A 1,111,454-nucleotide genomic window follows, 5' to 3' on the forward strand; every position below is an offset into this window, starting at 1 on the left:
CCGGCTGCCGGTGAAAGGTATGTATTCCATCTCTCTCTCTCTCTCTATATATATATATATATATATCTCGATGCAAATACTCTGGCACTCCTCATGCTATGTCTTCAGTCCAGCAGATATAGTAACTTGCTTGTGTACCCTCCTCTGGGGATTCACCCTGAACAATAGACACTGGTGATAGGCGACACTCCAAGACTATGTTTCAGGTGAAAAAATGTGTGTGTATGTTTATATATATATACATATATATATATATATATATAGTTGTGGTATGGCTGACCGATGGTCAGGAGACCGGCGGTCAGCATACCAACGCCGGGATCCTGTTCTGTTCCCACTCTATGGGTTTCGTGGACACCCACGGGTGGAAATAGTCCCTGGGATAGTGAGGGATGGATGCTGGGGGAGGTCATGTGACCGTCAGTCTCCTGACCGCTGGTCACATGAATACCACCCATATATATATAATATATATTAATATACTTTATATATCTATAGGGGATATGTATAATAAATTGCAGAAGTGCCGCCATTTTCTACATGATTATCCCCACTATGTACTATATGTAACTTGCAGGGACAGCGGTAGCGATAACCTCTGTCCCTGCAAGTTGCAGTCCTAGGGTACTGAGGAGTCTTTCACATCTTTGTCAGACTACTCCAGAGACTCTGTCACTGCGCATGCACCCAAAGTTATATTCAGGATCCAGAAGGAGACTGCAGGAGAGGGAATGCCTCCATAGTTATAAAGCAATTTAGAAAATGTAAAGGAACCAAACTCTTAGCAGTCAAACTTATAGGAGTTAGAATGCAGTCCCCTTTGACATTAATGCAGGAAGCTGTTCTTATAGTAGGGCCTGATTCAGAGTTATAAGCAAACCTGATGGTTTGTGTACAACTTTGATGGTGAGAGATCTGCACATGTGTATGATCAGTACTGTGGATGTGCAGCTCTCCTGCGATATCGCTCACAGGGGCCCCCAAGATGCAGCATGATTGACATGCTGTGGCAATTTAGGAGTGGGATGCAGGGCCGGCAACTGGGGGGTGTCAAAGGGGATACCTGTCCTGGGCCCCAAGGATTAGAGGGTCCCAAGGATATGTCGCTTAGTGCCCACCATGGATGGGAACCATCTTGTCTAAATAGGGCAACGTGCTGTAGGCAGTGTGGACGCAGCCTCAGAGTGACTGGAGCCTCTCACACACAGTGACTGGGCAGCACGAGTGTGTGCTTGCTCTTCTGGGTCCAGCTCTGTTGCAGGCAGTTATGGAAATGGCAGCAGCTCCGCTGGCCGGGATTCCCATGCCCGCCAACCAGGGCTGTCTTAACAGCAGTGTAGGCCACTGGGCAAAGCATACTGCAGTGGTAGGGGTGGGGGGTGCTATAGGTGTCTGTGATATCTCACGGGTGGTAGGGGGTGTTCTATCGGGTGGTCTTCAGTATGCCGAATGTTGGGATCCCGGCGCACAGTATACCGGCGCCGGAATCCCGACACCCGGCATACCGACAGGTATTCTCCCTCGTGGGGACCACGACCCCCCAGGAGGGAGAATAAAATAGTGTAGCGCGCCACCGTGCCCGCAGCGTGGCGAGTGCAGCGAGCCCACAAGGGGCTCCTTTGTGCTTGCCACGCTGTCGGTATGCCGGCGGTCGGGCTCCCGGCGCCGGTATGCTGGTCGCCGGGAGCCCGGCCGCCGGCATACCATACTACACCCGTTCTATCTAACGCTCAGCATGTACGACCCGGGGTAGTAATTTCTGCTAATTACTCCGCTACTGCACAGATATAGGGAGATGGGGCAGGAGGGAGACTGTAGAAGTGGAATTGGGCTGAATGAAGGAGCCAGGGGGAACATGACTTCCAGGGTGGTAGGGGGTGTTTAATACGCAGGGGAGGGGTGGATAGTGGAGTGGGCTTAATATTCATCATTTTACAGTTGGAGGGCAGCTTGCTTGACTGCAGATATCTCCAGTTCCTGGAAATAGATTTCTTTGCTTTCAAAGGGATAAAAAAAACTAGAGAGTCCCACAATTCAGGAGGTACTGGGGACTTGGGGATCAGAGTTCAGGAACCACAGCAATCCACTGATGAAAATATTAAACTACCTGCCATAGGAGTGGAGCTGCAACAGGGACCAGCTGCTGGAAGGCTGATATCTCTGGTTCTGTGCATAGTAGAGAAAACCTGTCAGTGTCCACTGAAAGGGGAGAATTCCAATAAGTCAGACAGAACCCAAGATATCTGTCTGGAAACAGCAATTAAAAGGCTCAGGAGAGTAAAACTAACCCTAAAAAGTTCTTTAAGTATATAAATGGTAAGAGGCTAAAAAAAGAAATTCTGGGACCCAGGGCCGGCGCTACCATTAGGCAGCTTTAGGCAGCTGCCTATGGGCGCTGGCCACTGGAGGGCGGCATGCTCCAATTAAATATATTTTACAAAAAAAAAATATTTTGATAAGTAAGCCCAGACCAGGGGCGGCCGCGGCGAGGGTCTAGCCTGCCACAGCCGTCAGTCACCTCACCGGCGCCAGTGTATTGATTTCCCTGCTCCATGTCTCTAACAGAAATAGACGGAGCTGCGCGTATGAGAGAGCAGGTCAGGAGACGGGCGCCGCCCACACTGACAGCCTAACACGCATCCTAGGCGCCGTCAGCACGAACATGCCGTGCGCTTGTGCGGCGCCCGTTTCCAGTGTAATGTGACGCATTGTGATGGTGGAATTCCTGTATATATTTAGGAAGGACCACACTCCATGCACTGCAAACTTCTCTGTCAAACCAAAGTGCTGCCTGTTTGCAGCCTCTGTGGAGACTGGCCACACATGGGCCCCTCCCACTCTGTTCCCCAGTGTGTCCTATAAGGCCTACCCCCACATAGTCTCTAAACATACAGTATAAGTCTTATGTGTAATGTGTTTTGCAAATATTTGTAATCATTTAAATGCTAAAATACACACTCACACAAACAAAGGTGTTATTGCGGATTACTCATATTGTCGGATTTGCTGGCGCAGCTGCGCCAGCAATTCTGGCTGACGGTGGTGGAGGTCAGACCACCGCTGCTCAAGTTGGACGATGGTCCGCTTAGTGCAGACCCTCGCACGCAGTACTCTGCAAACCGCCGCATAGGCCACACACTTCCTAGAATTAGGAATGTACGGCCCCGCGCGGCCTACGCGGTGGTCCATAATGGCTGTGAGGAGCCGCAGCTCCCTCATGCTGAAAGCTGCAGCTTGCATGGTGCCAGTGGCGTTTTATCAAGGGCTAATATTTATACTGTGTGCTAAATGTTTATTGGCCAAAATTTGATGGTGTCATCAGTCTTGATAAACTTTATTAATATAACTACATCAACAGAGGTGTGGCCTCCCTTGCGTACGCAGAAGCGAGTGTTCGCGGCTGTCGCACTACTAAAAAACTCACTGTTATAAATATATAGAGAAAACTCACCACATTTGGAGCCATGATTCAGCTAATCAATCCCAGATTGTAGTATTAGCGTGTGCAGATGGGTAGGTTGTATTTTAAAAAAAACCATCATAACCTTGCATGGTAAATGTGAAGAGCAACAACAAAAATGTTTGCATTTCTATGTTATCATCCGAAAAAAAATAAAGATGACCAAACGTAAAAGAGCAGGACACAAAAAAATAAGTGGTAAACCCGCAACAATACTGTTGTTCAATGGCCATTTACAGATGTAGGAAGTTGACAGAAAGTTAAGATAGTACTCAAAACAGATACACATTACCAATTAATAACAACCATGTCTTGATAAATTTCTGCCATAACAAAATATTTTTAAAACTCCTCTAAACTACAGTGACATATGTTTAAACTCACTACATTTCACCAAAACAATAGTAGCATAAAGAATTGGATAATGTGTGCAGGACATAAGCATACCTGAAATGCTGATGCACTATTCTTGCCCTAACGGCATGGCCACGCTGGGCCTCCGATCTTCGCCTGAATGTCCACCCAACCCCTGGCTCCTCATCCTCTCTGGGCAATTCCTCTGTTCGAGGAAGCTCCACCCGACTCCTCACAGCAATATTGTGCAGGATTGCACACAGGACCACAATTTTACTTCCCATTTCCGGCAAATACATGAGGTCGCCACTAGTGCTGTGAAGCACACGGAAGTGTCCTTTCAGGATGCCAATGGTGCACTCCACCAGCTGCGCCTAGTGGCAGTAAGCGCAGAATTAAATTTGGACTGTGGCCCTGGCCTGGGTGTACTGTAAGAAGTCATGAGCCAGGGGGTGCAAGGATATCCACGATCTCCTGTGAAAACACAATACAATCATAAGTATCAAATGTAAAGAACATCACCCAAAAAAACCACATGATGCAAATACTACTCACCCAATAGCCACATGTCTTGGCCTTTCATCATTCTTAATCTTTGCCAGATCCCTGATTGCCGAATAACATGGGCATCATGGGCAGTACCGGGAAACTTTGCATTCAGGGACAGGATCTGGAGGGATGGGCCACAAACAACCATCACATTCAGAGAGTGGAACAGTTTCCTGTTCCTATAGATTTTCTCATTATGTTTTGGAGCCACAAGTGAAACATGTGTCCCATCCACAACCCCAATAACGTGTGGAAAGCAACAACCCCCTTCCAGGAATTGCCGCTTCAACACAGCTAGGGCCTACCAGCACCCCAATGACGTGCTGGTAGGAACCCATGGCACAGAAATGTAACACATCAAGGAATTGTGTCAATGCTGGTATTACTGTAGGATACCGAATTGATGTATCTTGATCACTCTCTATTATGGAGAGAGTTTCTAGGAGGACATGAGGGGGCAGCCTGTAGCGGTGGACATGTATACTATTATCAATCATGATTTGGGGGTAGAGGCAGTGATCACGTATCTGGAGGACTGTGATTATGGAACAGAACTTTGTGATTTTTTGGTGAAAGGAGTAGATTTTATTTTACGTAATAATTATTTCCACTTCAAGGATTGTTTCTATATACAGAAGGTTGGAACGGCCATGGGTACCAGGTTCGCCCCGAGTTATGCCAACATGTTTATGGGCATGTGGGAGGCCCAGCATGTGTGGCAAAATAATCAATTCGGGGCGAGCCTGGTATCCTGGTCAAGGTATATAGAAGATATAATCTTCTTCTGGAGAGGGGATAGAGAAACTTTGTCTACCTTCTGTCATCAATTGAATAGGAATGATTATAACATCTCACTAACATTTGATATTAGTAATGTCAGTGTCAACTTTCTTGATCTTAATATCTATGTGGATAAGGGGTGTCTAAAAACTCGTAATTACACAAAACCTACGGATTCAGGAATGTATATTCACACCACCAGTTGCCATCATGGCAACTGGTTGGACTCCATACCAAACAGTCAACTGCAGAGATTGAAAAGGAACTGTAAGAGGTCTATGAGGAACAGGCAGGAATAATGTTGAAGAAATTCAAAAAAAGTGGTTACAGTAATAAAAGTATTGAGAAAGCTAAAATGAAATGTGAAGGTATTGATAGGGAGGATTTGTTAGTCCCGAAGAAGAGATTGAATATATCTGGAAGTAATAATAAAGATTATTCAATGGCATTTATCACGAACTTCAATATCGAACATAAACAAATAGAAAAAATATTTAGGAATCACTGGATGATCTTGAAAGGTGATCCTTTGTTAGAAAAAATGTTACCTGATAGGCCCCAATTTATATATCGAAAAGCTAAGAACATCAAAGATAAATTGGTTAGAAGCGCTCTATCTCCTCCAAGGGCTAATGTTCGTACCCTTACAAAAGGTTTCTTTAGGTGCGGAACTTGTAGTATGTGCAAAACAGTTAGTGGCACCAGTAAATGTACGGAAATTGAGATAAATGGTCAAAATATTAGGATTGATGAGTTCATAACTTGCACCTCAAGGAATGTAGTTTACTTTCTGGGGTGCAGGTGTGGATTGTTTTACATCGTTAGGACTAGTAGGAATTTAAAGATAAGGTTTGCGGAACATCTACGCAATATAAGAAATGGGATCGAAACACATGCTCTCTCATCCCACTCCAAAAGTGTCCATAATCAGGATATTAAACAATTGATAAAATTTGGAGCTATAAAACAAGTTAAGGGGAATTGGAGGTGCAATAACATAGCAACAGTTCTAGCAAGGATGGAAATGCAGTATATACATTCCTTAAAGACCTTAATTCCGGGAGGTTTGAATAAGGATTTTGAGGTTAAATGGTTCCTTAATTAAGATATCACCTCTCTTTATGAATAATTTGATATATAATGGAATGTAAAGATGATATAAAAGGATGTGTAATTATGTTTTTTATTATCCATTAGAGAAATATCAACTTTGCAACCTACTGTATTGGACCCCTCAATACCATGAATGAATTGGACAAACTATATGAAATCAGACAATATCATCTGGACAGTATCATAAGATGTGATGTTATGAAATGTCATAAGTTTTTTGTTTTGTATAAATGTGTAATTAAAAGATAATTAGAAGGGTTAGAAATTGTCTGATCCAGGAACCAATATGGCGGTTTATGTACTTCCGCCCATCACCTCAGATGCTGTATTAGTGAAGGGGAAGCATGTCATCTATTCCCCTTCTGTATTTTGTAAAATGGCCACGGATGAATTTGCAGTCAGGGAAATCACGTAACCGGGTCATCCACCGGAACTGTGCGAGTGCGATGTGCACAGAGGATGACGGTCACGTGACCGGATATCACGGCCCGTTTATTGTCTGGATAGGATGTGGAACCTTGTGTTAGGGGAAATCGGAGGACAAACCTATATACATAGAGTACTTCCGATCTCCGTGATTTTTAATGTTTATGATTTTTTAAATGATGAAATGAAGATTGTGTCTAGCGGTTTTAATCAGATATGTTATGATATAATATATAGAGTAGTATGTATATGTTAGATTAGGAATTGAAGGGATATTATGTACGTATATGAATTTGATTGTGAGTGAGAGTGGCTCCTCCCAGTAATTAGGGATACTAATTCATATGGGTATAAATATTTGGGGAGTTGGACCTTTGGAATATGCCTTGAAAAAGATCATCCGATCGAAACGCGTTGACTAATAGAGGAGATCGGTGGCGGACTGACCAGACGAGGAGAGGACAAAGTATCCACGATTGGAGCCGGCTTCCTTGGGGACATAGAACATCTATGCAGCTTCTATACGTGCACTTTGAAATTCCAAAATCTGGTAGGAGGCCACCCTCATAAGTCTGGGATGTGAAATGAATATGTACCATCTTTTCTTATTATAAAGATTCTTGATGTTGGATTGCTTTTTTAATATTAAAAAAACTTTTATTTATCCATTGGATTGAGATTTATTATATGTGGAATAATAATCTCTGCTGTGAAATCCTTGGTTAATAATAATAGAAGTTTTATGAACTTATTACACTAGATTGTGTTTTAATCTTGTTTTGCATGTAACATCATTGGAAGTATACTCTATATCGTTACTGACTACAAAAATACATTCTGGAGACAGTGGGATGTGAAGAAGCTCTCTGCTTCAAGATAAGTAGAGTTTGTTTCCTTCTGCTATTTATCAATTAAGGGAGCGCAGGAGAAAGGATATCTAAATTCCATTGGTGGTTTAGAGTATTTATGTGGGTGAGGGTAACACCCTTTTTAGATTCCCATTCTTCTGCTGCTTGTATGCGCATTTTCATGCAGGTGTAAGATTGTTTTTCTTCTTGTAGCGGCGGACAACCTCATCATCTGGCATACCAAGAAGGGTGACACGGGTATGGAAAATACAAGGCCTTGCACGCCTCCGTTGCCTTCGAGGATGAGGGGCAGGTTGGGGTTGGACGGCTTCGGAAGCTAGATATGTGGCAAACATCATTTTTAAAATGACCCAAAAAAATATCAGTACAACATCCAAAATGTTCACAACATTTACATATATGGTTCCTCCACAAATACAACTTACTTCCGGATGATAATCCATATCTAAATTTCGGACATCAGGAGGCAAGAAAAAGTAAAAATTAGGAAGTAAGTGAACCCACAAAATAAGCCACAAATACAACACACACCACAAACACTGAAAAAACACACTTTGCAGACATATACTTACTTTAAACAAAGAATTTACACACAAAGATACATGGGTAATTTAAATAAGAAATACAACCCAAAAGGCACCAAACCAAAACACAGAAAGCAACATGCACATACTTACCAGCAAATAGAAGAAAGGATTCTAACGAACTGAAAAAAAGCCTCACTTGGCAGGGGAAAAAAAAAAAATATGCACCCTACAGAAGAACAAACAGAATCAGAGAATAGTGTAAAATCACACAGACAACACTACACTCCTTCACCCAAAACACAGCAAGCTACATGCACATACAGATGGGTCCATGGTTATCTTGACTAGTTTTCTGCGCTTAGACAGAACATGATTTATTAGCATAAACCCTTCATCTATTGTTCTCAGCTGCAATACAATGCAGAGAACAATACAGCAGGGGATTAAGTCATTACAGCAGGGGATTAAGTCCGACTGGCCAGTCTCAGTTAATCCTATTAAAGGTCAAGATAAAGGTGGACCCATCTGTACTTACCAGCAAATAGAAGAAAGGACTCTAACGAACTGAAAAAAAAAGCCTCACTTGGCAGGGGAAAAAAAAAATGTGCACCCTACAGAAGAACAAACAGAATCAGAGAATAGTGTAAAATCAAGCAGACAACACTACACTCCTCCACCCAAAACACAGCAAGCAACATGCACATACTCACCAGCAAATAGAAGAAAGGACTCTAACGAACTGAAAAAAAGCCTCACTTGGCAGGGAAAAAAATAAAAATAAAAATATGCACCCTACAGAAGAACAAACAGAATCAGAGAATAGTGTAAAATCACACAGACAACACTACACTCCTTCACCCAAAACACAGCAAGAAACATGCACATACCAGCAAATAGATGTATACTGTTGATGACATTAGAATAAAAGGAAACACATTTAAATTAGAATGAAGGACAACCCCACCACAAGTTTTTCAGAACATTAATTTTCTTGCTATATTATAAATAAATGAGCACAATATAAATTAATCAAATTAATATATATATATTTTTTTTAAATAAAAAAAACGCTGGGCGCACGAACTACAATAATTTGCAGCATCCAAAGCGGATAAGCCTGTTAGCAGAAATAACTTAGAAAAACTACTCTTACCTCTCACGCCTTCCCTGCTTCTTTCTCAACTCTATCACTCTCTCTAGTCTCCTCTCTCCACTACACGTAACACCATGACACCACACTCCACAACAACTCCTGCATACACCCACAAACACAGGCCGCATGGAGGCCGTTTAAATAGTCTGTAATCAAAGTACGCCCCAAAAATTGAGTATGCATCACCTGTGCAATTTCCCGCAAAAACATACCTACGTAGGTATAAAAACCCAACACACATTCAGATGCACATACCATTACCAATATGGCTTCTATCAGAGAAATTGATGCAGAGGTGGCTGAGCTGCAACAGCAGATAAGGGAGATGACAGCGAGGAGACGGAGGCTGCAACAGCAATGTATCTTTCCAACACCTGCCAGTGCAGAGGATGAAGGAGCAGGAGCCAGTACTCAAACCCCCCCATCTACTGTGCCCCAAACAGAAGAGGCTGGTGTGAGTGCCCTGGCAGAGGAAGATGAAATACAAACTGAGGGAGATTCTGGGGTCAATACTCAAACCCAGCAAAGCCATGGCCAAAGTGAAGAGGAAGGTGGTGACAATTTGCAGGCAGATGCATCGGGATCCGGTCTGAAGATCGACAGTATCTAGGTCGACAATGTTTAGGTCGACCACTATAGGTCGACAGTCACTAGGTCGACATGGATGGAAGGTCGACAGGGTTTCTAGGTCGACGTGTGCTAGGTCGACAGGTCTAAAGGTCGACATGAGTTTTTCACATTTTTTTTTCTTTTTTTGAATTTTTTCATACTTAATGATCCACGTGGACTACGATTGGAACGGTAATCTGTGCCGAGCGAAGCGAAGGCACCATGCCCGAAGCATGGCGAGCGAAGCGAGCCATGCGAGGGGACGCGGTGCACTAATTTGGGATCCCGGTCACTCTACGAAGAAAATGACACCAAAAAAAAACAAAAAACCTCATGTCGACCTTTAGACCTGTCGACCTAGCACATGTCGACCTAGAAACCCTGTCGACCTTCCATCCATGTCGACCTAGTGACTGTCGACCTATAGTGGTCGACCTAAACATTGTCGACCTAGATACTGTCGATTTGATGAACCACACCCGATGCATCACAGGCAGCAAACAAAAAGAGAAAGCGCCAGCCCCCATTTTCAAAGAGGGAGTTGGCGATATTGGTCCCACAAGCCATAGAGAAAATACATTATGGGAGCAAAAACATGGGTGCTGCGGCAAAAGACTGCATCTGGAGAGAGATAACTGACCGCATAAATGAGATTGGCCTAATTGTCCGTACCCCACATGAAGTACAAAGACGGTAAGTACATACTGACACACAATTACAAAAATTAATATTTTTTTTTTAAATGTGAGCTTGCCGATAGCAACCTAAACTATGATATGTGCACAAAAAGTAAGCGTGACATTTCTTGATATTTGTTTTCTTCACCTTTCCCCCAAACCAAACAACATATGTAGTTGGGCCGACTTCAAGTCCCGCCTGAAGCAGCAAAGGTCTGCGGAGTAAAATGCTTCAAGGGCAACAGGGGGAGGACCAGCCCCTGACACTGTGGAGTATACAGATCTAGAGGAGCAAGCGATGGTCTGTGTTACCTATGAGGAGGTAGCTGGTGTGTACCAAATGGACACAGACATGCCTGAGATGTTAGGCTCACATGACTTGCTGGTACGTTGCATAACATATATAGTCAAGTGTTTTCTGTCTAATTTTTGAAATTGATCATTTTATTTTTTTTCTTCCCTTTTGGTTCATATTAATATATATGTTTGATCCATAGCACAGCACAGGAGGGGCAGCTTGCGGAGGCTGAGGCGGGGGGAAGTAGTGACACCTCCAGTGTGTGCCAGAATATTCCACCAGGCCAGCCACACACTGGCCCCCCCACCCAACCCTCTCTCCCGGCAATTCTTGAAGAAATCTCCAGTCATGGAGATCGGATCACCCAATTCCATGACGTGATGACCCGGGAGGTACGTGAGATGTCCTTTCGGCTCACTGATCTGACCACCTGTGTTCGGCAAGGTGTGGGCGAAATCAGGCAAGGTCTATACGAAATCACCTCCTCTGTCCAACAATTCAACACAGTTGGACAAGGTCTACAGGCCATTGCTGCCCTTCTTTCCCACTGTGTCAGGGAGGTACCAACACCTGGCCCATCCCCTAACCCTGCCCAGGAAGAAGATCCCACTGGGCATGGCCCTCGAAGTTCACTTCGCAGACCAACCAGTGACTATCCACTTCAGGCGGGGTGTAAAAAAAAAGAAGAAAAAGTAATTTTTCTCCAGTTGCAGACAAAATGTTTATTCTGTTCTCAAAATGTATTTTCTATGGCTTGTGGGACAAGAATCCCAAACTCCCTCATGCTAAATGGGGTTTGCTGGGTTCTCTTTTTGTTATTATCATGTGATGCATTATCCTGTGAACTTGACCCACTTTCCTCTGCATATCGTGGTGTGGCTAGTTGGGTTGGGGGATTGTGGCCCGAATCTTCTTCAATTTGACCCACATGATCCTCAGGCAGGGTCATGACAGAAGTGTATTTTACTGTAGTATTTTCTGCCCAGTAGATGGGGGACCCTGACTACTGACTTCCTAATTTGTGCACTGGCAGGTGTTTATTGCTATGCCATGTTTGTTTATTTAATTGTTTAAAGTGTAAGTTACGTGAAAAGTAAAAGTATTTTAATTAAATATTATTTGTGTCGATATTGTGTGTTTATTATTGTGGGGTTTTTTTGTTTTTTTTTGGTGACATACAAGTTTGTATCACTAATACAGGTTAAGTATCCCATATCCAAATATTCCGAAATACAGAATACAGGTTGAGTATCCCATATCCAAATATCCGAAATACGGAATATTCCGAAATACGGACTTTTTTGAGTGAGAGTGATATAGTGAAACCTTTGTTTACTGATGCCTCAATGTACACAAACTTTGTTTAATACACAAGGTTATTAATAATATTGTATTAAATGACCTTCAGGCAGTGTATATAAGGTGTATATGAAACATAAATGAATTGTGTGAATGTAGACACACTTTGTTTAATGCACAAAGTTATAAAAAAATATTGGCTAAATTCACCTTCAGGCTGTGTGTATAAGGTGTATATGTAACATAAATGCATTCTGTGCTTATATTTAGGTCCCATCACCATGATATCTCATTATGGTATCTAATTATTCCAAAATACGGAAAAATCCGATATCCAAAATACCTCTGGTCCCAAGCATTTTGGATAAGGGATACTCAACCTGTATTAGCCTTGGGGACAAACCCCATAATCATTGCATATCTCTAAATGCAGTGCATTCACAACACTTTTCTGTGGCTCAAAACACAATATATTGCCACAAAGCTGTTTAGTTACTAGTAGTGATGAGCGGGTTCAGATCCCCGGGATCCGAACCCCCCCGAACTTCACCCATTTTACACGGGTCCGAGGCAGACTCGGATCCTCCCGCCTTGCTCGGTTAACCCGAGCGCGCCCGAACGTCATCATCAGGCGGTCGGATTCTCGCGAGATTCGTATTCTATAAAAGGAGCCGTGCGTCGCCGCCATTTTTCACTCGTGCACTGGAGATGATCGTGAGAGGACGTGGCTGGCGTCCTCTCAGTTTCTGTGTTCAGTGGGCTGCAAATTGTGCTGCAAATATCTGTGCTCAGTGTGCTGCAAATATCTGTGCTCAGTGTGCTGCAAGTGCAAATATCTACGTTCTCTGCCTGAAAAACGCTCCATATCTGACTGTGCTCAGTGTGCTGCAAATATCTGTGCTCAGTGTGCTAATTGCTTTATTGTGGGGACTGGGGACCATCAGTATTATATAGTAGGAGGACAGTGCAGAGTTTTGCTGACCAGTGACCACCAGTATTATACGTTCTCTGCCTGAAAAACGCTCCATATCTGACTGTGCTCAGTGTGCTGCAAATATCTGTACTCAGTGTGCTAATTGCTTTATTGTGGGGACTGGGGACCATCAGTATTATATAGTAGGAGGACAGTGCAGAGTTTTGCTGACCAGTGACCACCAGTATTATACGTTCTCTGCCTGAAAAACACTCCATATCTGTGCTGCATTGTAGTATATAGTAGGAGGACAGTGCAGAATTTTGCTGACCACCAGTATAACTATATATATATATAGCAGTATACTATCCATCCATACCTGTGGTGCATTTCAGTTTTGCACAGTTTGCTGACCACCAGTATATAATATATAGCAGTACGGTACAGTAGTCCACTGCTCTACCTACCTCTGTGTCATCAAGTATACTATCCATCCATACCTGTGGTGCATTTCAGTTTTGCACAGTTTGCTGACCACCAGTATATACTATATAGCAGTACGGTACAGTAGGCCACTGCTCTACCTACCTCTGTGTCGTCAAGTATACTATCCATCCATACCTGTGGTGCATTTCAGTTTTGCACAGTTTGCTGACCACCAGTATATAATATATAGCAGTACGGTACAGTAGGCCACTGCTCTACCTACCTCTGTGTCGTCAAGTATACTATCCATCCATACCTGTGGTGCATTTCAGTTGTGCGCAGTATATATAGTAGTAGGCCATTGCTATTGATATATTACTGGCATATAATTCCACACATAAAAAAATGGAGAACAAAAATGTGGAGGGTAAAATAGGGAAAGATCAAGATCCACTTCCACCTCGTGCTGAAGCTGCTGCCACTAGTCATGGCCGAGACAATGAAATGCCATCAACGTCGTCTGCCAAGGCCGATGCCCAATGTCATAGTAGAGAGCATGTAAAATCCAAAAAAATAAAGCTCAGTAAAATTACCCAAAAATCTAAATCAAAATCGTCTGAGGAGAAGCGTAAACTTGCCAATGTGCCATTTACGACACGGAGTGGCAAGGAACGGCTGAGGGCCTGGCCTATGTTCAAGGCTAGTGGTTCAGCTTCACATAAGGATGGAAGCACTCATCCTCCTGCTAGAAAACTTAAAAGAGTTAAGATGGCAAAAGCACAGCAAAGAACTGTGCATTCTTCTGAATCACAAATCCCCAAGGAGAGTCCAATTGTGTCGGTTGCGATGCCTGCACCTCTTTTTTTCTTTCATTTTTCTTTGCATCATGTGCTGTTTGGGGACTATTTTTGGAAGTGCCATCCTGTCTGACACTGCAGTGCCACTCCTAGATGGGCCAGGTGTTTGTGTCGGCCACTTGTGTCGCTTAGCTTAGTCACACAGCTACCTCATTGCGCCTCTTTTTTTCTTTGCATCATGTGCTGTTTGGGGACTATTTTTTTGAAGTGCCATCCTGTCTGACACTGCAGTGCCACTCCTAGATGGGCCAGGTGTTTGTGTCGGCCACTTGTGTCGCTTAGCTTAGTCACACAGCTGCCTCATTGCGCCTCTTTTTTTCTTTGCATCATGTGCTGTTTGGGGACTATTTTTTTTAAGTGCCATCCTGTCTGACACTGCAGTGCCACTCCTAGATGGGCCAGGTGTTTGTGTCGGCCACTTGTGTCGCTTAGCTTAGTCACACAGCTTCCATCTTGCACCTCTTTTTTTCTTTGCATCATGTGCTGTTTGGGGACTATTTTTTTAATCTGCCATCCTGTCTGACACTGCAGTGCCACTCCTAGATGGGCCAGGTGTTTGTGTCGGCCACTTGGGTCGCTTAGCTTAGCCATCCAGCGACCTTGGTGCACCTCTTTTTTTCTTTGCATCATGTGCTGTTTGGGGACTATTTTTTTGAAGTGCCATTCTGTCTGACACTACAGTGCCACTCCTAGATGGGCCAGGTGTTTGTGTCGGTCACTTAGCTTAGTCATCCAGCGACCTCGGTGCAAATTTTAGGACTAAAAATAATATTGTGAGGTGTGAGGTGTTCAGAATAGACTGAAAATGAGTGGAAATTATGGTTATTGAGGTTAATCATACTATGGGATCAAAATGGCCCCCAAATTCTATGATTTAAGCTGTTTTTGAGGGTTTTTTGTAAAAAAACACCCGAATCCAAAACACACCCGAATCCGACAAAAAATTTTCAGGGAGGTTTTGCCAAAACGCGTCCGAATCCAAAACACGGCCGCGGAACCGAATCCAAAACCCGAAAAATTTCGGGTGCACATCACTAGTTACTAGGGGCAACATGCCATATTTTAACAAACTGACAAGTGTGACAAATCAGCCATAGCAATGTATTAGGTACATCAGCAGGTAAAAACATTACAGGTTAGCCTGCATTATGTGGGTAATGTTGTTATATGAGTGACAAAACTAAGGTTGGATTATTGAAAAAAATGGCATGTATGTGGGTTGCCCTTTTAAGTGAAAAAAATGTGCTTAAATACTTGGGCAATGGCCATACGTTCTACATAAAGCAGACATATGGAACATAGCAAATACACATGCACTGTATAATAAGACACATGTGTGATGCTTGTCAGTGTCTCCTATTTTGAAATAGGTTCTTCATTTTACATTTCCTAGAAGTGTAAATGCACATACCGTCACGGTCTGTGAGAGTGAGTCAGCTACAATTGCAGTGTTGAGCCATTTGCTGCTCACCAGCTGCGTTTTATTAGCTAGCTACGCTCTGTCAGCCACTTGTAGCACGAGTTTGCTTGCTCTACGTAGCTCAAAACCTACTCCTGTGCTGCGATCGCTTGTTGAGTATCAGCTACTATCAGCTTTGCAGCGGGGCGAAAACCACACCTGCTACCCTTAGCACACTCCCACAGCAGACGCCCACTTTCAAGCCCCTTTTCACGAGTTAGCGAAGCCATGCCCCCGCACCGTGTTCAGGACGCCTCTTTGTCGTTGGACCACTGCGAACACAAAAAGCGTTTGTATTTCTGCACATTCGTCGCACGGCTCACTTTACACATGCGCATTTGGCTAAATCCCACGGCTTGCGATGCAACAAACCGCTGCGATCACCTCGCAATGACCCCCATGGTTTTGACTAACTGCTAACAAATTTGCTGCTGCGATCAACTCTGAATTAACCCCTATATGTTTAAAGACATGAACCCACACAGAGGATAAAAGACAATGGCATACCTCCCAACATGACCCTCTCCAGGAGGGACAGAACACTCTGCTCCTGGACTTTTCTTAATTTATGATTGTCATCACCTGTGGTGAAACACCTTTCTTATCCATTAACCTGTTCAGCACAGGTGATGGCAATCATAAATTAAGAGAAAAGTCCAGAAGCAGAGCATTGTGTCCCTCCTGGAGAGGGTCATGATGGGAGGTATGCAATGGGGAGTCATTCATATCTGATCGCTGCTGCAAATTGCATCGCCAGCGGCATTTTTTAGCTGAATGCACACGCGCAAAGTCACAAGTGTGCATGTGCCGGCAGCGCTGTGTGACATATGTGCAGACAGACATACACATGAAATATGTGAATGCAGACAGGCAACAACAGAGAAGCGCGGTGAAGGTATTGCGGGGGCACGGCTTCGCAAGCTAGCGTAAACGGGCGTGAAGGTGGGCATGTAGTGGGGGAGCGGGGGAGTGTGCCATGGGCTGCAGGCGGGGTTTTTGCACGGTTGCAAAGCAAATCGCTGCCAGTGCACACTGAGTGTTTGCAGATGCCGAGTAAGTCCAGGGCTGTGCACAGCTTGCGAATGTTCAGCACAGGTGTCCTGCCATCGATCTTCCAACAAATAATTGCAAATCACACACCCCTGTTTTCAATCCAAATGCCTCAACGTCTCATTAGATCTCTGTGAAATGGTATGTAGCCTCTTATTCCCTGGATATCTGCACACATTGTAGATTGGGTGTGTGTGGGTGTGTGTTGCACATGTACTACATGTGTCGTTTGGCAAACAATTGCACACATTACATTCTTACAACAGATTAACTCATTTAAACTGCCCTCTTTGTGTGTTCACATTGCTTTGAGCTGTCTTTCAAACTGCTGTATGCACCTCTCCCACCTACATGCCATGTTTTCTGAAGGAATACATTTGTTGTGTTACTCATATTACAACATTACCACCATACTGAAATTTTTCATATAATGTTCAGTAATGATGCTTCAGGTACTAGATTCATATACAGTAGTTTGCTTTTTATCTTTTTAACACAAAATTAGTGAAAGCATTATGGTATGTCAACATATATTTGCATTACCATGCACCACAATTAAATTAACACTACTTGTGGACAAAGTGTAAGGCAATATTTTTTTAATTTTATTAATAAATACAAAACAAAACAAACACCTGGCTGTGCAGAAAAGAGGCTTACAGTACCCAGTTGTCAGTTATCTCCATCTCTGCAACAAACAGACCAAAAAGCTGGTCAGTACCCTGGCTGAGGAATATGTGAGCCAAACAGAAGAAGAAACTGGTCCCAGTACCCAGACACAACAATCAGGCCCACAAACAGAAGAGGAAGCTGACTAAAGTTTACATTCTACTGAATTGCAGCCAGGTAAAGAGAAAAAAAACATCAACCCATGGCAGGATGGAGTTGGACATTCTTGTCCCGCAAGCCACTGAGAGAATTCAGTATGTCCCAAAGAATATGTTGGCAGGAACCAAGGAGCGCATCTGGAGAGAATCACCGTCTGCCCCTTTTATTTGCCGGCTTAAGGGGTGGTTCTGGTGAATGGGATCTGTGTATGGATCTGCGAGGGCCCTGTCCAGTGAGATCTTGTTCCTGGGTAGGGATTGGGGCAGTGAGAGTCTCACCACTAAGGGCTGCAATGGCCTGCAATGGGGCTAAGAAGGAAGGTTATCTCACGCATGCCTTGATGCATAGTGGAGGTGAGCTCACAGACCTCAAGGAGCATCTGTTGCTGAAACTCAGCATTAGTTTGCCCTTGGTGTTCTATTTGCAACAGAAACTCCTGGAGAGTGGATTGGGGGAGTGCCTCGGTGTGTTCCCAAGGTGGTGGTCTTCCTGAGCCCACACCTGAGATGTTGTCTGAAACACCCTCCCCAGCCTCGGTGAGCTGCACCTCCTGTGCTGTGATTTGAAAAGGAGACAAAAGAAAAAACACCATTAGTAATCCAATTTGAAAAACAGCTTACATATTTTTTTGTTTTGTTTTTTTTACCTGGCAAGACTTGCAGAGAATCAAGGGCAGGCATGTCTGTGTCCATCTCGAACACGCCTGCCACCTCCTCATCGGCCACACCACCCAAGGCGAGCTACTCCAAGGCCGTGTATTGTAGACTCTCAGGGAGTCGCCCTCCACCTGTTTCCCTAACAGATCTCCACCGCGCAGACATCTTGCCCTTCAGCCAGCACATGAAGTCAGCCCATCTACACATTGACAAAAATAATTAGCATGCATATTTTAATATATAATTATTAGTGATGAGCACCGGAAATTTTTCGGGTTTTGTGTTTTGGTTTTGGGTTCGGTTCCGCGGCCGTGTTTTGGGTTCGAACGCGTTTTGGCAAAACCTCACCGAATTTTTTTTGTCGGATTCAGGTGTGTTTTGGATTCGGGTGTTTTTTTCAAAAAACCCTAAAAAACAGCTTAAATCATAGAATTTGGGGGTCATTTTGATCCCAAAGTATTATTAACCTCAATAACCATAATTTCCACTCATTTTCAGTCTATTCTGAACACCTCACACCGAGGTCGCTGGATGGCTAAGCTAAGCGACCCTAGTGGCCGACACAAACACCTGGCCCATCTAGGAGTGGCACTGCAGTGTCACGCAGGATGGCCCTTCCAAAAAACACTCCCCAAACAGCACATGACGCAAAGAAAAAAAGAGGCGCAATGAGGTAGCTGTGTGAGTAAGCTAAGCGACCCTAGTGGCCGACACAAACACCTGGCCCATCTAGGAGTGGCACTGCAGTGTCACGCAGGATGGCCCTTCCAAAAAACACCCCCCAAACAGCACATGACGCAAAGAAAAATGAAAGAAAAAAGAGGTGCAAGATGGAATTGTCCTTGGGCCCTCCCACCCACCCTTATGTTGTATAAACAGGACATGCACACTTTAACCAACCCATCATTTCAGTGACAGGGTCTGCCACACGACTGTGACTGAAATGACGGGTTGGTTTGGACCCCCACCAAAAAAGAAGCAATTAATCTCTCCTTGCACAAACTGGCTCTACAGAGGCAAGATGTCCACCTCATCATCATCCTCCGATATATCACCGTGCACATCCCCCTCCTCACAGATTATCAATTCGTCCCCACTGGAATCCACCATCTCAGCTCCCTGTGTACTTTGTGGAGGCAATTGCTGCTGGTGAATGTCTCCACGGAGGAATTGATTATAATTCATTTTAATGAACATCATCTTCTCCACATTTTCTGGATGTAACCTCGTACGCCGATTGCTGACAAGGTGAGCGGCGGCACTAAACACTCTTTCGGAGTACACACTTGTGGGAGGGCAACTTAGGTAGAATAAAGCCAGTTTGTGCAAGGGCCTCCAAATTGCCTCTTTTTCCTGCCAGTATAAGTACGGACTGTCTGACGTGCCTACTTGGATGCGGTCACTCATATAATCCTCCACCATTCTTTCAATGTTGAGAGAATCATATGCAGTGACAGTAGACGACATGTCCGTAATCGTTGTCAGGTCCTTCAGTCCGGACCAGATGTCAGCATCAGCAGTCGCTCCAGACTGCCCTGCATCACCGCCAGCGGGTGGGCTCGGAATTCTGAGCCTTTTCCTCGCACCCCCAGTTGCGGGAGAATGTGAAGGAGGAGATGTAGACAGGTCGCGTTCCGCTTGACTTGACAATTTTCTCACCAGCAGTTCTTTGAACCCCAGCAGACTTGTGTCTGCCGGAAAGAGAGATCCAAGGTAGGTTTTAAATCTAGGATCGAGCACGGTGGCCAAAATGTAGTGCTCTGATTTCAACAGATTGACCACCCGTGAATCCTTGTTAAGCGAATTAAGGGCTCCATCCACAAGTCCCACATGCCTAGCGGAATCGCTCTGTGTTAGCTCCTCCTTCAATGTCTCCAGCTTCTTCTGCAAAAGCCTGATGAGGGGAATGACCTGACTCAGGCTGGCAGTGTCTGAACTGACTTCACGTGTGGCAAGTTCAAAAGGTTGCAGAACCTTGCACAACGTTGAAATCATTATCCACTGCGCTTGAGACAGGTGCATTCCACCTCCTATATCGTGCTCAGTTGTATAGGCTTGAATGGCCTTTTGCTGCTCCTCCAACCTCTGAAGCATATAGAGGGTTGAATTCCACCTCGTTACCACTTCTTGCTTCAGATGATGGCAGGGCAGGTTCAGGCGTTTTTGGTGGTGCTCCAGTCTTCTGTACGTGGTGCCTGTACGCCGAAAGTGTCCCGCAATTCTTCTGGCCACCGACAGCATCTCTTGCACGCCCCTGTCGTTTTTTAAATAATTCTGCACCACCAAATTCAAGGTATGTGCAAAACATGGGACGTGCTGGAATTTGCCCAGATTTAATGCACACACAATATTGCTGGCGTTGTCCGATGCCACAAATCCACAGGAGAGTCCAATTGGGGTAAGCCATTCTGCGATGATCTTCCTCAGTTGCCGTAAGAGGTTTTTAGCTGTGTGCGTATTCTGGAAAGCGGTGATACAAAGCGTAGCCTGCCTAGGAAAGAGTTGGCGTTTGCGAGATGCTGCTACTGGTGCCGCCGCTGCTGTTCTTGCGGCGGGAGTCCATACATCTACCCAGTGGGCTGTCACAGTCATATATTCCTGAGACTGCCCTGCTCCACTTGTCCACATGTCCGTGGTTAAGTGGACATTGGGTACAACTGCATTTTTTAGGACACTGGTGAGTCTTTTTCTGAGGTCTGTGTACATTTTCGGTATCGCCTGCCTAGAGAAATGGAACCTAGATGGTATTTGGTACCGGGGACACAGTACCTCCAACAAGTCTCTAGTTGCCTCTGCAGTAATGATAGATACCGGAACCACGTTTCTCACCGCCCAGGATGCCAAGGCCTCAGTTATCCGCTTTGCAGCAGGATGACTGCTGTGATATTTCATCTTCCTCGCAAAGGACTGTTGGACAGTCAATTGCTTGGTGGAAGTAGTAAAAGTGGTCTTACGAGTACGACTTTCCCTCTGGGATGACCATCGACTCCCAGCAGCAACAACAGCAGCGCCAGCAGCAGTAGGCGTTACACGCAAGGATGCATCGGAGGAATCCAAGGCAGGAGAGGACTCGTCAGAATTGCCAGTGACATGGCCTGCAGGACTATTGGCATTCCTGGGGAAGGAGGAAATTGACACTGAGGGAGTTGGTGGGGTGGTTTGCGTGAGCTTGGTTACAAGAGGAAGGGATTTACTGGTCAGTGGACTGCTTCCGCTGTCGCCCAAAGTTTTTGAACTTGTCACTGACTTATGATGAATGCGCTGCAGGTGACGTATAAGGGAGGATGTTCCGAGGTGGTTAACGTCCTTACCCCTACTTATTACAGCTTGACAAAGGCAACACACGGCTTGACAAATGTTGTCCGCATTTCTGTTGAAATACTTCCACACCGAAGAGCTGATTTTTTGGGTATTTTCACCAGGCATGTCAATGGCCCTATTCCTCCCACGGACAACAGGTGTCTCCCCGGGTGCCTGACTTAAACAAACCACCTCACCATCAGAATCCTCCTGGTCAATTTCCTCCCCAGCGCCAGCAACACCCATATCCTCCTCATCCTGGTGTACTTCAACACTGACATCTTCAATCTGACTATCAGGAACTGGACTGCGGGTGCTCCTTCCAGCACTTGCAGGGGGCGTGCAAATGGTGGAAGGCGCATGCTCTTCACGTCCAGTGTTGGGAAGGTCAGGCATCGCAAACAACACAATTGGACTCTCCTTGTGGATTTGTGATTTCGAAGAACGCACAGTTCTTTGCTGTGCTTTTGCCAGCTTGAGTCTTTTCATTTTTCTAGCGAGAGGCTGAGTGCTTCCATCCTCATGTGAAGCTGAACCACTAGCCATGAACATAGGCCAGGGCCTCAGCCGTTCCTTGCCACTCCGTGTGGTAAATGGCATATTGGCAAGTTTACGCTTCTCCTCCGACAATTTTATTTTAGATTTTTGAGTCCTTTTTTTACTGATATTTTGTGTTTTGGATTTTACATGCTCTGTACTATGACATTGGGCATCGGCCTTGGCAGACGACGTTGCTGGCATTTCATCGTCTCGGCCATGACTAGTGACAGCAGCTTCAGCACGAGGTGGAAGTCGATCTTGATCTTTCCCTATTTTTGGAACCTCAACATTTTTGTTCTCCATATTTTAATAGGCACAACTAAAAGGCACCTCAGGTAAACAATGGAGATGGATGGATACTAGTATACTTATGGATGGACGAGCGACTGCCGACACAGAGGTAGCTACAGCCGTGGACTACCGTACTGCGTCTGCTGCTAATATAGACTGGATGATAATGATATAAAAAATATATATATATATCACTACTGCAGCCGGACAGGTATATATTATATAATGACGGACCTGCTGGACACTGTGAGCTCAGCACTGCAGACTCCTAAAGTAAGCTCCTAGTATCAAGAAGATAGAAAAAAAAAATCACCACAGGTAGGTGGTATACAATTATGGATGGACGAGCGACTGCCGACACAGAGGTAGCTACAGCCGTGGACTACCGTACTGCGTCTGCTGCTAATATAGACTGGATGATAATGTTTTAAAAATATATATATATCACTACTGCAGCCGGACAGGTATATATTATATAATGACGGACCTGCTGGACACTGTCAGCTCAGCACTGCAGACTCCTAAAGTAAGCTACTAGTAGTATCAAGAAGATAGAAAAAAAAAAAACACCACAGGTAGGTGGTATACAATTATGGATGGACGAGCGACTGCCGACACAGAGGTAGCTACAGCCGTGGACTACCGTACTGCGTCTGCTGCTAATATAGACTGGATGATAAAGATATAAAAAATATATATATATCACTACTGCAGCCGGACAGGTATATATTATATAATGACGGACCTGCTGGACACTGTCAGCTCAGCACTGCAGACTCCTAAAGTAAGCTACTAGTATCAAGAAGATAGAAAAAAAAAAAAACACCACGGGTAGGTGGTATACAATTATGGATGGACGAGCGACTGCCGACACAGAGGTAGCTACAGCCGTGGACTACCGTACTGCGTCTGCTGCTAATATAGACTGGATGATAATGATATAAAATATATATATATATATATCACTACTGCAGCCGGACAGGTATATATTATATAATGACGGACCTGCTGGACACTGTCAGCTCAGCACTGCAGACTCCTAAAGTAAGCTACTAGTATCAAGAAGATAGAAGAAAAAAAAAACACCACGGGTAGGTGGTATACAATTATGGATGGACGAGCGACTGCCGACACAGAGGTAGCTACAGCCGTGGACTACCGTACTGCGTCTGCTGCTAATATAGACTGGATGATAAAGATATAAAAAATATATATATATCACTACTGCAGCCGGACAGGTATATATTATATAATGACGGACCTGCTGGACACTGTCAGCTTAGCACTGCAGACTCCTAAAGTAAGCTACTAGTATCAAGAAGATAGAAAAAAAAAAAAACACCACGGGTAGGTGGTATACAATTATGGATGGACGAGCGACTGCCGACACAGAGGTAGCTACAGCCGTGGACTACCGTACTGCGTCTGCTGCAGTGCTAATATAGACTGGATGATAATGATATAAAAAATATATATATATCACTACTGCAGCCGGACAGGTATATATTATATAATGACGGACCTGCTGGACACTGTCAGCAGAATGCGTTTATAGAATAAAAACACCACACGACGAGTGTTTAACTTTTTCAGGCAGACAATCACAATATACTGGTGGTCAGTGGTCACTGGTCAGTCACACTGGCAGTGGCACTCTGGCTGCAAAAGTGTGCACTGTTAAAATATGTACTCCTGCTATAACTGCTCCCCAGTCTCCCCCACAATTAAGCTGTGTGAGCAGTGAGCACTCAGCACAGTCAGATATACAGTACATATGATGATGCAGCACACTGAGGCTGAGCACAGATATGGTATGTGACTGTGTCACACTGTGTATCGTTTTTTTTCAGGCAGAGAACGGATTAATTAAACTGGTGGTCACTGGTCACACTATCAGCAAGTAGTACTCCTAATATGCTCCCCAAAATTAGTAAATCAAGTGTCTCTACTACTCTCTAGTCTACTCTAAACGGAGAGGACGCCAGCCACGTCCTCTCCCTATCAATCTCAATGCACGTGTGAAAATGGCGGCGACGCGCGGCTTCTTATATAGAATCCGAGTCTCGCGATAGAATCCGAGCCTCGCGAGAATCCGACAGCGGGATGATGACGTTCGGGCGCGCTCGGGTTAACCGAGCAAGGCGGGAAGATCCGAGTCTGCCTCGGACCCGTGTAAAAAGCGTGAAGTTCGGGGGGGTTCGGTTTCCGAGAAACCGAACCCGCTCATCACTAATAATTATTACATTGTTTACATTTTATTAAGTTACCTTTTTTAATACCTCACTTCAGGGTCCTTCTCCTCCCTCCTCTGCACAGCCAGATGTTAGTTGTTGTGCCATTTGCCATGCTCGTTGCCTTTGAAGGGGTGGTCTTCAGTATGCCGCCGACCGGGATCCCGGCAACCAGCATACCGGCGCCGGGATCCCGACCGCCGGAATGCCACTGTCCCCGCAGCATGGCGAGCGCAGCAAGCCAGTAAGGGGCTCAGTAGCGCTCGCCCAGCTGTCGGTATGCCGGCAGTCGGGATCCCGGCACGGGTATGATGGCCCCCGGAATCCCGGCTGCCAGCCACTCATACTACACCCCTTTGAAGGACTCTAGACATCTGGGCATTCAGAATTCTAATTTCTTCTGAAAATGGATCTGGATCCATGATGCTGGGAGCATGGGCATATGGTTCAGGAGGTGCATTTTATACATACGTATGCATGCTTCACGTAAATTTGCACAGATGATGCATACACAATTGGTACATTTGCTTTTATTGCTTATAATATTTAAGGCTGCTGCGGTTTGTGTGTGTTGTTGGAGTCAGAAGGAGTAGGAGTGTGGTGTGAAGAGTGAAGAGAGAGGGTGTAGAAGGTAAGTGTGTATTTATAGGTCTTAAGGTAAACATGTAGTGGAAGTACTCATATGTCCTTGGAGTAATATGTACTATCTAATGTGTAATGCAGAGTCGTGCTGTTTCATATTTGTGTTTTTTTTGCGCTGATAAGTATGTGGTGTGCTCATGGTTGTTTGCATTCGTACAGCGTGTGTGTAACGGTATCTGGACTACAGGTCGACAGCACAAAGGTCGACACACCTTAGGTCGACGCCAATTGGTCGACACACCTTAGGTCGACATGGACAAAAGGTCAACAAGAACAAGGTCGACATGAAAAAAGGTCGACATGAGTTTTTCACGATTTTTTTCCTTTTTTTGAACCTTTTCATAGTTAACGATCCACGTGGACTACGATTGGAACGGTAAAGTGTGCCGAGCGAAGCGGTAGCGGAGCGAAGGCACCATGCCCGAAGCATGGTGAGCAAAGCGAGCCATGCGAGGGGACGCGGTGCACTAATTGGGGTTCCCGGTCACTCTACTAAGAAAACGTCACCAAAAAAACATTAAAAACTCATGTCGACCTTTTTCCATGTCGACCTTGTTCCTGTCGACCTTTTGTCCATGTCGACATTTTGTCCATGTCGACCTAAGGTGTGTCGACCTTTGTGCTGTCGACCCTCAGTCCCAGACCCGTGTGTAACACATGTCCTTGTGTAGTGTGTTTTGGGTTGTGTCAAGCTGTGCATTTATATGGTGGATTGCGGTCGCACAGCGTGTAGCACAAATATTGTATGTATTTGTTATTATTAATGGGGGTTTTTTTGTTTTTATTTAAGGACATTTGTTGTGTGGATGACATTAATTTTATTTTAAGGAATGTATTGATTTGTTAACTTATTTTGTGTTTACTTCTCAAGGGAGCATCTGATTTTTTTGTTTATTTTTGCTGAAGAAGGCCATTTAAATTGATTACAGCCTTTTGCTGTGTTTTTTGTTGTGGTTGTTTGTTGCTGGTAAGTATATGCATGCTAATAGTGTTGGCTTGCTCTGTGTAGTGTCTATATGTTCTCTGTTAGGGCCTAATTCAGACCTGATCGCTCGCTAGCTATTTTTTGCAGCGCTGCAAACAGATAGACGCCACCTATAGGGGAGTGTATTTTAGCTTTGCAAGTGTGTTAACGCATGTGCAGCCACCCTGTACAAAAACAGCTTGTGCTATTTCTGAGAAGCTCTGACCTTACTCAGTCGCTGCAATCGCTTCAGCCTATTCGAGCCCGGAATTGACGTCAGACACCTGCCCTGCAAATACTTTGACACGCCTGCGTTTTTCCAACCACTCCCAGAAAACGGTCAGTTGCCACCCACAAATGCCCTCTTCCTGTCAATCTCCTTGCAAACGGCTGTGCGAATGGTTTCTTCGCTAGAACCAGTGCACAACAACGATCCGCTTTGTAACCATACGGCGCGCCTGCGCATTGCGGTGCATACGCATGCACAGTAGTTACCTGATCGATGCGCAGCGAAAAACGCTAGTGAGCGAACAGATCTGAATTAGGCCCTTAGTCTGTTTATTAAGGCTTTCATTTTGTTTGGCTTTACTTCTCAAGGGAGCATCTGATTTTTTTGTTTATTTTTACCAAAGAAGGCCGTTTAAGTTAATTTCAGCCTTTTGCTGTTTTTTTTGTTTGTTGGTGGTTTCTGCTGGTAAAGTGCCTTGCTAAAGTATTCATCCCCCTTGGCTTTTTACCTATTTTGTTACATTACCACCTGTAAATTAATTTTTTTTTTATTCTGAATTTTATGTGATGGATCTGCACAAAATAGTCTAAGTTGGTGAAGTGAAGAAAGAATTTTTATAAATGAAAATGTGAAAATTGGCATGTGCATATGTATTCAACACCTTTCTTATGAAGCCCCTCATAAGTTCTGGTGCAACCAATTACCTCCAGAAGTCCCATAATTAGTGAAATAAAGTCCACCTGTGTGCAATCTAAGTGTCACATGATCTGTCAGTATAAACACATCTTTTCTGAAAGGCCCCAGAGGCTGCAACACCCATTGGCGTTTCTATAATGGGTGCAGTGTGTGCGAGGCACATGGGCCCCCAGGTCCAGGGGGGCCCACCCCGCACACACTGCACCCATTTGCTTAATACTTAACTCTCTGAAGTCGAAGCCATCCCTTTTCGGCAGCGCAATAGAGTTTGAACACTAGGGGAAACAAACTCTATTGCACCTGTTGAAAACTCCAGAAAGATGGCACGCTGGCCATTTTTCCGGAGTTTCGCGCATGCGCATAAGCAAAATCTTCGGGAAAATGGCCGCCGCGCCGTGTTCCCAGAGGTTTGTGCATGCGCAATAGAGTCTGTAGAGAAGGATGGCACCGCCGGGGGACTCCGGAGAGGTAAGTATTAAATCCTGTGCATCAGTCAGGGAGGAGGGGGCCCCTGAAGCAGAAGGCTGCACACGGGCCTCCTCCTCTCTTAAAACGCCCCTGGCAACACCACTACGCAAGAGGCATCACGCCATGAAGACCAAGGAGCTTTACAAACAAGTCAGGGACAAAGTTGTTGAGAAGTACAAGTCAAAAAATATCCAAATCTTTGATGATTCCCCAGAGCACCATCAAATCCATCATCTTCAAATGGAAAGAACATGGTACCACAACAAACCTGCCAAGAGAGGCCAGGCCACCAAAACTCACAGACCGGGCAAGGAGGGCATTAATCAGAGAGGCAGCACAGAGGCCAAAGGTAGCCCTGAAGGAGCTGCAGAGTTCCACAGCAGAGACTGGTGTATCTGCGCATGTGACCACAATAAGCCGTACACTCCATAGAGCTGGGCTTTATGGAAGAGTGGCCAGAAAAAAGCCATTACTTAGTGTTAAAAATAAGAAGGCACATTTTGAGTTTGCCTAAAGGTATGTGGACGACTCCCCAAATGTATGGAGGAAGGTGCTCTGATCAGATGAGACTAAAATTTTACTTTTCGGTCACCAAGGAAAACGCTATGTCTGGTGCAAACCCAACACATCCCATCCCCATCACCCCAAAAACACCATTAGCCCATAGTGAAACATGGTGGTGGCAGCATCATGCTGTGGGGATGTTTTACAGCAGCAGGGACTGGTAAACTGTTTTGAGTCAAGGAAAAGATGAATGGTGCTAAATACAGGGATATTCTTGAGCAAAACCTGTTTCAGTCTGCCTGTGATTTGAAACTAGAACGGAGGTTCACCTTCCAGCAGGACAATGACCCAAAGCATACTGCTAAAGCAACACTCGAGTGATTTAAGGGGAAACATTTAAATGTGTTGGAATGGCCTAGTCAAAGCCCAGATCTCAATCCAATTGAGAATCTGTGGTCAGACTTGAAGATTGCTGTTCACAAGCAGAAACCATCCAACATGAAGGAGCTGGAGCAGTTTTGCCTTGAGTAATGGGCAAAAATCCTAGTGACAAGATGAGACAAGCTCATAGAGACTTATCCAAAGCGACCTGCAGCTTTAACTGCCGCAAAAGGTGGCTCTGCAAAGTACTGACTTTAGGGGGGTGAATAGCATACTTACCTACATTCTGGCTGCTCTCTGCGGGAGAGAGCAGCCAGGTCGTCTCAGAGGGCGGGCAGGGGAGGCTGTGACGTGGATGAAGGGGTGGGCCGGAGGCAGGACGGGGGGCGGAGCGGGGGCGGAGTCACGATGACACTGCCTTTAAGCCACGCCCCCCGTTCTGTAATGCCGCTATCACCGGCATTACACTGCAGGTGGCGTGGCTATGATGACGCGATTCAGCAAGAATCGCGCCATCAACTGCCCGGACCGCCCACTTTACACACTAAGTAGGCGGACGGGCAGGGGGACCCCGCTAATCGGGAGACTTGCCTGCTCTTCCGGGGGGCCGGGAGAGTCACCCGATTTTCGGGAGCCTCCCGGCCATTCCGGGAGAGTATGCAAGTATGGTGAATAGTTATGCACGCTAAAGTTTTCTGTTATTTTGCCCTATTTGTTGTTTGCTTCACAATAAAAAAAAAAAATCTTCAAAGTTGTAGCCATGTTCTGTGAATGAAAGGGTGCAAACCTTCAAACAATCCATTTTAATTCCACATTGTGAGGCAACAAAGCATGAAAAATACAAAGGGGGGTGAATACTTTAGCAAGGCACTGTAAGTATATGCATGCTAATAGTGTTGCTTTGCTGTGTGTGGTGTCTATATGTTCTTTCCTCTAACTGTTTTAAAAAGACAATTTACTCTATTAATGTGTCTTCCCTCCTGTTGTGCACAATTTAGTGATGGAAAACACCACACCTATAAGTTGATTGTAGACATAAAATTTGTTTGTCAATAATGTTTTGGGAAAAAAAAACACATTTGTTTATGAATTAACACTCTGAAAAATTTTATTTTTAGGGGTATATTCAATTAAAGTCGGATCCATTCCGACATGTATTTGTCGGAATGGATCCGACAACCCCTATTCAATCCCATCTAAAATTCGACTTTTTCAAGTCGAATTTAGATGGGACCCAGAGGAGGCGAGGGGGGGCGAGCCGCGGGAGGACAGCTGGCGGCATCCAGAGGAGATCAGCGCTACAGAGTAGCGCTGCAGCTGGATGGCACTCAGCCGCCTGACCTCACGGCAGCTTCCACTTGGCTCCAGTAGCGTGCTGGAGCCGGGTGGAAACTGCCGTGATGTCGGGCGGGTGAGTGACATCCAGCTGCAGTGCTACTGTAGCGCTGATCTCCTCTGGATGCTGCCGGCTGTCCCCCCGTCTCCCTGCAGCTCCCCCCCTCGCCTCCTCTGGGTCCATCTCATTCCGACATCATTTTGATGTCGGATTGAGATGGTCGAAAAGGGGGCCAAAACCTGTCGGATTTGGCCCCGTTTTCGACATCAACACGTGGATTGGCAGCTATTCCGCCGATCCATGTGCTTTTCGACAAGTCGAATGCCTCGACTTGTCGAAAAGCTTTGAATAGGTCGAATCACGTTTCGACCTTAAAAAGTCGAAACTGCCGTCTTTTGAACAGATGGCAGTTTTCGACTTTAATTGAATATACCCCTTAGTTGGCTACGCCAGAATACCTGTATGCCTTATATGGCCAACCCTAACATGTTTCTCATCCTCAAAGGCAAAGGAGGCGTGCAAGGCCTAAGATCTTTTGAACCCGCGTCACCCTTTTTGGAATGCCAGATGATGGGATGGTGCAGCGCTATAGGCTGCCCCCTCATGTCATCCTAGAAACTCTTTCAATAATACAGACTGATGTAAAGAGTAGAAATTGTAATCCTACAGCAATTCCACCACTGACACAATTCATTGCTCTTACATTTTTGCGCCTCAGAGTCCTACCAGCATATAGTTGGAGTCCTGGGAGGCGTCTCCCAGGGCTCATTCTCCAGGTTCCTTAGGTGCGTCATTGCTGCCTTCCTAAAAAGAAGTAAGCAGTTCATAGTAATGCCATTTGATGTGGAGTCCCTAGCTGTGGTGAAGCAGCAATTCCATGAACTTGGTCACTTCCCACACATTACTGGGGTAGTGGATGATACACACATTCCACTTGTGGTATTATCACATAATGAAATAATCTTTAGGAATAGAAAAATGTTCCATTCTTTGAATGTGATGGTGGTTTGTGGCTCATCCCTCCGGATCCTTTCCCTGAATGCCCAGTACCAAGTAAGTGCCCATGATTCTCACGTGATTCAGCAATCAGGGATATGGCACAAATTATTCATGTTGGAAGGGCAAGACGTGTGGATCTTGGGTGAGTTTGTGCCACATCATGTTGTAAAGTTACAGTCTTGTTGGTGTGTAAATGTTAACCATATAATATTTTTTTTTAAACATTTTTTTTGCAGGAGATAGGGGATATCCTTGCACCCCCTGGCTCATGACTCCTTATAGCACACCAACACCAGGACCACAATCTGCATTTAATTCCACACTTACATCCATCAGACAGGATTGGCCTTTTAAAAGTCCATTTTTGGGGTGCTCCACCGCACTGGTGGCGACCTCATTTATTCCGCGGAACTGGTTAGTAAGAAAGTGGTCCTATGTGCAGTACTGCACAATATTGCTGTAAGTAGTCATGTGGGCCTTGCCCAACAAAAAATTGTGGGCCCAGAAGATGAGGAGCCAGGGTTGGCCGTTTATTTGGCCGTGGTCATGAGACCCAACGCGGCCATGCCAGAAGGGACACAATAGTGGCCCAATATTTCAGGTGTGTTTGAGTAATGAACATGTCAGAAATGTGGGTTTTTATGGCATAATTCCAGATTATAAATTTATAATGTTTGTAAATTTAACAACTATAAATAAACCTTTTTGAGTAAACCAATTAAGGGAAAATTCTAAGTAAAAAAATCCGCAAACATTATTACTGAATTTGTGGTTAAAATGCCTATTTACAGCAATGTTAGTTGCTGTACCTAAAACATTTTAAAATTTCAAATAAACCATGGCATGAGTTAATGAACAACATTACTGTACAAATAGTGATTTGTAGTAGTGTTTTTTCAAAGAACAATTAAGCTATGTGTTTTGTAACTAGTGATGAGCGGGTTCGGTTCCTCGGAATCCGAACCCCCCCGAGCTTCACCCATTTTACACGGTTCCGAGGCAGACTCGGATCCTCCCGCCTTGCTCGGTTAACCCGAGCGCGCCCGAACGTCATCATCCCGCTGTCGGATTCTCGCGAGATTCGTATTCTATATAAGGAGCCGCGCTTCGCCGCCATTTTCACTCGTGCATTGGAGATGATAGGGAGAGGACGTGCAGCGTTCTCCCAGTTTCTGTGCTCAGTGTGCTGCAAATATCTGTGCTCAGTGTGCTGCAAATATCTGTGCTCAGTGTGCTGAAAATATCTACGTACTCTGCCTGAAAAACGCTCCATATCTGTGCTGCATTGTAGTATATAGTAGGAGGACAGTGCAGAATTTTGCTGACCAGTGACCACCAGTATTATATAGCAGTACGGTACAGTAGTCCACTGCTCTACCTACCTTTGTGTCGTCAAGTATACTATCCATCCATACCTGTGGTGCATTTTAGTTGTGCGCAGTATATATATAGTAGGAGGACAGTGCTGAATTTTGCTGACCACCAGTATATAATATATAGCAGTACGGTACAGTAGGCCACTGCTCTACCTACCTCTGTGTCGTCAAGTATACTATCCATCCATACCTGTGGTGCATTTTAGTTGTGCGCAGTATATATATAGTAGGAGGACAGTGCAGAATTTTGCTGACCACCAGTATATAATATATAGCAGTACGGTACAGTAGGCCACTGCTCTACCTACCTCTGTGTCGTCAAGTATACTATCCATCCATACCTGTGGTGCATTTTAGTTGTGCCCAGTATATATAGTAGGAGGACAGTGCAGAATTTTGCTGACCACCAGTATATAATATATAGCAGTACGGTACAGTAGTCCACTGCTCTACCTACCTCTGTGTCGTCAAGTATACTATCCATCCATACCTGTGCTGCATTTTAGTTGTGCGCAGTATATAGTAGGAGGGGACAGTGCAGAATGTTGCTGTGACCACCAATATATATATAGCAGTACGGTACAGTAGTCCACTGCTCTACCTCTGTGTCGTCAAGTATACTACAAAAGTTCAGTGAAATGACCCAAAAATCTAAATTAAAAGCGTCTGATGAGATGCGTAAACTTGCCAATATGCCATTTACGACGACACGGAGTGGCAAGGGACGGCTGAGGCCCTGGCCTATGTTCATGGCTAGTGGTTCAGATTCACATGAGGATGGAAGCACTCATCCTCTCGCTAGAAAATTGCAGCGCCACTCCTAGATGGGCCAGGTGTTTGTGTCGGCCACTTGGGTCGCTTAGCTTAGCCATCCAGCGACCTTGGTGCACCTCTTTTTTTCTTTGCATCATGTGCTGTTTGGGGACTATTTTTTAAATCTGCCATCCTGTCTGACACTGCAGTGCCACTCCTAGATGGGCCAGGTGTTTGTGTCGGCCACTTGGGTCGCTTAGCTTAGTCACACAGCTACCTCATTGCACCTCTTTTTTTCTTTGCATCATGTGCTGTTTGGGGACTATTTTTTAAATCTGCCATCCTGTCTGACACTGCAGTGCCACTCCTAGATGGGCCAGGTGTTTGTGTCGGCCACTTGGGTCGCTTAGCTTAGTTACACAGCTACCTCATTGCACCTCTTTTTTTTCTTTGCATCATGTGCTGTTTGGGGACTATTTTTTAAATCTGCCATCCTGTCTGACACTGCAGTGCCACTCCTAGATGGGCCAGGTGTTTGTGTCGGCCACTTGGGTCGCTTAGCTTAGTCACACAGCTACCTCATTGCACCTCTTTTTTTCTTTGCATCATGTGCTGTTTGGGGACTATTTTTTAAGTCTGCCATTCTGTTTGACACTGCAGTGCCACTCCTAGATGGGCCAGGTGTTTGTGTCGGCCACTTGGGTCGCTTAGCTTAGTCACACAGCTACCTCTTTGCACCTCTTTTTTTCTTTGCATCATGTGCTGTTTGGGGACTATTTTTTAAATGTGCCATTCTGTTTGACACTGCAGTGCCACTCCTAGATGGGCCAGGTGTTTGTGTCGGCCACTTGGGTCGCTTAGCTTAGCCATCCAGCGACCTCGGTGCAAATTTTAGGACTAAAAATAATATTGTGAGGTGTTCAGAATAGACTGGAAATGAGTGGAAATGATGGTTATTGAGGTTAATAATACTATGGGATCAAAATGACCCCCAAATTCTATGATTTAAGCTGTTTTTGAGGGTTTTTTGTAAAAAAACACCCGAATCCAAAACACACCCGAATCCGACCAAAAATTTTCAGGGAGGTTGTGCCAAAACGCGTCCGAATTCAAAAGACAGCCGCGGAACTGAATCCAAAACCAAAACACAAAATCCGAAAAATTTCCGGTGCACATCACTCTTTGTAACCAATTACAATTACGATGATTTGTATAATTATGATGCTGCATATGTGTAGTTTGTTTGACAAGCATTTATGTCCTAAAGAAATATGAAATTTACTAAAGTTTTTTTTTTATCTGTATTTTTTTTCAAACACATATAATCAAACTAACACAACAATCCTGAAATGTTTAGTTGAGTGAGGAACAGACATCTTTAGTAAGCACCCGGCGGACCATTGTGCAGCTTGAGCGGCGGTGGTCGGACCTCCGCCGCCGACAGATACGTTTGCTGGCACAGCTGCACCAGCAAATACAGGATCATATGTAATGTATACTGCAGCATTTGTGTACGCATGAGTGTGTTTGTTTGCAGTTAAATGAATAGTAATATTTGCATCCATAAGTGTGTGTATGTTGTTTAGCCTGTAGATAGTGATAATGTATGTAGGTACAGTATGCATAGATGTTTGTATGCATATACACTGCTCAAAAAAATAAAATGAACCCTAAATAACACATCCTAGATCTGAATGAATGAAATATTCTTATTAAATACTTTGTTCTTTACATAGTTGAATGTGCTGACAACAAAATCACACAAAAATTATCAATGGAAATCAAATTTATTAACCCATGGAGGTCTGGATTTGGAGTCACACTCAAAATTAAAGTGGAAAAACACACTACAGGCTGATCCAACTTTGATGTAATGTCCTTAAAACAAGTCAAAATGAGGCTCAGTAGTGTGTGTGGCCTCCACGTGCCTGTATGACCTCCCTACAATGCCTGGGCATGCTCCTGTTGACGTGGCGGATGGTCTCCTGAGGGATCTCCCCCCAGACCTGGACTAAAGCATCCACCAACTCCTGGACAGTCTGTGGTGCAGATGGAGCGAGACATGATATCCCAGGTGTGCTCAATTGGATTCAGGTCTGGGGAACGGGCGGGCCAGTCCATAGCATCAATACCTTTGTTTTGCAGGAACTGCTGACACACTCCAGCCACATGAGGTCTAGCATTGTCTTGCATTAGGAGGAACCCAGGGCCAACCGCACCAGCATATGGTCTCACAAGGGGTTTGAGGATCTCATCTTGGTACCTAACGGCAGTCAGGCTACCTCTGGCGAGCACATGGAGGGCTGTGCGGCCCCCCAAAGAAATGCCACCCCACACCATTACTGACCCACTGCCAAACCGGTCATGCTGGAGGATGTTGCAGGCAGCAGAACGTTCTCCTTGGCGTCTCCAGACTCTGTCACGTCTGTCACATGTGCTCAGTGAGAACCTGCTTTCATCTGTGAAGAGCACAGGGCGCCAGTGGCGAATTTGCCAATCTTGGTGTTCTCTGGCAAATGCCAAACGTCCTGCACGGTGTTGGGCTGTAAGCACAACCCCCACCTGTGGACGTCGGGCCCTCATACCACCCTCATGGAGTTTGTTTCTGATCGTTTGAGTAGACACATGCACATTTGTGGCTTGCTGGAAGTTATTTTGCAGGGCTCTGGCAGTGCTCCTCCTGTTCCTCCTTGCACAAAGGTGGAGGTAGCGGTCCTGCTGCTGGGTTGTTGCCCTCCTACGGCCTCCACCTCTCCTGATGTACTGGCCTGTCTCCTGGTAGCGCCTCCATGCTCTGGACACTACGCTGACAGACAAAGCAAACCTTCTTGCCACAGCTCGCATTGATGTGCCATCCTGGATGAGCTGCACTACCTGAGCCACTTGTGTGGGATGTAGACTCCGTCTCATGCTACCACTAGAGTGAAAGCACCGCCAGCTTTCAAAAGTGACCAAAACATCAGCCAGAAAGCATAGGCGCTGAGAAGTGGTCTGTGGTCACCACCTGCAGAACAACTCCATTATTGGGGGTGTCTTGCTAATTGCCTATAATTCCCACCTGTTGTCTATTCCATTTGCACAACAGCATGTGAAATTGATTGTCAATCAGTGTTGCTTCCTAAGTGGACAGTTTGATTTCGCAGAAGTGTGATTGACTTCGAGTTACATTGTGTTGTTTAAGTGTTCCCTTTATTTTTTTGAGCAGTATATAAAGTATGTGTGTGGGTTGTATGTTTACTAATTTACAAACAGTGGATATGACATTCGAATATGTTATATTTTGTTTACAGCTTTAAAAAATTTTTAGGATTTTCATTTGGACTTTTCAATTAAGGATAATTATAATGTTTTTCAACTGGTGAAAAAACAACAAAATGAATATTTTTCTTGTGCCTTCTTGATTAGCTAATATGTATTATAACATAAAAAAATGCAAAATTATAACTGTGTTCCTCTCTCCTTAGGCAGAGCACAAAGGAGGAGTGGAAGGCCACTACACCAGCAGCGGACCAGTCTCTCCCCCCATCAAAGTCCATCCCCCCTAAAGCTCACTCCCCCGATCAAAGTCCATCGCCCCTCGAGATCCATCCCCCCCTCAATCTACATCCCCCCTCAACCTTCAACCCCCTCTCGACCACCCTCTCCCCCTCAATCTTCAACCCTCTCTCAACCTCCCTCTCCTTCTCAATCTTCAACCCCCTCCCAACCTCCCTCTCCTCCTCAATCTTCAACCCCCACTCAAATTCCATCCACCCATGAAATGCCCATCCACTCTCAATCTGATCCTCCTTCCCCAATCCAACATCTGTCCTCCTTTCAAGCCCTTCCACCCATTCATCCTCCCACCCCCTTTCAAGCCCCCTCCCCCATCCAAACTCCATCCACCTCTTTTGTGGAATTTATGGCAGAGGAAGGGGAGGCTGAGTGGGCGGCAATGGCAGCAGCAGAGGAAGAGGAGGCTGAGTGGTGGAAAGTAAGCATATTTTTTTTTACTTAATTGAATGTAACTTTATTATGGGTTTTTTTATATATACTACAGCATGTGTCTTCAACCTGTGTTCCTCCAGCTGCTGTAGAAATACACCTCCCAGCATTACCTACCACAGTTTGGCAATGAAGGCATGCTATCACTGAGCCAGCCCATGCTTGGCTTTGTAGTGCCACAGCAGCTGGAAGTACACAGGTTGAAGACATATGTACTGCAACAGATTACAGTAACACATTAATTTTTTGGAAAATTGGGTCGTAACAGATGGAATTCTGAATTAAAAACAATGCTAGGAACTAATTCTAGCACTATCATAGTGCACTAATAATGTGTGTTGTTGGTGCATTTATAAGCCTTGTCCGAATAGCTAATTTTACAGGACCATCTTATGATGTGTGGGAGACCATTACATAGGATGGGTAGTGGGCCAACAAACTCACAAATTGTGTTTGTGAAGAAGTGAACCGTTAAGATGACAGATGCATAGTGTAGATGGGATTTGGGTGTTTTGACTAGATAAGTGGAGAGAGATATATTTAATTTAGAAATATGTATGCTAATAATTGTTTGTAGATGTGAGTGTAAGTTTTTATATGTTATTAATCAGTAGCATATGTGAAGAGCAACAGAGTTGATATGGACACAATGAAGTTGAATGTAATCAGCTTTGCAGTGGCATTCTTAATCGATTGTAGTGATGATTTTCAGAATGTTTTTATGTTTTTAATTTTAATTTTTCACTTTCTTCCCCACTTATTACAGACCCTTAGGTTGGAGATAGAGACCATGCCAACAGGAGGGTGCTCCTGACCATGCAGGCCAACATTCAGGCCCTGCTGTCCAATGTGAATTGTTAATTGTTCCAATTTAAATTTTGCTTTAAAAGTTCATTTTGTATTTTTTGTTGTTGTACACTTCGAAAAAGTAAACTTACAAAACTTTGCTATTGTGCAGTGTTTTTATTCAACATAATCTTATACAATTTTATGTCTTTACTGCAGGGGGGTACACTGGTATTTCACAGGGAATAACATCGGGGTGTAGAGTTGGATCTTGATCCGAGGCACCAACAGGCTAAAGCTTTGACTGTTCCCAGGATGCACTGCACTGCCTCCTCTATAGCCCCGCCTCCAGGCACTGGAGCTCAGTTTGCAAGTTGGTGCCTGCAGTGCAGGTCACTAACAGGGGGGGGCTGCACTAGGCAGCCCTGAAAAGAGCTTTTTAAGAAGATTTCAAGGGCCGCAGAACTTTTATGTCATTCTGACATGCTGTGCTGCGGCTCCATCACCTCGCTCAGCGGCGCTGAATACTCCCACAGCCTGGTTCCTGGGTACTTGCAGCGGGGACGCACTGGTTTCTAGGCACACCACCGCTGCTGCTCTCCTGGATCGCATGGCTGCACGACAGGGAGGAGGTAAGAGGTTCCCCCAGGTGGGACCCGCCAGTAAATCACGATCCAGTCGCGGTCCCAGGAGATGGACCGTTCTACTTGCATGGACACTGGCTGTGCGGGGACCCCTCTATATCCACCAGGGCTTGGGAGCACAGGTCGTATTTACTAAAATCCGTTTAATATAGGCTCCATGGAACCCGGTGGTGAAGTCCAGCAGATGGAATAAGGCGCTGACCTGTAGCCCCTCCCCCAGCTCCGGGCGCCATCTACTGCTGGAGTTCCCACCCTAGAGCTGCATCTCTCTGTCCCTCACTCCCTGAAGAGATTTTGGTGCCATTACATAGCTGGGCTGATCTCCGGGACTGCTGGGCACTGTCTCCTCTGTAAAACCACCTCTCTTGTCAGCACTGTGTTTTTACAGACAGAAGTATTCTACATGTCGTTTTAGACAGTGTTAGATAAGAACAAGTGTATTGCTATATGAAAATTTAGTACAAGTATTCTGTGATATACGTCCAGTGTTTACTGTGCATTGTTATATCTGTATACATACATATCTATACGTAGATTTACTAGTCCAGTGCAGTCTTATTGTTTATATGTAATCAGTTCTGCATTGTACCTGTTACTGTGTGTGCCTATAGCTGCTGTGTGGCTTCTTCTGTGTATCACACGTATTGCTATCACTATATTCTTTACCCTGGGGGTCTAAGTGCATCAGGGTCTCATTTCAAATATAGTGTTCCACAGGATATACTGTTTTGTATTTTTCACTGTGTGTTTCAGTCACCTCACACCACTTAAATCCTCTGTTTTGTGCTTTGCATTTGCTATCACATAACACAGGGATTTTTTTTTGCAGGTATTGTGTTTGTCTGGCTATATTGTACTGCTGCGCACTAAGGTTAGATTCCCAATAAAGTCTGCTACACAGGGTGGGAAATCCGCAGATGCTCCTGCATCATGCAGTGCTGGCACTACAGATTTGTCTGAGGAAAAGGGTTTAGCTGAGGGTTCAGGTACTGCATGTCCTGCACCTTTCAGTCAGTTTGCAGCACCTGTGGCAAATCAAGACCCACCTTGGGCTGCTTTTTCAAATATGCTGTCGACGCTTGTAATGCAGCTTACACCCCCTGTAGGACTTCCTGTGCCATTGCAGCTACATATTGTCCCTGTAGTCAACCTGCCTTGGGCATATGCTCTGTCTACACAGTTACAACATTTAAATCAGTCTTTGGTTATACAAAAACCTACCCCTCACCCTGCTGGGGCCAAAGGGTCATCTAAATGGGCCATTTCTTCCTCACAATCCACTAATATTTCTGATGATTCTTCCGATGAGGATGGGGATTATACTGATCCCTCAGACACTGATACAGGTGCTTCTAATGAGGAATCTACAACTCAAGTTGATGTTCCTGACCTAGTGGAGGCTATCTAGCTGATTCTCCAGATTGATGATGATATTGAGCCCCCCGCTACGTTTAAGAAACCTGATAAGTTTAAACGTCAGAAGGCTGCTAAAGTAGTTTTACCGCATTCTAATCTTTTAATTGACATACCTCAGGAATCCTGGTCATCTCCAGGGAAGAAATTTTCCCTGTCCAATAAGATGCTAGCTCAGTACCCTATCCCTGCAGAGTTGAGTAACAAGTGGGAAACTCCACTGCGGGTGAACTCTCATGTCACCCGTCTAGTGGTATCTTCTACTCTACCTGTCACCACTGTCATCTCACTGAAGGAACTGACGGATAAGCATGTGGAGGGATGCCTGAAGTCTATTTACACACTTACCGGTGCTGTGCATAGACCCACTATGGCAGCCTCTTGGGCTGCAAAAGCTATTGAAGCATGGGTTCAGGCAATAGAGGATGAGCTACCTCTAAATTTTTCTGACACTGCCAGACAATATCTGTCGTATATTACCACAGCCTCTCACTATATTCAGGAGGCGGCCTCTGATGCAGGCGTAATAGCGGCCAAGGCGTCTTCTACGTCTATCCTGGCTCGCCGGATTCTGTGGTTAAGGTCCTGGAAAGTGGACCTGGACTCCAAAAAGACCTTGGAGGTTCTCCCTTTTAAGGGAGACATACTATTTGGAGAGGATCTGAACAAGATCGTGACTAACTTGGCAACAGCTAAGACTGCATTTCTCCCAAATACTAATCCTTCAGCTCCCAAAGGCTAATAGTACCACTTTTCATTCCTTTCGACCTCCAGGTAAAGCAAAGGGTCAGGCATACCCGAGACAGGCTCGTATTTCCAAAACCACCAAGCCCAAGTCTAAGCAATCTTGGGCCGCCCATCAGCCTGCTTTCAAACAGGACAAGCCTGTGGCATGATGGGATGGACCTCCCCCTGGGGGACTCCAGGGTGGGAGGCCAACTTCTGCAGTTCGCCCAGGCCTTGTTAAAGACCACTTCAGATGCCTGGGTGCAGAAAGTTGTCTCTCATGGGTACGCAATCTCCTTCAAGAGTCGTCCCACTCACCAGTTCTGCTCGACGGTTATCCCCTAGGATCCACTGAAAGCACAGACTTTACACTTGGTTGTACAATCTTTCCTAGATACTGGAGTGATTGTGCTGGTACCTCTGTCTCAAAGAGGCAGATGCTACTATTCGACCCAGTTTCAAGTCCCAAAACCAAATTGGTCCTCCTGGCCTATACTCAACCTCAAATCTTGAACACATTTGTGAGGGTATCCAAATTCCGTATGGAATCTCTGCGTTCCATTGTACTGGCCATGGAACCCAAGGACTATATGGTATCCCTGGACATACAGGATGCTTACCTGCACATTCCTATTGCCATGTCACATCAGCAATGTCTGTGGTTTCCTATTGGCAACCTACATTATCAATTCCAGGCCTTACCTTTCAGACTGACCACAGCTCCTCGGATCTTCACCAAGGTCATGGCAGTCATGACAGCTCTTCTCTGCCATCAGGGTGTCAGGATCATGCCATATCTGGACGACTTGCTGATCCTGGCGAACTCCCCAGAGGTTCTTCTCAGCCATCTGGAACTGACAATCCAATTCCTACAAGCCCATGGGTGGCTCATCAACTGGAAGAAGTCCTCGCTGGTCCCTGTTCAAAGCATGGTGCACCTGGGGGCATTGTTGGACACACACAACCAATGAGTGTCAGTACACTCGGCGATGCAAGTACTAGGCCTCATGGTGTCTGCATTCAACATGGTAGAGTACACTCAATTTCATTCCCGCCCTCTGCAGAGGTTAATCCTTTCCCAGTGGGATGGCCTGCCTCACCGGATCAGGTCTCAAATGATCTCCTTGACTCTGGAGGTTTGTCTGTCACTGAGCTGGTGGCTACAGGACCAACAGTTGTGCATGGGCCGTCCCTTCTGGATCTCCAACTGGGTCCTCCTGACAACAGATGCCAGTCTGCGAGGTTGGGGAGCGGTGTTGGAGCAACACTCTCTCCAGGGTTGGTGGACCAGGGAGGAATCTCTCCTCCCGATAAACATTCTGGAATTGCGGGCAGTGTTCAATGCGTTGACACTGGCCCTGCATCTGGTACAGAACAGGCCTGTTCTAGTACAATCAGACAACGCCACCACGGTGGCATACATAAATCATCAAGATGGCACGCAAAGCTGCATGGCAATGCCGGAAGTGTCAAAAATCCTCCAATGGGCGGAATGCGATCTGCCAGCCATAACGGCAGTGTTCATTCCGGGAGTCCTCTGGGAAGCGGACTTCATCAGTCGACAGGACGTGCACGCCGGAGAGTGGAGTCTTCATCATGAAGTCTTTCAACTCCTTAGTGGACAAATGGGGCCTACCAGATGTAGACCTGATGGCGTCTCAACACAATCACAAGGTTCTGGTCTTCGGATCAAGGACAAGAGATCCTCAGCAGCGTTCGTGGACACACTGGCAATTCCATGGAACTTTCAGCTGCCATATGTGTTCCCTCCAGTGTCACTCCTGCCCAGAGTAATTCGGAAGTTCAAGCAAGAAGGAGGAATACTACTTCTAATCGCTCCAGCATGGCCCAGACGGCATTGGTTCTCAGACCTGCTAGGGTCTCTCGATAGAGCGTTATCTTCTACTTTTTCAACACCCAAACCTCCTCGTTCAGGGCCCTTGTGTCTACCCAGACCTGGCCAGACTGGCTTTGACGGCATGGCTTTTGAAGCATCACTCCTGAGAGCAAAAGGATTTTCTGAGGCGGTCATTCAAACTATGTTGAAAGCCGTAAACCAGCTTCAGCTCGGATTTATTACAGGGTCTGGAATTCTTACTTCACATGGTGTGCCGCTAAGAATTATGATGCATATACTTTCAAAACTTCCAGACTTTTGGCTTTTCTACAACAAGGCCTAGTCTTGGGCCTTGCCTTCGTCTAACCTCCCTCAAGGTTCATATATCTGCCTTGTCGGTGTGGTTTCAGAGAAAAACTGCGTCTCTTCCTGACGATCACACTTTCACTTAGGGTGTTCTAAGGATTCAGCCTCTCTATGTCCCTCTTGTGGCTCCATGTGATCTGTCTGTCATCTTAAATGCCCTGCAAGAGTCTCCATTTCAACCTCTTGTGTCTGTGGACCTTTTCACCTTAACCAGGAGATTGTGGTTCCGGCCTTCATCTCTTCTGGTTTGTCCTCCAAAGAAAGATCTTTGGACGTGGTACGGGCTCTCCGTATTTATGTGGAAAGGACTGCCTCTATCAGGAGGTCAGGTTCTCTTTTTGTACTTTTTGGTTTTCACAAACGTGGCTGGCCTGCGAAGAAGCAAATCTTGGCCAGATGGATTAGAATGGTGATTGCACAAGCTTATGCGCAGGCTGGGCTCCCAGCTCCTGCTGCTATCAAGGCCTATTCTACTCGGTCGGTTGGACCTTCTCGGGTGGCCCACTGTGGCGCGTCTGCAGAACAATTGTGCAAGGCGGCTAGGTGGGCCTCAGTGAACACGTTCATCAGGTTCTATGCCTTTGTTACTGCCACCTCCCAGGATGCTTCCTTTGGATGCTGGCTTCTTGTGCCTGCTACAGTGCATCCCCTCCTATGAGGAACTGCTTTAGGACATCCCCAGTGTTATTCCCTGTGGAATAGCAGTGTACTCTGCTGCAGAAAAGGAGATTTATGGTAGACTTACCACAGTTAAATCTCTTTCTCCGAGGTACACTGGATTCCACAGGGCGCCCACCCGAACGCACTTAGCTTCTTTGGGTTTGTATGGCATTAGCCACTAGTCCCTTCTCCTGTCGTGAGAATGTGGTTTTATGTGACTAACATCTACCGTCTCTCTTACCTGCTACTGCATTGGACGGGTTAACAAAACTGAGCTCCAGTGCCTGGAGGTAGGGCTATAGAGGAGGCCAGTGGCAAATGCAGTATTTTCATGGGGGGGTTTCCATACATGTATGTATGATGTACATAGATATGTGGGTGTGGGTGGGTGTTGTGTGTGTGTGTGTATATGTGTATATCTATCTATCTATCTATCTATATATATATATATAACTCTGGTGTCTTCCTCGATATAGTGTGTAGATAGAGGCGGCACTCATCAGACTTTAAATGCAGTGAAGAAAATTTTGTTTATTGGACCAATAAATGAAATTTTCTGCACCGCATTAAAAGTCTGATGAGTGCCGCCTCTATCTACACACTATGTAAATATATATATATATATATATATATATATATACACACAGTGTATACACACATGTACATACATTACATCTGTACATATGCAGTGGCATACATAAACACACATACAGTAGCACATACACACATCTTAAATACACACACACACACACACACACACACACACACACACACACACACACACACACACACACACCATACATATACATAACATTGATACACAGAGTACATACATACACACACACACTCCAATAACAGAAAGCAAAGCTCCCCCACCCGACTCCTGCACCCATCCACATGCTGATCACACTGTGCTGCGGTAATATGGACAGTGTGCCTCGCCCGGCAGCATCATTTATTCCCCCTCCTCCCTCCTCTCCCCAACCCCCCCCCCCCTCCCCCCTTCCCCCCCCCCGGTCTCCCTGACACATACTTGGCTGCCGGACTCTGCCTCAGCGGTTCAGTGGCAGCCTGCTTCTCCTTCACCACTACCCTGCGCCTCACCCGGATCTGACTGACAGCCCCACGCAAGTAAACTGCGCTGCGCGCTGCAGCCAGCGGTGAGCCTCTCAGTGACAGTGTTCACGTGCGGAGGTAATACCGCTGCTGCCTGTGCATCTGTATTAAAAAACAAAAAATCGGACAGCGGCGCGATGGATCGGCGGCCAGGGGGGTTTCTAAATACTCGGAAACCCCCCCTGCGTGCGCGTATGGAGGAGGTGCAGTGCATCCTGGGAACAGTCAAAGCTTTAGCCTGTTGGTGCCTCGGATCAAGATCCAACTCTATACCCCAATGTTATTCCCTGTGGAAGCCAGTGTAACTCTCAGAAAGAGATTTAACAATGGTAAGTCTACCATAAATCTCCTTTTTTCTATGTCATCTATCCTCTGTTTTTTCAATATGTGTCTACTTATCTATTTCCTACATTTCATTCATTTGTCTTTCCTTTTTATCTTTTTTTGGGAGGTTAACAACATCCCTATTTTAAAAAAGTACATATTTGAATATATATATTTTTTTTAAATAGTATTAAGTGTATTGTGCAAATAGGACATCAAACATATTTTGAGCATATAGTATGTTTAGTGCCTTAATTGCTGAAAATCATTGAGCAATTAGGTTGACAAACTTAATTTTGCAGCGTTTGATCACTTAATTGTTCAATCACATTTTGAGTCCTTAGGGCGATTGGTGTTTTTTTTGTTTTAAAAAAAAACCCCATTGTGTGTCTATTTGCAATCTAGTGAATGCAACGCACATGTACGACAAGCTCTTTGATGCAGGCGATGCGATTAGCAACCTTGCAAACGCATCACTCCCATGCTAAGCAAAATAGTAAACACCTCTTTTGTGCACTGCTGCACATTTTTGTGCATTCGTACGTGATAGGCATGTTTTTCTGTCTGTTCGCACTCTTGCGTTCTATTCACACACTTGCGTACGCTGCGTGCGCATAGAACAGCGATCAGATCTGAATTAGGCCCCATATACATACATATTGGAGCTGAAAGAATGGAATAGAGATTAGAAAGCATGATTGACAGACCCTTTAGCCAATAGAAAGTAAACACAGGGGATATGAACAATCGGAAGTTGTGGTTCGGTTTAGAGCCCTGAGGAAGCCAACAGTAAAACGATCGTGAAACATTTCATTTGGTTCCAGTGTGCATCCAGAAATATGTTTCTCTTGCCTCTTTTTGTATGAAATACCCCTATATGTGATAGAATGTCGGAACAGTGGAGATTTTTTAAAGTGATTTCACTGGAACACGTAATTTTTCTTCAGATTCCTTCTGCGGCATTAGAATAGTTTCATATCAATGCTGCTGCCAAAGATGCAGCAACGATGCAAACAGTGTCAACTGAATTATGCACCTATCTTTTTGGGAGAGTCTCAAAGGCAAGTATTGGTTAATATGGAATAACTGTGTGTGAGGGTTTCTGGGCAACAAGGTAGCGTATTGCTATGTCTAATAGGTACAGAGTACCGAGGCATGACACTTTACTTGCATCACTGATTTTAGCCACAGATAATGGTCAAAAGGCCATCATATTCCTTCATATTCAAAGCCATCAGATCTTGTATCACAATTGTACTATTTCAGATGATGAAGCGGGTTCAGTATGATATCCCGATTGATGGGATGCCAGCAGTTACAATACCGACAGCGGCATCTCAGCCATCAGAATCTGGACAGTGCCCTAGTAAGTACCATAACCCTCAACTGTACCCTACCCTAACCCTCCCTTGTGGGTACCTAACCCTAACCCTCCCCGGTGGTGCTAACCCAAACCTTCCTTTCCCCACTGCCTAAACCCAACCCACCCTGCTTAGCACCTAATCCTAACTTCCCCTTCTAAGTGAAAAAATATGGAATTTCAGAAATGTGCGCAATTTAGCTGCTTTAACAAGTAAACTTTTTCCAAATGGATGTCACCGCATCCACAAATCAACAATACAAAAGTTAAAACAAAGGAAAAACCTCGTATAAGCGCTCAATAAAAAAATACAATATACATTCCTCATATGTTGTGTGATTATTTATTATTATTTATTACCAGTTACTTATATAGCACACACATATTCCGCAGCGCTTTACAGAGAATATTTGCCCATTCACATCAGTCCCTGCCCCAGTGGCGCTTACAATCTATATTCCCTATCACATGTACACGCAGACACATTCACACTAGGGTTAATTTTGTTGGAAGCCAATTAACTTACCCGTATATTTTTGGGATTGTGGGAGGAAAATCGAGCATCCGGAGGAAACCCACGCAAGTACGGGGAGAATATACAAGCTCCGCACAGTTAGGACCCTGGTGGGAATTGAACCCATATCTGTGTGATATGTATCCTCATTCGTTATATTCGTCTCCCATTCACGATTGTCTTGGGACAATGTACTCTCAATTTCAGTGGATATGGAAAGAGACAAAATAAGACAAAACAATGTGTAGAATGTGTAGAAAGAGACAAGATAAGACATTTCTACACATTGTTTTGTCTTATTTTGTCTCTTTCCATAGCCACTGAAATTGAGAGTACATCGTCCCAAGACAATCGTGAATGGGAGGCGAATATAGGAATGTATATTTTTTTATTGAGCGCTTAAACAAGGTTTTTCTTTCCTTTGTTTTAACTTTTGTATTCCCCTTCTAAGTGCATAACCCTAACCCCATGTCCACGGTACTTAACCATAACCTTCCCGTCCCTGCACCATAACCTTAACCCCCCCTTTTAATGCCTAAACCTAACCCCCCCTTCCAGTAGCTCACGCAGGGGGGGGGGGGGGGTTCCGAGTACCCAGAAACCCCCCTGATCGGCCAAATTCTTTTAAGAGATGGAGACATCTGTGTCTCCGTATTACTACAAACCGATCACAGCTGCTGCAGGGAGCTCTTGTTGACAGAGCTCTCTGCATAGAGCAGCGCTGTCAGATGAGCCACCGCCAGGTCTGTTTTTTCTGCCCCCAGGATAGTACCTGCCCACCACGAGCGGAGACGTCTGACACGCTCAGCAGCAGGTGTCCGGCAATGTACTGCAGTAAAGTGAAGAAACTCTAAATAAACTACATCTCCCAGCAGCCCTTGCTGCCAGGAGCTGTAGTGTATTTGTACTTACTTCCCTTTACTGTAGTGCGATGCCGGACACCTGCTGCTGAGCGTGTCAAAGGAGGACAGAAAGGTACTGAGCTGCCGCCTATCCCCAGCATCATAACGTTCTGGAAGCTCCCAGTGGGGAGATAGAGTACCTGTGTCAGAGCTGCAGCTGCGGGTGAGTTATATGACTGGGCTGAAGCTCATGCCTGTGCCAGCTGTAATGCTGCAAAGGGGCCATGTGACTTTTGCTTCTCATCCTGGGGCACTGCAACTGTGGGCATAGTGTAAGGGTAGCGTCTAGATTCTCTTCGTGCGGAGGACCTTTCCTATAACCCCCTGGGTCCATGTCACAATCTATTTGGAATAGAAAAGTGTGGCGAGCGAGACACCGAGCCCGAAGCGTGGCGAGAGAAGCGAGCCCGCGAGGGTCCAATGCTGCATGGAAAAAATAAATTTCCCCAAACGCACGGAGAACGAAGAAAACATTTAGGCGCTGTTAGGGCGGAAGTTCTCTCCTGCCCACTCGTTTTGTCACTTCCAGGTCCTTTGCGCGAAGGCAACAGAGACACAACCATAGTGTAAGGGACACTGCAGCTGTGGGCATAGTGTAAGGGGCACTGCAATTGCGGGCATAGTATAAGGGGCACTGCAATTGTGGGCATAGTGTAAGGGGCACTGCAATTGTGGGCATAGTGTAAGGTGCAGTGCAGCTGTGAGCATAGTGTAAGGGGCACTGCAATTGTGGGCATAGTGTAAGGGGCACTGCAATTGTTGGCATAGTGTAAGGGGCACTGCAATTGTGGGCATAATATGTAAGGATCACTACAACTGGACTTTTCCCATGAGTAATCCATGGGGCGCCATATTTCCTTAAGTAAATATTTGCTTACCAAAAAATTTGACCCTGGCCACCGCCTGCCCGCCCGCCCACTAGAGACGCCAGCTGCTGCAGTCATTGCTCGGGCACCGCAGCAGCCGGCCGTGACCTCTTGTATGGTGATGCGGTTTATAAACTCCTGTTGTCAACATGTTTCAGCCCTGGCCTGGGCCTTTATCAAGACATCTCTCAAGATATCTTGATAAAGGCCCAGGCCAGGGCTGAAACATGTTGACAACAGGAGTTTATAAATCGGGGAGAAGCACCACCAGGATTACTGTGATGAAAAGTATCCCTACTATACACTGAAATACGTGGTATTTTGCGATTCAGTTAGGTGGTTGGAATTCCACCATCCAAGGTACACCTTGAATTCACTGGGGTGTTACTAAAGGTGGAGGTCACAATTTATGTGAGATAATGCACTAGGAGGCGCCTATTCTAATTTTTTGTCTTTTAGATTTAAAACGGTTAGCCTGAACAGCAAACCACGGGAGAAAAGGGCTGCCACCCCATTATAACACGGGAGTGCATTTTTAAGAAGTCCTGTTACCACAGAGGAAGGAAAAAGGACATTTGCCTAGCTTTAAGGAAAGGAGTAGCGCCAATACCACCCATACTATTTCTTTTTATATATATATATATATATATATATATATATATATACAGCTACCAATTGGACCGGCACTCCCACTCCGATAACCAGCTGCCCTGGTGCCCTCTGAAATGGATTCAATAGCATACAGGTAGAAAATAATCAGCGGCACTCAGGGTCTCTTCAATAAAAGAAACGGTGTATTGAAACGATCACTGCATTGTCCAACGTTTCGGGACTGGCACGTCCCTTTGTCAAGGTGAGTTACTCAAAGGGACGTGCCAGTCCCGAAACGTTGGACAATGCAGTGATCGTTTCAATACACCGTTTCTTTTATTGAAGAGACCCTGAGTGCCGCTGATTATTTTCTACCTGTATGCTATATATATATATATATATATATATACATACAGACACATACACACTCCTAAGGAAACCCCCCCCAGTAAATCCTTTGTTTGCCCCTGCCTTCCCACGCACAGCTGGACGAGAGCGCATCCCGCTGGAAGAACAATCAGGATTCCAGGCATCTGTATTTTGACGCCTGCATCTGAGCTCCATCGGGATGTAGACATTGGGCTTATGGCATCTTTCGGGATGCCGGCATATTTCGGCTGCTGGGTTCCCATCTGGCTGTATATTAACTGCATTCCGATGAAACCACTACTCTCCGATTATATCCTTTACAGAAGTTTATTGTAGCCTAAATGGAACGTTTTGCATTGTAGTGAGCTATTGTATTATGCATTGTGGATTACTAGTAACTACTATACGAATAGGAAAGCCTAGTTAGACACTTTGCAGAATGTTTCTAGTAAATAAATGATTGCATCCACTGTCAGTTTGCAATAATGAAATAAATTCTACATAACACAAATTAGTTTAGTTATTAATATGCTAATTAATTAAAAGAAGATTCCTGGGTTAATTAGGTCAATGTGATTTGATTTGAGCCAAGAGAAGCGAATGACTGTCTGATGAGAGTATTCCAGGGAGACGACTAAGCGAGTGAGCGGCTCGGGAGGCGATCTTCTCCTCCGCTCACCTGCTGTTTTATGAGCTGATTCCGTCGGCTGTCGAAGTGAGCTAGTATTCTGGACTGATTTATGTAGCTGGACAAACATCTATTAACTGAGTCTGCCAAATTAGGGAAAGGGAGGAGGTGTGGGGGGTGTCATTTTATGAGTATTTGTTAATTGTAACTACATGCACAATGGTTGTATTAACACAGTTTAGATACGACGGGCCCAGAGTTCATCCCTCTACGGAGAGCACATTACAAAGGCTGCCCATTTATAGCTGTAACAAAGGTCATCCACAGTCTCCTTTCTATCTTGCTGGCAATGTGCTTCCCTGAGGACCAGAAATATTGAGTGTTATTGTCCCTACAGGATGTGACAGAACAATACCTGAACCACACACACTGCTCTTAAGTAGAAAAGAGCGAAACTGCACTAAAAAGTAAAAATCTAAAATTGTGGATAATCAGTCTTGGGGGGTAATTCCAAGTTGATCGCAGCAGGAATTTTTTTTAGCAGTTGGGCAAAACCATGTGCACTGCAGGAGAGGCAGATATAACACATACCTCCCAACATAACCCTCTCCAGGAGGGACAGAATGCTCTGCTTCTGGACTTTTCTCTTAATTTATGATTACCAGCACCTGTTTTGAACAGGTAAATGGATAAGAAAGGTGTTTCCACACAGGTGATAGCAATCATACATTAAGAGGCAAGTTCAGGAGCAGAGCATTCTGTCCCTCCTGGAGAGGGTCATTTTGGGAGGTATGATAACATGTGCAGAGAGAGTTAGATTTGGGTGGGTTATTTTATTTCTGTGCAGGGTAAATACTGGCTGCTTTATTTTTACACTGCAAATTAGATTGCAGATTGAACACACCACACCCAAATCTAACTCTCTCTGCACATGTTAAATCTGCGTCCCCTGCAGTGCACATGGTTTTGCCCAACTGCTAAAAAAATTCCTGCTGCGATCAACTTGGAATTACCCCCTTGGTGCGAAGCTCTAGTGATGCAATGCTTGGGTTCCACTTTTACGTCACCAGTCAACGGAATGCCACACCGTATTTATAAATTAGCACTGCCTTCATAATTTATTAATAAAACTGGGATGAACACAGTCATTTCATTCCGCGGTGTGGTTTGCTTGCAGCCAAGCATGGAAAGAGGCCGATATTCTGCAAAATAGCAGACTTCGCTCATCTCTAAAGCTAAGGTACTCTAAAAAACACTTATCTGCTGGTTTTGTTAGACAAGAACATATTTACAGAGATAATAAAATAAATGTACATCATAATGGAGATGATTTAGAGTTGCAAGCAAAGTGACCGCAGATGCAGCTGCATTGCATGGCCAGAGTTAAATACAGATCTTCCACCATATTTAGAGTTTAGAGTTCCCCTATCCAGACACTTGGGAAAGTATCCATAATTATTATCAGTGCACATTCTCACCATCATTATCCTTGGTGCTGAAAATCTGAAGGATCACTGCGTATTCTAACCTGCATACCCACAGAATACTTATCCTACACCCATTTACATATGCCTGAGATACACATGACTAAATCACTAAATCGACTGTTGTTTAAAATAGGATTTTAATTACCTACCGGTAAATCCTTTTCTCATTGTCCGTAGAGGAAGCTGGGGTCCACATTAGTACCATGGGGTATAGACGGGTCCCTAGGGAGCCATGGGCACTTTAAGAGTTTAATAGTGTGGGCTGGTTCCTCCCTCTATGCCCCTCCTACCAGACTCAGTATAGAAACTCTGCCCGAGGAGACGGACAACTTCGAGAGAATTAATTTACACAGATAGTGGTGAAATTCACACCAGCTCACACATACAAGGCAAACGAAGCTAACCAGCATGAAAACTCAGCAACAGCTGAAGAACATTACTTAACTAAGTAACAACACAGTACTTAACCAAGTACAAAGCAGTACTGAACCAAGAAACCACTGCAGGATAACAAAGCGCTGGGCGGCGCCCAGCATCCTCTACAGACTACGAGAAAAGGATATAGTGGTAGGTAATTAAAATCCTATTTTCTCTTACGTCCTAGAGCAGGGGTGGCCAACCAGTCAGAGACAAAGAGCCAAGAAATCTTGTTAGGTACATCAAAGAGCCGACTTCGAGCCGAAGGCACTTGCAAAAATGGGGTGTGATCTTGTGCCTGCTAGGCCTCGCCCCTGGTTTAAAATACATAGAAAAAGCTAGATCCAACATAAAATACAATGAAAAAGCCACTTCTACATCAAATAATTGAAAAAGCCAGATCCGCATAAAATATATTGAAAAAGCCAGATTCACATAATACACTTTAGTTCCCCCATGTGTCACTCCAGCCAGCACCCGCCTGTGTCACTCCAGCCAGCTCCCCCATCCAGGTGTATCTGGCTCCCTCAGTTCTCAGTCTACGTAGTGCTGCTGCATGTCTGGCTGTAGTGCAGCGGTTTCCAAATCTCTTGTGGTCATGTGACTTTGAGTGTTGGGAGCCACATTTGAATAAAGAAAGAGCCGCATGTGGCTCAAGAGCCACGCGTTGGCCACCACTGTCCTAGAGGATGCTGGGGTCCACATTAGTACCATGGGGATGTACCAAAGCTTCCAGTTCGGGAGGGAGAGCACTGAGGCCCCTGCAGAACTGATTGACCAGACTTTAGGTCCTCAGAGGCCAAAGTATCGAACTTGTAGAACTTCGCAAACGTGTTCGATCCTGACCAAGTAGCCGCTCGGCAAAGCTGTAAAGACGAGAACCCCGGGCATCTGCCCAGGAAGAACCCACCTTACGAGTAGAGTGGGCCTTAACAGATTTTGGACACGGCAAATCTGCCGTAGAATACGCATGCTGGATATTAAACCTGATCCAGCGAGAAATCGTCTGTTTAGAAGCAGGACACCCAATCTTGTTGGGATCATAAAGGACAAACAGAGAGTCCGACTTTCTGTGACGAGAAATTCTCTTTACATAAATCTTCAAAACCCTCACAACATCCAAGGACTTTGGGGTAATTAAGGAGTCAGTAGCAACTGGCACCACAATAGGTTGGTTGATATGAAAAGCCGACACAACCTTCGGAAGATATTGCTGACGCGTCCTGAGCTCAGCTCTATCTTCATGAAAAATCAAGTAGGGGCTCTTGCAGGACAATGTCCCCAATTCTGAAACACGTCTAGCAGATGCCAATGCTAACAGTGTGAATGCTTTCCAAGTAAGAAACTTGACCTCAACCTCCTGTAAAGGTTTGAACCAATCCAATTGCAGGAACTGCAACACCACGTTAAGATCCCAAAGTGCCATAGGAGGCACAAAGGGAGGCTGGGTGCGCAGGACCCCTTTCAAGAAAGTCTGAACCTCAGGGAGGGAAGCCAATTGTTTCTGGAAATAAATGGACAAGGACGAAATCTTGACCTTAATGGAGCCCAAACGCAGGCCCACATCCACACCTGCTTGCAGGAAGAGGAGAAACCGTCCAAGTTGAAACTCCACCGTAGGAAACTTCTTGAACTCACACCAAGACACGTACTTTTTCCAAATCCGATGGTAATGTTTAGACATTACTCCTTTCTTAGCCTGTATCAGGGTAGGAATATCTTTGCTTGGAATACCTTTCCGATCTAAGATCTGGTGCTCAACCTCCATGCAATCAAACGTAGCCGTGGTAAGTCTTGCGGTAAGCGAACGGCCCCTGTTGCAGAAGGTCCTCACGAAGAGGAAGAGGCCTCGGATCTTCCAGCAGTAAGTCCAGAAGATCCGCGTACTAAGCCCTCCTCGGCCAGTCTGGAGCAATGAGGATCGCCTGAACTTTTGTTCTCTTTACGAGCTTTAGAATCCTTGGGATGTGTGGAAGTGGAGGGGACACATACACTGACTTAAACACCCACGGATTTACCAGGGCGTCCACCGCCACAGCCTGAGGGTCTCTTGACCTGGAACAGTACAGTCGAAGCTTCTTGTTGAGGCGTGAGGCCATCATGTCTATTTGAGGTACACCCCAAAGACTTGTCAACTCTGCGAACACCTCCTGATGAAGGCCCCACTCTCCTGGATGGAGATTGTGCCTGCAGAGGAAGTCCCCTTCCCAGTTGTCCACACCAGGAATGAAGATTGCTGACAGCGCCACCGCGTGCTTTTCTGCCCAGAGGAGGATTCTTGTCACCTCTGACATCGCAGGTCTGCTCTTCGTTCCGCCCTGACGGCTTATGTAGGCCACCGTCGTTACATTGTCCGACTGCACTTGAAATGCCTGTTCTTGCAGAAGGTGTGCTGCTTGTAGAAGACCTCTGTACATGTATCTTAGTTCCAGGACAGTTATCGGAAGAACTAATTTCCAGACTTGACCACATTCCTTGGAAGGTTTCCCCTTGGCTGACTGCGCACCAACCTCTGAGACTTGGATCTGTGGTTCGAAGGATCCAGTTCTGAACCTCGAACCCGTGGCCCTCTAGAAGGTGAGGCAGTTGTAGCCACCATAGGAGTGAGATCCTGACTGTCGGGCGACAGACGTATTCTCTGGTGCATGTGTTTCAAGACATCCCCGACCATTGATTGGATCACCAACGCTTTCTCCACTAGTAGAAACACCCTCTGCACCTGTGTGTCAAGGATCATCCCTAGGAAAGACAATCTCCTTGTCGGCTTCAAATGTGACTTTGGAAGATTCAGGATCCATCCATGATCCCGTAGTAGACGAGTTTTGAGAGCAATGCTCTGCAACAACTTCTCCCTGGATGACGCTTTTATCAGCAGATCGTCCAGATATGGAATTATATTTACTCCCTGCCTGCGGAGAACCATCATCTCTGCCATCACCTTGGTGTAAACCCTCTGTGCCGTGGAGAGACCGAATGGCAGTGCTTGGAACTCATAGTGACAGTCCAACAGTGCAAATCTTAGATAAGCCTGATGAGGCAGCCAGATTAGAATGTGAAGATACGCATCCTTGATATCCAGGGATACCAGGAATACCCCCTCCTAGAGACCTGAGATCACCACTCTCAGAGGCTACATTTTGAACTTGAATTCCCTTAAATAAGGGTTTAGCGACTTCAGGTCCAAAATTGGTCTGACCGAACCACCAGGTTTCGGTACCACAAATAGGTTTGAATAGTAACCCTTGTTTTCCAGATGACCTGGAACAGGAACAATGACATCTGCACTTTCCAATTTTTGAATGTCATCCTGTAGAATAGCCCTGTCTGTCAGCAAAGCTGGTAAGCCTGATTTGAAGAATCTGTGAGGTGTGATTTCTTGAAACTCCAGCCTGTACCCCCGGGACACAATATCTTGTACCCAGGGATCCAGGCCGGAGAACACCCAGACGTGAATGAAATGTCTGAGTCTCGCTACCACCTGCTCGATATCCAGGCTGTGAGGTCCACCGTCATGCTGAGGATTTTGAAGCTACAGAGGCAGGCTTCTGCTCCTGGGAACCTGCAGGTGCAGGTCTTTTGCATTTTGCTTGACCACCTCTGAAGAAAGTGGTAGGAGGCCTGGACTTTTTAGCTTTCGTGGACCGAAAGGACTGCATCATGGACGTAGAAAAAGGTTTCTTCGTTGACTGAGTGGCTGAGGAAAGAAAGGTTGACTTACCAACGGTTGCCATGGAAATCCACGCATCCAATGCTTCCCCAAATAAAACCTGACCTGTGAAGGGTAGGTTCTCCACACTTCTCCTGGATTCCACGTCTGCCGACCATTGGATCAGCCAGAGTCCCCTGCGGGCCGAGACAGCCATGGAAGACGTCCTTGCATTCAGATGACCCAGATCTTTCATGGCCTCCACCATGAATCCCGCAGAATCCTGTATGCTACGTAAAAACAATTCAACGTCACTTCTGCCCAGAGAATCTAATTCCTCTAGCAATGTGCCTGACCACTTAACTATGGCTTTAGAAATCCATGCGCAGGCAATAGTGGGCCTTAACGCTATGCCAGAAGCAGTGTATATGGATTTGAGCGTAGTCTCAATCTTGCGGTCTGCTGGTTCGTTCAAAGCGGTAGACCTAGGGACAGGCAACACCACCTTTTTAGACAGTCTAGATACAGAAGCGTCCACTACAGGTGGGTTGTCCCACTTTCTTCTATCTTCCTCAGGGAAAGGAAAGGCAACAAGAACCCTTTTTGGGATCTGGAATTTTTTCTCTGGGTTTTACCAGGATTTCTCCTCATCCACGTACTTGGCAAAATAAAAAAATGAAAACTCGACCACGCACTGAAAGGGGCCCCATGTTTACACATGGGACCCCTTTCCCCGACTGCCAGGACCCCCCCTGACTCCTGTCAAAGAGGGTCCCTTCTGCCAATCAGGGAGCGCCACGTCGTGGCACCCTCCTGATTGGCTGTGTGCTCCTGTAGTGTCTGTGAGGCAGCACACGGCAGAGATACAATGTAGCGCCTATGCGCTCCATTGTATCCAATGATGGGAACTTTGCGGTCAGCGGTTGACCGAAAGTAACCTCACAGCTGACCGCAAAGTTCCCACCATTGGATACAATGGAACGCATAGGCGCTACATTGTATCTCTGCCGTCTGCTGCCTCACAGACACTACAGGAGCACACAGCCAATCAGAAAAGTGCCACGACATTGCGCTCCCTGACTGGCAGAAGGGACCCTCTTTGACAAGAGTCAGGGGGGTTCCTGGCAGTCGGGGAAAGGGGTCCCATGTGTAAACATGGGGCTGTCACAACTGAGGGCCTGAGCTGACGGGAGGCAGCCTCAGTTGTAGGGGCTGAGGTGTAATGGAACCTGGCAGGTTGTATCAGACCCCTAGACATATAGAAGAATTGCCCGAAGGCGTGACCACGACAACCAGGAATAAAAGTCAATGATGTTTATTTATGACAAACTCCATGCATCACAGTAGCAGTAAAGAAACATAAAAATCAGCAGAGAAATAATAATACAGTTCCTGGGTACTACAGGGTGGCAGGGGCCACAGAGCTCTGGTGGTATGAGACAGTTCTTATTATCTGCAAGTTGGAAAGTCCTTACCAGGCTCAACTGTAGCAATGCAGAAAGCCCAGGGTCGTACCAGCTGGTGTTCCAGGGAAAGCTGGACTGCTGAAGATAAAATGCTGCTGTGGGTACTGGTTAGAACCAGACAGGTGTTGGCACAGAGTGGATACTGGCTGGAACCAGTTAAATAACAAATGAGGCTTGAGAGCGATGCAATATGGATGAAATGTAGAATTTGAGAACGGAGAAATAATAATACCGGTGGAGAGAGGTAAACTGCAGAAAGGACACCGGCCCTTTAAGAGAAGCTGTACACTGCTGGAAGCAGGTGATTGTTGTAGCTGGAAACAGGTGAGTCCAGAATGGATCGGAGAGTCAGGCTACACCGCAGATGGAATGCTGGTACACCGGCCCTTTAAGAGAAGCTGTACACTGCTGGAAGCTGGCCTGGAAGCAGGTGATTGTTGAAGCTGGAAACAGGTGAGTTCAGAATGGATCGGAGAGTCAGGCTACACCGCAGATGGAATGCTGGTGCGGGTCTCTATAGCAGAAGTCTGGAGACAGGAGCTGGAACCTGGAAGACAATCACAGGAGAGAGACAAACTGGAACTAGGTTTGACAACCAAAGCACTGACGCCTTCCTTGCTCAGGCACAACCTATTTATAACCTGCAGCAAGGAAAGCATTGGCTAGGCAATTATGCAAATTAATAATACTGACAACGGATTGGTAGGAAAGATCAGCTGACAGAATCCAAGATGGCTGCGCCCATGCAGACACTTGGAGGGAAGTTTGGATTGTAATCCATGTGGTCTGGAAAACAGTAATGGCGGCGCCGGCCACCGGAAACAGGAGACGCCAGGCTGACAGATGCACATCCAACCACGTGGACACAGCGGAGGCCGCGGCTGACGTAATCGCCACTCTGAATGCAGAAGCTCAGGGACGGCAGCGGAGGCCGCGGGAGACGCCATGCCAGATGTATAAGGCGTTACTGTGACTGCGTCCAGAGAGACAGGCGAGGATGCGGGAATGTGCACATCAGGATGACAGATGGGATCCGGTCCTGGAGCGCTGAGCCAGCCTTAGGAGGCATCTGATAGGTAAGAAATGGCGTCCAGATACCCGGATCGTGACAGCACCCCCCCCTTTAGGAGTGGCCCCAGGACACTTCTTTGGCTTTTGAGGAAACTTGGAATGGAATCTCCGGACCAAGGCTGGAGCATGGACATCAGAAGCATTGGTCCATGAACGTTACTCAGGGCCATAACCCTTCCAGTCAATAAGATACTGGAGTTGACCGTAACGGTGACGTGAGTCCAGGATCTTGGCCACTTCATACTCAACGCCTCGTTGAGTTTGGACTTTCGGAGTTGGAGGAAGTGAGGAATGAAACCGATTCAAGATTAGCGGTTTCAACAAGGAAACATGGAATGTCCTGGGTATTTTTAAGAAAGGAGGTAACTGGAGTCTGTAAGCAACAGGATTGATGACTTGATCAATTTTAAAAGGACCGATGAAGCGAGGTGCAAACTTCATACTGGGAACTCTCAACCTCAAATTCTTCGTGGATAACCATACCCGATCACCCACCTTGAGAGCAGGAATTGCTCGACGCTTCTTATCCGCAAACTTCTTGTACCTGAACGATGCCTTGAGCAGAGCTGATCGTACGCTCTTCCAGATATTGGCAAACTGATGCAAGGTGATATCCACTGCGGGAACAGAAGTTGCTGGAAGCGGTTGGAACTCAGGGACTTTAGGGTGGAATCCAAAGTTGGTGAAGAATGGTGTTGAAGAAGATGAAGAATGATACTGGTTGTTATGACAGAACTCGGCCCAGGGAAGTAATTGAACCCAGTCATCTTGAGAGGAGGACACATAGATGCGGAGGAAGGACTCCAAGTCCTGATTCACCCTCTCAGTTTGACCATTGGTCTGAGGATGGTAAGCCGTGGAAAACTTTAGCTTGACTTGGAGGACTTGACATAAACTTCGCCAGAATTTGGCTGTGAATTGAACTCCTCGATCTGAGATTTCTTCTGGAAGACCGTGGAGTCGGAAGATCTCTTGTATAAATACTTGAGCCAACTTGGAAGCTGACGGAAGACCGGTGAGAGGAATGAAGTGTGCCATCTTGGTGAACCGGTCAACTACCACCCAGATGGTATTGAACTTGTTGCACATGGGCAAATCTGTAATAAAATCCATCGACAAATGGGTCCATGGTCGACGGGGAACAGATAGTGGAACCAGTTGCCCCGCAGGCGACTGGCGGGATACTTTATGTTGAGCACACTTTGGGCAAGATGCAATAAACTCCAAAACGTCCTTTTTCAGAGTTGGCCACCAATAGGACCTAGAGATAAACTCCAGGGTTTTTTGGATACCTGTATGTCCGGCAAAGCGGGAAGCATGGGCCCAATGCATGAGCTTCTTCCTTAGTGTCGGCTTCACAAAACTTTTCCCTGATGGGGGCGTAGAGTCCATCCCTACCGTGGAGAATGCCAACGGATTTATAATAGGATGCTTGTCTGAAGACTCTGACTCATTTTCTTGCTCCCATGAGCGGGAAAGGGCATCGGCCTTGCGATTCTGAGAGCCCGGACAGAACTGGAGTTTAAAGTCGAACCTGGAAAAGAAAAGTGCCCATCTGGCCTGACGAGGGTTGAGACATTGTGCGCCTTTCAGATATAGAAGGTTCTTGTGGTCTGTAAGGATGGTGATTGAATGAGAAGCTCCCTCCAACAGATATCTCCACTCCTCTAGAGCGAGCTTGATGGCTAGCAACTCCTGGTCGCCAATGGCATAGTTGCGCTCCGCTGGGGAGAACTTCCGCGAGAAGAAACTGCAAGGATGTAAATGGCCATCTTTAGCCCTCTGAGATAACACCGCTCCTACTCCAACGGAGGAGGCATCCACCTCTAAGATGAAAGGAGAGTCGATGTCAGGCTGTTTCAGGACAGGCGCAGAGATGAACCTCTGTTTTAAAAGATGAAAAGCTTGCATGGCTTCTTCAGACCACTTGGACGGGTTAGCACCCTTCTTGGTGACAGCAGTAATAGGCGCCACAATGGTGGAAAAGTCTCGTATAAACTTTCGGTAATAATTGGCGAACCCTAAGAACCTCTGGACCCCTTTGAGGGTTAAGGGTACCGGCCAATTCTGGATTGCTTGTAGTTTCTCAGGATCCATCTCTAGTCCGGAACCGGACACAATGTACCCTAGAAACGGAATGGACTTGACTTCAAAGACGCATTTCTCTAATTTGCAATAGAGATGATTGACTCAGAGACGGGACAGAACCTCCTTTACCCAAAAACGATGTTCCTCTAAATTGTTGGCAAAAATGAGGATATCATCTAGATAGACCACGACATGACGGTATAGAATGTCTTTGAAGATCTCATTGACGAAATGCTGGAAGACAGCTGGAGCATTGCTCAATCCGAAGGGCATGACGAGGTACTCATAATGTCCGTCACGGGTGTTAAATGCGGTCTTCCACTCGTCACCCTCACGGATCCGGATGAGATTGTATGCACCTCTCAAGTCCAGCTTTGTAAAGATGGTAGCTCCGCTAACTCTGTCAAAGAGCTCAGTAATCAGGGGTAAAGGATAGCGGTTCTTGATGGTAATGTCGTTCAAACCTCTGTAGTCGATGCACGGCCGCAGACCACCATCCTTCTTTTTTTACAAAAAAGAAGCCTGCGCCGGCTGGAGAAGAAGAAGGTCGAATGAACCCCTTTGCTAGGTTCTCTTTAATGTATTCCTCCATAGAATGCGTCTCGGGCAGAGACAACGGATAAGTTCAGCCTCGAGGTGGAACCTTCCCTGGAACGAGATCAATCGGGCAGTCCCATTCTCTATGAGGAGGAAGGATATCAGCAGAAGCTTTACTGAACACATCCGTGAAATCTTGATATGGAGGAGGTGGAACATCAGACGACCTGGGGGAGGAAGAACAGACAGGCAACACTTTAAACAAACATGTCTCAGCACAGGAGGAACCCCATGCCAGGATTTGCGTAGTCGTCCAATCAATTGTAGGATTGTGAAGACGGAGCCATGGAAGGCCCAGGACCACAGGATGTGTGGCTCTTGGAATCACTAAAAGTGAAATAAGTTCGGAATGAAGAACTCCCACTCTCAGACGAACTGGTAGAGTCCTTAGAGCAATAACTGTATCAAAAATTTTACTGCCATCCACGGCAGTTAAAGAAAAGGAGGAAGGAAGTCTCTCGGTGGGTAGGGACCACCGTTTAACATAGGCTTCGGTAATAAAGTTCCCAGCTGCTCCGGAATCCAGGAGGGCAATGACGTTCTGATAACGTTGAGCAACTTGAAGCGAGACTGGGAGATTACAATCTTGAGGAGATGGAGAGGAGATCATTACTCCTAGCCGGCCCTCTCCTTGGCGAGCTAGGGTCTGGAGTCCCGGACGTTTGGGACAGGCATTAATGGTGTGAGACGGAGCTGCACAATAAAGACAGAGAGACTCGGAGAGACGTCTTCGGCGCTCAGCAGGAGTTAAACGGGAACGACCAATTTGCATGAGCTCATCTTTAGATGGTGACAGTTGGCGAGGAGGAGGAGCAGAAGATTTTGGAGCAGATGATCTTCCACGCTCAGTTGCTCTCTCTCTGAACCGTAAGTCAACTTTCGTACAAAGTGAGATTAGCTCATCTAACTTGGAGGGTAAGTCTCTGGTAGCTAACTCATCTTTAATACGCTCGGATAAACCATGCCAGAATGCAGCATACAGGGCCTCGTCGTTCCATGCCAGTTCGGATGCCAGGATCTGGAACTGTATAAGATATTGTCCTACAGTACGTGATCCCTGGCGTAAACGGAGAATCTCAGACGAAGCTGAAGTTACCCGGCCTGGCTCGTCGAAGATGCGCCTGAATGTTGACACGAATGCAGTGTAAGAAGATAGCAGGGTGTCGGACCTCTCCCATAACGGTGATGCCCAGTCAAGGGCTGAGCCACTGAGAAGAGAGATGATGTAGGCAATTTTTGTACGGTCACTGGGAAAATTGCCAGGTTGTAGCTCAAACTGAATCTCACACTGGTTGAGAAATCCCCTGCAGAATCTTGGAGATCCGTCAAATTTTGCTGGCGTTGGAAGATGAAGACGTGGAGCAGAAACGGGTAAGGTGGGTGGGGTTATAGTTGGAGTCACTGTGGTTGACGCACCGGACGCGTCTGATCCACGGAGGGTTGTCTGAATCCCATCCAGCCGAGTAGAGAGATCCTGGAGACAGCGGATGATGTGGCCCTGTGCAGCCTCCTGATGTTCAAGTCGGGCTGCCAGTTCTTGCATTGGCCTAGCCGCTTGATCCTGGTCTCCGGCTGGATTCATTAGGTCAGTGCTTACTGTCACAACTGAGGGCCTGAGCTGACGGGAGGCAGCCTCAGTTGTAGGGGCTGAGGTGTAATGGAACCTGGCAGGTTGTATCAGACCCCTAGACATATAGAAGAATTGCCCGAAGGCGTGACCACGACAACCAGGAATAAAAGTCAATGATGTTTATTTATGACAAACCCCATGCATCACAGTAGCAGTAAAGAAACATAAAAATCAGCAGAGAAATAATAATACAGTTCCTGGGTACTACAGGGTGGCAGGGGCCACAGAGCTCTGGTGGTATGAGACAGTTCTTATTATCTGCATGTTGGAAAGTCCTTACCAGGCTCAACTGTAGCAATGCAGAAAGCCCAGGGTCGTACCAGCTGGTGTTCCAGGGAAAGCTGGACTGCTGAAGATAAAATGCTGCTGTGGGTACTGGTTAGAACCAGACAGGTGTTGGCACAGAGTGGATACTGGCTGGAACCAGTTAAATAACAAATGAGGCTTGAGAGCGATGCAATATGGATGAAATGTAGAATTTGAGAACGGAGAAATAATAATACCGGTGGAGAGAGGTAAACTGCAGAAAGGACACCGGCCCTTTAAGAGAAGCTGTACACTGCTGGAAGCTGGGCTGGAAGCAGGTGATTGTTGTAGCTGGAAACAGGTGAGTCCAGAATGGATCGGAGAGTCAGGCTACACCGCAGATGGAATGCTGGTACACCGGCCCTTTAAGAGAAGCTGTACACTGCTGGAAGCTGGGCTGGAAGCAGGTGATTGTTGAAGCTGGAAACAGGTGAGTTCAGAATGGATCGGAGAGTCAGGCTACACCGCAGATGGAATGCTGGTGCGGGTCTCTATAGCAGAAGTCTGGAGACAGGAGCTGGAACCTGGAAGACAATCACAGGAGAGAGACAAACTGGAACTAGGTTTGACAACCAAAGCACTGACGCCTTCCTTGCTCAGGCACAACCTATTTATACCTGCAGCAAGGAAGGCATTGGCTAGGCAATTATGCAAATTAATAATACTGACAACGGATTGGTAGGAAAGATCAGCTGACAGAATCCAAGATGGCTGCGCCCATGCAGACACTTGGAGGGAAGTTTGGATTGTAATCCATGTGGTCTGGAAAACAGTAATGGCGGCGCCGGCCACCGGAAACAGGAGACGCCAGGCTGACAGATGCACATCCAACCACACGGACACAGCGGAGGCCGCGGCAGACGTAATCGCCACTCTGAATGCAGAAGCTCAGGGACGGCGGCGGAGGCCGCGGGAGACGCCATGCCAGATGTATAAGGCGTTACTGTGACTGCGTCCAGAGAGACAGGCGAGGATGCGGGAATGTGCACATCAGGATGACAGATGGGATCCGGTCCTGGAGCGCTGAGCCAGCCTTAGGAGGCATCTGATAGGTAAGAAATGGCGTCTAGATACCCGGATCGTGACAGGGGCCCCTTTCAGTACGTGGTCGGTTTCCGTTTTTTTATTTTGCCAAGTACGTGGATTATACAAAGAACAGAAGGTACACTGGATTATGTGAGTATATTTTTTTTCACAGGTACCCCTAGGATTCTACATGGAGAAGAGGACCGAGCCTCGTGTGAACATAGGTAAGTATGTATGTTTGGAGGTGTGCATGTATGTAATAAACTTATACTGTCACGGTGTGTGTGTCCTGTTTTTTGTTGGGTATTTTTTTAGTACTAATACTACAGATACCAGCGGACCCGGTTTTCCACCGCATGCTGGTACTTGTGGTTCTCCAAGTACCAGCTTGCGGGGGAGGCTTGCTGGGATTTGTAGTACTGCTACTAAAAACAATATTCTCATTTTTTAAACAAGGCTATCAGCCCCCCATCCACCGCCCCTTGGATGGGGGGGACAGCCTCGGGCTTCACCCCTGGCCCTTGGGTGGCTGGAGGGGGGGGACCCCTTGATTTAAGGGGTTCCCACTCCAGGGTACCCCGGCCAGGGGTGACTAGGGTATGTAATGCCAGGGCCGCCAGGACCACAATAAAAGTGTCCCCCGGCTGTGGCATTATGTACCTGGCTAGTGGAGCCCAGTGCTGGTTTAAAAAATACGGGGGACCCCTACGCTTTTTAATATTGATTTTACTATTGAAGCAAAATCAATACAGGCGCTAAGGTGAGTTATAACCAGTGTATAAAATTCACTCTAATATGGTTACATATAAACTGCAGCTCCCATGTAGGGTATCTGTGTTTACCCAAATAAACAGTATATTTTATAGATATAATTAAACTTATATAACCATATAAGAGGGCGCAAGATACTGAATAAGTAGATACAATTTATTTAAAATCTTAAAAAGTATATAATTTATATATTCAAATGAGCAACATTAATGCTAAGTGTGGAGCAAATAATCAGCTGACCATCACTGATAACTATTAATAAACCATTATTGTCCCGTAAGAAGGAAATATCCAATAATTGCTTAAGGACAAAATGCAGAGTGTTAATGAATACAATAACCTGCTTCAAACTCCATATGGTGAAGTCAATCCACAAAGATTTGTAAATGCCTCTGTATATACTATGTTGGAAAAAGCATATTGATGAGGTTGTTTTGAAAGCCGCCTACACGGAGATGAGCTTTGGATTTTCCTAGCCTGCGTACTGCTTCACTTTTAAACCCCCACACATGCACATCCGTCCAGACGGCTGGACACTCACCGCAAGTATGATGATATGCTGCAGCCGTATCCTATAGCACAAGGAGGACCATGCAGTGCGGGAGCTGCTGTGTAGAGACGAAGGCAGGTCCCAAACAAGGCAGTGTGCGGATGTTGGCAGGTCCCGGGGAGGGGGGAGACAGACGCGGCTCCATGGCAGCAAAGATGATCGGCTAAACGCCTGAAAGCAGGTGTGTAGAGGCGGTCAGAAACGTAGATGGTGTTGCTCCAGCCCTAATTAACCCGTTTCTCCGACTTAAGGGCAGTCGGTTTCATCATCTTATTCTGATGAAACCGACTGCCCTTAAGTCGGAGAAACGCGTTAATTAGGGCTGGAGCAACACCAAATACGTTTCTGACCGCCTCTACACACCTGCTTTCAGGCATTTAGCTGATCATCTTTGCTGCTGTGGAGCCGCGTCTGTCTTCCCCCCCCCCCGGGACCTGCCAACGTCCGCACACTGCCTTGTTTGGGACCTGCCTTCGTCTCTACACAGCAGCTCCCGCACTGCATGGTCCTCCTTGTACCATAGGATACGGCTGCAGCATATCATCATACTTGCGGTGAGCGTCCAGCCGTCTGGACGGATGTGTATGTGTGGGGGTTTAAAAGTGAAGCAGTACGCAGGCTAGGAGAATCCAAAGCTCATCTCCGTGTAGGCGGCTTTCAAAACAACCTCATCAATATGCTTTTTCCAACATAGTATATACAGAGGCATTTACAAATCATTGTGGATTGACTTCACCATATGGAGTTTGAAGCAGGTTATTGTATTCATTAACACTCTGCATTTTGTCCTTAAGCAATTATTGGATATTTCCTTCTCACGGGACAATAATGGTTTATTAATAGTTATCAGTGATGGTCAGCTGATTATTTGCTCCACACTTAGCATTAATGTTGCTCATTTGAATATATATATTATATACTTTTTAAGATTTTAAACAAATTGTATCTACTTATTCAGTATCTTGCGCTCTCTTATATGGTTATATAAGTATAATTATATCTATAAAATACCCTACACTTTTTGTCCCCCGTATTTTTTGCACCAGGACCAGGCGAGCCCGGTGCTGGTTGTTTAAATATGGGGGAACCCCTGTCATTTTTCCCCCCATATTTTTTCAACCAGGACCGGCTCAAAGAGCCAGAGGCTGGTTTTGCTTAGGAGGGGGGACCCCACGCATTTTTTCCCCCTAAATTTAACACTTTCCCACCCCTTCCCACTGATAAACATGCACGGATCTCACGGATCCGTGCATGCCTATCAGAACACGGTAAAAAAAAGCAGGTCTGTTTTAAAACTGCTTTTTTTTACGATTTGTATTTTTTCACGGCAGTGTTTGGCTATTGCCGGCAGTGTTTGTGAAATACACTTTTTAGTAAATTACCGAGTTGTATCGTATTTGACCGATGGTGTATTCATTCGTATTTTTTACTTTGACTTCCAAAAAAATACGGATGCCCTCATCACTGCCGAGATTTGAGTTTAGTAAATTTCCGAGATGACACTTTGAAGAAAAAACACCATCTCGGTCAAAATCGGGAGCTTAGTAAATATACCCCTAAAGCCCAGTACCCACGGGCCGATGCAGATGTGTGCTGAGCGAACCGCTCAGCACACATCTCTCCTGCCGCTCAGCACAGCGCGATCTGTGCTGAGCGTGTGGGGTGAGACCAATCTAGCAGCAGCGATAGCGATGTGCGGGGCCGCGCATCGCTATCGCTGAGGGGGCTACACACGGAGCGATCATGCTGATATTCTAAGCAATCTAGTCAGATTGTTTAGAATATCGCTCCGTGAGTACCCCCCTTAAGTGTGTAAGTAGTACAGAGGCTGCTGCTATTCTGCATGTGACACAATAGATTATTGATTTTTTTTACTATGTGTATTTTAAGGTTGTTTAGGTTGTCATTGTTCCACTACAATTACAGTACAGGTATTATTAAACTATTCATTTAAATCTAATATAAACCATTGACTTAAATTTTATAGAAACAATCCATACCTCCCAACATGACCCATTCCAGAAGGACAAAATGCTCTCTACCTGGATTTCCCTCTTAATTTATGATTGCAAACACCTGTGTTGAAACACTTTTCTTATAAATTAAATAGTTCAACACAGGTAATACCAACCATATATTATTAAGAGGAAAGTCCAGGTAAAGAGCACTTTGGGGGTAATTCCAAGTTGATCGCAGCAGGATTTTTGATAGCAATTGGGCAAAACCATGTGCACTGCAGGGGAGACAGATATAACATTTGCAGAGAGAGTTAGATTTGGGTGGGTTATTTTATTTCTGTGCAGGGTAAATACTGGCTGCTTTATTTTTACACTGCAAATTAGATTGCAGATTGAACACTCCCCACCCAAATCTAACTCTCTCTGCACATGTTATATCTGCCTCCCCTGCAGTGCACATGGTTTTGCCCAATTGCTAACAAAAATCCTGCTGCGATCAACTTGGAATTACCCCCTTTGTCCCTACTGGCATAGGTCATGTTGGAAAGTATGCACAATCTAATAACATCACTCCCCCCCCTCCCCTTTCAATCAGGCCTTCCTGTGGTAAGTGCCCCGGGCACCTCTAAGGCTTGAACCGGCTCTGAATATGCCAGCAGCGGGGTGATCACTCGAAAGCCCCTTGCGGGCTAGCTGCACTCGCCACAGGTTATACTCTCCCTCTATGGGTTTTGTGGACACCCACAGAGGGAGAATAACCTGCTTTGCTGGTATTCCGGCATTGGCATTGTACCTCTGGGCGGGATTCCGGCATACACACACTACATAGATCTGCTCAATTGCAATGCAGATTAAGTACCAGTAGCTTCATATATTGTTCATAGTTTTTATGCAAGATCAAATATCTCAATGAGTAGGGTGTTTGATTAGAATTCAACAGGTTACAGGTTTGAATCCTGGGTATGGCAGTATACTGAAATGTGTTATTTAATCAAGGCTACTGCAACTGAATAACAACGAGCTCTCAAGTTAAGTGCATGAGTGTAGTATTAATAGGATTTGTGTCCAAATCCATATTCTTGAAGTAGTCTACAAATGTGTGTGTATTACTGTACACCATACGCCAGGGAGCCTCTTACACACAATACTCCAGGTAGCCTACGCCAGGCAGCCTCTTACACACATCACGCCAGGTAGCCTCTTACACACATTACGCCAGGTAGCCTCTCACACACATTACGCCAGGTAGCCTCTCACACACATTACACCAGGTAGCCTACGCCAGGTAGCCTCTTACACACATTACGCCAGGTATCCTTTTACACACATCACCCCAGGTAGAGTCCCTTATACACATTACGCCAGGTAGAGCCCCTTACACACATTACGTCAGGTACAGCCCCTATACCTGAGAGAGACTGTGTGTGTGTGTGTGTGTGTGTGTGTGTGTGTGTGTGTATATGTATATATATATGTGTGTGTGTGTCACACCATGATAGACAGCAGCGCTTCAGCAAGACCCACAGCTCCATGTCTCACCCGCCTCTGCGAGCAGCTCTGGGACCCACTGCTCTATGTCTCACCCGCCTCTGCGAGCAGCTCTGGGACCCGCTGCTCCATGTCCCCCCATATAACGCACAGTAACACATTACATTACATTTTACACAGCCCCCCCATATTACACACAGTAGCACATTACATTACACCCCCCCCTTATTACACATAGTAGCACATTACATTACACCCCCCATATTACACACACAGTAGCACATTACATTACACCCCCCATATTACACACACATTAGCACATTACATTACACCCCCCCATATTACACACACAGTAGCACATTACATTACACCCCCCATATTACACACAGTAGCACATTACATTACACCCCCCCATATTATACACACAGTAGCACATTACATTACACCTCATCATATTACACACACAGTAGCACATTACATTACACCCCCCATATTACACACACACAGTAGCACATTACATAACACCCCCCATATTACACACACACAGTAGCACATTACATTGCACCCCCATATTACACACACACAGTAGCACATTACATTATACCCCCCCCATATTATACACAGTAGCACATTACATTACACCCCCCATATTACACACAGTAGAACATTACATTTAGAGATGAGCGGGTTCGGTTCCTCGGAATCCGAACCCCCCCGAACTTCAGCCTTTTTACACGGGTCCGAGGCAGACTCGGATCTTCCCGCCTTGCTCGGCTAACCCGAGCGCGCCCGAACGTCATCATCCCGCTGTCGGATTCTCGCGAGGCTCGTATTCTATCGCGAGACTCGGATTCTATATAAGGAGCCGCGCGTCGCCGCCATTTTCACACGTGCATTGAGATTGATAGGGAGAGGACGTGGCTGGCGTCCTCTCCGTTTAGAGTAGACTAGAGAGTAGAGAGTAGAGACACTTGATTTACTAATTTTGGGGAGCATATTAGGACGGAGTACTACTTGCTGATAGTGTGACCAGTGACCACCAGTTTAATTAATCCGTTCTCTGCCTGAAAAAAAACGATACACAGTGTGAAACAGTCACATACCATATCTGTGCTCAGCCTCAGTGTGCCCTCAGTGTGCTGCATCATCTATGTAATACTGTATATCTGACTGTGCTGAGTGCTCACTGCTCACACAGCTTAATTGTGGGGGAGACTGGGGAGCAGTTATAGCAGGAGTACATATTTTAACAGTGCACACTTTTGCTGCCAGAGTGCCACTGCCAGTGCCAGTGTGACTGACCAGTGACCACTACTACTTGCTGATAGTGTGACCAGTGACCACCAGTTTAATTAATCCGTTCTCTGCCTGAAAAAAAACGATACACAGTGTGACACAGTCACATACCATATCTGTGCTCAGCCTCAGTGTGCCCTCAGTGTGCTGCATCATCTATGTAATACTGTATATCTGACTGTGCTGAGTGCTCACTGCTCACACAGCTTAATTGTGGGGGAGACTGGGGAGCAGTTATAGCAGTAGTACATATTTTAACAGTGCACACTTTTGCTGCCAGAGTGCCACTGCCAGTGCCAGTGTGACTGACCAGTGACCACTGACCACCAGTATATTGTGATTGTCTGCCTGAAAAAGTTAAACACTCGTCGTGTGGTGTTTTTATTCTATAAACGCATTCTGCTGACAGTGTCCAGCAGGTCCGTCATTATATAATATATACCTGTCCGGCTGCAGTAGTGATATATATATATTTTTTATATCATTATCATCCAGTCTATATTAGCAGCAGACGCAGTACGGTAGTCCACGGCTGTAGCTACCTCTGTGTCGGCAGTCGCTAGTCCATCCATAATTGTATACCACCTACCTGTGGTGTTTTTTTTTTTCTATCTTCTTGATACTACTAGTAGCTTACTTTAGGAGTCTGCAGTGCTGAGCTGACAGTGTCCAGCAGGTCCGTCATTATATAATATATACCTGTCCTGCTGCAGTAGTGATATATATATATATATTTTTTATATCATTATCATCCAGTCTATATTAGCAGCAGACGCAGTACGTTAGTCCACGGCTGTAGCTACCTCTGTGTCGGCAGTCGCTCGTCCATCCATAATTGTATACCACCTACCTGTGGTGTTTTTTTTTTCTATCTTCTTGATACTAGTAGCTTACTTTAGGAGTCTGCAGTGCTGAGCTGACAGTGTCCAGCAGGTCCGTCATTATATAATATATACCTGTCCGGCTGCAGTAGTGATATATATATATTTTTTATATCATTATCATCCAGTCTATATTAGCAGCAGACGCAGTACGGTAGTCCACGGCTGTAGCTACCTCTGTGTCAGCAGTCGCTCGTCCATCCATAATTGTATACCACCTACCCGTGGTGTTTTTTTTTTTCTATCTTCTTGATACTAGTAGCTTACTTTAGGAGTCTGCAGTGCTGAGCTGACAGTGTCCAGCAGGTCCGTCATTATATAATATATACCTGTCCGGCTGCAGTAGTGATATATATATATATTTTTTATATCATTATCATCCAGTCTATATTAGCAGCAGACACAGTACGGTAGTCCACGGCTGTAGCTACCTCTGTGTCGGCAGTCGCTAGTCCATCCATAATTGTATACCACCTACCTGTGGTGTTTTTTTTTTTTCTATCTTCTTGATACTACTAGTAGCTTACTTTAGGAGTCTGCAGTGCTGAGCTGACAGTGTCCAGCAGGTCCGTCATTATATAATATATACCTGTCCGGCTGCAGTAGTGATATATATATATATTTTTTATATCATTATCATCCAGTCTATATTAGCAGCAGACGCAGTACGGTAGTCCACGGCTGTAGCTACCTCTGTGTCGGCAGTCGCTCGTCAATCCATAAGTATACTAGTATCCATCCATCTCCATTGTTTACCTGAGGTGCCTTTTAGTTGTGCCTATTAAAATATGGAGAACAAAAATGTTGAGGTTCCAAAAATAGGGAAAGATCATGGCCCTCATTCCGAGTTGTTCGTTCGCAAGGCGATTTTAGCAGAGTTGCTCACGCTAAGCCGCCGCCTACTGGGAGTGTATCTTAGCATCTTAAAATTGCGAACGATGTATTCGCAATATTGCGATTACAAACTACTTAGCAGTTTCAGAGTAGCTCCACACTTACTCGGCATCTGCGATCAGTTCAGTGCTTGTCGTTCCTGGTTTGACGTCACAAACACACCCAGCGTTCGCCCAGACACTCCTCCGTTTCCCCGGCCACTCCTGCATTTTTTCCGGAAACGGTAGCGTTTTTTCCCGCACGCCCATAAAACGGCCTGTTTCCGCCCAGTAACACCCATTTCCTGTCAATCACACTACGATCGCCGGAGCAATGAAAAAGCAGTGAGTAAAAATACTATCTCCATTGTAAAATTACTTGGCGCAGTCGCAGTGCGAATATTGCGCATGCGTACTAAGCGGAATTTCACTGCGATGCGATGAAAAATACCGAGCGAACGACTCGGAATGAGGGCCCAAGATCGACTTCCACCTCGTGCTGAAGCTGCTGCCACTAGTCATGGCCGAGACGATGAAATGCCAGCAACGTCGTCTGCCAAGGCCGATGCCCAATGTCATAGTACAGAGCATGTAAAATCCAAAACACCAAATATCAGTAAAAAAAGGACTCAAAAATCTAAAATAAAATTGTCGTCGGAGAAGCGTAAACTTGCCAATATGCCATTTACCACACGGAGTGGCAAGGAACGGCTGAGGCCCTGGCCTATGTTCATGGCTAGTGGTTCAGCTTCACATGAGGATGGAAGCACTCAGCCTCTCGCTAGAAAAATGAAAAGACTCAAGCTGGCAAAAGCACAGCAAAGAACTGTGCGTTCTTCGACATCACAAATCCACAAGGAGAGTCCAATTGTGTCGTTTGCGATGCCTGACCTTCCCAACATTGGACGTGAAGAGCATGCGCCTTCCACCATTTGCACGCCCCCTGCAAGTGCTGGAAGGAGCACCCGCAGTCCAGTTCCTGATAGTCAGATTGAAGATGTCAGTGTTGAAGTACACCAGGATGAGGAGGATATGGGTGTTGCTGGCGCTGGGGAGGAAATTGACCAGGAGGATTCTGATGGTGAGGTGGTTTGTTTAAGTCAGGCACCCGGGGAGACACCTGTTGTCCGTGGGAGGAATAGGGCCATTGACATGCCTGGTGAAAATACCAAAAAAATCAGCTCTTCGGTGTGGAAGTATTTCAACAGAAATGCGGACAACATTTGTCAAGCCGTGTGTTGCCTTTGTCAAGCTGTAATAAGTAGGGGTAAGGACGTTAACCACCTCGGAACATCCTCCCTTATACGTCACCTGCAGCGCATTCATCATAAGTCAGTGACAAGTTCAAAAACTTTGGGCGACAGCGGAAGCAGTCCACTGACCAGTAAATCCCTTCCTCTTGTAACCAAGCTCACGCAAACCACCCCACCAACTCCCTCAGTGTCAATTTCCTCCTTCCCCAGGAATGCCAATAGTCCTGCAGGCCATGTCACTGGCAATTATGACGAGTCCTCTCCTGCCTGGGATTCCTCCGATGCATCCTTGCGTGTAACGCCTACTGCTGCTGGCGCTGCTGTTGTTGCTGCTGGGAGTCGATGGTCATCCCAGAGGGGAAGTCGTACTCGTAAGACCACTTTTACTACTTCCACCAAGCAATTGACTGTCCAACAGTCCTTTGCGAGGAAGATGAAATATCACAGCAGTCATCCTGCTGCAAAGCGGATAACTGAGGCCTTGGCATCCTGGGCGGTGAGAAACGTGGTTCCGGTATCCATCATTACTGCAGAGGCAACTAGAGACTTGTTGGAGGTACTGTGTCCCCGGTACCAAATACCATCTAGGTTCCATTTCTCTAGGCAGGCGATACCGAAAATGTACACAGACCTCAGAAAAAGACTCACCAGTGTCCTAAAAAATGCAGTTGTACCCAATGTCCACTTAACCACGGACATGTGGACAAGTGGAGCAGGGAAGGCTCAGGACTATATGACTGTGACAGCCCACTGGGTAGATGTATGGACTCCCGCCGCAAGAACAGCAGCGGCGGCACCAGTAGCAGCATCTCGCAAACGCCAACTCTTTCCTAGGCAGGCTACGCTTTGTATCACCGCTTTCCAGAATACGCACACAGCTAAAAACCTCTTACGGCAACTGAGGAAGATCATCGCAGAATGGCTTACCCCAATTGGACTCTCCTGTGGATTTGTGGCATCGGACAACGCCAGCAATATTGTGTGTGCATTAAATATGGGCAAATTCCAGCACGTCCCATGTTTTGCACATACCTTGAATTTGGTGGTGCAGAATTATTTAAAAAACGAGAGGGGCGTGCAAGAGATGCTGTCGGTGGCCAGAAGAATTGCGGGACACTTTCGGCGTACAGGCACCACGTACAGAAGACTGGAGCACCACCAAAAACGCCTGAACCTGCCCTGCCATCATCTGAAGCAAGAAGTGGTAACGAGGTGGAATTCAACCCTCTATATGCTTCAGAGGTTGGAGGAGCAGCAAAAGGCCATTCAAGCCTATACAACTGAGCACGATATAGGAGGTGGAATGCACCTGTCTCAAGCGCAGTGGAGAATGATTTCAACGTTGTGCAAGGTTCTGCAACCTTTTGAACTTGCCACACGTGAAGTCAGTTCAGACACTGCCAGCCTGAGTCAGGTCATTCCCCTCATCAGGCTTTTGCAGAAGAAGCTGGAGACATTGAAGGAGGAGCTAACACAGAGCGATTCCGCTAGGCATGTGGGACTTGTGGATGGAGCCCTTAATTCGCTTAACAAGGATTCACGGGTGGTCAATCTGTTGAAATCAGAGCACTACATTTTGGCCACCGTGCTCGATCCTAGATTTAAAACCTACCTTGGATCTCTCTTTCCGGCAGACACAAGTCTGCTGGGGTTCAAAGAACTGCTGGTGACAAAATTGTCAAGTCAAGCGGAACGCGACCTGTCAACATCTCCTCCTTCACATTCTCCCGCAACTGGGGGTGCGAGGAAAAGGCTCAGAATTCCGAGCCCACCCGCTGGCGGTGATGCAGGGCAGTCTGGAGCGACTGCTGATGCTGACATCTGGTCCGGACTGAAGGACCTGCCAACGATTACGGACATGTCGTCTACTGTCACTGCATATGATTCTCTCCCCATTGAAAGAATGGTGGAGGATTATATGAGTGACCGCATCCAAGTAGGCACGTCAGACAGTCCGTACTTATACTGGCAGGAAAAAGAGGCAATTTGGAGGCCCTTGCACAAACTGGCTTTATTCTACCTAAGTTGCCCTCCCACAAGTGTGTACTCCAAAAGAGTGTTTAGTGCCGCCGCTCACCTTGTCAGCAATCGGCGTACGAGGTTACATCCAGAAAATGTGGAGAAGATGATGTTCATTAAAATGAATTATAATCAATTCCTCCGTGGAGACATTGACCAGCAGCAATTGCCTCCACAAAGTACACAGGGAGCTGAGATGGTGGATTCCAGTGGGGACGAATTGATAATCTGTGAGGAGGGGGATGTACACGGTGATATATCGGAGGATGATGATGAGGTGGACATCTTGCCTCTGTAGAGCCAGTTTGTGCAAGGAGAGATTAATTGCTTCTTTTTTGGTGGGGGTCCAAACCAACCCGTCATTTCAGTCACAGTCGTGTGGCAGACCCTGTCACTGAAATGATGGGTTGGTTAAAGTGTGCATGTCCTGTTTATACAACATAAGGGTGGGTGGGAGGGCCCAAGGACAATTCCATCTTGCACCTCTTTTTTCTTTCATTTTTCTTTGCGTCATGTGCTGTTTGGGGGGTGTTTTTTGGAAGGGCCATCCTGCGTGACACTGCAGTGCCACTCCTAGATGGGCCAGGTGTTTGTGTCGGCCACTAGGGTCGCTTAGCTTACTCACACAGCTACCTCATTGCGCCTCTTTTTTTCTTTGCGTCATGTGCTGTTTGGGGAGTGTTTTTTGGAAGGGCCATCCTGCGTGACACTGCAGTGCCACTCCTAGATGGGCCAGGTGTTTGTGTCGGCCACTTGGGTCGCTTAGCTTAGCCATCCAGCGACCTCGGTGCAAATTTTAGGACTAAAAATAATATTGTGAGGTGTGAGGTGTTCAGAATAGACTGAAAATGAGTGGAAATTATGGTTATTGAGGTTAATAATACTTTGGGATCAAAATGACCCCCAAATTCTATGATTTAAGCTGTTTTTTAGGGTTTTTTGAAAAAAAAACACCCGAATCCAAAACACACCCGAATCCGACAAAAAAAATTTGGTGAGGTTTTGCCAAAACGCGTTCGAACCCAAAACACGGCCGCGGAACCGAACCCAAAACCAAAACACAAAACCCGAAAAATTTCCGGTGCTTATCTCTAATTACATTACACCCCCCATATTATACACACAGTAGCACATTACATTACACCTCATCATATTACACACACAGTAGCACATTACATTACACCCCCCCATATTATACACACAGTAGCACATTACATTACACCTCATCATATTACACACACAGTAGCACATTACATTACACGCCCCATATTACACACACACAGTAGCACATTACATAACACCCCCCATATTACACACACATAGTAGCACATTACATTACACCCCCCATATTACACACACACAGTAGCACATTACATTACACCCCCCATATTACACACACACAGTAGCACATTACATTACACCCCCCCATATTATACACAGTAGCACATTACATTACACCCCCCATATTACACACTAGCACATTACATTACACCCCGCCATATTATACACACAATAGCACATTACACCCCATCATATTACACACACAGTAGCACATTACATTACACCCCCAATATTACACACACACAGTAGCACATTACATTACACCCCCCCATATTATACACAGTAGCACATTACATTACACCCCCCCATATTACACACACACAGTAGCACATTACATTACACCCCCCCATATTATACACAGTAGCACATTACATTACACCCCCCATATTACACACTAGCACATTACATTACACCCCCCCCCATATTATACACACAATAGCACAGCGGTGGCCAACCTGTGGCTCTTGAGCCACATGTGGCTCTTTCTTTCTTCAAATGTGGCTCTTAACACACAAAGTCACATGACCACAACAGATCCGGTAACCACTGCCCCCCAGAAAACACGCAGCAGCAGTACGGGGACTTAGAACTGAGGGAGCCAAATACTAGAGATGAGACACCCACCAGCAAACAGAGGACACATAACGGGCTGCTGCAATGGCATGAATTGGGGGAAGCTGAAGTGACACTTGAGGGTGCTGGCTGGAGTGACAGGAGGGTGCTGGTTGGAGTGACAGGAGGGTGCTGGTTGGAGTGACAGGAGGGTGCTGGTTGGAGTGACAGGAGGGTGCTGGTTGGAGTGACACATGGGGGAGCTGAAGTGTATTATGTGAATCTGTATTTTTCAATATATTTTATGTGGATCTGGCTTTTACAATTATTTTATGTGGAAGTGGCTTTTTCAATGTATTTTATGTTGGATCTGGCTTTTTCAATGTATTTTATACCAGGGGCATGGCCTAGAAGGCACAAGGTCCCACCCCATTTTTAAATGTGCGCTTTCGGCTCGATGTCGACTCTTTGACGTACCTAACACATTTTTTTGGGCTCTTTGTCTCTGACTGGTTGGCCACCCCTGCAATAGCACATTACACCCCATCATATTACACACACAGTAGCACATTACATTACACCCCCAATATTACACACACACAGTAGCACATTACATAACACCCCCCATATTACACACACACAGTAGCACATTACATTACACCCCCCCATATTATACACAGTAGCACATTACATTACACCCCCCATATTACACAGTAGCACATTGCGCATTACATTACACCCCCCCATATTACACACTAGCACATTACATTACACCCCCCCATATTATACACACAATAGCACATTACATTACACCCCATCATATTACACACACAGTAGCACATTACATAACACCCCCCATATTACACACACACAGTAGCACATTACATTACACCCCCCCATATTATACACAGTAGCACATTACATTACACCCCCCATATTACACAGTAGCACATTGCGCATTACATTACACCCCCCCATATTACACACTAGCACATTACATTACACCCCCCCCATATTATACACACAATAGCACATTACATTACACCCCATCATATTACACACACAGTAGCACATTACATAACACCCCCCATATTACACACACACAGTAGCACATTACATTACACCCCCCCATATTATACACAGTAGCACATTACATTACACCCCCCATATTACACAGTAGCACATTGCGCATTACATTACACCCCCCCCCAATATTACACAAAGTAGCACATTACATTACACCCCCCCATATTACACACAGTAGCACATTACACTACACCCCCATATTACACACACACAGTAGCACATTACATTACACCCCCCATATTATACATACACAGTAGCACATTACATTACACCCCCATATTATACACACACAGTAGCACATTACATTACACCCCCCATATTATACACAGTAGCACATTACATTACACCCCCCCATATTATACACACACAGTAGCTCATTACATTACACCCCCCCATATTATACACAGTAGCACATTACATTACACCCCCCCATATTATACACACACAGTAGCACATTACATTACACCCCCCCATATTATACACAGTAGCAAATTACATTACACCCCCCATATTACACAGTAGCACATTACGCATTACATTACACACACACCCATATTACACAAAGTAGCACATTACATTACACACCCCCATATTACACACAGTAGCACATTACACTACACCCCCCACCCATATTACACACAGTAGCATATTACATCCCACCCCAATAATCCCCAGCAGACACAGTACACACCTGGTTTGTTGCTCCCTGAGTACTGTACCTCCTGTGAAGAGCAGGGAGTGTGTGGTGGGGGAGGTAGCACAGGGCAGACACAACCAGGAGCAGGAAGGCTAGGCTGTCACGCTAACTACTGTACTGTTAATGTGGTGGGCGGGGCCAACCACGGCAATGGAGAACCCTGGCCGCCGGGTCATGTGCTCCCCTGTACACTACAGGTGGCTGCTGTGCTCATTCTTCACATCCTGCTGCAGAATCTAACAGTCTGCAGTGCACAGAGCTCTCACAGGACACAGTCTGCCTCTCCCGTGCTGGCCCCGCCACCCGCATTGCCGGACTTGCGCATGAGCAGTCCGAATTTACGGGAAGGCAGACAAGGTTTGCGGGGCATCGGGAGGCTCATGTAAAAATTGGGAGCCTCCCACTGAATGCGGGAGGGTAGGCAAGCCTGAATTACTCTCATACAGTATGTAAATGCATCCATTACTACCAGAAAAAAAATGCCAGCATGAAAAGAGACCTACAGTAGTACAGGACATACATTTAACATTTGCAATTTGCAATTTAAATAACTAAACAAATAAATGAATAAAAGATTTGGACACACAATGATCCATATTGACTACGCCTTGATCAGCTTAATCATGACATACCTTTGATCTGCCTAATTCTGGCGCTCTCACAGCGTAAACAATGAATTGGGATGTGTAATGTTAGGGAAAGATACTTCTAATAAGAATGTGCTGAGGGTATGTCCTTTTTTCTCTCTAAAGTACAGTATTTAATGAGCTGATAAATCAAGTTAAGGCAGTGGTTCCCAAACGCAGTCCTCAAGGCACCCGAACAGTCCATGTTTTAAGGATATCAATGCTTAGGCACAAGTAACTTAATTAGTACCTTAGTAGGTTAGATAGTACCTTAGCAGAGATATCCCTAAAACCTGCTCTGTTGGGGTGCCTTAACCACTTAACTGACGATTTATTTCCCCAAAAGCCACTCCGAAATTGGCTTCTTTTTTGGGGTGGCGAATTAGGTGAAGAACATGAATTTAACCCTATCCAAAATGATTTTAGTAGAAAAAAAATTAAAAATAAATATTTTTTTGTTTTTATTTTTTTTAAACATCGATGGGAACATAGCAACCATCGGAAACATCACAACCATTGCGGCTTTCATTTTGAAAACCGGAACAGCCTCCAACGTACACAGGCGGGCTTTGGAGGGTTAATTAACACTCCCCAGCGGCTGCTATTGTCTGCAGCCGCTGGAGGAAGGGCGGGGGGGGGGGGGGGGTCCTGCCGTGGCGGCAATCAGTAGGGGAGAGTGCAGGGAGGCAGAGGGACCATGGTCACATCTGATGTGATTATGCCAGGCAAGTGGTTAAGGCAGTGGTTTCCAAACTTTTTTGAATCACGGCGCTCTAGAGTATCAGAATTTTTTTCACGGCACCCCTAGGCCAAAAATTTCTTATTGATTAATTTAGAAAGAAATATTACATTAAGTAGATTGTGTTTATATGTCATCCTTAGGCTCAATTGTGTGGTAAGGGACAAGATTTGCTTCTGTTTGTCCCCATATTTTGACTGACAGCTACCAACACTGGTTTTGCCTATTATATTGACCATAAATAATTTGAATTAGTCCTGGACCACCAATCCAAGACAGCCCTGCAAGTGTCCCGAGGCACCCCAGAGAGCCACGGCACACAGTTTAGGAACCACTGGGTTAAGGGATGAATTAAGGAATGCAAGATAGATTATGAATAAGATGGTGGGCTTTTGCGACCAGGATGCTCAATGTGTATATTGCTAGTTCTTACCAATATCTGATTTAATGCCCCACTTTACAGTCTTTTAGAATTAAATAATAAAAATAACTAATTTTCATGTCATAGAAAATAAGATTTTACTTACCGGTAAATCTATTTCTCGTAGTCCGTAGTGGATGCTGGGGACTCCGTAAGGACCATGGGGAACAGACGGGCTCCGCAGGAGACATGGGCACTTTAAGAAAGAATTTAGATTCTGGTGTGCTCTGGCTCCTCCCTCTATGTCCCTCCTCCAGACCTCAGTTAGAGAAACTGTGCCCGGAAGAGCTGACAGTACAAGGAAAGGATTTTGGAAATCCAGGGCAAGACTCATACCAGCCACCCCAATCACACCGTATAACTTGTGATAAACTTACCCAGTCAACAGTATGAACAACAACAGAGCATCAGTTCAACCCTGATGCAACAATAACATAGCCCTTATTGCAGCAATAACTATATACAAGTATTGCAGAAGAAGTCCGCACTTGGGACGGGCGCCCAGCATCCACTACGGACTACGAGAAATAGATTTACCGGTAAGTAAAATCTTATTTTCTCTAACGTCCTAGTGGATGCTGGGGACTCCGTAAGGACCATGGGGATTATACCAAAGCTCCCAAACGGGCGGAAGAGTGCGGATGACTCTGCAGCACCGAATGAGCAAACACAAGGTCCTCCTCAGCCAGGGTATCAAACTTGTAGAACTTTGCAAAAGTGTTTGAACCTGACCAAGTAGCCGCTCGGCACAGCTGTAATGCCGAGACCCCTCGGGCAGCCGCCCAAGAAGAGCCCACCTTCCTAGTGGAATGAGCCTTAACTGATTTTGGCAGTGGCAATCCAGCCACAGAATGAGCTTGCTGAATCGTATTACAGATCCAGCGAGCAATAGTTTGCTTTGAAGCAGGAGCACCAAGCTTGTTGGAAGCATACAGGATAAACAAAGATTCTGTTTTCCTGACCCTAGCCGTTCTGGCTACATAAACCTTCAAAGCCCTGACCACATCAAGTAACTCGGAATCCTCCAAGTCAGCAGTAGCCACAGGCACCACAATAGGTTGGTTTATATGAAAGGATGAAACCACTTTTGGCAGAAATTGTGGACGGGTCCGCAATTCTGCTCTATCCGCATGGAAAACCAGATAGGGGCTTTTATGTGACAAAGCCGCTAATTCTGACACACGCCTAGCCAAAGCCAATGCTAGTAGCATGACCACCTTCCACGTGAGATATTTCAATTCCACCGTTTTGAGTGGTTCAAACCAGTGGGATTTCAGGAAACTCAACACCACGTTAAGATCCCAAGGTGCCACCGGGGGCACAAAAGGAGGCTGAATACGCAGCACTCCCTTCACAAACGTCTGAACTTCAGGTAGACAAGCCAGCTCTTTTTGAAAGAAAATGGATAGGGCCGAAATCTGGACCTTAATGGAACCCAATTTTAGGCCCAAAGTCACTCCTGACTGTAGGAAGTGAAGGAAACGGCCCAGCTGGAATTCCTCCGTAGGAGCATTCCTGGCCTCACACCAAGCAACATATTTTCGCCATATACGGTGATAATGTTGAGCTGTCACGTCCTTCCTAGCCTTTATCAGCGTAGGAATGACCTCATCTGGAATGCCTTTTTCCGCTAGGATCCGGCGTTCAACCGCCATGCCGTCAAACGCAGCCGCGGTAAGTCTTGGAACAGACAGGGCCCTTGTTGCAACAAGTCCTGTCTTAGAGGAAGAGGCCACGGGTCCTCTGTGAGCATTTCTTGCAGATCTGGATACCAAGTCCTTCTTGGCCAATCCGGAACAATGAGTATTGTTCTCACTCTTTTTCTTATGGGTATGAGAGGAAGAGGAGGAAATACATAGACCGATTGGAACACCCACGGTGTCACCAGGGCGTCTACAGCTATCGCCTGAGGGTCTCTTGACCTGGCGCAATACCTCTGTAGTTTCTTGTTGAGGCGGGATGCCATCATGTCCACCTGTGGCAGTTCCCACTGACTTGCAAGCTGTGCGAAGACTTCTTGATAAAGTCCCCACTCCCCCGGATGGAGGTCGTGCCTGCTGAGGAAGTCTGCTTCCCAGTTGTCTACCCCCGGGATGAACACTGCTGACAGTGCGCTTACATGATTCTCCGCCCAGCGAAGAATTCTGGTGGCTTCCGTCATCGCCACCCTGCTCCTTATGCCGCCCTGTCGGTTTACATGAGCCACAGCGGTGATGTTGTCTGACTGAATCAGAACTGGTTGACCGCAAAGCAGGGCCTCTGCTTGACGTAGGGCGTTGTAAATGGCCCTTAGTTCCAGGATGTTGATGTGAAGGCAAGTCTCCTGACTTGACCACAGACCTTGGAAATTTCTTCCCTGTGTGACTGCTCCCCACCCTCGGAGGCTTGCATCCGTGGTCACCAGGACTCAGTCCTGAATGCCGAATCTGCGGCCCTCGAGAAGGTGAGCACTCTGCAGCCACCACAGGAGAGACACCCTGGCCCTGGGAGATAGGGTGATTAACCGATGCATCTGAAGATGTGATCCGGACCATTTGTCCAGTAAGTCCCATTGAAAGGTCCTTGCATGGAACCTGCCGAAGGGAATGGCCTTGTACGATGCCATCATCTTTCCTAGGACTCGAGTGCAGTGATGCACTGTCACCTGTTTTGGTTTTAATAGGTCCCTGACCAGTGTCATGAGTTCCTGAACCTTCTCTATCGGGAGATAAACCCTTTTCTGGCCTGTGTCCAGAATCATGCCCAGGAAGGGCAGACGAGTCGTAGGAACCAACTGCGACTTTGGAATATTCAGAATCCAGCCGTGTTGCCGTAACACTTCCAGAGAACGTGCTACGCTGATCAGCAACTGCTCTCTTGATCTCGCTTTTATGAGGAGATCGTCCAAGTATGGGATAATTGTGACCCCTTGCTTCCGCAGGAGTACCATCATTTCCGCCATTACCTTGGTAAATATTCTCTGAGCCGTGGAGAGACCAAACGGCAACGTCTGAAATTGGTAAAGACAATCCTGTACCACAAACCTGAAGTACGCCTGATGAGGTGGATAAATGGGGACATGAAGGTATGCATCCTTTATGTCCAGAGACACCATAAAATCCCCTCCTTCCAGGCTTGCAATGACCGCTCTCAGCGATTCCATCTTGAACCGGAACCTTTTTAGGTACACGTTCAGGGATTTTAAATTCAATATGGGTCTGACCGAACCGTCCGGTTTCGGTACCACAAACATGGTCGAATAATAACCCTTTCCTTGTTGAAGGAGGGGAACCTTGACCACCACCTGTTGAAGATACAATTTGTGAATTGCAGTTAACACTATTTCCCTCTCTAAGGGGGAAGCTGGCAGGGCCGACTTGAGGTATCGGTGAGGGGGCATCTCTTCGAATTCCAGCTTGTATCCCTGAGACACAACATCTATTGCCCAGGGATCCAACTGTGAGTGAACCCACTTGTGGCTGAAATTTCGAAGACGCGCCCCCACCGGGCCTAGCTCCGCCTGTGGAGCCCCAGCGTCATGCGGTGGATTTAGTGGAAGCCGGGGAGGACTTCTGTTCCTGGGAACCAGCTGTGTTGTGCAGCTTCTTTCCTCTGCCCCTGCCTCTGGCAAGAAAGGACGCACCTCGGACTTTCTTGTTTTTCTGTGATCGAAAGGACTGCATTTGATAATACGGTGCTTTCTTAGGTTGTGAGGAAACATATGGCAAAAAAATTTACTTCCCAGCCGTAGCTGTGGAGACCAGGTCCGAGAGACCCTCCCCAAACAATTCCTCACCCTTGTAAGGTAAAACCTCCATGTGCCTTTTTGAGTCGGCATCACCTGTCCATTGCCGAGTCCACATGACCCTTCTGGCAGAAATTGACATAGCATTTATTCTAGAACCTAGTAGGCTAATGTCTCTCTGAGCATCTCTCATATAAAGGACAGCGTATTTAATATGCCCCAGGGTCATTAATATAGTATCCTTGTCTAAGGTATCAAGTTCCTCAGATAAGGTATCCGTCCAAGCTGCTACAGCACTACACACCCAAGCCGGCGCGATTGCCGGCCTCAGTAAGGTACCTCAATGTGTATAAATGGACTTCAGGGTAACCTCCTGTTTGCGATCCGCAGCATCTTTGAGGGTAGCCGTATCCTGTGACGGCAGGGCTACCTTCTTGGATAAGCGTGTCAAAGCTTTGTCCACCCTAGGGGAGGATTCCCAGTGTAACCTGTCCGCTGGCGGGAAAGGATACGCCATAAGAATCTTTTTGGAAATCTGCAGTTTTTTATCTGGAGATTCCCAAGCCTTTTCACATAACTCATTGAGCTCGTGTGAGGGGGGAAAAGTTACCTGCGGCTTCTTTTCCCCATACATATGAACCCTCCTGTCAGGGACTGGGGTTTCCTCTGTGATGTGCAACACATCCTTAATAGCTTTAATCATATAACGGATGGATTTAGACAATTTTGGCTGTAACTTTGCATCATCGTAATCGACACTGGAGTCAGAATCCATGTCGGTATCCGTGTCAATAATTTGGGATAGTGGGCGCTTCTGAGACCCTGTCGGCCTCTGCGACATAGGATCAGGCATGGGTTGGGACCCTGACTGTCCTGAGGTTTCAGCTTTGTCTAACCTTTTATGCAAGGAATTAACATTATCATTTAAAACCTTCCACATATCCATCCAATCAGGTGTCGGCGCCGTCGGCGGGGACACCACATTCATTTTCTCCCGCTCTGCTTCCATATAGCCTTCCTCATCAGACATGTCGACACACCACACACACAGGGAATGCCCTTTTTGAAGACAGTTCCCCCACAAGGCCCTTTGGTGAGACAGAGAGAGAGTATGCCAGCACACACCCCAGCGCTATATAACCCATGAATAACACAGTAAATTAATGTTAACCCAGTAGCTGCTGTATTTGTGTTTTTAGCGCCTAATTATGTGCCCCCCCTCTCTTTTTACCCTTTTTCTACCGTGATCTGCAGGGGAGAGCCTGGGGAGCTTCTTCTCAGCGGAGCTGTGGAGAAAAAATGGCGCTGGTGAGTGCTGAGGGAGAAGCCCCGCCCCCTCGACGGCGGGCTTCTGTCCCGCTAAAATACATATCTTTTTGGCGGGGGCTCATACATATATACAGTGCCCAACTGTATATATGCTTACTTTTGCCAACAGAGGTCCATATGCTGCCCAGGGCGCCCCCCCCCCCCCGCCCGCGCCCTGCACCCTTACAGTGACCGGAGTATGTGAAGTGTGTATGGAGCAATGGCGCACAGCTGCAGTGCTGTGCGTTACCTCATGTAAAGAGCGGAGTCTTCTGCCGCCGATTTCGAAGTCTTCTTTGCTTCTCATACTCACCCGGCTTCTGTCTTCCGGCTCTGCGAGGGGGACGGCGGCGCGGCTCTGGGATCGGACGACGAGGGTGAGATCCTGTGTACGATCCCTCTGGAGCTAATGGTGTCCAGTAGCCTAAGAAGCAGGACCTATCTTCAGAGAGTAGGGCTGCTTCTCTCCCCTCTGTCCCACGATGCAGGGAGTCTGTTGCCAGCAGAGCTCCCTGAAAATGAAAAACCTTACAAAATACTTTCTTACAGCAAGCTCAGGAGAGCTCACTGAACAGCACCCAGCTCGTCCGGGCACAGATTCAAACTGAGGTCTGGAGGAGGGACATAGAGGGAGGAGCCAGAGCACACCAGAATCTAAATTCTTTCTTAAAGTGCCCATGTCTCCTGCGGAGCCCGTCTATTCCCCATGGTCCTTACGGAGTCCCCAGCATCCACTAAGACGTTAGAGAAATAATATGTAACAATGCAGAGCTTAAACCCCCATCCTCTAGGGAGTTTTAACTCAGCAATGAGTTGGATCCACTTTTCCCACAATCCGGCTGGGAGCTTCCCTGAAGCATTGCGATTTGCTATTTGAGTTACTTTTTATGTGCTTTATCTCATGTGACTGCTATCCATCTCATGCAATATATCTCAAAGGCCTTTTTTAACCAGCAATTTCACATATGATTGATCAGATGGGCTGGGCTATAATTAACATATGTAAACAGCAGCCATTTTTAAATCTGAGCACACTTTGCTCTGTGACTAGCGAGGCTGGTTTATACCTTCTGAGTGTTCCACATTGCTACCGTGCACTGCTTTGTTTTGCTTTTCTTTTTCCTATTCTATTCTGATATAGATCCCTATCACTATATTCTCTTGTTAGCCTATGGCTTTCTTAAGAGGAGACATGACAGGGCTCAGAGAAGGAAGAGGGCGATGTCCTGCTGGACAAAGGAGTGGCTGAAGAAGAGGGGGATTCTCTCTTATATGTCTCTGCTGACTGAAATTAAGGAGAACAACTCAGAGGACTATCACAACTACCTGTGGATTGGATGATACATTCCAGGAGTTACTGACCCTGGTGACTCCCTATATTCATAGGCAAGATACCAAGATGTGGAGGGCTATACCGCCTTAGAGACTGACGGCTACCTTGGGGTGTCTGGCTACAGGGCGTTCACTGGAAGATCTAAAGTTTGGGACCATCATCTCTGCTCAAGCTTTGGGTCAGATCACTCCTGACACCTGCAAGGCCATCGTGAAGGTGCTGCACAACCAGTATTAAAGGTAAAAAAACAACACGACACACTTGTTTACTTGAGTAGTAAAAATTTTGTATCGTACTGTAGGATAAAACATTCGATAAAGTGCACTACAAATGCCAATATGGCATATATTTTCACTGTAGCCAACATGGTTCAAGTGGTAAAATTTTTTGCTAAAGTAGCATACAGTACACATCAAAAGCATTTTTTGCCAACATGACATATTTGCACTGTAGACAACACGGGTTTCAACAACCATAAATACTCCCTTATTATAAACAGTATAAAATACAAAAACTTTAATAGTAGATGGATTGGGTAAAAGCCAGAAACGTCCAGAGCCTCCTACGCCACACCGTACCAGATCCCTGCACCAATCCCAGCAATTTTGGAGAAAGTACTGCACATCCCAATACGTCCCGGTTTGTGGGGTCTCCAGCCCGATGGAGTGTATGTGTCAGCAATCATTGCGGAACACCGGGAGAGAGAGATTACAGCATCTCTGTAAGGTCTAGGTTGTTCTGTTTTTTTAAAAACATCCCTGGATCATGCAAAACAGATGTAATCTCTCCCTCCCTTTCTCCACAATAACTGCTGTCACATCAACCTCCCAGGGAAAGCCCCCCCCCCCCCCCCAGATGGGAACCTGCAGTACTTTTTCCAAAAAGTGTCCAAGATTAGTCTGGGGGTTCAGTAAGTAATGGCATAAAATGATCTGGGCCTGTCTGGTTTTCAGCCAATCCCTGTAATTACCAATAAACATGGTGCGTTATATATATTCCTAACATGGGAGGGATATATGGTATTTTGGTTGCTGATTGGACCCAGAGAATATACACATGCTGTAAAGTGCAGAGTCAATGGTCCCGGCCCCATGACTGTACACTTGCAGCATGTGTGTCTCCTCCCTCCAAACTCTCCAACCAAAGCACTATATATCGCCATACCGCACCATATTTATTGGGAATATAAATATTAAATTTCCTTAAAAAAATAAAATGCATCATCCTCCAGCATAGCAGAAAAAAAAGATCTAGGGAAGATGGGTGGGGGAGTAGGCTCAGCTTGGCTGGAAGGAATAGGCAGTGAATTGGTGGGAGGAATAGGCTGGGGTTGGGTGGGAAGAATAGGCTGGGGTTGGGTGGGAGGAGTAGGCTGGGGCCATATAATCTGAGATGACTGTTGAGCGGTACCCGATCACTGTGTCATCACTCAGAAGTCCTCTCCTCATAAAGACCAACTCATGGGACGGGTGGCACTTGATATACCGGCTGTCGGGATCCCGGCGCTCACCATACAGATGCCAGAATCCCGACCGCCGGTATACCGACAAGTATTCTCCCTCTTGAGGTGTCCACGACACCCGTGGAGGGAGAATAAATAGCGTGGTGCGTGGAAAGTGCAGCGAGCCTGCAAGGGGCTCTTTTGCGCTCGCCCGCTGTCAGCATTCTGGCGGTTGGGATCCTGGCATCTGTATGCTAGGCGTCGGGATCCAAAGCACCAGGGAAACATACTACACCCCATGAGACAGTCGCTCATAATGTTCCACTTGGACAAGAGGGGCATCGCGGGTACACCTTGCTATGTATGTCCCAAACTCCACAAAACGGTCTGGTGGATTTGGTAAAGCTCTTTTGACTTGCTGGTAGCAAGCAGCCTCCTCTTCATCCTCCTGGGTGTTCTTGAGCTTGTGGACGGGTGGTAGGAGGCACAGGTGTACTTGTTTGTTGTGCTGGCGGGTTTGTGTGGTGTCCTCAGGTTCCACCAAAACAGTGAGGTCTGGGGTGCTGGACATTTCTGTCTCCAAAGTTGTAAATTGTGGGGTAAATAGACAAACAGTTAACTTGTTGTAATTTCTTTATTATATTTTTCCCTAGTTCCCTGCAAGTGTTGAAGAGTGACAAGCCAACGGCCAGGCATTTGAAACCAGGTGGAATTTCCCTAATTGTGGTGGAGCCATCGATGAGAAACAAATCTGCATTAACCCACCTGTCGACAGCGGATCAATGTACTACAATTACAAGGGGTGCTTTAGCATCGTTCTGATGGCAATGGTAAATGCTAACTATGAGTTTATCTTCATTGATGTTGGGAAGAATGGCCGGGCCTCAGATGGTTGCTCCCTGAAGAACACTGCCTTTTATGAGAACTTATCTTAAACAAGATGAACTTGCCTTCTAGAGGAGAAATAACACACGGCCTCAATTTTGTTTTTGTGGTGGATGAGGCCTTTGCACTCCACGAACACATCATTAAGCCCTATCCTCAAAGAAAGCTATGTAAGGAGAAGATCTTTAACTATAGACTATCAAGGGCACGGCGTATTGTGGAGAACACTTTTGGGATACTGTCTAACCGCTTTCGGATCTTCCTCACCACAATCAACCTCAGTGTGCACAAAATGGACTGGGTGATGACTGCATGCTGTGTCCTCCATAATTTTCTGCGCAGCCAAACAAGCAGCATAGGCCAATGGTCACAGCAGCAGCACCGGAAGAGGAGGATTTACCTATGTCTTCCCTGCAAGCACCTCCTCTCCAAGGGGACTGCTCGTGCAAACCAGGTCAGGGAGGAGTACCTGGCCTATTTTAATGACGTAGGCGCAGTCCACTGGCAGGAGAATGCAATAACGTAAAGTGAGTGGAGTGTGGTGGACTGGGGGCCAAGGTTAACAATTAAAGTAACAATGACAAAATACTTACAGATGTGGCATGCGAAGCCTCACCCGTTTTACTCTCCGCTGCGTCTGCCCATGGGATTGAGGAGAATCCAGTCCTTGTTGGTTTTGTCTCATTTAGGAAGGACATCAGCCTGTAATACCATAACGTAGGTGTATATATTTCATCTGTGCCTGCCCCGGACTGCTTAGAATCCTCCATCGGAGGTTATGCCATTTTTTGGCCGCATAGAATGGCTTACTAAATTCTACCAGTTCCTCATTGGCTGCAAGGCATTTGGACTTATTGGCGTAGTCCTTGGACTTCTTTCCACAAACATTCTTTGGTTTGCAACAGCTCAATGAATCAAATGATAAAATCCAAATTTTTGTCAAGAGAAATATCTATAAAAAAAAGGTTTCAGACAAAATGTTGTTATTTTATTACTTGGTTATGTTGATATGTTGTTCTTTATGGTTAGTGTGGTGGACAGTGTTTACAAGCAATACTTGGCAGCTAGTGTGTGATTGGTGCATTCGCTGGGTGCTGGTACTCACTTGCAATCCGATTGCAGTCCGATTAAAAAAATCAAAAGTAGTTGGAGTAGCAGTGTGCTGTACCGATCCGCTGCTGCTGGCGCTGCTGTTGCCGGGTGTGTGTATGGGAGTGTCCAAGGTGCCAGTCAAGCGACTCCTGTGAGCAACGGCATGCGACCGGATTGCAGGTGTACAAAAGCAGTGCGATGTGCACCTATTTCCATGCAATTAAGATAAAATTGACGGTCAGCCCGTGTGATCTGCGATTGTGATGCGAGGCACACGGGAGCGCGCCTTGCATTGCAATCGCAGGAAAAGGACATGTAAGGTGACACTTTTCATGCAATCCGTCTCAGCAAGTCATCTCTATCACATAAAAACAGGCAATGTTTTCACTAGTGGATGGGGGCTTTTAAGGTGAATACTTTGCAAAGAATAATCATTTGGTAAAGTAAACACAATTTAAACTTCTCTATAAATTGTAACACTTTGATTGCACACTTGTGGTTAAGGTTAAAAAAGAACGAGAGACTGTATAGGATAGAGAGAATATAAGCACCCTGTTTGTTATGAAGCTAAGCTAGCTGCAACTGGTTTGTGTGTTGATAATGGAGCATAGGGGGTTAAGGTTGTCAATCAATCAGTTAGCCAATGAGATTTTGTTTGGTAGGCGGGTTGTGTTAGGTTATATAGGCCAAGGCTGAGGAATTCAAATTCCTCTTGCCATTTTGGGATCACTGGATTAGTATTGTATTAGTATCACTCAGCAGGTTTTTTCAATATGTCCTATTATTTCTTAATTTCATTTTATCTATCCTTTTAATATTTAACATTTTACTCCTGTCATAGTTAGTATTTTTCCTTTCAGGTAATATAATTCAGTGAAACGTTCTTTTAAGTTGGTGTGTTTATTTCAATTTACCTCAGCTGCCCCGTCCCCGTCGTAGTGCCCCCCCTCCTCGCCGTTTGGTGGAGGCAGCCAGGCCACTCTCGGCCGCCGCTGCTTCTCCGGCAGCGAGGAGAGCCCAGCGCTTCACAGTATGCGGACCAGGTCACATGGCCCCCGGCGTCGGCTCTGTTTCAGCCGTGGCTGTGGCAAGCGGACCTCCTTCCCCTTCAGTGCTGCCGGCCTGGCTGGCAAGCACGGCCACCAGCCCCGCAAGCACCCCCCGTCTGCCATCCTCAGTTCAGGTCAGCGAGTCAGGGGTCTCGGCTCCAGCGGCATTAAGCCCTGCACCCGACTCCATTTTAGTGAATACAGCTGCAGGGCAGTCTTCTCCCACAGCTTTAGGAGCTGGGGGGATAATTACAAGCAGCAGGGAAGCGCAGTCTCCAACTAGACTGCAAGGGGGAGGCAGCTTGTTAGCCTCTCCCACAACAAGGGGTGTAGGCAGTGATAGGGGACAATTAGGGGGGTCTTCTGGTATTGTCAATCCACCAAGTGTGGTGATACCGGGTTTAGATTTGCCAAGGGCATTACACAGAATGCCGGCTCCTTTGCAATATCAGTCATTAGGCAGCGCGCAGCCCACACAGGTAGCTTGGTTGCCATATTTTAACCAGGGAGCTCAGCAGCATTTAATTCACTTGCCTTTCACTGGGCAACATCAGTTTATTAACCCTCAATTCCCTCAACATGTAGGGCAATTATATCAGCCGCATATCTTCCCACAATTTGCCCAGTTTGCATCAGCTCCACAGTTATATAATCAATACGGGCAATTAGTGCAGCCAATGCCGAACCAATTTATAAATTTGCAAGCAGTTGGGGATTCCACCTTTGCCTCAGGCTCCTCCACCGGGTTAGGCCTCCGTCTCCGATGCAGTCATTGGTGGTCCTTCCTCACATGCTCCCTGAGGTACAGATGCCATCGGATGCATCTATGGGAACGGATTCTTCTGTTGCAGTTATTAATGCAGTTTTGTTAAGCCCGCAGGTTGTACCTTCTCATGCAGTTTCTGTAGACACGTCGGTGACAGTTGATCCGCAAGCAACGAGTCAAGATGCGGCGCGCGTGCCGCGCAACGAGGGACAATCAAGTACAGGAGATTTGGACGTGGGTCCTTCCACATCAGGAACTGGTGAGAAAAATGTAGAAGTTCAGTTTAGCACAAATTTATCTAATTCTGAAGATTCATCGGACTCGCCCAGTTCGCTAGAGAATCCGCTCAAATTTATACGAACATTTGTTCAGCATCTGAGAGGGAAGCGTAAAGGTTCGAAGCGAGCGTGTAGTGTAGCGTCCAGCTCGGTTCCCGATGCAACAGGAGATAGTGTCCATTGCGCTAATATGGCGATATTGAGGGGAGTTAGGTCTAAGGTGAGGGAGAGAATCAAGAAGGGCCGTTTTGTGGACATGTTTGCGATTACACATGACGCTAAGAAAGCTCTGAATGCAGCAAAGGCTGGGGGACCGGCAGCCGAGGAGGCAAGGAGGAGTTATTCTAATTGGCTTTCAGCAATGCATGTATTTGTGGCCTGTTATATAAAGTCTCGCCCATCTGAATTCTTGAATGTGCTAAAGTACTTGCATTTGGTACATAATATGTATCTGACAGCTAAGCATAACGTTTGGCGTCAGTCCGATGATTTATTTAGAAAGAAGCAAGATGGCAAAAAAAAAATTTTAGGCTTAGGTTTCAAAGACGTTGAAGTCTGGTTGGAGGTGACTTAAAGCAACAGGACTGCCACGGATCTAACGGGACGCAGGCAGCCCTGTCAGGCCAGATCCGATTTTAGCACAGCAGGAAGAGGGAAATGTTATGCGTTTAATAACGCACAATGTGGTAGAGGAACAACGTGTCGTTATAGACACGTCTGTTTGCTGTGTGGAGGAGGCCACGCAGCAAAAGATTGCAATAGGCCCACAGGCCAGTCAGCTGGTAGAGGGGAGCATAGAGCAGTTCCTAGGTAAGGCGGAGTCACCGGTAAATTTAGAAGTTTTAGCGCATTGGTTGGGCCGCTATCCTCTTAACGAGGAGGCGGCATTCTTATTACAAGGTTTTAAGTTTGGTTTTAATTTGGCAGTAGTTAAGCCGGTTTTAGTTTCATCCAGGAGGAATCTTAAGTCAGCTAGAGATCTACCAGAGGTGGTAAGCGCTAAGATTGCTGCTGAGGTTGGGTTGGGTCGTATGTGTGGCCCTTTCAGGAGTCCACCTTTAGCTGAATTTTGCATTTCTCCATTGGGCGTAGTTCCAACAAAGGAGCCTGGAAAATTTTGGATTATTCAGCACCTTTCTTACCCGGAAGGGGGCTCAATAAACGAAGCGCTGGATCCTTTCTTTTGTAGTGTGAAATATCAATCATTTGAGGATGCTATTGCTTTGGTGCAAAGTTTTAGTTTTGGAGCTTTATTAGCAAAAGTGGACATAGAATCTGCGTTTAGGTTGTTACCGCTGCATCCCGACTCATTTAAGTATATGGGTTTTAAACTGGATGGTCAATTTTTTGTGGATAGGTGTTTGCCTATGGGTTGTTCAGTTTCATGTTCTTATTTTGAGTGTTTCAGTTCATTTCTGCAGTGGTGCATAAAAGCAGGCACTAGGCAATCAGGAGTCGCCCATTATTTGGACAATTTTTTATTGGTTGGTCTTGCGGATAGTTAAGAGTGTCAAGAGTTGCTTTTTTCGGTTCAAGCACTTTTTTCAGTCATGGGGGTACCTATAGCAAAGGATAAAACGGAAGGACCGGTGACACGCTTATCCTATCTGGGTATAGAAATCGATACTGAAGCAGGGCTTTGTAGATTTCCTCCGGAAAAAGTGAATCGTTTAAAGAATTTGTTGGAGAATTTTATTTTCGGCAAAAAAGATGTCTTTGAAGCAAGTGCAGTCACTTTTAGGTTTATTGAATTTTTCTTGTAGGGTCATGCTGATGGGAAGGGTTTTCAGTCGTAGGTTAGAAAGAGCTACTGCAGGGGTTAAGAAGTCGCATCATCTGATTCATATATCAGCAGATTTGAAAGAGGATTGTCAGATTTGGCTTCTTTTCTTGCAAGATTTTAACGGGGTTCGCATTTGGTTGCATGAGGAATTGAGTAATAGTGAGCTTCAACTTTTCACAGATGCTTCAAGTTCGTTAGGTTTTGGGGCATATTTTGAGGGTAAGTGGTGCGCTGAGGCTTGGCCGGAGGAGTGGCGTGTAAAAGGACTTACTAGCAGTATGCTTTTGCTTGAGCTTTTTCCAATTATTGTCGCAATAGAGATATGGAGATATAAGCTTAGTAATCAAAGAATTGTTTTCTGGTGCGACAACTTAGGCGATTAATAACCAGAAGACTTCATGCTCGCATGCGCTGCGGTTGCTGAGGCATTTAACTTTAAGGTTTTAGATTCCTATGGATTTCTCACACTTGACGTCCAAAGTTTATATTCTAATATTCCGCATGATTTGGGTATCAGGGTAATAGCAAAAAGACTTAAAGATGAAAATGATCTCACTGACTCACATCAACAATTAATTTTGGACTCTATACGGTTCATATTGGGGCACAATTATTTTTAATTTTTGGACACGGTTTATTTGCAGGTGATGGGGACGGCCGTGGGGACCAGGTTCGCGCCGAGTTACGCCAACCTCTACATGGGCGAGGTCGAAGACCGGCTCGTGTGTGGGGGGGGGGGGGGTTGGCGCGAACCTGGTCCTCTATGGCCGTTACATAGATGATTTGTTTATTATTTGGGATGGTGATGTTGATTCGGTTTCACAATTTGTCACTCATTTAAATTCTAATGCTTTTAATTTAAGTTTCACCCACACTTTTCACCCTCACAAGATTAATTTTTTGGATGTCTCCCTGGAGATCAAGGACAATAAAATTAGTACTAAGAATTATATGAAAGAGGTGGGCACAGACGCGTATCTACATTTTAAAAGCAGCCACTATATGCCGTGGAAGAAAAGCATTCCCAAGAGTCAACTATTAAGACTCCGTAGAAACTGTTCTGACCTCACCTCCTTCAACATACAAGCTAAAGAGATGTCAGATGCATTTTTGAATAGGGGTTATCCCAAAACATTGGTAGACTCAGCATTAGAAGAAGCGACTAATAGAAAAAGAGAAGATCTTTTAGAACCCAAAAAAGCTGATATTGATAAAGTACAAATGGAGGAGATATCTTTTATCTCAACCTATAATACTTGTCACTCTGAGATTAAAAAGATTGTCTCAAAAAACTATGGGATCCTAAGACAGGACCCTCTACTTCTTCCTGTATTGAATCTTAAACCTAGGCTCATTTTTCGCAAAAGTAAATCCCTTAAGAATATGTTGGCTCCCAGTTGTCTGAAAACTATGACAGATAATAACACAGCCGATGTAGGTGAGAATGACTGGCTGAAAAAACATTCAGAGAAAATAAAGGGATGTTACAAATGCGGCAGAAATAAATGCATAACCTGTAACTTTATAAGCAATCGGGTAAAGAAAGTAGTTATAGAGAGTACTAGCAAATCCTTTGAATTAAGAAGCTTTATTAATTGTGATACACCATACGTTATCTATATGCTAACGTGTGGGTGCGGAAAAAATATATAGGACGCACAACACGTGCACTTAAGATACGCTTCTTAGAGCATAAGCGGAATATTATTAAACGTATACAGACACACAGTGTGTCAAAACACTATGATGTCACCCATAAGGGAGATCCAAAGTGTTTGAAACTTATTGGTTTGGAATTCATTCCCCAAACCAAGCGAGGGGGTGATAGATACAAAAACCTGTGTAGACAGGAGGTCTTCTGGATGTACCAGATGAATAGTATTTTCCCGGAAGGTTTAAACGAATCGGTAGAACTTAATTCGATCATTTGAGTTCATGAATATGGAAATTGAATTAAGAAGGAAGCATTTTCCGCACCCCATTTTTGCTTCCTTTTAGTTAGATATGGAGTGTTCTTTACATCCACAATATCCTTTGATGGAAGTTAATATACCATATAATTGTTAGTTACGGGTACTAATAGGGTTAAAACCATCAACCTATGGAAAGCCACATAATTTATTTGAGTGATTCCTTATGGTCCCACACTAATACTTACCATTTCTGACCCTAGGTAATCAAGGTATGGTGAATTTTATTAATAGATAAGATCTCTAATTATTTGTGGATGTAGGAGTACTTCAATGCTTATAGTAACCGTGGAGGTACTCGTAATATATTATGTGTATATATATACAAAATATAGGATAAATGAATTCTCCTCTCTCTCTCTGTCCGTAGATATATTTTTCGTTATTTCAACATTATAAATGTAGTGTGAGGTAATGGGAAGTGATTAAACTAGCCATACACTCAATTAACTACACATGATAAGGGTAAAATTAACATGCGAGTAAATTATTACATCCTGTTATGTTCTCAGAAACATCCCTCTACAATACATCTATAAAAACAAATATTTTTGTAATAAAGTTTAGTGTTCGATAAGTAACTTTAATAATAGAGGCTGTATATAGAGAAACCACTAGGTTACACCCCGTTATTATTAGTACCACGTGATCGACAGAGTATCGGTCACATGTTAAGAAGTCAGGGTTTTGATAATCTTATGCCCAGGACTCCGTATCTGGTCCCGTGATCGGACGTGTGAAGTCACGTGACCAAGAGCGGAGATTTGTGGGTAATCACGTTGCGTCTCACGGAACGGAAAAGGAAATAGTCCCACCTCGGTGCGTTCCACGAGGCGGAAATAGAATAGGACTTTATACCCGGAAGTGTTTCCAATCTGTACGACGCAACCAAATTAAAATGCTTAATTTGATATATTTTATTTGGAATTAACAATTTTTATGTATGTATTTAAATAAAGATCATTATATATTAAAATCATGATGAAACAGCTGGATGAAGTGTTAAGTATTGTATGTCACATGTTAATCCTACCCGGAAGTATTTAAAATAAGGGGTTAAGAATTTTGAAAATTTACTCTGTATGCAGGATATTATAGTAATATTAGATTACCATTATATGAGTCTGTCCTAGAATTTTAAACAGTGTTTAATCAATGTAATTTTTATATATTTTGAATGTTGCATTTATATATTAGATGGATTGAGTGAACAGGTGCAGATTGTTTGGCAATCAATATCGGTATAAATATCAGACCAGCTCAGTTACACAGCTATCCTTTGACAAAGCTGTAGTGCTCACAGCGAAACGCGTCAGTAAGTATCTTTGGGTCATCATTCATTACCTTTTACTGCCTACATCCGGACCAGAACTGGACGTTTACCGTTGCAGATGAATTGTGGCAATTAAGAACTTGGGACATCCAACAACTTACCACCTAAGGAGAAGGACACCGCAAAATACTGAGGAACCCCTTTTGGACGTTTGCATACATCAAAGATTCCCAAAGGACTTCACCTCTAGCGGCATTGGTAAAGTTGGATGGTCAGACTGCGCAGTCAGTCTCTCTGCATATTTAAGTCACTCATCTACCTACCCAGTTCACAATATAGGAACGGACTGCATACTATCAGGCAATCTAAGTTGAGACCCATACTATTTTATTCATTTATGAGCTGTGCACATTTCTTTTTAATTATGGCTTAAAACTGCCATTCCATTAAATATAAGGTTTTATCACTCAATCCATCAAGTGTTATTAATTAATTAGCGCTGCTATTGTTTGTTTGTGTATTGTTATTATATTGGGTGTGACTACCCCATTAAGTTAGCAGCAGCATTAGAGGAGCAGCAACTTTAGCGCCCGATCCTTTACCTATTGGTAAAAACTATTTTTTTGCATTTTCACATAGTCCTGATCGGGCAGCATGGGCTGCTTCTCTAATTATTCGGACAGACTCGCAAGGCGTCAGGGTTATCTCGTTAGATGGGATAACTCTGCCGACACTAGAATAGAGAATCATGATGATCAATTGAGAGGTGATTTCTTTAAATTAGAAGATCTACTTAAATCAGAAATCAAACATTGGCTAGACACAGTTAACATGCAAAAGTACATAGATAGAAAAATTGTACCAAGGGGTCTTAGATTATCAAAACCGTCTATCTTTAAGGAGAATGTGGAGTATCAAAAGAAATGGGACTCCACATTAGACCGATGCTCTTTGGCTCTGATGGGGATAGTAATTGACTATAGAACAGAGAAACTAAAGAGCATAGAGATAGAAATTGAATCTTTGAAAAAGAAGCTGGAAGTACATAGTCAGAGTAATGAGTATAAAGAAAGAGATATTGGAGTTACTGAAAGGGTTAATAAATTCGAACAATCTATACTTGAAACAAAATGTAAAAAGTTTCAGCGGGATGTGGAAGATTACAGAACAGAGAGTGTGAGGACATATAGACAAAATAGGAATCAGAACCCTAGGGATTCATTTAATGACAATCAGATATCTGTCAGGAATAGACAGAGATTTGAAGGAAGGGAGGAGAGAAGAACACAAGGTGGCACCCCCAGGTTTACCCAGAGAAATAGAACCCAATCTAGGAAATATTCTCAGGAGTGGTGTGAAAAAGATCTACCACTAAAAGAGCCCCATGAGGAAGATTATACCTCCACCAGAAATAGTGAGTTGGGAGCAAGACCTAAATATAACTCCACCAATTCATCAGGGTTTTTTTTAGAGCAACGAAAGAGGAGGTTTCAAGATCTAGACAAGGAGTGGCAGAAGGAAAAAAGAGGGAAAAGAAGAAACGTCAGCTTCGAGGAAGACGAGGAGGTAGGAAAGAAGTATACAAGAAATTAAAAAAGATTAGACGCTTAAACCAAAAAAAGAATATATTTAATCTCTCTTCAAGACAGCTAACAGAGACTGAAATACATGTATTAACTAAGGGTTTAAAATTCTCACCGTCAGCCCCACCTAATATATTTAGCTTATTTGTGGAACTTAATCGGTTTGTAAGGACATTATGTCGCAAGAAATACTTTGCTAAACAAACACTTCTGAGAAATAGAGAAGAAGCTTTGCCCATAGTTCTCGATCAGGAGGATCTGGGAGCTCTGGAAGCCCTTTCAGACCTCCTGAGTGAGAGCTCTGGAGAAGATCCAAAGCCCATGAAACTGTTTGACATTAATGGTAAAGGTAAATTAAAAAACAAATCAGATTTTTACCCGATTAAATCGAAAGGGTCAAGTATTGACAGTTTCTACAAAACCACCTTGGAGGACTTTAAGAACTTATGTTCTAAACCATCTTCTACACATAAAGATGATAATCTTAACAAGTGGGAAAGACAGGCAATTCGGAAATTAATGAAGGATAACTCAATAATAATCAAACAAGCAGATAAGGGGGGTGGGCTTGTTATACAAAATAGGTCTGATTATATTACTGAAGCAAAAAGGCAGCTTAATAATCTTGAATTTTATAGAGTTCTATCTAAAGATCCCACCACCATTTATCAGTTGGAACTTCATGCTCTTTTGGATCCTGCTGTGGGTGCGGGTTTGATCTCCAGGGAGGAGTTTCATTTTTTATATACTTCACATCCCATGGTGCCCATTTATTATCACCTCCCAAAGATACACAAGTCACAACAAGCACCCCCTGGGCGACCTATTATTTCGGGTGTGGGTTCCCTCACTTCTAACTTGTCACATTATGTTGATATTTATTTACAACCACGTGTTTCTTTGCTTAAATCACACATTAAGGACACCACACATTTCCTAAATTTAATTAAGGACATCGAGTGGAGAGATTCCTATGGATTTCTCACACTTGACGTCCAAAGTTTATATTCTAATATTCCGCATGATTTGGGTATCAGTGTAATAGCAAAAAGACTTAAAGATGATAATGATCTCACTGACTCACATCAACAATTTATTTTGGACTCTATACGGTTCATATTGGGGCACAATTATTTTTCATTTTTGGACACGGTTTATTTGCAGGTGATGGGGATGGCCATGGGGACCAGGTTCGCGCCGAGTTACGCCAACCTCTACATGGGCGAGGTCGAAGACCGGCTCGTGTGGGGGGGGGAGGTTTGGCGCGAACCTGGTCCTCTATGGCCGTTACATAGATGATTTGTTTATTATTTGGGATGGTGATGTTGATTCGGTTTCACAATTTGTCTCTCATTTAAATTCTAATGCTTTTAATTTAAGTTTCACCCACACTTTTCACCCTCACAAGATTAATTTTTTGGATGTCTCCCTGGAGATCAAGGACAATAAAATTAGTACTAAGAATTATATGAAAGAGGTGGGCACAGACGCGTATCTACATTTTAAAAGCAGCCACTATATGCCGTGGAAGAAAAGCATTCCCAAGAGTCAACTATTAAGACTCCGTAGAAACTGTTCTGACCTCACCTCCTTCAACATACAAGCTAAAGAGATGTCAGATGCATTTTTGAATAGTGGTTATCCCAAAACATTGGTAGACTCAGCATTAGAAGAAGCGACTAATAGAAAAAGAGAAGATCTTTTAGAACCCAAAAAAGCTGATATTGATAAAGTACAAATGGAGGAGATATCTTTTATCTCAACCTATAATACTTGTCACTCTGAGATTAAAAAGATTGTCTCAAAAAACTATGGGATCCTAAGACAGGACGCTCTACTTCTTCCTGTATTGAATCTTAAACCTAGGCTCATTTTTCGCAAAAGTAAATCCCTTAAGAATATGTTGGCTCCCAGTTGTCTGAAAACTATGACAGATAATAACACAGCCGATGTAGGTGAGAATGACTGGCTGAAAAAACATTCAGAGAAAATAAAGGGATGTTACAAATGCGGCAGAAATAAATGCATAACCTGTAACTTTATAAGCAATCGGGTAAAGAAAGTAGTTATAGAGAGTACTAGCAAATCCTTTGAATTAAGAAGCTTTATTAATTGTGATACACCATACGTTATCTATATGCTAACGTGTGGGTGCGGGAAAAAATATATAGGACGCACAACACGTGCACTTAAGATACGCTTCTTAGAGCATAGGCGGAATATTATTAAACGTATACAGACACACAGTGTGTCAAAACACTATGATGTCACCCATAAGGGAGATCCAAAGTGTTTGAAACTTATTGGTTTGGAATTCATTCCCCAAACCAAGCGAGGGGGTGATAGATACAAAAACCTGTGTAGACAGGAGGTCTTCTGGATGTACCAGATGAATAGTATTTTCCCGGAAGGTTTAAACGAATCGGTAGAACTTAATTCGATCATTTGAGTTCATGAATATGGAAATTGAATTAAGAAGGAAGCATTTTCCGCACCCCATTTTTGCTTCCTTTTAGTTAGATATGGAGTGTTCTTTACATCCACAATATCCTTTGATGGAAGTTAATATACCATATAATTGTTAGTTACGGGTACTAATAGGGTTAAAACCATCAACCTATGGAAAGCCACATAATTTATTTGAGTGATTCCTTATGGTCCCACACTAATACTTACCATTTCTGACCCTAGGTAATCAAGGTACGGTGAATTTTATTAATAGATAAGATCTCTAATGATTTGTGGATGTAGGAGTACTTCAATGCTTATAGTAACCTTGGAGGTACTCGTAATATATTATGTGTATATATATACAAAATATAGGATAAATGAATTCTCCTCTCTCTCTCTGTCCGTAGATATATTTTTCGTTATTTCAACATTATAAATGTAGTGTGAGGTAATGGGAAGTGATTAAACTAGCCATACACTCAATTAACTACACATGATAAGGGTAAAATTAACATGCGAGTAAATTATTACATCCTGTTATGTTCTCAGAAACATCCCTCTACAATACATCTATAAAAACAAATATTTTTGTAATAAAGTTTAGTGTTCGATAAGTAACTTTAATAATAGAGGCTGTATATAGAGAAACCACTAGGTTACACCCCGTTATTATTAGTACCACGTGATCGACAGAGTATCGGTCACATGTTAAGAAGTCAGGGTTTTGATAATCTTATGCCCAGGACTCCGTATCTGGTCCCATGATCGGACGTGTGAAGTCACGTGACCAAGAGCGGAGATTTGTGGGTAATCACGTTGCGTCTCACGGAACGGAAAAGGAAATAGTCCCACCTCGGTGCGTTCCACGAGGCGGAAATAGAATAGGACTTTATACCCGGAAGTGTTTCCAATCTGTACGACGCAACCAAATTAAAATGCTTAATTTGATATATTTTATTTGGAATTAACAATTTTTATGTATGTATTTAAATAAAGATCATTATATATTAAAATCATGATGAAACAGCTGGATGAAGTGTTAAGTATTGTATGTCACATGTTAATCCTACCCGGAAGTATTTAAAATAAGGGGTTAAGAATTTTGAAAATTTACTCTGTATGCAGGATATTATAGTAATATTAGATTACCATTATATGAGTCTGTCCTAGAATTTTAAACAGTGTTTAATCAATGTAATTTTTATATATTTTGAATGTTGCATTTATATATTAGATGGATTGAGTGAACAGGTGCAGATTGTTTGGCAATCAATATCGGTATAAATATCAGACCAGCTCAGTTACACAGCTATCCTTTGACAAAGCTGTAGTGCTCACAGCGAAACGCGTCAGTAAGTATCTTTGGGTCATCATTCATTACCTTTTACTGCCTACATCCGGACCAGAACTGGACGTTTACCGTTGCAGATGAATTGTGGCAATTAAGAACTTGGGACATCCAACAACTTACCACCTAAGGAGAAGGACACCGCAAAATACTGAGGAACCCCTTTTGGACGTTTGCATACATCAAAGATTCCCAAAGGACTTCACCTCTAGCGGCATTGGTAAAGTTGGATGGTCAGACTGCGCAGTCAGTCTCTCTGCATATTTAAGTCACTCATCTACCTACCCAGTTCACAATATAGGAACGGACTGCATACTATCAGGCAATCTAAGTTGAGACCCATACTATTTTATTCATTTATGAGCTGTGCACATTTCTTTTTAATTATGGCTTAAAACTGCCATTCCATTAAATATAAGGTTTTATCACTCAATCCATCAAGTGTTATTAATTAATTAGCGCTGCTATTGTTTGTTTGTGTATTGTTATTATATTGGGTGTGACTACCCCATTAAGTTAGCAGCAGCATTAGAGGAGCAGCAACTTTAGCGCCCGATCCTTTACCTATTGGTAAAAACTATTTTTTTGCATTTAACTTTAAGGTGTCTGCAGAGAAACATTGAATTGAATGCTAAGCATGTGCCCGGGGTTGAGAATGAGATAGCGGATTCTTTCTCATTTTCAATGGGACAGATTTAGAAGATTAGCTCCATCAGCTAGGGTGAATGGATTGTCATGTCCTGATTTTGTATGGCAGATCATCAAGCCGGCATGAAAGCTTTGGCCCCTGGAACTTTGAGAGCTTATTCTGCAGCTTGGGGTGATTGGCAGGCGTACATGGCTTCCAGTGATAGGGGTAAGAGTTGGCAGGATGCGATTTTGGAGCTTGTATGGTTATGGCACGAGAGAGGTTGTTCCAAGGCGGCTATGTCAAGTGCGTTAGCAGGAATATCTTATTTTTCATGCTTAGAAGGTTTAATAGATCCCACTAAATCCTTCATTCTTGCAAGGGCGTTGAGAGGATGGGCTAGGGAGCAGTCAAGATTTAGCGATAATCGTAGACCAATTGATATAGGTCTGTTGAAGGATTTAATAACGGCTGCTTCAGGTATTGCGTTAGGAGGAGATTATGAAATCAGTCTTTTTAGCTTAGCATTTGCAATAGCTTTTTTCGGAGCTTTAAGGGTAGGAGAATTAGTGGCAAGGAATAAAAGATCAGTGGAGACAGGTATTATGGCAAATAATGTTGTGCTTAAGAGCGATATGCTGCTTATTAAAATTCAATGTTCTAAAATGGATCAGCTCGGAAAAGGTAAATGGATCTCTGTTCCTGCACATTCGGAGCCGAGCATTTGCCCAATAAAATTAGCAGAGATTTATTGTCAGAATCATCCAAGTGGGGGGAGGCAATGGTTGGTGCATAGGGATCTTATTCCGTTATCTAGATTTCAGTTTACCAGCGTTTTTAATAAGTGTCTGATAGCATTAGACCTTCCATTATAACAGTATGGGACACATTCTTTTAGAATAGGAGCAGCGACTTGTGCAGCAGCGGCAGGTTCTTCCGGCGAAGAGATTAAGCGTTTAGGGCGGTGGAAGTCAGATGCTTATAAGGGTTATATTCGCGGCGATAAGTTGCATAAATAGAGTCTTCCAGCGAGTTTGTTGTTTGGGAATCCCAGGGCCTTAAGCTACCCGCCGTTAAAGGGGGTTTGGAGTTCTTTTCACCTTTTTCCTCCTAAAATTTTGAGGTTTGGTGTTGTTCACCTCCATCTGGGTCACCTAAACAACTAAGTTTTTTCCTTTCCCTGCAAGCAATGAATGTAATTTATATTATTATTAAACAAATTATTTTATTATTATATATTATATATTATTATTATTATTATTTATTATTACAGGTTTTTTGACATTATCAAGCCGGGTGTGGATTGTTGGTCATTCTTATGTCTATTGGGCCGGTAGGCATCCGGTGGCTAAGTTGTTCCCTTTTGATATTAGGTGGATAGGAATAAGGGGTATGAGATGGAGTAATTTATTGAGCTTTCACTCGGATTGTGAAGGTAAGTGGGGTGCCCCAGATTGTTTAGTAGTGCATCTAGGGGGTAATGATTTGTGTACTTGTAAAGGTATTGAACACATTAATGACATAAATAGGGATCTTAAGTTGTTACGGAGCGTTGGCCGTTGGTTAAGCTGTTATGGTCGGAGGTTATACCATGTAGATTTTGGAGGGGCACTCAAGGGGGAGCAGCTTTGGATAGAGTGAGGAGAAAGCTTAATGCTGCGACTTCCAGGTATGTCCTTAGTTTAGGAGGACAAGTTGTAAAGAACCCAGATTTACGTTACAAGAAGGTGGAGTTTTATAGGCTAGACGGGGTGCATTTGTCTGAGATTGGTATGGCGTTATTCGTCACAGCTTTAGTGAATGGTTTGAAGGAGGTGTGAGGCGTTATTTTGTGGTGGCGGTTTCGCAGTCTGGAAGCCTTCGAATTTGGCGGAAAGCAGTGCTCATCGGCGGCTCAAGTTAGCACAGCAGAGCTTGGCTAGCATTTTCCCTTTTAGAAAAGGCGAGTCGGTCACTACCTCAGGGGAGGACCAGGTCACCACTTAACGATGGACCAGCACTGTGCTAGTTAAGGGGAGATGGTTCTACCCAAGACGGATTGCGCAAGGGGCGGAAACTCCGCCCAATTTGTTTAATGATTAAAAAAATTTAAGCCATGGCGGAGTTGGCACTGCTTTTTTCGCCACCAGTGATTAAGATTTCTAATTCCAGATTCGAATTTAAATAAATTTGGCGGTGACCTCCTTTTTTCCAATCTATACAGTCGTCCGTGTATTTATTGTTTGAATTATTTAAGTTGTAGCGTAATAATAAAACATATGGGTGACTTATGCCATTAATACTATTGGGGAGACTTGTGGTGTTTATTAACTTTCATATTAGCTATGACTGGGGTTCTCAATAACACAGTGAAACTCAGTGATCAGTTCACTCATATCCTAAGATAATGACAGCTCTTAAAATATACTTTATGCCAAATAGTAATGCTTTCCACTAGTATTAATGGGTTGGGTAAGGGATACTGACATTCAGGATGCCGATGTTCAGAATACTGACAGCAACATCCTGACAGAATCCCAACACATTTAGGTAAGCAGGCTAACCCTACCCCTTCCCCTAACCCTCCCTACCCGCAGCCTTACCCTTCTCTCCCACAGCTAACCCTAACCCTCTCTTCCCGCAGCTTAACCCTGAACCAATCAGTATTATGCACACAGGGCAGGCCTGGGGGCTGGCCCATCAGTATATCATAATGCTTAGTAGTTAGGGGCATCTCTCTAAATGAGTTGCAGGCACAGTGGGATAAGACCCGTTCACACTCCACTCAAGATAGTGTATGGTACGGCACAGTAAATACAGTATATTGTAATTACTGGGAAAATTCAGCCTGACAGACTATCACCAGCTATCACCATGTTTTATTACTGCTAGTGAGATTAATAAAGCAACCGTCCGAGTGCGGCACCGCCCCCAGCAATTGGCGCACATATCATAAAAAAACAGGGGTAGATAACACTTCTCACCTGTTTACTATCACTGGTGCTGTATAGTAGTGCATCAGCAGCGGCATATTTAGTAGCAGTCGCTGACTACATCATGCCCACAAAACGCTCACGACGCACCCGCATTTGACTAGTCACGCGTGGTTACCTCCTCACACTGTGTCCAAATATTCACTTCAACCAGTGGCGGCTGCAGCGCCGACTACCTTGTGCAGGAGAGGGCCGCAAAGCACATATAAACATACATGTGCAGATGTATGTAATATATGTGCTGGCAGTGTATCCGGATCGGTAGTGGTGCTGTATACCACAGGCACTCTGCAGTACAGTAGGCTTCCCTCTCCTAACCCCACACTCAGTCTCATTGGTTAGTTTCACTGGAGTCTGGGGGCAAGCTTTGGAGAGGGAAGCCTAATGCCAAGTCCTGGGTACTGCACACTGGCTGTTATACTCAGCTCTACTGCCAATCCAGATACACTGCCAGCATATATATTACATTCATCTTAACATGTATGTTTAAATGTGATTAGCGCCCACCGCTGGTAAGAGCATTTTGTGGGCATGACATAGTCAACGACTGCTTCTAAATACGCAGCTGCTTTGGCTGCTTACTTCCGATGGGCATTACAGGAAGCAGGTCTGCTCAGAAATTGATGGTGCAACCAGTGTCGCAGATGATGCGTCTTTGTACACAAGTGGCGTATTAAAGACGCAGCCAGTGGACATCTTTGTACAGATTCCAGCAGCTGCAGCATTAGCATATACTTGAAGTACCACTGCCTCTGAATCGGGCCCAACATGGGCTGATTTTACAGTTGGGAATGGTTGCAGTTAAGAGTGTTGTCACTATCTCGTTAAGTAATATACATAAGAGGTCTCTTCTTCCAAGTGAATTGATAGGATGCATTGTCTCGAATATTAGTACAGCCAGCAATGGCAGAATCAATTGTGTGTAGGTGGCGGGTAGAGTATAACACCACAACTATCAGAGCACTAAGTACTTTACTCTGCGTAAGTGCTTCACTCACTGACAAATAGACATTTTAGAAGGAATAATTTATCTCTATGCTTGATCAATAGTGTTTTGCATGTGAACAAGTGACAGACCTAGAAAGTTGCAATATAATGTTTTACATCCATGCTCTTTAATGTTCTCTGTATAACACCACTTCTGTTTGAAGCTAGCAGGCATTTGAAATAAAATGATCTTAATCTCTCTCTCTCTCCGTCTCTCAAACCCTAACTCATTTTATCTGTTTCCCACAGTAAAGCTGAGCTAATAAAAGTGTATTATAACTTCAGTTTCTTTTTACATGACTCTAATTAAGAAGACTACTGTTTGGATATATGAGTTTTATATATACAGCGAGACGGGGCAGAGGGCTCTAAAGTACAGTAAACCCTGCAAGTAGGGTCCAAAAAATATATAATGGAAAATGTTTTACTTGTTTTTTAAACACATAGCGCCATATTTTTCCTCCATTTTATGTGAATTCCATTAATATCACCCTGATCAGTGATGGACCCAGACAATTACAGGGTTAATACAGAGCACATGATGTGCTGATGACTAGCCACCCCTGGTAACCTCCTCATACTGTGTCCAAATATTCACTTCAACCAACTACCTTGTGCAGGAGAGAGCCGCAAAGCACATATATTACATACATCTTCACATGATGTGCTGATGAAGCAGAAACGCACCACTGGAGGGTACAGGTCCTGGCCTGTCAATCACATTACTGGGTTACAGTTTTCTTTAATTTTTCATAACAGCATCTTACAGATGTGTCCTGCCTTGCAGAGATTGCTCGCACGATGCGTACACATCACAGGATCACTATGCTGCGGAAGGCTGTGATCCATTTGCAGCTTCAGCTTTTTCATAGAAGGGAATGAATCCTGGGAGTTGGGAGTCTTGCTGCGTATGCTACCCAGCAAGGCTGTATCAAGACACATCTGTATGTATGTGGGGTGAGGCAGGTGAGGCAGAGCCTTGCTTGTCATACTAACGTATTTGGAAGAGGTTTGACTATATAAAATATGTGAAAAATAAAAAGAATGTATTATTCTAATCATTTTTACAGTCAAAACTCTGGAGTAAAAAGTCTCTGACACGTGAGGCACTATCTTTTCCACACATCTCTGATCAAAACTCCCCAAATTTACTGCTGCACCTTTAATGCCCACATAATGCCTGTGGCTCATAAATTGTGTGTAAATCTGACTCTGGTACAATCCATTGCCTCCTGAGCCTCATCACACGCCCCTGATGTGGACCATTAGGCAGTAAGCCAGTGGTTATGGAGAAATAGCTAACAATAGGCCTGATTCATAGTTGTACGTGTATCCGATATTTTGCAGTTGAGCGACTGTCGTCAGTTTGCTCATACATCTAAGGGTGGGTACACACTAGGCCGATATCGGCACTATTTGCCTTATCGGTGCAACGAATCATGCATATCGCATAGCATTAGGAAAGGATATATACAGCACTTTGAAACTGGATATGGAAAACTAATTATATTTTATTACATAAAAATTGTTGCAACAAGTAACTTAATAGAAACTTTCTAAACATACATAAAAATATATATATTAGAGATGAGCGGGTTCGGTTTCTCTGAATCCGAACCCGCACGAACTTCATGTTTTTTTCACGGGTCCGAGCGACTCGGATCTTCCCGCCTTGCTCGGTTAACCCGAGCGCGCCCGAACGTCATCATGACGCTGTCGGATTCTCGCGAGACTCGGATTCTATATAAGGAGCCGCGCGTCGCCGCCATTTTCACACGTGCATTGAGATTGATAGGGAGAGGACGTGGCTGGCGTCCTCTCCATTTAGATTAGAAGAGAGAGAGAGAGAGATTGACCTGATTTACTGGAGCTTAGGAGTACTGTAGAACTGTAGAGAGTGCAGAGTTTACTAGTGACTGACCACAGTGACCACCAGACAGTGCAGTTTTATTTAATATATCCGTTCTCTGCCTGAAAAAAACGATACACAGTGACTCAGTCACATACCATATCTGTGTGCACTGCTCAGCCCAGTGTGCTGCATCATCTATGTATATATCTGACTGTGCTCAGCTCACACATCTTATAATTGTGGGGGAGACTGGGGAGCACTGCAGTGCCAGTTATAGGTTATAGCAGGAGCCAGGAGTACATATTATTATTAAAATTAAACAGTGCACACTTTTGCTGCAGGAGTGCCACTGCCAGTGTGACTGACCAGTGACCTGACCACACTGACCACCAGTATAGTTAGTAGTATAGTATACTATATTGTGATTGCCTGAAAAAGTTAAACACTCGTATCTGACTGTGCTCAGCTCACACATCTTATAATTGTGGGGGAGACTGGGGAGCACTGCAGTGCCAGTTATAGGTTATAGCAGGAGCCAGGAGTACATATTATTATTAAAATTAAACAGTGCACACTTTTGCTGCAGGAGTGCCACTGCCAGTGTGACTGACCAGTGACCTGACCACACTGACCACCAGTATAGTTAGTAGTATAGTATACTATATTGTGATTGCCTGAAAAAGTTAAACACTCGTTGTGTGACTTCACTTGTGTCCAGCAGGTCCGTCATTATATAATATATACCTGTCCGGCTGCAGTAGTGATATATATATATTTTTTATATCATTATTTATCATCCAGTCGCAGCAGACACAGTACGGTAGTTCACGGCTGTAGCTACCTCTGTGTCGGCACTCGGCAGTCCGTCCATAATTGTATACCACCTACCCGTGGTTTTTTTTTCTTTCTTCTTTATACATACATACTACTACTACATCTCTTTATCAACCAGTCTATATTAGCAGCAGACACAGTACAGTACGGTAGTCCACGGCTGTAGCTACCTCTGTGTCGGCACTCGGCAGTCCATCCATAATTGTATACTAGTATCCATCCATCTCCATTGTTTACCTGAGGTGCCTTTTAGTTGTGCCTATTAAAATATGGAGAACAAAAATGTTGAGGTTCCAAAATTAGGGAAAGATCAAGATCCTTTTCCACCTCGTGCTGAAGCTGCTGCCACTAGTCATGGCCGAGACGATGAAATGCCAGCAACGTCGTCTGCCAAGGCCGATGCCCAATGTCATAGTACAGAGCATGTCAAATCCAAAACACCAAATATCAGTAAAAAAAGGACTCCAAAACCTAAAATAAAATTGTAGGAGGAGAAGCGTAAACTTGCCAATATGCCATTTACCACACGGAGTGGCAAGGAACGGCTGAGGCCCTGGCCTATGTTCATGGCTAGTGGTTCAGCTTCACATGAGGATGGAGGCACTCAGCCTCTCGCTAGAAAAATGAAAAGACTCAAGCTGGCAAAAGCAGTAGCACCGCAAAGAACTGTGCGTTCTTCGAAATCCCAAATCCACAAGGAGAGTCCAATTGTGTCGGTTGCGATGCCTGACCTTCCCAACACTGGACGTGAAGAGCATGCGCCTTCCACCATTTGCACGCCCCCTGCAAGTGCTGGAAGGAGCACCCGCAGTCCAGTTCCTGATAGTCAGATTGAAGATGTCAGTGTTGAAGTACACCAGGATGAGGAGGATATGGGTGTTGCTGGCGCTGGGGAGGAAATTGACAAGGAGGATTCTGATGGTGAGGTGGTTTGTTTAAGTCAGGCACCCGGGGAGACACCTGTTGTCCGTGGGAGGAATAGGGCCGTTGACATGCCTGGTGAAAATACCAAAAAAATCAGCTCTTCGGTGTGGAAGTATTTCACCAGAAATGCGGACAACAGGTGTCAAGCCGTGTGTTCCCTTTGTCAAGCTGTAATAAGTAGGGGTAAGGACGTTAACCACCTCGGAACATCCTCCCTTATACGTCACCTGCAGCGCATTCATAATAAGTCAGTGACAAGTTCAAAAACTTGGGCCGACAGCGGAAGCAGTCCACTGACCAGTAAATCCCTTCCTCTTGTAACCAAGCTCACGCAAACCACCCCACCAACTCCCTCAGTGTCAATTTCCTCCTTCCCCAGGAATGCCAATAGTCCTGCAGGCCATGTCACTGGCAATTCTGACGAGTCCTCTCCTGCCTGGGATTCCTCCGATGCATCCTTGCGTGTAACGCCTACTGCTGCTGGCGCTACTGTTGTTGCTGCTGGGAGTCGATGGTCATCCCAGAGGGGAAGTCGTAAGCCCACTTGTACTACTTCCAGTAAGCAATTGACTGTCCAACAGTCCTTTGCGAGGAAGATGAAATATCACAGCAGTCATCCTGTTGCAAAGCGGATAACTGAGTCTTTGACAACTATGTTGGTGTTAGACGTGCGTCCGGTATCCGCCGTTAGTTCACAGGGAACTAGACAATTTATTGAGGCAGTGTGCCCCCGTTACCAAATACCATCTAGGTTCCACTTCTGTAGGCAGGCGATACCGAGAATGTACACGGACGTCAGAAAAAGACTCACCAGTGTCCTAAAAAATGCAGTTGTACCCAATGTCCACTTAACCACGGACATGTGGACAAGTGGAGCAGGGCAGGGTCAGGACTATATGACTGTGACAGCCCACTGGGTAGATGTATGGACTCCCGCCGCAAGAACAGCAGCGGCGGCACCAGTAGCAGCATCTCGCAAACGCCAACTCTTTCCTAGGCAGGCTACGCTTTGTATCACCGCTTTCCAGAATACGCACACAGCTAAAAACCTCTTACGGCAACTGAGGAAGATCATCGCAGAATGGCTTACCCCAATTGGACTCTCCTGTGGATTTGTGGCATCGGACAACGCCAGCAATATTGTGTGTGCATTAAATATGGGCAAATTCCAGCACGTCCCATGTTTTGCACATACCTTGAATTTGGTGGTGCAGAATTTTTTAAAAAACGACAGGGGCGTGCAAGAGATGCTGTCGGTGGCCAGAAGAATTGCGGGACACTTTCGGCGTACAGGCACCACGTACAGAAGACTGGAGCACCACCAAAAACTACTGAACCTGCCCTGCCATCATCTGAAGCAAGAAGTGGTAACGAGGTGGAATTCAACCCTCTATATGCTTCAGAGGTTGGAGGAGCAGCAAAAGGCCATTCAAGCCAATACAATTGAGCACGATATAGGAGGTGGAATGCACCTGTCTCAAGTGCAGTGGAGAATGATTTCAACGTTGTGCAAGGTTCTGATGCCCTTTGAACTTGCCACACGTGAAGTCAGTTCAGACACTGCCAGCCTGAGTCAGGTCATTCCCCTCATCAGGCTTTTGCAGAAGAAGCTGGAGACATTGAAGAAGGAGCTAAAAGGGAGCGATTCCGCTAGGCATGTGGGACTTGTGGATGCAGCCCTTAATTCGCTTAACAAGGATTCACGGGTGGTCAATCTGTTGAAATCAGAGCACTACATTTTGGCCACCGTGCTCGATCCTAGATTTAAAACCTACCTTGGATCTCTCTTTCCGGCAGACACAAGTCTGCTGGGGTGCAAAGACCTGCTGGTGACAAAATTGTCAAGTCAAGCGGAACGCGACCTGTCAACATCTCCTCCTTCACATTCTCCCGCAACTGGGGGTGCGAGGAAAAGGCTCAGAATTCCGAGCCCACCCGCTGGCGGTGATGCAGGGCAGTCTGGAGCGACTGCTGATGCTGACATCTGGTCCGGACTGAAGGACCTGACAACGATTACGGACATGTCGTCTACTGTCACTGCATATGATTCTCTCAACATTGAAAGAATGGTGGAGGATTATATGAGTGACCGCATCCAAGTAGGCACGTCAGACAGTCCGTACTTATACTGGCAGGAAAAAGAGGCAATTTGGAGGCCCTTGCACAAACTGGCTTTATTCTACCTAAGTTGCCCTCCCACAAGTGTGTACTCCGAAAGAGTGTTTAGTGCCGCCGCTCACCTTGTCAGCAATCGGCGTACGAGGTTACATCCAGAAAATGTGGAGAAGATGATGTTCATTAAAATGAATTATAATCAATTCCTCCGCGGAGACATTGACCAGCAGCAATTGCCTCCACAAAGTACACAGGGAGCTGAGATGGTGGATTCCAGTGGGGACGAATTGATAATCTGTGAGGAGGGGGATGTACACGGTGATATATCGGAGGATGATGATGAGGTGGACATCTTGCCTCTGTAGAGCCAGTTTGTGCAAGGAGAGATTAATTGCTTCTTTTTTGGTGGGGGTCCAAACCAACCCGTCATATCAGTCACAGTCGTGTGGCAGACCCTGTCACTGAAATGATGGGTTGGTTAAAGTGTGCATGTCCTGTTTATACAACATAAGGGTGGGTGGGAGGGCCCAAGGACAATTCCATCTTGCACCTCTTTTTTCTTTTATTTTTCTTTGCGTCATGTGCTGTTTGGGGAGGGTTTTTTGGAAGGGACATCCTGCGTGACACTGCAGTGCCACTCCTAGATGGGCCCGGTGTTTGTGTCGGCCACTAGGGTCGCTAATCTTACTCACACAGCTACCTCATTGCGCCTCTTTTTTTCTTTGCGTCATGTGCTGTTTGGGGAGGGTTTTTTGGAAGGGACATCCTGCGTGACACTGCAGTGCCACTCCTAGATGGGCCAGGTGTTTGTGTCGGGCACTTGGGTCGCTGAGCTTAGTCACACAGCTACCTCATTGCACCTCTTTTTTTCTTTGCGTCATGTGCTGTTTGGGGAGTGTTTTTTGGAAGGGCCATCCTGCGTGACACTGCAGTGCCACTCCTAGATGGGCCAGGTGTTTGTGTCGGCCACTAGGGTCGCTTAGCTTAGTCATCCAGCGATCTCGGTGCAAATTTTAGGACTAAAAATAATATTGTGAGGTGTGAGGTATTCAGAATAGACTGAAAATGAGTGGAAATTATGGTTTTTGAGGTTAATAATAATATGGGATCAAAATGACCCCCAAATTCTATGATTTAAGCTGTTTTTTAGGGTTTTTTGAAAAAAACACCCGAATCCAAAACACACCCGAATCCGACAAAAAAAATTCGGTGAGGTTTTGCCAAAACGCGGTCGAACCCAAAACACGGCCGCGGAACCGAACACAAAACCAAAACACAAAACCCGAAAAATTTCAGGCGCTCATACCTTGACAAAGCTGTTTGACACAGCGAAACGCGTTGGTTAAGAGGAGCCGGGCACCATAAACTTCAATATCCAAAACCCGGAATACGCCAAGAAGTCCACAAACAAGCTGCAACGGGGATTTGGCAGACGTCCACAAAGGTACAAGAGACCCAGCTTTTAAACAGGACTGAGTGGCTGCTCGGAACCAAGCAAAGGTCTGTTTCTAGGATCCATGTGGACCTTTATCTGCCAGCACTGAAAGCTGCCCCCAGGACTGTGGCACAATTCCTTGGATTTCACGCAATAGACTATGTCCGACTCCTTCTATGGTAATATACCAAACGAATTGCTGTGCTTGCCCTATTTTTAAATATATATATATTTTTATGTATGTTTAGAAAATTTCTTTTAAGTTACTTGTTGCAACAATTTTTATGTAATAAAATATAATTAGTTTTCCATATCCAGTTTCAAAGCGCTGTATATATCCTTTCCTATTGTTATTCTCAGGGGTTAACTACCCCTTTAAACAGCAGCTTAACGTCAAGCATCTCATCCTAACAGCGCCGGGCCTATTACCTTGGTAATTTTTCTCTTTACATATCGCATAGCATGCATGCACTATTCCGTGCTCCCGTAGGTTGCATGCAATGTCTTCCAGTCGCCCCTGCTGCACAGCCAACCGGAAGATGTTACCTGCAACCCAGTGCAAGGATTGTTTTGTCCTTCATTAAATCTTTCAGGTGTGTACGGCTATGGTCCGGGCCAAAGGGAAATCGGCCCGAACGACCAAAGTCACATTGTGCATGTGTCACAATGGTGTTACAATGGCGGCCATAGAGAGGATTAATTCACAAAGTGAGTGACAGATAGGGACTGTATAGGGGAGGCAAAAACACAGGCGTGCCATCATAACTTTTCGGGGTGGGGGGGGGGGGTGAGGGGTGTGTATAATAAAATAAGATTTTACTCACCGGTAAATCTATTTCTCGTAGTCCGTAGTGGATGCTGGGAACTCCGTAATGACCATGGGGAATAGACGGGCTCCGCAGGAGACTGGGCACTCTAAAAGAAAGATTAGGTACTATCTGGTGTGCACTGGCTCCTCCCACTATGACCCTCCTCCAGACCTCAGTTAGGATACTGTGCCCGGAAGAGCTGACACAATAAGGAAGGATTTTCAATCCCGGGTAAGACTCATACCAGCCACACCAATCACACCGTATAACTCGTGATACTACACCCAGTTAACAGTATGAAATATAACTGAGCCTCTCAACAAATGGCTCAACAATAACCCTTAGTTAGGCAATAACTACATACAAGTATTGCAGACAATCCGCACTTGGGATGGGCGCCCAGCATCCACTACGGACTACGAGAAATAGATTTACCGGTGAGTAAAATCTTATTTTCTCTGACGTCCTAGTGGATGCTGGGAACTCCGTAAGGACCATGGGGATTATACCAAAGCTCCCAAACGGGCGGGAGAGTGCGGATGACTCTGCAGCACCGAATGAGAGAACTCAAGGTCCTCCTCAGCCAGGGTATCAATTTTGTAGAATTTAGCAAACGTGTTTGCCCCTGACCAAGTTGCAGCTCGGCAAAATTGTAAAGCCGAGACCCCTCGGGCAGCTGCCCAAGATGAGCCCACTTTCCTCGTGGAATGGGCTTTTACTGATTTAGGATGCGGCAATCCAGCCGCAGAATGCTTCAGCTGAATTGTGCTACAAATTCAGCGAGCAATAGTCTGCTTAGAAGCAGGAGCACCTATTTTGTTGGGTGCCTACAGGAGCGAGTCAGTTTTCCTGATTCCAGCCATCCTGGAAATATAAATTTTTAAGGCCCTGACTACGTCCAGTAACTTGGAATCTTCCAAGTCCCTAGTAGCCGCAGGCACTACAATAGGTTGGTTCAAGTGAAAAGCTGATACCACCTTAGGGAGAAACTGGGGACGAGTCCTCAATTCTGCCCTATCCATATGGAAAATCAGATAAGGGCTTTTACATGACAAAGCCGCCAATTCTGACACACGCCTGGCCGAAGCCAAGGCCAATAACATGACCACTTTCCACTTGAGATATTTCAAATCCACAGTTTTAAGTGGCTCAAACCAATGTGATTTTAAGAAACTCAACACCACGTTGAGATCCCAAGGTGCCACAGGAGGCACAAAAGGGGGCTGAATATGTAGCACTCCCTTTACAAATGTCTGAACTCCAGGCAGTGAAGCCAGTTCTTCCTGGAAGAAAATCGACAGAACCGAAATCTGGACCTTAATGGAACCCAATTTTAGGCCCATAGTCACCCCTGACTGTAGGAAGTGCAGAAAACGACCCAGCTGAAATTCCTCTGTTGGGGCCTTCTTGGCCTCACACCACGCAACATATTTTCGCCAAATACGGTGATAATGGTTTGCGGTTACTTCTTTCCTGGCTTTTATCAGCGTAGGAATGACTTCTTCCGGAATGCCCTTTTCCTTTAGGATCCGGAATTCAACCGCCTTGCCGTCAAACGCAGCCACGGTAAGTCTTGGAACAGACAGGGCCCCTGCTGTAGCAGATCCTGTCTGAGCGGTAGAGGCCATGGGTCCTCTGATATCATTTCTTGAAGTTCTGGGTACCAAGCTCTTCTTGGCCCATCCGGAACCACGAGTATCGTTCTTACTCCTCGTTTTCTTATTATTCTCAGTACCTTTGGTATGAGAGGCAGAGGAGGGAATACATAAACCGACTGGTACACCCACGGTGTCACTAGAGCGTCCACAGCTATTGCCTGAGGGTCCCTTGACCTGGCGCAATATCTAGTTTTTTGTTTAGGCGGGACGCCATCATGTCCACCTGTGGCTTTTCCCAACGGTTTACCAACAGTTGGAAGACTTCTGGATGAAGTCCCCACTCTCCCGGGTGTAGGTCGTGTCTGCTGAGGAAGTCTGCTTCCCAGTTGTCCACTCCCGGAATGAACACTGCTGACAGTGCTAAGACGTGATTTTCCGCCCATCGGAGAATCCTTGTGGCTTCTGCCATCGCCATCCTGCTTCTTGTGCCGCCCTGTCGGTTTACATGGGCGACTGCTGTGATGTTGTCTGATTGGATCAGTACCGGCTGGTTTTGAAGCAGAGGCCTTGCCAGACTTAGGGCATTGTAAATGGCCCTCAGTTCCAGAATATTTATGTGTAGGGACGACTCCTGACTTGACCAAAGTCCTTGGAAATTTCTTCCCTGTGTGACTGCCCCCCAGCCTCGAAGGCTGGCATCCGTGGTTACCAGGACCCAGTCCTGTATGCCGAATCTGCGGCCCTCTTGAAGATGAGCACTCTGCAGCCACCACAGTAAAGATACCCTGGTCCTTGGAGACAGGGTTATCAGCCGATGCATCTGAAGATGCGATCCCGACCACTTGTCCAAGAGGTCCCACTGAAAGGTTCTTGCATGGAACCTGCCGAATGGAATTTTGCTTCGTAAGAAGCTACCATTTTTCCCAGGACTCGTGTGCAGTGATGCACCGATACCTGTTTTGGTTTCAGGAGGTCTCTGACTAGAGATGACAGCTCCTTGGCTTTCTCCTGCGGGAGAAACACTTTTTTCTGTTCTGTGTCCAGAACCATCCCCAGGAACAGTAGGCGTGTGGTAGGAACCAGCTGTGACTTTGGAATGTATAGAATGCTACTCCGACCAACAACTGTTCCTTGGACCTCGCCTTTATAAGGAGATCGTCCAAGTACGGGATAATTAAAACTCCCTTTTTTCGAAGGAGTATCATCATTTCTGCCATTACCTTGGTAAAGACCCTCGGTGCCGTGGACAGTCCAAACGGCAGTGTTTGGAATTGGTAATGGCAATCCTGTACCACAAATCTGAGGTACTCCTGGTGAGGATGGTAAATGGGGACATGTAGGTAAGCATCCTTGATGTCCAGGGATACCATGTAATCCCCCTCCTCCAGGCTTGCAATAACCGCCCTGAGCGATTCCATCTTGAACTTGAATTTTTTTATGTATGTGTTCAAGGATTTCAAATTTAAAATGGGTCTCACCGAACCGTCCGGTTTCGGTACCACAAACAGTGTGGAATAGTAACCCCGTCCTTGTTGAAGTAGGGGCACCTTGACTATCACCTGCTGGGAATACAGCTTGTGAATTGCCTCTAGCACAGCCTCCCTGCCTGAGGGAGTTGTCGGCAAGGCAGATTTGAGGAAACGGCGGGGAGGAGACGCCTCGAATTCCAGCTTGTACCCCTGAGATACTACTTGAAGGATCCAGGGATCCACCTGTGAGCGAGCCCACTGATCGCTGAAATTTTTGAGGCGGCCCCCCACCGTACCTGGCTACGCCTGTGGAGTCCCCGCGTCATGCGGTGGACTCAAAGGAAGCGGGGGAAGAATTTTGATTCTGGGAACTGGCTGACTGGTGCAGCTTTTTCCCTCTTCCCTCATCTCTGTGCAGAAAGGAAGCGCCTTTGACCCGCTTGCTTTTCTGAAGCCGAAAGGACTGTACCTGATAATACAGTGCTTTCTTAGGCTGTGAGGAAACCTGAGGTAAAAAAAATTCTTCCCAGCTGTTGCTGTGGATACGAGGTCCCAGAGACCATCCCCAAACAATTCCTCACCCTTATAAGGCTCTATGTGCCTTTTAAAGTCAGCATCACCTGTCCAGTGTCGGGTCTCTAATACCCTCCTGACAGAATGGACACTGCATTAATTCTGGATGCCAGCCGGCAAAATATCCCTCTGTGCATCCCTCATATATAAGACGACGTCTTATGTTCGCAAAATAGTATCCCTGTTTGACAGGGTTACAGACCACGCTGCAGCAGCACTATCTGCAGGTCTCAGTCTAGTACCTGAGTGTGTAAATACAGACTTCAGGATAGCCTCCTGCTTTTTATCAGCAGGTACCTTCAAAGTGGCCGTATCCTAAGACGGCAGTGCTACCTTTTTTGACAAACGTGTGAGCGCCTTATCCACCCTAGGGGGATATCTCCCAGCGTAACTTATCCTCTGGCGGGAAAGGGTACGCCATCAGTAACTTTTTAGAAATTACCAGTTTCTTATCGGGGGAACCCACGCTTTTTCACACTTCATTCACTCATTTGATGGGGGAACAAAACACTGCCTGCTTTTTCTCCCCAAACATAAAACCCTTTTTTAGTGGTACTTGGGTTAATGTCAGAAATGTGTAACACATTTTTTATTGCCGGGATCATGTAACGGATGTTCCTAGTGGATTGTGTATATGTCTCAACCTCGTCGACACTGGAGTCAGACTCCGTGTCGACATCTGTGTCTGCCATCTGAGGGAGCGGGCGTTTTTGAGCCCCTGATGGCCTTTGAGACGCCTGGGCAGGCGCGGGCTGAGAAGCCGGCTGTCCCATAGCTGTTACGTCATCCAGCCTTTTATGTAAGGAGTTGACACTGTCGGTTTATACCTTCCACCTATCCATCCACTCTGCTGTCGGCCCCACAGGGGGCGACATCACATCTATCGGCATCTGCTCTGCCATCACATAAGCCTCCTCATCAAACGTGTCGACACAGCCGTACCAACACACCGCACACACACACAGGGAATGCTCTGACTGAGGACAGGACCCCACACAGCCCTTTGGGGAGACAGAGAGAGAGTATGCCAGCACACACCAGAGCGCTATATAATTTTGGGATTAACACTATATTGAGTGAATTTTTCCCAATAGCTGCTTGTATATACAATATTGCGCCTAAATTTTGTGCCCCCCCTCTCTTTTTAACCCTTTGAGCCTGAAATCTACAGGGGAGAGCCTGGGGAGCTGTCTTCCAGCTGCACTGTGAAGAGAAAATGGTGCCAGTGTGCTGAGGGAGAAGCCCCGCCCCTTTTTCAACTGACTTTCTCCCGCTTTTTCTGGAATACTGGCAGGGGTAATTTTACATCTATATAGCCTCTAGGACTATATATGATGTAGATTTGCCAGCCAAGGTGTCATATATTGCCCTCAGGGCGCCCCCCCCAGCGCCCTGCACCCTCAGTGACCGGAGTGTGAAGTGTGCATGAGGAGCAATGGCGCACAGCTGCAGTGCTGTGCGCTACCTTGGTGAAGACTGATGTCTTCTGCCGCCGATTTTCCGGACCTCTTCTTGCTTCTGGCTCTGTAAGGGGGACGGCGGCCCGGCTCCGGGAACGAACACAAAGGCCAGTTCCATGCGGTCGATCCCTCTGGAGCTAATGGTGTCCAGTAACCTAAGAAGCCCAAGCTGGCTGCAAGCAGGTAGGTTCGCTTCTTCTCCCCTTAGTCCCTCGATGCAGTGAGCCTGTTGCCAGCAGGTCTCACTGAAAAATAAAAAACCTAAAATAAACTTTCTTTCTAGGAGCTCAGGAGAGCCCCTAGTGTGCATCCAGCTCGGCCGGGCACAGAAATCTAACTGAGGTCTGGAGGAGGGTCATAGTGGGAGGAGCCAGTGCACACCAGATAGTACCTAATCCTGCTTTTAGAGTGCCCAGTCTCCTGCGGAGCCCGTCTATTCCCCATGGTCCTTACGGAGTTCCCAGCATCCACTAGGACGTCAGAGAAATATATATATATATATATATATATATATATGTCACTATATGAAGTTGCATTCGCATACTGAATTATCACAACCAATGGGGTGCATGATCCAGAGACTAATCCAATCCAGACTAGATCCTAAAACACACGTGAAGCTTGCAAGGAACGCACTCACCAGTGAAAAGATATTCTTTTATTCCAACCTCACATATTTACAAGGTCGCGGTCGACGTTTCGGTTCCCACCAGAACCTTTCTCAAGACCAGTGCTTCAGGCTGACTTTTCACTTTGGAGAAGACTGGTGAGTGCGTTCCGTGCAAGATATACACACACACACACACACACACACACACACACACACACACACATATACAAGTCTATTAGGACTGGCACCCCCCCCATCAGGTTAGCAATGCTCCGGTGCCCTCTGAGAAGTATATATATATATATATATATATATATGAATGAGAACAATTTCTAGATCAGTGCGCTAATTCCAATATAATATTCCTGTATCCACCAAATGGTCAACAGGACATTGGATATTTCAATATTACAGTCGATTGTATATTTCTACTTCCTGTGTCCAAAATTTGAGGAATACACCAGGTAAAGTCACGGATGGGCTCCCTAGCCTTGTATCCACACCCTCCACTTCTTTGGGTGGCTGCTCAGTTCTTCAAGGTGCCACATGGTAAAATGTAGCCAACAAATCTGCGATCAAACAGAAAAACAAGCACCTATGGTGTAGTAGTTCTCTCCAGAACGATAGAGATGCGCAAATAATGAAACTGCGTACCAGAATATGGCTTGGTTTCAAAGTATATCAATCCCTTTTCCTTGATCCAAATAAGGCATCAGGGTCGCTTAGTCTGTTTCCAGGAAGTAGTATGTTTTCTCTCTCTACAAGCCAGCAGTTTGCTTCCCAGCAATGGCTTATTGCTGGGAAGCAAAGTGCTGGCTTGCAGAGAGAGAAAACATTACTGCCTGAAGTACTACTTCCAGGAAACAGATTAAACAGTACTACTTCCAGGAAACAGACTAAGCGACCCTGATGACTTATCTGGATCAAGGAAAAGGGATTGATATACAGATAGATATATATAGATAGATAAATATATATATATATATATATAGTCAAAGTCGAAAAATATTGCAGTACACACATCACGTACAAACTACACACAGATGGCCTCCGCGCGTGTACTTGTTCTGTCGTGCGTGCACATATTCGCAATTTGCGTATGGTCGCTCCCGCAGTCCTGCGTATTAGCGCGTGGTATGGGTGTTTACGGTAGAGTTTGTGAACGCATGGAAAGCTATCAAAACACATTACATATTTAATCCAAATAGTGCACAATGTACACATAGCCTCCCTGCACCACATCAGAAAGTAATAGCAGTTTAAATGGTTTCAGAACAAAGGGATTCATTTTTACAGAATAGGAGGGGTCAGAACAAGGTTATAAGGTGGTGTTTGGTATCCAGCTGAAGGGTATTTTAAGGGTAACATTCCGGTGTTGGTTTGAGAAAGAGCGCATGTTCCTGTGGATAGTTATGTGCAGGAGCAGAATATAGATATAAACTGTATTTACTGCACATTATGTATGCAGCGGGAATCCAGAGGAGACCACCCACAAGAGCAGTTGGGAAAGACATCGCCTACCTATTCAAACCGACCTATGACCTCTCCTGTACTGTAAATGTGCATTCCTGTGTCCAATGGACAAAGAGATTACAGTATCTATTGTATTGCTTTTTGGAAGAATTGTATAAAGAGAGCCTGCTGCAGGCCTGGTCAGACACAAGACTCACAACGTTATCTATCAGATGACGGAGGACCGGACCGGGTAGCGCAAGCGGATCCACTCACGTATGTAACATTGACTGTAGCCATTATTCTGTTGTATTGTATTGTTTATATTGTAACCCCCTTTCAGCAATAATACGCTGTGGTGTCGGAGCCCAGTGGTTTAGCCACAGACTGGTGTCGTGTCTTTCTTTCCCTGCTAAGGTTTAAAGTGTAATAGCATCACACTGCATTGCTGCATAAGGTTTAAAGTGTAATAGCATCACACTGCATTGCTGCATAAGGTTTAAAGTGTAATAGCATCACACTGCATTGCTGCATAAGGTTTAAAGTGTAATAACATCACACTGCATTGCTGCACAAGGTTTAAAGTGTATTAGTAACGCATCACATTGCTGTATAAGGTTTAAAGTGTGTTCATTGGGTGTGTACGCGCTGTGTGTACTTTGTACCTTCAGCGCGGCGTTTGTACGCTAAGTCCGTATACAGCACGGGACTTTGTACGCTAATAGCGTACAAAGTACGTAGAGTGTGTATTAAGTATAGCGGCCGCAGCGGCTCCACGGTAAAGTGTATTTAAGGTGTGTTTAAAGTATAGCTTTCATTCCTGTAAGATAATCAGCATTATCAATATATATATATATATATATATATATATATATATATATATACACAGGGGTTAAAGTGAGCCGGAACGGGGCGGAACTGCGTTCCGTCAGTTCCACCAGGAGACGGAACGCAGTTCCGCCTTCCCCCGGCTCACCTAACCCGATGTCCCGGGCGGCGCTGCAGGGAGATGCCGGGCGCCCGCTGAGATCGCGTTACCAGCGGGCGCCCGTCTCCCTCTCCGCAGCGGCAGCCGGAGCTCAGTACTGAGCTCCGGCTTCCGGCTCTGTCAGTGCGCGCTATGGGAGAGACGTCATGACGTCTCTCCCATAGTGCAGAGGAGCGGGCGGCGAGAGAGGACTGCGGCGGGAGCGGGGCTTGGTAAGTATGGTGCTCCCCCCCCTCCCTCCTGTATGTGTACCACTAGCGGCGTTTCTACTGGGGGCTAGTTACTGGGGAGCTTTTACTACTGGGGGGCTTTACTACTGGGGCAAACTACAGAGGGGCAAAACTATTGGGGGGCTTTACTACTGGGGCAAACTACAGAGGGGAAAACTACTGGGGGGCTTTAGTACTGGGGGCAAACTACTGGGGGCTTTACTGCTGGGGCAAACTACAAGGGGCAAACTACTGGGGGGCTTTAGTACTGGGGGGCTTTACTGCTGGGGCAAACTACAAGGGGCAAACTACTGGGGGCATTACTACAAGGGGGCAAGCTACAAAGGGGCAAACTACTGGCAGCATTACTACTGGGGGCTAAACTACAAGGGGGCATAATTACAGGAGCTAAACTACTGGGGGTATAACTACAAGGGGGCAAACTACTGGGGACATTACTAACTTTGGCAAACTACATGGGGGCTAAACAACTGGGGGCACAACTGCAGGGGGCATTACCACTGGGGGATAAACTACATGGGGCAAACTACATGAGGGCAAAACTACTGGGGGCATTACCACTCAGAGGCTAAACTAAAGGGGGGGGGGGGAGTAAATTGCTGGGGTCATAACTGCAGGGGCATTACCAGTATGGGCATGACTACTGGGGCTAAACTACAGGGGCTAAACGACTAGGGGCAATACTACACAGGGGCATTACCATTAAGGGCATTACTGATGGGGTGCACAGCTAATGAGGGCATTGTAAAGGGGGCACTACTGTTGGGGGCATTGCATAAGGGGCACTACTACTGTGGGCATTGTATAAGGGGTGCTACTGCTGGGGGCATTACTGTATGGGCCGACAAAGAAGCTGCGTTCCCGGTCCGCCCTCTGTCGCGCCACCCCTACCATCGCCGCCGCACTGGAAGCCCAGGTTCCAGACTCCCAGCTGCAGCGGATCTGGGACCAGGCCGGCTTTATTATCCCTGCCGCTGCATCAAGCTCCTGTGACCGCGGCGCTACTAGTTCAAATCTGTCGCTGATTGGCTGCCGGTCCGCAGCAGTTTTGAAATATTAGCGCCGTGGTCACAGGAGCTCGATGCGGCGGCAGGGATAATAAAGCCAGCCTGGTTCCAGATCCACTGCAGCCGCCCTCAGCCTCTTCTGCCGCCCCGCCCTCGGACCTCTGCGCGCCCACAGCCTCCTCCTCCGCACTATCTCCGAGGCCCACAGCCTCCTCCACGTCACGCCTACCACAGCCTACTCATCTACAGCACCGCAGACCACCGTCGCTGCTAAACAGGTAATCTAACCTGCTGCCTTTATCTCTCCCTAGTCCCTACTGTATTCCCTTGCTGTCACTTTCCATGTCCCTGCTGTCACTTTCCATGTCCCTGCTGTCACTCTCCCTGTCACTCTATAATGTGAATTTCGGCTCATACCGTGTGCTATAATGTGAATTTCGGCTCATACCGTGTTCTATAATGTGAATTTCGGCTCATACTGTGTGGTGTAATATGAATGTGGCTCATACTGTGTGGTATAAATGTGAATTTCGGCTCATACCGTGTGCTATAATGTGAATTTCGGCTCATACTGTGTGGTGTAATGTGAATTTCGGCTCATACCGTGTGGTGTAATGTGAATTTGGCTCATACTGTGTGTGGTGTAATATGAATGTGGCTCATACTGTGTGGTATAAATGTGAATTTCGGCTCATACTGTGAGGTATAATGTGAAAGGGGTCCTACTATTGTGGTGCATAATGTGTATAAGGGGTATATGGTGTGGTAAACTACACTGAAGGGCACGCCCCCTTTTGCGTGGCCACGCCCCCTTGTCAGGAGTGCGCGCTAATAATTGCACCCTTTACTTTTCCATACCCCCACTTCAAAATTTCCACTTGGGTACTACTACTGTGGGCATTATTACTATTGTGTGACCACGCCCCTTTCTTTTTGAGGCCACACCCCCTTTTTGCCTACGGCGCGCGCAATACCTTTATTACATGGGCACCGTGGGGAGGGGGGTGAGTTCCACCACCTCTCTAGGACCACTTTAAGCACTGTATATATATATATGCATTTTTTACTAAGTTGTCTAACTACACTGCCGGGAACACTGGCAGCGTAATTACCAAGTCAAGTGCGGAGAATGGGCGGAGATTCAGCTGGCTGCAGGGACTGATTGGGTGGCATACTTCTGTCCCTGCAGTTTTCGGCTGATATAAGGATTTTTCTTCATATAAAGTTATTATAAAAAGTTATTATAAAAAGTCAGCTTTTACGCATTTTTTAAAATGTTTTCAGGCTACCTAAATAGCAGAAAAGTGTTGTAGAGAACAATGGCCTTTACCAATTATCGGGGATGCTTAAATTATGCTGAATCACTCACTTCCACATAAAGTAGAAATTTGCTTGCTGAATAGAGTCCAATGTTAGAAACTAATGGGCCCTACACATGACCCGCCGCCGAGCTGCACGATGGGGGGGAGGGGGGGGGGGGGGGGTTGTGATGGAGTGGAGTGTAGTTTTCTTCACTTCCCTCGTCACCCGGCTCCAATACACTGCATGCTAATATGGACGTGATTGTCCAAATTGGCTTGCATGCATAAGCGACCTGGCACCAACGATGAACGAGCGCGGGGCCGAGCATCATTCATCGTTGGTGCCTATACACTGAACAATATGAACGAGTTCTCATTCATTAATGGACGAGAACGTTCATATCTTTCACTGAAATCTTTAGGTGTGTAGGGCCCATAACTCGGTGTCTCCAAATTTCCTAGGTGATAAATTTTAAAGCTATAGTGAAGCAGCACATCACAAAATGTAATTATTCCAAATTCTGGTTCCAGGACTTCTCCAGACTGAACTGCACAGGATGAAACCCTATATTGCTTATTTTACCAGCAACACCACGGATGCTCCAAGGAAAATAGTTATACATACAACGCTCCTTTGCTGACCATAAATTGTGTGCCTACAGGTTCCAGCGTAAATCCAGCCATGTATGCGACATAAGCATGGCATTTCACTTAGGAAGTTTAGTTAATTCTGTTATTCTTTGCAGAGGTCTTCCTAAATCCTACAACTGTACCGCTGCAACTACATTTTTGACCAGATTGGCTCAATATTGCAACACGTGTGGCTAAGCTATAACTTATTCTGATCTTAGAAAATTTTTCTGAGGGCATCATTTGTTCTGTCAGTCATCTTCGAGGGGCTTCGTGTGACTGCACCAGCCAAATATAAAACTGGCATTGTCTTTTTTATAACCAATCATTATACACAGTCCTGGCATAAACAAATCTGTACAATTTGTCCCAACAATGGCACAGCCACAGAGCTGGCCAACTAGCAGACTGAACGGCCAGATCTATCTATGCAGGCAGCTTATATACAAAGCTAGCCCCTTTAGGGAAACCATGTTAATGAAATGATCGTGACCTTCTATCACTTGTTATAAATGAGATGAAATGACGCTCCTTAGAATAACATTGACTTGATCATTTTGCCTGTTCTAATAGCCTCAGGAATGATTAATCCTGATAAAAGTAGATGAAATCTGACAACCCCCACCCCCCTTTCACATTCCTGTGTCTTTACCTCTCTGATGAATTTCCCATCAGTCCCCGCTGCATGAGTAATGTTGAAGCCAGGGGCAGTATATTGATACACACACACACTAACACAACATGTTTGTCATGTGCAAATCAATAGGGAGATTGAGGATGTGTGTAAACAGAAGGAGAAAGGATAGAGCAAAAACCTTAACATGTTATAATATAATCTTTGTTCCATTTATCTCTACCACGGCAGAAAGCTGTGAGGTAAATGTTAATATTTGAGGTAGATTAGATGGATCGCTCCTCTCTGCGCTGAACTACTGTAAGTAGTGTAGAGACAAGGCCACTGTGAGGAATATGGGAATGCCTAGTGAGGCTACTGGCCATCTAGAGTAAAATAAATATACAAATAAAGAGGTGTAAAGGTTCCAGGACCATAACTAGTTGTGTGCGGAGTGTGCCCCCGCACATAGCGCTGCAGGGTAGGGGGGCACTGTTGGCAGCACTTGTAAGTTGTCAATTATCTGTTTTAACTACTTTCACTTGTAGCTTCCCCCCATTTTGAAGCCCAGCATCTCCTGACCACCCTTGTCTCCTTCCCCCACCCCTTCTGTCACTAAAACCTATACAACATTCATGAATTTAACTGGAGAGCTCTTTGTGATGCAATCACACTGTCCTTTATTACATTTCAAGATGCTGACATAACTGGGATTCGAACTGATTGTCTGTGGCATTGCAGTCAGACACTCTATTCATTGAGCTACAGTATCTGCCCTTACATAGAAAGCTAGAGAATTCTAAGCTAGAGAATTCTAACAATTTGACGCTTACCTTGTACTTTGTAAAAAAATGATCAGCATTACAGCTGAGCAGATCTATGTAGTGTGTTGCTGCAAAGAATTAGATGTGTGGCTGCACACTACATAAATCTGCTTAAATGCAATGGTGATTTTTTTTTTTTATTCATTTTTTTACAAAGTGTAAGTAGCCTCATATAGTTAGAAATCTCAGTTTTTAGGCAATGAGAAGGGTATTTTACTGGAATGCATCAATGGGTTTGAATCCTGGGTATGGCAGTATATTGAAATGTGCTATTTAATAAAGGGTATTGTAACTGAATAACAACAAGCTCTCAAGTTAAGTGAATTAATGTGAGATAAAGAGGATATGTATCCAAATTTTGTCATGCCTCTTCCCCACAAGGGCATACGCCTTATGTCCCTACTGGAAAAATGGGGGGGGGGGGGGGGGGGGCACCAACTCTCTTTATGGTACAGGACACCATAAAGTCATGTTATGGCTCTGCTTATTTTATAGAGCTAAGCCAAACATAGATACCTCTTCATTTTGTGCAATGTACTAAAGGGCTCTCTGCATTTTATCATAGGGGCTTTTGTAAAGGAGCCCCGATAGGATAAATAGCGGCAATACTTCATTATCACAGAAATACATGACAGTTACCATCATCCACTAGTCACTAAATACACTGTAGACACTAGAGTTCTGTTTAGTTAGAACCAGGTAATACACAATCGTAAAACAAAGTAGGCCTCTCCTGCTTATGCTTAAAGTCAGATTTTTACATTTACCTGTGTCAAATTTTACATAATTTATAAATACAAGCTAAGGGGTGTAAAGGTTTTCACTGTCCAATGGGAAAAGTTGGGTGTATCAGTGCCTTGCCAAATATGAATTAAGCATATAGTGGCCTAGGTATTAAAGTGTAGTAGTCTCATTGGTAGTAGGACTTTTTTGTTTGTTCACTCTCCATAGGAAGCCTGTTTAACCAGTATCATTGTGGTATAAATGCAGATGCAACAAATGTTGCCATTAAAAAAAGTGCTTTATTTAGTTTTCTATATAAATATAATTTGTAACCAATTTTTGTATGCTTTTCAGCTGGCTAAAGCAAAGCACTCAGGCATGTATATGCAGGGTCATTCCGAGTTGATCGCACGTAGCAACTTTTTGCTGCTCATGCGCTCAACCTGACGCCGCCTATGGGGGAGTGTATTTTAGTATAGCAGGGCTGCGATCACTTGTGCAGCCTTGCTATGCTAAAAAAGTTTCACGTAAAACAAGACCAGCCCTAGACCTACTTACCATTTGCGACAAATCCAGCGATGCAGGTCCCGGATTTGACGTCAGACATCCGCCCTCAAAACGCCTGGGCACTCCTGCGTTCGCTGGACCACTCCCGGAAAATGGTCAGTTGACGCCCCCCCGAAATGCCTTCCTCCTTCCTCCTGCGACGGCTTTCCTTATTCCCGGCGTCGTTGCCCGGCGTCGGCCGTCGCCAGGCAACGACGCGCGTGCGCAGTTCCGACCCAATCGCACCGCTGTGAAGTGCAGCTTGCAATCAGTTCGAAATGACCCCCATAATCCTAGACACTTGACAATAAATTAACCTTTACTACCATTACAGCAGCAGCTACTGTAACATGGTACCTTCCAATTATACTTGCCAAAAAACATTTGTAGGCGTACATCCTAAAGTAATCCTAAAGTAATAAAACTTATCAACACACACAAAAGTGACACATGTAATAAACACTTTCTTAACTGTTCTTTGTTCCTGGCTTAAGTTACAAAATGTATCAATGTATGTACAGTATTATTCTACTGAGAGACAGATTACCAGTTAGATGGTCTAGGTACAGTATGTCTGGGTATACTTACAGACTTTTCAGCTATCATCTCCGGGAGAAGTGCAGAATGGAGTTGCCGATGACCACTCCAGGGGTGGTGCTGGGCTTTGCACGCCCCCTCCATACACACCCGCAATTCCCTGTATTATCTCCTCATCCTGCCTATTTTACTAGTAAGTAGACAGGATATGAGAAATCCACCCACTCTTCTGGGGATCAGGGGGACTACACAAAAAATCATGAGTCTCCCGAACTTTGCAGTAGAGAATGTAAGTGTGCTGAAAGCATGCCCATTTTACACTTCTGGCAGCCAAACTCTACAAACACCCCCCTCCCCCCAAGTGGAGCCTAAACCTAGAACCCCCTCCCCTGCAGCCAAACCCTAACCCTCCTCGCTATACTTGCCTGCGGGATCCCAGCTATCAGGATTCCAGTTTTGGGATGAGGACAGGATTCTGGTGACTGGTTCTGAGGGGTGTTGGAATTCAGGCATCGGTATTCCAACTGTTGAGATCCTGACAGTCGTTATCTTGAACGTATACTATCTAGATACCCTGGTATTAGTCCAATTCCTTTGCGCAGTTATCATGCAGGTCAGCATTAATAGTTGTTCGGTTTTTTTAAGACACCACCGCATCACTGTTTGGGAATCCCACATTCATTACTAGACAGTAAACTAATGAAGAGAGTAATTTCAGGACATCCCTAAAGTGTTAATGGCAAATGGTTATGGCCCTCATTCCGAGTTGATCGCTCGCTGCTGTTTTTCGCAGCGCAGCGATCAAGTGAAAAAGCGGCAATTCCGCGCATGCGCTAAGTACTTTCACACAAAACTTTGTAGTTTTACCCAAGCTCGAGCAATGTTTTTCAGTCGCTCGAGTGATCGTAGTATGATTGACAGGAAGTGGGTGTTTCTGGGTGGCAACTTGGCGTTTTCAGGGAATGTGCTAAAAAACGCAGGCGTGCCAGGCAAAAACGCAGGAGTGGCTGGAGAAACGGGGGAGTGGCTGGACGAACGCAGGGCGTGTTTGTGACGTCAAACCAGGAACTAAACAGACTGCAGTCATCGGAAGATAGGAGTAGGTCTGGAGCTACTCAGAAACGGCATTAAATTTTTCCTGTGCAATTCTGCTAATCTTTCGTTCGCACTTCTGCTAAGCTAAGATACACTCCCAGAGGGCGGCGGCTTAGCGTTTGCACTGCTACCTAAAGCAGCTAGCGAGCGATCAACTCGGAATGAGGGCCTATGTTCACTGCATCTGAGTGAGTGCTGCAGTGCTGGAAAATTATGAGGATAAATGATCTAGAAAGTCAGCTTTCCCAGGCAGGAATTTATTCCGATACCAAATATCCTTTATGTACTGCCCACAGGACTGAACACATCAAGAATCATTATGATTGGGGACATGCAATGATTCTTTATTTGCGCAAATATGTGTAACGAAGATCTCTGAATTCTATTATCATGTGGGATTTATATCTGGTTACTGTTATCCATTCAGTGTGCTGGGGAAACAATTGCTTTTTTTCTTGTGCGCAAGTCCATACAGTGAATTTCACGGTTCAGCCCTGTAAAATCAATCTGAGCCCATTTTGTGGGTTGGCGAATGCCCTGGAGTAGTGGAAGTAATAAGTTTAAATCAAAGTACAGCCTTCATGCAGGACAACCCTCACCCCTTATTCATTTATACTTTTCCACTTCTTCCTAGAACACAGCTTCTTTAGTTTTATATTTGTTTAAAATCAATCAGTAGAGTAAGGGAACCTTGAGACATCTGTCACTTTCTGTGTTGGAAACATTTATTGCATTGATTGAAGTGTTCCTACAAATGTGCTTTCTTGCAGACGCGTATGTGGAGAGTACGACATGCGACCCGATATAAGAATTGGACAAGACCCAATGTCCAGGACCTGCTGGATTAGAATTCAAGTCCTTTTACTGCAAGGAAAGGGCTGATGACGTCCTGCAATACTCTGGTAAATACTCCCTCTTCACCCCTTCATTTCGAATGTTCCCACCCACAAAATAGCTGTTGTAGAATGAGTTAAAGCTGAAAATGTTATAATCATTGGTGCCTCTGTAAATAGTTCTCACTATTAGAAAGCACTTCATCCCCTCCCCATTGAGAGATAGTTGTACAGGAGCACACTCTGTAAAAACAATAGGAAAAAATAAATAATGTGTGCCAAGAAAATAAAGAAAAATACAATTAAATACAGTAACCTTAAAAAATCGTTTTTTAAAAACAAATCAATAGCTTATATAAACAGGGCAACAGCGTGCATTTACCAACTTTACAACATCTGTATATAATAGTGCACCCCTACCTTTTGTACCCAGTGGTGTATGTATATATAATGGATGCAACGAGGCCTATACCGCACACCCTGCGTCCATTTCATGAATACTTACCCCACTGGAGTGCTGCACAAATCACTAGGAAAATGGCACGGTGGCGATTTTCCTGGCATTTTGCAGGAAAATTGCCAGGAAAATGTCTGCCATGCCATTTCCCCTGAGATCTGCACATGTGCACTAGACTCTTAAACAGCGCTAGGGTCTCCCAGTGACCCTAGTGCTAACGGCTAGAGAGGAGGGGGCCCAGACGAAGACTGCTACAGACCTCTTCCTCTCTTAAAAAGCCACTCCCTGTGCCGATTTGTCAGATTGTGCTTCCAATAGCAGTTTGATATAATGCTAAAAATTCAAATTATTGAAAAAAAGTCGATTTTTTTTAATGTAAATATTCTTTGAACTCCTAATAAATTAATGGGAACACCAAATGGCACTTGGAATGCTTGCTGCCTAGTTTCTATTCTCTGGTTCTACCCCAGAACCTAATGTCACAGTGAGAAATAGAATTATGAATAGGACCCTGGTGTGTGCATATATCCCCAATAATTGTGATTCATGCAAATTATGGCCACAGTGAAAAGAGTGCAAACAAGACTCAGAATAATACTTCCCTTTCGTACTTGTAGTCTGTTTTTCCACTTTCATCCATCAATCAGGACAATAGTTTTCAATACATATATAAAAGATATAAAGGAGACAATATCCCCACAATTGCGCAGCACATTTACAGTAATTTATTCATCACAAATATGTCACAATCAATTCAATAAAAGGTAATGGTGTGGATTGGAGACTTTATCAGATAATTAGTATCATATGCAAATAGATTTCAAATGGATCAAAGCTACGGAACCCCACTGACCCAGCATCTGTTCCTGCCAACCTCTGGATCTAGCTCCTGTATACCAAATATGACCCAACTCCACAGCCACCATGTTTCAAGCCACTAGCTCTTCCTCAAGACATGAAAATTCCTTTATATAGCAGGTCATCAATTGTATCAAAACTTGATACTGGTTGTTCTGTTATTAAAATCACGTATCCCTGTCTTTACTTTTTAAAACAACCAGTCTATTTATTTTATTCGCCCACAATCTTAATAATACTTAAAATTAGAGACGTGCGGCGGGCACTTTTCGTGTTTTGAGTTTTGGTTCTGGTTCCATCCTCATGTTTTGGATCTGGATTGGTTTTGCCAAAACCACTCTTTTGTGTTTTGGTTTTGGATCTGGATGATTTTTGAAAAAAAACATAAAAACAGCTATGATCACAGAATTTGGCGGTTATTTTAATCCTACGGTATTATTAACCTCAATAACATTCATTTCCACTCATTTCCAGTCTATTCTGAACACCTCACAATATTGTTTTTAGGCCAAAAGGTTGCACCGAGGTGGCTGAATGACTAAGCTAAGCGACACAAGTGTGCGGCACAAACACCTGGCCCATCTAGGAGTGGCACTGCAGTTGCAGACAGGATGGCACTTAAAAAAACTAGGTCCCAAACAGCACATCATGCAAAAAAGAAAAAAAGGTGCAATGAGGTAGCTGTATGACTAAGCCAAGCGACACAAGTGTGCGGCACAAACAACATGTTACGTGCTGGAATTTGCCCAGATGTAAAACACGTACAATATTGGTGACACAGGAGAGCGTACCCCTAAACCACACACACATACGGCAAAGCATGTAAAATTAATTTGGAAAATAATAACAACACTTTTATTTGGAGCTATTATAATAATATGCAGCACAGACGAGCGTATCCCTACACCACACAGGGCAAACCCTGTAAAAATTATATTTGGAGTAAATAATATACAGCATAGGACACTACCACTGGTCTGATGCAGGACAACACAGGGACTTATTATACAGCAGCACTGGACATATGGCAGCAGAGGACACCACCACTGTGACTGGTCACTGGACTGACTGATGCACAGGACACTACCACTGGTCTGATGCAGGATAACACGGCAACACTGTAAGGGACTTATTATTAGAGATGAGCGGGTTCGGTTCCTCGGGATCCGAACCCCCCGAACTTCACCCATTTTACACGGTTCCGAGGCAGACTCGAATCTTCCCGCCTTGCTTGGTTAACCAGAACGCGCCCGAACGTCATCATCCCGCTGTCGGATTCTCGTGAGATTCGTATTCTATATAAGGAGCCGCGCGTCGCCGCCATTTTCACTCGTGCTTTGGAGATTGAACGGAGAGGAAGTGGCAGCGTTCTCTCCCTGAAAAGCTCCGTAATCTGTGCTCAGTGTGCTGAAAATATCTGTGCTCAGTGTGCTGCAAATAATCTGTGCTCAGTGTGCTGAAAATATCTACGTTCTCTGCCTGAAAACGCTCCATATCTGTGCTCAGTGTGCTGCAAATATCTGATCAGTGTGCTGCATTGTGGGGACTGGGGACCACCAGTATATAATATATACTTTTCTATAGCTTCTATACTGCTTGTCAGGATACACATGGGTCACAGTTACACAGCTCTGTACTGATATATACAATAATATATATACTTTTCTATAGCTTCTATACTGCTTGTCAGGACACGTGTCACAGTTACACCGCTCTGTACTGATATACAGTAATATTATATATACTTTTCTATAGCTTCTATACTGCTTGTCAGGACACATGTGTCACAGTTACACCGCTCTGAACTGATATACAGTAATATTATATATACTTTTCTATAGCTTCTATACTGCTTGTCAGGACACATGGGTCACAGTTACACCGCTCTGTCTGTAGTGTACTGATATATAAAATAATATATATACTTTTCTATAGCTTCTATACTGCTTGTCAGGACACGTGTCACAGTTACACTGCTCTGTACTGGTATACAGTAATATTATATATACTTTTCTATAGCTTCTATACTGCTTGTCAGGACACATGGGTCACAGTTACACCGCTCTGTCTGTAGTGTACTGATATATAAAATAATATATATACTTTTCTATAGCTTCTATACTGCTTGTCAGGACACACATGTGTCACAGTTACACCGCTCTGTCTGTAGTGTACTGATATATAAAATAATATATATACTTTTCTATAGCTTCTATACTGCTTGTCAGGACACGTGTCACAGTTACACCGCTCTGTCTGTACTGATATACAGTAATATTATATATACTTTTCTATAGCTTCTATACTGCTTGTCAGGACACATGGGTCACAGTTACACCGCTCTGTCTGTACTGATACATACAATAATATATATACTTTTCTATAGCTTCCATACTGCTTGTCAGGACACATGTGTCACAGTTACACCGCTCTGTTTGTACTGATATATACAATAATATATATACTTTTCAATAGCTTCTAGTATTACAGTGCAGCATTTTGGTGACTAACAGTATATAGTTGTACAGTACGCCATTGCTGTATATTGCAGCTCTGTGTCACTGCAAGTATCCATCCATTCCATTTTCTTCCAGTGATTTGGACCAATAATACCATTGATTAGAACTAATAATTCCAGTGATTTTGTCATTTTCTTCCAGTGATTTGGACCAATAATACCACTGATTAGAATGAATAATTCCAGTGATTTTGTCATTTTCTTCCAGTGATTTGGACCAATAATACCATTGATTAGAACGAATAATTCCTGTGATATTGAGATGTTTGTGTCGCTTAGCTTAGCCGTCCAGCGACCATAGTGCACCTCTTTTTCTCTTTTCTTTGCATCATGTGCTGTTTGGGGACTATTTTTTTAAGTGCCATCCTGTCTGACACTGCAGTGCCACTCCTAGATGGGCCAGGTGTTTGTGCCGCCCTCTTGGGTCGCTTTGCTTAGTCATCCAGCGACCTCGGTGCAAATTTTAGGACTAAAAATAGTATTGTGAGGTGTGAGGTGTTCAGAATAGACTGGAAATGAGTGGAAATTGTGGTTATTGAGGTTAATAATACTATAGGATCAAAATTACCCCCAAATTCTATGATTTAAGCTATTTTTGAGGGTTTTTTTTTTAAAAAAAACACCCGAATCCAAAACACACCCGAATCTGACAAAAAAATTTCAGGGAGGTTTTGCCAAAACGCGTCCGAATCCAAAACACGGCCGCGGAACCGAATCCAAAACCAAAACACAAAACCCGAAAAATGTTCGGTGCACATCTCTACTTATTATACAGCAGCACTGGACATATGGCAGCAGAGGACACCACCACTGTGACTGGTTACTGGACTGACTGATGCAACTAAGACAGCACTATAATCGCCACCCCACTTTCCCGCCCGCACAGACACTGAGGACGGAGACACGTCCTCTCACTACACTCTCCAGGACTAGGGATGGCCATCGACCATCGATGTTTCAAAATCATCAATGGTTGTAGACCAATGTCACATATTTTTTTACCATCAATAGCGGATACATGAATGGTTTCCTGTCATCGATGATAAGCGTGGTCCCGATGGTTCCATTGTTTTTGCTTGCAGAGCTACTAAGCTTTGCAAACAAAAACATTAGCTCCGAGACCGGCAGCACTGCACTTTAATTAAAGTGGAGTATAAGTGTATGTGACAGGGACGTGCAGTCAGGGGAGGCAGTGCCTCCCCTGTCATTAATGATTAAAATAATAAAAAGAAGATACTTATTACACATATTTTGTGTCAGAAATATCTTCTTTATATTATTCTTATCATTTTAATACATTTGATTAGTTTGGGAGGCACTGATAGCATTGCCTCCCGCTGACAACGGGAACGGGGATAAAGCTGGAGGCGGGGCTAAGCACTGGGCTGTAAAAGCCCATTGAAAAAAGTGGAGGAAGCGGCACCTATACAAGTGCCTCGGTGACAGGGGCGTGCTTTCAGCTCACATGAAAGCACGCCCCTGTCAGTGATACATTTGTGATTGGACCAGCGGATCCAGTGCTGGATCCGCTGATCCAATCACCCATACGCGGTGCCATCAGTAATTACTTCACTCTCCTCGGCTCTTTCCCACTGACTGAATCCTCGCTGCAGGTGGTGGAAGCCTGACCCCAGCAGCAGCCGTGCGGTTATCTCCCAACTTGAATAACTTATTCTTCCCTAGTGCATGGTGGATCTCCGCTACCCCTCTGGGAGCAGAGCCAAGTGCGGCAGCCGGTGCACTCTCCCCTTCTCCCCTGCCCTCTCCCAGGCAGCACTCTCAGCAGCGGCACCTGTGATTCTGCAAAGGTTTCGTGCACCCAGGTGAGAGGGGGAGCCAAGTGCATCCTGCGGTGGGCGGCACACTCTCCCCTCCTTCCCTGCCCTCAGCCGGCGCCGATTCGGAAAATGCTGAGCACCCATATGCTTCCCCCCGGCCTCCCGTCATACACGCTATGCCTGCTGCGGCCAATAGCCCAGTTTACCCCTCTTATCACAGGACAGTAGTGCTGGTGGGTGGGTGGCCGGCAGGGATGTGCTACAGCTGCTGAACCCGACCCGGTTGTGAGGGGCCAGGTCAGTCACATCTACTCGGCAACAGGGGAGGACGCTTGGCCTGCAGCAAGGAGGCGGGTGCAGAGAGCTGAACGCGGACAGCCTGCTGGAGGGTGAGTGACCAGGGGCCGGCAGGGGAGCGGACGGAGTGTCACTGGTGCATGTGTGTCAGAAAATGGTGTGGATGTTCCACTTTCAGCTCATGTTCTCATACAAGGGAAAGGGAACCAGGCTGCCGGGGGATGAGTCAGTGTGGCTGGCTACCACCAACGTCTCCTCCCATCTTTATATACTGGCCAAAACTATATACCCTTCCCCCTGCATCTATATCTCTCCTATCACAGTATACCCTTCCCCCTGTACCTCTATACCTCCTATTACTATATACCCTTCCGCCTGCATCTATATCCCTCCTATCACTGTATACTCTTCCCCCTGTACCTCTATACCTCCTATTACTATATACCCTACCCCCTGCATCTATATCCCTCCTATCACAGTATACTCTTCCCCCTGTACCTCTATACCTCCTATTACTATATACCCTTCCCCCTGCATCTATATCCCTCCTATTACAGTATACTCTTCCCCCTGTACCTCTATACCTCCTATTACTATTTACCCTTCCCCCTGCATTTATATCCCTCCTATCACAGTATTCCCTTCCCCCTGTACCTCTATACCTACTATACTATATACCCTTCCCCCTGCATCTATATCCCTCTATACTTCCTATTACAATAACAACTGAAATAGCAGCATCGCAGCATATTACATTATGCAATGCTGCCGGAAACTATCCAGATCAGGGCAATATTTTCTGCAGTGCGGGGGACTCCAATGTGTGAGGGCACCTGGTAGCCCACTTCATCCACCCCCCTCCCGTCCTATTAATCTTGCCCTGAGGATGGGGCTTCACTTGGTGCCTCCCCAGCCATTGACCTCACCGCACGTCATTGGTATGTGAGCTGGGATGGGTGGGGTGGAGCCACTGGCTGTGGCCCTCCTTTACTCGACAGTGGCTGGAATCTGCTGTCAGTCAGCAGCCCGCGCCTGCCAGCTGTAACCCTTCCCGTGGCCCTCCCTCTCTACTGACGCAGACTGAGCAAAGGAGAGACACTGAGACAGGATCCAGCCACCGTGCATGTGCACAGGAAACATTTGCCCGCTGATACTTTTTGCTCGCTGATACTTTTTTTTCAGCACGGGCTGTCACTTCTGCGCATGCGCAAGCATTCGATGGCAGAAACTATCGATGGTATAACATAACATATTTTCCATACCATCGATGGTTCCTTCTAATTTAACCGTTGATGGTAACCATCGATGGAGGTAGTACCAATGGCCATCCCTATCCAGGACTGGAGTGAAAATGGCGGCTCCTTATATGGTATCCAAACCCCGTGAGAATCCGACAATGGGATGATGTTTTGCTTCGTTCTGGTTTCCGAGTCAAGCGGGAAAACCCGAGCCGGACTCGAATCTGGGCTCGGGTAGTAAAGTTTGAGAGGGTTTGGTTCTCTGAGAACCGAGCCCGCTCATCTCTACTTAAAATCTATAAACATAAAATAAAATGTACTGAGAATTGCCACGAACTTGTTTATATTTGAGTCATTATTATTGAGGATTTTGCAGAACATTTTCATATCCTCCTCTGTCCCATCCCAGCAGAATAAGATGTTGTCAATAAAATGATACTGTGACACTAAGTTTTCTCCCCAAGCTACAATATTTTAAACATGAGTATTAACTCAATGAGCCATAAACTAGTTGGCCTAGTTTGCGGCGAACTTGGTGCCCTTAGCTGTTAGTACTTTCTGAATGAAATATTTTCAAGCAAAATTATATAAATTTTTTTTTAACATAGCGGCAGTAATGGAACTCTGGTAGAATGCAAATGAACAGATGGAATCTAAACTATTGAATGGAGATCAAAAAGGAGAGATACAGCACGTCACTTTCGACATGGAATGGAGCTCTGCACTCCACAAATCAGAAGTTCAGGAGTGGAGCAATACATTCTACAAAATCGGAAGTTTGTTCTTGTGCTCCACATGCATTCCACACACCAGACAAGAGGGAATGTAGTGCTATTTTAGAAACTGAATAGTTTTTATGATAATAAGGATAAGATATGGACAATAATAAGATTTTACTTACCGATAAATCTATTTCTCGTAGTCCGTAGTGGATGCTGGGGACTCCGTCAGGACCATGGGGATTAGCGGCTCCGCAGGAGACAGGGCACAAAACTAAAGCTTTAGGATCAGGTGGTGTGTACTGGCTCCTCCCCCTATGACCCTCCTCCAAGCCTCAGTTAGGATACTGTGCCCGGACGAGCGTACACAATAAGGAAGGATATTGAATCCCGGGTAAGACTCATACCAGCCACACCAATCACACCGTATAACTTGTGATCTAAACCCAGTTAACAGTATGACAAACGTAGGAGCCTCTGAACAGACGGCTCACAACAATAACAACCCGATTTTTTTGTAACAATAACTATGTACAAGTATTGCAGACAATCCGCACTTGGGATGGGCGCCCAGCATCCACTACGGACTACGAGAAATAGATTTATCGGTAAGTAAAATCTTATTTTCTCTGACGTCCTAAGTGGATGCTGGGGACTCCGTCAGGACCATGGGGATTATACCAAAGCTCCCAAACGAGTGAGAGAACTCCAGGTCCTCCTCAGCCAGGGTGTGCCCCTGACCAAGTAGCAACTCGGCAAAGTTGTAAAGCCGAGACCCCTCGGGCAGTCGCCCAAGATGAGCCCACCTTCCTTGTGGAATGGGCATTTATATATTTTGGCTGTGGCAGTCCTGCCACAGAATGTGCAAGCTGAATTGTACTACACATTCAACTAGCAATCGTCTGCTTAAAAGCAAGAGCACCCAGTTTTTTTTGGGTGCATACAGGATAACAGCAAGTCAGTTTTCCTGACTCCAGCCGTCCTGGAAATCTATATTTTCAGGGCCCTGACAACATCTAGCAACTTGGAGTCCTCCAAGTCTCTAGTAGCCGCAGGTACCACAATAAGCTGGTTCAGCTGAAACGCTGACACCACCTTAGGGAAAAACTGGGGACGAGTCCGCAGCTCTGCCCTGTCCGAATGGACAATCAGATATGGGCTTTTGTGAGACAAAGCCGCCAATTCTGACACTCGCCTGGCCGAGGCCAGGGCCAACATCATGGTCACTTTCCATGTGAGATATTTCAAATCCACAGATTTGAGCGGTTTAAACCAACGTGATTTGAGGAATCCCAGGACTACGTTGAGATCCCACAGTGCCACTGGAGGCACAAAAAGGGGGGTTGTATATGCAGTACTCCCTTGTCAAATTTCTGGACTTCAGGAACTGAAGCCAATTCTTTCTGGAAGAAAATCGACAGGGCCGAAATTTGAACCTTAATGGACCCCAATTTGAGGCCCATAGACACTCCTGTTTGCAGGAAATGCAGGAATCGACCGAGTTGAAATTTCTTCGTGGGGCCTTCCTGGCCTCACACCACGCAACATATTTTCGCCACATGTGGTGATAATGTTGTGCGGTCACCTCCTTCCTGGCTTTGACCAGGGTAGGAATGACCTCTTCCGGAATGCCTTTTTTTTTTTTTTAGGATCCGGCGTTCAACCGCCATGCCGTCAAACGCACCCGCGGTAAATCTTGGAACAGACACGGTACTTGCTGAAGCAAGTCCCTTCTTATCGGCAGAGGCCCTGAGTCCTCTGTGAGCATCTCATGAAGTTCCGGGTACCAAGTCCTTCTTGGCCCATCCGGAGCCACGAGTATAGTTCTTACTCCTTTACGTCTTATAATTCTCAGTACCTTTGGTATGAGAAGCAGAGGAGGGAACACATACACCGACTGGTACACCCATGGTGTTACCAGAACGTCCACAGCTATTTCCTGAGGGTCTCTTGACCTGGCGCAATACCTGTCCAGTTTTTTGTTCAGGCGGGACGCCATCATGTCCACCTTTGGTCTTTCCCAACGGTGCACAATCATGTGGAAACAACTTCTCGATGAAGTCCCCACTCTCCCGGGTGGAGGTCGTGCTGAGGAAGTCTGCTTCCCAGTTGTCCACTCCCGGAATGAAAACTGCTGACAGTGCTATCACATGATTTTCCGCCCAGCGAAGAATCCTTGCAGTTTCTGCCATTGTCCTCCTGCTTTTTGTGCCGCCCTGTCTGTTTACGTGGGCGACTGCCGTGATGTTGTCCCACTGGATCAATACCGGCTGACCTTGAAGCAGAGGTCTTGCTAAGCTTAGAGCATTGTAAATTGCTCTTAGCTCCAGTATATTTATGCGGAGAGAAGTCCCCAGACTTGATCACACTCCCTGGAAATTTTTTCCCTGTGTGACTGCTCCCCAGCCTTTCAAGCTGGAATCCGTGGTCACCAGGACCCAGTCCTGAATGCATAACCGTGGCACTTTTAGTAGATGAGCACTCTGCAGCCACCAAAGAAGAGACACCCTTGTCCTTGAAGACAGGGTTATCCGCTGATGCATCTGAAGATGCGATCCGGACCATTTGTCCAGCAGATCCCACTGAAAAGTTCTAGCGTGAAATCTGCCGAATGGAATCGCTTCGTAAGAAGCCACCATTTTTCCCAGGACCCTTGTGCAATGATGCACTGACACTTTTCCTGGTTTTTGGAGGTTCCTGACTAGCTCGGATAACTCCCTGGCTTTCTCCTCCGGGAGAAACACCTTTTTTCTGGACTGTGTCCAGAATCATCCCTACGGACAGCAGACGTGTCGTCGGAGACAGCTGCGATTTTGGAATATTTAGAATCCACCCGTGCTGTCGTAGAACTACTTGAGATAGTGCTACTCAGACCTCCAACTGTTCTCTGGACCTTGCCCTTATCAGGAGATCGTCCAAGTAAGGGATAATTAAGACGCCTTTTCTTTGAAGAAGAATCATCATTTCGGCCATTACCTTGGTAAAGACCCGGGGTGCCGTGGACAATCCAAACGGCAGCGTCTGAAACTGATAGTGACAGTTTTGTACCACGAACCTGAGGTACCCTTTGTGAGAAGGGCAAATTTGGACATGGAGGTAAGCATCCTTGATGTCCAGGGACACCATATAGTCCCCTTCTTCCTGGTTCGCTATCACTGCTCTGAGTGACTCCATTTAGAATAGGTCTCACCGAGCCGTCTGGCTTCAGTACCACAATATAGTGTGGAATAATACCCCTTTACTTGTTGTAGGAGGGGTACTTTGATTATCACCTGCTGGGAATACAGCTTGTGAATTGTTTCCAATACTGCCTCCCTGTCGGAGGTAGACGTTGGTAAAGCAAACTTCAGGAACCTGCGACGGGGAGACGTCTCGAATTTCCAATCTGTACCCCTGGGATACTACTTGTAGGATCCAGGGGTCCACTTGCGAGTGAGCCCACTGCGTGCTGAAACTCTTGAGACGACCCCCCACCGCACCTGTTTGTACGGCCCCAGCGTCATGCTGAGGACTTGGCAGAAGCGGTGGAAGGCTTCTGTTCCTGGGAATGGGCTGCCTGCTGCAGTCTTCTTCCCTTACCTCTATCTCTGGGCAGATATTATGGGGACGAAAGGACTGAGGCTGAAAAGACTATGTCTTTTTCTTCTGAGATGTGACTTGGGGTAAAAAAGGTGGATTTTTTAGCTGTTGCCGTGGCCACCAGGTCCGATGGACCGACCCCAAATAACTCCTCCCCTTTATACGGCAATACTTCCATGTGCCGTTTGGAATCTGCATCACCTGACCACTGTCGTGTCCATAAACATCGTCTGGCAGATATGGACATCGCACTTACTCTTGATGCCAGAGTTTCGCATATATAGAAATGCATCTTTTAAATGCTCTATAGTCAATAAAATACTGTCCCTGTCAAGGGTAACAATATTTCCAGTCAGGGAATCCGACCAAGCCACCCCAGCGCTGCCCATCCAGGCTGAGGCGATCGCTGGTCGCAGTATAACACCAGTATGTGTGTATATACTTTTTAGGATATTTTCCAACCTCCTATCAGTTGGCTCCTTGAGGGCGTCCGTATCTGGAGACGGTAACGCCACTTGTTTTTATAAGCGTGTGAGCGCCTTATCCACCCTAAGGTGTGTTTCCCAACGCGCCATAACTTCTGGCGGGAAAGGGTATACCGCCAATAATTTTCTATCGGGGGAAACCCACGCATCATCACACACTTCATTTAATTTATCTGATTCAGGAAAAACCACATGTAGTTTTTTCACACTCCACATAATACCCTTTTTTGTGGTACTTGTAGTATCAGAAATATGTAACATCTCCTTCATTGCCCTTAACAAGTAACGTGTGGCCCTAAAGGAAAATACGTTTGTTTCTTCACCGTCGACACTGGAGTCAGTGTCCGTGTCTGTGTCTGTGTCGACCGACTGAGGTAAAAGGACGTTTTAACACCCCTGACGGTGTTTTAGACGCCTGGACAGGTACTAATTGGTTTGCCGGCCGTCTCATGTCGTCAATCGACCTTGCAGCGTGTTGACATTATCACGTAATTCCTTAAATAAGCCATCCATTCCGGTGTCGACTCCCTAGAGAGTGACATCACCATTACCGGCAATTGCTCCGCCTCCTCACCAACATCGTCCTCATACATGTCGACACACAAGTACCGACACACAGCACACACACAGGGAATGCTCTGATAGAGGACAGGACCCCACTAGCCCTTTGGGGAGACAGAGGGAGAGTTTGCCAGCACACACCAAAAACGCTATATTATACAGGGACAACCTTTATATAAGTGTTTTTCCCTTATAGCATTTTAATATATATATACATATCGCCAAATAAGTGCCCCCCCCTCTCTGTTTTAACCCTGTTTCTGTAGTGCAGTGCAGGGGAGAGCCTGGGAGCCTTCCCACCAGCCTTTCTGTGAGGGAAAATGGCGCTGTGTGCTGAGGAGAATAGGCCCCGCCCCCTTTTCGGCGGGCTTCTTCTCCCGTTTTTCTGAGACCTGGCAGGGGTTAAATACATCCATATAGCCTCCAGGGGCTATATGTGATGTATTTTTAGCCAGAATAAGGTATTATACATTGCTGCCCAGGGCGCCCCCAGCAACGCCCTGCACCCTCCGTGACCGTTGGTGTGAAGTGTGTGACAACAATGGCGCACAGCTACAGTGCTGTGCGCTACCTTCATGAAGACTGAAAAGCCTTCTGCCGCCGGTTTCTGGACCTTCAATCTTCAGCATCTGCAAGGGGGGTCGGCGGCGCGGCTCCGGGACGAACCCCAGGGTGAGACCTGTGTTCCGACTCCCTCTGGAGCTAATGGTGTCCAGTAGCCTAAGAAGCCAATCCATCCTGCACGCAGGTGAGTTGAACTTCTCTCCCCTAAGTCCCTCGATGCAGTGAGCCTGTTGCCAGCAGGACTCACTGAAAATAAGAAACCTAAAAACTTTTTCTAAGCAGCTCCTTAAGAGAGCCACCTAGATTGCACCCTGCTCGGACGGGCACAAAAACCTAACTGAGGCTTGGAGGAGGGTCATAGGGGGAGGAGCCAGTACACACCACCTGATCCTAAAGCTTTAGTTTTGTGCCCTGTCTCCTGCGGAGCCGCTAATCCCCATGGTCCTGACGGAGTCCCCAGCATCCACTTAGGACGTCAGAGAAATAGAGTTTAGATTATGTCCAAGTAAAGTAAATTGGTCGTTTTAAGAATTAAAGACAGGGATACATTATTTTAATAATAGTACAACCAGTACCAAATTTTGACCCTGATACAATTGACCTCCTGCTATATAAAGGAATTTTCATGACTCCATTACACATTGTCTTGAGGAAGAGCTAGTTGCTGGAAACTTGTTGGCTGTGGAGTGGGGTCATATTTGGTGGATAGGAGCAGATTCAGAGGTTGGCGTGAACAGATGCCGGGTAAGTGGGGTTCCGTAGCCTTGATCCATTTGAAATCTATGTGCCTCCGATCCACACCATTACTTGTATTTTTATGGAATAAATATGAAATATGTGTGATGAATAAATTATTGTAAATGTACTGTGAAATTGTGGGGCTATTGTCTCCTTTATATCTTTTATATATATTGAAACTGTTGTCCTGATAAACGTTTGAGGTGGACAGAGTAGAGTTTTGTTTGTACTCTTCACTGTGGTCATAATTTGCGTGAATCACAATTGTTGGGCATATACAAAGCCAGCCCTAGGCATAGGCAAACTAGGCAAATGCCTGGGGCATTTGGTATTACTGTGTGTGACTGCGGCTGTATCTGCATACAAAATGCTACATTAGAGTGTATTCCTGGAAATCACTGTAACGTAGCATTTCGTATGCAGATACAGTCACACACAGAATATAGGCATGCCCCATATCAATTTAATCAGCAGAAGATGGTTGTGCATTCTAGCCACATAGTCGTGCAAATAAGATGCATTTACATCAAAAAAGGTGCCCAACATTAGAAGAGCTGGCCAGGATCTACCAGCTGACTCAAGCAAGGCATCTCCTGCTGCATGGCCTATTGGGGTAAGATGTATGAGGACACAGCTGTATCCAAGCAGAGGCAGAGGTCACAGTGATAGGGCCATGTGAGTGCTGTGTGCAGGTGGGTTGGTTGTGCAGTAGTGTTCGGCATATGTGTAAGGGGCATTATAGGTGTCATGTGTAAAAATGCATTAATAATGTGCAGCATATGTTTAAGGGGCACTACGTGTGTCATTATATGTATAAGTGCACTAATAATGTGCGGCATATGTGTAAGTGGTATTATGTGTGTCACGTGTATAAGGGCATTAATAATGTGCAGCATATGTGTAAGGGACATTATGTGTATAATGGCATTAATAAAGGTTGGCATAATGTGTGAGCCACATTATGTGTATAAGGGCATTAATAATGTGCAGCATATGTGTAAGGGGCACTATGTGTGTCATTATGTGTATAAGGGCATTAATAATGTGTGGCACATGTGTAAGGGACATTATGTGTATTAGGGCATTATTAAAGGTTGGCATAATGTTTAAAGTGCATTATGTTTATAAGGACATTAATAATGTGTGTCATGTGTGAGGGGCATTACTGTGTGGTATTATGTGTATAAAGGCATTACTAATGTGTGGCATTATGTGTATAAGGTGCTGTGTGGTGTAACTTATACAGTTAAAAGGGCACTAATGTGTGGTCTAATGTGAATAAAGAGCAATATTGTGTGGTGTAATGTGAATAAGGGGCAATTCAGTGTGATGTAATGTGAATAAGGGGCACTACTGTGAGGAGTAATGTATATAAGGTAAAGTGGTACTACTGTGCAATGTAAAATTAATATTGGGTGTACTATTGTGTGGCCATGCCCCTTCCATTCCCACACGCCCCTTGATGGTGCTGGGAAAGGGATGCAGGGTCAGAGGGGGAACTAGTGGTGGTGCTAGTGGGCACCAGCCAAAATCTTGCCTAGGGCATCATAATGGTTAGGGACGGCTCTGGTCATATATAAACACACCAGGGTCCTATTTTCATTTATATTTCTCAATGTTTTAACTCTTGTTTTGCAGCCTTTAGTAGTCATATGTCTTTAGTGAAATATGGCATATACGTGGGTTATTATTTATTATGCCCAGATTGTTGACTGCAATCTTTGGACATGACGTATGTGTCATATTGTATCAGTTTTCATACTACTTCAATGGATTAAACTTAATAATTGGATTAAAGGGGGCGAATCTCAAAACAAGCTGCAAACAAAAAAGAATGGGCAGCTAATTCCATCTATGTTTGTATAAAAATATAGAGAATGCTGAATGTAAATTGCAACTCCAAAATTATGTTGGAAAGTTAACGTTAAGAAAATATATTAGTAATAGCTTGTGGAACTTTGTGTTTATTTTTCACAGCCTGAATTACAGATGAAATGTAATGATTAAATACACTGACTGTTGTTTGTGGAGTGTACAGCAGAGGGTGCTGCTGAAAAATCAGGTTGTTATAGAAAAAAATAATCTATAGTAGCTCAGTTCAGCATAAATTAGATGCAAGAAGAATGGCAAATTCCATTCCTGTCACTATTGTGTGCTGTCATTACACTTATTACAGGGCAGTGAATCACAGAGATAAGGTAGGAAAACAAAATGGCGCCTTATAAGTTACTAAACAAAAATTGTCGGACAAAAAAAGAAAGTTTATCACTGATAATGGTGAGTGCAGATAAAAGAAGTAGTTTTGTGTTACCTTGTTAAAAGTAACTTTGTGTAATTGGTAAATACTCAAGATACTGGTGTTATTGTTTTTGGAAATACTCAGATACTGGTGTTATTGGTTTTGATTAGTACATATGAAAGGTGTAAAGCTGACAAGTCTTTGGACAAGTCTTCAGGCACTTCTCAGTTTCTGGAATGACTGACTGAGTTCTTCTTGTTTCCAGAACCAGTTATAAAAATTAGAGATGAGCGCCTGAAATTTTTCGGGTTTTGTGTTTTGGTTTTGGGTTCGGTTCCGCGGCCGTGTTTTGGGTTCGAACGCGTTTTGGCAAAACCTCACCGAATTATTTTTGTCGGATTCGGGTGTGTTTTGGATTCGGGTGTTTTTTTCCAAAAACACTAAAAAACAGCTTAAATCATAGAATTTGGGGGTCATTTTGATCCCAAAGTATTATTAACCTCAAAAACCATAATTTACACTCATTTTCAGTCTATTCTGAATACCTCACACCTCACAATATTATTTTTAGTCCTAAAATTTGCACCGAGGTCGCTGTGTGAGTAAGATAAGCGACCCTAGTGGCCGACACAAACACCGGGCCCATCTAGGAGTGGCACTGCAGTGTCACGCAGGATGTCCCTTCCAAAAAACCCTCCCCAAACAGCACATGACGCAAAGAAAAAAAGAGGCGCAATGAGGTAGCTGTGTGAGTAAGATTAGCGACCCTAGTGGCCGACACAAACACCGGGCCCATCTAGGAGTGGCACTGCAGTGTCACGCAGGATGGCCCTTCCAAAAAACCCTCCCCAAACAGCACATGACGCAAAGAAAAAAAGAGGCGCAATGAGGTAGCTGACTGTGTGAGTAAGATTAGCGACCCTAGTGGCCGACACAAACACCGGGCCCATCTAGGAGTGGCACTGCAGTGTCACGCAGGATGGCCCTTCCAAAAAACCCTCCCCAAACAGCACATGACGCAAAGAAAAAAAGAGGCGCAATGAGGTAGCTGACTGTGTGAGTAAGATTAGCGACCCTAGTGGCCGACACAAACACCGGGCCCATCTAGGAGTGGCACTGCAGTGTCACGCAGGATGTCCCTTCCAAAAAACCCTCCCCAAACAGCACATGACGCAAAGAAAAAAAGAGGCGCAATGAGGTAGCTGTGTGAGTAAGATTAGCGACCCTAGTGGCCGACACAAACACCGGGCCCATCTAGGAGTGGCACTGCAGTGTCACGCAGGATGTCCCTTCCAAAAAACCCTCCCCAAACAGCACATGACGCAAAGAAAAAAAGAGGCGCAATGAGGTAGCTGACTGTGTGAGTAAGATTAGCGACCCTAGTGGCCGACACAAACACCGGGCCCATTTAGGAGTGGCACTGCAGTGTCACGCAGGATGTCCCTTCCAAAAAACCCTCCCCAATCAGCACATGATGCAAAGAAAAAGAAAAGAAAAAAGAGGTGCAAGATGGAATTATCCTTGGGCCCTCCCACCCACCCTTATGTTGTATAAACAAAACAGGACATGCACACTTTAACCAACCCATCATTTCAGTGACAGGGTCTGCCACACGACTGTGACTGATATGACGGGTTGGTTTGGACCCCCCCCAAAAAAGAAGCAATTAATCTCTCCTTGCACAAACTGGCTCTACAGAGGCAAGATGTCCACCTCATCTTCACCCTCCGATATATCACCGTGTACATCCCCCTCCTCACAGATTATCAATTCGTCCCCACTGGAATCCACCATCTCAGCTCCCTGTGTACTTTGTGGAGGCAATTGCTGCTGGTCAATGTCTCCGCGGAGGAATTGATTATAATTCATTTTAATGAACATCATCTTCTCCACATTTTCTGGATGTAACCTCGTACGCCGATTGCTGACAAGGTGAGCGGCGGCACTAAACACTCTTTCGGAGTACACACTTGTGGGAGGGCAACTTAGGTAGAATAAAGCCAGTTTGTGCAAGGGCCTCCAAATTGCCTCTTTTTCCTGCCAGTATAAGTACGGACTGTGTGACGTGCCTACTTGGATGCGGTCACTCATATAATCCTCCACCATTCTATCAATGTTGAGAGAATCATATGCAGTGACAGTAGACGACATGTCCGTAATCGTTGTCAGGTCCTTCAGTCCGGACCAGATGTCAGCATCAGCAGTCGCTCCAGACTGCCCTGCATCACCGCCAGCGGGTGGGCTCGGAATTCTGAGCCTTTTCCTCGCACCCCCAGTTGCGGGAGAATGTGAAGGAGGAGATGTTGACAGGTCGCGTTCCGCTTGACTTGACAATTTTGTCACCAGCAGGTCTTTCAACCCCAGCAGACCTGTGTCTGCCGGAAAGAGAGATCCAAGGTAGGCTTTAAATCTAGGATTGAGCACGGTGGCCAAAATGTAGTGCTCTGATTTCAACAGATTGACCACCCGTGAATCCTTGTTAAGCGAATTAAGGGCTGCATCCACAAGTCCCACATGCCTAGCGGAATCGCTCCCTTTTAGCTCCTTCTTCAATGCCTCCAGCTTCTTCTGCAAAAGCCTGATGAGGGGAATGATCTGACTCAGGCTGGCAGTGTCTGAACTGACTTCACGTGTGGCAAGTTCAAAGGGCATCAGAACCTTGCACAACGTTGAAATCATTCTCCACTGCACTTGAGACAGGTGCATTCCATCTCCTATATCGTGCTCAATTGTATAGGCTTGAATGGCCTTTTGCTGCTCCTCCAACCTCTGAAGCATATAGAGGGTTGAATTCCACCTCGTTACCACTTCTTGCTTCAGATGATGGCAGGGCAGGTTCAGTAGTTTTTGGTGGTGCTCCAGTCTTCTGTACGTGGTGCCTGTACGCCGAAAGTGTCCCGCAATTTTTCTGGCCACCGACAGCATCTCTTGCACGCCCCTGTCGTTTTTAAAAAAATTCTGCACCACCAAATTCAAGGTATGTGCAAAACATGGGACGTGCTGGAATTTGCCCATATTTAATGCACACACAATATTGCTGGCGTTGTCCGATGCCACAAATCCACAGGAGAGTCCAATTGGGGTAAGCCATTCCGCGATGATCTTCCTCAGTTGCCGTAAGAGGTTTTCAGCTGTGTGCGTATTCTGGAAAGCGGTGATACAAAGCGTAGCCTGCCTAGGAAAGAGTTGGCGTTTGCGAGATGCTGCTACTGGTGCCGCCGCTGCTGTTCTTGCGGCGGGAGTCCATACATCTACCCAGTGGGCTGTCACAGTCAAATAGTCCTGACCCTGCCCTGCTCCACTTGTCCACATGTCCGTGGTTAAGTGGACATTGGGTACAACTGCATTTTTTAGGAGACTGGTGAGTCTTTTTCTGACGTCCGTGTACATTCTCGGTATCGCCTGCCTAGAGAAGTGGAACCTAGATGGTATTTGGTAACGGGGGCACACTGCCTCAATAAATTGTCTAGTTCCCTGTGAACTAACGGCGGATACCGGACGCACGTCTAACACCAACATAGTTGTCAAGGACTCAGTTATCCGCTTTGCAGTAGGATGACTGCTGTGATATTTCATCTTCCTCGCAAAGGACTGTTGAACAGTCAATTGCTTACTGGAAGTAGTACAAGTGGGCTTACGACTTCCCCTCTGGGATGACCATCGACTCCAAGCGGCAACAACAGCAGCGCCAGCAGCAGTAGGCGTTACACGCAAGGATGCATCGGAGGAATCCCAGGCAGGAGAGGACTCGTCAGACTTGCCAGTGACATGGCCTGCAGGACTATTGGCATTCCTGGGGAAGGAGGAAATTGACACTGAGGGAGTTGGTGGGGTGGTTTGCGTGAGCTTGGTTACAAGAGGAAGGGATTTACTGGTCAGTGGACTGCTTCCGCTGTCACCCAAAGTTTTTGAACTTGTCACTGACTTATTATGAATGCGCTGCAGGTGACGTATAAGGGAGGATGTTCCGAGGTGGTTAACGTCCTTACCCCTACTTATTACAGCTTGACAAAGGGAACACACGGCTTGACACCTGTTGTCCGCATTTCTGGTGAAATACCTCCACACCGAAGAGCTGATTTTTTGGGTATTTTCACCTGGCATGTCAACGGCCATATTCCTCCCACGGACAACAGGTGTCTCCCCGGGTGCCTGACTTAAACAAACCACCTCACCATCAGAATCCTCCTGGTCAATTTCCTCCCCAGCGCCAGCAACACCCATATCCTCCTCATCCTGGTGTACTTCAACACTGACATCTTCAATCTGACTATCAGGAACTGGACTGCGGGTGCTCCTTCCAGCACTTGCAGGGGGCGTGCAAATGGTGGAAGGCGCATGCTCTTCACGTCCAGTGTTGGGAAGGTCAGGCATCGCAACCGACACAATTGGACTCTCCTTGTGGATTTGGGATTTCAAAGAACGCACAGTTCTTTGCGGTGCTTTTGCCAGCTTGAGTCTTTTCAGTTTTCTAGCGAGAGGCTGAGTGCTTCCATCCTCATGTGAAGCTGAACCACTAGCCATGAACATAGGCCAGGGCCTCAGCCGTTCCTTGCCACTCCGTGTGGTAAATGGCATATTGGCAAGTTTACGCTTCTCCTCCGACAATTTTATTTTAGGTTTTGGAGTCCTTTTTTTACTGATATTTGGTGTTTTGGTTTTGACATGCTCTGTACTATGCCATTGGGCATCGGCCTTGGCAGACGACGTTGCTGGCATTTCATCGTCTCGGCCATGACTAGTGGCAGCAGCTTCAGCACGAGGTGGAAGTGGATCTTGATCTTTCCCTAATTTTGGAACCTCAACATTTTTGTTCTCCATATTTTAATAGGCACAACTAAAAGGCACCTCAGGTAAACAATGCAGATGGATGGATTGGATACTAGTATACAATTATGGACGGGCTGCCGAGTGCCGACACAGAGGTAGCCACAGCCGTGAACTACCGCACTGTACTGTGTCTGCTGCTAATATATAGACTGGTTGATAAAGAGATAGTATACTCGTAACTAGTATGTATGTATAAAGAAAGAAAAAAAAACCACGGTTAGGTCACTGGTATATACAATTATGGACGGGCTGCCGAGTGCCGACACAGAGGTAGCCACAGCCGTGAACTACCGCACTGTACTGTGTCTGCTGCTAATATATAGACTGGTTGATAAAGAGATAGTATACTCGTAACTAGTATGTATGTATAAAGAAAGAAAAAAAAACCACGGTTAGGTCACTGGTATATACAATTATGGACGGGCTGCCGAGTGCCGACACAGAGGTAGCCACAGCCGTGAACTACCGCACTGTACTGTGTCTGCTGCTAATATATAGACTGGTTGATAAAGAGATAGTATACTCGTAACTAGTATGTATGTATAAAGAAAGAAAAAAAAACCACGGTTAGGTCACTGGTATATACAATTATGGACGGGCTGCCGAGTGCCGACACAGAGGTAGCCACAGCCGTGAACTACCGCACTGTACTGTGTCTGCTGCTAATATATAGACTGGTTGATAAAGAGATAGTATACTCGTAACTAGTATGTATGTATAAAGAAAGAAAAAAAACCCACGGTTAGGTCACTGGTATATACAATTATGGACGGGCTGCCGAGTGCCGACACAGAGGTAGCCACAGCCGTGAACTACCGCACTGTACACTGGTTGATAAAGAGATAGTAGTATACTCGTAACAACTAGTATGACGACGGTATAAAGAATGAAAAAAAAACCACGGTTAGGTGGTATATAATACAATTATGGTTGGACGGACTGCCTGCCGAGTGCCGACACAGAGGTAGCCACAGCCGTGAACTACCGCACTGTACACTGGTTGATAAAGAGATAGTAGTATACTCGTAACAACTAGTATGACGACGGTATAAAGAATGAAAAAAAAAACACGGTTAGGTGGTATATAATACAATTATGGTTGGACGGACTGCCTGCCGAGTGCCGACACAGAGGTAGCCACAGCCGTGAACTACCGCACTGTACACTGGTTGATAAAGAGATAGTAGTATACTCGTAACAACTAGTATGACGACGGTATAAAGAACGAAAAAAAAACCACGGTTAGGTGGTATATATTATAATACAATTATGGATGGACGGACTGCCTGCCGAGTTCCGACACAGAGGTAGCCACAGCCGTGAACTACCGCACTGTACACTGGTTGATAAAGAGATAGTAGTATACTCGTAACAACTAGTATGACTATGACGACGGTATAAAGAAAGAAAAAAAAAACCACGGTTAGGTGGTATATAATACAATTATGGATGGACGGACTGCCTGCCGAGTGCCGACACAGAGGTAGCCACAGCCGTGAACTACCGCACTGTACTGTGTCTGCTGCTAATATAGACTGGTTGATAAAGAGATAGTATACAATACTACTAATATACTGGTGGTCAGGCACTGGTCACCACTAGTCACACTGGCAGTGGCACTCCTGCAGCAAAAGTGTGCACTGTTTAATTTTAATATAATATTATTTATCATGTACTCCTGGCTCCTGCTATAACAACCTGCAGTGCTCCCCAGTCTCCCCCACAATTATAAGCTTTATATACAATACATTGATGTGCAGCACACTGGGCTGAGCAGTGCACACAGACTGAGTCACTGTGTGACTGTGTATCGTTTTTTTCAGGCAGAGAACGGATATATTAAATAAAACAAACAACTGCACTGTCTCTGGTGGTCACTGGTCACTGTGGTCGTCAGTCACTAAACTCTGTCTGCACTCTGCACTCTCTTCTAATCTACAGTATCACAGCAATCTCTCTCTCTCTCTCTCTTCTAAATCTAATCTAAATGGAGAGGACGCCAGCCACGTCCTCTCCCTATCAATCTCAATGCACGTGTGAAAATGGCGGCGACGCGCGGCTCCTTATATAGAATCCGAGTCTCGCGAGAATCCGACAGCGTCATGATGACGTTCGGGCGCGCTCGGGTTAACCGAGCAAGGCGGGAAGATCCGAGTCGCTCGGACCCGTGAAAAAAAAAGTGAAGTTCGTGCGGGTTCGGATTCAAAGAAACCGAACCCGCTCATCTCTAATAAAAATAGAATATTCTAGGAAAAAATACGTGGTGTTTTCAGTCAGAAGCCATTTAATGTGTCAGGGCATTTTGACTTTTAAAAGGAAATCAGAGTATCCAGAGGAAACCCATGCAAACACTGGGGCAACAGGCAACATACAAACAGGGCCTTGGGGCATCCTAACGTAATACCACCATGCTGTGAGTAGATAATGCTAATCGCTATGCCAACCGTGTTGCTTTTTGTGTTTGCTGATTACTGTTTGTGAGTGTTATAAACATTTCTCAAATACATATGTCATGGGCTTTTATATTTGAGTAATGTGAAAGTTGTTGTTGTGTTAAAAGTTTGAAAACTACATGCTGAAGGATTTCTGAATGTGCTCTCATAAAAATAACTTTATTACGCTGGCTTAGTCCTTCAGACACCTATCTGAAACCTGTAACGTGATAAATACTAGATTGCAACAGTTAGAAATGGAGCCAATGCCTTCAATGTAAAAGTGATAAAAGCTGGAACTATGTTGTTGCCAAAGATTGTGCAATACTGTGGCGATTCTATGGTCATGTGACCCCTTCTGCAGCTTTCTTTACTAAGCACACTCTTATGATCTATGCTGCAAATTCTTATGACAATGACATAATCTAAGGCCCGAATTCGATTAGCTGGGGTTAATTACCACGGACTAATTTATCTGCTGGGGCTAGTCCGCAGGCTGCAGTGGTATCTGGATGATAGGTCGACAATTAAAAATCAACAAGCAATAGGTCAACACCAAATGGTCGACATGCATATGGTCAACATGGTCAATAGGTCGACATGTTCATATGGTCAACATGAGTCTTTTGGATTTTTTTTTTTTTATATGTAGGACTTTTTCCTACTTTACCATCCACATGGACTACAATTCAGAGCGGTAACGTATGTCGAGCGGAGCGAGGCACCATGCCCGAAACATGGCGAGCGGACGCAACTTGCACTAATTGGGGGTCCATGTGTAGGAAGATAAATTTTGACACCAAAATAACATCATAGAACTCATGTCACCATTTTCATGTGTTGACCATTTCCATGTCGACCTTTTGACGTCAACCCTGTGCATTTCAACCATTTAGTGTTACTGTTACTGTCGACCCTTTGATCCACAACCGGCTGCAGTTAGCGTAGATTTTTATTCAAGACTAAGGCGGATCGAACATAAATCCACGTTAGCTGCCATGGTCACGGGTGCCATAAACCTGCTATCCCATAACTCCGAGAATATGTCCTGGATTCTAAGGCTTAACGCGCGCTTGCCGGTAATTCACTGCAGGTAGGGCTGGGCGGTCCATCTGGCAAATGGCAGAAGGGCCGATGGGCTGGTGGGCCGATCCGCTCCACAATGAGCTGGGAAGGCCGCGCGCAACGCAGCTCCCGGTTCTCAGGCTCTCCCCTGCTGCCGCCACCCATAGTGTCCTGTTGCTAAGCAATATGTGGGCGTGGACTCGTACGAGTCCACGCCCCCTGACTTGTGGCATGCCCCCATTTGCAGTATCCGCGTGCCCCTTTGTTGTTGCGCACGCCCCCTTTCACGTGTGCGTGCACACAGATGCTAGGGCTGGAAAAAGGCCCTAGTCCGTCCCTGACTGCATGTAATTGAATCTGGCCATTATTAATGACTGAGGGTAGGCTACTTTAAATTTCGGGATTGAAAGTACTTATGTGTTATTTTACTAGACACTGAAAGATGAAACCCCCCACTCAACCTCAACTTAAATAAAAAATAAAAAAATAAATAAAAAGTTACACTATGTTTTCCATCAATTTATTGCTCTTTATTTCCCCTGTTCCACACATTACCTTGCAGTGATTAGTAGAATTTGTTATGAGTTGTAAATTCAAGAGATCTGAGTTGGTAAATTCCTCAATTCTTATCCCCACCCACCACACACACATACATCCAAAAGACATAGCTTTAGCAATGCCACTGATTACAGGTAAGTATCCAATACAATTACACACAAAACAATAGCATTGATTCACTAATCATGGGTTCATAGTGGATCAGTGTGTTTTAGTGACGGTGTCTCACCTCCATGTGGGCGGGATGTATCAACATACTTCGCCATTTTCGCCGCCTATCGCATATGTACTAATGCAGTGACGGAGGCCCCCCGCGATACCTGTGAGGTGGTGTGGTCTCTGTCACCTCCATGGGCTCTTCACCTGCTCCCCTGCCGGGAAGCAGACAGCAGGCTGTCCCCGGCGCCTCCTCCTCAACCCCTGCAGCCGGAAGGACCTCCGGCTGTGTTGCTAGGGGGAGGAGGAGGTTACCTTCAGGGTCCAGGCTTCCTGGAGGAAGATATGCCAGGGGGAGGGGGGTCGGCATCTGCGGCGGGTTGCTGCGGATGGCGAAAAGAAGCCCATAGGCTTCTATAGGGTATCGCCATCCAGAGATAGCGATACCCCCGTGGGAGAAAACGCGAGGTGATAGTCACTATCAGGTGATAGTACATACAAAAATGCGATAAAAAACACGAAAATGGGGTTTTTATCGCATTTTCCCTATAGTACATCCCACCCAAAGTGTTCCTACCTTTATCCTTTTCTTTCCTCCCTCCCTCGGTTGGTGGTTTGCTCCCTCTCTAATCCCTCACAGCCACACACTTCCTGTAGATCAATAGATTACGTTTACGTTTCAGCTCTCCGTAGCAATGTTGAGTTTTGTGTCTGCCAGTTAGATTACTTAGATACCATTTGAGATTACTTTTTCCTTCTCCTACACTGTTGTTCCTCCCAAATGTTCATTTGGTATGGGATAATAAATCTGTATTTAAGGAATCAATATGAATCGAATCAAGGTGCATTAATGACAAGAACAATGTATATCAGAGTTAAGCAAAATGTTGCTGGGCGGTTTTAATGAGACTACAAGACTGCGTGCCTGTAGTATTTTGTAACTTGTAGTTCCATAGCAGCTGAAGAGCTGGCTCATGACCTCTGATGTAGATGGTCTCAACAAGCTCTGCCAACTTTCATTGCTGAGACCATCAGTTCCACGCGACAGTGGAACAACAACGTAAATAGCACATACTGTAGCTACTAACATTTCTCTGGCAGGGACCACAGGATAACATTGAGATATGATGAAGCGACAGTGGATTTGCACCAATTGGTCAAAGCTTTTCGCCTCCCAGCATGCAACGAGCCAGTCCATATATCCCCGCCTCCTGGCTCAGGCAAATCAGTTGTTTGGTGCCGCAGGAGCCGGACCATGATCAGAGGGCTTTTGGTTTTTAGCAGCCCTAAGCTTTCTTATTTCATTTTTATAGTCCTACAATTTGTTTTCTTGCGCAATTTTTCTAAAAAGCGTCTTATACGTACCTTAGAAAGAGTCGCTCCAACAACTCTCCGCCAGGTCGCGGCAACGCTAATCCACAAGTACAGTGCTGTTTTGGCGGGCGTCTGTGTCGGATATACTAGCAGGTTCAGCACACGTTACCAGGCTGTGGCCGGAGCACGGGGAGAAGGAAAGGCATCAGTTCCGCTTAGTAGGGGAATACGGACACAGCCGCACTGTTTTGGGAGGAGACTACCAAACAGTCGCTGACGTGGCTGCCACCTCGGGTGCACTAGCGCTAGGCCTTAGGGATCATAGGCTCCAGGAATAGTATGAGGCCGCGATCCCTAGGGTTGATGTCAGCAGTGGGGAGTCAGACGCTCTCCTGATCGCCCCTCCCCCTGGTTCATGACCAGTTTCCTCCAAGTCTCCCACCATGAACTGTTTTACCGCTTCCGTCTGAGACGCTGTATACGAAGGGGACCCAGTCGCAGCATAGGCGGCTGTGTGACTAGTGCGTCTGTGTTCACTGAGCGTCTGTGCTCACTATAGGTTCATGGGGTGGAAGTGTACACTAGTAGCATCTGGATCCACTCAGTGGTCGCAAACGTATTGATCGATCCTGGAAGCGGGGTGAGTCTCCATGTATCCCACTCTACTGAGTTCGGGCTATACAGCACTAGTCACTATCTACCTTTGAGTACGAATAGTTAGATAAAGTGCCTGATGCATATGAGTCTGATAACTATTGCTGTGGTTTTCTTTTGCTGTGCAACAGAATATGTTTAAAATTCCTATATAAGGTAATGCAGTAATATGTTTCTCCTACATACTTTAAATGTATTTGTAGTGGATTATGTGCTCATATTGCTTATTATACTAATGTATAACCTGTGACTGACTGCTAGTGTGATTTCTGACTTTACAATAAATTCTGTCAGTTAAAAATCTGTGTATTCCGATCCTCAATGCAGGTGTTAAGCAGAGTAGGGTCGGATTGTGTGGACCCCTCGGGTGATGAGTTATGGAAACCCACTGTCAATGTAGGAATTAGTGAACCATATACCCTAAGGATCCTACCTTGTACTTGGAGGCCTTCTCTTGTCTTCGCAGAGAGCTGAGTATTGTCAATTTACTCAGGATAAACAGTCACTGGTTTTCATCAACAACTCAATTTATTTATTAATATGGTTCAAAGATGCCCCTTCTCTTTCAACAAGTATTACAACAAATGTAAATTTCACAAATTGGTTTGCTTTTCACAATACACAGGAACAATTGCCTACACAATAAACAGAATGTTTGATTAGGCCGGAACCTGTCGTCTCTGGGTCTTCCTTCTTAAGCGGATTTGAAATCTTAACTCTGAACATTTATGCATACCGCTAGTACCAGATACAAGGTTAGGACAGTGAATTCCTCAATAACCAAAGTAGCAATAGAGTGTCATGCATGCACTGACAAGAACTATATTAAAGTGACACAAATCAATGTTCTTTTCCCCTTTAGTTTATACTGCGCAGGTTATTAGCTTACTACCACGTTGGTGCACATGAAGTTTATGGCGCCTAATAGGAATCTTTGAAGTATAGCGTTTATATGTACTCCCTGCCTTTAGCCAAGAACAATCCAGCTTGTATCCTTTCCATACGAGTTCTTTGTAAATAAGTTGAAAGTATTCCCTTAACTGCAGAAAGAGTTAATTGGTGCTGATAAATCTCTGAGAAGGTGAAGCAGGCTTAATATATTGGTCCTAAATGATTGTCTCGAGCTGAACTCTATCCCTCTGAATAAGATAGGCACCTGGTCCTGCCTGGCTGTTTACTGACTGTGCGCTGGATAGGCCTCACTTAAACCCAGCTTAGGTTTTTGTAGTTCACCTGCAGTGTCCTCAACGTATTAGTGCAATGCAATAGCTTGAGGTAAACTGTGTAATAATTATGAGGTCTCAGCTAATACTTTGAGTCTCTGTATTCTCTATGCTGCTGTAATATCAGGGTCTTCATGACTTTAGGACAGTGGCACTATGCTGCAGCAATTGGCTCTAACTACATGCCAAAGTGAGGTGATACTGTGTCCGGTCTAAAATAGCTTCTCTTGCTCTGGGCAGTCAGTGTAGGTTGAAATAGGCTATTTTAGATTAATATTGTTCAGTTGGATGTGAGAATCCCTTCAGGGACATACAGCCCTACTATAGCTGTTTCTGTGCGCCCTCTGATTGCCTTATATGGACTGTCCGGGGCCACCTCCCGATCCTCCCTGTGTGTTCACACACATACTCACTGTCGGGCAGAGTCTCCATCTATGAATGTCAGTCACCTCCAAGACACTTTCCTGAAGGCGTTCCCGCTAGAAGTATCTTACAGCAGGCAGTCAGAGGGAGGGATCCGCTACCGCCCCCGTCATCAGCGTCAGCGATGACATCTTCTCTGGAGCGCGGATAAGGATCTCCACACTGGACTCACTCTCCAAGCTCAGCGGGACCACCGGAGTCTGTTCGGGGTAATTCAGCTTAACTTTGTCATCAGATGCAGGTACGGAGCGGTTACCACAGCTGTTAATGCCGCACCGAGTACGCAGCACCAGCACTCCTCTCTCCGTCCCCTCAGCGAGCTCTCCATCAACTACCTCTCCCAACTGTCACTGGACTAACCACCTGACTGGTCATGTGACCTGCTCCTGAGCTCTTGAGCAGTTGCTGGGGCTGCGGTCTGTCAGTTATATAATGACATACACCTGCACTGTAGTGTGATGCACAATGGCAGACATACTGTAATACTTCACATTGTGGGGTATTACAATTGTATGTCACTTTAACAAATTTTAAAGTGATTACAGTCACAAATTGTGTAATAACACTGTAAAGGTGTGTGATTTATTTATGATGTTTAAGAGCGGTAAGGGTGAGGAAAATACACTTTCCACAGCAGCACCAACACTTGATTCATGTTGTCTTGCAGACTGAGGCTAACCTATCGTGGTTCAAGGGGATTTTGTGCAAAATGGTTCGTTGTCTCCAAAGCCTCTTAAGTAAACGAGGCAGGCACAGGTTCTGCTTGAACCTTCATGGGCTATTTTGCAGACATTATCCAATGTAGCTGAGCAGGTAATGCCAACTCCTATACCAGCGATAGGTTATCCTATTAACCCTTACATGCATCTTTCATTCTGAGGTTATCCACCTAGGGAATGACAGTCTCTTAACAAAGGCAGGCTTAAAGGCCGGTGGTAAGTAAATCACATAGACATATTACAACATCTTCACAGACTACACATGTTTAGTTAAGGACTCATTGCACTTTGGAAGGTCTCAGCTCAGTGTATATCTAACACAGTAACATAGTATCTAAGGTTGAAAAAAGACAATTTGTCCATCGTGTTGAACCTATTTGTGGTCTCCTATTCAGTATTATTTTTGGACTAAATTTTGTCTGATGCTGATGTCAGCCATTGTGTTTTATTCCTCTCTTTTTTAATAACGATAGTGCGTGACTATGCACCATAACCCTGGATATCCTTATCAATTAGGAATTTATCTAACCCATTCTTAAAGGTGTTGACTGAGTCCACCATTACTACTCTCTCAGGCAGGGAATTCCAAATATGTATTGTCCTTACGGTGAAAAAAAATGTTTTGCCGCTTTGTGCGGAATCCCCTCTCCTCTAACCTAAGCGATCTGTGCTGATCTTACCAAAAACAGGTCCCGTGCAAGCTCTGTGTATTGTCCCCTTATATATTTGTAGACATTGATCATGTCCCCTCTTAGTCTCCTCTTTTCCAGTGTAAACATGCCTAGCCTTGCAAGCCTTTCTTCGTATTCCAGCATCTCCATGCCCTTAATTAGTTTGGTCACCCGCCTCTGAACCTTTTCTAGCTCCAGAATATCCTTTTTGTAGTATGGTGGCCAAACTTGTACACAGTATTCAAGATGTGGCCTCACAAGTGATTTATATAATGGGAGTATAACACTCTCTTCTCGTCTGAGCTAATTAGTGCTATCTAAGCCATTCTAGCCTCAGAAGGAGCAGAGCCTATGTTTGAAACCAAGGCAGCTGTGTTTAAACGTCCCAAAACAACTGATGGAAATTATGTTGGGTTTCGCCCAGTAGGAAGAGAATTCCAGGTAATGAAATTCCAATTATGCTCGTCCAGATGGGGACTATTAAGGGTGGCTCCCTAAGTAGATTTTGAATGCAGCTGCAATGCTAATCTTCCATCATCTGCAGATCCGCTTTGTCAGTCCCTCCACTGGTTACCAGTATTCTACCGTATTAAATATAAAATACTTTTACTGACATACAAGGCTATTAACCGAACTGCACCATCATACATTTCTTCACTCATCTCAAAATATCTCCCTACCCGAGCTCTCCGCTCTGCACAAGATCTGCGTCTCTCATCCACACGCATTACTTGTTCACACTCAAAATTACAGGACTTTATCCGGGCTTCACCCACTCTGTGGAATGCCCTCCCTGCCCGCACAATAAGATTCGCCTCAAGTCTAAAACCTTTAAACGTTCCCTGAAAACTCACCTTTTCAGACAAGCCTATCAAATTCTTTACTCTCACACCCTCCTGACACTTGGCCAACATTGCGGAGTGATCATATCATACAACCCATTAAGAACCTAGCAATCTGGTGGACCATTACGCAATAGGTAGCATCTATCCTTGTGTATCAATGCCTATTTCCCCATAGATTGTAAGCTTGTGAGCAGGGCCTTCCTACCTATGTCTGTCTGTTTTTACCCAGTTTTGTTCTATTACTGTTGTTCTAATTGTAAAGCGCAACGGAATATGCTGCGCTATATAAGAAACTGTTAATAAATAAATAATAAATAAATAAGTAGATTCACAGATCTTAGATTGCTGTGAAAAGCTACGTTAATTTAGTTTTCTACATAAATAAATGATGTCACGGATAGGAGACTTGATGGTTTTCTAAAGACCATTTATTTCTTTTTGTCTGGGACAATCATTAGTCCAGTTTTGACTTCAGCCACATAGGCACAGCCTCAGCGGATGCATTGAAAGTGGATCTTTCAATGGCATCTAGAAAACAAAAATTTCATATGCATATCAAACAGGCAGCGGTAAGCGGACCTGGATATGGGTATATGTACATGGTAAGCTGAATCAGAATCCAGGAAGGTTCTGGATTCTTACTGCATCTTGTTTACTGGAGATATTCTTTTTGGTAAAGAATTAACAGTATTTTGGAGTCAGAAGCAGACCCCAAGAAAGTACAGGTTGCTTTCATACATAAATTCAAGCCTACTTTCCAGCTTTCCGGTCCTTTCGGAATCAGGGAAAAGCAAAAGGAAAGGGTAAATACAAACAGTTTCAATCCAACAAGTCTAGTAAGGCTAAAAGGTATTGGGCTACCAGAAGACCGTTTTCAAATCTGAAGTTAAGCCATCAGCCTGATGGTGCGAGCCTCCACCTGTGGGACCCAGGGTGGGAGGCTGACTTCTTCAGTTTGCACAGAGGTGGCAACAGTCTACTACAGATGCCTGGGTGCAAAAAGCGGTATTTTGCGGTTATGATCTACAGCCACACCACACTGGACATGCTCAATTTTATCTGATCTTGGAAGCTAAGCAGTGTTGGTCCTAGTTATTACTTGGATGATAAACCACCTGGTAATACCAAGTGCTGCAGCTGTTTTCAGGAAACACCCTCATTTAAAAAATGTTTTACCAAACCGTCTTCTGTGGAAACAAAGACTAGGTTTTGCAAGCAGCAGTGATAATTCAGTTCCTGCTGCACAATGAGGACAAGGTTTGATTCCAACCTGTTTCTAGTCAGAAGCTAAATGGGCCATACCAGCCCATATTCAATTCCAAAGCACTGAACAAGTACTTTTGGGTGCCTCAGGTTTCATATGGAGACTTTACATTCCAGTATTTCTGCCATAGAGCAGGAGGATTTAGGGCAAACCGGAATAGTCAGGATGCCTATCCACATGTTCATATAGCACTGTTCTATCAGCGCTATGTTAGGTTGCTATCCTCCAGCTGCAATTTCAGGCCCTACCATTTGGGCTGACGACAGCTCCCAGAGTATTCACCAAAATAGGGTAGTGATGGCATCTTATCCCTGTTAGCAGGAGATAAGTATTTTATAAAAATCCATACTTTAACGACTTAATAATCCTGGCACAGTCTCAGGAATTGTTCACTGTCATCTGTAACAGACAACAGAGATATGGTTGGCTCATAAACTGGGCAAGGTCGTTCTGGTTCCGTCACATCGGAGGACTCAGTTGGGGGCTGTGTTGAAATTGGGTACTCAGAGAGTAATCTACATCTGAACAAAATATCCAAAATTCATTTAAGGATTCAGGGGTTGCTACACATTCAAACGGTATCCATTTACACAGTAGTGCGTGTGATGGGTTTGATGGTGTAGACAATGGACATGACGGAATATACTTAGTTCCATTAGATACATCTGCAATGTCTGATCATTTCTTGGTAGAAATTTTTTTCATCAGACAATAAAAGCACAGATTATGGTCTTCATCTGGAAGTTAGGATATCAATAGCTTGATGGTTATTGGACATCCTATCCTGGACAAAGGAAGCCTTCTTTGTATATCAGATGGCAACTCTGACAATCGATGCCAGCCTGTAGGACCGGGGTGAAGTGTCAGGAAGGAGTTGCTTCCAGGGGCAGTGGACCAAGGAAGAAATGTTGCCTGACAATAAATATATTGGAACCTCAGGCCATATATATGTCATTGATTCAAGCAAAGAATATCCTTTTATAGGAAATAAAGGTCGTTGAGGGGAAATCAAAGGCGATACTAAATACTTAAAACAAGGTAGAGAAAATGATTAAATATACATCACATGAGATCTTGACGAACTGGTGATAATTTGAATTTCTTTCGGATCCAATCTCTACAATGGTTCTTTTTCAATTCAAATCAATCTCCAACGTGAAATTCATAAGAAACACAAAATAGAAAAGGAGGCACACAATGTGTAATACTGTTTGTCATCAGACAATATAAACAAGTCCAGTGACTTCTCCAAAGGGAAAGGAACTCTATATGGTGAAAATCTTGATAGTTGAGAAAGGGATAGTTCCTCACCACCTTTTCATTTCAGGATAAACGTACCAAAACTCACTTAAAATAGTGTAGGATCATACATATCAAGGTATCTTTATCATAGAATAGAGGAAAATAATGCAAATAGAAATTCGTTCAATTTGAACGTACCACACTCACTTTCTTGGAGTGTGGATATCCTCACGTAACGGTTTCTTTAAAATGGATACGAATGTAGTCGTTTCTTTCCAAAAAAATATTTTGTTTATTATCACACAATTAAAAAAATTCAATATAAAAACTTCTCCTTATAAATTACCAACACAAGGTATATGCACAAAGGGTGGGTCAGATGAAATTAGACTACCATAGGTGAATTCCGGACTAACACCTAGGTAACACCCATGTACTATACCTTTACAATTTGGATGGTAACAGGAGGACGCAGTAAAAGCACGGATAAATCACTGTCTGGGAGCACCGCACCTAGGTGCTCCCAGACAGTGATTTATCCGTGCTTTTACTGCGTCCTCCTGTTACCATCCAAATTGTAAAGGTATAGTACATGGGTGTTACCTAGGTGTTAGTCCGGAATTCACCTATGGTAGTCTAATTTCATCTGACCCACCCTTTGTGCATATACCTTGTGTTGGTAATTTATAAGGAGAAGTTTTTATATTGAATTTTTTTAATTGTGTGATAATAAACAAAATATTTTTTTGGAAAGAAACGACTACATTCGTATCCATTTTAAAGAAACCGTTACGTGAGGATATCCACACTCCAAGAAAGTGAGTGTGGTACGTTCAAATTGAACGAATTTCTATTTGCATTATTTTCCTCTATTCTATGATAAAGATACCTTGATATGTATGATCCTACACTATTTTAAGTGAGTTTTGGTACGTTTATCCTGAAATGAAAAGGTGGTGAGGAACTATCCCTTTCTCAACTATCAAGATTTTCACCATATAGAGTTCCTTTCCCTTTGGAGAAGTCACTGGACTTGTTTATATTGTCTGATGACAAACAGTATTACACATTGTGTGCCTCCTTTTCTATTTTGTGTTTCTTATGAATTTCACGTTGGAGATTGATTTGAATTGAAAAAGAACCATTGTAGAGATTGGATCCGAAAGAAATTCAAATTATCACCAGTTCGTCAAGATCTCATGTGATGTATATTTAATCATTTTCTCTACCTTGTTTTAAGTATTTAGTATCGCCTTTGATTTCCCCTCAACGACCTTTATTTCCTATTATTGTATGCGGTTTGAGATTGGGCAGACCACAAGAGGAGTGAAATTGGGCTGACACTTTAAACCGCGCCAGAATACACACACTATATTTGTTAAAGAATATCCTTTTGATGAATCCAGATCGAATCTGCTCGGACATGCAATGGCAGTGGCGTACCTCAACCATCAGGGAGGATCTCGCAGACAAAACATAATGAAGAAGGTAAGTCACACTTTAAGGTGGATAGAACTTCGTTATCCAGCCTTGTCCTCAGTACTCATTCCGGCACTCTTAAACTGGGCAGCAGATTTTCTCAGTCAGCTCGCCATTCAGGTAAACGTATGGACTTAAGCCCCTAGGTCTCAAAAACTCTGGTAGATAATGGGGGTTGCCGGAGATACATCCCATGCCGTCCGGTCAGAACAACAAAGTTTTCGCATACGGGTCAGAAACAAATCCCACTGGGATCTTCTGGAAGACTTGTCAACTTTCGTCTGGTTCATGTGTTTCCACCAATCACCTGGTGATATAGGGTGATACGAAAGGTAAGACAAGGTAAGGGTGATGTGATACTAACAGCTCTAGTGTGGTTCAGAAGACATTGATACACAGATCTACAGAGGAGGTCAATGGATGTTCCATTCATACTTCATCAACAGCCAGATCTACCGTCTCAGGGTCATGATTATCACAAACACCCGGATGGACTGTTTTTGACTCTCGAGACTTCCATCCTGAAGGCAAGAGGACTCTCACAACAGGTAATTCTAAATATGCTCAGATCAAGGAAAATTCCTTAGTTCACATTTTGTTTTTTCAGAATTTCCAGAATCTTAGCATTCTTTTTGGTATGAATGCATAAAGGTTATGACCGACTTCCTTGAGAGTACAAGTGTCATCATTGACTGTATGGTTCCAAAAGAAAATTGTCATCCTAGAGGATGTGTGCATTTTTTTCCAAAGAATGCAACACATTAAGCCTCCTTTTGTTCTTCCTACAGTGCCTTGGGATTTAAGTTAGTCGTAAAGGCCCTTTAGGCTGTCCTAATTGAATCACTTGAAAGATTGGATCTTAGATGGTTGATAGCTAAAGTTCTTTTTCTACTGACCTTTCTTCAGTTTGAAGAATTTCAGATTTAGGGGCATTGTTATGTCATCCTCCATTTCTGAATTATTTATCCAGGTAGAGCAGTTCTTTGAACCAAATCTGGGTATCTTCCTAAGGTGGTTTCTAAATTTAATCTTAACAAAGAAATTGTAGTCTCGGTCTTAAGGGCCAGACTTTACTGCGGGAGATGCATCGTTGGACGTAGTCCGTGGCGTGGATCATATCAGTGCCATCAGAAAGACAGATACTCTCTTCATTCATTATATGAATTTCACAAGAGACGATGGCCTGCTAATAAGCAGACACTGGCAAGGTGGCTTTGGATGACGATTTCAGACAGCAACATTCTCAAGCTGGTCTCCCTGTTCCGGCTAATGTCTCTGCTCACTCTACTCGTAAGGTAGGTCCATCATGGGCAGCACAACGTGGTGCTTCAGCAGAACAGATATGTAAGGCAGCCATGATCTTCCATTAACACATTCATTAGGCATTATGCCATGGATATCTTTGCCTCTCACGATGCTGAATTCGGGCGAAGGATTCTCCTGTCCAATCAGGAGCGTCCCCACCACTAAATTGCTTTGGGAAATCCCAATGTTATCCTGTGGATAACCTGTGGTCCCTGCCGAGAAATATATGTTATGGTAAGAACTTACCGTTGATAACGGTATTTCTCCTAAGTCCACAGGATCCACAGGGATCCCACCCTAACGCACCTGATTTGAGGATCCTTTTACTCACTAACCTCTTCCTTCTTGTACGGAAGGGTGTGCATGTGTGTTCTTCTCGCCTGATTAGGGCTATCTGTGATGCTACTGCCTTGAGCTTCGGGAATACAACTGATTTGCCTGAACCAGGAGGCGGGGATATATGGACGGGCCCGTTGCAAGCTTGGAGGCCAGAAAGCTTTGACCGATTGGTGCAAATCCACTGTCGCTTCATTATATCCCAATGTTATCCTGTGGATCCTGTGGACTTAGGAGAAATACTGTTATCAACTGTAAGTTCTTACCATAACGTATATTTTTGCAGGCATATGGTATTGCTCAGCTAATGAATCCACACAGGTTACATACTTAGATGACCTTGGAGAATTACAATCTCCGACCATGTCATAGTTACTGAATTTACAGTATAAAACATTTGAATATACTGTACTGTTGGACAATACATTGAAATGCGGACAATCCCAAAGCAGAAGCGTCCATGGGTATTATTTGAAATGCTGGAGATTAGGGATTGTTGATAAGTATAGTAGTTCATAGGTTTCATTAAAACTACACAGTGATGGCTACATTTATTATTCTTTATTTGAAGCCTGTAACAATTCTCTGGTTAATGAGTGGCATGGAGATTTATGCTGGCGATTGATCCTATCTGAGAAACACATAGTTTAGCTATTATAGTCGTTAGTTCAGCTTTGTTCCTCAGTTGCAGTAATTATAGTGCAGTCATTAGTTAAATAGGTGCATGTACAGTAAGTGTCTTTTGTTATCCAATAGTGTATACACAAATTAATTGATAGGGCATTCGCATACTATATAAAATAGGTACTTTAACACTGTTGAAATATTTAAGCACTTGAAACAAATCATTCATACATACTATATATGATTTAAAGACACAGCCTAGCATTTTGCAACACACACACACACACACACACACACACACATAGGGGGTCATTCTGAGTTGATCTATCACTGCCGATTTTCGCAGCGCAGCGATCAGTTAAGAAAATGTCAAAACTGCGCATCCGTATGCACCGCAATGCGCAGGTGCGTCATATCAGTACAAAGAGGATCAGTGCTGGGCAATGGATTTAGCAAAGATTCCATTCGCACAGCCAAACGCAAGGTGATTGACAGAAAGAGGGCGTTTATGGGTGTCAACTGATCGTTTTCTGGGAGTGTTTCGGAAAACGCAGGCGTGTACAGGCGTTTGCAGGGCGGGTGTGTGACGTCAATTCCGGCACCAAAAAGACTGAAGTGATCGCAAGGGCTGAGTAAGTCCAGAGCTACTCTGAAACTGCACAAAATGTTTTTGCTGCGCTTGGCTGCAAAGGCGTTCGCACACTTGCAAAGCGAAAATACACGCCCTCGTGGGCGGCGACTATGCGTTTGAACAGCTGCTAAAAGCAGCTAGTGAGCGATTACTTCGGAATGACCCCCACAGTCACACACAAACACACACACACGTGTGTACATATATATATATATATATATATACAGGTATATACACTGCTCAAAAAAATAAAGGGAACACTTAAACAACACAATGTAACTCCAAGTCAATCACACTTCTGTGAAATCAAACTGTCCACTTAGGAAGCAACACTGATTGACAAACAATTTCACATGCTGTTGTGCAAATGGAATAGACAACAGGTGGAAATTTTAGGCAATTAGCAAGATACCCCCAATAAAGGAGTTGTTCTGCCGTGGTGACCACAGACCACTTCTCAGCTCGTATGCTTTCTGGCTGATGTTTTGGTCGCTTTTGAAAGCTGGCAGTGCTTTCACTCTAGTGGTAGCATGAGACGGAGTCTACAACCCACACAGGTGGCTCAGGTAGTGCAGCTCATCCAGGATGGCACATCAATGCGAGCTGTGGCAAGAAGGTTTGCTGTGTCTGTCAGTGTAGTGTCCAGAGCATGGAGGCGCTACCAGGAGACAGGCCAGTACATCAGGAGACGTGGAGGAGGCCGTAGGAGGGCAACAACCCAGCAGCTGGACCGCTACCTCCGCCTTTGTGCAAGGAGGAACAGGAGGAGCACTGTCAGAGCCCTGCAAAATGACCTCCAGCAAGCCACAAATGTGCATGTGTCTACTCAAACGATCAGAAACAGACTCCATGAGGGTGGTATGAGGGCCCGACGTCCACAGGTGGGGGTTGTGCTTACAATCCAACACCGTGCAGGACGTTTGGCATTTGCCAGAGAACACCAAGATTGGCAAATTCACCACTGGTGCCCTGTGCTCTTCACAGCTGAAAGCAGGTTCTCACTGAGCACATGTGACAGACGTGACAGTCTGGAGACGCCAAGGAGAACGTTCTGCTGCCTGCAACATCCTCCAGCATGACCGGTTTGGCAGTGGGTCAGTAATGGTGTGGGGTGGCATTTCTTTGGGGGGCCGCACAGTCCTCCATGTGCTCACCAGAGGTAGCCTGACTGCCATTAGGTACCGAGATGAGATCCTAAGACCCCTTGTGAGAGCATATGCTGGTGCGGTTGGCCCTGGGTTCCTCCTAATGCAAGACAATGCTAGACGGTGATTGTTGCTGTGCGTGCCCACTGTCTACCATTCAATCTCCTGAGGAACTTCTACCTGGACCAGGTCCCCACCATTGCCTCCATTTGTGGACCCCGTTAGAAGGACATCTTTCCATCGTGGAACTTTTACACAGCTATACAAGGGACAAGCTCCTGCGGATGCCAACCGCTTAAACACCTTGGACAACTGCTGGTGGTAAATATTTACACGATGGATTACTAACGGGACACCCAGAGTCTATTAATAGGGGACTGTCTTTTGGAACAGGTTTGAACTCCACTCACTAACTCTCACTGAGATCGAGAGGGGCACAGCTGTTTTTGAGATCCAACACCCATTTGTGTTCTCCAATTTTTTTCACATTGTGTATTTTTTAAACATTTTTACTCTCTTTTAATATTCAAATAAATGTGTGATTTTCCATGTGACCTTCTTCTCTCATATATGACCAATCAGCGCTTCAATTTTCCTTTTGTATATTGCTCGCCAGAGGTAGCCTGACTGCCATTAGGTACCGAGATGAGATCCTCAGACCCCTTGTGAGAGCATATGCTGGTGCGGTTGGCCCTGGGTTCCTCCTAATGCAAGACAATGCTAGACCTCATGTGTCTGGAGTGTGTCAGCAGTTCCTGCAAGACGAAGGCATTGATGCTATGGACTGGCCCGCCCGTTCCCCAGACCTGAATCCAATTGAGCACATCTGGGACATCATGTCTCGCTCCATCCACCAACGCCACATTGCACCACAGACTGTCCAGGAGTTGGCGGATGCTTTAGTCCAGGTATGGGAGGAGATCCCTCAGGAGACCATCCGCCACCTCATCAGGAGCATGCCCAGGCATTGTAGGGAGGTCATACAGGCACGTGGAGGCCACACACACTACTGAGCCTCATTTTGACTTGTTTTAAGGACATTACATCAAAGTTGGATCAGCCTGTAGTGTGTTTTTCCACTTTAATTTTGAGTGTGACTCCAAATCCAGACCTCCATGGGTTAATAAATTTGATTTCCATTGATAATTTTTGTGTGATTTTGTTGTCAGCACATTCAACTATGTAAAGAACAAAGTATTTAATAAGAATAATAAGATTTTACTCACCGGTAAATCAATTTCTCGTAGTCCGTAGTGGATGCTGGGACTCCGTAAGGACCATGGGGAATAGCGGCTCCGCAGGAGACTGGGCACAACTAAGAAAGCTTTAGGACTAACCGGTGTGCACTGGCTCCTCCCACTACGACCCTCCTCCAGACCTCAGTTAGGATACTGTGCCCGGAAGAGCTGACACAATAAGGAAGGATTTTGAATCCCGGGTAAGACTCATACCAGCCACACCAATCACACCGTATAACTCGTGATATTATACCCAGTTAACAGTATGAACATAACAGAGCCTCTCAACAGATGGCTCAACAATAACCCTTTAGTTAACAATAACTATATACAAGCATTGCAGACAGTCCGCACTTGGGACGGGCGCCCAGCATCCACTACGGACTACGAGAAATAGATTTACCGGTGAGTAAAATCTTATTTTCTCTAACGTCCTAAGTGGATGCTGGGACTCCGTAAGGACCATGGGGATTATACCAAAGCTCCCAAACGGGCGGGAGAGTGCGGATGACTCTGCAGCACCGAATGAGAGAACTCAAGGTCCTCCTCAGCCAGGGTATCAAATTTGTAGAATTTTGCAAACGTGTTTGCCCCTGACCAAGTAGCTGCTCAGCAAAGTTGTAAAGCCGAGACCCCTCGGGCAGCCGCCCAAGAAGAACCCACCTTCCTCGTGGAATGGGCTTTTACAGATTTAGGCTGCGGCAGTCCAGCCGCAGAATGCGCAAGCTGAATTGAGCTACAAATCCAGCGAGCAATAGTCTGCTTCGAAGCAGGAGCACCCAGTTTGTTGGGTGCATACAGGATAAATAGCGAGTCAGTCTTCCTGACTCCAGCCGTCCTGGCAACATAAATTTTCAAGGCCCTGACTACGTCCAGTAACTTGGAGTCCTCCAAGTCCCTAGTAGCCGCAGGCACAACAATAGGTTGGTTCAAGTGAAAAGCTGATACCACCTTAGGGAGAAACTGGGGACGAGTCCTCAATTCTGCCCTATCCATATGGAAAATCAGATAAGGGCTTTTACATGACAAAGCCGCCAATTCTGATACACGCCTGGCCGAAGCCAAGGCCAACAACATGACCACTTTCCACGTGAGATATTTCAAATCCACGGTCTTAAGTGGATCAAACCAATGTGACTTTAGGAAATTCAACACCACGTTGAGATCCCAAGGTGCCACCGGGGGCACAAAAGGGGGCTGAATGTGCAGCACTCCCTTAACAAACGTCTGAACTTCAGGCAGTGAAGCCAGTTCTTTTTGAAAGAAAATAGACAGGGCCGAAATCTGGACTTTAATGGAACCCAATTTTAGGCCCATAGTCAGTCCTGACTGTAGGAAGTGCAGAAAACGACCCAGCTGAAATTCTTCTGTGGGGGCCTTCATAGCCTCACACCAAGCAACATATTTTCGCCATATGCGGTGATAATGCTTTGCTGTTACATCTTTCCTAGCTTTTATCAGCGTAGGAATGACTTCAACCGGAATGCCCTTTTCCATCAGGATCCGGCGTTCAACCGCCATGCCGTCAAACGCAGCCGCGGTAAGTCTTGGAACAGACAGGGCCCCTGCTGTAGCAGGTCCTGTCTGAGAGGCAGAGGCCAAGGGTCCTCTGAGATCATTCCTTGCAGTTCCGGGTACCAAGTCCGTCTTGGCCAATCCGGAACGATGAGTATAGTTCTTACTCCTCTCTTTCTTATTATCCTCAGCACCTTTGGTATGAGAGGAAGAGGAGGGAACACATAGACCGACTGGTACACCCACGGTGTCACTAGAGCGTCCACAGCTATTGCTTGCGGGTCCCTTGACCTGGCGCAATATCTTTTTAGCTTTTTGTTTAGGCGGGACGCCATCATGTCCACCTGTGGCCTTTCCCAACGGTTGACAATCAGTTGGAAGACTTCTGGATGAAGTCCCCACTCTCCCGGGTGGAGGTCGTGCCTGCTGAGGAAGTCTGCTTCCCAGTTGTCGACTCCCGGAATAAACACTGCTGACAGTGCTATCACGTGATTTTCCGCCCATCGGAGAATCCTTGTGGCTTCTGCCATCGCCATCCTGCTTCTTGTGCCGCCCTGTCTGTTTACATGGGCGACCGCCGTGATGTTGTCTGACTGAATCAGCACCGGCTGATTTTGAAGCAGGGGTCTTGCCTGACTTAGGGCATTGTAAATGGCCCTTAGTTCCAGAATATTTATGTGTAGGGAAGCCTCCTGACTCGACCATTGTCCTTGGAAGTTTCTTCCCTGAGTGACTGCCCCCCAACCTCGGAGGCTTGCATCCAATGTCACCAGGACCCAGTCCTGTATGCCGAATCTGCGGCCCTCTAGAAGATGAGCACTCTGCAGCTACCACAGTAGAGACACCCTGGCCCTCGGGGACAGGGTGATCAGCCGATGCATCTGAAGATGCGATCCGGACCACTTGTCTAACAGATCCCACTGAAAGATCCTTGCATGGAATCTGCCGAATGGAATTGCCTCGTAAGAAGCTACCATCTTTCCCAGGACTCGCGTGCAGTGATGCACCGACACCTGTTTTGGTTTCAGGAGGTCTCTGACCAGAGGTGACAACTCCTTGGCCTTCTCCTCCGGGAGAAACACCTTCTTCTGTTCTGTGTCCAGAATCATACCCAGGAACAGCAGACGCGTCGTAGGAACCAGCTGCGACTTTGGAATATTCAGAATCCAGCCGTGCTGTTGTAGCACTTCCTGAGATAGTGCTACTCCGACCAACAACTGCTCCCTGGACCTCGCCTTTATAAGGAGATCGTCCAAGTATGGGATAATTATAACTCCCTTCTTTCGAAGGAGTATCATCATTTCGGCCATTACTTTGGTAAATACCCTCGGTGCCGTGGACAGACCAAACGGCAACGTCTGGAATTGGTAATGGCAGTCTTGTACCACAAAACGGAGGTACACCTGGTGAGGTGGGTAAATGGGGACATGCAGGTAGGCATCCTTGATGTTCAGTGATACCATGTAATCCCCTTCTTCCAGGCTTGCAATAACCGCCCTGAGCGATTCCATTTTGAACTTGAACCTTCTTATATAAGTGTTCAAGGATTTCAAATTTAGAATGGGTCTCACCGAACCGTCTGGTTTCGGTACCACAAACAGTGTGGAATAGTAACCCCTTCCCTGTTGAAGGAGGGGAACTTTTATTATCACCTGCTGGAGGTACAGCTTGTGAATTGCCGCCAGTACTACCTCCCTGTCCTGGGGAGTGGCTGGCAAGGCCGATTTGAGGTAACGGCGAGGGGAAGACGTCTCGAATTTCAGCTTGTATCCCTGAGATACCACTTGTAGAACCCAGGGATCCACCTGTGAGCGAACCCACCGGTCGCTGAAGTTCCGGAGACGGGCCCCCACCGCACCTGGCTCCACCAGTGGAGCCCAAGCGTCATGCGGAGGATTTAGTGGAAACAGGGGAGGATTTTTGTTCTTGGGAACTGGCTGTATGGTGCAGCTTTTTCCCTCTACCCCTGCCTCTGGGCAGAAAGGACGCGCCTTTAACCCGCCTGCCTTTCTGGGGCCGAAAGGACTGTACCTGATAATACGGTGCTTTCTTAGGCTGTGAGGGAACCTGAGGTAAAAATGTCGACTTCCCAGCTGTTGCTGTGGAAACGAGGTCCGAGAGACCATCCCCAAGCAATTCCTCACCCTTGTAAGGTAAAACCTCCATGTGCCTTTTAGAATCCGCATCACCTGTCCACTGCCGAGTCCATAATACTCTCCTGGCAGAGATGGACATTGCATTTATTCTAGATGCCAGCCGGCAAATATCCCTCTGTGCATCTCTCATAGATAAGACTACGTCTTTAATATGCTCTATGGTTAGCAATATAGTGTCCCTGTCAAGGGAATCAATGTTATCAGACAGGGAATCAGACCACGCTGCTGCAGCACTGCACATCCATGCTGAAGCAATATCAGGTCTCAGTATAGTACCTGAGTGTGTGTATATACAGACTTCAGGATAGCCTCCTGCTTTCTATCCGCAGGCTCCTTTAAGGCGGCCGTATCCTGAGACGGCAGTGCCACCTTTTTTGACAAGCGTGTGAGCGCTTTATCCACCCTCGGGGACGTCTCCCAGCGTAACCTGTCCTCTGGCGGGAAAGGGTACGCCATCAGTAACTTTTTAGAAATTACCAGTTTCTTATCGGGGGAAGCCCACGCTTCTTCACACACTTCATTTAACTCATCAGATGGGGGAAAAACCACTGGTTGCTTTTTCTCCCCAAACATAATACCCTTTTTATTGGTACCTGGGTTAATGTCAGAAATGTGCAACACATTTTTTATTGCCGTAATCATGCAACGGATGCACCTTGTGGATTGTGTATATGTCTCATCCTCGTCGACACTGGAGTCAGACTCCGTGTCGACATCTGTGTCTGCCATCTGAGGTAGTGGGCGTTTTTGAGCCCCTGATGGCCTTTGAGACGCCTGGGCAGGCACTGGCTGAGAAGCCGGCTGTCCCACGGCCGTTACGTCATCCAGCCTTTTATGTAAGGAGTTGACACTGTCGGTTAATACCTTCCACATATCCATCCACTCTGGTGTCGACCCCGCAGGGGGTGACATCACATTTATCGGCACCTGCTCCACCTCCACATAAGCCTCCTCATCAAACATGTCGACACAGCCGTACCGACACACCGCACACACACAGGGAATGCTCTGACTGAGGACAGGACCCCACAAAGTCCTTTGGGGAGACAGAGAGAGAGTATGCCAGCACACACCACAGCGCTATATAACACAGGGATATTACACTACACAAAGTGATTTTTCCCTATAGCAGCTATAATACACAGTATTGCGCCTAAATTTAGTGCCCCCCCTCTCTTTTTTACCCTATTGAGCCTGGAAACTGCAGGGGAGAGCCTGGGGAGCGTCCTTCCAGCGGAGCTGTGAAGAGAAAATGGCGCCAGTGTGCTGAGGGAGATAGCCCCGCCCCTTTTTCGGCGGGCTTCTCCCGCTCTTTATGTTAATATTATGGCAGGGGATTTTTACACATATATAGTTTATTAGACTATATTATGTGTATTTTTGCCATTTTGTAAGGTCATCTAATTGCAGCCCAGGGCGCCCCCCCCCCCCCCAGCGCCCTGCACCCATCAGTGACCGGAGTATGTGGTGAGCATGGGGAGCAATGGCGCACAGCTGCAGTGCTGTGCGCTACCTTAATGAAGACCGGAGTCTTCAGCCGCCGATTTCGTCCTCGGATCTTCCGTCTTCTGGCTCTGCAAGGGGGACGGTGGAGCGTTCTCACTGAAAATAAAAAACCTAATAAATACTTTCTTTACTAGAAGCTCAGGAGAGCCCCTAGTGTGCAACCAGCTCGAGCCGGGCACAGATTCTAACTGAGGTCTGGAGGAGGGGCATAGAGGGAGGAGCCAGTGCACACCAGTAGTCCTAATTCTTTCTTTAGAGTGCCCAGTCTCCTGCGGAGCCCGTCTATTCCCCATGGTCCTTACGGAGTTCCCAGCATCCACTAGGAGAAAAACATGTTACCAAGATGAAATTCCACTGGCCTTTAGTAGTGTATGCTGTTTACTTCCAACAGAACTATTAAGAGTCCCACAATCAAAACATATATATATATATATATATATATATATATACACATACACACACATATGTATGCGTGTGTATGTATATATATATATATATATATATATATATACTAGGTGCTTCATTGCGCCCTACGGGCGCTCTTCACACCGTCGGAAGGGGCTACGCCCCCTTAACCCCTGCACGCCTTTCTGGGGTTCAATATATGTATTATATAGAGTATTACCTGCATTCCTAGTTTTGTTAGTGCTTAAATATTGCACAATGAAAGGGCGTCCGATGGTGAAGGGGGCGTAGTCCCTTGCAACGGGGAGGGGTTTGGGGAGTGGGGACCGCGGATGGGGGAGGGGGTATGAAGGCGCTGTGGGTGGGGTAGGAGTGGGGGTGTCGCAGGTGGGGGATGGCAGGTGCGGGGCTGTTGCGGATGGAGGAGGGGTTCCGAAGGCGCTGCAGATGGGGAAGGGGTGGGTGCGGGTGTGCAGTGGATGGGGGTGGTGTCCAGGGGGCGCAGTGGGTGGGGGAGGGGTGGGTGCGGGGGTGCCGTGGGTGGGGGAGTGGCGGGTGCGGGGCTGTTGCGAATGGTGGAGGCGATGCGGATGGGGAAGGGCCTGCTGCGTGGGTGGGGTAGGGGATCCAAAGGTGCAGCGGGCCGGGGGAGAGCCAGATGCGGGGTGTGGCGGATGGGGGAGGGGGTCCGGAGGAGCTGCAGGTGGTGGAGGGGCGGGTGGCGTAGGGGGTCTGGAGGCGCCGCGGGTGGGGGAGGGGTGGGTGCCGGGGGAGGGGGCCGTTGTGTGTGGGGGAGGGGCAGGTGGGGGAGGGACAGATGCTGGGCTGGATGGGAGAGGGGTTCCAGAGGTACTGCGGGTGGGGAAGGGTGTGGCGGGTGGGTAGGAGGTGTGGAGGCGTTGCGGGTGGGGGGGGGAGGGAGGAGTGCAGTGAATGGGGTTAGGGGTCCGGAGGAGGGAGGGTCCGTGTGTGTGGAGGTGTGGGGTCCGTAGGTGCAGTGGGTGGGGGTGCCACGGGTGGTGGAGGGACAGGTTCGCGGATTTGCGGCGGATGGGGGAGGGGGTCTGGAGGTGGTGGAGGGGTGTGTGCGCGGGTGGGATAGGGGGTGGGTGCGGGGGTGCAGCGGATGGTGGAGGTGGTCCGGGAGTGTGGGAGAGGTGAGGTGCTGTGGGTGGGGGAGAGGCGGGTGAGGGGCTGTATCGGATGGGGGAGGGGTTCCGGAGGCGCTGCAGGTGGGGAAGGGTGCAGGTGTTGCGGGTGAGGTAGGGGGCCTGGAGGCACTGCGGGTGGGGGTGCGGTGGATGGGGAGGGGCTGCAGGTGGTGGAGGAGCGGGTGGTGTAGGGGGTCCGGAGGTGCAGTGGGTGGTGGAGGGGTGGGTGCTGAGGGTGGGGTAGTGGGTCCGAAGGTGTTGCGGTTGCTGGAGGGGTGGGGGTGTAGGGGATGGGTTCGTGGGTGCAGCGGATGGGGGAGGGGTGGGTGCGGGGTTTCAGCGGATGGGGGAGGGGGTCAGTGGATGCGGGAGGGGTGGGGGTGCTGCGGGTGAGGGGCTGTTGCGGATGAGGGAGGGGTTCCGGAGGCGCTGCTGGTGGAGAAGGGTGCGGGTGTTGCGGGTGAGGTAGGGGGCCTGGAGGCGGTGCGGGTGGAGGAGGGAGGGTGCGGTGGATCGGGAGGGGCTGTAGGTGGTGGAGGAGCAGGTGGTGTAGGGGGTCCGCAGGTGGAGTGTGTGGTGGTGGGGTGGGTGCTGCGGGTGGGGTAGTGGGTCCGAAGGTGTTGCGGTTGGGGGAGGGGTTTGGGAGGCACTGCGGGTGGGGTAGGAGGTCCGAAGGCGCAGTGGGTGGGGGTGCCACGGGTAGTGGAGGGGCAGGTGCGGGGGTTTACGGGGGATGGGGAGGGGTCCAGGGGCGCTGCAGGTGGTGGAGGGGCGGGTGTCGCTGTAGGTTTTACAGCAGATATCAGTGCACATATTCTCTGTGGTAGTTAGTGAGGGTTGCTGATGGTGTAAGAGGGGTGAGGGCCAGTACACAGACAGGCAGTTAGAGAGCAGGATGAGGGTGACAGGGCATAGTGATGGGGAGTACTTAGCAGATATAGGGGTGGGGTACAGGTGTGATGTCAGTGTGTGTACCTTTGCTCTCATGTGTGACATAAGGATGTGCGGGTCGTGGTGGCCACTAACCTCCTGGCTGCTGCTGTGAGATGGTGACTGCAGAGGGAGGGAGCTCCGACCCAGCAGCAATGGGTCGTGGTCAGCATTCCTTCCTGGCGCCGTTCCACCGCCTGGCAGCGTCAGCTGCTGTGATCGCGGAGCATGGGAAAGCGTCCGGAGCCCTGTGGGCGGGCAGGCATGGTGTTTCCCCGGAGAGGTGCGGCGCGCGGCCTTAGGCTGCAGACGGAGGGAGCTCCGGGCCAGCAGCAATGTTAATCAGTGCGGGTCCCGTCCTGGCGCTGTTCTGCTGCACATGCTCCGCACCGCTTGCCGCTGAGCATGGCAGCCCTTGTCTGTATGCTGCCGATGCTGATATAGCGGTGCCTGAGCTAGCGGCCTCTCCCTGGTGTGTGGATGTCAAGCGGCAGGTATGGTGTGTAGGCGGGAGAGGAGCTGCGGGCGGCGACTCGCTGCCTGCAAGTACCCTCCTCATCAGCGCTGTTCCCCTCCCTGCAGGTGTCAGTGGCCGTGGTGTACTTTTGCTACTGGTTGCCATCCTCACCTCCCTAGGCCTATACTGTAAGGTAGGGTCTTGTACCTGACTGCTGCTGGCACTGGGTATGGGGTAGCTCCCTGCAGCAGATGCAGTTGACTCCGCCCAGCTCTGTGACTCCGCCCAGCGTTACGGCCAGGCACAGAATCACAGATCTGGGCTATTATATAGGAGATATATATATATATATATACACGTGTGTGTGTGTGTGTGTGTGTGTGTGTGTGTGTGTGTGTGTATATATATATATATATTTATATGTGTATGTATATATATACATATATATATATGTGTGAGTGTGTGTGTGTCTGGCACTCCCTTCCCAATACTACCAGCCTCCTGGGTGCCTTTCCTAACCTTTGATTGGTGAGTATATACTGTGCAAATGGATGGCACTGCCCCGATCAATAAAACTCAGGACATTTTCTATAGAAGGTCAACGTTTCAGGGACACTTTCTCAAACGTCCTAGAGGACCATGGGGTATAGACGGGATCCGCAGGAGACATGGGCACACTATATGACTTTTACTGGGTGTGCACTGGCTCCTCCCTCTATGCCCCTCCTCCAGACCTCAGTTAGACTTTGTGCCCAGGAGTGACTGGACACACACTAGGGGAGCTCTACTGAGTTTCTCTAAAAGACTTTATTGTTAGGTTTTTTATTTTCAGGGAGACCTGCTGGCTACAGGCTCCCTGCATCGTGGGAGTGAGGGGAGAGAAGTCAGAACTACTTCTTCTTAGTTCAAGGGCGCTGCTTCTTAGGCTACTGGACACCATTAGCTCCAGAGGGTTCGATCACTTGGTGCGCCTAGCTGCTTGTTCCCGGAGCCGCGCCGTCACCCCCTCACAGAAGCCAGAAGAAAGAAGCCGTGTGAGTATGCAGAAGAACAGAAGACTTCAGTGACGGCAGAAGACTTCAGTAACGGAGGTACAGCGCAGCGGTAGCGCTGCGCTCCATGCTCCCACAGATCAACGGCACTCACAGGGTGCAGGGCGCTGGGGGGGAGCACCCTGGGCAGCAGGTTACTGATGTTCTAAATCTGGCATAAAAAAGCTTATTCGGTGCCCGGGCGCCGGATCCCAGACCCCCGCCAGTATCAAGTAGCGCGCTGCGCGCCATTACTCCCGCGCCGACGGCTTGTACATGGGTGCAGGGCGCGGGGGGGGGCCCTAGGCAGCGGTTTATACCTTTTTTTAAGGGTGGCTACACGATATACAGTGTGTATACACTGTATAGGGACCCCCGCCGGCATAAAAAACGCTGTGTTACTATCGGGCTGAAGCGCGCCGAGAAGGGGCGGGGCTTAGCCCTCACAACACTTTCAGCGCCATTTTTCTCCATGTCCCCGCCATAACAATGAAAACAGTACAAATGTGGGGGGGCACAGTGTTTAGTGCTATATTGACAATATAACACTTTGTTAAATAAATGGGCTTGTAATACTGTGTGTTGTGAATGTATCCCTGTGTGTTCCCTGGTCAGATATTCCCACTATAGCTTTTTAGTCGACATATGTCGACAGGCATGAGTGCTCTGTCACAAACAGTTAGGGGATCGCTGTCGGCGTCGCCTGTTGTTTCTTGATGCAGTAGATGCAGTGTCAGCAGGTCGGTAGTTGTTTGCTTGGCAAAAGTAAACACTGTAGGGGAGACACAGTGGTATGTAGGTGACCCTGTCGGCACCGACTGTTATTACTGAGTGTAAATTAACATACTGTATCTGCCTTATACCTGTATATATATTTATATGTATCGTATGGTTCCTTGGGCCTGTAGCTCGAGCACAGATATGGTAGTATGTGTGGGGGAGTGTTATTAAAATTATATATGTATACTTCCCTTGGACCTCTCGGGATCACCAGAATGTTATTTTGCCTGGTTACTTTTCCCTGTTGTCAACTATTACTAGTTTTTCTGTCGACCATACGTTTTCCTGTTAGATCCTCAACTGGGTTTTCCGTACATGATCTTACACATTCAGAACACATTAATGTCACTGGGGACCCTATGGTTCCGGACCATCCGCTTATATGTATGTTATATATATATATATATATATATATATATATATAGACAAAATATGATATAGCGCTGATTATTATATAACAGAGAAAATATAGGATGTGTATATATAAATACACTTAGCGTGTGTCCATATATTTGAATCACAGCAACTTCATTTGGGTGTTGCCAAAGTGCACTAGATCCTTGTTGTATTAATGGGACCGCAGCTCCCCTTCCAACAATCCGAACTCCTCCGGAGAAGAGATATCTGTCAATGAAACATATATAGGGGGCGCTCCATAGTGCATAAAAGTTTTATTTTAAAAATAATACACAAGGTATTTAAAACCAACTGTAAATATTCGTACCAGAAGGCAACCAGTGTGGGCTGGTTACCACGTGATTCAAGTAAAAGTGATCAATTGGAACAGCAGCAACAAGTGTCAGGCGATCATACCGGATACCTCCACCCGTCGACGGCTGGTCTCCCCAGACTCTCGGGCAGGAATCACACACGTCCCCGACTCCTTGCTCAGCGATACCAACGATCATGTACGTCACCAGACTCCGCCCCAACGCGTTTCGTCATAGACTTCGTCAGAGGGCTGGAGTCTGTGACGATCAGATCCATTAAAAAGTGTTCAGTGTCTAATTTACATGATTATTAGAGTGACTACACCTGAGCTGCAGGCTGTGATTTAAAACGAAGATGGGAGTATACCAAATCAATGCTCCCTGTACTCCGATTCAATAAGTTCCTAATTAATATTAGGGAGCATTGATTTGGTATACTCCCATCTTCGTTTTAAATCACAGCCTGCAGCTCAGGTGTAGTCACTCTAATAATCATGTAAATTAGACACTGAACACTTTTTAATGGATCTGATCGTCACAGACTCCAGCCCTCTGACGAAGTCTATGACGAAACGCGTTGGGGCGGAGTCTGGTGACGTACATGATCGTTGGTATCGCTGAGCAAGGAGTCGGGGACGTGTGTGATTCCTGCCCGAGAGTCTGGGGAGACCAGCCGTCGACGGGTGGAGGTATCCGGTATGATCGCCTGACACTTGTTGCTGCTGTTCCAATTGATCACTTTTACTTGAATCACGTGGTAACCAGCCCACACTGGTTGCCTTCTGGTACGAATATTTACAGTTGGTTTTAAATACCTTGTGTATTATTTTTAAAATAAAACTTTTATGCACTATGGAGCGCCCCCTATATATGTTTCATTGACAGATATATATATATATATATATATATATATATAATATAGGATATGTGTGTAATTGTGTATTACGTTATGATTTATAATGAATACTGAGGTAAAAGTATTCTTTCTCATGTGCTGGTCGCTCTGTTGATAAAACTCTAGGTCGGCCGTGACGAGCTGAAAGGAGTCCGAATGTTTATTCTTTTCCCGCTGCGGATTGAATACTGTGAAAGTCAACTCCTGGTCGACACGGGGCCCTGTCACACAGGATCGTACACAGGAAGCTAAGTGATATTTTATTTCTATGCTCGGGTGTTGTTTGCATTACATGCACATGGGGGAGTGTGTATTTTCGGAAAGGCATCCGATAGTATTACCCTAAATAGAGAGAGGGGATGTTTCTTATGTTGAGTCTTCTCTATAACATGGCGGCAAGCTGCAGTGCGACTGCACAAGAAATGCTGAGGCTGACTCCGAGAGATACTGGAGTGTTTCCCTGGGACGGTGTACCGCTGTGTGGGGAGGCCTCAGTCCAGTCAATCTCGGTGGATACCACTGGTGGGTCTAACTTTGTGAGTTAGATTCCCTCACAAAGGTTGGTGACGCATTCTGTTGTGGGATGCAGTCATTTTAACCGTTTTGATACTGTTCTTTTTTCCCTTTCGGTGCAGATTGTGGTAGGTGAAAAGGTAAGAGTTCTGCAGGTTTGCAGAAGCGGATGTCGTTTTCTGTTTCTACTACATCCACCGCAGGTCGCTGGGTCTGTCTGGCTGGAGCCCATTTCGGTGGGATCTCGTCTACTACTCTTCAGTCAGTCCGAGAATGGTCTTGGACCTGTGAGTTAATAATGGAATTCAAAGGGGGACATGCTGGAGTTACAGATGATTCCCCTCACTGATTTTTTTTAATAGATCTTACCGATTCCCCTCTGGAAGGGGAGGCAGTACGCGACGCCATACCAGAGTTGCGTCAGGTTCAGGACATTGTCCTGCTGTCCCTAAAAAAAAAAAAAAAAAAAGATTTCTACTTACGAAGGGAGCTCCAGCACGTAAAGGTAGAAAAGGGGTTAAATGCGTTTCTCTCCGCATTCGGCTTACCTGGGTTGATATCCAGGATTGTCTTTGCCATTTCGCCGGAGTGATGGCAGTATGATGGGTTTCTTTCGATAGTAAGAGCCATTGTTATTCTGTACTGAGACGCTCTCCTGTTTAAGGCGAGGTCAAGAAACAAGTGGTGCAAATCGCTGTTTCTCTCTGACGGTTTTTCAACACAGGGAATGGCTGTTGTTCCCAACGACGCAGATGTCGGAGGTGGGTATCAGAGTAGATACTGAACGGTTGAGGTTCTGTGTTTTCCTGTGGAAAGAGGTCTAAGGATCCAGAGTCGGATCAGATTTGCAGTGACAATCCATCAATATGTTCCGTTGATGAAGAAGATGGTGCGGCCTAGGAGACTTTTCAGTGAGCAGGTCAAATGCCAGAGTGGTTTTCACGGGGCCAGTTGGAAATGTGGTCCGGGTCTCACCTGCACATGCGCCAGAATATAATCCTAATGGCCAGGATATCGCTCCTGTGGTGTCTGCTCAGTTCTCACCTCCTAGAGGGACGAAGGTTCGGAATCCAGGTGGAGTTCCTGGTGTCCATGCATGCAGATCTCCGAGACTGGGGAGCAGTCCTGGCAAGGGAAGTATTTCCAGAGGAAAAGGTCAAGCTGGGAAGTTTGTCTGCAATAAGCTTTCTTGGATTAAGAGCTATTTTCAGTGAACATATGCTTAGTGATCTGCCCGTGTTAGTTCTGTCGGACGACTTGACAGCAGTGGTGTAAGTAAGCCGCTAGGGCGGAACAAGGAGCTAAGCGACAATGGCAGATGCGTAAAAGTTTCCGTTGGGTGAAGACCTGGTAAACGCTATATTAGCAGTCTTCGTTCCGGATGTGAACGACGGAGAAATAGATTCCTCTGCAGATGCGATCTCCATCCAGGAGAAATACAGTCGTCATCGAGAAGTTTCGGACATGTTGGCGTCTCGCTTCGACGAGAGATCTTAGAGATAATATTCCAGGTCAGAGTACACTCAAGCTATAGCAGTGGACGTCCTTGGGACACCTTGGGTGTTTTCAGTTGGTCTATGTCTCCCCTCCGGTTTCACTCTTCTGAAGGTGATAAGCGTAAGAAGAACAAAGGTTCAGGGGATCCTTATTGTTCCGGTCTAAACAGGGAGGGCTTGGTATCCAGTTCTTCAAGATTTACTCATAGAAGATCCCTGGCCTCTTCCTCTACGTGAGGAACTGTTACAACAAGATCGGGGCGGGTATCACAACTCACCGCAGCTGCGTTTGACGTCGTGGCGGTTGAACGCCATATCCTAAGAAAGGGATATTCCCAGTGAAGTCGTTTCCACACTTCTTCGGGCTAGAAAAAGAAGTAACGGCAAAGCCTTACCACCGTGTTCGGATGACTCCAAGAAGGCTACTACGGAAGTTTTCAACTGGGTCGTTCTTCTCCATTCTTTGCAAGCTGGTGTGGGTGCAGGCCTAAAGTTAGGCTTCATTTCAGTGCGGCTTTGGCCTTGTAAATTTTCTTTCGAGAAAGAAGTGGCAACCTTTCCGGAAGTTCGGACCTTCGTGGAAGGGGCACTGCACATCCAACCTCCATTTGTGGCCCCATTGGCACCGTGGGACCTTGCCGTGGTGTTGCGGTTTCTTGTGTCAAAATGTTTGGAACCTTTATGAAAGGTTGCATTAAAGTTTCTCTCTTGGAGTGTGGTCATGCTGTTGGCTTTGGCGTCCGCAAGGCGGATGTCTGTAGTAGCGTCTGGGTCTCTCGAGAACCCCTGTTGATCTTCCAGGTGGACAGAGTGGAATTGAGAACTCGGATAATAGTTCTGCCAAAAGTGGTTTCGGTGTTTCGCAGAAACCTGCCTATTTGATGCCTGTGTTTGCTTAAGCATTGGCTGATTCAAGGTCTCTCGATGTAGTCAGGGCTTTGAATATTTATGTCTCCAATTTGGCTCAGATTGGGGAATCAGAGGCTCTGTTTGTCTGGTATCCCCCGGGACGCCTGCGTCTCTGCAGTCTGTTACACGCTGGATCTGTGATACGATTTGGCGCGCTCGTTCTACGGCTGGATTGCCGTTACCGAAGTCGGTGGTGATCCATTCTACTAGGTAGATGGGCTCTTCTTGGGCGGATGCCCGAGGAGTCTCGCCGGTTCAACTTTGCTGAGCGGATACTTGGTCGGGTTCAAACACTTTAGCTAAGATATACAAGTTTGATACCCTGGCTGATGGGGACCTCATGTTTGCTCAATCGGTGCTGCAGAGTCGTACGCACTCTCCCGCCCGGTCTGGAGCTTTGGTATAAACCCCATGGTCCTTACGGAGTCCCCAGCATCCTCTAGGACGTTTGACAAAATAGGATTTTAATACCTACCGGTAAATCCTTTTCTCTTAGTCCGTAGAGGATGCTGGGCGCCCGTCCCAGTGCGTACTGTGGCTGCAGTTATTGGTTATGGTTACACTCTTGTGGTGTTTCTTTTCTGTCAGGCTGTTGCTGACGTTGTGCATGTCATCGCATGCGGTATCTTATTATTGGTTGTGTTGACACACTGGTTGTGTTACATATTCTCTCAGCATGCGGCTGTGTATTGTCCATGCTGTGGGCTGGTATTCTTTTGTCTACCACGTTCTGCGGTATGTTCGTGGTGTGAGCTGGTATGACACTCACCGTGTTTAAACAATAAATCTTTCCTCGAAATGTCCGTCTCCCTGGGCACAGTTTTCTAACTGAGGTCTGGAGGAGGGGCACAGAGGGAGGAGCCAGTTCACACCCAGTAAAAGTCTTATAGTGTGCCCATGTCTCCTGCGGATCCCGTCTATACCCCATGGTCCTTACGGAGTCCCCAGCATCCTCTACGGACTAAGAGAAAATAAGATTTTACTCACCGGTAAATCTATTTCTCGTAGTCCGTAGTGGATGCTGGGAACTCCGTAAGGACCATGGGGAATAGACGGGCTCCGCAGGAGACTGGGCACTCTAAAAGAAAGATTAGGTACTATCTGGTGTGCACTGGCTCCTCCCTCTATGCCCCTCCTCCAGACCTCAGTTAGGATACTGTGCCCGGAAGAGCTGACACAATAAGGAAGGATTTTGAATCCCGGGTAAGACTCATACCAGCCACACCAATCACACCGTATAACTCGTGATACTATACCCAGTTAACAGTATGAAATATAACTGAGCCTCTCAACAGATGGCTCAACAATAACCCTTTAGTTAGGCAATAACTATATACAAGTATTGCAGACAATCCGCACTTGGGATGGGCGCCCAGCATCCACTACGGACTATGAGAAATAGATTTACCGGTGAGTAAAATCTTATTTTCTCTGACGTCCTAGTGGATGCTGGGAACTCCGTAAGGACCATGGGGATTATACCAAAGCTCCCAAACGGGCGGGAGAGTGCGGATGACTCTGCAGCACCGAATGAGAGAACTCAAGGTCCTCCTCAGCCAGGGTATCAAATTTGTAGAATTTAGCAAACGTGTTTGCCCCTGACCAAGTTGCAGCTCGGCAAAGTTGTAAAGCCGAGACCCCTCGGGCAGCCGCCCAAGATGAGCCCACTTTCCTTGTGGAATGGGCTGTTACTGATTTAGGATGCGGCAATCCAGCCGCAGAATGCTCCAGCTGAATTGTGCTACAAATTCAGCGAGCAATAGTCTGCTTAGAAGCAGGAGCACCTATTTTGTTGGGTGCCTACAGGATAAAAAAACGAGTCAGTTTTCCTGACTCCAGCCGTCCTGGAAAATAAATTTTTAAGGCCCTGACTACGTCCAGTAACTTGGAATCTTCCAAGTCCCTAGTAGCCACAGGCACTACAATAGGTTGGTTCAAGTGAAAAGCTGATACCACCTTAGGGAGAAACTGGGGACGAGTCCTCAATTCTGCCCTATCCATAGGGAAAATCAGATAAGGGCTTTTACATGACAAAACCGCCAATTCTGACACACGCCTGGCCGAAGCCAAGGCCAATAACATGACCACTTTCCACGTGAGATATTTCAAATCCACAGTTTTAAGTGGCTCAAACCAATGTGATTTTAAGAAACTCAACACCACGTTGAGATCCCAAGGTGCCACAGAAGGCACAAAAAAGGGGCTGAATATGTAGCACTCCCTTTACAAATGTCTGAACTCCAGGCAGTGAAGCCAGTTCTTTCTGGAAGAAAATCGACAGAGCCGAAATCTGGACCTTAATGGAACCCAAATTTAGGCCCATAGTCACTCCTGACTGTAGGAAGTGCAGAAAACGACCCAGCTGAAATTCCTCTGTTGGGGCCTTCCTGGCCTCACACCACGCAACATATTTTCGCCAAATACGGTGATAATGGTTTGCGGTTTCTTCTTTCCTGGCTTTTATCAGCGTAGGAATGACTTCCTCCGGAATGCCCTTTTGCTTTAGGATCCGGAAGTCAACCGCCATGCCGTCCAACGCAGCCGCGGTAAGTCTTGGAACAGACAGGGCCCCTGCTGTAGCAGATCCTGTCTGAGCGGTAGAGGCCATGGGTCCTCTGATATTATTTCTTGAAGTTCTGGGTACCAAGCTCTTCTTGGCCCATCCGGAACCACGAGTATCGTTCTTACTCCTCGTTTTCTTATTATTCTCAGTACCTTTGGTATGAGAGGCAGAGGAGGGAATATATAAACCGACTGGTACACCCACGGTGTCACTAGAGCGTCCACAGCTATTGCCTGAGGGTCCCTTGACCTGGCGCAATATCTAGTTTTTTGTTTAGGCGGGACGCCATCATGTCCACCTGTGGCCTTTCGGTTTACCAACAGTTGGAAGACTTCTGGATGAAGTCCCCACTCTCCCGGGTGTCGGTCTGCTGAGGAAGTCTGCTTCCCAGTTGTCCACTCCCGGAATGAACACTGCTGACAGTGCTAAGACGTGATTTTCCGCCCATCGGAGAATCCTTGTGGCTTCTGCCATCGTTATCCTGCTTCTTGTGCCGCCCTGTCGGTTTACATGGGCGACTGCCGTGATGTTGTCTGATTGGATCAGTACCGGCTGGTTTTGAAGCAGAGGCCTTGCCAGACTTAGGGCATTGTAAATGGCCCTCAGTTCCAGAATATTTATGTGTAGGGATGACTCCTGACTTGACCAAAGTCCTTGGAAATTTCTTCCCTGTGTGACTGCCCCCCAGCCTCGAAGGCTGGCATCCGTGGTTACCAGGACCCAGTCCTGTATGCCGAATCTGCGGCCCTCTTGAAGATGAGCACTCTGCAGCCACCACAGTAGAGATACCCTGGTCCTTGGAGACAGGGTTATCAGCCGATGCATCTGAAGATGCGATTCCGACCACTTGTCCAAGAGGTCCCACTGAAAGGTTCTTGCATGGAACCTGCCGAATGGAATTTTGCTTCGTAAGAAGCTACCATTTTTCCCAGGACTCGTGTGCAGTGATGCACCGATACCTGTTTTGGTTTCAGGAGGTCTCTGACTAGAGATGACAGCTCCTTGGCTTTCTCCTGCGGGAGAAAAACTTTTTTTTTTTTTTTCTGTTCTGTGTCCAGAACCATCCCCAGGAACAGCAGGCGCGTGGTAGGAACCAGCTGTGACTTTGGAATGTATAGAATCCATCCGTGCTATTGTAGCACTTCCCGAGATAGTGCTACTCCGACCAACAACTGCTCCATGGACCTCGCCTTTATAAGGAGATCGTCCAAGTACGGGATAATTAAAAACTCCCTTTTTTCGAAGGAGTATCATCATTTCTGCCATTACCTTGGTAAAGACCCTCGGTGCCGTGGACAGTCCAAACGGCAGTGTTTGGAATTGGTAATGGCAATCCTGTACCACAATCTGAGGTACTCCTGGCGAGGATGGTAAATGGGGACATGTAGGTAAGCATCCTTGATGTCCAGGGATACCATGTAATCCCCCTCCTCCAGGCTTGCAATAACCGCCCTGAGCGATTCCATCTTGAACTTGAATTTTTTTATGTATGTGTTCAAGGACTTCATTTTTAAAATGGGTCTCACCGAACCGTCCGGTTTCGGTACCACAAACAGTGTGGAATAGTAACCCCGTCCTTGTTGAAGCAGGGGCACCTTGACTATCACCTGCTGGGAATACAGCTTGTGAATTTGCCTCTAGCACAGCCTCCCTGCCTGAGGGAGTTGTCGGCAAGGCAGATTTGAGGAAACGGCGGGGGGGAGACGCCTCGAATTCCAACCTGTACCCCTGAGATACTACTTGAAGGATCCAGGGATCCACCTGTGAGCGAGCCCACTGATCGCTGAAATTTTTGAGGCGGCCCCCCACCGTACCTGGCTACGCCTGTGGAGCCCCCGCGTCATGCGGTGGACTCAGAGGAAGCGGGGGAAGAATTTTGATTCTGGGAACTGGCTGACTGGTGCAGCTTTTTCCCTCTTCCCTCGTCTCTGTGCAGAAAGGAAGCGCCTTTGACCCGCTTGCTTTTTTGAAGCCGAAAAGGACTGTACCTGATAATACAGTGCTTTCTTAGGCTGTGAGGAAACCTGAGGTAAAATTTCTTCTTCCCAGCTGTTGCTGTGGATACGAGGTCCCAGAGACCATCCCCAAACAATTCCTCACCCTTATAAGGCTCTATGTGCCTTTTAAAGTCAGCATCACCTGTCCAGTGTCGGGTCTCTATACCCCCCTGACAGAATGGCCCTTGCATTAATTCTGGATGCCAGCCGGCAAAATATCCCTCTGTGCATCCCTCATATATAAGACGACGACTTATGTTCGCAAAATAGTATCCCTGTTTGACAGGGTTACAGACCACGCTGCAGCAGCACTATCTGCAGGTCTCAGTCTAGTACCTGAGTGTGTAAATACAGACTTCAGGATAGCCTCCTGCTTTTTATCAGCAGGTACCTTCAAAGTGGCCGTATCCTAAGACGGCAGTGCCACCTTTTTTTGACAAACGTGTGAGCGCCTTATCCACCCTAGGGGATATCTCCCAGCGTAACTTATCCTCTGGCGGGAAAAGGTACGCCATCAGTAACTTTTTAGAAATTACCAGTTTCTTATCGGGGGAACCCACGCTTTTTCACACTTCATTCACTCATTTGATGGGGGAACAAAACACTGCCTGCTTTTTCTCCCCAAACATAAAACCCTTTTTTAGTGGTACTTGGGTTAATGTCAGAAATGTGTAACACATTTTTTATTGCCGGGATCATGTAACGGATGTTCCTAGTGGATTGTGTATATGTCTCAACCTCGTCGACACTGGAGTCAAACTCCGTGTCGACATCTGTGTCTGCCATCTGAGGGAGCGGGCGTTTTTGAGCCCCTGATGGCCTTTAAGACGCCTGGGCAGGCGCGGGCTGAGAAGCCGGCTGTCCCATAGCTGTTACGTCATCCAGCCTTTTATGTAAGGAGTTGACACTGTCGGTTAATACCTTCCACCTATCCATCCACTCTGGTGTCGGCCCACAGGGGGCGACATCCCATTTATCGGCATCTGCTCCGCCTCCACATAAGCCTCCTCATCAAACATGTCGACACAGCCGTACCGACACACCGCACACACACAGGGACTGACTGAGGACAGGACCCCACACAGCCCTTTGGGGAGACAGAGAGAGAGTATGCCAGCACACACCAGAGCGCTATATAATGTAGGGATAAACACTATCACTGAGTGAATTTTCCCCAATAGCTGCTTGTATAAACAATATTGCGCCTAAATTTAGTGCCCCCCCTCTCTTTTTAACCCTTTGAGCCTGAAAACTACAGGGGAGAGCCTGGGGAGCTGTCTTCCAGCTACACTGTGAAGAGAAAATGGCGCCAGTGTGCCGAGGGAGATAGCTCCGCCCCTTTTTCGCAGACTTTTCTCCCGCTTTTTTATGGATTCTGGCAGGGGTAATTATCACATATATAGCCTCTGGGGCTATATATTGTGATTATTTTGCCAGCCAAGGTGTTTTTATTGCTGCTCAGGGCGCCCCCCCCCCAGCGCCCTGCACCCTCAGTGACCGGAGTGTGAAGTGTGTATGAGGAGCAATGGCGCACAGCTGCAGTGCTGTGCGCTACCTTGGTGAAGACAGAAGTCTTCTGCCGCCGATTTTCCGGACCTCTTCTTGCTTCTGGCTCTGTAAGGGGGACGGCGGCGCGGCTCCGGGAACGAACACCAAGGCCAGTTCCATGCGGTCGATCCCTCTGGAGCTAATGGTGTCCAGTAGCCTAAGAAGCCCAAGCTAGCTGCAAGCAGGTAGGTTCGCTTCTTATCCCCTTAGTCCCTCGTTGCAGTGAGCCTGTTGCCAGCAGGTCTCACTGTAAAATAAAAAACCTAACATATACTTTCTTTCTAGGAGCTCAGGAGAGCCCCTAGTGTGCATCCAGCTCGGCCGGGCACAGAAATCTAACTGAGGTCTGGAGGAGGGGCATAGAGGGAGGAGCCAGTGCACACCAGATAGTACCTAATCTTTCTTTTAGAGTGCCCAGTCTCCTGCGGAGCCCGTCTATTCCCCATGGTCCTTACGGAGTTCCCAGCATCCACTAGGACGTCAGAGAAAAGGATTTACCGGTAGGTATTAAAATCCTATTTCTCTGACGTCCTAGTGGATGCTGGGGACTCCGTCAGGACCATGGGGATATAGCGGCTCCGCAGGAGACAGGGCACAATAATAAAAGCTTTAGGATCAGGTGGTGTGCACTGGCTCCTCCCCCTATGACCCTCCTCCAAGCCTCAGTTAGATTTTTGCGCCCGACGAGAAGGGTGCAATCTAGGTGGCTCTCCTGAGCTGCTTAGAATAAAAGTTTAAGTTAGGTTTTTTATTTTCAGTGAGTCCTGCTGGCAACAGGCTCACTGCTACGAGGGACTTAGGGGAGAGAAGAAAACTCACCTGCGTGCAGGATGGATTTGCTTCTTAGGCTACTGGACACCATTAGCTCCAGAGGGAGTCGGAACACAGGTCTCACCCTGGGGTTCGTCCCGGAGCCGTGCCGCCGACCCCCCTTGCAGATGCCGAAGTTGAAGAGGTCCAGAGGTCCAGAAACAGGCGGCAGAAGACTTTCAGTCTTCATAAGGTAGCGCACAGCACTGCAGCTGTGCGCCATTGTTGTCAGCACACTTCACCAACAGTCACCAACTGTCACTGAGGGTGCAGGGCGCTGGGGGGGGCGCCCTGGGCAGCAATGTATAATACCTTTTTATGGCTAAAATACATCACATATAGCCCTTGAGGCTATATGGATGTATTTAACCCCTGCCAGATCTCACAAACTCCGGGAGAAGAGCCCGCCGAAAAGGGGGCGGGGCCTATTCTCCTCAGCACACGGCGCCATTTTCCTGCTCAGCTCTGCTGTGAGGAAGGCTCCCAGGCTCTCCCCTGCACTGCACTACAGAAACAGGGTTAAAAAAGAGAGGGGGGGCACTTATTTGGCGATATGATTACATATATAAAAATGCTATAAGGGAAAACACTTGTATAAGGGGTTGTCCCTGTATAATTATAGCGTTTTTGGTGTGTGCTGGCAAACTCTCCCTCTGTCTCCCCAAAGGGCTAGTGGGGTCCTGTCCTCTGTCAGAGCATTCCCTGTGTGTGTGCTGTGTGTCGGTACGTGTGTGTCGACATGTAGGAGGACGATGTTGGTGAGGAGGCGGAGCAAATTGCCTGTATTGGTGATGTCACTCTCTAGGGAGTCGACACTGGAATGGATGGCTTATTTAGGAATTACGTGATAATGTCAACACGCTGTAAGGTCGGTTGACGACATGAGACGGCCGGCAAACAAATTAGTACCTGTCCAGGCGTCTCAGACACCGTCAGGGGCTTGTAAAAACGCCCATTTACCTCAGTCGGTCGACACAGACACGGACACTGACTCCAGTGTCGACGGTGAAGAAACAAACGTATTTTCCTTTAGGGCCACACGTTTCATGTTAAGGGCAATGAAGGAGGTGTTACATATTTCTGATACTACAAGTACCACAAATAAGGGTATTATGTAGGGTGTGAATAAACTACTTGTAGTTTTTCCTGAATCAGATAAATTAAATGAAGTGTGTGATGATACGTGGGTTTCCTCCGATAGAAAATTATTGGCGGTATACCCTTTCCCGCCAGAAGTTAGGGCGAGTTGGGAAACACACCTTAGGGTGAATAAGGCGCTCACACGCTTATAAAAACAAGTGGCGTTACCGTCTCCAGATACGGCAGCCCTCAAGGAGCCAGCTGATAGGAAGCTGAAAAATATCCTAAAAGTATATACATATACTGGTGTTATACTACGACCAGCAATCGCCTCAGCCTGGATGTGCAGCGCTGAGGGGGCTTGGTCGGATTTCCTGACTGAAAATATTGATACCCTTGACAGGGACAAGATTTTATTGACTATAGAGCATTTTAAGGATGCATTTCTATATATGCGAGATGCGCAGAGGGATATTTGCATTCTGGCATCAAGAGTAAATGTGATGTCCATATCTGCCAGACGACAGTGGTCAGGTGATGCAGATTCCAGACGGCACATGGAAGTATTGCCGTATAAAGGGGCGGTCCATCGGACCTGGTGGCCATGGCAACAGCTGAAAAATCCACTTTTTGTTACCCCAAGTCACATCTCAGCAGAAAAGGACAGTCTTTTCAGTCTCAGTCCTTTCGTCCCCATAAGGGCAGGCGGGCAAAAGGGCCAGTCATATCTGCCCAGGGGTAGAGGAAAGGGAAGAAGACTGCAGCAGGCAGCCCATTCCCAGGAACAGAAGCCCTCCACAGCTTCTGCCAAGTCCGCAGCATGACGCTGGGGTCGTACAAGCGGACTCAGGTGCGGTAGGGGGTCATCTCAAGAGTTTCAGCACGCAGTGGGCTCACTCACAAGTGGACTCCTGGATCCTACACGTAGTATCCCAGGTGTACATTGGAAATTCGAGACGTCTCCCCGTCACAAGTTCCTGAAGTCTGCTTTACCAACGTCTCCCTCCGACAGGGAGGCAGTATTGGGAACAATTCACAGGCTGTATTCCCAGCAGGTGATAATCAAAGTACCCCTTCTACAACAAGGGAAGGGGTATTATTCCACACTATATTGTGGTACTGAAGCCAGACGGCTAGGTGAGATCTGAAATATTTGAACACTTACATACAAGCGTTCAAATCAAGATGGAGTCACTCAGAGCAGTGATAGCGAACCAGGAAGAAGGGGACGATATGGTGTCACTGGATATCAGGGACGCTTACCTACATGTCCAAATTTGCCCTTCTCACCAAGGGTACCTCAGGTTCGTGGTACAGAACTGTCACTATCAGTTCAGACGCTGCCGTTTGGATTGTCCACGGCACCCCGGGTCTTTACCAAGGTAATGGCCGAAATGATGATTCTTCTTAAAAGAAATATGGACGCTTTCCTGATAAGGGCAAGGTCCAGAGAACAGTTGGAGGTCGGAGTAGCACTATCTTAAGTAGTTCTACGACAGCACGAGTGGATTCTAAATATTCCAAAATCGCAGTTTTTTCCGACGACACGTCTACTGTTCCTAGGGATGATTCTGGACACAGTCCAGAAAAGGATGTTTTCTCCCGGAGAAGAAAGCCAGGGAGTTATCCGAGCTAGTCAGGAACCTCCTAAAACCAGGAAAAGTATCAGTGCATCATTGCACAAGGATCCTGTGAAAAATGGTGGTTTCTTACAAAGCGATCCCATTCGGTAGATTTCACGCAAGAACCTTTACGTGGGATCTGCTGGAAAAATGGTCCGGATCGCATCTTCAGATGCATCAGCGGATAACCCTGTCTCCAAGGACAAGGGTGTTTCTTCTGCGGTGGCTGCAGAGTGCTCATCTATGAAAGGGCCGCAGATTCGGCATTCAGGACTGGGTCCTGGTGACCACGGATGCCAGCCTGAGTGGCTGGGGAGCAGTCACACAAGGAAAAAATTTCCAGAGAGTGTGATCGAGTCTGGAGACTTCTCTCCACATAAATATACTGGAGCTAAGGGCAATTTACAATGCTCTAAGCTTAGCAAGACCTCTGCTTCAAGGTCAGCCGGTATTGATCCAGTGGGACAACATCACGGCAGTCGCCCACGTAAACAGACAGGGCGGCACAAGAAGCAGGAGGGAAATGGCAGAAACTGCAAGGATTCTTCGCTGGGCGAAAAATCATGTGATAACACTCTCAGCAGTGTTCATTCCGGGAGTGGAAAACTGGGAAGCAGACTTCCTCAGCAGGCATGACCTCCACCCGGGAGAGTGGGGACTTCATCGGGAAGTCTTCCACATGATTGTAAACCGTTGTGAAAAACCAAAGGTGGACATGATGGCGTCCCGCCTGAACAAAAAACTAGATATTGCGCCAGGTCAAGGGACCCTCAGGCAATAGCGGTGGACGCTCTGGTAACACTGTGGATGTACCAGTCAGAGTATGTGTTCCCTCCTATGCCTCTCATACAAAAAGTACTGAGAATCATAAGAGGGAGATGAGTAAGAATGATACTCGTGGTTCCGGATTGGCCAAGAAGGACTTGGTACCCGAAACTTCAAGAGATGTTCACGGAAGACCCGTGGCCTCTACCTTTAAGAAAGGACCTGCTCCAGCAGGGGCCTTGTCTGTTCCAAGACTTACCGCGGCCGCGTTTGACGGCATGGCGGTTGAACGCCGGATCCTGAAAGGGCATTCCAGATGAAGTCATCCCTACCCTGGTCGAAGACAGGAAGGATGTAACCGCAAAACATTTTCACCGCATTTGGCGAAGATATGTTGCGTGGTGTGAGGCCAAGAAGGCCCCTACAGAGGAATTCCAACTGGGTCGTTTCCTACATTTCCTGAAAACAGGACTGTCTATGGGCCTAAAATTAGGGTCCATTAAGGTTCAAATTTCGGCCCTGTCGAATTTCTTCCAGAAAGAACTGGCTTTAGTGCCTGACGTTCAGATGTTTGTAAAAGGGGTACTGCATATACAGCCTCCTTTTGTGCCCCAGTGGCACCTTGGGATCTCAATGTTGTTTTGAGTTTTCCTAAAGTCACATTGGTTTGAACCACTCACCACTGTGGACTTAAAAATATCTCACATGGAAGGTGACGATGCTATTAGCCCTGGCTTCAGCCAGGCGTGTGTCAGAATTGGCGGCTTTATCATATATAAAGCCCTTACTTAATTTTTCATTCTGACAGGGCAGAATTGAGGACTCGTCCTCAATTTCTCCTTAAGGTGTTTTCTGTTTTTCACATGAACCAACCTATTGTGGTACCTGCGGGTACTAGGGACTTGGAGGACTCCAAGTTACTTGACGTTGTCAGGGCCCTGAAAAATATGTTTCCAGGAAGGCTGGAGTCAGAAAATCTGACTCGCTGTTTAGCCTGTATGCACCCAACAAGATGGGTGCTCCTGCTTCTAAGCAGACGATTGCTCGCTGGATTTGTAATACAATTCAGTTTACACATTCTGTGGCAGGCCTGCCACAGCCAAAATCGGTAAAAGCCCATTCCAAAAGGAAGGGGGCTCATCTTGGGCGACTGCCCGAGGGGTCTCGGCTTTACAACTTTGCCGAGCAGTTACTTGGTCAGGGGAAAACACGTTTGCTAAATTCTACAAATTTGATACCCTGGCTGAGGAGGACATGGAGTTCTCTCATTCGGTGCTGCAGGGTCATCCGCACTCTCCCGCCCGTTTGGGAGCTTTGGTATAATCCCCATGGTCCTGACGGAGTCCCCAGCATCCACTAGGACGTCAGAGAAAATAAGATTTTACTTACCGATAAATCTATTTCTCGTAGTCCGTAGTGGATGCTGGGCGCCCATCCCAAGTGCGGATTGTCTGCAATACTTGTACATAGTTATTGTTACAAAAATCGGGTTATTCTTGTTGTGAGCCATCTTTTCAGAGGCTCCTTCGTTGTTATCATACTGTTAACTGGGTTCAGATCACAGGTTGTACGGTGTGATTGGTGTGGCTGGTATGAGTCTTACCCGGGATTCAATATCCTTCCTTATTATGCACGCTCGTCCGGGCACAGTATCCTAACTGAGGCTTGGAGGAGGGTCATAGGGGGAGGAGCCAGTGCACACCACCTGATCCTAAAGCTTTTATTATTGTGCCCTGTCTCCTGCGGAGCCGCTATATCCCCATGGTCCTGACGGAGTCCCCAGCATCCACTACGGACTACGAGAAATAGATTTATCGGTAAGTAAAATCTTATTTTTTCCCTTTTATCAATATATATACAGTATATACACTGCTCAAAAAAATAAAGGGAACACTAAAATAACACATCCTAGATCTGAATGAATGAAATATTCTTATTAAATACTTTGTTCTTTACATAGTTGAATGTGCTGACAACAAAACCACACAAAAATTATCAATGGAAATCAAATTTATTAACCCATGGAGGTCTGGATTTGGAGTCACACCAAAAATGAAAGTGGAAAAACACACTACAGGCTGATCCAACTTTGATGTAATGTCCTTAAAACAAGTCAAAATGAGGCTCAGTAGTGTGTGTGTCCCCTCACATCCTGTAAAGCTGAATAACAACGCCGACTCATGATTGGTTGGACATGTGGAATGTTTTAAATGCAAATGTGACATTATTACATAAGAGAATGGACAAAGCAGAGTCCAGGGAAAAAGCAGGGAGTCAATCCACGGCTTCGACTGGGTCACAGGGCCCTTCTGGGTCTCAAAAACGTCCCCTATCCCAAATAGCAGACACTGATACCGACACGGATTCTGACTCCAGTGTCGACTACGATGATGCGAGGTTACACCCAAGGGTGGCCAAAAGTATTCATTATATGATTATTGCAATAAAAGATGTTTTGCATATCACAGATGACCCCTCTGGCCCTGACACGAGGGTGCGTATTTATAAGGAAAAGAAACCTGAGGTAACCTTTCCCCCATCTCATGAGCTGAACGAGTTATTTGAAAAAGCTTGGGAAACTCCAGACAAAAAGCTGCAGATTCCCAAGAGGATTCTTATGGCGTATCCTTTCCCTGCACAGGACAGGGTACGTTGGGAATCCTCACCCAGGGTGGACAAGGCTTTAACGCGCCTGTCCAAGAAGGTGCCGCTACCGTCTCCATCCAGACACAGCAGCCCTCAAGGATCCTGCTGATCGCAGACAGGAAACTGCTTTAAAATCTATTTATACGCATACGGGTGCTTTACTCAGACCGGCAATAGCATCGGCATGGGTATGTAGCGCAGTTGCAGCTTGGACAGATACCTTGTCAGCTTCTACTAAATCCACCGCATGACGCTGGGGCTCCACTGAGGGAGTCCGCAGCGGTGGGGGATCGTCTTCGACTCTTCAGCCAGGTCTGGGTTCTGTCAGACGTGGATCGTTGGGCGATGGATATTGTATCCCAAGGCTACAAACTGGAATTCGAAGGGTGCCCCCTCGCCGATTTTTCAAGTCGGCCTTGCCAGCTTCTCCCCCAGAGAGGGAAGTAGTGTTAGCTGCAATTCAAAAGCTGTGTCAACAGCAAGTGGTTGTCAGGGTTCCCCTAGTCAAACAGGGGAAAGGGTACTATTCAACCCTGTTCGTGGTCCCGAAGCCGGATGGTTCGGTCAGGCCCATTTTAAATCTAAAATCCCTAAACCTGTACTTGAAAAAGTTCAAATTCAAGATGGAATCGCTCCGGGCTGTGATCTCCAGTCTGGAAGGGGGGATTTTATGGTGTCACTCGACATAAAGGATGCATACCTTCATGTCCCCATATATCCTCCACATCACGCGTACCTGAGATTCACTGTACAGGACTGTCATTACCAGTTTCACACGTTGCCGTTTGGGCTTTCAACGGCCCCGAGGATTTTCACCAAGGTGATGGCGGAGATGATGGTGCTCCTGCGCAGGCAGGGAGTCGCAATTATCCCATACTTGGACGATCTCCTGATAAAAGCGAGATCGAGAGATCAATTGCAGAGGAGCGTGTCGCTCTCCCTGAGAGTGCTACAACAACACGGTTGGATTCTCAATCTGCCAAAGTCACAATTGATTCCAACGACTCGACTAACATTCCTAGGCATGATTCTGGACACGGATCAGAAGAGGGTTTTTCTCCCGATGGAAAAAGCCCGGGACCTCCAGAACATGGTCAGAGACCTGCTAAAACCAAAAAGAGTGTCTGTTCATCAATGCACTCGTGTTCTGGGGAAAATGGTGGCAGCCTACGAGGCCATCCTCTTCGGCAGGTTTCATGCAAGGATGTTTCAGTGGGACCTCCTGGACAAGTGGTCCGGGTCCCATCTACAAATACATTAGAAGATAAGCCTGTCCCCCAGGGCCAGGGTGTCTCTCCTGTGGTGGCTGCAAAGTGCTCACCTTCTAGAGGGTCGCAGGTTCGGCATTCAAGACTGGGTTCTGGTGACCACGGACGCGAGCCTCCGAGGATGGGGAGCAGTCACACAAGGAAGAATTTTTCAGGGGCTATGGTCAAGCCAGGAGGCTTGTCTACACATCAACGTCCTGGAGTTGAGGGCCATATACAATGGCCTACGACAAGCGGATAATCTTCTTCGCGACCTACCGGTTCTGATTCAATCGGACAACGTCACAGCCGTGGCTTATGTAAACCGCCAAGGCGGGACAAGGAGCAGAGTGGCAATGGCGGAAGCCACCAGGATTCTTCGCTGGGCGGAAAATCACGTAAGCGCTCTGTCAGCGGTCTTCATTACGGGAGTGGACAACTGGGAAGCAGACTTCCTCAGCAGATACGATCTCCATCCAGGAGAGTGGGGACTTCATCAAGAAGTTTTTACAGAGATAACAAGTCTTTGGGGAATTCCTCACATAGACATGATGGCGTCCTGCCTCAACAAGAAGCTTCGGAGGTATTGTGCCAGGTCAAGGGACCCTCAGGCAGTAGCGGTGGATGCCCTGGTGACACCATGGGTGTTTCAGTCGGTTTATGTATTCCCCCCTCTTCCTCTCATCTCAAAAATATTGGGAATCATAAGACAAAAAAGAGTGAAAACAATACTCATTGTTCCAGATTGGCCTCGAAGGGCCTGGTATTCAGATCTTCAGGAGATGCTCACAGAAGGTCCGTGGCCTCTTCCTCTCAGGGAGGACCTGTTGCAACAGGGGCCCTGCGTGTTTCAAGACTTACCGTGGTTACATTTGACGGCATGGCAGTTGAACGCCGAATCCTAGCTGGGAAAGGTATTCCGGAGGAAGTCATCCCTACTCTGATAAAGGCTAGGAAGGAGGTGATGGCGAAACATTATCACCGTATCTGGAGGAAGTATGTATCTTGGTGTGAAGCCATGAATGCTCCTATGGAAGATTTCCATCTGGGCCGTTTTCTCCACTTTCTACAGACAGGAGTGGATATGGGCCTAAAATTGGGCTCCATTAAGGTACAGATTTCGGCCCTGTCTATTTTCTTTCAGAAGGAATTGGCTTCTCTCCCAGAAGTCCAGACTTTTGTAAAGGGAGTGCTGCACATCCAGCCTCCTTTTGTGCCCCCAGTGGCACCATGGGACCTTAACGTGGTGTTACGGTTCCTGAAGTCTCACTGGTTTGAACCTCTTCAAACGGTTGAATTAAAATTTCTCACTTGGAAGGTGGTCATGTTGTTGGCCTTGGCATCTGCAAGGCGGGTGTCCGAATTGGCGGCCTTGTCTCACAAGAGCCCCTATTTGATTTTCCATGCGGATAGAGCAGAGTTGAGGACTCAATTTTTGCCTAAGGTGGTTTCTTCATTTCATATGAGCCAACCTATTGTGGTGCCTGTGGCTACGGATGTCTTGGAGGATTCCAAGTCCCTGGATGTAGTCAGGGCCTTAAAAATCTATGTAGCCAGGACGGCTCGGGTTAGGAAAACAGAAGCACTATTTGTCCTGTATGCAGCCAACAAAGTTGGCGCTCCTGCTTCGAAGCAGACTATTGCTCGCTGGATCTGTAACACGATTCAGCAGGCTCATTCTACGGCAGGATTGCCGTTACCAAATTCGGTAAATGCCCATTCCACTAGGAAGGTGGGCTCTTCTTGGGCGGCTGCCCGAGGCGTCTCGGCTTTACAGCTTTGCCGAGCAGCTACCTGGTCGGGTTCAAACACTTTTGCAAGGTTCTATAAGTTTGATACCCTGGCTGATGAGGACCTTGCGTTTGCTCAGTCGGTGCTGCAGAGTCGTCCGCACTCTCCCGCCCGGTCTGGAGCTTTGGTATAAACCCCATGGTCCTTATGGAGTCCCCAGCATCCTCTAGGACGTAAGAGAAAATAAGATTTTAAACCTTCCGGTAAACCTTTTTCTCCTAGTCCGTAGAGGATGCTGGGCGCCCGTCCCAGTGCGGACAAAATCTGCAAGGCTTGTATATAGTTGTTGCTTACATAAGGGTTATGTTACAGTTGAGATCAGTCTTTAGCTGACACTGTTTTGTTCATACTGTTAACTGGTTGCGTATATTCCAGGTTATACGGTGTGGATGGTGTGGGCTGGTATGAATCTTGCCCTTAGATTTACAAAATCCTTTCCTCGTATTGTCCATCTCCTCTGGGCACAGTTTCTCTAACTGAGGTCTGGAGGAGGGGCATAGAGGGAGGAGCCAGTGCACACCCATTCTAAAGTTCTTTATAGTGCCCATGTCTCCTGCGGAGCCCGTCTATACCCCATGGTCCTTACGGAGTCCCCAGCATCCTTTACGGACTAGGAGAAAAAGATTTACCGGTAGGTTTAAAAATAAGATTTTAAACCTACCGGTAAATCTTTTTCTCGTAGTCCGTAGAGGATGCTGGGGACTCCGTAAGGACCATGGGGATAGACGGGCTCCGCAGGAGACATGGGCACTTTAAGAAAGACTTTAGGATTTGGGTGTGCACTGGCTCCTCCCTCTATGCCCCTCCTCCAGACCTCAGTTAGAGAAACTGTGCCCAGGGGAGACGGACAGTACAAGGAAAGGATTTTTGTTAAACCAAGGGCAAGATTCATACCAGCCCACACCAATCACACCGTATAACTTGTGATAAACTAACCAGTTAACAGTATGAAATTCAACATAGCTTCAGTCGGAAACTGAAAGCAACCATAACATAACCCTTATGTAAGCAAAACTATATACAAGTCTTGCAGAAGTAGTCCGCACTTGGGACAAGCGCCCAGCATCCTCTACGGACTACGAGAAAAAGATTTACCGGTAGGTTTAAAATCTTATTTTCTCTTACGTCCTAGAGGATGCTCGGGACTCCGTAAGGGCCATGGGGATTATACCCAAGCTCCCAAACGGGTGGGAGAGTGTGGATGACTCTGCAGCACCGAATGAGCAAACAGGAGGTCCTCCTCAGCCAGGGTATCAAATTTGTAGCATTTCGCAAACGTGTTTGCCCCTGACCAAGTAGCCGCTCGGCACAGCTGTAGTGCCGAGACCCCTCGGGCAGCCGCCCAAGAAGAGCCCACTTTCCTAGTGGAATGGGCCTTGACTGATTTAGGTAACGGCAATCTAGCCGTCATATGCGCCTGCTGAATCGTGGTACAGATCCAGCGAGCAATAGTCTGCTTTGAAGCAGGAGCGCCAACCTTGTTGGCTGCATACAGGATAAACAGCGCTTCAGTTTTCCTGACTTTGGCCGTCCTGGCCACGTAAATTTTCAAAGCCCTGACTACATCCAGATACTCGGAATCCTCCAAGTTTCGTGTAGCCACCGGCACCACAATAGGTTGGTTCATATGAAAGGATGACACCACCTTAGGCAAGAATTGAGGACGGGTCCGCAATTCCGCCCTATCCATATGGAAAACTAGATAGGGGCTTTTGTGAGACAAAGCCGCCAATTCTGACACTCACCTAGCCGAAGCTAAGGCCAACAACATGACCACCTTCCAAGTGAGATATTTTAACTCTACTGTCTGAAGTGGTTCAAACCAGTGCGACTTAAGGAAACTCAAAACCACGTTAAGGTCTCAAGGCGCCACCGGAGGTACAAAAGGAGGCTGAATATGAAGCACTCCCTTTACAAAAGTTTGTATTTCTGGAAGTGAAGCCAATTCTTTTTGAAAGAAAATGGATAATGCCGAAATCTGAACCTTAATGGAGCCTAATTTTAGGCCCAAATTTTCTCCAGTTTGTAGAAAGTGAAGGAAACGGCCCAAATGGAATTCTTCCATAGGACCATTCCTGGCCTTACACCAAGCAACATATTTACGCCATATACGGTGATAATGTTTAGCTGTCACATCCTTCCTAGCCTTTATCAGAGTAGGAATGACCTCATCCGGAATGCCCTTTTCCGCTAGGATCCGGCGTTCAACCGCCATGCCGTCAAACGCAGCCGCGGTAAGTCTTGGAACAGACAGGGCCCCTGTTGCAACAGGTCCTGTCTTAGAGGAAGAGGCCACGGATCTTCTGTGAGCATCTCCTGCAATTCCGGGTACCAGGCCCTTCGTGGCCAATCTGGAACAATGAGAATTGTCCGAACTCCTCCTTTTCTTATTATTCTCAACACCTTTGGGATGAGAGGAAGAGGAGGAAAAACATATACTGAGTGGAACACCCACGGTGTCACTAGTGTGTCCACCGCTACCGCCTGAGGGTCTCTTGACCTGGCGCAATACCTTTGCAGTTTTTTGTTTAGGCGGGACGCCATCATGTCTATCTGGGGCAGGCCCCACTGGCTTGCAATCTGTGTGAAGACTTCCTGATGAAGTCCCCACTCTCCCGGATGCAGGTCATGCCTGCTGAGGAAGTCTGCTTCCCAGTTGTCCACTCCCGGAATGAACACTGCTGATAGGGCGCTTACATGGTTTTCCGCCCAGCATAGAATCTTTGTGGCTTCCGCCATTGCCACTCTGCTCTTTGTGCCGCCCTGGCGGTTTACATGAGCTGCTGCGGTGATGTTGTCTGACTGGATCAGAACTGGTAAGTCGCGAAGCAAAGTCTCCGCTTGACGAAGGGCGTTGAATATGGCCCTTAGCTCCAGGACGTTGATGTGAAGACAAGTCTCCTGACTTGACCAAAGACCCTGGAAGTTCCTTCCTTGTGTGACTGCACCCCAACCTCGGAGGCTCGCGTCCGTGGTCACCAGGACCCAGTCCTGAATGCTGAATCTGCGGCCCTCTAGAAGGTGGGCACTCTGCAGCCACCACAGGAGAGACACCCTGGCCCTGGGGGACAGGGTGATCAACCGATGCATTTGTAGATGCGACCCGGACCATTTGTCCAGTAGGTCCCATTGGAAGGTCCGTGCATGGAACCTGCCAAATGGAATGGCCTCGTAAGATGCCACCATCTTTCCCATGACTCGCGTGCAGTGATGCACTGACACCTGTTTTGGTTTCAATGACCAAAGTCCTGACCAAAGTCACGAGTTCTTGAGCCTTTTCTGTTGGCAGATACACCCTTTTCTGGTCCGTATCCAGAATCATGCCCAAGAAGGGTAGACGAGTTGTAGGAACCAGCTGCGACTTCGGGATATTGAGAATCCAGCCGTGTTGCTGTAACACCTTCAGTGAAAGTGACACGCTGTTCAGTAATTGTTCTCTTGATCTCGCTTTTATGAGGAGATCGTCCAAGCATGGGATAATTGTGACACCTTGCTTGCGCAGGAGCACCATCATTTCCGCCATTACCTTGGTGAAAATTCTCGGGGCCGTGGAAAGCCCAAACGGCAACGTCTGAAATTGGTAATGACAATCCTGTACCACAAATCTCAGGTACGCCTGATGAGGTGGATATATGGGAACATGAAGGTATGCATCCTTTATGTCCAGAGATGCCATAAAATCTCCCCCTTCCAGGCTGGCGATGACCGCCCTGAGCGATTCCATCTTGAATTTGAACCTTTTCAAGTATAGGTTCAGGGATTTTAAATTTAAAATGGGTCTGACCGAACCGTCCGGTTTTGGGACCACAAACAAGGTTGAGTAATACCCCCTGCCCTGTTGAAGTGGGGGTACCTTGACCACCACCTGTTGAAGATACAATTTGTCGATTGCATTTAACAGTATCTCCCGTTCTGGAGGAGACGTTGGCAGAGCCGATTTGAAAAACCGGCGAGGAGGCACCTCTTCGAATTCCAGTTTGTAACCTAAGGAAACAATTTCTATTGCCCAGGGATACACCTGTGAGTGGGCCCAGATGTGGCTGAAAATTCGAAGACGTGCCCCCACTGGGGCGGACTCCCTTAGTAGAGCCCCAGCGTCATGCGGTGGATTTTGCAGAGGCCGGGGAGGACTTCTGTTCCTGGAAACTAGCTGTGTTGTGCAGCTTTTTCCCTCTGCCCTTACCTCTGGCAAGAAAGGACGATCCACGGCCTTTCTTGTTTCTATTTGATCGAAAGGACTGCATTTGATGCGGTGCGGTGCTTTTTTAGGTTGTGAGGGAATATAAGGTGAAAAATTAGATTTGCCTGCCGTAGCAGTGGAGACCAGGTCCGAGAGACCTTCCCCAAACAATTCCTCACCCTTGTAAGGTAAAACCTCCATATGCCTTTTTGAGTCGGCATCACCTGTCCATTGTCGGGTCCAAAGGACTCTTCTAGCCGAGATCGACATAGCGTTGATTCTCGAACCCAATAGACCAATGTCTCTTTGTGCATCTCTCATATATAAGACAGCATCTGTCCTAGGGTCAATAGGATGGTATCCTTATCCAGGGTATCAAATTCCGCTGATAAGGTATCTGTCCATGCTGCTACAGCACTACACACCCATGCCGACGCAATAGCCGGTCTGAGTAAGGTACCTGAATGTGTATAAATGGACTTCAGGGTAACCTCCTGCTTGCGATCAGCAGGATCCCTGAGGGTAGCCGTATCTTGGGAAGGCAGCGCTACCTTTTTGGATAAGCGTGTCAAAGCTTTGTCCACCCTAGGGGATGATTCCCACTGTATCCTGTCCGTTGGCGGGAAATGATACGCCATAAGAATCCGTTTGGAAATCTGCATTTTCTTATCTGGAGATTCCCAAGCTTTTTCACATAACTCATTCAGTTCGTGTGAGGGGGGAAAAGTTACCTCAGTTTTCTTTCCCTTATATATGTGTACCCGCGTGTCAGGGACAGGGGGTTCCTCTGTGATATGCAAAACATCTTTGATTGCAATAATCATATATTGAATACATTTAGCCACCTTTGGCTGTAATTTTGCATCATCATATTCGACACTGGAGTCAGAATCCGTGTCGGTATACGTGTCAACTATTTGGGATAGTGGGCGCTTTTGGGACACCGAAGGTCCCTGCGACATAGGTACAGGCATGGGTTGACTCCCTGACTGTTCCCTAGCTTCAGCTTTATCCAATCTTTTATGCAATAAATTTACATTGGCACTTAAAACATTCCACATATCCATCCAGTCAGGTGTCGGCGCCGTCGACGGCGACACCACATTCATTTGTTCCTCCTCCTCCTCCCTCGAAAAGCCTTCTACCTCAGACATGTCGACACACACGTTCCGACACACCACACACTCAGGGAACCCTCTTATCTGAGGAGAGTTCCCCCACAAGGCCCTTAGGAGAGACAGAGAGAGAGTATGCCAGCACACACCCAGCGCTATAATAACCCAGGACAAAAACACAGTATTTATGTTTACCCAGATAACGCTTTTATATATTTAATTTGCCAATTATGTGCCCCCCTCTACTTTAAAACCCTCTTGTCACCGTGATCTAAGCAGGGGAGAGTCCGGGGAGCTTCCTGCTGTGGAGAAAAAATGGCGCTGGTGAGTGCTGAGGGAGAAGCCCCGCCCCCTCGGCGGCGGGCTTCTGTCCCGCTCTAAAATACAAAACTTTGGCGGGGGCTCTTAGGTATATACAGTGGCCGGCTGTATATACCCATCTTTTGCCAGGAGAGGTTTATTTGCTACCCAGGGCGCCCCCCTCCCCCCCCCCCCGCACCCTGCACCCTTACAGTGACACAGTATGTGAGGTGAATGGGAGCAATGGCGCACAGCTGCAGTGCTGTGCGTTACCTCAGTGAAGAACATTGAAGTCTTCTGCCGCCTCTGATGTCTTCTAACTTCTCATACTCACGTGGCTTCTACCTTCAGGCTCTGTGAGGAGGACGGCGGCGCGGCTCCGGGACGGACGGCGAGGATGAGACCTGCGTACCGATCCCTCTGGAGCTAATGGTGTCCAGTAGCCTAAGAAGCAGAGCGTTTCAACTCACAGAAGTAGGTCTGCTTCTCTCTTCTCAGTCCCACGATGCAGGGAGTCTGTTGCCAGCAGGCTCCCTGAAAATAAAAAAACCTAACAAAATACTTTCTGTCAGAAACTCAGGAGAGCCTCTGAAAAGCACCCAGTCTCCTCTGGGCACAGTAATCAACTGAGGTCTGGAGGAGGGGCATAGAGGGAGGAGCCAGTGCACACCCAAATCCTAAAGTCTTTCTTAAAGTGCCCATGTCTCCTGCGGAGCCCGCCTTTCCCCATGGTCCTTACGGAGTCCCCAGCATCCTCTAGGACGTAAGAGAAATCCTATTTTTTTGAGCAGTATATATATATATATATATATGAAATAATTTTTATATGTATATAATACAAATTTCAAGCAAACAACATATAGAAAATATTAGTACATTTTTAGACTAGTTCAATATATATAAGTACAATTTAGATAAAGGGAGATATTTTTAGCATATTCTTTTTGTAAAAAAAGTAAATTTAGAGGTGCAATTACACGAACAATCATGGCCTATTGCTAAACTGGCGAAAAAAAGATATGAAAGGTTAGTCTATTTTCAGGATAATCCAATGATACATAAGGTTCCCATTCATTTTCAATAGAAGTTCGAAAAGTTCGAAAAAAAAGTTGAAAAGTATAATTTAGCGGAAAAAAAACCCGATAAATAAAATTGAAAAACTTACATACATTCAGAGTTAAAAAATGCGAAAAGTATAGAAAAGTGAACTTTATCTATTTTTTAAACGCATATAACTGTTGATACATCAGGCCCATGATCTTCTATGACTACAAGAGTGGTCTGCGACAGTAGGAGGGTTTTGACCAACAATGAGCTGATTTGGGGAGGAAGCGCCATCCCGAACCACTGTGTTTGAATGGTTTGCAGAATTTCGGGGTGGGAGATATTTCATGGAAGTTGAGGAGCGCTGCGACCGACACCATCAACGAGGACAACGTTGCTCTAAGCATGATCCTGTGTGCTTTGTTGAAACCCAGTGAGACAAGCATTAAGTGGAAAGGCTGCTATGTACTGATTATGGCATTTGCAGAAACAACAACTCTGGTCAGAGAGGTAGATAGACTGAGAATAGACAAGTCGCTGACACAGATTGGCATTTGTAGAATACAAGGATAAAAGCATACTTGCCTACTCTCCCGGATTCTGCGGGAGACACCCGGTTTCTCGGGTAGTCCCCTGCAGCCCCGGAAGAGTGGGCACCCCACTCGCATTCTGCCCACTTCCTAGGTAAGTGGGCAGAATGGGGAGCTAAATAGTACCAAATCACGGACCCGGCGGAGGCGGTGGGACTTAATGACGCGATTAAATGCTAATCGTGTCATCGAAGCTCCGCCCATATGCAAATACCGTCCAATCACGGGTTTTGCTTGTGTGGTGGGCAGGGCCTGATGACGTCATTAGCTCAGCCACGCCTCCGTCGCCGCCCACCTGCTTCTCCTCTCCGAGTATCTCCCGGAGAGGAGAAAATAAATGTAGGTAAGTATGGATAAAAGATGTATGGGGGGGGAGGGGGGTGTTAAAATAAAAAGCAAGAGATCTATTGGGTTAACCCATTTAGTGCTCTCACTACTTTACTTACAATAGATTACTGCTGCTAGCGGTGCTGCTAATGAAACCAGTTTTGCACAGGAAGCCACTTCCTCAGAATCTTCTGGGTAAGATTGCACAGAGGCCCCAGCACAACCACTCTCTTTCCAGCTGTTCTGCATTGTGCGCTGGTGCTGACACTAGTCCTGGGGTATACGTCTTCCATGAGAATGGTTCTCAGCTACAGAATCTAAACATCTCAACATAGGAGCAAAATTGAGCTATCACTATGTGCTAATGGCTTTTATTCATATACACAGGTCTCTTCTTCTCTTCCTGGTGACCGAGTTTCCTCATAGGAAGCCATTCACATAATAGAGCATAAAGCAATGTCCATTTGGCTGCTATCAACCAACACTTTTTATGGCAATGTATTCCACTTAGCTGAATTGCAGCGTTTAACCTCTCAACAGCCAGTGTGAAAGTAAAAGATATTTAATGAAAGACATGGACAGAAACAGTGTATGACGCAATATAGGAAAGCATATACAGGCAATAAGATAACAGTATTATGTAAGGGGCTTTGGATTATTTAAATTATTTTGATTCTTCCACATTTTAATCTGTAGGAAATTATAAAGAGTCTAACAACATGCTAGCTCAGAGGAGACGCAGCAATAGGTAAGGGTAGAAATCAAGATACCATCCAAACAAAAATAGCTTAAAGAAAGAAATACAAAACGGACACGATATACACAAGATGGTATCAGGATCCCGGTGCTGGGGATGCCGGCAGTCAGAATACAGACAGCGGCATCCCAAAATTTAGGATCCCAACATCTCAAAGGTAACTATGCCAGCCCTAATCTCTAACCTCCCTAACCCTCCTTTCCCGCAGTCTGACCCAAACAAACCCCCCTCGCCCACAGCCGAACCCTTCCCCCCCCTTCCCACAGCGTAACCCTTGCTCACCTCCAAGTCTGAACCTAACCCCCATCACCATCACCCTCCGTGGCTTACCTGCAGAACCTTCAGACCTTCGTTCGGGATCAGTTTTCCAAGCAATTTTGGGATTCCGGTGTCGGTATTCCAACTGCCGGGATCCTGAACGCCAGGATCCTGACCGGATCCATATACACATATTGGACAATTTGTCTGTGAAGGAATTAACGTGATTTACACAATCTCCGCTAGACCAGGCTAATTTGTGCACAAGTGAAATGTAGACAGGAAAACTGTGATTGACTTAATTTAGTTGTAAATTTAAATCAATTGTATTTAGTGAGGATCAGCCGTTCTTATTTCGAAGAATTGAGCTGCTGCGTTTGCACTTATCAAGCGAGCTATAGATCTACCTTATAGGAGACTGAACTGCAAGTCATGCAGGTAAATCCATTAGGATCATCGATCACATCCAAGCTTGCTGCAATCATACATGTACTTTGTCCATTTAAATTGCCTGTCCCGTTATTGTTAAGCCGAGTCTTCTGCTTGTTGTGTCAGTCCTGTGGGTCCAGATTTAGGACATCCCCTTTACTGTGTATGTGCGTAGTCATGTTTGCAGCAGAAACTCATTTATCTGGGAATGATGGGAAGGGCATCTTACAGTAGGGTCTTTCTATGCATCAACTTTATGTGGCTGTGTCTCTGAATGCTTAAAGTAATCTTTGTGTGCTGGGTGACAGAAGCTCTCTTCTTTTAAGATTTTATATATCATTTTGTTATATTCTTATAATGCAGGGCCAGCTCCAGGCACGTTCCAATAGAGCGGCCAAACTGGGCACCACACTTAAAGGGCGCTGCTAGCTCTGGCCGCCATATTGGAGCCTGGAGCCAGGTCCGTCCCGCGGCCCGCTTTGTAGTACACTGCTGCACTGCATCCCACAAGTACACCCCCTCCCCGCTAACCGGCGCCAGCCTATGAGCCAATAAGAGCTCGCGGACCGGCAGCTACGGGTCCTGATTGGCTGCAGGACTGCGAGCTTTGATTGTCACTGCGCTCTCCTGCCCGCCCTCAAGAATAGCAGCAGCCTCCTTGCCAAGAACAGCAGCAGCGTGGTGAGCAGCACTAGGGAAGGAGGGGGAGGGGGGCACTGTGGGGACATGTGTATCTGGCACTGTGGGGACATGTATATCTGTCACTGTGGGGACATGTGTATCTGGCACTGTGGGGACATGTGTATCTGGCACTGGGGGCATATCTGGCACTGTGGGGGCATGTGTATCTGGAATTGGGGCATATCTAGCACTGTGGGGGCATGAGTATCTGGCATTGGGGCATATCTCGCACTGTGGGGGCATGTGTATCTGGCACTGGGGGCATATATGTATCTAGCACTGCTGCGGGGCATATCATGTGTATCTGGCACTGCTGCGGGGCATATCATGTGTATCTGGCACTGCTGCGGGGCATATTATGTGTATCTGGCACTGCTGGGGGGCATATCTTGTGTATCTGGCACTGCTGAGGGGGCATACCATGTGTATCTGGCACTGTTGGGGGGCATATCATGTGTATCTGGCACTATACTGGAGACATTGGGGGTCATTCCGAGTTGATCGCTCGCTGACGATTTTTGCAGCGCAGCGATCAGGTAAAAAAACGGCAAAACTGCGCATGCGTATGCACTGCAATGCGCAGGCGCGTCTTACGGGTACAAAGAGGATCGATGCTGGGTGATGGATTTAGCGAAGATTCCATTCGCACAGCCAAACGCAAGGTGATTGACAGAAAGAGGGCGGATATGGGGGTCAACTGACCGTTTTCTAGGAGTGTGTTTCGGAAAACGCAGGCATGTCCAGGCGTTTGCAGGATTGGTGTCTGACGTCAATTCCGGCACCAAAAAGACTGAAGTGATCGCAAGGGTTGAGTAAGTCCAAAGCTACTCTGAAATGGCACAAAATGTTTTTGCTGTGCTCGGCTGCAAAGGCGTTCGCACACTTGCAAAACGAAAATACACTACCCCGTGGGTGGCGACTATGCGTTTGCACGGCTGCTAAAAGTAGCTAGTGAACGATCAACTCGGAATGACCCCCATTATGTGTAAGGAACACTACTGTTGCTGTTATGTGTAAGGCTGCTAATTGTGTGTGTGTAGAGGGGGCGTGAACATATATTTATTTATAGTCTGACAATATGAAGTTGTGAGGCCACGCCCACTTTTCCAGGAGCGCGCGCACCTTTGGGGGCGCTTCAAAATTTTTAGCTTAGGGTGCTAGTAGGCCTGGAGCTGGTATTGTATTACAGTGCCAGTCTCTCGGCGAGATTCAGTATTGTGCTAGTGTCTAAGTAAGATTCTATATAGAAGTGCAGTACCAGTCTTGTAGTGAGATCCAATATTTGAGGCAGTGCCAGTCTCATAGCAATGCAACGTACTGGACGGCAGTACCAGTCTCGTAGTATTGTTAGTATTGAAAGGCAGTACAAATTTTTAAGGCTGTGCAGGTCTCATAGTGTAGATCAATATGGCAGTGCCAGTTTCTCACAGAGTTTCAATATTGAAAGGCTGATGCCCACTCAAACTTTTCTTTGATCTTTATCATTCAGTAACTGTCCATAACCATATCACCTAGACGTAAATTTTTTTCCCCTGTTAATAGTAAAAAAAAGTGTACAAACTACAGCCCCTTGGTTGCTGTAGCTTGGTTGAGGATGCTCTATGTGCAGATCATGTGCCCTTTATTTCTGGGTGCTGGGGAGGGACATGGTCTGGCCTCATGACATGCTTAGAGAGGCCCCCCTATGTTCCTCTGAGGATTTGCAAGGAGTGACACATGTTCATCAATACCCCAAACAGAGGCTGTTTACCAAAATGGGGGCCTAGGGAGATTGGAACCCCCCCCCACCCACACACACACACACACACCTCCTGGTACTGTTATGGTTACATCGCTAGAGGTGCTAGTCACATTAATGTGTGGATTCTATAGTGATAGTTACTAATGTAGGCAGTTATTCAAATAAATTTCTAAATATAGGTGGTCAATCTGAGTTGTTCACTCGTTGCCGTTTTTCGCAACGCAGCAATTAGTTGGAAAATGCGCATAGTACGCAGCGCGCATGCGCTTAGTAATTTAACACAAAACTTGGTAGTTTTACACAAGCTCGAGCGACGTTTTTTCATCGCTCGAGTGATCGTAGTATGATTGACAGGAAGTGGGTGTTTCTGGGCGGAAACTGTCCGTTTTCAGGGAGTGTGCTAAAAAACGCAGGCGTGCCAGGTAAAAACGCAAGAGTGGCTGGAGAAACGGGGGAGTGGCTGGCCAAACGCAGGGCGTGTTTGTGACGTCAAACCAGGAACTAAACGGACTGAGGTGATCGCGATCTAGGAGTAGGTCTGGAGCTACTCAGAAACTGCAAAGAATTATTTAGTAGCAATTCTGCTAATCTTTCGTTCGCTATTCTGCTAAGCTAAGATACACTGCCAGAGGGCAGCGGCCTAGCGTTTGCAATGCTGCTCAAAGCAGCTAGCGAGCGAACATCTCGGAATGAGGGCCATAGTTACATGGTGGTTGACATTTCTCCCAGGAGTACCTCTCATCTATCAGCTGCAACAATCTATAACATATTTGTGCTTCTAAAATGGACAGTTAGTAAAAGTTTTATTTGTTTTATGCCTTTACATACTCTGCACTATGGGCCTGATTCATGTTTGTAAGTAAAGCAAAAAAGCAAGCAACTGGCAAAACCATACTGCACTGCAGGTGGGGCAGATGTAACGTGCAGAGAGATTTAGATTTGGGTGGGGTGTGTTCAACTTCAAACTGAAATTTACATTGCAGTGTTAAAATAAAGTTGACCAGTATTTGTGGGCTACATGCAAAAGCAGCCAGTATTTACCCTGCACAAAAAAAAAAAAATAACGCTTCCCACTCTCTCCTCCCTAAATTCCTCTATCACCTATGCACATTAATATTAAGGGGCATATTTTGTATACAATATTTTTGGGCTAGCCACTGAAAAAACAGACGTTTTCAGGGGGTAACCACATATATTAAGGATTCTCCAAATGCATACCTCCCAACTGTCCCGATTTCAGCGGGACAGTCCCGCTAATTGGACACTGTCCCGCTGTCCCTCTCGCGGGTCGCAGTCTCCCGCGGGCGGGGGAGCTGTTGGGAGATCCTGTGATCACCGATGCTCTGCTTTGTAAAGCAGCCGGTGATCACACTGAATAGATGCTGTGCGCATGGAGGGGAGCCGGGGGCTGTCCAGCAGCTCATGGAGCGCTGGACACGCCGCCAAAATTACGAAAACGGGGGTTGCAGCAATAGGCCACGTCCCCTTGCCATGAGACTCCACCCCCTTCACCCAAAGTTCCACCCCCTTTTAGCCGTGGTCGTGCCTCTGGCGCGGCATGTCCCGATTCAAGAGGAACAGAAGTTGATAGGTATGCAAATGTGCAAGCAGATATCTCCGATATTTGCTGCAGTTCCTCCATTTCCATCAGCAGAAGCAGCCCCCCATAGAAAGCTGCTAGGCTGTCAGATTTGCCAAGCTCCACATTACAAAGCATTATGGATCTTGTCCCCAGCAGCTAAAGCCATGTTCAAAGGTCGTTAGCTGCCGTAGCCTATGTGCTACACTTCGCACAAATTACCGGGAGAGGGTTATGCTGCACATGCGTGGTCCGCAGACCGCAAAAGCACAGTAGCCCCGCGGGGGTCCCGAAAAAGGAGTAAATTATTGCATTAGCAAGCATTTCACTTCTTATACATTGCAGGGACGGTCCTCTGTCCCTACATTTGCATATTAGTACATTCAGGTGCAACTACATTCCATATCAAATTACAGTTAATCTAGTCCAAATTTTGATAATTGACAAACAGGCCCCATAGAACCATAAGTACCTACTTCTCTAGCACAATGTTACAGGACAAGCTATTGACACTGCAGTACAGACAGTTGTATCTCCAGCTAATCAAAATAGCCATCAAGACATCAGACGGTGTGTACCCAGCATGACATCAGTGGCGACGGGACCTGGTGGAGGGTCCGGCCTCGGTAAGTCTATACACACTTGCCAATGCCAGCAGCGACAAATGATGGTGAGGGGGAAGGGCGGAGGGTGGAAAGCGGGGCCATGCTGCAGTCGATATCGCTAGATTGAGCTGATGCAGGTCAGACGAGCAATGTCACTGACAATGTGCGGGATCATGCATTGTCAGCAGCATAGTGCCGCCACACTGGACGATTTTAACGAAGTGTCGTGCTGATCCATTGGAGTCGGCCACATTGTTAACAAAAATCGTCTAATGTGCACCCAGCTGAATATTCTTTAAATACAATTCAGTATTAAAACTTTTTTTGGAAGTTTAATGTCCCTCATCAACTGCAGTGATTTGCACTATTGGGCTCACTTCTGTCCTTCACTTACTTACGAACGTGCGGTTGCAGAGTGGGAACCACGCTAGTCTGCATAATGTATCCTGGGTGTTGTCACTCTGCATATGCTCAGAAAGCGAATACTCACATACTGTACTATGCACCTACTGTAGGCAGACTTGTGCAGCCCTACCACATACTGTATGCTCACCTATGCCTGGGTATAGGGGTGGTGCCCTAACATAGACCCAGCACAGTAAGGACATGTTTATGCACATGTACTCATGCAGTCCTGCAGAAATACATATCTTTGGCACCTGCTATAACGCTGGCGCACATACTGACTTGTTGTAAATGAGACACATATGCTGCTGACGCAAAGGTGTAATGCTCTGCATATTGACTAAATTATGTTCATTTTCACAATAACTCTGTTTCTACCTCAAAGTAAATTAAAAGATTGGACTTAAAATCATGCTGTAATTTTAAATGTAATAATAATAACAATAATATTAATAATAATAATAATAATAATAATAAATTATAATAATAATAATTTAGGCAGTGAACATGAAAGTGTGTATGAGAAGGAGGCAGCAATCTAGAGGAAGTATAGCAGCAGACTTCTGCCTCTTGGCACAGCCCTTGTACGCCGCCGGTGAGAACGAGCTCCACCAATATAGTTATTCAAACAAGTGTGGCAAGCTGACTTTAGAACATAGTGTGCTCCCCAGCCTCACGCCGCCTGCCTGCAACTCACTGCCCAGTGCTGCTCCAGGCATTTCATTCAGATTTATACGTCTCTCTCTCATACACACACACATACACACACACACACACACACACACACACACACACACACTTTTCTCACCCCCCTTCTCTCTTGTAGTATGGGGATCCCTTTCCGTCCCTCAGACAGTGGATTGTCTTAGCACTTGTTTAAATGCTCAGTGCCTGTGCAGAGAGAGAAAGCAGCAAAGACAAGATTTTCATCCCTCTCGCAGCTGTGCTTGCCGAGATAAGCAAAGTCACTGGGAGACGAACCTTAAAGGAGAGAAGGACCGTACTGAATTGTACAGCTCTTAGGATCAGGAAAGAAAACCTCTTGCTCTTCTTTACCCTGTTTTTCTCTCATCTGTCCTTTTTGTATTCCTTGGTTGTTCTTTTTTCCTGCATTATATCTTTTGGGAAACAGAAGAGAAGAGACCAGAAGTAAGGGGACCGGAGAGATTAAAACACAGCCCATTTTTCTGTATTTTCACATCGTGCAAGAAAAGTGCTTTGGAACAGGGGTGATCTGGTACGTGCTAGGGGGAACAGGGCAAAGGGGTTGTTCCTGTTTATAAAACCCCCTAAGCCCTGTCTCCCTAAACTTGCTTGCCAATGCCCATCGAGATAGTCTGCAAGATCAAGTTTGCAGACGAGGATGGGATCCAGAAGGAGAAAGAGGAAGGGGAGAGGGAAAGCCTGATTGGGGATGAGGTTCCATCCACTGGCCGGGACTTAGCAGGTTTTTCCAGCACCAGTACTCTACATGGATTGCGGCATATTTTCCGGACGGGCAGACTAGGCATCAAGCAGAGCCTCTGGGCTTTGGCATTTTTGGCATCCTTGCTCTTTTTCCTGTACCAGGCAGCTAAGTGTGCCTTGTATTACCTCGAATGCCCCCATGTAACTACCCTGGATGAGGAGGTGACGAGTGCAATGATCTTCCCAGCAGTCACCATATGTAACATCAATCGCTTTAGACACTCTGCTCTCACCGATGCCGACATTTACCACTTGGCCAACCTCACTGGACTGCCTCCAAAAGACCTGGAAGGGCACAGAGCCTCGGATTTAATGTACCCGGACCCCGACATGTTGGACATAGTGAACCGGACTGGGCACCAGTTGGCAGAGATGTTAAAAAGCTGCAACTTCAGTGGGGACAATTGTACTGCACACAACTTCTCAGTGGTGAGTCCCCACTTTTATGTTAATTAGTTCTCCTCTCAGAACAGATCGCTATGTGCACTGTTTGCTTCCAATCATGAAAGTGTCACATTATAATAGGGTAACTATACAGGCAGCCAATTGTGGGAAAGAGCCTGTCATTGGGTTGTCAAACTACAGTCCCTTATTTGTAAGGTATCAATGTCCCAGTACTCTTAAGGTCACATTTATCATGGAATTTTTGCGGCATATCCTCCAGGTGTTTTTGTGTATGGCTGCAAATATTAAGTATCCCCAAATATACGAAGAAGAGACTGCAGCATATATATCTCCCTATCTGCCATGGTCCCTCCATTTCTGACAGTAGCCACAGCCCCTATAGGCTTCTATGGGGGCTGCAAAACTGTCAGGTGTGCCAAGCTTCGGAATGTACATCATGGGCTACATTTTGCAAAACTTGCTGGGAGTGAGTTCCTCTGGAACGCTCCCTGACAATGACTGCCACGTACGCATGGCCAGTAGGCTGCGCGTGCGCAGAACCTCGAAGCAGAAGTGAAATGGTCACTTTTGTGATCATTTCACTTTTTTGCACATAGAAGGGACAGGGTCCTTTCGGGACCCCCGTATGTGAAGAACAGTACATGCGGGGGATGTATCATTTCTTACTGCCACGAATCAGGACAATAAGAACTTATAATTATTGGGACTGAGACCCTTTAGTAAATATGCCCCTTTTTATTGAGATGTTTATGAGGCTCCCTATCTTAGTTCAAAGTTAAGATACGGTAACAATATTGTGTAAATGACAAAGGATGAGATACTGACTGATTTAACTAATGCAGTTCTGGACACACCAATATATTCATCCTTTTACTATGTTTGCGGCACAGATATAGTATTGGGTCTATGGCACGCCAGAGTGGAAGGATGACGACAGGTCCTCTTTACCTGCTACACCCAAAAAATGATGTACATTTATTTGTGAGGAAGAAGCCTTGTAATTTATATGTAATGAACGTGCTAAATTTGCAGTTTCCAACAGCATATGCACATTTCTTATTTTAGAATATTGTTTTTGTTGAGTCGGCAGAAATCTTTTATATACAGCATTGATTACATTGTTATGATGGCGATAATACATTTGTATTTTTAGCGCTAATAGCTGTTTAAAAAACAGCCTGTCCATGTATTACACTGGGAATTAGCAGGTTGCCGGATGGGCTGGATAAGTATGAGAGAGTTCCATAACCCCTGTGGTGCAGGAGGGGTTAATATGTCTTAGCGATGATTAAATTAGCAGAAAAGAAATGCAGAGAGCTCAATAGTGGAACTGTCCACGGGGAAACAGGAAACGTTACATGTTTGAAATGTCATCAGTTCAATTTTGGCTCCGTTGAATGAGCGGTGAAGTGTTTTGTTATTACAGAAGAACAGAAATGGGTCACAGCAAAGGGAGATGGAGAAATTCTGCAAACGTTGTTTTTATTTGGTTAAATAGCTCCCTAAAATGACTCTGTGGATCTCTGATTCTGTTTATGCCTTCAGTATAAGATGGTCATTATGTAACTGTTAATCAAATGTCTGCAAAATGGTTATACCGCTAGCAATCCCGCCAGACCACTCAGAGACATTTGTACCTCTTATCCAATAGCTGAAAACAGCCCTTGTATTAATTTTTATTTATTTATTACTGTTATTTATGCATAGAGGGTTGTTGTAAATAAGGGTTACTTGGTCCTAAATATAAAACATTTAATTTTCATTTATAACTGCATTTCTAAAGTAGCGTGTATTACTCAGGTCATTAGCTAGATAGCATTAGTCCATATGACCTGACAGACAATATTGACAAAAGAGAATCAGAAAAACAATGACTGTATATTTCATTAGTGCTCTATTGATTCAGGGCTGTTCTTAATCGGTACCATTGTTAACTTACAAAGCTAATGAAATAGAACCAAACAGATATTAAGTTGCAAGGTAATGTAATTTGAATGTAATAGCTACAGTATGTCTGCAAGATACTGTAATACAAAAAAAAAAATATGCATCTTGATAACATATGTCCTTAAAGTACCATTTCTGGTTAACACTTCAATAAGTACACAAGAGTGAAAGATGAAACTGTCCACCAAGTGGTGCTGTAGCATCCTTTGTGGATACAGCAAGACATATTGCCACAGGGGATTCCGCAGGTTTTACCGCCAGACGGGATGCCGGCTGTCAATATCCCGACAGCAGCATCCCGCCCGCCAGAATGCCGGCAGCGGGGCGAGCACTAAGAGTCCCCTTGCGGGCTCAGTAGCTCGCTGCGCTCGCCACAGGATCTAGTCCCACTCTATGGGTGTCGTGGACACCCACGAGTGGGAATAGACCTGGTGCGCCAGGCTGGCGGCATTGTCAGTATCCTGACAGCCGGCATATTAAATGCATTCCGCCACAGGATCACCTAGTGGTAGCACTGTGGGTATACATTTAAGTTGCCGGCAGTCGGGATCTCAATGTCGTCCCGCTGCTGGCATACTGGCAGCCGGGATGCCGTTGTCGGTATACTGAAGGACAGCATACTGGCCGCCGGTAAATCATACCGAACCCGCACTGTGTACAGTATAATGTTAAAAAATGGAAATGAAGAGTAGGCTGATAACAAAAGCGATTTAAAATAAGCTTCTTGTCTGTTGCCTCTAGAACAGTGAAGGCCATCTGTGTCACCCCTGTCTGTCTACCCCTCCCCTTTAGAATGTAAGCTCTCACGAGCAGGGCCCTCTTCCCTCATGTGCTTATCCTTTCTTACTTTAATAATCTTCAACTGCATCAACTCCAGCAGTCTTCTGCCACCTGATACTTATTCCAGTGTCATCTGCTGATGTAACTATGTTTATTTACCCTGTACTTGTCCTATACTGTCATCAACTGTAAGTTGCTGTTTTCCTGTTTGATTATTCATATACTCTGTAATTGGGCGCGGCGGAACCCTTGTGGCGCCATATAAATAAAGGATAATAATAATAATAATAACAGGCAGTCCATGAGCTGGCAGCGAGATAGTGGGACTTTGCCCACAGGATTTTCTCTGCTTTTATGTCATAAACGGGAGCAGAGAGCAACTGGCTTCTCCTTTGCACAATGCAGATGGCCTGGCAACCCCATATAAAACTATACTTGCATCCCAATCAGGGCCGGTGCAAGGGTATTCAGCGCCCCCCCTGCAAACTATAAATTTGCACCCTCCTTCCCATACATAACAAAGGGACAGTGCGCACCGAAGGCACAAAATACAGCTGAAGCGTGACCACACAATAGTACCAATATAGTAGGTTGCAATGGCAGCGGCACTCACGGTCATACAAGAAACGTGCTATAAATTGCTTCTACGTTTCAGTTTTATTAAAAAACCGTCACAATTCCTGCCAATGATTTTTCAATAAAACAGAAACGTAAAAGCAATTTATAGCACGTTTCTTGTATGACCGTGAGTGCCGCCGCCATTACAACCTTCTCGATATTTACATCAGAGGGCACCGGGCAACTACTTTTATACACAGTTTGGAGTGCCGGACATCCAAATAGATAGATATATATATATATGCAATAAGCCCCGGTACTCCGGTCAGTCAGTTACTTGCTCTGGTGTCCTCCAAGTGGGTGATGACTCTCACACACATGCAGTCCATAGATTGGACGGCACTCAGAGACTGGACATTGGTGAATGCAAAAAACCTGCAGGGTGTGTTTATTCAAATGGTGATGTTACGGGGACTTGCCTTCTTCAGACAAAAATACAGTTCAAAGCGCGACAATAAATACAAGCCGGCGGGATCACGGACCACACTGCGGGAGGAACGGGAGGGGAGTAAGTTGTATTTTTGTCTGAAGAAGGGGACAAGTCCCCAAAACGTTCACAATTTGATTAAACACACCTTGCAGGATTTTGTGCATTGTGTGTGTGTGTGTGTGTGTGTGTGTGTGTGTGTGTGTGTGTGTATATATATATATATATATATACAGTCCATAGATAGATAGATAGATAGATAGATAGATAGATAGATAGATAGATAGATAGATAGATACTGTACAGTGACAGATCCAAGAGCAATTAGATAGATAGATAGATAGATAGATAGATAGATAGATAGATAGATAGATAGATAGATAGATAGATAGATAGATAGGGATAATCACACAGAAAAACAAACTCACTCAGTTGAAGTTCCTGCTGTGTGGACAGTTCCTGATGTGAAGAAGTTCCTGATGTGGACACTGTTAGCTGAGGCAGCAGTGATGCTAACATATGCTACTACACACAGGGTCTCGGGCTGTCTATCTCTCGTTCCTTCAGGCAGGTGAGATGGCTCTATGGAGATGGGGGCATCTAGTGGCTCCTCGCAGTACTGCAGTCAGTAGTAAGAAGCTCTCTGCTCCCGGGGCCATCACTTGCTCTTTACGTCCGACCCTTCCAACTCCCCCTCTCCTCCCGCTGGCGGCATGGGTGGACTAGAAGAGCCGCGCCTCATGCTGCCAGCTCCGCTGTCTGCCACAGTGTGACAGGCGTAGCGGCAGCCGATAGCAACAGCAAAGGGATGCAGAGCAGGGAGAGCGCCACTCATGCATGGCGTCTCCCTGCTTTGCATCCCTTTGCTGAGCGGGTTCCGCCGGAACTGGTCCCAATACAAAACTATAAATGCAGCTCAAGATACTTTGCAGTAGTTGAGTGTGTGGATGATTTATAGCAGAACCATGTATCACATAGTAGTGTAAATATCATCAGAGCATTACAATAACTTACCATCACGTTCACACTCAGATTCTGCGCTGGACACTACAGCAACCGCTTTAGCATTTTTTGCTGTAGTCAAAGCTGCGACTTTGTGATAGTGGGCCCGATTCTGATGTGGACACTGTTAGCTGAGGCAGCAGTGATGCTAACATATGCTACTGCACCAGGAGGAGACTGGTGTAAATAGACGCCTCCTTTATGCAAGTGGGATCCGCTGCTGCAGCTGAGGATGCAGCATCAGATCGCTGTGCCGGACCAATGGTCATCTGCATAACTTACAGGTTACACAGATTGACCGCCGTGGCTCCGTATACAAAGTCAGGAAATCTTCTGCGGAAGACACAGACCCTGGCCTCTGGGCCACTCCCTCCCTGCCCCCAAATGCTGGACAGTCACAGTCTGATTGACAGACTGCGTCTGTCTGGCACTGCAAGTGTGTTCGCAGGACTCGTTTTGCACATGCGAAGAACGGGTCCTGCACATGAAATGCATACTATATCCCGGCGGTCGGGATGACAGTGGTTGCATAACCGACCGCAACATCCCGACATTATAGATCCCGACATCGGATGAGGTAAGTATTTTTACCCCTCCCCCATCACCTGCCCTAACCTTGGGGGGTGGAGGCTATGGCTAACACCCCCTAGTGACTAACTCTTACCCTCCCAGGTACCTAACCCTAAACCCCCCTCTCTCGGACCCTAACCCTAATTTGTACCCCAATACTCACCTTTGGGATGTCAGCTGCTGATGATCCGGTGTCAGCCTCCTGAGTGGTGTCCGGATTCCAGCGTCAGTCACCTGACCACCAGCATCCCAACAGCTGGGATGCTAAACGAATCCCCTGAACATACGTAAGTTACCCACCATCTGATTTGCACATAAGCCATCAGATTTGCGTACAAATCCGAATCAATCCCGATGCTAGTTTCATTCCTACCCCTGGTGTACAAGCGTGCGTCTGAATGTGCAAGGACTGAGACGCCCACTTTAGCATCTATAGATTCTGTAATACCGCTTGGTGCGTCTTTAGCAATTTAGCGGCTGTGTATGCAACCACTCAGCAATATAATGGACCATTTTCATACTTCTGAATAGCCACCACCCAGTCACATTTGAGGCCATACTCAGATGGATATCCGCACATTTCATATGGCTGGCTGGTGCAAGTTTCAGTAGTGCGACTGATGGTCTAAAGACGCACTAAGCGGTATTACTGCATGCATAGATGCTCGATGTGGGCACTTCAGTCCTTGCACATTTATAGACACAAATGAATGTAACATCAGGAAAGGGCAGCATTAATTTAAAAACACAGACTGGCAACCAACAAAAGATGGTGCCCAGTCTGCCTCTCAATCAGCCCCATTGCATTTTAAATTGAGATCAAAAAGCTAAATTTTAGTCTAATCTGACCACATAACCTTGCACCTTGCTGGATCGCTCTGATGTTTCTCAAGATTTGCTTAGATGTGTTTTTTCTTCAGTAATGACTTTCTATCCACCCTACGCATAGGCGTGCGCAGCACATTTTATTAGGGGGTGCTCTGTTGGAGGGGTGTGTCTAGCACCGCCTTTTGGGCGTGTCTAGCACCATCTATTGACGGTCAACGCAATATAAAATATCCACCCTTGTACCAATCCTAATAAAGCAGATACATTGTCAGATGTTGTGGTGTGCACCAAATAAACACCCCTGATGGCACTCATTGCAATTACACTGCTCCTCCTCAGCCTGGTCTGGCTCCCCCTCTCTTTCCTCTGCAAGCTGACAGTAGCAGACTAGTACTGCTGCTGCTGGAAAAACGAGTGACGTGTCAATGCTGCTGCCAACCGCCTGCCAGTATTGAATTTGTCTTCCTAAGAGGAACGCTGGCTGCATGCTGATCCTCATCAGTGGCTGGCGTTGGCATAACATAGAAGGAGAGAGGTGGGCATGTGACGGGTGGGCGTGCGAGCAGCATGACGTCATCAAGTCACATCATGCTGTTTTTGTACATGGAGGTGGAGCCGGGAGTTTGAAAGCCGGTGGCAGTGGTACCCTTGATGAACCCAGGCGTCCGGTCAGTAATGCAGTCCTGACAGGGTGCAGCGCAGAGGGGACAGTAATCAGCCTGCTCAGCGGTCGCTGCATCAGCCATGAGAGATCGGGGTGCCAGACATTAGGGGGTGCCTGTCACCCCCCCTGCGCACACCTATGACCCTACGTCTCAGCCATTGAACTTTGTACAGTACCTCCTTCAAAATGATAGTTGCCGCTCTGTGGCTCCTCTCGCAAGTCTCCTTCTTGCTCTGACATTGAGTTTTGGGGATTTCCTTGTGCCTGGGTGGTACAATGCAGCTTCCATTTCCTCAGAATTGATCCAGCAATGCTCACTGGGATATCTAGGCTATTGGATATTATTTTGTAGCTTTTTTCTGTTTTGTACATTTTCTTAGGATGCTCTTCGGTCTTCAGTTTCCCAGCTTTCCTTCAGATTCACAATATGATCAATGTTATTTTATCCATAAAAACTGACCCCTTATATTGATTCACAGCAGAGGCTAATTGAAAGCCAATTGTTAGGGCAATATGCTGTACTTCATTGGTGTAAACCTGGAGCTTCCACAGCACAGAGGCTGAATACTTATGCAAGGAACATTTTTCAGAATTTATTTCATTGTTTTTTTTAGACAATTAATTATGAGTTTGGAAATTTACTTTCAGATCCTACTGGTTGCCAATAAAAATACTGTCTGTAACAATCTATGTAAGTATCATTTGTAAACAGATAAATCTGTTGACTTTTTGGGGGGTCCAATGCTTTTGTATATGCCATAGACTTAGTCTTGTATTATTATTATTTCCCATGCTGTGGGATGCAGTGTTTATTTTACACTCAACATGTTCCTATGATGTGTAGCTATAGCGGACTAGACTAAAGAAGCAGATGGGAAATTGATACAGTTGGCTTCAAATGTAGAATTATTTGCATTTGAGATCTATTCACAGAAGTATGAAGACCTAGGAATGTCTGCGGGAAGGCAGCCTTAAATCATCTTCTTCAATACTGATGTACCCAAGTGGGGTTCCAGCAAGTCTGGTGCTTGAGGTTGGAACTGATATGGCAACCCCCTTCTCCCCTTATACAAATTATCATAACCAATAAGCTTTCTGTGTTTTACATGCAAATATTAATACCATAATATCTGTTAATCAGCACTAATTTAAGCTTCTGGATCAAGAAAACTGACAATTATAAATTAATGACCTTTATTTGTCTGAGACAGCTGCCTTATTATAGGCACACTTCCATTTGAATTGGACTACCAAAATATATCTGCTATCTAATGAGCTGTTACACACGGGTATGCAACCAATCATTTCAAAAGGATCTAGTGACATCACAGGTACAGTAAAAAGGGCCTCATTGATGCAGCAGTGGTGTCACCGGGTCCGAAGGCGCATGTGACCAAAACAAGCATGTCCTCACGGGAAGGTGGCACAGCTTCACGCATGCCACCATTTTCATCACTCTGGGGGCATGTCCAGCATTCCTTTCCCCAGGGACTCTGCCTGCACTTCTGGCTCCTCCTTAGTTACAGGAGCCGTGCGCTACACAATAATGGCATAGTGCAGCCCCAGGCTACCTGTCACTGAGGAAGAGCTGTTATTTTGGTGTCACCTCCTGGGAGGGTGGCACCCGGGTGCTGTCTGCTCTGCCCTAGTGATGCATTGCATAAATAAATTGCTTATGTCACATCCCACATAAGATCATATTGTAGAAAGTTTACTAATTCAACATCCGTGTAACTCAGGGTATTGTCTTATATTATAACCAGGACTGCCGCATACAGGAAACCTACAGGGCCCCCCTTTTGTCCTATTCTTTTCCCACATCCTCTGCCTTTTGCATACTCCCCAGCCATCCCAGTTTTGGCAGGACTGTCCTGCTTATCGGAACACTGTCCCGTCACCCCGGCCGACAGATAGATACATTCTTTTGTGGTATCGATATCTGTGTGCATGCGCAGTCAACAGTTTCTTTCTCTGGAACATGTGCAGTATGCTGAAATATAGGAGATGCGTCCGTAGCTACGGAGATCTCACGCATGCCCAGTAGAACTGGCTGGGTGGAGAGACACGGTGCATTACCACTTGGCTGATGTGCTGTGGGCTGTGACAGGGGTCACCGGAGTTTTCACTCCCCCACTCCAGCAGACAAGATGGTAATACATCTCATTGGTATACAGGCGAAGCAGGAAGTGCTATAGCGGCACAATATGTGCTGCATAATACATCTCCCCCACAGTCACTTACCATCCCAATGCTATGTAACATCAATCACACACTGCCCCTGCTCTGCCTCTGAACTTCCATTGGGACCGAACTGCCTAGGGGACCCTAGTGCTGTCCCGGAGGCTAGATCGCATGCACAGATCTCTGGGAAATTGTCGCTGCGGCCATTTTCCCAGTGATTTTCCTACTTTGCATGCACAAAACACTTGGAAAATGGCGTTGCATCATTTTGCCAGTAATTTCTGCAGCGCTTCTGCTTCACCACTGAACTCCAGAGGGTAAATATCACAAATAATAGGTGCAGGGTGTGTGGTGAGGGCCCCCTGGACCCCATATGCACCGCACACACTGCACCCATTATAAATACGCCAGTGTGTATAGCATACCCCCTGGAGATTCTAGCTATCGAGACTTGGACGTATTCTTAGATATGCTTCTTCGGAGGTGGAACTTTTGCGGGTACTGGAGTCCTGGCATAAAGATAGGTATTCAAGTTCACATCAGCAGCTGCATCCAGCTGCTTCTCATTGCTTCCAGCTGGGTACACTAGACTAGAGCGATGTAGGCACAAAATGCCATTTCGTAACAACATTTTGTCTACATCTCTCAGTGTGTATGCATGATTGCGCGCTCCTGCGGTCGCTAGCGGTGGACGCTTTGTTCTATGTGCTGCACAAAAAAGCAAGCGTTGTCGCTAGCGTCCTGTATTATACTAATGGAGGGCGGAACATGTTTGTTCCGTCCTTCATTAGCATCGCCCCAGTGTGTACACACAATCTAGGGCTGACGGGGATTCGTTCCGACATCGGAACGTATCTCCGTTGCATTAGTGTGTACCCATCTTAAAAAAGGTATACAGACTAATAGTGCATGCTAATAGTTATTTATTGATTAGCTTTGCGGTTAAATTATGTCAGGTTGCAGCCAACTATTTGAAAAAGTGCAAGAAATAAAATTCTCTTTTGATTTTCAAAGTGGAAACAACGAATGTGTAGGTGTTGGTATATAATTGCATTTTACATGGAAATTGCAACTCTTGCATTTATAAATATTATTAATATTACTAATACTGTCAACCACATATCTACCCTATAGTTCTGAGCAATTATACGCATTTCTATGCCAGCTGCTGAGTTTTGAATTGAATGTATCTTGACATATACTTAAATCTGCAAGTTTTTGCTGCATCATTTTTAGGTGTATGTTTGGGGCGGAATATGATTCAAACTGTGCAGTCTAACTGGTTACAAAAAACTCCCGTAAAGGCTTCTGTATTAAACTGAAATGATACAAAAGTGGGTAAATATGGCACAAATGTAAAATCACACAAGACAGGTGCAGCACATTGCTACTGTCCTCGGATTCTATGGTAAAAGGCCCGGGTTTGTGAGTGTTATTTGATTTTTCTTTTTTTACAATAATAACTATTTTAGTGTTTAACAGAAAGGCACAACTATTGGCAGACAGGACCAAGCTTTTGTAGATGCCAGCGAGAAAGGTTTATACAAGCCTCGCAGGGACACAGGTCATGCAAAAACTCTCTGCAATGATTTATTCCTGCTGCCAAAGGAAAACAAAAATACAATATATCCAGCACACAGAACAAGAGAAGTGGGACTGGGCAGTTATCATTACATGTAAAAAAACAACAGATACTGAGAATGAATCTATCATAATGTTACACTACAAAATAGTCTATTTGCATTCAGTACAGATACACTAAGTGGTTCTGTGCATTAGACAACTTACTGACAGATAATGAGAATTACTCCCAGCCTGTGGAACAGAAGGAACTCTCCCTTTGGGAAGCAGTCAGGATCCCGGCTGTCGGTATCCCGGCAGTCATAATACCGACGCTGGAATATCGACCCTATTCTGAATGCCGATATCGCCATCCAGAATGGGTACACCATCTCGGTGCCAGAATACCAGCATCCAGAATGGGTACACCATCACGTCGCCGGACTACAGACAGCTGCAATCCCAAACGAGAAGAGACCGTAGCGCAAGGCAGGTAAGCCACGCGCAGGGAAGGGGGGTGGTGGTTAGGTTTAGGCTGTGGGGCTGACGGTTGCTAGGGTTTAGGCTGCGTCCCAGGGGGTTAGGCTGCGGGGAAGAGGGGTTAGGTACCCCCCTCGGAGGGTTAGGGTTAGGCTGGGGGGTGGGTTAGGTTTAGGCAGCGGGGACAGGGAGTTAGGTTTAGGCACCTACGAGGGGTGGTTAGGGTTAGGCACCAAGGGGGGAGCTTAAGGTTAAGCTGCAGGGTGGGTGGGTAGGGGGTTGGTTAGAGGGGAGAACCCCCCTTACTCACGCTTGTTGGCTTCGTAACAATCGCTATCCCGGCGTCAGTATTTCGATCCCAGACGTCAGTAACTCATACTGCTCCCCTCCCTTTGTACAGCATAAACACAATTACAGCTTTCAAGAGCAAGAGGTGATGTTGGCTGCTATTTGCAGCATAAAGAACAAGTACTGAGAATTGCACCTACACAGAGCCGTCTTAACAGCAGTGTAGGCCCCTGGGCACAGCAATGCACTGGGGCCCCTACCCTTCCTCCAGCAGTAGGGATGTGGGGATGCTGGCAGTGGCAGCTTTGATGTCCTGCGGGCGGTAGGGGGTGTTCTATCTTTCGCTCAGCATGTAGGACCTGGAGAAATAATTTCTGCTAATTACTCCTTTACTGCACAGATGGGCCAGGAAGGAGAACACTAAACTGTACAAGGGGACATTGGGCTGAATGAAAGGGCCCTGGTACATGACTTCCAGGGTAGTAGGGAATGTTTAATACGTAGGGGACGGGTCGATAGTGGAGTGGGCTTAATATTCATAATTTTCTTAGCTTTGAATTGGATAAAAAGCTAGACCGTCCCACCTTGCAGTGGGTGTTGGGGACTTGGGGATCAGAGTTCAGGAGCCAGAGTAATTTACCAATGAAAATTTAAAACTGCATATTGGACGTGTGGAGCTGGAGCAGGGACCAGCTGCTGGAAGGCTGATATCTCTAGTTCTGGGCATAATATAGACAAGCTGCCAGTGTCCACCGAAAGGGAAGAGTCCCAGCTTTTGGAATATACCCTCATAAAAACTCTAAGTCAGACAGAACCCGAGATATCTGGCTGGGAAGAACAATTATCAGGCTAGGATGGGGACCACTGCTTTGAAGTCGGATATCTCCGGTTCCCCAGGGCCGATTTTAAAAAAGCTGGTACCCCTGGAAAGAGGGGACTCTCAGCTATCAGCCTAGGACCCTTTTACTCCTGGGGCCCTTGGGCAAGAGCCCATTGAGCCCATACGAAAAGACGGCCCTGCACCTACAGTATTATACAAACAAGGAGTAGTACTGCTGGCTGTGCTATTAGAATTGCATTGTCTGTTTAGTAAATAACTCATCAAATGTAACAGCTGCTTCACACAATCATTTTTCACAAATATGAACCCATCCTATTATTATACACAGACCACTTTCCTATATGACAGCAAAAGGATTCAGTACACCTATTTCATTTGTACAGCTGTCAGGAAAGCAAGCAAAAAAACAAACAGAAAAACAACAAAAATAAAAAAATGTTGGTACGAGGGAAGGATAGGGTTAAAAATGACAATATACTAAAGACATATCTCATTGTTCCATGTTCCCCAGTGGCACTGAACAGGTTAACTCAGTGGCTAGCTTAATTGATTATAGGTATCAGCAGAACTTGCTGACCCATGGCTACCCTCCTGGGTTTATCCAGCGCAAATCAGCCCAGGGATATTAACTCTGCTGTTCCCCTCGCGTTACACTCGGCTGGTACCAGCGCTTGCCTCGCAGAGAGAAGTGCAGATTTCAGCAGCATCCGCTCCAGCGAATAGCTCACTCTCCACACAGACCCCGGGGAGCTGCATGAGGGGAATTTCTTTCTCTGAGTATATTTTCTTTCATTTATTCTTTTTTGTTGTTGTTACTTCCGTTAGCTCCAGATGGACTATTCTCTTTCAACTCTGCACTCCTGTTTGCAGAACAGATCTTCCATCAAACAGTTTAATATTGCTTATTTTAAAGTGTGCTTTCTGTAAAAATGGAATAATTTATAATAGAGTGCTAGTTCTTATTTCCGACATCCTTTATTAAATTAGGCAGCGAGGTGCAAATTTACCACGCTCCATTTGTACTCAAGCCAGATTCAGGCTTGTCTAATAAAGCAATACAAAAGCTAAGTGCAAACATGTTAATAATAATTCTGAGCAGCGGCACATATTAATAGCTGCGCACTGTAAGTGTGATCAGTATCCTCAGCACCCTTACCTGTTTGTAAATAACTCTTGCAATGTATATATATATATATATATATATATATATATATATTCCATTTGAAAAAAGCACTCACCAGGGTCTTTGCAACTGAGAGACCGTTTAATTACTCACAAATACAAGTCAGTTGATGTTTCAGTCATGGAAAATGACCGAGATCAGGACGTATCTCATAGAAACCACCAAGCAGAAACATATACCCTAGATATCGCCTGTTGAGGAACATTGAGTCTGCAAAGGCAGCTGGATATCAATACATATAATAAAAATGTAAGGGTTGTGTCTGTACATAGCAATTTTTTTTAGAAATATACTTATAGGGACTGTTTATGAACTATGGAGACAGAAAAAAAATTGGGGGGAATTTTTGTCTGTCTGGTTGTTCCGGCATCACACAAAAACTACTGGGTGAATTTGGATGACGTGTTCACTATTGTATAGCATTATGATCTAGAAATAAACTGAAGTACACGCTCATTGTGGCTACATATTGCCATGTTCGCGCCTTGTTAGGTGCGACCGCGTGCACGTCTGGAGCATGTCAATTGGCGCAGCCTGGCACGGCTAAGTGCGGGCACGCCTAGCCGCGCCAAGAGTGCCCGATTGGCGCAGATGTAACCACGATAAGAGCGGCTACATCTGTATGTATGATTTCGATGTGACATCAGGGAGAGGAGCAATAAAGGAAAAGCCAGACACTTAACACTCGGTACGTGTAGTGTGCAGGCTCCTTAAATCCAAAATGACTATGTGTATATAAATATATATATATATATATATATACAGCAATTAAAGAAAGAGGCGGCACTCGGAGACTGTGCAATCAATGTGTATTGAAAAAAAGTGCCATCAACGTTTCGGGGACCAGTTCCCCTTCTTGAGGATAAAGTGACAGTGCATAAAACAGTGTTTAAATACCATTCCCCGTACTCACCACCCTCCACGTGCATACAATCTTCCCAGCGTTTCCAGCTGGTCGCTGGGAAGATTGTATGCACGTGGAGGGTGCATTGATTGCACAGTCTCCGAGTGCCGCCTCTTTCTTTAATTGCTGTCTATACCGGAGGGAGACCCCCGGAGGGGGAGGGCTCAGGAGCGAGACGTATCCCGCTGTGGATAAGGAGAGTGCCGGGGTAACTGCACAGTGCACATGTATATATATATATATATATATATATATCTAGATTTATACACTGTACAGTACAGTACATATATTGCACAACCAAAAAATGCAATGCTCAAGGCTGCAGGCGTAGATCTCAGGACCAGCTGCTTCGCCCATGGGTTACATGGCTTGCTCACGAGTTAGTAGCCCTAAGCATATTTTTGTGTTAATCCCTGAAGGAAAAACTGCAAACATTGTTTACAAAGACATTTTGTGATCAATGTGAAAAAGCGCGCAGTTGGTAGCAAAATGGCAATTACATACACAAAGCAGTACATATCAATAGAACCACATCGGCAGCATACTGTATGTACCTAGTTTACGACAAGGCATCAGCATTCATTTGTAAACCCTCAATCAGGTGCAAAACATACGTTTTCTGTTGGGCATATGTATACATAACCGCTGGCCTGTATGAGCCTCATTTGCCTGAACAAACCATTGGCCTAGGTGAGAATGCACCTATACAGTCATATTCTTCTGTGCAAACGTGACTTATGTTACTCATATGCCACACATTCGCTTTTTGAGCATATACAAAGAGAACTCGTGCTACTGTATGCAAGATTACGTACTTCCACTCTGCATCAGCCTGTAGTCTCTGAAATGCAAATATAGATATAGTGAGTACATATTATACAAGGCACAGCTCAGGGGAGTGCACAATGTCTAACATGACTGTGTTCACTGAATATGGTTATAATGTCACAAATATTAACTTGTACAAGAGAAGATAGTACAGGATAGTTTATCTTATATGCATTCTAAGGAACTAATCTTTAAAAAAAAAAAATGAAGAAAGGGTAATGTTTGCCCTTGTCACTATTTATGAATACTGACCGACTGTATAAGCGCAGCTTCTATTATACTGTACATAAGATTAAACGCTATCTGTTCTTATTCTTTGAGCTTGGTATGTTAATATTTATGACATTATTACCATATTCAGTGAGCAACTCATGGTAGACACCGGTGTACGCTGAGATCCCCCTGGACTGCACCATATATAATATTCATGCACCCGCCCAGCAGCAGGATGTCTGGAAATTCTGTTTGGTGTAATATATCATTACCTGTTTGCCATGCTACATATAACTTTCTGTACCTGTATAACTTGTCTGTAAATTAACAAATAGATATTATTATTGGTGGACAGCCTTCTGGAACAGCTGAAGAAGTTTTCCGCATCATAGGATTAAATCTGCTTTGTTCTACTATGTACACAATATGGTTTTTTTGGGGGGGGGTTCAAACATTGCTCTATAAGGGGCAGATGTACTGTATATCATTAGCTGTTTTTAAGCGAGTTTAAATTTAGATTCAGATATATTTAGATTCACTGTAATCATTTTTATGCAGAATGTACTAAAGGGATTTTGAATTCGAAAAAGAGTTTCTGTTACAATTGTTGCTTCATTTTTGTCATGTTGCCTCTTATGTGCGACTAGTTTTCTGAAAGCCTCATTTGTCAAATAAATGAATTTAATACAGAGAAAGAGAATATCTGTTACACTGGGAAGTTTATGCACAATATAAAGTGCAAGTTTACCCTATTATCCAATAACACCGTATTGATAGAATAATGTTTCAGGGCTGCTACCACAGGGTATAGATAACTGAATTCAACAAAAAGAAAGAGGAAAGGGGTTTGTATTTGGTGCACAATTATGGTACAGTCTAACTTTTATTGTGTTTATTTTAAAAAAAACCTCATTAATTCATTATTTATTAAAATAAACGCAGTATATGTGAGATTCCCACCAGCAGCCACTAGATGGCGTTGAATGGAGCTATTCAAATGTAGCTCTGTTCCGGCGAGATTGGCTGGCGGTGTCTACATTTCACCTCGCACCTGCCGGTGGTGGCGAGCTGAAATGTGTGAAAAGTGAGTTTAGTTGGGTTTAGCCGCTTTACGATCAACGCAATAGGAAACATCAATTGTATATTGCCCCCTGCGATCGTGGGGGATAACATTTGAATTCCCTCCATTGATGGAAGCAGCAATAAAAGGCCTATAGCCCTTGAGAAATATGCCTGCAAGTATTTAGTAAAACATGCAGAAGGCAGTACATTAATACCTCCCAACCATCCCGATTTCAGCGGGACAGTCCCATTTTTCATGCTCTGTCCCGTGATTTCGGATATGATTTCGGAATGTTGGAGGTATGTACTGTACATATGTTAATGTAGTTTGAAAGTGTAAATCCAAGCTCAGAAGCAGCTGTTTACCTCAATGTTCTGTTTTCTACTTTCGCCGACTGAGATACTCTTAGATGTTTGATTCACATAATAATAGTCATTTTATGGATTGTCTGTGTTTTTAAGTTATGCAATTTAGCAGTAGCAGCAGCTTTGTCCTAGGCATTGCATAACCAGGGAGAGGAATACAGTGGCAGCAGGTTAACCCCTTGTGTGTGATTCCTGGCAATCTGAGTGCTTAGTCACAGCGAGGGTGGCACTTACACCAGCATCCTTCACTACTGAGTGACTAAAAAAGCAGCAGCCGGCCGGGTGCGGGTGTGTTTCGGACGTACCCTGTTGGATACAACGATATCTGCGTTTGTGTACTAGCAGCATCAAATTAATGAGAATATGGTAGTGTGGGATGTGAGCGTAAAGCAACATGCATGGAAAATATGAATTTGCACGGTCAGCCACGCTAAGCGGTGCAGCGTATAGCATGGTCAGCTGTCAGCTGCAGAGGAGGACAAATGGGAGCTGCATATAATATGTGTTAATTGTTTTTTGTCGTGGGGTAGGGGTATGGTCAGGCCTCACAGAATTGCCCACGGCTCCCTGGATATCTGAGCCCTTCTCAGCTCTCAGCAGTCCAGCAACTGTACTTTTTCCTAAAGCATCCACCCATAAGCACAGACCTATGCCTAAAGCATCATCTGGGACACATAGGCATAGAGCTACTATGCAGGGGCGTATCTAGAGAGGAGGAGGCCCGTGTGCAGGCTCCGTCAGGCCCCCCCCCCCCCTCTCTAGCCTGCGGCAGCGCTGTGACTCTGTGCACTAGGGTTCATAGGGAACCCTAGTGCTGTCCCAGAGTCTAGAGTGTATGCGCAGATCTCCAGAAAAATGCCGCAGAAGCCATTTTCCCAAGGATTTTTTTCTACTGTGCATGCACAAAACACCGGGAAAATGACACTGCACCATTTTCCCATGATTCCTGCAGCGCTGCTGCTTCGCCGCAGGACTCCGGAGGGTAAGTATTGCAAATAATGGGTGCAGGGTGTGCAGTGAGGGACCCCGGGGGCCCGTGTCCACCGCACACACTGCACCCATTATCATTATTGCCTAGCCTTAGATCCCTCTACCACTCACATGCACAGTACCTAATGTACCTACTGTATTTTTATATCATCCTCTGTTAAGACTGGGCGTACCATTTCACTTCTGTAGTTTCCTACAAGTATATGATTTTATTAAATAGCACGTTTATGGCAGTGATTCCACAATGATCATGAATAATGAAGAATGCTGTTGAGTACATGCCGACTACATTTACACAATCTTACAGAGCATGCTGTTCACGCATCATTAAAGATGGCCAAATAAAGATAAAATGAATGACTGTATGTTATATCTCTTAGGAGTCCAGTAATAAAATCTCAGCCATTGATAAGTTATTTTTTTCACAGAGCGTACTATCCTAAAGAAAGTATATGTCCATGGCTAATTCAAAATGAGGAGCGACCATTTTCATATTGGAGCATAATTTTTGTAAGACTTGCTGTTTAATGGCAGAGGTTATGTTCCATCAATCACATCTCTGCCATAGTCCCTGTGTCTTTCAGATGATCCCGCTGAGCTGGAGAGCGAACACAATCAGATGTCTCCCTAGCCAGCCACTTACCTGAAGAGATTTGGCTAAACTCTTTGCAAGAACGTCACGTTTTCCTGCTTATCACATCTCTTCTCCACTCTACCCTCAGCTGTGAGAGCAGCACAGACCCCTCCATATGTACATCTACATGTACAAGCCCAGCTGTATTATAGCAGCATGATAGCATCACTGTGGTGACGGCTGAGACGTGACTGGAGTACAATGCAGATCTCTTTCTGATAACTTTTCTCACCAACAATGTGTCTGTGGGAACATTCTATACGTTTGCAAGATTGTGAGTCTTAGAAAATGAGAGCATAGTAGAGATGAGTTCTGGGATGTCTTGAAATTTTGTAAAAACACTTTCACGACACATAGCCAGCTGCATGATTTACCGGGAAGATCCCACCTTCAAAACCGATATCTCTGTATATGCCTAACACATATATAGGACCTGTTGCAGCATTGGATTTACTAATCTATTTAGTTACTGGCTCGAAATATTCATACAAATTTTGCGTATACTGACACATCTCCTTGTATAGCATATAAACTTGGTCTGATGCAAGTCATCATCATCAATAAGTACTTGTACCCATCCTGTGCTAGTTGCAAAAGATACAATTCCAAACAGGTGCATATCTGCTTGCATCCAACTCTGCATAGAAAGCACTTGAATGAACATGCCCTCCCTGCTCTCTGCCCGGCACCCGTGCTGGCTCCGCTCTCTGACCTCCCAGCAGCCACTGCAGCCTCCCAGAAGCCCAGATGCCGAAGCATGTGCAGATGGGACCTGTCGGCTGACTCCAACATGCAGAGGAGGACTGCAGGAGAAGAAGTCATCACTAGAGCCCTGGATACGGATTCGCATTGGTGGAAGGGTAAGTATACATGAATTGCTACTGACCTAAGCTATATATCGCATCGAACTGATGCGATTTATAGTGATAAGTAACAATTCTCTTAACGCTTTCGACATGAATAGACCACATAGGGGGCGGGATGTACTAAAGGGAAAATGCGGTAAAACACCGGTTTTCGGGGGTTTTACCGCATTTTCATATGTACTAAAACCCCACCACTGGGTTTACGCCGCCGGGGGTATCGCCATCTTTTGATGGCGACACCCCATAGAAGCCTATGGGCTTCTTACCGCCGCCGACCCGCGCCGCTCACGATGACCTCTCTACCCCCGGATCCCTTCCTCCTTCTCCCCCGCAGCACAGCCTTGTCTCCGCAGAGGGGAGAAGGAGGATCACGGGGACTCCCTGCACGTCACCACCCGGGGCTGGGAGGTGACGGAAGCCGCCACAAACCTTGTCCTGCGGACCATCACTGATCACAGGACACCCCTGGCATCGCTCTGTAATACTAATCGCATATGTTAGTACATATGCGATTAGCATCATTGCGTTGACCAGCGATGACCCGCGATCAGTGACAGTACATCCCGCCCAGGGGGAGAAGTTACCCATAGCAACCAATTAGATTCTATCATTTTATAGAATGTAAATGATAAATGCTAGCTAGAAGCTGATTGGCTACTTTGGATTACTTCTTTATTTGTCAGCTTGTTTACTCTTTAGAAGGTTTGATACATCTCCCCCATGTCATGTTTCAAGTGTTAAAGGCACATGGGTGGTCATTCCGAGTTGATCGCAGCAGGAATTTTGTTAGCAGTTGAGCAAAACCATGTGCACTGCAGGGGAGGCAGATATAACATGTGCAGAGAGAGTTAGATTTGGGTGGGGTGTGTTCAAACTGGAATCTAGATTGCAGTGTAAGAATAAAGCAACCAGTATTTACCCTGCACAGAAACAAAATAACCCACCCAAATCTAACTCTCTCTGCAAATGTTATATCTGTCCCCCCTGCAGTGCACATGGTTTTGCCCAATTGCTAACAAACTTGGTGCTGCGATCAACTCAGAATTACCCCCTATGGTTGGTTAACAGACTAGTAAGCCACATTTCCTCACAGGCTCTGTTATCAACCATTGCTTTCAGTGCTGTTGCTTTTTTTCAATGTTATTGATTTGGAATCACTATAGCTCTGATGCAGAGCTGGAAGTAAATTGGGCGTGCAGCCATAAAATAATGTTTGTGTTTATGTTCGTCCATGCACACATCTTGCAAAATACACCTGCATCTGCGTGTATAGTATACTGTACATGCCTAATTAGGCATAGTACATGTAGAGCACAGTGAAGAATTGTAAGATATTAAAATTGACAAATGATGGGACATATTTTTCATTAGCAGCCCCAATCTTGACGATAAGAAGACAAATACCACAATACTCAGTGCTTGGAATTATTAACTTAATGCTAAGTCGTGCCAGTCTCAGCAGATGCGCACGTGAGTGAACCGTGTGTAGGCTTCAGCCTCACTGACAGTAAGCCGTATTTTATATGTCACGCTTTAATCAGTAATAGGGCGCCAGTGTCACACGGTGCCGATTTATGTGTTTGCTGGTGGGTGCAGCACAATGTAATTACGTTGTGCCTGACGTAATTACGTCATGCCGTGGCCGCCAGTCCTCCACCCACTAGGCCAGACTGCAATGTCATCAAAGGGTGCACTAGGCAACCCCTTCCCCTTTTTGTCACCATCCCCCCCCCATCTCTCGCCTGCCTAGTAATGGGAGGGGGAATTAAGCAGATTTGATTGGGAGGGAGGAATAAGCAGCACCCTTTATATGACATACAAACCGGGGGGCAGCCCCAAGAAGGATGATGCCTATATATATATATATATATATTTAAAAAAAATGCAGCAGCACAGTTCACCCACATGGTGCTCAGATCCCTAATGAGAGACACTCCCAACCCCGCCCGCATTCAGTCCAGCGATCGGAGCTAGAGAACAGCATGAGCGACACACTACCCATGATCTGCCCCTGATGCCAGGAATAGGGGGCAGAGAGATGGCACATTAGAGTGTTTCAGACATGCAAGTGGCATTATATACCTCCCCCTCGTTATTACACCCCATCCAGGAGTAACCCATCCGGCAATCCATCAAACAGCCCATCTACCCTGACCACACAAAGGGTCTGCTGGTGCATTTACCTGCCGGGAGCTGCCCATTGACCAGCCCTCCATGGCCACCGCTTGCCTTAATCCAGGGGTTCACCTTGGGCGGAGGAGCTTCCACAAACTCCTTGCGCCCCAGCACTTTATCACCCTCCTGCCCTAGCTCCTGCTTCCCTCCCTCCGGTGGTGGCCTTTCCTTCACCTCGCTGTCCGCTGGAGGCAGTGGCTGCAGCTGCTGCAGGGGTGGCGGTGCCCGGGGCTCCGCTGAGACTATGCTGTGCTCACCCCCGCTGGCTACATTTCCCTGCTACACCACATGAGCCGCCAGCGGGGGAGAGCACAGCATAGTATCAGCGGAGCCACAGCACGACACTGCAGCTTCCCCAGCCGACATTCAATGAAGCGCCAGCGGGGGTGAGCGCTGGCGGTGACTACAAAGACCTGCACAGGGTGGCCCCGTGGGTGCTCATCATTTTCCGTGGGTGCTCATCATTTTCCGTGGGTGCTCATCATTTTCCGTGGGTGCTCGGGCCCAGGAGCACCCACGGAATCGCCGCCTATGGCCAATGTGTAGTTTTAACATTTCAACAAACTCTCCTATACATAAAACACATTCGCTATTATTTGTGCAGTAATATAAAATGTAGTAACACAAGGCTTGATTCAGAGGTGGATGCAATGCTGATATCTGTGGAGGGGTGTAGTAGGGTATGTCGGCGGCCTGGCTCCCGGCGGCCAGCATACTGGTGCCGGAATCCCGACCGCCGGCATACGAAGACCACCCCTGTGGAGCATAGCAGTTTTTTGGGACTGCGTTTGCGTTAAAGTCACACCACGCATGCATAATTAAAATGACCAATTGCAGTCGCAGTGAAGACTTGGATGCGATGTGATTGACACACAGGGAGTGTTTGTGGGAGGTAGCGGGGGAGAGGCAAGTGCAAAGCATGTTGCGACTGTTTTGGGGCGTGTCTGAGCCTGCGACTGTGTTCCTGTACACAGATACAACGACTCCAGCCACTGGCTTCTGTCAGACATTCTGAGAAACATAAAGTGACTCAGATGATCAGCGGTGCCAGTGCCATCGATAATGCGTCAGATGGTGCGTCTTTATATGCAAGCTGTGGATTTGAGACGCGGCTTCTCCACACGCATTCCGGCAACTACAACTTTACCATATTTATTCAGATCAGCTGCTTGTGGATTCCAGAGCCGGCCCTAGCCAATTTGATGCCCTAGGCAAAATTTTGGCTGGAGCCCCCTAGCGCCGCCGCTAGTTCTGCATCTGACCCAGTATCGCTCAGGCAGTGGGGCCCACCTGGGGGTTACTCTGTGCCCCTGTGGGCCAGTTCATCCCTGCATAATGCTCCACAGTAATGCCCATAATACACATAATTCCACTCAGTAATGCACTTTACACATATGCCCCGCATTAGTAATGACCATAATACACAAAATTCCACACAATAATGCACCTTACACATATGAACCACATTAGTAATGCCAGAGCCAGCCCTAACCAATATGATGCCCTAGGCAAGATTTTGGCTGGTGCCCCCTAGCACCACAGCTGGTTCCGCCTCTGACCTTGCACCTCTTTCCCAGCACCATCACCCCTCATCCATAGCAGTCCTTATTTTGGTGTTTTAAATAGGAACAGTTCGCACATTTGGTGCTCAGCCCAAAAAGGGGTGTGTTTTTGCTGGCAAGGGGCATGGCCACAGAACAGTACCCCCAATTCAAATTACGCCACACAGTACTGCAACTTTATTCACATTTGATGATGCGATAGTGTCCATAATTCATATTACATCCCACAGTAGTATCACTTTACCTTATAAACGTTACTTCTCACAGTAGAGCCCCTTATTCACATTACATCACACTGAATTGCTCCTTATTCACATTACACCACACTCTATTGCTCTTTATTCACATTAGACGACACAGTAGTGTCCTACGCAACGCCACATAGTAGAGCACCTTATACACATAATGCCACAGAGTAATGCCCCTTACACATATGAGACACATTATTAATGTCCTTATAAACATAATGCACCTTACACATTATGATAACCTTTATTAATGCCCTTTTACACATAATGTCCCTTACACATATGCTGCACATTATTAATGCCCTTACACACATAATGACACACATAGTGCCCCCTACACATTTGCTGCACATTATTAGTGCCCCTATAGACATAATGACACACATACAGTAGTCCGTTACACATATGCTGTACATTATTAATGCCCTTATACACATAATGACACACATAGTGCCCCTTACACATATGTTTGACATTATTAATGAATTTTTACATGACACACATAATGCTCCTTACACATATTCCGAACACTACTGCACAACCAACCCACTCCCATGTACACAGCACTCACATGGCCGATAACACTGTGACCTCTGCCTCTGCTTGGATACAGATGTGTCCTCATAAATCTTGCCTCAATGCTAACGTCGATCACCTTTTTTTTAATGAAAATGCAGCTTATTTGCATTGCTATGTAGCTAGTAGGCACAAGCAGCTTCTGCTGATTAAAATGGTATGTAGCATGCCTATATACTGTGTGAGACTGTGGCTGTATCTGCATATGAAATGCTACACACAGAATATAGGCATGCTGCATAATGCATATCATTTTAATCAGCAGAAGCTGCTGATGCCCCTAGGCATATCAAATGCCCTAGGCAATTGCCTAGTTTGCCTATGGCCGGCTCTGGTGGATTCGCAGTCATGGTGTGATGTGCGGGCTCCTCTGAATCAGGCCCACACTGCATTCCTTAGCATGGGAATGCTCTCCACTCTGCCTTTTGCTGATATTCTCAGTGCATGTGTTGTGCAGCATATCTCAGGGTTACAGTTAGTGATAGGATTATACATAGCTGCAAAAGTAGCAAACTATTCCTTCTGTAATCTGAGGACAACCCCATTAAATTAAATTTGTCTTTTTTATGTTCCCAAAATACTTTGTGTTGTAACTTCATTTATGTCTTAATTCGGTTTTTAAAAAGTGTGCGAGGACACCAACTAAAACCATCACACCTCCTGTATAACATGTCCAGCAATGTCCCTGTAGTCAGAGTTCCCTGTACTTGTAGCATTAGTATTTTATGGTTTAGGTTGTTACACAGGAGAGAAATACAGAGGTTTTATTATATGTAGTCATTCTGCAAAGGATGAGTTGAACCCTATGGACCTGTACAGTGTTTCTTAATTGAGACATTTGAGTGAATTATGTTCCATCCCCAGTCAGTCACTGTAAGAATGTGGAGGGTCCCAGGTGTTCTCCATCTTTTAGTTCCAGTACTCCCGCGTCACTCACAAGTACTTTCCCAGCATTGCGTGCTACGGTACGCCAACTTCCCTTTTGTAAACTGGTGACTTATGTCTTGCAGCTGTTAATCGATGTCAGCACTAAAGAATATTCCTGCTCATTAGTAAATGATCTCTGGGGATGTGCCCAGCTCTTAGTAATGTGCGGTCCGTTTTTACCTGTTTTCATCCGTGTCCTCTGTCATCCACTTTCCTCTCTCATTCACATTCTTCTACTTTGATATCATTGTCTGTTACATGATTCCCCATGGTGCCGTTCTTTCTAGAGCGTGGCTTACAGAAGCCTGTGCCATATTGTGCGAGCGCAGGATCAGAACAGTCACATCTCAATGTGTGCATCAAAGAATTACAAAACAGGGACACGATACTATTACCATGTGGGGATTGATGGTTTTGCAAATTATTTTCATCAAAAATAAATAAATAACAGCCATTCAGTACAAATGAATTTGCTTCTGCTAATTGTATTAGTCAAACATAAAAACACAATGAACGATTCTCTAGTCTCAAAAGATACTTGAAAAACATTTAAACACTTTGGTTGCCAAATTGGAAGGAAAACATTTGCCGGCAATTTCAGTTAATTTCCATTTTGTTGTGTATTGCATAATTCCATTTTAGATTCTACCTAAGCTGAAGTGGGGGCATTTTAGACCAAACTGGAATTGCCCTGTGACCTTATCCAAAGTGCCCGAAAGCTAAATTATACATATAAGGGGCCTATGCGGAGCTTGGTTCAGAGCATAAGCATAAAACAGAGCTGTTTGCACCTTGGGAAAACAATGGTAGAATGCAAATAGGGCAGAACTAGTGCAGAGAGATTTATAATGCGGATGGGGTTTGTCCTACAGGTTTATAATGTGGATGGGGTTTGTCCTACAGGTTTATAATGTGGATGGGGTTTGTCCTACAGGTTTATAATGTGAAAGATTTGTCTTCCATGTATAATGTGATAGAGATTTGTCCTACAGGTTTATAATGTGGAAGGGGTTTGTTCTACAGATTTATAATGTGGAAGGGGTTTGTCCTACAGGTTTATAATGTGGAAGGAGTTTGTCCTACAGGTTTATAGTGTGGAAGGGGTTTGTCCTACAGGTTTATAATGTGGAAGGGGTTTGTCCTACAGGTTTAAAATGTGGAAGGGGTTTGTCCTACAGGTTTATAATGTGGAAGGGGTTTGACCTACAGGTTTATAATGTGGAAGGGGTTTGTCCTACATGTTTATAATGTGGTAGGGGTTTGTCCTACAGGTTTATAATGTGGAAGGGGTTTGTCCTACAGGCTTATAATGTGGAAGGAGTTTGTCCTACAGGTTTATAGTGTGGAAGGGGTTTGTCCTACAGGTTTATAATGTGGAAAGGGTTTGTCCTACAGGTTTATAATGTGGAAAGGGTTTGTCCTACAGGTTTATAATGTGGAAGGGGTTTGACCTACAGGTTTATAATGTGGAAGGGGTTTGTCCTACAGGTTTATAATGTGGTAGGGGTTTGTCCTACAGGTTTATAATGTGGAAGGGGTTTGACCTAGAGGTTTATAATGTGGAAGGGGTTTGTCCTACAGGTTTATAATGTGGAAGGGGTTTGACCTACAGGTTTATAATGTGGAAGGGGTTTGTCCTACAGGTTTATAATGTGGTAGGGGTTTGTCCTACATGCTTATAATGTGGAAGGGGTTTGTCCTACAGGTTTATAATGTGAAAGGGGTTTGTCCTACAGGTTTATAATGTGGAAGGGGTTTGTCCTACAGATTTATAATGTGGAAGGGGTTTGTCCTACAGGTTTATAATGTGGAAGGGGTTTGTCCTACAGGTTTATAATGTGGAAAGGGTTTGTCCTACAGATTTATAATATGGAAAGGGTTTGTCCTACAAGTTTATAATGTGGAAGGGGTTTGTCCTACAGGTTTATAATGTGGAAGGGGTTTGTCCTACAGGTTTATAATGTGGAAGGGGTTTGTCCTACAGGTTTATAATGTGGAAGGGGTTTGTCCTACAGGTTTATAATGTGGAAAGGGTTTGTCCTACAGATTTATAATATGGAAAGGGTTTGTCCCACAGGTTTATAATGTGGAAGGGGTTTGTCCTGCAGGTTTATAATGTGGAAGGAGTTTGTCCTATGGGTTTTAATGTGGAAGAGGTTTGTCCTATTGGTTTTAAAGTGGAAGGGGTTTGTCCTACATGTTTATAATGTGGAAGGGGTTTGTCCTACAGGTTTATAATGTGGAAGGGGTTTGTCCTACAGGTTTTAATGTGGAAGGGGTTTGTCCTACAGACTTATAATGTGGAAGTCCTGCAGTACCTTAATTCTAAATTCCAGTGTATAAACAAAGCTGCCCGTATTTGTTCATGCATACTGTAAGTAGCTCAAATTGTGCTTGCATGCAAAAATAATAATAATAATAATAATAATAATAATATATTAATTCAATATATTTACACCCCTTGCATAGCAGCATGTCTCAGGTGCAAATTGCTCCTTGTTTTTATTTGCTCCTAACTGTAAATCAAGCCATATATGTGCATTGCAGGCTCTACATGAGAGCTACATAGAAGTGCCGATGTATTCTGGAATGCCTAATGCTTATGAAGTGCTGAACTGCCTCTTATTGCAGTGCACGTGGCAATTGTTCACTGCAGAGCACAGGAACTATTTATTGCAATGCGTGAGGAAAATCAGGACTGTTGTGAGGTATTAAAAGATTAAATAATGCACTTAAATATAGTGGGGCTGTACTGGGGACAGCATATGCCCTACAAAACGCAGTGTCCTCCACTCCTAGCATGTGTCTAGAGGTAGTCATAGCACATTTTGGTATGTGGTATAACAGATAGACAGTGTCTAGTTAGACAGTCAATAGATAGACACCACATGTTAGACAGTCAAAAGGTCAACAGGGTCAAAAGGTAGACATGAAAAAAGTTGACAGTACAAAAGGTCGACAGGGTCAAATGGTAGACAGGGTCAAAAGGTCGCCATGAAATGGTCGACAACTTTTTTTTTTTTCATTTTCGGGGTTTGTGTGGATAGTTTTGTCATCTGGGACCCCCAATTGTAGAAAAGCATCCCCTCGCAGGGCTTTCTTCGCTCGCAATGATTCGGGCTCGGTGGCTCGCTGCGCTCGCCACAAGGTTTTTATCCAACTCTTTGCCGACATGGATAGAGAAGGTATGAAAAGGTCCAAAAACATGTAAAATAAAAAACACACCTGTTTCTACCTTTTTTATGCCGACCATTTTCATGTCGACCTTTTGACCCTGTCGACATGTTATGTCTACCTTTTTTTTATTTCGATCTTTTGACCATGTCGACCTTTTGACCGTGTTGACCAAATGTCTGTCTAACATATGGTGTCTATTGACTGTCTAACTATACACTGTCTGTCTATCATCCTAATACCCACATTTTTCTGTTTTTCATTACCTTTTGTGAATGGGCTCATTGCCATGTATTAATTCAGATATTTGCTTTCATTGTCTATTTTGTACTAGAATAAGCAAAGTTAATTTGTGAATAGTTATTGGTTGCAGCACTTCTGTACAAGTAGAGGACAAATTAAGTATCTTGCATAGGCTATAATACCTGATACTATATCATTTTATTTTATAAATTGTCTATCATCGTAAGCTTCTACACTCCAGAACAATAGTACATTTGTTTTCATTACTTGGGGATTAATACATATATTTATTTATTAATACAAGTTTTTTTTATTTGCTACAGGCGTCTGTACTGGGATCAGGTGTGATACACTGGCAGATGGGATGCCGACTGTCAGTATACCGATAGCGGCATCCTGTCTGCCAGAATCCCGGCAGCAAGGCTGCAAGTCCCCTTGCAGGCTCGCTGCAGATGCCACACTTTGGGCCCGGTGGCTCGTCGGCTGGTGGCGTGGACCCACCGATCAAGTGGGACTACCAGGTGGATGTCAGGCTTCTGTCCTTTGGTAAAATGCCGGCTGTCAGGATTCTGCTGTCGGTTTCCTGAACTTTGGGATTCCGTCAGCCGCCATATTTTAACTGCATTCCCTGCACTGCCTCTATTATAGCCGGCTGCACAAGCCACCAGGACCTCCGACCTACGCCTTCTGTGCATGCGCAGTTACATTGCATCTCTTCCTCCTCCATCCTATAGAGTATATGGATGTGTTGCTTAATAATCAGCATGGAGACTACACGGCGATCCCATATTCGACTATATCACCTGGCTGTAACTATAGAATCCAGTTAAACTCTAACTTCTGTTCACCTTGTTTTGACCAATTCCTATTTTGACCTGGTTAATAAACTTATTAAGATTAAGCTGACCTGCTTTGTGTACTAACATCCATTTGTACATCTCTGCTACCTCTCATTGTAGTGTCTGACAATATATTTGATTTAACTGGATCAACATTATGTGTACAGCTCATAATTGAGTAATATCAATTGTAAATAGGGAGGACAATCCTGGGATCTGCAGGATCCCGGGATTCTGGCCCAATGATTTGAATCCCGGTATTGGAACCTCCAATCCCAGGATTCACTGGATTAGATTGCGCATGTGCAGTGAGGGAGTGTGGATGTAAGTAAATACTTACTATTACTATTAGGCAGGCGCCAGCCATGAACACACAGACCATGCCGGCGGCATTTCAAATATAGAGCCAGCCGCCAGCCAATCAGAGCTGGCGGACCGGCAGCCAATTAGAAATGCAGCCGCAGCAGTGGCTCCTGATTGGCTGTCGGACTGCCCGTTCTGACTGGCTGGCAGCCAGCGCTATAATTTGAAAGGCGTGCGTTCAACGTGTGTCCATGGCTGCCGCCCTCCTAATAATAATTAGTATTACTTACACACACCCTCCCTCACTGCAGCGCTCTCTACAGCCTCCCTCCCTCTGTGATTTAACCAATTTGTATGAACAACAGTTTCTGCCCATTTTCCATGGTTTGGGAGCAAATGGTTGATTGTAATACACTATAGTTTTATAGTGTATGCCCAGCTTTAGTTACTTCTCTCCTTTCTTATCTGTTGTCTCCGTTCCAAGTAAACTCTTCTCTTTCTCAGACCCCATTCATTTTCCCTCTCTCTGCCTTTAGCTTCCTGTAGACACTTGCTGTTTTTCGTTATGCCATTAATATCCTATTGATAGAAGCTAATCCCATTTACTGAGGAGAATATTTCATGAATCTGCAATACCTATGGCAGTGCCAGTTTCACAACCCTTCCCATAGAGCATTACTCTGACATACAAATATCTCTGTATCCATAGCAGGTATAAGATAATGGATTTCAGTGATCAGTATATATATGTGTGCCGATTCGTCCTAGTCTGTAACACACATAGATTACACAATGCCATAATATCATAACTATACACAGATGTGGTGGTTGCTATGTATTAGTTGCTTTTGTACACTATATATTGATCTGCTGAGGGTTATGACCAAGGGGGTAATTCCAAGTTGATCGCAGCAGGAATTTTGTTAGCAGTTGGGCAAAACCATGTGCACTGCAGGGGGGGCAGATATAACATGTGCAGAGAGAGTTAGATTTGGGTGTGGTGTGTTCAATCTGCAATCTAATTTGCAGTGTAAAAATAAAGCAGCCAGTATTTACCCTGCACAGAAACAAAATAACCCACCCAAATCTAACTCTCTCTGCACATGTTATATCTGCCTCCCCTGCAGTGCACATGGTTTTGCCCAACTGCTAAAAAAATTCCTTCTGTGATCAACTCAGAATTACCCCCAAATACAGTATTTGGAAGCCTGAGGAGACAATTGAATATCACCTTTACGGGCCTTCCACAAACTAACATTACATTTAAATTAGTGTTCTGCTAATTTATTGGAAAGTACTAATAAAATTAGGTATGGGCGCCTGCCCAAATCTTGGGTTTTGGATCTGTATCTCCTTTGTGTTTTAGATCTGTATTTGGTTTTGACAAAACCGCCCTTTGCGGGTTTTGGATCTGTATTTTATTTTTACATCATAAAAACAGCTAAAATTACAGAATTTTGGACTGTTTTTGTTCCTGCAGTATTATTACATTCAATAATATTCATTTCCAGTCATTTCCAGTCAGTTTTGACCACCTCACAATATTGTTTTCATACAGCGTCGGATCTTGCAGAGTTTTGGATTCCATGTAAGGAGCCACAGCCGGGACTCGACGCAATTTCACTCCCTTTCTGCCAGGATGTCTGCAATAAAGTGAAAATATGTTTAATTACTACAAAAATTAGTTGTGTATATTGGTCAAAAACATGCATATTTATTTACATTGTACATACCTTGCATAAAGCTGGCTGAGGCAACCTGAGTCACTCCACCTATTGTTGCCAAACTACTCCAAGCATTGTTTGTGCTGTGGTCAAAATTGCCTGTAAATGCCTGGAAATTAATGTTATTGGGGTTAATAATACTCTAGGAACAAAAAAAACAAAAAAAAGGACTAATCATGTGAATTTAGCTATTATTCTAAATGTTTAAAAAAAAGTTAAAACCAAAATCATCAAAAATGGTCTAACACAGATCTTTATCAAAATTTAGATCGGGGCCCAAGAGAGGTAGAGAATGTATGTAGTGGAAGGAAGGATTGATTAGTAATTTAATTTAATTTGATTATAAAAATGTAAATTAATCATTGGGGGCATTGGTGATGGTTTTTATTGCATAGACAACAATTTTATTGGTCATTGGTCATTACTTCTACTTTTTCTTTGATCTTTCATGCCCCCCTGACTTAAGCCATCTAAGCCCTTGGGCATCGGCCTTAGTATATGACGTTGACGGACTTGTATCATCATGACTGGTGGCAGCACCTGCAGCACTAGTATGTGCTTCCTGCTCTCCTCTCAATTGTTCGTCCTCCATATCAATCAACAAATACGAACCAAGTGGTATACAGCACACACCACAATTTGTACAAAAAAATGTACCACCTACACTGTCACAATACGTGTATGAGTCAGAGATAATAATCTAATGCTATGGTTTACTTTCACCTACAGTGTCACACAATACGTGTATTAGTCAGAAATGGTAAATTCACCAATAGTGTCGCACAATACATATATATGAGTACAAAATAAAATGTATTACCGTGGTACCACCTTCACCCACCGTTTCACACAATATGTATATAGGTCAGAAATAGTAATCAAAAACTGCAGTTTAATTTCACCATAGTAATCGAACACTGTGGTTTAATTTCACCAACAGTGTCACACAATGAATACAAAATAAAATATATTACTGTGGTACAGGTGTCACACAAATATGGGTATGAGTCAGAAATAGTAATAGAACACTGTGGTTTAATTTCACCAACAGTGTCACACAATACATGTATGAGTATGAAATTAAATGTGTTACTGTGGTACCTACTTCACCCACAGTGCAACACAATATGTGTATGAGTCAGAAATAGTAACAGAACATGGCTGTTTAATTTCACCAACAGTGTCACACAATATGTGTATGAGTATGAAATAAAATGTATTACTGTGGTACCAGCTTCACCCACAGTGTCACACAATATGTATATGAGTCAGAAACAGTAATCGAACACTGCGGCTTAATTTCACTAACAGTGTCGTACAATATGTGTATGAGATTATACACTGTGGTCTGACCTATATTGTCACAGAAAAATAATAGTATAGTACACTGGGATTTAGCACCAAAATAAAAAAAAAAATAGAAAAATAAATAAATATATATAAAAATATAAATATATATATATATATATATATATATATATATATGCATTATATATTTACCTTTTTTTTTATAGCTGGTGCAGAGCACGCCTAGATTGGCAGAGGACTCCTTTATGTACAACAAAGCACGGACAACCTACAGTGTCACAATATGTGTATGATTAATAATCAGTATGCCCCAGTAATGAGTGCACAGCTATGAGCTATGGCTTGTGAGTCTGGAGTTGGACACAGCACAGAAGTACAGTATGCCCCAGTAACAGTATGCCCCAGTAGCACAGTAGTACAGTATGCCCCAGTAACAGTATTCCCCAGTAGCACAGTAATAATAATAATTTTATTTATATAGCGCTCTTTCTCCAACAGGACTCAAGGCGCTTTACAGACACAGTAGTACAGTATGCCCCAGTAACAGTATTCCCCAGTAGCAAAGTAGTACATTATGCCCCAGTAACATGCAGTAGTGCGTTCTTGCCTACACAGCCCCTGCAGCAGAGTACAGCGCAGCTAAGCATGCACTACACATAAGTGGTGCACATCCGCAGCGCATTTTAAGGATACCAAGTCCTGCAAGAATCCAAAGGCACACGGATGACGTCCTGCCTTGTTTTCAATTCCAAAAAAGGTGCAGAGACCTCGGAATCTCTATGTTCGGGTGGGTTTGGTTTCTTGGAAACTGAACCCGCTCATCTCTACTAATAAACAGGCTTTTTTCCATGAAGATTAACATTCCCTATTAATATCTCTGTTGTAGTCAGTGGCCTCAGTTTAATTGATTATATACGCTTTTGCAATGGAATAGACCTTATGGAAGTCTTTTTTTCTGTAATGTTTATCATTTTATTAAAATTAAATAAATTAACATATCACGTAACTTTCCTGATAAAAGATCAGGACAGTTTGGGCATGCCTCTATCTACCCAAGTCCCACTCATTTCTGACAGGTCATGTATATATTCAGACAGACCACACCTTTTTTGACCACCTAATCTTGTGATGGTGGAAAGAATCAGGCGTATCGGAGGGAAGAAGTACAGATGTGTCCTCTTACATCTTTGCTCCATGCGCTACAAGTCGCATTACACATAACGCTTGAGTGCTGTGTCACTCGGTAGTGCCAAGCATCTTTCTTACGTTTTTTTTTCCTGTGAAAATGCATTGCAAAGTAATGCAATAGGACACACAAGCAGCTTCTGCTGATTAAAATGATATACAGCATGCCTATATTCTGTGTGTTACTATGAATGTATATGCATACAAAATGCTATGCTACAGTGTTTTCCTGGAAAACACTGTAATGTGGCATTTCCGATGCAGATACAGCCGCAATTACACAGAATATAGGCACACTGCATATAATTTTATTCAGAAGGATCTCATAGTGGATCTTATTACATTACTTTGTGATTAAAACACATTTTTGCAGGAACAAATGCTTGGCGATACCGAGTCCCGCTACGACATGGCGAAACTTGATGGGCTGTTTAGCGTGACTGCAGCAAGGATGTAAGAGGACAGATCTGTATGTCTAGTGTTTTGCTATTCTGGCCATCAGCTCCTTATACACCTGAATATTCCACACACTTTGCTGTTCCCAGTAACACATATTTTAGCTTTTTTTTTTTTTTTACCTATTCCATTACCTAAACCATTGCAATATTAAGTGTGGGGGGAGGGGGCTGCAGGGGATACTGTATCTCAAGCCCTCCTTTGTCAGGCCCCCCCTCCCCGGCTAGAGCACACTGACATCACTAGCTCTCCCTCTTGTGCAGCAGCAGAACCAGCCAGCCAGAATGTGAGCAGGACAGTATGCAGTGCAGGCAGAGTATCAGGTTTCCCAAGCTACCGACGGAGCTTCCCAACCAGATGAGAGATTAGTGGGAAGGGGGGATTGGGTGTAGAGAGCTGTAAGTGACCCAGGGATCCCAGCTTTTCCTCATCCCCCCCCCCTGGGTGTCTGAGTCCTGCATAACATGTTATCTTATCTATCAATTAGGTGGAGCTATAATCAGTACCCAGGCATTATTAAACTATTAGTTTAAATCTAATATACACCATTGGTTTCAATTTAATATACACAATCCATACCTCCCAACATGACACGTTCCGGGAGGGACAAAAAATCTCTCTACCTGGGCTTCCCTCTTAATTTATGATTGCAATCACCTGTGTTGAAAGACATTACTTATCCATTAAACAGTTTAACATAAATGACGCCAGTCCAGGTAGAGAGCATTTTGTCCCTCCTGGAATGGTTCATGTTGGGAGGTATGCACAATTTAATACACACCCTTTCCCCTGTCTTAAGTGCCCCAGCAACCTCCCCTTCCACCCCGCAAGGCTTAAGCTGGACCTGACCTAAACCTGGTTTCAAAACTTGTATAAACTCTTCATGAGCAGTCACGTTTCACCAACGGGCCATGCGTAAAGAACACACATAATTTGTTCTCATACTACACATGTGGTCATACTTCCTGTCAATACTCTTACAGTACTCTTGCAGAGACTGTAGACTGGCCAACTATACCTCATCCTGCCCTGTGTATTCACTCAAATTGTTGGTCCCAGCCATAACAGTAGTTTATGTTGCCCTGTGCAGCTGTACTGACCACGCCCTTTGAGCACATGATGTAATGTTGAGAGGGTGTGTTCACCAGCTGCTGTTAAGAGCAACACAGAGATGCACGGGGGGAGGTGGGGTGGGTGTGGGGTTGGGTATGGGGTGCTGTACAGGCTGCAGTGTGCATTTCTGAACAGCCTGGGCAGCACTGCAGCAGCGGTACTGGCTGCAGCGTACCATTCCAGGCTTTTAGCCAAATGCAGAGACAGTGGGGCAATGACAGAGCTGTTCACAGAGCCCTACACTGCCCTGGTTGAGCCGCTCATGTTGATGTAATATTCAGTACTGTTTCCTTGATGTCAGGTCTATTGGGGATGATAAAAAAAACAGATGATGTCTGTCCATTATTTTCTTCAGTATGGTTCTCTAGCTCACAAGTACTCAAAGAACTAGTCATAGAAAGGCCCCTGTTAATTCTAGTCATACTTTTTCATGAACCCACAACACTGACTGCATACTGAACCATGGAATACCATTACACACCTGGGTGTGAGTAGACATGTTACAGCACTGTGTTAATTCTGCATATTGTGTTAAGTTAGAAGAGTTCCATGAACCACAGAGATGTTTAATGCAAATGAGTTACTTGTAGATAAACTTCAAATAACTTTATTGATTACATTCTTTAATTACAGCAACATCAAGATGCGTTCTCTTAAATGCTTGCATATTGCTTTCTTAGTTTTTAAGTTTAACCTCTTATACGTCACGCTAAACACTGCTGTTGTTTGTACTTCACAGTACCTTTCAGTTGCTGAATGGTTTTCTAGCTTCAGTATTTCCGAATCATCAAGGCTCTGCCTAAAAAGATGCTTTGTTGTGTAATTTTGTTCTTAAACAATGTGTCATTTGCATTTATCGACATACTCTAGTAGAACTGGAGACGTTTCTTTCAAACTTGTTTTTTTGTTGCTACTGGCTTTCACAGTATATGCATACTAATTCTTTACACTGAACTGTATTATATAATAAGCTAGACTTACCACACTACTGGGGATGACTTTTTGGTTTTGTTTCTAAACTCATATTTTTGTTCATGGCAAGTGCAGTGACAAAAGACAGACCATATCTTATAGATGACTCAGAGGAAGATTTGTCATTGAAAAAAAATGAAAATGTTTAATATATAAATATATGTATATATATATATATATATATATATATATATATATATTTTTATATATATATAATAAAAAGCTAAGTCTGCTCCTCAACTCTGTTGTGTGTGCCACTGGAGGCCGCCGCACTGACCAAATGACTCACAGGTGAAAGTGAAAGTGATACTGCAAGGAGATGTTACAGCCTCCTAACTTGCTGCTGCTAATATTAATAATACTGATCTGACTGTTTCAAACTTGCTGTATACGGTGAGAGGGGGCTGGGGAGAGAAAGAGTTGGGGTAGGGGCAGATAGGGATAGGGGAGAAAGAGAGGGCAGGGGGGTTGGGGCAGATAGGGACTGGGGGAGAGGGAGGGGGTAGGGGGCAGATATGGACAGAGGGGGGAGGGGTTATGGTAGATAAGGGCTGGGGAAAGAATCGGAGTGGTAGGGGCAGATTGGGACAGTGGAGAGATGCATATTTTTTCGATATAGTCACCTCTATTCTGCCAGCCACTGGAGAGAGCCCGATGGACCTCTATATGGGACACGGGTCGGATACACACATACACACCCCAATGTCCACTGTACCGCCCACCATATACTGCCCCATATACACTGCACCCCCACCATATACTGCCCCTATATACACACTGCAGCCCAAATCCCCCTCCATATAGTGCCCCCTATATACAGGGCACTCCCCTCCTCCATATACTGCTCCTGCCATATACCGCATACTCTGCAACCCCTCCTTCATATACTATGCTACAACCCCAGGTTACTTGCCATCCTGGGACTCAGCAACAAGTAGCAGCAGTAACCAGGAAACAGATACAGGAACCACCAGACTGTCTTGCAGTGCTCAGAGCAGAGGCACCGGAGACACTTGTGAGAAGGTGAATCATTCTGGCAGGAAGGGTTGAGACCCTAAGTGGTGTGAGCAGTGTGGTAACCAGGAGGAGGAGGGGTCAACGCTGGGGCTGCAGATGATGCGGGTAAGGAGGCAGATAACCAGCTCAGCTGCTTTATATATACTGCGCGCCGGTGGAGGGCCTGAGTCCTGTGCTCGCCCCCCCACACCACACACAGGCCGTGCACGGACCCTTCTGCCAGCTGCTCGTGGCTACTGGTGTCCTCTACCCCCATACTGGATGGGATTTGTGTGAAGACTGGTGAGCTTACACGTGCCAGTACTGGTGTACAGTATATGGGGGGTGATTCCGACTTGATTGTAGCTGTGCTAAATGTAGCACAGCTATGATCAGAAACACAGACATGCGGTGGGACGCCCAGCACAGGGCTAGCCCGCCCCGCATATCAGTCCCTGCCCCGTCGCTGAAGTAGAAAAGCATCACACAGCGGCGATGCTTTTGTACTTTAGGAGTAGCTCCCAGCCAGCGCAGCTTTTGCGTGCTGACCGGGAGCTACTTGTCGCTGTCCGGCTCGCAGCGGCTGCGTGTGACATCAAACGCTGCCATGCCGCCCCCTACACCCAGCGACTGCCTCTGCCTGTCAATCAGGCAGAGGCAATTGCTAGGCGATGATAGCCGTCGGCTGTCAGCCATGCGCCGGCGCACTGCGGCACCTGCCCATTCTGACCTGAACGCAGCACTGCAAAGAACTGCAGCGAGCATTCAGGTCAGAATGACCCCCATAGTGCAGCATCATTATAGGCTGCCCATTACAGATATACAGCATCGATATAGATATATATAGATATATATATAGCTATCTATCTATCTAAAAAGCTGACACACACTCAGCATGACAGAACCCCGGCTCCCAGCAGCAGGACTTCCAGAAAACCCGGCAGCTCTCACGTGAGTAACGACCATCCTCCTATAATCTGGCCCTGGTGTCTGTCATTTTTACGTTTTTTAAACTAGTACATGAACAGTATAACTTTTGTTTTATCACACTGCACTCTTCCTCTGGCTTTATCACAATGCGCTCTTCTTTCTGCTTTCTCCAACCTGAACTCTTCCTCTGTCTTCTCTACCTTACAGTCTTTCACTGGATGTACAGTGAACACAGCATTTGTCTTCTATGACCTGCACTCTTCCTCTAGCTATCCACAATGCAGTCTTCCACTGACTTTTTCACCACAGATTTTCTCCACCCTGTAGTCTTCTTCTGTCCTCTTTGCCTGGCACTCTTCTTCTGTCTTACCATGCATTCTTCTTCAGTCTTCCCGCATGACAGTCTTCCTCTGTCTTATTACCCTGTGTTCTCTACTCTGAACTCTTTGGGAGGAATTCAAATGTTTGAAAAGTCGGTTGGGTGTTTGTTTTTTCCTGTCTATGAGATAGAAAAAAACAGACACCCAACTGACTTTTCAAACAATTGAATCTCCCCCTTTCTGTCTTCTCCAGCTTCAACTGTTTTATTTCCGCACAATATACTATTGCTATATCTTTTTGTTACATTGCACTCTTTTTCTGAATTTGCTGACCTGTAAGCATCTTCCCTCTGTCTTCTCTACTTCTGTTTTTTCTCCCTGTACTCTCTCTCTCTCCCTCTATAATCTTACACGTACTTCTCTGCTAAATGAGCACCAAAAACAGAGCTGTTGCTATGAATCCGTTCCACCTATCCTTGTTGCCCCATATATCTTGGGACACCTGGCTCAGGTAACAAATCTCAGGACTTGATTCTTTTTCCTAAATGTAGACCCTTATTCACATCGTAGCTGCATACAATATCACTTCCAGTGTCCTAAACTCATAGCACTCTGTCTTTTGCCTCTTTACCCAGCTTAGTGACTGAGTCTCGCACAGAAACTGCATGAAATGCCAGTGTCAGATCCAAAGCGCATTGTCATTTTGTTGCATTAAAAATGTAAATAAGTTGGATATTTTGCGAAAAGATTGTGTGGTGTGATGCATGAGGCAGCTTCATTGCTATATCCATGACGCACTTATTGGGGCTGTGTGGTGCGATTTGAGGATAGGTGTATTAGGTCACATCGATATCTGTATGAGACATGTGCATTGTGAGGCAGAAGCACCTGAGTGGTGGGGTTTTGGACAGGAGATGGTAAACCATGGAGGTGTGGGGCAGTAATGAAATGCTATGGAGGACTGCTATCAGGGGGCTATTACAGAGATCTAGAGATAGTTTAGGTAAATCAGAATATGGACAAGCAGCGTTCATTTATACATTCATTTATTAACACGTTTACGCTAACACCTGAATATGTTATGGAATTAAAGTTCTGTAGTAAATCAGGTTGTGGGCCTTTGTACATTTTAGATAATCTACAAAATCAATATCAATACGAATCTGCTGAAGAGATGTTAAATCGATATCAATATGAATCTGTAAAGAGATGTTAAATCGATATCAATATGAATCTGTGTAACAGATATTGAAGATGTTAGTATGATGTGCAATGTAGGGTGCAATGTATTACTGCAAATGGAAAAGGAATGCTCTGTATGTAGCTGTCTCCAGCTGCAGACATATTGTTCCACTGTAAACAACATAAAGAAAATATTCATATCCAGCAAGCCTCATATTTGTAGGGTCACATAGTACACCGAGGTGGTTACATATAAACAGGGTGAACAGGAAGAGTGCAGTAAGGAAGGACTGGAGTGTGGCGATGTGAATAATGATCAGAGCACATAATACAGACAAGGATTAAATCCAATTAATTTAAAGGGTGTTAGGTTACTTTAGTAATGATGCGCTGTCATTTCTCAAAGAGCTGTCACCTGGTGACAGACATAAATTGTCCCATGGGAGTGCTTAATTAACTAGGCAAACGAGCTGTGAGCATGCTAACGAAGAGATTATTACTTTATGCTACATGTGTGTCAGGGGGAGGCATGGAGATCTTCATTGAGAGGATAACACAATGTAAATGAAGTAGATATAAGTGATCACAAGTTTCCCATTTCTTCTTCCTTGTGGATATCATTATGACACTACCAGTGTCCAAGCCACATGGGTAGTGGTGACTTCTTGCTTATAAATCTTGGCTATAAACATTGATATTTATCAGCAGTCAAATGAAATACTTGAAGAGCACATACTGTAGAAATATGTGCATTTGAGTCTCCATATCACAAACAGACTGAATAAAGTGCTTAGGGTTAAATCTGCTATGAGGGGAGTCCAGTTAGCACACGGGGAATGGCTCCAGGTTTCATGCCCAGAGCTATTCAATGAAACAGCCTTTTTCCCACATGGTAAACAGGGTTAATGCACGCCAACCCATACACTCTGTGTTAAATGTATGGGGTTCCCTGTGCATTAAACCCCCAGACAGTGCCTTTTCTCGCTGACTTGTTGCTCCTGATTGAATTGGGCAGCGCTCATAATTAGCCATGGGGTAAACCCTGTGGCCAATAGGATTCCCACCTAAGTGTTGCTTTTCAAATGTGTCTTGGGTGGTTTCGACCACTGGACTTAAAGGGCTCATGGTACTAAATACAAAACACACTTTTTTTTGTATAAATCCAGTGTTTGAGACCACTGAAGACACATGGCGGCTTTAAAAAGCGATGCTTAGTATATTTAGCTCTTAGATTGCTCTACAGAAATTATTCTATTCACAGTCTCCTTCTGCTGTTTCTTCTGCTAAGTGCTTCATCCACATTTAAAAAGAAAAAGGAAAAATGTATATTACATCTATTCTACTGTACATAGTATAGCTGCAATAAGTCATAAATTGTCTTGACTGCCATTCACATAATTTGTTAAAGCAGCAATAACTCACATACTTTTTATTTTTATTTAAATAGCTTAAAAGTATGAATCTCATTTTTCTTAGCTCTCTTACAAATCCTTATATCCATTTAGAAAAGCTCTCTGGAGGTTACAAAATATGGCTGCCAATTACATGGACTAGACTGTCAACATATCATGTAATGGCAGAAGAGGGAGGATTTTACATGACACAGAGTTCAGAAGGGTGTTCCAAAGCCTCTCTGCTCACTATATCATGTGACTGTGGTATTCATATGGCACTGTGCAGAATTATAAATAATTATTAGCCGTCTGAAAAAATAAACCAAGGTACAATGTTAAATATCTAAATTCTTATGTAAAAAAAAACATGGGCCTTCATTACGAGTTGTTCGCTCGCAAGCTGCTAGACTTTGGGCCTTATTCAGAGATGGACACAGCCGCTGCGTTCGCATGCAGATGCCGCATCCATCGGGTCTGCGCACGCACTGTGGCCATAGGGCACATTCGTGACCCATCACCATGTGATCGAATCCGGGAAGGATGCGATCGCATAGTGATTGACAGCCACGGTCATAGGGGGGGGGGGTGGCGCAGTGGCATTTAGAGGGCATAGACCGGACAAGGCAGGCGTGTCTGGACCGTTTTCAGGGTGGCTGCGTGACATCCCACACAGTGGGTCCAAGGGAAAAATGGCGCTGGACTGCCTGCCAGCACATCCTCGAATCGATGCATTTGCAATTAAATTGAGAACGCATTGCAGGGCTGTGCAAGACACTTGCTGGGCGGCCTTGCCCTGTGTTGGATGGCCCCCAGCATGTGAGTAGATGGATGCATATCTTGCTGCGGAAGCGAAATCTACATCCATCTCTGAATAACTCCCTTAGTCAACCTAAATCCAAATGAATGAGCTGTATCTGTGCTGTCATTGTGGTCCATTGCTCATCCTTACAGAGAGCATATATGCAGTAACATATTCTAATATGTCAATGCCCATATTTTCTTTCCATGCTATAATGGAAAAGTAATATATGTGTTGGGCATCTGAAGTCCAGCTGTCCAGCGTATTATATATGGGCACATAAAGTCTGATATCCAGCACGTGCGGTTCATCTTAGTGCTTTCAATATACAGTACTGTCCCAATTACTGCCCTAAGCATCACAAGGGAGGACTTTGTGATTAAGTATGTTTCCAATCTTTTTCATAGATCAAAATCCCTAGGTCCCATTTGTAAACTGAAATTCATAGATCTATATGGATAAACTCCCTAAATGTGTCTTTTCTGGCTCCAAAATGTATAACTGCATCCAACTTGTGATGTGCTCCAGCAATTTGTTATGTTTGTAGCTGTCCTTATTAAGCTTTAGGTGTGTAATTTACTTTATTATAATTTAGGTCTCAGAGCCTGCTCCGTTATGTTCGGAAGTCCATGTACACATGGAAAAGTGCTTCTTTCGGGCCATGTGAGATTTTGGAAATGATGATGTTTTGTACAAAAGGAATAGTTGATCATGCATTGCATCAGTTTGTTCCAAAGATATATATATTTTTGTGCTGCGCTCCCAACTCAGAATACCCACTGTGCTAGTGGTCCCATGCATACCCATTGTGCTAGTGGTCCTATGCATACCCACTGTGCTAGTGGTCCCATGCATCCTTGCTGGCTCTCAATTTAAAATAAATATTGCAATGATGGCAACCTGCTGCCGAATCATAGGGCCTGATTCCAACTTGTATGCAATGCTGACATTCACACAACTAAGCGACTATCTGTAGACTGCACATATGCCGCGATCGTACTGCATGTGCCAAGGTACCTTTGCGACGCCGCTCGCAGGGAGGATATATCCACTAAGAAGCTAGCATTTTGGGGAAACATTATGTAACAGGTTGCATCTATCCTTGTGTATCAATACCTATTTCCCTCTAGATTGTAAGCTTGCGAGCAGGGCCTTCCTACCGCTATGTCTGTCTTTGCCCTGTTTTGTTCTATAACTGTTGTTCTAATTGTAAAGCGCAACGGAATATGCTGCGCTATATAAGAAACTGCTAATAATAATAATAATAATAATAATAATAAGAGTGATTGACAGGAAGGGACCGTTTGGAGGAAATAAAGAGTTGTGGCAGCAAAAACGCAAGCATGTCATGGCTGTTGTCTGGTCTTGTTTCTGCCTAGACCATAGACTCACTCGGGAGTTGATGTTGCTGAGGAGTTTGCGACGGCTCTGTTGGGTGTCTCTATTCTTTTCTGGGCGGCTGTTTCACTTGCGATGATTAGCAAGTCCGTAGGCTGAAGATATGTAGCTGCATAGCATACCTCCCAACTGTCCTGATTTTTTGCGGGACAGACCAATTTTGTTGGACTGTCCTGCTGTCCACCCGCGGGCCGCAGTGTCCCACGGTGGGGGGGGGGAGGGGGGGTCAGTTGGAAGGCTCCTGTCACCCTGTCACTCAGAGCAACAGTGAATAGACGGTCTTCAATGTATGAATATACTGTAGGTTTTCGGGGCATTCAGTTGCTTCCTAATTACAAATTCGCCACATTAACATTCCAGTCCAGGTGCTCGCATTGTTTCCGGTAGCAGGATCTGTGTGTCATATGACCAAGTTAATCGCTCGCACAGTGATCTTAGGCCCTCATTCCGAGTGGATCGCTCGCTAGTTGTTTTACAGCTGTGCGAATGCATAGTCGCCACCCACGGGGGAGTGTATTTTCGCTTTGCAAGTGTGTGAACGCCTGTGCAGCCGAGCTCTGCAAAAACATTTTGTTCAGTTTCAGAGTAGGTCTGAACTTACTCAGCCCTTGCGATCACTTCAGTCTTTTTGGTGCCGGAATTGACGTCACACACCCGCCCTCCAAACACCCGGACACGCCTGCGTTTTCCCTACCACTCCCAGAAAACGGTCAGTTGACGCCCATGAACGCCCTCTTTCTGTCAATCTTCTTGCGATCAGCTGTGCGTATGGATTCTTCGTTAAATCCATAGCTCAGCAACGATCCGCATTGTACCCGTACGACACGCGTGTGCATTACGGTGCATATGCATGCACAGTAGATACCTGCTCGCAGCGCAGCGAAAATCGGCAGCGTGTGATCAACTCGGAATGACTCCCTTATGGGCGCTACATACTGGGCGATAATACTCAAAGATATGAACGATCTCGTTCATTGATGAACGAGATACCATTCATATCTGTCAGTGTGGAGGCACCAGCGATGAACGATGCGCGGCCCCGCGCTCGTTCATTGCTGGTGCCCCGTCGCTTGTGCATGCAGGTCAATATGGACGATCTCGGCCATGTTTGCCTGCAATGCTATGGAGCTGGGTGACCGGTGTAGTGAAGAAACTTCACTCCCCCCGTCACTGTCCTCCCGCCGCCATGTCGCCCGTCGGCAATATCTGCCGCCGGGCAGCTCGGCGGCGGATCGCGCAATGTGTAGGGCCCATTAGCGTCAGAGCATATTTATAGATGTTCTAAAATAGGCAGATATGTGAAATTACATCTTAGCCTATCTTATTGTGTGTTATAGCATATTAGCAATGAAACAGAAAAAAAATTAAATACAAAAAAGAATCAATAGAAAAATGGTTTCATGTATATCAGTACTCTTACACATAGCGGCCTACTCTCTACAAATACAACAAATGGATGATGGGGGGAATTCACTCGCAGGCGAAGGGTGCAAATTGACATTGCTGTGGCATTTAAACACCAGCAACGGCACCGCATCTTGCACACCTCGCCCACCCTCGAATCCTGAATCTGCACAAAACTGCTCGTAACCCTATGGTGGTACGAGCAGTTTTGTGCGAGATTGGACTGCTGTAAAGTGCACAGGTCGCCACTCTAATCCAGCCAGGCAAACACCTCTGTCTCCAATTACATTCCCCCCTTTATCTTACAGACCTGACCTCACTTTGTACAGTATGTACAGTATGTACTACTGACCTACAAGCTAGTCTACATTATGATGTAAAATGCTAGTGTCCAGTGGCATCAGTAGGCGGGTGCTGGGGGTGCGGCCCGCACCCAGGTGTCACCCTTGGAAGGGGTGACACCAAAGCGCCGGCTCTTCTGCAGTGACAGGAGCCAAGTGCGGCAGTGTAATAATCCTCTGCAGCACTCGGCTCCTGTCACAGATAAGGAGCCAGCATTGCTCGCTGCACAGTCTCCGGGGGCAGCCAGCATCTCCGGGGAAGCTGGACACGCCCCCGGAGTGAAGGAGAAGTGGAGATTTGTGAGGCCACGCCCCTTCAAATTAGACCACGCCACTTTTCGGTGGCCACGGCTCCGGCAGTGTTAGTGGGGAGAGGAGAGGGGTGGGGTAGGGTGTAGTATTGCAGAGTGCGCACCAGGTGTCACCACACCTGGTGACGTCTCTGGTTATATCTATGCCTGAAAGAGCTCATAGACAACTACAGTCATTGATGTCTGAAATATAGATGTTTGCCATTAACAACGCTGGGGAGATTAGGACAATAGGTAATACAAGAAAGTGTCATTGGTTAGTGTAAGTTCATCTGGACACAGTTCTCTGTCTCTGATTCTTATCAGGAGAGTCTCCTAATTACATGTAATGATTAGACTATAAAAGCTTCCAGTAGCTTATCTGTCACTAATTTATTAGGCAGTAGGAGACAGCGGCTTCTTCCCTCCTGGGAGATGCCCACTTGTGCTCATGAAAGAACTAGCAGAACTGTGTCCAGTTGTTACAATTTATTGATAAAGCACATACATACAGTATTCTGCCTCCATGTACATGGGAGCACCAGACGTCTCTGAACCCACATTTCCCTTTTTCCCATGAGAACACGTAGCAGTCTCTGTTTCCTCTAAGTGAGATATTGATGTATATTATTAATAAGAAGTGGAGCTATACTAGCTCCAGATGAATGAGCTTTATCTATGCTGTCACGTGGCACATTCTGGTCCATTACTGACCCTTACAAACCCCATTTGTGCGTAATGTGTTCTGAAATGTCATTGGCCATATTTTGTTGCATTAGGACTTATTAATTGAACGGTAATCGCTTAGTGATGTCTGATGGAGCTAAATGGAAGAGTATTGACTGCATAGGAGAGAAAAGAGTTAAACATCTGGGGAGGGGTGGACCTAGCTGTGAGGAAAGTACAGCCTTCTTTAGGGGGAGGGTTTGATATATATAGGGAAGGTGAAGCCATCTTAAGTCTCTTGGTGATTTGGTTTCGGTGAGTGCTGCAGTGCCAGCAAATCTTGTTTTATTGGGCTGAATCTTGCTGTGTCGCTAGTGTATAGTCTGACCCTCTTTTGGTACTCTCCTCTCCAGTATCCCCTTACTATTTGAATTTACTTACCCCTCCCGGTATTGTGTCTGCTGGGATGTCCGCTCGCCCCCAGCGCGTGCTAAGGGCCCCGGCTCGGTACCGTGGGTCGGACGGCCGAGCGGGCCCTGAGGCGGCGGTGGGCGGCGTAAGGGACGGGGCTCCGTCCCCTAGGGCCTCATCAAATGCGCCCGCAGGCAGCGCTGGCGGGGCCCGGGCGGACTCGCCGCCGGGTGCCGAGTCGGGCACTCCGGCCAGACGAGGGCGGCGTGGGGGACCAGGGGTCCCTGCAGGCCGCTCGAGTGTCAGCGGGCGGCGGCCGTCCCCGCCGGGAGCCGCCGAGCCCGGGATCATTGCGGGCGCCCGAGTGCGTCAGACACGGTCTCTCCTTCCTCGCCGCGGTCGGCTGTTCGGGCCGGGCGGGGGGAGAGGATGGTTGAGGGAGCTGGCGGTCGCCGCGCGGGGACTATACAGGAGCCTCGCGCGGCGGCCGAAGAGGAGGAGCAGTCCGGGAGGCCGTTGGCGGGAGGGCGTGGGGCGCACGCTCGAGGTGCGCGCGCGCCCACGCTCGCTCCGGACGCCGCTGGCCGCGCACGTGCGCGCGCAGCGGCGCCAGCATTGCACAGGCCACCTTCTTCTTCTCCCCGGATGCCGGAGTTCGGCAGGGGGAGAGACAGGTTTAGGGGGGTGCAGCGTGTGCCTCGGGGAGGCAGCGCTGGGCGCATGGACAGGGCAAAGAGTGATGGGGGCACAGCAGGACCAGCAAGGGGTGGCCGCCAGCAGCATGCGGGTGCACTCTCCGCTGGTCAGGTGACACGCGGGGGAGCACGCGCGGGGGGGCAGCAGGTCCCTGTGACCGTCGCAGGACGCAGCGGGTCCCGCGGCAGGAGGGGAGACAGAGAATGGGTCAGCGGCCGCAGGGCCGCGGCCCGGGCCGCTGCGCACGACAGCGGGTCCTCCCCAGGACCAGGGGATTCTTCTCCTTCCCTGGATAGGGAAGGGGAAGGATCGGAGAGGGAGAGCGACTGGGCCGGCCGGGGGGCTCTTACCTTCGGGTTAGAGCATGAGGGGCAGGATCCCCGGGGCGCGTCGGGCGGTCGGTGGGCGCGGGCTCGCGCCCAACCAAGGACCGGTCGTCCTTCGGGCGGTGTTTCCGGGGGTCGCGCCGCAGGGGATCCTCCTGGGGCCATAGCGTCGGCGCTGGCCACGGTGGTGGAGGCTCTTGGGCCATTAGCTGCAGTGGCCTTCCCTAGGGCAACGGCGGATTTCGGCCAAGCTGCGGGACGCAGGGGGTCAGGCAATGTCAGGGCATCAGCGGCGCAGCGAGTGGCACGAGCCTGCCGAGAGCTGGGGGCTGCCGCGGCGGAGCTGGAGCTAGGATCAGACCGTGAGCGGCAGGGGAACACGGCCACTGCGCATTCCACACGGGGTGCCCGGCGTGCGCCGCATGCGCGGGCCGGGCCCTCTTTTGTTTTGTCTTCCACAGAGGACCAAGGTGAAAGGGATTCGGCAGACTTCGCGGTTGACGATGATTGGAATGAAGACGACGAACAATCCGGGTCGGAGAGGTCGACGGGATCCGGTGAGTTGGTACAGTCTATATCAATTTCCACCGCGAGCTCGAGTTCGCGTAGCTCTTCGTCCTCCTCCTCATCCTCCTCTTTGGCGTCGCAAGCGTCCGACGCTGATAGTACTGCTAGGGCAAAGAAGGAGGCCGAGAAACTTGCCAAAAGGGCAGGAAAGCAGCAGAAGAGGCGTAAGCGGCGCAGGCGAATTAGTGAAGAGGAGCGTAGGGCAAAGAAGAGGCGAGATCTGCCGGGGGTAGTGCGCTGCGAGTACACCGCAGTTATGCGGGGGCTGCGAGACAGCTGCCGCAAAAAGATACGTAGGGGTGACTTTGTAGACTTATTCGGTTTGACTAAGGCCATGAAGAAGGATTACAAAGCGGCGGCCGCTACGAAGGGCATGGGGGCAGAAGCTTTCAGGTCTTTTGATAACTGGCCGGCCGGATTTTGGGTGTTTGCGGCTTGCTATTTGGAGGACAGGCCGGAAGAGCACATGAATATCATCCGGTACCTTCATCTCGTACACGACATGCAGCGCACATCCTCGGGCTCGGAATGGCGGCGATATGACCAAGAGTTTCGGGAGAAGCAGGACGGGTTACGGGTCATGGACTTTGGGTTCAAAGACGTAAAGGTCTGGCTCAAAGTGACCCGGGCATCCCAGCGGGAGGAAGAGACCCAGAAACAGGGAACGGGGGGGCGCCGCGGGGGGTCGTCAGCGCAGGGAACGGGCGCGGACGGGGGATTTGCCAAGACAGGCGGATTGGCCGTTCGCATGGGCAGGCGGTCTGCCCCTCGGGGGAAATGCTTCGCTTTTAACAGCGGAACATGTTCATTTGGCAAACAGTGTCGCTTTCGCCACTCTTGCCAGCAGTGCGGTGGAACCCACCCAGCCTCCTCTTGTTTCAAAGGGGGACGACAAGGCAATCGGGGGAAACAACCCTACCCTAAGCAGGCCGCGAGCGGGACCGCTCAGCAGAGCACCAACGCCAGTTAAGTTGGAAACTATGGGTAAATGGTTGGGTCTGTATCCTAATAAAAGGGATGCAAAGTTTTTGTTAGACGGTTTTAAGTTCGGTTTTCTCTTGCCTGTTGCAAGCGAAGTGTCCGTGCGCGCGCACAGGAACCTTCAATCCGCCCGAGCCTTGCCGACTGTGTTACGGGAGAAAGTGGATAAGGAGGTCAGGTTGGGCAGGATGGAGGGGCCGTTTAAGTCACCCCCGGTGGATGACTTGGTCATCTCCCCGGTCGGGGTGGTACCAAAGAAGACTCCGGGCGCTTTCCGGCTCATTCAGCATCTTTCTTACCCGCCAGGGGCATCGGTCAACGACGCCATACCACCGGCTCATTGCTCGGTGGTGTATCAGTCATTTGACGAGGCGCTAGAGATGGTCCGCAGCTACGGGAGCGGGGCCCTCATGGCTAAGATTGATGTTGAGTCAGCCTTTAGATTACTGCCATTGCATCCGGACTCATTTCGTTTTATGGGTTTCCGGATTGGGGCGGAGTATTTCATCGACAAATGTCTGCCGATGGGATGTTCCGTTTCATGCTCGTTTTCGAGCGCTTTAGCACTTTTCTTCATTGGTGCGTGGAGTCTGCGTCAGGCGGTCACGGGGTTGCGCATTACCTCGATGATTTCCTGTGTGCGGGGCCGGCTACTGGCACAAGATGCGGCGACTTGCTGTGTAGCACACGAGCCCTTTTTTACCACTTCAGTGTCCCGGTAGCCAGGGATAAAACGGAGGGTCCGGCCTCCTGTCTATCATTTTGGGGATTGAAATTGACACCGTGGCGGGAGAGTGTCGCCTGCCCCAGGACAAAGTGTCAAAGCTCCGCGAAACTATTGGCCGTTTCAACGGCTCGCGTAAAGTCACGCTGCGGCAGGCGCAGTCCTTGCTGGGCATGCTGAACTTTGCTTGTCGGGTGATACCGATGGGCAGGGTTTTCTGCAGGAAGCTCGAAAGGGCAACAGCGGGGCGTGCCAGGCCGCATCATTTCGTTCGATTGTCCTCTGAATTAAAAAGGGATTTGGCCGTCTGGGCTTCATTCCTGGAAGATTTCAACGGGGTGAGCATATGGCAAGCGCCAGCCGTTGACAGCGAGAGTTTGCAGCTTTTTACCGATGCTGCAGGTGCCTCTGGATTCGGTTGTTTTCTGGAGGGATCGTGGTGTGCGGCATCTTGGCCGGCAAATTGGCATAGCGAGGGTCTTACAAGGGATTTGGTGCTGCTGGAGCTTTTTCCCATTATGGTAGCGTTGGAAGTTTGGGGCGATCGGTTGGCTAACCGCAGCATAGTGTTCAGATGCGATAATCTGGGCGTGGTGCATGCGATTAATAACCAAAGGGCGAAATCGCTGGTGGTACTGCGGGTACTTGGACAATTGCTTTTGACATGCTTGCGTAGGAACCTATGGTTCCGGGCGCAGCACGTGCCCGGGTTGGAAAACGGAATCGCAGACGCGTTGTCGCGTGGACAGTGGGAGAGATTTTGGGATCTGGCACCTGAGGCCGAAGAGCAAGGTTTTCACTGTCCTGGTTATGTTTGGCAGGTGATCGGACCGGACTGGAGGGTCTAGCGTTGCGGTCAATCGCGCCGGCCACGCTCAAGGCGTACGAACAAGCTTGGAGTGAATGGGAGGAGTTTGTCCAGGGGCGTCAGCATCAAGGTAAGAGCAGGCATCGGCTGATGCTTTCTTTTATGTGGCAGCTTTACGTCTCCGGTAGGTCACGAGCAGTGGTATCGCGGTATTTGGCAGGCATTTCGTTTTTCTGCAAGCTGCGAGGCGTCCCTGACGTAACAAAAAGCGAGGTTCTGCGGAAGGCAATGAATGGGTGGGCGCGAGTTGCGCCGTCGCCACCGGATAGGAGGCGGCCCATCGATGCGGCGTTGTTGCCGGCCGTCATCGAGGCGGTAGGGCGAGTCGCGTCGTCCAGGTTTGAGACGCTTTTGTTTAGTTTGGCGTTCTCAATGGCTTTCCACGGGGCCTTTCGAGTTTCTGAGTTGGTAGCGCCTTCCAAGAGAGCAGATTCGCGCATGCTGGTCGGAGACGTGGTAGTGGGTGAGAGGTCCTTGCTGTGCAGGTTGCGACGCTCCAAGACGGATCAAGTGGGGAGAGGGCGCTGGGTTACAATGGTTCCAGCGCTGGAGGAGAGCGTTTGCCCGGTGGGGCTGGCAATGCAATACGTGGTGGTGCGACCCGTTAAGGAGGGGTCTTGGCTGTTGCATTATGATGGGCTGCCAGTCACGAAATACCAGTTTCGATGGATGCTGAGTCGCTGTTTGGCGGGCTTGGGCCTCCCACCCACTGCTTTTGGTACCCATTCCTTTCGCATAGGCGCAGCGACGTCGGCTGCTGCGGCGGGTTGCTCCAGAACTGAAATACAGGCGGTGGGGCGATGGAAGTCGTCAAGTTATAGACGATATATTCGCCCCGTCACATGAGAGGTCGGTTTGCGCTTGGTGCTTTGTTTAAATTGCAATGTATTATGTTGTTACAGTTCTGTGATTCTATGGTGTCGTGCGTCTGTTGGTGTTACCCCCTTTTTCTTTTATCCTACTCAGGGATTAGCTACTCGCCGTTGCTGGCATGAGTCGGCAACGGGGGTCTGGAGTTATTTGCGATTTTTTGCCTGACTTGACGGACTGAATTCTAATCTATAATTCGGCTAATTTGATCTAATCAGAGTCCCTCAGCAGGTCTTTACGTTTCACCTCCAGCTGAGTTATTACATGTGTTTCCCATTTTATACCCCCCCCCCCTGTTTTTATTTCGTTTAATTTTATTTGATCTTCCCCCTTTGTGTCTTTAATTGCACTTCTAAATTGGCAACGAAGCATGGTGCAGTCGGCTAGGCCGTGACTGCTGCAATAGCGAGATCTAAAGTTTTCTTTTTTGGCAGATCCTTCAGTATAAACAATTAATAAGCCTCTTAGTAATCAATTCTACCCCTCTTTTTTCCCTTCAGGATGGTTTGAAGACAATTTGACCATTTGGGTGGTGGGCCACTCTTACATTTACTGGGCGGCCAGGTTTGTGGCCTCGGAAGGGTCTCAGGCATTGCTTGGAGTACAGGGTGTCAGATGGCTTGGCTGGCGAGGTATGATGTGGGGTGAGCTGAGGAGTAGGTTAGTGAGTCAGGCCAGCAAGCATGGAGTCCCTAAGGTTTTGGTTGTCCATCTAGGTGGCAACGACTTGGGAAAGAGGACATCCTTGGATCTGCGGTGGGCCATGATACAGGATCTGGCAAGTGTGACCGCGGCATGGACCAATTGTGTGTTGGTATTTTCAATGATGGTGCCAAGATTGTGTTGGAGGGGTGTGGCGGATGGTCGCCAGATTGATGAGGCCCGGAAAAAGGTGAACGGAGCGGTGGCAAAGTGGGTGCTGTCCCACGGTGGGAGGGTGGTTCGCCACCCGAGGATACGGTTCAGAGACAGCCACCTTTTCCGGCGCGATGGAGTACATCTATCCAATGAGGGGATGATGTTTTTTCTGGAGGATCTAGGTTTCGCTTTGCAGGAGTTAGGGTAGGTTTATGGTGGCGGTGCGAAAGACTGTGGGGATGAGTCTTTCGCTGTTGGCGGAAAAGAACGGCAGTTTTGTATTGTAGGGAAAACTGTAGTGTTTTACAGTTTGTTGTGGTTTAGGTGCACTCACCTCCATCGACTTATGGCCGCTTGACCACCCGTCCGGGAAGGCAGCGGCAGGGCACCCAGGAGCGGTGGGTAGTCACTGTGGGGGTTGAGTTGTCACCTATTACCGGTTTATGGTAAGTTTTTAGTAAATTTATAGGGTTAAGTTATTTAAGGTTAATTTAGATTAATTGAGCCGTTCTTTTGGGCCGCCACCATATGCCAGCTGGAGCGGCATATTAAATTAATCTCTTTATTACAGGTTTCCTAATGGTTAGGGACAAATAAATAGCTAGCAATTTTCTGCCAAAATTCAAGTCTCAGTGTCGTTATTTCTGGTTATTGGTTATGAATGCTTTACTTTCAAAGAAAGGGGTCCACCAAATATCACTAAGATGTTTAGGAGAGAGTATTGACTGCATAGGAGAGAAAAGAGTTAAACATCTGGGGAGGGGTGGACCTAGCTGTGAGGAAAGTACAGCCTTCTTTAGGGGGAGGGTTTGATATATATAGGGAAGGTGAAGCCATCTTAAGTCTCTTGGTGATTTGGTTTCCCACCCTCCCGCCCTGGTAGTTGGAAGTTTTGGCACGTGGTGCTTTGGCTCTAAGTTGTTGGCTGTTTTCGTTGGCTATTTATTGGCGGAAAAGAACGGCAGTTTCGTATTGTAGGGAAAACTGTAGTGTTTTACAGTTTGTTGTGGTTTAGGTGCACTCACCTCCATCGACTTATGGCCGCTTGACCACCCGTCCGGGAAGGCAGCGGCAGGGCACCCAGGAGCGGTGGGTAGTCACTGTGGGGGTTGAGTTGTCACCTATTACCGGTTTATGGTAAGTTTTTAGTAAATTTATAGGGTTAAGTTATTTAAGGTTAATTTAGATTAATTGAGCCGTTCTTTTGGGCCGCCACCATATGCCAGCTGGAGCGGCATATTAAATTAATCTCTTTATTACAGGTTTCCTAATGGTTAGGGACAAATAAATAGCTAGCAATTTTCTGCCAAAATTCAAGTCTCAGTGTCGTTATTTCTGGTTATTGGTTATGAATGCTTTACTTTCAAAGAAAGGGGTCCACCAAATATCACTAAGATGTTTAGTGCAAATACAGGAACTTCCTGTTTCTCACTTAAGAAAAAGAACACTGCTAAAAAACTGATATATTTAGACGTGGCTATTTTTGTGCAGATCTGATTTATCATATTAGAAATGTAATCAGTATTCTGTTATTAGGTTAACCAATTTTATACAGCACATCTGTGAAACAGCACTATATCATTACATTAATAGCACAATATTTTTTTCGGGCAAACTTTCCCTGCAAATTCAAGTTTTAAACCTAAGTTTTGGTACTTGGGACAGAGAGCAAAATTGGTTTGACAAAGGTCAAAAAGTAATACTGGGGATCAAACTGCAGTTTGGAAAAAAATCCAACTATAATTGTATAGTCACCATTCTTAATACTAACATAAAACCTAGTGGTGAATTTTGAAGTGGTGCAAGTAGGGTAAGCAATAGCCCGGAGAGGAGACGCTGCAGTAGTCTTCGGGGGCGAGGCCGGATGGTGACATCACCAAGCCCCGCCCCCACATCGGCAAATGCTGCGACTCGCAAATTGCGTCATTTTAACCCCTTCCCCACCCGACGGACCCGCGAAAATGGGAGATTATCTCTCCATCCTGCTCGCATCACTAAGGTGCGAGCAGGATGCGGGAGACCTGCCCACTCTTCAGGGGGTGCGGGGGGCTACCCCAAAAAACGGGAGCCTCCCGCAGTTTCCGGGAGAGTAGGTAAGTATGAGGGTAAGTGAGAAATAAATATGCAAATAAAAATGTAGATAAAATTAAGAATAAAACTAACCTTTGTGGTGTGTTTGCATGCAGCAAATTCAGAAATATGAAAAGGCATAAAAAAATATCATAGTGCAACAATGTTTTGATGCATACAATAAATTTACTCTAAATAGATTTGACTATCTACTTTAGTATGTGATCATACTGTACATGCACATTGAGATAATACAGGTCAAGAATCCCATATCCGGAATGATCGGGAACAGGAACATTCTGGATATGGGATTTTTCCGGATAATAGAATACCTGTTACCAGGACATGTCCCGGGAGGTCCGGCAAGCTGACAGGAGGGGGGCGGCGTGTTGGCGGGAGTCAGTGATGGGTCCTGAGAGTAGTGACAGTGAGGGAATGGCTGCAAAGCCACCCCCATCCCCACCTGTCTGTGATTGACCGTGGACTCCAGTGATGTCATGACGCTGGCCACGCCATGATGTCACTACAGGGCCAAAATATTCCAGTTTTCAGAATATTTCGGTTAACGAGTATCCAGATAATTGATACCCGACCTGTAGTAAAAGATCAAAAACAATTTATTATTAGAGAAATCACATAATGTATATAATAAATAGACAAAAAAAGCAATGTAAACATTGAAGTAATAGAATTGTCCAAACTAGGGACTTTTACCAGACAGATAATAAAAACAGGTGTGTAGTAGTAAAAACTGAGGTTCCGGACTTTCAGGCGGGAAGCAGTTAGCTTCCCGACTGATAGGATCCCAGCGGTCGATATACCGACGCTGGGACCCAGAAGGACGCCGCAATCACAGTGTCTAGATGCCAACACCGCACGGGATACCGGAATCACAATACCAATAGCCAGCACCCCGATCGCCCTGACAGCGGGACGCTCTGACATCCTGCTGCTCGGGGGCAGGGAAGGAGATTAGGTTTAGGCAGGAAAGGGTTAGAATGCAGGGCCTGGAAGGTTAGGGATACGAACCAGGGAGGGAGGGTTAGGGTTAGGCACATACAAGGGGAGGTTAGGGTGAGGCACCAAGCGGGGGGGGGGGGGGGGGGGGGGGTTCGGTTTAGGCAGCTGGGAAGGGAGGGTTAGGGTTAGGCATCACCGGGGAGGGTTAGGTTTAGGCACCCAGAACAGAGGGTTAGGATTAGAGTAGGGGGCAGGGGAGGATTAGGGTAGTTTACCAGGGGCTTTTGGGATTCTGATGGATGGGATGCCGCTGTCGGTATACAGTCCAACTGGAAATCATGCTGAACTCTTTCAGGCAACTTCCGATTTTAAAGTCCAAGAACTTCTTGCCTGCCAGCGCATTTTGAAAATATGTCTCTTTCTCAGGGCACTCTTAGTACCAACACTATTCAGGAACATTTCTACAGTATGACAATAAATTTGTCATTTTATGGAGGGTTTTAATTAGCTTTTTCAACAATCACCTGCAATTTAATCAAGCTACAGTAGCACCCTTTTTTTTGTATATTAAGACTCATCGGCTAGTAGGGCCTTCTCTTCAATGGAAACTGTGTTAGATGAGGCACAATTATTGTTACTCTGCAGAACATTCACCTGTATTCAGCAGCCTGCAGACCGAAAAAAAAGTTTCTCATTTCAGATGATTCCGGAAAGTGTCATAGATTAAAAATATCCAATAACCATCTAATATATTTCCATTTTATTTAATGTGCATAGTTTTGCAAGGAAGTCTCTTCTGAAATAGGCAAAATGGCACACAGAAATATAAATATTATCTTGGCTGCTGGAAATTGTTTACACAGAAGTCTGAAAATGTTTAAGACTTTTAGTTAAACAACTTTACATGAACACCTGAAAAAGAGTAATTGTATGACAGAAGCTCTCATATAGAGCACATTCTGCTCCAGAACCTTATGAAAAGAGACTAATGCACCATGGGGGTCATTCCGAGTTGATCGCTAGCTGAATTTGTTCGCAGCGCAGTGATCAGGCTAAAAATTGGCAGTTCTGCGCATGCGTATGCGACGCAATGCGCACGCGCAACATACGGGTACAACGAACGACGTTGTTTTGCACAGGGTCTAGCGATGCATTTCAGTCGCACTGCTTGCCGCAGAGTGATTGACATGAAGCAGGCTTTTCTGGGTGGCAACTGACTGTTTTTTAGGGAGTCTGCGGAAAAACGCAGGCGTGCCAGGAAAAACGCAGGTGTGGCTGGGCGAACGCTGGGCGGGTTTGTGATGTCAAATCTGGAACTGAATAGTCTGAAGTGATTGCAAGAGTAGGTTTTGAGCTACTCTGAAACTACACAAAAAATTTTGGTAGCCGCTTTGCGATACAACCGTTCTCACTTCTGCTAATCTAAAATACCCTCCCAGTGGGTGGCGGCATAGCGTTTGCACGGCTGCTAAAACTAGCGACCGATCAACTCGGAATGTCCCCCTATATGTGAAACCACCAACTGTAAAGCAAGGGCATAGTCTGATGGCATTCACTGAGAAAATGAAGAATTTTGACAGACTGATTGGGACCTTGTTCTACCAATAGAGGTTTGTCTGGCTGCGCTCAGTGTCCCTGTAATAAATACAGATCACTTTTCCATGATAAATCGCTGAATTTAGAGCTGTGTCCCGATCCTTGTCAACCCAATGATTAAGAATCATTTCTATCTGCAGAGGTATCTTAGATGAAACCCAAGTATAACAGTAAATAGGTCTTGAGAAAGAGGAGAATACAAAGCAAGTTCTAAGCAAGCTAGTCACAACAAAGGGTCAATTCTCCCACAGGACGGTAATGTCTGTTTCAGGGGAAGAATTACTGTATATGGGAAATACCTAAAGATTCCAGATGGTGATATATTAGATCTGTAAGAGTACAGTAACAGTACAGCAGACAGAGCTGGATCAAGAGCATAGTGTCATCATTCACAAGAGAGAAATGGGTAAATGTATTATAGCGGCACGCATCATTCCACTATAACACTTCCTGCTTTGCCTAATTACCGAGACGAAGCAGGAAGGGACATCGACAAGAAGTATAAACATCTTGTCTGCAAAAGCGCCCCCCCCCCCCTCCCTGAGCTCATAGCGCGTCAGCTTAGTGCTGACGCGCTGTGTCTCCCTGCCCGGCCATCTCCTCTGCGCATGCACGGGATCTAGCTACTCACGCGAGATCCCCAGCGCAGTCAGGAGCTGGCACCCACCACAGTCAGGGAAAACTCTAACCCTGCTGTGGGGATTGGGCATCCCCACTATGCAGCTGTATAAATCGACAGCTGCAGGTGTCGGAACGGTCAGCATCGCATACATTGCTTGCTCATATCAGCCTGCTATCTTTTAGATAGCAGAACCGATATTGACAGGGGTGCATAGCGGCCCTGTCACTGACCCGGCACCGCTGCCATCATACATTGGGGGAGCGATATAGAGCACATAGATTGCGCTGATACCGCGTCCTCCCCTCATATCGCCAGATCATACATTTACCCAAAAGTTACTAATAGGTGATACGTATTAAAGAGGCTGTCAGATTAATTCCACGTTTACAAATAAAATTCTGCAAAAGTAACAATTTTGAATGTTCTATTTGCACTATTGTTACTTTGCTCATGAACACTGTAGAAGAAATTCACACTTGTGGCGCAGCACTTTAAGGCAGCAAAGATGTAACAAAAAATAAGTCATCAAACGTATATAAATATACAGATACAGATGCAGCCACGCTCATCATGGCTAGATCATGGCTAAACCCTGTTAGGTGCGACGGCGTGCATGTTTAAGGTGTGCATGCCTCTTAGACGTGCACGCTCCCCTTTCGCATGAGCGTAGCTATAGCTTTACAAAAAATATGTCACAATCTGACTTGCGCCTCATATTGTCCAACTATGGATGATGATTTTCTCAGAAATTTCCAGTGATATCGTCTATATGTAAAAATAAAAACATAAAGCTAAGAATAAAAATATTGTATTGTTTTATGTTCTTATTTTTACTCATGAATCCGATCAACGTTGTACAGTACGTCTGTGTGAGAATAACAAACATGTAAGAAAATCACGTTTGTTTGTGGCCCATCAGTTGATGAGAATGGGAGTATCTAGTCCAGGAGCTGGCTAGAAACTTTAAGCCCAGAGAAAGTCCACCCAAGTGGAGGAGACCTTCCTAGGTCTAGGCTGCACTCCAAACTCTTCCCCGTGCATTCACCCTGGAAAAGCACACACATCACAACTACTGTAGCACTAATAAAAAATCACAGTATAAATACTTGTGCATGTTTTCTGACTGAAGATGGTCTTTTCATGGGCTGGGTCAGTCCAGTCTGGACAAAGGCTGGCATCAGTAGCAGCAGTAGGACATTAGCTAGCATGGTATCCTCACTCACAGTCAGCCAAGTAACAAAGAACCAGCAGTCATCCTGCATGTAAGCAGGGACCTCTTGATTTGTAGAGGCAGTGGCCCATCCCTGTGATCTGACATGTGTGATTAAACAGGTGGGCCACTGCCTCAGATAACCCCTGCAAAGTGTCAATTTATGCCCCTCCAGATTAAATTCCTGACACTTTCCTAGATCGGGTGTGGTTCATCAAATCGACAGTATCTAGGTCGACAATGTTTAGGTCGACCACTATAGGTCGACAGTCACTAGGTCGACATGGATGGAAGGTTGACAGGGTTTCTAGGTCGACATGTGTTAGGTCGACAGGTCTAAAGGTCGACGTGAGGAATTTTTTTTTTTTGTGTGTCGTTTTCTTCGTAGAGTGACCGGGATCCCAAATTAGTGCACTGCGTCCCCGCGCATGGCTCGCTTCGCTCGCCATGCTTCGGGCATGGTGCCTTCGCTCCGCTACCGCTTCGCTCGGCACACTTTACCGTTCCAATCGTAGTCCACGTGGATCGTTAAGTATGAAAAAATTCAAAAATGAAAAAAAAATGTGAAAAACTCATGTCGACCTTTAGACCTGTCGACCTAGCACATGTCGACCTAGAAACCCTGTCGACCTTCCATCCATGTCGACCTAGTGACTGTCGACCTATAGTGGTCGACCTAAACATTGTCGACCTAGATACTGTCGATCTTCAGACCGGATCCCCCTAGATCAATTCACACTCCCCACATTTAATTAATGACTCCCCCAGGTCAATTTATGCACCCCCCCCCCCTCTCAATTTAATAAAAAAACAAACCTAACCCCTGCAAATAATTCCTTCCCCAGCAGTTCTTATGTATTTCAAGATAGGTAGTGTTTAAATTAGTGATGAGCGGGTTCGGTTTCTCGGAAACCGAACCCCCCTGAACTTCAGCCTTTTTACACGGGTCCGAGCCATGCTCGGATTCTCCCGTGTGGCTCGGGTAAACCGAGCGCGCCCGAACGTCATCATCCCGCTGTCGGATTCTCGCGAGACTCGGATTCTATATAAGCAGCCGCGCGTCGCCGCCATTTTCACACGTGCATTGAGATTGATAGGGAGAGGACGTGGCTGGCGTCCTCTCCGTTATAGTAGAAAAGACACAGAGTGACTTAGTTATAATTGTGGGGAGGATTGAGGACGGGGAGCAGCTGTTAGGGAGTACAGTGCAGGGTTTTGATTATAATAGTAGTGACCACCAGTTTAATCCGTTGGTTCTCTGCCTGAAAAAAACGCTCCACCATATCTGTGCTCAGTGTGCTGCACTGCTGCATGATATATCTGTGCTGAGTGCACTGCTCACACTGCCTAATTGTGGGGACTGGGGAGCAGTTATAGCAGGAGTACAGTGCACAGTTTTGCTGACAGTGACCACCAGTCCAGTATACGTTTGTCTGCCTGAAAAACACTCCTGTGGTGGCTTTTTTTTTTCTTCATACTAGTTTAGCAGTCTGCTGACAGTGTCCACCAGGTCCGTTATTATTATACAGTATATATATATATAGCAGTACGGTAGGCCACGGCTGTACCTACCTCTGTGTCGTCAGTGCACTCGTCGTCCATAAGTAATATAATAATACTATACTATCCATCCATCTACATTGTATACCTGTGGTGGCTTTTTTTTCTCTTCATACTAGTTTAGCAGTCTGCTGACAGTGTCCACCAGGTCCGTTATTATTATTATACAGTATATTATATATAGCAGTACGGTAGGCCACGGCTGTACCTACCTCTGTGTCGTCAGTGCACTCGTCGTCCATAAGTAATATAATACTATACTATCCATCCATCTACATTGTATACCTGTGGTGGCTTTTTTTTTCTTCATACTAGTTTAGCAGTCTGCTGACAGTGTCCACCAGGTCCGTTATTATTATACAGTATATTATATATATATATAGCAGTACGGTAGGCCACGGCTGTACCTACCTCTGTGTCGTCAGTGCACTCGTCCTCCATAAGTAATATAATACTATACTATCCATCCATCTACATTGTATACCTGTGGTGGCTTTTGTTTTCTTCATACTAGTTTAGCAGTCTGCTGACAGTGTCCACCAGGTCCGTTATTATTATACAGTATATATATATATATAGCAGTACGGTAGGCCACGGCTGTACCTACCTCTGTGTCGTCAGTGCACTCGTCGTCCATAAGTAATATAATAATACTATACTATCCATCCATCTACATTGTATACCTGTGGTGGCTTTTTTTTTCTTCATACTAGTTTAGCAGTCTGCTGACAGTGTCCACCAGGTCCGTTATTATTATACAGCATATTATATATATATATATAGCAGTACGGTAGGCCATGGCTGTACCTACCTCTGTGTCGTCAGTGCACTCGTCCTCCATAAGTAATATAATACTATACTATCCATCTACATTGTATACCTGTGGTGGCTTTTTTTTTTCTTCATACTAGTTTAGCAGTCTGCTGACAGTGTCCACCAGGTCCGTTATTATTATACAGTATATTATATATAGCAGTACGGTAGGCCACGGCTGTACCTACCTCTGTGTCATCAGTGCACTCGTCGTCCATAAGTAATATAATACTATACTATCCATCCATCTACATTGTATACCTGTGGTGGCTTTTGTTTTCTTCATACTAGTTTAGCAGTCTGCTGACAGTGTCCACCAGGTCCGTTATTATTATACAGTATATTATATATAGCAGTACGGTAGGCCACGGCTGTACCTACCTCTGTGTCATCAGTGCACTCGTCCTCCATAAGTAATATAATACTATACTATCCATCCATCTACATTGTATACCTGTGGTGGCTTTTTTTTTCTTCATACTAGTTTAGCAGTCTGCTGACAGTGTCCACCAGGTCCGTTATTATTATACAGTATATTATATATAGCAGTACGGTAGGCCACGGCTGTACCTACCTCTGTGTCGTCAGTGCACTCGTCGTCCATAAGTAATATAATACTATACTATCCATCCATCTACATTGTATACCTGTGGTGGCTTTTTTTTTCTTCATACTAGTTTAGCAGTCTGCTGACAGTGTCCACCAGGTCCGTTATTATTATACAGTATATTATATATATATATAGCAGTATGGTAGGCCACGGCTGTACCTACCTCTGTGTCGTCAGTGCACTCGTCCTCCATAAGTAATATAATTCTATACTATCCATCCATCTACATTGTATACCTGTGGTGGCTTTTTTTTTCTTCATACTAGTTTAGCAGTCTGCTGACAGTGTCCACCAGGTCCGTTATTATTATACAGTATATATATATATATATATAGCAGTACGGTAGGCCATGGCTGTACCTACCTCTGTGTCGTCAGTGCACTCGTCGTCCATAAGTAATATAATAATACTATACTATCCATCCATCTACATTGTATGCCTCTGGTGGCTTTTTTTTTCTTCATACTAGTTTAGCAGTGTCCACCAGGTCCGTTATTATTATACAGTATATTATATATATATATATATATATATATATAGCAGTACGGTAGGCCACGGCTGTACCTACCTCTGTGTCGTCACTCGTCCTCCATAAGTAATATAATACTATACTATCCATCCATCTACATTGTATACCTGTGGTGGCTTTTAGTTGTGCGCATTAAAATATGGAGAACAAAAATGTGGAGGTTAAAAAAATAGGGAGAGATCAAGATCCACTTCCACCTCGTGCTGAAGCTGCTGCCACTAGTCATGGCCGAGACGATGAAATGCCATCAACGTCGTCTGCCAAGGCCGATGCCCAATGTCATAGTACAGAGCATGTAAAATCCAAAACACAAAAGATCAGTAAAAAAATGACCCAAAAATCAAAATTAAAAGCGTCTGAGGAGAAGCGTAAACTTGCCAATATGCCACTTACGACACGGAGTGGCAAGGAACGGCTGAGGCCCTGGCCTATGTTCATGGCTAGTGGTTCAGCTTCACATGAGGATGGAAGCACTTAGCCTCTCGCTAGAAAAATGAAGAGACTTAGGGGGTCATTCCGAGTTGTTCGCACGCAAGCTGCTTTTAGCAGCTTTACAAACGCTAAGCCGCCGCCTACTGGGAGTGAATCTTAGCTTCTTAAAATTGCGAACGAAAGATTCTCTAAATTGCGACCACACACCTCTTAGCAGTTTCTGAGTAGCTCCAGACTTACTCGGCATCTGCGATCAGTTCAGTGCTTGTCGTTCCTGGTTTGACGTCAAAACACACCCAGCGTTCGCCCAGACACTCCTCCGTTTCTCCAGCCACTCCCGCGTTTTTCCCAGAAACGGTAGCGTTTTTTCGCACACCCATAAAACGGCCTGTTTCCGCCCAGAAACACCCACTTCCTGTCAATCACACTCCGATCACCAGAACGAAGAAAAAACCTCGTAATGCCGTGAGTAAAATTCCTAACTGCATAGCAAATTTACTTGGCGCAGTCGCACTGCGGACATTGCGCATGCGCATTAGCGACTAATCGCTCCATTGCGAGAAAAAAATACAGAGCGAACAACTCAGAATGACCCCCTTAAGCTGGCAAAAGCACAGCAAAGAACTGTGCGTTCTTCGAAATCACAAATCCCCAAGGAGAGTCCAATTGTGTCGGTTGCGATGCCTGACCTTCCCAACACTGGACGGGAAGAGCTTGCGCCTTCCACCATTTGCACGCCCCCTGCAAGTGCTAGAAGGAGCACCCGCAGTCCAGTTCCTAATAGTCAAATTGAAGATGTCAGTGTTGAAGTACACCAGGATGAGGATATGGGTGTTGCTGGCGCTGGGGAGGAAATTGACAAGGAGGATTCTGATGGTGAGGTGGTTTGTTTAAGTCAGGCACCCGGGAAGACACCTGTTGTCCGTGGGAGGAATATGGCCATTGACATGCCTGGTCAAAATACAAAAAAAATCAGCTCTTCGGTGTGGAATTATTTCAACACAAATGCAGACAACAGGTGTCAAGCCGTGTGTTGCCTTTGTCAAGCTGTAATAAGTAGGGGTAAGGACGTTAACCCCCTCGGAACATCCTCCCTTATACGTCACCTGCAGCGCATTCATCATAAGTCAGTGACAAGTTCAAAAACTTTGGGCGACAGCGGAAGCAGTCCACTGACCAGTAAATCCCTTCCTCTTGTAACCAAGCTCACGCAAACCACACCACCAACTCCCTCCTTACCCAGGAAAGCCAATAGTCCTGCAGGCCATGTCACTGGCAAGTCTGACGAGTCCTCTCCTGCCTGGGATTCCTCCGATGCATCCTTGAGTGTAACGCCTACTGCTGCTGGTGCTGCTGTTGTTGCTGCTGGGAGTCGATGGTCATCCCAGAGGGGAAGTCGGAAGACCACTTGTACTACTTCCAGTAAGCAATTGACTGTCCAACAGTCCTTTGCGAGGAAGATGAAATATCACAGCAGTCATCCTGCTGCAAAGCGGATAACTGAGGCCTTGGCAGCCTGGGCGGTGAGAAACGTGGTTCCGGTATCCATCGTTACTTCAGAGCCAACTATAGACTTGATTGAGGTACTGTGTCCCCGGTACCAAATACCATCTAGGTTCCATTTCTCTAGGCAGGCGATACCGAAAATGTACACAGACCTCAGAAAAAGAGTCACCAGTGTCCTAAAAAATGCAGTTGTACCCAATGTCCACTTAACCACGGACATGTGGACAAGTGGAGCAGGGCAGACTCAGGACTACATGACTGTGACAGCCCACTGGGTAGATGTATTGCCTCCCGCTGCAAGAACAGCAGCGGCGGCACCAGTAGCAGCATCTCGCAAATGCCAACTCGTTCCTAGGCAGGCTACGCTTTGTATCACCGCTTTCCAGAATACGTAAACAGCTGAAAACCTCTTACGGCAACTGAGGAAGATCATCACAGAATGGCTTACCCCAATTGGACTCTCCTGGGGATTTGTGGCATCGGACAACGCCAGCAATATTGTGCGTGCATTACATCTGGGCAAATTCCAGCACGTCCCATGTTTTGCACATACCTTGAATTTGGTGGTGCAGAATTATTTAAAAAACGACAGGGGCGTGCAAGAGATGCTGTCGGTGGCCAGAAGAATTGCGGGCCACTTTCGGCGTACAGGCACCGCGTACAGAAGACTGGAGCACCACCAAAAACACCTGAACCTGCCCTGCCATCATCTGAAGCAAGAGGTGGTAACGAGGTGGAATTCAACCCTCTATATGCTTCAGAGGATGGAGGAGCAGCAAAAGGCCATTCAAGCCTATACATCTGCCCACGATATAGGCAAAGGAGGTGGAATGCACCTGTCTCAAGCGCAGTGGAGAATGATTTCAACGTTGTGCAAGGTTCTGCAACCTTTTGAACTTGCCACACGTGAAGTCAGTTCAGACACTGCCAGCCTTAGTCAGGTCATTCCCCTCATCAGGCTTTTGCAGAAGAAGCTGGAGACATTGAAGGAGGAGCTAAAACAGAGCGATTCCGCTAGGCATGTGGGACTTGTGGATGGAGCCCTTAATTCGCTTAACCAGGATTCACGGGTGGTCAATCTGTTGAAATCAGAGCACCACATTTTGGCCACCGTGCTCGATCCTAGATTTAAAACCTACGTTGTATCTCTCTTTCCGGCCGACACAAGTCTGCAGGGGTTCAAAGACCTGCTGGTGAGAAAATTGTCAAGTCAAGCGGAACGTGACCCGTCAACAGCTCCTCCTTCACATTCTCCCGCAACTGGGGGTGCGAGGAAAAGGCTAAGAATTCCGAGCCCACCCGCTGGCGGTGATGCAGGGCAGTCTGGAGCGAGTGCTGACATCTGGTCCGGACTGAAGGACCTGCCAACGATTACTGACATGTCGTCTACTGTCACTGCATATGATTCTGTCACCATTGAAAGAATGGCGGAGGATTATATGAGTGACCGCATCCAAGTAGGCACGTCAGACAGTCCGTACGTATACTGGAAGGAAAAAGAGGCAATTTAGAGGCCCTTGCAGAAACTGGCTTTATTTTACCTAAGTTGCCCTCGCTCCAGTGTGTACTCCGAAAGAGTGTTTAGTGCAGCCGCTCACCTTGTCAGGAATCGGCGTACGAGGTTACTTCCAGAAAATGTGGAGAAGATGATGTTCATTAAAATGAATTATCTTAGTCACACAGCTACCTCATTGCGCATCTTTTTTTCTTTGCGTCATGTGCTGTTTGGGGAGTATTTTTTTGAAGGGCCATCCTGCGTGACACTGCAGTGCCACTCCTAGATGGGCCAGGTGTTTGTGTCGGCCACTTGGGTCGCTTATCTTAGTCACACAGCTACCTCATTGCGCATCTTTTTTTCTTTGCGTCATGTGCTGTTTGGGGAGTATTTTTTTGAAGGGCCATCCTGCGTGACACTGCAGTGCCACTCCTAGATGGGCCAGGTGTTTGTGTCGGCCACTTGGGTCGCTTATCTTAGTCACACAGCTACCTCATTGCGCATCTTTTTTTCTTTGCGTCATGTGCTGTTTGGGGAGTATTTTTTTGAAGGGCCATCCTGCGTGACACTGCAGTGCCACTCCTAGATGGGCCAGGTGTTTGTGTCGGCCACTTGGGTCGCTTATCTTAGTCACACAGCTACCTCATTGCGCCTCTTTTTTTCTTTGCGTCATGTGCTGTTTGGGGAGTATTTTTTTGAAGGGCCATCCTGCGTGACACTGCAGTGCCACTCCTAGATGGGCCAGGTGTTTGTGTCGGCCACTTGGGTCGCTTATCTTAGTCACACAGCTACCTCATTGCGCATCTTTTTTTCTTTGCGTCATGTGCTGTTTGGGGAGTATTTTTTTGAAGGGCCATCCTGCGTGACACTGCAGTGCCACTCCTAGATGGGCCAGGTGTTTGTGTCGGCCACTTGGGTCGCTTATCTTAGTCACACAGCTACCTCATTGCGCATCTTTTTTTCTTTGCGTCATGTGCTGTTTGGGGAGTATTTTTTTGAAGGGCCATCCTGCGTGACACTGCAGTGCCACTCCTAGATGGGCCAGGTGTTTGTGTCGGCCACTTGGGTCGCTTATCTTAGTCACACAGCTACCTCATTGCGCCTCTTTTTTTCTTTGCGTCATGTGCTGTTTGGGGAGTATTTTTTTGAAGGGCCATCCTGCGTGACACTGCAGTGCCACTCCTAGATGGGCCAGGTGTTTGTGTCGGCCACTTGGGTCGCTTATCTTAGTCACACAGCTACCTCATTGCGCCTCTTTTTTTCTTTGCATCATGTGCTGTTTGGGGAGTATTTTTTGGAAGGGCCATCCTGCGTGACACTGCAGTGCCACTCCTAGATGGGCCAGGTGTTTGTGTCGGCCACTTGGGTCGCTTATCTTAGTCACACAGCTACCTCATTGCGCCTCTTTTTTTCTTTGCGTCATGTGCTGTTTGGGGAGTATTTTTTTGAAGGGCCATCCTGCGTGACACTGCAGTGCCACTCCTAGATGGGCCAGGTGTTTGTGTCGGCCACTTGGGTCGCTTATCTTAGTCATCCAGCGACCTTGGTGCAAATTTTAGGACTAAAAATAATATTGTGAGGTGTGAGGTGTTGAGAATAGACTGGAAATGAGTGTAAATTATGGTTATTGAGGTTAGTAATACTATGGGATCAAAATGACCCCCAAATTCTATGATTTAAGCTGTTTTTTAGGTTTTTTTTAAAAAAAACACCCGAATCCAAAACACACCCGAATCCGACAAAAAAAAATTCGGTGAGGTTTTGCCAAAACGCGTTCGAACCCAAAACACAGCCGCGGAACCGAACCCAAAACCAAAACACAAAACCCGAAAAATTTCCGGTGCACATCACTAGTTTAAATAAAAAGTAGCTATCTTGTCACATTTGATTCTTCTACAAAGTGAGATGAGTGCACGTCTTTAAGTTTATTTCAGTGATGTCTGAAGCATAGATGTGAGTGTTGAGATTTGCAAAAAGTGAGAACCCTTACAAACTTAAATATTTTTCACATGTGCTGAAAATACAGATATGTCCTCTTACAACTTTTCTCTGTGCAATATAAGTTGTGTTACACATAATGCATGAGTGCAGTGTGACTCTGTAGCGCTGAGGGTTTTTTTCCCATAAAAAATGCATCTTAGACGCAATGTAATGCAATAGGACACACGGGCAGCTTCAGCTGATTAAAATTACGCCTACAGTATATTCTGTGTGTGACTGCAACCGTATTTGACTACAAAATACTATGCTACAGTGTTTTCCTGAATGTGGCATTTTGGATGCAGATACAGCTGCAATTACACAAAGAATATAGGCATGCCGAATAACATTTTAAGATGCATTTTTGTGGGAAAAAAAATCACACAAAAAAACCCCTTCATGGCGTGACTTGTAGGGCTGATTAGCGTGACCGCAGCAAGGATGTAAGAAGACACATCTGTAATGTATCATACTCGCCTACTCTCCCCGATGCTGTGGCAGACTCCTTATTTTTTGGGTAGTCTACTGCACCCCTGGAAGATTCCACATATCCCTCACTTCCCAAGGAAGTGGGCTGGATAGGGACATATTACAGGAACTCTCAGGTCGTTATGGAGGGGGTGGGGCTAAAATGATGCCCTCCCCTCAGCACAGCCCCGCAAACGCAGCATATTGCTGCAAAGGGGTGCAGCCTTATGAGTTGACAAGTCTGCCCCACCCCCAGAGGTTTACAGCATCACCTCTCCAGTCTTCTCCCAGAGAGGAGATTGAAAAAGTTGGCAAGTATGAGAGGTATTCATGTTTGCAAGGACAAGCACTGACAATTTGTTTTGTATTCATACAGTATATTTTTTATTGCTGTGCAGCTGGTTCCATATACAATCAGTCGATGCCAAGTGCAGACATATTTCCTTTCTATTATGTTTGCTAGTAATAATAACTTCTGTGGAATATTTTGAGGTGGTTTAAAAAAAACCTGACTTACTGCATGAATAACTGAAGGTCTTAAGAAAGCATTTTTTGGCAAACAGCAAGCATTTACTCCCCTTCATACAGGACAATAAGTACTCATTTTCTTGGTGTATTGTTTTCACAAATGCTTTGGTTATGGGCCTTATTCAGAGATGTACGCAAACCCGATGATTTATGTACATTTCCGATGTTTATCGAACTGCACATGTGCAGGATAGGTACTGCGTATGTACATGTGCATGTCTGCAACAACGCATGATTGACATGCTGGGCTGTTTGGGGACAGGTAGAGGGCAGTAACGGCCAGCGTTTCAGAAACGTTTTCTGGGCATGCTGAGGGCAGTGGTGGCATCCTTGGACAGAGCTTCACTGGCCTGGAAGCGTTAAAACACTGCCCATCCTAAGTAACCTGAGGGTTACGCAGATAATAATAATAATTTTATTTATATAGCGCTCTTTCTCCAACAGGACTCAAGGCGCTTTGACAGATGTTCATGTCCTCAGGCGCAGAGAAGCCGACATGAGGATCAGAGAAGCCGGCAGGAGGTGTCTATTTACACAAGATGCCTCCTCCGGCATTCAGGGACGGATCTAGACTTTTCTTTAGGGGGGGGGGGGTGGTTTACTGTTTAATCTTGACTCCTCACTCTAAAGTCCCAACTCCTCCCATCTGCAATCCTAACTCCTCCTCTCTCAATTCTGACTGAACTTTTTGAGTGAGACTGAGATAGAGCTTTGTGATCGTTCTATGTACATGTGACTGTGCTATGGGGTAATTGTATTTATTAGCCCTAGTATCCACACGCCAGCAAGTGAGGGGCAAATGCTCTGTAACCCTTGCTCTCCTGGCTCCTCTGTGCTGCTGTGGTATAAGCTGCAGCACATCGTTCTGCCTCAGGCTCTCCCAGTAGAGCTCTCTTCTGCTCAAAAGTGGGCGTGGCTATGACTGTGTTAGGGGGAGACGGTCGCCCCCTTCGCCTCCCCCCCCCCCCCCCCCCTAGATCCGGCCCTGCCGGCATTAGCATATTCTAGCACATACACTGCATACAATGACTTAGCAGCTGTGCTGCTGCGCCAGTCTATGAATCAGGCCCTATGTCACAATGAGTCACCTATGTATTTCTATAACTAAATAGCTAAGGATGCCAATGTGTTCTGTGGCGATCAGTGTGTTGCAGTGAACAAATTAACATAGGGCCTAATTCAGAGTTGATCGCAGCAGCAAATGTGTTAGCAGTTGGGTAAAACCATGTGCACTGCAGGGGGGCAGATATAACATGTTCAGAGAGAGTTAGATTTGGGTGGGTTGTGTTCAAACTGAAATTTAAATTGCAGTGTTAAAATAAAACAGCCATTATTTACCCTGCACAGAAAAAAAATAACTTTGTAGGATTATAGTCAGGTGTATGACTAACCTGTCATACTAAACAGGTGATAATGATTATCCTTTTCATATGTAGGTTGAAACAATCATTAACTGAAACAGAAACAGCGGTGTATGAGGCTTAAAACTGGATGAGGAACAGCCAAACTCTGCTACAAAGGTGAGGTTGTGGGTCACAGTTTCATGTCACAGGTCATACACCATGGCAAGACTGAGCACAGCAAAAAGACACAAGGTAGTTATACTGTATCAGCAAGGTCTCTCCCAGGCAAAGTTTTCAAAGCAGACTGGGGTTTCTTCTATTGAGGTTCCTGGCTGTAAAGGAAGGTGCAGGATGGCCATTTTTCAGGTCGCATCTGCCTTGTGTGTTGTCACATGGCTGCCCCAAACCCACCCCTGTTTCTGATGGCACAGCCCCACAATGATGCGTCGCTGCCCCGTACCACCCCGCGAACGCCTCTGTCTGTTAATCAGACAGAGGTGTTTGCATCAATGTGATGTGAACGCATTGTCTGGGCCACGGATACACAGAACGGCACCTGCGCATGCACACTGGCCCCAGGAGCAGAAGAATGCAGTCGCATCGCGTGAACGATGTGACCTGAATAAGGCCCTTAGTGCATCAGATGAAAGACACATCATGCTTACTTGCCTTCGAAATCAGAAGTTGTCCAGCAGTGCCATCAGCTCAGAATTGGCAGAAAACAGTGGGACCCAGGTACACCCATCTACTGTTCGGAGAAGTCTGGCCAGAAATGGTCTTCATAGAAAAATTGCTGCCGAAAAGCCATACCTTCAATGTGGAAACAAGGCCAAGTGGCTCAACTATGCTTAAAAACATAGGAACTGGGGTGCAGAAATATGGCATCACGTGCTCTGGACTGATGAGTCAATATTTGAAATATTTGCCTGTAACAGAAGGCAGTTTGTTCGCCAAAGGGCTGGAGAGCGGTACAATAAGAAGCATGGTGGAGGTTCCTTGAAGCAGGCAACAGTGAAGCATGGTGGAGGTTCCTTTCAAGTTTGGGGCTGCATTTGGAGTTGGTCAGGATTAATGGTGCCCTTAATGCTGAGAAATACAGGCAGGTACTTTTCCATTAGGAAATTCCATCAGGGAGGCATCTGACTGGCTCCAAATTTATTCTGTAGCATGACAATGACCCCAAATATACAGCCAATGTCATTAAGAGTCATCTTCAGTGTACAGAAGAACAAGGAGTCCTGAAAGTGATGATATGGCCCCCACAGAGCCCTGATCTCAACATCATTGAGGATTACTGTACATGAGAGACAAGAATTTGAGCAAGTCTACATCCACAGAAGGTCTGTGGTTAGTTCTCCAAGATGTTTGGAACAACCTCCCTGCCGAGTTCCTTCAAAAACTGTGTGCAAGTGTACCTAGAAGAATTAATGCTGTTTTGAAGGCAGAGGGTGGTCACACCAAATATTATTTAGATTTAAATTTTTCTTATGTGCACTCACTTTGCATTTTGGGGGGTTACTCAGATACTGTATGAACGCAGATTGCTGCATACGCAGTCAGATCTGCGTTTCATCTCCTCACCTGCCGGGGTCCACACAGCACAGGGCAAGGCTGTCCAGCATGTGTGAGTCCGCCTCCCGAGGCGTCCGCAATATTAGATTGTGGACGCATTGGAACTAAGGTTGACCACTGGCAGTGCAGCCTGGCTGCTCTGTCAGGTGACCCGCCGCCATTTTTTCAATCGGAGCAGCTGCGCGTGACGTCACATAGCCGCCCCGAAAATGGTCCTGGTCTGCCCCCGTTTGGAACGCCTCGCACCCAACGCCGTGATGATACCACCCTGCTACCCGTCACTGTCAATTACACTGCGGCTGCATCCAGCAAGAATGTGTAAGGTCATGCACGCGCACTGCGGCCAGTGCATGTGCGCAGACCACCCGAATGTAGCCACTGCGTACTTATGTGCTGCTGCCTTCGGGTCTGAATTATGCCCTTTGTTTATTGATAAAAGTAAACTATTAACACTCCTATATTTGAAAGCATTCTTACGTGCAGCATTTTTTCCACACCTGTTTAAATTTTTGCACAGCATTGTATATAAAAGGCTAATGCTACACACACACACTCACTCACTCACTCACTCACTCACACTCAGCATGACAGAGCCCTGGCTCCCAGCAGCAGGATTTCTAGAAACCCGGCAGCTCTGTGTGAGTAGTGACCGCCCCCCATCCCCATAATCCTGCCCTGATATCCGACACTTCTATTTTTGAAAGCATTCTTACTTTGCAGCATTATTTCCACACCTGCCTAAAACTTTTGCATAGATGCTTTATATCTGTAATGGGCAGCCTATAATGATGCTGCACTATGTACGCCAGTACCGGCACGTGTAAGCTCACCAGTCCCAGCACAGCTCCCGGCTAGTCTGGGGGTAGAGGACACCAGTAGCCACCAGCGGGAAGCGGTCACCACACCGCTAGTCAGTATCCCGGACATCACTGGCCAGAGGGATTTGGACATGGCCTGTGCGGGGTGTGGGAGGGGTGAGCACCAGTGTCAGACTGGGGCATGAAGGGCCCACCGGGTGAATGCTGTTGTAGGGGCCCATGCTTAAGGGTGTGGCCAGGCTCCAGTGGGAGCGTGGCCAGCCACCACAGAGGTTTGGCTAACCATTACAGAGTACAGCTTCTGTGCCCCTTGGTAAATATATAAAAAAATAATTCTTGTGAAGTATAATGTAACATATGTATAATGCATAATTCAAGTGCATTAGAATAGATTCTGGAACCTGATCCCTAGAGAAGGAGGAATGAGGAGGGCTCACAGGCAGTGGGACCCACCGGTGGTTTCCCCTGTGGGCCAGTCCGACCCTGGTGAGCACAGATCCCAGCCCTCCTCAACTGGCGCGCAGTATATATAAAGCAGCTGATCTGGTTATCTGACTACTTCTCACCCACATCATCTGCAGCCCTAGCACCGACCCCTCCTCCTCCCAGTTATTACACTGCTCACTCCACACAGGGTATCACTTCTTCCTGACGGACTGATTCACCTTCTCCCCCCGCTGGCAAGTGGCCACACATGTCCCTGGTTCCTCCACTCTGAGCACTGTGGGACTGTACAGTGGTTCCTGCATGCGCTTCCCGGTGACTGCTGCTACATGCTGCCGAGTCCCGGGCTGGCAAGTAACCTGGAGTTGCAGTATAGCATGTGAAGGGCGGGGTGCAGGCTATGCAGTTTATGGTGGGAGCACTATATATATATATATATATATATATATATATACAGTGCTTAAAGTGGTCCTAGAAAGGCGGTGGAACTCACCCCCCCCCCACCAGTATCCCCAATTCAAATTACACCGCACAGTAGCACAATCTATTTCACATTACACCATAGTAGTGTCCCTTATTCATGTTATGACACACATTAGTGCCCCTTATACACAAAGCCCACAGTAGTAGCACCCCAAATACACATAATGCCTACAGTAGTGCCACTTATGCATTAACCACTGTAGTCGTAGTGCCCACAGTTGTAGTTCCCCTCATGTAGAGCCCATAGTATTGGTGCCCCTTATACAGTGCCCCCCAGTAGTAGTGCCCCTTATGTCCCCAGGAGTGATGCCCCTTATTAGGAGCCCCCTATGCAATGCTTTCATTAGTATTGCCTACAGTAGTAATGCCCCTGTAGTTATGACCCCTGTAGATATGCCCCCAGTTTTGCCCCAGTAGTTATGCCCCCAGTTGGTTTGCCCCCAGTAGATATACCCCCAGTTGGTTTGCCCCCAGTAGGTTTGCCCCCTGTTGGTTTGCCCCCAGTAGATATGCCCCCAGTTGGTTTGCCCCCAATAGTTATGCCCCCAGTTGGTGTGCCCCCAGTAGTTATGCCCCCAGTTGGTTTGCCGACAGTAGTTATGCCTCCAGTTTGTTTGCACCCCAGTAGATATGCTCCCAGTTCTCCCCTCTAATAGCGCTGCTTACACACACACAAAAAAAACCCCAATACTCACCAGCCTCGCTCCTAATTCTGGACCGCAGACTACGTCTGGCGCCTGCTCCTCACAGCTATGGGAGAGACTCTCTCTCTCTCTCTGAGGAAAATGTTGAACAAATAACATTGAAACGTTGGCTGATTGGAGCTGCCTTTTGTCTTTATTGCCGTGAGTGCCGCCGGACTATTTCTATACATGTGTGGGGAACCGTGCAGGTTCTTCATGGAAGGCACCGGCTGTTAATGCTTGTTTTACTTGGGAAGGAGTGCCGCTTGACTGCTTTACTATATATATATATATATATATATATACAAGCAGTCCAGCGGCACTCCTTCCCAATAGCTGTAACAATATTGTTAGGCGCCGGGGTCCGCTCGTCGGTGCGGCCCGGCGCCTAGCAACCAGGGACGCCGTGCGCGTACAGCCGCCGGCTCCCTGGCAACGCTAGACGCCGGGCGCACGGAGCCGCACGGACCCTAGCAACGGGGACGCCACTGGCGGACCGCGTTTCCCGTTGCTGGGTCCATTTAAATTAATAGGGCACCTGTTTCCTGGCCGTGCAGCAAGGCAGCTGCACGGCATTTAATCCAATCAGCCTCTGAACAGCTGATTGGAGGACTCCCTGTTAAGTACACTTCCAGGGCTTCTCACAGACGCCGGTAATAGCTTCCTGCATGCTGTATCTGTTTGCTGAGAGTGTTTCCAGTCCTGCTGTACCCGGTCGTTCCTGTCCTCAGTTGTCCTGTACTCGGAAGTCGTCATCTGTTCCTGGAGTCCTGACTGAGCACCTTTAAACATCCAGTGGTGTTCGTGAGTCACGGCGTAGCCGTGTGTTGCGGCTTGGCCGCTTTATTATTATTTATTAATTGTGTTTCGGAGCTTTTGCGGAGGATTCCGCTCCCACAGATCCACTCTGGTATCCAGCGGTGCTGGGTAGGAGTAACGGACTAGTGGATTTTGGTTGTCCTTTTATCTGGCGGTTTTTCCGCGCATACTTCTGGTTTGGTTAGTTAGCTTGTTGCCCCTGGCCTGTTGTCAGTCAGAGGTCCTCTTGTCATCATCCTGCCTCGGATTTCCCTTTGTCTCTCACTAAGACCGGGGGGCACCGGAGTTGGGCAGACATAATCCGCCTTTCAAACGTGGCTGCCAGGGGCTCAAGAAACCATAGTCTCGCAAGGGATTTTCGATAGCACGGGTGAGACAATAGAGTTAGGGCGCCAGGGGCAACTAGTCTTTCTAGATCCCGTAACCAGCATTCCCCTTCCAGTACTCTGGCCATTGTCATTAGATCTCCTCCGGTCAGGAGTACTGGAATCATAACATTATTACCGGCCATACCAAAACTTAAAATTAAACAGGGTTTGATTTTTTCCTTATTCAGTTTTGTAAGAGTTATCGGCCTCATGAATCCCACAGGTTTAGGGCCAAATCCTGGCCAGCTCCTAGTCAGCCAGATTCAAGAACTTAGATGGTTCAGGATCTTTCCCTTCGGGTGAAGTCGCAGGAAGATCTTTTACGAACTTCCCCGAGGGTAGTCCCTGAACCAAAAATGCACTTGCCTGACCGTTTTTCTGGTGATAGGAAGGAGTTTTTTAATTTTAAAGAATCCTGTAAACTTTATTTTCGTTTAAGACCGATCTCCTCAGGTACTGAATCTCAGCGGGTCGGAATTATTATTTCTTTGCTCCAGGGGGATCCTCAGACCTGGGCTTTTGGTTTAAAAGCAGAGGATCCGGCATTGTTGTCAGTAGACGCCTTTTTGGGTTCTTTAGGGCTTTTGTATGATGACCCTGATAGAGAGGCATCCGCTGAGAGTCAGTTACGCGCTCTCAGACAGGGTAGAAATCCTGCAGAGGTTTATTGTACAGAATTTCGCCGTTGGTCGAACGACTGTGGCTGGAATGACCCAGCCCTGCGCAGTCAGTTTCGCCTCGGCTTATCTGAGTCTATAAAAGACAGTCTCCTTCAGTATCCCGGTCCTGAGACTCTCGATAAACTCATGGAGCTTTCTATTAAGATTGATCGTCGTCTCAGAGAGCGGAGGGCTGAAAAAGGAGCACCTGTCAGGTCTACTCCATGTGTATTTTCCATTCCTGAGGACATAGAGGAGCCCATGCAGATGGGTCTCTCCCGGCTGTCTCCAGAAGAAAGAGCCAGAAGGCAAAACTCTGGTCTTTGTTTGTACTGTGGGGGTAAGGGACATTTTGCCCGTAATTGTCCGAACAAGTCGGGAAACGCCTCGACCAAGTGAATTGTGAGGGGGTTCACTTTGGTCTGCAGCTTATCTCCTCGAATAACTCCCTTTTAGTCCCAGCTAAAGTTTCCTTTGGCAGCCTCAGTTCTTCGGTGTCGGCTTTTGTTGACAGTGGAGCTGCAGGGAACTTTATGGACTTAACGTGGGCCAAAGCCTTAGGTATTCCTCAGTTAGCCTTGGGTAGGTGTATCACCATGCATGGTTTAGATGGGAGTCCCTTGTCCAATGGGGTTATTTCCCTCTGTACACCCCCTATACTACTTACGGTAGGAGCTCTTCATTCCGAAAAGATCGAGTTTTTCCTTACCCATTGCCCAGCAGTTCCAGTGGTTCTGGGTCACCCTTGGCTGGCCTTTCATAATCCCATCATTGATTGGCAGTCGGGGGAGATTTCACAATGGGGTACCATCTGTAATAAGGAATGTATTACGTTTCCCGTCAGAATAGCTGCTGCCATTCCCGAACTCATTCCCGTGGAATACCAGGACTTTGTTGATGTGTTTTCCAAGGGCAATGCGGACCTTCTGCCTCCCCATCGGCCTTATGATTGTGCTATTGAGCTAATTCCTGGTGCCACATTGCCAAAGGGAAGGTTATATGCATTATCCGGGCCAGAAACTGCGGCCATGAATGAGTATGTTAAGGAGAGCCTAGGGAAAGGATTTATCAGGCCATCTAAATCCCCTTTAAGTGCTGGCTTCTTCTTTGTGGAGAAAAAAGATGGATCACTCAGACCTTGCATTGACTTTAGAGCCCTGAATAAGATCTCAGTTAAAAATACTTACCCTCTGCCGCTGATTTCTGTCCTCTTTGATCAGCTGCGTTCGGCTGTGATTTTTTCTAAAATTGACCTGAGGGGAGCGTATAACCTCATCCGAATCAAGTCGGGAGATGAGTGGAAGACAGCTTTCAGTACTCAGTCGGGTCACTACGAGTATCTGGTGATGCCGTTTGGCTTGTCTAACGCTCCGGCAGTTTTCCAGGATCTCATTAACGATGTGCTCCGTGATTTTCTAGGAAGATTCGTGGTCGTTTACTTAGACGACATCCTGATCTATTCTGACTCAATTGAACAACATGTTACCCAGGTGCGTCAGGTTCTTCAAAAATTACGTGAAAATCACTTATATGCCAAGCTGGAGAAGTGTGAGTTTCATGTCACGGAGGTATCCTTTTTAGGGTACATTATTTCCCCTCGGGGATTCTGTATGGAACCTAAGAAGCTCCAAGCCATCCTTAGTTGGGCGCAACACACCAACTTAAAAGCAATTCAGCGCTTTTTAGGGTTTGCAAATTATTATAGAAGATTTATTCATTCTTTTTCCGACCTGGTTGCTCCCATTGTGGCACTGACTAAGAAGGGAGCGGATCCTACCAACTGGTCACGTGAAGCTGAGTTATCCTTTCAGGCCTTGAAACAAGCTTTTGTGTCAGCTCCAGTCCTCAGACATCCCAACCCAGAATTGCCCTTCATTGTTGAGGTTGATGCCTCGGAGGTTGGAGTGGGGGCTATCCTATCTCAGAAGGATCCGGACTCTCTGGAACTACATCCTTGTGCCTTTATGTCCAGGAAATTCTCATCTGCTGAATCCAACTACGATGTTGGTAACCGGGAGTTACTGGCTATTAAATGGGCTTTCGAGGAGTGGAGGCATTGGCTTGAGGGAGCAACACATACCATTTCAGTATTGACTGACCACAAAAATCTTCAGTACATCGAATCAGCTAAGCGGCTGAATGCCCGGCAGGCTCGTTGGGCTTTATTTTTTACTCGTTTCAAGTTTATTATCACTTTTAGGCCAGGTTCCAAGAATACCAAGGCGGATGCCCTGTCACGCAGTTTTCTTCCAGTTCATAATAACAGTCCTGTTACTCCCATACTTCCGTCTTCAGTCATTTGGGCAGGCCTCACACAAGATTTGTTTACCCAGTTAAAGCAGCTTCAACATCAAGCTCCTGGAAATACTCCTGCTGGTCGTCTTTACGTCCCTGAGTTTTTGAGAGCTACTGTTTTGACTGAGTTTCATGATAGCAAAGTTGCCGGGCATCCGGGGATCTCTAAGACTTTGGAATTAGTCTCCCGCTCAGTATGGTGGCCTGGTCTTTCTAAAGACATTAAGGAGTTTGTTTTTTCTTGTCAGGTCTGTGCACAGCATAAGGTTCCCTGTTCCTTGCCTATCGGGCAACTTATGCCCTTAAATGTTCCTCTCAGGCCATGGTCTCATATTTCCATGGATTTTGTGGTAGACCTCCCTCTGTCAGCCGGATTCCGAGTCATATGGGTGGTAGTGGACCGTTTTAGCAAGATGGCCCATTTCATTGCTCTTCCCCGACTGCCATCTGCCCAGGGATTGGTTGTTTTGTTTCTCCGCCATGTTTTCAGACTTCATGGGTTGCCCACTGATATTGTTTCTGATCGGGGTCCACAATTCATTGCACAATTCTGGAAGTCTTTTTGTGCCTCATTAAAGATGAAATTGTCTTTAACATCCGGCTATCATCCCCAATCCAACGGGCAGACCGAGCGAGTTAATCAATCATTAAAACAGTATTTGCGTTTGTACTCAGCCAAACTCCAGAATGATTGGTCCGAGTTTCTTCCTTTGGCGGAGTTTGCTTACAACAATTCTTGTCATTCCTCCACTAATGTGTCTCCATTCTTTTCAGTTTTTGGTTTTCACCCCAGAGCTAATTCTTTTTTTCAACATTCCTCTGTTTCCTCGCTAACCTTAACCTCTCATCTCAGAGTCATTTGGAAAAAAGTGCACCTTGCTCTCAGAAAAGCGGCATTTCGAGAGAAAAAGTTTTCTGACAGGCTCCGGCGTCCTTGCACTTTTAAGGTGGGAGACAGGGTATGGTTGTCGACTCGTAACATTAGACTTCGACAAACCTCAGCTAGATTGGGCCCCAAATTTATTGGACCATTTCATATTATTAAAAAAATCAATCCAGTTGCTTTCCGGTTACGTTTACCAAGAGCTCTCCGAATCGGAAATACGTTCCATTGCTCCCTGTTGAAACCATACGTTTCTTCCAGTAGATTTCCTCGGAAGATCTCTCAGGGGAAATCACCAGTAGATGTACAGGGACATCAGGAGTTCTTGGTGGAGAAGGTTCTCGATTCCAAATTGTCCCGGGGTCGGCTTTATTTTCTGGTGCACTGGAAGGGCTATGGTCCAGAGGAAAGGTCTTGGGTCCTGGATAAGGATCTCCATGCCCCGAGGCTCAAGAGGGCATTTTTTCGGGAATTTCCTCGGAAACCTGGCTTTAGGGGTTCCTTGACCCCTCCTCAAGGGGGGGTACTGTTAGGCGCCGGGGTCCGCTCGTCGGTGCGGCCCGGCGCCTAGCAACCAGGGACGCCGTGCGCGTACAGCCGCCGGCTCCCTGGCAACGCTAGACGCCGGGTGCACGGAGCCGCACGGACCCTAGCAACGGGGACGCCACTGGCGGACCGCGTTCCCCGTTGCTGGGTCCATTTAAATTAATAGGGCACCTGTTTCCTGGCCGTGCAGCAAGGCAGCTGCACGGCATTTAATCCAATCAGCCTCTGAACAGCTGATTGGAGGACTCCCTGTTAAGTACACTTCCAGGGCTTCTCACAGACGCCGGTAATAGCTTCCTGCATGCTGTATCTGTTTGCTGAGAGTGTTTCCAGTCCTGCTGTACCCGGTCGTTCCTGTCCTCAGTTGTCCTGTACTCGGAAGTCGTCATCTGTTCCTGGAGTCCTGACTGAGCACCTTTAAACATCCAGTGGTGTTCGTGAGTCACGGCGTAGCCGTGTGTTGCGGCTTGGCCGCTTTATTATTATTTATTAATTGTGTTTCTGAGCTTTTGCGGAGGATTCCGCTCCCACAGTTCCACTCTGGTATCCAGCGGTGCTGGGTAGGAGTAACGGACTAGTGGATTTTGGTTGTCCTTTTATCTGGCGGTTTTTCCGCGCATACTTCTGGTTTGGTTAGTTAGCTTGTTGCCCCTGGCCTGTTGTCAGTCAGAGGTCCTCTTGTCATCATTCTGCCTCGGATTTCCCTTTGTCTCTCACTAAGACCGGGGGGCACCGGAGTTGGGCAGACATAATCCGCCTTTCAAACGTGGCTGCCAGGGGCTCAAGAAACCATAGTCTCGCAAGGGATTTTCGATAGCACGGGTGAGACAATAGAGTTAGGGCGCCAGGGGCAACTAGTCTTTCTAGCTCCCGTAACCAGCATTCCCCTTCCAGTACTCTGGCCATTGTCATTAGATCTCCTCCGGTCAGGAGTACTGGAATCATAACAAATATAACTGCCGGTGCCCGCCGCAAAGAGCCTAGCACAGCTCCCCAAAATGTAACAGGTGGTCCGGCGGCACTCAAGGCAAATAACAACAAGAAGCAGCTCTGGTAGCCGACGTTTCAGTGTTACTGTATCAACATTTTCATCATGCCCTGATGAAAATGTTGATACAAAAACACTGAAACGTCGGCTACCAGAGCTGCCTCTTGTTGTTATGTGCCTTGAGTGCCGTCGGACCACTTGTTTTATATATATATATATATATATATATATATAAGGGATGTGCCCTGTATATAAGGGACACTATATGGAGGGTGCAGTGTATATATAGGGGCAGTATATGGTCGGGGTTGCAGTGTCCATAGGGTGTATGTGTGTCTCGAATGGAGCTCCATCAGGTGCCCTCCAGTAGGCCCTGGCAGCACCACAGAGGTGAGAGGCAGCCTTAGCTGCTTTTTACTAAAAGTCATGATACAGTCATAAAGAAGTTTGTTTGCTTCAGCTTCTCCCATCATTGCAGCATTTAGACAATGAAGTACGGGTGAAATGCACTTGATAATATACAATAGCTATTTTGAAGCTCTTTTTAAAGGTTAGCACCATGCTCTATTTTCTGGAGAAAAAGATTAATAAATATACTGTACCAAAAATGTTTAATAACAAATATCTCACTAGAAAGAATCGGACTCAGAAAATGCTACATTTTGCTTATGATTATTATCAAATAATAATCATATAAGGGAATTATGTTTTGTGTGAATGGCACATTTAATTACTCAAACATCAGAAGTACTGAGGTAAAGCAGCCTGTTTATATCCGCTTGGCTGGAAAAAAACAACTTGCATCATGCAGTCTGTCACATACCACTGTGCTTAGGAACATGTTTGGAGTAACTCTTACTGCACATACAGTACCAGAAGCAGGGTCTACTATGTTATGCCGGTGCTTGGGATCCCGGTGCCCAGCATACCGACACCAGGATCACGACCGTCGGCATGCCAGCAGCGAGGTGAGAGCAAAAGAGCCCCTTGCAGGCACGGTGGCGCGCTACGTGCACCACGCTATTTATTCTCCCTCCAGAGGTGTCGTGGACCCCCAAGAGGGAGAATAGTTGTGCCGGTAAGCTGGGCACCGGGATCCCGACAGCCGGCATATCAAATGCCTCCCCCAGAAGCATGTGCCTCTTCTTCAATCCGAAGGTGTTTTTATGGGAGGGGTATGGGATGGCTTAGTGCTTAAGAGAATCTACTCTGCAAACTGTGTATATCCGCCACTGTGTTGTGGATATACCCTTAATGTGCTCCAGCTACTGTATTCCCCCTTCCAGAAGAGATGTGGTCATGTCCCAATTTTGCAATTTTCAATGTTAAGAGTTATTGGTTCTAGTTAACAAATTATGTGTAGTGTTTTTATTAGTCGCCCTTCCTCCAGTACCTTTATGCAGTGGGCATAAGAGTGGAGGTGCCCAGATAGTGTAATAATGAACAACATTTGTAAGGGTAATACTATAGAATACATACTGTACACTGTAATATAATGAGATAAGGCTTCTCTGTGAATCCTGATGTCTGTGTCCTCAGACAGCCCACAGACTGTGTTCCATTTTACATCAACACTATCCATAAACTGTAAGGGAATACAGTACAGGGCTGGCTCCAGGAACGTTCCTTAGGAGCGGCCGCGCTGGGTGCCGACTTCTAAGGGCAGCTGGTAGTCGGCCGCAATTTTCAATCAGCTGCCAATCAGAGCTCATGGTCCATGGTAGTTGCTGCCGAACCGCAAGCTTTGACTAGCTGACGGACTGGCGGCTGATTTCAGACAGGGAGCTGCAGGAGATGGGACTGACAGGAAGGAGAGGCGCACGCTGCTCTCTGCTCCCCTCACACAGACGCAGCGGCGGTGGCGGCAGCGGGAGCAGCAGGAGAGGCCTGCGGCGGTGAGCAGTACCACAGGGGACATGTGTATCTGGCACTGTGGGGGGCACGTGTATCTGGTGCTGTGGGGGGCACGTGTATCTGGCATTGTAGGGGCATGTGTATCTGGCACTGTGGGGGTCACGTGTATCTGGCACTGTAGGGGCATGTGTATCTGGCACTATGTGGGGCACGTGTATCTGGCACTGTGGGGGGCATGTGTATCTGGCACTGTGTGGGCATGTGTATCTGGCACTGTGGGGGGCACATGTTTCTGGCACTGTAGGGGCATGTGCATCTGACACTGTGGGGGGCATGTGCATCTAGCACTGTGGGGGGCGTGTGTATCTGGCACTGTGGGGGCACATGTATCTGGCACTGTGGGGGCACATGTATCTGGCACTGTGGGGGCATATTATGTGTATCTGACACTGATGGGGACATATTATGTGTATCTGGCACTGTGGGTAAACATGTGTATCTAGAGACACAAACACAAAAGGAGCGGTCCAACAGCGCTGTTTGTATAGAGAATTCAAGTATTCAATCAATAAATGATTTGATGTGATTCCTGCTTGTCAGGTGTACCTTACTCACCGACGTACAGTGAGATTTCCTCTTATAAAGGTATCTTTTTCCTAGGGAACAGACATCATAGGGTCATATGAAAATTCACTCACCAATATTGCGAGCCCTATGTTCATGTAAAGGTTTCTTTGTGACTACGCCAAGCCTCTCCACATATATCCAGGGATTCCTCCTCACGAAAATTATGACTGGACCATTAAAGCTCCATAAAAAGGGTTTTTATTATAAAAAAATATAAAATACATAAAAGAAAAAACAGGGGTTACACCACTTCACTCCACAAGGAATCCAACAGCCAAATAAGTCCCGGGAAAAATTTGGAAAATGGGTAAGTTGGAAAAAAGATCTTACTCCTTATGTACGTGATAGTGGGGATTCCTGTACCTCCAAACACCATCGCGTTTCGGAAATGTTTCCTTCCTCAGGGTGTGAAATGTGTGAGCGCAGTACAGATATTTATACCAACTGAAGCTAACCATGTGATCTGCAGCCAATCACTGCAGTGACATAAGTATTCATCAAAAAGGAGACGTTTAGGCTCAAAATATTACATATTGTTCAGCTTATCATACTCTAAATACACATAACTGTAATTCACATATGTTAAAAAACATTAGAACCTCTTGTTACTCCATATATTTCAAACAATATCAATAATTTAGACATAGTAATCCATGGCCCGGATCCCGCGTTTTTTCTAATTATTTCCTATCTAATCCCCATCCAAATCCACTCTCGATTTTCATTTTCTCATTTGTAAACGAAATGTGACCAATGAGGTGTTTTGTCCCAAAGTTCCTATCGGTCTCCGGTATAGACTATTGGGCGTACAGTGGCGCCAAAGCGGTTGTCTCGGTAACCGCTTGCGTTCCATGCAGGGCGGAAGAACTTATTTCAACAGACGGAAGTCTCTTAGTCCCATAGCGGCTCTCTACAGCGGATCGCATCTGGTGTGAAGCATGATGACGTCCGCCGGAAGTTGTAATTTTGCCATTTCCGCAGTCTCGGTGACACGCAAACAGGAAGTGAAGTTCTTCCTTATCCATATTATCCATATTCTCAATGGAACGCAACCATTCATTGTGTTTAAATTCATTCCGAGATTTATACCATATATGCCCACAAAGAGAAAAAGAGAAACAAGAAAAAATTTTAGCGTTTCCACAATGCTAAATGTATACAATAAACAAAGAACTTTTTATTACTTAATTTATCTTCTCTATAAAAACCACTTGGTCTCAAAGTCGGCATTAAGCCCTCTAATCATAAATCATATATTGTTCTCATTTCTAGTTGCGCCAACTTAATATCCTTATCATCCGTCCTCCAACTGGATCGTACAACTTTGATCCCACAAAAACTGACCAGGCTAAATATTGCATTGATGGTGATTCTTAAAATGTAGGGAAACATTATGGGTGTCTAGACCTTTTTTTATGTTTCTCACATGTTCGGCCATTCGCGTTTTTAACATACGAGAAGTTCTACCTACATATTGGACCTTACACGAACATTCCAATAAATATATACAATATTTAGAACTGCATGTGACAAAATCTCTAATATCATAAAATTTCCCAGTGCTACATGACTTGTATTCAGTAATTTTGCTATTAGGGCTCTTACAGGTGCGGCACATGATACACGTCCCGCATCTGTAGAATCCCTTAGACAGATTGACAGTCAGAGGTTTAGGTATAGATACAGCACTTCTGACAACCATATCTTTCAGATTGCGTGCCTTTCTATATACAAACTTAGGAAATTTTGAGATGTTTCCTCAATAGAGGATCCCTTTCCAAAATTCCCCAATGTTTGAATATAATTTTTTCAACTTGTTTATGTTGACTCGTGTAATCTGAAACAAAAGGTATACAGTTGCTATCATATCTTGAATTATTTAAGTTCCTATTCGTATTTCCCTTCAGAGCACTTTGTCTATCCATAGTGAGTGCTCTTTCCGAAGCACCACTAATAAGTCCCTTTTCATATCCCTTTGACAACAACTGTTGTTCCAGAATGCCTGCCTGAGACTCATATTCTGTTATATCTGTGCAATTCCTACGAATGCGTTGAAATTGGCTGATAGGGATACTTCTCAGCCAATTTATATGATGATTACTAGTTGATGTAATGTACGAATTGCAATCAGTGGGTTTTACATAATTACGTGTTTTTAATTTATCTCCTTTTACGTAAATATTAAGGTCTAAAAAATTAACTTGGGAGTCACTGATGTTGAAAGTAAGTTGAATATTTCTATTATTGTTGTTTAAATGCGCACAGAACAAGTCCAAAGATGGCCGGTCTCCCCTCCATATAAAAAGAATATCGTCTATATAACGATGCCACGACACCAGGCTGGCGCCAAAGTCATGCCCCGTCCATACATGAAGATCTTCCCAATAGGCCATAAACAGATTGGCATAACTTGGCGCCAGCCTGGTGCCCATGGCGGTACCTGTGAGTTGCATGTAAAAGTTGTCCAGAAACCAAAAGAAGTTATTATTTAGGATCAGGGATATTCCTTCCAATATAAAATTTTTCTTCTCCTCCATCATATCTGTTTTATTAAAAAATGAAAGGGTGGACTCTAAACCTTGTTCATGGTTTATAACGGTGTATAGCGATGTTACATCGGCTGTTATTAAGAAATAATTATGTGCCCACTCTATTTCCTCTAATTTATTGATCACTTCTATAGTGTCTTTTACATATGATGGAGTCTCCTTCACTAGAGGTTGTAAAAGACTATCCATATACAACGATAGATTAGACAAACAAGAGTTGGTCCCGGCCACAATGGGTCTACCAGGGTTTTTTTTACTGTCCTTGTGCACTTTGGGTAAAATATAAAGTGCCGGTATTGATGGATTTTCTATATTCAAAAATAATGATTCCTCATCTGTGATTATGCATTTAGATATATATAGTGCTAAAAAAGTATTTAATTTTTTAGAAATACCAACACTGGGATTACCCCTTAATTTCTTATATTTTTTTTATCAGTCAACTGTCTTAAGACTTCCTCATTATATGATTCCAAATCCATAATACGACCCCTCCGCCCTTATCGGCCGGTTTAATAACTATCTCTTTGTTATCCTTTAAACTTTTAAGGGCCTTTCTTTCTTCTTTTGATAAATTCACCTTCCTATTTGGTTTGAACTTAATATTTTCTAGGTCCTCTTTCACAAGTCGTTCAAATGACTCTATAAAACATCCCTTTTTATGTCTGGGGAAAAAATGGGATTTTCTTTTAAATTTGGTTCCTATTACATTATCACTAGAGGTACTGGGGTTCTCTTCAAAAAACCGCTTTAAGGTGGCTCTTCTGATGAACCTTTCAATGTCAACGAACACATTAAATTCGTCCATTTTATTTGAGGGGGCAAATTTCAAGCCTCGTTCCAGCACACTTACTTCATAATTGGTAAGTTCATATTTACTCAAGTTGAAAATTTTTGTTTTTCCAACTCCCTTCTCTTCAACTATATTATCTGGAACTTCTTTCAGTAATGTAGTGTTATTGTTGGATCATATCTTTCTATTCTTTCTATTCTTTTTCTTACCCCCTCTAGTTCCTCTTTTAGTCGGTCCTTTTCCTAAATTCTTTTCGAATGTCTGGGAGTCCCCTGATCTAAAAAAACATCCTGTGTTTCCAATGGATGGAACCTATTCTGATGTTTCAAATTTGAAGACCAACTGTCCTTATAGGGTTTTCTCCAGTGGTCTTCTCTAGGATGTTAATTTCCAAATCTACTCCTAGTGATGGGCCCTTCTCTTTCAAAGTGATCTCTACCATAATCTGATCTATCTTGGTATTTCCTCCTCAAAGGGAATGAGACACGGTGATCGGGTGTGTTTCCACTTACTTTCCTATATCGTTCATTATACCCTCTATTATTTCGTTCAAAGGCTCTTTTCTTATATGGTATTTCTCTGTTTTTATTGGGATGTACATATATCTTTTGTCTTTCTTCCCTTAGAGTTTCTTTCTTTTGACTTTCCATATTGTATACCTCATTTTTTCTATAATATTCCCTATCCCGTTGATATTTCTTCTGCTTTTTGTTCCTAATTTCCCTTTCATTTTTTTCCACCCGACTAGTTACATATTCCTCCATTTCTTTATAATCTTTTAGGGATGAGAAAGGTTCTGCTAATGATTTTAATAAGGTAATCTCTTCCTCAATCTTAATTAGTTCTGCACCTCTTTTTTTATAATAAGTTGCATTAAAGAGTAGGAACAACTATCTAATATTTTGTTCCAATTATCTCTAAAATCTTGTGTTTCATTTTGAAATGAAGGAGTTTTATTGATTCTAAGACCCCTAGGAATTAATTTATCAATACAGTACCTCTCTAATGTGATGGTTTCCCACCAAATCTTACTCTCTTTGGATAATAATTTTTCCAATTTATACATTAAACTCTCCAGATCTTCATCTACCAAATGATTCTCGTGCTCATTTTTTATTTACACATGTGTATTTGACAATGTGGGGGCATATTATGTGTATCTGACACTGCTGGGGCATATTATGTGTATCTGGCACTGTGGGGGCATATCATGTGTATCTGACAATGTGCGGGCATATAATGTGTATCTGGCACTGTGGGGGCATATAATGTGTATCTGGCAGTGTTGGGGCATATAATGTGTATTTAACACTGTGGGTGCATATAATGTGTATCTGGCACTGTGGGTGCATATAATGTGTATCTGGCACTGTAGTGGCATGTAATGTGTATCTGGCACTGCACTGCTGGAGGCATATGTGTATCTGGCACTGCTGGGGGCATATGTGTATCTAGCACTGCATTACTGGGGGCATGCAATGTGTATCTGGCACTGCTGGGGGCATACAATGTGTTACTGGCACTACTGGGGGTGTATGTGTATTTGGCACTGCACTACTGGGGTCACTGTGTATCTCACACTATACTGGAGACATTATGTGTAAGGAACACTACTGTGGGCATTATGTGTAAGGCTACTAATTGTGTGTGTAGAGAGGGTGTGAAAATATATTTATGGTCTGATAATATAAAGTTGCGAGGTCACGCCCACTTTTCCAGGAGCGTGCATGTCTTGAGGGGGGGGGGCGCTTAAATTTTTTCTTGCTCAGGGCGCTAGTAGGCCTGGAGCCAGCTCTGATACATTGTAAAACATGCCTACTAGTATAGTTATTTAATACACAAGATACGTACAAGATAATATGAAAAAAACAAACTCAACTGTTCCATGTTCTCCAGATGACAAGAAATTTTAGTCATTCAGCTCAGGCTGAACCAAGGCAAATGGCAATGGGCCTAATTCAGACCAGCGAACGCAGACTGAAGCCCAGTGCTGTGTGCACATGTGCAGCAGCCGCACAAAGTGGGACATGTCGGCGCCGTTGCGGTGGCATTTTTCGGGCACGGTGTGGACAATGCAGGCGTGTCCGGATCATTTACGGGAAGGGCCGCAGTGACTTCATGACGTCACACGCAGCCGCTGCGGGGCAAAACAGGGCCAGTGGCCGCCTGCCTTCGCAGTTAGGCTGCATAGGCAGGGAGCTACTTGGCAGGTGTGAAAGCATCGCCGCTGTGCAATGCTTTCGCACTTCTGTGGGGGTGGGATAGGGCCCGTATGCGTGGCGGACTAGCCCTGTGCTTGGTGTCCCCCACATGCCTAAGATTTTGATCGTAGGTGTCCATTTTTTCGCACATCTACGATCAGGTCTGAATTAGGCCCAATATGTAATAGCCTGCAATGTACAGGCTGTTGGGAATTTCTGTGAGTCTGCCCATATTTTTAAAGCAGCAATTAATTACAAAGGCAAAATCAGTATGGTTAATGATTGCCGCTTTAAAAATGCGCATATTGTCTATTCACCGGGAGAGAGGGATTGTGGGCATGGCCAACAGCTCACAAAGCTCTGAGCATGTCCCTACAATTATGAAAACAGAGGCCATGCCCCCTAATTTCTGCTCCGTGCTTTCGGTGCACGCAGCTGTACCTCTTCCACGGGTGTAGTATGGTATGCCAGCGGCCGGGCTCCCGACGACCAGCATACCGGCGCCGGGAGCCCGACCGCCGGCATACCGACAGCGTGGCGAGCGCAAATGAGCCCCTTGCAGCCACGCTATTTATTCTCCCTCCAGGGGGCCGTGGACCCCCACGAGGGAGAAAATCTGTCGGTATGCTGGCTGTCGGGATTCCAGCGCCGGTATACTGTGCGCCAGGATCCTGACAGTCGGCAACCTGAAGACCACCCCTCTTCCACACCTGACAAAGTTAGGAGGTATGTGTCAGTAAGGCAGTAATGTCATGCTGTCAGTGAGGTGGGGATGTGCTGCTGTCAGTGAGAGATGTTTTTGTTTGCACTTGTGGAGTGATACAGCTATGGCGCTGTGATAAGGTTTTGATGACAGTGGGAAGAAGTTCAGGTGTATGGTTACACTCGGAAGTGTGCTGTCAATGGGAAATAATACACGGTCATGTGATCTAACGTGTCCAGTCATGATAATAAGATTTTACTTACCGGTAAATCTATTTCTCGTAGTCCGTAGAGGATGCTGGGGACTCCGTAAGGACCATGGAGATAGACGGGCTCCGCAGGAGACATGGGCACTTTAAGAAAGAATTTAGTGCCTCTATGCCCCTCCTCCAGACCTCAGTTGGAGAAACTATGCCCAGAGGAGATGGACAGTACGAGGAAAGGATTTTGTTAATCCAAGGGCAAGATTCATGGCAGCCACACCAATTACACCATATAACTTGTGATAACTACCCAGTCAACAGTATGAAAACAACATATCATCAGTTCAAGACCGATGCAACTATAACATAACCCTTATTGTAGCAATAACTATATACAAGTATTGCAGAAGAAGTCCGCACTTGGGACGGGCGCCCAGCATCCTCTACGGACTACGAGAAATAGATTTACCGGTAAGTAAAATCTTATTTTCTCTAACGTCTTAGAGGATGCTGGGGACTCCGTAAGGACCATGGGGATTATACCAAAGCTCCCAAACGGACGGGAGAGTGCGGATGACTCTGCAGCACCGATTGAGCAAACATGAGGTCCTCCTCAGCCAGGGTATCAAACTTGTAGAATTTTGCAAAAGTGTTTGAACCCGACCAAGTAGCAGCTTGATACAGATGTAGTGCCGAGAACCCCGTGCAGCCGCCCAAGAAGAGCCCACCTTCCTAGTGGAATGGGCCTTGACCGATTTTGGTAACGGCAAACCAGCCGTAGAATGCGCTTGCTGAATCGTGTTACAAATCCAGCGAGCAATAGTTTGCTTTGAAGCAGGGGCACCAATCTTGTTGGATGCATACAGGACAAACAGCGCTTCAGTTTTCCTGACTCTAGCCGTTCTGGCTACGTAAATTTTCAAAGCCCTGACCACATCAAGTAACTCGGAATCCTCCAAGTCACGTGTAACCACAGGCACCACAATAGGTTGGTTCATATGAAAAGATGAAACCACTTTTGGCAGAAATTGCAAACGGTTCCGCAATTCTGCTCTATCCTAATGGAAAACCAAATAGGGGCTTTTATGTGACAAAGCCGCTAACTCAGACACTCGCCTAGCCGAAGCCAAGGCTAATAACATGACCACCTTCCACGTGAGATATTTCAACTCCACCGTTTTAAGTGGTTCAAACCAGTGTGACTTTAGGAAACTTAACACCACGTTAAGATCCCAGGGTGCCACCGGTGGCACAAAAGGAGGCTGAATATGCAGCACTCCCTTTACAAAAGTCTGAACTTCTGGGAGAGAAGCCAATTATTTTTGAAAGAAAATGGATAGGGCCGAAATCTGGACCTTAATGGAACCTAATTTAAGGCCCAAATTCACTCCAGTTTGTAGGAAGTGAAGGAAACGGCCCAGATGGAATTCTTCCGTAGGAGCATTCTTGGTCTCACACCAAGAAACATATTTTCGCCATATACGGTGATAATGTTTTGCTGTTACTTCCTTCCTAGCCTTTATCAGCGTAGGGATAACCTCAACCGGAATGCCTTTTTCTGCTAGGATCCGGCGTTCAACCACCATGCCGTCAAACGCAGCCGCGGTAAGTCTTGGAACAGACAGGGTCCCTGTTGCAACAGGTCCTGTCTTAGAGGAAGAGGCCACGGATCTTCTGTGAGCAGTTCCTGCAGATCTGGATACCAGGTCCGTCTTGGCCAATCTGGAACAATGAGGATTGTTCTCACTCCTTTTCTTCTTATTATCCTCAACACCTTTGGTATGAGAGGAAGAGGAGGAAATACATAGACTGACCGGAACACCCACGGTGTCACTAGGGCATCTACCGCTACTGCCTGAGGGTCTCTTGACCTGGCGCAATACATCTGTAGCTTTTTGTTGAGGCGGGACGCCATCATGTCTATCTGTGGCAGTTCCCACCGACTCACAATCTGTGCGAAGACTTCTGGATGAAGTCCCCACTCTCCCGGGTGTAGGTCGTGTCTGCTGAGGAAGTCTGCTTCTCAATTGTCCACTCCCGGAATGAACACTGCTGACAGTGCGCTTACATGATTCTCCGCCCAGCGAAGAATTCTGGTGGCTTCCGCCATTGCCACTCTGCTCCTTGTGCCGCCTTGGCGGTTTACATGAGCCACTGCGGTGATGTTGTCTGACTGGATCAGAACTGGTTGGTCGCGAAGTAAGGTCTCCGCTTGACGTAGGGCGTTGTATATGGCCCTTAGCTCCAGGATGCTGATGTGAAGACAAGTCTCTTGACTTGACCAAAGACCCTGGAAATTTCTTCCCTGTGTGACTGCTCCCCAACCTCGGAGGCTTGCGTCCGTGGTCACCAGGATCCAGTCTTGAATGCCGAATCTGCGGCCCTCGAGAAGGTGAGCACTCTGCAGCCACCACAGTAGTGACACCCTGGCCCTGGGGGACAGGGTGATCAGCCGATGCATCTGAAGATGTGACCCGGACCACTTGTCCAGTAGGTCCCATTGGAAAGTCCTCGCACGGAACCTGCCGAAGGGAATGGCCTCGTATGACGCCACTGTCAATGTCAGAAAAATATCTCTATACACACTGCCATATTTGCACCTCATTCTGGTCCGCGCTGCGCATGCGTGCGCTCTCCCGTGCGTGCGCATACTCACAGTCGCGGGCACCCGCAGGCGCACGGTAAGCGTATTTACGGTAGAGTTTATGTGATCGTAGCGTGCGACACAATCGTTACATATTTTCAGTAATAATGTATTTTGTAGATCATGGTCCCTTTGATAGATTCTGAAAGTTTAGTTAATATAGCATGTTCCTGAACAGAGAGATCCCTCTTTGTATTGTACGAAGGGTCTAACAGGGGTCATACAGTGGTGTTTGGTACCCATCGGAAGAGTATTTAAATAGCAATATTCCGGTGTTGGTTTGGAGCGGATTAATCGCTCATGCGAATAGTTATGGACATAAGAAGTTTATGTCCATTTACTATTATTTGTTCTTATTTAGTCATGCGGCGGGAAACTCAGTATCCCACCCACCTGAACAGTTGGAAGCAGTCACAGCCCACCTGTATGAATCAACCTATGACCTTTTGTTATAATGCGAAGCCGAATTCCTGTGTCCAATGAACAATGAGATTGTAGGGACCATTGAATTGTATTGTGTGTGGGGCATAAATAGACAAGCCGATCACATCCAGCACTCACTCTTCAACGGTTATCATTGCTGAAAATCGGGAGCTGGATGTCCAGAGGCGCATGCGATCGTTTCCTTTGTGCGTAAGTGTTTCTCCGCAACTATATTGATCTTCTTGTTATTGTGGGCCAATCTCTCTCTCTCCTCCTCTTTTTCTCTTATTTTCTCTTAAATAGTAATTGTATTGTATTTCCTGTGTAGTTATCTGGTTAGGTAGTCTATGTTATATTGTAGTGTATAATTTGTATTGGTATTAATTCTTTTGCAAGTATATCATTCAAAATATATACATATTAGGCGTTGGACCCTAAGCACGGTATCTGTGTGTTTCTTATAGTATTAAGTATTCTCAGAGCGTCGGTGACGCTCGAACAGCTTTAAAGGTAATAAGGTTATACTGTGTTGCATTTACACTCTAACATTACACTAAGGTTTTACTGCACAATACACTGTTTATGGTTTAGATACAAAGGTTTAATATAGTGAGCGTCAGCGCCGCTGGTGATCTCCTCGTGGTCCCGAGCGTCCGCTACGCTATAGCGAATCATTACGTTAGTCAACAGCCAATAACGTGCCTGCCTGTGATCTCTTGGCCGTGAGTGGACGTGACGCTTGAGCGTCTCGATCACGGCAAAGCGATTGTTACGCAACTAGCGTACCCTTACGGTACTCTATACGTAGATAGCGTACAGTGTTCTTAGACCTCATAAAGGGTATTATGGCCCTCATTCCGAGTTGTTCGCTCGGTATTTTTCATCGCATCGCAATGAAAATCCGCTTAGTACGCATGCGCAATGTTCGCACTGCGACTGCGCCAAGTAACTTTACTATGAAGAAAGTATTTTTACTCACGGCTTTTTCATCGCTCCGGCGATCGTAATGTGATTGACAGGAAATGGGTGTTACTGGGCGGAAACACGGCGTTTCAGGGGCGTGTGGCTGAAAACGCTACCGTTTCCGGAAAAAACGCAGGAGTGGCCGGAGAAACGGTGGGAGTGCCTGGGCGAACGCTGGGTGTGTTTGTGACTTCAACCAGGAACGACAAGCACTGAACTGATCGCACAGGCAGAGTAAGTCTGGAGCTACTCTGAAACTGCTAAGTAGTTAGTAATCGCAATATTGCGAATACATCGGTCGCAATTTTAAGAAGCTAAGATTCACTCCCAGTAGGCGGCGGCTTAGCGCGTGTAACTCTGCTAAATTCGCCTTGCGACCGATCAACTCGGAATGAGGGCCTATATACGATAAATATTTAGCTTTATCAATTGCGGGCTCGTCCTGTCCTTCACATATCTACACTAGGTAATTTCAGCAGACATTATCCAGCAGCAAAGGGCGGGAGATCATATTCCTCGTAGTGCTGTTTGGATAAGCGTCTGCTTCTCTTAGTAAAGGGTGCTGAAGGAATCCGGGAACCGGAGGTAAGAACAAAACAATAGTGTCTTTTTAAAACTGTTTATTTTTCTGTCTTGCGTACACACGCACGCACACATATATATCTGCATTTCCTTTTCATTGGTGTATTTTCGTATGTCACTCTCCTGTTTGCCAGTTCTATAATTGATAAACGTGCTTAGAGAGATTTGTCACTATTTCATAGTTTAAGAGTAAAGGTAATATAGTTAAAGTATAGACAAACACACAGCTGTGCCTGAGAGACAAGGCGAAGTCAGTGTGGTGCGTGGTAGATGATAAAGGATCATCTACATTGATAAACGTATAAATTGTGTTACGGTGGATCTTTGCTTTGCGTACACGTGTCTCTAACAAAAGACTGAGATTTGCGTACGCAATCCAAGGGCCGACGCACGCAGCGTATATTACGCAACGGAGCGTACGGGTACGCCCACGTAACTCAAATCACAAGTTTTTTTTCTCTCCTCTCAACGCGATAAGTAGCGCCACGCGGTAAATAACGCCAGGCGATAAATCGCGCAAATTTTTTTTTTTTTTACATTCCAAATTTAAATTAACAGATCCTTCTCCTAATTGGTAACACATCTGGTCTAAAGAAAAATTTCTGCGCAGAAATAGAAATAGAAACAAAAGTGTACATGTGGTGAGTGAGTGTTTGCAATTATACAATTTTGAGGTTGAACCACAAGAAAAGTATCGAGTTCTCGTGAAGGTACATACATGTAAGTGACGTGCATGGTGGCTAGGGAGGCATCTCTGGTTAAACATAAAAAAATTTGAGCATTAGAGTGTAGCAGACCAGGAGGTCATACTGTAACAGACCAGGAGGTCGCATAACAGACCGGGAGGTCCAGGTACAGCAGACAAGGAAGTCCGCTATAGAGACAAGTAGCACAACACCAAGAAGGGTTGGTGCGGAACCCATATAGGCCATTAAGCTCTGGCTGAAGGAATTCGCAGCCGAAATTTTCGATTCCACTGGTCGCTCCGCACATAAGATTAGTTGCTTATGTGCTGAACGATTGTACCGCACGTAATTGTGTGCATTAGTAAACCTGACCGGTACTATTTGTGTACGAAGGTCATAAACGCTATTTGTACATTTTAACGTGATTTGTGAAAAAAAAAATTATTTTAAGGGAAGTTCGCTGGTCACTCAGGAACTATCCAACAACCGATACTTGCTGGGGAACGCGCCCCAGTAAATAAAGGTTCACAGGGGCCCTAGGTTGGGTACAACAGCTCTGGATACAGTGATTGTGTTACTGGCCAACGTGGGCGAGAAGTGAGTGGAGTACTCGGTAAACTTCACCGCCAGCCTGCCCCGGACATCTTGGTTTTTGTAAGGGTTCGCTGAAGAAAAGCAACACCTGCAAGTTATGGGGGCCAGTTGTTCAGGTAGGGGGCGATCAACCTCGGTTCGGGTTGATTTAGTAAACCGACCAATAGGGTCGGCCAGGTATGTAATGTGTGAAAAATACGGTTCACACACAGAGGTTTTATGTGATGAATGGGAAAGAATGACTGTACATGACGGGGAGGAATTCCCAAGAATAAGTAGCTTTAGCCCAGAAGTGTTACTAAATCTAAGGAGAAGGATAGGTCTTATTGAACCAGCAAAGAGACGGATCAAACATTATGACTGTTTAAAGTTATGGCAACAGGAAAGTGAAATGCAAAAAGAGCTAACTGACATACCTGACTCTCATCTTGGGAGGAGAGATGTGGCAATGGAGAGGATTATGGTTGCGGAGAAAGGCACAATGTTGAACAATAAAAACGCACTTAGCAACTGTAGTATAGATGATAAGAATAAGTGTAATAAACATAACGATGATAATTGTAATGCTGTTAAATGTACAACTATTAACCCGTGCAAGTTGCACCCCATGTCAAACTTCCCTCAGGAATACGAGCAAGAAAGTGAACTCAACACGATGTCGGCACCACTTCCAGCAGCCATCACACAAGACATCCAGGTGGACGCGACCAAATCGGTAAAGGCAATAATCAAACCCCCTAACGGAGGGTCAGGTGAGGTCGTGTCCACAGGTACGTACAATGTTTTATATCACGCACAAACAAATGTACCCCATATTGTAAGACCAAAACAAGGTGATGTAATTGAGTTTAGTCCTGTCAGGGTGATCACAGTCCCCAATGGGAAGACTGACGATCAGGGAACCATTCCCGTCCAGGACAGTGCAATGCGCTGTCCCTGGTCCCGGACCGAATTGAGATCAATTATGTCCGAATTTCCTGATCCAAGGAAAAATCTAGTCGCGTGTCAAAGGTTCATTAAAGAACTAGGAAACTCAACAGAACCCACCAACAAAGATTGGCGGACAGTGCTGAGGGCATGTTTGCCCTCCAGTGTTGACCCTGCGAAATTTATTACTGATTGTCAATTAGACACAGAAGTACCTCAAACGGAGGAACACAATCAGGAATGTATTAAGCAGATAAACCAACAGTTGGAAGTATATTTCCCTGCCGTTGTCAAGTGGAATGAAATCTTCTCCATAAGACAAAACGAAGGGGAAAGTATTTCCAATTATTTCAATCGAGCACTGCAAGTAATGGCCAGGAACACTGGGATCACAGACATCAAAACATGCGCACAGCATAGAGAAATAGCGGTTAAGGTATTAATGAATGGTTTAAAGGAGGTATTGAGAACAAGGGTACAGACCACCAACCCAAACTGGAGAAATATCTCAGTGGCCGCATTAAGAGAGGCCGCTATTGATATTGATCGAAATATCACCAGATACAGAGAGTCACAAAGTGATAAATTAATGGCCGCAAGTATACAGGCCCTAACCACAAGACCACTCCAGCATAAGCCCCAAACCCCTGCGAGAAATTCAAATGTGGAAGTCTGTTACAATTGCCAGAAGGAAGGTCATTTTGCAAGAGATTGTAGATCAGGAAGTAGACAAAAGTCACATCAGCCCCCTAGACAACAACATAATCATAATATCCAAGAAATCAGGGAAGCACAGGGAAAACGGTTGATGGCGATGAGCATCCGAGCGTTTGAGGAGGCATCAAATCAACCAAGACCTCAGGTCATTGACACTTGGAGGAAACCCAGGGTTTGTTATCATTGTAGAAGAGAAGGGCATTATGCCAGCGACTGTAATAACTAGAGATGAGCGCCTGAAATTTTTCGGGTTTTGTGTTTTGGTTTTGGGTTCGGTTCCGCGGACGTGTTTTGGGTTCGACCGCGTTTTGGCAAAACCTCACCGAATTTTTTTTGTCGGATTCGGGTGTGTTTTGGATTCGGGTGGTTTTTTCAAAAAACCCTAAAAAACAGCTTAAAACATTGAATTTGGGGGTCATTTTGATCCCATAGTATTATTAACCTCAATAACCATAATTAACACTCATTTTCAGTCTATTCTGAACACCTTACACCTCACAATATTATTTTTAGTCCTAAAATTTGCACCGAGGTCGCTGGATGACTAAGCTCAGCGACCCTAGTGGCCGACACAAACACCTGGCCCATCTAGGAGTGGCACTGCAGTGTCACGCAGGATGTCCCTTCCAAAAAACCCTCCCCAAACAGCACATGACGCAAAGAAAAAAAGAGGCGCAATGAGGTAGCTGTGTGAGTAAGATTAGCGACCCTAGTGGCCGACACAAACACCGGGCCCATCTAGGAGTGGCACTGCAGTGTCACGCAGGATGTCCCTCCCAAAAAACCCTCCCCAAACAGCACATGACGCAAAGAAAAAAAGAGGCGCAATGAGGTAGCTGACTGTGTGAGAAAGATAAGCGACCCTAGTGGCCGACACAAACACCGGGCCCATCTAGGAGTGGCACTGCAGTGTCACGCAGGATGTCCCTTCCAAAAAACCCTCCCCAAACAGCACATGACGCAAAGAAAAAAAGAGGCGCAATGAGGTAGCTGACTGTGTGAGAAAGATAAGCGACCCTAGTGGCCGACACAAACACCGGGCCCATCTAGGAGTGGCACTGCAGTGTCACGCAGGATGTCCCTTCCAAAAAACCCTCCCCAAACAGCACATGACGCAAAGAAAAAAAGAGGCGCAATGAGGTAGCTGACTGTGTGAGAAAGATAAGCGACCCTAGTGGCCGACACAAACACCGGGCCCATCTAGGAGTGGCACTGCAGTGTCACGCAGGATGTCCCTTCCAAAAAACCCTCCCCAAACAGCACATGACAAGATTAGCGACCCTAGTGGCCGACACAAACACCGGGCCCATCTAGGAGTGGCACTGCAGTGTCACGCAGGATGTCCCTTCCAAAAAACCCTCCCCAAACAGCACATGACGCAAAGAAAAAAAGAGGCGCAATGAGGTAGCTGTGTGAGTAAGATTAGCGACCCTAGTGGCCGACACAAACACCTGGCCCATCTAGGAGTGGCACTGCAGTGTCACGCAGGATGTCCCTTCCAAAAAACCCTCCCCAAACAGCACATGACGCAAAGAAAAAAAGAGGCGCAATGAGGTAGCTGACTGTGTGAGAAAGATAAGCGACCCTAGTGGCCGACACAAACACCGGGCCCATCTAGGAGTGGCACTGCAGTGTCACGCAGGATGTCCCTTCCAAAAAACCCTCCCCAAACAGCACATGACGCAAAGAAAAAAAGAGGCGCAATGAGGTAGCTGTGTGAGTAAGATTAGCGACCCTAGTGGCCGACACAAACACCTGGCCCATCTAGGAGTGGCACTGCAGTGTCACGCAGGATGTCCCTTCCAAAAAACCCTCCCCAAACAGCACATGACGCAAAGAAAAAAAGAGGCGCAATGAGGTAGCTGACTGTGTGAGAAAGATAAGCGACCCTAGTGGCCGACACAAACACTGGGCCCATCTAGGAGTGGCACTGCAGTGTCACGCAGGATGTCCCTTCCAAAAAACCCTCCCCAAACAGCACATGACGCAAAGAAAAAAAGAGGCGCAATGAGGTAGCTGTGTGAGTAAGATTAGCGACCCTAGTGGCCGACACAAACACCTGGCCCATCTAGGAGTGGCACTGCAGTGTCACGCAGGATGTCCCTTCCAAAAAACCCTCCCCAAACAGCACATGACGCAAAGAAAAAAAGAGGCGCAATGAGGTAGCTGACTGTGTGAGAAAGATAAGCGACCCTAGTGGCCGACACAAACACCGGGCCCATCTAGGAGTGGCACTGCAGTGTCACGCAGGATGTCCCTTCCAAAAAACCCTCCCCAAACAGCACATGACGCAAAGAAAAAAAGAGGCGCAATGAGGTAGCTGACTGTGTGAGAAAGATAAGCGACCCTAGTGGCCGACACAAACACCGGGCCCATCTAGGAGTGGCACTGCAGTGTCACGCAGGATGTCCCTTCCAAAAAACCCTCCTCAAACAGCACATGACGCAAAGAAAAATAAAAGAAAAAAGAGGTGCAAGATGGAATTGTCCTTGGGCCCTTCCCACCCACCCTTATGTTGTATAAACAAAACAGGACATGCACACTTTAACCAACCCATCATTTCAGTGACAGGGTCTGCCACACGACTGTGACTGAAATGACGGGTTGGTTTGGACCCCCACCAAAAAAGAAGCAATTAATCTCTCCTTGCACAAACTGGCTCTACAGAGGCAAGATGTCCACCTCATCATCATCCTCCGATATATCACCGTGTACATCCCCCTCCTCACAGATTATCAATTCGTCCCCACTGGAATCCACCATGTCAGCTCCCTGTGTACTTTGTGGAGGCAATTGCTGCTGGTCAATGTCTCCGCGGAGGAATTGATTATAATTCATTTTAATGAACATCATCTTCTCCACATTTTCTGGATGTAACCTCGTACGCCGATTGCTGACAAGGTGAGCGGCGGCACTAAACACTCTTTCGGAGTACACACTTGTGGGAGGGCAACTTAGGTAGAATAAAGCCAGTTTGTGCAAGGGCCTCCAAATTGCCTCTTTTTCCTGCCAGTATAAGTACGGACTGTGTGACGTGCCTACTTGGATGCGGTCACTCATATAATCCTCCACCATTCTATCAATGGTGATAGAATCATATGCAGTGACAGTAGACGACATGTCCGTAATGGTTGTCAGGTCCTTCAGTCCGGACCAGATGTCAGCATCAGCAGTCGCTCCAGACTGCCCTGCATCACCGCCAGCGGGTGGGCTCGGAATTCTGAGCCTTTTCCTCGCACCCCCAGTTGCGGGAGAATGTGAAGGAGGAGATGTTGACAGGTCGCGTTCCGCTTGACTTGACAATTTTCTCACCAGCAGGTCTTTGAAACCCAGCAGACTTGTGTGCGCCGGAAAGAGAGATCCAAGGTAGGTTTTAAATCTAGGATCGAGCACGGTGGCCAAAATGTAGTGCTCTGATTTCAACAGATTGACCACCCGTGAATCCTTGTTAAGCGAATTAAGGGCTCCATCCACAAGTCCCACATGCCTAGCGGAATCGCTCTGTCTTAGCTCCTCCTTCAATGTCTCCAGCTTCTTCTGCAAAAGCCTGATGAGGGGAATGACCTGACTCAGGCTGGCAGTGTCTGAACTGACTTCACGTGTGGCAAGTTCAAAAGGTTGCAGAACCTTGCACAACGTTGAAATCATTCTCCACTGCGCTTGAGACAGGTGCATTCCACCTCCTATATCGTGGTCAGTTGTATAGGCTTGAATGGCCTTTTGCTGCTCCTCCAACCTCTGAAGCATATAGAGGGTTGAATTCCACCTCGTTACCACCTCCTGCTTCAGATGATGGCAGGGCAGGTTCAGGCGTTTTTGGTGGTGCTCCAGTCTTCTGTACGTGCTGCCTGTACGCCGAAAGTGTCCCGCAATTTTTCTGGCCACCGCCAGCATCTCTTGCACGCCCCTGTCGTTTTTAAAAAAATTCTGCACCACCAAATTCAAGGTATGTGCAAAACATGGGACGTGCTGGAATTTGCCCAGATGTAATGCACGCACAATATTGCTGGCGTTGTCCGATGCCACAAATCCACAAAAGAGTCCAATTGGGGTAAGCCATTCCGCAATGATCTTCCTCAGTTGCCGTAAGAGGTTTTCAGCTGTGTGCGTATTCTGGAAACCGGTGATACAAAGCGTAGCCTGCCTAGGAACGAGTTGGCGTTTGCGAGATGCTGCTACTGGTGCCGCCGCTGCTGTTCTTGCGGCGGGAGTCCATACATCTACCCAGTGGGCTGTCACAGTCATATAGTCCTGACCCTGCCCTGCTCCACTTGTCCACATGTCCGTGGTTAAGTGGACATTGGGTACAGCTGCATTTTTTAGGACACTGGTGACTCTTTTTCTGAGGTCTGTGTACATTTTCGGTATCGCCTGCCTAGAGAAATGGAACCTAGATGGTATTTGGTACCGGGGACACAGTACCTCCAACAAGTCTCTAGTTGGCTCTGCAGTAATGATGGATACCGGAACCACGTTTCTCACCACCCAGGATGTCAAGGCCTCAGTTATCCGCTTTGCAGTAGGATGACTGCTGTGATATTTAATCTTCCTCGCAAATGACTGTTGGACAGTCAATTGCTTGGTGGAAGTAGTAAAAGTGGTCTTACGACTTCCCCTCTGGGATGACCATCGACTCCCAGCAGCAACAACAGCAGCGCCAGCAGCAGTAGGCGTTACACGCAAGGATGCATCGGAGGAATCCCAGGCAGGAGAGGAATCGTCAGAATTGCCAGTGACATGGCCTGCAGGACTATTGGCATTCCTGGGGAAGGAGGAAATTGACACTGAGGGAGTTGGTGGGGTGGTTTGCGTGAGCTTGGTTACAAGAGGAAGGGATTTACTGGTCAGTGGAGTGCTTCCGCTGTCACCCAAAGTTTTTGAACTTGTCACTGACTTATTATGAATGCGCTGCAGGTGACGTATAAGGGAGGATGTTCCGAGGTGGTTAACGTCCTTACCCCTACTTATTACAGCTTGACAAAGGGAACACACGGCTTGACACCTGTTGTCCGCATTTCTGGTGAAATACCTCCACACCGAAGAGCTGATTTTTTTGGTATTTTCACCTGGCATGTCAACGGCCATATTCCTCCCACGGACAACAGGTGTCTCCCCGGGTGCCTGACTTAAACAAACCACCTCACCATCAGAATCCTCCTGGTCAATTTCCTCCCCAGCGCCAGCAACACCCATATCCTCCGCATCCTGGTGGACTTCAACACTGACATCTTCAATCTCACTATCAGGAACTGGACTGCGGGTGCTCCTTCCAGCACTTGCAGGGGGCGTGCAAATGGTGGAAGGCGCATGCTCTTCACATCCAGTGTTGGGAAGGTCAGGCATCGCAACCGACACAATTGGACTCTCCTTGTGGATTTGGGATTTCGAAGAACGCACAGTTCTTTGCTGTGCTTTTGCCAGCTTGAGTCGTTTCATTTTTCTAGCGAGAGGCTGAGTGCTTCCATCCTCATGTGAAGCTGAACCACTAGCCATGAACATAGGCCAGGGCCTCAGCCGTTCCTTGCCACTCCGTGTGGTAAATGGCATATTGGCAAGTTTACGCTTCTCCTCCGACAATTTTATTTTAGGTTTTGGAGTCCTTTTTTTTCTGATATTTGGTGTTTTGGATTTGACATGCTCTGTACTATGACATTGGGCATCGGCCTTGGCAGACGACGTTGCTGGCATTTCATCGTCTCGGCCATGACTAGTGGCAGCAGCTTCAGCACGAGGTGGAAGTGGATCTTGATCTTTCCCTAATTTTGGAACCTCAACTTTTTTGTTCTCCATATTTTATAGGCAGAACTAAAAGGCACCTCAGGTAAACAATGGAGATGGATGGATTGGATACTAGTATACAATTATGGACGGACTGCCACGGTTAGGTGGTATAAAAAAACCACGGTTAGGTGGTATATATTGTAATACAATTATGGATGGACGGACTGCCTGCCGAGTGCCGACACAGAGGTAGCCACAGCCGTGAACTACCGCACTGTACACTGGTTGATAAAGAGATAGTAGTATACTCGTAACAACTAGTATGACTGACTATGACGGTATAAAGAATGAAAAAAAAACCACGGTTAGGTGGTATATATTGTAATACAATTATGGATGGACGGACTGCCTGCCAAGTTCCGACACAGAGGTAGCCACAGCCGTGAACTACCGCACTGTACACTGGTTGATAAAGAGATAGTAGTATACTCGTAACAACTAGTATGACTGACTATGACGGTATAAAGAATGAAAAAAAAACCACGGTTAGGTGGTATATATTATAATACAATTATGGATGGACGGACTGCCTGCCGACTGCCGACACAGAGGTAGCCACAGCCGTGAACTACCGCACTGTACACTGGTTGATAAAGAGATAGTAGTATACTCGTAACAACTAGTATGACACTATGACGGTATAAAGAATGAAAAAAAAACCACGGTTAGGTGGTATATATTATAATAATACAATTATGGATGGACGGACTGCCTGCCGAGTTCCGACACAGAGGTAGCCACAGCCGTGAACTACCGCACTGTACACTGGTTGATAAAGAGATAGTAGTATACTCGTAACAACTAGTATGACTGACTATGACGGTATAAAGAATGAAAAAAAAAACACGGTTAGGTGGTATATATTGTAATACAATTATGGATGGACGGACTGCCTGCCGAGTTCCGACACAGAGGTAGCCACAGCCGTGAACTACCGCACTGTACACTGGTTGATAAAGAGATAGTAGTATACTCGTAACAACTAGTATGACTGACTATGACGGTATAAAGAATGAAAAAAAAACCACGGTTAGGTGGTATATATTATAATACAATTATGGATGGACGGACTGCCTGCCGACTGCCGACACAGAGGTAGCCACAGCCGTGAACTACCGCACTGTACACTGGTTGATAAAGAGATAGTAGTATACTCGTAACAACTAGTATGACACTATGACGGTATAAAGAATGAAAAAAAAACCACGGTTAGGTGGTATATATTATAATAATACAATTATGGATGGACGGACTGCCTGCCGAGTTCCGACACAGAGGTAGCCACAGCCGTGAACTACCGCACTGTACACTGGTTGATAAAGAGATAGTAGTATACTCGTAACAACTAGTATGACTGACTATGACGGTATAAAGAATGAAAAAAAAAACCACGGTTAGGTGGTATATATTGTAATACAATTATGGATGGACGGACTGCCTGCCGAGTTCCGACACAGAGGTAGCCACAGCCGTGAACTACCGCACTGTACACTGGTTGATAAAGAGATAGTAGTATACTCGTAACAACTAGTATGACTGACTATGACGGTATAAAGAATGAAAAAAAAACCACGGTTAGGTGGTATATATTATAATACAATTATGGATGGACGGACTGCCTGCCGACTGCCGACACAGAGGTAGCCACAGCCGTGAACTACCGCACTGTACACTGGTTGATAAAGAGATAGTAGTATACTCGTAACAACTAGTATGACACTATGACGGTATAAAGAATGAAAAAAAAACCACGGTTAGGTGGTATATATTATAATAATACAATTATGGATGGACGGACTGCCTGCCGAGTTCCGACACAGAGGTAGCCACAGCCGTGAACTACAGCACTGTACACTGGTTGATAAAGAGATAGTAGTATACTCGTAACAACTAGTATGACTGACTATGACGGTATAAAGAATGAAAAAAAAACCACGGTTAGGTGGTATATATTGTAATACAATTATGGATGGACGGACTGCCTGCCGAGTTCCGACACAGAGGTAGCCACAGCCGTGAACTACCGCACTGTACACTGGTTGATAAAGAGATAGTAGTATACTCGTAACAACTAGTATGACTGACTATGACGGTATAAAGAATGAAAAAAAAACCACGGTTAGGTGGTATATATTATAATACAATTATGGATGGACGGACTGCCTGCCGACTGCCGACACAGAGGTAGCCACAGCCGTGAACTACCGCACTGTACACTGGTTGATAAAGAGATAGTAGTATACTCGTAACAACTAGTATGACACTATGACGGTATAAAGAATGAAAAAAAAACCACGGTTAGGTGGTATATATTATAATACAATTATGGATGGACGGACTGCCTGCCGACTGCCGACACAGAGGTAGCCACAGCCGTGAACTACCGCACTGTACACTGGTTGATAAAGAGATAGTAGTATACTCGTAACAACTAGTATGACACTATGACGGTATAAAGAATGAAAAAAAAACCACGGTTAGGTGGTATATATTATAATACAATTATGGATGGACGGACTGCCTGCCGAGTGCCGACACAGAGGTAGCCACAGCCGTGAACTACCGCACTGTACACTGGTTGATAAAGAGATAGTAGTATACTCGTAACAACTAGTATGACTGACTATGACGGTATAAAGAATGAAAAAAAAACCACGGTTAGGTGGTATATATTATAATACAATTATGGATGGACGGACTGCCTGCCGACTGCCGACACAGAGGTAGCCACAGCCGTGAACTACCGCACTGTACACTGGTTGATAAAGAGATAGTAGTATACTCGTAACAACTAGTATGACACTATGACGGTATAAAGAATGAAAAAAAAACCACGGTTAGGTGGTATATATTATAATACAATTATGGATGGACGGACTGCCTGCCGACTGCCGACACAGAGGTAGCCACAGCCGTGAACTACCGCACTGTACACTGGTTGATAAAGAGATAGTAGTATACTCGTAACAACTAGTATGACACTATGACGGTATAAAGAATGAAAAAAAAAACACGGTTAGGTGGTATATATTATAATAATACAATTATGGATGGACGGACTGCCTGCCGACTGCCGACACAGAGGTAGCCACAGCCGTGAACTACCGCACTGTACACTGGTTGATAAAGAGATAGTAGTATACTCGTAACAACTAGTATGACTATGACGACGGTATAAAGAAAGAAAAAAAAATACCACGGTTAGGTGGTATATAATTATACAATTATGGATGGACGGACTGCCTGCCGAGTGCCGACTGCCGACACAGAGGTAGCCACAGCCGTGAACTACCGCACTGTACTGTGTCTGCTGCTAATATAGACTGGTTGATAAAGAGATAGTATACAACAATATACTACTATACTGGTGGTCAGGCACTGGTCACCACTAGTCACACTGGCAGTGGCACTCCTGCAGCAAAAGTGTGCACTGTTTAATTTTAAATTAATATAATATTATGTACTCCTGGCTCCTGCTATAACAACCTGCAGTGCTCCCCAGTCTCCCCCACAATTATTATAAGCTTTTATACATTGATGTGCAGCACACTGGGCTGAGCTGAGTGCACACAGACTGAGTCACACTGTGTGACTGCTGTGTATCGTTTTTTTCAGGCAGAGAACGGATATAGCAGAGAACGGATATATTAAATAAAAGTTAACTTAACAACAACTGCACTGGTCACTGTGGTAAACTCTGTCTGCACAATCTCTCTCTCTCTCTCTCTCTTCTAATCTATTCTAATGGAGAGGACGCCAGCCACGTCCTCTCCCTATCAATCTCAATGCACGTGTGAAAATGGCGGCGACGCGCGGCTCCTTATATAGAATCCGAGTCTCGCGAGAATCCGACAGCGTCATGATGACGTTCGGGCGCGCTCGGGTTAACCGAGCAAGGCGGGAAGATCCGAGTCGCTCGGACCCGTGAAAAAAAACATGAAGTTCGTGCGGGTTCGGATTCAGAGAAACCGAACCCGCTCATCTCTAGTAATAACCCACATAAAGTCAGACCCCCTAGACCAAGAAATGAGCAAAATTAAAACACACACAATTATAAACAGGGATCATATAGGAAGAATTTTGAGCCACACCCATAATGTGCAATCAAGAAAGGTGATCATTAGGACTGATGGTAAGCCTGAGGTTACGGTTAATAAATTGGGAGGTCATTCCCTGAAGACACAGGAATGACCGGGTGAAACGTTGTAAATGTATCTGTGAAATGTTTTCTTTTTCTCTCTCCCCACCTCTGACGATTATTGGTAGGATTCAAACATTGCATATATACTTGGTCTTTGCAGAAGTCTACCAAACCCCAGCATGACCTATCCGCACCAATGTATTCTGGCCAGATACAGACAATGGAATGTGGAAGTGCTGGGGGGGAGGGACTGCGCAAGGAAACCATGGGACATGTAGATATGACAGCCTGATGATCTGACAATGTTTTAGAAAATGTTTATGTTTGAAAAATGTTTCTTTTTTTTTCTGTTGTTTATTGATGTGTTATGTTATATATGCATATAAATTGTTCTCTTTCTCTTTTGTTTTTTTTTGTTTCCTCTCTCTTCTCACTCATGTTTTCATGTTTAAAAGATGGTATGTCACACATCAGTTAGACAAATGGTAATGCAAGATTTTTGCTCCTTACAGAGAGATCGCTGATTTGGAAGGAATATTGCATCATCGGAATGTTCGTTTGGAAGACTGAGAGACAGCACCTTTGAGATGACAGCAGAACAAGAAGAACAACAAGACTAGAGAACTTAATTATCGTGACAAGTTTCTCTCCCCCTCAAACTGGTTTCCTGTACCCCCATTACAAATTTCTTCTTTTCTCCTCCTGTAAGATGGACTTGCCCCAAGAGACTGTGACCCGGATTTTCCTGTTGACCATGATGTTAACAGAACAGTCTGTTCCGGCGAGAGTACCAGTGAGGTCGAGAAAGGATCCAGAAAGGTTCCGATGACTGAGACGGAGGTGTAAATTTCCAATAGCAACACAACCACCAAGCAAAGGCGAGTACCGGAAACAATCTAGCAGCCATGTTATTTGTAAACATTGTGAAGGATTGTTAGTTGAAGAAAACTGTATCTGTCGGCTCTGTGACAACGTAGTGGAGGATGGGTGCATTAAGAAATGCCAATCCAGTTTTAATATCCATATGGACCGGCATCCATTGAGTGACTATCACTCCTTAGTGGGTAGTGTGTTAAATAAAACAGATTGTTGGGTATGCTCTCAAGTACCTCAAGGTCATAGCAAACCAGGGCTAGTACCATTTCCTTTAACGTTAGGGGAGGTACTTGAGTTAAGTGGTGGGAGACCGGTGGACAGGAGGTTTAATATCTCCAGCCCTCCTAGTTTGAAGCTCCACCAATACCATGTGGATAGGTCCCTATTATGTTTTAACATCTCCAATCCCCGAAAGCCGGGAAATTGGGAAGTGTCATGGAGTAACCAAACCATGACCTTTTCGCATAGAGCAGATAGAATGCCCACAGATACAGAGCTTATACGCCACATAGCCAGTAGAGGAAAATCTTTCCGATATAGGTATACCCTAGGAAATAGGATCACGAGAGTTGGAGAGGTATCACTAGGATACAGTGCACAGATCGTACAAACTGATAGGTGTACTAGACAGATGGAAGAATTAGGGTTAGGAGATTTCACATGGAAGGTGTGTAACATGGTAATGACATATTCAGTCCCATATGTTCTCCCCGATGATGCATATTTCACATGCGGGAGAAAGGCGTATGAGCGGCTTGCCCCAAACTCAGAAGGATTGTGTTATATTGGAAAAGTACTACCTGAGGTAATGAGTCTAAGGAGTGGGGAAATTGTAATTCCAATGGATTTGATTTATGACCCAACGGTAGAAACAATGATGTGATGAAAATGCGATTATACGGTCCGTTTCTTTCACCTGTTTTTCCGGTTTCTCCTAGGTAAAAAGACCCACTTTTGACGAGGAGTTTGATGATCCTGTATACAGACAACGGATGGATTAAAGAAGAAGTTTTGACAACCTGATACACAGATTTTTGATGAACTATGCCATGGATCCCCAGTTTCCCTAGAAATTTTAAAATTACGCTAGCCCAACACTTTTGTAAATCTATGGACATTGACAGCTTTTGCTCGCACCTTATGGGCAAAAGCACAAAGAAGACTGCATTCAACAGACACCAAACAAGACCTCAATCGACGAATGTACATTTACCTGACATAGAATACCACCGCATTTACCTTAATTATGTCTTTTCTTCATTTCTACAACCCTCAGGTAATGACACACATAGTCGATAGGGAATACAGGCACAGATATCAGCAATCACATATCTCCCCCATTCATGTATCATCAACTAAAATGTGCTCCCCCATTTTGTTACAACCAAAGCCGAAAAGAGCTCGGTAAAGTTTGACAGCCCATCCACAGACCCGTACCACGGGATAAGAAGGAATTCAAATGTATACTTCGCAATACCTCGAAGCTTGATTTAAAACACGTACGGCACGATGATACATGACCCCCAAGCACGGATTCATACACACATGCTTCTGCTATCTCACTAGGTCATACCCTTTTCCTACCTTCTCCTCTCCTCCCCTACCCAACCATGTAAATGTATTAACCCCTGACATATATTTTTCTCTTTTGAAATGTTTTAGAAGGTGGCAGTTATTATTGACTGCCAAAGGGTGGACTGTCAAAGTCAGAAAAATATCTCTATACACACTGCCATATTTGCACCTCATTCTGGTCCGCGCTGCGCATGCGTGCGCTCTCCCGTGCGTGCGCATACTCACAGTCGCGGGCACCCGCAGGCGCACGGTATGCGTATTTACGGTAGAGTTTATGTGATCGTAGCGTGCGACACAATCGTTACATATTTTCAGTAATAATGTATTTTGTAGATCATGGTCCCTTTGATAGATTCTGAAAGTTTAGTTAATATAGCATGTTCCTGAACAGAGAGATCCCTCTTTGTATTGTACGAAGGGTCTAACAGGGGTCATACAGTGGTGTTTGGTACCCATCGAAGAGTATTTAAATAGCAATATTCCGGTGTTGGTTTGGAGCGGATTAATCGCTCATGCGAATAGTTATGGACATAAGAAGTTTATGTCCATTTACTATTATTTGTTCTTATTTAGTCATGCGGCGGGAAACTCAGTATCCCACCCACCTGACCAGTTGGAAGCAGTCACAGCCCACCTGTATGAATCAACCTATGACCTTTTGTTATAATGCGAAGCCGAATTCCTGTGTCCAATGAACAATGAGATTGTAGGGACCATTGAATTGTATTGTGTGTGGGGCATAAATAGACAAGCCGATCACATCCAGCACTCACTCTTCAACGGTTATCATTGCTGAAAATCGGGAGCTGGATGTCCAGAGGCGCATGCGATCGTTTCCTTTGTGCGTAAGTGTTTCTCCGCAACTATATTGATCTTCTTGTTATTGTGGGCCAATCTCTCTCTCTCCTCCTCTTTTTCTCTTATTTTCTCTTAAATAGTAATTGTATTGTATTTCCTGTGTAGTTATCTGGTTAGGTAGTCTATGTTATATTGTAGTGTATAATTTGTATTGGTATTAATTCTTTTGCAAGTATATCATTCAAAATATATACATATTAGGCGTTGGACCCTAAGCACGGTATCTGTGTGTTTCTTATAGTATTAAGTATTCTCAGAGCGTCGGTGACGCTCGTACAGCTTTAAAGGTAATAAGGTTATACTGTGTTGCATTAACACTCTAACATTACACTAAGGTTTTACTGCACAATACACTGTTTATGGTTTAGATACAAAGGTTTAATATAGTGAGCGTCAGCGCCGCTGGTGATCTCCTCGTGGTCCCGAGCGTCCGCTACGCTATAGCGAATCATTACGTTAGTCAACAGCCAATAACGTGCCTGCCTGTGATCTCTTGGCCGTGAGTGAACGTGACGCTTGAGCGTCTCGATCACGGCAAAGCGATTGTTACGCAACTAGCGTACCCTTACGGTACTTCATACGTAGATAGCGTACAGTGTTCTTAGACCTCATAAAGGGTATTATATACGATAAATATTTAGCTTTATCACCACCATCTTTCACAGGACTCGAGTGCAATGATGCACTGACACCTGTTTTGGTTTCAATAGGTTCTTTACCAGAGTCATGAGTTCCTGGGCCTTCTCTATCGGGAGATAAACCCTCTTCTGGTCCGTGTCCAGAATCATGCCCAAGAAGGGTAGACGAGTCGTAGGAACCAACTGCGACTTTGGAATATTGAGAATCCAGCCGTGTTGCTGTAACACTTTCAGTGAAAGAGATACGCTGTTCAGCAACTGCTCTCTTGATCTTGCTTTTATGAGGAGATTGTCCAAGTACGGGATAATTGTGACACCTTGCTTCCGCAGGAGCACCATCATTTCCGCCATTACCTTGGTGAAAATCCTCGGGGCCGTTGAGAGACCAAACGGCAACGTCTGAAATTGGTAATGACAATCCTGTACCGCAAATCTTAGGTACGCCTGATGAGGTGGATAAATGGGGACATGAAGGTACGCATCCTTTATGTCCAGTGACACCATAAAATCCCCCCCTTCCAGGCTTGCGATGACCGCTCTTAGCGATTCCATCTTGAACTTGAACCATTTCAAGTATAGGTTCAGAGAGTTTAAATTCAATATGGGTCTGACCGAACCGTCCGGTTTCGGGACTACAAACATGGTTGAATAATAACCCCTTCCCTGTTGAAGGAGGGGAACCTTGACCACCTCCTGCTGAAGATACAATTTTTGTATTGCGTTTAACACTATTTCCCTCTCTTGGGGGGAAGATGGTAGGGCCAATTTGAAATACCGGCGAGGAGGCACCTCTTCGAATTCCAGCTTGTAACCCTGAGACACAATTTCTATTGCCCAAGGATCCACCTGGGAGTGAACCCACATGTGGCTGAAGTTCCGAAGACGTGCCCCCACCGGGCCCGACTCCGCCAGTGGAGCCCCAGCGTCATGCGGTGGATTTTGCAGAGGCCGGTGAGGACTTCTGTTCCTGGAAACTAGCTGTGTTGTGCAGCTTCTTTCCTCTGCCCCTATTTCTGGCAAGAAAGGACGCACCTCGGACTTTCTTGTTTCTTTGTGAACGAAAGGACTGCATTTGATAATGCGGTGCTCTCTTAGGCTGTGAGGGAACATAAGGCAAAACATTTGACTTTCCAGCTGTAGCTGTGAAGACCAGGTCCGAGAGACCTTCCCCGAACAATTCCTCACCCCTGTAAGGTAAAACCTCCATATGCCTTTTTGAGTCGGCATCACCTGTCCATTGCCGAGTCCACAGGACCCTTCTGGCAGAAATCGACATAGCGTTTATTCTAGAACCCAGTAGACTAATGTCTCTTTGAGCATCTCTCATATATAGGACAGCGTCTTTTATATGCCCCAGGGTCAATAATACAGTATCCTTATCTAGGGTATCCAATTCCTCAGATAAGGTATCCGTCCATGCCGCTACAGCACTACACACCCAGGCCGACGCAATTGCCGGTCTTAGTAAGGTACCTGAATGTGTATAAATGGACTTCAGGGTAACCTTCTGTTTGCGGTCAGCAGCATCTTTGAGGGTAGCCGTATCCTGGGACGGCAGGGCTACCTTTTTGGATAAGCGTGTTAAAGCTTTGTCCACCCTAGAGGAGGATTCCCATCATAGCCTATCCGTTGGCGGGAAAGGATCCGTTTGGAAATCTGCATGTTCTTATCTGGAGATTCCCAAGCTTTTTCACATAACTCATTCAGTTCGTGTGAGTGGGTAAAAGTTACCTCAGGCTTCTTTCCCTTATACATATACACCCTCGTGTCAGGGACAGGGGTTTCCTCTGTGATGTGCAAAACATCCTTTATTGCTATAATCATATATCGAAGGGATTTAGCCAATTTTGGCTGTAACTTTACATCATCGTAATCGACACTGGAGTCAGAATCCATGTCGGTATCTGTGTCAACAATTTGGGATAGTGGGCACTTATGAGACCCTGACGGTCCCTGCGACAGAGGGTCAGGCACGGGTTGAGACAATGACTGTCCCAATGCATCAGCCTTGTCAAATCTTTTATGCAAGGAATTAACATTATCATTTAAAACCTTCCACATATCCATCCAATCAGGTGTCGGCGCCGTCGGCGGAGACACCACATTCATTTGCTCCCGCTCCTCTCCCACATAGCCTTCCTCATCAGACATGTCGACACAAGCGTACCGACACACCACACACACACACACACACACACACACACACACACACACACACACACACACGGAATGTCCTTTCTGAAGACAGTTCCCCCACAAGGCCCTTTGGAGAGACAGAGAGAGAGTATGCCAGCACACACCCCAGCGCTATAATATCCCAGGAATAACACAGTTACTTAATGTTAACCCAGTAGCTGCTGTATGTATAGTTTTTGCGCCTAATTATAATTATGTGCCCCCCCTCTCTTTTCAACCCTCTTCTACCGTGTATCAGCAGGGGAGAGTCCAGGGAGCTTTCCCTCAGCGGAGCTATGGAGAAAAAATGGCGCTGGTGAGTGCTGAGGGAGAAGCCCCACCCCCTCGACGGCGGGCTTCTGTCCCGCTTATACAGTAATTTTGGCGGGGGCTTATACATATATACAGTGCCCAGCTGTATATATGTGTACTTTTGCCAACATGAGGTCCCAAATGCTGCCCAGGGCGCCCCCCCGCCCCCCCCCCCCCCCCCCTGCGCCCTGCACCCTTACAGTGACCGGAGTATGTAAGGTGTGTGGAGCAATGGCGCACAGCTGCAGTGCTGTGTGTTACCTCTAGTGAAGATCATGAAGTCTTCTGCCGCCTGTGAAGTCTTTTCTTCTCATACTCACCCGGCTTCTATTTTCCGGCTCTGCGAGGGGGGCGGCGGCGCGGCTCTGGGACGGACAGCGAGGGTGAGATCCTGCGTACCAATCCCTCTGGAGCTAATAGTGTCCAGTAGCCTAAGAAGCAGGACCTAGCTTCAGAGAGTAGGGCTGCTTCTCTCCCCTCAGTCCCTCGATGCAGGGAGTCTGTTGCCAGCAGAGCTCCCTGAAAATAAAAAACCTAACAATGGGGGTCATTCAGAGTTGTTCGCTCGTTATTTTTTTGTCGCAACGGAGCGATTAGTCGCTAATGCGCATGCGCAATGTCCGCAGTGCGACTGCGCCAAGTAAATTTGCTATGCAGTTAGGTATTTTACTCACGGCATTACAAGGTTTTTTCTTCGTTCTGGCGATCGTAATGTGATTGACAAGAAGTGGATGTTTCTGGGCGGAAACAGGCCGTTTTATGGGTGTGTGCGAAAAAACGCTCCCGTTTCTGGGAAAAACGCGGGAGTGGCTGGAGAAACGGAGGAGTGTCTGGCCGAAAGCTGGGTGTGTTTGTGACGTCAAACCAGGAACGAAACTGACTGAACTGATCGCAGATGCCGAGTAAGTGTGGAGCTACTCAGAAACTGCTAAGAAGTGTCTATTCGCAATTCTGCTAATCTTTCGTTCGCAATTTTGATAAGCTAAGACTCACTCCCAGTAGGCGGCGGCTTAGCGTGTGCAAAGCTGCTAAAAGCAGCTTGCGAGCGAACAACTCGGAATGAAGGCCAAAATACTTTCTATCAGTAAACTCAGGAGAGCTCACTGAAAAGCACCCAGCTCCTCTTGGCACAGTATCAAACTGAGGTCTGGAGGAGGGGCATAGAGGGAGGAGCCAGTGCACACCAGGAACTAAATTCTTTCTTAAAGTGCCCATGTCTCCTGCGGAGCCCGTCTATCCCCATGGTCCTTACGGAGTCCCCAGCATCCACTAGGATGTTAGAGAAAATGAGTTTCCTGTCATTATGCATGACATTTTAAAAATAATTGTGTCCAGGAGTCTGGACCTAGACTCTGTCGTCTCCGAATCTACTTTAATATTAAATCTGTCCGTCTCCGGACTGGGCGATATGTTGTGAGGCACTAGTGATCTCCAAGTCCACAGTGAATGATTTGTCTCACAGGAAGTGGCCACGGCGGATAAGGATTGGGGCGTCTTGACAGGGTTAGGCCATACTTGCCGACATTTGATTGCAGTTGACCACTTTGCTGGTGAGTCAGGCTAATTAGGCCCTTTAACCATTGTGGTAAATTGCTGCACATCACAAATGGGGCAGGATTAAATTGAAGCAATTTGCATAATTTTAGCCCCATTTAGTCTCCTCCATATGGTCACAAGAGTACCAGTATTATCTCCCTATTATGCTTACTTCAGTAGGCAATGGGCCGGATGCAGGAGATCTACAGATGTGTCCCTTTACATTGAGGCACATGCTGTATAGTTGGGTGTATGCTTTATGTACACTCCTGCTATGCATTGGCAGCACGGACGGTGTAATGGTTAGCATTACTGCTTAACAGCACTGAGGTAATGGGTTCAATTTCCACCATGGTCTCAACAGTGTCTTGTTTGTATGTTCTTCACGTGCTTGTGTGGGTTTCCTCCGGGTACTCCGGTTTCCTTCCACAATCCAAAAAAATATACTGGTAGGTAAATTGCCTCCCAACAAAAAATTAACCCTAGCGTTAATTTGTGTGCATGTACATGTGATAGGGAATATAGATTGTAAGCTCCACTGAGGCAGGGACTGTGAATGGCCAAATTTCTCTGTAAAAGCGCTGCGGAATATGTGTGCGCTCTATAATTAACTGGTAATAAATAAATAATAAATATGCATTCACTTGAATGGGAACCGTTGTACGCATGCGCTCGTTGCCCATTGAAGTCTATCGGAGCTGGCTAGCGATCAGGGCCGGTTCTACACCTTGTGGCGCCCAGTGCGAAAGTTTCCACTGGCGCCCCCCCCCCCCCGCGCGCGCGTGCGGCAAAACAGTTAGTGCGCATCTCTGGCACGCGGCAAAAAATAGGGGCATGGCTTCATATGGGAGGGACGTGGTCACAGTTATGCACCCAGTAGCTGTGCCCCCAGATTTGCCCCAAGTAGTTGTGCCCCCCAGTTCATTTGCCCCCAGTAGATTTGCCCCCTGTAGCTGTGCCCCCAGTAGCTGTGCCCCCAGTAGCTTTGCCTCAGTAGTTGTGCCCACTAAAGCTATGCCCCCAGTAGATTTGCCCCAGTAGTTGTGCCCCATCGCTGTGCCCCCTGTTGCTTTGCCCCCAGTAGTTGTGCCTCCTGTCATTGTGCCCCCAGTAGATTTGACCCAGTAGTTGTGTCCCCTGTAGCTATGCCCCCAGTATATTTGCCCCAGTAGTTGTGCCCCCTGTTGCTTTGCCCCCAGCAGTTGTGCCCTCTGTTGCTGTGCCCCCAGTAGTTGTGCCCTCTGTTGCTGTGCCCCCTTTTGCTTTGCCCCCAGTAGTTGTGCCACCTGTCGCTGTGCCCCTTAGTAGCCGCTTACAAACACACACACAAATAAAAAAACAATACTTACCACTGCCCCGCTCCTGCTTCCCGACCGCTGCTGCTCCGTCTAGCCTCCCGCAGCTCCTCTCTATGGGAGAGACGTCATGACGTCTCTCCCATAGCAGCGCCGCACAGACACTAGAGGTCAATAATAACCTCTAGTGTCTGTCACTGGAGCCGGCTGCAGCGGAAGCTCACACAGCCCACGGCGTCTGCTGCAGCCGGGAAGCGGGGTGCGGGTAGGCGGCGGTGCTTGCAGGGTGACTGTGGCCGCGCCCCTAGGCCGCACCGCCCCGGGCGCAGGCACTGCTTGCCCGCACCAAGAACCGCTCCTGCTAGCGATGCGTAGAAAGAAGCATGCCGTGCTGCATACACATTGTGGTCCTGCTACAGAACACTGCTGTAGGCAGCAAAACTGTAGCGGAACACTATACCCAGTCTTTCAGAGTCCGGGGGACAACCCAAAAAATCATGAGACTCCTGCACCTCTGGGAAAGTAGATAGTTATGGGTTAGGCAATAGGACTCGGCATGTCCGGGTGCAAGTATCAAGCAGAGGCAGAGTTGGATAGCGGCTTGGAATTCCCGGGCACCATTCAAGAATGAGTAAGTATCTGAACTTCCCACAGTTTATGTGATTACCAGATTGTGCGGAGCATTCCCTGACTGCTAACCCTAGAAGCTACGTGCGGCCGTCCAAACCCCACCTAAGAAATTATATATAAATATAGAATGGGCTAGATAAATGCCTAACGGATAAGGACATACAGAGTTATGGTGGGTAAGTCATGCACTATAGTAAAAAAATAATAATAGATGAATAAACATAACGGATAACCATTCCCCACAGTTAAAATATTACAGTGTAGGAGATCACTAACAGGTTGAACTCGATGGACAAATTGTCTGTTTTCAACCTCAGAAACAAATGTTACTGTGTTACTATGTAAGGTCCCCTACTCCTTTGTAAACTGTTGTGTTATTTGTTATTTAGAGCTTGCAATGCTTGTGTAAAATACCTGCTAATACATTAAAACGGGTTCACTACGGTATGCCGGCGGTCGGGCTCCCGGCGACCAGCATACCGGCGCCAGGAGCCTGACCGCCGGCTTACCGACAGTGTGGCGAGCGCAAATGAGCCCCTTGCGGGCTCGCTGCGCTCGCCACGCTATGGGTACGGTGGCGCGCTACACGTGCCACGCTATTTTATTCTCCCTCCAGGGGGTCGTGGACCCCCACGAGGGAGAATAAGTGTCGGTATGCCGGCTGTCGGGATCCCGGCGCCGGTATACTGTGCGCCGGGATCCCGTCAGTCGGCATACTGAAGACCACCCCATTATAACAGATGTGCCTCTTTTTACTTAATTTTATTTTAATTAACTTAATACTAATATTATATTTAACAAAACCCAATTAAAAGAATTAAAAATAAAGTGTGTCAGGCTTCCTGTCAATGCCTTAGATGGACCAAAAAACAAAATCTACGTATATTAAAATATTGGGCTTGCAGTTCCAAATATTAGCTATGAAAAATTGTATAGCAGTAGGATCTACAGCTCATATGGGACTATAAGTAAGTAATTCATGGTGCAATCACATAAAAAGTATTTTCAGCTGCATCCTGCACCATTATTGCAGCAGTTACACATTGAAGTACAGATGAAATACACTTGCCATTAAGCAATACTGTAGCTTTCTTGAAACACTTTTTAAAGGTTAGCGCCATGCACTTTTTTCTGGAGACCGTGGTTCATAAATATACACAACCTGTTGTTCATAGCAAATAGTTCACTAGGAAGAATTGGAAATTTTTTGAATTTTTTCATATTATTATCAAATAATACAATTATCAGATAGGGGAATTATGTTTTTTTTTTTTTTAAATGGCACTTTTAATTACTAAAACTCAGAAAAAAAACTACTTGCCCTGATCAACGTGCAATCTGTCACGTACCTCCATCATATAGGGCATTGCTCGTCAGCGTCCTTGGAGTAGTCCGAACACTAGGCACACTACAGTCCTGCTTAGGTTCTTTTATCTAAAGTAAAATAGCTGTTAGATGCAAGGGCACATAATCTAGACCAGTGGTACTGCCGTATAATTCCAGTGATACTGACGTATAATTCCAGTGATACTGCCATATAATTCCAGTGGTACTGCCGTTTAAGTCCAGTGGTACTGCCGTTTAAGTCCAGTGGTACTGCCGTATAAGTCCAGTGGTACTGCCGTATAATTCCAGTGGTACTGCCGTATAAGTCCAGTGGCACTGGCATATAAATACAGTGATACTGCCGTATGTGTCCAGTGGTACAGCAGTATACATCCAGTCCAGTGGTACTGCCGTATAAGTCCAGTGGTACTGGCGTATAAATCCAGTGATACTCCGTATAAATCCAGTGGTACTGTCCTGTATATTATTTACTCCATTTAAAGGGGTTATTAATATTTAATCCAAATTATTTTTACAGCGTTTGCCCTGTGTGGTATAGGGATACGCTGTCCTGTGCCGCATATTGTGTTATATAACTCCAGAAAATGGAGAACAAAAATTTGGAGGACAAAATAGGGAAAGATCAAGAACCACTTCCTTCTAGCGCTGAATCTGCTGCCACTAGTCATGACATAGACGATGAAATGCCATCAACGTTGTCTGCCAAGGCCGATGCCCAATGTGATAGTAGAGGGCATTTAAAATCCAAAAAGCCAAAGAGGTGGCTCCTTCCACCATTTGCACGCCCTCTGCAAGTGCTGGAAGTAGCACCCATAGTCCAGTTTCTGATATTCAAATTGAAGATGTCACTCAAATTGAAGATGTCACTGTTGAAGTACACCAGGATGAGGAAATGGGTGTTGCTGGCGCTAAAGAGGAAGTTGACGATAAGGATTCTGATGGTGATGTGGTTTGTTTAAATCAGGCACCAGGGGAGACAGTTGTTGTCCGTGGGATGAATAAGCCCATTGTGATGCCTGGGCAAAATACAAAAAAAGCCACCTCTTCGGTGTGGAATTATTTATCCACAAATCTGGAAAACAAGTGTCAAGCCGTGTGTTGCCTCTGTCAATCCGTAATAAGTAGGGATAAGGACGTTAACCACATAGGAACATCCTCCCTTATATGTCACCTACTGCGCATTCATCAGAAGTCATTGTCACGTTGTGAAACTTTGGGTAAGAGCGTAAGCAGTCCACTGACACCTAAATCCCTTCTTCCTATCGTACCCAAGCTCCTGCAAGCCACACCACCAACTCCATCAACACCAACTTCCTCCTCAGTCAGGAACGTCAGTAGTCCTGCATGCCATGTCACTGGCAAGACTGAGAAGTCCTCTCCTAACCAGGATTCCTCTGGAGGATCCTTGGGTGGTACGCCTACTGCTGCTGTTGCTGCTGCTGGGAGTTGATCATCATCCCAGAGGGGAAGTCGGAAGACCACTTGTACCACTTCAACTAAGCAATTGACTGTCCAACAGTCCTTTGTGAGGAAGATGAAATATGGCAGCAGTCATCCTGTTGCAAAGCAGATAACTGAGGCCTTGACAGCTATGTTGGTGTCTAGATTTCACTTGACTAGGCAGGCGATACCGAGAATGTACAGAGACGTCAGAAAAAGTGTCCTCAGTGTCCTAAACAATGCAGTTGTACCCACTGTCCACTTAACCACGGACATGTGGACAAGTGGAACAGGGCAGACTGCGGACTATATGACTGTGACAGCCCACTGGGTAGATGTATTGCCTCCCGCAGAACCAACAGCAGCAGCAACAGTAACAGCATCTCGCAAATGCCAAGTCTTTCCTAGGCAGGCTACGCTATGTGTCACCGCTTTCCGTAACAACCTGACAACCTCTTACGGAAACTGAGGGACATCACCGCACAATGGCTTACCCCACTTAGACTCTCCTAGGGATTTGTGATATCGGACAACGCCACCAATATTGTGCGTGCATTACATCTGGGCAAATTCCAGCACGTCCCATATTTGGTGGTGCAGAATTTTTTAAAAAATGACAGGAGCGTGCAAGAGATGCTGTCGGTCGCCCGAAAAATTGCGGGCCACTTTCGACATTCAGCCACTGTGTGTCGAAGCCTAGAGCTCCAGCAAACACTCCTGATCCTGACCTGCCATCACCTGAAGCAAGAGGTGGTAACGATGGAGGAGCAGCAATGGGCCATTCAAACCTATACATCCACCTTCATTTGCTTTGCCAGGATTCAAGGGTGGTCAGTCTGTTGAAATCAGGGTACTACATTTTGGCCACCGTGCTCAATCCTAGGTTTAAAGCCTACGTTGTATCTCTCTTTCCGGCAGACACAAGTCTGCAGAGGTTCAAAGACCTGCTGGCAGAGGCGTAACTACGGTTTTCGGAGCCCAGGGCAAGGTGAAGAGTGCCCCCCCCCCCCCCCCGGCAAAAAACGGGCGTGGCCACACTCCAGAGGGGTTGTGGCCACACACCAGAAGGGGTGTGGCCACTGAAAATGCCCCACAGTGCCAGTTACATGCCCCACAGTGCCAGTTACATTGCCCCACAGTGCCAGTTACAATGCCCCACAGTGCCAGTTACAATGCCCCACAGTGCCAGATACATGCCCCACTGTGCCAGTTACATGCCCCACAGTGCCAGTTACATTGCCCCACAGTGTCAGATACATGCCCCACAGTGCCAGTTACATTGCCCCACAGTGCCAGATACATGGCCCACAGTGCCAGATACATGGCCCACAGTGCCAGATACATGCCCCACAGTGCCAGATACATACCCCAGAGTGCAAGTTACATTGCCCCACAGTGCCAGATACATGCCCCACAGTGCCAGATACATGCCCCACAGTGCCAGTTACATGCCCCACAGTGCCAGTTACATTGTCCCACAGTGCCAGATACATTGCCCCACAGTGCCAGATACATGCCCCACAGTGCCAGATACATACCCCAGAGTGCAAGTTACATTGCCCCACAGTGCCAGATACATGCCCCACAGTGCCAGATACATGCCCCACAGTGCCAGTTACATGCCCCACAGTGCCAGTTACATTGTCCCACAGTGCCAGATACATTGCCCCACAGTGCCAGATACATGCCCCACAGTGCCAGTTACATGCCCCACAGTGCCAGTTACATTGCCCCACAGTGCCAGTTACATTGCCCCACAGTGCCAGATACATGCCCCACTGTGCCAGATACATGCCCCACAGTGCCTGCCCCCCCCCCCCCCGCTCACTTGCCGCTTCATCCCGTTTCGTGGCTGTGCTATGTGAGAGGAGGAGAGAGCAGCGCAGCACCTCTCCTGCCCCTCACCGCTCCAGGTCTCCGGCGGCGGCTATGTGGCGCCGGTTCGCTAGCCAATCAGAGCTCGCGGACCGGCAACCAAACAGGAGCCGGTCCGCAAGCTCTGATTGGCTAACGCCGCCGGAGACCGGACACACGCAGCACTGCTGGCAGCGCTGCTGGTGCTGGCAGCGGCGGTGAGGGGCGGGAGAGACGCTGCGCTCTCCTCCCCTCACATTGCGGCGTGACGGGGGCGAGTGGGGCATGATCACCTGGCCGCCGCTGGCGCCCCCCTCTGCTGGGCCTGCCAAGGTGCCCAGGGCACGTGCCCCACTGGCCCTACCCTAGTTACGCCTCTGCCTGCTCGTGAGAAGATTGTCAACTCAAGTGGAACGTGACCTGTCAACAACTCCTCCTTCATTTTCTTTTGGGGCTGCAAAGAAAAGGATAAGATTTCCTAGCCCACCCGCTGGCGGTGATGCAGGGCAGTCAGGAGCGAGTGCTGACATCTGGTCCGGACTGAAGGACCTGCCAACGATTACTGACATTTCTACTGTCACTGCATATGATTCTGTCACCATTGAAAGAATGGTGGAGGATTATATGAGTGACAGCATCCAAGTAGGCATGTCAGACAGTCCATATGTATACTGGCAGGAAAAAGAGACAATTTGGAGGCCCTTGCACAAACTGGCTTTCTTTTACCTAAGTTGTTCCCCCTCCAGTGTGTACTCTGAAAGAGTGTTTAGTGCAGCCGGTAACCTTGTCAACGATCGGCGTCGGAGGTTACTTCCACTAAATGTGGAGAAGATGATGTTCATCAAAATTAATTATAAATTCCTCCAGGAATACCTTGACCAGCAATTGCCTCCAGAAAGTACACAGAGACCTGTGATGGTGGATTCCAGTGGGGATGAATTAATAATCTGTGAGGAGGAGGATGTAAACACTAAAAGGAGGGAGAAATCGGAGGATGAGGTTGGCATCTTGCCTCTATAGAGCCAGTTTGTGCAAGGAGAGATTGATTTCTTCTTTTTTTGGTGGGAGCCCAAACAAACCAGTCATTTCAGCCACAGTCGTGTGGCAGACCCTGCCGCTGAAATGATTGGTTTGTTATTGTGTGCATGTCCTGTTTATATAACATAAGGGTGGGTGGGAGGGCCCAAGGACAATTCCATCTTGCACCTCTTTTTCTTCTTTGCATCATGTGCTGTTTGGGGACTAGTTTTTTAAAGTGCCATCCTCTCTGACGCTGCCATACAACTCCAGGGGTACTGCCGTATAAGTTCAGGGGTACTGCCGTATAAGTCCAGTCCAGTGTCGCTGTCTTGTGCTGCATCAGTCCAGTGGTGGTGTCTTGTGCTGCCATAAGTCCAGTGGTGGCGTTCTGTGCTGTATATTATTCACTCCAAATAAACGGGTTATATATATTACTTATATTATTATCCAAAGAATTTTTACAGGTTTTGACCTGTGTGGTGTAGGGGTACGCTCGCCTGTGCTGCATATTATTATAATAGCTCCAAATAAAAGGGTTGTTATTATTACCCACATCAATTTTACAGACTTTGCCGTGTGTGTGTGTGGTTTAGGGGTACACTCTCCTGTGCCAACAATATTGTGCGTGTATACCATCTGGGCAAATTCCAGCACGTCCCATGTTGTTTGTGCCGCACACTTGTGTCGCTTAGCTTAGTCATACAGCTACCTCATTGCACCTCTTTTTCTTCTTCGCATGATGTGCTGTTTGGGGCCTAGTTTTTTTAAGTGCCATCCTGTCTGCTACTGCAGTGCCTCTCCTAGATGGGCCAGGTGTTTGTGCCGCACACTTGTGTCGCTTAGCTTAGTCATACAGCCACCTCGGTGCAACCTTTTGGCCTAAAAACAATATTGTGAGGTGTGAGGCATTCAGAATAGACTGGAAATGTGTGGAAATTAATGTTATTGAGGTTAATAATACCGTAAGATCAAAATTACCCCCAAATTCTGTGATTTTTGCTGTTTTTATGTTTTTTTCAAAAATCATTCAGATCCAAAACCAAAACACAAAGGGTGGTCTTGGCAAAACCAATCCAGATCCAAAACATGAGCATGGAACCAGAACCAAAACCAAAACACAAAACACGAAAAGTGCCCGCCGCACATTTCTAGTAATTACTGGCTGCTTTATTTTTACACTGCAATTTAGATTTCAGTTTGAACACACCACACCCAAATCTAACTCTCTATGCACATGTTATATCTGCCCCACCTGGACTGCACATGGTTTTGCCCATTAGAGAAAAATTTTGCTGATGCTATCAGGTTTGAATAAGGCCCACAGCAGGGGTGTTTTAAGAGAGGAGGGGACCCGCGTGCAGCCTCCGTCGCGGGCCCCCTCCTCTCCGGCAGCAAGTAGACTCTGGCAGTATGCAGGGGCCATTTTCCAAGTGATTTATGCCTTCATAAGGGGACACTCGCCGCGGGACTCCGGAACGGTAAATATATTAAATGGGTGCAGTGTGTGCGGTGTTGGCCCCTCTGGACCCAGGGGCCCGTGTGCACCGCACCCATTATAGAAATGCCAATGGCCCACAGGAAGGCAGGAGGCTGCCAGTCTTGGAGTCCAGGGGAGAGGACAGGAAGGGGTGAGGCTGCCAAGCTGGGACTCTCAGGAGAGGGCAGAAGTTAGTTATAACGGGTCTTTTCTTCCTCAAGGTCAATGCCATACAGCCAGCAGCACGTGGAAAATAAGTTTGTGTTACAGGGGCTGCTCTGCTTGCTATGACAGGTGCAGTGGGCTGCATGTCATGCTCAACTGCTTAGCAGGGCCACATGTCAACCAAAAGAAAAAAAATCACCCATCCAACAGGTAGCCATAAAGGCTTGTCAGCTCACTGGAAGTCTTCCCAGTGATCCGTATGGCCAATCCACCCTGAGGACAGCTAAGAGCTAACAAAGCAAAGGCTAATGAGGGTGGAAAACCCCCTTTAATTTGACGGCGGTTTTACAAAGTTATTGAAGAGCCACGGGCAAGAGTAAATACTAATTTATGGTAGGAATCCTTTATAACTGCTGTTTGCTAGATTATATCACATTTGGCACCTGCACCTTAAATTTATGACTTAGAGGGCGGTATTTAAATGATATGTCACACCCAATCTCCTTTCTAAAGTGATCCCCATTATCGTGAATATCGCACCCATAGTAATCAGGTTTAGCTGCGTAAAGGGTTGGATGACTTGCTACCCCGGGAGGTAGCGAGCTGAAACAATGATGCCACGCCCGTTAGCAGTAACAGAACGGGTGTGGAAGGGGGTGAAAAGTATTGAATACTGCCCAAAGAGTCACTCCGTTAGTCTAATTAAGAGATATACAATAAGGACCAGAGAAATAGTTTACACCAGTGGTTCTCAAACTGTGTGCCGTGGCACCCTGTGGTGCCTGGGGACACTTGCAGGGGCGCCTTGGATTGGTAGTACAAGACCAATTCAAATTATATTCTGGTCAATGTAAAAGTCAGAACCAGTGCTGGTGGCTGCCAATCACAAAATATGTGGACAAACAGAAGCAAATCTTGTCCTTTACCACACAATGGAACATAAGGATGACATATATTATTATTATTACCAGTTATTTATATAGCGCACACATATTCTGCATCGCTTTACAGAGAATATTTGGCCATTCACATCGGTACCTGCCCCAGTGGAGCTTACAATCTATATTCCCTACCACATGTACACATTCATACTAGGGTTCATTTTTGTTGGGATCCAATTGACCTACCAGTATATTTTTGGATTGTGGGAGGAAACCCACACAAGTATGGGGAGAATATACAAACTCCGCACAGGTAGAGCCATGGTGGGAATCGAACCCATGAACTCAGTGCTGTGAGGCAGTAATGCTAACCATTACACCATCCGTACTGCCATTACACATATAAACACAGATTACTTAATTTACTATTTCTTTGTGCCGTGAAAAAACTATTCTGATCCTCTAGGGCGCCGTGATCCAAAAAAGTTTGGGAACCACTGGTCTACACTGTGCTTTTCCTTGTGAGAAACACAGAAAGAAAGTCCCAATTAATTTAAAACTAACTACTGAAACATTTTGCTGTGCTGTCCTTATTGCTCCTTACTGGCCGCACTGTGGTATGAATGATGAAGAATAAACACAGTACACAGCATTGGCTGCAGGCACAGTAGTTTTAATAACTCCCTATTTCTAATCTCTGTGTGATATACATTATATATAGCCCCAAGTCGTAGCCTGGTTTATCACTGTCTACCCTGCACTGTCATAAAGCATCTTGAATTGAGTGGTCAGCTCTGTCTTGCTTGCTTTAGGGAATACACATCTCAGCGACCTATTAGTTTGTAGCAGGGGCGGAACTACTGGCGGGGCAGGCAGTGCATTGCACTGGGGCCCCGCCGCACTCAGGGGCCCACAGCCGCCGGCCGGCATTTAGAACAGATTGACATGCGGACGAGAGTCCGCATGTCAATCTGCGTTCTCCTCTCCCTCCTTGCTGCTCCCCCGCTCCCCCGGCCCCCCCCCCCCTATGTGTTGGAGGGACACGAGCGCATCGCGCGTCTCTCTGTGTCCCTCCTGGCTCTCCCCCGGCCGCTCTAAGGAAGCATGTGCCGTTCGTGAGCTCTGATTGGCTCACGAACGGCACATGCTTCATTAGACAAGCGGGGGAGAGCCAGGAGGGACACAGTAGAGACGCGCGATGCGCTCGTGTCCCTCCAACACATAGGGGGGGGAGGGGGGACCGGGGGAGCAGGCACTGGGGGGACAGATCTGGCACTGGGGACATATACCTGGCACTGGGGGGACAGATCTGGCACTGGGGACATATACCTGGCACTGGGGGGACAGATCTGGCACTGGGGACATATACCTGGCACTGGGGGGACAGATCTGGCACTGGGGACATATACCTGGCACTGGGGGGACAGATCTGGCACTGGGGACATATACCTTTCACTGGGGGGGCATATACCCGGCACTGAGGGCATGTACCTGGCACTGGGGGCATATACCTGGCACTGGGGGGGAATATCTGGCACTGTGGGAGAATATCTGGCACTGGGGGGGCATATACCCGGCACTGGGGGCATATACCTGGCACTGGGGGGGAATATCTGGCACTGGGGGCATATACCTGGCACTGGGGGGGAATATCTGGCACTGTGGGAGAATATCTGGCACTGGGGGGGCATATACCCGGCACTGGGGGCATATACCTGGCACTGGGGGGGAAGCAGGCACTGGGGGGGAATATCTGGCACTGGGGGCATATACCTGGCACTGGGGCATATAACTGGCACTGGGGGGGCATGTACCTGGCACTGGGGGCATATACCTGGCACTGGGGGGGAATATCTGGCACTGTGGGAGAATATCTGGCACTGGGTGCATATACCTGGCACTGTGGGGGAATATCTGGCACTGGGAGCATATGTGGCACTGGGAGCACGGCCCTAGCAACAAGCACTACCCACTAGCAACGAGCATGACACCCAGTGCATGAAACCCCTGGCAACGAGCATGACATCCTGGCACTGTGCATGGAACCAAGTGCATGAAACCCCTGGCAACAAGCAGGTAATTTCTTTTTTTATTTGTTGGGACTGCCTGCCGCAATGTGTAAAAAGGGGGGACTGCCTGCCGCTATGTATAAAAATGGGGAATCTGCATGCCGCAATGTAAAAATGGGGAATCTGCCTGCCGCTATGTGTAAAAAGGTAGAATCTGCCTGCCGTAATGTGTAAAAAGGGCACGCTATCTGCCGTTATGTGTAAAAGTGTATGGTGTCTGCCGTAATGTGTAAAATGGGGACGCTGTCTGCCGTAATGTGTAAAATGGGGACGCTGCCTGCCGTAATGTGTAAAAAGTGCACGCTGTCTGCCGCTATGTGTAACGAGGGCACGCTGTCTGCCGCTATGTGTAACGAGGGCACGCTGTCTGCCATTGTGTAAAAAGTGTATGCTGTCTGCCGCTATGTGTAACGAGGGCACGCTGTCTGCCGTTATGTGTAAAAAGTGCACGCTGTCTGCCGTTATGTGTAAAAAGGGGAATCTGTTCGCTGTAAGGAGTAAAAGGGTCTCTACCTGGTGTAGTGGTGCTACTGTGCGGCGTAATTTGAAGAATGGAGACTACTGTGCACCGTTTTATGAATTGGTATTATTTTGTGGACACACCCCTTCCCCACGAAGCCACGCCACTATGTATTTTTGCGCGCGCGCCTACGGCGCGCACTGCCCATGGGGTGTACTTGGATGGGGGGCCCAAAGCATTTTGTTGCACCTGGGCCCACCGCTTGCTTGTTCCGCCACTGGTTTGTAGTAAGGGATGGCTGCTAGTAATAGCTATGCTGTATCAATGTGCTGTGGGGTTTATTCTAGTGACACTGTCTGAGGGTCATTTTCAAACCACAAAATCTGCAGGCCCACAATGCTTCTTTATGTGCACAAGTTGCCCCACTTGTCTGATTTGTTACTTACAAGGTTCAATCAAAACCATTCCATTGTCTATGGAAACAATCCCATTGCTTAATTCTGGGCTAGCGGTGTTAGAGAACATGCACACTGTGAAAACTGCTAAAATAAACATCAAATTTCAACATAATGTAGGGCCACACCATTTACTACGTTTAACTTTCCCTTTTATCCTAATACTGCTCCATTAATTGTATCATTGTGCTAAATGAATCACGGGGGCCAGGGTACATTGTACTCTTTAATTATATACACTTTTGATTATCTTCTTATTAGTTTGGTTGAAGTCCCCTAGAAATGGGTTTATAGAAAAAAAAAAAGGAGCAACAAGAAATTCTAAGAACAAAATGTCATTTCCGTGACCTCACAGTTGGAGAATTCCAGGCCTTTAATACGGAGAAGAGATTTGCGTCCTCCTGGATCACCTTGGGTCACAAATCTTATGTCTCCATATAAAACACGTGTAGCCATGTGACTTCACAAAAAAAGAATTTGTGCAATGGTCTTCCTCTTTGTGATCCGTGATTGCCTCTTATTATTATGCAAGTGACACCGTAGTGGAAAGTATATCTCAGAGTTCTGACGTGATTGAAAATGGTATAGAAGAGATACAAAATGTCAGGAACAGATTAGACTCGGCCATGCCGCTATCTCTTGCCTCGCTCAGACAGATGCTTACAGATGGATTTCAGTTTTACTTCAAAGCTAGGAAGAGGAAAATAAGTAAACAAGAAACACAAGTGAACAGCAGGGGGCAGATTCAAAGGACCTTCCCATTCTCACAATCAATGCAGCAACCCAAGGGGAGGGAGGTTTGTATTCTGCGCCTTTACTATGGGAAGAAAATAGAAAGTAATTGGAAGGGATTATCCACACTGGATAGTTTAGGGAAACAACGCAGTTTATATAGCTGGGATCCTCTAGGACTGAATTACTTTGGATGGTGAGATATAATTTCTTTTGAACCTACAAAACCAATCTGTCTTTGCTCCATGAGTAGAAGCTTAGTAAAAAAAAACAGTGATGCTTAGCATAGTACCTCTAGGACAGACCGCCTTACGGAAAAGGTTCTGCGCTTCACGCAGAGGCTGCTATACATGACAGAGATCAAGAGCCTGGCGGCAGACTGTTCTTTATTCATACATTGTTACCTCCCTTAGTGCCTGTGTCCTCAAGGACCACACATCTTTCAGACTTTTACAGATTTGTACAATTACAAAGTAATATTTTCAGTTATATAATTACCTGACAGTCTTAGAAACCACTTATAAAAATCTTTATGCTTTTCATGATATTTGCATCACAGATTTCATACTTTTTAAAACAGTATTGCTATTTCCAACCCTCTTGTGTTTGCAGTTGTATTTTATATTACTGCACTTTCTTCTTTTCTCTCGCTGCTTATAACTACACTCCTCTGTGTTGCCTTCTCTTTATTTTATATTTCATGAGACAGAAGAGACAGGTCCATTTTACACTGCTATTTTCTTTCATCTGGTTGAATGGAATTGTACTTATGTTCAGTATATACTGTATTTGTGTCATCCTTACTGCATGCAGTACGCTCACTGGCCAACTTTCATATGGGAGCTCCTGTGGTATATACACAATTTGGATGAATAGTGCCAATCAAATGCTATTACTAACTTTTATTTGACAAAGCTATATGCTAGTATCCTAGATGTTTAACTATACACCTCTGCCTTTCTTGTGTCCTATGGCTGACGTCTACCTTTCCTGTTATGTACGACTTTCACTTGCTTGTCCTGTGACATGTAGCTGTCTTCTTCTTTTCCTGTGATGCATGGGTCCTTTGACCTATGGCTTTCACTGACCTGTCCTGTAACCTACGACTAGCACAAACCTGGCTTGTGACAAGTGGATGTCATCTACTTATCCTATTGTGACCTATTGCTGTCACCTACCTTTCCTGTGACCCATAAATGTTAGCTACCTCTTCTGTGACCTGTAGCAATCACCTAAATTTCCTGTGACGTATGTCACCTACCTGTTCTGTGACATGTGGCTGTCATCTACTTTTCCTGTGACCTATGAATGTTACCTACCTTTTCTGTGACCTGTGGCTATCACCTACCTTTCCTGTGACATTTGTCACCTAGCTGTCCTGAAACATATTGCTGTCATCTACTTTTCTAACGGGGCTGTTTCCTGGGATTTGGTTTCGCCTGCCTGCAGCAAAATTGGTTAGGGTGAGAATGAAGGGGGGGATTGATTGGACTCTATTAACAATCATCTTGGCCATTATTTTATAGTTTTTGTTAAGGAGAGTTATAGGTCTACAAGAGACCTGTTTTTATTGGGCTTAGGATGGAAAATTGTACGGGCATCGTTGAATGAAGGGTAAGTGGAGGAGTCAGCATGCAGTTTTTCAAATAAAGTAGTAAGAAAGGGCATCACATTCAGAATTTTATAAATTTCAGTACTGAAGCCATTGGGATCTGAGGTTTTAATGTTATGAATGTTGAAGATTACCTCTTGAACCTTACATTCTGGTAAGTCAGCATTCGATAAATTGCAATACGTGGAGGAAAGTTTAAGTTTGCCTCAGATACTAAGCCAGAGCATACAGTAAGTATGGGAAATCAGGGAGAGCTGTATACAGGTGCTCATAAAACTGTAAAAATTATGTAGCTACAATATATCCTTTGCCGCAGTAAGTTTTACATGCGAGGAGGGATGTTGAACGGCCAGAATCAGTCTCCTCTGGGACATGCAGGTCAAAATCTTGCCTGCTTTGCTGCCCCAGTGATAGAATTGATTCTTAGAGTAATCCTTCTGTTGGGCCTCAGAAAGAATGAAAACTTTCCAACAGTTGTCTAGCAGAAATGTAGGTTTGTACGTTAGTGTCAGCAGGAGAATAAACAAACTGAAAATATATTAGACATGCAGCAGGTAATGAAGAATATTTATCCTTATATTCTCTCTGACACTTGGGGCCAAATGTAATAGAGTGAGAGTTTCTAAAAGTGAGAGATTTGGTAAGGTTTTGCAGGTTTTTTTTAAAGTGGCAATCATTTACACAGCAAGATCAACCTGGTTTTGCAGTGTAAATGATTGCCACTTTAAAAAAGAAAAACCTCACCAAATCTCTCACTTTCTGAAACTCTCACTCTATTATATTTGGCACTTGGCCTTGAGGAAAGCACATGGCTCCTCATAACTGCTCTACCAGTTAGTTACCCAGAAAATAATAGAATCACCCCAATGGGCCAGATTGTTATCTACATATTCAAGCCAACAGAACAACAAATCTCGAAAAGCATCAGATTAGGAGAGGTATGTAGGAAGGAAGAATGGGATGGAGAGGAAGAAGATTTAATAAGCGATGAATTATCCACAAAATTAAATTAGGGATAGATCTTTGAAACAGTAATGTGGAAACGGAAGTGGTTAGGAAGTTTACGAGCATAGATGTTCACTACGGTGGAGGCCTACAGTGATATCGAGGAGCATGTACTGCAGCATCCCTCAAGAGTATGGTAGTCTTTTTGGAACTTACATGCATTCCTAAGGATCTAAAAAGGTTGAGATTACCTAAAGCATAATAAAAGGGGCCGACTAGATGGACCAAGTGGTTCTTATCTGCCATCAAATTTTATGTTTCTGTGTTTCTATTTCCTAATAAAGGAGTCTTTGTGGGATATATTTTGAGTTAAACACCAATGGGTTTCTAGTAACAAAGAAATATCAGGAGTTAGAGTTGTTAAATTAGAAGACACATGTTTTCTGTTAACTGGGGAGTTGAGGCCTCCTACACTCCATTCTATGATTCCAAGCATGGAAGGGGGAGCAGACAAATGGGAGGGCCATCAAGTAGTAGAATATTTACTCATCCAATACCCACATAGCGGGACACCCGACACAGAATCGGAAATATATGATCGGGATCCCCACTCTGTCCTAGCCAAAGAATGGGGGGTAATTAGGGCAAAAGCATAGGACAAGAATCACATATGGGAAGCCTCAAAAAAGTAAAAGAGAACAATAGGGTAAGGAAAAAATACAATCCCATAATACAGTATATCATCAAAAGGAAAGGGCACAAAGATCTAAGAAAAAATATGCAGTATGGCAACTCAACTATTAAAAATAACTCATTCCACTTCACAAAATGTTCAAATTTTCCACCAGAGAACAATTAACAAAGCCTGTGTAAGGACAGACCACATATTATATAAACATAAAGATAAAACTGAAAAAAAACACCTCAACAAATAAAATAAAAACAGTGACACGCATTGAGATGTAACATACAGTATACGCATCATAACGGTAAAGAATATAATTATGCTAACTACCGAGACTGGGAGAGCACTTATTAGGAGAGGAAGATGGGAGATGCTGAAGTAAACATCAGTAAATATATTGGTTTTACCATTGTGCAGGTTAGTATCTGCTTTCTCCAAGCCAATGTGATGAGCCCTCACAAGAAGCATGATAGTGCTAGATAAGGTACAGTAATGAGTGGTAGGTAGGCCGACTTGGAGAAACTTGAAAAGGTCAGGGCCCATACCAATTCCAGAATACCAAGAAAACTTAAATTATTTCTCCTGTTCTAGTTTTTGAGGTCATTCAGCTTATAAACTATATTGTGCAAAGATTTGGACAGTGAGAATATAGTGTTTTGGGCATTGACTAGGAAGATCTCTGCATCACTAAGTCTGTGCTCTAGGTGGGTAACCTGTGTTTCTACACAATCTAAATAGACTATGGAGGCAATGACTGACTGTTGTTCAGAAAACAATATTGGAGAAATATACAATACACAATAATATTTTAAGGTAATAGGCCATATAAACAAAAATAAAGTTGACCTGCAAAATACAGTAAACAGAAGGCAAAATTAGAAACCTTATATGCCAGGAGACGAGGAGACAATCCCTGTTAGTGAAGAGAGAACACTTGTGGAAGGATAGGGCAACAGGATACCACTAAGGAAAGGTGCGTTAGATAAAAAATGTGGATTAGAATGGCTGTTCAGGGGTGGACAGTAGGCACTGTGAAGAATGAATGGGGGAGGGAAAGCAGACATTCACTGGGTGGGGTTAGGAGCCAGGGGGAGCACGGATGCATGTCCAAGGTTCAGTACATTGTGTAACAAGATCCATTGTGTAGCTGAAAGATAAAGTCCAGAAGCAGAGTACCATCTGGGGGACACTAGAATTGAAGGGACCTGAGGTAGGTGTCCATTCATGTGTCTGGGTCCAGTCCACAGAAACTTTCCAAAGTCTCAATACTGGAGAGACAATATATCTACGGTGTCCATGGGAACTGCAGTGAGCAGAGCAGTTGGTATTTGGTACTTTGCGCATGTGCCTGACCTGTACTGCACATGGAGAGCATCAGTGTGTCAGTATTCCACGGTCTGAAGCCGTTTGGGGGCAAGGAGGGGGTGGCGACGGCTTTCGTTTCTTAAACAAGGCATGTTACTGGAGTTGTAGGGGAGGAAAGAGGCCAGGATCTCCGTCAGAGGACAGAGATTTCCTGACCTCTGTGTAGCAAATGCAGCAGCTGGCTTGCCTGATCCCTTGGGTCACGCAGCCGGAAGATGGTGTCGGAGATCAGTAGGGTAACTACTGTCACCACAGCCACTGCAGTGGCTTGGAAGCACAGGTCTGCGGGGGCACCGCCGCCACTGATTGCTGCTGTGAGTTTTGGGAAGGAGCCTGAGGGCACAGCGCATAACTCTCCTGTGTGTCCCTCCTGGTTCTCCGGCGGCGGCATGTCGCTGGAGAACCAGGAGGGACACACAGCTCTGATTGGCTCACGAACCAGCACTTCATTTAACAGACATGTCGCTGCCAGAGACCCAGGAGGGACACACGGGAGAGGCGCGTGCTGTGCCCTCCGGCTCCTTCCCAAAACTCACAGCAGCGGGGGAACCTGGGGAAGGTGTGTAACTGGCACTGGGAGGGCATATTTGGCACTTGGCGTATATGTGTAACTGGCACTGGGGGGGCATATTTGGCACTGGGGTATATGTATACCGGCACTGGGGGGGCATATTTGTCACTAGGGGTATATGTGTAGCTGGCACTGGGGGGGCATATGGGGCACTGGGGGCATATGTGTATCTGGCACTGGGAGGGGGCATATTTGGCACTGGGGCATATGTGTTTCTGACACTGTGCGGGCATATTTTTTATCTGGCACTGTAGGGGAATATCTGGCATTGGGGGCATATGTGGCACTGGGAGCACAGCCCTAGCAACAAGCATTACCCCCTGGTAACAAGCACAACACCCAGCTCATGAAATCCCTGGCAACAAGCATTACCCCCTAGCAACGAGCATGACACCCAGTGCATGAAACCCCTGGCAATGAATATTACCCCCTGGCAACAAGCTTGAAACCCAGCACATGATACCTCTGGTAACAAGCATATCACCTAGCGCAGGGGTGGGGAACCTCCGGCCCGCAGGCCGTATACGGCCCACGAAGCCGTTTGGTCCGGCCCACCAGCTTGTGTCAGTGAGACACGTTGCCGCTCAGTCCGGCGGCAGTGTGTCTCAGCTGTCAGAACAGGGATACGGAGGAGAGCGCGTCTGTCGAGTGGGAGCGGCGGCGTGTAGTACTTAAAACCAGCCGCCGGTCCGTGAGCCAATCAGAGCTCGCAGACCGGCAGCCAATCAGGAGCCGCGGCTGCTGGTCCGCGAGCTCTGATTGGCTCTCGAATCGGCGGCTGGTTTGAAGTACTACACGCCGCCGCTCCCACCCGACAGCCGCGCTCTCCTCCGTCCACGGTAAGCAGCACGGAGGGGAGGGGGGAGGGCATCTGTATACCTGGCACTGTGGGGGGCATTTGTATACCTGGCACTGTGGGGGCATCTGTATACCTGGCACTGTGGGGGCATCTGTATACCTGGCACTGTGGGGACATCTGTATACCTGGCACTGTGGGGGCATCTGTATACCTGGCACTGTGGGGGCATCTGTATACCTGGCACTGTGGGGACATCTGTATACCTGGACCTGTGAGGGGCATTTGTATACCTGGAACTGTGGGGGCATCTGTATACCTGGCACTGTGGGGACATCTGTATACCTGGCACTGTGGGGGGGGGGGGCATTTGTATACCTGGCACTGTGGGGGCATTTGTATACCTGGCACTGTGGGGGCAATTGTGGATCTGGCACCGCACTATTGGGGGCATATGTGTATCACGTCCCATTTTAACTGGCCACACCCATTTTTTGGGCGCGCACAGTACCTCTAAGGGGCAGACCTACTGGGGGGCAGGGTAATTTTTTAAATTGAGAATTTTTGTATGGCCCCCGAAGGATTTTATAAATATCCAAATTGCCCTCAGTAGAAAAAATGTTCCCCACCCCTGATCTACATGATTATAAATCTCAGTCGGCATTAATCCGAGAGATCCCACTAAGACAAATATGACTACCTAAATAATAGAACCCTACTGTTTTTACTAACTAGTCCTCCAAATATCTAAAGAGGAGAAGTGTTGAAGAGAGCAAAAGTATAGCTAAAATGCCCCCTTCTTCTTTCATACTTCACACCTGACCTTCCACTCTGGATGGCTCGGACGGACATCCAATGTCATCCAGAATATATGTCAAGTTGGGAATGAGTATGAGGTATATATAATATATACACATTCGAGGAAGGTCTTTCTACAAAGTATATGTACCCCAGAGATTTATTCTTCCCAATGGTCATTATGAACTTCCATCACCTGCTTGCTGGTAATGAGGAGACTGTATGTTAAATATTGTTGAGTTCCACTGTGTCGTTAAGTCCATTCGGAAACATTGTATTTAGTCGGAGATCCAAAATGCTTCTCTTCGACACAAATGGCTAAACCTGTCTCCCCCTCTACTTGTGAGTTTAATCTGTTCAATTCCTTTGATTTAATATCATTAGGTGTGGAGTTAGGACAGTGTGCAGTGTGGCTGGAGAGAGGATGTGTTTTTATACCTTTATTGATGTTCCTCCAATGTTCCATGAACCTTATATTTAGTGTGCGTGTAGTACGACCTACATATTGCTTTCCACAGCCACACTGCACAATGTATACAACATATGTTGACCTGCAATTAATAAATAATAAAAAGTATATAACTGCATAGTCAGTAAAATTACTTTGTTGCAGATTATAAAGGGAGCAACAAATTCTTCTGTTCCACAGAGATTAGTTGGATACATTTGAGATTAACTAAGGTAGCTATTAATTGAAAACAATCTCTGAGGACCAGAAAGAAAGGAGGGATATTTATACAGTTTATACAGAAAAATCTATTAACAAGAAAAAATTGTTTTTAAATTATATTGCTGATTTGATGCTTTTTGATTTTTATTTGATCTATGGTACTAAAAAACTGAAGTAAAAATAATAAATATTTTCATATATATAATTTCATCTTTTTTAAGCTAATTTATTTAATTAGGCATACAGCTCACTAAACAGCATTCTCTGCATCACTGTAAACACCAACTACCTGTGATTTTGTCATTATTAGCTTGACCATCGGAACTTTTGCAGCTGTCATCAGTACTCCCACAATCTGCATAGCTCTCTAGCTAGCCAGCCTATGCTGTTGATGCATTTTCAATTCCTGCAATAAGTTGTGCATATATTGCGATTGCAATGCCCTCGACAAACCCCACTACTCACCCTGCATTGCAGAAATTGCGTATCCATCCACCACCTCCTTTTTATCGTTGCTAAATGTGATTGCTATTGTGTGTGCAGATAACTATGTGCGATCACGAAAATCGGACTTGGCACGTGCCACACTGTCTTGTGTCTGGTTGTGTACGCATGCGCAGTGTGCCGATAATCGCTCATCGCACGATAATTTCCGATTTGCAACTGATGCTAAATGAGGCTCTCAGTGCGCAGCATACTGAAGCCTCTGGTGATCCTGCAGAGACGATTGCAAAGTGCAGTTATTAAATATGATCAATATAAAGTTCTTACATTAAAACTGTAGTTTAAGTATATTTATAATTTTGCATAACTGTATGCTCATGGTTTTAATCAGCATAAAATAATACGCATTGTTTGATTTAAATACCAAATATCTACTGCTTATATCAATATAATATTATAAATGTTATGTTTTCAGATCCATTTACTGGGAATCTAATGTAAAGTAAAGTTAAATGTGCAGTGGTGTTTGAAAGTTTGTGAACTTTCTTCTGAAATTTGGCCTAAAACTACCTCAGATTTTCACACAAGTACTAAAAGTAGATAAAGAGAACCAAATCAAACAAATGAGGCAACAAAATTAGACATGCTCTTTTTTTTATTCAGGAAAATTATTCAATATCACATATCTGTGAATGGCAATAGTATGTGACCCTTTGCTTTCAGTTTCTGGTACGACCCCCCTTGTGCAGCAATAACTGCATGTAATACCCCTTTCAGACAGAAAATGAAATTACCGGGTGAAGCAGTTCCACCCGATAATTTCATGAAACACAGGTCCTTTTTCTGTGTGAAAGGTTCAACCCGTGTTGTAATTCCCGGGACTTCTACCCAGGAATTTACCAGGGTCGGAGACATGGGAATTATGACACAGGTTGACCCTTTCACACAGACAAAATACCCGTCCTGATCTGCAAATTACCGGGTAAAAAATGTTGACCCGGTAATTTGCATGTCTGTGTGAAAGGGGGGGGGGGGGGGGGGGGGGGGGGTCAGGCAGGTCCCGGCAAAACGACCCCAGCATTGAAATGTCAGGTAATTGCCGGGACTTTCAGACTTTTCTGCCTGAAAAGGGTATAATTGTTTCCGGTAATTGTTGATCAGTCTTGAACATCGGCTTGGAGGAATTTTACCATTTTCCTCCGTCTAAAACAGCTTCAACTTTGTTATGTTGGTGGGTTTCCTCCCATGAACTGCTCACTTCAGGTCCTTCCACAACATTTCGATTGGATTAAGTCAGTGGTCTCCAACCTTAAGTGGGGTGTGAGCTGCTCAAGAAAAAAATAAACCTCCTAAAGAGCACTAAAATTTCTTGGCAAAAAAAATCAGGCTAATAACCAAAAAAATGGAAGCTCATTTAATGAAAATTACATAAATGTTAGACAGAAAAACAATGATAGATTTAATTAATACAGTGATATTGTTGCTATGCTCGTGATACAGTACATTATGCCACACACCTTAATGCCCGTGATACATTATGCCATACACTCACAATGCCCCTGACACATTATACCACACACCGCAATGCCCCTACACATTATAACACACACCGCAATGTTCGTGATACATTATGCAACACACACTATAATGCCTGTGACACATTATGACACCCCAGCAATGCCAGTGATACATTATGCCACACACCGTAATACCCATTATACATTACGCCCCACAGTAAGGCTTCTAATTGCTTTTAAATTACCTAAATTTCAGGGGTCTCATGCTCGTTGTCAGGGGTTCATGCTCTGGGTTCTATGCTCGTTGCCAGGGGTTTCATGCTCTGGGTGTCATGCTTGTTGCCAGGGGTTTCATGCTCTGGGTGTCATGCTTTTTGCCATGGGTTTCATGCTCTAGGTGTTATGCTTGTTGCCAGGGGTTTAATGCTCTGGGTGTCATGCTCGTTGTTAGGGGGTGTCATGCTTTCACTGCCATGGGTTTCATGCTCTGGGTGTCATGCTTGTTGCCAGGGGTTTCATGCTCTGCGTGTCATGCTTGTTGCCAGGGGTTTAATGCTCTGGGTGTCATGCTCATTGTTAGGGGTGTCATGCTTTTACTGCCATGGGTTTCATGCTCTGGGTGTCATGTTTGCTGCTACCGTATCAGGCACTATGTGTAATGCTCGTTGCCACGGGTTTCAGGCTTGTCGGGTGTAATGCTCGTTGCCACAAGTTTCAGGCTTTGGGTGTAATGGTCATTGACAGGGGTGTCAGGCTCTGGGTGCAATGTTCATTGCCACGAGTTTCAGGCTTTGGGTGTAATACTTGTTGCCACGGGTTTCAGGCTTTGGGTGTAATGCTCGTTGCCACGGGTTTCAGGCTTTGGGTGTAATGCTCATTGACAGGGGTGTCAGGCTCTGGGTGTAATGCTTGTTGCCACAGGAGTCAGGATCTGGGTGTAATGCTCGCTGACTTGGGTGTCAGGCTCTGGGTGTAATGGTCGTTGCCCACAGGTTTCAGTCTCTAGGTATAACGCCCGTTGATAGTGGGGTTTCAGGCAGTGGGTGCAAAGCTCGTTGTCAGAGGGGGTGTCAGAGCAGAAGATGTAGCTTTGCAGAAGCTCCATTCTCTCCCCGCGCTAAGCGCTCCCGGCAGTTCCGGTGTAGTGCTATAGCGCTGTGATCCAAGTCAGATGCTAGAGGTCAAGTATGACCTCTAGCATTTTCTAACTCTGAGATGGAGGAGAGCGGAGCCGTGGACAGACGAGCAGAGGAGAGCCGTGGGCGCATGGACGGACGGGCTCAGGGGAGTTAAATGAGGACTCCTCCTGAGGTGAGCAGCAGGACGCCGGAGGTCAAGCTACCCGGATTGCGATGGCGAGCTACCCATTGCGATGGGTTGGCGACCGCTGGATTAAGGTCAGGACTTAGACTTGGCCATTTGAAAACTTTAAATGTATTCTTCTTTAACCATTCTTTGGTCAAATGACTTGTGTGCTTTGGGTCATTGTCTTGCTGCATGACCCATGTTCTCTTGAGATGCAGTTTATGGAAATATATCCTGACATTTTCCTTTAGAATATTCTGGTATAATTCAGAATTTATTGCCATCAATGATGGCAAATCGTCTTGGGCCAGATGCAGCAAAACAGGCCCAAACCATGATCCCACCACCACCATGTGTCACAGATGTTATGAGGTTTTTATGCTGGAATGCAGTGTTCTCCTTTCTCCAAACATAACACTTCGCATTTAAACCAAAAAGCTCTATTTTGATCTGTCCACAAAACATTGTTCCAATAGTCTTCTGGCTTGTCCAGGTGATCTTTAGCAAACTGCAGATGGGTAGCAATGTTCATTTTGGAAAATATTGGCTTTCACCTCACAATCCTGCAATGCATACCATTGTTTTTCATTGTCATCTGGATTGTGGACTCATGAACATTAACATTAGAGGTTACCTTGGGTTCCTTTGTAACCTTGCAAACTATTAGACATGCTCTTGGCGTGATCTTTGTTGGTCAACCACTCCTGGGGAGGGTAATAATACTCTGGAATTTCCTTCATTTGTACACAATCTGTGTGACTGTTAATTGGTGGAGTCCAAACTCTTAAGAGATGGTTTTGTGACCTTTTCCAGTCTGATGAGAATCAACAACTCTTCTGAAGTCCTCAGAAATCTCTTTTGTTCGTGGCATGATACACTTCCACAAACATGTGTTGTGAAAATCAGACTTTGATTGATCCCTGTTCTCTTAAAAAGACAGGTTGTCAACTCACACCTCATTGTCATCCCATAGATTGAAAATACCTGACTCTAATTTTATGTTCAAAATATCTGCTAAACCTAAAGGTATATTAGATATGCGATATGCGATAATTTTCCTCAACAAAAAAATGACCACGTCTGATTTTTTTGTCTCATTTGTTTGATTTCGTTCTCTTTGCCTACTTTTAGGACTTCTTTGAAAATATGCAGTAGTTTTAGGGCAAATTTCAACAGAAATATAGAAAATTCTGAAGGGTTCACAAACCTTAAAGTACCACTGTAAAGTTTACAGTCTCCCTGACCCTGAAAATTATTCCTCCCCTCACCCATGATACTAGAAGACAAAGCACATTTAACATGGGATAGCCCTCAGCAGGACCCTCAGGCTTTATTAAGATCCAGCCACTCAGACAAAGAAAAAGTGCCTGACCTTTCCGACGTCAAGTATACACAGATCCCTGCATGTAGCCAATGACTTTATTCCCCAAGGACTATTTGAATGCGTTTATAAATTATGTGAGCTCTTGCTCTGAATGCAGAACATTTTATATAAAAGCTTGTGGCAGTGCTGTCTTTGCGCATGCGAATGTAATTGGGGGTACAGTACTTGTACTTATATTATGGAATAAATCGCTGTTTTATGCTTTGGAACCACATGATCGAACTGGAATACATTTATTGCGGCAAAACTACATGAACTTAACAACCTATTGTATAACAGCCTTGGTCCGGCTATTCCAGGTGATAATGCAAGTTAACATCTAATTGTTTGTCATAAGATACAGAATTATTAGATCAACTTGCACTGTGTATTAAATCAGACTATCTGAGTCAAGTTATTCATTTAGAAAAAAATGTCATGTTATATATTTCCCTTGCCATTGTCTGGGTCAAAAATCTCCATCTATTGTGCACATTGGCACTATAATGCTTGTTTTCATATGATGTTTTTGCATTGACCACATTTAGGTAGATTCACTTAGCCCACATCCCCGCGTGTTAAGCCCTAGATCATACTTGACGACCCTTTGCTTTGGGAGAAGCCTAGAGAGGAGACGCTGCTGCACACTTCGGGCGGCGTAGCTGGACTTTCCTGTCCTTAGGCCCCACCCAGCACAGGAAAATGCAGCGAAAATCTAAACCTCCCACAACTTCCAGGATAGTAGGCAATTATGCCCTAGAGGGTGCACTTAATGCAGATTTTTCCTCACAGCGAAGCTGCAAGGTAAAATCCCCGGCAAATGCACTCTCTGGGGTTTATCGCACAGGGAACCCATAGATTCCAGCATTTAACGCAAATCTATGGGTAACCGCCCGGGGAAAATGCAGAACAATGTAATAGCTCCGGGTGTTAAACCGGAGCTTTACCCGGGGGTAAGTGAATATGCCCCAAAGTGTAGTATTAACCCCAGCAAGTAGACATCATTATGTGACAGCAGAAGGGCTGATCAGGCGAAGACAAATCGTTTTCTGCAATTTTCTCCAGCTCTCTAGAGGTTAAATGTCCACATTTATTTTTAGCCATCTCTCTCACAATAAATAACCTGTGGTGGCGCACGCCTGCTTCTGGAGAGACCATGTCTATTGCAGAAGAGGGTCACTGGTTAAGTAATTATTGATCGTTATTTTTAATGACAAATTAGATTTTTTCTCTCTCTCTCCTGCTGCATTTTAAATAGAGAGCGGTTACTTGTCTTGTAGATCCAGAATCCTGAGCACTTTAGGGGGTAAATTATCAGACTCTCTAGGGGAGAATAAACGTGTGCGTATCAAATGAGCACAAAAGTATCATGAAAACAGATGTACTTCTTTTGCTTTCGTTAGTTTAATTAACTTTTCTGGTTATTTTTTGCTATTGTCAGTAGCTCTTTAATTACATTTTCTGTAAAATTGCTGAACTTTTTCATTGTCATAGAAACTGATTGGCTGTCAGCTTACAGGACGAATACTTTGCAAGATGTCATCATGGCTACTCTCACTCTGAATGCAACTTTCTTGTATAGTGTTTTCATATAAGTGTATGTTATTTGCTTTAAAAGTGTATATGCCACTCATTTTAAAATCTATCATTAATAGTACAGAGCAAAATCTAATTGAAATTTACGGTTATCACACATCATATTTAAGACATTTCACACTAAAATTGCCCTCATACTTTTCTGTCTTGTACTTCCTTATGTAAAGTTCTACTGGGTCTGTTTAGCTGCTGCTCCACCATAGCTGGAGGAACACCTGCCCCTCCTCCCGTTACAGCTCTCACTCGCTACCTGATAGATGCAGCCTCTCTTCTCCTCCCAACACTGTGTGGATGTACTGTAGGTCTGCATCCTCCTGTCAGTTCCTGGTGCCAGCACCCAACACAGCCCCCACAATTGGTGGACATAGATGACACAGACGTGGGTTGGGGACAGAGATGAGAGATGAGTATACACAGTGCCCTATGCTGGGCCCCCTCTGAACATGATGCTACGGTTGGCTCTGCAGCCGCTGTACTGGCAGGGCATTCCTGCAAGCCAAATGCAGTTGTGGTGGGGGAGTGATGGTGCTTTTTCTGGGGACCCTGCACCTTGGGCAGTAGCACAGCCTGCATATCCATAGTTACAGCTCTGGGTACACAGGCGCTGATTCTGTGGGTGCTCCCAGGCCCGAGCACCCCACGAAAAAACATGAGCACCTATGGGACCATAGGCAGCTTCCCACCCGGTAAATAGTCACTGCCAGCCGAGCCGTTCATTCCCGCTACCGCCTCGTAGCGGGGCTGGGTAGCCGCCCATACACAGTCCCCGGGTCAGGGCTCACGGGGATGGGGAAGATTGTTGAAGAGTGCAGGGCGCCCGGTGTATGAATGAGCCACCACCACGTCACAAGCGGATCCCTTTGCTGGCCGCTGTCCCAGCCAGGAGGCTGACTGTGAACTAGGGGTGGAGCCGCAAGCCGGAAGTCCTCGGCCCGCGTCTCCATCCCCAGCTCACAGTTAGCCTCCAGATCTCATGTGTGTGGCTGCGGTGTTACGTAATTACGTCATGTGGCACTGTGGTCCACCCACCCACTCCTGTACTGTGAGGAGCCACTGGGGAGTGAGCGGATGCAGTTTCTGCCAAATATAATACATTATACAGTAATAAATAATTCCTTATTATTCTATGAGGAATGGTAACTAGCATTACATATCCCTGGCAGCTAGCATTACACACCCTTGGCAACTAGCATTACACAACCCTGGCAATTGGCATTATACACCCTTGGCAACTAGCATTACCCCTGGCAACTAGCTTTACACACCCCTGGCAACTAGCATGAACCCTGGTAACTAGCATTACACACCCCTGGCAATGAGTATTACCCCTAGCGCATGAAACCCCTGGCAACGAGGAGGTAATTTAAAAGTAATTAGAAGCTCTACTGTAGGGCATAATGTATCACGGGTATTGCGGTGTGTGGCATAATATGGTGCAGGGGGCATTACTGTATGGGGATTAATATGGTTGAATACATTTTTTTCCCTGTGACAAAAACTGGGGTGTAAGGTCATTTTTTCCTGCACCGCCACGCCCTTTTTAGTGAGACCACACCCATTTTAGCGAGGCCATGCCCCCTCACCGGCGGGCATCACAGACTTGAGCACCCACCAGGAAAAACATAAATCGGCACCTCTGCCTGGGTATACATATTATTGTAAGTTTATTTGTAGGGAAAAGTTGCCATTGAGTCAGACAGCAGATGCTCACCTATAAGTCCCACCAGTTTTTAGCCTATCCCCATGTTTTTAGTTTTAACTACAACAAAATTTAGTGAAACATGATCACGGTAAAAATTAGAGAGTAAAAACTGCACAACACCAGCATATGTTTTTATCACAGGAACCACTTCAAAGGCTAGCAGGAGGAGGTAAATGCAATTAGTTCTATAAAAAAAATATAATAACCTTTCATGTTTTTGTGCAAAGATAAATTTAAAAGAAAGCCGTCTGCACGGTTGTCTTAATCTGTGGGTTAATTACACAATTAATATGTGAAGGGTTTTAAAGTAGGAAGTTTAATTGGAGAAAAATAACATTTAGCTAAGTGGAACTTGCTCTGAATTTTTCACGGTACTCCAACCTTAACCCTTGCGTTGCTGATTTCTGGCCACGTCTAAATGTTAAAGCTTGTGATCCTTGCATGGCCTAATAACGTCACAGTTCGGCCCCAGCCCCCAAAGTAGCCTGCTGCTTCTCCTCTCCGGGATTCCCCCTTCCCCCTTCACATTTGCTTCCACCACCCCAGTAGCACCCAGACAGGAAGAGGGAGAACCGAGGCACATGCCCCCTGGACTCCCTGCTTTTCCTGCTCTGAGGCACATGAAGCAGAACCTGGTGCAATGGAGGAGGTACTGTAAGTGTACCCCCTTCAGGGCTGGTGCCCAGATGTGATTGCCTTACATTGTCTCCTGTATTTATGCCCCTTACAGTAAGGGTGAGATTCAAATGTTATTCCCGCTGGCACCCACTAAATGGCATCTAACTGAGCTATTCAATTGTATCTCAAATTCAGGTGCGACCGGCTGCAAGCGTCTGCATTTCAGCTCGCACCCGCAATGGGTGACAAGCTGAAATGTGTGAAAAGTGACCTGATTGGGCACGGCAAAACAAGACACTAATGGGCGGGATCAGCGTGATAGGGGACATCAATTGAACATCGCTCCCTGCGATCTCCCGTCACTTTAGATGGGAGATCAGGGGTTATAACAATTGAAATCCCCCCATAAATTGCTGCTACTGCAGTACATTGTCTGGAATCTACCAGAAATACACTGTGCTGCGCTTTCGGATACTCCTACGAGAATTTCTTACTGTATAATGAATTATTTTTTTTGGTGCTTTGTGACTGTATTTTGATTTTGTATTTGTTAATTACTGTATGGTTCCAACACCTTAGATCAGGGATTGGGAACCTTTGGTGCTCCAGCTGTTGTTGAACTACACATCCCAGCATGCCCTGCAACAGTTTTAGCATGGCCGAATAGCAAAACTGTAGCAGGGCATGCTGGTATGTTTAGTTCAACAACAGCTGCAGGGCCAAAGGTTCCCCATCCCTGCCTTAGATGATAACTGATTACTGTATCTGTTGAATTTATTAGGAAAGATTATCGTACTACTATCCAAGCCTCCTTGTTTCTTATGTCAACAAGCAGACATATTACGGGTCCTAATTTAATAAAGCGCAGTGATTCCTCTTTTTTTATTTTTCAATAATTAATTCTCTGGTATAGTTTCCTATGCACATATTAGGCTTAGCTTTACACAAATTGATTTTATTGCTTGTAGTTTAAGAATGTGTTTTGTTTAGTTTTAATTGGTCATGGTATCAATAACGCAGGGCCGTTTCTTGGGGCAGGCGAGCAGTGCAACCGCACTGGGCGCCCGCCGCGGCACTAACTGTGGCTCCCTGCTTCCCCCTCCTATTTCTCCCCAAGTAACCAACTCGGCGGGGCGGAGTTTCACGGAATGACGCGGTTGCGTCGTTACGTCACGACGCAACCCCGTCACTCCGCGAAGCTCTCCCCCCCCCCTGAGCGGAGTACAGAGGGGGATCCAAGTTAGGAAGAGGGAAAGGCCGGCGCGAGGAGCGACTGGTGAGGCAGGCCAAAGAGCGGTAATCGCCTCTATGTATTCTCTCTCTCTCTCAATGTGTAAAATGGGGACACCTGCCGTAATGTGTGAAATGGGGACTCTTGCCTGCCGTAGTGAGGGGATTTAATGTTTCAAGGGCATTGCGGTGTGTGGCATAATATGGTGCAGGGGGCATTGCTGTGTGAGGCTTAATATGGTAGAATTTTTTTTTCCTGTGGTGGTCGTGATCTGTTGGAGCAGGGTCAAAAACTGGATTGTGAGGTAGTCTTTTCAGACGAGGCCGTGCCCATTTAAATGAGGCCACACCCATTTAAATGAGGCCATGCCCCTTTCTGGGTGCGCGCACAAGTTTTTTTTTCCCATCTAGGTGTGTGTGTGGGGGGGGGGGGGGGGGCACATTTTTTTACGTCATGGGGGGGGGGGGGGGCGCATTTTTAAATCTCGCACTGGGAGCCAAATTGGCTAGAAACAGCCCTGCAATAACGGAGCATGATTTTCCTGATGAAGTTATAGTGTTTTTATTATTTTACAATAGACAGTTGTGGGGAGTACACACGGGGAGATGTGTGCAGAGCGGTCTATCAGAGACCGCTCAGCACACATCTGTCCCCCTGCTCAGCACACAGCGCGATGTGTGCTAAGCGAGGGGGGGAAGGGGGTGGAAGGGAACGCTCACTTCACAGTGAAGTGAGCGACCTGACCAGATTTGGCGTGCATGTATCTAGAGCCGACGATAGCGACGCGCAGGGCCGCGCATCGCTGTCGCCGGCACCCTACACACAGAGCAATGTGTGCTTAATTTCTACGCAATCTAGTCAGACTGCTTAGAAATGAAGTTAAAATCGCTCCGTGTGTACCACCCCTTAATGCAGATGGAACACTTTTATATCAAGCCAGCAAATGTTTCTATTTACACCACATTCAGTGCTCCGTTCCTTACCATAGGCAGCATGCTGTGGTTAGATACAAATTGCTCTAAAGATAAGCCACACCTTCTCTCAACTCTCTCTCCTCAGATCGTGACCCCACCCTCCCTCTCTCTATCCCTCATCCTCATGACATACAGATGGAGCCTCCGTTATCTTTGCTGGCTGAGGAGTTAGACGCGATCAGGCATACTCAGCGTGCCTGAGCGCAAGGAGGCTTGCCTAGTCGTAGGGAGGCGCACAGAGCGTTTGGTGTTACCTTTGAGTGTAATACCTGTGATCATCCACCAGATGTCACTTTTTAAAATCACCATTGTGCATGTGTGTGGTCTCCATTAAAATACAATACTGAACTGCAGCGTAAGAACTACTTTACTGGTGCGTCTCATTACGCTACAATATGCTACAGTATGTCATACAGTATAATATAGTATATACAGTACAGACACAAATAGTACAGTATATACAGACGCAAACGAACGTGATAAACCCACAGTATAGTACATTGACGTTAGGAATATGTGAGCATCCATGTCCCTCAGACAAATCAACGTGTTACAGGTATGGTCTACTGATGTTTGGGGATATGTGAGTGTCCAAATCCCGGCAAGTGTTATCTTTCTAAGTATAATGGGGAGAGATAAAAGCTCCTTCCTAAGTTCCTGGATGCCAAATCACCGTCCTTAACATCTCTGTACAGTATTTTCTATTTGAGTGCTAAATAGCATGAACAGCTTGTAACGTACTCTGCTTTAAAGGCTACAGCGGCAAGTGTTATCTTTCTAAGTATAATGGGGAGAGATAAAAGCTCCTCCCTAAGTTCCTGGATGCCAAATCACTGTGCTTAGCATCTCTGTACAGTATTTTCTATTTGAGTACTGAATAGCACGAACAGCTTGTAACGTACTCTGCTCTAAAGGCTACAGCGGAAAGTGTTATCTTTCTAAGTATAATGGGGAGAGATAAAAGCTCCTCCCTAAGTTCCTGGATGCCAAATCACCGTCCTTAGCATCTTTGTACAGTATTTTCTATTTGAGTACTAAATTGCACGAACAGCTTGTAATGTACTCTGCTGTAATGGCTACAGCGGAAAGTGTTATCTTTCTAAGTATAATGGGGAGAGATAAAAGCTCCTCCCTAAGTTCCTGGATGCCAAATAACCATCCTTAGCATCTCTGCACAGTATTTTCTATTTGAGTACTAAATACCACGAACAGCTTGTAATGTACTCTGCTCTAGAGGCTACAGCAGCAAGTGTTATCTTTCTAAGTATAATGGGGAGAGATTAAAGCTCCTCCCTAAGTTCCTGGATGCCAAAACACAGTGCTTAGCATCTCTATACAGTATTTTCTATCTAGCCAGAAACCCAGCACCCCGTGCAAGCTGGGCGGACAACTGGAGGGGACCCGACATGCGGTTACTTGCAGTTTCCCTTTGCAGTGTCACATACTGTACACTAGTGGTTGATCTGCCCCGAAAGCCAAGAGTCTCCTCTTTTGTATGGTACCGGTCTCGAGTCTCTGAGACACCCAGAACCAGAGATAGCAGAATGTAAAGTGGGACCATTTTCCCATAGACTATAATAGACCCGTTAATTCAGACCCACCACGGGTTCCGACGCTTGCCGTTAGCATTGTGGGGGACACAGAAACTTGGGGTCAGTATCCTCTGGTAGCTAATTGTCTCCCCTTCCATACTAACACAGTTCTGAGCTGATTGGATCCCCAGAACCAGAGATATTAAGCTTTAAGCCCATTTTAATTGGATTTAATGTAATAACTCACATAAACCAAACGTCAATGGACCATTGCTTTAACAAGTTAATTTGTGTCCGTATACACTATTTTTATTTATTGATTTATTGGTTTCTTTTTTTGGGTCCCAACAGAGAATTAATATTTTCGACAGCATCTCTGAACTCCGCTGGTTAATCCCCACCTCCCCCCTCACCCTTTCCCCTCCCCTGAGAGACTGATCTTTTCAGACAAAGAGGCTAGTTTACAGTCAATAAATTGGCAAAACAGTACTGTATGTAAATGAAGGGCTACTATGTAAATGAAGATACTACAGTCACTTTGGTTGGGGGAAAGGACTAGAGAGAGCCAGAGTGAATGTACATTAAACAGTACAGTTCTGTGCTATGGATTTGCGTGTCAGACTCCCCGACAGTTAGTTATGGAAACAGGTCTTTTCATGTGTGCATAATTCTATTGAATGTAAGGTTCTTAAATATATGACTGTTATAAAAAAATAATTAATAAAAAGTGTCAAGAAGGAAAAAACTGAAAATAAAGGCATTCACACTTTAGGAATCGAACCCAGGACTCTGAGCATGGGGCGCGGGACACTTCACCGCTTGGCCACGATGCTTGGTGATAGAGACACAAGCTCATATGTAAGTGTAAGCAGTGATCCCTTCCCATGGGTTTTGCCATATTGGCTGTGAGACTTGGGGGTATATTTACTAAGATTCGTATTTGTAGGGATTTTGTGGGAGATTAAACACGAATGACATCGGTTTTGTTATTTTGCAACTTTTTTTTAATTACAGGTCATTTACTATGCTGTCGTATTTTGCATTTTCGTTTTTTCCGATGTCGATGTCATTCGTAATGTCGGGCAGTGTTTTACGGGAGTGATTAGTAAAACACTGCCGGACTTAACACAATGAATCCCGGCCAGATCAGTGTGATCCGTGCAGGGCTTCATTGTGTACATTAAATGAAGTGTGGAAAGTGTTTAAAAATAAATAAATAAATTTGCGTGGGGTCCCCCTCCTAAGCATAACCAGCCTCAAGCTCTTTGAGCCGGTCCTGGTTGTAAAAATACAGGGGGAAAAATGACTGGGGTCCCCCCATATTTAAACAACCAGCACCGGGCTCTGCGCCTGGTCCTGGTGCAAAAAATACGGGGGACAAAAGACATAGGGGTCCCCCGTATTTTTAACACCAGCACCGTGCTTCACTAGCCAGAGAGATAATGCCACAGCCGGGGGACACTTTTATATAGGTCCCTGCGGCCGTGGCATTACCCCCCAACTAGTCACCCCTGGCCGGGGTACCCTGGAGGAGTGTGGACCCCTTAAATCAAGGGGTCCCCCCCTCCAGCCACCCAGGGGTGAAGCCCGAGGCTGTCCCCCCGATTCGTGGGCGGTGGATGGGAGGCTGATAGCCTTTGTATAAAAATAAAGAATATTGTTTTTTTGTAGAAGAACTACAAGTCCTAGCAAGCCTCCCCCGCAAGCTGATACTTTGAGAACCACAAGTACCAGCATGCGGGAAAATAACGGGCCCGCTGGTACCTGTAGTTCTACTACAAAAAAAATAGCCCTAAGAATACACAAGACACACACCGTGATAGTATAACTTTAATGTACATACACACACATACTTACCTATGTTGACAAGGAACATCTCGGTCCTCTTGTCCAGTAGAATCCACGGGGTACCTGAAAATAAAAATGATACTTACAAACAATCCTGTGTGGATTGGTCCTCTTCTTTAAGTTTGTAATCCACGTACTTGTTGAAAAAAAAAAATGAAGAACCCGGTCCACGCACTGAAAGGGGTCCCATGTTTACACATGCAACCCCTTTCCCCGACTGGCGGGACCCCCCGTGACACCTGTCAGTGAAGGTCCCGTCAGCCAATCAGGGAGCGCCGCGTCATGGCACAGTACAACTACCAACTACAGTTAACACGGGCAGTGTCTGGATGGAGATAATACCCTTTGCGGCTGCCCCTACTACTTCCCTCCCCACAGATCTTCTCCGCCTGCCTCCGGGGCACTACTCCCCCCTGCACCCAGCTCCAACACTATAGTGTGTGCATAGTTACTGTGGGCTGGCACCTCTTCTGGGGCCATCCCTGTGCCCTTGTCACCATCTATCACCTCTTCTCCTGTCTCTTCATCTTCTAAATAGTCACTCACATGTTACAGTTATGTTTTGGGGCATATTTATTATGCATATATTGTGGGAAATCACCCAAATAAGGATACCTTTATATGTAAGTATCCACTGATAATTGCAGGAATTCCGTAATTACTATGATTTGAAACACACCGTCTTGGTCTATTAATCAAACAAAGGTAGTTCTGACACAGCCTGAGGTTTGTTTCATATTATTATCTTGCTGTAGGATTAATCTTTGACCAACTAGACATAGACCAGGAGGTATTGAATGGTTCTGCAAAACACTGCCCTTTTGGTTCATGATGCCAATAACTCTATGCATGTTTCACACTTGAGATCCAGCAAAAGACCCCCAGACCATAGAACGTCCTACTCCATGTTTGAAAGTTGGATTCACAGGAGTGTATGTACTAAGTGACAGCAGATGTAAGAATGACATTTAAAATGACAATGCCTTTAATAATAAAACTTGTGGAGTGCTGCTTTTAAGGGCATCAGCCTTTAAAATCTTGGACTTAAACGTGATTGGAAGAAGTATCTTCTCATGTGCCGATTAGAAAATAACCCCCACACACAGAGGAATCGTCCTTTTGCATACTTGATGGCATACAAAATCCTGCATGGTGAACCAAAGATTTTAATTTCTAATTTAATTGGTCCATAAGACCTTCTTCCAGACTTCAGTAGTAGATTGGTTGTATTTTATGGCCCAGGCAAGTCTCTTTTTCATTGCTGCACAGCTGTAAGTTCTTAGCCCATCATTTGTTCCCTTAAGAATAACTCTGAAACAAAAAAAAATGTTCTCTTCTTGCTAACCTCATTTTTGAACATCTATAATTTAACCGGTTACCTTTGTATCTTTTCTTGTACCTTTTGTATCACAATACATCTTCCAGGGGGTTAGGGCTGCGTTACCGGCTGCTGCGATCCCGGCGGTCAGCATACCGACCCCGGGATCCCAGCAGCAGGATGCCATCGGGGGGAGCGCAAATATGCCATGCAGCGGGCTCTCTGCGCTCGCCATGCAGCGGGCTTGGTGGCTCGTTGCGCTTGCCATAGGTTCTATTCCCGCTATATGTCGAGGACACCCACGAGTGGGAAAAGAGCCTGTTTGTCGGCATTCCGTGTGCCGGCATTTCTCGCATTCAGGATTCCAGCATCAGCATGCTGACTGCCGGGATCCCGAGCGCCGGTCAGCTAACCGCATCCCCTAACAGGCTTTCTGTTACTCTCTGCCTGTCCTGTTAAAGTTAGATATCAAATGTGAGCACGCTAATAAATGCAATATATAATAATGGACGGCAGCTTACACAAAGAGGATCTGGATACCCTCAAATACAGGACACAAAGTCCAAACAGTTAGATATCAAATGTGAGCGCGCTAATAAATACTGTCCTGTTAAAGTAGAACCTTTCTCCTAACATCAAAGCAAGCTGCAAAGGAGTGTGGCAGACATACTAAGTTCACTATAAACACTCCAGTTACTTCATGTATATTACTCGGCTCAGTAGCAAACAGCCTTCGATATATATCAATGTCAAGTAGTGGCTTTACCTGCTCTCTGAGGCCTGAGGCAGTTATGGTGCCAGAAACAAGCATGTCTAATATAGCAGTTACTATTCAATCCATTTCAGCATGTTTCTATTATTACTGCCATGGACAGTGCTTCAGCGTTGAGCAGACAGAATTCATATTTAAGCGTTGCTTGTAACGGTTGGGAGGCCAGGAGCTAAATGGAACTGTTCTTAGTCCCATCATTGGGCCACAGTCTGTCAGTGACAGCAGGGTCCAGAAAATATCAAGATGCAGTGGAACCAACAGCAAACACCCATTATCTTTACTTTATAATATCATGTTGCAGTGAGGAGCAGAAAATTATTATACTGCATGTATGAAGTATTAAGGAAGTCATGTACTAAGCAGTGATAAAAGTGGAGAAGTGAGCCAGTGGAGAAGTTGCCCATGGCAACCAATCAGCAATTAGGTAACATTTATAATTTGCATACTAGAAAATTATACAGAGCAGCTGATTGGTTGCCATGGGCAACTTCTCCACTGGCTCACTTCATTTTTATCACTGCTTAGTACATATCCCCCATAATCTCTGTATATGAAGCGAATGGCCAGAGGTTCAGACTAGAGGGGCCTACACCACGCACACTGCACCCATTTTTTTCAATACTTACCTCTCCGGAGTCCCATGGCAGTGACAAGTGACTCTGAGCACAATGTGGTGCACAGGTCTTCAGGAAAATGGCACAGTGGCATTTTCCTTGTATTTTGTGCATGTGCAGTAGAGAAAATCACCTTGAAAATGGCGTCACACCATTTTCCGAGAGACCTGCATACAACCTAGTGCTCAGAGACACTGCCACTGCCTGCTAGAGAGGAGGGTGCCTAGACAGAGATTGCATACAGGCCACCTCCTCCTCTCGTAAAATGTTCCTGTATCAAACCTGTATTGAAAATGCATTGCTTAAGCCTTATGACAAGGTACTGCTAATACTGTATTTTTATGAATTTTGGTGTTTTAAAGTTGTTGATTTTCACCTAAAACCAATCAAAAACCATCCTAAACTTGACCTAATAACGGACACTGCTTTCCTTTTGGAAACCTACCGCATCACAGAGCTTTAAAAAAAATGTCCCAAAACAGACAATTTGCACCTCAGAGAGAGTAACAGGAGGAACAGCCATAGCTGGAATCCCCTGTGTAGACATAGAACACATACAAACATACAGTTAACATATATATTTTTCAAATATATTTCAAATACAATATACTGTACTACAGTTACCCAGCAGCCAGGGGCGGATTGGGTTTGAAAATCAGCCCGGGAAATTTATGGTAGCAGCCCTTATGGGGGGATGTCTGTTAAGGGGGGGGGGGGTGGAGTCTGTCAAGTGGGTGGGATTACTGCTCAAAAGGCTTGAGCAAGGCAGGAAAGTAAAGTGCGCGTCGTAGGCGCGCAGCAACATTTTAGGGGCGTGGCCTCACAGGGAAGAGGCGTGGCCACATAATAGTGCCAATTCACATTACACCACACAGTACATAGTACCGCTTATACACATTGCACCAGGTAGGAACTCCTATACACAATATGCCAGGTACAGCGTGTTATACATATTGCACCAGACAGAGCACATCTACACTTTGCTCCAGGTAGAGCACGTTATACACATTGCACCAAGTAGAGCACGGTATACACTTTGTGCCAGGCAGAGCACATAACACACATTGCACCAGGTAAAGCACATTATACACATTGCACCAGGTAGAGCATGTTATACATATTGTACCAGGCAGAACACGTTATACACATTGCACCAGGTAAAGCACATTATACACATTGCACCAGGTAAAGCACATTATACACATTGCACCAGGTAGAGCATGTTATACATATTGTACCAGGCAGAACACGTTATACACATTGCACCAGGTAAAGCACATTATACACATTGCACCAGGTAAAGCACATTATACACATTGCACCAGGTAAAGCACATTGGCCCACATTCCGAGTTGTTCGCTCGCTAGCTGCTTTTAGCAGCATTGCACACGCTAAGCCGCCGCCCTCTGGGAGTGTATCTTAGCAGAATTGTGAACGAAAGATTCGCAGAATTGCGAATAGAAATTTCTTAGCAGTTTCTGAGTAGCTCCAGACTCAGTTCAGTCAGTTTCGTTCCTGGTTTGACGTCACAAACACACCCAGCGTTCGCCCAGACACTCCCCCGTTTCTTCAGACACTCCCGCGTTTTTCCCAGAAACGCCTGCGTTTTTTCACACACGCCCAGAAAACGGCCAGTTTCCACCCAGAAACACCCACTTCCTGTCAATCACACTACGATCACCAGAACGATGAAAAATCCTTGTTATGCCGTGAGTAAAATACCTAACTTTTGTGTAAAATAACTAACCGCATGCGCTCTGCGAACCTTGCGCATGCGCAGTAAGTGACTAATCGCAATATAGCAAAAATCGGCAACGAGCGAACAACTCGGAATGACCACCATTATACACATTGCACCAGGTAAAGCACATTATACACATTGCACCAGGTAGAGCATGTTATACATATTGCACCAGGCAGAACACGTTATACACATTGCACCAGGTAAAGCACATTATACACATTGCACCAGGTAAAGCACATTATACACATTGCACCAGGTAGAGCACGTTATACAATATGCGCCAGGTAGAGCACTTTATAAACTTATACATATATAACTGCAGCAGAGCCCAGCACTCCTGATAGATGTTACAACGGACCCGGTGCCATCCTAAAGAAGTTAGACAGGCAATTTGTTAGAGGCTGCACTCACTGGACTTATACATACAAATAAAGACACTGCACTACCACCAGCACAGTATTAACTTTTCGGAGTTTAATCCTTCGTCAGAATACTCTGATGAAGGATTAGACTTGGAAACGTTAGTGCTGTGCTGGTTGTAGTGCAGTGTCTTTATTTATATGTATAAGTCTGGTGAGTGCAGCATCTAACAAATTGCCTATAATATATATACACCAGGTGACATATACGGGGTGACGGAGGGCACATACACAGAAGTGACAGTGGGTCATGCACTTGAGGTGATGGAGGGGATATACACGGGAGTGACAGAGGGGACGTACACACAGAGTGACAGTGGATCATGCACTCAGGGTGATGGAGGGGACGTACACACAGGATGACGGAGGGGACGTACATACGGGGGTGACGGTGATAGAAAGGACATATACACAGGACGGCAAGACAGTGGGTCTTGCACAGGGTGACAATGTACATTCCCTGTCTGCTCCCCCACCATTAGCCACTGACCTGGATGGACTCATGTAGAAGTACGCTCATCTCTATGTAGAAGTGGCTGTTTTCCCCATCACCGACGTCCTATCCTGCCACTCCCAGGGCTTTGTGCAGGAGTGAAGTGGCTGCAGAATGTAGATGTTATCCTGTGGAAATGCAGATGGGCGCCCACTGCTCTTATGTTACTGGCAGCGCGGGGTCCTGTCCTTTGCTGTGCGGCTGGCATTTCCTGCTGTGCAACAAACAGGTGGTCACGGTTGCCGCGCATGCGCAGAACATGACGTTGGGGCTCTGGCAAGCCACTGGGTCCCCGTATCTGGCTTCTGTCTGTCTCCCCTCCAGCCAGGCTGCGGCGATCAGGATCCGCCACTGAGGAGGGGGAGGGACTGTAGAGGAGAGCTGCGCTTCCCAGCTGATGCTGCCTGCACCGGTTCCTCTTAGAGTTTGACAGGCGCATCGCCGGCCGTAACACTGCATGTCACGGCAGAGTCGCAAACAGCAGCAGGGTAGCAGAGCGCCTCTCCAGGCCGGTGCCTCCCTGCTTTGCATACCCTTGCTGAGCGGGTAGTGCCGGGCTCAGGGGCAAATGCAGGTTTTTCATGGGGGGGGGCGGGGGTTTCCATGGCTCTTTCACTGAATCATGACCCTGCCATGCCCCTAAGCCATATCATGCCTGCCCGCACCACCCCTGCAGCACCAAGCTGGCTGCCCACTCCCGCAGTGGGCAGGCAGAATGTCTGCTACCCCGATACAGTATATAGAACCACCTAGTATATATATATATATATATATATATATATATACACCTGTTCATATACATACATACATACATACAGTAGCATGCACACTCAGCATACTTACAAACACCATGTATACCCACCCATCCCCATTCCACACTTTGTATACCCACCTAATCGCCCCCTCGTGCCTCCCTCGTGCATTCTACACTGTATTTTATTAGTGGTTACTTACTTTTTCGCTGTGCAGATTGCAGACTCCCTGTCGTGAGTTGCAACAATACAGGCTGCCACGGCAAACTTGCTGGCCACAGACAGGAACAGCTGAGGAGGTCAGTGCCTCAGTAATCACTGGAGCTGAGCTGTTGACAAGATGGTCTGCGGCACAGTGATCTCATCAGTAGTGGTGGTGGTGCGGGGTTGCTCGTCCCTTCACTTGTGGCCGGATCCCAGTGTACTCCCCCACTCGTGATCAGGGTCCCCCCTTCGACACTCACAGGTGCTCCCGCTTCATACATGCACGCTCTTAGCTGGAACGCCCGCCCCCCACTGGCTTTCACGTTTCTATGCAAATATTGGAGTGCCGCCCTTTTTTCTTATTTATAAGAATCCAGCAGCTATCTATTTGTTTTGGGAGGGCACCAGCAATACTGTTACGTCATCTGGAGTGCCAAGCCGCTATATATATATATATATATATATATATATATATATATTTCATACATGCACTCTACTTACCACTGTGTGGCAGGCAGAATTGGCTGGGCACCGGATTCCGTTTTTATATAGCAGCAGGGCCAGGCAGCTGCTCCTGCACGTTTTACGGTGAGCTGGAGGCGGAGCTGTCATTCATGGCCCGGGCCGGGCTCTGCAAACACTAATCGGGGAGCTGCTGAGGCTGCACATGCGCAGCAGCTCCCCCGGCGGCCATGTTGCAGAAGCTCTCACTTAACGCTGCTGGATTGGCACGGCAGCGGCCTGGAGGAGGGGTGACGGGCAGCTGCTGAGGGGACAACAGGATCAGCCAACCATGATCTGGTCCGGCGTCCCGGCTGGCCCAATCCGCCCCTGCCAGCAGCCATCCATCAGTCATTTTGTCCACATGAAATCTAGCACAGACAGATGACATACTGAGGATGTACTGTAGGCATCATTATTATTTATTACCAGTTGTTATCAGTTATTTATATAGCACACACATATTCCACAGCACTTTACAGAGAGTACTTTCTTCGGCCATTCATATCAGTCATCCCCAGTGGAGCTTACCATCTATATTGCCTACCACATGTAGGATCATGCTTATATAGTATGGTTAAAAAAAAAATTCTTGGGAGCAAATAACCTACCATTATATTTTTGGATTGTGGGAGGAAACTAGAGTATCGGGGAAAAATATACGCAGACATGAAGAGAGTATAGTTGGCGACTTTCTGGCTGCCACCTCCAGGAGGTAGCAGCTGGTCAGCACAGTGTGGGGGCATGGCAAGGTGTAAGAGGCGGCACCGGGGCCTGATGGCCACAATTTCATCATCATGGCCATCCTTCCACGATACAATGCCGAAATTACTGGCATTGTACAGCGGGGGGCGTGGCTACAATGATGCAATGCAGCGCAAATTGCAGCATCAGTCGCAGGACCTCGGTATGTGGTTGGCAGTTTTGGGCCAACTCCCGGAGACTTGCCCACTCCTCTGGGCAGCCGGGAGCACCACATGATTTTGAGGAGCCATTCTGAGAGAGCAAGTATGGGGTAGAGTATACAAACTCCACACAGGGCCACAGTTTTTGGTTGATTTTGAAAACAGTATAGCCAGTTAGCACACTCATAATTTTCTGTTTTGCTTCACACACCACCTGTACATTCATAGAATAGGTGTGGTGTCTATTAATGTAAAGATAAGCATTTTTAATACATTTAAATCACTTCTTTACCCTCCCTCACCTCCCCCACTAGCTACTATCAGTGCACTTGCAAGAACTTGCTTCCTACTTCAAGGATAAGATTGATAAAATCCGAGATGAAATGGTATGCTCTAACTCAGCCAGTGACCTGCTCAATTCCCTACCTGAACCCTCTGGCACTTTCTCTTCATTTGATCCCACAAGTGAAGATGAAGTATCAACACTTTTTTCATCCTCCTACTCCACTACTGCTCCTCTTGATCCTATACCCTCACAGGTCAGCAAAAGTTTGTCTCCTGTGCTTATCCCAACCTTAACTAAAATCTGTAATCTCTCTCTCTCTACTGGCATCTTTCCATCTCTGTTTAAACATGAGTGATTACTCCCATTCTGAAAAAACACAACTCTGACCCAAACACACTCTCTAACTACCGTCCCATTTCTCAGCTACCCAGTCCCTCCAAGCTACTTGAGAGACTTGCCTACACTCGCCTTACACACTTTCTTAACTCCCACAACTTACTGGACCCACTTCAGTCAGGCTTTCGTGCCCAACACTCCACGGAGATGGCACTGACCAAAGTAGTGAATGATCTGGTCACTGCTAGATCAAAAGGCCATTACACACTACTTATTCTTCTAGATCTCTCTGCTGCTTTTGACACTGTTGACCACTCTCTTCTCATACAAACACTAGAGTCCCTAGGTCTTCAGGACACAGCCCTTACTTGGTTCTCATCCTACCTATCTAATCGATCTTTCAGTGTTCGCTTCTCTGATTCAACCTCCTCTTCTCTACCTCTATCAGTTGGAGTACTGCAAGGCTCAGTCTTAGGTCCTCTGCTTTTCTCAATCTATACCTCCTCTCTTGGTAAACTAATCAGCTCCTTCGGATTTCAGTATCATTTGTACGCTGATGATACTCAAATCTACCTATCCTCCCCAGATTTATCACCATCTGTATTGGCTCGTGTCACTGGATGCCTGTCTGCCATTTCATCTTGGATGTCATCTCGCCATCTCAAACTCAACATTTCCAAAACAGAATTAATTATTTTCCCACCAGCTAAGGGTAGTTACCAACCTGATATTGCCATAACTGTTGACAATGCAACTATCCACCCTACCCCACAAGCTCGCTGCCTAGGTGTCATCCTTGACTCTGAACTGTCGTTTGTTCCACACATTCAATCTGTCTCTAAATCATGTTACATGCACCTTAAAAACATATCCAAAATACGCCCTTATCTTACACAAGACACTGCAAAAACTCTGATCCATGCACTCATCATCTCCCGCATTGATTATTGTAATAGTCTCCGTACTGGTCTTCCCAAACATAGGCTCTCACCACTTCAATCCATTTTAAATGCAGCTGCGAGGCTAATCTTCTTCGCCAGACGTTCTTCGTCTGCTGATCCGCTCTGTCAGTCCCTCCATTGGTTACCGGTATTCTACCGTGTCAAATATAAAATACTTTTACTTACATACAAGGCTATTACCCAAACTGCACCATCATACATCTCCTCACTCATCTCAAAATATCTCCCTACCAGACCCCTCCACTCTGCACAAGATCTGCGTCTCTCATCCAGATGTATTACCTGTTCCCACTCAAAATAACAGGACTTTACCCGGGCTTTACCCACTCTGTGGAATGCCCTCCCACGCACAATAAGACTCTCCACTAGTCTCCAAACCTTTAAACGTTCCCTGAAAACTCATCTCTTCAGACAAGCCTACCAAATTCCTGACCCACACACATAACCTTCAATGCTTCCCTATCCAGTTACATTCCCTCTGCACAGTCCCCATAACCTCACATTTTGTCTTCCAACATTGCTGGGTGATCATATCATATAACCCACTAAGAAGCTAGCAATCTGGGGAAACGTTATGTAACAGGTTGCATCTATCCTTGTGTATCAATACCTATTTCCCTCTAGATTGTAAGCTTGCGAGCAGGGCCTTCCTACCGCTATGTCTGTCTTTGCCCTGTTTTGTTCTATAACTGTTGTTCTAATTGTAAAGCACAACGGAATATGCTGCGCTATATAAGAAACTGCTAATAAATAAATAAATAATAATTTTCCAAGGAAAAATTCTACCCAGGTTTAGGCAGCGCCACAACCTGTGCCTCCCATATCTCATGTGGGAAGAATCCTGTAAGGAATCTTGTACTTGCTTGGCATCGAGACTCTTGGACTTGCTTAGAATTGTGGTTCTTGGACTTGATGAGCGTGGAAACACTTGAACTTCACAAACATGAAGATACTTGGACTTGATAAGTGTGCGAATGCTTGGACTTGATGGAAGTGAAGATACTTGGACTTCTTGATGTTATAGGGAACTCAGTACAATTGGGGTGAGTTTCACAGAACACTCAAGAGGTTTTTCACCAATAGCAATACCCGGCTGTTTCTTTAGTGCTTGCTGTGCACACCGTTACTTAGGGGGCACCCTGGACTTTATACCTCCAGCAGTAGGAGCTCCCCAAATAGACTGAGGATCCTGAGTGCACTGGGTAGCTGATGAGATTGAGGTACACGGCTGCCCAAGGTATGAGGTACGAGTTGGATTAACCTCCTCTGTCTAGGTAGATGTTTAACAGTGTAGATGATATGCAAGCTCCCAGCTGGGAAGCTAGGGTTGGCAGATGGAGCACGCCGCACCAAGCTCGGACAATAGCAGGCAGAGCAGGATACAGGACATTGACAGGCAGAAATTCCAGCAGTGTATCCACAGGACAATGGGGGTAATTCAGAGTTGATTGCAGCAGCAAATTTTGGAAAAACCATGTGCACTGCAGGTGTGGCAGATATAACATTTGCAGAGAGAGTTAGATTTGGGTGGGTTATTTTGTTTCTGTGCAGGGTAAATACTGTCTGCTTTATTTTTACACTGCAATTTAGATTTCAGTTTTAACTCACCCCACCCAAATCTAACTCTCTCTGCACATGTTATATCTGCCCCCCCCCCCCCCCTGCAGTGCACGTGGTTTTGCCCAACTGCAAACAAATTTGCTGCTGCGATCAACTTTGAATTACTGTAGGCCCAATGATCAGTGGGACCAGCAGTTTACACGGCAAGAGTAAACTATAACCAGCACTGAGGGAGAGGCATTGAGGGAATATATAGGGTAGCTGCTACAATCAACTCCCAGGAATGCAGAGCGTGCAATGATTATTGAAGGAGCTGCACCTCTGCACGTCCTCACTTGAGTACTGACAATACTTCCTTGATTACCTATCTACCGGGGAAATCCGTCTGCATCCAGTGTCCTGGTTGCTAGGCACCTGGCAGCTCCCAGAAGGCAGAGTGGCCGCCGCGTCAGGTGCTGGGCAGGGGCTGAGGACTCAGATAGCCGGATGAGACATAACATCCCAGTCGACTGGCAAAGACTATATCTATAGCAACACTGACTTCTTACAATGACTACAGAGAAACTGACAAGAGTCTGGATCTAATGAAGGGAGATGCAGAGCATTTAAAAAGTTATCTATTTCCACAGAAGTACAGTGGGTTAGGGAACCTGTTAGTCACCACCAAATTATACAACCTTGGGACATACAGTATTTACTTTTACTTTTGATCAAAAAAATGTGTTCCCCTCCCTGCATATCACGCAGCCAGGGAGAGAGAGGAGAGGAGTGACCAATCCTGCAGCTGCCTCTCTCCCCAGTGCAGCACACAGTGGTCACTCCTCTCGCTCCCTGCTCCAAGTGCCAGCGCTATCTACAATGGGGAAGGGAGTTAGGGGCAGCTGGACCCGGTCCCCTCCATCATGGGCCCAGGCCTGGGTAAAGAGTACCCACCCCTCTTGGCCCCACAGGATAGCCTATTAAGAGTCAAGATCCAACAATAAATGTTCACCTAATTGCCAAGGTCTAGGTGGGACCCTATGAGATCCAACATCCTATTGAAAACGAAGGTGCATGACATAGGCAGGATAGAAGCCCTCCGAATCAGCTGTAAGGTCCATTTATCAATTATAGCTAAATCTGTCCAGGAATACAATTTGCGGACATGAGAATAAAATGTGTAATCCAGAACAGTCTGATTTTCTGTCCTCATATAGGTCACATGCCACCATAATCTAACCAAAAGCTAGAGAATGATCCTACGGGGAGTAGGCTACATTGTGAAAGTAGGAAAGGATGTACAGTATCTACAGTAGGGTCTAGAACAGTGGTCTCCAACCTTAATTGGGGTGTGAGCTACTTTCGGAAAATAAAACTTCTGAAGGAGCTACCCCCTCCCCCCCAATGCACGTGCATTCCTGTGAAAGTAGGTGTGGCCTCACAAAAGTGGGTGTGGCCTCACAACTACAAGTAATGCCCCCCGCGTAGTGCCAGATACACAAATAATGCCCCTCAGCAGTGCCAGATATTCAAATAATGCCTCCCAGCAGTGCCAGATACACAAATAATGCCCCCCACAGTGTCTGATACAGTGCCCCACACAGTGCTAACCCTTGATGGCTTCTTCTACTGCCGCTGGTGCTGCTCCTCCTGTATGAGGGATGGAAGGGGAGGAGAACGCAGCGCGCGCCTCTCCTGTGAAGTCCGGAGAGCGGCTGTGGTGAAGGTGACAGAGTCTCCGGCGGCGGGCATTTAAAATATGGTGCCGGTAAGTGAGCCAATCAAAATGTGCGGTCCGGCAGTCAATCAGGTGCCACCACTGCCGGTCCATGAGCTCTGATTGGCTGACGGCCAGCACCATATTAAAAATGAAGGGAGGAGGAGTGCCAGTGACTGCCCAAGCCCGTGCGCTCTGTGAGCTACCGAAAATGCCACGGCGAGCTACCAGTAGCTTGCGAGCTACGGGTTGGAGATCACTGGTCTAGAACCATATTAATATCCACTAGAAGCAGAGCAGCCTCTTGACACCATTTCTGTAGGATATTGCAGAAACTCATGCAAAATAATACCTGCTTAGTGTTAGAGTATAGATAGACATCAAAGTGACTACTTGAGCCTCCAATTTATCAGCAAAGATTAGATAATGATCATTTTTATCTGCGTTTGCTGATTAAGGGTAAATTTACACATACAGGAGAGGAGAATAGCTTGCCCTGCTTTATTCAATGGGCAGTTGGCGATGTAACAATGGGGAAATAAAGATCAAAGAACAATGCAAGGCGTCTCTTATTCTGGGAATTTAAACCCTTAACATTTACTAATATAACTTTAACCAAAGCAAAGGGTAAAGGGCGAAGCAAAAAACATCAGTACAGTGAACATTGTGTGTATAATAGCATGCAGTGTACCCAAAGGAAGGGAACAGGGAAAAGAGGGAGGAAAACCAAGTGGCAAAACAAACAAGCAAACACAAAAACTAAAAAAAAAAAAATGAAATAGCTCCCATGAGGAGTTAGAGAGGGCCACCAGCCAAGGTGACACACAAAAAAGTATGGTATGGTAGAGGCCCCTCCCCCACCAATCCATACACAACATATGAACAAATAATCCAGACTAACCTTATAAATAGACACGAGAGAACAAATGATAAGATGAACAGAAACAAAGTTACATAAAACATTCTATAGAATGGTTAAGCAGCATACAAAGCACCATTAAGTAACTAAGCATGCGGAAATTGTCTTACCAGAACCAGTGCAGATTCTAAGTGCCAACAATGAAGTAAGTCTAATAGTTGGAGAAAAAAAAGGTCACTGGACTAGACTGTCAGTCATTAGACCGCACCAGGGACCAGTCTTCTGAACATAAGTACTCTCAGGTTCCTTAAGAGTAACGTCCGCTCTATACCAAGAGATTAGGATCTTGATGGCATTATCCGATGAAGCAACTGTGACTGTAAACCTGAATTTAGTTGAAACTCCCACATATAGGGAATGTCCACTTTTCGTAGCATGCTTGCGACAGGATGAAACAACCTGCATTTTGTTGAGGTGGTTGCAGCAAAATCCACAAACACTTGAAGATCATCTCCCAAGACCGAAGTGGAGGATTCAGATGGGCGGGCAGCCCACTGTATAGCTTCCTTGACATGCATGAGTTTATCCCAAGGAACTCCAACTGGAGCATTCTTCACTCAAGGAAGGTGGTGTACAGTATATGATCCAGGAGAAAGTCTGTTATAAGGGTGGTGGTAAGAAGCTTCATAAAGGTGTCTGTAACAAAGTCTTTATAATCCGAATATATGCAACTGATTCAGGGATGCCCCGTATTTTGATGTTATTTTGGGGGGATTTATTGTACAAGTCACCGATCTTATCACTCAAGGCTGTGATTTCAGCTTGGAGTTTCTCGTGGAGAACAAATAAATTGTAATCAGACCCAACAACCACCTCTATTTTATTCTCAAGATAGTCCGTACGACTGCCCAGCACAACAATAGTCTGTTGACAGGACAGAAGTGCAGCACTGAATTCCGATGTAATATCTGCCTTGAAAGTTGTCAGAAGTTGTTTTAAAAACCACACCGTGAAGAGCGCTTCATCGCTGTGTTTGGCACCCATACCTCATGATGTTCTTTGAAAAAGCTAACGGGGGGTATTGAGGTGGACCCATTCTGACACTTTGGTGCCACCTGCAGAAATGGGAAAAGTCAAAGTGGAAAACACAGGGCACCCCAAAAGTTAGACAGGATAGTGTCAGATCCACATGCATCAAAACATACAGGAGTCGTGGAAGGAAATCATAGGTGCTAAATCACATAGCATTGTGAGAGGTGTACCAGGCACACAGCTGGGGAGCATGTTCTGCAATCAGCTCAGTTTTTCTCACCCTGCTCAGAAGGGACCCGGTTGATGGAATTCAGTATCCCCAGGCTAGAGGCAGAAGCGAGCCAGAGTATCCACACACACCCCAGTTCTCCTGTCTAAGATGGCTGCTCTCCGGCTACTCACCTCAGGTAGCTGGACCTGTGAGGAGAACCCTGGAACTCCAGTAAGTACAAGGCCAGGGGGTATGACATGAATTTATCAAGAGGAAGGAGGTCAGCAGCAGTAGGTCTGTTCACATGCAGCTGCCAGAAATCGATGCCACGGCTTCACCTGGGGTGTAAGTTTTCAGCCATGAATGGTGTCAACCACTGCATGGGAGACACATGACAGGGTTCAGGTGATGACAGGGAATCAGCAGGCACAGAAGGAGCAGTATAGGGGATGGGGAAGCCCCATATTTCTACCCGAATCATGTTTTAAAAGCAGGAGCTCCTGCGATGTAGATCCTCCCATTGCAACGGCTAGTCCATGCCCCCCTGATCAGATGTGTTTTTTATGAACACATCTCTACATATCACTACATATCTATTCAACAAATATTAATTTATAATAAACTAGGAAAGAAGAATATATTAAGGGAGATGTATCAATCCCCGGAGAGAGTTAAAAGTGGACCAGTTGCCTAAAGCAATCACTCACCTTCTTCTAACTGTTGTTTCAAGACTGTGCTAGAAAAATGACCATACAAGCTGGTTGGTTGTTTTGGGCAACTTTTCCACTCTCTCTCTCTCCAAGGGGTAAATTTACTAAGTTGGGAGTTCTGTTTAAGATGAGCTGTTGCCCATAGCCAGGGGCGGATTGGGAACAAAAAACGGCCCTGGAAAAATTTGTACTAGTGGCCACACATGGGCAAGACCAGAGGTGTAAGGTCTAGCCATGGGCCATGGCAGCAGCACCCTCACCCCAAGACTTTCCAGAGAGTGGGCATGTCCAACATCAAGGGGGAAGTTAAAAGGAAATAAAATTAAATATTATGAGCACATTATATGATACACCTTTAGAATTTAGGAAACTAACTCTTTAGAAATATGTATTTTCTTGCTTATTACACCAACAGTATCCCAAGTGGCAAAGTAATTTTCATATATGCAAATTATTTTGCAGCTTATTCATTATGACTATAAATAGGACCATGTGTCCTCAAACAAAACAGGCCCCACGGGTGCATCAGCCCACCGGGACTCTTCCGTGTAAACCCTATGGCCAATCCGCCTCTGCCCATAGCGACCAATCAGATTCCAGGTATTATCTTCTAGAAGGTGCTAGATAAATGAGAAGTAGAATCTGATTGGTTGCTATGGACAACATCCCATCTTAAATAGAACGCCCATCTTAGTAAATTTACCCCCAAGTCTTGATACATCTCTATGATGAGATTTATCCAATATGACAGACTGAGCCGTGCACAGTACTTGCACCAATGGTTTTTTTTTTTTTTAAAGAGACCTTTTCAGGGAAAATTTTGACAATTTGGCAGCTATTTAAATTATATTGTAAATTATAACAGTAATTTCTGTGTGCTTTAACAAAACCAACCTTTATATCCCATATATTTAGCAGTAATCACTGCACTGTTTTGCTGTATAGTTTAACTGGTTTACTGGCTACCATGTCTTAGTGAATGAAGCTCGATGTGGCATTCCCACCTCCTCTATCACCTTAACATTCTGCTGTGTTTCTCCATCTACCTCCTTGCAGCCAGTGATAAGACTAGGAGGACCGCAGGGCATCCTGATAAACTGCAAAAGGCTTTTATGTGCTTTTGTGTGAGAGAGAAAGGTTGGGGGACTTAGTCCGCCACACACTCGGTCTCTGCATCTTTGTAGCATTACAGTGACAAACACAAATCTATCTAGGGCCAGAAAACAAGGAGAAAGGGGAAAGAGGCCAAAGAGGACTTAGCTTGGACAGAAAAGACATCGGTGAGTTTTAAGAGAAAAGGACAATCCTAAATCAAGAAAATAATAGGAGCTAGAGTAAGGAGATCAAAGGCAGATTAAAGAAGATTGAAAACATGGGCAGAGAGCGATAATAGCAGGTGAGGTGGAAAAGACAGAAAGAATGAGAAAACTAAACAGGAATGAGGAAAATGACACGCATGAAAGGGTAACCATCCGGAGATAAAGGAGCCAAGCAAACAGCAAAGGTCATCCACATCTGTGACCCAAATGATTTCCATTTGTCACTTTTGTTTCATTGCTCCTCAACCTCTCTATTCCAATTGCCATCCTATTAATAGGTTAATTAAAGTACCTATGAATCTGATTAGAAGAAGAAATAGAATATCTAATTACAATTATATGTTGGGTTTACAAATGCCGTGTGATTATAATGGTGACGATCAGCATGCAGTATAAGCATTCTCCTGAATAGATCCGAGGTAGAATAAGTGGAGACTTCAGTGACAAACGCTACAACCACCCTAAATTAACCATTTAGATACAGATGGATCAGACTTTATCCAATAAAGTAAATAAATATTTGTTGTTGCACTCAGAAGGTGACTTCTGGACACAGGGGCAATGCCACTTGCTGGAATTGGTAGCACAAGGGTCATTTATGAAGGCTAGTTTTATGCAAAAATTAGCATCTTTTTGGGAATACTGTAGTAGCACTTTTCACACAAATGCTTAAATTTAGCCTTTACCGATCCTAAATTCCCTTGGGCAAAAGGGGAATGAAATAAAAACTGAGGCATCAGTGAGGACTAGTGGGAAGGACTGGGTGGATCATAGGTGTATCAGGTGTGAATTTAGGGCATGGTGTATTTTTCTTTTTCTCTTTGTTTAGAATTGTTACGCTGGCAACAAATTTGTCTGACCATTTTTGTCTGTTTTCCAGTGTTTGGGAGCAAATGGTAATTGTCATTTGCTCTCATCCATTACTAGATTTTTATTCCAACCAGCCAGATTGGACAGAGCCTTCTGTGGACTGCCACTGGACGGATTTGGAAGAAAACTTAACAGACTGGAAACATTGCATCCCATAAGACATACTAGGGGGTTGGGATCAGTCCGACCTCACGGCGGAATGCATTGGGCAGAACTGTGACCCAGGGAACCTGTTTTGGACCTTCCACTGGATGGATTTGGAAGAAAATTTCACGAAGAAAACTTCACAGAGAAAACTTCACAAAGTGGTAACATTGGATGCCAGAAGACATACTAGGTGGTTGGGGTCCCAGTTGGTGTACCCTGGCCAGAACTTTGACCCAGGGAGCCTGTTCTGGGCCTGCCACTGAATGGATTTGGCTGAATATTTCAGAGTGGTAACATCGGATCGCAGAAAAACATACTAGGGTGTTTAGGGTCTGGGTTGGATTTCCCATTGGTGTACGCTGGATGAAAACGTTAATGAACTGTAATAACTGACAAAAATGATCATAATTCAATTACTTGAATTAACTGACTGAAATAACCATAAATCAATTAATTAAAATAACTGACAGATATGGAGGTGGGAAGACAAAAAATGTTGTGTACCCAAAAGCCTTTGCTATAGCAACATTGGTAACAGAAGGAAAACTTTAAGCCCATCTTGCATTGGAAAAGTGATTATAAAACTGAACAGAAAGAAAAGTTGGGTATCAGTGCTACTGATGAGACCCCAAAACCAAAAACGACACTGGGCAGCCACCTCATGGGTGTATTGGAAAAGTTGATAAGCTGATAATTATTTTTTATATGTTGACAGTTACATCCAACTCATTAATAACTTAAAAACTGGAAAATTTCATTTCCATTAAATTTCAGCTCGTTTTTAAATAAAATATCAGCAATACGAGCACAGAACGGTATACGTTAACTTATCGCTTTTCCAGGCCAATCTCAGGGGATATGTGCATGCATGACTCTAATAAGACCTGATTCAGATGTGCACGCAACTCATGTGCGGTTGCAATTACTCATTGATTCTCAAATTAGAAATATGCAAATCCCAGTTTAAGCATTTCTCTTGTGCATTACCATGCGATGGAGTCAACCCTGAGACGCTCACTTTTCTTATGTGAGAATTGCTCGAGTCAGCTGTGCATGTGATCTCTTCACCATCGTTTGCAACATTGACTCACCGAGCAGCTCCCGCCTGGTCTAGAGCCTTCCTTGTAACTATATTACGATATGGTTACTGAGACTCCAGTGCTGTGAAAAGGTCAGCTGCATTCTGAAACATGCCCGGGACACTCCCATAATACACCTAGGACAGCTCCTGATTTTGCAAAGACTTTAGGTCATCTTCCAGTCTGCACCCTGAACAGTCTATGGATCACAGAGGCCATCTTAAATGCGTATACCATGATACTGTTTTTCCAGCATGCGCAATAACGATTTCTTCTGGGCTGTGCATGCTCAGTTTGCAGATTATCGCTCTTAATGTCAATTCTCTCAACTGCATCCACCTCTAAATCAGTCCCATAGTCTCCTCACGGATGTACAGTGGAATTGAAAGCCGAAATTTTGGTACCAGTATTTAAAAAAAAATGAAATAATAATAATTGTAAAAGAAAAAAATATAATTTTTCTTCTATCATTGCCATACAGGCTAGATTGTAAGCCATAATTTGTGTGTCTATTAGTTTGTGGGTATAATATGAGGCCTATGCTAGTTTGCATACACCAATTAATGGTATTTCCACAAGTAGTTAATTTGTGCTCTTTTATCCAAAGAGATATTGTATGTTGTATCCAAGGGCAATTTAAATATAAGACTCCACATAAATGAAATACTGGCATTGGAAAAAAAACAAAACATAGAAACCCCAAAGATAAAGCAATATATTTTCTAAAAGATGCAGTCATTTATGTGCCAACCAATTGCTCAAAATTGTTTGATTGTAGAAAACTTCTTGTACTGGTATTTAGGTAACTACAGTGCTGTATATACCGAAGCCCCTCCTCTCCACCCCTTGGCGCTTATCTGCAACAGGCAGAGTACAGAGTTTTGGAGCAGAGGATATTGTCGTAAGGACACAATGAAACCATGTTTAATAAACAGCAGTTTCAAACGGGTTTTCTTTCCCTTAAGCAGTGGTATGTCTATCTCACATTACTACAGAAACACCTAGTATACTGTAATTATCTAAATTAAAAAAAAAAGTAATCAACCATTTATGCTTGCAGTTTTACCATCTCATTGTTCCATTGCTACATTATTATGCTGATAAAACAATACATGTTCAATAAAAGTAGTGCATTCATTGCATGTCTCAGCTTGCAACAATAAAAAAGGAAACTATACGATAAATTAAGAAATTAAAGTTTTTCAAGATTTTACATAGATAATAACTTGCACTGCTGTAGGGGACAGATGAGCAAATCTGCTGCAGCTTGGTTTGTGGATTATTCCAGGTTATAGAAATAACATCTCTATTTTTTTCCCCCCACAAAAATTATTAAGATGGGTACACCTATCCAATTCTCTGGGGATCAAACTCCAGATCAGTTTGTTTATACAATCCTACTGGAGACCTGGGCGAAGATACCACACCTAATCTACGCATACACACCTTTCCAATTTTGTTGCAGATCTCCAATGTGCATCTGCTGAAACCATCTGCTGAAAAGATTGTGTATACACCCTTCCAATCTTTAACAGACCAGGTGCCACTAACAAGGATCAATTGGAAGATGATATATATATATATATATATATATATATATATATATATATATATACAGTCACGGAAGTGTACATACTGCTAAATTGGTCTGGTGATTGGCGATCTGATCACCTGATTTTTAAAAAAATCTTTTGATAAGACTAGACATGAAGATTGGCTGTGTAAGCATACACACTCTACCAATGTCTGACAAACTGAATGAGAATTGGACAAGTGTGCACCAATCTGTACTGTATAGTCCTTATTTCCAGCAGTCAAATTAGGCACGCCTTGATAGACATATGTGTGGATGGATCTGTTTGAGGCATATAAAGTTTAAGTAGGGGAGGCCTTGCAGTTCAGAAGTGGTAGACAAGTCCCACAGGCATAGACGCGTCTGTAACATGATGCCCAACTACTCTCTTGTGGAGGAGATGGGGCCATGTCTCGATTTAGAGATTTAACATTTGTAATATATGATGAAGGAATATAAAAACCTAGATCTAGCTGTTGCAGTGCCTGAACCTATAAAACCATCCAATATCCATCTAGTATCAGAAATATTTTACAGGTGCAAATAATGCTGGTTTCACATCATTGAGGCCTGCAGACATATAAATATGTGGTATATGGGTGAGGTATAGAAGATTTACAGCGTCTAGGTATTATTATTATTTTTATTATTATTATTTATTTATATGGCGCCACATGGGATCCGCAGCGTCCAATTACAGAGTAAACAAAAAAGCAAAACATGTAGACAGTGACTTACAGTTCAATACAATATAAGACAAATACAGGTTATATAAACATAGCTGCGTCAGTAAATAGCACTGAAATAAGTATCATGGTGGCAGAAAACCGAGGTATTATGTGCCACCAAAGGGAGTATTGAAGAGAAGATAGGATAAGTAAGAGACCTAAAAGCACATGAGGGAAGAGGACCCTGCTCGTGAGAGCTTACATTCTAAAGGGGAGGGGCACACAGACAGGGGTAACACGGATGGGGTAGACAGTCATTACAGTGGCGTAACTATAAATGTTGCTCCCCCCCTGCCAGAAAAGTTTCTGCCCCCCCCACTCCCGCCCACTGCCCAATCATACTTTAGGGGTACACCTATTTAAAGGAACAAGATCTGGGCTTTGTGCCCAGATCTCAACCTTGCAGCTCAGGCCTGTGGTCCTGCCTGGGAACATACATCTATGGTCTGGGTCTATTACCCAGATCACTTATTTTAACAGGAGGCACTGGCCTATAGGCCCTCCTAATTGGGGCTCAGACTGATCTAGGCCTAATGCCCAGATCACTTTATTTATATACTGAGGCTCAGGCCCTTTTGCCTTGCCTAGCAAATATGCAGTTACGTGTAGTAGCAAACCATGCACATATGGTGTTCGTGTCACAAGTGGCATACAACGTGACAGGTGCATATCCAGAGAGAGAAGGGCTCATGTGCTGCCTCCACGCAGTCCCTCCACCAGGGCCGGATTAAGGTCTGTGGGGGACCCTGAGCAACAAATTTGCGGGGCCCCCACAAACTGTCCTCACAACTGAAAAACAACACATCGGAGTTGGAGAACAGAAGTTACCTGTCTCCTCTCCGTCCTTTTTGGCAGCTGAGACGTTCCATTACATCTGCGGCCGCCGAGGAGCTTCACTCACAACAGTGTGAAGTCTCGCGATAGATAATGTCAAATCTCGCGAGCCTTCACAGTGCAGTGAGTGAAGCTCCTCGGCGGCTGCAGCTGTAATGGAACATCTCAGCTGCCGAGGAGGACAGAGAGGAGACAGGTAAATGCTGTACTCCTACTCCGATGTTTTTTTGCAGTTGTGAGGACAGTGTGTGGGGGCCCCAGGATGACCGCCCTTTCTGCCCCGCCGTTAATCCGGCTCTGCCCTCCACCCCCTTCCTCTCTCACCAACGCATATCATCTATAGACTCTGGCACTGTGCTAGAGTCTACTGTGCATGTGCCGATCTCTGGGATCCCTGGTGAGCCATTTTCCCTTGTGATTTCTGTGGTGAGCATACACATTTCTCTAAAAACAAGGTGTCTGTTTACGGTGATATCTTTGGTGTAGATCTCTGGAAACACGGTGCATGACCCATATACTTGGCAATATCTGTGGTACCCTGATGACCATGAAAGAGCTTCATTTTACCTGCATACCATTGGTGGCACATTGCATGCAGACCATTACTTGCACATCACATGCACACCTGTGCTTGCACATCATGTGTACACCATTACTTGCACATCGGGTGCACACCGCGTGCACACCATTGATGGCAAATCACATGGACACCATTATTGCACATTGCGTGCACACCATTGCTGGCATATGGCATGCACATCCTGAAAAAAGGTGATCATTTAGAGGTTGGACCTGACCACCTTAACTTGTGGGTCCCTAATGACCATGAAAGAGCATATATTACTAACAAATGGCTTGTACATTTCACATGCATACTATTGCTGGCACATCGCAAGCAGATCATTGCTGGCACATTACTCTGATATTGTTTGCTCACAAATATAATAAATATATAATTATTGAGTGCTATCTAGCCCCTCAGTACTGTCTGCTTCTATAGCTACAGGGTGTTACCCAACCATTCACCCTGTAGTCATCAAACTCTGTCCATGGTTTTAGTGTCCTGCTATGTACTTGCACTATGTTACTTTGTTACTATATTAGTTGTTGTGTATTATACTTATGCTATGTTATTTGTTTCTATAGTTATTAAATAATAAAATGATGAAAGCACATACTTGTATATACAGTGTTTTTCACAGATATCCCAAGACTCTGACTGTACGGCATCCGTACAGGTGTACTGGCTATACGCCCTTCCCTGACAGTCTTAGGTGAGAGGCCATTGTATGTCTGTACAGAAAAGGTTTGTGTTCTCTTCATTACAGAGTATCACAAACATCCAACAACTGTTCTTTTCTGATGGATCAATACAGCGCATAGTACTTTGTGTTAAACCGTGTAACACACAAAGAGAGAAGTAAAATCTGAGAGCAGGCTATTTAAGTTGTAGAGGAATGGAATACCTCCCCCTCTCTATTTCATAGATTGACTCTAAGTGCTCACATTAAAATCAAAAAGCTGGGGAGAAAAAAATCTCAGGCAGAAAAACTAATTGTTCTTTAATTAGTTTGCCAGCGTGACAGTGGCTGTGGGAGGGGGAGTCAACGGGACTCCAAATCTAAAATCCGTTCCCTAACAAGGGGATTAAGTACCTTAACCCTCTCATGACTAGCGGACAGATTGTAATGAAATTATATAAACAGTAGGAATCTGTTTTTAGCGCCTGACTGATGTGCTCTTTATAAGTGACAGATAAGGCTAAAGGTGCCCATAGACCTAAAGATTTATCTTCCAATCTGCCTGGTTGGAACGAAAATCTGGTAATGGATGAGAGCAAATGACATCCATGTCATTTGCTCCCATCCATTACCAGATGTCATTTGCTCTCATCCATTACCAGCTTTTCGTTCCAACCAGCCAGATTGGAAGATAAATCTTTAGGCGTATGGGCACCTTAGGGCTGTCCATAGAACAGCAATTTGAATAACCAGTTTGGTCATCATATTTGGCAAAAATCTCTTTCATTGTAAACACAAAACCACAGGTAATCCAGATCAATATACTGTAGCATTTGGCTTGTATTGGTTTGTGTAGTCAATGGACATCCCTTCTAAATTGCATACCATAGGATCTACCCACTCTGCCTCAGGGCCGGCAACAGAAATCTCGGGGCCCGGTACACTGATACCTCTGGGGCCCCCCTCTTCCCTCCAACCACCTCCCCCCCCCCCCCCCCCCCAGATACCAGACCCGCACATCCGTCCCTTGCATGTGCCAATAAATGTATTGCCATATAGGTGTATTGTTCAGGTGTACACAAAGAAATAGAGAATTTGACGGCAGATAAGAACCACTTGGCCCATTTAGTCTGCCCTAAACACGTGTACACACACTGATTTACACACAGTATATCTTTGGAGTGTGGGAGGACACTCAAGTACCCAGTGGAAACCCACACAAGCATGGGGAGACTATACAAAGTCCACACAGTTAGGGATGTTACTATACATACAGTACACTGCACTACTGCTGAGCAAAGTGGACCATAATATATTATCTGCACTTTGAATAGAAGTCCTCTACCAGTGAAATTATTATTTGTTATTAATATTGTTGAATTGCTGGCATAATGTTATTTAATTCTAAAATAACATGCCAACAATTCAACAATATTAATAAAAACCACTAATGTCACTGCTATCAGGTAGAGACGTTCTATTGAAAATGCAGATAGTGTTATAGCATATCCTCAGCAGTAGTGCAGTATATTTTTATTACATTGCATATTGAATGTTTATTAAATATTAAAAAAAAAAACACAGATAATATTCACTATGCACTTTAATAAAAATATGCTGCATTACTTTGAAATAGCATTGCATTGTGAATATTGGCCCTCATTCCGAGTTGATCGGTCGCAAGGCGAATTTAGCAGAGTTACACACGCTAAGCCTACGCCTACTGGGAGTGTATCTTAGCATCTTAAAATTGCGACCGATGTATTCGCAATATTGCGATCACAAACTACTTAGCAGTTTTAGAGTAGCTCCACACTTACTCTGCCAGTGCGATCAGTTCAGTGCTTGTCGTTCCTGGTTTGACGTCACAAACACACCCAGTGTTCGCCCAACCACTCCCCCGTTTCTCCGGCCACTCCTGCGTTTTTTCCGGAAACGGTAGCGTTTTCAGCCACACGCCCATAAAACGCTGTGTTTCCGCCCAGTAACACCCATTTCCTGTCAATCACATTACGATCGCCGGAGCGAGGAAAAAGCCGTGAGTTAAAATACTATTGTCAAAGTCAGAAAAATATCACTATGCACACTGCCATATTTGCACCTCATACAGGTCCGCGCTGCGCATGCGTGCGCTCTCCCGTGCGTGCGCATACTCGCTGCTGCGGGCACCCGCGGGATGTGCATTTACGGTAGAGTTTATGTGTTCGTAGCGTGCGACTCAATCGTTACATATTTTCACCATATAATGTATTTTGTAGATTATGGTCCCTTTGATAGAATCTGAAAGTTTAGTTAATGTAGCATGTTCATGGACAGAGAAATCCCACTTTGTTTGATACGAAGGGTCAGACAGGAGTAATACAGTGGTGTTTAGTATCCATCGGAAGAGTATTTAATTAGCAATATTCCGGTGTTGGTTTGAAGCGAATTAATCGCTCGTGCGAATAGTTATGGACATAAGAAGTTTATGTCCATTTACTATTATTTGCACTTACTTATCCATGCGGCGGGAAACCTAGTTTCCCACCCACCTGAGCAGTTGGAAATTGTCACAGCCCACCTGTATAAATCAACCTATGACCTTTTGTTATAATGCGAGGAGGAATTCCTGTGTCCAATGAACAATGAGATTGTAGGGACCATTGAATTGTATTGTGTGTGGGGCATAAATAGACAAGCCGATCACATCCAGCTCTCACTCTTCAACGGTTCTCATTGCTGATAATCGGGAGCTGGATGTCCAGAGGCGCATGCGATCGTTCCCCTTGTGCGTAAGTTTTCTCCGCAATCATATTGATCTTACTGTTATTGTGAGCCATTTCTCTCTCTCTCTCTCTTCTCCTCTTTCTCTCTTATTTTCCCTTAAAACGTAATTGTATTGTATTGTATTTCCCGTGTAGTTATCTGGTTAGTTAGTCTATGTTATATTGTAGTGTATGACTTGTATTGTATTAATTCTTTTGCAAGTATAACATTCATAATATATATATAAGGCGTTGGACCCTAAGCACGGTATCTGTGTATTTCTTATAGTGTTAAGTATTCTCAGAGCGTCGGTGACGCTCGAACAGCTTTTAAGTTAATAAGGTTATACTGTGCTGCATTTACACTCTATCACTACACTAAGGTCTTACTGCATAATACACTGTTTATGGTTTAGATATAAAGGTTTAACATTGTGAGCGTCAGCGCCGCTGGTGATCTCCTCGTGGTCCCGAGCGTCCGCTACGCTATAGCGAATCATTACGGTAGTCGGCATCCAATAGCGTGCCTGCCTGTGATCTCTTGGCCGTGAGCGAACGTGACGCTTGAGCGTCTCGACTACGGCTAAGCGATTGTTACGCAACGTGCGTACCCTTACGGTACTCCATACGTAAATAGCGTACAGTGTTCTTAGACCTCATAAAGGGTATTATATAAGATAAATATTTAGCTTTATCAATTGGCTGCTCGTCCAGTCCTTCACATATCTCTGCTAGGTAATTTCAGCAGACATTATCCATCAGCAAAGGGCGGGAGATCATATTCTTCGCAGTGCTGACGGGATAAGCGTCTGCTTCGCTTAGTAAAGGGTGCTGAAGGAATCCGGGAACCGGAGGTAAGAACAACACACTAGTGTCTTTTAAAACTGTTTATTTCTGTTTTGTATACACACGCATATATCTGCATTCCTTTTTCGTGTATATTCATATCACTCTCCTGTTTGCCATTGTATAATTGATAAACGTGCTAAGAGAGATTTGTCGCTATTTAAATAGTTAAAGTGTAAAAGTTATACACTAAGGGGTAATTTGTAAAATACACACACAGCTTTACCTGAGATACAAGAAAGACCTGTGTGGGGCTTGGTAGATGATTACAGTTAAAAGAATCATCTACATTAATAAACGTGCTAATTGTATTTTGTGGCCAGCGTACACGTGTCTCTAACAAAAGGCTGAGACTCGCGAACACAACCCAAAGGCCGACGCACGCAGCGTATATTACGCAACGGAGCGTCTGGGTACGCCCACCGAAACTCAAATCGCACAATAGCATTGTTTTAGTGGGGGCGGTATAGCATAGCCACGTGATAATAGCACAAATTGATTTCAGTTTTTCCAAAACTTAGTTTAAATACCTTACTTTACTGTAATGCCTCTGGGGACAGCTATCAGACTACGGGAAATGATTTTTCTGATCAGAAAACTATAAGAATGATAGTGGGTTGAAAACGGTATGAGTGTATTGAATCCCGCTTTGTGAACTGAGTGATCTGGGTGATCTTTGGTGGAACGTGATGAGCACGGTCTGAGTGAAAACGTGCAACAGAGTGTGATAAAGTTTTCGTTGTATTACGCTCTGGCTGTTTTGGAGCACAGTAGGGAGACTCCAATGATCCTACCATTTATGGGCAACAAGTGTTTATAAGTGGTACGATTGGACCGCACGGTTGTAGGTGTGACCAATAACGCAACGTGATACGAGGTAAATTGCCCTCATACGTGTTGTGGGAAGCACATGCAAGCGTGATTTGTGTAAAGAAAAAGGAAGGGAATTTTCACTGGTCACAGGAAAATCTCTAGAGATAGGGCCTGCAACGGTTACACGTGTCTGCTAGAAGGCGGACCGGAGATACCCGGAGCAGAAGAAGCTGGTGGAAGAGCTTGGAAAACTCCCACCGTAGACTGTGTTTGGTGCATTTTAGGAAGTTTTTCTGTGTAAGGTCCACAATGGAAGCCAAGTGCACAACACAGGGACGTACAGCAGTCAGGGTTCAGACTGCAGAGGCTTGCAGACCCCGAGGGTCTGCTCGGTTAGTAATGTGGAGGAGGTATGGTCCCCACACTGAGACCTTTTGTGATGAATGGACACGAATGACTGCGGGGGATAAGGCACCATTTCCCGGGATAGGTAGTTTTGGCTTAGAGGTATTGCATAATTTAAGGCAAAGGATCTGTCTCATAAAATCCTGGAAACAACGAGTTAAACATGATGATTGTTTGCAGATATGGCTACAGGAAAGTGACATGCAAAGAAATGTAACTTACATACCTAACTTTCATCTTGAGAGGAGAGACATGGCAATGGAGAGGATTATGGTTGCGGAGAAAGGCACAATGGGGTGCGATAAAAGTGCACTTAGTAACTATATTAAGAATGAATGTAACAAACGTAATAAGGTTTATAAAAATGAAAGTGTTAAATGTACAACTATTAACCCATGCAAGTCGCACCCCTTGTTAAACTTTCCTCAGGAACACCAACAAGAAAGTGAGCCCAGCACAATGTCGGAGCCTTTTCCAGCAGCCATCACACAAGACATCCAGGTGGACGCGACCAAATCGGTAAAGACTGTAATCAAACCCCCTAACGGAGGGTCAGGTGAGGTCGTGTCCACAGGTACGTATGGTATAATTATACATCACGCACAAACAAATGTACCTTATATCGTGGAATCAATTCAGAATGACGTTACTGGACTTAATCCCGTCAGGGTAATTGCAGTACCAAATGGGAAAACTGACTCTTCAGGAGTCACTCCTGTCAGGAACATCGCCATGTACTGCCCCTTTTCCCGAACAGAATTAAGAACAATTCTGTCTGAATTTCCTGATCCCAGGAAAGACTTAGTTGCTTGTCAAAAATACATTAGAGTGCTAGGAAACACTGCAGAGCCAAATAACAAAGATTGGAGGACAGTTTTGAGGGCATGTTTACCCCCCGATGTTGATTCATTGAAATTTATCGCTGATTGTAAGCTAGATGAGGAAGTACCACTAACAGACAAGTATAACCAAGATAATGTAAAAAGAATCAATCTACAGTTGAAAGAATATTTTCCTGCAGTAGTAAAGTGGAATAAAATCTTTACAATAAAACAAAAAGAAGGTGAATCCGCATCAGAGTATTTTCACCGGGCTCTGCAGGATATGGCTAGGTACACTGGTATAGATGACATTGAAACTAACGTACACCACAGAGAGGTAGCTGTGTCTGTATTAATGGACAGCTTAAAAGACACACTAAAAATTAGGGTACAAACCTCTATACCTCATTGGAGAGGTATCTCGGTGGCTGCATTAAGAGAGTCAGCTATCGAGTATGACCAAAATATCCAAAGAACCAGGGAAGCACAGGGAGAGCGGTTGATGGTACTGAGCATCCAAGCACTAGAGGAGGCATCAAGTCGACCGGAACCCCAGGCCCCTAGCACATGGAGAAAGCCAAGGATTTGTTATCATTGTAGAAGAGAAGGGCATTATGCCAGCAACTGTAATAACCCACATAAAGTCAGACCCCCTAGACCAAGAAATTAGCAAAATTATAACACACACAATTATAATCAGGGATCTTTTAGGAAGAATTTTGGGCCACACCCATGATATGTAGTCAGGAAAGGTGATCATTAGGACTGATGGTAAGCCTGAGGTAACGGTTAATAAATTGGGAGGTCATTCACTGAAGACACAGGAATGACAAGGTGAAACGTTGTAAATGTATTTGTGAAAAATGTTTTTTTTTCTCTCTCTCTCCCCATCTCTGACGATTATTAGTAAGGACTCAAACATTGCATATCCGCTTGGTCTTTGCAGAAGTCTACCAAACCCCAGCATGACCTATCCGCATCAATGTATCCTGGCCAGATACAGACAGTGGAGTAATGCAGGTGCTGGTGGGGAGGGACTGCGCAAGGAAACCATTGGACATGTAGATATGACAGCCTGATGATCTGACAATGTTAAAAAAAAAAATGTTCGAAAAATGTTTTTTTCTCTTTTCCTATTGCTGGTTATTGTTGATTTATGTAATATATATATGCATATGAATTGTTCTCTCTCTTTTGTTTTTTTATTTTCCTCTCTTCTCACTCATGTTTTCATGGTTTAAAGATGGTATGTCATACATCAGCTAGACAAATGGTAATGCAAGATTTTTGCTCCTTACAGAAAGATCGCTGGTTTGGAAGAAATATTGCATCACCGGAATGTTCGTTTGGAAGACTGAGAGACAGCACCTTTGAGATGACAGCAGAAAAAGAAGAACAACAAGACTAGAGAACTTAACTATCGTAACAAGTTTCTCTCCCCCTCAAACTGTTTTTCTGTACCCCATTACAAATTTCTTCTTTTCTCCTCCTGTAAGATGGACTTGCCACAAGAGACTGTGATATGGATTTTCCTGTTGACCCTGATGTTGACCAGAGCAGTCTGTTTCGGTGAGAGTACCAGTGAGGTCGAGAAAGAAGTTTTGACACCAGAAAGGTTCCAATGACTAAGACGGAGGTGTAGATTTCCAATAGCAACACAAGCACCGAACAAAGGCGAGTATCAGAAAACGATCCGATAGCATTGACAATAGAAGGAATTGTGAAGGATTGTTAGCTGAAGAAAACTGTATCTGTAGGCTCTGTGACAACGTAGTTGAGGATGGGTGCATTAAGAAATGCCAATCCAGTTTTAATATCCACATGGACCGGCATCCATTGAGTGACTATCACTCCTTAGTGGGTAGTGTGTGTTAAATCAAACAGATTGTTGGGTATGCTCTCAAGTACCTCAAGGTCATAGCAAATCAGGACTAGTACCATTTCCTTTAACGGTAGGGGAGGTACTTGAGCTAAAGGGTGGGAGACCGGTGGACAGGAGGTTTAATATCTCCAGTCCTCCTAGTTTGAAGCTCCACCAATATCATGTGGATAGATCTCTAATATGTTTTAACATTACCAATCCCCGAAAGCCGGGAAGTTGGGAAGTGTCATGGAGCAACCAAACCATGACCTTTTCATATAGAGCAGATAGAATGCCTACAGATACAGAGCTTATACGCCACATAGCCAGTAGTGGAAAATATTTCCGATATAGGTATACCCTAGGAAGTAGGATTACGAGAGTTGGAGAGGTATCACCAGGATACTGTGCACATATCGTACAAACTGGTACGTGTACTAGACAGATGGGAGAATTAGGGTTCGGAGATTTCACATGGAAGATGTGTAATATGGTTATGTCCTACTCCGTCCCATATGTTCTCCCCGATGATGCATATTTCATATGCGGGAGGAAGGCGTATAAGTGGCTTGCCCCAAACTCTGAAGGATTGTGTTATATTGGAAAAGTATTGCCTGAAGTAATGACTGTATCACATGACAAAATGAAAGACATACACCGTGGTGCCCAAGCTCCTTATACTCACACCCATTACGAGCACGTAGTTAAAAGGCAACTGACAGAAAGAACAGAGCATCCGGCCTCTGACATGATCCATGAATCCACCGGGATTCAGTTTCTAATCGCGTTAGATTTCACTCGCACCGCCAGAGGAGTGTTGAATTATAAATACATATCTGCGCTCGCAAATTTGTTAGATAATATCACTGAAATGTATGATGACACGTTTAGGTATACTGGAAGAGAACTTCAAGCTTATAAAACAGAACTGGTACAGCATAGAATGGTTCTCAATTACCTCACAGCAGTGACAGGTGGATATTGTGTCACACTGGCAACGCAGTACGGCGTGAAATGTTGCACATATATTACAAATAGCACCGAGGACTCGGTCGAGGTCATAGACCAAAAGATGGATGATATTCTCCAACTGAAGTGGGAATTTTGCAGGAGACACAATCTCACTCTTGCTGCTGTAGGTAATGAGCTGACTGGTTGGATGTCATGGTTGAACCCGCGAAATTGGTTCTCTGGTTTAGGAGAATGGGCTCAAGGAGTCATAATGGATGTTGGGAAGTTTCTTCTATGTATCTTAGGTGTTGTCATAGCCATTGGCTTGATATTTAGATGCGGTCAGGCTTTAATGAAGTGCAAACGAAGTACCAGGGTGATGAGTTTAAGGAGTGAGGAAACTGTAATTCCAATGGATTTGATTTATGCCCCAAATGTAGAAACAATGATGTGATGAAAATGCGATTTCTACGGTCCGTTTCTTTCACCTGTTTTTCTGGTTTTTCCAAGGTAAAAAGACCCACTTTTGACGAGGAATTTGATGATCCGGTATACAGACAACTGATGGATTAAAGAAGAAGTTTTGACAACCTTATACACAGATTTTTGATGAACTATGCCATAGATCCCCAGTTTCCCTAGAAATTTTAAAATTACGCTAGCCCAACACTTTTGTAAATCTATGGACATTGACAAGGTTTTTGCTCGCACCTTATGGGCAAAAGCACAAAGAAGACTGCAATCAACAGACACCGAACAAGACCTCAACCGACAAATGTACATTAACCTGACATAGAATACCACTGCATTTACCGTAATTATGTCTTTTCTTCATCTCTACAACCTTCAGGTAATTACACACATAGTCGATAGGGAATACAGGCACAGATATCAGCAATCACATATTTCCCCACTCATGTATCATCAACTAAAATGTGCTCCCCCATTTTGTTGTAACCACAGCCGAAAAGAGCTCGGTAAAGTTTGACAGCCCATCCACAGACCCGTACTACGGGATAAGAAGGAATTCAAATGTATACTTCGCAATATCTCGAAGCTTGATTTAAAACACGTACGGCACGATGATATGTGACCCCCAAACATGGATTCATACACACATTCTTCTACTATCCCACTAGGTCATACCCTTTTTCCTACCTTCTCCTCTCCTCCCTTACCCAACCATGGAAATGTATTAACCCCTGACATATATTTTTCTCGTTTTGAAATGTTTTAGGAAGTGGCAGTTATTGTTGACTGCCAAAGGGTGGACTGTCAAAGTCAGAAAAATATCACTATGCACACTGCCATATTTGCACCTCATACAGGTCCGCGCTGCGCATGCGTGCGCTCTCCCGTGCGTGCGCATACTCGCTGCTGCGGGCACCCGCGGGCGCGCGGTATGTGCATTTACGGTAGAGTTTATGTGTTCGTAGCGTGCGACTCAATCGTTACATATTTTCACCATATAATGTATTTTGTAGATTATGGTCCCTTTGATAGAATCTGAAAGTTTAGTTAATGTAGCATGTTCATGGACAGAGAAATCCCACTTTGTTTGATACGAAGGGTCAGACAGGAGTAATACAGTGGTGTTTAGTATCCATCGGAAGAGTATTTAATTAGCAATATTCCGGTGTTGGTTTGAAGCGAATTAATCGCTCGTGCGAATAGTTATGGACATAAGAAGTTTATGTCCATTTACTATTATTTGCACTTACTTATCCATGCGGCGGGAAACCTAGTTTCCCACCCACCTGAGCAGTTGGAAATTGTCACAGCCCACCTGTATAAATCAACCTATGACCTTTTGTTATAATGCGAGGAGGAATTCCTGTGTCCAATGAACAATGAGATTGTAGGGACCATTGAATTGTATTGTGTGTGGGGCATAAATAGACAAGCCGATCACATCCAGCTCTCACTCTTCAACGGTTCTCATTGCTGATAATCGGGAGCTGGATGTCCAGAGGCGCATGCGATCGTTCCCCTTGTGCGTAAGTTTTCTCCGCAATCATATTGATCTTACTGTTATTGTGAGCCATTTCTCTCTCTCTCTCTCTTCTCCTCTTTCTCTCTTATTTTCCCTTAAAACGTAATTGTATTGTATTGTATTTCCCGTGTAGTTATCTGGTTAGTTAGTCTATGTTATATTGTAGTGTATGACTTGTATTGTATTAATTCTTTTGCAAGTATAACATTCATAATATATATATAAGGCGTTGGACCCTAAGCACGGTATCTGTGTATTTCTTATAGTGTTAAGTATTCTCAGAGCGTCGGTGACACTCGAACAGCTTTTAAGTTAATAAGGTTATACTGTGCTGCATTTACACTCTATCACTACACTAAGGTCTTACTGCATAATACACTGTTTATGGTTTAGATATAAAGGTTTAACATTGTGAGCGTCAGCGCCGCTGGTGATCTCCTCGTGGTCCCGAGCGTCCGCTACGCTATAGCGAATCATTACGGTAGTCGGCATCCAATAGCGTGCCTGCCTGTGATCTCTTGGCCGTGAGCGAACGTGACGCTTGAGCGTCTCGACTACGGCTAAGCGATTGTTACGCAACGTGCGTACCCTTACGGTACTCCATACGTAAATAGCGTACAGTGTTCTTAGACCTCATAAAGGGTATTATATAAGATAAATATTTAGCTTTATCACTATCTTCATAGCAAAGATACTTGGCGCAGTCGCAGTGCGAATATTGCGCATGCGCACTATGCGGAATTTCACTGCGATGCGATGAAAAATACCGAGCGAACGACTCGGAATGAGGGCCATTATCTGACTGGTTTGTTTGTTTTTTAAAACATTGTATGCTCTGGCTCATGAGAGACACTGCGTGACAGCGTTTCCACACTCTGACTGCTGTCACTTACCACAATACCACTGCTATCCTCCAGTTCCATGCTGCCTGGGCTGTTTCTCCTGCAGTCCAGTGTTTCTCCTGGGCACTGGACTGGGCTCCTCTTAGGACCGTCGCCACTGCAAAGACTGAAGTGAACTGTGAAAGGCGGGGAGTAAGTGAAGGGTGTAGCGTCGTATGGATGCATCATGTGATATCTACGCACACAGTGGGACACGGATAGGTGACTGTGGGCAGTGGCTGGGTTACCGCCGCAGAGAGGAGGGGGGGGCGGTTCCACCGACGGAGTTATCAACTAGACAGTGCCACAGCTCTCTTCCGGCCAGCGCAATCCGTTTAAATTATACCCCATCCTACGTGTTGCACTGCCACAGCTTGATGCCATGGTTGATGCCCAGATCCTTGGGGCCCCTCACAACGTCGGGGCCCGGTACGGGTGTCCCCTTTGACCCCCCCCTGTCGCCGGGCCTGCTCTGCCTAGACATAGAATAGTGGCACTTGCGTCTGCCTCACACTTCTGTGTGTAGTTTGCATGTAGACCGGTCTATGTGGTAGGAATTTAGGGAGAGATGTATCAAATCTTCTAAGAGGACAAATGGAGAAGTTGCCCACAGCAACCAATCAGATTCTACCTATAATTTATCTAGTGCATTCTATAAAATAATAACTAGTATCAGGTTGATTGCTATGGGCACTAGTTTTGATACATTTCCCCCCAAGACTATAAACTGCAAAGGAGCAGTGATGAATGACAAATATTCTCTGTACAGCACTGTGTATTGTGGTGGTGCTATTTAAATAAATGATCCAAATTCTGCCACATTACAAGTTCCAAACGTTTAAGTCATTCGTTGTGGAAAGAATTCCTCCTTTACTAGCTGAAAACAAAAATCCTTTCTAATCCTTTACATTTCAATCTAACAAATATAGCTGGATAAGCTTGTTGGAAATATAATGTCTCTTGCAGAAAAGGTGTCTAATCCATTTTTAAATCCATGTACATTGGTCATCTCCACCCCCCTAGTCAAAGATTCCCATACTCTGCATAAAGCTTACAGAGAATAACTATTTTCAGTGCTGATCGCCAAAGCTTTAATAGAAATTGACCTCTTCTCACCTACATTGTATGCTTTTATAGCAACATACAGTAATATCACCTTCTGTATTTATAAACTACGTAACTTATAGTCATCGGTAAATATGGACTTCTTACTTTCTAGGCCATATACAAAGCGATTGCTAAAATATTGATCACTAATAATAATCACTGTGTCCCTGTCACTGAATATGCTCTACAGTATTTCTAACTACATTCAGATTTCTATTTATATCCTACAAAATTATCTCCCAAGTACAAACTTTTTCCCCTTGACCTCATCATATGTACCAATCTGTAAAGTGGAATGATTTTTATTTAACTTGCCACTCTGGAAAAATGAATTAAATTGGATTGGCATCACTTCCTAACATTGTGTTTTGAATGTATTATTTAGTAAACATTTCTTAATCAAATTCCATATAATTCCTCCAAGTAGTTTACCCGCACAGACCTGTGTATAGCTCACTGGCTTTGTTTAGACTCCTCTGAAACATTGGTACCACATCTCCTTTTCAGTAATAATATGCTATAAGAGGGTCCATAAATATATTATATTATGTTCTTTCAATTATTGAAATGTATTATTTTATTATTTCATTGCACATGGGTTGATACCCCTGGAGATTTATTCATTTTCCTCTTGTTAAGTCACATCACCAATTTCTTCTGAGACAAATGAGTAGTGGTATCCGGACTCCAGGTCGACAACAAAAAGGTCGACACACCTTATGTCGACGCCAATTGGTCGACACACCTTAGGTCAACATGGACAAAAGGTCGACAGGAACAAGGTCGACATGGAAAAAGGTCGACATGAGTTTTTCACAATTTTTTTCTTTTTTGGAACTTTTTCATACTTAACGATCTATGTGGACTACGATTGGAACGGTAATCTGTGCCGAGCGAAGCGAAGGCACCATGCCCGAAGCATGGCGAGCCATGCGAGGGGACGCGGTGCACTAATTGGGGTTCCCGGTCACTCTACGAAGAAAACTACACCAAAAAAACATAAAAAAGCTCATGTCGACCTTTTTCCATGTCGACCTTGTTCCTGTCGACCTTTTGTCCATGTCGACCTAAGGTGTGTCGACCAATTGACGTCGACCTAAGGTGTGTCGACCTTTTTGTTGTCGACCTGGAGTCCCAGACCCTGAGTAGTACAGTACAATATCTAATGGTCTGCATGTGTTAATGCCACACAAGACATTATAATACACAATACTGCAATTTTACTACCCAAAACTACACAACACAGCACATATTGGGCCAAATGTAATAGAGTGAGAGATTTGGTAAGGCTTTTCATTTTTTTTTTAAAAGTGGCAATCATTTACACTGCAAACCAGGTTGATCTTGCAGTGTAAATGATTGCCACTTTTTGAAACTCTCACTCTATTACATTTGCCCTATATGTTAATAAAGTACCAGTGGTGCAAGTAGAAAAAATGTCTTAGTGGTAAGGGATCCCGGTGTTTAGATTGCCGGCGGGCGCAGTGAAGTCACAGGTTCTATTCCCACTCTGTGGGTGTTGTGGACACCCACAAGTGGGAATAGTTCCTGTCAGTCGGCATGCCGACTGTCGGGCTTTGCACCGAGCGGGATTCCGGCATCGGTAGCAAGTCACATAACCGCATTCCCTGAGACAGGCAGAGCAGATGAGCTATAGTGGTGGACAGTCAGAAGACATCAAAGAAGGTAAGTATGGTGTCTGGAGAGACACTTGTGTGGGCTGAGGCCAGAGTCTGCAGGGATTCATTCATATTGTTTGAGATATTATAGATATTAGTATGCACTATTTTAAGAACATTCCGGAGCTGGGGATGGAGAAACACTTGTGTGGGCTGGGGAGACACAAGGCGGTATGAGGTTGTCTGGAATGGGGAGCACAATACAATGGGGGAATCGGAGCATAGCACCACAAGGCCTCACCCTTCCGTGAGACCATGACCCTTCTGCGAGGCATACCCCTTTTTTTAGGAAACCAGACACAATCTTGCCTAGGCCACCAAATTCGTCAGGGCCGGCTCTGCATATGGGGTCCACATTAAAGCGATATTATCGCAACCCTAGTCCCAGAGTACCACCACAAAAACCCAACGGAGAATTGTATTGTTTGTATAAATCCTTAGTATACTCTTGTTATCCAGTTTGCTTGACCTTTATTAAAATAAACCTAAAAGGTGGTCTTTACATAATGTATCTGTGTTGGTTTGGTGGTGTAAAGCTAGTGGAATATACTAGGGATCTACTGAGTCGCTCCTGGCCAAAAGATCCACATCCACTCAAGCACAGAGAACGCTGTGTTAGTGATCCACAAACACAGAAGCAAGTAGGCAAAAAACATATATTTATTGTACATTTATTTTTGTTAGTGGAGCCAAAAGCCCAGGCTGGCTCACAGATGCAGACAGGAGCATCTACGGGCCAGGAAAAGCGGTATGGTAACGCTTACCAATCAAGTGCCACGTTGATACTTTTTGGATTGTGGGGATGATGGATTTAATGAAAATATCTTTATTGATAATTAGGCCTGCTGTTTATGTTGTTTTTCAGAGCTTGATTCCGATAACTAAAGCCATTTTTAGATAATGTTATCCATTGCAGCATTAAGGCTACATTTTTATGATTTTTGTTCAAGTGACACTTGCTGTAGATGCGTGGCCCAATGACTTTGCATGAGCTTTGAGAAAGCTGGATCTGAACCAAACAGTAAAGTGAGAGCAGTAGCTATCCCTGCAACATGGTTTTGCCGGGTGTACTATGGTATACCGGCACTCGGGATCCCGGCGCCCAGCATACCAGCGCCGAAATCCCGACCGCTGGCATGCCGACAGGGGGGCCAGCGCAAAACAGCCCCTTGCAGGCTCGCTGTGGGCATGGTGGTGAGCTAAGCGCACCACGCTATTTATTCTCCCTCCAGGGGTGTCGTGGACATCAAAAGAGGGAGAATAGTATGCAGAGTGCAGAGTTCCCGACGGCTGAGATATGGAGTGCCTCCCGGTTTTGCGCAGGTGCTTGCTTCTTTGGTTTCCTTACAATCATGAATCATCAGGGCCGGCTCCAGGCATGTTCGAATTGAGCGGCCGCGCAGGGCGCCGCACGCTGGCACCGCCATATTGAAGCCAGCCTGCTAAACTGTTCTGTGCATCAGATGCTGGCGCAGCACAGCGCGCATTGGTGGTCAGTCCGAGTTGTTCGCTCGGTAATTTTCTTCGCATCGCAGCGATTTTCCGCTAATTGCGCATGCGCAATGTTCACACTGCGACTGCGCCAAGTAAATTTGCTAAGAAGTTTGGTATTTTACTCACGGCATTACAAGGTTTTTTCTTCGTTCTGGAGATCCGAGTGTGATTGACATGAAGGGGGTGTTTCTGGGCGGAAACTGGCCGTTTTATGGGAGTGTGTGAAAAAACGCTACCGTTTCTGGGAAAAACGCGGGAGTGGCTGGAGAAACGGAGGAGTGTCTGGGCGAACGCTGGGTGTGTTTGTGACGTCAAACCAGGAACGACAAGCACTGAACTGAATCTTTCGTTCGCAATTTTGATAAGCTAAGATTCACTCTCAGTAGGCGGCGGCTTAGCGTGTGCAAAGCTGCTAAAAGCAGCTTGCGAGCGAACAACTCGGAATGACCACCATAGTGCGCACTGAGTAGTTCAGCGTGAAGCAGGGCAGAAGTGAGTAGCAGCGGGGGTGCGGAAGACAGCCAGGGGTGAGGGGGCGTAGCGTGGTGTTGGCAGCATGCGGCAGCTGGGGGGGGGCGCTAGTCAATGCAGTGTGCGGTAGGTGGCCTGCTCGGGGTGCGGTGTGGAAAGCGGTAAGCGCGGGGTGCGGTACGGGAGGCGGCCCGCACGATGTGGGTGGATGTGAGGTGGCCAGCATGTTGTGAGGTGCGGGAGGTGGCCAGCGCGTGTGGGTTGCTGGAGGCGGTCAGCGCGGTGTGGGGTGCGGGCAATGAGCTCGCAGGTGGTGTGCCCGTACATTGCGGTGCCCCTTCTACCCCACTGGCCTAGCCGTCCTCTTCATCAGCAGTACTAAATCCAGGGGGAGGAGCTGAGAGGGGAGAGCGGCTCCTCCTCCATCTCGGCCTGGCAGTTCGCATCACATAATTGGCACTGTCTGGCAGCGGCATACAATGAGTCACTGTGACTCATTGTAATGATGGCGGATTTAGGCCGCTTTACTGCGGTGGGCCGATTTTCAGTGGGGGGCCTGGAGCTGCAGCTCCATCCGCCCCATTGTTAATCCGGCACTGCGTGTATCTGGCACTATACTGGAGACATTATGTGTATGGAACACTACTGTGGCTGTTATGTGTAAGGCTGGTAATTGTCTGCGTAGAGGGGGTGTGAAAATATATTTATAGTTTGAAAATATGAAGTTGCGAGGTCACGCCCACTTCTCCAGGAGCACGCACGCTGAAGGCATGGGGGGGGGGGTGCTTTGACATTTTCTTGCTCAGGGTGTCAGTAGGCCTGGAGCCGGTCCTGTGAATCAGAGGTGCCGGAGATTATTGTCCAGTATTTGTTGGCTACATGAGAAAGCAGCCACTATTTGCCCTACACAGAAAAAATATAACCTACCCAAATCTAAATCTCTTTGCACATGTTACATCTGCCACACCTGCAGTGCAAAATTGTTTTGCCCACTTTCTTGCTTTTTTTACTTTCCTTGCTTTCTGATAAATAATTTCCTATTGCAGCAATATAAAATTATTCTTATTGGGGAAAAATGAAGGCCATAATACACCGGGCCCATAATATTGTTTCAATCAGTTCAAGTCTAATAGTGCACTCTCTCCCCCCAGCTGATTTTAGCTTCATAGGAGAAATTTAGTTTTGTTCTAATACATACCCTCCAACATGACCCATTCCATTAGGTACAAAAAGCTCTGTTTCTGGACTTTCCTCTTAATGTATGATTTCCATCACCTGTGTTGAACTAGTTAAATGATAAAAAAAAGGTGTTTCTTCACAGATGATGGCAATCATAAATTAAGATAGAAGTCCAGGAACAGAGCATTTTGTACCAATAGAATGGGTCATGTTGGAGGGTATACTAATAATATGTAGCTTTGCAGCTTTACAGTGAAGGGAGGCGGAGAGGAAAGGAAAGCAAACTAGGCCTGGAGGCTGGTGGGTCGGCATAGAACTGTGCACCTGGTCTGTGTGCAACAGATAAGGATTAACCCTTTTATTTCCAGTTAGCTGCATGTGTTCCAGAGGGAGGGGCAGCCAGCCAGCCAGAGGACAGCACTGTCTTACAATGAGAAATGTCTTTGCTCTCTACTGCCGCATAGATGTACGTGTCACCACGACAGGAGAACAACGTGTGACCACTCAGTCCGTGTTCTCGGAAAAGAGCCTGGGGATGTTGCAGATCAATAAGAGAATAGCCAAGCCATTTACAAACACTGATCAAGAGAGATAGCGTGGCGTGTAAAGATCCACTTCTCTACAGAGGGAGAAAATCTTCATGCAGCCGCACAACTTATCACACCGACAGCTTTATTTCTGCCACTGCTAAGTGTACTATAGGAAAGAGAACTATCCACTATCTTTGTATTAACCCACGCCAACCAAACAGGCTTTAACAGACTGTAGGCAGATAGGGATAACACTCTCTCAATTCGTATGTCCTGCCTCACAACAAAATCTTCATCCCTCCCACGCGTCACGAGTTATTTTACTTATATTTATTCTTTACTTGAGTTTTCTAGCTAAGAGCGAAGCAAACAAGAGAATTAATCATGCAGGTTGGTGAGAGAAAAGAGCGCATCTAACCTCTAATTTACTGTGCTGTTCTTATCCTGAAATGAATGGCTAGAAAGGTCAGTAACGATATTGGAAGATGAACCAAATAATTTGCATGATTGTTAAAAGGGAAGTAGCCTGCATGAATATGAAAATGATTGCGTATTATTTGTAACCCTAAATCTGGATGTGTCAATGCATGGTTGCTCTGAACAGTAGATTCTAGTACCGTTCAGGATGGAGATAGTATGACTTTTTTTTTAACTATTTCCAAGTTCTTAGTTTAGAGTGAACATTGGTGAGCATGCATTGTCTTTCTACATATTTCTTCATGATCACATTGATTTATGGTGTATCCAACAGCACATCTCACTGACACTCACTAGCACAACATCGGGATCAGATAAGAACTTGTGCCATGGACATTATGAGTTGTGTGCAAGGGTAGTGATAGGACAATCCCTTCCCCCAATTAAATAAACACTAGTATGCCTCCTCTTCTTCAGTCTGTGCCTGACTTGCCCCCTTACTCACTAGTTATTAGCCCACATGGACCCTTCCTCACCAATCTATACTTTCCATGCACCCTTATCACCTGCTTGTTGTCTGAAATGCAGCTCATAGAAAGGGGAAGAGGGACATGACAAAATGCAGTTACCTGAAAACAGCATACATACCCCCCAAATCCTTAATGTATAGCTCAGGTTGGTTTCCTTCTAACAGGAAGAACACAAACATGGGATTCACCTGCCTGATTAGAACCATCTCCAAGTTGTTAGGCGAAGATCTTATGTCCAAACTACTGTATACAGGTTGAGTATCCCATATCCAAATATCCGAAATACGGAATATTCCGAAATACGGACTTTTTTGAGTGAGAGTGAGATAGTGAAACCTTTGTTTTCTGATGACTCAGTGTACACAACCTTTGTTTTCATACACAGTTATTAAAAAATATTGTATTAAATGACCTTCAGGCTGTGTGTATAAGGTGTATATGAAACATAAATGAATTGTGTGAATGTAGACACACTTTGTTTAATGCACAAAGTTATAAAAGATATTGGCTAAAATTACCTTTAGGCTGTGTGTATAAGGTGTATATGAAACATAAGTGCATTCTGTGCTTAGACTTAGGTCCCATCGCCATCATATCTCATTATGGTATGCAATTACAGGTTGAGTATCCCATATCCATATATTCCGAAATACGGAATATTCCGAAATACGGACTTTTTTGAGTGAGAGTGAGATAGTGAAATCTTTGTTTTTTGATGGCTCAGTTTACACAAACTTGTGTTTAATACACAAAGTTATTAATAATATTGTATTAAATGACCTTCAGGCTGTATATACAAGGTGTATATGAAACATAAATGAATTGTGTGTATGTACACACACTTTGTTTAATGCACAAAGTTATAAAAAATATTGGCAAAAATTACCTTCAGGCTGTGTGTATAAGGTGTATATGAAACATAAATGCATTCTGTGCTTAGATTTAGGTCCCATCACCATGATATCTCATTATGGTATCTAATTATTCCAAAATACAGAAAAATCCGTTATCCAAAATACCTCTGGTCCCAAGCATTTTGGATAAGGGATACTCAACCTGTATTCCAAAATACGGCAAAATCCGATATCCAAAATACCTCTGGTCCCAAGCATTTTGGATAAGGGATACTCAACCTGTATTGCCCACATTTTCTTTTACTTATGGTAGACTCTTAAATTTAAGATAATATTCCAAAACCCCTCTAGGTTATGGGGGCTGGTGTAGTATACAAGTGTGGGAGCCCCCAACTTTGCCATCAAAGTGGTCTCAGTATAGTGGACACCAAGGGGTCTATTCATGTAATTACCACTATACAATGCATCAGTGCGATATAGAGCAATTCAGTAATACTTACCTGACCTAAGATAAGCAGCCCCTCAACAATCCCAGTAAGCAGTGTGGAGGGTGAAATATTGAGGGCCCAGTAAGGCATCTTCACACTGGTCATGTGCTGGCAGTGCCTTAGATTCCAGCATTCGCCCATGGCACGCGGCTGACACTGGACTCAAAGGGCGAAGCGATGGAGAAGGTACGGGAGCAGGGAAGTTCACTGCTCCTCTCCCCCTACTGTGGTACACCTCAGCTTATTTCGGCGTCTCCATATGGCAAAATAAAACTGAGAAGTGAAACAGAAATTTACGTTCTTCTATGAAACGCTCTAAACTAGTAAGGGACAACAATCCTAACTGTAATCATGGACACCACGGTATAATTCTTCTTGAATACGACAAAGCAGTGAAAAGACCAGTTTCCTGAAGAGCTTGACGAAACAGAGCTTTTCACTGCTGCATGAATAGACCCTAATGCTGGGCATACAATGTGAAATAATTGTGAGACATTTTATCCGACATGCTGGAACCACCCAATATTGTAGCCGGGAGGCAATCAGTTTGCCGGCTGTCGGAATCCCTGCTGCTGTCATGATACTGACACTGTAATTTCGACACCTTCCGACCGCTGGCTAGAATCCCCACTTGGGTGGTGGTCCACGCCACCATCCGAGGGGTAATATAACCCTGTGGCGACCAAAGGTCGCCACTGTGCCCGAAGCATGGCAAGCACAGCGAACCCATGAGGGGACACACTGCACTCGTCACCAGTACCCAGGCTGTCGGTATCCCGCCGTCGGTCTCCTCACTGCCGAGATCCCATTGTAGACATATGCTGTGAGATCATTTATGTATGGCCATGATATCTCATTCCTCCCCTGTGAGTGATGGCACCAGTGCACGCACTGTCAGATGTGGCCGACCCATTATCAGCTCTTTTGGATATTGTGGGCGATTTCAGCATATCCAACAGAGCAATAGTTACTACTCAGTTGTGGCAATACACTACTTAAATAAAAAGACACCCCAAAACCCTTGTTTCCCACTTTAGATACACAGTTGAATCACATTATTATGTCCACATTTGACGCCGGCAGCTGTCATGGGTAAAAGGGGCAATTTATCAGAGTTGCAAAAGGGTATGATTATCGGCTTTCGGGCCAAGGGTGGCAGTATTTCTGAAACAGTGCAGTTTGTGAACTGTTTGCTTGCTGCTGTGGTGAAGGAGTATCATGACTGGACAAAAGGTACCAATGCGAATAACTGACGTGGAAACTGTGGAGCATAACGTGCCAGTGATGTGAGAGGTGAACATTGGCTTTTAGGTGTGTGAGGGCCGACTGACGCACTACAGTGGAGCAGCTCACCATCAACATGTACCTGTCCCAACCTACCAGCACCTTATTGAGGCTCTCCCAGTCCGTCTAGCTGCTGTCTGTGCTGCACACGGCAGTTACTCCGCGGCTATTAGCTGGTGGGCATAATAATGTGACTCGACCGTGTATAAAACAAAATCTTCCAGTCACCAATTGTTAGTATTGGTATATAGTTGTTTACACAAAATTAATGTGAAGATGAAGAATGTCACGCTGCTTATTCTTCCTGGGACTCTTAAAACACAGTAGGATTTATTGGAAGCATCACTGAAGATTTTTATGGCTGTTTCCTTTACAAAAATATGAAATTACTTTGTAGCTTTCATGATGCCACATATTGAAATAATTCTATGTCCCAGTCCTCCTGGGTCACTGGCAGAGCAGGATTTAAACAAATCATTTTAGGGTCAAAACCAAAGAGAACGCAGGCAGTAGAGCAGCATGAAATTGCCAGGGTTCAAGCAAGTTTTTTATTTTATTTCTATTTTTTTTTTTGGGGGGTGGGGGGGGGATTCTACCTCTACTTAGACTTAGACTTTACATGGTTATACTTTGGATAGTTAGGTTTTGGAAGGAGGGGGAGCAAAGGGCAAACAATAAGTGCTTTTACTGGGGCATAGCTGCATCAAGTCGTGGATGTCACCGTGACCATGCCCTTGGGAACCATAAAATCCCCATTTACCCTATTTACATTGATGTTCGTCATCCTTTGAGGGGAAATGGGGGTAGGAGTAAAGCTAGACTTTCAGTCACGTGGAGCAGACTCAATTCACCCACCCCTTTGTCACATTTGTTCTAAAGGGTATAGAATGCACTGCAAATGGAGTAAATAATGAGGGTGGTCAGGTGGTGAAACAGTATCGAAAACAATTACATGACATTTTTATTATGGGGTGATTGTCCTAATTTAAGCAAATTGGACCTCTAGCTCCTCTATTATGTTTAATAGGGGCACATGTTAGTTTGTGAAAGGCACAGGCTGGTGCTTTATGGGGCACAGGCATTTGGGCTTGGGACTACAGACTGCGGGTGACGGGTTACATGCTGGAATGTGATAAGGGCACATGTTGGCACATGCTGTTGCATCCTGTTTCCACCGATCATCCTTGAGATGTTCCTACAGCTGAACTGGAGTCCACCTGTGGTAAATTCAGTTGATTGGACATGATTTGAAAAGGCACACGCCTGTCTATATAAGGTCCCACACTTGACAATGCATGTCTGAGCACAAACCAAGCATGAAGTCAGTTGGAATTGTCTGTAGACCTCCGAGACAGGATTGGCTCGAGGCACAAATCTGGGGAAGGGTACAGAAAAATATCTGCTGCTTTGAAGGTCCCAATGAGCACAGTGGCCTCCATCATCCATAAATGTAAGAAGTTTGGAACCACCAGGACACTTCCTAGAGCTGGCCGGCCGTCTAAACTGAGCGATCGGGGGAGAAGGGCCCTAGTCAGGGAGGTGACCGATGGTCACTCTGTCAGAGCTACAGCATTCCTCTTTCGAGAGAGGAGACCCCTCCAGTAGGGCAACCAACTCTGCAGCAATCGACCAATCAGGCCTGTATAGTAGAGGGGCCAGAAGTAAACCACTCCTTTGTAAAAAGCACATGGCAGCCTGCCTGGAGTTTGCCAAAATGCACCTGAAGGACTCTCAGACCATGAGAAACAAAATTTCTGGTCTTATGAGACAACGATTGAACTCTTTGGCGTGAATGCCAGGCATCATGTTTGGAGCAAACCAGGCACCGCTCATCACCAAGCTTGAAAAGTGCTGCAAAGAGGAATGGGCGAAACTGCCCAAAGATAGATGTACCAAGCTTGTGCAATCATATTCAAAAAGACTTGAGGTTGTAATTACTGGCAAAGGTGCATCAACAAAGTTTTGAGCAATGGTTGTGAATACGTATGCACATGTGATGTCTTGGTTTTTTATTTTTAATAAAATTGCAAAAATCTAAAAAAAATACTTTTTTCACGTTATCATCATTATGGGGTATTGGGGGTTATTCTGACCCGATCGCACGCTGCAGTTTATCGCAGCGGTGCGATCGGGTCAGAACTGCACATGCGCCGGCGTTGCGGTGCGCTGATGCATGGCCGAAGGCCGTCGCTGCAGTTCGATTGCCTCTGCCTGATTGACAGGCAGAGTTGGTCGTTGGGCGGGGGAGGGGGACAAAACGTCTGCGTTTGGCCGCCGTTTCATGGGCGCGGTCCAGCCAATGCAGGCATGGCCGAACCGTGCGGGGGGCGGGCCGCAGCGGCTGCATGACGTCACACGCAGCTACTGCAGACTGGGGAGCGACGAGTAGCTCCCGGCCAGCACGCTAAAGCTGCGCTAGCCGGGAGCTACTCCTAAAGTGCAAAAGCATCGCCGCTGTGCAATGCTTTTGCACTTCTGCTGAAGGGGCCAGCACTGACATGCGGGGCGGGATAGCCTTGTGCTGGGCGTCCCCCCGCATGTCTATGGACATGATCGTAGCCCTGCAAAATTTTGCAGGGCCACTATCAACTCGGAATGACCCCCATTGTGTGTAGAATTTTGAGGGAAAAATTAAATTATTCCATTTTGGAATAAGGCTGTAACATAACAAAACGTGGAAAAAGCGAGCGCTGTGAATACTTTCTGGATACACTGTGTGTATATATGTGTATGTATATATATATATATATATATATATATAAAATATACTCCACAATGTAGACCCTGCATTGTGGAGCATTTATAGGGACCGATGCTTGCACTGTACTTTATCCTGTGTTTATGCAAATCTACTGCTCTGTCTCTCATACAACCGTCATTCCTACTTCCAGTTATCCTCCATGTATATACCTCATCCATACTGTGTCCAAGTTTTCTTCAACTCCCTCCATCTCTCATTGTCTACCTAATGCTATCTTTTTTCTTTTGTTCCCTACTCTATCTTTCACTCCCAGCGGTCTATTCATAAAGCAGAGAAAAGCCCTGTTTTGTGTTAAACAGGGCTTTTCTCTGCTTACCACAATTCACAGAGTGGGTTACCGTGGACAAGTTCCTGACTTCTCCATCGGCACCCCAGCTCCGTGCCTGAATCTCATCACCCTATGTATGGTGAGTGCAATACATGTAGGAACGGAAAGCTCAGATTTCTGTTCCACTTCGCAAAACAACTTCACCATCTCAGGATGGTGTAGTGAGGCTTGTTAGTGGAGAATAGCAGTTAAGACGTCCACCTCCCTGGCTTCTCCTCGGCTCCCCTCCTGCCCGTTTGCCCCCAACCCCCGCCAACGCTGAGGTGAACCGACTTATGCATATGCTGGGTCACCTTCTCCTTACTGGCCACTGACCCCATCGTTCTGCTTCTAACACCCCGCTCCCACTGCTGAGTAGACCCGGCGCATGCACACTCATTCTCACAGGGACTGGTGAGCCAGCACATGCGCAGAAGATGGGAGAGCTCAAGGCCACTATCAATGTGCATATGCGCAGAATCAACACCACCAAGCTAGCCACGATAGGAGGAGTGAAGATAGCATCGTTTGAGGATGAGGTACCTTGCAGTAAGTATATGAAAAAAAGCCACCCATAAGTATGCGATGTTTGGTGATACAGTAAGTGAAACCAAACCATTGCATTCTTACATGAATAGACCCCTTAGTCATCTATACCTCCTCTTCTCTCCCCTCCTCGGTTTCCCGTCCACCCCTCTGCTTCCCTACCCCGTTACACCATTTTCATTCACCTCTCCCCTATCATGCTCCTACTACCCCACCACTAAACCCTGCTCTCTCCCTATCACCACACCTCATGTCCACCCACATCACACTGAACACCCTCTCTCCCCACCACCTGCATATCCTTTCCTAGCTCAGGAACTCACCCGCTGTGAATGCTGGGATGAAGAAACCGCATCCCAGCATTCACAGCAGCGCCGGGCAGCCAATACGGAAGGAGAGGGACAGCTGCAGCGGCGCTACTACCAATGACATAGTGCTGCTGCGACTCCAGTCCCCCTCCCTCCTCCTCCTTCTCCGCTGCCTCCGGCGCTGCTCCCTCCTCCCCAGCGTGGCGCACACAGCAGAGACGGCATGTAACGAGTCAATTTGACTCATTACATGCCGCTGGCCGTTGCGCCCTCAGGGCAACTGCGCTGTGTGCCAGGCACACCTGGCACACACGTAGTTACGGCCCTGCCTCTAGCTCCCAAGTGCATTGTCTACGAGTTACCTTGACTATTCCCTCTCCTTCAAACCACACATTCTGTACCTCTCGCTGTGCTTCCATTTCCATCTCAAAAATATTAACAAGATTATTATTATTTTTATTAAAAGTTTCTTATATAGCGCAGCATATTCTGTTGCACTTTACAATTAGAACAACAGTAATAGAACAATACTGGGTAAAAATAGACAGACATAGAGGTAGGAAGGCCCTGCTATCAAGCTTACAATCTATAGGGAAATAGGCATTGATACACAAGGATAGATGCTACCTATTCCATAATGGTCCACCAGATTGCTAGGTTCTTATTGGGTTGCATGATACGATCACCCAGCAAAGTTGGCCAAGAGCCAGGAGGGTGTTAGAGTAAAGAAAGACAATATATGTGATGTTATGTGGACTGTACAGAAAGGATGTAATTGGATAGGGAAGCACTGAAGGTTATGTGGGTGGGTCTGGAATTTGATAGGCTTGTCTGAAGAGGTGAGTTTTCAGGGAACGTTTAAAGGTTTGGAGACTAGAGGTGAGTCTTATTGTGCTTGAGGGTGGCATTCCACAGAGTGGGTGAAGCCCGGAAAAAGTCCTGTAATTTGGAGTGTGAACAAGTAATGCATGTGGATGAGTGATGCAGATCTTGTGCAGAGCGGAGAGGTCGGGTAGGGAGATATTTTGAGAGGAGTGAAGAGATGTATGTTGGTGCAGCTTGGTTAATAGCCTTGTAAGTAAAAGTATTTTATATTTAGAATACCGGTAACCAATGGAGGGGCTGACAGAGCGGATCTGGAAACGATGAACGTCTAGCGAGGAAGATTAGCCTCGCAGCTGCATTCAAAATGGATTATAGTGGTAAGAGCCTATGTTTGGGAATATCAGTCAGGAGACTATTACAATAATCAAAGCGGGAGATAATGAGAGCATGGATTAGAGTTTTTGTTGTGTCTTGTGTAAGATATGGTCATATTTTGGATATGTTTCTTAAATGTATGTAACATCACACTTCGGTGCTGAACCTCCGCTAACTACCATATAAGATGTTGGGAACCATCACGATACCCTATCCAACTTAGGATAAGCTGACGCACTGCCTAGGCGGCTGGGACCGTCCGACCATCCCTCCCCTACCTCCCTCCCCAGTTCTTACCCCCCCTTTTTCTCTTCTTTTTTTTGCTTTCCTTTTTTTCTCTTCTACCTCTATTGCTAAGTTCACTTTATGCTTCTCTTTTATAAGCTATATTGTTCCACTAAGAGATATTCCTTCATCCTTAGCTATGGTACATACCAGACGTATAACGCTAGCTATTGATGGCTTTCCATACATAGATATACACGTTGGTTTGATCTTCCACTCACTCACTGTTGTACCTGAGTTGATAATCTGTCACTGATAGTTACTTATTGACTGCATTATATGCCATTGTGTGACACCTGTAATACCTACTTTACGAATATCTTGTTAAAAATATAAAATTCAATAAAAACTTTTTCTCAAAAAAAAAAAAAAATGTATGTAACATGATCTTGGAACAGATTGAATATTGGGAACAAAAGACAGTTCACAAACAAGAATGACACCTAGGCAAGATAAGACCATTTTTCACCATGGATGCTACTAAGACCCTCACTCACTCACTTGTCATCTCCAGATTTGACTATTGTAATCTCCTATCTGGTCACCCTAACTACAGTCTCTCGCCAGTACAATCTATTCTCAGTGCTCCTGCCTGGCTCATCTTCCTCTCCAAATGTACTACGTCCTCCTCCACTCTCTTGCAAGCCCTACAATGGTTCCCTTTACCCTTCATTCCCATCTGACCTCTTCGCTCAACAAATGCATGCCGCCTCTCCTGCCTACTAATTACTGTACTTCCTCCCATTCCTGCCTCCAGGATTTTGATGTGCTGCTCCCTATCTCTGGAATTCTCTTCCTCTCCCTATCAGACTCTTCACCTCTCTACAAAATTTCAAATCTAGCCAGACATTTTATCGCTGTGTGCAAGAAACCGCATCGGTGCCCACCCCCTTACCATACAAAACAGGGGCGTGGCTTCATGGGGAAGGGGCATGGCCATAGAGCTTCCTTTTACACATTATGGCAGTAGAGCCCCCCATTTTTTACACATTAAGCCGGCAGAGTCTCCCTTTTTTTACACATTAGGCAGGTGGAGTCCCCCTTTTTTACACATTAAGCCGGCAGAGTCCCCTTTTTTACACATTAAGCAGGCAGGTCCCCCTTTTATACACATTAGGCAGGCAGAGTCCCCCTTTTTTATACATTAAGCAGGCAGAGTCCCCTTTTTACACATTAAGCAGAGTCCCCCTTTTATACACATTAAGCAGGTAGAGGCCCCCTTTTTACACGAGAGAGAGTGAGTGTGTGTAAGTATTATACTTACCTGTGACCAGCTGGCAGGCATCTCCTTTTCTCCTTCCCGCCTAAGTCCTCCCCCAACTAGCAGCTCCTCACAGCGGCAGGGCAGGGCATGGCGCAGGCCAGTGTGGAAGACTCTGAGGAAGCTGGGAGAGATGTCATCACATCTCTCCCAAGTTGTAAGAGGAATCGATATGGCATTCAGGGCTGGGCCAATGCACAGAGGCAGACTGTGTGTCCCGGGAGCTGGCGGCAGCGCTCCCTAGTCACTTGAAGCAGCGGCGGTGGCGGGAGACGGAAGACAGGTGGCAGTAGAGTAAGTAGTGAGTGTACACTAAGGAGTCGGATGCGGCTGTGCGGGTGTGATGTTAGATGGTGTGCCCTCATTGCAGTTGCGCTGTGGGCAAGGCACCATTGACACACACCTAGTTACGGCCCTGCTCTCATCCTAACCCTCTGTTCCATGTTCACTGTCTGTCCCATCTATGTCACCATTGTCTGTTTGCCTTCCCCTTTAGAATGTAAGCTCTCACGAGCAGTGCTCTCTCCCCTCATGTGCTTTTCCTTTTCTTGCTTAGACTATCTTCTACTCCATACTCCCTACAACGGCTCCTAACACTTTGTTTCTGCCATCCTGATGCGTACTTCAGTGTCATGTCCACTAATGCAGCAATGTTTAAATACCATGTACAGTACTTGTCCTAGATTGTCTTTTAGACCAAGTTGCTTTTTTCTTGTTTTGCTCATTTGTTTATGTAATTTGTTAGGTGCTGAGGAACCCTTGTGGTGCCATATAAAGGATAATAATAGAAAATTTGAAATGCTTACTGATTGGCACTGCATGATCACAAAATAAGATTAGTGTCACAAGATCTTCATCCCACAAGACAGCCCAAAATCTTGCCATTCAGCTTCACTGCCAGCTTCCTCATGCATAAAACAGAAACTGACGTGACGAAGTGCATACTTGCCAACCTTTGGACTGCCCCCTTTGGCAGTTGGTAGCCAGGTTGGCACTGCAGGGGGCATGTCACAGAGCAGCGAGGGGTGTGATTATGTATTTGTGTAATTATAGCCCATTTCCCTGCCATGTTAATGTGGCACTCTAGGACTGATCACTTGTGGCAATAACCTTACCGGATCTCAGATGAACGATGATACTCTTTATTTTCTTCACGGAGAGGTCGGAATGTGTTATTCACACTCTTTTGAGCATGGAAGATAGCAGTTGTTAGCAATTCAAGTTTATTCAACTCAATAGTCAGTGTGTCACAGCAGCAACCCACTATGGAACATATAATAACAAAAATAATGGCTTCAGGTACAACCACCACGTATTATTGGTATCTAACTAGTTATTTCTCTGTACTAACGTAGTGGCAGCATCAGAGTCACTTCATAGCGTTAACTGCAGAAATAGGCAATAATCACAACCATTCTAGGGCTATGGGTTGCTTGAAATGCAGGGCTTTTAGATAGCACTAAACTACACTCTCTGGAGTGAAGTGACTAAGAACAACTTGACTCTGGGATATAACTAAAGCCAAGTAATTGAGTATCCCTAATGTTATCCTGTAATAACATTTAAGTAGTACAACACTCTATTGTCACAACAACACGCAATAGCTTAATGAATTGATCTAGCATCGGATACCCGAGCATACATAGTACACTAAAGGCCCATATAGACGAGCCGATGCAGGAGAGATGTGTGCTGAGCGAACCGCTCAGCACACATCTCTCCCGCCGCTCAGCACAGCGCGATCTGTGCTGAGCGTGCGGGGGGAGACGGGGGGGTCCAGGTTCATTATGCTCAGGTCCATTATTGCAGGTATCCATTATTGCTTGGTCCAATTAAATGCTCAGGTCCATTATTGCAGGTATCCAATTCGCAGATGAAAGGGTTCCTATATCCGACTTCTAGGCTTTTAATCTCAGGATGAAGAGACAGAGTCCAGTTGTCCAGCTGTTCCACCAATGCGTTTCGCTGTTTCACACAGCTTTTTCAAGGTGAAAAAGCTGTGTGAAACAGCGAAACGCGTTGGTGGAACAGCTGGACTCTGTCTCTTCATCCTGAGATTAAAAGCCTAGAAGTCGGATATAGGAACCCTTTCATCTGCGAATTGGATACCTGCAATAATGGACCTGAGCATTTAATTGGACCAAGCAGCATCTTGAACCAAGCTACCTAAGGTCACCTCCAACAGCAGTTGGTAATATTCCATTCGCCCTTACTTGTTCCTGGACTGTGGCAGTTTTATGGGGATTAACTGTTTCATTTGAGTACCAGCAAAACTTTGCAATTTTTCTATATATAAAGTTTATGGAACTTTTCATTATTTGCAGTGCTAAGATATGCCCTAATTTAAACATACATATCGTGTTTTAGCAATCTGTTGCAACAGTACAATCTTTTTAAATCAATTTATTAAAATTGTGATAAATTTATTATCCAGTTCTCTAGCGCCAATTTTTATTTGTGTTGTTCTACATCGGTGTACCTACTCTGTATTACATTAGAAAAGGACTCCATCCAGTTTCACTCCTCTGCCAAAACAGCTTTTCTCTGTAATCCTTGGAACCTTGGTGGAAATCAGGGAGCATCCAAAGCTGTTTGTATGCAGTGGAGCAGCTATTTTGCGCTTTATAAGTTACCGCTGCTGGGTGTTTGCAACGGAGGCACTTTAATGTGTTTATCCATGCCAAAGTATCACAACTCAAAGCAATTTATTCAAAGAACTTAAAGAAAGACCAAACCCACACATTTGGAAACACGCTTTGGTCGAGCGCTATTACCATTTTTCATTTGACAACGATTTTCCAGCATTCCAAACTGTAAATTTCTGAACTAACATTCAATAAAATAAAGATTTGCTGACTGGCTGGAAAGAAGCTGAATAATTACTTCTGCCGGCAGATTCAGTAAATTGCAGCACACGACTGGTAGTTATTGCATGTTAAACGGATATTAAACTCATGTATTGGCCTCTGGCAATGTGGATCCGGTGGGACTGACTGCTATCAGAGCTGTGCAAGGTAGAGGTACAGTAACTCACATAAAAAGAATCATAAGGCATACCGATGGGAAAAGATTGCTAGAATCCAATCTTAGGTTAACCCCCATCCCCAAACTGGCTGCCATAGGCAATAATCAACCCTTATACTGTATCCTAGGAGGATGTCATTTTTTTATATACAGCTTCTACTTGTTTATTCTGCTGTGTTGTTGGGTCTCGCTTTCTTTTTTTGCTGCAGCGTTTTTACACTAACTTTACATTCTCTGTTGTTGTCAACTTGGAAAAAAAAGATAAATTCTGGTTCTTACATTGCTCACTGTATTACTGGCTGAGCCTACATGGAAAGGAAAGGCACAGGCTTTTATAGGACAGATACGGTATTGTCCATATGCTGAATTATAGGCATCTTTGCTGACACCCCACACCCTAGTATCCATACACTTCATCATCACCAATGTGGACTGGCTACAGCCCTATACTAGGTGTAAATGACACATCTGAAGTTATGCGTATTAATGCTTATCGGCCTCATGCAGAGATGTACGCAAACCAGGTTGTTTCGCAGTTGAGAGATTTCTGGCAGTCTGAGCAAGTGTCTAAGTTGTATGTGCCACAATGGTCTTGTGATGGTGGCGCAGAAATTATTTATTTTCAAAGTGATTAATAGTCAGGGACCATTTGGTAGAGGTAACGTAGGACGTGGCAACAAAAACATGAGTTTGGTAACCATTTTGGGGGATGTTGCTGTTTGTAACTGCGATCTTATACACAGTAGAAATGTCTCCAATGCCTTACTTCCTGGGGCCATCCTACACTACGATAGGGCTGCTCGGTGGGTTGATGTTTGCCTGATGTGCGTTTGATATTTGCATCTTTGTACACAATCGGTGGATCAGAGTTGCCAATTACGCATGTGCAACTTCCAGTGACTATTGTCACACAGCTGTTGCACACAAATTTGCAGCTGCGAATGAATTAATGTACATCTCTGAATCAGGCCCTGCACTGAGAGCAGTTTCGTCTACATGCCCTCACTGAATGTATCCTACATGAGACACCCTGTTACAGCTCAGGTACCCAGTCATAAGCATAGAGGAATCTGAAATGATTAACCACTTAACTATTTTTTTTTTTTTTTAAACCGCTCATAAATAGTAGATTTTTTTATGAGTGACTTAGGTGAAGAACATGGAACTATGAAAACATTGTGACTTTCATTTTAACAGCTGGGACAGCCACCAGCAGGGTCGGACTGGCCCACAGGGGTACAGAGGAAACCACCGGTGGGCCCCACTTCCTGGGGGCCCTCCTCCTCCTCTAGTGATCAGGTTCCAGACTGTGTTCTTGAATTATACATTATACATATGTTACCTTATACTGCACAGGACTATGATGTATTATCTACAGTGCATTGCCAATATTTATCTTGTACATTATCATGCACACACTAGCAGTATTTATATATTTGTCAAGGGGCCCATCCCATGCACTCACTAATGGTTAGGCAAACCAATGTAGCAGCTGGCCACACCCCCTCTGGAGACTGACCACACCCCTAAACATAGGCCCCTACCACTGCATTCCCCGGTGAGCCCTTCATGCCCCAGTCCGACACTGGCCACCAGGTACACAGGGGTTTTCGGGGGGTTAATCTACACTTCCCCAATGGCTGCTATTCACCCCACTGGATTCCGGTCCCTCTGAGAACTGCAGCAGTGGGAAGTTTCTCTTCCTACGCTGTCTATCTGACTGGTCGCACCCTGTGTGACCAGGTCAGATAAAGCACTTGCTAGTGTGGTCGCATCTGAAGCGACCATGCCAGGCAAGTGGTTAATCGTCTGTAAAAACACCTCCAGATAGTGTTGGTTCCTGGCACCCCGCTTCTTCCTATGGGAAGGAGGTCCAGGGTTTTGAAGACGGATCCAAGGGGATCCCTCCACTGCCACCGCACTGTATACTCAGGTCATTCAGATCAGCAGGGGGAAGTACTGTATCAGTTCTACTATTGTAGCAGTGTCGTCACTAGATTTTTGTGTCACCCAGTGTGTCATCCATCACTGCTGCTCAGTGACACCATCCAAGAGATGACACCAAAATAGCAAAACAGAAGGAAAGCTAGATTGGGCTTTTTTTTCCACTTTGTAAAAAAATAATAATTCTAAATAGCATTTATTTAAAAATAATAATACAGGTTGAGTATCCCATATCCAAATATTCCGAAATACGGAATATTCCGAAATACGGACTTTTTTGAGTGAGAGTGAGATAGTGAAAACTTTGTTTTTTGATGGCTCAATGTACAAAAACTTTGTTTAATACACAAAGTTATTAAAAATATTGTATTAAATGACCTTCAGGCTGTGTGTATAAGGTGTATATGAAACATAAATGAATTGTGTGAATGTAGACACACGTTGTTTAATACACAAAGTTATAAAAAATATTGGCTAAAATTACCTTCAGGCTGTGTGTATAAGTTGTATATGTAACATAAATGCATTCTGTGCTTAGATTTAGGTCCCATCACCATGATATATCATTACGGTATGCAATTATTCCAAAATACGGAAAAATCCCATATCCAAAATACCTCTGGTCCCAAGCATTTTGGATAAGGGAGACTCAACCTGTAATAATAATATTTTGAAATATGTAGGCAGCAAAAATGTTTTATTTAAAAAAAAAAATTGGGGGGGGTGATTTTGTTTGGCTATTTCCATCATGAGGTCTATGCAGTATAGGAGCCCATTACAAAAGCAAATCTTACAGAGCTATCACTGGGGCTAATTCAGACCTGATCGCTAGCAGGCGATTTTTGCACTGCTGCGAACAGATAGTCGCCACCCACAGGGGAGTGTATTTTAGCTGTGCAAGTGTGCGAACGCACGTGTAGCCGAGCTGTACAAACAGATTTTGTGCATTCTCTGAGTAGCCTAGGACTTACTCGGCCGCTGCAAATATTTCAGTCTGTCCGGGACCGGAATTGACGTCAGGAACCATCCCTGCAAACGCTTGAACATGGCTGCGGTTTTCCAAACACTCCCAGAAAACGGTCAGTTGACACCCACACACGCCTTCTTCCTGTCAATCTCCTAGCAAAAGCCCGTACAAATGTATCCTTCGCACAAACCCATTGCTGGGCGACGATCCACTTTGTACCCGTGCGACGCGTCTGCGCATTGCGGTGCATACGCATGCGCAGTTTAGACCTGATCACCCGCTGTACAGAAACGCAGCCTAGCGATCAGGTCTGAATTACCCCCACCATCCATAACAATGCTATCGCCAATGGTAATCTTTTTGATGAATTAGGCAAATAAGAAACAGGTTGTTTTTTGCTTATTTATAAATATGCCCCTCAGTAGCTCTCACTGGGCCTGATTCAGAATTCCCCATAAGGTGGTATGGAATTGTGGTTGCTTCCATTTGCAAATGTTTGGCTGTGTTCGGAGTCAGCTGCATCTATACTAACACATTGCCACCGGCCTCTGCTTGTGAGAGTGGCACTACATGTGCACCAGCCCTATCCTTGGTGCAAGAGATACTGTATATCTGAAGTCAGCTGCATCTATACTAACACATTGCCTCCGGCCTCTGCTTGTGAGAGTGGCACTACATGTGCACCAGCCCTATCCTTGGTGCAAGAGATACTGTTTATCTGAAGTTAGATGCATCTCTGCAGATGCTAACCTCTCAATAGCCCATACTTCCATCTACACATTCACAATATGTCCATTTGGCGGCTAGTTGTATGTGACTGAGACGCTCACGACTCTAAATTGCATTAAGCTGGCCTTGTTGTCACCCAACCATGTAAGCTAAAGGAAACTAGGTCATTAATTAATAGGCCACAATTTCTGACATTTCTAGACATCTTCATATCTATAGTTAGAGCTGCATGGTGGAAACAGGTACAAATTTCTAATTAAGGAACAAACTCAGAAAGAAAACCAGGGCTGGGATTGCACTAATAATGATGTGGCAGAATAGATATTATCAAGCAGAGCTCGTTCTAGACCAAGTGGACTCCATCCCAAAAATGTAATTTTGGTACCTGTCTCCCCCTCACTGTCCTCATAGCTTCACAAAAGCTGCGCCCTTCACAGATACAGTAACACTTTTTCCACACAGACCCCATACCCTCCAACTGTACCTTTTTGGCTGGTACAGTACCGTTTTTTTATGGTCTGTACCGGCCGAAAAGGGCTTTGTGCCGATTTTTTACTCACTAAATCTCCATAGAAAGTATAGGAAAGGGTGTGTGGCCATGCCCCCTTTACCGTGACCACGCCCCTTTTGCTCATCTGGACAGTTTTCGAGTGTACAATATTAGAGGGTATGAGACCCCCCCTGCTCAGATCAAACTGCCTTCACAGTCCACACAGGTTCCACCTACAGATCACACTGCCCCTTGCATAGACCTCCCTCACAGATCACATCACACAGCACAGCACCTTCCACCCCCCCATACAGATCACACTGCATCAACACAGTCCTCTTTCCCCTCCCTCAGATCACACTGCCTTCACACAGGTTCAACATACAGATCATACACTGCTCTTCACACAGCCCCCACCTCCCCTCACCCTCATATCACTATGCCTCCACACAAACCCCACCCCCTCACAGATCCAACACAGAATGCTGGTCGCTGACATAGAGGAGACACCCCATGCTGTTTCTTACCTATGAAGCTGTGAGATGTTGCACATGTAGCGGAGATCAGCCTCCTGCTCTGACTAGCTGTATACCCATACGACAGCCTAAGCACCCTCAGCTCCACAGGAAGCTGAGCCAATTAAAGCAGGATGCTGATGCCCGCTGTTAGTTGCAGGATATTTAAAAGTATCTTTCGAGCAGCCCGCTAACAGGAGGAAAACAAAGGCCAGGTCAGCCTCCCTTATGTGACTGTTAATTAGACCAGGGTCATGGGCCTCCTTCTTCATTGCCATTTGACATACAGTAGGTGGGTTACCTCCAATTCAAGTGGTGCACTCTCCAGGCTATACAGCAAAAGGACAGGTCTGGCGGAATCATAGGCATTTGGTCTCAATAAGGATTTTTCCAATACCCAGTTGGGCCAGTCTGTACCTGCATTAAGTCATATGGAACAGGTGCTGTAACATTTTTTGCATAGCTAATTATGGAATCAGACATTTTGCAATTTTGTCTCCAAACTTCAAAGATTAAAATGAGACTTTATGACTAATATGACCACACAATGTTCTAATCAAATGCAGGTTTTATTCACATGTGAAATATACTCTAACACGATACCCATATTGTACAACACTATATAATGATTTTTTGCTTTCTATGAAAAACATAAGTTTTTAATAAAGGATCATATTGTATGCAGGAGAGGAGCTACAGTACGCAAAGAGTGACAGACATAACAGCCTGAGGCATAGGGTGACCAGAAGTGCGTTCACACTTACCCATCGTAATGACCATGTCTTGGATTGCTGTTCTTCATTGAACTGACCAGCTGTGTTTCTGATTCTTCCATGCTATTTGCTGCACAGTTTGGTATCTGATTCTGTATATCATTATTCACTGATTTCAACAGCTCTGCACAGTACAGTTCAGTGCTATACATGTTCTTGGGAAATAAAGGTAGGTGGGCTGCTTATAAATAACATATTAGAACTGCTTAACTCCTATAAAGAAACTTTGATATTGCTGGACAGGCATAGCAATATTAATGCCTTTAAAGTCGACAGCATGTACACTTCACTTTGAGCCTTAGTAGTTAAGATACAATTTGAGATAAGGGACATACGGTATTTTTTATTATTATTATTATTATTATTATTATTATTGTTATTATCTAGTTTAGCAAAATTAACTTTCAATCTTTCCTAATTACTTTTATCTCTGATTCAGGTAGGTTCACTTTGGCATTCATTTAGAAGCCAAAGGATGCTGAGTACAAGTGATTGCTGATTTAATTGCAAGGGTAGATAAGCAGTTCCAGTAGGTTTGGGAACGAATGTATATATAGCATGGAGTTAAGCAGTTTACTTATGTCCCTTTTCCACTGCCACTAAAACCTGTGTTATTACCGTGAAAACTCGGGCCAGGGCTCAGTGGAAAAGGGCAAATCTGGGTCCAGTGACCCAGAAATCCAAACCGGCTGACTTGCAGGATTAGTCCCAGGAAGGACACGGATTAAGTGGCAGTGTAAATGGGTGTGTATGACCTGGCTCCCGTTTACAGCATAGGAAGATCCACGGTGGGGACGCTGCTTCCTGCAGCGATGACACTATCCGGAAGTGGAGCCAGTAACATCAGAGGGCAGAGCAGGAGTATCTTACTGCAGCTGAGACTCCCGGCAGCTACTGCACACATTCCTGACTGGGAATAATCTGGGTTAGAGCCTCAGCCACGGTGAAAAGGGACCAGTGTTCCAATTCTTGAGTCAGGACCAGGATTTAGGTGGAAACGAGGTTTAAGTGTTGCATGGCATGCTTGGGTGGCTATCAGGTGTGTGGGGTGGGTTTTGTACATGAGAAATATCATGGTTGTGAGTGGCTCTTCCTCTTTTTCCTGTTTGTACAGGAGTTGGTTTGATCTGTTTCTTGCACATGTAAGTTTTGTGCTGATAAACCATGTAGACAGGTTGTGATTTTGAAAAGTTTAGTAAAATTAAGAAAGTGGTCCAGGAATTTGACATAATGGGATCTATTCATGAAGCATTGAGAAGTGAGCCAGTGGAGAAGTTTCCCGTGGCAACCAATCAGCATTGAAGTAACATTTATAATTTCCATACTATACAACTGTACGGAGAAGCTGATTGGGCAACTTGTCCACAGGCTCACTTCTCCACTCTTTTCACTGCTTCATGAATAGACCCCAATGTCTGATAAGGTCATCTTTTTGGTAATAACAGAAAGTTTGGAGGCTAGCGAAAGGTCTTGTTGAGTATTTACCTACTCTCCTGAAACAGCTGCTAAATCTCGTGCAGTGCTCCTGGCATTCGAAAGAGCAATAAATTATCTCGTAGCTTCTTGAGTTAAGTGGGCAGTCCAGGTGGCCAGTAACACATTTTGCGATGAATCGTGTCACCATAGCATGGTATTGCAGGGGTGGGGCCATGATGTAGCGATCTTGCCATTGTGACCCTCATGCCACCCACCTATGACGCGCCACTGCCCTCGCATGTCCTCGCTGTGTTGACAGGTTGCCAAAAAGTTGGCAACTATGATTGTTGTGCGAGGGAGAGCATTCCACAGTGGATTTGGCAAAATATAGGCAGCTTTTTTACAAAATCAGTCTAGCCAGTGCAGTCAAAATAGGTTGTATGGGAGAAAGTCTGGTTATGGGAGGAGACTACAACAGTAGTCAATGCTGAAGAGTTTGAGTACATTGAGTATTAATGGTTTTGTAGTGTCTTGAATGAGATATGAGCATAAATGTTTCATAGATACAGTATATGTAAGAATTTGGTAACAGATTAGATGTAGGGTGCTCTGAGTAAAGGATAAGAACACTTATTCTAGCTTTTTTTTAATTAGTTAAATCAAAGTGTTTGCAGCACCTCACAGCATACTTTCCAATGTACTTGAAACCCCCCTCCTGGAGAGTAGCGAAGGGGACAGCCTTCTCCATCGGGGATGGCATTGCATTCTCCTCATCACATTGCCCTGCATCATGGCCCCACCCGGCTATTCATAGCCATGATTTGCAACTTTTTACAATGGGACGGGGCAAGGATGAGATGTTGCAATGCAATTTGCATGATTCTAGCTCCCAGCCGCCCACTTCAGTTGGGAAGTGAGTGGCACTGGGAGACTGGCCAACTCTGTCAGAAGGCCAAGAGAGCCCGTTTCTAAAATTCAGAACTCTCCCAGACCTTCCGGGAGTGTTGGAAAGTATTCTTTACACGCTAAATGTAAAAATTCACAGTTAAAGAGTCACTAGTAGGGATGTAGCCAGAACTTGTGTGCCGTACGGCAACATATTGAAGGGGCCCCTGTTCCAATGCTTCTTGAGAGACACTCCTTCGCAGCAATTATTAAATTGATGCCACATTACAGTGCTCCCTTATCATAATAACATCCACTACACACTCCTCTCACTGAAAATGTAATGTCACACAATTCAGGCTGTACAATGGTTCAGGTGTAGTACGGCTGACCGGCGGTCTCCTGACCGCCGGTCAGCTTACCGACGCCGGAATCCCGGCAGCATACCGACGCCGGGATCCCGGCGGGGAGGGGCGAGTGCATGCCGACCATCGGGACAGTGACCCGTCGGGCTGGTGGAGGAGGTCATGTGACTGTCGGTCAGCTGACCGGCGGTCACATGAATACCACCCCAGTGGTTCAGACACAGTTGCGTAGCAAGCAAATCTGGGAAATTGGTATGTAACTTTATATCCTGGGTCCAGGCCCCCTAAGCCTCTGGGCCCTATAGCAATGGCACATAGCAGGCCCTGATCTGGAGGGGTACGGTTATTATCCCTCCTAAATCGTTTTCACATTTAAATTCTACCACCTAGGAACTCTGGAAAAGTATACTGTATGTATATATATATTCTGCAGAAATTATGGCACTCCGAGTCTTTCAAGATGCAACACAGCATGTATTTTCAAAGGTCAAACGTATTCAGGGTATTTACCCCGTCATCAGGACAATACACACACACACACACACACAAAATTCACTAAGGGAGATGAGTCATGAGTCAGTGCATTAAAAGTTGTAAATCAGCATATAACTCTAAGCATAATATAAATGTGCATAACAACAAAAAAAACAAAAACGATGGTGGGCATACACACTGTACAATATCGCTAGCGATATCGCACAGTGATATCACGCCGCGGCCAGCCGTAGCATGCAGCTTTGGACGATGAGTCCAAATTGATACACATAGCTAGTTTGGGATGTAGTTATGTGACCTTCCCTTACATCACGCACTCTCACAATCCCGACGGTCGGCATTTCTACCAACAGGGACTATTTCCACTTGTGGGTGTCCACGACACCCATTGAGTGGGAATAGAGCCCACTCTGTGGCGACCGCAGGTTGCCACCGAGCCCTCAGCGTGATGAGCACAGCAAGCTCGCAAGGGGCCTGTTGCGCTTGTGCAGCGGACATGAATGCCCAGGCTTAGTCTTTTAATCATACTAACTGCACAGAAATAAAAATTATTAAAAATAGATTTAAAAAAAATATTTTAAAAGAGTTCCCAATTGAAACAATTCTATTAAAACTATTTTGCCAGTGGTATTCCCATGATAGATAATGTAAACATGTATTTCTGTCAAAAAACACCCCATGACATTTAGCTGACAGAGATGAGGATTATTTTATATGAATGGGTTGCCCAAACACGGATCTGACCTGACACAGGTATATGAAGGCAGGGTATAGAGAGAAATTGCTTGCTGCCTTTGCTGATCCCACCCAGTGTCCAGCAGCAAGTCCAGCTACAATAGTAATTTGGTGTTCCGAGGCCCTGAGCTCTGAGCTGCAGATCTCACTCCCTCTGCCAGCCCCAGTGTGCATTATTCTGGATAAATTGTTACAAGAAACAAATTACCGCCCGCTTTTTCTGTCTAACTGGGCTATAAAGAGCAAGCCTCCCAGTACAAATTGCTGTTGAATTGTGACTCTCTCACCTTCAGGGGACATAGTGATGTATTGTATCTAGCATGGAAGCACACCACACATTATGGCCCATCAAGGCTTTCAATTTAGCGCCCCTGATATTTAATGGATTATAACATTAGGGCAAAACTTGGCACTCAGGTAATCATGGTACATCTGAGCTTCCTAAATTCTATACAATGACTATAGGTCACCAGTCCTAGAAATTAGGGTGCGACAAGTATGAATGTTTCATTGTCACTATATATTAAAAATGTGTGCCTGTGTAGTTATGCATTTAGAATGGAAGCAGTGTCAGTGCTGTTATAGAATGGTAATTGAAACTGATTAATCACTTTGTGGCAGACGTTGCCATTAAGGGGATATGTTTCTGAAATCCTTTTTTTTTTTTTTTTAAACTTCTATATACAGAGCTGTTGCTCTAATAGTTATTTTAACATTTTACATTTTTATTTTCTTTTGTAATAAACTCAAAGTGGATTTATTGGGGCCTTTTTGCAGCGATCACTACAAAATAATACTTCATTCTCATGTTTAGCTTGTGCTATATTGTAGGCAAAATCAATCAATATTTTAAGGGAAACAATGAAGAGTTTACTTTAACAAAAGGATTAGTTTTAAATTGGTACAAGGTTGTACTTTAACCTTTACACATTTGTACAGTACGCTTCTCGAGATATCTCCCCTTAATACCCCTACTAGTGGGATCCGATAAGGATCCCGGAGGTTGGAATCCCAGCAGTCACAGTACTAACGCCGGAATCCTGACACTATTCAGAACGCCGACATCAGCACCCAGAATAGGGTCTCCAGCCCGGTGCCGGAGTCCCCACAGCCAGGATCCCGAACGAGCAGACACCGCTGCGTGGGCAGGTAAGCTGTGAGGGGAGGGTTTAGGCTGCGGGGGGAGGGTTAGGGTTAAGCTGCATGTAAGAGAGGCTGCGGTGCGTGTGGTGGTGCCTGCTGCCGTACAGGTGTAGTTTTGGTACTCACCAGGCGCCGCTCTCTCTCACCTTCAGGCAGTGGTGCAAGTAGAAAAAATGTCTTACGGGTACTGTGTGCGCGCGCCGAAGGCGCGCGCTCAAAAAAAATGGGTGTGGCCAAATGCCACATGGGGCGTGGCCAATGAAAATGGGGGCGTGATACACATATGGGGGAGGGGCAGATACACGTATGACCCCAATAGTGTCAGATACACGTTGCCCCACAGTGCTAGATATACATTGCCCCACAGTGCCAGATACATATAACCCCACAGTGCCAGATACACATTGCCCCACAGTGCCAGATACACAAATGTCCCCAGAGTGCCAGATACACAAATGTCCCCAGAGTGTCAGATACACATTGCCTCACAGTGCCAGATACACATTGCCCCACAGTGCCAGATGCACATTGCCCCACAGTGCCAGATACACAAATGTCCCCAGAGTGCCAGATACACATTGCCCCACAGTGCCAGATGCACATTGCCCCACAGTGCCAGATACACAAATGTCCCCAGAGTGCCAGATACACATTGCCCCACAGTGCCAGATACACATTGCCCCACAGTGCCAGATACAGAAATGCCCCCAGAGTGCCATACATTGCCTCACAGTGTCAGATACACATTGCCCCACAGTGCTAGATACACAAATGCCCCCACTGTGTCAGATATACATTGCCCCCCGTGCCAGATACAGAAATGCCCCTACAGTGCCAGATATGCCCCCAGTGCCAGATATCCTCCAGTGCCAGGTATACATGCCCCCCTGTGCCAGATATCCCCCAGTGCCAGGTATATATGCCCCCCTGTGCCAGATATCCCCCAGTGCCAGGTATAACATGCCCCCCCAGTGCCAGATATCCCCCAGTGCCAGGTATAACATGCCCCCCCAGTGCCAGATATCCCCCAGTGCCAGGTATACATGCCCCCCTGTGCCAGATATCCCCCAGTGCCAGGTATATATGCCCCCCTGTGCCAGATATGCCCCCAGTGCCAGATATCCCCCAGTGCCAGGTATATATGCCCCCCTGTGCCAGATATGCCCCCAGTGCCAGATATCCCCCAGTGCCAGGTATACATGCCCCCCCCCAGTGCCAGATATCCCCCAGTGCCAGGTATAACATGCCCCCCCAGTGCCAGATATCCCCTAGTGCCAGGTATATATGCCCCCCTGTGCCAGATATGCCCCCAGTGCCAGGTATATATGCCCCCCTGTGCCAGATATGCCCCCAGTGCCAGGTATACATGCCCCCCTGTGCCAGATATCCCCCAGTGCCAGGTATATATACCCCCCCTGTGCCAGATATGCCCCCAGTGCCAGGTATAACATGCCCCCCCAGTGCCAGATATCCCCCAGTGCCAGGTATATATGCCCCCCTGTGCCAGATATGCCCCCAGTGCCAGGTATACATGCCCCCCCAGTGCCAGGTATAACATGCCCCCCTCCCCTACTCACCGCTGCCGCTGCCGTCGCTGTCCTCCTGTCTGTCATGTGAGGGAAGGAGAGTGCAGCCTGCGCCTCTCGTTCCCCTCAGTCTCCGGCGGGTGTCTCAGTTTAATTCAGCGCCGATCCGTGAGCCAATCAGAGCTCGCGGGTGCGAGCTCTGATTGGCTCACGGATCGGCGCTGAAGTAAACTGAAACACCCACCGGAGACTGAGGGGAACGAGAGGCGCAGGCTGCACTCTCCTGCCTCTCCTGCCCTCACATCAGCGGCGGTGCGGCGGTGCGGCGGTGCGGCGTGGGGGAGGGAGGGAAGAAAGAGGAGTGGCGGCCCGTCGGTGTGGGTACGGCGTACCCACGGCTAAATTCTTACGGGTACGCCGTACCCACCTGTACCCGCCCACTTGCACCACTGCCTTCAGGTACCGGAACCTTCAACGGACCTGAAGAATCTTTCGCCGGACCCGGACACGATGACCTAGGAGGAAAGAGATTGCTGAGTGTCGTCCTCCTAACCGTGGACCGAAACGCCCTCCGGAGCCAAGGAAAATAGTGCTTTCGGGCTAGGTGAGGGTCATCCCAGGCGTCCGCCTCAGAGCCCGAATTTCACCTATTGGCACTCTCGCACCAGGTGGAAATTCTGCCTTGCATCGGCGTGCAAGGCTCACCGTTCGCCCTGAAGGAAGGGAGACGGATAGGGACACACAGAAGGGACACACAGACCGATGTTACTCACCGTCCTACGTCTTGTACTCCGATCTTCTCCGCTTACAGGTCCCTGTAAGGAGGCAAAGAGAGAAACAGCCGTGCAGGGCCTAACTCTAATCTAGTGTGCGTCCGCTACACTAACTGCATAACAAAGCCCTCAAACTGGCTCAAGTGTAAGTGGTGCAACACAAACTATGCACAAACTCTATAACAACATTTTGCCCTGCACGGTAACAACACACATCGGAGTACAACATAAAACGGTGCTGTCCCTTTAAATCCCTACCGCTGGACAGGGGGTGGGCGCCACACAAGCCTGCCCACCTCCTGTGCACTTCCTTCTTATAGGCTTGGGTCAAACGGACCTGTCTACCTACCACCTCAGCGTGGCCTGGGCCTAGCGCCCGGTGCCACCTTTATTCACCCCGGGGGAATTATTCACTGGGCCTAACGCCCCCTATTTGCGCACGGACCTGAGGCCCAACTGTAACCACGGGCCTAATGCCCGCCTAACTCGTCCCTCGTGGGGTGACCTGGGCCTGGTGCCCAGGGTCACCTTATATTTCCTAACTGGCCAAAATACTCTAGGGCCTAATGCCCTCTAATGTCTCGCAGGCCTATTGCCTGATGTGCCCCCGGGCCTAGTGCCCGCCTACTGCGCTGGGAGAGGGTGGCTTGTGGCCTAATGCCCGAACCCCTTATTCAATGTGTGGTCAGGTCTGGGTGTTTGGGCCACGGGCCGGGGGGAACCCCGACTGCGCGTGGCCTTGGACCCAGGGAGCCCGACCCACTGGTGCCCACGGGCCGGGAGGGCCCGACTGTATGCCCACAGGCCGGAAGGGCCTGACTTTGCCCACGGCCTAATGCCCGAACACCTGGTGGTCTAGGGAGGATGTGGCCTATAGGAGGGTGGTACAGGCCCAAGGCCGCTTACCAGGATCGTTGGGAGAGGCTGCAGAGGGGAGCTTCGTCAGCTCTTTTGCTTCCCTCTCTCTGCAGCACTCTCCGCCGATACTCTGCTGCTGGGCCGCCGGCTCCGCCTCTTCGTCCTGCTCCGTCCCGTCTTCTATCTTCTTCCTCCGTCCCGTGGCCGGTCTTCACCGCCGCCGCTTCTTCTGCCGCCGCTGTGCTTCTCTGGGCGTCTTCTGGAGCTCTTCTCTGCTCCGGCTCCGGCACGCAACCAACTCCCGCCGCCGCCCAGCGCCTGATATAAGCCGCTGGGAGGAGGCGGAGCCATGACGCGGCGGACTCCTATTGGTCCGCCGCGACGAGCAACGATTGGCCCGCCGCGACGACTCCTCATTGGGCGCCAAGCCGCGAGCAGCGATTGGCTCGCGTCCGGCGCCCATTTCAAATCCGGAGGCGCTGATTTAGGAACTTGGATCCTCTCGGATCCTCGTTCCTCCATACCCCGGCCTGATCGCCGCGCCGCCGCCCGCCTCACATTTCCCCCCCCGTTTGTCCTTTGTAGTCCCGACAAAGGAAGACTGAGACCAGATATAATCCGGGTCGGCATACCGAGGACCAGGCACACCGCGGTTGGAACGCTGAGATCGCCGAGGCAAAGGAGACACCACCGGCCTGGGGGCCCCAGCATCCAGGAGCCTATTGTCGTGAGACGGAACCACTGGGATCCACCAATCTACGTCCAGGCCAGCCACCCTGGGCGAAGATGCCAACACGGTGTCGTCCCCAGGCGATGGAGCCGTATTCAGACCGGGGGCACCTTCATCCTCCACGTCTTCTGGGAACCAACAAGGACGCAGCATATCCCGATGAAGGGTTCTCAACCGACCAGACCCATCTGTTGCTTCCACCTGGTAAACCGGACCCTCCTCGGTGAGGCGCCTTCGGACAATATAAGGCCGCACCTCCCACTTCTCCGCTAGTTTACCGCCCGGCCGCGTCATGCGGACCAACACCCGCTGTCCCACGTCAAAAGGCTCTGCTCCTCGAGTTCTATGGGAGACATGAGTGTGGTCAGCTATCCTCTTCCGAGTCACTTCGTGAGCCACTTTTAACCACTGCTGATGTTCCGCGACCCAGTCTGTTGGCAACGATCCCCCTTCCTCCTGAAGCTCGGCCAAGTGCAAGTCCTGCGCTTCTCGCCCTGGACGGCCAAACATCAAAAAGAAGGGGGAGTACCCAGTGGTGCTGTGAACCCGGTTGTTATAGGCCCACACCAGCTCGGCCACATGCTCGGGCCACCTCCGCCTCTTGGTGTCCTCCAGGATCCGCAGCATCTGGAGCAAAGTCCGATTGAAACGTTCGCAGGCGCCATTTCCCTGAGGATGATATGGAGTAGTACGGGACTTCTGCATCCCATAAAGTCGACAAAGCTGTTCCATCAGCCTCCCCTGGAAACAAGCCCCTTGGTCTGAATGAATCCTCTCGGGGTACCCAAACTGCCGGACAAAATGCTCGACAATGGCTTTGGTAGCGGACTCCGCCGTCTGATCCCTGGTGGGGACCACGACCGTGAACTTGGTGAAGTGATCAGTCATGACCAGGGCATATTGATGGCCACTAACAGACTCCCCAATCAGAACATAATCGATCATCAACAACTCCAGGGGACGACTCGTCTGAACGGTATGTACCGGCGCATGCTGTTCGTTCGGTTTGACCACCCCGCATCTCCGACATACCCTGCACACTTTCTCCACCAATGTCCATAACTGAGGGGCAAAAAACTGGCGCTGCATCCACTGAAAGGTCTTGGCTGCCCCCAAATGGGCTCCGCCATCGTGCGCTTCCGTCACCAGAGCCTGGAGGGCTGCTTCCGGCACCACAACCTGTTCCACCATCCTGAGTTCGTGGTGGAGGTACACCTGTCGACGCAGTGTTCTGCCGCGGACGAGTAATCGGTCCCAACTCCGCAGGACCTTTCGACAGTAGGGGTTCAGCCGACTCCTCTCCCACTGGCTAGGCCAATGTTCCTTCTGTTTCCATCGCCGAATGACGCTCAGTCCCGGGTCACTCTGCTGTAATGAAGCCCACTCCTGTTCAGTGCTCCGGAGTAGAGCAGCGCATTCAAACACTTGTGACCCTTCCAGGATAACTGGGCATTTAATCCTGGTCAAGTCCGGGACCTCAGTGCCCTCATCCTCGAGGTACCTCGAGGTCGGGGGCAGGGGCATAGGGTATCGCAACAGCGCATCCGCGTTCCAGTTACTCTTCCCTGGCCGGTAGTGTATTTTATAGCTGAATTTTGCCAACCGGGCTACCCAACGCTGCTCCAGGGCACCCAGTTTTGCAGTTTCCAGATAGGCCAGGGGATTGTTATCCGTGTATATTTCCACATGGGTAGCGGTCAGGTACTCGGCGAACTTCTCAGTCACGGCCCAGACTACAGCCAACAGTTCCAACTTAAAGGAACTGTAGTTGTCCGGGTTCCGCTCGGTTTCCCTCAAACTTCGACTACCATAGGCGATCACTCGTTCTTGGCCATCTTGTACTTGGGAGAGAACTGCCCCCAATCCCTGTAGGCTGCCATCAGTGTAGAGCAGAAATGGTTTCTCATAATCAGCATATCCCAGAACCGGAGCCTCCGTGAGCATTTCCTTCAGTCGCCGAAACGCCTTCTCCTGTGCCTCACCCCAGGCCACTACCTGCGATTTTTTTGTAGTGGGCACCCCTCAAAGCAGGGCATGCAATGGTTCCGCGATTTTCGCAAAGTCCTTGATAAACCGCCGATAGTATCCAACCAACCCCAGAAACGCGCGCAGTTCAGTGGTAGTGGTGGGCGTCTCCCAGTCCTGGACTGCTGAAATCTTGCCAGGCGTCGGGCAGACTCCTTCTCTGGACACCACATGCCCCAGGTATTCCAAGCTCGATTTTAGAAGATGACACTTGCGGGGCTTGAGCTTGAGTCCATACTTCTCCAGGCGCTGCAACACCACATCCAGGCGCGTCAAATGTTCCTCTAGAGTGGGGGTAAACACTATGATATCGTCCAGGTATATCAGCAGAGCTTCGAAATTCAAGTCTCCCAAACATCTCTCCATCATCCGTTGGAATGTAGCCGGGGCATTGGTGAGCCCAAAAGGCATGCGCAGGAACTCAAACAATCCCATAGGAGTTGTGAAGGCGGTTTTCTCTTGATCCGGTGGGTTAACCGCCACTTGCCAGTACCCACTGGCCAAGTCCAGTGTGGAGAAATACCGAGCATTGCCCAGGGCCGCCAAAGACGACTCTATTCTAGGCAACGGGTAAGCATCTTTCACGGTACTGCTATTTAACCGCCGATAATCCACGCAGAATCGAATGGAACCATCCTTCTTCCGCACCAACACGATGGGCGCAGCCCATGGACTTTTGCTCTTGCGAATGACCTGGTTATCCAACATCTGCCGCAACATCTTCTTGACCTCCTGGTAGAGTTTAGGTGGGATGGGACGGTATCTCTCACGGATTGGAGGGCTCTCTCCAGTACGTATCTCATGTTTCAAATCTTCGGTATATCCGAAATCCTCTTCATGCCGGGAGAACGCCTTCCGTCGCTCCCACAGCATATGCTCCAACTTCTGTACCATACTGGGGCTACATTCGTCCAGACAGACGTCCATCTGTTCTCTGATAACCCGGCCGCACCAATCCGTACTGGGTTCCTCCTCCTTATCCAGGCTCACCGCCATGGACCAGGATCCTTGTTCGTCCGTATGCAGCGAGACCTGTCGCCCCCCTGAAACTCCGTCCCGGGCGACAGCCGTTACGTTGGCAATAGTTGCTCCCGCCTGAATTTTTCTGGTCTCGTCCAGAAGATTACACAGCCGAACCAACACCTTGCCGTCCCTTACTACCGCCAGGGATCGGGCCAGGATGATTCCCGAGTCCATTCCGAGGTACCCATTGGGTTCCACCATCACTTCTAACCCCTCCAGGCGTTGGTGTGTCCGCACCTCGAGGGGAAGGACTATCTCCTGGCGGGGAGGTAACTCTATCTGTTGCCGATGACCGGTCCGAATTGCTCCCAGGGATTCTTGCCGATGCCCAGCTTCACATATTCTCCCCACCTGCTGAAATGCTTGTTGTGGGCCGTTGAACACCCATTTCCTTCCAGTACTGCGGACCCCTTTCCTGGAACAAAAGCTGATTGAGATCTTGGAGGACGTTCATGCCCACAATCACGGGCCCGTGACTCAAACCCAAGCTTCCCACGACCAGTATTCCTTTCTTCCCCAACGCCTGTCCACAGATCGAGATCTCCATCCACACCACTCCGACAACCGGAATAGAAAGGTTGTTGGCAGCCGTAAGGGTAACCCAGCTTTCCAACACGGAATCCTTCAAATGAGAATAATGTTCCAGGAAACAAGCCTCAGACATGGTGGTGATCTGTGAGCCAGTATCCAACAGGCATTTCTGCTCCTTTCCCCCGAGACACCCAACCACAACGGGACACTCACCCACTATATCGGCAGAATCCACTATAGTGGTTTCTCCTCCGCCCATCCCCCCCGCTACCGCGAGGGACTCTAGTTTAACGAAGGGTCTTGCCTAGGCTCACTACATTCCCGGGCAATGTGTCCAAATCTATTGCAGCGGTAGCAACGGGGACCCCTACCTTCCCTGGGACTAGCGCCCCCTACATTGGCCCGTGATTCCCCGGGCAGACGGTGCGGCGCCCGATCTTCGGACCCACCAGGACCTCTCTGCCTATGAACCTCGTCTCGCAACTGGGAGATCTCTGCTTTCATTTCCAGAGTGACTTTGGCGAATGCTGCTTTAAGGTCTTGGACACAGGCTTCCATGGGGCTGGGTTCTCGGCTGGCCACCGCAGACACCGGTGCCAACCATTGTGGGGCCATGGCGTAAGGTCCGAAATTGGCATTTCGATCCCTAGCGACCGCCTCCACTTGGACCTGACGGAAGGTCATGTTCTTATCGTTGGCAATCTTATCCAACAGAATCTGTCGGATGGGGATACTCCGTAGGCCCAGCGCAAACTGGTCCCTCAGCATCATGCTGGGGTTAACCAGGGACCCCAGACCTTCTGGGTCACGCCGCGTGATTTCGCGCAGCATGTCCTGCAGTGCATTGGCAAATTGGGGTATGGACTCGTCCTCTCTCTGGAATCGGTTGAACAATTGCTGATGCAAGGTTCCAGCAGAAGCAGTGTTACCATAGGCACCCTCGAGGATCGTGAGTACCTCTTTCAACGTCTTCCGCTCCTCTTCTGGAACAAGGATCACCGACCGCCAGGCTTCCCCATCCAGCGTATTCAAGGCCAAATGCAACTGCATTTCAGAGGGCACCCCATATAGCTGGATGATTCCATCCAGTCTCTTCTTCCAGTCTGCCAACGGCATATTCTGCCCATCATACCGAGGGGTATGTGTCAAGGCCGGTCCAAAATTGAATTTCCTCTCCGTTCCCGGAGGAGCGTCGTTAGCGTCGTTCTCCGCGTTCGACATCCTGCCGACTACGCCAAATGTAAGAGAGGCTGCGGTTCGTGTGGTGGTGCCTGCTGCCGTACAGGTGTAGTTTTGGTACTCACCAGGCGCCGCTCTCTCTCACCTTCAGGTACCGGAACCTTCAACGGACCTGAAGAATCTTTCGCCGGACCCGGACACGATGACCTAGGAGGAAAGAGATTGCTGAGTGTCGTCCTCCTAACTGTGGACCGAAACGCCCTCCGGAGCCAAGGAAAATAGTGCTTTCGGGCTAGGTGAGGGTCATCCCAGGCATCCGCCTCAGAGCCCGAATTTCACCTACTGGCACTCTCACACCAGGTGGAAATTCTGCCTTGCACCGTCGTGCAAGGCTCACCGTTCGCCCTGAAGGAAGGGAGACAGATAGGGACACACAGAAGGGACACACAAACCGATGTTACTCACCGTCCTACGTCTTGTACTCCGATCTTCTCCGCTTACAGGTCCCTGTAAGGAGGCAAAGAGAGAAACAGCCGTGCAGGGCCTAACTCTAATCTAGTGTGCGTCCGCTACACTAACTGCATAACAAAGCCCTCAAACTGGCTCAAGTGTAAGTGGTGCAACACAAACTATGCACAAACTCTATAACAACATTTTGCCCTGCACGGTAACAACCAGTGGCGTGCGGTGAGGTCACTGGCTGGGGAGGCACTGAGAAAATATATATATATATATATATAACCCAAAGTCCAACAATATGGAGGTGCACTCATCAGGTTCAAATAGTCAACGGTTCTGGTTTGTTCATAACAGCTTTATTGCAGTGTATATTCGGCTCAATTAGTCGACGTTTCGATCCTAATTCGCGGATCTTTCTCAAGACAAGCTTCGATTTTTATACAGTTTTTGAAAGCATCATACATTGATTACTACAAAAGACAAAAGACAATAGATAGAGTAATTCTCTTAAAGGAACAAACACAAAACATATATATATAGACTGCCACACTCCAACAGTATTTGGTTACAAGGGTCTCACAGACACCCATCGTGATTCGAATGTAATATCACACCTATGTCTATATTGGCCAAGCGTGCTCACCAGTCCCACGTCCAGAAAAATAAACACCAATGTGAACTAGGGCATTTCTCTTAAACGTATAATGGCTGTGGTAACAGGACAACATCCACTTACTCAGGGAATCAATGTCTCATGTTCAGACAATGAACGTGCTGCATGGATGGGTCAGACTTAGTACTAACAGGTTTCTGTAGGGGTAAATAGATATATACATATAGACATGCATACATATATGGATGCATATGTACACTCACATATATACACAACAGCATGTGTATGGCCACATATTCAATAAACTTCAATAAATCCCCTCATTCCAGTACCACCAGTGAGACAACTTAAACTGCAATACTTACTGGTGTGCTTACTTAGCCACACAACCTCCGAGCAACTCTGACAACATAGGAGATCACTGTAAGGACAGTTCACATAGTTCATCCTCCAATAGTCAAAATGATATAGATCTACCAACTACTCATGCTAATGTAATAGCAGTACTCACCCACTCTACAGGAGATGCTGACACCTTCTACAGCCACAACTGTAACTGGCAAAATGACAGGACTTTTATACCCCTTACCCCGGAAGTGCAGGGACGGCCTCAAATGCGTCCCCCTCCTCGATTTTCTTACCTATATAATTTCACCCCCTACATGCTTATTGCAGTGTGGATAAATGAACTAATAAGTTAGCAGTCAGGGCCATCCGCGCTGCTGAGTTCGGCTCAGTGTGGTTAATTACTTTACAGCGCCGCTGGTGGAACGCATATGCGTTCCACAGCTCGATTTCCGGAAGTGCCTAGTTCATGCAAATAACTGTTAACGGTGGCCGCAATGGGCCAAACTGAAAACTCGTTTTCCTTCTACAGGCTCTATAAGCATGAGGCTTATGTTACCAGGGGAACGTACAAGCTAATTCATTCTTCTGGCTCACCTTATAGAGCTCAATGATGGAAGGACAATTCAATGTCCATTGAGCATCTGGTGGAAAAACTTCTTTAACACATCTTATTGACTATGTACACTCTAATCGTGCACATTCATGCAATATTAGGGTTGGGGCAAGTGTGTTTACATATATCGGTCCACTGGTCAGTCTGTACTGGTGCTATCACTCTTGGCCAAATAATATCTCGATATCCATATAGGCCAGAACTTTTAATGGAGTGTGGCAGTCATAATTAAACAGACTTAGTTAAACTAAACACTTATTTAAAAATATACATTTGTATATAGAAACATAGAGAATACATATATTAACAAAGGTCATAGCGACACAAGACGAAATACCCAAGTTTCATATCACAATAGAAGAAACTACTTAAAATATTGGACTCGGGCTACACTAGGATAACTAAGTGAACCCTATCAGGGTATCTGATGTATTCTACAATTATTAATGTCGGCTTAGGTAAATCCATATTGTGTCGCCAATGACCTCCTTAGTGGTACATCCTATCTGCTAAATCACAAGGCACTGTATTCTGCCTAATGGTGGAAATTATTGGATAGATAGCCTTTAACTGAAAATTCATAAAAAGACATTCATCGCAGAGTGCTCATTAAGGCCTTTAGGTGAGACAGTATTTAGATGTGAAATCCAAAAACTTTCTCTTTTACGTAGGACTAAAGCACGATCACCCCCATTGGTTAAGGGCGGAACCCAATCAATTAATCTGCATTTTAGATTGGCTACCTGGTGACCTCTTTGTAGGTAATGTCTGGCTACCGGCTTATCTGTGGTACCTGTTTGTATTGCTGTTCTGATTGACAGCCGATGGTTTGCCATCCTTTCCCGAAAACATCGGGTTGTGAGCCCTACATAACATAGTCCACAGGGACATGTAAGTATATAGACCACAAAGTCTAGTCTACAATGTAGATGGTACCTTATCTTAATCTTCTTCCCTGAATGTGGATGGGGAAAGGTAGAGCCGGTAAATAAAGATCTACAGGTAGTACACCTCCCACAGGAGAAGCAACCAGGTTTACTGCTCATAATCTGCAGGAAATTTTGTTTGATTTCAGGCTCCATTGTGGGCCTCATAAGCATTTGTTTGAGGTTGGGTCCTCTTTTGTAGGCCATCATAGGAGGATCCATGTATGTAAAGGGTAACTTTTGGTCAGTTTTTAATACTGGCCAGTGTTTGCGCAATGTCTTACGCGTAAAATGTGCGTAGTTATCAAACTTAGTGGTAAAGACCATTCTATTCTCATTGCTGGCTGCCTTAGGCTCAGTCCTACTGTATATTTTTCTGGCTTTTCGAAGACTATTGCTGATCATTTTAGTTGAATACCCTCTCTGGCTGAATCGCTGTTTCATCTCTACCAGTTGCTCCTCCCTTATATTTGCCTCATTGTTAATGCGCATCACTCGTAAGAACTGCGAAATAGGCAAATTGGATTTTAACGATGGGGGATGAAAACTGCTGGTCAACAAAGTAGTGTTCCTATCAGTAGGTTTCCTGTAGACTGATGTTACAAATGCTTGATCCACAATGGATACCTGAACATCAAGGAAATGTATTGAATCATAGGAACTTTCATGGGTGAATTTTACAGGGCTCTGAAGTAAGTTAATGTCGTTCACCATCTCAACAAAAGATTCCTGTGTATCCTCCCATACAAGGAAGACATCGTCAATGAATCTTTTGTAAAAGGATATTTTAGATCCATATACCGGTAAGATGTATGTCTCCTCAAATTTAGCCATATACAAATTTGCATATGCAGGCGCCAGGTTGGAGCCCATGGCCGTACCTGATACCTGAAGGTAGTATGAATCCTTATACCTGAAATGGTTCTGACTCAATACAAGATTGGTGAGTTCCAATACATATTCAGTAGGTACCTCTCCTTCTCGTTTTCCTCTGAGCGTCTCTCTAATAGCTTCTAATCCATCGTTATGTGGTATGATAGTGTACAGTGACTGTACATCCATGGTGGCCAGAAGGCACTTGTCTCTGGGAGCACCATGTAATCCAAGTTGGATAAGAAAATCACTCGTATCCCGTATATAACTACGGCATTCACATACAAATGGCTGAAGTATATAGTCAACCCACTTGGCGATGGGCTGTAACAATGAACCCTCAGCCGCTATTATAGGTCGCCCAGGCGGTTTGGTCATTGTTTTATGGATTTTTGGAGTAGTATAGATGATGGGGCATTTAGGTTCATCTACACTTAAAAATTCAAAAAGATCCTGATCAATCCAATTACTCTCGATGCCTCTCTTCAAGCTCAAGTCAATGGTCTTTTTAATCATGGGGATAGGATTCTTATTAACCCTATGGTACACATTGGTGTCTGCCAGCTGGCGACATATCTCTAGGTCATACTCTACCCAGTCCTGTACCACCACGGCTCCTCCCTTATCCGCTGGTCTTATTACAATTGAGGTGTCATCTCTCAGGTTTTTAAGTGCTGTTCTCTCACCAGGGGTCAGATTGTCATAGAGACGTGTTGGCTTAAAATGTTGCACATCATTTTCAACCAATCTAAGAAAAGTCTTTATGCTAGGGTTGTGGGATATAGGATCAAATTTAGAACTTTTTTTAAAAATCTTTCTGTCAGCCACTTTAGGTTGACCAGAGAAGTGTTCCTTCAGTCTAAGATTTCTCCCAAACCTATATTGGTCAATGGTTCCTTGAAATACTTGATGTGGAAAAGTGGGAACAAACGACAATCCTCTAGCGAGAAGACTGACCTCAGACTGATTGAGGTCTCTATGGGATAAGTTGAATACCAGATCTAAGTTTGTTTCCTGCGGCCCCTTCTTTTTACAACCGCCTCTCCGTGTGACTGATCTGTGTTTCGTGAGTTCCCTTGGGCTGGTGGGAGGCCTTTGGGTCCGGTATTTTTGTCTAAAAAATTAGAGGTGTTACCCCGTTGTACATCAGATAAATCGGTGTCTGAGGTTGATATGGAGGAGACAATATCACGGGAAAATGGGGCTTGCCGGCGTTTCCTGAAAAAACGTCCTGATCGATCACCCTGTTGTGTATTACTGTTTCCTAACAACCATCTATATACCATATGATTTTGATAGTCAGCTGTAACTGTGGCTAATTTTTTTCTTTTGAAAGAGGTGAGTTCCTTCTTATAGGTATCGACTTGTGTCTGCAGTCTATCTACCCAATTATTGGTCTTATCTTCACGTAATGTGGATAGGGAGAGAGTCTCAAATTGCTCAATCTCTATTTTAACCTTTTTAAGTTCGGTTCCCACCTCTTCTATCACTAGTATTAGAAGATCAAGTGAACATTTATTTAGGATAGAACACCACCTGCTGCAAAATACTGGGTTATTCCTACCAATGGTAGGTACATTATTAACCCTAAAACCACGTGGTAATAATTTACGTCTGTGGTATTCAGACAAAAACTGTCCATGTAACAATAGGTCCACCTCCCGCCGTTTTAATCTCAATATCCTATAGAATATGTCTGCTGATGATTCAGCCGGTAACGTTTCAAAATCCAGTTTATCAAATAAAACTTTTTCAATATCATCATCGGTAAAGGAGATAATACCTTGCTCTGCCTGAGATAAAAGGCCTTCATTAAACAGGCATGAGCCTCCTTGGGCCATTACTTACAGTATCTGTGATATACAGAGGATTTTACCACAATACAGGATTACATACAAAAACAACATACAATTTTGTTTTAAAAAAAAACTTAAAATTCTGTCCAAACACAATATGTTTAAGTTTCAATTCCTTAATAGATAGATATTAGGGTGATAGGTGTCAGGAAAATATAGATGCACTAAGGCAGCCATATGGTATATACATGGTATATATATATATATATATATAGTCCACACGGACCGGCACTCCCACTTTCTTCTATAAATAGGCTCCGATGCCCTCCAAGGGCAATCCACACACAGCAAGAAAGAGGCGGCACTCGGAGACTTAAAGTGCAGATAAATTGTATTCCACAAAAGTAGACTAACGTTTCGGGGTCACATTACCCCTTTGTCAAAGTGAACAAGTCTACTTTTGTCGAATACAATTTATCTGCACTTTAAGTCTCCGAGTGCCGCCTCTTTCTTGCTGTGTCTTGCTGTGTGTATATATATATATATATATATACATACATACATACACAAATGGTGGCCGGCACTCGGAAGGCCTCCGTGGGCTTACTGGCTCAGGTGCCGTCCTCTGAGGTTTCCACCTCCATCAATAATCCAAATACAAAAGGAGGCACTCGGAGACTTGCAGATACAAAAAAACTGTTTTAGTGAAACCACTGCACAATTACATCATCATGATGTAATTGTGCAGTGGTTTCACTAAAACAGTTTTTTTGCATCTGCAAGTCTCCGAGTGCCTCCTTTTGTATTTGGATTATATATATATATATACACATATACACAGTGGTCGAAGTGGAAATTTTGAAGCGGGGGTATGGAAAAGTTAAGGACGCAATTACGCGTGTGCGCCGGAGGCGCGCCCCCCAGAGAAGTGGGCGTGGTTACCCAAAATGGGGCGTGTCCCTTTCACCTTATAGCACACGGTACTAGCCGAAATTCACATTATAGCACACTGTATGAGCCGGAACTCACATTGAAGCACACTGAATGAGCCGAAATTCACATTGTAGCACACTGAATGAGCTGAAATTCACATTGTAGCACACTGAATGAGCTGAAATTCACATTGTAGCACACTGAATGAGCTGAAATTCACATTGTAGCACACTGAATGAGCTGAAATTCACATTGTAGCATACTGAATGAGCCGAAACTCACATTGAAGCACACTGAGCTGAAATTCACATTGTAGCACACTGAATGAGCTGAAATTCACATTATAGCACACTGAATGAGCTGAAATTCACATTGTAGCACACTGAATGAGCTGAAATTCACATTGTAGCACACTGAATAAGCCGAAACTCACATTGAAGCACACTGAGCTGAAATTCACATTGTAGCACACTGACTGAGCCGAAATTTACATTGTAGCACACTGAATGAGCCGAAATTCACATTGTAGCACACTGACTGAGCCGAAATTCACATTGAAGCACACTGAGCCGAAATTCACATTGAAGCACACTGAATGAACCAAAATGCACATTGTAGCACACTGTATGAGCCGAAATTCACATTGTAGCACACTGAATGAACCAAAATGCACATTGTAGCACACTGTATGAGCCGAAATTCACATTATAGCACACTGAATGAGCCGAAATTCACATTGTAGCACACTGAATGAACCAAAATGCACATTGTAGCACACTGTATGAGCCGAAATTCACATTATAGCACACTGTATGAGCCGAAATTCACATTATAGCACACTGAATGAGTCGAAATTCACATTATAGCACACTGAATGAGCGGAAACTCACATTGTAGCACACTGAATGACCTGAAATTGTGACAGCAGGGACAGCCAGAGTGACAGCAGGGAGAGAGAGTGACAACAGATAGAGAGAGTGACAGCAGGGAGACAGTGACGACAGGGAGAGAGAGTGACGACAGGGAGAGCAGGGAGAGAGAGTGACAATAGCGACAGGGACAGTAATGACAGGGAGAGAGGGTGACAGCAGGGGAACATTACCTGACTGTGGTCTGCGGAGGCACCAATGGGCAGTGGCGGTGAGGTCCCTCTGACCGCCATTTGTTGCGGGTGGCGGCTGGTGGCAGTGAGCGGCTGGTGGCGGTGAGCAGCGGGCGGGGAGCGGTGGTGGTAAGCAGCCGCCGGCTGCCGAGCAGGGACTAGAGCACCATGTGCAGCAGGATGGCCACTTCCCTCGCCTCCTGCTGCACTTTAATTTCTGGGTCAGCGGAAGAAGTGGTGGTATACCATACCGCCTCACTTCGAACACTATATATATATATATATATATATATCTTTTTTTTTTTTTTTTGAGAGGCAGGGGGGAGGGCAATACATCACGTCCTCCCCCAGTTCCCTAGCATCGCGGGAGGGCTGGGAGCAGGAGGACACCCAGCGGCATCCAGGCACAGCGGGCGGCTGCGGCGATGTAGATACTGATGGTCCGCCGCAGCGCCCTCCTTGGTGTGCTTTACCGCCGGGTCCCGCTGGCCCTTCACCCCGCCGGCCGCGCAACTGTGGTGACAGCTCCGGCTTCACAGTAGCGCCGGCCGCCGGGTCCCGCTGCCTACTCACCCCGCTGGCTCCACAGTAGCGCCGGCCGCCGGGTCCCGCTGCCTGCTCACCCCGCCGGCTCCACAGTAGCGCCGGCCGCCGGGTCCCGCTGCCTACTCACCCCGCCGGCCATGCTACTGTAACTGTGGTGACCCGCTCGCCGTTGCTTCCGCCCACCGCATAAGGGTGATTGGACCAGCGGATCCAGCACTGGATCCGCTGTCCAATCACATCTGCCTCGTTGACAGGGGCGGGTTTCCCCTGTCAATGAGGCACTTGTATAAGTGCCGCTTTCCCCCGCAGGTTTTAATGGGCTTTCACAGCCCAGTGCTTGTCCCCCCCTCTCCCTGCTTTAATCTTTACCTATTGATAACGGGAGGCACTGCTATCAGTGCCTCCCAAACAACTACTCCGCATTAAAATGATTAGGACAATGTAAAGAAGTTACTTATGACACAGAATATGTGTCATAAGTGTCTTCTTTATATTATTTGAATCATTAATGACAGGGGAGAATGACAGGGGAGGCACTGCCTCCCCTGACTGCACGTCCCTGGTAACAACACACATCGGAGTACAACATAAAACGGTGCTGTCCCTTTAAATCCCTACCACTGGACAGGGGGTGGGCGCCACACAAGCCTGCCCACCTCCTGTGCACTTCCTTCTTATAGGCTCGGGTCAAACGGACCTGTCAACCTACCACCTCAGCGTGGCCTGGGCCTAGCGCCCGGTGCCACCTTTATTCACCCCGGGGGAATTATTCAGTGGGCTAACGCCCCCTATTTGCGCATGGACCTGAGGCCCGACTGTAACCACGGGCTTAATGCCCGCCTAACTCGTCCCTCGTGGGGTGACCTGGGCCTGGTGCCCAGGGTCACCTTATATTTCCTAACTGGCCAAAATACTCTAGGGCCTAATGCCCTCTAATGTCTCGCAGGCCTATTGCCTGATGTGCCCCCGGGCCTAGTGCCCGCCTACTGCGCTGGGAGAGGGTGGCTTGTGGCCTAATGCCCGAACCCCTTATTTAATGTGTGGTCAGGTCTGGGTGTTTGGGCCACGGGCCGGGTGGGACCCCGACTGCGCGTGGCCTTGGACCCAGGGAGCCTGACCCACTGGTGCCCACGGGCCGGGAGGGCCCGACTGTATGCCCACAGGCCGGAAGGGCCTGACTTTGCCCACGGGCCTAATGTCCGAACACCTGGTGGTCTAGGGAGGATGCGGCCTATAGGAGGGTGGTACAGGCCCAAGGCCGCTTACCGGGATCGTTGGGAGAGGCTGCAGAGGGGAGCTTCGTCAGCTCTTTTGCTTCCCTCTCTCTGCAGCACTCTCCACCGATACTCTGCTGCTGGGCCGCCGGCTCCGCCTCTTTGTCCTGCTCCGTCCCGTCTTCTATCTTCTTCCTCCGTCCCGTGGCCGGTCTTCTCCGCCGCCGCTTCTTCTGCCGCCGCTGTGCTTCTCTAGGCGTCTTCTGGAGCTCTTCTCTGCTCCGGCTCCGGCACGCAACCAACTCCCGCCGCCGCCCAGCGCCTGATATAAGCCGCTGGGAGGAGGCGGAGCCATGACGCGGCGGACTCCTATTGGTCCGCCGCGACGAGCAACGATTGGCCCGCCGCGACGACTCCTCATTGGGCGCCAAGCCGCGAGCAGCGATTGGCTCGCGTCCGGCGCCCATTTCAAATCCGGAGGCGCTGATTGGAAGAACTTGGATCCTCTCGGATCCTCGTTCCTCCATACCCCGGCCTGATCGCCGCGCCGCCTCCCGCCTCACACTGCGCACCGGGGTTAGTTAGGTTTAGGCTGTGGAGAGGGGGGTGGGTTTAGTTTTAGGCAACCCCCAGAGAAGGTTAGCCTGCAGGGAGGGAAGGTTAGGTTTAGGCTGTAGGGAGGGAGGGTTAAGTTTAGGCGCCACCTGGGAGGGTTAGGCTGCGATGGGTACCTGACCATCAGGGTCCCGATCGAACGTGTCGGCCTGTTAGACAGGTAAGGTTTAGGCTGTGGGAGTGGGGGGGGGGGGAGTTAGGGTTAGGCTGTGGGGAGTAGGGGGGTTAGGTTTAAGTTGCGGGGAGGGGGGTTTAGGTTATTTGGACATCCCAGGGAAGAATAGGGTTGGGAGACCAGGGGGGGTAGGTAAGTATACTTACCTTCCCATGGACAGATTCCGCAGTCGGTATTCTGACTGCTGGCATCCCGACCACCAGCATTTCATACGCCACCCTTCCTAATTTATAGGACATGTCCCATGAGCTGAGACTAGGCATACAGAGTGACGTGTGCTAAGAATCCATGTTGGGCTGCTGGTGCAAAACTATGGCACTCCGCAAATGATGTCCTCTCTGGGTTTTTTGTTTGTCAGAAAAGCATTTTTGTGTAACTTAAAGAGAACTGCATTGACTATGTTTTCCAAAATGTAATATACTGTAAGTAAATATCAATTAGACCTATTGAGAGAGAAAAAAAAGACTTTTTTTTACCCACCCAAGTAAGTTGGTATTCACCTGGGGGCAGACTGGCAGCAGTGTTAATTTTGACAAGGATTTTTAATTTAGCTTTAGTCTTAGTCGCTTACTTAAAATTGTAGTTGGTTTAGTCACATTTTAGTCTTTTTCTTTTGCGTTGTTTTAGTCAAGGTTTAGTCAGTGGATATCAGTTTTAATTGTAGTCTAATTTTATTCAATGTTTTAGTAATATTATTTGCATAGTTTAATGATACTGTAATGGATTTTGCTAAAGAACATTTCTCTAAAATTCCCTTGAAAAGTTTGCACACCTTTAGCTATGTATTTAGCAATTGTTATGCACACCAGTGCCTGCAGGAATGTACTGGTGTCTGAACGGAGAGGGATCCAAAACAAATGATCTCACAGACAGACTGGGGAATATGACATTACGTACACAGAAGGTGATAGGGTAACAAAATCAACACAAAGTGAACAGAGAAGCCCAGAGGCTAAGAAACTGGGTGTCTCCCTAGTATTAGGAATGCTCAGATGGAAAGAAGCGAGATGTTGTGTTTTAATACGTAGAGAACCCGAAATGCCATTGCTAAGGGCAACAGCAAAACCCTAAAGGGTTACCAACGGGTGTGGCAGTAAACTCTGACAATGCTAAATTCCTTGTCGTATAAACAACCCTTATGAAGCTAAGAACACTGTACGCTGTTTATTTAAGAAATACCGTAATGATACGCTATTTGCGTAACGATCGCTCAGCCGTAGGCGAGACGCTCAAGCGTCACGTTCGCTCACGGCCCAGTGATCACAGGACACGTTATTGGTTATGTCTAGGGGAAAGATTCGCTGTAACGTAGCGTACGCTAGAGACCACGAGGAGGTCACCAGCGATGCAGACGCTCACAACACTATACCTTTATGTTAAACCTTATACCGATGAAATACACAGAATACCTTAATGTGAATACAGGGTGTAAATGCAACCTTGTGTAACCTGACTATCTACAAAAGCTATTTGAGCGTCACCGACGCTCAAGTGAACACTTAACACTATAGGAAATACACAGATACTGGTTTAGGTTTCCAAGGCCTATTAACTGTATTATATCTAGAATACTTGTAAAAGGGGATAACAGTACATATGATACACTACAATATAACAGAGACTTCCTAACCACAGAACTAAACAATAAATACAAAAAGACAATACTACACTGACCTAAATGCAATACGATACAATACTATAATACTATAAGGTATTTAAGAGAAAAAGAGGAGAGAGGGAGATAGAGAGAGAGAGAGAGAGAGAGAGAGAGAGATTGGCTCGCAGAAAGACAATGATTATGGAGAGAACTTACGCACAAAGGGTATGATCGCCAGCGCCTCGATATCCAGCTCCCGATTATCAGCAGATAACCGTTGATGAGAGAGTGAGAGCTGGATGTGGTCGGCCTGCCTATTTATGCTCCACACACAATGCAATCTCCTGGTCCTACAATCCCATTGTCCATTGGCCGAAGGAATTCGGCCCTGCATCATAACAAAAGGTCATAGGGTGATTCATACAGGTGGGCTGTGACGATTTCCAACAGCTCAGGTGGGTGGGAAACTGGGTTTCCCGCCGCATACCTGAGTATGTGCAAATCATAGAAATGGACATAAACTTCTTATGTCCATAACTATTCGCACGAGCGATTAATACGCTCCAAACCAACACCGGAATATTGCTAATTAAATACTCTTCCGATGGGTACCAAACACTGCTGTATGATTCCTGTTAAACCCTTCGTACGATGCAAAGAGGGATTCCTCAGCTCTGGGACATTATACTTTAACCAAACTTACAGAAACTATCAAAGGGATCATGATCTATAAACTACATTAATTGTGAACATTTGTAACTAATGAGTCGCACGCTACGATCACATAAACTCTACCGTAAATGCGCATACTGCGCGTGCGAGTGCACGCTATTGCGGGTATGCGCTTCCACGGGAGAGCGTACGCATGCGCAGCACGGACCAGTGTGCGGTGCAAATATGGCAACGTGCATTGAGACATTTTTCTGACTTTGACAGTCCACCCTTTGGCAGTCAATAATAACTGCCACAAAATATTTAAGGAGAAAAATGTAAGTCAGGGGTTAATTGATTTCCATGGTTGGGTAGGGGAGGAGAGAGGAGAAGGTGTGAAGAGGGTATGACCTAGTGAGAAAGCAGGAGCATGTGTGTATGAGTCCATGTTTGGAGGGTCATGTATCATCGTGCCGTACGTGTAGTAAATCAAGCTTCGAGGTATTGCGAAGTATACATTTGAATTCCTTCTTATCCTGTGGTACAGGTCTGTGGATGGGCTGTCAAACTTTACCGAGCTCATTTCGGCTTTCAGTTGTAACAAAATGGGGATGCACATTTTAGTTGATGATACATGAATGGGGGAGGTATGTGGTTGCTGATATCTGTGCCTGTATTCCCTATCGTCTATGTGTGTCGTTACCTGAGGGTTGTAGAGATGAAGATAAAGAACACTTACGAAAAATGCAATAATATTCTATGTCAGGGAAATGTACATTCGTCGATTGAGGTCTTGATTGGTGTCAGTTGATTGGAGTCTTCTTCTTTGTGCTTTTGCTCATAAATCGTGAGTAAAGCATACAACGTCCATGGATTTACAAAAAATGTTGGGCTAGCGTGATTTTAAAGTTCCTAGGGAAACTGGGGTACCCATGGCATTGTCCATCAAAATCTTGTTTATCAGGTCGTCTGCTCTTCTTCTTTCCATCTTTCCGTTGTCGGCCCCTTGGCTCATCAAATCCTTCGTCTACGTGGGTCTTTGTACCTCGGAGGAAAACATAGAAATGGGTGAAAGACGGACCGTATACTCATTACATCATTACGTCATGGTTTCTAGCATTGGGTCATAAATCAAATCCAGGTTAATTACAGTTTCCTCACTCCTCAAGCTCATCACTTTTGTACTTTGTTTGCACCTTATTAAAGCCTGCCCGCATCTAAATATCAATCCAAACGATATAACGACACCCAAAATACATAGGAGAAACTTTCCAACATCCATTATGACTCCTTGAGCCCAGTCTCCTAAACCGGAGAACCAATTTCGCGGGTTCAACCATGACACCCAACCAGTCAGCTCATTACCTACAGCAGCAAGGGTGAGATTGTGTTTTCGACGAAATTCCCACTTTAATTGCAGAATATCGTCCATCTTTTGGTCTATGACCTCTACCGGATCCTCGGTGCTATTTGTGATATACGTGCAACACTTTATGCCGTACTGTGTTGCCAATGTAACACAATATCCGCCTGTTACTGCTGTAAGATAATTAAGAACCATCCTATGCTGAACTAGTTCTGTTTTGTAAGCTTGAAGTTCTCTTCCAGTGTATCTAAACGTGTCATCATACATTTCAGTGATATTATCTAACAAATTGGCGAGTGCGGAAATGTATCTATAATTCATCACTCCTCGAGCGGTACGAGTGAAATCTAACGCTACCAGAACCTGAATCCCGGTGGATTCATGGATAAGATCAGAGGCCGGATGCTCTAACCTTTCTGACAGTTGTCTTTTAACAAGGTGCTCGTAGTGAGTGTGAGTATAAGGAGTTTGGGCACCACGGTGTATGTCCTTCATTTTGTCATGTGTAACAGTCATTACTTCAGGCAATACTTTTCCAATATAACACAATCCTTCAGAGTTTGGGGCAAGCCACTTGTACGCCTTTCTCCCGCATATGAAATATGCATCATCGGGGAGAACATAGGGGACGGAGAAGGACATGACCATGTTACAAACCTTCCAGGTGAAATCTCCTGACCCTAATTCTTCCATCTGTCTAATGCACGTATCGGTTTGTACGATATGTGCACAGTATCCTGGTGATACCTCTCCAACTTTAGTAATCCTATTTCCTAAGGTATATCGATACCGGAATGATTTTCCTCTACTGGCTATGTGGCGTACGAGCTCTGTATCTGTGGGCATTCTATCTGCTCTGTGTGAAAAGGTCATGGTAAGGTTGCTCCATGACACTTCCCAATTTCCCGGTTTTCTGGGATTGGAGATGTTAAAACATATGAGGGACCTATCCACATGGTATTGGTGGAGCTTCAAACTAGGAGGGCTGGAGATGTTAAACCTCCGGTCCACCGGTCTTCCACCACTTAGCTCAAGTACCTCCCCTAACGTTAAAGGAAATGGTACTAGCCCTGATTTACTGTGACCCTGAGGTACTTGAGAGCATACCCAACAATCTGTTTGGTTTAACACGTTACCCACTAAGGAGTGATAGTCACTCAATGGATGCCGGTCTATATGGATATTAAAACTAGATTGACATTTCTTTATGCATCCATCTTCAACCAGATTATCACAGAGCCTACAGATACAATTTTCCTCAGCTAACAATCCATCACAATTTCTTCTATCGGATCGTTTTCTGATACTCGCCTTTGCTTGTTGGCTTGGTTGATCTTGGAAAACTACGCCTCCATCATCATAATCGGAACCCATTCCAGAACCTCTTTCGACCTCTATGGTACTCTCGCCGGAACAGACTGCTCTGGTCAACATCATGGTTAACATCAAAATCCGAATCACAGTCTCTTGGGGCAAGTCCATCTTTGAGGAGGAAATAGAGAAGAATGAGAAGGGGGAAAAAGAAATTTTAAAGGAGAGGGGATGGGAAGTGGAGAAAACAATAAAAGGGAGAGGGGAGTCGACAGCTGCTTTCGGTCTTCAAGGCTCAGGTGCCGCCTCAGTCCTCCTGGAACAGACACTCTAGTGATACAACCTCTACCGTCTGTTCCTTATCACGGGACTTCTCTGGATCAGCAACCTTCTTGCAGTGGGATGAATGGACCCAAGTCTCTCTCTCAGCAACCTTCAATGCTGTGGTGCTAGTCAATAAGACCTGGTATGGTCCTTCCCATCTATCAATAAGACAACCTGAGCGTAGAAAATTTCGTATCATTACATAATCCCCAGGTTCAATGTCATGACAATTACTATCTGGTAAATCAGGAATCACCAACTTCAGATTATCATTTTGATTCCTCAACTGCTTACTCATATTAATTAAGTACTTTACAGTTACTTCATTGTTACATTTCAAATCATCCTGAGGGTTAATTATGACATGCGGTTGTCGACCAAACAGAATTTCAAAAGGAGACAGATTAAGAGGGGACCTGGGAGTGGTTCTGATACTATACAAAACAATGGGTAAAGCTTCTGGCCACGTCAATCCTGTCTCTGCCATTACTTTACTCAATTTATTTTTAATAGTGCTGTTCACTCTTTCGACCTTCGCACTCGCCTGTGGACGGTACGGAGTGTGCAGCTTACTATCAATTCCCATCAACTTACACATTCCTTGAAAGACATCACCTGTAAAATGGGTACCCCTATCACTTTCAATGATTCTAGGGATACCATATCTACATACAAATTCCTGCACAATTTTCTTAGCTGTAAACATAGCGGTATTTGTAGCTGCTGGAAAAGCCTCGACCCAATTCGAGAAAACATCTATGCAAACAAGTACATATTTCAAATTTCTACATGGGGGTAATTGAATGAAGTCAATTTGTATTACTTGGAAAGGGCCGCCGGCAGGTGGGATATGGGAGGGTTCTGTAGGTATTGCCTTTCCAATATTCTTTCTCAGACAGGTAAGGCATGACATTGCTCTTTTACTAGCATGAGAGGAGAATCCTGGGGCGCACCAGTATGCTCTTACCAATTTGCACATCCCCTCCTTGCCTAGATGAGTCAGCCCGTGAGCTGCTTCAGCCAGACACGGAAGGTATGCCCTGGGGGCCACTGGTTTACCATGTCCATCCGTCCAGAGCCCTGAGGACTCTTGGCCATATCCCTTTGCCTTCCAGACTGCTCTCTCCTGAGTGGAACACAAATTCTGCATTTCACACAACTTTTGTGTGTTGATGGTATTAAATACCATCAGTTGTGTGGTGTCTGTCCGTATGGGGGTAGCAGCTGCAAGCTTTGCAGCTTCGTCTGCTCGGCTGTTACCAAGGGATACTGGGTCTTGGCTATATGTATGTGCTTTACATTTGATAACAGCCACTCTGTCGGGTTCCTGTATCGCTGTTAGAAGCCTTTTTATGTGAGCTGCATGCGCTATCGGTGTACCAGCTGCCGTCATGAAATTTCTGAGACGCCATAGCGCTCCGAAATCATGGACTACCCCGAACGCGTATCTAGAATCGGTGTAGATATTGGCAGACTTACCCTTAGCCAATTCACATGCTCTGGTTAGGGCGACCAGTTCAGCAACCTGGGCTGAGTGAGGTGGGCCTAGCGGTTCCGCTTCTATGGTGTCTTGGTCATCTACGACTGCGTATCCAGTACACAAGTCTCCCGAGTCTGACTGTCTGTGACAACTACCGTCCGTGTAGAACGTGAGTTCTGCATCTTCTAGTGGATTGTCACTGATGTCAGGCCTTGCGGAAAAATTTTGGGTCAAATATTCCATACAATCATGTGTATCTTCCTTTGCATTAAATCCTCCTTCCCCATCACTCTCACCTCCCACCCTTTGTGCCTGTCCAGGCACACCTGGGAGAAATGTTGCAGGGTTTAATGCGCTGCATCTCCTTATGGTGATGTTTACTGGGGCCATTAATGCCAATTCCCATCTCGTAAACCTTGCTGATGAGACATGTCTGGTTTGGGCAGAATTCAATAAGGCCGATACCGCATGTGGTGTATGGATTGTGAGGTTGTGGCCTAGCACGACATCTTCGCTTTTCGTCACTAGCAATGCTATCGCTGCAACGCTACGCAAGCATGTGGGGAGGGATCGCGCTACCGTGTCTAGCTGCGCGCTGTAGTATGCAATTGGCCTGCTGGCATCACCGTGTTTTTGTGTTAGTACCCCTGCTGCGCACCCAGCACTTTCTGTTCCGTATAGCTCAAAGGGTTTCCCATAGTCTGGCATACCTAATGCTGGTGCCTGCGTTAGGCACTGTTTGAGTCTCTCAAATGCTGTTTCGGATTCGTCTGTATGCGAAATCCGATCAGGTTTGTTTGAGGAGACCATTTCCTGCAAAGGTAGTGCTAATATGGAAAACCCTGGGATCCAATTACGGCAATACCCACACATTCCTAAAAACGTCCTGATCTGTTGCTGGGTTTGTGGCAGTGTCATGTCTCTAATGGCTTGGATTCTATCAGCGGTCAGGTGTCTCAGTCCTTGTGTTAGACAGTGTCCCAAGTATTTTACCTTAGCTTGGCATAATTGCAACTTGTCTTTGGAGACCTTGTGACCTGTGTCTGAAAGATGAAACAGGAGCTGTTTCGTATCCTTCAGGGATGCCTCCAATGAATCAGAACACAGCAGTAGATCATCCACGTACTGTATCAACACTGATCCACTTTCCGGTTGGAAAGACTGTAAACAATCATGCAAAGCCTGAGAAAATATACTTGGACTATCTATGAAACCTTGGGGTAACCGAGTCCACGTATATTGGACTCCTCTGTATGTGAATGCAAACAAATATTGGCTGTCAGGGTGCAGAGGTACCGAAAAGAAAGCGGAGCAGAGGTCAATAACAGTGAAAAATTTGGCAGTGGGAGGAATTTGCATTAGGATGACAGCTGGATTAGGCACTACGGGGAACTGACTCTCAACTATTTTGTTAATCCCCCTTAGATCCTGCACTAGCCTGTAACCCCTCCCCCCACTCTTTTTAACAGGGAAGATGGGACTATTTGCTGTGCTGGACGTTCTTACTAGAATGCCCTGTTGTAGCAAGCGCTCTATTACCGGGAAAACTCCTAACTCCACCTCTGGCTTCAGAGGATACTGTGGGATTTTTGGAGCTATCCTACCATCTTTTACTTGTACAACTACTGGAGCTACATTTGCCATTAATCCAGTGTCCTGTCCATCTTTTGTCCAAAGCGACTCTGGTATCTGAGATGTCATCTCTTCTACTTGGGATGGATTCCTATTTGTCATAATGGAATGTGACATTAATTTTGATGGGGAGTCTAACATGTCTCGTACTTCCTGAGCGTGATTCTCAGGGATGTCCAAGAATACACCTTCAGGAGTACAATAAATGACGCAACCCATTTTACATAGTAAGTCTCTTCCCAGGAGATTGGTCGGTGCCGATGCAGCCAGCAAAAAGGAATGCTTGGTATGCAAAGGCCCTATTGTAATCTCGGCTGGTTTGCTAACAGGGTAGTGCTGGACTACTCCTGTTACTCCTATGGCTGGAACTGTCCTACCAGTGGTTCTCATGCCCACTGTCGAATTGATCACTGACTTGGCCGCCCCTGTGTCTACAAGAAAGTTTAAAGTTTTACCGGCTACATTGATTGCAATCTCTGGTTCGCTTCCAAGACTGGCAATCAATTTAACTGGTTGCAGATTACAGGTATGGCCACACCCCTATTGGGTATGCTGACCTCCCTGAATCCCGCTGGCAGCAACTACTTGTGAGGGAGTTAGCTGGGAACTACCAGAGGCATGCCAATCTCTGTGTGGGGGATATCTTTTTGTTTCCCCTGTATGTGGCTCAAAACTCCGCCTCTGTGGACCCTGCTCCCAATGTCGTGTGTGGTGTTGTTGTCTAGGGGGTTGAAAAGATCTTTGTACATTTCTTACTCTACAGTCTCGTGCATAGTGTCCCGGTCTGTTACAAGAAAAACATGTTATTACACTTGCCTTACCCACAGGATTCGGTGGTACATACGCAGGCTGCCTTGTGGTCAGCGCCTGTATACTTACGGACATCAACTTATCACTTTGCGACTCCCTGTGCCTAGTGATATTTCTGTCGTGATCAATAGCAGCCTCTCTCAAGGTGGACACTGACAGACCTCGCCAACATGGCTGCGTGGTCTGTACCCTAGCTTTTAATGTTTCTTTCAAACCATCCATCAGTACAGATACTGCTACTTCTCGATGGTTTGGGTTGGTCTTTATGTCTTCTATACCAGTGTACTTTGCCATTTCTAATAGTGCCCGGTGAAAATATTCTATTGCCGTTTCGGACTCCTTTTGCTTAATGGAAAATATTTTATTCCATTTAACAACGGCTGGGAAATACTCTTTTAGCTGTAAATTTATCCTTTTTACATTATCCTTATTGTACACGTCTGTAAGCGGTACATCTTTATCCAATGCACAATCAGCTAAAAACTGAGTTGCATCAACATTGGAAGGTAAACAAGCTCTTAGCAGTATCTGCCAATCCTTGTTGTTGGGTTCTACCGTGTTACCTAAATCCCTGATGTATTTTTGGCTAGCAACTAAATCCTTCCTGGGGTCAGGAAATTCGGACACTATTGTTCTTAATTCCATTCTGGAAAATGGAGTGTACATGGCAATGTTCCTTATGGGAGTGGCTCCAGACACATCTGTTTTTCCATTGGGAACTGCTATTACCCTTACAGGAGCAATTCTAACAGCCTCTTCCTGTGTAGATTCTACAGCTTGTTGTGGTACAATTGTTTCTGTGTAGTGCATGGTGCCGTACTTACCCGTTGACACGACCTCACCTATCCCTCCGCTAGGGGCTTTCACTAATCTCGTGGGTGTCGCTGTGCCTACTGTGGTCTCTGCTATGGTGGCTGCAAGAGAGAGAGCTGAAATTGTTGCTGAATCGTCTTCTTGATCACACTCCTGAGGAAGGTTCAAAACAGGGTACATCTTGCACGGGTTAATACTTGCATGAGTTATTTGGTTAACATCATTAACATTTACAGTGTTACTAAGAGTTTGTGTTTTACAACCCAGTGCGTTTCTCTCCGCAATCAACTTCTCTCCTGCAATGTATGGTGGGGGAGGAGCTGTGGCAATCAACTTCCTGACTGCCCCAGATCCCGCCGCCAGAGCCAAACCTCTCTGTATCTCACCTTCCTGGTGCCATAACTGTAAATAATCATGATGCTGAATTCGTCTCTTTGCTGATTTTACGAGACATATCCTCCTCCTTAAATTTTGTAACACCTCTGGACTGAAGCTACCTATTCTTGGGAACTTGTCCCTGTCTTGTACAGTCATTCTCTCCCATTCATCACATAAAGATTCGGTGTGAATTCCATATTTTTCACACATTACATATCGTGCCGACCCAACTGGTCGGTTCACAGAATCAACCTGAACCAGGGTTGATCGCCCCCTACCTGAGCAACTGGCCCCCATAGTCTGTAGGTGTTGCTTAGTCCTCCTTGGATTTTCTGTATCAAGGTTTTCAGCAAGCCTTTACAGACAACCAAATTACTCCACAGTAGGCCGGCGGTGGCGGTTTACCGAGTACCCCACTCACTCGCCCACCTCGACCAATACGACCTGTAAACACCGTTATGATGCCAGCGTACTCGATACAGGGCCCCTATGGAACCTTCAGTTTACTGGAACATATGAGGGTTACCCGCAGGACACTTACTCTTTCCAGTAAAGTTGGGGTTGTTAGATAGTTCCTGAGTGACCAGCGAACTTCCCTTCCAAAAATAAAAAATTACACAAATCACGTCAGAATGTACAAATAGCGTTTGTGACCACTTTACTCTAATGGTATTTAGGTCAGATTACTAACTACTGCACACAATTACGTGTGGTCCAATCGTTTGGTACACGAGCACTACTTGTCATGTACTGAAAGATCAATGGAATCGATGTTTCCGGCCGCGATTCCTTCAGCAAGAGCTTATGGCCTATATGGGTTCTGCACCAACACCCCAGGCGTTGTGCCACTGGACTTTTATAGCGGACCTTTTACCTTACGACCTCCTGGTCTTGTTCCTTATGACCTCCTGGTCTTGTTACCTTATGGTCCGCTATACTCTAATGCTCAAATATTATTTAACCAGGGATGCCTCCCTGGCCACCGTATATGTCACTTACACGTATGTTCCTTGACGAGTACCCGACTTTCCTTTTGGTTCCACCTTTAAAATTGTATAAACTTTTGTATACAAAACACACTCACTCAACACATGTACACTTTGTTTCTATATCTATTTCTGCGCAGAAATTGTCTTCAGGCCAAAAGTGTTACCAATTAGGAGCAGGATCTGTTAAACTAAATTTCAGATTTTCCAAAAAATAGATTTGCGTTATTTACCGCTGTGCGTTACTTATCGCTTTTGCGCTAATTCAACTTTTCGTGACTTGGGCTACGTGGGCGTAACCAGACGCTACGTTGCGTAGTGAACGCTGCGTGCGTCTGCCTTTTGGATTGCGTACGCTAGTCTTTGTTAGCGACACGTGTACGCAATGCAAAGGATCCACCGTAACACAATATATTTATTTATCAATGTAGATGATCCCTGATCGTCTACCGCAATCCACACTGACTGCCTTGTATCTCAGACAAACCGTGTGTTTGTTCTATACTTTAACTATTACCTCTACTTTTAAATAACAGCAAATCTCTTTTTAGCACTTTCTATCAACTATAAAAAAAAAAAAAAATTGGCAAACAGGAATAGTGATATACGAAATTTGAAAAAGAAATGCAGATAAATGTATGCGTACGCAAGACAAAAGAAAAATAAACAGTTTTAAAAGACACAAGCGTTTTGTTCTTACTTCCGGTTACCGGATTCCTTCAGCACTCTTTACCTAAGCGAAGCAGACGCTTATCCCGTCAGCAACTGCGAGACAACCTCCCACCCTTTTGCTGGGGGATAATGTCTGCTGATCTACCTAGTGCAGATGTGAAAAGGACCGGACGAGCCCGCAATTGACAATGCTAAATTCCTTGTCGTATAAACAACCCTTATGAAGCTAAGAACACTGTACGCTGTTTATTTAAGAAATACCGTAATGATACGCTATTTGCGTAACGATCGCTCAGCCGTAGGCGAGACGCTCAAGCGTCACGTTCGCTCACGGCCCAGTGATCACAGGACACGTTATTGGTTATGTCTAGGGGAAAGATTCGCTGTAACGTAGCGTACGCTAGAGACCACGAGGAGGTCACCAGCGATGCAGACGCTCACAACACTATACCTTTATGTTAAACCTTATACCGATGAAATACACAGAATACCTTAATGTGAATACAGGGTGTAAATGCAACCTTGTGTAACCTGACTATCTACAAAAGCTATTTGAGCGTCACCGACGCTCAAGTGAACACTTAACACTATAGGAAATACACAGATACTGGTTTAGGTTTCCAAGGCCTATTAACTGTATTATATCTAGAATACTTGTAAAAGGGGATAACAGTACATATGATACACTACAATATAACAGAGACTTCCTAACCACAGAACTAAACAATAAATACAAAAAGACAATACTACACTGACCTAAATGCAATACGATACAATACTATAATACTATAAGGTATTTAAGAGAAAAAGAGGAGAGAGGGAGATAGAGAGAGAGAGAGAGAGAGAGAGAGAGAGAGAGATTGGCTCGCAGAAAGACAATGATTATGGAGAGAACTTACGCACAAAGGGTATGATCGCCAGCGCCTCGATATCCAGCTCCCGATTATCAGCAGATAACCGTTGATGAGAGAGTGAGAGCTGGATGTGGTCGGCCTGCCTATTTATGCTCCACACACAATGCAATCTCCTGGTCCTACAATCCCATTGTCCATTGGCCGAAGGAATTCGGCCCTGCATCATAACAAAAGGTCATAGGGTGATTCATACAGGTGGGCTGTGACGATTTCCAACAGCTCAGGTGGGTGGGAAACTGGGTTTCCCGCCGCATACCTGAGTATGTGCAAATCATAGAAATGGACATAAACTTCTTATGTCCATAACTATTCGCACGAGCGATTAATACGCTCCAAACCAACACCGGAATATTGCTAATTAAATACTCTTCCGATGGGTACCAAACACTGCTGTATGATTCCTGTTAAACCCTTCGTACGATGCAAAGAGGGATTCCTCAGCTCTGGGACATTATACTTTAACCAAACTTACAGAAACTATCAAAGGGATCATGATCTATAAACTACATTAATTGTGAACATTTGTAACTAATGAGTCGCACGCTACGATCACATAAACTCTACCGTAAATGCGCATACTGCGCGTGCGAGTGCACGCTATTGCGGGTATGCGCTTCCACGGGAGAGCGTACGCATGCGCAGCACGGACCAGTGTGCGGTGCAAATATGGCAACGTGCATTGAGACATTTTTCTGACTTTGACAACTCATTGGTCAGAGATGGAATAATAGACACAAGGAGAGTCTCCACAATCCTAGTCCTCACTTGCAGTGCACTGGTTCAGCTTACTGCCACTAAACTGACACCTGAACACCTTGCACAGTGAGAAAGGATTTTGGCAGGCAAGTCTGAGAATACAGCCGCAAACTTGCTAAGTTCACAGAGTAGCAAAAGAACCCCAGCAAGTTAAACGACTGACTCCAGTCTTACTGCTAGGTCTGGATTGGCAGAGTGTAGTACCAAATCCCAAGGCCTATTTGCAGTAAGCAACAAACAAATACAAAGCTACACAGTACTGGCTAACTTTCAGGAACTGACTAACCAACAAAGATTCAGCAGCATCTGCTTAACCTGAGAAGAGGGTTTATATAGCAGGTGCTGTCCACGCCCCACTCAGACCTCACAGACTGTGAGCACAAAAACCAGCACCGGATCCCCTGCCGTGCACAAAGCCTGTAACCACTGCACAGCAAAAGACCCGAACCGGAGTATCAGCTGCGCTCAGGTTACTCCGCTAGCACTTGTCTCCCGGTTGCCATGACGACGTGGCAGCACAGGGCAGGAGACCCTAACAGTACCCCCCCTCTGACGAGGGGTCAAAGAACCCCTACCACCGGGTTTATCGGGGAACTGCGAGAAGAAAGAGCGTATCAGTCTGGGGGCATGAAGATCACAACTGCGCACCCACGACCGCTCCTCCGGGCCATACCCCTTCCAGTGCACCAAAAATGACAGCCGACCCCGAACCATCTTGGAGTCAAGAATCCTTTCAACAACAAACTCCCTCTGGCCACGTATCAGAAGAGGAGAAGGTCTTCCACTGGAAGAAGGATTACTAATCGCCCGTTTTAAAAGGGAACAATGAAATGTTTTATTGATACCCAAAGAACGGGGCAGATCTAACTGAAATGCCACCGGATTGATAACCCTAGTGATCTTATAAGGGCCGATGAACCGGGGGCCTAACTTATGAGATGGCTGTCTCAACTTCAAATTCTTGGTAGACAACCAGACGAAGTCTCCTAATTTGAAGCTGCAGGGTCTTTTCCGCTTATCAAAAACCCTTTTGGTCACTAATGACACAGACACAAGGGCTTTCTTCACTTTCCTCCAAATACCCCTAAGGACCGAAACCACAGAGGAACCACCAGGCGTGGAGTCCAGGGGGTCAAAAGAATTGGCCTTAGGATGATGCCCATACACACAAAGGAAGGGAGAGATCCCTGTAGCAGAGTGAGCCGCGTTGTTATAGGCAAACTCCGCCATGGACAGATGAGCAACCCAGTCAGTCTGACACTTGGAGACATAACACCTGAGGAACTGCTCCAAGGACTGGTTCACTCTTTCAGTCTGCCCATTAGACTGCGGATGGTAGCCTGACGACAAGCTGACAGAAATCTGGAGATCGGAACAAAATGCCCTCCAGAATTTGGCCACAAACTGGGATCCGCGGTCAGAGACCACATCAAGTGGCAACCCGTGGAGGCGCACAACATGCAGCATAAATAATTCAGACAGGCGTCTGGCCGATGGCAGCCCAACCAGTGGAACGAAGTGCGCCATCTTCGAAAACCTGTCAACGACAACCCAGATGACTGTCATCCCCGAGGATTTGGGCAAGTCCACCACAAAATCCATTGAAATGTGGGTCCATGGCTTAGATGGAATAGAGAGTGGATGTAATGGGCCAACAGGAACCCCTCTAGGAGTCTTATTTCGGGCACAGATGTCACATGCCCGAACCCACTGATCCACATCCTTAGCCACCGAGGGCCACCACACCGCCCTAGATAGCAACTCCCGTGTTCTGGCAATACCCGGGTGACCTGTCGACTTCTTGGCATGGAATTCCAGGAACACTCGCTGTCTTAAACTAGGAGGCACAAACAAAAGACCTACCGGAAGGTCTGGAGGAGCCTGCTCCTGTGCTCTAAGGACTAATGACAAGAGGTCCTGGGTAATGCCCACTTTAATACATGATGGGGACACAATGGGCAATGGCTCCTCGGTGGTCTCCTGGATTGGAGCAAAACTCCGCGAGAGCGCATCAGCCTTGATGTTTTTTGACCCAGGGCGATATGTTATCAAAAAATTAAAGCGAGCAAAAAACAAAGCCCATCGTGCCTGCCTGGCATTGAGACGCTTCGCTGACTCTAAATATGCCAAATTCTTATGGTCGGTGAGAATTGAGACCACAAACTTAGCCCCCTCAAGCCAGTGTCTCCACTCCTCGAGTGCATCCTTAATAGCCAACAATTCCCGGTTACCCACGTCATAATTCATCTCGGCAGGCGAAAATTTACGGGAAAAGTAAGCACAGGGATGAAGGCGATTATCAGACACTCCCATCTGAGAGAGCACTGCCCCAATACCCATCTCAGAGGCATCCACCTCCACCAAAAAATGACGCTCTGGATCTGGGTGTCGCAGCACCTTGGCCGAGACAAATGCCCTTTTGAGATGGGCAAAAGCCGCTTTGGCCTCACAAGACCAGTGAGCAACATCAGCCCCTTTCTTAGTGAGTGCCACCAAGGGCGCCACTATAGACGAAAATCCAGCGATAAATCGTCTATAAAAATTCGCAAAGCCCAGGAAACGCTGAAGCGCCTTCAAACTAGTGGGCTGCACCCAATCCAGGACTGCCTATACCTTGGAACCCTCCAATTGGAAACCTTCTGGGGAGATAATATATCCTAGAAATGCGATTTGCTGAACTTCAAATTCGCACTTCTCCAGCTTCGCCCCAAGCCGGTGGTCTCTGAGTTTCTGGAGGACTAAGCGTACATGCTTCCGATGTTCCTCCAGGGAATGGGAGAAGATTAGGATGTCATCTAAGTATACAACTAAGAATCTATCCAAATATTCCCTGAGCACATCGTTCATGAAATCCTGGAAGACTGCCGGGGCATTACAGAGCCCAAAAGGCATCACCAAATATTCATAATGCCCTGAGTGGGTATTAAAGGCAGTCTTCCATTCATCCCCCTCTCTTATTCGGATTAGATTGTACGCACCGCGTAGGTCAATCTTAGAAAAAATGGTGGCAGTACGAAGCTGGTCAAACAAGACCGAAATGAGAGGCAGTGGGTATGAGTTTTTAATCGTGATACGGTTCAATTCCCTGAAGTCGATGCAGGGTCGCAACGAACCGTCCTTTTTACCCACGAAGAAGAACCCGACCCAACTGGAGACTGTGAAGGTCTGATAAATCCCTTAGCCAAGTTCTCCTGAATGTACTCTGCCATAGCCTGAGTCTCAGGACGTGACAGGGAGTACAACCTGCTCTTGGGAAGCTTAGCATTCGGCAACAAATCAATGGCACAGTCATAGGGGCGATGGGGAGGTAGTAACTCTGCAACATTTTTGGAGAACACGTCCGCAAAATCTGCATAACATCCTGGCAATCCTGGCAAACTTAGCTGCGAAAGCCTGACTGGAAGGCTCAAGCAACTCCTGAAACAATCAGTACCCCAACTAAGAATCTCCCCAGAGACCCAGTCAAATTGAGGATTGTGGGCCCTTAACCAGGGTAACCCCAACACCAATGGGGCAAAAGTACAGACAGTCACATAAAAGGACAATTTTTCAGAGTGTGTGGCTCCAATAAACAAAGAAATCTGGCTAGTGCAAGAGGTAATTTTACCCAGGGATAATGGTTCCCCGTTTAACCCACAGATCTCAATTTCCGATGCCAAGGGTACTAAGGGAACAGAGTGTTTCAGGGCGAATTGGCGGTCCATAAAAACCCCGTCGGCCCCACTGTCCACAAAGGCCTCAGTCTTGACAGTTTGACCGAGGATCTTCAAGGTCACCGGAATGATAAAAGTCTTCTTGGGAAATTCTGACTTCTGGCCTGACAGGATATTTCCCATCACCCTCAGGCCCTGAAGTTTTCCGGCTTTTCTGGGCATGATACTACCACATGACCTTTATTCCCACAGTACAAACACAACCCCTGCTGTCTCCTCCGCGTCTTCTCACGCGAGGAGAGGCGGGTAGCCCCAATCTGCATAGGCTCCTCTGAAAATTCCTCAGAGTCTGAGGTTCCCTTGGGAAAGAATGAAACCTCGGTCTTCCTTTCAAGCCTACGCTCTCTCAGCCGTCTATCCACCCGGATGGATAACTGCATGAGATGATCCAAGCTATCAGGCAAGGGATATTGTACCAGTTGGTCTTTTAACTGGTTAGAAAGACCTCTTCGGTACTGGTGTCTCAGGGCTGGGTCATTCCACTGGGTATCATGGGCCAACCTCCGAAACTCCGTACAATAAACCTCAACTGGCCTTCGCCCTTGCTTAAGGATCGAAATCTGAGCCTCGGCTGAGGCCGTCTTGTCAGGGTCATCATACAACATGCCCAGTGCCATAAAAAAAGCATCAACACTTTTAAGCGACGGACAGTCAGGCTGCAACCCATATGCCCAGACCTGTGGGTCTCCTTGTAGCAAGGAAATCACTATGCCCACCCGCTGAATCTCCGACCCAGAAGACTGAGGCCTAAGCTGGAAATATAGCTTGCAGCTCTCCTTGAAACAAAAGAACTGCGAGCGATCTCCAGAAAAACGATCCGGGAGATTTACTTTCGGCTCCTTAACCCCTGAAGGTGCTGCTGCTGCTGCGGGAGCTCCGCCAGCGGCCTGGGAGGTGTGCATTTTAATGGACAAATCATTAAATTGTCGAGTCAAGACCTGCACCAGATCGACCACCTGTTGCAAAGTATTTTGAGGGGTATGCTCCATATTCCCACAAAATTTCAACAGGAGTATTGGGCTGCTGAATATGTTATGCACACCAGTGCCTGCAGGAATGTACTGGTGTCTGAACGGAGAGGGATGCAAAACAAATGATCTCACAGACAGACTGGGGAATATGACATTACGTACACAGAAAGTGATAGGGTAACAAAATCAACACAAAGTGAACAGAGAAGCCCAGAGGCTAAGAAACTGGGTGTCTCCCTAGTATTAGGAATGCTCAGATGGAAAGAAGCGAGATGTTGTGTTTTAATACGTAGAGAACCCGAAATGCCGTTGCTAAGGGCAACAGCAAAACCCTAAAGGGTTACCAACGGGTGTGGCAGTAAACTCCTTGGTCAGAGATGGAATAATAGACACAAGGAGGGTCTCCACAATCCTAGTCCTCACTTGCAGTGCACTGGTTCAGCTTACTGCCACTAAACTGACACCTGAACACCTTGCACAGTGAGAAAGGATTTTGGCAGGCAAGTCTGAGAATACAGCCGCAAACTTGCTAAGTTCACAGAGTAGCAAAAGAACCCCAGCAAGTTAAACGACTGACTCCAGTCTTACTGCTAGGTCTGGATTGGCAGAGTGTAGTACCAAATCCCAAGGCCTATTTGCAGTAAGCAACAAACAAATACAAAGCTACACAGTACTGGCTAACTTTCAGGAACTGACTAACCAACAAAGATTCAGCAGCATCTGCTTAACCTGAGAAGAGGGTTTATATAGCAGGTGCTGTCCACGCCCCACTCAGACCTCACAGACTGTGAGCACAAAAACCAGAACCGGATCCCCTGCCGTGCACAAAGCCTGTAACCACTGCACAGCAAAAGACCCGAACCGGAGTATCAGCTGCGCTCAGGTTACTCCGCTAGCACTTGTCTCCCGGTTGCCATGACGACGTGGCAGCACAGGGCAGGAGACCCTAACAGCAATCTAGGGTCAATAGGATGAGTGTGCTGCATACTGAGTCTAACTTACCATAGTGCTCCCATATATCATATACAGATGAATGCCTTAAGTTTGTTAGAACAAATGGGTGCAATGCACAATCATATTTCCTTCACAGCAGGTCATGTTTATTTTCTGCAAATATCTAGAATATAAAATTTAATCTAAAACCCCACTTCCACTGTTAATTTCAGTGTCCTTTGACAAAGATTTGAAATTTAGTTTTAGTCTTAGGAGTATATACAATTGAAGTCAAAAGCTGCCGTCTGTCGAAAAGACGGCAGTTTTCGACTTTTTTAGGTTGGAAGGGGTTCCGGCCTATTCAATATAACCCCAAATTTTTTGAAAAGTTGATGAATTCGAAAAAAACGAGCGAGACCTCACTTGCTGGAGACCACACTTGCTGGAGCCGGGTAGATGCGGCCGTGAGCGGCGGCTGTGATGCAGGGAGGGACGGGAAGAGGCAGCTAGACTGGAAGAGGGGAGACGGGGGAGAGCCGCGGGCAGACGGGGGAGAGCAGCATTACAGCAGCGGATAGCTGCTGCTGTAGCGCTGCTCTCCACACGCGCACGCAGGGGGGGTTTCCGAGTACCTAGAAACCCCCCCTGGCGCGCGATCCATTGGCGCTGTGGAACAATGTTATTTTATCTCTAATGTGGCTGCACGTGCACTGAGAAGTCGGCCGCACGTACGGAGCTGCAGTGGCAGCGCACAGCTTCCGCACAGGCACAGGACTTTGTGACTGTGCCGGGTGAGGCACTGGGTAGCGGAGACTGTCTCCGCCACTCGCATGGACTCTGCAGCAGCGGCAGCCTGCAGTAAGTCACAAACTGTCTTACTAGGTAAGCTGTGCATTCTGTTAATTGGGGGGTTGGGAGGGTATTCTGAGCTTATTATTGTCTACGTATATGTACAGAGGTATATATATATAACATTTAAGCTGGCCACGTGAGTTTGCTTGAAGACAAGCTGCTGAGTGCCATACTTGAAAATATGCATGTAGAGTACACACTGCGCCAAACTGCTTGAGAGGGGATGCTATATATATATATATATATATATATATATATATATAATATATGTGTATATATATATGTGTGTATATATATATGTATATATATATATATATATATATATATATATATATATATACATACAGTACAGGAATGCCCGGCACTCTAGTGTGCTTCGTCAATCCGGGTGCCCTCCGCAGCAAAAGGTGCATCAAAATAGAAAACAAAAAGGCAGCGGCACTCCGTCGATGAATAAATCAAACATGTAATAGATCAAAGCATTACAAACAATGGTCATGGTAAACCAACGTTTCGGGGTCCTTGAACCCCTTTATCAAGGCGTGAACAGTGTGAAAAACAAAACCCTCTTACCTAAATAGCACCCGGTGAGTCCTGCACGTGAGGGGAAGGCGGGCCAGACACCGTCACTCGCGGGAGCCGCCGGAGGGCCTCCGGCGTCTCCAGGAAGTGACGTGATGCCGGGTCTGCGTCGAGGTTGCCGTAGCAACCAGCTGCGCTTCCCGTTACACCCGCGTCTGCCCTGCAAGAAATAAAAGTGTGACAGAGAAAACCTGGTATAAAACAGTGCACAATAAAAGTGGTGCTAGGCACAGAATGGTTTGCAAGCAAGTTGGGGAAGTTAGATGTAATGTGGGTCGTGTAAGAGACGGATGTTGTCGAGGCACTGTGGATGCTGTGTGGAAAATTGGTTGATGCGTAAATTCGAGCAAAGTGGGCTGCACTGATAGAATGAGGTAGCTATAAATGAGACTATGCTCCCAGGGACATTGTTATGGGTCCTGTGTGTGCCGTGGAAAGATGTGCGGAGAAATGAATGAATGTTGGAGAGAAAAGACAGATGGGGAGGGGAATAAGACCGGGGAAAAGTGGAGACAGACGGGGCCACTAGGGAAAGCAATCCCGCATGAAACGGGGCGGACAAGTAAGGGAAGTGACCTGGTGCAGGTGAATGGCTAAGTGTGCTGACAAAGAACTATGTGTGAAGAAGACTGGAGATGCTTCGGGAACTAACTCTAAAGTGCGTGGAAGAAGAAGAAGAAGTGGAGAAACGTCAGTGCTACTGGTAAGTTAGTGCATGACACTGGAGAAGATGCAAGGAGGAGAAACGATATGTGAGAAAAAGTGAGTGACTAACTCGATGCAATGAAGAGACCAGAGACCAAAGCCCAAATGGGGAAGGAGGACCACCTGGAGAAAGATGTGCAAAGAATGTGGAGAAACAAGTTCTGTGAATATGACAAAGTTCTGTTCCTGTGGTACATGAATGTCCGTATCAGATGCTTAAAAACTGTTCCACTGTATCTTCTCGTTAAGACCCTTCGGCGGAAAGGTTTCCAGTTTAAAGATCCACCGTGCCTCTAGCTTGAGTAATTTGCTGCTCCTGTCTCCACCTCTGAGGTTGGCTGGAACGTGATCAATTATCATATGTTTCAATGAATCTGCCGGGTGACCCTTGGTCGCAAAATGATGTGCCACCGGCTGGTCAGAGCTCCCCTTCTTGATGGCCGCTTTGATGGCCGATCTGTGTTGGGCCATCCTCGTTCTGAAGCTGGTGATGGTCTTGCCAACGTATCCTTGCCCACATGGGCAAGTGATAAGATATACCACGTGGGTCGACGTGCAGGTCAGGACATGCTTTAATTTAAAGGTGGAATCTTTGGATGGATGCTTGAAGGATGAACCACTAACCATGTGCTTACAGGTGGTGCATCCCAGGCATTTGTAGCAGCCTGGTGGCTTGGAAAGGAAATGTGTTGGTGGAGAACTGGAGAAGCCTGTAATATCAGCATGCACAATAGTATCCTTAATGTTTCTGGCCCTCATGAAACAATTCATTGGCCTTTTATTTTTGAAACAAACAAGTTTCTCGTCGGAGGCCACTGTGGGCCAAAGCGCTCGAGTGGCCCGTTGGACCTCCGGACTGGAAGTGCTGAATTGGCTTTTTCAAGGTATGATGTTGTCCTTTCTTCTTGCTGATGGATGCAGCAACTCCTTCCTATCCATCCCCATGACTTCCTGCTTGTGCTTCATCAGATCATCCTTATTGTATCCTCTTTGGAGGAATTTGTTGATTACTTTGTCTAATTGGGCTTCTAAAGTATCCCGGGTGCTGTGGATCCTGGCTGCACGAATCAATTGGGAAGGAGGCAACCCTTTAATGAGAGGTTTGGGGTGGTGGCTGCTCGCAAGTAATGTTGTGTTCTTGTCTGTGGGCTTGGTATACACCAAGGTGCTGGTGCTGTTGTTGCAGATGGAGACCTGTACATCCAAGTAGTTGATGGTAGAGGCATCACATTGATAGGTGAACCTAATGTGAACTGCCGCTTGGTTGATATCTTCCATCATTCTGGTAAACTCCTCCTTACTGCCCGTCCATAGCATGAAGACGTCATCGATGTAGCGACAATACGCTAGTATGTGCTGGGAATATGTATGGTTAGAGAAGAAGATTTTTTGTTCTTCTTGAAACATGTAGGTGTTGGCGTAGGACGGGGCCACATTGCTGCCCATGGCACATCCTGTTTGTTGAAGGTAGAATTTACCGTCGAATAAGAAATAATTCCTCTTCAGCGTCAGTTCTAGTAGGCGCACGAACAGTTCTCTGTCCACATCTTGCATGTCATTCCGAACTAGAAAGTCCTGCATGGCAGCCAAACCCCCCTCGTGCGGGATACTGGTGTAGAGGTTGCAGATGTCCATGACACACAGCAGGGTACCTGTAGGGATGTAAGTGATTCCATCCAGTAGGTTGAGAAAGTCTGTGGTATCTTTGATGTGTGATTGTTGCTTGGTGACCAATGGTTGAAGGATACTATCCAGGAACTGAGATATGGGTTGATATAATGAAGATCTAGCTGAAATGATAGGCCTACCTGGTGGCCTGTAGATGTCCTTATGGATCTTCGGGACAGTGAAGAAAACTGGTGTGACCGGGTGCTCCTGTTTCAAAATCTGGTGCATTTTCTGAGTAATGTGCTTGTCATCCAGGGCTTTGTCAAGGATCAAGTCCAGCTCCCTTTTGTAGCCTGCGGTTGGATCCACGGCTAATTCCTGGTATGTTTGAACATCAGCAAGCTGCCTGAGAGCCTCAGTGCGGTAATCTTCAAGGTTCTGGATCACCAGACCACCCCCCTTGTCGGCTGGGCGAAAGATGACATCTCTGGCGTTGCCCAATTCCCGTAGCGCACTCCTTTCTGCCCTGGTTAGGTTGTCGCGCTGCTTCACAGAGGTGGCATTATAGCGCTAAACCGAACTGTCCAGTAGACAGGAAAAAGTTTTAAGGGAGGGGTTGGTAGATTGAGGATCAAACCTTGACGTGGTGCGCTGTTTCACAAATTTGTCAAAAATAGAAGAGGGATGTTCTGATTGTTGATGTTGAAAATACTCCTGAAGGCGGAGCTTGCGTGAGAAGCGGTGTAAGTCCGTTTTCCAGGTATATTCGGCATGTCTATTAGTGGGAACGTATGACAAGCCCTTGTTTAGTACTGCCATTTCTGTTGGACTGAAGACCCTGTCCGAAAGGTTGAATATTAGGTCTTCCGTTTGCTGGAGGTGTTTTTGTTGCCTCTTGTTTTGGCCCCCCTGCGGGTGGGCGTCCTCTTGGGCTGGGGTCCCTTAGGGTGGCGGGAGCCCCGCCTAAAGGAGTCCCACTTTGTACCGAAGATTCCTCCAATTCTGTGGCTGGGAACTCGCTGTCACTGTTGGACGATGGAGCCGAATAGGTGGAGTCGTCCCTACGTCTCCGCCAATTTCTTCTGAAGGTAAATTTGGGCTGCTCCCCTCTGCTCGTATCTCCCTCCATGAGCCAGCGATACACTTTGTTTTCTTCGTAGTCCGTTTTGACTATAAGGTGCTTATTTCTCTTGAACCTGATGAGTTCCCTTTTATACTGGTCAATTTGGGTCTGTAACTTCAAAATCCAATCCTGTGTGGTATTCTCCTGTAAAGTTTTCAAGCATTGTTTCTCTAAAGTTGTTATTTTTTCTCTGGTTGTTTTTAACTCGCGTCCAACCTGCTCGATCATTAATAAAATTAAATCCATACTTCACTTATTGAGAATGGCCGTCCATTAGTCTCATTCATAGCTGCCTTATTCTATCAGTGCAGCCCACTTTGCTCGAATTTACGCATTAACCAATTTTCCACACAGCATCCACAGTGCCTTGACAACATCCGTCTCTTACACGACCCACATTACATCTAACTTCCCCAACTTGCTTACACACCATTCTGTGCCTAGTACCACTTTTATTGTGCACTGTTTTATACCAGGTTTTCTCTGTCACACTTTTATTTCTTGCAGGGCAGACGCGGGTGTAACGGGAAGCGCCGCTGGTTGCTACGGCAACCGTGACACGGACCCGGCATCACGTCACTTCCTGGAGACGCCGGAGGCCCTTCGGCGGCTCCCGTGACTGACGGTGTCTGGCCCACCTTCCCCTCACGTGCAGGACTCACCGGGTGCTATTTAGGTAAGAGGGTTTTGTTTTTCACACTGTTCACGCCTTGATAAAGGGGTTCAAGGACCTCGAAACGTTGGTTTACCGTGACAATTGTTTGTAATGCTTTGATTTATTACAAGTTTGATTTATTCATCGACGGAGTGCCGCTGCCTTTTTGTTTTCTATTTTGATGCACCTTTTGCTGCAGAGGGCACCCGGATTTACGAAGCACACTAGAGTGCCGGGCTTTCCTGTACTTTATAACACGGGCTACAGGACTGCGTCCCTGCTGCCCACCCGAGCTCAGGCACCTATTATCTATACTGTTCCATTATCTGATTTGATTATATCTAAGGCTATCTACTAGCAAGGCGGTGTTTTCCAGCACCACTGGACACTTCACATTTGTTTGTACTACTCCCAAGCACTGACACACTTTCAGTACGGCATGGATAAGTTGCAAGCCTCGGGGGACGATAATCAAGCTGGCTGCCATACTGTTACCGCACTTAAAGGGGACATGTTCAGTTTTAACACAGAAGACGCCAAGAGGTTACGATTTAAGGAGAGTCTGCCCTTAATTGACACTCATTTAGAAGCACAGGACATCTTCCATCAACTACTCCATTTAAGAAAAAAGGAAACGGATTTCCTCATGCACGGCATCTCCTTGTCTGATTATCATCGCGAACAGATGATCCCACGATGTTTCAGAATAAAAAATGTGCCCACGCTGGGCAGATACAACCCGGACTTTTGCCGCAAATGGAAGCCCATTCTCAATAAGTGCAGTATGGATTTAATTTTATTAGTGATAGAGGAGGTTGGACGCGAGTTAAAAACAACCAGAGAAAAAATAACAACTTTAGAGAAACAATGTTTGAAACTTTACAGGAGAATACCACACAGGATTGGATTTTGAAGTTACAGACCCAAATTGACCAGTATAAAAGGGAGTTCATCAGGTTCAAGAGAAATAAGCACCTTATAGTCAAAACGGACTACGAAGAAAACAAAGTGTACCGCTGGCTCATGGGGGGAGATACGAGCAGAGGGGAGCAGCCCAAATTTACCTTCAGAAGAAATTGGCGGAGACGTAGGGACGACTCCACCTATTCGGCTCCATCGTCCAACAGTGACAGCGAGTTCCCAGCCACAGAATTGGAGGAATCCTTGGTACAAAGTGGGCCCCCTTTAGGCGGGGCTCCCGCCACCCTAAGGGACCCCAGCCCAAGAGGACGCCCACCCGCAGGGGGGGCCAAAACAAGAGGCAACAAAAACACCTCCAGCAAACGGAAGACCTAATATTCAACCTTTCGGACAGGGTCTTCAGTCCAACAGAAATGGCAGTACTAAACAAGGGCTTGTCATACGTTCCCACTAATAGACATGCCGAATATACCTGGAAAACGGACTTACACCGCTTCTCACGCAAGCTCCGCCTTCAGGAGTATTTTCAACATCAACAATCAGAACATCCCTCTTCTATTTTTGACAAATTTGTGAAACAGCGCACCACGTCAAGGTTTGATCCTCAATCTACCAACCCCTCCCTTAAAACTTTTTCCCGTCTACTGGACAGTTCGGTTTAGCGCTATAATGCCACCTCTGTGAAGCAGCGCGACAACCTAACCAGGGCAGAAAGGAGTGCCCTACGGGAATTGGGCAACGCCAGAGATGTCATCTTTCGCCCAGCCGACAAGGGGGGTGGTCTGGTGATCCAGAACCTTGAAGATTACCGCACTGAGGCTCTAAGGCAGCTTGCTGATGTTCAAACATACCAGGAATTAGCCGTGGATCCAACCGCAGGCTACAAAAGGGAGCTGGACTTGATCCTTGACAAAGCCCTGGATGACAAGCACATTACTCAAAAAATGCACCAGATTTTGAAACAGGAGCACCCGGTCACACCAGTTTTCTTCACTGTCCCGAAGATCCATAAGGACATCTACAGGCCACCAGGTAGCCCTATCATTTCAGCTAGATCTTCATTATATCAACCCATATCTCAGTTCCTGGATAGTATCCTTCAACCATTGGTCACCAAGCAAAAATCACACATCAAAGATACCACAGACTTTCTCAACCTACTGGATGGAATCACTTACATCCCTACAGGTACCCTGCTGTGTGTCATGGACATCTGCAACCTCTACACCAGTATCCCGCACGAGGGGGGTTTGGCTGCCATGCAGGACTTTCTAGTTCGGAATGACATGCAAGATGTGGACAGAGAACTGTTTGTGCGCCTACTAGAACTGACACTGAAGAGGAATTATTTCCTATTCGATGGTAAATTCTACCTTCAACAAACAGGATGTGCCATGGGCAGCAATGTGGCCCCGTCCTACGCCAACACCTACATGTTTCAAGAAGAACAAAAAATCTTCTTCTCTAACCATACATATTCCCAGCACATACTAGCGTATTGTCGCTACATCGATGACGTCTTCATGCTATGGACGGGCAGTAAGGAGGAGTTTACCAGAATGATGGAAGATATCAACCAAGCGGCAGTTCACATTAGGTTCACCTATCAATGTGATGCCTCTACCATCAACTACTTGGATGTACAGGTCTCCATCTGCAACAACAGCACCAGCACCTCTGTGTATACCAAGCACACAGACAAGAACACAACATTACTTGCGAGCAGCCACCACCCCAAACCTCTCATTAAAGGGTTGCCTCCTTCCCAATTGATTCGTGCAGCCAGGATCCACAGCACCCGGGATACTTTAGAAGCCCAATTAGACAAAGTAATCAACAAATTCCTCCAAAGAGGATACAATAAGGATGATCTGATGAAGCACAAGCAGGAAGTCATGGGGATGGATAGGAAGGAGTTGCTGCATCCATCAGCAAGAAGAAAGGACAACATCATACCTTGAAAAAGCCAATTCAGCACTTCCAGTCCGGTGGTCCAACGGGCCACTCGAGCGCTTTGGCCCATAGTGGCCTCCGACGAGAAACTTGTTTGTTTCAAAAATAAAAGGCCAATGAATTGTTTCATGAGGGCCAGAAACATTAAGGATACTATTGTGCATGCTGATATTACAGGCTTCTCCAGTTCTCCACCGACACATTTCCTTTCCAAGCCACCAGGCTGCTACAAATGCCTGGGATGCACCACCTGTAAGCACATGGTTAGTGGTTCATCCTTCAAGCATCCATCCAAAGATTCCACCTTTAAATTAAAGCATGTCCTGACCTGCACGTCGACCCACGTGGTATATCTTATCACTTGCCCATGTGGGCAAGGATACGTTGGCAAGACCATCACCAGCTTCAGAACGAGGATGGCCCAACACCATCAAAGCGGCCATCAAGAAGGGGAGCTCTGACCAGCCGGTGGCACATTATTTTGCGACCAAGGGTCACCCGGCAGATTCATTGAAACATATGATAATTGATCACGTTCCAGCCAACCTCAGAGGTGGAGACAGGAACAGCAAATTACTCAAGCTAGAGGCACGGTGGATCTTTAAACTGGAAACCTTTCCGCCGAAGGGTCTTAACGAGAAGATACAGTGGAACAGTTTTTAAGCATTTGATACGGACATTCATGTACCACAGGAACAGAACTTTGTCATATTCACAGAACTTGTTTCTCCACATTCTTTGCACATCTTTCTCCAGTGGTCCTCCTTCCCCATTTGGGCTTTGGTCTCTGGTCTCTTCATTTCATCGAGTTAGTCACTCACTTTTTCTCACATATCGTTTCTCCTCCTTGCATCTTCTCCAGTGTCATGCACTAACTTACCAGTAGCACTGACGTTTCTCCACTTCTTCTTCATCTTCCACGCACTTTAGAGTTAGTTCCCCAAGCATCTCCAGTCTTCTTCACACATAGGCCCTCATTCCGAGTTGATCGGTCGCAAGGCGAATTTAGCAGAGTTACACACGCTAAGCCGCCGCCTACTGGGAGTGAATCTTAGCTTCTTAAAATTGCGACCGATGTATTCGCAATATTGCGATTACTAACTACTTAGCAGTTTCAGAGTAGCTCCAGACTTACTCTGCCTGTGCGATCAGTTCAGTGCTTGTCGTTCCTGGTTGACGTCACAAACACACCCAGCGTTCGCCCAGGCACTCCACCGTTTCTCCGGCCACTCCTGCGTTTTTTCCGGAAACGGTAGCGTTTTCAGCCACACGCCCCTGAAACGCCGTGTTTCCGCCCAGTAACACCCATTTCCTGTCAATCACATTACGATCGCCGGAGCGAAGAAAAAGCCGTGAGTAAAAATACTTTCTTCATAGTAAAGTTACTTGGGCGCAGTCGCAGTGCGAACATTGCGCATGCGTACTAAGCGGATTTTCACTGCGATGCGATGAAAAATACAGAGCGAACAACTCGGAATGAGGGCCATAGTTCTTTGTCAGCACACTTAGCCATTCACCTGCACCAGGTCACTTCCCTTACTTGTCCGCCCCGTTTCATGCGGGATTGCTTTCCCTAGTGGCCCCGTCTGTCTCCACTTTTCCCCGGTCTTATTTCCCTCCCCATCTGTCTTTTCTCTCCAACATTCATTCATTTCTCCGCACATCTTTCCACGGCACACACAGGTCCCATAACAATGTCCTGGGAGCATAGTCTCATTCATAGCTGCCTCATTCTATCAGTGCAGCCCACTTTGCTCGAATTTACGCATCAACCAATTTTCCACACAGCATCCACAGTGCCTTGACAACATCCGTCTCTTACACGACCCACATTACATCTAACTTCCCCAACTTGCTTGCACACCATTCTGTGCCTAGTACCACTTTTATTGTGCACTGTTTTATACCAGTTTTCTCTGTCACACTTTTATTTCTTGCAGGGCAGACGCGGTGTAACGGGAAGTGCCGCTGGTTGCTACGGCAACCTCGACGCGGACCCGGCGTCACGTCACTTCCTGGAGACGCCGGAGGCCCTCCGGCGGCTCCCGCGACTGACGGTGTCTGGCCCGCCTTCCCCTCACGTGCAGGACTCACCGGGTGCTATTTAGGTAAGAGGGTTTTGTTTTTCACACTGTTCACCGCCTTGATAAAGGGGTTCAAGGACCCCGAAACGTTGGTTAACCGTGACCATTGTTTGTAATGCTTTGATCTATTACATGTTTGATTTATTCATCGACGGAGTGCCGCTGCCTTTTTGTTTTCTATATATATATATATATATATATATATATTAGTGATGAGCGGGTTCGGATCCTCAGGATCCGAACCCGCACGAACTTCACCTTTTTTTGCATGGGTCCGAGCAACTCGGATCCTCCTGCCTTGCTCGGTTAACCCGAGCGCGGCCCGAACGTCATCATCCCGCGGTCGGATTCTCCGCCAGATTCGTATTCTATATAAGGAGCCGCGCGTCGCTGCCATTTTTCACTCGTGCATTGGAGATGATCGTGAGAGGACGTGGCTGGCGTTCTCTCAGTTTCTATGTTCAGTGGCTGCAAATATCTGTGCTCAGTGTGCTGCAAATATCTGTGCTCAGTGTGCTGCAAATATCTGTGCTCAGTGTGCTGCAAGTGCAAATATCTACGTTCTCTGCCTGAAAAACGCTCCATATCTGTGCTCAGTGTGCTGCAAATATCTGTGCTCAGTGTGCTAATTGCTTTATTGTGGGGACTGGGGACCAGCAGTATTATATAGTAGGAGGACAGTGCAGAGTTTTGCTGACCAGTGACCACCAGTATTATACGTTCTCTTGCCTGAAAAACGCTCCATATCTGTGCTTCATTGTAGTATATAGTAGAAGGACAGTGCAGAATTTGGCTGACCACCAGTATAACTATATATATAACAGTACGGTACAGTAGTCCACTGCTCTACCTCTGTGTCGTCAAGTATACTATCCCATCCATACCTGTGGTGCATTTCAGTTTTGCACAGTTTGCTGACCACCAGTATATAATATATGAGCAGTACGGTACAGTAGGCCACTGCTCTACCTTACCTCTGTGTCGTCAAGTATACTATCCATCCATACCTGTGGTGCATTTCAGTTTTGCACAGTTTGCTGACCACCAGTATATATTATATAGCAGTTCGGTACAGTAGGCCACTGCTCAACCTACCTCTGTGTCGTCAAGTATACTATCCATCCATACCTGTGGTGCATTTCAGTTTTGCACAGTTTGCTGACCACCAGTATATAATATATAGCAGTACGGTACAGTAGGCCACTGCTCTACCTACCTCTGTGTCGTCAAATATACTATCCATCCATACCTGTGGTGCATTTCAGTTTTTGTGCACAGTATATATAGTAGTAGGCCCATTGCTATTGATAAAAATATTACTGGCATATAATTTCCACACATTAAAAAATGGAGAACAAAAATGTGGAGGGTAAAATAGGGAAAGATCAAGATCCACTTCCACCTCATGCTGAAGCTGCTGCCACTAGTCATGGCCGAGACGATGAAATGCCATCAACGTCATCTGTCAAGGCCGATGCCCAATGTCATAGTAGAGAGCATGTAAAATCCAAAAAACAAAAGTTCAGTAAAATGACCCAAATCAAAATTAAAATCGTCTGAGGAGAAGCGTAAACTTGCCAATATGCCATTTACGACACGGAGTGGCAAGGAACGGCTGAGGCCCTCTCCTATGTTCCTCATGACTAGTGGGTCAGCTTCACATGAGGATGGAAGCACTCATCCTCCTGCTAGAAAACTTAAAAGACTTAAGATGGCAAAAGCACAGCAAAGAACTGTGCGTTCTTCTAAATCACAAATCCCCAAGGAGAGTCCAATTGTGTCGGTTGCGATGCCTGACCTTCCCAACACTGGACGGGAAGAGGTGGCGCCTTCCACCATTTGCACGCCCCCTGCAAGTGCTGGAAGGAGCACCCGCAGTCCATTTCCTGATAGTCAAATTGAAGATGTCACTGTTGAAGTACACCAGGGTGAGGATATGGGTGTTGCTGGCGCTGGGGAGGAAATTGACAAGGAGGATTCTGATGGTGAGGTGGTTTGTTTAAGTCAGGAACCCGGGGAGACACCTGTTGTCCGTGGGACGAATATGGCCATTGACATGCCTGGTCAAAATACAAAAAAAAATCACCTCTTCGGTGTGGAATTATTTCAACAGAAATGCGGACAACTGGTGTCAAGCCATGTGTTGCCTTTGTCAAGCTGTAATAAGTAGGGGTAAGGACGTTAACCACCTAGGAACATCCTCCCTTATACGTCACCTGGAGCGCATTCCTCAGAAGTCATTGACAAGTTCAAAAACTTTGGGTGACAGCGGAAGCAGTCCACTGCCAACTAAATCCCTTCCTCTTGTAACCAAGCTCCTGCAAACCACACCACCAACTCCCTCAGTGTCAATTTCCTCCTTAGACAGGAAAGCCAATAGTCCTGCAGGCCATGTCACTGTCAAGTCTGACGAGTCCTCTCCTGCCTGGGATTCCTCTGATACATCCTTGAGTGTAACGCCTACTGCTGCTGGCGCTGCTGCTGTTGTTGCTGCTGGGAGTCGATCGTCATCCCAGAGGGGAAGTCGGAAGACCACTTGTACTACTTCCAGTAAGCAATTGACTGTCCAACAGGACTTTGCGAGGAAGATGAAATATCACAGCAGTCATCCTGCTGCAAAGCGGATAACTCAGGCCTTGGCAGCCTGGGTGGTGAGAAACGTGTTTCCGGTATCCACCGTTAATTCACAGGGAACTAGAGAACTGATTGAGGTGCTGTGTCCCCGGTACCGAATACCATCTAGGTTCCATTTCTCTAGGCAGGCGATACCGAAAATGTACACAGACGTCAGAAAAAGATTCACCAGTGTCCTAAAAAATGCAGTTGTACCCAATGTCCACTTAACCACGGACATGTGGACAAGTGGACCAGGGCAGACTCAGGACTATATGACTGTGACAGCCCACTGGGTAGATGTATTGCCTCCCGCAGCATGAACAGCAGCGGCGGCACCAGTAGCAGCATCTCGCAAACGCCAACTCGTTCCTAGGCAGGCTACGCTTTGTATCACCGCTTTCCATAAAAGGCACACAGCTGACAACCTCTTACGGAAACTGAGGAACATCATCGCAGAATGGCTTACCCCAATTGGACTCTCCTGGGGATTTGTGATATCAGACAACGCCACCTATATTGTGCGTGCATTACATCTGGGCAAATTCCAGCACGTCCCATGTTTTGCACATACATTGAATTTGGTGGTGCAGAATTATTTAAAAAACGACAGGGGCGTGCAAGAGATGCTGTCGGTGGCCCGAAGTATTGCGGGCCACTTTCGGCATTCAGCCACCGTGTGCCGAAGACTGAAACACCAGCAAACACTCCTGAACCTGCCCTGCCATCATCTGAAGCAAGAGGTGGTAACGAGGTGGAATTCAACCCTCTATATGCTTCAGAGGATGGAGGAGCAGCAAAAGGCCATTCAAGCCTATACAGCTACCTACGATATAGGCAAAGGAGGGGGAATGCACCTGACTCAAGCGCAGTGGAGAATGATTTCAACGTTGTGCAAGGTTCTGCAACCCTTTGAACTTGCCACACGTGAAGTCAGTTCAGACACTGCCAGCCTGAGTCAGGTCATTCCCCTCATCAGGCTTTTGCAGAAGAAGCTGGAGAGATTGAAGGAGGATCTAAAACGGAGCGATTCATCTAGGCATGTGGGACTTGTGGATGGAGCCCTTAGTTTGCTTAACCAGGATTCACGGGTGGTCAATCTGTTGAAATCAGAGCACTACATTTTGGCCACCGTGCTCGATCCTAGATTTAAAACCTACGTTGTTGTCTCTTTCCGGCAGACACAAGTCTGCAGAGGTTCAAAGACCTGCTGGTGAGAAAATTGTCAAGTCAAGCGGAACGTGACCCGTCAACAGCTCCTCCTTCACATTCTCCAGCAACTGGGGCTGCGAGGAAAAGGCTAAGAATTCCGAGCCCACCCGCTGGCGGTGATGCAGAGCAGTCTGGAGCGAGTGCTGACATCTTGTCCGGACTGAAGGACCTGCCAACGATTACTGACATGTCGTCTACTGTCACTGCATATGATTCTGTCACCATTGAAAGAATGGTGGAGGATTATATGAGTGACTGCATCCAAGTAGACACGTCAGACAGTCCGTACGTATACTGGCAGGAAAAAGAGGCAATTTGGAGGCCCTTGCACAAACTGGCTTTATTTTACCTAAGTTGCCCCCCCTCCATGTGTACTCCGAAAGAGTGTTTAGTGCAGCCGCTCACCTTGTCAGCAATCGGCATACGAGGTTACTTCCAGAAAATGTGGAGAAGATGATGTTCATCAAAATGAACTATAATCAATTCCTCCGTGGAGACATTCACCAGCAATTGCCTCCAGAAAGTACACAGGGACCTGAGATGGTGGATTCCAGTGGGGACGAATTAATAATCTGTGAGGAGGGGGATGTACACAGTGAAAGGGGTGAGAAATCGGACGATGAGGAGGAGGTGGACATCTTGCCTCTGTAGAGCCAGTTTGTGCAAGGAGAGATTGATTGCTTCTTTTTTGGTGGGGGCCCAAACCAACCAGTCATTTCAGTCACAGTCGTGTGGCAGACCCTGTCGCTGAAATGATGGGTTTGTTAAAGTGTGCATGTCCTGTTTATACAACATAAGGGTGGGTGGGAGGGCCCAAGGACAATTCCATCTTGCACCTCTTTTTTCTTTCATTTTTCTTTGCATCATGTGCTGTTTGGGGACTATTTTTTGAAGTGCCATCCTGTCTGACACTGCAGGTGTTTGTGTCGGCCACTTGGGTCACTTAGCTTAGTCACACAGCTACCTCATTGCGCCTCTTTTTTTCTTTGCATCATGTGCTGTTTGGGGACTATTTTTTTAATCTGCCATCCTGTCTGACACTGCAGTGCCACTCCTAGATGGGCCAGGTGTTTGTGTCGGCCACTTGGGTCGCTTAGCTTAGTCACACGGCTACCTCATTGCGCCTCTTTTTTTCTTTGCATCATGTGCTGTTTGGAGACTATTTTTTTGAAGTGCCATCCTGTCTGACACTGCAGTGCCACTCCTAGATGGGCCAGGTGTTTGTGTCGGCCACTTGGGTCGCTTAGTTTAGTCACACAGCTACCTCATTGCACCTCTTTTTTTCTTTGCATCATGTGCTGTTTGGGGACTATTTTTTTGAAGTGCGATCCTGTCTGACACTGCAGTGCCACTCCTAGATGGGCCAGGTGTTTGTGTCGGCCACTTGGGTCGCTTAGCTTAGTCATCGAGCAACCTCGGTGCAAATTTTAGGACTAAAAATAATATTGTGAGGTGTGAGGTGTTCAGAATAGACTGGAAATGAGTGTAAATTATGGTTATTGAGGTTAATAATACTATGGGATCAAAATGACCCCCAAATTCTATGATTTAAGCTGTTTTTGAGGGTTTTTTGTAAAAAAAACCACACGAATCCAAAACACACCCGAATCCGACAAAAAAATTTCAGGGAGGTTTTGCCAAAACGCCTTCGAATCCAAAACACGGCCGCTGAACCGAATCCAAAACCAAAAACACAAAACCCGAAAAATTTCCGGTGCACATCACTAATATATATACATACACACACACACACACACACACACACACACACACACACACACACACGTACATACAGTCTATGTACGGAAACCCCCCCATGGAAATCCTGCGTTTGCCACTGCTCTCCCCCGTCTGCCTGCGGCTCTCCCCCGTCTCCCCTCCCACATCTCAATTCGACTTTTTTAAAAGTCAAATTGAGATGTCATTGAAAAGCCCAGGTCGGATCCATTCCGACAAATGAATGTCGTAATGGCTCCTACTTCAAATGAATATACCCCATAGCCACTTAATTTTTTAATTGGATTTAGTCAGTGGATCTCAGTTTACGTTTTAGTCTAATTTTAGTCCTGAAATAAACTGTAGTCGATGAATACCTTTAGTCATAATTTTTGTTGACAAAATTAACACTGACTGTCAGCAAGTTGGTGTAAAGAGTCCTCATTTGCTTATGTCCTCCATAGCTGACACTGGGGGTAATTCCAAGTTGATCGCAGCAGGATATTTTTTAGCAGTTGGGCAAAACCATGTGCACTGTAGGGGGGGCAGATATAACATTTGCAGAGAGAGTTAGATTTGGGTGGGTTATTTTGTTTCTGTGCAGGGTAAATACTGGCTGCTTTATTTTTACACTGCAATTTAGATTGCAGATTGAACTCACCACACCCAAATCTAACTCTCTCTGCAAATGTTATATCTGCCCCCCCCCCCCCCCCCCCCCCCGCAGTGCACATGGTTTTGCCCAACTGCTAAAAAATTTCCTGCTGCGATCAACTTGGAATTACCCCCACTGGCGGAGAGAGGACTGTTTGTTTACCTGCAGCAACAGTATGCATGTGAAAAAAGTACATTTAACCATGTTTATTTTTAGTTGTTTCACTTGTTTTCATTTTCTATAGGGTGCAGGAGAACCTCCACCTCCACACACACATACTGTACTGTATTCTTCTCTAGTTATTAAATATTATTTAGATAACGTGGTTAGTGTCCTCAGAAACAGCAGCACATATTATGTATAAAATGCTTGGTGTTATTATGTGTCTCTGTTGTTAGAGCTCATCACCATAGTGTACAGCATGTCAGAGATTGAACATAGGGCCTGATTCCGATTTGTATGCTGAAGCATACACAGCTGTAATGTTTCAACCTTCGGACTAGGGGCCTAATTCTGAGTTGATCGCAGCAGCAAATTTGTTAGCAGTTGGGCAAAACCATGGTGGTCATTCCGAGTTGTTCGCTCGGTAATTTTCTTCGCATCGCAGCGATTTTCCGCTAATTGCGCATGCGCAATGTTCGCACTGCGACTGCGCCAAGTAAATTTGCTATGCAGTTAGGAATTTTACTCACGGCATTACGAGGTTTTTTCTTCGTTCTGGTGATCGTAATGTGATTGACAGGAAGTGGGTGTTTCTGGGCGGAAACTGGCCGTTTTATGGGTGTGTGTAAAAAAACGCTGCCGTTTCTGGGAAAACCGCGGGAGTGTCTGAAGAAACGGGGGAGTGTCTGGGCGAACGCTGGGTGTGTTTGTGACGTCAAACCAGGAACGAAACTGACTGAACTGATCGCAGTTGCCGAGTAAGTGTGGAGCTACTCAGAAACTGCTAAGAAGTGTCTGTTCGCGATTCTGCTAATCTTTCGTTCGCAATTTTACTAAGCTAAGATTTACTCCCAGAGGGCGGCGGCTTAGCGTGTGCAATGCTGCTAAAAGCAGCTTGCGAGCGAACAACTCGGAATGAGGGCCCATGTGCACTGCAGGAGGGGCAGATATAACGTGCAGAGAGAGTTAGATTTTGGGTGTGGTGTGTTCAAACTGAAATCTAAATTGCAGTGTAAAAATAAAGCAGCCAGTATTTACCCTGCACAGAAACAAAATAACCCACCCAAATCTAACTCTCTCTGCACATGTTATATCTCCCCCCCCCTGCAGTGTGTAAGAGGTGCGGCTGCGCGTGTGGTGGTGTCTGCTGCCGTGCAGGTGTATTTTCGGTACTCACCAGGCGCCGCTCTCTCTCACCTTCAGGTACCGGAACCTTCAACGGACCTGGCAAATCTTCCGTCGGACCCGGACACGACGACCTAGGAGGAAGGAGATTGCTGAGTGCCGTCCTCCTAACTGTGGACCGAAACGCCCTCCGACCCCGAGAAAAATAGTGCTTTCGGGCTAGGTGAGGGTCATCCCAGGCGTCCGCCTCAGAGCCCGAATTTCACCTATTGGCACTCTAGCACCAGGTGGAAATTCTACCTTGCACCGGCGTGCAAGGCTCACCGTTCGCCCTGAAGGAAGGGAGACAGATAGGGACACACAGAAGGAACACACAGACAGATGTTACTCACCGTCCTACGTCTTGTACTCCGATCTTCTCCACTTACAGGTCCCTGTAAGGAGGCAAAGAGAGAAACAGCCGTGCAGGGCCTCACTCTAACCTAGTGTGCATCCGCTACACTAACTACATAAACAAAGCCCTCAAACTGGCTCAAGTGTGGGTGGTGCAACACAAACTATGCACAAACTCTAAACAACACTATGCCCTGCACGGTAACAATACACATCAGAGTACATCAAACGGTGCGATTCCTTTAGGTCCCTACCTGCACTGTGGGGGGTGGACGCCACACAGCCTGCTCACCTCCTGTACACTTCCGGGGGCTCAGGTCAAGCGGACCTGCCTACCTAACACCTCAGGGTGGCCTGGACCTAGTGCCCAGTACCACCTTTATTCACCTCGGGGGAACACTTATTCACTGGGCCTAGCGCCCCCCCCTGACTGCACACAGGCCGGAGGCCTGACTTCACCCACGGGCCTAGCGCCCGCCTAACTTGTCACCCGTTGGGTGACCTGGGCCTAGTACCCAGCGTCACCTGTTTACCTAATTGGCCAGAATACACTAGGGCCTAATGCCCTCTAATGTCCCACGGGCCTATTGCTTGATGTGCCCCTCAGGCCTAATGCCCGCCTAACCGCTGCCACAGGCCCTGGCCTGACTATCCTTACGGGCCTAGTGCCCAACCTGTGCCCCCAGGCCTAGTGCCTGCCTATCTGGGCCACGGGCCGGGGGGTCCCCCGACTACGCGTGGCCGACGGGCCTGGAGGGCCCGACTAAATGCCCCACGGACCAGGAGGGCCCGACTAAATGCCCCCACGGGCCAGGAGAGCCCGACTATGTGCCCACAGGCCGGGAGGGCCTGACTGTGCCCACGGGCCTAATGCCCGAACACCCGGTGGTCTAGGGAGGAGAGAAGGGGGGGCACCTTAGAAGGGCCTACCTGCGGTGGAGAGGCTGCAGTGGGGAACTGCACAGCTCAATTGCTTCCCACCACTGCAGCGCTTCTCGGCCTGGATGAGCTCTTCTGCCGCTGGCCCGTCCTGGCCAGCGGCGCCGCCATCTCCTCGCCGCGTCCAGCCGCCGCTGGACATCTTCTTCCCGCAGGCCGACGTCTTCTGGCCTCTTCCGCGGCCTCAGGACCTCCTCACCGCTCTTCGGCGCGGCCCGGCGTCTTCTCCCGGCGGCGTCTCTCCTCTTCGCGCTCCTGCGCGCGGACCTATCTTCAGGGTCCCGCCCGGCGTCTGACGTCAGACGCTGGGGGCGGGGCCTATGACGCGGCGAGCGCCGATTGGCTCGCCGCGCCCCTCTCCGATTGGCTGGCGCCCCGCGAGCCGTGACTGGCTCGCGGACGGCGCCAGATTCAAACAGCCTCCGGCGGCGCTTCTCATTGGCGGCCCGAGCGGCGCCAAGTTTAAAGCGCCGCCGCGCCGCTACCCGCCGCCGACAGCCTGGTGCAGGGAAACATCCGATCCCTGCACCAGACACCCGCCGCCACGCACTGACAGGCGCTGGGGGCAGACAAGCTGCCCCAGCGCTGCCCACAGTCAGCACCGCTGATGTGCCTACAGGGCACATCTCTACATTTCCCCCCCCTTTTTCCTTTATAGTCCCTACAAAGGTCTCCACGACGTCCATTGTCCGCGGGTCAGGGAATTCCGAGGTCCCTCCAGCGAGGTTGTGTTCGAGGGCCCAGCCTGGACCGGCTGTGACCCCACACCCTTCCTCCTCCAGCTCCGGGTTCCTCTTATGTCCTGACCTCCATCGGCGGACCCTCCGGGGGAGTGGCATCTCCTCACGGTCACTCGACGTTGGCCACCAAGGGGAATCTTCCTCCACGGGGACAACAGTCACCCACTCTTGACCTCCGATATCGTCTGTGGCTTCGTCCCTGTCTTCCGGGTGTGGTATCGACCACCACCCAACAGCGGAATCCTCCGGGGCATCCGTTTCCTCCCGGGCAACAGCCACCATATGTCGCATTTCCTCGTGGGGCATCTCCAAAGGTCCTATGTCTTCCTCTGGAACGGGTCCTCCCATGGCATCACGATCCTGTCCCCGTACGTCCGTCCATTTCGGCACTTCCGGCAGGTATTCTTGCTCCAGGACTACCTCCTCCTCTTCACGGAGGGCATTCAACTGGGAGCACGACTCCACCCGATCCTGCCAGTCACTCTCGTCGGCGCTTCCGATGCCAGAGTCGTCCTCCATCTGTTCTTGGAGGGATTCGTCGGCGGACAGCTCACCGTAGTCCGAGTCCTCCTCCGATATCTGGACTGGGGTATCATTTTCCTCCTCAGCGTACTTAGTCTCTTCCGCTGGTACGTCTGTTTCCTCAGCGTACTTCTCTTCCGCTGGTATCTCTAATTCCTCAGCGTACTCCTTCGCTTCCGCTGGCATCTCTAGGTACCCAGGACACACCTGTTCCGCACGTCCTGGTCGTGGACGGTTCCAACGCGGGGAGATTCCGGACATTCTCGTCACTGGGTCTTCACGCCTTTCTTCACAGCGTGGTTTCTTCTCCTCCCAGTCGTCCACCTCCGCCTGATGCGGGAAAGGATCCTTCGTTACTGGGGTCACTTTCTTGGGACAGAGTAGGTCCGCGGCATCTTCCCAGGGGCACTCACTGGCCGCATGTCCTGGTCGCCGACACTTCCAACAAGGGAGGGCCACTGCCACCTTCTCCAAGACGGGTTCCTGGTCCACCTCCTTCACTGGGGAATCTTCACCCGTTGGTTCCGGCTCAGAGGAAATGGGCACCTGCGAACTAACTTCAAGCAGGGTCTTCCGCTCCATTTCCCTGATTTCCTCCTCCCATCTCTGGGCGCGACCATCCGCAATCATCCGGTCTTCATTCCACGGACAATCGGGAAGCGCATGTCCTCTCGCCTCGCAGAGCGCACACACAGGCTCTGCAGCCACCCGGTCCCAAAGCTGTTGACGAGACACCGTCATCTGCTTCACCGTGGTCTCGTAGTCCGTCCTGTCTTCCGTCCATGGACATTCCAGGAGCCGATGTCGGGGATCTCCACAGCTTTCACACCAGGAATCAACCTCGTCTTCGCTCAACTCTTCGTCCCAGGGACAACTGTTGTGCTCATGCCCGTAGTTTCCGCAGAGCAAACACCGGGACTCCTTCTTCGCTTGGCCCTTCCGACGTCTTTGGTCCGCTTCCTGGACCACCTTCTTTGGGGACGTCTCTCGCCAAGTACACTTGACGGCAAAGTGCCTCGTTTGCCGACATTTCTTGCAGGGCGTCACAGCGGCCTTCTTGCGCCCCTTCTCCCGGCGCTCTTCCTTTTCACGCTGGACCGACCGCTGCACCATCTTCAGGAGGTCTGCCCCAGACACAGTCACCCAGTCGCTCTGGTCCGCACACGTCCGGGGGTGAGTCTGTTCCGGAGCCGTCCGCAGTGAGGTCTTCTTGGTGGCGTTCCACATCGTGTCCGTGATCCGGTATCCTTGATCCTGCCGACTACGCCAATGTAAGAGGTGCGGCTGCGCGTGTGGTGGTGCCTGCTGCCGTGCAGGTGTATTTTCGGTACTCACCAGGCGCCGCTCTCTCTCACCTTCAGGTACCGGAACCTTCAACGGACCTGGCAAATCTTCCGTCGGACCCGGACACGACGACCTAGGAGGAAGGAGATTGCTGAGTGCCGTCCTCCTAACTGTGGACCGAAACGCCCTCCGACCCCGAGAAAAATAGTGCTTTCGGGCTAGGTGAGGGTCATCCCAGGCGTCCGCCTCAGAGCCCGAATTTCACCTATTGGCACTCTCGCACCAGGTGGAAATTCTACCTTGCACTTGCGTGCAAGGCTCACCGTTCGCCCTGAAGGAAGGGAGACAGATAGGGACACACAGAAGGAACACACAGACAGATGTTACTCACCGTCCTACGTCTTGTACTCCGATCTTCTCCACTTACAGGTCCCTGTAAGGAGGCAAAGAGAGAAACAGCCGTGCAGAGCCTCACTCTAACCTAGTGTGCATCCGCTACACTAACTACATAAACAAAGCCCTCAAACTGGCTCAAGTGTGGGTGGTGCAACACAAACTATGCACAAACTCTAAACAACACTATGCCCTGCACGGTAACTAACAATACACATCAGAGTACATCAAACGGTGCGATTCCTTTAGGTCCCTACCTGCACTCCGGGGGGTGGACGCCACCCAGCCAGCCCACCTCCTGTACACTTCCGGGGGCTCAGGTCAAGCGGACCTGCCTACCTAACACCTCAGGGTGGCCTGGACCTAGTGCCCAGTACCACCTTTATTCACCTCGGGGGAACACTTATTCACTGGGCCTAGCGCCCCCCCTGACTGCACACAGGCCGGAGGCCTGACTTCACCCACGGGCCTAGCGCCCGCCTAACTTGTCACCCGTTGGGTGACCTGGGCCTAGTACCCAGCGTCACCTGTTTACCTAATTGGCCAGAATACACTAGGGCCTAATGCCCTCTAATGGGCAGTACGGATGGTGTAATGGGCAGTACGGATGGTGTAATGGTTAGCATTACTGCCTCACAGCACTGAGGTCATGGGTTCGATTCCCACCATGGCCCTAACTGTGTGGAGTTTGTATATTCTCCCCGTACTTGCGTGGGTTTCCTCCGGGTACTCCGGTTTCCTCCCACAATCCAAAAATATACTGGTAGGTTAATTGGCTCCCAACAAAAATTAACCCTAGTGTTAATGTGTCTGTGTGTACATGTGATAGGGAATATAGATTGTAAACTCCACTGAGGCAGGGACTGATGTGAATGGGCAAATATTCTCTGTACAGCGCTGCGGAATATGTGTGCGCTATATAAATAACTGGTAATAAATAAATAATAAATAAATAAATAATGTCCCACAGGCCTATTGCCTGATGTGCCCCTCAGGCCTAATGCCCGCCTAACCGCTGCCACAGGCCCTGGCCTGACTATCCTTACGGGCCTAGTGCCCAACCTGTGCCCCCAGGCCTAGTGCCTGCCTATCTGGGCCACGGGCCGGGGGGTCCCCCGACTACGCGTGGCCGACGGGCCTGGAGGGCCCGACTAAATGCCCCACGGACCAGGAGGGCCCGACTAAATGCCCCCACGGGCCAGGAGAGCCCGACTATGTGCCCACAGGCTGGGAGGGCCTGACTGTGCCCACGGGCCTAATGCCCGAACACCCGGTGGTCTAGGGAGGAGAGAAGGGGGGGCACCTTAGAAGGGCCTATCTGCGGTGGAGAAGGCTGCAGTGGGGAACTGCACAGCTCAATTGCTTCCCACCACTGCAGCGCTTCTCGGCCTGGATGAGCTCTTCTGCCGCTGGCCCGTCCTGGCCAGCGGCGCCGCCGTCTCCTCGCCGCGACCAGCCGCCGCTGGACATCTTCCCGCAGGCCGACGTCTTCTGGCCTCTTCCGCGGCCTCAGGACCTCCTCACCGCTCTTCGGCGCGGCGCGGCGTCTTCTCCCGGCGGCGTCTCTCCTTTTCGCGCTCCTGCGCGCGGACCTATCTTCAGGCTCCCGCCCGGCGTCTGACGTCAGACGCTGGGGGCAAGGCCTATGACGCGGCGAGCGCCGATTGGCTCGCCGCGCCCCTCTCCGATTGGCTGGCTCCCCGCGAGCCGTGATTGGCTCGCGGACGGCGCCAGATTCAAACAGCCTCCGGCGGCGCTTCTCATTGGCGGCCCGAGCGGCGCCAAGTTTAAAGCGCCGCCGCGCCGCTACCGCCGCCGACAGCCTGGTGCAGGGAAACATCCGATCCCTGCACCAGACACCCGCCGCCACGCACTGACAGGCGCTGGGGGCAGACAAGCTGCCCCAGCGCTGCCCAGTCAGCACCGCTGATGTGCCTACAGGGCACATCTCTACACAGTGCACGTGGTTTTGCCCAATTGCTAATAAACTTGCTGCTGCGATCGACTCAGAATTACCCCCTAAAGAAACAACTCAACTTAAGCAGCCACCCAAAAATGAATAGAGAGTTTCCCACCGGAGCCATCGCAAAATCTCAGCAACTGCGCACACATTTGCAGCATTGACGCAATCAGAGGAATTTTAACCCACTGAGTTTTCTGGCGCCATGTTTTCTGCATGCCCAGGAAACAGTCTTGTTTTTTGCCACCACTCTCCGTTAACTCCTCCAAAAGTTCATAAATATAGGTATTGCATACAAAATCAGGCCCATAGGGGCAGATGTACAGTACCAAGCCTTGGAGTGAATTAAAGTGGAGAGAGATAAACTACCAACCAATCAGCTCCTTACTCATTTTTAAAACACAGCCCGTAGGAGCTGATTGGCTGGTACTTTATCTCACACCACTTTATCACTCTCCAAGGCTTAGTACATGAAGCTGCTTGCTAAGATATAACTCTACTTCTTGGAGACAAGTTGTGGAAACAGTTATGAGTAAATGGTGATATGTTTGCTGCTTGAAGTACCCTCAAGATTAGCTGTGCCAGCTGTAGTTTGTTATAAAGTCAAGCCAGTGTAATATAAAAGGCCAAAGATAAGACATACAGATAGATCCACGGGTATCTTGGCCTCTTTGCTGCACCTAGGCACACCATGGATTATTTACATAAACCCTTCATCTATTGTTTTCAGCTGCAATACAATACAGAGAGAACAATACAGCAGGGGATTAAGTCATTACAGCAGGGGATTAAGTCCGACTGCCACGTCTCCGTTAATCCTATTAAAGGCCAAGATAAACGTGGACCCATCTGTACTGTATAAGAGAACTCATCTATGTCCTTTAGATTGTAAATTGTAGTGAGCAGGATGTTTTTAAAATGTGTTTCATAGTTCTTAATGCTTTATTAACAGGGCCGGTGCAAGATTTCTCTGCACCTTAGGCAAAACATTATCCTACTGCCCTCAACCACCACCAAGACCCACTTCCTAGCCCATCAGAGGAAAGTGTGACTTATAAATTCCACAGCCACCACCTGCATTAAGTACAACAAGGGTGCTTCTTTCAGAGATGTGATAGGCAGACTCAGTGGTGCCCCCGCATTAGACCTGGGCCCAGGTAATTTGTACCCCCCACCTCGATGCCACTGCACATATGTTACATTATACTGCACAGGGCTGTGGTGTATTTTCGATAGTGCATTGCTGTTATTAATCTGGTACATGATTATGCATGCACTATATAAATGTATCAAGGGGACCAGACAATGTACTCTCTAATGGTTAGCTAAACTTATATGGTGGCTAGCCATACAGCTAAGCATGGACCTCTATCACCGCATTCCTTTAGTGGGCCCTTTATTCCCCAGTACGACACTAGCCACACCTCACATATGTATTTAGATATAACACATTTTTTCGATATATACAGTACAAATATATATCAGGGACGTGCAGTGAGGTAAACAAATATTACAACCTACCAACTCTCCTAAAGTGTCTAAGTTATTAGCTCATTTACCTTTCTGATTTGCAGTGTTAAAATCAATGACATGCTGTTAAGCCAGTTTGTAATTTGCATGGCAAGAGAAGTTTGTTCATTTTTGGAGTTGGCTTATGTGGCAATAAAGTCCAGATGGTCACAAGTCAGCACTGCATAATACGTTTACAGGAATCATTTATTACAATTTTACCTTTCAGCCACCAGGATTGTTGTTGTTGGCTTGCACCACTAGGCAACCGCCTACATTGCCTGATGGGAATTCATCCTCAGTTCTTCATGCGAAAGTTCAGTGTTAATGTTTCTTCAGGCTTGCAACAGAATCAGTGGCCCTCATTCCGAGTTGTTCGCTCGGAGATTTTCATCGCATCGCAGTGAGAATTCTCTTAGTGCGCATGCGCAATGTTCGCACTGCGACTGCGCCAAGTAACTTTACTATGAAGAAAGTAAGTTTACTCACGGCTTTTTCATCGCTCCGACGTTCGCATTGTGATTGACAGGAAATGGGTGTTACTGGGCGGATGCACGGCGTTTTAGGGGCGTGTGGCTGGAAACGCTACCGTTTCCGGTGAAAACGCAGGAGTGGCCGGGGAAACGGTGGGTGTGCCTGGGCGAACGCTGGGTGTGTTTATGACGTCAGCCAGGACCGAAAAGCACTGAACTGATCGCACAGGCAGAGTAAGTCTGAAGCTACTCAAAAACTGCTAACTCGTTTGTAATCGCAATATTGCGCATACATCGGTCGCACATTTAAGAAGCTAAGATTCACTCCCAGTAGGCGGCGGCTTAGCGTGTGTAACTCTGCTACATTCGCCTTGCGAGCGATCAACTCGGAATGAGGGCCAGTATCCACAATTTGACTGAGGGTGATTCTCTTGTTTCCTTCTTTATAAACCTTGTTTTGTCATATACATCCACAAATTATCATTCAATCCTACAGTCAGCATTTATAGGCTTGTTAATTAAATCTTGGCTGTTAATGCCTCAACAGTTTTGAATAACAGGAGCAACATGATTGATATATGAAGGTTTTACAGTTTCCAGTTACAGCAGTAACTCAGATTATGGCATCATGAGATATTCCCCATTGCCCCCGTATTTGTCTTTTCTTTGGTCCTATTTTCCACTCAATGCTGTGACCCAATGACTGGTGTTATCCATGTTAATGGTTCCAAGTACCACTTAGGGAGATTATACATCGCCCAGCTGGCTGTACTCCAGGGAAACGCCATTTTATTAATTGCAATTGTGCTTTCACTATAGGAGGCGCAGAGGTCACAGTAGCTATCTACCTCCAATCTAGAGCAGAGCAGAGGGGGGTTCTTTTAAAACTACTAAAACAATGCTGAATCTGCTTCCTTCCTCCTATATGCCCTATTATTGTTATATGTAACATATTACCAAGACTGCTGGGTAACGTGGCATTTTATTCAAGTTACCGACACCCTGTACATAATGTTTTGTAATTGTACCAGTGACCTGTGTCGGTCTGGGGCGTGAAGGGCCAGCCGGGGGAATGCAGTTGTAGGGGCCCATGCTTAGGGGTGTGGCCAACCACCACAGATGTTTGGCTAACCATTAGAGAGTGTATGATCTGGGCCCCTTGACAAATATATATATAGTAAATACTGCTAGTGTATGCCTGATAATGTACCAGGAATGCACTATAGAAAATGTATCATAGTCATGTGCTGTATAATAAGTGGTATTTTTATAATGGGTGCAATGTGTGTGGTGCACAGAAGCCCCTGGGTCCGGAGGGGCCCACACCACACACATTGCACCCATGTTTTATTACTTACCTTTTCGAAGTCGTGCGTCAGAGGTGCAGCCGCTGTTAATAAATCACTGGCAAAATGGACATTGCACATGCGCAGTAGAGATTTTGTCTCCAGAACATGGTAGGCACCATGTTTCTGGAGACCTACGTATGCGCAGTAGACTCTGGCACAATGGGGGTCATTCCGACCCGATCGCACGCTGCACTTCTTCGCAGCTGTGTGATTGGGTCGGAACTGCGCATGCACCGGCGCCGCAGTACGCCGGCGCATGGCAGTCATCGTTGCCTAGCGATCACCTCTGAGACAGAGGCGGTCGCTAGGCAGCAGGGGGCTGAACGGCCGTTTAGGGGGAGCGGTCCGGCCAACGCAGGCGTGGCCTGACCGTTGGGGGGCGGGCCGCGGCGGCTGCGTGATGTGTCACGCAGCCGCTGCGGCCAGCGGGAGCGACGAGTAACTCCCGGCCAGCCGCAGGAGCTGCGCTGTCCGGGAGTTACTCCTCAAATACAAAGGCATCGCCACTGTGCGATGCTTTTGTATTTTGTGCGGGGGGGGCCGGCACTGACATGCCGGGCAGGCTAGCCCTGTGCTGGGCGTCCCCCCGCATGTCTGAGTTAACGATCGTAGCTGTGCTAAACTTAGCACAGCTACGATCAACTCGGCATGAGGGCCAATGCCAGAGTCTACTGTGCCATGAAGAGAAGGGGGCCCACCCAGTAGACCAGTGTACCCCAGTGGGTCAGCCCAAACCTACTGCTGACTATTTGCAAATATTTAGGCCTTACCCCTTTCATAATGTACTTTGTCAACTATGCAAAGTTAAAGTGGGATGTAGATGTATTGTTTTACATCAGTATAAATAAGTACTTTTAATGTCATCATACAGTACAGTACATCAGGTACAGAGAATTACATCCATTGTATGTTACATACCTTTTGATACACATTGTGCAGACCCTGTTGCCATCTTTTAAAATATAAATATTTATTTTACATTTCAGTGTGATGTTTACACAATGTCATACTTGCCTACTCTCCCGCAACTCACTATTTTTCTGGTAGTTCCCTGCACCTTTAGCTCCACCTCTACCTGTGAACCAGCAAATTGTGGCATTTTGTTGCAATGGGGGCAGGGCCTAGTGATGCAACAGCCCCGCCTCATCCCTCAAAGTGGCAAGCAGAGTCTCCTCTCCGTTCTTCTCCCAGAGAGGTGACTTTAATAGTAGGTAAGTATGGCCAATCTCCAACTTCAGTACACCAGAACATGACACCTCTTGTCTGGGCTCCTGATACCTTTTCTTTTTATACCTCTGTATCATACAGGGAGTTTGGAAAGTCCATCCACAGTAAGCACTGTCTCTGGTGGCATATCTATTCTGCAGCTGTGGGAGGCCAAATCACTTAGCACACATTCTCTGCAGAGAGACTTGCTTAGCACACAGAGGGGCTTTTTGAACTCCCTGTACTACATATAATAAACGACTAGGCTTCCAGTGCCGTTACAGTGTTGTCCTTCACGTAACCGTGATTTGTCACCATAATGATTTCCTAAAGTTGCATGCCACCATTTATAACTATTCAGTTATTGAAACTTATGTATTAAAGTACTTTAAGTTTTTAGTCTATAAAAAAAAGATATTTGCTGCATGCAACTCATCAGCACCTTAGTATATTTTGCTGCAAATACTCCAAGACTTCACTTCAGAATATTGTAATATTTTACTGGCTATTGATTATATGGTATTGTCTCTCTGTTATTAATACACAATTACTGATTGATGTGTCTGCTTAATAACTTTTTAGTTTAAGCTCCTTATTTGTGCAGCTGAGATTGACTTTGCTTTGTGAGGTAAAAAAAAAAAAAAAGTATCTCTTGGGTCAGGGGTCTTGGCTTCCTATCTGCTGTGACACTGGGTGACAACTGCTTGTCTCGTGGGAGTGTTACATCCTTGACAGAAAGTGCCACCGCTGAGCTGCGTATAATGAGACAGCTGAAACCCATAGATCGCAGGTCAGCATCAAGCATCCGCTGTCATTGTGTTAATTATCTGCATTATTTATCAGAGTAAGCGATGCTTAGTACATCAAAAGCTAACAGTGTCTATCTCGCTTATGCCACAAACCCTTAGTAATGCACTCTGCACGCCATAGTTCTTTAACGGTGTCTCTTTATTTCTACAAGACGCAGCACAGCTCACAACCCATTCCCTAAAACACATTGCAGGTCTGGAAACCTGCTTGACAGCATACAAGATAAATCACTGAGTGTTGGCAGCACTAAGTCTGGCCACCTCAACATGGGACTGAGGTCAGTTGTCAGGCAGCAGAGTATTTGTCCAATGTTTGAAAAAAACAAAACTATTTTAGAATTCATCCATAGAGCAGCTTTGCTGGAAGTTCTAGTCTGCAGCACATTGTAGTACTCTCTGGTGATGTCTTTTCAAGTACAGTACATGAAATAATGTAAATGATAGAGAAAATCATTCGGTAGCCCATAGAAAACGACGGTAATCAAGGTTTCCGTATAGTCTTATACCATACCTCCCAACATTGGGAGAAGTGGAAGAGGGATACTTGTGGCCTATAAAAAGGGGGCGTGGCTTTGCGGGAGTGCCGCGTTCGCGAGTAACGCCCCATTTTTCGTCACTGTGGATGCATGGCCATGGCTATATGAGCTGCTGGCATGCCCCCTGTCCCTCCGTCACTAGTGAATAGAAGCAGTGAAAAGAGTGGAGAAGGGAGTCTGTGGAGAAGTCCATGGCAACCAATCAGCTTCTCCGTACAATTGTATAGTATGCAAATGATAAATCTTACTTCAATGCTGATTGGTTGCCATGGGCAACATCTCCATACTTTTCACTGCTTCATGAATAGACCCCAGCGTCTATTCACCGCTGCTCTTCTAGGCAGAACAGTGACTGACAGGAGCCTCCCAACTGACCCCTGAGCATATATACCCCTCCCAACTGACCTCTGAGCATATATACTGTGTATATGAAAAATGTAGTTATTTATTCCATAAACTCTATCTCACAAAGTGTAAAAGACAACAGTCATGTCGATCCCAGCATAGACAAGATAGACATTTTGTCAGTGGAACCTGTTTTGGAATACATGTTGAGTACATATTACCACTAATCATAACTTGTGTGCAGGGCGTAAATGTCACCATCTGCAGTGCTGTCTCTTCCATTGGGCTTGCTCTTGGGACTCAAGTTTCAAGGGGCTGGTGTCCACCCTGTGCATCCTGGACATCATAACTGCTACTGATAGATGAAAAAAACGCAAATGATATATGTACAGATGTGTCCTCCTCATACATCATTCCTTAATACACCACGTAGCGGGAGATGCCTGGCGTGAGTGAGCTGACAGGTCCTGTGCAAGTCCGTTAGTGACGGGTGTCTTTTTTGTGCCAAAAATGCACCTTACTCGCATCAAGCATGCTCTGTTGATTAAAATGATATACAGCATGCCTATATTCTCTGTACTTCTGCAGCTGTAACAGTATACAAATGCTACATTTCTAGGAAAACACTGTAACGTACCATTTCTTACGCACATGCATAGGCATGCCACATATTATTTTAATCATCATAAGTTGCTTGTGCATCCATTACACATCATTTTGTAAATAAGACACATTTAGATAGAAAAAGTTGCGTGTGAAGACACCCGGTGCTACAGAGTCACGTCACGGAATGGTGTGACTAGAAGGGCTGTTTAACGTGCAGGGAGGCTAGCTGTAAGTGGACACATCTGTAGCTACAGAATTGAGTGCTCCATCAAAAAATGTATAAATGCATATGCAACAGTAAAAATATATTTATCAACAAATTCGGGTGCAATATAGTAGTAAAAAAATACCAATGATCTCCCTTATAAGTGCAGCTCCTATCAAGTATCTCTGATATACTGTACAGTGGTGCTTGAAAGTTTGTGAACCCTTCAGAATTTTCTATATTTCTGCTGAAATTTGGCATAAAACTACCTCAGATTTTCACACAAGTCCTAAAAAGAGATCAAGGGAACCAAATTAAACAAATGAGACAAAAAAATTAGATGTGCTCATTTTTTTATTGAGGAAAATGATCCAATATCACATATCTGTGAGTGGCAAAAATATGTGAACCTTTGCTGTCAGTAACTCGTATGACCCCCTTGTGCAGCAATGACTACTTGTAAACGTTTCCTGTAACTGTTTATTTGTCCTGAACATCAGGTTGGAGGAATTTTACCCCATTCTACCTTACAAAACAGCTTCATCTCTGTTATGTTGGTGGGTTTCCTCCTGTGAACTGTTCGCATCAGGTCCTTCCACAATATTAAAGTAGCGCAAAACGAATAAATATAAAATATATCAATTTTAATGAAACATGCATAAAGCATAAAATAAAAATAATAATATAAATTCTCAAATGAACCACACAGTAACACCAGCGTCTCCACAGTATTAACAGGAATTGAGCTCCAATATTTTAGAGCATTAGGGAATTACTGCATATGCGCACCAAACAAGGCTGAAAGGCTACTGTTTGCAACTATTAAGAATGGCAATCGGCATCAATTCATTGTATTAACAAAGCTGATACATAGAGCTCTTACTTCCCATTAACAATATTGGGCCTAATTCAGACCTGAACGCTCGCTAGGGGTTTTTTGCACTATTGCTAACAGATAGATGCCGCCCATAGGGGAGTGTATTTTCGCTTAGCAAGTGCGCAAACGCATATGTAGCAGAGCTGTACGAACAGATCTTGTGCAGTCTCTGAGTAGCCCAGGACTTACTCAGCCGCTGCGAACACTTCAGCCTGTCCGGGACCGGAATTGACATCAGAAACCCTCCCTGCAAACGCATGGACACGCCTGCGTTTTTCCAACCACTCCCAGAAAACGGTCAGTTGACACCCACAAATGGCTTCTTCCTGTCAATCTCCATGCGATCACCCATGCGAATGGATTCTTCGCACAAACCCATCACTGAGCGGTGATCCTCTTTGTACCTGTGCGATGCGCCTGCGCATTGCGGTGCATATGCATGCACAAAGAAAAATCTCCAAGCGCTCTGGTATCAGATATTGACACTTATTAAAATTAATAATTAAACATTTTAATGAGGAATATTTTTTATTTATTTAAAATGTAAATATAAACACAAGAAAATACATTTATTGATTTTTAATCTATAAAAGTGAGTCCTAATACCGGTATACTAACATACAGACAATACAACATATAACATATATTATAGGTAAAGGACCTCCACAGATTTTTGCCTGAGTCACATTTAACACTAAATTCCCAAACAAGGACATTATAAAAGCTTGGGATTCAGTATACAGCATATTATAAAGGACTAATTATTCCTTAAGTTATAAAATCTGTGGAGGTCCTTTACCTATAATATATGTTATATGTTGTATTGTCTGTATGTTAGTATACCGGTATTAGGACTCACTTTTATAGATTAAAAATCAATAAATGTATTTTCTTGTGTTTATATTTACATTTTAAATAAATAAAAAATATTCCTCATTAAAATGTTTAATTATTAATTTTAATAATTGTCAATATCTGATACCAGAGCGCTTGGAGATTTTTCTTTGGTCTCCTAACAAAACATTGGGATAAGTGGATTCCCTCCATACTCCTATAGCAGCTTGGTCCATCAGTAAGCGTAAAGCGCGGTCCTTTTATTTTGTCTTTTCATATGCATGCACAGTTCTGACCTGATCACAGTGCTGCAAAAAACGCTAGCGAGCGATCAGGTCCCCTTGTTTGGATCCTAAGGACCCAATGCTGAGCAATAATTCCCTAATGCTCTAAAATGTTGGAGATCAATTCCAGTTGATACTGTGGAATCTCTGGTATTACTGTGTGGTTAATTTAAGATTTTATATTAATATTTTTACTGTATGTTTTATGCATTTTTAATTAATATTGTTAAATTTGATATTTAATTGTTTTACACTCCTTTATGGTGACTTGCCATATTTTGTTGAATATGCAACATTATTAAACACAGTAGCAATACTGTATGTTTCCTAAGATGGAATAAAAACTCTATATTACCAAGGAATAAAACCCTACTAAAGTAACCAAGCATACACTATATTAAAAAATCAAATACTATGGAGTAGATGAAAGGATCAAAGGGTTTTTTCAATACATGTCAGAGGAGGGTTCGTCTGATGTAGGGGAGTGGTATGTTAAGTAGGTCGACATGGCTTCTAGGTCGACAGGGACTCTAGGTCTACATGTACTAGGTCGACATGACAAAAGGTCGACATTCGTTTTTGTAAAGTTTTTTTTTGGTGTCGTTTCCTTCGTAGAGTGACGGGGAACCCCAATTAGTGCACCGTATGCCCTTGTATGGCTCGCTTGGATCACCATGCTTCGGGCACGGTGCCTTGCTACGCTCGGCACAGGTTACCATTCCCAATTGTAGTCCACATGGATCGTAAAGTATGAAAAAGTAAAAAAAAAATGAAAAGAAAATGTGAAAAAACTCATGTCGACCTAGTACATGTCGACCTAGAGTTCCTGTCAACCTAGAAACCATGTCGACCTACTTACTGTCGACCAATAGTGGTCGACCTAGACACTGTCGGCCTAGAGACTGGTACCATATCGGGGGTACCCACCCACGGGCGGGCCCGCGACTTATCGGCCGAGTGTATACCTAGCTTTACTTTTATGGGCAGCCACGGATATGGACAGCCACAATATAGTGCCCGTGTGCATACCCAATTTTACTTTTATGGGCAGCCACAGATACGGCTACGCTAACAGCATTGTTTTCACTCCCTTGGAGACCCTAATGCCCTGTGGAAGAATACTTAATAGCACCCATTCTGGGGTGAGAGGGACATTTTTAAGTAAATTGTCACAGGCAGATTTCCATACATGGGTTCAAAAACATCTAATCAAATGACAAGCCCACAGGCAAAGTGCAAGGCTTTTCCTGTTTCCAGTAAGAACCCTTTACAGTTCAGATTACTTGTATGATGTGTTTCCAAAGTCTGTGCCATGGGGCAGGCATACAGGGGCAGTTACTCACAAACAGAAGCATTTGGGGCTGCAGTTTTTTGCTGGGCATGTGAGGAGAAGATGTGACACATTGATTTATTTTTCAGGTATAATTTTGTTACAAAAATAGGTAAGCATGCAGAGGTTAAACCCAAAGTAAACAAGAGGTTTATTTTAGGAGCAAGACAAACCAGTAATCACACTGAAGTCCAGGATCCGCGGGACTGCGGAATGCTATTAAAACATGGGTGCAGTGTGTGTGGTGTGGGCCTCCCTGGACCCAGGGGTACATTTGCACTGGAGACATTGCACCCATTGCACCCTGCGAGGATGAGGATTTCCTGGCTGCTAGCTTAAGTGATCCTATGGGTAGAAAAATAGAAAAGTCACTATATAACTATGCTATCATTTAAAAAGATTATCTATAAATCTGGGTAAACCTTAACTAGATCAAAAGGGGTAAACATGAAGTTTGTAGGTAATTTTGCTCTTCTAGGCGCATAAGTTGGATTGCGATAACAGTGGCAGGCAGCAGAAAGAAAATACTTTTTTTTAATTACGTTTTTTTTCTAAACCTTTTCACAGGTTGCGTTATCCTTTTATTTTTCAATTTGTTTAAACATTTTTATTAATAATTGTGTTTATTCATTAGATAGTATAGATCAGGGCTGGACTGGGACTAAAAATAGGCCCTGGCATTTTTGAAGCACACAGGCCCACCTTTGTGACTCCTAGCCTTACTATTCCTGACTCCTCCCACTTATTAGTCTATGCTCTTACAAATATAATTAATATTCTAACAACATACAAGCGTACATCATTTTCTATTAAAATACACACAACCTTTGGTTGAAGTGGAAATTTGTAAGTGGGGGTATGTAAATGTGAAGTATGTAAATAAGCGCGCGCCGAAGGCGCGCGCGCACCGGAAAAGGGGGCGTGGCCACTCAAAAGGGGGCGTGTCCTTCAGTGTAGTTTATCACACCATACACCCCTTATACGCATTATGCACCACAATAGTAGGACCCCTTATACTATCTAGTACTGGTGCCTCTTTCACATTATACCACACAGTATGAGCCAAAATTCACATTATAGCACCCAGTATGAGCCGAAATTTACATTATAGCACCCAGTATGAGCCGAAATTTACATTATATGCCCCCAATAGTGCAGTGCCAGATCCACAATTGCCCCCACAGTGCCAGGTATACAAATGCCCCCACAGTGCCAGGTATACAAATGCCCCCACAGTGCCAGGTAAACAATTGCCCCCACAGTGCCAGGTAAACAATTGCCCCCACAGTGCCAGGTATACAATTGCCCCCACAGTGCCAGGTATACAAATGCCCCCACAGTGCCAGGTATACAATTGCCCCCACAGTGTCCGGTATACAAATGCCCCCACAGTGCCAGGTAAACTATTGCCCCCACAGTGCCAGGTATACAATTGCCCCCACAGTGCCAGGTATACAATTGCCCCCACAGTGCCAGGTATACAAATGCCCCCACAGTGCCAGGTATACAATTGCCCCCACAGTGCCAGGTATACAATTGCCCCCACAGTGCCAGGTATACAATTGCCCCCACAGTGCCAGGTAAACAATTGCCCCCACAGTGCCAGGTATACAATTTCCCCCACAGTGCCAGGTATACAATTGCCCCCACAGTGCCAGGTATACAAATGCCCCCACAGTGCCAGGTAAACAATTGCTCCCACAGTGCCAGGTATACAATTGCCCCCACAGTGCCAGGTAAACAATTACCCCCACAGTGCCAGGTATACAATTGCCCCCACAGTGCCAGGTATACAATTGCCCCCACAGTGCCAGGTATACAAATGCCCCCACAGTGCCAGGTAAACGATTGCCCCCACAGTGCCAGGTATACAATTGCCCCCACAGTGTCAGATATACAAATGCCCCCACAGTGCCAGGTAAACAATTGCCCCCACAGTGCCAGGTATACAATTGCCCCCACAGTGCCAGGTATACAAATGCCCCCACAGTGCCAGGTAAACAATTGCCCCCACAGTGCCAGGTATACAATTGCCCCCACAGTGCCAGGTAAACAATTGCCCCCACAGTGCCAGGTATACAAATGCCCCACAGTGCCAGCCAATTGCCCCCACAGTGCCAGATATACAATTGTCCCCACAGCAGCCAGTGCTGCAGCTACTTACCGCTGCTGCACTGCTGCTGCTGCTCCTCCGGGCTGTGAGGGACGGGGGTGAATCAGGAGAGCAGAGCGCCCGGCGCCAGCGCGGCTGTGTCTGGTGCTGCGGCGGCTTCCTTCAAACCAGTCGCCGGTTCGTGAGCCAATCACAGCTCGCGGACCGGCGGCTTCTGATTGGCTGCCGGTCCGCGAGCTCTGATTGGCTCACGAACCGGCGGCTGGTTTGAACGAAGCCGCCGCAGCACCAGACACAGCCGCGCTGGCGGGAGCTCTGCTCTCCTCTCCTGACAGCTGAGACATGCTGCCGCCGGACTGAGCGGCAGCGTGTCTCAGTGACCGCTGGACCGGCCCAAGTGGCCATCGGCCCTTCTGGCATTTGCCAGAAGTGCCAGATGGCCAGTCCGGCCCTGATGACTCTCAGCTAGTCACCTTTTCATTTTCAGAATTCCAGACAGGGGGAGTGGTCATAGGGCATGGTCAGGGGTGCAACCAACACCGCAGTAGGGTTACACCCATTTTGTCAGAGCCTACTCATGCACATTACATGCCATCAGATCCCCATGTGCCCCTTTATATGCCATCCAAACTGCCATTTTTCGGAGGTTTACCGCAATACACATGGCTCCCCATATGATTTAAAAAGGATCCACAGCAGATATCCGAGATATCCACTGCAGATCCAGAGCACATCATTCCCCATATGCCCACTGCAGGGGAGATTTACTTGACAGTCTGGTTACCACCCAAAGTGGCTTGCAGAGTCTCTGGTTTCTCCTGGAGAGGAGACTAAAGAAACATAGGAAACTATGCCACAATGCCAAGTAATGTCTAGCATTGTTAAAACGTCACTATAGAGACAGAAATGTGTGCAATGTCGCAAAGCCGAATGTACCACCTGGCTAACCCATGTAGCAACACATTCCGCTTTCCACATGCTCCTTTTATCCAGTAGCAACGACCTTTTGATCCTGTCGACCTAATGCAGGTAGACCTTTTTAGTGTAGATCTATAGTACGGATACCAGATTCAGGAAGTTGTTTGTTTGTTTTTTTGCTTCAGACGTAATAAATTTGGTCTTCTGTTATTTGCATACAAAATTTTGTTTTTAAATCCCAACCTATGGGAATAAAAATACATTATAGAAAATTCTCTAAAACAGGGCTCGACAAATCCCAGGGCCAGGTAGCCATGGCCCCTAGATTTTGCTGGCTCCTGGAATTTAGAAAAATTTGTGAAGTCCTGCTCTAAAATGCAACAGTAACCAAACAATTAACTTACACTATGTGGGGTTCCATTAAAAAAAAATAAGAATTTACTTACCGATAATTCTATTTCTCATAGTCCGTAGTGGATGCTGGGGACTCCGTAAGGACCATGGGGAATAGCGGCTCCGCAGGAGACTGGGCACATCTAAAGAAAGCTTTTGGACTATCTGGTGTGCACTGGCTCCTCCCCCTATGACCCTCCTCCAAGCCTCAGTTAGGATACTGTGCCCGGACGAGCGTACACAATAAGGAAGGATTTTGAATCCCGGGTAAGACTCATACCAGCCACACCAATCACACCGTATAACCTGTGATCTGAACCCAGTTAACAGCATGATAACAGAGGAGCCTCTGAAAGATGGCTCACAACAATAATAACCCGATTTTTGTAACAATAACTATGTACAAGTATTGCAGACAATCCGCACTTGGGATGGGCGCCCAGCATCCACTACGGACTATGAGAAATAGAATTATCGGTAAGTAAATTCTTATTTTCTCTAACGTCCTAAGTGGATGCTGGGGACTCCGTAAGGACCATGGGGATTATACCAAAGCTCCCAAACGGGCGGGAGAGTGCGGATGACTATGCAGCACCAAATGAGAGAACTCCAGGTCCTCCTCAGCCAGGATATCAATTTTGTAGAATTTTACAAACATATTTGCTCCTGACCAAGTAGCTGCTCGGCAAAGTTGTAAAGCCGAGACCCCTCGGGCAGCCGCCCAAGATGAGCCCACCTTCCTTGTGGAGTGGGCATTTACAGATTTTTGGCTGTGGCAGGCCTGCCACAGAATGTGCAAGCTGAATTGTACTACAAATCCAACGAGCAATAGTCTGCTTAGAAGCAGGAGCACCCAGCTTGTTGGGTGCACACAGGATAAACAGCGAGTCAGATTTCCTGACTCCAGCCGTCCTGGAAACATATATTTTCAGGGCACTGACAACGTCTATCAACTTGGAGGCCTCCAAGTCCCTAGTAGCCGCAGGCACCACCAATAGGTTGGTTCAGGTGAGACGCTGAAACCACCTTGGGGAGAAACTGAGGACGAGTCCTCAATTCCGCCCTGTCCGAATGGAAAATCAGATAAGGGCTTTTTCAGGATAAAGCCGCCAATTCTGACACGCGCCTGGCCCAGGCCAGGGCCAACAGCATGACCACTTTCCATGTGAGATATTTTAACTCCACAGATTTAAGTGGTTCAAACCAATGTGACTTTTGGAACCCAAAACTACATTGAGATCCCAAAGTGCCACTGGAGGCACAAAAGGAGGCTGTATATGCAGTACCCCTTTTACAAACGTCTGAACTTCAGGGACTGAAGCTAGTTCTTTTTGGAAGAAAATTGACAGGGCCGAAATTTGAACCTTAATGGACCCCAATTTCAGGCCCATAGACACTCCTGTTTGCAGGAAATGTAGGAATCGACCCAGTTGTATTTCCTCCGTCGGGCCTTACTGGCCTCGCACCACGCAACATATTTTCGCCAATTGCAGTGATAATGTTTTTGCGGTTACATCCTTCCTGGCTTGACCAGGATAGGGATGACTTCATCCGGAATGCCTTTTTTCCTTCAGGATCCGGCGTTCAACCGCCATGCCGTCAAACGCAGCCGCGGTAAGTCTTGGAACAGACAGGGTCCTTGCTGGAGCAGGTCCCTTCTTAGAGGTAGAGGCCACAGATCCTCCGTGAGCATCTCTTGAAGTTCCGGTTACCAAGTCCTTCTTGGCCAATCCGGAACCACGAATATAGTGCTTACTCCTCTCCATCTTATCAATCTCAGTACCTTGGGTATGAGAGGCAGAGGAGGGAACACATACCCTGACTGGTACACCCACGGTGTTACCAGAGCGTCTACAGCTTATTGCCTGAGGGTCCCTGGACCTGGCGCAATACCTGTCGAGTTTTTAATCATGTGGAAGACTTCTGGGTGAAGTCCCCACTCTCCCAGGTGGAGGTCGTGCTGAGGAAGTCTGCTTCCCAGTTGTCCACTCCCGGAATGAATACTGCTGACAGTGCTATCACATGATTTTCCGCCCAGCGAAGAATCCTTGCAGCTTCTGCCATTGCCCTCCTGCTTCTTGTGCCACCCTGTCTGTTTACGTGGGTGACTGCCGTGATGTTGTCCGACTGGATCAACACCGGTTGACCTTGAAGCAGAGGTCTTGCTAAGCTTAGAGCATTGTAAATGTCCCTTAGCTTCAGGATATTTATGTGAAGTGATGTCTCCAGGCTTGACCATAAGCCCTGGATATTCCTTCCCTGTGTGACTGCTCCCCAGCCTCGCAGGCTGGCATCCGTGGTCACCAGGACCCAGTCCTGAATGCCTAATCTGCGGCCTTCTAGAAGATGAGCACTCTGCAACCACCACAGGAGGGACACCCTTGTCCTTGGTGACAGGGTTATCCGCTGATGCATCTGAAGATGCTATCCGGACCATTTGTCCAGCAGGTCCCACTGGAAAGTTCTTGCGTGGAATCTGCCGAATGGGATTGCTTCGTAGGAAGCCACCATTTTACCCAGAACCCTTGTGCATTGATGCACTGAGACTTGGCTCGGTTTTAGGAGGTTCCTGATTAGCTCGGATAACTCCCTGGCTTTCTCCTCCGGGAGAAACACCTTTTTCTGGACTGTGTCCAGGATCATCCCTAGGAACAGAAGACACGTCGTCGGAACCAGGTGCGATTTTGGAATATTGAGAATCCAATCGTGCTGCCGCAACACTACCTGAGATAGTGCTACACCGACCTCCAACTGTTCCCTGGATCTTACCCTTATCAGGGAATTGTCCAAGAAAGGGATAACTAAAATTCACTTCCTTCGAAGGAATATCATCATTTCGGCCATTACCTTGGTAAAGACCCGGGGGGCCGTGTACCATCCATACGGCAGCGTCTGAACTGATAGTGACAGTTCTGTACCATAAACCTGAGGTACCCTTGGTGAGAAGGGTAAATTTTGACATGAAGGTAAGCATCCTTGATGTCCCGAGACATCATGTAGTCCCCTTCTTCCAGGTTCGCAATCACTGCTCTGAGTGACTCAATCTTGAATTTGAACCTCTGTACGTAAGTGTTCAAAGATTTTAGATTTAGAATCGGTCTCACCGAGCCGTCCCGCTTCGGTACCACAACAGTGTGGAATAATACCCCGTTCCCTGTTGCAGGAGGGGTATCTTGATTATCACCTGCTGGGAATACAGCTTGTGAATGGCTTCCAAAACTGTCTCCCTGTCAGAAGGAGACATCGGTAAAGCCGACTTTAGGAAACGGCGAGGGGGAGACGTCTCGAATTCTAATTTGTACCCCTGAGATATCACCTGAAGGATCCAGGGGTCTACTTGCGAGTGAGCGCACTGCGCGCTGAAATTCATTGAGACGGGCCCCCCACCGTGCCTGATTCTGCTTGTAAAGCCCCAGCGTATACTGAGGGCTTGGCAGAGGCGGGAGAGGGTTTCTGTTCCTGGGAACTGGCTGATTTCTGCAGCCTTTTTCCTCTCCCTCTGTCACGGGGCAGAAATGAGGAACCTTTTGCCCGCTTGTCCACGAAAAGACTGCGCCTGATAATACGGCGTCTTCTCATGTTGAGAGGCGACCTGGGGTACAAACGTGGAATTCCCAGCTGTTGCCGTGGCCACCAGGTCTGAAAGACCGACCCCAAATAACTCCTCCCTTAATAAAGCAATACTTCCAAATGCCGTTTGAAATACGCATCACCTGACCACTGACGTGTCCATAAAACTCTACTGGTAGAAATGGACAACGCGCTTAGACTTGATGCCAGTCGGCAAATATTCCGCTGTGCATCACGCATATATAAAAATGCATCTTTTAAATGCTCTATAGGCAAAAATATACTGTCCCTATCTAGGGTATCAATATTTTCAGTCAGGGAATCCGACCACGCCAACCCAGCACTGCACATCCAGGCTGAGGCGATTGCTGGTCGCAGTATAACACCAGTATGTGTGTAAATACCTTTTAGGATACCCTCCTGCTTTCTATCAGCAGGATCCTTAAGGGCGGCCATCTCAGGCGAAGGTAGAGCCCTTACAAGCGTGTGAGCGCTTTATCCCCCCTAGGGGGTGTTTCCCAACGCACCCTAACCTCTGGCGGGAAAGGATATAATGCCAATAACATTTTAGAAATTATCCGTTGTTATCGGGGGAAACCCACGCATCATCACACACCTCATTTAATTTCTCAGATTCAGGAAAACTACAGGTAGTTTTTCCTCACCGAACATAATACCCCTTTTTTTTGGTGGTACTCGTATTATCAGAAATGTGTAAAACATTTTTCAATGCCTCAATCATGTAACGTGTGGCCCTACTGGAAGTCACATTCGTCTCTTCACCGTCGACACTGGAGTCAGTATCCGTGTCGGCGTCTATATCTGCCATCTGAGGTAACGGGCGATTTAGAGCCCCTGACGGCCTATGAGACGTCTGGACAGGCACAAGCTGAGTAGCCGGCTGTCTCATGTCAACCACTGTCTTTTATACAGAGCTGACACTGTCACGTAATTCCTTCCAACAGTTCATCCACTCAGGTGTCGACCCCCTAGGGGGTGACATCACTATTACAGGCAATCTGCTCCGTCTCCACATCATTTTTCTCCTCATACATGTCGACACAAAAGTACCGACATACAGCACACACACAGGGAATGCTCTGATAGAGGACAGGACCCCACTAGCCCTTTGGGGAGACAGAGGGAGAGTTTGCCAGCACACACCAGAGCGCTATATATATACAGGGATAACCTTATATAAGTGTTTTTCCCCTTATAGCTGCTGTATAGTTAATACTGCGCCTAATTAGTGCCCCCCTCTTTTTTTTTAACCCTTTCTGTAGTGTAGTGACTGCAGGGGAGAGACAGGGAGCTTCCCTCCAACGGAGCTGTGAGGGAAAATGGCGCCAGTGTGCTGAGGAGATAGGCTCTGCCCCTTTTTCGCTGACTTTTCTCCTGCTTTTTTATGGATTCTGGCAGGGGTTAAATGCATCCATATAGCCCAGGAGCTATATGTGATGCATTTTTTTGCCATCCAAGGTGTTTTTATTGCGTCTCAGGGCGCCCCCCCCAGCGCCCTGCACCCTCAGTGACTGAAGTGTGAAGTGTGCTGAGAGCAATGGCGCACAGCTGCAGTGCTGTGCGCTACCTTGTTGAAGACAGGACGTCTTCTGCCGCCGATTTTCCGGACCTCTTCTGCCTTCTGGCTCTGTAAGGGGGCCGGCGGCGCGGCTCTGGGACCCATCCAAGCTGGGCCTGTGATCGTCCCTCTGGAGCTAATGTCCAGTAGCCTAAGAAGCCCAATCCACTCTGCACGCAGGTGAGTTCGCTTCTTCTCCCCTTAGTCCCTCGATGCAGTGAGCCTGTTGCCAGCAGGTCTCACTGAAAATAACAAACCTAAACTAAAACTTTCACTAAGAAGCTCAGGAGAGCCCCTAGTGTGCACCCTTCTCGTTCGGGCACAAAGATCTAACTGAGGCTTGGAGAAGGGTCATGGGGGGAGGAGCCAGTGCACACCAGATAGTCCTAAAGCTTTCTTTAGATGTGCCCAGTCTCCTGCGGAGCCGCTATTCCCCATGGTCCTTACGGAGTCCCCAGCATCCACTTAGGACGTTAGAGAAATATACTTCCCTGGGCTAGAAGCTGAGGCTCAGTCTGTGGGGTCAATCCAATTACCTTCGCAACAGCACCCGATCTCGCACCCTTTGGGCCATGAATCAGCCCCAATTCGCACAAAACTGCCCGGACCTCTATGGGGTGGTGAGCAGTTTTGTGCAAATTTGGCCCGCCATAAAGTGCAGCCAATTGGATTGACCCCCATATGTCATAGTACTGTAGAACTGGAGTAGTGGTCGGGAACAGTCACTTGGTAGCTAATTTGATTAGCTGCCAGGCTGCCTGTCACAGGCATGTATCTGTCGAATCCTGCCCCTTTGAGAAGTTCCTACCCAGTGCCAGACGCAGAAAAAAAGTTGTGAAGAAAGATGTTTAGGAGTCTAAGAACAAAAAAAAACAAACACCACCAGGGCAGCAGCTGTGTCTGGGGCTTCCACCAGAGGGCCGCATATAATGACGGCATGGGCTGCATGCGGCTGCAGGCTGTGCTGTGCACAGCTGATATATACTGACTGTTTTACACACACACGTGCGTGTGTCTCACTACACAGTTTATAAAATGTGCAATTAATGTATTGTATATGTATTGTCTGAAAGTTGTTACATAGGGGAGGCGTTTAACATCCCGGCGGTCTGGATGCCAGCGGTCATGTGACTGGCACCGGAATCCTGACACCACTCAGGTGACTGGCACCAGAACACCGACAGCTGACATCCTGAAAGGTAAGTGTCAGGGTTCGGGTTAGGTACTGGGGGAGGTTAGGATTAGGTACCAGGGGGCGTTAGGGTAAGGCACTGGGGGGGAGGGGGTTAGCCCTATACACCCCCCGCTCTAAGGGTTAGCCCTAGTCACCACCCATCGAAGGTTAGCCCTAGCCACCACCTCCGGAGGGGTAGGGTAGGTACCCCCTCCGATATCGGGATCTTCACTGTCAGTATCCCGACCTCTGGGATGTCATACCAAACCCTTACATAGCATAGACGCACATGTTGAATTTTACAGACAGAAGCAGAAGTTGAAGCTGGACACAGACATGAATAATGTGATTTAGCCAAATGCCCCAGGAGGACATATATGATAAGAGGATAAACCTGGGCTTATGGACATCAAAGACAATGACCTGCAGCTCCCACAATTGAATCATGTCATTCGATGTACTTTACCAGCATAAAGGATTGTGTAGACGTATAGTGACCCATTCGCTGCCTTTCCATTTACTGACCCTCTGTCTTTTTGGCTGCACAATCTACCTGCATCTTTAAGAAGTAATATGATAGCTGGAGTGCTGACAAGAGCAATGCTCTGTGGGGTTATCTCTCTGATTAGTCAGGTACAGGCATTACACAGCAGCAGCTGTGTCCCCTGCGGGAGCCCAGCTTATATCCTGACACAGCAGTGGCCACCAGTGAGGAGCCTCCAAGGGTAATGGGCAGCATGACAGCCAGTGACAGTGCTGGGACATATTGGGCTTCCTCCCCACAGTGTCCGTCTGTACATCATTACCCTACTGTCACCTGTCTCATCAGTGGTCACATCGGACTGGAAACAGTATCAAGGCTGGAAGTACTTGTTCTGCATATCTAGGCAGAAGCTGCATCTCAGTGTTCCTTGCATTCAGTATACATCATTTTTCTGTGCTGTAGGTCTATGGAAATCATCTGCACAAGCATTATGGAAAATCAATGACTTAGTAAAGCATGAGGGACCTTAGTGCATTGAATGCTTGAATGATTCACTGTATAGTTAAGAGAGCAGGGTACTTCTGTAAATAAAAATAACAAAAGTCATTTAAAGTTGATACGTTTAATAGCTTAAAGTTGATACATTTAATAGCTAGCACTATATAGAGGAAATAATTTCAAGACTCTATGGCCTCATCCTGTGGCAAGTTATAGATTATAGTGTGACTCTGTAACTGTATCGTTATTAAAGATATGGGGATCTATTTATCATTGGAACCCTGGTGGAACTGATGTTTTTTATTCTAGTTATCAATGCAATTTAAGAAAATATTGGTTAGGAAACGACTGACTCAACGTTACCTCAGTGATACTGGTCCGGAGTCGTAAGAGGTACCTTACAGCTTTGCTGGGCCATTCTCTGTAGATGTGGCTAACGCTTTCAAGTGAGGTGGAACGGAAAGGTCATATTTGGTATTTCAATGAAACTAATCCAGTAAAAGATATATAATATAAAAATAGATTTTATTATATAAAATAATATAATAAATAAAGCTCTATTCTATGAATACATATTTTTTTTTAAATGATATTATTTTGTTCTCTTTGCCATTATATATGTATGCCAGCAACAGTGCTATTTGCCCATTTATTAATCTGCTCCATATTGAATTCCTCAGGTATTTTTGGGTCAGCATCACCTGCTATCCTCAGTGATAGAAGCAATGTCTCTGTGGGCATGCCTGCCATTTGTTGTGAATCATTTCTGTTGTCTTGGGGTAAAAACAAATAACTGTATATTGTTTCTAACCTATTTACTTGTGATCTGGAGATTCCTGCTGACATGTACCAATTCAGTTTGAAAAGCTGAGCTTCTGTCCTTATCAGTTAGTCAAGATTACTGTTTTTACATTGTTTCAATTATACTGTAATGCTCTGCAAACGTTAACACTAAAGCCCAGTACCCACGGGCCGATGCAGGAGAGATGTGTGCTGAGCGAACCGCTCAGCAGACATCTCTCCTGCCGCTCAGCACAGCGCGATCTGTGCTGAGCGTGCGGGGGGAGACGGGGGGGCCGCTCATTTCACCCAGCGGGTGAAGTGAGCGACCCGCTAGATTGGCCTGCATGCAGGCCAATCTAGCAGCAGCGTTAGCGATGTGCGGGGCCGCGCATCGCTATCGCCGAGGGGGCTACACACGGAGCGATCATGCCGATATTCTAAGCAATCTAGTTAGATTGCTTAGAATATCGCTTCGTGAGTACCCCCCTTTACACTCCTGCAATTGTACCGCCATTGCATGCATGGAACTAAAGGTGCATCAGGGATGTGCAGTCAGGGGAGACACTGCCTCCCCTGTCATTAATGATTAAAATAATACAAAGAAGATACTTATGACATATATTTTGTGTTATAAGTATCATCTTTATATTATGGTAATCATCTAGTACTTTAAATTTGTTTGGAAGGCACCGATAGCAGTGCCTCCCGTTGGCAATTAGAACGGGATTGAGCGGGGGGCAGGGGCCAAGCACTTGGGCTGTAAAAGCCCATTAAAAACTATGGAGTATGCAGCACTTCTATAACTGCCTCGTTGACAGGGACACCATGCCAATGTCAGCAAGGCAGCTGTGATTGGACAACGGATCGAGTGCTGGATCCGCTATTCAATCACCCCTATATGCAGCGGGCGGAAGCAGCGGGACCCGGCAGTGACTGGTGGGCGAAAGCGGCGGGACCCTGCAGTGACCGGAGGGCGGAAGCGGCGGGACCCGGCGGTGACTGGCGGGTGGAAGCAGTGGTCCTAAAGGCAGTGGTGCATGCGGCGGTGGACAGCGCACTTCCCTCTCCCTCCCCCCCAGCCAGCAGCAGTAGCGGCAGAGTCCCGGACACCCAGGTGAGACAGGGGGCCGCTGGGCTGGGTATAGCACTGATATATATATATTTATATATATATATATATATATATATATATACAACTGCTCGGCTCCGGCACTCCTGCTGTACACTGCTTGCTCAGGTGCCCTCCCTGTGGGGCATGCCCACATATGTATACAGGTTGTTTTAAAGGCGGCACTCAAAGACTTGCACAAATAGTGAAAAAAACATCCACGTGTGGATGTTGCTTTAATGCGTGTTACGTTTCGGGGACGTATCCCCTTCCTCAGACAGTGAAATGGTGCAATGGTACAGATATAAATACATGTGATAATTAGTGCCACTTACCCCCCTTCCATGACTCTCAGCTGTACGCCTCGCGGTGCTTCAGACCTCCCATGTCCCGCACTTCCGGTTTCTCCGTTGCCCGAACACAGGAAGTAGCGTCATCGGGTCTATATATATATACTCAGTGAATCCCCAGCCTATGACCTCACCGCACATCACTGATGTGCATATCATCCATATGCAGGTCCCAGTGTGCCACAGCCAGCCATGCACCCTGTCCAGACCTCCAATGCATGGAGGTACATTGCATGCCACTGTATACCAGCTGCTTCTGACCACTCTGTGTTTCGCAGGATAACTAGAATTTATAATTACACAACAGAGCCACACTTCATTTATACCTGCTAAAAGCAACTTCAGCTCCAATATTTTTATGGGTAAGGTGAGACTTGTAGTCTCAGAACAGTGAGACAGCATTAGGTTGTGTACCTCCAAACTATTGGTTGAAAGCTGAATATTATTAGCTCAGTATGTGCACAGATGAATGTCAGCATGTTTACTCTCCACTTGTCATACAATGTCATAAGGACAAGTGAAATTGCCTAATGAAAGGTGCCCCAGTATTAAGATTTCCTGTCATTCTTGTCACAGCCCCAGTGTGGCATTTCTCCTATTATAGGACCGTCACCTTCTTCCCTTTTCTGCCTGTAGAATCCCAGCCGAGAGAACATGCCCTTTCTAAACACAACTCATCATCACAGTCGATCCGTATTCATTTCCCCGCTCCCCTTTTCCTCACCTCATCTCCCTCCTGAAAATATTTGCATTTTAAGGATCTATAGCTGCCTTTGGTAGAAGGGTAATGTCAACACGATGAAAACACAGTCAATTCCAAGGACATTCAGCTTCAGTCTCCCTGGCAGCACAGGCTGCTCCCTCCTTTCCTAAAATTCCTACTTTGCCTTTATACTGACTTGCATTTTCTGTTTGCTACTTTGCTAGGAATTTTAGTTTTTACTTTCCTGCTGATTTCTGTTTTGTGTCTTTTCATTCATTGGGCGGTATTCAAATGATATATCACGCCAACTCTCCTTTCTAAAGGGACCCCCATTATCGCACATATAGCACCCATACTAATCAGGTTTAGTTGCGTAAAAGGTTAGGGCGCCTCGCTACCCCGGGGGTAGTGAGCTGAAATGATGATACCACACCTGTCAGCAGAAACAGAACGGGTGTGGAAGGGGGTGAAAAGAATTGAATACCACCCATTGTATTCCTATTTCCTCAACATCAGTTTATGTTTGTTTTTATCTCAGTTATTTGTCTCAGACACTACATTTTTGGAGCAGAAGTAGTGATATTCTGATGGGTTTTCAAGAACTCAAAGCCGTAATTAGGCATTTGGGTACTCTGTGCCAGAAAGAGAATTGGTGCCCCCATCCCTCCATATGCAAAATAGAGACAGTGCGCGGCGAAGGTGCGTGTCACAAATATAGGGGCATTGCTTAATGGGAAGGAGAGTGGTCACAAAATACTAACAATTCACATTACACCATATATTAGCAGAGCCGGATTTACCACTAGGCAACCAAGGCACACAACTAGGGCCCAAAGGGGTCCGGCCCTGATCCAAACCATAAAGATGGTGCAGAAGCATGCGCAGTAATACAGGTGGTATGATCCGACTCCCAGTGGGTGACGCGCCTCGTGCACCACTGACACTGATCGGAGCAGCAGCACTAACTACTGTGAGCTCACTGGGCCCAGCAGCGGCCAGCACACACCATATCCCGCCTTCCTTCTGATTGATTAACTGCTGCATTCAAATGCCTCACCCACCCTCTTGCTGATTGGCTGCAGAACTCCCGTCTCCAGCTCCGGCTCACAGGATACACAGTGAAGGTGAATTACGGTGTGGTGCATAATGTGTAAGGGGAATTATGGTGTGTGGCATAATGTGTAAAGGTCATTATGGTATGGTGCATAACGTGTAAGGGGCATTATGATGTGGTGCATAATGTGTAAGGGGCATTATGGTGTGGTGCATAATGTGTAAGGGGCATGAAAATATAGTACTATGGAAATGGAGGGAGGGGGCCCCAAACCGGTATGTTGCCTAGGGCCTTATGAGGTCTAAATCTGGCTCTGTACAGTAGAGTCCATTAGTCACATTACACTACACAGTGGTGTCCATTATAAGGGCAGCAGCCACGGTGCAAAAAATAGAAAGGGGAGCAGCAATGGAGGACACCAGCAATAAGGATAAAACAGAACAAAGGGGGAAAAGGTAACAACAGGCACCTAACAGCGAAGATAGCACAGGGGAGCAAGGGCAAGAGATCCCACAAGGAAAGGGACAATGTTCTCAGCATCTCATAGGTGGTGGTGACTGGGACACAGTGCGATGTCACAGAGGTTTTCAAGCTCATAGTGAGCTGCAAAACTGCAAGGACTACTCCATTGAAGACAAGAAACTACCTGCACAGAACACTGCAGACTGTGTCCCAAAGTAGGAAAAAAAGTGTACAAGACAATATAGAGGCAATGCAGGATCACAAAGAAAACAAACAAACCCCCAAAATATCCATACCCAGCAACTAGTCTCAAACTGGTTGCCTCTGGACCATGTGGTAGCGAATCACAGGGCACTCTATCCCATCTTCCCCCACCCCACAGTACAATAAATAATCTCCAGCAGTTACTTGTCTCTTACCCGTGGACACCACAGTTCCAAGTCCTGCATCTCCGGAAAAAGCACTCCCAGCACGGCAGCCACGGAGTGGCTCTCCTCTCTTCACAGGAAGCAGTCTCCTCCCCTCCCTCACCCCGTAAGTAACCTTCCAGGCAATTGGAAAAAAGCCAACAGCGCACAGTGACACCCAGTGTCAACCACAGGCAGTCAGCAGTGAGGAGACGCTGCAGCCGTAGCTGGGGGAGCTGGGAGGCATAGAGCATATGGGTTGTCAGCTTCACCTATGCCCTCTGTAATATATGTAACCATGTGTGCATGGCAGAGCAGGAGCCGGGGGCACACTGCTACATACATTACAGTGTGTATACACTGCAGCTATCGGCGAGTGCCACCTGCTGGTTTCTTCGCCCTACAGGGCATATGCACTGCATATGCACTGCATGCGAAGCACCGACAGCACCACCCTAGTTACGGTCCATCAAGAACTAGCCTAACAAGTTCTAATGAGAACATTAAATACAGCCTTCCAATTTCTACCAGGTCATATATCTATCAGTGGGCAGTTTACAGTAAAATGCATATAAGTGACTGATGCAGAGTTATTGCCAAAATGGGTTAAATCACTTCTGTGGCGGCGCACCTCCAACTGGGGTCCTCTTGGACGACTGTTGTTTGGTCTCTGTAGATCCAGGATTCATTGCCACTGATTATTTCCCAGACAGAATTTGAGAGACTGCCCTCAAACCTGGCCAGCATGTTGCTTCATCAAGTCACCCAAGCCTCCTTCAGCTCTCAGGTCAGCTTGCAGAAACCTTGCTCAGGCCAAGCTTTTAATGGAGTATCAAGTGGATGGATCCAGATGAGATGCCTATCTCCTTCCCTAACTGGGCCATAGTTATCCTGGTGTCCACCCAAACTATGGCCCACATGGCAGCAACGTCCTTGGTGATAGAGGACACAGACTGGGATGCAGTGGCCGGATCCAGGTGGTCTGCGCATGCGCACCGGCCGTTGTGCACGACCTTACACATTGCGGCCACAACCCTGAGGGATGCAGTGGCAATGTGATTGACAGCTGTGGCCATTGTGGGGGCAGAGCTATGGTGTTGCGGGGGCGGCACCTGGAAAATGGGTGTGGGCCAGGACAGTTTTCGGGGCGGCTGCTTGCTGTTCCGAAAAAAAATGTCAGCTGGCTGCCTGCCATGAGTTAACCTTAGTACCTCAGGATGCGTCCACAATCTAATTGCGGATGCATCGGAAGGAGGCCTCACACATGTTGGGTGGCCTTGCCCTGTGCTGCGTATGCAGCAATCTGCGTTAATCTCTGAATAACCCCCACAGGCTGGCCACAGTGCTCCTCATCTTCTGGGGACACACACAGAAATTCTGCAAACCTCCCTAAAAATAGCTCGTAGTCGGTCAAAACACTCCTGCTGCTGCAGACTGCTCTTGTAGTCATAGAAGATCATGGCTCTAAAGGGCCTCTGTTGTTATACAGTTCAGTGCCTTGACATTTCACAAAAATTGTAGTCAGAGATCACAGTTCACAACCAGTCAGATTGTGTCTACTCTACCTATGCACTGCACATCCAGAAACTTATTGCATACCCCTCGTACATACAGCGAGCTCTAACTAATTTGGTGCCCATGGGCAAAAAAATTCTGGTGCCCCCCATCTACGTGGGAGCTTTTGGGCCTAATTCAGAGTTGATCGTAGCAAAAAAATTGTTAGCAGTTGGGAAAAACCATGTGCACTGCAGAGGGGGCAGATATAACATGTGCAGAGAAAGTTAGATTTGGGTGGGGTGTGTTCAACCTGAAATCTAAATTGCAGTGTAAAAATAAAGCAGCCAGTATTTACCCTACACAGAAACAAAATAACCCACCCAAATCTAACTCTCTCTGCACATGTTATATCTGCCACACCTGCAGTGCACATGGGGGGTAATTCCAAGTTGATGGCAGCAGGAATTTTGTTAGCAGTTGGGCAAAACCATGTGCACTGCAGGGGGGGCAGATATAACATTTGCAGAGAGAGTTAGATTTGGGTGGGTTATTTTGTTTCTGTGCAGGGTAAATACTAGAGATGAGCGGGTTCGGTTCCTCGGAATCCGAACCCCCCCGAACTTCAGCCTTTTTACACGGGTCCGAGGCAGACTCGGATCTTCCCGCCTTGCTCGGCTAACCCGAGCGCGCCCGAACGTCATCATCCCGCTGTCGGATTCTCGCGAGGCTCGTATTCTATCGCGAGACTCGGATTCTATATAAGGAGCCGCGCGTCGCCGCCATTTTCACACGTGCATTGAGATTGATAGGGAGAGGACGTGGCTGGCGTCCTCTCCGTTAGAATAGATAGAGACACTTGAGTTGATTACTTAGTAATTTTGGGGAGCATTAGGAGTACTCAGAGTGCAGAGTTTTGCTGATAGTTAGTTACTAGTGACTGACCACTTTATTATTTAATATAATCCGTTCTCTGCCTGAAAAAAAACGATACACAGTCACATACCATATCTGTGCTCAGCCTCAGTGTGCTGCATGATAATATCATCTATGTATATCTGACTGTGCTGAGTGCTCACTGCTCACACAGCTGAATTGTGGGGGAGACTGGGGTGCAGTTATAGCAGGAGTACAGTGCACACTTTTGCTGCCAGTGTGACTGACCAGTGACCACCAGTATATTGTCTGCCTGAAAAAGTTAAACACTCCTGTGGTGTTTTTTTTTTTTATTCTATAAACGCATTCTGCTGACAGTGTCCAGCAGGTCCGTCATTCATTATATTATATAAATATTTACCTGCAGTAGTGTTATATTTTTTTTGTTCATCTCTATCATCTTTATCATCTCTATATTAGCAGACGCAGTACGGTAGTTCACGGCTGTGGCTACCTCTGTGTCGTCAGTGCTCGTCCATAATTGTATACCTACCTGTGGTGGGGTTTTTTTTTCTATCTTCTTCATACTAGTAGTTTAGGAGTCTGCTGACAGTGTCCAGCAGGTCCGTCATTATATTATATATACCTGCAGTAGTGATATATATATATTTTTTATATCATTATCATCTCTATACTAGCAGACGCAGTACGGTAGTCCACGGCTGTAGCTACCTCTGTGTCGTCAGTGCTCGTCCATAATTGTATACCTACCTGTGGTGGGGTTTTTTTTTCTATCTTCTTCATACTAGTAGTTTAGGAGTCTGCTGACAGTGTCCAGCAGGTCCGTCATTATATTATATATACCTGCAGTAGTGATATATATATATTTTTTATATCATTATCATCTCTATACTAGCAGACGCAGTACGGTAGTCCACGGCTGTGGCTACCTCTGTGTCGTCAGTGCTCGTCCATAATTGTATACCTACCTGTGGTGGGGTTTTTTTTTCTATCTTCTTCATACTAGTAGTTTAGGAGTCTGCTGACAGTGTCCAGCAGGTCCGTCATTATATTATATATACCTGCAGTAGTGATATATATATATATTTTATATCATTATCATCTCTATACTAGCAGACGCAGTACGGTAGTCCACGGCTGTAGCTACCTCTGTGTCGTCAGTGCTCATCCATAATTGTATACCTACCTGTGGTGCGGTTTTTTTTTCTATCTTCTTCATACTAGTAGTTTAGGAGTCTGCTGACAGTGTCCAGCAGGTCCGTCATTATATTATATATACCTGCAGTAGTGATATATATATATTTTTTATATCATTATCATCTCTATACTAGCAGACGCAGTACGGTAGTCCACGGCTGTAGCTACCTCTGTGTCGTCAGTGCTCGTCCATAATTGTATACCTACCTGTGGTGGGTTTTTTTTTTCTATCTTCTTCATACTAGTAGTTTAGGAGTCTGCTGACAGTGTCCAGCAGGTCCGTCATTATATTATATATACCTGCAGTAGTGATATATATATATTTTTTATATCATTATCATCTCTATACTAGCAGACGCAGTACGGTAGTCCACGGCTGTAGCTACCTCTGTGTCGTCAGTCACTCGTCATCCATAAGTATACTAGTATCCATCCATCTCCATTGTTTACCTGAGGTGCCTTTTAGTTGTGCCTATTAAAATATGGAGAACAAAAATGTTGAGGTTCCAAAAATAGGGAAAGATCAAGATCCACTTCCACCTCGTGCTGAAGCTGCTGCCACTAGTCATGGCCGAGACAATAAAATTCCATCAACGTCGTCTGCCAAGGCCGATGCCCAATGTCATAGTACAGAGCATGTAAAATCCAAAACACAAAATATCAGTAAAAAAAGGACTCAAAAATCTAAAATAAAATCGTCGGAGGAGAAGCGTAAACTTGCCAATATGCCATTTACCACACGGAGTGGCAAGGAACGGCTGAGGCCCTGGCCTATGTTCATGGCTAGTGGTTCAGCTTCACATGAGGATGGAAGCACTCAGCCTCTCGCTAGAAAAATGAAAAGACTTAAGCTGGCAAAAGCACAGCAAAGAACTGTGCGTTCTTCGAAATCACAAATCCACAAGGAGAGTCCAATTGTGTCGGTTGCGATGCCTGACCTTCCCAACACTGGACGTGAAGAGCATGCGCCTTCCACCATTTGCACGCCCCCTGCAAGTGCTGGAAGGAGCACCCGCAGTCCAGTTCCTGATAGTCAGATTGAAGATGTCAGTGTTGAAGTACACCAGGATGAGGAGGATATGGGTGTTGCTGGTGCTGGGGAGGAAATTGACAAGGAGGATTCTGATGGTGAGGTGGTTTGTTTAAGTCAGGCACCCGGGGAGACACCTGTTGTCCGTGGGAGGAATATGGCCATTGACATGCCTGGTGAAAATACCAAAAAAATCAGCTCTTCGGTGTGGAAGTATTTCAACAGAAATGCGGACAACAGGTGTCAAGCCGTGTGTTGCCTTTGTCAAGCTGTAATAAGTAGGGGTAAGGATGTTAACCACCTCTGAACATCCTCCCTTATACGTCACCTGCAGCGCATTCATCTTAAGTCAGTGACAAGTTCAAAAACTTTGGGCGACAGCGGAAGCAGTCCACTGACCAGTAAATCCCTTCCTCTTGTAACCAAGCTCACGCAAACCACCCCGCCAACTCCCTCAGTGTCAATTTCCTCCTTCCCCAGGAATGCCAATAGTCCTGCAGGCCATGTCACTGGCAATTCTGACGAGTCCTCTCCTGCCTGGGATTCCTCCGGAGCATCCTTGAGTGTAACGCCTACTGCTGCTGGCGCTGCTGTTGTTGCTGCTGGGAGTCGATGGTCATCCCAGAGGGGAAGTCGTAAGACCACTTTTACTACTTCCACCAAGCAATTGACTGTCCAACAGTCCTTTGCGAGGAAGATGAAATATCACAGCAGTCATCCTGCTGCAAAGCGGATAACTGAGGCCTTGGCATCCTGGGCGGTGAGAAACGTGGTTCCGGTATCCATCATTACTGCAGAGCCAACTATAGACTTGATTGAGGTACTATGTCCCCGGTACCAAATACCATCTAGGTTCCATTTCTCTAGGCAGGCGATACCGAAAATGTACACAGACCTCAGAAAAAGACTCACCAGTGTCCTAAAAAATGCAGTTGTACCCAATGTCCACTTAACCACGGACATGTGGACAAGTGGAGCAGGGCAGACAGAGGACTATATGACTGTGACAGCCCACTGGGTAGATGTATTGACTCCCGCCGCAAGAACAGCAGCGGCGGCACCAGTAGCAACATCTCGCAAACGCCAACTCTTTCCTAGGCAGGCTACGCTTTGTATCACCGCTTTCCAGAATACGCACACAGCTAAAAACCTCTTACGGCAACTGAGGAAGATCATCGCAGAATGGCTTACCCCAATTGGACTCTCCTGTGGATTTGTGGCATCGGACAACGCCAGCAATATTGTGTGTGCATTAAATATGGGCAAATTCCAGCACGTCCCATGTTTTGCACATACCTTGAATTTGGTGGTGCAGAATTATTTAAAAAACGAGAGGGGCGTGCAAGAGATGCTGTCGGTGGCCAGAAGAATTGCGGGACACTTTCGGCGTACAGGCACCACGTACAGAAGACTGGAGCAACACCAAAAACGCCTGAACCTCCCCTGCCATCATCTGAAGCAAGAAGTGGTAACGAGGTGGAATTCAACCCTCTATATGCTTCAGAGGTTGGAGGAGCAGCAAAAGGCCATTCAAGCCTATACAACTGAGCACGATATAGGAGGTGGAATGCACCTGTCTCAAGCGCAGTGGAGAATGATTTCAACGTTGTGCAAGGTTCTGCAACCTTTTGAACTTGCCACACGTGAAGTCAGTTCAGACACTGCCAGCCTGAGTCAGGTCATTCCCCTCATCAGGCTTTTGCAGAAGAAGCTGGAGACATTGAAGGAGGAGCTAACACTGAGCGATTCCGCTAGGCATGTGGGACTTGTGGATGGAGCCCTTAATCCGCTTAACAAGGATTCACGGGTGGTCAATCTGTTAAAATCAGAGCACTACATTTTGGCCACCGTGCTCGATCCTAGATTTAAAACCTACGTTGTATCTCTCTTTCCGGCAGACACAAGTCTGCAGGGGTTCAAAGAACTGCTGGTGAGAAAATTGTCAAATCAAGCGGAACGCGACCAGTCAACATCTCCTCCTTCACATTCTCCCGCAACTGGGGGTGCGAGGAAAAGGCTCAGAATTCCGAGCCCACCCGCTGGCGGTGATGCAGGGCAGTCTGGAGTGACTGCTGATGCTGACATCTGGTCCGGACTGAAGGACCTGACAATGATTACGGACATGTCGTCTACTGTCACTGCATATGATTCTCTCACCATTGAAAGAATGGTGGAGGATTATATGAGTGACCGCATCCAAGTAGGCACGTCAGACAGTCCGTACGTATACTGGCAGGAAAAAGAGGCAATTTGGAGGCCCTTGCACAAACTGGCTTTATTCTACCTAAGTTGCCCTCCCACAAGTGTGTACTCCGAAAGAGTGTTTAGTGCCGCCGCTCACCTTGTCAGCAATCGGCGTACGAGGTTACTTCCAGAAAATGTGGAGAAGATGATGTTCATTAAAATGAATTATAATCAATTCCTCCATGGAGACATTCACCAGCAGCAATTGCCTCCACAAAGTACACAGGGAGCTGAGATGGTGGATTCCAGTGGGGACGAATTGATAATCTGTGAGGAGGGGGATGTACACGGTGATGAATCGGAGGATGATGATGAGGTGGACATCTTGCCTCTGTAGAGCCAGTTTGTGCAAGGAGAGATTAATTGCTTCTTTTTTGGTGGGGGTCCAAACCAACCCGTCATTTCAGTCACAGTCGTGTGGCAGACCCTGTCACTGAAATGATGGGTTGGTTAAAGTGTGCGTGTCCTGTTTATACAACATAAGGGTGGGTGGGAGGGCCCAAGGACAATTCCATCTTGCACCTCTTTTTTCTTTCATTTTTCTTTGCGTCATGTGCTGTTTGGGGAGTGTTTTTTGGAAGGGCCATCCTGCGTGACACTGCAGTGCCACTCCTAGATGGGCCAGGTGTTTGTGTCGGCCACTAGGGTCGCTTATCTTAGTCACACAGCTACCTCATTGCGCCTCTTTTTTTCTTCTTTGCGTCATGTGCTGTTTGGGGAGTATTTTTTGGAAGGGCCATCCTGCGTGACACTGCAGTGCCACTCCTAGATGGGCCAGGTGTTTGTGTCGGCCACTAGGGTCACTTATCTTAGTCACACAGCTACCTCATTGCGCCTCTTTTTTTTCTTCTTTGCGTCATGTGCTGTTTGGGGAGTATTTTTTGGAAGGGCCATCCGGCCTGACACTGCAGTGCCACTCCTAGATGGGCCAGGTGTTTGTGTCGGCCACTAGGGTCGCTTAGCTTACTCACACAGCTACCTCATTGCGCCTCTTTTTTTCTTTGCGTCATGTGCTGTTTGGGGAGTGTTTTTTGGAAGGGCCATCCTGCGTGACACTGCAGTGCCACTCCTAGATGGGCCAGGTGTTTGTGTCGGCCACTAGGGTCGCTGAGCTTAGTCACACAGCTACCTCATTGCGCCTCTTTTTTTCTTTGCATCATGTGCTGTTTGGGGAGTGTTTTTTGGAAGGGCCATCCTGCGTGACACTGCAGTGCCACTCCTAGATGGGCCAGGTGTTTGTGTCGGCCACTTGGGTCGCTGAGCTTAGTCATCCAGCGACCTCGGTGCAAATTTTAGGACTAAAAATAATATTGTGAGGTGTGAGGTGTTCAGAATAGACTGAAAATGAGTGGAAATTATGGTTATTGAGGTTAATAATACTTTGGGATCAAAATGACCCCCAAATTCTATGATTTAAGCTGTTTTTTAGGGTTTTTTGAAAAAAACACCCGCATCCAAAACACACCCGAATCCGACAAAAAAAATTCGGTGAGGTTTTGCCAAAACGCGTTCGAACCCAAAACACGGCCACGGAACCGAACCCAAAACCAAAACACAAAACCCGAAAAATTTCCGGTGCACATCTCTAGTAAATACTGCCTGCTTTATTTTTACACTGCAATTTAGATTGCAGATTGAACTCACCACACCCAAATCTATCTCTCTCTGCACATGTTATATCTGCCTCCCCTGCAGTGCACATGGTTTTGCCCAACTGCTAAAAAATTTCCTGCTGCGATCAACTTGGAATTACCCCCATGGTTTTGCCCAACTGCTAACATATTTGCTGCTGCGATCAACTCTGAATTACCCCCTTTGCACGCACCTTTGCACATGAAAAAAGAGTATGGTTTCACGTGGCCTTGTGGTACTGTGCTCCCCTGTCTCCGTTGTGTTGTGCTCCCCATCTTATCGAGCCTCATTCTTGCTTGTGTCTCTCCAGCCCACACAAGTGTCTTTCCAGCTCACAAAAGGGCCTCTCCAGCTCACAGAAGTGTCTCTCCAGCTCCAAAACATTGTAAAATAGTGCACACTTATATCTACGTACATACATAAAAGCGAAATACCACTGACTGACTCACTGATTCATCACAAAATCTCCAGAACCATGAGGACTAGGAACTTGAAACTTGGACTGTAGCTTTGTTCTGTGAAGCATGCACCCACTAATAAGGGATTTTTCAAAAGTCCATCCCCAAATTGGTGAAAAAAGCCAAATACCACTCACTGACTCAACATAAAATCTCCGTAATCATGAGGACTAGGAACTTGAAATTTGGATAGTAGCTTTGTTTTGTGACGTAGACACCCACTAGAAGGGATTTTCAATAGTCCACCCCCAAAGGGATGAAAAGGGGTGAAAAAATCCAAATACCACTGTCTGACTCATTCCGAAATCACCGGAACCATGAGGACTAGGAACTTCAAATTCGGACAGTAGCTTTGTTTTGTGACATAGGCACTCACTAAGAAGGTATTTTTCCAAAGTCCACCCTAAAGTGGTGAAATTTTTTTTTTAAAATAAATTTGTCATTACCTTTTAATTTAGATATACATTTGGTTTTTGCATACAAACATTACCAAATTAAGTGCATGAGTAGGTGTATATATTTTTAGCAGCATGTTAATCTAGGTTTAAAAACAATAATTTTGTAACAATTCTTTTACCGACAATTTTTGTTTTGGAGGATTGCATCCACCCGAAACTGTCTTCATTCTGAGAATTCCTCTGATCCCATTAGACTACCATTTCCAGTTCAAACAGCTACGCCATGACCATTAAAAAAGCTCAGGGGCAGAGTTTGAAAGTGGCTGGTGTGGATCTGAGGAGTGACTGCCTCTTCCATGGCCAGTTATATGTTGCCGGTTCCAGAGTCAGCTCCTCAGACAGCCTGGCCATTCTCCAGCATGAAGGGAAGACTAAAAATGTAGTTTTCCAAGAAGTCCTTCAAAATTAATGTACATATATATAAAATATCTCAAACAACATGAATGAATCCCTGCCGACTCTAGCCCCAGCCGACACCGGTGTATTAGCTTACCAGCACCGTTAGTGTGACGTGTAAGCTCTTGTTCAACACTGATCTTGTTAGGAAAGATCCAGTAGCGAATCTTGCCACGGGCAAGCAGGACTTTTGCCCGGGGCGTCGCCTTCCGGAGGGCGCTGGTGCCATCCGGAGGGCGCCGCACCATGGCAAGATCAGCTACTGCTGTGCCCTCTGCTGCCCGCTGTGTCCCCCGGTTGTGTCCCCCTGTGAAGGGAACTAGATGCTACGCGTCTAGTTCCCCTTCGTGGAAAAGGACCTTTGCTGTGCGGTGCGCGATGACGTCATCGCGCACTGCTCAGCATTTAAGTGGCGCTACTACTGTACAGGGGGGCGTAACTGACCACGCCCCCTGTATTAAGCCACGCCCCATTTCATGACCGGGGCGCAGAGAGGGCTCGAACCGGCCCTGGAAAGATCCAGTGTGCACGGTAGCAATGAACAATGCAATTCTAAGTGGAATTCTAAGATTACGATTAGAGAAACAATCATCAGAGTGATGCTTGAACAAACCCAAAAATTTGGTGCATAGAATATTATATTTCACTGGTCTTGCCTTCTTTCTTTTATTTGTAATGATTACTAAAATAGCCATTATGGTAAATGTTTTTGTAAAATGCTATTGACCATACAATGTATCTGAAGATTAGCTCACACAAGATAATGGTGCATAAATATGTATACTGTATGTTAAAAGATCCTTAGCACTAGGAACTAAAACACCTCAAGATGCAAACTAATCAGCCTATAAATGCTTAGAGTGGTACCATAAATATCTGGGACTTTTTGGACCCTCAGCCTGTACCTTTAAATGTTCCCGAAAGCGATTTGTGCTGACATTTGCTTAACTATTACTGAGGGATATGCTTTGTTAATAATTTTGCCTCTCAGATTGACCTGACCCCTGATTAAAGCTGATGGGGCTCTGGCGGATGCCTCGTTAGCTGTAGGTTTAATTTGCAGAGGAGATTTCTCTGAAGGACGCAGGCTGCCTTTGATTGGAGAGTCAGGGACCGCTCCATCGGAGTTGTAATCAGTGGCTACATTTTCTCATCCTCCTATTCTCTTTTGATAATCAGATGAAATAAGGATCTCAGTCACTGCAAATACTGACCCCGTGTGGCAGAGGATAGCCTCTCCGCTGCCAGTTGAAGCATCTACACTACAATGTAATTTACTTTTATAGACTTTTATCTGTTTATGCTAAATAACATATCTGATCCATTCATTAACCATTGTAGCCCACATTCTGGTCTACATTTTGGTCATAATATTTGTTTTAAAGTTGTGCTATTATCTACACTGCTCAAAAAAGTAAAGGGAACACTTAAACAACACAATGTAACTCCAGGTCAATCACACTTCTGTGAAATCAAACTGTCCACTTACGAAGCAACACTGATTGACAATCAAGTTCACATGCTGTTGTGCAAATGGAATAGACAACAGGTGGAAATTTTAGGCAATTAGCAAGACACCCCCAATAAAGGAGTTGTTCTGCAGGTGGTGACCACAGACCACTTCTAGCTCCTATGCTTTCTGGCTGATGTTTTGGTCACTTTTGAAAGCTGGTGGTGCTTTCACTCTAGTGGTAGCATGAGGGTAAGTCTACAACCCACACAAGTGGCTCAGGTAGTGCAGCTCATCCAGGATGGCACATCAATGCGAGCTGTGGCAAGAAGGTTTGCTGTGTCTGTCAGCGTAGTGTCCAGAGCATGGAGGCGCTACCAGGAGACAGGCCAGTACATCAGGAGACGTGGAGGAGGCCGTAGGAGGGCAACAACACAGCAGCAGGACCGCTACCTCCGCCTTTGTGCAAGGAGGAACAGGAGGAGCACTGCCAGAGCCCTGCAAAATGACCTCCAGCAAGCCACAAATGTGCATGTGTCTTCTCAAACGATCAGAAACAGACTCCATGAGGGTGGTATGAGGGCCCGACGTCCACAGGTGGGGGATGTGCTTACAGCCCAACACCGTGCAGGACGTTTGGCATTTGCCAGAGAACACCAAGATTGGCAAATTTGCCACTGGCGCCCTGTGCTCTTCACAGATGAAAGCAGGTTCTCACTGAGCACATGTGACAGACGTGACAGAGTCTGGAGACGCCAAGGAGAACGTTCTGCTGCCTGCAACATCCTCCAGCATGACCGGTTTGGCAGTGGGTCAGTAATGGTGTGGGGTGGCATTTCTTTGGGGGCCGCACAGCCCTCCATGTGCTCGCCAGAGGTAGCCTGACTGCCATTAGGTACCGAGATGAGATCCTCAGACCCCTTGTGAGACCATATGCTGGTGCAGTTGGCCCTGGGTTCCTCCTAATGCAAGACAATGCTAGACCTCATGTGGCTGGAGTGTGTCAGCAGTTCCTGCAAGACGAAGGCATTGATGCTATGGACTGGCCCGCCCGTTCCCCAGACCTGAATCCAATTGAGCACATCTGGGACATCATGTCTCGCTCCATCCACCAACGCCACGTTGCACCACAGACTGTCCAGGAGTTGGCGGATGCTTTAGTCCAGGTCTGGGAGGAGATCCCTCAGGAGACCATCCGCCACCTCATCAGGAGCATGCCCAGGCGTTGTAGGGAGGTCATACAGGCACGTGGAGGCCACACACACTACTGAGCCTCATTTTGACTTGTTTTAAGGACATTACATCAAAGTTGGATCAGCCTGTAGTGTGTTTTTCCACTTTTATTTTGACTCCAAATCCAGACCTCAATGGGTTAATAAATTTGATTTCCATTGATAATTTTTGTTTGATTTTGTTGTCAGCACATTCAACTATGTAAAGAACAAAGTATTTAATAAGAATATTTCATTCATTCAGATCTAGGATGTGTTATTTTAGTGTTCCCTTTATTTTTTTTAGCAGTGTATATAAAACATTTTACTATCATGCACTACCACCTAGACAGTGAGGTTGGTGGAGCTGAGGATAATGTGGGTGGAGCTACAACAGGGGTTGGCCATCAATTGGTGCATAAACCAGTTAAAACAATTATATACTATATATGAAACTATAAAAATACAGAACTATAGGAGAAAAAACTGATATAAATTTGCACACACAGAAAACCAGAATCCATATTAAATATATAGGGAAAGCCACAATGATGTCACACGCACATACACACACACACACACACACACACACTGTATATATATATATATATATATAAGCATACACACACATATATACTTCCACAGCAAAAGGTGGCACTCACAGGACTATAGAAACAGCATGTAGAAAAGGTGACATGGAGACTTTCCTTTTGATCTACGTTTTAGTTATATTAAACCGTCAGAGGGATCACACAAAGGGGGTAATTCCAAGTTGATCGCAGCAGGATTTTTTTTAGCAGTTGGGCAAAACCATGGCCCTCATTCCGAGTTGTTAGCTCGTTGCCGATTTTCTCTATTTTGCGATTAGTCGCTTACTGCGCATGCGCAATGTTCGCAGAGCGCATGCGCTTAGTTATTTTACTCAACAGTTAGGTATTTACTCACGGCATTACGAGGAATTTTCTTCGTTCTGGTGATTGGAGTGTGATTGACAGGAAGTGGGTGCTTCTGGGCGGAAACTGACCGTTTTATGGGTGTGTGTGAAAAAACGCTGCCGTTTCTGGGAAAAACACGGGAGTGGCTGGAGAAACGGGGGAGTGTCTGGGCGAACGCTGGGTGTGTTTGTGACGTCAAACCAGGAACAAAACTGACTGAACTGATCGCAGTGGCAGAGTAAGTGTCGAGCTACTCAGAAACTGCTAAGAAATTTCTATTCGCAATTTTGAGAATCTTTCGTTCGCAATTCTGCTAAGCTAAGATTCACTCCCAGTAGGCGGCGGCCTAGCGTGTGCAATGCTGCTAAAAGCAGCTTGCGAGCGAACAACTCGGAATGAGGGCCCATGTGCATTGCAGGGGAGGCAGATATAACATGTGCGAAAGAGTTAGATTTGGGTGGGTTATTTTATTTCTGTGCAGGGTAAATACTGGCTGCTTTATTTTTACACTGCAAATTAGATTGCAGATTGAACACACCCCACCCAAATCTAACTCTCTCTGCACATGTTATATCTGCCTCCCCTGCAGTGCACATGGTTTTGCCCAACTGCTAAAAAAAATCCTGCTGCGATCAACTTGGAATTACCCCCAAAGTATCATACAAACAGTGCTATCTCCTTTTCTACATACTGTTTGTATAGTCCTGTGAGTGCCGCCTATTGCTGTGGAAGTGTTGCTGGTCCAGAGAGGGATCCCAGGAGGGCACCAAAAGTTACTGGGGAGGGCTGAGTGCCGTTTTTTGCGACATTTATATATATATATATATATATATACATACACACATATACTAGGTGATTCATCGCGCCCTACGGGCGCTCTTCACACCGTTGCAAGGGTCTACACCCCCTTAACCCCTGCATGTCCTTTGGGTGGGAAATATTTTGAAAATATGGAGTATTAACTTCAAGCATAATGTTGTTAGTGGTTAAATATTTCACGGGCAAAGGGCGTGCGATGGTCAAGGGGGCGTAGGCCCTTGCGACGGCATGAAGAGAGGGCATAGGACACGATGAATGACCTAGTGTGTTAATAATCTGTTATGTGTACATAATTTAGGTATAAAGACAATGGGGGTCATTCCGAGTTGATCGCATACAGACTATTTTCGCAGTGCAGCGATCAGGTTAATAAACTGCAAAAATGCGTATGCACTGCAATGTGCACGTGCGTGATATGGGTACAAACAGCATTGGTTGCTGAGTGTTAATCTGTCGACTGGGAGGCAGTCGACAGGTGCAGCTGAGGCTGGGATGTGAGCAACGGAGAGACGCCGTGGGGATCGCAGCGGAGTGGGCACGTAGAGCAACCGTCATCACCCCCCCCCCCCCCCCCCCCCTTCCTGCCTCCAGCAGCGGCACACAGCCTGACAGCTGATGGGGAGCCCAGTACGGGTATCCGAGCATCTGCCCGATAGGTGAGATCACCCACTCCCTCCTCCTCTTCCTTCCCGATCCCAGACTGACAGAAGTTCTTCCGCAGCCGCAACAGCATGGCGGCCACCTGGGCAGTGGCAGAGCTTAGTGATACAGTGTATCGTCCCAGGGTGACTGCTAATTGCCCCATTACCCCTGGGGGGCTTTCATCAGCGCACTGGCTGCTGCTCAGTGTAGCTCTTACTATTAGCGTGTGTTTTACCTAGTGTCTCCTATCCAGATCTGTGACTCTATGACTCAGAGTTCCTAGCCACGTCCAGCGTTAGCAAATGAGTCATAGAGTCACAGATCTGGACAAATATATAGGATATATATATAAATATATATATATATATATACATACACACACAATGACATACAGTATGCTCGGCACTACTATACAAAACAAACAGCAAGCTGGGTGCCCTTCTTTAAGCCTAATGCACAATCTCCACATATAAGGCGGCACTCATGGTCTCCTTGGTAAGTAATAACTGGACTACACTGATATAGCTTCAAAGTTTCGGTTTTAATTAACCTTCGTCGGGATTCCTGACGGAGGTTAATTAAAACCAAAATGTTGTAACTACACTAGTGTGTTCCGGTTATTACTTACTAAGAAGACCGTGAGTGCCGCTTAATTCGTGGGATCGATATATAGATGTGGGATCAGTATGAGATTCCGGCGATCAGGATCCCAGCGGTCAGGAGACCGACGCCAGGAACCCGGTGGTGAGCGCAGCACATCCCCTCGCAGGCTCACTGTGTACGCCACGCCTCAGGCCCAATGGCGATCAAAGGGTTTTATTCCCACTCCTATGGTGGAGTGGACCACCACCCAAGTGGGGAAACCAGCCGGCGGTCGGGATATATATATGGTCAAGTTACATTATATTTATGACCACCTCCTACATTTGATTTCAGCAGCGCAAAGCCCATGAAGTACGTCACATGTCGTGTGCTGGTTTGCTGCGTATATAAGGTGTGTGATAGACCATCTGCATACACATCACTCATTGCTGTCATAGGTAAAAGGGGTGATTTATCCGAGTTGCAAAAAGGGATGATTATTGGCTCTTAGGCCAAGGTTGGCAGTATTTCTGAAACAGCGCAGTATGTGAACTGATCGCGTGTTGCTGTGGTGAAGGTGTATTGTGACTGGACAAATGGCACCATTCTGAATAATCGACGTGGAGACACAGAACCCAGCCAACCAAGCATCATAAGTTTTAAAGGCTTCAAGGCCAACACCCCCTTTTGCCCTAGCGGCTTTAAACTCCTTCGCCTCATCGGTCAACGTGAACAAAATCGCCCTTTTTAATTTTTTTACGGCAGCTTTTGTGCAACCTGCGCAACACAGCCTTGTAGTCACAATGGACGACTCCAGGTTACGCCGCTTCCTTTCCCTGCGGGAAAGCTCAGCAGCCCTCTTGCGCTTAGCGTGGTCGTCACGCTTGCCCGCCTCTTTCTTTGCATACTTAGTCGCACGCTTACGGGACCACGCTGCGCTGCTGACAGAAGAACCGAGAGAAGATGAGGAAGAAGAGCTGGCCCGAGAGCCAGAAGAGGAAGAAGCGTGCAACAGTACCAACACTGACTCCCCGGACCCCTCACCTGATGCTTCCGGCTGACCGACCCAAGATGTAGAGTCACTCTCGCTGTCCAGCTGTACACTCGAAACCTCCTCCAGTTCTGAAAAACAATGGATATCCGTCCCCGGAGCCGGGAGTCAAGGACACGTCTGCCAGCGCCAGCGGAGCCCGAGTACCCGAACCAGCAACACCAACCTACTGGGACACATCCGACCCCTTGACCCTACCCCGGGAGTAGCACCCCCTGCAGCAACTCCAGAACCCCGCCCCCTACAGACAGGGCCGTCCGAGCTCGGCGACATGGCCAACATGAATGGAGCCAGCGCAGGCGCCATTGAAGAAAAAGCGGTGGACAACTGGGAGGGGTCAAATACCGCAGGCGATGGACTCACCGCAGCGCCAGCCGGAGTACCGGAAAGCGCTCTAGTGCCCCTACGACCCATACCTGCTTGGCCAGTGGCAGGGGGTGCAGGGATTGGAGTGGACAACACAACCCCAGTGTCACGGGAGCCACGGGAGGAACGACTGCGTACAGCAGCATCGTTAGTCCCAGGCCGCCGCCCCCCAACATGGCCGGCATCCCTCACAGCCCCAACTCCCCCCTGGAAATCCCTGACAGCCGCAGCAGGAGCCACATTATTCCTACCTTCACTTCCCACCCTACTGCCCCGCCCCCGAATTCCGCAGGCCTGCGGAAACCCAGGGAGACACGAGATCTAGGACCCCGAGCACCATAAGGTGAGGGCTCACCAGGCGGCCGCCAGCCACAGCACACCGGCGCCACACCCTCCCGCCCGCTGGAGCCACAGGCAAGGCCCGGTCAGCGGCAGCCGCCCGCCCGGACGCCTCCCCCGCCCCTTGCCGTGTTCTGCTCCCCCCAGCAAGGCCGGGAGCGGGTGCAGAGGCCTGGGAAGCCGCGGCCTCATCCACAATACCCGCCCGTGACAATGCGGGCATGGAAGTGGCGGGCAGAACAGGAGAGGACAGAAGCGAGGCATCGCGGGCCGCAGCCCGGCCGGAAGCTGAGCCCGCACTGTAGCGGGCCGGGACACAGGAAGAACGCCAGGGGCAAGGAAGCGCCATGGAGCAGCAGCAGGGGGGTAAGCAAGCCAACAAAAAGAAGCTCACACAAAAATAGCAATTCTAATGCTCACAGCAATCCTGAACTAGCACTAAAGACAGGGGAATTACACAGGATTTACCCCTTCCAAAGAACCAGAAAAACAGGAAGACTCCTCTTCCCAAGCAATATCAACCAGCTAGATCCTGCCACCCTGCATTGGATGTCTAATCACATGTCCCCAGGGAGTCATCCCCAGCCTATGGATGTTTAACCCTCTCCACTCCTATCTCAGTCATTCTGTTCTTCTAATAAGGTTATTTGTTAGCTTCATGTGTGTTTCTTACTGGACATGGTGACAAATGAAATTATTATTGAGACTCCAGGGTGATTAATTCTAGCATTTAGGACATAGATTAAATAAACATTTTATTTACCATTTAATAAGTACAAATAACCAATTAAAATATATAATATATATAGTAGTAAAAATATGGACAGATAATGGACCATAAAGTTCAACTAAAATGTCTCTAACGGACCAGCTGTTTCAGCAATATAATCAATGCATCTCATATGAAAAGAAAAGAAACATCCAGAAAGTCCAGTACGAACAGATGAATGATCACTAGTGATGAGCGGGTTCGGTTCGTTGGAATCCGAACCCCCCCGAACTTCACTCATTTTACACGGTTCCGAGGCAGATTCGAATCTTCCCGCCTTGCTCGGTTAACCCGAGCGCGCCCGAACATCATCATCCCGCTGTCGGATTCTCGCGAGATTCGGATTCTATATAAGGAGCCGCGCGTCGCCGCCATTTTTCACTCGTGCATTGGAAATGATAGTGAGAGGACGTGGCTGGCGTCCTCTCAGTTTCATTCAGGTGGCTGCAAATATCTGTGCTCACTGCTTTATTGTGGGGACTGGGGACCAGCAGTATTATATAGGAGGAGTACAGTGCAGAGTTTTGCTGACCAGTGAGCACCAGTATTATACGTTCTCTGCCTGAAAGACGCTCCATATCTGTGCTCAGTGTGCTGCATATATCTGTGCTCACCAGGGACGTGCAGTCAGGGGAGGCAGGGGAGGCAGTGCCTCCCCTGTTTAATGATTAAAATAATACAAAGAAGTATATGCTTTAGACTTTGTATTATTTTAATAATTTTTACATTGTAAAAACTGTTTTAAAAGTGTGTCGGAGGCACCACTCTCGGTGCCTCCCACTATTCATGTGAAATGGCCGGAAGCGGGGGGCGGGGCTAAGAAATGGCCAGCGAAATCCCATTCAAAAAAGCAGCTGAAGCGGCACTAGTATAAGTGCCTCTTTGTCAGGGACGTGCTTTCATCCCATTTGAAAGGACTCCCCTGTCACTCAGTTAGCTGTGATTGGGCAGTGGGCAGCGACGGCTACAGGGTAGGAGCTAGTACCAGGCGATTCCTTCTGGTTGCTGTGCAGCGTCCAGAGCTGCCCCGCCCCCCTCTTCCACCCGACACCTGTACACACCTGCCCCCCTGTCCTTTCACCTAGTCCTCCACTGTATACTGCGGCGGCGGCACCCTCGGCTCACACACCCGCCCACCAGCACCTGTACATCCTCAAAAGGAAGATCACGGACGCTGCCAGCAGTAGTACCTCCAGCTGGGTACTGCTCTGCTCACGACTATCTCAGCTCCCCCACCGCGCTCGTCCCGCCGCCACACTGTACACTCTAGTAGACACTGACGGATCGAAGGGGCCATGCGCTGCTGCTAGAGCTTCAGCCGACAGGAGATCACTACCCGGGTGCGGGCTGCACAGGGAAGGGGGGGGGGGGGGGTGCATGTGGGGGGGACAATGGGAGTAGGGTGTCTGGTGGGGGTAGAGGATTATTCGGTGCATGTGAGGGAACAGGGGGACTATTTTATGTGTTGGGGTAGAGGGTTGTATGTGGGAAGACTAGGGTTTTATGTGAGGAGGCAGAGGGATTAGGGTGTGTGAGTGGTAGAGGGATATGAGGTGTATGTGGGGGGATGGATTGCTGGGTATATTGGAGCAGAAGAATATTTATTGTATGTGGGGGGACAGGGGGAATAGGGTATGTTGTGGGGTAGAGGGGTATGCAGTGTATGTGGTAAAACATGGGAAGTAGGTTGTGCAGGGATATGCGTTGTATGTAGGGGGGCAGGGGGAGTAGGGTGTGTATAGATGACATGGAGATAGAGGTTGGATATGGGGCAATAAGAGGCCGAACTAGCGGTGGTGCAGCAGGTGCATTGCACCGGGACCCGCTGCAATGGAGGTGGTGGGATTATTAGCTAGGGGGCACCAACAAAAATCTTGCCTAGGAATGGGAGCTCGTCTGGCCGGCTGCCAGTAGCTGGCACAATAAAATTTGTTTTGTGCCAAGTGCGGCGCAGCACGTGTGACATCATGGCACCATGCTGCTGGACAGTGAGCATATGAGCCAAGCCATCTCTGAAGATAGAAGAGCAGATTCAGCAGTGAATGCAGATGAGGTATGTGTTGGCTGAGGAGACATGGGTCTAGTGGCGGAGACACAGGGGGATTCTTGAAGACATGAGAAGGCTGAGCTGCAAGGGGAAGAGGAGGCACAGGGGAATGGGGAAGCTGAGAAACACGGAAGGCTGAGAGACCTGAGAATGGGCAGGCTGAGGGGGAGCCTGAGAGATATGGGGGGTGGTGGTGGGGGAGGGATGAGCAGGATGGGGGGACCCAAAAAATTTGTGTGTACCGGGCCCCAAAATTTCTGTTGCCAGCTCTGGACGCGATCCCTTCTCCTCTCCCAATTTCTCCGGCCCCACTTCTGCCACTGGCTCCCAGCGGCTGACCAGCCCTACCTGGAGCCCTGTCACGAGGCAAAACAGCAGTAACTGTGCACCGCGGGCCGCGGCCTGCACCCCGTCAGACTGCAGTGCACTCATCATCCAGCACTGCCCTGTACAGGCGGAATGGAGGAGTGCTAGAGGACGAGCAGACACATCACAGGGAGCAGGTTAGTTTACTTTCTTTGTTACTGACTGCGGTAGGAGGCGGGGGTTGGCCGGTATTGGCGGGGAAGAGTGGTGGGGACTTCAGTTTGACATAAGATAAGGTCACCAGTGATGTTTCCCGGGGACCCCCATGCTATACTTGTGGAAGATAGGTACAGTAATAACTTCCTCCTAGTATCACCCTCTCCCTGTCACCCTCCACTGTCACCAGCTGCTGTTACCCTCTCCTTGGCGACACCCTCTCCCTGGGGTAAACCTCTCCACGGCGTCATCCTCTCTATGTCACTGCTGTCACCCTCTCCCTATCATCCACTACTGTTACCATCTCCCTGGTGTCACCCTCTCCCTGGCGTCACATACTGCTGTCACCCTCTCCCTGGGGTAACCCTCTCCCCGGTGTCTCCCACTCCCTGTCATCCACTGCTGTTACCCGCTCCCTGGCGTCACCTACTGCTGTCACTCTTTCCCTGGCATCACCCACTGCTGTCACCATCTACCTGGTGTCTCCCTCTTCCTGTAACCCTCTCCCTGTCACCCACTGCTGTCACTCTCTCCGTCATCCACTGACGTCACTCCGTCACCCAGTGCTGTCACTCTCTCCATCATCCACCACTGTCACCCTCTCCCTGTCACCCACTGCTGTCACAATCTCCCTGGTGTCACCCTCTCCCTGTCATCCACTGCTGTTACCCTCTCCCTGGCGTTACATACTGCTGTCACCTTCTCCCTGGGGTAACCCTCTCCCCGGCATCACCTTCTCCTTGTCACTGCTGTCATCCACTGCTGTTACCTTCTCCCTGGTGTCATCCTCTCCCTGGCGTCATATACTGCTGTCACCCTCTCCTAGCACCCACCGCTGTCACACTCTCCATGGCGTCACCCTCTCCCTGTCATCCTCTCCATGGTGTCACCCTGAGATGCAAATTAGCGGCAAGGGGGGCCAGGGATGGTGGCGATTTTGAAGGCCATTGGCTGGGGCAGCAGCCATTGGTAGTGGCGGTAGCGAGCATTGGCTTGAGGGTGGTAGCGGGCATCGGCGGGACTCAGAGGACATTATGGTTGCAGTGCCTCTCCAGCCACTGACCTCACCGCACGCCACTGGTGCTCACACTGCTTTATTGTGGGGACTGGGGACCAGCAGCATTATATAGGAGGAGTACAGTGCAGAGTTTTGCTGACCAGTGACCACCAGTATTATACATTCTCTGCCTGAAAAACGCTCCATATCTGTGCTCAGTGTGCTGCATACATCTGTGCTCACACTGCTTTATTGTGGTGACTGGGGACCAGCAGTATTATATAGGAGGAGTACAGTGCAGAGTTTTGCTGACCAGTGACCACCAGTATTATACGTTCTCTGCCTGAAAAATGCTCCATATCTGTGCTCAGTGTGCTGCATATATCTGTGCTCACACTGCTTTATTGTGGGGACTGGGGACAAGCAGTATTATATAGGAGGAGTACAGTGCAGAGTTTTGCTGACCAGTGACCACCAGTATTATACGTTCTCTGCCTGAAAAACGCTCCATATCTGTGCTCAGTGTGCTGCATATATCTGTGCTCACACTGCTTTATTGTGGGGACTGGGGACCAGCAGTATTATATAGGAGGAGTACAGTGCAGAGTTTTGCTGACCAGTGACCACCAGTATTATATGTTCTCTGCCTGAAAAACGCTCCATATCTGTGCTCAGTGTGCTGCATATATCTGTGCTCACACTGCTTTATTGTGGGGACTGGGGACCAGCAGTATTATATAGGAGGAGTACAGTGCAGAGTTTTGCTGACCAGTGACCACCAGTATTATACGTTCTCTGCCTGAAAAATGCTCCATATCTGTGCTCAGTGTGCTGCATATATCTGTGCTCACACTGCTTTATTGTGGGGACTGGGGACCAGCAGTATTATATAGGAGGAGTACAGTGCAGAGTTTTACTGACCAGTGACCACCAGTATTATACGTTCTCTGCCTGAAAAACGCTCCATATCTGTGCTCAGTGTGCTGCATATATCTGTGCTCACACTGCTTTATTGTGGGGACTGGGGACCAGCAGTATTTTATATATGAGGAGTACAGTGCAGAGTTTTGCTGACCAGTGACCACCAGTATTATACGTTCTCTGCCTGAAAAACGCTCCATATCTGTGCTCAGTGTGCTGCATAATCATATATCTGTGCTCACACTGCTTTATTGTGGGGACTGGGGACCAGCAGTATTATATAGGAGGAGTACAGTGCAGAGTTTTGCTGACCAGTGACCACCAGTATTATACGTTCTCTGCCTGAAAAACGCTCCATATCTGTGCTGCATTGTAGTATATAGTAGGAGTACAGTGCAGAGTTTTGCAGACCACCAGTATATAATGTATAGCAGTACGGTACAGAAGGCCACTGCTCTACCTACCTCTGTGTCGTCAAGCATACTATCCATCCATACCTGTGGTGCATTTCAGTTTTGCACAGTTTGCTGACCACCAGTATATAATATATAGCAGTACGGTACAGAAGGCCACTGCTCTACCTACCTCTGTGTCGTCAAGTATACTATCCATCCATACCTGTGGTGCATTTCAGTTTTGCACAGTTTGCTGACCACCAGTATATAGTATATAGCAGTACGGTACAGTAGGCCACTGCTCTACCTACCTCTGTGTCGTCAAGTATACTATCCATCCATACCTGTGGTGCATTTCAGTTTTGCACAGTTTGCTGACCACCAGTATATATTATATAGCAGTACGGTACAGTAGGCCACTGCTCTACCTACCTCTGTGTCGTCAAGTATACTATCCATCCATACCTGTGGTGCATTTCAGTTGTGCGCAGTATATATAGTAGTAGGCCATTGCTATTGATACTGGCATATAATTCCACACATTAAAAAATGGAGAACAAAAATGTGGAGGGTAAAATAGGGAAAGATCAAGATCCACTTCCACCTCGTGCTGAAGCTGCTGCCACTAGTCATGGCCGAGACGATGAAATGCCATCAACGTCGTCTGCCAAGGCCGATGCCCAATGCCATAGTACAGAGCATGTAAAATCCAAAAAACAAAAGTTCAGTAAAATGACCCAAAAATCTAAATTAAAAGCGTCTGAGGAGAAGCATAAACTTGCCAATATGCCATTTACGACACGGAGTGGCAAGGAACGGCTGAGGCCCTGGCCTATGTTCATGGCTAGTGGTTCAGATTCACATGAGGATGGAAGCACTCATCCTCTCGCTAGAAAACTGCAGTGCCACTCCTAGATGGGCCAAGTGTTTGTGTCGGCCACTTGGGTCGCTTAGCTTAGTCACACAGCTACCTCATTGCGCCTCTTTTTTTCTTTGCATCATGTGTTGTTTGGGGACTATTTTTTTTAAGTGCCATCCTGCCTGACACTGCAGTGCCACTCCTAGATGGGCCAGGTGTTTGTGTCGGCCACTTGTGTCGCTTAGCTTAGCCATCCAGCGACCTTGGTGCACCTCTTTTTTTCTTTGCATCATGTGCTGTTTGGGGACTATTTTTTTGAAGTGCCATCCTGCTTGACACTGCAGTGCCACTCCTAGATGGGCCAGGTGTTTGTGTCGGCCACTTGGGTCGATTAGCTTAGTCATCCAGCGACCTCGGTGCAAATTTTAGGACTAAAAATAATATTGTGAGGTGTGAGGTGTTCAGAATAGACTGAAAATTAGTGTAAATTATGGTTATTGAGGTTAATAATACTATGGGATCAAAATGACCCCCAAATTCTATGATTTAAGCTGTTTTTGAGGGTTTTTTGTAAAAAAACACCCAAATCCAAAACACACCCGAATCCGACAAAAAATTTTCAGGGAGGTTTTGCCAAAACGCGTCCGAATACAAAACACGGCCGTGGAACCGAATCCAAAACAAAAACACAAAACCCGAAAAATTTCCGGTGCACATCACTAATGATCACTAGATAGTGGTGAGATATTTTTGCAGGTCTCCTCACAGAATCCCAAGTGAAATAATTAGCTCCTCTTGTGGATCTTTTCCACAAGTCAGTGAGTAATGAATACACCTGTGCACCTGCTGGGTGACATGGAAAACATGGACTGTTGGGGTTCTTGAGGACCGACTTTGGGAAGCTCTGTATTAGCAAGGGAGTATTACAGATAGTGTAGGGCCGATGGGAAGTTACACATAGAATCTTCAGAAATATTTGGTCCAGAGCAGGGGTGTAAGTTCATACCAGCCACCCGGAGGAGAAAGATGGTGGTGCTTTCCTTCCCTTGATAGGGCATACCAAGAGCTGGGGAAAGGAGGAAGTAATGTGCCTGTAATGCTGCCAGTTGAGAATAATCTCTAGACACTTGCCCCTAGTTCACTTTAGCCTAATCTTCCCGTATTTCTGCAGTGTCTCTTCAGCTCCAGACCCCTTCAGCCCACAAACACTTACCTTGTGTCTTCTGGCTTTGGCTGCTCCTATTTGCACTGCGGCTGGCTTCTCTGGCAGCTGTGCGGCATATGTGACATCATGCGCTCCTTGTCTCAATAAAAAAAAACTTTATTGTACCAGGCACCCACCGGCCAGCGACGGTGGCTGCCCGAACTCCACAGTACTAGATAGATCCATCTAAAACTGCTGCCTGCTTCGCTGCAGTTATCAGCAGGGTGCAGCAAGCAATTATAGAGGGATCTCTCTGTGCCTCTGTGTGATGGAAGTGTTCTTGCTGAGGCAAGTCCAGGGTCTCAGGCTGGTGGGGGCGGGCTGCTGCCAGACTCCGAATGTGGCTGTGTAGGGTGAGCGCATACCTCCCAACATGACCCTCTCCAGGAGGGACACTATGCTCTGCTTCTGGACTTTCCTCTTAATGTATGATTGCCGGCACCTGTGTTGTACAGGTTAATGGATAAGAAAGGTGTTTCAGCACAGGTAATGGCAATCATACATTAAGAGAGAAGTCCAGGAGCAGAGCATTCTGTCCCTCCTGGAGAGGGTCATGTTGGGAGGTATGTGAGCGCAGTCTGGTGGGTGGAGGAGGCGGTGAGGGGTTTCTGCTGGATATTAGTATGTCTCTGTGCTGGGTGCGCTGTGCTGCTGCCGTTTGCCTGTGGCACCGGGGCGGGTCAGGAAAGACCTGCTCTCTCACACATTATGGGCATGGTGCTAGTGGCGGGCAACAGCAGGAAGGCACCGTCAGATTGACGGCACCAACGGGATTACTGCGACCGTGCCCTAGAAACGATTGTCCTGCTTGCTTGCCCCTAGAACTGCCACTGGCTGTACAGTACAAATCCCAGATTTACTAAAGGCCTCAAAATCGTCAGACAACCCACCCAAACAATAAACCATTCTCTGGCAGTCGAGTTTGGGAGAAGCACTGCACAGATCACTATGATCTGTGCAGTGCTTCTTATGGTTAAAAGTAAACAGTAGGTTTAAAACTAAAAACAAATATGTGTCCCTCTCCCCCCCCCCCAAAAAAATAAAAATAAATAAAAATCATAACTAGCCCAAACCAATGGAGCCTCCTGTTTTTCCAATAACCAGCACCAGGCTGAACCAACTGAGAGAGAGACTCATTTTACCAAGTTCCCCAGCCATCATGTAAACTACCCCCAAACTGGTCAGTCCAGGCCAGAAATTCCTTGGAAAGTGGGGGCTCCTCCAATAAAGGGGTCCACCTTCCACAGAAACCCTCCGGGACTGGGCTGAAAGCCCACCCCTAGTAGCGGTGGGTGCGGGGTTCATGGTATAAAAAGATCTAATTTCTATTCTTGCTGGCAGTGTAACTACAGGTCCCAGCGATTCGCGTCATTTTAACCCCTTTCCCACCCCACGGACTCGCGAATATGGCAGTGTATCTCTTCATCCTGCCCGCATCACTAGGGTGCGAGCAGGATGCCGGAAACCTGCCTACCCTTCCGGAGGTGCGGGGGGCTACCCCAAAAAACGGGAGCCTCCCACAGCTTCCGGGAGAGTAGACAAGTATGGCAGTGGCTGAATGCTCTGGAGGAAGGTGGTCTTGAAGATATGCGCCACATAACAATTCCCTCCTCAGGTTGCTCATAAACACGATTGCAAGTTTTAAGGATATCCATTCTTGAACAATGGTAACTTAATTAGTACCTCAGTCAATTGGATTTAACCATCTTATCTCAAACATGGATATCATTAACACCTGGACTGTAATGGCGAGTTTAGGAAACTCTGTGTAGAGTAATGATTCACACCCAAACACTCTTAGAGGAACGCTTTGAGGTTGTGTTAATCTGTGCTCTGCCCATAGTGAGAGAGTCTGAGGTACCCAAAGGATGGCAATTATATGTGTAACTCTTTATTCCCAGCAGGTGATGTGTTTCTTGGCATGACAGGTTGTTGGTTGCTGGTTCCACCTCTTCCCATCAGTAGCCATTTCTCTGTTTCTCAATCATCTGTTCTGATTTTCTGCCATGTCCTGAAATTCCCACAATCCCAGTTTGTCTATGCATCTGTTTTTTCTTATTTTTTTTGTCTTTCTATTGGTCTCCTTTATTTCTTGCTCAATCTCTAGCTAAAATAATTTATCTTTAGGAAGTACCTGTTTTTAAAAGAAAAATTATGTGACTCATGCTTTAATTTTATTATTATTATTATTATTATCAATATTAGTACATACCAACCAACTTTTAAGATGATGAAAGCGGGTTCTGCCACACCAGAGGTGCAGCAAGAAAGGGGGGGGGGGGGGCTTCCAACGAAGGTGCAGGGCTTCTGCAGCAGGGGGCAGGACCTCGTTGCACAACCCTGCTTATATTATTTTGGGGGCGTGCCCAGTGCTCCCTGAGCAGCTGGGCACCCCGCGCCTCACTCCCAGCACTGTTTAGATGCCGTGCGCATGTGCACATGCCAGCCACCAGAATGCCGGCAGCGGGGCAAGTGCTAAAGAGTCCCCTTGCGGGCTCACTGCGATTGCCCTGATGCAGCCTTGGTGGCTCACTGTGCTCACCGCAGGATCTATTCCTAATTGTATAGGTGTCATGGACACCCATGAGTGGGAATAGGCTTGGTGCGCCAGGATGCAGGCTGGTGGCATTGTCAGCTGTCAGGATTTCCGCATCTGTATCCTGAATGCCAGGATCCCAACAGCCATCATTTTAACTGCATCCCATTGTGGGGGGGGGATTCAGACCCTATCGCTGATGTGCAAAAATCGCTATGAAGTGATTCCTGCACATCTGCGCATGAACTTACGCCGGTACGATTATAAGGTCATAATCTGCGTTCTCTTCAGAATGTAGTTTAAAACCTGGAGGGTGGTGGGAACAGGGCGTGAACACCGAGTTTTGTGGGCGTTGATGCTCCGTTTTAGGGGCACGGTCCGGACAATGTAGGCATGTCCGGACCATTTGCAGGGTGGGCCGTGGCAGCTGAGTGACGTCACACACAGCCACTGCGACCCTTAATATGGCGGGTAGCCATTTGCCTTTTCAGCTAGGCTGCGGAGGCAGAGGGCTACCTTAAACATACAAAAGCATCACGACATGCTATGCTTTCGCATGTATGCGCGGGGGATCTGGCATGCGAGGCAGACTTGCCCTGTGCTGGGCGTTTCCCTGCATGTCAAAGAAATTGATCATAGATGTGCGTTTTCTCGCACATCTACAATCAGGTCTGAATTAGGCCCATAATCAAAATGTAGATATTGTGCTTACATTATGAAAATACTGTATAACTCAAAATCTAATGCAGCTAACACTAACCGACGTGTTGCATGTTGACATTATGATTATGTCAACATTTAAATAGAAATGTCGACATTCAGAAGCATTTGACGTTACAGTGTTAACATTTAAAAATATGACTACATGCCGTAGACACAGATGTGGACCGGGTAGAAAGATTGTTGGGAGGGGCTAGGAATGACCCGGCGGTCTTGGTGCACGTTGGCACCAATGACAAAGTTAGTAGTAGGTGGGATGTCCTTAAGAAAGATTATAGGGACCTAGGACAAAAATTAAAGGCAAGGACATCTAAGGTAATATTCTCTGAAATATTACCTGTGCCACGCACTAGTCCAGGGAGGCACAGAGAGATTAGGGAGGTAAATGTGTGGCTCAGGGACTGGTACAGTAAAGAGGGGTTTGTGTTCTTAGAACACTGGGCAGACTTCTCAGTCAGGCGCCATCTTTTTTGTCGCGATGGATTGCACCTGAAAGAGGAGGGGGCAGCGGTGCTGGGGGAGAAGGATGGTTAGAAGGTTGGAGGAGATTTTAAACTAGGTGACTGGGGGAGGGATTAGAAAGAATTAGTGGGACAACTAGAGAGCGAAGAAAAATGGGATGTATAAAGTACTGTATAATGAGGGTGGAGAGGGGGAAAGGAGAAAAATAGTTAGCGATGGTAATTTAAGGGAAACTCAGATTCCTAAGGAAACGTTATCCACAACAAAACTCACGGATCAGGGAATTACCAAACTTAAGTGTATCATTACAAATGCAAGAAGCCTAACAAGTAAAATGGGGGAATTAGAAACAATTGCACTTAATGACCAATATGATATAATAGACATTACAGAGACATGGTGGGACGATTCACACGACTGGGCGGCAAACATGGAGGGGTTCACCCTCTTCAGGAGAGATAGGACTAATAAAAAGGGAGGGGGTGTTTGTCTATATGTTAAACCATTCTTAAAACCGTATTTAAAGGAAGTCATTTACGAGGGGACTGGAGATAACATGGAGTCATTGTGGGTTGAGATTTCGAGTGGGGGTAAAGATACAAAAAACTTCTAATAGGGACATGCTATAAACCACCATATATTAGTGTGTCTGACGAATTACTACTCTGGCAGCAAATAAAAAAAGCTGCAGGTATGGGGGACGTCATTATTGTTGGGGACTTTAATTACCCAGACATAAACTGGAACACAGAAACAGTAAATACAACTAGGGGTGATAGGTTCTTAAACATGCTTAAAGATCACTATTTGTCCCAGGTAATCGGGGAACCAACTAGGCATAGGGCTATACTGGACCTAGGGGGTAATTCCAAGTTGATCGCAGCAGGATTTTTGTTAGCAATTGGGCAAACCATGTGCACTGCAGGGGAGGCAGATATAACATGTGCAGAGAGAGTTAGATTTGGGTGTGGTGAGTTCAATCTGCAATCTAAATTGCAGTGTAAAAATAAAGCAGCCAGTATTTACCCTGCACAGAAATAAAATAACCCACCCAAATCTAACTCTCTCTGCACATGTTATATCTGCCTCCCCTGCAGTGCACATGGTTTTGCCCAATTGCTATCAAAAATCCTGCTGCGATCAACTTGGAATTACCCCCCTAGTACTAACTAATAATGAGGAAATAATATCAAATACTAAAGTAGGGGAGACCCTAGGAAATAGCAATCACAATATGATCACATTCGATATCAGCTTCCAAAAACAACAATATAAAGGTCTAACTAAGACTTTTAACTTTAAGAAAGCTAATTTCATATTGCTGAAACAAGCAATGAGGGACATCAATTGGGAAATTGTATTGCATCGTAAGTATACTGCTGAAATGTGGGATGTTTTTACAACTACGCTCAATGGGGGTCATTCCGAGTTGTTCACTCGTTGCCGATTTTCGCAACGGAGCGATTAAGGCGAAAATGCGCATGCGCATGGTACGCAGTGCACATGCGCTAAGTATTTTAGCTCAAAACTTAGTAGATTTACTCACGTCCGACCGAAGAATTTCCATCGTTGAAGTGATCGGAGTGTGATTGACAGGAAGTGGGTGTTTCTGGGCGGAAACTGGCCATTTCTGGGAGTGTGCGGAAAAACGCAGGCGTGCCAGGATAAAACGCGGGAGTGTCTGGAGAAATGGGGGAGTGGCTGGCCGAACGCAGGGCGTGTTTGTGACGTCAAACCAGGAACGAAACGGGCTGAGCTGATCGCAGTGTAGGAGTAAGTCTCGAGCTACTCAGAAACTGCTAAGAATTTTCTATTCGCAATTCTGCTAATCTTTCGTTCGCAATTCTGCTAAGCTAAGATACACTCCCAGAGGGCGGCGGCCTAGCGTGTGCAATGCTGCTAAAATCTGCTAGCGAGCAAACAACTCGGAATGACCCCCAATAAGTACACCCATTTGTATATTTCCAAAGTCAACAAAAACAGGAGTAGGAAATTGAAACCGATGTGGCTTAATAAGAGGGTCATGGAACAAATGGATAAAAAAAGGCGTGCTTTCAAAGCATTTCAGTCTGACGGAACGGTGGAATCATTTTAGTTCTACAAGGAATGTAATAAAAAATGCAAAAAAGTAATCAGAGCAGCAAAAATAGAAAACAAAAACAAATCGCAAAGGAAAGTATAACAAACCCCAAAAACTTCTTCAAGTACATAAACGGAAAAAGGTTAAAAAGGGAGAATATTGAGCCTTTAAAGGCCGAGTTGGGTGTCTTGATTAATGATGATAGGGATAAAGCGGATTTATTTAATACATTCTTTTCATCAGTATTCATGAATGAGGACAGGTTGACGAGAGTAGAGCATAACATAACCTATGAAAATGACCCGATGCTAGTTACTTGGTTAAATGAGGATGTAGTCTGGGTAGAGACTAAGTAAAATTAAGATAAATAAAATCTCCTTTGCCGGATGGACTCCACCTCAGGGTTCCCATGGAACTTAATGTAGAGATATCTAGACCCCTATATTTGATTTTCAAAGAGTCAATTATATCAGGAATGATACCAAAGGACTGGCGTATAGCAGTGATAGTCCCAATATTTAAAAAGGGTATTAAAACTCACCCAGGTAATTAGACCAGTAAGTTTGACATCTATAGTGGGGAAATTACTAGAAGGTATATTAAGGGACAGCATACTTGAGTACTTGGATACCTCCAAGGTTATTACTAGGAATCAGCATGTTTTTGTGTAGGACAGATCTTGTCAAACTAACTTAATAAGCTTCTACGAGAAAGTGAGCGATAATATTGATGCAGTGGATGTGATCTTTTTGTACTTCGCTAAGGTCTTTGACAAAGTTCCACATAAGAGACTAATTCTCAAATTAAGGGAGCTTGGGTTAGGGGACACTATTTGTACTTGGGTGAATAATTGGCTGTTCAATAGGGAACAGCGAGTGGGGATTAATGGGATGTATTCTGAATGGGCTTCAGTGCTCAGTTTAATACCACAGGGTTCAGTACTCGGACCATTGTTGTTTAATATATTCATTAATGACCTAGGAGATGGACTGGAAAGCACAGTATCAATTTTCGCAGATGATACTAAGCTACAGTATATAGAGCAATTAATTCAGACAAGGATGTTGAGTCTCTACAGCAGTGATTTTCAACCTTTTTTATTACTCGCGGCACACCGAACAATATTTGAAATTCCTAAGGCACACCATCAGTTCCCCACAGAAAAAAACAAAACACACACATTGACCCTCATAGTAAAAAATATCCACACACACATTGGCCTACACAGGAAAAACAATCATATTGCTCCCTACATAAATCCTATTGCTCCCCACATGAATTATTCACACTGTTCCCCCCATAATCCATAAATCCTTATTCTCCCCACATAAATCCTATTGTTCCCCACAGGAGAAAAAAACAACAACAAATATTAGCCCCTACCGGTAGGCTGTTCTCCTCCCTGTCCCTCAGTGGCGGGGGTTGTTCATAGTGGAGTGCTGCGAATACTGAGCAGCGGGCGGTCTGGCAGGTGTGGATGTGGGTGGGCAAGAAAAGCTGTGTATGCGCAGGTGGGTGGGCTGGCTGGGTGGTGAGATGCGGTGGCCGTGACCTATGATATCACACCGCCGCGTCTTCAAGGCATAAGTCACAGCCGGAGTACGACTGATCCTCTAAAAAGAGCCTGGGCCAACAGTTCACTCAGAAGGTGCAGGAAGCTGCTCTGGCTCCGCGGCACACCTTGCAACTGGTCGCGGCACACTAGTGTGCCACGGCACACTGGTTGAAAAGCCTGCTCTACAGAATGACTTATCTAGACTTGAGGTCTGGGCGGATAAACGGAGAATGAGGTTCAATACAGACAAATGTAAATTTATGCACTTTGGTACTAAGAACAATCAGGCAGCCTATAAACTAAATGGGAAAAATGTAGGGATAACAGTAGTTGAAAAAGATTGCTCATCGACAGTAAACTTGGTAGCAGTACGCAATGTCAAAATGCAGCAACAAAAGCAAATAAGGTGTTAGCATGCATTAAACGGGGAATGGAGACAAGGGATGAGAGTGTAATCCTGCCACTGTATAAATCATTGGTGCAGCCACACCGGGAATACTGTGTACAGTTCTGGGCACCTGACTATAAAAAAGATATCTTGGAACATGAAAAGGTTCAGAGGCGAGCCACCAAACTGGTAAGGGGTTAGAGGCACTGGATTATGAGCAAAGACTTAAAAGGTTAGATTTGTTTACACTGGAAAAGAGGCGACTGAGAGGAGACATTATTAATATTTTTAAATACATTAAGGGATAATACAAGGATTTATCAAACGATTTGTTTATCAAAAAATCACTACATACAGCTGGGTCCCTTGATGTATTGTTCTCTGTATTATATTGCAGCTGAGAACAATAGATGAAGGGCTTATGTTAATAAACAATTGTGTGCCTAGGCGCAGCAAAGAAGTCAAGATAAATGTGGACCCATCTGCAGGACACGAGGACATCCCCTGAGGTTAGAAGAAAAAAAATTCCATACACAACGGAGAAAAGGGTTTTTCGCAGTAAGAGCAGTAAAGATTTGGAATTCTTTGCCAGAGAAGGTAGTAATGGTGGACTCAATCAATAAGTTTAAAAATGGATTAGATAAATTCCTAGCAGAAAAAAATATCCAAGGATACAGCATCTAATTAAGATTAAAAAAAAATATTTATTATACAGGTTAAACTCGATGAACATCTATCTTTTTTCAACCTCAACAACTATGTAACTATATGTAACTATGCCACGCAATATCATGTTAAACTATTGTAATAACTAGGGGGATGATTCAGACCTGATGGTAGTAGCAAAATTGTTCTCTAATGGGCAAAACCATATGCCCTGCAGGGGGGAGGGGGGGGGGGGGGCAAATATAACAGGTGCGGAGAGAGTTTGATTTGGGTGGTGTGTGTTCAATCTGAAATCTCAATTGCAGTGTAAAAATAAAGCAGCCCGTATTTACCCTTCACAGGAACAATATAATCTGAAATCTAAATTGCAGTGTAAAAATAAAGCAGCCCGTATTTACCCTTCACAGAAACAATATAACCCACCCAAATCTAACTCTCTCTGCACGTTATATCTGCCCCCCACCCCTGCAGTGCACATGGTCTTGCCCATTAGGGAACATTTTTGTTGCTGTGATCAGGTCTGAATTAGGCCCTAAATCCAGAATTAAGATTACTATATTTATTTTGACTATAAGAATTGCAGCTCTCCTGACACACTGGTTGGAAATAACTGTATCAGTTTGTAACAATGCTGATTTTTGGTGGTCTAAAGAGGCATGGTTATGGTGGATCTGTTTGGTTTGGACAGATATGGGATATTGGTATGGACATGCAGTTGTAATATATTTTACAGAGCCACAATGAGATTGTCCAGGCCCAGGTTCTAGGGGGCATGGCAAACATTTGATTGCATGGCTGTGTGGGGGTGCAGTCATGCCATCCTGGGTACTTGGTTGGGGATGCAGTCAATTTACCAACAATCAAAATCCCGACAGACAAAATACCGACAACCATTGACCGATGGTCAAAATACAGACAAGGTCAAAATACAGACATGGTCAAAATACAGGCATTAAAAATGTCGACACTGTCAAAATACAGACATTTGAAATGTCGACATGACACAAGTTTTTTTTTACGATCTGTTTTATTTTATGCTGTAGAATATAAAACGTTTACATATTTAGTAAGAAACTGTAACAGGAACAAAAGAGTAAACATTGATCCAATAAAATATAGTCATAGAATCAGGTATATATCTCACAGCATCATAGTATATGACTAAATAGTAAATATACAGCAATAAAAAAATAGACAACGAAGGGAACATACAGAAGAAAAAAATGAGGAGGGAAAAAGAAGAAAAGGAAAGAAGAAAGGAGAATAAAGGGGAGAGAGTCAAAGTCATCCAGAATAATCACAGCAGTGGGGGCATGGAAGAAGTAGAATGCTCTCTATATTCAGGGGTGTCTTTAAAAGCTAACCAATTATACCAGGTAGACATATAGGCAGAGGAGGACGATTTCATAAAAGAAGACAAATCCTCCATAGGCATATAGTGTTTTATTTTCTGGAACCACCGAGAAATAGTGGAGTGGACACTACTCTCCAGTAACTTGGAATTGTCGCTTTTGCGGCATTCATCAAATGTTTGAGTAGGGATTTCTTATACACTGAAATGGGTATGTCCATCAAATTAAATAGCCAAAAGTCAGGTGTGTCTGGTAGAACAAGGCCAGTAATCTTATTGGATAGTTTCCTTATTGTTTGCCAAAAAGTAGCCAATGTCAGGCAGTCCCACCAAATATGGAGATGAGTACCCAATTCACGGTTGCATTTCCTGCACGTGGCTGGCAGGTTCGGGAACATTCGATGTATATGTACCGGACACCTGTACCAACGAGCTAAAAGTTTATATTGAGTCGCCAGCACCTGAAGGGAGGATGAACTAGCAAAAGTATAATGAAATATTCGTGTCCATTGGTCTTCCGTCAACTCTCAACCCAGTTCTCTCTGCCAGGCCAAGACATAGGAAGGCATTGTAGTGTCCAAGCTGTCAAGACACAAACAATATAATTGGGAGATTAAGCGCCTAAGTGAAGTTTCAACCATGCAGAGAGATTCAAATTTAGTAGGGATCCACCGAGCTCTAAGAATATAAAAAGAATAGATATAGTGTCTAGCTTGGAGGTAGAACCAAAAAGAGTGAGATGGAAGACCATTTGTACGCTGCAGATCCTCAAATGAGTGCAACCCAGAGTCATTAACTAGATGGAATATACGAGATATACCTGCAGAAGACCAGGCAGATAGCCCCGAGGTGGCCATACCCGCGGGAAAATCAGGGTTGTTCATTAGCGGGGTAGGCAATGGGATCCCAGAATTAAAAGTGTCATGATTCCTATATTTTCCCCAGCATTGGAGTGTTGGACCTAAGGTAGGATGTATAGGTCGAGGACAGTTGGAGACCACTGGATGAGACAGAAGTTGCATGACGTACAATGAGTGGCCACTGTTTCACATCCTGCGATCTAGGCATTACCACAATTCTAGCTAAGTGAATGGTATGATAGTATGTAAGGAAGTGGGGGACCTGAAGGCCTCCTCTAGTGCGGTGTTGAATCAAAGTAGCTCGGGTTTTCGGGGTTGAGATGATTGCAGTTCCCTAAAAAAATGAGGCTGGTATCGCGATGGGAAGTGTTTGCATTAAGTAAACATTTTCGGGAGGATATTCATTTTGACAATATTAAGTCTGCCCAACCAAGACAGTTTCAACACCGACCATTTTTGAAAGTCTACCTTCAATTGTTTTAGTAGCGGGAGAAAATTGAGTGTAAATAAGTTTGCAAAGTTGGGGGATAACAGAATCCCTAAATATTTGAGTTGAGTGGGGTACCATGAGAATGGAAACGAGTGCGTGAGACTGGTCACTACAGAGACTAGGGTTGAAATATTCATAGCAATAGCTTTTGAATAATTAATCTTAAAGCCTGACACCTGGCTAAATCTATGAAACTCGTGCATAAGAGCTGGTAGAGAGCTCACCAGTGCAGATATCATAGCAAGAAGATCATCAGCAAACAAGGACAACTTATATTCACTATCGCCTCGCTGCACACCTTTTATGTTAGTATTAGATCTGAAGGCCCTCGCCAAAGCTTCCATGCACAGAACAAAAATAAGTGAGGAAAGAGGACACCCTTGTGTTCCATTCTTAATTGTGAAAGAGTCGGACAGAGCTCCATTCACCCGCACCCATGCAGAAGGAAAATTATACAATGCAAGGATTCTATGAAGACAATACGGGCCTAATCCTAAAAGACGAAGAAGACCTTCCATAAAATGGCAATTGACCCTATCGAAGGCCTTCTCTGCGTCTGTGGATAGAAGAATCATAAACATTCCTGCATTGGTAGCATGATATATAAGGTCAATAATTTTTGTAGTATTATTTTTGGTGTCCCGTCCCTTCACAAACCCCACCTGGTCTCCATGTATCAAACCTGGGAAGAGTCCACTCAATCTATTAGCAAGCATTTTAGCATAGAGTTTTATATTGGTGTTTAGTAAAGAGATGGGTCGATAACTAGAGCATTGAGTGGGATCTTTCCCTTTCTTTGGGTATAATAGAAATGTGGGCCTCGAGAGACTTGGGAGAAAACACTGTCTCTGCCGAAATTGAGTTGCAGGCTTTCAAGAACAATGGCATTAGTGAGGTTCTGAATGACTTATAATAGCTCACCGGGAAACCGTCCGGGCCTGGACTTTTCCCATGTGGAGTTGCCGACAGAGCCAGATCCAACTCCTCCAAAGTAAAGGGTCGTTCATTCAAGGGCACTTAAGTCTTCCTCCGCTAGCTGAGGGTAGTCTACAGAAGAGAGGTAGTCATTGACAGCTTCAGAGGATGACACAAGGCCACCCAAAGTCTGGCACTCTCTCAGGTTATAAAGATTCATGTAGTAATTTTGGAAAGATTTGGCAATTTGCGGAAAAGTATGAACAGTGTGTGTGTGTCCCCCTCAAGTCTCGAACCAAGCTAACATAAGACTGTAGTCGCTGGGATTTCAAGGCTTTGGCTAGCATATGGCTAGGCTTATCTCCCCATTGGTAATATTTGTGGCGATATCTCTGTAGATCATATTTGGATTTTACTTGCAGAAGTTTTTTAAAGGCCAACCTAGGTTCAGCAAAACCATGCAACACAGCTCCATCCAATGACTGTTTGTGGGAAGATTCCAAAGCTTGAATACGAGACAAAAAGTTTTTTTGCGGCGGGCCTCCTTATCCTTTTTTATTTGGGAGCCTAATTGTATACACTTGCCCCTAAGAACACATTTATACGCTTCCCAAATCACTACCTTAGAGGTATTGGGGAAGTCATTAAGAGAAATGTAATCAGCAATGGCCTGGAGAAGGATCATGAAGCAAGGTTTCATTAAACCGCCACGTCCATGGCTTGGGGGGAGCATCAGGGAAGAATATGGAAGCAGAGATAGGCGCATGATCAGACCAAGAAATCTGACCTATATGGCTATTAGGAAAAAAGTGCAGTTGTCTATGATCTACAAGAAAATGATCAATACGGGAGTAAGTGGAGTGCGGAGGAGAATAAAAAGTGTAATCTTTCACTGTGGGTTTGTGTATTCTCCACAGATCAATCAACTGGTGATCATGTAAAATTTAGCACATCCTACGATGGTCTCTTAGAGGATTGCGAGGGGAGTTAGATGAACAGTCCAATAAGGGATCAAATGACCAATTCAAATCCCCACCTAGAACTAAACAGCCTTCTCTCAGTGGTTCCAGAAGATGCAATACTTTAACCAAAAATCTGCGTTGGTTCTGGTTAGGGGAATAAACATTCACAAAAGTATATAAATGATTATATATCTTACATTTTAAGACATCACATCGACCTGCCACTAAAATATGATGTGAGATGTCAGAAACAGCTAAAGTTCGAGAAAGAAGCATAGCTACTCCCAACGATTTACCAGAGGGATTCTCACTATTAAAGCTGAGTTGAAAGTAATGTTTTCTGAGGGTAGGGGCAGCGTCCTGAGAAGGCATAGGAAACCAACAAGCAGACGTAGCAGTCCATCAGGTACCAGAAGCCACATATCGCGGATGGGGAGAGGAAGTAACACGTTTTCGACCTCCTACCAGGGTCCGGGATGCTTTAGCTGCAGGAAGAGTAGGGGGACCCAAGCGTGTGTGCACCTGGAGCCAGTCCTTGAGCGGTGGCACAGGAATGGAGAAAGCTGTACAAAAGTTATCCAAATCGTCAGGCGACTGTAACAAAAGTTGGCGACCCTCATGAGAAACTTGAATGCTTACTGGAAAGCCCCAACGAAACCAAATGTTCTTTTGTTTGAGAGCATCTGTGAGCTGTTTAAGAAGTCGGCAATGTTGTAGAGTACTCCAATACAAATCTGGAAAAATTTGAATCTTTGAATTGTTGAATTCAATTCCCTCTAATTTTCGTGCTTTTGTAAGAATGTCTTCCTTAACATGACAGTAATGGACGCCGCAGATGATGTCTCTAGGAGCTTCAGAGGACAGACCTTTTGTACGCAATGCCCTGTGAGCATGGTCAAAAAGAATTATATTATCCGGTTCCAAATCAGTGATCTCGTTAAAACTTTAGTGAGCGTGTCCAGAATACCCGGGCCTTGAACATCCTCATGGACACCCTGGATGTGGAGGTTGTTCCTCCTCTCTCTGTTGTCCAAATCATCTAAACGACACTGGATAGCCTCCATCTCCTGGGCATGAGTATGGGTGACATCACAGAGCTGTCGTTGAAGAGAGTCAACTTCGCTCAAGTAATCTTCTACAGCCGAGACATGCAGAGCAATATGAGACAGGTCCGTTTGGAATGCAGAAATTTCTGCTTTTACAGTGGCGCCGATTTTCTTTTCAAGGTCTAGAAAGTCAGTTTTCATAGGAAGGTCTTTTTTTCTAGGAAGAGACCTCAAGTGCAAAAGAACATCTGCCATAGTAGGTTCCGGGGAAATTCCATAGCCAACGGAAGGTGAGGAAGCCATGATATCGACGTTATCAGTAGCAGAAATATCAGGAGATGAACAGACTTCTTCACTATGTGTGCCGGCTTCACGGATTAGGTAACGGAACAGGTTAGGCTGTAAAGTCTTGGGACTAGGGAGGTTGGCACCAGACTTCTGCCTACTTTTTCTGGTTCTTACCATCAAGAAAATACACTGCACATATGTTGGAAAGTACGACAGGTCTAAGAGCTGGAGATTCTACACCTTAGATATCACCATGTGAGAGGTTCCCGGGTCACGCCCATTGGCCCCCATCCCCACTGTTTTCAGGTGGGGGGCTAAAGGGCCATGGTCGTTTAGCAGTCATGCAGGCTACTCAGATAGGGTTTAGAAGTGCAACGCTGAAAGGTATGTACAGCGCTTAGAGCCCATGTGCTATGGCATCAGACAGCGCGACAGCTACAGTGTGGCATATAAAAAGCATGTCAAACTCAATATTGGCAATGGGAGTGAGAAAAGCTACTGAGCAGCTGAGCAATATTAATGAGACACAAGGAATGTGAGCACTGCTATATTAGTTAAACTAGACGTGTGGGCAATAGGTGGAGCAATGCCACAGAGCTGCATGTATACACAGCCTAGGGAACAGTAGGAGCCGTGGCTCACAGCTGAGCCCTGCACTTCCGGTTCTATCAGCAGCGGGGAATACCGCTACTTCTTACACTCACCCAATGACTGTCAGGAGTGGTGAGCGGCAGTGACGGTAGGCTCCTGGAAATATACTGCCGTCGGGCACAGGCAAGTCTGTCTCAGCACCGACCGCGTACTCAGGAATGCCCCTCTCCAGGTCAGCAGTAGAAGCGAGTCCCCGGCTTCAGAGGTAGGGAGAGTCCGTAACCCACAAGGGCCCAGGGGGAACCCTCCGGCTCCGCGGTCTCCATCCCCAGCTACCTCCCAGCTCCCCAGAAGATCAGGAACAGGTAGGGGTGACTTTGTGGGGATACTGGAGGCTGGAATATGGGGCCAAAAGATGCACGTCCAATTCACCTGCACGCCAGGCTACGCCCCACGACATAAGTTTTTTATGATTTTTTCATTGAAACCGACTTGTTCATACTTAACTATCCCAGTGGACATGGAGGGGAAATATAATAGTGCCCGAAGCCATGCGGGGGACGCAGTATACTTATACGGTGTCAATGTCGACGTATGCCAACATACACACCAACATTTAAAAAAAACAACAGTTTTTGACCTGTCGACATTTAAACGTTGGTATTTTGGCTGTGTCGACATTTAAAATGTCGGTGTTTTGACCTTGTAGGTATTTTGACCATCGTTCAATCGTTGTCAGAATTTTGACCGTCGGGATTTTGATTGTAGGTAAATCATACCGATCCCCTTGGTTGTGCCTCCATGAAAGGCTCAGTTACATTGTACCTGCCTCCTCTCCCAACATACATGTATTCTAAAGTGTTTTGGAAGCTGCAGAAGTATTTGAATATACCCTTTTACATCGGTCAGAACCTTCCTGATTTTAAATAGGCAACAGAGTTCAAAGAATAAAGCATTTTTTTTAAAGATTTTATGCCCTTATTTATCAATGAGTGATACATTTTACTGTGAGTTATTGCACCAGCCAATCAGCTCCTAACTTCCATGTCACAGGCTGGGTTTGAAAAATGACAGTTAGGAGCGGAGTGGCTGGTGCAATTTATCACTCACAGTGAAATGTATCACTCATTGATAAATAAGGGCATTAATCTGCTATTGCCATACTAAAATGACAGTAACAGAATAGGCATTGTAGCGATAGTACAGCCACAATACTTGTTAAATAAGGACCTAATTCAGAGAGTATGCAAACCCAATGGTTTACATACTATACATCTCTGAAGTTAGGCAACCTGCATATGTGCAGGATCTGTTTCTGCAACAATGGTCGCAGTTACCCCTAAGCCGCAGCATGATTGGTGGCGACAGCCAGCATTTCAGAAAACATTTTCTGGGTGTGCCAAGGCCAGTGGATGGGCCCTGGGATGGCAGTGTGAAAACACCGGCCATCCAGAGTAATCAGAGTCTTACTCAGACAGTCGATGTACATGCAGATGATCCAATGCTGCATCTTCATACATAGCAGCAGATCAGAGAAGCCAGAAAAAGGGGTTTATTTATGCTAGAGATGAGCGCCGGAAATTTTTCGGGTTTTGTGTTTTGGTTTTGGGTTCGGTTCCGCGGCCGTGTTTTGGGTTCGACCGCGTTTTGGCAAAACCTAACCGAATTTTTTTTGTCGGATTCGGGTGTGTTTTGGATTCGGGTGTTTTTTTCCAAAAAAACCTAAAAAACAGCTTAAATCATAGAATTTGGGGGTCATTTTGATCCCAAAGTATTATTAACCTCAAAAACCATCATTTCTACTCATTTTCAGTCTATTCTGAATACCTCACACCTCACAATATTATTTTTAGTCCTAAAATTTGCACCGAGGTCGCTGGATGACTAAGCTAAGCGACCCTAGTGGCCGACACAAACACCTGGCCCATCTAGGAGTGGCACTGCAGTGTCACGCAGGATGTCCCTTCCAAAAAACCCTCCCCAAACAGCACATGACGCAAAGAAAAAAAGAGGCGCAATGAGGTAGCTGTGTGAGTAAGATAAGCGACCCTAGTGGCCGACACAAACACCGGGCCCATCTAGGAGTGGCACTGCAGTGTCACGCAGGATGTCCCTTCCAAAAAACCCTCCCCAAACAGCACATGACGCAAAGAAAAAAAGAGGCGCAATGAGGTAGCTGTGTGAGTAAGATAAGCGACCCTAGTGGCCGACACAAACACCGGGCCCATCTAGGAGTGGCACTGCAGTGTCACGCAGGATGTCCCTTCCAAAAAACCCTCCCCAAACAGCACATGACGCAAAGAAAAAAAGAGGCGCAATGAGGTAGCTGTGTGAGTAAGATAAGCGACCCTAGTGGCCGACACAAACACCGGGCCCATCTAGGAGTGGCACTGCAGTGTCACGCAGGATGTCCCTTCCAAAAAACCCTCCCCAAACAGCACATGACGCAAAGAAAAAAAGAGGCGCAATGAGGTAGCTGTGTGAGTAAGATAAGCGACCCTAGTGGCCGACACAAACACCGGGCCCATCTAGGAGTGGCACTGCAGTGTCACGCAGGATGTCCCTTCCAAAAAACCCTCCCCAAACAGCACATGACGCAAAGAAAAAAAGAGGCGCAATGAGGTAGCTGTGTGAGTAAGATAAGCGACCCTAGTGGCCGACACAAACACCGGGCCCATCTAGGAGTGGCACTGCAGTGTCACGCAGGATGTCCCTTCCAAAAAACCCTCCCCAAACAGCACATGACGCAAAGAAAAAAAGAGGCGCAATGAGGTAGCTGTGTGAGTAAGATAAGCGACCCTAGTGGCCGACACAAACACCGGGCCCATCTAGGAGTGGCACTGCAGTGTCACGCAGGATGTCCCTTCCCAAAAACCCTCCCCAAACAGCACATGACGCAAAGAAAAAAAGAGGCGCAATGAGGTAGCTGTGTGAGTAAGATAAGCGACCCTAGTGGCCGACACAAACACCGGGCCCATCTAGGAGTGGCACTGCAGTGTCACGCAGGATGGCCCTTCCAAAAAACACTCCCCAAACAGCACATGACGCAAAGAAAAATTAAAGAAAAAAGAGGTGCAAGATGGAATTGTCCTTGGGCCCTCCCACCCACCCTTATCTTGTATAAACAGGACATGCACACTTTAACCAACCCATCATTTCAGTGACAGGGTCTGCCACACGACTGTGACTGATATGACGGGTTGGTTTGGACCCCCACCAAAAAAGAAGCAATTAATCTCTCCTTGCACAAACTGGCTCTACAGAGGCAAGATGTCCACCTCATCATCATCCTCCGATATATCACCGTGTACATCCCCCTCTTCACAGATTATCAATTCGTCCCCACTGGAATCCACCATCTCAGCTCCCTGTGTACTTTGTGGAGGCAATTGCTGCTGGTCAATGTCTCCGCGGAGGAATTGATTATAATTCATTTTAATGAACATCATCTTCTCCACATTTTCTGGATGTAACCTCGTACGCCGATTGCTGACAAGGTGAGCGGCGGCACTAAACACTCTTTCGGAGTACACACTTGTGGGAGGGCAACTTAGGTAGAATAAAGCCAGTTTGTGCAAGGGCCTCCAAATTGCCTCTTTTTCCTGCCAGTATAAGTACAGACTGTGTGACGTGCCTACTTGGATGCGGTCACTCATATAATCCTCCACCATTCTTTCAATGTTGAGAGAATCATATGCAGTGACAGTAGACGACATGTCCGTAATCGTTGTCAGGTCCTTCAGTCCGGACCAGATGTCAGCATCAGCAGTCGCTCCAGACTGCCCTGCATCACCGCCAGCGGGTGGGCTCGGAATTCTGAGCCTTTTCCTCGCACCCCCAGTTGCGGGAGAATGTGAAGGAGGAGATGTTGACAGGTCGCGTTCCGCTTGACTTGACAATTTTCTCACCAGCAGGTCTTTCAACCCCAGCAGACTTGTGTCTGCCGGAAAGAGAGATCCAAGGTAGGCTTTAAATCTAGGATCGAGCACGGTGGCCAAAATGTAGTGCTCTGATTTCAACAGATTGACCACCCGTGAATCCTTGTTAAGCGAATTAAGGGCTCCATCCACAAGTCCCACATGCCTAGCGGAATCGCTCCGTGTTAGCTCCTCCTTCAATGTCTCCAGCTTCTTCTGCAAAAGCATGATGAGGGGAATGACCTGACTCAGGCTGGCAGTGTCTGAACTGACTTCACGTGTGGCAAGTTCAAAGGGCATCAGAACCTTGCACAACGTTGAAATCATTCTCCACTGCGCTTGAGACAGGTGCATTCCACCTCCTATATCGTGCTCAATTGTATAGGCTTGAATGGCCTTTTGCTGCTCCTCCAACCTCTGAAGCATATAGAGGGTTGAATTCCACCTCGTTACCACTTCTTGCTTCAGATGATGGCAGGGCAGGTTCAGTAGTTTTTGGTGGTGCTCCAGTCTTCTGTACGTGGTGCCTGTACGCCGAAAGTGTCCCGCAATTCTTCTGGCCACCGACAGCATCTCTTGCACGCCCCTGTCGTTTTTTAAAAAATTCTGCACCACCAAATTCAAGGTATGTGCAAAATATGGGACGTGCTGGAATTTGCCCATATTTAATGCACACACAATATTGCTGGCGTTGTCCGATGCCACAAATCCACAGGAGAGTCCAATTGGGGTAAGCCATTCCGCGATGATCTTCCTCAGTTGCCGTAAGAGGTTTTCAGCTGTGTGCGTATTCTGGAAACCGGTGATACAAAGCGTAGCCTGCCTAGGAAAGAGTTGGCGTTTGCGAGATGCTGCTACTGGTGCCGCCGCTGCTGTTCTTGCGGCGGGAGTCCATACATCTACCCAGTGGGCTGTCACAGTCATATAGTCCTGACCCTGCCCTGCTCCACTTGTCCACATGTCCGTGGTTAAGTGGACATTGGGTACAACTGCATTTTTTAGGACACTGGTGAGTCTTTTTCTGACGTCCGTGTACATTCTCGGTATCGCCTGCCTAGAGAAGTGGAACCTAGATGGTATTTGGTAACGGGGGCACACTGCCTCAATAAATTCTCTAGTTCCCTGTGAACTAACGGCGGATACCGGACGCACGTCTAACACCAACATAGTTGTCAAGGCCTCAGTTATCCGCTTTGCAGCAGGATGACTGCTGTGATATTTCATCTTCCTCGCAAAGGACTGTTGAACAGTCAATTGCTTACTGGAAGTAGTACAAGTGGGCTTACGACTTCCCCTCTGGGATGACCATCGACTCCCAGCAGCAACAACAGCAGCGCCAGCAGCAGTAGGCGTTACACGCAAGGATGCATCGGAGGAATCCCAGGCAGGAGAGGAATCATCAGAATTGCCAGTGACATGGCCTGCAGGACTATTGGCATTCCTGGGGAAGGAGGAAATTGACACTGAGGGAGTTGGTGGGGTGGTTTGCATGAGCTTGGTTACAAGAGGAAGGGATTTACTGGTCAGTGGACTGCTTCCGCTGTCGCCCAAAGTTTTTGAACTTGTCACTGACTTATTATGAATGCGCTGCAGGTGACGTATAAGGGAGGATGTTCCGAGGTGGTTAACGTCCTTACCCCTACTTATTACAGCTTGACAAAGGCAACACACGGCTTGACACCTGTTGTCCGCATTTCTGTTGAAATACTTCCACACCGAAGAGCTGATTTTTTTGGTATTTTCACCAGGCATGTCAGTGGCCATATTCCTCCCACGGACAACAGGTGTCTCCCCGGGTGCCTGACTTAAACAAACCACCTCACCATCAGAATCCTCCTGGTCAATTTCCTCCCCAGCGCCAGCAACACCCATATCCTCCTCATCCTGGTGTACTTCAACACTGACATCTTCAATCTGACTATCAGGAACTGGACTGCGGGTGCTCCTTCCAGCACTTGCAGGGGGCGTGCAAATGGTGGAAGGCGCATGCTCTTCACGTCCAGTGTTGGGAAGGTCAGGCATCGCAACCGACACAATTGGACTCTCCTTGTGGATTTGGGATTTCGAAGAACGCACAGTTCTTTGCGGTGCTACTGCTTTTGCCAGCTTGAGTCTTTTCATTTTTCTAGCGAGAGGCTGAGTGCTTCCATCCTCATGTGAAGCTGAACCACTAGCCATGAACATAGGCCAGGGCCTCAGCCGTTCCTTGCCACTCCGTGTGGTAAATGGCATATTGGCAAGTTTACGCTTCTCCTCCGACAATTTTATTTTAGGTTTTGGAGTCCTTTTTTTACTGATATTTGGTGTTTTGGATTTGACATGCTCTGTACTATGACATTGGGCATCGGCCTTGGCAGACGACGTTGCTGGCATTTCATCGTCTCGGCCATGACTAGTGGCAGCAGCTTCAGCACGAGGTGGAAGTGGATCTTGATCTTTCCCTAATTTTGGAACCTCAACATTTTTGTTCTCCATATTTTAATAGGCACAACTAAAAGGCACCTCAGGTAAACAATGGAGATGGATGGATACTAGTATAAAATTATGGATGGACTGCCGAGTGCCGACACAGAGGTAGCTACAGCCGTGGACTACCGTACTGTGTCTGCTGCTAATATAGACTGGTTGATAATGAGATGTAGTATGTATAAAGAAGGAAGAAAAAAAAAACCACGGGTAGGTGGTATACAATTATGGATGGACTGCCGAGTGCCGACACAGAGGTAGCTACAGCCGTGGACTACCGTACTGTGTCTGTTGCTAATATAGACTGGTTGATAATGAGATGTAGTATGTATAAAGAAGAAAGAAAAAAAAAACCACGGGTAGGTAGTATACAATTATGGATGGACTGCCGAGTGCCGACACAGAGGTAGCTACAGCCGTGGACTACCGTACTGTGTCTGCTGCTAATATAGACTGGTTGATAATGAGATGTAGTATGTATAAAGAAGAAAGAAAAAAAAAACCACGGGTAGGTGGTATACAATTATGGATGGACTGCCGAGTGCCGACACAGAGGTAGCTACAGCCGTGGACTACCGTACTGTGTCTGCTGCTAATATAGACTGGTTGATAATGAGATGTAGTATGTATAAAGAAGAAAGAAAAAAAAAACACGGGTAGGTGGTATACAATTATGGATGGACTGCCGAGTGCCGACACAGAGGTAGCTACAGCCGTGGACTACCGTACTGTGTCTGCTGCTAATATAGACTGGTTGATAATGAGATGTAGTATGTATAAAGAAGAAAGGAAAAAAAAACCACGGGTAGGTGGTATACAATTATGGATGGACTGCCGAGTGCCAGCACAGAGGTAGCTACAGCCGTGGACTACCGTACTGTGTCTGCTGCTAATATAGACTGGATGATAATGAGATGTAGTATGTATAAAGAAGAAAGAAAAAAAAACCACGGGTAGGTGGTATACAATTATGGATGACCTGCCGAGTGCCGACACAGAGGTAGCTACAGCCGTGGACTACCGTACTGTGTCTGCTGCTAATGTAGACTGGATGATAATGAGATGTAGTATGTATAAAGAAGAAAGAAAAAAAAAACACGGGTAGGTGGTATACAATTATGGATGGACTGCCGAGTGCCGACACAGAGGTAGCTACAGCCGTGGACTACCGTACTGTGTCTGCTGCTAATGTAGACTGGATGATAATGAGATGTAGTATGTATAAAGAAGAAAGAAAAAAAAACCACGGGTAGGTGGTATACAATTATGGATGGACTGCCAAGTGCCGACACAGAGGTAGCTACAGCCGTGGACTACCGTACTGTGTCTGCTGCTAATATAGACTGGATGATAATGAGATGTAGTATGTATAAAGAAGAAAGAAAAAAAAACCACGGGTAGGTGGTATACAATTATGGATGGACTGCCAAGTGCCGACACAGAGGTAGCTACAGCCGTGGACTACCGTACTCTGTCTGCTGCTAATATAGACTGGATGATAATGAGATGTAGTATGTATAAAGAAGAAAGAAAAAAAAAACCACGGGTAGGTGGTATACAATTATGGATGGACTGCCGAGTGCCGACACAGAGGTAGCTACAGCCGTGGACTACCGTACTGTGTCTGCTGCTAATATAGACTGGTTGATAATGAGATGTAGTATGTATAAAGAAGAAAGAAAAAAAAAACCACGGGTAGGTGGTATACAATTATGGATGGACTGCCGAGTGCCGACACAGAGGTAGCTACAGCCGTGGACTACCATACTGTGTCTGCTGCTAATATAGACTGGTTGATAATGAGATGTAGTATGTATAAATAAGAAAGAAAAAAAAACCACGGGTAGGTGGTATACAATTATGGATGGACTGCCGAGTGCCGACACAGAGGTAGCTACAGCCGTGGACTACCATACTGTGTCTGCTGCTAATATAGACTGGATGATAATGAGATGTAGTATGTATAAAGAAGAAAGAAAAAAAAACCACGGGTAGGTGGTATACAATTATGGATGGACTGCCGAGTGCCGACACAGAGGTAGCTACAGCCGTGGACTACCGTACTGTGTCTGCTGCTAATATAGACTGGATGATAATGAGATGTAGTATGTATAAAGAAGAAAGAAAAAAAAAACACAGGTAGGTGGTATACAATTATGGATGGACTGCCGAGTGCCGACACAGAGGTAGCTACAGCCGTGGACTACCGTACTGTGTCTGCTGCTAATATAGACTGGATGATAATGAGATGTAGTATGTATAAAGAAGAAAGAAAAAAAAAACACGGGTAGGTGGTATACAATTATGGATGGACTGCCGAGTGCCGACACAGAGGTAGCTACAGCCGTGGACTACCGTACTGTGTCTGCTGCTAATATAGACTGGTTGATAATGAGATGTAGTATGTATAAAGAAGAAAGAAAAAAAAAACACGGGTAGGTGGTATACAATTATGGATGGACTGCCGAGTGCCGACACAGAGGTAGCTACAGCCGTGGACTACCGTACTGTGTCTGCTGCTAATATAGACTGGTTGATAATTAGATGTAGTATGTATAAAGAAGAAAGAAAAAAAAAACTACGGGTAGGTAGTATACAATTATGGATGGACTGCCGAGTGCCGACACAGAGGTAGCTACAGCCGTGGACTACCGTACTGTGTCTGCTGCTAATATAGACTGGTTGATAATGAGATGTAGTATGTATAAAGAAGAAAGAAAAAAAAACCACGGGTAGGTGGTATACAATTATGGATGGACTGCCGAGTGCCGACACAGAGGTAGCTACAGCCGTGGACTACCGTACTGTGTCTGCTGCTAATATAGACTGGATGATAATGAGATGTAGTATGTATAAAGAAGAAAGAAAAAAAAACCACGGGTAGGTGGTATACAATTATGGATGGACTGCCGAGTGCCGACACAGAGGTAGCTACAGCCGTGGACTACCGTACTGTGTCTGCTGCTAATATAGACTGGATGATAATGAGATGTAGTATGTATAAAGAAGAAAGAAAAAAAAACACGGGTCGGTGGTATACAATTATGGATGGACTGCCGAGTGCCGACACAGAGGTAGCTACAGCCGTGGACTACCGTACTGTGTCTGCTGCTAATATAGACTGGTTGATAATGAGATGTAGTATGTATAAAGAAGAAAGAAAAAAAAACCACGGGTAGGTGGTATACAATTATGGATGGACTGCCGAGTGCCGACACAGAGGTAGCTACAGCCGTGGACTACCGTACTGTGTCTGCTGCTAATATAGACTGGATGATAATGAGATGTAGTATGTATAAAGAAGAAAGAAAAAAAAAACCACGGGTAGGTGGTGGTATACAATTATGGATGGACTGCCGAGTGCCGACACAGAGATAGCTACAGCCGTGGACTACCGTACTGTACTGTGTCTGCTGCTAATATAGACTGGATGATAATGAGATGTAGTATGTATAAAGAAGAAAGAAAAGAAAAAACACGGGTAGGTGGTATACAATTATGGATGGACTGCCGAGTGCCGACACAGAGGTAGCTACAGCCGTGAACTACCGTACTGTGTCTGCTGCTAGTATAGACTGGATGATAAATAATGATATAAAAAATATATATATATCACTACTGCAGCCGGACAGGTATATATTATATAATGACGGACCTGCTGGACACTGTCTGTCAGCAGAATGAGTTTTTTATAGAATAAAAAAACACCACACAAGTCACACGACGAGTGTTTAACTTTTTCAGGCAGACAATCACAATATACTGGTGGTCAGTGTGGTCAGGTCACTGGTCAGTCACACTGGCAGTGGCACTCTGGCAGCAAAAGTGTGCACTGTTTAATATGTACTCCTGGCTCCTGCTATAACCTATAACTGATCCCCAGTCTCCCCCACAATTAAGCTGTGTGAGCACAGTCAGATATTATACATAGATGATGCAGCACACTGGGCTGAGCACAGATATGGTATGTGACTGAGTCACTGTGTATCGTTTTTTTCAGGCAGAGAACGGATTATATTAAATAATAATAAAACTGCACTGGTGGTCTCACTGGTCAGTCACTAGTATAACTAACTAACTACTATCAGCAAAATTCTGCACTCTCTGAGTACTCCTCCTAAGCTCCAGTAAATGAAGTGTCTCACTCTCCTATCTATTTCTAAACGGAGAGGACGCCAGCCACGTCCTCTCCCTATCAATCTCAATGCACGTGTGAAAATGGCGGCGACGCGCGGCTCCTTATATAGAATCCGAGTCTCGCGATAGAATCCGAGCCTCGCGAGAATCCGACAGTGTGATGATGACGTTCGGGCGCGCTCGGGTTAACCGAGCAATGCGGGAAGATCCGAGTCGCTCGGACCCGTGTAAAAAAACATGAAGTTTGGGCGGGTTCGGATTCAGAGGAACCGAACCCGCTCATCTCTAATTTATGCATAAGCATATTACTGTACAAAGTCGCAGTGGCTGTGGAGTAGCTTCCGTCTATGAATCAGGCCTTTACGTTCCCCCTTCAGTAGACCAGCAGGGTTATCGCAGACAGTAATCCCTTTGATACATAGAGTGATGCGATAACGAGTCCAAAAAAAAAATCCCTTAACCCCAGCCATAGGGCTCTTCACATGTTGGTAAATAAACCATTTAGTCCCCAGTTCACTAAAGGGATTGGTGTTATTTTATATATGGCTTCTGGGAATGAAAAGATAGTTTTAGTTTACCCCACTTATATCCTGCTACTTTCCTGGAAACTGTGGATGCTTTTGCAATAATAAATTTAAAGCTTCTTTTAGCCCAAGGCGAACCTAGAGTGAATCGCAGGCAGGAGTAGAAAGAGCATTTTGGGATGTCTAGTATGATTTGTGTAGCGCACGCTCTCTTCCAAGTCTGCACATAAATCCTATGAAAGGAGAACATTCGAGTGGTGCTCAAGATTTACTTCCTATCAGATGCAGACCTGTCACCCAAAAATAATCGGGGATCAATTTATAAAAAAAGACAAAATGAAGAAAATGTCCCGAAGTATAATATGATTGCAGCTATTCTGCTGAATTGTAGATGTGGATAAAAAAACAGTATAATAATAAACACAAAAGGGGAAAACACGCAGATTTCTGACGCAGTAAAGCACATACAGTATCTGAGGTAGTTTGGGAAGGTTCTACTGCTTACCCTGAACTCCCTAATACATTTTATAACTGTTTTCTTTTTTCCCCCCGCTGGTTCAACTGTCTTATTTAGAGTGTCCCAAGTTTGATTATCTTTCTTACAGGTTTGAGTTGACCTTTTTCCTAATTGTAAAGAAAACTACTAAATGATCATTTTTAAGACAGTCACTACAAAGGCTGTAGCTGGGGCTATTTACCAACGCAGCAGGGGGAATTAATATTTTACATTAGTTTGGTTACAGATGAGGGCTTGAGGGGTGCTGATTTTTATTCTTGCCTCAGGGTCTAACATTTCTACTAGCATTGTGATACAGGGGCGTATTTGTTATATACAATTTTTGTGATATCCCCCGAAAATACCAATTTTGGGGGGGATTCCAGCAAATATTAAGCATCACTAGACTGTGTGCATGAGGTATCCCAATAGATATCATAAATATGCGCTTTGAGACCCCCCCTCCCCCCTCTTCTCCCAACCCCTCCATTTCTGGCCACAGAAACAGCCTTCATAGGCTTCTATGGGGGTTACTAAATGGTCTAGTTTACCCTGGTAACTAATTCAGATGGCGGTAGAACTTTTGCAATTTTGTTATATGAGGGATCCCTCCCTATTGCCCCTTATTGACAAATGTGTAGCCCAATGGCTGTGCATTTGCAGTATACTCTCAGGGTCTAAACTTGAAGCAAAGAGGTAGTGGGAGATATCCCTTTGCTACCAACTCTTGACCAGGACACTGCAGGAGAGGTGACCGTGTTCCATCCTCTTTAAAGATATTTTACTGTTCTGTAAATCACTTTAAGGTAGGTTTGGGTGGACTGTCAGTGATATCTAGACATTAATACAAAAAAATGATAGCTATGGAATCTCTTTTAAAAAAAAAAAAAGGGAGAAGAGCCCTATTGCAAAAACAGGTATCTCAGCCAGCAATAGGACTAGTTATTGCCTTACTCTATACATGAAAAGGGTTACCAACACTGATAACAACATTATAACCAACAATGCCCCGTCAAGTAGAAAATGTCTTTGGGTTTTGTCTCATGGTGGACTCTAACAAAACATTTCTTTTTATTTAAACTTTAAAGTATTTTTTATTCAATGTTTGTAAAATAGATAGTTAACTATAACTATATAACACATATATACACAAATAAAATTAGAACAATGGAACTGGAAACCCAAACCCAAAAATAACTGCTTCATACAACTTTGCCACCAGTTGTCGTTGGGTTTTTTTTTCTTCGTTTTTTTAAATGAGTTACCAAATGTCATTTCATTGTGTGAGGATATGTCACAAGGGTCAGTACCAAATGTCTGTCCATGTTAATTTGGAATTATTCAGATGAAGATGCATAAGCACTAGTCTCCTTAACTTCATTATCACTGACATTAGCATTGCTTCTTTTACAGTATGTACTTAATGATCTTCATCAACTCTCTGATGATGACGTTCACATTGCAGTTCTACTGTCCCATCATGCTCATGATTAAACTACTGAGAATAGTCATTGGCATTTAAGTTTACTTTCAGATGTACTGTACTTGGTTTTTACTACTACTGGGCATTTTTTGGGCATGCCGATACCAGTGGCTGCAACCTTGGGTGCAACTTCACTGGCCACAGTAGCATGACCTCAGATTGTGATAAGTGCAATCAAGCATACAGCAGCATCACATCACAAGTATGATTTATGGGGGGTTCACACATGCATAAAATGTAGGGGGGAGGGGGGGACTAGCCTCCATATTCTATTCACTGGATTATGATTATTTAGGGAGAGATTATCCAAAAGTGGGTGAACAACTATAGGCATTTATATGGTTATAATACTTCGGATATGAATATTCTACAACCTATTAAGAATATAATGGTAATTAAAAATATACACACATATGCAAAGAAGCTGACAAATTCCATATCCTATCTTTAAACAATTACAACAATCTCTTTTGCAGCTGTGGATAGTCTTAAAAAAATAATCATATTTTCACTAGTATAACTATTACATTAACCTTTCTTTGATGAATACTGGACTACTGGAACAATTTAACCTTATCATGTTAGGCCATTATTTTTTGCTTGGAAAGCTACAAGCTAATACAGGAGGCATTGGCAATCACACCTACATTTAATTATAGAGTATTATTACAAGTAAATCCCACAGTGACCACCTCACGAGCGTTCCTTAGAACTTTTTTCTTATAAATCAATAATTCTCTGAATTTGAAAATTACCAGAGGATTTAGCTGTGAACTGTTTGATCAGAGGGAAAATGGAAAGTGAATGAATTTATATGTGATCAACAGAATCGGTGCACAGGAGTGCCGAGAGACCATTACTCTCCTATAATTATCTTTTGAAAATATGAGTTTGAAGAGACAGAAAAGGGTTATTCATTACATATTGCTAATGCCAGGCAAACTGTACACAGACCAACAGACAATATATCTGCCACTGCCGATATCCCACAGTCAGGGCCGGTGCCACCATTAGGCAGCTTTAGGCAGCTGCCTATGGGCGTCGGCTACTGGAGGGCGGCACGCTCCCATTGAATGTATTTTATTATGTTTTGCTAAGCTGGTATTGCAGCGGCCGTGGCGCGGGTCCAGCCAGCCGCAGCTGCCGCTATTTGTCACCCTCATCACCGGCAGTCCTGACACCCATCAGTTGTGCTGCAGTCTGTCCTGTGGGGTGTTGGGCACAAGGGGGCAGTGTGAGGTAGGGGAAGGAGGACAGCAGCGCAGTGGCAGCAGAGAGCCATGTGTCTGACAGCAGAGCCCTGCGTGCAACCCAGTACCAGCAGAAGAGGAGCAGGGGAATACTGACCAGGAGCAGTGGTGACAGGAGGAGCCCAATCTCCGGGGACGCTGGGCTGCTGCAGCGCTGCTGGAGGCATGTAATCAGTATTGTAAACGAGACCACGCCCCTTTAATTTAGGCCACGTCCCTTTTCCTCCCACGGACGGCACAAGGGGGATAACAGGGTGCGCTCACCAGTCCAGGTGACGCCTCTGACCAGGAGACCACCATCCTGAGAACACTCAAAGGTATGGCTCATCAGCGTATACCTGAGTAATCACAGCTGACTTAGGGATCTAGTATCAGGAAGAACCAGGTGGTGGCACCCCTCCCTTAGGTGACAAAAGTCTGCAGCACTGTGCGGCACATGGATATGCAGTGGCATAACTACAGTAGGTGCAGGGGATACAACTGCTATGGTGCCCAGCCAGCAAGCAATCCCACTGCAAACTTTGGGGGGGAAAATAAATATATTTTTTAAATTAGTACTGCCGCGCATATCGGGTTCTGGACCCATTAGATTACTTCCTGGAAGGGAGGGTGGGAGGCAGGGTGCAGAGCTACCCTCAATGTGTGAGAGAACCCAGAAGCATACAGTATCTGCAGTAGCTACAGCACTGCACAGCTGACAGACAAATCGTGTTTAGACAGTGCCACACAGAATCACTGACAGTGAGCCCCCCTCCCCTACCATCCGTCCCGTCTGTCCATCTATGCTCTGGTGTTCTGTCTATGCCACCCCACGTCCATCTATCTATCTATGCCCCCCCCCCCCCCCACTGTCCGTCTATGCCCGGCCTATCATCCATCTATCATCCATCTATGCCCATGTATGGTTCTGTGTCTGTTTATGTCTCCCATGTCCATCTATCCATCTATGCCCCCATATAGTACTGTGTCTATCTATGCTCCCCCCACCGTCCATCTATGCCAGCCCCCCCGTCCGTCTGTTCATCTATCCATCTATGCCCCCATGGGGTGCTCTGTCCGTCTATGCCCACCTTTTCCATCTATCCATCTGTGCCCCCATATGGTGCTCTGTCCATCCGTTTATGCCCCCCATGTCCGTCTATGACCCATATGGTGCTCTGTCCGTCCGTCTACACCCACTATCCGTCTATCCATCTATGCCCCCATATGGTGCTCTGTCCATGCATTCGTCTGTCCGTCTATGCCTCCCCCTGTCCGTCCATTTGTCTGTGCCCCTGTCTGTTCGTATATGCTTCACCAGAAGGGGTGTGGCCACGCACCAGAGGGGGTGTGGCCACTGAAAATGGCCCACAGTGCCAGTTACATTGCCCCACAGTGCCAGATACAATGCCCCACAGTGCCGGATACATGCCCCACAGTGCCAGATACATGCCCCACAGTGCCAGATACATGCCCCACAGTGCCGGATACATTGCCCCACAGTGCCGGATACATGCCCCACAGTGCCAGATACATTGCCCCACAGTGCCAGATACATTGCCCCACAGTGCCAGTTACATTGCCCCACAGTGCCAGTTACATTGCCCCACAGTGCCAGATACATGCCCCACAGTGCCAGATACATGCCCCACAGTGCCGGTTACATTGCCCCACAGTGCATGCCCCACTCATGCATACATGCCCCACAGTGCCAGATACATTGCCCCACAGTGCCAGTTACATGCCTCACAGTGCCAGATACATTGCCCCACAGTGCCAGATACATTGCCCTACAGTGCCAGATACATGCCCCACAGTGCCAGATACATGCCCCACAGTGCCGGTTACATTGCCCCACAGTACATGCCCCACTCATGCATACATGCCCCACAGTGCCGAATACATTGCCCCACAGTGCCAGTTACATTGCCCCACAGTGCCAGATACATTGCCCCACTGTGCCAGATACATTGCCCCACTGTGCCAGATACATGCCCCACTGTGCCAGTTACATGCCCCACTGTGCCAGTTACATGCCCCACAGTGCCAGATACATGCCCCACTGTGCCAGTTACATGCCCCACTCAGTGCCAGATACATGCCCCACTCAGTGCCAGATACATGCCCCATTCAGTGCCAGTTACATTGCCCCACAGTGCCAGATACATGCCTCACAGTGCCAGTTACATTGCCCCACTGTGCCAGATACATGCCCCACTGTGCCAGTTACATGCCCCACAGTGCCAGATACATGCCCCACAGTGCCATATACATGCCCCACAGTGCCAGATACATGCCCCACTGTGCCAGCTACATGCCCCACTGTGCCAGATACATGCCCCACTCAGTGCCATATACATGCCCCACTCAGTGCCAGATACATGCCCCACTCAGTGCCAGTTACATTGCCCCACTGTGCCAGATACATGCCTCACTGTGCCAGTTACATGCCCCACTGTGCCAGTTACATGCCCCACTGTGCCAGATACATGCCCCACTGTGCCAGATACATGCCCCACTCAGTGCCAGATACATGCCCCACTGTGCCAGTTACATGCCCCACTGTGCCAGATACATGCCCCACTCAGTGCCAGATACATGCCCCACTCAGTGCCAGATACATGCCCCACTGTGCCAGATACATGCCCCACTGTGCCAGATACATGCCCCACTCAGTGCCAGATACATGCCCACTCAGTGCCAGATACATGCCCCACTGTGCCAGTTACATGCCCCACTCAGTGCCAGATACATGCCCCACTCAGTGCCAGATACATGCCCCACTCAGTGCCAGTTACATTGCCCCACTGTGCCAGATACATGCCCCACTGTGCCAGTTACATGCCCCACTGTGCCAGATACATGCCCCACTCAGTGCCAGATACATGCCCCACTCAGTGCCAGATACATGCCCCACTGTGCCAGTTACATGCCCCACTGTGCCAGATACATGCCCCACTCAGTGCCAGATACATGCCCCACTCAGTGCCAGATACATGCCCCACTGTGCCAGTTACATGCCCCACTGTGCCAGATACATGCCCCACTCAGTGCCAGATACATGCCCCACTGTGCCAGTTACATGCCCCACTGTGCCAGTTACATGCCCCACTCAGTGCCGCCGCCCCCCCCCCCCCCCGGTCACTCACTGCTTGTGTTGATATGTGAGGGGAGGAGAGCGCAGCATCTCTCCTTCCCCTCACCGCTCCAGGTCTCTGGCGGCTGTGTGGCACCGGTTCGCTAGCCAATCAGAGCTCGCGGACCGGCAGCCAATCAGGAGCCGGTCCGCAAGCTCTGATTGGCTAACGCCGCCGGAGACCAGACACACGCAGCGCTGCTAGTGCTGGCAGCGGCGGTGAGGGGAGGGAGAGACGCTGCGCTCTCCTCCCCTCACATTACGGCGTGATGGGTGTGAGTGGGGCATGATGCCGGCGGCGGCGCCCCCTTCTCCTGGGCATGTCAAGGCGCCCAGGGCATGTGCCCCACTCGCCCTACCCTAGTTACGCCTCTGCTGCTAACATAGTCATAAGGAGTTATGCACAGTGACAGCACTGATCCCTGCCACATAGTCATAGAGATGTATGCACGGGGATAGCACTGACTCCTGACACCATAGTCCTAGAGATGTATCCATAGAGACCAGGGAAGCTTTAGGCAGCTTTACATAGTTGCATAGGGTGCGGGAATCTGGGGTGTTCCCCACTGTTTTACCTGAAGGGCTGGAAAGAGGGTATTGCTGTGTGTGTGTGTGTGTGTGTGTGTGTGTGTGTGTGTGTGTGTGTGTGTGTGTGTGTGTGCGCACGTGTGTGTGAAGGTGGGGGAGTAGGCTGAAGTTTTGCCTAGGGTGCCAAGAAACCTTGCACCAGCCCTGCCCACAGTGCATGTCACATGATATCGGCGCTCCGCCCCCGGAGAGGAGACAGTTCCCCGTTCCTTCCCGTGTAAAGGATCAGGGAAATAGCCATTGGTCGGCCATGGTAGGGCATACACTGGCCGATGTGAGACACTTAGAAAATATCGCATCGGAGGGACAAGCTGGATGTTCCGGCACGTCCAAACAGTCAATATTTTCAGATTGGTAGGCCACATACACAGTGCAATTATCTGGCCAATCTGCTGATATCGAGCAGATTGGCCAGATAATTGTAGCGTTTATGCCCAGCGTAAGTAATATAAAAATGCAGCTGTGATCTGCACATTTTGTTGGCTGAATCAATGTTTCTATGAATGAAACCTATTTGTTTTTTGGGATTAAGTTATATCACAGAGGCACTTCATGCAAACAGCAGTTTTGTGGGCCAAACCAATATTTCAATGTAGCCTGTGCATTTACCAGGAACTAATGCATACCTCTGGACATATGATTCTGGCAAATTGAGACAGTAGAGGCATGCTGCTGCAGAGCATTTGGAAAGGAGAGTGATCATATCACACAGGCTGCATGGCTGCATCACATTTGGCTACTGTAATGCTAGATTTCCCTACTCTGCCCCCTACTCTAAGTACCCCCCTGTATTGGAGCAAGAATTGCAACAGTATTGACAGTCAAGGGTTATTGGGCATGGGGCAGTCCAAATTCATGGAAAGCTAAAGAGGTAGAGTTGTTTTTAAAAATGGGCATTGCTGGGTGGGTGCTGTGGGGTACAGTTTGGGCAGAACCAGGAGGAGTCCATTTTGTCATGGTTTGGCATGTGGTAAATGTTGGGGAAATGCATTGAGAGATATGCCAATAACATTACTGGTTCCTAACATATAGATAGTTGTAATGTTCTAAATATTAGTTCAGCTGCCATATAAGTAGTTAGAGGAGTGAGGGGTAATTTGATAGGACTAAGACGATGTGGTTAAATCATAGTTCAGCGAAATAAAGACTGGGAATAGGAAGCAGCTTGCCATTTATCCAGTGGCAGAACTTGTGAGTGGTGAGCCCAGGTGCAAAAGTATAGTTTGTGCCCCCCTCCTCTGCCCAATACTAAGTTCATAATATGCAACATGCCAGTGGGTGAAAGTGAGAGGCAGAGGGTGACAGGGAGAGGCAGAGGGCAACAAGGAGATGCAGTGGGTTGCAGGGAGAGGCAGAGAGTGACAGCGGAAGGTGACGGAGAGACAGAAGGTGAGACGAGAGGCTGAGGGCAATAGGGAGATGCAGTGGGTTGCAGGGAAAGGCAGAGAGTGACAGGGAGAGGCAGAGGGTGATGGGGAGAGGAAGAGGGTGACAGGCAAAGGCAGTGTGTGACAGGAAGTTGCAGAGATTGACAGCGGGAGACGGGGAGGCAGAGAATGACAGGGAGAGACAGAGGGTGATGTGGATACAGTGGGTTGCAGGAAGAGGCAGAAAGTGACAGCGGAAGGCAGTGGATGACATGGATATGTAGTGGGTGAAAGGGAGAGGCAGAGAGTGACAGGAAAATGCAGAGAGTGACAGTGGGAGATGGGGAGACAGAGGGTGACAGGGAGAACAGAAGGTACAGGGAGAGGCAATGGCTGACAGGGAGAGCGCAGTGGGCGACAGGTACAATCACTCAGTCACAGAGTGGAGAACAGGGGGATCTACCTTGGTGAGGACAGGAACAAAGCAGCCTCTGCTGTGTCAGCCCCATGTGCTTTCCTCAACTCGACACTCAATAATGAAAGCTCGGACAACGCCAGTTATACCGGCTATGAACTGCTTTTAATTCACAGACAGCTGTGAATCAGGAAGAATCATCAGTGGTAATAGGCAATAGGTCTCCCCTATCAGTCCAGCTCTGATGGTAGATTCATACAGCAGCATACAAATGAGGTCAGCCTAGAGGGGCGAGTCCCTCGGTTTCCCACCCTGCACAAAATGGTCAAGAGGTGGGCCAGTCTGTACAGGAGTGGACCTCTTAGTCCCCAGGGACCCTGGTGCAATGCACCTGCTGCATCACTGGCAGTTCTACCCAGGGGCATAACTAGAAATTTGTGGGCCCCATAGCAAAATCCCTGCCGTTGTCACTACAATGCCCCTTAGGGGAGCAGGAGAGAGAGACAAAAAGGGTGTAATGTGGAGATAGAGAAAGAGAGGAGCAAGGAGAGAGAGAGAGAGAGAGAGAGAGAAGGAGGAGGTCAGAGAGAGGGTTTCATGGAAAAAAGAATGAGAGAAAAAGAGAGAGAAGTGAGAGAGAGAGGGTGTCAGGGAGGAAGAGAGAAAGGGATGGGAGCGGAGAGAGAGAGGGCATCAGTGAGAGAGAGGGTGTCGGAGAGCGAAAGTGTGTCAGAGAGAGAAGAGGGAGGACCAAGAAACGGATCAGTGGCTGCTGTTCTTAGTGAGTAGGCAGGCTAGCTGGCGGGAATGAATGGGAGATACGGACCTTGGGGGGAGCAGCGGGCCCTAGAACCAGCCCAGGCCCCATAGCAGCTGCACCCCCTGCGTCCTCTGTAGTTACGCCAGTGGTTCTGCCCATGCATTTTTCAAACTGGCTGTATAAGTTTTGTGTACAGTATACTGTATAAAGGTCTGCAGATTCTCCTTCATTCCAAAAGCTGGTGCCTGTGTGTAATATTTACAGCATGTATGCATTAATGTCATATTACAGACTTCTTGCTCTATAATAATGCACATTACTCAAACTTACTACTAAGAGAATTGTATTTAGATTTCTTTATTTCTTTTACTCAGAATATGGGCTGTATAACAAGCAACTCAGTAGATAGTGTACACATTTTTGTCAATTTTGGAATACTCTAAAATCTTTTTTGTCAATCTCTAGTGTACACATTTTTGTCAATTTTGGAATACTCTAAAATCTTTTTTGTCAATCTCTATAAATTGATTTCCAGTGATTTCATCATAAAACCAACACCTTAACCTCTCCGGAATATGACATCCAGATATGATCATACTGTCTGGGGGCTGCATAGTGTCTCTGATTGCTCATGTGACACACAAGGTGTCACAAGACCAATCATACAGTATGCATCATGTTACTGTATATTGTTGCAGATATATTTGCTTGATCTACACGATTCTGTGTCTCTAATGATTGTATTAGGTTATGGCCATATGGGTGGTTATTAGTCTCTGCGATTAAATCTCATGAGATTAATGGCCCAAAGAACAAAAATCTTTCCTGTGGTCTCTATTTCAAATGAGCATTTTCTGCCCAGAATCGCTCAAAATCTCCTGCAATGAGCAATTAATAGCTTGTCCCATTAAAGTCTATGGAGGAGATTAATCACTTGAAGTTCATAAGATGTGATTAAATTGCAACAGTGCTCGATGAAAGGAGATCACCGCACTACACAGAAATTAAAAACCAGTGTGTAGCAGGCCGTATAGAAAGCAATGAGTTACAAAACAAGCGATCTCTTGAGATTGGATGACTTACAATCACCTGTATGTTCCCAGTAGATATGGAGCTTTCTCACTTTTTAAATTCCAGTGACTCTGCTTAACATGGCCTATAGTTTTATTAATACAGTATCAATGCTCATTGTGTTGAAATTCATAAATAATATAACTGCTGAGCCCTACACATCTCTGGAATTCTTTGCAAGATCAAGAAGAATAAACCCCAGTGGCGGATTTCCCACTAGGCACATGAGGCACGTGCCTAGGGGTGGCACTTGCTGGGGGATGGCACAGCAGGCTGATGAGGCCAGGTGATTCTTTTTTGTTGTTGTTGCAATTACGACTTTTTTTTTTATATTTTATTTTGCAACTGATGGGAGTGGGACAATGGACAGCAAATTTTGGTCCGGGAGCTGGTAGTAGGGTGAAGTTGTGGCTGCTTTGGTGGTCCGGACTGGCACCGATGTGAAAGGGGTCAGTGACGTGATGGGAGGATGGGCAGTAATGTGCCTCGGGGCGGCCTGACCCGTAAATTAGTCCCTGATAAACCCAAGTATATATATTGTTTTTATCTATCTTTCTATCTATCTATCTATCTATCAATTGTGAATGCCAAATTGTTTCCTCACAAATATTTAAAATGCCCGCTCAAATATATATTGTAAACGCCTGCACATCTTATTACCATGTGCCATGAATGTGCACTATACATAGCAAAACACTGCATCCCATAAGAGAAAACAATACACCCACACATTATCTGAGTTCCAAAGCTCATTGATGTATATATTTGTTATTAAAAGGACATGGATTCAATATATATTACAATGTACAGTATACCTATAATCACATGATTACAACTCACACAGTAAGCAGTTAATACATACAGTTACATACAGTTACATACAGTTACAGTTACATGCCAGCATACAATACCATTATCCTTAAGTTACATAAATTTGTCTTTCCATATCACTCTCTCTCTCTCTGTAAAGTAATGCTGGGACTCCATCTTCCTCTGAGACCAAAACAGGAACTGCCCTCCTGTGTGATCAGCAAGTGTTATCTAGTTTTTGGGGGAGGGATTCATGATGAGTCACTAGTCTCTTTGTATATGCTAATCAGGTTCAGCCTTGAAGACATCCAAAGGGCTGGCCTGAGTTTCCTGTCCACCACCTGTTTGGAATATCTATTGTTCTAATAAAAGTGATTTTAGCTTTTATACATTTAATCATAATTATCCGCTGCAGTGTCCCACAACTTCACAACAAGCATCAAATGAAGCTACACATCAATCTGGTTGCTTCAATAGTAAACATGACCGGTCTATCTGGTTTCATTCAAATAATACACATACATGACATTACTTCATTATATATAATTTTAAATCATCATGATGTCTGGCGCTTGATATTATTATAGTTATGTACTGTATGAAATAAGTGTTGAATCCATCTTTGTGGCATGTCCGTGTAAATGCGGGTGTTACCATATATTGCTGTGCTCGCTGCGCATATTTGCAAGTATAGCGATTCATAATGTGTGTAGTTTGTATGTTCTCTTTATGTAATATTTTTTACTTCAACACTATCTATCTATCTATCTATATATCTATCTATCTATATACAAGAATATAAGCTTGCACTCACAGTTATTGATATCCAATAATAGTGGTGTTCCTGTAGAAATATAGCAAGAAAGCATCTACCCATATGTTCATCTATCAGGCTGTAGTTATGTGACCAGTGGTCAGGAGACGCAAGGGGCTTCGTTGCGCTCACTTCCCCTGCCGGCATTCTGTGGCCAGGATCCAGCGTCAGGATCCTGGCCGCCCTTAACACAACCCCAACCGCATCTATCTATATATACATATTAGAAATGAAAGTCTGTTTGTTTGTTTGTTTGTTTGTTTGTTTGTTTGTTTGTTTGTCTGATGGAAGTAAATTCAGTTGCCATCATTGTGTAGGCAAGTTTTGGTTAAGTATCATCACAATCGGTCGTCAGGGGGTTGTGGGCTGAAACTATATATGTGGTGTGTTATAATGACAGAAATCCCACTAATATGATTGGACACACCAGACCATATGACCATGCATTTTTTTCCCAATGATCGCACACCTGAACTATTTTAAATTGTCACCAATACCCCATCTCATAGCCACAGCTGTATCACTCCACAACTGTAAACACCAGCATCATTCACAGAAACTACTCCCAGAAGAGAAACACATCACTGCTTAACTGGTAGCAGCACATCCCTACCTCACTGACAGTAATACATCACTACCTCACTGACAGCAGCACATCGCAGCCTCACTGACAGCAGTACATCCCTGCCACAATGACAGCAGCACATGCCCACCTCACTGACACCAGAACATCACTGCATCACTGACACCAGCACATCGCAGCCTCGCTGACAACAGCACATCCCTGCTTCACTGACAGCAGCACATCACCACCACACTGACAGCAGCACATTACTGCCTCACTGACAGCAGCACATCCCTACCTCACTGACAGCAGCACATCACTGCTTCACTGACAACAGCACAACACAACTTCACTGACAGCAGCACATCCCTGCCTCACTGACAGCAGCACTTTATCTCCTCACTAACAGCAGCACATCCCTCCCTCACTGACAGCAGCACATCACCACCTCACTGACAGCAGCACATCCCTGCCTCACTGACCGCAGCATATTATTGCCTCACTGACAGCAGCACATCCCTGCCTCACTGACAGCAGCACATCACTGCTTCACTGACAGCATGACATCACTGCCCCACTGACAGCAGCACAACACAACTTCACTGACAGCAGCACATCCCTGCCTCACTGACAGCAGCACATTGCTGCCTCACTGACAGCAGCACATTGCTGCCTCACTGACAGCAGCACATCCCTACCACACTGACAGCAGCACAACACAGCTTCACTGACAGCAGAAAGTCCCTGTCTCACTGACAGCAGAACTTTATCTCCTCACTAACAGCAGCACATCCCTGCCTCACTGACAGCAGCATATCACTACCTCACTGACAACAGCACATCCATGCCTCACTGACAGCAGCACAACCCTGCCTCACGGACAGCAGCACATCACTGCCTCACTGACAGCAGGACATCCTTGCATCACTGATAGCAGCACATGCTTGCCTCACTGACAGCAGCACATAACTGCCTCAATGACAGAAACATACCCCTTTCCTACTGACAGCAGCACATCACTGCCGCACTAACAGCAGCACATCACTGCCTCACTGACAGCAGATCATCCCTATCTCACTGACAGCAGCCCATCCCTGCCTCACTGCCAGCAACACATCCTTGCCTCACTGATATCAACACATGACTGCCTCACTGACATCAACACATCCCTGCCTCACTGACATCAACACATCCCTGCCTCACTGAGAGCAGCACATCAGCCACTAACTGACAGCAGCACATAACCACCTCACTGACAGCAGCACATTGCCACCTCACTGACAGCAACACATCACCGCCTCACTGACAGCAACATATCACTGCCTCACTGACAGCAACCGCCTCACTGACAGCAACACATCACTGCCTCACTGACAGCAGTGCATCCCTGCCTCCCTGACAGCAGTGCATCCCTGCCTCCCTGACAGCAGCACATTCCTGCCTCCCTGAAAGCAGCACGTCCCTGCCTCACTGACAGCAGCATGTCACTGCCTCACTGACAGCAGCACGTCACTGCCTCACTGACAGCAGCGCATCCCTGCCTCACTGACAGCAGCACATCACTGCCTCACTGACTGCAGCACGTCACTGCCCCATTGACAGCAGCATGTCACTGCCTCACTGACAGCAGCACGTCACTGCCTCACTGACAGCAGCACATAACCGCCTCATTGACATGTATACATATTTCAGACAGAAAAATATAAAAATAATTCAATATTACTACATAACGCACAGGCAGGGCTGCCAAGAGAAATCCTGGGCCCCCATACAACAACTTCCCAGGCTCCTCCCGGAGGCGGTGTGGCCACAGTATGTTGAGGGCATGGATGCACTCCTTTGAGGGCAATTTTATACAATACAAACTATTGTTGCCGTTTTGAACCCAGTGATATATTGGTCTTATTAGTTGATCATGTGATTCCAGTCCTACTGAATCTTGGGACATGTGACCGGATGTGCGTTCCGGATGGAGCCTTATGCGTTCCATAAATGTTGTGACCTGCGGTGACCAATAGAGTACCCGTTAGCGGAGCTTAATCGTGATCCAGTCATGGACAGTAAATGGTTATGCCTCGCTCCCATGTATCTTGTGAAGCACACTGCTTAGTTGGTTCGATAAATTAGACGCTGAGCCGTGAAACTTCCGGGACACGTGACCGGAAATGCGGTTCACGGACCGGAAGTTAGTCGGGCTATGGAACGCACGACGCGTCTTTTGTCATTTAAACATGTTTGTTTTATTTTGTGTTGCTGCTATGACTAATATACTACATCTTGACTAACACCTTATTATTGCTATGTGTTTAAATATCTTGCTTCTGCTGATAAGGCATACTATGATGCTAATTAATAATTGTGGGTGGTTCCCTCCTGATTGGTGGGTGGGTACCTGTAATGGTATATATGTCTGTTCAGTTCACTGTGTTTTTATCTTGACAAAGGTCCTATAACGGACCGAAACGTCGATGTGATCTATCTGTACCATCCCATGTCTGAATAAAGGATCTTACTTTTATGAAGTCTGGTGAGTGCTGTCCGATTATATGGATATATTGGAACTATAACCCTTTTGGTTGTCTTTCATTGACATGCACCCCAGCATGAACATTCTATACGTGAGTGTGGATCGTTTGGGATTTTTTATATTGGTTTGCATGACATTTTGTGCAAATCTGGTCCGGCACCCGTGATTTCTTTATAGAGATACACTTGCTTTCTTTTGATTATCTGGATAGTTCTTTGAGTGACAAGTACGGACTACTTCTAAGTTTCTATGATATCAGTGGAGCACTACATTTATTTTTTTCTGTTATTTGGATATAATTTTCTACATTTTCTTGATTTTGTATTTTTTTTATAATTTTTCCTTGCCTATTTTTGCATTATTATATGCTTTTTGTACCAAGTTCTGTGGTAGTGGACACTACATCTGGTGATTGTAAGTTCCTGTTAGTACCTAATGGAGAATCTGGTTTCAACGGAATTGTTGTTTGCGGCTGAACATGATCTATTGGCTCTAACAGATGATGATGCTGAACGTGTTTTGTCAGAATTCAGTGATTTTAAACAATTACCTGTAGAAAGTGTTATTGATACATATCACAAACTGGTTAATTTAGAAAAAAGAGAAGTAGACCTCCTGCTGCATGGTCAATTTTTGTCCTGATTATTTTTGCAAAAAACAGATCCCCCGGGGCTTCCGTTTGAGGAATATACCCATGATTGGGAGGAGCAACCCGACCTTTTGCAGCAAGTGGTGTTCGATTCTAAACAAGTGCTCGTTTGATCTACTCCTGCTAGTAATAGAGGAGGTTGGAGCTGATTTGAAAAAAACCAGAGGTGAGATTGCTCAATTTCACATAGGTGCTCTGGAAATTCTGCAAACTGATAATTCACAACAGTGGATAACAAAGCTGAAACAACAGATTGACAAGTACCGGAAGGATTTCTTTTCTTTCAAGAGAGCTAAACTTTAAAAGGTTGATAGAGATTATAAGGAACACAGGGTCTATCGGTGGCTCACAGGTAGTGATAATCCAGTTCCATTTAGATTTAGGAATCAGAGACAGAGATATAATCAGTCTCAATTTGACAGCTATTCATCTTCAGAACGTGATTCATCTGACACACAGGTTAGTAGTAGACCACCTCTCCATCGGGCCAACACCCGTTCACAGTTTAATGATTCACCTTTAAACGCAGAAGGCCCCACCTCAGGCGGGGCAACTTCAAAAGAAAAAAAGAAACAAAACAAGACCCAGAAGAATCGGTGATGAATCTTTCTTCCCACACTCTGACTGATTCTGAAGCTAGTCTTTTATCGAAAGGTCTTAGCTTTATTCCCACTCCTAGATTTAATGAATTTGGTTAGTCTATTGATAAATATAAACTGGGACGTAAACTTAGATTATCTGAGAAATTTGACCAAACCCAAATTACTGTTGACAATATGAAATCATTTAAACCTAAGAGCCCCTATGACCCAGTGTCCTATAATCCCAGCATTAAAACATTCACTAGGATGCTAGATGATAATATTAGAGGCTCTCTTGATAAACATAGCAGAGTTAGACATAATCTCACAGTTCAGGAGAAACAGGCCTTACAAGGACTTAAAGATAATCATTCTCTTACGGTTAGATCGGCTGACAAAGGTGGAGCTGTGGTGGTCATGAATACTTCAGATTACCACAGTGAAGCCATGAGACAACTGGCTGATACTAGGACCTATAGGTTACTTAATGGTGATCCGGTAATGAGTTTTAAGCAGAGATTAGATTCCACACTAGACATCACTCTAAATAATGGTTGGATTGATGAGGACACATTGGGTTTCCTCAAGACGGAATATCCAATCTGTCCAATTCTTTATCTATTACCTAATGTCCACAAGACCCTTGATAAACTTCCTGGTCAGCCGATTATATCGGCCCGCAATTCTTTATTTTCACCAGTAGCACAATATCTGGACAAATATTTACAGCCATGTGTTAGACTCACTAAAAACTACCTTCAGGATACAGGACATTTCCTTAGATTGATTGACTCATTGCCACATACACCTAAATGCCTACTGGTTACTATGGATGTTACATCTCTGTATACTGTTATCCCACATGTGGCTGGTATCGACACCGTGAGACGGATGTTGATCCAGCACCATGTGGGTTCTCCTCCTATTGGGTTTCTGACTGATTTACTTGAATTGATACTTACCTGTAACTACTTTAGATATGGTGAGCGGTACTATCTCCAAATGGCGGGTACCGCCATGGGCAGCAATATTGCCCCTTCTTACGCTAATCTTTTTATGGATGCATGAGTCTGAACACCTAGCCCTGCTGTTTGGGGATGGTATCGCTTTTTACCGTAGATTTATAGACGACATCTTTTTGATATGGACAGACACGGAATCGTCTCTTCATATGTTGATACAAAGGTTGAATACCTTGGAATCCCCTATCATACTAACAATGCAATATAGTAGTCAGTCTGTTAACTTTCTTGATGTTAGCGTCTTTACCACTGAACTTCGTCTAGGTTACAGATTATACAGGAAAAATACAGATCGCAATACCTTATTACATTTTAAGAGTCATCACCCTGGGCCACTCAAACAGAATTTGCCCATTTTGCAATTTTTAAGGGTTCTACGCAATAACTCTAACCTCTCAGCTACACAAGATCAACTTGATGAAATGAAAGAAAGATTCTCCTCACGTGGCTATGATGATAGAACTATCAATAGATGCCTGGTTAAGGCGAAAGCCATCTTTGAGGGAGGTAACCCAAAGAAAAAGACAAAGAACAGTGATAACCCATTTGTGATTACAACTACTTTTGATGGTGCCGGACCAAACATACGAAAGGCCATACATAAAACGTGGCCAGTCATTAAAAGTGATCCAGCATTTGCAAAGAAATTACCGAAGAAGCCTCTCATAAGCTTCAAACGTGCACGCAATCTGAATGACTTACTTATGGTACCAGACAGGATGCCAGTCCAGTCGACTCTGACATGGTTAACACCAAACAAACCAGGATGTTATCGATGCATAAATTGTACTACATGCCGTAGTATGATGTCCGGTGAGTTTTTTCACCATCCACACACTGGTAAGAAGATCTTTATACGCAAGAGAGTGACATGCACCTCAGACTTTGTCATATACATCTTGATATGTCCATGCTCATTGCTATATGTTGGTAAAACTATACGTCCCTTTCGGGATAGAATGGCAAACCACCGACTATCAATTAGGTCAGCATTGACCGATGGCACGTCTGACAAGCCTGTGGCCAGACATTTTGTTGAGGCTAGACACTCCTTGGCTTCACTTAGATGCATGATCATTGACAGAATAGATCCACCGAGAAGGGGTGGCGATCGGGCTAAAATGCTACTCAAACGCGAAGCATCTTGGATTTCCATCTGGATACCATACGACCATGTGGCCTTAATGATGCAATACATTACGGAATTTTTTGGGGTTAATTATTTATCTTTGTTTTCCTTTTTTATAATTGTTATTTTTTATTATTTTTCATTTTTTATTTGTTGCGATCTGATTTTTGATTCCTGAATAATAGTCTGTGGCCCCATTAATTATTTATTCTAATTTACAGGATAAAGACGAATGGCATGCTCTATAGTACTCATGGACTCTCTGGTTGTTATACCTATTACAATATGTATTTGTTCTATATTCTACTTTGATCTAAAATATCAGCAGTGCTAATTGAAGAAGTGACATTGACTTTCTTTATAAACAGGTCAAGGTTTTCTATTTACCAATATAGATCACCTATACTTTCTGGTGTTACCTATGTTCATATTCGGCATAGATATAATATCCACCTATACAACGATTGGAGACAGTCTTTATATTATATAGTTACCTATTTATATACATGGATATTATTATTATATCTTACCTTTTAGACGTTATTTTGGTAATTATGGTATGTAGTGATATTGTTTATATAGACATATATAAAAAATTCTTGTATTTTTTTATTTCATTTCTATTTGATACAAACTATTGTTGCCGTTTTGAACTCAGTGATATATTGGTCTTATTAGTTGATCATGTGATTCCAGTCCTACTGAATCTTGGGACATGTGACCGGATGTGCGTTCCGGATGGAGCCTTATGCGTTCCATAAATGTTGTGACCTGCGGTGACCAATAGAGTACCCGTTAGCGGAGCTTAATCGTGATCCAGTCATGGACAGTATATGGTTATGCCTCGCTCCCATGTATCTTGTGAAGCACACTGCTTAGTTGGTTCGATAAATTAGACGCTGAGCCGTGAAACTTCCGGGACACGTGACCGGAAATGCGGTTCACGGACCGGAAGTTAGTCGGGCTATGGAACGCACGCTGCGTCTTTTGTCATTTGAACATGTTTGTTTTGTTTTGTGTTGCTGCTATGACTAATATACTACATCTTGACTAACACCTTATTATTGCTATGTGTTTAAATATCTTGCTTCTGCTGATAAGGCATACTATGATGCTAATTAATAATTGTGGGTGGTTCCCTCCTGATTGGTGGGTGGGTACCTGTAACGGTATATATGTCTGTTCAGTTCACTGTGTTTTTATCTTGACAAAGGTCCTATAACGGACCGAAACGTCGATGTGATCTATCTGTACCATCCCATGTCTGAATAAAGGATCTTACTTTTATGAAGTCTGGTGAGTGCTGTCTGATTATATGGATATATATATATATATATATATATATATATATACTATATTAGCACCAATGGTAATGTATGGATGCATATATTGTAGAATATTTATATAGAATTTATTTATTTGCAGCTGCCTGCAACACCACAGTGCTGTGTCTGTCACTCACAGTCACAGTTCTAGACTCACAGTGTCGCAGCCTAAGAGGCTAGCTGCGGACGAGGTGACCAGCCCTGCTTCTGATTCTTCCAACTGAGCTGAGCTGCACCTCTTCGTAAACCCACAGGCCACACTCAGCCAGCTGCATGCCTGTCCTTCCCAGTCCAGGCTGCTCAGAGCCTGCTGATCCTTAACAGGCTGTCCAGAGCCGGCTTTAGAAATTGACTTACAAAATGTTGATGTCATCATCTTGCAAGATCTTAGCAGCGGTGCGGCAGCTGGAAGTGGCTGCGAGGGACGTCCACGACATGGAACACAGAGCCAGGTGACACACACATACACATTTCTCCCAGTGCCCCAACCTGCCGCCTGCCCATCCACTGATTTAATAAAGGAAAAAAATGGCTACTGGTGTGCTCTGGTCTGGGCCCCCTGGCATGCCTTGGCCCAGATAATTTGTACCCGCCCCCATTGTCTCGGCACTACTACTCACAGGACCTGACATCAGTCCTCACCAAAGACGACTGGTGCAATGAACATGAACAGGACAAGCTTTTTCTCCTATTCTGTATCTGTTTCACCCTACATCACCTCACATAGAACTATTTCATAATAACAGGGACAATTTTCTAAGATAGATATAACACCCTTGGGTGTGCGGTCACGCTATGAAATATGCACGCCTTGGGTAGTTGAACACACTCGATCTTCGGCACCATGTATAGTTGAGCTTGAATAAGAATAACACTGATTTGAACAGTTGCTGTTTGCACAATAAACACATTGGTTTATTCAATTTAATCTTGACTAATCCTCATTAATAATGGACTTTAGCACCTGGACTTGAAATGTATTTTATTATTTATTTATATTTTGAGTCACTGACTGGACACATATTCTATCTATCTATCTATATATCTATCTATCTATCTATCTATCTATCTATCTATCTATCTATCTATCTATCTCTGCGCGGAGCCAGGTACTGCAGCTAGTATAAACATAATCCAAAGAGCAGGGCACTCACCAGGATTGTTGATTATAATGAAAGGTGATTTATTAATCCATATCAATATATCATGAGAGTCGACGTTTCGATTCCCTTAAGGATCTTAATCATGACAGATGAGAATATTCCAAACGTCCTACAGCAACTGCACCCAGCCCTGGACCAACTATACTATGCAGACCACTGTTAAGTGGGATTAGCAATCAGTCAGCTGTGAAACAGGAAATGTGCCCACATGAGCTCATATAGATATATATAGCTATTCTAAAATGAAGATAATGTTCAGTGTATTGGTAACTAAAGCAGATTGACAAATGGTGCAAGTGTAAGTAGTGTCACATTTGCTGTAGATATTGTAAGAATGGGTTCTGTTGACAACTGAAGATTTTCTTGTAACAAAGTAGCGAAATAAACCAGATTTTGTCTTATTGTTAGTTCCTAAGTGACATGATTATAAAGACTATTTGCGGGATATCCTCCGCAGTGCATCCCTGAGTCTGGTGGCGGCAAAAGAGACCCCCGCATGCAATGAAGACGTGTGTGACTGAAAGAGGCCTCATGGGAAGGGGAATGGCCTCGCGGCATGCCCCCATTTTTATCACTCCAGGGGCATGCCCAGCATTCCCAGAGATCCCGGGGACTTGTCTGCACTGCCAGCTCCTACTCAGATGGCATTATAGTGTGAGCCTACACACCCCTATAGTGACGGGTGTTTTCTGCGGTACCTGCAAATATTAAAGAATTTATCAGAGCCGGCATCCCGGCTAGAGATTTTGTTAAATTGGCATGAAAATTTTAATTGGAGAATTTAGTCGAAAATATCATATATTTTTATTTAAAATGCGGGAAATGATAAATGCGCCCCCTAAGTATAAAGTGTTCTGCAATATATCAATGTCTATCCCTGTCTAATCACAACCCTTATTACTGTATGTTGGAAGCAGTGCCGTAACTAAGCATTTTAGCGCTGTGTGCAAGAAACGGCATTGGCGCCCCCCCCTTATGTAAAACACGGGCAGTGCGCGTCATTGGCACGCGCAAAAATGTAGGGGCATGGCTTCATGGGGAAGGGGTGTGGCCACAAAATAATACCAATTCATACTACGGTGCACAGTAGTCTCCATTATTCAAATTACGCCGCACAGTAGCGCCACTACACCAGGTAGAGCCCCTTTTACACATTACGGCAGACAGTCCACCTTTTTACACATTACGGCAGACAGCCGTGACTCATTACAAGACGCTGACACAGTTGCTGGCCGTGCGCCCTCAGGGCGACTGCGCTGTGTGCCAGGCACACCTGGCACACACGTAATTACGGCTCTAGTTGGAAGCCTCGGGTCTGTGTTACAGCGTGTAGGAGGTTTTCTGAAAGATTAAATAATCTACAAATGTTAAGGGCATACAAAAAGAAGGGCTATGTTATCCCAGGTTGGAAAAATATATGACATTAAGAGGTCTATTTATTAACATTATTTTTACTAAAATAATGTGAAAAAGGGTGTTTTCACACCCTTTCACATTATTTTAGTATCACCTGAATGTATTGAAGGGCATTTGGAGTAGTTTTCATGAAAAACTGCTCCAAACCGTTTAATTCACTTTTTCTTAGTAATCCACATTGCATTTCTCATACTTCTAATGAGAAATGCAATGTGGCCAAATTTGCTAAAAATAAAAACGGTGGAAAAAAATACAGCAGTGTGCCCTGTTATAATCTCGCCAGCTCAGGCTGGCGAGATCACAGGGCAGCACTGCGATAGGCAGGCATTTGCAGAGAAAGCTGAGCGGGGACCAGGCTCCAGAGATCAGCTATGTGTGTCCGATGGACACACAAGCTGATCAGAGTGTAAAAATAAAAAATAAAAAAACTCACCTGTCCTGGGAGTCGGTGTCTGCTGCTCCGGTGAGTGCTGGCGGGCGCTGGGTCCCCCATGTGCTGCGCTGTGACCCTGGTGCAGTAAAGTGACGCTGCAAAGCGGCAGTGCGCTATAAAGCACTGGGGGTCACTGCAGCACACAGAATCCGGTGCCCGGCAGTCCAGCAGGAGCAGCGTGGACCGGCTCCCTGGACTAGTAAGTATATTGACCTGCTGGGGGGGAAGGCCCACGGCGTGTGGGGACAGTCGCGATGGGGTCGACCGGGCGATGGTGGTAGCGGTGATGTCGGCGGGGACGGCACATGCGCGGCAGGACATCAAGGTATTTTTTATAAAAATTATCAATTATGTATCAATTATTGCATGCAGGGACAGAGCTTGACCGCAAGCTCTGTCCCTGCATGCGATAATTGATACATCCCTGTGATGTAAGCAATTATCGCAGTGCGAGTTTGGGTGATTTTATCACATGATGGTGATAAACAGGCCCCTAAATCATTATGGTTAGTTCTCAAGTAAAAGAACATTATCTTGATCCCACGAGTTGATGATACAATGTATCACAGTAATGGCGATACAGCCACTTGGATCCTCTGGGCCCAGACATAGCTGTGTCAGGAGAGGGTTAATGATTAAAGGATGGCACGCTCAGCATGTTTTACACATTGTGAATTATTCCCCAGACACCTATATATCACATCGCCTGACATGAGCACTGGCATTTTTCACTAAATATTCAGCACTGAAGGGAATACCTGCCAAATAGCGCTGTGTGAGAGGGAATGGAGAGAGTGAGAAGTAGAGAACGGAAGGAGATGAGGAGACAGATGGATTTCCAAGAAGCACAAGATAGCGCAAGTAAAGAAATAGAATTAGACATTTTAAGATGATTGTATTTGTACAGTTACAACAAATATTCCATCCAAATTGTTTCTGTATGGAAAGACACAGGGGCAGATGTACTAAGCCCTCGAGTGTGATAAAGTGGAGAGCGATAAAGTACCAGCCAATCAGCTCCTAACTGCCATGTTAACAGGCTGTGTTTGAAAAATGACAAGAGCTGGTTGATTGGTAGTTTATCTCTCTTCACTTTATCACACTCCATGCGCGGGGTGTAACGAAGACCGAGGCGGCCGTGCGGGATGCTAGCCGAACTCTGCATTTTTTTAAAGGAGCAATCATTTACAAGCCTTAGGGGTCTATTTACAAAGCCTTGGATGGAGATAAAGTCGCTGGAGATAAAGTCCCAGCCAATCGGCTCCTAACTGACATGTCACAGGCTGGGTTTTAGAAATGTCAGTTAGGAGCTGATTGGCCGGTACTTTATCTTCATCCACTTTATCTCCGTCCAAGTCTTAGTAAATAGACCCCTAAATCAGGCTTTATAAATTATGGCCCCTTTAAAAAAATATTCGATTTCGGCCGTCATCCCGCACGGCCATCAAACTCATACTCCATTTACATCCCGCCCCAAGGCTTAGTACATCTGCCCCACAGACGCACTTTCAGTGAGCTGTGAGTATGTACTGTAGATTAAGGTTGCTTGCTCTCTATACACAGACAGTTAGGGGCTGATTCAGAGCTGCACACAAAGCCAGTGTTCATGTAGTTGAGCTACAATTATTTGCAAGTGGGCTTGCACAAAAAGTTCTGAAGACCCCTATGACACTTGTTACCCAGAGTGTACCTACAAAGGTGCTGTTGTGGTCGGGACAGACGGTATTAGAAGTGTGGCGGAAAAGTGATGGGTGTTCCTAGACGGGATCTGGTGGTGAACACAAGAAAAGTATGTCTGAGAGGGGTTCACTATGGTATGCCGGTGGTCGGGCTCCGGGCGACCAGCATACCGGCGCCGGGAGCCCAACCACCGTCTTACCGACAGTGTGGCGAGAGCAAATGAGCCCCTTGCGGGCTCGCTGCACTCGCCACGCTACGGGCAGCACGCTATTTTATTCTCCCTCCAGGGGGGTCTTGGCCCCCCACGAGGGAGAATAAGTGTCGGTATGCCGGCTGTCGGGATCCCAGCGCCGGTATACTGTGTGGCGGGATCCCGTCAGTCGGCATACTGAAGACCACCCGTCTGAGAGGCATGTTATGGGAGTGTCATGGGAAACAGGCTCGGATTGGCCCACAGGGGTACAGGGGAAACCACCGGTAGGCCCCACTGCCTGGGGGGCCCTCCTCCTCTAGGGATAAGGTTCTAGACTGTGCACTTGAGTTATATATTATACATAAGTTACCTTATACTGCACAGGATTATGATGTATTCTCTACAGTACATTGCTGTCATTAATATGGCACATTATCATGCATGTACTAGCATTAATTACTATATAAATTATCAAGGAGTCCAGACCAGGTACTCTATAATGGTTAGCCAAACCTCTGTAATGGCTGTCCACACCCCCTTTGGAGGCTGGCCACCCCTCTAATCATGGGCCCCTACCACTGCATATCCCCGGTGGGCCCTTCATGCTCCAGTCCGACACTGATGGGAAATATATAGATACAATATAGTGATCCCAAGTGTCGCTACTTTACACGTCCAGAGATAACAAATTGCTTACACGGTAATGATGTACACGATCTCAGATGCACTTCAAATAGGTTGTCATAATATTTCTTAAGTTTTAAATGAACAACACTATAAACAAAAGAAACACAAAAAGCATGGGCCCTCATTCCGAGTTGATCGCTCGCAAGGCGAATGTAGCAGAGTTACACACGCTAAGCCGCCGCCTACTGGGAGTGAATCTTAGCTTCTTAAAATTGCGACCGATGTATTCGCAATATTGCGATTACTAACTACTTAGCAGTTTCAGAGTAGCTTCAGACTTACTCTGCCTGTGCGATCATTTCAGTGCTTGTCGTTCCTGGTTGACGTCACAAACACACCCAGCGTTCGCCCAGGCACTCCCACCGTTTCCCCGGCCACTCCTGCGTTTTTTCCGGAAACGGTAGCGTTTTCAGCCACACGCCCCTGAAACGCCGTGTTTCCGCCCAGTAACACCCATTTCCTGTCAATCACATTACGATCGCCGGAGCGATGAAAAAGCCGTGAGTAAAATTACTTTCTACATAGTAAAGTTACTTGGCGCAGTCGCAGTGCGAACATTGCGCATGCGTACTAAGCGGATTTTCACTGCGATGCGATGAAAAATACCGAGCGAACAACTCGGAATGAGGGCCATAGTGCAATCCTGTTGATAAAAAAAGGTGTTTTTTTATTTTTTGGTGGAATAGGCGGCTGTGGACTGACGGAGAAACTGCACTTGCCATAGGGTTGGTGCAATTTTTGATGGTGCCGTGAGGGTACTGGATTTAGGACATAAAGCCTACCATTATTCTCTGCCCCTCCTTAAATATAACGCTCACACAGAAAAGCAGACGGTGCCTTATAATCACACATTTAGTGGAAGGTAATGTAAAAAGCAATATAAGCTCCCTCCCTATGTAATATTACACAATCATCAAAGGGCTTTTAATAACATCTCATAATTATTAGACTGAACACTAATTGTCCCAGCAGAGTCCCCAAAACTTAACAGAAGCACTTACCAAAGTTTATTACAGTCCCTACCAGGATTTCAGGTAAACAACTCCAGCAGACTAGTCAGGGTCCCGGGCGCTCGGCCACTGTGCTTCACCAACATGGTGGGTCCCAACAACTATGCCCTGTCATCTGCAGCTTACAGGGATACACCAGCAGACCACCCAGCAATTTCAGAATATCTGCTGCCCAGGCTCTGCTAGCATAACCAGCTCCTGCTGTCAAACATACACAGCATCCAGGTGCTTCCAGCAACACAGGATTTGGAGAGACTGACACAACCTCTTCCAGTGCCTGTTCCCTTTTAAAACCACATTGAAACATGACTAGGGGTGTGTTCATGTCACAAGGCCAGCAAAAGAGGAAATCTCAGATGAGCATATTGGGAGATGTAGTCCTATTGGGCAGTTACTTCTAAAGAAACACGAAGTCACAAAGGAGAATGCTGGGAGATGTAGTGAAACTAGACAGTAACTGTTGTGGAAACAGAAAGTCCCAGCTCAATCTCTGCCCAGAGGAAAGACCACATACTGTAGACCGCCAGGCTCCGTTTTAGAACAATGAAGTTAGTAAACAAAAACAAAATCTCCACAGCTTATTGCGTTGCGTATAAGGATGCATCAAATGGTATTACAGCATGCAGAGGCACTAAAAGTAGGTGTCTCAGTCCTTGCACATTCAGCCGCATGAATGTACACAAGGGAAGTTTGTAGGCCATTTGTATAAACTCGCAGGAGGGTGTCAACCAATAGACACTGCTGCATTCGCTTTTATACATGACTCAGAATCAAGTTCTTATTGTGAATGACCATCTTGCATTCACAATGTTTGACAGCGCACTCAGGATAAACATTTGGCAAAAGGTGTTTAACAAAAAAGGGGGGCCACTGCAGCACCTGCACATATCTGCAGCCTATAGCACCATCGTTCTGGCAATGTCCTCTGATAAATTGTTTGATAGGTATTCCGTATGAAATAAGTAATTTTAACCATTTCTTAATCTGAATAGTGAATATGACAATGGACAGGATGCTTCACGCACCGCATTTTAAATTCGATACATCCCGCCACTGATTATATACATATCGCCATTTAGTAATGCCATACTGTATGCATGTACATTTGCCATTAAAACCACAAAGGACAGATCTTCCAATAAGAGCTGTCCATTGTGATGAGAGGACTTCCATGTTTATGACCTGGGAGTCCTTCTGCACATGCGCGGCTGTTGGCCAGGACATTGTGAGGGATCCTATTGGATCCCTTTCTGTGAATTCTGCAGTAAGAAGCTCATAGACTTCTGTTAGGCAATGCCATCTATAAATGGCAATGCCTATCGGGAACAAGGTTTTGCTTTATAGAACTTGATGCATATGTGGAATGCTGTCAGACCCCCCCAAACTGCATTTTGAGTGGCTCAACCACATTTTTTGAGGATACCGCATCATGCCCCCTGTGTGAGAGTTTGGAGTTCACATTCAAGGTTTGCCAATTGCAGTACAACACAGTAAAGCTGTATCTGGTGAAGCATAAACATGTTTAATTAAGCTGAGTAACATGAAAACCAGCTCAGTGATGTGGCCCAACCTCTTCCCATTGCTCATATTTAGCTAAATATTTGTAAGGTGTAACTGTAGAATAGTGTCAGCAAAAAAAATCTAAGAGCATCTGTAGAGAGGAGTTACAAAATATGGGAAGATGTGTGAATTGTCCAATCCCCAATATATCTTTATACCCTTTGTATATTTATTGCTACGTAAAGATAAAAATCCTTCTGTATAATCACTACATGATGAGGCCCATTCTGCCCCTGAGGTTACAAGACAATCACAGGAAGCCTTGTGCATCTGGTACAAGGAAATATGGGGGCACTGATATTATATATCAGAAAATGACACGGTTACGCACCACTTGCTACTATAACTCTTCATCCTGCCCTGTCAATCCATTACAAATAGCATTATACAGCATCAAACTATCTCGCTTACCTTACATTCACCTTATAGCATCCAATGTCAGGCAGGAAATCAGATCAGTGACCTTCCTATGAGTATAAAGTCATTCTTCTAAATAAGCTGTCTAATGAATATACACTGCAAGCATCCAGTGTTACAGAGAACAGTGCCTAGACATATTCAGTAGAAAGCTCCATAGTAACTGTTCCTCAGATAAGAATTTTTCCCATATTATCATCCTTACTCTGTAAAATGGTACAGTTTAATCCATACACTTGAATGCTAACACAGAGGAACAAGAGTCCTACTCACTGCACATTACACATTGACGCCATTTACTTTCAGCACAACTGTGCACAAAGCATCAACTATGTGCATTTGTGCCTTATATTATGGGTTCATAATACATGAACCTCTGATGTTCTATCACTAGGCCCATATGGCTTTATAATCACTAATAACTATGTGCTAGTATAAGTGGCTGTAGGGGTGTACTTACCTCTAACTGGGTGACAGGAATAGAGGGGAGCACCCTGGCACACAGCCTGAGGCAGATCTTCAGCTCATTAGCCACATGTATAATCGTCCCGTCCTGTCTGACCCGATCCGGTGCTGGGTGGGCGAGAAGCGCCATTAGAAGACCGAGCGGGTACTTTTCCTCCTCCAGGACCCCATACTGCAGCAGTAGCTTGAACGTTTCTGCTTTCTTAGACAGAGCAGCCGAGCATAACGGTGTACACTCCGTCCAGCTGCTGGACCCAAATAGCATACCTCCCAACATGACCCTCTCCAGGAGGGACACAATGCTCTGCTCCTGGACTTTTCTCTTCATTTATAATAGCCATCACCTGTGATGAAACGCCTTTCTTATCAAGTAACTAGTTCAACACAGGTGCTGGCAATCCTACATCAAGAGGGAAGTCCAGGAACAGAGCATTTTGTCCCTCCTGGAGAGGGTCATGTTGGGAGGTATGACATAGGCCCTCATTCCGAGTTGTTCGCTCGCAAGCTGCTTTTAGCAGCTTTGCACACGCTAAGCCGCCGCCTACTGGGAGTGAATCTTAGCTTATCAAAATTGCGAACGAAAGATTAGCAAAATTGCGAATAGACACTTCTTAACAGTTTCTGAGTAGCTCCACACTTACTCGGCAACTGCGATCAGTTCAGTCAGTTTCGTTCCTGGTTTGACGTCACAAACACACCCAGCGTTCACCCAGCCACTCCTCCGTTTCTCCAGCCACTCCTGCGTTTTTCCCAGAAACTGTAGCGTTTTTTCGCACACACCCATAAAACGGCCAGTTTCCGCCCAGAAACACCCACTTCCTGTCAATCACATTACGATCACCAGAACGAAGAAAAAACCTTGTAATGCCGTGAGTAAAATACCTAACTGCATAGCAAATTTACTTGGCGCAGTCGCACTGCGGACATTGCGCATGCGCATTAGCGACTAATCGCTCCGTTGCGAGAAAAATATAACGAACGAACAACTCGGAATGACCCCCTAAATTCTTTAAATGGTCTGAAGATGAAACAAAAACTTATATTACTATTGATGTAACAAGTACCATGCATATTACAGTCATATGGTCATTATCCAATAACCAACTAATATCTAAATAGATTAATTACCCTCAGTTGAGACAATGCTTTGGGTATTTTTAGTGCTGCTTTATGGAAGAAATAAACATTGATAAATGCTGTTTTAGCATAAGTGCATTCAGTGGTAGAGACTGCTGTGTACCAGCATGAAAGCAGTCGCCCTCTCATACGCTATTCTACTTTGGGGCTAATTCAGACCAGATCGCTCACTAGCTGTTTTTTGAAGTCCTGCGTTTGCATAGTCGCTGCCCACCGGGGAGAGTATTTTAGCTGTGCAAGTGTGCGATCGCATGTGCCGCTGAGCGGTACAAAAAGATATTGTGCAGTCTCTGCGCATCCCAGGACTTACTCAGACGCTGCGATTACTTCAGCCTGTCTGGGACCGGAATTGACGTCAGACACCCGCCCTGCAAACGCTTGGACATGCCTGCGTTTTTCCAACCACTCCCTGAAAACGGTCAGTTACCACCCACAAACGCCTTCTTCCTGTCAATCTCCTTGCGATCGGCTGTGCGAATGGATTCTTCGGAAAACCTATCACACAGCAACTATCCACTTTGTACCAGTGCGACGCGCCTGCGCATTGCGGTGCATATGCACGCGCAGTTCTGACCGGATAGAAGCGCTGCAAAAAACGCTAGCAAGCGATCAGGTCTGAATGTCCTCATCACGGGGGAGTTATAACAACTCGGACCTGGTGTAATGCGTCAGTTGTGCTTTTTCTTTTTATGTACAGTTTTGTATATCTGCGCCCGGGGCACACGAGTGCTGTATATGTATTGTATGGAATTTGCAGGCCCTAGGCATTGTATGTATAGCATGACAAACAGTATCTATTAGGGTATAGGGGGAATATCCTTTACTAATTACCAGTCCATCAAAATTGCGGAACCACATAACAGTAATTTCAGTGCCGGAGGCTGTATTTGCCTGAACAGAGCAACATTTGAATTGCTCCATCGGGCGCCATCTAGTGAATAAAGGTGTACAAAATACATGAATTCCCCCAAAGAGATGAGGAGCAGCCTTTTATCAATATAGGATAATCATAACTTGTTAATAAATATCTTTAATCAATAATCTTTATTTTTTTTCCACAGGGTGGATAAGTTTCAGCCCCAATTTTGATCAGCATACTGTATAAATATACTATATATATATATATATATATATATATAATGTATCAGGAATTCCCAAGATATTAAGGGTAAGATGCAGTGCTAGATTACCAAATAGGTAATTAGGAGGTGATTGGTTGGTACTTTATCTCTTTCCACTTTATCTCTCTCCAGTGTTTGATAAAGCCCCCCCCCCCCTTAAATCTTTTACATGTTGTACCCCTCCAACCCCCCGCCCACCATGAAAATCCTTTTGTTTGTCAGAATGAACAGAATATATAGACCTCTCCCACCTGTGCTGCGTAAATCTATATGGCAGGAACATTATACATACCTGTAGGCACAGTTCAGCGGGCTGCTCTTGTCCTTTATGTGTGGCTTGGTCTTCCTCAGCAGTAGTGCCACCAATTCGGGGTCATCATTCTTCTCGAAAATCATATAAGATATTGCGTTCACGCAGATATCTATGTAATCCTTCTTCAGATCCTGGAAACAGCCTGATTCTGATCTATCCACAAAACTGATCAGGTCCGTGAGGAAGTCATCCAGCTCCTCTGGGGTGATATTGAGGAGCTTCTTCTCTAGAATCCTATCAATCCTGTGCTTGACGTGTGGTTCAGCAGGCGGCTGACAAGCTTCATCTCCATGAGATGCATGAACAGATTCACATTGCCAAAACAGCGAAAAGTACACATCAGGCAACACAACTCCATAGCTGCAGATGCCACTATGGGTAAATGGGCAGTACAACTGGGGCACCGCTATTTATCAGGTACTGTAGAGGTCTATGATGTCATACTTACATCACAGAATACTGTTAGTGCCAGGTCAGTTTTCACTTACTGGTGTTTTTGTGTGTTTGTTTTTTAATTTACTGGTATATTTGATTCACTTGAAAATGAGCAAATTTACCTTTTTCAACTTTTTTTTTACTTTTCAAATACATTTGAGAGACATTTTATATTCAGAATTGTACTTAATGAATTAAGGCCATCTCACGTCTCAATTTATCAAAGCTTACTGAAAGCCCTACTGCCAACAGTAAAGGGCCCCATACACTAGGACGATAATGCCCGATTTCATCCGATTTTGGGCATTCGGCCCGATATATCTGATGAAATCGAGCATTTTGGAGGCGTTACCTATCCGATCCGATGCACGCTCCTGTGAGCATCGGATCGGATCCTCCAGATTGAATGTGCTGCACATTAAATCTGATCCGACCCCGCAGGCATGACCTTTGATAAAGTCACGTGGAGCGTGACGAAACGCGTCAGGACCCGCCCCCACACACACCTTGCTCAGGTGTAACTACAAGGTGCACATCGATCTCTATCTGCATTGGACCCTCCGTCTACATCTCCCGTCGCCAGCGGCTTTAACACGCATGCCGCTACAGTCAGCTTGTGAATAGACGGCTATCTCCCCTCCGCTGCACAGCTCATGTGGGTATTGCAGGACACTTATGCCGATGACGCTCGGCTTTGACCAGCCCACCGGAGAGGTATTGAGATTTGTTTCAACCGAGGGACATATACCCAATTGGGAAAGTATCCGTGCACAATGTTCATCTTCTGTCTGTCTAATAGAAATCAACTATATTAAGTGGAATACGGACTTTCACCATCAATGATACGTCCGCCATTTCAGTATTAACCACGAGCTATTGTCAGACATTATGAGTAAACTATAATGTGACTCTCTTTAATATTATTCACATACCGGTATATATGTCTTATACTTATTTTTATTATTAATAAATATTGTATTTATCTACGTTGGCTCTCTTCACATTTATACATACCTTCCTGACATTCAGCGCAGCCGTCTGTTTTTCTCATGGCTGGGTATGGCCAGGTTCACCCAAGATGCATTGTATGCAAAAGGATAGCATACGATGTATCTTGGGCGATCCTGCCCCCGGGAGACTGCTGGGGGTGTTCGCCCGCGACATGTCAGACGGACATGTTGCGGTAGTGTATGGGGCCCTTTAAATTCCAGCCAGTGATAACACTGCGATCACCGATGGTAGCCTCAGCCAGCAGTAGCATTCTTTGTGTAGGGAAGCCTAAGTATTGTGCTGGTAAAGGCTGTAAAGCATTTAAAAACATTATGTTTATACTTTTTGTATATTTTTTTTATTAAATATAACTTCTAACATAAAAATGTATTTTTAAATCTATCATTCAAATATACAATTATCTATTACAACAAGGTTTATGACTATTGTACTACATTCCACTGAAGGCTGACAGTATAAGTATGAGGGGCATTAAACCATGAGGATTTTGAGTGTTGCCCCTTTAATAATGTGCTGGTAGTTTCCCCTTTAAGCCAATCAACTTTATTTCTTTTAGTAACCAATAGTAGTAGCTAATAGTGGTACAAGGCCTCTTTGATCCAGTTATCCAACCCTCCGACCCATTGGCGTTGCTATAATGGGTGCCAGGCCAGCTCCAGGCACGTTCCAATAGAGCGGCTGAACAGGGCACCACACTTAATGGGTGCCGTTAGCTCGCGCCGCCATATTGGAGCCTGCCCTGGTGCCAAGTCCCTGCACTGTACAACCGCAGCGTCCGTCCCGCAAAGTCTGCTGCCCATGTAAGCGGCGCTTGCCCGTGATCCAATCAGAGCTTGCGGACTGGCAGCTAAGGCTCCTGATTGGCTGCCGGACTGCGAGCTTTGATTGGTTCATTGACCAGCGCCTAATTGGGGCACCACCGCCGGAGACTGAGGGGAAGGAGAGGCGCACGCTGCGCTCTCCTCCCTGCCCAAGAAAACAGCATCAGCAGCAGCACGGTGAGCAGCACTTTGGGGGGTGGGGGGGCACTGTGTGGGGACATGTGTATCTGGCATTGGGGGCATATCTGGCACTCTGGGGGCATGTGTATCTGGCATTGGGGGCATATATGGCACTGTAAGGACATGTGTATCTGGCATTGGGGGCATATCTGGCACTCTGGGGGCATGTGTATCTGGCATTTGGGGCATATCTGGCACTGTAGGACATGTGTATCTTGCACTGGGGGCATATCTGGCACTGTGGGGACATGTGTATCTGGCATTGGGGGCATATCTGGCACTCTGGGGCATGTGTATCTGGCATTGGGGGCATGTGTAGCTGGCACTGGGGGCATATCTGACACTGTGGGGACATGTGTATCTGGCATTGGGGTATATCTGGCACTCTGGGGGCATGTGTATCTGGCATTGGGGGCATATCTGGCACTCTGGGGGCATGTGTATCTGGCACTGTGGGGGCATATCTGGCATTGTGGTGGCATATCTAGCACTCTGGGAACATGTGTATATGGCACTGTGGGGACATATATGTATCTGGCACTCGGGGCATATATGTATCTGGCACTGGGGGCATATATGTATTTGGCAGTGGGGGCATATATGCATCTGGCACTGTGGGGGCATATATGTACAGTATCTGGCACTGTGGGGGCATGTATGTATCTGGCACTGTGGGGACATGTGTATTTAACACTGCTGGGGGACATATCATGAGTATCTGGTACTGCTGCGGTGCATATCATGTGTATCTGGCACTGCTGGGGGGCATATCATGAGTTTCTGGCACTGCTGCGGGGCATATAATGTATATCTGGCACTGCTGCGGGGCATATCATGTGTACCTGGCACTGCTGCGGGGCATATCATGTGTATCTGGCACTGCTGGGGGGCATATCATGTGTATCTGGCACTGCTGGGGGGCATATCATGTGTATCTGGCTCTGCTGGGGGGCATATCATGTGTATCTGGCACTGCTGGGGGGCATATCATGTGTATCTGGCACTGCTGCGGGGCATATCATGTGTATCTGGCACTGCTGGTGGGCATATCATGTGTATCTGGCACTGCTGGGGGGCATATCATGTGTATCTGGCACTGCTGGGGGGCATATTAAGTGTATCTGGCTCTGCTGGGGGGCATATCATGTCTATCTGGCTCTGCTGGGGGGCATATCATGTGTATCTGGCACTGCTGGGGGGCATAACATCAGGGCTGTCTTAACAGCAGTGTAGGCCCCTGGGCACAGCAATGCACTGGGCCCCCTACCCATTCTCCAGCGGTAGGGGTGGGGGGTGCTATCAGCGGCAGCTTTGATGTCCTGCGGGCGGTAGGGGGTGTTCTATCTTCCGCTTAGCGTGTAGGACCTGGAGCAGTAATTTCTGCTAATTACTCCTTTACTGCACAGATGGGGCTAAACTGTAGAAGGGGGCATTGGGCTGAATGAAGGGGCCCTGGTACATGACTTCCAGGGTGGTAGGGGTGTTTAATACGTAGGGGAGGGGTGGATAGTGGAGTGGGTTTAATATTTATCATTTTCCGGTGGGAGGGCAGCTTGCTTGACTGCAGATATCTCAACTTCCTGAAAATATAATTCTTAGCATTGAATGAGATAAAAAAAGACTAGAGAGTCCCGCCTTTCAGAAGGTTCTGGGGACTTGGGGATCAGAGTTCAGGAGCCAGAGCAAACCACCAACGAAAATCTAATACTGCATATTAGGAGCGTGGAGCTGGAGCAGGGACCAGCTGCTGGAAGGCTGATATCTCTGGTTCTGGGCATAGTAGAGACAAGCTGCCAGTGTCCACCAAAAGGGGAAAGCCACATCTTTTGAAGTATACCCTCATAAAAACTCGAAGTCATACAGAACCTGAGATATCTGGCTAGGAAGAGCAATTAACAGGCTTGGATGGGGACCACTGCTTTCAAGTCGGATATCTCCAGTTCCCCAGGGCCAATTTTCAAAAATCTGGTACCCCAAGTAAGAGGGGATCCTAAGCTATCAGACTAGGACCCTTATTCTCTTGGGGCCTTTGGGCAAGAGCCCATTGAGCCCATACGAAAAGACGTCCCTGCATATCATGTCTATCTGGCACTGCTGGGGGGCATATCATGTATATCATGTGTATCTGGCACTGCTGGGGGGCATATCATGTCTATCTGGCACTGCTGGGGGGCATATCATGTATAGCTGGCACTGCTGGGGTCATATCATGTGTAGCTGGCACTGCTGGGGGGCATGTCATGTGTATCTGGCACTGCTGAGGGGCATATCATGTGTAGCTGGCACTGTTGGGGGCATATCATGTCTATCTGGCACTGCTGGGGGGCATATCATGTGTATCTGGCACTGCTGGGGGGCATATCATGTGTAGCTGGCACTGCTGGGGGGCATATCATGTGTGTCTGCCACTGCTGGCTGGCATATCGTGTATCTGGCACTGCTGAGGGGTATATCATGTGTAGCTGGCACTGCTGGTGGGCATATCATGTTTATCTGGCACTGCTGAGGGGCATATCATGTGTAGCTGACACCTGGGGGGCATATCATGTCTATATGGCACTGCTGGGGGGCATATCATGTGTACCAGGCACTACTGGGGAGCATATCATGTGTAGCTGGCACTGCTGGGGGCATATCATGTCTATTTGGCACTGCTGGGGGGCATATGCCTATCTGGTACTGCGTGGGGGGGGGGTCATGTCATGTCTATCTGGCACTGCACTACTGGGGTCATTATGTGTATCTGGCACTGTACGGGAGACATTATGTGTAAGGAACACTATTGTGGCTGTTATGTGTAAGGCCGCTAATTGTGTGCGTAGAGGAGGGGGGGGGGTGAAAATATATTTTTTAATCTACAACATCCAGAGCATATTTTTATTGAGCATTTTTTTTTAATTAATCTTAATGTGTTGTTGCTATAAAATGTTTTCTATGTGATACTTTGATAATTTTAATACATTTTGATATGGATGTATAGACAAGTATACACCTGCGCACCTTACTGTTGGTTAATCCAGCAGATTATTTTCTATGATTGTTAGTTTAGCAAGACAGTTTTATTATTTATTTATTTATTACCAGTTATTTATATAGCGCACACATATTCCGCAGCGCTGTACAGAGAATATTTTGCCCATTCACATCAGCCCCTGCCCCAGTGGAGCTTACAATCTATATTCCCTATCACATGTAGACGCACACACATTCACGCTAGGGATAATTTTGTTGGGAGCCAATTAACCTACCAGTATATATTTGGATTGTGGGAGGAAACCGGAGTACCCGGAGGAAACCCACGCAAGTACGGGGAGAATATACAAACTCCACAAAGTTAGGGCCATGGTGGGAATCAAACCCATGACCTCAGTGCTGTGAGGCAGTAATGCTAACCATTACACCATCCGTACTGCCAAGTTTTGCATATTAAGGTGCTGCAAAAATATAATTAGTTCATTAACACTTAATAATTGGTTCATTATTTATTATTAATTATTGTGCCCGGTGCTAAATATATATATATATATATATATATATATATATATATATGTCTAGAGAAGATAGAATAATGGGGGGCGCCAATAGTGCATTAAAAGATGACAATTTATTGACACATCATAAAACACAGGTCTAAAAATTTAAGCGTACCAAAGATGGCGGTATAATCACCGCTGATACATTAGTTTTAAAATCAAAGACACAAGATGGATTCACCACTGCATGTTGCCTTGTTCAGCGTCCATCCATAAGCCACGCCCCTACCGGTTTCGTCACCAGGACTTCATCATCGAAGCCCTCTGATGAAGTCCTGGTGACGAAACCGGTAGGGGCGTGGCTTATGGATGGACGCTGAACAAGGCAACATGCAGTGGTGAATCCATCTTGTATCTTTGATTTTAAAACGAATGTATCAGCGGTGATTATACAGCCATCTTTGGTACGCTTACATTTTTAGACCTGTGTTTTATGATGTGTCAATAAATTGTCATCTTTTAATGCACTATTGGCGCCCCCCATTATTCTATCTTCTCTAGACATAATCTTTCCCCGTTGGGAGACGGGAGAACGGGGTGGACGACAGCTGATCTAAACGGCAGTGTGCAGCCAGATTATTTGGAGACTTTACCTATTTTAATTTGGATCTAACAATCTGGACTTGGACTTGTAGTTCCACAGACATTCTCCATTTAAACCCGATTTGCGCTCACACCTCCAATTTCTTTTTCCATATATATATATATATATATATATATATATAAAAAGCTGCTGCGGTCCGGCACTCCGTGTAAGCCTTGGAAAATATCTGTCGCTGGTGCCCTCACAACGATTAATCAAATAGCCATTCCATGGTGCGGCACTCGTGCTGGTCTCAGAAATAAATGGACCTTAGTCCTTCTTGCTTCAACGTTTCAATTTACTTAAATTGTCATCAGGAAGTCCATTTATTTCTGAGACCAGCACGAGTGCCGCACCATGGAATGGCTATATATATATATATATATATATATATATATATATATGTATATATATGTAAAAAATAGAAGTAATCAGCGCCTAATAATGCCCAGAAAATGACAGTGGGGACATAGAATGAAATTTTGTAAAAAAAAATGGGACAAGCACTTATCTCAGATAGGAATCTTCGGTCCTCAGACCAATATCATCACAGTGATATGCAAAAGAGGAAAAGAAACAAACAATACTGTGTACCGTTTAAACCTATATGTACTTATAGCATTTTTCTACTTAGTGAGTGTTAATTGGAAATGCTCCCAGAATATCACACTCCACAATTTTATCACATTTAATTAAGTACATAAAATATATCCACGGTTTAAAACGAGCAGGTATCGCACGTACAAGAAACAAATGATATAGAAGCTTATCTGTCCATAAAAATAGGGTCCAGGATATCTCCCTTCACAAGTACTTTAGTACATAAATTAAACCACGGTTTAAAACGGGCAGGTATCACACATACAAGAAACAATTGATATAAAAGCTTATCTGTCCATCAAAAGCATGGTCCAGAGTAACTCCCGACACGTTTCGTCCCAATGCAAAGGACTTGATCAATATATATATATATATATATATATATATATGCGAAAGCCCTCACTCAATAAATCACTGACTGCCTGACTGACTCACTAATTCTCTTACTTCCCGATATGTTGGGAAGATTAAATTTAACATACAGTACAGTAGGTATTCCTTAGGTGGAAAACAGGAAAATTACGTAATAAGAATTTTATTAAACCTCCCCATAGGGGATGAAAAAGGGGTTGACATAATGACGTCATCACCAATGTGTACCCTGCGTTGCGTAAACGATAACGCCCAAACAGACAATCGGATCAAAATTTGGATTGCAGCTCCAGTGTGTCGGATTTCATTAACTACAAAAATGGTCTTGTCACTTTTTACTGTATCTGCTAAGGGTGCTCCTTGGGTAACGGCAAGAACGATGGAATAATATTTACTTACATTAAAACGTCTCAAGTTTACATCTCTATAGACCAACCAAATTTTTAACACTCATTTATATTTACAACCATGAAAAACAAAACTCCTGTCCATCCTTTAGTGCCGCCACAACTTCAAAATTTAAATTTCTAAGTATCTTTTGTTATTAATAAATTTGACTTTTTATTAATCGACAGCACTATTATCCTTTTTTTTTTCTTAGTGGTTAAGATATATATATATATATATATATATATATATGAGATGAGCGGGCTTGGTTCCCACCCGAACTTCCGGGATCCGAGTGGATCTGATGGCCTAATTCTCTGAGGATTGCAAATCCAAAGTTGCTCGCAATAGCTTTGCAATTGCAGTCATTGGCAATGCAAATGAAGGAGGAGGTGCATGCTGCTTAGCATCTCCTTCCTGCATTTGAACATTCCGACCATTGGTTGCAGTGTTCATCTGTGACGGCAGGCTGATTAAGCTTAAGCTTTCTCAGCCTTGCCATCGCAGTGTGGCTTCCGAATCCAAGGTAACTGTGCCTCGCGATGCAGTCCTTGGCCTCATCACTCCTGGAAAATGGGGGCAACCGTTTTCCCCAATGCTGGCTGCCCCCTGTCAATCAGGCAGAGGCATTTGCATATCTGCGCCGCAATCGCGTGTGCAGTACTTAAACATCGGGGAAATGCAGTAAGGATTGCATCAACGATCCTTACTGAATTAGTCCCCTGGGATGAGACTCGGTTCTCCCCGGCTGCCTCAAATCTGAAAATTAGGCAAAACGTCATCTTCCTTGTGTCAGATATCAGATCTTGCAGGATTCGGATTCAGGCGCTATTTCAAAATTCAGCTGTCCCCTCATTGTGTCCCCTGCAAAGTAGATTGCACCTCCTGCGACCCTTCACCAGGGCCGGATTAACAATGGGGCAGATGGAGCCAGGGGCGGATCCAGAAAAAAATTACAGGGGGGGCACCATAAGGGGCGTGGCTTTGTTGGAATGGGCGTGGCTTCGTTTGAATGGGCGTGGTATTGCAGGAAAAGACTACCTTATACCCCAGTTTTGCAACCTGCACGCCCAGACGTTGGCCACCACAGGAAAGAAAAATAATCCTGATTCATGCCCCTTACATTATTTGTCATTTTTCCTCCTTATAGTAATGCCCAGTATACATTATTCCACATACTGCAATGGCCCTTAGACATTATTCCACACACAATAATGCACATGACACAATATGCACACACTGTAATGCCCCAGACACATTATGCCACACACCGTAATGCCTGTGACACATTATGACAGGAATCGCAATGCCCGTTATACATTATGCTACACACTGCACTGCCCCTGATACATTATAGCACATACAATGTCTGTGACACATTATGCCACACACTGCAATGACCTTGAGACATTATACCACAATGCCCGTGATATAGTATACCATACACCGTAATGCCTGTGACACATACCGCAATGCCCGTTATACCCTATGCCACACACCGCAATGCCCGTTATATATTATGCCACACTGCAATGACCCTGAGACATTATACCACATACCACAATGCCCGTGATATAGTATACCACACACCGTAATGCCTGACACATTATGACACACACCGCAATGTCCGTGATACATTATGCCACACACTGCAATGACCCTGAGACATTATACCACATATCACAATGCCAGCGATATAGTATACCATACACCGTAATGCCTGTGACACATTATGACACACACCGCAATGTCCGTGATACATTATGCCACACACCGTAATGCCCATTACACATTAAGTCCTACAGTAAGGCTTCTAATTACTTTTCAAATACCTGCTCGTTGTCAGGGGTTTCATGCACTGGGTGTCATGCTCGTTGCCAGGGGTTTCATGCTCTTGGTTCCATGCACGGTGCCAGGGGTTTTCATGCTCAGGGTGTCATGCTCGTTGCCAGGGGTTTCATGCACTGGGTGTCATGCTCGTTGCCAGGGGTTTCATGCACTGGGTGTCATGCTCGTTGCCAGGGGTTTCATGCACTGGGTGTCATGCTCGTTGCTAGGAGGTAGTCCTTGTTGCTAGGGCTGTGCTCCCAGTGCCACATATGTCCCCGGTGCCAGATATTCCCCCACGGTGCCAGGTACTCACATGCCCCCAGTGCCAAATATAGCCCCCCCCATGTGTGCCAGGTACACATATACCCCCAGTGCCAGATATTCCCCGACAGTGCCACATATGCCCCCAGTGCCAGATATCGCCCCCCCCCCAGTGCTATATATGCCCCCAGTGCCACATATGCCCCAGTGCCAGATATTCCCCCCCAGTGCCACATATGCCCCCAGTGCCAGATACCCCCCCCCCCAGTGCCACATATGCCCCCAGTGCCAGATATTCCCCCCCCCCAGTGCCATATATGCCCCCAGGGCCAGATATTCCCCCCAGTGCCATATATGTCCCCAGTGCCAGATATTCTCCCCCCCCCCCCTCCCTGCCAAATATGCCCCCAGTGCCAGATATTCCCTCCCCAGTGCCATATATGCCCCCAGTGCCAGATATCCCCCCCCCCCAGTGCCATATATGCCCCCAGGGCCAGATATTCCCCCCAGTGCCATATATGTCCCCAGTGCCAGATATTCTCCCCCCCCCCTCCCTGCCAGATATGCCCCCAGTGCCAGATATTCCCCCCCAGTGCGTCCTCCCCCCCCCCCTTCCTCCGCCGCCGCCGCCGCTGCTCCCCCCGCTCCCCTGCTGTTAGGAGGGACACGGAGGGCACAGTGCACGCCTCTCCTGTATCCCTCCTGTGTCTCCGGCGGCCGCGGGTCACTGTAATAAAGGAAGTGCTCACGAACGGCACTTCCTTTATGAGACCAGCGGCCGCCGGAGACCCAGGAGGGACACAGGAGAGGCGCGCACTGTGCCCTCCGTGTCCCTCCTAACAGCAGGGGAGGAAACGAGACCGCAGACTGACATGCGGACCCTCGTCCGCATGTCAGTCTGCACTAAAAATGACAGGGGGGGCACGTGCCTTGGTGCCCCCCCCCTAAATCCGCCACTGGATGGAGCTGCAGCTCCAGGCCCCCCATTGAAAATAGGCCCACAACCACAGTGAAGGGACTCATAGCTGCCGGCATTACAATGAGTCACACTAACTCATTGTATGTTGTCACCAGCGCTGCACCCGCCGCGCCTCCACCACCACTGCCTACAGGGAATCAGTCACTCACTCATTGAATGCGAAGCCTCCTGGCCGGAGCGGGAGGGGGAGCCGATCGCGTCTCTCCTCCTGAGCGCCTCCGCCCCCAGCCTATTAGTTGTGCTGCTGTGCTGAGTGATGCGAGGGAGGGGGGAGGAGCAGCTCTCCCATCTACTTCCAGCTCCTCCCCTCAGACAGTGCTGCTAAGTGATGAGGATGGGCCAGCCGGAGGGGGAGGAGGAGAGGCCGCTCTCTCAGCTCCTCCCATTTCCTGCTGTGACTCAAGCACCGCGTGGGTAACCAGAATGGCCGCACAATGTAGCCCTGGGACTCGCAGCAGCTATTCTTGGCTGCATGGAGAGTGAAGAGTGCTACATTCTACATTCCTGGATGCCAAAGGGTGAGACCGGAGGTGCCAGTTTCAGTAAGTTTATTAGTTTATATGTGTTGTATGTACAGTATTTGTGAGTCAGTAATTGGTTTTTGAAAGTTAGTGGTGTCTATGTCAGTAAATTTGTATGTTGTGTGTGTCAGTAATGGGTGTCTGTGAGTAAACATGTATGTGCTAATAAAGTGTGTGTGTGTGTGTGTGTGTGTGTGTGTGTGTGTGTGTGTGTGTGTGTGTGTGTGTGTAAGCTAGGTCAGTAAGGGGTGTCTGTGTTATTAACTGGTATCTGTTAGTAATGGGTATCCACAGAGCCGGGCGAGGCGTGCGTTCGCACAGGGCACCCACCGCAGCTCTAAGTCGCTCTTTTTGGCTCCCCCTCCTCACCGTCATTACTATTCCACTTAGGGGGCAGGGTTTGGTGCAATAATGCGTTTGCGTTGTGACATCACGACGCAAAAGTCTCATTGCACGAAACTCCGCCCCCGAGCGCAGTACTGATGACGGGGAGGAGGGGGAGCCGGGACACGACGGGAGATTGGAGACTGGAGAGGCGGGCCGGCGCGGGACAAACGAAGAGTATAGGGTTTTTTTTTCCTCTCTCTCTCTCTCTTTGTTGAAGGGGTCTCTGCCTGACATAATGTGTAAAATGGGGACACCTGCCTGCTGTAATGTGTAAAATGGGGACACTTGCCTGCCGTAATGTGTAAAATGGGGACACCTGCCTGCCGTAATGTGTAAAATGGGGACACCTGCCTGCCGTAATGTGTAAAATGGGGAGACTTGCCTGCCGTAATGTGTAAAATGGGGACACCTGCCTGCCATAATGTGTAAAATGGTGACACCTGCCTGATGTAATGTGTAAAATGGGTACACCTGCCTGCCGTAATGTGTAAAATGGGGACACCTGCCTGCCGTAATGTGTAAAATGGGGACACCTGCCTGCCGTAATGTGTAAAATGGGGAGACTTGCCTGCCGTAATGTGTAAAATGGGGAAACTTGCCTGCCGTAATGTGTAAAATGGGGAAACTTGCCTGCCGTAATGTGTAAAATGGGGACACTTACCTGCCACACTGTGTAAAATGGGGAGACTTGCCTGCCGTAATGTGTAAAATGGGGACACTTGCCTGCTGTAATGGTTAAAATGGGGACACTTGCCTGCTGTAATGTTTAAAATGGGGACACTTGCCTGCTGTAATGTTTAAAATGGGGACTCTTGCCTGCTGTAATGTGTAAAATGGGGATTTAATGTATCAAGGGCATAATATGGTGCATAATAGGGGGCATTACGATGTGGGGCTTAATATGGTAGAATTTTTTCCCCCCCCGTAGTGGCCGTGATCTGTTGGTGCAGGGTCAAAAACTGGGGTGTAAGGTAGTCTTTTCAGACGAGGCCACACCCACTTTAATGGGATCACGCAACAGAGTCTATGTCAGTAAATATGTGTGTGTCGGTGAGAGGTGTCTGTGTTAGTAAGTGTTGTCTACGTCAGTAAGTATCTGTGTCACTAAGTGTGTCCCAGGAGCCTTCAGTTCCCTGTCTGCTTTGTTTTGTCCCCATCTCTGCTCCCCTTTCCTCATTTGCTCTGTATTGCCCCCATCTTTTCTAATCTTTCCACATCTGCTCTGTTGTTTTTCCCATCATTGCTCCCTTTTCCACCTTCCTTGCAAGTTGATGCAACTCTCTGTATCATATGGCGGTCACTGCAATGCTCTCTGTATCATACAGTGGTCACTGTTGCTCTGCTCCACTATTAAATGATTGAAGGTAGGCACAAGCTATGACCTCCATGGACTGGTTATGACCAGCCAGTGCAGGCAGTGCCTTGTACTTGGGCCCGCCACTGTCAAGGGGCCCAAAGCCAGAGCGGCATGTAATGAGTCAAACTGACTCATTACATGCTGCCTGGCTGTCGACGCCGAGGAGAGGAGCGCACCTGCTATGGGGGGGGGGGGGGAGGATGGGGCCGCAGTAGCGCTGTGCAATTGGTGGAGGCGCTGCTGCGTTCCCTCTCCTTTACCACAGGCTGCCCTCCGCCGCTGTGAATGCTGGGATGCGCTTCCCAGCATTCACAACGGCGGACGGCAGCCTATGGTAAAGGAGAGGGAATGCAGCAGCAGCGCCTCCAACAATTACACAGCGCTGCTGCGGCTCCCGAGTCCCCCTCCCTTCTCCTTCTTCTCCCCTGCCAGAAGCTGCACGAGGAGCCTGAGCCAGCGGAAACGGTAAGTATATCTATCTATCTATCTATGTCTGCCGTATTGTGTAAAAAAGGGGACGCTGTTTGCCGTAATGTGTAAAAAAGGAGACGCTGTTTGCCGTAATGTGTAAAAAGGGGACGCTGTTTGCCGTAATGTGTAAAAAGGGGGCGCTGTCTGCCGTAATGTGTAAAAATGGGGACGCTGTCTGCCGTAATGTGTAAAAAGGGGACGCTGTCTGTTGTAATGTGTAACAAGGGGGACGCTGTCTGCCATAATGTGTAAAAAAGGGGACGCTGTTTGCCGTAATGTGTAAAAAAGGGGACACTGTCTGCCGTAATGTGTAAAAGGGGGACGCTGTCTGCCATAATGTGTAAAAAGGGGACGCTGTCTGCCGTAATGTGTAAAAGGGGGACGCTATCTGCCGTAATGTGTAAAAAGGGGACACTGTCTGCCGTAATGTGTAAAAAGGGGATGCTGTCTGCCGTAATGTGTAAAAAGGGGGACGCTGTCTGCCGTAATGTGTAAAAAGGGGACGCTGTCTGCCATAATGTGTCAAAAGGGGACGCTGTCTGCCGTAATGTGTAGAAAGGGGAATCTGTCCGCCATAAGGTGTAAAAGAGGCTCTACCTGGTGTAGTGGTGCTACCGTGCGTCGTAATTTGAATAATGGTGACTACTGTGCATCGTTATATGAATTGGGTTTTTTGTGGCCACACCCCTCCCCCATGAAGCCACGCCCCTATTTTTTTCACGCGCCTACTGCTCGCACTGCCCCTGTTTTACATAGAGGGGTGGGGCTCCAATGCTGTTTCTTGCACACAGCACTAAAATGTCTAGTTACAGCATTGTTGCTAGGTATCCATTTCCCTGGCCCTGAGCAGGTCCCCCTCACCAGATCCTCTCCAGGGGTGAGGGGGAGGACTTGGATGGGGGGGTGGCAAAGCATTTTGTCGCACATGGGCCCACCCCTCGCTAGTTCCGCCACTGTAGCCACACCCATGGTACAGACTACACTCCCTATTTAGACCACCCCCACTGCAGCGCTTGTCACGCCTCCTACCGAGGCACACAATAGGCCCTTCATAAATTTCTGCTCCAGGCCCATGTGGACCTTAATCTGGCACTGCTGGTGGCCACAGTGCATCCACAGTGTACCAAAAATAGCTCGATTACACTGTGATCCAACCTGAATAGGGTCCTTAACCACTTTTCTGGCATGGTCGCATCAGATGCGACCACACCAGCAAGTGCTGTATCTGACCTGGTAGTAGGGAAGCCAATTCCGGGCCATTTTTTCAATCCCGGGTATCAGGATTGAGAAATGGCCAATCCCGGGATTTCTTTTAGCTATGTGGCCGCCCCCTCGCCCCACCCCGCCCCGCGCACATAACTCACCATATACCGGGGGCGGGCGGGAGGAGAACATCCTGTGATCGCTGCTGGCGGCTCCCAGCAGCGGCTGACGGCGCAGCGTGAGAGCCGGAACAAGGAAGCCAGGCAGCGTCTGAGCGTCCTGTGGACGCTCAATGCTGATCCCTCAATCCCCGGGATTGGAGCTTCCAATCCTGGGATTGAATCCCGGTCATTTTTGGCCCTAAATCCCGGGATCCCGCCGATCCCGGGATTGGCCACCATACCTGGTAGCACAGGATGCTACCTGTCATATTAACTGTGTAAGGAGCGGCAGGGAAGGGTAACTTCCCTCTGCTGCTGCTGCCAGAGGGACGGGAAGGTCCCTCTGCCTCCCTGCACCCTCCGCTCAGTGTGCCCGTGCTGCCGATCACTGCTGATCAGTCAGCACGTCAAGACCCCCCACCCAGCGGCTGCAGACAACGGCAGCCGCTGGGAAAGTGTAAACCAACGCCCCCAAAGTCACCACCAGCACCCCCCCTGTGTACCTGGCAGCTACCTGGGGTGTAAAAAATAATGTTGCGATGTTACAGATGTTCCGATGTTACGATGCTTGAGGGGGGGGGGGGGTAATGTAAAAATGAAAAAAACTATTTATTTATTTATTTATTTTTAACTAAAATCATTTTGGATAAGGTTAAATTCATATTCTTCACCTAATTCACTCATAAAAAAACCACAACTATTTCTGAGTGGTTTTTGGGGAAAATAATCGTCAGTTAAGTGCTTAAATACAGTAGTTGTTGTTGAACAAGTGGCATATGGGCACACTACTCATGGTACTTTCTTGATTGTATTTCAAAACCATCATAACATGTTTGCTTATCTTGGTTATAATATTATTGTTTCTTTTAAATAAATGGGAATTTAGAAAGAGGAATGAATAAGAACAGACACAATTTCGTAATAATATAATTTATTGTACAGTTCTTTATGTTTCAGAAATGGGAAATTTGCAAGGACAAATCTTTAAAACCTGGAGAACAGGAAAAAATGACGAGTAATAGGCCCTACACACTGGCCGATCCGCCGCCGAGCTGCCCGACGGCGGATATGGCCGACGGGCGACCCGACGGCGGGGGGGCAGTGACGGGGGGAGTGAAGTTTCTTCACTCCCCCCGTCACACGGCTCCAGGAACTATTGGCCTGCATGTACAGCCAACGGTGGACCAGCGATGAACGAGCGCGGGGCCGCACATCGTTCATTGCTGGAACCTCCACACTGCACGATATGAACGTTATCTCGTTCATTTATGAACGAGATCGTTCATATCGTGCAGTCATGTCGGCCAGTGTGTAGGGCCCTTTACTTATCCTATCCTGGCCTTTGCTACAGACATTATGGGATCAGGCAGTCACTTCACAGTTAAATCACCAATACACTGTAAGATGCTGTAGAGCTTTCTCCCTCACTGATTTGGCATAGTCCATGCTTCCTGCTTCAGATTAATTTAAACAGCCTACTCAGAAATGAAGGGAATGCAGAGCTGAAAACTTTAATTCATCCTCAGGAAATACTGAAAAGGATACATTTATAAATCTTGTCATATAGAATTATAAATCTACAGCCATAGCACTTGCTATATTAAGAAAATATTTATTCTGATTGGCTTTACAGCATAATTGTTATGCCAGCTGTCAGATATCAGAGTGTAATGAAGCAGCGCCTTGTATGGACAAGCAGAATCACACCAGAGATCACACAAATGGTGACATTTTAGTTAAATAATCTCATAAAGTGAACAAATCTTTAGTAAGGTCTTGGTTATTGGTTTTCGTTTGCCAAAGGGAATACGTGCTAAATTCTCTGACCTCCTTCTATCCACAATCAATGAATGCCCATGGTACAGTATGATTTGTAATATGCCAGTGTGGATGTGTTCTGTGCTGTTCTGTAATACACTTTCTAGTGGGTGTTTCCTTGCTGTCTTGTTATATGTGCCAGCTCCATATAATATTTCACTTATAATGGGCAGTGCCTTTTTCTCATCATTGTTTCATTATTTTATCTGTCATTTCTATGTATTTTTAGCGCTGACCTCTTTTTGTGGGATTGCGTTAATGATATTATTGGTCTTCCTTCAGCATTGCTGTCTAACCTCTCATTGGGGCCAACAACATCTAATAACATTAATGAAAAATAAGTACCTTTGATCCAGGTTTTCTAAACTTAAACAAACCAAGATTCTGTTTCTTTTCTGTGGAATGTGCAAGCTCTGCTGACCCCTTCCATCTCACTTCTCCCCGGCGGGGCTGCAGAAGGTGCGTGTGCCCAAAATAATACTGACTTGAATTAAGGAGTAGGGTAATGAGGGGCATTTCACAGAGATAAGCTTCCCTCCTAGGCTTTCATCTTTGATTGCCAATTTCCATTTTTAAATAACTGTGACGGAGTCCAGACACATGGTCTTCCTTCCTTTTCCCAGGCACCTTGCACATTTTTTAGCTACAGTATGTCCTTCTTGAATTCCTACAGTACAGTATGTATTAGCTGACAGGTTATGCTGTGGCTGCTTGTTTTATTCTTTTAGTTGCTTTCTTATAGAGATGTTCTCTGTTCTACACATGCAAACTGTGTGCACTCACACACAGAGCCGGCCCTAACCAATATGATGCCCTAGGCAAGATTTTGGCTGGTGCTCCCTAGCACCGCCGCTAGTTCTGCAGGAGATGCCTGGCATGAGTCAGCTGGCAGCTCTGCTAACATCGGGCGCCTTTTGTTTATGAAAATGCATCTTATTTGCATTACTATGTGGCTAGTATACACAAGCAGCTTCTGCTGATTAAAATGATATGCAGCATGCCTGTATTCTGTGTGTGACTGCGGCTGTATCTGCATACGAAATGCTACATTACAGTGATTTCCAGGAATACACTGCAATGTAGCATTTCGTATGCAGATACAGCCGCAGTCACACACAGAATATAGGCATGCCGCATATCATTTTAATCAGCAGAAGCTGCTGGTGCCCCTAAGCATATCAACTGCCCTAGGCACTGTGTGTCGTAATGTGTATAAGGGGCACTACTGTGTGTCGTAATGCGAATAAGGGACACTACAGTACTTCTGTATGTGGTGTAATATGAATCAGGGGCACTACATGTGGCGTAATGTGAATAAGATTGTGCTGACTGGGATAAGGTACTAAACGTCCTGGAATCTGCAGCTGAGCAGCTGTCTAAGGGGATCATTCCGAGTTGATCGTACAGTTGCAGTTTTTTGCAGCCGTGAGATCAGAAAGTCGCCGCCTGTGGGGGAGTGTACTTTAGCATAGCAAGTGTGCAATCGCTTGTGCAGGGGAGCTGTGCAAAAAGATTTTGTGCAGTTTCTCAGTAGCTCTGAACTTACTCAGCCACTGCGATCACTTCAGCCTTTCAGGTCCCAGAATTGACGTCAGACACCCGCCCTGCAAACGCCTGGACATGCCTGCGGTTTCCACGGCATGCCCAGAAAACGGTCAGTTGCCACCTCAAAACGCCTTCTTGCTGTCAATCACTTTGTGATCGCCGCTGCGATCGTCTTCTTCGTAAGGTCCCACGTTGCCCATCGTTTCCCATCGCTGGGCAGCAACGCGCCTGCGCATTGCGGTCACGGTGCATGCGAAGTTCAGACCCAATCGCACCACTGCAAAAAACTGCAGCGTGTGATCAGGTCGGAATGACCCCCTAAGTGCCAGGGGGCAGTCACTATTTCCAGGGGTGAAAGGGGGGCTTCTGTGCAAGCTATCAGCTTGGGTGGTTGTCTGTTCAATTTGTCACCTGGTCTGGGGTGGAAGTATCTGTGCAAGTTGATACATCTGGTGTTATGTGCAAGATTGCATTTTGGGCATCATTCAATTATTTTTGGGGCTCAGCCCAGGGGCTGCACTTATCGCAGATATCTGCTTGCATCCCCCTAAAGTAGGGATTGGTGTTCTGCACACTGCAGTTAAGGCATGCATGATGCACGGCACCGCACATGCAAGATTCCAGCTTATTACATGTTAAGCTTATCACTGGGAGTGAGGTGCTTAACTAATATTATTTATTTATTATTACCAGTTATTTATATAGCGCATACATATTCTGCAGCGCTTTACAGAGAATATTTGCCCATTCACATCAGTCCCTGCCCCAGTGGAGCTTACAATCTAGATTCCCTATCACATGTACACATAGACACATTCATGCTAGGGTTAATGTTTTGTTGGGAGCCAGTTAACCTACCAGTATATTTTTGGTTTCTGGGAGGAAACCCACACAAGTACAGGGAGAATATACAAACTCCACACAGTTAGGGCCATGGTAGGACTCGAACCCATGACCTTAGTGCTGTGAGGCAGTAATGCTAACCAATACACCATGCGTAATATGACACAGGCCACGTTTTAGGAGCCTAGGATTTCATCACCATCTCCTACCTGATTAGGGGGTGATTGAGCAATGCCTCAGGATTTGCATCAGTCATGCACCCAACTCCCTAGTTAGTACAAAAGTTATAAAATACTTTTTCATTTTTCTTGGACAGTTTGACCAATTCTAGATTGCTGCTTCCAGTATGTGGTTGGTTACTAAGGTACCAAGCTATATATTAGTGCTATCCACAAACACAACTACTATCATAATGGGGGCTTTAGCTATGACAGTGTTCTAAGCTGAAGGGCTCACACCTTCCCTGCTAAAACCCAATGTGTATATGTGAGTTTTCTCTCCATTGGGCAGTACTGTACATGGGATCCCTGGCTTTTTTAAGGCCACCAAATGAGTTCCAATAGGGATATATTTACATTAGTGATATATTCTGTGGTAATTGCATATTTGCAAATCAAATAATTTTGATCAATTATTGTCATCCACATTGTATTAGAGATGAGCGCCTGAAATTTTTCGGGTTTTGTGTTTTGGTTTTGGGTTCGGTTCCGCGGCCGTGTTTTGGGTTCGAACGCGTTTTGGCAAAACCTCACCGAATTATTTTTGTCGGATTCGGGTGTGTTTTGGATTCGGGTGTTTTTTTCCAAAAACACTAAAAAACAGCTTAAATCATAGAATTTGGGGGTCATTTTGATCCCAAAGTATTATTAACCTCAAAAACCATAATTTACACTCATTTTCAGTCTATTCTGAATACCTCACACCTCACAATATTATTTTTAGTCCTAAAATTTGCACCGAGGTCGCTGTGTGAGTAAGATAAGCGACCCTAGTGGCCGACACAAACACCGGGCCCATCTAGGAGTGGCACTGCAGTGTCACGCAGGATGTCCCTTCCAAAAAACCCTCCCCAAACAGCACATGACGCAAAGAAAAAAAGAGGCGCAATGAGGTAGCTGTGTGAGTAAGATTAGCGACCCTAGTGGCCGACACAAACACCGGGCCCATCTAGGAGTGGCACTGCAGTGTCACGCAGGATGGCCCTTCCAAAAAACTCTCCCCAAACAGCACATGACGCAAAGAAAAAAAGAGGCGCAATGAGGTAGCTGTGTGAGTAAGATTAGCGACCCTAGTGGCCGACACAAACACCGGGCCCATCTAGGAGTGGCACTGCAGTGTCACGCAGGATGTCCCTTCCAAAAAACCCTCCCCAAACAGCACATGACGCAAAGAAAAAAAGAGGCTTTTTACTGATATTTGGTGTTTTGGATTTGACATGCTCTGTACTATGACATTGGGCATCGGCCTTGGCAGACGACGTTGCTGGCATTTCATCGTCTCGGCCATGACTAGTGGCAGCAGCTTCAGCACGAGGTGGAAGTGGATCTTGATCTTTCCATAATTTTGGAACCTCAACATTTTTGTTCTCCATATTTTAATAGGCACAACTAAAAGGCACCTCAGGTAAACAATGGAGATGGATGGATTGGATACTAGTATACAATTATGGACGGGCTGCCGAGTGCCGACACAGAGGTAGCCACAGCCGTGAACTACCGCACTGTACTGTGTCTGCTGCTAATATATAGACTGGTTGATAAAGAGATAGTATACTCGTAACTAGTATGTATGTATAAAGAAAGAAAAAAAAACCACGGTTAGGTCACTGGTATATACAATTATGGACGGGCTGCCGAGTGCCGACACAGAGGTAGCCACAGCCGTGAACTACCGCACTGTACTGTGTCTGCTGCTAATATATAGACTGGTTGATAAAGAGATAGTATACTCGTAACTAGTATGTATGTATAAAGAAAGAAAAAAAAACCACGGTTAGGTGGTATATACAATTATGGACGGGCTGCCGAGTGCCGACACAGAGGTAGCCACAGCCGTGAACTACCGCACTGTACTGTGTCTGCTGCTAATATATAGACTGGTTGATAAAGAGATAGTATACTCGTAACTAGTATGTATGTATAAAGAAAGAAAAAAAAACCACGGTTAGGTCACTGGTATATACAATTATGGACGGGCTGCGGAGTGCCGACACAGAGGTAGCCACAGCCGTGAACTACCGCACTGTACTGTGTCTGCTGCTAATATATAGACTGGTTGATAAAGAGATAGTATACTCGTAACTAGTATGTATGTATAAAGAAAGAAAAAAAAACACGGTTAGGTGGTATATACAATTATGGACGGGCTGCCGAGTGCCGACACAGAGGTAGCCACAGCCGTGAACTACCGCACTGTACTGTGTCTGCTGCTAATATATAGACTGGTTGATAAAGAGATAGTATACTCGTAACTAGTATGTATGTATAAAGAAAGAAAAAAAAACCACGGTTAGGTCACTGGTATATACAATTATGGACGGGCTGCCGAGTGCCGACACAGAGGTAGCCACAGCCGTGAACTACCGCACTGTACTGTGTCTGCTGCTAATATATAGACTGGTTGATAAAGAGATAGTATACTCGTAACTAGTATGTATGTATAAAGAAAGAAAAAAAAACCACGGTTAGGTCACTGGTATATACAATTATGGACGGGCTGCCGAGTGCCGACACAGAGGTAGCCACAGCCGTGAACTACCGCACTGTACTGTGTCTGCTGCTAATATATAGACTGGTTGATAAAGAGATAGTATACTCGTAACTAGTATGTATGTATAAAGAAAGAAAAAAAAACCACGGTTAGGTCACTGGTATATACAATTATGGACGGGCTGCCGAGTGCCGACACAGAGGTAGCCACAGCCGTGAACTACCGCACTGTACTGTGTCTGCTGCTAATATATAGACTGGTTGATAAAGAGATAGTATACTCGTAACTAGTATGTATGTATAAAGAAAGAAAAAAAAACCACGGTTAGGTCACTGGTATATACAATTATGGACGGGCTGCCGAGTGCCGACACAGAGGTAGCCACAGCCGTGAACTACCGCACTGTACTGTGTCTGCTGCTAATATATAGACTGGTTGATAAAGAGATAGTATACTCGTAACTAGTATGTATGTATAAAGAAAGAAAAAAAAACCACGGTTAGGTCACTGGTATATACAATTATGGACGGGCTGCCGAGTGCCGACACAGAGGTAGCCACAGCCGTGAACTACCGCACTGTACTGTGTCTGCTGCTAATATAGACTGGTTGATAAAGAGATAGTATACTACTAATATTATATACTGGTGGTCAGGTCACTGGTCACTAGTCACACTGGCAGTGGCACTCCTGCAGCAAAAGTGTGCACTGTTTAATTTTAATATAATATTATGTACTCCTGGCTCCTGCTATAACCTATAACTGGCACTGCAGTAGTGCTCCCCAGTCTCCCCCACAATTATAAGCTGTGTGAGCTGAGCAGTCAGACAGATATATAATATATATAGATGATGCAGCACACTGGCCTGAGCCTGAGCAGTGCACACAGATATGGTATGTATGTGACTGAGTCACTGTGTGCTGTGTATCGCTTTTTTCAGGCAGAGAACGGATTATAAATAAAAGTGGTGGTCACTGGTCACTATCAGCAAAACTCTGCACTGTACACTACTGAGTACTCCTAATGCTCCCCAAAATTAGTAAATCAAGTGTCTAAACGGAGAGGACGCCAGCCACGTCCTCTCCCTATCAATCTCAATGCACGTGTGAAAATGGCAGCGACGCGCGGCTCCTTATATAGAATCCGAGTCTCGCGATAGAATCCGAGCCTCGCGAGAATCCGACAGCGTCATGATGACGTTCGGGCGCGCTCGGGTTAACCGAGCAAGGCGGGAAGATCCGAGTCGCTCGGACTCGTGAAAAAAAACATGAAGTTCTGGCGGGTTCGGATTCAGAGAAACCGAACCCGCTCATCTCTACATTGTATGGAGTTGTTTTGTAAGCTTTAGGGGCCACAGTAACACTCTGGAGGGCCACATCTGTCTTGCACTCTGTCAGTTTCATAGCCCTGAGTTATATCCAGTCCCAATCGATATCAGATTCTACAGAACTTTGTGAACTAAACTTTGTGAACGTTCTAAAGCGCAGTATTTAGAGGCCTATTTGTGAAAGGGGTGAAACGTCCATTTGCATGTATAACAATTTTATTTTACCGGCGATAGAGCTTATTTCTGTTTTGCACTATATAGTAAAGGCATTGCCACTGGCGATAACCCTGTTTAGGCTTGTGTACAGTATGTACTGTACATAACAGAGACTGGCCTGGGCAACTAACGCTTTAAAGGGTTTGGAGCAGTTTTTCATGAAAATTACACATGTACATTTAAAATTATACATATGTACATTACCACTTATGGGAATAATATTAATAAATAGGTTTCCTAGTTTCCATATAAGCAAGCCTTTACCTGTGGATAAATTAATTTCCATAGAAGAGAAAAAAAGGTTAATCTGAAAATGTATAAAAGGGTGATGTGCAAGTGAGGGGTATTCATACAGAAATTGCCATAGTCCAATTTTTAAAGTATCAACTATCACATTCTAAATGGCTAATTGCTGATGTAAAGATTCCGTGATACCTAAACTGTTAAGAACAGAAACCAGGAGTATTGTTTGTCAGCCCCCTCCACGTCCACGGAGTTATAAAAATGGATTGTTTTAGAATAATTGGTAAGGGGACAAAGAAAAATGTAAAAAAAAAACAACACGAAAAATATGATGAGAAGGACAAAATTATTATAGACTTTTAATATTATGCAGAAAGTCACACAGCACCGACCTCTACCTGACGTACAGTGTGATAAGTACTCAGAAAGAATAAATTCAGAGGAAAGGGGAACGAGGTTCCGAAAACTGTCAGGAAAGTATTGATATGCTCATCGTAGGGGGGCCAAGGGGTTAATGAAAATTGGAAGCAAGTTAACAGATAGCCATGGCTAGGTTAAGGGCACCTGTCAGCCTGGAGGTTGTTATATACACACTACAGTCATGTCTACAGAAGTCAGCATGTGACCTCCCCTTCCCCCCTAAGTTTTCACCCGGCTTCTCCTGCTGTTCATACTTCATAGCAAGATCCATGATATTGTAGAAGGGACTTGGCGCATTGTGTGTTCATCAGCCTTGAGCATTGACTCCTAGTCTGAGTGGAACATGACAGATGGACTCTTGGCCTGCAAGCGAGTCTCGCCCTGTACCAATATTGATGCGAGTGAATGTCGATTCCTTCTGGAAGAATGTGAATGCTAGAACAAGGACACAGATGGCGATGCAGCCGTGGAAATAAGCATGGAGATGCCTTTATGTGTCATGTTGCTGCATTATCTGGGTAATTAAACTGTTAATAAGGGTAACAATGAAATCAAAACAATTTGATTTAAAACTTTAGAAGGACTTTCAGTCTTTCTGTGTAAAAGTCAAGTTACGTAAACCTTTGAAAAATTATTATTACTTTAAAAAGTTCCCTTGTGTGACTTGAAGATACTGTAAATCACTCATGCAAGATTCCGTAAGTTTGGTCTCTGAAACAGGGCCAGCAGAACTCAGTAAGCCTGGTAAGGATTGCAAGAGGGCGCAGCACTACCAAGACGCCAAACCAATATGGGTGCTGTTCCACATAACAAATTCTGTGCCCTGTAAGAGGGTCATCGAAACAAGTGCAGAATTATGGGGCATCTTTGCACTAATTTGTACACTAAATGCATTTATATAATAAAGTGTTTTTCTATAAAAAGAACCTTGTTTCTTGCCTGCCAAATTCTGTTGTAGTGTGAAGTGATACGCCATTCATTTTCCACCAGAAGGCAGCAGACATGTTAGTAACAAATGTTTGCAAAACATTGTATTATAAATTAAGGGATATGATGTATCACTTTGCTTTCTAACTAAACTATAATTCAGGTGCTCATTACACAAAATATAAAATGTCTAAAAACCACCAAATTTCATAAAATTTTCATAATGTTGCAGTGAGATTAGTAAGTAAAAGACTATCCATACCTGCTACATACTGTATGTTTCTGCTGCTAAAGGCAGTGGCTTCTTTTGGCATTAAGCTTTGGGGCCTAATTCAGCATGGATCGTAATAGAGATTTTTTGCAATTAAGCCGATTATCGAAAGATTGCGCTTGTGACAGTGCCCCATTGCGATCACGGTGCGTTTGCAATACTGAAGTGAAGCGTTCGTACAGTGATTAACAGGAAGTGAGCGTTTAGGGGTGGTAACAAGGCGTTTTGTGTATGCATCGAAAACACTGCAGTGGGCGTCTTTTCCCATTTCTGGGTGGCATCTACCTGTCTGATTCTTTGGAATTGAGTTTGCAAACAATGACACTTTTAGTAGTACAGGTTGAGTATCCCTTATCCAAAATACTTAGGACCAGAGGAATTTTGGATATCAGATTTTTCCGTATTTCGGAATAATTGCATACCATAATGAGATATCATGGTGATGGGACCTAAATCTAAGCACAGAATGCATTTATGTTACATATACACCTTATACACACAGCCTGAAGGTAATTTTAGCCAATATTTTTTATAACTTTGTGCATTAAACAAAGTGTTTGTACATTCACACAATTCATTTATGTTTCATATACACCTTATACACACAGCCTGAAGGTCATTTAATACAATATTTTTAATAACTTTGAGTATTACACAAAGTTTGTATACATTGAGCCATCAGAAAACAAAGGTTTCACTATCTCACTCTCACTCAAAAAAGTCCGTACTTCGGAATATTCCGTATTTCGGAATATTTGGATATGGGATACTCAACCTGTAATAGCGTTCTGTGTTGAATTAGGCCCTTGGTCACTGTATGAGCTGAGCTGGTCATAAAGCGCATTGACCATACTGAAATTTTGTTTTATCACTTTCTAGATCTGTGCGTTGCTTGTATTGTTTAAAAAGCATTAAAAGTCATTGGGTACAGTGATTTAAGTAGTGGCGTTGTGACAAGTAGGGGAGCCAGGACCTTGAAAATAGCGGTGACATGCAAAAAAATGTTTTCCATGTCACTTTTTAACCCTTTATTTACAGTGGGGTCCGTTGATAAATGTTTTTTAAGGCATAGCTGAAAAAGGTTAGGTTTTCTATAAGTTTATAGTTCTTTGGATTTTCCTCAGTTGTCTCCTATTTAAGTGTGCGCCCAAAAAGACTTAGGGATGTCAGTGGGCAGCCCCCTGGTAAGTGAGAGTGATTTATATAGACACAGATGCAGGGCAGAGGTAGACTTCTGGACAGTGCAGAGTATATTCTTGCTTGGAGTCGCATACCTCCCAACTTTTGACTCTGGGAGTCAGGACCTGCCGCACCAGAGGCACGGCAGCAGCCGTAATTGTGGTGGGGCCTCAGATGGGACTAGCCGCACAACTCCATTTTCCTCATTTTGGGGATTCTTTTATCCCAATCATGGGGGCTACGGCTGGAGGTTTCAACACCGGATGTTACTACACCGTAAGGTCATGTGAGGTTTTTTTTATACTAACTATGGGGTTACGGCTGCTGTCAGAAATGGAGAGATAGCAGCAGATATCGGAGATATCTGTTGCAATCCTTTTTTGATACATTCAGAGGATCCTTAATATTTGCAGGTATCCCCTGAAAACATCAGTTTTCCCACAAATATTATTTGATAATTAGTCCCCTTCAATGTCTAGAAAGGCTTATTTGAGAGCTATTAATGAATGCACTACAGTTTACTGTATCTGCCTCTGAAGACCATAATTGTTTCCTTACTCCACCTCCCCATCATTATAAATATCCATGCCTCTGATCTCTATAAAAGAAATGCGGTCACTATACACCAGCTAATCCAGGTTGGCAGCTACTATACCTAGTCAGGAACAATAGTCATCCACCCGCCTGGACCCTCCATCCTGAACACACATGATGACTTGTAGTTCAGAGCCAGTGCTATATTTGTACCAACACTTGCTGCAATTTGAAGCCAATTACATGTACAATGGCCTTATTGCCTAGCTAAATGTATGAGAACCTTAAGGAAAAAGAGGACACTTCCTCAATAAATTATTATTAGTTTTAATGTTGGCAGTCTTCCATGAGAAGGCAACTGTTAATATATTAAACCGAAGCCAGCATGGCCTTTCTAAATATCTGGGCCTGTTTCTAATGAAATATATAACTGATATATGTCTTTTTCATTTATTAAAATTGTATTTGCAATAATTTATTTTGATAATATTGAATCCGTTAATATAATGGAAGACGTAGATAGTTTAGTGTTGCTTTTAAATCAAAATGAACTTTACTTGATTTACACATTTGTGTTGTCTAATACATAATCAGTTGTTATCTACAAAAGCATAATATTGCAACGCATGTCTGATTTTGTAGCACACATTTTCTCTAGTAATAGAAGGGCTGACTCTGATTCATACACATCTGTGATGGCTTTTTATTACGGCTGTGTCAGCCTGTTTACTAGTTTATGTTAATTCCAATCCAGTTTTGTATACTAAAAATTAATGTGGCTGCATGTGGAAGCCAATTCCACCCACTGTTCTTACATCCGCAGTCGTCATTAGTAACAGGACTTACACCATCCCCGTGCTTGTTGCAAAACGTCTGGCTGACACAGACGCCCCATCTCTATGAATGAAAAGGAAGTCCGCTTACATTCCCATGACAATCCATGCGGCATATTCATTATCGCTTAAATGTCACAATTTCTATACTCCACAGGAAATGTAGAGATTGTGACATTCATCAAACTCTGGCAAAGCATTTTTTCTGGAGTTTGAAAGGGAAACTGTTCGCCATCCTGAGATGGCAAACAGCTTCCGAATCTCAGCACAAGCTGCCTTTTACACGGCAGCTTGTGCAGCAGTGGTAGGGGGTCCGCGCCTGCAGAGCGATCTCTGCAGCCGGCTGGTGCAGACAGGACTGAGGGGGGAGCCACACTGACTGTAATCTCTGCTGCCGGGCACGGCGGGCAGCCCCGGTGGCAGCGGACAGAGGGGGGCCAGCACTGGCTGTAATCTCCACTGCCAGGCACTGTGGGCAGCACCGGCGGTAGGGGGAAAGTGCACTCCACCACCTGGGGGTAAGCAGGTCTGCGGCTGCAACATGGTCCCTGCTGCCGGGCACACTATGCAGGAGCCGGCGGCGGGGAAGGGGCAGAGGGCAGCCAGAGGGGAAAATTATAATTTTTTTAAAAACTGTCTTCTCCAAAAGCACAGTTTTTCGGAAGTGACAATTTTCTCATTGGGGCATATTGAATACTGAAAACATTTGAGAGAATTCAATGAGAATTGAAAACTAAAAACTAAAAAAAAAATAGAATATGCATCACCATACACATAAAAATAATGAAAGGGGAAAAAACAATGATTCCTTTGTCTGTGAGTGCAGGAGCCCTAGTGAAACAGAGAGCGGGGTAACAGTGACAGCAGCTGATCCCTAAGCTAACTGTTATTTTTCGAACGCAGCCTGTAACATGGAATTTAGGAGCTGATTGGCTAGCATGGCAGTTAGGAGCTAATAGGTTGGTCCTTTCTCCACTTTATCATTCTCCAAGGCTAAGTACTTCTCCCCCAGAGTCCGGCACTACTGTGTAGCATAACATGAATATGGGGCAGTACTGTGTGTCATAACGTGAGTAAGGGCCACTACACTGTGGTGTAATATGAAATAGGGGCACTACATGTAATGATAATAAGATTATGCTACTCTGTGGAGTAGTTTGAATTGTGGGTACTATTATGTGGCCACGCCCCTTCCTTGTGATATCACACCCCTTTTTTGTGCACACGCCTTCGTTGCGCACTGTTCCTTTAGACAGTATGGGGTTTAGGGCACAAATCTGTAATTTGCAGGGGGGCGCAAAACACCCTACCATCGGCCCTGGCTCTGCCTAATGGGAGGGGAGTAGGTGGCGGGGGAAATGAGTTCCACCAACTCTCCAGGACCACTTAAAGCTCTGCCTCCAGCACCTGTAGACAGAATGGCCCGCTATCCAGCTAGCTGTGCATCAGCATCTGCTGCCACTCAGCAAACTGGACACCATGTTCGAGATTCAATTATTTTCTAACAGGCAGCCACTAGATGGAGCCCAAAATGGAGCTATTCAGTTGTAGCTCCATTTGGGCGCAATGGCTGCTGGCATCTGCATTTCGGCTCGTACCCCCAAAATCCTCCCCCCGGGGATGAGAAGCTGAAATGCGCGAAAAGTGATCCGTTTGGGTGCCCAAATAGAACTTTTCGCAGCCACGCCCAGCCCTTCAGTCGGATTTAACTGCTTTAGGTGGCTAAACCCAACTTCTATGGGCGCGATCAGCATGAAAACCGGAAACAATTGAATATCGCCCCTGTGATCTCCCGTTTAGACAGGCGCTTGTGCGTGATAATCAGTTCCATATCTGCTAATGTTTAGGAGCAAGAGCCCCAATAGCCACCAAAAGCCAGGAGGACAGGACTTTGCAAAAGAAAAAAAAGGATTTTGTGGCTAAAATATTACTTACAATAATTTTATAGCCTCCAAAGATTTTATTTATTTATTTATTTTAGCACAAAATCTATTTTCTTAATTTAAACAAATATATATAAATTTTAAGCATCTGGAATAACTTTTCGGATCCATGATGGCGCTGGCTGTGTGTGTTACTTTGCGTATGATGTACGAGCTGTCTGTCTGCTATGGGTGGGATGTAACATTTTTAAAAACATTGGTAGGGAATCTGGGTATGATGGTAATAATGACAGTGACTGTGTAGCTGAAAGTATGATGTGCTGGTTGGGTATTTGGCTATGTTTGTGCTAGCAATGGCTGTATCTGTGTGTATGCTGACACTGGCTATGTGTGTACGCAGCAGGAAAAGCTGATAAAAGTGCTGCAGTGGTTCAGTGGATTAATCCTCCGAGTTTAATCGGCCGGGACAAGGAAGCTTATCTCCCAGCTCCAAATGCAGCCTCAGGGAATGCTGCAGCTGAGTCCCTATACACAGTGAACACACATATAATCATATAAAGACACAGATATGGGACTTTATACAGATATAGACGCAGAAAAATTTTATACACAAACATATACTCTGTTTACACCAGCTTCTCAGTGACAAGAAAAAACATGGTTCGTTGACAAAAGCAGGATAATGTTAGAATTAGCCAGTTGTGGTTGCACATGTGAATTTTCATGCAGGTTTCAGGAAAATGTAGACTTTGTTGAGACTAATTTACTTAGGGGCCGTTTGATCACCATCCCCATCTGATGCTGCGGATGTGGTGAGATAATATTGGCCAAACTCGCAATACGATAATTGAGTACATTGCATGGATATATTCATGCCTCTCAGCAGCATCATCGGGGTATTTTTCGTAAAAACATACCCTAGTGTCCGCTGCTACTGCCACCGCCGGTACAACCCAGTCAAGCCCGGATTAAGGCTAGTGGGGGCCCAGGGCAATGGAGGTTGTGGGGGCCCCCACTACTTACGTTGCTAGCAAAGCCCAGTGCCCCCCCTCAGCTGCCCGCATGCAAGGGACACCCCCACCCGCAAGATACACTAAACCACCTCCCACCGCGGCTGCCCACTTGCCCGCAACTTCAAGGGACACTAATCCCCGCCCCCAGGGCCACCCGCGGCAGGCCACCCACCCACAAGAACCACCCCGCAAGAGACACTAACCCCCCGTCGCTCACGGATTGAACAGCTGAGCCACAGGAGGGAGACTCCACTTGACAGCGGACAGTGTGGGGGCCCCGGGACGGCCGCCCCTGCCCTAATTCGGCCATGACCCCAGTCGCAACTATTCCGGTGACACAAAAGAGCCCCCTCACCCGGAATTATACTTACCAGTCCCAGGAGCCGGTGTCCGCTGCTTCCAGGAGGCTGCCGGGCACCAGATCCTGCTGCTGCTCTGTGACCCCCAGTGCTGTAAAGCAAGCTGCCGCTTTGCAGCGTAACTTTACTGCACAGGGGTCACAGCGCAGCAGATGGCGGACCCGGTGCCTGGCTCCTGGGACAGGTAAGTATGATTTTTTTTTTTTTTTAATTATTTTTTTTACAAGTGATCATCTTGTGTGTCCATCGGACACACAGAGCTGATTACACTGGTCGGGTCCTGCACAGCTTTCTCTGCCGGGGGAAGGGCATAAAAAGCTGTGCAAATGGCTGCTTATCGCAGTGCTGCCCTGTGCGGGCGTTATTATCACAGGGCACACTGTCGTATTATTTATCTTTTTATTTTTTGTAAATTCGGCCACATAGCATTTCCATTATAATGGGAAATGCGATGTGGGTTATTAAACAAAAACATTACAATTAAAGGGATTGGAGCAGTTTTTCACAAAAACTGCTCCAAAAGCCCTTTAAAACATTTGAGTGATATTAAAATAATGTAAAAAGGGTGTGAAAACACAATTTTTCATATTATTGTAGTGTAAATAATGTAAATAAATAGGCCCCTTAGCTACTACTAATAATACCACTTCCACACCGCCTGAGGCAGGTCGTACCTGGGAGCCTGACACTGGAGCTCCAGGATGCGACCCGCCTCAAGGGCCCCTTGCACACCGCTGACTGCAACCCGGCATATTGCCGGGTTGGTGACGTCAGCGGTGATGCGGCGTGGGCGGTGCTGGTGTGAAAGGGGTATAAGAAACAATGGGCCTAATTCAGACCTGATCGTAGCAGCAAATTTGTTAGCAGATGGTCAAAACCATGTGCACTGCAGGGGGGGGGGGGGCAGAAACAATATAACCCACTTAAATCTAACTCTGCGCTAACCAGTTGTCTCTTATTTATAGGACAGCAATAAATAGCAGTCTTCAACAAATTATTCATGATTCTAAATTATTACTGTTCATTTACATGCCAACACTTGGAATATCCCAAATGGAGACATGCATCTGGAGCAGCATATATACTTTAAAGGAGGAGTCACCACAACAATATGGCCGCTGGGATCACAGCTTTATATGCGCTAAAGAACCTCCTTAAAGATGGCCGCCACTGGAGATGATGCAGAACAGTGACTCATAAGGAAGCCCGGACCGCGACCTCAAAAGCCGCCGCATGCGCAGTACAAACCTCCGGATACCGCAATTGGGACACAAGTGACGTCACACGCGGCCCGGACAGTAAGTCTGTGGCTTCTAGTGTTTTATATGTTTTAAACTCTCTGCCCCATGTATTTTACACTATAAACATAACGGTTCAGCTCCATGTAAATTCCTTTCTATCTAGACCTTATTAAATATGTAATTTTACAATTCCAGCTCATGATTAGGATAATTCCAGGTAGTGATGTAACTAATCACTTCCCATTCTATACTGGGTATACATAGATGTATTGTCCCACTCACTCACCACCCCTTGATGAAGTCCAACCAGCCGAAACTCGTTGGTGATACCTGATTTTACCCCTCTTCTTCAAGTTAAGCATTTTTTATATATGTATAGAGTATGTATATAATTGATATATATATTTTATTTGGTTTCTCTAGATGGATTTTGTAGGCTAAACCCAGGCTATAGCCTTACACAATTTCTATTCCCTTTTTTATTTTTGGTGTTTTAAGTATCCCATTTCTGTGAATTTTTTAGTGCTAATACTAAAATAAAACTGTGTATTTACCGTTTAATAAAAATCATACAGTCTATTTTGGTTTGTATGTCACCAGTGGTCGCTTAGAAGTATCCTATTCGCTATATATATATATATATATATATAAAGAAAGAAAGAGTGTAACCAAATTGCGCTAATATAAACCGCCTTAGACACAGTAGTCCTTGGAGGAACCGGCCGCAAATCTCCAAAAACAAGTCCTCTTGCCAGCTGAGAACCGGTGGTTAAACAATAATGATGGTAGTCTGAAGAGCGCTCGAATAAATGTCTCTTTACAGTATCTCTAGAGTGTTCCTTAAATTTTGGGTTACCCACGGAGAGATGTATATATCTGAAAAAAAAACCCTCTCACCAAAAATCACCCAAACAATAGCGTCACTCGTTGGTCAGAAATTTCCATAAATTTATTAAAAATCTTTAAAAGTGTTGTTAAATGTCTCTTACATTAGTCTTAACAGTCGTCGGAATGATCTTAATGGGACTTGCTGCCCACCCCAGCCGGGGAGGAGCTCCTAGGCAGCCTGTCCACCCACTATGTTTAAGACAATCACTCAACGCGTTTCGTCTAAACAGACTTCCTCAGGGGTGTCTTTAAAAATAATAAATGACAATCACATATTCAAACAATCAAAATATAAAAATAACAAAGTAATAACCTATATAACAAATTGTTTCTCAAATTTACCGAGTGACCTAGTAGGGGCATTGGTGGATTAATAATCACTGTTCTATGGGCAATTGGAAACATAAATATTCAATATAACCAGATAGATTACTTATAAACTCAGTAGGAAGATCTAGATATCAGATATTTGTTTAGCTGATACATACTTCATATATATTTAATCATCCTTGCTGATGTTCAGTATTTCAACTTCTCAACAGTTCCATAAACTTAAATACACACAAAATGAATTCTCTAGTTGTGGGAAATGAGAATTACAGATTTTAATACTAACATTGGTCAATTGTAACATCCATATTAGAAATAAAATTTACTTTGACATGTAAGAGCGATGTCCTAACTGTTGATTTGTAAAACTTGGGAAAATGTCCATAAAAGCACACCTCTGTGGACATAGGATCAATAATTAATCCCTATGGTCATTCCTAAACCATATACTAATTTTTTTTTTAAATTAAATATCACCACTTTTACATACTTACATAAATCTAAATATTAGTCTTTTAAACTTGATGAAGGATCCATACAAAGGACTCCAGTATTCTCATACAGAAAACTCCAGATAGTTCTCAAATTACTTTTCTTATTCTAAAGATAAATGTGTTTTTGTGATTTACAGTTAACCTAATAGTGATAACAAAATACCCATCTTAAATGTGCTTGTTATTACATCAAATAGTAGTGGTAAGTGACCATTTTAAAGGTAACCAAATTGCATTACATAAATGACTACTTACTTTTGGCTGTGTGCATAAGCTAGTGTCCTCAGTGCTGTCCTCTCTCTGAATGAACCCTGAGAGCTTCTCTTGGACTTTTATTCCCCCCTATTATTACATCATTTCCTATGGGCTGGTTAATTGATTACATTTATAATCACTCTCTTTACTGAGTGATTCTTATTCCTATCAGCAATTGGCACGAAATTTGCCCCGGCCTATGCAAATATTCTAATGAGCAACTGGGAAGAGAAATTTATATATGGGGCGAGTTTGAAATTCCACATATTAAGTATTATCATCGTTATATCGATGATCTGATTATAATCTGGAAAGGAGACAATGAGAGTGTTGAAAAATTCATCAATCACATCAATAAAAATAATTACAACCTGAAGTTCACTTACAAAAGCCATAAAAATGTTATAGATTATCTTGATTTGAAATTAGAAGGTTATAACAACGAAAAAAAATTCAACATCAACCCATTTCAAAGAGACAGATGCAAATAGCTTCATCCCTGCAGATAGTTGCCATCTTAAAAGCTGGAAAACAAATGTCCCTTGTGCGCAATTTTTGAGGATTCGCAAGAACTGCAGTAATGTGGAGAATTACTGGGATCAGTCAAGGAAATTGTATGAAAGATTTCTGGAGAGAGGATATGACCAAAGCGAGCTATAGGAAGCCCAATTACGAGCATTTAATGCGAATAGATCCGAATTACTATCAATTAAACCAAAGAAGGAGTTAGACAGGAAAAAGGGCCGTCCGTTTATAACACAATATAATAATGATGATTAAATATATATGAAGTATGTATCAGCTAAACAAATATCTGATATCCAGATCTTCCTACTGAGTTTAAAATTAATCTATCTGGTTATATTGAATATTTATGTTTCCAATTGCCCATAGAACAGTGATTAATAATCCACCAATGCCCCTACTAGGTCACTCGATAAATTTGAGAAACAATTTGTTATATAGGTAATTACTTTGTTATTTTTATATTTTGATTGTTTGAATATGTGATTGTCATTTATTATTTTTAAAGACACCCCTGAGGAAGTCTGTTTAGATGAAACATGTTGGGTGATTGTCTTAAACATAGTGGTTGGACAGGCTGCCTAGGAGCTCCTCCCCAGCTGGGGTGGGCAGCAAGTCCCATTAAGATCATTCCCACGATTGTTAAGACTAATGTAAGAGACATTTAACAACACTTTTAAAGATTTTTTAACAAATTTATGGAAATTTCTGACCAACGAGTGACGCTATTGTTTGGGTGATTTTTGGTGAGAGGTTTTTTTTCAGATATATACATCTCTCTGTGGGTAACCCAAAATTGAAGGAACACTCTAGAGATACTGTAAAGAGACATTTATTCGAGTGCTCTCCAGACTACCATCATTAATATATATATATATATATATATATATATATATATATATCTCAATATGTGATGTTTTTCCTTGGCGCGCTATATCCAGTTCCAAAATGTACAGAAGCAGTATTGGCAGACTTTGGGGGACATTTATTAAGCAGTGATAAGAGCGGAGAAGTGAGCCAGTGGAGAAATTTCCCCATCAACCAATCAGCAGCTCTGTATAATTTTATAGTATGCAAATTTTAGATGTTACTTCAGTGCTGACTGGTTGCCATGGGCACTTCTCCACTGGCTCACTTCTCCGCCCTTATCACTGCTAAGTAAATATCCCCCTTTGTCTCTGAGGTATGGAATAGGGGTACCTATAATGACATACCCTCACACCAAAAAATCACCCAACAAATAGAAGCCCAAAGGCTGAATTAATGGTTAACAATATTTGAGAATTTATTAAAAATACATAAAATAGTATACACTGGTTCGATTACAATTGGCAAAAACATAGAAACAGCAACAGTCCCTACAACAGTGGTCTTAGTTGTAAACAATACCCTCCCTCACCTCAAAAAGGTGTGAGCTCTTGGGAGGGTGACAACGCCACTATGTGATGGCCTGTACTATATGACCCTACGCATTTCGTCAGAATCAACTTCTTCAGGGGTTCAAGAATTCAGTATGGAGCACCTTTTTTGGTTGTTTTAAAATGATTTCAACTTGTTTAAAAGTAATACATCTTCGAGTCTTATAGCCTTATTAGATTTAGAGCCAGATGGTACCTGCCTGCACTTTTATTGGTTGCTTCAAACTGGTCCTTATGACTCTTCAAATTATGGGAAAATATGGCTTAGGAATTACTTCTACCAATACGGAACCTTTATCCGTTTACTGGGAGCAATATACTAAGATAGCCGTAGTAGACCTGGTGGCCAATTGATATCTAAAGTCAGGAAATCAGAAAGTCTTGTGTCGACAATAGGGGAGGAGACAAGTCATCTTAGTAGAGATGAATAGAACATTATGTTTGCTTTATTAAGTCGTATTCTACTAATATCAATAATTTGTCCGATTTGACAAAAAAAATTGTCCTCAGTATCTCCGAGGGGTTAAAAGACAGTTTTCTAGGTAAGGTGTCCTCCATATCTCAGAACTATCGAAGATGATTCTAGAGTCCTGTAGTGTCTGTGTTTGTCTCTCTCCAAATTGGAATCCAAATATATCAGGGACATGCAGTCAGGGAAGGCAGTGCCTCCCCTGTGATTAATTATTAAAATAATACAGGTTGAGTATCCCATATCCAAATATTCCGAAATACGGAATATTCCGAAATACTGACTTTTTTGAGGGAGAGGGAGAAAGTGAAACCTTTGTTTTTTGATGGCTCAATGTACACAAACTTTGTTTAATACACAAAGTTAATAATAATACTGTATTAAATGACCTTCAGGCTGTGTATATAAGGTGTATATGAAACATAAATGAATTGAGTGAATGTACACACACTTTGTTTAATGCACAAAGTTATAAAAAATATTGGCTAAAATGACCTTCAGGCTGTGTGTATAAGGTGTATATGAAACATAAATGCATTCTGTGCTTAGATTTAGCTCCCATCGCCATGATATCTCATTATGGTATCTAATTATTCCAAAATACGGAAAAATCCGATATCCAAAATACCTCTGGTCCCAAGCATTTTGGATAAGGGATACTCAACCTGTACAAATAAGATACTTTTGACACATATTCTGTGTCATAAGTATCTTCTTTATTTTATTCTAATAATTTTAACTCATTAAATTAGTTTAGGAGGCACTGACAGCAGTGCCTCCCATAGACAATGGGAACGAGGATAGAGCGGTGGGCGGGGCAAAGCACTGGGCTGTAAAATGCTGAAAGTGGCACTTCTACAAGTGTCTTATTGACAGGGACACCATGCCCATGTCAGCGAGACAGCTGTGATTGGACAGCGGATCCAGTGCTGGATCCACTGTCCAATCACCCATACGGGGCATGGCGGGCGGAAGTGGCGGCGGGACCCGGCTCCGGCGGTGACTGGTGTTGGAGCTGTCCCAGCTACAGCAGAGGTGGAGCAGTGGCCCTGAAAGCGGTGGTGGTGGGAAGCCAAGAGTTGTGGTGTTTGCTGCAGCAGCCAGCGCTCTTCCCTCTCCTTCATCCGCCCTCTCAGCCAGCAGCAGCACCTACACTGTCCTGGACATCTTTATATATATATATATATATACATATATATATATATATATATATACAGTATATCAGTGCCTCTCCAGCCTATGATCTCACCGCACGTCACTGTTATATATACTTTATGGAAATGTTTACTTCTTTAACTGTGTAACTGAAAGACTAAGCCGTTTCCTGCATGTGCATAATAGCAGATACTGACCTAGCTATGCGGTAACTCCATCTACTTCCGGGCCATTATCACTAGAAGAACTGAGTAGTGCTTTTTATCACAATGCGGTGATTATAAGTGACAGTTATGACCAGAACAGTTTCAATAACTAAGTCCCAGAGTGAAGTGCAGTGGGTGGCACACCATGGCACAGAATGTTGTTTTGTAAGTAATTTGAATATATCCTAAGCTATTTACACCTAAACTAATGAGAAATCTGTCCCAGTACTGCACACATACATCTATGATCATAATACACCATTTAATGTAACAAATTGTACTCCATTTCCATGAATATGTGGACAATAGCAACATTAAGAACTATCAGTATTTCCAATGCAATAATTCCCTCCTTCATAGTTGGACATGAGACGGGACAGCCACACTAAGGGGACTCTTTCACGACTACCTCATAGTAATACTTCTGCCTAATGTTAGTGTAGAGATGTCACATGACAGTATTAGTGTTACTGTAAATGCTAAAGTTGCAATACCCTAATTGTACACAACATAATAATGTAATAAAAGGGGACATTTACTAAGCAGTGATAAGAGCGGAGAAGTGAGCCAGTGGAGAAGTTGCCCATGGCAACCAATCAGCACTGAAGTAACATCTATAATTTGCATACTACAAAATGATACAGAGCTGCTGATTGGTTGATGGGGCCACTTCTCCACTGGCTCACTTCTCCACTCTTATCACTGCTTAGTAAATGTCCCCCTAAGTGTCATACACACAAGAGAGAATAATACAGCTATTTATGAAGTGAAATTTGCACTTTCCATGTAAAATGTAGCTTAGAAACACATAAACTACATAAACTGTTACTCAATGGGATTCTTCTTCTTTCCTGCAGTATTCCAAATAGAACTGGCATATTAGTAATTAGAATAAGCTACAACTTGACACGATACAGATGTACCTCTAATAAATTAATGATATCATCTGGAAGGGTCAATACACAATCATCCAATCAGAAGCAGCTAGGTAGTGCAGCAGATAATCATCACCATCTTTGTGTATCTTTACATCATCCTTCCAGTGCCTACAAGAATGGTGTACAGGCATGTGTCCATGTGTAATTGTCACAGTTACATGAACACGTCCTTTACTGTACTCTGATCATTGCACAGTAGTGCGCTGTGCAGCAGATAGTAAAGTGATTGTATTAGCGATCACTTTACTTTATACATTGCAGGGATGGGCTCCTGTCGGAGCCCTTGTTCCTGGATGTGTTTCTTAATACATCCAGGTGGAACATAAGGGTCTATGGCCCTCATTCCGAGTTGATCGGTCAGTATTTTTCATCGCATCGCAATGAAAATCCGCTTAGTACGCATGCGCAATATTCGCACTGCGACTGCGCCAAGTAATTTAACAATGAAGATAGTATTTTTACTCACGGCTTTTTCATCGCTCCGGCGATCGTAATGTGATTGACAGGAAATGGGTGTTACTGGGCGGAAACACGGCGTTTTATGGGCGTGTGGATGAAAACGCTACCGTTTCCGGAAAAAACGCAGGAGTGGCTGGAGAAACGGGGGAGTGTCTGAGCGAACGCTGGGTGTGTTTGTGACGTCAAAACAGGAACGACAAGCACTGAACTGATCGCACAGGCAGAGTAAGGTTGAAGTTACTCAGAAACTGCAAAGTAGTTTGTAATCGCAATATTGCGAATACATCGGTCGCAATTTTAAGAAGCTAAGATACACTCCCAGTAGGCGTAGGCTTAGCGTGTGTAACTCTGCTAAATTCGCCTTGCGACCGATCAACTCGGAATGAGGGCCTATGTACTAAGCCTTGGGGAGAGATAAAGTGGAGAGAGATAAAGTACCAATCAATCAGCTCCTATTACAGGCTGTGTTTGAAAAATGGCAGTGAGGAGCTGGTTGACTGGTGCTTTATTTCTCACCACTTTATCTCTCCCCAAGACTTAGGGGGTAATTCAGGTCTGATTGTTACTGTGCGTTTTTGCTCAGCAGGCGATCAGATCCGAACTGCGCATGCGTATGCACTGCGCCGGCACATCGCATGGCTACAAGGAGAGGCCGTTTGTGGGTGGCAACTGACCATTTACAGGGAGTGTTCGGAAACACGCGGGCGGGCTCAAGCGTTTTCAGGGAGAGTGTCTGACATCGGCTCTGGTCCCGATCAGTAGCTCTCATCGCACTAGAAGAGTAAGTCCTGGGCTGCACAGCTCTGCTACACATGTGATCGCACACTTGCACAGCGAAAAAACACTCCCTGTAGGCGGCGACTATCTGATCACAGCAGTGCGAAAATCACTGCCCAGCGATCAGATCTGAATGACCCCCATAGTACATAGACCCCATCATTTTTATTGGCACGAATAGCGGAGATATGAAATTATAATTATTGGGTCTAAAACCTGATCATTAAAAAATATGCCTCTAAGGATATAAAAGTTTACAATTGCAAATATTTCATAGATTAAATTTGTGGTGCACATCTTATGCAAACTTATGGGCGCTACACACTTGTCGATGTTTCTGATTTGGACATTAACGACCATCGTCCAAATTGGCTTGCTATGCTAAACGAGGGAAAGCCAACGATGAACGACAACGGGGACACGCATCGATCATTGTTTGTGCATACATACTGAGCGATATGAACGATTTATCATTCATTACTGAACGAGATCGTTCATATGGCGCATACACATCGGCAAGTGTGCAGGGCCCATTAGAGGCCCAAAGTACAAGTAGCACCACTCTCACCAAAGCATCATGGCTTTGAGCCTTTATGGTCATGTTTTGGGAAGTACAGTAATCGGCAGGGCCGTAACTACGTGTGTGCCAAGTGGGCTTGGCACACAGCGCAGTTGCCCTGAGGGCGCACGGCCAGCGGCATGTAATGAGTCAAATTGACTCATTACATGCCGCCTCTGCTGTGTGCGCCGTGCGCCGCGCTGTGGAGGGAGAAGAGGACCAGCGCCGGGCAGCGGAGAAGGAGGAGGAGGGAGGGGGAGCAGGGAGCCGCAGCAGCGCTATGCCATTGGTAGTCAGCGGTTCCTCCATCCCAGCATCCACAGCAGCGCCGGGCAGCCAATACGGAAGGAGAGGGGGATGCTGCAGCGGCGCTTACTACCAATGACATAGCGCTGCTGCGGCTCCCTGCTCCCCCTCCCTCCTCCTCCTTCTCACGTCACTGCCTGCACCGAGGGAGCTGCACGAGGAGCCTGACTGCCAGCAGGGAGATGGTAAGTATGTCTCTCTCTCTCTCTCTCTCTCTCAGGGGGTCACCGTCTGCCGCAATGTGTAAAATGGGGGATGGCTGCCGCAATGTGTAAAAAGGGGGATGGCTGCCGCAATGTGTAAAAAGGGGGACTGGCTGTAAAAAGGGGGACTGGCTGCCGCAATGTGTAAAAAGAGGGACTGGCTGCCGCAATGTGTAAAAAGGGGGCCTGGCTGCCGCAATGTGTAAAGAGGGGGCCTGGCTGCCGCAATGTGTAAAAAGGGGGCCTGGCTGCCGCAATGTGTAAAAAGGGTGCCTGGCTGCCGCAATGTGTAAAAAGGGGGACTGGCTGCCGCAATGTGTAAAAAGGGGGCCTGGCTGCCGCAATGTGTAAAGAGGGGGCCTGGCTGCCGCAATGTGTAAAAAGGGGGACTGGCTGCCGCAATGTGTAAAAAGGGGGCCTGGCTGCCGCAATGTGTAAAAAGGGGGACTGGCTGCCGCAATGTGTAAAAAGGGGGACTGTCTGCTGTAATGTGTAAAAAGGGGGACGCTGTCTGCTGTAATGTATAAAAGGGGCTCTACCTGGTGTAGTGGCGCTACTGTGCAGCGTAATTTGAATAATGTAGACTACTGTGCACCATAGTATGAATTGCTATTATTTTGTGGCCATGCCCCTTCCCCGTGAAGCCACGCCCCTATACATTTTTGGCGCGCCCACGGCGCGCACTGCCCCTATCTTGCATGGGGGGGCGCCACTGTCGTTTCTTGCACACAGCGCTAAAATGCCTAGTTACGGCACTGGTAATCGGTTCTGGATTCAGTTGCGCAGAGTAGTATACCTTTTCCTTTTCTGTTGAGCGTCTTTGACTCATCTCAAAAATGAAACTGCAAATGCTGCACAACCATGGAACCTGCAGATACAATGTGTTTTCCCATTTAGATATTCTGTGATACGTGTAACCTAAAAAGATGCCTCAAATCGGCAGTGAGGGCAAACGGTTTTGGTTATGATGATGACAAGTATGGGAATATAAAGTGCTAATAGCAGGTAATTAAGGCTAAATCTTGCATATCTCCCTCTCCAAGAGAACAGAAGCACTGCAATCTCCTAATTGTGGCTGACACAAGCCTGTCACCCCACTCAGTGGCCACGCATCCGTCTTTACATAACCCTGTCACTTGTTCCTTCACGTAAATGCCTTTGTACTGACCTTCAGATGCCATTAAATGATTATCTCACCGTCCATTTTTATTCCCAGTCGATGGCACACAAAAGGGTTAATTGCTTTGTTCAGAATTAGGATGTTAATATCTAGTCCTGACTATCCATCAGGTCTGATATAGGCGGAGATCTGCAGTCTATACATTGATGACACTTGTCAGATTAAAAGCATCAGAGACCACGTGATCAGAATGAAAATGGAGAGGGAGTAATAAGTGAGCCCAAGGTCCTGCCTAATGCCTGTCATAAGCGCTGGCCACAAACCGCTCAGCAATGACCTCTGGCAAATGAGCTAGGCTACTGAGATGTACAAAGGAGGGAGGTTACACTCCTCTATGCCACAGCTGGGAGAGCCTAGCTTCTCAGCAAACTCCATACATGACTGAGAATAAACTATCTACACATCAGTCCTCACAGGTGCTTCTAAGAGCTTATTGCCATTACTCCATCGTAAATGCAATTTTCATGCTGAAATTAGCAAAAGGAAACGCATTAGTAGTCAATGACCATGAAAATATTAATACTGCGGCTGATGCAGAGATGCAGGCAAGTCAGTTTTGTAGATATAACCTGCGCCCCAAGTTCACACATCTGAATCATACGCCACTCAGTCACACCTCCAATTGTGACTTAAGGGGCACTACTGGGGTCTTATGGGGTGTTCAGATGTACACAAGGTGTAATGAGGATGTGATGAGGGCATGCCAATGGAATTGCATGGTATGATGTGTTTCAGACAGATCCCTTGCACCAAGTATAGTACCGTTGCAAGTGTTACTGATATTGATGACGGCTGTGAAGCCTATGGAAGCGAGCGGTTGCTAGCCTCAATGTGTGTAACTATGCATACAGACCCCATATAGTCAGTTTCATTTTATCCAAACTGCTCAATGTGATATATTTGTGTAGATATATAGAATAATAAATAAATAAATAGAAGTCTGTTTCTTTATTCTTGGCTGATTTGATCTTGCAGCTGAACAGTGCATATATAGATTTATCCACTGCTTGTTGCTGAGAACTATCTATCACTTGTGGGGAAAGATGATTTAGATGACAAGAGAATGGATAACAAACATCTAGAACATGACAGGTCTGAGGTCTGGACATTATTAGATGAAAGGCAGAGTAGCAGTACAGGAGTACAGGATAAACAGAAATAAATAAATAATGACATTCTGCCAGGGGAGCTGGGGAGCGGTTGCTCATCACACCTCAATGTGGACCCCCATGGAACCCTCTCTGGGGGCAGAGCATAGTGGATGGAGAACAATATATTTTGGCTGCTCGGTCTCGCTTGTTCTTTCTCACAGCCTCCACCACTTTCTTCCAGAGGCAGATATGAAATATTAAGCAGTGTCTGCCTGTTCCTCGCTGCAGGTGTGCCTGACTACTGTGTGGTAGAGGGAGATACTGCAAGAAGGAAAAGAAGTAGTAAAATCAAATGTAAGTGAAAATTGGAATTCTATACAGTACTGGCCCTTTGACTAAGTGGTTTCTGTTAGTGTGATCTACTGAATAATCCCATTCTATTCTAAACATTTAAATGAAAAGACCACTACCCACCTAAACTGAAAAGTTCAGGTGTGATCCATGTATGTAATGGTTGCGGTATGAATGGTCGACCAAGTTATGGTCGACAGTCATTAGGTCGACCACTATTGGTCGACATTGGCGTGGTCGACATGGACAAATGGTCGACACATGAAAATGGTCGACGCATGGAAGGTCGACACATGAAAAGGTCGTGATCATGACCCTGATCATGACCCGCTTCTACCGGCAGGTGAGCCATGCAATCGCATGTGATGCCCGCTGCGACCCCTGCTTGCTGCTGCTGCTGCCCGATCTCTGGACTCCGCAATTGACTCCCCCGGCCCCTGCCCATCTATAGTATTGTCTATGACATAATTGTAATATGGTTCAAGGGGCATTACTGTGTATGGTGTAATATGGTGCAGACAATTATCAAGTATATATACCATGGAAACTGCTGTGATTTTTTCTTTTAAAGGGACAGGTAGAACCATGATGGAGTTTGCATTATTGGTGAACTGGTAAATAACAAGGGGGTCATTCAGGTGCGGACGCAAAGCAGCGGTTGAACGCATATCGATCAATGTTTTTGCACTGCGCATGCATATAAGTTGCAGTGCGCATGCACAGTGGGTGATTAGTGAGTGCGGTCGGAGCAAGATTTTAGTCGCAAAGTGAGTGACAGGAAGTCATCATTTGGGGGTGGTAACAGGCAGTGGTCATGTGAACGCTGGCGTGTCGTGGCCATTTGGACGGCGTTTTCTGGGTGTGCAAATATTAGCATCGGTGTGGTCTTCAAAGGTACTCAGGCTCTGTGTGGCGACTGAATGACCCCCCAAGAGAGAAAAATAAGTCTCTACTTTCTAGTTTATTATAAAAGAAACTAGTGTAGGAATGTTTTCTTAACTGCTGGCACCTATAATAGATGAATGCAGAATAGACTGCAATATTCACATTCTAGAAAATAACACACTTCATAGGTCTCCTCTTTATTCTACAAGCTCACTGGAAATCTCTAGATACCATCCTCTTTGGATCATCATATAGTAACAGCAAGAGCTAAGTGTGGATGACGAGTCTCTATGACCTAGTACCAGTCAAATCCTATACCCCTGACTTTAAATTCCCTAGCATCGATCTAGTCATGGCTCTATCTAAACACTTAGTCCTAGGCAGGAGAATTCTGAAATGTCTGCCAGAAGAATTGTTTTGTTTTGGTCTGTATTTGTCCACTTCTCTGGTCCTCTCACTTTTGTGGGGACAGATGACTTTCAGATAAATGTGCCCATCAGTTTTTGGGCAGCATCAAGCAATACTCAACACTGTACTGATATCTCTGCTCTTGAAGACCAGCCACCATCTACACAGTAGAGTGCAGTTCAACAGGTTAACGTAGTAATCTTCTCATCTCATCAACATTTACCTTTGACTAGACACTATTGGTTTTTCCTTTTTGGTGGTCTCTGCTTATCTCCCTTGATCTGTTCTTCAGCAAACATTGTCCTTATTGGGACCTATTTTTGAATAAGACATTATATTTGTCGTCGTCCCCTCACCTACTGGATTAGCTCCACATTTTTATGGTATGTTTAATTTACTATGAAATGACCCAGAAGTTGGGCTGCATGTAATGAAGTCCGAGTTGGCCAGAGGTGCAGATGTTTTTTTTTAAAGAGGCAATCATTTACAAGGCAAAACTATGCCTTGTAAATGAGTGCCGCTGTAAAAACATTTCTCTGACGTCCTAGTGGATGCTGGGACTCCGTCAGGACCATGGGGAATAGCGGCTCCGCAGGAGACAGGGCACAAAATTTAAAAGTTTGACCACTAGGTGGTGTGTACTGGCTCCTCCCCCTATGACCCTCCTCCAAGCCTTAGTTAGGTTTTTGTGCCCGTCCGAGCAGGGTGCAATCTAGGTGGCTCTCATAAAGAGCTGCTTAGAGTAAAAGTTTTGATAGGTTTCTTATTTTCAGTGAGTCCTGCTGGCAACAGGCTCACTGCAACAAGGGACCTAGGGGAGAAGGAGTGAACTCACCTGCGTGCAGGATGGATTTGCTTCTTAGGCTACTGGACACTAGCTCCAGAGGGACGATCACAGGTACAGCCTGGATGGGTCACCGGAGCCGCGCCGCCGACCCCCTTGCAGATGCCGAAGTAAGAAGAGGTCCAGAAACCGGCGGCTGAAGGCTTTTCAGTCTTCATGAGGTAGCGCACAGCACTGCAGCTGTGCGCCATTGCGCTCAGGCACACTTCACACCAGCGGTCACGGAGGGTGCAGGGCGCTGGGGGGGGCGCCCTGGGCAGCAATGAGATTACCTTTCTGGCTAAAAAGAATACATCACATATAGTCCCTGAGGCTATATGGATGTATTTCACCCCTGCCAGGTCTCAGAAAAACCGGGAGAAGAGCCCGCCGGAATAGGGGGCGGGGCCTATCTCCTCAGCACACAGCGCCATTTTCCTACACAGCTCCGCTGCTAGGAAGGCTCCCAGGCTCTCCCCTGCACTGCACTACAGAAACAGGGTAAAAAACAGAGAGGGGGGGCATTTTTTGGCGATATTATATATATTTAAGCAGCTATAAGGAAACAACACTTATATAAGGTTGTTCCTATATAATTATAGCGCTTGGTGTGTGCTGGCAAACTCTCCCTCTGTCTCCCCAAAGGGCTAGTGGGGTCCTGTCTTCTATCAGAGCATTCCCTGTGTGTCTGCTGTGTGTCGGTACGTGTGTGTCGACATGTATGAGGACGATGTTGGTGTGGAGGCGGAGCAATTGCCGGTAATGGTGATGTCACCCCCTAGGGAGTCGACACCGGAATGGATGGCTTTGTTTATGGAATTACGTGATAATGTCAGCACGCTGCAAAAGTCGGTTGACGACATGAGACGGCCGACAAACCAATTAGCACCTGTACAGGCGTCTCAAACACCGTCAGGGGCTGTAAAACGCCCTTTGCCTCAGTCGGTCGACACAGACCCAGACACGGACACCGAATCTAGTGTCGACGGTGAAGAAACAAACTTATTTTCCAGTAGGGCCACACGTTATATGATCACGGCAATGAAGGAGGCTTTGCATATCTCTGATACTGCAAGTACCACAAAAAGGGGTATTATGTGGGGTCTGAAAAAACTACCTGTAGTTTTTCCTGAATCAGAGAAATTGAATGACGTGTGTGATGAAGCGTGGGTTACCCCTGATAAAAAACTGCTAATTTCAAAGAAGTTATTGGCATTATACCCTTTCCCGCCAGAGGTTAGGGCGCGCTGGGAAACACCCCCTAGGGTGGACAAGGCGCTCACACGTTTATCCAAACAAGTGGCGTTACCGTCTCCTGATACGGCCGCCCTCAAGGATCCAGCTGATAGGAGGCTGGAAAATACTCTAAAAAGTATATACACACATACTGGTGTTATACTGCGACCAGCAATCGCCTCAGCCTGGATGTGCAGTGCTGGGGTGGCTTGGTCGGAGTCCCTGACTGAAAATATTGATACCCTGGATAGGGACAGTATTTTATTGACTATAGAGCAATTAAAGGATGCATTCCTTTATATGCGAGATGCACAGAGAGATATCTGCACTCTGGCATCAAGAGTAAGTGCGATGTCCATATCTGCCAGAAGAAGTCTATGGACACGACAGTGGTCAGGCGATGCGGATTCCAAACGGCATATGGAAGTATTACCGTATAAAGGGGAGGAATTATTTGGGGTCGGTCTATCGGATTTGGTAGCCACGGCAACAGCCGGGAAGTCCACCTTTTTACCTCAAGTCCCCTCCCAACAGAAAAAGACGCAGTCTTTTCAGCCGCAGTCCTTTCGTTCCTATAAGAACAAGCGAGCAAAAGGACATTCATATTTGCCCCGAGGCAAAGGAAAGGGTAAGAGACTGCACCAAGCAGCCCCTTCCCAGGAGCAGAAGTCCTCCCCGGCTTCTGCAAAGGCCTCAGCATGACGCTGGGACCTTACAAGCGGACTCAGGGGCGGTGGGGGGGTCGCCTCAAGAATTTCAGCGCACAGTGGGCTCACTCGCAGGTGGACCCCTGGATCCTGCAGGTAGTATCTCAGGGTTACAGGTTGGAATTCGAGAAGTCTCCCCCTCGCCGGTTCCTAAAGTCTGCTTTGCCAACATCTCCCTCCGACAGGGCGACGGTATTGGAAGCCATTCACAAGCTGTATTCTCAGCAGGTGATAGTCAAGGTACCCCTTCTACAACAGGGAAAGGGGTATTACTCCACGCTATTTGTGGTACCGAAGCCGGACGGCTCGGTAAGACCTATTTTAAATCTGAAATCTCTGAACCTTTTCATACAAAAATTCAAGTTCAAGATGGAGTCACTCAGAGCAGTGATAGCGAATCTGGAAGAAGGGGATTTTATGGTGCCCTTGGACATCAAGGATGCTTACCTTCATGTCCCAATTTGCCCTTCACACCAAGGGTTCCTCAGGTTCGTGGTACAAAACTGTCATCAGTTTCAGACGCTGCCGTTTGGATTGTCCACGGCACCCAGGGTCTTTACCAAGGTGATGGCCGAAATGATGATCCTTCTTCGAAGAGAAGGCGTATTAATTATCCCTTACTTGGACGATCTCCTGATAAGGGCAAGATCCAGAGAACAGCTGGAGGTCGGAGTAGCACTAACTCAAGTAGTGCTCCAACAGCACGGGTGGATTCTGAATTTTCCAAAATCCCAACTGATCCCGACGACACGTCTGCTGTTCCTAGGGATGATTCTGGACACTGTTCAGAAAAAGGTATTTCTTCCAGAGGAGAAAGCCAGGGAGTTATCCGAACTAGTCAGGAACCTCCTGAAACCAGGGACAGTGTCTGTGCATCAATGCACAAGAGTCCTGGGAAAAATGGTGGCTTCTTACGAAGCGATTCCATTCGGCAGATTCCATGCACGAATTTTTCAGTGGGATCTGCTAGACAAATGGTCCGGATCGCATCTGCAGATGCATCAGCGGATACAATTGTCGACAAGGACAAGGGTCTCTCTGCTATGGTGGTGGCAGAGTGCTCATCTGTTGGAGGGCCGCAGATTCGGCATACAGAACTGGGTCCTAGAGACCACGGATGCCAGCCTGAGAGGCTGGGGAGCGGTCACACAAGGAAGAAACTTCCAGGGCGTGTGGTCAAGCCTGGAAACGTCTCTTCACATAAATATACTGGGTTCATTCCGGGAGTGGACAACTGGGAAGCAGACTTCCTCAGCAGACACGATCTTCACCCGGGAGAGTGGGGACTTCATCCAGAAGTCTTCCACATGATTGTGGTCCATTGGGAAAGACCAATGGTGGACATGATGGCGTCCCGCCTCAACAAAAAACTGGACAGGTATTGCGCCAGGTCAAGAGATCCTCAGGCAATAGCTGTGGACGCTCTGGTAACACCATGGGTGTACCAGTCAGTGTATGTGTTCCCTCCTCTGCCTCTCATACCCAAGGTACTGAGAATTATACGGCAAAGGGGAGTAAGAACGATACTAGTGGCTCCGGACTGGCCAAGAAGGACTTGGTACCCGGAACTTCAGGAGATGCTCACGGAAGATCCGTGGCCTCTACCTCTAAGAAGGGATCTGCTTCAGCAGGGGCCGTGTCTATTCCAAGACTTACCGCGGCTGCGTTTGACGGCATGGCGGTTGAACGCCGGATCCTAAAGGAAAAAGGCATTCCGGAAGAGGTCATCCCTACCCTGGTCAAAGCCAGGAAGGAGGTGACTGCACAACATTATCACCGCATTTGGAGAAAATATGTTGCATGGTGTGAGGCCAGGAAGGCCCCGACAGAGGAATTTCAACTGGGTCGATTCCTACATTTCCTGCAAACAGGATTATCTATGGGCCTCAAATTAGGGTCCATTAAGGTTCAAATTTCAGCCCTGTCGATTTTCTTCCAGAAAGAATTGGCTTCAGTTCCTGAAGTCCAGACTTTTGTAAAAGGAGTACTACATATACAGCCCCCGGTTGTGCCCCCAGTGGCACCGTGGGATCTCAATGTAGTTTTGGATTTTCTCAAATCCCATTGGTTTGAGCCACTCAAATCGGTAGATTTGAAATATCTTACATGGAAAGTAACCATGCTACTGGCTCTGGCTTCAGCCAGGAGAGTGTCAGAATTGGCGGCTTTGTCGTATAAAAGCCCATATCTGATTTTCCATTCGGACAGGGCAGAATTGAGGACGCGTCCTCATTTTCTGCCTAAGGTGGTATCAGCGTTTCACCTGAACCAGCCTATTGTGGTGCCTGCGGCTACTAGCGATTTGGAGGATTCCAAGTTGCTGGACGTTGTCAGAGCATTGAAAATATATATTTCAAGGACGGCTGGAGTCAGAAAATCTGACTCGCTGTTTATACTATATGCACCCAACAAGATGGGTGCTCCTGCTTCTAAGCAGACGATTGCTCGTTGGATTTGTAGCACAATTTAACTGGCACATTCTGTGGCAGGCCTGCCACAGCCTAAATCTGTCAATGCCCACTCCACAAGGAAGGTGGGCTCATCTTGGGCGGCTGCCCGAGGGGTCTCGGCATTACAACTCTGCCGAGCAGCTACGTGGTCAGGGGAGAACACGTTTGTAAAATTCTACAAATTTGATACCCTGGCTAAGGAGGACCTGGAGTTCTCTCATTCGGTGCTGCAGAGTCATCCGCACTCTCCCGCCCGTTTGGGAGCTTTGGTATAATCCCCATGGTCCTGACGGAGTCCCAGCATCCACTAGGACGTCAGAGAAAATAAGATTTTACTTACCGATAAATCTATTTCTCATAGTCCGTAGTGGATGCTGGGCGCCCATCCCAAGTGCGGATTGTCTGCAATACTTGTACATAGTTATTGTTACAAAAAAATCGGGTTGTTTATTGTTGTGAGCCATCTTTTCAGAGGCTCCTACGTTATCATACTGTTAACTGGGTTCAGATCACAGGTTGTACGGTGTGATTGGTGTGGCTGGTATGAGTCTTACCCGGGATTCAAAATCCTTCCTTATTGTGTACGCTCGTCCGGGCACAGTATCCTAACTGAGGCTTGGAGGAGGGTCATAGGGGGAGGAGCCAGTACACACCACCTAGTGGTCAAACTTTTAAATTTTGTGCCCTGTCTCCTGCGGAGCCGCTATTCCCCATGGTCCTGACGGAGTCCCAGCATCCACTACGGACTATGAGAAATAGATTTATCGGTAAGTAAAATCTTATTTTTTGATCACAGCCAGAACAGGCAACCCTATAGGGCGGTGCTTTCTTCCTCTGTCCAGGCTGATATTAACAAAGAATATACTTCCTTTGGAAAGCCACTCCCAGCCTTACCCGGATTCTATTGGCTGCAGCCGATGCAATCTGTAGAAGATGAGTTTTTTGCGAATGCTCAGTCCCACCATTGCTTGTTCGCATGCGCTGGCGCCTGTCAGATCTATTGCGCAGGTGCTGGGACACAGATGGCGGCTGGGACTGTCTCCTCTCCTCCTCTTCAGACAGCAGGCAGCACGGGCAGCGGCAGCCCCCGTCCTCCAAACATGTAGGAGCCACTGCCGGTTAAATGTGAGTAGTGTGCCTGTGTCTGATAGCTGAGGCTGTGAATCAGGAGCTGGTGTTCACATGCATTATTGCTACACTTTTATTATATATTATATAACTGATGTATTCTGAGATATAACTGAAATACGCTGAGACAAAACTGAAATATAATGACTTACCATCAGATATTACAGATGTGTGAAAAGTATTTTTCTGACAGTACAGATATCTAATGCAAAGGGGTTATTTATTTATAGGTTTTATTGTCTTGGAAAATATGTAACCTCAAATCAACTCAGTTTTCTGCATGAAATGGAAGATGTAATGTTTTGATGTTGTTTTAGAGCAAGTACAAATCTACTTTTATTATACATGCAGAGGTCAAATTAGTTTATGAAAGGTTCCAATTCATTCCCTAAAAAGTTACTGTAATCTCCGACCTTGAGGTCTATTTTTGTTGGTTGGTGTTAGTTTGTAAATCCTATATGACTGCCTTAAATCATAACATACTGTATATGTGTGTATCATGTATTATAGTTTACTATACTGTAGTTATATGAATTACTATAAAAAATGAAACTTTGTTACTTCCTATCATTTTCTTATTTCCTTTAATGCAAACATACCAGTAAGGTAGAAGATTGACAATACGATTCTGGACAGAACAGAATATCCGGTCACCCACGACCCTGATCGGCACTGAGTCATTAACGTGAATATATACATGATCTCATTACTGTTAGATGTCTTTTGTCTTGGGCAATTAAATTACTGCATATTTTCAATTTGTCTATGAACAACATGTATGTGGAATAATTGGCGTTTCTATCATGGGTGCACTGTGTGTGGTGCACACGGGCCCTTTGGTCCAGGGGTGCACACACTGCACACATGTTGTTTTCATACTTACCTTGCCGGAGTCCAGCGACGGGCGCTGCAGCAGCAGCATAAACCACACCCAAAATGGCCACCAAGCATGCGCAGTAGCCAGTGGCGGCTGCAGCTCACACCACATCATGCAGGGGGCGCAGGCTTGCACACATGAACATACTTGCACGGATATATGTGTAACCCTGATTTAGGGTTTAAACAACACTTATACTGAGGTAGTTATAATATGGTGACTAAAATGGAGTATAAGCATATATATTATTCATATAAAAGTTAATGGATGTTGTAATACTGTATGCATGTTTTGAGGTAAATAATACAGTTCACATATATGTAATTGTATATACATTGATGTAAATGTAGTGGTGAATACAATGAAGGCTTATTTTATGGTTTCACAGTGTATCTAAAGGGTTAATGTCCTTGTGCTCCTAACTGTTAATCACCTAGTGGGGTGATTGCCAGTGGGCGGGGCATCACCTCAGAGTGGGTCATGTGACTACTAGAGAGGGGTGGAGAGGTGCTGTGAGTGTAGCTGAGGGAGAGACTGCATATCCCTTGGTGAGAGGACATAGTTTTTTGCTGCTCCGGCCGTCGCTCGCATTAGAGCTGAGCGGTATACATTGCGGCGGCCGGAGGGGGTTTAGTGTGTGTAGCCAGAACAGGGCTTCCTTACTGTAAAGGTGGTGACAGCAGCATTGAGACTCAGCACTGTTCACAGAACCCGGCATCAGCGCTAGTCAACTCACCCAGCAGTATTGGAAGGGCGCACCTATGACAGGGAGACAGAGAGGGTTCCTCCTATTACCGGCACAGACTCTGACAGCCACAACAAAGAAGCCAGGACCAGCAGCAGAGGCTCCATTCTGTGTGGCTGTAAGTGTAAGGGAGGAGTCGGGGGAGTGTCTGCAGCAGCATCACTAGATCGTAGAAGTGTGAGTGCATAATCCAGCCATTTATATTACCCCTACACTAAGCACAGCAAGCCATAGGTGACTATTGTACATAGTCAATTTCATATTGGGACTAAGGACTCCAGGGCTAGGCCGCAATAATGGCTATTAAGCAGGAGGACAGTAATGGGTCACAGTAATCAGAGTGACCTATAATGACAGTTCCATGTATGGCTTAATCATAGTGCTAAGGAGAAGGTAGAAAGCACTGGATATATATATGTAACAGGAGGAGTGGAGTGAAACTTGAACTGTTTAACGCTTCATAAATAGTTTTAAAGCTCCCCCATATATCAGCATCACATCAGTCAAAGGAGAGCCAGAGACATTGTTCCGCAGCGCTAAATAGAAAGTAACACCCTAAAGCTGCCACCTAATGTGTGTATTTATGCCCCTGAATTAGCAGAATTAGAGGCAAGGACATTAAAGGTAGCCATACTACAGTGACATTGGATGGATGTTAAAGCCTCTTAGCCACAAAGGATTAGACTATCATCCCGATTCAAGGACTAGCTTGTGGCACTTTAATACAACTGTGTTATATGTATATTCGTGAACCCGTAAGAAGGACTGACACGTAAGAGACTATTAGTTTTAAAGTTAAAGGATTTGAGCTCGCTGTGACTATGATAAGAGAAACCATCTCTTGCAGATATATTTAATATAGACTCATCCTAAGAGACAACAATAATTTGAGGCATACAGGAATCGAAAAGCTATATATGCTCTGAAATATAGAAAGCATCAGCTACTTCAAATGGACACAAGGACGCAGCATAACAAAGGTTTATCATACCAGCTTCTTAGGAGTTTAGTTTAATACTGGACAACTACGGTAACATTTTTACTGAGGAAAGGATACAGATTCCTTGGTAATCAACTGTTGATGTTACTATCTATGAGCTAAATAGATACTTTCTGTTATCTGCCAAGGAGGAACTATAAGTAACCTTATAGGAGAAAGTAATCGCTACCATAAGTAGACTGAGCCAAACATCTTTCTCTTTAACTGAAGGGAGAACTGATAGTTGATACTAAAACATAGTGTCAGACATTCTGTATTAACTGCTGTTATTTTTAGGAAGTTTATGGGCCCTTATAGTGCACTATCATATTAAGAGTACCCGGGTCACTCTAACACTCTAACACCTAAGGGTGTCTTGAAAAGAAAAAGGATTTGTTGTATTGCATGCAGGTACTGTGTATAGGCCTAATTGACCGGGGGTTAGCATGGATTAATGACTTAAAGGGGAATGTGTAATTGATGAAATGTTATTGTATACTTAATCCATTTGGTACTGGTCATTAAAGTGTTATACTTTCCATGTGTGTCTGGTCCGTCTGGAAGTTGATCTGAAGATCCAGGAAGAAAGAGACAGGTATATTAGATAATATATCTATGATATAAGGGAATCATCCCCTAAGGATAGAGATCAGGCTTACTCAAGCAAGCCTTAACGGTAGTTAAATACTACACATAGCTTGAGTGGAGGCACAGCTATTAGGTAACCATCCCTTAATAGAATACATAGACAGCTCTCGTTCAAGGTATTGAGGGTAGGGTTACATTTGGAGGCACCGCGTGAGATAGAAGTTACACTCAGGCCCTGTTACACCACAGGTGTCAGCTGCCATTAATTATTATTGATAAAGTCCTCACATCCCTAAAAATAAAATACAAATATGGGAAAGAAGCAAAGGAACAGGGAGAAGGTTGGACATAAAGCCATTGCTGTATCAGTTGGGAGAGTTGAAGCCAATAGAGAATGTAAAAGTATGGACAAACAAGAGTACCATAAGGGACCAGGCTTAAAGGAAGAGGTGACATGCAAGTTTGTGGGAACTTTTGTAAATAACCTAGGTGTGAAAAATGAAAAAATATTAGATGTCCCTGTAGAGTTGGAGAAGAGAAAGAAAAAATCAAAGGACAAGAAAGTCAGACTTGATCCCCACCTAAAGGATAGTGAGGGAGGTGTTAGTGACAACCTTGCTCATACTTTGGTCGCTAACATGGATTATGGAATGAATGGAGATAAGAATGTTCTACCACTGAAAGAGAGAGTTCCAGGGGAAGTGAAGATAGATGTAGGTATACAGAGATTAGAAACTGTGCTAAAGCAAATAGCTGAGGATTATAAGAAACATGGACAATTAGTATTAGCTCTTCCAAAAGATCAACAGAAGGACCTGCTTTCCCTGTTTCCAACTTCCATTGAGGAACCAACAAGAAGAGATAGCCCAGTGGATCTACAGACCCCGATAGAGGTGATAAGACATATAGCACTGGACAGGTCTAAACATATTTATCAGTTGTTGGAGGTTCTAGATGAAACCCGATGGAAGCTAAAAGAAGAACAGATGTTTAACACCAAAATTGATGAGAGGAACAAAGAGCTTGAAAGAGAACTTTGGTTTATACAGAGAGAGATGGAAACCATGGCATCTGATGAAAGACAAACCAGAGTGGATCAGGAGCAACAAAAGTTGATAATGTACCAGCAGCAGGAAGACAATATTCATTCTCTGGAATCAAAAATAACTGAGTTGTCTGAATTATTGGAAGTGGGTAAAGAAACTGAAAAGGAGGATCATATTTGTCTGAATGAAATGAAAGAAAGACTGTCTCAGCTAGAATCTGAGAATAAAATACTCAAGGATGCCAACTTCCTAAACAACTGTCCTGAAGACCGTATCCATGAATTTTCTATGCGACCGGATACTAAGGACATAGCATTACAGACTGAGGTAGTGGATGGTATATTGCTGAGACAATCTTCTATGAATAAAGTTGATAGTAAAGGGACACAGTATATGTCTCTTAAAATGACTGGCACAGTAATATGGTTCCATGTGAAGAAAGGCTATGGCTTCATTAAAAGGCATGACACCGGAGAAGACATATTTGTACATTGGACATCCATAACGAAGAATAACCCCCTAAAACTGTTGTACAGTGTAGGAGATGGAGAGAAAGTAGAATTTGAAGTGTTGGAAGGGGAAAAGGGTGTACATGCAGCAAATGTGACTGGCATTGGTGGAGTACCAGTGAAAGGGAGTCGATTTGCTCCAAACCGACGAGGATCATACAGTTATTGTTATCAACCACGAGAAAAAGCGGTTGATGAAGGAAGTGCATATTCAGAACAAAGGCAAGGGAGAGATCCAGCTCCATGTCATCCTTCTACAACCTTACATTACCGACCTCTCTCGAGATTCAATGGTAGAGTAAATCAGTCCCAGGATCAAGAAACGGAAAATTCAGATGCTAAAGACTTGATAACTTTAGAAGCTTCGTCAGAGAAAGAAACTAGTCTCAGTGACAATCGTAGTGAGGTACATGATAACTTTACCCTAGCACAATCTCTTAAATCTTCCATCCGAAGTCCAGTACTAAAAGAAGTCAATAAATCAGGTGTAGAAGAGCAAGGGAAACCAGCACGATCAGAGAACACTATCCCTGGGAGGCATGAAGGCTATGTAGTTCCATCCCTCCCTATTTGGCCAACAGTTAAAATGGTTGAGATGAGGTGGCTTGCTAATGGATGTGAATGAATATATACTATTTTAGCATAGTGAGTAAGGTAGATGGTGCATTGGCACCTAAAGATGTTAAACAGTGACAATGCACCAGGGGGAGAAATGTAACCCTGATTTAGGGTTTAAACAACACTTATACTGAGGTAGTTATGATATGGTGACTAAAATGGAGTATAAGCATATATATTATTCATATAAAAGTTAATGGATGTTGTAATACTGTATGCATGTTTTGAGGTAAATAATACAGTTCACATATATGTAATTGTATATACATTGATGTAAATGTAGTGGTGAATACAATGAAGGCTTATTTTATGGTTTCACAGTGTATCTAAAGGGTTAATGTCCTTGTGCTCCTAACTGTTAATCACCTAGTGGGGTGATTGCCAGTGGGCGGGGCATCACCTCAGAGTGGGTCATGTGACTACTAGAGAGGGGTGGAGAGGTGCTGTGAGTGTAGCTGAGGGAGAGACTGCATATCCCTTGGTGAGAGGACATAGTTTTTTGCTGCTCCGGCCGTCGCTCGCATTAGAGCTGAGCGGTATACATTGCGGCGGCCGGAGGGGGTTTAGTGTGTGTAGCCAGAACAGGGCTTCCTTACTGTAAAGGTGGTGACAGCAGCATTGAGACTCAGCACTGTTCACAGAACCCGGCATCAGCGCTAGTCAACTCACCCAGCAGTATTGGAAGGGCGCACCTATGACAGGGAGACAGAGAGGGTTCCTCCTATTACCGGCACAGACTCTGACAGCCACAACAAAGAAGCCAGGACCAGCAGCAGAGGCTCCATTCTGTGTGGCTGTAAGTGTAAGGGAGGAGTCGGGGGAGTGTCTGCAGCAGCATCACTAGATCGTAGAAGTGTGAGTGCATAATCCAGCCATTTATATTACCCCTACACTAAGCACAGCAAGCCATAGGTGACTATTGTACATAGTCAATTTCATATTGGGACTAAGGACTCCAGGGCTAGGCCGCAATAATGGCTATTAAGCAGGAGGACAGTAATGGGTCACAGTAATCAGAGTGACCTATAATGACAGTTCCATGTATGGCTTAATCATAGTGCTAAGGAGAAGGTAGAAAGCACTGGATATATATATGTAACAGGAGGAGTGGAGTGAAACTTGAACTGTTTAACGCTTCATAAATAGTTTTAAAGCTCCCCCATATATCAGCATCACATCAGTCAAAGGAGAGCCAGAGACATTGTTCCGCAGCGCTAAATAGAAAGTAACACCCTAAAGCTGCCACCTAATGTGTGTATTTATGCCCCTGAATTAGCAGAATTAGAGGCAAGGACATTAAAGGTAGCCATACTACAGTGACATTGGATGGATGTTAAAGCCTCTTAGCCACAAAGGATTAGACTATCATCCCGATTCAAGGACTAGCTTGTGGCACTTTAATACAACTGTGTTATATGTATATTCGTGAACCCGTAAGAAGGACTGACACGTAAGAGACTATTAGTTTTAAAGTTAAAGGATTTGAGCTCGCTGTGACTATGATAAGAGAAACCATCTCTTGCAGATATATTTAATATAGACTCATCCTAAGAGACAACAATAATTTGAGGCATACAGGAATCGAAAAGCTATATATGCTCTGAAATATAGAAAGCATCAGCTACTTCAAATGGACACAAGGACGCAGCATAACAAAGGTTTATCATACCAGCTTCTTAGGAGTTTAGTTTAATACTGGACAACTACGGTAACATTTTTACTGAGGAAAGGATACAGATTCCTTGGTAATCAACTGTTGATGTTACTATCTATGAGCTAAATAGATACTTTCTGTTATCTGCCAAGGAGGAACTATAAGTAACCTTATAGGAGAAAGTAATCGCTACCATAAGTAGACTGAGCCAAACATCTTTCTCTTTAACTGAAGGGAGAACTGATAGTTGATACTAAAACATAGTGTCAGACATTCTGTATTAACTGCTGTTATTTTTAGGAAGTTTATGGGCCCTTATAGTGCACTATCATATTAAGAGTACCCGGGTCACTCTAACACTCTAACACCTAAGGGTGTCTTGAAAAGAAAAAGGATTTGTTGTATTGCATGCAGGTACTGTGTATAGGCCTAATTGACCGGGGGTTAGCATGGATTAATGACTTAAAGGGGAATGTGTAATTGATGAAATGTTATTGTATACTTAATCCATTTGGTACTGGTCATTAAAGTGTTATACTTTCCATGTGTGTCTGGTCCGTCTGGAAGTTGATCTGAAGATCCAGGAAGAAAGAGACAGGTATATTAGATAATATATCTATGATATAAGGGAATCATCCCCTAAGGATAGAGATCAGGCTTACTCAAGCAAGCCTTAACGGTAGTTAAATACTACACATAGCTTGAGTGGAGGCACAGCTATTAGGTAACCATCCCTTAATAGAATACATAGACAGCTCTCGTTCAAGGTATTGAGGGTAGGGTTACATATGTAACATATGTACTGACTGCAGGTCTCTGGGAATTAGCAGTGTTGCGTGTCATCTTACAGCCGCCGCTGAACCCGGGACTCAGCATTCAGCATATCGCCTCCACTCTCCTGCTACGCTCGCTCCCAGGCTCCCATTGGCTAGTTTTCACAAGAGTCTGGAGGTGGGCTTTGAAGGAGAGTGGAGCCGAATGCAGCATCCCGTGTTCAGCGGCGACTGTAAAACACGCAGTGCTGCTGATCCCCAGGAACCTACAGCCAGCACATATGTTACATAAAGATGGAGCCGCATGGCTACATTGCAGGCGGGGGTGAGCGGTGTGCCTAGGCGCGCCTGTGCCTCGGTCCGCCACCGAGCGTACACAGACACTCCCATTCACTTTGAATGGGGTGCGTGCACATCTACGACGCATGTGCACCCCGTTCGCTCCCGGCGGTCCGCCTTGCCGGGCACGACTAGGCACAGACGGAGCGTGGATCCATCTGTACATCCATGCATGTATGTTCATTTGTGCTAACCCGCTACTCCTGCACGATGCGGTGTGAGCTGCAGCTCAGGGGCTGCAGCTGCCACTGGCAGTAGGTACTTAGTCTCCAGACCATGGCAGACACCATGTTTTGGGAGACCTACGCATGGGCTGTAGACTCCGGCACAATGCCGGAGCTTACAGCACCATGGAGAGGAGGGGGCCCACCCGAAACCTGAATATGGGTCCCCTCCTCTCTTAAAATGCCCTTGTGTGGAATCCATAGTATAGTACCTTAACCCCTGTACCTGAACCCAGAAACATGAAGCTGGAACCTATTACTGGTAACTCAGAAGCATATGAGCCTGTTTTGTGTGTTGTCATGTGGCCCCACCCCCCACATGACAGGCAGCCCACCATACTCAGTACATTGCATTGGCCCCATTCATTCTGTTATTCCATAAGTGGTGCTCCAGCCAGTCAGCTCCTAACTGTCATTTGTTACAATAACTGTTAGGAGCTAATTGGCTGGAGCACCATTTATTATCATAATGAGTGATAACAAGCATATCACTCATTGTTAAATCTGACCCTTAGTGCCTGTTTTACAGCAGTGATCCTGGACTGTCTGATTTCCTGCACAAGCTATGCTGCATTCAGCATCTGATCTCCATCAAGAACTCAGCATTATCACCTGCACCCTTTTCTCAGCCAGTGTTATACTTGCAGGAGGTCAAGAACTTAGTGTAATAGTGTAGGATCCACTGGAGCGTGGTGCCAGACAATTATTATCTTTGTTAAAAGTGAAAGTGAGTTGTTCTGGCAATAAGAAAGTCACTGGTTTAAATAGGGAGCTCATAATATCTATTGGTGGAGAGAGTCATGTGAGTGCATCTCTGGGTCTGATTGGACTGGAGAGGTCACCTGATATTGATCCAAAATGGCTGCACCCATGCAGCTGGACAGTATCCTGCCTTTCTCCTACTTGTCCTACTCTCTTCTGTTTTTACTCAGTGATGTCCTTTCTCCTGCATCTTCCTTATATATCCTTCTATATTCTACTTCTCCCCTGTATGGACATCTCTTACCTGCATGCCCTACTTTCTTCAGTCTTCACTCAGCAGTGATGTCCTTTCTCCTGAATCTTCCCTATTTCTCTATCGTCCTAAGTGGATGCTGGGGTTCCTGAAAGGACCATGGGGAATAGCGGCTCCGCAGGAGACAGGGCACAAAAAAGTAAAGCTTTACTAGGTCAGGTGGTGTGCACTGGCTCCTCCCCCTATGACCCCCCTCCAGACTCCAGTTAGATTTTGTGCCCGAACGAGAAGGGTGCAATCTAGGTGGCTCTCCTAAAGAGCTGCTTAGAGAAAGTTTAGTTTAGGTTTTTTTCTTTACAGTGAGTCCTGCTGGCAACAGGATCACTGCAACGTGGGACTTAGGGGGAAAGTAGTAAACTCACCTGCATGCAGAGTGGATTTGCTGCTTGGCTACTGGACACCATTAGCTCCAGAGGGATCGAACACAGGCCCAGCCGTGGAGTCCGGTCCCGGAGCCGCGCCGCCGACCCCCTTGCAGATGCTGAAGCGTGAAGAGGTCCGGAAACCGGCGGCTGAAGACTCCTCAGTCTTCATAAGGTAGCGCACAGCACTGCAGCTGTGCGCCATTTTCCTCTCAGCACACTTCACTGGGCAGTCACTGAGGGTGCAGAGCGCTGGGGGGGGGCGCTCTGAGAGGCAAATATAAACCTTATACAAGGCTAAAAATACCTCACATATAGCCCATAGGGGCTATATGGAGATATTTAACCCCTGCCTGACTGGAAAAATAGCGGGAGAAGAACCCGCCGAAAAAGGGGCGGGGCCTATCTCCTCAGCACACGGCGCCATTTTCTGTCACAGCTCCGCTGGTCAGAACGGCTCCCAGGTCTCTCCCCTGCACTGCACTACAGAAACAGGGTAAAACAGAGAGGGGGGGCACATTAATGGCTATATATATATATATTAAAGCAGCTATAAGGGAGCACTTAATATAAGGATATCCCTTGTATATATAGCGCTTTGTGGTGTGTGCTGGCAGACTCTCCCTCTGTCTCCCCAAAAGGGCTAGTGGGTCCTGTCTTCATTAGAGCATTCCCTGTGAGTTTGCGGTGTGTGTCGGTACGTGGTGTCGACATGTATGAGGACGATATTGGTGTGGAGGCGGAGCAATTGCCAAATATGCAGATGTCACCCCCCAGGGGGTCGACACCAGAATGGATGCCTTTATTTGTGGAATTACGTGATGGTTTATCTTCCCTTAAACAGTCAGTTGAGGACATGAGGCGGCCGGACAATCAATTAATGCCTGTCCAGGCGCCTCAAACACCGTCAGGGGCTGTAAAACGCCCTTTGCCTCAGTCGGTCGACACAGACCCAGACACGGGCACTGATTCCAGTGACGACGGTAGAAATTCAAACGTATTTTCCAGTAGGGCCACACGTTATATGATTTTGGCAATGAAGGAGACGTTACATTTAGCTGATACTACAGATACCGTAAAACAGGGTATTATGTATGGTGTGAAAAAACTACAAACAGTTTTTCCTGAATCAGAAGAATTAAATGACGTGTGTGATGAAGCGTGGGTTGCTCCTGATAAAAAGTTGATAATTTCAAAAAAGTTATTGGCATTATACCCTTTCCCGCCAGAGGTTAGGGCGCGCTGGGAAACACCCCCTAAGGTGGACAAGGCGCTCACACGCTTATCCAAACAAGTGGCGTTACCCTCTCCTGAGACGGCCGCACTTAAGGATCCATCAGATAGAAAGATGGAAGTTATTCAAAAGAATATATACACACATGCAGGTGTTATACTACGACCAGCTATAGCAACTGCCTGGATGTGCAGTGCTGGAGTAGTTTGGTCAGAATCCCTGATTGAAAATATTGATACCCTAGATAGGGACAATGTTTTACTGTCGTTAGAACAAATAAAGGATGCATTTATCTATATGCGTGATGCACAGAGGGATATTTGCACACTGGCATCTCGGATGAGTGCTATGTCCATTTCAGCCAGAAGAGCCTTATGGACACGACAGTGGACAGGCGATGCGGATTCAAAACGTCACATGGAGGTTTTGCCGTATAAAGGGGAGGAGTTATTTGGAGTTGGTCTATCAGACTTGGTGGCCACGGCTACTGCCGGGAAATCCACTTTTTTACCTCAAGTCACTCCCCAACAGAGAAAGGCACCGACCTTTCAACCGCAGCCTTTTCGCTCCTACAAAAATAAGAGAGCAAAGGGCTTGTCGTACCTGCCACGAGGCAGAGGAAGAGGGAAGAGACACCAACAGGCAGCTCCTTCCCAGGAACAGAAGCCCTCCCCGGCTCCTGCAAAAACCTCAGCATGACGCTGGGGCCTCTCAAGCGGACTCGGGGACAGTGGGGGGCCGTCTCAAAAATTACAGCGCGCAGTGGGCTCACTCGCAGGTAGACCCCTGGATCCTGCAGATAATATCTCAGGGGTACAGGTTGGAATTAGAGACGGATCCTCCTCATCGTTTCCTGAAGTCTGCCTTACCAACCGTCTCTTCCGAAAGGGAGAGGGTGTTGGAAGCCATTCACAAGCTGTACGCTCAGCAGGTGATAGTCAAAGTACCCCTATTACAACAAGGAAAGGGGTATTATTCCACTCTATTTGTGGTACCGAAGCCGGATGGCTCGGTAAGGCCTATTCTAAATCTGAAGTCCTTGAACCTCTACATAAAAAAGTTCAAGTTCAAGATGGAGTCACTCAGAGCAGTGATAGCGAACCTGGAAGAAGGGGACTTTATGGTATCCTTGGACATCAAGGATGCGTATCTACACGTTCCGATTTACCCCGCACACCAGGGGTACCTCAGGTTCATTGTTCAAAACTGTCACTATCAGTTTCAGACGCTGCCGTTCGGATTGTCCACGGCGCCTCGGGTCTTTACCAAGGTAATGGCCGAGATGATGATTCTTCTTCGAAGAAAAGGCGTATTAGTTATCCCATACTTGGACGATCTCCTAATAAGGGCAAGGTCCAGAGAACAGCTGGAGACAGCTTTAGCACTATCTCAAGAGGTGCTAAGACAACACGGGTGGATTCTGAATATTCCAAAATCCCATTTAATCCCGACAACTCGTCTGCTGTTCCTAGGAATGATTCTGGACACGGTTCAGAAAAAGGTTTTCCTTCCAGAGGAAAAAGCCAAGGAGTTATCCGATCTGGTCAGGAACCTCCTAAAACCAGGAAAAGTGTCAGTACATCAATGCACAAGAGTCCTGGGAAAAATGGTGGCTTCTTACGAAGCAATTCCATTCGGCAGATTCCATGCAAGAATATTCCAAAGGGATCTGTTGGACAAATGGTCAGGGTCGCATCTGCAGATGCACCTGCGAATAACCCTGTCACCAAAGACAAGGGTGTCACTTCTGTGGTGGTTGCAGAAGGCTCACCTATTAGAAGGCCGCAGATTCGGCATTCAGGATTGGATCCTGGTGACCACGGACGCCAGCCTGAGAGGCTGGGGAGCAGTCACACAAGGAAGAAACTTCCAGGGAGTATGGACGAGTCTGGAAAAGTCTCTTCACATAAACATTCTGGAACTAAGAGCAATCTACAATGCTCTAAGCCAGGCGGAACTTCTCCTGCAAGGAAAGCCGGTGTTGATTCAGTCGGACAACATCACGGCGGTCGCCCATGTAAACAGGCAGGGCGGCACAAGAAGCAGGAGTGCAATGGCAGAAGCTGCCAAGATTCTTCGCTGGGCGGAGAATCACGTGATAGCACTGTCAGCAGTGTTCATCCCGGGCGTGGACAACTGGGAAGCAGACTTCCTCAGCAGACACGATCTTCATCCGGGAGAGTGGGGTCTACATCCAGAAGTCTTCAACATGTTAATAGACCGTTGGGAAAGACCAATTGTAGACATGATGGCGTCTCGCCTCAACAAGAAACTGGACAAATATTGCGCCAGGTCAAGAGATCCACAGGCAATAGCTGTGGACGCACTGGTAACTCCTTGGGTGTACCAGTCAGTGTATGTGTTTCCTCCTCTGCCGCTCATACCAAAGGTATTGAAGATCATACGGCAAAGAAGAGTAAGAACAATACTAGTGGTTCCGGATTGGCCGAGAAGGACTTGGTATCCGGAACTTCAAGAGATGCTCACGGACGAACCGTGGCCTCTACCTCTGAGAAGGGACCTGCTACAGCAGGGTCCCTGTCTTTTTCAAGACTTACCGCGGCTGCGTTTGACGGCATGGCGGTTGAACGCCAGATCCTAAAAGGGAAAGGCATTCCAGAAGAAGTCATTCCTACCTTGATTAAGGCACGGAAGGAAGTCACCGTGAAACATTATCACCGCATTTGGCGAAAATATGTAGCGTGGTGCGAGGATCGGAGGGTTCCGACGGAGGAATTCCAACTGGGTCGTTTCCTACATTTCCTGCAATCAGGATTATCTATGGGTCTCAAATTGGGATCCATTAAGGTTCAAATTTCGGCCCTGTCAATATTCTTCCAAAAAGAATTGGCCTCTGTCCCTGAGGTCCAGACTTTTGTCAAGGGAGTACTGCATATACAGCCTCCTGTGGTGCCTCCGGTGGCACCGTGGGATCTAAATGTAGTTTTAGATTTCCTCAAATCCCATTGGTTTGAACCATTGAAAAAGGTGGATTTGAAATATCTCACATTGAAAGTGACTATGTTACTAGCCCTGGCCTCTGCCAGGAGAGTATCTGAATTGGCGGCTTTATCTTATAAAAGTCCTTATCTAATCTTCCATTCGGATAGGGCAGAACTGCGGACTCGTCCGCATTTTCTCCCTAAAGTGGTATCAGCATTTCATCTGAACCAACCTATTGTGGTGCCTGCGGCCACTAGCGACTTGGAGGACTCCAAGTTGTTGGACGTTGTCAGAGCCTTAAAAATATACATTGCAAGGACGGCTGGAGTCAGAAAATCTGACTCGCTGTTTATATTGTATGCACCCAACAAGTTGGGCGCACCTGCTTCTAAGCAGTCGATTGCTCGTTGGATTTGTAACACAATTCAACTTGCACATTCTGTGGCAGGCCTGCCACAGCCTAAAACTGTAAAAGCCCACTCCACAAGGAAGGTGGGCTCATCTTGGGCGGCTGCCCGAGGGGTCTCGGCATTACAACTCTGCCGAGCAGCTACGTGGTCGGGGGAGAACACGTTTGTAAAATTTTACAAATTTGATACCCTGGCAAAGGAGGACCTGGAGTTCTCTCATTCGGTGCTGCAGAGTCATCCGCACTCTCCCGCCCGTTTGGGAGCTTTGGTATAATCCCCATGGTCCTTTCAGGAACCCCAGCATCCACTTAGGACGATAGAGAAAATAAGAATTTACTTACCGATAATTCTATTTCTCGGAGTCCGTAGTGGATGCTGGGCGCCCATCCCAAGTGCGGATTATCTGCAATACTTGTACATAGTTATTGTTAACTAATTCGGGTTATTGTTAAGGAGCCATCTTTAAGAGGCCCTTTCTGTTGTCATACTGTTAACTGGGTTTAGATCACAAGTTGTACGGTGTGATTGGTGTGGCTGGTATGAGTCTTACCCGGGATTCAAAATGCCTCCCTTATTGTGTATGCTCGTCCGGGCACAGTACCTAACTGGAGTCTGGAGGGGGGTCATAGGGGGAGGAGCCAGTGCACACCACCTGACCTAGTAAAGCTTTACTTTTTTGTGCCCTGTCTCCTGCGGAGCCGCTATTCCCCATGGTCCTTTCAGGAACCCCAGCATCCACTACGGACTCCGAGAAATAGAATTATCGGTAAGTAAATTCTTATTATTTCCTTCTATATCCTACTTCCCCCCTGTATGGACTTCGGTCTAGTGCATGCCCTACTCTCTTCAGTCTTTCCTCAGAAATTACCTTTCTTCTGCATGTTCGGTATATTTCCTTCTCTAGCCTACCTTTCCCCTATATTGACTTCTCTCTCCTGCATATCTTACTCTCTTCAGTCTTTAGTCAGTAATATCCTTTCTTCTGCATCTTCCTTATATTTCTGTCTTTATCCTGCCTCTCCCCTGTCTGGACTTCTCTCTCATACATCTTATCTGTTGGTTCTTCTCTCTCCAAGCTCTCCTCTGCTGGTCCTCCTCTCTCCTGTTAATCCTTGCTTATGGCTTCAAGCAGAACTACTCTGTATATTCAAGACATAACTATCATAATCACCATAATTAATCATTTATAAGGCAGGCACCATAACACTCCAAAAGCTGGACAGTTATAATGAGAAAAAAAAAAACCCTGGCAGTACATGTTTTCAAGGTTCCCTCAAGATTCTGACTTATTTAGTTTACTAGTAAATTATGTTATTCCCACTGTGTTATAATTTAAGTTTGTATGTGTAATTGTTGTACCCAGCTATTCCTCATTAATGAACAACCTCAGGTCCCAGATTTGTCCATCAGCAGAGTGTCCACATACTCTTGTCCATTGGTCATCAAGGGGCACTGCAAACCTCTGCAGTGCAGCTCTACGTACAGGCAGTTTGGTTTCACTCATCAGCACATGAGCTCAATGAGTCATTAGCGTTGATTCTGCTTACGGTGGATATCTCTTTTTTAAGTGTTATACATTTTTCTCTTTTCCGTTTTTGAGAAAATTACAAACCTTGTCTTATAACTTTTAAATGATTTGACTTTGGAAACATTCCAGAGATATCATTCTGTATGGAACAAATGGCCTTTATTGGCAGTCAGCTTTTCTTTTTGTGACCAATAATGCTGAAATGCAATTAGGAGATATTTGTGTTGTTTTTGCAGATTACAGGCCATTAATATAGAGCAGAGTCAGTGTGAGGATATATATAGATAAACTATAATCTCACTGTTCTGAAAACATTTACGTATAATCTTTACAGTCATGCTGCTTTTGCTATTTAAATTGATGTTGATTCTTCAGTTACAAGTCGGTACATGTATGATTGGGAGTTTATATTTCCTGCATGGTCAGTACCTACGACAAGTATCAGGTACCAACATTTAGGGGTTGATTTTGTAAAATCGGTCACATCTTCTGGATAATTATCGGCATTATTTGCCGTATGTTGTACCGCCATACCTACAGAAAAAGACTTGCCAAGGGAGAGTAGCGGAAAGAGACCTGTCCTGCCAAAGAGATAAATGACATTAGCGTGGCTAGTAATAGTATGCCACGGTGCACGCGTCAAGTCACGCATGCGCAGGGCATGTGTCAGGCTGCCAGGATGACTGGGGGGAGAGCCCGTGGAGAGCTGCACCCTAGGAGAAAGCAGGAAGATAACTGTCTCTTTCCTGCTTGTCTTCAGTGCAAAAATATATAATACCATGACACATTACATTTTGAGCAAGAGATTAGAGAAGCAATTTATTAACTTATACAGAAACTGACTATTATAAGCCAGCTGCCATCCTGATGAGCTCAATGGCCTTTCGTATTATGGTTTATGATAACTCAGATGTTTTGATATATATAAAATTTACCCTGTGACTTGATCTGTCTTATTTACCAAAACCCTAAATCACCTCATCACATCTTCACATCACCCCTGGCAACTAAAGCTGAAGTGTGACAGAGGATGTCAGTGTGTGATTAGAGCAGTCAGTAAACGAGATCCATCTAATACAGTGAGTGCATCTCTTCCTGCTGCTCCAGGCTACTCTCCCCTTTCCAGTTCCTGCAGATATCCTCCCAGCGCAGTTTTGTGCCATTTGTGTATCTATTATCTGTTCTGTCTCTCCATGTGCTCAGTCTGGATCATTGAGCATGCAGGTACCGACTGTGCCAGATCTTCACCTCGCCGTCATACCACCTACCTCTTGTACTCTTCTAACTACATCCCCAGTCTTTCCACCACGCTTTTATTCAACAGCTATGTCTAGTCATAACTAATCCCCAATTACTTCAAGCATGTGCCCTGTCTCTCTACCTGTCTCATTTCCTCACCCCTTTTCCTGCACGGCTTGTCTGATATATTTATTGATTTGGTGCAATGCAGATATTAAAGCTCTTTAAAACTTCAATGAAACCATATTAATTACATACATGAGTAAAAAATTATTTTTGTTCTGTAAAGTGACTTTTGCTAATTCCAGCTTAGCCACAGAACACTCTAGAACACGCTCATTATAACAAATGACAAGACTGCTTTAAAATTAAATTATAGCTAATCCCAAGAATTGAAAATGTTAAATACAGTTTGCCGGAATAGTAACATGCGCCCAGGGGCGGATTGGGAACTTAAAAATTGCCTTTGAAAAAAAACTTAAAATGCCATTGCCTAGGTGGAACCAAATCAACAATAGGCAGGGTCAACACACAACGCAGTTCTGCCTCCTCCAGTTCACCTAACCAAGGGAGAAGTTGGGCGCCCGCTGAGATTTTGTTACCACCGGGCGCCCGGCTTCTTCCTCTCAGTGTCTGCCGAACGCCCGAGCTCACTCCTAGGCTCCGTCTTCCGGCTCAGGCAGTGTGCGCGTGTGGCGCTATGGGAGAGACGTCATGATGACGTCTCTCCCATAGATCTGAAGAGCGGGCTGCCAGGCGGAGGGCAGCAGCAGGCCTGAAGCAGGAGCGGGGCTGGTGAGTATTGTGTTTGTTTTGCTAGGGGGCACATCTACTGGGGGCACAATGGCTGGTGGCACAACTACTGGGGGCACAATTGCTGGGGGCACAACTACTGGGGTACTGAAGAGTACACATCGCAGGGACACTGGTAGGGGTGTAATTGCATCCTGCAATGCAATTTTGGGCACTAGGTATCACGCCCAAATCGCATTGCAATTATTGATAAATGGGACCTGTTTATCTCTCAGTGTTTTGCCTATCTCTCACAGCTGTCTCATATTTCAACCTCTCTCTCTATCTTTCTTTCTCTGTGCTTTCCCTGTCTCACTTAGCTTGTGTCTATCAAAGTTGCCTCCCTCTCAGCCTGTCTCTCACAGCAGGTTTGGAGCATGGATGGTTATTCATGCTGTTAGAATCTGCAGGCAGTGAGCCAACCAAGGAAGGAGGATTCAGGCTGAAAAGCACAATGTGGGACAGGGCTAAGCAACAGACCAATCAGGTTATGGAGCGGGACTGAATGATGAGCGAGGCTTAGCAACATGATCCCTATGCTGAAAGAAAAAAAATCACTGATTATCTACCTTCGATAGCAGAGAAACATCAGACCTCTGCCATCTATGGCAACACCATTGAGTTTCTGTTGCGCATCATCGATGGTCAATAGCCATCCCTACCTACTGCAGCTCACTGTGCACTCAGCCTGTCACTGCCACAAGTGGCCTCATTAAGCTGTTGGCCCACTGGGAAAAAGTCCAGGATATGTCTATGGATAATCTGCCCCTGCAGCATCCCAAACAGTTAAAGATATTAAGACAACAGGGCTGTCCCCTAAGTTTTATCAACCTGTACAGAGCATCTCCATTACTTAACAAGCTGCATTTAAACAAGACAAGCTTTAGGTTTCCATGCACTGACACTCCTCTCCATTTTGGGTCCATCCATGTCAGCTTTTAGCAAAGGAATGGAAGAGATTGGATGCTGGACACATTTAGTTTTTATATATATATATATATATATATATATATATATATGTAAACAACAAGAAAAAATAGCGCCACTTGTGGTAGGTTGGCCCTCACTGCAAATGTAAAATGTATGTCCAAATTTTACACTCCCTTGGTACAAAGGGTGTCAGCTGGCCCCAAAAATAAAAACAGCAGTGGTAAATTGCTGTAAAAAATGTTGTAAAAAGCCAAGAAATTGGGTGCGAGCGACCAATGGTGTCTATATTAAAGGAACGTAAAAAGGATTGTATATAAAAAAGACGTATTTATTTTTGCACGATAAAAAGGAGGGGGAGGGTAATACACTGTGGTTTATAAAAAATTCATAAAACACAACAATTAATATAAAAATGGAGTACAAAGTAGAAGGAATAAAAAAAGGTACAAGGTGCATATCAATTGGTAGTATATATATAAAAAAAATGCTTATCTTAGGTACAGGAGGTAGGTCTGAGAAAGATCATGGAGTGCCCAAACAGTGCATCCCAAACAGTTAAAGATATTAAGACAACAGGGCTGTCCCCTAAGTTTTATCAACCTGTACAGAGCATCTCCATTACTTAACAAGCTGCATTTAAACAAGACAAGCTTTAGGTTTCCATGCACTGACACTCCTCTCCATTTTGGGTCCATCCATGTCAGCTTTTAGCAAAGGAATGGAAGAGATTGGATGCTGGACACATTTAGTTTATATATATATATATATATATATATATATATTTATTATTATTATTATTATTATTATTCATATGGCGCCAAAAGGGATCTGCAGTGCCCATTACACAGTACATAATCAAATGAGCAAACAAGAAAAAACAGCACTTACAGTTCAAGACAATATAGGACAGGTATGGAAAACCAGGGCTTAGGTGCTATCAAACTTTGGGAGTAAGGAGTATTATGGTGTGTACACACGGTGACATCCTTGCTATGGCCGATTTTGACTATGCAATTTCCCTTGAACTCCCCGCAGCCCAGCACCACCGATTTTGACTAACTTTTCTTGAGATATGGACTATAATTGTGCTTACAATTTTGGTTTATGTGAGATTTTGGCTTATGTGAGATTTTGACTATCTCATTATAGTAGTGGGATGACATTACAGCAGTGGTTCCCAAACTTTTTGGAATCACGGCACTCTAGAGTATCAGAATTTTTTTCACGGCACCCCCAGGCCAATAGTTTCTTATTGAAAAATGTAGAAAGAAATATTAAATAAAGTAAATTGTCTTTATATGTCATCCTTAGGGTAACTTATGTGGTGAGGGACAAGATTTGCTTCTGATTGTCAATATATTTTATGATTGGCAGCCATTAACACTGGTTTTGCTTTTTACATTGACCATGCAGAATTTGAATTGGTTCTGGATCACCAACCCGTGGCACCCCTGCAAGTGTCCCGAGGCACCCCAGGGTGCCACGGCACACAGTTTGGGAACCACTGCATTACAGGGTTGGGGGGAGTTTTGCTGATCGTAGCCCTGCAAAATTTTGCAGGGCTATGATCAGGTCTGAATTAGGCCCTAATAAAACATGACCCAAAAATTGTGAAAAACATGACCCAAAAAAAGAGACTTAAAAAATGTGTGGTTTTCGCCAGTATCCCCCCACCTCCGTCACAGCAACACTCAGCACCCATCCATCCCCTCCCCACAAATCCACCATCCCCCACCTAAAAAAGCTATAGGGCGTTTTTGCGAACACTGCCATTAACAAAATAAAACCCACATTACATTTTTAAAAAACACGCAACACAATTATTATTTAAAAAAAAAAAACTTTGTAAAAAAAGGAAATGTGTAAAATACGCCAATTCTGGTCAGGATTCATACATTGTGCCATGAGAACGAGTGCCTTTTTACAGGGACTATGCCAACAGAACTGGAATCGGGCATATCCCAGTACAGTAGAGGCAAACCCAGTGCGAGTTTGCCTTGGCTGAAGAACAGCAGTAAATTTCCAAACAGTCATAAAGGAACACAAGAAGTGCAGTCATCACAAAAATCCGTAGTCCGGGACAGTGAAGTCACTCACAACACCGACGCTGCAGTACTAATGACCTCAATAAAGATCACTTGGAGCAAGAGCGTAGGATAAGGTCACCAGCAGATTTTTCCAACAAAACTAAAAAACGGGGTACAAAAAAACAAATTAAAATAGCGTGGGTCGCCCAGCACAGAGGGCTGTGTACTCTGCATTTCTGAGTACATGCCATTGGACGAGGTGATAGATTGGGGGGAGGGGCTGGGCTGTGTGGCTCCTGCCTGAAAAAAAGTCATTTGCGGAGGAGGGTTTACCGGCGCATGCTCCATGGGAGGGCGGTATGGGCAGTGTCGGACTGGGGCATGAAGGGCCCACCGGGGTAATGCCGTTATTGGCCAGCCTAAAAAGGGGGTGTGGACAGCCTCCACAGAGACTTGAAATACACAATAGTTTAGTGCAATATAATGCAACATATCTACCATGTATAATACAAGTGCACAGTTTGGAACCTGATCCCTAGAGGAAGGATTTGGGGCCCTCAGGCAGTGGGGCCTACCGGTGGTTTCCCTGGTACCCCTGTGGGCCAGTCCGACCCTGGGTATGGGAAGGTGGGAGGGGGCAAATATGGGAGATGCCAACGGTCAGCTGGCACTATCTCACAAGCCGGCACCAGTGTTTGGCGCCAGCCGTGTGAGGTAACCTCACAGACTAACCGTTTAAGGATCATCCTTTAATCCTCCGTCATTAACCGCATCTCCGCTGCAATATAACCTCCTCGGCGCGTAATAAAAAAATAAAAACTGCTGGGAGCCAGAGGGGGGGGGGGGGGGGGGGGCTATAGGGGGCAAAAGTGGTCCTCCTCACTGTGCGCCTTGATCTTGGTGGACGCAGCTACGGGGGGTGCCACCGGTTCCACTACTGGCTCCTCCACTTCTGCCCCTTGGCCTGTGGTAGGCTCCTCCTCCAGCTCCGTGGTAGGTTCCTGCAATATAAGAAAAACTAAAATTAGGTCTATGTCAAATTTTGTGGGTGGCATACCAAACAAATGTGTGTGTACTTACCAGATCCAGACTCTCCTGGGCCTCCTCTTCTACAAGAACTGGAGATTCTGGATCCAGAGTGTCCCGTAACCTTACCCGCGGCTCTTGCTCTATAATAAACTTAATTTGGTCATAGTACCACAGCGTCGGCTTATAGACCTCATCAGTCCTGGCTCCGGATCGCTGAGATTCCTGCACCTTCTTGTGTTCCTTAACAAAGACTGTTCGGAAATTTGCAATTTTCTTCTTCACCCAAAGTACATTGGCAACAGAGTTTCTGCCTCTACTGTACTTGATAAGCTGCAGATATGCCCGATTCCGCTTGGTTCTGTTGGCATAGTCCGGGCTTCTGACACGCCACAGGCACTCGTTCTCATGGTACAGATCAATGAATCCTGACCAGAATTGGCGGTACTCGTCAGTTGACATTGCTGGTTGAAAATAAAATAACATAATTAACCTACAAAATACAACCGTCACATACAAATAGCCTAAAATACTATTAATATTATTATATATATTTTTTTTATCACATTAAAATACGCAGCACCCCAAAAATGCATCCCTTAATGCGTCTCCCCTGTCCCCCCAAACATTGGTGGTGTACAGTGTCCCGTCTCTATGCAGCCTCCCCTGTCCCCATGTGCCTCCCAGTGGTGCAAGTCGAAAAAATGTATTAGTGGTACTGTGTGCACGTGCCAAAGGTGAGCAGCCCCCCCCCCCCCCCCCAAAAAAAAGGGTGTGGCCAAATGCCACAAGAGGGAAAAGGCAATTAAAATGGGGGGGTGATACACATATGGGGGGGGGGGGCAGATACACATATGAACCCAATAGTGCCAGATACAGAAATGCCCCCCAGTGCTAGATACACAAATGCCCCCCAGTGCCAGGTACACAAATGCCCCCGCTGCCAGAAACACACATTGCCCCAAGTGCCAGATACAGAAATGTCCCCCCAGTGCCAGGTACACAAATGTCCCCCAGTGCCAGGTACACACATTGCCCCAATGCCACATACACAAATGCCTCCCAGTGCCACATATACAAATTGGCCCCAGTGCCAGATACACTGCACCCCCCAGTGCCATATTTCCTCCAGTGTCAGATACATTGTCCCCCCAGCGCCATATTGCCCCCAGTGCCAGAAACACTGCCCCCCCAGTGCCAGATACATTGCCTCCAGTGCCAGAAACACTGCCCCCTCAGTGCCAGATAAATTGCCCCCCAGCGCCAGATACATTGCCCCCAGTGCCAGAAACACTGCCCCCCAGCGCCATATTGCCCCCAGTGCCAGATACACTGCCCCCCAGCACCAGATACATTGCCCCCAGTGCCAGATACAGTGCCCCCAGTGCCAGATACACTGCCCCCCAGCACCAGATACATTGCCCCCAGTGCCAGATACAGTGCCCCCAGTGCCACATACATTGCCCCCCAGTGCTGCCCCCCACCCCGCTGCTCATACCGTTTTTCAAGATGGTTTCTGCAGCCCACTGCTCCATGTGTAGCTTCTTTAGCCTCCGCGCAGTGAATGAAGAAAATGATCGCTGCGGAGAGTGGCTGGGATGACGCAGATCGGCATCGCAAGCTCATATCACAAGCTACTGGAAACACTTGCCATATGAACTAGATAGTACACCAATCAAGCAAGGATTGACTTGCCTGCATGCACAGTCTATCTTTTCTTGCGATGCCGACCTGGCGGGACGGCGCATCGGGATCGAACCGGGATCGCAAGGTGACTTTCACCTTGCGATCTGCACTAACTTTTCTTGCGATTTTGACTATATAGCCAAACTAGAAAGAAAATATCTCACCGTGTGTACATACCATTAGTGACTGCAGACCTTTTTTGAAACCTTTTTTGAAACAAACTCATTTAAGCCTTAGCACTGAATATGAGTTGTTAATTTATTGTTGTTGACTCTAAAAAGAATGTCCTTATACACCAGAGAATATGGACAACCATTGTTTACACTCCTAAATTCACATATTAAGCATACTTACCTACACTCCCTGAATGGCTGGGAGGCTCCTGGAAATCTCTGCAATGTGCAATGTGCGATTTTACAGACACGCCCCCAATCTGCCCCTACTCAGCATCACCCTTCCCTCCGTCTCGCCCTCCAGTATGCCACAACACGCCTCCCCCTATGCCGAGCTGGCTGCCTTCGCCCGGAGGAGGCTGCCAGAATATCAAGTATGATATTTAGCCTTATTCTGATTTGTATGAAAAAAAACCAAGTGGGCAAAACCATAATGCACTGCAGGTGGGGCAGATGTAGCATGGGCAGAGAGAGTTATATTTGGGTGGGGTGTGTTCAAACTGAAAACTAAATTACAGTGTAAAAATAAAGCAAACATTTGTGGACTACGTGCAAAAGCAGCCAGTATTTACCCTGGACAGAAAAAATATAAATGTATTTGCTCCCCTTGCATGGCTACATGGTTTGTTCCAGATACAAAGTCACTGGAGCGATGTGTACCCGGAAGATATGGAAGCCAACGGGCCAACATATCGTATCCATATTGCAGGGCCGAAACTAGGATTTTTGTCACCCGGGGCAAGGTAGTCATTTGACACCCCCCCCCACCCCCCCCACCGCCGCAAAAAAAATAAAAAAATTCTTTTACAATAAATAAATACAAAAAATAAAAAATAAATTAAAATAAATAAATAAATGAATAAAAATATTATATATATATATATATATATATATATATATATATCTCTTTCAGAACTTTTTTACCTGAAAAATTGCCTTTTCTAACATAAATTTCATATCCAGGAAAAAGTGTCCCCATTTTACACAGTACGACAGGCAAGTGTCCCCATTCCCCATTTTACACATTGCGGCAGACAGGTGACCCCATTTTACACATTGCGGCAGACAGGTGTCCCCATTTTACACATTGCGGCAGGAAAAAGTGTCACCATTTTACACATTGCGGCAGGAAAAAGTGTCCCCATTTTACACATTGCGGCAGGCACAGGTCCCCATTTTACACAGTACGCTGGCAAGTGTCCCCATTTTACACATTGCGGCAGGCACAGGTCCCCATTTTACACAGTACGCTGGCAAGTGTTCCCATTTTACACATTGCGGCAGGCACAGGTCCCCATTTTACACAGTACGCTGGCAAGTGTCCCCATTTTACACATTGCGGCAGGCACAGGTCCCCATTTTACACAGTACGCTGGTAAGTGTCCCCATTTTACACATTGCGGCAGGCACAGGTCCCCATTTTACACAGTACGCTGGCTAGTGTCCCCATTTTACACATTGCGGCAGGAAAAAGTGTCCCCATTTTACACATTGCGGCAGGCACAGGTCCCCATTTTACACATTGCGGCAGGTGGAGGGAGAGAGAGAGAGAGAGAGAGGAAGGGAGAGGGGCTGACTTACATTTGAAGCGGTTCTCGCCGCTCTTCAGCCGCCTCTCCCTCCTCGTCTGCGCGGCTCCCCCTTCTCCCTCCTCCGGCGGGGTTTCGTGGAATGACGCGTTTGCGCCGTGACGTCACGACGCAATCGCGTCATTCCGCGAAACCCCGCCCCCCGAGCTGGGCACTCGGGAGAAGGGGGTTTCAAAGTCTATAAAAGTGCCGCGGCGGGTGTTAGGGGGTCTCGGCGCCCCCTCCAATCCGGCGCCCAGGTCGCCTGCCCCCCTAGCCCCCCCCCCCCCTAGTTTCGGCCCTGCATATTGTATCTGCGGTAGATCCTTAATTACACTGCAGGGTGCTGCATGCATTGTCATCCAGTTGGCCATGCAGCAGGGACGAAAAGGGGAGTCATTCCGACCCGATTGCATGCTGAGCTTCCTCGTAGCTGTGCAATCGGGACGAAACTGCGCATGCGCAGTGGCAACATTGCGCAGGTGCGTCGTTGCCCAGCGACGGCCGTCGCCAGGCAGCGACGCTGCTATCGAGGAAAGCGGTCGCAGCGGCGACTGCAAGAAGATTGACAGGAGTAAGAAGGAACCGGGCGGCAACTCACCGTTTTCGGGGAGTGGTGAGTCCAAAGCAGGCGTGTCCAGGCGTTTGGAGGGCGGACGTCTGACATCAATTCCGGAACCTGCATTGCTGGATTGATCGCACAGGGTAAGTAACTCTCACCCTGGTCTTCTTTTTACAGGAAACTTTTTTTGCATAGCAGGGCTACACAAGTGATCGCAGCCCTGCTATGCAGACATACACTCATCCATAGGCGGCGTCTAATTGATCGCACGGGCAGCAAAAAGTTGCTAAATGCGATCAACTCGGAATGACCCCCAAGATGCGCAGATCCTGAATGATAAAGCCGACATGGTGTTTCAATTCGCCCGAAGCGACATTTATCGGGCCAATATTGCTCCAGTGTGTACCCAGCTTTACTTCCAAACCAGAATCAGGCCTAGAGTGCTATACTTACTGTACTATCTATTTGCAAATGTTGTCTGGCTTGTTATATGGGAAAGCTTTGTATATTTCGCTTTACGCAGTTTTTCTATCCAGGTTCTTTTCATAATCATTGAAACATTCAGCTTTCAACACATACACAGATTTTGGCGTGTTACTCCATTTATTAATGTCAGGAAGTCACACGCGTTAACACATACTCCATTTGCGCTGTGTCAGTTTATTTGTTACTGTCAGCAAATCATACACACTCGGGCATAAACAGACTAAGCAAATGCTGAGCCCTTACGCAACTGGAAAGACCTGTCGGCCAGTAATGACGGCACTTCCAGATAAAAAGGACTGCCACCGTCTGGTATTTCTTCCCTATTACTTGTGGGACAAATAATGTAAATACATATTTCTATGATTAATTAAATTAATATAACATTATTTGATAAGATGATTCGCAACCCTGTTTGCTTCATTTTCTGCTGCTTTATGGCAGAAAATGACATTTAAACTGGTCTGCCTCTTCAGTTCCATAACAGACATTGGGTCTAATTCAGATCATTTACTCTGACATGCGGGTGGACGCCCAGCACGGGGCTAGTCTGCCCCACATGTCAGCCCCCCCTCCAGCAATCCAAAATATACTGGTAGGTTAATTAGCTCCCGACAAAAATGAACCCTCTTTCTATAGTACTATAGTAACTACTATATATAGTACTATAGTACTACTGTACTACATTAGATCTTAGTTACCAAATAGTGAAGGTCACAGCTCCTCTTCCCTACAAGCACAGAGGAGCTGTATGGTTGACCGGCCCAGAATTGAGTATAGGCTATCTCTGCCACGGACATTCATTTGCATATAATGCACAGAGAATGCATAGAGGGAGCACTGAGTGACTCTGTTCTTTATACAGCATGCATGGTGCAGATGCCACTATGTAAAATGTCCTTTAGTTGAAACATGACAGGTTCTCTTTAAATATTCATATGCTGTAGAAAATATGTATCTCACCGATGGCGACTTTTGGGCATTAAGCTGCAAAATGGATTTACTCTGAATAATGGTTATAGGAATATAGAAGGATAAAAGCAGAAAAAGTCTGTCCCATTTAGTCTGTCCATTTTATTACGGCTTTAAACCTCCCATCAGGGACATTGTAGTTTTAAGCATCATGTCTGCTGTTGGCTGCTTATGATAATGAATCATTAGGTACGCTACAATATATAGAGAGATAAAATGCTAGATTCAGGTTCTCACCCTGTATTGGCATTATACTGCATTGCAGAATATATTAATCAATATATTGTATTAATGATAAACATATAATACACTCCAGCTCTAGTGACTCGTGTCGACAAGCCACTGTGCTGTCGCACATGGTAATTTACACACAATCCCTGGTTAGGCAATCTATTTGTAACTGACAAAGAACTCACACTACAGGGACACACTAACATAATAGGAAAGCTGGTGACAAGGGATTTATCTGAGGCTGCACTGGGTCAGAGGGCAATGGTTTTGTATGATCACAAAGCAGGATAATAATTATATAACCCTGGAGAGTGAGCTGTGTCATGTCACCTCTTTCAGAAGAGAGGTCAACGGGCAAAAGAGAATGAGCTCCTTCCACCTAGATATGACCCGTGTTCCAGGCATAAAGAGATTGAGAGCCGCAGAAAGCAAGTGCGCCATCTAAAGGATGCAATTTACAATCACTTTAGCACAGAAATTAACCGTCGCCGATTCCAGCTTAATCCTTTTGACGGTGTTTCTAACCTAGAGTTATTGAGTGTACAAAGAGATTATTTTTCTCAAATTTCTTTTATATCCATTTTATTTTAAATGTCACTAGAAAGGTCTCGCTGACTGCTGGTCGCAGACCTTCAAAAGAAAAAAAAGAAAAACACATTTCCTGTTCTAATGATACAAATGTAAGTCTACCTTAGCAGTAGAAAGCATAACCTATAATTCTATGTATGTATTAATAGTTACGTATGTATATCGTCAGCATTATCCATTGGGCTTTCCAGTTGGAAACAAAATAGTAGTAAAACAAAACTGAGTAATAACAGACAGACAAAGAGGTAAGAGAGCCCTGCTCACAAGCTTATAGTCTATAGAATGACTCCATCAGGGCCCTGCTCACAAGCTTACAGTCTATAGAATGACTCCATCTACCTTTGCTGCTCAATAGAGGTATCTCTTCTTTCTTTTTAGCAAAAAGGCATTGGCGAAAAAATTGCCTCAAAATCGTGTAAAAACGGCCGCGCGAAAAAAACGGACAGTTTTCACCTGTGCAGGTGTGAAAACACGTGGATTTGCCAATCCACATTTTTAGCTCCTGCTGAATTTTTCGCCTACGCGAAAAAACTGCGCTGTTATTGAGTAGGACGAATCCCCATTCTCCCTAAAAAAATAGCGAAAAGTGTTGTTAGGCGAAAAAACGTCCCTAATTGAATACTCCCCTTGGTGTCACCTTTTATAACCTGCAAGCAACTACTTCTAATTTTTAGAATTAGTCATGGGCCTAATTCAGACCTGATAGTAGATGTGCGAAAAAAATGCAAAATATTTGACATGTGGGGGGACACCCAGCACTGGGCAAGTCCGCCCGCATTCCGGATCCAGCTCCCCCGCAGACATGCGAAAGCATCGCACGGCGGTGATGCTTTCACCCCTACTGAGTAGCCCTCTGCCTACGCAGTCTAGCTGCGAAGGCAGACGGCTAACCACCATGTTTAGGAATGCAGCGGCTGCATGTGACGTCACGCAGCTTCCGCAGCCCGCCCCGCAAATGGCCCGGACATGCCTGCTTTGTCTGGACCACACACCCCCAATACCGCTGCAACGCCATCCCAAAGTCGCCGATACGCCCCGACCGCTTTGCGACCACCTCTGCCTGTCAATCATGCAGATGCAATCGCACAAGTGAGATGCCATTGCATCTCACTATGTGTGCATGTGCAGTTTGGCTTCTGCGCGTGCGCACACTTCACCGTCCTTTGGTGGTCATTCCGAGTTGTTCGCTCGCAAGCTGTTTTTAGCAGATTTACTCACGCTAAGCCGCCGCCTACTGGGAGTGAATCTTAGCATCTTAAAATTGCGAACGAAAGATTCGCAATATTGCGATGACATCTCTGTGCAGTTTCTGAGTAGCTCGAGACTTACTCTGCCAGTGCGATCAGTTCAGTGCTTGTCGTTCCTGGTTTGACGTCACAAACACACCCAGCGTTCGCCCAGACACTCCTCCGTTTCTCCAGCCACTCCCGCGTTTTTCCCAGAAACGGTAGCGTTTTTTCCCACACGCCCCTAAAACGGCCTGTTTCCGCCCAGAAACACCCACTTCCTGTAAATCACATTACGATCAACAGAACGATGAAAAAACCGTGAGTAACATTCCTAACTGCATAGCAAATTTACTTGGCGCAGTCGCAGTGCGAACATTGCGCATGCGCATTAAGCGGAAAATCGCTGCGATGCGAAGAAAATTACGGAGCGAACAACTCGGAATGACCACCTTGGTTCAAGCTAGAAACGTTGCCGTTGCAGCTTCCAGTTCTGAATTAGGCACCATGTAAACACATTCACAACTGTGGATGTTCCCACTACCTCCCATTATATTACCATGCCTCTTGGGTCTTGTTTGCTTTTGGAACAACTGCATAGTACCTAGAGATGAGCGCCTGAAATTTTTCGGGTTTTGTGTTTTGGTTTTGGGTTCGGTTCCGCGGCCGTGTTTTGGGTTCGAACGCGTTTTGGCAAAACCTCACCGAATTTTTTTTGTCGGATTCGGGTGTGTTTTGGATTCGGGTGTTTTTTTCAAAAAACACTAAAAAACAGCTTAAATCATAGAATTTGGGGGTCATTTTGATCCCAAAGTATTATTAACCTCAAAAACCATAATTTACACTCATTTTCAGTCTATTCTGAATACCTCACACCTCACAATATTATTTTTAGTCCTAAAATTTGCACCGAGGTCGCTGTGTGAGTAAGATAAGCGACCCTAGTGGCCGACACAAACACCGGGCCCATCTAGGAGTGGCACTGCAGTGTCACGCAGGATGTCCCTTCCAAAAAACCCTCCCCAAACAGCACATGACGCAAAGAAAAAAAGAGGCGCAATGAGGTAGCTGTGTGAGTAAGATTAGCGACCCTAGTGGCCGACACAAACACCGGGCCCATCTAGGAGTGGCACTGCAGTGTCACGCAGGATGGCCCTTCCAAAAAACCCTCCCCAAACAGCACATGACGCAAAGAAAAAAAGAGGCGCAATGAGGTAGCTGTGTGAGTAAGATTAGCGACCCTAGTGGCCGACACAAACACCGGGCCCATCTAGGAGTGGCACTGCAGTGTCACGCAGGATGTCCCTTCCAAAAAACCCTCCCCAAACAGCACATGACGCAAAGAAAAAAAGAGGCGCAATGAGGTAGCTGTGTGAGTAAGATTAGCGACCCTAGTGGCCGACACAAACACCGGGCCCATCTAGGAGTGGCACTGCAGTGTCACGCAGGATGTCCCTTCCAAAAAACCCTCCCCAAACAGCACATGACGCAAAGAAAAAAAGAGGCGCAATGAGGTAGCTGACTGTGTGAGTAAGATTAGCGACCCTAGTGGCCGACACAAACACCGGGCCCATCTAGGAGTGGCACTGCAGTGTCACGCAGGATGTCCCTTCCAAAAAACCCTCCCCAATCAGCACATGATGCAAAGAAAAAGAAAAGAAAAAAGAGGTGCAAGATGGAATTGTCCTTGGGCCCTCCCACCCACCCTTATGTTGTATAAACAAAACAGGACATGCACACTTTAACCAACCCATCATTTCAGTGACAGGGTCTGCCACACGACTGTGACTGATATGACGGGTTGGTTTGGACCCCCCCCAAAAAAGAAGCAATTAATCTCTCCTTGCACAAACTGGCTCTACAGAGGCAAGATGTCCACCTCATCTTCACCCTCCGATATATCACCGTGTACATCCCCCTCCTCACAGATTATCAATTCGTCCCCACTGGAATCCACCATCTCAGCTCCCTGTGTACTTTGTGGAGGCAATTGCTGCTGGTCAATGTCTCCGCGGAGGAATTGATTATAATTCATTTTAATGAACATCATCTTCTCCACATTTTCTGGATGTAACCTCGTACGCCGATTGCTGACAAGGTGAGCGGCGGCACTAAACACTCTTTCGGAGTACACACTTGTGGGAGGGCAACTTAGGTAGAATAAAGCCAGTTTGTGCAAGGGCCTCCAAATTGCCTCTTTTTCCTGCCAGTATAAGTACGGACTGTGTGACGTGCCTACTTGGATGCGGTCACTCATATAATCCTCCACCATTCTATCAATGTTGAGAGAATCATATGCAGTGACAGTAGACGACATGTCCGTAATCGTTGTCAGGTCCTTCAGTCCGGACCAGATGTCAGCATCAGCAGTCGCTCCAGACTGCCCTGCATCACCGCCAGCGGGTGGGCTCGGAATTCTGAGCCTTTTCCTCGCACCCCCAGTTGCGGGAGAATGTGAAGGAGGAGATGTTGACAGGTCGCGTTCCGCTTGACTTGACAATTTTGTCACCAGCAGGTCTTTCAACCCCAGCAGACTTGTGTCTGCCGGAAAGAGAGATCCAAGGTAGGCTTTAAATCTAGGATCGAGCACGGTGGCCAAAATGTAGTGCTCTGATTTCAACAGATTGACCACCCGTGAATCCTTGTTAAGCGAATTAAGGGCTGCATCCACAAGTCCCACATGCCTAGCGGAATCGCTCCCTTTTAGCTCCTTCTTCAATGCCTCCAGCTTCTTCTGCAAAAGCCTGATGAGGGGAATGACCTGACTCAGGCTGGCAGTGTCTGAACTGACTTCACGTGTGGCAAGTTCAAAGGGCATCAGAACCTTGCACAACGTTGAAATCATTCTCCACTGCACTTGAGACAGGTGCATTCCACCTCCTATATCGTGCTCAATTGTATAGGCTTGAATGGCCTTTTGCTGCTCCTCCAACCTCTGAAGCATATAGAGGGTTGAATTCCACCTCGTTACCACTTCTTCCTTCAGATGATGGCAGGGCAGGTTCAGTAGTTTTTGGTGGTGCTCCAGTCTTCTGTACGTGGTGCCTGTACGCCGAAAGTGTCCCGCAATTCTTCTGGCCACCGACAGCATCTCTTGCACGCCCCTGTCGTTTTTTAAAAAATTCTGCACCACCAAATTCAAGGTATGTGCAAAACATGGGACGTGCTGGAATTTGCCCATATTTAATGCACACACAATATTGCTGGCGTTGTCCGATGCCACAAATCCACAGGAGAGTCCAATTGGGGTAAGCCATTCCGCGATGATCTTCCTCAGTTGCCGTAAGAGGTTTTCAGCTGTGTGCGTATTCTGGAAAGCGGTGATACAAAGCGTAGCCTGCCTAGGAAAGAGTTGGCGTTTGCGAGATGCTGCTACTGGTGCCGCCGCTGCTGTTCTTGCGGCGGGAGTCCATACATCTACCCAGTGGGCTGTCACAGTCATATAGTCCTGACCCTGCCCTGCTCCACTTGTCCACATGTCCGTGGTTAAGTGGACATTGGGTACAACTGCATTTTTTAGGACACTGGTGAGTCTTTTTCTGACGTCCGTGTACATTCTCGGTATCGCCTGCCTAGAGAAGTGGAACCTAGATGGTATTTGGTAACGGGGGCACACTGCCTCAATAAATTGTCTAGTTCCCTGTGAACTAACGGCGGATACCGGACGCACGTCTAACACCAACATAGTTGTCAAGGCCTCAGTTATCCGCTTTGCAGTAGGATGACTGCTGTGATATTTCATCTTCCTCGCAAAGGACTGTTGAACAGTCAATTGCTTACTGGAAGTAGTACAAGTGGGCTTACGACTTCCCCTCTGGGATGACCATCGACTCCCAGCGGCAACAACAGCAGCGCCAGCAGCAGTAGGCGTTACACGCAAGGATGCATCGGAGGAATCCCAGGCAGGAGAGGACTCGTCAGAATTGCCAGTGACATGGCCTGCAGGACTATTGGCATTCCTGGGGAAGGAGGAAATTGACACTGAGGGAGTTGGTGGGGTGGTTTGCGTGAGCTTGGTTACAAGAGGAAGGGATTTACTGGTCAGTGGACTGCTTCCGCTGTCACCCAAAGTTTTTGAACTTGTCACTGACTTATTATGAATGCGCTGCAGGTGACGTATAAGGGAGGATGTTCCGAGGTGGTTAACGTCCTTACCCCTACTTATTACAGCTTGACAAAGGGAACACACGGCTTGACACCTGTTGTCCGCATTTCTGGTGAAATACCTCCACACCGAAGAGCTGATTTTTTTGGTATTTTCACCTGGCATGTCAACGGCCATATTCCTCCCACAGGTGTCTCCCCGGGTGCCTGACTTAAACAAACCACCTCACCATCAGAATCCTCCTGGTCAATTTCCTCCCCAGCGCCAGCAACACCCATATCCTCCTCATCCTGGTGTACTTCAACACTGACATCTTCAATCTGACTATCAGGAACTGGACTGCGGGTGCTCCTTCCAGCACTTGCAGGGGGCGTGCAAATGGTGGAAGGCGCATGCTCTTCACGTCCAGTGTTGGGAAGGTCAGGCATCGCAACGACACAATTGGACTCTCCTTGTGGATTTGGGATTTCGAAGAATGCACAGTTCTTTGCTGTGCTGCTTTTGCCAGCTTGAGTCTTTTCATTTTTCTAGCGAGAGGCTGAGTGCTTCCATCCTCATGTGAAGCTGAACCACTAGCCATGAACATAGGCCAGGGCCTCAGCCGTTCCTTGCCACTCCGTGTGGTAAATGGCATATTGGCAAGTTTACGCTTCTCCTCCGACAATTTTATTTTAGGTTTTGCAGTCCTTTTTTTACTGATATTTGGTGTTTTGGATTTGACATGCTCTGTACTATGACATTGGGCATCGGCCTTGGCAGACGACGTTCCTGGCATTTCATCGTCTCGGCCATGACTAGTGGCAGCAGCTTCAGCACGAGGTGGAAGTGGATCTTGATCTTTCCCTAATTTTGGAACCTCAACATTTTTGTTCTCCATATTTTAATAGGCACAACTAAAAGGCACCTCAGGTAAACAATGGAGATGGATGGATTGGATACTAGTATACAATTATGGACGGGCTGCCGAGTGCCGACACAGAGGTAGCCACAGCCGTGAACTACCGCACTGTACTGTGTCTGCTGCTAATATATAGACTGGTTGATAAAGAGATAGTATACTCGTAACTAGTATGTATGTATAAAGAAAGAAAAAAAAACCACGGTTAGGTGGTATATACAATTATGGACGGGCTGCCGAGTGCCGACACAGAGGTAGCCACAGCCGTGAACTACCGCACTGTACTGTGTCTGCTGCTAATATATAGACTGGTTGATAAAGAGATAGTATACTCGTAACTAGTATGTATGTATAAAGAAAGAAAAAAAAACCACGGTTAGGTGGTATATACAATTATGGACGGGCTGCCGAGTGCCGACACAGAGGTAGCCACAGCCGTGAACTACCGCACTGTACTGTGTCTGCTGCTAATATATAGACTGGTTGATAAAGAGATAGTATACTCGTAACTAGTATGTATGTATAAAGAAAGAAAAAAAAACCACGGTTAGGTGGTATATACAATTATGGACGGGCTGCCGAGTGCCGACACAGAGGTAGCCACAGCCGTGAACTACCGCACTGTACTGTGTCTGCTGCTAATATAGACTGGTTGATAAAGAGATAGTATACTCGTAACTAGTATGTATGTATAAAGAAAGAAAAAAAAACCACGGTTAGGTGGTATATACAATTATGGACGGGCTGCCGAGTGCCGACACAGAGGTAGCCACAGCCGTGAACTACCGCACTGTACTGTGTCTGCTGCTAATATAGACTGGTTGATAAAGAGATAGTATACTCGTAACTAGTATGACTATAAAGAAAGAAAAAAAAACCACGGTTAGGTGGTATATACAATTATGGACGGGCTGCCGAGTGCCGACACAGAGGTAGCCACAGCCGTGAACTACCGCACTGTACTGTGTCTGCTGCTAATATATAGACTGGTTGATAAAGAGATAGTATACTCGTAACTAGTATGTATGTATAAAGAAAGAAAAAAAAACCACGGTTAGGTGGTATATACAATTATGGACGGGCTGCCGAGTGCCGACACAGAGGTAGCCACAGCCGTGAACTACCGCACTGTACTGTGTCTGCTGCTAATATAGACTGGTTGATAAAGAGATAGTATACTCGTAACTAGTATGTATGTATAAAGAAAGAAAGAAAAACCACGGTTAGGTGGTATATACAATTATGGACGGGCTGCCGAGTGCCGACACAGAGGTAGCCACAGCCGTGAACTACCGCACTGTACTGTGTCTGCTGCTAATATAGACTGGTTGATAAAGAGATAGTATACTCGTAACTAGTATGTATGTATAAAGAAAGAAAAAAAAACCACGGTTAGGTGGTATATACAATTATGGACGGGCTGCCGAGTGCCGACACAGAGGTAGCCACAGCCGTGAACTACCGCACTGTACTGTGTCTGCTGCTAATATATAGACTGGTTGATAAAGAGATAGTATACTCGTAACTAGTATGTATGTATAAAGAAAGAAAAAAAAACCACGGTTAGGTGGTATATACAATTATGGACGGGCTGCCGAGTGCCGACACAGAGGTAGCCACAGCCGTGAACTACCGCACTGTACTGTGTCTGCTGCTAATATAGACTGGTTGATAAAGAGATAGTATACTCGTAACTAGTATGTATGTATAAAGAAAGAAAAAAAAACCACGGTTAGGTGGTATATACAATTATGGACGGGCTGCCGAGTGCCGACACAGAGGTAGCCACAGCCGTGAACTACCGCACTGTACTGTGTCTGCTGCTAATATAGACTGGTTGATAAAGAGATAGTATACTCGTAACTAGTATGACTATAAAGAAAGAAAAAAAAACCACGGTTAGGTGGTATATACAATTATGGACGGGCTGCCGAGTGCCGACACAGAGGTAGCCACAGCCGTGAACTACCGCACTGTACTGTGTCTGCTGCTAATATATAGACTGGTTGATAAAGAGATAGTATACTCGTAACTAGTATGTATGTATAAAGAAAGAAAAAAAAACCACGGTTAGGTCACTGGTATATACAATTATGGACGGGCTGCCGAGTGCCGACACAGAGGTAGCCACAGCCGTGAACTACCGCACTGTACTGTGTCTGCTGCTAATATAGACTGGTTGATAAAGAGATAGTATACTACTAATATTATATATACTGGTGGTCAGGTCACTGGTCACTAGTCACACTGGCAGTGGCACTCCTGCAGCAAAAGTGTGCACTGTTTAATTTTAATATAATATTATGTACTCCTGGCTCCTGCTATAACCTATAACTGGCACTGCAGTAGTGCTCCCCAGTCTCCCCCACAATTATAAGCTGTGTGAGCTGAGCAGTCAGACAGATATATAATATATATAGATGATGCAGCACACTGGCCTGAGCCTGAGCAGTGCACACAGATATGGTATGTGACTGACTGAGTCACTGTGTGTATCGCTTTTTTCAGGCAGAGAACGGATATATTAAATAAACTGCACTGTGTGTCTGGTGGTCACTCACTATATAATATATTATGTACTCCTGGCTCCTGCTATAACCTATAACTGGCACTGCAGTAGTGCTCCCCAGTCTCCCCCACAATTATAAGCTGTGTGAGCTGAGCAGTCAGACAGATATATATATAATATTATATATAGATAATAGATGATGCAGCACACTGGCCTGAGCCTGAGCAGTGCACACAGATATGGTATGTGACTGAGTCACTGTGTGCTGTGTATCGCTTTTTTCAGGCAGAGAACGGATTATAAAGTAAACTGCACTGTCCTCACTAGTAAACTCTCTCCACTCAGTCTCTACACTTCTACAGTAACAGTACTCCTCCTAGTCAGCTCCAGTAAATCTCTCTCAGTCTCTTATAATCTAAATGGAGAGGACGCCAGCCACGTCCTCTCCCTATCAATCTCAATGCACGTGTGAAAATGGCGGCGACGCGCGGCTCCTTATATAGAATCCGAGTCTCGCGATAGAATCCGAGCCTCGCGAGAATCCGACAGCGTCATGATGACGTTCGGGCGCGCTCGGGTTAACCGAGCAAGGCGGGAAGATCCGAGTCGCTCGGACCCGTGAAAAAAAACATGAAGTTCTGGCGGGTTCGGATTCAGAGAAACCGAACCCGCTCATCTCTAATAGTACCACGCTTCTAGTTCTTTACAATGTTGTATTTCTTGGTGCATGTACTTCTATAAGCATGAACAAATTGCAGAGTGTTATTTATATAGTTTTGGATAAAACATGATTATTTTATATATGCTCTCTATATATTATAAAAGAATATTTTTGAAAGTGAGTTGTAAGTGCAATAAAATTGGTTTTATGGTCATGCGCAGTAATAGGGGCAAGATCGATCTGATGAAACCTGTAGCTTGAATTTGTATTCAGATGTTGTATATTGTGGCTTATAACTTCTATCTCTATTTGCAATAGCCTTTACAGTTACAAACTGAGCAACATAATCAGCAAGCTAGGATTGTCGTATTTATTATGACTCAGTCACAGATGATCAGACTCAGGAAGTCCTGTTAGATCCTTTCTGCTGTTGCAATTAAAGGGTTACTTTCATCCTATCCTCTCCTATCCTTGCCAGTATCTCACCCTCTCGCCGCCCTTCTCCAAACAGCAGTTCTGCGATCGTGCTCAGTCTTCGACTTTGTGCCAAGAGTAGAATTTGCATTTTGAATGCTCAAACTTTTCAGAAATGTGATGCGGAATCGGTATTCATGTTGGCAGGTTTCTTCCAGCTGCTTTGCCACCTTTTATTCCCTGGGGTACCACAGGGCACAGATTCAGGGTAGTGTGAGCCAATTCCTAAAATCAGAAACTTAACCACTCTCACACCCTCCCCATCATGTACAGGAGCGGAGTGACAGCTTGTTCCTTTCTCCACAGTGCACTTCTTAAATCTGTCTATATTCTCCAATCCGTTAGAAGAAAGCAGGGTCAGCTAAGTTCAACATTAATGTGTTGTGCCCGGAGGGTTCAGTAATACAGGAGCTGCCCAAAAATGTAAGTCATACCGTGGTCAAGATTAATTAAATGGTGACACCTGTGCTTAGAGGACTTTAAATTCATGGTAAATAGATTTTAATGTGATAATGCCCTGAAGTCCCAAACAGAAAAGTGTACTTTATCCAAAGACTTTTTGCAAGTAACTTTCTGAGGGGGGCACGTGTTTCGGGGGCTCACTACGTGGAAGCAGGTAGCACAATGACATTTATCTTGGGTGCACGACAGAAGCTATATAGGTAAATATGCATAAATATAAAAAAAATTCTGGATAGTGACCTTGTACATACATGGATGGACTCCGAGATCTTTCAGATAAAAAACAGGCTGGCGTTCCATGACCAGTTTCACGGAGGTATTGATTTAGAGTTTGAAAATGTGTTTATGCACGACAAGCACTTGGGTATCCTGAAAGGCAAACATTGGGGTCAATTCAATTCAGACAGTTGAATAGCGCTGGGAATTAGCTCCCGTCGCTAATCAATTCAGCTCAAGTTAAGTTGGCGAATGCCCATTCTCCCGGACTTAACAGGGTGATTTGTCGGGAGAACGAGCATTCTCCATCTTAACTCCCTGCCGCAATGCTGATTCCCGACAGAATCAGCCTCGCGCTGGCCGTTCGGTAGCACTTTTGTCGGATTTCCTCTCTCATCCCCCCGGGGGTGAAAGAAGAATTCCCGACAACTGAGTGTCACTTGGCCCTGTATTGAATAGCGCCGGGAGCTAATTCCCGGCGCTATTCAACTGTCGGTAAATTGAATCGACCCCTTAATGTTTAACGTTTATGAGATGCTACAGAAGCTGTAGTGGAGTACAGTTCTAAATACACGATACTGAACAAATTAGCTTAATTTACTTCTCTATTGTTGCCAAACTGCCCGCTCACATGACCATGACCATTAGTTACAGTTGCTATACAGATAATGCACATGAAGAAAGCCACAGCGCCAAAAATGTTTATTACTATAAGCTGGAGTTCGAAAAAGTATTTTGTCCCAGTGTTTTAGGTCTGTGCCCTGTTTCCCTGTATAGATGTCTGTACATGTGTTTGCAACCATTTGTTATAGGTCTTCACCCTATTGGCTAAGCGTGCTCATACTTACAGAAAGATGATGCACAGAGACCAGGCATATCATTCGGATTACATATGGATCCATGTAGCATATGCAGCTAGGAATATTCTCGGTACAGCTCCGCATAATGGGGGTCATTCCGAGTTGATCGGAGCCCTGCAAAATTTTGCAGGGCTCCGATCATGTCCATAGACATGCGGGGGGACGCCCAGCGCAGGGCCCATTCACACCTGCAGTGGTCGGACCGCACCCAAGAAATGGCGGCCAAACGCCGCCGTTTTTTTCCCCCTCCGCCCAGCGACTGCCCCTGCCTGTCAATCAGGCAGAGGTGATCGTACCGCAGCAACGGCCTTCGGCTGTCTGGCATGCGCCGGCGCACTGCGGAGTTCTGACCCGATCATACCGCTGCGATAAACTGCAGCGTGCGATCGGATCAGAATGACCCCCTATATGTTGGTACTATAGAAATAAATAGTCATCATCATCATCATCATCATCATCATCATCATCATAATAGAACTTCTGTATTATTTTCCATGAAAATGTTATTTGAGAGATAATGTTTCTGAGATTCTTTAGTGGTTTAGGGACTACTAAGGCATATTTAGAAGGATAAGGTAGTACAAATACAGCCAGGATTTGGGATGTCCTATCCAATCACTGATGGAAGTTCAGTAAAGATGGATGAAACATGATTTCTTTATTGAAAATGGAGTCACCAGTAACAGCTGACGACCACACCTGTGTACTAAGTCTTATTGCCAATTCTGTCGTGTGGGCTTGTCCTGTCTACTACATGCTAGAAGTGGAAAGTGACAGTTGTAGAGATGTAAAAAAAAAAAAAAAAAAACACTGCAGACGGGAGACAGAATCATTTAAAATGATAACTAAGAATAAAGAGATTGAAATGTAACAAGCGGACATAGAAAAAAATAGAAGAATAATTTCCAGGTTTTGACTTATTCTAGGTTATTTATTCTGGTTTCGCTTTCTCTTGTACAAAACATGACAGACATGATGCACCTAGCTTTTACCAGCAGCCACCTAACTGAGGGGCAGATAGTGATACCATGTCTTGTTCATTAATTGTGTATTGGTAAAAGGGAGGGTTTAATAAAGAGGCAAGATGTGCATTAGTACTTAGTACACCATTACAATATCTACTAGTGGAATCAGGTTAAGAAAAGCTCTAAAATTGGGTACAGCTTTCTCCTCCCCCTTCTTAAGCTATTAATTTAAAGCTTTGCAAAGCTTTGACTAGGGACCTAGAATTAACCATCCCATGAGCCTATCATAACCAGATCTAATGAAATGGCAAATCAACATCGCCGAATTCGCCTTGCATCCCATAGAGATGTGCAGGAATATCAGCAATGTTGGGCAATCACAGTATACAGTAAAGTGCACATCCTCACATCACAACGCAATATCGCAGATTATTTAATTGCTCGGTTATGAGGTATAGTTGGCAGCAGGATAACTACTGTAGCTTGTAGCTGTAGGTGGGGAATACATGCTCATGGATACAGTAGTGGCGCAGGGGTTGATGCATCAAAGAGTGAAAAGAGTAGAGAAGTTGCCCATAGTAACCAATCAACATCTACTTATCATTTTATAGAATATATTGAGAAATGCTTCATTGAAGCTGATTGGTTACTATGGACAACTTCTCCACTGGACCACTCTGCTATTTTCAGTACTTGAAACATCAACCCCCCCGGTACTATATCCTATCTTCAGGCACTTGATAATTACAGGCTAGTCCTTGGCGTGGAGAACCTGTTCAGTACCATAGTCTCAGCTTAGGAGGAAAGGGAGTGAGTGACATGTGCCGTAAGATTTACAGTTAAGGCACCTTAAGTTTGGGGCAGAGATTTACGTAAATTCTATGTCACATGACACTTTTCCCTTATGGTTCTCGGATGAGGAAACTGGCTTTCTTGTAAATATTACTTGGCTATCCTCCTAGATCTGTAATTAGACATTGCTAAGGAGACACATGGCAAGAGACCACTGTCACGATGCATAATAAAAACTCCCCAATGAAGCACAGGTTATTCCCAGCAAAAGCAAAGCACAATGACAATGGGAGTTACGGTGGGAAGGAACACCTAAGGTCTCCCTATATCAATGAAAGGTGTAAAAAATTTAATAAACCAACAATTTTGCTGTTAACTTTTGAAACACAGTTACAAGGTACCAATCATGTTTCTCTAGTGCGCTATTTGCTCCAGCTTTCTATTCTCTAAAAAGGTCCTCCTAACCTGTGTATTCTGCAATCCTGAGATGAGGAGATCTCTACTTCCTGCAAGGGCCCATGAACCAACCGCAAGGTGATGGGAAGCGCAGTGTTTGTGTGGCATTGTGTGAATGTGCGTGCAAATTATATTTTCTGTTACCACATCTGCAGAACAGAGCTTTCTTTTCCCATTGCTAAACTCATTTCTCTTCAGCAGGCATGACATTAAAAAAATAAAATGTTATTACATGTATTACATCTAGAACAAAATGGAAATGTCTGAGAAAGCTGCTGTGTAAACAGTATGGGGAAAAAAAGTGCAACCACTTCACCCCATATTCAGCATGGAAAGGGAAATACTTGGCCTATTTGCTGAATTTCTCACCTACTTTGGGATTCATGTGTTCAGTGAAGTCTATTTGGATCTGTCACTGTCTTTGTGACCTTTGTCAGTTTAATACAAATATAGCTCCCATTTCAGCTGTAAAATCTGACAGAGTCCAGGTTATGACTCACTATGGCTGGTGGGATTTCATGGGGAAAAGGCACAATCTTTTTTTTAGTATCTGATTATCTAGAGAACAACTTTTACACAGTTAAATGCTGTCCTTACTACACTGCAAAAAACAAGAATACAATTGATATTTTATACAGACTTAGATATGTTTTCTGACTGGTATCAGCATATTATTCTCTCAAATTAATACCTAATGTTTGTACTAAAAGCAAAATACATCAGTAATGAATTGTCAGACCTGCAGTAAGTGTTTTGGCACTGGGACAGCTGTATGCTTTCACAGGCAGAAGCTCTTAAGGGCCCTACCATACTTGCCTACCCTCCCGGAATGGCCGGGAGGCTCCCGAAAAACGGGTGACCCTCCCGGCCCCCCCGGAAGAGCAGGCAAGTCTCCCGATATCCGCGGGTCACCCCCTGCCCGCTGCCCACTTAACGAGTAAAGTGGGCGGTCCGGGCAGGCGATGACGACGCGATTCTTGTTGAATTGCGTCATTGTAACCACGCCCCCTGCTGTATAATGGCGGTAATCGCGGCATTACACAGTGGGGGCGTGGTTTAAATGATGCGGTCCAGAAGCCACGCCCAGTTCCGCCTCTGGCCCGCCTCCGTTCCGCCTCTGGCCCGCCCCCATGTCACGTCACCTCACTGCCCGCCCCCCCTGCTGAGCCGACGGGCTGCTCTCTCCCGGAGAGAGCAGCCCAGAAGTCGGCAACTATGGCCCTACACACTAAGCGATTACACTGAAAGATATAAACAATCTCGTTCATTAATGAACGAGATATCGTTCATATCTTTCAGTGTGTATGCACCAACGATGAACGATGCGCGGCCCCGCACTCGTTCATCGTTGGTGCCGGGTCGTTTATACATGCATGCCAATATGGACTCGACTATATTAGCATGCAGGGGGCAATGGGGCCGGGTGACGGGGGAATGAGGAAACTTCACTCCCCCCACCACCACCACCGCTGGGTCATCAGTCGGCCATATCGGCCGTCGGGCACCTCGGCGGCATATCCGCCAGTATGTAGTGTCCTTTAGCCTGTATGTCTGCTCTCCCAGAGAACTGGGCCACTGACTGCTATTGTTTCTACCTGACATTAAAATCTATAGATAGCTAAAGGGTTGTTTTCCACCTGTACTGTGTCTTTGAAAACATTATTGTATTATTGTAGTTTGCGTGAATGGCGCCACAAATACCATGTGGTGCCACAGAAATTAACAATAATAATAGACCCAAAAATTATTTTAGCACATTTGCCGAACTTTGCTTAAGCGAGACTGCCCCATTACAGGCGCAGTTTGGCCCCTTTAGTCGCAGAATTGCATATGACTCTGCATCGCTCACCATTGTGTACGCTTGCTCTGGCACAAGCACAGTGTGAAAACAGTCAGCAAACGTGTATATTTCATTCTGTATTAGCCTTAAGGTGGGTAAACACGCCCTTGATCAGCGGCTGACCAGGGTAAACACTCCTGATCAGCCGCTCTATGGTCCCAACTCCCAATCCAGGTTGGATTGCACCTGCGATCCTCTGTGCACTTTCCTGATTATCGGAGAACTGCACATGCGCAGGACCCATTCTGTGGATATACAGACGGGTCCTGTGATCACATTGCAGATATGTAAACGCGGCATTCGGGGGGAGGTATGGGGACACCCCCATTTTCCAGGAGTGGCGAGGCCAAGGACTGCCACGCGAGACGCAGTTTCCTTGGCCTCGCAAGCCGACCTACGACAGCCAGCCGGAGTAAGCGGAGGCTTACTCAGCTGGCAGTCTGCGAGGAACATTGCAACCATCAGTCACGATGTTGATCTCAGGCTGCGACGCGACCCCAGCACTATGTTTGCAAATGCAGCAAGAAGATGTTAACACCTCCTACTGTATTTGCATTGCTATGGATTGCATTTGCAAAGCGGCTGTGAGCTGCTAGTGACTCCGTACACATATACATTATTCTGATGTGAATTGTATGTGTGTATATGGGCTTCTATGGGATTGAATGATTGAACCTTTAAATAGTAAACAGTACTGTACATTAGTATTTGGCCTGACCATCTGATCCCGATCATTGCAGGAGCAGTATAAGTTATTTCACGGCTTACGCTCCTTCAACAGCACTACACACATGATACAATTAAACGGAATCTAATTATCTCACACACACCCCAGGTCAATGTGTAAAAGGGACTCTACCCAGCGAAATGTGTAAAAGGGGGCTCTACCTAGTGCAATGTGTAAAAGGGGGGCTCTACCTGGCGCAGTGTGTAAAAAGGGATCTGCCTGGCTCTACCTGGCGAAATGTGTAAAAGGGATCTGTCTGGCGTAATGTGTAAAAGGGCTCTACCTAAAGCACAACGGAATATGTTGCACTATATAACAAAAAATAAATAATAAATAAATAATAAAAATAAATAATAAATACCTGACACAATGTGTAAAAGGGGAATACTGTGTTGCGTGATTTGAATAACGGAGACTACTGTGCAACGTAATATGATTAATTTGTATTATTTTGTGGCCACACCCCTTTCTCCATTAAGCCACACCCCTAGATTTTTGGCATGCGCTATCACTGTACTAAATATGGGGAGGGGCACCAATTCTCTTGTTTGCATGGGGCACCAAGATGTCTAGTTATGGCTCTTAAACTGTAGTGCATGCATGATAATGTTCCAGATTAATGACAGAGATGCACTGTAGAAAATACACTATAGTCCTGGGAATGCAGTCAGTGGCACCGATGTGGGGGGAGCCAGTACTCTTTACACCGGCCCGGTCCTGTTGGAGGGGCCCGGAGAGGGCCTGGGTCCCACTAACCCCCCTTCCCACTTTGTAGACAGCAGCACTTGAGGCAGGGAGAGAGAAGAGAGACATGTCACATGGAAAAGGACAAGACACAGCCTGCTCAGGAGCCGAGTATACGCATCTCTCTTACACACACACACACACACACACACACACACACACACACACTGCACAATGTATAACAATGTGGCTCAATGTGTAAAAGGGGGCTCTAACTGGCGCAATGTGTAAAAGGGGGCTTTACCTAGTGCAGTGTGTAAAAGGGGTCTCTACCTGGCGTAATGTGTAAAAGGAGGATCTGTCTAGCGTAATGTGTAACAGGGGGATCTGTCTGGTGTAATGTGTAAAAGGGGGCTCTACCTGGTGCTGTGTGTAGAATATGCACTACCTGGTGCAATGTGTAAAAGGGGACTCTTTCTGGTGCAATGTGTGTAAAATGGGGATTTTTCTGGCATAATGTGTAAAAGGGGGCTCTACCTGGTGCTATGTGTAGAATGTGCACTACCTGGTGCAATGTGTAAAAGGGGCTCTACCTGGCATTATAAAAGGGGGCTCTACCTGGTGCAATGTGTAAAAGGGGACTCTTCCTGGGGCAGTGTGTAAAAGGGGGCTCTACCTGGTGCAATGGGTAAAAGGGTTTTACCTGGCATTGTAAACGGGGACTCTACCTGGTGCAATGTGTAAAAGGGGACTCTATCTAGAATAATGTGGGACAGGGGCACTACCTGGTGTATTGCGTAAAAGGGGCTCTACCTGGCATTGTAAAAGGGATCTCTACCTGGTGCAATGTGTAAGAGGGGACTCTATCTGGTGCAGTGTGTGTAAAAGGGGATCTTTCTGGCGTAATGTGTGACAGGGGCACTATCTGGTGTATTACATAAAAGGGTGCTTTACTTGCTGCAATGTGTAAAAGGGGCTCTACCTGGCATTGTAAAAGGGAGCTCTACCTGCTGCAGTGTGTAAAAGGGGACTCTATCTGGTGCAGTGTGTAAAAGGAGGCTCTACCTGGTGTAATATGTAAAAGGGGATCTGTCTGGTGTAATGTGTAACAGGGGGATCTGTCTGGCCTAATGTGTAAAAGGGGCTCTACCTGGCGCTATGTTTAGAATGTGGACTACCTGGTGCAATGTGTAAAACAGGCTCTACTTGGCATTATAAAAGGGGGCGCTACCTGGTGCAATGTGTAAAGAGGTCTCTATCTTGTGCAATGTGTGTAAAAGGGGGATCTTTCTGGAATGTGAAAAAGAGGGGTCTACCTGGCGTAATATGTAAAAGGGGCATCTGTCTGGCATAATGTGTAACAGTGGGATCTGTCTAGCGTAATGTGAAAAATGTGCACTACCTGGTGCAATGTGTAAATGGGGCTCTACCTGGCATTATAAAAGGGGACTCTACCTGGTGCAATGTGTAAAACGGGACTCTATCAGGAATCGTGTGTGACAGGGGCACTACCTGGTGTATTGCATAAAAGGGTGCTTTACCTGGTGTAGTGTGTAAAAATGGCTCTACCTGGCATTGCAAAAGGGGACTCTACCTGGCACATTGTGTATAAGTGGGCTTTACCTTGCGCAATGTGTAAAAGGGGCTCTACCTGAAGTTGTAAAAGGGGGCTGTACCTGGAATAATGTGTAATAGGGGACTTTGCCTCACGCAGTGTGTAAAAGGGGGCACTACCTGGTGCAATGTGTAAAAGGGGCTCTACCTGGCATTATAAAAGGGGTCTCTACCTGGTGCAGTGTGTAAAATACTCTACCTGGCGCAATGTGTAAAAGGGGGCTCTACCTGGAACTGTGTAAAAGGGATTTTACCTGGCATTGTAAACAGGGACTCAACTTGGTGTAATGTGTAAAAGGGGGCTCTACCTGGCGTAGTGTGTAAAAGGGGGCTCTACTGTACATAGTGCAGTGTGTAAAAGGGGCTCTACCTGGTGTTGCAAAAAGGGACTCTTCCTGTCACAGTGTGTAAAAGTGGGTTCTACCTGGCGCAGTGTGTTAAAGGGGTTCTACCTCATATTGTAAAAGGGGACTCTACCTGGCGCAATGTGTAAAAGGGGGCTGTACCTAGAATAATGTGTAACAGGGGGCTCTACCTGACCCAATATGTAAAAGGGGTCTGCACCTGGCATAATATATATAAGGGGCTCTACCTGGTGTAAAGTGTATAAGTGGCACTACTGTGCTGCGTAATTTGAATAATGGAGACTACTGTGCAGCGTAATATGAATTGGTATTATTTTGTAACCATGCCCCTTTCCCATGAAGCCAGACCCCTATATTTTTGCTGTGCGCCTTCAGCTACAATTGTCGTGGCACTAAATATAGGGGGGAGCCACCACCTACTCCCACCTACACTACTGCACCCTAACACCTACCCTGCTCCCACCTATACTACCAACACTAATGCACCATTACAACTGCCTGCTTTAAACTAAACTTTCAGCAGTGCCCTCTACCATTTAGATTGTAAACTATTTCATGAGCAGCGGACCTCCCTACCCCTTGTTTTCTTACCTGCATTTATTTTGTCTTCCGGCATTTCTCTATTATTCTCTGTATTCCCTATTGTTCGGCACTGCATAGCACTGTGTCGCTTTCCAAATCAACAATAACAATGCATTTGTATACTCAGCCAGGCATTCTGCAACCACTAGCAATGTCACCAGTAAAATATCAAGTTCACAACATGTCTGTCTCTTTAAAGTCAGAATGTTGATAAATTATAATGTTTCCAAACTGTAGATTTATATCAGTTGTTTATAGGCTGAAGATCCCTTAGAAAAGGTTTACTGATCTCCATGAAGGTGATGGAGGCTGATAATGTGGGCTAACGCCTACAATAGATGTCAGGACCTGCCGCCAGTCTCCGGGGAACTAAACTCCTGATATATTCAGCGCAGGCATACACTGAGTGAATTCACTGGCAGTTCCTGTGATCTCTACATGTGAAGCAGACAGAACAGCAGTCTCTTTGTGAAGGTGAATAGGTCCTTATCAGAAGAGATTTACATCACTGAACTGGGAAATAACAAATTATGTACAGAAATTACCCAGCATAATGGGGTTATACCCTCAACTCACAGCATGCTGTGGCGAGGGTGGGGCCCGCCAGAAACTGTGAGAGCCAAGCAGAAAAGAGGGTGAGAGATAAGGACTGGCAGATAAAGGGATAGAGGGAAGTACAGAGAGAGAGCAAAATGCTAACTAAAAGGATATTGAAAGCAAGAGCGAGATAACGGAACAGCCAGGGATCCAAACAGTACAAAGAGAGGGGGATATAGAAAGGAGAAGAAATGCGGATTAGCTGAGGAACAGATAGTTACAAGCGCAAGACTAAGGACAAAGGAAAAGAGAGTTACAGAGACTGGGAAGGAATTAAACAAAAACAGAGAAAAGAAAGAAGAGAGGTTGAAAAATAAAGAGTTGGTCACAGCGCCAGGCCATACTAATTTTAGCCAGGCCAAATGGAAGATTGTAATTCATTAACATTACACTAGCCTGTAACTGTTCATTACATAGAAAAATTGCAGGTTAATGGAGCTACAGTATACAAACTGGACAAGATTCAAGGACAGTGTTGATACTTTTTTAGCATACCTCCCAACATGACCCTCTCCAGGAGGGACACAATGCTCTGCTCCTGGACTTCTCTTAATTTGTGATTGCCATCACCTGTTTTGAACAGGTTAATGGATAAGAAATGTGTTTCACCACAGGTGATGGCAATCATACATTAAGAGGGAAGTTCAGGAGCAGAGCATTGTGTTCCTCCTGGAGAGGGTCATGTTGGAAGGTATGCTAAAAGTAGCTTGTGAAGACACACTGGGGCCACTCTGTTTATATACATCTCCTGCTGCTGGCCGTCCTCACTGGCTTTGCTATTAGTCTCATGTGCGTCTCTTAAACGGGGCCTGGCCTACTCACATCTGGCTATAACTCTGGTTAATCAATATGCAATCAGCAATATTGCAGCCGCCACAGGTTCACTGGGGGCTGATCCCCTGCCTCCCTCCTAACAGCGCTGGAACCAGGTGCGACCCCGGCTCCTCTGAGCAGTCACTCAGCACACAGATCTCTCCTGAGCTAGTCCCATCCCACTCCTCCTCATGCCCCTGCCCATCTCTACATGAAATGTAACTGAGGCACTGCCGCCCAACGTGCCGCCCAACAGCTCTGTCCTGTACCCCCAGCTTCAGTGCGCAGTGCGATCACCTGAAGCATTAGAACCCGACTGGCACATGGGCAGCTGGGGGGCTGCACTCATCAACATGCTCACAGGTAGGAGTGTCTGAATGGGGTACAGAGCAGCTATGGGTTAGATAACCATTATCAGAGAGCTGAATTATCAGAGAGCTCTGGAATGGTTTTTACACCACTGATGATGATTGTATTACCACTTGCCTCCACTTTACAGCTCTGCCACATTATACTCCTCTTCCTTGCCAGCAGCACTGCTTAAATAGGAGAGCTGTGATTGGCTAGCTCCATCATGTGCTTTTCAGTATATGTCATATTCGTTCCAGCACACGTCATATCCATCCATTCCAGCACACGTCATGTCCATCCATTCCAGCACACGTCATGTCCATCCATTCCAGCACACGTCATGGCCATCCATTCCAGCACACGTCATGGCCATCCATTCCAGCACACGTCATGGCCATCCATTCAAGCACACGTCATGGCCATCCATTCCAGCACACGTCATATCCAGAAAGAAAAAATTAGCTATATGACATATCCGGAAAGCTGTCCTTTTGACTTAAACGGCCCCTCATACTGGTATGCACATAATTATACTCCGACGACAATAACATCCTTAGTGGAAATCCATTCAATTGATATTATTTCTATGAACATGTACAAGCATATGTATATAAAGTATCTTGAATTCAAGATGATATCACAGTTGTCTGTGTGAATGCTTATGTCTGTCTGTGTTTGGATTGCGGAGGTCATAGATAACTCGTGAGCTGCTGCAAAACTAATAAGTGAACTGCTTGCTATATTTTCCTGCAAATCGTCTTCAGAAGTAATAGTTCTACATCAGTGGTGAACAATTAACATTTTATAAGGAGCCTCACTAGTGGCCTTTAAATCCACAATGGGACCATACTATACACCAGTGTTGAGAAGTAACAGACAACATTAGGAGATCAGAATGGAAGTATGAAGTGTTCTAACAGCCCTAGTTATAGGTTAATCTATGAATGACTAGCAAAGCTGGTCTGACAACATCACCATTCGGTCTTACTAACCTGCTACACTATATGGATTACAGTAACGCTTGATGAAGAAATAATCCTGGTAACTTAAGTATGGTCACATGTAACAGCTCTTAGAGCAGCTTGAGTACCCTGGGAAACCACTTACACACCGCTAATATAGCTGCGTCAGGCAAATGACCAAGACTACCCATTTTATCTCAGGCTGTTTACAGCTGTACTAAACATGGGGAGTCTGTGTGTTCTATTCAAAGGATATAGTAACATTTTGGACAGATGGAAACTATTTTAGAAAAAAATCACCGGGATGTGGGCAAGCTCATGACATGTCAATATCAGAGTAAGGGCCGGTTCTAGAACTTGTGGCGTCCAGGGCTAACGTTTCCTTTGGCTCCCCCATTCAATATAGAGACAGTGCGCGTCTGAGGCGTGGCCACATAACATTATCAATTCACATTACACTGCACAGTAGTGTCCGTCAGTCACATTACACCACACAGTAGTACCCCTTATACACATTTTGCCATGTTAGAGACAGAGCCCCTTACACGCACTAGAACCACAGTAGAGCCCCTTATACACATTACGCCAGGCAGAGATGCTTTTATGCCCATTACACCAGGTAGAGCCCCTTACACACATTGCGCCAGGTAGAGCTCCTTACACACGTTGCACGAGGTAGTGACCCTTACACACATTGCTGAGAGAGAGAGCGAGTGTGTGTGTCTCTTCACTCACTAGGTCTGTCCGAGACAGTAGGTGCCCAAGGTCCCGACCATCTTTATGGCCACTTCATACCTCACTTCCGCCCAACATGGTGGGCGGAGAGGGAGGCGGACAACGCGGGGCAGGTAGGTGGTGGCAGTGTGACTGCAGTTGCGCCTTCAGGCAGCAGCATACCAAGCTGCCCTGCTAGCCCGCACCCAAAACCACCACTGATCATTGTGGTGCTGACATTGGCTCAGGTGTCAGGATAGGGAGTGGAGGATGTGGATATGAAAAATAGAACTGGAAATCTGGGCTTACTTGTAGGGAAGGAAAAGGGACACAATTCTAGGGGGTCTTTTTTACTAAGCCTTAGAAAGAGATTAAGAGTACCAACCAACCAGATTCTAACTGCTATTTTTCAAACAGAGCCTGTAACATGGCAGTTAGGAGCTGTTTGGCTAGCACTTTATCTCTCTCCAAGGCTTAGTAAATAGACCCATTGGAGAGAGATAAAGTGGAGAGAGCTCCTTACTGTCATTTTTCAAACACATCCTGTGACATGGAAGTTGGAAAGCTGATTGGTTGGTCATTTATCACTCTTCATCCAGGTCAGGTGCAGTGTGAACGGGTTGCCGGGTCGATGCGACCCTGGACCCGTTCACAGTATAGGAAGAGGCTGTGTGGAGATGATCTCTCAGAGAAGAGGAAGCTCGGGACAAGTTCTTCAGCAGCGCTACAGGCTGCAGCTGCTGTGGGCAGTGACCGTGTAGTCCCCTGGGCCCTACTCGCTGGGTGACGGCACTGCTTGCACATCCCTAGTTAAGGCCCTGTGTTTAAGACCTGTTAGTACTCTCCCCTACAGATGAGAGGGCAGCTTCAACTTTCTGTAATCTCTGGAGTTGTGATGTATCACTTTAGTTTTTACTATTGATGTAGGGGAAATTCTGGTTAACACTACTATTATGTATTACCCCTTTTCCACCTACGAGCACGGGTCGCAGCCGGGAGCCTGACACGGGAGCTGCCCCCTGCTGCGACCCGTGCTCGGCCCCTTTCCCATCAGCAGTCACAACCCGGCATATGCCGGGTTGGTGACGCTTCTAGTGACGCGGCAGGGGCGGCACAGGGAGATCACATGATCTCCCAGCGCCGCCCTTCCATACAGTGTAAACAGGAGCCGTGTCGCATCGACACGGCTCCCGTTTACACTACAACCCTACCCGGATCATTCCCGTGTCCTACCCAGGTAGATAGCCGGGTAGGATTCACGGGTACCTTGATCCGGGTTTACCCTTTTCCACTTGCAAAAAACACGGGTAAATGCGCGCCCCCGTGCATTTTACCCGTGTTTTTTGAGCTAGTGGAAAAGGGGTATATCTTACTGTACCTTAATGGGCCATATTCATTTTAATAGTGCCATTTTAGAAAATGAGAGCCTAGTAAACAGAAAACAGTATGTTCAGCCATAGTCTACCTTATGCAACCATTGATGCAACAATACATAATACACGTATATGCATATACAAATGAAAAATGAGTCACTAAGGCAAGAATTCAAGACAGTCCAACAAAACACATTGATATAAATGAATATATAAAATATAAATGATGCAAATATTTTACTGTATATACAAAATAGCAACAAAACAAATTGTACCATTTTAAACAGTGCAAGCAACCTCTCAGCAGATCAATTATTTGCAGCAATGGGACTAATCCTGAATACATTACAGACATATCCTTAACATACTGTAGAACAGTAGATACCACTTCCTCCGATTTGGGGGCAGTGAGAGTTGGGCTTGGAACCCTTGCTGGACAGTGTTGCTTGTGGCATTGTAATAGTTGAATCTCCCTATATATTAATGCTGCAGACACTGACAGTGCCGGTTGATTTTGACTGTAAGCATCTTTATCATTTTGATGTATGGTCCTTGTTTGTTGTTCTGAATTCTAATGCATAAATAATAATGCATAAAGAAAAGAACAATCAGGGCCGATTAACATGAGGAATGGAAGAGCTGCTGTTTCAGGCACCATCCATAAAATGAACTAATGTTTTGGGATTATCGTGTGCAAATTCAGTCCTTTAGGTCATTTAAGCCAAAGCCCAAAATGTGTTGGTGTACTTATAAAGAGACAGGCTGCAGTACAATACTATGGACTGTCACTGTCTTTTTCTTCCCTAAACAAGTAAGCAAATACATTTCTATGTTTATAGATACAGTAATACCATAGAATAGTTGTATGATAGATTAGACACATACATACACATATTAGAGATGTGCCACCGACACTTTTCGGGTTTTGGATCTGGATGTTTTTTGAAAAAAAAAAAAAAACAGCTAAAATCATAGAATTTGGGGGTAATTTTGATCCTATGGTATTATTAAACTCAATGACATTCATTTCCACTCATTTCCAGTCTATTCTGAACACTACACAAAATTGTTTTTAGGCCAAAAGGTTGCGCCGAGGTACTGTAGCTGGATGACTAAGCTAAGCGACACAAGTGGGTGGCACAAACACCAGGCCCATCTAGGAGTGGCACTGCAGTGGCAGACAGGATGGCAGTTTAAAAAACTAGGCCCCAAAGAGCACATGATGCAAAGAAAAAAAAGAGGTGCAAGATGGAATTGTCTTCGGCCCTCCCACCCACCCTTATGTTGTTTAAACAGGACATGTACAGTTAAATAAACCCATCATTTCCGCGACAGGTGGTCCCCCTGGAAAAAGCTTGCCAAGTTCTCCAAATCATAGCTAGCTACAGACATACCACCTCCTTCTTTGATGACTTTTCACATTATGAGAAGAGGCAAGAGGAAGAAGACAGTGTCAAGAACAGGGCCGAAACTAGGGGGGTCTAGGGGGCAGGCGACCTGGGCGCCGGATTGGAGGGGGCGCCGAGACCCCCTAACACCCTCTCCCTATTCTTTGTACTTTGAAACCCCCTTCTCCCTCCTCCCGAGTGCCCAGCTCGGGGGGGGGGGGGTTTCGCGGAATGACGCGATTGCGTCGTGACGTCACGACGCAAACGCGTCATTCCACGAAACCCCGCCCCCCCGAGCTGGGCACTCGGGAGGAGGGAGAAGGGGGAGCCGCGCAGACGAGGAGGGAGAGGCGGCTGAAGAGCGGCGAGAACCGCTTCAAATGTAAGTCAGCCCCTCTCCCTCCCTCTCTCTCTCTCTCTCTCTCCCTCCCTCTCCCCACCACCTGCCGGAATGTGTAAAATGGGGCCCTGTCTGCCGCAATGTGTAAGATGGGGACACTTTTTCCTGCCGCAATGTGTAAAATGGGGACACTTTTTCCTGCCGAAATGTGTAAAATGGGGACACTTTTTCCTACCGCAATGTGTAAAATGGGGACACCTGTCTGCCGCAATGTGTAAAATGGGGACACTTGCCTGTCGTACTGTGTAAAATGGGGACACGTGTCTGCCGCAATGTGTAAAATGGGGACACTTGCCTGTCGTACTGTGTAAAATGGGGACACGTGTCTGCCGCAATGTGTAAAATGGGGACACTTGCCAGCGTACTGTGTAAAATGGGGACACGTGCCTGCCGCAATGTGTAAAATGGGGACACCTGTCTGCCGCAATGTGTAAAATGGGGTCACCTGTCTGCCGCAATGTGTAAAATGGGGACACTTGCCTGTCGTACTGTTTAAAATGGGGACACTTTTTCCTGGATATGAAATTTATGTTAGAAAAGGCAATTTTTCAGGTAAAAAAGTTCTGAAAGAGATATATATGTATATATATATATATATATATATATATATATATAATATTTTTATTCATTTATTTATTTATTTTAAAATGTTTAGTTTTTTATTTTTTTATTTATTTATTGTAAAAAAAAAAATCTTTTTTTTTTTGGGGGGGGGGGGGGGTGGGGGGTGGGGGGGGGGGGTGTCAAATGACTACCTTGCCCCGGGTGACAAAAATCCTAGTTTCGGCCCTGTCAAGAAGGTGATTAAAAATTAGTGAGGCACACACAATCAGGAACAACACACAGGCTTTCAACTCCACTCCTATATTGGTGTGGAACGCAAAGGACTTCAACCAAGCAAATATATAATTACCACATTACTGGACTAACTGAAAAACTAGGGGCCAAACCCTCCAAATTTGTACCCCCTTCTCCAATTTCAGGGATTAAGATAATCTCGGATTTAACGCTAGGATGCAAATAAACTGGTGTATACCACAGGATCAAGATTGGATATTTCCCCTCCACGGAGTCTGGATACTTATTTTGTGAAAATCTCTTAAATTTTCTTTTTTTCCATTTTCTATTACGTCCTAGAGGATGCTGGGGACTCCGTAAGGACCATGGGAATCAGGGCCGTTTCTAGTAACCCACTCGGGGGGCGGAGTTTCACGGAATGACGCGGTTGCGTCGTTACGTCACGACGCAACCCCGTCACTCCGCGAAACTCCCCCCCCACTCCCCAAGCGGAGTACAGAGGGGGATCCACGTTAGAAAGAGGGAAAGGCCGGCGCGAGGAGCGACTGGTGAGGCGGGCTGAAGAGCGGTAATCGCCTCTGTAAGTATTCTCTCTCTCTCTCTCAATGTGTAAAATGGGGACACCTGCCGTAATGTGTGAAATGGGGACTCTTGCCTGCCGTAGTGTGAGGATTTAATGTATCAAGGGCATTGCGGTGTGTGGCATAATATTGTGCAGGGGGCATTACTGTGTGGGGCTTAATATGGTAGAATTTTTTTTTTCCTGTGGTGGTCGTGATCTGTTGGAGCAGGGTCAAAAACTGGATTGTGAGGTAGTCTTTTCAGACGAGGCCACACCCATTTAGATGAGGCCACGCCCCCTTGCCAGGCGCGTGTGCAAGTTGTTGTTTTTTATCTAGGTGTGGGGGGGGGGCGACAACATTTTTTTATGTCATGGGGGGGGGGGGCGCATTTTTGAATCTAGCACTGGGAGCCAAATTGGCTAGAAACAGCCCTGATGGGGATAGACGGGCTCCGCAGGAGACATGGGCTCTTTAAGAAAGAACTTTAGGTATGGGTGTGCACTGGCTCCTCCCTCTATGCCCCTCCTCCAGACCTCAGTTTACTACTGTGCCCAGAGGAGACTGGGTGCATTACAGGGAGCTCTCCTGAGTTTCCTGAAAGAAAGTATTTTGTTAGGTTTTTTATTTTCAGGGAGCCTGCTGGCAACAGGCTCCCTGCATCGTGGGACTGAGGAGAGAGAAGCAGACCTACTTCTGTGAGTTTCAAGGCTCTGCTTCTTAGGCTACTGGACACCATTAGCTCCAGAGGGAGTCGGAACACAGGTCTCACCCTGGAGTTCGCCCCGGAGCCGCGCCGCCGTCCTCCTCACAGAGCCGGAAGATAGAACCCGGGTGAGTATGAGAAGAAAGAAGACTTCAGAGGCGGCAGAAGACTTCAGATCTTCACTGAGGTAACGCACAGGAGTAAAGCTGTGCGCCATTGCTCCCACACAGCACACACTAATGGCAGTCACTGTAAGGGTGCGGGCGCAGGGGGGGCGCCCTGGGCAGCAATAAAACCTCTTTTTCTGGCAAAAGTAGATATATACAACTAGGCACTGTATATATAAAGAGCCCCCGCCAGTTTTTTATATATTTTAGCGGGACAGAAGCCCGCCGCTGAGGGGGCGGGGCTTCTTCCTCAGCACTCACCAGCGCCATTTTCTCCACAGCACAGCGCTGAGAGGAAGCTCCCCGGACTCTCCCCTGCTTATCCACAGTGAAAGAGGATTTTGAAGAAGGGGGGGGGCACATAATTTGGCGCTATCTGGGTAAACATATTGTGTGTTTTTTCCTGGGTCATATAGCGCTGGGTGTGTGCTGGCATACTCTCTCTCTGCCTCTCCAAAGGGCCTTGTGGGGGAACTGTCTTCAGATAAGAGGATTCCCTGAGTGTGTGGTGTGTCGGTACGCGTGTGTCGTCATGTCTGAGGTAGAAGGCTATCCTAGGGAGGAGGAGGAGCAAATGAATGTGGTGTCTCCTTCGACAACGCCGACACCTGACTAGATGGATATCTGGAATGTTTTAAGTGCTAATGTAAATTTATTGCACAAAAGATTAGGCAAAGCGGAAGCTAGGGAACAGCCATGGAGTCAACCCATGTCTGTCCCTATGTCGCAGGGACCTTCGGGGTCCCAAAAGCGCCCACTATCCCAAATAGTAGACACAGATACCTACACGGATTCTGACTCCAGTGTCGACTACGATGATGAAAAGTTACAGCCAAAATTGGCTAAATTCGATATATGATTATTGCAATAAAAAATATTTTGCATATCACAGAGGAACCCCCTGTCCCTGACACGAGGGTACACATGTATAAGGGAAAGAAACTTGAGGTAACCTTTCCTCCCTCACATGAGCTGAATGAGTTATGTGAAAAAGCTTGGGAATCTCCAGACAAAAAACTACAGATTCCCAAAAGGATTCTTATGGCGTATCCTTTCCCGCCAACGGACAGGATACGGTGGGAATCCTCCCCTAGGGTGGACAAAGCGTTGACACGCTTATCCAAGAAGGTAGCGCTGCCAACCCAAGATACGGCTACCCTCAGGGATCCTGCTGATCGCAAGCAGGAGATTACCTTGAAGTCCATTTACACATTTGGGTACCTTACTCAGACCGGCTATTGCGTCGGCTTGGGTGTGTAGCGCTGTAGCAGCATGGACAGATACCTTATCAGCGAAATTGAAACCCTGGATAAGGATACCATCTTATTGACCCTAGGACATATAAAAGATGCTGTCTTATATATGAGAGATGCTCAAAGAGACATTGCTTTGCTGGGTTCTAGAGTCAACGCTATGTCGATTTCTGCTAGACGAGTCCTATGGACCCGGCAATGGACAGGTGATGCCGACTCAAAGAGGCATATGGAGGTTTTACCTTACAAGGGTGAGGAATTGTTTGGAGAAGGTCTTTTGGACCTGGTCTCCACGGCTACAGCTGGTAAATCCAATTTTTTGCCTTATATTCCCTCACAGCCTAAGAAAGCGCCACATTATCAAATGCAGTCCTTTCGGTCACAGAGAAAAAAGAAAGTACGAGGAGCGTCCTTTCTTGCCAGAGGTAAGGGCAGAGGAAAAGAAGCTGCACAACACAGCTAGTTTCCAGGAACAGAAGTCCTCCCCGGCCTCTACAAAATCCACCGCATGACGCTGGGGCTCAGCTACGGGAGTCCGCCCCAGTGGGGGCACGTCTTCGACTTTTCAGCCACATCTGGGTTCACTCACAGGTGGATCCCTGGGCAATAGAAATTGTTTCTCAGGGTTACAAGCTGGAATTCGAAGAGGTGCCTCCTCGCCGGTTTTTCAAATCGGCCCTGCCGGCTTCTCCCCCAGAAAGGGAGTTAGTGTTAAATGCAATTCACAAATTGTATCTTCAACAGGTGGTGGTCAAGGTTCCCCTACTTCAACAAGGGAAGGGATATTACTCAACCCTGTTTGTAGTCCCGAAACCGGACGGTTCGGTCAGACACATTTTAAATTTAAAATCCCTGAACCTATACTTGAAAAGGTTCAAGTTCAAGATGGAATCGCTCAGAGCGGTCATCGCCAGCCTGGAAGGGGGGGATTTTATGGTATCCCTGGACATAAAGGATGCATACCTTCATGTTCCCATATATCCACCTCATCAGGCGTACCTGAGATTTGCGGTACAGGATTGTCATTACCAATTTCAGATGTTGCCGTTTGGGCTTTCCACGGCCCCGAGGATTTTCACCAAGGTAATGGCGGAAATGATGGTGCTCCTGCGCAAGCAGGGTGTCACAATTATTCCGTACTTGGACGATCTCCTCATAAAGGCGAGATCAAGAGAGCAGTTGCTGAGCAGCGTGTCACTTTCACTGAAAGTGTTACAGCAACATGGCTGGATTCTCAATATCTCGAAGTCGCAGCTGGTTCCTACGACTTGTCTGACCTTCTTGGGCATGATTCTGGATACGGACCAGAAAAGGGTTTATCTCCCGATAGAAAAGGCTCAGGAACTCATGACCCTGGTCAGGAACCTATTGAAGCCAAAAAAGGTGTCAGTGCATCACTGCACTCGTGTCCTGGGAAAGATGGTGGCATTGTACGAGGCCATTCCCTTCGGCAGGTTCCATGCGAGGACCTTCCAATGGGACCTACTGGACAAGTGGTCCGGGTCACATCTACAAATTCATCAGTTGATCGCCCTGTCCCCCAGGGCCAGGGTATCTCTCCTGTGGTGGCTACAGAGTGCTCATCTTCTAGAGGGCAGCAGGTTCGGCATTCAGGACTGGGTTCTGGTGACCACGGACGCGAGCCTCCGAGGTTGGAAAGCAGTCACACAGGGAAGAAACTTCCAAGGGCTTTGGACAAGTCAAGAGGCTTGTCTTCACATCAACGTCCTGGAGCTAAGGGCCATATACAACGCCCTTCGTCAAGCAGAGACCTTACTTCGCGACGTACCAGTTCTGATTCAGTCAGACAACATCACCGCGGTGGCTCATGTAAACCGCCAGGATTCTGCACTGGGCGGAAAATCATGTAAGCGCACTGTCAGCAGTGTTCATTCCGGGAGTGGACAACTGGGAAGCAGACTTCCTCAGCAGGCACGACCTGCATCCAGGAGAGTGGGGACTTCATCAGGAAGTCTTCGCACAGATTGCAAGTCAGTGGGGACTGCCCCAGATAGACATGATGGCGTCCCGCCTCAACAAAAAGCTACAGAGGTATTGCGCCAGGTCAAGAGACCCTCAGGTGGTGGCAGTGGACGCCATAGTGACACCGTGGGTGTTCCAGTCAGTCTATGTATTTCCTCCTCTTCCTCTCATCCCAAAGGTGTTGAGAATAATAAGAAAAAGAGGAGTACAAACAATTCTCATTGTTCCAGATTGGCCGCGAAGAACCTGGTATCCGGATCTGCAGGAGATGCTCACAGAAGATCCGTGGCCTCTTCCTCTAAGGCAGGACCTGTTGCAACAGGGGCCCTGTTTGTTCCAAGACTTACCGCGGCTGCGTTTGACGGCATGGCGGTTGAATGTCGGATCCTAGCGGAAAAGGGCATTCTGGATGAGGTCATTCCTACTCTGATAAAGGCTAGGTAGGACGTGACAGCTAAACATTATCACCGTATATGGCGAAAGTATGTTTCTTGGTGTGAGGCCAGGAATGCTCCTACGGAAGAATTCCATCTGGGCCGTTTCCTTCACTTCCTACAAACTGGAGTGAATTTGGGCCTAAAATAAGGCTCCATTAAGGTTCAGATTTCGGCCTCCAGTGGCGCCTTGGGACCTGAATGTGGGGTTGAGTTTCCTTACGTCGCACTGGTTTGAACCACTTAAAATGGTGGAGTTAAAATATCTCACTTGGAAGGTGGTCATGTTGTTAGCCTTGGCTTCGGCTAGGCGAGTGTCGGAATTGGCGGCTTTGTCTCATAAAAGCCCCTATCTGGTTTTCCATATGGATAGAGCGGAATTGCGGACCCGTCCTCAATTTTTGCCTAAGGTGGTGTCATCTTTTCATATGAACCAACCTATTGTGGTGCCTGTGGCTATGCGAGACTTGGAGGATTCCGAGTCCCTTGATGTGGTCAGGGCTTTGAAAATTTACGTGGCCAGAACGGCTAGAGTCAGAAAAACAGAAGCACTGTTTGTCCTGTATGCAGCCAACAAGGTTGGCGCTCCTGCTTCAAAGCAGACTGTTGCTCGCTGGATCTGTAACACGATTCAGCAGGCTCATTCTACGGCGGGATTGCTGTTACCAAAATCGGTCAAGGCCCATTCCACTAGGAAGGTGGGCTCTTCTTGGGCGGCTGCCCAAGGGGTCTCGGCACTACAGCTGTGCCGAGCTGCTACTTGGTCGGGTTCAAACACCTTTGCAAAATTCTATAAATTTGATACCCTGGCTGAGGAGGACCTCCTGTTTGCTCAATCGGTGCTGCAGAGTCATCTGCACTCTCCCGCCCGTTTGGGAGCTTTGGTATAATCCCCATGGTCCTTACGGAGTTCCCAGCATCCTCTAGGACGTAAGAGAAAATAAGATTTTAAACCTACCGGTAAATCTTTTTCTCGTAGTCCGTAGAGGATGCTGGGCGCCCGTCCCAAGTGCGGACTACTTCTGCAAGACTTGTATATAGTTTTGCTTACTAAAGGGTTATGTTATAGTTTCATCGGTCTCGGACTGATGCTATGTTGTTTTTCATACTGTTAACTGGTTAGTATATCACAAGTTATACGGTGTGAATGGTGTGGGCTGGTATGAATCTTGCCCTTGGATTAACAAAAATCCTTTCCTCGTACTGTCCATCTCCTCTGGGCACAGTTTCTCTAACTGAGGTCTGGAGGAGGGGCATAGAGGGAGGAGCCAGTGCACACCCATACCTAAAGTTCTTTCTTAAAGTGCCCATGTCTTCTGCGGAGCCCGTCTATCCCCATGGTCCTTACGGAGTCCCCAGCATCCTCTACGGACTACGAGAAAAAGATTTACCGGTAGGTTTAAAATCTTATTTTTTTATGGCATGGTAATGGGGGTAATTCCAATTTTTTTTAGCAGTTGGGCAAAACCATGTGCACTGCAGGGGAGGCAGATATAACATGTGCAGAGAGAGTTAGATTTGGGTGTGGTGTGTTCAATCTGCAATCTAATTTGCAGTGCAAAAATAAAGCAGCCAATATTTACCCTGCACAGAAATAAAATAATAACCCACCCAAATCTAACTCTTTCTGCACATGTTATATCTGCCTCCCCTGCAGTGCACATGGTTTTGCCCAACTGCTAAAAAAAATCCTGCTGCGATCAACTTGGAATTACCCCCATTACCCTCTCTAGGAGGGACAGAATGCTTTGTTCATGGTCTTCCCTCTTAATTAATTATTGCCATCACCTGTGCTGAAACACCCTTTTTATCAAATACCTAGTTGAACACAGGTGACAGCAATCATACATTAAGAGGGATGTCTAGGAACAGAGCATTCTGTCCCTCCTGGAGAGGATCATGTTGGGCGGTATGCTTTTAGATAAAGTTTTTTGAGGTGCCTGAGCCATGTGGTTGGCCAGGTGGCAGGAGTGTAGGCATGTTGGAGGCATAGGGAAGGGAACACACAGGTAGCAGCTGTGGCGTAGCAGCCGAGGACCTGGCTACCATCACATACTCTGGGGCTGGGAGCAGATGGGTGCATGGGATGGAAGCTGGACCTTCTGCACCAGGTGAGCCATGGGTTGGGGCACTCTGCTGCTGGCAGGGATGTAACTAATGCTCCCAGGGATTCCCCCTAACATGTTGCCATTGGGGGTGTCTGCAGACTTCATGCGCAGGATGTGGCTGGTGCTCGGTACGCAATACTGCTGCAGGCTCTGTCCTGCAGCTGCAGAGCCTTCTTAGGGGCGCATGAGGGAAGTTGCCAGTGTCAATGCCGGGACAATGTCACATGCTGCTGTAGGAGTGCTCTTCCCAGCACTGGATGCATATAATGGAGAGCTGCGACTGAGTGACCGGTGACTGTGACCGGTCCCCCACTTACAGCTCTCCGTTATGTGCAGTATTAGTTACATCCCTGCCACCAGCAGAGTATATATGTACATATATCTTTGAAAATAACTAGTTGCCCTTTTATATTGGCTCGACTTGTACTTTACTGTAAATCTGAAGGCGGTTTTAGAAGGTTACATGTGACAGGTAATATTTATTTGGCTACATAGGGAGAAATAAGACAGATATTAAACAGTGGAAGTTATACAAAATGACTGTATAAGGGAAGCTGTGGTGATGGGAGAGACTTGTTGGGGTCTTGTGCTGTTTGCAGATCTGGGTTGCAGAAAAATCCACACAATTATAGACTAGAGATCTTCCCGATGTCTCCATCAGAGGGGAGTTTATGAACAGTTTCAGCTCAGGTCAAGGAAAACCGGGAGATAATTAGGGCTCTTGTAAATCCCTGGCTGTGAATGGGGGGTGGAGTAGGTAAATTGGTGGGGGCTCACAGCCAGACAACATGGTAAAAAGATAGGGCTTGGAAGAGGAGGGGCAGGTGTGGGTTTAGGAGAGAGAAAAAATGAAAAATGATTATCGACTTTGAGACACGAGCTGAGCTGTAATGAAAAGAGTATGCGGAGCCGACAGGCCCAGCTAGAGAAGCCTGCAAAAAGGATATTACTGCGAAATTAAAGATAGCAGATACAGCTAAGCAGAAACATTAAGCCCAACCTTTGTGTTCATCTTGGGGCTGTTTCTTCCATCTCCCTTTTTTTTCTTGTTAACCTCATGTCACAGTAATTGGACAAAGACTTGGTGGGAATTCCTGGTATGCAAGAAAGCCAAGCAACATTAGCTATTTTAACCCCTTCAGCACCTTGATGTATGTGCTGTAATGTGCAGAGGGAAATCCGCAAAACGTTAGCAGAAAAACCCATTGTTTTGTCACCCTGTGCAATTATTTTCTACTGACAATCCAGCTCTTGGCCACATAAATATCTAAAAGGACCCAGATGTTCCACTTCTTGGGATGTTGAATTGGGTTGTTGACAAACGACCCTGTCTTTGTTTTGTTTGTCACGTCCATTGATTTCTATTTGTGACTCACTTCTGTCTCTTTTATTGCATTTTCTCAATTTCATTATATTCTTCTTATTATCCTTGTTAGATCCTCTGAGGTTTTTCTATTTAGCAGAAAGTTCCCTGTTGGCAAACACTATTGCAATGTAAGGATTTGTTAGATGTGGCTCTCAGGCTCTACCGACAGTACAGGCCCTCAGGACGACCTCCTATGAGCTCAGGTCAATCTATACAATAATGGTTATACTGATGTTTCTATATGTTTTAAGTTGAGCAAAAGTGGTAATCTTGCAGGGTGGTGAGTTAAATTGAATGGATATACCTGGTCACATTGCATTATATAAGGTGACCACCCAGGAGCCATGGCAGAAGCAGAGCTGGCTAAAGGGGGTGTCATATATGGATGTGACTGTCATGGGTTCAGGTGTTACCGGTTGATGTAGGAGTTAGATAACTGACTCACATCCGCTCATGTAACAGCCTCTTTGGCCAGGTATGCCCCACAGCTGTGTAGTCCCCCAGTTACCTTAAATAATGTAACAAGCACAAAAAAAAAAATACTCCTCCTCCCATTAATGGATGAAAGCCTAATGATATGGGTCAAGAAGCTCAATATCAAAGCCAGGCTAGTGAATTATTCTATAAAAACTTGTAGTGATGTTACTGATCATACTCCTGTGTTTCTTTCTATACAAATCATGTTTATTACCAAGGAGACTGCAAGCTAATCACTCATACCAATGAAGCTTTAAGCAGGACAGAAGATCACATTGAAAGAATGTTGACCAAAACAGCCTGATATCACAGTGTGATACAAACAATTATCCTGAATTATCAAAATGACTTGATTGGGCACCATGGACAATCTGTTTAGTCAGTGATCCTTATCAGAGAGTACAGACAACCAAATCTCTTTAATATGGTTTTGGATTTGGTGTTTTTCCACTGTCAGGCATAAGAACTCAATTTCCTAATGCCCTGGCACAGTCCAGAATAATGAACTTCAAAGCAGCTATTTTATATATATATATATATATATATATATAGAGAGAGAGAATATAGCGACCAACGGTGTCTTTAAAAACTCACAATGAAGGTAAAAAAATATATAAAAATACAATTTATTCACAGAAAATGAAGTTTTCACATAAGGTTTTACACATAAAAATATCTTAATAACAGGTCTCTTTAAAAAATGGGATAAAATCAATTTACACAATTCTAAATATATTACCAGTTAAAAATATAGATAAGAAGATTGTAACTTAACTGGGTATAAGGTCACTGCCAGGTTGCATTTATTTTATATCTCATGCGGTATCCCTTCCCTTGTATCCCACTCCCCCTTCCCCCCCCCCCCCCCCCCACGGTTGGCCCCTGCAGCACTCAGTGAGCGGTGACTTACTCTCTGTGTCAGAATCAGGCAGGCTCAGCCCAGCTGTGCCCAGTCCCCTCACTGTCCTGCTGGCGCGTGTCCTTGTAATGGCAGCGTAGGGCACACGTGGAGAGACTGAGGAGCGCAGGCGGGAGGACAGGAGCGCAGGGTGGGCGGGGAGAAAGGGTGAGTGGGCGCGCGGTGTGACATCAGCGCGTCACATCGTGAGGCGGCCTGTGAGTCTGACTGGTTGGCTGGCGCAACGGGAGGGGGTGTTACAGCGCAGCAGGCAATCCAATCCTCGTGTGATGTGCGTGCTGGTGTAGTAGCAGGCGTGGAGTGCGCACGCCTATGGTACTCATATCTACAAACACTCTGCCCACATCCGTACAATACTGTACTTGTCTACTCTACCAGAAGTTGCAGGAGACTGTTGATTTTTCGCCCGCACCCCGGGAGAGAAGGAGGATCTCCTGCATCCTGCCAGCTTTCTAGTGAAGCGGGCAGAATGGGAAGATAATCACTGGAAACACGGGCGCTGTGCGCAGTGTGGAGGGGCAGGGCTAAACAACGTGAATCATGTTATTTTAGCCCTTGTGCATGGTAATCGTGGCATTTTTCAGTGGTGGGATGAGAGTCTGACCACGCCCCACAAAGTGTCCTGAAGTGCCTCCTCTTCGGGCTTCTCCTAGAGAGGTGACACAAAAAGTAGGTAAGCAGGTTCTGTAACCTTGGTTTCATGGCAGGCATTTGATATGCCGGCTGTCGGGATCCCAGTGCTCAGCATACGACACACCTGGAAGGAGAAATAAACACGCAAGGGGCTCTTTTGCGCTTGCCCTGCTGCCGGCATGCCAGCGGTTGGGATCCCGGCGCCGGTATGCTGGGCGCTGGGATCCCAACAGCCGGCATAATGTAGTAGAGCCAGTTTCATAGCTGTCATCACCATTCTGAATCCGCTTTTGCACCACCCCATAGTTGCTGCATATGATGCATCTAAAATGGCTGCCGCTTTAAAAACTGTTCAAGATCGGTCGCATCCCACACCTCTGACAAATTCAGGCATTATTACATATGCTCCCACGTTTTTTCTCTCCTATCAGCAAGGAGCACTCATGCTATTCTCTCATTTTTTTTTATCTTAAATCAGCATGTAACAGTTCCTTTTATGGATAGATAGACTCTCTGCAGACACTGGTGGTCTCTTATACACAGGGCTGAGCTGAGGCCAAATTTTGTGCAAGTGAATAAATACTTTGGCACCACCCCAAGCACCTGAAAAAATTAAGGGGACGTGGTTCTTATGGGAAAAGCCCAGTTGTAGTGCCCTTTACACATTATGTCCACCATTGTAGTGCCCCTTACACATTATGCCCACCTTAGTAGTGCCCTTTACACACTATGCCTGCCCATCATAGTAGTGTCCCTTACACATTATGCCTGCCCACCGTAGTAGCGCATCTTACACATTATGCCTGCCACCATAGTGGTGCACCTTACACATTATGCCCACCATAGTAGTGCCCCATACACATTATGCCCACTGTTGTAGAACCCCTTACACATTAATTTATGGGCATTTATTACCTGATATGCCCCCCTGTGCAGCATTTGCCCAGAGACTTGCAAAGCAGGCAGTAGTGTTGGCACGCCGTGCCGTGCCGAGAACTACAGTACTGTGAAGAATCTCAAAATAAACTACCGCACCCAGCAGCCCTTGCTGTCCGGAAGCAAGTGCTTCTGGGAGTGATAGTTTATTTGACATTCACAGTACTGTAGTGGGTTTGCTGACGGACACGGCGTGGCGGCGCCATCACCACTGCCTTCTCTACAAGTCTCCCAGGGGGACATATCAGATACAGATGGTTTTATGCATGTCGCTGGTGCAGCTGAGCTAGGCGCCCTCCTCTGTGCTGTGCCTTGCTCAGCTTCATACCCAGCGTATGCGTAAAACCGGCCCTGCTCATACATACAGATTGTACAGTATATGCTTAGACATTAAAAATATGCAAAACAGTTTAAAGTCCTTTTAAAAGAATTGACCTAAACACCGATCATTATTTATATACAGTGCTCGAATTGGGCCGGTATACACCGGTATGGCATACCGGCACTACGAGCACTGAAGACCCCCGCTGCCGCCTTTCAAATTCCGCACTGAAACCGGCAGCCAGTCAGGAACGGCCGGTCCGCGGCAGTTTTCACTGACCACAGGTAATGTTCCCTATGTCCCTCTGTCACTGCTGTCCCTCTCCCTGTGCTGTCACTCTCCCTGTCCCTGCTGTCACTGTCCCTGTCCTTATGTCCCTGCTGTCACTCTCCTTGTCGTGAATTGTGGATCATACCGTGTTGCATAATGTGAATTGTGGAGCATACCGTTGTTAAGTTTGTTTAACTTTCAGGAAAAAGCAGTACCTTATTACACAAGGGTTCAGGCCGCTAAGTGTATGCGATAAACCTCTAGGAAATGTGTACACCTTGCGTAGGCATGCTGACACGCAGTGAGCACAATGCAGCTACACGTGTGGGTGAATACACTTTAACCCCTAACAGGAATGGAATGCGACACCAATTGTATATGTTATGTTGTAGTCCAACGCAGTAACAAATATTTACTTAAAAGGGGATACACACAGAAATACAATAATACAAAAGAAAAGCTACAACCAAGAGTTCATACATTTGTTCGCCTGCGCCACCCAGATCCGGTCCTCAGTCAGTCTAGCAAGATGACCTTCAGAGAATTAGCCTGGGACCGACCAGGAGGCCTGGCTTTTATACAATTTTCCAAAACATAGTACAAAGGAAACTGTAAGCTTTTCTTTCATAGGTCAAAGGGTTGGTCATTTACAGTATGTGAGGGGTCATAGGTCGGTTTGAATAGGTGGGCGATGCCTGGTCCAGGTGTACTTGCAGATGTCCTCCACTGGGTTCCCGCCGAATATCAGGAGTACAGTAATTACAGTGAGATATTGATCTTTGTTATATTCTGCAAACTGCGATCGGAATGTAGCCCTTGAAATGCTGTACATCTGGATACAAAACACTATGTCCTAACCTAATTCTGTCCCCTCACATCCTGTAAAGTTGAATATCTCTATTGTTCCATTTCTAAAGTAAATGTAACTTGCTGGTGTGGGGTGTGTGTGGGCTATGTGTAAATTATGCACTATGTGGATGAAATATCAGATATGTCTTTGTGGCTTTTCCATGCGAATGCGTATACTACTGTATTTACCCATACCACGCGCTAATATGCAGGGCTTCGTGAGCCAATGTACACAGCGTGTGGGCATGTGCACGCACGGCACCACAAGCACCCGCACGGAGGCCACTCTGTGTGGTGTTTGTACTTGATGCATGTGGGTATAATATTTTCGACTTCGACACTGTGTTGCATAATGTGAATTGTGAATCATACTGTGTTGCATAATGTGAATTGTGGATCATACTGTGTTGCATAATGTGAATTGTGGATCATACTGTGTTGCATAATGTGAATTGTGGATCATACCGTGTGGCTTAATGTGAATTGTAGATTGTACCATGTGGCATAATGTGAATTTTGGATCATATTGTGTGGCATATTGTGAATTTTGGCTCATTCTGTGTGGCGTAATGTGAAGTTTGGCTTATTCCGTGGGAATTATGGCCTAATGTGTAAGAGACACCAGTACTAGATAGTATAAGGGGTCCTACTATTGTAGTGCATAATGTGTATAAGGGGTATATGATGTGGTACACTACACTTAAGGCACGCCCCCTTTTCAGTGGAAACGACCCCTTTTACAACCTTCACTTTTCCATACCTCCACTTCAAAATTTCCACTTCGACCACTGTCATATATATATATATATATATATATATATATATATATATATATATATATATATATATATATATATATATAATATAACATTTTAATTTTTGTTCGTCTTTTCGTTCCGGCATTACGCACACACTATTGGATGAATTTGGATGGTGTTTTCACTATTGTATATCTTAGTGACCTAGAAAGAAACCGAGATATTTATTATCTTGATGTGACATCAGGGAGAGGAGCAATAAAGGAAAAAACAGACGCTTGACATTTGGCATGTGCTGTGTGCAGGCTCCTCAAGTCCAAAATTACTATATGTATTAAATATACATTTTGGGGAGAAATATACTTCTAGGGACTGTTTATGAATTATGGAAACGATTTTTTATTTTATTTTTGGAAACCTCCACACGAGCGAAGACGCAGGCATATCCCAGTTACCAATATAATTACCCAGACATTAGAAACACATAGCATATGATATAAGAACAGTAACAATCACTATGGATCAAAAACAATTCAATGCACAAGTGGATGTTGATTTAAAGTCATTCAGGTAGTTCTATATACTCTCCGGATGCCAAAAGCAGTTCAGCAAATGCCCATTCCTGGTAAGATGTTTAGCACAGCAACTTCCAGCGCAATTTGATCTGTATGTTGATCTTTAGTAAAGCGATTTGGTGTATGGGCTGGTTGGGCTCTAAGTGCCTTGTAGATCATTAACTTCTGGCTCATAAATCATAACCTGGATAATTCAGTTTATTGCTAAAATTAAGTATGCGCTACTGGTAATACTGTGTTTTTACATATTTTGTTACATATTCTGTAGCTAGTTCCACTCTGCTTCTATATGTAAGAGGTATTATACAGTAATGTCTATACTATCAATATTAAAATGAGATCCGGTTTCAGCCCTAGTGTACATGAGTGTCCATGTGGTAGGGTACATAGATGGTAAGCTACAATGGGGCAGGGGCTGGTGTGAATGACTGAAGTGTTCTCTGTAAATCTCTCCATAATATGCGTGAGCTATAGAAATAACTGGTAATAAAGTACTGTTGCTCCTGATGAATATATAGTTGCTCCTGATGAAGTTGTAAAACAAAATGCATGGAGCAAGTGACCAGGAGGTAACCAAGTCTAATTGGGTGGAGCAGAGCCGGCCCTAACCAATATGATGCCCTAAGCAAAATTTTGGCTGGTGCCCCCTAGCACCGCCGCTAGTTCTGCTGGAGATGCCTGGCATGAGTCAACTGGCAGCTCTGCTAACGTCGGGCCCCTTTTGTTTATGAAAATGCATCTTATTTGCATTACTATGTGGCTAGGATGCACAAGCAGCTTCTGCTGATTAAAATGATATGCAGCATGCCTATATTCTGTGTGTGACTGCGCCTGTATCTGCATACGAAATGCTACATTACAGTGATTTGCAGGAATACACTGCAACGTAGCATTTCATATGCAGATACAGCCGCAGTCACACACAGAATATTGGCATGCCGCATATCATTTTAATCAGCAGAAGCTGCTGGTGCCCCTAAGCATACCAGATGCCCTAGGCATTTGCCTAGTTTGCCTATGCCTAAGGCCGGCTCTGGGGTGGAGGAGATACCAAGAAGCCAGGAGAAATCGGTATTGCTGAGGTTCATCTGTGTGGTGATCAGAGTCGGCCCAAGGCATAGGCAAACCAGAAAAATGCTTAGGGTAATTGACATGCCTAGGGGCACAAGCATCTTCTGCTGATTAAAATGATATGTGGCATGCCTATATTCTGTGTGTGAGTGCGGCTGTATCTGCATACAAAATGCTACATTGCAGTGTGTTCCTGGAAATCACTGTAACGTAGCATTTCATATGCAGATACAGTCCCAGTCGCACACAGAATATAGTCATGCCGCATATCATTTTAATCAGCAGAAGATGCTTGTGCATTCTAGCCACATAGTAATGCAAATAAGATGCATTTTTAGCAAAAAAAGACACCCTGACGTTAGCAGAACGGCCAGCTGACTCACGCAAGGCATCTCCTGCTGCATGGCATATTGAGGCAAGATGTATGAGAACACATCTGTAGCCAAGCTGAGTCAGAGATCACAGTGTTAGTGGCCATGTGAGTGCTGTGTGCAGGGGGTTGGTTGTGCAGTAGTGTTCTGCATATGTGTTAGGGGCATTATGTGTGTCATGTGTATAAATACATTAATAATGTGTGGCATATGTTTAAGGGTCACTATGTGAGGCATTATTTGTATAAGTGCACTAATAATGTGCGGCATATTTATAAGGGGCACTATGTGTCTCGTGTATAAATGCATTAATAATGTGCAGCATATGTGTAAGGGACATTATTTGTGCCATTATGTGTATAAGGGCATTAATAAAGGTTGGCATAATGTGTAAGTCGCATTATGTTTATGTGTGTCATGTGTAAGGGGCATTACTGTGTGGTATTATGTGTATAAAGGTATTACTAATGTGTGGCATAATGTGTATAAGGTACTCTGCTGTGTGGCATAACGTATAGAAAGGTCAGTACTGTGTGGTATAATGTGAATAAAGAGCAATAGGGTGTGGTGAAATTTGAATAAGGAGCAATTCAGTGTGATGGAATGTGAATAAGGGGCACTACTGTGAAGAGTAACATATATAAAGTAAAGTGGTACTACTGTGTGATATAACGTGAATAAGGGACACTATTGCACGATATAATGTGAATAAAGTTGCACTACTGTGTGGCGGAATTTGAATTGGGGCTACTATTGTGTGGCCATGCCCCTTCCCTGCAAAAACAGGCTTCTTTTTAAGCTGTGCGCTGAATGTGTGCACTGTTCCTATTTAAAATATAGGGGGAAAGAGCACCAAAAGGAAGACTGCCATGGATGAGGGGTGATGGTGCTGGGAAAGGGGTGCAGTGTCAGAGGCGGAACTAGCAGCGGTGCTAGGGGGCACCAGCCAAAATCTTGCCTAGGGCATCATACTGGTTAGGGCCGGCTCTGGTGGTGATATACTAAACATTCCGAAAATGAACTAGAATTTATTTACTTACCATTGTGAGCCTCCTTATCTACTCCAACTCCTAGAAAATCTGAATCATGCTGGAATGACGTGCCCTTCAAGAGGAGCTGCCACCAAACTGTTGATACTCCACCCAGATACATATGAACACTGGAAAACTTTTGTTATATTGCGCAGGACGTTGCTGAACAATAAATAAAATATATACATATTATATTTAACTCATTTATTAGACCCACCCATCACAGTTACCACTTTGTATATACAGTACAGTGTATATCCATTAAATAAACATTTATAATTAAATCTTTTTTGCCACCTTCCGTCTCCTCCCCAGCCCTAGCACTCACTGAAAGCAGGAGTGATGTGAACCAAGAACTTGAGTTAAGGCATGTTTGACTTGGATCAGAGGGACTTCCTGTTACCACCCACTCTCTGGTATGTCCCTGGTTGCTTCGCTTCACAGAGGAGAGATGAGAATACATAGAAACAGGTAGAAAGGCGATCCCCCACAATATACTGCCTGGTGGAACTTACATTGACCATTCAGAGATATATAAACAAAACATAAAAGTTTTGTTTGGCAGTACTTAAAGGTAAGCTTCCTTTTCTCAACCCAATGATATCCCACATTACTACGATTGGTAGGCAATTTTTTCCAGTCATCTTTGCCTAATTACAAAAAACATGTACTTCCATAATAATAAATAAAGCTATGCTTCCCAAGAGTCCTGCTACTAGCTGGTATCCGTTTGGCTGGTTGACCGTGTTGTGGTCGACAGTCATTAGGTCGACCACTATTGGTCGACATTGACATGTTCGACATGGACACGGTCAACACATGAAAATTGTCGACACGTGAAAGGTCGACACATGAAAAGGTCGACACATGAAAAGGTCGACATGAGGTTTTTGAAAAAAAATTATTTTGTGGAACTTTTCCATACTTTACGATCCACGTGGACTACGATTGGGAACGGTAATCTGTGCCGAGCGCAGCGGTAGTGGAGCGAGGCACTTTGCCCGAAGCATGGCGAGCAAAGCGGTGCAGTAATTGGGGTTCTACGTCACTTTACTCAGTAAACAACACCCAAAAAAGTAAAAGAAACTCATGTTGACCGTTTCATGTGTCGACCTTTCACGTGTCGACCATTTGTCCATGTCGACTATGTCAATGTCGACCAATAGTGGTTGATCTAATGACTGTCGACCATAACATGGTCGACCATTCATACCGGAACCCTACTAGCTGGTGCCTCTCCCTACCTATATTATAAACTCACAAATGCCTCCTGATGCTGCTGCCTATATAGCAATCACAGTGAACATACAAGGATGCAGTTTCATCTCCATGTACATCAGTTTACATCTGTGCATTGTAATAATCACTCCCTCTGCTGAATTTGATGGTACCTCATACATTATTAATGATATTTGTTGTTTTCTGATGCCACTAAACGGTTGTGAACTGCACGAAAATATGAATAATTCAATTACATGGCTTTATGTATTTCTTTTTAATATAACTGCTATTCTCGCATTTGCCCTGTATTAAGTGTGAAGATGTTTGTTGGGTTCTACTGCCCTCTTCTTTCCTCTGCGTTATATATTTTTATAAATTTGGCCAAACGGAGTTGAACACATTGTATGGAAATTCACAGTCTCGGATCTCCTTTATCTGCTAGAATCAGTGTCACACGTCAGTGTCTCCTATATAATACTGTACACCATGTGGACTGGATGGCATTGTGTTTTGTATTTCTGTTGTCTGTTGTTTTTCTTTATAGTCACTGAAAATCAAGAAAATGCTGAATAATAAATTAACTACTTAACTACTTTTATGATTTGCTTGGGATCATTCCTAGAATTTTGTCTACTTTTATAGATAAACTAGGTGATTCATCATGCCCTACGGGCGCTCTTCACACCGTTGTAAGGGGCTACGCCCCCTTAACCCTTGCACGCCCTTGTGTATTTTTATTATATGGTGTATTACCTCTAATCATAATTGTGTGAGTGGTTAAAAATTGCACGTACAAAGGGGTCGTAGCCCCTTGCAACGGCGTGAACAGCACACGCAGAGCCTGATTAATCACCTGTGGTTGGGTGAGTGACGGGTGCGGGGGTGCCGCAGGTGGGGTAGGGGTTCCAGAGCCACCGCGTGTGGGGGAGGAGCGGTTGCGGGGGTGTCGTGGGTGAGCGAGGGAGAGGTGAGTATGGTGGTGCCGCGGGTGGGGGATGGGGGGGTGCAGGGGTTCTGCGGGTTGGGGAGGGGGTTTGGGGCCACCATGAGTGGTGGAGGGGGGGTGCAGGGGTGCCACAGATGGGGCCCGGAGGTACTGCGAGTGGGGTAGGGGGGGGTAATGCTTCTCCTCCTGGAAGCAGCTAAGCTTTGGCAGTGGCTCTCCCGAAAACTCTCTCAGCAGCCCAGCAGCCAGTTCCTATTGTTAGTGCCGGTGTCCCAACGCGCCGCATTACAGGGAAGAAGATGCACTCAATAAACTACAGCTCCCAGCAGCCCTTAGCGCCAAAGCATTCTGGCGCTAAGGGCTGCTGGGAGCTGTAGTTTTTTTAGTGCGCCTACCTCCCTGTAATGCGGCGCGTTGGGACACCGACGCTAACAATAGTGACTGGCTGGTAGAACAGACTGACTGCCTGAATCAATATAAAAGGTGAGTGCTGTGCAGTGTCAGTGACACTGCACAGCACTGTCACCTTTTACATTGATTCAGCATCCAGAAATTACCCTCCGCGATATCACCCACTCTATCCGTTGCATTAGCCATCTTGGGGCTTCCAGGCCAGCAGCCCAGGTGCTGTGTTGCGGAGTCAGGGCCTCTCGGAATCTGAGCGCGGCTGTGGCAGGGAGGCACTTCTGTGAAATTACGCGCAGAGGAGGCTCCGGGGCTCAGAGAGTATGCGGTGCAGGGAAAGCTATAAAAGCATTCCGCTGCGTCGCTTTCATACACATCTATGCCGGTGGCCGCAGCAGCTTTTGTTCCACCTGCACCATGGCTAGGGAATGAGGATTGTTGATGCCGGAGGGGGCAGGCAGACTGGCAGCTATCTACGTTGCAGAGACTTGCTGCAGATGCAGTGGCATACCCTCCAACTGTACCTTTTTGGCAGGTACAGTACCTTTTTTTTTATGGTCTGTACCAGTGGCGTAGGTTCGTCCCAGACGCCCGGAGGCAAGATAAATATTGGTCCCCCCACCCCTATATTTAGACATATATATATAAAAGGCTCTTCTCTCCCCAATTACCAGAGGCAGAGCGCAAATACAGTAGTGAGTGGATTCCGAGGCGAGTGCGGTCCCGCCTCTTCTAATCACACCACCTCCTCACAGGGGCAAACGCAGGATTCTTATGTGTGTGATTATGTATGCAGTATATATACAGCACATACACACACACACACACACCACACATGCATATGTCCCCCACATACATATGCACCACAGAAAATATAGGCTGCTGCAATCATTATAGCCCCCCACCCCCAGCAAACATTGGCATGTGCAGTTATCTATTGTAGACCCCACCGCTCCATATACATACTTACCCACCCATATCCCCCCGTCCCCTAGCAAATAATGGCAACTCTGCATGTTTGCCATACACAGTGTGTGCGCCGTCTTACCTGTGGTGCGGGAGCAGCGGTTCCCGTCACAGAGCCCCCCGGTCCCGACAGGGAGACGCTATTTCCGCCATTGTGGTTCTCGGTGCAGGAGAGTGACCGCAACCCTGTGTCCCGGGCAGTGAGGGGGGGACGCGGTGCAGCTGCCCACCTGGGAGCCACACTCTGCCAGGCGGCGACTTCCCGGCACTGAGGTCCTGTCACTGCGCGCTGCCGCTTCGGCTTCCCCTGCTTAATGGATCGGCGGGCGGGCTGGCGGAGGGGAGTGTTTCTAGGTACTCAAAACACCCCCTCCCTGCTTGCGCGTATTCCGCCTCACACATGAGTGTGTCTCCCGCAGCAGCACCTCTTCTTGTAGGTGTTGGAACTGGAGACGAAGGAGGTGAGGTGCCCCCTTGAGGCTAGGAGCCCGGCGGCAGCCGACTCCGTTGCCTCCCGGAGTTCCGCCACTGGTCTGTACCAATTTTTGGCTCTCCAAACTTCCACGGAAAGCATAGGAAAAGGGGCGAGACCATGACACTTTACCCATGACCACGCCCCCTTTTTGAATTTGTAGCGATTTTTATGTGTAAATTGTTGGAGGGTATGTTGCTGGAGATGCAGTGGGCCTATTTAGGGGTGTGGACCTGAAGCTACAGCTCCATCAGCCCCATTGTTAAGCCTGCTCTGGGAACACACAGCAGCCAAAGGGCAGAGCCTCCCATTGGATGTAACCTGTGTGGGAAGGAGTTTCTCTCCCAATCAGCTGTGGACTGGGTGTGATAGACCTGCTGCTAACCCAATGAGAGCTCCTAGCCACGCACAGCGTTATACACACAGGCACAGAGTCACAGATCTGGGCTATTATATAGGAGATTGCTTGGTTCAAATGTCCTCATTGAGCTGGATAATGCTATATCTTCTCTACATCTGTCTGTATTCTCAAATCTAGAAATTTGTTTTGGTTATATTATTGCAAAAATGTAGAATGTAACTGTAAGGGAGTTGATTTAATGCCATCTAAAGCAACATTTGTAGATGTTATGATTAGTGGATGATAGAAGTTGCATCATTGTCATCCACTTGTTTTAGAGGAAGTGTCACAGTTTTTTGCACAAGGTTACCTGGATCAGGTGATGACTGACGTCCAGGGTCTGAGGCTTGGAGATGGAGTCGAGGAGGCTGAATATAGCTCTTTTGCATGGAATTTGGGTAGCAGTGAGAACTACCTTTTGATATGAGTTCAAGTTAATGAACCACGCAGTGGTAATGTACAAGACGGATTACCGGTTGAAGAATACAGCTGGACCGGACTGTCTCCCAATTGACGAATACAGCTGGACCGGACTGGCTACCTGCTGAGGAATACAGCTGGAACGGACTGGCTATTGGCTAAACAGAGATACTGCTGGGCCGGACTGGCTACCAGCGGAGGAATACAGCTGGAACAGACAGGCTACCAGCTGAAGAGATGCTGCTGGAGCAGACTGGGCACCTGACGAGGAATACAGCTGGAACGGACTGGCTAACGGCTGAAGAGATGCTGCTGGACCAGACTGGTTACTGGCTGAGGATATGCAGGATCAGACTGGTTACCAGCTGAGGATATGCTGGGCCTGATAGTGCTACGCAGAAGGAGCAAAGCAGGTTCACTTGTCACACTATGTAAGTAGTTGCACAGGCCCAGTATGCCGCAGCTAGACATCTTTTAAATCCCTTGCTGAGCTGTGATTGGCTGCAGGGTAACTGGCTGACTGGAATGAGACTTAGGTTGGTGAAGTGGAGATCAGCTGGAAATCATGGAATGCAGCAATGTTAGGGAATATCATAGACTGCACACAGGAGCTTTAATAAACCTCAGGCACACAAGTAGGTAACAACTGGTCAGAGAACGCTGTTGCAATCTGGAATCTGTACATCTTTGCAATCAGCCTGGGAAGGGGCTGCAGTTTGGAAAGTAGTATGCACAGCAAACACTGGAGTCAGAGAGTGAAGGAAGGCTGAGTAGACTGCAGAATATCCTGGCCTGCCGGACACCCTCCTGTCAGAGAACCCGATTATAGCATGTTAGCAAGTGAGCTCATCATGGAGAGGATTGTCTGTGGTATTTATAATGATGCAACCTCAGGACAGCAATAAACACTGTTAGGGTCTCCTGCCCTGTGCTGCCACGTCGTCATGGCAACCGGGAGACAAGTGCTAGCGGAGTGACCTGAGCGCAGCTGATACTCCGGTTCGGGTCTTTTGCTGTGCAGTGGTTATAGGCTCTGTGCATGGCAGGGGATCCGGTGCTGGTTTTTGTGCTCACAGTCTGTGAGGTCTGAGTGGGGCGTGGACAGCACCTGCTTTATAAGGCCTCTTCTCAGGGTAAGCAGATGCTGCTGAATCTTTGTTGGTTAGTCAGTTTCTGAAAGTTAGCCAGTACTGTGTAGCTTTGTATTTGTTTGTTGCTTACTGCAAATAGGCCTGGGGATTTGGTATTACACTCTGCCAATCCAGACCTAGCAGTAAGACTGGAGTCAGTCGTTTAGCTTGCTGGGGTTCTGTTACTACTCTGTGAACTTAGCAAGTTTGCGGCTGTATTCTAAGACTTGCCTGTCTAATCCTGTCTCACTGTGCTAGGTGTCAGGGGTCAGTTTAGTGGCAGTAAGCTGAACCTGTGCACTGCAAGTGCAGTACTTTCCTGCAGGCACTGGTGTGCATAACATATTCAGCAGCCTAATACTCCTGTTGAAATTTTGTGGGAATATGGAGCATACCCCTCAAAATACGTTGCAACAGGTGGTCGATCAGGTGCAGGTCCTGACTCGACAATTTAATGATTTGTCCATTAAAATGCACACCTCCCAGGCTGCTGGCGGAGCTCCCGCAGCAGCAGCACCAGCAGGGGTTAAGGAGCCGAAAGTAAATCTCCCGGATCGTTTTTCTGGAGATCGCTCGCAGTTCTTTTGTTTCAAGGAGAGCTGCAAGCTATACTTCCGGCTTAGGCCTCAGTCTTCTGGGTCGGAGATTCAGCGGGTGGGCATAGTGATTTCCTTGCTACAAGGAGACCCACAGGTCTGGGCATATGGGTTGCAGCCTGACTGTCCGTCGCTTAAAAGTGTTGATGCTTTTTTTACGGCACTGGGCATGTTGTATGATGACCCTGACAAGACGGCCTCAGCCGAGGCTCAGATTTCGATCCTTAAGCAAGGGCGAAGGCCAGTTGAGGTTTACTGTACGGAGTTTCGGAGGTTGGCCCATGATACCCAGTGGAATGACCCAGCCCTGAGACACCAGTACCGAAGAGGTCTTTCTAACCAGATAAAGGACCAACTGGTACAATATCCCTTGCCTGATAGCTTGGATCAGCTCATGCAGTTATCCATCCGGGTGGATAGACGGCTGAGAGAGCGTAGGCTTGAAAGGGAGACTGAGATTTCCTTCCTTCCCAAGGGAACCTCAGACTCTGAGGAATTTTCAGAGGAGCCTATGCAGATTGGGGCTACCCGCCTCTCCTCGCGTGAGAAGACGCGGAGGAGACAGCAGGGGTTGTGTTTGTACTGTGGGAATAAAGGTCATGTGGTAGTATCATGCCCAGAAAAGCCGGAAAACTTCAGGGCCTGAGGGTGATGGGAAATATCCTGTCAGGCCAGAAGTCAGAATTTCCCAAGAAGACTTTTATCATTCCGGTGACCTTGAAGATCCTCGGTCAAACTGTCAAGACTGAGGCCTTTGTGGACAGTGGGGCCGACGGGGTTTTTATGGACCGCCAATTCGCCCTGAAACACTGTTCCCTTAGTACCCTTGGCATCGGAAATTGAGATTTGTGGGTTAAACGGGGAACCATTATCCCAAGGTAAAATTACCTCTTGCACTAGCCAGATTTCTTTGTTTATTGGAGCCACACACTCTGAAAAATTGTCCTTTTATGTGACTGTCTGTACTTTTGCCCCATTGGTGTTGGGGTTACCCTGGTTAAGGGCCCACAATCCTCAATTTGACTGGGTCTCTGGGGAGATTCTTAGTTGGGGTACTGATTGTTTCAGGAGTTGCTTGAGCCTTCCAGTCAGGCTCTCGCAGCTAAGTTTGCCAGGATTGCCAGGGTGTTATGCAGATTTTGCGGACGTGTTCTCCAAAAAAGTTGCAGAGGTACTACCTCCCCATCGCCCCTATGACTGTGCCATTGATTTGTTGCCAAATGCTAAGCTTCCCAAGAGCAGGTTGTACTCCCTGTCACGTCCTGAGACTCAGGCTATGGCAGAGTACATTCAGGAGAACTTGGCTAAGGGATTTATCAGACCTTCACAGTCTCCAGTTGGGTCGGGGTTCTTCTTCGTGGGTAAAAAGGACGGTTCGTTGCGACCCTGCATCGACTTCAGGGAATTGAACCGTATCACGATTAAAAACTCATACCCACTGCCTCTCATTTCGGTCTTGTTTGACCAGCTTCGTACTGCCACCATTTTTTCTAAGATTGACCTACGCGGTGCGTACAATCTAATCCGAATAAGAGAGGGGGATGAATGGAAGACTGCCTTTAATACCCACTCAGGGCATTATGAATACTTGGTGATGCCTTTTGGGCTCTGTAATGCCCCGGCAGTCTTCCAGGATTTCATGAATGATGTGCTCAGGGAATATTTGGATAGATTCTTAGTTGTATACTTAGATGACATCCTAATCTTCTCCCATTCCCTGGAGGAACATCGGAAGCATGTACGCTTAGTCCTCCAGAAACTCAGAGACCACCGGCTTGGGGCGAAGCTGGAGAAGTGCGAATTTGAAGTTCAGCAAATCGCATTTCTAGGATATATTATCTCCCCAGAAGGTTTCCAAATGGAGGGTTCCAAGGTACAGGCAGTCCTGGATTGGGTGCAGCCCACTAGTTTGAAGGCGCTTCAGCGTTTCCTGGGCTTTGCGAATTTTTATAGACTATTTATCGCTGGATTTTCGTCTATAGTGGCGCCCTTGGTGGCACTCGCTAAGAAAGGGGCGGATGTTGCTCACTGGTCTTGTGAGGCTAAAGCGGCTTTTGCCCGTCTCAAAAGGGCATTTGTTTCGGCCAAGGTGCTGCGACACCCAGATCCAGAGCGTCCTTTTGTGGTGGAGGTGGATGCCTCTGAGATGGGTATTGGGGCAGTGCTTTCTCAGATGGGAGTGTCTGATAATCGCCTTCATCCCTGTGCTTACTTTTCCCGTAAATTTTCGCCTGCCGAGATGAATTATGACGTGGGTAACCGGGAATTGTTGGCTACTAAGGATGCACTCGAGGAGTGGAGACACTGGCTTGAGGGGGCTAAGTTTGTGGTCTCAATTCTCACTGACCATAAGAATCTGGCATATTTAGAGTCAGCGAAGCGTCTCAATGCCAGGCAGGCACGATGGGCTTTGTTTTTTGCTCACTTTAATTTTTTGATAACATATCGCCCTGGGTCAAAAAACATCAAGGCTGATGCGCTCTCGCTGAGTTTTGCTCCAATTCAGGAGACCACCGAGGAGCCGTTGCCCATTGTTTCCCCATCATGTATTAAAGTGGGCATTACCCAGGACCTCTTATCATTAGTCCTTAGAGCACAGGAGCAGGCTCCTCCAGACCTTCCGGTAGGTCTTTTGTTTGTGCCTCCTAGGTTAAGACAGCGAGTGTTCCTGGAATTCCATGCCAAGAAGTCTGCAGGTCACCCGGGTATTGCCAGAACTCGGGAGTTGCTATCTAGGGCGGTGTGGTGGCCCTCGGTGGCTAAGGATGTGGATCAGTGGGTTCGGGCATGTGACATCTGTGCCCGAAATAAGACTCCTAGAGGGGTTCCGGTTGGCCCATTACATCCACTCTCTATCCCATCTAAGCCATGGACCCACATTTCAATGGATTTTGTGGTGGACTTGCCCAAATCCTCGGGGATGACAGCCATCTGGGTTGTCGTTGACAGGTTTTCGAAGATGGCGCACTTCGTTCCACTGGTTGGGCTGCCATCGGCCAGATGCCTGTCTGAATTATTTATGCTGCATGTTGTGCGTCTCCACGGGTTGCCACTTGATGTGGTCTCTGACCGCGGATCCCAGTTTGTGGCCAAATTCTGGAGGGCATTTTGTTCCGATCTCCAGATTTCTGTCAGCTTGTCGTCGGGCTACCATCCGCAGTCTAATGGGCAGACTGAAAGGGTGAACCAGTCCTTGGAGCAGTTCCTCAGGTGTTATGTCTCCAAGTGTCAGACTGACTGGGTTGCTCATCTGTCCATGGCGGAGTTTGCCTATAACAACGCGGCTCACTCTGCTACAGGGATCTCTCCATTCCTTTGTGTGTATGGGCATCATCCTAAGGCCAATTCTTTTGACCCCCTGGACTCCACGCCTGGTGGTTCCTCTGTGGTTTCGGTCCTTAGAGGTATTTGGCGGAAAGTGAAGAAAGCCCTTGTGTCTGTGTCATTAGTGACCAAAAGGGTTTTTGATAAGCGGAAAAGACCCTGCAGCTTCAAATTAGGAGACTTCGTCTGGTTGTCTACCAAGAATTTGAAGTTGAGACAGCCATCTCATAAGTTAGGCCCCCGGTTCATCGGCCCTTATAAGATCACCAGGGTTATCAATCCGGTGGCATTTCAGTTAGATCTGCCCCGTTCTTTGGGTATCAATAAAACCTTTCATTGTTCCCTTTTAAAACGGGCGATTAGTAATCCTTCTTCCAGTGGAAGACCTTCCCCTCTTCTGATACGTGGCCAGAGGGAGTTTGTTGTTGAAAGGATTCTTGACTCCAAGGTGGTTCGGGGTCGGCTGTCATTTTTGGTGCACTGGAAGGGGTATGGCCCGGAGGAGCGGTCGTGGGTGCGCAGTTGTGATCTTCATGCCCCCAGACTGATACGCTCTTTCTTCTCGCAGTTTCCCGATAAACCCGGTGGTAGGGGTTCTTTGACCCCTCGTCAGAGGGGGGGTACTGTTAGGGTCTCCTGCCCTGTGCTGCCACGTCGTCATGGCAACCGGGAGACAAGTGCTAGCGGAGTGACCTGAGCGCAGCTGATACTCCGGTTCGGGTCTTTTGCTGTGCAGTGGTTATAGGCTCTGTGCATGGCAGGGGATCCGGTGCTGGTTTTTGTGCTCACAGTCTGTGAGGTCTGAGTGGGGCGTGGACAGCACCTGCTTTATAAGGCCTCTTCTCAGGGTAAGCAGATGCTGCTGAATCTTTGTTGGTTAGTCAGTTTCTGAAAGTTAGCCAGTACTGTGTAGCTTTGTATTTGTTTGTTGCTTACTGCAAATAGGCCTGGGGATTTGGTATTACACTCTGCCAATCCAGACCTAGCAGTAAGACTGGAGTCAGTCGTTTAGCTTGCTGGGGTTCTGTTACTACTCTGTGAACTTAGCAAGTTTGCGGCTGTATTCTAAGACTTGCCTGTCTAATCCTGTCTCACTGTGCTAGGTGTCAGGGGTCAGTTTAGTGGCAGTAAGCTGAACCTGTGCACTGCAAGTGAGAATTAGGATTGTGGAGACTCTCCTTGTGTCTATCATTCCATCTCTGACCAAGGAGTTTACTGCCACACCCGTTGGTAACCCTTTAGGGTTTTGCTGTTGCCCTTAGCAACAGCATTTCGGGTTCTCTACGTATTAAAACACAACATCTTGCTTTTCCCATCTGAGCAGTTCTAATACAAGGGAGATACCCAGTTCCTTAGCCTCTGGGCTTCTCTGTTCACTTTGTGTGTATTTTGTTAACCTATCACCTTCTGTGTACGTTATGTCATATTCCCCAGTCTGTCTGTAAGTCCATTTGTTTTGCATAACAGTTCAAACACCAGTACATTCCTGCAGGCACTGGAGTGCATAACAGTCCTGACACCAGTACTTTCCTGCAGGCACTGGTGTGCATAACAAACACGCAGTGCGGATTGTGGTGGTCACCATTCTCATGAACGCTACAAATGTCCTGCTTTCAATAAATGTTGCAATGATTATGGTAAACAAAATAATTTTGCACACTTGTTCAGGTCCAAGCCTAAAGTTGGTGACAGACAACATTACACTGCATGTTCCAGCAGCCTACTGCACCAAGTTCATCTGTAGATGCTTCTCTAGAAGATATCCCAGACACCAGTCTCTACTGCGAGAATAGTAACCTCAGGGCTGAAAAGGGTGAAATATTTACCACCATAATAGATAAGGAGACAAATAATGCTATTAAAAAAACAAAATTGAAACTAGCACCGAGTGTAACATTATGTCACATGTCGTGAACTCCAGTGCACAAATCCCAGAACACCTATGGACTTCTCAGACTGTGCACATAATTGCTTATGGTGGCCAGGTAATCAAGATCACTGCCGTGGGTATACTACAATCCACAAATTTCCCGCTGTAGTAGGCCAATAATGTCAAACTAGGGGTTAATAAATAATAAGACTTTGCTGATCTGTTCAATTGTAGTACCAGTGGGAAACTCCCAGTCACATATATTTAGATGAGACTGTTTCTCCCACATTATGTGCACCCAGACATGTGGCTCTGGCCATGAAGTACAACATTATAGCTTAGTTAAATTGTTTGACAGCATTGGGCGTCATTGCTCCAGTGGTAGAAGCCACCTTGTGGGTGTTGGATCTGATTGCTACAATAAACAAGATGGTTTGGTATGCATCTGAATTTACTCTGAGGAGACCACATCACCCCCTCAGGACTGTGAAGCAATGAATTGCTGATTTGCCAAATACCAAGATATATTGCCAAATACCAAGATACTCTGGATGAAAAATTAAAATTTTGGCAGATCACAGTGGACAAGCAATCATCCATGCTCACCATGTTCATTACACCTGTGGGCAGGTACACCCTTCTTGGAATGCCCTAAGGCATATGCACTGGCAATAAAGTTTTCCAATGTTGCATAGAGTATCTCTTTGAGGAATACCATAGTGAGATAATCGTAGATGACATCCTTTGTTTGGGGTCGCACCTTGGAGGAATACGACATGCACCTCTACAAGGTCCTCCAAAGAATCCATGAAATGGACAAGCAGGTAAACCCTGACAAGTGTCAATTCAGAGTCACTGAGGTCATGTATGTTGGCAAACTCCTAACACCATCCAGGTCCTGACAAGACACAGGCTATTCAACACATGCCTACCCCCCACACATAAGTTGAGTTTGCAGTGCCTTTTGGGTGTGACCAACTATCTTTCAAAATGTCTAACACCTAACAGCTTGTGCACAATGACATTGAATGGTGTTGGTTGGACTGTCATTGTTGCTGTTACTTATTTCTCCCCTCATGGCTATACTCACTTCTAGCCCAGTGCTCCAATTTGTTGATGTGCATGTGTTCTTGTTGTGATCTCTGTTGATACCTCCCAGCAGGGTCTGGTACTGGTAAGGATCTGTTGGCTCTCATCTTGCTTGTCAAAAGTTTCACCATTTCATCTTTGGGCATCCAGTGCTGGATAAGACAGATCGCCAGCCCCCAGTTACTATTCTCTGCAAACCTTTGCACACTCTATACTGAAATTTTGCAGCTCTGAAAACAAGACTTCTTAAGAAGCATCACATACTAACACATAGGGCATATTGGATGATGTTTCCTACAATTGAAGGGATCGTGTGGTGCTTCTAATGTCATGTATATGTGAATTTAAGAGCTGACACAGCACATCTAAACCACCTTCTACTTTTAACCCTTTATATGCCAAAGGTTCATATGCTGATGCATTCTGTTGAATGGTTATACAAGACCCTTATTTCTACATCTTCCTAATAAGTTACACTCAGTTAGTGTCAGATTCTGTGATTTGCTTAGATTCATAACTGGGGACCACTGAGCTAGACTGTTTGGTGCTGGAATCATGAAGTGACACTCCTCTACAATCAGTACTACTTTCAGGATATATGAGCAGATAGGATAATAGATAACTTGGTTGGGTAACTGGTATGCTATCCTGCAATGTAGCAACAATGATTGTAACCTGGTATATGGATATATAGGTATTGCTTGTAGAGGTAATGTGTCAGGCACACAGTGGTGTAGAACAGTCAATATAGAACACATTAGGAATAAGTGCACTCTGCAGATGGAGCTATGAGTGCACACTGGAACCTGCCAGTTGGGATAGGAACTGCATACTGGTACCAGTAGATAGTAGCTGGACTGCACACCAATGTATGCAGTCTGTGGTAACAGATGACACCGCACATTAGTAAACTGTCTGTAGTGATAACGTACAGTTGCAGGAAATGACCATTGCAAGCAGAGAGACACACTGGTGGAATGATGATTGTAAACCACTGGACTGGAAGCTGAAAGTGACAGGAGACTTAAAGATGTGCCCTGGGCTGGAAATAGTAAGCAACAGGTGAGTTGAAGCTGAGAACTGGACTGAACGCTGGAAGCAAATAGGAGACTTTAGGTGCAGAGCTAGAACCATAAAACTCAGGAGTGAAGGATCACAATAGAATGTATACAGAAAGTCAATACACATTAGGGATTTGCGTCCTCTGCAGGAGATACTCTCTATTGCATGCTGGAAGCCTGCAGGTGAGACACGTGCTTCACGATAGTAATGCAGGCAATAGTAATTAGTAGTAGATGCAGGAATATACTGGTAGAGACTGCACACAGTAGAGTATAAGTTGAACCTACGGACAGAAATTTGCAAGGTTAGTAATGCACACAGAATTATGCAGACTGAGGTATTGGAAGCAGGTATGCAGGCTGGAGCAGAGATGCAGACTGGTGTAGTCTAAATCTTAATACTGCAGACTGGTAACGATGTGCACTTGTATAGCAGGGAACCTTTGAACACAGTGTGAAGTGCAGGAAGCTGGAAGCCAGAGGAATAAGATAGACTATTGTGCAGAATGGAGTGTACACAAGGCTGACAGTATAGAGATTGGAGATGGGACTCACCAGTGCCATAACTAGGTGTGTACCAGTGGTGCCTGGCACACAGCACAGATGCACTGTGGGCACAGGACCACCAGCAACACCTGCTTGGCCACTCCGCCACCACACTGAGGGTCTGTGTCCGCATGGCCACCTGCTCGCTGTCACCGCTCTGCTGCATTGCCCAGCTACCTTTTCTCACATAGGTAGCCGGGCATCACTGCAGCTCCCCCTCCACTCCCCCCCCTCCCATGTGCTGGGAGAGATGAGAGCACAGTGTAGGGTGGGAAGGAGGCGAGGCCTGCCAGCTGGTCACAGGTAAGTATAATACTCTCTCTTTCTCTCTGGGACTCTGCCTGCATAATGTTTAAAAAGGGGGACTCTGCCTGCCTAAAATGTAAAAAGGGGGACTCTGCCTGCCTAATGTGTAAAAAAGGGGACTCTGCTGCCTTAATGTGTAAAAAAGGGGGACTCTGCCAGCCTAATTTGTAAAAATGGGGAATCTGCTGCCATAATGTGTGAAAAGAGGACTCTGCCTGCCTAATGTGTAAAAAGGGGGACTCTGCTGCCGTAATGTGTAAAAAGGTGACTCTGCTGCCATAATGTGTAAAAAAGGGACTCTGTCTGCCGTACTGTGTAAAAGGGCACTCTGCCTGCCATCATTTGTAAAAGGTAACACTGCCTGCTGTAATGTGGAAAAGGGAGCTCTGCCTGCCGTACTGTGTAAAAGGGGACTCTATTTGCCATAATGTGTAAAAAGGATCTCTGCCTGCCATAATGTGTAAAAGGGAGCTCTTCCTGATGTAATGTGTAAAAGGGAGCTCTGCCTGCCGTACTGTGTAAAAGGGGACTCTACCTGCCGTACTGTATAAAATGGGTCTCTACCTGGCGTAATGTGTGACAGGGGCTCTACCTGATGTAATGTGTGTAAGTGGCGTTACTGTGTGGCATAATTTAAATAATAGAGACGCGCACTGGCCCTGTTTTGTATATGGGGAGGGCGCTGATGCTGTTTCTTGCACACAGAGCTAAAATGTCTAGTTACAGCACTGGGACGCACTGCTGAGTCAGGAAGTACAGGCAGTATAGCGTGCAATGGAATGTACGGAGCAGAGCTTGCTGAGACTGGAACCAGAAACTAGTATAGACAAGTCAAACTGGCAATGAGCAGGTGCATGGGAAAGGTTTAGGTAGGGTGCTCTGGTCCTGGATTGGATTCTGGAATTGTGCAATAAGTAAAGTCTCTGTGAATGGCTGTAACAGAATCAGCTGACCTCAGGCAGGATGGTAGTGCCTATGCAGCGCCAGACTGCTGGAACACTATACCTGCAGGTTGTAACAACAGGGGAATCCTGAGATAACTAGCCAGCAGAGACATGCCAGCCAGTGATCGGCAGCGTTGGATGTGGTAAGTGGATCTGAGTTCTCGCAGCGTGACACTATATGTGAAAGAAGAGCAATCACAGCTTTGTCTGAATAAAAGGGATGGTGAGGGCTGACATAGGGAATGGGGTATTGTTGTTCTAAACAGAGGAATTTATGGTAGTGAATACATGCCTATAAAAAAACTTAACAGCTCCACTTATATTCCAAACATCCCACTAAATTTTATAATGCATAGTCATTATCTCTAGCTCTCATTACTCAAACTGAATATATATTTTTTTATGTAAATAGACAAAGAATTAAATGTTTTCACCAACTGTCTAAGATTCACAAAGCCTTACACAACCTTCAGGGAGACCCATTGTCTCTGGCATGCCTTCCTCACATCACATTTATCTAAATATCTTAATTCATTTATTCAACCTTTGGTTTATACTGTATGCTAGATTCCTGCATTAAGGATTCTATAGCAGATCTTTACTATAGCAGGTCGTTGAGAATATCCTATGGGAACCTCATTCTAGTTATATGTGGCATTAAAATCCTATCTTCCATCATTGATCATGGACAATGAATTGAAGTTCTTATTTTTTGGATATGAGCACGCTTACCAGAATGTCATTCATCGCTTTTTTGCTAAGTCATAATTACTAAAAGTATAATATTTTGTAGTTTCAACATTTTTACATTGATATGGGTACTTCAATAAATCCAAATTAGACTAATTTATTAATGTTATTTATCTAAGGATCCTAAATGAAATCAGAACTTAAAGGTGCAGTCCTCATTCAGATATTTCTGCTGTACAGACAAATTTGTTTATTTTTGTTGCTATTAGATATGACAGCTAATTCAGTTTGCATATACAAAATGTACATACACAACAGTATGATTTCATATTTAAGTGCAAAGAAAACAAATGTACATTAGAAATCCCTGAATGTGGACTTTTTTTTTTAAACTCATTCATAGTGACACTGTAAACAGGTCCGAAATACACTGCGAAGGTCCGAACACCATATTATACAGTTTTATATGTGCAACTGGAATTTAGAACACCATCCAGTAGGTGCACTGATTATAGTGCTGAATTATATAATGATTCGATCAGATTATTATAACGATGCTCTCTGTAGTAATTAAACAGTTCACAGTGCTGAATGACATCATGGTTTGGTTAGTATAATGTGGTCCAGGCAAGTCCAAACTGCGGCCCTCCAGCTGTTTAGAAACTACACATCCCAGCATGCCCTGACACAGCTTTAGCATTCTCTGACAGCAAAACTGTGTCAAGGCATGCTGGTATATGTAGTTTCACAACAGCTGGAGGGCCGCAGTTTGGACATGCCTGATGTAGTCACTCTGTCTATAGTACTGAATCAGATCATGGTTTGAATTGTTCATTACAGTAATAGTGTCCATAGTGCTTAATTATATTGTGGCTTGAATCAGTGGTCAAAGTGGGAATTTAGAAGTGGCATTATGGTAAATGTGCTTGAATGACAGGGAATTTCAAAGCTTTCAAATTTTTACAGGTTTAAATAACAATATTTAATAAGACACTAAAATATAATGGGATAGTGCTTAATGATACTTACAGTAAGAGAAAAAGGAGAGAATTGACACATTGGCAAAACCATGTTGTACTGCAGGGTGTCACATATAAAAAACTATTTATAGTTGGGAAGGGGTGTGTCTTCCTAATGGTTTGAATAGTTTATTATAGCAACGCTGTCCATTGTGCGTTGTATTTTTTTTACAGTGACGCTGTCCACTGCGGTTTGAATAGTTTAGTTTATTCTAATAGTGCTGTCTCAAGTGCTGAATTACAACATGGCTTGAATACTGTAGTTTAGTTACGCTGTCCGTAGTCCTGAATCTTGCTATTGGTGCATAACATTTGAATTACATTGGTACACAGTGCTGAATTACATAAAATCTTCTATTCACTGAGTACTTTTACGTGCATTCCCACACCTGGGGGAGGAGGATTGAGGTAAGGCCCTTTTCCCCAGAGCCAGAGGTTTCTGTAGAAATCCATCTTCTGAGAACAGGTCGCGTTTCATCAATGTCATCTGCTCCTTTGCTCAAGAGAGCGACTGTCTGCTAAAATTAAAATGTTTAATATGTTGAAAGATGTTGTTTTTTAAGTACAACTAAGTAGAAGTCCTCTCTATAGCTGAATATTAGTGATCTTTGATAGAGGTGGGAATATGGAGTGATATGAGAAAATAAGAAATCTGATTATTTGGCAAAGACTTCAAAGATTTGGTATTCATTTATGTATATGATATGCAGTGTATCCACAGTTTGAATAAAACCCAGAGATTCTTTGTCTGCTGATCCTCCCCTATAGCACCTTGGTCAGTGTTTTATATCGTTCCTTGACCTGCACCACTCTCCCCTGTAAGCTACATACTTTCCTTTTATCCATGGTCTTAGATGCAGATGGAAACAGTTTTTCTATTAATCACTGAATGTTCTGTATTAGGAAACATAAATCAATAAGGCTGCAACCCCTTGGTCAGCAGGGAAGGTATTAGTGTTTTAATTCCTCTGCTAATGATATTGTTGTTAATTATAATCTCATTCATGGGGGTGGGGGGGTGGGGGCGGCAGTATTAGGAGAGAGTTATAGGGTGAGAATATCAATTAGATGTGTTGCCCTGTTTGGAAGATCTCTGCTTGCCCTTGAGCCAGGCTTTCATATGGTCAAAAAATATCCAGTCCCCACACACAACCGAATCAGCAACCACAGTTTCACAAATAGACTAATGGAGCTCAGTACATAATCCCTGATGCTGTTTGTCTTGTCCTGAGCACTCTGAGCCTAATTAACAAGCATGTTTAAGTGCATGTTATGTGACAGCTTTATGTACTGTCTGCCGAGGAACATTTATCTCTATGTCCTGATGTCTGTGAACATGTAAAGGCGGCTACACTCTAATGTGAGAAAACACTCTGTCTTGCATTGAGAGTCACCAAGATGTTCCCCAAATGTACAGTTATGCATCTACATGTTCCAAAATAATATATTATTTTACCAAATTAACACATTGCTACACAACACATACATTTTCCTGCACCTATTTATACTACTATATATATATATATATATATATATATATATATATATATATATATATATATATATACACCACTTTTAGAGAGCCATTTATCTTGTATAAAGTATAACATTATTTAGACTTGATATTGATGAATTCATGAATACAATGACCTATTATCATCACTCTTTATTATTATTATTATTATTATTATTATTATTAACAGATTATTATTATTATTATTATTATTATTATTATATGCACTTTCTTTTTTTTCTTTGTCTTCGTCTTCTTGTTGTTGTTGTTGTTGTTGTTGTTGTTGTTGTTGTTGTTGTTGTTATTATTATTATTTACAGAGTATTATTATTATTATTATTATTATTATATACAGATTAGGTAGCACATACAAAATATTACAATAATTACATATTTTTAGCATTTACACCAAATGGAGATAATATAGCAATGAGAATGAAAACTGTGCAGTTTCTTCTTCTTCGTCTTCTTCTTCTTCTACATCTTCTTCCTCTTCTTCTTCTACATCTTTTTCTTCTTCTACGTCGTCTTCCTCTTCCTCTTCTTCTACGTCTTCTTCCTCTTCTTCTACGTCTTCTTCCTCTTCTTCTACGTCTTCTTCATCTTCTTCTACGTCTTCTTCATCTTCTTCTTTTTTTATTATTACTATTATTATTACTATTATTATTATTATTATTTACATGTTGTTGTTGTTGTTGTTATTATTATAATATACAGATTAGGTAAGACATACGAAACATTACAATAATCACATATATTTAGCATTTGTACCAAATGGAGACAATATAGGAATGAGAATGAAAACTGCGCTCCAAAGAGCTTATATTCTTAAACAAACATGGATACATGATCCCCAAAGGATCTTGTGTTACACAAAACACAGGAAGATTTCTGAGCTAAATAATTAGCCCTCAGGGCCCCAAGAGACCTAAACTTTTAATTCTGTATGAATAAATCATGCAGCATTTATCATGATAGATAGGACACACCCCTTTGTCCATGCAGAACTGTGACATTCCATCTACAAAGGGGACAGCTGTTGGGTGTACATTCCTCTCCTCCCTGTTGTCATTTCCTTCCTAAAGTCAGTTGAGTCGTATGCAAATGAGGGTGAGTATGCAGAATATAATACTTAAGTTTTTAAAGAGAAACAGGTCCCTCGCCACTAGCTTGTAGGAGAGGACATAACATATTCATTATTTTTAACACAACGGAGCATATTTTGTAAACACATTTTGCGGGATACCTGTCAAATGTAAGCATCCCCAGGATGTATGACGGGTTCCACAGCAGATTCCTGATCATTCATAAATAGGCCTCAAAGAAATCTAAATAAACCTCAATTATGTTATAAGGTTTTACTGTGAAGACAGTGGGACATTTCTTACTTTCCCTACATTTCATGAGGAAGCTTCATAGGTTTCCCCTAAAAAAAATTAGGCTTGGATTGAAAAAAGATACAAGTTGGGCAATTCTACAGTAGGTCCAGTGGCTGTATAAATATACCTCGGACACTGGGTAGTAGTCAAGATATTGATGACCACTTCCTTCTCCTCTACCAACCTCTGCATGATGTATACAGTGCCCTGCACTCAACACAACTATCCGACCTTGTTTATTATTAAACACCCAAAAATCAATTTAAAGTACCAGCATTCCCAATTAATAGAAACCTATTGAAACGAACAATAGACCTAGTCATTAATGTACATCGGCCCGGCTTAGTGGTAAGCACAATGCATGCATGTGATAAATGATGCTAAATGTTACCTGCATGGGGTATACAGAACCTACATGCAGAGGCTAGATAAATAATGGGAAGTACTCTGCCCTCATCTGGTGTGTACCATGTATGGTATATAAGACATGACACAGGATAAGACAGCAACACAGTTCAGTAGCACAAAACCATAGGGAGCCAATTCAATTGCAATCGCATTGCAGGCCAGGCAAAATAAAGTAAGGCCCCTGCCTGCGCAGCCTGGCTGCGAAGGAAGGCGCAGCACGGCCATCTTTCCTGTGTAATGTCACGCGGCTGCCAACAAAAATGGTCTGTACCTGACCACGTTCCCGTCACCATGTCCCCACAATGCTGCGTCCCCGCCTTCCCCTCAAACGCCTCTGCCTGTCAATCAGGCAGGGGCATTTACATCACTGTGATGCGATTGCATCTCCTTGCCCGCGCACACGCAGAACATGCCTGCGCATGCGCACTGGCCCAAAAAATGGGAGAATGCGATCGCATCGCTGATACGATCAGTACTGAATAAGTCCCTTAGTCTGGATCTCCTTGGTTCTACAGTATTGCCAGTACACGCAGCATTTATATTAAACACCATTCATGCAATTCAGAAGTGCACAGACCCTTCTGCATATATAAGGTTTTTGCCCTGTTAGGGAGTCAGGGAGCTTATCTTATCATGTTAACTGATATATCTTGCACTAGTAGTGAAATGGTTAATTTTCTTAATTTTTAGCTGGTGAAAACCAGGTCTATTTTATTCTTTGCCATAGTATCTTCAGGCATATGTTCTGTTCACCCATCACTGTGTCACACTGCCATCAAGTGGTTATTTGAAGGTCAGGCACCCTAGACGATGCTGCTTTTTGTCACAGTATCGCTGAGTCATACACAGTACGTAGATCACATTAAACGTTCTAAAGCCCCATACACACTAAACAATATGAACGATATTGGTGACTTGAACGATATTGGTGCATGATTTCCCTTGAGCTTCCAGGCATACTTGATGAAAGATATTGTGCATAGTCATACACACAGAACGATTTTTTAAACGATATGAACGGGGAACGATATTGCTATCATCGTCTGGGACACTAATGGTGGCTAATTTAAATAATGGTCTGGCATTACAGAGTGGCTATTATGATGAATATTGTTAATATCGTCCATCGTTCACCGCATACACACTTAACGATATACAATTTTACATGAAAGATATAAGCAAAATTGAGCTGCAAGTTCAGAAGACAGAAACCCTAGCTGAAGACGGGCGGGGGTGCGCATCGTTCATCGCATACACACTGTGCATATTGTGAACAATATAGTTCTTAAAGCCCAAAATAGTTCACAATAACTTCTAGTGTGTATGGGCCCTTAGACTGTAAGGGGCAAATTTACTAAGCCTTGGAGAGAGATAAAGTGGACGGAGATTGTGGGGGTCATTTCGCATTGATCGCTCGCTAGCAACTTTTTGCAGCGCTGCGATCAGGTTAAATCTCGGCAAAACTGAGCATGCGTATGCACCGCAATGCGCAGGCGCATCGTACAGGTACAAAGAGGATCGGTGCTGGCCGATGGATTTAACTAAGAATCCATTCGCACAACCGATCGCAAGGTGATTGACAGAAAGAAGGCGTTTGTGGGTGTCAACTGGCCGTTTTCTGGGAGTGTTTGGAAAAATGCAGGCATGTCCAAACGTTTGCAGGGTGGATGTCTGACGTCAATTCCGGGACCAAAAAGACTGAAGTGATCTCAGCGGCTGAGTAAGTCCAGAGCTACTCAGAAACTGAAAAAATCTTTTTTGTGCCGCTCGGCTGCAATAGCGTTCGCACACTTGCAAAGCGAAAATACACTCCCCCATTGGCGGCGACTATCTGATCGCAGCATAGCAAACAGTTGCTAGCGAGCGATCAACTCGTAATGACCCCCAAAGTACCAACCAATCTACAACTAACTAACTAATTTTTCAAACGCAGCCTGTAATATGGCAGTTAGAAGCTGACTGCCTGGTACTTTAACTCCACCTGCTTTATCTCTCTCCAAGGCTTATTATATAGAACCCAAGAAAATAAAGAAACAAATGGCTTACTGTATCTATTCACCGTCTAGAATTTATTGAACCCAAAAGATAGTTATGAAAAAAACATCAAACAAGAAAAGTTAATTCTTGATGGTCTACAGTATACAAAGGTATGGGAACTTTATTACTTTATGTTTACAATGTACTAAAACACAATTGAAAATTAATCAATCTTTCCTATGATGCTGATATTTCGCTTCTTAATACCTACTTCTTGTTTTGCTCCGTGGTTCTGTCGTTGTCTGTGTAAAGGGGGTAATTCAGATCTGATTGCTGGGCAGCGATTTTTGCAGCCCTGCGATCAGATAGTCACCGCCTACAGGGGGAGTGTATTTTCGCTGTGCAATTGTGCAATCACGTGTAGCAGAGCTGTACAAACTGATTTTGTGCAGTCTCTGCGCAGCCCAGGACTTTACTCAGCCGCTGTGATCACATCAGGCTGATCGGGACCAGATTTTACGTCAGAGCCCCTCCCTGAAAATGCTTGATCCCGCCTGCGTTTTCCCAGACACTCCCAGAAAATGGTCAGTTGCCACCCACAAACGGTCTCTTCCTGTCAATCTCCTTGCGATCGCCCGTGTGAATGGATTTTTCACACCATTGCTTCACAGGGCGCCGATGCCCATTGCAGCTGTGCGACACGCCGGTGCAGTGCGGTGCATACGCATGCGCAGTTCGGATCTGATTGCCCGCTGTGCAAAAACGCACAGCAGCGATCATATCTAATTAGTCCCATAGACTCCTCATTGCCTTGTGTAGCAGTGTTCCTCACAGGAATAGGTTCTCTGTGATAGGGGCTGGTTCTGAGTCAGATGCTGCAGCATCCGTATCTGCGCTAGTATTGCGTATGCAGTTTATGCAAATGCTGCTACAAGCCCTTCCCTGGAGTATAGCCATTCGTCTGCATTACCTTGTGTAGCACACTCCTCACAGTGACGGTATGAAGAGGTGCTCAGTGATAAGATATGAGGGTATATTTCTCTGCTCACTACATTGAGTAGCAGTCCTCCTCACAGTGACAGTAGGAACAGAGCCGGATTAACAATGGGGCGGGTGGAGCTGCAGCTCCAGGCCCACCCACGAAAATAGGCTCAGATGGTAGACATCGGTGACAAGTAAAAAAAAAAAAAATCTGTCATCACAATCAGTAGTGCGGCTCAGTTAAATGACCTCCCTCTCTGTGCGGAATGCGGATGCGATGCTGGCCTTGGCTGAAGCGATCCTCCCCCTCCCCTCCACTCAAGCTTCCTTTCCTCCCCCTCCTCCTCTCAGATGCTGCCGCGGTTCAACACCGCAAGATACACATGATTGGGATAGGCTCCTCCCAGCTCCAATCACGGGGACCCGCTGCTGCTGGCGTCAGTGACGTAGAGGACCAGCTGCTGCTGGCGCCAATTAAGGGGACCCGCTGCTGCCGGCGCTAATGACAGGGACAGCTGCTATTGAAGGTGCAAACTGACGACTGTACGGGGCGAAGAAGGGGGGACGGGGTTTAGTGGATGATTCGTCACATGTTAACAAAGTGCCACCTGTATGGGGGGGTTAGGGGATGCCTGTCTCAACCCATTGTCTCCCCCCTTTCCTCCCACTCTCTGTCTCATCCCCCCTCTTTCTGCCCCCCCTCTCTCTCTCTTTCTGTGTGTGTCTTCCTCTCTCTCTCTCTCTCTCTCTCTCTCTCTCTCTCTCTCTCTCTCTCTCTCTCTCTCTCTCTCTCTCTCTCTCTCTCCCCTTCTCTCTCTGTGGGCGGGATATACTAAGGGAAAAACGCGGTAAAACCCCCATTTTCGGGGTTTTTACTGCACTTTCAAATATACTAAGACCCGGCAGCAGGGTTAACTCCGCCCAGGGTATTGCCATCTTTGGATGCAGGAGGGATATGGGATGGCTCTGTTGGTATTGCTTTACCAATATTCTTCCTCAAGCAAGCAAGACAGGTCATTGCTCTCTTACCTGCATGAGAATAGAATCCTGGAGCGCACACCAGTAGGCTCTCATCAGCCTGCACCTACCCTCTTTGCCTAGATGAGTCAGACCATATGCCACCTCAGCTAGACTTGGAAGGTATGCTCTGGGGGCTACTGACTTACCGTGTCCACCTGCCCACAGTCCTGAGGACTCCTGGCCATACCCCTTTGTCCTCCAGACTGCCTTTTCCTGTAGGGAACACAAATTTTTCATTTTAATTTACTATCGTGTGTTTGCAATGTAGAGTACCTTGAGCATAACTCAAAAAAAAAGAAAAAAGAAACATCTCTAGAGGAGAGAAAGAAGAAGAAAATGAAAGAAAATGTCAGGTTTGCGATTCACCAACAGGCATATCAGCATCTATACAAAATTTCCCTTCACCAGTATTCCCATTCTCCACCCTTTGTGCATGACAAGGCACACTGCAGTAATACTGGTGTCATCGTGCTCTTGGGATATCCTGGGTTCGGGCAGAACTCTGAAGGACCTAGGCATGTGGAGTTTGAACTGTACTTGGGTCCATGTATTATACCACCCTGTGTGAACGCAAAAGATGAAGAGGAAAACTGTAGAGAAACAGAATAGAGGTTGGTGACAGATGAGTTTGTAGAGGTGAAGAAGATTTTATAAAAATTTGACAACTGGATTGGGCACTACGGGGAAGTGATTCTCTACTTGGTCTACTCCCCTTAAAAAAAATTATATGTTTGTCGTATCGCTATTGGGACTATCCCAGCCATCAATCCAGTGTCCTGTCCATCCTAAGTTCATAGGGAACCCGGTATCTGTGAGATAATTTCCTCTACCTGTGATGGACATGCATCTAGAGCAGTAGAATGCGACATTAGTCTTCGTGGGTGTCTAACATACTTTGTACTTCCTGAGCGGGAGCACAGTATATGTATATCATATCTAACAAAATTAAGTTAATCAGGGGCCATTTCTGCTAGGAAAAAGAAGCAAAAGTTTAGAGGCCCCATCTTAACCCCAGCAAGTTTTGTCAAAGGGTAATGTTGCATTTATTTTGTTCTTCCCATTAGCCGAATCTGTGTTTTCTATATGACTTATGATTCCTTACTATATGTCCCTTGGTCCTGTCTATGTTTAATAATGTGGCTTGTGTTTTCTGTCTAGGGGATCTATATTGACTGTGTCCTACTACTCCTACAATCTCTGGCAAAAGGCCCTTCCTTCCTACAAGTGCAACATATTATTGACCATTAGGGATCTGGGGTTTGGACTGATGGGTCTTTCCTGTATGTGCCAGTATACTTACCGTCCTCAACTTCTCTACCTGTTGTTCTCTGCGCCTAGCACTATTCTTGTGATGTTCAATAGCACACTATCTAAGATTAGCTACTGTGACCCCTTTCTAATTTTGCAAAGAAGTCTGCACCCTGACACTCAATGCCGTATTGAGCCCGTCCATTTGCACAGAGACAGCCACCTCCCATTTGCTGAATTAGTGTTTAACAGTGAACTGTGCGGCATAATGTGTATAAGGGAGTATCCGGACTCCAGGTTGACAACAAAAAGGTCGACACACCTTAGGTCTACGCCAATTGGATGACACACCTTAGGTCAACATGGACAAAAGGTCGACAGGAACAAGGTCGACATGGAAAAAGGTCACTGATCCAGATGGAGAGTTTTCTATTACTGCAAGAGACAAAAAAAAAGAAAGTTTAACAAGCTTCTAGGTCATGCGAAGTATTCATTCAATCCTTCTCATCCCGTATTAAGGGTCTGTACATGGTCCAACAAACATTTCCGAACTCATCTTTACTAGGGGCATTACTAGGTATGAATTCTTCTTATATGGTAACTGAAAGAAATACCCGAGGGTTACCTTGTCTCTGTCCGCTTTCCTACTTGCAAATACTAATGTGCGGACAGGTTTTTTCTCCATTTCTGACGTTACTTTCTTGAATTTTTTTTTGTTTTTTTGTTTTACTATATATGTACACGAATGATACCATACTTACCTGTTCCACTGGTCTCAGCCACTTCCCCCACAGGCTACTGCTCTACTTTTACCGGTTGGATACTCCTCTGGGTACATGAGAAATGGCTGAAAACAATCGGGTCACCTTCTCCTCCTAAATAAAACTTCAACGTTCATTAGTACATATATAGGTTACAGTCATATTTTTCATATTTTTATTATTTTCTATAGTTTGTATGCTGGCCGTAACTGCTTCCACATCTACATATGGCGGTGTACTTGCATTCTCTTTTTTTTTCCCCTACTTGTTTATTGTTGCTACAAGTTCAAACAGTTCTTATATTTCCATTCTTGTCTTATATGACTTTGGTTAGACATACCACCTGCAATACCTTAGGATCAAACTCACCAACCCCTCTTGCTGCCACAGGTTTACACTTTGTATGTCTGACCCTTTGTTTTCTGGATTTTATCAGACATATCCTTATCCTTAAGTTCTGCAGTACCTCTGGTTCAAAGCTGCCCACCCTAGGGAATGATACCCTATCGTTGTCAGTCATACGTAACCATTCATTGCAAAAAGCCTCCGTGTGTGAACCATAATTTTCCACATAATAAACCTTGCTGACCCTCTCGGTCGCAATTCTGACCTTTTCGGTCCCACTTCTTCAGCCTGAACCCTAGCTACCAAACGCCCACTGCTTGTGCAATTGGATCCCATCGCAGACTTTGACAATATACGCAATCCCCAATGCACACCGCAGATAGACACCTAGCGCTTTCACTCGCTCCTTCTCCGCTGAGTACCACGACTCACTCCAATAGTGAACACCGCGTACCCAGTGAGGCCCTATTGGTTTCTATTTACTGGAAGTGTTAGGAGTAACTTACCTTTTCCAGTAAATATCCGCCGCTGGAGATTTTCCTGAGAGAGACCAGCGAAAACTCCCTATACACTTATACACAAATCACGCTTGCGTATGCTCTATACAGCGCTAATGATACCGCGATTTTACGCAAAAGCTCGTAAAAGGGGTATCAAGTTGCGCTATGTACCGCACCCACAAACGCGCGGTCCAATCGCACAGCGTATAGGTACTTGTTACCTATTTGCCGTACGACCATGGGTCGATGTACAAACTGCGACCCTCAGCTCGGAGCGTAACAAAAAACCTTTTTACTTCAATACTACAGAATGCACAATTCCCTATTATGCTCCTCTGCAAATCTCACGATTTGCGTATTTCAATCTATATTAACGTGAGTCAACCGCCTCACGCCACCAAGCCTCCACTTACTTGGTGTACCACGGGACCCGATTTCCGGGGTTCAAATCCACTCACTCCTACGTTCGCTCACTCAAATACACTTTGTTTTTTTCTGTACAGAAAATTTTAATTCATTCAGATAGGCAGCTTTACCCCAGAGGCAATACAGTTTAAACAAAAGTTTTATACTAATCTGCTTTAGAAACCGGGTAGTTTTGTGCTATTGTATTAAATGTCTACTATCCCACCTTTGAACCAAATGACACTATTGTGTAATTTTTACTTAGTGCCCGCATTCTTACGCACTTTGTGTAAACACGCGACCGTGCGTGTCTCTTACGCTGCGTGCGCAGTCCTGTACTTTGTCCGAGACACGTGTACAAAACCCTGCATCCGCAATAAAACAAATCACACAGCTCTATAAATGTGAACAATACTAATTACTATTGCCCACTAGACACAACTTGTTCTGTATAAACTTTTATGCAGCCCTGTGTTTGTGTCTTTACACTTACTTCCTTAAAATACTCTTATTTCAAATTTACCTATATAGCAACAAATGTATCCTATTTCACACAGATCTATAATGACTCTAGCAATAATCAATAATTTAAATTATATGATTCAGATTGGATAGCTATCTTGCAGAACATACACTGATATAAATGTACACATAATTATAATAATAATAATAATAATATTATTATATATATGTACCATTCACTGGTCTCCTATGAGACACCTTACCTCTTATATCAAAGCTATGTGCTTTTGCCTGCTAAGAAAAAGCAGTTGAACCAGTTAATTAGCATTTCAATGGCTATCCTCCCTGTAAGCAGATTCTACAAGTCTTGGAAGGAAAAAAACAAAACCAACTCTTTCTTTCCTTTTTCTATCTGTGTGCAACCCCCTCATTTGATGTAAAGTAATTACGCACAGACAAGGACAGGGGAAAAAAACTTATCTCACCATTTACTCTCACTAGGCCCAACTGAAACTATTTGTAATTGACTATGGCATGGGTTAAATAAATGCATTGGTAACTCATAAATGGTGCTTGATGTGACCAAGGAAACTGATTGTTCTGAGCAGAGTGAAAATCAGCTATTTTGAAAATGACCTTCATAAAATTGCCACTGCTCCTCCCCCTTCCACATCCATGAGGTTTACACAAAATGGTGGACAGGCAATGTGGTTAGTCCAAAATGGAGGGCAGACCATGCGGCTTCCTTTGTCACAAAGAAATCACACATTATACAAGCACCTGAAGTTATTTTAGGCCTGAGTTAAAAAAAAAATGATATCAAGGCTATGCAGCAACTTTTAAATGTACTTTTAAACCTACTTAACAGATAAACAATCCAATCTGAATCAAACACAATATGACTTATTTGAACTTTGTTTTGCAACAATAAAAATACATTTTAGCATCTTAAATATTATGAGAAACGCATTGTCCCTTGAAATTTCATATCATTGGCTTACTGATAACACAACAATACATGTGGATGTTATTCATCAGCGTCGCGATGCGTCCATCGGAGCCGGTCAATCACAGCCGCGTTTGTAATGTACAGTGCATCATTAAGACCCTGATATCGCGGACCAGCCCCCATCTATGAATGCCAAATTGTTTCCTCACAAATATTTAAAATGCCCACTCTAATATATATTGTAAACGCCTGCACCTCTTATTACCATTTGCCATGAATGTGCGCTGTACATCGCAAAACACTGCATCCCATAAGAGAAAACCATACACCCACACATTATCTGAGTTCCAAAGCTCATTGATGTATATATTTGTTATTAAAAGGATATGGATTCAATATATTACAAAGTACAGTATACCTATAGTTACATGGTTACACTCACACAGTAAGCAGTTAAAACATACAGTTACATACAGTTACAGGCCAGCTACAGCAAATACATCACCATATCTTTCTCGTATAAAAGTCTCTCCATATCACACTCTCTCTCTCTCTCTCTCTCTCTCTCTCTCTCTCTCTCTCTGTAAAATCATGCAGGCACTGGTCTGCCAGCAACTCCGTCATCCTCTGGTACAAAACAGGAACAACTTCCTGTGTGATCAGCAATGTGTTATCTAGTTTGGGGGAGGGAACTTACTCTTTCATGATGAGTCACTAGTCTCTTTGTATATGCTAAACAGGTTCAGCCTTGGGGACATCCAAAGGGGCTGGCCTGGGCTTCCTGTCCACTACCTGTTTGGAATATCTATTGTTCTAATAAAAGTGATTTTAGCTTTTATACATTTAATCATAACTATTTGTTGCAATGTCCTACAACTTAATAACAAGTATCAAATTAATCTACACATTAATCTGCTTGCTTTAATACCAAATATGACAGGTGTATCTGGTTTCGTTCAAATACACATACATGACATTACTTCATTATATAATTTTAAATCATCATGATGTCTGGCGCTTGATATTATTATAGTTATGTACTGTATGAAATAAGTGTCGAATCCATCTCTGTGGCATGTCCGTGTAAATGCGTGTGTTACCATATATTGCTGTGCTCGCTGCGCGTATTTGCAAGTATAGCGACTCATAATGTGTGTAGTTTGTATGTTCTTTTTATGTAATATTTTTGACTTCGACAATTATTTGCCTATACACAGCTTTTAATATTTACCAATGTCACGCTTGGGCTTTACTTGTTCTTTATATTTCTGTTCTCTGGTCATTTTTTATCATAAACTCCATGAGTGATATTTCCGATAAGTTTAAAAAGGGTATGGGATACAGGAAGTATACATTTTATTTGATATATTTTACTGGTACACATTAATCTGGGCACCATTGACTGTCTGCCCTACGAAGCATGCTATCAAATAGCTCTTTAAGCATACAGTGGCTGAGCAACACTTGTAACACAGGATAATAAGCATCTGAAGAGTCTGTTTTACAAGAGCAACTGAACTTCCCATTAACATTGACTTAGTACTAATTAGCACAGAAAGTACTTGTTCTCCATTTGAGAGGTCAGAGCAGTCACTGCTGACACAAGGGCATTTATTTATGTGCACAAGTGAAGTACATCAACCTGATAAAGCTGAATTTTTATCTTATATAATATCCTTTAAGAGGTCTAAGAACACTGTACGCTATCTACGTAAGAAGTACCGTAAGGGTACGCAAGTTGCGTAGCGATCGCTCAGCCGTAGTCGAGACGCTCAAGCGTCACGTTCGCTTACGGCTTAGTGATCACAGGCAGGCACGCTATTGGCTGCCGACTAACGTAATGATTAGCTATAGCGTAGCGGACGCTCGGGACCACGAGGAGATCACCAGCGATGCAGACGCTCACAACGTTAAACCTTTATATCTATACCTTCAGCAATGAAATACACAGTAAACCTTAGTGTGGAGACAATGTGTAAGTGCAACCTTGTGTAACCTGATTACCTACAAAGCTGCTTGAGCGTCACCGACGCTCAGAGAATACTTAACACTATAAAGAATACACAGATACCTGGCTTAGGGTCCGAAACCTATTATATGTATTATGACTATTACTTGCAAAAAGAATCACAGTACAAAGCATACACTACAGTATAACATAAACCAACTAACCAGATAACTGCACAGGAAATATAATATAATACAATATACTTAAAGGAATATACGAGAGAGAGAGAGAGAAGAGAGAGAGAGAGAAGACGGCTCACAGTAAGACAATATGATTACGGAGAAAACTTACGCACAAGGGGAAACGATCGCAAGCGCCTCTGGACATCCAGCTTCCCGATTATCAGCAATGAGAACCGTTTGAAGAGAAGTGTAAGCTGGATGCCACAGGCCCGTCTTTTATGCTCCACACACAATGCAATCTAATGGTCCCTACAATCTTATCGTCCATTGGACACAGGAATTCGGCTTCGCATTATAACAAAAGGTCATAGGTTGTTTCATACAGGTGGGCTGTGACTGTTTCCAACTGTTCAGGTGGGTGGGAAACTAGGTTTCCCGCCGCATGATTAAGTAAGAACAAATAATAGTAAATGAACATAAACTTCTTATGTTCATAACTATTCGCACGAGCGATTGATCCGCTCCAAACCAACACCGGAATATTGCTATTTAAATACTCTTCCGATGGGTACCAAACACTGCCGTATGACTCCTGTTAGACCCTTCGTACAATGCAAAGAGGGATTCCTCCATTCAGGGACATTCTATATTAACCAAACTTTCAGAATCTATCAAAGGGACCATGATCTATAAACTACATTAATTGTGAAAATATGTAACGATTGGGTCGCACGCTACGACTACATACTCTTTACCATAAATACGCATACCGAGTGCGAGCGGGTGCACGCAACAACGGGTATGCGCTATCACGGGAAAGCGCACGCATGCGCAGCGCGGACCAGTGTGAGGTGCAAATATGGCAGCGTGTATAGGGATATTTTTCTGACTTTGACAGTCCACCCTTTGGCAGTCAATAATAACTGCCACCTTCTAAAACATTTCAAAAGGAGAAAAATATATGTCAGGGGTTAATTCATTTCCATGGTTGGGTAGGGGAGGAGAGAGGAGTAGGTGTGAGGAGGGTATGACCTAGTGAGATAGCAGAAGCATGTGTGTATGAGTCCATGTTTGGGGGGTCATGTATCATCGTGCCGTACGTGTTGTAAATCAAGCTTCGAGGTATTGCGAAGTATACATTTGAATTCCTTCTCATCCCGTATTAAGGGTCTGTGGATGGGCTGTCAAACTCTACCGAGCTCATTTCGGCTTTCAGTTGTAACAAAATGGGGAAGCACATTTTAGTTGATGATACATGAATAGGGGAGGTATGTGGTTGCTGATATCTGTGCCTGTATTCCCTATCGACTATGTGTGTCATTACCTGAGGGTTGTAGAGATGAAGATAAAGAACACTTATGGAAAATGCAGTGGTATTCTATGTCAGGTTAATGTACATCTGTCGGTCGAAGTTTTGTTCGGTATCAGTTGAAAGTCGTCTTCTTTGCGCTGTTTTGCTCATTAGGCGTGAGCAATAAGCTTTGTCAATGCCATCAGATTTACAAAAAAAAATGTTGGGCTAGCGTAAGTTTAAGAATTCTAGGGAAACTGGGGATCCATGGCAAAGTTCATCAAATGTCCGTTTCTCAAGTGGTCAAAACTTCTTCTTTGGTCAATCCGTTGTCTGTATAGCGTCTCGTCAACTTCCTCGTCCAAGGGGGTATTTTTATCTTGGAGAAAAGCAGAAAAACAGGTGAAAGAAACGGACCGTATAATCGCATTTTCATCACATCATTGTTTCTATCGTTGGGTCGTAAATCAAATCCAGGTTAATTACAGTTTCCTCTCTCCTCAAACTCATCACTCTGGTACTTTGTTTGCACCTCATTAAAGCCTGCCCGCATCTAAATATCAATCCAATCGATATAACGACACCTAAGATACATAGGAGAAACTTCCCAACATCCATTATGACTCCTTGAGCCCAGTCTCCTAAACCAGAGAACCAATTTCGCGGGTTCAACCATGACACCCAACCAGTCAGCTCATTACCCACAGCAGCAAGAGTGAGATTGTGTTTTCGGCGAAATTCCCACTTTAATTGGAGAATATCGTCCATCTTTTGGTCTATGACCTCTACCGGATCCTCTGTGCTATTCGTGATATACGTGCAACACTTCACGCCGTACTGTGTTGCCAATGTAACACAATATCCGCCTGTCACTGCTGTGAGGTAATTAAGAACCATTCTATGCTGTACCAGTTCTGTTTTATAGGCTTGAAGTTCTCTTCCAGTGTATCTAAACGTGTCATCATACATTTCAGTGATATTATCTAACAAATTGGCGAGTGCGGAAATGTATCTATAATTCATCACTCCTCGAGCGGTGCGAGTGAAATCTAACGCCACCAGAACCTGAATCCCGGTGGATTCATGGATCAGATCAGAGGCCGGATGCTCTAACCTTTCTGACAGTTGTCTTTTAACAAGGTGCTCGTAATGAGTGTGAGTATAAGGAGCTTGGGCACCACGGTGTATGTCTTTCATTTTGTCATGTGTTACAGTCATCACTTCAGGCAATACTTTTCCAATATAACACAATCCTTCAGAGTTTGGGGCAAGCCACTTGTACGCCTTTCTCCCGCATATGAAATATGCATCATCGGGGAGAACATATGGGACGGAGAAGGACATTACCATATTACACACCTTCCAGGTGAAATCTCCTAACCCTAATTCTTCCATCTGCTTAATACACGTATCAGGTTGTACGATATGTGCACAGTATCCTGGTGATACTTCTCCAACTCTAGTAATCCTATTTCCTAAGGTATATCTATACCTGAATGATTTTCCTCTACTGGCTATGTGGCGTACAAGCTCTGTATCTGTAGGCATTCTATCTGCTCTGTGTGAAAAGGTCATGGTGTGGTCACTCCATGACACTTCCCAATTTCCCGGCTTTCTGGGATTGGAGATGTTAAAACATAATAGGGACCTATCCACGTGGTATTGGTGGAGCTTCAAACTAGGAGGGCTGGAGATATTAAACCTCCTGTCCACCGGTCTCCCACCCTTTAGCTCAAGTACCTCCCCTATTGTTAAAGGAAATGGTACTAGCCCTGATTTGCTATGACCCTGAGGTACTTGAGAGCATACCCAACAATCTGTTTTATTTAACACGCTACCCACTAAGGAGTGATAGTCACTCAATGGATGCTGGTCCATATGGTTATTAAAACTGGATTGGCATTATTGTTACAGAGCCTACAGATACGGTCTTTCTTCTTAAACTAACAATCCTTCAAAATGTTTACAAATAACAAGGTTGTTAGATCGTGCCCGGTACTCGCCTTTGCTTGGTGATTGGGTTGCTATTGGAAATTTACACCTCCGTCTCAGTCATTAGAACCTTTCTGGATCCTTCCTCGACCTCACTGGTACTCTCACCGAAACAGGCTGCTCTGGTCAACATCAGGGTCGACAGGAAAATCCATATCACAGTCTCTTGGGGCAAGTCCATCTTACAGGAGGAGAAAAGAAGAAATTTGTAAAGGGGGGTATAAGAAAATCAGTTTGAGGGGGAGAGAACTTGTTACGATAATAAGTTCTCTTGTCTTGTTGTTCTTCTTGTTCTGCTGTCCTCTCGAAGGTGCTGTCTCTCAGTCTTCAAAATGAACATTCTGGTGATGCAATATTCCTTCCTAAGCAGCGATCTTTCTGTAAGGAGCAAAAATCTGGCATTACCATTGGTCCAACTGAGGGGTGACATACCATCTTCAAACCATGAAAACATGAGTGAGAAGAGAGAGAAAATAAAAACAAAAGAGACAGAGAACAATTCATGTGCATATATACATTACATAATTCGACAATAACCATCAATAAGAGAAGAGAAACAAAGCATTTTTAAACATTGTCAACATTAAGAAAACATTGTTAGCATTAGAAAAACATTGTCAGACTTATTAGGCTGTCATATCTACGTGTCTAATGGTCTCCTTGAGCAGTCCCTCCCCACCAGCACCTGCATTACTCCACTGTCTGTATCTGGCCAGAAATACATTGTGGCGGAGGTCATGCTGGGGTTTGGTAGACTTCTGCAAGGACCAAGTGGATATGCAATGTGTGAATTCTTACCAATACTCGTCAGAGATGGGGATAGAGAGAGAGAAAAAAAAAAAAAAAACATTTTTCTTCACAAATACATTTACAACGTTTCACCTGGTCATTCCTGTGTCTTCAGTGAATGGCCTCCCATTTTATTAACCGTTACCTCAGGCTTACCATCCGTCGTATGATCACCTTTCTTGACTACCTATCATGGGTGTGGCCCAAAATTCTTCCTATATGATCTCTGATTATAATGGTGTGTGTTGTAATTTTGCTCATTTCTTGGTCTAGGGGGTCTAACTTTATGTGAGTTATTACAGTTGCTGGCGTAATGCCCTTCTCTTCTACAATGGTAACAAACCCTTGGCTTTCTCCAAGTGTCAGTGAACTGGGGTCTTGGCTGATTTGATGCCTCTTCAAACGCTTGGATGCTCATCACCCTCAACCGCTTTCCCTGTATCTCCCTGCTTCTTTGGGTATTATGGTTATGTTGTTGTCTAGGGGGTGCATATACCTTGTGTGTGCTTCTAGGCCTGCAATCTCTTGCATAATGACCTTCCTCCTGGCAGTTATAACACCTAGTCACCTTTGACTTACCCACAGGGACCTGAGGCTCCTTTGCTTCCCCGTGCTTGCTGATGTTCTGCTCATGATTAATGATGGCCTCTCTCAATGCGGCCACCGAGATATCTTTCCAGTCTGGGTTGGTGGTCTGTACCCTTGTTCTTAATTCATCATTTGAACCATTTATTAATGCTTTACCCACTATTCCTTTATATTGTGCATTTGTCTTGATGTCTGTGATCCCAGTGTTTCTAGCCATTATTTGCAGTGTTCGATTGAAATAATGAGAAATACTTTCCCCTTCCCTTTGTCTTATGGAGAAGATTATGTTCCACTCGCCAATGGTTGGAAAATATACTTCTAACTGTTGGTTGATCTGCTTAATACATTCCTGATTGTGTTCCTCCGTACAAGGTGCCTCCGTGTCTAATTTACAATCAGCAATAAATTTCGCAGGGTCAACACTGGAGGGCAAACATACCCTCAGCACTGTCCGCCAATCTTTGTTGGTGGGTTCTGTGGAGTTTCCTAGTTCTTTAACAAATCTCTGACATGCTGCTAGATTTTTCCTAGGATCAGGGAATTCAGACATAATTGATCTCAATTCGGTCCGGGACCAGAGACAGCGCATTGTACTGTCCTTGACGGGAATGATTCTCTGATCGTCAGTCTTCCCATTGGGGACTGCAATCACCCTGACCGGATCAAACTCAGCTACATCATCTTGTGTTGGTCTTACAATATGTGGTACATCTGTAGGTGCGTGATATGAAACATTGTACGTACCTGTGGACACGACCTCACCTGACCCTCCGTTAGGGGGTTTGATTATTGCCTTTACCAATTTGGTCGCGTCCACCTGGATGTCTTGTGTGATGGTTGTTGGAAGGGGTGCCGACATCGTTCTGGACTCCCTTTCTTGTTGGTATTCCTGAGGGAAGTTTGATATGGGGTGCAACTTGCATAGGTTAATAGTTGTACATTCAACAGTATTACAATAATCATTGTTACATTTATTACACTTATTCTTATTATCTATACTACAGTTGCTAAGAGCGTTTTTATTGTTCACCCTTGTGCTTTTCTCCGCAACCACAATCCCCTCCATCGCCATGTCTCTCTTCTCAAGATAAGAGTCAGATAAGTCAATTAAATCTCTTTGTAATTCACCTTCCTGCTGCCATAACTGAAAATAATCATAATGTTTGCTTCGTCTCTTTGCTGGTTTTATGAGACATATCCTCCTCCTTAAATTTTGTAACACTTCTGGGCTGAAGCTACCTATATTTGGGAACTTCTCCCCATCATGTACAGTCATTCTTTCCCATTCATCACATAAAACCTCTGTGTGACTTCCATATTTCTCACACATTGCATACCTGGCCGATCCTACTGGACGGTTTACAGGGTCAACCCGAACCGAGGTTGATCGCCCCCTTCCTGAACAACTGGCCCCCATAACCTGCAGGCGTCCGCTTGCTCTACCTCTGATCTCTATATCAGGGTCTTCAGCGAACCCTTACAGAAAACCAAATTATTCACGATAGGTAGGCGGTGAAGTTTACCGAGCACCTCACTCGCTCGCCCACGCCGACCAATGCGACCTGATCACACCGATATGGTGCTGGCGCACTCGACCCAGGGCACCTATAAAAACCTTTGTTTACTGGAACATGTGAGGGTTATCCGAAGAACACTTACTCTTTCCAGTAAAGGTGGGGTTGTCAGATAGTTCCTGAGTGACCAGCGAACTTCCCTTCTTGAAAAATAAAAAATTACACAAATCACGTCAGAATGTACAAATAGCGTTTGTGACCCCTTTACTCTAATGGTACTAGGTCAGATTACTAACTACTGTACACAATTACGTGCGGTACAGTCGTTCAGCACACAAGCAACTAAACTTATGTACGGAAAGACCAATGGAATCGAAAATTGCGGCTGCGAATTCCTTCAGCGAGCTTGTATGGCCTATATGGGTGTTGCACCAACCCTTTTCGGTGTTGTGCCTGTGGACTGTATAGCGGACTTCCTTGTTTACTGTACCTGGACCTGTTGGTCTACTATGACCTCCTGGTCTTGTTTCTATACGACCTCCTGGTCTTGTTTCTATACGACCTCCTGTTCTGACCTCCTGGTCTTGTTCTATACTAGTCCGCTATACTCTAATGCTCAAATGTCGTGTTTAACCAAGGATGCCTCCCTAGCCACCGTGCATGTCACTTACACGTATGTTCCTCACGAGTACTCGGTGATTTCTTTTGGTTCAACCTCCAAATTGTATAAATGTAAAAAAAAAAAACACTCACTCATCACATGTACACTTTTGCTTCTATTTCTATTTCTATTTCTGCGCAGAAATTTTTCCTTTAGCCCAGCTGTGTTACCAATTAGGAGCAGGATCTGTTAATTAAATTTCGGACACCAAAAATAGACTTGCGTTATTTATCGCCTGTTGCGCTATTTACCGCTTTGCGTTACTTATCGCGTTGCGTTAAAAATCAACTTTATCGTGACTTGAGCTACGTGGGCGTAACCGGACGCTCCGTTGCGTAATGTACGCTGCGTGCGTCTGCCTTTGGATTGCGTACACAAGTCTTTTGTTAGGGACACGTGTACGTAAAGCAAAGATCCACCGTAACACAATTTATACTTTTATCAATGTAGATGATCCCTGATCATCTACCACACACCACACTGACTTCGCCCTATTTCCCAGGCAAAACTGTGTGTTTGTCTACACTTTAACTATGTTACCTCTATTCTTAAACTATGAAATAACAGCAAATCTCTTTTAGCACTTTTATCAACTATAAAACTGGCAGACAGGATAGTGATATACGAAAAATGAAAAAGAAATGCAGATATATATGTATGCGTGCGTGTATACGCAAGACAGAAGAAAAATAGACAGTTTAAAAAGACACTAGCGTTTTGTTCTTACCTCCGGTTCCCGGATTCCTTCAGCACTCGTTATCTAAGCGAAGCAGACGCTTATCCCGTCAGCACTACGAGACAACCTCCCGCCCTTTGCTGAGGGATAATGTCTGCTGATCTACCTAGTGCAGATATGTGAAGGACTGGACGGCCCCCAATTGATAAAGCTGAATTTTTATCTTATATAATATCCTTTAAGAGGTCTAAGAACACTGTACGCTATCTACGTAAGAAGTACCGTAAGGGTACGCCAGTTGCGTAGCGATCGCTCAGCCGTAGTCGAGACGCTCAAGCGTCACGTTCGCTTACGGCTTAGTGATCACAGGCAGGCACGCTATTGGCTGCCGACTAACGTAATGATTAGCTATAGCGTAGCGGACGCTCGGGACCACGAGGAGATAACCAGCGATGCAGACGCTCACAACGTTAAACCTTTATATCTATACCTTCAGCAATGAAATACACAGTAAACCTTAGTGTGGAGACAATGTGTAAGTGCAACCTTGTGTAACCTGATTACCTACAAAGCTGCTTGAGCGTCACCGACGCTCAGAGAATACTTAACACTATAAAGAATACACAGATACCTGGCTTAGGGTCCGAAACCTATTATATGTATTATGACTATTACTTGCAAAAAGAATCACAGTACAAAGCATACACTACAGTATAACATAAACCAACTAACCAGATAACTGCACAGGAAATATAATATAATACAATATACTTAAAGGAATATACGAGAGAGAGAGAGAGAAGAGAGAGAGAGAGAAGACGGCTCACAGTAAGACAATATGATTACGGAGAAAACTTACGCACAAGGGGAAACGATCGCAAGCGCCTCTGGACATCCAGCTTCCCGATTATCAGCAATGAGAACCGTTTGAAGAGAAGTGTAAGCTGGATGCCACAGGCCCGTCTTTTATGCTCCACACACAATGCAATCTAATGGTCCCTACAATCTTATCGTCCATTGGACACAGGAATTCGGCTTCGCATTATAACAAAAGGTCATAGGTTGTTTCATACAGGTGGGCTGTGACTGTTTCCAACTGTTCAGGTGGGTGGGAAACTAGGTTTCCCGCCGCATGATTAAGTAAGAACAAATAATAGTAAATGAACATAAACTTCTTATGTTCATAACTATTCGCACGAGCGATTGATCCGCTCCAAACCAACACCGGAATATTGCTATTTAAATACTCTTCCGATGGGTACCAAACACTGCCGTATGACTCCTGTTAGACCCTTCGTACAATGCAAAGAGGGATTCCTCCGTTCAGGGACATTCTATATTAACCAAACTTTCAGAATCTATCAAAGGGACCATGATCTATAAACTACATTAATTGTGAAAATATGTAACGATTGGGTTGCACGCTACGACTACATACTCTTTACCGTAAATACGCATACCGAGTGCGAGCGGGTGCGCGCAACAACGGGTATGCGCTATCACGGGAAAGCGCACGCATGCGCAGCGCGGACCAGTGTGAGGTGCAAATATGGCAGCGTGTATAGGGATATTTTTCTGACTTTGACAAACCAATCAGACGCTGGCTTTCAGTGTCTAAAACTAGCACTAGACAGATAGAAGCCTTGCTGATTGGTTGCCCTAGTTCCGTGCAAATTTGCTCTTAAATCCAATGTTGGTAATTGAACCCTTTAGAATATCCCCAGGTGATACAGTGCTTGGGCATTCAGCAGTGAATAGGTAAATACTGCATTCCCCGCATACTGCAGGACTCAGCGTTCTTCAGCAAGGATCTTCCCTGCCACATCAACATGTTCATTATGCAGCGTGCATTGTCCGACACGATCAATATTTCATAATTAACACTTCACATTAAAGGATCGTTAGCATTACAATCAACACAGCGGGTGTATCATGCGCTATGCAGCAATAACTGAGACTGTCCAGAAACTGGGGCAAGGGCAGTTGGAGTTTGTCTGAATTACACTGCTCTATGGGGATGTCCAAACGGCAGCTCGTGAGGAAAATGAGTCCCTGAAGCATTCATGTGGCCATCACATTCACTGTCAACAGCACTAAACTGAATTATCAGATTCCCTAACCAGTCTAACCAAGTCCAGATGTAATTGGGTTACTGACTATATGAGACACTGTACAGAAAGTGCATACTTTCTCATACCTACTGTATAGCCTGGTCATGGGGCCACTATCTATATATGCATGTATTAGCCTATATGTCACACTGTACAAACAGTGTGTCGCTATCTAACAGGTCTGGTATGTTCAGTCCACAGTTATCAGGTCAACAAGAGAATGTCAACATGGTTGAAATGTTGACATGCAGTATGCTAACATGCTTATTCGAACCATGTCGACACTGTGGTAACTTTTGGCCACGTGACCGGATGCCCTATCTAACATCTATATTTGAGTAATACTAAAAATAGATTATATATGTGTATATATATGGGACATTGTATAGCATTGTTGCCTTTTCTCCGAGAGAGTCCGGCAAACCCCTTGGACCTGAGAGATTAGCATTTGTCCCAGAGAACATTCACATACTGCAAGGTAGCGGGGGCATTTTATAACTTGCATGATCAAGACTTGCCCTCCTCAGTAAGTCTATGATTACTGTAGGGGTGGGCTTGATGATGAAATGAATGTCCACTCACTGAGTTATGCAAATTGCAATATTATCAAGACCCGCTCGTTTCCTACCTTTCCACTTAATCTGAGGTACAAAAAGTAGGCACGTATGCAAGTATTAGGCCTACAGAATGGCTGCCGTCCCTATGTGTAGGTTGATGATCATTTTAAAGTTGACTATACACCTACTATGATAACACTAATTTTTCTCCTTATAAAAGGGGTGTATTCACACGTGCGTTTTATGTTACATTATTTTACAATACCAAATGGCCATCGAGTTGCAATACAATGCAGACATTCTCTTTCTGGCACTAAGTACCTTATCTTGCACTATTGCAGTGTGACAAGATGGGGGTTGTTGCAGGGGGAGGCGGTCAACATCCCGCTGGACGGGATCCCGGCAGTCGAAATACCGACGCCGGAATCCCGACCGCCACAATCCCGACATATTCTCCCTCCGTGGGCGTCCGTGACACCCATAGAGGGAGAATATAATAGTGTGGCAAGCGAAGCGAGCCCGCAAGGGGCTGCGTTCCGCTCGCCACCCCTGTCGGGATTGTGCGGTCGGGATTCCGGCGTCGGTATTTCGACCGCCGGGATCCCGTCCAGCGGGATTACGTACTGATCCCGTTGCAGGATGCCACATTTTGCTACTGTTCATTTCACATTGTGGGTACATATATATAAATGATATATAAATGGTTGGAGCTGTACACATAATAATAATAATAATAATAATAATTTATTGTCACTACAACATTGGACATGTCTAGCGAAATTGCATACAGTTCACTCATATCATATAAAATACACCAGTAGAATTAGCAATGTTAAGAATTCAGCCTAATAATTACAGAAGGGAAGAAACTATTCCTCAACCTACTAGTTTGACATCCTAGACACCTATAACGTTTCCTAGACGATAAAACAGAAAATAACACATTACATGGGTGAGTGCTATCTCCAATCATTTTGTTTGCTTTAGAAAAACTCCGTGCAGCGAATACATCAGCCAAACTAGGCAAAGATTGGCCAATGGTCCTCTCTGCAGATTTAATCACTCTATCCAAAGCAACATGATCAGAGCACTTGGCATTACCATACTACACCGTGATTGATTAGGTCAACAAACTCTCAATCACACAGCGGCAAAAATGAACAAGAATCAGTTTCTGCAAACCTGCTACTTAGAGTTTCCGCAAAAAGAAAAGGCGTTGCTGAGCCCTTCCAACCACTGACGTGATGTGTGAATAACATTAATTCCTAGGGACTTCACTTCGCTAACCCTATCTACCTTCTCACCATTTAATAACAGCGGTCGAATGGTGGATCGCTTGGATTTCCTGAAGTCTATCACCACCTCCTTTTGTTTTTTTTGCTATTTAGCAGCAGGTTATTCCCCCCCCCCCTCCACTCTGCACGTCTTCTCACTTCATCCCTGTAACTGTCCCCGTCTCCCTTAGTTATCAGACCCACTAATGTAGTGTCGTCTGCAAACTTTATTATAGAATTTGTTTTCGAGTTTGACTTACAATTAGAAGTGTATAAAGAATATAAAAATGGGCTTAAAACACAACCCTGAGAAACTCCTCCGTTTAATACCAATTCTGAGGATAAACCAGAACCCAATCTGACTGGCTGCGGACGATCTGACCAAAAATCCAATAGCCAATTACATATAGCCATATCGTATCCAATCTCTAAAAGTTTGTTGATTAGCACCGCTGGTACTAGCGTGTTGAAAGTGGAGCTGTACTCTACAAACAACAGTCTAACATACTGTATGAATCTCTATTTTCAAGATGACAGAGCACCCATAAGAACTGCATCTTCAGTTGATCTGTTCGGCCTATAGGCAAACTGATTAGGATCAAATCCCAATGGAATTCCACCCTTTAGAAGACTTAAAACAATTCTTTCAAAACACTTCATAATCAGTTATGTGAAGACAATTGACCTATAATAATTCAGACCAGTGACTACAGCAGATTTGGGTATTGAAACAATTATTGAAGTTTTAAAACATTGCGGAACAATACATTCACTCAACGAAAAAATTTAAATCTTAGTGAAAATACCTGCGAGTTGATCAGCACATGCCCATAAGACTCTGCCCAGAATACAATCCGGGCCAGGAGCCTTCCTGGCATTTGTTCTGCTGAAACAATCTGTAACTTCAACTCCAGTCAAAGTCAAAGGGCTATCTGGATGGGAATTAGAGGAATTTACAATAGAGGTCTCTGCCTCTGCAAATCGTGCATAAAAATTATTTAGCTCATCTGCTGAAGGACCACCTGACTTATGGGAGGTTGAACCTTTATAATATACACTTAATCCCCTTCCACATCGACCTGACGTCACCAGATTCCTTAAAATGACTTTCAATTCTTTTTGAATAAGCTTCCTTAACAAGACAGATAATTTTTTTAAATTAGACCGGGCTAAGCTAAATTATCTTTTACTCTGAACGCCCTATCCCTGGCTCTCAACAAGGAGCAGACCTCACCATTTACCCAAGGTTTGTCATTTGGAAAAATTAGGATTTTAATTACCTACCGGTAAATCCTTTTCTCGTAGTCCGTAGGGGATGCTGGGGTTCCATTTAGTACCATGGGGTAAAGATGGGTCCTTTGGGAGCCACTGGCACTTTAAGAGTTTAACAGTGTGGGCTGACTCCTCCCTCTATGCCCCTCCCACCAGGCTCAGTCTAGAAACTGTGCCCGAGGAGACGGACATACTTCGACAGAAGGAAATACAGATAGTGGTTAGATTCACACCAGCTCACACTGAATTTTAAAAAAAACATGCTGACCAGCATGCAACATGGAGAAACCATGCCAATCAGCATGCAACATGAAGAAATCATGCTAACCCGCATGAAACATGAAGAAACCATGTCAACCAGCAAGTAACATGAAGAAACCGTGCTAACCAGCAGGCAACATGAAGAAATCATGCCTACCAGGATGAAACATGAAGAAATCATGCCAACCATGATGTAACCTGAAGAAACCATGCTAACCAAGCATGAAAGAGGAACAGCAACAGCTGAATCAATACTTAACCAAGTAGCAATGCAGGAAAACGAAGCACTGGGCGGGCGACCAGCATCCTCTACGGACTACGAGAAAAGGATTTACCGGTAGGTAATTAAAATCCTATTTTCTCTTACGTCCTAGAGGATGCTGGGGTTCCATTTAGTACCATAGGGATGTACCAAAGCTCCCAGTACAGGAGGGAGAGTGCTGAGGATCCTGCATAACAGGTTGACCAAACTTTAGGTCCTCAGATGCCAAAGTATCGAACTTGTAGAACTTCAGCAAACGTGTTCGACCCCGACCAAGCAGCTGGTTGGCAAAGTTATAAATCCGAGATACCCCGAGCAGCTGCCTAGGAACAACCCACTGTATGAGTAGAGTGGGCCTTAACAGATCTTGGATACGGCAGGCCTGCCGTAGAATAAGCATGCAGGATAGTAAACCCGATCCAGCGAGCAAATGTCTGCTTAGAAGCAGGACACCCAACCGTGTTGGGATCATAAAGGACAAACAGAGCGTCCGACTACCTGTGACGAGAAGTCCTCTTCACAGAAACTTTCAAAGCCCTCACAACATCCAAGGACTGTGAGGTAATTGAGGAGTCAGTAGCCACTGGCAGCACAATAGGTTGGTGATGTGAAAAACCGACACAACCTTTGGGAGAAATTGCAGACGCATTCTGCGCTCAGCTCCATCTTCAAGGAAAACCAAGTAGGGGCTCTTGCATGACGATGCCCCCAATTTCGACACTCGTCGAGCAGATGCCAATTGCAACAGCGTGACCACCTTCCAAGTTAGAAATTTTACGTCCACCTCCTGTAAAGGCTCGAACCAATCCGACTGCAGGGACTGCAGCACCGCCTTAAGATCCCAAGGTGTCGTAGGAGGCACAAAGGGTGGCTCTATGTGCAGAACCCCTATCAAGAAAGTCTGAACCTCAGGGAGAGCAGCCAATTGTTTCTGGAAGAAAATAGACAAGGCCTAAATCTGGACCTTTATGGAGCCCAAGTGTAGGCCCACAACCACACCTGCTTGCAGAAAGAGGAGAAACTGTCCTAGTTGAAACTCCACCGTAGGAAACTTCTTGGATTCACACCAAGACACGTACTTTTTCCAAGTGCGATGGTAATGTTTAGACTTTACCCTCTTCCTAGCCTGTATCAGGGTAGGAATGACTTTGTTCAGAATGCCCTTCTGAGCTAAGATCTGGGGTTCAACCTCCATGCTGTCAAATTTAGGTAAGTCTTGATAAGCGAACGGCCCCTGTTGTAGAAGGTTCTCGCGAAGAGGAAAAGGCCTCGGATCTTCCAGCAGTAACTCCAGAAGATCCGCGTACCAAGCACTTCTTGGCCAGTCTGGAGCAATGAGGATCACCTGAACTCTTGTTCTTTTTATTAGCTTGAGAATCCATGGGATGAGTGGAAGTGGAGGGAACACTTACACTGACTGGAACACCCACGGAGGTACCAGGGCGTCCACCGCCAGTGCTTGTGGGTCTCGTGACCTGGAACAGTACCTCCGAAGCTTCTCGTTGAGGCGAGAGGCCATCATGTCTATCTGAGGTACACCCCATCGGCTTGTTACCTCTGTGAATACTTCTGGGTGGAGGCCCCATTCTCCTGGATGGAGACGTGCCTGCTGATGAAGTCTGCTTCCCAGTTGTCCACTCCCGGAATGAAGATTGCTGACAGCGCCCGCACATGCTTCTCTGCCCAGAGGAGGATTATTGTCACCTCTCACATTGCAGCCCTGCTCTTTGTTCCGCCCTGCTTGTTTATGTAGAACACCGCTGTGACGTTGTCCGACTGAACCTGAACGGCTTGATCTCGCAGAAGATGTGCCATTTGTAGAAGGTCGTTATACACGGCCTTCAGATCCAGAATGTTTATTGGAAGGAGAGATTCCTGAACTGACTGCTTTCCTTGGAAGTTTTCCCCCTGAGCGACTGCTTCCCAACCCCTGAGACTTGCATCTTTGGTTAGATGAATCCAATTCTGAATCCCGAACCTGCGGCCCTCGAGTAGGTGAGAAGTTTGCAGCCACCAGAGGAGTGAAATTCTGGCTTTCGGCGACAGGCGTATCCACTGGTGCATGTGAAGATGAGATCCTGACCATAAGACCAGGAGATCCAGTGGGAAAGACCGTGCAAGGAATCTTCTGTACTGTCGAGCCTCTTAGGTGGCAACCATCCTCCCCAGAAGGCAAATGCACTGATGAACTGATACCCAAGCTGGCATAAGGGCATTCCGGACCATTGATTGGATCACCAACGCTTTCTTCACCGGTAGAAACACCCTCTGCACTTCCGTGTTGAGAATCATCCCCAGGAAGGAACGCCTTCTTATCGGCTTCAAATGCAAAATTGGAAGCTTCAGGATCCACCCAAGATCCCGGGACAGTTGATTTGAAAGAGCAACACTCTGTAACAACATCTCCCTGGAGGATGTTAATTCGCCCAGATATGGAATTATGTCCACTCCTGGTTTGTGGAGCGGGAGTATAAATGCTGCCATGGCCCTGATGAATACCCCCAGTGTTGCGTAGAAGCCAAATTCAGTGTTTGGAACTGGAAGTGACAGTTGTAGTGCAACCTTAGTTAGGCCTAGAGAGGCGGCCAGATTGGAATGTGAAGTACGCACCCCTGATATCCCGGGATACCAGGAATTCCTCTACATCTCGAGCAGAGGTCACCACTCCCAGACTCCATCCCGAATTAAACATCCACCAGTAGGGAATCAATGAGCCCATGTTTGAATAATAACTAGAGATGAGCGGGTTCGGTTCCTCGGAATCCGAACCCGCCCGAACTTCATGTTTTTTTTCACGGGTCCGAGCGACTCGGATCTTCCCGCCTTGCTCGGTTAACCCGAGCGCGCCCGAACGTCATCATGACGCTGTCGGATTCTCGCGAGGCTCGGATTCTATCGCGAGACTCGGATTCTATATAAGGAGCCGCGCGTCGCCGCCATTTTCACTCGTGCATTGAGATTGATAGGGAGAGGACGTGTCTGGCGTCCTCTCCATTAGAATAGAGATAGATTAGATAGAGAGAGAGAGATTGTGCAGAGTCGCAGACAGAGTTAGTTTACCACAGTCAGTGACCAGTGCAGTTGCTAGTTAACTTTTATTTAATATAATATATCCGTTCACTTCTCTCTGCTATATCCGTTCTCTGCCTGAAAAAAAAAACGATACACAGCACAGTCAGTCACACAGTGTGACTCAGTCTGTGTGCACTCAGCTCAGCCCAGTGTGCTGCACAGTCATCAATGTATAAATTAAAAGCTTATAATTAATTGTGGGGGAGACTGGGGAGCACTGCAGGTTGTTAGCAGGAGCCAGGAGTACAATTATATTAATTAACAGTGCACACTTTTGCTGCAGGAGTGGTGACCAGTGCCTGACCACCAGTATAGTATTGTTGTATACTACTAATATCTCTTTAAATATCAACCAGTCTATATTAGCAGCAGACACAGTACAGTGCGGTAGTTCACGGCTGTGGCTACCTCTGTGTCGGCACACGGCAGGCAGTCCGTCCGACCAGAATTGTATTATTTATTATTATATACCTACCACCTAACCGTGGTTTTTTTTTCATTCTTTATACCGTCATAGTGTCATCCTAATTGTTACGAGTATACTACTATCTCTTTATCAACCAGTGTACAGTGCGGTAGTTCACGGCTGTGGCTACCTCTGTGTCGGCACACGGCAGGCAGTCCGTCCGACCAGAATTGTATTATTTATTATTATATACCTACCACCTAACCGTGGTTTTTTTTTTCATTCTTTATACCGTCATAGTGTCATCCTAATTGTTACGAGTATACTACTATCTCTTTATCAACCAGTGTACAGTGCGGTAGTTCACGGCTGTGGCTACCTCTGTGTCGGCACACGGCAGGCAGTCCGTCCGACCAGAATTGTATTATTTATTATTATATACCTACCACCTAACCGTGGTTTTTTTTTTCATTCTTTATACCGTCATAGTGTCATCCTAATTGTTACGAGTATACTACTATCTCTTTATCAACCAGTGTACAGTGCGGTAGTTCACGGCTGTGGCTACCTCTGTGTCGGCACACGGCAGGCAGTCCGTCCGACCAGAATTGTATTATTTATTATTATATACCTACCACCTAACCGTGGTTTTTTTTTCATTCTTTATACCGTCATAGTGTCATCCTAATTGTTACGAGTATACTACTATCTCTTTATCAACCAGTGTACAGTGCGGTAGTTCACGGCTGTGGCTACCTCTGTGTCGGCACACGGCAGGCAGTCCGTCCGACCAGAATTGTATTATTTATTATTATATACCTACCACCTAACCGTGGTTTTTTTTTCATTCTTTATACCGTCATAGTGTCATCCTAATTGTTACGAGTATACTACTATCTCTTTATCAACCAGTGTACAGTGCGGTAGTTCACGGCTGTGGCTACCTCTGTGTCGGCACACGGCAGGCAGTCCGTCCGACCAGAATTGTATTATTTATTATTATATACCTACCACCTAACCGTGGTTTTTTTTTTCATTCTTTATACCGTCATAGTGTCATCCTAATTGTTACGAGTATACTACTATCTCTTTATCAACCAGTGTACAGTGCGGTAGTTCACGGCTGTGGCTACCTCTGTGTCGGCACACGGCAGGCAGTCCGTCCGACCAGAATTGTATTATTTATTATTATATACCTACCACCTAACCGTGGTTTTTTTTTTCATTCTTTATACCGTCATAGTGTCATCCTAATTGTTACGAGTATACTACTATCTCTTTATCAACCAGTGTACAGTGCGGTAGTTCACGGCTGTGGCTACCTCTGTGTCGGCACACGGCAGGCAGTCCGTCCGACCAGAATTGTATTATTTATTATTATATACCTACCACCTAACCGTGGTTTTTTTTTTTCATTCTTTATACCGTCATAGTGTCATCCTAATTGTTACGAGTATACTACTATCTCTTTATCAACCAGTGTACAGTGCGGTAGTTCACGGCTGTGGCTACCTCTGTGTCGGCACACGGCAGGCAGTCCGTCCGACCAGAATTGTATTATTTATTATTATATACCTACCACCTAACCGTGGTTTTTTTTTCATTCTTTATACCGTCATAGTGTCATCCTAATTGTTACGAGTATACTACTATCTCTTTATCAACCAGTGTACAGTGCGGTAGTTCACGGCTGTGGCTACCTCTGTGTCGGCAGTCGGCAGGCAGTCCGTCCATCCATAATTGTATTATTATTATAATATATACCACCTAACCGTGGTTTTTTTTTCATTCTTTATACCGTCGTCATAGTGTCATACTAGTTGTTACGAGTATACTACTATCTCTTTATCAACCAGTGTACAGTGCGGTAGTTCACGGCTGTGGCTACCTCTGTGTCGGCAGTCGGCAGGCAGTCCGTCCATCCATAATTGTATTATTATTATAATATATACCACCTAACCGTGGTTTTTTTTCCATTCTTTATACCGTCGTCATAGTGTCATACTAGTTGTTACGAGTATACTACTATCTCTTTATCAACCAGTGTACAGTGCGGTAGTTCACGGCTGTGGCTACCTCTGTGTCGGCAGTCGGCAGGCAGTCCGTCCATCCATAATTGTATTATTATTATAATATATACCACCTAACCGTGGTTTTTTTATACCACCTAACCGTGGCAGTCCGTCCATAATTGTATACTAGTATCCAATCCATCCATCTCCATTGTTTACCTGAGGTGCCTTTTAGTTCTGCCTATAAAATATGGAGAACAAAAAAGTTGAGGTTCCAAAATTAGGGAAAGATCAAGATCCACTTCCACCTCGTGCTGAAGCTGCTGCCACTAGTCATGGCCGAGACGATGAAATGCCAGCAACGTCGTCTGCCAAGGCCGATGCCCAATGTCATAGTACAGAGCATGTCAAATCCAAAACACCAAATATCAGAAAAAAAAGGACTCCAAAACCTAAAATAAAATTGTCGGAGGAGAAGCGTAAACTTGCCAATATGCCATTTACCACACGGAGTGGCAAGGAACGGCTGAGGCCCTGGCCTATGTTCATGGCTAGTGGTTCAGCTTCACATGAGGATGGAAGCACTCAGCCTCTCGCTAGAAAACTGAAAAGACTCAAGCTGGCAAAAGCACCGCAAAGAACTGTGCGTTCTTTGAAATCCCAAATCCACAAGGAGAGTCCAATTGTGTCGTTTGCGATGCCTGACCTTCCCAACACTGGACGTGAAGAGCATGCGCCTTCCACTATTTGCATGCCCCCTGCAAGTGCTGGAAGGAGCACCCGCAGTCCAGTTCCTGATAGTCAGATTGAAGATGTCAGTGTTGAAGTACACTAGGATGAGGAGGATATGGGTGTTGCTGGCGCTGGGGAGGAAATTGACCAGGAGGATTCTGATGGTGAGGTGGTTTGTTTAAGTCAGGCACCCGGGGAGACACCTGTTGTCCGTGGGAGGAATATGGCCGTTGACATGCCAGGTGAAAATACCAAAAAAATCAGCTCTTCGGTGTGGAGGTATTTCACCAGAAATGCGGACAACAGGTGTCAAGCCGTGTGTTCCCTTTGTCAAGCTGTAATAAGTAGGGGTAAGGACGTTAACCACCTCGGAACATCCTCCCTTATACGTCACCTGCAGCGCATTCATAATAAGTCAGTGACAAGTTCAAAAACTTTGGGTGACAGCGGAAGCAGTCCACTGACCAGTAAATCCCTTCCTCTTGTAACCAAGCTCACGCAAACCACCCCACCAACTCCCTCAGTGTCAATTTCCTCCTTCCCCAGGAATGCCAATAGTCCTGCAGGCCATGTCACTGGCAAGTCTGACGAGTCCTTTCCTGCCTGGGATTCCTCCGATGCATCCTTGCGTGTAACGCCTACTGCTGCTGGCGCTGCTGTTGTTGCCGCTGGGAGTCGATGGTCATCCCAGAGGGGAAGTCGTAAGCCCACTTGTACTACTTCCAGTAAGCAATTGACTGTTCAACAGTCCTTTGCGAGGAAGATGAAATATCACAGCAGTCATCCTACTGCAAAGCGGATAACTGAGTCCTTGACAACTATGTTGGTGTTAGACGTGCGTCCGGTATCCGCCGTTAGTTCACAGGGAACTAGACAATTTATTGAGGCAGTGTGCCCCCGTTACCAAATACCATCTAGGTTCCACTTCTCTAGGCAGGCGATACCGAGAATGTACACGGACGTCAGAAAAAGACTCACCAGTGTCCTAAAAAATGCAGTTGTACCCAATGTCCACTTAACCACGGACATGTGGACAAGTGGAGCAGGGCAGGGTCAGGACTATATGACTGTGACAGCCCACTGGGTAGATGTATGGACTCCCGCCGCAAGAACAGCAGCGGCGGCACCAGTAGCAGCATCTCGCAAACGCCAACTCTTTCCTAGGCAGGCTACGCTTTGTATCACCGCTTTCCAGAATACGCACACAGCTGAAAACCTCTTACGGCAACTGAGGAAGATCATCGCGGAATGGCTTACCCCAATTGGACTCTCCTGTGGATTTGTGGCATCGGACAACGCCAGCAATATTGTGTGTGCATTAAATATGGGCAAATTCCAGCACGTCCCATGTTTTGCACATACCTTGAATTTGGTGGTGCAGAATTTTTTAAAAAACGACAGGGGCGTGCAAGAGATGCTGTCGGTGGCCAGAAAAATTGCGGGACACTTTCGGCGTACAGGCACCACGTACAGAAGACTGGAGCACCACCAAAAACTACTGAACCTGCCCTGCCATCATCTGAAGCAAGAAGTGGTAACGAGGTGGAATTCAACCCTCTATATGCTTCAGAGGTTGGAGGAGCAGCAAAAGGCCATTCAAGCCTATACAATTGAGCACGATATAGGAGATGGAATGCACCTGTCTCAAGTGCAGTGGAGAATGATTTCAACGTTGTGCAAGGTTCTGATGCCCTTTGAACTTGCCACACGTGAAGTCAGTTCAGACACTGCCAGCCTGAGTCAGGTCATTCCCCTCATCAGGCTTTTGCAGAAGAAGCTGGAGGCATTGAAGAAGGAGCTAACACGGAGCGATTCCGCTAGGCATGTGGGACTTGTGGATGCAGCCCTTAATTCGCTTAACAAGGATTCACGGGTGGTCAATCTGTTGAAATCAGAGCACTACATTTTGGCCACCGTGCTCGATCCTAGATTTAAAGCCTACCTTGGATCTCTCTTTCCGGCAGACACAGGTCTGCTGGGGTTGAAAGACCTGCTGGTGACAAAATTGTCAAGTCAAGCGGAACGCGACCTGTCAACATCTCCTCCTTCACATTCTCCCGCAACTGGGGGTGCGAGGAAAAGGCTCAGAATTCCGAGCCCACCCGCTGGCAGTGATGCAGGGCAGTCTGGAGCGACTGCTGATGCTGACATCTGGTCCGGACTGAAGGACCTGACAACGATTACGGACATGTCGTCTACTGTCACTGCATATGATTCTCTCAACATTGATAGAATGGTGGAGGATTATATGAGTGACCGCATCCAAGTAGGCACGTCACACAGTCCGTACTTATACTGGCAGGAAAAAGAGGCAATTTGGAGGCCCTTGCACAAACTGGCTTTATTCTACCTAAGTTGCCCTCCCACAAGTGTGTACTCCGAAAGAGTGTTTAGTGCCGCCGCTCACCTTGTCAGCAATCGGCGTACGAGGTTACATCCAGAAAATGTGGAGAAGATGATGTTCATTAAAATGAATTATAATCAATTCCTCCGCGGAGACATTGACCAGCAGCAATTGCCTCCACAAAGTACACAGGGAGCTGAGATGGTGGATTCCAGTGGGGACGAATTGATAATCTGTGAGGAGGGGGATGTACACGGTGATATATCGGAGGGTGAAGATGAGGTGGACATCTTGCCTCTGTAGAGCCAGTTTGTGCAAGGAGAGATTAATTGCTTCTTTTTTGGGGGGGGTCCAAACCAACCCGTCATATCAGTCACAGTCGTGTGGCAGACCCTGTCACTGAAATGATGGGTTGGTTAAAGTGTGCATGTCCTGTTTTGTTTATACAACATAAGGGTGGGTGGGAGGGCCCAAGGATAATTCCATCTTGCACCTCTTTTTTCTTTTCTTTTTCTTTGCATCATGTGCTGATTGGGGAGGGTTTTTTGGAAGGGACATCCTGCGTGACACTGCAGTGCCACTCCTAGATGGGCCCGGTGTTTGTGTCGGCCACTAGGGTCGCTAATCTTACTCACACAGTCAGCTACCTCATTGCGCCTCTTTTTTTCTTTGCGTCATGTGCTGTTTGGGGAGGGTTTTTTGGAAGGGACATCCTGCGTGACACTGCAGTGCCACTCCTAGATGTGCCCGGTGTTTGTGTCGGCCACTAGGGTCGCTAATCTTACTCACAGTCAGCTACCTCATTGCGCCTCTTTTTTTCTTTGCGTCATGTGCTGTTTGGGGAGGGTTTTTTGGAAGGGCCATCCTGCGTGACACTGCAGTGCCACTCCTAGATGGGCCCGGTGTTTGTGTCGGCCACTAGGGTCGCTTATCTTACTCACACAGCGACCTCGGTGCAAATTTTAGGACTAAAAATAATATTGTGAGGTGTGATGTGTTCAGAATAGGCTGAAAATGAGTGTAAATTATGTTTTTTGAGGTTAATAATACTTTGGGATCAAAATTACCCCCAAATTCTATGATTTAAGCTGTTTTTTAGGGTTTTTTGAAAAAAACACCCGAATCCAAAACACACCCGAATCCGACAAAAAAAATTCGGTGAGGTTTTGCCAAAACGCGGTCGAACCCAAAACACGGCCGCGGAACCGAACCCAAAACCAAAACACAAAACCCGAAAAATTTCCGGCGCTCATCTCTAATAATAACCCCTGTTACGTAAATGAGGTGGAACTGGAATAATGACATTAGTTTGATAAATGTTATGATAGCTTCCAGCAGTAGTACACTTTCTGCCTAAGAAGCTAGTAAGCCTGATTTGAATAATTTGTGAGGCGGGAATACCAGAAAATCTAGTCTGCACCCATGGGTAACCCAACTGTTTCCAGGGGTGTTACTGAATCTCTTTAGTCTCGCTCCCACCTTACTGATCCCCAGGCAGTGAGGTCCACCGACAAACCGAAGGGTTTGAAAGGCCAAATTTGAAATCCATCCCTGGGAACCTGGCGGTGCAGGTTTTCTGGATTTCCCCAACCTCCTCTAAAGGAAGTGGAGGAATATGTGGAATCACGTTTGAAGGAATTGCAGTGTAGGTGTAGGATATAATTTCCTGATCTGTGCAGCTGCGGAAGGAAGACATACCGACTTACCCGCAGTTGACATGGATAATCACGTATCCCGTGCGTCCCAACAGGGACTTACCTGTGAAGGGCGGACCTGTCATACCTTACTCGGATTCTGTATCCGCAATCCATTGGTGTAGCCACCGTCCCCCTGCATGTCGAAACTGCCAGAGCAGTGGTCCCTGCGTTATGCAGGTCAATCTCCTTCATGGCGTCTAGCCGTGAAGCCTATAGAATCCTGTATGTGACATAGAAACAAGTACAAGTCACTTCTACACATAGAATCTAAATCATCAAGTAAGGAGCCTGACCACATTACAATAGCCCCAAAAATGTACGCAAAAGTGGTTTCCAAATCACACCTGCAGCAGTGTACAGTATTAGAGATTAGTCTCAATAGGTGATCAGCCTTTATGGAGGTTGTACCAGGAACAGGTAAGACAACCATATTTGACAATTTTGACACTCTATAGGGATGTGGATAATAACTCTGGGTGTACTCAGGTTTTCCAAAATAAGGAGTTTAACGCCCTATACAGTGGGAAGGCATTCATTATATACTTATAACATACCTCCCAACTTTTAATATATAGAAAGAGGGACTCACGCGCGGCGAAGCTGCGCGCGCTCCCGAAAAGGGGTGTGTCCTATGAAAAGGGGCATGGCTTCGCTGGTGGACCCGCGATAGCGAGCCATGCCCCCGTTTTCGTCCCTGAGGGGGCAAGCCCAGCAATCTGTGAGCTGCTGGCATGCCCCCTCTCCCTCTGACTCCAGTGAATAGACGCTGTGCGACAGCGGCGTGCTTTCAGCCCGTATGAAAGCACGCCCCTGTCACTAACAGTGATGTGATTGGGCAGATTCAGGAGGGGGGGGGGAGACACCCTCCGCCCACTTCCCTCTGCCCTGCCTGTCCCGCAGTAACGCAGTCCGGGCAGACAGAGGGGAAGGAGGGGTGGCGATCCACACACCTCTGTTGGCTCCTCCGGCTTCCTGACAATTGCAGGAGGTGGTGGTGGTGGTGGGGGGGGGGGGGGGGGTTGGTGAGCCGCCGGGATTTATGGGGGGGGGGGGTTGCGGCTTCTGCTGGCCGGGATTTACGGGGGGCGCAAGCTAGTAAATCCTAATTAAGGCAGGGGCAATGTTTTACTGTGCTGAGGACATTGTGCATCATTAGTGTGAGGGGCTAGTAGCAATACCTCTTGATGCTGCCCAGCCTGCTGGGGAGGGGGAAAGGGGTGGGGTTGGGTTAAGTTGCTGCAGCTGCTGGCTGGGATTTGGGAGATGGGGGGCACTTTGTAATGGGCTGAGCTCACCCATGCTGCATTCAAGGGACCCAAGGCTCTTGGCTGATCTGCATATGTTGTATGCTGTACTGCCGGCAGGGGATGCGGTCAAGATCCCGCCGGACGGAATCCCGGCGGTCGGATTATCGACACCGGGATCCCGACCAGCACAATCCCAACATATTCTCCCTCTGTAGGTGTCCACGACACCCATAGAGGGAGAATCAATTACTGTGCTGAGCGCAGCGAGCCCGCAGGGGCTGTGGTGCACTCGCACCCCTGTCAGGATTGTGCCAGTCGGGATCCCAGTGTCGGTATTCCGACCGCCGGGATCCCATCCAGCGGGATCTCGTACTGATCTCGCTGGCAGAATGGGCTCTCCCTAGTATCACCCTCTCCCTGTCACCCTCTACTGTCACTCTCTCCCTGTCATCACCCTCTACTGTCACCCACTGCTGTCACTCTCTCCCTGGCATCACCCTCTACTGTCACCCACTGCTGTCACTCTCTCCCTGGCATCACTCTCTGTCACCCACTGCTGTCACTCTCTCCCTGGCATCACCCTCTGTCACCCACTGCTGTCACTCTCTCCCTGGCATCACCCTCTTCCTGTCACCTACTGCTGTCACCATCTCCCTGGCATCACCCTCTCTCTGTCACCCACATCTGGCACCGACTGCTATCACCTTCCCTGTCACCAGCCACCTGGCATCATCCTCACCCTAACGTCACCTTCTCCGTCACTCTCTTCCTGTCACCTTCTCCCTGTCACTCTCTTCCTGTCACCAGCTCCCTGTCACTCTCTTCCTGTCACTAGTTCCCTGTCACTCTCTTCCTGTCACCCTCTTTCTGTCACCAGCTTCCTGTCACCAGCTCCCTGGCATCACACTCACCCTGGTATCACTCACTTCTGTCACTTTCTCCCTGTCACCTTCTTCCTGTCACCAGCTCCCTGGCATCACCCTCACCCTGGCGTCACACACTGCTGTCACCTTCTCCCTGTCATCCTTTTCCTGTCACCAGCTACCTGGCGTCACCCACTGCTGTCACCTTCTCCCTGCCACCCTCTTCCTGTCACCAACTCCCTGGCATCACCCTCTGCTATCACCCACTCACTGGCGTCACCCTCTAGCTATCACCCTCTCCATGGCATTACCCACTGCCTCTCCCTTGTATTTCTCAGTCACCCTCTCCCTGATGTCACCCTCTCCCTTTCACCCACTGCCTATCTTCATCACCCTTTACCTATCACCCTCTCCCTGTCATCCACTGCATCTCACCTGCATCACTGTCGCCCCATCACCATCTCTATCCTGTCCCCCTCTGCCTTTCCAAGGTATTACCCTCTCCTCATCATACGACCACACACCTTGTTGTGAGTTCTCACCCTCATTGTGAGACCACACTCACTTTTCTGGGAGCACGTGTACCTTCGGCGCAGGCATCGACCCGGGGGCAGTAGCGGGTATTGGTGGGACATGGTGGACATGATGGCTTCAGTGCCTCACCAGCCACTGAACTCACCGCACGCCACTGTCTTCTACCTAGTATGGGATATGTTTGAAGCAATATATTTTAAAGTACACCGTATGGAGGCCACCCCAGGGGGAACTGCCACCGAAGCCTGAGATGTGTACAGTTTTGAGCATGTTATAGAGGGATTCGGTCTGAAGATCGACATTATCTAGGTCGACAATGTTTAGGTCGACCACTATAGGTCGACAGTCACTAGGTCGACATGGATGGAAGGTCGACAGGGTTTCTAGGTCGACATGTGCTAGTTCGACAGGTCTAAAGGTCGACATGAGTTTTTCACATTTTTTTTCTTTTTTTTAATTTTTTCATACTTAACGATCCACGTGGACTACGATTGGAACGGTAAAGTGTGCCGAGCGAAGCGGGGGAGTGTCTGGCCGAACGCTTGGTGTGTTTGTGACGTCAAACCAGGAACGAAACTGACTGAACTGATCGCAATGTAGGAGTAAGTCTCGAGCTACTCAGAAACTGCTATTTCTATTCGCAATTCTGCTAACCTTTCGATCGCAATTCTGCTAAACTAAGATACACTCCCAGAGGGCGGCGCCTTAGCCTGTGCAATGCTGCTAAAAGCAGCTAGCGAGCGAACAACTCGGAATGAGGGCCTATGTTTGACCAGTGTAGGGTATCACGCTGGCCCAGGACACCCCTCACAGCGCCGTACACAGTGTGCCGCTGAGACTTCCGGAGTGCAGCCTGTCAGAGCTGCGCTCCCACCTTTGTGCCACCATTCTCGCCGAGGACCCGCTTACCGGGACTCCGGGGTCAGATTCACCACTCTTCTATTTTCTGGCTCTGTTAGGGGGTGGCGGCATGCTGCGGGAATGAGCGGTCGCCTCGGGCGGCTCAGTGTCCTGTCAGCGGAGATAGTGACCATTAACCTCTCTGGGTTGGACACTACTCCCCCCCCCCTAAGTCCCACAAAGCAGGGAGGCTGTTGCCAAGAGCCTGCCTGTAAAATAACAAACTCTAGAAAACAATAAAACTAAGAAAACTCCTAGGAGCTCCCCTAGCTGTGACCGGGTCCTCCGGGCACATTTTCTAAACTGAGCCTGGTAGGAGGGGCATAGAGGGAGGAGCCAGCCCACACTGTTAAACTCTTAAAGTGCCAGTGGCTCCCAAAGGACCCGTCTATACCCCGTGGTACTAAATGGAACCCCAGCATCCTCTAGGACGTAAGAGAAATGCGAACTTCCTTCCTCTTAGTAACACTTTCTGGGTGTGGTATTGAAGGTCGACAAGACTTAGGTTGACAGTAACTAGGTTAACAGGGATTTTAGGTCGACAGGGTCTCTAGGCGACAGGGTCTAGTTCAACAGGTCAAAAGGTCAACATGAGGTTTTTAATCTTTTTTTGGTGTCGTTTTCACCATATAGTCACCGGGAATCACTTCGCTCGCCATACTTCGCGCTCGGCACAGGTTACCGTTGCCAATAGTAGTTCACGTGGATCGTAAAGTATGAAAAAGTAAAAAAAAAATGCAAAAACTCATGTCAACCTTTTGACCTGTCGACCTAGACCATGTCGACCTAGTTACTGTCGACCAATAGTGGTCTACCTGGACATTGTCGACCTAAGTCCTGTCGAGCTAGAGACTGGATACCACACTTTCTTTGCAGCAACTGATATACAGTAACACCATTGAGGCTAGTAGATCAATGTTTACACATTAATCCACTTTTGCCTCCTCGATGAACTGATCCCAATCGGTGCATTCAAAACAACTCTACAAACTTAATAAGGCTCTCTCAGGCCAAGTATTGACTACCCTAATAACAGGTCTATTCCTCCTTATTACTGTAAGATATTTGGGAATTAGCAGAAGTGAAGAAAGATCCGACTGCCCAATATGAGAGCACAAAGGGGACTTATAAGCAGGGCCGTTTCTAGCCAATTTGGCTCCCAGTTCGAGATTTAAAAATGCGCCCCCCCCCCCCATAGATATAAAGATTAAAAGCATGCGCGCGTGCTCTCCCTGCAAGGGGGGCGTTGCCTTGTTAAAATGGGCATGGTTTTGTTAGGGTGGGCGTGGCCTCATCTGATCTCATCATCACGGCCACCACAGGATAAAAAAAAAAAGTCCTCATTTTACACATTACAGCAGGCACGCAACCCCATTTTACACAGCACGGTAGGCAAGTGTCCCCATTTTACACATTGCGGCAGGCACGTGCTCCCATTTTACACATTGCGGCAGGCACGTGCCCCCATTTTACACATTGCGGCAGGAAAGTGTCCCCATTTTACACATTGTGGCAGGCACGTGCCCCGATTTTACACAGTACGGCAGGCAAGAGTCCCCATTTTACACAATACGACAGACACGTGTCCCCATTTTACACAGTATGCAGGCAGGTGTCCCCATTTTACACAGTACGCAGACAGGTGTCCCCATTTTACACAGTACGCAGGCAGGTGTCCCCATTTTACACAGTACGCAGGCAGGTGTCCCCATTTAACACATTAGGGCAGGCAAGTGTCCCCATTTAACATATTATGGCAGGCAAGTGTCCCCTTTGTATACATGATGGCAGGTGGCAGAGTGGGGGTAGAGAGAGAGAGAGAGGGAGAGGCTGACTTACAGTTGAAGCGGTTCTTCCCGCTCTTCGCCGCCTCTCCCTCCTCCGTCCTTTCGAGTACCCAGCTCGGGGGGCGGAGTTTCGTGAAATGACGCGATTGCGTCGTGACATCACGACGCACCGCGTCATTCCACGAAACTCCGCCCCCCGAGCTGGGTACTCGGGAGGACGGAGGAGGTGGGAATGGATTTAAAGTGATCAAGAAGTGCCGCGGCGGGCGCCCCGTGCGGTTGCACGGTTTGCCCACCGCAAGAAACGGCACTGCTTATAAGCATCTTTGATGTTAGTATAACGTATACATTTAACATTGCAGTGCGATAACAGTTCCTCAGGTTGCTGTAAAAATAAGATTTTAAACCTACCGGTAAATCTTTTTCTCCTAGTCCGTAGAGGATGCTGGGGACTCCGTAAGGACCATGGGGTATAGACTGGCTCCGCAGGAGACATAGGCACCTAAAAGAACTTTCTGGTATGATGTGCACTGGCTCCTCCCTCTATGCCCCTCCTCCAGACCTCAGTTAGAGAACTGTGCCCAGAGGAGATGGACAACACGAGGAAAGGATTTTGTTAATCTAAGGGCAAGATTCATACCAGCCCACACCAATCATACCATATAACCTGGAATACACATACCCAGTTAACAGTATGAACAAACAACAGTACCGGTCCAAGACCGAGTCTAACTATAACATAACCCTTATGTAAGCAATAACAATATCTACGTGAAAAATCAAGTAAGGGCTCTTGTAAGACAAGGCCGCCAATTCTGACACACGCCTCGCAGATGCCAAGGCTAACAACATGACCACCTTCCAGGTGAGAAATTTCAACTCCACCGTTTTAAGGGGTTCAAACCAGTGTGATTTAAGGAACTGCAACACCACGTTCAGGTCCCATGGTGCCACCGGGGGCACAAAAGGAGGCTGGATGTGTAGTACTCCTTTTACAAACGTCTGGACTTCTGGGAGAGAAGCCAATTCCTTCTGAAAGAATATTGACAAGGCCGAAATCTGTACTTTAACAGAGCCTAACTTTAGACCCAAATCCACTCCTGTCTGTAGGAAGTGGAGAAAACGACCCAGATGGAAATCTTCCGTAGGAGCATTCTTGGTTTCACACCAAGAGACATATTTCCGCCAGATACGGTGATAATGTTTTACCGTCACCTCCTTCCTAGCCTTTATTAGAGTAGGTATGACCTCCTCCGAAATACCCTTCTTCGCTAGGATCCGGCGTTCAACCGCCATGCCGTCAAACGTAACCGCGGTAAGTCTTGGAACATGCAGGGAACCTGCTGTAACAGGTCTTCCCTTAGAGGAAGAGGCCAGGGATCTTCCGTGAGCATCTCCTGAAGATCTGAGTACCAGGCCCTTCGAGGCCAGTCTGGAACAATGAGTATTGTTTGTACTCTTTTTCGATTTATGATCCTCAACACTTTTGTGATGAGAGGAAGAGGAGGAAACGCGTAGACCGACTGGAATACCCATGGTGTTACCAGAGCGTCTACTGCTATTGCCTGAGGGTCCCGGGACCTGGCGCAATACCTCCAAAGCTTCTTGTTGAGGCGTGACGCCATCATGTCTATTTGAGGAACTCCCCAGAGATCCGTTATCTCTGCAAAGACTTCTTGATGAAGTCCCCACTCTCCTGGATGGAGATCATGTCTGCTGAGGAATTCTGCTTCCCAGTTGTCCACTCCCGGAATGAAGACAGCTGACAGAGCGCTTACGTGATTTTCTGCCCAGCAAAGAATCCTGGTGGCTTCCGCCATCGCGACTCTACTTCTTGTCCCACCTTGGCGGTTCACATGAGCTACTGCTGTGACATTGTCTGATTGAATCAGAACCGGTAGGTTGCGAAGAAGAATCTCCGCTTGTCGAAGGCCATTGTATATGGCCCTTAGCTCCAACACGTTGACGTGTAGACAGGACTCCTGGTCTGACCATAGTCCCTGAAAGTTTCTTCCTTGGGTGACTGCTCCCCATCCTCGGAGGCTCGCGTCCATGGTTACCAGGATCCAGTCCTGAATGCCGAACCTGCGACCCTCTAGAAGGTGAGCACTTTGCAGCCACCATAGAAGAGATACCCTGGCCCTGGGGGACAGTGTTATTTTTTTATGTAATTGTAGATGGGACCCGGACCATTTGTCCAGAAGATCCCATTGAAACGTCCTTGCATGGAACCTGCGGAAGGGAATGGCCTCGTAAGTTGCCACCATTTTCCCCAGAACCCGAGAGCATTGATGAGTTGACACTCTTTTCGGCTTCAGTAGTTCTCGGACCATGTTCTGGAGGTCCTGGACTTTTTCCAACAGGAGGAAAACTTTCTTTTGTTCCGTGTCCAGTATCATGCCAAGGAAGGCTAGTCGAGTTGTCGGAACCAACTGTGGCTTTGGTAGATTGAGAATCCACCCATGTTGCTGAAGCACTCTCTGAGAGAGTGCCATGTTCTCCAGTAATTGCTCTCTTGATCTCGCTTTTATCAGGAGATCGTCCAAGTATGGGATAATTGTGACTCCTCGCTTGCGCAGGATCACCATCATTTCCGCCATTATCTTGGTGAAAATCCTCAGGGCCGTGGACAGGCCAAACGGTAACGTCTGAAACTGGTAATGACAATCCTGTACCGCGAATCTCAGGTACTCCTGATGAGAGGGATATATGGGGACATGAAGGTAAGCATCCTTTATGTCCAGTGACACCATAACCCCCCCCCCCTTCCAGGCAGGCTATCACCGCTCGGAGCGATTCCATCTTGAATTTGAATCTTTTCAGGTACAGGTTCAGAGATTTTAGGTTTAAAATGGGCCTGACCGAACCATCCAGCTTCGGGACCACAAATACTGTAGGGTTGAATAATACCCTTTTCCCTGTTGGCTCAGGGGAACCCTGATAATCACTCGCTCATTTCACCCAGCAGCCTAGCACCAGCGACAGTAGCGCACGGGGCCAGGCATCGCTATCTCTGGGGGGCATACACATGAGAGATCCGTGCTTAAAATCTAAGAGTAAGTCAACACCATACCGTTTCTCCTCCTAGCTGTGTATATACGGATTCCTTATTCGCATGATATACTTAAAAAATGATTTATGGCTTCATCACTGGATAGGTTGTCTGCGGTTTCCTCCAATGTACAAATGGGGCGATCACGATTTGCAGATACTGTCTCAGAGTTGGGTTTGATTGATCCCTGGAGATTGTAGCATCCTTCCCTGAGACAGTATTCATATTTTTCTTATTCTCATTCTTCTTTTTCTCGAATAGATATGGCCCTCCTCTCAAAAGAATGAATTCCTAGATTTCATGCCATTAGATATGAGACAAGAGGGATCTCAGATCACTCCCCTATATCACTCCATATTGACTTAGACTTACAACGGGGACAGGCAGTTTGGAAATGTAATCCCTTCTGGCTGATACATATGGAGGAGACCTCTGAGATGGAGGCTGTTTGGCTGGAATTTTTTTAACACAACAGTGAGATATTTGAAATATCTCTGCTTTGTGATGCGTTTAAGGCCTTCTTAAGAAGGACTCTGATTAAGAGGGTGGCGGTTTTAAAATCATTGTTTAGGAAGTGGGAAATAGATTTAGAAGCTAGAGTTTTTGCCGCTGAATCAGCAGGATAGATTGGATAGTTCCAGATTGGATTGGTTATCTGTCCAAAAAGAATGGAAAGCCTTTTTTATGAAGAACATTCAGTATAGGCATTTGTTTTGCCCTGTATGCCATTTATGCTACAGGGGATAGGCCAAGTACGTATGTGGCCAATTTGGCACAGGGAGATCGATCCTCTAGCATGGTATTGGAAATCATAGGGCCAGGTGGAACTAGCCTACTGTAGCTCGGACCCCTCAAATTGTAGCAGAATTTGTAACATACTATCGACAGCTGTATAACTCAAAATTGAATTGTAATTCATTAGAATTGGTAGATTACATACATAATATACAATTACCGTTTTTGTCTAAGGATGCTCGTGATCTTTTAGAAACCCATTAACATCTGGTGAGATTGAAGCCGTGATTAAGGCATCTCCTGGTGGTAAAGCTTCGGGCTTAGACAGCATCCCGATAAAGCTATATAAAAGACATCTGCTTTTTTGTACCCCAACAACTTCATATTTAGGTCAATTTATGAGTAGAATAAGCTTCCCCCATCTATGGTGGAGATGCTAATTATTGTAATTCCTAAATCAGATAAAGATTCCAGGTATGTTGAGTCATATTGCCCTATCTCTCTCTTACCTACCGATATTAAAATCTTGGCAAAAAAGGTAGCGACTAGACTAAATCAGGTTATAACCCAAATCATTCACCCTGATCAAACAGGATTTATGCTCAGTAAATCTACCTCAATTAATTTGAGACATTTATTTACTTTTTTTCAGATTTCCCATAGGGAGGCCTGCTCTTCCATCATAGTTTCTTTGGACGCCGCAAAAGCCTTTGATTTGGTGGAATGGGCCTTCCTATGGGAAACTATGGGTAGATTTGGTATAGGGCCAAACTTTATTAAAGCTGCTGTATTCTATGCCTATGGCCAGAGTCTCAGTGAATGGTTATGTTTCACAACCCTTTTTGCTATCTAGAGGAACAAGACAGGGTGTTCCTTGTCTTCAACTCTATTTGCCAGTCATAACATTTTGGGAATAAAATTGGGAGCAAGGGAAGATAGAATTGCATTATATGCAGATGATTTATTATTATTTGTAGATGACTATGCAACATCAGTGCCTGGAATTCTGAAGATGATAAACACTTATGGGCAGTATTCTGTATGATTCCACTTAAGGGTAAAGTTCCGAGTATTCCTTTAATATCTCTTCCACTTAGATGGGTAGATTGATTTGTTTAAGTATTTGGGTATATGGGTGTCAAATGACTCTAGGAATTATATTTCTCTTAATATTACACCGCAGATAGCCTATCTTCATTCTAAAATTAAGACCTGGGGGAGATTGCCCTTAACTGCTACAGGGCGGGTTATTTGATTAAAATGGTTTACCATCCCAAACTCCTTTATGTCCTTCAGCAAGCACCTGTATACATCAATTCGAAAGTATTTAAACAAATAGACAGTTTAATGTCGTCCCTGATATGGGCTAATAAGAGAGCTTGAATAAAAATCGAAACTCTACCTCAACCTTAAATGATAGGAGGTCTGGCTCTTCCTGTTTTTAAATTTTGTTACTATGCAGCTCAGTTGGTACATATCTGAGACTGCGTTAATGACTTGGATATGATATCCTTACATTCACAAATGAGACTGCAGGAATATCCAGGGGTACACCTCTTCAAATGCTTTTTTGTGGAAATACTAAAATGTCTAAACTGCCCTTAATAAAGCAAGCTATGCTCATTTGGAAGATGGTAGATTTTATTCTACAAGGTCAGGTACCAGATACCCCATTAGAAAACAAGTATGGTTTTTCAGAACTATCCTCAATACAAATTAAGGCGGTATGGGGGAGGTGGGATATAGCATCCCTGGGACAGCTATACATGTATATTGGTAATGTATTTAAATCTTTACAGCAACTCTAGCAAGACTATGGTCTGCCTTCCTATTTTTATCGGTATCTGCAGTTGAGACGTGATAAATGCACAGTTCTCTGGAGTTTCTCCAATTATTATTAACTCTTCTCTCAAGTTGCTGCTGCAGAATCGGGCCAATGGGCATCTTGTATCTGGTGATTATACGACCATAATACAAACTTATTATTCAGACCCAATGACTAATCTTAGAAATAAATGGGAGGTAGATCTGCGACCAATAACGGATGAGATATGGAAGTGTGCCTTAAGTTCTCCTGCTATCTACTACTGCCTTTAGATAACAGCAAATTCAATTGTTTATAATTCACAGAGTATATATGACACCGGTGAGAATGTCTAGGTTTTGAAGAACATACTCTACAAAGTATCCTAAATGTGGGAATTTAGATGACAACTTTTGCCACTTAGTCTGGTTATGTCCTATGGTAGCAGTATTTTGGAGCGGGGTGATTAGTATATTGGCGATAACTGGAATTCCAGCATCTGTCTTTACCCTGGCAGTATGTGTTTTGTCAGCGGTAGAGGATGATATACTAGATGCTTCTAGTAGACGCTATATAATCAATACATGTGCGTTAGCTAAGGTATGCATTGCTAAATTATGGCTTGATCGGGAAGCCCCAGAATTACAGCCTTGGATAGCATTAATTAACGAGACCACGGCACATGAGAAATTTTTATATTTGGCAAGGAAAGCTGGAGAGAAAGACTGCAATCTTTGGGGTAAATGGCTTGATTCTCCATATGCTAGTTGATATGTCCTTAACTGGGGATCTTCCCATAAGAGGAATGAAATTGACGACCCGGGGCCAGCCACATACTATATTATTTAACATTTTTATATTCTACTTTATTAATTTTATTTGGTTCTCCTACTTGCATATATAAATATTGATATTTGTTTCAGGATACATGTGGTAGCTACACTTGTGCACTTAAGGTGGGTACACACTAGTAGATATATCTGCAGATCAACTGATCTGCAGATATATCTATGGACGGATCGGGCAGTGTGCTGTGCATTCACACTGCCCGATCCGTCGGGGACTGATGTCATGAACTGGGCGGGCGTGTACACACGCCCGCTCAGTTCAGCTGTCAATCACCGCCGGCCGCCGCAGCATGTGTACGGGCGGTCGGCCGACCGCCCCGTACACACACAGCGCCGCGCCAATATATCGGTAGATATATTGGCCGTTGGCTGTGCTGCGCGGCCGACGCGATACGTCTGTGAACGACGGAGTTCACAGACGTATCGGCCGTACACACTGGCCGACGGTCCCGCGATATATCGGCCGTTCAAGAGAACGGCCGATATATCGACCAGTGTGTACGGGCCTTTAGATCCCTCAACTTGCTATGATTGGATAACAATGTATTTATGAGCATATGAAGAATAACATACTGAGGTAATTTGTCAAGTGATACTTGCTGGAATATGCTCAAGCGCAATGAATGGATTTTATAATATAACTGTTTTGTTCTGACGGTACGGGTTATTATGTGTGATGACAGCTTATATAAAAGAGGAAGGTATAAGATAGCAGGGAAATGTGTGTTCTGATAAGGCTTGGCTATGATAAATTAATAGTACTGGGAAGATAATTTTTGAGAGATTATATAAATATGATTAGTTATGATTAGATTTAGGTAAATCACAAAAAAAAGGTAGTTGCTTGTAAACGATATACAGTGCCAGATTAAGGTCCACAAGGGCCTGGAGCAGAAATACAGGAAGGGCCTATTGGCAGTGGTGTGATTAGTGATGTGGGGTGTGACCAGTGTGGTGTGGATGTGCTCTGGTGTGGGTGTGGGCTATCTCAATGGAGGTCAAAGCTAGTGCCTGCCTACCTTCAACCACTTAATAGTGGAAAAAGTTTGTGACCACCATATAATACAGAGAATCAGTGACCAGTGACCACCATATAGTACATAGCATCAGTGACCACCATATGATACCGAGAGCATCTCAGTGACCACAATTTAATACAGAGAGCATCACAGTGACCACTATATGATACAGAGAGCTGTATCAACATGCAAAGAAGGTGGAAAGGAAAGAAACAATGGGGCAAAACAGAGCAGGTGTGGAGAGATTAGAAAAGATGGGGGCAATACAGATGAGGTAGGGAAAGGGGAGCAGAGATAGGGGCTAAACAAAGCAAACAGGGACTGAGGGCTCATGGGACGCAGTTACTGATGCAGATACTTATTGACACAGACATCTCTAACTTACACTGACTCAGGCACACTTGCAGACACCTTACTGACACACTTATTGACACCCACACCACCTACTGACACAGACTTACTGATAATACTTACCACTTATTGACATCTACACAGACACCGCTTACTGACAGATATCACTTATGGACACAGGTACTGCTCACTGACACAGAAACACTTACTGACACACCTTCATAACACAAACATTTATTGACACAGACACCACTTACTGACAGATGGCACTTACAGAGACAGAGACCACTTATTGGCACATACTTAATAACAGACACCCCTTACTAATAAAGATACAACTTAGGGGTGTATTCAATACCTGTCGGTCCTTTCCGACAGAAAGGACCCGACAGGTGAGTATTCAATGGGGGCGCCAAATCCGACTGTCAGATTTGTCCGCTCCCGACAAATGTCAGTGAGCTGCTGAGAACCGGTCCATGCTGCTGCCACTGGCAATACTCACCCGTCCCCGATCCCCAGCTTCTCCGGCTTCCTCACACTCTACTCCTCCGGCTGCCTGTCCCGCTGATCCTCTGGCCGCTGCTCCTCCAGCCACCTCTGCTGATGCTCCTCCGGCCACCTGTCCTGCAGCTCCTTTGGCCACCTCTGCCGCTGCACCTCCAGCCGCCTATCCCGCTGTTCCTCCGGCCGCCTGTCCTGCTGCTCCTCCGGCTGCCTATCCTGCTGCTCCTCAGGCTGCCTGTCCCACAGCTCCTCCGGCCGTCTCTGACGCTGCTCCTCCGGCCTCCTCTGACGCTGCTCCTCCGGCCTCCTCTGCCGCTGCTCCTCTGGCCGCCTATCCCGCTGCTCCTCTGGCCGCCTATCCCGCTGCTCCTCTGGCCGCCTATCCCGCTGCTCCTCCGGCCACCTGTTCCACTGCTCCTCCGGCCGTCTGTCCCGCTGCTCCTCCAGCTGCCTGTCCCACAGCTCCTCCAGCCGCCTCTGCTTCTGCTCCTCCGGCCGCCTATCCCGCTGCTCCTCCGGCCGCCTGTCCCACAGCTCCTACGGCCACGTCACGCATCTCCCCGGTTCTGAGAATGTCAATCTGACTTTAAAAAAATTGGGATTGACATTGTCGGAACCGGTGCTAAAACCTGTCGGCTTTGGCCGCTGAACACGTGGATCCGCGGCTAATCCGACAATCCACGTGTTTTCCGACAAGGCGGGAATTCCCGACTTGTCGGAAAAAAACAGCCAGTATTGAATAGGTCGGAACCCCTTCCGACCAAAACCTGTCGGAAGCTACCGTCTTTCCAACAAGACGGCAGCTTTCGACACTTATTGAATACACCCCTTAGTGACACAAACAACTTACTGACATGGACAGGGCTGCCATCAGAAATTGTGGTTCCTGGGACTGCAAAAATAGGTAACCCCCTGACCCACGTAGCCTCACACATGCTGCCCCCATAGCCATATTTCACTCTGTCTCTCAGTTACACCACCCACACATTCTCCTCTCTATGACCCAACCCATATTACCCTCTGCCTCAGTGACATGGCTATATTGACCTGTCTCTCAGTGACCCCCCTCGGCACATTCCCCTATGTCTCTTAGTGACACCCCCACATTCCTCTGTCTCTTAGTGACCCTCCTCCTCACATTCCCCTGTCTCTCAGTGACCCTCCTCCCCACATTCCCGTCTCTCAGTCACCCCCCTCCCCACATTCCTCTGTGTCTCAGTGACCACCACACACACACACACACACACACACACACACACACACATATATTCCCCTCTATCTGTTTCTTAGTGACACCCCCCACACACACATTCCCCCCCACACACATTCCCCCACACACACCACTTACTGATATACACCACTTACTGACACACACACAATACAAAACTTATTGATGCACAATTTGCACATACCACTTACCGACACACACACACACACAACACTTACAGACACAGACATCATCTACTGATTGACACTACTTACTGACACACACAACACAAAACTTACTGATACACATACCGCTTATTGACAGACACTATTTACTGACACACACATACACCACTTACTGACACATACACACGCAACACATAAAGCTTACTGACACAGACACCACATACAGTTTAGGAGAGGAGACCTCAGGGCCTGGTGTGGGCTGCGACTCACCGAAAAGACAGCTCTCCTAAAAGACAGCAGCCCCTTCCCCTCTTTCATGAGGCATTTTCCTGTTGGGAAGCTGCAGCGGGAATGGTATAAGCCTCATGGATTTTCGATTGGCAAGGGGGCGGAGCCTCGGGTTGTGTGGGGGCAGATCCTCCGGTTGTATGTGGCGGAACTTCAGGTGGGACTGGGGCGGAGCCTAAGATCGATACAGTAAAGGAAAGGAAGGTTTAGTCTGTGGCAGCTGGAGCCTGGTGAGTGAGCTGCTGTGTGTGATGACTAGTGATGTGCACCGGAAATTTTTCGGGTTTTGGTTTTGTTTCCGCGGCCGTGTTTTGGGTTCGAACGCGTTTTGGCAAAACCTCACCGAATTTTTTTTGTCGGATTCGGGTGTGTTTTGGATTCGGGTGTTTTTTTCAAAAAACCCTAAAAAAACAGCTTAAATCATAGAATTTGGGGGTCATTTTGATCCCATAGTATTATTAACCTCAATAACCATAATTTCCACTCATTTTCAGTCTATTCTGAACACCTCACACCTCACAATATTATTTTTAGTCCTAAAATTTGCACCGAGGTAGCTGTGTGACTAAGCTAAGCGACCCAAGTGGCCGACACAAACACCTGGCCCATCTAGGAGTGGCACTGCAGTGTCAGACAGGATGGCCCTTCAAAAAAATACTCCCCAAACAGCACATGACGAAAAGAAAAAAAGAGACGCAATGAGGTAGCTGTGTGACTAAGATAAGCGACCCAAGTGGCCGACACAAACACCTGGCCCATCTAGGAGTGTCACTGCAGTGTCACGCAGGATGGCCCTTCAAAAAAATACTCCCCAAACAGCACATAACGCAAAGAAAAATGAAAGAAAAAAGAGGTGCAAGATGGAATTGTCCTTGGGCCCTCCCACCCACCCTTATGTTGTATAAACAGGACATGCACACTTTAACGAACCCATCATTTCAGCGACAGGGTCTGCCACACGACTGTGACTGAAATGACTGGTTGGTTTGGGCCCCCACCAAAAAAGAAGCAATCAATCTCTCCTTGCACAAACTGGCTCTACAGAGGCAAGATGTCCACCTCATCATCATCGTCCGATTCATCACCCCTTTCACTGTGTACATCCCCCTCCTCACAGATTATTAATTCGTCCCCACTGGAATCCACCATCTCAGGTCCCCGTGTACTTTCTGGAGGCAATTGCTGCTGGTGAATGTCTCCACGGAGGAATTGATTATAATTCATTTTAATGAACATCATCTTCTCCACATTTTCTGGAAGTAACCTCGTACGCCGATTGCTGACAAGGTGAGCGGCGGCACTAAACACTCTTTCGGAGTACACACTGGAGGGAGGGCAACTTAAGTAGAATAAAGCCAGTTTCTGCAAGGGCCTCCAAATTGCCTCTTTTTCCTGCCAGTATACGTACGGACTGTCTGACGTGCCTACTTGGATGCGGTCACTCATATAATCCTCCACCATTCTTTCAATGGTGAGAGAATCATATGCAGTGACAGTAGACGACATGTCAGTAATCGTTGGCAGGTCCTTCAGTCCGGACCAGATGTCAGCACTCGCTCCAGACTGCCCTGCATCACAGCCAGCGGGTGGGCTCGGAATTCTTAGCCTTTTCCTCGCACCCCCAGTTGCGGGAGAATGTGAAGGAGGAGCTGTTGACGGGTCACGTTCCGCTTGACTTGACAATTTTCTCACCAGCAGGTCTTTGAACCCCTGCAGACTTGTGTCTGCCGGAAAGAGAGATACAACGTAGGTTTTAAATCTAGGATCGAGCACGGTGGCCAAAATGTAGTGCTCTGATTTCAACAGATTGACCACCCGTGAATCCTGGTTAAGAGAATGAAGGGCTCCATCCACAAGTCCCACATGCCTAGCGGAATCGCTCTGTTTTAGCTCCTCCTTCAATGTCTCCAGCTTCTTCTGCAAAAGCCTGATGAGGGGAATGACCTGACTCAGGCTGGCAGTGTCTGAACTAACTTCACGTGTGGCAAGTTCAAAAGGTTGCAGAACCTTGCACAACGTTGAAATCATTCTCCACTGCGCTTGAGACAGGTGCATTCCACCTCCTTTGCCTATATCGTGGGCAGATGTATAGGCTTGAATGGCCTTTTGCTGCTCCTCCATCCTCTGAAGCATATAGAGGGTTGAATTCCACCTCGTTACCACCTCTTGCTTCAGATGATGGCAGGGCAGGTTCAGGCGGTTTTGGTGGTGCTCCAGTCTTCTGTACGCTATGCCTGTACGCCGAAAGTGGCCCGCAATTCTTCTGGCCACCGACAGCATCTCTTGCACGCCCCTGTCGTTTTTTAAATAATTCTGCACCACCAAATTCAATGTATGTGCAAAACATGGGACGTGCTGGAATTTGCCCAGATGTAATGCACGCACAATATTGCTGGCGTTGTCCGATGCCACAAATCCCCAGGAGAGTCCAATTGGGGTAAGCCATTCTGCGATGATCTTCCTCAGTTGCCGTAAGAGGTTTTCAGCTGTGTGCGTATTCTGGAAAGCAGTGATACAAAGCGTAGCCTGCCTAGGAACGAGTTGGCGTTTGCGAGATGCTGCTACTGGTGCCGCCGCTGCTGTTCTTGCAGCGGGAGGCAATACATCTACCCAGTGGGCTGTCACAGTCATGTAGTCCTGAGTCTGCCCTGCTCCACTTGTCCACATGTCCGTGGTTAAGTGGACATTGGGTACAACTGCATTTTTTAGGACACTGGTGACTTTTTTTCTGAAGTCTGTGTACATTTTCGGTATCGCCTGCCTAGAGAAATGGAACCTAGATGGTATTTGGTACCGGGGACACAGTACCTCAATCAAGTCTATAGTTGGCTCTGAAGTAACGATGGATACCGGAACCACGTTTCTCACCGCCCAGGCTGCCAAGGCCTCAGTTATCCGCTTTGCAGCAGGATGACTGCTGTGATATTTCATCTTCCTCGCAAAGGACTGTTGGACAGTCAATTGCTTACTGGAAGTAGTATAAGTGGTCTTCCGACTTCCCCTCTGGGATGCCGATCGACTCCCAGCAGCAACAACAGCAGCGCCAGCAGCAGTAGGCGTTACACTCAAGGATGCATCGGAGGAATCCCAGGCAGGAGAGGACTCGTCAGACTTGACAGTGACATGGCCTGCAGGACTATTGGCTTTCCTGGGTAAGGAGGAAATTGACACTGAGGGAGTTGGTGGTGTGGTTTGCAGGAGCTTGGTTACAAGAGGAAGGGATTTACTGGTCAGTGGACTGCTTCCGCTGTCGCCCAAAGTTTTTTACCTTGTCACTGACTTATGATGAATGCGCTGCAGGTGACGTATAAGGGAGGATGTTCCGAGGTGGTTAACGTCCTTACCCCTACTTATTACAGCTTGACAAAGGCAACACACGGCTTGACACCTGTTGTCCGCATTTGTGTTGAAATAATTCCACACCGAAGAGCTGATTTTTTTTGTATTTTGACCAGGCATGTCAATGGCCATATTCCTCCCACGGACAACAGGTGTCTCCCCGGGTGCCTGACTTAAACAAACCACCTCACCATCAGAATCCTCCTTGTCAATTTCCTCCCCAGCGCCAGCAACACCCATATCCTCATCCTGGTGTACTTCAACACTGACATCTTCAATTTGACTATCAGGAACTGGACTGTGGGTGCTCCTTCCAGCACTTGCAGGGGGCGTGCAAATGGTGGAAGGCGCAAGCTCTTCCCGTCCAGTGTTGGGAAGGTCAGGCATCGCAACCGACACAATTGGACTCTCCTTGGGGATTTGTGATTTCGAAGAACGCACAGTTCTTTGCTGTGCTTTTGCCAGCTTAAGTCTTTTCATTTTTCTAGCGAGAGGCTGAGTGCTTCCATCCTCATGTGAAGCTGAACCACTAGCCATGAACATAGGCCAGGGCCTCAGCCGTTCCTTGCCACTCCGTGTCGTAAATGGCATATTGGCAAGTTTACGCTTCTCCTCAGACGCTTTTAATTTTGATTTTTGGGTCATTTTTTTACTGATCTTTTGTGTTTTGGATTTTACATGCTCTGTACTATGACATTGGGCATCGGCCTTGGCAGACGACGTTGATGGCATTTCATTGTCTCGGCCATGACTAGTGGCAGCAGCTTCAGCACGAGGTGGAAGTGGATCTTGATCTTTCCCTATTTTTTTAACCTCCACATTTTTGTTCTCCATATTTTAATGCGTACAACTAAAAGGCACCACAGGTATACAATGTAGATGGATGGATAGTATACTTATGGACGAGTGACTGAAGACACAGAGGTAGGTACAGCAGTGGCCTACCGTACTGCTATATACAGTATAATGGACCTGGTGGACACTGTCAGCAGACTGCGTTTATAGTATAAAGAAAAAAAGACACCACAGGTATACAATGTAGATGGATGGATAGTATAGTTTATGTATGACGACGAGTGACGACACAGAGGTAGGTACAGCAGTGGCCTACCGTACTGCTATATACAGTATAATGGACCTGGTGGACACTGTCAGCAGACTGCGTTTACTTTATACTTATAGTATAAAGAAAAAAAGACACCACAGGAGTGTTTTTCAGGCAGACAAACGTATACTGGTGGTCACTGTCAGCAAAACTGTGCACTGTACTCCTGCTATAGCTGCTCCCCAGTCTCCCCCACAATTAAGCAGTGTGAGCACTCAGCACAGTCAGATATATCATGCAGCACACTGAGGCTGAGCACAGATATGGTATGGAGCGTTTTTTTCAGGCAGAGAACGGATAAAAAAAACTAGCAAAACTCTGCACTGTACTCCTCCTAACAGCTGCTCAGCAATCCTCCCCACAATAAGCTAAGCAGTAGCAATCAGATCAACTAACTATAACTATATAAACGGAGAGGACGCCAGCCACGTCCTCTCCCTATCAATCTCAATGCACGTGTGAAAATGGCGGCAACGCGCGGCTGCTTATAAAGAATCCGAATCTCGCGAGAATCCGACAGCGGGATGATGACGTTCGGGCGCGCTCGGTTTACCCGAGCCACACGGGAGAATCCGAGTACGGCTCGGACCCGTGTAAAAGGGCTGAAGTTCGGGGGGGTTCGGTTTCCGAGAAACCGAACCCGCTCATCACTAGTGATGACAGGGAAATATTTTTTTTTCCTGTCAGCACTGGCTGCCTGCACTGCAGGGAACTCTGTGGGCCTATTTTCAATGGGGGGCTTGGAGCTACGGCTCCATCCGCCCCATTGTTAATCCAGCCATGATGATATATATAATATGAAATTAGACACATACCAATATTAATCTGTTTGGTTATTTAAAGTCACTTACCATTATACATTGGTAAACTGGAGGTAAATAGACAAAATATTAACACATATATAATGTATATACGAATATATATTAATGGATACTATATTATATTAAAGATTGGGGTTTAATTGCACTAGTAGAAGTTTTCTTTTTTTTATGTAGTCAATAATCACTGAGATGGTTGAATTTAAACATAGGATAAAAAGCACAAAAGTAAAAATATAAAAATAAAAAAAGTATTTAATATAATTCACTGAGATATGAATAAATACCAGAGATAAAATCAACAAATAGGATAAGCAAAGGGGTAAAAGGACGCAGTTAACAAAGGTGAATAGAATATACCAGGGTCCAGAATAGAACCACAATCTCTGTTTAGAAATTGAATAGTAACATAAGGTGCTGTCAGAATTGTTTTGTTTGTCCTTTTTTTGATGTATGTAATGTATGTTATGTAATAATTTTCAATAAAAATATCTAAATTAAAAAAAAAAGGAAGTTGATAGATGATGAACTGACATTATATGTAAACTTCACAGGACTCATGCTATTATTATGTTGCTCGATGAGAGAGATAAAATCTTCACTCATCTGCGATTAACATCACTGCAATGGTTGGCGATGGCCCCCAATGCATATTAGTACATCCCGCTGTAAGTAATGTATGTAGTAAAAGTTGCAGGAAGCCAATAAATAACAGCTATCTTAAGGTGGTAACCCTGTTTACACTTGCCCGGTGGGCTCTTGCAATGGCAGAGTTAATGTGATGAACTGTTTTCATTCTGTCTTCCTGTGCTGTCATTGATATCCAGGCAGCTGACTCTTCCTCTCTATCCCTCAGCCAGTGAACCGCTATAGCCGTCAGATAAACACTCTCCATATTAATGTACCGAGTCCAGTGATCCATGCCTGCAAGTCTGTACCTGGATGTATATTGGCACATTTATCATTGGGTCTAAAACAATCACAGAGATATGTTACCTCCCTACAGATACAATAAGCTCTATTACCAGAACATATTGATCTGTATGCATATAATGTACCTCAGTTCAGTAACAGCGTCCTCCCATTACGTGGCTGTACTACCAGCAACAACCAGCAGATAGCAATTTTTTCATATTAACGTTTGTACACCTGACTGTTCCAAATGAGAATTCCGCATAATTTGCTGTTTCTGTTATTATATTTGCCCAAATTAAATATAGATTTTATATCTGAGCTTTCAGAAGAACTTATCTATTTTTTCTGTTAGATACTTCCAATTCTGGGAGAAGGTATTTTGCTGCAAAGCTGATTACATTTTGCAATTTTATTAATGCTGTATATAGAAAGAGAGGCACTATCTGATTATAGGTGACATGGAAGCAGACTGTAAACAAGCTTACCAATACCTGCTACTGGTATTTTATTCATTCACAAATCATAGACAAAAATCAGATATCGACTAGGCATGTTTATCATCAATGCATTTCTCAGAAACACTACAAGCAAAAATACTTATGTACCTACAAAGGAAATCTGGATAAAAAAATTGCCTGTTATTGTTCATACAGCAACATTTATTCCTAGTTCTATTTGTGTTGAGGGAAGGGGGGGGGGGGGGGTTGTCTAGCAAGCAATTGGAGCAGGTGTGGATCTTGTGAGCACTTGGATAGCACCCACTAATCATGGCCTTTGTGACCCTCTGAATGCTATTCGGGCATCCTACTCAGCTCACCTGCTGACACCCAGGGCTACTGGGAGAATTAGTCCACAAAGCCGAAGGTCACCTCCTGAGTCCCTGCAGGTTGCGGCCTTCCCGCCTTTCTGAAGCCTCAGGTTAAATTTAGCATGCAATACAGTGGTTACCTGTATCCTCGGCATGGGGCCATGTCGTGGTTCTCCAACCTCCAGGCATAGCACCATGATCTGTGTGATAGCCGGGCAGCGGCAGGTCCATCAGTCATTTTTAAAAGGATTATCACGCCAGGCCATCTCATCACATAAGCAAGCAGTTTAATCACAGTTCAGACAGGGTTATCACGACAATAACATTTAACTCCTCATTCTCCTCTCCAGCACAATATTCATATGGGTTACATCAGGTTACATCTCCTTTCATTTGCTTCACTGGCAATAACAGCATTAACAATGATGTGACAGCATTACAGTACAGTACATACCAGCGCAGTCTCTGGGAATCAGTAGTGTGGCTTCCGCAAACTGAGATTCATTTCAGTGTGCTCTCCCCCATTCGCTAGGGGCTCTATCTAAACGGGATCTCTCATGGACACGTTACTGGGGGCCTTCCGCCAAACGTGGTTTCCTACCACTCACCCAGCTTGTCCTCTCCCGCAGACTCACACCTCCCGTCCTGCTTCTTGGGTACCCCTGAAGGTGAAGATCCCCGTTATTTCTTCCACTGATTGTTCATGCTGTAGCTGCTCTCACACTGCAAATCTGGATATCTCTTGCTCTTCCCAGCAGCACCTACATGCTGTTCCATAATGCCAGGGACTGTGGAGTACCATGCTTGTTCCACAGTCCCCAGACTGCATTTCTCCTGGACACTTAGCCTGTGCCCTCCATCCTCAGTCCTCAGCTCACACTGAATTCTAGCCTGTGTCTCGTTCCTTGTCCTAAAACCCCCTACACTTCCTGTCCTAACCTCTTACATGTCGCAGAACTGTTTTTGGGGCCATAAACTCCCCCACTCACTGATAAGAATCAAAAGGCTTTTGGAACTTTCCAATATCTGTTGTCTCCTAACATTCCAGTATGACACATCTGTAATGGACCCTGCCACTGACCTGGACACTGGAGCTTCTTCTCTCCACTTCCCTCCGTCCATCCCGCAGGACTGAATCCCATACTTCCTGCACTCATATACCCTGAGCAGGTGGGTTTCGCCAGACTCTCGATAACACCAGCTGCATAATGGACATAATACGCTATATTCAATTTGTCAAACTTCCCTCCTTGCTTTTGGCCTTAGATGTGGAAAAGGCCTTTGATAGGGTATCTTAGCTCTTTATGTCTCACACACTCCTCCAATTCAGTTTTGAAGGTAAATTTCTACAAGCCATTAAGGCTCTTTATCATAAGTAAACCCTCCACTTCAGTTCTAGCAGGGGGTCATCTCTCCTTTAGCATAAAGAGCGGTACAAGGCAAGACTGTTCACTCTCCCCACTCATTTCCAGTTTGCTTATAGAACCCCTGACCTGTAGGATTTGGGTTAAACCTGACATCTCTGGCGTCTCCATTGGTGATTCTCAGTAAACTCTCCTTTTTTGCTGACAACGGCCTCCTCACCTTATATAACGCTCTGATCTCTCTCCCAACCTTTTCCAGGAACTCTCTCTTTACGGACAATTATCTGGCTGTAAACCACAGCAAATCTGCCTTTACATATCCAAAAGGTGATCAGGAACCTTCTACAACTTAAATTTGCTTTTACATGGTGTTAAGGCTCCCTAAAATACCTGTGTACTGTGTACCTGGAAAAAAGGGCGTGTTGTTTCTGTTTTCTTGCTGGGATTGCAGCTATGGGACTAATTCAGACCTTATCGCTGCTGTGTGTTTTCGCACAGCGGGTGATCAGGTCTGAACTGCGCATGCGTATGCACCGCAATTCGCAAGCGCGACTGACCGCAGCAACAGGGATTGCCGGACAGCAACGGGATGGTGCGAAAATTCTGAACACACCGGCGATCGCAAGGAGATTGACAGGAAGAGGGCATTTGTGGGTGGCAACTGACCGTTTTCAAGGAGTGTCCAGAAAAACGCAGGAGGGAGGCGTTTGGAGGGAGGGTTTCTGACATCAGCTCATCGCACTGGAAGAGTAAGTCCTGGGCTGTGCAGAGACTGCACAAACTGCTACACATCAGGATGCACACTTGCACAGCAAATTCCCCCTCACCCTGAAGGCGGCGACTACCTGATCTCAGGGATGCAAAAAACGCACTTCTACTGAGATGTCTCATGCATGTTCCTCCTTAAAATCAGATGAAAATTTAAAGCTGATTACAAGCGGCATTGAATTTCCGTCCATCTCTGAATCAGACCCTTTGTCAGTTGGTGTCCTGGTACTCTCACAAAGGTACTAAATGTTGGGTGGACTTGGAGGGCGAACTTAGTAAAGGAGATTGCATATCTTATTTGCCATGGCTTCACTACAAACACAGACTCTGTTGGTTTCTACGGTCGCTCTCAAGCTATCCGTTTGAGACTCTCTCCCCTCTAAGTTCAATTTATTAACTTACCCTTCTCATCAACACCATTGTGGCATCATCCCTCTTTTTCACTCGGTCAATCCCCCCACATGGCTTCTGTATGGACCGTGGTTGGCTTCACCTGTTTCCTACACATATTTGGTAAATTTGCTCCACAATCTTTTGCAGTTATTCGAGAGAAGCATCTTCTCCCCCACTCCTTCTATCAATACCATCAAATTCGTAATTTCATTACCACATCTTTGCCCACTTCTAACTCGCTCCGCAACCCCACACCAGTGGAATGCCTTTGTGTAGACAGAGACACTGTTTCCTAGCTGCATCATTCCATTTTACTCCAGGACCTCCCGTCCCTCGCTGCCTACAAACTTTTTCAGGAATTGGATCTGGATGCTGCCCACATTGAGGACACCTGGGAGTCAGTTAGGTTCAACATACTGATGTGTACTCTATTAGGGAAAATTCCTATAAGGTGTACACATGATGGTACCTCTTCCCAGAATGCCTGCATCAAATGTATCCTACCGGTTCTGAGCTGTGTTGGCATCAATGTGATGACAACGCCATTTGCAAAGGCACTTCTCTTCACACCTCCTAACATGATGTCACCACCATGAAAAGAGTTGGAAAACTGTGCAACATGTGGCTCCTACCCACCCATTCAGTGGAAATAAATGTAAAAAAAAATCATAACTTAACCATTCCTCCTAACTTTCTAAAGTTGGGAAGCGGGACACAGACATGTGCCTCTGGCGTGCGCCCAAAATTAAGGGGCGTGGCCGTGTGGCAATTGCCGCTAACATGGACCACGCCCCTGGTTTCGCCAATGTGGGGGCATGACCAGCGCTCTGTGATGCAGTTAAAATGCCAACTGTCGGGATCCCGGCGTTCAGGAGACCAACGCCAGAATCCCGACAGACAATGAAATGCAGACAGAAGAAATCCCGACCGCCGCCCTGTTCTCCCACTTGGTTCGTGGGTCCACGCCACCAACCGAGTGGGAATAGAAATCTGTGGCGAGTGAAGCGTGGTGAGCGCAGCAAGCCCATGAGGGGTCTTGCTGCTGGGATTCCGGCAGATGGGATGCCGCTGCAGGTAACACATACCGGATCCCTCACAAGGGCTTGGAACACTGTGAACACAATGGAACACACTGTACAGTTGCTAAATTCCATCTCAGTGGCATTTTATCTAGTATTTGCTCTCCTGCAGCTTGGGAGAAATCACCAGATGCAGTCTGTTATTGATTACATCTCCAGTTGCAGTTAACCTGTGTCTGTTTTCCTCTGTTCATGTATTATCCGCTATCCTGTATGCCTGGTCTGGAATTTGTCACAATACAGTCTTATTTTGAATCATCATACTGGCCTCTGTTTTCGGTTCTACTCCAGCAGTAATCTAGTCTAGCAATTCACCTGCAGTCAGTTAAGGCAGGTGAACCCTAACACCTATAAAGGACAGTGTCACTTTGGACTGTTTCCAGTTGACATCAGCCCTTGACATCAGCGGACTAATCCATTACTGCAATGGTCACATATATATGTAACTAGGTGATTCATCGCGCCCTGCGGGCGCTCTTCACACCGTCGTAAGGGGCTACGCCCCCTTAACCCTTGCACATCCTTGTGGCGTGCAAAATTTTTATTACATGGAGTGTTACCTCCAATCATAATTGTGTGAGTGGTTAAATATTGCGCGGACAAAGGGTGTGCGATGGTTAAGGGGTTTAAGCCCATTGCAACGGTGTGAACAGTGCACGCAGGGCCTGATGAATCACCTAATAGGTGCTGTGGTTAGGGGAGTGGCAGGTGCGGGGTAGACGCGGATGGGGTCCGGGGGTGCCGCGGGTGGGGAAGTGGCGGTTGCGGGGGTGCTACAGGGTGGGAAAGTGGTGGGTGCGCGGGTGCTGCGGGTGGTGGAGGGGGTTTGGAGCCACCACAGGTGTTGGAGGGGGGCTGTGGGGGTGCCACGGATGGGGCCCGGAGGTACTGCGAGTAGGGCACGGCGGGTAATGCTTCTCCTCCTGGAAGCAGCTGCTGTCCTCCCTTTGGCAGTGGCTCTCCTGGAGACTCTCACAGCAGCCAAGCAGCCAGTCACTATTGTTAGTGCCGGTGTCCCAACGTGCCGCATTACAGGAAAGAAGATGCATTCAATAAACTACAGCTCCCAGCAGCCCTAAGGTCCAGAATGATTCTGCACTAAAGGCTGCTGGGCGCTGTAGTTTATTTAGTGCGTCTACTTCCCTGTAATGCGGCACGTTGAGACATCGGCGCTAACAATAGTGACTGGCTGGCAGAACTGACTGACTCGCTGAATCAATGTAAAAGGTGAGAGTGCTGTGCAGTGTGACACTGCACACCCACTGCACTGCACAGCACTGTCACCTTTTACATTGATTCAGACATTACCCTAGCCCTCTCGGGGCTTCCAGGCCGGCAGCCCAGGTGCTGTGTTGCGGAGTCATGGCCTCTGGGGATCTGGGCGCGGCTGTGGTGGGGAGGCACTTCTGTGACATCACGTGAAGAGAATTAGAGATGAGCGGATTCGGTTTTACTCGGTTCTCAAAACCGAATCTTATTGGCTATCCAAAACACGTGACATCCGTGAGCCAATAAGATTCGGTTTTGAGAACCGAGTAAAACCGAGTAAAACCGAATCCGCTCATCTCTAAAGAGAATGCCCTGGGGCTCAAAGAGTATGCGGCGCAGGGAGGGCTACGAAAGCCTTCCGCTGCGCCGCTTTCATACATATCTATGCCGTGGCCGCAGCAGCTTTTGTTCCATCTGCGCCGTGGCTAGGGAGTGGGAATTGTTGATGCCGGAGGGGGCAGGCAGACTGTCAGCAGGACATAGGACGCTGCAGTAAAAGGTTTTTTTCCCTATCTACAGCGCAGAGACTTGCTGCAGATGCAGTGGCATACCCTCCAGCTGCACCATTTTGGCAGGTACAGTACCTTTTTTTTTAACGGTCTGTACTGATTTTTGACTGCCATTGAAAGTATAAGAAAAGGGGCGTGGCCACACCACTTGACTCGTGGGCACGCCCCCTTTTTGAATTTGTAGCGATTTTTATGTGTAAATTGTTGGAGGGTATGTTGCTGGAGATCCAGTGGGCCTATTTTTGGGGTGTGGGCCTGGAGCTGCAGCTCTATCAGTCCCATTGTTAATCCTGCTCTGGGAACACACAGCTGCCAAAGGGCAGAGCCTCCCATTGGATGTAACCTGTGTGGGATGGCGTTTCTCGCCCAATCAGCTATGGACTGGGTGTGATCGACCTGCCACTAACCCAATGAGAACTCCTAGCCACGCCCAGCGTTAGACACACCGGCACAGAGTCACAGATCGGGGGCTATTATATAGGAGATATTGGTTGTTCCCACAAAATGGGCGGCTCCACTGTGTATTTACTTTACCTGTTCGTCATCCACCTTCTCCCAGACATAGAACAGAGACAGAATTTATTAATGTTGAAATTGAGCGCATAGCTGTTTCTGTACAAATGAAGTTTAATGATGTGACTTTAAAACACAAAAGGTGACATTTCAACTCCTTTGCCTTGAAATGTCCCAAAAACACTGGGAAATCATATTATTAAATATTAATAGTCACTTTAATTACAGTCCTTTTTACGATGTTCAAGATACAAGTTTAATTTTATATTCTCCGCTGGCACCTTCAAATCATGTGTAAGAATCAGACCAGGGGCACATTACCGTATTTCTATCATGATCCCTTCTAGATGTAGCAATGTCTCAGAGAACATAAAGTAGGTATACACTTTAGTGCAGTGTGCGGAGCATCTAGGAGCTCTTATGCAGTACCGTGGGATGTGCAGTGTCCATTGGGTGACTTACATTGTTTACTGGCTGAGATTAGGTGTGACTGCTACCATCTGAGGCCAGCATTATGACTACAACAGATACAGCAGCCCAGGAGCACCACATTGTGGGAAGCCATATAAAATGGCATAGGAAAGAATAGGATGACACACACAGGGCCGTAACAAGGTGTGTGTGGAAGAGGCATCGCACATAGCGCTGCTGGGTAGGGGGCACTGTTGGCGGCACTTGTCAATTATCTGTTTTAATTACTTTCACTTGCAGCTTCCCCTCTTTTTGAAGTCCAGCATCTCCTGACCGTCGCTGTCTCCTACCCTGACCCATTCTGTCGCTAATACCTATACAACATTCATGAACTCAACATGAGGTTTTTTGTTATTCAGCCACACTGCCCTTTAATACATTTCAAGATGCTGACATACCCAGGATTCAAACCCATCACCTGTGGCATTACAGTCAGACAATCTATTGCTATCTGCCCTTGTATAGAAAGCTAGAGAATTCTATATATACAGATATACAGCAGCGTCATGCCCCTTCCCATATATATATATATATATATATATATATATATATATATATAATACGCAGGGATGTATCAATTATCGCGTGCAGGGACAGTGCTTGCGGTCAAGCTCTGTCCCTGCGATGCCTCTTCGCAGCATCATCGGGGTATTTTTCGTAAAAAATACCCCGATGTCCTGCTGTGCATGTGCCGCCCCCGCCGACATCGCCGCTACCGCCGCCGCCCAGTCGACCCCCCCGTCCCGACTACCCCCGTGCGCCGCGGACACCCCCCCCAGCAGGATATTATACTCACCTGTCCAGGGAGCCGGTTCGCACTGCTTTAGGAGGCTGCCGGGCGCCGGGTCCTTCTCCTGTGCTGTGACCCCATGTGCTGTAAAGTGCGCTGCCACTTTGCAGCGTCACTTTACTGCACCGGGGTCACAGCACAGCATATGGTGGACCCAGCGCCCGGTAGCGCTCACCGGAGCAGCGGACACTGGCTCCCTGGACAGGTGAGTATGGTTTTGTTTTTATTTAACTTTTTTTTTTATTTTTACACTGTGATCAGCTTGTGTGTCCATCGGACACACATAGCTGAACACTCTGCCAGGTCTCTGCTCAGATTTCTCTGCCAGGGTCAGAGAAAGCTGAGCAAAAGGGTGCTGCCTGTGAACTCGCCAGCCTGAGCTGGTGAGATAATCACAGGGCACACTGAGGTATTTCTTCACATTTTTTTTTTGTAAATTTGGCCACATCACATTTCCCATTGGGGAATGCGATGTGTGTTACTAAAAAAAAAGTGAATTAAAGGGTTTGGAGTAGTTTTTCATGAAAACTGCTCCAAATGCCCTTTAATACATTCAGGTGATACTAAAATAATGTGAAAAGGATGTGAAAACACCCCTTTTCACATTATTTTAGTAAAAATAATGTTAATAAATAGACCCCTAAAGCTCCAGAGGGAGCGCAGCTTGGACTGGCCCACAGGGGTTCAGGGAAAACCTTTGGTGGGCCCCACTGCCTGGGGGCTCACCTGCTCCCTTAAGGATGAGGTTCCAGACTGTGCACTTGAGTTATACATTATATATGTAACCTTATACTGCACAGAACTATGGTGTATTTATTTATCAAGGGGCCCCAGACCATACCCTCTAATGGTTAACCAATCCTCTGTGGAGCTGGCCACATCCCCTTTGGAGACTGACCACACCCTTAAACATGGGCCCCTACCACTCTAATCCCCCAGTGGGCCCTTCATGCCCCAGTCCAAAAATGCCCTGCAGATTATTACACATACTGTAGGGACTTGTTAAGAGATGAATGAAATTATGTTTTGCGGACGGATCTTGCAATTCATAGTACAGTGCATGTTCCATGGCTGTGCAAAAAATAGGATTTTAATTACCTACCGGTAAATCCTTTTCTCGTAATCCGTAGAGGATGCTGGGGTCCACATTAGTACTATGGGTATAGATGGGTCCACTAGAAGCCACTGGCACTTTAAGAGTTTGAGAGTGTGGGCTGGCTCCTCCCTCTATTCCCCTCCTACCATACTCAGTCTAGAAACTGTGCCCGAGGAGACGGACAATTTCAAGAGAAGGATTTTACACAGATAGTGGCGAGATTCACACCAGCTTACACATACAAGGCAAACCAAGCTAACCAGCCTGAAACATCAGCAATGGCTGAACAATGGGGGTCATTCCGAGTTGTTCGCTCGTTGCCGATTTTCGTAACGGAGCGATTAAGGCAAAAATGCGCATCCGCATGGTACGCAGTGCGCAGGCGCTAAGTATTTTAGCACAAAACTTAATAGATTTACTCACATCCGAACGAAAAATTTTCATAGTTGAAGTGATCGGAGTGTGATTGACAGGAAGAAGGTGTTTCTGGGCGGAAACTGACCGTTTTCTGGGAGTGTGCGGAAAAACGCAGGCGTGCCAGAATGAAATGCGGGAGTGTCTGGAGAAACGGGGGAGTGGCTGGTCGAACGCAGGGCGTGTTTGTGACGTCAAACCAGGAACGAAACGGGCTGAGCTGATCGCAGTGTAGGAGTAAGTCTCGAGCTACTCAAACTGCTAAGAATTTTCTATTTGCAATTCTGCTAATCTTTCATTCGCAATTCTGCTAAGCTAAGATACACTCCCAGAGGGCGGCGGCCTAGCGTGTTCAATGCTGCTAAAATCTGCTAGCGAGCGAACAACTCGGAATGAGGGACAATATTACTTAACCAAGTAACAAAACAGTACTTAACCAAGAACTAAGCAGTACTGAACTAAGTAACCACTGCAGGAACACGAAGCGCTGGGCGGGCGCCCAGCATCCTCTACGGACTACGAGAAAAGGATTTACCGGTAGGTAATTGAAATCCTATTTTCTCTTACGTCCTAGAGGATGCTGGCATAGGTGTGTGCAGGGGGGGGTGCCTGGTGCGCACAGGCACCCCCTAATGTCTGGCAACCCGATCTCACATGCCTGATGCAGCGATCGCCGAGCAGGCTGATTACTGTCCCCTCTGCGTTGCACCCTGTCAGGACTACATTACTGACAGGACGCCTGGGTTAATCAAGGGTGCGACTGCCACCGGCTTTCAAACTCCCAGCTCCACCTCAATGTACAAAAACAGCGTGATGTGACGTGATGACATCATGCTGCTCTCACGCCCACCTGTCACACCCGTCACACGCCCACCTCTCTCCTTCTATTCTATGCCAATGCCAGCCACTGATGAGTAGCAGCATGCAGCCAGCGTTCTTTTTAGGAAGACAAATTCAATACTGGCAGGAGGTCGGCAGCAGCATTGACACATTACGTGTTTTTCCAGCAGCAGCAGTAACTAGTCTGTGATAGAGATGAGCGGGTTCGGTTTCTCTGAATCCGAACCCGCCCGAACTTCATGGTTTTTTTCACGGGTCCGAGCAGACTCGGATCCTCCCGCCTTGCTCGGTTAACCCGAGCGCGCCCGAACGTCATCATGACGCTGTCGGATTCTCGCGAGACTCGGATTCTATATAAGGAGCCGCGCGTCGCCGCCATTTTCACACGTGCATTGAGATTGATAGTGAGAGGACGTGGCTGGCGTCCTCTCCATTTAGATTATAAGAGAGAGAGATTTACTGGAGCTTAGGACTAGGAGGAGTACTGTAGAAGTGTAGAGAGTGCAGAGAGTTTACTAGTGAGTGACCACCAGACAGTGCAGTTTATTTAATATATCCGTTCTCTGCCTGAAAAAAGCGATACACACAGTGACTCAGTCACATACCATATCTGTGTGCACTGCTCAGGCTCAGCCCAGTGTGCTGCATCATCTATATATATTATATATCTGTCTGACTGCTCAGCTCACACAGCTTATAATTGTGGGGGAGACTGGGGAGCACTGCAGTGCCAGTTATAGGTTATAGCAGGAGCCAGGAGTACATAATATTATATAGTGAGTGACCACCAGACAGTGCAGTTTATTTAATATATCCGTTCTCTGCCTGAAAAAAGCGATACACACAGTGACTCAGTCACATACCATATCTGTGTGCACTGCTCAGGCTCAGCCCAGTGTGCTGCATCATCTATATATATTATATATCTGTCTGACTGCTCAGCTCACACAGCTTATAATTGTGGGGGAGACTGGGGAGCACTGCAGTGCCAGTTATAGGTTATAGCAGGAGCCAGGAGTACATAATATTATATTAAAATTAAACAGTGCACACTTTTGCTGCAGGAGTGCCACTGCCAGTGTGACTGACCAGTGACCTGACCACACTGACCACCAGTATAGTTAGTAGTATACTTATATTGTGATTGCCTGAAAAAGTTAAACACTCGTCGTGTGACTTCACTTGTGTGTTGTTGTTTTTTTTATTCTATAAAAATAAAACTCATTCTGCTGACAGTGTCCAGCAGGTCCGTCATTATATAATATATAATATATACCTGTCCGGCTGCAGTAGTGATATATATATATTTTTTATATCATTTATCATCCAGTCGCAGCAGACACAGTATGGTAGTTCACGGCTGTGGCTACCTCTGTGTCTGCACTCGGCAGGCAGTCCGTCCATAATTGTATACCACCTAACCGTGGTTTTTTTTTCTTTCTTCTTTATACATACATAGTTACATAGACATCTCTTTATCAACCAGTCTATATTAGCAGCAGACACAGTACAGTACGGTAGTTCACGGCTGTGGCTACCTCTGTGTCTGCACTCGGCAGGCAGTCCGTCCATAATTGTATACCACCTAACCGTGGTTTTTTTTTCTTTCTTCTTTATACATACATAGTTACATAGACATCTCTTTATCAACCAGTCTATATTAGCAGCAGACACAGTACAGTACGGTAGTTCACGGCTGTGGCTACCTCTGTGTCTGCACTCGGCAGGCAGTCCGTCCATAATTGTATACCACCTAACCGTGGTTTTTTTTTCTTTCTTCTTTATACATACATAGTTACATAGACATCTCTTTATCAACCAGTCTATATTAGCAGCAGACACAGTACAGTACGGTAGTTCACGGCTGTGGCTACCTCTGTGTCTGCACTCGGCAGGCAGTCCGTCCATAATTGTATACCACCTAACCGTGGTTTTTTTTTCTTTCTTCTTTATACATACATACTACTACGACATCTCTTTATCAACCAGTCTATATTATTAGCAGCAGACACAGTACAGTACGGTAGTTCACGGCTGTGGCTACCTCTGTGTCTGCACTCGGCAGGCAGTCCGTCCATAATTGTATACCACCTAACCGTGGGTTTTTTTTCTTTCTTCTTTATACATACATAGTTACATAGACATCTCTTTATCAACCAGTCTATATTAGCAGCAGACAGAGTACAGTACGGTAGTTCACGGCTGTGGCTACCTCTGTGTCTGCACTCGGCAGGCAGTCCATAATTGTATACTAGTATCCATCTCCATTGTTTACCTGAGGTGCCTTTTAGTTGTGCCTATTAAAATATGGAGAACAAAAATGTTGAGGTTCCAAAATTAGGGAAAGATCAAGATCCACTTCCACCTCGTGCTGAAGCTGCTGCCACTAGTCATGGCCGAGACGATGAAATGCCAGCAACGTCGTCTGCCAAGGCCGATGCCCAATGTCATAGTACAGAGCATGTCAAATCCAAAACACCAAATATCAGAAAAAAAAGGACTCCAAAACCTAAAATAAAATTGTCGGAGGAGAAGCGTAAACTTGCCAATATGCCATTTACGACACGGAGTGGCAAGGAACGGCTGAGGCCCTGGCCTATGTTCATGGCTAGTGGTTCAGCTTCACATGAGGATGGAAGCACTCAGCCTCTCGCTAGAAAAATGAAAAGACTCAAGCTGGCAAAAGCAGCACAGCAAAGAACTGTGCATTCTTCGAAATCCCAAATCCACAAGGAGAGTCCAATTGTGTCGGTTGCGATGCCTGACCTTCCCAACACTGGACGTGAAGAGCATGCGCCTTCCACCATTTGCACGCCCCCTGCAAGTGCTGGAAGGAGCACCCGCAGTCCAGTTCCTGATAGTCAGATTGAAGATGTCAGTGTCGAAGTACACCAGGATGAGGAGGATATGGGTGTTGCTGGCGCTGGGGAGGAAATTGACCAGGAGGATTCTGATGGTGAGGTGGTTTGTTTAAGTCAGGCACCCGGGGAGACACCTGTTGTCCGTGGGAGGAATATGGCCGTTGACATGCCAGGTGAAAATACCAAAAAAATCAGCTCTTCGGTGTGGAGGTATTTCACCAGAAATGCGGACAACAGGTGTCAAGCCGTGTGTTCCCTTTGTCAAGCTGTAATAAGTAGGGGTAAGGACGTTAACCACCTCGGAACATCCTCCCTTATACGTCACCTGCAGCGCATTCATAATAAGTCAGTGACAAGTTCAAAAACTTTGGGTGACAGCGGAAGCAGTCCACTGACCAGTAAATCCCTTCCTCTTGTAACCAAGCTCACGCAAACCACCCCACCAACTCCCTCAGTGTCAATTTCCTCCTTCCCCAGGAATGCCAATAGTCCTGCAGGCCATGTCACTGGCAATTCTGACGATTCCTCTCCTGCCTGGGATTCCTCCGATGCATCCTTGCGTGTAACGCCTACTGCTGCTGGCGCTGCTGTTGTTGCTGCTGGGAGTCGATGGTCATCCCAGAGGGGAAGTCGTAAGCCCACTTGTACTACTTCCAGTAAGCAATTGACTGTTCAACAGTCCTTTGCGAGGAAGATGAAATATCACAGCAGTCATCCTGCTGCAAAGCGGATAACTGAGGCCTTGACAACTATGTTGGTGTTAGACGTGCGTCCGGTATCCGCCGTTAGTTCACAGGGAACTAGACAATTTATTGAGGCAGTGTGCCCCCGTTACCAAATACCATCTAGGTTCCACTTCTCTAGGCAGGCGATACCGAGAATGTACACGGACGTCAGAAAAAGACTCACCAGTGTCCTAAAAAATGCAGTTGTACCCAATGTCCACTTAACCACGGACATGTGGACAAGTGGAGCAGGGCAGGGTCAGGACTATATGACTGTGACAGCCCACTGGGTAGATGTATGGACTCCCGCCGCAAGAACAGCAGCGGCGGCACCAGTAGCAGCATCTCGCAAACGCCAACTCTTTCCTAGGCAGGCTACGCTTTGTATCACCGCTTTCCAGAATACGCACACAGCTGAAAACCTCTTACGGCAACTGAGGAAGATCATCGCGGAATGGCTTACCCCAATTGGACTCTCCTGTGGATTTGTGGCATCGGACAACGCCAGCAATATTGTGTGTGCATTAAATATGGGCAAATTCCAGCACGTCCCATGTTTTGCACATACCTTGAATTTGGTGGTGCAGAATTTTTTAAAAAACGACAGGGGCGTGCAAGAGATGCTGTCGGTGGCCAGAAGAATTGCGGGACACTTTCGGCGTACAGGCACCACGTACAGAAGACTGGAGCACCACCAAAAACTACTGAACCTGCCCTGCCATCATCTGAAGCAAGAAGTGGTAACGAGGTGGAATTCAACCCTCTATATGCTTCAGAGGTTGGAGGAGCAGCAAAAGGCCATTCAAGCCTATACAATTGAGCACGATATAGTAGGTGGAATGCACCTGTCTCAAGCGCAGTGGAGAATGATTTCAACGTTGTGCAAGGTGCTGATGCCCTTTGAACTTGCCACACGTGAAGTCAGTTCAGACACTGCCAGCCTGAGTCAGGTCATTCCCCTCATCAGGCTTTTGCAGAAGAAGCTGGAGACATTGAAGGAGGAGCTAACACGGAGCGATTCCGCTAGGCATGTGGGACTTGTGGATGGAGCCCTTAATTCGCTTAACAAGGATTCACGGGTGGTCAATCTGTTGAAATCAGAGCACTACATTTTGGCCACCGTGCTCGATCCTAGATTTAAAGCCTACCTTGGATCTCTCTTTCCGGCAGACACAAGTCTGCTGGGGTTGAAAGACCTGCTGGTGACAAAATTGTCAAGTCAAGCGGAACGCGACCTGTCAACATCTCCTCCTTCACATTCTCCCGCAACTGGGGGTGCGAGGAAAAGGCTCAGAATTCCGAGCCCACCCGCTGGCGGTGATGCAGGGCAGTCTGGAGCGACTGCTGATGCTGACATCTGGTCCGGACTGAAGGACCTGACAACGATTACGGACATGTCGTCTACTGTCACTGCATATGATTATCTCAACATTGATAGAATGGTGGAGGATTATATGAATGACCGCATCCAAGTAGGCACGTCACACAGTCCGTACTTATACTGGCAGGAAAAAGAGGCAATTTGGAGGCCCTTGCACAAACTGGCTTTATTCTACCTAAGTTGCCCTCCCACAAGTGTGTACTCCGAAAGAGTGTTTAGTGCCGCCGCTCACCTTGTCAGCAATCGGCGTACGAGGTTACATCCAGAAAATGTGGAGAAGATGATGTTCATTAAAATGAATTATAATCAATTCCTCCGCGGAGACATTGACCAGCAGCAATTGCCTCCACAAAGTACACAGGGAGCTGAGATGGTGGATTCCAGTGGGGACGAATTGATAATCTGTGAGGAGGGGGATGTACACGGTGATATATCGGAGGGTGATGATGAGGTGGACATCTTGCCTCTGTAGAGCCAGTTTGTGCAAGGAGAGATTAATTGCTTCTTTTTTGGGGGGGGTCCAAACCAACCCGTCATATCAGTCACAGTCGTGTGGCAGACCCTGTCACTGAAATGATGGGTTGGTTAAAGTGTGCATGTCCTGTTTTGTTTATACAACATAAGGGTGGGTGGGAGGGCCCAAGGACAATTCCATCTTGCACCTCTTTTTTCTTTTCTTTTTCTTTGCATCATGTGCTGATTGGGGAGGGTTTTTTGGAAGGGACATCCTGCGTGACACTGCAGTGCCACTCCTAAATGGGCCCGGTGTTTGTGTCGGCCACTAGGGTCGCTAATCTTACTCACACAGTCAGCTACCTCATTGCGCCTCTTTTTTTCTTTGCGTCATGTGCTGTTTGGGGAGGGTTTTTTGGAAGGGACATCCTGCGTGACACTGCAGTGCCACTCCTAGATGGGCCCGGTGTTTGTGTCGGCCACTAGGGTCGCTAATCTTACTCACACAGCTACCTCATTGCGCCTCTTTTTTTCTTTGCGTCATGTGCTGTTTGGGGAGGGTTTTTTGGAAGGGACATCCTGCGTGACACTGCAGTGCCACTCCTAGATGGGCCCGGTGTTTGTGTCGGCCACTAGGGTCGCTAATCTTACTCACACAGCTACCTCATTGCGCCTCTTTTTTTCTTTGCGTCATGTGCTGTTTGGGGAGGGTTTTTTGGAAGGGCCATCCTGCGTGACACTGCAGTGCCACTCCTAGATGGGCCCGGTGTTTGTGTCGGCCACTAGGGTCGCTAATCTTACTCACACAGCTACCTCATTGCGCCTCTTTTTTTCTTTGCGTCATGTGCTGTTTGGGGAGGGTTTTTTGGAAGGGACATCCTGCGTGACACTGCAGTGCCACTCCTAGATGGGCCCGGTGTTTGTGTCGGCCACTAGGGTCGCTTATCTTACTCACACAGCGACCTCGGTGCAAATTTTAGGACTAAAAATAATATTGTGAGGTGTGAGGTATTCAGAATAGACTGAAAATGAGTGTAAATTATGGTTTTTGAGGTTAATAATACTTTGGGATCAAAATGACCCCCAAATTCTATGATTTAAGCTGTTTTTTAGTGTTTTTGGAAAAAAACACCCGAATCCAAAACACACCCGAATCCGACAAAAAAAATTCGGTGAGGTTTTGCCAAAACGCGTTCGAACCCAAAACACGGCCGCGGAACCGAACCCAAAACCAAAACACAAAACCCGAAAAATTTCAGGCGCTCATCTCTAGTCTGTGACTGTCAGTGAGTGACTGCAGCTTGCAGGGGAAAGAGTGGGGGAGCCAGACCAGGCTGAGGAGGAGCAGTGTAATTGCAGTGAGTGCCATCAGGGGTGTTTGTTTGGTGCACACCACAACATCTGACAATGTATCTGCATTATTAGGATTGGTACAAGGGTGGATATTTGATACTGAGTTGACCGTCAATAGATGGTGCTAGACACGCCCAAAAGGCGGTGCTAGACACATCCCTCCAAAAGTGCACCACCTAATAAAATTTGCTGCACACGCTTATGGATGCTGGGGTCCACATTAGTACCATGGGGATGTACCAAAGCTCCCAGAACGTGAGGGAGAGAGCGCGGAGGCTCCTGCAGAACTGATTGACCAAACTACAGGTCCTCAGAGGCCAAAGTATTGAACTTGTAGAACTTTGCAAACGTGTTCGACCCCGACCAAGTAGCCGCTCGGCAAAGCTGTAAAGCCGAGACACCCCAGGCAGCCGCCCAGGAAGAACCCACCTTACGAGTAGAGTGGGCCTTAACAAACGTAGGACACGGCAATCCTGCCGTAGAATACGCATGCTGGATAGTGAACCTGATCCAGCGAGAGATTGTCTGCTTAGAAGCAGGACACCCAAGTTTCTTGGGATACAGGACAGAGAGTCCGATTTTCTGTGACGAACAGTCCTCTTCACATAGATTTTCAGAGCCCTTACAACATCCAAGGACTTTGATGAAACTGAGGAATCAGTAGCAACTTGCACCACAATAGGTTGGTTGATATGAAATACCGAAACAACCTTCGGAAGGAACTGCGGACGTGTCTGGAGCTCAGCTCTCTCTTCATGGAAGATCAAGTAGAAGCTCTTACAAGACAAAGACCCCAACTCCGACACACGTCTAGCAGAAGCTAAGGCCAACAAAGTGACAGCCTTCCACGTGAGAAACTTGATCTCAACCTCCAGAAGAAGTTCGAACCAATCCGATTGGAGGAACTGTAACACAACGTTAAGATCCCAGGGCGCCGTAGGCGGCACAAAGGGAGGCTGTATGTGCAGAACCCCTTTCAAGAAAGTCTGAACCTCAGAGAGGGAAGCCAATTGTTTCTGGAAGAAAATGGATAGGGCCGAAATCAGTACCTTTACGGATCCCAACCTCAGGCCCATATCCACACCTGCTTGCAGGAAGAGGAGAAACCGTCCCAGTTGAAACTCCACCGTTGGAAACTTCTTGGACTCACACCAAGATACATATTTTTTCCTAATACGATGGTAATATTTAGATGTTACTCCTTTCCTAGCCTGTATCAGGGTAGGAATAACCTTGTTAGGAATACCCTTCCAAGCTAATATCTGGCGTTCAACCTCCATGCCGTGAAACATAGCCGCGGTAAGTCTTGATAAGCGAAGGGTCCCTTGACCTGGAACAATACCTCTGAAGCTCTTTGTTGAGACGGGAGGCCCTCATGTCTATTTGAGGTACTGCCCAAAAATCTGTCACCTCCTTGAAAACCTCCGGATGGAGGCCCAACTCTCCTGAATGGAGATCGTGTCTGCTGAGGAAGTCCGCTTCCCAGTTGTCTACTCCCGGAATGAAGATTGCTGACAGCACCAACGCGTGTTTTTCTGCCCAGAGGATGATTCTTGTTACCTCTGACAGTGCAGCTCTGCTCTTCATTCCACCCTGTCGGTTTATGTAAGACACTGTCGTTACATTGTCCGACTGCACTTGAATGGCTCAATCTCGCAGAAGATGGGCCGCTTGGAGAAGACCGTTGTAGATGGCTCTTAGTTCCAGAATGTTTATTGGAAGGCTGGATTCCAGGCTTGACCACCTTCCTTGGAAGGTTTCCCCCTGAGTGACTGTGCCCCAGCCCCGGAGACTTGCATCTGTGGTTAGAAGGATCCAGTCCTGAATCCCGAACCTGCGGCCCTCCAGAAGGTGAGGCAGTTGCAGCCACCAGAGGAGTGAAATCCTTGCTTTCGGCAACAGACGTATTCTCTGGTGCATGTGTAGATGAGATCCCGACCACTTGTCCAGGAGATTCAGTTGGAAGGACCGAGCATGAAACCTTCCATACTGTAGAGCCTCGTAAGAGGCCACCATCTTCCCCAGAAGGCGAATGCACTGATGAACCGATACCCGGGCAGGCTTCAGGACGTCCCGTTCCATTGTTTGAATCACCAACTCTTTCTACTCCGGCAAAAACACCCTCTGCACTTCCGTGTCAAGGATCATTCCCAGAAAAGACAACCTCCTGGTCGGCTCCAAATGTGATTTTGGAAGGTTCAGGATCCAACCGTGTTCCCTGAGCAGATGAGTTGTGAGAACAATGGACTGCAACAACATCTCCCTGGACGATGCCTTTATTAGCAGATCGTCCAGATATGGGATTATGTTCACCCCCCTGTCTGCGGAGGAGAACCATCATCTCGGCCATCATCTTGGTGAACACCCGCGGTGCTGTGGAGAGGCCGAATGGCAGTGCCTGAAATTGATAGTGACTGTCCAACAGTGCAAATCTGAGAAAAGCCTGGTGCGGCAGCCAAATCGGAATGTGGAGGTACGCATCCTTGATATCCAGGGATACCAGAAACTCTCCCTCCTCCAGACCTGAAATCACTGCTCCGAGAGACTCCATTTTGAATTTGAACACCCTCAGATAAGGGTTCAATGATTTCAAGTTCAAAATTGGTCTGACCGAGCCATCCGGTTTCGGTACCATGAAAAGGTTTGAATAATAACCCTTGTTTTGCATATGAGGTGGAACTGGGACAATGACCTGTGACTTTTCCAATTTTAGGATGGCTTCCTGCAGGATAGCCCTGTCTGCCAGCAAAGCTGGCAAGCCTGATTTGAAGAATCGGTGAGGTTCTTGAATCTCCAGCCTCTACCCGTGGGACACAATATCCTGTACCCAGGGATCCAGGCCGGATTACACCCAGAGTCTCGCACCCACCAGCCCGTCCTCCAGGCTGTGTGGTCCACCGTCATGCTGAGGATTTTGAGGAACCAGGAGCAGGTTTCTAGTCCTGGGAGCCTGCGGGTGCAGGCTTTTTGGATTTTGCACGACCACCTCTAAAGAAAGTGGTATGAGGCTTGGACTTTTTTGCCTTAGCGGGCCGAAAGGACTGGGACACAGCTGAAGAAAATGGTTTCTTCATAGAAGGTGTAGCAGAGGGAAGGAAAGGTGACTTACCCACGGTTGCCATGGAAATCCGCGCATCCAACGCTTCCCCAAAGAGAGCCTGACCTGTGTAGAGTAGGTTCTCCACACTTCTCCTGGATTCCGCGCCTGCAGACCATTGGCGTAGCCAGAGTCCCCTGTGGGCTGAAACTGACATGGAAGATAACTGTGCAGTCAGCGTACCAAGGTCCTTCATGGATTCCACCATGAAACCTGTAGAATCCTGTATGTTACGTAAAAACAATTAAATGTCACTTCTATCCATTGTATCCAAATCCTCTAGTAACATGCCTGACCACTTTACTATGGCCTTAGAAATCCATACACAGGCAATAGTGGGCCTTAACGCCACTCCTGAAGCAGTGCATATGGATTTGCGTGTAGTGTCAATCTTACGATCAGCCGGTTCTTTTAACGCGGTAGATCCAGGAACAGGTAAAACCACCTTTTTAGACAGTCTGAAGACAGATGCGTCAACAGTGGGTGAGTTTTCCCATTTTTTCCTATCCTCCTCAGGGAAGGGAAAAGCAACCAGAACCCTTTTTGGGATCTGGAATTTTTTCCCGGGTTTTCCCAGGATTTATCAAATATAGCGTTTAATTCTTTAAACGCAGGGAAGGTTAGCGAGGCTTTCTTATTGTCCGTGAAGTAAGTCTCTTCAACCTGCTCCGGTGGCGTGTCATTAATGTTTAACACATCTCTAATGGCCTCAATCATGAGCTGCACCCCCTTTGCAAGGGATGCCGCCCCCCTCAGCACGTCCCCATCACCGTCTGCTCTATCAGAGTCTGTATCCATGTCATCTTGCATAATTTGGGCAAGTGCATGTTTCTGTGGGAACATGCTAGGGGATTTTGCAGGAATAGGAACCGAGCCTGACCAAACTGCCATAGACTTCCTCAACACCTGAGTTTCAGTCTCAGTATTAGCTACCCTAGTAGAGATCTGAGAGATCATTCCTTTGATAGAAGTTAACCACTCAGGCTCAACAATAGGGATCTGAGACAAAGCATTACAATCCTGTGTATATGGAATGGATCCCTCCTGAGAGGAAACATCTTCTGCAGCATAAGACACAGAGTCCCTAGACATGGCTATGTGAGATATTAAACACCCACAATGTCAGATACAATTTCCCCCCAAGTATGCCACAGAGAGACACAGAGATTGGAGCCAACCCACACACAGCGCTTTCTGAGGTAGAACTAACAAAACTACCAGCACTGTGTACCTTAATAGACTACACAGACTTTACACAACCTCCCCCCACCTTCTACAACCCCCTGGTACCACACAGGATAGTTGGAATTGCTTGGAGGAACAGCTCTCCCTGTCAGTGTCTGTGTATAGGAACTGCAGGCAGGAAAATGGCGCTGAACGCTGCTGGTTTGCTCTGAGGAGAAGCTCCACCCCCCGAACATGGCGCTGCTTGCCGCTCTTCATTTTATTATACTGGCCTGAGGATTTCTGCTGGCAGCGATCCAGGGACCCTGACAGGCTTGCTGGCCAGTGTAGGGTATAGGCGCTGGCTCAGGGCGCCCCTCACAGCACCACACTATGTACCGCTGAGCCCCGGAGCGCAGTTAGTACTGCGCTCCCTACCCTGTTGCCGCCATCTTCACACCGGCTCCCCGCTTGCCAGGGAGGCCGGTGACTCACTCGCCACCGAAGTCTTCTGGCTCTGTAAGGGGGTGGCGGCATGCTGCGGGAGTGAGCGGTCGCCTGGAGCGGCTAACAATCAGCACCCTCAGGAACTCAGTGTCCTGTCAGCGGATATAGGGGCTCAGACCCCGTAGGGCGGACACTACTTCCCCCCTTAGTCCCACGAAGCAGGGAGGCTGTTGCCAGCAGCCTCCATGTGCCTAAACCAACTCTTAGAAAAAAAATAAAACTAAAGAAGCTCTAGGAGCTCCCCTAGCTGTGACCAGCTCCTCCAGGCATATTTTCTAAACTGAGTCTGGTAGGAGGGGCATAGAGGGAGGAGCCAGCCCACACTCTCAAACTCTTAAAGTGCCAGTGGCTCCTAGTGGACCCGTCTATACCCATGGTACTAATGTAGACCCCAGCATCCTCTAGGACGTAAGAGAAACAGCTATGAATAACTTCGAATCGTACGCAACTTGGCCTAATTCAGAGACGGATGTAGTTGCAGCCGCAACTGAGTCATTTTACACCACAGCTTCAGTTTCTCTATGCAAACGCTGCAACTAATTTTCACCCTAGTGGCACACCCACTGGCAGTGGTGGTATTCCGTCACCGCACATACGAAGACACTCCATCATTCGCAATATCGAAGATTGCACCTACCCTAAAGCCGTTGCAATTTTGCTGTCTGAACGTTCCCACCTGTGTCAGTGCAGCTGAATCATTGCAAGCAGTTGCTGACTGAGACACGCCCATGACACGCCCTCATCTGGCTAGCCACCAGGCATGTCAATCTCTACGTACAATTTCTATGTGTGTCTCAGAGTAGTTTCCATTTCATGCATGCATAGTGTGACTCAGACACATGCACAGACTTAAAACATTGTCCGCTTGAGTCCCACATCGTGCTGGATGCACCTCTGAATCAGGCCCTCAGTCCCATCTCCACTGGCAGCTGAATGGGTGTAGCTGAGTGGCAATGGGGCATTCACACTTGAGCTGAGCAGTTCAGATTACTTGGAATCCGAACTGCTCTGAATTTCCAGGATCCGAGTTCACCAAAGCTATGGCTCAGGGCTTTCCGCCAGTCCTGGATTCTATATCGAGACAAAAAGATAATTCTCCCAGAGTTGCTTTCTTGCGGGTTTTGGATTCTATATAAGGACACCGCAGCCGGGACACTGCACCATTTCACTCTGCTCGTGCATGTTGCTGTATACTGTGCTGTACTCTGCTGTATTAGCTGAGCTGTGTATTATACTCACTGTCAGTGTATACAGGGGCTGCTGCTGTATGCTACGCTGTGCTCTGCTGTATTGGCTGAGCTGTGTATTATAGTCACTATCAGTGTATACAGGGGCACGCTGCTGCATGCTACGCTGTGCTCTGCTGCATTGGCTGAGCTGTGTATCACAGTCTCTGTTAGTGTAACTGTAGGAGCACGCTGCTGTATGCTGTGCTGTACTCTTCTGGGTTAGCTACGGTGTGTATTATAGTCACTGTCAGTGTATACAGGGGTTAGCTGTTGTATGCTATGTTGGGCTCTGCTGTATTGGCTGAGCTGTGTATTATAGTCACTGTCAGTGTATACAGGGGCACGCTGCTGTATGCTACGCTGTGCTCTGCTGCATTGGCTGAGCTGTGTATCATAGTCTCTGCTAGTGTAACTGTAGGAGCACGCTGCTGTGTGCTGCGCTGTACTGTGTTGGGTTAGCTAAGGTGTGTATTATAGTCACTGTCAGTGTATACCGGGGCTAGCTGCTGTATGCTATGCTGTGCTCTGCTGTATTCGCTGAGCTGTGTATTATAGTCACTGTCAATATATACGGGGCACACTGCTGTATGCTATGCTGTGCTCTGCTGTATTGGCTGAGCTGTGTATCATAGTCACTGTCAGTGTGACTGTAGGAGCATGCTGCTGTATGCTGCGCTGTACTCTGCTGGATTAGCTAAGGTGTGTATTATAGTCACTGTCAGCATATACAGGGGCATGCTGCTGTGTGCTGCACTGTACTCTGCTGTAAATTGGCTGAGCTGTGTATACTCAATGTATACAAGGGGCACGCTGCTGTCTGCTGTGCTTTACTCTGCTGTAAATTGGCTGAGCTGTGTGTATACTCAGTGTATACATGGGGTATGCTGCTGTGTGATGCATTGTACTCTGCTGATTAAATTGTGCTGTGTCCATCTAAAGTGGCTGCATGTTCACAAGCAGCACTACAATGTGTATTATCATTGTCAGTTGCGAAAAAGAAAAAAAAGAAAAAAGGTAGTTAAAAAAAATCTAAAAAGTAAAAAAAAAAAATTACGCTTGTGCAAACTATGTTCACTGTACCACTGTGCATTTATTATTTATGTACATAATAAAATAAAAGCCATGTGAATTGCCGCATTATGATTTGAGCTGCAAAGTGAAAAATACATATATTCTTCTATTGTTTATACTTTTTGGTGCACTTTATGTTAGTGCACTTTGTTCAAAGCCCTGCCACTCCAAGCAGTTTGAACCGAGCTGCGAGTTAATATATATAATTAAATTCTATTGTTGTGCCTTACTCTAGTGCGATTTGTTAAAAGCCCTGCGACTCCATACAGTTTAAACCGAGCTGTGAGTTAAAACAAAAAAAATGAAATATATATATATATATATATATATATATATATATATATTGTTTGTACTACTTGGTGCAATTTAGTGTGCTTTGTTCAAAGCATTGTGACTACACGCAGTAATCTGTGAATTGAAACATTAATAACGATCAGTTTAGAGAAGAGCAACCAAATACTAGTGCTGCAGCTGCTGCCACCAGTCATGACGGCAGTGGTACTTCAACGTCATCAACTAAAGCTGATGCTCAAGATCAGAGAGTCTAAGTCAGGGCATTTAAAATATAAAAAACAGTATACAGTGCTAAAGAAAAACACACCTTTAATAAAGGTAAAGTTTGGTGCAGAAAAACATAAAATTGCCAACATACTATTCACCACATGCAGTAGCAAGGAAAGACTCATGCCTTGGCCTTTATGTATGAGTGGTGGTCCTGCATCTGTCAGTGAGGCATCTTCTTCTGCTTCTCTTCTGCAAGAACTTTTCACTAGAAGAGGTGTAAAAAAAATAAAACCACTAAGGCAGTAGAACAAACTGTGCATTCAGAAACAGAAATGTCACAAATACATGAGGTGAGTCTAATACCCCTTTTCCACTACAGAGCACGGGTCGCAGCCGGGAGCCTGACACGGGTGCTACCCGGCTGCGGCCAGTGCTCAGCCCCCTTTCCCACTGCGCTCACCAACCCGGCATATTGCCGGTTTGGTGATGCTGCTAGTGACGCGGCAGGGGCGGCGCTGGGAGATCACATGATCTCCCAGCGCCGCCCTTCCATACAGTGTAAACGGGAGCCGTGTCGCATCGACACGACTTCCATTTACACTACAACCCTACCCAGATCATTCCTGTGTCCTACCCAGGTAGTTACCCGGGTAGGATTCACAGGTCACTTGATCCGGGTTTTTGCAGGGGGACCCTTTTCCACTAGCAAAAAGCACGGGTAAATGCGTGCTCCCGTGCATTTACCCGTGTTTTTTGATCAAGTGGAAAAGGGGTATTAAGGTGTTGAGTGCGCTGTGTGAGCCTGACCTTTCTGATACTGTAGTCACAGTGAAGCCGCCTTCGATCATATCTACTCCCTCTCAACTTTCACAAAAGACCCAGTGGTGATGCAGACAAGTCAACTCAAAATTTTTACATCTGTTCGGGTCTAAAATAATTGCCCAACATTAGTGATACCTCTTCCGTAACTCCATCTAATATTGTCACCATCTAAAGAATGGTGGAGGACTATTTTCTTGACACCATACAAATAGACATGTCACAGAATCCTTTCCAGTACTGGAAGGAAAAAAAAAGGCAATTTGGAGGTCCCTGTACAAACTGTCTTTACATTACTTAAGCTACCCACCCACAAGTATATACTTGGAGAGAGTTTTTAGCACAGCCAAGAATCTTATAAGCAAATGGCATAGGATGCTTTTCCTCAAAATGTGGAAAAGATGATGTTCATAAAAAAGAACTGGAAATTCCATGAGGAAGTCCTTTCCCGGCAAATACGTCAAAATACAGAGACTTCTGTAATGGTGGATTCCAGCGGGGATGACTTAATATAGTGTTTGAGGATGATGTACACACTGATAAGGGTGAGGATGGCAATGACGATGACATCTTGCCACTGTAGAGCTGTTGCCATAGGCCGATAAATAGCTTGTTTTGTGGGGACCCAAAGAATCCAAGCACTTCAGCCACAAAAGAGGCAGTCCCTATAGCTGAAGTGCTTGGTTTATTAAAGTGTGCCTGTCCATTTTTAATATCCAACATAAGGGTGGAAGGAAGGGCCCAAGGACAATTTCATCTTGCACCACCTTTCATTTTTGCCACTGCTGTATGGCAAAGTTTCATAGATGTGCTATAAATTGCTGTGTCTTTGTGCCGCTGCTCTGCCGCTTAGTAATCAGCCCGCTCACTGCAACCTTTGGCAAATAATGGTGAAAACAATATTGTGAGCTGTGAGGTGGTCAAAATTGACTGCAAATGACTGGAATTTATTGTTATAGAGGTTGATAATAGTCTGGGACCAAAAAAGTCCCACATTATGTGATTTTAGTTTTTTTGCTGAATTTTTTTAAAGAAATCCCAAACCAGTCATGGCGGTTTGGAAAATTCAGATTATATATATGTATATACTGTAATTCCCCTGTAGTGTCTTGGGAGTGCCATGGGCTGCGGAGGCAACCACCTGCCCCCTGTGTTAAAGGCCCTCCCAAAATGGCCACCGTGAAACAGGAGACAGATGCCAGAGATCATATTTGACCTCTAGCATCTGTCAGTGATGCAAAAGTGCCAGGAGAAGATTCATAAATGCATCTTCTCCTGTGAATCCCTTGACAATGAGCATGAAACGCTTGGCAATGAGCAGGATACACCTGGCAATGAGTGGAAAACCCCTGAAAATAAGCATGAAAGCCTTGTCAATTAGCAGGAGACCCCTGGCAAGGAGTAGGAGACCCCTGGTAATGAACAGGAAACTCCTGGCAATGAGCAGGAGACTCCTGGCAATGAGCATGAAACCCTTGTCAACAAGTAGGATACCCCTGGCAATGAGCAGGAGACTCCTGGCAACGAGCAGGAAACCCCTGACAATGAGCAGGAAATCCTTTGCAGTGAGCAGGAGAGCCCTAACAATGAATATGAAACCCCTGGCAACGAGCATGGAACCCAGAGCATGAAACCCCTGGCAACTAGCATTAAACCCTTGGCAACAAGCATGAAGCCTCTAACAATGAGCATGGGACCCCTGACAATGAGCAGGTAATATAAAACTCAATAGAAGCCTTATTGGGGGGCATAATTTGCAAGGGGCACTATTGTGTGTGGGACATAAAATGGTGTCAGGGGCATAACTGTGTGTGGCATAATGTGTAATGGGCATTATGGTGTGTGGCATAATGTGTAATGGGCATTACGGTGTGTGGCATAATGTGTAATGGGCATTACGGTGTGTGTCATTGTGTAACGGGCATTACAGTGTGTGGCATAATGTGTAATGGACATTACAGTGTGTGTCATATTGTGTAAGGGGGATTACTATAAGGAGGACAACTGGCAAATAACGTAAGGGGCATGAATTAGGATTTTTGTTTTCCCTGTGGTGGATTGGCATGCAGGTTGCAAAACTGGGGTATAAGGTAATCTTTTCCTGCAAGACCATGCCCCTTGCAGCAAGACCATGCCCCTGTTTTAGCGCACATGCCTATGGCGTGCAAATTCTTTATTCTTCTCAGGGAAAATTCTTTATTCTTACAAAGGTGGCCCACCCACTGTAGCTCCGTCCACATTACCCACAGCTCCACCCACCGCTGCCCACCCCAGGAGTTCCTGAAGCTATTTTTCTACAAATATAGCATTGTGTGTATATATTAGAGATGTGCATCAGAAATTTTTCGGGTTTTGGATTTGGCTCCACGGCCGTGTTTTGGATTCGGACGCGTTTTAGCAAAACCTCCCTGAAAATTTTTTGTCGGATTCGGGTGTATTTTGGATTCGCGTGTTGGTTTTTTTCAAAAACCCCTCAAAAACAGCTTAAATCATAGAATTTGGGGGTAATTTTGATCCTATAGTATTATTAACCTCAATAACCACAATTTCCACTCATTTCCAGTCTATTCTGAACACCTCACACCTCACAATACTATTTTTAGTCCTAAAATTTGCACCGAGGTCGCTGGATGACTAAGCAAAGCGACCCAAGAGGGCGGCACAAACACCTGGCCCATCTAGGAGTGGCACTGCAGTGTCAGACAGGATGGCACTTCAAAAAATTGGCCCCAAACAGCACATGATGCAAAGAAAAGAGAAAAAGAGGTGCACTGTGGTCGCTGGACGGCTAAGCTAAGCGACACAAACACCTCAATATCACAGGAATTATTCATTCTAATCAATGGTATTATTGGTCCAAATCACTGGAAGAAAATGACAAAATCACTGGAATTATTTGTTCTAATCAATGGTATTATTGGTCCAAATCACTGGAAGAAAATGACAAAATCACTGGAATTAAATGGCAGTAATGTCGGGAATTATATCAAATGGCAGTACCACTGGACATACCCTGTATACGGAAGTGTCAGACAGGATGGCACTTAAAAAAATTGGCCCCAAACAGCACATGATGCAAAGAAAAGAGAAAAAGAGGTGCACTGTGGTCGTTGGACGGCTAAGCTAAGCGACACAAACACCTCAATATTACAGGAATTATTTGTTCTAATCAATGGTATTATTGGTCCAAATCACTGGAAGAAAATGACAAAATCACTGGAATTATTCGTTCTAATCAATGGTATTATTGGTCCAAATCACTGGAAGAAAATGACAAAATCACTGAAATTATTCGTAAACATTTGTAGAAAGTCGCTGCTTTCTGGTTACAGAAATGCTCAATATTCCTGCGAATCCACAATCCATTCCCAGAGGAAAAAGAAATTGAGAAACCGTTGTTTGAGAACATTTGTTCTCTTTCCCTTACAAAGGAACAAACCACTTTCCAAGAAGACTGACGTTTTTGGGATTATGGAGACATAATGTTTTTGAATATAAATCCTAAAGCAGGTGGTGTATTAGAGCAAAAGAGTGCAAGAGACCAGCCATGCAGTTTCTGAAATATTATGACAAAATGTTACTGTATTTCATAAGCACTCATTCCTAACTCTGCTAAGTACTGTTTGGTATACTGTATCTGGCTTCCATGAGGTAGTTGTCCATTATTTCAGCTTCCATTGACCTTTTTGAAAGCGGTAGAAGTTATCGATTCTTTTTTTTTATTTTTATTTTTCCCCCCTATTTTTAATTTTCTCCTGCATAGCCCAGTAAAATGTTGCAATGTTAAGTATTGACTTGTGCCTTCTGGGGGTCCACTTCTTCACCAAACCCAGCCAAATCTCATCCTAACCCTCTGTTCCACATTCTTTATGTACCCCATCTGTGTCACCCATGTCTGTCTACCCCTCCCCTTTAGATTGTAAACTCTCATGAGCAGGGCCCTCTTCCCTTATGTGCTTATCCTTTGTCTTACTTTAATAATCTTCAACTGTACCACATCCAGCAGTCTTCTGACACCTGATACTTATTCCAGTGTCATCTGCTGATGTAACTATGTGTATTTACCCGGTACTTGTCCTATACTGTCATCAACTGTAACTTACTGTTTTCCTGTTTGATTATTTATGTACTCTGTAATTGGGTGCTGCAGAACTCTTGTGGCGCCATATAAATAAAGGATAATAATAATATAGGGTGTATAATCCCCAGGTGTATCTCACACATCACACAGTACAGTATATAGGGTGTATAATCCCCAGGTGTATCTCACACATCGCTCAGTACAGATTACAGGATGTATAATCACCAGGTGTATAACACATGTCGCACAGTACAGTATACATACTGGTCACAACAATGCAGCATATATTGAGCACTGATCAGGATACTAGAAGTGACACAGCTGCAAGATACAGCAATGACCTACTGTACTGTACTATATATGTATACTGCTGGTCACCAAAATGCTGCACTGTCCTACTATTTACTGCTCACAATAATGCAGCACAGATATGGAATGGATACTTGCAGTGACACAGAGCTGCAAGATACAGCAATGGCCTACTGTACACAACTGTATACTGTTGGGTCACCAAAATGCTGCACTGTAATACTTTATACACTGCTCACAAAAATGCAGCACAGATATGGAAGGGATACTTGCAGTGATACAGAGCTGCAAGATACAGCAATGGCCTACTGTACACAACTATATACTGTTGGTCACCAAAATGCTGCACTGTAATACTATATATACTGCTCACAAAAATGCTGCACAGATATGGAATGGATACTTGCAGTGACACAGAGCTGCAAGATACAGCAATGACCTACTGTACTGTACTACTATAAGTATAATTATATACTGGTGGTCCCCAGTCCCCACAATAAAGCACACTGAGCACAGATATTTGCAGCAAACTGAGCACAGATATGGAGCGTTTTCAGGCAGAGAACGTAGATATTTTCAGCACACTGAGCACAGATATTTGCAGCACACTGAGCACAGATATTTGCAGCACACTGAGCACAGATTACGGAGCTTTTCAGGGAGAGAATGCAGCCATGTCCTCTCCGTTCAATCTCCAATGCACGAGTGAAAATGGCGGCGTCACGCGGCTCTTTATATAGAATACGAATCTCGCGAGAATCCGACAGCGGGATGATGACGTCGGCCACGTTCGGGTTAACCGAGCAAACGGGAAGATCCGAGGCTGCCTCGGAACCGTGTAAAATGGGTGAAGTTCGGGGGGTTTCGGATCTCGGAGAACCGAACCCGCTCATCTCTAGTATATATACACATGTATGTGTGTGTGGGTGGGGCTTGCCATGCCCCAAGCTGCTTATGCCTGTCATCATATGCTAAGTATTCCTTTATTACTGCTTCATGAGATGGTGTTGTTATGCTAATTGAAGATAAATCTTTCATGAATCTATCGCTGGTTGTGCTGGTCTTTCCACCATGAGAACCTTTGGGAACTTTTGATGGACACTTTTTCTATATTATATTTCTCTTACGTCCTAGAGGATGCTGGGGACTCCGTAAGTACCATGGGGTATAGACGGGCTCCGCAGGAGATAGGGCACCTAAAAAGAACTTTGACTATGGGTGTGCACTGGCTCCTCCCTCTATGCCCCTCCTCCAGACCTCAGTTAGATTCTGTGCCCAGAGGAGAAAGGGTACACTGCAGAGAGCTCTCCAGAGTTTTCTGTTTTAAAAGAATTTTGTTAGGTTTTTTATTTTCAGGGAGTCCTGTTGGCAACAGGCTCCCTGCATCGTGGGACTGAGGAGAGAGAAGCAGGGCTGGCTTTACGGTTGGGCTCTGTTTCTAGGCTACTGGACACCATTAGCTCCAGAGGGTGTCGGAACACAGGTCTCACCTGGGGTTCGTCCCGGAGCCGCGCCGCCGTCCTCCTCACAGATGCCGAAGATAGAAGCCGGGTGAGTAGGAGATGGCAGAAGACATCAGGCGGCAGAAGACATCAGATCTTCATGAGGTAAGGCGCGCAGCGGTAAGCTGCGCACCATTGCTCCCACTATACACACACAGAGCAGCACTGAAGGGTGCAGGGCGCTGGGGGGGGGCGCCCTGGGCAGCAATATTCCTCACTTCTGGGCATGTTAAGATGGATTAGGCTGCGCAGGCAGTTAATCCAAGAATCCACCGACATTTTAATAAAAAAAGCACTGGGACCGAAGCCCGCCGTCGGGTGGGTGGGGCTTGATCCTCAGCACTAACCAGCGCCATTTTCTCCACAGAAGCTGCATGCTGAACGCTGGCTCCCTGGTCTCTCCCCTGCTGAACTTCAAAGGCTGGAAAAAAGAGGAGGGGGGCACATTGGCGACGCAGTGAGTGGGAATTGGAATATTATTATATAAAAAAGCGCTATCTGGTCATATTTTTCCACAGTGTTATTAAGCGCTGGGTGTGTGCTGGCATACTCTCTCTCTGTCTCTCCTAAGGGCCTGGTTGGGGTTTTGTCCCCTTGTAGGTTAATCCCTGTGTGTGTGGGGTGTCGGTACGTGGTGTCGACATGTCTGAAGCGGAAGGCTTCTCCAAGGAGGAGGTGGAGCAAATGAGTGGTGTGTCCCCGTCGGTTGTGCCGACTCCGGAATGGATGGACATGTGGCATAAGTTGAATGCAAGTGTGGCATCTTTACATAAAAGGCTTGATAAGGCTGAATTAGGGGGGACATCAGGGGGTCAATCCTCGGATTGGACCGACTCACAGGGCCCGTCGGGGTCTCAAAAGCTTATCTTAACACAAGACACTACTTCTGATTCCAGTGTCGACTATGATGAAGTAAAATTGCACCCTAGGGTGACTAAAACCATTCAGTGTATGATTGTGGCAATAAGGGATGTGTTGCATATTGAGGATGAACCCTCGGTCCCCGACACAAGGGTACACATGTTTGTTTAAGGAAAAGAAACAGATTATTAATTTTCCCACATCTCATGAATTAAATGATTTTTTTGGAAAAGCTTGGGAGACTCCGGAAAAGAGACCGCAGATCCCCAAAAGAATTTATATGGCATACCCCTTCCCTAAGCAGGACAGGGAGATTTGGGAATCACCCCCCCCCCCCCCCCCCCACTGTGGACAAGGCCCTGAGGCGCTTGTCCAAGAAAGTGGCGCTACCGTCTCCTGACACAGCGGCCCTTAAGGACCCTGCAGATCGCAGGCAAGAAACTACCTTAAAGTGTATTTATTCTCATACGGGTGCTGTGCTAAGACCGACAATTGCGTCGGCATGGGTGTGTAGCGCAATTGCAGCTTGGACAGATGAGCTGACAGATCAATTTGATAATATGGATAAGGATACTATATTCTTAACTCTAGCCCATATTAAAGACGCAGTCTTATTTATGAGGGATGCTCAAAGGGACATTGGACTGCTAGCTTCTAGGGCCAATGCCATGTCTATCTCGGCGAGAAGATCCTTATGGACTCGCCAATGGACGGGTGATGCGGATTCCAAAAAACGTATGGAAGTACTACCCTATAAGGGTGAGGTATTGTTTGGGGATGGGCTGACGGACCTGGTTTCCACAGCTACAGCAGGTAAATCAAATTTTTTACCATATATTCCTCAACAGCAAAAGAAAGTAACACCCTATCAGATGCAGTCCTTTCGGTCACACAAGTCCAGAAGAGGTCGGGGATCCTCTTTCCTCGCCAGAGGTAAGGGCAGAGGCAAAAGAGCACCTGCTTCGGCAGGTGCCCAGGACCAAAAGTCCTCCCCGGCTGCTCCAAAACCCACAGCATGACGCTGGGGCTCCCCTGAGGGAGTCCGCACCGGTGGGGGCACGTCTTCGACTTTTCAGTCAGGCCTGGGTCAGATCAGACCTGAATCCCTGGGTGTTGGAAATAGTTTCCCAGGGGTACAAACTGGAATTCGAGGAGGTGCCCCCGCGCCGATTTTTCAAATCGGCCCTACCAGCTTCCACATCGGAAAGGGATGTAGTGTTAGCTGCAATTCAAACGCTGTGTATACAGCAAGTGATAATCAAGGTTCCCCTGCACCAGCAGGGAAGAGGTTACTACTCAACCCTATTTGTGGTACCGAAACCGGACGGTTCGGTCAGACCTATTTTGAATCTGCAATCCCTAAACCTGTACATAAAAAGATTCAAATTCAAAATAGAATCACTCAGAGCGATAATAGCCAACATGGAGGAGGGGGAGTTTATGGTGTCTCTGGACATAAAGGATGCGTACCTTCATGTCCCCTTATATGCCCCCCATCAGGAATACCTGAGATTCGCTGTACAGGATTGTCATTACCAATTTCAGACGTTGCCGTTTGGACTTTCCACGGCCCTGAGGTTTTTCACCAAGATAATGGCGGAAATGATGGTGGTCCTGCGCAAGCATGGAGTCACAATTATCCCATACTTGGACGATCTCCTGATAAAAGCGAGATCAAGGGAGAAATTGCTGAGCAGTGTGGCGCTCTCTCTCTGAGAGTGCTCCAGCAACACGGTTGGATTCTAAATCTACCGAAGTCACAGTTGATTCCGACAACTCGACTACCGTTCCTAGGTATGATACTGGATACGGAACAAATGAAGGTCTTCCTCCCAATAGAGAAAGCCCAGGACATCCAGAACATGGTCAGAGACCTGCTAAAACCGAAAAGGGTGTCAGTTCACCAATGCACTCGAGTTCTGGGAAAAATGGTGGCGGCTTACGAGGCCATTCCCTTCGGAAGGCTCCATGCAAGGACTTTTCAATGGGACCTTCTGGACAAGTGGTCCGGGTCCCATCTGCACTTACATCGGAAAATAACTCTGTCCCCAGGGGCCAGAGTGTCTCTCCTGTGGTGGTTGCAAAGTGCTCACCTGCTGGAGGGTCGCCGGTTCGGAATTCAGGACTGGATCCTGGTTACCACGGACGCGAGCCTCCGAGGATGGGGAGCGGTCAAACAGGGAAAAAAATTTCAGGGACTTTGGTCAGACCAGGAGTCCTGTCTACACATTAATGTGTTGGAACTCAGGGCCATTTACAACGGCCTTCGACAAGCGGAGAGTCTTCTTCGAAACCTACCGGTTCTGATTCAATCAGACAATGTCACAGCAGTGGCTCATGTGAACCGCCAAGGTGGGACAAGAAGCAGAGTCGCGATGGCGGAAGCCACCAGGATTCTTCGCTGGGCGGAAAATCATGTAAGCGCTCTGTCGGCTGTCTTCATTCTGGGAGTGGACAACTGGGAAGCAGACTTCCTTAGCAGACACCATCTCCATCCAGGAGAGTGGGGACTTCATCAAGAAGTCTTTGCAGACATAACACGTCTTTGGGGATCTCCTCAAATAGACATGATGGCGTCACGCCTCAACAAAAAGCTTCAGAGGTATTGTGCCAGGTCTCGGGACCCTCAGGCAGTGGCAGTAGACGCTCTGATAACACCGTGGGTGTTCAAATCGGTCTACGTGTTTCCTCCTCTTCCTCTCATCACAAAAGTGTTGAGGATCATAAGGCAAAGAAGAGTACAGATGATACTCGTTGTCCCATACTGGCCTCGAAGGGCCTGGTACTCAGATCTACAAGAGATGCTCACAGGAGATCCCTGGCCTCTTCCTCTGAGGGAAGACCTGTTGCAACAGGGGCCCTGTGTACTTCAGGACTTACCGCGGTTACGTTTGACGGCATGGCGGTTGAACGCCGAATCCTAGCGAAAAAGGGGTTTCCGGAAGAGGTCATCCCTACTTTAATAAAGGCTTGGAAGGAGGTGACCGTTAAACATTATCACCGTATCTGGCGAAAGTATGTGCCGTGGTGTGAGACCAAGAATGCACCTATGGAAGATTTTCATCTGGGTCGTTTTCTCCACTTCCTACAGACAGGAGTGGATATGGGCCTGAAATTAGGCTCTGTTAAGGTTCAGATTTCGGCCCTCTCGATTTTCTTTCAGAAGGAATTGGCTTCTCTTCCAGAAGTCCAGACGTTTGTAAAGGGAGTGCTACACATCCAGCCTCCTTTTGTGCCTCCAGTGGCACCGTGGGACCTCAACGTGGTGTTACAGTTCCTAAAATCACACTGGTTTGAACCGCTTAACAAGGTTGAGTTGAAATTTCTTACTTGGAGGTGGTCATGTTGTTGGCCTTGGCATCAGCAAGGCGAGTATCAGAATTGGCGGCTTTGTCACACAAAAGCCCCTACTTGATTTTTCATGTGGATCGAGCTGAATTGAGGACACGTCCGCAATTTTTGCCTAAGGTGGTTTCTTCATTCCATGTGAATCAACCCATTGTGGTGCCTGTGGCTACAAGTGACCTGAAGGATTCCAGATCCCTGGACGTAGTCAGGGCCTTAAAGATTTATGTAGCCAGGACGGCTAGAATTAGGAAAACAGAGGCTCTGTTTGTCCTGTATGCGGCCCATAAGATTGGCGCACCTGCTTCGAAGCAGACTATTGCTCGCTGGATCTGTAATACGATTCAGCAGGCTCACTCTACGGCTGGATTGCCGGTACCAAATTCGGTTAAGGCCCATTCCACTAGGAAGGTGGGCTCTACTTGGGCGGCTGCCCGAGACGTCTCGGCATTACAACTTTGCCGAGCGGCGACTTGGTCGGGGTCAAACACTTTTGCTAAATTCTACAAGTTTGATACCCTGGCTGATGAGGACCTAGCGTTTGCTCAGTTGGTGCTGCAGAGTCATACGCACTCTCCCGCCCGATTGGATGCTTTGGTATAAACCCCATGGTCCTTACGGAGTCCCCAGCATCCTCTAGGACGTAAGAGAAAATAAGATTTTAAACCTACCAGTAAATCTATTTCTCCTAGTCCGTAGAGGATGCTGGGCGCCCGTCCCAGTGCGGAAACTCTGCAAGACTTGTATATAGTTGTTGCTTACATAAGGGTTATGTTACAGTTGAAATCGGTCTTGGACCGTTACTGTTGTTGTTCATACGGTTAACTGGTTATGTATGATCCAGGTTACGTGGTATGATTGGTGTGGGCTGGTATGAATCTTGCCCTTGGATTTCTAAATCCTGCCTTGTATTGTCCATCTCCTCTGGGCACAGTTCTTTAACTGAGGTCTGGAGGAGGGGCATAGAGGGAGGAACCAGTGCACACCCATAGTCAAAGTTCTTTTTAGGTGCCCTATCTCCTGCGGAGCCAGTCTATACCCCATGGTCCTTACGGAGTCCTCAGCATCCTCTACGGACTAGGAGAAATAGATTTACCGGTAGGTTTAAAATCTTATTTATACATATATTTTTTCTATATTATACAGACCTTGCACACCACATTTGTGCTGAGGGTGTGTGCGGCTTACTACCTACTTGTCATTGTCTGTGGTCCTGAGGAAGGGGCTGAGTCCCCGAAAACGTTCGACCCAATACAACTTTTCTATGATGATAGTCTCTGAGTGCCGTTCTTCTTGGATAAGTATATATATATATATATATATATATATACATATACATATACATGGATGTAGTTAATGTACCGGCTGTGGGGATCCCGGCATTCACGATCCTGATGCTGGAATCACGACAGCCGGTAAAATTCCGGTGGTCGGAATACCAGCTGACCCTCGGTATTGCCATTTGGGTGGTGGGTCCATGCCACCACGCGAGGGAGAATAGAACTCGTGTCGAGCTAAGCTCGCAACCTGGTCAGAAGCGCAGTGAGCCCGCGATGGGACTAGCTGCGCTCGCTGCTGGTATTACAGCCAGGGGCAGATTGGGAACAAAAAACGGCCCTGGAAAAATTTGTTCTAGTGGCCACACATGGGCAAGACCAGAGGTGTAAGGTCTAGTCATGGGCCATGGCAGCAGCACCCTCACCCCAAGACTTTCCAGAGAGTGGGCATGTCCAACATCAAGGGGGAAGTTAAAAGGAAATAAAATTAAATATTATGAGCACATTATATGATACACCTTTAGAATTTAGGAAACTAACTCTTTAGAAATGTATATTTTCTTGCTTATTACACCAACAGTATCCTAATCACTATTCACTCAATATTATATGTCAGCCAAGCAGGCAGACAGAGCATACACTAGATCATCTGCAATCACAGGCTAAGTGGCAAAGTAATTTTCATATATGCAAATTATTTTGCAGCTTATTTATTATGTCTATAAATAGGACCATGTGTCCTCAAACAAAACATTCCCCACGGGTGCATCGGCCCACCGGGACTCTTCCCTGTAAACCCTATGGCCAATCCGCCTCTGATTACAGCCATCGGGATGCCGCTGTTAGGATCCTGACGGGTTCACTATGGTATGCCGGCAGTTGGGCTCCCGGCGATCAGCATACCGGCGCCGGGAGCCCGACCACCGGCTTACCGACAGTGTGGCGAGCGCAAATGAGCCCCTTGCGGGCTCGCTGCGCTCGCCACGCTACGGGCACGGTGGAGCGCTATGCGCGCCACGCTATTTTATTCTCCCTCCAGGGGGGTCGTGGACCCCCACGAGGGAGAATAAGTGTCGGTATGCCGGCTGTCGGGATCCCGTCGCCGGTATACTGTGCGCCGGGATCCCGTCAGTCGGCATACTGAAGACCACCCGATCCTGACAGCCGGCATCCCGCCAGCCGGGAAATCATACTCTCAGTGGTGCCTGAACATAACCCCCCCCCCCCACCTCGCAGGCTACCCCTCCTCCCCCCATCTGCCGGGATATCATACAAAAAAAAACCTCCCCAATCCCCGCAGGCCTACTCCCCCCCCCCCCCCCCTTCTGTCAGCCGGGCTATCATACACCCTGTGGTGCCTGAACCTAAACCCCTCCCCCTCCCTGCAGGCCTAACCTAACACCACCACCCCCTCCCCACAGCCTAATCCTAACCTTGCTTCATGCAGCCTACCCCTAACCCTTGCCCCGCAGCCTAAACCTAACCCCCCTCACACACATGGCTTACCACGCCGGCATCCCAGACGCCGGCATTCTCATCAGTGTCGGGATTCCGGCGTCTATGTTTTGACAGCCGGGATATCGAACGCTGGGATCCGGACCGAATCCCGTTGGGAGGTTTGCTCAATCTGATATACACCACCCCTCCTCCGATCCTTCCAAGGCTCAAAGACTAATGTGGGGAGACATTTGGCCTAGGAGCACCATAATAATATTGCAAATACTCTAGGGAGATGTCATCTCAGAAAATTTTGGAACCACTTGCACTTTGTGTGGAGATTTTTTATTTAATGGCAGATCAGCATTACATGAAAAACAGCTGCCTGAGGATCGCAGTGTTCTGTGTAGGGGTTACAGTTTGCTGTGTACATGCAATAAATTTTTAAAGGATTAAATACATTTGGCTAGACTCCAAATAACACTGACCTGATCATTTTAATTAGCACAATAAATTTATAGTAACAGTAAAGAGCTAATCAAGATGGGTTGGGGATGGCATCCCGGCGACTGGGATCCCAGGATCGGAATACCGACTCCGGGTTCCCGGCCGGCAGCGGAGTGAGAGCTAGAAAGACCCTTGCAGGCTCAGTGGCTCACTGCGCTCGCCATAGGTCCTATTCCAAGTCTATGGGTGTCGTGGACACCAACTAGTGGCAATAGCCCTGGCGCCGCTGAAGTCATTCTCGGCGATCGGGATCCCGACATCAGCATCCTGAACGCCGGGATATTGACTACATCCCATTCAACATATCTAGGTGTAAAACAGGGAATAAAATGACAACAAAATCAAGAGTGGTATTTTAATCAGAAGGCAGCCTTTGGACTACATTATGCAGTCGCATTCCTATACTTGTTGGAAGGTGACCCCTGGACATGCGCTACTCAAACTATTCAAATACTTGCATGAAAGCACCATCACCACAAGAATCAGAATATCTAAAAGCAGCTCAAATATTAGAAAGTTTGATGGAAATGGGTTTATCCTTTAAAGACCACTATAAACATAGCCATTTACCCCAGAGTAAGTGGTCAGGAACAGATATAACACATGCCACTGCTCCCAAACTAGCACAAACAGGCACTCGGGATGCATCAGATAGCAGTCACTAAACCCCCAAACCTTATCTTGGTGGGAATTCCTGATACTGCTTACCAGCTGTCCCAGCCAAGCATCGCTGTATGCCAGCTGCCAGGAACTTTCTGCTGGGGACTCACTGTCTGCGCCACCAAATGCAGAACATGAGCTACATGCGGACGTTATACCCTGTCCCCTGCTCCATGGGGAAATTGGCAGGGCGGTTGGGAGGAGGGCAGCAGGGCGGTCTGGAGGTGGGCAGCAGGGTAGGCAAGAGGCGGGGTCACTGTCTGACATTACCGGCACACAGACCTGTCCCCCAGTGAGATCTGTCCCGATTTCACTGTGCTGAAACATAACTGGGTGCGGGGGAGTGACGGGCCCCACATAGCAGTCGCATCCCCTGCACCTATGGTAGTTACTCCACTTAGTATATATTATAGTAAATAATGGACCCAGGTCAAGCCAGGTGTTACCACTGCACCCTCCAGTCCACACCTCCTCCAATCCCTACTCATCACGCTTACCTCCCCCCAATATATTATGTGTGCATGTATGAATATATATATATATATATATATATATATATATAGCGGGATGTATCAACATACTTCGCCGCCTATCGCACCGATGTTGATCGCATATGTACTAACATATGCGAACAATATCGCAATGCAGTGACGGAGGCCCCCGTTATACCTGTGAGGTGGTGTGCAGGGGGTCTCCGTCACCTCCCTGGGCTCTTCACCTGCTCCCCTGTCGGGAAGTAGGCAGCAAGCTGTCCCTGGCACCTCCTCCTCCCCCCTGCAGCTGGAAGGACCTCCGGCTGCGTTGCTAGAGGGAGGAGGAGATTACCTTTCGGGTCCAGGCTTCCTGGAGGAAGGTATGCCGGGGGGGAGGCGTCTGCGGCAGGGGGGGCGGCGGAGGCGGCGAATTGCGGTGGCCGGCGAAAAGAAGCCTGTAGGCTACTATAGGGTATCGCCATCCAGAGATGGCGATACCATCATGGGCGAAAACGCGGCGGTCGGGTGATAGTACATATGAAAATGCATAAAAAACCCAGAAAACGGGGGTTTTATCGCGTTTTCCCTTTAGTACATCCGGCTTCTGTTTCTCCGGAAAACAACAGGTCCCGAATCACCACGGCCAGTTTCAGCAATTAGCAGCGGCTAGAGAGCTCAGATCTCCTGCTCCTGGAATACGTCCAGCGTCCTCCAATCCACGCCCAACGCGTTTCATCAACAAACTTTGTCAATTTATAAAAAAATAGTATAGGCAAATTGACCATTCAGGCAGGGCACATCGTGTCTCGCTGGACACGGGATATCAAATGTGATATAACCCAGCACCTTTAGTGTAAATCAACATCCATTAGTGACAATTTATATAAGCCTACCGGAAAAACATGAAATCAAATGTGTAGCAGTATCTTGAACTTTTTTTCCTCTATACGACCTTCTTAAACTTCCAATGAGTTTATGTAGTAATATGGACCATAACCAGGAGACACAAAAAAAATTATATTGTATAATACTGCTTAATTAAAATAAAGTGACCAGTGCTTCTCATGCAGAAAATCATTGCTAGCCCACATAAAGCTGGAGCTATATAGACAAACCCCAGTATAAGCTCTGCAAGACAAAGTGCCCGCACCCAGTAGGCCAAAATATATTACAGGTTGAGTATCCCATATCCAAATATTTCGAAATATGGAATATTCCGAAATACGGAATTTTTTGAGTGAGAGTGAGATAGTGAAATCTTTGTTTTCTGATGACACAACGTAAACAAACTTTGTTTAATACACAAAGATATTAAAAATATTGTATTAAATGACCTTCAAGCTGTGTGTATAAGGTGTATATGGAACATAAATGAATTGTGTGAATGTACAAACACTTTGTTTAATGCACAAAGTTATTAAAAATATTGGCTAAAATTACCTTCAGGCTGTGTGTATAAGGTGTATATGAAACATAAACGCATTCTGTGTTTAGGCTTGGGTCCCATCACCATGATATCTCATTATGGTATGCAATTATTCCAAAATACGGAAAAATACGATATCCAAAATACTTCTGGTCCCAAGCATTTTGGATAAGGGATACTCAACCTGTAACAATAAAAAAATATAGATATATTTATACCCCTTGGGGGGTAACTTTCTTATATGATGGGATCTCTAGTCATCCTCTATCATCATTTAGGAATGGTACCATCGTTCCACCTTAAAACCAAACCCACTCCCAAGGGAGAGAAAAGCTCTAATAGTGTCATACGTTTTAAATATTTATTAAAATAGAAAAAACAATATAAAGCACATATAAGTAATGGACCTGTACAATTGATATACAAATGATATGCTTACATAGTACAGTGACTCCTCCATGTGATGCTATAGTCCATTTTACTACATTGGGAGTTTGAGAAGGTCACATAGAGGAAAAAGAGTTCCAGATACTGCTACACGTTTGACTTCATGTTATTCCGGTAGGCTTATATGAAATGTCACTAATGGATGTTGATTTACACTGAAGGCTTGGTTCTATCACATTTGGATATTCCATCCTTGACTTTGAAATATGGGTCAATTTTGATTACTTTGAAGCAGCCACTTTTAATAAGGAGTGTCACTATTTAATTTTGTTTATTCACAAAATTTATACTGATTGTTATTGTAATTATTACTTAGGTACTGTAGCAGCGATATTTAGACTATTCATATATTTCATATATATCATATAAAACTGGTGTTACATTTTGGTGAAAAGTTTGGGGAAGAGAAAAGTTTCCCCTCTCCATAAAAAAACACAACTGATCACTCCCCATTCAAACCTATGGGGGCTATATCCAGTAGCGTAACTTAATCTCAGTCGCCTGGAGGCAAGAAAAATTTGGTGCCCCCCTCCACCCCACGTGCCGACTTTATGACTTAGCAAAATCAATGACGTCCTATGAAAATAAGTTGTTTTGTGTGACTCCCGTCCAGTCACAGCCCATTTCCCGCTAACCTGTAAAGCATTAGCCCATAGGTACCGAGAGCATTTTTGTGACCACCAGACTATGAGCAGTTTAGTAACTTCTACACAATACTAATAGCATATCAGTGATCACTATACAATACTAAGAGCATATCAGTGATCACTATACAATATTAAGAGCATATCAGTGATCACTATACAATACTAAGAGCATATTGGTGACCGCTATACACCAGACAATACGAGGAGTGTTATTGTGACCTCTAGACAATATGGAGAGCGTTATTGTGACCTCCAGACAATATGGAGAGCATTATTGTGACTAACAGACAATACTCTCTGTATTATTGTGACCACCAGACAATATGGAGAGCAATATTGTGACTGCCAGACAATACGGAGAGCATTTTAGTGACCACTACCATTTACATTGCATTTTATAACATAAGTAAGCAAGTGTACAAGTGATTGGCAGTGAGTATAATAATAAACTGTATATTTCTATAATTTCCACCGCCTACCACCCTCCCCCAGCCAGGAGAACCCCTCCCTTCTGTCACCACCAAAAACCGCCATCCACATGATCCTTTACCTGGCGTCTTCTATCATTAGTAGTGCAGACCAGCACCACACCTTCATAACAAATGTGGAGGATCAGCAGCTGACAACTTTACAGGTAAGGTGCTTTATGTTAGTTGCTAGTGCTCAATGCACAACAAAGACATCAAAGATACTGCATGAGTGACATCATTTCACTTATTCAATGTCTTAGGTGTCCCTACTGCACCCTGGATAGCTGGCTAAGTGGAGTGGAGACAGGTATGAGGGAATCATCAGAAGATCTGTAGTGGAAGGCATGACACAAGGGAACACTGAGTTTTATGGAGCCCCAAAAAGACAGTAAACATGGACAAGATATATATATACAGGTTGAGTATCCCATATCCAAATATTCCGAAATACGGAATATTCCGAAATACGGACTTTTTTGAGTGAGAGTGAGATAGTGAAACCTTTGTTTTCTGATGGCTCAATGTACACAAACTTTGTTTAATACACAAAGTTATTAAAAATATTGTATTAAATGACCTTCAGGCTGTGTGTATAAGTTGTATATGAAACAGAAATTAATTGTGTGAATGTAGACACACTTTGTTTAATGCACAAAGTTATAAAAAATATTGGCTAAAATTACGTTCAGGATGTGTGTATAAGGTGTATATGTAACATAAGTGCATTCTGTGCTTAGATTTAGGCCCCATCGCCATGATATCTCATTGTGGTATGCAATTATTCCAAAATACGGAAAAATCCCATATCCAAAATACCTCTGGTCCCAAGCATTTTGGATAAGGGATACTCAACCTGTGTATATATATATATATATATATATATATATATATACATACACTGCTCAAAAAAATAAAGGGAACACTTTAAATACTTTGTTATTTACATAGTTGAATGTGCTGACATCAAAATCACACACAAATTATCAATGGAAATCAAATTTATTAACCCATGGAGGTCTGGATTTGGAGTCGCACTCAAAATTAAAGTGGACAAACACACTACAGGCTGATCCAACTTTGACGTAATGTCCTTAAAACAAGTCAAAATGAGGCTCAGTAGTGTGTGTGTGGCCTCCACGTGCCTGTATGACCTCCCTACAACCCACACAAGTGGCTCAGGTAGTGCAGCTCATCCAGGATGGCACATCAATGCGAGCTGTGGCAAGAAGGTTTGCTGTGTCTGTCAGCGTAGTGCCCAGAGCATGGAGGCGCTACCAGGAGACAGGCCAGTACATCAGGAGACGTGGAGGAGGCCGTAGGAGGGCAACAACCCAGCTGCAGGACCGCTACCTTCGCCTTTGTGCAAGGAGGAACAGGAGGAGCACTGCCAGAGCACTGCAAAATGACCTCCAGCAAGCTACAAATGTGCATGTGTCTACTCAAACGATCAGAAACAGACTCCATGAGGGTGGTATGAGGGCCCGACGCCCACAGGTGGGGGTTGTGCTTACAGCCCAACTCCGTGCAGGACGTTTGGCATTTGCCAGAGAACACCAAGATTGGCAAAATCGCCACTGGCGCCCTATGCTCCTCACAGATGAAAGCAGGTTCTCACTGAGCACATGTGACAGACGTGACAGAGTCTGGAGACGCCAAGGAGAATGTTCTGCTGCCTGCAACATCCTCCAGCATGACCGGTTTGGCAGTGGGTCAGTAATGGTGTGGGGTGGCATTTCTTTGGGGGGCCGCACAGCCTTCCATGTGCTCGCCAGAGGTAGCCTGACTGCCATTAGGTAACGAGATGAGATCCTCAGACCCCTTGTGAGACCATATGCTGGTGCGGTTGGCCCTGGGTTCCTCCTAATGCAAGACAATGCTAGACCTCATGTGGCTGGAGTGTGTCAGCAGTTCCTGCAAGACGAAGGCATTGATGCTATGGACTGGCCCGCCCGTTCCCCAGACCTGAATCCAATTGAGCACATCTGGGACATCATGTCTCGCTCCATCCACCAATGCCACGTTGCACCACAGACTGTCCAGGAGTTGGCGGATGCTTTAGTCCAGGTCTGGGAGGAGATCCCTCAGGAGACCATCCGCCACCTCATCAGAAGCATGCCCAGGCGTTGTAGAGAGGTCATACAGGCACGAGGAGGCCACAGACACTACTGAGCCTCATTTTGACTTGTTTTAAGGACATTACATCAAAGTTGGATCAGCCTGTAGTGTGTTTTTCCACTTTAATTTTGAGGGTGACTCCAAATCCAGACCTTCATGGGTTAATAAATTTGATTTCCATTGATCATTTTTGCGTGATTTTGTTGTCAGCACATTCAACTATGTAAAGAACAAAGTATTTAATACGAATATTTCATTCATTCAGATTTAGGATGTGTTATTTTAGTGTTTTATTTTAGTATTTTAATTTTTTGAGCAGTGTGTGTATATATATATGTGTATATATATATATATTAGTGATGTGCACCGGACATTTTTCGGGTTTTGTGTTTTGGTTTTGGATTCGTTTCCGCGGCCGTGTTTTGGATTCGGACGCGTTTTGGCAAAACCTCCCTGAAATTTTTTTGTCTGATTCGGGTGTATTTTTACAAATAACCCTCGAAAACAGCTTAAATCATAGAATTTGGGGGTCATTTTGATCCCATAGTATTATTAACCTCAATAACCATAATTTCCACTCATTTCCAGTCTATTCTGAACACCTCACACCTCACAATATTACTTTTAGTCCTAAAATTTGCACCGAGGTCGTTGGATGACTAAGCTAAGCGACCCAAGTGGCCGACACAAACACCTGGCCCATCTAGGAGTGGCACTGCAGTGACAGACAGGATGGCACTTCAAAAAATAGTCCCCAAACAGCACATGATGCAAAGAAAAAAAGAGGTGCACCAAGGTCGCTGGATGGATAAGCTAAGCAACCCAAGTGGCCGACACAAACACCTGCCCATCTAGGAGTGGCACTACAGTGTCAGACAGGATGGCACTTCAAAAAATAGTCCCCAAACAGCACATGATGCAAAGAAGAATGAAAGAAAAAAGAGGTGCAAGATGGAATTGTCCTTGGGCCCTCCCACCCACCCTTATGTTGTATAAACAGGACATGCACACTTTAACAAACCCATCATTTCAGCGACAGGGTCTGCCACATGACTGTGACTGAAATGACTGGTTGGTTTGGGCCCCCACCAAAAAAGAAGCAGTCAATCTCTCCTTGCACAAACTGGCTCTACAGAGGCAAGATGTCCACCTCCTCCTCATCGTCCGATTCCTCACCCCTTTCACTGTGTACATCCCCCTCCTCACAGATTATTAATTCGTCCCCACTGGAATCCACCATCTCAGGTCCCTGTGTACTTTCTGGAGGCAATTGCTGGTGAATGTCTCCACGGAGGAATTGATTATAATTCATTTTGATGAACATCATCTCCACATTTTCTGGAAGTAACCTCGTACGCCGATTGCTGACAAGGTGAGCGGCTGCACTAAACACTCTTTCGGAGTACACACCGGAGGGGGGGGCAACTTAGGTAGAATAAAGCCAGTTTCTGCAAGGGCCTCCAAATTGCCTCTTTTTCCTGCCAGTATACGTACGGACTGTCTGACGTGCCTACTTGGATGCGGTCACTCATATAATCCTCCACCATTCTTTCAATGGTGACAGAATCATATGCAGTGACAGTAGACGACATGTCCGTAATCGTTGGCAGGTCCTTCAGTCCGGACCAGATGTCAGCACTCGCTCCAGACTGCCCTGCATCACCGCCAGTGGATGGGCTCGGAATTCTTAGCCTTTTCCTCGCAGCCCCAGTTGCGGGATAATGTGAAGGAAGAGCTGTTGACTGGTCACGTTCTGCTTGACTTGACAAGTGTCTCACCAGCAGGTCTTTGAACCTCTGCAGACTTGTGTCTGCCGGAAAGAGAGATCCAACGTAGGCTTTAAACCTAGGATCGAGCACGGTGGCCAAAATGTAGTGCTCTGATTTCAATAGATTGACCACCCGTGAATCCTGGTTAAGCAAATTAAGGGCTCCATCCACAAGTCTCACATGCCTAGCGGAATCGCTCCATTTTAGCTCCTCCTTTATCCCTCCAGCTTCTTCTGCAAAAGCCTGATGAGGGGAATGACCTGACTCAGGCTGGCAGTGTCTGAACTGACTTCACGTGTGGCAAGTTCAAAGGGTTGCAGAACCTTGCACACCGTTGAAATCATTCTCCACTGCGCTTGAGTCAGGTGCATTCCCCCTCCTTTGCCTATATCGTAGGTAGCTGTATAGGCTTGAATGGCCTTTTGCTGATCCTCCATCCTCTGAAGCATATAGAGGGTTGAATTCCACCTCGTTACCATCTCTTGCTTCAGATGAAGGCGGGGCAGGTTCAGAAGTGTTTGCTGGTGCTCCAGTCTTCGGCACGCAGTGGCTGAATGCCGAAAGTGGGCCGCAATTCTTCGGGCCACCGACAGCATCTCTTGCACGCCCCTGTCGTTTTTTAAATAATTTTGCACCACCAAATTCAATGTATGTGCAAAACATGGGACGTGCTGGAATTTGCCCACATGTAATGCACGCACAATATTGGTGGCATTGTCCGATGTCACAAATCCCCAGGAGAGTCCAATTGGGGTAAGCCATTCTGCGATGATGTTCCTCAGTTTCCGTAAGAGGTTGTCAGCTGTGTGCCTCTTCTGAAAAGCGGTGATACAAAGCGTAGCCTGCCTAGGAACGAGTTGGCGTTTGCGAGATGCTGCTACTGGTGCCGCCACTGCTGTTCTTGCTGCGGGAGGCAATACATCTACCCAGTGGGCTGTCACAGTCATATAGTCCTGAGTCTGCCCTGGTCCACTTGTCCACATGTCCGTGGTTAAGTGGACATTGGGTACAACTGCATTTTTTAGGACACTGGTGACTCTTTTTCTGACGTCTGTGTACATTCTCGGTATCGCCTGCCTAGAGAAGTGGAATCTAGATGGTATTTGGTACCGGGTACATAGTACCTCAAGCAATACTCTAGTTCCCTGTGAATTAACGGTGGATACCGGAAACACGTTTAACACCGCCCAGGCTGCCAAGGCCTGAGTTATCCGCTTTGCAGCAGGATGACTGCTGTGATATTTCATTTTCCTCGCAAAGGACTGTTGGACAGTCAATTGCTTACTGGAAGTAGTACAAGTGGTCTTCCGACTTCCCCTCTGGGATGACGATCGACTCCCAGCTGCAACAACAGCAGCGCCAGCAGCAGTAGGCGTTACACTCAAGGATGCATCGGAGGAATCCCAGGCAGGAGAGGACTCGTCAGACTTGCCAGTGACATGGCCTGCAGGACTATTGGCTTTCCTGTCTAAGGAGGAAATTGACACTGAGGGAGTTGGTGGTGTGGTTTGCAGAAGCTTGGTTACAAGAGGAAGGGATTTAGTTGTCAGTGGACTGCCTCCGCTGTCACCCAAAGTTTTTTAACTTGTCAATGACTTCTGATGAATGCGCTCCAGGTGACGTATAAGGGAGGAAGTTCTTAGGTGGTTAACGTCCTTACCCCTACTTATTACAGCTTGACAAAGGCAACACACGGCTTGACAAATGTTGTCCGCATTTCTGTTAAAATAATTCCACACAGACGAGGTGATTTTTTTTGTAATTAGACCAGGCATGTCAATGGCCATATTCATCCCACGGACAACAGGTGTCTCCCCGGGTGCCTGACTTAAACAAACCACCTCACCATCAGAATCCTCCTTGTCAATTTCCTCCTCAGCGCTAGCAACACCCATATCCTCATCCTGGTGTACTTCAACAGTGACATCTTCAATTTGACTATCAGGAACTGGACTGCGGGTGCTCCTTCCAGCACTTGCAGGGGGCGTGCAAATGGTGGAAGGCGCCACCTCTTCCCGTCCAGTGTTGGGAAGGTCAGGCATCGCAACCAACACAACTGGACTCTCCTTGGGGATTTGTGATTTAGAAGAACGCACAGTTCTTTGCTGTGCTTTTGCCAGCTTAAGTCTTTTCATTTTTCTAGCGGGAGGATGAGTGCTTCCATCCTCATGTGAAGCTGACCCACTAGTCATAAGGAACATAGGAGAGGGCCTCAGCCGTTCCTTGCCACTCCGTGTCGTAAATGGCATATTGGCAAGTTTACGCTTCTCAGACGCTTTTAATTTAGATTTTTGGGTCATTTTACTGAACTTTTGTTTTTTGGATTTTACATGCTCTCTACTATGACATTGGGCATCGGCCTTGGTAGACGACGTTGATGGCATTTCATCGTCTCGGCCATGACTAGTGGCAGCAGTTTCAGCACGAGGTGGAAGTGGATCTTGATCTTTCCCTATTTTACCCTCCACATTTTTTTCTCCATTTTTTAATGTGTGGAATTATATGCTAGTAATATATCAATAGCAATGGCCTACTGTACCGTACTGCTATATATTATATACTGGTGGTCAGCAAAATTATGCACTGTCCTCCTACTATATATACTGTGCACAACAACTAAAATGCACCATAGGTATGGATGGATAGTATACTTGACGACACAGAGGTAGGTAGAGCAGTGGCCTACTGTACCGTACTGCTATATATTATATACTGGTGGTCAGCAAAATTCTGCACTGTCCTCCTACTATATATACTGCGCACAACAACTAAAATGCACCACAGGTATGGATGGATAGTATACTTGACGACACAGAGGTAGGTAGAGCAGTGGCCTACTGTACCGTACTGCTATATATTATATAATGGTGGTCAGCAAAATTATGCACTGTCCTCCTACTATATATACTGTGCACAACAGTTAAAATGCACCACAGGTATGGATGGATAGTATACTTGACGACACAGAGGTAGGTAGAGCATTTGCCTACTGTACCGTACTGCTATATATTATATACTGGTGGTCAGCAAAATTATGCACTGTCCTCCTACTATATATACTGCGCACAACAACTAAAATGCACCACAGGTATGGATGGATAGTATTCTTGACGACACAGAGGTAGGTAGAGCAGTGGCCTACTGTACCGTACTGCTATATATTATATACTGGTGGTCAGCAAAATTATGCACTGTCCTCCTACTATATATACTGTGCACAACAACTAAAATGCACCACAGGTATGGATGGATAGTATACTTGACGACACAGAGGTAGGTAGAGCAGTGGCCTACTGTACCGTACTGCTATATATTATATACTGGTGGTCAGCAAAATTATGCACTGTCCTCCTACTATATATACTGTGCACAACAACTAAAATGCACCACAGGTATGGATGGATAGTATACTTGACGACACAGAGGTAGGTAGAGCAGTGGCCTACTGTACCATACTGCTATATATTATATACTGGTGGTCAGCAAAATTATGCACTGTCCTCCTACTATATATACTGTGCACAACAGTTAAAATGCACCACAGGTATGGATGGATAGTATACTTGACGACACAGAGGTAGGTAGAGCAGTGGCCTACTGTACCATACTGCTATATATTATATACTGGTGGTCAGCAAAATTATGCACTGTCCTCCTACTATATATACTGCGCACAACAACTAAAATGCACTACAGGTATGGATGGATAGTATACTTGACGACACAAAGGTAGGTAGAGCAGTGGACTACTGTACCGTACTGATATAATACTGGTGGTCACTGGTCAGCAAAATTCTGCACTGTCCTTCTACTATATACTACAATGCAGCACAGATATAGAGCATTTTTCAGGCAGAGAACGTATAATACTGGTGGTCACTGGTCAGCAAAACTCTGCACTGTCCTCCTACTGTATAATACTGGTCCCCAGTCCCCACAATAAAGCACACTGAGCACAGATATTTGCAGCACACTGAGCACAGATATGGAGCATTTTTCAGGCAGAGAACGTAGATATTTTCAGCACACTGAGCACAGATATTTGCAAGCACACTGAGCACAGATATTTGCAGCACACTGAACACAACTGAGAGAACGCTGCATGTCCTCTCCCTATCATCTCCAATGCACGAGTGAAAATGGCGGCGACGCGCGGCTCCTTATATAGAATACGAATCTCGCGAGAATGCGACCGCGTGATGATGACGTTCAGGCGCGCTCGGGTTAACCGAGCAAGGCGGGAGGATCCGAGTCTGCCTCAGAACCGTGTAAAATGGGTGAAGTTTGGGGGGGTTCGGATTCCGAGGAACCAAACCCGCTCATCACTAATATATATACAGTATATATATGAAAACATTTATGATTAATCTTTTAAGCATGCTGAAAATGCTACACTTAGGACCACCCTTTGGATCGTGGAGCTGGGACTGCCCTACATGCGACACCCAACTCTACAGCACCTGCCCCCACTACCAGCCCCATACGGTTGCACTAATCAGAATGTTGCCTTGCACTTACAGTTAAGTGATCTGTCCTCAGGCTACTCCGAGTCCCGACAGTGACAGCCACTCTCTGCACACCCATCCCGCTCACCGCACACTCTCCCGGGTCGGATCCTGGGACGGACTTCACCGCACGGCACTGCCTGGCTCCCAACTCCCCGCTCACTTGCTTAGGTCACGGCTTGCATTAAAGCCAATGTCAGGTGACATCCGTGACCAGAGACAGCAGTGAGACCATGTCACGGGGGAGGAGCGCCATGATGATGTGCGCTCTGCACGGCGGCTCCTCAGTGCTCAAACTGCGGTATGGACATGCGGGACAATGGAGTAAGTGCCCCCTTCAGGGCTGGAGCCCGGCGGCAACAGACTCCATTGTCTCCGATAGTTCCGCCCCTGGCTATATCACTATGAGAAGTGAGAAGAAATTCTGAAATCGACTGTAGTTTTCTATACTATAAAGTGAGAGGAGGAAAAAAAATCATTTTTTTTGTAGTTGAAATACTAGAGAAGAGGTTTTTATGTTTACTAGCTATAGCCAGTGGCCGAAGTACGGGAGGCAAAGGAGTCGGTTGCCAGCGGGTCCCATCCCTGAGGGTGCACCTCCTCCTTTGCTCCAGCACCATTGTCAGGACGCAGGGGAGTATCTACCTATTGGCCAGGATGGCACTCGCCAGGAGAGCCGGGCAAGGAAGGGGCGCTGTCCGGCTGTGCCATACATGGCCAGGGGGTAGAATCAAATGGTACTGTTAGACTTGGTGTCTGTCTGTTAGTGCCGGCGCCAGTGTCCGGCAGCAGTGCACTGCACCTCGCTTGTAATCAGACTCAACATAAACTACAGCTCCCAGCAGCCCTTGTTGCTGGAAGCTCCCGGCACCAAGGACTGCTAGGAGCTGTCGTTTACTTTGAGTCTGATTGATCACTAGTGCTGAGCTGTGCCGCTGGACACTGGCACCGACAGACAGTCACCAGGTACAGTCAGAGCCGGATTATGGTGGTGGGGGGGGTCAAAGCATAGGACTGCACTGCCCTGTATTGTGCTAGGGCCATGGACGGAGTGGAAGCACGGGGGTGGGACTACACGACACTCACTGCCAGGCAGCCCAGCAGCATGGAGGAGAGGGAGAGAGGACAATGAGCTACTAAAGTACATGCAGTCAGCATAACCCTGTCTGTAATGTGGGGGGGGGATACTATATAGTCTGTCTGTATGTGTGTCTGTGACTGAATTTATGTATGTGTGTGACTATGTATGAATGTATGTTTGTGTGTGTATAAGTATCTACTGTATTTATGTGTGTTTTAGTGTGTGACTATGTATGTGAATAAGTGTGTAACTATGTACAGTATGTATGTATGTGACTGTATTTGTATATACTGCATGTGTGACTGTACTGTATATCATATGTATGTGTTTTGTGTGTGACTATGTATGTAAGTGTATATGTGTCTGCCTATGGGCAGGATCAGATATACTAATGGCAAATGTGGTTTGACCGCATTCCCCATATAAAATTAGGAATATATTTATTAGCACTGGTCCACATTTCCATTTTCTATTTGCATTCCCCATATGCCCTTTATAGACTGTGTTTTCTATAGGGGTATGACTGTGTGGTGTAACGTGAATAAGAGACACTACTGTGTGTTGTAATGTGAGTAATGGACACTACTGTGCAGTGTAATGTGAGTAATGGACACTACTGTGCGGTGTAATGTGAGTAATGGACACTACTGTGTGATGTAATGTGAGTAATGGACACTACTGTGCAGTGTAATGTGAGTAATGGACACTACTGTGCAGTGTAATGTGAGTAATGGACACTACTGTGTGATGTAATGTGAGTATTGGACACTACTGTGCGGTGTAATGTGAGTAAAGGACACTACTGTGCGGTGTAATGTGAGTAATGGACACTACTGTGCGGTGTAATGTGAGTAAAGGACACTACTGTGCGGTGTAATGTGAGTAATGGACACTACTGTGCGGTGTAATGTGAATAACAGACACTACTGTGCGGTGTAATGTGAGTAATGGACACTACTGTGCGGTGTAATGTGAGTAATGGACACTACTGTGCGGTGTAATGTGAGTAAAGGACACTACTGTGCGGTGTAATGTGAGTAAAGGACACTACTGTGCGGTGTAATGTGATACTGTGTGGCATAATTTGAATTGGAAGTACTATTGTGTGGCCATGCCCCTTCCCCACAAGGTCACATTCCTTTTTTGACACGCCTCCCTTATTTCAAATATGTGTATGTGTGTGTGACTCTGCCAGGGGTGCTCGGACCCCTAGATACTCCCCTGTCAGGACGTCCACTTAGTACGGGTTACCTGCACTTGGGGGGCCCGTACTGCTGACAAGTGGGAGGGAGCGGGGAGCGGATCACTTGCTGAATTAAGCACAGACACCAATTGGTGCTTGCAGAGGAGGGCTTGGTGCGGGTGGATCAGCACTCCCGCTGTGTCCACACTATGCTGCCAGCACAGAGTCACCAATCGCATTGTGCATCACTCTCAGCAGGTGATCCACATCAGCGTCCATGACCAGCTGTGACCTGGGGACAGATCAAAGTAAAGTGTGAGGGGGGTGTTTGTGTGAAGGTGCAGTGTATGCGTTTGGGGGAAGGGCAGCTGTGTGCGAGGGAAGAGAATTGATTAGGGAGAGCTGTGTTTTTGTGTACGGGGGGTCTGTGTGTGTGATTGTGGGGAGAGTTGTGTAAGGGGGGTCTGTGTGTGTTAGTGTGGGCGAAAAAATGGACGTGGCCACGCACCAGAAGGGGTGTGGCCACTGAAAATGGGGCGTGCCAACTTGACTATCACCTACCCCTTGTGTCGTCTCTCAGCACACTATCACCTACCCCTTGTGTCGTCTCTCAGCACACCTTCATTCAATTTTTGCACAGTACGCATGCAGAGTCCCCTTTTAACACAGTGCCAGATACACAATTGCCCCACAGTGCCAGATACACAGTGCCCCACAGTGCCAGATACACAGTGGCCCATAGTGTCAGATCCACAGTGACAGATACAGCGCCCCACAGTGCCAGATACATATTGCCCCACAGTGCCAGATACAATGCCCCACAGTGCCAGATACAATGCCCCACAGTGCCAGTTACAATGCCCCACAGTGCCAGTTACATGCCCCACAGTGCCAGTTACAATGCCCCACAGTGCCAGATACATGACCCACAGTACCAGACAGAGGCGTAACTAAGGCAGGGCGAGTGGGCACATGCCCTGGGCGCCTTGGCAGGCCCAGCAGAGGGGGCGCCGCCGGCGGCCAGGGCATCATGCCCACCTGCCCCGTCACGCTGCAATGTGAGGGGAGAAGAGCACAGCGTCTCTCCTTCCCCTCAATGTGCTCACTGCCGCTGCCGCGCTGCCAGCAGCGCTGCGTGTCTGTCCTGTCTCCGGCGTCATTAGTCAATCAGAGCTTGCAGACCGGCTCCTGATTGGCTAATGAACCGGCGCCACATTTAAGATAGCCACCGCCAGAGACCTGGAGCATTGAGGGTCAGGAGAGGCGCTGCGCTGCGCTCTCCTCCCCTCACATAGCAGAGGGCAGCGGTGACTGACAGCCCGACGACAAGATCCTGAATGAAGTAAGCGGGGGGGGGGGGGGGGAGTCTTGTAACTGGCACTGTGGGGCATGTATCTGGCACTGTGGGGCATTGTAACTGGCACTGTGGGGCATGTAACTGGCACTGTGGGGCATTGTAACTGGCACTGTGGGGCATGTATCTGGCACTGTGGGGCATGTATCTGGCACTGTGGGGCATTGTATCTGGCACTGTGGGGCATGTATCTGGCACTGTGGGGCATTGTATCTGGCACTGTGGGGCATTGTATCTGGCACTGTGGGGCATGTATCTGGCAATGTGGGGCATGTATCTGGCACTTTGGGGCATTGTAGCTGGCACTGTGGGGCAATATGTATCTGCCACTGTGGGGCGCTGTATCTGTCACTGTGGATCTGCATGCGTACTGTGCAAAAATTGAATGAAGGTGTGCTGAGAGACGACACAAGGGGTAGGTGATAGTGTGCTGAGAGGCGATACAGGGGGTAGGTGATAGTCATGTTGGCACGCCCCATTTTCAGTGGCCACGCCCCTTCTGGTGCATGGCTACACCCATTTTTCGCCCTCAACGCTCCAGGTCTCCGGCAGCGGCTATCTTAAATGTGGCGCCGGTTCCTTAATCAATCAGAGCTCGCGGACCGGCAGCCAATCAGGAGCCAGTCCGCAAGCTCTGATTGGCTAATGCCGCCGGAGACCGGACAGATACGCAGCGCTGCTGGCAGCGCGGCAGCAGCAGTGAGCACATTCAGGGGCAGGAGAGACGCTGCGCTCTCCTCCCCTCACATTGCAGAGTGATGGGGGCAGGTGGGCATGATGCCCTGGCCGCCGCCGGCGCCCCCCTCTGCTGGGCCTGCCAAGGCGCCCAGGGCACGGGCCCCACTCGCCCTGCCTTAGTTACACCTCTGGATTGCCGGCACCTGAATGGTACAGGTTAATGGATAAGAAAGGTGTTTCAGCACAGGTGATGACAATAATAAATTAAGAGGAAAGTCCAGGAGCAGAGCATTCTGTCCCTCCTGGAGAGGGTCATGTTGGGAGGTATGATTTAATGTAATGCTGTACAATTACTACAAGGTTAGGCTGACCATACTATCATTTCAGGTTCTCTGCCTGATTAAAACCAGGTGAAATGCAGGCTTGATGTCAGCCAGCCACAGAATGTGTGTAATTTATGAGTGTCCTGGTAAAAGGGATACTATTGTAAGCCTATACAAGTTTCATAAGCAATACATGATGATACAGGTAATTAACAAAAGGTTTGAGAAATTACAATATTGAGGGAATAAAGAACACAGAACAAAGCTGGATCTATGTGACAGGTAGAGTGGCACACAGTGTCCTGGTTGGAAAACGCATAGAATGTAGAGGACAATAAACTATGTGGAGACGGGGTAAACGTAAGGCTGGTTACCTAACGGTGCTTAAACGCTGCACCTGGAGTTTTAAAATGCATGCAAATTAGCCTATCACATGTTAAGATTAAACCCAGTCTATTCAATGCTTTAATATCCATTTTCAGTTGCACTTACACAGGCATGCAGTTGTTTCATAATGCTACATCGTTATCAAGACTACAGTGTGGGGAGATGCTACAGGGGGTTAAATTCCGAGAAGCGGAATCAAAATTTGTCTAGGGGTCCACAATTCTTATGTGCAGCCCGGAAGTGAGGCATTTATAAACTATTACCTAGTAATGCTGGATGGCTTGGTAACTCTGCTGGCACTGTGACTGTGCTGTCTAGCGTGCAGGATGAGGTTATATATGGCTTGGGCCAGACCTGAAACAGATACACTACATGTCCTTTAGGAATCTAGCCCTCAGAGGGTATCCGGACTCCAGGTCGACAGCACAAAGGTCGACACACCTTAGGTCGCCGCCAATTGGTCGACACACCTTATGTCGACATGGACAAAAGGTCGACATGGACAAAAGGTCGACAGGAACAAGGTTGACATGGAAAAAGGTCGACATGAGTTTTCCACGATTTTTTTCTTTTTTGGAACCTATCCATACTTAACGATCCACATGGACTACGATTGGAACGGTAAAGTGTGCCGAGCGAAGCGGTAGCGGAGTGAAGGCACCATGCCCGAAGCATGGCGAGCGAAGCGAGCCATGCGAGGGGACGCGGTGCACTAATTGGGGTTTCCGGTCACTCTACGAAGAAAACGACACCAAAAAAACAAAAAACTCATGTCGACCTTTTTCCATGTCGACCTTGTTCCTGTCGACCTTTTGTCCATGTCGACCTAAGGTGTGTCGACCAATTGGCTGCGACCTAAGGTGTGTCGACCTTTGTGCTGTCGACCCTCAGTCCCAGACCCCCCTCAGAGCTTTAGACCCACACAGGCAGCAACTGAGTTTTCTGGCGCCTTATGAATAAACAGGGTTCATAATGATGATAATGCCATTGGAATGTCAGAGAAGAATATATATATACTAGGTGATTCATCGCGCCCTACGGGCGCTTTTCACACCGTCGTTAGGGGCTACGCCCCGTTAACCCCTGCACACCTTTGGACATACGCAGGCCGGTAGATAACAGAATCAGAAACACAGGGCAGTATAGAGGGCATACAGAAATGGTGTCCGGTTGAGAAAAGACAGAGAGGCGTAGGGGGGAGAAAGGGAATGTACAGAAATGCTGTGCGATCGGTAAAGGATAGGGAGAGGCAGGGTGGTGGGGAGAGGATAAAGAGAGGCAAGGTGTTAGACAGAAAATACCGTTGCAAGAGGCTACGACCCGTTAACCCCTGCACGAGCTTCAGCTGTGCTATAATTGTTATTATATGGAGTATTACCTGCAAAAAAGTTTATGCTATTGGGTAAATATTGCAAGGGGGAAGGGCGTGCGTTTGTCAAGGGGGCGTAGCCTTTTGTGAGGGCGTAAAGAGTGGCCGCAGGGCACAATGAATAACATAGTGTAGTATATACTGCTAGTGTATGCAGCGCAGCTTATACACAGTGGCCACAGGTATCAGAGCCGCGTATATACACAATGGACACAGGTAGCTGAACTGCTTATACACACAATGGCCACAGGTAACGGAGCCACGCATCCACACAGTGGCCAGAGGTAGCAGGGCAGCTTATACACACAATACCCACAGGTAGCAGAGCCGCTTATACACACACAATACCCACAGGTAGCAGAGCCGCTTATACACACAGTACCCACAGGTAGCAGAGCCGCTTATACACACAGTGCCCACAGGTATCAGCGCAGCTTATACACACAGTGGCCACAGGTATCAGAGCCACGTATCCACACAGTGGCCAGAGGTAGCAGGGCACCTTATACACACAATACCCACAGATAGCAGAGCCGCTTATACACACTGCGGCCACAGGTAGCAGAGCCGCTTATACACACAGTGCCCACAGGTAGCAGAGCCGCTGATACACAGTGCCCACAGGTAGCAGAGACGTTGATACACACAGTGCCCACAGGTAGCAGAGATGTTGATACACAACGTGCCCACAGGTAGCAAAGCAGTTTATACACACAATAACCACAGGTAGCAGTGTTGCTTATACACACAATTCCCATAGGTAACAGAGGCACTTATACACACAATGGCCACAGGTAGCAGCACCACTTATACACACAATGGCCACAGGTAGCAGTGGCGCTTATACACACAATGGCCACAGGTAGAAGTGTCACTTATACACACAATGGCCACTGGTACCAGAGCCGCGTATACACACAGTGGCCACAGGGAGCTGTGCCACTTATACACAATGGCCACAGGCAGCAGTGTCGCTTAGACACACATAATGGGCACAGTATTATTATTTTTTATTAATCCAATGTCCATTGGTAGCAACTATACTCACAGAAGTTCAGTGTGTGTGTGGGGGGTTTGGAAAGAGTGTGGGGGGGTTCAGTGAGGTGGAGGTGCCTATCCATGCCGCTGATCACCCCGATTCAGGGAATCACTTGTAGCAGCTGCGGATGGTGTCCGAGGTGCTACGTGTGGTGGAGGGGTGGATGCGGGAGGGGGTCCAGAGGTGTTGCGGGTGGTGGAGAGGTGGGTGCAGTGGCACGGATGGCGGAAAGGGTGTAGAGGTGCTGTGGGTGGGGGAGGGGGAGGTGTGGAGGGGGCGCGGATGGGGAAGGGGGTCTAGAGGTGCTGTGGGTGGGGGAGGTGCGGGTGCAGAAGGGGAGTGTAGATGCTGTTGGTGGGGGAGGGGTGGGTGCGGGGTGCTGTGGATGAAGAAGGGGGTCTGGAGGTGGTGTGCGTGGGGGAGGGGTGATGTAGTGGGGGGGTGTTTGGGGAGGTGGGGTTGCAGGGGGGGTGAGGTTGGGTGATAGGTTCTAAAAGTGCTGCGTGTGGAGGAGGGGTGGCTGCAGGGGAGCCGTGGATGGGGTCCAGAGGTGCTGTGGGAGGTGGTCCAGAGGTGCTGCAGGTGGGGGAGGTGTGGTAGGTCCACGTGGATGTGGTGGATGCTGTGGGTGGGAGGGGGGGCATGTGCAGCGGTTGGGGGGCAGATGTGGTGGATGCTGTTGGTGCGGCGGGTGGAGGATGCGGGGGTGCAGCGTGGGGGAGAGGTGGGTATGGGGGTGCCACGGGTGGGGGAGGGGTGGTGGGTGCTGCGGCGGTGGGTGCTACGGGTGGGGGAGGGGCATGTGCCCCGGGCGGGGGGATGTGGTGGATGCTGTGGGTGCCGCGGGTGGGAGAGGGGCAGGTGGGGTGGAGGGTGCGGGGGTGTAGCGGGGGGGAGAGGTGGGTATGGGGGAGGTGCGGGGGTGCTGCGGGTGGGGGAGGAGGTGCAGCGGGCGGGGGAGGGGCGTGTGCTGCGAGTGGGGGGGCAGATGTGGTGGATGCTGTGGGTGCCGCGGATGGGGAAGGTGCGGGGGGGGGGGAGTGCGGGGGTGTAGGGGGGAGAGGTGTGTACAGGGTGGGGAGGGGCAGGGGTGCCACGGGTGGGAGAGGAGGGGGGTGGCGCGGTTTGTGGGTGCTACGGGTGGGGGAGGGGGCGGGAGTGGTGTGGGTGGGGGAGGGGCGTGTAACGTGGGTGGGGGACAGATGTGCTGGGTGCCTCGGGTGGGGGAGGGGCGTGGGGTGCTGCGGATGGGGGAGGGTGCGGGAGTGCGGCGGGTGGTGCTGCAGGTGTGGGTGCTACGGGTGGGGGAGGGGGCGGGAGTGCTGTGGGTGGGGGAGGGGCGTGTGCCACGGGTGGGGGAGGGGCGGGAATGCCGTGGGTGGGGGAGGGCATCTGCTGCTGGTGTGGGAGGGGTGGGAGTGCCGCGGGTGGGGGAGGGGTGGGGGGTGCTGCAGATGTGGGTGCTATGGGTGGGGGAGGGGTGGGAGTGCCGTGGGTGGGGGAGGGGCGTGAGTGCCGCGGGTGGGGGGGGTGCAGATGTGGGTGCTATGGGTGGGGGGAGGGGCGGGAGTGCCGCGGGTGGGGGACGGGCGGGGGTGCTGCAGATGTGGCTGCTATGGGTGGGGGAGGGGCGGTAGTGCCACGGGTGGGGGAGGGGCGGGGGGGGTGCTGCAGATGTGGCTGCTATGGGAGGGGCAGGAGTGCCGCTGGTGGGGCAGGGGCGGGGGGTACTGCAGATGTGGCTGCTATGGGTGGGGGAGGGGCGGGAGTGCCGCTGGTGGGGAGGGGCGGGGGGTGCTGCAGATGTGGGTGCCATGGGTGGGGGAGTGAGTGCCGCGGGTGGGGGGTGCTGCAGGTGTGGGTGCCGCTGGTGGGAGGGTGCGGGGCGGGTGGGCGGCGGATGTTGTGAAGGCTGTGGGTGCCGGGGGTGGGAGGGGGGCAGGGGCGGCAGTCAGAGGTCGTCCACGGCATTCTCCTCCGGACTGTGCGGCAGCTGAGCAGTCGCCGGCTGCAGTGTCACCAGGGTGCAGGCAGTGTACGGGGAGGGGGGAGAGAGTGGAGTGGGCGGAGATGGAGAGGGGACTGGCCGGGGATGGGCGGACCGAGGGAGGAGACTGTTCCTGGCCTGCATCCAGCCTCCCAGATCTGTGCCTGTGACTCCGCCCAGCGTTAGAAATGCAGGCACAGAGTCACAGGGCTAATATATAGGAGATAATGTAATGGAGTAGTGGTGATTACATATACAGTATATGAAAGTTTTGCTTATTACACAGTATGATGGGGAATATATGGACCAGCAAGTGAGCCTATGAAGTGAGTCACCAAACCGGAAAATATGCAGCTATGTGCCACTATTCCTACCTTCTGCTACACTAACAGAAGCCCCAGGGCCTGATGTGCGGTTGTACCTACACTTCTTTGTGGAGCGCACCTTCATGTTATCAAACATGATCTGTCCCACGCATTTTAATCTCAGCTCTACATGTGACTGAAGGCAGCAAAGCTGGGCTGTGATGGGGTGCTCTCACATAGGCAATGATTAGTGAGGGGGTGTCCATGCAACTGCAGGCTTTACACCATTGGACAGAAGCATAAGTACGTTTGTTTCCAGGAGTGTGACTTGCACCATCTATAGGCATGAAGATGATGAAATTAGCATAGGAGGACAAAACACATCCAACTTGCATGTTTTTGTTCTGCACATGCTCTGGAAGAAAGCATGTTAATGTACAATAACGCTGAGTTCTGCATAAACCACATACAGCTCCACTACAGGCTTGTTACCGAGTGGTAATGAGGTGTTTCCACGCAGTTCAGTAACAGCATGCCAATAGGACTGCGGGCTATGTAGTGTGTGTATGTGTGAATATGCCTATATCCAGATGGAGCCTTTCTTACTAGTATAGAGCTGTGCAGGTGTGCACTGATGATGATTACTTCTGTGAAACTAAGCATCCGAATAGGTGTTGTCCGCAGTGGTGCAAGTAGAAAAAATGTCTTACGGGTACTGTGTGCGCGCGCCGAAGGCGCGCGTGCAAAAAAATGGGTGTGGCCAAATGCCACATGGGGCGTGGCCAATGAAAATAGGGGCGTGATACACATATGGGGGAGGGGCAGATACACGTATGACCCCAATAGTGCCAGATACACGTTGCCCCACAGTGCCAGATATACATTGCCCCACAGTGCCAGATACACATTGACTAACAGTGCCAGATACACATTGCCCCACAGTGCCAGATACAGAAATGCCCCCAGAGTGCCAGATATACATTGCCTCGCAGTGTCAGATACACGTTGCCCCACAGTGCCAGATATACATTGCCCCACAGTGCCAGATACACATTGCCCCACAGTGCCAGATACACAAATGCTCCCACTGTGTCAGATATACATTGCCCCCCGTGCCAGATACAGAAATGCCCCTACAGTGCCAGATATACCCCCAGTGCCAGATATCCCCCAGTGCCAGGTATACATGCCCCCCCAGTGCCAGATATCCCCCAGTGCCAGGTATACATGCCCCCCTGTGCCAGATATCCCCCAGTGCCAGGTATACATGCCCCCCTGTGCCAGATATCCCCCAGTGCCAGGTATATATGCCCCCCAATGCCAGATATCCCCCAGTGCCAGGTATATATGCCCCCCAGTGCCAGATATCCCCCAGTGCCAGATAGAAATGCCCCCCCAGTGCCAGATATCCCCCAGTGCCAGATAGAAATGCCCCCCCCCCAGTGCCAGATATCCCCCAGTGCCAGGTATAACATGCCCCCCCAGTGCCAGATATCCCCCAGTGCCAGGTATACATGCCCCCCTGTGCCAGATATCCCCCAGTGCCAGGTATACATGCCCCCCCCCAGTGCCAGATATCCCCCAGTGCCAGGTATACATGCCCCCCTGTGCCAGATATCCCCCAGTGCCAGGTATACATGCCCCCCCAGTGCCAGATATCCCCCAGTGCCAGGTATACATGCCCCCCTGTGCCAGATATCCCCCAGTGCCAGGTATACATGCCCCCCTGTGCCAGATATCCCCCAGTGCAGGTATATATGCCCCCCAATGCCAGATATCCCCCAGTGCCAGGTATATATGCCCCCCAGTGCCAGATATCCCCCAGTGCCAGATAGAAATGCCCCCCCAGTGCCAGATATCCCCCAGTGCCAGATAGAAATGCCCCCCCCCAGTGCCAGATATCCCCCAGTGCCAGGTATAACATGCCTCCCTCCCCTGCTCACCGCTGCCGCTGGCCGCTGCCGTCCTGTGTGAGGGAAGGAGAGCGCAGCCTGTGCCTCTCCTTCCCCTCAGTCTCCGGCGGGTGTCTCACAGTTTAATTCAGCGCCGATCCGTGAGCCAATCAGAGCTCGCACCGCGAGCTCTGATTGGCTCATGGATCGGCGCTGAATTAAACTATGACACCCGCCGGAGACTGAGGGGAAGGAGAGGCACAGGCTGCGCTCTCCTTCCCTCACATCAGCGGCGGTGCGAGGAGCGGCGGCCCGTCGGTGTGGGTACGGCGTACCCACGGCTAAATTCTTACGGGTACGCCGTACCCACCCGTACCCGCCCACTTGCACCACTGGTTGTCCGGTATAGAGATCTCTACAACTGTGCATATGGGGGATTTTACTTCTGTGCACCCAATGTGGGAGCAATGACCGACTCAATGTTCCCATACTTTCATGATATAAACTATAGTTACAACATGCTACCACTGGGTCAATTACTCAACTGTACCTGACCTTAGCTTCAGGTACTGAGAACCCAATAACAATCTTACATAGCTGTCTAGCTGAGCTCCAGGAGTGGATGAATGCCAATTGCTCATGACCAATCCTGTTAAAGCAGAGGTTCTTATGACTGGACATCACTGTTAATAGAAAAGATTACACCTTAGCCAACCAACTGGACTTACACTTGGGGGCTCAGAATTACAAAACACAGAACATGGACAGAATCTTGGTGTTGCCCGGGATGGTGGCCTGACACATAAACATCTGGTGTCAAACATAATCAAGGGGCCCATTTACCAATGATCGCGCACAGCTCACATAGCATAATGCAATCACATCAGGTGGACGTATCACCCTGCACAGGCAGGGTCAGCTACTCTGAAAGGAGCCTTTCCCTGCAATGCACCGAGTGAGGTCTCAGGGCCGCTGTGCATGGCAAGTCATAATGACCTCCATGTACACGTGGGCCATTTCCGGCGAAGGGTTCCTTGGGATCCCTACCGGTACTACATCTCCCAAAGTGTAGCCTATAGGCTACAATGGGTTACCGCAATCTGAAGATTGTGGTAGCAGCAGGAGACAATATCGGGAATGCAAATACATCTGGCAGCATCTCATTCCCCATAGAAACCTATGGGGGATGTGACTGCAGGCAAAAATGGAGGGATCACAGCAGCTACCTGCTGCGATCCCTCCTTCTTACATTGGAGGGGGGATACATATTTGCACCTAGCCCCCCAAAATGGGTGTTTTTGGCAACATAGCTGCAAATATTGTATGATAAATGGGCCCCCAAATCCTCATTCTTTCCTCTGAGGTACATAGCCAGGATCAAGCACTTAATTCCCTCAGAAGATCTGCCTATACTCATACATACAAATGTATCCCCATGCTTGGACTACTGCAATGCCCTCTGCCTGCCTCTCCCAGCAAAATAATTGCACTGCTTGCAGCTGGTACAAATTGCAACAGTAAAATTGTTACCTATGCAACCCCATTCCTGTCACATAATACCCATTTTCTACTTACTTCACTGGTGCCTGTAAGATGGCAAATTTATTTCAAGTTTGGCTTATTGACTTTCAAAGCACCTGAAGCAGCTTCTGATTCCTTATTGCGACACCTCGCTTACTACAATCTGTAAATGAAGGACTACCAGAATGTAGTGGAGCGAGCTGCTGCGCAGACTCAGTGTTGGTTCCCAAGGGGGGACTTCATTTTCTTACCAAGATTGCTGTCCACTGTGTAAGAGTGACATGGTGGGAGACGGACGTCTCCTACGTATCTCTTTAGAGACCTGACTTATTACCTGTATTTCTGTTGTTTTGCATCCCGCAGCGCAGTGCGGTGGGGTGAGGCAGAGACTTTCCTGTCATACTCCAGTATACGCCTGAGTTTTGACTATATAAAGTATATGAAAAATACATAGAATATATAATAAATATCTTCTTTATATTATTCTAATAATTTTTATAGTCAAAACTGGGGAGTAAAAAGTCTATGGCAGATGAGGCACTGCCTCCCCTGCATATCTTTTCCACTCACCGGATTTCCAGGAGTTTATACTGCTGCACCTGTGTATAATTCTCACATGAACCCTTGGGCTTTTATATTGTGTATAAATCTGGCTCTGGCCAGTGCCCCCTCAGCCATTTACCTCACCGCACGTCCTTACCGCAGTGCTACCCACTTGTAATATACAGTCACCGGTTAGTGAGGTGCATCAAACCCTACTCCACTCAAGCTCCACTCCATCGTTAAATACTGTATCACAGTGAGTACAACTGTACAATACTTATGTTCAATAAACCATCCAACTGGTTAAGCAACTTGGCTGTGTGTAGGGGATGTAGCTCCGATGGTCAGAAGACCGCCGGTCACAATACCTCTCCCTACATCCCACCCCCTTAGAATCCCGACAGTTGGCATAGAGTGGAAACAGAACCTGTGGCGAGTGCAGCTCGCCACCAAGCCCACAGCATGGCAAGCGCAGCGAGCCCGCAAGGGGCTTGTTGCGCTCGCCCCCCGCGTACGCGCCGGCCACCGCCAGTCAAACATACTCAACCCGTCTGTAGTAATAAAGCATTTCACAGGTGTGTACATAATGCTGCCATGCCATCGCACCTGTACACACATTTCTAACAATTTGTGGGTTGAGCTTTTAAGCTTTGTTGCTCCTCGCACAATTCAAGAGGCTTCCATTTTAAAACAGCCTCCACTCTTTTCTGTAGTCCATGAATACTTAGTTTATATTGCATCTTGCGGTTTTTTTATGCAAATGTAAAGCACTTTGAGTCCTATTATATGAAATGTGCTATATAAATAACCTTATTATTATTATTAGTGCACACGCTACCCCTATGTGTGTGACAGCAGATCACTAGAGCAGATGACTATGGAAAGGCATATGCATTTTTCAAAGCTTGATAAAAAGTAGGGGCAAGTGCTGGAATGCTTTGCCATGGAAGGTGTATAGTTATTAAATGACTTCACTGAGTTCTAGATTCTAATGTGTTGTAGTGACAGGGTTTAAAGAAACCAATATAAGTCCTCTAGAGGCAAAAAATCATAATCTGCATTGGGCCACAGGATTAATGCTGACCAGGATGTTGTGAAGTGTAATGCTGGGTATACACTCTTCAATTTTCAGCCTGATCAGCTGATTATCAGCTGATTGGGCTGATAACTGAACAGTACATTGCCACAACCAAGCAGTTATCAGACAGTCAGATATGCAAAATTATCCAGCATGTAGAAAAGATCCGATAATTATTGATGTTCTGATTTCACTATGCAGGGCGGATTGTGATAGAAAACAAACTGGGGAAAATTATGGAAGCAGCCATAATGGAGGCATCTGTTATGCACACCAGTGCCAGCAGGAATGTACTGGTGTCTGAACGGAGAGAGATGCAAAACAAATGAACTCACAGACAGACTGGGGAATATGACATTACATACATAGAAGGTGATAGGGTAACAAAATAAACACAAAGTGAACAGAGAAGCCCAAAGGCTAAGAAACTGGGTGTCTCCCTAGTATTAGGAATGCTCAGATAGAAAGAAGCGAGATGTTGTGATTTAATACGTAGAGAACCCGAAATGCTGTTGCTAAGGGCAACAGCAAAACCCTAAAGGGTTACCAACGGGTGTGGCAGTAAACTCCTTGGTCAGAGATGGAATAATAGACACAAGGAGAGTCTCCACAATCCTAGTCCTCACTTGCAGTGCACTGGTTCACCTTACTGCCACTAAACTGACACCTGAACACCTTGCACAGTGAGAAAGGATTTTGGCAGGCAAGTCTGAGAATACAGCCGCAAACTTGCTAGGTTCACAGAGTAGCAAAAGAACCCCAGCAGGTTAAACGACTGACTCCAGTCTTACTGCTAGGTCTGGATTGGCAGAGTGTAATACCAAATCCCAAGGCCTATTTGCAGTAAGCAACAAACAAATACAAAGTTTACACAGTACTAGCTAGCTTTCAGGAACTGACTAACCAACAAAGATTCAGCAGCATCTGCCTAACCTGAGAAGAGGGTTTATATAGCAGGTGCTGTCCACGCCCCACTCAGACCTCACAGACTGTGAGCACAAAAACCAGCACCGGATCCCCTGCCGTGCACAGAGCCTGTAACCACTGCACAGCAAAAGACCCGAACCGGAGTATCAGCTACGCTCAGGTTACTCCGCTAGCACTTGTCTCCTGGTTGCCATGACGACGTGGCAGCACAGAGCAGGAAACCCTAACAGTACCCCCCTCTGACGGGGAGAACTGCGAGAAGAAAGAGCGTAACAGTCTGGGGGCATGAAGATCACAACTGCGCACCCACGACCGCTCCTCCGGGCCATACCCCTTCCAGTGCACCAAAAATGACAGCCGACCCCAAACCATCTTGGAGTCAAGAATCCTTTCAACAACAAACTCCCTCTGGCCACGTATCAGAAGAGGGGAAGGTCTTCCACTGGAAGAAGGATTACTAATCGCCCGTTTTAAAAGGGAACAATGAAATGTTTTATTGATACCCAAAGAACGGGGTAGATCTAACTGAAATTCCACCGGATTGATAACCCTAGTGATCTTATAAGGACCGATGAACCGGGGGCCTAACTTATGAGATGGCTGTCTCAACTTCAAATTCTTGGTAGACAACCAGACGAAGTCTCCTAATTTGAAGCTGCAGGGTCTTTTCCGCTTATCAAAAACCCTTTTGGTCACTAATGACACAGACACAAGGGCTTTCTTCACTTTCCTCCAAATACCTCTAAGGACCGAAACCACAGAGGAACCACCAGGCGTGGAGTCCTGGGAGTCAAAAGAATTGGCCTTAGGATGATGCCCATACACACAAAGGAAGGGAGAGATCCCTGTAGCAGAGTGAGCCGCGTTGTTATAGGCAAACTCCGCCATGGACAGATGAGCAACCCAGTCAGTCTGACACTTGGAGACATAACACCTGAGGAACTGCTCCAAGGACTGGTTCACCCTTTCAGTCTGCCCATTAGACTGCGGATGGTAGCCTGACGACAAGCTGACAGAAATCTGGAGATCGGAACAAAATGCCCTCCAGAATTTGGCCACAAACTGGGATCCGCGGTCAGAGACCACATCAAGTGGCAACCAGTGGAGGCGCACAACATGCAGCATAAATAATTCAGACAGGCGTCTGGCCGATGGCAGCCCAACCAATGGAACGAAGTGCGCCATCTTCGAAAACCTGTCAACGACAACCCAGATGGCTGTCATCCCCGAGGATTTGGGCAAGTCCACCACAAAATCCATTGAAATGTGGGTCCATGGCTTAGATGGAATAGAGAGTGGATGTAATGGGCCAACAGGAACCCCTCTAGGAGTCTTATTTCGGGCACAGATGTCACATGCCCGAACCCACTGATCCACATCCCTAGCCACCGAGGGCCACCACACCGCCCTAGATAGCAACTCCCGAGTTCTGGCAATACCCGGGTGACCTGCCGACTTCTTGGCATGGAATTCCAGGAACACTCGCTGTCTTAACCTAGGAGGCACAAACAAAAGACCTACCGGAAGGTCTGGAGGAGCCTGCTCCTCTGCTCTAAGGACTAATGACAAGAGGTCCTGGGTAATGCCCACTTTAATACATGATGGGGACACAATGGGCAATGGCTCCTCGGTGGTCTCCTGGATTGGAGCAAAACTCTGCGAGAGCGCATCAGCCTTGATGTTTTTTGACCCAGGGCGATATGTTATCAAAAAATTAAAGCGAGCAAAAAACAAAGCCCATCGTGCCTGCCTGGCATTGAGGCGCTTCGCTGACTCTAAATATGCCAAATTCTTATGGTCAGTGAGAATTGAGACCACAAACTTAGCCCCCTCAAGCCAGTGTCTCCACTCCTCGAGTGCATCCTTAATAGCCAACAATTCCCGGTTACCCACATCATAATTCATCTCGGCAGGTGAAAATTTACGGGAAAAGTAAGCACAGGGATGAAGGCGATTATCAGACACCCCCATCTGAGAGAGCACTGCCCCAATACCCATCTCAGAGGCATCCACCTCCACCACAAAAGGACGCTCTGGATCTGGGTGTCGCAGCACCTTGGCCGAGACAAATGCCCTTTTGAGACGGGCAAAAGCCGCTTTGGCCTCACAAGACCAGTGAGCAACATCCGCCCCTTTCTTAGTGAGTGCCACCAAGGGCGCCACTATAGACGAAAATCCAGCGATAAATCGTCTATAAAAATTCGCAAGCCCAGAAAACGCTGAAGCGCCTTCAAACTAGTGGGCTGCACCCAATCCAGGACTGTCTGTACCTTGGAACCCTCCATTTGGAAACCTTCTGGGGAGATAATATATCCTAGAAATGTGATTTGCTGAACTTCAAATTCGCACTTCTCCAGCTTCGCCCCAAGCCGGTGGTCTCTGAGTTTCTGGAGGACTAAGCGTACATGCTTCCGATGTTCCTCCAGGGAATGGGAGAAGATTAGGATGTCATCTAAGTATACAACTAAGAATCTATCCAAATATTCATCGTTCACGAAGTCCTGGAAGACTGCCGGGGCATTACAGAGCCCAAAAGGCATCACCAAATATTCATAATGCCCTGAGTGGGTATTAAAGGCAGTCTTCCATTCATCCCCCTCTCTTATTCGGATTAGATTGTACGCACCGCGTAGGTCAATCTTAGAAAAAATGGTGGCAGTACGAAGCTGGTCAAACAAGACCGAAATGAGAGGCAGTGGGTATGAGTTTTTAATCGTGATACGGTTCAATTCCCTGAAGTCGATGCAGGGTCGCAACGAACCGTCCTTTTTACCCACGAAGAAGAACCCCGACCCAACTGGAGACTGTGAAGGTCTGATAAATCCCTTAGCCAAGTTCTCCTGAATGTACTCTGCCATAGCCTTAGTCTCAGGACGTGACAGGGAGTACAACCTGCTCTTGGGAAGCTTAGCATTCGGCAACAAATCAATGGCACAGTCATAGGGGCGATGGGGAGGTAGTACCTCTGCAACTCTTTTGGAGAACACGTCCGCAAAATCTGCATAACATCCTGGCAATCCTGGCAAACTTAGCTGCGAAAGCCTGACTGGAAGGCTCAAGCAACTCCTGAAACAATCAGTACCCCAACTAAGAATCTCCCCAGAGACCCAGTCAAATTGAGGATTGTGGGCCCTTAACCAGGGTAACCCCAACACCAATGGGGCAAAAGTACAGACAGTCACATAAAAGGACAATTTTTCAGAGTGTGTGGCTCCAATAAACAAAGAAATCTGGCTAGTGCAAGAGGTAATTTTACCCTGGGATAATGGTTCCCCGTTTAACCCACAAATCTCAATTTCCGATGCCAAGGGTACTAAGGGAACAGAGTGTTTCAGGGCGAATTGGCGGTCCATAAAAACCCCGTCGGCCCCACTGTCCACAAAGGCCTCAGTCTTGACAGTTTGACCGAGGATCTTCAAGGTCACCGGAATGATAAAAGTCTTCTTGGGAAATTCTGACTTCTGGCCTGACAGGATATTTCCCATCACCCTCAGGCCCTGAAGTTTTCCGGCTTTTCTGGGCATGATACTACCACATGACCTTTATTCCCACAGTACAAACATAACCCCTGCTGTCTCCTCCGCGTCTTCTCACGCGAGGAGAGGCGGGTAGCCCCAATCTGCATAGGCTCCTCGGAAAATTCCTCAGAGTCTGAGGTTCCCTTGGGAAAGAAGGAAACCTCGGTCTCCCTTTCAAGCCTGCGCTCTCTCAGCCGTCTATCCACCCGAATGGATAACTGCATGAGCTGATCCAAGCTATCAGGCAAGGGATATTGTACCAGTTGGTCTTTTAACTGGTTAGAAAGACCTCTTCGGTACTGGTGTCTCAGGGCTGGGTCATTCCACTGGGTATCATGGGCCAACCTCCGAAACTCCGTACAATAAACCTCAACTGGCCTTCGCCCTTGCTTAAGGATCGATATTTGAGCCTCGGCTGAGGCCGTCTTGCCAGGGTCATCATACAACATGCCCAGTGCCGTAAAAAAAAAAGCATCAACACTTTTAAGCGACGGACAGTCAGGCTGCAACCCATATGCCCAGACCTGTGGGTCTCCTTGTAGCAAGGAAATCACTATGCCCACCCGCTGAATCTCCGACCCAGAAGACTGAGGCCTAAGCTGGAAATATAGCTTGCAGCTCTCCTTGAAACAAAAGAACTGCGAGCGATCTCCAGAAAAACGATCCGGGAGATTTACTTTCGGCTCCTTAACCCCTGAAGGCACTGCTGCTGCGGGAGCTCCGCCAGCGGCCTGCGAGGTGTGCATTTTAATGGACAAATCATTAAATTGTCGAGTCAGGACCTGCACCTGATCGACCACCTGTTGCAAAGTATTTTGAGGGGTATGCTCCATATTCTCACAAAATTTCAACAGGAGTATTAGGCTGCTGAATATGTTATGCACACCAGTGCCAGCAGGAATGTAATGGTGTCTGAACTAGTGATGAGCGGGTTCGGTTCCTCGGAATCCGAACCCCCCCGAACTTCAGCCTTTTTACACGGATCCGAGGCAGACTCGGATCTTCCCGCCTTGCTCGGCTAACCCGAGCGCGCCCGAACGTCATCATCCCGCTGTCGGATTCTCGCGAGGCTCGGATTCTATCGCGAGACTCGGATTCTATATAAGGAGCCGCGCGTCGCCGCCATTTTCACACGTGCATTGAGATTCATAGGGAGAGGACGTGGCTGGCATCCTCTCCATTTAGATTAGAAGAGAGAGAGTGAGAGTGAGACACTTGATTTATTGGAGCTTAAGAGTACTCAGAGAGTGCAGAGTTTACTAGTGACTGACCAGTGACCACCAGTGCAGTTTTATTATATTATTATTTAATATAATCCGTTCTCTGCCTGAAAAAAAACGATACACAGTGACACAGTAACAGTATACCATATCTGTGCTCAGCCTCAGTGTGCTGCATCATCTATGTATATCTGACTGTGCTGAGTGTTCAGTGCTCACACAGCTTAATTGTGGGGGAGACTGGGGAGCAGTAGCAGGAGTACATATTATTTAACAGTGCACACTTTTGCTGCCAGAGTGCCACTGCCAGTGTGACTGACCAGTGACCACTGTCTGACCACCAGTATATTGTGATTGTCTGCCTGAAAAAGTTAAACACTCGTGTGGTGTTTTTATTCTATAAACGCATTCTGCTGACAGTGTCCAGCAGGTCCGTCATTAATTATATAATATATACCTGTCCGCAGAGCTGGATTAAGGCTTTGGGGGGCCCGGGGCATTTAAGACTGGGGGGCCCTCTTTCAGATGTGGACGGAGTAGCTATCGCTGCTGCTTACATAAAAGCAGCAGCGATAACACTAACGTGGTAATGCAGCAGTAGGTGTCATGCCTCCAGCTGCATTACTGATATGAACTATGTCCAAGGATGGGGATTTAGTTGGTCACAATACCGACGGCTACATCCCGAACCCCCTAAATCCCGACAAGTATTGGCTGGCTGCGTGACCCAAGGGGTTGCGCAAGCCGCCTGCCACAATACCTACCAAGAGGCCAGGAAATATCCGTCCTCTGAGAGAGAGCCTGGCCTACTGTGTCCCCGGAGACACGCCTCTGTTTGGAGAAATGGAGGCCGTCGCTGCCCCCAAATGGCATCAGACTGTCAATCTCTGACTGTCTGATGCCGCCTTATGTCTGTCGTCACAGACCCGTACTGCGCACATGCAGTACGGGTCTGGTCCATGCACAAAGTACTGAACATCGGTACTTTGCTGCATGAGCCGCTACTCATCCACATCTCAATAAGAGCCATAGGTGGTCATTCCGAGTTGATCACTAGCTGCATTCGTTCGCTGTGCAGAGATGAGGCAAAAAAAAAGGCACTTCTGCGTATGCGGCGCAATACGCACGCGCATTGTACTATTACAACAAACGAAGTAGTTTCACACAGGGTCTAGCGAAGCTTTTCAGTCGCACTGCTGACCGCAGAGTGATTGACAGGAAGTGGGCGTTTCTGGGTGTCAACTGACCGTTTTCAGGGAGTGTTCAGAAAAACGCAGGCGTGCCAGGAAAAACGCAGGCGTCGCTGGGCGAACGCAAGGCGTGTTTGTGACGTCAAAACAGGAACTGAGCTTATGAAGTGATCGCAAGCGCTGAATAGGTTTTGAGCTCTAAAAGTGCACATAAAAATTTTGTAGCCGCTCTGCGATCCTTTCGTTCGCACTTCTGCTAAGCTAAAATACACTCCCATAGCGTTTGCACGGCTGCTAAAAACTGCTAGCGAGCGAACTCGGAATGACCACCATAGTGCGCAAGCCTTCTGCGTGTACATAAACAAGGAGCATGGACACACGTCACACAAAAAATTCACTTCACGCAGGGGGCATGCACATCACTTAACCAGCCGCTGTGCTGCCCCCAGCATCATGCACACAGCAGGTGGGAGCGATCCCTCCCTACCTTTTCTCCAGCCCACAGGTGGGACAGTTTCCGAAAAACAGGACGGTCCCACCAACACGTGATGGTTGGCAGGAAATGCATGCATTCATACTCACGTACATACACACACACACACACACACACACACACACACACACACACAATATAAATATATATATATATATACACACACACACACACACACACATATATACAGTATATATATATAAACACAAAAGCATACATACAGTCTCACACGTATACACATGCATATATACTGTTACACACACACAGTTACACACATACACACACATTCACAAACATACAGTCACACACTTATACACATATATACATTTGTCACACACAGTCAGAAACATAAACACCTTACCACAATCAATCACACACTTATACACATATATACATTTGTCACACACAGTCAGAAACATAAACACCTTACCACAATCAATCACACACTTATACACATATATACATTTGTCACACACAGTCAGAAACATAAACACCTTACCACAATCAATCACACACTTATACACATATTATACATATAGTGTAGTGTGCTCCTCCCCTCTCTCTTACCTCACTATCACACAATGACTGGGTGGGCTGTGGGAACATGTCTGTAGCTGCTCCTCCTGCCTTCTCTTCTCCCTCCTCTCACATGCTGCCTGCAGTGAAACTGAAAGCAGTGCCGTGTAGCCCCGCCCCCCGGCTCGGATTCCACCCCTCTGCCCTCTCCCTCTGCTTTCTTTGGACTTTATTATGCAGCTTACGGTGCACTTTGCACTGCAGCTGCACATTGAACTGTGGGGCCCCTAGCAGCAGGGGGGCCCAGGGTAATGTACCCCCTGTGACCCCCCCTTAATCCGGCTCTGCCTGTCCGGCTGCAGTAGTGATATATATATATTTTTTATATCATTATCATCCAGTCTATATTAGCAGCAGACGCAGTATGGTAGTCCACAGCTGTAGCTACCTCTGTGTCGGCAGTCGCTCGTCCATCCATAATTGTATACCACCTACCTGTGGTGTTTTTTTTTTTTTCTATCTTCTTGATACTAGTAGCTTGCTTTAGGAGTCTGCAGTGCTGCTGACAGTGTCCAGCAGGTCCGTCATTATATAATATATACCTGTCCGGCTGCAGTAGTGATATATATATATTTTTTATATCATTATCATCCAGTCTATATTAGCAGCAGACGCAGTACGGTAGTCCACGGCTGTAGCTACCTCTGTGTCGGCAGTCGCTCGTCCATCCATAATTGTATACCACCTACCTGTGGTGGTTTTTTTTTTCTATCTTCTTGATACTACTAGTAGCTTACTTTAGGAGTCTGCAGTGCTGCTGACAGTGTCCAGCAGGTCCGTCATTATATAATATATACCTGTCCGGCTGCAGTAGTGATATATATATATTTTTTATATCATTATCATCCAGTCTATATTAGCAGCAGACGCAGTACGGTAGTCCACGGCTGTAGCTACCTCTGTGTCGGCAGTCGCTCGTCCATCCATAATTGTATACCACCTACCTGTGGTGTTTTTTTTTTTTCTATCTTCTTGATACTACTAGTAGCTTACTTTAGGAGTCTGCAGTGCTGCTGACAGTGTCCAGCAGGTCCGTCATTATAATATATACCTGTCCGGCTGCAGTAGTGATATATATATATTTTTTATATCATTATCATCCAGTCTATATTAGCAGCAGACGCAGTACGGTAGTCCACGGCTGTAGCTACCTCTGTGTCGGCAGTCGCTCGTCCATCCATAATTGTATACCACCTACCTGTGGTGTTTTTTTTTTTCTATCTTCTTGATACTACTAGTAGCTTACTTTAGGAGTCTGCAGTGCTGCTGACAGTGTCCAGCAGGTCCGTCATTATATAATATATACCTGTCCGGCTGCAGTAGTGATATATATATATTTTTTATATCATTATCATCCAGTCTATATTAGCAGCAGACGCAGTACGGTAGTCCACGGCTGTAGCTACCTCTGTGTCGGCAGTCGCTCGTCCATCCATATGTATACTAGTATCCATCCATCTCCATTGTTTACCTGAGGTGCCTTTTAGTTGTGCCTATTAAAATATGGAGAACAAAAATGTTGAGGTTCCAAAAATAGGGAAAGATCAAGATCGACTTCCACCTCGTGCTGAAGCTGCTGCCACTAGTCATGGCCGAGACGATGAAATGCCAGCAACGTCGTCTGCCAAGGCCGATGCCCAATGTCATAGTACAGAGCATGTAAAATCCAAAACACCAAATATCAGTTAAAAAAAGGACTCAAAAATCTAAAATAAAATTGTCAGAGGAGAAGCGGAAACTTGCCAATATGCCATATACCACACGGAGTGGCAAGGAACGGCTGAGGCCCTGGCCTATGTTCATGGCTAGTGGTTCAGCTTCACATGAGGATGGAAGCACTCAGCCTCTCGCTAGAAAAATGAAAAGACTCAAGCTGGCAAAAGCACAGCAAAGAACTGTGCGTTCTTCGAAATCACAAATCCACAAGGAGAGTCCAATTGTGTCGTTTGCGATGCCTGACCTTCCCAACACTGGACGTGAAGAGCATGCGCCTTCCACCATTTGCACTCCCCCTGCAAGTGCTGGAAGGAGCACCCGCAGTCCAGTTCCTGATAGTCAGATTGAAGATGTCAGTGTTGAAGTACACCAGGATGAGGAGGATATGGGTGTTGCTGGCACTGGGGAGGAAATTGACCAGGAGGATTCTGATGGTGAGGTGGTTTGTTTAAGTCAGGCACCCGGGGAGACACCTGTTGTCCGTGGGAGGAATAGGGCCATTGACATGCCTGGTGAAAATACCAAAAAAATCAGCTCTTCGGTGTGGAAGTATTTCAACAGAAATGCGGACAACATTTGTCAAGCCGTGTGTTGCCTTTGTCAAGCTGTAATAAGTAGGGGTAAGGACGTTAACCACCTCGGAACATCCTCCCTTATACGTCACCTGCAGCGCATTCATCATAAGTCAGTGACAAGTTCAAAAACTTTGGGCGACAGCGGAAGCAGTCCACTGACCAGTTAATACCTTCCTCTTGTAACCAAGCTCACGCAAACCACCCCACCAACTCCCTCAGTGTAAATTTCCTCCTTCCCCAGGAATGCCAATAGTCCTGCAGGCCATGTCACTGGCAATTCTGACGAGTCCTCTCCTGCCTGGGATTCCTCCGATGCATCCTGGCGTGTAACGCCTACTGCTGCTGGCGCTGCTGTTGTTGCTGCTGGGAGTCGATGGTCATCCCAGAGGGGAAGTCGTACTCATAAGACCACTTTTACTGCTTCCACCAAGCAATTGACTGTCCAACAGTCCTTTGCGAGGAAGATGAAATATCACAGCAGTCATCCTGCTGCAAAGCGGATAACTGAGGCCTTGGCATCCTGGGCGGTGAGAAACGTGGTTCCGGTATCCATCATTACTGCAGAGCCAACTAGAGACTTGTTGGAGGTACTGTGTCCCCGGTACCAAATACCATCTAGGTTCCATTTCTCTAGGCAGGCGATACCGAAAATGTACACAGACCTCAGAAAAAGACTCACCAGTGTCCTAAAAAATGCAGTTGTACCCAATGTCCACTTAACCACGGACATGTGGACAAGTGGAGCAGGGCAGGCTCAGGACTATATGACTGTGACAGCCCACTGGGTAGATGTATGGACTCCCGCCGCAAGAACAGCAGCGGCGGCACCAGTAGCAGCATCTCGCAAACGCCAACTCTTTCCTAGGCAGGCTACGCTTTGTATCACCGCTTTCCAGAATACGCACACAGCTAAAAACCTCTTACGGCAACTGAGGAAGATCATCGCAGAATGGCTTACCCCAATTGGACTCTCCTGTGGATTTGTGGCATCGGACAACGCCAGCAATATTGTGTGTGCATTAAATCTGGGCAAATTCCAGCACGTCCCATGTTTTGCACATACCTTGAATTTGGTGGTGCAGAATTATTTAAAAAACGACAGGGGCGTGCAAGAGATGCTGTCGGTGGCCAGAAGAATTGCGGGACACTTTCGGCGTACAGGCACCACGTACAGAAGACTGGAGCACCACCAAAATGCCTGAACCTGCCCTGCCATCATCTGAAGCAAGAAGTGGTAACGAGGTGGAATTCAACCCTCTATATGCTTCAGAGGTTGGAGGAGCAGCAAAAGGCCATTCAAGCCTATACAACTGAGCACGATATAGGAGGTGGAATGCACCTGTCTCAAGCGCAGTGGAGAATGATTTCAACGTTGTGCAAGGTTCTGCAACCTTTTGAACTTGCCACACGTGAAGTCAGTTCAGACACTGCCAGCCTGAGTCAGGTCATTCCCCTCATCAGGCTTTTGCAGAAGAAGCTGGAGACATTGAAGGAGGAGCTAACACAGAGCGATTCCGCTAGGCATGTGGGACTTGTGGATGGAGCCCTTAATTCGCTTAACAAGGATTCACGGGTGGTCAATCTGTTGAAATCAGAGCACTACATTTTGGCCACCGTGCTCGATCCTAGATGTAAAACCTACCTTGGATCTCTCTTTCCGGCAGACACAAGTCTGCTGGGGTTCAAAGAACTGCTGGTGACAAAATTGTCAAGTCAAGCGGAACGCGACCTGTCAACATCTCCTCCTTCACATTCTCCCGCAACTGGGGGTGCGAGGAAAAGGCTCAGAATTCCGAGCCCACCCGCTGGCGGTGATGCAGGGCAGTCTGGAGCGACTGCTGATGCTGACATCTGGTCCGGACTGAAGGACCTGACAACGATTACGGACATGTCGTCTACTGTCACTGCATATGATTCTCTCCCCATTGAAAGAATGGTGGAGGATTATATGAGTGACCGCATCCAAGTAGGCACGTCAGACAGTCCGTACTTATACTGGCAGGAAAAAGAGGCAATTTGGAGGCCCTTGCACAAACTGGCTTTATTCTACCTAAGTTGCCCTCCCACAAGTGTGTACTCCGAAAAGAGTGTTTAGTGCCGCCGCTCACCTTGTCAGCAATCGGCGTACGAGGTTACATCCAGAAAATGTGGAGAAGATGATGTTCATTAAAATGAATTATAATCAATTCCTCCGTGGAGACATTCACCAGCAGCAATTGCCTCCACAAAGTACACAGGGAGCTGAGATGGTGGATTCCAGTGGGGACGAATTGATAATCTGTGAGGAGGGGGATGTACACGGTGATATATCGGAGGATGATGATGAGGTGGACATCTTGCCTCTGTAGAGCCAGTTTGTGCAAGGAGAGATTAATTGCTTCTTTTTTGGTGGGGGTCCAAACCAACCCGTCATTTCAGTCACAGTCGTGTGGCAGACCCTGTCACTGAAATGATGGGTTGGTTAAAGTGTGCATGTCCTGTTTATACAACATAAGGGTGGGTGGGAGGGCCCAAGGACAATTCCATCTTGCACCTCTTTTTTCTTTCATTTTTCTTTGCGTCATGTGCTGTTTGGGGGGTGTTTTTTGGAAGGGCCATCCTGCGTGACACTGCAGTGCCACTCCTAGATGGGCCAGGTGTTTGTGTCGGCCACTAGGGTCGCTTAGCTTAGTCACACAGCTACCTCATTGCCCCTCTTTTTTTTCTTCTTTGCGTCATGTGCTGTTTGGGGACTAGTTTTTTGAAGGGCCATCCTGCGTGACACTGCAGTGCCACTCCTAGATGGGCCAGGTGTTTGTGTCGGCCACTTGGGTCGCTTATCTTACTCACACAGCTACCTCATTGCGCCTCTTTTTTTTCTTCTTTGCGTCATGTGCTGTTTGGGGAGTGTTTTTTGGAAGGGCCATCCTGCGTGACACTGCAGTGCCACTCCTAGATGGGCCAGGTGTTTGTGTCGGCCACTTGGGTCGCTTATCTTACTCACACAGCTACCTAATTGCGCCTCTTTTTTTCTTTGCGTCATGTGCTGTTTGGGGAGTGTTTTTTGGAAGGGCCATCCTGCGTGACACTGCAGTGCCACTCCTAGATGGGCCAGGTGTTTGTGTCGGCCACTTGGGTCGCTTATCTTACTCACACAGCTACCTCATTGCGCCTCTTTTTTTCTTTGCGTCATGTGTTGTTTGGGGAGTGTTTTTTGGAAGGGCCATCCTGCGTGACACTGCAGTGCCACTCCTAGATGGGCCAGGTGTTTGTGTCGGCCACTTGGGTCGCTGAGCTTAGTCATCCAGCGACCTCGGTGCAAATTTTAGGACTAAAAATAATATTGTGAGGTGTGAGGTGTTCAGAATAGACTGAAAATGAGTGGAAATAATGGTTATTGAGGTTAATAATACTTTGGGATCAAAATGACCCCCAAATTCTATGATTTAAGCTGTTTTTTAGGGGTTTTTGAAAAAAAAAAACGAATCCAAAACACACCCGAATCCGACAAAAAAAATTCGGTGAGGTTTTGCCAAAACGCGTTCGAACCCAAAACACGGCCGCGGAACCGAACCCAAAATCAATACACAAAACCCGAAAAATTTCCGGTGCTCATCACTAGTCTGAACGGAGAGGGATGCAAAACAAATGAACTCACAGACAGACCCGAACCGGAGTATCAGCTACGCTCAGGTTACTCCGCTAGCACTTGTCTCCCGGTTGCCATGACGACGTGGCAGCACAGAGCAGGAGACCCTAACAGCATCTGATCACCTGTGACACCATCAGCTGGCTACGTTACCCGTGGGGTCGTGCAAATCAGCCGCTGCAGCTCCCACCAGGAGGCCAGAAAATCTGTCATCCAATGGAGATCCTGGCCTCAGCACTCCCCCAAAACAGAAATGGCTGCCATCACTGCCCATAAGTGGCTGTAGACTATCATTCTACTGATGTCTGCAGCTGTAGTGTGTCCAACGTTGCAGGACAAACATCGGTACTTTGCATCATGTGCCTCAGATCCTTTGGCATCTGAATTAGGCTCATTGTCCCGACAGGCAAAAATAAAACACATTAGCCCCCACAGAAAAAAATAAAACCCATTGGCCCCACAGGAAAAAAATAAAACATACACGAATTGCTCCTGCACCCCACTGAATACTGACCTGTCTGCAGTGCTTGCCGATATGCTTGGCTCCACCCCCAAGAGCGATGTGTATTCGGCTATTCAGTTCCCAGCACAAGTACTACAGGATGAATCGGTCTGGACCCAATTGCCTTGCAGGCCGTGTCCAGCCCATGGGACAGATTTTGGACTTCCCTGTCATAGAGCAGGGATACCAGGTGGTCCATCTCCCGGCTAATGGCACCTGAAACTGCCTGCAAGCCAGAACAGATGACAGCGTCTGGTTTGCACTCCACAGTGGAACACAAATCCCAGAAGTGCATACCTGCCTTGCATCCCAAGCTAACATCAACTTGATAGTGCGCCAACCAGTATAAATCTTTCTGGGGGGAGGGGTTAGAGGCAGGGACTGTGGCAAGCCACTGTGGGGGACATGGAGCTGTCCCAGTGGGAACTGTCCTGTACTCCCTGCGGCTCTATCCATCCCTGACTATCTGACATGCTGAAAGCATCCAGGCTTGTGCCATAATCTGACAGTACATGGCAATGATATTGGTAGTTGTCAACATGTCAGATAATTGGTGTGTCGGTCTGATAGACATATTAGTCTGAAGGTGTATGCCCAGCATAAGTCTAACATGTGGGGTCCCACTTGGTCTCTGGATCCATCCCATGGACTTGATGTTTGTTTGTGGAAGGGAAACTAGATCTGCACAGGATGTTGATGTTATATAAATGTTAGATTACCAGGTTAAGTATAATGGCCCTCATTCCGAGTTGTTCGCTCGCTAGCTGCTTTTAGCAGCATTGCACACGCTAAGCCGCCGCCCTCTGGGAGTGTATCTTAGCATAGCAGAATTGCGAACGAAAGATTCGCAAAATTGCGAATAGAAATTTCTTAGCAGTTTCTGAGTAGCTCGACACTTACTCTGCCACTGCGATCAGTTCAGTCAGTTTCGTTCCTGGTTTGACGTCACAAACACACCCAGCATTCGCCCAGACACTCCCCCGTTTCTGCAGACACTCCTGAGTTTTTCCCAGAAACGCCAGCGTTTTTCACACCCGCCCAGAAAACGGCAAGTTTCCGCCCAGAAACACCCACTTCCTGTCAATCACAGTACGATCACCAGAACGATGAAAAATCCTCGTTATGCCGTGAGTAAAATACCTAACTTTTGTGTAAAATAACTAAGCGCATGCGCTCTGCGAACCTTGCGCATGCGCAGTAAGCGACTAATCGCAATATAGCAAAAATCGGCAACGAGCGAACAACTCGGAATGACCCCCAATATTAGATCATTTTTTGCAAACTTCCGTTGTGGTTATTACAGCTTAGCATAAAATATTTGGAGCATACCCAGTTCCACTCCCTCCTGGGATCACTGCAGACAGTGAGCTGAGGATGGTCAGAGACTTGTAATTTCCATCACTGCTCAGAAAATAAACTGAAGATCTGGAAAGTGAAATAAAACCAGGAGTGGTGAGGAAAGCGTCCTGCCTGTAATCTCTCTGCCCTATTGTCAGTGCTGCCTTACTCCTTGTATTATATCATCTTGCCAGTGAACAGTAGAGAAGATAGCTGTGTCTGTTCTTCCTTGGGTATCTGCAGAAAAAGCCCTTGCTTCCCATATGGAGAAACACCCAGACTCAGACACTAGAAGAGTGACAGATAAATTTCTGGAAAGCACCAAAATTCATGGACTGAATCACCTGCTGTCTACATTCTCCTACTTTCATCGCTTATTCTGGATGGCAGCCTTCATTGCCGCACTCAGTCTTCTGATCACCTACTCACTGGAACATGTTAACTACCTATTGTCTTATCCGACCACCTCTAATTTCAAGATGATCTGGGCAAGAGAGCTGAAGTTTCCTGCAGTCACCATCTGTAGAGTCTGGCAAAGGAATTGGTTGACCCAATACCCTCATGTGGGTGAATCAACAATTAAGATTCACCCTCTGACCCTACTTAATGTCTTACCCACTGAAGACGTGAACTACTTAGATGGCATGACGGTCAAATGCAACTTCCGTGGACACAACTGCTCTAGCCAAGATTTTACCCCCGTGAGTCAGACACAGTTAGTCATAGGTGGCTTTCTATCTTTCTTCCACTCATCTATTCAGAAGCTTTATATTTTATTTCCAAAGCAATATCATTAATAATGTTAGTCATTTTTTTAGCATTAAGAGCTTCTAAACATAACTGCTATAGAATATACTTTACTGCTTTGCTATGATGCATTTAAATGGAAAGAATGGTCTTAGAATGGTCATTAACTCATATTCTGCACGGATTCCGTATCTCACCATGCAAAATAGAGGTACATTATTTCACTTTCATGGGGAGAAAAATGACCGTGACACAAAGATGACCTATTTGGCATTTACTGGTTATATTGTATTATGTAATTGTGAATTTAATACTTATCAACATGATAAAGAACAGAGAGAATATCAGCATTTAGGGGATAACAGTAAAGCTTTGAGAGATTAAGAAACTATACTTTGTGTTCCCTGGCTGCTGAGGTTAGCAGCACATAGCTATCAAGCTGTTGTGGAACTACACATCCCATCATGGCTCGGACTAGGTATACCGGGGTGTGTAGTATCACAACAGCTGGAAAGTTGCATGTTGCCTTCCCCTGTCCTAGTGTATACATCTCATGATTCTTATCGCTAACTGTTATATATCATACTTGCTGATTTTGGCAAATTTCAGTCAAGGAGAGGAGGCAGGTGGGTGGGATGGGGGTGAAGTAAGGGTGGCCGTCGACCATCAATGTTTCAAAATCATTGATTGATTATGTCCGATGTCAATTCATTTTTACCATTGATGGCACAGAACCAGATGGTTTTCCACTCACTCACTTCTCACTAGTGCTGCCTGCCACAGCCACGCTACATGCTGACAGTTTTCTTCTTCAGACGAGTGTTTAATGACACAGTCATGGCAGCAGAGCCACCAGCAGCCGTAGCAGACATGTCAGCTGTCGTCTATCAGTCGGCACTCAGCAGCCCCGCCCTTCCCTGCCCATTGTATCTATCTTTATAGATGGTTACGTGCCATTTGCCCTCCCTATGTGGGCGTGTGTTGTCAGCTCTGTACCCTCCCTCAGCTGCTTAGTGAGCAGGGAGCCACCACGCCACACATGGTCACAGGAAACATTTGCTGGCTGACTCTTTCTCCATCAAAGCCTCTTCTGTGAATGCATGACTATTCGATAGTGGGAACCATCGATGGTAGATAATAACGTAGTTCCTAACCATCAATGGTTTCATCTACAATACTCATGGAGGACAATCATCAATGGGTGTGGTGTCGACAGCCATCCCTAGGGCGAAGCATCATGAATTGCATCAACACAGCGCTACTCCTGTGTTTTGCTGATTTTCCTGATTTTTCATGGGCAGGACAGGGGCGGAACAATGCAGGGGGCGAGGCCGCAATGGCACAATGCACAGCGAATCACATCAATAACACCTGCTTACTGTCTACTTCATGGTCGGCAGGTGGGATACAAGGGATTTGCCCACTTCATTGGGTGCCTCTCCCCCCAAATTTTGGACTCTCCTTAAATCATGCTTTCTTTACACTGTGCTGTGCCTAGTATACTGGCAATGCATCATTATTATGCTTCATTTATATAGTACCATCATATTACACAGCGCTGTACATTATGAGTATCATGATACAAGTAAATCACATACCATAACCTGAAACAGAAGGTAAAGATGACCCCACACAGATGAGGTTACATTCTAAGAGGTACATTCGGGGAACACAAGGTAGAGAAGTTAGCAGAAGCACCAGTTTAGTTGGTATCGGTGAAAGTCTATTTGACTTCTGACTGCAAGTCAGAAGCATTATCAGCCACTAATAAATAATGAGGCCATCGTATAGTAATCTCTGTATTACGCTATACCTACCAACTGTCCTTTTAGACCTAAAGTCCTGCTTTTGTAAGTTGTGTTTAATATTACATTGTATACTGTGTCTATAAATTGTCTAGTTTCTAACAAATGTTAAGTGTAACTCCACTGAAATATGTGCAAACCCAGAACTCTATATACTGGCAGTTGTGTGCTTATTGTGTCTCCTCTACTTCACAGGTATACACAAGGTATGGGAAATGTTACACCTTCAACGCTGATAAGAACAACCCAAAAGTGACCCGGCAAAGTGGCATGGGGAATGGCCTGGAGATCATGCTGGACATTCAGCAGGAGGAATACTTACCTATCTGGAGAGAGACCAGTAAATAACACTTTACCTTCGATCTGACAAAATGCAACACAAAGATCAACTTTAGCACACACAATGCTATGGATGTTCACCTGTAGAATACACTACAACACTATACAACATTCATCTGTTGTAGACACAACACTATCTAGTGTCCACCTCTACTACACACAGCACTATACAATGTTGACCTTTAGAATGCACATTCACAACACTATACAACTGTCACCTTTAACATACATGACACTATACAATGTTCACATGTCCCGCAGTTTATGCAACGCTATACAATGCAATGTCTCATGCAGTATTAGTGTTTATTTGTAGCATATACAGCTCTGTACAAAGTTTATTTGTAGAATACACAATATATATATATATATATATATATATATATATCATCCACCTGTAGTATACTCTAGTATACTCAACACTATCCAGTATTCACATGTATTACACCCAACACTACATTCAGCTTCAGTAGCAGATTCTGCTAAATTGGAAAATATGCTACTGAAAAAATCGCATGCTGGAGCCGCCCAGCACAGGGTAAAGTCATCCAGCATGAGAAGCAACGCCTAGCGCTGCAATCACCTGGCTGCATATGCAGGTGCACCAGCGCCATTTTTTCACCCTACAACGGTTCGGTTACACCTGCGTTGTCCAGACCACTTCCCCCTAACGCCACATCGCTGCCCCCCCCCCTCATCGGCCACCGCTATCAATCAAAGTGCGATCGCATCATGACGGCCCACGTGCATTCAATGTAAACACTGCGCATGTGCAGACGATCTGCGTAAACACAGCTTTGCTTCTGATATTGAACGCAAAACACACAATCTTATAAAAAGAATACACAATACTATACAAAGTTCCCCCTACTTCATATACAGTAATGAAAAAGAACACTGTTATTGGCACGACGGCCACTCCATATGAAACACGACTTAGGGCCTGATTCACGTTTGTATGGAATTGCAAGGAAGCAACTGTGCAATTCCGTGTAATTAAAATTCAGATGCAACAGGAGGCGTCTGTAGGAGATAGAAGTCGCCTGTCAGCATTTGCAAGATCAGAGTGTTGTGTCTAAGGACCCAGCCTTGGATCAACATTGCAACAATCGTGCGCTACTCGCAATGTTTTTAGGCACCGGTCAGCTGAAGCTTGCTCAGGCTGGCCATTCGATCCGGGCACCTGAGTCCAGTAACTGTGTCCGACGACGCAGACCCCAGACCCGTCACACCTTGAAAACTAGTGCGACAATAAATGTGGCTGACAGGGGTCTACGAGTGATATCGCAAGACCCATTTTGCACATGCGCAGAACCCACACCATCAGATTTGTAAGTATGGGCAGTACGGATGGTGTAATGGTTAGCATTACTGCCTCACAGCACTGAGGTCATGGGTTCAATTCCTACCATGGCCCTAACTGTGTGGAGTTTGTATATTCTCCCCGTGCTTGCGTGGGTTTCCTCCGGGTACTCCCGGTAGGTTAATTGGCTCCCAACAAAATTACCCTAGTGTGAATGTGTGTGCGTGAACATGTGATAGGGAATATAGAGTGTAAGCTCCACTGGGGCAGGGACTGATGTGAATGGCCAAATATATATCTGTAAAGCGCTGCGGAATATGTGTGCGCTATATAAGTAACTGGTAATAAATAAATAAATAAATAAATAAATACCATCAGGTTTACACATACAATATGAATTAGGCCCTTATTGTGCCATATCAGCAATCCAGTTCACTGTCTATTGTATGTTATACAGAAAGGATTTGTTGGATTTTACATACCTTACAGCTTTTTATTTATGATTAATGACCCATACAAGGTAATCTTTCCATTTAGCTTAATTAATGTCTGCGTGCCTTACTCTGACTGAGAGCCGTTTTAAATGTTCCTCTCCACCTTGTGGCGTCAAGAGAGGAGGAGGGTACTACTAACTAATTACCGGGGCCCAAACTTGTGGGGGTGCCCTGGTTCTGCCCCTGGATGAGCTGCGATGTCGTCCCCATGTGTGTTGTGTAGCGTCACAATTAATCTTTTCTAACATGGTCTTTCTATGTCCCCTACAGTGCCTGGGAGTGTCAGAGCTGTCATCGGCTCTGCCTCCAACACACCAGGAAGCAGTTGCTTGCAAAAGCCACCACTTCGTAACTAAAGCCCCTAGTAATTTTTAGGGAAGAGAAATGGTCTCTGGCTGCCCGCAAACAAAACAGCCACTATAAATGAATCCTAGAATCTCACTGCTAACGTTACATCCCCCAGTCACTGACTGCCATCTGGATACGTAGGCACCATGCGCCTCTCACATTTGTGCTGAAGAACTGAATGTGAATTAGAAAAAAAAACTGCAGCCTGTGCCGCGCTTACGGAGAGATATGTTTACACCCAAAGGGGTTAAAACTTGGTTCACCGTGATTTTACAGATGAATAATTTATAACTGTACAAGTACATCCAGTAATTACAATAACACAAATTGTCCAGAAGTGTCCAATAAACATTAGAATTCTAAATGTAACCACAAGGCAGGTATAATTAGTGCTCTAACCAGAATGACTGTTGTCTCTTTGCTTCTTTAGATGAAACCTCATTTGAAGCGGGCATCAGAGTTCAGATACACAGCCAAGACGAACCCCCATATATCCACCAGCTGGGGTTTGGAGTGTCCCCTGGATTCCAGACCTTCGTTTCGTGCCAGGAGCAGCGGGTATATACTATTACTCTATACTTTATTCTGTATAAATGGGAAACCTATAGCAGACAGAAAATGGACACATACCTCTCGAAGATTAATTATTTAATGGAGATAAATTATTCAAACCCAAAATATACAGATGTTACACATTCTCTTTGGATCCAATCCTCAGCTACAATATACAGTACCATAAATGTTTTTGCCTTCTTTGACCAACAGCTGACATATTTACCGCAGCCTTGGGGTACCTGCAGAGCTACTATGCCGGGAGATGAATTCCTGCCGGGTTACAGCAAATACAGCATCTCTGCCTGCCGTCTGCAGTGTGAGAAACAGGCGGTAGTGAGGAGCTGCGCTTGTCGCATGGTCCATATGCCAGGTATTGCCACCTTTCATTGGCTACGCTGTTTCCACATGTCTTACAAGCTACTTCTCTGCAATTACATAACACAAAAGTGTCTTTATTGCTAAAAACTAATGTATTACAAATGTATAACAACACTGTGCAATTATGGATTGGTGTGTAGTGGAGAGCTAGTCCATGTGCAGAAATGAGAGGTGGTGTCAATGCTGGATGCAAGCAGACAATGGTTCTGCAATACTTCTATGGAAAACCTGCACTTACCATGGGGCTTATGCAAGTTTCAATGACGTATCCAATTGTAGCGACACAAGGCTGTACACCAGAGGAAAGACTTGGTGCACCTATGACGACAGACGCTAATGCGGTTGCAGCAGCCTGTGACTCGCAGTTAGCACACCATTTTGTACACCCTAAGGATAAAATTATACCCATAGTGTACATCAATACAAAACAGTGTAGTGATAAAAAACCACATTGGCAGTGCTGACAGAGCTCTGTAAAGTAATTACATATTGTAATTTGATAGGAATTCATGTCCTACGGCAGTGGTTCCCAAACTGTGTGCCGTGGCACCCTGGGGTGCCTCAGGACACTTGCAGGGGTGCCTCGGGTTGGTGGTCCAGGATCAATTAAAATGATTTATGGTTAATGTAATAGGCAAAGCCAGTGCTGGGGGCTGCCAATCATAACATGTTTGGACAAACAGAGGCAAATCCTGTCCCTCAACACACACAATTGACCCTAAGGGTGACATATAAGCACAATTTACTTAATTTAATATTTCTTTCTTAATTTATCAATAAGAAACCTTTGACCTAGGGGTGCCATGAAAACAATTCTGATGCTCTAGGGCGCCGTGCTTGTAAAATGTTTGGGAACCACTGTCCTACGGTAATTGAAGTAAGCAGCATAAGGGGAAACATTGAGGGGATCACAGATGTGGAGGCTAGTCACCCAGGAACAGCCTCATTTATCTATCTATCTATCTATCTATCTATCTATCTATCTATCTATCTATCTATCTATCTATCTATCTATCTATCTATCTATCTATTTAATCTATCTATCTACTGTCTGACAGTCCATGTACCCAGTTCATTCTAGCAGTTTCCATGCAGAAGATCTTATTGACCATCATTTAAAGCAGTGGTCCTCAATTTTAACCCTCAAGTTTTCCAAACAGGTCATGTTTAGAGGAATCCTGTCTGTGGAAACAGGTGGCATAATACTGACCCAGCGAAATAGGTGAACTCACCTGTGCATGGTTGAAAAGATCTAGAAAACATGACCTGTTTATGGTACTTGAGGTTACAAAAATGTTCCTGTCACTTTTTGCCGTATCTGCTACGGGTGCTCCTCAGGTAACGCCAAGAACCATGGATTAATATTTACTTACATTAAGACGTCTCAGATTTACATCTCTATAGATTTACCAAATTTTTTACACTCAGTTAAATTTACAACCGTTAAAATCAGAAACTCCCATGCAAAGAACGGGTAGAACAGGTAGTACAGTATATTAGGAATAGTTTGTGTATATTTACTACTAGAACATGAAGGTGGCAGTGTTGCTATTGCAAACAAGAATTAATCGACCATATATAGATATCAAAATGATATATTCCCGATGCAATGGACCTCATTTATGAAGAGTGGTAGATACACGCCTGGGTTTCCCGTCATGTTTCGAGATGGTCCATCCATAGCATTTAAAGGAGAATGCCTAATATCCAAAGGTTCATACACCAAAATTCCATCCTGCTACACTTTTAAAACAAGCCCTTTCATTGAAGTACAGTAACCTTTCCCTTTTGTGCCAATGCCCAGCTGCAAAGTCCTGCCAAATTGCCAATACACCATTCTGATTTGCAAACTCTTTTGAAAATAAAGTAGCCCAGTGCCACCAATAAGGGTTTTGTGCTCCACCTTAAATGAGGTCCAATGTATCTTTGAACACAACAAAAATATAGTAATGTTGTACATATTACAGAGAAATACACCCTAAGAATGAATACCTATGTGTGTGTAATGTTTACCTGTCTCATTAAAACTCTGTCATTGGAATGTCTTTCCCAGGAAACGAGACCATCTGCTCCCCTAATCTGTACATCGACTGCGCTGACATCACGTTAGGTACGGCATTACTCATTCTCAGGAGCCTGCTTTTGTGTCTCTACAGGTTTTTTCTGATTTGTATTTCACAACACACTTTACAGGGTCGGATTAAGGATTGTGTGATCCACATGGCAACTCATTTGTGAGGGGCCCTACCAAAAAAATTACATAATGCCACATAGCGCCCCCGATTATGCCACACAGTGGTGCCCCAATATTATCCCACATAGTGTCCAACTATTAAGCCACAGTGTCCCAAATATGCCAAAATGCCCCCCTATTATGCCATACAGTGTCCCTCATATGCCACAGTGCGCCCACTACTGCTACTTATGTGTGAGTCCTGGTGGGTTCCTGGTGACTTTGCAGAGACAGCCTTGTGTTCCTCTGAGGTCTGGACAAGGCTGCTGCAGTAAGCAGGGAACAAATAGAGCAGCTCTCAGCTCCCTTAAGAATCCTGCATGTGACGTAACACTTAAGGGACTCAGAAGACGCTGAAGTCAGCCACACTGCATACTGACTTACTGATTACATGCGGGCATCTATTCTCATGTTCAGTTTGACTGCACCTCGGCCATGACGAGTGAACTTGCATTCCGTCTTATTTTCCTAACAATATTCGTAACCGTTTTGTGGAATTAATTTTAAATAAATTTTAAATGTAAAATCGTTGAAATAACAACCTTCCCTTTTAAAAATCGTGTTGGGTTAAACACAACTAATTAGTCATAATCTTGCGAATATTCCTAGTGTTATTAAACAGACTGAACAGGTATAATTAACAGTTCCATCTACAGTCTATGGGCTTACAGTCTATGAGCATTTGTGAATGAATGCTCACTGATTACGATCGCAAATCTGCAAAGACGTCTAGCCAAACCCACAATCACATCTGTGTATACTACAACCCCATCACAAATCTAGCCCACTCTCATTGCACGCATAGCAACAAACACAACAGCGCATAGCTACAAACGCAACTGCGCTGTAAGACTATTATCCGCAATTTTTTTAATCAGAGCGACTGAGTGTAAGTCTCGCAGTCGCCCTGAAACCGGTAACAACACGCCCCCATTCGATCCACCCTGCCCCCCCCAAGCCACGTTGCTGCCCCACGAACGGCCGCCGCTGACAATCATCTTGCAGCCGCATCCTTCCTTCCTGGTTGTGTGCCGATAATCGCTCATTGCTCGATTATTCGCATTTGCAACTGATGCTGAATAAGAGCCTATGTCCATATCTTAAATTTCCCTCTGCCAACTGAATGCTTTCTTCTTCCCTTTGCAGATACCCTAGTGGAAAACACCAGTGACAAGTGCTCTTGTCCCACACCCTGTAACCTGACTCGCTATGGTAAAGAGATCTCCATGGTTCGGATTCCCAACAAAGGATCTGCCCGCTACCTGGCTAAAAAGTACAACAAGAATGAGACATACATTAGGTGAGTGATGAATACAGCACATCTGCACCAGAAGTCATAAATCAGATGTTAAAAGGCTGATTATATAAATATCATTAACACTAGCTGAAATTGCTTTTTGAATCCCTCTATCAGCATACGTGGAGTGTGCCATATAAACAAATATAAAGATCAACTTAATAACAGCAACAACTCACACTAAGGACTTTTTATTCGCTTTTCACCCTGCAGAGACAACTTCTTAGTTCTTGATATCTTCTTTGAAGCTCTGAACTATGGAACAGTAGAACAGAAGAAGGCATATGACCTGGCCAGCTTGTTGGGTGAGTGGTGCACACTTCATAGATGATATAGAGGCAGCTGTCAGGATCATGATTACCACAGTGCAAGATCTGGTCGGAATGTCGTGAAGGAACAGCTGCAACTATTTTAGGCTCTGATACACTCATATGTGTCTAAAGGAGTAGACAAGTCTATAAAATATGGCTATCTACTTCATTTTGCTCTAATTCTGGAGAGTCTGACTATATGTTTAAAAGCAGCAATCGCTGAAAAGGCAAAGGCATCATTGACACCATCTAGTTAGTTCCCAGAGGTCCACTCCATCCTACTGGAAAGATTCCCTGAATGCCCAGTCAGATCCCTCTGCCTCCAGTTTAACAGGTAAGTACTGTGGATGTTTTTGTGCAGGTGCAGGTACATGGATCCTACACCTGGGATCACTTCCTGGACCAGATCTCACTGCTGGAACCCTAGGCAGTGGGATGAGGAACTCCAACCCCAGGGGACCCAATATAATAGTCACCTCGCATTAGGAAGGTGACAGAAAGATTTATTTGATAGGAAGAATAACAAGTCACCACTGCGAGTTTAACTTGGTTAAGCTTTGCAAGAATTGGTGACATAACATTACATAACAATAATCACAACAAAGCAGGCGAGATATACATCCAATAAGAATGATGCTGTAGTACCCTAAACTGTCCACAGGGTGGAACACTAAGCACTGTTAATGAATAGTTCTTTGCAATGTTCTAAATGCCCACCAGGTAGGGTCTAGAGCTCTCTATAGCTCAGTCCCTATATCTGGGGCCCTTCCAGATAAAAGTCTGCTCTGTCCACTATAGGCCCTTTAGCAAGTAAGAATAAAACCCTTAAATATTTAAATGTTCCAATTGGCTGTAGTCTGCGACTTAAGGGGATAACTGCTGTTACAGCAGGTCCATATCGAAGGTAAAGCGGATTAAGAGGCAGAACAATGCAGTGAAGCTCTTTATAAGTGTGACAGTTATACAGTACAGTTCAGTTCTATTGCAGTAGAAAGCAGCATGCAGAGATAAGCAGTGTAAATCCTATAGCAGAGAACAGCATGTAGGTGATAGTTCAGATTTGTTGTAGTCTGCATCTGGGTCCTACCGCTCCACAAGTTGCGGTCCTTTGATTGCTGGCATTACCTAGCAACCTAAGCAAGGGGAAGCTGCACTGTGCCGGCTAGTGAGAAGTGAGGGTTCCTTTTAGGGAAAATTTAGGTGTCTCGCCCAGGCTGTCTCCAGTACATGGGTGATGGTACCTATATAGCCACATATATCCCCATAAATCCAAGTTAATAGGACATCCATGTCAGAGTGTCACACCAGCAGCCTTCCCTGGTTCATGAATGTATATTTACACTGCCTGACTAGTAATTAGAAATTAAAGTATAGGAGATACATAGGATTCACGAGACATTGGCTTTTCAGAGCAGCTATCCCGCAACTGCCACAACTCACAGAAAGTTGAAAACTTAATTATTGGCGGCCAATTGTCCCTCAATAATGAATAGGCCCCTAAGGAAGAGTCCTGTCCATTGAAATCTTACACTGCTACTGTTGCCCATACTACCCACATTTGGGTGACTTTGGTTGATTGACTTGACTGAGCAACCATTGTATTGGGTAGAATAAATTACCACTCCAATGAAAGGTGCAATATAGTTGGACTGGATTTCATTGGGTGTGGTGAAAAATCATTCAAATGAAGTTCCCTATTGCTATGTTCTCATGATGCATCTGGATGTTCTACCTACTACCCAACTTAGTGGTTCAGTAGAGAACATCTGTTAACCATACTGTGATGCAGTAGTTATTCATTTGTACCTGCAGCTATAGATTATCATTTTCGTAATAGTATATAAAAATGTGCTCAAACATCATCTAGGATTTTCTTCCAAGTATGGTTAAGCTGGCCATATCGGCTATCTGCTATTTACATACTAAAGTGTGCTCATCTAAATCCATAGATATGGCAGATTCAGTAGCATGCTATCATATAAATAGTGATGGCTCCAGGCACCAAAGATCATTAACAAAGGTACAAAAATAGGGAGGTACAAAGCCTTTGTGGTTCTCATCTGCGCTGAAATTTTTGTTGAGCACACACATAGTTGTGGGCCCGCATTTTACATTTGGCATTGAGCCTGTCTGGAAATGTATACGGTGAAAGATCAAAGGCCGTAAAAAATGTAATTTCAAAGCCCAATCTAGTGCCACTTTATGACCCACCCCTTAGACATTAACTACATTTTGTTGTCCCAATGGAATGCAGTTAATATACCAGCTGTCGGGATCCCAGCGTTCAGGATACCGACGCTGGAGTCCCGACAGCGGATGAAATGCCGACAGTTGCAATCCCGAACACAGCCCCATATTCCCACTTGCATGGTGGGTCCACGCCACCACCCGAATGGCAGTATAACCTGTGGCGAGCCAAGCGGGCTCGTTGCCTCCTAGCTAGGATTCGGGCTGATGGGATGCTGATGTCTGTATAGTGACAGCCGGCATCCCGTCTGCTGGTCTACCATATGCATTCCGTTCTAATCACATATACTGTATGTCTTAGTAAGTCTTTAGCTTAAGGGGGCACCAGGACTGTCTTTATTACACGTCTCGTTATTGTGTGTTAGAATATGTTTATAAACATCCTAACGGCTGATGGATAACCATGCGCTTTCATAAACCCTTAACACTTGACTTAACTCTAAAATAAAGACTCGGAGACTTAGATTTGGCAGAAATTGTTAGCCGATTTATTCAATAACTTATAACTAAAAATGTCTGAATAAAGATTAAATAGTGGTGGCCTAAAAATGTCTGAATAAAGATTAAATAGTGGTGGCCAAGAAAGAATGGCTAACTTCTACCCCAACCCGTACAACTGTACCAACTTAAAACTCAGTCTAAACAACAAAACGGTATCCACTCAACCTTATATCTTGACTACCCACCCGTCCGGGTGGTGTCGCTGTCCCCGACCAGGTGATCAGGCAGATGCCTATAGTCAACTAAGGTGAGCGTACCAACCAAACCTGAAATAATCATTAAAACATCTAGATAAGACCTAAAAACAATGAACCTGACGTTCTTTCCCGCCAATCAGCTAACGCAATGATCCACCCCCAACCACCACAAAAAAGGGAAGGGAGGGTGGGAAGCACAAGAAAAAGAGGAAGACTCCTCCTCTTCCCAAGCAATATCGACCAGCTAGATCCTGCCACCCTGCATCCCTATTGGATGTCTAATCACATGTCCCCAGAGAGTCATCCCCAGCCTATGGATGTTTAACCCTATCCATTCCTATCTCAGTCATTCCGTTCTTCTTATACCAATGCTTTCCAACTCAAGGTCTAGATGTCTCCCAAGAATAAACATTACCCAAGTATCCACAGAAAATAACAGTCATTTATAGCAAAATAATGTTTTGCTGGCTCCTCTAACCAAGGAATGCCACAGTAAAGGCATGTTCTCCTACAGTATGTGATAAAAATATAACACAATTGCAAATCTATCATTTTATTTAAAAAAAAAAAAAAACCTGCACATGAAAACCAATGTTTATGAAGGCATAAAACCTGCATAAAACACTGTATGATGATTCGTCAAGTTGTAAATCAATAATAGGCTGATGGTACAAATGGCAAATTGTTGAACTCTCCTCCCATGGTTCCTCCAGGTCACTGTGAGACCTCCGTAACTGATGTTTCCTAATATTAGCATTTGTAAATAGCTCCAGTGTTTTGGGCTCCCATTTAAGAGATCTCTGAATGTGTCACAACTGGACCATTTCCCTGTTGTACAGACTCTTACTATGATTTGCAACTAAACATTTTACTCATAATTTATAGTTTTATACACAGGTTTTATGGCTCCTTAACAAATGGCTTTTACATGCTGTTTTCTCTTATGTCCTAGAGGATGCTGGGGTCCACATTAGTACCATGGGGTATAGATTGGTCCACCAGGAGCCATTGGCATTTTAAGAGTTTGAGAGTGTGGGCTGGCTCCTCCCTCTATGCCCCTCCTACCAGACTCAGTTTAGAAAATGTGACCGGAGGAACCGTTCACAGCTAGGGGAGCTCTCCTGAGTTTTCCTGGAAAAAAGCTTTTTTTAGAGTTTATTATTTTACAGGGAGCCTGCTTGCAACAGCTTCCCTGCAGCGAGGGACTGAGGGGGGGAGCAGTGTCCGCCCTGCGGGGTCTGAGCCACTGTCACCGCTGACTGGACACTGAGCTCCAGAGGGGTCTGATCATTCTCCGCCACAGGGGACCGCTCGCCCCAGCAGCATTCCGTCACCCCCTCGCAGAGCTGAAGAATCGGTGGCGAGTGAGACACCGACCCCCCTAGCAAGCGGGAGGTCGGTGTGAAGATGGCGGCATCATGGTGGGAGCGCAGTATTAACTGCGCTCCGTGGATGGCTCAGCAGTACATGGTGCGGCGCTATGAGGGGCGCCATGAGCCAGTGCGACACCCTACACTGGTCCAGAAGCCTGTCGGGGTCCCCAGATCTCAGCCAGCACTAAATCCTCAGGCCAGTATAATCTGATGAAGAGCGGGAAGACAGCGCCATTAAGGGGGCGGAGCTTCTCCTCAAAGCGGAACCAGCAGCGTTCAGCGCCATTTTCCTGCCTACACAGCGCTGACAAGGAGAATCAGTTCCCTCCACAGCAACTCCAGCTATCTACAAATGGCTTTCTATATTTAAAAAATAATAAGATTATGCAGTTGGATATATTTACATAAAATATATGTGTCAAATATACAATATATAAAATGTTATCCTTAAATGAAATATTCACTTTGTACAGTATATGCATTTCAAAAATCTGTTTAACAGGTCACTTGAACTACTAGATACCTCAAAAAGCCACCAGGAGAATTTTATACTGAACAAGAACTTGCTATTAGTGACCTTCATTACACACAATTTTGTATACAATAACCCTATTCAAGAAGGGCCTGGTAGTACTTTGGTTTCCCAAATTACTTCATGATATACCATCTGGCTGGATTGATTTACTGTCCATGTATAACAGTCAGCATTCAAGAACATCACTTTTATATTAAAACAAATCTGAACTGTGGTGTAATAACAGGTATGCAGGGCCAGATTAACAATGGGCGAAAGGAACTACAGCAGAAAGCCTCCATGTTTCCTCCAGTTCATCATGGGTGACCAATACTCAGGCAATAGTTACAAAGGTACACCAATGCTTATTTTTCCTTCGTCGTCTTAAAGTTGCAGGTGTGGCTGTTGGTACTGTAAGTTAAGGAATTTTTATGGATGTGCAACTGAGAGTGTTTCACTTATGGAATTACAGACTGGTACGGTAACTGTACCGCCTGTGAGCAAGGAGAGTTAGAGCGCTTAGTTCGCTCAGCTGGTAAAATTATCGGGGTGCAGCTGCAGACTGTCAAAGATCTCTTTGCAGCAAGGTTGGAAAATAGAGCTAGGAGTATACTGTCTGATTCTAGCCTTATCTTTCTAATACCCCTTTTCCACTTGCTAGCACGGGTCGCAGCCGGGAGCCTGACACGGCTGCGACCCGTGCTCGAGTCCACTTCTACACTGAGCTCACCAACCCGGCATATTGCCGGGTTGGTGACGCTGCTGCTGATGCGGCAGGGGCGGCGGTGGGAGATCACATGATCTCCCAGCTCCGCCCTTCCATACACTGTGAACGGGAGCCGTGTCGCATCGACACGGCTTCCGTTTACACTACACAGCTTACCGGGTTGAACACGTGTTCAACCCGGCAAGCTACCCGGGTAGGATTCCCGGATCACTTGATCCGGGAATTTTGTCAGGGGGGTCCATTTCCACTAGAAAAAAACACGGGTAAATGCGCGCCCCCGTAAAATCGTTTACGGAATAGCTTCTTCTGCGAAGCGCATGATAAACACTTATTGGGAATAATGTGTCATCTCTCATATGTGTGCTATTGTGTGCTCTTTTTTTATAACTATGTCTTTATTGTTACCATTGTCTGGTGGGTTGTACAAATTGAATTTCGTTGTCAAATTTGTTTGATAATGCCAATAAATGTATCATATCGTATCATAAAAATGGGACCATCATCATATCAGTATGATGACCATCTACCCAGCTGACACCATGATCAGCCATAAATCATAAGCATTAAATTGTAGTCCTATTTTCCTCACAAAATAATGCAATTTTTAAAATTTTACATCATTAGAAACATTGTGGCTGATTGTGAAGGTGGTGTACACTCCCACATGGCACTGACCACTCCCACATGCCACTGGCCACACACACACACACACACACACACACACACACACATACACACAACCTTTGGACATTTTCTCCCCCAGGCCCGTATGGTCCTTTATGTGACCCTGCAAGAATTGGTGATAGATTTGCGGTTTGGGCCATTATTGCTACAAGATGGTGTTGGTTGTAGTAGGTGTAGAGATGAGCTTTACTAAATTCTACTCTACAGTGTTTGTATCTTACTGTATGCCCATATCTCTTTTTGTGCTTCTCTATCAGGAGACATTGGAGGTCAGATGGGTCTGTTTATAGGAGCCAGTATACTTACCATTCTGGAGATTCTGGATTACCTGTATGAGGTGAGTTCTATTCTCTGATCTTTCCAGAGTTGCAGGTGTCTACAGTGAAAAAATAAAGAGTATATTCAATAAGCAGAACTTGTATCCCACAAAAAAAAAAAGCTTATAGAAACTGGGATTTTGTATGATACCATATGAAATGTGTCTCATTCTTCAAAAGTCCTATATCATATAAATAGAGCCTACACTCTGTTATGTTCATGTGTAAGGTTCTCCGAATTAATGTATCCTCTTATCTGGAACTCAGGTGATACGAGATAAAGTGAATCGATTAGTTAGGCGAAAGAAAACTCCCACCAAGAAGCCTACAGAAAACATATCGACACTTGTGATGGATGACTTGAATGATCAGGTAAGAAAGCTATAGTGGAGGTGTGCTACATGGAGAAATGCACGGTGGCGTAGTGGTTAGCAATGCTGCCTCACTACACTGAAGTCATGAATTAAATTCCTGACTAACTCCCTATTTGTGTGATGTTTGTATGTTTTCCCTAGTTTGTATGTGTGTACTGAGTATAGATTGTATGCTGCACTGGGGCAGTGAATAACTAAATATTCTCTCTAATGGGTGTGGTATGATATGTCGACAGTCATAATGTTGACATTCATCATATAGATACTGATGAAATTTTGACATTTTATCATGTCGACGTATCATCCCTGGTGGACTAGCAGTGACTTGAATGCTCCCTACGGCTGCAGCTGCTCCAGTGGTGTCTTCCAGTTCCTGGCAGTCATGTGCTCCATCAGATGGAGCAACATTACAGTCTATCCCCAACCCTTCTCTCCAGTGCCTAACACCAACCCCCTCTTTCCCTGTAGCCTAACCCCTCCCCCCACCCCAGTGCCTAACCCTGACACACCTATCCCGCAGCCTAAGAGAAATTAACCAAGGTTAGTGCTCTGGCGCAAATAGGGTTGATGTTCTAATGCTGCTGCTAAAAAATAGGATTAGTCAATCCTATTACCTAAAACCAACAAACCAATATAAAGAAAATAGCAGCGCTAAATACAGTTAATACTAGAATGAGATGGATTGTGTGAAAACAGATTAAAACATTTATTATAACTCTGATAAAATAACCATTAAAAATCAGTATGATCACCAACAAAATTAATGAAAGTCAAATAGAAGTGTCCGTTCCTTTTTAGTAATAACTGGACAACAGTATATGCAGACTTAAAAGGCTTAGGAACTGATTGCACAGTCCCAATGGGAAGTTGTTACCGCTTCTTATACCGCTGGAGGGAGAAAGTCCCAAAAGAAATTTCTTCAATTAGGAGCTTGATATCATAGTCTCAATCCTCACCAATATGCGGAGCTTTGCTTGCGGAAAGAGTCCCTGGTAGGCCTGTTGTATCCACCATATGTTGAGTCTGAACGTCCAGTATGGTCCGGGCACTTGTTTTGTAACGAAATGGTCGGTGATCAGGATGGCATCTGACGCGTTTCGCTGCAAGTCCTGCAAAAAAGCTGCAGGACCTGCAGCAAAACGCGTCAGATGCCATCCTGATCACCGACCATTTCGTTACAAAACAAGTGCCCGGACCATACTGGACGTTCAGACTCAAAATATGGTGGATACAACAGGCCTACCAGGGACTCTTTCCGCAAGCAAAGCTCCGCATATTGGTGAGGATTGAGACTATGATATCAAGCGCCTAATTGAAGAAATTTCTTTTGGGACTTTCTCCCTCCAGCGGTATAAGAAGCGGTAACAACTTCTCATTGGGACTGTGCAATCAGTTCCTAAGCCTTTTAAGTCTGCATATACTGTTGTACAGTCATTACTAAAAAGGAACGGACACTTCTATTTGACTTTCATTAATCTTGTTGGTGATCATACTGATTTTTAATGGTTATTTTATCAGAGTTATAATAAATGTTTTAATCTGTTTTCACACAATCCATCTCATTCTGGTATTAATTGTATTTAGCGCTGCTATTTTCTCTGACGTCCTAGTGGATGCTGGGTACTCCGTAAGGACCATGGGGAATAGACGGGCTCCGCAGGAGACTGGGCACTCTAAAGAAAAGATTAGGTACTACATCTGGTGTGCACTGGCTCCTCCCTCTCTGCCCCTCCTCCAGACCTCAGTTAGAATCTGTGCCCGGCCAGAGCTGGATGCACTCTAGGGGCTCTCCTGAGCTTCCTAGAAAGAAAAGTATTTCTTAGGTTTTTTATTTTCATTGAGATCTGCTGGCAACAGACTCACTGCTACGTGGGACTTAGGGGAGAGAAGCAAACCTACCTGCTTGCAGCTAGCTTGTGCTTCTAGGCTACTGGACACCATTAGCTCCAGAGGGATCGAACACAGGGCCCGACCTCGATCGTCCGTTCCTGGAGCCGTGCCGCCGTCCCCCTTGCAGAGCCAGAAGACGGAAGAAACCGGAGGAAATCGGCGGCTGAAGACTTCGGTCTTCATTAAGGTAGCGCACAGCACTGCAGCTGTGCGCAATTGCTCCCTATGCACACCACACACTCCGGTCACTGATGGGTGCAGGGCGCTGGGGAGGGGCGCCCTGGGCAGCAATTAGAGTACCTTACATGGCAAATTGACACATAATACAGCTTTTAAGCTGTATATGTGCATAATCCCCCGCCATTATACAGATAAAAAAGCGGGAGAAGCCCGCCGAGAAGGGGGCGGGGCTATCTTCCTCAGCACACCGGCGACATTTTCTCTTCACAGCTCCGCTGGAAGACAGCTCCCCAGGCTCTCCCCTGCAGTTTCCAGACATCAAGGGTAAAAAAGAGAGGGGGGGCACTAAATTTAGGCACAAAACTATATATAAAAGCAGCTATAGGGAAAATCGCTTTTGTTAGTGTAAATCCCTGATTATATAGCGCTGTGGTGTGTGCTGGCATACTCTCTCTCTGTCTCCCCAAAGGACTTTGTGGGGTCCTGTCCTCAGTCAGAGCATTCCCTGTGTGTGTGTGCGGTGTGTCGGTACGACTGTGTCGACATGTTTGATGAGGACGCTTACGTGGAGGCGGAGCAGGTGCCGATAAGTGTGATGTCGCCCCCTGCGGGGCCGACACCTGAGTGGATGGATATGTGGAAGGTATTAACCGACAGTGTCAACTCCTTACATAAAAGGTTCGATGACGCAGCTTTGGGACAGCCGGCATCTCAGCCCGCGCCTGCCCAGGCATCTCAGAGGCCGTCAGGGGCTCAAAAACACCCGCTACCTCAGATGGCAGACACAGATGTCGACACGGAGTCGGACTCCAGTGTCGACGAGGATGAGACAAATATACAATCCACTAGGGCCATCCGATGCATGATTACGGCAATGAAAAATGTGTTGCACATTTCTGACATTAACCTGGTTACCACAAAAAAAGGGTATTATGTTTGGGGAGAAAAAGCAGCGAGTGACTTTTCCCCCATCTGATGAGTTAAACGAATTGTGTGAAGAAGCGTGGGGTTCCCCAGATAAGAAACTAGTAATTTCTAAGCGGTTACTAATGGCGTACCCTTTCCCGCCAACGGATAGGTTACGCTGGGAGACATCCCCTAAGGTGGACAAAGCGCTCACACGCTTATCAAAAAAGGTGGCACTGCCGTCTCAGGATATGGCCGCCTTAAAGGAGCCTGCAGATAGAAAGCAGGAGGCTATCCTGAAGTCTGTGTATACACACTCAGGTACTATACTGAGACCTGCTATTGCTTCAGCATGGATGTGCAGTGCTGCAGCAGCGTGGTCTGATTCCCTGTCTGATAACATTGATTCCCTTGACAGGGACACTATATTGCTAACCATAGAGCATATTAAAGACGTAGTCTTATATATGAGAGATGCACAGAGGGACATTTGCCGGCTGGCATCTAGAATTAATGCGATGTCCATTTCTGCCAGGAGAGTATTATGGACTCGGCAGTGGACGGGTGATGCTGATTCTAAAAGGCACATGGAAATTTTGCCTTATACGGGTGAGGAATTGTTTGGGGACGGTCTTTCGGACCTCGTATCCACAGCAACAGCTGGGAAGTCGACTTTTTTACCTCAGGTTCCCTCACAGCCTAAGAAAGCACCGTATTATCAAGTACAGTCCTTCCGGCCTCAGAAAGGCAAGCGGGTTAGAGGCGCGTCCTTTCTGCCCAGAGGCAGGGGTAGAGGGAAAAAGCTGCACCATACAGCCAGTTCCCAAGAACAAAAATCCTCCCCTGCTTCCACTAAGTCCACCGCATGACGCTGTGGCTCCACATGCGGAGCCAGGTGCGGTGGGGGCCCGTCTCCGGAACTTCAGCGACCAGTGGGTTCGCTCACAGGTGGATCTCTGGGTTCTACAAGTGGTATCTCAGGGATACAAGCTGGAATTCGAGACGTCTCCCCCTCGCCGTTACCTCAAATCAGCCTTGCCAGCTACTCCCCAGGACAGGGAGGTAGTACTGGCGGCAATTCACAAGCTGTACCTCCAGCAGGTGATAATCAAAGTTCCCCTCCTTCAACAGGGACGGGGTTACTATTCCACAATGTTTGTGGTACCGAAACCAGACGGTTCGGTGAGACCCATTCTAAATTTGAAATCCTTGAACACTTATATAAGGAAGTTCAAGTTCAAAATGGAATCGCTCAGGGCGGTTATTGCAAGCCTGGAAGAGGGGGATTACATGGTATCACTGGACATCAAGGATGCTTACCTACATGTCCCCATTTACCCACCTCACCAGGTGTATCTCCGTTTTGTGGTACAGGACTGCCATTACCAATTCCAGACGTTGCCGTTTGGTCTGTCCACGGCACCGAGGGTATTTACCAAAGTAATGGCCGAAATGATAATACTCCTTCGAAAGAAGGGAGTTATAATTATCCCGTACTTGGACGATCTCCTTATAAAGGCGAGGTCCAGGGAGCAGTTGTTGGTCGGAGTAGCACTATCTCAGGAAGTACTACAACAGCACGGCGGGATTCTGAATATCCCGAAGTCGCAGCTGGTTCCTACGACGCGCCTGCTGTTCCTGGGTATGATTCTGGACACAGGACAGGAAGGTGTTTCTCCCGGAGGAGAAGGCCAAGGAGTTGTCATCTCTGGTCAGAGACCTCCTAAAACCAAAACAAGTGTCGGTGCATCACTGCACGCGAGTCCTGGGAAAGATGGTAGCTTCTTACGAGGCAATTCCATTCGGCAGGTTCCATGCACGGATCTTTCAGTGGGATCTGTTAGACAAGTGGTCCGGATCGCATCTTCAGATGCATCGGCTGATCACCCTGTCCCCGAGGGCCAGGGTGTCTCTGCTGTGGTGGCTGCAGAGTGCTCATCTACTCGAGGGCCGCAGATTCGGCATACAGGACTGGGTCCTGGTGACCACGGATGCAAGCCTCCGAGGTTGGGGGGCAGTCACTCAGGGAAGAAACTTCCAAGGACAATGGTCGAGTCAGGAAGCTTCCCTACACATAAACATTCTGGAACTAAGGGCTATTTACAATGCCCTAAGTCAGGCAAAACCCCTGCTTCAAAACCAGCCGGTGCTGATTCAGTCAGACAACATCACGGCGGTCGCCCATGTAAACCGACAGGGCGGCACAAGAAGCAGGATGGCGATGACAGAAGCCACAAGGATTCTCCGATGGGTGGAAAATCACGTGATAGCACTGTCAGCAGTGTTCATTCCGGGAGTGGACAACTGGAAAGCAGACTTCCTCAGCAGGCACGACCTCCACCCGGGAGAGTGGGGACTTCATCCAGAAGTCTTCCAACTGATTGTAAATCGTTGGGAAAGGCCACAGGTGGACATGATGGCGTCCCGCCTCAACAAAAAGCTAAAAAGATATTGCGCCAGGTCAAGGGACCCTCAGGCGATAGCTGTGGACGCTCTAGTGACACCGTGGGTGTACCAGTCGGTTTATGTGTTCCCTCCTCTTCCTCTCATACCAAAGGTACTGAGGATAATAAGAAAGAGAGGAGTAAGAACTATACTCATCGTTCCGGATTGGCCAAGAAGGACTTGGTACCCGGAACTACAAGAAATGATCTCAGAGGACCCTTGGCCTCTGCCTCTCAGACAGGACCTGCTACAGCAGGGTCCCTGTCTGTTCCAAGACTTACCGCGGCTGCGTTTGACGGCATGGCGGTTGAACGCCGGATCCTGATGGAAAAGGGCATTCCGGTTGAAGTCATTCCTATGCTGATAAAAGCTAGGAAGCATGTGACAGCAAAACATTATCACCGCATATGGCGAAAATATGTTGCTTGGTGTGAGGCTATGAAGGCCCCAACAGAAGAATTTCAGCTGGGTCGTTTTCTGCACTTCCTACAGTCAGGAGTGACTATGGGCCTAAAATTGGGATCCATAAAAGTCCAGATTTCGGTCCTGTCTATTTTCTTTCAAAAAGAACTGGCTTCACTGCCTGAAGTTCAGACGTTTGTTAAGGGAGTGCTGCATATTCAGCCCCCTTTTGTGCCCCTAGTGGCACCTTGGGATCTCAACGTTGTGTTGGATTTCCTAAAATCACATTGGTTTGAGCCACTTCAGACCGTGGAGTTGAAATATCTCACGTGGAAAGTGGTCATGCTTTTGGCCTTGGCTTCGGCTAGGCGTGTGTCAGAATTGGCGGCTTTGTCATGTAAAAGCCCCTATCTGATCTTCCATATGGACAGGGCAGAATTGAGGACTCATCCCCAATTTCTCCCTAAGGTGGTATCAGCGTTCCATTTGAACCAACCTATTGTGGTGCCTGCGGCTACTCGGGACTTGGAGGCTTCCAAGTTGCTGGATGTAGTCCGGGCCCTGAAAATCTATGTTTCCAGGACGGCTAGAGTCAGAAAAACTGACTCGCTGTTTATCCTGCATGCACCCAACAAGCTGGGTGCTCCTGCTTCAAAGCAGACTATTGCTCGCTGGATCTGTTGCACGATTCAACTTGCACATTCTGCGGCTGGACTGCCGCATCCTAAATCAGTCAAAGCCCATTCCACGAGGAAGGTGGGCTCTTCTTGGGCGGCTGCCCGAGGGGTCTCGGCTTTACAACTTTGCCGAGCTGCTACCTGGTCGGGATCAAACACGTTTGCAAAATTCTACAAGTTTGATACCCTGGTTGAGGAGGACCTTGAGTTTGCTCATTCGGTGCTGCAGTCATCCGCACTCTCCCGCCCGTTTGGGAGCTTTGGTATAATCCCCATGGTCCTTACGGAGTACCCAGCATCCACTAGGACGTCAGAGAAAATAAGATTTTACTCACCGGTAAATCTATTTCTCGTAGTCCGTAGTGGATGCTGGGAGCCCGTCCCAAGTGCGTAATTCTGCAATACTTGTACATAGTTATTGCTTAACTATAGGGTTTTTTGTTCTGAGCCATCAGTTTAATGAGACTCAGTTGTTGTTCATACTGTTAACTGGGTATAATTATCACAAGTTGTACGGTGTGATTGGTGTGGCTGGTATGAGTCTTACCCTGGATTCCAAATCCTTTCCTAGTAATGTCAGCTCTTCCGGGCACAGTTTCCCTAACTGAGGTCTGGAGGAGGGGCATAGAGGGAGGAGCCAGTGCACACCAGATGTAGTACCTAATCTTTTCTTTAGAGTGCCCAGTCTCCTGCGGAGCCCGTCTATTCCCCATGGTCCTTACAGAGTACCCAGCATCCACTACGGACTACGAGAAATAGATTTACCGGTGAGTAAAATCTTATTTTCTTTATATTGGTATCCCGCAGCCTAACCCTGATGTGACAAAGTCGACATGTTGCCTGTCAATTTTTTTTAACAATGCCGACATCATAAACCTTGACATTGTGGTATTGACGTTGTAAATGGCAACATTATTAATGTCGACTTAATGGCTACATCCCCTGGGTAATACTGTATGTGTGCTCGCTACATAAATAGCTATTAATAAATAAATAATACAGTCTGGGAAGTAGAGATGAGCGGGTTCGGTTTCTCTGAATCCGAACCCGCCCGAACTTCATGTTTTTTTACACGGGTCCGAGCGACTCGGATCTTCCCGCCTTGCTCGGTTAACCCGAGCGCGCCCGAACGTCATCATCACGCTGTCGGATTCTCGCGAGGCTCGGATTCTATCGCGAGACTCGGATTCTATATAAGGAGCCGCGCGTCGCGGCCATTTTCACACGTGCATTGAGATTGATAGGGAGAGGACGTGGCTGGCGTCCTCTCCGTTTAGAAATTAAAATAGATAGGAGAGTGAGAGTGAGACACTTCATTTACTTACTGGAGCTTAGGAGGAGTTATACTAGTGACTGATGACCAGTGACCTGACCACCAGTGCAGTTTTATAATTTATTATTATTTAATAATCCGTTCTGTTCTTGTTCTCTGCCTGAAAAAAATGATACACAGTGACTCAGTCACACTCACATACCATATCTGTGCTCAGCCCAGTGTGCTGCATCATCTATGTATAATATCTGACTGTGCTCACACAGCTTAATTGTGGGGGAGACTGGGGAGCAGTTATAGGTTATAGCAGGAGCCAGGAGTACATATTAAACAGTGCACACTTTTGCTGCCAGAGTGCCACTGCCAGTGTGACTGACCACTGACCACTGTGACCAGTGACCTGACCACACTGACCACCAGTATAGTATATTGTGATTGAATGTCTGCCTGAAAAAGTACACTCGTCGTGTGACTTGTGTGGTGTTTTTTTATTCTATAAAAATTAAAAAACTCATTCTGCTGACAGACAGTGTCCACTCCAGCAGGTCCGTCATTATATAATATATACCTGTCCGGCTGCAGTAGTGATATATATATATTTTTTATATCATTATTTATCATCCAGTCTACTAGCAGCAGACACAGTACGGTAGTTCACGGCTATAGCTACCTCTGTGTCGGCACTCGGCAGTCCATCCATAATTGTATACCACCTACCCGTGGTTTTTTTTTTCTTTCTTCTTTATACATACTACATCTCATTATCATCCAGTCTATATTAGCAGCAGACACAGTACAGTACGGTAGTCCACGGCTATAGCTACCTCTGTGTCGGCACTCGGCAGTCCATCCATAATTGTATACCACCTACCCGTGGTTTTTTTTTTCTTTCTTCTTTATACATACTACATCTCATTATCATCCAGTCTATATTAGCAGCAGACACAGTACAGTACGGTAGTCCACGGCTGTAGCTACCTCTGTGTCGGCACTCGGCAGTCCATCCATAATTGTATACCACCTACCCGTGGTTTTTTTTTTCTTTCTTCTTTATACATACTACATCTCATTATCAACCAGTCTATATTAGCAGCAGACACAGTACAGTACGGTAGTCCGCGGCTGTAGCTACCTCTGTGTCGGCACTCGGCAGTCCATCCATAATTGTATACCACCTACCCGTGGTTTTTTTTTTCTTTCTTCTTTATACATACTACATCTCATTATCATCCAGTCTATATTAGCAGCAGACACAGTACAGTACGGTAGTCCACGGCTGTAGCTACCTCTGTGTCGGCACTCGGCAGTCCATCCATAATTGTATACCACCTACCCGTGGTTTTTTTTTTCTTTCTTCTTTATACATACTACATCTCATTATCATCCAGTCTATATTAGCAGCAGACACAGTACAGTACGGTAGTCCACGGCTGTAGCTACCTCTGTGTCGGCACTCGGCAGTCCATCCATAATTGTATACCACCTACCCGTGGTTTTTTTTTTCTTTCTTCTTTATACATACATACTACATCTCATTATCATCCAGTCTATATTAGCAGCAGACACAGTACAGTACGGTAGTCCACGGCTGTAGCTACCTCTGTGTCGGCACTCGGCAGTCCATCCATAATTGTATACCACCTACCCGTGGTTTTTTTTTTCTTTCTTCTTTATACATACTACATCTCATTATCAACCAGTCTATATTAGCAGCAGACACAGTACAGTACGGTAGTCCACGGTTGTAGCTACCTCTGTGTCGGCACTCGGCAGTCCATCCATAATTGTATACCACCTACCCGTGGTTTTTTTTTCTTTCTTCTTTATACATACTACATCTCATTATCATCCAGTCTATATTAGCAGCAGACACAGTACAGTACGGTAGTCCACGGCTGTAGCTACCTATGTGTCGGCACTCGGCAGTCCATCCATAATTGTATACCACCTACCCGTGGTTTTTTTTTTTCTTTCTTCTTTATACATACTACATCTCATTATCAACCAGTCTATATTAGCAGCAGACACAGTACAGTACGGTAGTCCACGGCTGTAGCTACCTCTGTGTCGGCACTCGGCAGTCCATCCATAATTGTATACCACCTACCCGTGGTTTTTCTTTTCTTTCTTCTTTATACATACTACATCTCATTATCAACCAGTCTATATTAGCAGCAGACACAGTACAGTACGGTAGTCCACGGCTGTAGCTACCTCTGTGTCGGCACTCGGCAGTCCATCCATAATTGTATACCACCTACCCGTGTTTTTTTTTTTTCTTTCTTCTTTATACATACTACATCTCATTATCAACCAGTCTATATTAGCAGCAGACACAGTACAGTACGGTAGTCCACGGCTGTAGCTACCTCTGTGTCGGCACTCAGCAGTCCATCCATAATTGTATACCACCTACCCGTGGTTTTTTTTTCTTTCTTCTTTATACATACTACATCTCATTATCAACCAGTCTATATTAGCAGCAGACACAGTACAGTACGGTAGTCCACGGCTGTAGCTACCTCTGTGTCGGCACTCGGCAGTCCATCCATAATTGTATACCACCTACCCGTGGTTTTTTTTTTTTTCTTCTTTATACATACTACATCTCATTATCAACCAGTCTATATTAGCAGCAGACACAGTACAGTACGGTAGTCCACGGCTGTAGCTACCTCTGTGTCGGCACTCGGCAGTCCATCCATAAGTATACTAGTATCCATCCATCTCCATTGTTTACCTGAGGTGCCTTTTAGTTGTGCCTATTAAAATATGGAGAACAAAAATGTTGAGGTTCCAAAATTAGGGAAAGATCAAGATCCACTTCCACCTCGTGCTGAAGCTGCTGCCACTAGTCATGGCCGAGACGATGAAATGCCAGCAACGTCGTCTGCCAAGGCCGATGCCCAATGTCATAGTACAGAGCATGTCAAATCCAAAACACCAAATATCAGTAAAAAAAGGACTCCAAAACCTAAAATAAAATTGTCGGAGGAGAAGCGTAAACTTGCCAATATGCCATTTACCACACAGCTACCTCATTGCGCCTCTTTTTTTCTTTGCGTCATGTGCTGTTTGGGGAGGGTTTTTTGGAAGGGACATCCTGCGTGACACTGCAGTGACACTCCTAGATGGGCCCGGTGTTTGTGTCGGCCACTAGGGTCGCTTATCTTACTCACACAGCTACCTCATTGCGCCTCTTTTTTTCTTTGCGTCATGTGCTGTTTGGGGAGGGTTTTTTGGAAGGGACATCCTGCGTGACACTGCAGTGACACTCCTAGATGGGCCCGGTGTTTGTGTCGGCCACTAGGGTCGCTTATCTTACTCACACAGCTACCTCATTGCGCCTCTTTTTTTCTTTGCGTCATGTGCTGTTTGGGGAGGGTTTTTTGGAAGGGACATCCTGCGTGACACTGCAGTGACACTCCTAGATGGGCCCGGTGTTTGTGTCGGCCACTAGGGTCGCTTAGCTTAGTCATCCAGCGACCTAGGTGCAAATTTTAGGACTAAAAATAATATTGTGAGGTGTGAGGTATTCAGAATAGACTGAAAATGAGTGTAAATTATGGTTTTTGAGGTTAATAATACTTTGGGATCAAAATGACCCCCAAATTCTATGATTTAAGCTGTTTTTTAGTGTTTTTTGAAAAAAACACCCGAATCCAAAACACACCCGAATCCGACAAAAAAAATTCGGTGAGGTTTTGCCAAAACGCGGTCGAACCCAAAACACGGCCGCGGAACCGAACCCAAAACCAAAACACAAAACCCGAAAAATTTCCGGCGCTCATCTCTACTGGGAAGATGCTAAGCAAAAGAAGAGCTGTGGGGGTAAATGTAATAGGGGGCCAGAAACCAGAGGTACGGGACTTTGTGCGAGTCTGCCCTTATTTTTAAAGTGGCAATCATTTACAAGGCAAAACCAGGTGGTTTGCCACTTTAAAAATATGGGCATTCTCACACGAAGTCCCGCACCACCAGCTTCTCGCACCCTATTACATTTACCCTGGGGAATAATTAGAGGCCCTTGTGTTGGGGTTTCTTGTAATCTGCACAACTACAGTATTTATAAGTCTGCATATAATACATGTAACCCAATATACATTCTGTAATGTGCCCAGTGTATAGTGTAATGCATCTCCCACTATCCAGTGCTAAGCTTATGCTGTATTCTTTATACTTGCTCCATTGACCTTTGCTTCTCATGCCATTTACTCACCTCCTGCAGAAGCTGTTTGTTTGGATGTATTGGTGATTAGAGTAGCAATAATTACAGTCAGCCTTCAGCATTTATTGGCTATAACACTACAGGTGAACTCTGGATGATTGCATTAGTAGAATCACCTTTACTAGTATAGCTCACTGGGGAGAAGGCTGCTTTGATTGATCCATAACTGTTCTAGCAGAGAGGATGCTGGGAAGATTGGAAGGGACAGTATGGGGTCATTTAGTGGATGCACAGAGGATTTTCCCAATATTAAGTTTTAACTGCAGCCCCTACAGTATGCTATATCAGTGCAGGAAGGAATCTGAAATAGAACTGATGTTTTGAAATATTACTGATAAAGGGCCCTACTCTGATTTGAATGCAAGTCCAAACGTGGACGCTTCCCATCTGGTTCCGGCAACAAGTGGGGAGACAAAAAGGAAGCCATCCCAGGCCCCGAGGCTCAGAGACATACAAAACAGGGCTGCAACACCTACATTTGACCTGCATGCCGGTCGGCCAGCGCTACACAGCTAGCCCTAAAAAAACAAGTTGACTAACCAAAGTAAGCCCCCCCACGGCGACCTCCTCCCCATCAACCCCCGGCAACCCCCATTATCATGTACGTGCGGTGCATGTGCCATGGTAATGAATGACAGCACTGTCATGGTATCATTACATGCAATGCTGACTGTGCCCACACCAGCTCTTCTGACCTACTCCCTGCCTTCCTGCCTGCTGTGGCCATTGAAGAGCAGGGGGAGAGATCGTGCTTGCAATACGACTTGGCTTCAAGCAGAAGAAGCCAGCTGTAGAAGCACTGCCTGGCTGCTCTGCTGACCTTTCCCACCCCTGAGGTGGAGTACACTTGTGTGGTATTTAAGTGTATATTTTATTTTATTCTAATATATGTGTGTAGAAAATATATTTCTATATATATCATATCTATCTTTCTTGGGTTCAAATTTAGCAGACAATGGGGGGCGGGGGTTTAAGGTGGGAGGGGAGGATGGGCCCCAGATACCTCATTGTACCGTGCCCAAGATTTCTGTTGCCGGCAATGCTTTCCGTGCTTATCAACAGACTGTGCATGTGCTGCAGAAAGCAATCGCAGACTGCTCATATGAGGTGGACAGTGTGCCCACTTTTCTCTAATTGTGAAATAGGCAGCGGTGGCTCCTACTTACATTTAGTAGAGGGGCTGCCGCTACCCCTGTTACCAATGAGGAGGGAGCGACTGTGCATTTGCAAACCCCCTGGCTTCTATGGACTGCATTGGCTGCAGCCCATTGAAGGCAGATTAGGCTGCACAAAAGGCAGGGAGTGGCTTCCTACAAGAAGCCAGCTCTCTGCTTTATGCAACCCAGTCTGGCAGTCCCAGAGGGAGGAAACACCTCCCAATGGAACTGCCTTTAGTGTCCGTGACTGACAGGTAGGACTTCCAATAGGAAGTCACTGCCAGTCACAGTGAAGCCAGTATAGTCATGGACTGTATCTAGCTAACTGAAAGGGGTTGCGGATTTTACTGGGAGGGGTTGTAGGCCTGCAGCCCACAAGTAAAAGTCACCACTGGAAATGGGCATTTGTGGGCAGTTGATATGTGGACAAACGGATCCATTTTTTGGGAGTGTCATGTGCTTTTGTTGTGTAGCCGACTTTCATGTGTGTTTGAGGTGTAAGAATGGGGATAGGGTGGCTAAATGGTGGACAGAATAACAGTGGGTAGTGCGACAGGTACCCACATGGACAGATACTTGCATTGACAGACATGTTCTTGCATGGTCAGGTAGATACTCGCATGGGCAGACATCTGTGGACCAGTGCCGGATTAAACCCCGTGGAGACCGCTAGGCTGATGAAATCTTGGTGCCCTCCTTGTAAATGATCTTCTAATACATTTTTAATTTTACCAACCAACAGTCTACGATCTGAAAACTGTAATGTGAATCTGATGTCTGTGGTTTATGTACTCTGTAGAGTCTTTAATGTAAAGTTTTTTGGGGGGTTTTGAGTTGATTAATTTTTGCTATATTTTGGAAAAAATGTAAGAAAGCTTGATTGTAATTTTCTTTCAAGAGCAACTCAAAATTATTTTGATCCATTGATGCGGGGCCCTGAAAAGGTGTGGGGCCCCTAAGCCGGTGTCTACTCTGCCTATTTGGTAATTCAGCACTGGCACCGACAGATACTCGCATGGACAGACAGGTACTCGCATGGACAGACAGACATACTGGCATGGTCAGATAGATGCGCACAAGGACAAACTGGTACACACATGGACAGACAGACACTCGCATGGACAGACAGATACTTGCATTAGCATTATGTAGTTGGTATTACTGTCACACCTGCGGTTGCTTTGCATCCAGCTCAGAATCAGGCCCAAAATGTTTAAATATTAAATGGGCAACTGAGAAATAAATTGACATGTTAAACAAACTTCTCTCTTCTCAATCTAGAGCTCCAGTGAGGTCCATGGTCGACACCCAGAAGGAGCATACGCCACCACAATGCTTCCCAACCATCATCGACACTACACACACCACGGTGTATTTGAAGACTTTGCCTGCTAGAGACATAATGGTGGGGTTATACCCAGCAAAACCAAATGCTGTTCTTTAGTGGAGGCAAAGATATAGCCTATGAATCTTACCCTGCCTCACAATCACTACAAAGGAAACCAAAACTCACATCCTTTGACCACCAAATTTTGGAGGGACTGGTATTTTTATAAACCTTCTGAATACAAGATCTTAGGAAGTCAGTGGCATGGGCATCAATAATAATATAATAAACCATCACACAGCCTCTGTTACAGAAGGAAATGGAGAGTCCATGGCCTAGAGGGGCAGATAATCATCCGATCTCCACAGCCATCTACACATGTTCTCTTCATTACCTGAGTTTATAATCTGCCTCTCACATAGAGGATTGGATGAAATCATCGAGGAGTTCATCAGGATACAATAAAGCAGACTGAGATGAGAACAATTAATTAGCAGAAGATAACACGAAACTTAACGAGAGAAGGTTCGGGGAAGATTGGTTTTAGTGTGTGAAAGGAATGGATTATAAAAGATTATGGTTTGTAGATACACTTCTGAAAGCAGCACAGTCACCAAATCATCTGGTGTTTATTAATATTTATATTACTTTTATATAGTGCTGCCATTCACACAGCACAGGATAAAAACACAGGCACAATGACTAAAAAGATCTAATACACAGATTGTCTATCATATGAAGCACAGCACAGCGACTTCCCAGTATCATACTGAGCCAAGGCCATACAGGAGGGAGCTACTACCTCCTCATTTCTTTGTCCCCTAGTCCTAACCTTCGCTGCTTGGAACGTACACTTGATGAGTAGGACTATCTGGTACAGCCACATAGTCTTTCAACTCCTGAGTGCATTTCAAGCCTCCCCAGTCAGGAATAGCATCACAAGATCTGTAAAGGTGCAGACTAGTTTACAGCTAATGGTCTTGGCACTTACATTTCAGAGCCTGTTTCCTTGCATACATTATCAATATATACCTATTAACAATGCCTTGTTGTTGCTTATGTATAATACAGATGTAGCATCTATATGTCATGGAGAAAATGACCATTGACTGAAGGTAACTTGAAGTCAGTGAGATTGGTAAAGCGTTAGAATGCTAAAGTCAGTGAGGTTGGTAGAAGGTTACATTACAATGCTGAAGGCAGCTAGCTTGGTAGAGGGTTACAATAATGAAAACAGTGATGCTTGTAGTGGGTAACAAACAATACTGAACACAGTGAGGTTAGTAGAGGATTACAATACCGAAATCAGAAGGTTGGTAGACAAGTCATACAGTTAGACAGGTTTGATTGGCTAAAGGATCACAGCGAAGATAGTAATGTCTTTATAAGTGTCCCACATTGATGCAGAGGTCTATATAATGGCCCCTAGACTGAAGTCTAGGAGTTTTACAGTGGGATCACACAATTAATACAGAAAAGTCATTAGAGGGGGCACAACATGGAGATGTCATTAGAAGGAACACACAATTGACAGTGAGAGTTGGTCAGAAGGAGACACATTTTAGACAGGGAGCTTGGTAGAGGAGTCTTGCTGGAGACACATTTTAAAATAGTCGGAATCTGCAAATACAGGTAGTGATTGAACACATACAGTGAAGACAGAGAGGTCTAGAGGAGTCGCACGTTGAAGACAACTCACACATTGAGGAGGCAGAAGTAAGAATCGAGGTGACATGAGGGTAAGTACAGGAATAACATACTGGAGTCTTGAAGGTTATAGTGGTGACACACTATGACTGGACTGCAAAGTCTATGAGATATTCAGAGATGATAAGTAATAAATTAAAAAAATAACAGATCATAACAGCAGACACACTCAATGCAGAGGTCTCACATGGTGGTGTCTCGCAAAGATCATGATGAGGTCAGTAAAGGCTTCATACAGGTCATGGTGAGGTTGGTAAGCTTCAGGCTCGAAATGCCCTACTGAGAATTCTAGAAAAGAGGTTGGCCCCTGTTACAGAAATAGTAAGTTAGTGTCTGGCGCTCTCCTAAGTAATAAATAGGAATTACACCCCAAGAGTCTGGTGCTCTCCTGAGTAATAAATAGGAATTACATCCCAAGAGTCTGGCGCTCTCCTGAGTATTACATAGGAATTACACCCCAAGAGTCATAGCACACTGAGAGAACATTGGGGGAGATGCTTTGTGGGTTAGGAGTCAGGACTCATATTACTCTATCACAGCTAAGCAGCAGGCATCACACTGACAACAAGGTACTGGCGTATTGCTGAAAGCTTCTCTACACTGTCTAGTAGCCCAAAAACTCAAAATCTTTCTATCGCTATCATTTCCTGGACTCAGTTTCTAAAGTGATCACTAAATTGTATATTCATCTATCGTATCATTATTATTTATTTAAGAATATCATCTGTATCCATATATAAGAACTATTTATATATTTATATTTTTCATGGTAGCAGGAAGAACATATTAAGATAGAGCTGTATAATAAAGTTATATGTTACTTCTGACTGAACCTAGTTCAAAGTTGTAACGCTGAAAATAGGGGCAATTAATATTTGGGGCATGAGTAGAACATCAGATTATTGTAATGCAGGTGGGTGACTGGCACAAGCAGAAACATATTTTCACAGAAACGTATGATAGCATGTCCCTGGATATTATGTTTTCTGATGTATATTTCATGGAACCAGGTACTATTTTCCCTAATTTTCCATTCCCAGTTAGAAGAAAGTTGGAGTAACACTGCATAAAGGCGGACGGTTACTGTACTTGGTCACAACATGATATTCATTGGAGTGCGTCTGTCTGTCTGGCTACATGTAATGACTGGGGCTAAAGCAAAGACTCGTTTTAATTGTACAATATTTTAATGTTAAGACTATAAAATAAAAAGTATTTTTAAGTGTTGATGTGTCCTGCTGTATTGTCTTGTAATAATATACTGTATATATGTGTGTATAATATAAATATATGTATAAACAGTCATCAGTTTCTAAATTCAAAACCTGTGCTCTGGGAGGCTTTAAATAACCTATTAATAATGGTGTCAGCCCATGGAGCCTCCAAGCTGCAAGCTCTGTAATAATTCTGGTGAAGCTGGCCGTATTTTTAAAGCGGACATCATTTGAAAGGCAAAACCAGGGGGGTCATTCCGAGTTGTTCGCTCGGTAAATTTCTTCGCATCGCAGCGATTTTCCGCTTAGTGCGCATGCGCAATGTCCGCACTGCGACTGCGCCAAGTAAATTTGCTATGCAGTTAGGTATTTTACTCACGGCTTTTTCTTCGTTCTGGTGATCGGAGTGTGATTGACAGGAAGTGGGTGTTTCTGGGCGGAAACTGTCCGTTTTATGGGCGTGTGGGAAAAAACGCTACCGTTTCTGGGAAAAACGCGGGAGTGGCTGGAGAAACGGAGGAGTGTCTGGGCGAACGCTGGGTGTGTTTGTGACGTCAAACCAGGAACGACAAGCACTGAACTGATCGCAGATGCCAAGTAAGTCTCGAGCTACTCAGAAACTGCACAGAGATGTCTTTTCGCAATATTGCGAATCTTTCGTTCGCAATTTTAAGAAGCTAAGATTCACTCCCAGTAGGCGGCGGCTTAGCGTGTGTAAAGCTGCTAAAAGCAGCTTGCGAGCGAACAACTCGGAATGAGGGCCCAGGTTGGAATCTCTGCAGAGCATGCAGCTCGCAGGTTGGGACCGATTCAGATGTGGTTGTAGTTGCTATCGCTGCTGCTCACATAGAAGAAGCAGCAATAGCACTAATATGGTAATGCAGGAGGAGGCATCACGCCTCCAGCTGCATTACTGATCAGAATTGCGTCTTAGCACGCAGGATCGTATCATCTCTGACACCATCGGCTGTACTGCGTGAATGAGGTCACACAAACTGGCTGTTGCAGGAGCTATCAAGAGGCCAGGAAATCTCCGTCCCCTGATGGAGATCCTGGTCTTGCCCCTCAGCCACAACTTCGGTGACACGCCTCCATTTTGAGAAATGGAGGCCGTCGACGCCCACTCCCCACCCTCCAATCAGCAGCAGACTGTCAATCACTGACCATCTACTGCCGTCCTGTGTCGCAGGACCTATTCCCGAATGAACAGAATGCGTTGTGCACACGCACAAAGTGCCGAATATCGATACTTTGGGGGCGGGGCGACACTCCGTCCGCATCTGAATTAGGTCCGTTATTGCATAATATCAACAATTTCAATGGTATTGTTGCCAGGCAAAGCAGTTTTTTTTTGGGTTAACTTCACTGTGATACAGGACTGGATTAAGCTGTGGTGGTGCTGGGGGCACTTAAGACAAGGGGGGCCCTGGTGGAAGGAGGAAGGGGGTTGTATATTAGAGGGTGTAGTATGGCTGACCGGAGGTCAGCTTACCGACGCCGGGATCCTGGCGGGGAGGGGTGAGTGCAGCAAGCCCCTTGCGGGCTCGCTGCGGCCTCGGTGGCGACCTGCAGTCGCCACTGGTTCTATTCCCACTCTATGGGTGTCGTGGACACCCACGAGTGGAAATAGTCCCTGTTGGTCGGCATGCCGACCATCGGGATACTGAGCCGGCGGGATGGTGGAGGAGGTCATGTGACTGTCGGTCAGCAGACCGCCGGTCACATGAATAGCACCCATATTAGATTGTGCATACCTCCCAACATGACCCATCCCAGGAGGGACAAAATGCTCTCTACCTGAACTTCTCCCTTAATATATGATTGATGTCACCTGTGTTGAACTATTTAATTGTTAAGAAGGTTTTTAAACACAGGTAAGTGCAATCATCATAACTTAAGAAGGAAGTCTAGGTAGAGAGCATTTTGTCCCTCCTGGAATGGGTCATGTTGGGATGTTTGGATTGTGTATATTAAACTTAAACCAATGGTGTATATTAGATTTAACCGAATAGTTTAACAATGCCTGGGTATTGTTTATAGCGCCACCCAATTGAAACATAACTATTTTCTTGCAGTGGAACAAAGACAACTTAACCTTAAAATACACATAAAAAATAAAATCTATAATTTATGTTTTCATTTGCAAGAATAGCAGCACCCGCTTTACTACTTCTACACTGGAACAGGACTCAGGAGATCTCTCTTTCTAGACCCTTATTAGATAACAGGTTACACAGGACCCAGACACCCAGGTGGGGAGGAGGAGAAGCTGAGATTCTGTGTCACTTACAGCTCTTTCCACCCTCCTATCTCTCCTCTGGTCCTAAGTCTCTATCGGTAGCTCATGAAACCTGATACTCCTGTGTCTCTGCCTGCATTGCATACTGTCCTGCTCGCTGCCTGGTTCTACTGCTGCATAAGAGGGAAAGCTAGTGATGTCAATGTGCTCTGGCTCTGACAAAGGGGGTCCCAGGGTACAGTATGCCCTGCGCCCCGCTCTTAATCTGGCTGATTGACAGGCAGAGGTGGTCGCTGGGCGTGAGGGGGTGGTCTGGCGGCGTTCAGCCGCCGTTTAGGGGGCGCGGTCCGTGCAACGCAGGCGTGCCCGAACCGTTGGGGGGCGGGCTGCGGCAGCTTCATGATGTCACACGCAGCCGATGCGACCTGGGCTGCGATGGGTAGCTCCCTGTCAGCGCGCAGGAGCTGCGCTGGCTGGGAGCTACTCATCCAGTACAAAAGCATGGCCGCTGTGTGATGCTTTTGTACTTGTGCGGAGAGGGGGGGGGGGGGTCGGCCCTGACATGCGAGGCAGACTAGCCTTGTGCTGGGCATCCCCCGCATGTCAGGGAAGCTGATCGTAGATGTGCTAAAGTTAGCACATCTACCATCAGGTCTGAATCACCCCCTGTATCCGAGTTCCGACCGACTAGAACAGACATATGCAAGAATGCATACATTCGCATCTGCATTTTCGCTGTATGCATAAACTCACCATTTGTGTCTATTAAGAGAGATCCATATGACCCAGAATCAGCCCCTTGGGGAGATCCCGTTCACACGCAGTGGTTTGTCGCTGCGGTGCGAACGGGTCTGGAATGCGCATGCATGGCATTGCCCGGCGACAGGGGTCGCTGGGTTACGCCGCGTCCTACGAAGAAAGCGGTCGACCGCAAGAAGACTGACAGAAAGAAGGCGTACCTGGATGGATCCAGACCATTGGCTGCCGTTTTCGGGGAGTGGTAGGGAAAACGTAGGCGTGTCCAGGAGAACGGAGGGCGGATGTCTGATGTCAAAGCCGGCTCCAACAACGCAGAGATCGTTTCACAGGGTAAGTATGTCCAGGGCTAGTCATGTTGTGCTTGAAAATGTTTTAGCTTAGCAGGGCTGCACAAGCAAACGCAGCCCTGCTAAGCTAAAATACACTTCCCCATAGGCGTGGAGTAGTTGATCGCAGCAGCAGCAGCAAAAAGTTGCTGGCTGCGATCAACTCGGAATGACCACCTATGCATAGGCGTGCGCAGCACATTTTATTAGGGGGTGCACTGTTGGAGGGGTGTGTCTAGCACCGCCTTTTGGGCGTGTCTAGCACCATCTATTGACGGTCAACGCAATATAAAATATCCACCCTTGTACCAATCCTAATAAAGCAGATACATTGTCAGATGTTGTGGTGTGCACCAAATAAATACCCCTGATGGCACTCATTGCAATTACACTGCTCCTCCTCAGCCTGGTCTGGCTCCCCCTCTTTTTCCCCTGCAAGCTGACAGTAGCAGACTAGTACTGCTGCTGCTGGAAAAACGAGTGACGTGTCAATGCTGCTGCCAACCGCCTGCCAGTATTGAATTTGTCTTCCTAAGAGGAACGCTGGCTGCATGCTGATCCTCATCAGTGGCTGGTGTTGGCATAGCATAGAAGGAGAGAGGTGGGCATGTGACGGGTGGGATTGCGAGCAGCATGACGTCATTACGTCACATCACGCTGTTTTTGTACATGGAGGTGGAGCCGGGAGTTTGAAAGCCGGTGGCAGTGGTACCCTTGATGAACCCAGGCGTCCGGTCAGTAATGCAGTCCTGAGAGGGTGCAGCGCAGAGGGGACAGTAATCAGCCTGCTCGGCGATCGCTGCATCAGGCATGAGAGATCGGGGTGCCAGACATTAGGGGGTGCCTGTGCGCACCAGGCACCCCCCCTGCGCACACCTATGCACCTATGGACCTAATTCAGAGTTGATCGCAGCAGCAAATTTGTTAGCAGTTGAGCAAAACCATGTGCAATGCAGGGGGGGGGAGGGGGGGGGCAGATATAACATGTGCAGAGAGAGTTAGATGTGGGTGGGTTATTTTGTTTCTGTGCAGGGTAAATACTGGCTGCTTTATTTTTACACTGCAATTTAGATTTCAGTTTGAACACATCCCACCCAAATCTAACTCTCTCTGCACATGTTATATCTACCCCCCCTGCAGTGCACATGGGGGGTAATTCTGAGTTGATCCCAGCAGGAACTTTGTTAGCAGTTGGACAAAACCATGGGGGTCATTCCGAGTTGTTCGCTCGCTAGCTGCGTTTAGCAGCATTGCACACGCTAAGCCGCCGCCCTCTGGGAGTGTATTTTAGCTTAGCAGAATTGCGAACGAAAGATTAGCAGAATTGCGAATAGAAATTTCTTAGCAGTTTCTGAGTAGCTCGAGACTTACTCACAGATTGCGATCAGCTCAGGCCGTTCGTTCCTGGTTTGATGTCGCCCACACGCCCAGCGTTCGGCCAGCCACTCCCCCGTTTCTCCAGACACTCCCGCGTTTTTCCCTGACACGCCTGCGTTTTTCCGCACACTCCCAGAAAACGGGCAGTTTCCGCCCAGAAACACCCACTTCCTGTCAATCACACTCCGCATGCGCACTGCGTACCATGCGCATGCGCATTTTTGCCTTAATCGCTCCGTTGCGAAAATCGGCAACGAGCTAACAACTCGGAATGACCCCCCATGTGCACTGCAGGGGAGGCAGATATAACATGCAGATAGAATTAGATTTGGGTGTGGTGTGTTCAATCTGCAATCTAAATTGCAGTGCAAAAATAAAGCAGCCAGAATTTACCCTGCACAGAAACAAATAACCCACCCAAATCTAACTCTCTTTGCACATGTTATATCTGCCTCCCCTGCACTGCACATGGTTTTGCCCAATTGCTAACAAACTTGTTGCTGCGATCAACTCAGAATTACCCCCATGGTTTTGACCAACTGCTAACAAATTTGCTTCTGCAATCAACTCTGAATTACCCCCTATGTAAGAAGGTTTACAGCTCTTCAAGTACCACCCCAATCCTCTCATCACTGAGATGGTGGTAGCGACAGATACTGAGAGAATAAATGCTTGCTCTACTATTTATTTCAATAAAACTTTTTTCTTCTACATTATTTTATTTTTACTCTTCAGGCAGAGACTGGAAACAGGGCAGATCACACCTTCGCATATGCGTCCTCCTGACTGCCGACAAAGTGGTCTAGGCTGAATCTTACACAGCTGTCAGTCAGTATCGCTAGCCAGCTGAGTATCATTATCATTTGTGGCAGTACAAGATTTTCTATTGCTGCGAAAAGCATACAAGTTCTTTGTTATTTCCGTATATTAATAAACAGGGGCCTTAGTTCAGTAAACCACTTCATCAACAAAAGACAAAAGAATGCAAACAAAATGACAAGAAGGAAACTACTGTATGCTGCAGAAAGAAAACAATCCCATATAAATAATGCTTATATTATTTCTCTTGTGTGAAGATTTCTATTTAAAATAAAAAGTGGTATTATCGGCATCATCCTAAACCCCTGTGTTCACACTCTGCCTGTTTTCTCAGATAGGAAGCCTTTACCAGTTTTACATTTCAAAGCCACCAAATATGCAGAACGAAGAAAATGGACAACCACAGCGTTCATTATATGGACGAGATGCTCTGCATAGATGCTTTTTAAGGAGGGTTAAGGCTTTGAAGTTAGGAATTTCCATACAGTACATTTTATCACCTACAACCATGTTGATGTACTGTGTTGTAATATCAGGAATCTTCCCTGGTGAGCCAATACAGGCAGCCTGCGCAGCTTTGAAGGTTGAAAATCCTTTTATTTATTTTTCTTTTATACAGTATATATACGGTATATATGAAGAAACTAGTGATGTGCACCGGAAATTTTTCTGGTTTTGTGTTTTGGTTTTCGATTCGGTTCCGCGGCCGTGTTTTGGATTCGGACGCGTTTGGCAAAACCTCCCTGAAAATTTTTTGTCGGATTCGGATGTGTTTTGGATTCGGGTGTTTTTTTACAAAAAACCCTCAAAAACAGCTTAAATCATAGAATTTGGAGGTCATTTTGATCCCATAGTATTATTAACCTCAATAACCATACTTTACACTCATTTCCAGTCTATTCTGAACACCTCACACCTCACAATATTATTTTTAGTCCTAAAATTTGTACCAAGGTCGCTGGATGACTAAGCTAAGCGACCCAAGTGGCCGACACAAACACCTGGCCCATCTAGGAGTGGCACTGCAGTGTCAGACAGGATGGCAGATTTAAAAAATAGTCCCCAAACAGCACATGATGCAAAGAAAAAAAGAGGTGCAATGAGGTAGCTGTGTGGCTATGCTAAGCAACCCAAGTGGCCGACACAAACACCTGGCCCATCTAGGAGTGGCACTGCAGTGTCGGACAGGATGGCAGATTTAAAAAATAGTCCCCAAACAGCACATGATGCAAAGAAAAAAAGTTGCAATGAGGTAGCTGTGTGACTAAGCTAAGCGACCCAAGTGGCCGACACAAACACCTGGCCCATCTAGGAGTGGCACTGCTGTGTCAGACAGGATGGCAGATTAAAAAAATTGTCCCCAAACAGCACATGATGCAAAGAAAAAAAGAGGCGCAATGAGGAAGCCGTGTGACTAAGCTAAGCGACCCAAGTGGCCGACACAAACACCTGGCCCATCTAGGAGTGGCACTGCAGTGTCAGACAGGATGGCAGATTAAAAAAATTGTCCCCAAACAGCACATGATGCTCAGAAAAAAAGAGGCGCAATGAGGTAGCTGTGTGACTAAGCTAAGCGACCCAAGTGGCCGACACAAACACCTGGCCCATCTAGGAGTGGCACTGCAGTGTCAGACAGGATGGCACTTCAAAAAAATAGTCCCCAAACAGCACATGATGCAAAGAAAAAAGAGGCGCAATGAGGTAGCTGTGTGACTAAGCTAAGCGACCCAAGTGGCCGACACAAACACCTGGCCCATATAGGAGTGGCACTGCAGTGTCAGACAGGATGGCAGATTAAAAAAATTGTCCCCAAACAGCACATGATGCAAAGAAAAAAGAGGCGCAATGAGGTAGCTGTGTGACTAAGCTAAGCGACCCAAGTGGCCGACACAAACAGCTGACCCATCTAGGAGTGGCACTGCAGTGTCAGACAGGATGGCACTTCAAAAAATAGTTCCCAAACAGCACATGATGCAAAGAAAAATGAAAGAAAAAAGAGGTGCAAGTTGGAATTGTCCTTGGGCCCTCCCACCCACCCTTATGTTGTATAAACAGGACATGCACACTTTAACAAACCCATCATTTCAGCGACAAGGTCTGCCACACGACTGTGACTGATATGACGGGTTGGTCTGGGCCCCCACCAAAAAAGAAGCAATCAATCTCTCCTTGCACAAACTGGCTCTACAGAGGCAAGATGTCCACCTCCTCCTCATCCTCCGATTCCTCACCCCTTTCACTGTGTACATCCCCCTCCTCACAGATTATTAATTCGTCCCCACTGGAATCCACCATCTCAGATCCCTGTGTACTTTCTGTAGGCAATTGCTGGTGAATGTCTCCATGGAGGAATTGATTTTGATGAATATCATCTTCTCCACATTTTCTGGAAGTAACCTCGTACGCCGATTGCTGACAAGGTGAGCGGCTGCACTAAACACTCTTTCGGAGTACACACTGGAGGGAGGGCAACTTAGGTAGAATAAAGCCAGTTTGTGCAAGGGCCTCCAAATTGCCTCTTTTTCCTGCCAGTATACGTACGGACTGTCTGACGTGCCTACTTGGATGCGGTCACTCATATAATCCTCCACCATTCTTTCAATGGTGACAGAATCATATGCAGTGACAGTAGACGACATGTCAGTAATCGTTGCCAGGTCCTTCAGTCCGGACCAGATGTCAGCACTCGCTCCAGACTGCTCTGCATCACCGCCAGCGGGTGGGCTCGGAATTCTTAGCCTTTTCCTCGCACCCCCAGTTGTGGGAGAATGTGAAGGAGGAGCTGTTGACGGGTCACGTTCCGCTTGACTTGACAATTTTCTCACCAGCAGGTCTTTGAACCTCTGCAGACTTGTGTCTGCCGGAAAGAGAGATACAACGTAGGTTTTAAATCTAGGATCGAGCACGGTGGCCAAAATGTAGTGCTCTGATTTCAACAGATTGACCACCCGTGAATCCTGGTTAAGCGGATTAAGGGCTCCATCCACAAGTCCCACATGCCTAGCGGAATCGCTCTGTTTTAGCTCCTCCTTCAATCTCTCCAGCTTCTTCTGCAAAAGCCTGATGAGGGGAATGACCTGACTCAGGCTGGCAGTGTCTGAACTGACTTCACATGTGGCAAGTTCAAAGGGTTGCAGAACCTTGCACAACGTTGAAATCATTCTCCACTGAGCTTGAGTCAGGTGCATTCCCCCTCTTTTGCCTATATCGTGGGCAGATGTATAGGCTTGAATGGCCTTTTGCTGCTCCTCCATCCTCTGAAGCATATAGAGGGTTGAATTCCACCTCGTTACCACCTCTTGCTTCAGATGATGGCAGGGCAGGTTCAGGACTGTTTGCTGGTGCTCCAGTCTTCGGCACGCGGTGGCTGAATGCCGAAAGTGGCCCGCAATTCTTCGGGCCACCGACAGCATCTCTTGCACGCCGCTGTCGTTTTTTAAATAATTCTGCACCACCAAATTCAATGTATGTGCAAAACATGGGACGTGCTGGAATTTGCCCAGATGTAATGCACGCACAATATTGGTGGCGTTGTCCGATGTCACAAATCCCCAGGAGAGTCCAATTGGGGAAAGCCATTTTGCGATGATGTTCCTCAGTTTCCGTAAGAGGTTGTCGGCTGTGTGCCACTTATGGAAAGCGGTGATACAAAGCGTAGCCTGCCTAGGAACGAGTTGGCGTTGCGAGATGCTGCTACTGGTGCCACCGCTGCTGTTCTTGCTGCGGGAGGCAATTCATCTACCCAGTGGGCTGTCACAGTCATATAGTCCTGAGTCTGCCCTGCTCCACTTGTCCACATGTCCGTGGTTAAGTGGACATTGGGTACAACTGCATTTATTAGGACACTGGTGACTCTTTTTCTGACGTCTGTGTACATTTTCGGTATCGCCTGCCTAGAGAAATGGAACCTAGATGGTATTTGGTACCGGGGACACAGTACCTCAAACAAGTCTCTAGTTGCCTCTGAATTAACGGTGGATACCGGAACCACGTTTCTCACCACCCAGGCTGACAAGACCTGAGTTATCCGCTTTGCAGCAGGATGACTGCTGTGATATTTCATCTTCCTCGCAAAGGACTGTTGGACAGTCAATTGCTTACTGGAAGTAGTACAAGTGGTCTTCCGACTTCCCCTCTGGGATGACGATCGACTCCCAGCAGCAACAACAGCAGCGCCAGCAGCAGTAGGCGTTACACTCAAGGATGCATCGGAGGAATCCCAGGCACGAGAGGACTCGTCAGACTTGCCAGTGACATTGCCTGCAGGACTATTGGCTTTCCTGTGTAAGGTGGAAATTGACACTGAGGGAGTTGGTGGTGTGGTTTGCAGGAGCTTGGTTACAAGAGGAAGGGATTTAGTGGTCAGTGGACTGCTTCTGCTGTCATCCAAAGTTTTTGAACTTGTCAGTGACTTCTGATGAATGCGGACCAGGTGACGTATAAGGAAGGATGTTCCTAGGTAGTTAACGTCCTTACCCCTACTTATTACAGCTTGACGAAGGCAACACACGGCCTGACACCTGTTGTCCGCATTTGTGTCGAAATAATTCCACACCGAAGAGGTGATTTTTTTTGTATTTTGACCAGGCATGTCAATGGCCATATACGTCCCACGGACAACAGGTGTCTCCCCGGGTGCCTGACTTAAACAAACCACCTCACCATCAGAATCCTCCTTGTCAATTTCCTCCCCAGCGCCAGCAACACCCATATCCTCATCCTGGTGTACTTCAACAGTGACATCTTCAATTTGACTATCAGGAACTGGACTGCGGGTGCTCCTTCCAGCACTTTCAGGGGGCGTGCAAATGGTGGAAGGCGCAAGCTCTTCCCGTCCAGTGTTGGGAAGGTCAGGCATCGCAACCGACACAATTGGACTCTCCTTGGGGATTTGTGATTTAGAAGAACGCACAGTTCTTTGCTGTGCTTTTCCCAGCTTAAGTCTTTTCATTTTTCTAGCGAGAGGATGAGTGCTTCCATCCTCATGTGAATCTGAACCACTAGCCATGAACATAGGCCAGGGCCTCAGACGTTCCTTGCCACTCCGTGTCGTAAATGGCATATTTGCAAGTTTACGCTTCTCATCAGACACTTTCAATTTAGATTTTTGGGTCATTTTACTGAACTTTTGTTTTTTGGATTTTACATGCTCTCTACTATGACATTGGGCATCGGCCTTGGCTGACGACGTTGATGGCATTTCATCGGCTCGGCCATGACTAGTGGCAGCAGCTTCAGCACGAAGTGGAAGTGGATCTTGATCTTTCCCTATTTTAACATCCACATTTTTGTTCTCCATTTTTTAATGTGTGGAATTTTATGACAGTATCAATAGCAATGGCCTACTACTATATATACTGCGCACAACTGAAATGTACCACAGGTATGGATGGATAGTATACTTGATGACACAGAGGTAGGTAGAGCAGTGGCCTTTCGTACCGTACTGCTATATATACTGGTGGTCACTGTCAGCAAACTGCAAAACTAAAATGCACCACAGGTATAGAATCTAGATGGATAGTATACTTGACGACACAGAGGTAGGTAGAGCAGTGGCCTTCCGTACCGTACTGCTATATATACTGGTGGTTACTGTTAGCAAACTGCAAAACTAAAATGCACCACAGGTATAGAATCTAGATGGATAGTATACTTGACGACACAGAGGTAGGTAGAGCAGTGGCCTTCCGTACCGTACTGCTATATATACTGGTGGTCACTGTCAGCAAACTGCAAAACTAAAATGCACCACAGGTTTAGAATCTAGATGGATAGTATACTTGACGACACAGAGGTAGGTAGAGCAGTGGCCTTCCGTACCGTACTGCTATATATACTGGTGGTCACTGTCAGCAAACTGCAAAACTAAAATGCACCACAGGTATAGAATCTAGATGGATAGTATACTTGACAACACAGAGGTAGGTAGAGCAGTGGCCTTCCGTACTGTACTGCGATATATACTGGTGGTCACTGTCAGCAAACTGCAAAACTAAAATGCACCACAGGTATAGATTCTAGATGGATAGTATACTTGACGACACAGAGGTAGGTAGAGCAGTGGCCTTCCGTACCGTACTGCTATATATACTGGTGGTCACTGTCAGCAAACTGCAAAACTAAAATGCACCACAGGTATAGAATCTAGATGGATAGTATACTTGACGACACAGAGGTAGGTACAGCAGTGGCCTTCCGTACCGTACTGCTATATATATATATACTGGTGGTCACTGTCAGCAAACTGCAAAACTAAAATGCACCACAGGTATAGAATCTAGATGGATAGTATACTTGACGACACAGAGGTAGGTAGAGCAGTGGTCTTCCGTACCGTACTGCTATATATACTAGTGGTCACTGTCCGCAAACTGCAAAACTAAAATGCACCACAGGTATAGAATCTAGATGGATAGTATACTTGACGACACAGAGGTAGGTAGAGCAGTGGCCTTCCGTACCGTACTGCTATATATACTGGTGGTCACTGTTAGCAAACTGCAAAACTAAAATGCACCACAGGTATAGAATCTAGATGGATAGTATACTTGACGACACAGAGGTAGGTAGAGCAGTGGCCTTCCGTACCGTACTGCTATATATACTGGTGGTCACTGTCAGCAAACTGCAAAACTAAAATGCACCACAGGTTTAGAATCTAGATGGATAGTATACTTGACGACACAGAGGTAGGTAGAGCAGTGGCCTTCCGTACCGTACTGCTATATATACTGGTGGTCACTGTCAGCAAACTGCAAAACTAAAATGCACCACAGGTATAGAATCTAGATGGATAGTATACTTGACAACACAGAGGTAGGTAGAGCAGTGGCCTTCCGTACTGTACTGCGATATATACTGGTGGTCACTGTCAGCAAACTGCAAAACTAAAATGCACCACAGGTATAGATTCTAGATGGATAGTATACTTGACGACACAGAGGTAGGTAGAGCAGTGGCCTTCCGTACCGTACTGCTATATATACTGGTGGTCACTGTCAGCAAACTGCAAAACTAAAATGCACCACAGGTATAGAATCTAGATGGATAGTATACTTGACGACACAGAGGTAGGTACAGCAGTGGCCTTCCGTACCGTACTGCTATATATATATATACTGGTGGTCACTGTCAGCAAACTGCAAAACTAAAATGCACCACAGGTATAGAATCTAGATGGATAGTATACTTGACGACACAGAGGTAGGTAGAGCAGTGGCCTTCCGTACCGTACTGCTATATATACTAGTGGTCACTGTCAGCAAACTGCAAAACTAAAATGCACCACAGGTATAGAATCTAGATGGATAGTATACTTGACGACACAGAGGTAGGTAGAGCAGTGGCCTTCCGCACCGTAGTGCTATATATATATACTGGTGGTCACTGTCAGCAAACTGCAAAACTAAAATGCACCACAGGTATAGAATCTAGATGGATAGTATACTTGACGACACAGAGGTAGGTAGAGCAGTGGCCTTCCGTACTGTACTGCTATATATACTGGTGGTCGCTGTCAGCAAACTGCAAAACTAAAATGCACCACAGGTATAGAATCTAGATGGATAGTATACTTGACGACACAGAGGTAGGTAGAGCAGTGGCCTTCCGTACCGTACTGCTATATATACTGGTGGTCACTGTCAGCAAACTGCAAAACTAAAATGCACCACAGGTATAGAATCTAGATGGATAGTATACTTGACGACACAGAGGTAGGTAGAGCAGTGGCCTTCCGTACCATACTGCTGTATATACTGGTGGTCACTGTCAGCAAAACTCTGCACTGTACTCCTCCTATATAATACTGCTGGTCCCCAGTCCCCACAATAAAGCAGTGTGAGCACAGATATATGCAGCACACTGAGCACAGATATGGAGCGTTTTTCAGGCAGAGAACGGATAAAACTGGTGGTCACTGATCAGCAAAACTCTGCACTGTACTCCTCCTATATAATACAGCGGCTCCCCAGTCCCCACAATAAAGCAGTGTGAGCAAGATATATGCAGCACACTGAGCACAGATATGGAGCGTTTTTCAGGCAGAGAACGGATAAAACTGGTGGTCACTGATCGGCAAAACTCTGCACTGTACTCCTCCTATATAATACAGCTGCTCCCCAGTCCCCACAATTAAGCAGTGTGAGCACAGATATATGCAGCACACTGAGCACAGATATGGAGCGTTTTTCAGGCAGAGAACGGATAAAACTGGTGGTCACTGATCAGCAAAACTCTGCACTGTACTCCTCCTATATAATACAGCTGCTCCCCAGTCCCCACAATTAAGCAGTGTGAGCACAGATATATGCAGCACACTGAGCACAGATATGGAGCGTTTTTCAGGCAGAGAACGGATAAAACTGGTGGTCACTGATCAGCAAAACTCTGCACTGTACTCCTCCTATATAATACAGCTGCTCCCCAGTCCCCACAATTAAGCAATAAGCAGAAATATTTGCATCAACATTAATAAACGGAGAGGACGTCAGCCACGTCCTCTCCCTAACATTTCCAACGCACGAGTGAAAATGGCGGCGACGCGCGGCACCTTATATAGAATCCGAATCTCGCGAGAATCCGACAGCGGGATGATGACGTTCGGGCGCGCTCGGGTTAACCGAGCCATATGGGAGAATCCGAGTATGCCTCGGACCCGTGTAAAATGGGTGAAGTTCGGGGGGGGGGTTCGGTTTCCGAGGAACCGAACCCGCTCATCACTAGGTCATACCAATGATTTATGCAGTGGCAGGATTACACTCTCCTCCCTTGTGCTCGCCCTGAAACTGCTATGCTCTTACAGTCACAAAATCAGGGCCATTAAGGTAAGATACCACATATCGATTTTTTTTGCCAAAGAAGAATTTTCAGATCCCTCCCTGGCAGACTATACTTGCACCATACTTACCTACTTTGCTGCCTCCTCCTCCGGGAGGAGGCAGCGTTGTAGGTGTATGGGGGCGTGGCCGGCAGCAGGACGGGCGGTACGGAGGCGTGGCCGGCAGCAGGATGGGCGGTCCGGGGGCGTTTCATCAGGTCGCGTCATTGTGACTCCACCCCCCCCCCCGCTGTGCTGTGCCGAGAAACGAGGCGCTGCATAGCGGGGGGCGGAGCTACGATGACACGATTCAGCGCGAATCGCGTCATCGGACCCCCTCGGGCCGCCCACTTGCTCTCTGCTGCGGGCGGCCGAGGGGGAAAGCGGGAGGCTTACCCACCTTTCCGGGGGGCCGGGAGGGTCACCCGATTTTCGGGAGCCTCCCTGCCATTCCGGGAGGGTAGGCAAGTATGACTTGCACATGTGCTGTCCAGTTGCCACGCATGCACAGGAGGTACTGTAAGCCAGATATACTTTACTCTTCGTCTTCTAGATGGGATCTTATCAAAACTGCTGTCCTGGCAAAAGAGGATATTAATAGCCTGTAAAAGACAGATATGGAAATGGTGATGTCTATCAGATGATATTAAGATTACTGCAATAAGAAATTAATGTCAGATTTGATTGTACTTGACATACACAGCAAAGGCTTTTACTTTTTTTATTTAGGAAAGGCGGAGATTATGATTTGTTCTGGTTATAAATAAACTATCTGTTTAGAACAGGTGTAAGAGGCATTGACCCGTCTAAGGCAAGACGATTCCATGGAAACCAGAACAATATTTGAAATATCACAATTCAGTTATTGAGTTGCGTCTTTAGAGCTGCACTACCACCTAGTGGGCAGCTACATGTTTTACCTGGGCTCTGCCAGTTTTATATCAGGGAGCTGGCAATTGGCAAATCAACAGAGCTCGCCATCTTTTTTTTAATATTTTATTATTTTACAAAACAGCGGAACAAACAGGCAGGAGCCTGTATAAGTACCATGTAGTGGCTATAAAAACCTCCATAATCTTGGTTTGTGGGGAAGAGTCAAGTGATTCAATATAAATGCCCCATTCTTAATATAAAACAGAGGGCCCAGTTTTAATATTTACAAATGTAGCCTATCAAAGTGCAGAACATGTAGCACAAGAGCCTTGACCAACTGCAAAAATGGTGCCGTAGAATATGTCCAGTTACATAAAATCACTTTTCAGCTGCGGTAGCAATACAGTTCGAAGGAACGGGGTCTCAGCCTGAACTTCAGAGCCTAGGTTCCAGCCAGAAAAGTTAGCACAGAGACATGGGCGTTTTAAGAGAGGAGGGGGCCGTGTGCAGACTCCGAGTGGACCCCCTCCTCCCCATAGCGCCGCAGGCTCCAGCATCGAGACAGAGTATACTGCGCATGCGCAGGTCTCCTGAAACATGGGGACCGCCATGGTCCGGAGACAAATTTTGAACTGCGCATGCGCGGCGGCCATATTTGGATTTTTACTGCAAATGCAGCGACTGTAACGCTAGTCGGGGGACTCCGTAGACGTAAGTATAAACAACATGGGTGCAGTGTGTGCGGTGTGGGCCCCCCTGGACCCAGGGGCCCATGTCCATCACACACATTGCACCCATAATAGAACGCCAATGCACAGAAAAGAGCCGAGGGGTCTCTTATCAGTGTCAGGTTGGTCGGAATAAATCCTATGACCTTCTCCTAAAATTTTCTAATTTTAGGACACCACCAAAAATTATGAAAGAAGGTCTCATGGGCACATTTACATTTAGGGCAACAACCCGAGTCTTATGTGGCATATACACGGGGCGATTTTTGCCTATTTTCTAAGTAATTTGTCTAGATTGCTTAGATATTAAACACGGATCGCTCAGTATTTGCACCCTATAGCGATGGTGATGCGCGGTCCCACGCATCACCATCGTTCACTCAGATCTTTAGCACATGCAGGCAAGATCTAGTTAGATCACCTAGCATGTGCATAAAAAACACTGGTTAGCACAGATTGCTGTGTATATAGCGACGTGTGCTGAGCAATCTGTGCTAACCTAGATCGCTTAGCACACAGCACAAGTCGCCCCGTGTGTATGCCCGTAACTCCACCATGACCCGCCTGCGACTGAGAAATATAATATAAACATATTAGCAGATTTAATATGTACTTAGTGTAACCAGGAGCATTTCAATAACCGTAAAATGTAGCGAGGGCACCCATCCCTTTATACAGCTAAACCTGATTACTATGGACGCGATATGCGCGATAACGGGGATCACTTTAGAAAGGAGATTGGGCGTGATATATCATTTGAATACCGCCCATAGAATTGCTTGCTGGGGGATACCAGATGTGTCATGTAAATATTGAAACATGAGAATTGTCGCACCTGGGTCAGTTTACAATGAAGAAAGAGGATTCACCAATCAGGAGGGAAAAGTGTAACTTACTTGGATAGGCAGAGGATCTAGAAAATCTAGAACTGATAGCCTGCCAGGAGAAATATGTGTCATGAAAGAGTATATTATTCATAAAATGGATGGAGATAAGCTTCTTATGAGAGTGTAGGAGGGCTGCTGGGGAAAAGGGAGAAACATTACTCCTTCAGAAGGTGCCCGTTAACCAATCACTATTATATAACAAGGTGCATTTTAGACCTAGCAATTTGCTGTTTCCTGCCACACCATAAAGACTTAGGGACCGATTTATCACCACCCACATCCAAGGATGCGGATGACGTGATAAAATTGACCCAATCCGCACTGTGATAATGTATTACATTGCATGGATGTATCAATCCTTGCATGCAGGGACAGAGCTTGCGAGCACTGCCACTGCGATGCCACTCCGCAGCAGTATCAGGGCATTTTTTGTAAAAAATACCCCAATGTCCTGCTGCACATGAGCCAGCATCGTTTCTAGTGCCGGGTCGCCCACTCCCCAAAACCCCCTCCCCCTCTTTCGCATCTAATCCACGCGCCGTGGTAAATATACTTACTGGTCAAGGGAGCCGGTTACCAGTGCTCCTGCAGGCCTGCCGGGCATTGTATCCTATGCACTGCTGTGACCCCTGGTACTGTAAAGTGCGCTGCCGTTTTGCAGCATCACTCTACTGCACCAGTGGTCACAGCAGCGCACAGGTGGACCCGATGACCCGCAGCCAGCACCGATCACCGGCTACTTTTTTTATTTTTTAAACTATGATCAGCTTCTGTGTTCATCGGACACACATAGTTGATCACCAGTGCCCAGTCCCCGCACAGCTTTCTCTGCCAGTAACTAGGGAAAAATTCAGTGCTTATATGGAAGTCACTTCATTAGAAATTTTGATTATTTAAAATGAAGATGTGAAATATGAAATTGGCCTATAGTAGAATGACACAATGATGAGTCACAGAACCCACCCACAGGAAGTTATTCTGATTTGTGGAGCTCGATCTTGTAGTCTGCAAAGGAGCCATCTTGTGACAATAGGGAAACGACATCTGGTATTCAGCTAATGGGATCAGACACAGAGTGACATGTTGTCTACACATAAAGAGACTTTAGGCAAAAAAAACCCTCTGAAGACGGACAACCAACGTAATTCCACAGAAAGTGGGAACTCGCCATCTTTATGTGGCAGCGGTGGAGGAACAATCACAAGCTGCAATCTTGGCATGTGATTCGTCCTCCCAATGGGGCAGATTTCCATGTACAGTACAACAGATTGTTAACAATAAATTGAATTTCAAGGGACCCACAAGATCATGGGTTTACACTACAGTAACGGAATAATAACGGAAAACTGTACACAGCGTGAGAGAATCACTGGTCAAGTGATAAACGGGAGATATGTTTGTACCAGGTTTCCGGCCGATGTATTTTAAAATCCCAGGAAGATGTTTGTGGTTGTTCTGCTGAGAGGTAAAAGCCAGATAAGTGTTCCTCGGGAGTGGATGTGAGAGAGAAGAAAAGAGAAGAGAGGGCTTCGTCCACGAGGCCCATTTCGGGTCTATAGGTCTTCAGCCTGAGAGAAGTGCCTGCACCTGTAACAGGCTCATAAAAGCTATGTCAGGGTTTGGCTCATGGTCTCAGTACCTGGGTAAACAGGCAGCATATGTCAGTGTTTGTGGTACGGGCATTAGGTCCTACAAGTTCGAGAGAGGGAACATATTATGTTGAGTTAGTTCCCAGATGGGCTAGGATTTATTTTTATGTTTTGTTTTGTACTGCACAAAAAACTAGCCATGGCTAGATTGCACAAAAACCCTGGACTGGTGTGCTGTTTTTCTGAATGCTGTGTGTTTGGAGGTGCCCACTTATCCCAGGAGAGGGCACTCCTATCCTATAAACATCCTAGTGACATTTGGTGGACCCCTTCATTCTAAGTAAAGCATTCGTTACCTCTAATACCAAGAAATAAAGACACGGAGACTTGAATTTGGCAGAAAAATTGCTAGCTATTTATTTGACCCTAACCATAGCAAACCTGTAAATGAAAACTTTGTTAAGATGCCGATTCAGCCGGCATATGGTGGCAGAAAAAAGAACGGCTCTATTAAACTGACGCTAACCTTAAAATGCTAAAATCAAAACCATCCTAATTTAACTACAAACTATCAAAACGGTAATAGGTGCTAGCTCAACCCCCACAGTGACTTCCCACCCTGATGGGTGCCCATTCCGCTGCCTCCCGGTCGGGTGGTCGAGCGTCCAATAAGTCGATGGAGGTGAGTGCCCCTAAACCAAATCAAACTGTAAATCACTACAGCTTAACATAAAACTACAAACTGCCGTTCTTTTCCGCCAACAGCGAAAGACTCCTCCCCAGAGTCTTCGCACCGCCACCATAACCTCACCTTAACTCCTGCAACACTAGGAACAGATCCTCCAGGAAAAGCATCATCCCCTCCTTGGATAGATGCACACCATCAGGCCGAAAAAGGTGACTGTCTCGGAACCGAATCCTAGGGTGGCGAACTACCTTGCCTCCGTGGGACAGCACCCACTTCGCCACCGCCCCATTCACCTTCTTTCTGGCCTCATCAATTACGCGACCGTCCGCCACACCTCGCCAACTCAACCTTGGCACCATCAAGGAGAACACCAATATGCAATTGGTCCATGCTGCGGCCACACTTGCCAGATCCTGTATCATAGCCCACCGCAACTACAAAGATGTCCAAAGATTGGACAACCAATACTCTAGGAACTCCATGCTTGCTGGCCTGACTAACTAGCCAACTCCTCAGATCTTTCCACATCATTCCTCGCCAACCAAGCCATCTAACTCCCTGAGCCCTAGGAAACCGCTGAGCCCCCGCCGAGGCTAAAAACTTTGCGGCCCAAAACACATACGAGTGGCCCACCACCCAAACGGTCAAGTCATCAGCAAACCAACCTGAAGAGGAGGAAAGGGGGTAAAATTAGTTACTAAATATCTATACCATAATTCAGTAAGTGCGTTAACCTGAAGGATCTGTCAAAAAGAAAAATTTTGTTTCCGAATATTGCAGAAATCTCGGCCTAGCCGATCTGCACGAGCTTCCAGCCAATTTGAAGCAAAACATGAACACATAAATGGGGAAAATGAAAACAAAATTAAGAAAATAAAAAGGGGGGGGGCGGGGTAAAAAAGGGGTAAAACATGTAAGAACTCAGCTGGAGGTGAAAGCGTAAAGACCTGCTGAGGGACTCTGATTAGAACAGATTAGCCGAATTGTGGATTAGAATTCAGTCCGTCAAGTCAGGCAAAAAATCGCAAAATAACTCCAGACCCCCGCTGCCGGCTCATGCCCGCAACGGCGAGTAGCTAATCCCTGAGTAGGATAAAAACGGGAAGACAAACAAACGCACAACACCATAACGTACTGAACTGTAACAACATGATTAAACAACTGCAATTAAACAAAGAGTACGCGCGAGCCAATATCTCATGCAACGGGGCGAATATACCGTCTGTAACTTGACGACTTCCATCGCCCCACCGCCTGGATCTCAGCCATGGAAAATCCCGCCGCCGCAGCCGACGTCGCAGCCCCTATGCGGAAGGAATGCGTCCCGAACGCAGCGGGTGGAAGGCCCAAGCTCGCAAGACAGCGACCCAGCATCCAACGAAATTGATACTTCGTCATCGGCAGCCCGTCATAATGCAGCAGCCATGACCTCCGACCGTCGGGCCGTACTGCCTCATACTGCACTGCCAAACTTACTGGGCAAATGCTCTCATCAAGTGCGGGAACCAGGGTGACCCATCGACCTCTCCCCACTTGGTCCGTCTTAGAGCGACGCAATCTGCAAAACAAGGACCTCTCACCCACCACCAAGTCCCCGACAAGCATGCGCGAATCTGCTCGCTCAGAAGGCGCTACCAATTCCGAAAACCCTAAAGGCCCCGTGGTAAGCCATTGAGAACGCCAAACTGAACAACAGCGACTCAAACATGGACGATGCGACACCTCCCACTGCCCTGATGACAGCCGGCAACAAGGCCGCATCAATGGGCCGCCTCCTGTCAGGCGGCGGCGGCGCGACTCGCGCCCATCCTTTCATCGCCTTCAGCAGAATCCCACTTTTCGTCACGTCGGGGACGCCCTTTATTTTGCTGAAAAACGAAATACCAGCCAAGTACCGGGCTACCACCGCTCTGGACCTACCCGAAACATACAGCTGCCAAATACCTTACCTTGTGAATTCCGTCCTTGAACAAACTCCTCCCACTCGCTCCAAGCTTGCCTGTAAGCCTTAAGCGTGGTTGGCGTGACTGACCGCAACGCTAGACCCTCCAGTCCGGCCCGATCACCTGCCAAACATAACCGGGACAATGAAAACCATGCTCGTCGGCCTTGGGTGCCAACAAACAAAATCTTTCCCGCTGCCCTCGTGATAACGCATCAGCAATTCCGTTCTCCAGCCCCGGCACGTGCTGCGCGCGGAACCACACGTTTCGACGTAGGCATGTCAACAGCAACTGCCCCAGCACCCGCAGAACGACAAGCGACTTCGCCCTCTGGTTATTAATCGCATGCACCACACCCAGATTATCACATCTAAACAAGATGCTGCGATGAGCCAGCCGATCGCCCCATACCTCCAGCGCCACCATAATGGGGAAAAGCTCCAGAAGCAAAAGGTCCTTAGTTAAACCTTCGCGATGCCATTCCGCCGGCCACGAGGCCGCGCACCAAGATCCCTCCAGATAGCAACCGAATCCAGAGGCACCCGCTGCATCGGTGAACAGCTGCAACCTAGCGCTGTCCACCATTGGGGCCTGCCATATACACACCCCATTGAAGTTCTCCAGGAACGAGGCCCATATGGCCAAATCCCTCTTAATCTCTATGGACAAACGCACGAAATGGTGTGGTCTGACACACCCCGCAGTCGCCCTTTCTAGCTTCCGGCAGAAAACCCTGCCTATCGGGATTACCCGACGAGCAAAGTTCAACATGCCCAGCAAGGACTGCGCCTGCCGCAGTGTGACCTTACGCGACCCCTCAAACCGGCAAATAGCGTCGCGGAGCTTCACCACCTTGTCCCGAGGCAGCCAACACGATCCTGCCACCGTGTCAATCTCAATCCCCAAAAAGGACAAACAGGAGGACGGGCCCTCTGTTTTATCCTCGGCCACAGGAACGCCGAAGTGGAAAAACAGCGCTCGGATGCTGAAAAGCAAGTCGCCGCACCGTGGTGAATTTGCCGGACCCGCGCACAGGAAGTCATCGAGGTAATGGGCGACCCCGTGACCCCCTGACGAAGACTCCACGCACCAATGTAGAAACGTGCTAAAACGCTCGAAGAATGAGCATGAAACGGAACATCCTATCGGCAAACATTTGTCGATGAAATACTCCGCTCCAATCCGGAAACCCATAAAACGGAATGAGTCCGGATGTAATGGCAGCAACCGAAAAGCGGACTCAACATCAATCTTAGCCATGAGGGCCCCAGTCCCGTAACTGCGGACCATCTCCAACGCTTCGTCAAACGACTGATACACCACCGAGCAATGAGCCGGCGGTATTGCGTCGTTGACCGACGCCCCCGACGGGTAAGAAAGATGCTGAATGAGCCGGAAAGCGCCTGGAGTCTTCTTGGGAACCACCCCCACTGGAGAGATGACCAAGTCATCCACCGGGGGCGATAGAAACGGTCCCTCCATCCTGCCCAACCCGACCTCCTTATCCACTTTCTCCCTCAGTACTAATGGCAAGGTTCGAGCAGACTGGAGGTTCCGCTGGGCCCGCACGGACACCTCGCTCGCAACAGGCAAGCGAAACCCAAACTGAAAACCGGAAAACAAAAATTGTGCATCCTCCCTATTCGGATACCAGTCCAACCACCGGCCCATAGTCTCCAATTTAATTGGTGTTGGCGCTCTGCGGAGCGCTCCCACCCGCGGCTTGTCTGGGGTAAGTTTGCTTACCCCGGGCACCCTGCCGACTGCCTTTAAAGCAGGAGGAGGCTGGGTGGGATCCGCCACACTGCAGGCACGAGTGTCGAAAACGACACTGCTTGCCGAAGGAACACGCCGCGTTGTTAAACGCAAAACATTTTCCTTTTGTGGCGGCTCGCCCCCCTGCGCGGACGGCCGCCCTACCCGGCTTGGCCAATCCGCCATCCGCGCCGGACCCCTGGGCGGACGACCCTGCGTGGTGCCCGTCCGCCCCCGGCTTCCGGGGCTCCTCAGCCTGTTGCGAAGCCCGAGTGACCTTGAGCCAGACCTCAACGTCCTTGAATCCAAAGTCCATGACCTGCAAACCGTCCTGCTTTTCCCTGAATTCCTGGTCGTACCTACGCCACTCCGATCCCGAAGACGTGCGCTGCATGTCGTGCACGAGATGCAGGTACCGAATTATGTTCATGTGCTCGTTCGGCCTGTCCTCCAGGTAACACGCCGCGAAGACCCAAAACCCGGCCAGCCAATTATCGAAGGTACGGAATGCCTCCGCCCCGATGCCCTTCTTTGCGGCCGCCGCCTTATACTCCTTCTTCGCGTCCTTCGTCAAGACGAACACATCAACAAAGTCCCCTCTGCGAATCTTCCTGCGGCAGCTATCTCGCAGCCCCCACATAACGGCAGCGCGCGACCCCGGGCAAATCGCGGCGTTTCTTGGCCCTACGAGCTTCCTCGCTAAGCCGCTTGCGCCTCTTCCGCCTCTTCTGCTGGCCCGCTGCCCTCTTGGCGAATTTCGTCGCCCGCTTCTTTGCCCTAGTCGTGCTACTGAGGACACCTGCGACGACAGAGAAGATGAAGAGGAAGAACTACTAGAACTAGAGCTCGTGGAGGAACCCGATACCGACTGCACCACCTCACCTGATGCCGCCGACTGCCCCGACATGGAATCCTCCGGCGTGGCCAAACCGATGTCTTCCTCCTCGTACTCTGCCATCTCCACTTCCCCGAGATCTCCTGTAAAAGAGAAAGAAGCGGAGGACCCAGCCAGCATTCGCGGCGCATGCCGAGCACTCCGTGAGGGGGGCGTTGCCGCCGAGCACCCCTGCGCGTCCTGCCCCGGACCATGCTCCAATTCCGCGGCGGCCGCCTCGAGCTCCCGGCAGGCGCGTGCCACTCACTGCGCCACCGCAGCCCTCCGACCACCGGACTCGCCTGCCACCGCAGGTTCGCCGGAACTAGCAGTCGCCCTCGGGGAGGCAGCCGCGGCTAGCGGCCCTAAAGCCTCCACCACCGTGGCCAGGGCCGACGCCAGCGTTCCAGAGGGGTCGCGGCCCCCCCAAAATGAGGCATCGGGCCCCGAGGGACCTCCAGCCGGGGCCCGCACGCGACCACGCGCCCGCCGCCCGACAGGCGGCGCCCCTGTTGGTGCCCGCGCTGCCCTCACTCTCCACCTCCAAGTACGCCCCCCTCCCCCTGCGAATCGGAACTATCACCCGCCGCTAGGGGGGAGACGCCCCGAGACCAATCCGCGCGCGCCGCAGCCCTGCGGCCGCTGACCCATTCCCTGTCCCCCCTCCACCCCTGCGGGCCGCTGGATTCCGGCCCCAGGGGAGTAATTAGGGGAGAACGAGAAACCTGCGGCACAGCTGCGCGCGCTCGCGCGCACACTGCGCCACTCGCAGTGGTCACGGGCTCACGTGCCTCCCGCGCGCGCTCCCCATCACCGTGTGCTGCTGCACTCCGGTGCTCATGCCCTACCGACACCTCTGTCTACCGCCTGCCCACTAACGCAGCCCTGACTCTCCTTTCCCCCCGGCCCCCGCCGGACTCCGGCTGCCGGGGAGTTAACTGGGGTAAAAAGGGGGACAATGGGGCTGGCGGCGCCGCTGCGCGCACACGTGCACGACCGGCGCCGCTGGAGGCAAGCGTGGGCGCGCGCGCACCTCGTGCGCGCGTCCCACTGCTCCCCGCCACAGCTCTCCCGCCTGCCGCACTGACCATACCAGCCGCGCGAGGCCCCAAAGGAAGCCCCGCGCGGGGAGCCACCGACCCCCGTCCGGCCTCTACCCCCCGCCTGGCACTCAGCTCTGGCCGCGGCAAGGGGGGAGAGACAGGGGCCGCTTGTACAGCAGCCGCCGAGCGCCCACTGCGGCGCGCGGGCGCCGGACACCACCGCTTCGTCAGGCGCTCCCGGAGGCGAGGGCTGATGCCCGTCTACCTCCGGGCGGCCTGACTGGATCTCCGGCCTACCCCGCTGCCCGCCCGGCAAAGCCGGCCTGTCCCCCAGCGGCGAGGCCGACCTGATCCGCCTAGCTGCGCTCCTGCCCATGCCCGTGGAGGCCCCGGGCCTGCCATCCCTTCCCCCCGTCCAGCTCCACCGCCAGAAGCGCGGTATCGAGCTGGGGTCCCGGCGGAACGGCGAGGGCGGGAAGCCATTGCAGCTAAAAGGTAGGGAGAGCTAATAAAACCCAAGCACAAGCTATACACAAAATGGGGAGCTCTGCTACGCAGCACTCACCCACTACAAAGGCAATTTCACCAACCAGAGAGAGACAAAATGGCCTATCCTTCCCTATATATATTAACCCTCCCCTTTTTCCAAGGGCTGTACTTTCCTTCCAGCTAGGTCCACCCCTCACAAGATGTTTAACTCATTACTTTCCTATGTTGTCAATTCTCTCTCCATCTTCTCACAATAGAAAATAATAGAAACATTTGTATTTTTATTTTTATTGTTTAGAAAATATGGCCGGGATGTAATGGAAGCCAAGTTTTGCACTCGGGAATAAGTCGGACAAACTCGGACATTATAATGTGCAACTTTTTCCCAGAACTCTGCTGGAACTCTGCCAATGTCATGACGTGTCTTTTTAGTTCACAATGTAATCGGATCCGACTTCTGGCAGGATATTGAGACCAGGAAACGTAAGATTTTTTTCAGACCAATCGTAAAGGCGTCTATTAGTATAACAAGCAAAACCTATGTAACCTATGAACTGAGATAAAGATATGAATAAATTATCAACATGTGTGAATATGGATGGGTAGAGTTTGTATGTGCTTCTCTACTCCTATATATGTTTTTTTAATTTTATCTTATTATATTGTTATTCTGTGTTTCAGTTGATATGTCGGACATCACTACCGTTAGTATTTAGTCTGAGTGAGGCTAATACAACAGAACATAATATGACTTAATATGGGTGGTGTTGTCACTAGAGATGAGCGGGTTCGGTTTCTCTGAATCCGAACCCGCACGAACTTCATGTTTTTTTTCACGGGTCCGAGCGACTCGGATCTTCCCGCCTTGCTCGGTTAACCCGAGCGCGCCCGAACGTCATCATGACGCTGTCGGATTCTCGCGAGACTCGGATTCTATATAAGGAGCCGCGCGTCGCCGCCATTTTCACACGTGCATTGAGATTGATAGGGAGAGGACGTGGCTGGCGTCCTCTCCATTTAGATTAGAAGAGAGAGAGAGAGATTGACCTGATTTACTGGAGCTTAGGAGTACTGTAGAAGTGTAGAGAGTGCAGAGTTTACTAGTGACTGACCACAGTGACCACCAGACAGTGCAGTTTTATTTAATATATCCGTTCTCTGCCTGAAAAAAACGATACATACAGTGACTCAGTCACATACCATATCTGTGTGCACTGCTCAGCCCAGTGTGCTGCATCATCTATGTATATATATCTGACTGTGCTCAGCTCACACAGCTTATAATTGTGGGGGAGACTGGGGAGCACTGCAGTGCCAGTTATAGGTTATAGCAGGAGCCAGGAGTACATATTATATTAAAATTAAACAGTGCACACTTTTGCTGCAGGAGTGCCACTGCCAGTGTGACTGACCAGTGACCTGACCACACTGACCACCAGTATAGTTAGTAGTATACTATATTGTGTGATTGCCTGAAAAAGTTAAACACTCGTCGTGTGACTTCACTTGTGTGGTGTTTTTTTTTTTATTCTATAAAAAACTCATTCTGCTGACAGACAGTGTCCAGCAGGTCCGTCAATATATAATATATATACCTAATATATATACCTGTCCGGCTGCAGTAGTGAATCCGGCTGCAGTAGTAAATAAAATTGTCGGAGGAGAAGCGTAAACTTGCCAATATGCCATTTACCACACGGAGTGGCAAGGAACGGCTGAGGCCCTGGCCTATGTTCATGGCTAGTGGTTCAGCTTCACATGAGGATGGAAGCACTCAGCCTCTCGCTAGAAAACTGAAAAGACTCAAGCTGGCAAAAGCACCGCAAAGAACTGAGCGTTCTTCGAAATCCCAAATCCACAAGGAGAGTCCAATTGTGTCGGTTGCGATGCCTGACCTTCCCAACACTGGACGTGAAGAGCATGCGCCTTCCACCATTTGCACGCCCCCTGCAAGTGCTGGAAGGAGCACCCGCAGTCCAGTTCCTGATAGTCAGATTGAAGATGTCAGTGTTGAAGTACACCAGGATGAGGAGGATATGGGTGTTGCTGGCGCTGGGGAGGAAATTGACCAGGAGGATTCTGATGGTGAGGTGGTTTGTTTAAGTCAGGCACCCGGGGAGACACCTGTTGTCCGTGGGAGGAATATGGCCGTTGACATGCCTGGTGAAAATACCAAAAAAATCAGCTCTTCGGTGTGGAGGTATTTCACCAGAAATGCGGACAACATTTGTCAAGCCGTGTGTTCCCTTTGTCAAGCTGTAATAAGTAGGGTAAGAACATCCTCCCTTATACGTCACCTGCAGCGCATTCATAATAAGTCAGTGACAAGTTCAAAAACTTTGGGCGACAGCGGAAGCAGTCCACTGACCAGTAAATCCCTTCCTCTTGTAACCAAGCTCACGCAAACCACCCCACCAACTCCCTCAGTGTCAATTTCCTCCTTCCCCAGGAATGCCAATAGTCCTGCAGGCCATGTCACTGGCAATTCTGACGAGTCCTCTCCTGCCTGGGATTCCTCCGATGCATCCTTGCGTGTAACGCCTACTGCTGCTGGCGCTGCTGTTGTTGCTGCTGGGAGTCGATGGTCATCCCAGAGGGGAAGTCGTTAGCCCACTTGTACTACTTCCAGTAAGCAATTGACTGTCCAACAGTCCTTTGCGAGGAAGATGAAATATCACAGCAGTCATCCTGCTGCAAAGCGGATAACTGAGGCCTTGACAACTATGTTGGTGTTAGACGTGCGTCCGGTATCCGCCGTTAGTTCACAGGGAACTAGACAATTTATTGAGGCAGTGTGCCCCCGTTACCAAATACCATCTAGGTTCCACTTCTGTAGGCAGGCGATACCGAGAATGTACACGGACGTCAGAAAAAGACTCACCAGTGTCCTAAAAAATGCAGTTGTACCCAATGTCCACTTAACCACGGACATGTGGACAAGTGGAGCAGGGCAGGGTCAGGACTATATGACTGTGACAGCCCACTGGGTAGATGTATGGACTCCCGCCGCAAGAACAGCAGCGGCGGCACCAGTAGCAGCATCTCGCAAACGCCAACTCTTTCCTAGGCAGGCTACGCTTTGTATCACCGCTTTCCAGAATACGCACACAGCTAAAAACCTCTTACGGCAACTGAGGAAGATCATCGCAGAATGGCTTACCCCAATTGGACTCTCCTGTGGATTTGTGGCATCGGACAATGCCAGCAATATTGTGTGTGCATTAAATATGGGCAAATTCCAGCACGTCCCATGTTTTGCACATACCTTGAATTTGGTGGTGCAGAATTTTTAAAAAAACGACAGGGGCGTGCAAGAGATGCTGTCGGTGGCCAGAAGAATTGCGGGACACTTTCGGCGTACAGGCACCACGTACAGAAGGCTGGAGCACCACCAAAAACTACTGAACCTGCCCTGCCATCATCTGAAGCAAGAAGTGGTAACGAGGTGGAATTCAACCCTCTATATGCTTCAGAGGTTGGAGGAGCAGCAAAAGGCCATTCAAGCCTATACAATTGAGCACGATATAGGAGGTGGAATGCACCTGTCTCAAGTGCAGTGGAGAATGATTTCAACGTTGTGCAAGGTTCTGATGCCCTTTGAACTTGCCACACGTGAAGTCAGTTCAGACACTGCCAGCCTGAGTCAGGTCATTCCCCTCATCAGGCTTTTGCAGAAGAAGCTGGAGACATTGAAGGAGGAGCTAACACGGAGCGATTCCGCTAGGCATGTGGGACTTGTGGATGGAGCCCTTAATTCGCTTAACAAGGATTCACGGGTGGTCAATCTGTTGAAATCAGAGCACTAGATTTTGGCCACCGTGCTCGATCCTAGATTTAAAGCCTACCTTGGATCTCTCTTTCCGGCAGACACAAGTCTGCTGGGGTTGAAAGACCTGCTGGTGAGAAAATTGTCAAGTCAAGCGGAACGCGACCTGTCAACATCTCCTCCTTCACATTCTCCCGCAACTGGGGGTGCGAGGAAAAGGCTCAGAATTCCGAGCCCACCCGCTGGCGGTGATGCAGGGCAGTCTGGAGCGACTGCTGATGCTGACATCTGGTCCGGACTGAAGGACCTGACAACGATTACGGACATGTCGTCTACTGTCACTGCATATGATTCTCTCAACATTGAAAGAATGGTGGAGAATTATATGAGTGACCGCATCCAAGTAGGCACGTCACACAGTCCGTACTTATACTGGCAGGAAAAAGAGGCAATTTGGAGGCCCTTGCACAAACTGGCTTTATTCTACCTAAGTTGCCCTCCCACAAGTGTGTACTCCGAAAGAGTGTTTAGTGCCGCCGCTCACCTTGTCAGCAATCGGCGTACGAGGTTACATCCAGAAAATGTGGAGAAGATGATGTTCATTAAAATGAATTATAATCAATTCCTCCGCGGAGACATTGACCAGCAGCAATTGCCTCCACAAAGTACACAGGGAGCTGAGATGGTGGAGTCCAGTGGGGACGAATTGATAATCTGTGAGGAGGGGGATGTACACGGTGATATATCGGAGGATGATGATGAGGTGGACATCTTGCCTCTGTAGAGCCAGTTTGTGCAAGGAGAGATTAATTGCTTCTTTTTTGGGGGGGGGGGTCCAAACCAACCCGTCATATCAGTCACAGTCGTGTGGCAGACCCTGTCACTGAAATGATGGGTTGGTTAAAGTGTGCATGTCCTGTTTATACAACATAAGGGTGGGTGGGAGGGCCCAAGGACAATTCCATCTTGCACCTCTTTTTTCTTTTATTTTTCTTTGCGTCATGTGCTGTTTGGGGAGGGTTTTTTGGAAGGGCCATCCTGCGTGACACTGCAGTGCCACTCCTAGATGGGCCCGGTGTTTGTGTCGGCCACTAGGGTCGCTTATCTTGCTCACACAGTCAGCTACCTCATTGCGCCTCTTTTTTTCTTTGCGTCATGTGCTGTTTGGGGAGGGTTTTTTGGAAGGGACATCCTGCGTGACACTGCAGTGCCACTCCTAGATGGGCCCGGTGTTTGTGTCGGCCACTAGGGTCGCTTATCTTACTCACACAGTCAGCTACCTCATTGCGCCTCTTTTTTTCTTTGCGTCATGTGCTGTTTGGGGAGGGTTTTTTGGAAGGGACATCCTGCGTGACACTGCAGTGCCACTCCTAGATGGGCCCGGTGTTTGTGTCGGCCACTAGGGTCGCTTATCTTGCTCACACAGTCAGCTACCTCATTGCGCCTCTTTTTTTCTTTGCGTCATGTGCTGTTTGGGGAGGGTTTTTTGGAAGGGACATCCTGCGTGACACTGCAGTGCCACTCCTAGATGGGCCCGGTGTTTGTGTCGGCCACTAGGGTCGCTTATCTTACTCACACAGCGACCTCGGTGCAAATTTTAGGACTAAAAATAATATTGTGAGGTGTGAGATATTCAGAATAGACTGAAAATGAGTGGAAATTATGGTTTTTGAGGTTAATAATACCTTGGGATCAAAATGACCCCCAAATTCTATGATTTAAGCTGTTTTTTAGGGTTTTTTGAAAAAAACACCCGAATCCAAAACACACCCGAATCCGACAAAAAAAATTCGGTGAGGTTTTGCCAAAACGCGGTCGAACCCAAAACACGGCCGCGGAACCGAACCCAAAACCAAAACACAAAACCCGAAAAATTTCCGGCGCTCATCTCTAGTTGTCACTATTATAGTGGCTGTTTAGACCTGTGGGTGTTGTTCCACATGACCAGTTCAATAAGTAATAGTTTATATAGGTTTGATACAGTTTGCATAATCCTACAAATTCTATATAGGAGAGTGTGGATGGGTATTATTCTATGTGTATATTATCATGTATAATTTTTAGAATGATATGTGAATTTTTTTAATATATATGTATTCTATATATATGTATATATGTATATATGTATATATATATTTTAGTAATATATTTTCTACATGTGTGTTTTTGTTTAATTGACATGGTACTGCTGTCTTCGCTTGTCTCAATCTCTATATATATATGATTGTATATTTATGTGTTCATATATCTATATATTTTATATACATTTATGTATTTTATACACTTTGTATAGTATAGCTTATATTTTATATTGGATTAATTATTTATTCTATATGTAGTATCAAAACTTATTTTATTATAATAATAGTTCTAATGCTGTAAGGAGATATATAATTTTGGGTCATGCTGATTTATATTCAAGTGAGTATACATTAGAATCCTGTATGCACACGCTTCCCTGAGACCTAATAGAACAGGTGGACTCTCAGATGTTTACACTAATTTCATTCTCAGGTCTCTTTAAATAAGGAGACCTGATGGGATAGAATATTCCTTCCCTCTGAAGAAACGACCAGCTTATAACGGTCGAGAAACGCATCAGGGTGTTTTAGGATCCAAACACTCTTCACGCATTTGGTTGCCACCGATTTCAGCATCAATCACTTTATTGGACAGTCCGGTCCTGGGTCTGGAGCCACCTGCATTGGTCCCTTTGCAAAGCAGGGACCGTGGCTGCCGATCACGTGCCTGGAGCCAGCGGTCCAGTCGGGCACTGAGAGGTGAACACAGGCGCCGCAGCTACAATCACCTTGGACACGCCAGGCGGTGCGCGCAATCCCAGCGCCGTGGACCAAAACTCTCGGGAAGCGGTAAGCCTAACCGCTCTGAACACAATAAGTGATTAAGGTAGAGAGCGGCAGACGGAGACGCTCTAGAGAGGCTGCAATATGAGATAAAGCCTGCTTTACAAACTGACTTTTAGCTACCTGAAGCATCAGTATATTTGCTACATTAACTGTTTCAATTCTTTCTTAAAAGAAACAATAACCATGATTACGGTATAAATACATGTATTATCACACAGGACGTGACTGGTGGATATAAATAAGGGTCTTTCACCATTCTTGGACTCTTTCTACATTGATTTCACTAAAGGACACCTGTGAAAATTATCTGGTAATCAGTAGGGTATTACTTGAGTGGAACCATAAGGATATTCGAGTGTTAGGAATCCTATGCTATGAAATATATTTTTAAAGTACTAAGTTGTTTTAAATCCAGTTGCCAATTGGTATAGTTTAAACTAATTTTGGTGTATGTACAATTTTAGATATAATAAATATGGAATAATTCAAGTCTATTTGCGCTCTCTTTCCTTTTTTGCTTGTTTACTCTATATAGGGACGCTAATACCCTATTCTGAGAGCAGCAAATAGCATCTCAACACAGGTTCTATTACAGGCGCCTTTCCTTTTTTAGTGGATTGTATACCTTATTAGCAATAAGGCTGCCGTTTGCGAACCTGTGTTGAAACTAGTGTGTGCATTGGGATAAAGATTTTGAATTTTTTTTTTTTTATAATTTATTTTGAGACTGAGTAATATGCCTGTTTTGAGGTGTATGGCAGAACGCCTTGAAAGGAGACAGCACTACATGTCTGAGGAGACTGGTCATGTGGAACAATCGAATACAGATAATTGTGTGGATATGTTTGGTCTCTTCAATGAACTTGAGGACTTGTTCATTGCGGAGACCAGACACTGGTGGGACCAAGTAACACTGCAAAAGTTTTTGGATAAAAATATGATCCCAAGAGGTCTAAGATTATTTAAATCCTGTTCCTTTAAGGATGATCCTGAGTTTCTGACAGAGTGGGATAGTACTCTAGATATATGTTCTAGGAGCCTGATGAAGCTTCTTATTAAACATAGGGAACATAAAATACAAACTATTCAAACTAAGATAGAGAAAATACAAGAATCACTCCTCACCCACTCAAATCATCCAGATTTTGAGGGGAAAGATCAGAGAGTTAATAGGAAAGTTCAGGACTTTGAAAAGTCCCTGATCTCTTTGAAACATAAGAAATTGAATCGAGATAGAGAGGACTATGATAAGGATCAGGTGCGGACATATAATAAGAGAGAGGACACTACCTCTTTTAGGAGGCAATACAATGGAGTTTCTCCTAGATCTAAGAAGAGGTATGGGGTTACAAATAGAGGAAGGCTATCCTCATATGGAGATACAGGGGAGACACAGAGATCTTTTCATTATGACAATGGTAGGTATTCCAATAATCCTCAGAGACAACGGCCTCAGAGACAGAGACTGTTCAGTAAGGACACATGGAGAGATAGGAATCATAGGAATAGATATGAGGTCCTAAGTTCTGGTGATTTGACTCCCCCAGGCAGAGTTAATCAAAGAGAAGATCCCCAGAATAAACAGACTAAGGTGAATTTTTTAGAGAGACGACATCCCTCGTCGGGGGACCCACAAGACAATCTGTGGGAAAACACAAGAAAAGTACTCACCCCGAAAAGAAGAAGAGAAGAAGGGTTCGAGGCTGCAGGGGAGGGGTCAAAAATACCCACAAAAAGCGTAAGAAGGTTTTAAATGATAGGAGTATTTTTAATCTCTCCAAAAAGATTCTTACACCAGGTGAAATTTCCCTCCTTAATAGGGGCTTGAAGTTTGCCCCAGAGGATAAACCGAACCTTTTTACGCTTTTTGTGGATCTTAATAGATTTGTCCGTACTCTGAGTAGGAAAAGGTACTTCATAAAAAAAATCTTTGCAAAGTAAAGATATTAGGGGGTCACCAATATGCTTGGATAGACAGGATGATCAGAGTCTTAGGATCTTGGAATCACTTCTTGATGAAAATAGGGGGGTGGAGGATACCCCAGGTGCTAATGAACTAAAGAAAGTCTATGACATTAAGGGGGTAGATTCCATGAAGTTTAAATCACCATCTGAGTTTTATCCTCTTCAATATAGGGGTCCTTATATTGAAGGCTTCTATACAACAACTATGAGAGAGTTTAGGGAACTCTGTACTAAACAAGAGTCCTTGGCCCTGAGAGATAATCTGTCAAGATCAGAGAGAGCGGCACTTAAAAAGCTCACACAGGATAAGGGAATTATTATCAAACAGGCCGATAAGGGTGGTGGCCTGGTCATTCAGGATCTGGAAGATTATCTCTCAGAGGCTCATAGACAACTGGATGATATAACATTTTACAAAAAGATTGGAAGAGATCCCACAGGGACTTACCAGGGTGAATTAAGATCCCTATTGGAGATGGCAGTAGATGAGGGGAATATAGATAAAGAAATCTTTACATTCTTGATGGTAAAATATCCCATCATCCCCATCTACTACCATTTGCCGAAGGTACACAAATCTTTGGTGTCTCCACCTGGACGACCGATAATCTCTGGGGTGGGATCCCTGACATCCAATTTGTCTGCCTTCATAGATGCACATTTACAAAAATATGTCCAGGCTCTTCCCTCTTATATTAGGGATACTACACATTTCCTTCAGAAATTAGAGGGCATACTTTGGAAGGATTCATATATATTGTTAACATACGATGTAGAGGCATTGTACACTAATATAGCCCACGAATTAGGTCTTCTGGCAGTCAACCACTATTTATATTATGACACAGAGGTGGACTCTTCCTTTCGCACTTTTATTTTGTCAGTAATGAGGTTTATATTGGAGCACAATTACTTTTCTTTTGATTCACAATTTTATTTACAGACTAAAGGCACAGCCATGGGGACCAGGTTCGCGCAGAGTTTCGCGAACCTTTTTTTGGGGTGGTTCGAGGAACACCAGATTTGGGGTGGCGATCTCGGTGCGGGCCTGGTCCTCTATGGGAGATATATTGATGATTTATTTTTTATTTGGGATGAGGGTATTTCACCATTTTCACATCTCACTGATTCTCTTAATTCAAACACAATGGGGTATATTTACTAAGCTCCCGATTTTGACCGAGATGCCGTTTTTTCATCAAAGTGTCATCTCGGTAAATCTCGGTCATTTACTAAACACTAATCACGGCAGTGATGAGGGCATTCGTAATTTTTTGCTAGTTCAGGTAAAAAATTACGAATGAATACACCATCGGTCAAAACGCGGCTGTTTAAGTATGAATCTTGGTCATTTACTAAGAAGTGCAAAGCAAAAAAACACAAAACACTGCCGTGAAAAATTACAACTCGTAAAAAAGTCCTAAAAAAAACAGACCTGCTTTTTTTATCCGTGATTTGAGATGCATGCAGGGATCCATGAGATCCGTGCATGTATATCAGTGGGAAGGGGTGTGAAAGTGCTTATTTTTGCTAAAAAAATTGCGTGGGGTCCCCCCTCCTAAGCATAACCAGCCTCGGGCTCTTTGAGCCGATCCTGGTTGCAGAAATATGGGAAAAAAAATGACAGGGGTTCCCCCATATTTAAGCAACCAGCATCGGGCTCTGCGCCTGGTCCTGGTCCCAAAAATACGGGGGACAAAAAGAGTAGGGGTCCCCCATATTTTTAAAACCAGCACCGGGCTCCACTAGCTGGACAGATAATGCCACAGCTGGGGGTCACTTTTATACAGCGCCCTGCGGCCGTGGCATCAAAAATCCAACTAGTCACCCCTGGCCGGGGTACCCTGGGGGAGTGGGGACCCCTTCAATCAAGGGGTCCCCCCCCCCAGCCACCCAAGGGCCAGGGGTGAAGCCCGAGGCTGTCCCCCCCATCCAATGGGCTGCGGATGGGAGGGCTGATAGCCTTTGTTGTAAAATTATAGATATTGTTTTTAGTAGCAGTACTACAAGTCCCAGCAAGCCTCCCCCGCATGCTGGTACTTGGAGAACCACAAGTACCAGCATGCGGCGGAAAAACGGGCCCGCTGGTACCTGTAGTACTACCACTAAAAAAATACCCAAAAAAAGACAAGACACACACACCGTGAAAGTATAATTTTATTACTTACATACACACATACATACATACATACTTACCTATGGCCCCACGCAGGTCGGTCCTCTTGTCCAGTAGAATCCAAGGGTACCTGTTGAATAAATTATACTCACGAGATCCAGGGGTCCAGGCTCCTCGGCAAATCCAGGGTTAATCCACGTACTTGCCAAAAATAAAAAAACGGTGTCCCGACCACGAACTGAAAGGGGACCCATGTTTGCACATGGGTCACCTTTCCCCGAATGCAAGAAACCCACTTTGCCTTCTGGCTAAGTGGGTTTCTTCAGCCAATCAGGGTGCGCCACGTTGTAGCACTCTCCTGATCAGCTGTGTGGTCCTGTCCTCACTGACAGGCAGCACACGGCAGTGTTACAATGTAGCGCCTATGCGCTACATTGTAACCAATGATGGGAACTTTCTGCTCAGCGGTGACGTCACTTTAGGTCAACCGCAGGGCAGAAAGTTCCCATCATTGGTTACAATGTAGCGCATAGGCGCTACATTGTAACACTGCCGTGTGCTGCCTGTCAGTGAAGACAGGAGCACACAGCTGATCAGGAGAGTGCTACAACGTGGCGCACCCTGATTGGCTGAAGAAACCCACTTAGCCAGAAGGCAAAGTGGGTTTCTTGCATTCAGGGAAAGGTGACCCATGTGCAAACATGGGTCCCCTTTCAGTTCGTGGTCGGGACACCGTTTTTTTATTTTTGGCAAGTACGTGGATTAACCCTGGATTTGCCGAGGAGCCTGGACCCCTGGATCTCGTGAGTATAATTTATTCAACAGGTACCCTTGGATTCTACTGGACAAGAGGACCGACCTGCGTGGGGCCATAGGTAAGTATGTATGTATGTGTGTATGTAAGTAATAAAATTATACTTTCACGGTGTGTGTGTCTTGTCTTTTTTTGGGTATTTTTTTAGTGGTAGTACTACAGGTACCAGCGGGCCCGTTTTTCCGCCGCATGCTGGTACTTGTGGTTCTCCAAGTACCAGCATGCGGGGGAGGCTTGCTGGGACTTGTAGTACTGCTACTAAAAACAATATCTATAATTTTACAACAAAGGCTATCAGCCCTCCCATCCGCAGCCCATTGGATGGGGGGGACAGCCTCGGGCTTCACCCCTGGCCCTTGGGTGGCTGGGGGGGGGACCCCTTGATTGAAGGGGTCCCCACTCCCCCAGGGTACCCCGGCCAGGGGTGACTAGTTGGATTTTTGATGCCACGGCCGCAGGGCGCTGTATAAAAGTGACCCCCGGCTGTGGCATTATCTGTCCAGCTAGTGGAGCCCGGTGCTGGTTTTAAAAATACGGGGGACCCCTACTCTTTTTGTCCCCCGTATTTTTGGGACCAGGACCAGGCGCAGAGCCCGATGCTGGTTGCTTAAATATGGGGGAACCCCTGTCATTTTTTTCCCCATATTTTTGCAACCAGGATCGGCTCAAAGAGCCCGAGGCTGGTTATGCTTAGGAGGGGGGACCCCACGCATTTTTTTTAATGATTTTACAGTGTTTAATTTAAAAAAAATAAATAAATAAACACCAGCACGGATCACACAGATCCGGCCGAGATTGATTGTAAAAAAAGTCGGCAGTGTTTTGCTAATCACTGCCGTAAAAATAGGTAAAAAAAAACGAATGACATCGACATCGGAAGAAAAGAAAAACCCGAATACGACAGCTTAGTAAATCCATCGTAATCAATTCAAAAAGTTGCAGTTTTACACTGTCGATGTCAGTCGTGATTGAACTTGAACATGATTCTGAAAATTACGAATCTTAGTAAATAAACCCCAATGGGTTTAAAATTCACTAATAATTTTAGTAAGGTGTCGGTTAATTTTCTAGATATTACGGTTGCAATTCAGGATATGGAGATTGTTACTTCCACATTTATTAAAGATGTGGATTGTAACAATTATCTACATTTTGCGAGTAGTCACTATAGACCATGGAAGGTGAATATACAGAAGGGTCAGTTCCAACGGCTTCGCCGGAATTGCTCTACAGAAGAAGCCTTTAATAATCAAGCAGCAACTATGTATGCTGCATTCATAAGGCAAGGGTATCCTACACACATTATTGATAAAGCCCTTAGAGAGACTCAACTTAAATCTAGGTCTACATTGGTCCATCCAGAAAGGTTAAAGGTGGAGTATGAATCCCCAAGTAAGAATACTAGTAATAACAACAAAGGAAATAAAAATAATAAAAATAATAATGGGGATAGGTCAATATCATTCATTACCCAATTTAACACAGCTGCAAGTGAGATTAAAAGGATCATTAATAAGAATTCAGCGATTCTAAAATCTGACAAATTATTAGAAACCACATTAATGGAAAGAAATCTAGTGGTGTTTAGAAAGGCTAATTCCCTTAAACAAAAACTAGCACCGAGTCTATTTAAGAGGGCACATATAGACACGGGAAGGGACACGTTGAGATTACCCCCGAAACCTAATGGGTTTTTTAAGTGTGGTAAGGATAAATGTGTCACTTGTCTTTTTGCTGAAAACAAATGTAAAAAAATCAAGTCTTTCGATAGATCAGAGGAATTTGAGATAAAAAGTTTCATGAATTGTAGGACAAATTATGTAATTTATGTTATACAGTGTAAATGTGGCCTGCAGTATGTAGGTCGCACAATTCGCCCCCTTCATGAGAGATTTATGGAGCACAAGAGAAACATTGCTAAGAATCTTAAGACTCATAGTCTGTCCAGTCATGTTTCGATATGTCAGAAGGGGAACATGAGTGGTCTCACGATTAGAGCCGTTGAACATGTTAGCTTCACCATGAGGGGAGGGGATAGGTTTAGAAGGCTCTGCATGCGCGAAGCCTTCTGGATATTTCAATTACATACTTTGAGTCCACATGGTCTGAATGACACGGTGGAACTCAATGCCATCTGATGGGTTCTCAGTATTGGCACTGGACATTGGTCCTTAGTTGTTGGTTGAGGCTGGGACCCATTTGCTTCTAAGGGGCCTATGTTCTGCTGATTTATAAGAATATCTTTAGTACAGTTTGTCAATGAATATAGAGGAACCGGAGGGGTTGGGTTGGCACCTGTTTCACCCTAGGCGGATCGAGTGTAAATATATCTCTCTTCCTAGGGTGTTACAGGGCCATCCACCCACTCGGATTAATCCTCTATTGGTGCTCCTTCCCCTTCCTATACACCTTTATATATTCTTTCAATTCTTTAGGTGGATTGCCATCAGAGGATTGTTCGGGGTCCCTGTAGATATCCTGTAGTTTGCGCCCGAGTATATTCTCCTTTGGGGTAATTTCATTTGAGTTTCCCTATTCTTCTAGACTCATATCCTATCCTTAGACTCCTTTCCCCTTTGAATAGAGAGATGTAGTCTAATGTAAATAGATGTAACCTATGAACTGAGATAAAGATATGAATAAATTATCAACATGTGTAAATATGGATGGGTAGAGTTTGTATGTGCTTCTCTACTCCTATATATGTTTTTTTAATTTTATCTTATTATATTGTTATTCTGTGTTTCAGTTGATATGTTGGACATCACTACCGTTAGTATTTAGTCTGAGTGAGGCTAATACAACGGAACATAATATGACTTAATATGGGTGGTGTTGTCACTATTATAGTGGCTGTTTAGACCTGTGGGTGTTGTTCCACATGACCAGTTCAATAAGTAATAGTTTATATAGGTTTGATACAGTTTGAATAATCCTACAAATTCTATATAGGAGAGTGTGGATGGGTATTATTCTATGTGTATATTATCATGTATAATTTTTAGAATGATATGTGAATTTTTTTAATATATATGTATTCTATATATATGCATATATGTATATATGTATATATATATTTTAGTAATATATTTTCTACATGTGTGTTTTTGTTTAATTGACATGGTACTGCTGTCTTCGCTTGTCTCAATCTCTATATATATATATGATTGTATATTTATGTGTTCATATATCTATATATTTTATATACATTTATGTATTTTATACACTTTGTATAGTATAGCTTATATTTTATATTGGATTAATTATTTATTCTATATGTAGTATCAAAACTTATTTTATTATAATAATAGTTCTAATGCTGTAAGGAGATATATAATTTTGGGTCATGCTGATTTATATTCAAATGAGTATACATTTAGAATCCTGTATGCACACGCTTCCCTGAGACCTAATAGAACAGGTGGACTCTCAGGTGTTTACACTAATTTCATTCTCAGGTCTCTTTAAATAAGGAGACCTGATGGGATAGAATATTCCTTCCCTCTGAAGAAACGACCAGCTTATAACGGTCGAGAAACGCGTCAGGGTGTTTTAGGATCCAAACACTCTTCACGGATTTGGTTGCCACCGATTTCAGCATCAATCACTTTATTGGACAGTCCGGTCCTGGGTCTGGAGCCACCTGCATTGGTCCCTTTGCAAAGCAGGGACCGTGGCTGCCGATCACGTGCCTGGAGCCAGCGGTCCAGTCGGGCACTGAGAGGTGAACACAGGCGCCGCAGCTACAATCACCTTGGACACGCCAGGCGGTGCGCGCAATCCCGGCGCCGTGGACCAAAACTCTCGGGAAGCGGTAAGCCTAACCGCTCTGAACACAATAAGTGATTAAGGTAGAGAGCGGCAGACGGAGACGCTCTAGAGAGGCTGCAATATGAGATAAAGCCTGCTTTACAAACTGACTTTTAGCTACCTGAAGCATCAGTATATTTGCTACATTAACTGTTTCAATTCTTTCTTAAAAGAAACAATAACCATGATTACGGTATAAATACATGTATTATCACACAGGACGTGACTGGTGGATATAAATAAGGGTCTTTCACCATTCTTGGACTCTTTCTACATTGATTTCAGTAAAGGACACCTGTGAAAATTATCTGGTAATCAGTAGGGTATTACTTGAGTGGAACCATAAGGATATTCGAGTGTTAGGGATCCTATGCTATGAAATATATTTTTAAAGTACTAAGTTGTTTTAAATCCAGTTGCCAATTGGTATAGTTTAAACTAATTTTGGTGTATGTGCAATTTTAGATATAATAAATATGGAATAATTCAAGTCTATTTGCGCTCTCTTTCCTTTTTTGCTTGTTTACTCTATATAGGGACGCTAATACCCTATTCTGAGAGCAGCAAATAGCATCTCAACACAGGTTCTATCACAGGCGCCTTTCCTTTTTTAGTGTATTAGTATAACAGTTGCAAAGTGATAGAACGTCACCCATTGGCACCCAAAAGTCCCATGATTAAAGTAACACACACCCTAAATACATGGCTCTACCTGATGCAACGTGTATAAGGCCTCTACCTAGCGTAACGCATATAAAAGGGGCTCTACCTGGTGTAATGTGTATATAAGGGACTCTATCTGACGTAGGGTGTGTAATAGGCTCTACCTGGTGCAATGTGTATAAGGGGCCCTACCTGGCACGTATAAGGGGTACTACTGTGTGGTGTGGTATAATGTGACTGACGGACACTACTGTGCCATGTAATGTGAACTGGTACTATTCTGTGACCACGCCCCCTTCCCATAAAGCCATGCCCGTACAATTTTGCCTCACATCTTTGGTGTGCACTGTCCCTGTTTTAAGTGTGGGAGTGCGCCAAATGAAACGTTCGCCCTGGGCACCACAAGGTCTAGAACCGGCCCTGGGTGCATGCACACTCCAAAAATGAGCAGTACTCATATTGCAGGGTTTTTTTTCCGTTTAATAAATGACCATCGGTAGCAAAGACTTCTTCCTCAGAAAATGAGGATCTATGCAAAGTAATACTTTGAAACTCTGCAAGAGTTGGTACCATAGAGTTCCATGTAATTCTGAATATTATTTCTGATAACAAGATATATTATTCTTGATTAAACAATAGATGCATGGACATAAATCAGCCTAAGGGTCCAATTTATTAAAGGGAGAAAAGTCCTGTTGCCAGCAAAAACTGTGGTTTCCTCCGACTGTAAGATTGTTCTTATTTTATGCTATTCAACAAAGGGTCATCGCTGGCGATGTTTCTTATTGTTTTTTATTTTTTATTGTGAGAAATGGTGATTAAAAAAAATCATCCATATCGTCTGAGAAAGGACCTGTGTACTCTGCAGCTAATTTGTCATTTGGAGAATTCAGGGCTTACCTAACAACAGAGCAGACACGTGGAAAGGAGAAACAAGAGATACACCAGGCTATCAGAACAAATCACTGTTGGCATATGAGAAACGAGCCTGAGGGTACATATGTTGATAACAAAGTTCCTGATGGTGGATCTAAAGCTTTGGGGAGTAGAGGCCACTCATCATGTCAGATTGCCGTGAGCAAAAGAGATGATACTGTAGTAGATGAGTTTCTCTCTCGTCTCCTGTTCTTTACTAACAGAAGGAAGACACCTGTGAGTCCTCAGGACACAAGTCTTCTGTACACATATCACCATTTCCTATTTACCTACTGTATCTCCTATGCTGACAAAACAGCGTTGCATTATATTATTTACAATATGCAATAATGGTAATATATGGATAAATAAATAGGATTAACAATATGTGTACAAATGGTGAGTAATGATGTAATTGTTTCCACACACATTAGCAGAGGTTGTGTATTGTAACATCTATGATTATACATATACCTCTCTAGAAAATGTTTACCTTAGCGAGGACCCCCCCCCCACCACCCATCCCCTTCCCTTAAATACAAAACCAGCAGAACCATGTGCTCCAGTTCCTATGATTCCTGGGCTTGGGAGCAATTCATACTGCTGGCATCTGCTGTCCCATGGTGCTCTACATGATCAATATGCAGAAGCTGGTGGGGCTTCTCCACAAAGCTGTGCAGACAATACCGGTATTGGGTATTAAACTGGAAGTAAATACTGCCACAAGAAACAATTTTGTTCCTTGGCAAAACCATTTTCGCTGTAGGAAGAACACTTTGAAAATGTGAAGAGAGATTTTCAGTAGTGGGGGGGAATTCACCTTAAACTAGTTACCAGCCTGTCTAAATGTCAGAACAACATAACAGAAATGTCAGTGCAGGTGGCTGTGCTCGCCCAAGCGGAGCAACACTTGAATTGCTCCGTCGGGCGCCATCTAGTGTCCACTGGTGAGCAAAACACTTGAATTCCCGCCCCCCAGAGATATGAGGAGCAGCGTTAGCCTTTTATTATATAGGATAAAATATCTGTCTATTGGGTTAGGCCACCTCAGCCTTCCCATAAGACGAATGTAACAATAATGCCCCTGATGTAGAGATAGACATAGGTGTCTAACTTTTAATGAATAAAATGGGCATTTTCACACTGTGCATATGGATAAACAATCTAAAGCACCTTGCCCTTTCCACTATTTATGCTTAGAGACACTGAACACATGAGTAAGCTGACATGAAGCATTGGCCTAGTACAGTAAGTGGGCATAAACCAGAGCACCACAAATATGTATATGTTGTGTTCCTGTCAGGAATCATCTATTTTGCTGGTGTAACCTTAATTTTACTTTTATTTTGTATATATGCTCAATTGTAATAATATTTTATATGTTAAATGTGAATTAGAATTAATTAATAACACTGGGCCTGATTCAGGTTTGTAAGCAAAGCTAAAAAGAACGCAACTGGGCAAAACCATGCTGCACTCAGGGGTGTAGGGAGGGTGGAGCGAGTGGAGCTCGAGCTCCAGGCGCCGCTGTGGACAGAAGGTGCCAGCTCCCTGTAACAGAGCTGGGAGCTGGGACTCGGGGTAGGAGGAGATGACTAGAAGAGAGGGAAGGAGTGGCCACCACACTGCCTGCATGTTCCATATCTATGATTGCAGTGCAGAGTCTACTGCAGTGCAGTGCAGTGCAGGGTGGTGTGTTGTTAGGGAAGAGCAGAGGTTTGGAGGCTTGTCAGAAGAAGCTTCCTGGCTGTCAGGTATCTGCATTCAGTGATCTGGAACATGCAGGCAGTGTGGGGCCACCCCTTTCCTTTCCTCTCCTCAGTCCTTTCCTTCTACACACGGAGGCCCAGCCTGTCAATCACATAGAAGCTCCGCCCCTCAGGCTAGAACGAGGAGCTGCTCTGCTGCTGCTCTGCTGTCTGTGTATATGTGGGTGTTTATTAGAGATGAGCGGGTTCGGTTCGTGAAGATACGAACCCCCCCCCCCCCCCCCTGAACTTCACCTATTTTACACGGTTCCGAGGCAGCCTCGGATCTTCCCGCCTTGCTCGGTTAACCCGAGCGCGCCCGAACGTCATCATCCCGCTGTCGTATTCTCGCGAGATTCGTATTCTATATAAGGAGCCGCACGTCGCCGCCATTTTCACTCGTGCTTTGGAGATGATAGCGAGAGGACGTGGCTGCGTTCTCTCAGTTTCTGTGTTCACTATTCAGTGTGCTGCAAATATCTGTGCTCAGTGTGCTGCAAATATCTGTGCTCAGTGTGCTGCAAATATCTACGTTCTCTGCCTGAAAACGCTCCATATCTGTGCTGCATTGTAGGAGGACAGTGCAGAGTTTTGCTGACCACCAGTATATATATATAGCAGTACGGTTCAGTAGTCCATTGCTCTACCTCTGTGTCGTCAAGTATACTATCCATATCTGTGCTGCATTGTAGTTGCGCGCAGTATATAGTAGGAGGACAGTGCAGAATTTTGCTGACCACCAGTATATATATATAGCAGTACGGTACAGTAGTCCATTGCTCTACCTCTGTGTCATCAAGTATACTATCCATATCTGTGCTGCATTGTAGTTGTGCGCAGTATATAGTAGGAGGACAGTGCAGAATTTTGCTGACCATCAGTATATATATATATAGCAGTACGGTACAGTAGTCCGTTGCTCTACCTCTGTGTCATCAAGTATACTATCCATATCTGTGCTGCATTGTAGTTGTGTGCAGTATATACTAGGAGGACAGTACAGAATTTTGCTGGCCACCAGTATATATATATATATATATATATAGCAGTACGGTACAATAGTCCATTGCTCTACCTCTGTGTCATCAAGTATACTATCCATATCTGTGCTGCATTGTAGTTGTGCGCAGTATATACTAGGAGGACAGTACAGAATTTTGCTGACCACCAGCATATATTGTCGAAGTCAAAAATATTACATAAAAAGAACATACAAACTACACACATATAAGTCGCTATACTTGCAAATACGCCCAGCGAGCACATCAATATATGGTAACACACACATTTACACAGACATGCCACAGAGATGGATTTGACACTTATTTCATACAGTACATAACTATAATAATATCAAGCGCCAGACATCATGATGATTTAAAATTATATAATGAAGTAATGTCATGTATGTGTATTATTTGACCGAAGCAAGATAGACCAGTCATATTTACTATTAAAGCAACCAGATTAATGTGTAAATTCATTTGATACTTGTTATAAAGTTGTAGGACATTGCAACAAATAATTATGATTAAATGTATGTAAGCTAAAATCACTTTTATTAGAACAATAGATATTCCAAACAGGTAGTGGACAGGAAGCTCAGGCCAGCCCCTTTGGACGTCCCCAAGGCTGAACCTGTTTAGCATATACAAAGAGACTAGTGACTCATCATGAATGAGTAAGTTCCCTCCCCCAAAAACTAGATAACACATTGCTGATCACACAGGAGGCAGTTCCTGTTTTGGTTTCAGCGTAAGATGGAGTCCCAGCATGATTTTAGAGAGAGAGAGAGACATAAGCATTGAGGGAATGGTATTGTATTGCTGGCCTGTAACTGTATGTAACGGTAACTGTATGTACCTGTAACTGTATGTAACTGTATGTATTAACTGCTTACTGTATGAGTTGTAACTATAGGTAAACTGTACATTGTAATATATTGAATCCATATCCTTTTAATAACAAATATATACATCAATGAGCTTTGGAACTCAGATAATGTGCGGGTGTATTGTTTTCTCTTATGGGATGCAGTGTTTTGCGGTATATAGCGCACATTCATGGGATATGGTAATAAGAGGTGCAGGCGTATACAATATATATTAGAGCGGGCATTTTAAATATTTGTGAGAAAGCAATTTGGCATTCACAATATATATAGCAGTACGGTACAGTAGTCCATTGCTCTACCTCTGTGTCATCAAGTATACTATCCATATCTGTGCTGCATTGTAGTTGTGCGCAGTACTGTATATAGTAGGAGGACAGTGCAGAATTTTGCTGACCACCAGTATATATATATAGCAGTACGGTACAGTAGGCCATTGCTCTACCTCTGTGTCATCAAGTATACTATCCATATCTGTGCTGCATTGTAGTTGTGCGCAGTATATAGTAGGAGGACAGTGCAGCATTTTGCTGACAACCAGTATATATATATATATATATATATATATATATATATAGCAGTACGGTACAGTAGTCCATTGCTCTACCTCTGTGTCGTCAAGTATACTATCCATATCTGTGCTGCATTGTAGTTGTGCGCAGTATATAGTAGGAGGACAGTGCAGAATTTTGCTGACCACCAGTATATATATATAGCAGTACGGTACAGTAGGCCATTGTTCTACCTCTGTGTCGTCAAGTATACTATCCATATCTGTGCTGCATTGTAGTTGTGCGCAGAATATAGTAGGAGGACAGTGCAGAATTTTGCTGACCACCAGTATATAATATATAGCAGTACGGTACAGTAGGCCATTGCTATTGATATATTACTGGCATATAATTCCACACATTAAAAGATAGAGAACAAAAATGTGGAGGGTAAAATAGGGAAAGATCAAGATCCACTTCCACCTCGTGCTGAAGCTGCTGCCACTAGTCATGGCCGAGACGATGAAATGCCATCAACGTCGTCTGCCAAGGCCCATGCCCAATGTCATAGTAGAGAGCATGTAAAATCCAAAAAACAAAAGTTCAGTAAAATGACCCAAAAATCAAAATTAAAATCGTCTGAGGAGAAGCATAAACTTGCCAATGTGCAATTTACGACACGGAGTGGCAAAGAACGGCTGAGGCCCTCTCTTATGTTCCTCATGACTAGTGGTTCAGCTTCACATGAGGATGGGAGCACTCATCCTCCCACTAGAAAAATGAAAAGACTTAAGCTGGCAAAAGCACAGCAAAGAACTGTGCGTTCTTCTAAATCACAAATCCCCAAGGAGAGTCCAATTGTGTCGGTTGCGATGCCTGACCTTCCCAACACTGGATGGGAAGAGGTGGCGCCTTCCACCATTTGCATGCCCCCTGCAAGTGCTGGAAGGAGCACCCGCAGTCCAGTTCCTGATAGTCAAATTGAAGATGTCACTGTTGAAGTACACCAGGATGAGGATATGGGTGTTGCTGGCGCAGAGGAGGAAATTGACAAGGAGGATTCTGATGGTGAGGTGGTTTGTTTAAGTCAGGCACCCGGGGAGACACCTGTTGTCCATGGGACGAATATGGCCATTGACATGCCTGGTCAAATTACAAAAAAAAAAAAATCACCTCTTCGGTGTGGAATTATTTTAACAGAAATGCGGACAACAGGTGTCAAGCCATGTGTTGCCTTTGTCAGGCTGTAATAAGTAGGGGTAAGGACGTTAACCACCTCGGACCATCCTCCCTTATACGTCACCTGGAGCGCATTCATCAGAAGTCATTGACAAGTTCAAAAACTTTGGGCGACAGCGGAAGCAGTCCACTGACAACTACATCCCTTCCTCTTGTAACCAAGCTCCTGCAAACCACACCACCAACTCCCTCAGTGTCAATTTCCTCCTTAGACAGGAAAGCCAACAGTCCTGCAGGTCATGTCACTGTCAAGTCTGACGAGTCCTCTGCTGCCTGGGATTCCTCCGATGCATCCTTGAGTGTAACGCCTACTGCTGCTGGCGCTGCTGTTGTTGCTGCTGGGAGTCGATCGTCATCCCAGAGGGGAAGTCGGAAGACCACTTGTACTACTTCCAGTAAGCAATTGACTGTCCAACAGTTCTTTGCGAGGAAGATGAAATATCACAGCAGTCATCCTGCTGCAAAGCAGATAACTCAGATCTTGGCAGCTTCGGTGGTGTTAAACGTGTGTTCAGTATCCACCGTTAATTCACAGGGAACTAGAGAATTGCTTGAGGTACTGTGTCCCCGGTACCAAATACCATCTAGGTTCCATTTCTCTAGGCAGGCGATACCGAGAATGTACACAGACCTCAGAAAAAGAGTCACCAGTGTCCTAAAAAATACAGTTGTACCCAATGTCCACTTAACCACGGACATGTGGACAAGTGGAGCAGGGCAGACTCAGGACTATATGACTGTGACAGCCCACTGGGTAGATGTATTGCCTCCAGCAGCAAGAACAGCAGCGGCGGCACCAGTAGCAGCATCTCGCAAACGCCAACTCGTTCCTAGGCAGGCTACGCTTTGTATCACCGTTTTCCATAAGAGGCACACAGCTGACAACCTCTTACGGAAATTGAGGAACATCATCGCAGAATGGCTTACTCCAATTGGACTCTCCTGGGGATTTGTGACATCGGACAACGCCACCAATATTGTGCGTGCATTACATGTGGGAAAATTCCAGCACATCCCATGTTTTGCACATACATTGAATTTGGTGGTGCAGAATTTAAAAAAAAACGACAGGGGCGTGCAAGAGATGCTGTCGGTGGCCCGAAGAATTGCGGGCCACTTTCGGCATTCAGCCACCGCGTGCCGAAGACAGGAGCACCAGCAAGCGTAGTGGAGAATGATTTCAACGTTGTGCAAGGTTCTGCAACCCTGTGAACTTGCCACACGTGAAGTCAGTTCAGACACTGCCAGTCTGAGTCAGGTCATTCCCCTTTATCAGGCTTTTGCAGAAGAAGCTGGAAAGATTGAAGGAGGAGCTAAAACGGAGCGATTCCGCTAGGCATGTGGGACTTGTGGATGGAGCCCTTAATTCGCTTAACCAGGATTCACGGGTGGTCAATCTGTTGAAATCAGAGCACTACATTTTGGCCACCGTGCTTGATCCTAGGTTTAAAGCCTACGTTGTATCTCTCTTTCCGGCAGACACAAGTCTGCAGAGGAGCAAAGACCTGCTGGTGAGACACTTGTCATGTCAAGCGGAACGTGACCCGTCAACAGCTCCTCCTTCACATTCTCTCGCAACTGGGGCTGCAAGGAAAAGGCTAAGAATACCAAGCCCACCCGCTGGCGGTGATGCAGGGAAGTCTGGAGCGAGTGTTGACATCTGGTCCGGACTGAAGGACCTGCCAACGATTACTGACATGTCGTCTACTGTCACTGCATATGATTCTGTCACCATTGAAAGAATGGTGGAGGATTATATGAGTGACCGCATCCAAGTAGGCACGTCAGACAGTCCGTACGTGCCTACATGGATGCGGAAAAAGAGGCAATTTGGAGGCCCTTGCACAAACTGGCTTTATTTTACCTAAGTTGCCCCCCCTCCAGTGTGTACTCCGAAAGAGTGTTTAGTGCAGCTGCTCACCTTGTCAGCAATCGGCGTACGAGGTTACTTCCAGAAAATGTGGAGAAGATGATGTTCATTAAAATGAATTATAATCAATTCCTCCGCGGAGACATTCACAAGCAATTGCCTCCAGAAAGTACACAGGGACCTGAGATGGTGGATTCTAGTGGGGACGAATTAATAATCTGTGAGGAGGGGGATGTATACAGTGAAAGGGGTGAGGAATCGGAGGATGAGGAGGAGGTGGACATCTTGCCTCTGTAGAGCCAGTTTGTGCAAGGAGAGATTGATTGCTTCTTTTTTGGTGGGGGCCCAGACCAAGCAGTCATTTCAGCCACAGTCGTGTGGCAGACCTTGTCGCTGAAATGATGGGTTTGTTAAAGTGTGCATGTCCTGTTTATACAACATAAGGGTGGGTGGGAGGGCCCAAGGACAATTCCATCTTGCACCTCTTTTTTCTTTAATTTATCTTTGCATCATGTGCTGTTTGGGGCCAATTTTTTGAAAGTGCCATCCTGTCTGACACTGCAGTACCACTCCTAGATGGGGCAGGTGTTTGTGTCGGCCACTTGTGTCGCTTAGCTTAGTCATCCAGTGACCTCGGTGCAAATTTTAGGACTAGAAATAATATTGTGAGGTGTTCAGTGTTCAGAATAGACTGGAAATGAGTGGAAATTATGGTTATTGAGGTTTATAATACTATGTGATCAAAATGACCCACAAATTCTATGATTTAAGCTGTTTTTTAGGGTTTTTTGAAAAAAAACACCTGAATCCAAAACACACCCGAATCCAAAACACACCCGAATCCGACAAAAAAATTTCAGGGAGGTTTTGCCAAAACGCGTCCGAATCCAAAACACGGCCGCGGAACCAAATCCAAAACCAAAACACAAAACTCGAAATATTTCCGGTGCACATCACTAGTGTTTATGTATATCTGTGTGTATATGTATATGTCTGTGTATATCTGTGGGTATATTTGTGTGTATATGTGTGTGTGTGTGTGTGTGTGTGTGTGTGTGTGTGTGTGTATGAGTGTGTATATATTTGTGTATATGTGTGTTTATGTATGTCCATGTATATCTGTGTGTATATTTGTGTGTATATGTGTATATATCTGTGTATATGTGTGTTTATGTATATCTGTGTGTATATTTGTGTGTTTATGTGTGTGTGTATATGTGTATATATCTGTGTATATGTGTATATGTGTGTTTATGTATGTCTGTGCCTAAATGTGTGTGAATCTACGTATGTATATATGTATGTATGTGTGGTGGTGGGTGGGGGCGCCGTAACATGACCCTGCTCCGGGTGTCATGTCTCCACGCTACGCCTCTGGCTGCACTGCAGGTGGGGCAGATGTAACATGTGCAGCAAGAGTTAGATTTGGGTACTATACACTACATTGCAGTGTAAAAATAAAGCTGTCTAACATCCCCCCCACTGCAGGACACTGCAGCCCACGGGTGGGACATCGGGACAGTCCCAAAAAATGGGACTGTCCGTGAAAATCACAGTGTGAAAATAAAGCTGTCTAACGTTTGTAGGAGAGATTTAGATTTGTGTGGATTACATTTTTTCTGCGCAGGGTAAATACTGGCTGCTTTTGCTTGTAGTCCACAAATGTTAGACAGCTTTATTTTCACACTGCAATTTAGATTTTAGTTTGAACACACCCCACCTAAATCTTTTGCCCTTATTTATCAATGAGTGATAAATTTCACCAGCCAATCTGCTCCTGTCATTTTTAAAACATAGGGGCAGATTTATTAAGCCTGGTGAAGTGAAAAAGTGGAAGGTGATAACGTACCAGCCAATCAGCTCCTAACGTCCATGTTACAGGCTGGGTTTGAAAAATGACAGTTAGGAGCTGACTGGCTGGTGCGTTATCAATGTCCACTTTATCACTTCACCAGGCTTAATAAATCTGCCCCACAGTCTGTAACATGGCAGTTAGGAGCTGATTGATTGGTGCAATTTATCACTCACAGTGGAATTTATCACTCATTGATAAATAAGGGCATAATAAATCTCTCTGCACATGTTACATGAATCAGGCCCATAGTCAGATTTACTCATGAATAGATAGGATACTTCACTAAACTCTAAAACTTACTGCTAATATTGTCAAGCCACATTTCCTGGTGTAAAGTAGGTACATATAGAGTACTACCAGGAGCGGTTCTTGGCGTGGGCATGCAATGCCTGCTCCCGGGCGCTGCGGCCTGCGGCAGCGGCCGCAGCCACCCCGCAGGCGCCCGCCGCCTACCTGCACCCTGCTTCCCGGCTGCAGCAGACGCCGTGGGATGCAGCAAAAAGGGACTCTGGAACAATCGGACCTCGCAGCCACGCAGTACCAGGAGGACTTCCATTGGCTCTCTCAGTATTGAGGATGGCAGTGTGTCATCTGGCTTTTTGAAGGACTCCTAGTACATCTGGACCTACGTGACTGTTGGGGAGGCTAACCAGAGAACTGGTGTTATATGCTTCTGTGCTTTGTTTCTATGTGAGTGCATTGTTATATTAAATATTTATCCTTTACAAACGGGATTGCACTATATTCATCTTTTTAAGCCCTAGCTATATGAAGACTTGTCTCCTGTTGACCCTATGAGGGTGATATACGCTGACTCATCTGTATCTATGTGAGTGGGACCAATAAATTAATCTTTTCTTTATGGTGCCATCTCTTATTTGTTTTCTTCTTTCGAGTTATAGGAAGTAAAGGGGTACATTTACTAAGCAGTGATAAGAGCGGAGAAGTGAGCCAGTGGAGAAGTTGCCCATGGCAACCAATCAGCATTGAAATAACATCTATAATTTGCATACTATAAAATGATACAGAGCTGCTGATTGGTTGATGGGGAAATATCTCCACTGGCTCACTTCTCTGCTCTTATCACTGCTTAGTAAATGTACCCCAAAATCTCCAGTATGAAAAAAATTGATTTTTTATGAATTTAAGAATGACATCTTTCATCTATTTGTATCTACATATGTGTAAGCTATTTATTTTTATAAAGGTTTTTTAACGGTAGCGCCACGAGTGGCCACTTTTTATCTTTACATTGTTGCACTTAGGGGTTTGGTGAAGGCTCCCTTTGTGACCACACGGGCTGCCACTGTTTTGCAAGCGCAAAATTGAGAATAATCCATTGTATAAATGATGGGACAGTGCCCAAAAAATGAGACTGTCCCACAAAAATCTGGATGGTTTGGAGATATGCGTTAGCAGCATACGTCATACGATGATGTCCTTTGTAGGTGCACTTACAAATATTATATTGATTTTAATAAATTATTTAAAAGGCACCTATCCTAAATATCCTAATTATGGGGATCATTCCGACCCGATCGCTCGCTGCAGTTTCTTGCAGCGCAGCGATCGGGTCGGAACTGCAGAGGCAGAGGCGGTCGCTGGGCGGGAGGGGGCTGGATGGCGGCGTTAAGCTGCCGTTTAGGGGGCGCGGTCCGGCCAATGCAGGCGTGACCGGACTGTTGGAAGGGCGGGCAGCAGCGGCTGCGTGGTATCATACACAGCCGCTGCGGGCCGGGGAGCGACGAGTAGCTCCCGGCCAGCACGCTAAAGCTGCGCTGGTCGGGAGCTACTCTTGAAGTGCAAAGGCATCGCCGCTGTGCGATGCCTTTACACTTCTGTATGGGGAAGGGGGGGCGCACTGACATGCGGGGCGGACTAACCCTGTGCTGGGCGTCCCCCTCGCATGTCAGTGTGAATGATCGTAGCTGTGCTAAATTTGGCACAGCTACGATCAACTAGGAATGACCCCCTATATGCCTTTCTATGCTTGCCTGAATGCTAATAAAAGTAAAATAATAATAATAATAATAATAATAATATCAAAAAAATAATAAGATAGTTATGTTATTATTGTGCTTGCATCATTTCACAAACAGGTTTTGCACTAAATTACACAATTGTTTCAGGGTTGCACCTGATTGGATTACTATACCCTTTTTACAGTGGTACTGCCACCTGCCCTGAACCTGTTTTGGGTTAGTAACCATGACTTAAGTATAGGACTCCCAAGGGAAAGCAGCACAATTCTCTGAATTTATTTCTGGCACCAGAATCCGCCACAGGATCAGCAACTTCTTGAAATAGCGATGAATATTTTATCACTGCAGACAAGATACAGCAACAAATCTCAGCCTTCCAATCTGGCGACAGCAGGCAAGCAATAAAAAAATTATCTTCATGAAAAAAAATTATACTTTCTGCCAAACTTACAGTATGTGGCTACTTATCAAACCAAAGGTTACAGTTCTGCTGCCACAAGCAGAGATCCATTAAAGAAAGTTTAAATAGTTTCAGGTCTGTGATCAAAACAACGTGTTTGGAGATACTGGACACAAAATTCTGACAACTATTCAAGGTCATTTAATGATCTGTGTCAAGACAGGATATAAAAGTAAAGCCTTAGGTAACACCATCAACTTAAAGGGCTTGTCTAAATTCTGGAAAAAGGAATTTTATTTGTGTTTATACTGTATGTGCTGTCCTGCAGTTTTCACTAGTACACAAAGCTGCTGGCTCTTTATTTCAGTGGCTGATGCTCAGTGTGGATGCACGGCAGGAAAAAATAAACACACAGAAAAAGTGATAAACCTCACACGTCAGATGCATCCACACGCCACTCAAGCACACTTATCTTATAAAATAAAGACACAACAACTGTAATTGGCGTGAAAGGGGTCAGCTTTTATTTTCTGACTGAGAGGAAGGCCTATTAAATACTAAAACTAAAATGCAGACTTCCCTCTCTAACTAAGGTGGCGGGGAGAAGAACGGTTAAGCATGATAAACGTAACATGGGTGATCAATGTTATAATACAGAAAAAACAAGCAATAAAAAACATATGTGTGAGGGAGCCTTCTGCCCCAGATGTTCCAGGATCGGCCTCCTGCCTCCATCCCAGACATCGAAAATCAAAAATCCAAGGACAGGGGTCGACCTTCTGCCACTACCCCTGCCCCGCCAACAGTTGCAGGGACGGAGGTACGCTCCGCCCCTACATGGTAAAAATTGGGCCACCGGCCCCACCATCCACATATGTTTATACCAGTTATATGGACCCACTTGGTAAAGCGATGCCCGTAAACTAATTATAAACTATAAAATTTACCTAAAAGTACACCCAAACTTACAAACCTTGAACTCATAATTAAAATTAAGTAACCGTTCAGAAACCGGCCACCAAAAGCCGACACAATGAACCCGACTGTAGAACAAAAATAAAATAAAAACAAAACCAAGTCCCCAGGGCGGGAGGGCGGGTCACGAGAAGAGCTGAAAAGAGGGAGGAAGTACCATGTCAGCAGCCTATATGCATGACAGGCCAGCCCCTATACATGATCCAGCCAATCAGCCCCTTGGTCCCTCTCTCTACGTTCCTCCCACCACAAAACATTAACCCCTTCCAAGCCAAGGTGATGCATTGAGCGGCGCTGCGGAAGCCCAGACGGTGCGTTTATGCTGCTATGGTCACAGTATGTTCCCTACGCAGTCTTAAACCTCACACGTCAGATGCATCCACGCGCCACTCAAGCACACTTATCTTATAAAATAAAGACACAACAACTGTAATTGGCGTGAAAGGGGTCAGTTTTTATTTTCTGACTGAGAGGAAGGCCTATTAAATACTAAAACTAAAATGCAGACTTCCCTCTCTAACTAAGGTGGCGGGGAGAAGAACGGTTAAGCATGATAAACGTAACATGGGTGATCAATGTTATAATACAGAAAAAACAAGCAATAAAAAACATATGTGTGAGGGAGCCTTCTGCCCCAGATGTTCCGGGATCGGCCTCCTGCCTCCATCCCAGACATCGAAAATCAAAAATCCAAGGACAGGGGTCGACCTTCTGCCACTACCCCTGCCCCACCAACAGTTGCAGGGACGGAGGTATGCTCCGCCCCTACATGGTAAAAATTGGGCCACCGGCCCCGCCATCCACATATGTTTATACCAGTTATATGGACCCACTTGGTAAAGCGATGCCCGTAAACTAATTATAAAACTATAAAATTTACCTAAAAGTACACCCAAACTTACTAACCTTGAACTCATAATTAAAATTAAGTAACCGTTCAGAAACCGGCCACCAAAAGCCGACACAATGAACCCGACTTTAGAACAAAAATAAAATAAAAACAAAACCAAGTCCCCAGGGCGGGAGGGCGGGTCACGAGAAGAGCTGAAAAGAGGGAGGAAGTACCATGTCAGCAGCCTATATGCATGACAGGCCAGCCCCTATACATGATCCAGCCAATCAGCCCCTCGGACCCTCTCTCTACGTTCCTCCCACCACAAAACATTAACCCCTTCCAAGCCAAGGTGATGCATTGAGCGGCGCTGCGGAAGCCCAGACGGTGCGTTTATGCTGCTATGGTCACAGTATGTTCCCTACGCAGTCTTAAACCTCACACGTCAGATGCATCCACGCGCCACTCAAGCACACTTATCTTATAAAATAAAGACACAACAACTGTAATTGGCGTGAAAGGGGTCAGCTTTTATTTTCTGACTGAGAGGAAGGCCTATTAAATACTAAAACTAAAATGCAGACTTCCCTCTCTAACTAAGGTGGCGGGGAGAAGAACGGTTAAGCATGATAAACGTAACATGGGTGATCAATGTTATAATACAGAAAAAACAAGCAATAAAAAACATATGTGTGAGGGAGCCTTCTGCCCCAGATGTGCCGGGATCGGCCTCCTGCCTCCATCCCAGACATCGAAAATCAAAAATCCAAGGACAGGGGTCGACCTTCTGCCACTACCCCTGCCCCACCAACAGTTGCAGGGACGGAGGTACGCTCCGCTTCTACATGGTAAAAATTGGGCCACCGGCCCCGCCATCCACATATGTTTATACCAGTTATATGGACCCACTTGGTAAAGCGATGCCCGTAAAATAATTCTAAAACTATAAAATTTACCTAAAAGTACACCCAAACTTACTAACCTTGAACTCATAATTAAAATTAAGTAACCGTTCAGAAACCGGCCAACTGCCAGGTTACCAACCTGCCACCACCACCTAACTCCGAAAAGACTAACTAAAGGGACCTAAAAAGCAGAACAAAACTAACTAAAGAGACCTAAAAGTATGTTAGGGTCTCCTGCTCTGTGCTGCCACGTCGTCATGGCAACTGGGAGACAAGTGCTAGCGGAGTAACCTGAGCGTAGCTGATACTCCGGTTCGGGTCTTTTGCTGTGCAGTGGTTACAGGCTCTGTGCACGGCAGGGGATCCGGTGCTGGTTTTTGTGCTCACAGTCTGTGAGGTCTGAGTGGGGCGTGGACAGCACCTGCTATATAAACCCTCTTCTCAGGTTAGGCAGATGCTGCTGAATCTTTGTTGGTTAGTCAGTTCCTGAAAGCTAGCTAGTACTGTGTAACTTTGTATTTGTTTGTTGCTTACTGCAAATAGGCCTTGGGATTTGGTATTACACTCTGCCAATCCAGACCTAGCAGTAAGACTGGAGTCAGTCGTTTAACCTGCTGGGGTTCTTTTGCTACTCTGTGAACCTAGCAAGTTTGCGGCTGTATTCTCAGACTTGCCTGCCAAAATCCTTTCTCACTGTGCAAGGTGTTCAGGTGTCAGTTTAGTGGCAGTAAGCTGAACCAGTGCACTGCAAGTGAGGACTAGGATTGTGGAGACTCTCCTTGTGTCTATTATTCCATCTCTGACCAAGGAGTTTACTGCCACACCCGTTGGTAACCCTTTAGGGTTTTGCTGTTGCCCTTAGCAACAGCATTTCGGGTTCTCTATGTATTAAATCACTACATCTTGCTTCTTTCCACCTGAGCATTCCTAATACTAGGGAGACACCCAGTTTCTTAGCCTTTGAGCTTCTCTGTTCACTTTGTGTTTATTTTGTTACCCTATCACCTTCTGTGTTTGTAATGTCATATTCCCCAGTCTGTCTGTGAGTTCATTTGTTTTGCATCCCTCACCGTTCAGACACCAGTACATTCCAGCTGGCACTAGTGTGCATAACAAAGTAGAACACGGACTAACGCAACGGAACCCAAGAAAAACTACCTAAAGGGGCCTAAGAACGTGAATAATGTCCTCCAAGAAAATCAGCAAGCCAGCCGGCGACAAATGCACCCCGTCAGACCAGTACTGTGGCGGATCACGAAAGGAGATACCACCGTGCGGCACGACCAGCCCGCCATTCTGGAGGACAGCACGACCGACTACCGAATTGACCCTCCTCCGAACTAGGTCAATCGCCCGGGGTTAAAGGCTCCACGCCAAGACCGCCGAGGGACGATGTCTGACCAGAGGATCAGGCAAAACGGCCAGTCAGCGATAAGTTCCAACAGCTGACGTCTGATCTCGAGGCGAATGTCGAGCCCAGTGCGGCGCACCAGATCATTGCCACCCAGATGCAAGACCAGAAAAACCGCGGGTACCCAAATCGGCCAACTGCCGCCCGAAGCCAGTCCCGCAGGCCGTCCCAGCGGAGGCCTCTACGCCCCAACCAGCGCACAGCCTGCAGCTCCAGCCTGGTTGTGTCGCAGGCCAGAGCAGACACGGACAGCCAGTAGATGTATGAATGGCCGACAAATCATATAAAGCGCGGATCTAACCGCCGTCCTGCCAAAGAAGGGTGTGACGCAGGTTAATAAACAAAATAAAGATAGTATGAGTAGTAGATGGGCAACCTAACTGCGTCCCTAACGGGGTGGGGGTTTTGGGGGGAAGGGTCGCCCAATTTGACTTGAGGCAAAAACACAAAACTTCGTTAGCTGGCAAAAGCCGTAATTAAAACCAACAATAAAACAAAAATTCCTCAAGGCCCCCGCAATCGCAAAGTGCAGCTGCGACGAGCGGCTAGTCCTCAAAGGGGCGCACTGGGAGGAAAAAGCCTGATATAGCGTCTGACTGCACCAGACCTCCACCTACCCAGTGCTCGGACTTCGACTTCGGACCAACCCGCCGCAGCGGCTGCTGACGCAGCGCCGATGCGGAAAGAGTGAGTCCCAGTGTCGGCCGGAGATAGACCCAGGTACAAAAGACAATGCTCCAAAACCGACCGGGAGTGATATCTGGACAACGGGGAACCGTCACGATGGACGAGCCACCCGGTGGGCGTTGGAGCCGAAGGGACGAATAAGCCTGGGCCGCGGCAACTGGACAAATGTCCCGCGCACGAGCCTGACCCATTCGAACCCACTGCCCCCTGCCGACTACGTCCGTCTTGGAGCGCTGAATCCGACACCACAAACCGTCGGGGCATACGACGACGCGGGCCACCAGCATGGGTGAGGCAGAGGTCCGAGAGACGGACCCCAGCTCACCCACCCTGAGCGCACCGTGGAAGGCCATCGTAAAGGCCGCCATGAAGAGGCGAACCTCGTATCCCCATATCGTATCCCCGTATCCTCGTATCATGAGCGCTGAATCCTACACCCCAAACCTTCGGGGCGTACGTCGACGGCCTTTATTGACTGAAAGGAAAGCCTATTAAATCTAAACTTGGATGAAAAAACTCCTTGTCTAACTAAGGGACGGTTGAAATATTTATCACACATAGCAGAAAGCAGACAGCTCATGAAAATAAAATATCTCAAAATTATAATTGGAATAATAACCTAAATGTTGGAGAGCCTTCTGCCCCGATGTTCTGGGATCGGCCTTCCGCCACTATCCCTGAGGGCCTGCTACCCAGATGTTATGGGATCGGCCTTCTGCCACCATCCCTGAGGGCCTGCTACCCAGATGTTATGGGATCGGCCTTCTGCCACCATCCCTGAGGGCCTGCTACCCAGATGTTATGGGATCGGCCTTCTGCCACCATCCCTGAGGGCCTGCTACCTAGATGTTATGGGATCGGCCTTCTGCCACCATCCCAGACATCCCGACTCCAATGCAACTATGGGCCATCTGCCTTGTGAGGGGTCTTACCCACTATGGCCCCTCGCCAGAAGGTAGCGATTCCACCGCTCCCAAGCGGCCAGATAAGCCGTAAAAGTTGCAGGAGCCAAAGACCTGTGGGCTAAATCCTCCAATCCGCACACAGAAGCAGGACAGAAGTCCCCTTGGATTAGAGCTGCAGGAGCTAACTGCCGAAACCACTGCCAGTCGCCGCGAGAAAGGGTATCATCAATTTCGTTGCGCTCGGCCGGGACATGCTTGTCTCGCAACGTAATGTTGGTCACCCAGCATAGCAAGACTATCTGCGCGAAGACCCGCAGTCCAGCAAGGATGTGGACTCCTGCCTAATGATGGCAAAAACCACGCCCAAATTGTCGCACCAGAAGACCACCTGTTTGTTACGCAGGGCATAGCGCCAGAGCGCCACTGCGCCCAGTATGGGAAAAATATCCAGCAACAGCAAGAATCGCAAGCACCAGAGGCGTCCGTGAAAAGCTCCAGAGAGGAGGTGAAACGAACTAGAAATCCGTCCCAAATACGTAAATCCCTCGAATGCTAAACTAAGAAAATGATGAGGGCGTCTAATCCCAACTGTCGCCCGTTCCAATTTCCCACAGAAAAACTCTACCCACTGGGATAACCTTCCAAGCAAAAAGAAACAGGCCCAAGAAGGATTGAGCCTGTTGTAGAGTAAGCTTGTCCGCGGCGAGCTCATAGAGGATACCATCGTGAAGACGCAACACCTTGTCCCCAAGGAGCCTTCAGAGACCACCGACCGTATCCATCTGAATCCCGAGGTAAACAAGGAGGCGGAGGGACCCTGCCAATGGCCACCGCAGCAAGACGACGCAGCGAACAGAGCCAGGTGGGCCGAGCAAGAGAAAATCATCCACGTAATGCGACATACCCCGCTCGCCCGTCGCCTGCTGCAGATCCCAGCGGAGGAAAGAACTGCACCTTGCAAAGTCAGCGCACGAGAGAAAAAAAACCCACAGGGAGGCAGCGATGGATGTAGAAGCCATCATCCAGTTGAAAACCCATAAATCGAAAGGCGAAAGGGTGCAGCGGGAGGAGCGAAATGCTGACGCGATGTCCAATTCACACATCACCGCCCCCGGAACAAACGACCGAATGGCATCTATGGCCGAATCAAACTTACAGATAGGTAAACGACCCTACCTGATAATAGGGATAGCCTCATTAACCGATGACCCGAGAGGACAGGAAAGATGGATGAGAAAGCCTATCATCCCGGCCAACGACAATGCAGCCGCAACCTTCTGCCGGACCACGCCCGGAAACTCCCGAGCCGAATGCAAGTTCGTACTAGCCCCGGGACCCGCCAGTCCATGTATCGGCAAGAGGAAACCAGGTGCGAAAACCCGAGTGTAAGAATAGGGCGTCGCAGCCAGGGTATGAGCACCCGAAGTCTAATTGGGGTGGGGGAACTCATAATTAAAATTAAGGAACCGTTCAGAAACCGGCCAACTGCCAGGTTACCAACCTGCCACCGCCACCTAACTCCGAAAAGACTAACTAAAGGGACCTAAAAAGCAGAACAAAACTAACTAAAGAGACATAAAAGTAGAACACGGACTAATGCAACGGAACCCAAGAAAAACTACCTAAAGGGGCCTAAGAACGTGAATAATGTCCTCCAAGAAAATCAGCATGCCAGCCGGCGACAAATGCACCCCGTCAGACCAGTACTGTGGCGGATCACGGAAGGAGATACCACCGTGCGGCACGACCAGCCCGCCATTCTGGAGGACAGCACGACTGACTACCGAATTGACCCTCCTCCGAACTAGGTCAATCGCCCCGGGGTTAAAGGCTCCACACCAAGACCGCCGTGGGACGATGTCTGACCAGAGGATCAGGCAAAACGGCCAGTCAGCCATAAGAACCAACAGCTGACGTCTTCTCTCGAGGCGAAAGTCGAGCCCAGTGCGGCGCACCAGATCATTGCCACCCAGATGCAAGACCAGAAAAACCGCAGGTACCCAAATCGGCCAACTGCCGCCCGAAGCCAGTCCCGCAGGCCGTCCCAGCGGAGGCCTCTATGCCCCAACCAGCGCACAGCCTGCAGCTCCAGCCTGGTTGTGTCGCAGGCCAGAGCAGACACGGACAGCCAGTAGATGTATGAATGGCCGACAAATCATATAAAGCGCGGATCTAACCGCCGTCCTGCCAAAGAAGGGTGTGACGCAGGTTAATAAACAAAATAAAGATAGTATGAGTAGTAGATGGGCAACCTAACTGCGTCCCTAACGGGGTGGGGGTTTTGGGGGGAAGGGTCGCCCAATTTGACTTGAGGCAAAAACACAAAACTTCGTTAGCCGGCAAAAGCCGTAATTAAAACCAACGATAAAACAAAAATTCCTCAAGGCCCCCGCAATCGCAAAGTGCAGCTGCGACGAGCGGCTAGTCCTCAAAGGGGCGCACTGGGAGGAAAAAGCCTGATATAGCGTCTGACTGCACCAGACCTCCACCTACCCAGTGCTCGGACTTCGACTTCGGACCAACCCGCCGCAGCGGCTGCTGACGCAGTGCCGATGCGGAAAGAGTGAGTCCCAGTGTCGGCCGGAGATAGACCCAGGTACAAAAGACAATGCTCCAAAACCGACCGGGAGTGATATCTGGACAACGGGGAACCGTCACGATGGACGAGCCACCCGGTGGGCGTTGGAGCCGAAGGGACGAATAAGCCTGGGCCGCGGCAACTGGACAAATGCCCCGCGCACGAGCCTGACCCATTCGAACCCACTGCCCCCTGCCGACTACGTCCGTCTTGGAGCGCTGAATCCGACACCACAAACCGTCGGGGCATACGACGACGCGGGCGACCAGCATGGGCGAGGCAGAAGTCCGAGAGACGGACCCCAGCTCACCCACCCTGGGCGCACCGTGGAAGGCCATCGTAAAGGCCGCCATGAAGAGGCGAACCTCGTATCCCCATATCGTATCCCCGTATCCTCGTATCATGAGCACTGAATCCTACACCCCAAACCTTCGGGGCGTACGTCGACGGCCTTTATTGACTGAAAGGAAGGCCTATTAAATCTAAACTTGGATGAAAAAACTCCCTGTCTAACTAAGGGACGGTTGAAATATTTATCACACATAGCAGAAAGCAGACAGCTCATGAAAATAAAATATCTCAAAATTATAATTGAAATAATAACCTAAATGTTGGAGAGCCTTCTGCCCCGATGTTCTGGGATCGGCCTTCTGCCACCATCCCTGAGGGCCTGCTACCCAGATGTTATGGGATCGGCCTTCCGCCACTATCCCTGAGGGCCTGCTACCCAGATGTTATGGGATCGGCCTTCTGCCACCATCCCTGAGGGCCTGCTACCCAGATGTTATGGGATCGGCCTTCTGCCACCATCCCTGAGGGCCTGCTACCCAGATGTTATGGGATCGGCCTTCTGCCACCATCCCTGAGGGCCTGCTACCCAGATGTTATGGGATCGGCCTTCTGCCACCATCCCAGACATCCCGACTCCAATGCAACTATGGGCCATCTGCCTTGTGAGGGGTCTTACCCACTATGGCCCCTCTCCAGAAGGTAGCGATTCCACCGCTCCCAAGCGGCCAGATAAGCCGTAAAAGTTGCAGGAGCCAAAGACCTGTGGGCTAAATCCTCCAATCCGCACACAGAAGCAGGACAGAAGTCCCCTTGGATTAGAGCTGCAGGAGCTAACTGCCGAAACCACTGCCAGTCGCCGCGAGAAAGGGTATCATCAATTTCGTTGCGCTCGGCCGGGACATGCTTGTCTCGCAACGTAATGTTGGTCACCCAGCATAGCAAGACTATCTGCGCGAAGACCCGCAGTCCAGCAAGGATGTGGACTCCTGCCTAATGATGGCAAAAACCACGCCCAAATTGTCGCACCAGAAGACCACCTGTTTGTTACGCAGGGCATAGCGCCAGAGCGCCACTGCGCCCAGTATGGGAAAAATATCCAGCAACAGCAAGAATCGCAAGCACCAGAGGCGTCCGTGAAAAGCTCCAGAGAGGAGGTGAAACGAACTAGAAATCCGTCCCAAATACGTAAATCCCTCGAATGCTAAACTAAGAAAATGATGAGGGCGTCTAATCCCAACTGTCGCCCGTTCCAATTTCCCACAGAAAAACTCTACCCACTGGGATAACCTTCCAAGCAAAAAGAAACAGGCCCAAGAAGGATTGAGCCTGTTGTAGAGTAAGCTTGTCCGCGGCGAGCTCATAGAGGATACCATCGTGAAGACGCAACACCTTGTCCCCAAGGAGCCTTCAGAGACCACCGACCGTATCCATCTGAATCCCGAGGTAAACAAGGAGGCGGAGGGACCCTGCCAATGGCCACCGCAGCAAGACGACGCAGCGAACAGAGCCAGGTGGGCCGAGCAAGAGAAAATCATCCAGGTAATGCGACATACCCCGCTCGCCCGTCGCCTGCTGCAGACCCCAGCGGAGGAAAGAACTGCACCTTGCAAAGTCAGCGCACGAGAGAAAAAAAACCCACAGGGAGGCAGCGATGGATGTAGAAGCCATCATCCAGTTGAAAACCCATAAATCGAAAGGCGAAAGGGTGCAGCGGGAGGAGCGAAATGCTGACGCGATGTCCAATTCACACATCACCGCCCCCGGAACAAACGACCGAATGGCATCTATGGCCGAATCAAACTTACAGATAGGTAAACGACCCTACCTGATAATAGGGATAGCCTCATTAACCGATGACCCGAGAGGACAGGAAAGATGGATGAGAAAGCCTATCATCCCGGCCAACGACAATGCAGCCGCAACCTTCTGCCGGACCACGCCCGGAAACTCCCGAGCCGAATGCAAGTTCGTACTAGCCCCGGGACCCGCCAGTCCATGTATCGGCAAGAGGAAACCAGGTGCGAAAACCCGAGTGTAAGAATAGGGCATCGCAGCCAGGGTATGAGCACCCGAAGTCTAATTGGGGTGGGGGAACTCATAATTAAAATTAAGGAACCGTTCAGAAACCGGCCAACTGCCAGGTTACCAACCTGCCACCGCCACCTAACTCCGAAAAGACTAACTAAAGGGACCTAAAAAGCAGAACAAAACTAACTAAAGAGACATAAAAGTAGAACACGGACTAACGCAACGGAACCCAAGAAAAACTACATAAAGGGGCCTAAGAACGTGAATAATGTCCTCCAAGAAAATCAGCATGCCAGCCGGCGACAAATGTACCCCGTCAGACCAGTATTGTGGCGGATCACGGAAGGAGATACCACCGTGCGGCACGACCAGCCCGCCATTCTGGAGGACAGCACGACTGACTACCGAATTGACCCTCCTCCGAACTAGGTCAATCGCCCCGGGGTTAAAGGCTCCACACCAAGACCGCCGAGGGACGATGTCTGACCAGAGGATCAGGCAAAACGGCCAGTCAGCCATAAGAACCAACAGCTGACGTCTGATCTCGAGGCGAAAGTCGAGCCCAGTGCGGCGCACCAGATCATTGCCACCCAGATGCAAGACAAGAAAAACCGCAGGTACCCAAATCGGCCAACTGCCGCCGAAGCCAGTCCCGCAGGCCGTCCCAGCGGAGGCCTCTATGCCCCAACCAGCGCACAGCCTGCAGCTCCAGCCGGGTTGTGTCGCAGGCCAGAGCAGACACGGACAGCCAGTAGATGTATGAATGGCCGACAAATCATATAAAGCGCGGATCTAACCGCCGTCCTGCCAAAGAAGGGTGTGACGCAGGTTAATAAACAAAATAAAGATAGTATGAGTAGTAGATGGGCAACCTAACTGCGTCCCTAACGGGGTGGGGGTTTTGGGGGGAAGGGTCGCCCAATTTGACTTGAGGCAAAAACACAAAACTTCGTTAGCCGGCAAAAGCCGTAATTAAAACCAACGATAAAACAAAAATTCCTCAAGGCCCCCGCAATCGCAAAGTGCAGCTGCGACGAGCGGCTAGTCCTCAAAGGGGCGCACTGGGAGGAAAAAGCCTGATATAGCGTCTGACTGCACCAGACCTCCACCTACCCAGTGCCCGGACTTCGACTTCGGACCAACCCGCCGCAGCGGCTGCTGACGCAGTGCCGATGCGGAAAGAGTGAGTCCCAGTGTCGGCCGGAGATAGACCCAGGTACAAAAGACAATGCTCCAAAACCGACCGGGAGTGATATCTGGACAACGGGGAACCGTCACGATGGACGAGCCACCCGGTGGGCGTTGGAGCCGAAGGGACGAATAAGCCTGGGCCGCGGCAACTGGACAAATGCCCCGCGCACGAGCCTGACCCATTCGAACCCACTGCCCCCTGCCGACTACGTCCGTCTTGGAGCGCTGAATCCGACACCACAAACCGTCGGGGCATACGACGACGCGGGCGACCAGCATGGGCGAGGCAGAAGTCCGAGAGACGGACCCCAGCTCACCCACCCTGGGCGCACCGTGGAAGGCCATCGTAAAGGCCGCCATGAAGAGGCGAACCTCGTATCCCCATATCGTATCCCCGTATCCTCGTATCATGAGCACTGAATCCTACACCCCAAACCTTCGGGGCGTACGTCGACGGCCTTTATTGACTGAAAGGAAGGCCTATTAAATCTAAACTTGGATGAAAAAACTCCCTGTCTAACTAAGGGACGGTTGAAATATTTATCACACATAGCAGAAAGCAGACAGCTCATGAAAATAAAATATCTCAAAATTATAATTGAAATAATAACCTAAATGTTGGAGAGCCTTCTGCCCCGATGTTCTGGGATCGGCCTTCTGCCACCATCCCTGAGGGCCTGCTACCCAGATGTTATGGGATCGGCCTTCCGCCACTATCCCTGAGGGCCTGCTACCCAGATGTTATGGGATCGGCCTTCTGCCACCATCCCTGAGGGCCTGCTACCCAGATGTTATGGGATCGGCCTTCTGCCACCATCCCTGAGGGCCTGCTACCCAGATGTTATGGGATCGGCCTTCTGCCACCATCCCTGAGGGCCTGCTACCCAGATGTTATGGGATCGGCCTTCTGCCACCATCCCAGACATCCCGACTCCAATGCAACTATGGGCCATCTGCCTTGTGAGGGGTCTTACCCACTATGGCCCCTCTCCAGAAGGTAGCGATTCCACCGCTCCCAAGCGGCCAGATAAGCCGTAAAAGTTGCAGGAGCCAAAGACCTGTGGGCTAAATCCTCCAATCCGCACACAGAAGCAGGACAGAAGTCCCCTTGGATTAGAGCTGCAGGAGCTAACTGCCGAAACCACTGCCAGTCGCCGCGAGAAAGGGTATCATCAATTTCGTTGCGCTCGGCCGGGACATGCTTGTCTCGCAACGTAATGTTGGTCACCCAGCATAGCAAGACTATCTGCGCGAAGACCCGCAGTCCAGCAAGGATGTGGACTCCTGCCTAATGATGGCAAAAACCACGCCCAAATTGTCGCACCAGAAGACCACCTGTTTGTTACGCAGGGCATAGCGCCAGAGCGCCACTGCGCCCAGTATGGGAAAAATATCCAGCAACAGCAAGAATCGCAAGCACCAGAGGCGTCCGTGAAAAGCTCCAGAGAGGAGGTGAAACGAACTAGAAATCCGTCCCAAATACGTAAATCCCTCGAATGCTAAACTAAGAAAATGATGAGGGCGTCTAATCCCAACTGTCGCCCGTTCCAATTTCCCACAGAAAAACTCTACCCACTGGGATAACCTTCCAAGCAAAAAGAAACAGGCCCAAGAAGGATTGAGCCTGTTGTAGAGTAAGCTTGTCCGCGGCGAGCTCATAGAGGATACCATCGTGAAGACGCAACACCTTGTCCCCAAGGAGCCTTCAGAGACCACCGACCGTATCCATCTGAATCCCGAGGTAAACAAGGAGGCGGAGGGACCCTGCCAATGGCCACCGCAGCAAGACGACGCAGCGAACAGAGCCAGGTGGGCCGAGCAAGAGAAAATCATCCAGGTAATGCGACATACCCCGCTCGCCCGTCGCCTGCTGCAGACCCCAGCGGAGGAAAGAACTGCACCTTGCAAAGTCAGCGCACGAGAGAAAAAAAACCCACAGGGAGGCAGCGATGGATGTAGAAGCCATCATCCAGTTGAAAACCCATAAATCGAAAGGCGAAAGGGTGCAGCGGGAGGAGCGAAATGCTGACGCGATGTCCAATTCACACATCACCGCCCCCGGAACAAACGACCGAATGGCATCTATGGCCGAATCAAACTTACAGATAGGTAAACGACCCTACCTGATAATAGGGATAGCCTCATTAACCGATGACCCGAGAGGACAGGAAAGATGGATGAGAAAGCCTATCATCCCGGCCAACGACAATGCAGCCGCAACCTTCTGCCGGACCACGCCCGGAAACTCCCGAGCCGAATGCAAGTTCGTACTAGCCCCGGGACCCGCCAGTCCATGTATCGGCAAGAGGAAACCAGGTGCGAAAACCCGAGTGTAAGAATAGGGCATCGCAGCCAGGGTATGAGCACCCGAAGTCTAATTGGGGTGGGGGAACTCATAATTAAAATTAAGGAACCGTTCAGAAACCGGCCAACTGCCAGGTTACCAACCTGCCACCGCCACCTAACTCCGAAAAGACTAACTAAAGGGACCTAAAAAGCAGAACAAAACTAACTAAAGAGACATAAAAGTAGAACACGGACTAACGCAACGGAACCCAAGAAAAACTACATAAAGGGGCCTAAGAACGTGAATAATGTCCTCCAAGAAAATCAGCATGCCAGCCGGCGACAAATGTACCCCGTCAGACCAGTATTGTGGCGGATCACGGAAGGAGATACCACCGTGCGGCACGACCAGCCCGCCATTCTGGAGGACAGCACGACTGACTACCGAATTGACCCTCCTCCGAACTAGGTCAATCGCCCCGGGGTTAAAGGCTCCACACCAAGACCGCCGAGGGACGATGTCTGACCAGAGGATCAGGCAAAACGGCCAGTCAGCCATAAGAACCAACAGCTGACGTCTGATCTCGAGGCGAAAGTCGAGCCCAGTGCGGCGCACCAGATCATTGCCACCCAGATGCAAGACAAGAAAAACCGCAGGTACCCAAATCGGCCAACTGCCGCCGAAGCCAGTCCCGCAGGCCGTCCCAGCGGAGGCCTCTATGCCCCAACCAGCGCACAGCCTGCAGCTCCAGCCGGGTTGTGTCGCAGGCCAGAGCAGACACGGACAGCCAGTAGATGTATGAATGGCCGACAAATCATATAAAGCGCGGATCTAACCGCCGTCCTGCCAAAGAAGGGTGTGACGCAGGTTAATAAACAAAATAAAGATAGTATGAGTAGTAGATGGGCAACCTAACTGCGTCCCTAACGGGGTGGGGGTTTTGGGGGGAAGGGTCGCCCAATTTGACTTGAGGCAAAAACACAAAACTTCGTTAGCCGGCAAAAGCCGTAATTAAAACCAACGATAAAACAAAAATTCCTCAAGGCCCCCGCAATCGCAAAGTGCAGCTGCGACGAGCGGCTAGTCCTCAAAGGGGCGCACTGGGAGGAAAAAGCCTGATATAGCGTCTGACTGCACCAGACCTCCACCTACCCAGTGCCCGGACTTCGACTTCGGACCAACCCGCCGCAGCGGCTGCTGACGCAGTGCCGATGCGGAAAGAGTGAGTCCCAGTGTCGGCTGGAGATAGACCCAGGTACAAAAGACAATGCTCCAAAACCGACCGGGAGTGATATCTGGACAACGGGGAACCGTCACGATGGACGAGCCACCCGGTGGGCGTTGGAGCCGAAGGGACGAATAAGCCTGGGCCGCGGCAACTGGACAAATGCCCCGCGCACGAGCCTGACCCATTCGAACCCACTGCCCCCTGCCGACTACGTCCGTCTTGGAGCGCTGAATCCGACACCACAAACCGTCGGGGCATACGACGACGCGGGCGACCAGCATGGGCGAGGCAGAAGTCCGAGAGACGGACCCCAGCTCACCCACCCTGGGCGCACCGTGGAAGGCCATCGTAAAGGCCGCCATGAAGAGGCGAACCTCGTATCCCCATATCGTATCCCCGTATCCTCGTATCATGAGCACTGAATCCTACACCCCAAACCTTCGGGGCGTACGTCGACGGCCTTTATTGACTGAAAGGAAGGCCTATTAAATCTAAACTTGGATGAAAAAACTCCCTGTCTAACTAAGGGACGGTTGAAATATTTATCACACATAGCAGAAAGCAGACAGCTCATGAAAATAAAATATCTCAAAATTATAATTGAAATAATAACCTAAATGTTGGAGAGCCTTCTGCCCCGATGTTCTGGGATCGGCCTTCTGCCACCATCCCTGAGGGCCTGCTACCCAGATGTTATGGGATCGGCCTTCCGCCACTATCCCTGAGGGCCTGCTACCCAGATGTTATGGGATCGGCCTTCTGCCACCATCCCTGAGGGCCTGCTACCCAGATGTTATGGGATCGGCCTTCTGCCACCATCCCTGAGGGCCTGCTACCCAGATGTTATGGGGTCGGCCTTCTGCCACCATCCCTGAGGGCCTGCTACCCAGATGTTATGGGATCGGCCTTCTGCCACCATCCCAGACATCCCAACTCCAATGCAACTATGGGCCACCTGCCTTGTGAGGGGTCTTACCCACTATGGCCCCTCTCCAGAAGGTAGCGATTCCACCGCTCCCAAGCGTCCAGATAAGCCGTAAAAGTTGCAGGAGCCAAAGACCTGTGGGCTAAATCCTCCAATCCGCACACAGAAGCAGGACAGAAGTCCCCTTGGATTAGAGCTGCAGGAGCTAACTGCCGAAACCACTGCCAGTCGCCGCGAGAAAGGGTATCATCAATTTCGTTGCGCTCGGCCGGGACATGCTTGTCTCGCAACGTAATGTTGGTCACCCAGCATAGCAAGACTATCTGCGCGAAGACCCGCAGTCCAGCAAGGATGTGGACTCCTGCCTAATGATGGCAAAAACCACGCCCAAATTGTCGCACCAGAAGACCACCTGTTTCTTACGCAGGGCATAGCGCCAGAGCGCCACTGCGCCCAGTATGGGAAAAATATCCAGCAACAGCAAGAATCGCAAGCACCAGAGGCGTCCGTGAAAAGCTCCAGAGAGGAGGTGAAACGAACTAGAAATCCGTCCCAAATACGTAAATCCCTCAAATGCTAAACTAAGAAAATGATGAGGGCGTCTAATCCCAACTGTCGCCCGTTCCAATTTCCCACAGAAAAACTCTACCCATTGGGATAACCTTCCAAGCAAAAAGAAACAGGCCCAAGAAGGATTGAGCCTGTTGTAGAGTAAGCTTGTCCGCGGCGAGCTCATAGAGGATACCATCGTGAAGACGCAACACCTTGTCCCCAAGGAGCCTTCAGAGACCACCGACCGTATCCTTCTGAATCTCGAGGTAAACAAGGAGGCGGAGGGACCCTGCCAATGGCCACCGCAGCAAGATGACGCAGCGAACAGAGCCAGGTGGGACGAGCAAAAGAATATCATCCGGGTAATGCGACATACCCCGCTCGCCCGTCGCCTGCTGCAGATCCCAGCGGAGGAAAGAACTGCACCTTGCAAAGTCAGCGCACGAGAGAGAAAAAACCCACAGGGAGGCAGCGATGGATGTAGAAGCCATCATCCAGTTGAAAACCCATAAATCGAAAGGCGAAAGGGTGCAGCGGGAGGAGCGAAACGCTGACGCGATGTCCAATTCACACATCACCGCCCCCGGAACAAACGACCGAATGGCATCTATGGCCGAATCAAACTTACAGATAGGTAAACGACCCTACCTGATAATAGGGATAGCCTCATTAACTGATGACCCGAGAGGACAGGAAAGATGGATGAGAAAGCCTATCATCCCGGCCAACGACAATGCAGCCGCAACCTTCTGCCGGACCACGCCCGGAAACTCCCGAGCCGAATGCAAGTTCGTACTAGCCCCGGGACCCGCCAGTCCATGTATCGGCAAGAGGAAACCAGGTGCGAAAACCCGAGTGTAAGAATAGGGCGTCCACCGGCCGCGGGAACCGTCGCAGCCAGGGTATGAGCACCCGAAGTCTAATTGGGGTGGGGGCTGTGGCCAGCGCTTGGGGCCGCGGGAGCGCGGCTCTGCAGGCCGGAATTACCCCTGTGCCGTGTACTGGGGCAGTCCTTGATCCCGTGGCCTCCGCCACAGCTGATGCAGGAGTGACGAATACGACACCACCGCCCCAAACCGCATTGGGCAGGATTGAAAGCGAAGCATTAACCATGCCCCGCGCGCAATGAACCCCCTCAGAAGCCGCCAGAATGAGAGGCAGGTCGTGGAACCCGTCGCTCCTGCTGTACCGGCTGAACCCTGCGGCAGCTCCGAGCACAATACCACATCCTTTTAACCGAAGGTATAGATCTGCCGCCCATACTGTTTGCGCCGGAAGTCCTCGTAGTAATGCCGCCAAGTATGGTACAGCACATGTATAAGGAATTGATGGCGCATGATGTTCATGTGTTCGTCCGGGCGCGTCTCTGAGTAACACGCCGCAAAGATCAACATGATCTAACTCAAGTCGGGTAGGAGCGCAAAGCGTCCTCGCTGCCCCGGCCCTTTTGCTTAGCTGAAAGCAAGGCTATACGAGCATCGCTAGTAAGGGCAAAATATAGACAGATAGGCCCTTACGGATCCAGTCTCGGACCCGTAGACCACGGTGCACTGCCGTGTTGGCGCAGTAAACGGAGTCCGACCCCCCCGACACGTGCGAGGCGGAAGAGGTGGAATGCCGTTGCTGCCGCCGTTTTTTCGACGCTTGACCCTGTCCCAACCGTCGTCGTAGGAGGACACCCTCTGAGGACATGGAGGCAAGGGAAGAGTCCGTGCCCCGATGCCTGCGCCTAACGCGTTTGCCGGTAACCTTACGCGCACTGCTGCCGCTGCTAGAGGAGCGGGAGTGAGTACTAGATCCCCTCCCACTATGGGGGAAAGTGCGCTCCCCTTGGACCAGTCAGGGTCCGATGAAGACTGACCAGGACGAGGGGGAACTCCATCCGTCCCAGCAGCCGCCGTACGACTTGTGGATGCGCCGACTGACTACATTCCTGGCCCAACGTCCGCGGCTGGGGAAACAAAAGAGAGACAATGTTCCCCTGTTCCCCTATCGAACCAGCAGCCGCCGGGAGGGGGGCAGGCGGGGCGACCGTCGAGCCAGAGGACAGGAGCGGGATAAGAGATTGCGCAATGCTATCCTCCAAAGAAGCGGTGGCCAGACACGGTCCCCCGGGTACGGAGGATAACAAGGGAGCCACCGCCGACACGACAGAGGCACAAATGGCTCTAAGATCAGACCCGGAACGCGAGTCGCGCGCCCCACGGGAGGTTCGCAAACCTCCCGTCGGGAGCATGAACTCCGATGATCCCTCACTGTCAGGTACAATGGCACATCCGCTCCGCTGCGATACCCCCGACCGAAACGCCCGCGCGGCGACCTCCTCCCATCCCGAGCAGTAGCCCCAGGAGAAGAAACCGGAGAATCGCCAGAACTAGAAAGAGGCAGCTCCACGTCGGACTGAGGGCTATCCGTTGCAGCGACGGAAGCCGACATCCGGACGTGGGGCGGGACAGAACGCTCGCCTCCCGCTGTCGCACGTCGGCCCCGTATGAGACCGGTAGGGGCCACACGGTCACGGCTGGCGGCAGTACGAAGCGGCCTGCGAGCAGACCCGGAAGGGGCTGGCACCACGGGTCCAGCCACGGCAGGAGAGGCCAGGTGGCCCGTCCCACCGCGGGCGGATGCGGCACGCCCCAGGCCGACAGTTTCTACAATGGCCATCGCCGGCAGCAGCCCATCCGCAGCCGCAGAGCGGGTGTATTGCCCCGCCCTGCCACAGGAGGGAGCCTGCCGGCGAGCGTGTCCCCGGGGCGCAGTAACAGGCCTCATATGGGCCCCTGTAGTCCCCGTGGCAGTAGTGGCACGCGCGCGCTGGCCAGACCCCTGGCGTCTGGCAGCCGCGCGATCCCCCCTCCCTCCTGCTGAAACAATATATAATATGGCTTCCCCCCCCCCCGGGCGGCCGATGCACAGGGCGGGAGACTGTTCCCGGCCCCACGCGGCCAGCCCATCCAGCAGCAGCCCCGAGCGGCGGATCCAGGGACAGCAGGACACCGTCCCTGGCAGGCCGCCTCAGACGGCCGCGGACCCCCCGTCGCTCCGTCTAGCGCCGCAGCCAGCGGCGGTGACGGAGACGGGGACTGATGCTGAAGGGGAGCGCGGGCGGCCGGAGTCTCCAGCGCAGCGGGCGCAACGGGTCTACCCCTTGACGGCCAGACACCATCAGAGTCCATAAGCCGTGCGGGGAGCCCTGCGCTGCGCCTTGGTCGAGACCTGGCACCGAGAGATGTAAGGAGAAAGGAGGGGAGGAGGTGAGAAGGCCTATTAAATACTAACTGCAAAATGAAGATAGGAATAGTTAGGAGAAGGTAGAATAAAGGGACAGCAGAGAGAGTATAGAAGATAATAAGGGGAGAAAAAAGGAATAAAGTGATAGGAAAAAGGAAATAGGGTAAGCAATATAAGTGGTAATAAAAAGAGGGTTACTTAGCAGTTCCACGAGAAGAGCTGAAAAGAGGGAGGAAGTACCATGTCAGCAGCCTATATGCATGACAGGCCAGCCCCTATACATGATCCAGCCAATCAGCCCCTCGGACCCTCTGTCTACGTTCCTCCCACCACAAAACATTGACCCCTTCCAAGCCAAGGTGATGCATTGAGCGGCGCTGCGGAAGCCCAGACGGTGCGCTTATGCTGCTATGGTCACATTATGTTCCCTACGCAGTCTTATTATGTCACTACAACTTGGTGCATTTGACGACCGCATAGGTTTGCTTAGTTTAGCGCCATACACATAGGCGTGCGCAGCTAATTTTATTAGGGGGTGCACCGCATGAGGGGGTGTGTCTAGCACCACATTTTGGGTGTGTCTAGCTCCGCCCAGGGGCGTGTCTAACACTATTTTACATTTTCTCAGTAAAATTACATGACAATCTAATTTCTCCGTAGTTCCTAATAATAAAGTAGATATAATACACCCCAGAGAAATAAAATGAAACATAATGGTGAGACCACCGGCCGGTACTGACTGTCCGCTACGGCATAAGCTGCCGTTGCACCCTATCACTGCTTACACTTCTCCAACCATCCCTGAGAGAGTGGTGGGTCTAGGTGCATATGCATTCCCCTCCGCCCCACACACACACACACACCCCACTCCTTGCACCCCACAGTACATACACCCTGATTTTGAGTGGGCCACTCTGAAAAGTATGGGAGATTTAGGTGGCCGAATATTTGAGTTTTAATATAACACAAGTATAGTTTTAAATTTACACATGTGCCATCACAACCACATTTGCCCCTTTCTTTGCCATCAGACCCCTCCTCCGCAGGACACCAGCATTTGTCACACATGTCCCCATGCTCACCAGCTACTGACAGTAGTGCCACTTATTCACATTATGCACACAGTATGAGCCAAAATTCACATTATGCCACACAGCATGAGCCAAATTCACATTATACCACACAGTATGAGCCGAAATTCACATTACGCCACACAGCATGAGCCGAAATTCACATTACGCCACACGGTGTGAGACAAAATTCACATTACACCACATGGTACTACAGCACAGTATGAGCCATTATTCACATTACCCCACACGGTAATGTGAATGACTCCTCCTCTGCAGGACTCCAGCATGTGTCACACATGTCCCCATGATCACCAGCTACTGACAGTAGTGCCCCTTATTCACATTATGCCACACAATATGAGCCGAAATTCACATTATGCCACACAGTATGAGCTGAATTCACGTTACACCACATGGTATAAGCTGAAATTCACATTACACCACATGGTATGAGCCCAAATTCACATTACAGCACAGTATGATCCGAAATTCACATTTCTACACAGTATGAGCCGAAATTCACATTACACCACACAGTATGAGCTGAATTCACATTACTCTACACAATATGAGCCACAATTCACATTACCCCACATGGTATGAGCCAAATTCCTATTACCCCACATGGTATGAGCTGAAATTCACATTACGTCACACGGTATGACCCAAAATTCACATTACACCACACAGTACGAGCTGAAATTCACATTACCCCACACGCTATGAGCCAAATTCATATTACCTCACATGGTAGGAGCCGACGTTTACATTATGCCACATGGTATGAGCTGAAATTCACATTACTACGCACGGTATGAGTCACATTCCCATTACACCCCACAGTATGAGCCAAATTCACATTATCCCACCCGGTATGAGCCACATTTACATTACCCCACACAGTATGAGCCAAAATTCACATTACGCTAAACGGTATGAGCCGAAATTCACATTACGTCACACAGTATGAGCTGAATTCACATTACGCCATGAGGTATGAGCCAAAATTCACATTACGCCCCACGGTATGAGCCGAATTCATATTACCACACACGGTATGACCTGAATTCACATTACGTCACACAGTATGAGCTGAATTCACATTACTCAACGAGGTACAGTATGAGCCGAAATTCACATTACACACCACAGTATGAGCCATATTCATATTACCACCACTGAGATTAATCATAGCTGCATGGGGAAGGCTGACAGCAGCAAACTCATCCATGCAGCAGCAATAAAATTAAAAAATAAGTAAAAATCAAGTGAACGACAGGGAGATATGGGAGAGGGGGGGCACACACTTACTATATTACATTATCTACAGCCTCCCTCCCCCATGGCACACCCATACCCGTAGTATATTACATTTTACACAACTCCCCCATAGCACCCCATGCTACTGTACTTATACACAGCCCCCTCACTCATAGCACACATACTGTATTACATTGTACACAGTCCTCCTCAATTATATAAGCGGCACGCCCCAGTTAGCAGAGCCCCTACCTGGCTTTCTAGTTTACTCCTGTGATTAGCAGGAAGCAGAGCCGGCCCTAGGCATAGGCAAACTAGGCAATTGCCTAGGGCATTTGGTATGCCTAGGGGCACCAGCAGCTTCTGCTGATTAAAATGATATGCAGCATGCCTATATTCTGTGTGTAGCATTTTGTATGCAGATACAGCCACAGTCGCACACAGAATATAGACATGCTGCATATAATTTTAATTAGCAGAAGCTGCTTGTGCATCCTAGCCACACAGTAATACAAATAAAATGCATTTTCATAAAAAAAGGCGCCCGACATAAGCAGAGCTGCCAGATGACTCACCCCAAGCATCTCCTGCTGCATGGTGTATTGAGGCAAGATGTATGAGGACACATCTGTATCCAAGCAGAGGCAGAGGTCACAGTGATAGCAGCCATGTGAGGGCAGTGTACGGGTGGTTGGTTGTGCAGTAGTGTTTGGCATATATGTAAGCGCCATTAAGTGTGTCATGTGTTTAAATGCATTAATAATGTGCAGCAAATGTGTGTGGGACACTATGTGTGTCATAATTTCTATAAGGCCATTAATAATGTGCAGCATACAGTATGTGTAAGGGGCATTATGTGTGTCATTATGTGTATAAGGTCATTAATAATGTGCGGCATATGTGTAAAGGGCACTATGTGTGTCATTATGTGCATAAGGGCATTAATAATGTGTGCCATACAGTATGTGTAAGGAGCACTACGTGTGTCATTATGTGTATAAGGGCATTAATAATGTGTGGCATATGTGTAAGGGACATTATGTGTAAAAGGGCATTAATAAAGGTTGGCATAATGTGCAAGGTGCATTATGTTTATAATGTGTGTCATATGTGTAAGGGGCATTACTGTGTGGTATTATGTGTATAAATGCATTACTAATGTGTGGCATTATGTGTATACGGTGCTCTACTGTGTGGTGTTATGTATAGAAAGGGCACTACTGTGTGGTCTAATGTGAATAAAGAGCAATATGGTATGGTGTAATGTAAATAATGGTCAACTCGAATTGGGGGTACTATTGTGTGGCCATGCCTCTTCCCAGCAAAAACACACTCCTTTTTGGGCTGTGTGCCAAATGTGCGCACTGTTTATATTTAAAAAAATAGGGCTTAGCAACACCAAAATAAGGACTGCTATGGGTGAGGGGTGATGGTGCTGGGAAAGGGGTGCAGGGTCAGAGGCGGAACAGCGGTGGTGCTAGGGGGCACCAGTCAAAATCTTGCCTAGGGCATCATATTGGTTAGGGCAGGCTCTGGCAGGAAACCTGCCCAGGCCAGAGTAGTGAGAGCAGGCAGCCAGCCAGGCAGTGTAGTTACTCAAAGAAGGAGCAGGAAGAGAGGGCTGGGCTGATAGACGGAGCACACTCTGTGCCTGGTGGGAGGTGCCAGATACAGAGACACTGATATGAAATGCCCTGGCAGAGCCAGGCAGCCCTGCTATGCAAAAAAAGTTCCCTGTAAAAGAAGACCGGGGTAAGAGTTACTTACCCTGTACGCAGAGCCGGCGCAAACCACTCAGCAAAGGGATGCAGTGCAGGGAGGCGCCAGGAATGGAGAGGCGCTCTCCCTGCTCTGCATTCCTGTACTGAGCCGATGTCCCCCTGCTGCTGCTGCGCCTGTCACACTCTATGAGCAGGGCCGGCGCCAGCAGCATGAAGCCTCCTCTCCCCCTCCCCTGTGTCAGTGCAGTGTGCTGACCTAACAGGGGGCGGAGCTACATGGAACTGGGGGGGGCGGAGCTACACGGGACCAGGCTGAACAGGAGGATGATCTGCTCCAGCTTCGGCCTGCCAGACTTCCTTAGGTAAGAGGATTGAAAGAGAGTGAGTGAGTGAGTGAGTGAGTGAGTGAGTGAGTGAGTGAAAGTGTGTGTGTGTGTGTGTGTGTGTGTGTGTGTGTGTGTGTGTGTGTGTGTGTGTGTGTGTGTGTGTGTGTAATATATGTGTGACTGTTTGTGTGTAATGTATGTACAGTATGTGTGTGTGTGTGTGTGTGTGTGTGTGTGTGTGTGTATGTGTGTGTGTGACTGCGGCATATTGTGTGTAAGCGTCACTACTACAGTGGGCCTTGCGTGTAAAGCATCATTGGTAAAGGGGGCGTTGCGTGTTTGTAAGCATCACTGCTACAGGGGGTGTTGCGTGTGTAAGCGTCACTGGTACAGGGGCCGTTGCGTGTTTGTAAGCGTCACTGCTACAAGGGGTGTTGCATGTGTAGGCGTCACTGCTACAGGGGGCATTACATGTGTAAGCGTCACTGCTACAGGGAGAGTTACGTGTGTAAGCATCACTGGTACAGGGGGGTGTTACGTGTAGTGTCACTGGTAAAGGGGCATTGCGCGTGTAAGTGTAACCGCTACAGGGGGCATTGCGTGTATACACTGCGTTACATGTGTAAGCGTCACTAATATGGGGGGGCTTTGCGTTTGTAAGCATAACTACTATCGGGGCGTTGCATGTGTAAGCGTCACTGGTACAGGGGGCGTTACGTGTGTAAGCGTCACTGGTACAGGGGGGCGTTACATGTGTAAGCGTCACTGGTACAGGGGGGCGTTACATGTGTAAGCGTCACTGGTACGGGGGGGGGGCGTTACGCGTGTAAGCGTCACTGGTACAGGGGGCGTTACATGTGTAAGCGTCACTGGTACAGGGGCGTTACGTGTATGCGTCACTGGTACAGGGTGGTGTTACGTGTGTAGGCATTATGTCATTGGTAAAGTGGGCGTTACTTGTGTAAGCATCACTGGTACAGGGAGGCGTTATGTGTGTAAGCGTCACTGGTACAGGGGCGTTACGTGTGTAAGCATCACTGGTACAGGGGGCGTTACGTGTGTAAGCATCACTGGTACAGGGAGCGTTAGGTGTGTAAGCGTCACTGGTACAGGGGGCGTTACGTGTGTAAGCGGCACTACTACAGGGAGCATTATGTGTATACGTGTCACTGCTTTGTAAAGTATGAGAGGTCGCAAATTTATAGTTTGCAGGAGGGCACCGAACACCCTAGCACCGACCCTGCCTGTAAGATCAATCCAGCGATGCAGGTCCCGGAATTGACGTCAGACATCCGCCCTCCAAACGCCTGGACACGCCTGCGTTGGAGTCACCACTCCCCAAAAACGGTGAGTTGCCGCCCGGATCCGCCTTCCTCCTGTCAATCTTCTTGTGGTCGCCGCTGTGACCTCTTTCTTCATTCGTGGCGTCGCTGCCCGACGACGGCCATCGCGGCAACGATGCACCTGTGCAATGCATCACCCGCGCATGCGCAGTTCCGACCCAATCGCACGGCTGCGAGGAAGTGCAGCGTGCGATCGGGTCGAAATTACCCCCTTAGTACGATGGGGTATAGACGGGGTCCAAAGGAGCCGGTGCACTTTAAATTTCTTCACTGGGTGTGCTGGCTCCTCCCCTCTTTGCCCTTTCCCACAGGCAGTTATAGGTAAAACAGTACCCGAAGGAGAAAGGACACACTTGAGAGAAGGAACATAACAACAAGAAGTGGAGAGATTTACACACCAGCACACCACGAACAGAAAACAACCAGCAACGTCTGGAAACAACAAACAGCAACAGCTGAAGAGGTAACCATACAAGAGAACCTGCAGAAAAGTTAACGCACTGAGGCCCAATATTCCTTATGGACTATGAGAAAAGGATTTACTGGTAGGTAATTAAAATCCTATTTTCTCTAGCATCAATAAAGGATATTGGGGAGACTTAGTATGATGGGGACGTTCCAAAGCTTCCAGAACGGGCGGGAATATGCGGAGACTGCTGCAGTACCGCCTGCCAAAACTGGATATCCTCTTTGGCTAGGGTATCAAACTTGTAGAATTTTACAAAAGTATTCTTCCCCTGTTATGCACACCAGTGCCAGCAGGAATGTACTGGTGTCTGAACGGTGAGGGATGCAAAACAAATGAACTCACAGACAGACTGGGGAATATGACATTACATACACAGAAGGTGATAGGGTAACAAAATAAACACAAAGTGAACAGAGAAGCCCAAAGGCTAAGAAACTGGGTGTCTCCCTAGTATTAGGAATGCTCAGATGGAAAGAAGCGAGATGTAGTGATTTAATACGTAGAGAACCCGAAATGCTGTTGCTAAGGGTAACAGCAAAACCCTAAAGGGTTACCAACGGGTGTGGCAGTAAACTCCTTGGTCAGAGATGGAATAATAGACACAAGGAGAGTCTCCACAATCCTAGTCCTCACTTGCAGTGCACTGGTTCAGCTTACTGCCACTAAACTGACACCTGAACACCTTGCACAGTGAGAAAGGATTTTAGCATGCAAGTCTGAGCAAACTTGCTAGGTTCACAGAGTAGCAAAAGAACCCCAGCAGGTTAAACGACTGACTCCAGTCTTACTGCTAGGTCTGGATTGGCAGAGTGTAATACCAAATCCCAAGGCCTATTTGCAGTAAGCAACAAACAAATACAAAGTTTACACAGTACTAGCTAGCTTTCAGGAACTGACTAACCAACAAAGATTCAGCAGCATCTTCCTAACCTGAGAAGAGGGTTTATATAGCAGGTGCTGTCCACGCCCCACTCAGACCTCACAGACTGTGAGCACAAAAACCAGCACCGGATCCCCTGCCGTGCACAGAGCCTGTAACCACTGCACAGCAAAAGACCCGAACCGGAGTATCAGCTACGCTCAGGTTACTCAGCTAGCACTTGTCTCCCGGTTGCCATGACGACGTGGCAGCACAGAGCAGGAGACCCTAACAGTACCCCCCCTCTGACGAGGGGTCAAAGAACCCCTACCACCGGGTTTATCGGGGAACTGCGAGAAGAAAGAGCGTAACAGTCTGGGGGCATGAAGATCACAACTGCGCACCCACGACCGCTCCTCCGGGCCATACCCCTTCCAGTGCACGAAAAATGACAGCCGTCCCCGAACCATCTTGGAGTCAAGAATCCTTTCAACAACAAACTCCCTCTGGCCACGTATCAGAAGAGGGGAAGGTCTTCCACTGGAAGAAGGATTACTAATCGCCCGTTTTAAAAGGGAACAATGAAATGTTTTATTGATACCCAAAGAACAGGGTAGATCTAACTGAAATACCACCGGATTGATAACCGTAGTGATCTTATAAGGACCGATGAACCGGGGGCCTAACTTATGAGATGGCTGTCTCAACTTCAAATTCTTGGTAGACAACCAGACGAAGTCTCCTAATTTGAAGCTGCAGGGTCTTTTCCGCTTATCAAAAACCCTTTTGGTCACTAATGACACAGACACAAGGGCTTTCTTCACTTTCCTCCAAATACCTCTAAGGACCGAAACCACAGAGGAACCACCAGGCGTGGAGTCCAGGGGGTCAAAAGAATTGGCCTTAGGATGATGCCCATACACACAAAGGAAGGTAGAGATCCCTGTAGCAGAGTGAGCCGCGTTGTTATAGGCAAACTCCGCCATGGACAGATGAGAAACCCAGTCAGTCTGACACTTGGAGACATAACACCTGAGGAACTGCTCCAAGGACTGGTTCACCCTTTCAGTCTGCCCATTAGACTGCGGATGGTAGCCTGACGACAAGCTGACAGAAATCTGGAGATCGGAACAAAATGCCCTCCAGAATTTGGCCACAAACTGGGATCCGCGGTCAGAGACCACATCAAGTGGCAACCCGTGGAGGCGCACAACATGCAGCATAAATAATTCAGACAGGCGTCTGGCCGATGGCAGCCCAACCAATGGAACGAAGTGCGCCATCTTCGATAACCTGTCAACGACAACCCAGATGGCTGTCATCCCCGAGGATTTGGGCAAGTCCACCACAAAATCTATTGAAATGTGGGTCCATGGCTTAGATGGAATAGAGAGTGGATGTAATGGGCCAACAGGAACCCCTCTAGGAGTCTTATTTCGGGCACAGATGTCACATGCCCGAACCCACTGATCCACATCCCTAGCCACCAAGGGCCACCACACCGCCCTAGATAGCAACTCCCGAGTTCTGGCAATACCCGGGTGACCTGCCGACTTCTTGGCATGGAATTCCAGGAACACTCACTGTCTTAATCTAGGAGGCACAAACAAAAGACCTACCGGAAGGTCTGGAGGAGCCTGCTCCTGTGCTCTAAGGACTAATGACAAGAGGTCCTGGGTAATGCCCACTTTAATACATGATGGGGACACAATGGGCAATGGCTCCTCGGTGGTCTCCTGGATTGGAGCAAAACTCTGCGAGAGCGCATCAGCCTTGATGTTTTTTGACCCAGGGCGATATGTTATAAAAAAAATTAAAGCGAGCAAAAAACAAAGCCCATCGTGCCTGCCTGGCATTGAGGCGCTTCGCTGACTCTAAATATGCCAAATTCTTATGGTCGGTGAGAATTGAGACCACAAACTTAGCCCCCTCAAGCCAGTGTCTCCACTCCTCGAGTGCATCCTTAATAGCCAACAATTCCCGGTTACCCACGTCATAATTCATCTCGGCAGGCGAAAATATACGGGAAAAGTAAGCACAGGGATGAAGGCGATTATCAGACACCCCCATCTGAGAGAGCACTGCCCCAATACCCATCTCAGAGGCATCCACCTCCACCACAAAAGGACGCTCTGGATCTGGGTGTCGCAGCACCTTGGCCGAGACAAATGCCCTTTTGAGACGGGCAAAAGCCGCTTTGGCCTCACAAGACCAGTGAGCAACATCCGCCCCTTTCTTAGTGAGTGCCACCAAGGGCGCCACTATAGACGAAAATCCAGCGATAAATCGTCTATAAAAATTCGCAAAGCCCAGAAAACGCTGAAGCGCCTTGAAACCAGTGGGCTGCACCCAATCCAGGACTGCCTGTACCTTGGAACCCTCCATTTGGAAACCTTCTGGGGAGATAATATATCCTAGAAATGCGATTTGCTGAACTTCAAATTTGCACTTCTCCAGCTTCGCCCCAAGCCGGTGGTCTCTGAGTTTCTGGAAGACTAAGCGTACATGCTTCCGATGTTCCTCCAGGGAATGGGAGAAGATTAGGATGTCATCTAAGTATACAACTAAGAATCTATCCAAATATTCCCTGAGCACATCGTTCATGAAGTCCTGGAAGACTGCCGGGGCATTACAGAGCCCAAAAGGCATCAACAAATATTCATAATGCCCTGAGTGGGTATTAAAGGCAGTCTTCCATTCATCCCCCTCTCTTATTCGGATTAGATTGTACGCACCGCGTAGGTCAATCTTAGAAAAAATGGTGGCAGTACGAAGCTGGTCAAACAAGACCGAAATGAGAGGCAGTGGGTATGAGTTTTTAATCGTGATACGGTTCAATTCCCTGAAGTCGATGCAGGGTCGTAACAAACCGTCCTTTTTACCCACGAAGAAGAACCCCGACCCAACTGGAGACTGTGAAGGTCTGATAAATCCCTTAGCCAAGTTCTCCTGAATGTACTCTGCCATAGCCTGAGTCTCAGGACGTGACAGGGAGTACAACCTGCTCTTGGGAAGCTTAGCATTCGGCAACAAATCAATGGCACAGTCATAGGGGCGATGGGGAGGTAGTACCTCTGCAACTCTTTTGGAGAACACGTCCGCAAAATCTGCATAACATCCTGGCAATCCTGGCAAATTTAGCTGCGAAAGCCTGACTGGAAGGCTCAAGCAACTCCTGAAACAATCAGTACCCCAACTAAGAATCTCCCCAGAGACCCAGTCAAATTGAGGATTGTGGGCCCTTAACCAGGGTAACCCCAACACCAATGGGGCAAAAGTACAGACAGTCACATAAAAGGACAATTTTTCAGAGTGTGTGGCTCCAATAAACAAAGAAATCTGGCTAGTGCAAGAGGTAATTTTACCCTGGGATAATGGTTCCCCGTTTAACACACAAATCTCAATTTCCGATGCCAAGGGTACTAAGGGAACAGAGTGTTTCAGGGCGAATTGGCAGTCCATAAAAACCCCGTCGGCCCCACTGTCCACAAAGGCCTCAGTCTTGACAGTTTGACCGAGGATCTTCAAGGTCACCGGAATAATAAAAGTCTTCTTGGGAAATTCTGACTTCTGGCCTGACAGGATATTTCCCATCATCCTCAGGCCCTGAAGTTTTCCGGCTTTTCTGGGCATGATACTACCACATGACCTTTATTCCCACAGTACAAACATAACCCCTGCTGTCTCCTCCGCGTCTTCTCACGCGAGGAGAGGCGGGTAGCCCCAATCTGCATAGGCTCCTCGGAAAATTCCTCAGAGTCTGAGGTTCCCTTGGGAAAGAAGGAAACCTCGGTCTCCCTTTCAAGCCTGCGCTCTCTCAGCCGTCTATCCACCCGAATGGATAACTGCATGAGCTGATCCAAGCTATCAGGCAAGGGATATTGTACCAGTTGGTCTTTTAACTGGTTAGAAAGACCTCTTCGGTACTGGTGTCTCAGGGCTGGGTCATTCCACTGGGTATCATGGGCCAACCTCCGAAACTCCATACAATAAACCTCAACTGGCCTTCGCCCTTGCTTAAGGACCGAAATCTGAGCCTCGGCTGAGGCCGTCTTGTCAGGGTCATAATACAACATGCCCAGTGCCGTAAAAAAAGCATCAACACTTTTAAGCGACGGACAGTCAGGCTGCAACCCATATGCCCAGACCTGTGGGTCTCCTTGTAGCAAGGAAATCACTATGCCCACCCGCTGAATCTCCGACCCAGAAGACTGAGGCCTAAGCTGGAAATATAGCTTGCAGCTCTCCTTGAAACAAAAGAACTGCGAGCGATCTCCAGAAAAACGATCCGGGAGATTTACTTTCGGCTCCTTAACCCCTAAAGGTACTGCTGCTGCGGGAGCTCCGCCAGCGGCCTGTGAGGTGTGCATTTTAATGGACAAATCATTAAATTGTCGAGTCAGGACCTGCACCTGATCGACCACCTGTTGCAAAGTATTTTGAGGGGTATGCGCCATATTCCCACAAAATTTCAACAGGAGTATTTGGCTGCTGAATATGTTATGCACACCAGTGCCAGCAGGAATGTACTGGTGTCTGAACGGTGAGGGATGCAAAACAAATGAACTCACAGACAGACTGGGGAATATGACATTACATACACAGAAGGTGATAGGGTAACAAAATAAACACAAAGTGAACAGAGAAGCCCAAAGGCTAAGAAACTGGGTGTCTCCCTAGTATTAGGAATGCTCAGATGGAAAGAAGCGAGATGTAGTGATTTAATACGTAGAGAACCCGAAATGCTGTTGCTAAGGGCAACAGCAAAACCCTAAAGGGTTACCAACGGGTGTGGCAGTAAACTCCTTGGTCAGAGATGGAATAATAGACACAAGGAGAGTCTCCACAATCCTAGTCCTCACTTGCAGTGCACTGGTTCAGCTTACTGCCACTAAACTGACACCTGAACACCTTGCACAGTGAGAAAGGATTTTGGCAGGCAAGTCTGAGAATACAGCCGCAAACTTGCTAGGTTCACAGAGTAGCAAAAGAACCCCAGCAGGTTAAACGACTGACTCCAGTCTTACTGCTAGGTCTGGATTGGCAGAGTGTAATACCAAATCCCAAGGCCTATTTGCAGTAAGCAACAAACAAATACAAAGTTACACAGTACTAGCTAGCTTTCAGGAACTGACTAACCAACAAAGATTCAGCAGCATCTGCCTAACCTGAGAAGAGGGTTTATATAGCAGGTGCTGTCCACGCCCCACTCAGACCTCACAGACTGTGAGCACAAAAACCAGCACCGGATCCCCTGCCGTGCACAGAGCCTGTAATCACTGCACAGCAAAAGACCCGAACCGGAGTATCAGCTACGCTCAGGTTACTCCGCTAGCACTTGTCTCCCGGTTGCCATGACGACGTGGCAGCACAGAGCAGGAGACCCTAACATCCCCGACCAGGTAGCAGCTCGGCATAGTTGCAAGGCCGAGACTCCACGGGCAGCCACCCAGGAAGAGCCCACCGATCTTGTAGAGTGGGCCTTCAGAGACTTAGGAACAGGTAAGGCTGCCGACACATAGGCCTGTTGGATAGTAATACAGGGGAGGGGTCCTGGGGTGCACACCGGTAATGAGAGGTGCGACCCTGCGGAGACCTTTCAGTAGAACTGCATACAAAGAAAAAGGTTGCAGGTGCACAATTCAAACATTACCAATTTATTAATAATAATAATTGCAATAAAATTTTGCATTTTAAGCGAGGTTCTTCGCATAGTTATGGCCATAAGTAACGGCTTGCCCACCGCGTCCAGGTGACCTCATTAGTCGGGCAAGTCCCTAACATTTTGGGGGGTACAAATCTAGGGTGCGGGACCCCCCAAAATGAAGCAGCTGAGTGACCCCAGGGCAACACAAAAGTGAAAAAATATATAGTGAAAAAGTGAAAATAGGTTAGTGAGAGAGGCTGCTGAAAACAGCAGGGGTAAATTAGTGAGAGGTAGTGAAGGGGGAGATAAAGTAGTGAGAGGTAAAGTAGTGAAAAGTGAAGGTAGGAAATGAATTACATTGAAACAAAACACACGATAGGGATGAAAGTAAATATGAAAATAAGTGTTAATATGTGTTGCTCCTGAGGCAAAACAGCCACAACAATTCAGGGGGACCCACACCCCGGAAATGCCCCCCCATCTGATAATCCAATATACATTTGTGCAGGACTCACCTTGCTCTGCATGCAGTCTAAGAAATGTCAGGAACCTAATTAAAACCAATATATAGGACAGGTGGGCGTGGGTGCTACCACCAGGCAGAAGGGGTCTCTGGCCTTCTATTGTGTATGTGAATACACAGCATTAGGTATACAGGGGAGGGGTCCTGGGGTGCACACCGGTAATGAGAGGTGCGACCCTGCGGAGACCTTTCAGTAGAACTGCATACAAAGAAAAAGGTTGCAGGTGCACAATTCAAACATTACCAATTTATTAATAATAATAATTGCAATAAAATTTTGCATTTTAAGCGAGGTTCTTCGCATAGTTATGGCCATAAGTAACGGCTTGCCCACCGCGTCCAGGTGACCTCATTAGTCGGGCAAGTCCCTAACATTTTGGGGGGTACAAATCTAGGGTGCGGGACCCCCCAAAATGAAGCAGCTGAGTGACCCCAGGGCAACACAAAAGTGAAAAAATATATAGTGAAAAAGTGAAAATAGGTTAGTGAGAGAGGCTGCTGAAAACAGCAGGGGTAAATTAGTGAGAGGTAGTGAAGGGGGAGATAAAGTAGTGAGAGGTAAAGTAGTGAAAAGTGAAGGTAGGAAATGAATTACATTGAAACAAAACACACGATAGGGATGAAAGTAAATATGAAAATAAGTGTTAATATGTGTTGCTCCTGAGGCAAAACAGCCACAACAATTCAGGGGGACCCACACCCCGGAAATGCCCCCCCATCTGATAATCCAATATACATTTGTGCAGGACTCACCTTGCTCTGCATGCAGTCTAAGAAATGTCAGGAACCTAATTAAAACCAATATATAGGACAGGTGGGCGTGGGTGCTACCACCAGGCAGAAGGGGTCTCTGGCCTTCTATTGTGTATGTGAATACACAGCATTAGGTATACAGGGGAGGGGTCCTGGGGTGCACACCGGTAATGAGAGGTGCGACCCTGCGGAGACCTTTCAGTAGAACTGCATACAAAGAAAAAGGTTGCAGGTGCACAATTCAAACATTACCAATTTATTAATAATAATAATTGCAATAAAATTTTGCATTTTAAGCGAGGTTCTTCGCATAGTTATGGCCATAAGTAACGGCTTGCCCACCGCGTCCAGGTGACCTCATTAGTCGGGCAAGTCCCTAACATTTTGGGGGGTACAAATCTAGGGTGCGGGACCCCCCAAAATGAAGCAGCTGAGTGACCCCAGGGCAACACAAAAGTGAAAAAATATATAGTGAAAAAGTGAAAATAGGTTAGTGAGAGAGGCTGCTGAAAACAGCAGGGGTAAATTAGTGAGAGGTAGTGAAGGGGGAGATAAAGTAGTGAGAGGTAAAGTAGTGAAAAGTGAAGGTAGGAAATGAATTACATTGAAACAAAACACACGATAGGGATGAAAGTAAATATGAAAATAAGTGTTAATATGTGTTGCTCCTGAGGCAAAACAGCCACAACAATTCAGGGGGACCCACACCCCGGAAATGCCCCCCCATCTGATAATCCAATATACATTTGTGCAGGACTCACCTTGCTCTGCATGCAGTCTAAGAAATGTCAGGAACCTAATTAAAACCAATATATAGGACAGGTGGGCGTGGGTGCTACCACCAGGCAGAAGGGGTCTCTGGCCTTCTATTGTGTATGTGAATACACAGCATTAGGTATACAGGGGAGGGGTCCTGGGGTGCACACCGGTAATGAGAGGTGCGACCCTGCGGAGACCTTTCAGTAGAACTGCATACAAAGAAAAAGGTTGCAGGTGCACAATTCAAACATTACCAATTTATTAATAATAATAATTGCAATAAAATTTTGCATTTTAAGCGAGGTTCTTCGCATAGTTATGGCCATAAGTAACGGCTTGCCCACCGCGTCCAGGTGACCTCATTAGTCGGGCAAGTCCCTAACATTTTGGGGGGTACAAATCTAGGGTGCGGGACCCCCCAAAATGAAGCAGCTGAGTGACCCCAGGGCAACACAAAAGTGAAAAAATATATAGTGAAAAAGTGAAAATAGGTTAGTGAGAGAGGCTGCTGAAAACAGCAGGGGTAAATTAGTGAGAGGTAGTGAAGGGGGAGATAAAGTAGTGAGAGGTAAAGTAGTGAAAAGTGAAGGTAGGAAATGAATTACATTGAAACAAAACACACGATAGGGATGAAAGTAAATATGAAAATAAGTGTTAATATGTGTTGCTCCTGAGGCAAAACAGCCACAACAATTCAGGGGGACCCACACCCCGGAAATGCCCCCCCATCTGATAATCCAATATACATTTGTGCAGGACTCACCTTGCTCTGCATGCAGTCTAAGAAATGTCAGGAACCTAATTAAAACCAATATATAGGACAGGTGGGCGTGGGTGCTACCACCAGGCAGAAGGGGTCTCTGGCCTTCTATTGTGTATGTGAATACACAGCATTAGGTATACAGGGGAGGGGTCCTGGGGTGCACACCGGTAATGAGAGGTGCGACCCTGCGGAGACCTTTCAGTAGAACTGCATACAAAGAAAAAGGTTGCAGGTGCACAATTCAAACATTACCAATTTATTAATAATAATAATTGCAATAAAATTTTGCATTTTAAGCGAGGTTCTTCGCATAGTTATGGCCATAAGTAACGGCTTGCCCACCGCGTCCAGGTGACCTCATTAGTCGGGCAAGTCCCTAACATTTTAGGGGGTACAAATCTAGGGTGCGGGACCCCCCAAAATGAAGCAGCTGAGTGACCCCAGGGCAACACAAAAGTGAAAAAATATATAGTGAAAAAGTGAGGGACTTGCCCGACTAATGAGGTCACCTGGACGCGGTGGGCAAGCCGTTACTTATGGCCATAACTATGCGAAGAACCTCGCTTAAAATGCAAAATTTTATTGCAATTATTATTATTAATAAATTGGTAATGTTTGAATTGTGCACCTGCAACCTTTTTCTTTGTATGCAGTTCTACTGAAAGGTCTCCGCAGGGTCGCACCTCTCATTACCGGTGTGCACCCCAGGACCCCTCCCCTGTATACCTAATGCTGTGTATTCACATACACAATAGAAGGCCAGAGACCCCTTCTGCCTGGTGGTAGCACCCACGCCCACCTGTCCTATATATTGGTTTTAATTAGGTTCCTGACATTTCTTAGACTGCATGCAGAGCAAGGTGAGTCCTGCACAAATGTATATTGGATTATCAGATGGGGGGGCATTTCCGGGGTGTGGGTCCCCCTGAATTGTTGTGGCTGTTTTGCCTCAGGAGCAACACATATTAACACTTATTTTCATATTTACTTTCATCCCTATCGTGTGTTTTGTTTCAATGTAATTCATTTCCTACCTTCACTTTTCACTACTTTACCTCTCACTACTTTATCTCCCCCTTCACTACCTCTCACTAATTTACCCCTGCTGTTTTCAGCAGCCTCTCTCACTAACCTATTTTCACTTTTTCACTATATATTTTTTCACTTTTGTGTTGCCCTGGGGTCACTCAGCTGCTTCATTTTGGGGGGTCCCGCACCCTAGATTTGTACCCCCCAAAATGTTAGGGACTTGCCCGACTAATGAGGTCACCTGGACGCGGTGGGCAAGCCGTTACTTATGGCCATAACTATGCGAAGAACCTCGCTTAAAATGCAAAATTTTATTGCAATTATTATTATTAATAAATTGGTAATGTTTGAATTGTGCACCTGCAACCTTTTTCTTTGTATGCAGTTCTACTGAAAGGTCTCCGCAGGGTCGCACCTCTCATTACCGGTGTGCACCCCAGGACCCCTCCCCTGTATACCTAATGCTGTGTATTCACATACACAATAGAAGGCCAGAGACCCCTTCTGCCTGGTGGTAGCACCCACGCCCACCTGTCCTATATATTGGTTTTAATTAGGTTCCTGACATTTCTTAGACTGCATGCAGAGCAAGGTGAGTCCTGCACAAATGTATATTGGATTATCAGATGGGGGGGCATTTCCGGGGTGTGGGTCCCCCTGAATTGTTGTGGCTGTTTTGCCTCAGGAGCAACACATATTAACACTTATTTTCATATTTACTTTCATCCCTATCGTGTGTTTTGTTTCAATGTAATTCATTTCCTACCTTCACTTTTCACTACTTTACCTCTCACTACTTTATCTCCCCCTTCACTACCTCTCACTAATTTACCCCTGCTGTTTTCAGCAGCCTCTCTCACTAACCTATTTTCACTTTTTCACTATATATTTTTTCACTTTTGTGTTGCCCTGGGGTCACTCAGCTGCTTCATTTTGGGGGGTCCCGCACCCTAGATTTGTACCCCCCAAAATGTTAGGGACTTGCCCGACTAATGAGGTCACCTGGACGCGGTGGGCAAGCCGTTACTTATGGCCATAACTATGCGAAGAACCTCGCTTAAAATGCAAAATTTTATTGCAATTATTATTATTAATAAATTGGTAATGTTTGAATTGTGCACCTGCAACCTTTTTCTTTGTATGCAGTTCTACTGAAAGGTCTCCGCAGGGTCGCACCTCTCATTACCGGTGTGCACCCCAGGACCCCTCCCCTGTATACCTAATGCTGTGTATTCACATACACAATAGAAGGCCAGAGACCCCTTCTGCCTGGTGGTAGCACCCACGCCCACCTATCCTATATATTGGTTTTAATTAGGTTCCTGACATTTCTTAGACTGCATGCAGAGCAAGGTGAGTCCTGCACAAATGTATATTGGATTATCAGATGGGGGGGCATTTCCGGGGTGTGGGTCCCCCTGAATTGTTGTGGCTGTTTTGCCTCAGGAGCAACACATATTAACACTTATTTTCATATTTACTTTCATCCCTATCGTGTGTTTTGTTTCAATGTAATTCATTTCCTACCTTCACTTTTCACTACTTTACCTCTCACTACTTTATCTCCCCCTTCACTACCTCTCACTAATTTACCCCTGCTGTTTTCAGCAGTCTCTCTCACTAACCTATTTTCACTTTTTCACTATATATTTTTTCACTTTTGTGTTGCCCTGGGGTCACTCAGCTGCTTCATTTTGGGGGGTCCCGCACCCTAGATTTGTACCCCCCAAAATGTTAGGGACTTGCCCGACTAATGAGGTCACCTGGACGCGGTGGGCAAGCCGTTACTTATGGCCATAACTATGCGAAGAACCTCGCTTAAAATGCAAAATTTTATTGCAATTATTATTATTAATAAATTGGTAATGTTTGAATTGTGCACCTGCAACCTTTTTCTTTGTATGCAGTTCTACTGAAAGGTCTCCGCAGGGTCGCACCTCTCATTACCGGTGTGCACCCCAGGACCCCTCCCCTGTATACCTAATGCTGTGTATTCACATACACAATAGAAGGCCAGAGACCCCTTCTGCCTGGTGGTAGCACCCACGCCCACCTGTCCTATATATTGGTTTTAATTAGGTTCCTGACATTTCTTAGACTGCATGCAGAGCAAGGTGAGTCCTGCACAAATGTATATTGGATTATCAGATGGGGGGGCATTTCCGGGGTGTGGGTCCCCCTGAATTGTTGTGGCTGTTTTGCCTCAGGAGCAACACATATTAACACTTATTTTCATATTTACTTTCATCCCTATCGTGTGTTTTGTTTCAATGTAATTCATTTCCTACCTTCACTTTTCACTACTTTACCTCTCACTACTTTATCTCCCCCTTCACTACCTCTCACTAATTTACCCCTGCTGTTTTCAGCAGCCTCTCTCACTAACCTATTTTCACTTTTTCACTATATATTTTTTCACTTTTGTGTTGCCCTGGGGTCACTCAGCTGCTTCATTTTGGGGGGTCCCGCACCCTAGATTTGTACCCCCCAAAATGTTAGGGACTTGCCCGACTAATGAGGTCACCTGGACGCGGTGGGCAAGCCGTTACTTATGGCCATAACTATGCGAAGAACCTCGCTTAAAATGCAAAATTTTATTGCAATTATTATTATTAATAAATTGGTAATGTTTGAATTGTGCACCTGCAACCTTTTTCTCTGTTGGATAGTAAGTCTAAGCCAACGAGCAATAGACTGCTGCAAAGCAGGACAACCCTTTATCTGCGCATCATAGAGCACGAACAAGCAATCCAATGCCTCCGGAGGAGCAGAAGTGTCAGAACTTGACGGAACCACAATAGGTTAATTCAGATGGAATGCAGGGATAACCTTCGGCAGGAACTGCTGCCTAGTCCTGAACTCCGCACTGTCCTCGAAAAAGACCAAGTATGGACTTTCACATGATAAGGCCCCCAATTCTGAGACATGTCAAGCCAGGGCCAGTAACATCACTGTCTTCCACGTGAGGTACTTGTCTTCTACCGTTATCAGAGGTTCAAACCAGGAGGACGGTAGAAATTCCAACACTACATTTAAATCCCAGGGTGCCGTGGGCGGCACAAAAGGAGGTTAAATGTGAAGTACTCCTTGCAAGAAGGTCTGCACTTCTGGCAATACTGCCAATTTCCTCCGGAAGAAAATTGAGAGGGCTGAAATCTGGACCGTAATGGAACCCAGGCGTAAGCCCTTATCCACACCAGCTTGCAGGAAACGGAGGAAACGGACCAAGTGGAACTCCGCAGGCGTATACGAGCATTCCTCGCACCAAGAGACATATCTCCTCCAGACATGATGATAGTGTTTTGACGTCAACCTCCATGCTGTAAAACGAAGTCGCCATAAGTCCGGGTAGATGAATGGTCCTTGTTGAAGAAGATCTCTTCTTGGTGGTAGAGGCCAAGGGTATTCGATGGACATGTCCAGAAGATCTGCGTACCACACCCTCCGAGGCCAATCTGGGGCAATCAGAATTGCCTGGACTCCTTGATTTCTGATTTGCTTGAGCACCCTTGGGAGCATCAGAATCGGAGGAAACAGGTAGACCAGCCGGTAAGGCAAAGGGAACGTCAGTGCATCCACTGCCCTTGCCTGAGGGTCCCTGGTTCGTGAGCAATACCAGTGAAGCTTCTTGTTGAGTCGAGAAGTCATCATGTCTATTTGTGGGCAGCCCCACCGGTTGATGATCTGCTGAAACACCTAATGGTGGAGCCCCCACTTCCCGAATGAAGACTGCTGACATTGCTCTTGCATTTCTTTCCACCCAGAGGAGTATCCTTGACACATCTCGCATGCAGGCTCTGCTTTTTGTCCCTCCTTGCCGATTGATGTACGCCACTGCTGTGGCATTGTCCGACTTTACTTGGATCACGTGATACTTGAGTAGGAGAGGCCTGAAGCAGAGCATTGTAGATCGCCCGAAGTTCCAGAATGTTGATCGTAAGGAGGCCTTCGTGGGCTGACCACCTGCCCTGTAACTGAGCCCCTTGGGTGACAGCTCCCCATCCTCTCAGGCTCGCATCCGTCTTGAGGAGGATCCAATCTTGAATCCCGAAACTTTGGCTTTCCGGGAGATTGGAGGACTGCAGCCAACACAGGAGGGAAATCCTGGCCCTTGTTATCCGGTGCATCTGTAGATGTGATCCGGACCACTTGCTCAGGAGATCCAATTGAAAGTTCTGTCATGGAACCTCCTATATTGGATTGCATCGTATGAGGTAACCATCTTCCCCAACAATCTTATGCAAAGATGGATAGATACTCGAGCAGGTCGGAGTACCATGCGGACCATCTCCTGAAGTGTTCTCGCCTTGTCCTCCAGGAGGAACACCTTCTGGGCCACAGTATCCATCCCCAGGAACCGGAGCCAGTGAGAATCCACCCATGGTGGGACAGAAGTTGGATAGTGCAGTCGATATGGAGCAATAAAAGCTCCCTGGATCTTGTTTTATCAGGAGGTCATCCAGGTAAGGGACAACATTGACCCCCTGAACACGGAGCTGGAACATCATCTCCGCCATTACCTTTGTGAATACTCTCGGAGCTGTGGACAGGCCGAAGGGTAGTGCCTGGAAATGGTAGTGATCGTCCAGGAGGGCAAACCTCAGATAAGCCTGGTGAGGTGGCCAAATTGGAATATGAAAGTAGGCATCATTGATATCCAGGGAAACCATAAATTCCTGTTCTTCCAGGCCCCCAAACACTGCTCTTAAGGATTCCATCTTACATAGAAACATAGAATTTGTCGGCAGATAAGAACCACTTGGCCCATCTAGTCTGCCCCTTTTTTTTTTTAAATATTATTTTTATCTCTAACCTTATTTGATCCTTATTTCTTTGTAAGGATATCCTTATGTCTATCCCATGCATGTTTAAATTGCTCTACTGTCTTAGCCTCTACCACCTCTGATGGGAGGCTATTCCACTTGTCCACTACCCTTTCTGTGAAATCATTTTTCCGCAAATTTCCCCTGAACCTCCCCCCCTCCAGTCTCAGTGCATGTCCTCGTGTCCTATTGCTTCTCTTCATTTGGAGAATGTTTCCCTCCTGGACTTTGTTAAGACCCTTGATATATTTGAAAGTTTCTATCATGTCCCCCCTTTCCCTTCTCTGCTCCAAACTATACATATTGAGATTTCTTAGTCTTTCTGGGTATGTTTTGTGATGTAGGCCATGCACCATTTTAGTTGGCCTCCTTTGTACAGTTTCTAATGTATTAATAATATCCTTTTTGAAGATATGGCCTCCAGAACTGAATACAGTATTCTAGATGAGGCCGTACCAATGACCTATACAGTGGCATTATTACTTCTTTCTTTCTGCTGCTGATTCCTCTCCCAATGCAGCCAAGCATCTGACTAGCCTTCCTCATTGCCTTGTTACATTGCTTACCTGCCTTTAAGTCATCTGAAATAGTGACTCCTAGATCCCTTTCCTCCTCAGTAGTTTCCAGTATAGTGCCATTAATACTGTATTTAGCTTTAGGATTTTTGAGACCCAAGTGCATGATTTTGCATTTTTTGGCATTAAACTGTAATTGCCAGACTATTGACCATTCCTCTAGTCTACCTAGATCCTCAATCATTTGTTTTACCCCACCTGGTATGTCTACCCTGTTGCATACCTTTGTGTCATCTGCAAAAAGGCATACTTTCCCTTTAATGCCATTTGCAATGTCACCAATAAAGATATTAAAAAGCACTGGTCCAAGTACAGATCCCTGGGGTACTCCACTGGTAACATTTCCCTCCTGTAAATGCACTCCATTTACCACAACTCTCTGTTTTTTATCCTTCAACCAAGATCTTATCCATTCAATAATCCTAATATCCAATCCCAAACTTTCAAGTTTATTTAGCAGTCTGCGATGTGGAACTGTGTCAAAAGCCTTACTAAAGTCTAGATAAGCTATATCCATGGCTCCACCGTTATCCATCACTTTAGTCACACAATCAAAAAAGTCAATAAGATTTGTTTGACATAATCTCCCCCCAGTGAATCCATGCTGTTTGGGATCCAGTAAATTGCCGGATTTGAGATAATCTACAACTCTTTCTTTTAAGAGTGTTTCCATCAATTTCCCTACTACTGATGTAAGACTCACTGGTCTGTAGTTGTTTGCCTCTTCCTTGCTTCCACTTTTCTGCAGTGGGACTACGTTTGCTCTTTTCCAGTCCTCTGGAATTACTCCTGTAGCTAATGACTGGTTGAATAATTCTGTCAATGGTGCTACCAGCACCTCTTTAAGTTCTTTTAGTATCCTTGGATGTATCCCATCTGGCCCCATAGATTTGTCCACTTTCAGCTTTGAGAGTTCTGTTAGGACCTTCTCCTCTGTAAATGTACTTGTTTCATTTCCCTGAATATCCCTGCAACTTAACTGTGGCCCCTTCCCCTCTCTTTCAGTAGTAAATACTGAGCAAAAATAATCATTAAGATGATCTGCTATTAAATTGTCTCCTTCAACAAGACTCCCAGTGTCCGTCTTTAGTTTTATAATTCCGCCTTTTGTTTTTCTCCTTTCGCTTATATACCTAAAAAAAGTTTTGCCTCCTTTACCCACTGACTGGGCCATTTTCTCCTCAGCTTGTGCCTTTGCACATCTGATTACCTTCTTTGTCTCCTTCTGTCTAACAAGATATATCTTTTTGTCTTCATTATTTTGTGTCTGCTTATATTTCCTAAAAGCCATCTTTTTTGCTCTCACAATATTTGCTACTTCTTTTGCAAACCACACTGGCTTCCTTTTCCTTGTGTTTTTCCTAACAGTTTTGATACAAAGGTCTGTTGCCTTCAATATTGCACATTTTAATGTTCCTCCACTCTGCCAAAGAATCGCTTACACATTTTTCCATCCCTACAAAATCAGCCTTCCTAAAATCCAACACCTTTGTTTTTGTATGGGACGAGTCAGTCTCTGTCTTAATGCTGAACCATACTGCTTGATGATCACTGGATCCCAGGTTTTCACCCACTTTTACGTCCGATAATCTGTCTCCATTTGTAAGTATTAAGTCTAATATTGCGTCTTTCCGAGTGGGCTCCCTCACCAATTGGTGGAGGGATGCTCCCTGAAGGGAATTTAAAATGTTCCTACTTCTAGTGGAACTAGCAACAGACACCTCCCAGTTTACATCAGGAAGATTAAAGTCTCCCATGATTATTACCTCTCCTTTTAATGCCATTTTAGTTATGTCCTGCAATAGGTTCTTGATAAGTTCCTCTTCCTGACCTGGTGGCCTGTATATCACGCCAATACGAATAATCAACTTTTCCCCTGTTTCTATGGTCACCTAAAGGGCCTCAGTTTTTTCTTCAATACTTTGTATTAATGTAGTATTTATAGCATTTTTTACATACATTGCTACCCCTCCTCCGATTTTTCCAATTCTGTCCTTCCTAAATAAAGTATATCCCGGTATAGCTATGTCCCAGTCATGATTTTCATTGTACCATGACTCTGTAATTGCCACAATGTCTAGATCATCCCTTGTCATTATTGCAGTTAGTTCTGGGATTTTATTTCCTAAGCTCCTAGCATTTGTACACATAGCTTTTAGAGTTTTGTTTGTGCTTTTTCTGTTCCTAGCTATGTTCTTCTCTCTGCCTATTTTTATTTGGTTTTGATCTGAATTATCTTCTGTTGCTGTGGATATGCTTCCTATTCCCTTTGCCTGCAGAAACAATACCTCTGTGTTGTCTTGTACTTGAAAACCCTGATACAAGGGTTCAACGACTTTAGATTCAAAATGGGCCTTACCAAACCGTCCGGCTTCGGTACCACAAACAGTTTGAAGAAATAACCCTTTCCCCATTGTTCTATTGGTACTGGAACAATGACGTGGGACTGGACCAACTTTTGGATGGCCTGCTGCAACGTAACTTGCGTATCCTCCAAAGCTGGCAAGCTTTATTTGAAAAATCGTTGGGGAGGAGCACCATCGAACTCCAGCTTGTATCCCTGGGAAAAGAGGTCCCTTACCCGGGTATCCCGGCAGGAGCTTTCCCAGATGCGGCTGAAGTGACACAGTCGAGCTCCCACCTCGAGACCCCTTCGGGGTGGGTGAGCACCGTCATGCTGAGGACTTAGTGGAAGCAGAACTGGTGCTCTGTTCCTGAGAACTTCTTGTCTTACCTCTGGTGCCTCTAGCCACATTGGAGGCACCTCTGGCCCTAGATCGAAATCTGTTAGACCAAAAGGACTGAACAGATGGCCCCGGGTAGGAATGCCTAGCCGGCGGGGCCCCAGAGGGGGGAAAGGTGGATTTCCCCACAGTAACTTTAGAAATCCACGTATCCAACTCAACCCCAAAGAGCTATTTCCCAGAAAATGGGAGAGATTCCACACTGCGTCTGCTATCCATTGACACAACCACAAGGCCCTGCGTGCCGACACTGCCATGGCAGAGATCCTAGCATTAATATTGCCTATCTCCTTGAGCGAGTCACACAGGACACGTGCAGTGTTATGGGTGCTAGGGAAAAACAGTTTAATGTGACCATTCTACTGGCATATAGCAATAGCTGATTTTTAAGTATTACAAGTTGACAGCCATTCAATGTATTGCTACAGTCTTGGAGGCAGGTTAACAATGCTCACACCGCAGGCTGGACCTGGCATTTTGGCGGGCAGACCCCTTTCAGACTGCACCCGTGTGCAGTCTACCTCTTCTGCCAGCACTTAAAGATGACATCATCCGTTAATCTGGCTCTCTGTATACTTTTAGCGTGACTTGTGATTCATACCGCACCATTACCCAGGTCGGTGCAGCTAACAGGGTCAGATTACTGGGTAATTCGACCTGGGTAATGTCTATCTAACACATTCCTACCAAACCTCGATTAGGTTTGCCCGAGCAATATCCCTGGTTAAAAGTTTGGTGATAAAGGGGTATCATTGAATCCTGATACAGGTCTATTAATGCTACAATGTGATACACTGTTCTTGGCAAAAAATAAATAAAAATAAATTGAACAAAACACAGTACCCAGTTTAGCTCTTACTGTACCATTCATCTTACCAACCGTGAATTTCCAGCAGTTTAAACAATATTGTACTTGATTGTATTGCCTCATAAGCCCATTGTATTTGCCTCATAAGCCCATGTTGACCCTGAATACATTTGTATACAGTATATGGGAAGCTCTCTACTAATAACAAACCAATATAACTAGGCTTTCTTTATGATTAAACAATTTCCTTTATTAATATTGTTTCCGGTCACTGAACTCTTTCCAATTCCATTATGTCTTTTTTTATGAGGACTCCAAAATGTCACATTATCAGTTGGGTTTTAAAATGGCAGTACTGTCTATAGCACAGGTTCTCAAACTCGGTCCTCAGGACCCCACACAATGCATGTTTTGCAGGTCTCCTCACAGAATCACAAGGAAGTCATTAGCACCACTTGTGGACCTTTTAAAATGTGTCCGTGAGTAATTAATACACCTGTGCACTTGCTGGGTAACCTGCAAAACATGCATTGTGTGGGGTCCTGAGGACCGAGTTTGAGAACCACTGGTCTATAGTGACACAATATAATACCTGTACTACTAAATCATTTAGTGCCTTTTCCACTAGCCAGCATCCAGAACTGAATGTCTGCCCACTATAAAAATGTGCAGAACTTTCTCTGTCAGATATTAAAGGTAAAGTCTTAGTAATGTGTATATATAAAAAGATAACTATCTTCAGTCCTGCCAAGCAGTTTTTGGTCTGTGCTAGGGGCTGCAGGGCATTCTGGTACATCAACACAGAATCCATCAACAAGAAAAAGAAGGGACATTGGCAGTCTACTATAAAAATGATAATATTGTATTCAAATATTTTTAGCAGAAAAAGCTTTGCTATTTTACACCACAATAACATCTAGAGGAAGATGTAAAGAGCAACTGGCTTGTAGTGTTCTAGGTAATATAGTATACCCATTAGGCACACTAGGGGCTGTATTCAGGGTAGTAGAGATCTTGGCTGGCGCCAGGTATTTTTCAGGGGGAGAAGTGGCCTGATTTTGGTAGGCGTGGCCAAGCACTATTATAAAAAAATAAAGAAAAAATTGTATTTTAAGTACTTCCCTGGCCACACTGCAGCACAGCACTGTACTGGGCTGAGGAGAAGAGCTGCAGCTGCTGCCAGGTAAGGGGACGGATTTGGACCCCCGCTGGGCCCCTCCAACAGACCTGGGCTTGGGTAATTATCCAACCTGCACTGTATCACGCACTGTATTATCCAACCCACACAGTATCCAACCAGCAGGGCCGGCTCCAGACACGTTCGACTGGAGCGGCCGCATAGGGCGCTGGCTATTTAAGGGCGGCTGCCCATTTCTAATATGGGGCCGGCTGTCAGCCAATCAGAGCTCGTGGACCGGCAGTGGCGGCTCCTGATTGGCTGCCAGGCCGCAAGCTTTGATTGGCTCATGGACCGGTGCCATATTTGAGATGACTGGCGGCCAGGGACGGGGGAGAGCCGCGCCACGGTCCAGACATCGCAGTGAGTGAGCCGGGGGTTGAGGGCGGGACGGGTTTACAGCAGCTCGGGACGCTTGTCCCTGCTTCTGTAGCTCTCTGCCTGCATGTAGCTGAGGTGCCGGGAACGAAGCTCCCAGACATCAGCATGCTGCGCACCAGCCATCTCCGCCTTACTGGGATACAGTTATCTGGCACTGGGGGCATTTGTGTATCTGGCAGCGCAGCACTGTGGGGGCATTTGTGTATCTGACGACACTGTGGGGGCATTTGTGTATCTGGCAGCACTGTGGGGGCATTTGTGTATCTGGCAGCACTGTGGGGGCATTTGTGTATCTGGCAGAATTTGTGTATCTGGCAGCACTGGGGGCATTAGTGTATCTGGCAGCACTGAGGGGGCATTAGTGTATCTGGCAGCACTGTGGGGGCATTTGTGTATCTGGCAGCACTGGGGGCATTAGTGTATCTGGCAGCACTGAGGAGGCATTAGTGTATCTGGCAGCACTGTGGGGGCATATAATGTGTATCTGGCAGCACTGCTGAGGGCATATAATGTGTATCTGGCAGCACTGCTGGGGGCATATAATGTGTATCTGGTAGCACTGGGGGCATATAATGTGTATCTGGCAGCACTGTTAGGCATATAATGTGTATCTGGCAGCACTGTGGGGGTATTTGTGTATCTGGCAGCACTGTGGGGGCATATAATGTTTATCTAGCAGCACTGTGGGGGCATTTGTGTATCTGGCAGCACTGTGTGGGCATATAATGTGTATCTAGCAGTACTGTGGGGACATTTGTGTATCTGGCAGCACTGTGTGGGCATTTGTGTATCTGGCAGCCCTGTGGGGACATATAATGTGTATGTAGCAGCACTGTGGGGGCATTTGTGTATCTGGCAGTACTGTGGGGGCATTTGTCTATCTGGCAGTACTGTGGGGGCATATAATGTGTATCTGGCAGCACTGCTGGGGTCATATAATTTGTATCTGGCAGCACTAGGGGCATATAATGTGTATCTGGCAGCACTGTTAGGCATATAATGTGTATCTGGCAGCACTGTGGGGGTATTTGTGTATCTGGCAGCACTATGGGGGCATATAATGTTTATCTAGCAGCACTATGGGGGCATTTGTGTATCTGGCAGCACTGTTGTGTATCTGGCAGCACTATTATGTGTATCTAGCAGTACTGGGGGGGGCATTTGTGTATCTGGCAGCCCTGTGGGGGCATATAATGTGTATCTTGCAGCACTGTGGGGGCATTTATGTATCTGGCAGCACTGTGGGGACATTTGTGTATCTGGCAGTACTGTGGGGGCATATAATGTGTATCTGGCAGCACTGCTGGGGGCATATAATGTGTATCTGGCAGCACTGGGGGCATATAATATGTATCTGGCAGCACTGTGGGGCATATAATGTGTATCTCGCAGTACTGTGGGGGTATTTGTGTATCTGGCAGCACTGTGGGGACATATAATGTTTATCTAGCAGCACTGTGGGGGCATTTGTGTATCTGGCAGGACTGTGGGGGCTTTTGTGTATCTTTCAGCACTGTGGGGGCATATAATGTGTATCTAGCAGCACTGTGGGGGCATTTGTGTATCTGGCAGCACTGTGGGGCATTTGTGTATCTGGCAGCCCTGTGGGGGCATATAATGTGTATCTTGCAGCACTGTGGGGGCATTTATGTATCTGGCAGCACTGTGGGGACATTTGTGTATCTGGCAGTACTGTGGGGGCATATAATGTGTATCTGGCAGCACTGCTGGGGGCATATAATGTGTATCTGGCAGCACTGGGGGCATATAATATGTATCTGGCAGCACTGTGGGGCATATAATGTGTATCTCGCAGTACTGTGGGGGTATTTGTGTATCTGGCAGCACTGTGGGGACATATAATGTTTATCTAGCAGCACTGTGGGGGCATTTGTGTATCTGGCAGGACTGTGGGGGCTTTTGTGTATCTTTCAGCACTGTGGGGGCATATAATGTGTATCTAGCAGCACTGTGGGGGCATTTGTGTATCTGGCAGCACTGTGGGGCATTTGTGTATCTGGCAGCCCTGTGGGGGCATATAATGTGTATCTTGCAGCACTGTGGGGGCATTTATGTATCTGGCAGCACTGTGGGGACATTTGTGTATCTGGCAGTACTGTGGGGGCATATAATGTGTATCTGGCAGCACTGCTGGGGGCATATAATGTGTATCTGGCAGCACTGGGGGCATATAATATGTATCTGGCAGCACTGTGGGGCATATAATGTGTATCTCGCAGTACTGTGGGGGTATTTGTGTATCTGGCAGCACTGTGGGGACATATAATGTTTATCTAGCAGCACTGTGGGGGCATTTGTGTATCTGGCAGGACTGTGGGGGCTTTTGTGTATCTTTCAGCACTGTGGGGGCATATAATGTGTATCTAGCAGCACTGTGGGGGCATTTGTGTATCTGGCAGCACTGTGGGGCATTTGTGTATCTGGCAGCACTGTGGGTCATATAATGTGTATCTAGCAGCACTGTGGGGGCATTTGTGTATCTGGCAGCACTATGGGGGTATTTGTGTATCTGGCAGCATTTGTGTATCTGGCAGCACTGTGGGAGCATTTGTGTATCTGGCAGCACTGTGGGGGCATTTGTGTATCTGACAGCACTGAGGGGGCATTTGTGTATCTGGCAGCACTGCTGGGGGCATATAATGTGTATCTGGCAGCACTGTGGGGGCATTGGTGTATCTGGCAGCACTACTGGGGGCATATAATGTATATCTGGCATGGCACTGCTGGGGGCATATAATGTGTGTCTGGCATGGCACTGCTGGGGGCAAATAATGTGTATCTAGCATGGCACTGCTGGGGGCATATAATATGTATCTGGCATTGCACTGCTGGGGGCATATGTGCATCTGGCACTGCACTATGGGGGGGGCGTATGTGTATCTGGCACTACTGGGGGCATATGTGCATCTGGCACTGCACTATTGGGGGCGTATGTGTATCTGGCGCGCTACTGGAACGTTTTGTGTATGTGACACTATACTGGGGACATTATATGTAACGAACACTACTGTTGGCATTATGTGTAAGGCTGTTAATTGTGTGTGTAGAGGGGGTGTGAAAATAAATATATATTTAGAGTTTGATTATATAAAGTTGCAGAGCCACGCCCACTTTCCCAGGAGCGCGCGCGCATTAGAGGGGTAGGGGGCGCTTCAAAATTTTTCCCTCAGGGTGCTAGTAGGTCTGGAGCTGGCCTTGCCAACCAACACTGTATCCAACCCACACTATATCCCGCATTGTATCCAACCCAAACCGCAGTTTAGGTGGCAATATTGGTGAAAACAATATTGTAAGCTGTGAGGTGGTCAAAATTGAGTGGAAATGACTGGAAATTAATGTTATTGAGGTTAATAATACGCTAGGAACACAAGAATGCCCAAATTCTGTTATTTTTGCTTTTTTTGTAAATTTAAAAAAAAAATATCTAAATCCACAATGGTTTGGCAAATCTAAATCTAAAGCCGGAATAGGAATCAGAGCCAAATTCAAATCCATAAAAAATGGTCCAGCACACGACTGTAGTTTTAAGCCCAACATCGATTGAGATTGAGTTTAATCGATCAAAAAACAATTAAAATTGAGGAGTGTGGATAGTTAACAATTGCACAGTTGTGTGTCTTGCAGAGATTACTAATGGTGATCATCAGTGTATGTGTAAATGTGTTAGCTGTAATATAAAGATTATAAGGTTAGCTAACATGATTTAACATTAATGCTCCGATTTAGGCCACGCTTCTTCTGGCATAAAGGCCCGCTGTATGTCTCAGCAACCCTGGTCAATTAAAATTGAATACACCTATACTCCAGCAAGGAATATGGAGAATTAAGGGTGGTACACACGGAGAGATCCGTGCTTAAATTCTAAGCAATCTGACTAGATTGCTTAGAAGTTAAGAGCACTGATCTCTCTGTGTGTATGCCCCACAGCGATAGCGATACGCGGCCCCGCACGGCGCTATCGCCGGTGCTAGATTGGCCTGCATGCAGATTCAATCTAGCACATCGCTCATTTCACCGCTGGGTGAAATGAGCGTCCCCCCTCGCTCAGCACACATCGCACTCTGGCTCTCATTCCGAGTTGATCGCTAGCTGCTTTCGGCCGCAGCGCGGTGATCAGGCTAAAATTTGGCATTTCTGCACATGCGTATGGGCCGCAGTGCGCACGCGCAACATACTTACACAAAAAACGATGCAGTTTTACACAAAGCGGAGCAACGATTTTCAGTCGCTCTGTTGATCGGTGAGTTATTGACAGGAATGGGGCGTTTCTGGGAGGTAACTGACCGTTTTCCGGGAGTGTGCTTAAAAACGCAGGCGTGTCAGGTAAAAACGCAGGCATGCCTGTGGAAACGGGGGAGTGGCTGGTCGAACGCAGGGCGTGTTTGTGACGTCAAAACAGGAACTAAACAGACTGAAGTGATCGCAAGGAAGCAGTAGGTCTGGAGCTACTCAGACACTGCTTGGAAAAATTTCAGCACTATTCTGCTAACCTTTCGTTGGCACTTCTGCTAAGCTAAGATACACTCCCAGAGGGCGGCGGCTTAGCGTTTGCACTGCTGCTAAAAGCAGCTAGTGAGCGATCAACTTGGAATGAGGGCCTATGTGCTGAGCGGGGGAGAGATGTGTGGTGAGCGGTCTGTGCTAGATTGCTCATGACACACATCTCTGGGGAAGTCTCCCCATGTGTATGGGGCTTAAGCAGACAGTTCACACATAGGGCCTGAATAAGAGGTGGAAACAGATGCCTGTCTGTGACCTTATGTAAATGCAGCTTCAAAGTCATTCCCTGGTGTACATCTGTGTGTATGACTGTACAAGGACTGAGACGCCGTCTTCCGGCATCCGTATTCCGTACACACTGTTATAGTGTCTGGTGCGTCTTTAAAACCACTATCAGTCACAACAACGCCTGAGTGAACGATTGAGCATCCCAGCAACATGCCTGAGACACTACCATAATAAGACCATAAGACAGACCATCTTCATGTATCTGCTTAGCCACGCCATCATACGCCTTTGGATGTTTCGATATAAATCCAGGCAGCTGCTACATACAGTATGCATATGTTTGCACAGCCGCTGTGTACAAAGTCACAGCTGCGAGTGCATTTGCGCACATCTCTGGATCAGGCACTTATTCGATTTCGAACGGAAACTCTAAGGGGTAAATTGACTAAAGTGTGAGTTTTCTAGAAGTGGAAATGTTGCCCATAGCAACCAATCATATTCTACTTATCAGTCATCTAGCTCCTTCTTGTAGATATTATGGTCATTCCATGCCAGTTCACCCAGACATGACACCCACTGACCCAGATTTTCATGGTACTTTGTACACTTGATATTACCACGTAGCTACTGAGAATGCTGATTTATATACAGGAATGAAAAGCTATACCTTATACACACTTTAAATACACTTTACCATGGAGCCGCTGCGGCCGCTAAACTTAATACACACTGTACGCACCTTTTACGCTGTTAGCGTACAGAGTCCCGTACCGTGTACGGACTTTGCGTACAAACGCCGCGCTGATGGTACAAAGTACACACAGCGCGTACGCACCCAACGAATACACTTTAAACCTTATGCAGCAATGCAGTGCGATGCTATTACACTTTAAACCTTAGCAGGGAAAGAAAGACACGACACCAGTCTGTGGCTAAACCACTGGGTTCCGACACCACAGCGTATTATTGCTGAAAGGGGGTTACAATATAAACAATACAATACAACAGAATAATGGCTACATTCAATGGTACATACGTGAGTGTATTCGCCGCGCTACCCGGTCCGGTCCTCGGTCATCTAATAGATAACTTTGTGAGTCTTGTGTCTGACCAGGCCTGCTGCAGGCTCTCTTTATACAATTCATCCAAAACATAACACAATGGATACTGTAATATCTTTGTCCATTGGACACAGGGATGGTCATTTACAGTACAGGAGAGGTCATAGGTCGGTTTGAATAGGTGGGCGATGTCTGTTCCAACTGCTCTTGTGGGTGGTCTCCTCTGTATTCCCGCCGCATACATAATGTACAGTAAATACAGTTTATATCTATATTCTGCTCCTGCACATAACTATCCGCAGGAACATGCGCTCTTTCTCAAACCAACACCGGAATGTTACCCTTAAAATACCCTACAGCTGGATACCCACCACCACCTTATAACCTTGTTCTGTCCCCTCCTATCCTGTAAAGGTGAATCCCTTTGTTCTGTTACCATTTAAACTGCTGTTACTTGCTGGTGTGGTGCAGGGAGACTATGTGTACATTGTGCACTATTTGGATTAAATATGTAATGTGTTTTGATAGCCTTCCATGCATTCACAAACTCTACCGTAAATACTCATACCACGCGCTAATGCGCAGGACCGCGGGAGCGACCATACGCAAATTGCGAATATGCGCACGCACAGCAGAGCAAGTACGCGCACGGAGGCCATCTGTGCGTAGTTTGTACGTGATGTGTGTACTGCAATATTATTCGACTTTGACAGTCCATCCTTTGGCAGTCACCAATAACTGCCACTATCTAATCACTAAACAGAAAAATATCTATACAATATCTACAGAAGTTTTGGATGGTCGGGGGAGAGTTGTAGGTGGGAAACGTATGACCTAGTGGGATAGTAGAAAGCATGTATGTATGAATCCATGTCTGAAGGGCATGTATCATCGTGCCGTATGTTTTAAATAAGCTTCGAGGTATTGCGAAGTATACATTAAATCCTTCTCACCCCGTACTAAGGGTCTGTAAATGGGCCAACAAACACTACCGAGCTCTTTTTGGCTTCTTGTTCCAACAAATGGGGTGCACATTTAGTTGATAATACATGGAGGGGGAAACATAAGTGAGTGCTAGTATATGTGGATATCACCTGTTGACTATGTGTGCTGTTATCTGGAGGTTGCAGAGATGAAGATAAGTCACATATCTAAAATAAATTAACATAAACATTTTGGGTAGGGCTGATGTCTCTTCCGGATGGATGTATCTGGGCAGAGGGGGAAACAAAAGAAAAACGGGTGAAAGAAACAGGCCATGAAATTCATTTGCAATCCTTATCATAACACTGTCTCTATGGATGGGTCATAAATTAAATCTGCTGCTATAACAGCACCCTTGCTCCTTAGACTCATCAACTTTGTGCCGTGCTTGCGCCGCATCAGAATTCGAACACACCTATTGAACCAATAATTATGACGACTCCCAAGATACAAAGGAGAAACTTCCCTACATTCATAATAACATTTTGAGCCAATTCTCCTAAACCTGAGAACCAATTTCGTGGGTTCAACCATGAGACCCAGCCGGTCAGTTCATTACTCACAGTCGCTAAGGTAAGGTTGTGCTTCCTCCTGAACTCCCACTTCAACTGCAAGATATCGTCCATCTTTTGATCGATGATCTCCGTGGGGTCGTCAGTACTGTTCGTAATGTACGTACAGCACTTCACACCATATTGAGTTGCCAGAGTAACACAGTACCCACCTGTCACGGCTGTGATATAATTAAGGACCATCCTGTGCTGAATCAGTTCCTGCTTGTAAGCTTGTAACTCCCTTCCCGTATACCTGAAGGTGTCGTCATACATCTCAGTGATATTATCTATCAAGTTCGCTAGCGCATGGATATACCTATAATTTATAATTCCTCTGGCAGTACAGGTGATGTCTAATGCGAGAAGGAATTGAATCCCGGTGGATTCGTGGATCAAATCAGAGGCTGCGTGCTCTGTCCTATCTATGAGGTGTCTCTTGATGATGTGTTCATAGTGAGTATGAGTATAAGGAGCCTGAGCACTGCGGTGAACGTCTTTCATCTTATCATGGGTTATGGTCATGACCTCTGGCAGTACTCTACCAATATAACACAATCTCTCTGAGCTCGGGGCAAGCCACTTGTACGCCTTCCTCCCACATATGAAATAGGCATCATCTGGGAGAACATAGGGGACAAAATATAACATCACCATATTACAAACTTTCCAAGTGAAGAAACAAATCCCTAGTTCTCCCATCTGCTCAGTACAAGTATCGGGCTGGATGATATGAGCACAACACCCTGGCGATACTTTTCCAACCCACATGGTCTTGCTTCCACGAGTATACCTATACCGAAAATACCTCCCACTGTTGGATATTTGGCGTACAAGTTCAGAGTCTATGGGTATCCTATCAGCTCTGTGTGAAAAGGTCATTGTCTGGTTATTCCACGTCACTTCCCAATTTCCCGGTTTTCGGTAATTGGAAATATTAAAACACAATAAGGACCTGTCTACATGATACTGGTGGAGCTTCAAACTAGGGGGCCTAGAGATATTGAATTTCTTGTCCACCGGTCTCCCACCCCATAATTCGAGTACCTCATCTATTGCTAAAGGGTACGGTACTAATCCTGACTTACTCTGACCTTGAGGTACCTGTGAGCACACCCAGCATTCTGTCTGGTTTAAGACCTTACCCACTAGTGAGTGGTAATCACTCAAAGGATGACGGTCCATGTCGATATTAAGGTTGGACCAACATCTCTGGATGCACCCATCCTCAACTATATTCTCACAATTCCTACAAATACAATATTCATCAGACAATAACCCCTCACAGTGCCTCCAAGCTCCCTGACTACCAGAGCACTTACTGATGCCAGCCTTTACTAAAGTGATGCGCTGATCCTGAGATCCTACAAATTCATACTTGCCATCAGAACCCATTCCAGATCCCTGCTCGACCTCTCTGGGACCCTCACTAAAACAAACTGTCCTTATCAAAACCAGAATTACTAACAGAACCCGAACGCAGTCTCTTGTGATCGATCCATTTCGTTAGGGGAAAGGAGGAAAATAAGAAGGAGAAAAGAAAGAAAAAATGCAGGGGGAGGTGAAAAAGAAAGTGGTACGACAACCGTTCTAGCTCTTGTTACTCTCTGTGCTCAGATGCCTTTCAACAGTCCTGCCTCTCAACTTTCCCGGAACAGACACTCCAGTGATACGAGATTCTCTACACTCTGCTCTTTGTCACAAGTTCTCTCCAGGTCAGCGACCTTCTTGCAGTGGGACGAGTGGATCCAAGTCTCTCTTTCGGCGACCTTCAATGCTGTTGTGCTGGTTAACAAGACTTGATACGGTCCTTCCCACCTGTCTATGAGGCAACCTGAGCGTAAGAAATTTCGAATCATCACATAATCCCCAGGTTCAATGTCATGACAATTACTGTTCGGTAGGTCAGGAATCACCAGCTTTAAATTTCTTTGTTGATTTCTCAGCTGCTGGCTCATCCCAACCAAATATTTCACAGTCACTTCATTATTACATTTCAAATCATCCTGGGGGTCTATCATTACATGAGGTTGTCGACCAAAAAGAATTTCAAAGGGTGATAGGTTAAGGGGAGACCTGGGAGTGGTTCTGATGCTGTACAACACTAGTGGCAAAGCTTCTGGCCACGACAATCCAGTTTCAGCCATTCATTTGCTCAGCTTGTTCTTAATAGTGCTATTCACTCTCTCCACCTTTGCACTCGCCTGTGGACGGTACGGAGTATGCAGCTTGCTATTAATTCCCATCAGCTTGCACATGACCTGAAAGACTTCACCTGTAAAATGGGTACCCCTATCACTTTCAATTATTCTAGGGATACCATATCTACACACAAATTCCTGCACAATTTTCTTTGCAGTGAACGTAGCAGTATTTGTGGCAGCAGGGAACGCTTCTACCCAGTTGGAAAATACATCAATACAAACTAACACATATTTTAAATTCCTACAGGGTGGTAACTGTATGAAATCGATTTGTATTACCTGAAAAGGTCCGTCTGTCGGAGGGATATGGGATGACTCTGTTGGTATTGACTTTCCAATATTCTTCCTCAAGCAAGTAAAACATGTCATTGCTCTCTTACCTGCATGAGAAGAGAATCCTGGCGCACACCAGTGGTCTCTCACCAGCTTACACATACCCTCTTTACCCAGATGAGTCAGACCGTGTGCCGCCTCAGCTAAGCTTGGAAGATATGCTCTGGGGGCTACTGGCTTACCTTGTCCACCTGTCCACAGTCCTGAGGACTCCTGGCCATATCCCTTTGACCTCCAGACTGCCTTTTCCTGTAAAGAACACAAATCTTTTTCATTTTGTTTAACTGTTGTGTATTATCAGTTGTGTGAAGTAAACCGTCTGTGGAAAGCGAAAAGAGAGGGGAAATAATAAAAAGAAAATTTGTCAGATTTGCGTTCACCATCAGGCTGTCACACCATCATGCATATCGGTGTCTATGCACAGTCTCCCTTCACCAGTATTCTCATTCTCCACCCTTTGTGCATGACCAGGCACACTGCATTAATACTGGTGTCCCTATGCTGGTGAGATATACTGGATTTGGGCAGAACTCTGAAGGACCGAGTAGGCATGTGGCGTTTGAACTGTAATCCTGTCGGTGAACGTAAGAGATGAAGAGGAAACTTTGAAGAAAGATCACATAGAAATTAGTAACGGGTAAATTTATAGAAGCAAAGAATATTTTACAAAATTTGACATCTGGGTTGGGCACTACGGGGAATGATTCTCTACTCGGTCTGTTCCCTTAAAAAAAATTCTATGTGTGTTATATCTCTACTGGGACTATCCCAGCCATCAACCCAGTGTCCTGTCCATTCTAAATTCATAGGGAACCCGGTATCTTTGTGATAATTTCCTCTACCTGTGATGGACATGCATCTAGAACAGTGAAATGCAACATTAGTCTTTGTGGGTATCCAACATACTTTGTGCTTCCTGGGCGGGAGCACTCAATATGTATACCATCTCTAACAAACCTTCTGTTAAGTTAATTAGAGGTCACTTCTGCTAGAGAAAGAAGCAAAAGTTTAGAGACCTCTTCCTAACCCCAGTAAGTTCTGTCAAAAGGGTATAGTTGCATTTATTCTGTTCTTCCCATTAACCGAATCTGTGTTTTCTATATGGCTCGTGATTCCTTACTATATGTCCCTTGATCCATTCTATGTGTTTAATAACGTGGCTTGTTTTCTCTGTCTAGGGGGTAAATGTACTAAGGTCCAGATTTTGACCGAGATGCCGTTTTTTCTTCAAAGTGTCATCTCGGTAATTTACTAAACTCAAATCACGGCAGAGATGAGGGCATTCGTATTTTTTTGGAAGTAGTTGTAAAAAAATACGAATGAATACACCATCGGTCAAAATACGCCAGCAAATTAGTAGAACTCGGTAATTTACTAAAAAGTGCAAATCTCCAAAGAGGAAAACACTGCCGTGAAGAATTACAAATCGCAAAAAAGTGCTAAAAAAAAAGCAGACCTGCTTTTTATATTCGTGATTGCATAGGCATGCAGGGATCCATGAGATCCGTGCATGTCTATCAGTGGGAAGGGGTGGGAAAGTGTTTTTTTTTCAAAAAAAAAATTGCGTGGGGTCCCCTCTCCTAAGCATAACCAGCCTCGGGCTCTTTGAGCCGATCCTGGTTGCAGAAATATGGGGAAAAAAATGACAGGGGTTCCCCCATATTTAAGCAACCAGCATCGGGCTCTGCGCCTGGTCCTGGTTCCAAAAATACAGGGGACAAAAAGAGTAGGGGTCCCCCGTATTTCTAAAACCAGCACCGGGCTCCACTAGCTGGACAGATAATGCCACAGCCGGGGGTCACTTTGATATAGTGCCCTGCGGCCGTGGCATCAAAAATCCAACTAGTCACCCCTGGCCGGGGTACCCTGGGGGAGTGGGGACCCCTTCAATCAAGGGGACCCCCCCCCCCCCCAGCCACCCAAGGGCCATGGGGGGGAAGCCCGAGGCTGTCCCCCCCCATCCAATGGGCTGCGGATGGGGAGGCTGATAGCCTTTTGTGATAATGAAAAGATATTGTTTTTAGTAGCAGTACTACAAGGCCCAGCAAGCCTCCCCCGCATGCTGGTACTTGGAGAACCACAAGTACCAGCATGCGGCGGAAAAACGGGCCCGCTGGTACCTGTAGTACTACTACTAAAAAAATACCAAAAAAAAGACAAGACACACACACACCTTGAAAGTAAAGATTTATTACATACATGCACACAAACATACATACATACTTACCTTATGTTCACACGCAGGTCGGTCCTCTTGTCCAGTAGAATCCATGGGGTACCTGTAGAAAAAATTATACTCACAAAATCCAGTGTAGATCGGTCCTCTTCAAATCCATTTGTAATCCAGGTACTTGATTAAAATAAAAAAACGGACACACGAGCCACGAACTGAAAGGGGCCCCATGTTTTCACATGGGACTCCTTTCCCCGAATGCCAGAAACCCACTCTGACTTCTGTCTAAGTGGGTTTCTTCGGCCAATCAGGGAGCGCCACGTTGTAGCACTCTCCTGATCGGCTGTGTGCTCCTGTACTGAGTGACAGGCGGCACACGGCAGTGTTACAATGTAGCGCCTATGCGCTCCATTGTAACCAATGGTGGGAACTTTCTGCCCTGCGGTTGACCTAAAGTGACGTCACCGCTGAGCAGAAAGTTCCCAGCATTGGTTACAATGGAGCGCATAGGCGCTACATTGTAACACTGCCGTGTGCCGCCTGTCATTCAGGACAGGAGCACACTGCCGATCAGGAGAGTGCTAAAACGTGGCGCTCCCTGATTGGCTGAAGAAACCCACTTAGACAGAAGTCAGAGTGGGTTTCTGGCATTCGGGGAAAGGAGTCCTATGTGAAAACATGGGGCCCCTTTCAGTTCGTGGCTCGTGTGTCCGTTTTTTTATTTTAATCAAGTACCTGGATTACAAATGGATTTGAAGAGGACCGATCTACACTGGATTTTGTGAGTAGAATTTATTCAACAGGTACCCCTTGGATTCTACTGGAGAAGAGGACAGACCCTCGTGTGAACATAAGGTAAGTATGTATGTATGTTTGTGTGCATGTATGTAATAAATCTTTACTTTCACGGTGTGTGTGTCTTGTGTTTTTTTGGGTATTTTTTTAGTAATAGTACTACAGGTACCAGCGGGCCCGTTTTTCCGCCGCATGCTGGTACTTGTGGTTCTCCAAGTACCAGCATGCGGGGGGAGGCTTGCTGGGCCTTGTAGTACTGCTACTAAAAACAATATCTTTTCATTATCACAAAAGGCTATCAGCCCCCCCATCCGCAGCCCATTGGATGGGGGGGGACAGCCTCGGGCTTCACCCCTGGCCCTTGGGTGGCTGGGGGGGGGGACCCCTTGATTGAAGGGGTCCCCACTCCCCCAGGGTACCCTGGCCAGGGGTGACTAGTTGGATTTTTGATGCCACGGCCGCAGGGCACTATATAAAAGTGACCCCCGGCTGTGGCATTATCTGTCCAGCTAGTGGAGCCCGGTGCTGGTTTTAAAAATACGGGGGACCCCTACTCTTTTTGTCCCCCGTATTTTTGGAACCAGGACCAGGCGCAGAGCCCGATGCTGGTTGCTTAAATATGGGGGAACCCCTGTCATTTTTCCCCCCATATTTCTGCAACCAGGATCGGCTCAAAGAGCCCGAGGCTGGTTATGCTTAGGAGAGGGGACCCCACGCAATTTTTTTTTTGGATTTTACAGTGTTTAATTTAAAAAAAAAAAAAAAAATGAACCCCAGCACGGATCACACAGATCCGGCCGAGATTCATTGTAAAAAAGTCGGCAGTGTTTTGCTAATCACTGCCGTAAAAATAAAAACACGAATGACATCGACATCGGAACAAAAGAAAAACCCGAATACGACAGCTTAGTAAATCCATCGTAACAAATTCAAAAAGTTGCAGTTTTACACTTTCGATGTCATTCGTGATTGAACTTTGACCTGAAACGGGAAAACACGAATCTTAGTAAATTTACCCCTAGGGGTCTATATTGACTATGTGTTCTACTATATCTACAATCTTTGGCAAAATGCCCTTCCTTCCTACAAGTGTAACATATCCTAGGTCTTTTCTTACTATCTGGGTTTTTGGGTTTAGGTTGATGAGGCTTTGGTGTAAGAGCATGTATACTTTCAATCCTCAGCTTCTCCTCCTGTTGTTTTCTACTCCTAACAATATTCTTATGATGTTCAATTGCACACGCTCTAACACAAGCTACTGTTGCCCCTCTCCAATTAGGCAAAGATGCTTGTACCCTGTCCCTAACTGCCTTTTTGAGTCCGTCCATTAGCACAGAGACAGCCACTTCCCTGTAATTTGCATCATTCCCTGTATCTGATACCCCAATGTATCTATCCATTATCTGCAGGGCCTGATGGAAATATTTAGATGTCGTTTCATTTTCCCTGTTTTATGGAGAAAATTCTTCTCCACTTAATGGGGAAACACAACTCTAGTTGCCTATTAATTCGTTCTACATTTTCTTGATTGTTTCTGTCAGTCATAGGACTATCCGACTCTAATCTACAATCAGTGATATATTTTGTGGTGTCAATATTAGGGGGTAGGCACGCTTTCAAAAATATCCGCCAGTGTTTGTTTGTCGGTTCATACGCATTACCCAGATCTCTGATAAACTTTTGACATCTGGCTAAATGCTTCAGAGGGTCAGGGAATTCTGAAATGATTGATCGCAGCTCATCTCTGGGCCACGGGCAATACATTGCATTATTCCTGGTGAGGACTACTCCCTGACTATCAGTTCCCCCATTGGGAGTTACTATTTCCAAGACAGGGTGTAATTCTACCATTCCGTTCCTAATCTGTTTACTGTGAGCTGTTGTTGTCTCTGTGCAATGAACTGTCTCATACTTACCGGTAGCTGTGACCTCACTAGTTCTTTCATTGGGGAATATTGTTACTGCACTAGCTGGTTGAACAGGCCCCACCTGAGTTTCTTGCAAAGTGACTGCTTGGAGGAGAGATGCGATTTGGCTGGATCCTTCATCTTCCTGTGACCTATAACCTTGAAAAGACTTCAAAACAGGATACAACTTGCAAAGGTTAGGGTTAATACATTGTTTTTGCATACTACTATCATTTACCGATATACCATTGACTGTAACCATCTCTTCCCATTTGACCTGTGTCGACAATGGTGTTTGTGTTCTCATTCCCGCTAGGTTTTGAACCTGTTTTGCGAATTTGTTCCCTTTGCATATCCCCCTCTTGCTGCCATAAAATGAAACAATCATTATGTCTAATCCTTTGTTTTCTGGATTTAAGAAGACATATTTTACTGCTTACATTCTGCAGTACCTCTGGTTCAAAGCTGCCCACCCTAGGGTATGGTACCCTATCTTTGTTAGTCATACATACCCATTCATTGCAAAAAGCCTCCGTGTGTGAACCATACTTTTTACACATAATAAACCTTGCTGACCCTCTCGGTCGCACTTCTTCAGCCTGAACCCTAGCTACTGAACGCCCACTGCTTGTGCAATTGGATCCCATCGCGGACTTTTTGCCAATAAACGCAATCCCCAATGCACACCGCAGATAGACGGTGAAAGACACCTAGCGCTTTCACTCGCTCCTTCTCCACTGAGTACCACGACTCACTCCAACAGCGTACCCAGCGAGGCCCTATCGGTTTCTATTTACTGGAAGTGTTTAGGAGTGACTTATCTATTCCAGTAAATATACACCGCTGGAGATTTTCCTGAGAGAGACAAGCGAAAACTCCCTATAACCTTATACACAAATCACACTTGCGTATGCTCTATACAGCACTAATGGTACCGCGATTTTACGCAAAAGCTCGTAAAGGGGTATCCAGTTGCGCTATATATATCGCACCCACAAATGCGCGGTCCAATCGCACAGCATATAGGTACTTGTTACCTATCTGCCGTACAACCACGGGTCATTGTACAAACTGCGACCCTCAGCCCGGAGCGTAATACAAAAACCTTTTTCGCAATACAATGCACTATCACGCTCCTCTGCAAATCACCTCACGATTTGCGTATTTCAATCTATATTAACGTGAGTCAGCCACTTCACGCCACCAAGCCTCTACTTACTCGGTGTACCACGGGACCCGACTTACGAAGTTCAATACGGTCGCTCTTACGTTCGCTCACTAAAATATACTTTGTTTTTCTGTACAGAAAATTTGGATTCATTCAGGTTGGCAGCTTTACCCCCAGAGGCAATTTAAATAAAAATTATTTATACTAAATTTTGTTTTTATACTAATTTTTTTTAGAAACCGGGTAGTTTTGTGCTATTGTAACGTGGCTGCTGTCCCACCTTTAAACTAAACGAACTATTGTGTAATTTGTACTTAGCGCCCGTACTCTTACGCAATTTGCGTAAACACGCGACCGTGCGTGTCTCTTACGCCGTGTGTGCAGTTCCGTACTTTGTCTGAGACACGTGTACAAAACCGTATGTCCGCAATAGCACAAATCATACAACTCTATAAACGTGAGCAATAAAACTACTATTGCCCACTAAACACAACACAGTTTCTTTCTGTATAAACCTTTACAACTAGGCCAGACTGTGTTTGTGCTTTACGCTTACTTCCTTAAATATTTATTTTAGTTTTAACTATATAGCAACAAATATCTCCGGTTTCACACAGGTCTAAATGAATCTAGCAATCTGAGTGTTATGGCAACAATGTGAGAGTATACAAAGAGTATGGGTGCTGTGTACGCTTTTGGCGCCAAAAAAAATTCACATATTTTTAAATAGCTTTTTTCCTGTTTACCTTACGGGTTCTACCAGCATCTCTACAAACCATACAGAGCAGACGCCATCTAATCAGCAAATAAGTAGGGTTTTCAGTGTATCCATCGACCAGGAAAAGGATACGTAGGATACTTTCTGTCCACCCTTTTGCTGATAGATTAAATCTGCTGTGACCTGTTAGGCTGTATGTATGTGGAAAACCGGACGGAGCCCCCAATTGAGAATGCTGATTTATATACAGGAATGAAAAGCTATGCCTTATACACACTTTAAATACACTTGACCATGGAGCCGCTGCGTCCGCTAAACTTAATACACACTTTACGCACCTTTTACGCTGTTAGCGTACAGAGTCCCGTACCGTGTACGGACTTTGCGTACAAACGCCGCGCTGACGGTACAAAGTACACACAGCGCGTATGCACCCAACGAATACACTGGCTTCGTTGGGTGCTGGCTGAGCCTATATAATCAGTGATTAGACTCTTTGGAGCTTTCTCTTTGTAAGGGCTTGTAATTTTAAAGTGCTGCTTGGATTTGTAAGTGTGAGTTGGTAACAGCAAAAGCAGGAGCTGGAAGCCGAGCGAAAAGGAGGTGCAGTGAGCTGGAACAACTGCAACTGCTAAGTGGAGTATAGGTGCCGCAGGAGAGAGTACTACGGCTGCATAAAAGTGAAGGACCAAGAACCGCACAAAGATAGATAAGTATAAGCCAGCTTAATTATTGTATAAGTGAGATTGTTTGTCTTCTACTTTTTATTTTTGCTTTTTCTTTGAGAGTAACAGGGAGTTAGACCTTACAAACAGTATGGGAGGGGCTGTGATTGGGGACCTCACTCAGTGCATGTCGTGCAAGATGTATGCACACCTGGAGCTACCGGCCCAGTGTGATTACATCTGCACGAGGTGTGTGCGAACGGTTGCCCTGGAAGCCCAGGTAACTGATCTAGAGCAAACCGTAACGCGACTGAGGGAGATTCACAATCTCGAGCGAAGTTTAGACAGAGCGGTGGAGGAGTTGCGGGAGGGGTCACTGGTAGAAGAGGATCATGATCAGGTAGCCAGCTGGGTCACAGTTAGAAAGAAGAAAAAGAGGGGGAGGCTCGACATCTCCAAACTATCAAACCCGAACAAATTTACCCGACTGGACGAGGAATCGGAGGATGATAGTGAAGAAATGACAGTGCCGGAGGAGATTGCTCCTTCTAGCATCCAGAGGAGCGGTCTCTCTGGCGCGGTTGGGATAAAAGATAGTGAGGTACCTAGTCAGATGGTGGTGGTAGGGGATTCTATCATCAGGAAGGCAGATAGGGCAATCTGCTACCGGGACCGTGATCGCTGTACAGTCTGTTGTCTCCCGGGTACTCGGGTACGGCACATCACGGACCGGGTAGATAGATTGTTGGGAGAGGCTGGGAAAGACCCGGCGGTGTTGGTGCAAGTTGGCACCAATGACAAAGTTAGCGGAAGGTGGGATGTCCTTAAGAAAGACTATAGGGACTTAGGAAAGAAACTGAAGGCAAGGACATCTAAGGTAATATTCTCAGAATTATTACCCATGCCACGCGCTAGTCCAGGGAGGCAGAGGGAGATTAGGGAGGTAAATGTGTGGCTTAGGGATTAGTGCAGGAAAGAGGGGTTTGTGTTCCTGGAACACTGGGCGGACTTCTCAGTCAGGCGCCATCTCTTTTGTCGTGACGGATTGCACCTGACTGAGGAGGGGGCAGTGGTGCTGGGGGGAAGGATGGTTAGAAGGTTGGAGGAGATTTTAAACTAGGAGCCTGGGGGGAGGGTTTAGCTAGAAACTACGGATCATGCAGTGAGAATAGTGGGGATGGTGGTAGTAAACGAAATGGGGGAGAAGTTGGGGGGAGGGTAAGTGCAGGCGGTAAGGTTACTAACATGGGTACTAAAAGAGATTTTACCAAAGCACTAACCAATGACGATTACAGGTCATCATTGCTACATAAGGTGAAAGATGTCCCTAACGCAAGGGAAAATACTTATCTTAGTTGTATGTATGTAAATGCCAGAAGCATCACTGGTAAAAAGGGTGAACTAGAAATACTTGCAGCAAGCAAACAGTATGATATTATGGGCATTACTGAAACTTGGTGGGACGAATCTCATGATTGGACAGTCAATCTAGTGGGCTATACACTGTTTAGGAGAGACAGACTAAATAAAAAGGGTGGAGGGGTGTGTCTTTACGTAAAGCCGTTTTTAAAACCTGATATACGGGAAGATATTCAGGAGGGGACTGTAGACACTGTCGAGACATTATGGGTAGAAATTGCATGCGGGGAAAAAGGAATAAAAAAGTTAGTATTGGGTGTATGCTATAGGCCGCCTGGTATCAACGCATCTGATGAGGAATTGTTACTAAAGCAAATTGAAAGAGCAGCAGGAGTAGGAGATATAGTAGTGATGGGAGATTTTAACTATCCAGAGATAAACTGGAAAAACGATTCATGTGATACTGCTAGGGGTAATATGTTTTTAAACACACTTAATGATAACTACTTAGTTCAACTAATTGAGGAACCAACTAGGTACAATGCAATCTTAGACCTGGTATTAACAAACAATGGGGATTTGGTATCAGGTATTATAGTAGGGGAACCCATAGGAAACAGCGACCACAATATGGTCACATTCAATATCAGTTTCCATAAACAGCCCTATACTGGCTCAACTAGGACTCTAAACTTTAGCAATGCAAATTTTGAAAAGATGAGGGTATTTTTCAGGGATATTGAATGGGAAGGTTTGTTTTTAGGAAAAAATACTACGGAGAAATGGGAGGTACTAAAATTCCTGCTAGCTAAAAATACACTTAAATTTATTCCTACGAGCAGCAAAAAAAGAAATAAAAATCATAAACCGATGTGGCTTAACAAAAAGATTAAGGAACTTATGGGCAAGAAAAGGCGAGCATTTAAAAAATACAAATCAGAGCAGAGTCATTTCAGCACTATAAGGAATGTAAGAAAATATGCAAAAAGGAAATAAGAGCGGCTAAAGTAGAAACTGAAAAACTAGTAGCAAAGGAAAGCAAAGCGAATCCCCAAAAATTATTTAAATACATTAATAGCAAGAGATTAAAGAAGGAGAGTATAGGCCCTTTAAAAGACAAGTTGGGAGTCTTAAGCAAAAATGATAATGACATAGCGGACACACTAAATGAGTTTTTTTCAACAGTATTTACTAGAGAGGACCCAATTCAGGGACTAACATATAATCTCAATAATGAGAATATCCCACTGACAGGTACTTATTTAAGCGAGGAAGTAATCTGTGACCGATTAAAACATTTAAAAATTAATAAGTCACCAGGTCCCGATGGTATTCACCCAAGGGTTCTAATGGAGCTTCATTCTGAACTTGCAAAACCACTATTTTTGATCTTTAAGGATTCAGTAATATCAGGTATGGTTCCCAAAGACTGGCGTATAGTGGAAGTAGTGCCTATATTCAAAAAGGGAAGTAAAGCTGAACCAGGTAATTATAGACCAGTTAGTCTTACATCTATAGTGGGGAAAGTATTGAAAGTAGTGTTCACTCTAGGCTGTTTTAGCAGGGCGCCGCGCCCTGCCTGTTTTTTAGCAGGCAAAACCCGCCCTGCCCCGTTTGCGGCGCCCTGCTAGAACAGCCGCCCGCTTCCTGCCCTCCCGGTGTGTATAGATGCCGTGCGCATGCGCGCAGCATCCATTCACGCATTGGGAGAAGGCTGGGGGAAGCCCAGCACCGACGGAGGTGCTGGGCACGCCCCCAACAGTGACGTCGCCGGCCACAGACGCTCTCTATAGTAGCGTCTGTGGGCCGCACCGCCCCCCAAAATGACGTAGACGTGGCCACGCCGCCTGATTTGTGTGGCCGCGCCCCCGTTTTGGGCGCACACGCGGCTTTGCCGCGTGCGCGCACATGTGCCCCCGGAGTCCGGCGCCCTGCCCCTTTTCACTCCTAGAGTGAACACTAGGAAGGTATTCTAAGAGATAGTATTCAGAAGTTCCTTGAAGTCAATAAGGTCATTAAAAGGAATCAACATGGGTTTATGAAGGACAGATCCTGTCAAACCAACTTACTTGGCTTTTATGAAACAGTAAGCGCAAACCTAGATCAGGGTAAAGAGGTGGATGTAATCTTTTTAGATTTTGCCAAAGCGTTCGATACTGTACCACACATGAGACTTATCTACAAGCTACAAGAATCAGGGCTAGGAAGCACAATATGCACTTGGGTCAAAAACTGGTTAGATAATAGGGAGCAGCGCGTTGTGGTTAATGGATCTTTTTCAACTTGGACTGAAGTGCTAAGTGGTGTGCCGCAAGGCTCAGTATTAGGACCGCTATTGTTCAATATTTTCATTAACGACCTAACAGAAGGTCTAGAGAGCATGGTGTCAATTTTTGCAGATGATACCAATTTGTGTAAAGTTATAAATGCGTAGGGGGATGCTGAGTCGCTTCAGAATGACTTAGTTAAATTAGAAGCTTGGGCAGCGAAATGGAGAATGCGCTTCAATATAGACAAGTGTACGGTTATGCACTGTGGTAACAAGAACAAAAATAACACCTACCTACTAAATGGGGTAAAATTGGGGATTCTGTACTGGAAAAGGACTTAGGTGTCCTCATAGATAGCAAACTAAGCAGTAGTACCCAAAGTAGGACTGCAGCAAAGAAGGCTAATAAGATATTAGCATGCATAAAATGGGGAATTGATGCTAGGGACGAGAGTATTATACTCCCGTTATATAAATCACTTGTGAGGCCACACCTTGAATACTGTGTACAATTCTGGGCACCTTACTACAAAAAGGATATCCTGGAGCTAGAAAAGTTTCAAAGGCGGGCGACCAAACTAATTAAGGGTATGGAGACGCTGGAATACGAGGAAAGGCTTGCAAGGCTAGGCATGTTTACACTGGAAAAGATGAGATTAAGAGGGGACATGATCAACATTTACAAATATATAAGGGGACAATATACAGATCTTGCGCAGGACCTGTTTTTGGTTAGATCAACACAGAGAACTCGTGGACACTCGCGCAGGTTAGAGGAGAGGAGATTCCACACAATACGGCGTAAAGGCTTTTTTACGGTAAGGGCGATACGTGTTTGGAATTCCCTGCCTGAGGGAGTTGTAATGGCCAACTCAGTCAACACCTTTAAGAATGGGTTAGATAAATTCCTAATGGATAAGGATATCCAGGGTTACGGGGCATAGTCACGCACTATGGTTATTATAAAAAAGAGGGGTTAATCGGAACGGCAGTCAGCAACTTCAGTCAAAATTTTATACAAAATAATCGTGCATAGGAGACCACAAATAGGTTGTACCCGATGGACAATTGTCTTTTTTCAACCTTAGATACTATGTTACTATGTTACACTTTAAACCTTATGCAGCAATGCAGTGCGATGCTATTATACTTTAAACCTTAGCAGGGAAAGAAAGACACGACACCAGTCTGTGGCTAAACCACTGGGTTCCGACACCACAGCGTATTATTGCTGAAAGGGGGTTACAATATAAACAATACAATACAACAGAATAATGGCTACATTCAATGGTACATTCGTTAGTGGATTCGCTGCGCTACCCGGTCCGGTCCTCGGTCATCTAATAGATAACTTTGTGAGTCTTGTGTCTGACCAGGCCTGCTGCAGGCTCTCTTTATACAATTCATCCAAAACATAACACAATGGATACTGTAATATCTTTGTCCATTGGACACAGGGATGGTCATTTACAGTACAGGAGAGGTCATAGGTCGGTTTGAATAGGTGGGCGATGTCTGTTCCAACTGCTCTTGTGGGTGGTCTCCTCTGGATTCCCGCCGCATACATAATGTACAGTAAATACAGTTTATATCTATATTCTGCTCCTGCACATAACTATCCGCAGGAACATGCGATCTTTCTCAAACCAACACCGGAATGTTACCCTTAAAATACCCTACAGCTGGATACCAAACACCACCTTATAACCTTGTTCTGTCCCCTCATATCCTGTAAAGGTGAATCCCTTTGTTCTGTTACCATTTAAACTGCTGTTACTTGCTGGTGTGGTGCAGGGAGACTATGTGTACATTGTGCACTATTTGGATTAAATATGTAATGTGTTTTGATAGCCTTCCATGTGTTCACAAACTCTACCATAAATACTCATACCACGCGCTAATGCGCAGGACCGCGGGAGCGACCATACGCAAATTGCAAATATGCGCATGCACATCAGAGCAAGTACGCGCACGGAAGCCATCTGTGCGTAGTTTGTACGTGATCTGTGTACTGCAATATTTTTCAACTTTGACACTACTAACCCATGTCAAAATTTTTTTCTCTAGGCCTCACAGTTTTTGAGATATAGGGGATCAAAGTTTTGAAAAATTGCTGGGAAATGCCACTCCTGATTACTGAAATATGGAGAGTCCAGTAAAAAATGTTTTAGCAATCTTGCCTGACTCTGATAGTTCATTATACATTCCTTTACTTCAAACGTAATAATTTTTTTGGTGCAAAATAAAAAAAGTGGGTTACATTTTTTTCCAGATACACCTCAGAAAAAGCGGAGCTTCAGGAGTGTCATTTCCCAGCAATTTTTTGAAAATTTGATCCACTATATCTCAAAAACTGTGAGGCCTAGAGGAAGAAAAATTTGACATGGGTTAGTGGCTATGTGGTAGTATCAAGCGTACAAAGTATCATGAAAATCTGGGTCGGTAAGTGTCATGGATGGGTAAACTGGCATGGAATGACCCAATAGCTAGAATCTGTTTAGATGCTATGAGTAACAGCTCCATTTCTAAAGGACTGACACTTTAGTAAATATACCACTAAAAGGTAAATATTGAATTAAAAAACCTAACCTCACTCACAAGGAGTGGGTGTACCTCGCGCTTGACAGGGCTGATTCTCCTCAAGCAGCTGTAAAAAATTGGACCGTCACTCCAAACTGAACAAGAAACACAATTGTACTGAAAGTACCAAAACAGCGCTGAATCAATGATGGAATAATTAAATATATGCAGACAGGTGGAAAGGATCAATCAATATTTAATGAATGTCTATCTAGTCAATTAAAAATATTGGTTGCACATAAAGAACATCATAAGAGCAAATTTAAAAAATGTAAAAAAAAAATTTAAAAAGAGCATTTGATAGTTACCAATCCTGGAGGAACCAATGCCGGATTCCCTGGTGATGTCTCAGCAAAGAGAGATTTCAGCACACCGATTAAGGGAAAAATAGGTCCTCCGTTTAGCAGTAGATGGGTCGTCAGAGAGAGTCCCAGGCTTGTTTTAAAGGGTCCACCATCCAAATGTCCTGGATGATAGTGTCACAAGATCCAATAAGTAGGTCCTTACGCGTTTCGCTGACTTCCAGGGGCAGCTTTATCAAAGGTATGTGCTCTCTAGAACAGTCACCCCTTATATAGAGCATACATTGGTTAATCCACATCACCTGTCTGCAACATCAATCACATATAAATTACCACAAAATCTAATTTCAAAACCATATTCTAATAAAGGAGGCAAACCTATTAAAAAACCATATCTTTATTGCTAAAAACGAGTACTAATATCCATGTTTTTAAACATATAATCCATATGATTAAAACTAAAATACATTTCCTGAAAAGTTCAGGGGAATAGACACACAAGAAAACAGTGGGCTTCATTGGACCAATTAGTGTGTGTGTGTGTGTGTGTGTGGGGGGGGGTTTCGGCGCGAACCTTGTCCTCTATGGCCGCTTCATTGATGACCTTTTCTTTATATGGGACGGAGATTATGATTTGGCTACTCAATTTGTATCCTATCTTAATAAAAATTCATTTAATTTACAGTTCACTTCAAATTTTCACCAATCCACCATAAATTACTTGGATATTTCACTTGAGATTGTTAATGGGGAAATACAAACCTCTAATTTTGTTAAAGAAGTAGGTAAAAATGCCTACCTGAACTATACTAGTGCACATTATGCCCCTTGGAAAATAAATATTCCAAGAGGACAGTTACAGCGCCTGAGGCGCAATTGTTCAGAACACACAATGTTTCTGCAACAAGCATCCAAAATGGTGGAATCCTTTAAATTGCGCAATTATCCTGAGGATCTATTAGAGGAAGCATTGAGAGATGTAGAAAAGATGAACAGGAAAGATCTGGTGATGAGTAAAACAAGGGTCACGGAACCTAGAGATAGAGAGTTGAAAGACACTTTATTTATTTCCAAATTTAATAATAAATCGAATGAGATCAGGAAAATTATCCAATGAAACTACCCAATATTAAAGCAAGATCCGATTCTTAGAGATATTATCCCCAATGACCCGAGAGTGATTTTTAAAAAGAACAAATCTTTGAAAGATACTCTAGCTCCAAGCCTGTTGAAAGAGGTACACATAACGAACACCAAAAGTAGTGAAACGTGGTTACCATCAAGACCTCATGGTTTCTATAGATGTAATAGATCTAGATGTTTAACATGTAATCATGTAACAAATCGAACTAAAAGTGTAAAATGTGCACTGGTTGGAACCAATTTTACACTGAAGGAATTCATGAATTGTGAAACCAGCTGGGTAATATACCTTTTACAGTGCCAATGCAATCTCTGCTACATAGGAAGAACCACCCGTAAAGTTAAATTAAGATTCTTAGAACATAGAAGGAATATCCTCAACAAGAAAATTGATCATAGTGTTTCTAGACACTTTTTTGAATGTCATCAGAGTAACCCAGATTCTCTAAAATTAACGTGTTTAGAACATATTAAAGTAACACAAAGGGGAGGAGATAGGTTTAATCGATTGCAGAGACAGGAGATTCACTGGATTTTTAAGATGAATACATTATACCCTTATGGATTAAATGAGGGAATGGAATTAAATGCAGTGATCTGATAATCCAGGGTATGCAGTGGTGTGTATATTATGGTGTTATTACCATGTCCAGTACCTGTTATTTTTGTTATGAGGTATTATGGTGTCTAAATATTATTACTCTAGAAAGAAAACAAATGCTATTATGAGAAAAGCAAAATGTGACCACCTCTTTCAATGACAGCCTTCTCTTTTGATAGACATGATAATACAATTTCTATACAGGATATGCTTATGATAGAACTGTGACACATGTTAATAAATAGAAACTCTATACTTTAGAATAAAGTTTATGGTGATAACGTCTGAATTGTTAACTAGGATGTTTAAATATCTGCTTTCTGATCAATAGACTATTTCATCCCATGTTGTCTATATTGAACTGGATTTGTTTCTAATATAATCGATAATTATAGTAACAGTGACGATTCTAATAACCAGAGCACAATGTGTATATGGAAGACTCGTAGTCCAATAAGATTGTTTGTTTACAACCGCATGCCCAATGAATGCCGCCGGTGAGCCAATGGTTTGAATGACTCCGGAGCACGTGACCGAGTCACGTGGCCGCGGGCCACATCACGTGCTAAACGGAGGACCTATTTTTCCCTTAATCGGTGTGCTGAAATCTCTCTTTGCTGAGACATCACCAGGGAATCCGGTATTGGTTCCTCCAGGATTGGTAACTATCAAATGAGAGACTTACATCTGTCTGGCCCAGGACATCTAGGTCCACCAACCACTGGTTTATTTAATCATTAGTGTCCCGCATAGGATCCTCTGGCTTGTTCAAAGTCAGTCATGTTTTAAATTTGCTCTTATGATGTTCTTTATGTGCAACCAATATTTTTAATTGACTAAATAGACATTCATTAAATATTGATTGATCCTTTCCACCTGTCTGCATATATTTAATTATTCCATCATTGATTCAGCGCAGTTTTGGTACTTTCAGTACAATTGTGTTTCAAATATTGAATTAAAGTTAAAATCGGCTGCACAGTTTATACGTATTCTGAATGATTTTCATGCTAAATAAATAGAATTCCTCCTCACGTCTACTGGTCTGTCCTATCAGTGGTTTGTAATGCCAGATTGTTATTCATAATCCCAGTTGTACTTCAGTTTGCACAGGGAATGGAGAAATGAGAAATATATTACATAGTAAACAATATCCAAGACTCAGAGGATAAAAACAAACCAGCCCAATCTGTTTCTTTCTGAAAATATGTTAGTTTGTGAACCTGAGCAAAGATCTCACATATTCAATAAATTTCTGCATCATTCTTGTGCCAACACACTTCCATTGCTCAGCCTTCCTACTCAGAGGATACCAGGGGGTATATTTACTAATATTTGTGTTTTAGCCGTTTTTAAGGGTGTTTGAACTCGAATGGTATCGGGTGCATTTTACTGCAACTTTTTGAATCCGGTTGAGGTTACTCGCGGTCAACCGCTGACCGCAAAGTTCCCACCATTGGATACAATGGAGCGCCTATGCGCTACATTGTACCTTCAGTGCGCAGCCTGACTGACAGCTCAGGAGCGCACAGCCAATCAGGAGAGTGCCACGACGTGGCGCTCCCTGATTGGCTGAAGGGACCCTCTTTACAGGAGTCACGGGGGGTCCCGCCAGTCGGGGAAAGTGCGTGGATGTGGTTTTTCGGTTTGTTTTTTTGCCAAGTACGTGGATTACAAGTAGAAGAGGACAGAGCTACTCTGGATTGTGTGAGTATAATTTTATTGACAGGTAACCCGTGGATTCTACTTGGAGAAGGGGACCGACTGCTTCGTGTCAACATAGGTAAGTATGTGTGTCGGTACGCATGTATGTAATAAAGATTTACTGTCACGGTGTGTGTGTTCTGTTTTTTGTTGGGTATTTTTTTGTAGTAGTACTACAGGTACCAGCAGGCCCGTTTTTCCACCGCATGCTGTTACTTGTGGTTCTCCAAATACCAGCTTGCGGGGAGGTTTGCTGGGACTTGTAGTACTGCTACAAAAAACAATATTCTTATTTTTACACTTGGCTATCAGCCCCCCATCTGCCGCCCTTGGATGGGGGGGACAGCCTCTGGCTTCACCCCTGGCCCTTGGGTGGCTGGAGGGGGGGATCCCTTGATTTAAGGGGTCCCCACTCCTCTAGGGTACCCCGGCCAGGGGTGACTAGTTAGTGATTTAATGCCAGGGCCGCAGGGACCTATATAAAAGTGTCCCCCGGCTGTGGCATTATCTCTCTGACTAGTGGAGCCCGGTGCTGGTGTTAAAAATACGGGGGACCCCTACGCTTTTTGGCACCCATATTTTTGGCACCAGGACCAGGCGCAGAGCCCGGTGCTGGTTGTTAAAACATGGGGGATCCCCAGTCAATTTCCCCCCCAGATTTTTACAACCAGGACCGGCTCAAAGAGCCCGAGGCTGGTTATGCTTAGGAGGGGGGAACCCACTCAATTTTTTTTTCAGTTTTTACACTAAACAGAACCTTTCACATAGATAACCATGCACAGATCTCACCGATCCGTGCATGGTTATCCAAACTCGCCAGGAAAAAGCAGGTCTATTTTTTTGCTGCTTTTTTTAACGAATCGTAAAAAAATACACCCGCACTTGAGCACTCAGAGACTTACACCCAAATACGAATGAATAGTGAATACCCGTGTTGTATGAAATAACAGCCGCGTTTGACCGATGGTCTATTCATTCGTATTTCTGAACTTTGCTGGTAAAACCATCACGAATAGCCCAAACACTGCCGAGATTTGTGCTTAGTGAATTCCCGTGTTGGGACTTAGAAAAAAAAACACAAATCGGACAAACTCGGATTATTAGTAAATATAGGCCCAGGAGTCAGGTTTTGTATATGATGAGTGAGTGACGACTTACCTTCATTTTGGGGCTATGGAGTTCATTTAGATCTGCATCCTGACTGTTCACATAAAATATCGGCCACAAAAACTGCATTTTGAAAAATTGGAATATACTGTATGTGCAACTCAACATGGTGGGCTAGATGCATCATCACTTTGAAAGTGATAAAATGGAGAGTGAAAAAGTACCAGCCAATCAGGTCCTACCTGCCATGTCACAGGCTGTGTTTGAAAAATGGCAGTTAGGAGCTGATTGGCTGGTACTTTTTCACTCTCCATTTTATCACTTTCCAAGCGATGATGCATCTAGCCCGGTGTGTTAGAATGTGCCCACTTTAACGGTATAATCATGTGGACATATACTAGATATGTCAGTCACGGGTGGACTGGGATGGAAAACCAGCACGGGAAAATTTTGGAAGCAGCCCTAGTGGGGGTTGGTCTAATGAGAAGGTGGGGTCTGTTGAGGGGGGGTTGGATCGCTCCTCATAGGGCCTGATTGTACGTAGTTGTGGCCTTCCTTGCGTCTTTTCTTGCAGTTGTGTCTGAGACCAGGGGCGGATTGGGAACTAAAAGTGGCCATGTAAAATTGTGAGGGGTGGCCCGACCTGGGCAGCACAAGAGGTATAACATACCATGTAGCCATGTTGGCCTACCAGGAATCTTCCTGGTGAGCCCTATGGCCAATCTGCCCCTGGACGGCAATCATAATTAACTGTTTTTCCCTAGACAGGAGGTACGCATTTTATTTTTGCCACGCTGGGGCTATCTCTCTCTATGACAGGTGGACTGCACACTGTGGATTACCCTGTTATTGCATGAGTAGCCAGCCTCTCATAGTCTGTTTCTGGTTGCAGCTTTTGTGGGGGAACCCTATGTTGTCTGATGCCCTGTACTAGTGGTACCCATTGTTATGCAATTATGTGAATGTGGCTTTACTGTACTCAGGCCAACCCCTTAAGCTAGTGCAGACCACAAAGTGCAGCCTGTGTAAATGGATGTGTGCTGTCTATCTGCAGTCACTTGCAAAGCACAGACAGCCTACAATTGTCACCAGCCCAGCCCATAATCTTAGTTATGTCTAAAATCAAGTTGGAGAAAGGACCTCTGACATCACCAGTGGGAGGAGCCATGGCTGAACAGGGTACCCGAAAATGTACCCTCGCCACGCTTCGGGCACGGTGGCTCGCTTCACTCGCCACCAGGTTACAAGAGGGAGTAGTTGGTGGTGTGGATAGTAGAAGAACTATCCCCCGGCCTATCTCCTCCCCCTGGTGATGCGGTTCCTCCCCCGATGTGAGAGGTCCTTTAGCCTACTTGATTCTAGCATCTACCATAATCTTCCGGATCACGGGAAGTGTACGCAGATCTCCTGCAATCAACAACCAAATGAAATGGACGGACCTGGCAGCTTGATGATGCAATTCCCAATTAATCTCGTCATCATGTCCCCACGGCTTTGTATAGCAGGGGTGGGGCCACCATGACGTGATTGTAGTGCCACACCCCTGCACTGCCGAATTGGCTGCTCTGCACCTCCCACATTGCTGATGAAATACAGGGTGTTGGTACAGTAGCTGTGTGATGTGATGTAGTGTGTATAGTAAGATGTGTGATGCGTGTGATACAGTGTGTATAGGGAGCTGTGTGATGTGATGCAGTTTGTATAGGAAGATGTGTGATGCATGTGATAGTGTGTATAGGGAGCTGTGTGATGTGATATAGTGTGTATAGGGAGCTGTGTGATGTTATGCAGTGTGTATAGGGAGCTGTGTGATGTGATACAGTGTGTATAGGGAGCTGTGTGATATGATGCAAGGTGTATGGGAAGATTCATGATGTGATGCACGTTGTGTAGGGAACTGGGTGATGTGATGCTGGGCGTGCATGGAGCTGGGTGTCGTGATACCAGGTGTGCAGGAGATGTGTGATGTGACAATGGGTGTGTGCGGAGCTGTGTGATGTGATGTTGGCTGTGTGGGGAGCTGGGCGATGTGCTGCAGGGTGTGCGGGGAGCTGGGTGATGTGATGCCAGGTGTGTGAGGAGCTGGGTGATCTGATGGTGTGTGATGCAGTAGAGTGTGGTGTGATGTCGGGTGTCGGGAGAAATATGTGATGGATGCAGGGTATGTGATGGATGCAGGGTATGTGGGTGCTAGGTGATGTGATGCAGGGTGTGTGGGGTGCTGGGTGATGTGATGCAGGATGTGTGGAACGGTGTGATAGATGCAAGGTGTGTGGGAAGCTGTGTGATGTGCTGCAGTGCGTATTGAGTATATAAGGGACTGTGTAAAGTGCTGCAATAAAACATAAAACCAGCCTGGTGTTTGTGGCTCTGAAATTGCACGTGAATATTGCATGTGTGTGTGGCTCTAAGATTCATGCAGAGTTGGACAAATTTGTGCACTTAACATGCATAGGAAAAGACTAACACAAATAAGCGTACTTACAATATGAGTAGATGTATGTAGTTGCATAAGACGCATCTCAAGGTGTGTACCAATATGTAGTGTTTGCTCCAGGCGTATGTTAGATGTACAAGTGTACTTAAGCCTAATGATGGCACAGAGATTCGGCTTCACAGTGTAATGGTGCCCATACACTTGTGCGATTGCATTCAACGCGATATTGGGCCCGATTTCCCGTGAAGCTCACCTTGAGATAAATCGCATCTAAAGTGCTTTTTTTGTGCATTCGATGCGCATACAATCTTGCGATTTATCGCATGCCCCTACGACCGGAAAGCGGGTGACATCGGAAGATCAAATGCGATCGCATCGCATGCTGACCACAGCACACCAGATTTATCTGCAAGATCTTTAAACATTTAAATAGAGGGCTGGGCTTTCTGGGGGATATATAAACAAGCAGCCATTATAACTCTGTGAACTTCTGTTTGCTTTCTGACTAGAGAAGTTTGGTTTATACCTGCTGCTCGTTCCAGGTACCGTGCACTGCTTTGTTTTGCTTGCATTAAAAAGTGTTTCTATTACTGCTGTGTGTAGAGATGGATTCTGCTCGCTATCAGGCTCTTGTGTGCTAGACTGTGCTCAAGATGAGGGGAGACAGGGAGAGGGCCCATCAAAGGCGGATTGCGAGATCTTGCTGGACGAAGGACTGCTTACTTAAAAGGCCTACTAATTCCTACATGCCCCTCCTGGATGAGATCAGGGATAACAATCCGAATGACTACCGCAACTTCCTGTGCCTGGATGATGACACCTTCCAGGAGTTGCTGCGTCTGGTGACCCCCCACAGACAGAAGCGGGATACCAAATGGCGGGTGCCAATCCCTGCTCAGGAGAGGCTCGTGGCTACCCTGCGGTTCCTTGCTACTGGACAGTCGTTTGAGGACCTGAAGTTTGGTACCCGTATCTCTGCACAGGCTTCGGGACACATATACCTGAAACCTGCAAGGCTATTATCAAGGTGCTTGAGTACAAGTACTGCACGGTAAGAAAATGACACCACATATTTTTATTAAATATGTGCACAACATGGCTGAACTTTAGCAAACAGTTTTCATGATGCAGCACATCTGCATCATTACATTTATGAAATAAAAAAAATTAAAAAATGCTATATATAGCAACAAATGTGGCGCATTCCGATACTATGGCGTTGAGTGGCACCGCAGCCATAGGCACAATGCACACATGCAGCTTGAGGTAGGAAGATGGGTCCCGGGTTCCATCAACTTGCACCAAGTTGCATGTGTGCATTGTGCTCCTGGCAGCGGTACCACTCAACACCGTAGTATCAGAATGCACCACATCTGTTGCTATATATAGCAAGGGCAGCATTACATTTGTGACCCATGAAAAAAAATTGTATATATATCAAAACATAACTATGTTTATAAATATGCAGCCAACTTGGCTGAACTTTTTCAAACACTATAACTTTATAGTAATGTATCTTCAAATTTTAATTTTGTATATAAATCTGGTGCAGTATGATATACAGTGTTTTTTGAGTGGCAGCGCTTTCAGGGGCACAATGCACACATGCAGGTATTCCCGGCTTCAGGCTCCCGGGCACCATCAACATGACCCAAGCTGCATGTGTGCATTGTCCACCTGAAAGCAGCGCCACTAAAACGCTGTATATCATAGTTCAGCAGATCTATCGCAATATATACCAGGACAGCAGGAATTTTATATATACTAACAGATGTGGTACATTCTGATACTGCGGTGTTGAGTGTCACCGGTGCCAGGGGCACAATGCACACATGCAGCTAGGGGCAGGAAGATGGGTCCCCGGTACCATCAACCTGTCCCTAGCAGCATGTGTGCATTGTCCGTCTGAAAGCGCTGACACTCACCGTAGTATCAGAATGCACCACATCTGTTGGTATGTATAACAAGGGCAGCAGTATTTCAGAATCACCCTACATTTGTAAGAGACTTGTCTCCTACTGATCCCCCTCTGACATCAAGGAGGTCAAAATTGCGGACAGGACGGTAGATGTGTGGCTGGCTTGGGAAGGGTAGCTTGGGAAGGGTTGAGAAGGAGAATACAGAGAAACACTGGCTTCTGTCTGGTGCGCAAGGGGTAGGTGCAGCCTAAATCAAATACCCACCATGGGGGTGTCTCCCACACCTCCAAAAACAATACAATATAAAACAGGAAATTGGTGAAAACGATAAATGGCGCTCCTCTAGATGGGTACTGAACATCTATTACAAATGTGTGAGAGAAATAAGGAAAATCTCAACAGTATACATTCCTGTATGCCACTTGTATCTTCAGCATGTAATGAAATCCACCGCACTCTGTTAGATATTCCTCCTCTTGATTAATTCCCTCTCAGGGTAGACATGAAATAGAGGATATGCGGACAGAATAGTGCACAAACGTTTTTAATGTATCAGACAAGCACACCAACATAGAACATAAAATCTTCAGTAAAATCAAGTCCAAATAAAAAATGAGACACACAGGTAGCAAAAGAGAAGCCCATTGGGCAATATAGGGATGCAATTACCGGACACACTAAGAACCTAACAGGCTCCCAGAATCGCTTAGATGTATGTAGGTGCCAGGTGGCCTCCGGGTTTTCAGCCTCCTAGATCCAATAAGTGCCTCCACCAGATGCCAACTAGGTGCTCTCCCTGCACCTCACCAACGCGTTTCAGGTCCTATCTGAACCCTTTTTCAAGGTAGTGTGTCTCCACAATCCCAGCTTAACTATTTATTATACAGTCCGCCAATGAAAAATGTTCAGTCATTAACGTTTGCACCTGTGTGCAAATGGCCGCCCCCATACTGTTGTCCATGGTTGCCGCGGCAACCGCTCCGGCTTTCATGTCACGTGACGCAGGTTCGGGATTCACACACGCGACTTCTCGCGATGCTTCCGCGGTCTATCTCATATCGCCGCTTCCGCCCCAACTTGTTCCAGCCGGGCACGTCACTTCCGCCCTCTTAGTCCGTGATAATATATTGCTAGGCAACCGCGATATCCATAGACAGTGATGCTTTTAACTGGGGCAGCTATCTTTCAATCCAGATAAGTTCAAATAAACAGTGAAAAACGTCCTTATTTTAAAGAATAGTGTCACTGTCAAAAGAAATAAGATGGTTTTAAACTAAAAAACAGGTATGCTAAACATAACCATAAATACAGATAAAATCCCATGATGGCAATTGATCATTCCCCACATAACAATAATCAATACCTATATATAAAAAATACTTTTTTTTTTATTTAAAAAACATATATGATAAAGGGCACAAATAAATTCGTATTAACCCCATATATACTAGAAATTCGCTAAAAGGCATTAGAGGAACCATTTTAACTCAAAGTCTGAGTTTAACCCTGTGGGTATTAATGTATTATATTTATATATAAGTTCCATTTCTGCCTTAGCCAAACTTTTAGAGGTATCCTTTTGTCGACGACCACATTCCACTCGTTTTATTCCAACAAACCTAATGATCTGCTTGGGATTACAGTCGTGGACTTTTTTTAAATGACTGGACAATGCATGGGTGTCCAGCCCCCTTCTAATGTTTCTGAGGTGCTCACCTACCCGTATTGAGGAGATTGGATAGTGGGGGAAGGGTGGGAGGATGGGGGTGGGGGTTGATGATAACGGGAAGGGTAGCTGGTTTGAGGAGGAGGGGTTTGAGGAGGAGGATGGAAAGTGGAGGGAGGGTAGGTGGGTGGGGCCTGTGGTTGCGGATAACCGGAATGGTAGCTGGGATGTGGAGGAGGATGGGTACTGGAGGAAGGGTAGGTGGCTGGTAAAAGGGAGATGAGGAGCAGGTGCTTGAGGTTCTGGCCCATGAATGTTCCACTCTGGTGTCAGTTGTCCTGTGAGTGTTTTGTACAAAACCTGTGACACCAGGCACTGGCACTCTACTTGCTGCTGCTCGGAAACCTTACGCATGGTTTTGCTAACATATGACGCAAAGTCATCAAATTCATCAGGTTTCCGGAGCAGCTGTGAACAGGCCTCCAATAATAGCAGGTCTTCAACAAATTTGGTTTTACATGGCTTCCTCCTGGCAACCTGTCACTGTGGAGATTTTGGTTCCTCTGGTGATGTGTCTTGGAGGTCAGGGGTACGGCTGAGGTCTTCAGGTATCTGTAGGTCTTGTGTCTGTAGGGGAAAAAAACATATCTATTAAATATTCAAACATTTTTTTTTCTTTTACAGTTCCCTACAAGCGTGGAAGAATGGCAAGCTATTGCAGAGGACTTTGACAGGCGGTGGAATTTCCCAAACTGTGGTGGTGCGATAGACGGGAAACATGTGAGCTTCACCAAACCCACCAACAGCGGGTCGGACTACTTCAATTATAAAGGCTACTTTAGCATTGTTCTCATGGCGGTGGTCAACGCAAACTATGAATTTATTTTCCTGGATGTTGGTAAAAATGGTTGTTGCTCAGATGGTGGATCCTTGAAGAATACACGTTTCTATGAGAGGCTCACCACCAACTCCATTCATCTGCCGCCTGTTGAGCAAACAAAGAATGGGCTGGGATTTGTGTTCGCGGCAGATGAGGCCTTCGCACTGCACGAACACATAATGAAGCCCTACCCACAGAGTCCTGAACCACGATAGGTGCATTTTCAACTATCGCCTTACTAGGGCCCGTCGGGTTGTTGTGAATGCATTTGGCATGCTCAGCAATCGGTTTAGGATCTTCCACTGACCCATCAACTTGAGGCTGGACAAAATTGACTCTGTAGTAACAGCATGCTGTATACTGCACAACATGCTCTGACGCAAGGCCTTTGCTCCCAGCAGGACCGGAAGACCCCAATCAGCCATTGGAGAAAGTGCCGCTTTCCTCGGTGGGAGCACCTGCAGTAACCTTACGCGGCACTGCAAGGGCAAAAGAGGTCCGTGAAAATAAGAATTTACTTACCGATAATTCTATTTCTCGTAGTCCGTAGTGGATGCTGGGAACTCCGTAAGGACCATGCTGGGAACTCCGTAAGGACCATGGGGAATAGCGGCTCCGCAGGAGACTGGGCACAAAAGTAAAGCTTTAGGACTACCTGGTGTGCACTGGCTCCTCCCCCTATGACCCTCCTCCAAGCCTCAGTTAGGATACTGTGCCCGGACGAGCGTACACAATAAGGAAGGATTTTGAATCCCGGGTAAGACTCATACCAGCCACACCAATCACACCGTACAACCTGTGATCTGAACCCAGTTAACAGCATGATAACAGCGGAGCCTCTGAAAAGATGGCTCACAACAACAAAAACCCGATTTTTGTAACAGCAACTATGTACAAGTATTGCAGACAATCCGCACTTGGGATGGGCGCCCAGCATCCACTACGGACTACGAGAAATAGAATTATCGATAAGTAAATTCTTATTTTCTCTGACGTCCTAGTGGATGCTGGGAACTCCGTAAGGACCATGGGGATTATACCAAAGCTCCCAAACGGGCGGGAGAGTGCCGATGACTCTGCAGCACCGAATGAGAGAACTTCAGGTCCTCCTCAGCCAGGGTATCAAATTTGTAGAATTTAGCAAACGTGTTTGCCCCTGACCAAGTAGCTGCTCGGCAAAGTTGTAAAGCCGAGACCCCTCGGGCAGCCGCCCAAGATGAGCCCACCTTCCTTGTGGAATGGGCTTTTACAGATTTAGGCTGTGGCAGGCCTGCCACAGAATGTGCAAGCTGAATTGTACTACAAATCCAACGAGCAATAGTCTGCTTAGAAGCAGGAGCACCCAGCTTGTTGGGTGCATACAGGATAAACAGCGAGTCAGATTTTCTGACTCCAGCCGTCCTGGAAACATATATTTTCAGGGCCCTGACTACATCCAGCAACTTGGAGTCCTCCAAGTCCCTAGTAGCCGCAGGTACGACAATAGGCTGGTTCAGGTGAAACGCTGAAACAACCTTAGGGAGAAATTGAGGACGAGTCCTCAATTCTGCCCTGTCCGTATGAAAAATTAGGTAAGGGCTTTTATAGGATAAAGCCGCCAATTCTGACACACGCCTGGCCGAAGCCAGGGCCAACAGCATTACCACTTTCCATGTGAGATATTTTAAGTCCACAGTGGTGAGTGGTTCAAACCAATGTGATTTTAGGAACCCCAAAACTACATTGAGATCCCAAGGTGCCACTGGAGGCACAAAAGGAGGCTGTATATGCAGTACCCCCTTGACAAACGTCTGAACTTCAGGAACTGAAGCCAGTTCTTTCTGGAAGAAAATCGACAGGGCCGAAATTTGAACCTTAATGGACCCTAATTTTAGGCCCATAGACAGTCCTGTTAGCAGGAAATGCAGGAAACGACCCAGTTGAAATTCCTCTGTAGGGGCCTTCCTGGCCTCGCACCACGCAACATATTTACGCCAAATACGGTGATAATGTTGTGCGGTTACATCCTTCCTGGCTTTGATCAGGGTAGGGATGACTTCATCCGGAATGCCTTTTTCCTTCAGGATCCGGCGTTCAACCGCCATGCCGTCAAACGCAGCCGCGGTAAGTCTTGGAACAGACAGGGTCCCTGCTGGAGCAGGTCCCTTCTTAGAGGTAGAGGCCACGGGTCCTCTGTGAGCATCTCTTGAAGTTCCGGGTACCAAGTCCTACTTGGCCAATCCGGAGCCACGAGTATAGTTCTTACTCCTCTCCGTCTTATAATTCTCAGTACCTTGGGTATGAGAGGCAGAGGAGGGAACACATACACTGACTGGTACACCCATGGTGTTACCAGAGCGTCCACAGCTATTGCCTGAGGGTCCCTTGACCTGGCGCAATACCTGTCTAGTTTTTTGTTGAGGCGGGACGCCATCATGTCCACCTTTGGTTTTTCCCAACGGTTCACAATCATGTGGAAGACATCTGGATGAAGTCCCCACTCTCCCGGGTGGAGGTCGTGCCTGCTGAGGAAGTCTGCTTCCCAGTTGTCCACTCCCGGAATGAACACTGCTGACAGTGCTATCACATGATTTTCCGCCCAGCGAAGAATCCTTGCAGCTTCTGCCATTGCCCTCCTGCTTCTTGTGCCGCCCTGTATGTTTACGTGGGCGACTGCCGTGATGTTGTCTGACTGGATCAGCACCGGCTGACCTTGAAGCAGAGGTCTTGCTAGGCTTAGAGCATTGTAGATGGCCCTTAGCTCCAGGATATTTATGTGAAGTGATGTCTCCAGGCTTGACCACAAGCCCTGGAAATTTCTTCCCCGTGTGACTGCTCCCCAGCCTCTCAGGCTGGCATCCGTGGTCACCAGGACCCAGTCCTGAATGCCGAATCTGCGGCCCTCTAGAAGATGAGCACTCTGCAACCATCTTTGGTGACAAGATTATCCGCTGATGCATCTGAAGATGCGACCCGGACCATTTGTCTAGCAGATCCCACTGGAAGGTTCTTGCGTGGAATCTGCCGAATGGGATTGCTTCGTAGGAAGCCACCATTTTTCCCAGGACCCTTGTGCATTGATGCACTGAGACTTGGCCTGGTTTTAGGAGATTTCTGACTAGCTCAGATAACTCCCTGGCTTTCTCCTCCGGGAGAAAAACCTTTTTCTGGACTGTGTCCAGGATCATCCCTAGGAATAGAAGGCGTGTCGTCGGGATCAGCTGCGATTTTGGAATATTGAGAATCCAACCGTGCTGCCGCAACACTATCTGAGATAGTGCTACCCCGTCTTCCAACTGTTCTCTGGATCTTGCCCTTATCAGGAGATCGTCCAAGTAAGGGATAACTAAAACTCCCTTCCTTCAAAGGAGTATCATCATTTCGGCCATTACCTTGGTAAAGACCCGGGGTGCCGTGGACAAGCCAAACGGCAGCGTCTGAAACTGATAGTGACAATTCTGTACCACAAACCTGAGGTACCCTTGGTGAGAAGGGTAAATTGGGACATGTAGATAAGCATCTTTGATGTCCAGAGACACCATATAATCCCCTTCTTCCAGGTTTGCAATCACTGCTCTGAGTGACTCCATCTTGAATTTGAACCTCTGTATGTAAGTGTTCAAGGATTTTAGATTTAAAATTGGTCTCACCGAGCCGTCCGGCTTTGGTACCACAAACAGTGTGGAATAATACCCCTTTCCCTGTTGCAGGAGGGGTACCTTGATTATCACCTGCTGGGAATACAGCTTGTGAATGGTTCCTGGGAACTGGCTGTGTGCTGCAGCCTTTTCCCTCTCCCTCTGCCACGGGGCAGAAATGAGGAGCCTTTTGCCCGCTTGCCCTTATGGGGCCGAAAGGACTGCGCCTGATAATACGGCGTCTTCTTATATTGAGAGGCTACCTGGGGTAAAAATGTGGATTTTCCAGCAGTTGCCGTGACTACCAGGTCTGATAGACCTACCCCAAATAACTCCTCCCCCTTATAAGGCAATACTTCCATGTGCCTTTTGGAATCCGCATCACCTGACCACTGCTGCGTCCATAACCCTCTTCTTGCAGAAATGGACAGCGCGCTAACTCTTGATGCCAGTCGGCAAATATCCCTCTGCGCATCACGCATATATAAAAATGCATCTTTTAAATGCTCTATAGTCAGTAATATACTGTCCCTATCTAGGGTATCAATATTTTCAGTCAGGGAATCCGACCACGCCACCTCAGCACTGCACATCCAGGCTGAGGCGATTGCCGGTCGCAGTATAACACCCGTGTGAGTGTATATACATTTTAGGATATTCTCCTGCTTTCTGTCGGCAGGTTCCTTTAGGGCGGCCGTATCAGGAGAGGGTAGTGCCACCTGTTTAGACAAGCGTGTGAGCGCTTTATCCACCCTAGGGGGTGTTTCCCAACGTGCCCTATCCTCTGGCGGGAAAGGGTATGATGCCAATAACCTTTTAGGAATTATCAGTTTTTTATCGGGGGAAACCCACGCCTCATCACACACTTCATTTAATTCCTCGGATACAGGAAAAACTACAGGCAGTTTTTTCTCACCAAACATAATACCCTTTTTAGTGGTACTTGTATTATCAGAAATATGCAAAACATTTTTCATTGCCTCAATCATGTAACGTGTGGCCCTACTGGAAGTCACATTTGTCTCATCATCGTCGACACTGGAGTCAGTATCCGTGTCTGTGTCTGCCATCTGAGGTAACGGGCGTTTTAGAGCCCCTGATGGCGTTTGAGACCCCTGGACAGGCACAAGCTGAGTAGCCGGCTGTCTCATATCGTCAACTGTCTTTCGTAAAGAGCTGACATTGTCACGCAATTCCTTCCATAAGCTCATCCACTCAGGTGTCGACTCCCTAGGGGGTGACAACTCTATTATAGGCAATTGCTCCGCCTCCATCTCATTTTCCTCCTCAAACATGTCGACACAATCGTACCGACACACTGCACACACACAGGGAATGCTCTGATAGAGGACAGGACCCCACTAGCCCTTTGGGGAGACAGAGGGAGAGTATGCCAGCACACACCAGAGCGCTATATATAGACAGGAATACCACTATATAACGTGCTTTTCCCTTTATAGCTGCTGTTATTATCAAAACTGCGCCAAATTAGTCCCCCCCTCTCTTTTTTACCCTTTTCTGTAGTGCAGGACTGCAGGGGAGAGTCAGGGAGACGTCCTTCCAGCGGAGCTGTGATGGAAAATGGCGCCCGTGTGCTGAGGAGATAGGCTCAGCCCCCTTCTTGGCGGCCTTTTCTCCCGCTTTTTGGTGAATTCTGGCAGGGGTTAAAATACATCCATATAGCCCTGGGGGTTATATGTGGTGTATTTTCGCCAGCCAAGGTGTTTTACATTGCTGCTCAGGGCGCCCCCCCCGAGCGCCCTGCACCCTCAGTGACCGGAGTGTGAAGTGTGCCTGAGGAGCAATGGCGCACAGCTGCAGTGCTGTGCGCTACCTTGTTGAAGACTGATGTCTTCTGCCGCCGATTTTTCCGGACCTCTTCTTGCTTCTGGCTCTGTAAGGGGGCCGGCGGCGCGGCTATGGGACCGGACTCCGAGGCTGGGCCTGTGTTCGGTCCCTCTGGAGCTAATGGTGTCCAGTAGCCTAAGAAGCCCAAGCTGGCTGCAAGCAGGCAGGTTCGCTTCTTCTCCCCTTAGTCCCTCGATGCAGTGAGCCTGTTGCCAGCAGGTCTCACTGAAAATAAAAAACCTAAAACTAAACTTTCACTAAGAAGCTCAGGAGAGCCCCTAGTGTGCACCCTTCTCGGCCGGGCACAAAAATCTAACTGAGGCTTGGAGGAGGGTCATAGGGGGAGGAGCCAGTGCACACCAGGTAGTCCTAAAGCTTTACTTTTGTGCCCAGTCTCCTGCGGAGCCGCTATTCCCCATGGTCCTTACGGAGTTCCCAGCATGGTCCTTACGGAGTTCCCAGCATCCACTAGGACGTCAGAGAAAATTACAATGCCTTTTTCAATGGGGAAGGAGCTGTGGCATAGCAGGAGGAATACATCAGATAAGAAAAATTATTTAAAAGCAACTTACCCCTTTGGCCTCCTCCAAATCCAGATTTCCCTCCTCGGACTCTGCCATCACAACTAGGGACTCCTTAGATGACCGTTTCTCCAGGAGGAAGTTTAGTTCTTTGAAATACCACAGCTGCGGCACATAGACCTTGTCTGCACCGGCCCCTGACCTCTTCGACTCCTCCACCTTGCGGTTCTCTTTTACGAACACTGTCCATATATTGGCAATTTTCTTCCAGACCCAGGCCACCGAGGCCCCAAGTACTCCACCAGGCGGTTATAGGCAGCCTCCCTCTTCTGCTTGTTGCTGTAGTCCGGTGATGACGTCAGCCAGAGACACCCCTCCTCAAGGTACAAACTGATAAAGCCTGATAGAAAATTGTGGCTCTCATAGGACATCTGCAGAATGAAAAAAAAAAGAAAATTAATTAACATGAAAAAAGTTGCATTATTCTGGTTAAATAAAGTTTGTTTTCTAGTTACTGCTGTGAATTATCTGAAATATGTTGTGATAATACATTGGTGTGCAAGGTGCAGCAATATAATGGTGGGCAGTGGCTTGCAGTGGGGCATTTTGGGCAGTGGGCCAGCAGAATGGTGGGCATAGGTGGCAGCATAATGGTGGGCAGTGGCTTGCAGTGCAGCAGCTTAATGGTGGACAGGGTGCGGCCAGTGGCTTGCAGTGGTGCAGCATTTTAGGCAGTGGGACAGCAGAATGGTGGGTATAGGTGGCAGCATAATGGTGGGCAGTGGCTTGTAGTGCAGCAGCATAATGTTGGACAGGGCGCGGCCAATGCCTTGCAGTGGGGCAGCATTTTGGGCAGTGGGCCAGCAGAATGGTGGGTATAGGTTGCAGCATAATGGTGGGCAGTGGCTTGCAGTGGGGAAGCATAATGGTGAACAGGGCACGGCCAGTGGCTTGCAGTAGTGCAGCATTTTGGCCAGTTGGCCAGTATAATGGTGGGTAGAGCAGCATAATTGTGGGCAGTGGTGGTAAAACAGCATAATAATCATTGATGGCCAGTGGTGTAGCCTGCCTACCTTGTCTGCTGTTTGGGAGCTCAGCAGCATGCTTTCAGCCTCCTCTCCAGTCGGGTGCACAGTGGGTGGAAGAGGAGTGGCCAGGAAGCCAGCTCATATCTTCACATATCGCACCTTGCAGTGTGATAATTCAAATGTGATAAAAACAGCATGCGATCGCACGTGCGACGCGATAAATATGTGCAGCACATAATATCTTTAGACGCAAGATTCGACCGGCGTGCCCGTGCATTGTGTTGCATGGTACATAAAATGTGCCTACAATCCTGCGATTTATCTCACAGATGCAGTCAAAATCAAACAGCTGTACCAGATATCTCACAAGTGTATGGGCCCCATAAAGCTGAGCACACGCTATACAATTATCTGGCAGATAATCTGAACGTTTGCTCCCAAACCCTGGAAAATGGTACAAAAACTGTCAATTATACAAATCGGTTACATATGTTAAACTAAGAGAAGTCAAATGGGAGGATGGTATGTTCCACGAGGGACGTGGTGTCATTATATACTATCACCAACCCACAAGATTGTATACATGCCATGAAAGAGACTTTAGAAAAAAGCAATATGGATGTAAATCTTCAGCAATTTATTTATTGATGGCATTTATTTTTAACTAATAATTATTTACATTTTGAGGGCTCATTTTATGATCAGGAGGTAGGCACTGCAATGGGTACCAGCCCCAGCTATGCAAATATTTTCATGTCAAGAGGGGAAGATAATATGGTCTGGCATGGACATAGCTGGGAGGCAAACCTGATCCCCTGGAGGAGCTATATTGTTGATGTATTGTTTGTGTGGAAAGGAGACCAAGTATCGTTAGACACTTTTTGTAATTACCTGAACGAAAAAGGTAAAAATGTCAGGATGGCCTTCACACAGAGCAATAAACAAGTCAGTTTTCTTGATTTAAATATTTTCATAGAAAATGGACAGATAGAGACCTCCACATACACTAACCTACGTATATAGATGTGAGTAGCAATCATCTTCCCCAATGGTTGAGAAATGTACCAAAGATAGGAATAACAATTACACTAATACACAGGTTCTCAAACTCGGTCCTCAGGACCCCACACAGTGCATGTTTTGCAGGTCTCCTCACAGATCCCAAAAAAGACAAAATTGGTCTAGGCGCTGACTCAATTAGGGATAATTTCCCAACTCAAATGCCCACTTCAATCTGGGTGTACTGCAGCTTCAATAAAGAAGGAGATCACTGATTCTCCCAGAAAAGTACCACCAAACCAAATAATAATTGAAGCGCTGTACAGCCAGATATATTTTTTATAAATGTATTATTAAATTAAAGACAAAAAACACATAAACATACAACACTAAACACACGGCCGGTGTATAAAATATTATAAAATTTGACAATTAATTCAAAAACTCATTAATACTACACAAGCTAACCATTGGAGATACATCATACAATACTCTCCATTCTCCAAAGAGCACCAAAAAACTCAGTCCTTGTTAGTTGATTAATCAGTGCACATTAATAATCAATTAATTGATCATAACTCTTTCATAGTCATCAGAAAAGACCTTGCTGGTCATCCATTAATTAGAACCTCAGTTCAAATCAAGCAGACATGCAGATCGTTAGTGAAAATTGTTGTTAAACACTATCCACAGCTGTTATTCAGATGCTGCATTCATGAATAAATATTAGCCTCTGCTGAAGCTCAAAACAAGGTTGCAATTGGTTAGTGGATCAATCAGAGAGCATCTGTAGCAAAGTATATGGTCACAACTGATGCGTTTCCAAATTAGTACGTTTTAAAACATTTGTTAGTAGATAGCATACACTCACAACTTGACACATTCCCCGTTACCACGGGTGGTGGATGGACACTGGAATCTTGGTTGGCTTTTAGCGCAGTGATCACCCCCAGTGACTGCAGATTGTACTGGGAGCCGATCCCCCCTCCAGCTATAAGAATGCTGTATGACACTTTAGCTTGTCCGGGGTCCCGCCGCACCAAGTCCGTTAGATTAATGTCCCAATGGTCAGAAGGTCGCAGCCGTGCATAAAGATCAAGCTCTACGCGTTTCTCCGCCTCTATACTCGGCGGCTTCCTCAGGAGTAATGATACTTACTCCTGAGGAAGCCGCCGAGTATAGAGGCGGAGAAACGCGTAGAGCTTGATCTTTATGCACGGCTGCGACCTTCTGACCATTGGGACATTAATCTAACGGACTTGGTGCGGCGGGACCCCGGACAAGCCAAAGTGTCATACAGCATTCTTATAGCTGGAGGGGGGATCGGCTCCCAGTACAGTCTGCAGTCACTGGGGGTGATCACTGCGCTAAAAGCCAACCAAGATTCCAGTGTCCATCCACCACCCGTGGTAACGGGGAATGTGTCAAGTTGTGAGTGTATGCTATCTACTAACAAATGTTTTAAAACGTACTAATTTGGAAACGCATCAGTTGTGACCATATACTTTGCTACAGATGCTCTCTGATTGATCCACTAACCAATTGCAACCTTGTTTTGAGCTTCAGCAGAGGCTAATATTTATTCATGCATGCAGCATCTGAATAACAGCTGTGGATAGTGCAGTGGTTCCCAAACTGTGTGCCGTGGCACCCTGGGGTGCCGCGGGACACTTGCAGGGGTGCCTCGGGTTGGTGGTCCAGGACCAATTCAAAATATTTATTATCCATGTAATAGGAAAAACTAGTACTTGTGGCTGCCAGTCATAAAATATGTGTACAAACAGAAGCAAATCTTGTCCCTCACCACATAACTGAACCTAAGTATGACATATAAACATAATTTACTTCATTTTATATTTTTTATAAATTTCCCAATTAGAAACTTTTGGACTAGGGGTGCCGTGATAAAAATTCTGATACTCTAGGGCGCCGTGATTCAAAAAAGTTTGGGAACCACTGGGATAGTGTTTTTTTTTTTTCAAAACAATGTTTATTGAAGAAAGGTAAAGATAGATGTACAAAATTCCATGTCTGGATTCATAGTGGAGAGGTACAAATAATAGAAATACGAGGTAGGTCAGGGTCATACAATAATGTCTCGGTATGTGGAAAATACATGCATAATTACATATAGTACAAGTAAGAATTTGGTAATAAATGATATCCATAGGATATATTCCACTCCTATTGTCTAGGGTTACCATTTTGCTTAGTGAAATGTGAGATCTGGTATTAAAGAGACATGAAGGTATCTAGTGGAAGTAAAGACTTGTAATAAACCTCAGTATCTGACCATATAGCCCCTTAGCAGCTGGGAGACCACTACAGACAAGGAGAAAGAAAATAGAAAATGAAGAGATAATAACCCTTCTTCAAATAATTTTCTATTTTGTAAAGAAGATTGGTTAGGTAGAAATTCGAATTCGTATAGATTGTAGAGGGAAGAGGAATGAGAGGAGAAAGAAAGAAAAAAAGAGGGGGTGGGAGATGGAAGGGAAAAGGGGGGGGGTGGGGGGTGGACAAGACATGAAAACAGGACAACATACAGCATCATTCTCTAAAGGAAAGTTATACCATAAGGTTGTCAGGTTGGATATATGTCCTGTGGACTGCGATAAGAAGATATTATTTACCGGCTCAACACATTTCAAACTTAGCAAAGTTAATAACATTAATCAATCTGTCTATACAAATACCAAGTGGTGGGTTCGAAGATTTTCTGGATTCTGAGCTGAGTGGCATTATCAAAGCTTTGTATAACAGTTTCCCATTTCCCATAGAATCTAGGGGCCCCTGACTCTATATCCGGTACTAGAGCCTGTCGCTCGTAAAATATGTTGTTTAGCAGAGAGGTTCTCATTTCTGCAATAGATGGAGATTGTCTGTGTAACCAATGGGTGAGGATTAATTTTTTAGCGATAGTAAGGATAACTGTCAGGGCAGGTATAATCTTCTGTTTGTGTGGTCCTAGGTCCCAATCTGAAAAGCAGTAAAATAGACATGCGGTAGGGAGCTTGGTGATTCGAACTGAAAAGATATCATTAACATGGTTTATCAGCTTGTCCCAGAAAGTTCTTATTTTCCTGCAGTCCCAGAAGTTATGATAGTAGGTGGCCTCAGCCATCCCACATTTAAAACATCGACCCGTAGAGGCCAGGGTGAAATAGGAATGCTGTTTCGGGGAGATGTAGGCTCTATTTAGGAATTTGAGGTGCGTTTCCTGCAAAGCTGCGGATTTTAAATATTTAAATGTGGGGGACAGTTTGGACATAAGTACCGACATAGCCGGGAAATCAGGTATGTCCCGCTGCCAGCGCGAGTGGAGAGCACTTTGCAAGGGTGCTTTCCCTGAGTCTATGAGAATAGAATATAAATTACGCAGCCTATATCCTATGGTCAGATTAAAACGCAGGAGAGGGGTAAGAGGGTCAATGGCCGTATCAAGGGCCATTCCAGGTGGTAACGACCGTGCAAAATGACGGGATTGGAGGTACATATAAAATTGGGAGTTGGGTAGACCATATCTATCTGATAATGCAGAGAAAGAGTAGATCTTACCCCCAGGGTCAAAGATATCTCGAATGCACGAGATGCCCTTCTCTTTCCACGTCAAGTAAGCACGGCCGTCCAAACCAGGAGGAAATTGTGGGTTTCCCCAAAAGGTGGTGTAAGGGGAGTTAGAGGAATTCCTGTGCAATCGTTTATTGATAGATTTCCAGGCTTTATAAGTGTCATGAAAGAGTATGTTGGATTTTATATGGGAAGGAATCAGTGAGGTAGGTGCATGAAGGAGAGCAGCTGGGGAGAAAGGATGGAAAAGGTGTTCCTCTATGTTGGGGAGAGTATATACAGAGCCACCAGAAAACCAATCTACCATGTATCGATACATAGCTGCATTTGAAAAAGCAGAGATGTTTGGCATCCCAAAACCACCCTCCTGTCTCGGCAGTCGCAAAATATGGCGGGATACCCTAGATTTCTTTTTTGCCCAGATGAATCTTGTAAACAGGGAGTCAAATCGTTGGATATCTGACTTGGAAAGTTGCAAGGGAAGCATCTGGAGGACATAGGATAATTTGGGAAAAATAAAGCTTTTAATAACCACTACCCTACCAGACAATGATAGAGGTAAATCCATCCATCCGTTTAATATTTTCTCCGCCGAGGAGTATATCTGGTGGAAATTAGCAGAGTATAGGGCGTCCAGATTAGGGGGAATCATGATGCCTAAGTATTTAAGTGGAGAGCGGCAAATTGTGAATTGTGTCAGTGTGGGGGATAGAAGGTTTGTGGAGTGACCAGGGCCTAGAGGGAGGAGGCGTGACTTGTCATAGTTCACGCGAAATCCAGAGAAAGAGCTAAAATTATCTATAATGTGTTTTATAGCAGGGATGGAAAATTGGGGGTTAGAGATAAATAAAAGCATGTCATCGGCAAATAGACTGAGTTTCACTTCAGTCGACCCAACGACAATACCAGTATATTCTAGAGACATGCGCAGTGCAGTGGCTAGGGGTTCTATAGCTATAGCAAATAGAAGGGGTGAAAGGGGGCAGCCTTGTCTGGTCCCTCTATGGAGGGGGATGGAAGAGGACATATAATTGTTAGAGAGGATTTGAGAGGAAGAGTCATGATAGAGAAGACGTACTGCATGGATGAAGGCCTCCGGGAACCCAAACCTGTGCATGGTGTCAAAAAGGTGATCCCATGTGACTAGGTCAAAAGCCTTCTCAGCATCAAGGGAGAGAAGGGCATAGGGGCTCTGGTCTCCCGAAGTCTCCAACCACTGCATGACAGTCAGTATCTTACGCACATTCACCGTAGAGTGGCGCCCCCAAATAAACCCTGTCTGGTCCTCCTGGATCAGAGAGGGCAGGAGAAGCTTTACCCTGTCTGCCAAGATCTTGGTATATATCTTGTAATCCGTATTCAATAAGGATATAGGTCTATATGAACTGGGAAGCAGGGGGTTTCTCCCTGGTTTATGAAGAATTTTCAGAATCGCAGCATTGAAGTATAGTGTATGTTCCGGACAAGAGCAAGTTGAATAGTTCACAAAGGGGTTTGACCAATTGAGGGGCCAGTATTTTATAATATTCATTGGTTAGACCGTCAGGTCCAGGGGTTTTGTTTGGTTTCAAACAGTGAATTGCATGGAGCACCTCCTCCTCAGTAATGGGGTTCAGTAGGGGTTGGGATGAGGTAGAAGATAGAGAGGGAAGCGTAAGGGAAGACCAGAAAGAGTGTTGTTGTTGGTGATCAATAGAGGGTTCAGAATATAGTGAGGAATAAAAAGACTGCAGAACCTCAGACACCTGGCCACAATCATGTACCACAGTGCCGTCAGCCCTAGTTAAAGCATGGATAAGTGTTGGGGGATGTTGACCTTTCAGGAGGTTTGAAAGCAATCGACTAGATCGATTGCCGAATTTATGGAATCTACATTGAGACATAAATGTTAATTTAGATTCGGTTTGGGTTAAGAGTTTGTCAAAAAGGGATTTCTGTTCATGGTAGAGTTTTCTGGTAATTGGGGTGGGGGACTGCGTGAACGCTTGGTAGGCGTCAGTAAGTTTAGATTGAGCATCAAGGTATAGAGCTTGTGTGTCTTTCTTATGTTTGGATGTGAAGGAGATGATAAAGCCTCTTAGTACTGACTTAGACGTCTGCCAGAACAGGAGCGGTGATTCATTCTCTGCAGTTATATTACAATGTGTAAAGTCAGCCCATGATGCCTCCAGCATATTTCTAAATTGAATGGAATTGGTCAGGTGGGATGGGAAGCGCCATTGTCTGACAGGGCCTCTATTGGGGAAGGTGGCGAGAGCCATCCAGCAGACCGCATGATCAGACAAGGACACCGGTTCAATTTCAGAAGTTTGCACCCTGGTAAACATAGAAGCCGAGATGAGCAGATAATCGATTCTCGACAGTGTACCATGAGCAGCCGATAAACAAGTGTATTCACGGTCGACTGGATGACAGGCTCGCCACACATCCACCAAGTGCAGCTGTGACATTAGATATGGTAAACCATATTTGGGAGTATAACGGCTAGATCTGGATTTGGTATTCCTATCAAGAGCATTGGATACAGTAGAGTTAAAGTCACCTGCGAGTATCATCTGTTTATGAGAGTGTGGGTGCAGTTTAGCGGCAATGGACAGAAAAAAGGGTTGGGGATCAATATTGGGGGCGTATACATTACACAGTAGAAAACGTGAGTCATCTAGGGTGGCGTCTACAATGAGATATCTGCCTTCAGTATCAGATTGGGAGGAGTGAATGTCTACTTGGACTGAGCGTCTAATCAAGATGAGTACCCCACGGGCCTTGGCAGTAAATGGGGCGGACGCCAGCACTCTCCAGCCCAGGCAATTGAGCTTGTCAATCTCAGGGGGAAGGAGATGAGACTCCTGGAGGAATGCAACATCTACATGTAGTTTAGATAAGTAAAGTAAGATTTTCTTCCTCTTTATGGGGGAGTGGAAGCCACCTACATTATATGTGCCAATTTTTAAACTGGTCATCATTCTGCTGAAGAAAGGTATGGTTCATGGCAATAAATAAAACCGATAATATCATATCCACAAAATACATTGCTATCATGGACATAAAAAACCAACAGGACAAGACACAGAGAGGAGAGAACAATGGGTAGAAAAAGTGGGGGAAAGTAAAGTAAAGGATCCAGAAAAGAATGGATCAAAAGATTAGCATCAAAAGTGCACTTCAGGTACAAAGATAATCTAAATTGACCTATAGTTCGCCAATTGGAGAACCAGATAAGAACTCCAGGCTTGCCCCAGCCCTGGTACTGAGAAACAATAAGCATAGCTTATATATGGCATAAACAAAACATAACTCAGAATAACATGTGGAGAACTTTAGGTGGAAGGCGCCTTAAAAGAAGGATCCCATTCAAAATGGGATTAATGATGAAATGGCACCCGCCATAGCATTTACGTCGGTAATAGAGGCGTCTCCTCCCACCAATAATTTCAAGAACTTCTAGCGATTAACAGCTATAACATAAACAGATATATCAAAGCAATAGAGTAATCGCCATTAAAGGAGGAGATAGCCACGCTAAGGAATTTCATAGCCATGGTTAGCAGTCAGGAGTCGAGTCCGTTGAGGGCTGGCGCAGTGAAGAACGGCCGTTCTCCTCTTCCAGTAGATATGCTTCCGCATCAGCCACGGTGGAGAAGTCTGTAAATGAAGATCCTTTGAACAGGCGCAATCGTGCTGGGTATATAAGAGTGAATTTTCTATTTGCTTTGGCTAGGCGGGAACAAAGTGGGGTGAATTCACGTCGTGCCCTGGCCACCTCTGCCGAATAATCTTGGAAGATAAAAATCTTCACATCGTTCCATTGTAAGTTCCGCTTACGACGAGACGCAGACCAGATGGTGTCTTTGTGGATGTAATTTAGACAACGGAAAATAACAGCCCGGGGTCGGGAATCCTGCGTAGGCCTTGCAGGACCAATGCGATGGGCCCTCTCCACAATCATACCCGTGCAGGAATCTTGGATATCAAGCAGATCTGGCAGCGTGTCTTGTATGAAGGAAAGGAGTGCTGGCCCTTTAAGGGCTTCGGGCAGCCCAACAACCCTCAGATTATTTCGACGTGATCTATTCTCGAGATCGTCGACCTTATTAAGAAGCTGGTAATGGGATTTCTGAAGAAAGGCGCACTGTTCCTTTAAATCGGCAACGTCATGAAATGTCTCCCCGAGGCGCTGTTCATTAGCCTGCACCCGTTTGGAAAGCTGTTTAAACTGTGATTTGATGTCATGCACTGCCTGTGTGACTTTGGCAGCATGAGATTCCATAATAGGGTTAATGGAGTCTTGAATTGCCTTTACCATGTCAGAGTATGTAATTGGGCCCTCAGCCTGCTCTGTAGTCTTATTAGACCTCTGTGTAGAGGGGGCAGCATGTACAGGGAGAGCTGAGTTCACAGAGGAGGAATGTAACTCACGATCTGTGTGCATTTGCTGCTGCTGCGGCTGTGTCTGCTGTCTGGCGGCCATCTTGGAATCCCCTTTCGTTTTTGCAGGACGTTGTTTAAGGGGCTTAGCCACTTCTGGGGCGGCCAGGAAGCGATCCATCAGGTGCCAGAGGTGTTCCCACAGGCAGGTGAGCGGTCCGGGAGCGGGCTGTAACGCTATGTGCAGCGTGCGGGCTAGCGCGGGCTGGGGCGGCACACGGAGCTCACACTGCTGCTGCTGCACGCATCGGCGCCGTACCCGGAAGTCCACTGGGATAGTGTTTAACATAAATTTTCACTAACGATCTGCATGTCTGCTTGATTTGAACTGAGGTTCTAATTAATGGATGACCAGCAAGGTCTTTTCTGATGACTATGAAAGAGTTATGATCAATTAATTGATTATTAATGTGCACTGATTAATCAACTAACAAGGACGGAGTTTTTTGGTGCTCTTTGGAGAATGGAGAGTATTGTATGATGTATCTCCAATGGTTAGCTTGTGTAGTATTAATGAATTTTTGAATTAATTGTCAAATTTTATAATATTTTATACACCGGCCGTGTGTTTAGTGTTGTATGTTTATGTGTTTTTTGTCTTTAATTTAATAATACATTTTTAAAAAATATATCTGGCTAATACAGCGCTTCAATTATTATTTGGTTTGGTGGTACTCCTCACAGATCCCAAGTGAAATAATTAGCTCCACCTGTGGATCTTTTAAAATGTGTCAGTGAGTAATTAATACACCTGTGCACTTGCTGGGTTACCTGCAAAACATGCACTGTGTGCCGAGTCTGAGAACCACTGCACTAATATAATGGTTATAAAATCAAGCGCACTGATAAGTTAATAATCAATTGGCTACTTAATATTTCAATTTAGATTCGAGCAGCTCCCATATGAGTACTCTGCAGTACTCACTAATAAACATAATTAAAAAGCTGAATACTTGAAAGGTGTGGGAGAACTTATTGGGCGCTAGAAAGGAAATGGGCAGCCTTAGATGCACCTACGGGGTTTTCCCTCTTCCCCAAAAAAATTGAAACGTAAATAGAGGTGTATAGTGGTGTATCTGGGGCGCCCTCTTTCTGTGGTTACGTGGGAAGACCAAGGCAATGGTTTCTTTATCAAACATATGGATATAGGAGTCCAATTATGGGTGTGATAACAATTAATATCGAGGAACTTCAATATAAAAGCAAAATATTACACAAATTTAATATACAATGATATACACATAACAACTGAATAAAAGCGTACCAATGAGGTAGCTAAGGAGCCACGGGTGTTATATAAGGCACTGTGGTCCAAGCTTCACCCTGCTCTGGCTCCCAAGCTTAATGACAGGTCAATATCCACTGGATAAATTATGGTATTTGCAAAAGTGTTCAATATTCAAGCAACTCAAAATGTACTTTTTGAAAGGTATAAAAGGAAAACATACCAGAGAGGTAGCTAAGGAGCCGCAGGTGTTATAAATGGCAGGGTGGTCCAGACTTCACCCTGCTCTGGCTCCCAAGCTTACCAACAAGGTCGGTGTCCGGTTGATGAATGGTGGCGATTCCAAATATGTCCAATATCCAACGCGTTTCGAGATCTATAATCTCTTCCTCAGGGCTTGATTTCCCTGCGGCTCCTTAGCTACCTCATTGGTACGCTTTTATTCAGTTGTTATGTGTATATCATTGTATATTACATTTGAGTAATATTTTGCTTTTATATTGAAGTTCCTCGATATTAATTGTTATCACACCCATTATCGGGCTCCTATATCCATCTGTTTGATAAAGAAACCATTGCCTTGGTCTTCGCACGTAACCACAGAAAGAGGGCGCCCCAGATACACCACTATACACCTCTATAATTAAAAAGCTATAATGCACAATATCACAAGGGAGCGCTTCAATATAAATTCATTTCTCAAAGACAATTTATTATATACATTTTAAAATAAACATATGATAGAATATAATATATACAGTGTATAAGGACAGTAAAGCACACTGATATTCACCGCTGCAGTATGTCCATCTTTAGCACCGCAAATTAAGTTTATACCGTCCACAGGTGACAAGTGCAAATGAAGTGGAGCTCCAATATAGGATACTTACACACAGTTCAAGTGCTAGTAATTTGTAACTCCAAGAGTGGACTGCTGGACTTGGAGGTATGCCAATGATGCTGCAAGGTATACTGAAGGTGCAATGGCCAACTTGCTGAGAGCTCAGCAGAACAAGCGCTTTGTTACCACCTCCCCACCGCCAGTACTTAGCTCACCACTGAATCTTATTGGTCTCAGCACGGCCGGCATTCTGTATGATGATCTGATGACTCAGAATGCGAGCGGCGGTCACTGCAATGTCCACGGGGAGGGCGCTGCTCCAAGTAGGAAGCTGTTGTGGCACATGGTTACAGAAATATTCAAAAGGTAAAGGGAACTTTAAATGTAAAAAATTGGGTTGTTCTACATGCAGCTTTATTAAAGCACTCAAATTAAATCCCATTCCCTCAGTACCTTATTTGATATACAAGAAAGTATTGATTGCCGCACTTCATATGTGAACTATGTGATATTGTGCAATTGTGGGATACAATATGTAGGACATACTACTAGGATGCTACGTGTTAAGGGCCCTACACATTGAGCGATCCGCCGCCGAGCTGCCCGACGGCGGATACGGCCGACGGGCGACCCGGCAGCGGGGGAGCAGTGACGGGGGGAGTGAAGTTTAAACTTCACTCCCCCTGTCACCCGGCTCCATAGAAGTGCAGGCAAATATGGACGAGAAATATGCGGGGCCGCGCATCGTTTATCGCTGGTGCCCCCACACTCAAAGATATGAACGGGATCTCATCATGGGGGTAATTCTGAGTTGATCGCAGCAGCAAGTTTGTTAGCAATTGGGCAAAACCATGTGCACTGCAGGGGGGGGCAGATATAACATTTGCAGAGAGAGTTAGATTAGGGTGGGTTATTTTGTTTCTGTGCAGGGTAAATACTGGATGCTTTAGTTTTACACTGCAATTTAGATTTCAGTTTGAATACACCCCACCCAAATCTAACTCTCTCTGCACATGTTATATCTGCCCCCCCCCCCCCCCCCCTGCAGTGCACATGGTTTTGCCCAACTGCTAACAAGTTTGATGCTGCGATCAACTCAGAATTAGGCCCCATATCTTTGAGTATTATCGCCCAGTGTGTAGGGCCTATTAGATTTTTAGAGCACAAATGCAACATTCGGAGAGGCACCAGTAGACATAGTTTAGTCAGACATATTAACCTTAAACACAACAATACTTCTGTTATCAAAATACAAGGTGTTGAACATGTTAAGAATCCCGCTAGAGGGGGAGATAGATACAACCTTCTATGTAAACGTGAAGTGTTTTGGATCTTCTCCCTAGGTACACTCTTTCCGAATGGACTGAATGATTGTATCGAAATGAACAATATATAAGGTTATCGTCTTGGCTCATCCAGCATATTTAGGATTGTACAGTTCTTCAGTATTTGTGGTCTGGTATTTTATAGAGATGAGCGGGTTCGGTTTCTTTGAATCCGAACCCGCACGAACTTCACTTTTTTTTCCACGGGTCCGAGCGACTCGGATCTTCCCGCCTTGCTCGGTTAACCCGAGCGCGCCCGAACGTCATCATGACGCTGTCGGATTCTCGCGAGGCTCGGATTCTATCGCGAGACTCGGATTCTATATAAGGAGCCGCGCGTCGCCGCCATTTTCACTCGTGCATTGAGATTGATAGGGAGAGGACGTGTCTGGCGTCCTCTCCATTAGAATAGAGATAGATAGATTAGATAGAGAGAGATTGTGCAGAGTCGCAGACAGAGTTAGTTTACCACAGTCAGTGACCAGTGCAGTTGCTAGTTAACTTTTATTTAATATAATATATCCGTTCACTTCTCTCTGCTATATCCGTTCTCTGCCTGAAAAAAAAAACGATACACAGCACAGTCAGTCACACAGTGTGACTCAGTCTGTGTGCACTCAGCTCAGCCCAGTGTGCTGCACAGTCATCAATGTATAAATTAAAAGCTTATAATTAATTGTGGGGGAGACTGGGGAGCACTGCAGGTTGTTAGCAGGAGCCAGGAGTACAATTATATTAATTAACAGTGCACACTTTTGCTGCAGGAGTGGTGACCAGTGCCTGACCACCAGTATAGTATTGTTGTATACTACTAATATCTCTTTAAATATCAACCAGTCTATATTAGCAGCAGACACAGTACAGTGCGGTAGTTCACGGCTGTGGCTACCTCTGTGTCGGCACACGGCAGGCAGTCCGTCCGACCAGAATTGTATTATTTATTATTATATACCTACCACCTAACCGTGGTTTTTTTTTCATTCTTTATACCGTCATAGTGTCATCCTAATTGTTACGAGTATACTACTATCTCTTTATCAACCAGTGTACAGTGCGGTAGTTCACGGCTGTGGCTACCTCTGTGTCGGCACACGGCAGGCAGTCCGTCCGACCAGAATTGTATTATTTATTATTATATACCTACCACCTAACCGTGGTTTTTTTTTCATTCTTTATACCGTCATAGTGTCATCCTAATTGTTACGAGTATACTACTATCTCTTTATCAACCAGTGTACAGTGCGGTAGTTCACGGCTGTGGCTACCTCTGTGTCGGCACACGGCAGGCAGTCCGTCCGACCAGAATTGTATTATTTATTATTATATACCTACCACCTAACCGTGGTTTTTTTTTCATTCTTTATACCGTCATAGTGTCATCCTAATTGTTACGAGTATACTACTATCTCTTTATCAACCAGTGTACAGTGCGGTAGTTCACGGCTGTGGCTACCTCTGTGTCGGCACACGGCAGGCAGTCCGTCCGACCAGAATTGTATTATTTATTATTATATACCTACCACCTAACCGTGGTTTTTTTTTCATTCTTTATACCGTCATAGTGTCATCCTAATTGTTACGAGTATACTACTATCTCTTTATCAACCAGTGTACAGTGCGGTAGTTCACGGCTGTGGCTACCTCTGTGTCGGCACACGGCAGGCAGTCCGTCCGACCAGAATTGTATTATTTATTATTATATACCTACCACCTAACCGTGGTTTTTTTTTCATTCTTTATACCGTCATAGTGTCATCCTAATTGTTACGAGTATACTACTATCTCTTTATCAACCAGTGTACAGTGCGGTAGTTCACGGCTGTGGCTACCTCTGTGTCGGCACACGGCAGGCAGTCCGTCCGACCAGAATTGTATTATTTATTATTATATACCTACCACCTAACCGTGGTTTTTTTTTCATTCTTTATACCGTCATAGTGTCATCCTAATTGTTACGAGTATACTACTATCTCTTTATCAACCAGTGTACAGTGCGGTAGTTCACGGCTGTGGCTACCTCTGTGTCGGCAGTCGGCAGGCAGTCCGTCCATCCATAATTGTATTATTATTATAATATATACCACCTAACCGTGGTTTTTTTTTCATTCTTTATACCGTCATAGTGTCATACTAGTTGTTACGAGTATACTACTATCTCTTTATCAACCAGTGTACAGTGCGGTAGTTCACGGCTGTGGCTACCTCTGTGTCGGCAGTCGGCAGGCAGTCCGTCCATCCATAATTGTATTATTATTATAATATATACCACCTAACTGTGGTTTTTTTTGCATTCTTTATACCGTCGTCATAGTGTCATACTAGTTGTTACGAGTATACTACTATCTCTTTATCAACCAGTGTACAGTGCGGTAGTTCACGGCTGTGGCTACCTCTGTGTCGGCAGTCGGCAGGCAGTCCGTCCATCCATAATTGTATTATTATTATAATATATACCACCTAACCGTGGTTTTTTTATACCACCTAACCGTGGCAGTCCGTCCATAATTGTATACTAGTATCCAATCCATCCATCTCCATTGTTTACCTGAGGTGCCTTTTAGTTCTGCCTATAAAATATGGAGAACAAAAAAGTTGAGGTTCCAAAATTAGGGAAAGATCAAGATCCACTTCCACCTCGTGCTGAAGCTGCTGCCACTAGTCATGGCCGAGACGATGAAATGCCAGCAACGTCGTCTGCCAAGGCCGATGCCCAATGTCATAGTACAGAGCATGTCAAATCCAAAACACCAAATATCAGAAAAAAAAGGACTCCAAAACCTAAAATAAAATTGTCGGAGGAGAAGCGTAAACTTGCCAATATGCCATTTACCACACGGAGTGGCAAGGAACGGCTGAGGCCCTGGCCTATGTTCATGGCTAGTGGTTCAGCTTCACATGAGGATGGAAGCACTCAGCCTCTCGCTAGAAAACTGAAAAGACTCAAGCTGGCAAAAGCACCGCAAAGAACTGTGCGTTCTTTGAAATCCCAAATCCACAAGGAGAGTCCAATTGTGTCGTTTGCGATGCCTGACCTTCCCAACACTGGACGTGAAGAGCATGCGCCTTCCACTATTTGCATGCCCCCTGCAAGTGCTGGAAGGAGCACCCGCAGTCCAGTTCCTGATAGTCAGATTGAAGATGTCAGTGTTGAAGTACACCAGGATGAGGAGGATATGGGTGTTGCTGGCGCTGGGGAGGAAATTGACCAGGAGGATTCTGATGGTGAGGTGGTTTGTTTAAGTCAGGCACCCGGGGAGACACCTGTTGTCCGTGGGAGGAATATGGCCGTTGACATGCCAGGTGAAAATACCCAAAAAATCAGCTCTTCGGTGTGGAGGTATTTCACCAGAAATGCGGACAACAGGTGTCAAGCCGTGTGTTCCCTTTGTCAAGCTGTAATAAGTAGGGGTAAGGACGTTAACCACCTCGGAACATCCTCCCTTATACGTCACCTGCAGCGCATTCATAATAAGTCAGTGACAAGTTCAAAAACTTTGGGTGACAGCGGAAGCAGTCCACTGACCAGTAAATCCCTTCCTCTTGTAACCAAGCTCACGCAAACCACCCCACCAACTCCCTCAGTGTCAATTTCCTCCTTCCCCAGGAATGCCAATAGTCCTGCAGGCCATGTCACTGGCAAGTCTGACGAGTCCTCTCCTGCCTGGGATTCCTCCGATGCATCCTTGCGTGTAACGCCTACTGCTGCTGGCGCTGCTGTTGTTGCCGCTGGGAGTCGATGGTCATCCCAGAGGGGAAGTCGTAAGCCCACTTGTACTACTTCCAGTAAGCAATTGACTGTTCAACAGTCCTTTGCGAGGAAGATGAAATATCACAGCAGTCATCCTACTGCAAAGCGGATAACTGAGTCCTTGACAACTATGTTGGTGTTAGACGTGCGTCCGGTATCCGCCGTTAGTTCACAGGGAACTAGACAATTTATTGAGGCAGTGTGCCCCCGTTACCAAATACCATCTAGGTTCCACTTCTCTAGGCAGGCGATACCGAGAATGTACACGGACGTCAGAAAAAGACTCACCAGTGTCCTAAAAAATGCAGTTGTACCCAATGTCCACTTAACCACGGACATGTGGACAAGTGGAGCAGGGCAGGGTCAGGACTATATGACTGTGACAGCCCACTGGGTAGATGTATGGACTCCCGCCGCAAGAACAGCAGCGGCGGCACCAGTAGCAGCATCTCGCAAACGCCAACTCTTTCCTAGGCAGGCTACGCTTTGTATCACCGCTTTCCAGAATACGCACACAGCTGAAAACCTCTTACGGCAACTGAGGAAGATCATCGCGGAATGGCTTACCCCAATTGGACTCTCCTGTGGATTTGTGGCATCGGACAACGCCAGCAATATTGTGTGTGCATTAAATATGGGCAAATTCCAGCACGTCCCATGTTTTGCACATACCTTGAATTTGGTGGTGCAGAATTTTTTAAAAAACGACAGGGGCGTGCAAGAGATGCTGTCGGTGGCCAGAAAAATTGCGGGACACTTTCGGCGTACAGGCACCACGTACAGAAGACTGGAGCACCACCAAAAACTACTGAACCTGCCCTGCCATCATCTGAAGCAAGAAGTGGTAACGAGGTGGAATTCAACCCTCTATATGCTTCAGAGGTTGGAGGAGCAGCAAAAGGCCATTCAAGCCTATACAATTGAGCACGATATAGGAGATGGAATGCACCTGTCTCAAGTGCAGTGGAGAATGATTTCAACGTTGTGCAAGGTTCTGATGCCCTTTGAACTTGCCACACGTGAAGTCAGTTCAGACACTGCCAGCCTGAGTCAGGTCATTCCCCTCATCAGGCTTTTGCAGAAGAAGCTGGAGGCATTGAAGAAGGAGCTAACACGGAGCGATTCCGCTAGGCATGTGGGACTTGTGGATGCAGCCCTTAATTCGCTTAACAAGGATTCACGGGTGGTCAATCTGTTGAAATCAGAGCACTACATTTTGGCCACCGTGCTCGATCCTAGATTTAAAGCCTACCTTGGATCTCTCTTTCCGGCAGACACAGGTCTGCTGGGGTTGAAAGACCTGCTGGTGACAAAATTGTCAAGTCAAGCGGAACGCGACCTGTCAACATCTCCTCCTTCACATTCTCCCGCAACTGGGGGTGCGAGGAAAAGGCTCAGAATTCCGAGCCCACCCGCTGGCGGTGATGCAGGGCAGTCTGGAGCGACTGCTGATGCTGACATCTGGTCCGGACTGAAGGACCTGACAACGATTACGGACATGTCGTCTACTGTCACTGCATATGATTCTCTCAACATTGATAGAATGGTGGAGGATTATATGAGTGACCGCATCCAAGTAGGCACGTCACACAGTCCGTACTTATACTGGCAGGAAAAAGAGGCAATTTGGAGGCCCTTGCACAAACTGGCTTTATTCTACCTAAGTTGCCCTCCCACAAGTGTGTACTCCGAAAGAGTGTTTAGTGCCGCCGCTCACCTTGTCAGCAATCGGCGTACGAGGTTACATCCAGAAAATGTGGAGAAGATGATGTTCATTAAAATGAATTATAATCAATTCCTCCGCGGAGACATTGACCAGCAGCAATTGCCTCCACAAAGTACACAGGGAGCTGAGATGGTGGATTCCAGTGGGGACGAATTGATAATCTGTGAGGAGGGGGATGTACACGGTGATATATCGGAGGGTGAAGATGAGGTGGACATCTTGCCTCTGTAGAGCCAGTTTGTGCAAGGAGAGATTAATTGCTTCTTTTTTGGGGGGGGTCCAAACCAACCCGTCATATCAGTCACAGTCGTGTGGCAGACCCTGTCACTGAAATGATGGGTTGGTTAAAGTGTGCATGTCCTGTTTTGTTTATACAACATAAGGGTGGGTGGGAGGGCCCAAGGATAATTCCATCTTGCACCTCTTTTTTCTTTTCTTTTTCTTTGCATCATGTGCTGATTGGGGAGGGTTTTTTGGAAGGGACATCCTGCGTGACACTGCAGTGCCACTCCTAGATGGGCCCGGTGTTTGTGTCGGCCACTAGGGTCGCTAATCTTACTCACACAGCTACCTCATTGCGCCTCTTTTTTTCTTTGCGTCATGTGCTGTTTGGGGAGGGTTTTTTGGAAGGGACATCCTGCGTGACACTGCAGTGCCACTCCTAGATGTGCCCGGTGTTTGTGTCGGCCACTAGGGTCGCTAATCTTACTCACACAGTCAGCTACCTCATTGCGCCTCTTTTTTTCTTTGCGTCATGTGCTGTTTGGGGAGGGTTTTTTGGAAGGGCCATCCTGCGTGACACTGCAGTGCCACTCCTAGATGGGCCCGGTGTTTGTGTCGGCCACTAGGGTCGCTTATCTTACTCACACAGCGACCTCGGTGCAAATTTTAGGACTAAAAATAATATTGTGAGGTGTGATGTGTTCAGAATAGGCTGAAAATGAGTGTAAATTATGTTTTTTGAGGTTAATAATACTTTGGGATCAAAATTACCCCCAAATTCTATGATTTAAGCTGTTTTTTAGGGTTTTTTTAAAAAAACACCCGAATCCAAAACACACCCGAATCCGACAAAAAAAATTCGGTGAGGTTTTGCCAAAACGCGGTCGAACCCAAAACACGGACGCGGAACCGAACCCAAAACCAAAACACAAAACCCGAAAAATTTCCGGCGCTCATCTCTAGTATTTTATTTTAGCACCATATCCTGTTTAGTTCATCAAATTAACCATCTAAATATTACAGGCTACTTCTAATACCCTAAAAATTATTTATCCATTTTCTTTTCACTAATATCTTTTTATTAATATCTATTCTCTTTTTACTTCTGTATTATTTTATCGTAAGGAATCCTACTGTATTCTCATTTCTAATCATTTATGCCCCACTATGTGTCTCGTGTATCCAGATAGGACATTATGTGGTTATAAGTGTCCTTGATTCTTGGATAAGATCTATTCCGTAGATCTATAAACATATACATAAATAAATAAATAGGTACCAAACGACCTACGTTAGTATCATTACTATATAAAAGACAAAAATAAAATCAGTGCATTCCTGAGGTGTTATATCTGATGGCTAAAAATGGCATTAGCTGATAGGTAAAGTTACCTTAGCATTACACTCTATATTTCTTTCATATACCTCATCATTGGGGTCAACTTGCTTCTGGTGAAAATTAAAAATAAAAGTAAAAATCAAAATCTGTGGTGGGTATCGAGGCGTTAGACCGCTGAGCTATATGCTCTCACCTCTGGTATTCAGGCTTGATCTGTATCTTAAACCTTGTTAGCTATTTAGCTAAATGATTCACCTATGTCTCTCCTTTCTTGCAGCTGATTATAGCTAATTTTATATAAATGATTTATAAACTCTAATAATTGTTTGTTATGACTATTTGCCTTTGCTACTTAATATCTTTTTTAGTAAAAGATTATTGTTGTCATTTGATTTTTGTCTGTATGTATGCCTAGAATTATGTATCGTGGCACGAGAGATCTTTATCCACCTGCACACAATTAGTTTGAATCTACCTTGTTGTGCCTTCCATACATGCACATGTGAATCATTAATGCCTGCTGCTTACCGATTGGTCACTTGTATTTTAAATATGGATGAACGAACATACTGGACCACCTTCTGAGGAAACCGTGCATACTGTGATAATGGATAAACGCATAAAGGGACATATTCACCACTTGCTCACTATCTAGACCACACACAGGCTGGAGGTTGCCTTCTATTATCCGCAACAGCTTCCTACTTGGAGCGGCGTCCTCCCTCCCCGTGGACAATGCAGTGACCACCGCTCCCACTCTGAGTCATCGGATCAGCATACAGAATGCCGACCGCACTGAGACCAGTAAGATTCAGTGGTGAGCTAAGTACTGGCGGTGGGGAGGTGGTAGCATAGCGCTTGCTCTGCGGTTCTGCCGAGCTCTCAGCAAGTTGGTCATTGCACCTTCAGTATACCTTGCAGCATCATTGGCATACCTCCAAGTCCAGCAGTCCACTTTTGGAGTTACAAATTACTAGCACTTGAACTGTGTGTAAGTATCCTATATTGGAGCTCCACTTCATTTACACTTGTCACCCGTGGACGGTATAAACTTAATTTGTGTTGCTGCAGCGGTGAATATCAGTGTGCTTTACTGTTCTTATACACTGTATATATTATATTCTATCATATGCTTATTTTAAAATGTATATAATAAATTGTCTTTGACAAATAAATTTTTATTGAAGCGTTCCCTTGTGATTTTGTGCATTATATATTTTTAATAAATGCACCAAAAAGAGTCAGTTTATACACATAAAACGTAATTGTTCATCTGATGCAGTTTATAATAGTCAATAGTAAGAAGGAAAAAAAATTTTTTTTTCCAATATATATTTTATTGAGGTTCACAAAATACAAGAAATGATAGCAGGAGAAAACATAAGACCCCGCCATTATACAAAACAAATTGAGTCATATAGTAACTAATCATAAGGGTGGTGGGGCCTAGAGGAGGACCTAACATTTTCCATTTTCTAACATAAAACATCAAAATTATTATAAACAACGGATTCACATTGGTTAAATAAGAGCTCTTCTTACAAAAGTATCAAACGTAGATCCGGTATAAAAGCGGAACAAAAACATAAACAGTGTAACATACTAATGTGTTCGTCCCGTCGGGGAACACAGAAACCAAAAACAATAAACTAATATATAAAAATAAAAATAAATAGAAAAAATAAAATAGTATAGTACCTGCCTAGACTAGGGGACCACCGACCCATCCATGGAGACATCATCAGAGCTAAAGGAAGTATATAGTAGACGGAGAGCCATAGAAAAGAAATAGAAATAGAGGAGGGAGGCACAGAAAGCTAAGGCGGGCTTCAGAGATTAGTGCGATAAGGAGAAGAGGGAAGGAGGAGAAGAAAAGAAATGAGGAGGGGAGAAGGATCAGGCGGTAGTAGGAGTGAGAGGAATTGGAGGATTGTCAGCTAGGAGCTGCTGGACGTACCATGTGGTGCAATAAAAACTCTGTTGAATGGCAAGTTTTGTTACATTGGGCAATCTGTGGATAAATCGTCCCCAGCATTGAAACATCGCAGGGGTAAGTATTTCCTTATTGAGAGAGGTTTCCAGCCAATCCATTGTAAATAGAAAGAGTAGCCTGTAGGTCACCAGTGGCAGTGTGTGTGTGTGTGTGTGTGTGTGTGTGTGTGTGTGTGTGTGGGGGAAGGGGGGGGGTTTAGAGATCCACTGCTGGAGTATGGCTTTCCTGCATACCGCTGATAGAATCATCACTATTTTCGTGTCCTGAGAGGGAATATCGGGTTGATCAAGGACATGGCCGAAGAGAGCCCAAGAGGCAGTACATTGAAAGTGCAAACCCAACTCGGAGATACCATAGTCCCTCACCTCGGCCCAGAAAGTTTGAACGGAGAGGCAATGCCAAAAGCAATGCATAAGATTAGTTAATGGTGCAGAGCACTTTTTGCAATCAGCCGAGTCAGATAAGCCCATCAAGGAGCTCTTCTTTGGAGAGATATAGGCTCTATGTAGAATTTTGTAAGACATTTCCTGATATAGGCTAGCCGGGATAAGTTTCAATGAAGCATGGAAACTGTCCATTATGGCATCAGGGGACAATGAGGGAATTTGAGAGGACCATGTCTGAACTTGAGCGAGATCAGTAGTGGGTATATGTTCTGTGCGTATGCGGGCATAAATGGTCGAAATGGAATACGTCCCAGAACGCAGGAGCGTATCTAGAGAATTAATAAAATCTAATGGATGAAGATGAGAGAGGACCGATTGTACATAGTGTGAGGCCTGAAAGAATTGAAATGTGTGGTGGGGATTGATATTATATTTGGTTAGCACTTCAGCAAAGGAGAGTATCTTTTTCCTAGTATCAATAAGATCACCAACCTTTGTAATCCCAGCCGTATGCCAATCAGTGAAAGGAAAGGAGACCTGACCTCTCTGGAATTGTAGGTTACCAACCAGAGGGAGAAATAAAGAGTAGGTGTATTGTACCTTTAGAGACTTTCTAGATAGTCGCCATGCCGCAATGGTAGAGGTTAAGAGTAAATTGTCAAGATGAGGGGGCAACAATTCGGATCTATTTGCGTGGAGAAGAAAGCTAAGGGATAGGGGGGCACAAAGTTGGGAATCAATCAACGAGTCGGTAAAGATTGATGTACCTCTAAGCCAGTCCATAGCAAAGCGAAGAAGGCATGCTCTATTATATTGCTCTATGTCTGGCAGATTCATTCCCCCATTCTGTACCGTCTGGGATAACTTAAAGAAGCTTATTCTGGGTCGTTTATCGGTCCAGATAAATTTAGAAATAGATGAATTAAGGGAGGATAAATCAGATTTTGAGAGCAGAACTGGAACCATCTGGAGGACATAGAGCAATCTAGGGAAACTAGACATCTTAACAAGGTTGCAGCGTCCCATTAGATTAAGGGGTAGTTTTTGCCAAAGCGCTAGTTCAGTCTGAATTTTAGCGACGATGGGGCGAATGTTATCAGAGTAAATACGAGTTGGATCGGAGGGGAGAAGGACTCCAAGATAAGTGATATGAGTGGGAGCCCAGCGAAACAGGAAAGGAGTATCCTAACCTGTGGTGACCTGAGCAGATAAGGCTAAGGCTTCCGATTTGTCATAATTAATGGAAAAACCGGCAAAGGAGGAGAAATTTTCAATAATGTTTTGTAGTGCCGAAATAGATTGTCTCGGGTTAGAGGTAAAAAGGAGAACATCATCAGCAAATGCCATCAGTTTCACCTCCCTATTGCCTATCCTAATACCCCGGAAGGTGGAGGCACTGAGGATATATCGTAAGAAGGGTTCCAGAGCCAAATTGAAGAGAAGGGGGGAGAGAGGGCAGCCCTGCCTAGTGCCTCTTTCGAGAATAAAAGGGGACGAGGGAATATTATTGACTACTACCTGTGCAGAGGGATTGTTATAAAGGGAGTTGACAAGACCGCGGAAGTTCTCACCAAATTGCTGATGAATCAAAACCCTTGTTAAGTGAGGCCAAGCGATCTTGTCAAAGGCCTTTTCTGCATCAAGGTTTATCAGGACGTTATCCGTGACGTTGTGAGAGCGTGAGTGAATGATGGCCGCTAAGGCGGTTCTAATACACTGTACAGATTGTCGGTTTTTAATAAAGCCCATCTGTGCGGGCGATATAATGCAGGAGAGGCAGGGCTGTAATCTGTTGGCCATCAATTTCGTGAGAATTTTGAAATCCTGATTGAGCAATGAAATCGGCCTGTAAGAGCTGGGCAGGGAAGGGTCTTTGCCAGGTTTTGCCAGAACTATTATAGTTGCTTCATTGAATCTAAGTGGCGTGGTCTTGGAGGTAAGAATGTGGTTATAAAGAGATGTGAGCGTGGGAGCTAGTTCGTCTCGGAGCATCTTATAAAATTCCGCGCCAAAGCCATCAGGACCCGGGCTTTTATTATTAGGTAAAGTTTTGATGATTTCAACAACCTCCTCAACCGTGAACGGACATTCTAGAGAGTCTCTCTCCTCTTGGGTTAGGACTGGGAGGGCAGCCGCTTCCAGAAAGGAGCAATTGGCTTCCGGGTCATCAGGGCCTCTGGCGTATAGAGATTGATAAAAGCTCCTGAATTCGGTACATATAGTTTCGGGGTCAGTGGTCAATGTGCCCGAGCTATTGATGGCGTTAACTCATGTGCAGGATTTAGGGCCCTTGATGAGATTGGCCAGCAGTTTACCTGACTTATTACCCCACCTGTGAATTCTGTTACGTTGGTAGTCGTAGGACAATTGGGCTCGTTCCGTGAGGAATGTGTCATATATAGGTTTAGCAGAGAGATAAACTTCTTTATGTGCGGGGGTGTCATGTTGGGTGTATCGCCTGTATGCGGAAGTGAGAGTAGTGCTTAAAGTTTGTAATTGAGAAGAAAACTTCTTCCGTTTAGAATGAGTGTAGGATATAATGTGGCCTCGAAGGACGGCCTTGGCCGCGCCCCAAAATATTGGCGAATCTAGGGTCTGATCACTATTATCCAGAACGTAATTGAGCCTGGAAGGTTTAAGGTGGAGAAGAAAGTCCGCAGATTGGTGTAAATATGCAGGGAAGCGCCACCTAGGGACACTACAGGGGGGGGGGGGGAAGGGGGGTAGAGTTAGACGGATGTGGAGTGAAACCGGGGAATGATCGAATATAATAATATTCTCAATGGAGGTGTGAGAAACCTTGGGGAGGAGGTCAGTGACAGTAAAAATGTAGTCTATTCGAGAGTGAGAGGAGTGAGGGTGGGAAATGAAAGAGAAATCTTTCTGGGTGGGATGAAGGATACGCCAGGGATCCAAAAGGTCTAATTGAGTGCAGAAGGAGGAAAGCAGCTGAGCAGAGGATGTATGAGTGGTGGAACTTACCGCGGATCTGTCCATGGATGGGTCGATTACCAAATTGAAATCCCCACCGACAATCAGGTTTTGACAATCCCAGTTAAAAGAGAGTCATTAAAAGATCTGCAAAAAAGGAGTCAGGTGAAACATTAGGTGCATAAACATTGAGAAGGGTATAGACACTATTGTTAATATTTACGTCCAGGAGCAGGAATCTACCCTCAGGGTCACAAAGTTTCCTGATTACAGAATATTGGAGATTGGCGTGAAAAAGTACTGCTACCCCCCCTAGAAATAGAATGATATGGAGATGAGATACATTCTCCAATCCAAGGGGCACGCAAGGGGTGTTTAGGGTCATCTAGCCAATGCGTCTCTTGGAGAAAGACAATATGTGGAGACATACGTTTCAGGTGAGATATCACCTTTTTCCTTTTGACCGGGTGATTAAGACCCTCCACATTCCAGGAGACAATGTGGAGTGACGTAATATTCGGGTCACCGTCTACATGAGATAAAGGGTGGGTGTCAGAGGACATATCAACCCACCCCTACTGGGAAAAACATAAGCGACAAAATGTAGAGAGTAAGATAGGGTCCCATCCTGGGGGGGGGGGGGGGGGGGGGGACTCCCCCAATGGAGTGAAGGGCTCCCGGCCCAGGGCAGATATAACTAACAAAATATAAAAACTGCAACAAGAACATTAAGAAAACACCCAAAGAAAACGGAAAAAAAGAAAAGGGAGACACAAATCGAGAGTGTGCGATAGACACACTCAGGGCAATTTGCATGTGAGACCCAAGTGTAGGCTTGAGTGGCAAAGAGTCACCAGCAGGCAAAGTCAAATCTCGCTCAAGTGTTGGTTAAAGAGAAATGCCGTAGGGCCTCCTCGGGATCATCAAAGAACCGCGGTCTGCCATCTTCAAAGACTCTAAGACGAGCTGGGTAGAGTAAGAAGAATCTGATCTTTGCCTCAAAGAGATGTGTGCAGACGGGGGCAAACTCCCTGCGCTTCGCGGCCACCAATGCAGAGAAGTCCTGAAAAATGAGGAGACGGTCACTGTTGACTGAGAGGTTAGCAGACTTGCGGTAATGATCAAGGAGTCTTGACTTGTCAGCATAGTTCAGGATTCTCATTATAAATGGGCGAGGGCGCCCAGAGGAGGTTTTGCGTTCAGGCCCTAGCCTATGGGCTCTTTCGATGACAAGAGGGACTCCTTTGAGATCCATGGATAGTTGTTCCGGAATGCATGTCGACAGGAGATCTAGAAGCTCGTGGCCTTTTATCGACTCTGGGATGCCTATGACCCTCAGATTATTACGCTACTGCGATTTTCAAGGTCATCTAGCTTCTCCGAGAGGTCAGAGACCTCTTGTTGCTTGGCTTGTAAGGAACGTTGCGCTTCCTCTAAGTTGTCTTCCAGAGTCGATATCCTTTGCTCCGCTTCATCAAGGCGGGTGGAATGTTGGTTGAGGAGGACTCTATGGCTTCTTTGATGCCCGCCAACTTCTCATCAAGAAGTGGTCCCAAGACCGCTAGCAAGTCCTTATGTTTCATTTTAGGTTGCTTCACAAGTGGTCGTGATTTGCGGGAACGCTGAGATAGTGAGCGCGTAGTCGAGTGGTCAGAATCAGAGGAGTCGCCACAGGGATCTCAAGATTGCTGAGTAGTGCCTGTGGACATTACGGGCAGGGGTATCAGGAACTTTTCCATGCAGGGGTATCTTACGGAAAGGGGCGGCCCCAAAGCGCAGAGAGCCCGAGTAGTAAAGGGTGTAGCGGGTCTCACATACTAAATACGTAGATTCAGAATAACCACATTTCGGTTACGACACTCAGAGAGTGGGAGAGGTATGGAAGTCCCTCAGCCAGGGCCAGAGATGGTATCTGAGATAGAGACGCGATCCAAGGCAGTGACGCGTGCTGAGCCACCGTAGTACCTGGCAGAAATTTCCAAGGCGGATAGCCGTGCAGAAGAGGGCGGAGAGGACGACAATCAGAATGTGTAGTAGAGGGCCAACAGGAGCCGGGGCCCGCCCCCAGGCCAGACCGGTGCGGAGGAGATGGAGCACAATGCGGAGGCCAGTAATATAGATGCGATGGTATCCCACCGTTTAACAAGTAGGCCCGGTCATGTAATACAGCGGCTTCTCCCCTTTCCCCTATATCACAGTGGAGAACAGTGATGGAGTGGCTGCCAGACTGGGCAGCATGTGAGGCAAAGGGGCTTTGTTAGGCTGCATCAGCAAGGCCCCTACATCAAACGGGGCTTAAACAGGCTGGATGACGCAGTCCCTCTGTGAGGGTAAGAGGAGCACTGACCCCTTCGTCCAGATCCGCCCAGCGGCTTTGCGTCCTGGCGCCTGCGACCCGGCTCCGGCAGCAAGGCACGTGATCCGGCCGTCTCCGCGCTGCTCCCCAGCCAGGCTGCGGCACGGCTCCAGGCGGCTCGGTAAGAGGAGGCGGTGTGGGGTCACTCAGGGACGTCTGGAGGGGGGAATATGATCCTCTATGCGAAGTCGCGGTACGTCTGGAAGTCCGGCGGGGCCGCGTCCAAATCGAGGCCCCGGCTTCAGAGGGAGGACCAGGCCGCAATCTGTGGGAGCCTCCACGGCGCTCCCCGATTCCGCGGACCTGGTCAGGCAGCAGCAAGGGTGTGTAGAGGGGACTTGGGGGGATTATATGTGGCGGAGGAGCGAGCCGAAACAGGCCAGGAATGGTGTTAATTAAGCAGGAGCTCAGGATGGCTGCAACTGCTCTCCTCCGGTGCCAGGCCACGCCCCCCGGAAAAATTATTTTAAAAAGGCTACAAACCTAATCTTTTCAAAACCACCATGGAAGAAGTGTCTTCAATGGAAAGAGAATCCTCCTGAAACATCCAATACTTCTTAGAAAAGAACAAATGAGCCCTCTTTTAGTTTGGCTTTTATTAACAAATACACAGGCCATTATAGATCTGTAGAACATCTCTTTAAAAATAATTGGCACATTTTGTTAAAGGATCCAGTACTTGTCAATTTATTAGCGCAAAAACTTAAATATTTATACAGGAGGGCACCCAGTATTAAAGACAAACTGGTATCTTGTGCTTCTATAGAAAGACTATGCGGAAGCAAAGTTAGAAATAAAGTGACGATTGTATCATGTGCAAATCTTACCCATCAGTCATTAAAAACAAGAATTTACTTACCGATAATTCTATTTCTCGTAGTCCGTAGTGGATGCTGGGGACTCCGTCAGGACCATGGGGAATAGCGGGCTCCGCAGGAGACAGGGCACATCTAAAAAAGCTTTTAGGTCACATGGTGTGTACTGGCTCCTCCCCCTATGACCCTCCTCCAAGCCTCAGTTAGGTACTGTGCCCGGACGAGCGTACACAATAAGGAAGGATCTTGAATCCCGGGTAAGACTCATACCAGCCACACCAATCACACCGTACAACTTGTGATCTGAACCCAGTTAACAGTATGATAACAAAACGAAGTAGCCTCCGAAAAGATGGCTCACAACAATAGTAATAACCCGATTTTTGTAACAATAACTATGTACAAGCATTGCAGACAATCCGCACTTGGGATGGGCGCCCAGCATCCACTACGGACTACGAGAAATAGAATTATCGGTAAGTAAATTCTTATTTTCTCTAACGTCCTAGTGGATGCTGGGGACTCCGTCAGGACCATGGGGATTATACCAAAGCTCCCAAACGGGCGGGAGAGTGCGGATGACTCTGCAGCACCGAATGAGAGAACTCCAGGTCCTCCTTAGCCAGAGTATCAAAATTTGTAAAATTTTACAAACGTGTTCTCCCCTGACCACGTAGCTGCTCGGCAAAGTTGTAATGCCGAGACTCCTCGGGCAGCCGCCCAGGATGAGCCCACCTTCCTTGTGGAATGGGCATCTACATATTTCGTCTGTGGCAGGCCTGCCACAGAATGTGCAAGCTGAATTGTACTACAAATCCAGCGTGCAATAGACTGCTTAGAAGCATGAGCACCCAGCTTGTTGGGTGTATACAGTATAAACAGCAAGTCAGACTTTCTGACTCCAGCCGTCCTAACTATATATATATATATATATATATATATATATATATTTTTTAGGGCCCTGACCACGTCTAGTAACTTGGAGTCCTCCAAGTCCCTAGTAGCCGCAGGCACCACAAGAGGTTGTTTCAGGTGAAAACGCTGACACCCCTTTATGAAGAAACTGGAGACGAGTCCCAGTTCTGTCCTGTTCAAATGGAAAATTTTAATATGGGCTTTTGTAAGACAAAGCCGCCCATTCTGACAATCGCCTGGCCGAGGCCAGGGCTAACAACATGGTCACTTCCCATGTGAGATATTTGTCAACAGCATGGTCACTTTCCATGTGAGATATTTCAAATCCACAGATTTGAGCGGTTCAAACCAATATGATTTTAAGAAATCCCAACACTATGTTGAGATCTCACGGTGCCCCTAGGGGCACAAAAAAGCTGTATATGCAATACATCCTTTACAATCTGGACTTCAGGAACTGAAGTCAATTCTTTCTGGAAGAAAATCTACAGGGCCGAAATTTAAATGTTAATGAACCCCAATTTGTGGTCCAAAACACTCCTGTTTTCAGGAAGTGTAGAAATCGACCTAGTTGAATTTCCGTCGTGGAGCCTTCCTGGCCTCACCCACGCAACATATTTTCACCACATGTGGTGATGACGTTGTGCGGTCACCTCCTTCCTGGCTTTGACCAGGGTAGGTATGACCTCTTATGGAATGCCTTTTCCCCTCAGGATCCGGCATTCAACCGCCATGCCGTCAAACGCAGCCGCGGTAAGTCTTGGAATAGACATGGTACTTGCTGAATCAAGTCCCTTCTTAGCTCCCCAGGCCCTTAGTCCTCTGTGAGCATTTCTTGAAGTTCCGGGTACCAAGTCCCTCTTGGCCAATCCGGAGCCACTAGTATAGTTCATACTCCTCTATGTCTTATAATTCTCAATACCCTGGTTATGAGAAACAGAGGAGGGAACACATACACAGACTGGTACACCCACGGTGTTACCAGAACATCCACAGCTATCGCCTGAAGGTCTCATGACCTGGCGGAATACCTGTCCCGTTTTTTGTTCGGGCGGGACGCCATCATGTCCACCTTTGGTCTTTGCCAACGGTCCACAATCATGTTGAAAAACTTCCCTATGAAGTTTCCACTCTCCCGGGTGGAGGTCATGCCTGCTGAGGAAGTCTGCTTCCCAGTCGTCCACTCCCGGAAAGAACACTGCTGACAGTGCTATCACATGATTTTCCGCCTAGCGAAAAATCCTTGCAGTTTTCACTGCCCTCCTGCTTCTTGTGCCGCCCTTCTGTTTACGTGGGCGACTGCCGTGATGTTATCCCACTGGATCAATACCGGCTGACCTTGAAGCAGAGGTCTAGCTAAGTTTAGAGCATTATAAAATTGCTCTAAGCTTATTTATGCGGAGAGAATTCTCCAGACTTAATCACACTTCCCTGGAAATTTTTTCCCTGTGTGACTGTTCCCCAGCCTCTCAGGCTGGCCTCCGTGGTCACCGGCATCCAATCCTGAATGCCGAATCTGCGGCCCTCTCGAAGATGAGCACTCTGTAATCACCACAGGAGAGACACCCTTTTCCTTGGATATAGGGTTATCCGCTGATGCATCTGAGGATGCGATCCGGACCATTTGTCCAGCAGATCCCACTGAAGAGTTCTTGCGGGAAATCTGCCGAATGGAATTGCTTCGTAATAAGCCACCATTTTTACCAGGACTCTTGTGCAATGATGCACTGACACTTTTCCTGGTTTTAGGAGGATCCCGATTAGCTCGGATAACTCCCTGGTTTTCTCCACTGGGAGAAACACGTTTTTCTGGACTGTGTCCAGAATCTTCCCTAGGAACAGTAGACGTGTCGTCGGAAAAAGCTGCGATTTTGGAATATTTAGAATCCACTCGTGCTGTCGTAGAACTACTTAAGATAGTGCTACTCCGACCTCCAACTGTTCTCTGGACCTTGCCCTTATCAGGAAAGCGTCCATGTTTCTTTTAAGAAAAATCATCATTCCGGCCATTACCTTGGTAAAGACCCGGGGCGCCGTGGACAATCCAAACGGCAGCGTCTGAACTGATAGTGACAGTTCTGTACCAGGAACCTGAAGTACCCTTGGTGAGAAGGGCAAATTTGGACCTGTAGGTAAAAGTCCCTGATATCCAGTGACATCATATCGTCCCCTTCTTCCTGGTTCGCTATCACTGCTCCGAGTGACTCCATCTTGATTTGAACGCTTGTATGTAAGTGTTCAAATATTTCAGATCTCACCGAGCCGGTTGGCTTCAGTACCACAATATAGTGTGGAATACTACCCCCTTCCTTGTTGTAAGAAGGGTACTTTGATTATCACCTGCTGGGATTACAGCCTGTGAATTGTGTGAGGGGGAGACGTCTCGAATTTCCAATGTACACCTGGGATATTACATGTAGGATCCCGGAGTTCCCTTGCGAGTGTTGCTGAAACTCTTGAGATGACCCCCTACCGCACCTGAGTCCGCTTGTACGGCCCCAGCGTTATGCTGCGGACTTGGCAGAAGCCGTGAGGAGCTTCTGTTCCTGGGAATGAGCTGCTTGCTGCAGTCTCCTTCCCTTTCCTCTCCCCCTGGGCAGATATGACTGGCCTTCGCCCGCCTGCCCGTATGGGGACGAAAGGACTGAGACTGAAAAGACTGTGTCCTTTTCTGCCAATATGTGACTCGGGGTAACAAAAGGTGGATTTTTCAGCTGTTGCCATGGCCACCAGGTCCAATGGACCGCCCCTTTATACGGCAATACTTCCATATGCCGTCTGGAATCTGCCTCACCTGACCACTGTCGTGTCTTCGTCTGGCAGATATGTACATCACATTTACTCTTGATGCCAGAATGCAAATATGCCTCTGCGCATCACACATATATAGAAATGCATCCTTAAAATGCTCTATAGACAATAAAATCCTGTCCCTGTCAAGGGTATCAAAATTTTCAGTCAGGAAATCCGACCAAGCCCCCTCAGCGCTGCACATCCAGGCTGAGGCGATTGCTGGTCGTAGTATAACACCAGTATGTGTGTATATACTATTATGATATTTTCCAGCTTCCTATCAGCTGGCTCCTTGAGGGCGGCCGTATCTGGAAACGGTAACGCCATGTTTTTTATAAGCGTGTGAGCGCCTTGTCCACCCTAAGGTGTGTTTTCCAACTCGCCCTTACTACTGGCGGGAAAAAGGGTATACCGCCCATAACTTTCTGTCGGAGGAACCCCACGTATCATCACACACTTCATTTAATTTATCTGATTCAGGCAAAACTACAAGTAGTTTATTCCCACCCTACAAAATACCCTTATTTGTGGTACTTGTGGTATCAGAAATACGTAACACCTCCTTCATTGCCCTTAACATGTAACTTGTGGCCCTAAAGGAAAAATACGTTTGTTTCTTCACCGTCGACACTGGGGTCAGTGTCCGTGTCAGTGTCTGTCGACCGACTGAGGTAAATGGGCGTTTTTACAAGCCCCTGACGGTGTCTGAGACGCCTGGACCGATACTAATTTGTCCGCCGGCTGTCTCATGTCGTCAACCGGCTTGCAGCGTGTTGACATTATCACGTAATTCCATAAGTAAGCCATCCATTCTGGTGTCGACTCCCTAGAGAGTGACATCACCATTACAGGCAATTTTCTCCGTCTCCTCACCAACATTTTCCTCATACATGTCGACACACACGTACCGACCTACAGCACACACATACAGGGAATGCTCTGATAGAGGACAGGACCCACTAGCCCTTTGGGGAGACAGAGGGAGAGTTTGCCAGCACACACCAAAAGCGCCATAATGTATATAACAACCCTAGAAGGTGTTGTTTCTATATATGGGCTCTTAATATATAATTATATCGCCAATTTATGCCCCCCTTCTCTTTAACCCTGTTTCTGTAGTGCAGGGGAGAGTGGGAGCCTTCCTCACCAGCGGAGCTGGTCAGGAAAATGGCGCTGAGTGCTGAGGAGAATAAGCTCCGCCCCTTTCACGGCGGGCTTTTCTCCCGGTTATTAGGAAAACTGGCCTGGGTTAAATACATACATATAGCCTTAATGGCTATATGTGATGTATTTATTTGCCTCTAAGGTAATCTATATTGCTGCCCAGGGCGCCCCCAGCAGCGCCCTGCACCCTCCGTGACCGAGATCAGTGAGCCGTGTAGCAACAATGGCGCACAGCTGCAGTGCTGTGCGCTACCTTCATGAAGACTGAGGAGTCTTCTGCCGCCTGTTTCCGGACCTCCGTTCTGCCGTTCTTCAGCGTCTGTAAGGGGGATCGGCGGCGCGGCTCCGGGACGAACCCCAGGCTGACCTGTGTTCCGACTCCCTCTGGAGCTCAGTGTCCAGTAGCCTAAAACTTCAATCCTCCTGCACGCAGGTGAGTTGCAAGTCTCTCCCCTAAGTCCCTCGTTGCAGTGATCCTGTCGCCAGCAGGAATCACTGATTAGAAACCTAAAAAAAAACTTTTCTAAACAGCTCTTTAAGAGAGCCACCTAGATTGCACCCTCTCGGACGGGCACAAAAACCTAACTGAGGCTTGGAGGAGGGTCATAGGGGGAGGAGCCAGTACACACCATGTGACCTAAAAGCTTTTTTAGATGTGCCCTGTCTCCTGCGGAGCCCGCTATTCCCCATGGTCCTGACGGAGTCCCCAGCATCCACTAGGACGTTAGAGAAAACAGGAGGACTTTGAAGTGAATGGTCAGTTTTACTAAATTCTGACATGAAACAGAAATGTCCACAAATGAAATTAAGTGGATTTATAATCTTAACACACTCGCTCCTGGTGGTCTTAAACATCAATTTGAGGTAAAATGGTTCCTTAGATAGTTCATCATTTAGTTGGTATAATTATTTGTAGACTTTCTGTTCTTTTAATAGGATTTTAATTTCAGCTGATACCAGTGATACGTCAGGACCAATGATGGTTTGGTGATGTCGAATTTCAATCCATTTTTTTTAACCTTTTTTTTATTTTTTATAATACTTTATAATACTAGCTGAATACCCGTGTTTCGCTACGGAATTTAAAGACTAATGCCAATCTTTGTCAGGCGCAACCTCTGGGTTTCTCCGGATTGATGCTGTCAAAATGCTGGTGCTGAGGAGAATAATCCGTCTCCTTCTCTGCCTCGTCCCGCCTCTGATGCTGCCCTGCTCAGTGCTGTAAATGCTGGGACAATAGGCCAAGCTACGTCCGCTGTATGTTAAATATGTTAGGGCCCCTTGACATAGAGTCAGCCTGCAAACCTAAGTCTCCTTGCTTAGCTTCGACACTAAGGTATGCCTCTGTCCCCACCCATGTGTGCCTCTGCCCTTACCCATGTTTGCCTCTGCCCTTTCCCGTACGTGCCTCTGCTTCTACCGTATGCATATGCCACTACCCGTGTGTGCCTCTGCCGCTACCCGTCTGTACCTCTATCCTTACCTGTGGGTGCCTCTGCCCCTACCTGTGGGTGTTTCTGCCCTTACACATGGGTGCCTCTGCCCCTACCTATGTGTGCTTCTGTGTAAATTGCTTCAGGCATTTCAGGGTTATGCCAAAAACTATGGATTTTTACATGTCACCCCCTTCCCACCCTTAGGGGTTCTAGGGGTGTCTTACCCCCACAGTGTTTTTGTCCAGATTGTAAATCATATGTGTACCAAGTTTGGAGTAAATTGCTCCAGGCATTTCAGAATTATGCCCGAAAACTATGGATTTTTTCATGTCACCCCCACCCCTAGGGGCGCTAGGGGTGTCTTACCCCCGCAGTATTTCCAGATTGCAAGCCATATGTGTACCAAGTTTGGTGTAAATTACTCCAGGCATGCCAGAGTTATGCTGGAACACACACACACACACTTCTATATATATATATATATATATATATATACACACACACATATCTATATCTATATCTATATCTATATCTATATATATATATATATATATATCTATAGAATGTGGTGTCACTGACGGCACTCCAGCATGTAAATAAATCCAACAGAAGCCAGAAGTAATGGTCAACGTTTCGGAGCTATGCTCCTTTATCAAGACTTTAAAAAATACTGACAAAACATACATTTAAATACCTTACTGCATACTCACCACGTGCATAGGGAAACCGCCGCAGCCGCCTGCTCCGGGGTCCACATGACGTCATTGGCAGCCGCCGGCGCCCAGGATCCGTCACAGAGGCACGGGGCGGGGGGAGTGAAGACCATCACCATGGTAACCAAAAATACACAAGCTACGGAAAAACAGACTGGATAATCAACAATAGTGCATGCCTTCATCAAACGCTGCTGATGTTGTGATCTAAATAGATAACACGCTATACTGTATATGCAGCCACAACATAATTGCATATGCTAGGATATGTTATGTACATGTTACATACCCTATATAATGCTCAAATACTCAACACAAAGTGCTGTCAATCACATGAGGGGAGTAAATGATGGCATGGTGCACCATTAAACATGTAACGGTTAACTAAATACATGTCTGTCAATCAGATGAAAAATAACAAATCAATGTGCCACTAGACACACATTAAAAAGATATGTCCCATGCCACTGTATGAACATGGGGCATGTAGATGAAGAAACTATCTAACTATAGCATGCTCTGCAATCCTGCAATGCTTTATAAGAAAACAGTAGAAAAAAATACCAAATATCTGGATTCATAGAAAACAGGTAAGTGCAAGAGATTCATTGAGTCCTAATGGTTGGACAGTTTGTAGGACATGGATCCATCTTGCTTCTTTTTGCAGAAGGATGCGGCCCCTATTGCCACCTCTGGGATTAGGAGGCACCCAATCGATGATGCGGTACCTAATAGAGGACAGGTTGTGATGCAAGTCCCTGAAATGGCGGGCCACCGGCTGATCGCAATCTTTTCCTTCGAGGGCTGCACGTATGCTGGACCTGTGTTGGGTCATGCGTTCCTTCATTTGTCTGGTGGTTTTACCCACATATAAAAGACTACACGGGCACTTGATATAATATACCACGAATCTCGTGGTACAAGTAACTGGATACTGTATTTTAAATATCTTACCCGACCTGGGATGCGAAAAAGTGTTACCTGTCTCCCAAAAGCTGCAAGTGGTGCAGCCCAAGCACCGGTAATTCCCACCCTTCCTGGTCATAAAGTGGGTGGCTGTTTTGACCGTGTGCTGTGTGATGTCATTATGGACCACTACATCTTTAATATTTCTACCTCGGAAAAATGAAGGTAGAATAGATGTATCCTGAAGAGCTGGTAAACTGCGGTCCTGAGATATTATGGGCCAGATGTCCTTAGCAGTTTTCATCAGTGCATTGCTTGAGGTAGTGTATTGTTGGGTCCATACAATCCGGTCCTCACGTGCCATGGGGTTGATTTTATGCAATGCCTGTTGTCTGGACATGGCTAAAGCCTTATATTTAGCGGTTTTCAATGCTCTAGGATGATAGCCACGTGCCAGAAACTTGATGAGCATCATATCGATTTGTTTGATGGTGTCAATGGGGTCACTGCATATGCGGATTATTCTCAAAAACTGTGAGAATGGAAGACCTTTGACCAGGGAGGGTGGATGGTGACTGGCTGCATGTAACACCGTATTACGGTCTGTAGGTTTATAATACATGGTGGTGTGCAGAGTATGATCCTCCTGTTTTACTGTCACATCTAGATAGTGGATGCACTCAAAACTGGTATCTGTGGTGAATTTGATGGGACTGTCTTGGCCATTGATATCTCTCATCATGGCCAGAAATGATTCTCGAGTCCTATTCCAGAATAAACAGATATCATCTATATACCTAGTATACCCGGTGATATACTGGCGTCGGGTGTCATCCGTAAAGAAGAGGTCCTTTTCCACTGCAAACATGTAAATATTCGCGAAGCTTGGCGCTACGCAGGAACCCATGGCACAGCCTGAGTGTTGGATGTAGAACTTGCCATCGAAGATGAAATAATTCCGCATAAGCGTTAATCGTAATAATTGAATGAAAAATTCCACTTCCGGCCCTGTGTATGATGGATGGTTACTGATGAAACGTTTTACCATCTCAATGCCATGTTCTTGTGGAATTGAAGTATATAAACTCACGACGTCAATAGTGCACATGAGCTGTTTCGCTGGTAACGGTGAAAGTTGCTGTAACCACAGAATGAATGCGGTTGTATCCTTGAGAAAAGAAGCTTCCTTAGTGATCAGTGGCTGCAAAAAATGATCTAGGTACTTGGAAATATTGTAGTACAGAGAGTCCCTGGCCGCAATGATGGGGCGTCCGGGAGGTTTAACAGCATCTTTATGTAATTTGGGTATCGTATATAATACTGGCACTTTGGGCCAATCCACTGTGAGTGCTTCTTTAGTTTTGGAGTCAATGAAATGCATGTCCATACCCTGCAGCAAAATTTCATCCACTTCTTGTTTGAATATTTGAGTTGGATCAGAAGGGAGCTGTTCATAAACTTGCGTGTCAGATAATTGCTGGTATATTTCCTCAGTATAATCTTCAAGATTTTGGATCACAATGCCCCCGCCCTTATCTGCAGGGCGGATAACAATGTCCCGATATGCTCCCAGATTTTTAAGGGCAGCTCTTTCAGACAGGGTTAGATTGTGATCCACCTTGTTTTTATATGAACACTGTTGTTCCATGACACTCTCCATGTATCCAGTAAAACTTTTGATGTTACAGTTATAGGACTGTGGTATAAACATCGAAGGTTTATGAACTGGTGTAGTCGTCGGCAGAGGAGCGGTTTTACCAAAATGTTCCCTAAGCTTTAGGCGTCGGTCAAATTTAAAGAGATCCACTTTACTTTGGAAGCCATCTGGCTTCAGTGTGGGTGCAAATGATAAACCTTTACGTAGCACCGCAAGTTCTTCAACAGTAAAGGTGCGGGATGATAAATTGAAGATTCTCTCTTCTGGTTGTATTTGCGCTTTGGCTTGGCGCGCCCACTGACCCCCACGCCTGGTTGGTCAGTAAAAGCTGTATATATTAATAACTACATTTATTGCTATTTGTTTTCTTTATTAATGTATACAATATATCATACTGTACATTGCTTTTTATCCTATCATGCACCACTCATATGCATGAGTGGTGCATGACAGGATAAATTGGAGTATCCACTATTCATTTAAACCCCCCCCCCCCCCTGGTTTTAAATGAATAGTGGAAAACTTAGTACTGACTCCGTTATCCATCTTTTCACATACCGCACTGTGGATATAATGGAGAGGCAGCAAAAAACATAGGGACACTGGTATGTTCCCCAAAGGAGTGAAACAGCCTCACTGACTGTCAGTATGGTATGCTGACTATACCTGCGACTAGGCGTTGCTTGGGGTAAATACTGGTTGTATCATTACATGTGGTGGAGCAAAGTTACCATTAAAGAAACCTTTATGTGCACTGGTTGCCTCACCGCATGGTGAGTATGGTACGCTATCATCCTTCGCTATAAAGAAAAGGTTGAGCCTTCATCTTCATTATCCTGCACGCCTACTATATATTTTTATCCACTTAGTTGTGAAGACCTGGAGTTTTAGGGCGGTATTCAAATGATATATCACGCCCAATCTTCATTCTAAAGTGATCCCCATTAAAGCACATATCGCGCCCATAGTAATCAGGTTTAGCTGCACAACGGATAGGGTGCCCTCGCTACCGCAGGGGTAGCAAGCTGAAATGATTATACCACGCCCATCAGCAGAAACAGAACGGGTGTGGAAGGGGTGAAAAGAATTGAATACCGCCCTTAGAGTCTAAACTCACAGAGTATACCCCGGGACTTCTGGGTCAGGTCACGCAGACAGGAGACAGGTAGAGATAAAACAATATATTTATTAGAGATTTACTTAATATAAGTTCTCTAAATCATCTATAAGATAAACACATAATAAATTAAACTAGAACAAGAAGTCCCATTAAACACCAGTTTACCGTCAGACTCCCCAGCGCTCTCCCACACTGTCATGTCCAGATGTAAATGATTTGCAGCAGTGACGGACTGGCCCACTGGGGGAATTGGGTGTTAGGGGGGCATTTTTAGGGGTGTGGCCAGCCACCACATAGGCTTGGCTAACCATTAGAGTGTGCACGTTCTGGGCCCCTTGATAAAAAAAAAAATTATATATAAAATACTGCTAGTGCATGCATTATAATGTACCACATTAATAACAGCTATGCACTGTAGAAAAAACACCATAGTCCTGTGCAGTATAATGTAACATATGTATATACATTATACATATGTTTATGTAGTGGGGCCCACCAAGGGTTCCCCCTGTACCCCTGTGGGCTGGTCCAACCCTGACTTGCAGGATCACAGGAGTTTGATGAAGTTTCTGTATAGTAGAGCCAACAAGTCTGCGAGTCCCCATTTGTAGCATAAACCAAGCAGAGCCAACAAGTCTGCAATCCCAAGAGAAGCTTGTAATCCAGTAGCCACAATGCTCCCAGGCACAATCCTCAGCACACTGGTAGGAGCTGAGACTCCAAGACCAGTAGCTTTCAGAAGCCAAAACCGCACACATTGAACATAGCATAATCAAATAAAATATAATATTGCCTAGCATATAACGAATAACAAATCGGCAATTAGTGGAGTCCATGGGTAGGACCAGGGCTAGGAACGTAACCACGTGTCTTTACCACTGTGCAACACGACGTGCAGGCTGGGTTGTCCCTTAGAATGTAAGCTCTCACGAGTAGGGCTCTCTTCCCTCATGTGCTTATCCTTTCCTACTTTAATAATCCTCAACTGCCCAAATCACGCAGTTTTTTGGCCACCTGGAACTTATCTCTGTCATTTACTGGTGTAGTTATGCTTAGTTACCCTGTACTTGTCCTAAATTGTCTTCAACTGTAAGTCACTGTTTTCCTGTTTTGATTATGTGCATTTGTACTCTGTAATTGGGCGCTGCGGAACCCTTGTGGCGCCATATAAATAAAGGATAATAATAATAATAATAATAATAATAATGATGGTGTTTTAAGGTTTTGATTAAATACTACATTACACCATAAATACAGTGATCGAGTCTGTATTAGGCCCTAAGTGCCAAGACTTGTTTATTTTTCTTTTCAGTACTGAGGCGCCAATGTATGATCCTCTGTTATGGAGGAGAAGTGGTATCAGCGCACGTTATGTGCACTGATAATGTGTCTCCCCCATGTGTGGCAAGTGACAGGGTTGCTATTCGCCCGTCATTAACAACGCTGCTGTCTGTTAGATAGCATGTCGATATGCAGAGCACTCTGTGAATGGTCAGTAGCACTGTGTCATGTCCCGGGGTGATACTCACGCAGCTGGGCACTATGGACTGCCGATTCGGGTGCTGGAGATGCTGCAGCAGGGCACGCTCGGTTCTCGGTCACGGAGGGAGGCGGTCAGGGAACATGCTGCGGACGGCAGGGAGAGTGGCAGCTCTGTTCCTTGTTGGGAGTTTGGCTCTGCCAATGTTATATGTTACTTTCCTAGGTAGTTTGTAGCTCTGTGCTCCCAGAGGTGTTTTAAATGTACTCCCAAAGGTGCTTCTTAAGATGCTCCTGTTAATCTCCCAGACCTGCTGTGTCCTTCTCTTCCAGTACCCTGAACCAGCTGCTCTAGTTCACAGGTCACTCCAGCTACTCTCAAACCAAAGCCCTGCTGTCCACGGTTACAGCTGAGTGTGGCATTGGGCTGTAACATTTGCCAGTCCATTACCAACATTGAGAAGCAATGCTGGCAGATTCACAGATAAGAAGCTAGTGGCACTCAGATGAGGGATGATGCGGTGTATAAAAAGACTGAATAAAGTACACTGTTACTCTGTGTTTTAGATGCCTCGAAAGCCTTGGTGCCCTAGTGGAAATCAGTTTTCAGGTGAAGTTAATCCAGAATAATTACTAATATGGAGAATTCACACCAGAAAATCTTCAAGTAATTAAGTTATCAATGAGTTGGATGTAACTGTCTACATTTAAAAAAAATAATAAGCTGCTCTTCCAACACGCCCATGAGGTGACTGCCCAGTATCTTTTTTTTTAGGGGGGGGGGGGGGGGGGTGTTGCCAGTAGCCCTAATTTCCAGCTTTCTATTCACTTCTCTAATCACTTTTACACTGCGATATGGGTTTAACGGTTTCCTTCTGTTATTAATAATGCAATTATAAGGCTTTTGGGTATACAATATTTCACTGATGTATGGTTATTTCAGGTTATTGAATTATGGTTATTTCTGCCAGTTATCACAGTTCATTAACATTTTCATCCAAATCAATCCAGTGGAAACCCCAGAAAAGGCTCCCTGTGTCAAAGTTCAGTCTGGCGTACACCAACGGGAGGTCTGACAAGGATCTCAATCTCCTAGTATGTCCTCTTGGACCCATTGTTATCACTGTGAAGTTTTCACTAAAATCTATCCATTTTTTTTTTTATTTTTATAATCAGTTTTTATTAAGGATTTTCAAATTTGAACAAAGAAAAAAATACAAGTATAAATGACACCGATAAAAACAAATAGACGAGGTAGGGTGACATATGACCATAAATCACATAGTACAAATGACTATAGAAATAATAACCAGGTCAGTAGTACAAGGTGAGATATTCAATGTCAAAATAAACCATATGGATGAATAGAATATGTCACCTAAAAAAAAAAAAACCAAGAGACAACCCAATTGTGTGTTGCAACATGATCTCACCTGGTCTGCGAATAAACTGCAATGCACTACAGTAGTAACGGTGTCTAGAAATTAAGAAATATAACAAAAAATAAAACACAAGAGCCATTCTGTATCGAGAAGAAGGAAGAAAGAGAATGGGGGGAAGAGAGTAGGGTGGGACCACTTATTATAAGACAGTAACAAAGAGAGGAAGGGGGATTAACTACCATCCAAGGGAGTAGCTAAGTAAACTGGAGAGGATTTGTATTCTAGCCACGGGAACCAGGTAGAGTCAAATTCACAAGACTTTCCTATCGATGAGAGAAACAAGTCTTCCATTCGCATAAAGTAGTCTAGTTTTGTGAACCAGGCGCGGCGTGTAGGAGGGAGGTGGGATCTCCATAAGGCCGGGATTACAGCTCGGGCTGCATTACCTAGGTGTCGCAGTAAGGAGTGTTTGTGCTGGGACACTGGTATAGTGGAGTGGTTTATAAGCCAGAAGGCAGGGTCAGTTGGGATTTGGGTTTTAAGGATGTCCTGTGAGATGTGTATAACATCTTGCCAAAAAGGTTGGAGGAGAGGACATGTCCACCAAATATGTAGAAGTGAACCAGTCGGTGAGGAGCAACGCCAGCAGTGAGCTGACGTGGAGGGATACATAGCATGGAGGAGAGAGGGATGTCTATACCATCTTGTAACAATTTTGTATTGAGTTTCCCTGATCTGGACACAGACAGAGCTCGTATGAGTTTTCAAAAAAATTATTTTCCAGTCCCTAGGTGATAAGGAAATACCCAGATCTATCTATCCATTGTTAAGCCCAGAACAGGCTCCATGGGTCAAAGTTTTGTCCAGTGTACACCAACAGGAGGTCCCCTTACATTTACCCCTATGGTCCCCTTGCAAGGTGCCGCAGCCCGGCACAGGTTACTATTCCTATTCATAGTCCGCGTGGATCATAAAGTATGAAAAAGTTTAAAAATTTTTAAAAAAAGGTGAAAAACTCATGTCAACCTTGTGTCAATGTCGGCCTTTGAACCATGTTGACCCAATGCATTTCGACCATTAGTGGTAGAGCTATTGACTGTCAACCTAAGTGTGGTCGCCTAACAACTGCAAATCAATGTCTATAATTAAGTTTATAGAGGGCACCTGTCACCAGGTGTCAGAAATACTCTCTCCCAGACAAAAAAAGGAGATTTATGGTAGACTTACCATAGTTAAATCTCTTTCTGCGAGGTACACTGGGTTCCACAGGGAATACATTGAGGTGTAGAGATGGATCTTGATCCAGAGGCACCAACAGGCTAAAGCTTTAGACTGTCCCAGGATGCATTGCGGGGCCTCCTCTATAACCCCACCTCCAGGCACTGTGAGCTCAGTTTTGTTAACCAGTCCAATGCAGAAGCAGATAAAAGAGAAGGCAGATGTTAGTCACATAGAATCACATTCTCACAACAGGAGAAGGGACCAGCGACTAATGCCAAACAAACCCAAAGAAGCTAAGTGCGTCAGGGTGGGCACCCTGTGGAACCCATTGTACTTTGCAGAAAGAGATTTAACTATGGTAAGTCTACCATAAAGGTCCGTTTCTGCAGCGGGGTACACTGTGTTCCACAGGAATACATCAGGGATGTCCTAAAGCAGTTCCTCAAAGGAGGGGACGCACATTAACGAGTATGAGAACCCAGCATCCAAAGGAAGCATCCTGGGAGGCGGAAGTATCAAAGGCATAGAACCTAATAAACGTGTTCACTGAGGAACACGTAGCCGCCTTGCACAATTGTTCTGCAGACGCGGCACAACAGGCTGCCCAAGAGAGTCCAACAGACCGAGTAGAATGGGCTTTAATAGCAGCAGGAGCTGGGAGTCCAGCCTGCGCATAAGCTTGTGCAATCACCATTCTAATCCATCTGGCCAAGGTTTGCTTATTCGCAGGCCAGCCACGTTTGTGAAAACCAAACAGTACAAAGAGGGTATCTGACCTCCTGATAGAGGCAGTCCTCTCCACATATATACAAAGAGCCCGTACCACATCCAAAGATCGTTCTTTGGCGGACAATTCAGAAGAGATGAAGGCTGGAACCAAAATCTCTTGATTAAGGTGAAAAGATGACACCACCTTAGGTAAATAACCAGGGCGAGTTCTAAGAACTGCTCGGTCACGATGAAATATTAAAAAGGACGACAGGACAATGCGCCTAAATCCGACACCCTTCTAGCAGAGGCAATAGCCAGCAGAAACAGGACCTTGGCGGTGAACCATTTAAGGGACACTGACTCAAGAGGTTCAAATGGAGACTCTTGCAGGGCATTCAAGACAACAAACAAATCCCATGGAGCCACAGGAGGGACATAGGGAGGCTGAATCCGCAGTACGCCCTGAGTGAATGTATGAACCTCAGGTACAGATGCCATTTTTCTCTGAAACCACACCGACAAGGCAGATATGTGAACCTTGAGGAAGGCCAGACGAAGTCCTAAATCCAGGCCTTGTTGCAAAAAAGCCAGAAGTATGGAAGTACTAAACTTGTAAGCATTGTAATTCTTAGCAGCATACCAGGTGAAGAAAGAATTCCAGACCCTATAATAAATCCGAGCAAAAGCCGGTTTGTGGGCCTTCAGCATAGTTTGGATAACCGCCTCGGAGAATCCTTTGGCCCTCAGGAGTGAAGCTTCAAGAGCCACGCAGTCAAAGCCAGCATGGCCAGGTCCGGGTAGACACAAGGGCCCTGAACGAGGAGGTCTGGGCGTTGAGGAAGTAGATGAGGACGCTCTATCGATAGACCCTGCAGGTCTGAGAACCAATGCCGTAGTACCCTGGGCAGAAGTGACACTGGAGAGAACACGTAGGGCAGCTGAAAGTTCCAGGGAATTGCCAGTGCATCCACGAACGCTGCTTGCGAATCCCTTGCTCTTGATCCGAAGACCGGAGCATTGTGATTGTGTCAAGACGCCATCAGGTCTACATCTGGTAGGCCCCACTTGTCCACTAGGAGTTGAAAGACTTCCTGATGGAGACTCCACTCTCTGGCGTGTACGTTCTGACGACTGAGGAAATCCGCTTCCCAGTTGAGGACTGCCGGAATGATATTGCTGGCAGATGGCGTTCCGCCAAACAAAAGATTTTTGACACTTCCGTCATTGCCATGTGGCTTCGAGTGCGGCCTTGATGATGTATGTATGCCACCGTGGTGGCGTCTGATTGTACTTGAACCGGCCTGTTCTGTATCAGAGGCAGGGCAACAATCAAACCACTGAACACTGCCAGCAATTACAGAATGTTTATCGGGAAGAGAGATTCCTCCTTGGTCCACCGACCCTGGAGAGAGTGTTGCTCTAGTACCGCGCCCCAACCCCGCAGACTGGCGTCCGTAGTCAGTAGGACCCAGTTGGGGATCCAGAAGGGATGGCCACTGCTCAACTGTTGGTTCTGTAGCCACCAGCTCAGTGACAGACGAACCTCCAGAGTCAAGGAGATCATTTGAGACTTGATCCGATGAGGCAGGCCGTCCCACTTGGAAAGGATTAACCTCTGCAGATGGCGGGAATGAAATTGAGCGTACTCTATCATGTCGAAAGCCGGCACCATGAGGCCTAGTACTTGAACGCCGAGTGTATCGACACTTTTGGGCGAGAGAGGAAGCATCTGATCCTGTCCTGAAGTTTCAGGACTTTCTCTGGAAACAGAAACAGTCTTTGGCTGTGTGTCCAGCAGTGCCCCCAGGTGGACCATGCTCCGAGCTGGGACCAGCGAGGACTTCTTCCAGTTGACTAGCCACCCGTGGACTTGTAGGAAGCATACTATCAGTTGCAAATGACTGAGGAGGACATCTTGGGAGTTCGCCAGGATTAGCAAGTCATCCAGATATGGCAGGATCCCGATTCCCTGGCGACGGAGATGAGCCGTCATCATGGCCATAACCTTGGTGAAGATCCGAGGGGCCGTGGCCAGTCCAAACGGCAGAGCCTGGAGCGGATAGTGAAGGTTGCCAATAGCAATCCGCAGATATTGCTGATGCGACATGGCAATAGGTATATGCAGATAAGCATCTTGTATATCCAGGGATACCATATAATCTCTGGGTTCCATGGCCAGTACAATCAAACGCAGCGTTTCCATACGGAACTTGGACACTCTCACAAATATGTTCAGTGATTTGAGGTTGAGTATAGGCCGGAAAGACCCATTGGGTTTCGGGACTAGAAACAGGGGGGTATATTTACTAAGATTCGTAACTGTCGGGATTTGGAGGGAGATTAAACACGAATGACATCGAATGTGTGAATTTCCAATTTTTTGTTTTTTTTACGACTCATTTACTAAACTGTCATTTTGCATTTTCGTTTTTTCCGATGCCGATGTCATTCGTAATATATGGCAGGGTTTTACGGGAGTGATTAGTAAAACACTACCGGACTTCACACAATGAATCCTGGCCGGATCTGTGAGATCCATGCAGGGCTTCATTGTGTATATTATGACAAGTGATGAAAGTGTTTAAATTGAAAAAAAAAAATGCGTGAGGTCCCCCCTCCTAAGCATAACCAGCCTCGGGCTCTTTGAGCCGGTCCTGGTTGTAAAAATACGGGGGAAAAATTGACTGGGGTTCCCCTATATTTAAACAACCAGCATCGGGCTCTGCGCCTGGTCCTGGTGCAAAAAATACGGGGGACAAAAAACGTAGGGGTCCCCCGTATTTTTACCACCAGCACCGGGCTCCACTAGTCAGAGAGATAATGCCACAGCGGGGGGACACTTTTATATTGGTCCCTGCGGCCCTGGCAACAAATCCCCAACTAGTCACCCCTGGCTGGGGCACCCTGGAGGAGTGGGGACCCCTTAAATCAAGGGGTCCCCCCCCTCCAACCACCCAAGGACCAGGGGTGAAGCCCGAGGCTGTCCCCCCATCCAAGGGCGGTGGATGGGAGGCTGATAGCCTTTTGTGTAAAAAAAAATATTGTTTTTTGTAGCAGAACTACAAGTCCCAGGAAGCCTCCCCCGCAAGCTGGTACTTGGAGAACCACAAGTACCAGCATGGGGGGGGGGGGGGGGGGGCGCTGGTACCTGTAGTTCTACTACAAAAAAATAACCAAATAAAAACAGAACACACACACCTTGAAAGTAAAAGTTTATTAAACATACATGCACACTTACATACATACTTACCTATGTTGACACGAAGCACTCGGTCCTCTTCTCCAGTAGAATCCCGGGGTACCTGTAAATAAAATTATACTTACAAAAAATTTGGGGTAGATCGGTCCTCTTCTTAAAAGTTATAATCCAGGGACTTGGTAAAATGAAAAAACGAAAAATCCGGACCACGCACTGAAAGAGGTCCCATGTTTACACATGGAACCCCTTTCCCCGTCTGGCGGGACCCCCCGTGACTCCTGTCAAAGAGGGTCCCTTCAGCCAATCAGGGAGCGCCACGTCATGGCTGTGCGCGCCTGAACTGTCAGTCAGGCTGCGCACTGTAGATACAATGTAGCGCAGAGGCACTCCATTGTATCCAATGGTGGGAACTTTGTGGTTTGCAGTAGGCCGCGAGGTTAAGTGGGGTCACTCTTGTGGTTGGCCCCACTTAACCTCGCGGTCTACCGCAGACCGCAAAGTTCCCACCATTGGATACAATGGAGCGCCTCGTATTACGTTTTTTTATTTTACCAAGTCCCTGGACTATAACTTATTAGAAGAGGACTGATCTACCCCGGATTCTTTGTAAGTAAATTTTATTTACAGGTACCCCTGGATTCTACTGGACAAGGGGACTGACTGCTTCGTGTCAACATAGGTATGTATGTATGTATGTATGTATGTATGTGTTTATGTATGTTTAATAAAATTTTACTATCACGGTGTGTGTGTGTGTTTTGTTTTTATTTGGGTATTTTTTGTAGTAGAACTACAGGTACCAGCGGGCCCATTTCCCCCCTGCATGCTGGTACTTGTGGTTCTCCAAGTACCAGCTTGCGGGGGAGGCTTGCTGGGACTTGTAGTTCTGCTACAAAAAACAATTATTATTTTTTTATCAACCTCCCATCCGCCGCCCTTGGATGGGGGGGGGGGGGGGGGGGGGGGGGGGGGGGGGAACAGCCTCGGGCTTCACCCCTGGTCCTTGGGTGGCTGGAGGGGGGGACCCATTGATTTAAGAAGTCCCCACTCCTCCAGGGTACCCCAGCATTGGTGACTAGTTGGGGATTTGTTGCCAGGGCCGCAGGGACCAATATAAAAGTGTCCCCCCGCTGCGGCATTATTTCTCTGACTAGTGGAGCCCGGTGCTGGTGTTAAAAATACGGGGGACCCCTACGTCTTTTGTCCCCCGTATTTTTTGCACCAGGACCAGGCGCAGAGTCCGGTGCTGGTTGTTTACATATGGGGGAACCCCTGTCAATTTTTCCCCCGTATTTTTACAACCAGGACCGGCTCAAAGAGCCCGAGGCTGGTTATGCTTAGGAGGGGGGACCCCACGCAATTTTCCCCCCTGATTTTTAACTCTTTCATACCCCCTTCCCACTGATAAACATGCACGGATCCGTGCATGCCTATCAGGACATAGTAAAAAAAAAAAAGCAGGTCTATTTGAAAACTGCTTTTTTTTACGATTTGTATTTTTTCACGGCAGTGTTTGGCTATTGCCGGCAGTGATTGTGAATTCAAATTTTTTGTAAATTACCGAGTTGTATAAAATAACAGGCGTGTTTTACCGATGGTGTATTCATTCATATTTTTTTTCTTTGCCTTAAAAAAAAATACGAATGCCCTCATCACTGCTGAGATTTGTGTTTAGTAAATTCCCGAGATGACACTTTGAAGAAAAAACACCAACTCGGTCAAAATCAGGACTTTAGTAAATATACCCCAGGGTCGAGTAGTATCCTCCACCTCTCCGGGACAGGGGCACCGGCACTACCACTCCTGTATCCAGGAGAGAACGCACAACCAGGTGTAGAGCTTGCGCCTTCAACGGATCCGAAGGAATAACCGTTGTGCAGAACTGGCGAGGGGTACTTCTCTTGAAAGAGACTGCGTACCCACGAGAGACGACGTCTCGAACCCCTGCGTCTGAAGTGGTCTTTAACCAGACCTGGGTGAACTGCAGAAGTCGGCCTCCCACCCTGGGATCCCCCAGAGGGAGGTCCGCCCCATCATGCAGCAGGCTTGTCTTGTTTAAAAGCAGAATGACGGGCAGCCCAGGATTGTTTTGCTTTGGGCTTAGTGGTTTTGGGAGCACGAGCTTGTTTCGAGTATGCCTGACCTTTTGCTTTCCCTTGAGGTTGAAAGGAACGAAATGTGGTACTCTTTGCCTTCTGTGCAGTAGGATTTGTATTCGGGAGAAATGCAGACTTGGCAGCCGCTAATTCAGTCACAATCTTATTCAGATCTTCCCAAACAGGATG

The 1,111,454-nt window shown here is 46.1% G+C and overlaps 1 protein-coding gene and 4 long non-coding RNA genes across 8 annotated transcripts; 1 reads left to right on the top strand and 4 right to left on the bottom strand.

Moving 5' to 3' along the window:
* Positions 1-17,421: 17,421 nt before the first annotated feature.
* Positions 17,422-222,859, bottom strand: LOC134944920 (uncharacterized). Its single transcript, XR_010181989.1, has 3 exons — positions 222,504-222,859; positions 18,294-18,502; positions 17,422-18,202 (listed from the first exon to the last, which is right to left on the bottom strand). It is a non-coding gene; the product is annotated as an uncharacterized LOC134944920 (long non-coding RNA).
* Positions 159,259-160,849, bottom strand: LOC134943496 (uncharacterized). Its single transcript, XR_010181572.1, has 2 exons — positions 160,385-160,849; positions 159,259-159,387 (listed from the first exon to the last, which is right to left on the bottom strand). It is a non-coding gene; the product is annotated as an uncharacterized LOC134943496 (long non-coding RNA).
* ASIC4 (acid sensing ion channel subunit family member 4) lies at positions 217,055-919,635 on the top strand. 3 transcript variants are annotated; one of them, XM_063933865.1, is made up of 10 exons: positions 217,055-218,327; positions 888,220-888,364; positions 890,939-891,066; positions 891,274-891,433; positions 893,495-893,551; positions 894,821-894,974; positions 895,185-895,276; positions 901,783-901,862; positions 902,110-902,214; positions 916,656-919,635. In XM_063933865.1, exons 1-10 carry the CDS (start codon positions 217,752-217,754, stop codon positions 916,767-916,769), a joined length of 1,611 nt encoding a protein of 536 aa, XP_063789935.1. In that variant the 5' UTR covers positions 217,055-217,751; the 3' UTR covers positions 916,770-919,635. The 3 variants fall into 3 exon arrangements, with proteins under 3 accessions (XP_063789935.1, XP_063789937.1, XP_063789936.1); XM_063933867.1 differs by lacking the exon at positions 217,055-218,327 and adding an exon at positions 717,567-717,670; XM_063933866.1 differs by lacking the exon at positions 217,055-218,327 and adding an exon at positions 883,540-886,173.
* LOC134943497 (uncharacterized) lies at positions 442,496-443,606 on the bottom strand. The gene is made up of 2 exons (XR_010181573.1): positions 443,140-443,606; positions 442,496-442,971 (listed from the first exon to the last, which is right to left on the bottom strand). It is a non-coding gene; the product is annotated as an uncharacterized LOC134943497 (long non-coding RNA).
* Positions 500,891-508,075, bottom strand: LOC134943498 (uncharacterized). 2 transcript variants are annotated; one of them, XR_010181575.1, is made up of 3 exons: positions 507,947-508,075; positions 505,956-506,127; positions 500,891-502,001 (listed from the first exon to the last, which is right to left on the bottom strand). It is a non-coding gene; the product is annotated as an uncharacterized LOC134943498 (long non-coding RNA). The 2 variants fall into 2 exon arrangements; XR_010181574.1 differs by lacking the exon at positions 500,891-502,001 and having other exon boundaries at positions 505,910-506,127.
* Positions 919,636-1,111,454: the final 191,819 nt, after the last annotated feature.

The sequence above is a fragment of the Pseudophryne corroboree genome, chromosome 7, assembly GCF_028390025.1.
Source record: "Pseudophryne corroboree isolate aPseCor3 chromosome 7, aPseCor3.hap2, whole genome shotgun sequence".
Classification (NCBI taxonomy): Eukaryota; Metazoa; Chordata; class Amphibia; order Anura; family Myobatrachidae; genus Pseudophryne; species Pseudophryne corroboree.

Coding starts and splice junctions, on each gene's coding strand:
- ASIC4 (XM_063933865.1), top strand. CDS start 217,752: ATGCCCATCGAGATAGTCTGCAAGATCAAGTTTGCAGACGAGGATGGG. Junction 888,365..890,938: donor ACCTATCTGGAGAGAGACCA/GTAAATAACACT, acceptor TTGCTTCTTTAG/ATGAAACCTCATTTGAAGCG. Junction 891,434..893,494: donor TCGCATGGTCCATATGCCAG/GTATTGCCACCT, acceptor TGTCTTTCCCAG/GAAACGAGACCATCTGCTCC.